Source organism: Notechis scutatus, chromosome 4, assembly GCF_049901735.1.
Source record: "Notechis scutatus isolate UNSWTSFEM ecotype Mainland chromosome 4, rNotScu1.2, whole genome shotgun sequence".
Taxonomy (NCBI): Eukaryota; Metazoa; Chordata; class Lepidosauria; order Squamata; family Elapidae; genus Notechis; species Notechis scutatus.
In genome coordinates, this window is record NC_142012.1 from 154,826,279 (window position 1) to 155,723,778 (window position 897,500).

General features: G+C 38.1%; 1 protein-coding gene and 1 long non-coding RNA gene across 17 annotated transcripts in view; both read left to right on the forward strand.

The window, feature by feature from the left end:
• LOC148130970 (uncharacterized) overlaps positions 1 to 100,011 on the forward strand; it is a 149,586-nt gene extending 49,575 nt beyond the window's left edge. Inside the window, exons 2-3 of the long non-coding RNA XR_015749523.1 lie at positions 89,321 to 89,394; positions 99,885 to 100,011. This is a non-coding gene — a long non-coding RNA (uncharacterized LOC148130970). The remainder of the gene's footprint in view (positions 1 to 89,320; positions 89,395 to 99,884) is intronic.
• A 109,932-nt stretch (positions 100,012 to 209,943) lies between these two features.
• On the forward strand, positions 209,944 to 835,490 carry NAALADL2 (N-acetylated alpha-linked acidic dipeptidase like 2). Of its 16 annotated transcripts, none has more exons than XM_087965355.1 (16): positions 209,963 to 210,154; positions 210,425 to 210,593; positions 345,084 to 345,157; positions 387,955 to 388,564; positions 475,373 to 475,643; positions 491,648 to 491,767; positions 539,602 to 539,752; positions 607,730 to 607,873; positions 627,110 to 627,205; positions 628,036 to 628,241; positions 637,208 to 637,336; positions 675,698 to 675,844; positions 737,688 to 737,783; positions 791,827 to 791,920; positions 802,768 to 802,966; positions 832,013 to 835,490. In XM_087965355.1, exons 4-16 carry the CDS (start codon positions 388,089 to 388,091, stop codon positions 832,209 to 832,211), a joined length of 2,328 nt encoding a protein of 775 aa, XP_087821481.1. In that variant the 5' UTR covers positions 209,963 to 210,154; positions 210,425 to 210,593; positions 345,084 to 345,157; positions 387,955 to 388,088; the 3' UTR covers positions 832,212 to 835,490. The 16 variants fall into 16 exon arrangements, with proteins under 16 accessions (XP_087821485.1, XP_087821488.1, XP_087821492.1 ...); XM_087965354.1 differs by having other exon boundaries at positions 210,425 to 210,581; XM_087965356.1 differs by lacking the exons at positions 210,425 to 210,593; positions 345,084 to 345,157 and adding an exon at positions 265,156 to 265,205 and having other exon boundaries at positions 209,963 to 210,160.
• The last annotated feature ends 62,010 nt before the right edge of the window (positions 835,491 to 897,500 follow it).

Consider the following 897,500-nt stretch of genomic DNA (forward strand, 5'->3'; position numbering starts at 1 on the left):
TTTGGTGGTAGATAAGGAATTCACAGTGGCTGGCCTTAGATCTCTGTGGGAATGAAGGGACTCCTGGCTGATGATGCATTTGACCCCTCCTTCGGGCTCAGACTGGTCATGTCTCATACCTCCAAATAAAGCAAGCTCAAAAATTTCAACAAAAGACATTAGAAATTCTTAAGAACTTTGAATACTGTTTAATAGAAGCAGAAACTTATTCTACAGAGGAAGAAACTTTTGATAAATGGTAAGGCAGATTTCAGAACAGATTTCTTGCTAGCCTAGAAGGAGGCTAAATTAAATAATCTTCCTTCTTCTTCCTTCCTGATTTGATCTACTGAAGAAATTTGTATAAAATTAGTTACTGGTACTTTAATATAATTAGTAGTAGCTTCTCCCTTTATTTTCAGGTTTGGGAAAAAGAACCCTTGCTTTTCAAATCAGATTTCCATGCTTGTTGCCAGCTGAAATTCCCTAACTTTACTCTGTGCCTGCTGATATTTAGCTGGACTGGGAATGATTGAGCCTCAAAATCAAAGGACTTGATTGATGCTTAACACATTTCAGAAAAGCATCTTCAGCGCAGGAGAAATGGCAATGCTATTTTGAGAGTTGTGTACATTATGGATGCTTGTAGTCAGCCAAATGTTTAGACTGGACTTGACATTTTTATACACATGTTGACTTCTTCCCAAGGACCTGAGATAGGCAGATGTTGTTTGATGGTATTAAAGGTATCATAGGATGCAAGCTGTTCCAAGGAAAACTGCCGTTTGCAATTGACTGGTGGTGATTTTTTCAGTGCCATGGCAGAGGTGATATTCAGCAGGTTCTGACTAGTTCTGGAGAACTGGTAGCAGAAATTTTGAGTAGTTCAGAGAACCAGCAAATACCACCTCTGACTGGAGATTTTACAGTCTCCTTTCCCTGCCACGCCTACCAAGCCACGCCCACAGAACCTGTAGTAAAACATATTGTGCCATGGATATCCAAGTGGTGCTCCAGTTCTTTTGAAATGGCAACGAAGGTGTCTCTTACTATTAGTGCTATCTTTGCTTTCTTTCTTCTTCTTTTTTTCATTTAGTCTCGCAACATTAATGTCAGGCACAAAGAACTAGAACACATTGCTGATTGGAGAACTTTATTTATTGCTACTTGCCTATTTACAAAATCATGCCAGACCAGCTGAACTCTCCTGAGAACAGCCAGATAATAGCTCCAATGATTTTTTTTTTGGGGGGGGAGGGGGAGTGTCATGTTTTCATCACTTCCTCCCTTGCAGGAATTCCCAGCTAGCCAACCTCTTAACCCCACCCTTCATGACATATGCCTTGTCCAACCTATTTCTTCTGGACTGCTGCTATTTTTGAAACATTATGTTTGGGATCAGAGACTCAATAGCTAAAAGCTATTTGAATACTCAGAATTATTTCCTTTATAAATCCAAAGCGAAGGTAGAAATTCAACAAAATGGTTGAATTTTAAAAGTCATTTGTTGTCATTTGAGGGCATTATCTCCAATCTTATGCACAACTCAGTCTTTTAAACTGTGAGAATAAAATATAAAAGGAGTATTAATTTCAGGCTATGTTCTCTAACTCCCTCAGTCTTTGGAATAAGGAATGATTACCAGTGTCTTATTCACAAGTATTCATGACTTAAAATTACTACCCTGATAATTAAATGAAATTGCTCTTTGTTCAGATGTCTGCAGTTGCTATTTATTAACATATAAAGGTTCTGTGCTGTGGTTATACTTCGGTATGAGGAATTAATTAACATTTCTGAATCATGTTTAGCATTTTATTCTATAATTTACGTCCCAATTGGAACCAACCTCATCTAAATGGCTTAGGCTAAAACACTGGCAAAAATGACTTTGTCAATGACTAAAACATCTAGAAATTAAGCTTGGGCTTAGGGTTAGGCTCAAATTTATCCATGTATTTATTTTAGTAAATTTATCACATGCTTTTCCGTGAAGAAGTCAAGGCAGTGTTTAGAGTATATACTCTTTCATTCCACCCTACAATTGTTCTGTGAGGATAATGAGTTTCAGAATGTGACTGGCCCAATGACATCATGGAAGGTTCCATGGTTGAGGATAGACATGAAGTTGGGTCTTCTTGTTCTATTCTCACACATTTGTCACTATCCCACAAATTAAAAAGTGAAATAATTTCCTAGTGGGTCCAATGGAAATACTTGTCCATGGTCAGAGTTCCCATGGTCAGATACTATAGGTAAGAAACTGCAAAAATGGATTTCCCAAGTAAAAAAAAAGTTAGTTTCCTGAAGAAAATCCTAAAGAAGCCATTAGAACATTATTCCAGAAGCTGCTATGAATCAAACACAAGGCCTGTTCAGAGAGAAATCTGCATTCAAATTATTTTTCCTCTTTCTCCCACCTGAATTAAACTTTGGCAGTTGACTGATCAGGTATAGAAAACATAGAAAAGACCTAATGGCCCATCAAGCTGCCCCTTGAGTTTGCTTTTTTAATTATTTTTTATATTTTATTAATTCTTATTAATTCTCATTTATTTTTTATTTTTTATCAGATGATAGACATGTTTATCCCAAACATTTTTAAACTCAATTAACTGATGATTTACTTACTACCTCTACAGCTGGTTCCACTAATCTTTCTGTGAAGTAATATTTTCTAACATTACCTTTGAACTTCCCTCCTGTCAGTTTAAAGTTATGCCTCCATGTTCTATTAACAGTGACAGGTCTGTCACAGCTTGGGTGTTTAGGAAAGAAAGACCCTCGACTTCATTTGTATTGAAAGGTAAACTTTTACTAAAATGGTTCAAAAGCCAGAGCTGAAGATACCCACATAAGCCTAGGTTACTTTCCCCCCCTATTTCAAGACACCACCCCCATCATCTCTCTAGTGTCCAATAAAGTTCAAATTAATTGTTCTGGTAACAGTTTTGAGGATTGGTATCTCTTTTATGGGCAGTTGCATTCCGTTCCCATGCCTGCATCCTTGGATTGTTCAACCTAGGTCTCTAGCGGGCTGTTGGAGTTGTTTCTGTTTCCTATCATCTCTCCTCCCTACAGATACCCTCCCCCCATGTTTTATTGCAGGCTGCCATTGAGTGAAGCAAGACTGAAGCAGTGAGATGACAGATCTGACAATCAGGCTACTTTGGTAGCTGCTATTTAAGAATTGGCTGTCATACTCGTTTCATCAGCAATGCCTATAAATGTGTGCCATTGGTAGGAATAGTAAACAGTGATATAGGCATTGCATCATAGGGGCTAATCTTTAAGACTGAAATTACTTCCAGGCTTGTACAAATTAGAATAACAGAGTTGGAAGGGACCTTGGATGTTTTCTAGTCCAACCCTCTGCTTAGGCAAGAAACCCTACACCATTTCAGACAAATGGTTATCCAATCTCTTCTTAAAAACATCTAGTATTGGAGCATTCACAATTTCTGGAGGCAAGTGATACACTGAAAGCCACGGACTATGCATAATTATAACACTATGCAAACACTATCAACTTAAACCAAATATTATTTCATAACATTTAATTAACACCAAATGTTATTACAAAAAAAATTCCAACATCAGTTGAAGGCTAAACCTGGAGATGGAACTGAATCTCAAATAGCTTTTCCCAGTTGTATGTGAACTCTCTGAAATATTGATGTCCTTGGTTATTTTGTAGGCTCGTGAAGAACTATTTGTTGGCTTGTTTTGAATTTTCTTTTACTTTGAAAACACCTATTACCATATTTTAGAACTCAGCATTGTACCATAAAGTGGAATGCTTGCAAATTCAAAAGTCAGTATATTTTGAATCCTATTGCATTTTGTCTTGATTTGCTTTCTGATGTTTACACCAAGGATAACTTTCTGGTACCGTAATATGGAATCATCCATTTCAAAGAAAGGATATACAGCTCTTTCGTTCTCTGTCTCTCTCTCTCTCAGTCGTTCCAAACAAGCAATTGACTTTCCACCAGAGCTTTTGATGGCAAAATTAGGAGACAGTATTAGATTTGAAAACAATGCCTGGATGCCAATAGTAAGTGAGCATCATAAAGATTGACTACTACTGTTGAACTTGCTGGATGAGGCAAAACCTGATAAGATGCTAATCCTATCTCATGGGGTTTCACTCTCGGCTGAAACTAATCTCATTAAGTTAAAACTACCTGAGGCTTAAGAGAGAGGTATACACTGCCATGAGAAGTTATATTTATCCCAACCTGGAGAAGCAAAAGGGGAAAGGGGGAAAACAGTTTATATCTTGCTTTTGACTTTGTCAATTTTGAATTACTAGGTTGTTTGTATCCCTGGGGAAAGCTCACCTGGCTGTACAATTATGTACTTTATCTAATAATCAGTTACACGGACCTGCTGCAACTTCATGGATTTCTTTATCCACCTATTTGAAAATCATTTCTGGTGGAAAATAATGTTCAAATGGCAGTTGATTACTTGGGGGTAACTGAGGTCTTTTGGTGCTTCAGAAATAATTTGGAAGCTCAAACAGCATTTATCTGTGGCTGTTTTTAAAGCAATGATGAATTTTCTTAGGATGGCACAGTTGCCCTCTACCATTATATAGTCCTAGGAAGAGATGCGGCTGCTTTAAAATAGGAATTTTGAAGAGAGGTTTTATCTGTGCTTTTAACCTGCATGCTTCTTTTAAAGTTAGGTGTAACCTTTTATTGAGTGGGGAAATGAGATATGCAAAATCAATTGTCATTTGTCAGCCTGTCACTGTGAAAAAAAGAGATGGGGGAAAAACTCTGATATATAAAATTATTATTATTGACTTTAATATTGTTGAAAGAAAGCCAGGTGTTAAAACCACAGCTAGCATTTATTATTTATCACAGGCTCTTGTATTCTGCATTTAAATAACTTTCTTTTCACTGTGTATTATTAAAAAAAAGCAGACCTCATTTCCATCATTTAAAAAATGTATTTGTAACACTATCACTGGAATGATGCTCTGCAAAACATAAGATAAAAGATCTTTTTTGAATTGTTGACAGTCTTAGAATCATTATCAGTAGTGGCAGATGTAGTCACCTTCATTTCTCTTAGGAGATCCTTCTTTCAAATGCATTATTTCCCAACTTTATTGTTATCCAGAGTTATCTTGCTGTCTTTAAAAAGTGCCATCCATTCTCTCTCCTGCTCTCACATTTGGCCTGTTGGATGTCACCTGCCTTGCTTTCTTTAACTCTGATGTCACAGCCACCTTTTCAATGAAGTCTACAGCACAATTCCTGAATTTCAACACCGCGCACTGACTTAAATCCCATGAAACTGAGTATAGATTCATTGTATCCCTCATTCTTTTGTTCTTACTCTATTGTTTCTTCCATATGCGAATGTAAATTATTGTACCTGCTCTTCAAACCCAGGCAGCAAATCAGCTTCAAAAGAGGGTCATTCTGTTCTGACTCAGCCTTCGCAAGTAGTGATAAGATGTGTATTCGTGAGTAAAACAAACTCCTTTTTATAACAGACCAGTAAAAGTCCTGTCACATGGATAAACCAAAAATAAGCAAACATAATTAGTCTCAGCAAACCTGGGTTTAGCCAAGAAATCCGACTTGCTTGCTGTATACTAGAAATGAATGGTTGTCTATGACAACCGGCCATTCCCAAACCCCTCCTATTTATTTCCCAGTCAGGGAGAGGCTGGCTATTTACTACCTCTCCCTGAGAGCCAGCTTATTGATTTCCTTTGCTCTCCTCTCCTTTCCTCTCTGCGCATATATGCATCTGGGATGGGTCCCAACATTTCCTCCCCCTCACTCAGCTCAGGCCCCGAAGACAGCTGCCTCTCCACCTGGGGCAGGACGGAAGGCCCTGGCTCTGCCTATGTCTCTGATGCTGTTTCCTTCTCAAAGCCTTCCAAGGGCTCCGAAGCTGGCCCAGGCCCACCTCCACTTCATCTTACTCTGCTGGCAGCTGATGGGTCACAACACGTTCCTATACAATGTTGCTAAAGATTGGACGATGGTGGTGATGATGATTTGTTGAATTTATTATTGCCACCCACCCCAAAATGTTCTCTTGTAATCATGGGACGAAGGAAGAGATCCACACAATTGAGATCTTACCCACATTCTGGATGTGGCTCCAAGCGCTGCTGCAATTAACTGGTGATATGATAAAGTAACAGTAATAGCTTTACCTTATTTTGTCCTTGACGTTAAGCAGATAACAAGATATACCACACAAAACTGCAATATTTACCATGATATGCAAGTGAGAGTAGAAATTATTTCTCAACAAATCATGGTAATAGCAATCCTAGTTGCATTCTCTAAAGTTCAACTGGCACAATAAACACAACTAAATGATAAATAGGCAAATAAAAATCAGCAACCACATAATACTCATAACCCATTTTATTTTTCTCCTAACCACCACTAACTTCCAGAAAATAATAATACATATTCTGGTTATCTTGGAAGGTCAGGGTGAAATAATGACAAAAGTGCCACTATTCTTTGCCATTGAACAACCTTGCTGTTATCCTCTTTTTAATACTATTAACTCATGCTCTATTAAAGCTATTAAGTGCATCCGGAAAAGTCATATTCTCTCTATTAATTTAATTCAGAAGAATCTTTGTTTTTGTCCTTTTTCTGTCCTGTCTCATCCCTGCCTCTTTTGGAGTGCAACCACAGGCATGCTGTTCAAAGACTACATGTGATCCTCAGCCTGAAAAACATTACCGACCCCTAGCATGGAAGGAGAAAGAAAGAGCATCAAATAATAGTGCCTCATTATTAAAAAAGTAACATTTTCAAAAGCCAACACACTGGGTTAATAGCTTGCCCTGTAGGGACAATAATTAGTCAGGAGCAATTGTAGACCAATTAAAGTAATAATAAAATGTGAACTGAAAACTCCTCCTTTTTGTCTTAGCTTTGTGGTTTCTGAATTTATTAAAAAATAAAAGGGGAATATTAAGACAACCCATGGACACATTATCATTGATTTATTGGAGGGTTTTTTGGTAATAAATTAAAGATAATTTAGCTGTTCGGAGAACAAATCTTTTGTATGATGTTAACAAAAAGTAGTCTCTGTATAGTTCAAACGGTTTTGGATATATTAAGCAAAACTTTGTAGGAAATTGGAGTCAAAAGATATCTTGCAATTAAACCCACAGTGGAAGACATAATTACGGCAGAACATTTGAATGCTCTATTCCTGATTTTTTTCTAACTTCTTATGAAACTATCTTCCACTTTAAGTACATCTTTACATGAAACCCAGTTTTGGAAACTGGGTTTCCAAACTGAAACCCCACTGAAACCCAGTGAAGAGTTTCACACGTTTGAAGATTTGGATTTAACATGTGCCTAATTCATTCTGACCTGATCTGTTTTTCAGATTGAGTCATGAATTTGAGATGGACAGCCATATACATCTAATTAATTAATGTTCATTGGAACACACTCATCTTGTCATTTGCATTTGAGGGACAGGTGAATTCTTTGGAAAAACTTACATTTTTAAAAATAGTAACAGTAATAAATTTTGCAGATCGATATCCTTGATTTACTTCCAGAAAGAAGGAAATATATATTTTTTCAAGGAATTCAATTCAAGGCAATAAATAATAAAGATGTGCACAGTACTTCAAAGGCACAGAGTGCATGATAAAGCAAGTTGTGCAATGATGTTTGTGGCAATGCATTAAACTAGGCAAATTGGGAGTCCAATTTGATGTATTTCCTTTATTAACAGAAATAGTTTTAATGGGAGGAGGAGGAATTGCGACTGCTGAAGGACTTACATTGGGATTTTCTTTGTTTTTAATTTGTTGATTGTATTTCATTTTGTTTTAATCCTAATTACAGAAGAGGAATTGTATATTGCTCAAATTTGGTTGTGATTGGAGTAACTTATAACCATCCCCAAATGCACAGGTATATTATATAGATGGTACTTGGTTAAATAGTAATAACTGCGAGAGGGATCTTGGAATCCTAGTAGACAGTCATTTAAATATGACCCAGGATTGTGCTGCAGCTGCCAAAAAAGCCAACACAGTCCTAGGCTGCATTAACAGAGACATAGAACCAAGATTGTGTGAAGTGTTAATGTCATTTGATAATGCCTTGGTAAGACCACACTTGGAATATTGCATCCAGTTTTGTTCACCACGATATAAAAAAGATATTGAGACTCTAGAAAGAGTGCAGAGAAGAGCAACAAAGATGATTACGGGATTGGAGGCTAAAACATATGAACGGTTGCAGGAATTGGGTTTGTCTAGTTTAATGAAAGGAAGGACAAGGGGTGACATGATAGCAGTGTTCCAATATTTGAGGGGCTGCCACAAAGAAGAGGGAGTCAAGCTATTCTCCAAAGCACCTGAGGGCAGGATAAGAAGCAATGGCCAAGGAGAGAAGCAATCTAAGACTAAGGAGAAATTTCCGGTCAGTAAGAACAATTAATCAGTGGAATGACTTTCCTCCAGAAGTTGTGGATGCTCCAACACTGGAACTTTGCAAGAAGAAATTGGACAACCATTTGTCTGAAATGGTATAGGGTTTCTTGCTTGAGCAGGGAGTTGGACTAGAAAACCACCAAGGGACCTTTCAACTCTGTTATTATCTTATTCTTTTATAAGTACTGGAATTGCAGTACACTCAGAGTAACTTTGGAGGTGTTTTACCCCTCACCAATCCCTCATGAGAAAAATTCCATAGGAATTTATACATTCCCTGGTAACAAGCCAGAAGGAAAATATACATTCCCTGGTAACAATGCAAAACATAGATATTTAATAATAACAGATGTTTTGGCAAGTATTTTAAAAATTCAGGATCCAAAGTGGAACGAGAAAGCTAAACACTGATTATGTTATAAGGTGGGCTTGCATGCGACCTATTAATTCTGAGTGACAGGCCAACATTATTATTTTCTTTAACAGAATTGCTTACTGAGTAAGATAATTCACATACCAGCAATGTGGCATGGTGCCAGGAAATTATCCATGTTCTGCTGTTAAGTTTTGAGTAGAAATGCTTTTGTGAGCTTCTTGTTTAATTACTATTACTCTTATGTTTGAACTGGGTTACAAGTAGGACACAATGACCTAGGAAGGGATCTTGATAAAGGACAAGGTGGGGTTTCTGTACATCAAATGCTTGGTTGCTGAAATTAGAAGTGTGTGTGTGTGTGTGTGTCTGTGTGTGTGTGTGTGTTGGGGCGGGGTGGGGTGGGGAATGTGTCACAGTAGTCTTAACACAGAATCTCATTAAAGCGGCTGTCAGTGTTCTTCTATTTTACCATCGCTTCCTCAGTTCCATAAGATGCAACTGTCATTTTGAGTGAACATCGTGCCAAAGAGGCATTTACAAATAAATGAAAAATGTCACAACTGATTTTCCTGGTTTTGGAATATGGGGTGTCAAGCTTTGTCACCAACTGTCTGTGTTACTTCCCCTTTTCCAGATTTCCCAGGTGAACATCAGGAAATACTTTTTTGATGGTGGTGGGCTTGAGTTTTGTCTCTGATCTTTGGCTATTTTGGGGGGTAGTTATTTCTTTGGGGGTTCTGCAAAGAGACTCCCCTGGTTTGTCTCCCCATTTTTGTGAGCGGGCAAGGAAAAGCAATCATGTTTTTAGCATGACAATCTTTGCAGCAGAATTGTTAGCAAAGAGATGCTGATAATTCACAAAGGTTTTGTCCCTCCCACTCTCATTTTTGAGCACTTACAAGGATATTGCATACAGCATCTGCTTGTTTATAGAAGTCGTGCATTTTCTTGCCTGTATTACATTCCAGTTCTTTAAATCTAATTGTTGGCAATTCTTTTAAGGTGCATTTTCCTATTGAAAGAAAATGTTCCTGCATGTTTATGTCATTAGAAAATTATGCAGAAGGACGAAAAATTGTAGAAAATTGTCTGTGGTACAGAACAATATACAAATTTAAAAAATGTGCATTACATATTTATACTGTAGATTCATTTTGTAGAACTGTAGAACTCTTTTTTACTCAGGAGTTTTTATTCATTATTTATAAAAAAAAAAATTATACAGCGGCCCAACTTGTGCAAAGGTGACTCTGGGTGGATTACAGCATTTAAAAATCAACCCTCCATCCCCTTTGGCAGCAGCTATACAACCAAATCAGCCACTTGATCAGCATCTTCTCCATTGTGGTCCTCAGGCCTGCTGACAAAACTGTGTTTTTAGGGCCTTTCAGAAAAGCAACAGAGTGAGGACCACCTACACCTCGGTGAGAATAATGTTCCATTAAAAAAAAGGGCCACCACCAAGGAGGCCCTTTTTCATAGTCCCATTAGATGTCCATCTCTAATCAATGGGATCTGTAACATGTCCTGCCTTGACATCTTGATGGGTTGGAAGAATGTAGTAGGGGAGAGATGATCCTTCAAATATTCTGATCCCAAGCCACATGCTGCTTCTTTGGTAGAGGTTAGTGCTGCCTCTTTGATTATGATGGTTAGTTAAGGGTAATGCAACCCTTCAGATAAAAAGGCAAAAAGAAGTATTTTCCAGCATGTGTGAGACAAATGCTGCCTGCAGTTCCTCAAACCAATGTAAGCCAGGGAAAGTTATTGTTATTCATTAAAGAGGAATGCTAGCACTGGATGGCCAAAATCCAAACTTTTGCTGAATGAGAGAAAGGACTTTGCTGCCATCAGTTGGCCATTCAGATTTTTGCAGATGTGATGGGTCTCCTCTAAAGAGTTTCTGTGTTTGCACTCTTGTACCTCTGAATAAGACCTTTTTGCATTTAATTTTGAAACACTGGCCTAATGATTACCCTGTGCGTGGTGACTTAGAATAATAACAAGTCAATATAACAATTAAAAGCATTGATACAGTCATTGAAACAGAGCAAAACAAAATGCCCACAGTAATTAAATGAAAAAAAAAAGATATATGTCAGCTTATTCAAATATTAACAGAGAGAGACAGAGACAGAGCGAGACAGAGAGACATGTAAATAGAGAAACTTAGTCCACATCCCATCTGGTAGAAGAGAACTTTCTGCTTGGAAAAGAGAGGTATCAAGAGACCTTTTCTCCCTAGGAAATCTAAATAATTTTTTCATGGATCCTGCTGGAAGCAAATTTGAATGCCAGTGAATCTATACAAAATTAATGCTAGCACGGCTAGTGTTCTTCCTTTCCCAGAGAACAATACATGATGTATATCAATGAAGGAAGCATTTGCTGTTTTCAAACGTACAGAGTGGGAAAGGCATATCCATCATTTTTAAAAATTAAAATTGTATTACAGCAAAACATGACTGTTCGCTTGATCTCAACACACGGGAACATGATAGCAATTGTCTGATCTTGTTCATGCTTGAAAGCGAAATAACATCAAGCTTGGTCAGTGCTTGGTAGAGACTTCTGGAAGGGCAGCACTGTAGACTTGGAAGCAACCTGCCCCACCAAACAAACAGAAGAAAGTAGCAAACTGTATCTGCATTGCTAAATGCAGTCATCAAGTGAACTCATGTGGAAAAATAGACTCTCTTACTTGCAATTTACAGTCTACAATCTTCTTCCTCAACACTTACTGAATTGGCTGAACTGATCATACATAGGTCATTCCAGGAGGGGCAGGAGATGAGAAGAAGTTTGTTTCCCCCCCACCTTTGCTTTTTTAAAGTGGCATTATTGTAAGTAGGTTGTAATTTTTGAAGGTTAAGCAAAGGTGAAAGAGATCCCTTAGCCATTAAGTACTTTAAAAAAAAGTAGTGTTATTCAACCTGAGGAAAGGAAGGAAGGAAGGAAGGAAGAACAGTTTCATTTGAGTCTGGAAAGTATTTGGTGTCTAGTAGAACTTTTCCATTTACCATCAGCAGTTTTCAATCAGTTCTGAACAGCAGCCTTTGGTCAATGCTGTAGCAATAAGATAGTTTGGAATTGATCAAAGTTGTTCTTTATTATCTATAAAAAAATTATTTTTTTCTAAATAGCTTGGAGGGGGGGAAACTAAATACAAAATGTCCTATTGCTATTTATACTTATTGTTGAGTTTAAGCTTAAAGTGATTGCTTGATTCCTGTATTTTTAATATTATTGCAAAAAAAACTCCAAGTGGTATGAGCTGGGCAGCATAGAAACATGGTGAAATGACTAAATAAATAGGTAAGCAAATAATGCATGCAATGCTATGCATATGGTATTTCTTTCTTGGCAAGAAGTTATGCCTCACCATAAGTTACAAAATGAAGTATACATCTGATAGCTGCTCACAAAAATTTTATGCCCCAATAAAATTGGTTAGACTTAAAAGCACTCCCAGACTTTGTATATATCGAGTACTCTCCTCCCACCCCCTTTTCAACAGTCAAATCTTTTATTCTATTAAAAGAAATGCAAAGGAAGAAAAACACCTACATTCATTTAAATGGTACAAGAGAATATTGTTTTTCCGGTATCAGTTGCTAAGCTTGCAGTAATAATCCTGGATTTAAATTTTAAATGGAAGATATAGATATTGCATACTTAACACATGCTTGTAGGGAAGCACACCAGTCTCTCATTGGGAGAGCTAATTTCTACTAATGGGAGGTATCAGTTTATAAGTATGGCATCTGGTTAGGCCTTCAGTTAGGGTTGTCAAACTCAAGGCCCGTGGGCCAGATGCAGCCCACGGGGCCGACCTGGAAATATCAAGGGACCGGCCTGTGATGCCTCTGGCAGCTAAAACAGCCTGTGTGTGACTGCCTCATTTTCACCCTCCATGGCCTCCTGCAGCACTCTTCTGGCTGAAACTGGGTTGAAAACCAGGCTGAAAAACGGACCCCAAATAGTCCAAAAACCAGGCTGAAAACAGGCTAAAAAACGGGCTGAAAAACAGGCCGAAAATGGCCCGAAAACAGGCCACATGGCCCGTTTTCGGCCGGCAGAGTGTTGCAGATGGCTATGAAGGGCAAAAATGAGGCACAGGGGGGCTGCACGCGGACCCCCCCACACACACACACCCCATTTTGGCCATCCAGGTGCTGCAAGAGGCTCCCTCCACCCCGTCCCACCATCCCAGCTGGCCTGCAGAGGAGAACTACAATGCTGATCCAGCCCTCAAAGAAATCCAATTTGACACCCCTGGCCTACAGAATAATCCATTTTAAAGCAGCAGAAAGCCTTAAACAAAGATCAGAACCCAGACTAAGAGAGCAAATATAACCCCTTAAATCTGTTGCCTAAATGGGTTTAGGTTATGGCAGAATACCTTTGAATAAACAGATGGAGTCCAGTGAGTTAATTTGACAAATCTGATTGGAAGTACCAATGAATCATTTTTTTAAAAAATCTATGCTGATTCCTCAGGTTTTAGAGCAAAATCAAATTATAGTTCTCACACTATTTGGATCACAAATACATTTTTTGGGGGGTTGCTAGGCAACATTTTTGCAGGTCTGCTAATCTGGCCAACACCTTGATTAACCCTTATTACCATACCTTTATAAATCTGGAAGGAGAAACAAACTTCACTTGCTTGTATGATCTCCCATCACTGTCAGTGCAATTTTAGTGGGACACCTGGCACACTGTTTACAAACTGAATCTATACTTGACTAAAACTCTTGTCATGACCTTTTAACTGGGCAAAATGGTGTATCATAAGACAAGTTTTTAACCAAATGGGGTAACTTAGAGAATGTGTTCAAAATCTAGGACCTAGGACCGCAAAGGAATTTAGGAAATTTAGGAAAGCTGTGGCTCCTTCAGTACTACTGGCTGTTGACAGAGCCATGTGATCTCCATTTTTAATATTCTGTGACAGTTTCCCAGCCATTCTCACAATCCCTCACTCCTTCCCCCAAACTGCAGCAGTCACTTATCTGCCTGCTGGAAAGGGGAGGGGAAGGGGAAGGAAGGAAAGAAGGAAGGAAGGATGGATCATGGATTTGTGAGGTATTTGAAGGAACAACAAAGATAGAATTAAGTAAGATACTTTTATTCCAAAAAATTAACATTAACAAAGCTACTACTCTAGATATTTTAGTCACAGATACTAGTTTTATATGAGGGGTATCCTTGTGTAAAACCTTTAGAGACAAAACAAGTGGGAATTTAGTAAAATTAGCAAAGAAACATAAGGTGATATGATGTATCTGTTCTTAGAAGGGAATTCCAGAGAGATAACAGTGGCTTTTAATGAGATTTCCATTAAAAAAAACCTAGAAGAGGAAGATGTTTGATAGTTGCTCTACTTTGGGATGCTTGTCTTATCTTGTCAATTAACACTCATTTAAAAAAGCTTCTTCAAGGGTAATTTTTAATTGCTTATAAAATACATGCTAAATGCTTTTATAGCAACCATTCGTTTTTCACAGCCCATTATTAAAATAAAATGCTAATAAAAAGAACTACTGAAATACTTCTTGATAGCTTTAAACAAACATCCACTATTCCTATCAGTCTCAACCAGCAGACATAAGATTACATGAATTGTAGTGAACAATGGATTTCATTTCACTGTTTTTTTTTTTTTTGCTCTGCAGGAATAATTTATCTATCACAATGCGACTCTGCCTTTAAAAATAGGGTCACCGAATCTATTTTCAATCAAGCAGATCCGCTACATAAGTAGTGCTCTAGTCAATGTTCACGAGAATTATCTCAAAAGGAGAAATTGCTGTATCATTCATGTGGCTGACCAACCAATCATACCTTTATTATTGCATATTCATTAAGGTTGAGAAAGTTAAATATAAACCAGTGAAATGTACTGTTGCTTAATTGCAGAAAGAGATCAACAACTGGCAGAAATAAACATGAAATGTAGATTGTGGTTGCTACTGTTGGAAGAAAACTCCAGTCTGGTTCCAAGGTGGGATAAAGGTACTGGAAGTAAAATGGAGGCTAATTGGAAGGACTCTGTTTATGGATGAACAGAACCAATAACAGCATATAGTTCTGGGACAGCTGACAAATTGGTTTGATTGGTTTGGATTTTTATAGGGTTCTGAGATGCTCCAGGAGATTGTGCAATGTAGTGAGCCTTGTGTCTTTTGCTATTCTAATGGTGGTATGTTAATCCTATTTTGTCCTAAAAGTCCTGTCCTGTCCTTCTTAATCCCATCATCTGGAATTCAACATGTTTTGTTTGTGAATAGATTGGCCCAGTCTTTCTTAATGGACACAAAATATCCATCTCTAAAGACTTCAGGTATCTGCTGGAGGCTGTTGGGGCTGCTTACTGGCTTTGTTAAGATTTTTTTCTCCATTTCTCTTTTGGGGAAATATAGTATTCTGCCTCTTTTAATATTTTCCAAAATATTACATTCTCTAAGAGCAGGGGGAGGGCGCTTCCCAAACTAGCTATTGCTGAAATGATGTCTAGTTCATTTCATTTGACACAATAAATATGCACTGATGTTTTGCTTTTTCGTCCGGATCTAAATCTGAATTTGGCAATAGATAGCATTGTAACTAACAGAGCCGAATCATCTATAGTAGTGTTTTTCAATCTAGTGACTTTAAGAAATGGGGACTTCAACTCCCAGATGTCAGCTTTGGAAGCCATATTGAGACCAGATGCTTCCATACTGCCACATTCTTGAGCTTGGGAAAATGGGAGGGGGGAATTTCTTGGAGTGTATATGGTTAGACATGATAACATTCTTCTTCTAAGTCAAGGTCATGTTATTTCTGCACCTCGGTGAGGGAAAGTCTCAAGTTGGGACAGATGGTGATTGGGCCATGTGATGTGGTGATGGGTGTAAGGAATAGATTTGTAGTTTTTACTTATTGCAAGGAACCCTGGAACTTTCAGATTCCCCAGATGTGCCAGTTTACTATCCAAATAAAAGATGCCTGTCTCGGAATTATTTGTTGGAGTGGAGGTTTTCTGGAACACTGACACCAGAATTCCTCAGCTAGGAATTCCTTAAAGTCATTGAGGTTGTAAAATGCTGAAGGACTCTCTTTTTTTTCTCCCAGAAACCCTCTGGGTTTATACTGTGGTCTCATGGTATAGCAGGTATCTTAGGTTATCAGCTTGGTTCCAACACCAGTATTCCAGTGAGATGGCATTCTCTACCTTGCAACTTCCGGCAAAAATGTATTCATGAAATGACTTCCCTCCAGAAGTTGGGAGCAATTCCCAACACTGGAGGCTTTTAAGAAGAGATTAGACAACCATTTGTCTGAAATAGTATAGGGATTGTATAGAGCTTCCTGCCTGAGCAGGAAGTTGGACTGGAAGACCTCCAAGGTCCCTTGCCACTCTGTTAATTCTGTTATTCAGGCAGAATTTAAGAAAAAATAGTTCTCTCCCTCCATCACTGTCACAAGAAACATAAAATATAAAATAATTGTATTTTGTAAAATCCTTATGAGTAGTATATATCCTCCTCAATCTTGGGTCTTCTACTAGACTCTTGGGAATTTGAAAATTCTTCACAGTATCTCAGCTGTTCCTAATGCTGCAGTCTTCAATCATGATCCTGATGACCTCATCGTTTCCTCTAGATTTCTGTGTCAGCTTTGGAAACCATATTGAGATTCGATGCTGCCACAAGCCTGAGAAAGTGGGAGGGGGGATTCAATTGCGTATCTCTAAGTAGGCAAAATAAAATTCTTTTGTTAGTTCAAGGTCATTGAGTATGACGCAGAATGAAATAAGAATCTTACTTTGGGACAGATCATGATTGGGCCATGTATTGTGATGACGGCCAAGGGGGGATGGATTTGTAGTTTTGAATATTGTAAGGAAGCCTGAAAACTTTCAGATTCGGGATTCCACAGATGTGCCAGTTTCTATCCAAATAAAGGTATCTCTGAGATATGTCTGTCTTGGAGTTATTGATTGGAATGGAGGTTTGCTGGAACGCTGATATTCTGTTCATTGAATTCTCCATAACTTGGGGGGAAAAAATCTTATTGAGATAGAATTTTATTAGATGAATGAATGAACGAATGAATTCTTTATTGGCCAAGTGTGATTAGACACACAAGGAATTTGTCTTGGTGCATAGGCTGTCAGTGTACATAAAAAGAAAAGATACATTCATCAAGAATCATAAGGTACAATATTTAATATAGTCATAGGGTACAATAAGAAATCAAATCATACTAGGAAACAGTCAATAAAAATTGTAAGGATACAAGGAACAAAGTTACAGTCATACAGTCACAAGTAGGAGGGGATGGGTGAAGGAATGATGAGAAGATTAATAGTGATAGTAATGCAGACTTAGTAAATAGCTGGACAGTGTTGAGGGAAATATTTGTTTAGCAGAATGATGGTGTTTGGGAAAAATCTGTTCTTGTGTCTAGTTGTTCTGGTGGGCAGTGCTCTATAGCGTCGTTTTGAGGGTTAGGGTTAGGGTTAGGGTTAAGGTTAGGGTGTACAGGGCTCTTTGGTTTAATCCTTCCAGTGCAGATAGCCCTTGACTTACAACTACAATTGAGCCCAAATTTTCTATTACTAAGTGAGACTGTTGTTAAGTGAGTTTTGCCCCATTTTATGACCATTTGTACCATGTACCAGTTAAGTGAATCAATTGTTGAGTTAGTAACACAATTGTTAAGAGAATCTGGCTTCCCTATTGACTTTGCTAGTTAGAATGTCACAAAAGGTAAGCACATGATCCAGGACCATGCAACCGTCGTACATATGAAACAGTTATCACCCGTCTAAATTTTGATCACATGACCATAGAGATGCTACAATGGTCGTAAGTGTGAAAACAATCATAAGTCACTGTTTTCAGTGCCTTGTCATCTGTTCACTAAACAATCCATGCGTGCATATCTGTGAAATCAACAACAGTGAATCTTCCACTGGTATGTTGATAAATAACAGTGTAACATCAAACCTGACCACGTTGTAATTAATAATGTTAAGTATTTCTAAGTGACTTTTTTTAAACAGTGGATGTTTGTTTTCCAATAAAAGACTTCACATTGTACTGTGACACTTAGTTATTCAATGCTGCTGAAAATGGGGCACAGTAGATTGTCTTTTAAAAACTTGTATAATCTAGGTTGGTTGGACATGGTACAAAAACTTCACTGTTTGCCTTTTGGAATATGAGATTGTTTGTGAACAACCCCATGCTTGTTATTCAGTCATAGTAATGGAAATTTTCTGTATGATTCAGGATCCACCAAGTTTCAAATCTTATTGTTGACATTTGTTCTGTTTATTGCAACTCTGGCATTCATTGTGTCTGTCTTCAAATAATATATGCATTTCTTTTTGGTTTCCTAATGATGTTTTCTCCTATTTTGGAGATATTTCATACTGATAATATTGATACTTCTAATGTTCAAAGAATCTCCAATCTATTCCCTGCATTTACAGTTTATAACTTCCAAGTGTTTGTCTCCTCTTGAAATGTTTTTTTTTTCCCCTTTGCAATAATTTTCTCTATATGCAATGGGTGGAAAATTGATTGATTGAAAAAGGTATTTTGCAGTATTTCTGATGTTCAAATGGAAGTGAATATTCCCTCTAGGCCTTCATTATATTATTTTCCTTTCTTCATATGTTAGTATTTTGAAATAGGCAAGATCAGGAAATAGGAATCACTTGATGTCTTGGAATGGGGTTAAAATTTTATAGCAGAATCTGGAAAGAATGTCAAAATCCTTCTCTACTTCAGCTTATACCTGTCACAATCAATGCAGAGTTGTTTTGTGTTTCCCACATTTTTTTTACTTTACTAGGACTCAAATATCTTTCCTGATCATTATCTTTATGCTTCTCTGAATTAAATTGTATTGGATCAGATGACCTGCATACTGAAGGATTTTAAAGGGTGCTTTATTTTTAATAATTATCCCCAACAGAAATCCCACTAAAGAAAATTCCAGTAAAATTGCCATTGGTGATATGTGGGTTTAAAGTTCTCATTGAAGTTATGAGATGTCTACGGGGTTTATCTAAATATCCTGGGTTTTTCTTCTTCTTCTGGATCACCCTTTCCGTTAATCTGCAAGTACTGGCCTTCATAGAAGATATATCTGGAATAAGAATATAATAAAGGAACTGAAGCAGAGGTGGTATTCAGCAGGTTCTGACCAGTTCTGGAGAACTGTTAGTAGAGTAGTTTTGAGTAGTTCAGGGAACTGGCAAATACCACCTCTGACTGGAGATTTTATAGTATCCTTCCCTTGCCACGCCTTCCAAGCCACGGCCACAGAACCGGTATTAAAACAATTGGAATCCCACCACTGAACTGAAGGAACTTTTCAAAAAGGACTTTTACCATTTGGAAAGGGACAGCCTGAAGATTGAAACATGATGGGATAAACAAGTATGCTCATTACTACATGATGACTCAACAGTTAAAGACCCTGAGCTTGTCAGCTGACAGCCTGGGTTCAAGACCCGGGTGTTACTTGCCCTAGCTTCTGCCCATCTACCAGTTCGAAAACATCCCAATGTGAGTAAATTAATAGGTACCACTTGTACCACTTATTAACAGTATTCCATGCACCTTAGGCATATAGCCAGGCTGGCCACATGAACCTGGGAATTGTCTTTGGACAACCCTGGCTCCCTTGGCCAAGAAATGGAGATGTGGAATGTAGAGTCGGACACAACTGGACCAGGAATCCTTTATCTTTACTACAATACAGTAAATTTAAATTTGCTACAGGAGATAATGTAAAATAAAAATGTAATCCCCAAGAAAACAGAAAGAAGCTTGTCTCAAAAGGGAAAAGTTTGAAAAATTAGAAGGCAAAGTCACTTGTACATTATTTTTGATAATGTATCTCTCCCTTAGTAGTGAGATTATCACTTTAGATGCTTTAGGGTGGAATATTTCTTCATGTTTCTTCTACAGTTGAAACCATTTCTCTATGCTTGCAAACTTCTGATCCAAAGGAACGATCTGGTGGACCTCATAGTTCTCTCTCTTTTCAGATACTCTTATGTCCTTTCCAAGTTTGCAAAAAATTAAAACAAAATTTAAATCTGGTTCAAAAGTTGCAGAAAAATCAAACTAAAATTGCACATGAAGACACAATCTTACTTTATTGTATATCTTAATGCACACACACACATACACACACTTACTATATTTACTATATTATTTTATACAATGTGTAAAAATATTAGGGAGTTGGTCTAGTATTACTATACATATAAGTTCATTCACCGACTTATTTTAGAGTATTTAAATTAATCCATTTAAGCCATATAAATATGGATTAGTTAAGCAAATCAGAAAGGAGCTGCAGCCTTAAATGCTACAATGGGGTATCTTAAAAGGGCTCATAAGGCAGCAGAATATTTTTAAGTAGTGACTATTTTCCAGTAGAGATCAAAAGTAATTAAAAAGAACCATAAGTAATCCTTTAGCATTGCACGTTAATTCCAAAAAGAAGTGAAATAATCTTCTCTCATTGTATGGTAATTCACAACTCAGCCTGTTAATTCTAAAAGGCTGTATTTTAATCCTGCAGAATAATATAAGGTCCCCATACATATAGCTATCACAACTTCTTTCTTTGCCTAATAAATAAAATAAGACTATATGATGATTCTTTTAGGCAAAAATAATTACCTTCAGAATTAATTGAAATTAATTTTGAGTCTGACGTCATTGTACCTTGACAACTGGGTTTGTTTACAATAGGGTTTTCCCCTTAATTATATAGTATTTTAATCATTGTATATATATTATTAGCCAATCATTTAATCCATGTTATGGGATATAAATTCAAATTTAGCAAATAAAGTAAACGAATAAACAGATGCACTGCTTATTCTGACAACCAGAATCAGGTCAGCTGGATCTGGATGCATAGGTAAGATGTACTGCAATGATGTCAACCCTGAAGGGAACTTGGCTGAGGCCATCTTGGAGGCTTCAGGGTTGCCACAAAGCAGAAGAAGGGGCAGGGAGGGGGGAATAGCTAAATGGGGTTTTGTAGTAAAACAGGAAAGTTTTCCTATGGGAACCAAGGACATTCCAACAGGTAGCTGGTCAGGGGAGGAGTGAAGTAACCAAGCAACCGGCCAGCACCTTGATTGGACAGCATGACCAGTGACTTGGGGAAAAGGGGAAGAAGCTTTTAGTTTTTAATTAGGTGAAAGCCGCGGGAACTTTCAGAGTCAGTTTTTACCAGTTGTGCCAATATGATATATCCAATAAATTGTTCTTTGAGGAACTTGCTTGCCTCAGAGTTCTGCTTTCTGTGGGTGCATTACTCGGAACGCTGACAAATGAATTATATTATCTTATATATACTTGGATCATATGAACAGCACTGCAATCTTTGCTGTTGCCTTATTTTGTCTATCTGGAAAGTTTTAAAAGAAAAGAAAAAGAGGGTGGGAAAATAAAATAATTAACAGTTGATCCTCTTTGCTAGCAGTCAAATGAGACATCAAAGGGTAATCAAATATAGGGACAGAAATTGGATCTGGATCTATTCTTAGATTTCTGTAAGATTTTTTTTATCAGATTGATAAATATTAACTTTCCATTTTCAATAAAAACAGCCATTGGATAATTTTGTTGTAGTGTGATCAATCACACTAGGTGAAATGAAGAAATTTGTGTTCACCAGGCTAGAGTAGGCTAGAGATTATATTTAATTTGTAATGACAAAACTGAATTCTAGATTTAAAATATTTAAATGAAAATATGTGACTTTTATACCAGGCACTGAATCTGGATTTTTTTTCTAGTTTAGATTTTTTTTTTTAAAAAAAAGAAGTGTAAATGTTGCTCACAATAGATTGGAAATGAATCAACAGTTGGAAACTAATCAAAGAGAAAAGCAACCTGGAATTCAGGAGAAACTTCTTAACAGTGAGGACAATTGACCAGTGGAACAGCTTTGCCTTCAGAAGTTGTGGGTGCTTCATCACTGGAGGTTTTTAAGAAGAGACTGGACAGCCACTTGTGTGAAATGGTATATGGTCTCCTGCCAGAGTAGGGGCTGGACTATTAGAAGACTTCCAAGGTCCCTTCCATTTCTATTCTATTCTAATATAATCCTTGTGAGCCTTTCTAGAATCCACAAGCCTTGTTTAGTTTTACTACCATGCATCCTACCAAGAGCACAGTCTAGACATTACATCATAGAACATCTCCATAGCTTGGAGATGTTCTAGTCCATCCACCCACCCATGTTACTATATTTTTTTGAGAATGTTTTGATATCGGTTACCATGTATCTCAACTGGTCTGCATCAATGGTAAGATTCAGCCAGTTCGCACCACTTCAGGAGAACAAGTTGTTAACTTTCTGAGCAGTTTGGTGAACTGGTTGTTGGAATAAATCATTAGGGTAGAGAACCGGTTGTTGAATTATTTGAATCCCACCCACTGGTCTGCATTGGTTTTTGTTTTGGAGGTATAACAAGCAGTGTTACTCAATTTTGGGAACTTTATGAGGGGTGGACTTCAACTCCCAGAATTCCCCCGGCAGAATTCTGGCTGAGGAATTCTGGATGTTGACGTCCACCCATCATAAAGTTCCCAAGATTGAGAAACACTGGCTAACAGTAACTATTTAAACAAATAGCTGAAGATATTAAAAGAGTTAAGAATTGCAAACCTGAAGCATAATTCTATTGGCTTGATTTAAAAACAAAGCAAATCCTGTATGTGTATTTTGGTTCCTTGACTGAGAAACCAGTTAAAATGGATAACATGAAACAGGAATTAACATAAAAAAAATAGTGAAACTAAGTTAAATTTTAGGTGCACCAGGCAAAGCCTTATTAAAAAGCCTGCAGGTTGGGTCTGCTGATGTGATTCGTTCAGAGAATGAAGGTTCCCCATCAAATTTTATGTAACTCCAGGAGTGCTTTGAATATGCCTATTAAAATATCATTTTGGTTGCCTTAATATCAATGGTTTATAACAATTACAAATTTATAGAAGACTACTGTGCATTAGTATATTAGATTTATGTTATTCAGACTTAGAAGGAACAGATTATGATGTCTGCTTTGCAGACTCAGTCTGGAAAGTATTGAAATTGTTTTTTGTTTTTTTTTATCTCTCCTGGCAAAAGAGATCCTGGTCTGGCAATCTGAATCTTGATATGTGCTATTATGGATTTTAATATAAATCTACATATAACTTAATGAGAATTTTCTTATTTTATGATTTTCAGATATTGGGAAAAGAACCAAAATCTGTCTCCTTTTATTTGTATATTTTAATATTAATTTTAAATACTGATTGTTTTTAGTTTTATTATGAATGTTTTTTATAGTGATTGATTTTATATTGTAGTTTTATTTGGTTGCTGTACACCATCCAGAGTCACTTCTGGTGAAATGGGCAGCTATATAAATTTGTTTTAAAAAATAAAATTAACAAATAGACAGATAAATTTTTGTTGGTCTAGGCTAGGACAAACTTAACCCACGTTGAAATCTCATTACTAATCACCCAAATGTTTTTCTTCCCTTGGAATGAGAGTCATCTTTAAAGTAGATTTAATGTAAATCTAGTTAAAACTGTAAAAGCTGAATTCTTAATAAGTCATTTTAGAATGTCATATTGTCAGTTGTAAAATGACTACAATAACATTTTGGCCTCTGTGAATGGCTTGCTTACACTAAAACTCAGAATCATGGGGATAATTTCAAAGCAATTAATGAATCATAAAGGAAAAACTACTTTAAAAATAACTAATGCCATAAATATTGTAAATTTGTAATGGATGAAAATTCCTTTGCCGTGTCATTTAGGAAGCCTATTTAGCAGAATCAATTCAAGAAATTTCACTGGAAATGCACATCTAAGTAAACACTTATTATAGGTACTGTAAATGCTTTAAAAGAGATAAAGGAAGCATTTTGTTAAAAGCCTCAGGTTAGATATTATTTGATATGATGGTCCATAAAGAGTAGATAATCTATTAGTTATGACAGTTAATGTTATGCTTGCCTGAAAATGAGAATGAATAAGGAACTGAAAATAGTCGTGGAGTCCTCAGTGCTCTCTAAACTTGGTTGTTTGTTTGCAGACATTTCATTACCTGACGAGGTATTATCATCAGTGCTAATGGGTGTGCGGTTTGCTCCTTGTTACAATAGGTTGCCCTGCCACTGTTGTTTTCTCCTTGATAGTTCCTTGTTTTGGATACTATAATAACATCACAGTTTTGTCTTCCTTCTGGGTAAATAGGCAAAATACTAAACTCATTATCAAGCTGGAACAAATCATTTTTTTAAATATTTCTAATAACATTCATAACCTTCTGGGTCAACATGGCCCAGGCTACCAGGGTACCCTTTTGCTGTGAAGATTCCAATTTGACATTTTTAAATTATTATTGAAAGGAACCAACAATGAAGGCAGAGGAAACAGAATGTCAGCGTTCCAACTAACCAACTCCAAACCAATAAACTCTGAGACAAGCATTTCCTCAAAGTTCCATTTTATTAGAGTTGTCATATTGGCACATCTGGGAAAACCCGAATCTGAGAGTTCCGGGTTTTTCCTTCCCAAAAGAGAAATGAAAGATCCATCCCCTGCACCCATCAGTCCATCACATGGCCCAATCGAATCTTTGTCCCAACTGGAGACATTCCTCCAGACACTCCTCTCCAGGTGCAAGGCAACATGTCCTTGACTCTCTGAGAAAGAATGTTGTTGTGTCTAATCTACCTCAGTATGAAATCCCCACTCCCAAATTCCCAGACACCAAATGTGGCAGCCTCAAAGTTTCCAAGTAAAATATGGCTTGTAAGGCTGACACAGAGAGTATTTACACTCTTTTAAGTATACAATATCTGGCAACCCCTCCTGCTTCCTGGCACATTTAAATGGCAGTGGCTGAAAAAGGGACTTTTCCATAGCAAATATCATAACTCTATGGCATATTTCTTCTGCTTCTAAATTCTACTGATGCTTTTTCCCTTGATTTTTTTTTTAATTCTTCCTTCGGAAGTGTGCTTGTACAGGTAGTCCTTGACTTACAACAGTTCATTTAATGAATGTCCAAAGTTACAACGGCACTGAAAAAAGTAACTTATAATGGTTTTTCACACTTACAAACTTTGTAGTATCCTCATGGTCAAAGGCTTGGCAACTGGTTCATACTTATGACTGTTGCTTTGTCCCAAGGTCATGTGGTCATTTTTTGCAACCTTTTGACAAGCAAAATCAACAGGGGAAGCCAGATTCACTTAACAACCATGTTACTAACTTAGCAACTGCCATGATTCACTTAACAACTGTTAAGTGAAAGCTCATAAAATGGGGAAAAACTCACTTAACAAATGTCTCGCTTAACAACATCAATTTTGGGTTTTAATTGGGATTGTAAGTCAATAACTACCTGCACGTCTGCATGTGCAAATTTGAAAATGAGGCTACATAAGCAAAAAGTTAACCATGTTTTTATTTCTCTGAAGGATGTGTGTTTGTTTCTCGGTTTTCACACTGAAATAATATCATTTAAATTATAATGAAATAGATGGGTGAAAAAGTACTTTTGTTTTTGGTTTCCTGCTGTTGCTCCCATAAGAAGGAGATACGGCTGCCACAAAAATAGCAATCAAAGCTGTGGAAAAATAAAAATAAACCCAGTGTTTTTGAACTTTGGCAGCTTGAAGACTTCAACTCCCAGAGTTCCCCCGTGAACATGTAGGCTGGAGTATTCTGGGAGCAGAAGTCCATGTATCTTCAAGTTGTCAAGGTAGAAAACAATGCTGTAGTATTAGGCTTTAAAAAAGGGTTTTTTTAAAAAAACAAACTTTATTGATTACAAAACCAAAATATCAAACAAACACAACACACAAAAGAAGAAAGAAAAGAAATAGAAAAAAAGAAAATGATTAAAAAAAACCTAACAATTCTACTATCGACAGTCTATGGTTCCTTGTTTGTTATCAATATTGGTGATACATTTACAAATACATCTTATTGCGAATATATAATTATGATTTACATTTTACATTATTTACTAATATATTTTCTATTTTTGTTCTATCCAGTCATAGCAGCATTCCCAGCTTCTATAATATTTTGGTGTTTCTTTTTCCTTAAGTGCTAAGGTTAACTTGTCCATCTCTGCACAGGCTGTTATCTTCTGTATAACCATCTCCTCTGTTGGAATATTTGCTTGTTTCCAACACTGTGCAAATGTTATTCTGGCTGCAGTAAGAATATGCAGTATTATATATTTAACATTTTTAGGAATTTGTCTATTAAATATCCCCAATAGGAAGAATTCTGGTTTTAATTCAATTTGCTCCGCCGTTATTTCCTCTAACCACTTTTTTATTCTATGCCAGTATCTTTGGGCTTCAGTGCAGGACCACCACATATGAAAAAATGTTCCCTGTTTCTTTTTACATTTCCAGCAATTCGGATTCATGTGAGGAGACATTTTCGCTATTCTCAAGGGTGAGAGATGCACTTTATAGGCATTTTCTTTATATGCTGCTGATCTTGTAATTTTATTATTCCTTGTCCAAACCTTTTCCCATTCTAATAATGCAATGCTACGTCCTATGTTTCTGCTCCAAGCTATCATGTTGCCTTTGACTACTTCCTCTTCTAATTCCGTCTCTAGTAAATAATTATAAAATTTAGTCATATTTTTTTTTATCTGGACCTAATAAAATTTTATCTATTTGTTGTGCCTTAGTATAAATTCCAAAAATTTTCTTGTCCTGGCTATATCTATTTTGAATTTGCAAGTAAGCCCACCGGTCTTTAAAAAAAGTTTGTAAGGAAGTTATTTTCTACAGTTTTATAGAATCTATAGAGATTGTCAGTCATATAGGTCATGGTTGTGCCAAAGGTGCTTTTTCAGGAGGCAACTGGACTTTCTTGTTTTTTCTTTGAAGATGTTTCGCTTCTTATTTAAGGAGCTTCTTCAGGAGAGGGAGGGAGAGAGAGAGAGAGAGAGAGAGAGAGAGAATGCACTAATGATCATCTTTGTTACATTATGAAATGTAACTGTCTCAGGAGACATGTCAGTTCCTACCTATTAATTAAAATTATGCTTTCATATAAGAATAGGACGGTTCCAAGTTTTTTCTCCAGCTTCTGGATGATGTTAAAGCTGGAGATAATTAAGGGGTGCAGCAAAGGTCCCTAATCCATTCTTAACCCATTATTTCTCCCCCCAACTACTGCTTTGAATCTTAAAATCTGCTTAGCTTTTATAAAATTGGCTTGGGTCTTGTAGAAACCTATCAGATAAAGTGGTTTTGGTTGTCAAAATGTCTTAATTCTTTGGTTTAGTCATATAGTTTGACAATTTTAAATATTGCTTTTTTTGCTGTTTTAGATTATTGTTTTAGTGGTACATCACTAGTAAATGAGAACATATTAAATGTTGTAGGCTTAGATAACTTTAATATAATAAAATTTCCACTGAGAATCATACACACACACTCCCTCTCTCTCTCCCTCTTTCTCATGCTTAAAATAAAATGTGCCTCCCAGTATGAGTATTTTAATTGCTTTAGGTGTATCAAGAAAATAAGGTTCATTTGTTTGGAAGCAAGTGTCTTGCACCTGCTTTTATTTTCATAGAATTAATTGGTCTGGTACTAACTTAGTCATAAGCCAAAAAAGAAAAACAATAGAAACATTGATCCAGTGTATCCTTATTTATTTACTACATGCCTCTTAATTTCATCTTTGGATTTGATTACTGCAGAAGATGTATAACTACTATTTATGTTTGTACTAAAAGAGAGAGTAGAAGTCTGAGCAGAACAAATATTGAACTCTTATGGTTATGTATTTTTTCATAGAACAACTGTGAAAAAATCAGTTTCAGGTTTAGCAAACTAAACAGAATGTATTCTCATCTATCTGAATCTATCTTCATTTTAATAGGGAAAAAGTTTCTTGGTCTCCAGTAATCTGTTGGTAATTTGTGTTTTTTTTTTATTTTGCACATCCCCTTCTTAGACAGCTATAATCACTTATCCTCCATCCAAAAAAAAGATGCCTGATCTTATATTAGACACCTCTTAAGTGAAGCGATACACATGGCAACCTAAAGTTCCCACCATGTGTCCACCCACATTCCATAAAAACACAAAGTTCAAATTACAACATTTCTCATTGTTCCATTGTCTGTGGTTCAAGGATTCAAGTATTTACAGTATAATTATAAACTGTAGAGCCTTGGCTCTTGAATATTGGTAACTCTTTTTACATTTCATGTTGGTGATGAACAGCTTCATCATTAAAAACTGCTAATCTCAGTTTCTACAAGAAGATATTTATTTTATTAGCTGTTGCAATTGTCAGTCAACTTTGAGCAACTCAATCTTATATGTAAGCAGGATTAAAACAGAACAAAAAAGAACAATAAACATTTCATTAAAAAAAATCTCCCTATGTTTCAAAAACATACTGCTCATAAAACTGTATACTTCTATGTTCTGTCTCACTTTTCTTCTTTCCCAAAAGATGAAAGAATACAAACTCACACAAACAAAGGCAGGCAAGTTGGCTCGGACTTCACAGAGTTAATTCTTTGGAACTGATAATATCCTTGGCATTCCAACATGCTCTGCCTGCCAAGTCCGAACTGATAACAAATAAAAATCTACTCACAGAAAATTACAAGGCAGTCCACAAAAATCATTCACGAAGAAAATCTGAAGTAAGATTAAACTTTGTCCCGTACAAAGTTCCAGCTGAAAACACACCCACTTTTATCCCCTGTGGGGTGTGGCTCAATGACAGCTCACTCTCTGACCATCCCACGCCTCCTACGTTGCTGCTCACGTTTCTCCCTACGATGCTGCTTAGGATCAAGCCAACACTCTTCCTCTTTACTCCCTGTCAGGGGCTGCTCCGATATGCCTTCCTCCTGATTAATCTCAGGCTGTTCCTCTCAGTTGTCTGATGAAACCTGAGGCATTATCAGGGAGGAAGGCATTGCCAGAGAGGAAGGTCCTGGGGAGGAAGGCATTCCCAGTTTCTCCTCCTCATCTTCCAGGTCTTCTTCCTCTGACAGCATAGACTTGGGAATCGGGGCCACAACACTTCTACACAGAAGTAATCCTTTGCAAATCTCACTGGCCTGTGGAAATAACCAAGCTTTAATTGTTTTCTTGAATCTCCAAAGAAGTTCCAGAGAAATTCCAGAGAAGGGGCTCAGTGATCAAGACCTCCAAGTGGAGAAACATTCATAATTTTAATCTAAGATTTAGGGGTTCTCCTTTCCTCCTTGATAATGGGGGTACTTCTCTATTGCTTCTTATGATCTGTAGAGTACTCAGAGTCATACTGAAGAATAAATAAAATAATTCTCTTTAACGGCAGTATTTCAAAAAGGCTGAAGTAACCTCTCTGAGACAGAAAATGTGACTGGCTGTCAAAGCTAAGGAGGTAACATATTACCTAAGTAAACAATAATTATTTGTACCTCTCTCAAAACCTGAGAAGTACTACTTCAATCTGTCTTTAGATGTATTATCACTAACAAGGTCTCCAGAGACAGATGGCAGAATTACTTAGCTACCAGTTCAACTGCTGAATGGCTATGTTTCCAAGGGGTTTCTTGTCTTAAATTAGATGGGGGAGAATTGAAGAAATACAAGAAAATCTAGAGAAGGCACTACAACATAATTTCAGTGGTCACTGTCTCACATGAAGAGAAAGAAGCCAGAACATTAATCCAAAGTATAAACAGTGCTATAAAACAAATTCAATCAGATGTGTCAGCTTCAGTCTTTCAGGAGATAGGCTTCTTACCAATGGACAGGACCATTCCAGACAAGTGGCTGTCCAGTCTCTTCTAAAAAACCCTCCAATGATGGCGCACCCACAACTTCTGAACGCATACTGTTCTACTGGTTAATTGTTCTCACTGTTAGGAAGTTTCACCTTAGTTTTAGGTTGCTTCTTTCCTTGACTGGTTTCCATCCATTGTTTCTTGTCCTGTCTACAGGTTCATAAGTTGACCCCCTCCTCTTTTTGGCAGCTCCTCAAATATTAGGAACACTGCTATTATATCATCTCTAGTCTTTCTTTTGTATGACAGGACTTACTCAATTCCTGCAACCATTCTTCACGTTTTTTTTAGCCTCCAGTTTCTAATCATCATTGTCACTCTTTGCCAGTCAGTTATGTCAGTCAGGCTTGGGCAAACAAAAGAAATCTATATTGTTGGTCATCTAAATATACAAACTTGGGTTTAGCTAAAACAATTAATGCCTTCTAGATGTGTTGAGCAACTCTTATGCTGGCTGAGAATTATTGGAGTTATCGTATAATAACTCCTATAGAGTGCCAAAGGTGCTTTCATTCTGGGGAAAGAAAGTGGCACGAATTAAATGGTGGTGATATCAACAATAATCATAATAGTTTTTCCTGTGTCACATAGACTAGATTGATATGCAGCTCTGATCACATATACATATTTTAATATATATATATATATATATATATATATATATATATATATATATATATATATATATATATATATATATATATATATATATATATATTAAACATTAGGTGAACTCTTCCTTAATTTAGCTTGCCTTATCTGATACATTGGAAGTAGACTATGTTTTTCAGAGTTCCCATATAACATTCTGGTTGTAAATTCTAGAGAGCGTAGTCCTAACATTTAAGAAAGACGTCATTTACATTGACTTCCTGTTGTTACAACAATGCTGTGAGTGCTTGGTGAAGATCAGAGGTCATCTTTAAAAGGGAAAATGGGATCTTCTATCTCTCTAGAATAGGGCTGTCAAAATCCTGGCCCGTGGGCTGGATGTGTCATGCGCTGGCCATGCCCATGCCCGGTTTAGCGAAGGGGGAAAAAAGTCCTGATACGTCATGTGATGTCATCATGGCAACATGAGTTTGACACCCCTGCTCTAGAAAAAGAGTAATTGGTTGATGGCACAGAACAGACTAGGAAACCAAAGTTACAATCGCCAAAACAAATTTTATTGTAAGGTTACAGTAACAGAACCTTGCAAATTGGCACAAGCGCCCCACCTCCTTTTTATCTTTGTGTAAACTGGGGAAGGTCCTGTCTAAGACACTTTCTCAGGTTACATTTCTGTGTGGAATTCCATCCTCTTTTATCTGACTAATGTCTTGGTATTTAGGCTTTTCCTCCTGTTCCTCAGGGTAATCCCTTCTGCCCATTTCACAGATTGGGAACAATGCTCTAGCTTTTGTTATATCTCCATGTATATTCCACTGATCCTTTACAATATAGATAGTCCTTGACCTATGACCACAATTAACTCCACATTTCTCTTGCTCAGCAAGGCAATTGCAAAGTGAGTTTTGTCCCATTTTTTGACCTTTCTGGCCACAGATGTTAAGTAAATCACTGCAGTTGTTAAGTTAGTGACACAGTTCTTAGTGAATCTGGCTTCCCCATTGACTTTGCTTGTCAGAAGGTTGCAAAAGGTGATCACATGACCTCAGGACACTGCAACCATCATAAATGTGAATCAGTTGCCAAGAATCTGAATTTAGACGCTTGGTGAACCATGGGGATGCTGCAATGGTTGTGAGTGTGAAAAATGGTCATAAGTCACTTTTTTCAAAGCTGTTGTAACTTCAAATGGTTACTAAACAAATTATTGCAAGTCAAGGACTACATGTATGCTAAGACTAAGATACAAACAGGATTTCCAAGGGATGTGTGACAAAAACTATGTCCCATTTTCTATACATTAAGTTAATGTATCAGGACATTTATGAATATGTAGGGATGAAAGTTTTATTACATCCCGTGGTTCTGTTCCAAATAATGACAAACCAACATGTGTGTAATGATCATCAAGCAAACAGTGCAATTATGTACTTGACTTATGACAACATCCAAGTATTATTTGCCCCCATCTAACATCCATTTAGGAACACAGTGTTTTACATACACACACATGTACACACAAGAAACTCACAACAAATTAATGCTCATAAATAGTCTTTCCAATATATTCATATCACATTATGCAATCAAATTGTAGGAAAATGGGGAAAAATATAAACGACTATTTGGAGTTTATTTTTTTCTCTTTCTTCTTGTTTTATTTTTGCATATGAAATGCATTTTTTTTTAAAAAAATAGTATCTCTTCTACTGGATGTCATCGCACCACCTACTCAATCCATTTCATATGTTGGATGAAATGGTCTTTGCCTACAGAAATGTGTGAGTTGTCACCAAGGAAACCCAGCCCTCTAAGTCTTTCCCCTCTCTAAATATCTTCATTAAAATCTGATAGATTTTCTCAAAAATTATAAAGCAGAGCAAATTATTATCACATCTTTGAATACCTATAGAAATTAGCTTTTACTAAACGATAATAAATGTTATTAACCTTGGCTTTTGGTTCCACTCCTAATAACTGGCTATATAGTAATGTGAGGCTGTAATTTTTGTCACTGTGCTCTATTGTATATTGTCTAACTGGCTACAAAGGCGAGATTGTAATTTTTGTCACCGGGCTCTCTAGAATCATGCTCTACAGTTTTTAACCTGTCAGCCAGTTAGCTTTGTCTCACTGCCAAAATCTGTGTAAAAATTGTAGCCCCAGAAGTTTCAGGAATTAGCACCACGCAGATTTGCAATATGAATGTTCACATTTGAGAAAAATTCCCAAGAATGCGAGTCATTCACTGCTGCAGTAATGTATATGAGTGTATGAACACAGTGTTCATATAAAATCTCTTAAGTGAAGTAATAAAGTAATAAATATCTAAATCATTGCAAATGAATGTGGCAGAAAAGACTTCAGCTTAGTCCTAGCTCAGCTGCTGCAAGTGGCTGCAGTTGTTTGATTCCTGAGGATTAAGGATGTTACCAGATAGGGCTGTACTTTCCCAGCCAAGACTGTTGCACAACCTGGGATCCTTTCTGGACTTGCAATTACTGTCTGAAGATCAGGTGGCAGCTGTTGCTAGGAGGGTGTTTGCATAAGTTCATCTTATGCACCAGTTCCAACCTCTCCTGAACCAGGAGGCCCTTGAAACTCATGCTTGGTCACTTCATATTTGGATTATTGCAACACTCTACATGGAACTGCCCTTGAAGACCACTCATAAGCTACAGCTGGTTCATGACAGAGTGGCATGAGCAGTCATGGGCTCCTCTAATTGGGCCCTTTTGTCCCCCATGTTGTGCAAGCTGCATTGGCTGCCAGTCAGCTTCTAAGAGCTATCCAAGATCCTGATTATTACCTATAAAGACCTGTATGGCACAGGGGCTGCATATCTGAGATACCCTTACGTCTATAATCATTTCACGTTCCAGCATAGTGGCTGTACTCCAGGTCCCTTCCATTAAATGTTACAATTTTGTGCAATCAAGAAATTGTGCCTTCTTTGTTGCAGCACATGCCCTCTGGAGCAGCATTCCTCCAGAGATAAGGAGGATATCCTGTCTCTTAGAGTTCCAGAAAGCTTTGAAAATTCAACCTTGGTCCTAGACTTAGGGTTGGTCTTTAGGATTTAAGACCCCTGTTCTGTTTTGTTGACTTTGTTGTTTATCAGATTATTTTAGTCTGGCCTGTTTGGTTGGATGCTTTTAGTTGGTTTTGTACTTTTTCTAGTTTTGCACAATCAGGTTTGAGCTCCAAGCTTGGCAATTTGATTGCAAAAGTTTTGTCACCATTCCTGGAGACATCGTCGGTGCCTCTTGAATTGTGCTTGTCTGTCAGAACACAGGTCTTGAAATACTTTTTTACGAGATGCAAATTAGTCTGAATGTTGCTTGTTTGGATATTTTGGAGTCATTTGCCCTATCAGTCAAACTTTGTTGTAAGGTTACTTTAAGACAACCTTGCATTGAGTGGTGGTCTCTGAACTTGCTTGTTTTCTTGCAGATGTTTCATTATCCTAACATCATTAGTGCTAGTCAAGAGTGGTAACCCCTAGGTAACATCATTAGTGTTAGTCAAGAGTGCTCCTTTATTGGCACAACCTTGCAAGTCTGAAAGTACATCTTTCCTCGTCTCCTTTACAGTCCAAGAAACTAGGGAGAATCATTAGCGTCATACTGCCATTCCTTCTGCAGACTCAGCTGCAGCCTGTCTGACCATTGTCTAGTCAGGGCTCTTTTTCCGGTCTTCAAAGAACATTCCCACATATCATTGCATGTTCTCCACCTAAAGTAAAGTTGGGTTAAAGTTAAGTACTTAAATAAAGTAGAAACTAGTGGAGTAGGAGCTAACATACCCCTGCAGCACTACTTATTTAACACCTTTGTTTTTTTCATTAAAGGCTGTGAATTGAGGTCGTAGCAGAGTCTACAATATGAACTATGGGTCTGTGCATTCACAGATAAATTATCCTGCTACTCTAGTTTCCATACTACCAGAGGTATCTCAAAAGAATCACAGCAACATGCCTAGTTCAGTAAGCCTGCATTGTGCTAGGATGCTTTATATTATGATATCAACCCTCTTTATAATGTTCAGGTAATGAAAGGGAGTTGAAAACGAATGTTGGTGTTTCTTTAAGGAAGAAAGGCATTTACATAGATAGTAATCATTACTCCATAGCTGGTGTTAAACACATCTGCTTTGGGAAAATTGATATTAATTTAATTGATATTAATATAAACCCAGGTGGCCAGTTCAGCTACAGTTGAGAGGCAAAATTCAAAGAAAAACAGCTCAAGCCAATATTCATGAAGACTGTTTATATTACACTGGTGGATGAAGGACTTCATTCAAATACTTCCCAAAAGCATGCTTGAACTTGGTTAATTGATCTTTGGGGGCATAATCTGTTACTCTGATATCTTGTACAGTGGCAACTGCTGCTCTTAGTAGACCACTGTGTTTTCTTTTGATGTCAAGGCCAGCATTTTTGAAACCAAGTGAAATCCCTATTCTCTGGATAACCTGGCTGTGTGTGATTTAGTGTTGTGCTTTCTACTGGTAGCACATTGCATTTGGCTGGAGTAGCTGGCCAAGTAAAACAGCTGGCAGTTACCTTTTCTGCAATGTTTGTGTTTTATCCAAGAGAATGATGAACTCACGGGGATATCAGTGGTCTATGGAAGGTGTATATCACTGGAAATGTAATAAAAAGCTGATGGGAAGAATAGCAGAGTTTGAAAGGATCTTGAAGTTCTTCTAGTCCAATGGTCAGCAACCGGTGGGCTGCAGCCCACTGGTGGTCCACAGAAATGTCACCCCCAGAGTACCCGCCCCCAAGCAATTAATCCAGGCTGTGGGGGAACACAAGGCTGTGTTGCCCACATGGCTCGCAGGAACACAAGGCTTGCATCACTTGCATTAGGAACAACACGAGACAGTGAGGGGAGAGAGAAAGGGTAGAACTTGCCTGCCCACTGGGCTGCTTCTTTCCACTTCTTTCTTCTTCTGCTTTTGGCTGCATGCAAGGAAAGCAGCAAAAGTCTTTCTTTCTCCCAAAATCTGCCAGAAACGAGTCTTTGGGCCCCTGCAAGGCATCCTACTCCAAGAGGCTGCACTGGCAAAGACTCATGTCTGGTGGAGTTTCGGGGGAGAAAGAAAGGCTTCTGCTGCTTTCCTTGCATGAAGCCTGAGAATGGAATTCAAAAGCAGGCTAGGAATGTGGCTGCCTTGGAGGAGGTGGGGTGTGTGAGGAAGAGAGAGAGGAAGAGGAAGAAAATCACCAGCCTTCGAGGTTAGATTGGATCTCTCTTCCCCCCTCCTTCTGAGAACGAAGCTCAAAAGCAGGCTAGGAATGCCTTGGAGGGTGTGTGTGTTTGTGTGTGTGTGTGTGTGTGTGTGTGTGTGAGAGAGAGAGAGAGAGAGAGAGAGAGAGAGAGAGAACGTCAGCAAGCCACGTCAGTCAAAATTCACAGTAGTGGTCCGCGGGATTTAAAATAATTAGTTTGGTGGTCCCTGTTCTAGTCCAACCCCCTACTCAAGCAGGAAATCCTATACTATTGCAGACAATCTTCCTTAAAATCTTCCAGTGTTGGAGAACCCACAATCTCTGGAGTCAAGTCGTTCCTTTGGTTTATTGTTCTCTCAAGAAATTTCTCCTTAGTTCTAGGTTGCTTCTCTCCTTGGTTAGTTTCCATCCATTGCTTTTTGTCCTGCCTTCAGGTGCTTTGGAGAATTTGAGGCAGCCCCTGAGATATTAGAACACTGCTCAGCTACATTGAAACTGTAAACAGTGCATTGCCTGAAGAGAATTTCTTACAGTTACTTACTTATAACAACTATAGTTATCAACATAGCTCAAACCTATATTATACAAAGAAAGAAAGAAGTATGCAGTCTTGGGCTTTCTGTCAAGGCAAGTCTATAAAGTGAAAGGAAAATAATCATATTACCTGTGGACATGAACTGATCAGAAGCTAGCGGTATGCATTCATTTAGTAACAAAAGAAAAATGCAAGTTGAGAGGAAAGGCATTTTTCAATTGTTATAGCAAAGAAATGAATGCAAGATACACTAATGAGCAAATGCCCTACGTTTGTTTCTTATCTGAGTGCTACTTATTTGGCAGTCTTTTAGTTTCCCTTAGCAACCAGAAAAGGTCAGGTGGAGATTACCAGGAAGGTATGGGAAGGGGGGGGGGGAAAGATTGCTGTGATAAACTGTCAATTTTCCAACTATATCTAAGCAAAAGTGGCAGAATATTTAGAAATGTTCTGATAGGTCTTGCAAATAAGAAGCCTTGTATATATAAAATAGCAAATGAGGGGTTTGCAGAAGCCTACATAATCTGTGAAAAAGATAAGAATTGGGGAAACCTACATTTAAAAAAGGTTGTTTGTCCTCCAAAAGTAATAGCACCTAGCTGATCTCAGTATAAAGCAGGATTAGACTTGGTTAAGTACCGGGTGGCAAATCCCATTGCTGTAAAATAAACCTTTGGCATGCAAGCTTTCTTGCAAAGAAATGACTGCAAGGCTTTTAAGAAGTACAACTGTCTGAAATGATATAGGGTTTCCTGCCTGAGCACAGGGTTGGATTAGAAGACTTCCAAGGTCCTTTCCAATTTTGTTATTCTGTTATTATTAAATTGGAAAAACCGACAGTGGTAAATCACTTCCATACATTACTAAGAAGACAAGATGGTCACATGCAGATAGATATCAGGAATGAGACTGTAATGAAGGACACCTTTTCTTTAGATTTGATTGGTTAGGAACTATTCTTCTGTTGGAAGAACTATCCAAGCCCAGTTCCAAGCCAGGAGAAAGGCACTGGAAATAAAAGGGAGGCTGATTGGAAAGAAGGTCCATTTATTGGTGAACAGAACCACCAGGATTTGTGCAGCTGAACAAATGGTTGAATGTGAGTGGATGGATCTTTATAGGTTTCTGTGATTTTGAAGTTTGAACTGTTCTGGGGGTGATGCAATGAAGGGGCTTGTGTTTTGAAAGGGTGTTGGGCAATTCCTATTGTGGCTAATGGCTTTCGTTCTGTGTTGGATCTTGGGTGAGGGGCTGCTTTCTAATCCTACCCTTCTGCCTTGGTTAGCTGTCAAATTTTGCTGCAAGGAGTTTCAAAATATCCTGTCTTGAATGGATTTCTGCCTGCAGTATTTGCTTTGCTTATGAATACAGCTATCTAATACTCATCTTCCTCTTTCAATAAGCTCTTTATCTCTTAAGAGCTGGCATCTGCTGTGAGCTATTAAGAAAGACTGGGGGCTGTTTTCTGTCTTTTAAGAGCATGTTTCTCCAGTTCTTATTTAGGGAAATAAAATATTCTACCTTTTTAATATTTTCCAAAATATTTCATTCTTCTAAAGGGGGGGGTGAGCTTCCCACACTTCCATGAAGTTAATGCCATGTGAGGTACAATAAAAACATACAAGTAAATTATATTATTTCTGTCTGCGTACTCTTTCAATGTTGGCAGGAAATCATCTGTTGTGCTTGTGTCAACTTTTTGCACAATGTCAAACTCTCCTTTCCTGCAGGCAATTCTAACTAAAAGATTATAATCCTCAAGTGGTGCTTGATTATGGCATTCTTCAATGATTCAGCCTTTGTGGACAAGCAGTTAGCACCAGATACCTCCATACTGCACAGAATGAACTTTTCCATTCCTTGTTCTTAATTGATTTAATTAGTGCCATTGTTTTGTTCTCACTACACATTAGTCTGTGTGCAACCCAACATGCAGCTAAACGCACCTATCCTCCAATAAAACAGACTGTGTGTAGATCTGAATGCTTTATTGAAAGAACAGGATATGGTGAAACTGGGGGAAATAGGGATACATACAATGAGAACCAAATACAAGGTAGACAGTATTAAGTTACTGCTGAACATAAAAATTAATAAAAACAAGCAATTTAAATCTCACCAGTGATGTGCGTGGGATGTAGCTTTGTCCTTGGATGAGCATGTGCCACAGATTAAGATGGATTCTTCTTTGTGCTTCTGCCTTCTCCAAATGTTAAAGGAAATGGAGTCTGGCTTCCCAGCATGCACTTGTTTTGAGAGTGCAGGCTGGTGCAGGCTGGTGGATAAAGAGGTGGGGTCAGCTTCAAATACTTGGTATTTGTCTTTTCGGCCACTAGATGGGGCGAGAGAGCGGCAACAGTATATACAAGTTATATGCTGGGGCATGACAGGCATCAAGTTAATGTCAACTCTTGGTGTCTACATAGTTTGTTTCTCCAGAACAAACTGTCCCTAGTCTGGTCTTTCAGATTTTCAGCAGTGCACCTCACTGAGTTCTTGATTCCTCCCACTTCATGACATCCTGTTATTCTCTTTCTTTTTTTCATTTTCCCCAAAATGATAGACTTTCCAAGAGAGCCGGATTATTATTGACATAATGTGACTGAAGTATGATAACTTGAGTTTGAACATTTACATCTCTTGTAAAAACTCTGAACTTTTTTGTTGACGAGTCATTTGTTTCTTGGCTGTCCACTGTATTCCCAAGGCTTTTTCTCCAACACCAAAATTTAAATGTGTCAATACCTTTTCTGTCTTGCTTCTTCAGAATCCAACTTTCACTTCCATAAAATATTACAGGGAAACCATTGCCTGTACAATTCAGATTTTTTTTAAATATAAACATATACTGGCATCTGAATATCTTTTCCAGGATTTTCACAGTTATTATATCAAGTGCTAGTGTGATTCCTTCCTTCTTTCCCTCTCTTCTTCCTTCCTCCTTCCTTCCCTCCCTCCTTCTCATTCCTTCCTTCCCTCCCTCTCCTTCCTTCCTTCCCTCTCCCTCCCTCCCTCCTTCACTCTCCTTCCCTCCCTCCCTTGTTAGGTGATCCCAAAAGGCAAAAGCTGTCTACCACTTCAGTATCTTTACTATCCATCCTAATGTCCCTAGTCAATTAAAAAAATGAAATTTAAAAATTAATCTTGACTGAGTTTGGGTGCTTGCAAACAAGAATGCCATTGTCTCTATATGTAGAATTTTACAAAGATTTCCTGTTATTTTTGTAAAAAAAATTATGGTTTTCTATAGTTTATTCCATTGTCTTTCCTTTCCTACAAAATAGACATTAAGAAAAGAAGCACCCTCTGGTATGAATATGAAGGTTTGTAAGAAATAATTGCATGATACATATTATTTAAACAGGCAAGAAGAGTAACCTATCTTCTCTCCAAATAACTTCACAACTGACTGCATGAATATGCATATGTAAGGGTGCATGTGTGTGCGCGTGCAAAACAACATTCTCACTTTTGTACCTGGCATCTGAATATAACCTCCACAAAAGGAATGGGATAATAGATCTATGGGCAAAGCACAACATGGATAAAATCTATATGCCAGCAAGAAAATATTCTCTATGCTCAACCTAGCATGCATAAATATTAAGTAAATGCATTTTAACCTCTGGTGGAATCATGCAGAAAGTTACTTAATGTGCTTTTTTTACATTATATAAATAAACTGTTTGCTCATGAGCAGCTAATACAATTATTCTCTCTCTCAGGCAGACCCAAAATTTGAACTGTATACTTTTTCCTCCACTCCACTCCCCTCTCCTTTTCTTGTCTTCTTCTCTTTTGTTTCTGAAGTTCTATTGTTCAAAATCAGCTTTTTTTCCCCTCACAACCAACACACTGGTTTTTGTTGGGCTCTTTCATGTCCCTTGTGTTTTTAATTAACATTTCAAAATCTCAGCTTCTTTCACTATTTTGAATAATCGAAGCTCATCTGCATTTCAATTGCACACCTCTGAAATTGTACAGGTTTCATATTAAACACCAATTAACATTTTCCTTTCTCTGCCTCAGAACAGTCTAGTCTCCCTGAAAAACTTTAATAATAACCTTTGGGTTCATGTGACACTTAAAATATTTAAACAAAAGATATTATAGGGGGAAGAAATTAAAGCAAAATAGCTAGCGCGAGCAAAGAGTAATGAATATATAAAGCTGAACATAGCTGTATTCATAACAACTTTGGCCAGCCATGATTCATTCTTTATTTAGATAGATATATTGGGATTCCCAGTAGTTAAGCAAACATAATATTTAATTTTATAAACCTTAGAATCCATATTCAGTATTCAAAAGTTCAATAAGTCTTTTCTTTTGTGAAAGAGAAAACTTGTATACCTCCTAGTATATTATCGTTAACACCTGACCAAGGCTTTTAATTTCTGGATCACTGAGTACTTCTGCACAAAGAAATGAGTTTAAGATTATTCTTCCAGAGGAGGAGGAGGAGGAGGAGGAGGAGGAGGAATTGTTTGTTTGTTTGTTTGTTTTCCTAAGAGGCTACTTAAAGATTTCCTTAGGTCACATGGTCATGTCTTCATGTCAAGACATGAAAAGGAACAGGGAAACAGTGATGATTTTCCCCCTTCTGACTGATGAAGCTTTCATAATATTTGTCAAAAATAACAGAATAACAGATTTGTAAGGAACTTTGGAGATCTTCTAGTCCAACCCTGCTCAAGTAGGAAACTATACCACTTCAGACATTTGATTATGTAACTGTCATGGTAATGTATAAAATTATTGTTTGCTTGTTGAAATGATAAAAGACAAAAATGATGCGAATGTGTAGGAACAAAAGATCAGCAAGCTGATCTCTTCATTCACAACCCATCATGGGGTTCATAGAGTTGGACGAGGACAAATCAAAATGTCTTAATTGATGCATTTCTGGCCCAGCCTCTTTTGAAATAACCAGCAAATGTTCATCAATACATGGTTCCACTTCTGCTTGGCCTTACAGTCACAGAGTAGGTGACACAGTGGTGCAGAAGCTTAATGACACTGGAATTCCTGGCCAGAAATGGTCTGCACTTCGGTGGTTTGAGCCCAGCTCTGTTAGATGGAGTGAGCTCCCATCCCTCAATCCCTAGCTTCTGCCCACGCAGCAGTTCAAAAGCATGCAATATTGCAAGTAATAGAATAACAGAGTTGGAAGGAACCTTGGAAGTTTTCTAGTCCAACCCCCTGCTTATGCTGAAAACCCTACATTATTTCAGACAAGTTGTTGTCTAATCTCTTCTTAAAAACTTCCAGTGTTGGAGCATTCACAACTTCTGGGGACAAGTTGTTCCACTGATTAATTGTTCTAACTGTCAGGAAATTTCTTCTTAGTTCTAGGTTGCTTCTCTCCTTCATTAGTTTCCACCCATTGCTTCTTGTCCTGCCCTCAGGTAGTTTGGAGAATAGCTTGACTCCCTCTTCTTTGTGGCAGCCCCTGAGATATTGGAACACTGCTATCAGGTTACTCCTAGTTTTTCTTTCTATTAAACTAGACATAACCAATTCCAGCAACCATTCTTCCTATGTTTTAGTCTCCACTTCCCTAATCATTGTTGTTCTTCTCTGCACTCTTTCTAGGGTCTCAACATCTTTTTTTTATATTATGGTGACTAAAACTGGATTCCAAGTATTCCAAGTGTGGTCTTAAGGCATTATAAACTGCATTAATGGTTTGAATGGTATTAATTCTTGATTTGGCAGCTGCAGCACACAGATGTTAATGCTGGGACTAGCTGTAGCCCTATACTTATGACCATAACGGAGCCTTGAATTTTCTTTGTATATCATAATGGTCTGAAGTCAAGAACCAACATGACTGATCTAATTTTATGATACTGTTTGAATGTTTGTTAAGTGAATACAGGTGTTGTAAATTGAATGCTTTGGTCATTAAGCAAATACTATGGTCATCAAGTAAACCCATTGCCCACAAGTTAAGTCCAGAAGTAAACATGTCATAAATTGTGGTCATGTGACTATTGAATGTTAATGGTGCTGTAATTTAAATATGCTTTTTATCTATCTAAATCTTTTCCTCAAAATTTGCATTTCTAAATCTATCGTGCTCCTATTTATAAATTTTAATAATTTAATTTAATTTTAATTTTGAGTGCAATATATTTTGGGTATATCAAAACCAGCAGGTTGTGGAATTTCTAAATTTAGGGGATCTCTGCTTAAATTGCAAAGATAAAGATTAGGTCATTTTGCATGGCTACTAAGTCCTCAAATATTCCTCTTTTCCAGTAAATGTATATTGAATTGAAGCATGAGCAGCCTTACTAGTTTGCTGCACTACCCAACATCTGGAGTCTGTTTTCAGCTAATTATAAATTGTGCTTAAGGGACTTGATAAGTGATGATTTAGTTTTTAGTTTTTTTTCTTTTGCACGTGTACATCTGTCTTCCTTTACACCGTAATCTGAAAGCAGCCGGCATCAGCATTTCATTAACAAATCAAAACTGAACATCTTTATCTTCTCATGATTTCTGTGTTTCAAAGCTACAGCAAGATGAATCGGACTCTTTGGATGCAAATCCACTTCTATAAGGGTGGTTTAGAATGGGTTCATCTCTACTCCTGCTTGCTTGTGTGCTAAAGTTTTAGGATTCTTGATTCATGTGCTCTCCCTCCCTCTCTCCCTCCCTCTCTCTCTCTCTCTCAAATACACACACAAAAGCTGAATTTAGGCAACATGCTTATGCTATATGTGGAAATGTTCTTTTCCTTTTCCTCCTTTTCTGTTAAAGGTCACATTCTCATGAAATCATCTGCTGAGTGGGCGCATGGTAACATTTCAGCACCAAAATTGATAGGATCAGCATCTCTCTCTCTCTCTTTCTCCTCTCTATGGCATCTCTCTCTGTCTCACTCATTTATCTCTGTCTTTCTCATTCCCTCATTTTTCTCTTCTCTCTCCTTTCTCCCCCTCTCTATTTGTTTCTCTCTTTCTGTCATTTCTCTCTCTTTCTCCTGTCTTTTTCTCTTTCTAGCTCTCTTCATCTCATGTCTCTCTTTTTATGTCTCTTTCATCTCTTTCTTTCAAACTCTTTCTCTCTCTCTTTCATTTCTCTCTCTTTTTCACTCTCTTTATCACATCTCTCTTTCTGTCTCACTCTTTTCTCTCTCTTTCTCATTCTCTCATTTATTTTCTTTCTCATCTTTCTTTCTCTTTCTCCCCCCTCTATTTGCTTCTCTCTTTCTGTCTCTCATTTCTCTCTCTCCTTTTCTTCTCTTTTTCTCTTTGTTGCTCTGTTGATCTCATGTCTCTTTTTATCTCTTTCTTTCTTACTCTTTTTTTCTGCCTCTTTTTCTCCCTTTCATTTCTTTTTTTCACTATTTCTCATTTCTCTCTTTCTTCTCTTTTTCCCTTTCTGTCTCTTTTATACTCTCTCACTTCTTTCTCTCTCTCTCTCTCCCTCCCTCCCTCCCCCCCCCTCTTTCTCTTTTTCTTTCTGCATCTTCCAGCAAGCCTCTTGAGTTTTTTCCTTTCAACTGATTCTTTGTGGAAGATGTTTGTAATTAGACCACCATTTATAGACACTCATCTCTTATTTGTACAGTCAGTCATATTTAGGAGGTGTGGCACTCTTCATTGAAGGAAGAAGGTTTCAGAGATTCAATGTTAAAGTCATCTAGACATCACGAAAATGACTAGGCAATTGCAGTGTGTCACATCAGGAAATGGGCTAGTTGAAATTTGTTTTTTTCCAGCTCTTGTTTTGCCTGAAAGCAATGGCATATATAGCATGCTCCATAGAGATAAGCTGTAAAGACATACTTGTTTTTTAAAAGAGACTTTATTGCTGGAAAAAAATCCTTCCTCATGAACTTAAAATATCCTCTGTAATCCTATAAATTGCTCTTTCTTCCAATTCCATTTGTCTACTTTTATCACAGAATCAAAGACTTGGAAGCACCATTGAGCCCAACTTCTTGCTCAGTAATCGAAAGAGATAATGAAGGATATGTAGGAACCCAAATTAAGTAATCTTAGATAAATCTCTACAGGGGGCATGGTGGCTCCATGGTTAAAGGCTGGAAAGCCGACAGCCTAGATTCAAACCCCGAGTGGAATGAGTTCCCATTCTTGCCCCAGTTTCTACCCACCTAGCAGTTCAAAAGCATGCAAATGTGAGTAAATAAATAGGTACCACTTTGGTGGGAAGGTAACATCATTCTGTACACCTCGGCATACAGTCATGCAGGGCACACAAACACAGAAGCATCTTTGGACAATGCTGGTTCTCTCAGCCAAGAAACAGATGACAACTGCACCCTAGAGTCAGACATGAGTGGACAGTAAAACCTTTACCTTTTAAAAGATAGATCTCTATTGAATACATCCAATGAAGAGAACCCCACCAGATGTAGTGGAACGTGGTGCAGAGTTGCAGGAGAGAGGAAGTGTTTCCCAAGGAACTAAGAGGCAAATCAGACTGGAATCTTGATCATGCAGGTAAGAGGTCCAGAGTGGATCCTCCTTAACTTTCACAGGGTATATCTCATAGTTATTCAGAATATTTAGATTTTAATATTGGGCGCTATCTAACAAAATGAAATTCAATGATGAAAAAAGTAAGGTTCTACATGTAGGCAAGAAAAACGAAATACACAGGTACAGTATATGCTGTACCTCGCTCAATAGTAGTAACTGTGAGAGGGATCTTGGAGTCCTAGTGGACAATCATTTAAATATGAGCCAGCAGTGTGCTGTAACTGCCAAAAAAAGCCAACACAATTTTAGGTTGCATTAACAGAGGGATAGAATTAGTGGTGGGTTTCAAAAAAATTTTTTTCTACTGGTTCAGTTGCCCATAGCATTTGAAACTCACCTTCTGCTGCAAACCCTGTGTGTAAAACAGCCGATGACTGCAATAGGCTGTGTTGTGGGAAGCAGCTGAGGTTGAAAAGCAGGAAATAAAGGTCAGTATAGAGCTGAGGAAGATGGAAGGGCCCAGCAACTGATCATTGGAGTGAACCAGTTATCTCACAGATGATCCTCGGAGCTATCAGTTTGGCCGAACCAGCCCGAACCGGTAGAATACCACCACTGGATAGAATCATGATCAGATGAAATGTTAATACCACTTTATAATGCCTTGGTAAGGCCACACTTGGAATACAGCATCCAGTTAGATGTTGGGACTCTAGACAAGGGTGTCAAACTCGCATCGTCATGGCGATATATGACGTATTGGGACTTCCTCCCCACTTTGCTAAACTGGGCAGGGGCAGGGCCAGCACATAATGCATCTGGCCTGTGGGCTATGCGTTTGACACCCCTGCTCTAGAAAGAGTGCAGAGAAGAACAATGTTGATTAGGGGACTGGAGGATAAACATATAAAGAATGGTTGCTGGATTTGGGTATGTCTAATTTAATGAAAAGAAGGACTGGGGTGACATGATAGCAGTGTTCCAATATCTCAGGGGCTGCCACAAAGAAGAGGGAGTCAAGCTATTCTCCAAACTATCTGAGGGCAAGATGAGGCAATAGATGGAAACCTATCAAGGAGAGAAGCAACCTAGAACTAAGAAGAAATTTCCTGATAGAACAATTAATCAGTGGAACAACTTGTCTCCAGAAGTTGTGAATGCTCCAACACTGGAAGTTTTTTTAAAAAGTTTGGACAACCATTTGTCTGAATTGGTATAGAGTTTTCTGCCTAAGCAGGGGGTTGGACTAGAAGACCTCCAAGGTCCCTTCCAACTCTGTTATTCTATGTGCTTTAGACTGACAAGTTTCCTATCTATGGGCAAACAACTGCAAAGAAACTCCTCATGTTTTTGGTTCCTTTTGTCTGACACCACCACAGTAAAATAAAACAGTAAAGTGGAACAATGACTCAATCAACTGTGATGTAACTAGAATACTATCCTTGGGTTCAGTTTCAAACCTCTTTCTGCTCCACCCCTAGTCCTCATCTTATGATTTCTGGGACCATCAAATTCCAGAATTCCAGCTTTTAATTGTGTAACAATCATTGATCAATATAATAGATATATTGTATTCATGGCATTTTATGCAAATTGGAAATAGCAGGCTTGAAAGGAGAAAGTCTGCCAAACTCTACAAAGAGAGAACCAAAGTTCCAGTTGGCCTGATGAGAATTGGTATTCATAACTACAAAAGAAAAAATATATATACAAACCGCTTAATTTGAAGAATTTGTTGACAGATGTTTCACTGCTCATAAGGAACAGCCAAACTGTTGCTATTTTTCCCCTCATCCTTTGAAATACGTATTACTATTATTACAGAGATACTAATGGATTTCAAGAACTTGAGTTAAAGACAGAATAATAGAAATCTATAATTATGCTGGATGGATAAACTCAGCAGTTTTGTAAAGCTGATGAAAAAATTGCTAGTTTTATGGGCAGGCTGAAGGACCACTTATTATTCCAAAACCAACTTGCAAAAACATTATATCAGCAAACTCATACCACACACATATTGTCTAATGGTTATTTGATAATTAGGAACTATTTCGTGTTCTCTGAATGTGGTGAAGAAAATAATAAACCAAGAGAGTCATGGAATGTAGATTCCAAGGATGGGGGCTTAGGTGCTTGTGGTGTCATGTGAGAATGACCTTGGGAGACTGGCCACAAAGACACTGACTAGGGAATAGTCAGGTAAGAGATAACATAGCCTGCAACTAGACAAAGGGTAGAGATTCAGAAGAATGTGTCCCTATTTCTCAGGGTGTAAAGGAGACAAGGACAGAACTGTAGTCTCAGGCTTGCAAGATTCTGTTAATGTAGCCTTTACAATTTTGTAGAATTAGCTTGTTGTGTTTCCTGTCTGGTAAGGTTGATAGTCCCAAAACATGCACCTTAGAAGCAGAAGATCCAAGTTATAATTCTAATAATTTTGAAGATGGGAAAGAATCCAATTTGAAATCCTGGATAGTGTTGCTAACTATTGCCAGCCATATTGGAGTAGCTAGAATAGTGATATGGTGGCCTAGTAGTGAAAACACTCACCTCCCACTCAGAAGGTTGAGAGTTCAATCCTAGATAGCAGCAGATGTTTCTCTCCTAGGTGCAAAGAAAAAAAAAACTGCTGCAAACTTCGCTTGGTGTCAAGAAGGGCATCCAGCCAGTAAACACTCAGGTCTATCCAGTCGCCCTGACTCCACCCCCAAATTAAGGGATTACTGAATCATAGAAAAGGGGAATGGGATTGGATTAGCTAGATGATAGACTCTTAACATCTGTGAGATTGTTATATTATAAAGAAATATAAAAATATATATATTACAAAAGAAACCTAGATTTCAAGTGGCACTATTGCATCATAGCTCTTGGTCTCATCATATCTGCTTTCAGCTTTAATACAGAGGACATCTGTCCATCTACATGTCTTTGTATGTTTACCCATAGTCATAATTTTATTCTCAAAATGATTCAGCAGAATTTGATACTTGGCAGCATTTGGTTAGAAATTGCAAGGATTAATCTGTTTTTTTTGGGGGGGGGGGAGAGATGGGGCGCAGGGAGTGTATTTCCCCTCCCACCTCTCAAAGGCTGCATCAACTCATCAATGAATCAATATTGGAGTTAGAAGTAAATAAGTAGAATGACATTATGGAATTATATAAAATTGTAGGTTGGCAAAATAAAAGCAAATTAAATTATGTATCATCTCCACAATGCAACAAGTTGAAGTCCACAAGTCTTAAAGTTGCCAAGTTTGGAGACCTCTGCTATAAAGATACTGTAAAGCATCTCCATGATACACAATTTATATACTGTAGAGTTTTCTTCTAGTGAATCAAGTGAAGCTAAACGGTGAGAAATTCTGCAGAGATTAACTAACCTTTCTTCACCCCCCCCACCCCGAATGAGTGAGCCTCAAAACATGAGACTTTTGTTGCATATTTTGGAGTTTGGGTAAAAGTTGAAGGAATACTTTAACCCTTAAAGCTTCTACCCCCCAATAGAAGAGGCCCTGCATCCACCAGTTTTGGAGTGCAGATCCTGATATGCTATAGTGCGGTTGTTGAGCAAACAGGATTTGCATTATAAATTCCTGGGTTAAAAGAAGATCTTCATAGAGTACATAAAATGAAATAAGCTCAACACAAACAAATTTGGCTTAAGTATTCATGATTGTTTCTGTCTTGTGTATCAGATTCATTTTATTTCTTCTCTTTTTGTATTGTGCTACATTTAATTTAACACTGCATATTCTTTCCTCAATATATCAACCTGCTAATAATGCAAAATTGTATTTTTAATTCCTGGTGATACTTAATCTAACATTGCATTTACCTCCCTTCTTAACTAATCTTCTGCCCTCCTGACCAGACTTATTAAAGAAAGAGAGAAATGGCCACAATATATCAACTTGAACATAGCAGTGCATAATATTCAAGTAACTCTTATTATTATGTTTAATAGGCAGAAGAGCTTTCTTCCTTGCTGACATGGGATACCAATTCACTTAATCTTCTTTTGTGCTCTGGTATAATTCCACTCAGTTTACATTAACAAAATGGTGCATAACCATTTTAATTTACTAATCCAAAGATAAAGGCATATAAATCAATTATATAATCCCTGTTTCGGACAGGGATTGTAGAACAGTGGCCCCCAACCTTTTGGGCATCAGGGACTGGTTCTGTGGAGAAAGGTTTTTCCAAGGACCTGAGGGTTGTGTGGTTTTTGCATGTTGCCTGTATCTCGCGGATGGGGCTTCACTTATTTGCATGGCCAGTTTCTGGCATGCTGTGGACTGGTGTTGATCCAAGGACCGGGGTTTGGAGATCCTTGTTGTAGAATATTCTATGGATTACAGAAAAGGTAACATCTTGAGTCATATACTGTTATCATGCTTCCATTTGAGCCTCAGTGGCGCAGTGGTTAGAGTGCAGTACTGCAGGCTACTTCTGCTGACTGCTGGCTGCCTGCAATTTTGGCAGTTCGAATCTCAACAGGCTCATGGTTGACTCAGCCTTCCATCCTTCTGAGATGGGTAAAATGAGGACTCAAATTGTTGGGGACAATATGTTGACTCTGTAAACCACTTAGCAAGAGCTGTAAAGCACTATAAAGTCTAAGTGCTATTGGTATTTGTTCGCTGTCCTTATCAATGTGGCCTTTCTTGAATTCTCTTGAATATCTGAAACCTTTTGACTGCCTTTTTAAATAGGTTTAGTAAGTTAAAAGAAGACGCTTTTGCACATGTGGATTGCATGCACAAAAGCTTCATTTAGCTAGTAGATCCAACCAAGGAGGCATTAGGAGTAACACAAACACCTAGCTTCACCTTGTTTGTATATTCATCTTGTCCAGTGATTTTTACATCATTAATGCTGCTTTATTAAGTCCCTCAATCTTACCTGCTCCTCATTAACAGTGCACATTCCATGCTGTCCTCAGGATTCTTGTACAGAAAGAAAGTTTATGAATGTTCTCTAGCATCTAACAGCTCGCGTAGTGTCTGTGATACGGATAGACATAGTATGTGCTAATTTCTTAAGGCAAAATATAAAATGCATTGTGTAGTGGTCTTTCTTATTGCATTTTACTTAATGGTAAGCATTGGAGACCACCATGACTTGTCAAAGAGAATTGTGGTTCTTATTTTCATCTCAGGCTGGCATCGTCCATTGAAAGATATTTTTTTTTGGATCATTTATTTGAGAAAAGAAAAATAAAAACAAATGTCAGGAGTGTACTTTTTTTCCCAATATCTTCTCTGCAAATACATTAATCTTGACCAGGCCACTGCATTTTATACAGTTAGTCCTCAACTTACAAACACAATTAGGACCAGAATTTCTGTTGCTAAGCAAGGCACTTGGTAAGTGAGCTGCACCAGATTTTACAAACTTTTCGCCAGAGTTAAGTGAATCGTTGCTGTTATTCAGAGTATTATGTGGTCGTTAAGCGAATCTGGATTCCACTGTTGACCCCGGTTGTAAGTTGAGGACTACCTGTACTGTCAAAGAGAAAAAAGTGGAAATAAAGTAGGATGATACAAATTTCAGCACTTTAGCTCTCCTTTTCACAATCCTCTGGTAGGATGGTGATATTATCCATTCAGTCGTGGGATTTCTATGAATCAAGTTTCTCAACATCTTCCGATTCTGTACTTTTTCTTTGAAATGTTCTATGTTCTGGCTGGTATCAGCTATGATGGTGTCCAGCCACTGTGTTCTTTGGCGGCCTGGTTTCTTTTTGCTGCTAACTCTTCCAAACATAATTGCTTTCTCTAGTGAATTCCTCCACATGACATGGCCAAAGTAAGTGAGATGCATTTTTGTGATTTTGTTCACCAGTGACATATCTGGGTACAGTGAGCTTGCTGGTCAACTTGGCTGTCCAAGGATTTCTGGTATATAACATCCATTGTGTTTATTTTCATGGTCATGGTCATGATGTGCACTGAAGATGATGTTTGATTTCGTTGTATGAGGTGCAATGACAATAAACTAAACTAACAATATCTGGAAGAATTGTCATAGCCATCATATCCTTCTTTTTTAATTAAGTCTTATTAAAACAAAGCACAAATATGCTGTGATTTCATTCAATCCCATCTGACTCTCCAAATAAATGCCGCTGAAAAGACATCGATAAGCTATCAGAAAACTAATTGGGCTATAAGGGACAAACTTATAGCTAGAGGAATAATTTATTTTTGGAATGTATGGTTTTGGTTGGGTTACATTTTTCATCTGAAAGAGGAATTTATTTAATTAAATATAAATTTGGGTACAGTTAGACTGGCGGGGGGGAAGCATTTCTGTTCTTCACAATTTAATTAGAAAGCTTGTTGTTCTTTTCAAATGATTTTAGTAGAATTGTTGCAATTAATTCTGGGACAAAGAATACCAACAAACAGATAAACCATAAAGGAAAAAGGAAAGGAGAAAATTTAAGTAGAAATAATGAGATCAGTATTAAAGATATGTTTGTTTTCTTGTGCTTTTTTCTCCTCATTGAGAAACTGCCTATTGTTTTTTCTTATTGACTGAGTAAAAAGGATACTTCTTAAAGGGGTGTGAAAAATATGTGGTTCTTGGATATTACTGTATTGCAACTGCCAACATTCCTTACTGATAGATATGCCGACTGGCCTGACTTAAATGGCGATTTGCAACATGTGGAAAATCAAAGGTTTTTTGCTCCTCCCTTTGATTACCTATACCCATGATGGCGAACCTGTGGCACATGTGCCAGAGGTGGCACGCAGAGCCCTCTCAGTGGGCATTCATGCTGTCACCAGCTGGTCTTCTGATTTCTGGCACCAGCTCGTCTTCGGGAGTGCTGGAGCGCTGCAGAACACCCCAAAAATCAGCCAAACCAGGCTGTTTTTCGGGCTGTTTTGGGCCCTTTTCAGGACATTTTTGAGGCTACTTTTGGGGCCATTTTTGGCCTGGAAAATGGCCCAGAAAATGAGCAAAAACAGCCCTCAAAAAGCCCCCAAAACAGGAATGTGCACACCGGCCAGCTGGTATTTGGTTTTTTGGCGCTCTGGCATGCACACATGCATGGGCATCCATGTGCGTTCCAGTTTGTGCACTCGGTGGCGAAAAGATTCACCATCACTGACCTACGCCTAAAGAAGGACTAGGGGTGACACGATAGCAGTGTTCCAATATCTCAGGGGCTGCCACAAAGAAGAGGGAGTCAAGCTATTCTCCAAAGCACCTGAGGGAAGGACAAGAAGCAATAGATGGAAACCAAAGAGAGAAGTAATCTAAAACTAAGGAGAAATTTCCTGACAGTTAGAACAATTAATCAGTGGAACAACTTGACTCCAGAAGTTGTGAATGCTCCAACCCTGGAAGTTTTAAAGAAAAGATTGGACAATAACTTGTCTGAAATGGTATAGGGTTTCCTCCCTGAGCAGGGGGTTGGACTAGAAGACCTCCAAGGTCCCTTCCAACTCTGTTATTCTATTTCTATACCTATTAAGTATTCTGAGGTAATGAACATTGGGTATGTTCAAGTGACAGTTAGATAGTCACCTGCTGGGAAGACAACACTATGACCAGAATACTGCAATCAATCTCTAAGCATTCCAATCCTAGTTTGGAATTCATGTGGGATGACAAAATATGTCAAGTAGAATGCAGATAGTCCTTGACTTATGACCATTCATTAACCAACCTTTTGAAGTTATGATGGTACAAAAACGTGGCTTATGATGGATCCTTGCACTTATGATGGTCGCAGCATCCCAGTGGTCACATGATCAAATTTGGATGCTTGACAACTGGCATGTAATAAAATACAAGCTGAATAGTCAAGATCTTGTTGATGACCCAAGCTCTGTAAAGGACCTTGGAATACTCACCTCTAATGATCTAAGTGCTAGAGCCCACTGCAACTACATAGCCAAAAAGGCATTAAGAGTTGTTAACCTAATCCTACGTAGCTTTTTCTCTGGTAATATCACACTACTAACCAGAGCATACAAAACATTTGCTAGACCAATACTCGAATACAGTTCATCAGTCTGGAACCCACATTACGTATCTGATATTAGCACAATTGAGAAATTCCAGAAATATTTCACAAGAAGAGTTCTCCACTCCTCTACTCGTTGTAGAATACCTTATGCCACCAGACTTGAAATTCTAGAACTAGAAAACCTTGAATTACGCCGTCTTCGGTCTGATTTAAGCATGGTATATAAAATCATACATTGCAATGTCCTACCTGTCAATGAATACTTCAGCTTCAACCATAACAACACAAGAGCACACAATAGATACAAACTCAAAGTTAACCGCACCAAACTTGATTGCAGGAAATACGACTTCAGCAATAGAGTGGTCAATGTCTGGAATACTCTACCCGACTCTGTAGTTTCTTCCCCAAACCCCAAAAACTTTAACCTTAGACTGTCTACTATTGACCTCACCCCTTTCCTAAGAGGTCTGTAGGGGGCGTGCATAAGCGCACCAACGTGCCTACCGTCCCTGTCCTATTGTTTCTCTTATTCTTCTTTTATTTTTCTTATATGTACCCATTTCATGTATTCACAACTATGTATACACTTATACTTATTATCTTGTAAACAATTGGCAAATCAAATAAATAAATAAATATAAATAAATAAATAAATAAATAAATAAATGTACTTATGACAGTTTGCAATGTCCCAGGGTTACATGATTTCTATTTGTGACCTTCCCTCTTGGCTTCCAACAAGCAGAGTCAATGGGGAAAGCTGGATTTGTTTAACAACCATGGTGATTTGTGTAATGATTGTAGCAAAAAAAAAAAAAAAGATAATACAAGCTGGAATGATTCATTTAATGATCATATGGCTTAGCAAAGGCATTCTAGTCCTGATTAGACTAGAGTCGTGAGTCAAAGACTATCATTAATAAAAATTACTGCATGAGGAAGATTATGAAGATCAGGTCTCAGAGTAAAAATGGCTCCTTGCAGGACTGAAATTCTATGAATTTTAGTAAGTATAAATATGGAAGTATATTTTCTTCCATAAGTTTCAATATAGTGTTGCTGTGGAAGAGAAGATAATCTGAAAATCCTTTCAGAATTGAACGTCTAGTAGCTCATATGAAACATCTCAGAAGACCAATGCTGGTTGATTGCTGGGAAACAACTTTATAACATCTCAGAATGTACATTTCCTGTTCAAAATAAGAGTCCTCAATAAAATGAGGGTCCTCCATAACAGTAATATAAAATGCTAAAAAGTAGAAGGCCAGAAGAATGCATGACAAAATCCTTGTGATTCTGAAAATCACAACCTAAAGCACTGGAAGATTTCTCTGCCATTTTTGAGGACGTTTAAAAGTTTTGAAGGGCTATCACAAAAAAGACAAGTCTGTAATTTTATTTATCACCCCAAAACATAGAATAACTATCTTTACTTACAGGAAGACCAATGCTGGTTGATTGCTGGGAAACAACTTTATAACTTTTTATTATTTATTCATTATTATGTATTTATTTAGTGTGTGACATTCAATTTAGCGTATGGAAATCTACACATGCTAGATACTCAACGCAGTCCTGACAGCCTAGATTGCTAGTTCATTCTGTTCAGCTCTTACATGCCTTTCCTTGGTACATAATGGGAGTGAGGGGAACTAGCTTTATACCAGTTAGGTAGCAGTCCTCGGGTTGCTGGCTCTTCCAGACTATTCCATCAATCTCGCACACACAAATGAAGCTCATTTTCCCCCCCACCGAAGTGGTACTCATTTATCAACAAAGACGATTAGAGGACTAGAGGCTACAACATATAAAGAACAGTTGCCGGAATTGGGTATATCTAGTTTAATGAAAAGAAGAACTAAGTGGTGATATGATAGCAGTGTTCTAATATCTAAGGGGCTGCCACAAAGAACAGGGAGTCAAGCTATTCTCCAGAGCACCTGAGGGCAAGGACAAGAAGCAATCGATACAAACTAATCAAGGAGGGAAGCAACCTATAACTAAGGAGACATTTCCTGACAGAACAATTAATCAGTGGAACAACCTGCCTCCAGAAGTTGTGAATGCTCCAACCCTGGAGGTTTTAAAGAAGAGATTAGATAACAACTTATCTGAATTAGGACTTCCTGCCTGAGCAGGGGGTTGGACTAGAAGATCTCCAAGGTCCCTTCCAAATCTATTATTCTGTTACTTGCAGTATTGCATGCTTTCAAACTGCTGAGTGGGCAGAAGCTAGGGATTGAGGGATGGGAGCTCACTCCATCTAACAGAGCTGGGTTCAAACTCCCGAGTGCAGGCCATTTCTGGCCAGGAATTCCAGTATCATTAAGCTTCTGCACCATTTTGTCCCCAACTTTATGACTGTAAGTCCAGGCAGAAGTGGAATCATGTATTAATGGACATTTGCTGGTTATTTCAAAAGCGGCTGGACCAGAAATGCATCAGTTAAGACATTTTGATAGGGCCTTGTCCAACTCTATGAGCTCTATGATGGGTTGTGAATGAAGAGATTGGCGATCTTTTGTTCTCATATGTTTGCACAATTTCGTCTTTTGTCATTTCATCAAGCAAACAATAATTTTATACATTACCATGACAGTTACAAAATCAAAGGCTGTTTCATGTGAGGTTTGTCAGATGGCAATCAGAGCAATGTTTAGTTTAAATATTCAGGATGCAGCAATCAAATGTAAAAGAGAATATTCATCAGGCAATTTTAGCTAAACTTTTAGACAGTGAAATGGATCCTGACTAATTGTACCAATCTGGAAACAAAAGTTTTTCGTTTAGATGTAATTGAGTGGCATTATTAAGATCTACATTTATTCCCAACACCCCCCGGCTCCAATTCATTTCTTTAAAATGGAATTAAATGTGATAAGGAATAGGGTAATAAGGAACATTTTCTCCATAACATTTTTAAAAAACTTTTGATATTATTCCACATACCTAACTGGAATGGCTAAGAATTTTCACTTCCAATAATAAGCAGAGGTTTGCCTGAGGTTTGGCAGCTGACATATTTAATTGTTGTAACTTCCATGAAAAGCGATATATATATATATCATCATGTAGAATTAAGAAATAATCTGAAAAACAGCAGTTGGCATAAGTAGTTTGTGATCATTGTTGCCACATTATTTATAGTTTTTAAAAAAGAGGGTAAGGGGAAAAAGAGGATAAGTTATTCCTAAAGCTGGTTTTATGAGCAGATTTTGATGCTACAGATTTTTTTAGTTCATTGCATTACTGTTCAAAAATAGTTCTGAATAAATGGAAAATGCCAGAGTGAGCTGTTTTGCCTAAACTAATAGGAGTGTGGAGAAGAAAGCATTTGTAAAATAATCCTGTTCCAATAAAAATTCAGTGTTATTTGTTTATTTTTTGTAATGGGAGAATTTTGTTGTTGTAGAGAAAGATATGTGGACTTCTTGTTATCTGGATTAATTCCCAGGGCATTTTCTTCTCTCTTGAAATATTTGCTATATGTTTCTGCATGGTTTCTCCAAAGTGCCAGTGGCGTATTATCAATTAATTGTTTGGAATAACTCCTGATTATTGAGATTTAATGTCATAATGACACAGCAATTGAATTTTCAAGGACATTTGAATTACTATAATACTAGAAGCACATGCTGTTAATTCTTCTGTCTCTTTGCCTAGTGTGTGTCTGTATGTCATTGCTGTTCTCATAGTCATACAATGTAATCAATAGCACTTAGACTTATATACTACTTCACAGTGTTTTACAGCCCTTTCTAAGCGGTTTACAGAGTCAGCCTATTGCTCCCGACAATTTGAGTCCTCATTTTACCCACCTCGGAAGGAAGGAAGGCTGAGTCAACCTTGAGCCTGATGAGATTCGATCTGCCAAATTGCAGGCAGCTGGCAGTCAGCAGAAGTAGCCTGCAGTACTGCATTCTAACCACTGCACCACTGAGGCTCTATCACAGAATAAGAGAATTGCAGGTAACTAGAAGGGGTTATTTAGTTTATTGACTCTGACTCCCCTGCTCAATGCAGAATCTAAATTAAATCCATTTCTTGTCTAGCCTTGGCTTGAACTCATCCAATGAAGAAAGACTACCACTTTTCTTGATAATTAGTCCCACTGCCAAAATTCTCCAAATGTCAGGACATTTTTTTCTTACATTTAATTAAAATCTACCTTTCTGTAACATAAATACAATATTGTGTGTCCTCTAAAAGGATAGAGAACATTTTTTTTTTTTTACCTTCTTCCATGTGAGCTCAGTTTTTAAGAGTAACTTTGTGTTCTCTCTAAGCTTTGTTTTTTCCAAGGTTAATCATGCCCAGTTTTTATCCCACAACTGGACTTTTCCACATTTAGAAAACTCCTCTACTTTCTCTTAAAGGGTATGGTGGGGTGTGCCCAGAATTGGATACAAAGCTCAAAGTAGGATTTGATCAATATAAAATACAGGTAGTCCTTGATTTACAACCACAATTGAGCTGAAAATTTCTGTTGCTAATGCGAGACAATTGTTAAGTGATTTTTGTTCCATTTTATGACCTTCCTTTCCACAGTTCTTAGGTAAATCAATCAATCAATCAGGCCTTCATCAGAAGGTTGAAAACATTGCAGGCATCATAAATCCTTGCCAGTTGCCAAGCATCTGAATTTTGATCACACAACCACAGAGATGCTGTAATGGTCATAAGTGTGAAAAATAGTCATATATCACTTTTCCCCCCACTGCCATTGTAACTCCAAAGGTCACTAAACAGAATAATAGAGTTGGAAGGGATCTTGGAGATCTTCTAGTCTAACCCTCGCCTCAGGCAAGAAACACTGTATCATTCCAGACAAATGGTTGTCCAGTCTTTTCTTAAAATCTTCCAGTGATGAAGCTTCCACATCGTATGGACAGAAGTCATTCCACTGAATAATTATTCTCATTGTCAGGAACTTTCTCCTTAGTTCTAGGTTGGTTCTCTCCTTGATTAACTTCCATTAGTTTCCATCCATTGCTTCTTGCCCTTAAAATGATTAATATCAGCTTACAATTTATTACTACTCCAAGATTTTCACAATTGTCCTTGTGTAGCCAGGTATCCCCCATTCTGTGCATTTGGGAAACATCCATGAATTCAATTCATCTGCAAATCTGATCTGGTAGGGAAGACTAGAAAACCAATGCCATATCAGATAAGGACTACTATTGTTGCAAAAGTATAAAAACAGAAGCTTGCAAATTTGAACGTGCTTCTCCCTCTGCCTACCTTTATTTTTGTGTTGTCCGAAATATTTTCTTAGATTACTTTACTGGTTTGGAATCTAGGCTCTCTCATCTGGTTTTTGCCTTGGTAGCGGCTCTTCCTCTTTGTTTTATGCCCTTTGCTTTCTGATGAAACCACTGAGTTCATGGATGTTTCCAGTGTGACCTGTAGGTCTGTTAGAAATGGCAACTCTGGTTATCTAAGTTCCTTGGCACAGAGGAAGGACTGAGTCATTTATGCAGCAATTCTTCAATGTTAGCTGTAGGCAGGATGAGCAAGTTTGTGTATTCATAAGATATTTCAAATCCCATGGTGAAAAGAGATCCAAATTCTAATATATAATGCATAAGTGAAATACAGTCAAAAGAATATAGGAAGAACAACTGTATACAGTATTCAACCAACCTGGTTCAGAACATCCACAGGCCATCTTGAAAAACAAAGAAACAAAAACAACGTAACCCTCATGGCTACATCAGCTCAACACCAAGAAACAGCTGGGATGAAATTTCAGGTTTTTAATTATCAATGTCAAAGCACTGCTAATTTTTGCTCCTTTCTGTGGCAAAGAGAAGTTAAATAACATGTGCAAACTAAAAAAGTGTAATTTTTCTTTACACGACACAGAGAATATACCAATCCAAGACCTACCTGCAGAAAGTTGTGTTGTGTTAACTTTTGTTTTGTGACAAAAAGTATGCAGATCTGATAATAGAAGTAGCACTACTCAAGTATATGAAAACTGCAGTGTATCTCCAATAGCAATTGGACAAACTCTTTGATTGCATGACTGGATGTGGGATAGGATGAGAAGTAATTAAATTAATAATTCATACTCAACATGTAGTCTTTAATGGAGCTACATCTATATGGAAGGGAGTAAGCAGTTGGCTATCCCAAGGTTCTGTTTTACTCTTTAACATCATCATAAACATAAGATTTAAATGAGGGAATAGAAGGAAAACTCATCAAATTTGCTGATGAGACCAAACTAACAGGAATAGCCAACAACCCAAAAGATAGGCTCAAGATCTAGATGGATCTCACTAGACTTAAACACTGGGCCCTATCTAACAAAATGAAATTCAATGTAGAAAAAAAGTAAGGTTTTACATTTAGGCAGCAAAAACCCAAATGTACAGGTACAGACTAGGTGAAATTTGGCTCAACAGCAGTAATTGTGAAAGGGATCTTAGAGACCTAGTGGTCAATCACTTAAATATGAGCCATCAATGTTCTGCAGCTGCCAAAAAAGCCAATGCAATCCTAGGCTGGATAGAATCAAGATTACAAGAAGTAATACTATTGCTTTATAATGCCTTGGTAAGACCACATTTGGAATACTGCATCCAGTCTTGGTCACCACACTATTGAAACTCTGGAAAGAGTACAGACAAGAGCGACAAAAAAAAAAAATGGTATGGGGAGCAGGGAGTTGGATTAGAACAGTGGTCCCCAACCTTTTTTGTACCAGGGACCGGTTTCAAGCAGAAACATTTTTTCAAGGACCGGGGGGAGGAGAGGAGAGAGAATCCGAGTTTGGTAGTTTGCTTGCAGACGTTTCATTACCTGACTAGGTAACATCTGATGTTACCTAGTCGGGTAATAAAACGTCTGCCAGCAAACCACCAAGTTCAGGGAGCGCCTCGGCCCTGCCTCCCTCAGCCCCATCCCTCAGGTGTCTCCCTCCCTCAGGTGTCTGCCTCGTTCCTCTCTCAGTCACTCTATCGCTCCTCCAGCAGCCCAGGAAGAAACTGCTTTAAAGAAGCCGGGGGTGGGGGTGGGGGTGGGGTGGCTTTTCCTGTCGCCGCAGCTTCCCGAAGCGCCCGTTTCACCCCCACCCCGCCCGCCCGCCCGCCCCGCGGTTCAATCCACAGTGCTCCGTTCTGCCTGCCTGCCTGCCTGCCTTCGTTTCGGAGCAGCTTCGGCTGATAAAAAGAGGCGAATAGTTATTATTCTCAGCCGAAGCTGCTCCCAAACAACCAGACAGGCAGGCAGGCAGAACGGAGCGAGTGGGCGGGCGGGGTGGGGGTGAAACGGGTGCTTCGGGGAAGCTGCGGCGACAGGAAAAGCCACCCCACCCCCCGGCTTCTTTGAAGCGAGGCGGGAGGAAACCGAAGCCGCTGAGCCACAGAACAGGACAGGCTTCGGTTGCTTCCTCCCTCCCCTTCTTTCATTTGTGTCCTTGATCCCCGATCCCAGCAGCATTCACCGAAGGCGAAGAAAGCCGCCATTTTTTAAAAATTTTATTTTCTTTGCGGCCCGGTAAAGAGTGCTCCACGGCCCGGTACTGGTCCGCGGCCCGGTGGTTGAGGACCCCTGGATTAGAAGACCTCTAAGGTCCCTTCCAACTCTTATTCTGTTCTGAAAAGGCATTAGTAAGAAGAGATTCAGATTTGATCTAAATTGATCCATGACTCCTACATTCATTTACCATAATTCCATGATTTATTTGAAGGTTATTTCACCTTCCTTCTTCAGAGACAGTGAAGAATTGTGTAAGAAGCATCCGCAGCCAGATCCAGAATTGTATTAGGATAATGTATTGAGATGCTTTTCTAGGTTCAGATATATTAGATCAGGTGTGTCAGATTCGATTTCATTGAGGGCTGCATCAGGGTTATGTTTGACCTCGGGGACCCGGGGTAGGTGTGGCCAGGGTGGGCGTGGCCAGCTCAATGTCACTTGTGTGATCAAATGCCACTTTTGCTAGTAGTTTGTTTTGCTAGCACTCTGCCAACAAAATGGAGCTTGTGAGGGCCGCGTGCAACCCTCCTGGGCTCCGTTTTCAGCTGTGACTGCCTCCTGCAGCCTTCTGCCAGCAAAAACGGAGCCTGGGAGGGTCTCACTCTCCTCTCCTCTCCTCTCTCCTACTTTACCCTACCCTACCTTACCTTACTTACCTTAACTTACCTTAACTTATCTTACCTTATCCTATCCTATCCTACTCTACTCCTCCCTAATTTATTCTAAGACCATGTTGGCAAACCTATGGCATGTGTGCCGGAAGTGGCATGCTGAGCCACTTCTGCCAGCACAGAGAGCTTGCCCGGAAGAGCCCCACTCATGCGCATGCGTGCTGCCACCCAACATCTGATTGTCGGGTATTTGGCACTCATGCACGGGGGTTGTAGGGGTGCACGGGAGACATGCTGCATGCGCAGAGAACACATGGGGGGATCGCGTGAGCATGCACAGATGGATGGCGCATGGGGGTGATCGCACACGCATGTACAGAGACGTGCGGTGCGTGGTTGGGGGGAAATCGCACACACATGCGCAGGGGGTCTGGGGGGAGGGCAGCACGCATTGCCTTCTGGGTGCTGGCACACGAGCGCAAGCGCACATGCAATTATCAGAACGGGAGCCAAAAATGGTTAGCCACCACTGCTCTAAGACATACTGCCTTATATTATTCAAGTCAGTTTAAGAGGATGGAGGATAGAGACACAGAGAATAATATGCCAATGAGCAGTAGGTATAAACTGAATTTGAAATCCAATTGAGGTTGTTTCTGTGTACTCATGATGGTCTCTTTTCATAGCAAACTCCCCACCTAGCTACTTGAGGCTCTGGCTAGGTTATGTGGTAAAAGAATGTAAAACAAGGATTTGGGGCACTCTAGCACATATTTTCTAGTCCACAGCTGCATCTGAAAGCTTAGCATAGTCACAGTCATTTTAACCTCCATCTGTTAAATAATTTTCATCTGGATGAGACAGGAGGTTGAATTGCAAATAACAGAAATATTTCAGGAAATTTCATCTCTAAGGCCACCAGGATTTTTATCCTGGCATTTGAGCACTACAGAAGGAAAAAGAGAGAGAGAAGCTTCAGATCTCGCTCCTTCTTACTGTGACCGGAGCATTATTGCTGCTATCTCAACCAGCCAGATCTCATTGGAAGAGAAGAACCAAAGATATTTGAGAAGTTTCAGAAGTGGAATTTGCTTTGGAAGAAGCGATCTCTGGTCATTTAAAAAAAAAAAAAAACAAATTGATGTTATGTAAATCCTGAGAAAACAATTAACCTCTTTAAGTTATTGCTGCTTTGAATGCTTATTCATGATTTTTAAAAAAAAAAAAAAAAACAAGTCCTATTTTTACTTCCTATTTTTCACTGGCTACTCATTGTAATTTCTTTCCCTGACTTCTGTCTTCCTTAAATGCTTGCAGCGGTTCAGGTAATGCACAATACCAAGTACTGGTATCGGAAGAAAAGGCTGACGTCTTTTGTGTTCTTTAGCAATTGAGATTCTGGAGTATATGGATGTATTACAGCAGAGCTGACAAAGGAATGCAGTCTTCTATTCAATGTGCCAGGCTGTGCATAGACCATCAGGCTCAACTAATAAAGTCACGATGGCAGATTAAACTCAAGAGCAGTACCTTTACTCTGAATAAGCTTTCTGAAGGTGTAATATAATCAATCAGATTTGAATACGTAGTACAGCTATTTCTTCACTTAACAACCACAACAGAGCCAAAATTTCTGTTGCTAAGTGAGACATATGTTAATAGCACTTACATACTGCTTCACAGTGCTTTACAGCCCTCTCTAAGCGGGTTTACAGAGTCAGCCTATTACCCCCAACAATCTAGGTCCTCATTTTACCCACCTGAGAAGGATAGAAGGCTGAGTCAACTGTGAGCTTGTCATAATCGAACTGCCAAACTGCTAGCAGCCAGCAGTTAGCAGAAGTAGCCTGCAGTACTGCATTCTAACCACTGTGCCACCATTACTCTGTTAAGTGAATTTTGCCCCATGTTAGAAGCTTCCTTCTCACAGTGTTAAGTGAACCACTGCAGTTATTAAGTTAGTAACAAGTTTGTTAAATGAATCTGGTTTCTCCATTGACTCAGCTCATCAAAAAGTCACAAAAGGTGATCACGGGATGCCGAGACACTGCAAACATCATAAATATGATCCAGTCACCATGCATCTGAATTTTGATCATGTGGCCATGGGGATGTTCCAGTGGTTGCAAGTGTGAAAAATGGTTATAAGTCATTTTTTTCCAGTGCCATTGTAACCAATAGCAGTCATTAAATGAATGAGTCAAGGATTACCTTGACTTCATCATAGACTAAACCAGTGTTGATCAGTTAGTCCTCAATTTATGACCAAAATTGAACCTGGAATTATGGTTGTAAATCCTTCTGGTTGTTAAGCAGTCTTCACCTGACTACACCCAATTTTGTAATCTTTTTTGTGGCAGTTGTTGGACCATTACCCTATCTCCCATCAGTAAATTATTGTACTTCTTCAGGCTAAGTACACTCTGATCTTTTAAACATTTCTTATAAGGCTTAATTTCTAGATCCTTTGTTATCATCATTGGCTTCCTCCAAAGTCTATCCAGTTTATCACTATTCTTTTCAGATGACAATATCCACCATAACCAGGACTGTACACCATATTTAAAATGGGGTCTGACCAGGGCAGAATAAAATAGAACAATTACTTCCTTTCTCTCAAAACCAATTTATAATCCATTAAATCTCATTTTATTTCAGCTGTAATGAATATACTTATTAACCCAAACAGACCAAATTAAATCCCATATTTCAATGTTTTTTTTTCTCTTGGAAGAAAATAGAAGAAATATAGGTAAAGCTCTGTCTGCTTTTTCCCTGCATTAATATTTTAATTATGCTTCAGAAATTTAGTCAAGGAAACATTCTCGTTGGTGAAATACTATAGAAAAAACACTCTTATGCAGTCAGTTTTATGTAGCACAAAGGATGCATAGAGAGAAAAGTTAAGCATGTAGCTTTTATAAGATGTATTCTTGAGATTGGTGCTGCTATGAAATCAAGCTTTATTTCATATAAATAATAAAACATGGAGAATTTCTAATGCACTGCTCAACTTGGAAAAAAAATAATAGCAATTCAGAATTAATGTCTACATGAGAAACACTCTCCAATTCCCAATGACATTCTTTTCTTCTGCTTTAATAAACCAGTAACAATTAATACTTAGAAGAATAATAGATAATACTGTATTTAGGAACAGGAATATCATTTTTATGTTTTTCAACATAACTAGCATAACATAAATTTAAAGCCACAGTGACTATTTTAATTATTTATTTAAAATCCCCAAATATGTTTGTTATGATGCATACAGGTTTTACAAACTGTTTTGAAAAAATGCAACACTATTGCCATTTTCAGGGGTTTATATGAAGTAGAATTCTTCTCCATTTTCACTGAATGATAGCACATACTCTCTGGATGATTAGAAGTTCTAAAACAGTGTTTCAGAATGCTAGGAGTTAAAGTTGTCACATCTTAAAAGTTTTGAAAAACACTTCTTTAAAACAATTTTGTGTGTCACTCAGAGAGTTGTGCTACCATACAAGTGAACAGCAATATAAATTTCCTACAGACTTCCAAGCTGAGCATTTTACCAAGTACTCTCAGGGAAGTCATCTGAATTTTAAATCACCTCCAAATATATAAGAGACTGTTGGAAGAAAAATCCAGTGTGGTTCCAAGCCCAGAGAAAAACACTGGAAATAAAATGGAGGAGGCTACAAGGAAAGAAGATCTCTGTTTATTTGGTTTCCAGAAACTTCAGTGACAGCAACGTGTTTCTGGGATGGCTGACAAAATGGCTGAGTGAGTGGATGGATTTTTATAGGGTTCTGGGATTTGATGATTGAGATGCACCAGGGATTTGTGCAATGTAGTGAGCCTTGTGTCTTTTGCTATTCTAACAGTGGTGGGTAAATTCTACTATGTCTTAAAGGTCCTGCCCTGTCCTTAGAATTGGGTGGGGGGAATATAAATTCTTAATCCCATCATCTCCAGCCTGGGGAAGCTATACCTGAAGGTGTTTTCTTTGTCAATAGATACAAAAGCATTTCATTAATAAAACTTTACAATTGGATGGATTGCCTGGGGTGTTTTCCTGGTAGTGGAGAGAAGGGAATGACTTGGTTTTAGGTCTATGTCTCTCTCTGTGTGTGTGTGTGTGTGTGTGTGTGTGTGTGTGTGTTTATGTGTATATGTATGTGTGTGTGTGTGTGTGTGTGTGTGTGTGCTGACTTCCTACAAGACTACAAGACAATGGATCTTTAAGCAACAGTCAGAAATAGCTCTGATTCATTAAATCCGATTACCGTCTACAGCTAGAGATATACAACTATCTCTTCCATATAAAAGAGCATTTATTATTATTCTTGAACATTATTTTGCAGAAGCAAGCAATAAATACTATCAATGCTTGTGATTTTAACAGGGCAAAATGAGGCATCTGCAGCTTAAATAGCATTTCCAAATCAGGGAAATAGTTGTGTAGAGTTGGTGTCTATGTTTTTGATCCTTTTAGTCTGCCTGGAAGCACAAGTCATGTTTGAGAAAGACCATCTGCAGGGGAGAGAAGAAACATGCTAATTGATAAAATGCAGTGCCCTGAGAGAAAGAATCTTAAAATGGGTGAACAAGAAGCGCTTGGATTCTCTGAGGAAGTTTTGTTTCCTGCTGTGAAGGAAAAGAAAAAGAAACCCAGGTAAAAACAGGAAAGGGCGAGCTTGCCACTCATTTCAAGGTGACTGGGAGGAGGAAGTATAAGGAGGCCCCAGTTTGGAGATAGAAATCCTCAAGGAGACAGAAAATTACTGTCCCTAAGAGTCCTGCTGACAGATTTATTGTGCAATTGAAAAATAGGTGGCCTTGATCTCTGCCACCAGATAATAGAAAGGGCTCAAAACATCACAAAGCTCCGAGATCTCTCTTCCTTTCCTTTCCTTGGCCCTCACCGCTTTCGTATGCCTTTGCATTATGGCCCTTGGTAAACTTTCTGAGGAGATGGAACTGTCATGAAACAGGAAAATGCTACATGTGCCTGTCAAGGTTAAAGTTAAAAAAAACAGCAGAGGTCTTACTGTCAGCTGTCCAGCTTTAAGACTTTTCTTGTAGAGAAAAGTCTGGGGTGGAGTGGGGTGGGGTTAAAACCCTTACAATCAGGAATGTAGGAAGGAAAAGTGGGAGTAAAACCCTTGGAATAAGGGAAGGGGAGGAGAGGAAGGAAGGAGGAATGTAGGAAGGAAAAGTAGAGAGTAAAAGGGAGAGGAGGGAGGGAGAGAGAGAGGGAGGGAGGGAGGAAAAATGGGGAGTAAAACCTTTAGAATCAAGGAAGGAAGGAAGGAAGGAAGGAAGGAAAGAAGGAAGGAGGAGAAGAAAGAAAGAAAGAAAGAAAGAAAGAAAGAAAGAAAGAAAGAAAGAAAGAAAGAAAGAAAGAAAGAAAGAAAGAAAGAAAGAAAGAAAGAAAGAAAGAAAGAAAGAAAGAAAGAAAGAGGGATGGAGATGCAACATAAGTTTGGTTAGGTTTATTGGGAGATGCTGCTGAAGTGATGGAAACTAAGTATAGGATAAGTAACAAAAAAGCATCTAAAATTGCAATAAGAAGGAAAGGAGTATTAATGCCATTTAATTGACTTGTTAGTGTGCCTTATAATTACATTTTGTGAAGGTTAACATTCATGGTTTCCATTCCCCTAAATAAAAACTCTTTTTTTGCCTACAATACAATGCTCTCTATAAAAAGCCATTTTATGACTCTTATGAGTGGGTCCAAGGGTTTTTTTCCACTTGACTTCCTGTTGGTACAAACACCCACTGGTATCATCTTTATTCTGTCAGGGCTTTGGCCGATAGATGACATTGCCTTAAAACCTTGGTTAGCTATACTGATGTTAAAATACGGTACCATTTCCCCAATAATGACAGCAATCAGTAGCAATTTTAACCTGTATAGAGTCTGGACATTTTGCCACTTAGCAGCAGACTCAGGTTGCCTTTAGAAGGCAGGAATGAACATATCAGCTACTGGTAACTTTAGGTTGATTTGTATCTGCTTTTATCTTTAGGGTCCTGGCCCCCATTCTTTTCCTCCATGATAAAAACATGGCAGATACTTCTGGTTTGAAGGGCTTCGGCAACAGATAGAAATCCGCGATCGTGCGCAGTTTCTGTCTGGGCTCGCCGCTGGAGCACTCCGAATCGGCTGGTTTCGGGGCTAAACCACCCCGTAGAGGTGGTGAAGAGGGAGGAGACCGCCAGCAGGGTCAAGGAGAGCCACATCTCTCCTCCTCGGCTAGCCATTACTCCCTTTCCCGAAGGCGGTTGCAGCGGTGGTCAGAAATGGCCACCACAAAGAAGAACTCGACCAGAAAAGAATGTGCAGGAGGAAGATAAGAAGAGAAAGTTTTGGTTGTCCGGGTCAAACAGCAAAAGCAACAAATAAGGTACCCTGGAATTTAAATTTAATAACATTGTTCCCAAAGAAGATTTTCAAGCTGCGAAGGAGAGAGAGAAGGGAAAGGATTAGGTTTTTTTTTCTTCTCTCTCCTTCCCTATACTGACAACAAAGAGACTTAAATAAGAAATTGGAAAAATCCGCTTTGACATCAATAGGCAATTAAGCTGAAAATAAAACAAAATGCCAAAGGGATAATAAAGATTTCTGGACATTAAAAACTTTCTTTTTCATAAGCAGGAAGGGAGAGAAAAAGAATAAGGGCAGGATCTGGAAGAGGGAGGAGACTGCCTGGAATTAAAAAGAATCTACAGTAAAACTTCAACAAGACTTCTAAAAGATACATTTTAACTGAAACTTTGCAATTAAATAGTAACTCCAGGAAGAGAAAGTGAAAAAAAGAGCAAAAAAGAAACAGCTTGCGTGTATTTGGATTATTTGGTGATCTTTGGATTCTTGGTTATTATATTTGAATGACTAAAATCAATTGGGTGGTTGTTTAAAAATTTATACAATGGCACCACTTCTGGATGAATTGAAAATGGAACTTAAAAAGTACAAAGAAGATGCACAAGAAGGGAAGGGTTCTTTTGGCTTCGTTTTTCAATTCTTTGAAATGGAGATTTAGAACTATGAGAAACAACAAGAAAAGACTGCAAAACAAGAAGACTGGGACAAAGAAAAAGCCATCTTTAATGAACAAGTAATTTTATGTGGGGAAGAAAAAGGAAAGGAGGGAAAGAGAATGGAGAATTTAAGACTTAAAAAAACAATCAAAGAAAAGAAAAATAATTCGAAAAATAAGTATAATACTGGAAAGCAACAGAAAAGGGGAATACAGAAGAGAGAAATAGAGGTAGAGAGACAAGGGGGTAAAAAGGGGAGAGAGAAAAAGAGAGGGAAGAAGGAAAGGAAAAGAAGTTACAAAGGACCAGAGCAAGATATAGAGAAACAGGACCTATTTAGAGATAATGGTGAAAATCTAACTGAAAAAAGGATTCTGTAAAGGTACATAAGATTGTATTTTTATATTAGTAATAGAGATAACTTTAGAAAATTGGAAACAACGTATGATTAAAATGAGGGATAAAATAGTGTAATTTAGTGAAATGTTTGTGAATAAAATAAGTGAAATAAAATAAATGAGAAAATTGAATTAGGAAGGAACAGGAACATTTTAATTAGTTAATGTTTTATAAAATATAAGTGAAGAGGGGGGGAATTAACTATGGAAAGCTTATAATTGTTCCCATAGAAGTATGATATTTAATTGAAAAGTAATGTTAAAGATGTTAAGACTTTAATGAATATTAATATTAATGATAGAATTGAATTGGAATGGAATGTTGTTTTAATTATATACATTTATATATATATATTTTTTTAAAGAATACAGTGTGTATTTTAAGAATGTACCAAGCAAAATCCGAATGGAAGTTATGTATTATATTGAATGTTACATTTTAGGGAAAAGATATAAAGGCGTCATACTCCAATCAGTAACTACAGGAGAAATTTTGTTTAATGAGAAAAGATAATAGATAATTGAAACAGGACAGACAAAAAATATAAATACAATGATTTGAATTGAGATGAGATAATTAAAATAAAATTGAGAAAATTAAAAGAGGGGAGAAGCTATGCAGAAAATGTAAAATAGTAATAAGATATGGAATAGAATATAAAAATGAGCATGAACCTGAATTTGTGTCTGTACAAAGAGATGTAACCTGGGATTATGCTACTTTCAAAAAAGATGTTTTATTTGTATTTTTTTTTCTCTTTGTGAAAACTCAAATAAAATTTACAAAAAAAAAAAAAAACATGGCACAGATAGTAGTTGACATGATAGCAGAGTTCCAATATCTAAGGGGCTGCCACAAAGAAGAGAGGGTCAAACCTATTATCCAAAGTAGTTGAAGGCAATGGGTGGAAACTAATCAAGGAGAGAATCCACCTAGAACTAAGGAGAAATTTCCTGACAATTTTCCTTCAGTGACAATTTTCCTTCAGAAGTTGGGTGCTCCATCACTGGAGGTTTTAAAGAAAAGATTGGACAATCATTTGTTTGAAATGGTATAGGGTTTCCTGCTTTTGAAGGGAGTTGGACTAGAAGACCTCCAAGGAACCTTCCATCTCTGTTATTCTCTGCTAAGTTGGTTTAGGATGCCAGGAAAACAGGAGAATCTTATTTGGGCAATTGAAAAGTTTACCATAGTATAGATTGACTGTGAATATAGCCTGCATGTTAAAAAAAAAAGGCATGCTAAAGATAGCCACACAACAGTTGATTTATGTCTTTTTCCATCAGAAGTATGTATACACATTTGTATGTATGTGGATACACACACACACACACACACACACAGAGAGAGAGAGAGAGAGAGAGAGAGAGAGAGAGAGAGAGAGAGAGAGAGACAAAGAGGTAAGTTCGGCATTGTGCTTGCAAATGAGCTTGCAAGTTTGTTGCAGAGATTCCAACTTCCCAGTGCCAGAAGTAGCAACAATTATGTGTGTCTAAGTTTTGCATGAAATATAGGCACTTTGGTAATTTTTTTAATAAGGTATGAAGTCTAGGATCAAGGTGCAAACCACTAGAGAGGTAATTGTACAATGAGGAACGGATTTTCACACTGACTTATCCACTCATAATTAAGGAAGGTGCCACCCCAAATATTTCAAAAACAGCTTCTTTTCCTGCAAATTAAAGGAACTTAAAATTATACATAGAATAAATTATTAGTACACATCAGTGTGAGCCAAAAGCAATTTAACAGATACATGGTGTTTCTGCGAGTTTCTGCATTTTAAAAAACTGAATTAAAAAAGGGCCTAAAGCTTATAATTCTTCCTTGTAGAAAGACACTTCTGTCCTCTTGATTATTTTGCTTACCTCTTTCTGTACCTTTTTCAGTTCTTCCGGCTTCTTTTTTGATTTGTGGTGATCCACACTGTAACAGGATGTCATAATTTCTGCCAACTTGAAGAACTTTAAAGAGGATTATACAAATTGATGGATGATAAGGTTAAATAGCTCCTGGTTAGGGCAATATGTTTTGAATTACAGTTTAGGGGAGATGAGCAGGCAGGTAGGTTTTCCTTGCAAGTTTCCCTTCTGCATTTAAACAAAATGTGGGACCAGATACTGTAGCTGTTTGAATTAAACAAGCATAGCTCTTCTTATATTATGAAGGAATAGTTCTTAATTAGGGGGTTCTCCTTTGGCCTTAGTTGATGAGGCAATAGATAAAAGGTATGTGCCTTTCACAGGAAGATGCATGGTATGTTTTTTGCCAGTTTCAGGTGTGGCTTTGTATAAAGAAAGACAGACTCCAGATATTTTCCTCGATAAGATTTATGTGTTTATTCAGCTGAATAAAGATGGAGGACTTTTTAGCAAGGGAGAACCTTGAACAGACATTAACACTCATATTTATATGCAGTGGTGGGATTCAGCCAGTTCGCACCAGTTCGGGAGAACCAGTTGTTAACTTTCTGAGCAGTTTAGTGAACTGGTTGTTGGAAGAAATCATTAGGGCAGAGAACCGGTGGTTAAATTATTTGAACCCCACCACTGTTTATATGTTTACTATTGTCCATACCTCCACCCAGAAACACTGGCACACTTTACCCAAACAAGCTGGCACACTCCAGATAAAATAAAGAAGTACAGAAATAGCCATCCAACTCCCTTGGAGGTCTTCCAAGGACATTGGGTGTCATCTCAGGGACTTTGGGTGTTTCCTGAGGAACTTTCCATGACCTTGAAAGCCTGCAGAAGCAACGGTGCCATTGGCACATGTGCTCCCTTCAAGACTGTCCATAGAAATATTAAATTCCTGGTCAACAGTTGTGGCTTTTTTTCTCCTGTCATTTGTGGCCATAGAAGAAATTCTGGTTCAGTTCAGGGCCTGTCCTTCACAAAAAGATGATTTCTAAATTTCAAGATAGGATATAAATTGGAACAAGAAATAACCCCAGAACTGAAACAGAACTCACTTTTCAAGTCAAGGTTATACTGCGATATTTTTTAAAGACTTGCCTACTTTTATCTCCAGCCTTTTCTGCCTCTCTTTGAATGTCTTTTCAATGCAGCCCATCCTGAGGAAGGAAAATTAAATTATCTTGGACTAAGTGGATTAATTTCTCAGAGTAAAGAAGCACTATGGTGGGTAGGTAATCATGGAAATTTGGTTTCTGGGAGACTGACATTTCTTGGCTACATCTTTGCAAATACATATTGAGTGACTTAATGATAAATTCCCCAAATCTGAGCAAATGACCAAAAATGTTTACAGAACATTATTTTTATTGAATAAAAACAATCATTTAAGTTGTTTGACAGGCAATCAAATCTTTCTTGTCTCATCCTGCAGGAAAAAAAAATTGAGATTCTTGCTATTACCAAGTAGTCACCTATTATGGAAGGAGATTAGGCTGCTTGCTCCTTCTGAATGTTAAGTGGTGATTGATAATTCAGCTGGAGATTTTTGAGGGCCTGAGCAGGAGGTCATGAGAATGCTATTGGAACAGATCTAAATTGTTTATATTATCTGTTCTTTGTTCAGTCATAATATGCATTTACTTAGCCACCATGGAGTTCAACTGAAATCATATATCAGCTAGAGCACGGGTGTCAAACTCGCAATGCCACGTTGCTGTCATGATAATCATGGTGGTTTCCCCCCTTCATGTAGCTGTGGTGGTATGGCCTGAGTGTGATGCATCTGGCCCACAAGCTGCCAATTTGACTCCCCTGAAATGAGGGAAAGTGGGAAATGCCAATGTTTACTCTAGCTGATCCTATGGTTGGCCAATTGTAACTTGCAGGGGAATTTGACAAAAGCAAAAACAGCACAATCAACTTAAATGTGATTCAATGGTTGGATCCCAAAACTTCTACTTATTTCTACTATTATTGGTAACTGCTGTTCAGGGATTGTGTTGTTACACCATGCCCCATAGTCCTTATCTGTTCTTGGGTAACAGTTAATAAAGAGTAATATTTGTAGCTCAGGGTTGAAATGATGCATCCTTGGTGCTCTCTGAGCTTGATTGTTTCCTGACAGACATTTTCTTACCCATCAGGACTAGCACTGATGATGTTACCTCGTTTGGGCAATGAAACATTTGCAAGAAAACAGCCAAGTTTAAAGAGTACCAAAGATCATTCTTGATAAATAATACTACAGGGCTTGTTCATGGTAATAGTTTATGCTGTCTCTGTCTCTTTCTTTGTAGGGGTAGTTTAGATGCCTCAACAGTGCTTGTATTAAACAACCAGTCTTAAATCCATTAAGTTTTTTTTTATAAACTGAGCTGCCCAAGACATGCTGATACTGGCAGAGATGGTGAGAGTTGCAGGCTAATCCTCTGCAGATGGTTGGCCTGGCTTAATCTCACACATACACACACACACACACACACACACACACACACACACACACACACACTAATGCAATGACTTCAAAGCTAAATATTGATTGCAAAAGATGGGGAATAATTTTAATTTAGAACAGTTTTTTTAGGTGGTGGGGGAATAGCAGAATATTCTAACTACGACTGTACAAAATAGGACTTTGGCGAGAATTCACTCGTGTGTTATATGACAGATGAATGCCAACCCATCTTAAATCTAAGATTTACAAGACAACCATCTACCCTGTTGTACTGTATGGCACTGAATACTGGGCAGCAACAACAGCTGGGCTGCTGGGGGTTCTCAGGGGTTCAGAAGAGCCCCTAGCTAAGATTTTGTGCAGTTCGGAGACCCTCCCAAATCCCACTCCTGGCTGGCCTCACCCACCCCACCCCTCCCCTCCCAGGGCTCCCCACGTGGCCCATTTTGGATGCAGGCAAGAGCAGGACACGTGCAGAGGCTCAGGGAGGGTGAAAAACAGGCCTTCCAGAGAGCCTCCGGAGCCTGGGGAGGCTGTTTTTTGCCCTCCTGGAGGCTTGATGAAAACCACCAGAACCTGGGGAGGGCAACCCCTCCCCCCCCATGGTGCAGGAGGCTGACTAGGCTGCACCCACCATGGCCACACCCACCTTGCAACTGGGCAGAGAACCCATTTCTAAAAAAATTTAAGCCCACCCCTGAATAACAGGGTTATCTGCTGGGCAGAAACAACGAAAGCTATCTCGATTCTATGGAAATGCGAACGCTCCATTGGCATCTCCCTTCTTGACCGCATCACAAATGACACCATTCGACAGCATTTTGGTGTGGCACCAATTATAGAGAAGATGAGAGAAGGCCAGCCCTGCTGGTATGGACATGTCCAGAGAACAGCACCTTTCACCATTTCTAAGACAGCATACCAATTAGAAGGCAATGGCTGGTGACCTCATGGGCATCCCAACAGAGATGGCAAGACACCATCAACAAAGATACCGCACAAAGTGGTGTAAAATGATCCAAAAAGTGGACCCTGCATCTGCGGGAATACACAGGGAAGAAGAAGAAGACTATATAAAATAGGATAATTTAATAAACAGCCCACAGTGTTATTGCTGTTTAGTTGCACATCACTTTCAAAATAGGTATTTTCAGGGAAATGCAATTCATTAGATAATGCTAATAGGAAACTTATACTAACAATGCATATGCAGCCAAAAGATAAATCAATATCTGCTCTCAAAAGGAAGGTTTCCCCCCCTAGGTTGCACTAGAAAAATATGAACTAAAATTCTGTGCAGATAGGAAACATCCCAAAACAGATTGAAAAGGATTATGTACATTCAACAGTAAATCTGATTGTGGATCAACAGACAATCACAGGGGAAAATATATAATGGAGTATTTTGGAGAAAGGCAAATAACTCTTGGTACTAGCCTACCTGCAAAATATACTACTTGTAACTGCTTAAGAGCAAATGTAGGTTGAGTGTTAAAAAGACTGTTAAAATGTGTGACATGTCAGGTTTCAGCAATAGTATCGGCATATATTTTTTTTCAAACTAATATTTTTTAGGTTGTGTGGAATAACAACCCACCTGAGCAGGTTGCTCCTTTCCTCTCCCTTCTCAGCCTTCCTCCATTATCAGGAAAATCCAACTGCCAATAAACAGTATCAATATTGTGGGAGGGGATGGGTGATAAGGAGTGATGAGAAGATTAATAGTGATAGTAGTGCAGACTTAGTAAAGTGTTGAGGGAATTATTTGTTTAGCAGAGTGATGGCGTTCAGAGAAAAACTGTCCTTGTGTCTTAGTTGTTCTGGTGTGCTCTATAGCGTCGGTTTGAGGGAAGGAGTTGAAACAGTTTATGTCCGGGATGTGAGGGGTCTGTAAATATTTTCACAGCCCTCTTTTTGACTTGTGCAGTATACAGGTCCTCGATGGAAGGCAGGTTGGTAGTAATTGTTTTTTCTGCAATCCTAATTATCCTCTGAAGTCTGTGTCTGTCCTGTTGGGTTGCAGAACCAAACCTGACTTTCCTCTTGATTCCATAATGAATTTTTAACATAGTTAAAAGTGGAATGTACATATTTTTAGCTATATTCAGCTTTACTAAATGATAGCATTGATACTGAAATATTTTAATATAAAACATGTTTATTACTATTTAACGTCATTTACCAAATTACAATTACAAAGGTTTTAAAGTTTTTAAAAAATGCCATGTGACATGAAAAAGCTATGTGATTGAGGGTGCTAAGATCTTGCTTTTTTACAGCTCCTAAATTACTTAGGTGCTCTTGATATTTTCCCACAGTCTCATAAATTAACTATTTAATCAAGCATTAATGGCCTTGTCACGGCAGATGTTAAATCCAGCTGCTAAACACAGTTTTAATGGGGTTTTTTTCTCATCTTTTTTATTTTACAAAGTCAATTAATTCCAGGATAAACTAATACTCCAAGGGAAAGGACATGTACTATTTGTCAACCAAAGAAAACACGATTTAAGGTCATTTAGATATTCTATTCATTTTAGCTAGGAATATGCATCGAACGACTAGAACATTAGGTACAGACCACTTTGTACAAATGTTTATTTGTGATGAAATGGAAAATTCAGAGATTCTTCAATGTTAGAGTTTATTCAGCTAGAAGTTATAGCTACCAGATTGAGACAGGACACCTTGCAACTACTGAATGTAGAGCAGGACAGAAGTGGGTAGTTTACACCACTAGATTAACAGACTGGTTAAACAATGCCAACAATTGTTAATGGCTCACCAGGTATATAAAAGAAACTGATCAATGTTTTAAAAATCAAAAGGGAAATACAAATAAAGCCAAGAGAATTACCTGGATAATATTTTTATTGGACTTACAAAACAGGCTTGTTACAGATGTAGGAAGTTAGCACCCACCCCTCTCCTAGAAAAATAAAATATCCTAGGAAATATTAAAAAGTCAGAATGTTTCCCCTAAAAAGAAAAGTAGAAACTCAAGGAGGCAGAAACTCAGCCCCCTCCCCCAACTTTGCTAATGGACCATTACTCTGGCCTGGGCCAGTCTATTTTACAAAACAAAGATCTACTCCAGGTAGAGCTATAATAGGAATTGCCCAAAGCCCTTTCATTACATCGTCATCCAGCAAGGCTCAACCAAGCCTGGGACTCAGGACAGCCTACAGAGTTGCCCATGCATGCCCCATGGCAGTCTGACAACCAATCAGAATACAAGCTCAAATTCAAATCCCAACAGAGGGCATAAAACAATTGCACTCTCAGCATATCACCCTTTTCTTCTTTTCCTTCACCCAACATCTTGAAGCATGTAATCACACTTTTCACTTTGGAGCTCTAAGCCATGTGGTCCTGTCCACCATTAAACCATCTTTCCAAACAGCCTCCATGTTTCCAGTGTCTTTTTCCCCACTTGGAACTGAACCCAGAAGGATATTTCTTCCAACACAGCTTTGAAGAATGTTGTGAAAAGGGACAAAGAAGAAATGAAAAGAAATTAAATTCGATGACATTCAACTTTATTTGAACAGACCAAAGATTAAGACTGTAAGAAGTAAAAGGAAGAAATATAAAGGTTTTTTTAAATCAAAATCTTCCATCTCTATTATCCCATTCTTTTCCCTTAACCTTGCCAAATGCCATTTTTCTGAACTATCATATGCTTATGATAGCTTGCATCATAAAAGTTTGCAAGGTTTACTTGCAAATAGTCCTACTAATCGATTTGATCCAGAACTTCTTGACTGCTACTTAGTAACTATTTACCTATTGTCCCCTTCCCTCCCTTCATTCATTTTATATGCCTTTATAGTCCATTGGATGTCTGGATAATTTAAAAATAATTTCCTATCTATCTCAGGAACCAACTTTCACTATCACACTTTACTAATGTAAAGAATATTACTTTAACTAGTCTAATTGTTACTTTTGAAATAACATTATGCTACATACTCTTCCTTCCTATCAATAAAACCTTACATGTTTTGTATACAAATTCTCCAAACTAACTGGATTTATCAAATTATTAAACCAATTACCTAAAATACCGTATTTACCGGACTATAAGCCACTACTTTTTTCCCATACTTTGAACCCTGCGGCTTGTACAACAATGCAGCTTATCTATAGATTTTTCTTCGCTAACTGGCATCAGGGGGCGCAAAAACGTGACAGATGCAAGCGGTCAATGCAAAGGAGAAGACGCTACCGGTAATTTTTGGCGCGCTCGATGCAAGCAGCACGACATGCACGAACGCAAAATATTTTTCACACCCTCATCATGGAAAGTCCACAAAGAAAAGCTTAGGATGCAGCTTTTAAGTTGAAAGCAATCGATCTGTCTATCCAGGAAGGAAATAGAGCTGCTGCATGTAAGCTTGGCGTTAATGAATCAATGGTGAGACGTTGAAGACGTCTGGCCGCATGCAAAGAGCATTCTTCTCTTTCTGTGTAAATATCTCATTTCACAACGTATATATCTGCGGCTTATAGTCTGGTGCGGCTAATATATGTAAAAAAAAAAAAAGTTTTTTTAAATTTAGTGGGTGCGGCTTATATTCCGATGCACTCTATAGTCTGGAAAATATGGTAAGTATTATTATGAGGAGGAGGAGGAGGAGGAGGAATGTAGGCCTTTTTTTGGCAATCCAATTTAAAAGACATGATTCTCTTTTTACATTTTCAACATAATTTACTACTATTTACTTAGCAGGGTTATATTAAATACTCATTAGCAGGGTTATATTTTTAAGTATTCATTATATTCTTAAATACTTATTTACCATGCTCATATGATATCCAAACATGGAATAGAATAATAGAGTTGGAAGGGATCTTGGAGTTCAACCTCTTGCTCAGGCAGGAAACTCTATACTATTTCAGACAAATGGTTGTCCAATCTCTTCTTTAAAACTTCCACTGTTGGAGCATTCACAACTTCTGGAGGCAAGTAGTTCCACTGATTAATTGTTCTAACTGTCAGGAAATTTCTTCTTAGTTCTAGGTTGCTTTTCTCCTTGATTAGTTTCCACCCATTGCTTCTTGTCCTGCCCTCCAGTGCTTTGGAGAATAGTGTGACTCCCTCTTCTTTGTGGCAACCTACTAGATATCAAAACACTGTTAATATGCCACTCCTAGTCCTTCTTTTTATTAAGCTAGACATACCCAATTCCAGCAACCATTCTTTATATGTTTTAGCCTCCAGTCCCCTAATAATTTTTGTTGCTCTTCTCTGCACTCAACAAATTTTATATCGTGGTGACCAAAACTGGATGCAGTTTTCCAAGTGTGGCATTACCAAAGCATTATACATATATCTTAATTTCTTAAATGCCTTTTACTTTCCACAGAATATATATGTCCTTTTTTATTTTTCTCTATTTAATATATGCAATTTAGATCTCTCTGTCCAGAAATTTGTAAGTTATAGTGTGACAGTAGAATGTATTCTATAAATAGCATGTATAGAAGTCATGCAAAAATATAGGATAGTTTATGTTTCTTGATTTGGGGGAAATAAAAATGAATGAAGTTACAAGATTTTATTGTCTGAGATTTGATTGCAGGTTTCAAAACAATGTTAAGTTAAAAACAGATTGATTACATTGTATTCATTATATAATACACTGATTTTGAACTTATGGTGCATTGCTGACAATGTAAAGTCTAACCACTATGATTCTAAATCCTCCTTCACAGTTACTTTAAAAAGAAAACAGAACTTTAATTTACATTAATGATACTTTATTTGATACTATGGGAGCCCGGGTGGTGCAGTGGTAGAATGTGGTATTGCAGGCAAACTCTGCCTATTATTTGGAGTTTGATCCTGATAGGGCTCAAAGTTGACACATCCTTCCATCCTCCTGAGGTTGGTAAGGACAGAGATTTTGGGAGGCAATATGCTGACACTATAAACCACTCAGAGAGTGCTGTAAAGCACTATGGAGCAGTATATAAGTCTAAGTCCTGGGCTTCCAGTTTGAGCTTCTTTGGCAACAGACCGAAACCTCATCTCTGCGAGGCTTCAATCCGTGCTTGCCACTGGAGCGCCCCGAGCCGGCTGGTTTCAGGGCTAAGCCACCCCGTAGAGGTGGTGAAGAAGGGGGAGACTGCCTGCAGGGTTAAGGAGAGCTGCATCTCTCCTCCCCAGCTGGCCATTACTCCCTTTCCTGAAGGCGGTTGTAGCGGTGGTCAGAAATGGCCACCACAAAGAAGAACTCGACCAGAAAAGAATGTGCAGGAGGAAGATAAGAAGAGAAAGTTTTGGTTGACCGGGTCAAACAGCAAAAGCAACAAATAAGGTACCCTGGAATTTAAATTTAATAACATTGTTCCCAAAGAAGATTTTGAAGCTGCGAAGGAGAGAGAGAAGGGAAAGGATTAGGTTTTTTTTTCTTCCCTTCCTTATACTGACAGCTAATAGACTTAAGCAAGAAATTGAAAAAAATCCACTTTGACATTAATAGGCATCTAAGCTGAAAATAAAAGTCAAAGGGATAATAAAGATTTCTGGATATTTAAAATTTTTAAAAGCAGGAAAGGAGAGAAAAAAAGAATAAAAGGGCATGATCTGGAAAAATGGAGGAGACTGCCTGGAACTAAGGAATGGAACTGTAACTAAAAGGAACTTACAGTGAAATTTCAACAAGATTCCTCAAAGATACATCTTAATTGAAACTTGGTAACAAAATAATAGAACCCCAGGAAGAGAAAGTAGAAATTTCAACAAGATTCCTCAAAGATACATCTTAATTGAAACTTGGTAACAAAATAATAGAACCCCAGGAAGAGAAAGTAGAAAAAAGAAGCAGAAAGAAACAGCCTTGGATTATTTGGATTACTTGGTGATTTTTGGTTTTTGCATCTGGATGACTAAAATTAACTGAGTGGTTGTTTAAAAGTCTTTAAAATGGTATCACTTAGAAGAACTGAACATGGAACTTAAAAAATGGAAAGAAGATGCACAAGAAGGGAGAGGTTCTTTTGGCTTCGTATTTCAATTCTTAGAAATGGAGATCTGGAACGATGAGAAACAACAAGAAACACTTGCAGAACAAGAAGATTGGGACAAAGAAGAAGCCATCTTTAATGATCAAATAATTTTAAGTGGGGGGAAAAAGAAAAGGGGGGAAAGAGAGTGAAAGGTTTAAGACTAGAAAAAACAACCAAAAAGAAGAAGAAGAATTTGAAAGATAAGTATAATATTAGAAAGCAACAGAAGAGGGGATTACAGATGAGAGAGTTAGTAGTAGAGAGACGAGTGGGTAAAAAGGAGAGGGAGAAGAAGAGAGGGAAGAAGGCAAGGAAAAGAAGTTGTAAAAGACAGAAACAAGAAATGGAGAAACAGGGAAAAGATATAAGGATTGTAACTATAAGCTTGTTTAGAGATAATGGGTGAAAATTTAATTGCAAAAGGGATTTTGCAAAGGTACATAAGATAGCATTGTTATATTATAAACAGAAATAATTTTAGAAAATATGATTAAAATGATCGATAAAATATTTACTGTAATGTAGTTGAATGGTAATAAATAAATGAATTAAAATGATTGAGAGAATTAAATGGGAACATTTTTAATTATTAGTAATGATTTATAAAAATATAAGTGAGAAATATGGAAAAAAAAGAATTAACTATGGAAAGAATTATAAGTGTTCCCAAGGAAGTATGATATTTAATTGAAAAGAAATGTTAAAGATGTTAAGATTTTAATGAATATTAATGATAGAATTGAATTGGAATGGAATGTGTGCTTTATATATATATATATGTATGTATGTATGTATGTATGTATGTATGTATGTATGTATGTATGGTATTCGGCTTGGTTCGGGTATTTTCCCACGTCATTGTAGTTGTTCTTTTAAAGTTGTAGCAACGTTTCAGCAGAATCTCATCTGCCATCATCAGGCTTCTGTATTGTGTCCGTCTGTGGGTCAGACTTTTACAGTGGTTTCAGATTTAAATTTGGGGCAGGCAAATTTGGGGCTCTTTTTTGTATCTTGATTGGCTGGCAGCATTGTGTTACTTTATTGGAGGCCTTTAGTGCAGCTTGGCTTCGGGTAAATGGACGGCTATCATTAGTTAGGAAGCTGGGTTTCATCTGGGTGCCTGGTTGGGGTGTGTTTGAGCTGGAGGTATCAGGGGGATCTGTTTGTGCCCAGGTGTTTGCCTGGCTTGTGGTGTGGAGATTTTTTGTTTGTGAGTGCAGGCTTCCAAATGATTGACAGCCTGGTGGAATCATCTCTTCTATTCATGCTTTCTGGTCTTTTTTCAATCTCTATGGCTTCTCTGATGATTCTGTGGCTAGGGTTTTCTATAGTGGCTAGGGTTTTGGTGCCATTGAAGTTGATGCTATGACCTGTGGCTTCCATGTGTTGGATCCCCCCTGATACCTCCAGCTCAAACACACCCCAACCAGGCACCCAGATGAAACCCACAATGCTGCCAGCCAATCAAGATACAAAAAGAGCCAAAAAAACAGACAGAAGATATTAGAGACACCAATCAAGCAGAACACAGCAAACTCCGAGACCAATAAACACAGACCAAGACTCCCAACCAATCAGGATGAAGAAAAAACCATTCTGGCACAGCAATAGGCTGCCCCAAATTTAATTCTGAAACCACTGTAAAAGTCTGACCCACAGACGGACACAATACAGAAGCCTGATGATGGCAGATGAGATTCTGCTGAAACGTTGCTACAACTTTAAAAGAACAACTACAATGACGTGGGAAAATACCCGAACCAAGCCGAATACCATACATGTAAGTACCTGAAAACTTAAGAAAACAAATATATATATATATATATATATATATATATATATATATATATATATATATATATATATATATATATATATATATATATATCTTTTAAGAATATAGTGTGTATTTTAAGAATGTACCAAACAGAATTCGATTAGAAGTTATGTATTATATTGAATGCTATAATCTTAAAGGTATACATTGAAGCTTAAATAAGAGTTTGAATGGATAAAATTAAAAGATATAAAGATGTCATACTCCAATTGGTAACTACAGGGGAAAAAATGTTTAATAAGAAAAGATAATATGAAATTGAAACAGGACAGACAAAAGTATAAATATAATGATTTGATTGAGATGAGATAATTAAAATAAAGTTGAGAAAATTAAAAGAGGGGAAAAACTATGTAGAAAATATAAAACGGTAATAAGATATGGAATAGAATATAAAAATGAGCATGAAATTGAGTTTGGTGTCTGTATGAAGAAGTGATAACCTGGGACCATGCTATTTTCAAAAAAGATGTTTTATTTGTATTTTGTTTTTGTGAAAACCCAAATAAAACTTTCACAAAAAAAAGTCTAAGTCCTATTGCTATTGCTAATGAGCATTCTACATTTTTAGAAAACTTGCAAAATAAGAAAGTTCAGGAGTGAAGATGTGTTATAGTTCTGATCTACATTGGCAACTTGCATGCAATACCTGATCAAAATTTATTTCTGGTTTAAAAGTATCACAAAGGTCATAGTTTGTAAATAATCCCACTGAGGAAGTAAGCTTTTGACTTTATCATAGATATGCTTCATAGTGCTTAAGGTGTATTGGTCTAATAACAAGGAGATTCTTGTTCAAAATCTCAGTCATCCACAAATCCCTTGGATTAGTCTCTTTGAACCTAACCTACTTCACTAGATTCTTGTAAATGCAAAATGTACCAGGCAAAAAGCATGTATGATGCTCAGCTGTTTGGAGAAAAAACAGGATAGGACCTTAGTACATAAATTTCCACACACCCTGAATCCTGTTTTTCTGGTCCCAAGAGTTTTTGTTTTTTTCAACTTTGATTGCGGAATTCCATATTGCAAGTCATTTATGGCAGGAAGCATGTTAAAGTTGGAATATTATATACATCTTAAAATAAGCTGAACCCAATTCAAAGTCATACAACCCCAAGAAACTTATGAAATCCTATAGATCCATGATTCTGTCATGATTCTTTGATTCTTTTCCTCTTGAAGAAAATGTAAGTGTAACCCCTGAAGCCACCGAGGGTTGGTCTACTCCTGATGCATAAACATGACTAGTTGGCAATAATGTGGCTCCGTTGTGTGATTCTGGAACAGTAATAACACAATTTCTGTTGGCTCCATGTGGTCCTTGAATGTTAATTAGCTATTCATGTTAAGGCAACAATAGATGAAAATAAAAAAGGAAAGGATTACACATTACTTCCTCTGGAGCAGAATGGTATAATCTGCTGAATTCTATAGGCTTGTATTAGTCTTAATAGCCTGTTAATGACTTGGGTGGAAAAGGGGGGGACATTCTAGCAATGAAGTGAACATGTTTGATCAAAGGCCATGCGTAAAACTGAACCTGCATTTATGTTACTGATATGGAAGACTAAAAAGAGTACAGGTTATGTTCTTGAAACTATCTAACCAGCAGATATTCATGGGGTAATTGAGAGGGTTTAACTGTGGCTGTGCAACCATTATTAACATAGTATTGATATGTTCATTTTCACTGTGAGTTATTCCAATTAATTGTCCCCTATGGACAATAAATTTCCGTGGAAAATAACAGTGGGTGTCTCTCTTTACAGGGAATCCCAGACCATTTTATTGTTGTTTATTTATTTATCTCATTCTGAAGAAATTTCCTGGGAGAAAGAAATATTCCTATTTGTATCTTCTCTTTGACTGTTGTCCAAATAGATCTTTTTTGGGGGGGTTGCCCAATTTTGCACTTGTACATATACTATCTACCTCTTTTGGGATCTGGAACTTTTAAAACCAAGCTTCCTCCTTTTTAGTTTTATATAGTACATCTTCATTTTTACCTGTGGTCTTCATTTCTGACTGCTGACTTAGTCACCGTGAGCAGTGGTAGGCTTCTGCCTGTTTGGACCACTTCTAGCAAACAGGTACGAGTGATGATCAGTTGGCCCTGCCCATCCACCAACCCCTGCCCTATCCTGTCTTACATTTCCTTCATTTGCAGCTCAATTGATTCACACAGCAAAGTATATTACCACGCCTCAGCTGTTCTACTTACTGGGGAAGGCTAGAAGGTGAGCTGGAGAGGTTCAAAATGGTGTTTATTGAATGCTGTGCGCACTTACTCAGCATGCGCTTGTCAGGGCTCCAATATACACCCCCATTTAAATCATGAGCCTCTAGCCAGATCTTCCAGAGCTTAAAGAAGATTTATTAGGAGTGAACATGCTGGTGCTACCCGGGTGTAGCCGACTCTGAGACACATCATTCATTTCACCCTTGACCCTGGTCTTCCCCCACCCCCTGGGTATATCCTAATTCATATTCTCCAATGGGACACATCCATAGCCAAGAGTCATCAATCATGCTCTCCAGTTATAATTTTGCACGCCAGAAACTTTGGTCGCCTAGAAATTATCTATGAAAGCATTTAAGGAATGCACTACTTCCCCCTCCCTTTCTGCTGGCAACTCTTAAAAGACCAGAGAAATATTTTATGAGTTGACAGCGCTCACAGAACTGGTTGTTAAACCAGTTGCAACCCACCACTGACCATGATAAAGATTTGATCTGGACACACACACCCCCAAGTCCCTCCTCTCCTATGGTTTATCCAGTTTTGAACCATATCATTCCAGGACTCTATCATAAAATAAAAGTTCTTTGGAATGTGTGTGAAACGCTTCAGTAAGTGTTGATGGAAAATTGCAGGACTCAAATCCTTTCCTTCAGGTGCGCAAGGATTTCAGAAGCTGTTCTCCTTTTGGAAAGAAAAATAAGAGCATGATCATTCCATGCTAAGAGGATTTTGGTGATTAGGAAGAGAACTTTAGGGCACACACTGATTTCAAAGAAAGAAAGAAAAAAGGAATCAATGTCCAAGCAGGGCTGAATCATTCACTCTTAAGATTAAAGTGCTTACCACAAAGTTACACCTATTAACTCAGGGTTCAGGTTTTTGTATAAAACATCACAAGGAGCCATTCATCTTTGTGGTTTCCTTGTTAAAAAAAAAAAAACCCTGCTTTGCTGAGCAGAGCTTTAAGTCAATGTGAGATCTATCTGACGTTAGAATTTACAAGAATAAAATTTCTGTAAATCTGAGAGCTGGCACTTTTTCAAATGCCCACTATAAAGATTCCTAATAATATTGACTTACAACAGTTTATTTAGTGACTGTTCAAAGTTACAACATAACCGAAAAAGTGACTTATGACCTTTTCTTTACAATTACGACTGTCACCTTTAAAGCCCTGATTGTCACCTTTAAAGCCCTTCATGGGTTGGGACAGGGAACATCTCTTGCCAGTCACTTCTACCTGATCCATTACAGCGAGGAGGCAGGGAATGTTGCGGGTCCCACCCCTGAGGGAGATACACCTGGTGAAACCCAGAAGGGCCTTCTCTGTGGTGGCTCCCTCTCTCTGGAATATCATTCCCCCAGAGATTAGAATGGCCCCCTCTCTAATACTCTTCCGAAAGGCACTGAAGACCTGGTTTTGCCAGTGGGCCTGGGGAACCCAGAGAGGGATGGAGCCCATCAAATGGCTCATGTGATCTGCTGTTGTCGGGGCGGGAAGGTGGGTGGGAGTTAGTTTTTATTTTATTTTTTTCCAAATTTTGTTCTATTGTACTTTATTAATTTATTTGATTCTTTTTGTTAGTTTTTATTTTTTTTTATTATTATTTTTTGTTTTAAATATGGTTTTACATTGTGTAAGCCGCCTCGAGTCGCCATGGGCGAATAGGCGGCAATATAAATTAAATAAATAATAAATAAATAAATTCCCTTGGTCACATGATCAAAATTCAGGTGGACGCTTGGCAACTGAATCATATGATGGTTGTAATGTCTCGGGATCATGTGATCACCTTTTGTGACCTTCTGACAAGCAAAATCAATGGGGAAGCCAGATTCACTTAATAATCTACAGAAATAGAATGGAATGGAATGGAATAAAGAATAAAGCATAGGATAGAATAAAAATAGGATAGGATAGGATAGGATTGAATAGGATAGAATTTAAGAATAGGTATAGGAATGGAATGGAATGAATTGAATGGAATGGAATGGAACGGAACGGAATAGAACAGGAAGGGACCTTGGAGGTCTTCTAGTCCAGCCCCCTGCTCAAACAGGAGAACCTATACTATTTTAAACAACTGACTGTCCAGTCTCTTTTTAAAAACCTCCAGTGATTTAAGCACTCAGGATTTGTGAAGGCAAAGCGGTTCCACTGGTTAATTGTCCTCACTGTTAGGAAGTTCCTCCTTAATTCCAGGTTGCTTTTCTGTTTGATTAGTTTCCATCCATTGTTTCTTGCCTTGCATTCTGGTGCTTTGGAGAATAATTTGACCCCCCTCTTCTTTGTGGCAACCCCTCAAATTCTGGAATATTGCTATCATATCGCCCCTAATTCTTTTTTTCTTCAGACTAGCCAGACCCAAATCCTGCAGTTGTTTCTTCATAGGTTTTAGTCTCCAGGCCTTTGACTCCAAGCTACTAACTTAACAACTGGTTTACTTAACAACTGTGGTAAGAAAGGTTGTAAAATGGAATAAAATTTACTTAGCAAAAGTCCCACTCAGCAGCAGAAATTTTGGGTTCAACTGCAGTCATAAGTTGAGAGCTACCTGTACGTGCTCATTAAAAAAAAAGTCAGATTCCTCTCAAACACCCTTTTAAGTATGCAGCTTTTCCCCATAATTGATTCTTCCTTTTTGGATGTCATTGTGTCAAATATATAGCTATGAATTTTTCATTTGTTGCTACCCATCTATAACATCATCCATTATATGAAGTTTGCTCTGTTTCACACTCATTGAAATCCATGGCAGATTTCTTCACCATGCTCTTTGCATTGTGTTTGCTGGGGAAAAAACAACAACTCTGCCTGGAAAAAAAAAGAATTGAAACATGAACACTGTATTGGTCTTGGTAATTGGCTCTCAGCTCACGTAGATTGCATGGTCACATAAGTACATTATAGAGCATTTGTGTAACGCACAAAATGTCAGAGTGAATGAGTATTTTCAGTGACTGGGCATGCATTCTCCTATCCATTGTCAGGGGAAGGTAATATTTTATAAAGTTTGTAAAAAACAAAAACAAAAAAACACCCCAAAATGGCACAAATCATCTCGTAACAAATACTGATCAAGCTATTTGCAAACGCTTGCCCAAGGATGTCAGAGGATAGTCTGAGGAATAGCTCTGTTTGCTGACAGATTTCAGAGACTGATGGCCTGCTATTAGGGTAATGCGTATCTGCTGATGTGTGTCAGCAGTGAGTCAAAACAGCTTTTGAGATTATGTTGCTAACACGCTGAGAGAAGGGACTGAGTCAATGGCTAACCAGCGTTGGCTGCGCCAGGGGCAACAGAAGTTCCTTTGATGTGAGTTGCTGGTGGAATATGTAAAAAGCATTTAAGGCAAATCGGATTCCCTATAAGAAGCTTTCTCTTGGACAACAGGTTTTTGCTTTGACCAAGGGCAGATGTACAAATCGAAGTTTATAGAAGAGTGAAAAAAGCAATAGAAAAACGGTTTACCACACAGAGAACCTGCTGAGAGTGTGAAACACAGAAATAATGGGCAGGGCAAATTTGGAATAAAAGAGTTATTTGAACAGGACAGAATGCGCCTTCAAGAGGGCAGGAAAGCAACATAAACCTGACAGGATGATTACAATTACGGATCCAGCATTGCCACCTCTTGGCTAACGTGGAGAATTGCTGGATTTGAGCAGTTGTTGTGATGACGCTTGGACCTGAACTAGATTTCTCTTCGTAGGGCCAGTGTAAATCCTTGAGTTTCCTTTTTCTACATTCACTGGAAAGATGTCCCAAAAATATGACCTATTTCAGGCTTCCCACTCTGCTTCCGTAACATATGAAATAGAACTTAACATTTATTGGGAAACGTCGAATCCAGTGAGATTTATTTCTGAGTAGACCCAAAAACCAGGCAAGGTTTTTACTGGTAGTCCTGCAATTGCAACAATTCGTTTAGTGACCATCCGACCTTACAGTAGCCCTGAAAAAAAAAAGACTTATGACCATTTTTCACTCTTACGACCGTTGCAGCCTCTCCGTGATCCTGTGATCAAAGTTCAGATGCTTAGCAACGGACTCATATTTATGACAGTTGCAATGTTCCTGGGCTCCTTTTTTGAGAAACAAAGTCAATGGGGATGCCGGATTCACTTAACAACCATGCTACTGATTTAACTCCCATCCTAGAAGAATGAAATATTTTGAGAAATATTTTAAAAAGGGCAGGATAAAATATTTCCCCTAAAAGAAATAAAAATCTTAAGGGAGACAGAAACTCAGACCCAGTTCCTAGTCCTCCACCCCAAACAGATACTGAGCTGGGGTGGCTTTATAAATGCAGATTTGGTAATCCATTACTCCCTGCAGCAAGGACTGGACAAAAGTAGGATTAACCCACTAGCATCTAGCAGCGGAGCTCACCACATTGCATCATCTCCTAAGGACATTGCATCACCCTCCAAACTTCAACCACAGTTAGCACAGATAACCTACAGAGCCAGCTATGATCCCTACAGCAACCCCATAGAATACATGTTCTTGCCCAGGAACAGGAAGCTGTTCAGAAGTTCAAAGCCCAAGAGCAGGTATCAACCCCATGTGGTCTGCTGCCCAGAATCACACGTGCTTAGTGGTTCTGCTTCATCAATAAATAGACCCTCTTTCCAATCAGCTGCCAGCCTCCACTTTGTCTCCAGTGCCTTTCTCACGGCTTGAACGGAACCAGATGGGTAGTTCTTCCAACACACTGTTTTGATTCACTTAACAGCTGTGGCAACAATGGTCGTAAAATGGAGCAAAATTCACTTGACAACTTTCTCTCTTAGCCACAGAAATTTTGAGCTCAGTGGTGATCATAAGTCGGGGACTACCTGTATTATGTATTGATAAAAAGTACCGATAAAGGAGAAGTTGCTTTGCCTCAAGAAATACATTGTCTCTTCTGATAACTTCATAAAGCTGCTTAAGGTTCAGAATAAACACAAGTATGTCTCCCCCTCCTCCCTTGTCTAATTTCTTAAAACAATCCGCAACCTACGGCAGATTATAAGCGTCTTAGTTATAAATCCTGTTTTTAACTATTCTGTATGCAATGCCATGTTCTAATAAATGCAAATCAATGCCTTCCAAGTTCCATGTTCCCACTTGTAACTAACAAAAGCCCCTCCCCCCTTGTTCTCTTTCTCCCCATTTCAGGGTAAAAATGAATGCAAAGGAGGAGAAGGGAGCAATATGATAATGTTGATTAGTACCTGGACTTTAAATCTGGCATTTTAGAATCATGCAAAAGCCCCCGTTTGTATCTGTGCATGTAAAAATCACATAATTATAATCTTGTCATTGTAGTAATTAGAGCACTGAGAAATAGGTTCTATGTGCGTCTGTATCAGTGGTGGGATTCAATTTTTTTTTTACTACCAGTTCTGTGAGCGTGGCTTGGTGGGCGTGGCTTGGGCATGGCAGGGGAAGGATACCGTAAAATCTCAATTCCCTCCCCACCCAACTAACCTGCTTTCCAGTTCCATTCTCCTGTGCAGGGCAACAAAAGAAGACCCAGCCAATCATCTGGGACTCAGGAGGCAGAGAATAGATGGGGGTGGTCAGAGGTGGTATTTGCCAGTTCTCTGAACTACTCAAAATTTCCGTTACCGGTTCTCCGAACTACTCAAAATTTCCAATACCGGTTCTCCAGAACTGGTCAGAACCTGCTGAATACCACCTCTGGTCTGTATGTACAGTATGTATGTTTATGAAAATGAACTTTGAATAGAATAATAATCAAACATTCTTTCTTTTATCCAAGGGACACAGAAATGATGCATCTTCCCTAAGTTCCAAGGCGTATTTTAATCTTCAGGCTTGAAATTTCCTAACCAGGTATTTCAATTCCAATCCTTTTTAGTTTCCCAACTCAGATAAAATCTAGTTCAGGTGATCCTCCACTTACGTCCACAACTGAACCCAAAATTTCCATTGCTAAGCAAGACAATTGTTAAATGAGTTTTGCCCCATTTTACGATGTTTCTTGCCACGGTTGTTAAAGTGAATAACTTCAGTTGTTAAGTTAGTGACACAGTTGTTAAGTCAATCCGGCTTCCCCATTGACTTTGCTGGTCAGAAGTTTACAAAGTGTATACTTGACTTCAGGACGCTACAACAATCATAAACATGAGCGAGTTAGCCAAGCATCTGATCACATAACCACAGGGATGTTGCAACGGTCGTAAGTGTGAAAAACGATTGTAAGTCACTGTAAATTTGGTCACTCTGCATATAAAAGTATTGAATAAAATACAATGAGATCTGCTTGAAAAGTATGGGTGTGTGTGTGTGTGTATCAAAGGATCATAGTGTATGTCATGCCTCTGGTGGAGACTGATTCTGAGGGAGAGGAGGAACAGCCAACACAGAGTGGAAGTGTGGCTCCTGAGGTTGTGGAGGAGGCTGGGGAAGGGCAGAGGCCGGTTGAGCAGTCAGAGGAAGACCCAGGCCCATCCCCTCTTCATCCTAAGGCATGCAGGGAGGAGAGGATAAGGGAGAGGCGTGGTCTCCTCGGGAGGAGAGGGCCTTGATCCTCTTCATGGGCTGCAGGTGTGAGAACTGAATAAGAGTTTGGACCTGCGTACTGGCAAACGCTGGAAACAAAGTGTGTTTTATTTTGGTCTGAAGTTATCTTGGTTGGCGTCCTTCCAAAAGACTGTGCCTTGTTATCTCCTTGAATTTGGTAAATAGTTTTGTCATTGTAGTTTATTTGGTTTGTTATTTCACCTCTATCTACTCATTAAGTTTGGACTGTATTGCTTTCTTTTGAAGACTATTTTTGAGTATGTTTTATCTCCAGCTGAGTATTATTGAACAGTGGGGCCAAGATGGAGGCATTAAAGGATATTTATTTACGTTTCGGATTTTGTTACATTTGTGTTATACTCTGGCTCATCACAGTGTATTCAGTCATAGGAAATAATAACTGGACTTTGGATTATTTAAGAAAAAACAGTCCTCAGATTTCTCATTCCCTCAAGCCCTGGCCATAATAAATCTAGGATTCATTCATTCATTCATTCTGAGAATAGTCTCTTTATTACTGTTTGTATATATATTTACAGCTCAGTCCTGTTTTTCCATGTCCACCCAGAAGTGAATTCCATTTAACTCAATGCATTCATTTTTGGATACATGTCTGGGTATTTTCTGTTTGTCTCAGACTGAGTTTGTTCTTTCTAATTTTCTTTCTTTCTTTTTTCTTTTTACTTTAAAAGTATTGCTATTGTAGGACAACACTTTCCTGCATCTGCTGGACTCCAATTCATAAAAATTATGCCATAATAAACCTGTTAAATCTTCAAGGCTATATCTTTCCCCCCCCTACTTTAGTAATTGTATGAATACTGACCTTTCTATCGCTGAATAATACAAGTTGATGTGGTGCTTCTTTTTTAAAAAATGAGGGGGGGGGATTTAAGTCCAACCATAAATTGCATTATGAAGATAAAAATAAAACCTCAACATCAAGGTTGCTGTTAGGTTGATAGCCAATTTGGCAACATTTCTCAGAGAGGACAATATATTTCCCCATTATTTTTGCCTCCAAACTACAGAGAGGCATGGGGATGATGAAGCGATGCCCTGTTACTTCAGAGGAGATAATTTTGTGGAAACTCTAAATTTTCTGAAAGGCTAATTAATCAGTTTTATTGCTAAAAATGAGAGTCAGTTTGATCTAGGGATTAAGACACAGGAGACTCTGAATTCTAATCCTGCCTTAGATATGAAAGCTGGGTGGAGAATTTTGAGCCAATCACCCATTCTAGTCCCACCTTAGGCATGAAAGCTGGTTGAGGAACCTTGAGCCAATCATCCGTTCTAGTCCTGCCTTAGGTGTGAAAGCTGGGTGGGGAATTTTGAGCCAATCACCTGTTCTCGTCCAGCCTTAGGCATGAAAGCTGGTTGGGGAACATTGAGCCAATCACGTGCCTTGGGCATCAAAGTTAGCTGGGTGACTTTGGATCAGTCCTTCACTTTCAGCCCAACTCACCTTAAAGGATTGTTGTGGGGAAAATGGAAGCATGAAGGAATATTATGCATGTCTGCTGTTTTGAGTTACTTATGAAGATTCTAATAAATAAAACATTAAAGGAAAAGGGGCAGCACAATTCTGAAGAGTTATAGTTGTTAGAACATTTGTTTTATTTTTTTCTCCTTTTTGTATATATACAGTATATGTATATGTACACACTTCCATGCACATACATAACACACAAATAATAATGAAGTTAATAAAAATTTCAGACTAAGCTACTAAATTTCCTGAAAATGATATAACAAAAATATTTTTCCTACTTTTTTCTATAGTAAAGGGGCCAGCATATGTAGTAGTGTTGCAGTGATATGGCTTGGTGTCAATTCATATCTGTCATATCTCTCATCTGTTTTGGTTTAACAAAATCATGTTTTTCTTCCATCCATAGATCTGTCCTTTGTCACAATTTCCAATTATATATATTTTTAGAAAGAACATGAAGAAGGAACAAATGACTAAGGGCAAATCAGCCATCAGCGTAATTATTCCATTTACAAGCATATGTACCAATGTTGTACATTACTTGTTTACTTCAGAAAACCAAATGGTAAACAGAAGTATATATAGATAATATCTGAACCTATTTGTCTGGCATTTGACAAACACCTTTGCTATGAAAGCAATTCCATCCCTCCGTATATTGCCCATATTAAAAAAATAGGCAAAGAATTAACCGTACAAAGCAATGAAGCAAGAGAAAGTGATTGAATATTACTGGACTTCTTTTCATAGAATATAATTAATGAAATAACATTTTGATTAAGGTTTGATTGAATTTATTAAGAATTTAAAAGTTTAAATGATATGAAACTATGAAAACTGGTGAAATACTATTTTGATGATTATTGATTGATTGATTACTAACAACTAATGAAATAAGTAAGGTCATATATATAAGAAGTGGAATATAGAATTGTTTAAAGGAAACCAAACTTTTCAGTTAAAGATAAAGAATACAGTTGATATACCATAATATAGTAATATCAAATAGTTGTATAAGAACAATTTACAGCAAGTATATTTTAGGATATCTCTTTTCTCTCCCATTTTGATATTATCCTTCCTGTCATCCCTTTAGCTCTCTCCCTTCTTTATCTTCTTTAATTTTGGTGATTCAGTTAGTTTCAGATTCTATAAAATATTGAATCAAATCTGAATAATTTAGAATATCATAAGTGGGAAAAGATATTTATATTCTAAGGGAAACTACTGAATAGAATTAATAACAAAAGAAAAATTAAATAGTGAATGGTAAAGTGGGAAGATATCTACAATAAAGTTAGGAATATGACCAGTACTACAACAGCGAACCTGAAAGGGAAAAAACCAATGTCTGGTTCATCAATGTCTATTGCATCTCCAGCAGGCCAAAAAACAATAGAAGGAATGTTGAATATGGAAAAGATGAGCAACACAGCCAACATGCAGACGATGTAAGCAACATTAACAGCTATTCAGGAAATGATGCTTAAAAATGCAGGAGACAATGGTTAATAAACATACAGATATGAAGACGGAAATGGGAGAAATGAAGGGTAAGATTCAAAATTTAGAGGAGAAGATGGGAACGATCCAACAGACACTGGAGAAGAATGAACAAAGAATAAAGAATATAGAAATGAAAGCTGAACAAACAGATAAGAGATTGGAAGGGATGGAGAGGAAAGTAATAGAGATGAACAGAGACTTGGAAGATTCAATTATCCATCTCAAAATGGAACGTGCAGCATTCTATTTGAGGTTCCAAAATGTATTGGAATCCAAAGATGAAGACCTGGGAGACATAATGTCCCACTTAATAGCAGAGGCATTGCAAAGAGACCAGCAGGAAATAGTGAAAGAATTAGATGAGGTCTACCAAATCCATACAAACTACGCCAGAAGAAACAAGCTGCCTAGAGAGGCCCACATCAGGTTCACCAGAAAAAAATGTAAGAGACATTGTATATAGAATCACAAAGGACGAGCCGATGGTGTATAAAGAAAAAGAGATCACGACCTTGAAACAAATTCTGAGGCGGGTAAGAGAGTTGAGGAAGGACTACAGATCTCTGGCGATACTCCTGAATAAATGAAACATCTGGTTCCAATGGCTGGTCCCTGAAGGAATGCTGGTGACGTGGCAAGAAAGAAGAGTAAAAATTGATAGTATTGAAAAGGCACAAGAACTTTACGATCAGTTGATGGAAACAGAGGAAGAGGGGAGAAGTAAAGAAGAGTCAGAAAGCAAGAGTCAGGAGGACCAACAAGAAGATCAGCAACAGGGGATACAGGAAATGGACCAAGAAGAGAGAGGCAAAGAAAAGAGAGAATACCCAAGGAGAGAAGGACTAAGAACAAGACCACAAAAAGAAGCAAGAACAAACAGAAGATTTAGGTAGACTCAGAATTAACAATGGAAGAAGAGATTAAATTACTCTCAATAAACATCAATGGATTAAACTCCCAATGGTAAGCTATGAAGAACTATTAGATAGTCAAGGGAAATTAAAATCAAACCAAGAACTGAAGGAAAATGGAATTATAATCGATTGGTGGCCATATTTGCAAATTCAAAATAAATATAAAAAAGACTCAAAAGATTTTGGATTTGACAAAGGGCAGAACCAACTAGATAAAATATTAATGGGACTGGAACAAAAACTTATAACTAAAATATATAAATATTTATTAGATTTTAAAATGGAAGAGGAAATAGTCAAAAGTACAATGATTGCATGGGCACAGAATTTTGGATACACTATAGAATTAGAGGAATGGGAAAAAATATGGAATATAAATTATAAATTAACGGTATCTGCAGCATACAAAGAAAACATATATAAAATGTTTTATAGATGGTATTTAGCCCCAACAAGATTGGCAAAAATCTACTCCAATATGAATCCTAAATGTTGGAAGTGCAAAAAAGTTGATGGTACATTTTATCACATATGGTGGATGTGCCTTGAGGCCAGGACATACTGGATTCAAATTAAAAATTGGTTAAAAGAGATCACTGGCTATCAGATTGAGCTCAGACCGGAATCCTTCCTATTAGGAATCATTAAAGAAAGAGTACCAAAAGAAGTAAAATACCTAGTGTTACATATTATAACAGCCGCCAGAATAGCCTTTGCACAGGTATGGAAAACACCAAATACCCCCAATGAAGAACTAATAATACACAAAGTAACAGAAATTGCTGAGATGAATATGCTAACAATAAAATTGAAAGAAAAAGACGACTCTGAATTCTTTACAATTTGGAACAATTGGTATAAATGGCTAACCAAACAGAACCAAGAAGTGAGACAAAAATGTTAATTGAAACAACCCTGAAGAAAGCAAAATAAAATTTTGTAAACTATATAAAGATATAAGAATAGTAATTATAGCTAAAGATATATAATGTATTATGATATTTAAATCAAAATCTTGTATAGATGCCAAGAACGTTGATACCATGATGTTTTACAATGAAAAAAGAAAATTAATAAAAATATATTTTTTTAAAAAAAGAAATGAAGCAAGATATGTCTGTGAAGAAAACACATTTAGTAGTTTCCAGAATGAACTGATAAATTTGAAGCAAATCTGTATTTATTACTTTCACAGCAGGTGTAGTATGCATATAAGGAAAGTTTTGAAGCTTATAAATAACTTAACATGTTTTTACATGTGCATTCATGCATTCAGTTGTCAGTAGGATAATATGCCAACATTTATTGGAATTTATATACAGAATGGAATTTATGGTTTGGCCTTCCACATATATGTATGTTTATTCTGTGTATTGTGGATAATTTAATAGGTTCCTATAAACATGCCAAGGAAATATAGTTATTCTATGTTTAGTGTTGCAGATTTTTCACTATTTTTCTTTTACCACTTAAAAATATTGGAACATGTGCATTTGCTTTCGTATTCAACACTGTTGAGTTTTATAGAAAATGTAGCCTGGCATACACTTTAAAATATTCCCAATGATCACATTAGCTTTAATAGTATAATTTCAAAACATATTTCTGGAGAGAAGAAACCAGGAAATTTTGTTCTCCCACTTTTAATAACCATGGAGTTCCTTTTTTGCAGATCATATTACACACCTGCTCACTCAAGTTGTACAACAATTGGTCTGGAAATTTCTAAAAGTTTTCTTCTTTGAAAATGATACTTCTGTCTTATTCTCAGGGTGCTTCAGCATTTCTTTCAAATTTACCTCATAGTAGTTTTGCACATACTTAACTCTTGGAGATGGCCAAGAGAGAGTATATATGTCTTTGATTTCTATTATGTATTTTTCTATTATTCTGAAGCTCCACGTGGCTGTGCTTCCCAATTTAAAAAGGGGGAAAATCCTTAAGAATATTTTCTTCTGGGATTTAATGGAAGCATTAAATGCTTCTGCCTTCTTTTGAAAGCTGGAGAGTCCTTTCAGATTTTACTCCGCTAGTGTTGTTGCTGAATATAGGGGACTATGCTCATCTCCGTTTCAAGACCTTTGAACCAAAGACATTTCCATGGTCATGTGGCTAGCATAATATTATAGAGTGCCTTTACCTTCTGACTGGTGGTATCTATTTCTCTAATTGCATTTGCATGCTTTCTTTTGAAAGCACAAATTTCAAAAATAAAACATGTCTCCTTCAAGGTGAAGAATACTGAAGTAGTAATTGAAAGAAAATGGAGCTGAAATTTTTGCAGTGAAGAAATTTTCAGACAATAAATTGGTTTCTTCATCTTTTGTTAGCAATATAAGGTATGAATGTGCTGTTTTGCTTCATTTTTATTCATACCTCTTCATAGTCTGTGAGAAGCAGCCGTCTTCCTTTGTGCTGTCAAGACATTTCAGGTAGACAAGGTTTGTCTTTCATCTCAGCTAGATAAGAATGTGTTTTAGGCATTGTTTTATATGGGGCTTCCAGATTTGGACTGCAGAAACCTAGACAAATACTAGATGGCAGCAAAGAGATTCAGAAATTTAACTCTATTGCTCTCTAGTGGTCTTTATAGATTTGGTAACCCTAGTTTATGTATTTGAGAAAAATTAGGGTTTCTCTATGTTGACCGTCCATTAATGAAATAACATATCCTTTAGTACTTGTTCAAATACACTGTCACAAAGATAAGTGTAACTTATACAAATAGTAAATCTTCCATTTCAGAATACAACAGGAAGAGCTATACTTTGTTTATTTATTTTATTTATTTGTATGTGATTTAGCTTGAGCAGTGAGTTGGAGTAGAAGACCTCCAAGGTCCCTCCCAACTGTGTTATTCTGTTATTATTATATTTTTACAAATAACTCAAGGCAGCAAACATATCCAACATACCTTCCTCCTCCTATTTTCCCCACAACAACCCTGTGAAGTGGGTTGGGCTGAGAGAGAGTGACTGGCCCAAAGTCACCCAGCTGGCTTTCATGGCTAAGGCGGGACTTGAATTCACAATCTCCTGTTTTCTAGCCTGATGCCTTAACGCTTAACCATTAAACCAAACTGTTTATACATTCATGGTGTAGCATTCATTCTTGCTACATCAAAGGAAAGAGTCCCTTGAATCAAGAACTTCAATCAATGCCAGCCATTTCTGTGAGATATAAGGGAATCTGGCAGTTTGGAGAAATCTCAAGAATTCTATATCATGGTTTGTGTGAATAAACTAGAGTCGAGAAAGAATGACTTGTAAAGTAATTGCAAGCAGAAAACTTTATGATGAGTTTTGATATCTCAATTTTGATACTGATATGTACACCTACTGCATTTTTAACTTGGTCCTCTTATCCTTCTTCAAAAACTTGAAAGGGAAACTGCAAAGTTCAATAAGCAATGAAGAGTAAAAAAGAACAGAGTAAGTCTGGAGACTGAAAGGGTCGCCAAAGGTAATTGCTAGAGAAGAAAATAGATACTATAAGGTTTTCATGCAGAAAATAGTCCAGGAATCCAAGATCACTGAAAATTGAAACTGAAAATATCTCCAGGAAACTAGATTCTAGTGATGGTTGCAAAAGCACTGCAGATTTTAAAAGAATAACAGAATTAGAAGGGACTTTGGAGGCTTCTAGTCCAACCCCTGCTCAAGCAAGAAACCCTATAACATTTCAGACAAATGGTTGTCCAGTCTCTTCTTAAAAACTTCCAGTGTTGGGGCACCTTCAACTTCTGAAGGCTAAGTCTTTCCACTGGTTATTTGTTCTAGCTGTCAGGAAATTTCTCCTTAGTTCTTGGTTGATTGTCTCTTTGATGAGTTTCCACCCATTGTTTCTTGTCCTATCTTCAGTTGGTTTGGAGAATAGCTTGACTCCTTCTTCTTTGTGGCAGCCTCTTAGATTTTGGAACACTGCTATCATGTCACTTCTTTTCAATAAACTCATCCTACCCAATTCCTGCAGCCATTCTTTGGTGTTTGTTTTTTTTATCCTCCAGTCCCTTAATTGTCTTTATTGCTCTTCTCTGCACTCTTTCAAGAAACTTAACATCTTTTTTATATCATGGTGAGCAAAGTTGGATGCAATATTTCAAGTGTGGTCTTACCAAGGCATTATAAAGTGGTACTAACACTTCACATGGTCTTGATTCTATCCCAATGTTAATGCAGACTAGGATCATGTTGGCTTTATTGGCAAATGTAACTCTTCCGTACAGAATATTTTTTGGTTGTGTACCACTTATGACTTATGGGCAACCCTTCATTCCTTCCTTCCTTCCTTCCTTCCTTCCTTCCTTCCTTCCTTCCTTCCTTCCACTGGTTTCTAAATTATAGAAATACTTCAATATTTTGGTGCAATAATGCTTTGTTAACTGCTGTGATGACCTGAGGCATGGCACAAAGGCAACACAGTCACATAAGACACATAAGAAGAGTCCCTTTAATACTTCTAACTTTGCCCCCAGTGTCCAGGTTACCTTCAGCTGGAGAAAAAACTCTCCCAAGAACAGTCTTTAAGTGGAGGAAATTCAGTCCGAAAACAAACTACATACAAACTGTAAATAAAAATCCACACAAACCACACTGCAGCAATTAACTTGACAGGGCAGGATAAGGAATTGCAGACTTCAAAGGCCAACAAAACACACACAGTTGGGAAGATGCCAGGACCCCAGATAAGCCTCAACAATAACAGATAACTCATGATTCGTTTCCAACAAGTTGCTGTGCACAGCTTTCCTTTTTAAACACTGTGTTCCCAGCTGAAGCTAATGAAGGGAATCAGGGCCCTTTCCTCCCCCATAAGCCACGCAACTCATGTTGCTCCCCTCTCCATTCCTCCCTGTGTACCCTAGGATGAAGAGGGGGTGGGCCTGGGTCTTCCTCCAAATTCCTTCTCCCTTGCTCTACCTCTCACCTGCTCTGCCCAGCCAGACTGTGCCCTTCCCCAGTTACTTCCACAGCCAACGGAGCCATACTCCCATTGCCTGTCAGCTGCTCGGCCTCCCCCTCGGATTCCTACAGGGGCAGGACAACTGCTCTGTGACTGAAAAGCACAGTATGTGAATATTCTAAATAGATGAATAGGCTCCAGGAATGTCAATGTCAGATTTGAAAGTACAAGGACATTCCTTTCAGGAGATTAGGATAGACATTTCCCATTCACAAATGTGTTTCAATTTAGCCGTTAATGGCCAAAGCTACAGAGCAATTTGTACTTTAAAAGAGAGTTGAAGAATACTATTAAGAAACATCTATTTTATATTTTGTGAATTGGAGGGGGGGGGAGAAGCTGATTTCTAATGCGATACTCATGTAAATTTGTATTATTAGGAGAAATGATTCAAAGGAATTTGTGGACTTCCTGAGAAAGAGAAAGCTCTGTTTGCAGTTGGAGTTGTATGTAAGCCTTGGCTACTTTGTATTCAGATACTGTATAATTTACTAAAAGGAGTGATAGAGCTATTGTACTGATGAATTGTTGCATTCTGTAGCATTAAAGAAAATTTATGTTAAAGCAACTGTCACTAAAAACATTAATTAATCAAAGACACTTGCACACTAGACATTAATTTGATTTCTGTTGGTGAGGCATCAATACTACATTAGCTAATCATTGGTTTAATGATGATCATACAGTGGCCCCTCCAACCCTAATTCTCTAAACTTACACATTTATCTTAATATTCTGGCTTATTTTGGGATATGATGGTATTCCCGCAGATTTATATTTATTATCCCCGGACACGTTTATACCTACAATCATCAAATGAAATGCTTTAAACTGAACCCACTTCTAATTGTTCCATTGTAGTCATTTGTTGTTTTTCTTCAGTTTCAAGCTTTAAAATAAATTTATGTGCTGGTTTTGCGCAGGCTGGTTTGGCAGATGAAGATTTATTCAGTTACGCATCATAACAGGAAGTGATGAATCAATGAAAATTAGAGTTGGGCAGGTAAGTAGAGACATTGGATAAGTGTTTCTAGCAGGGTTTCATGGCATCTTTAATAAGGATGGTTACAGTGCTACTGAAAACAAAGACAATAAGAAATGTTCATGGGAATCTTAGAACAATTAATCAGTGTATAGCCTACATTTAATTAAAATGTAAACAATTAAATTTATATTAAATATGATCACTTCTGAAATTACAGTAAAGTAAAAGTGTGTAAAACAATATCAAATAATATCTAAACTTTAAATGAATTATAGTTACAAAGAATATATTTTGGGATATACATGTGGGAATTAAACAACAACAAACTGAGAGCAATTATGACAATAAATTGTGCAATGTCTACATTTACTTCATTGTGAAAGTGAGGACACTTTGAAGTTTAGTTTCCTTCAATATTGGCTTGTTTTTGTCATTCCACCAAGTTCTAAGAATGTGGTAACCAATTGTTTACAACATTCTAAGGGTAAAGGTCTTTGTGTCTTGCATTAAGCCTTATTATGTGGTTCCTGATTATGGGATAATATTCACATAGATTTCATTGAGTTGTCAAAGAAGAGGGGAAATATTACTTACTTATTGTAAATTATGATGTGTGGGTAATCTACAGTTAGATTCACAGTCTTAAGACTGGTGGAAACTGAATAATTTATTTAGGACCTAAGAATTATTAAGTTAGTGTCTAAGATTATAGGCAGTTCAAAGCAGGTCTCTTTGTAAAATTAGGGTCTTCAGGTCAGATAAATTCAATATTCCCAGATATTGGGGAAGTCCTTTAAGTATCACTCCATGGGGCTTCAATCATGGATTGGTATCTCAATGGATTTCTTCTTCTTCAAGCGTTCAACTTTAATCAGCAAGTCCCGATATTTTTTTTTCAATTGTTTTTGCTCAATCCTAATATCACCTGAAATAGCAACAATGAACCAGACTTTCTTCTTTTTGATCACTGTTGTATCCAGCATGTATGAACAATAATGCTTCCTGGATCATCTGAAAGTCCCTGCTCATTTTCGAAAACTTTCCTGGATCATCTGAAAGTCCCTGCTCATTTTCGAAAACTTTCTCAATTTGATAGTCCCAATAGTTTTTACTACGTTCAAACCTCTGGCAAAGGCAAACTAGATTATTTGTATTACTATTTAAAATTGATTATAGCTGCCCATTCTCATACCCTTTGGGTGGCTTAGAAATACAAATATAAAACCATAAAATAGTTAAAATATATAATAATTGCCCTGAAAGCCTTTCCAATGATTAAGACCGATAGAGCTGCAGTGGCTAAACACACAAAATCTTTCTTTGATGGCTTTAACCCAGACTATAAACTCAGACCAAAGAAATTGCTTCATTAATAAGGTAATTAGTGGTTTGAGGCAGGCTTTGGGAATGAATATCAGGCTATACTGTTTGTACAGTTACATATATATTTACAATAATTATACATAGTTGTATGCATAGTTTAGTCAGTGGTTGTGTTGCATACTGTGTTCCATTCAGCATCCAAAATGGAGCAGGATGGCTTGCCACAAACACTGTCGACATGGTTCAATACTAGGCAAATGTCATTTAGTTTTAATCCTATTTATCCTATATATATTTACACATGCTGTATTTCTATAACCTATTTTATACCTATTTTATTCACTCAGTGTTGTATGTCATATGTCTATAATTTGTAAGTGCTTCTGACACAAATGTAAATTTTTTTTTAACAAGGAATCAATAATACGCAAGATTAGCAATGTCCTTTCCATTTGGAGAATATTTTATTAGCACGACACATAAAACACCCTATTTGAAGCCAAATCCATTGAATCTTTTAGGAAAGATCATACAGAAGAGCAACCAATGGACTGTGACAGTAATACAGCTAAAATTTTCCTAGCAGGAGTCTTTTGGTGCTAGACGCAAACAGAGCTGCAAGGCAGTTCTCCTGAACTTTAAAGGGTGTTTGTCAGATTCAGCTGATTTCCAATATATGCAGCCTTCTCCATGTCATCAAAGCAAACAGCTCTGCTATGGTTGGTTCCATAGTAAGGAATTAGCTGGCTAACATGTACTCAAGGTACTTTTTTTTTGTATGTACTACAATGTCCAAGTCATTAAAATGGCTTTTGGGCACTGAATGAGCTACCTGGAAAAAGCATTTTGCACTGCCATGGGTCAAAATACCAAGTTCTAAATGCGCCTAAAACATGGTGCTAAAAGTATGACTCAGGGAAAGAGTGAAAAATATTGGCTGCGAACTTGCCTTACCACAAGAAAAAGTATTTGTTAAGGTTACAGTTTCTTTCATTGCTAATTATCAGTGGAGGATTTTTCCCCAGTATCTTCTGTTTTAATTATTTTCACACCTATAGGAAATATAATAAAGGTTAATTTCAGGAGATAATAAAATGTGTAATAATTTGCTATGAAGCATATTGGAATATTTATATATAAATTAACATATTTATTATATATATGAAATATATATATAAATATATATAATATATACGTATATGTGCATGTACACACACACAAACCCATAAACACACATATATATATATATATATATATATATATATATATATATATATATATATATATATATAAAATATGTGTGTTTATGGGTTTGTGTGTGTGTACATGCACATATACGTATAGGTATATTGGTGGTATATATTAAATTTATATACCACCCATCACACTCTAAAAAAATGACTTTTCTCAAGAATACACTGAGGTTCTTCAGAAAGAGGTAGCAAAGATATTGGGTTTTACTATTCTAAAAAAAATATTGCTTTCAAGCCCTCTAAAAGTTTTGTTATACTTTTTCATAAGAACTATGGGTATGCAAGAAGACATGATGTACAAAAATGTGCTGAGTCTCATATACCACTTAGATTTTGGTTTTTATGTTCTTCCTACCACAAATTGGCAAGAAATTGCACTATTGATTTTCCATAAGCTTGTTTAAAATTAGGCTCCAGAGACCACCGTAAAAAATAAAAAAGATATTGAAGGCTGATATTGCCTGAGTTCCCAGTATAGAACTGTAGCCTACGTCTCCAAGTAAGCTTGCATAGGTGTAATACAGGAGATAAAATATTGGAGAACTACTGATGTATATCCCATAAATCATTTTGAGAATCAAAAAGTCTTCATTTAGTTTTCGGTAACTATATTGCTTGACTTAGTTTAGGAGCTGAATCATACATATGTGCATCCCAAATGATTTGTTTCATGTGATGATACTACTTAATTCACTACCTTGATTTCATTTATGGTCATCTGCTTGGTTGATTGGAAAGTGTCTCAATTAGATAACTATTCAGGCCAGCAGCATCTCCAGAGAGTTACCAACGTATTTCATTAAGGGTTGCTTTTTTTCCCTTCCACTCAACTGGAAGCAGAAAATAAAATTTCTTATAACCCCCCCAAAGATATGCGTTATGAGATGCAGACAGCAAATTCACCATTGGAAAGGCTACAAAAAGCTAATATGGTTAATAGGCTGTCTGTATCTCATAAAGCATTTTTTTGGGCTGGGGGGGGGTGTTAAAATAAGTGGGGGGGTGAGGGAAGTTGGTAACAATGACTATGTTTAAAAGTTCAGGGTGGGTAAAATAAAACAAGTGTATACGTCACATAAAGCTACGATTTTAATCCTTTTGATTTATCCATATTTAAGCTAAATAGGACAAAAAGATTTCTGGTAAGATCTCTCTCTCTCTCTCTCTCTCTCTCTCTCTCTCTCTCTCTCTCTCTCACTCTCACTCTCTCACTCTCTCACACTCTCACTCTCACTCTCAGTCTCTCCCTCCCTCCCTCTCTCTTCACGATCAAAATGGCTGCTGCTGTTTGCAATCTTCCAAATTTGACTCAAGATAAGGTTTTTCTGGAGATAAAAAGCAGACAAAAAGATTGCAGTGATTGGAGAAACTAGGAATTATCCTTGCATATTCTTGCCATGGTAGATGAAACAGATGAATAATCATATAGTCACGTATTGTTTTCATGGACATCAATCTTAACAATTGGATATAGTCACTTTGTTTTAATTGCTTTCAATTATTAATGATAAAATGGAAAAACATGTCAATAATGTAATTATGATTCTTTATTATGTTGAGTTGGGTTTTAGCTGGAGCTAGCTAAAGTTCAGCAAATAAAATTAAGACTGTCCTTTATACCATTTTTTTTCTTTTCAAATAAAGTCCTTGGCACCTTATGTCCATTATTCCTTACCTCTTGAATAGTCTCATGGAAGTTTGACCAGGGTTGTGTTTTCTCCTTGTGGCCCAACACTTGCATTCCCTCGTGTTGTTTAATGTACATATTGAACATTGTATCTTAGAAAGGACATTGTCCCTACATGTCAGAATTTATTATTATTATAGTTGGTTGCAGAGTTAGCCACAGGTTTAGACTGGAGTTGGAATTTTTATCCACCTATTGAGTGCTTCCCCAGGACCTGGGTTAGGCAGATATTGTGAAGAAGCTTCTTGGATGAGAAGTGAAATATTTTAAAGGAAAAAACCCAAGGAAGTCCAGTTGCCTTTTGGAAAAACACCTTTGGGATGAGTTCATCCATTTGAGCTTCTGTTTTATTTTATCTGCTTCCTTTATCCAATTTGTATTCTTGCTGTATTTCTTGGGTTGTCCCATACTTGTGCTCAGAACTGCACTGTTTCTTCATTGTATGTATATATATTGCATATGCAAATTATGTATCTGGAAAATGGAATTGAAAAATTAACCTAAATTCAGAAGATTCAATATTACTACAGGTGAAATTCGAAAAATTAGAATATCGTGCAAAAGTTCATTTATTTCAGTAATGCAAGTTAAAAGGTGAAACTAATATATGAGATAGACTCATTACATGCAAAGCAATATAGTTCAAGCTGTGATTTGCCATAATTGTGATGATTATGGCTTACAGCTCATGAAAACCCCAAATCCACAATCTCAGAAAATTAGAATATTGTGAAAAGGTTCAATATTCTAGGCTCAAAGTGTCCCACTCTAATCAGCTAATTAAGCCATAACACCTGCAAAGGGTTTCTGAGACCTTTAAATGGTCTCTCTCAGTCTGGTTCAGTAGGAATCACAATCATGGGAAAGACTGCTGACCTGACAGTTGTGCAGAAGACCATCATTGACACCCTCCATAAGGAGGGAAAGCCTCAAAAGATAATTGCAAAAGAAGTTGGATGTTCCCAAAGTGCTGTAGAAGGGAAAAGTGTGGAAGAAAAAGGTGCACAAGGAGCAGGGATGACTGCAGCCTGGAGAGGATTGTCAGGAAAAGGCCATTCAAAAGTGTTGGGGACTTTCACAAGGAGTGGACTGAGGCTGGAATCAGTGCATCAAGAGCCACCACACACAGACAGATCCTGAACACGAGCTTCAAATGTCGTATTCCTCTCGTCAATCCACTCCTGAACAACAAACAACGTCAGAAGCATCTTACCTGGGCTAAAGAAAATCAGAACTGGTCTGTTGCTCAGTGGTCCAAAGTCCTCTTTTCTGATGAGAGCAACTTTTGCATCTCATTTGGAAACCAAGGACCCAGAGTCTGGAGGAAGAACGGAGCGGCACACACTGCAAGATGCTTGAAGTCCAGTGTGAAGTTTCCACAGTCTGTGTTGATTTGGGGAGCCATGTCATATGCTGGTGTTGGTCCACTGTGCTTCATTAAGTCCAGGGTCAACGCAGCCGTCTACCAGGAGATTTTGGAGCATTTCATGCTTCCTTCCGCAGATGAGCTTTATGGGGATGCTGACTTCATTTTCCAGCAGGACTTGGCACCTGCCCACACTGCCAAAAGCACCAAAACCTGGTTAAATGACCGTGGGATTACTGGGCTTGATTGGCCAGCAAACTCACCTGACCTGAACTCCATAGAGAATCTATGGGGCATTGCCAAGAGAAAGATGAGAGACATGAGACCGAACAATGCAGAAGAGCTGAAGGCCGCTATTGAAGCATCCTGGTCTTCTATAACACCTCAGCAGTGCCACAGGCTGATAGCTTCCATGCCATGCCACATTGAGGCAGTCATTGCTGCAAAAGGGGCCCAAACCAAGTACTGAGTACATATGCATGCTTATATTTTTCAGAGGTCTGATATTGTTCTATGTACAATCCTTGTTTTATTGATTGCATGTAATATTCTAATTTTCTGAGATTGTGGATTTGGGGTTTTCATGAGCTGTAAGCCACAATCATCTCAATTATGACACATCACAGCTTGAACTATCTTGCTTTGCATGTAATAAATCTATCTCATATATTAGGTTCACCTTTTACGTTGAATTACTGAAATAAATGAACTTTTGCACGATATTCTAAGTTTTCGAGTTTCACCTGTACTTCTATATTCTTTTTCATATAATGGTTAGAATTTAGGGGCATTTTTCTTGAGAGAGACTCAAACTTTCAGAAAAGATTTTGATATTTGGACACTATTTGGGGAGCTGTGTTTGGATTGAGAGAGCAGCTATGGCAGATTCTAGATGTTTCTTATTGTTTGCAACATATGCTTATGAGTATCTGAGATGTTTTGAGATCCTTAATTTTGAGGTGGTAACTATTAATAGCTGAGTGAGGCAACTGCAGAGAAGCAAAAATCATGCTAGAATTAGTATAAAGTTGCACTTCTACATTGTTCAACGTGTATGTTAAGTTTGAGGCATGGGTTAATGAACGGAGACCAGACTGTAAACCTTGAACTTCAGCTCTTTATTCTCAAGCATAACAGAGACAAAAACCCGGCTAGCAGTCACTCTTTATAGAGTAAGCTGCTATCCGGATAACCAATGGATAGTATTATAGCATTTGAATCTTGGCGCGCCCGCCAACAGCCAGTCAGATTGCTCGGAATGAACCAATCATAACTTGCCATTATATGGGCCAATAGGAAGTGCAGGATTACGATCCTGCTAGGCAAATGAATCTTTATTAATTGCATTTCTTTAGTTCACAACAGTGTATGTGATTATAAGTGTTCCTGGATTTGTGTGAGGGAGAGGGGAGAGAGACAGAAAGAGATAAACACACACACACACACACACACAGAGAGAGAGAGAGAGAGAGAGAGAGAGAGAGAAACAGACAGACAGAGCAAAAGAGCAAGAGAGAGAGTTTTCTGTTCAGAAATCCAAAATCCATAAAGTATATAATATAAAGTATAATCCCCACAAAAAAAAAAAATCCTGGATGCCAAGCAAAGGCCATTAAACATATATTCTGTGTGTAACAAGCAGAATTTAAAGCAATAAGTGGGTGGAGGAAGCTGATTGCCAGATGCAAATTGGTCAGTGGAACAGCACGAGTAAAGCTTATTCTTTGGAAGTAGGTTTAAAAATCCAATCCATTGGCAGTGATTTGCAGATGCTAAAGTAATCATTCAGCTAATTGCTAGAACTACAGCCTTGGAAAGGGAAGACTTTTTGCAATAGGGTGGGTATAATATAAAAACACTATTGAAAAGCTCATTGAGAGATTGTGGTGGGGTGGATACATGGAACAATTATTCTCCTCAGGTCTTTCTTTAATGTAGAAATCATTAAATTGTTCCATACAGAGAAAAAGTCAATTGAATTTACATGCGCCTTATGCACATTTTAGGAACAAAAATGTAAAAAAAAAAAAGGCATCAGCCCTCTATTTGCTTCATTCCCAAACCCATAAATGTTTTGGCCAGCGGTCTGGAACACCATGTTATTTTATGAATAATGTATACAAATGACTTTCCATAGATATATGAATCCCTAGGAAGCCTATTGCAGAATTTCCCATTCATATTTAATTGCACTTTAGTGATGAAGAAGTTTACATATCCCAATTATCCTGTCCTTAAAGATGACTTCATTAAGCAATACTAACCCAATGCAGATTGGCAGAGAAGTTTAAATAGTAACATGTAGTATTAAAAGTTCAAAGTTAGCACCCGCCCTTCTCTTAGAAGAATGAAATATTCTAGGAAATATTAAAAAGGCAGAATATTATATTTCCCTGGATGAGAAAAGGAGAAACATGTTTTAAAGACATAGAGCAGTTCCCTGCAGCTCCCTGCCCCCACCAGACATTTGGTGACCATTGCGCAGGACTGGGCCAGCCTATCTACAAGACAAAAGACCTTCAGCTCCAGGTGATGGGATTAAGACATGACCCTCCAGGACATAATAGGATTATCTATCAGCAGAGTTGATCACATGGCATAACCAAGCCCTTAATTATACCACTCAGCAAGGTTCAACCAAACATATCTCAGACAACCTCAGCTTTGACCCCTGCATAGCCCCCTGGGAGTCTAACAATCAATAAAATACATTTCTTGCACAGGAACAGGAAGCTCAAGGGCAAGGCCCAAGAGAGGGTATAAATACCCCTCTTCTCTCTCTCTCCTCCATGTGTTTAGCTGCCCAGGACCTAAAACCCATATGGTCCTGTCCATCAATAAACCATCTTTCTAATCAGACTCCATGTTTCCAGTGTCTTTCTCTCCACTTGGAACTGAACCAGATGGATATATCTTTGAACACCACCAACACCAAGTATCATGATTTTTTTTCTTTCACATTAAGCTGTTATACATCTTTTTAAAGCATAGCTTTGCTTTGATTCTGTCCGGTAAACATCAGACTTATTTAATATCCAATTTGCATTTGCAAAAGTGCATTTTGCTTTTCTTTAAATATGTAAAATGCTTTTCCTTCAAGCACTTTTGAAACCACAGCATTTAGAAAATTGAGCAGTTGAGCCCCCTTCGCTCAGCTCTCATGTATCCCCTCCCCTTCCCAACAATGCTTTGGTGCATTTGATATAGGGGTAGCTTCTTTTTTGCAAGTTTCTTGTTTATTCTTCTTTACTGTAGCCCAGTTATTTAGGTCACTGTTATTCCATGAAGAGAAGTACACTTGTGGGAATAAAGATTTCTCAGTACAATTAATTTCTCAGTGTAACTCACTACATTTATGGTACACCTACAACCCTCTCAGATGAGCTCATAAATAGCTTTTGATGTGTTTTCCCTGCCCTCAGTCACACCACTAGAATATTTTCCTTGAAAAACAACTATGAATTCTGAGCTTACAGTTCTTGGTGGAATGATCTCTTACAAGCCTGAGGAGAAAGTGTTACAACAGAGTACTTCAGTTATGTCTGTACAATAATATAAAACAAGCTGTGTGTGTGTGGGGAGGGAGGGAGGGAGGGAGGGAGAGGGAGAGATTTGTTTAGGGTAAGTTGGTGACTCGTAAAGAGTAATTTTGAAAATCTAGCCTTAACCATCTTCTGTAGTTTTGTCTCATTGATCCACTTCCATTAATATGAAAAGACAGCTTTTGTGAAACATGACACTGAAAAAATAATAATAATGCAGCTCCAGAGAGTCATCAGGAAAGTCAAAGATCCACAGTTCCATACAAATGATACAAGACATTGGTCTAACATTCTTATCATTTTTTTTTGCATCCATGGAAAAAATAATAGGCTCCAAACAATCAGAAACTCATGGTAGAGTCATCCAAATACCTCTTTCTCTAAAGTGACTCACCATCCTGTAAGGGCAATCCTCAGCTTACAGGAGTTCATTTAGTAACCATTCGAAGTTACATCAGCACTGAAAAAAGTGATTTATGATCATTTTTCACACTTCGGATCATTGCTGCATTCCCATGGTCACATGATCAAAATTCAGAAACATAGCAACTGACTTATAGTTAGGCGTCATGTGATCATCTTTTGCAACCTTCTGACAAGCAAAAATAAGCGGGGAAGCCGGATTCACTTAACAACTGTGTTACTCACTGAATTGCAATGATTCAGCTAACAACTGTGACAAGAAAGTTCATAAAATAGGGCAAAACTCACTTAACAACTGTCTTACTTAGCAACATACATTTTGGGCCAGCGGTGGGTTTCAAAATTGTCTACCACCGGTTCGGTGGGCGTGGCTTGGTGGGCATGCACATGCACGTCCCAAACGCGCACTTTGCGCAGGCATAGAGGCATTTCAGCTCCCCTCCTGTAAGCCTGCACTCTTCCGGTCGCTTCAGCAGCTGCTGCACGGCACTCTGCTATGCCACACAAAGCAGCTGCGCTTCAACAACAGGGAATAAAGGTGTGTATGGGAGCCCAGGCGGGCAGGTAGTTCGGTCTCCGCTGCTCATCGGCACTACTGGGCCGAACCGATAGAATACCACCACTGTTTTGGGCTCAATTATGGTTGTAAGTCAAGGACTACCTGCAAATAAAGCAAATCAAGAGGACTGGGAAATATCTCTGGTGTGGTTTTTTTTGTGTTTTTTTTAATTCAATCGGTTCTCCTGAGCTCTCATCCATCTTTTGGTAGGCCAGCTCTCTGCATCATCTCTCTGTGTAGACCCACAATATTTCTATCCATCAGCTTTGCACAGGGGTTGATTCTTAGAATCCTGATGTTGCCTCTTTTTTTAACAGACTGGCTTTGTGACTTTGCTGGGCAGACTCCTTGTCTCTTGTGTAGTACCCTCAGGCTGTACATCCTGCAGATGGTGACAGAATATAAAAAGGTCTAGTCAATAAATAGCTCTAGACTCACAAACATACCCACCACACAAATTTAGTCCATGACATTTGTAAATCTCCATACTAGCCATGCTCACTTTGTTTGTCACAGGACACTTCCTGGGGATTAATAGTTGTCTGAGGTTAATGGCCCTTGGCTATGCTCTGGGCCATCAACTTTTCCAAGCTGCTCATTAATTCACACGAAATGCCAAGCATCAAGTTGATAATAGCTTTATTTGGGTTCTTGTTTTTTTTCTTTTTGAATCCAGTTCAGGAGTCCCACATTTAGAACTTAATGACACTGCATCTCCTAATGTTTTGCTGATATTTCCACTTGGTGTCAATTCAAGAGGGCCATGCTTAATAGCATTTGGTTTTTTTTTTAAAAAAAAGTGCACCTAGAGAGCTGTTGGAAGTTGAGCACTCTTCCTGGATGCAAGATGTGCAACTGATTGGGAAACTACACGACTGCAGGCAGCATCTGTTCGCTAGAAGTCACAGATCTTCTGGCTTTGAATTGCAGACCAGCCCCAAACATATGCACATCACAGATTTGCTGTAGGCTTTTTTTCCCCAAGAAGACAAAGGAGTGTTGTTTTGTTTTTAGATAATTGGGTTTCAAACATTTATGCAGATGTGAAGTGTGTTGTTATATCATTGCCAGTCCCCAAAGGGCTGTCAGTTAAATTATTCTGAATAATGCTGTCTGTATTCTGATATGGAACTGCTCCAAATCAGCATTATGAGAACCTCCAACTATGAGATCAAGGTTTGAATTTTCTCCCTCCTCCTTTCACAGGGAAGGAAATGTTAAGCATCTGGTCTCATTTCTTAACAAGTCATAGTTTTCTTGTATTTTTTTTTTCAAATATGAAGTAATTATTTGCAAAACATGGGTCCAGGATATCTGCAGAACTGTCTTTCCCCAATGGGATTGGTCCAGGGGTGGGCTTCTGGGGGTTTGCAGGGGTTCGGGAGAGCCCCTAGCTAAGACTCTGTGCAGTTTGGAGAACCCCCAAATCCCACTCCTGGCTGGCCCCTCCCCCCTCCCACACAGCCCTTCCCTTCCCAAGAGTCCTCCCACGTGACCCGTTTTGGATGCAGGTAAGTACAGGGGCACACAGAGACTCAGGGAGGGAGAAAAAATGGGCCTCCCAGAAGTTTGAATCGAGGAGAAGTTCCTTTTCTGATATGGTTCCTGCCCTTTGGAACATCTTGCAAAAGAAAGTAAGATCCACCCGCTCTGTTTTAGCTTTCAGGAAAAGCCTTAAAATTTGGCTATGCCAGCTATGAGGTCCTGAAGGAGAAGCTACTGACTTGAGTGGATGATACACTAATAGAGAAGGCACCTCACTTCTCCCCTCCAAATCCATCTTTTTGAGTTGGTTTCAGATGACTACAGGCTGTAGTTTAAAAAATCAAGATGCTCTCCTCATGTGAGCAGAGGGCGTTTGTGCTTATGTGCGAAGCTCCATTCATGTGAATGGAGCTTCACACATGAGTACTCTCCACTCGCGCAAGTGGAGCTTTGCGCATGAGCACAAGAGCCCTCTGCTCAAGCACCCTCCGCTGGTCTACACTATTCTTTTAAAACTACGGTTTATTGAATAAAACATACTTACCTAGGTTCACACATCAAAAGTGCGAGCCTAACATATCATATCATGCCCAAAACGTTACGCGTGTCCAGTCTTTATCGCTGGCTCAGTACATACAGGTGGTTAAACTATGCTATGTGCTAAAAAAATGTGTTTTTTGGGGCAAGGAATCCTATTTTTATAGCTTTTGTTAATGAAAAGAACGTTTAAAAAAAACCTGATGTTCAAAGCATCAATATAATGTATTTAATACTGGAGAAATAAAAGCAAATGGAAGAATGCACACATAAATACACAGAGAGAGAGGGAAGGAGAGAAAAAGACATGCTATTGTGCAGTTCATATATGAACATGGACACACACACACACACATGCAAATACACAGAAAAAAGAGAGAGAGGGAGAGAAAGAAAGAAAGCAGAGGGGGGGGTTCTTTCAGTTCAAAAAAGACATACTATTCTTCACCTGGGATTCAATTTCACCTGCAATCTGGGATTGTGTGCACCCACATACATACACACACACACACACACACACACACACACATATATACACAGAGAGAACAAGAGAGGGGGGGGATTTCTTTCAGTTCAAAAATGACCTGCTGTTAAATATGCAGGTCATCTGTGAGTTGGTTCTGCATTCCCAGTTTGGAAGTGCAGAATTAAGTGCAATGGAGTCACTGGAAGTCCATTTGGTGATGCTGTTCACAGTTTTCATCAGTTACTGGCAGTGCCTGTCTTCAAAGCCACTGGGAATTTCATAGTACAGGGTTTGCTAGTAGATCCTGTCAGCAGCTGCAGCTTCTAGTTGAATGTATAGGGTTGTATAGGGTTTCTTCTACAGCATCTTTAAAGTAATTGCATGGTTAACCTTGAGGTCTATTCCCAGACTTTCCAGTACAGTATAGAGTAACTGGTGAGGCATATGGTGGTCGTCCATTCTGACCTCACCAATTCATCTGGGCTCTGATATCTGGGTAGTCAATGCTAGTGGACTCCATGTGATCCAAGACCAGGTTGGAGGCATGGTTTTGCCAACAAATGCTGAGGATGGAGCAACAAGTGTACAAGTGAAATTTGATCATTTTCTTCCAATCAATCCACCAGGGCCAGAGTTCATATGCTGGGATAAACAAATTCACTATTTCACCAAGAATAGAAGAGTCATCAGCTACCCTCACTTGGTTTGGCCCATAGTTTACCAGGATGTGGTCATTGGGTGTGTTACAGCTGACAAAATAACAATAGAATAACAGAACAATAGATTTAGAACAGATCTTGGAGGTCTTTTAGTCCAATCCTCTCCTTAAGCAGGCGACCCTATACCATTTCAGAAAAATGGTTGTCCAATCTCTTCTTAAAAACCTCCAGTGATGGAGCAACCAGAACTCCTGGAGGCAAATCATTCCACTGCTTAATTGTTCTCCTTAGCTCTAGGTTGGTTTCTCTCCTTGATTAGTTTCCCTCCAATGTTTCTTGTCCTGCCTTCAGGTTCTTTGAAAAAGGTCTTTGAGTCCAGGTGAGAACTGAACTGGGAGAGACCAAAAGTGAACCAAAGGTGAATGAACAGTCCTAAATAGGAGCTACCCTCCCTGAACAAAACTCAAAAACTCTTGTGATTCAAATATAGTAGCTTGGATAAATAAATGTGTCTTCATTAATTTGTGGGAAAAATATCCAAAAAAAAGTATCTGGTTCAGGGAGAAAGTTCAGTGAATGAATTGTCATTTTTACTTCCTTTCAATTTCCAAAATCAAAATTCTGAACAGAACCTGAGACTGAAAAAGGTGGTGTATTTCCCCCCCCCCAACTTATCTATAATACAGGATCCTTTTTCAATTCTCTTAGAACATATTTACTTATCTTTGCCTGGCATGATGGGGAGATAAATAAATAGTGCAGTTCTAATAGTGAATGCTGGATGTCAGAGGCTTACATTTCACAATAAAGAATGCCTCCTGAGGTAATTAAACTTTAGACGGGCTGCTTTACTTTCCTGGCCTAAAAGCAGATTGACTTGATATCCGTCATATTTGATTCCTTTGTTAAAACAACAATGACTTTTTCAATCTCATGAGCATTTAATGAACCCTTAAAATAAGATGACATATAAGGGCTGTGGTTTTATATCTATCTAATCTATCTAATAGAATGTACCTTAAATTATTAGTCACATACCATGCCTTTATGATGAATCTAAATATCTGGGGTTTCCATAAACATTTCATCCTGAAAGACACAAAAAATACTTCTTTCTAGTTTCTGCTCCACATAAATATTTCTATCATCTTTCAGCTTCAGCTTTCACACCTAAAAGGAAATCCTTCTTAATGTGATGATGGATTTTGACACTATAAGAAATCGGCATGTCCATCCACTGGGAGAGTTGGAAAAGAAATCAACAAAACTCAGAGTTTAAGGCTATCACTGGCTTATAGCTACAATGAGCATGCATACTTTCAGAGTTCATATTAAGAGATCTTGCCATATCAATGAACTTGACTGGAATGTGCTGTCATGTCTTATTTTGAACATTCAGTGTTCATCTTCCTCTCTTCCACTCAAGCAAGCAATCAAACTGGCTTTTAGTCTGATTTGCCAGAATTTGTCTTATTTTCTCAGGCTGTTATTATGCCAGACAAACAGATTCGTATAGAGTATTCAATCTCTATCCACTGCAGCTGCTGCTTTCTTTTCTGTAAGATGCATTTTCATATTATGCTGGAAGTATACAGTAATATTTACCATTTCACACTATTCCATTTTCTATAGAATTGCTTTTAAGGCTGTAAAACATTGAAAAATGGTTCTTCATAAAACAAGGTGGTGTGAATGAAGAATTAAAAGAACTCTGGGAAGTTCATGAAGGTGCTTTGAAGCAGAGGTGGTATTCAGCAGGTTCTGACCAGTTCTGGAGAAACAGTAGTGGAAATTTTGAGTAGTTCAGAGAACCAGCAAATAGCACCTCTGACTGGCCCCGCCCCTATCTATTCTCTGTCTCTGATTGGCTGGGTCTTCTTTGGCTGCCCTGCACAGGAGAAGGGAGCTGGAAAGCAGGTTAGTGGGGGTAGGGAGGGAATGGGATTTTGCAGTAACCTTCCCCCAAGAGTGGGGAGAGAATGGGGATTTTACAGTATCCTTCCCCTGCCATACACACCAAGCCATGCCATGCCCAGCAAGCCACACCCACAGAACCGGTAGTAAAAAAAAAAATTGAATCCCACCACTGCTTTGAAGGCTGTTTTAGCTATCAGTGTATCTATGTTTATGCACAGAGAAAATTTCTGCTGGGATCTTTGGTGAAGATCTGTATGTCTGTGGAGATTCTTAATCATACGGGTAATGGTTGTCCCAAAGGTGCTTTCTCCAAAAGGCAACTAGATTTTCTTGGTTTTTTTTTCTTTGAAAAGATTTCACTTCTCATCCAAGAAGCTTCTTCAATTCAGAAGTGAAGAAGCTTCTTGGATGAGAAGCTAAAGGTTTTCAAAGAAAGAAAGAAAGAAAATCCAATTGCCTTTTGAAAAAAAGTACCTTTGGGACTATTGTGTCTGTGTATACACAAACATGCACAAATACCTAGGAACAGGTATTTGAAAGAACCACATGACATAAGAGTTTTAATATCTCAGAGACAGGTTCTTTGTCAACACACCTCTTTCTAATGTTTTTCATAGTGATATTTTACATTGTTTCATGTTGCAAATGGGTATTTTAATTTCTCAGAGAAGAACAGTCTGGGCTACAGAGGTGGAGTTCCCACCTCACAATCAGGAGGCTGTGAGTTTGATCCTAGGTAGTGGCAGATATTTCTCTCTCTGGGCACAATGAGTAAATGTATGTATGTATGTATGTATGTATGTATGTATGTATGTATGTATGTATGTATGTATGTCACGTATGGCAAATACATGGACTTACAGTGGTTCAAATGTTAATGTCTAGTCCCCCCAGCCGTTCAAAGACAGGGTGGTCTGTGTTGAAAAAAATCAGGCATTGGGCCAGTGTAAGCTCTTGATGGACATTCGGACACAATGTGATGGATATTTTGTTGAGGAGCACCACAATAACACTGATGGGTAGAGACAAGACAATGAGTAATTATCTGCTGCAAACTTTGCATTGGCGACAGGAAGGGCATCCAGCCAGTAAACACTCTGCTCCATTTGGTTGCTCCGACTCCACATAGATGTAAGGGATTACGGGGTCATTAAAAGACCAAAACACACACACACAAAAAAAACTCCAATCCAGGCTACCTTTTCTCAGGCTGGTTCCCTGGTTATCCTAAATAGAAAGAATATAACTGGACTTCCTGACTCATTACAACTTTTCTTGAGCTCATCTACAACTTTTTATTGATTAGTAAAAATTGTCAAGTTTCTTTTATTTGATGCGGTTCATTTATTACTATTCTTTATTATGATTATTTCTGACTGTTTTCAATTGCATCTTTTATTACAGGTTTGATGATACTTTTGTATATACTGCTGGGATAGCCACAGGGAGGATATTTATGTATTTGTGATATAATGTTTATGTATTTTAATTACATGCAATAAAACTATCTAGACAGGTCTCCTTGAGCATTGACATGTGGTTGCATTTTGCTTCCCCTGGCATTTTCTCAAGTCTAGCTTTCTGCTTGGCCCTTTGAACTATTTTCTTAATCTGTTTGTTGGCTGCAGCGTATCTTAGTACCTTCTGAATAATCTGGTGGGTATAGAAGGAGTCAACCCCGTTGAATCAGGATTACACAAGAAAACATCCAAAATGTACAATACATTCTAGCTAAGATTCTCTTTTCTCCCCAAACTGGATGTTTTATTTTGCAGTTCTTTAAACCTTTCATTCATTTATGTGCTGGTTTCTCTGTTTAGCAGCAAACCTCTCCTGGATCAATAAGCATGTTTGTGATCTTCGGAGTGTCACTGAGTATGAAATTCAGATACAGCAAGCAGTACAGCAAAAACTATCAGGCCTAGGAAGATCCTGATGAAAATTGTAAAAGTGAATAGAAGGACTAAGCTTTGTTTTTCTTGGAATGCTCACAAGACACACCTAATTATGTAACACCATACCGGGTCACAACCATTTAGGATAGTTAATACTATTTTGAAATTCCACATCCCTCTTGGATTTCTTTGTGATTGGATCCATAGATCTTGCTTAGATGTACTTGTGACTTTATGTAATGTTTGGTCTATTCATTGGTGTTTGTGAACCACATGCATAGCTCAGTGTGAAGTGGGAACCTGTCCTGATTAATATAATCCTAGCTATGAGTGATGTGTAAATCTAGTTTTTTTTCCTCCTCCACATCATGATTTTCAAATGTATGAATCCTTACTGAGAAGAAAATAACATCAGATGTCTTAATTGGCTCACATACTTCACCCCAAGAAGGAAACAAAAAATCAGATTCAACTTACTGGTTCCAAATGAGTAGAAAAAGAAGAAACAGAGAGAGCAGAGATCTCACAGTTAATTGTTGCTCATGTGAAAAGGTAATTCTTGGATATCCGAAACTATATCAGATTTTGAAAACCCGAAACTGAGATTTGTAGGTTACAATTCGCTAATAGCTTTTTATTTTTCTCTTTTGTTTATTGAGGCTCCCTGCCCTTCCCCGTCACCATTTTTAAATTGTCAGATGTCCAATACCTTGGATTAAGAATAGAAATTAGTCTAGAATGACTAGATGGTACTTTTGATGCATCTCCTAAAAACTTTTTATTCCTTTTTTGGGGAGAGAGAGGGGAAGATGCAATGCAGATGATATAATACCATCATGGCGAACCTATGGCATGCGTGCCACAGGTGGCACGCAGAGCCATTTGTGCAGGCACACGAGCTCCAGCCAAACTTACCTGAACTGTGCATGTGTGTGCCTGCCAGCTGATTTTTGGCCTGTTTGAGGCCATTTTCACCCTCCCGGAGGCTCATGGGAAGCCTCTGCAGCCTCAAGAGGCCGAAAAACAGGCCTTCCGGAAGTGCCTGTTTTCAGCCTCTGGAGAGCCTCTGAAGCCCTGGGGACCATATTCACCTTCCCGAAGGCTCGAGGGAAGCTTCTGGAGCCTCAGGAGGTTGAAAACAGGCCCATTTCAACATTTCCGGTATTTCTGGAAGGCCTGTTTTTGGGCTTCCCGAGGCTGCAGAGGCTTCCTTCGAGCCTACAGGATGGCGAAAACGGCCTCAAACAGGCCGAAAATCAGCTGGGATGCACATTCATGCGCAGTTCAGGTAAGGGGACGTGGGTGTTGCGCGTGCAGGGCACATTGCATTGGGAGTGTCGGCATGTGTGCTTTCGGCACACCACAACAGAAAAGTTCACCATCACTGATATAATAGGAGGAATAAATGCAAAAGAGAAAGTATTTGAAGATGAGGTTTGTAGTGAACTTGAAACTACAGTAAATGAGAAATGTTTAAACGAGTAACCAAATAAGTAAGTACAGTAGTGATTCTCAACACTTAATAGGAACATATAGATCAGGGGTCAGCAACCCATGGCTCTAGAGCCACATGTGGCTCTTTCATCCCTCTGTTGTGGCTCCCTGTCACCAATTGGCTCCACAATTGATAGGGCTTTTGGTTAGGACAGGTAGAAGAAAAAGGATGCCATGCTAGGAGGAAACTCTATGGTGAGGAAACTGGACTTCTGGTTGGCTTCAGAATTGAACTAGGTACTTCCGATTAGGACCTTTGTGGCTCTTTGAGTGTTTAAGGTTGCCAATCCCTGATATAGACAGAAGAAACTTCTCCTGAGCTTTAGATAGTCCTGATCCTTTAGGAACTTCATGAAGAGTTGATTTCCTTCTAGGTGCTTGCGTCGAACCCATTTTTGTTGTGTGATATGTGAGTTATTTTTCCAAGGTGCAGTTTTTGTTGAATTTTATTTGTACTGTGACATTTTTGAAAACCCTTATCTTGATCTTGAGGAAACAGTACATGAAGGGTGTCATCCTTATTAGAACTCATCAGATGTATATAGCAATAAGGATTGATGAGTTCCAGTAAGGATAAAAGTAGCTACTGGTCAATATAACTCAAAGGATCACATGGGATAAATATTGTGTACATAGAAAAAAAAAAACCTGACCCCCAAGAAGAGTAGTGATGGATGACATGCAAAACCTTATTATCAGGTTATGGCACAATATAACATCTGTACCTCCAAGAAATAGAGTTGGCTGTATATAGGTTAAAAACTATAACTTGTTAGTCAACCAATGTCACTTGAGGATTGGGTGGCCATGAAACTTGATTACATGATGAACAGATCAAGAAGCAGAACACTTCACTCCCTTCAGTGCTGCAGATGAGATCACCTATTCATGTCTTTGCTTAATGTTCTATGTATGGAAAGAGAATCTTATTTTTGTTCCATACAATTTTATTAGGGATTCCATGGATGTTGTGAATCAAAATATATTGTTTCATCCATGCATCCATAGCATTTTCATTAGGGATTCATGGGGTATTTTGAATCAGAATATATAGTTTCACCCATGCAGAATAATGGAAAATGCAAAGCAACCTTGCATTAAATCTGCTGCATGTTCACCTAACCACCTCTAGCATTTTAAAGTTCAGTGTCACAACAATTCAGTGTTCTAGAAATAACTAGATTTTGCACTGCTGTGCAATAAACTATCTGGGGATTTTAGTCCATCTGCAATGTCATTTTCCTTGATTTAAAAACAACAGATGAAAATAGTTGGGCATTTATTTCCCAAATCATGATATAAAGAAGAAGAAAAAAAGGAAAGAAATATATCATGAGCAAATCATGATTCAGAGTATAAAAAAAAAAGTGCAATATATTTTTGCTGTAGGGCATCTACAGCAGGGCAATTCTAATATATCTACCCACAAGAAAGTTCACTGAATAAAATAGTGGGTTCCCCTCCCCAAACTAAATGCATATAATATTGCAATTTAAGACTGCAAAACAGGAAGTGCATCTTATTGCTAAATAAAATTTGCATGAAAAGACCTATTGTATGAATTCAAGACAATAATTTCCCGTTCATTGTCAAAAGTTCAATTTCAGTACAAAAATACTCCTTGGAGACAGTGGTGGGATTCAAATTTTTTTACTACTGGTTCTGTGGGCATAGCTTGGTTCACATGGCAGGGGAAGGATACTATAAAATCTCCAGTCAGAATTGGTATTTACTGGTTCTCTGAACTACTCAAAATTTCCGCTACCAGTTCTCCAGAACTGGTCAGAACCTGCTGAATACCACCTCTGCTTGGAGATCAATAATATGAGCTTTTGATTTGTGGGACATGATGCTTGATTGGTCAGGTTTGGGGGATTCTGGGAGCTTTTTCCAGTTTCGTGCCACATCCTTCTTATGCTCTGTAAGGCAAGGGGTTGATTGTCATTCGATTAACAGCCCTCTGACTGTGATTCCTTCACTTAAATTCCTGCACTGAGCAGAGCAATGCTTTTTACCTTTAAAAACATTAAGATGGAGGTGTGTGTGTGTGTGTGTGTGTGTGTGTGCGTATCAATCAATATATCAGTGGTGGGATTCACATTTTTTTTTACTACTGGTTCTGTGGGCATGGCTTGGTGGCCTTGGCTTGGCTTGTGGGTGTGGCTTGGTGGGCGTGGCAGGGGAAGGATTCTGTAAAATCTCCATTCTCTCCCCACCCCACTAACCTGCTTTCCAGCTCTGTTCTCCTGTGCAGGGCAACCAAAGAAGACCCTGCCAATCAGCGGGGACTCGGGAGGCAGAGAATAGATGGGGTTGGGGCAAGTCAGAGGTGGTATTTGCCGGTTCTCTGAACTATTCAAAATTTCCGCTACTGGTCCTCCTGCTGAATACCACCTCTGCTGTGTGTGTGTGTGTGTGTGTGTGTGTGTGTGTGTGTGTGTGTGTGTGTGTGTGTGTGTGTGTGTGTGTGTGTGATACACATTTCTTTGCTCAAAAATTGTGTAAATGGCACCCACTTTTCTTCAAAATTTAGAAGGAAAATAAAGCCTGCCATGCATATATGGTGTCATATAATTGCATCAGAGGTGCTTTTTTTAAAATGAGAAATTGCTTCATTCCTTTGGAAAAGATCAGATTCTTATATGTAAACAGTACCTTACTATCCAAGATATCAACGATAATTTTCTTGCAATTTTAAAGAAGAGAAATAGTGTCTGGAAATGTAAGGGACGGTAAACGAAGACAAAAAAAATGGTCCCAAGCAAGCAAATAGGACAGCTGTATTCTTTAATTGTGCCAGATTAATAAAAAGTAATTTCTTACAGCCCGTTTGCAACAGGCGACTGGGGGATACGTTTTATTACCATTTGGGGTGTCTTCTAGTTAATAAATTCATGTCTTTTGAGGATAAGCATTCAAATCCCAGATACAAGTTTATTAAAATTGTAATAGTTCTTGGAGACTATAAAAGGAAATGAAGTGCGCAAAATGTGCATTTCCAGAGCATGGCTTTCAAACCATTTGTTACATGACTAATTTTCAACATCTCCAGCAGAGGCCGTGCAGTGTGGCTGAAATTAAATAATACATATTTAACCAACTCCGGTTCCTTATCTACACGCCTTCCAAATGTTGCGGCTTTTGCCCTTAATCCTTCATTAAGCCATAAATGTTACAGCACTACTGACGTGTTAACTAGAGTCAGAATATGCTTTCAAATGGTTTTTGGAACAGTGATTTAAAATTAAGAATAGTTTATTGTAAAAGGTCAGTTTTACAAGAGGAGTTGGACTCCTCAAAACATTTTTTACAGACGGGCAGCATATAAGTCTAATAAACAAACAAACAAGTGGACTATTTCTCAGATAAGTTGAACTTAACCTTGATAGTAGCCCTATTTTCCACAATATGATTAACCCAGTCACAATATCTTATTGATAATTCTAATAATATACCTCACAGTTGGGGACATTGTGTGTGTGTCTGTGTAAACGATGTCCAATTGGCAGACACAATTGCCTGTTCAAAACAGTGCCCCATTTTAACATGTGTGCAATGCACATAAAAAGGGAAGAGGAGATTTTACTATGTAGCAATTTTCACATTTTTCCACTGCTAGCACAGATGGTCTTGTTCAGACTAACTAGATCAGTGGTGGCTAACCTTTTTGGGCTCCCGTGCCGAAAATTGCACATGCACTCATGTGTTCGTGTGCCAGAACTCAGAAGGCAATGTGTGTGGGGGCCCCCCGCATGCCCTGCACATACATGTGAGACCCCTCCACGCACCCCACACATCTCTGCACATGCACATGTGTCTCCTGTGCACCCCCACCCCTGCACATGCGCACCAGATACCCAACAGTCAGCTGTCAGGTGGGCCGGGCACACGCATGCGCAGTGGGGCTTTTCCGTGTGACGTCTCACATGCCGGCAGAAGAGGCTCTAGGTTTGCCATCATGGAACTAGATCAAAAGTCACAATTTGGGGAAATATATTCCTTGCCCACATTTATTTATTTATTAAGACTTTTTTTTTTTTTTAACCATGAGAAGTTTGAGATTCTTGGTGATTTACAAGAATAAGATGTCCATCTCACTATAATATATTGAAAAGATATAATACTGAGGTTTTTTTCAGTAAACTTTTGGAAAATCAGTAAGTTTGGGCAAGCTGACTATTTCACAGTGGAAAAATATACCCTCCTAACCAACCACAGCAATTTCATAGTAGCAATGAACTTTCAGCATCCCCCCACCCGGGTTGTTAGCATTGGATTCTCAGCGCTGAAATCTCAAAATGGCCTCAGTCAGGCCGGTTTCAGGGCTGACAGGCAGTTTTGACATTAGTCAAAACAGATACTTTCTCGTGGGAACCAAAGACATTCCTGCAGGTGTTCGAAAGGAGGGGACTGAAGTCACCTAGTAACTGGACAGTATCCTGATTGGACCGTGTGACTGATTGTTTTGAGAAAGTGAAAAACATTTACTTTTAATTAGGTGAAAACCATGGGAATAGTCAGAGTTTTCACCAGCCAATAATTCACCTGCCTTATACTTGCCAATATGACATATCCAATAAAATTATTCTTTGAAGAATCTATGAGGCAGGTAGACTCTTTTGTTTGTTATGGGTATATTACTTGGAACCCTGTAATGGATGTGTTGAATCCTTCTTTCTCCAAACACTGACTGATATCAGATGTATCTGGCACAATAGTAAGCAAGATGTCAGAAACACAACAGAAATATAATTCTGTAGCTTTGACACCTAGCACATACAAGAAGATCTATATTTCTCTTTATGCCTTTCACTGCTGTTATGACCACTCTAACATTACCAAATTTCTATTCAGAAATTTGAGGGTGGGTGGGGGTGGGGGTAGAACATGAAAATACATTTGGAATTAATTTGTAAGTGTTGACACATTGAACTAATTCAAACACCACTTCCCTTTCGCTCCTTTTTATTCCATATGGGAGAGGCCATTCACCATCCACCTTTGCCCTTACTCCCAAGTCAACCCTTGTTCCTTAACTGTTTCCTTCTCCTGGCAGCTCTGTGCATGCGCATACTGGGAACAGGCTCCAGCTGTTCTTCTGCCCCACTGATCCGACTCCGAAGGCAGCTGATAACTGTCAGATAGCCCTGACCCCATCTCTGCCTCTGATGCAGAGATGCACTCATCAGAGCCTTCCCAGGACTGGCCCATGTTTCTCCTCAACCTCCTCACTGTCCAAATCTTCCATCAGCTCTGCTGGCTACTGGTGGGCCACAACTTGGGGCTCTCTAGATGTTCCTCTGTTCATGGCTGTCAAACTCCTGGCCTGTGGGCTGGATGCATCACACACTGGCCACACCCATGCTTGCTTTAGCAAAGGGGGGGGGAGTCCCAATACATCACTTGATGCCGCCGTGATAACATGAGCTTGACACCCCTGCTCTGCTTGAACTCTTAGCATCTCTGACTAGCATGATGAATAGTAAGGAATGCTAGATAATACAATACAGCAATATCTGGAGATCTAAAAACATCTGTATGGCAAGAACTAACATTCCAGAGAGTAGACAAAAACAAACTTGAATTAAAAGATGGAGGAAGGAGACCATCAAGCAAGGAATAACTTTAAAGGAGGATATGGCTGAAAGATCTGACCTGCCTTATACTACTTGGAGGACTCTGAATAGGTCAAGAGTTGGAGTGCCTTAATGTAAAACTAATATGCTCAAGTGGAGGCTCTTAACTATGTGAATGTGTAGAGAGTATAGCCCACTCATATGCTGGTATGTCAGCTACTACCCAGAACATGTACTGATAATTACTTATTTTTGGCCAATGACAGAGCTGGGAAGGTTGCTTCATTCTGGCAGTTTAAAGTTTGATCTAGACATGGAAGAAGAAGAAGAATATTGAGGATGGCATAGACTTCTAGACATACATCTTATCTGTCCTAATGATGACTATTTCACTGATCATGTTGGTCTTGTTCAATATTTACAGAGACTCTAAAATATATCTCAGTATCCAGACATAATTAGTGTACTCCTACTGACAGAAGATAAAGGATAGCTACATTTTGCTTAATTTCTTCAAGATGAGTCAGTCAATAGCTTTTTCATATTGATGGCCTTTTAGTGTCAGATAACTTTATTTCTAATCACTTCTGGTAATATTCAGATTTGTTCATCCATCCATCCATTGCATCTGCGTATTAATTTATCATTTTAAAACCCCCATGGTAATTCAAGTGCAAATAAATTGTCGGAGATTATATCACGAACTTATTTCTGAAAATAATTTTTAAAAACATGTTTTGATGTTTTCTGATTTTCAGCCAAGAAATTGTACATCTGTATTTGCAGTCCAACAGCCATGAATCAACAGCCATTTAGAGCAGAATGTGCAAACATAGATTAAATGGAACCATCATTAGCTTTCCCACTTTTCTCTTGCATAGGTAATGCTGCTAATTTTTGAGATACTTTGTGTTTATGCATTGGGCTAAGTAGTGCTGCACAAGGGACCTATAATAAGGTAATCAAATTAACATTGCTTATAAGAAATGATATGTTGGGGTTGATCATATTTGAAACCCATGCCATATAACAAGGAAGATGCCTTTTTAAATAGGCAAAACTTCACCTTAGGGAACTCTAATCAGGACAATAGTGACATTTTTCTTTCTTATTATGACTCACCTTCAGGTCTTGTGCTACATGCGAAATATACAGAAATCTGGATGTTGAAAATACTTGGCTTAAAAGTCATGCACACATTCATAAGAAAGTCCTGTCTTCAAACTACTGTACATTAGAAAAGAAAGGACATTCTATGTCAGCTTTGAAATATTTTTTTAAAAAAAATAATTGGCATTAAGAAAGACAAAATAATTGAAAAGCTATTCTTTAGATCGTGACGAAAACCTCACTGATGGGAAGCCAAAGCAGAGTAGATTAAGCATCTGATTTAAAGACAGCTATAAGGAGCCAGTTTTGTATAATGGCTAAGACACCAGGCTACAAACTGGGAGAGAATGAGTTCTAGTCCCACCTTAGATACAAAGCCAGATGCGTGACTTTGGGTCCAGTAATTCTCTCTCAGCATTAGGAACAAAATTGCATTGACTTGTGTGGGCAATCTCCAGGAGTCCAAACTGATTCAAAGACACAAACAGGCAAAAATAGAGCTATAGTGAATGGATGAGCAAGTTCTGATTCCTCATTGATTGTTAGTCAGACATACCTAATTTTAATTCACATTTACTACTGCAACTACAACTGCATGAAGGATGGTTGCAATCCCTTCCTCTCCTCCTTCTGTTGGACAGAAGGATTTTTTTTTAAAAAAAGGTAAAGTTTGACAACTGAGGTAAGAAGAGATGTGGAATTTGTTTCCTATCTCCAGTCACCTCAGAATTAACTGACTAGAAATCTTTAGAGATCTGGCAGGGAGTTCTAGCAAAATTAAAACAGGGGTGTCCAACCTTGACAACTAGTGGACTTCATCTTCCAGCATTCTTGAACTAGCCATGTAGCTAACCTTTTTCCTCTGCCAGTCGAAGTATTGTAGTTATGTCTGGATATTGAGATATATTTTAGAATCTCTGTAAATTGTTGAAGTCCACAGGTCTTAAAATTGCCAAGGGTGGACACCCCTGAACTAAAACTTTCCTGAAATCTGTTTCATGAGAACTAGCTGTTTTGAAAGCAATATCAAGCACAAGAAATAGGAACCTCTCTAAATACAATCAAGAGACAAAAGTTCCAGTTTCAGGCTTATCAAATAAATGGACTCTTAATGCAAATATTTCAGGAAAAAAGATGTTCAAAAGAGACTCCACCATAATGAACTCATTCATACAAGACGGCTAGAAGATGGTTCCCAGCTCAGCTTCCAAGATTCTGTACTCTAATCCCTACTTCTTGGCATTAAAAATCACTAAAGAAACTTTTTTTGTGTGAATCCTGATTCCCTGATTATGTGCTACAGTTTAGAGCTTGACATGGGGATGATTATGTTAAAGAAACAAAATCTCAGATTAATGAAAGAAACAGTAAGAGAATAGACCCTTAGGATAGCAAAACAGCAGTGGCTGATTATTTTATCCAGTTGCCTTGAACAAATAAATTAACTGTCAGAAAATTTGCTTCATTGGGGAAAAGAAATTACAGTATGCAGATTTCATAAGGAAAAACTCTTATATTCAGTTTTGTTATTTACTTGACCATGAATCCTTCCACAAAAGCAAAAACATGTCATGAAAAGTATAGAATTTCTATTGTAACTGTTTTTTTTTTTTTTTTTTTAAATCCTTTTCATTCCTATGGGTAGTATGCATTTTCCCCAGACTCATGTCCTCTATCAAAGATTTGAGAATTTAAGGGTTTGTGGTAGTATGGATTGTCGTGAGGGCTCTGCTAGCATCTTTTGTTGCTTGGTACTTCTCCACTGAGCACTGGTAAAAGGGTCTTGAGAGTTGACTGTAGCTAGCTTATCCATGATCTTGTGCCTCATATCTGCTACTATGCTTTGTAATAGAGGGAGTAATGACATTTTAGCTTTAGGCTTTGATGACACATGCAGCTGTTTCTCAATTAGTGTCCATGATAGTTCCCTCATATGTTTCATATATCTCCACTCTGGGGTTTAAGTATACTGTTACAGAGTTCTTCAACATTTGTGGGTCTTGATCATCTAGGCAACATCTAAAGTGGCATGACTCTCCTAAATTGTGTCATTTTCATACTTGAAGAAGGCAGATGAAACATTAGGGGGGCTTTGCCACGGTTCTCTACTGCTAAGGTAGGTTCCAATTGGGATCTGAACCCTGGTCTCCCACATCAAAAATGTCACTGTACGTTATCCATTTTTGCTCTGCATATACAGTTTTGCATGCACTGTCTTCCTTTAATAAACATGCTTTCTACCATAGCTTCTAGTTTTTTCCCCCAGCATATTCAGTACATATTTTTAAATTGCAAACAAATGGCACCACATTCTGCAAAACACAGATGATTGAGTATAAGCTCATTCTAGTTCATTTATTGCAGAGATGGGGAACTTACTTTTCTCTGGCTACTGCTGAACTATAATGGGTTGGAAATAAAAAAAACACCATTTCACTATGGCTTAGTTAAGAAAAACAAATAAACAAATGCTGTTCAATCTAATTTGCTTCAAAATACTCATAAGGAAATCTTTTGCTAACTAATCAACAGCACTTAGTCATTTGCTAACATTGTGCATGATTTGTAATTACTGGTCTGGTTTGTCACTGTTTAAAACAATCAAAGCTAATTGTCCATATATAGATTTTCTTGTGGGCTGCAGTGATATTTTTAGTTGCATTGTTCCCGTTTCTTTTTAAAAAACCCAAACTTCTCTGAACCATTACATCTTAAATTGGACTTTGAAAACAAGCATATTTTATTAAAATAGTTAGGGGGAAGACAATTTTCTATGTAACAGTTTTTTTTAAAAAAATACAACAGCAAGGCTAATGTCACGGGCTAATGTCAGTGGAGATTTCTTCAAGTCAACTTTTTTGTTAATGAAGCTTCAATTTAAAAAAAGAATATTTTTTCTTATAGCTGTGTTATATCAGGAGCAAGGTCTGTATTTGAGTAGATATTTGTTCCCCTTTAGTTAAAATGTAATGTCTGAATACAATAGCAAATATAAAACAGTTAATGGGCTATGAAACTATCTTGGTAGTGAGTAATTTGTATTCATTTTATTTGAAATGTATTTTTTTCCATTTGACTATTTTACATATTCCACCCTCATGTCCCTTTCCTTTCTTCTTCTTCTTATGGAAATTCTTCCTGCGTGAAGCTTTATATAGACTTTTGAATTGAAAGATAGGAGAGAAGGAGACAGCAAAATTGAAAGCTTAGTGGTAGAGTTAGGTCTGTTCCTCTTTGGAAGGAAAATTAGCATTTGATCACACGATTTCAAGAGGAACTTACGCCACTAGAATTGTGTTGTATGCTTTGTTTTCTTCCCTGCCAGATTCTTAATAACATATGCATATTAAAACATCTGCATGAATGCTTTTGAAACTGCGCTTCAGCTGAGAACAATTCTCTCTCCTTTCTTACAATTTTCAGAGACTCTTCTGACCTTGAGCACACAACCTCCTACACAATCTGTGCTCAGAGCTGCCTGTACAGGTGAAACTCGAAAAATTAGAATATCATGCAAAAGTTCATTTATTTCAGTAATGCAACTTAAAAGGTGAAACTAATATATGAGATAGACTTATTACATGCAAAGCAAGATGGTTCAAGCCATGATTTGTCATAATTGTGATGATTATGGCTTACAGCTCATGCAAACCCCAAATCCACAATCTCAGAAAATTAGAATATTACATGCAATCAATAAAACAAGGATTGTACATAGAACAATATCGGACCTCTGAAAAGTATAAGCATGCATATGTACTCAGTACTTGGTTTGGGCCCCTTTTGCAGCAATGACTGCCTCAATGCGGTGTGGCATGGAAGCTATCAGCCTGTGGAACTGCTGAGGTATTATGGAAGAGCAGGATGCTTCAATAGCAGCCTTCAGCTCTTCTGCATTGTTCGGTCTTGTGTCTCTCATCTTTCTCTTGGCAATGCCCCATAGATTCTCTATAGAGTTCAGGTCAGGCAAGTTTGCTGGCCAATCAAGCACAGTAATCCCATGATCATTGAACCAGGTTTTGGTGCTTTTGGCAGTGTGGGCAGGTGCCAAGTCCTGCTGGAAAATGAAGTCAGCATCCCCATAAAGCTCATCTGCGGAAAGAAGCATGAAATGCTCCAAAATCTCCTGGTAGACAGCTGCGTTGACCCTGGACTTAATGAAGCACAGTGGACCAACACCAGCAGATGACATGGCTCCCCAAATCAACACAGACTGTGGAAACTTCACACTGGACTTCAAGCAAGTTGCAGTGTGTGCCGCTCCATTCTTCCTCCAGACTCTGGGTCCTTGTTTTCCAAATGAGATGCAAAAGTTGCTCTCATCAGAAAAGAGGACTTTGGACCACTGAGCAACAGACCAGTTCTGTTTTTCTTTAGCCCAGGTAAGATGCTTCTGACGTTGTTTGTTGTTCAGGAGTGGATTGACAAGAGGAATACGACATTTGAAGCCCATGTCCAGGATCCGTCTGTGTGTGGTGGCTCTTGATGCACTGACTCCAGCCTCAGTCCACTCCTTGTGAAAGTCCCCAACACTTTTGAATGGCCTTTTCCTGACAATCCTCTCCAGGTTGCGGTCATCCCTGCTGTTTGTGCACCTTTTTCTTCCACACTTTTCCCTTCCACACAACTTTCTATTAATGTGCTTTGATACAGCACATAAACCACTTTCTATTAATGTGCTTTGGGAACATCCAACTTCTTTTGCAATTATCTTTTGAGGCTTTCCCTCCTTATGGAGGGTGTCAATGATGGTTTTCTGCACAACTGTCAGGTCAGCAGTCTTTCCCATGATTGTGATTCCTACTGAACCAGACTGAGAGACTATTTAAACCCTTTGCAGGTGTTATGGCTTAATTAGCTGATTAGAGTGGGACACTTTGAGCCTAGAATATTGAACCTTTTCACAATATTCTAATTTTCTGAGATTGTGGATTTGGGGTTTTCATGAGCTGTAAACCATAATCATCTCAATTATGACACATCACGGCTTGAATTATCTTGCTTTGCATGTAATGAGTCTATCTCATATATTAGGTTCACCTTTTAAGTTGCATTACTGAAATAAATGAACTTTTGCACAATATTCCAATTTTTCGACTTTACAGGTGATGCAGCATAAAGAGATTGATCTGTAATTTTCAACTAGGCTGGGGTCTCCCTTCCTCATACTTCCAAGTCAGAACCGGTTCATGGGCAGAAGCATGGCTGGCTAGGGAATTCTGGGAGTTGAAGTCTCCACATCTTAAGCTACCAAATTTGAGAAACATTTCTACAGATCGTGACTCTGAGTTTTGGCATTTAATTAGCTAAGGAGATATTTAAAATAATAATGAAGAACTGGGCATAGTTATGAGGTTATTATTCCCCCTTTATTTTCTTTAGAAAATTGCATATTTATAAAGTTGCCATTCACAGGCTGTCACTGTTTTGCTCTAGGTCATACATGGATCTTTGTTATATTCTGTCATGCTCTATTTAAATTGCACAGAATGCTGAGACCTAAGAATAAACAACTGTGAGGTTTAGTGTTGCCAGTGAAATTTTGCCTAAAGTTAAATTTGAAGTGAATTTTGGATTTCCTGCTCATAAACTGAGGAGGCGTGAGGGAACATTTATTAAACTTGCAAAATATCTCATATTTTACACAATCTTAGCTTTTTTTCCCCCCTTTTCTCTTCCTATTATTGGATAGCTTTTGTGTTAATAAGATGATTATGCTAGAAAATTCATTAAAATACACGAATTACAGAAGTTTGAAAGATTTTTGGAGTAGGAGTCATATTGAATACTGCAAAACCCTTAAAGGGCAAAGCTATTTATCTCCTCATATACATTCTTTCTTTGCTCTGTCATGCAGAGGCACTTATGTGCACTTAATGCTGTTAAGTACCTTTTGCCCCATTTTACAACCTTTCTTGGGGATGGGGTGGCTCCGTGGCTAAGGCACTGAGCTTGTCGATCAGAAAGGAGGGCAGTTCGGTGGTTTGAATCTCTAGCTTGCCATAATGGAGTGAGCTCCCATTACTTGTCCCAGCTTCTGCCAACCCAGCAGTTCGAAAGCATGCAAAAATGCAAATAGAAAAATAGGGACCACTTTGGTGGGAAGGTAACAGCGTTCCATGTGCCTTTGGCATTTAGTCATGCTGGCCACATGATCATGGAGACATCTTTGGACAGTGCTGGCTCTTCGGCTTTGTAACAGAGCTGAGCACTGCTATCTAGAGCCGGAAATAGCACGTATGTGCGATGGGAATCTTTACCTTTTTACAACCTTTCTTGTCACAGTTGTTGGGTGCATAACTGAAGTTGTTAAGTTAGTAACACGATTGTTAAGTGAATATGGCTCCCTCATTGACTTTGCTTGTCAGAGGGTCTCCAAAGGGGATCACATGACCTTGAGAGACATTGCAACCATCTTAAATGCAGGCCAGTTGCCAGGCACCCGAGTTTTGATCACGTGACATAGGATGCTGCCACAGTTGTAAATGTGATCTTAAGTCACTTTTTTTCATTGCTGTTGTAACTTCGAATGGTCACTAAACAATTTTTTGTATGTTGAGGATTACTTGTTACGGACATATTTGTCAGAGTATATTTATGAACTGGAATAGAGCTTAGTAACAAAGTCAGCCAATGAATAGGCATGACAACAGAACTAAGCGTATTATTATTATTATTGTTTAGAAAATTTATACTGCCCTCTACTCACCTTATGGTGACCTAAGGTGGCTTACATGGCATAAAAGCACAATATAAAATAAATAAAATAATAATAAAATAATAATAATAATCCCCATCTCAGTGACAACACACATTTTTACCAGCTCTATCCTGCTCTGGGTTCTACAGGCCCGCTGGCAGAACCACGTCTTTGGGGACTTCCGAAGGAGTGTTAGAGTGGGAGCCAGTCTAATTTCCAGAGGGATGATGTTCCAGATGAAGGGAGACACCTCAGAGAAGGCCCTTTATTTGATTCCCAGCAGATGTATCTCCTTAGGGCAGGGGTCAGCCACCTGTGGCTCTGGAGCCACATGTGGCTCTTTCATCCCTCTTCCGTGGCTCCCTGTCACCAGTTGGCTCCACAAATAATAGAGCTTTTGGTTAGGACAGGTAGAGGAAAAAGGATGCTACGCTAGAGGAGATTCTATGATAGGGGAACCAGACTTTTTGGTCAGCTCCAGAATTGAAAGGGTGGGCTTCTGGGTAGGACCTTTGTGGCTCTTTGAGTTCTTAAGCTTGCTGATCCCTGCCTTAGGGGATGGGACCTGCAACATTCCCACTATCACAGGTCACTTTCACCAGTTATCACAGAGTGCAGGAGATTGCTGCTAAAAGTTTTTTTTTTAATGACATCTCTTACCAAGTCCACCAAAAATTGTATATGAAAAGATAGCAGTTTGGATAGCTGTCTCAAGGGTGAATTACTGGATCATAAAGAAAAATGATCCATACTCTCTACAGTTCTATGAGCCACACAGGATGGAAAAGGCTTGTTTTGTTCCCTAAATTGTGACTAGTGCACTTCTGCACTACAAAGACCATTTTCCACGTGCTTTCCCAGTGTAGGCACACTGAGTCAAACCATAATGCCCACTGGCATCAGTTTAAAAGTTACCACATAAATTTCAGGAAAATCAGGCTTTAAAATGTTTACTACCTCATGAAACATTGGCATCAAACCTGAAATACCAGCTGCTGTGGAGCAAACATGGAAGAATTATCACCCTGTTGTCCATGTTACAGCTTCTTGGATATATAACATTGGTCATTATATGAGAAAGAGCAAGACTGTCTTGAATGCTTATTGAGTTAACTGGGACTTAAGATAAGATAAGATAAGATAAGATAAGATAAGATAAGATAAGATAAGATAAGATAAGATAAGATAAGATAAGATAAGATAAGATAAGATAAGATAAGATAAATTTATTGTCATTGTACTCAGAACCTGAGAACAATAAAATAAGGTGCTCTTTCACAACATACAACTGAACAACACCAAAAGACATATACAAATAACATTATTCCCAAAATGGATGTTGTCCTCAAGCTAAAGGTGATTGCTTTATACTTAAAGCAGACAGACATCATGAAGGATCTTGGGACTTGGGGATTAATGTTAATTTCTTTTTAAAAAAATATCAGGCAGGGTTTTTATCAGGTATTTAGAGAGTAGTACACTTACAACCTTTGATCTTGGTGTCTAAAATAGGAATTTCCCAGAAGAGCAGAGGATGTGATCAAGATTAAGAACATTTTCCTCTTAACAAATTTTACTTCCACTAATACACCCTTTTCCCATTCATTCACGAAGCTGAAGGAAGGCTTGTAGGCAGTTCATTGTCTGTTTCTTTAAGAAATTTGCTGAAGCTTTGTAACTATGTGAAGATTCTGAGGCAATTAATCTAGAAGAACAGGAAGAATGTTTACGAAGGCTATATAAATGTTAGTGGAAGAGAGAATCTTGTGAACATGAAGCAAAAAGGTCAGATTTCCCCAGTGTTCACCTGGGACAATTTGATAATGAATATTTAATAATGTTGGAATTATATTATTCAGCAAAGATATAATCTGAACATATACCACATGTTATTTCTAGTATGGAAAACTGGACATTTGCTATAATTTATTGACTTTTGATTTAAGATGTATTGAAACTTGAACTAACCTTCCTTCCCTCCCTCCTTTCCTCCCTTCCTTCATTATAATATCTTTTGCCTTACAGCAGGGGTGTCAAACTCGATTTCATTGAGGGCCATATCAGGGTTGTGTTTGACCTTGGGGGGCCGGGATGGGCATGGCCATCTTGACGTCACTTGTGTTGGGGGCACCTGTAGTGGCCCGAGCACTCTGCTAGCAAAAACGGGCTCCTCAGCTCCATTTTTGGCTGCGATGGCCTCCTACAACCCTCTGCCGCGGCCCTCCCAAACTCAGCTTTCACTGGCAGAGGCACCACTGGCCAGTCCTTCACTGTTTTCAGGTTGGCTCCGCAGGCCAGATCTAAGCAACCCATGGGCGGGATCTGACCCATGAGCCTTGAGTTTGACACCCCTGCCTTACAGATTTCCTCAAATTTCATTCAAATGACAAAGAGGCTTCTGATTCACTTTCTTTGAATGGAGTTTTGAGCTTATTTATTTGCTGAAAGTTTGCAGAAGTATTTGTACAGGGTTTATGTTTTCAACACACTGCAGTGTCACCCCCGAAATTTCCCCTATACTTTCCCCAAAGAGTGACAAGGCAAGGAGAAGTGATCATTGTACTCGTAAGAAATAGAATTCCAGGATCCCTTTATTCTACCAATGCTATTGTTTTGAAATGTTCCTTCTTCTTCTTTTTAAATAAATACCAAAAGCAATTTATTTTCCATCGCATTGAAATATGATAAATGACACAGAGGGCAAAAAAATTGGCATTAACATTTCTTTTAGGATACTTGCAACTAGAGATATGTAGATGAGGGGGAAAAAAATCATAGAAAATTCATTCATTCTGTTTGTATGTTTAGGTGGCATTGCAATTATGTATTGTATGAGTGCACCACAGAAATGGCCAAAGAACATGCATTTCTTTCCTTAGATATTCCCTGACTTATAAAAGTAGTCCTCGACCTATGACTAGAATTTCCATTGCTAACCAAGGAGATTATTAAGTGAGTCACACCTGATTTTATGACTTTTTGCTAAGGTGGCTAAGCAAAGCACTGAAGTTAAGTGACTCATGAAGTCATTAAACGAATCTGATTTTCCCCAATGACCTTCTTTTTTTTTTTTTTTTTTGGAAAAATACTTTATTAGTTTTACCTTTAAAAGAACAACACAACTACAAGTTATGTACAACAAAAAGACAAACAGGCCTTAGCATAGGCCAAGAGGGAGAGAGAGGAAAGCCTAAGAGAGGGGAAAGGGAAGAGTAAGGGAGGGGAAGGGTAGAGTAGGGAAAACAGTTAAAATAAAATCATATTTTGTGACTGTCTGTAAGATCCTTTCTTCTTCAAAAGACCTTTCTTGTAGGAAGGCAGCTTGGAAGGTTGCCAATGGTAATCACATCCTGGTTGCCAAGCTTCCAAATCACATGACCATGGGGATAATGTGTCAGTTGTAGTTGCAAGGACCAGTTGTAAGTCACTTTTTTCAGTGTCGTCATAGCTTTGAATGGTTGCAAAACAACTGATTGTAAGTCAAGGTCTACCTTACTCTGCATTTCCTGGAAGGATCAAATTGCTAAATGGAAAGCAGCATTTTAGTGGAAAACCTTCTTGTACCTGTGAGAATCAGGATATTTTTAATGTTAAAGGGTGGAAAATAGAAGGTTCATTGCCAACCTTGTATGGGGAGGAAAATACCTTACCTTCTATGGCTCAGTGGCTAAGACGCTGAGCTTGTTGATCAGAAAGGTTGGCAGTTTAGTGGTTCAAATCCTTAGCACCGCATAATGGAGTGAGCTCCCATTATTTGTCCCAGCTTCTGCCAACCTAGCAGTTTGAAAGCATGTAAAAGTGCAAGTAGAAAAATAGGGACCATTTTGGTGGGAAGGTAATAGCGTTCCGTGTGCCTTCAGTGTTTAGTCGTGCGCCTTCAATGTTTAGTCATGCCGGCCACATGACCATGGAGACGTCTTTGGACAGCGCTGGCCCTTCAGCTTTGAAACAGAGATGAGCACTGCCCCCTAGAGTTGGAAATGACTAGCATGTATGTGCACGGGAACCTTCACCTATGCCCCTATGGATGCAGAAAAAAAGTTTAGTTGCACTTTGTTTGCAGTAAGGCTCATACTGCCGTATTTCTTCTAACTGGGGAATGTCTGAATACACTCTCATTAATCAGAATATCAGAATCACATAATAACAAATTGGAAAGCAGGAGACCCTATACTATTCCAGACAAATGGCTGTCCAATTTATTCTTAAAAACCTCCAGTGATGGAGCACCTACAACTTCTGGAGTCAAGCCATTCCACTGATTAATTGTTCTCACTGTCTGGAAATGTCTCCCTATTCCTAGGTTGCTCCTTTCCTTGATTAGTTTCCATCCATTGCTTCTTGTCCTGCCTTCAGGTCCTTTGGGGAATAGGTTGACCCCCTCTTCTTTGTGGCTCCCCTTAGAAATGGGAACACTGCTATCATGTCACCCCAGTCCTTTTTTTTCATTAGACTATACATATCCAATTCCTGGAACCATTCTCATAGGTTTGATATATTGGCTAAAAATATTAATTCAAAATGATATATTTTAAATAGTCTTTTTTACTGTCTTTTTTTGTATTTTATCTGCTGGGAATTCATTGTTATTTCTGTTTTGAAGAAAATAGAGAGAGATAATAATGCTTTCTCTGGCATTAATGCCTTCTATATTGTAACAGGACAACTAGTTACTAGAAAGCAATAACAATCCATCCAAAGATAAGCAGTTTTGAACATTGAGTTCAAAAGTGCTTGTCTTTGGTGCTTACATTGAGAAAGGCTTAAGGCAAATATTAAATCCAATTGAAATCAATTAAGAGCCCTTAACTAGATAGAATGAACAGACATATTTTTTGTCCAGTCAAAATCGATGAGTCTCACATTAATTGTACATATTATGCTTATTCTTGTTTTTGTTCATTCACAGGCTGAATCAGAGGAATCTGCACTAGCCAAAATGATGAAAAAAATTGGTGATGTGCATGGTGTGTCACTACACAAACACCACTCTTCCACACTTGCATTTTGGTATCATGGGAGGATTTCAAGATGATGCGAAATACAATTTTAATCAGGGCCAACCAACAAAATCAGTGGGAAGGAATCCTGTAATAACATCTAGAGGGTTACGAATTCTTCCTTCAGCTTTCTATAGAGAGCTATACCTTGGATGGCTTCAATTTTCAAGATATGTAGGGCAGGGGTATCAAACTCAATTTCATTGAGAAACATATCAGGATTGTGTTTGACCTCGGGGGGGGGCAGGTTGGGTATGGCCAGGGTAGGCATGGCCAGCTTGACATTGGGGCTGCCTGTGGTGGCCCAAGTGCTCTGTCAGTGAAAACGGGCTCCTGAGCTCTGTTGGCCTCCTGCAACCCTCTGCCAGCAAAAATGGAACTTGGGAGGACTACATGCAGCCCTTCCAAGCTCCATTTTTGGATGCGATTGCCTCCTGCCATCCTCTGCCAGCAAAAATGGAGCTTGGGAGGCCCACATGCAATCCTCCTGAGTTCCATTTTCACTGGCAGAGGTACTCCTGGCCAGTCCCTCACTGTTTCCTGGATGGCCCTGCAGGTCTGATCTAAGCACTGCCCCACAGGTCTTGAATTTGACACCTTTGCTGTAGGGTTTGTGCCGAGATATCATAATGTTATGATAACATTTTGTTACTTGTGCCCCTTGCTCCGCTGAAAATGCCTAAAGGTTGATGTCATATCTGATGCAATATTCATCCTGATGTAGTTTACTAATTTTATCTACCATCAGCTTCTGCTTTTGCACAATTCCTTTGTCATATCTGGAAAGTTGAAGCCAGCCACAGTATTACTCAGCAGAATTTGCAGCCTGCCAGATCTTGCTGGACTATAATTCCTGGGATTTGCCCACTGATTTTGTTGATTAAGCCTGCTTAAAACCACCGTTGGCATCAAAACCACCATTGGCATCACCATTGGCATCACCGTGGCATCAACTTAAAGGCCATCCATGATATAAGAATTCATCTGGACAATACATACAATTTAAAATATATTATTTAGGGTTATGCAATGTTACTGTAATCAGTTATTGTTGCTGAAAGCTTTCCAAAGGAGAGCAGTCAGATGTTCCCCAAAACTAAAAAAAAAAAAAACCAAACAATTGCTGAAATTTCATGAGAGACCTAAAGTGATATACGACATGGACCACAGCTGCTACAGCTTTCCCAGGACAGGTAGTTCTCAACTTTGACCACAATTGGGATCAGAATTTCTATTGCTGAGCTAAAAGTCTATGGAGATTCTCAGTCATCCAAGTCATGGTTGTTCCAATGGTTTTCATAGGCAAATGGACTTTCTTTTTTTTCTTATTCAAAGACGTTTCATTTCTCATCCAGGAAGCTTCTTCAGCTCTGACTGGATGGCGGGGAATGGATTCCATTCCATATTGCTAAGCAAAGTAGTTGTAGTTGTTAAGCGAGTTTTATTACCATTTTTCACAAATGGTGATCACATGATCCCAGGTTGTTGCAACCATATGAATACATGCCAGTTGCCAAGCGCCTGAATTTTGATCATGTGACCATGGGGATGCTGCCACAGTCATAAATGCAAGAATTGGTTGGAGGTCACTTTTTCAGTACCATTATAACTTTGAACAGTTGCTAAACAAATGGTTATAAGTCAAGAACTACTGCAGGTAGTGGATTTTTTTATATATTACTTACACCTAATTGTGATACGTTCAAACACAAGAAATTACAGCAAAGCCTTGATGGCATTAAATCAGTGAATTTGTGTGCATGTTTGTGTGTGTTGTGTGTGTGTGTGTGTGTGTGTATGCACAGACACAATGGAAAGTTGTGAGCCTGGTCTGATTTCTCCATCTTCACAAAGGACCTGACAAAATGAGATGCATCAGGACTCTTTTGGAATCTTGTAATTCAGATTCAAGCAACAGTTTAAGGGGAAACTATTCCAAGGAGTAGGAACAAGGTGGGAGGCCCCTGAAACATATGGACACCATTCTGGCATATGGAAAAACTTAGCAGCACCAATCACATAAATTAAGTTGTCATTAAAAACAGCCGTTCTTCCCCTCCATTGTTAGCATTCTAGCATACTCATTGACACGATGCCCACCACAAATTGCTAATTCTGGATCTTGAGTAAATGACACAAATTATTTAGCCCAACTCTGCTTAGACAGATGGAAAAGCTCAGCCAAGGGATTTCTTTTGCAAAAGCAGTGCCATGTCAAGTATGTTTCATATTCTGCCTGAGCAAACTTATGTCATATGTCTTCCCATTGATGTTGACTTATCTAGCCCATATGGGTTTGCTTTAAATATTTCAACTCCATTTTTGACAAACCATGTAAACTGAAGCCAATCCAGTGGAGTATACTCAGTTCCTGATTGTGATTTGACCCTACATAAGTCAGTCCTTATGTTGTTACATACACAGGGCTTATTAGCAAGACACCCACAGCTTTCTATATTGATTGGCTGCATAACAAAATGCACATCAGGCTTGCATAAAGATCAGGAGGAGAAAAAAAAACATCAGCAGCAGGAGCCTAGAGTCATTATGCATTTAACATCTGGCTTTGATCCGAAATCTCATTCCCACTAAATTTACATCTGTGACTTTAAGGGAAATTGTCCTTTAATTAGGCTGAAGTAAATGGCAGGTCGAAGCAGACTCTTTTGCCCTGTATTTCATTGTGCAAATGATTATAATTCACTCTTCCATACCCTTTTAATAAGTCAAATTGCATTCGATGTCAATTTAAATGCATTTTCCCCCCATGTAGAATGAGGTTGGGGGATAAATGTCTCAGGTTGTTTGTACATCAAAATAGCATGCTCAGAAATATTCATATCTTGTTCTCGGTTTTCTATTTTTATTTTGAGGAGTTCTCCCCCGCTCCTTATATTTGTTATGATATTCTGAAGTCATCTGTGCTCCACTTCTTGAAATATTGATTTTCTTTCTTTTTCAGAGCATATGCTTGAAAAAAAATCAATATGATTTATATTGGCAATTGCTAGTGACATTACAGTTTAAACTCTGCTAGAAGCTGGTTCCTAGCAAACCTTAAAAATAACGCTAATGTGTCAGCTGGTGCTCGTGAATTAGAAATAAAACTAAACATGAATAAGATACTTGGGACAGTTATTCTCCTTTACTTGGTCTAAGTTTATTTCATTGAAGATAAAATATCAAGTGGAAGAAAAAATTCAGACTCAGAGAAAGTTGAATGGCTGATAAAGGAACTGCAGCCTATATGACAAAGGAGCAAGACCAAGTGCTACATGTTAAATTAAAGAAGAAAGTAACGTTATTTTTTCTCCTTGTTCTAATTTTTTCTTCTCCTTATTCTGGTAAAAGCTGACTGGTCAGTAGATTATAGCTCTTGATTACGTGCTGCAATTCTCATCCACATTATATTATATTAGTTTCCAATAGATGGAAATTAATCAAGGAGGGAAGCCACCCGGAATTGAGGCAAAACCTCCTCACAGTGAGGACAATTAACCAGTGGAACAGCTTGCCTTCAGAAATTGTAGGTGCTTCATTACTGGAAGTTTTGTTTTTAAAAAAAGACTGGAGTTCTCCTTAAGCAGGGGGTTGGAGTAGACGATCTCCAAGGTCCCTTCCAGCTCTATTCTGATTCTGATTGATATTCTGAATGCACAATGTACATGTGCATTGTACAGTTTAATTTGTCAAAATTTATATTTTATTTTATTTCAATATTTTAATCTGAAAGAGCTTTCTCTCGGATGCAAAAGACCAGGTCTGCACATGAAGGTCCAATTAAAAATGATTTGTTGCTAAAATGCAGTTGGACCAAGATGGTAAGTGAACCCTGCTTATTAGTTTGATCATTGGTTGCAGGTTCAGCCTGGTTTACAGATGGAAGGATCTATTTGGAGCTCTGGTACATGATATTGTGTTTGTTGTTGATGTTTATTTTAGTTATTTTGAGTTGTTTTGCAGTTCTTCTATTGTCTCAGTAGTTAGATGATCAACCACATACATTGCTTAAATAAATAATAACTGGTACAAAATAGATAGTTCAAGTCACAAAGCACCACTGCATTCTGATCTGCAAAAGATGCTTAGAGAGTCCATTATGAAATTCTTACCTATAATGCCAAAACAAAAGGTGTGGGCTCTGGCATTATCAGGACCCTGGAGAGTTCATTTCAGAAGCTTTTGTACAGGGGTGTCCAACCTTGGCAACTTTAAGACTTGTGGACTTCAACTCCCAGATGTAGCTTTAGTATTTGGGATGAACTGTGGTAAAACACCTATTGCTTCAACACCAGCAGCCTTAAAAAGGCTGGGAAGGATATACGTTCCCTTAACGTTATTGCTGCCAGTGAACACGTTAGTTTTAAGTAATTTAAACCAGGGTCCTGCAAGGTCACTAAACTATAGCCATTGGTGGTGCAGTGGTTAGAGTGCAATACTGCAGGGTACTTCTGCTGACTGCTGCTGCCAGCAGTTCGATTCCCTCCCCACTCCTGGGGGAAGGTTACTGCAAAATCCCCATTCCCTCCCCTCCCCACTAACCTGCTTTCCAGCTCCGTTCTCCTGTGCAGGGCAACAAAAGAAGACCCAGCCAATCAGCTGGGACTCGGGAGGCAGATAATAGATGGGGCCAGTCAGAGGTGGTGTTTGCCGGTTCTCCAAACTACTCAAAATTTCCGCTACTGGTTCTCCAGAACTGGTCAGAACCTGCTGAATATTGCCACTGGCTGAACTCACAACCAGCCCCCCTTATGAAATTCTATTTTCATTACCAAAATATTCCGTCAGCAAAATTAGCCCCTTGGCTGATACAGATAATGTTTCAGTTCGTTCCTCTATTCTGCTGCCAGTTTCCAAACAGCAGTTTCTGAAGTGAGAATAATAAAAAAAAAATGTATATCCGTTCCAATTAACAAGGACCAAAGTGAATCAGCTTAACTTAGCATACATACCAAGAAGCTAGGGTTCTGCTTTGTGCTTTGGTCAAAAGTCACACAGTTACTAATATAGGAGACATAGATGAGGAGTTCTTGTAATTAACATTTTAAAGCAAAGAATATGGTGTACCTGACTAGTCTATATGTAAAAGGATGTGACGTAAGGAGTAGGACTAGTAAATTTGGCCTCATTGTTGGTGCTCCTGATATTGTAGTCATGTGGCATGGAAAGCAAAGTTTGCTCCTGTTTGTTTCCATATTCATGTGAGGCCATTTTGCCTTGTTGGAAGTAAAGAGGGCTGGGCCAGTGGTGGGATTAAATTTTTTTTACTAACGTTTCGGTGGGTGTGGCTTGGTGGGAGTGGCATGGCTTGGTGGGCGTAGCTCTTGGTGGGCGTGGCAGGGGAAGGATACTGTAAAATCTCCATTCCCACCCCACTCCAGGGGAAGGATACGGTAAAATCTCCATTCCCACCACACCCCACTAACCTGCTTTCCAGCTATGTTCTCCTGTGCAAGGCCACAAAAGAAGACCCAGCCAATCAGCTGGGATTCAGGAGGCAGAGAATAGATGGTGGCAGGGCCAGTCAGAGGTGGTATTTGTGGTTCTCTGAACTACTCAAAATTTCTACTACCAGTTCTCCAGAACTGGTCAGAACCTGCTGAATGCCCCCTCTGGGCTGGGCCTACACATGTTTCCAATGTTTATGCAACAGATGTGAAAACCTGTACAAAGACATACAGTATCTCTATGAAACAGAGTAGTGCTTTAAATCTGGTTTGGAATGTTGTGGAAATACATTTTTGGAAGGATATCAAAGGATCTTTGAAAATGGCTCTGCCTGATAAAGTTGTTTTCTATCAGTGATTTCTTTGGGTTCCTGCTGGATTTGTGCCCTTAAATTCTAGATCATCACCACCCCAGTTTTCATCCTCCCCAACAAAAACACTTTTTGTTATCTTTTTCCTCCAGGATTTTTTATTTTGTAATTCTAGATTCCTGGAAAAGCCCTACCTTTCTATTAATTCATGAGTTCTGTTTCATCACGGGGTACGGATAACATGAAAAAGCTTCTAATAATAAAGCTAACAAATATGGGATATTTTTCTTCTTCTGGGAAGTCTATTTTTCCTATTGGTGGAACCTCTAAGTGAATAATGCAACATTAAAAAGTCTAAATAAAATAACCAATTAAAATCAATGGAATACATAAAACAAACCTTTAACCTGTGCCATCAACTGATCCATTTGTTTCTCCCTTGACTTCTCTAGCTCATCTGGATGCAAGAAGATACGATGAGGTGCAAAAAGCACAATAAAATGTTCAATTAACACAACACAGTAAAAATGTCCAGTTACAAATCGAACTAAATAAAACATGCCACAAGTGATTCCCTGTTAAATGCTTTTAAAATGTTGCCACCCAGATCCAGCTCACACAGAAAAGGGTTTTTTTAAAACACTTGCAGCAACTGTTGAGCCTTTCATCATAGTGGGTTTCTAAGGGGGGGAAAAAGCTAACATATGGGCCTTCAGATAAACCAGATTTTCTTACGGTTCTAGAAGTTGCTATCAGTTTCACTACAAGAGAATTAATCATCTTTACTACTAGATAAATGAAGCTCATTTAAAAAATGTATCTGAGATGTATATTTATGTAAGCTGGCTTTTAATGTCATTTTTAAGGGTTAAGCCAAAATAACAAGAAAGAAACCTTCAAAAACATAGGTCATAACCCCCACTTCCCTGGAATAACATTTAACTTCTTAATACTAGATGCCAATTTTCATTTTTTCTTTTGGCAACTCATAACACTATTTTTATCCTTGTGTAATCAAGGCAAAGCAGAGATATTTGCCACGTTGATGTTTAGGTGTCACATATGCACCCCTATACACACACTTTTATGATTTTACAAGGATGACTACAAATCCAAACCATCTCCTAGTTATGATCTACTTTGTAAGTTCCTAGAGAGCTAATTGTATAGTTTACTCCTGAATCCTGTTATTTTGCTTTGTAAATCAGGATGACCTCTTTAAAGTTCCTCACAAATATGTATAACAATATAATGAACAAGGCTGGAGGGTTCTTTTCATGATAGCATCAGTCTAAGGACCATCTTGGACCAGCATTTTGCTTTTCCCAGTGGCCAACCTGAAGCTTCTGAGATGTTTGCAAGTAGAAGATGGATTTATACCTCTTTCCAACCATTATTCCATTTAAGTGCTAGTTTGAGGCATACCATCCACAACATGAAGTAGCCATGAGTCTTTAAAATGAATAAATCCAGATAGATTTATCCTCCATTAATTTACCCAGTGCACTTTTAAAGCCATCGTGTCTTGTGGTTATAAATTTCAATAAGTTAATTATGTGCTCTGTGTAAAACTGCTTGTTTGTTGATTTGAAACCCCTTCCATTCAGCTTTACTGAATTACCCCTGGTCCTTATGATTTGTAAAAGAGAAAAAAAAAAGCTTTATTCACTTTCTCCTGCACTTTCTCTGTACATCTCGATGTTACTCTCTGTTGCATTTTCTTCCACTTGGATGATTAAATATTAATTGTGTTTAATTAAATTGTCTTGACTTATATCTTTTTTTTTTTGCCTTCTTACCTCCAATTTTTGTCAGTGTTTTGGAATGGTGTCTCAGCTGACTACTCAAAGTCTAAGTATCTCCCTTACTTTGAAAAGGTTACATTCCCCTGTCCTAAATGAACACTGATGCTAAAACACACCTTAGAATGCTCAGCAACACCTTTTAAAAGAGTGCTTTTAAAAGTTAAATGTAGTTAATTTATTAAAAGACTCGAGTAACAGTGATTGCTTGGGGCACTAGCCACCAACCTTTCGCGACCATGGTCATGTTTGACATTTTCAGTCATGGTTGTTCAAAGAAAATGGTTTCTACAGGTTGCTTCTCAATCTTAAAAGAGGGGCCATGGAGGACATGGACAAACACAAAACACTAATTAACCGGAAGACATGGTGATAATTGTTCCCTTCCGTGCTCTCTAGCTTACTGCATTATTCCAGTAGGCACAAGCAAAGCAGTAGTCACTCACCATTTTGATCATACAGCCAAAGGGAAATTCAAGGCATTCATTAAAATGAATATGACTTTGCAGGTTGGGCACGTTCCTTTGAAGCATGTTGCTGTCCTTTTTTATACTAATTACAAGGACACTTTAGTTGAGTACAGCAGGGGACATGTAGTTGTCAAGGGAGATGACTGAAGACCTCTTAAAGCCCACAAGTTAGGTCAGGGTAAACCCTTTCTTGTTCTTTTTAAGTGATTCCCTCCTGAAGGGACTGGGTAAAGCAGGAATGTAGGCTCCCTCTAAAATTGTTGGCTGATCCAATGCATATTCAATAGGTCTAAAAGCATTTCTTACATTGCAATTTTTTTTTTTTTGAATTGTACAATCTGAGTCTAGCTGTTGATTGAGGCTGCACTACTTTCCTCAAAGTAGAATAAGTAACTTGGCTACTATTCTTCTTTCTGACATTCGGGGGGCGGGGGGGGGGGAGGAATCAAATGATATTTTCAACAAGTACTTGTGTAACATCCACCAGTTTGTCCCAAGGGGATGGGGAGATGAAACTTTTAGTTGTACTGAATCTGTAGCTGTACAAACATATATAGCAATTACATTTTTCAGAAATATGAAATAACATTTCACCTGTACCCAAGAGTTTCCCTAATATGCAGAAAGCCCCAATGACTTCTGGGAAATTGTTGGAGAAAAGTCATCACTATTAGACCACTACCATTTATTTTACCATTTAGTAAAAAAAAAAATCAATAAAAAACAAATAAAAAAATTAGACAATTCTGAGTAAGATGGACCAAAAGACTTAATAGAAAATCAATTCCAATATTTCCAGTCATGGAGTTGATTTTTATTCTGATAATTGAAGGAAAAAAAATTACATTGACATTTATAGTATTTATTTGAGTTTTAGAAGACAAAAAGTACAGGTAGTCCTTGACTTATGACCACAATTGAGTCCAAAATTTCCATTGCAAAGCAAGATAGTTGTTAAGTGAGTTTTGCCCCATTTTAGACTTTTCTTGTCACAGTTGTTAAGTTAATCACTGCAGTTCTTAAGTTAGTAACCTGATTGTTAAGTGAATCTGTCTTCTCCATTGACTTTGCTTGTCAGAAGGTCTCAAAAGTTGATTAAATGGACCCAGGACACTTCAACCATCATAAATATATGCCAGTTACATGATTTTTGATCATGTGACCATGAAGATGCTGCAACAGTCATAAGTGTGAAAAATGGTAATAAGTCACTTTTTTTCAGTGCCAATTTCACTTCAAACTATTACCAAACTAATGGTTGTAAGTTACAGGCTACCTGTTACAGGCTACCTGTAACTTACATCAAACAAGAGTATAACAAAAAAAACAGTAACAATAAGAAAAATTCCAGATATGCAGACAAGTCCCTCTTATCATCTCTAGCAATGCTTATCCCAAGACTTCAGAACTCAGCCAGATTTTAAAGATCTCTGTGATGAAGATAACATAAATCTCTTCCTTAATTTAAAACAATGTAACCTTCATTTGATAGGCTCCCTCATTGTCCTTCTTGAATTGTCTTTTACATTTCTTCAGTCCTATTGGATATGTCTTCTTAGAAAATCTCTATAATAAGGACACTGAGAAAGTCGGTAGGTGAAAACTTTCTTCTGGCAAGGAACAGGGATGTAGAAATGATAATCTGCTGGAATATGCATCTTCCACGTATTTCCAAGGTGCAGTCATTGAACAGCTGGTTCTGATCTTTTTTAAGATTAATATCCTGTCCCTCCTACACCTGTCATGAGCTTTATGGAGGCCCATTGTAATAGCAACTGTGACACAGATCCATAAACTGGAAACTTACTCTTCAAAATATTCTTTCAAGAAGACTAAAACTGACCCAGAAAAATCAGAAATACTAATTCCACATGAAAGAATGGCAATTTTAATCACCAAATCAAGTCAAATCATCCTCCCACCCCCCGCGCCATCACTCTTATAAGCACCCAATTCCAACAGCACATACCTACATAGTATGGATTATTTCTATTATCCTTCTTATCTTGTCTACTACCTTTTCTTATTGGCATATTATTAACCATATTACTGTGCAACATACGTACACTGAGAGCTTATGCACCAGAGACAAATTCCTTCTGTGTTGATTCGTACTTGGCCAATAGAACTATTCTATTCTATTCTATTCTATTCTATTCTATTCTATTCTATTCTATTCTATTCTATTCTATGCTATTCTATGCTATGCTATGCTATGCTATGCTATGCTATGCTATGCTATGCTATGCTATTCTATTCTTTTTTTAAAAGTTTTTATTGGTTTTTAAAAACAAACATAAACAAACAAAACATAAAAACATCAAACCATCTTCCATATGTATACATACAGTGTGCCAGTTGGTTTACAAATTGTTTTGTGCTTCCATTTCGTAGTCTTCAATTAAAATTGCATTGCATATAATCTCATATTTTCAATCAAAAATTAAGTACCTTGGTATCATTATTAATCAATCATTTGACTATACTTTAATTCATTCATGTTTTACAAGATAATCATAATTTACTTAGTTGATTTTATAACAGTTCATATTATCATCTACTCATTTCAGCACATTCCAATATTTTCTTATTTCTGATTTCCTCCTGTGATGGTATTTTCTCATTTTTCCAGTTTTTAGCAAATACAATCCTAGCTGCTGTTAACACATTTACAATCAGGTATTTCAAGTCTTTACTATATATTTCAGGTAAAATTCCCAATAAAAATATATCTGGTTTCAAGTCTATATATTTTTTTGTCATTTTTTCCAACCACATGTGGATTTTAGTCCAGTATTTTTTAGCATCCGCACAAGTCCACCACATATGGTAATATGAGCCAGGTGTCTGATGACATTTCCAACAGTTTTCGGATTTATTCTTGAACATTCTTGCTATTCTTGTCGGGGGGAAAGGCCACCTGTAAAACATCTTATACAAATTTTCTTTATATGCTGTTGACATTGTCATTTTATAATTTTGAGACCACAATTTTTGCCATTTCTCTAAATCAATCCCATATCCAAAATTCTTCCCCCAAGCAATCATAGTTTCTTTAACTTGTTCTTCTTCTAATTTAATTTCTAATAAATATCCATACAATTTTTAATCACCTTTTCATCAGTACCTGTCAAAATCTTATCTAAATCATAGAAACCTTCTATTTTAGAATCTTTATCATACCTTGAATGTATTTGCGCATATGAAAACCAATTCATCTTTATACCTTGTTCCTCTAGTTTTTGTATAGGTTTGAGTTCACCCTTTTCATTCAATATTTCAGCATATCTAACTGTTTGTCCCTTTTTGTATATTATAGGATAAGAAAATGCTTCAATAGTCAATAGCCAGACTGGAATTTTCAAATAACATTGTCTTTTAATCTTCTCCCAGTTTAACCACAGAGACTCCTGTACATAATGTCTTCTAAAATACCCCTGTGTTTTAGTTCCTTTATACCATAAAAAAGCATGCCACCCCAACAACAAATCATGTCCTTCTAATGTTAACAATCTAGTATTTTTTAGTGTTACCCATTCCTTAACCCACATCAGATTTGTAGCTTGATCATACAACTCCCAATTAGGCAAGCCAAATCCTCCTCTAATTCTAGCATCTTGCAAAAGTTTTAACTTTATTCTTGCTTTCTTACCTTGCCATATATATTTCAACACAATTTTATTTAAATCTTCAAAGTAATCTTTTCCAAGCCTAATTGGAATTGTTTGAAACAAATATAAAATTCTGGGTAATATATTCATCTTGATTGTTGAAATTCTCCCTATTAGTGACAGTTGTAAATTTTCCCATTTCGCCAGATCTAGCGCTATCTGCTGTTTAATATAATTATTCTCTCTTTATGTACTACATCTTGCTGTCAAATATATCCCCAAGTACTTGATCTTATTCGTGACCTGAATTTTCAATAGGTCTGCCACTTCTTCCTTTTGTCTTAATAGCATATTTCAAGCCTCTAGTTGGCAGTGTTACAAAGTTTCTTTGCTCTCACTTTCCCCCTCCTTTTCCAAGCAAGATATAATAAGAATTAATAAAAAAAAAAGAAAAAAGATATTTAAAAAAACAAGAAATAACTAAAAGGGAGCCTCTAGCCTAAAATATTACAAAATCAAAAAGGAGAAAAAAAAATAGTTGTAAAAGAAAAAACCAGTCCAGTTTCAAAATATAAGATCATGTATAGAAAATCCAGCAATGAGAAAAAAAAAATTACTTTGACATTCCTGTTTAAAATCGCCGCTTAATCACTTCTGTCAAAACTTTTACAGATTCTTTCTTTTCCTTAGGGTGTCCTTTCAGATCTTAGAATAAAGAAAAAGTTCTCACCAAACTGGCACACTTTCTCTTTCTGTTCTCTTTTGTTTTGGAGCTGTCCCAACTTCAGCAGCTTTAATGGCTGCCTCTTTGCCGCTGGCAAGAAGAGCTTCTCCTGGATCTACCAGGGACTTTGCGGTATCCCTGGGATTGACAGGATGCACTCTTCACTTTCACCATCTCTTCGGGACAGTTTAGATCCGATAGGACCGTCCAGCAGCAAAGATATCGGCAGCGATCTCAGACCTCCAAGATCGCATGCCGTATCGTCGCAACGCCAGCTCCGCCCTCCTGTTCTATTCTATTCTATTCTATTCTATTCTATTCTATTCTATTCTACTCTACTCTACTCTACTCTACTCTACTCTACTCTACTCTACTCTACTCTACTCTACTCCACTCCACTCCACTCCACTCCTTTTCCTTTTCCTGCCTCCACATGTACATGATACCCATGGCAAAAATGCCAGTATTTTTTTAAAGGAGCTAACCTGGTGAATTCAGTAATTTAGTATATTAGATTATGTAACATAGCTGGGTGTTATAAAGGATCTAGACATATGAAATACTTCAAGTGCCAATAGCTATGGGGCATCAAATGTCCTACGTTATTGCTTTTTTATTGTTTTCTTTTTCAAAGCAAATTTTCTTCCTCTGCTTCCTTTGGGCTGATCTACAAATTTCTAAAATACATTCTGTACACGTTTCAGACAACAATTCTTCAGAGTCAGAAAAATAGATTTCGTTAAGGGAAAAAGGGGACTTTTTCAAGTGGGAATTTTAGAGAGTTAAAACTAAGTTTCTTCTCTGTAATAACATTATAACAAATTGGGGATAAAATATTCAGTAAACTAATTCATAATTCTATGTTCTTTCAGACTCTCTCTGCCTCTTTTAGCAGAAAGTGCTATGGGTTAATCAACTTGTTTTTCCTCCCTTTCCAGTCTATATTTGTCTACCTTTATTTGTCGGGAAGATATTTTGCTGACTTCCAAAAGAAAGAAAGAAAGAAAGAAAGAAAGAAAGAAAGAAAGAAAGAAAGAAAGAAAGAAAGAAAGAAAGAAAGAAAGAAAGAAAGAAAGAAAGAAAGAAAGAAAGAAAGAAAGAAAGAAAGAAAGGGTTAGGGTTAGAGTTCACTTATGTTTGAATCCCATTTTTAACCTCTCACTTTGAAAACAGATTTTTTGTCAATAACTGTCAGAATAGCTATTTTGTTGTTAAGCCCAATACTCAGTCATATTATTAAGTGCAAACATTTTGAGAAGTAGAAAATCTCTGCAATATTTCATTACTTGCAAAACCGTAGTAGCTTTTCTTTCTTCTGGCCAGCAAATGAAAGTTTCACACATTTATGAATATGCAATCTGATTCTAAGTCTTTTCAGCTTACAGAGCTTTTTGGCAATAATTGCAAATTTTGTAATTTCATTGCATTAGAGACCAAGTTAATTTCTTAACTTCTCTTGTTTTCTCCATGACATTTTGACTTGATGCTTTTGAATGAACAATTAACCAGTGGTGAAAGTTAACTAGCGAGAACAACCTATTAGTGCAACGGCTTGCCTTCAGGACTTGTGAGCGCTCCATCACTGGACATTTTTAAATAGAGATTGGACATACACTTATTTAGCATGGTATAGGGTCTCCTGCTTGAATATGCGGTTGGAGTAGAAGAATTCCAAGGTCCCTGCCAACTCTGTAATTCTGTCAATGTTGGTGCTAAAGAAGATTCCCGAGAGTACTTTGAATAGCCAAAAACAAACAAACAAATGGATTGTTAAACAAATGATCAAACCCAGAGTTTTCACTGCAGGCATAAATGACCAGGTTCAAATTATCATATTTTGGAAACAGTATGCAAAGACGTAGATCTCTGAAGGAGGCTCTAATGCTGGTAGTGGAAGGAAAGAAAATAATAGGACAACCAGTAGTAAGAATGATGGTCCTGATTACAATAGCAGAAAGTGTATCATTGCAAAATTTGAAAGACTGGATTGTGGACAAATCAGTCAGGAACTTTATGAATGTGGTTGCTAAAAGTCAACACTGCCCTGATGAACTATAATCAATCATTAGGGGAAACTATGAATACTTTGTCCTGGGGCAAAATGACCAGAGGAATTTAAATGAAAGAAAAGTGGGAAAAAAATAACATGTCTTTGGGAATGCTTCCTTGAATTTAAAGGAAAGGAAAGAAAAAAAAAAAAAAAAGGGGGGGGGTAACATATCTTTGGGAATGATTCCTTATATTTCCCTTGATTGAAAGTATAAAGAAAAATGGGGGGCGGAAGAAGTGGGTTATACTTCCCTAGGGAATTTGCACAGGATTAATATCTAGCCTATTAAAATGAAGGAATAAAATGTCATTTAATTGCATTTATATTATTATGCTGAAATGTTTAACTATTAGTTTCCAGCTATTTTTCAGGCAAGGCAGGAATGACGGCTTTGAGTGCAGCTTTGAATATACTGAACAGACAAGGGGGTAATAATATTTGTGGAGATAATTTATCACATGCTTTAAAAGAAGTATACAATAGCAACCTACAATATTTCAGGTTTCTACCATTTTTTTGTTCTATTTGAATTACGTCAAAGGGATGTCAGTGTGTGTGTGAAAGATTGCTGTTTTATGGTGTGTAATTAAAAAAGAAGAGGGGGAAGCAAAATGAAAGTGATAATCCCTTCACTGAATAACAAAACTTGCAATTACCTAGAAGGAAACTTGATGTTCAGTTTTTAATGAAGGATTAACATCAGAATCTTACAAATATAGATTTGGAACATTGGGAAAAAATGTGGGGACTAAATTACAAATTAATTATGTCCACAGCACACAGGGAAAATCTATATAAAATGTTTTATAGGTGACATCTTCATCCTGCTAGACTAGCAAAAATATTCAACCTAAGTCCAAGTTGTTGGAAGTGTAAGAAGGAAAAAGGTACCTATTTTCATATGTGGTGGACATGCCCAGAGGTCAAGAATTATTGGAATATAATTTGATTGTGGTTAGAAGAGATAATAAAACAGAAAATTGAAACCAAACCAGAACTATTCCTATTAGTTATAATAATGGAAAAATATAATAAAAAAGATAAATACATTGTGCTACATATTTTAACAGCTGCTAGGATTTCCTATGCACAATTCTGGAAGCAAGAAATTGTACCACCAGAGGGGGTTGTTATAAAAAAAAATTAGACTGAGCAGTGAGGGACAGACTAACAATGAAATTAAGAGACAAAGAAGAGTTGATATATTATGATATCTGGGATGCCTGGTATGAATGGTTTAAGAATAAAAAGAAATCAAAATGACAATTAGGTAAAGAGTAAGAAACTATGTAAATACTTATATCTATATTCATATCTATCTGTATTTATTTATATATTAAGTTGAAATTGTATAATGAAAGAAATGTGTTTATAGAAAGATGATAAGGAAATTTAAAAGATGTCTTGATGTTGATATAATGATGTATAAAGTTTTATTTTATGTTTTTAAATTTTGAAAACTAAATAAAATTTACTAATTTTTTTTTTAAAAAGAATCTTACTTCCTAGAATGTTAAGACATTACTTAGATTTTTCCTAGCCCAGCCACTTAAGGAAAAATTAAGGACCCATTTCCTACTGGATAAGAGAGATGTAGACTTTAATTAATCCGATTTGACCTCAAACTTCATATGCAATTTTGAGCACAAAACTGAAACAATAAAGAGAAGGACAATAAACATGATCAGGCACCAAATCAGCTTTAGAGATAATTAATTGTGGAAATGAGTGATCTATTTATTTTCTTTATTGATTTCAGAAAGGCAGATGCCTATTGAATTTTTTTTTTGGGGGGGGGGGAGAGATGCAAAGTATATAAATAAAGAGGCAAAGAAACCATGAAAACAAGCAATAGTAGGAAAAGGAGCTTGGTTCTCTGAGCAAGGATTCCATGGATAGTCACTGCAATATGCCCATGTTTAAGTGCCAAATTGTCAGGCGCAAGAAGTTAGGGACCAAGATAAAGCTCAAAAGAACTACAAGTTTATTCCATGCTACTTATACACAAGAATCTGAGCTACTAATGGTCAGTGCAAATTGGTGCCAGATAAGAATCAACAAACTTCAAGACAGGCTGAAGTTAGATCTTGTATGAACCTAAGTAGAGACTCCAGATTGATTATGACCTTGCCCTCTGACCCAGACTGGTTGTCTCATATACAAGTAGATAAACTAGAGATCTTGTGAAAAGCTTGGGAGTTTTTCTAAAGTGATTAGTCTTGACAATAACATGCATTGGCCTTCCTCCTCCTCCTCCTCCTCCTCCTCCTCCTCCTCCTCCTCCTCCTCCTCCTCCTCCTCCTCCTCCTCCTCCTCCTCCTCCTCCTCCTCCTCCTCCTCCTCTTCTTCTTCTTCTTCTTCTTCTTCTTCTTCTTCCTCTTCTTCTTCTTCTTCTTTCTTCTTCTTCTTCTTCTTCTTCTTCTTCTTCTTCTTCTTCTTCTTCTTCTTCTTCTTCTTCTTCTTTTCTTCTTCTTCTTCTTCTTCTTCTTCTTCTTCTTTCTTCTTCTTCTTCTTCTTCTTCTTCTTCTTCTTCTTCTTCTTTCTTCTTCTTCTTCTTCTTCTTCTTCTTCTTCCCCTTTCTCCTCCTCCTCCTCCTTCCTCTTCTTTTTTTTAAAAACAAGAGGAAATATTAAGTTGGTGGGTTTGCAAAGGAACTGTCCAAATTCCCTCCTAAAGCATGTTTTGCTGTCAGGCTGTATCTTCAGCCCATCCCTCCGAAGACCAGCTCATTCACACAATCTGTATGCCTTTTATTTCCACCCACTAAACTAATCTATGTCCTGTCAGGTGTGAAATGTGCCATTCTGTGAACTGCATATTCATAAACTGGAGATGCTGATGTGATGGATTGTTACTGACAGGTGATAAAAGCTGGTCCATTTTCCCCTCTTGTGTCTTCCTGAATCCCAATGTGCAGGTTGGCCCATTCTCTTTGGTTGTGTAACATGAAGATGGTATGGACCAAATACAGTGAAACCACACAACCGCATTTCAATTAGCAGAGATAATCTTTTCCCCCCAAAACCAATCTCTTCTCTGCAGACACTGCAGAGTAAATATTTGCAGAATAAATAGCAGTAGCAACCCTGAGTGAAAATTTGTCATAGTTCATTTCCTTACATTGAACAGTGGGTGGGAGAAAATAGCATTCAAGCTACATGCAGTGCTGTCTGGCTGATGTACCAAAGTACCTTCAGATTATGCTCTCATGACTCAGCTTCCAAAGTATAAGTTTTTGGTGTCATAATTTTTTCTGGGTCCTTTTTTTTTTTTGAGGTGAGAGCATAGTCCAAAAATGTGATAGTAACCCCCCCCCCATTCTCCAAATATCCCACTAAATGAAAATTTAAGCCATGTCAAAGGGAAAGTAGGAACCTATTTCGGCCTCTAGATAAATTAAGAAAAAAATAAATGTGTAGTTGATTTCTTTGTACTAAATTAGGCCACTGATTCATCTAGGGCTACATAAGACTATTTTAAAAGTAACATAATTGCTGGGAGATCAAAATTATTCTCACATCACTTGCAGTAAACAAATGGCACATTACACAGCCATATATACCACCCTGACATATTGTTTGAACATAAGTATTTTTTCTTCGCCAGGCTGCTTTTGGAAGCTAAAAATCATAGGGTGTCCATCTTGGCTGAAACAAAAGTTATTTTGCTCCTAGCTACTGTGTGCATATAAGTGCTCACACATAAGCAATTGCTTTGCCTGGACAAAATAAAGAGAGAGATGTGTGTTAAACCGAAGAAAGAAAAACAGATCAGCTAAACAGTGTTCAATAAGACAGGAGGTCCTACAGAAAACCCCCAGAAAATCGTTCAATTGCATATGGGGATCCATAACAAGCAGTCTCTAGGTGTCATGGCCAGATTGGCCAAACCTATTTGGGAAAAGCAATATCTTAGATAGCCCAGCAATATAAGAGTTTTAAGTAGCAACCAACTGCTTGAATTGCACTCAGAAACACAATGGTAACCAGTGAGTCCCTGTAGCAGGACCTTCACCAGTAAGCATGTGAGCTGCTGCATTTTGTATCACTTTTTTGGTGGTTTTCAAGAGCAGCTCCATGTTGAGTAAATTACAATAATCTAGATAAAGAGTAGATGTAGGCATAAATTTTCAGTGCATTGTGTTCCAAGTAAGGTTGAAAAATAATAAGGAAAGCTTGTTAGCCCTGGCTTTTTACCCTGCTCCTCTAGTAGGAGCTCTGACACCCAGATTATGAATTTGCTTTTGCTGCGAAAAACATGAAATATAGTATAGAATGGAATCAGTAAGCTTTTGTTAGCCTTTTGTCTTCTTTTGGTTGAGGCTAAATCTGTTTTCCCCAACTAGACTCTTAATAGCTTTCATAAACTAGGTCAAGATTTATACAGTATCTCCCATGTGGCTTGGGGTGGAGATGTACAACAGAATTTATTCAATATGTTGATGATACTTCCTACTAAATAATAGATTGTTTCTCTTAATAACTTTAAACAGAGGTTAAAGAGGATAGGAAAGGAAATCAAGCTTGATGGCATTTCTTAGCGGAACATTCAAGGAGGTCCACCTGTAACTCTTGTCATTACTGACAGGACTTTCCGAGTCAGGTAAGTGTAGAAAAAATATACTTTCAGCTCTTAAACCTGACACAGTCCAGAAAATCACCAAGACATCTAGGAGAGCCTTGGTGGCTCAGTGGTTAGAATGCAGTACTGCAGGCTACTTCTGCTGACTGTCAGCTGCCTGCAATTTGGCAGTTCAAATCTCCACAGGCTCAAGGTTGACTCAGCCTTCCATCCTTCTGAGGTGGGCAAAATGAAGACCCAAATTGTTGGGGGAAATATGCTGCCTCTGTAAACCACTTAGAGAGGGCTGTAAAGCACTGTAAAGCGGAAAAAAGTCTAAGTGCTACTTCAATAATGAGGATCTTCTGTTCTCTCTTCCACGTCTTGCAACAGATCAGGCAGTGACCAATGTGGTTTGTGCTTCACGTCTGAGCTTGAATACTGACTGCCACAGGCTGAGATAATCTGTATCCCCCAGAGTCTCTGTAACTGTCACCTCGCTATGTTACCAACAAACATACCCTAATACGGTAGCTGGAGATAGAATAAGTCATTGTTCATTTCTATGGGATTCATAGTTCATTTGTATGGTCTGTGTAGATGAGCTAAGTTCACAGATAATTTTGTTCACTTCTTTGAGTTTCACAGGCAAAAAGAAAAAAAATTCCAGGAAATTTCACAAGAGGTGACCCTATCATATCAATAGATTCCTTCTCAGAGCAAATGCTCAGCCCAACAATTGCAATTTATACTAATGGGTTCTTGTAGCCCATCCTTTTAAACAGTACAACTGACCCACATTCTGTAGATACAGGGAGGACAGGGAAGCCTAGCCTTTTGGAACAAGCCATGGTTTATTAGACACCACCACCAAATTATTGCGTACATACATGTGGATAATGCTGTCTTGCCTGATTGTTATATGGCAGATATTCACATACAGTTTCCAACTGCTCAATTGTAGAAAATATAGAGAGAAGTTTACCTCTTCAGATTTAAATTGGAATGAGCAAAAAGGCACAACAAAAGTATCTTCCCCTGCTTTTGCTAAGAATTTGCTTAGCCTGCAATGTGTAAATGTTGGCACTGCTGGTCAAAGCTTTTTAGAAGATACCTTCTGTCAAATTCATTCAATTCCCCTTGCAGTAGAAGAGAAATCAATATAATATTTTTATTTTCTTGAGTGGAAAAATTATGCGGTTAGCTTCCCCCCTCCCAAAAAAAGAAAAAGAAATAAAAGTTTTTCTGTGTTACCTCACTGTCAAAGCAGTTTGCTCTTTTTCTAGATGATAAAACATCAGACTCAAAAGAAAACAAAGAAAAGCAAAGGTCAAATGTCATTGCTCAAGTTATTTGTGTTGAGGAAAACTTTTCTAAAAACTGACTGACTCTTCCTCCTTAAATATTCACTCCCCCACAGCTTTGGGGGAAGCCACTACATTAAAGCAAATCTCTAGGCTCCAGTTTATAACTGTGGTAGATAGTTGACCAAGCCTGTAGATGATATCCATTTGATGACTTTGTATTCTCAAAAGATTATGAGGGTGGGATCGAGTGCAACATCATTTTCGAGTCCCTTGGCACCCACAAGAGATCTAAGTCTAAGTCCAATTCAGTCCAGCCCAATGTGCATTAACAGAGGGATTCAATCAAGATCAAGTGAAGAACTAATACCAACTCTACAAAGCCTTAGTAACATCACACCTAGAATACTGCATTCAGTTTTGGTCACCACACTATAAAAAGATGTTGAGAGTCTAGAAAGAGTGCCAAGAAGAGCAACAAAGATGATTAGGGGGCTGGAGACTAAAACACATGAAGAATGGTTACAGGAACTGGGCATGGCTAGTCTAGTGAAGAAAAGGACCAGGGGAGACATGATAACAGTCTTCTAATATTTGAGGGGTTGCCACAGAGAGGAAGGGGTCAAGCTATTTTCTAAAGAACCTGAAAGTCACACAAGGAATAATGGATGGAAACTGATCAAGAAGAGATTCCTAGAAATAAGGAGACTTTTTCTGAAAGTGAGAACAATCAACCAATGGAACAGGTTCAGAGGTGGTATTCAACAGGTTCTGTCCAGTTCTGGAGAACTGGTAGCAGAAATTTTGAGTAGTTCAGAGAACTGGTAAATCCCACCTCTGACTGGAGATTACAGTATCCTTCCCCTGCCATGCCACCAAGCCACACCCACAGAACCCGTAGTAAAAATATTTGAATCCCACCACTGAACAGGTTGCCTTCAGAAGTTATGGAAGCTTCATCACAGGAGGCTTTCAAGAAAAGAATGGACTGCCATCTGTCAGAAATGGTTTAGGGTCTCCTGCTAAGGTGGGGAGTGTTTGAAAAGATGACCTACAAAGTCCCTTCCACTCTGTTAATCTGTTAATCAAGTTGATTTTCGTTGACTCTTATCTACCACCAATTTGTTTTGAAGTGACTGGATTTCCTGATTATTCTGTGCTTGACAATCATTGAACTGGTCATAATCCAAAGATTACTATTCAATGGGGATGAACAGAAGAGGAACGTTCATTCCATGTTTCACAGTTAAATTAATGCATGTCTGTAGTGGTACATGGGGAAAGACTTAGAAGATTGGACCAAGAGATATTGCCAAGGGAATGATCACATAAGAAACAGCATAGCCTGCAGCTGAATAGTGGGGTGGGGCAAGAGCTTCAAAAATGACCCTTCCAAGTTTGTGGGTGAAAAATGAGCAGGGAGAGAGATGTACTTTCAGACTAGCAAGATTGTCTCATTGTAGCTTTACAAATAAAGTAGAATTAACTCATAAGGTTGTGATTCCTAACTTGTTTACACTGCGTGGCCAACAAATACCACCTTGAGGTCTAGAATCTAAAATAACCTGGGAACAGCACATGATTACATAAGGCAGGTGTATCACATGCATAACCAACATGGAGTTTCAGCCAATGGTACCTTATCATAGCAGTTTTCTTCAACTGGGGGCCTTTTAAATTTTTTAGGTTTATGTATTATGTTTGTATTCTGCCTCAATCATACAAAGACTCTCAGCAGTTTTAATTCCCATAGTGCTCAACCAGGTTGCCCCAAGCCCACTCTGCGTAGTTATGGGAACTGGAACCAAGGAAGGCCATCACATTCTGAATGCAATCAGGTTATTAGAATATCAGACAAATATTTTATATAAGGAATGCACCAGTTTCAGATGCTTGTAGCATATAAAATACCAAATAGTTTGTACTGCAGTGCATATGTTTTGTCGCCCTAAGGCTCTATTAGGCCACACATACTGTAGCATGTGGAAAGCCATATTCTCCAAGTAAGCATGGGAAGGATACAAAACAGACCTCTTGACTAGGGAGTTTTGCATTTCTAAGAAGTGAAATAGATGACTCTCCAAGGCATAACATGCTAATTCCCCCCTTGAAGGATAATAGGCCTTCAAGTTGAGTTCTGCCTCTGGTAATTTCATGGACAATAATGCATAAATGATTTGCCATGCTTTCTTCAAGGTTTTTTTTTTTTCAATTTTCCCTACAGCCTTTGGATTTCCTCTGGTCTCCCATCCAAGGATGGGCAATGTCTAAGCCTGCTTAGCTTAAGGCAGGGGTCCCCAACCACCGGGCCGCGGACCGGTACCGGGCCGTGGAGCACTCTTTACCGGGCCGCAAAAAAAAAAAAAAAAAAAAAAATGGCGGCTTTCTTCGCCTTCGGTGAATGCTGCTGGGATCGGGATCAAGGACACAAATGAAAGAAGGGGAGGGAGGAAGCAACCGAGCCTGTCCTGCTCTCTGGCTCAGCTCTCTCAGTCGCTTTCTCGCTCCTCCACCAGCCCAGGAAGAAACTGCTTCAAAGAAGCCGGGGGAGTGGCTTTCCTGTCGCCGCAGCTTCCCGGCGCCCGTTTCACCCCCACCCGCCCGCCCGCCCGCCCGCTCGCGGTTCAATCCACAGTGCTCCGTTCTGCCTGCCTGCCTGCCTGTCTGGTTGTTTAGGAGCAGCTTCGCTGAGAATAATAACTATTCGCCTCTTTTTATCAGCGAGCTGCTCCGAAACGAAGCAGGCAGGCAGGCAGGTAGAACGGAGCACTGTGGATTGAACTGCGAGCGGGCGGGCGGGCGGGTGGGGGTGAAACGGGCGCCGGGAAGCTGTGGCGACAGGAAAGCCACCCCCGGCTTCTTGGGCTGCTGGAGGAGCGATAGAGTGACTGAGAGAGGAACGAGGCAGACACCTGAGGAGGGAGGGAGGGAGACACCTGAGGGATGGGGCTGAGGGAGGCAGGGCCGGCGCTCCCTGAACTTGGTGGTTTGTTGTTACCCGACTAGGTAACAACATCAGATGTTACCTAGTCAGGTAATGAAACGTCTGCAAGCAAACTACCAAACTCGGATTCTCTCCCCCCCCCCCGGTCCTTGAAAAAATGTTTCTGCTTGAAACCGGTCCCTGGTACAAAAAGGTTGGGGACCACTGGCTTAAGGGACATCAATCAAAGTTTGGTTAGATGCCACCACCTAATTTTGCCTTTTAAAACCCTCCAGAAGAGGCTAAACTTTAGAAGGTTACCCCACTAAGTTGCTCTTGGGATCATAAAAGGGATGCTAGTATATTGTATAAAAGTTTCTCTCTCTCTTTCTCCCCCTCCCTCTCTCTCCTGCTTTTCAGATACATTGTTCTCATGGTTGTATAATTACATAACTAGGACATCTTACCTATGTGCTACTGATGGAGGGAGGGCCCACACAATTCACAATTCTAGGCCAGAATTGACAGCTTCCAAGACCTGCCATTTCTAATCTATTTGATAGGCTTCAATTAAGGGATCTTGGAGTTCTGATTAAAGGGGAAAAAATCTAGAATGCAGTGAAACTGTAACCTGTTCATTGTGTTTTTGTGTTTACCTCTTTATGTTGTTTTCACTTGAGCATTTCCAGGAAGCAAATGAACTCAAGAGAATCATTCAGAAATGATGAATTTTAGTGCCTTTGAATGGTTGCGATAAAGATAGGTGAATAATACTGTTTGCTTAATTCTTTCAGTGGGTATGATGAAATCTTGGTTTTTGTTAATGCCTTTTCAGTATAGATTGCTAACTCTTGGGCTCCCTTTCTAAATCTCACTTGTGAGAACTGTATTTGGAATATTTCACCAAAGGAATTCAGGTAAGTAGGTTTAACCCTACACTTCATCACTGCAGCTATAAAAATACAAACCACAAAACAAGAACAATACAACCTGTGGAATCCTTAGTGCTCTCTGAGCTTGGCTGTGTCTTTCCCCCAGTCATTTCATTACCCAACTAAGTAACATTTTCAGTGCATAGTTGGGGAATGAAATGTCTGCAAGGACTCCGCAGTTCAACCATGAGCTACAAATATTCTCTTCTCTTGCTACATTCCAACTTGCCTTATGTAGAAGTTTAATCTTTATGAGTCAAGAGTCTGGTTAGCAGCTTAAGTGAGAAGAATCCATGAATACGTTGTTGTTTTCAATTCTTCCCGCTTCAGTATTTTGAGCACATCACATCACATTCATGTCAGAAGCACTGAGTCACTTCTGGGTTGAAAAGATTAGCCAGTGACATCACCATTTGGGGTTTTTTTTTTTCATGGCCCTGCAGGTGATGAAGCAAGGGATAGGAGCTCGCCCCATCCCACAGCAGCCCTCGGATCTCGAACGCAGCCTTGCTAAACTCCAAACCCGGCATCCTAACCATGTGAGCCATGTGGACTTCTTATTTGAACACATGAAAAAAAATAAATCTCAAACTAGTTGATAAGAAACTGAGCAGTGCTTGTAATAAATGTGCCTACAACCACTAACATTTCAAAATCCTCTTATTTTAAAGAGGCAAATAATAGGAAAACAATCTCTACAGGGACCTGTTTGTAGATGTGACATTTTCCCCCTCCTTTCCATCTGATGAAACGTACCTTTGCCTTCAGCACTTTCAACTCTTTCAATTTTTATTGTCACCTTAATTGTCTTCCTGGGCTTTGAAGGACCCTGTGCTTTGAAGGGCAAAATAAAATTTCACTATTGCTTTGCCTTGGACTTTCACTTTTCAAGAACACTGCCATATTTTATATTATGGGTTGCCTTGCTTGGCTGATCTCTCCTCTAATGAAAGTACCCAGTGGTGATTGAGTAGGTCCCAATTGGTCTACTTCATTTTCGATGGTTTTTACAAATGGTTTTGAAATATGCATCCGGGAGAAGGAGAGAAGTACTTCCTGCTTATGAAGGAAAACACTTCAGCCCATCATTGCTTTAAGTATGACTACAAACGTGTCTTTCAGCCAGATATTATCTTGCAGAACTATGGATATACATAGATTTCCACCTATCAAAAATTCTTCCATGATTTACTGCAGGGAATACAACACTGCACAAAATGTTATCAGCACAATACTGGTGCATGGGTGTTTTTCTCTGATGAAATAAATAGAGAAGTTTGTATCAACTCATAAAATAATTCTCTGGTCTTTCTAGAGTTGCCAACAGAAAGGGAAGGCAGAGCAGTGGGCAGCTTGCATTCCATAAATGTTTTCAAAGATAGTTTCTAGGCGACTGAAGTTTCTGCTGTGCAAAATTCTAACTGGAGAGTATGATTGATGACTCTTGGCTATGGATGTGTCCCATTGGAGAATATGAATTATGATATACCCAGGGGGTGGGGGGAAACCATGGTCAAGGGTGACAATGAATGTGTCTTAGAGTCGGCTACACCCAGGCAGCGCCGGCATTTTTACTCCTAATAAATCTTTAAGTTTTGGAATTTCGGCTAGACACTCATGATTTGTAAATGGGGGTAACTGCCAGAGCCCCCACAGTTTGTTCCCACAAATGATCCTTTGTATACGCACATCATTACATGTTAATTTTGGGTTAAAAGCTAGAACACATTTGTTTCCTTTGTCTGCTGCTGAATTTCAGGTTTAGCCTGAGGACAGCACAGTATCTTCCCAAGGTAGCTTGCATCACACTATCAGCATACCCCAGGAAGAATTTCAGTATAGGGTAGAAACACAAACTTTGCAAGGGGAAATCTCAGCATCTCCTTCTGGAATCTTAGACTGAAAGAATCAGGTAAGCAGTTAATGTGAATGAGCAGCCTTGTGCTGCTAGGATACACATGGCTAGCACATCAGACTTGCTGGTTTACAGAATCTTTTCTCCTCTCTTGTTTAATAGTGGGTTGTTGTTCCCTTTTTGCAAACTTTTGTAGCTGTCAGGACTTTAGCTGTCAGGCAGACACTAGGAAACTGGCCCTTCTCCTCAGAGCCTTAATATCTGTCAGGTTCTAATAGGGTCTCTCTGGGTTGTTTCAGGCTACCATTTTGTATTCTGTATCCAGGTTTCCAAGCTGATTTTCATTTTCTTTCTTGCTCCTCTTTCTGTCTTACCAGAGTTTTTTTAAAACCAGAAGTGTCCAACATTTTCTGAACTATGAACCACACAGGTCTTTTGAATGGCACATCAAAATAGCCCATGCACTACAAAGTTAAACCAAAAATTAGTTTAACCAAAATTAGTTTAGCTCATTTAGTTTATTTAATTTAATCAACATTAAATGGAGTAAAGATAGTTATTATCCAGCTATGTACTTAATTCTGTTTCCCCTTCTGCCACATTAAAAATTGCAATTTGCTGATATATCCCCTTTTTTCTTTTCTTTTTTAAGCTAGTATAGCTTTCTCTATCTCTATCTCTATCTCTATGTCTATCTCTATCTCTATCTCTATCTCTATCTCTATCTCTATCTATCTATCTATCTATCTATCTATCTATCTATCTATCTATCTATCTATCTATCTATCTATCTATCTAGGTCCCTGGTTCGGTCCTGGGTTTCAGCAGATTCTTTGGCAGCTCAGTGGCTAAGATGCTGAGCTTGTCGAACAGAAAGGTTGGCAGTTTGGTGGTTCGAATCCCTAGCACCGTGTAACAGAGTGAGCTCCCATTACTTGTCGCAGCTTCTGTCAACCTAGCAGTTCGAAAGCATGTAAAAAACGCAAGTAGAAAAACAGGGACCACTTTGGTGGGAAGGTAACAGCGTTCTGTGTGCTTTCGGGGTTTAGTCATGCCGGCCACATGACCATGGAGCCGTCTTTGGACAGCGCTGGCTTTTCGGCTTTGTAACGGAGATTAGCACTGCCCTCTAGAGCCAGAAACAACTAGCACATATGTACGAAGGGAATTATCTTTTGTAATCTCATATTAATAATTTTGTCTTTATTTTATTCTGATATGTTTTATTTAATTGTTGAGTGATTGTTATATTTTAGTTCTGTGCTGAAATAAGTAAATTATAATTTACTAACAACTTTTGGAGGTGGATGTTTTTGGAAACCCCATGCAATTCTTGGGCCTGAAAATGTGTTTGTTACACATTGTTATGATTTCATTTTTTAAAGATATAGTTAGTGCCCAACTACTGAATTTCAGCAAAAAAAATTGCAAGAGAAGCCTATGATTTCATTGGTTTGCATTGTTGGCTTTTAATTTTTTTCACCGTAAATGTTTCAGTGTGAAATTATGGTTAATCCTTGTCTTTTTTCTGTTCATGTCAGTGTTCTGCTTTGTGAAGAAGGAACAATGATTACTAACGATGTTCTAATTGATACAGTGAGGTGACTTAAAAAAAAAGAAAATAAAAGGAAACACAATGAAAAGGATGTTGTCAGGATTGTTGAGTACAGAATTCCACCCCGGTTTCAGCAATCGTTGGGGGTGTAAAAGACAGATGGGAGATGAGAATGCAAAGTTAATTAGAAATGCAATGTGTGAATTATTAGAGGAAGTGATTAGTGCACTGAACTACCTGTCTATCTGTAATGTCATGCCATTGCTGATGTGGACCAAAGAATAGTTTTTAAATGATGAAAGAGCTTCTCCTCCTCACAGGCTTTTATTTATCAAGCTGTCTTGAACAAGGGACATTTGTGTCATGGGGCTGTAACAGATTATGATTTTGTAAATTGCTCCAGTGTGTGTGTGACAAGAATGAAATTGGGAACCAGAGTTTCTCCATATGGGCTGTCATTGAACTGCAGGTGGCAGCTTCTCAGTAGGGATGAACAGATCAGGTTAAATTCACCTGTTTATCTGCTTGCTTTGTGAGGGGTTGATTTCTAGTCAAGTTTTTTTTCCCCCATTATGGATTTTTAAATTAAAAAAAAAATCTGTTTGATGGTTTAAGAGGCAGAAAAAGAATTGTATTTCTTGTTTCAAATGTCCATATGCAGGCAGTCCTTGACTTACAACCACAATTGAGCCTGAAATTTCTGTTGCTGAGGGAAATATTTGTTAAGTGAGTTTTGTCCCATTTTATGATTTTTCTTGCCACAGTTGTTAAGTGAATCACTGCAGTTGTTAAGTTAGTAACATGGTTGTTAAGGGAGCCTGGCTTCACCATTGACGTTGCCTGTTGCAAAGATCACTAAAGGGGATCACATGACCCCAGGACACTGCAACCATCATAAATATGAGTCAATTGCCAAGCATCCAAATTTTGATCATGTGACCATGGAGATGCTGCAGTGATTGAAAATGTGAAAAATGGACATAATACACTTTTTAAAGTGCCATTGTAACTTTGAATCATCACTTAATGAATTGAATTGAGTATAGTTGAGTATTTTGCTGTATCTATACACAAGGTCAACATCTAAATTAGGTTGAATGGTTTCCTTTACTCTGTCTTGTGGAATCACAATTTATCCAGGCCATGGGTGTGTGTGTGTGTGTGTGTGTGTGTGTGTGTGAGAGAGAGAGAGAGAGAGAGAGAGAGAGAGAGAGAGAAGGAGGGAGGGAGGCAGCGACTAATGAAGAGAGAGAGAGAGAGAAGAAGGAGGGAGGGAGCGACTCATGAAGAGAGACAGAGAGAGTCAGAGAGAGAAAGAGAAATTCCTACTTAGTGCTTAAACCAATTCCCTATATTAATTCCACCTACTTATCTCTAAATCCCCTTGGATAGGAATACATTAAAGGGGATTGCATATTTCAGCTAAGTCTTTCTTAAATAGCAAAATCTTCCAGGGAATTGTCATATGATGTTACGCTTATGCTTGTTGTTTTCTTCTTGATCTTGTCTTCCTCATCTTTCAGACCAACTTACACTTTGTTTCTGGGTCTATCCCAAACATTCTTTGAGTTGAATTCAATTTGTGGTAACTATATACTATATAATTTGTCAGGCAACAAGGTGCAAAAAAAAAATAAAAAAATTGGCTTCCCATCATCTTTTGACCTTCTAGGCCATAGACCCAGATTTCCCAGTGGTCTCTCATCTAATTATAACTTAGGTCCAACCCTGCTAAGTATTTGGAATAGCCAAGGTCACTTAGGACCTGCCATCTGCTTTAAATTCTACTTTTCAGATCCCAGCCAATGTCAAATTATCACCATGTAAACCTGACGACATTTTTTTCAGCCCTTGATGTCATTAGTCATTCACACAGGGATATATAAGATTTAATTGGATCCATCATGCTTTCAAGCATGCCCAAGAAAAATATAGATAGATTCCAGTTTTGTTTAGTGAGCTGCTGAAATCCTAGGGATTTGATTGATTTAGTTTAAGAAGTGAATGGCTTATTTCAAAAGTACTCTGTGATCTATTCTTAGAATAGTCTGATATGAATATTGCCCCACAGAATCTTAGTTCTTGTGAACTTTAGAAACTTAATAAATAAATAAATTTTTCCCCCTCCCACACCTACTCTTCCAATGGAAGTAGTTCCTTAACTTTTCCTTTATCATGTTTAAGCATATACAATACAGAAATTCTATTCATATGCACAAAACCCACAAATTTGGAATACATGTGCAATATAGCAATAGCACTTAGACTTATATACTGCTTCACAGTTCTTTACAGCAGTCTGTAAGGCGTTTATAGAGTCAGCATTTTGCCCCCAACAATCTGGGTCCTTATTTTACCGACCTGGAAGGATGGAAGACTGAGTCAACTTTGAGCTGGTCAGGATTGAGTTCCTGTCAGTGGGCAGAGTCAGCCTGCAATACTGCATTCTAACCACTGTGCCACCAAGACTTCACAGCAATATTTTTCCCCTTAACCTCAGAAGTACATTGTATATTGTTAGGATATTTCTGAGAATAAAATATCTGGAAATCAATAATTTGATACATGGATGAGGTAAAATAACGAGAGGTGGCCAGAGTAGGAAAATTGACACATCATTTGACACCACAACAATTTCTCTTCCTTCCATAGTTTTCTTTAACCCTGATAGGGTGGGGGCTACCAATTATATAACTTAAAGTATAAGGGATCAGAGTCATAGTAAATTAGAGATGGGATGAAATGGAGATCCAAGCAGTGGGAAACTCTCTTGCAGATGTAGAAGAAATAGGAAAATTAATTGACTCAGGTTCCTGATTCCACACAAGACACTCAGTATTGAGAAAATGTACTAGAGGCATTTCCTCCATCATTGGAAAAGGAAAGGTTTCTAATTCTTAGTTTTTATTTCTTAGCACTGAGAAGATATATGCAGATCCTTCATACCTTGGATATAAATTGCTTCAACTCCTCCCTTCAGGATGGTGCTTTAGGGCAGAGTTCCCCAACCTTTCCAGCTTTGCAAACCGGAGAAAGAGGGGATGATTCTGCATGAGTGATGATTGGCAAGCACATGCATGCACAGCTCCATTGCATGAGTGGCAGACATGCGTGCTTGCTACTTGCACAAATGCAGCACACACACACGTGCCCACTGCTCACACAAGTTGGGATGCATGTGCTCAGCTACTGCTTCCACAGCCCATTCCTGAACAGCTCACAACCCTGCAACAATTGCCCAGCCACATAAATTGGACAAACCAACAGGAGAATAAATGCACGCATCACAGAACACAAGAACGCAGTCAGAAAAGAAGAAAATACTTCCTCCCTTTTCCAGCACCTTAAAGCTACAGGACATGAAATTAATTTTGAGGGAACCAAATTAATCTCCAGTACTGAACACTTCAACAAGAGAATAATCAGGGAAGCCATTGAAATAGAGAAACACACCCATAACATGAATAAATGGGATGATACCTTGTGCCTACCAGACATCTGGAAACTAGCCCTTATCAACAAATGAGTCCCAGCTACGAAACCAACACCGGACCCAAAACAACATATGACACCACCACCAATCTCCCTCACCAGATTCAAACCCAAACCCATCCCATAGACAAAAGGCAACCACTGTCCAGAAACCTGGCTGCATCACCAGCTGCCACACACCCCAACCCCCAAACCAAGCAAACTGATACATGCCATGAACACATAGCCAGACCTCAAACTCGGAGGCAAACCAAAGCCTGGAACGTTGCATCAAAGCCACCCGCTCAGGATATCACATCACGGAACTCAGAAGGTTACACCACAAAACCTCAGGATGTTACAACACAGCCAACGACCCAGGAGATTACAGCACAAGACCCAGAATGTCAAAACAATAGAACTCAGAAGGTCATCACACAGCCCATTACCCAGGTCGTTACAACACAGGAGGCTGATGGACACACAGCCAATACCTCAGCCACACATGTTCTTACGAAAAAGCCAGCCAATCTGCAAACACCAACTCCATCAACCAATCAAGAAATAATAACAGAGCCAGCACACCACACCTCCCCACCAGTATTTATAGAGAGACAGCAGCTCTGATCACGCTTTGCTCACACAAGCACGAAGCCGGTAGCAACGTTTCGGCAGAATCTCATCTGCCATCATCAGGCTTCTGTATTGTGTTCATCTGCGAGTCAGACTTTCACAGCCATTTCAGTTTTAAATTTGGGGCTAGCCTACTGCTGTGCCAGAATGGTTTTTTCTTCATCCTGATTGGTTGGGAGTCTTGGTCTGTGTTTATTGGTCTTGGAGTTTGCTGTGTTCTGCTTGATTGGTGTTTCTAATATCTTCTGTCTGTTTTGTGGCTTTTTTTGTCTTGATTGGCTGGCAACATTGTGTTCCTGTATTGGAGGCTTTTAGTGCAGCTTGGTTCCGAGTAAATGGACGGCTAGCATTTATTAGGAAGCTAGGTTTCATTTGTGTGCCTGGTTGGGGTGTGTTTGAGCTGGAGGTATCAGGGGGGGATCTGTTTGTGCCCAGGTGTTTGTGGTGTGGAGATTTTTTGTGTTTGTGAGTGCAGGCTTCCAAATAATTGACAGTCTGGTGGAATCATCTCTTCTATTCATGCTTTCAGGTCTTTTTTCAATCTCTATGGCTTCTCTGATAATTCTGTAGCTGGGGTTTTCTATAGCAGCTAGGGTTTTGGTGCCATTGAAGTCGATGCTATGACCTGTTGCTTTTATGTGTTGGACTAGTTAGGAAGTGTGTTCCAGCTTTTTTACTGCATTTTTGTGTTCATCCAGGCGGGTACTTATTCTTCTATTGGTCTGTCCAAGGTATGTGGCAGGGCATGATGCACAGGGGACTTCATATATGCCTTGGTTTTCCAGGTCAGTTTTATCTTTGGGGTTTCTTAGGATGGCTGCTATTTTTCTGTCTGTTTTGAAGGCAGTCTTGATGTGATGCTTGTGTAGTATCTTACTGATTTTGTCTGTCAATTATTTGGAAGCCTGCACTCACAAACAAAAAAAACTCCACACCACAAGCCAGGCAAACACCTGGGCACAAACAGATTCCCCCCAATACCTCCAGCTCAAACACACCCCAAACAGGCACCCAGATGAAATCTAGCTTCCTAATAAATGATAGCCATCCATTTACTCGGAGCCAAGCCACACTAAAAGCCTCCAATACAGGAACACAATGTTGCCAGCCAATCAAGACAAAAAAGCCACAAAACAGACAGAAGATATTAGAAACACCAATCAAGCAGAACACAGCAAACTCCAAGACCAATAAACACAGACCAAGACTCCCAACCAATCAGGATGAAGAAAAACCATTCTGGCCCAGCAGTAGGCTAGCCCCAAATTTAAAACTGAAACGGCTGTGAAAGTCTGACTCACAGACGAACACAATACTGAAGCCTGATGATGGCAGATGAGATTCTGCCAAAATGTTGCTACAACTTTAAAAGCATATATATATAATATATATAACATATAACATATAACATGTAACATGTAACATATAATATTATATATATATATATATATATATATATATATATATATATATATATATATATATATATATATATGTGTGTGTGTGTGTGTGTGTGTGTGTGTGTGTGTGTGTGTGTGTTTTCTTAAGTTTTGCGGTACTTACATGTATGGTGTTCGGCTTGGTTCGGGTATTTTCCCACGTCATTGTAGTTCTTTTACAAAAGAGCAAAGCAAACTCCGAGACCAATAAACACAGACCAAGACTCCCAACCAATCAGGATGAAGAAAAAACCATTCTGGCACAGCAATAGGCTGCCCCAAATTTAAATCTGAAACCACTGTAAAAGTCTGACCCACAGACGGACACAATACAGAAGCCTGATGATGGCAGATGAGATTCTGCTGAAATGTTGCTACAACTTTAAAAGAACTACAATGATGTGGGAAAATACCGAACCAAGCCGAACACCATACATGTAAGTACCCGCGAAAACTTAAGAAAACAAATATCAAACGTCTACGGGGAGAAATAAACAGCCAGATCAAAACCTACGAGAAACTGGAAATTAAAAGAGCAGGAATACTATGTGACCTCCAATTCCTACGCAGCTGCAGAGACAACAATACTACACCAACCTGCTTCAAATTAACATTTCATCAAAGCACAGCAGCCACTAAACGTATCCTGAAAAGAACTGAAATGGCTCTACTAAGGAGCGAGCTCTACAGTAAGAGATTCCGACTAGATCAGTTAAACAAAGATTTGCTAGTACTACACCTGGAACTGAGCAGCAAAATCCACCCTCTACTTTGGGACAAGATAAAACAACTTACAACTTGGAGAGCTGATTCTGAAGGCACTTACAAACAAGAAAAATTATTGAAAAAATTAAAGAAATTAGAACATGACAAGAAAACCCCCAACAACTCACAACAACACCTGAAACAATTGGTGCACAACGTTTCCAACAGAGAACTCACCAAAACAGAAACAGATGTCCTAACCAAAGGATTCAATTATGCTATAGCACCCCAAAAAATCCCCACAGAATCCATCATATGTGCAGTAGAATCCAGCCTAACTAAATTAAATACAGATGAAGCTGATAAAATAAGACACCAAGTTACCAACATCCTATGCACAAGCAAACCACCCAAAAGCAACTTGCAGAAAAATGAAATTAAAGCGCTACAAACCCTGAAAAGAGATAGCAGCATAATCATCCTCCCAGCAGACAAAGGAAATGCCACTGTAGTAATGGACAGAAAAGACTACGAAACAAAATTGACAGACCTACTCCAAGACTCTACATACAAACCCATAAACACAGACCCAACCACATATCTGGAAAAATTAACCAAGAAGAAAATTATAACCAGCCACATGAGCAAAGAGATCCAACAGATGATCATCCCAAGAGAAAAATCTTCCAGATGCCCCAAACTATACGGCCTCCCAAAAATACACAAAGAAGGCATACCTCTCAGACCCATAGTCAGCTCCAGGGAGCACCACTACAAAACCTAGCTAAATACTTAGCAAAACAGCTACAGCCCCATGCTGAAACAGCAGCTTCACATGTACAAAACTCATACCACTTCTTGGAAATGATCAAAGATCTACATGTGGAGCAAGAAGATCTGCTTGTAAGTTTCGACGTGGTTTCACTATTCACGCAAGTCCCGATAAAAGAGACCCTTGAAATCATCAAAAATAAATACCAGCCAGCTAAACACCTCATGGAACTAACAGAACACTGCTTAACCAACACATATTTCATATACAAAGGACAAAGATACAAGCAAATTGAAGGAGCCCCTATGGGATCACCACTGTCACCCGTCATTGCAAACCTGTTCATGGAAGAATTCGAATCCAGAGCCCTGGCCAATGCCACCCACAAACCCAAACTATGGTTAAGGTACATCGATGACACATTTGTGATTTGGCTCCATGGAAAAGAAAACCTAAACAATTTCCTAACACACCTAAACAGCACACACCCCAAAATCAAGTTCACCATGGAAACGAAACAAACAAACAACTACCATTCCTAGATGTACTAATCTACAAAAAAACAGATGGCACACTAGGACACACCGTATACCAGAAGAAAACACACACTAACCGCTACCTCAACGCCCAATCCCACCACCACCCAGCACAGATAAACTCCGTGGCTAAAACACTAATTACCAGAACCAAATGCCTGGCAGACAAGACACACATTAAGACTGAACTATGCCCTGACTAAAGTACTGACAGCCAACGGCTTCCACAAAAGCAAAATCACCAGCTTGATCCACAAAAACACACTGAAACATAACAGAAACCCAGAAGATGAACAGACCTATGGAACAGCTGTCCTGCCCTACATAAGAGGTACTACAGACAAAATTAGTAAGGTACTACACAGACATCACATCAGGACTGCCTTCAAAACAGACAGAAAAATAGCAGCCATCCTTAGCAACCCCAAAGATAAAATTGACCTGGAAAACCAAGGCATATCGAAGTCTCCTGTGCATCATGCCCAGCCACATACATTGGACAGACCAATAGAAGAATAAGTACCCGCCTGGATGAACACAAAAATGCAGTCAAAAAGCTGGAACACACTTCCTCACTAGTCCAACACATGGAAGCCACAGGTCATAGCATCAACTTCAATGGCACCAAAACCCTGGCCACTATGGAAAACCCTAGCCACAGAGTCATCAGAGAAGCCATAGAGATTGAAAAAGACCAGAAAGCATGAATAGAAGAGATGATTCCACCAGGCTGTCAATCATTTGGAAGCCTGCACTCACAAACAAAAAATCTCCACACCACAAGCCAGGCAAACACCTGGGCACAAACAGATCCCCCTGATACCTCCAGCTCAAACACACCCCAACCAGGCACCCAGATGAAACCCAGCTTCCTAACTAATGATAGCCGTCCATTTACCCGAAGCCAAGCTGCACTAAAGGCCTCCAATAAAGTAACACAATGCTGCCAGCCAATCAAGATACAAAAAGAGCCAAAAACAGACAGAAGATATTAGAGACACCCATCAAGCAGAACACAGCAAACTCGAGACCAATAAACACAGACCAAGACTCCCAACCAATCAGGATGAAGAAAAAACCATTCTGGCACAGCAATAGGCTGCCCCAAATTTAAATCTGAAACCACTGTAAATGTCTTACCCACAGACGGACACAATACAGAAGCCTGATGATGGCAGATGAGATTCTGCTGAAACATTGCTACAACTTTAAAGAACTACAATGACGTGGGAAAATACCGAACCAAGCCGAACACCATACATGTAAGTACCCGCGAAAACTTAAGAAAACAAACATATATATATATATGTTAGGGAGCGTCCTATCAAATCCAGTACCTGTCAATAGTGGTGTTCCCCAAGGCAGTGTTCTAGGACCAACTCTCTTCATACTCTACATAAACGACCTCTGTGATCATATTAAGAGCAATTGCGTTCTCTTCGCTGATGATGTAAAGCTGTTCAATACCACAGACAATACTGCTACCCTACAAAAAGATCTTGACTATGTATCCGAATGGTCAAACAAATGGCAACTTCAAATCTCAACAAATAAATGCTCTGTCTTACATATTGGCAAAAAAATCAGAAAATAAAATACAAGCTGAATAGTCAAGATCTTGTTGATGACCCAAGCTCTGTAAAGGACCTTGGAATACTCACCTCTAATGATCTAAGTGCTAGAGCACACTGCAACTACATAGCCAAAAAGGCATTAAGAGTTGTTAACCTAATCCTACGTAGCTTTTTCTCTGGTAATATCACACTACTAACCAGAGCATACAAAACATTTGCTAGACCAATACTCGAATACAGTTCATCAGTCTGGAACCCACACTACGTATCTGATATTAGCACAATTGAGAAAGTCCAGAAATATTTCACAAGAAGAGTTCTCCACTCCTCTACTCGCTGTAGAATACCTTATGCCACCAGACTTGAAATTCTAGAACTAGAAAACCTTGAATTACGCCGTCTTCGGTCTGACTTAAGCATGGTATACAAAATCATACATTGCAATGTCCTACCTGTCAATGAATACTTCAGCTTCAACCATAACAACACAAGAGCACACAATAGATACAAACTCAAAGTAAACCGCACCAAACTTGATTGCAGGAAATACGACTTCAGCAATAGAGTGGTCAATGTCTGGAATACTCTACCCGACTCTGTAGTTTCTTCCCCAAACCCCAAAAACTTTAACCTTAGACTGTCTACTATTGACCTCACCCTTTCCTAAGAGGTCTGTAGGGGCGTGCATAAAGCGCACCAACGTGCCTACCGTCCCTGTCCTATTGTTTCTCTTATTCTTTTATTTTTCTTATATGTAACCATTTCATGTATTCACAACTATGTATACATTTATACTTATTATCTTGTAAACAATTGGCAAATCAAATAAATAAAATAAATAAATAAATAAATATATATATATAAAACTTTTGTTTGCTATATATGAAACCCAGAAAAATCATCCTTGGTGGAAGTTAATGTCTAATATGTAGGCCTAACAAGTGAATTTTGGTTGCTAAGCAACCAGGGAAGTTAAACTGAAGTCCCTAAAGAATAAATAGAAGATTCAGCAAACTGGGGTCATTTTTAGAGCAAATGATGAAATATTATTTGAACACGGTCTTATTGTGTATATCTTAATAATTTATTGCATATATCTTAATTTTATATTTTCCCTTTTTCTCTAGGCTTTGATAAAGGATGTAGGAAAGTAGATATTTGCAGTATAATTAGAAAAAGATATTTTTATTTTCTGAAACTAAGCTGGGAGGTGAGGCAGAGTGTTAAAAAGGAGTAGGAACCTGGTATATATACATGTTGACAATCTTGGATATTTGGAATTTATGAAGTGCTGACCTAGATTAGGAAGGACACCTTAATATTTTAAGTCCTTTACCTCACTTATTGCAAGGATTTACTATACGGAAAAGCAGGAAGGCTTACTAAAAGTTCCATATCTGCATGCTGAAATCTTGAAAACATGCAAGGACATAATGTATGTAGGAATGGCCTAAGGAGATTAGGAGAAGAGATACTGTCTGGGAGTGGAAGCCTGCCACTATATAACGGACAGACAAAGAAACTCAGAAAGGATCCTCTCTAACTTACCAAGCTTTAAAAAGCAATGGTGGAAGGTTTGTTGTTTTAGACTTGCAAGGTTCTGCTAATGTAGCCTAACAATAAAGTAAAATTAAATCATCCACTCGTGTGTCCTGTCTGGTCTAGTTGAAAAGGCTGACAGAGACAGAAGACTTCATGAGGATTTTAATTTAGAGTGGAGAAAATTATTTTCTCCCCATTGTGTATGACCCCTACGTCTTCAAGAATAAAATTGTTTTCAGAACTGCTGCTTCTTCCAGTGCCTATTTAATCCCATGCTATATGTCAGAAAGGAATTTAGTGGTTTCCCCAGGTTAGATACATTCAAGTTATATATCTAGTGATGGAAGTCTTAATGGAAACCCAAGTGTAGGTACTGCAAGATTGATAGGTGGACTTTCCAACTCTTTAATGAGAGACAGCTTAACAATTTCTAAGCTATTATTTTCTTTCCCCTTTATATAGTTGTTTGTAATGCTTATTTGTGTTCTCCTTTCTTGTCATTTGAAACCATCAATATATGGAGCAACAGAAAACAAATTTGCTTCCTCATTTCTGTGACAACTCTTTGGATACTTGACGATGGCAATTTAATTGCCTCTTAAGTATATCACCTACAAGTTAAATGGTTTCTTCAAACTGTCCCCTGGTGAAATAATCTAACATGACATTATTGATCAGGATCTTCCTCATGAGAGATATATTTTTACACAAATAAAGGTGTAAGTGTAGAACAGAAAAAGATGAGGCTCCCACTACACAGGGCTCTGGAAGAAACATTATCTAGACTCTTTTTAATCAGGTTTCAAGCCAGGGCATAGCATGAACATTGTGACATCACTGGGTATACTTAATGGCTGTTGTTGCCAAGATGGGAGTAATGCAGATGTTCTGGCTGCCCAACAGACTTTATTAATACAGTTGATATTGGTATTCTTCTGGATTGTTTACAACAGCATTCCCCAATCTTTCCCGGGGGGGGGGTAATTTTGTATGAGGGAGAGCCACACATACATGTGCACACTGCTTCGTTTGTGTGAGCAGTGCCCACCAGTGCCCACCGTTTGTGTGAGTGAGTGGGGCAGTGCATGCTAGTGCCCAGTGCTTGAGTGAGTGGGGCTGCATGCCCAGTGCCCATAACTTGTGTGAGTGGGGCTAAACTTGCTAGCACCTGCCACTCATGTGCATGGAGTTGCACTTGTGTTTACTCACCGCTAGCTCAGCCTGACTCTGAATAAGCCATGGCCTGGTAGTGGGCCATGGCCCTGAGGTTGGAGACTCCTGGCTGGGGGTGGTGCTGCTCAGTGTTCTGCGGTCATCCATCTTTCCTTATGAATCAAGAGGGCAGAGGTCAAACTCAAAGCCTCTGGTTTGGGAGATGTCACTTGCTCTTATTTATCTCTTTTAATATCTGCATATTGGCCTAAGGTCAGATATTATCAAGACTTTGGTGAACCTCTGGTGATCCCTGACTGATGAAGTGATGTTGTCAAGGACTTGTCCCAGTGCCTGGAGCTTGTTGGATCTAGATGGGGAGGAACAAGACCATTCAGGCTGAGGGATTCTCCATCTTTAGTTCTGAATGGGGTTGAACCTTCATGGGAATGGGAAAGATTTTGCAGAGACTCATGCTATTAAACCATTCCTGAACTGGGATGCCTTCTCATGCTCTGCAGTACTTAAGCCTTTTTCATCTTTTATGTGGACTGCTGTAATATCCTTTCCATATGGCAGCCTTCAAAAGTAACTCGGTAGTTTTAGGGTTAGGGTCTAGAAGTTATGGGTGTATAATAATAAGCCCTTGTTAACACCTCTACTCTGTTAATTGCAGTACATTCTGAGCACAATTCAAGGTCCTTCTTCCCTCTTACAAAACCTAGCATGGTATAGGTCAGAGGTCTCCAAACTTGGCATAACTGGCTGAAGAATTCTAGGAGTTGAAGTCCACAAGTCTTAAAGTTGTCAAGTTTGGGGGGTCCTGGTATAGGTTCTCTCTTGTTATTTCTTACCATCCTCTAAGGTTAACATGCTTGAGTTCTATCCATTCTGAAATGTCATCTGATGGACCCAAGAGGCCTCCCTTATAGTGTCATGGTGCTTGCCCTTTGGAACAGCATCCACCTTGAATTAACCTTGCTATCTTTTAAACCTGGCTTGAAGACCTGGCTTTATCTCAAGGATTTAGGATTAGGTAGGACGTGGCCTTTCACACACAAGGAGTGTTGCAATTTTCAGTAGATGGTCCTCTTCAATTGTGTTCAATTGTGTTTGGTATTTTATATTTGTATCTTATCCAGAGTTATTGAGGAATTGGATATCCTTATACCTGTGAATGTTAAATGAGCTACAACTATCTCCTTGAAAAAAATCTTCCAGAAGTTCACAAATGAACAGGGAGTAAACAGCAATTGGGAGTTGTGCTCTTGAACTTCTGCATACACATAAGTGGCACTTGTATATAGTGATAAATATGAAACTATGAAAATGAAGGAATCTAAAGACACATGTTGCTTCCTCAAGTGTGTCTTTTGAACTAATGAAAAGGAGTACTGAGCACATTTTAAGTGTCTTGGAAACAAGTGAAAAATGTGCTTTTTATGGTGTTCTGAAGAAGCTCCCCAAAAATTATATTTCTTAAGAAATAGTGCATATGATCTGTAAGACAAATAAGGAAACAAACATTGGTAGCTTTGGTAGTCCTACGAACGCTATAGAAAGCACAAATATAGCCTTGTTTATTCACTTACTTGGAACACTCTGTGCTTCAGAACAACAGACAGAAGAGCTATTTAAAAGGTGATTGTGTTCTTGTTTTCTATAATGAAATTTAAGTTAATACAAAATGCCTACATAAGAATGTCCTGCTAAGGAACAGAATAGGTAATTATCAGAAGCTAAGGCAGAAATGCAGTATAAAGAAGATGCTCAGTGGTGGTGCTAAAATATCATTTTATAGCCAACCTTCATCATATTAATTGTGTTAGAAGTGTTAACAAAAAATAAATGTATAAATAAATGCCATGGAACACAATGAGGTCCAGTGTAAATAACTTCAACTTTGGTTCAGTCTACAGAATATTGGAGACATTTAATATCTTTGCTACAGTACCTAAGCAGTTGTAGCAGCTAGATTACTGTCTCTGAATTTAGGGGCTCAACAGGATTGAGTCTGAGGGAGTCCACTGTGGAAACTTAGTGCTTTGGCTAAGCCTGGGAAGTCAAGAAAATATCTCAGTAGAAGTAGTAAAAGTAGTAGAAGTGGAAGTAACCTTCCATTGTTAAAATTGCACTGTTTCTAGGAGATGAGTTGAACTCAAAGGTGAGTAAACCAAATGTTCAACACTGGAGGTTTTAAAGAAGAGATTGAACAATCATTTGTCTGAAATCATATAGGGTCTCCTGCTTGAGCAGTGGGTTGGAATAGAAGACCTCCAAAGTCTCTTCAAGCTCTGTTATTCTGTTAGTAGAGCAAAGGTCCATAAAGTTGTTTGTTCTGCTTTCAACAGTGGTGGTTTCTGAAGTTCATGAATTTTCTTCTGTTTCTTCCCAGAACCCAGTATTAGGGTTGGAGATCAATCACTTGGAATTTACTGATAAATCATATCTTGTTTTGATGAGTAGGCAGTATAGATTTTTCATAAATACATACATAAATAAAACCCCATTACTGTTTCTGTAGTTTTGCATTGTCATCATATGCACACTAAAAAATCAAATCTGACCAAGACCCAGAAATTATTTTATATCTGCAGTTCAGTGTGCCCTGGAACTATCTCCTCAATAAAAGATGAGTGAAATAGAAGGTTGACATTACAGTGTTTGCATGATTTAGCTCAGTGTTTTCCAAAGTTGGCAAGTTTAAGATGGGTGGACTTCAGCTTCCAGAATCTGGAATATGGCTGGCAAACTGTACTCAATGAGTAGTCCTTAATGGGTCTAAGTCTACATGGAGGGAAGTAAGCAGTGGGGTGCCACAAGGTTCCGTCTTAGGCCCAGTACTCTTCAATACCCTCATTAATGACTTAGATGAGGGAATAGAAGGGGAACTTATCAAATTTGCAGATGATACTAAGCTGGCAGGAATAGCTAATACCCAAGCAGATAGGCTCAAGATCCAGATTGATCTCGACAGACTAGAACACTGGGCCGTATCTAACAAAATGAAATTCAATGTAGAGAAAAGTAAAGTCCTACACTTAGGCAAGAAAAACCAAAAGTACAGATATAGACTGGGTGAAACCAGTCTCAATAGCAGTAACTGTGAGAGGGATCTTGGAGTCTTAGTGGACAACCAGCTAAATATGAGCCAGCAGTGTGCAGCAACCGCCAAAAGAGCTAATGCAATCGTAAGTTGTATTAACAGAGGGATACAATCAAGATCAAGGGAAGTACTAATACCACTCTATAAAGCCTTAGTAAGACCACACCTAAAATACTGCATCCAGTTTTGTTCACCACATTATAAAAAAGATGTTGAGACTCTAGAAGATGTACAGAGAAGAGCAACCAGGATGATTAGGGGACTGGAGGCTAAAACATACAACAAACGGTTCCAGGAACTGGGCTTGGGTAGTCTAGTAAAGAGAAGGACCAGGGGAGACATGGTATTTGAGGGCCTGCCACAGGGAGGAAGGGGTCAAGCTATTTTCTAAAGCGCCCGTACGCCAGACAAGGAATAATCAATGGAAACTGAACAAGGAGAGATTTAACCTGGAAATAAGGAGAAACTTTCTCACAGTGAGAACAATCAACCAATGGAGCAGCTTGCCCTCGGAAATTGTGGGAGCTTCACCACTGGAGGCTTTCAAGAAGAGATTGGACTGCCATTTGTCAGAAATGGTGTAGGGTCTCCTGCTTGGGCGGGGGGTTGGACTAGATGACCTATAAGGTCCCTTCCAACTCTGATTATCTGTTTGTTTGTTTGTTTGAATCTCCCAGCTGGCTAGGGACAGCTCTTGGCAGAGGTGATTGTCAGAGGAAAAAATCTAATTACTGAGCATAGCTCCACTTCATAACAATTGAACAGACAACATACCACAAAACATCTCACTTTGGAATCCAGAGGTTTATTAAAACTTAAAGCACAGCAAACATCAAACATTTAACATTAATCACATTGCAGTGAGGGACAATTGGACAAACAGTCAAAAGGGACCGCTTGAGGCCAATTGGCAACTGTCTATTATTCGCCTTTGCCTTTTATACCTTAAAAACCACAAACCATGTGGCTTTTGAGATCTGTCCATACTGTCCTAACAACAGGGGCAGTTTTCCATTCTTTTAACCTCAATGTTACAACATGGTTATTTGTACATGTACTTTAAGCATAATGTCCTCTTTTCCCATAGCTTCAGCCACCCCCATTTCAGCATGATAGGGAACTACGGTGTTCGTGTCCGCTACCATTTCATCAGATGCACATGCTGGTTACAAATTTTCCTTTATACTTGCTTCAGGCAATTAATGTCAATACTGCACCCATCTCAGGCCCCCACAAAATTTACTGCGCTAGAAGGGGGTCCCCATTATTTCCCCCCTTACATGATTCACATTCAAATTTTGCTACCTGCTGCAGATGACATCGCTGTTGGCCTCTGCAGGTGCTATTGATTCTCTACTGCTTTGGCTTTTGAAATCACTCCTGTTGTGACTGCCTGTTCTGCTTAATGTCATCAGCACTCACCATTCTCACCACGATGCTTTCTTAATTAGCCACTTCTGCTGTTTCTGTGAGCATGTTCACATCTCTGACCATCTCTCTGAGAAGAGTACCGTACAACATCTGATACATGCTCACCAGTGGTGGAATTCAAAATATTTTACTACCGGTTCTGTGGGCGCACACGGGGGGCAGCATTCCAAAACAGGCAATTTTAAGCCTGAAAACTTACCATGAGCGCTGGTGAGTAAAACAGCTGAGTCTCTGCTGTGCCTATCAGCTGAGTTACAAACAAAGGAAATATAGGACAGGAAAGGGTGGGGGCAGGTGGGCAGGACCAACGGTGCAAACCAGCGGCATACAACCACTGATTCTCACCCACCTGTCTGGAAAGTCGTTCTGGAGTTTTTAGTTGTTGAACCCTCAACTTGAAGTTGAAGAAGGGACAGATAGCATGGCATCAGCTGTTCTTCCTCAAGATCTTGCATTGGGACAAACTCTGTAAGAAATAATAGGAACTTGGTCCTGCAAATTACTTCTTAGTTGAAAGATGGAATAATAGGTCGATTTCCAATCAAGCCATAATCGTGGGCTTTTATAGGTGTTTACATTTATATTCCACCATTTCTGTAAAGAACTCAAGGAGCTTGTGGGGTTTCTAACAACTCAGTGATATAGATTGAGTGAGAAAAAAATGAGTGGCCCTAAATCACTTAATGAATCTGTGAAAAACTTGAACTGAGGTTTCCTTAGGTCAACATACTCATTGTTAGTTACATCAACCTTGGATGTCTTCCAAATTAGTGCACATAAAAATTTATAAAATAATAAAGTCAAAATAAAACTGCAATGTTCCCTTTGAAATATAACTTACTTATGGCAGATGTCTATTTTCTTGGCATGAAATTAAAAATAACACCAATACTACAGTGAAATCCAATTTTTATGGGCAACAGAAACCTCACAGAAAAATTGATAATGAAAGGGGTAAGCAGCTGTCTCCTTCTCCTCCATCCTTTTAAACCCCAGGACATAGATTCACAACAATATTTTTTCAAGACTATTTACAACTACCATGCAGCCAAACTCAGTGGGGCTAGTTTCTGAATAGTTACATTAAGCTTGTAACATTAATCTGTTAGCAGTTATTGTATCTCAGATATAATTGCCTGTCAGGACTTGATGCTGTGTTGAAAAAAAAAAACACCACCAATCCTGAAATCCTGAACCATAAAATAACTTCAAGAAAGACATGAATTGTGGACACAGAGCCTCTTATCTTAAAAAAAAAAAATGTAGCTAAAAATGTCAGCCCTTGTGATTTATAACTTAAAATATATGGGTGTGCAAACCAGATATCCTTTCCAAATTAAAAAAACAAAAACAAAGAAAAACCTAACACAGACTATAGCAAAATGTAATATTCCTCTGTTAATTTTTTTTTTTTTTTAAAATGGGAGATAGTTTACTTTCTATCTCTTGTAGATAACGTAATTGGGTATTATGTTATATAACATTGTTCTGTGGTGCATATCTGAAAAGAGTGAGGTTAATACAACTGCCTGCATTGAGAATCTAACTACATTTATTTCTAATGTTCTGTACATAATATTCAGAATTTTTTTGCAGATTTAAATATTTTATGGATCACTGACCTATGTTAAAGCTTACTTTGAAAAAAAATAATAAAGAGAATTGACTTCAAAGAACATGAAAGAGAGAAAAGAACTTGGAGTGAAATGGATTATAAGAGAGTATCAGTCCAAAGGATAATAACCCCTTTTGGAGAAATTCAATTACTAATAATATTGTCATACAATTTTAGCTGGATTACAACCTCTTCAGCTTTTTAGTATAAGAGAAGTTGTAGCAACTTTAATGGGACTCAAAGATAATTGAATAATCAACTGTCTGTCATATCAGCATTCCTTAATCTTACATTTGTGACCTACACAATAGTATAATAGGCCATTCATGATATCAGGAAAAAAAGGGTATTTCTCTGGTTTATTTCTGTGGAGCTTGATGGGATTGTGCAGTTCTTGAAAAGAATGTAGAAGTATTTTTCATTTAGTTTTGTAGAAATTTCACTAACTTGATCAATCTTTGTCTTGCATACTTCCTCAGATGTTTCAGCCAAACTTTCAAATGTACTCCAAATTTTACTGTATGCAAAATTCAAACCAACTTTAGCATCTTCTGAACTGCCATGCAAATGATAACAATCAATTATCCATTATCTTCCTTGAAATCTCTCAAACCATTTCGCTTCAATCTTTCTTCTAGATTTTAGACAATTTTCCAACCTTTCTGTCAGGCTTCCAAAACTGAGAAAAGGTATGTGTTTAATAGATCAGGATTTATGCCCCATCAATTATACCCTGAACATGAATTTCCCCTCATCTGACATGAGAAATACATGATTGTTGAAAGGCATATCATGCTTTAAAAACAATAGAAATAACAACAGCAACAATAAAAAATAAAGCGGGCGAGAGAAACAGAATGAAGAAAATAAAATTAATCTCTTTTGTCCTCTCAAAAATAAAATACTTGTTCTGTTAAAACATAATCTGGTTCATTGGGAAGTTTTAAAAATGTGAGAAGGGTATTTGACAGTATTTTCTTCCCACTGCATGAAAATATCTGAGTTCTGGATTTCTTGACAACTCCATAAGCCACTTTGGTCTAGTGGTTAAGGCACTAGGCTAGAAAATGTGAATGTGAGTTCAAGTCTCAGCTAAGCCATGAAAGCCTGATAGACTCTGGGCCAGTCACCCTCTCTCAGACCAACCCACTTCACAAGGTTGTTGTTGTGAGGAAAATAGGAAGTGGAAAGTGTGTTATATATGTTCCCCACTTTAAATTATTTGTAAAAATAATAAAGACAGGATACAAACATATACATCTGCTACAGAGACAGGTGATGCTCACAGCATAGGAATCCAATGAAGGATAGGAGGGAATAAGATCTCACCCATATCCCATGACCCTTTCATAGAACAGATAAGTTTTTAGAATATCTCAAGACCATTTGTCTTTTTTAAACAAAATGTTTTATTTTATTTTAATTATAAGAATACAACATGGTGCAACCGTTCTGGCATTACAATTGTTACACATATATAAATTTTACTTCACCATTTACAATCCTCTTGTTTGATACATTGTTTACTAATTATTCTAATCATCACACACCGACTTATGTTTCGACCTTGCTTTCTTCTATGCAACCACTGATAAAATTTATTCCACGTTTTATAGTACTCAGATTTCTCCTTATTTTTTTAATTCTAGAGTTAACCTGTCCAATTCTGCACAGGCCATAATTTTCCTTATCTATTTCTGATGGTATTCTTTCCTTCTTCCGGTATTGCACATATATTATTCTAGCCACTGTCAACACATGCATTAATTAGATAAATTAAATCTTTCCTATATCCTTCTGGTATTATTCCTAGAAGAAAAAAAATCCGCTTAAATGGAATACACTCTCTCACCATTTGTTCCACCCATCTCTGGATCAGTCTCCAAAAACTTTTTTGCAGCATTGCATGTCCACCACATGTGAAAAAATGTGCCTGATACATCTTTGCACTTCCAACACTTTGGAGATAGACTTTTGAACATTTTGGAAAGTCTTGCTGGTGGAAGATGCTACCTGTAAAACATCTTATAAAGGTTTTCCTTGTACGGCCAATGTTATTTTCCTGTTGATGGTCCAAAGTTTTTGCCATTTAGTCAATTCAATATTATAACCAATTTTTTTTGCCCATGCCACCATTGTTTCTTTTACATATTCTTCCTCAAATTTGTATTCTAATAAATATCTATACAGTACTTTTATTAATTATTATTATCTCTTCTTGTCAAAGTTTTTGGTTAGAAAACGGTCATGTTGCAATGAATCAAAGTTAGGAAAACCTAGAATTATGTTCTGCTTCTAAAGTGGATGTTAGGTTAATTTTGTGGTAAGAGAAAATTATAAAGTACCTAGGTTTTTCAAAAAGCACTGAAAAGCAGGGCCACGATGGGTTAAGTGTTGCTACAGCCATTCTCTACATGAGTAATAGACATTATATTCAATCTGTTAGAAGGCATGATTTCTGTTCTGCAGAAACACAGTTCCTTGAATGGACTATGCATTGTGATCTCTGAAGAAATTGATAATAAAACTCTTGTTGAATTGTATTGAATGATAGCAAGATGATTCAACATGCAGCAGCATTAATACAAATTTCTACTATCTTCCAAATTACAGTGACATTTACAATATGCAATTTGTTTCAATCAGTTTTGGAATTTAGATTTTGTTCTACATTTGTAATGTCAACAGCACTGAAAGTATATATTTTCCATTTGATAAGTATTTTTTAAATGTTTTGTATAGAGGGCAACATGATTGGAGAATCTTTAAAAAAATCAACACAGAAAGAGGGGTCCAGTTCAAAGCTACGTTCTGGTGGGAATTTAAAAAGAAACACCCATTTGAAAGTTTCAAGAAGGGTAAATACAGTACTAGTGGTGGTATTTTATCGGTTCGGCCCAGTTCTACCGATCCGGTAGCAGCGATGAGCAGTGGAGACCAAACTGGTTTTCTCTGCTACTCTGCTTTTGGGCCCACCTGCCCGCCTGGGCTCCCATACTCACCTTTATCCTCTGCTTTTGAAGCGCAGCTGCTTTGCACAGCATAGCAGAGTGCCGTGTGGCAGCTGCTGAAATGACCAGGAGAGTGCAGGCTTGCAGGAGGTGAGTTGGAATGCCTCTGCACCTGTGCAAATGCCTCTGCGCCTGTGCAAAGTGTGCATTTGGTGTATGTACGCACACAAATGTGTGCATGTTTACAAAGCGTGCCCACCAAGCCACGCCCACCGAACCAGTGGTAAAACTTTTTGAATCCTACCCCTGGTAAATACATATAAAAATTTTAATAACTGAACTTTCTCCTACTTTTAGACTGCCACAGAGCCAGAGACAAAAGGAATATTTTGTTGTATGATAGGCAATAGGACATGGAATATTTTGGGGCCAAAGTCTTGTGTGAAAATATTGGGACATGCCTGTGGAGATTCTCAGTCATCCAGGTCATGGTTGTCTCAAGAGTGCTTTCTCAAGAGGTAACTGGACTTCCTGTTTTTCCTTGAAGATATTTTGCTTCTCATCCAAGAAATTTCAGTTAGAACTGAAGAAGCTTTTTGGATGAGAAGCGAAATGTCTTCAGAGAAAACCAAAGAAAGTCCAATTGCCTCTTTAAAAAGCACCCTTGGGACAACCATGATCTGGATGACTGATAATTTTTCATCTTTCCTATTACCTTCTCCTATTGGTATCTTATGATTAAATTATTCTGTGGTTTGTATGTACAGGGAGAGCTTATACACCAGAGACAAATTTCTTGTGTGTCCAATCATACTTGGCCAATAAAGTATTCTGTTCTATTCTGTTCTTGTAAGTCACAAGAAAAGAAAGAAAATGAAAGAAAAGAAAGAATGCAATAGATTTTGCACACACTTCATTAGCATGACTGGAAGGAATTCTAATACTACTCTAAGTTATTATGGATAAGTAGAGAAATGGGACTCAGAAAGGGACTGAGAACTTTGCCCTCCTTTAGGACAAAAAAAGGATATTCTATTCTAGTAGAAAAGGGATCTCCAAACTTGATTTAAGACTTTTGGACTTCAAAATAGCTGGAATTCTGGGAATTGAAGTCCCCAAGTCTTAAAATTGCCAAGTTTGGAGACCCTTGTAACAGAAAATTGTCATAGGACTGAGGAGTGATGAGGTTTCATGGTTTGAGGAAATTGCTTTGTTTACTTCTTTGGAAAAGAATATGAAAGTTGTAGAAAGTCTACGCCTGGCAACGGAAGGCAAGAAATGTAAAGCTGGAATTGGCTTGGATGGAAAAAGGCATGGAAATGTGGTTGATGGATCTGAATCTACTCATATGTTGAAAACAACAGCATGCCAAAGGTGTGTGACAGGGTTGCATCCTTTTCACAGATCCTTTGCTCTGCATCCATGCATGAAAACTTTTTTTATTGCTATATAGATATATCATTCATTTCCTTACAGTAATATTTCTGCTTTTATTTTCCATCCCATCCCTTTACTCTTCATTTTCTTTCACCAGCAGCTTAATTAAAATGTTTTATATGAGTGACTTAATCTGCAACCTCAAACTTTGTTAAATAATGTTGAATTGCCCCTATTTTTTAAAAAAAGAAAAATAATGGGGCTAAAAGTATCATTTTTAGAGAAAGAAAAATAAGAAATGTGTAACACTGGAGTGGAATCTATAAAAATATAAAGAGCTTTATGCTTTTTAAAATATAGACACTCAACTGTCATTGAGATGGAACTTCACAGACTGTTTTCGGTGAATATAGAAACTGTAATTGTTGGGGAAAATCTATTGCAAATGCCAGCTTATATGTGAATATATGAAAATTTAATGTGTTCCAGCACAGCGTGGGGCATTAAAGAACACCCTAGATGTTTGTTATATTCATTTTATTTGACCTTGAGCATGGAAGTTTTGTGCTTCAAGGATCTACATCTAAAAAAAAAAGACCCACCAGATTTCAAAATGAACCTGCAAAATACAATTCCCTCCAACATAGGAATAATCTTGAATGATTATGCACCATTAACGCAGAGTAAAATCTTAGCAACAACCTAGTTTTTTCTCCATGAATATATATCCATGACCTGGTCTTTCTGATTTTCCTATATGTACCATTGCCATGATTACAGGTAAGGAAATTAAACCACAGTATTGAATAGCTTCCAAAAAAATCATAGTTCAATATAATTTAGAACCCCAATGTATTTCTCTATTGTATATTTATTTAAAGACAGTGTATACTACCCGTGCATGCAGCTGCCAGAGAACTCTACAATAAAACTCTTACCATATTATAATATTTAAGGTAACTTGTTAAAGACATGATAGGAAATACTTAATCAAACCCATACTCAAGTATTGTAAGCAAAATAAAACCAATCCCAGTTTAAATAAAATCAAATCTAACTTTTGTCCTCTCCCTTCATATTTTTCACAGAACGTTCCTTGTCACACTTCTCAAAGATGAGATTGCAATCACTCAAAAGGTGATTGCAGAAAAGCAATGAGCTTCTCATGTAGATAAAGTTTCCCAGTTTTCACCCAACAAATTAATAACCAGGCAGCCTCTGTATGAAAGAGAACAAGGAAAAAAGGGAAGGACGAGGGAAGGGGGAGGGGAAGGGAAGGGAAAACCTTGGTGGTCTATGGTTCAAGTACCCAGATGGATGGAAAGTGGTGTATTCTGGTCTGACTGCATTCTATTGGCATCTCTCCTTGATTTGGGTTGGCCTTTTTGTGGCCCATGTTCTCTTTTAAACTTTCTCTTCTTATTTTGATTTTTGATTTTGAAATCAATCTCTATCCTGGATGAGATGGCTTCTCAGAAGCCCTGTTGGTGATACTTTGGAAAGGCAGTTGAATGATAACTACACATGGAACTTATTGCCCCCTCTCCATCCTTTCATGGGAAAGCAATTCCATAAGTTCTTCTGGTAGCCAGTAGAAACTGAGGGACAATTGACCATCTTCATTTCTTAGCATTCATTGACAATGTAAAAAGGAGGTAAAAGTCATGGAATCATTGAAACAGAAAGGATATTTAGGTTCAGGGCAAGAATCTAAATGGATATCCCCCCCCCCAAGAAATGGTTGTACAGATTCCCCTTGAACACTGGCATGAAGGGCAGTTCATCGTCACTGTGGTAATTGCTTCTACTTGCAAATTGTTCTTACTGTTAGAAAGCCAACCTTCAGGTGAATCTGCCTTCCTGTAAATCCCAGGACAATGGCTATTATTACCCAAAAACGCATGAAATGCGGAAACATCGTGGCATGTTATTTGTTCTAGGCATTCAATGAAAAAAAATATAGACTCTTCAGCTGGCCAAAATTGAAGGGATCCCCTCATAGCTGAAAGGAAGCTTTGCAATCTGTTGGCCCATAGGAAGAGGCAAGGAGACTTTGTTTTTTCCTTGAAGACATTTCACTTCTCATCCAAGAAGCCTCTTCAGTTCTATCAGAACCTTTCAAGGAAAAAACAAAGAAAGTCCAGTTGCCTTTTGAAAAGCACCCTTAGGACAACCATGACCTGGATGATGGAGAATCTCCATAGACCAGAGGTGGTATTCAGCAGGTTCTGACCAGTTCTAGAGAACCAGTAGTGGAAATTTTGAGTAGTTCGGAGAACCAGCAAATACCATTTCTGACTGGCCTTGCCCCCATCTATTCTCTGCCTCCCGAGTTCCAGTTGATCAGCTGGGTCTTCTTTTGCTGCCCTGCACAGCAGAATGGAGCTGGAAAGCAGGTTAGAGGGGCGAGGAAGGAATGGGATTTTACAGTAACCTTCCCTGCCATGCCACCAAGCTACATACTACACCCATCAAGCTATGCCCACAGGACCGGTAGTAAAAAAAATTGAATCCCACCACTGCCATAGACATTGCAGTCTGTTTCAACTCTCTGAAATCATAGCCTTTTGTTGACTTACTTCCTGACCCTGGTCTTTTGCATTAAAGGTAGTAAACAATGAACAAAGAAACTACATCCTAATGCAATGATGCTTTGAAATAACTTTTAATTCACCCACAAAGAAAGATACATCCACTTTGTTTTTGGTTCATTTTATTGATTTTCATAGAAATGATCACAGGGCATTATATTATGAAAGGACACATCCTGTCAATTATGATAATCCATGTTTCTGGTACTACCAGTAAAGGGTACCATGTGGATTTTCTGTTTCAAGCAGTAGGCATGTTACAATTGTGCTATTGTACGATCATCTTGTTGATTTTTTTCAGTGTTAATAAAATGGAAAGAGGCAAAACCTTACCTGTTTCTTAACATACTTTACTTTGGCTAAAATGACAGGTGTATTTCTCCATGTAGGTCTCTTCTGCATTGTAAAACAAGACTCAGAAGGACCCAGAAGGCTTGTTAAAATATATTATTATGCTCTTTCACTCATGTCATTCATTCCTACATATATACACACATTTATGCATAATGCATGCTTAGTTGTACATGCTTACCTTTTGATTAGAGGCAGAAATCAGAAGAATCAAAATAATGATTAAGATACTGAATTAGATACTGGAAGACTGTGAGTTCTAGTCTGGGCCAGTCTCTTTCAGTCCAACCTACCTCACAGGGTTGTTGTGAGGAAAATAAGAGAAGAGAGCATTGTGTAAACTTTGAATTGTATAAAATAAAAGCGGGATGTAAATCTAACAAGCAGAAAAATAGATTTTTTAGATATATATTTTCAGTACAATATTTAGGCTCAGTTGCCAAATTGTGCCCAACTCCTCATGACCCCATGGACCATAGCACGCCAACCCCCTGTCCTCCGCTCTCTGCAGGAATCTGGCCAAATTCATGTTCATTGCGTCGATGACACTATCTAACCCAGGGGCCTGCAACCTTAAACACTCAAAGAGCCATTTGGACCCATTTCCCACAGAAAAGAAATCACCGGGAGCCAGTAATTTAACAACCGGTGTGACTGGGTAGGTCTGGCCAACTCAACGTCACTCACTCCCACCCAGTCACTTCCTGCTCTGTAATATGGAGCGAGTCTCCATCCCCCGCCATCACCCTTACCTTCTCAGGCCAGGCGAGGAGTGACGGGGAAGTGAGGGTTGGGACCAGCCATGATGGGATCAGCCAACGGAGCTGCAGCAGAGGGCCAAAAGAGCCACATGTGGCAGACCCCTGATCTAACTGTTAAGTTTGAGGCATGGGTTTAATGAATGGAGACCAGACTGTAAACCGTGAACTTCAGCTCTTTATTCACAAGCATAACAGAGACAAAAAAAACCCGGCTAGCAGTCACTCTTTTATAGAGTAAGCTGCTATCCGGATACCCAATGGATAGCGTTATAGCGTTTGAATCTTGGCGCGGCCCGCCAACAGCCAATCAGATTGCTCGGAATGAACCAATCATAACTTGCCATTATATGGGCCAATAGGAAGTGCAGGATTATGATCCTGCTATGCAAATGAATCTTTATCAAATACATTTCTTTAGTTCACAACACCCCTCCCCCCTGGGTTCCATTTGACGGCCGTGGTGACGTAATCGCGCAGGTATGCAGGTCGTTTTACCTGCCTATTCGATTTTCGCTGTTCCACGGTTTTTGTTTAAAGTTCGGTTCGGTGGAACGAAGGCTCGTCTTCGCACGGGGTTGATTCCGCGGTGCTGTTTTCGATACTATCAGGGTCCCTTAAGTCCATTCCTGGATCGGGCGGGCATGTTTCCACTACGGTGTTCCTCTGTGGGGAGGATGCCCCCGATCCCGGACCTTCTTCAGGTGGCGCGAGTACTTGCTTTAGCGGCCGTCTGTCCTCGATTACGTCGTCTATACGGCCTTCGTCCCCCTCGGTATTCCCTCCCCCTTGAGTTTGGAAGTCCGGGGGGTTGCGGATATTGGGTTGTAAACGAGATCGAAGTTGATCTATGTGGCACTTCCATATCTTGCCGTCTGTCGTCTTAAGGCGGTAAGATCTAGGGCCAGTGAGGTAGACTACGGTGGCTGGGACCCACAACGGTTCGCCGGAAAGGTTTTTGGCGTAGACCAAGTCGCCTACCTTGAATTGGCGATACGTTCCGCTGGATCCACAAGGTTTCTCTGGCGAATACGACGGGTGTAATCGGTCGAGGTGGGAGCGAAGCTTTCGCCCCATTAAAAGTTCGGCTGGAGTCTTGTTGGTGACACTGTGGGGGGTAATGTGTTGTAGTAAGAGTATTTTGTTCAATCTAGCGTCAATGTCCCCCGGATCCATTTTTTGTAGTGTCTTTTTAACGAATTGGACCATCCGTTCTGCCCTACCGTTTGCCGCAGGGTGAGCCGGTGAAGTTAAGGCATGGTGGATGCCCTGGTCCGATAAGTATTGTTCGAAGGTGAGAGCAGTGAACTGGGGTCCGTTGTCGGAAACTAGAACTTCCGGAAACCCGTGTGTTGCAAATAATCTATCTAGTTTTTTAATAACGGAGTCAGTAGTTGTGCTTTTCATCTTGTGGATTTCGAGCCAGTTGGAGTAAGCATCCACGGTTAGGAGAAAAGTGTGTCCTTTAGTGGGTCCCGCGAAATCAATGTGGATGCGGGACCACGGGCCTCGAGGAGTTTCCCATTCGGTGGGAATTGCTCTCGGTGGGGCGTTGCTGACTTCTTGGCAGTTTCTACATGTGGTTACCCAGGCTTCAATTTGTTTATTGATTCCTGGCCACCACACGTAGCTTCGAGCGAGAGCCTTCATACGGACGATGCCCGGATGTCCTTCGTGCATGGTTTGCAACATGAGTCGCTGTAGTCTCTCTGGTACGACGACTCTATCTCCCCATAGGATGCAGCCCTTCTGGGAAAATAGTTCCGTTTGCTGGTGTTTGAACGGTGCAAAAGTGGCGAGGGTTTCTTCGACTGGCCACCTGCATTCGACCCAACTGAGAACTCTTGCGAGTATAGAGTCCCGTTTTGTGTCAGCGGCGATATCCCTTGCCGTTAGTGGCGGCGAGTTGAGAGTTTCAATTTGCAGCGTAGTGAGGGTTGGAGCTGGGTCGCTGACGGTTTCCAGAAGTGGGGAACGGCTCAAAGCGTCAGCGTGGGGAATGGCTTTCCCCGGGCGATGCTGCAGTACGTAGTTGTAGGCTGCTAGGAATTCTGACCAGCGAGTCATTCTAGGTGACAATATATGCGGCGTTGGTTTATCACCTGCTAAAATGCCAAGTAAAGGCTTGTGGTCTGTAACTAGAGTAAAGGGCCGCCCATAAACATATTCGTGAAATCGCTTCACGGCCGATACAATAGCAAGAGCCTCTTTGTCAAGTTGGCTATAGTTTTGTTCAGCCTTTGATAATGTGCGGGAAAAGTACGCAATGGGAGCCTCATCCCGTTTGGTAACACGTGGCTCAAAATGGCTCCAACCCCAAACGGTGACGCGTCGGACGTAATATTTAATGGCAAAGTCTCGTTGTACTGCATTAGCACAGCGTCGGAGGTTAATAAGTCTTTCACCTTTCTGAAAGAGCGCTCCTCTTTGTGACCCCAAACCCAAATAGCTTTCTTGTCGAGAAGTCGATGTAAGGGTTCGGCTACTGTTGCCTTGTGAGGCAAGAAGATGTTGTAAAAATTAATGAGTCCCAAGAAGGCCTGGAGATCAGCCTTACTTTTAGGTCTTGGGGCGTGTTTAATTGCTTTGAGTTTGGTCTCGGTGGGGGGAATCCCTTGTTTATCGAGGAGATACCCAAGAAACTCCACCCGCTCAGTACACAGTTGACACTTATTTTTTTTTCACCTTGAGGCCGGCATCTTTGAATCTATGCAGAACTAGTCGGAGACGCCGTTCGAGCTCTTCTCTATTAGGGGCAGCAATTAAAACGTCATCAAAATACGGCACAACCCCTTTTATGCCTTGCAAAAGTCTCTCCATTAGACTCTGAAATATCCCTGGGGCTACACTCACTCCGAACTGGAGTCTGTTGCATTTAAAGGCACCTCGGTGTGTAACGATAGTCTGTGCCTCTGCGGTTTCCGCATCAATGGGTAGTTGTTGATACGCTTGCGCTAAGTCCAACTTTGCGAAGATCTTCCCACCGCCCAGGGAGTGGAGAAGATGTTGAACCACCAGCACTGGATAAGCGCTCTGTTGGAGTGCGTGGTTCAGGGTGGTGCGGTAGTCTCCACAAATTCTAATTGACCCATCCGGTTTGATGGGGGTTACGATCGGGGTTTCCCAACGGGCATGGTCAATAGGCTCCAACACCCCCTGGGCTATTAACTTATCAAGTTGCTCGTCAATCTTGGGTTTAAGGGCGAACGGCACCCGACGAGGCTTAAGGCGGATAGGGGCTATTTCTGGATTGAGGCTAAAGGATATAGGGGTCCCCTTGTACTTGCCTAAATTGTCCGAAAACACGTCGTGGAATTCCTGGACGATGCTCTCTTCCCAATCGTCGCTTCCGGCCCGGTGAATGCCGGCCACCTCGATCCCGAGTGGGGCAAACCATTGTAGGCCTAGTAAACTGGGCCGGCCACCATCGACGATAGTTAATGGGAGTGACACGGCACGATTTTTAAAAGATACTTGGACTTGACTCACTCTGACGACTGGGATCATGTTCCCTTGGTAATCTCTGAGGATGATTTTCTGTGTCCTGAGGTCTTGACGATGGATGGCAGGGATCAGCTGTTTAAGGGTCTTCCAGGAAACCATCGAGAGGGACGATCCAGAGTCGACTTCCATCAGGCAAGGTTGGTTTTCGATGGCAACTTTCACTCGGATCTTTTGTTTGTCTAATGACGAAGCGTGGCCGATAATAATAGACTGGTGTGCCTCTTCTCGTCTTGCTGGAAGAGCAGATGTTTTGCAGCTGTAGGCATGGTTGTTCCATTGGTTATTCAAATGATCTCGATTTGCAGGGAGGTTCCCTGTGGTTTGGCGGAGGTTGTTCTCCTTTCTGTTTGTGTTGGATTCCCTCTTACTTCTGCAGACCCGTGCGATGTGGCCTCTCTTCCCACAGGAACGGCAGATTGCATCGAGGAATTTGCAACCAGATCGCGGGTGGTTTCCCCCACAACCCGCACATGGGCGCTGAAATTTTAGAGTTTGTTGATCTCGTTCGGCCCGAAGTCTGTTAACCTCTTCTTCATCACTCTCGGACTGGGACTCGAGGTCCTCATGGTGCGCTGTTGCTGAGTGTCTTTCTAGTTGAGGCGAGACTTCACAGGCGAATTGATGGAGCGGTGCGTTGGTGCGGCGCATTCGAGCGGCCGACTTCTTGGTTGCCTCTGCTGCAGTAGCGTCTGCAATGGCATCTGCAAGACCGATGTCCCCTTTTGCCATGATCTTGCTCTGTACTGTGTGGTCATCTAATCCTAGAACTATGCGGTCTCGCATAGCTTCTTCTAGGTCTGAAAAACCACAGAGGCCTCCCAGGTTTCTAAGGTCAGTGATGAAGTCTGCAATACTTTCACCCTTCCGCTGATCCCGTTGATAAAATTTGTGTCTCCGGACCAACGTTGGTACGGCGGGGGCATAGTGAGCCCATAGGATAGGTTCGAGGTTGTCCCAATCCATTGATTTCACCTCAGCCGGTTTCGCGAGCGCTTTCGCCTCCTAAAAACAGCCGGTCCACAATGGGTCAAGAACACCGCCCGCTTCTTTCCGGGTGTAGCGTCTTTCAAATTGTTGGTTTCTAGGAACATTTGAAACCGATCCATATACGACTCCCAGTCTTCCTTTTCCGGGTCAAAAGGAGTGGGTGGTATAGCGCAACCTGACATCCTGCCGATGTAGATGCGCTCTCAGCCACGTGCTTCGGTTGGTGCTCTGTAGGGTTTAGTCAGCTCTTTTGTCTCCGCATCCCATCCTCGTCGCCAGTGTTAAGTTTGAGGCATGGGTTTAATGAACGGAGACCAGACTGTAAACCGTGAACTTCAGCTCTTTATTCACAAGCATAACAGAGACAAAAAAAACCCGGCTAGCAGTCACTCTTTTATAGAGTAAGCTGCTATCCGGATACCCAATGGATAGCGTTATAGTGTTTGAATCTTGGCGCGGCCCGCCAACAGCCAATCAGATTGCTCGGAATGAACCAATCATAACTTGCCATTATATGGGCCAATAGGAAGTGCAGGATTACGATCCTGCTATGCAAATGAATCTTTATTAAATACATTTCTTTAGTTCACAACACTAACCATTTCTTCTTTTGCCTTAAATCTTTCCAGATATCAGGATTCCCCCCACCCTCTCCCCAGTGAGTCCTCTCTTCTCGTTTGGTGGCCAAAGTATTTAAGCTTTAAGCGTCAGTATTTAGTACTTACAATATATTTAAGTATCTCTTCAATTTCAGTGAAGAGAGATCAAGTGAAGCACCCCAGCTTTTGGAGAAGAAACTAATAGGATCCATTCTAGAGAGTCTAAGAAGCTGCTACAAAGATGACAGGGTCAACCTATTCTCCAGAGCACCTGAGAGCAGGACAAGAAGCAATGGATGGAAACTAATCAAGGAGAGAAGCAATCTCGAACTAAGGAGACATTTCCTGGCAGTTAGAACAATTAATCAGTGGACCAACTTGCCTCCAGAGGTTGTGAATGCTCCAACACTGGAAGTTTTAAAGAAGAGATTAGATAACCATTTGTCTGAAGTGGTGTAGAGTTTCCTGCCCAGGCAGGGGGTTGTACTAGAAGACCTCCAAGGTCCCTTCCAACTCTGTTATTCTATTATATTCTAAAAAAAAAAAAAAAAAACAAAAACATTTGTCTGAAATAGTATGGATTTTCCTGGTTGAGCAGTGGGTTGGACTAGAAGACCTCCAAGGTCCCTTCCAACTTTCTTATTCTGTTATTCTGAACCTTGTTATTTGCAGATAATTCTGAATATGTGTTGTGGTTGTTCTCAACTGATTGCTGTTTTGCTAATCATAAAATAATCACCCAACTAACTTTACTTGATCTCCCTTCAATGAAATTGAAGAGATACCTAAAAATACCTCAAGTACTAAATACTGACACTAAAACTCAAATCTTCAGCCACCAAATGAGAAGAGAGGACTTCGATTGCATTTTGTGTTTTTGAGGAGAACAGCACCATCTTGGAAACGTAGAACTGATTTCAGGTTTTCAGTTTTTCACTTTCTAAAATTGCTTCTTTGAGTCTATGGGAGTTCTAGAGGAAGTAAGGCTGATGTGGAAGGCATGACATGTGTTTTCAAGCAGGATCCAATAAGTAAAAGAGTGAGGAATTGAGGGGGGAAAGCTAAGTGTAAATAAAGTATTTCAACCTTTCATCTTAGCCTTTTGCAGCATTTTTTTTAAAAAAAGGCAAAGATATATTTTTATTTCCCTCGACACCCAAAGCAGTAAAAGAGGAAGTAAAGAAGAAGAAAGTAGAGGGAGATATTTTAGCAGAACATTTCAGTAACTCCATAAAAGCTTGAAGATAGCTATATAAAATAGTCCAGAGGATAATGTGATAAGATTCTGAGAATAATAAAGTCACAGAGCCCATTCTGTAGCTGCTAAGTCACCCTTTCGCTTTCATATGGAATCTGGAATTTAACAGTGTACATCAGTGTTTTCTACTATTGCTGGAAAAGCAGATTTTTTTTCATGTGGAGAGAGAGAGAGAGAGAGAGGGAGGGAGGGAGGAAGGGAGGGAGGGAGAGCTGTGGTGGCACATGTTATTGTCTCTTCCTTTACCTCTCCAGAATAGTTGAGCAAGATGCAAAGATCTATGCATATGTATTCTTTAGCCAACATTCAGGAATTGGGTCAAAAAGCAGAATCTAAATATTCTAGTCTTTCAAAGTCTTGATTGTTATCATATAAAGAGCAGGTGCATGTTCGTTTTTTTTGTCACAAGTTAATTGCAAAAGACCTGATGCATGGTTTGCAATGGAAAAAATTAATTTGGATCCAAGAGTTAATTATTTTTCAGGGATGTTATCAATGGAGCATTAATTCTAAAACAAACCGTGTACTTTTTCTGTTGGTTAAAATGCCTGCTCAGCTTAGTACATTTTGATCCAAGCAAAATGTGTGTGAGTGTTTTTGAGTGGATCTGCCTGCCTGCCTGCCTGCCTGCCTGCTTGCCCGCCCACCCTCCCACCCACCCACCCATCCATCCATCCATCCATCCATCCATCCATCCATCCATCCATCCATCCATCCATCCATCCATCCATCCATCTATCTATCTATCTATCTATCTATCTATCTATCTATCTATCTATCTATCTATCTATCTAGCCAGGTAGGTATCATCTGTACCAAATGGTCTTAAAGTAACTTTTTTGAGTAAGTGATAGAAAAAGGAAGAAATGGGTGCTATTAAAATGTGTAAAAAGTAACTTTTATTTTTTAATAGACTATAAAAATAAAACTAACAAACATATTGCGTCAGAAAGAGGAATTGATGAGAGAATAAAGAAAAAGAAAAACAATAGGCATGCAGAAAAACAACTATAGAAAGAAGCAGAAGCATAAACAGAAAGTGACTTTTAACTTCTTTTACAAATGATATACTGTACACACCAATAAGCAATAAGCAACACAGAAAATTATGTTTATTTATTGTATTCATTAATTCAATATTATATAACTGCTACCTTAACAAGGGGGATCTCAGATATGACCAGAAGAGTATGTATTGTTTATCTTTTCTAATGACTTACTTTTAAATATTACTTTAAGAACTCTTATCTTAAATTAGGATATTTTCCACATTGTTTCAATGCAACCTCTATAACCGTGATGGCAAACCTATGGCATGCATGCCACAAGTGGCACGCAGAACCATTGGTGCCAGCACGTGAGCCGCAGGCAAACTTACCTCACTGCGCATGCGCACGCCTCACAGCTGATTTTTCTGCTGGTTTCAGGCCTTTTTCGGCCTGCAAGGCTTTTCAGGTTAAATAGGCCTGTTTTGTCACTTCCTGTAATACCGGAAGGGACGAAACGGGCATATTATTCGGCCTGAAAAGACTTGCAGAGGTTTTTTCCAAGCCTTTGAGAGGCCGAAAAAGGACTCAAACTAGCCGAAAAATCAGCTGTGAGGTGCAGTGCAGATAACGGGGTGACGGGGATTGCATGCGCATGTGCAGGGGGCGTGAGGGGGCGCATTGCATTCTGGGTACTGGCATGTGAGTGCTGGCACGTGACTGTGCAAGAACTGATGTGCGTGCAATTTTTCACACAGGAGCCCAAAAAGGTTAGCCATCACTGTTCTAGAGTCTTGCTGGATAATCTTGTTACAATGCTGTCCTTTCCTCATCTTTGCAATATCTCCCTATGAGGAGATAGAGAGAAATATTTCAGATATTTCTTGTCTCCAATATTGTGGAGACAAGTTATCTGGCCAAAACAGTACAGAGGTAAAGCCTGAGAAGGCTGTAGCATTTCTCCTATTTGTATTCCATTCTGATAAACATAGATATAGTAACAGGTGTCTTGATATTTTAAATATTTTAAACATTTATGATCAAATGTTTTATCAACTTGAAATTCAAATCAAGGGAAACCTGAAATTCAAATCAAGGGAAACCTGAAATTCAAATCAAGTGATCCCATATCAAATTATGTAACTTCAAAATCTAAATTCCTTATCCTCTCTTCTCATGATTAGTTGATCAGGGCATTCTACAATAGCCTGATTGAAATCAGGGCTAGATAATTAATTTTACCAACAAATGAGAAACTGCAAATTATTGTGAGTGATGGACCAATAGGCTGAACTGCTTAAAATTAATTTTACTGCTTTATAAATAGCATCAAATGATTGTATATGGCTTTGATCAGCTGCTACTGTTAAGAATACATGTTACATCTTGTTTACATTTGTTTTCTAATTTCTGATTAACCTTATGCGGGCCAGACAAGGACAACCAAAGGCCTGGATGAGGCCCAGGGACTCTAAAATGCCCAGGTCAGGTCTAAATGAAAATTAAAACAACCTGTAAAGAAAAAAAAAAGAGCAACTTCAGTGAGAGAGTTAATTAAGCCTCTGCTAAAATCACTTCCCATGGAAATTCGGCTCTCATGGAGCCAGCAAATTTCTTCATTTTGTCTGCATCTCACCTTCTGCTTGTGAGAAATGTAAGACATTTTGCCATGGATATGTCTAAAAGATGTTTTCCTTTTGCACTGGGAAAATATACCATCTTCCTCTGGCATATGTTTCCCACAGTCTTCCAATTAACCTCTGCATAGTTTCAAAATTTTCATGCTTTGTAGAGGCATCTGATTTCAAGATAGAATGTAATCTTTCATCTGACACAACGAGAACAGACCACACCTGAGCAGGTTCAAACAAGAGAGAATAGTTCCTTTTCTGTCATATTGGCTTACGATGAATAATGGGAGGAAGCCAACTCTTGTGCTTATTTCCTTACAGGGATAGTTCCGATTATGAAAGCCAGGAGAAGGAAGATGGCGGAAAGTTGAATGCAATGTGGGGAACTCGAAATAGTCATTGCATTCAGAGCTGGTAGAAAAGTTAGGCTGAACCTGTATTGACCACCAGCCTTAGCCTCAGGTGCTTTGGAAAAAGCCCCTGCTTAAACCCGCCACATATAACAGCCCCGTCCTCTTTTCCTAACACCACGCCCCTCCCCCCCCCCCTTTTTGCCCGGCACCGGTTATCTACTCTATCCTATTTTAATTCTCTTTTTGTAGGGTGTCCAAGCTTCTTGAATGCTTTAAGGCTTTAGAGCAGCCTAGTATCCCTCATGATGGAACTATCCCTCTAGGTGTCAGTGTTCACTAACCCATCATTTTAGCCGAAACAAATTCATCAAAAGATTTATTAAAGAGTCAATTGCATCTCAGAAAACCGGCTGGGACCGTTCCCACCAGAGCCCACCCTGAAAAGTCCAGGCTGAAATTCCTAGACCCCTCCAGGTGCAGGGAAACTTGTCCTTGACTTTATGAGAAAAATGTGGAGTCTAATTTTCCACCTCTCTATGAAATCCCCCCTCCCAAATTCCCAGACACTAAATGTGGCAGCCTCAAAGCTTCTAAATAAAATATGGCTTCCAATGCTGACACTAGGATTGTATGTGTTTGTGTATTTGTGTGTGTGTGTGAGAGAGAGAAAGACCATTACAAACAAACACATTCTTGCCTAGAAAACATTCCTGAATGTAAAATGTTGCTTAACAGAAAAATCGGTTGATATTTAGTTAAGAGAAGAATATTCAAAGATTCAGACTTCCGGTTTGACCTTCTTTGGCGACAAACCAAAACCTCGTCTCTGCAAGGCTTCGATCTGTGCTCGCTGCTGGAGTGCCCCGAGCCAGCTGGTTTCAGGGCTAAGCCACCCCGTAGAGGTGGTGAAGAGAGGGGAGACTGCCTGCAGGGTTGAGGAGAGCCGCATCTCTCCTCCCCAGCTGGCCATTACTCCCTTTCCCAAAGGCGGTTGTAGCGGTGGTCAGAAATGGCCACCACAAAGAAGAACTCGACCAGAAAAGAATGTGCAGGAGGAAGATAAGAAGAGAAAGTTTTGGTTGACCGGGTCAAACAGCAAAAGCAACAAATAAGGTACCCTGGAATTGAAATTATTTAAAAAAACAATAACATTGTTCCCTAAGAAGATTTTTAAGCTGCGAAGGAGAGAGAAAAGAGAAAAGATTTGGTTTTTTTTCTTCCTTTTCCTATACTGACAGCTAAGAGACTTAAGCAAGAAATTGGAAAAAAATCCACTTTGACATTAATAGGCATTTAATGCTGAAAATAAAAAGTCAAAGGGATAATAAAGATTTCTGGATAATTAAAAGCTTTTGAAAACAGGAAAGGAGAGAAAAAGAATAAAAGGGCAGGATCTGGAAGGGAGGAGACTGCCTGGAATTAAAAAGAACTTACAGCAAAATCTCAACAAGACTTCCAAAAGATATATTTTAACTGAAATATCGCAACAAAAACCCCAGGAAGAGAAAGTGGAAAAAGAAATAAGAAGATATAAGTCGGGACTATTTGGATTACTTGATGATTTCTGGATTTTTGGTTATTGTATTTGAATGACTAAAATCAATCGGGTGGTTGTTTAAAATGGCTCCACTTTTAGAAGAACTGAAAATGGAACTTAAAAAGTACAAAGAAGATGCACAAGAAGGGAGAAGTTCTTTTGGCCTTCGTATTTCAGTTTTAGAAATGGAGATTTGGAATTATGAGAAACAACAAGAAATGCCTGCAGAACAAGAAGATTGTGACAAAGAAGAAGCCATCTTTAATGAACAAGTAATCTTAGGTGGGGGGAAAAAGGAAAGGGGGGAAAGAGAATGGAAAGTTTAAGATTGGGAAAAACAACTCCAAAAAAAAAAAAAAAGAGTGAAAAATAAGTATAAAATCAGAAAGCAACAGAAGAGGAAATGCGGAAGAGAGAATTAGAAGTAGAGAGACAAGGGGTAAAAAGGGGAGGGAGAAGATGAGAGGGAAGAAAGAAAGGAAAAGAAGTTATAAAGGACAGAAACAAAATATAGAGAAACAGGGCCTATTTGTAATGGGTGAAAACTTAATGGAAAAAGGGATTCTGCAAAGGTACATAAGATAGCATTGTTATATTAGAAACAGAAATAATTTTAGAAAATATGAAACAATGTATGATTAAAATGTTTGATAAAATAGCTACTGTAATTCAGTGGAATGCTTGTCAATAAATAAATGTAACAAAATGAATATTTAATGATTTACAAAACATATGTGAAGAGAAATAAGGGAAAAATTAATTGTGGAGATTATATGTGTCTTTAAGGAAGTATGATATTTAATTGAAAAGAAGTGTTAAAGATGTTAAGATTTTAATGATTATTAATGACAGAACTGAATTGGAATGGAATGAGGGTTTATAATTACATATATTTATAATCCTTTTTTAAAAAAAAGAATATGGTGTGTATTATAAGAATGTACCAAGCAGAATTCGATTGGAAGTTATGTATTATGTATTATATTGAAGGTCATAACCTTAAGGTATATATTGAAGTTTAAATAAGAGTTGAATGGATGTAATTAAAAGATATAAAGGTGTCATACTCCAATTAGTAACTACAGGAGAAAATCTGTTTAATGAGAAAAGATAATATGAAATTGAAACAGAACAGACAAAAGTATAAATATAATGATTTGAATTGAGATGAGATAATCAAAATAAAATTGAGAAAATTAAAAGAGGGGAAAAACTATATAGAAAATGTAGAATAGTAAAAGATGTGGAATAGAACACAAAAAGGAGCATGAAATTGAGTTTTGTGTCTGTATAAAGAAGTTCAACCTGGGACTATTTTCAAAAAAGATGTTTTACTTGTATTTTGTATGTGTGAAAACCCAAATAAAACTTTATTAAAAAAATAAAGAATATTCAAAGATTCAGAATGAGTAGAATTAAATATACTTAAAAGTAGAATTAAATATATATTTAAAAAAACCACCAACAAATGGAGAAACAAGATGACCTGAATTCATGTGAAATTAGAATTGGTCAGAAATTGAATGATTTATCTTATCTGAGGTGTATGACTAAAATGGCTGTCACAATCATGTATTTGCAGGTTATCATCTCTTGAAACTCAGTTGCAGAGGTGATTTATTTGAATTTACTTCAGATCAAATTACAAGTAGTCTCGCCTTACAACTGTAGTTGAGCCCTGGATTAGGGTCATAAGTCACGGCAGTTGTTAACAACTGTGTTTGATTTTACAACTCTTTTTAACTGTGCTTGTTAAATGAATGTTGTTATATGAACCAGTTTTCTTCAACTGGTATTTCTTTCCAGAAACTGGAAATAAATGCTAGAAACCAGCCGAAAAAAAAAAAAGGCAAAAATTATGATCCTATGAATCAATTGCCAAATTCTGAAAATGTGATCGTGTGACCATGGTGTGTGCGTGTGTGTGTGTATGTGTGTGTGTATAATTGTCAGAAGTCCAGAACTGAGTTATAAGTAGCGCTGGGGAGATCAGTTGTGATTTGGAATGATCACCAAGCAACATGTTTTTAATTACTTATACCCATTCAAAACATTAGGCAGTTCACTGGTCCTTTTCTGTCTTTCGTTGATGCAAATACTAATACTAACAAGAACAACCACAGGATAATGTTAAGAAGTATACAATTTTAGATAAAAAACATATATTAATCAGAGAAAGCTAGCTAAGAAGGCTGCTTGATAAACTTTGACCAATTTTCTCTCATTTAACCATTCTCGGTTTAACATAAATCATAGGTTTGTTTTGACTCTTAACAGGAGCATGAGAAAATGTAATGCTTTGAAAGATGGCTGATTTATAAATGCACTAAAAAAGAACATGTTGGCATTTTTCTTTATTTCCATATTTTTTCGGAAGTGGGTGGCAAATATATGTTAATAAAATAATTAATCTTCCTACAATCTAGGGCCTAGATTCTAGGCAGAATAATGAAGTCTGATTTTTTCTGTCATTGTGTAAGATGATAGCCTGGGAAAATGTTTAAAGAAAAAAAAAACAGCAAGACACCTAAAATAGCTGTGTTTCTTCTTTCTTTGCATATTGGAACATAATAACACTCAGCCTGCTTAATTAGATGACATTTTACAGAGTGTTCTTAATGGGAACAAATTACGGTACTATTGGCACCTATGTAGTGCTATATTTTACAGCATATATTAGTTTAATATGCAGGGTATTTGCACAATAAGGTTGTTAAGTCTGTTTGCTTTGCTCCAGTTGATAGCTCCGTAAATGCCAAAATAAAATAAATCTTGGAGGCTTTTGTTTTGTTTTGTTTTGTTTAAAACAACAACAACAACCCAGCAGCTCTTCTCAGTTTACCACATGCAAACCTTTTGCTGGGTTTCCCTTCTGTACGGTGAAGGGAAAAAGTAAATATGTCTTCAAAATGAAAAAATATATAGCACAGATCTCCTTTTTTGCTTAAAAGGATAGGACACCTGATGTGATTTTCCCTTTCATGGTCTCAGTCAGCCCTGGGTCCTTTCCTAATGCTACAGCTAAATCTGCCTTACGGTTAAGGAGCAAAAAGTAAATGTTGATTTTGGAGATAATCTTTGCAAAGGTACAGCTTTTCCTGCCCAGGGGAGAAAACAGCCCATATAATGGTTTATAGGAGTGACATTGAAAGACAAGCAGAAGAACTGCAAAATAGACAACAGGCAGATAAGTAGCAGTTGAGTCCACAGAAGGAATAGGGATAGGACAAGCATCTCATAGGACAAGCATCCTGGACCCTCCTTAGTTTCTTGAATTGTAAAGAAGAAGGAGCAGAAATGTACTTTAAGATTTGCAAGGTTGTGTTAATGTAAAGACATATTTTACATATAATTATATACAGTTAGTACTTCCGAGAGTCAGAGAATCATAGGGTTGGAAAGAACCTTGGAGATGTTCTAGTCCAACCCCCTCCTCAAGGCAGGAGATCTTATATCTGTGATGGTGAACCTATGGCACACATGCCGGAAGTGGCACATAGAGCCATCTCTCTGGGCATGTCAGCCATTGCCTGTTGTTCTTCTGGGTTCTGGTGCATGCATGCATGCATGCATGCCAGCCAGCTGGTCTTTGCATGCGTGGGAGCGCTGGAAACTGAAAGAGCAGCTCACACATGTGCGCCTGCCATCTGGTTTATTCCTCCAATTCAGATAGAGGTAAGATTTTTTTAAAAAAAAAAAAACCTCAGAGCAAACTCAAATTGTGGCAGTTTCATAAACTACACAAAACATGTAGTTTCCTTGTCAACAGGACAAAAGTAGTTTTCCTTTGTCTGCTTTTAAAATGTTATTCCTCTTTCTCAATCTAGTTTTAAGTGGTGGGATAATCTCCTGTCCAATTAATTAAGATGGCCAAAGTCAGAAAATTGCTGAGGCTTAAACGATAGAGCTTGCATATGCTCAAGAATATTCCTTTCTTCCTTATCACAGGTAACAAACTGGATGTGTTGTTTAATTTCACACATGGAGGTAGACATTGTTATAAAGCATGACAGTGGAGGGAGAATGTAAGTGGTGTAATTAGTGTAATGAGCAGCAGAATCATTTAGAGTTTTGCTCCACCTTCAATTCAGACAGAAACGAAAATGATCTAGTTATTTCAGGTCTACATCTGTGGCTAGGAATTGATAATCTATATCTTAACTTCTTATAGTTCTTTCTTAGCCCATTGTCTATTTCCATTTCTGCTTCCTGATCACTGCTTCCTAGAACCGCCTATATAGGATCGATGAAGGTTTGCGGCTTCTAGAAAGCCTTTATTGATTTTAAGAATGGTTACAGGAACTGGGCATGGCTAGTCTAGTGATGAGGAGGACTAGGGGAGACATGATAGCAGTGTTCCAATATTTGAGGGGCTGCCACAGAGAGGAAGGGGTCAAGCTATTTTCTAAAGCACCAGAACGCCAGACAAGGAATAATGGATGGAAACTGAAAAAGAAGAGATTTAACCTGGAAATAAGGAGAAGCTTTCTGACAGTGAGAACAATCAACCAATGGAACAGCTTGCCCTCAGAAGTTGTGGGAGCACCATCACTTGAGACTTTCAAGAAGAGATTGGACTCCCATCTGCCAGAAATGGTGTAGGGTCTCCTGCTTGGGCAGGGGATTGGAATAGATGACCTACAAGGTCCCTTCCAACTCTGATTATCTGTTATCTGATCTTGCACAGACAGTCCTTGATCTACAACCACAATTGAGTCCAACATTTCTGATGCTGAGACAATTGTGAATTTTGCTCCTTTTTACGACCTTTCTTGCCACAGTTGTGAAGTGAATCGCTATCAGAAGATGACAAAAGCTGATCACCTGACCCTGGGACATTGCAACTGTCATAAATGTCAGTCAGTTACCAAAAAACATTGTTTACCCTAACTGGTTTGAGTAAAAATAATAAATAAGGTATCATGGTTTGTTATTTAAAGTGTGTGTAACTTTAACAGCAAGAATGTAATTAAGGGTGCAGCTGTAAAAGTACTATATAAGCAGCAAGGCACTCTCTGGCTCTTACTGGCTGGCTTATTGAAGACTGCGTTCTTGCTGGATCGGGGAGGAGAAGAAGTGTTGGATTACTTTGAAGATATTTCTCAACGGAGAGAAGATAAGTTTTGGACAGATTTATTATATGTGTACTGACACTGGCTATTCGACATGGACTTTGCAATTAGAGTATCCTCGACAAGACTTGACTGAATTTGGTATTTCACTAATGGACTGTTTATAATGACTATGCTATAATTCTTAAATGGAATAAATTATAATTTTTGATAGCACAAGCGTATCTGTATTTTTACTGTGTATTAACTAGAAAACTTATCTCACACATTTACCTGTTTTTATTTTTTATTTATTTATTTTGATTTGTCAATTGTTTACAAGATAATAAGTACAAGTGTATACATAGTTGTGAATATATGAAATGGGTACATATAAGAAAAATAAAAGAATAAGAGAAACAATAGGACAGGGACGGTAGGCACGTTGGTGCGCTTATGCACGCCCTACAGACCTCTTAGGAAAGGGGTGAGGTCAATAGTAGACAGTCTAAGGTTAAAGTTTTTGGGGTTTGGGAAGAGACTACAGAGTCGGGTAGAGTATTCCAGACATTGACCACTCTATTGCTGAAGTCGTATTTCCTGCAATCAAGTTTGGTGCGGTTTACTTTGAGTTTGTATCTGTTGTGTGCTCTTGTGTTGTTATGGTTAAAGCTGAAGTATTCATTGACAGGTAGGACATTGCAATGTATGATTTTATATACCATGCTTAAGTCGGACCGAAGAGCGTAATTCGAGGTTTTCTAGTTTTAGAATTTCGAGTCTGGTGGCGTAAGGTATTCTATAACGGGTAGAAGAGTGGAGAACTCTTCTTGTGAAATATTTCTGGACTTTCTCAATTGTGTTAATATCACATACGTGATAAGGATTCCAGACTGATGAACTGTATTCGAGTATTGGTCTAGCAAATGTTTTGTATGCTCTGGTTAGTAGTGAGATATTACCAGAGAAAAGCAACGTAGGATTAGGTTAACAACTCTTAATGCCTTTTTGGCTATGTAGTTGCAGTGAGCTCTAGCACTTAGATCATTAGAGGTGAGTATTCCCAGGTCCTTTACAGAGCTTGGGTCATCAACAAGATCTTGACTATTCAGCTTGTATTTTATTTTCTGATTTTTTTTACCAATATGTAAGACAGAGCATTTATTTGTTGAGATTTGGAGTTGCCATATGTTAGACCATTCAGATACATAGTCTAGACCTTTTGAAGGGTAGTAGTATTGTCTGTGGTATTGAACAGCTTTACATCATCAGCGAAGAGAACGCAATTGCTCTTGATATGATCATAAAGGTCGTTTATGTAGATTATGAAGAGAGTTGGTCCTAGAACACTGCCTTGGGGAACACCACTATTGACTGGTACTGGATTTGATAGGGCGTTCCCAATTTTGACCATTTGTTGTCTGTTTGACAGGAATGCTTCTATCCAGTTATTCAGTTGTCCAGAGATACCATAAGATTTTATTTTTAGGAGTAGTTTGTCGTGTACCACTGAATCAAAGGCTTTGCAGAAGTCTATGTAGATTGCGTCTATTGCTTTGCCCTGGTCGAGTTGAGTAGTCCATATGTTTTTGCAGTGTAAGAGTTGCAGATTACAGGATAGTTTTTTTCTGAAACCAAATTGTTTATTGGAGAGTAGGTTGTTTGTCTCTAAATGGAGGATGATGGATTGGTTAATAATTGATTCCATGACTTTACAGGTGACGCAGCATAAGGAGATTGGTCTGTAATTTTCAACTAGGCTTGGGTCTCCCTTTTTGAAGATGGGAATGACTGTGGCTTGTAACCATAGGTTGGGCAAGGAGCTGGTTCTGAAAGATCTTTCAAAGATTATGCTTAGAGGTTTGGCTATCCTATCTGACTTCGCTGCACATTCTGTTTAGTTTGTTTTCCTTAACACCCGTTGGGGAATCCAGGCTTAACACCTACAAGGTCCCTTCCAACTCTGATTATCTGTTATCTGATCTTGCACAGACAGCCCTTGATCTACAACCACAATTGAGTCCAACATTTCTGATGCTGAGACAATTAAGTGAATTTTGCTCCTTTTTACGACCTTTCTTGCCACAGTTGTGAAGTGAATCGCTATCAGAAGATGACAAAAGCTGATCACCTGACCCTGGGACATTGCAACTGTCATAAATGTCAGTCAGCTACCAAGCATCTGAATTTTGATGTCATGACCATGGGAATTCTGCAATGGACATAAATGTGAAAAATGGTCATAAGTCACTTTTTCCAGTGCTGTTGTAACTTCAAACAGTTACTAAATGAACGTTTGTAAGTTGAGGACTACCTGTAATAATAATTGAATTATTTTTATTGTAGACCCTTAGTCCTTTTAGTGACTGTCTCCAAATCTGTAATTCATATCTTCATTCTCAGAATCTTAACATATTCCCTTATGTTAATCAATCCGCCTCCTTCCCCTTCCCTTTGCCCTCCTCCTAACTCTTACTCTTACCTTTATCCTCCTCCCATATTTTGTGTCCCCATCACTTTAAATGTCTGGAAAAGCAGGGATCATCACCCAATGGAATAATAATAATATTGATAATGGACATATTATTGCCAATAATACTCTAACCACAAAGATGATAATATTAATATTAGAATAGAACAGAATAGAATAGAATTCTTTATTGGCCAAGTATGATTGGACACACAAGGGATTTGTCTTATTTGCATATGCTCTCAGTGTACATAAAAGAAAAGATACATTCATCAAGAATCATAAGGTACAACACCTAATAATAGTCATAGGGTACAATAAGCAATCAAATCATACTAGGAAACAGTCAATCAAAATTGTTTAGGATACAAGAAACAAGGTTACAGTCATAAGTGGGAGGGGATGGATGAAAGGAAGAATGGGAGGATAAATAGTAATAGTAATGCAGACTTAGTAAATAGCTTGACAGTGTTGAGGGAATTATTTGTTTAGCAGAGTGATGGCGTTCAGGAAAAAACTGTTCTGTCTAGTTGTCTAATTAGTAATATGATTCCAGTAAACATTTAGAAAAATATGGAAAAGTGGGCATTTCCCCTTCCCTCTCCATGGGTCTGAGAGAAAAAGAATAATCACAGGGGTATTCTCAAGGCATTTCTGGAGAATAAAAAGGTTGGCATGTGCAGTTTGACAGGGAAAATGAAGCTTCAAATAGTTGTTTTAAACCTAGACTATTATATTCCCCCTCTCTATATAGAAATATATCCATGGGCTTCTTCCGATGAGTCCAAATTCATTCCAGTTTCTTGCAGAAAACCCTAGGTTTCAGTATAGTAACTCAGAAAAGGCCCTGAAAATCACGGAGTTTGAGCAGACAGCTTTCTCTGGAAAAAAAAAAAAAAAAAGACTAGGGCAGATTAAAAATGAGAGGAGAGAGCAAGGAGGAAGGAGGGAAGGAGGGAGAGGAGAGAGGGACTAGGTTGGATAGGTGGAGCCAAAAGTCAATCAACTGGTTATTGTGTCTGAAGAATATGTAAATTCAACTGGAGAGATCAAAAGAGGTGATGTCACTTTATAGCAAAACAGGTCAGGCAAGCCCAGGTAACTGAGGAAGGTAAACTGCTAATTAGGTGTACGGTTACATGCAGCGTAGGAAACCAGGAGGTCAAACTTCCTTCATCACCGATTCCACTACCTTCTTTCCGCAAACTCAACACGTACACACAATCACATACCCCATGATGCATAGAACATGGCAGAGAAGGATATAGACTTCCCAAATTCTCCCTTACCAGGTGAGTGTGTGTGTAAATGTCTCTATGTGTGCAACAGATGAGATCATGTTTGTAGTCAGCCCTGAGCAGGATTAAATTTCAAGGCAGTTAATGGGCCGTTTTCTGCACGGACAAGTATACTGGTGTGGCTCTGCTGGTACATGTGAACGTTCTTGGGCAATGAGGGAGAAAAACCCCACCCTTGCTTTTTTTTTGTGGGTTTGTGGTGATGGGGTGGGTGGGTGGGATGGAAATGCTGCTTCAGTTCATTATGGTTGGATTTTCCTGAAGTTTTAACAGGGTGAAAGGTGCCACAGATGGATAGAAATCAGTGTGACATTCCAGGGACTTGGCAATTTTGCAGTTTTATTTCACGGAGGAGATTTATTTGAGGAGGAGGAGGAGAAAGGAAAGGAAAGCAAGAGTATGTTTCTCAGTGAGGAATCAAGTAAGTGAGAAGGTAATATGTTATAACCAACAAAATACAGTAATTTGCTAGTTAACCGGCACTTTTATCAGAAGAGGAGATAAATTGGCCTTCAAAAATCCAACTCTTATTTAGAAAAACCACTTAACTTATTTTGTAGCTACTGCCGTAAAGTTTGATAATGGCTATTTTTGTGCAAACATACCAAGGCTGGGGGATGGACAAATAAAAATGGGCTACTTTAGACAGTAATTGGTAGAAGGTTGATGCTTTGGCTTGTATTTGGATGCTATAGATTCTATAGTATAGAAAATTGTTTCGGTCGCTTCTGTATAATCCAGATTAAGAAGCCTGACGGTAGCCTACCAAACACTTTGTTTGTTTTCTTAGTGGTAAATGTTTTGATGTCATTCCTTTGCTAAACCTTTTGAATGCAATTTGCTACTTAGCAATCACAGAATGCTTACAACATTGTTGTACTTCCATCTACTCACTGAGTTCTTAAGACAGAAATTACTATCATTATACAATCCCTCTGAGCAGATAACTGAAATACATTCTGATGTTGTTGCAACATGGTATGATGGCATATGGCATTGAAAGGACCCCAGGATTCAACATTTTCTGTGATGAATCCCTCCACTAGGACAACTAACTACATTATATTTGGGTTGTCCAATCTTGGGGAAGTTTTTGAAGACTCAAGATGGCTTTTCTGGAGGGAGGTGCAGGATGAAATGAATGATCCTGTTACCCCAAAAGTGTAGGTACATTGGTCTGGATATTGTTATCAAGGGTTGTTTGTTTATGTGCATGTTCTTTTATTCTTCCTAACACCAGGTGATTTTGGTTTTTGGTTTTTTTTGCTATTATAAAGTGCTTAGAGTTTCTGGAATGTAATGGCATATAAACTACAGTAAATATCTTATCAAATAAGTATAGGCATTTGTATAGCAGGGGTGGGATTCAAATTGGTTTACCACTGGCTTGGTGGGCATGGCTTGGTGGACATGCTTTGCGTACGCACGTGCACTTTGCACTTGCATGTGGAAAACGTGCACTTTGCATGCCTGCAGAGTCGTTCCTACTGATTTTCTCCTGCACTCCTGCACTCTCCCTGTCTCTTCAACAGCCGACGCGCGGCCATGTGCTGTGCTGTGCGATGCAGCTGAGCATCAAAAGCAGGAAATAAAAGTCAGTATGGAGCCAGGGCGGGCAGGTGGGCCCAACAGCTGATCATCAGAGGAAACCAGTTCGCTTCCAGGTGATCTTCGGAGCTACCGTTTTGGCCAAAGTACTCCTGATGTATAGGCTTGTGGAGTCAATACTTTTAGCTCTTGATTGGCCCTCAATCTGGATTATGCAGTATGATTGCCTCATAATTTCTAGGGATTTCTTCTTGAATAAGATGGTGATTTAGAAAGAGAATCTATTTGACTGACAATCAGATGACGTTTGTAGGCATGCATAGGAGGTTCACACAATCTATTATGTTCACACAGTTTTGAAGAAGGATTTTGTCAATCCTGTTGCATGTCATTTCTCTCTTTTTTCTTTCTTTTTCTCTGTCTATGTCCTCCAGAATTTATGAAACAATGTAGTAATATAACTTTCTGGATTTTTTTAAAAATATTTTATAGATGTGGATATTTAAATTCATAAGAGTTTCAATTTTTCCTGGTTTAGCTTGAAGTCAGCAGGGTATAAATTGGTACAGGGAGAAAGTGTGCAGGCATTCAGTTCAAAGAGGCTGTTTTCCCTTTACTGATTGCTAGTAGTCAGGGTCTGGACTGTGAAGATCTAGAGGACTATGAGATGCCAGCAAAGATGTACTCCTATCAAGTGACCATCTGAATTTTTGTAATTTAGGTTTAATATCACTGCTTATTAGGCATTAGGTTGTGTCCGATCTTTAGCATTGGCCTGTTTCAAATGAAGGGCCTGACAGGTGCAGCTGTGATGGAAGAATAGATGGGATTGTACCAGAGGTGGTATTCAGCAGGTTCTGACCAGTTTTGGAGAACCGATAGCAGAAATTTTGAGTAATTTGGAGAACCAGCAAATACCATCTCTGACTGGCCCCGCTCCCACCTATTCACTGCCTTCTGAGTCCCAGCTGATTGGCTGGTTCTTCTTTTGTTGCCTTGCACAGGAGAACAGAGCTGGAAAGCAGGTTAGTGGGGTGGGGAGGGAATGTGATTTTGCAGTAACCTTCCTGCAGGAGTGGGGAGGGAATGGAGATTTTACAGTATCCTTCCTCTGGAGTGGGGTGGGAAAGGAGATTTTACAGTATCCTTCCCCTGTCACGCTCACCAAGCCACGCCCACTAAGCCATTTTTTGAATCTTACCACTGTATTGTACTAAGCACTTTCATCCCATTGATAGCATGTGGGAACTGACAATTGATGCAGCTGTAGGACATAATAATGCAAAATAGATTAGGTCATATTAAGTATACCTGGACTGGTTCGTAATTTTTTGTGTGGGGGGGTCTTTTTTGTATTTTGGGATTGGGAGCAGGGTTAGGTGAAGTTTAGTTGACTTTTTGTTGTGGTTGGTTTGATATTAAACCTACAGTGGTATTTCCACTACAGTTGTAATGTTTTCCAGGGTGGGAAGTCTTATGACTTTTTTAGGAATATCTAGAAATCAGGAAAAAAAGGGATGGGGTCTGCATGCAGCTCTGGGAATTCTCAGGAACTGGCTGTGGATCTGGTTGGTGGAACAAATTCATATTTATGGTTCATCCCATCTTTTTATGCGTCCATCAATAAGTCTAGTCTATTTCATTCCCCAGTTCCTTTTTGAAAATGGTCATGTAAAAGTTACATTAAATTATGCATTTTGAATCAAATCCCTCCAGAAAATATTTCCTTTCCAAGCATCTTGACATTCTTTTTCATTGTGGTACTCTTGGGAAATATGCAGAGTGTGACTTAATTAATGGTTGAATGCCACATTAATTTAGGAGTCAGGTCATTTTGTATCAGAATTTGCAAAGGCCTTTTAACAACAAGCATTCTTCCTCATACTGTGCCCATACAACGCATCTAATCAAGGCTGTTAAACACCTAATGACTCCATGTGCAGAGTGCGCAAAGCTTGGTTCCTTTTAACCTTGTTTTTGTTGTTATTGTTGTTTATTTGTTTTTGGGTGGCTTAGTGTGCGGCCAACCCAGCCAATTTACATCGTTGATGGCTTAATGTCTTGTGCAAATCAGAAAGTGGGTTATTTTACTACCCAGAGGAAATGTGATGTATTAGAACAGCTGCTGTGCATGCACCAATGCAACAGAACATGAATTTCAAGATGTGTGCTGTGAGAGAATCTCATGTGGGCCATGACAAGTAGCTGAATTAAATAGTTGGAAATGGCAGGCACATAGTCTTGAAATCAATGACTACATGGTTTTCAACCACAAGTAACAGAATTCAGGGATTCTCTTGTGGTGTGAGCCACATTCTAATGTTCACATATGACATGTTGGCAGGTTGTACTCTTGTTCTGAGCTACTTTTACAGTCATCTTTGAATAAAAATGGAAACATTCCTATTGAGCTCTAGGGCTTTTGGACTTTCTAACAATTTCATAGAGAAATAAGGTCTTTGGTTCAATGGTGTCAGACCAGCACATTTTTAGGAAAAGAAAAATACAAACCAACTACTTCTCTTCATCAATTATGTTTTCCACTAAGTAATGCACTACAGAAGAACTAACATATTCATGGTTAAGCATGTTCATGTCCCAGTATCTCCAGTTAAATATGTGGTGAATCATTGAGGTTCCATGAAACCTCCCCCCATCTATCTATCTATCTATCTGTCTGTCTGTCTGTCTGTCTGTCTGTCTGTCTGTCTGTCTGTCTGTCTGTCTGTCTGTCTGTCTGTCTGTCTGTCTGTCTGTCTATCTATCTATCTATCTATCTATCTATCTATCTATCTATCTATCTATCTATCTATCTATCTATTCAAAACAACACAACAAAATCTTCCTTAAAAACAGTCCAATCCAAAATATTATGCCAAATTGTCATTGGTGAAAGGTTTATGTATTCATTAAATTTAAGGAGATTTAAATTTAATCTCTTTGTTTATTCTACAAGGAGATTATGTTGTAGAAAAGAACTTCCAAGTATGTTAAACATACTTCTAAATCTTAATACTGAATACCACAATGCCCTGTGGCTCTTTTTAAACTAATAACTATCTCACCATAGATTCTAATGTGCATTGTGTATATAAATTTGTATTTCTCAAGCATAATCAATAAAGGTGCACCCAACTGTTAGAAAATCATATTCAGCTATACTCAGCCTCTCTTTCTCTTTTTCTCTCTCTTCCTCTTCCTTTCTCTCCTTTCTCTCTTCCTTTCCCTTTCCTTCTCCCTTTCCCTCTCCCTTTCTCTCTCACTCTTCCCCTGCACCTCCTTCTCCTCCTCCTTTCTTTTTCTTTGGATAATTTCATCATTGGGTTTACTTGCCAGTATTGAATCCATGAAGATAGTAGACTTGTTTTATAGATACTAGCAACAACCTTACCCATGCTTTATTTATTTATTTTTTATTTATTTTATTTTTATTTATTTGATTTGCCAATTGTTTACAAGATAATAAGTATAAGTGTATACATAGTTGTGAATACATGAAATGGGTACATATAAGAAAAATAAAAGAAGAATAAGAAACAATAGGACAGGGACGGTAGGCACGTTGGTGCGCTTATGCACGCCCCCTACAGACCTCTTAGGAAAGGGGTGAGGTCAATAGTAGACAGTCTAAGGTTAAAGTTTTTGGGGTTTGGGGAAGAAACTACAGAGTCGGGTAGAGTATTCCAAACATTGACCACTCTATTGCTGAAGTCGTATTTCCTGCAATCAAGTTTGGTGCGGTTAACTTTGAGTTTGTATCTATTGTGTGCTCTTGTGTTGTTATGGTTGAAGCTGAAGTATTCATTGACAGGTAGGACATTGCAATGTATGATTTTATATACCATGCTTAAATCAGACCGAAGACGGCGTAATTCAAGGTTTTCTAGTTCTAGAATTTCAAGTCTGGTGGCATAAGGTATTCTACAACGAGTAGAGGAGTGGAGAACTCTTCTTGTGAAATATTTCTGGACTTTCTCAATTGTGCTAATATCAGATACGTAATGTGGGTTCCAGACTGATGAACTGTATTCGAGTATTGGTCTAGCAAATGTTTTGTATGCTCTGGTTAGTAGTGTGATATTACCAGAGAAAAAGCTACGTAGGATTAGGTTAACAACTCTTAATGCCTTTTTGGCTATGTAGTTGCAGTGGGCTCTAGCACTTAGATCATTAGAGATGAGTATTCCAAGGTCCTTTACAGAGCTAGGGTCTGTTATGCATTTAGTTGTCATTTTTTTGCACATGAACTGAGAATAAAGCCAACCAAAGGCCTGGCACAATGTCTCAATTAATTGCTTTTTCCTATTTCAATGGTTGTTGTTTTTTTTACTCAAACACAACAAGACAGAAATAACCTATCTTCCTCATGAACCAGTTAATTGATAGGAACGGTATGGAAAAGCATAAGGCTGACAAATCACAGACAGAAAGTCTTCTGTTATGACTGGTATTAGAGGAGATAGAATCACAGACATGGTCACCCTGTACACGTACAGTGGGATTCAGCTATGGGCAAGGAAAACAAAACAGCACAACAAATCTCTGCACGGCAATAAGTCTTACTAAGGTATATAATCTTCTGCCCCCTCCCCAAAATCCTTCCCAATGAAAGAGGCTTTTGTTTTATTCTTAACTCATTCTCAGAGTATTTTAGGGCTTCTTCTACAGTCTTCCTTCTCTTGTTGCACAATAAGGCCATAGGTTTTTTTTGTTTTTTTTTGCAAGGATGGGATTTATTCTATTCTCTAAACAAATCGGTGATATTGACTATACATATGATTAATTATTTTCTGCATGTGGGGGTGCCATGCTCACTTAATTCAGTGGTGTTTGGGTTGCTCTGCATTGATTTGCATTGTTCATTCCCAAAAATTATAAAGAGAGAAACAGCAAGTCCTTTAAATGAACAAACAAAATATTTAAAAAATAAATAGCAGGAAGGCATTTCCTCCTTTGAGTAAGCCTCACATTGCCTGCAAAGCCAAGCCATGTTTATTTGGTGCAAAAGCTTGCAAAGCAAAACTTAACATGTGGTTTCCGACTGTGGAAAGTCTTTTTTTTTTTTTTTAATGGATAGACTGGCAAATGGATTATCTGCTATTGCCAAATTGCAAATGAGTGGACTATGCTTTCAGCCTGGCTGAAGCAAACTCAGCTTAATTGATGAATCACATAGAAACCTGGAACTGTTGATTTTTGCAGATGAGAAAACAAAAAGGAAGGCAGGGTTAAAACTGTTTTCCTTAAAATGGTACACCGTTTCAATTGGAAACGAAGAGAAGAATTCCAGCTTTCCATCTCTGGGTTTTCAACTCACTTGGATTTAGGAGATTTTCCAATTTTTCCAGGTGCACCTGCCTGATTGTTGCATAGCACAGCAGCCTAACTAATATAGCAGGAGCCAAAAGTCTCTATTTTCTTGTAAGGCACAAGAGAAAAAGAGGCAGCCCACTGAGTGGATCTGAGGGCTGATTTTTTATTCTTTGTCTGTTCAGATTTGTAGCTGTGCCTTCTAGAAAGGTCAAGCGACACATGGAAATAAAATACTTTTGCAATGTTGAGCCAGGGGTTCAAAAATGTCCACCTTGCTCTGTTTCTATCATAGAGACATAGATAAGGATGAAACCTTAAGAAATCTTTACATTCAAATTCTTTTGGAGACCCAGCCATATTTGGAAGATACAGCTCATTTGCTGTAATCCACACTGTATATCTGACATATACATGATCGAGTGTGTCTAGAGGTATTTCACGAGAAGAGTACTCCACTCTTCTATTCACAATAAGAATCCCTTATACCACCAAGCTTGAAATTCTGGGCTTGGACAATCTGGAACTCTGCCGCCTGCAGTCCGATCTAAGCATAGTACATAAAATTGTCTGCTATAACATATTACCTGTCAATGACTTCTTCGGCTTCAATCACAATAATATGCAGGCAAACAATCAATTCAAACTCAAGGTTCAAACTCGATTGTAGAAAATACAACTTCAGCAACAGAGTGGTCAACGCCTGGAATGTTCTACCCGACTCTGTTGTTACAGGCTCAAACCCTCACAGCTTCAACCTCAAACTGTCTACTGTGGACCTCACCCAATTCCTAAGTGGTCCATAAAGGGGGCGTACATAAGTGCACCAATGTGCCTATTGTCCCTGTTCTGCTGTCCCCATTGACCTGTATTTACTTCCTTTGTTTATGTTTATGTTTATACTTAAACCTGCTATCTTGTACATCTTTGGCAAACAAACAAACAAATAAATAAAAATTGAGAACAGGCCATGTTAAGCCCTTTCTCAACTGCTACAGATAGTCACCAATTTAGAACCATACCTTAGAACCATAAGCCCAGAATTATGGCCATAAGTCTTTCCAATTGCTAAACAGGTATCCATGTGGCTAAGCTCGATTTTACATCCTTTTTTTTACAGCAGTCGGTAAGTGAATCACCATGTTGGTTAAATAGATTTATGGTATGAGGTGGACAATGGTCTGAGGTGGACAATTTGTTTTTATTTCCAGAAACTGAAAGTAAACACCAATTTCTGGCAAAAAAAATAACAACAATGTAATTTGCAGTCATGTAATTGTGGGGTGTTGCAGATGGTTATACATGCAGGGCAGTTGTTAATGACCCAAAATGCAATCACATGGTCATGGGAAGGGGGTGGCTGTTGCAATTTAGAATCAGGTTGTAAGTAGGCTTGGGGTACTCCGTTGTAACTAAGTGTAAGTTGATGACTACCTATATGGAGTGGGGTTTATTGATTCATAAAATAGCAGCTATTGTGGCATGAATCCATACATGTGTTTACCAAAAAGATATTTAACAAGGTTGCTTCTCATCCTTCTTTCTAAAATTTTGGGAGACTCTTGGCATCCTGATCCCAACAGTTCTTTTTCTCCAAAGGAAAACATAATTCCAAGCAAAGTGTTGGCTTGTAGCCATTTTTGAATTATGTGTTCCGAATTGATAGGGGCAGCCCAGAGGCACTGTAGGAAATATAGGAGATGTTGTCAGATGGTTCTTGGCTTCCCAATTTGCTGACTACCTGTTTATTAGTTTATTTAAAATCAAAACAAAAAGAAAATTAGAAGTCCTGGTAAATGCCAAGGCTGCAGGCACAAATCTGGAATATCAGTTCCGATTTCTTGAGTTATGAAATATATTCAGCCCCTGCATTCTCAACTCTCTCTCTTACAAACACAAACAAGGGTGTAGCTTCAACTAAGGAGAATGAAGACATAAATAGCCTGAGGCAGCTAGGCAATTCAGTGGAAAAATACAAGTAAAAGGATGACCCAACATAACAGCTAAAAATAGGAATAAACATAAACATACCAGGAATGATAGAACTTTGCTAGCTAAATTCATTCCCACCAGTGAATGAATTTATGGTAAAATTTAAGAGATAGCATGAACATGCCTTGGAATTTTGATCAGTATCAAATCAAGCTTGCAAGTCCAATCTTGATTTTTCCTGGATATTTTTTCTCCCAGGAGTATTCTTCTCCGAATACATGGTGATTTTCATTATTGGTACACAACTGAATTCAATTCATTGTAAATCTCCTCTTTCTGCTCATTCCTGATTTATGAAAACTAAATGTATTAAATCTGCACATTTCTAACATGTTAATGGTATATAACTTTTAAGATAACTCCAACAGCATTGCTCCAGCCAGGTGCTCCTGCTTATATGTCAACGTGTTATATATCTCCAATCTCATCAAAGCATAGAGATAGTTTCTCAATCTAAGTAACTACCCTTATGAATTCAATTTCCACAGATGGATTGCATTGTTTATTCACTTACCACATAAATTAATTTTGTGTTTTCATTATTATTCTTTTATTTCTTCTTTACAATGAAAACCTTTACAAAGGATAATGGAAACAAATCAGTTTTATTTCACAAAATTTATATTATTTATATCACTTTCCCCCCCCCAAATAAGACGGCAAACATATCCAACACACCTTCATGTCTAAGGCAGGACTAGAACTTACAGTGTCCTGGTGATTGGCCCAAATTCACCCAGGCAAATTTTCATGGTCTAAGGTGGGACTTAAAACTCATGTCCTCCTAATTTCTAGATTGGTGCCTTAACCACTAGACCCATTGGCTCTCATATGTCATATGAATAAAACCATTTGGTTGTTTGGACAGGTGCAAGTATTGTGAATGGCACATTGCTTCATTTCATTGAAGCTCTTTGAAGATGTCCCATATAGGTTTCTGAAGTTCTCTGCACTGCATTATAAACTACCCAGTTTATCAATCACGGAAGGACAACCACTTAATAAAGTGATGAGGTTTTTTCCATCCACAAGAAAAAAGTAGAAACTATGAAATTATTTTCTTTTTCCAGGACTCTTGTTGAAGCACGCAATTGACAAATAATATTCTCACTATTCTTAACTTTGGGTATTTGCTTTGTCTCAAGAGTTCCTTACAAACAGTCAGTTTTCTGCATCTATTTTTTTTTCTTGTTGTCTCTCTGCCCAAATATGACTGCTACTATTTTTGGGGGGGCAGGGGCAGGGTCTTGGATTATTGAAATCCAGTCTTTTCTATTATTTTTTCCTCCATTCTGAATTAAGTATTTTATAACTAAGGTAAAAAAAAATGCAACAGGGAAAATTTCAGCCTCTGAAGTGTTTCCATGATGATTGCAAAGGAGGCACTTATGTGAAAAACAGTGGATTAGAACTAGCCAACCATGATTTTTTTCTTCTTCTTCACAGCAGATTCCATAAGATAGTTTTACCCTTTTGATATAGATTAAACTGTATAAAATTCCAGGAAATATAATTTCAAGACATATAGAAAGCAACAGTGTCTATGGAGATTCTCAGTCATCCAGGCCATGTTTGTCCCAGGTGCTTTTTCAAGAGGCAACTGGACTTTCTGGGTTTTCTTTGAAGATGTTTCACTTCTCATGCAAGAAGCTTCTTTAGCTCTGACTAGATGGTGAGGAATGGAAGGATTTATACTCCTTGCAGATCGTTTGCATTATTATACAACATCATCTACCTCCAGTCTACAACACAGTCCCCTTTGCAGTTCCAAGAAGGCTCCACACTCATTTGCACTACTCAGGTCACCCTGATGACGCTGACAAACCTCTTGGTGGCCTCAATGACTCTTTAAAAGAATGCAAATGCAAATAACCAGCTTTCTGCAAGGAGTATAAATCCTTCCATTCCCCACCATCCAGTCAGAGCTGAAGAAGCTTCTTGGGTAAGAAACAAAATGTCTTCAAAGAAAAACAAGAAAGTCAAATTGCCTCTTGAAAAAAACAACTAGAAAGCAACAGGTTTGGAAAACTGATCTAGTTAACAGCCATTGGTCTGGCCTGCAGTTTGAAGGGACACTGCCCTTTATAAGTCAAGATAACAGAAATTGGAAGACCAACAGTTTATGGAGTAGTAAGCTTGGGCTTTGCCAAAGGACAGAATTTTAGCAACAGTGATTTTAAATGCATGTTGTGGTATAAACTGAAATTATCCATTGATAATTTTATTGCTCATGGTACATGTCAGCCTTGAGCTTTTAAAGCCATAAACACTATGTACTAGTAGGAAACAATTTCTCTGTTTGCTTTCTCTGTGCTTTGCTCCTGATAAAGGCATCAACGTACTATTGGAATCTGGAGTAGAAGTAGCTAATGGTTAACCACTAGCAATTTTGGAAGAAGGAATGAAACAAGAAGGAACAATTATTTCTACAGTGTATGCACACAAGTGTATACAAATATACAATACATTATCAATTGTATCTGCAGTTTTGTTTATAAAACAAAATCCCTTCTCAACCTTATGGAAAGTATGTGTTTCTCAATCTCAGGTCTTCTAACATAGGTCTGAGAGTTTGAGGGTTCTGCACTGTTTGAGGGTTGAGTATCTTAGCTGTTCTTAGCACTGACCTCTTCTGAATAGAGCATTCTTATGCTATTTCTGGATCTGTTGGAGATTAGGAGTCCCAGCCCCAATTCGACCACCACTAGGATTGCTTTGGTCTTTACTTCCTACGTCCTTTCTAGTTCCCCTTTGAGGCCCTAGTACTTTTCCAGCTTCTCATTGTCTTTCTTCCCGATGTTGCCATCACTTAGGACTTCTATTTCAATCTTGTCTTGTCTTCTACCAAAATGTCTGGTTGACTGGCCAATTCCTGCCTCAGATGTCACCTAGATTAACAAGGTCCACATGAGATATGGAACAATCCGATAAGTGGACGACTGGAACAAACCATACATGGATGAGACAAGAGAACCTTGTTGAGGTAATTCTCCTTTAGGAGAATGAGTGCAACCAGGGAAACGTAGTGAGAGTGGTATTGAATAACACACAACCAGCACACAGATACACTGAATATTGAAATGTAGGTTTTACTTCCAGTAAACAGTTAAGCAAAGTCCAACAAGCAGTCCAAGTCATACACGGTTAAAGCAGTCAGTTTTCAATTCAGGGATAATCCAAATAACAAAATCCAGTGTCATAAACAGTTCAGTAATAGACTCACATCAATCCAAGAATAATGACGATCAGCAACAGTCAATAGGGAAATGCAGGACCAAAAACAGCGACCATCAGAACATTTAGCAACTAGCAATTAACAACAACAGAACATACAACCCAGGTTTCTGGCTCCATCTTATGGCCATTTGAGGAACCACACCCAATTACAATTTTAGCATTCCCTTAAAGAGACAATATTAAATGTCTATCCTGGTTTATATATTTCCAAACCAACTGTTAGGTGATTATCAATTCCTAACAAACCTCATAATATAAACGTATATTATGTATTGATACATAGATTTTTGAAAATCTGATTTAAAATTATTTCATCATAATACAGCATAAATCCATAATTGTCCCCCCCCCCTTCCTTCATCCCAAGTACACCACTTGTTTTCTCTTACATTATATCTCTTTGGCCTAGCTTTTAGAGCATGCTGCTAAGCAGCTATCTATGGATGAGGGATGCTAGGAACTCAATAAATCTGGAATGAATTCTTCCAGCATTCATCATTATCAGTTCCAGCATTCCTATGTGAATATTGGCTTCATACAAATGTGAGGTAAAACGTTTCTAATCTTTTCTCCTCCCTTTGAGTTTGTTCTAAAATGGTACATTGGCAAAGTGAATTGTGTGGATGTTGGAATTCTGAAATTGAATGAATCTGTCCAATCCTCAGTGTAAAAAAGTCAGGACAGGCATGGTGCTGATAGTTAATTTGTCAATTCCATTTTTATAGAGACACTACTTTAATTGTTCTCATTGCTAAGACCTTCCTTTTAATGTTCAGCCAAACCTCTTTTTCTTACACCTTACACTCATTAAATGCAAAACTGTCCTTGTGAGAACCTAGAACAGGTCTTTCCTTTCTGTATCTAAGCTTTTCAAGTTCTTGAAGGTCTTTGGAGTTCAATCAAATGCCTACAGCCAGAGACACACTAGAAAGGAATGGAGAGGGTCATCTGAAATAGCTGTGCATTTTTATTCAAACATTCTGAACACTAGTGGGCTTGAGAAGACATACACGGTCCATAATTATAAAAGATGTAGCTCTGCATGACAGCACATATTTTAGTTGTTCAAAGTAACGCCTGTCAATCCTGGCAGCTTAAACCAACTAGCAGAATCTTGAAACATGTTTTGCTTGGACCATCGGAGTGCAGCCAGACATGAATTTCTGTGTGCCAGTACAACTTTTTTAAGCACCAAAGAGTCATTTCCATGACTTATTCAGGCATTACCACATTTTTTATCTACAGCAATTTTGAATTAATTTTATGCCAAAGAGGGTAAAATGATAGGCCAGTATTTGAAGCATACATACGGATTTGGATTTGATCCAGTTTTGAATTCATGCTTCCCAAACCAAGCAAATCTGGTTTTCCTGGAAAAACCCTTGATAGAAAGTTTGGGTTTATTGTGCTGCAAAAAATCTTCAAGGATAGCATGAATTGATTGAGGCAACTAGTATATCCTCTTAATTTCAGCTGCAAGCATTTCTTAGTTTCTGCTTAATATTTATTTTATTTAACTGAGAGGATTCCCAGTGAGTTTTTAAAAACCCAGTAGTATGCTATGACAGTTTTAAATTTTGTATTCCTTGGCAGCAATTTACTATGAGGTTCTTCTTCCAGAGTTAAATTTTGTGCCAGTTTGAATAGCCTGATAATTAGGCAACCTTATACTCATTATGTGAATAACTCCTATTCACATTCTTCTATCCAGGCACTGTCCAATTTAAACAAGTTAGAATAATTTTAAGCTAAGCAATAAATACAGGATTGCAGCAAAAAGTTGCAATATCCAGATTTTGCAAAGTTGCTGAATCTGAGAGATTTGCCCTTTCATTTCTATTGGTTTACAGGGTTCGTGGGGAATAATTTGCAGTTTTTTAAACATTTTTTTTACAGTTTATACTTTTGCCATTGTCAATTTTTTCAGTGATGTTGTAGCTTTGAACAGTCAATAGAAATGGTCACTTTGAATGGTCCTTGGTACAAAACCCACCTTCTTCTATGCCATGGGTGTCAAACTCAATCGCGTCATGTATGGTGATGTATCGTGATGTTCTTTGCCTTTGCGGAACCAGGGTGGGCGTGGCCTGCATATGACACATCCAGCCCGCAGGCTGCCAGTTTGACACTCCTGTTCTATGCCATTACAGGTGATTTGATGAACTAGTCTTCTGAAAATAACTGAGGGCTTTGGAAGCTGAGGACCAAGAAGACATCGACAAAAATGCAAGAGAGGAGGGTGGGGGGAAGGACACATAACAAACAAGCTGTGTTCACATGAAGGGGATGAAAAGTAGCGGAGAAATAGGGAAATATTTTTTTCCTTTCCAGATTATTATTGTTTTCAGCTCCCTCTTAATTAGGCCAAGGAAGCTGCCTGAAATTCTATGACTGTGTCTTCTGGCACAGGGGTGGGATTCAAATTTCTTAACAACTGTTTCTGTGGGCGTGGCCTAATTTGTGGGTGTGGCTTGGTGGTCATGTGACTGGGTGAGTGTGGTTTGCTAACTGGGTGTGGCTTGGTGATCACGTGACTAGCTGGGCATGGCTTATATGTAAATATTGTAAATATTTATGTAAATATTTAATTTTTTATTTAAAAAAGAGCAACTTTTACCCAAAATCAGGCAAAGCAGGCAGGCAGATTGAGTTGCTCACAGAATCACAGATTCACTCAGAGATCTATCTGCCATCGGCTACCTGAGTCTGCATTGAAAAATAGAAGCTTCAGTCCTAAGGAAGGTTCGGCTCTGCTTTTAGATTATCTAGAAAGCAAGAAATCCAACAATTTCCTGCTTTCTAGCTAAACTAAATCTCCCGGTACAGCAGAACAGCTGATGGTCAAAGGAAAAAAAAAGAAAAAATAGCAACTTAGCAGGCACGTTTAATGGCACGCATACCAGGTAAGGTATGAGTGGGCAGGGAGGGGAGAGGAGGAGCCAGCTAGTGGCACAATTTGCCAATTCTCTGAACTGGGCAGAATTATAACAACCGGTTTTATAGAACTGGTCCAACCAGGTAGAATCCCACCCCTGTTCTGGCATCTTGCTGAGTCTTCTTCCCCCTGCTCACTTAATGCAACATGTGTTTCTTTTTCTTGTATTGTCAAAGGTTTGAAGGCATTCCTTCCCCTCCAAATACTGAGGATTGTCAAGACATCAGGCTAAATTAACAATGCACCTTTAATTTTTCCTAACTTTCATCAATGGGAGAGGGGGAGGTGATATTTTTTTGGGAGTCCAGGTTTTCAGAAGAAGTCCTGGTTTCAAGGACTGCCTTCCTTCTTTGATCTATAAGTCAGAGCTGTCCAAACATGACAACTTTAAGACTTGCGGACTTCAACTCCCAGAATTCCTCAGACAGCCATACTGGGAATTGAAGTTTATAAGTCTTAAAGTTGTCAAGGTTGGACACCCCTGATTTATAGATTACAGAATGAAGGCAGTGCTTGAAACTAGAATTCTGGGAGTTGAAACCCACAGGTCTTAAAATCACCAAGGTTGGACATCCCTGCCATAATTAGCTTGAAAAGCCTTCTGACTGGAGTGGGGGCCACAAACAGTTAGTAAATGAAAGAATAATAAATACCAATGCAGAATAATATTGAATATCATCCTAACAGCTCTAGGTCTTATAAACTTCCAGCTTCTCCCTCGCTCTTTTTTTTTTTTTTTTTTTTTGAGTACTAGCAGGAAAATATTGGGGATTTTTTGCACTATTTTAGAGCAGTTATTTTCTTCTTTTCCTCCTGAACAATGAAGGTTAATGTCTCTCAATGTTCCCTTTTTAACCCAAGGCAAACATCCAAGATCTCATAACTGGCTTGGATTGCAGTTTGATAAAGAAGGGGACCTCTCTCTATCCAGCACTGTCTCTCTTTTCCCAAAGTTAACCTCACGGTGGTAAGGGATAGTATTTTATCAAGGTCTGCATCTCCCTCCTTCCCTGCTTTTTATCATCCAGAATATTGCTAGCACATAAATCCCAGGGAAATGTACTTGTCCAAGGTGTCAGAATCTATTTGATGGACTCATCCCGGTTGGTAACTTGTCTTGTACTGTGCACTTGAGTGTCGCCTAAGATGCTTGCATAGCCACCAAATGAAATATCAGTGCATTTCCCAAGTGGTGAATAATTCAAAATGGCATAGTTGCAAGATTTCCAGTGTCACAAATTGCTGTCACAAGTAGAATTTATTATTATTAATGCCTGGCACAGATATTCTCCTATACTTTCCCCCCCTATCTGCCCTCCTTCCATTAGATGAAAGAGAAATCCCTTCTGAGATTGTTTTAAAACAGAAGATTGTGACTTGCTTATTATATTTATTCCTTGGAAAAGGAACTAAGTAGTTTGTATCTAGTTGTAGTTGTTTTTTACTGTACAATTCTTTTTCTAGCAATCGGCAAACTGCCTGGCTTCCCATGAATCAATTAAATCTCAAGGGAACACTCATGAGAGTAATCCTTCTACTGGGCTTTCTCTGCAGTGTCTGTACCATCAGTGATGGTGGGCAGGTTGAATGGTGGAATCTCCAGTTGGAGTAGGGGGATGCGGTGGTGCGGTGGCTTAGTGACCAGTGGATTAATGATACTGGAACTACCAACTTGAAATGGTCTGCACTCCAACAGTTCGAGCCCAGCTCCATGAGATGGGGTAAATTCCCACTGCTCACTCCCTGGCTACTGCCCACCCCACAGTTGTTAATGCCTTGCGAGTTCTTTTGTTGTGGTATCCTGGGTCCTTTGTTGTAACCTGCTGGGTCATTTGTGTTTTGATCTCTTTTCCATTAGCCTCCTGTGTTGTAATGGCTTGGGTAATGGGTTGTGTGATGACCTTGTGAGTTTTATTGCTGTGGTATCCTTGGTCTTGTGCTGTGGTTTCCTGGGTCGTTTGCTGTGTTGCAACTTCTTGAGTTCTTGTGGTGTAATTTCCTCAGTTTTCTGATGTGATATCCTGAGCGGGTGGCTGTGATGTAGCATTCTGGGTTTTGGTCCTAGCACAAGGCCTATGTGGGCTTCATTTTTCATGTAGAATGAAAACCGGTTATGAACAGAAATAGGTAGCGATGGCTTGTCTCCAGATTTAAAGAATATTGCGTACTATCCTGTATTTTCCCAAAGGGGTTTATAATACAAGCCTCCTGTTGCAGCTGAAAGAACTATTACATGATTCAGACCTTTTGAAATTACTATAATAGTTGTAACAGAGGCTAAAATGAGCTGGTACATCAGAAAGCATAAAACTAATGCACAGATATGCCCCACTCTTGAGTGCTGGCAATTATTTATGATTTGACTTCAGAAAACTAGATTGGGAAGAGGGGGAATCTACACGTTTGGGCCAAAATAAAACTATCTTCTTTGCTCATGTACAGGATAATTTGATTAGAATGTCACTGAACTATAAACACCCAAAAATAACAGAATGAAATTTTTGCACTGTTTATTGTGGAGTCAAGGCAATTTTAGCTTCCTTTGTCCAAGCCTCTAATTTCTGTTTCCTCCTTCATTTTTTCTCTATTGTTGTATTTTTCTTTCACCTATTTTTTTTCCTTTTCCTTTCTCTGAAGAGTCAATATCTGTATATGCAAATTAATATCCAGATGTTATTTGAGCAAAGTGTTAAATAATAGGATGCTTGTGTCATGCTGATAGTTCTGCTATTAAAACTATTGAAAAACTTCCCCTGCTCCTTCTCTCAGCGGTTACATAGAAAGCTGTAGAATTTAAATTGGTGCTTGGCTCATTTTATACATTATTCTCCAGTAGATCAAGGAAGGTAAAAAAGAGACTTGCTTGAGCTGGCATCGTAAAGAATGTCAGTTCTCAAACATCTACTAAGAAGTATTTGGTAGCATGAAGCTTCTATGCATCATTTTATAAATATTCCAGTGAATCCAGATGCCAGTGTGCCATACGTTTTTTTTTCCCCGCTATCCACATAACTGATTTGGAGCAAGCATTCCTAAAATGTCACTTTGTTCAAGATCAAAAGCAATCACAACTGTACACTGAACCATGTGTTGGAAACAGCAAACACGTCATTTCTTCTGCTATGCCCCTTCTAATGTTTGGATTTACAAGCTGTATTGATGTTCCATGTGTGCCATCAATAGGCCACACGTGGCTCCTGAACATTCAAACATTCATTTTGAACATTCAAAAATGTTGTTTGTTTCCTTGGAGAGAAGGGAGGGAGGGTTTTGAGGGCAGAATGAAGTGCCAATAAAAGAAGCCTTGACAGCCATCCAAAACAAATACAACCCCCCCCCCAAGCACATCCTAGATCTGACCAACCACTGCCTATCCAATACATACTTCACCTACAACGGACAAAAATACAAACAAATAGAAGGAGCACCCATGGGATCACCCCTCTCACCTGTCATCGCAAACCTCTACATGGAACACTTTGAAACACAAGCTCTAGAAAAATATGATCACAAACCCAAACTCTGGCTCAGATACATAGATGACACCTTCATAATCTGGCCACACGGGAAAGAAAAACTGAACAACTTCCTCACACACCTCAACAGCCTACACCCCAAAATACAATTCACCATGGAAACAGAAGCTAACAATCAACTTCCCTTCCTAGATGTCTTGGTATACAAAAAATCCAATGGCTCCCTAGGACACACCATCTACCAGAAGAAAACACATACAAACTGCTATCTACACGCACTTTCACACCATCACCCAGCACAGATCAATTCCATAGCCGAGACACTCATCTCCAGATCAATATGCTTAGCATTTTGATGAACAACACCTAAAAACCGAACTACACACTCTCACTAACGTACTAACAGCCAATGGATTCCAAAGAAAGAAGATTACCCACCTAATCCAAAAAGAAACCCCAACCAAAATCCAAGACAGAGAACAAGAGAACGGCAAATATATAAAAGGCACTACAGACAAAATCAGCAAGATCCTCCAAAAATACAACATTAAAACAGCATTCTGCACAAACAGAAAAATATCCACCATCCTAAGAAACCCTAAAGACAAAATTGAGTTAGAAAACCAAGGAGTATATGAAATCCCTTGCACCGCCTGCCCACATACATTGGACAAACTAACAGAAGAATAAGTGCACGCATTGAAGAACATAAGAACTCAATCAAAAAGGAAGAACTGACCTCTTCCCTGGTCCAACACCTCAAAGCGACAGTACATGAGATTGACTTTAAAAATACCAGAACTATCACCCAAACCGAACACTTCAACAACAGAATAATCAGAGAAGCCATAGAGATAGAAAAATGCCCACACAGCATGAATAAATGAGATGACACCTCCCGCCTACCAGCCATTTGGAAACCCGCCCTCATGAACAGATGAGTACCTAACATGAAGAATGACACCAGACCCACACCCACAAGGGCCACACAAGATGCTACCACCACACTTCCACGTAGAAAGCAGACTCACACCCACACAGAAGATGAGACACGACCATGGACCAGAAGCCACAGTGCAGCTGCATCACTACCTGCTTCAAACCCCTCCGAGCCATACATGAAGCGAACTGACACCCACCCACCATGAAGATGCGGCACAACCACGAACGCGAAGCCAAACAGCAGGATCACAGCTCACCAGCTCAACTCCCCCAGCAACTAAGACTAACCTGAGCACAACCAAGCCTCCATCTGAACAGAACACACCTCCAGCCAATCAGAACATGACCAACCCCCCAACCAATCAGAACACAGCCAAACCCCCAACCAATGAGAACACACCCCCACCCAATCAGAACACAGCCAAGCCCCCACCCAATCAAGTCACACCCCACTAGCAGTTAAAAGGAAGAAGCAGCTGCAAGCTCACATTACTCTGAGAAGCACAGAGCCAAAAACACAAGCCTGAAGATGATGAATGAGACTTCATCGAAATGTTGCCTAGATACTTCCAATCTTACGTGGGAGAAAACCCGAATAACCAAAGATACATACATACATACATACATACATGTGTGTGTGTGTGTGTGTGTGTGTGTGTGTGTGTCAGGATGGATTTAAGGGATTTAAATTTTATTTAAATAAATAAACAGATACTATGATATAAATTTTTAAGAAGGTTTTTCATATATATGTATATGTATGTATGTATGTATGTATGTATGTATGTATGTATGTATATATGTATGTATGTATACATACATACATATACATGAAAAACCTTCTTAAAAATTTATATCATAGTATCTGTTTATTTATTTAAAAGATTTCTATAGTCAGACATCTTGTGTCAAACTCTAGGTATCTCCCAGAATTCAACAATTAAAACAACCATAATAAAACAATACAATATATGTATCCCTTAAATCCATCCTGAGACATCCAGGACCTAGAAAGCCTAATCCTAATAGGCCTGTTAACATTTCACAATTAATTGAAAAGAATTGACAAAAACATTTGCTTACTCGTTAAATTGACAATTTAACATCATTCTTCCTTCCTTCACCCCCTTCTTCCTGACTCTTGTAGTTGTTTCTGCAAAGAAACATCTTTTGTTTAACATTTGAACATTCAGTCATATCCTGGAAGAAGAAAATGTTGTGCCTCTTTTATACTGTTGACAAAAAAATAGAAACCCTGTAATGAAATTACCAGAAGTTGAGCTTCACTGGAAGAATAATTTCTGTCATCTTTCTTGTGATATATGGCAAGTAACAAAAGTGTGATCTTATATAAAAGAACTGACAGACAGCTTTTTTTTATCATCCTCAAAGATTTCTTTTTCTTTTTTTAATTTTTATTAGTTTTTAAAAACAAACATAAACAAACAAAACATAAAAACATCAAGCTATCTTCCATATGTATACATACAGTGTGCCGGTTGGTTTACAAATTGTTTTGTGCTTCCATTTCGTAGTCTTCAATTACAATTGAAGGGGCGTGCATAAGCGCACCATCGTGCCTACCGTCCCTGTCCTATTGTTTCTCTTATTCTTTTATTTTTCTTATATGTACCCATTTCATGTATTCACAACTATGTATACACTTATACTTATTATCTTGTAAACAATTGGCAAATCAAATAAATAAATAAATAAATAAACAATTGCATTGCATATAATCTCATATTTTCAATCAAAAATTAAGTACCTTGGTATCATTATTAATCAATCATTTGACTATACTTTAATTCATTCATGTTTTACAAGATAATCATAATTTACTTAGTTTATTTTATAACAATTCATATTATTATCTACTCATTTCAGCACATTCCAATATTTTCTTAATGATTTCCTCCTATGATGGTATTTTCTCATTTTTCCAGTTTTTATCAAATACAATCCTAGCCACTGTCAACAAATTTACAATCAGGTATTTCAAGTCTTTACTATATATTTCAGGTAATAAATAATTCCCAATAAAAATATCTCTGGTTTCAAATCTATATGTTTTTTTGTAATTTTTTCCAACCACATGTGGATTTTAGACCAGTATTTTTTAGCATCCTCACAAGTCCACCACATATGGTAATATGAGCCAGGTGTCTGATGACATTTCCAACATTTTTCGGATTTATTCTTGAACATTCTTGCTATTCTTGTCGGGGGGAAATGGCACCTGTAAAACATCTTATACAAATTTTCTTTATATGCTGTTGACATTGTCATTTTATAATTTTAAGACCACAATTTTTGCCATTTCTCTAAATCAATCCCATATCCAAAATTCTTCCCCCAAGCAATCATAGTTTCTTTAACTTGTTCTTCTTCTAATTTAATTTCTAATAAATACCCATACAATTTTTTAATCACCTTTTCATCAGTACCTGTCAAAATCTTATCTAAATCAGTCAATTTAAATCAGTCAATCTATTCATGCTTTCAAGAAATAGAAGAGATGATTCCACCAGACTGTCAATTATTTGGAAGCCTGCACTCACCAACAAAAAAAATCTCCACACCACTAGCCAGGCAAACACCTGGGCACAAACAGATCCCCGCTGATACCTCCAGCTCAAACACACTCCAACCAGGCACCCAGATGAAACCTAGCTTCCGAATAAATGATAGCCGTCCATTTACTCGTAGCCAAGCAGCACTAAAGGCCTCCAATACAGGAACACAAAGTTGCCAGCCAATCAAAACACAAAAAGAGCCACAAAACAGACAGAAGATATTAGAAACACCAATAAAGCAGAACACAGCAAACTCCAAGACCAATAAACACAGACCAAGACTCCCAACCAATCAGGATGAAGAAAAAACCATTCTGGCACAGCAGTAGGCTGCCCCAAATTTAAAACTGAAATGGCTGTGAATGTCTGACTCACAGACGAACACAATACAGAAGCCTGATGATGGCAGATGAGATTCTGCCGAAACGTTGCTACAACTTTAAAAGCACAACTACAATGACGTGGGAAAATACCCGAACAAAGCTGAATACCATACATGTATATATATATATGTGTCTATCACACACAACCCCCCTCTCCCAACACATACACACACATACACACAAGCATATAGAGAGATTACTACATTTAAGAAACAAAGTCAAATAAACCACTTATAAAAATATAAAACATGTCAGTTCTTTTCATAGCACCTCATGGAAATTTCCTGAAATTATCATGGACTACCTTCTTACATGGATAAAAGCTTCAAGAAATACATTGTGAATATTATGTTATGTGTATGGTGACCATATTTCCTTGGAAAAAAAATAATCAAAAAGGGGACATATCTGAAGAAAGTTGATAAGGATAAAAAAATTGTTTATCTTTTAATTTTTACAAAGACAGATTGAAGATCAAAACAACAAGAATAAAAATGCAACACAACACATATTATGATAAAAATATCTAAAATCAAATGGTATATGTAAATATGTTTTTAGAGAGACAATTCAATTTTCATATTTTTCATGCAAATGTGAAACATGGTAAATTAAGTGCAATTATTTGCATGGTAAAAGCTAAATGACCCACATAAGGGACAAAAATGAGTTTTTGAAAAATAAATAAATCTAAAAGTTTTACTTCAATCTAAAGCTTTCTGAAATAAAGGACTGTCCTTCATAATAAATTACCTATGGTCAGTGTAGTTATCCAGCGTGTCCAAAGTGGAATTGAATTACATAACGGGCTATCCCTAAGGAGGTTAGGAGCAAAATCTGGAAACATTTGATTTTTTTAAAGCACAACTGTTAATACAGCTTTATAAAGACTTAGTAAGAGCACACATAGAATACTGCATCCAGTTTTGTTCACTGTATTATAAAAAAGATGTAGAGACTTTGGAAAGAATGCAGAAAAGAGCAACAAAAACGATTAGGGGGCTGGAGGCTAAAACATATGAAGAACGGTTGCAGGAAATAGATTTTGTCTAATCTAGTGAAAAGAAAGATTAAGGGTTACATGATATAACTGTTCTAATATTTGAGCGGCTACCACAAACCCTGTTCGCCAGAGCATCAGAAGGCAAGACAAGAAAAAAATGGATGGAAACTAATCAAGGATAAAAGCAACCTAGAACTAAGGAGAAATTTCCTAACCGTGAGATCAATTAACCAGTGGAATGGCTTGCCTTCAGAAACTGTGAGTGCTCCATCACTGGAGGCTTTTAAGAAGATACTGGACTCCTGCTTGAACATGGGTGAGATCTAGAAGATCTCCTGCTTGGGTGTCCTGCTTGGATGGGGAGGTTGGACTAGATGACCTACAAGATCCCTTCCAACTCTGTTAGTCTGTTTAAACCTTCCCGACACCTTCCAACTCTGTTATTCTATATGTTATTCTTTGCTTATTTGGCCCACTCACTTTGATGTATAGATTTACTGTAGCATACTATACCCAACTGGCCAGCACGTAGTGCATGTATCACTCAGCTTTGCAAAAAGAGTCATGTTAGATGTTATGAGTTATACATTCACACATTTGCAGATCAGAAAGCAAAGTAGCAATTTTGCCAATGTTGCAGCTTATTCTCCCTTGTTCTTTCTCAACTTGTGAAATTACTTGTAAAACCCATAAAGCCTTTTGCGCCATTCATAAACAGTAAAAATGTTATATCATATTCTTCTGACTTGTTGATAATGCTATCCTTAGCCTGAAGCAGTGAAAAGGAAATTATTCCTGTTCCACATTTTAATTATGCTATAAACTTGGGGCACTAGCTATTGATCTTCCACATCTGGCATAAAAAGATTGTCTTTTTCTCATCACATTAATTCAAACATATTAGAAGGACTTAAGGAACATGTGAAAATCAGATCTTCCCTTTTGAAGAGAAAGATACGATGATGTCAATGTTCCTTACATTTGTTTATATTCTTCTTAAATCAGGGGTGCCAAACTCGATTTCATTGGGGGCTGCATCAGGGATGTGTTTGACCTTGGGGGGGCAGGTGGGCATGGCCAGGGTGGGCCATGGCCAGGATAAGTGTGGCCAACTCAACATCGCTCTTGTTGGGGGCACCTGTGGGAGCCTGGATGGGACTGGGGGATTCATTGACCCTCCCTCCTTCTCCCCTTCTTTTTGCTTCCTTGCTCTCTTCCCATTTTCCTTCTTTTTCTTTGTCTTTCCTCTTCCCTTTCTCCTTTCTGTTGCTTCTTGGATGGCCAAATGCAAAAGGGGAAACATTTCTCAATTTTGCCTTGTGCTGGTAAAAATGCCACTTTTGCTAGTAGCTTGTTTTGCTAGCACTCTGTCAGCGAAAACAGAGCTCAGGAGAGCCTGCACACACAGCCCTCCCAAGCTCCATTTTCACTGGCAGAGGCACTGTGGACTTCATTGTTTGACACCCCTGTTTTAAATAGTTGCTTGATAACTAGACAGCTAATAACGTGGACATACAAGTTCATATCAGTATTAATATTAGATTGTCCCATGCTATGTAGCATATAGGGCAGCAAGGAATCTCCAGTATTTTTGGTTTGGGGTGAGTCTGTCAGTGTCCTCCCATGCGATGTTTAAAGTCTTTAAGAATGTTCTTCACTGAGTATTTTGAGGACATCCTCTTGGCCAGTTGGCATCAAGGACAGGACATCTCATTGTCATCTTGGAAATTTGATTATTCTCCATATGGAGTATATGACCTGCAAGTTGCACTCTTCTGCATGTGACTATGTTATATAATTTGCTGGAGAAACGCTTTTTGGAGTTTCTTTCTGGAGCACTTCTTTGTTACTAACATGGTCAAAATAATGAATTTTTAGGAATCGATGAAGGCATCTTTGTTGGAAGGTGTCGAGTCTCTTGTTAATACTTGCTGATGTCTTTCAGATCTCACTGGCATAAATAGCAGTCGGGATCATTACAGAGGCAAGCAACTGAAATTTAAGATTCAGTGATATAGATGATGAGGACCAGATGATAAGGACCAGATCTGGAAAACAGCTGTTGCTTTTCCAGTGCGGCATTTGACATCTGTCTCTGCATCTCCATTTGACATCTGTCTCTCCATCTCCATTTTGTGCAATTACACCACCCAACTATTACAAATGAATTTATTGTGGTATAATGTCTTTTTTGTTGTTGTTGTTCCTGATTGAGGAACAAAACATCTGCTTGTGTGTGTGTTTGTGTACAAATGTATGTACCGCTTTCTGATAAGAAGCACATCAGATAATATCTCATTTTTTGTTCTAAAATGCAAGAATCAAGATCTGCAAGATTCATGGGGGAAGTTGTTCTAGAAAACTAGAGCAACGTTCTATAAAGAGCTTCCTCTTTAACTTGTTTGCCATCTGATCAAGCTGGTCCTTCTCTAACATTTCAAAAGATCAGAGCAAGCAAGTAATTTGGTGTCCTGTTTCTCACATGCCATGAAAAGAAAAGAAAAAGAAGAAACAGGATACTAGGAGAATAAAGAGTAGAAAGGGTTTGGTGTGAATGAAAATGGAATGCCATTGTTGTAATGACGAGGCAGTCGAGTTGTTTGATCATGAACAACTGAATCATGATGATCTTTATTGGAGTCTAGTCTTGCATTTATACACATTTTTAATTATCCTCCATCATTGGTTAACTTTGGTTACTGCTTAACTTTTGTTACTGTTTAGCATAGTAATTAACACAATTAATTATCTCTAGTTAAAGTCTAACATATGTTTACTTCCTCTCTCTAATCCTCCTTTAGATTAGTGACTTTGTTTGCCTGAGTTGTATTTGCTTGGAAACATTCTTTATCTGAGGTTTGCCATTCGAGATTGGAATATTCCTGCAATTACAACTCTACATGCCATCTTGTTTTTAACCTATTAATCAGTGCCATATAATACATTCTTCCCAAAAGGGGTGGGATTCCATCAGTTCTGTCCGGCTCTGTAGAACCAGTAACTCTGAAGAGCAGCAGACATAGAACCGGTTCTATGTCTGCTGCTGTTTTGGCCACCCACCCGCCTGGGCTCTTACCTGACCTTTATTTCCTGGTTTTTCAACCTCAGCTGCTTTGCGCGGCACAGCTGTGGTTGAAAAAGCAGGAAAAAAGTGTGTTTTCAATACCTGCACAACCGCATACAGTGCTGCTCAGCTGTCCAGGCAGCATGCTGATGACGATTCACATGCATGTGCAACAAATCGTAAATCACCGAACCAGTAGTTACACCGGCCGGATCCCACCCCTGCTTCCCAAGCATATTTTTTTTCCTGGAATGTGGCCTTTGATCAAAATGATTGCTTATACTTGACCTAAAACCATATACTGTTAATGAACTACAGTTGTCACTTTTTCCTACCTTCCCCGACTTCATATATTAAACAATTCTGTATGAATACAGCTTAAGTGGATGTTGAGTTCTTTAGAAATGGGTGGTATATAAAGCCATGCACTCAGAATAACAGAGTTGGAAGGGACCTTCTCGGTCAGAGGTGTCAAACTTGATCACATTGTGGCCCATATCATGATGTATCAGGATGTTTTTTGCCTTTGTGGAGCCAGGATGGCCATGGCCTCCAGCCTGTGGGCTGCCAGTTTGACAGGCCTGTTCTAGGTCTTCTATTCCAACCCTCAGCTTAAGCAGGAGACCCTATACCATTCCAGACAAGTGTCTGGATGCCCAGTCTCTTCTTAAATGTTTCCAGGGATGGAGCACCCAGAACTTCTGAAGGCAAGCTTCCACCAGTTAATTGATTTTATGACCTTTCTTGCCACAGTTGTTAAGTGAATTACTGTGGTTGTTAGGTTAGTCACATAGTTGTTAAAAGAATGTGGCTTCCCCATGGACTTTGCTTGTCAGAAGGTTGCAAAAGGGGATCACATGATCTCAGGGCATTGCAATCATCATAAATACATGGCAGTTGCCAAACGTTCAAATTTTGATCAAATGGATATACTGCAATAGTCATAAATCAGAAGTGGTATTCAGCAGGTTCTGACCAGTTCTGGAGAACTGGTAGTAGAAATTTTGAGTAGTTCGGAGAACTGGCAAATACCACCTCTGACTGGCCCCGCCTCCATCTATTATCTGCCTCCCGAGTCCCAGCTGATTGGCTGGGTCTTCTTTTGTTGCCCTGCACAGGTTAGTGGGGTGGGAGGGAATGGAGATTTTACAGTATCCTTCCCCTGCCACACCCACCAAGCCACACCATGCCCATCAAGCCATGCCACAGAACTAGTAGTATTTTTTTTTTTAATCCCAGCACTGTCACAAATGTGAAAAGTGGTTATAAGTCCACTTTTTTCAGTACAGTTGTAATTTTGAACAAACACTAAATGAATGGTTGTTAGCCAAGGACTATCGGTATAAATAGCCTTAAATCAATATAGCTGTAAAAATGCCTTCATATTTTTCATGAAAGACAATGCAAATAATGTACTTTTGAGAATCTCTCTCCCTGCCCATTTATTAAGAAAATACACCAAAATAAGCAAGCTAATTTTGATTTCAGCACATACCTTAGCAAGCATATTATTGCCTAAACGAAGAATTTAGAATTCCCCATTCTATTCCTTCTCACAAATTAGGTTTCTGTAACTCAAGAATTCAACTGAAGTTTGTTCTAACTGCATATTTTTTGAAACTAGAAAGTTGAACTGATTGTGCACTATTTCTTTTTACTTGATTCATATCCTACTTTAACCATAAAAGGGCTAAATGTATACTAGCCAGACACTTTCTCTGTCAGCTCACCACAGATTTCTTCTGTCAACTCTGGATGACAGAGCATTTATATCCCACCATCTTCAATCTCAGAAGACTGTCTCTGAGAAGGGTAGGCAAGGTTCCCTAACACATCTTTCTCTTAGTCTTCAGTGAATGTTTTTCAAGATCTCTTTTCAGCAATCTTTTCCAGAATTGCCTTCAAACTAAAAAGCTTTCAGTTGTAAATATAATTCTGCCCAGTGTAATTTACGATAACCAATCAACCTGTTTCCAAAAACAGCAAATGTTCAGTTGTCCTCTCTGTCTAGACCAGGGGTGCCCAACGTCATCATGGCAGCATCATGTAACATATCGGGACTATTTTCCCTTTGCTAAACTGGGCATAAGTGTGGCCAGAATGTAACAAATCTGGCCCACCGGCCGGGAGTTTGATGGCCCTGGTCTAGATCATTAAAACCACAACGAAGTTCATATATTCTCTGTATTCTTCGGATGACCCCAGGAACATAGGGGTTGCGATGGAGGTTGGTTTCATGAATGACAGATTCCTTCACTATGGATAGATGTGATTTACAAGGGATTGCAAATATGAGATATTATCTCCCTAAAGCAAAACAAGCCAGCAGGTAGGTGAATCCACTGGAGCATTTGAGATGAATCCTGTTGAAACAGGCCTGAAGCAGGAGTAATACCAGTAGCTGGAATGACAACTGGATTGATGGCATTTTGTGCCTTTGCTAGACTGAATAAGCAACTAGTACTACTCTCTAGTGGTAAGAAAGGTAGAAAATGATGTACATTCGTTGAGACAAAATATCAATCCAGGAACATCTCCACTGAACAGCTTGTGAAGGAATCTGTTGGGTTTTCCGTACAAAACCTCCATCCTCTGTGCTAGATAAAACTTGATAGATACATCTGGGCATTCAACACTTTTTCCCATTTGATTATATAAATTATGAAGGAAAGGCAGGCGACATTTCCCAAGTGACTGGCTTTGTCAAGAACTGTAAGCAGGACTTCAGCAGTTACACAACGTCCCAGTTAGGGACATGCAAAGTGACAATATTTGGTATATTTATCTCTGAATGGGCACTATCAAACCTGCAATACTGGATGGACTTTGCAAATGTTTGCTTTAAACTGCCTTTCATATCCATCATTGTTTTCAAAATTCAGGGTGGAGGCTAGAGGATAAAATCATCCTTTTATTTAATGTTTCAAAAAATCTGAATTTTTGTTAATTTATTATGATTTGTCCAGAGACTCAAATGTGTCCATTCTCCACTTCTGTTAGTGGAGAATAATGGAAAAGAGGTGGAAAAGAAGCAAAGATCTATTTTGCGGGTCAGTTTGTGTTTACTTCATCTTTCCTTTGTTTAATTTTATTACCCAGCTAGGTAACATCATCAGTGTTAGTGAGTGTAAAGTTTGCTCCCCATTCCTATATGGTAGCTTTCCCTAACTGTTTGGGTTGGGCTGTGATTTTCCTCATGGTAATACCTTTATTGTTTTTGTCTGATTGTTTATTGGGTGTTGGTTGCTGGAGAAGATATGTTATGGTGTTTTTTTTTCTTTCTTTGATTCCTTTTTAACATTTTTATTACCCTTTAGAAAGGTATGTAAATATGGTTTATCTCTATGTGTGTATTGATGAATTATTTGTTTGAATTCCAAGCTTCCAGTTGAAACATAGGCTAATAATTACCCAATTGAAACTGAGGTTGAGTCTGTTTATGTGGTGTAAGATTGTTTTTCTTCTTTGTGTGACTGTTTGAAATTTTCTCTAAACCTTCTTTGTGTAACTTTTACTTACGGATTTTTTTAAAAATAGTTGTTTATTATTGTTTTACACATTTAAGTATTTTAATTGTTACATATTTTCTATGTATTTATTTAAAGGATTGATATGACCGTCCATCTTGTAAAACACAACTCTGGGCAGCTAACAACAATAATACAGTCAAAAACATTTAAAAATATATATCAGTTTAAATATTTTACCAAGAGTGCAAGGAGCTTTGAGATTATTTTTTAGCATAAGCAGTTGGATAGATATGAAATAAATAAATAAATTTTATATATTTTTTTGAAATATTTTAATTCTTCAGAATACATTCAGTAAAGGAAACCCCTGTGTCCTTAATAAAAAAAATCAGAATAACCAAGAAAGTATATGACTGAGCTATATAACTGCACATTATTAATTTGCACCAGTTTCAAAATTACATACATGCTATAAGTTATTACATATAAGATAAAGGACTTCAGTTGTCCAGGCTCTTTTAGAAACAATTAATTTTGTCCATTTTATTGGGTATTTTTTATAGTAATCCAAACTTGAAGTTTTACTAATCTATGTTAGGTTCAATGCAAAGATTGCATCCAAGTTTTCCTGCTCTCCCAAATTTTTGTCTGATGCAACTTGAAAATATATTCTCTTGAATTTACCTTAAATGACTGCAACCCCTCCTACATTCTGTTTAGAACTCTGACAAATGTCAAATGAGTGACTTCAGCTTCAGTTCACTTTGTTTATTTGTTTGTGATTATCTTGGTTTGTTAGTTTGCTTTACTAGGATTTTAATATTTTGATACTGTTACAATACTTTTACTCTATGGTCACATATTTTGGGTTTTTATTTTATCCTGCAATTGTATCAGAAGCAAAGATTAGATAGATAGATAGATAGATAGATAGATAGATAGATAGATAGATAGATAGATAGATAGATAGATAGATATCCTGCATTTATTATTTGTTATAAGTAAATCAAGGTGGTGAATATATTTAATGTTTTTCCTTCTCCCATTTTTCCTGTAACAACAACCATGTGACTGGCCAAGATGTTTTTTTTGCCTAAGGTATGACTAGAATTCATTGCTTTCTAGTATTTAGCCTGATGTCTTAACTATTAGACTAAATTGGCTTGATAAATATAGATAGATGCAGATAAATAGCTATATAATGTATTCACATAAGAATTTAGAGTATGGTGTAATATTAATATTGGTGTAATATGAGTAATATATTTTTCTATCTGCATAAATTATAGTAGGGTTTGGTTGATTTTTATTCATTTTAAAGTAATGGAATGGATTTGGCCAAAGACAAAATATAATCTCAAGATGTAATAACAGAAAATGTTTTGCAATGGGTATGAAATAACACCAGAAATTAGCATTTAGCATAGTACAAGCTGGAGCATCTTGTTATGAGGCAGTTGTTAAGGTTTCTTATTAAGTCCTGAAAAATAAGTTGGTGGTGTTTTATCTTCTGCTCTGCTTTTAGTGTTCAATTCCAACTAATTTGAGGCTGTGCAATTTACTCATATGTACTGGTTTGAATTGAAATTTTACATATCAGTATGTGGGTGTTTTAAGAGTGTGGCAATAATGCAGTCACAAATTGAACAGTTACAATCACCATTTTCTTCCAGTCTGCCTCTTTCTTATTCCCATTTCTATCAAACAAAAGAAAAGTAAATGCTTAAAATTATAATACAAGAGAAGACAAAGTAACTAAGTTCTCTACTGTGTTTCTTCTTTTTTTCAACTGTAGATGAAACTCCAGGGGTGAGCTAACATAATTATTTCACTGAAATCTACCTTGCAATTTTTTAAAGGGAGGGAGGAGGAAGAGAGAGAAAGAGAGAGAGAGAAAGAGAGAGAGAGAGAGACAGACAGACAGACAGACAGACAGACAGACAGACAGACAGACAGAGACAGAAAGAAGGAATAGAGAGACAAGACTTTTTCCTACTTCAGTCTTGAGTGCTGAAAATGTATTTCAGATCATTCGTTTTTGAGATCATACTATTACTGGTTAAAAAAAAAAGGTTACTCATTTCTCTAATCACTTGCCCTACAAAGGTGATTTCTTCTAGAATTCATAAAAAATTGGATTCTCATTTTTTTAGAGCTATTGAATCCTGAGATGACTGTCATCAGCGTTGTTATCTTAAGGTAACCAGTTAGGTTTAATTGTACTGTTCTGTTTACGTACTACTAAAACTCTATTGTTTGTTGGTACCCCTCAACTAGCCCAAATCAGAGTACATCACAGTACAACAATTTTTGAATCAAAACACCTCAAATACCCTAACTTAAAAAATGTCCCCCCCCCCAAATCAAGGACCCATTACTTCTGTAGAACTGAAATTTCAAACATCTTCAAACCACTTTAATTTGCAAGGTTGTGGCAGCTGCAGCATCCCTGCAGTCACATGGTAGTGATTTCTGATACTCCCTGCCCACATTTTGTAAGCAAAGTCAATGGAGAAACTGGCATGAAGTTAGAAGTTGCTCCCTCTCCCACTGCTTTTTTGCCCATTGGTGTTCATCCTGTTTATGTTTAGGTTAGTAAATATTGACTTATTACTGCTATTTGTTTGCCTCTGCATTTATTTTACTATTTATAATGCACATTGTTTTTAATTGATGACAGGACCATCCAGCATTGGGGTAAAATAATACGGTCAGCCTAAAATTTAGTGTTCATTCTGGCCACATTAGACTGCACTGCTTTTATCTCAAAGGATGATCTGAAAGGTCGTACATTGTCTAGTATTGCCTGAAATCAGACAACTGTCTTGTATTGTATTGTTCTACATTGGCTGCAGGGCTCTTAGAGTTTCCTGTAATTGAAGTAGCCTATACATTTTATAGGGATACGGTGGCTCAGTGGCTAAGATGCTGAGCTTGTTGATCAGAAGATCCACATTTCAGTGGTTCGAATCCCTAGCATTGTGTAATGGAGTGAGCTCCCGTTATGTGTCCCAGCTTCTGCCAACTTAGCAGTTTGAAAGCACATAAAAATGCAAGTAGAAAAATAGGGACCACTTTGGTGGGAAGGTAACAGTGCTCTGTGTGCCTTCGGCATTTAGTCATGCCAGCCACATGACCACGGAAACGTCTTTGGACAGTGCTGGCTCTTCGGCTTAGAAACAGAGATGAACACTGCCCCCTAGAGCCGGAAATGACTAGCACGCATGTGCAGGGGAACCTTTACCTTTACCTTATACATTTTATAAATAAGTCTCCTTCAAAGTTGCCATTTGTTTCTCTAGTGATGACCATCATATGCACCCGTTTGTGTTTCTGCTTGCTGCTCACCATTTCAATGGGGTGTTTACTCTTTACTTGACCAAGGACAAATGATTGGTCCTTCTTACAGTTCACTGTTTCCCAAAGTCTAACTTTCATAGCTGTTCATTAATCACTCTGAAAACCTTTCGTTTAATTGTTCCAAGCATTGTTACGGAAATATTCTTAGCCTTATTATCTTGTCTAAGTTTATCATTGCATTCTTCTACAGAATAAATCTTTTTTCTTTTAACTTCAAACTGCAGACATAGGATACTGTCTCCCAAATGTGTTTTTTCAAGAGGCAACTGGACTATCTGGTTTTTTTTTCTGATTGAGGCAATGGAAAAGAACTACTTTATGTCAAAAGTGGACTAAATGTGAATTTATAAAACATAATTCCTAACTTCAGATAATATATCAAGCCCAGACAAAACATTCCTATTTGACTTAAGGGGAGCTTTACGTAACTTGTGAATGTTTTTTTTTTTTTGGATGCACAGAGCCTAATGAAATTGAGTCTATTCCAATACATTGTCTGATTCCAGCTAAACACTGGACCTTTTTTTAAATTACTTAGTTTGCAATGCTTAGCACATGTATCTGGAAGGCTTCTTCAATTTAAAATTACCCTCTTCCATCACTTCTTGGCATTTGAACACTTTCCATGAAGCTGCAGTGCAGCCTCTCATATTCCAGAAAAAAAATTCTTGTGGACTCAGGAAATGTAGCATAAAGCAAGAGTTGGAAATGGTTAAAAATCACTCCCCACATTTGTCAAAAAAAAAAAAAAAACAGGTCTTAAAATTATTTCACAGAATTCTGCCTTGCGTTCCAAGATGGTGAAATATTTTTGGATTGAGGTTTATAGAAAAGATGTCTCAATATGAATGAATGAATGAATGAATGAATGAATGAATGAAAAGGGTCTAATAGGTTTGACTAACAATCTCTGAGGAATTGCTTTTCTGAGGAACATCACACCATTGGACATCACACTTTGTGAACTGTGTCATTTTGGGTTGATGGTTTGCTTGATGCTCCTATAAAACATCTCCAACATGCTGTCATGCAGAAGTTTGGGGTTTCTGCTTTGTCACCTTTCTTTCATGAAGTGTTGCTACCCTCAAATTCTAAACTTTTAACTCTCCCTCCCTCTCTCTCTTAAATGTTAATGATCCCCCTTATTAAAAATAAGAAGGAATATTTCAATCCCTTTGAGGAAATTAACATTTAGTTCATTCTCTTAAAAATGTTCCCAATAACTATTAAATCAGATTCACACTAAATAATTTGCAGTGGGGAAAAAAATGTTTGTTTAGAACAGATTTTTCAATTGGCAGCTTTCAACGTGTGCCACTTGCCATGATCTTCATAAGTAAGATATTCTCCTTTATGGTTGTGGTGTAACTCTTTTGATTCTGACATTTGGATTTCCTATCATTTACTTCTTTTTTTCCTCCCAGAAGCTGCATTTACTTGGAACTTTTAAAATATTCAAATAAATATAAACAAAAGTTAATGTCGGTAATTGGGAAATTGATGTTGGGAGAGTTATGGTAGGCATTTTAATGAACACACACAAACAATTAGGCAAATGTTAATTCAAGTTAAACAAGCAGAGATCAGAGAGGACCAACAATGTTACTGAATAAGTTATCTGAATGTTAATAGTGATGAAAAGAAGCAAGGGTATCTACAAAATGTGATTTTTTTAAAAAAAATGGATCAAGATGGTGGCCATAATGGTAGGGAAATATTCTACTGTATAATTGACTGAATTATGAGTTTCCCTGCTAAAAGGCAGGAGGTATGCAAAACTCTGAAACGTATTAGCCAAAATGTAAAATGCATGAAAGATGGTGAATGGGTTAGTTAATATTACATTATAATAGTTTGTTCAAACAAATTGAAATCTTGCTGCTTCAGATCTGCAATTGTAAAACAATTATGATAATTATCATAATAAAAACAGTGATAACAGCAACTGTAGAATGTGATTATAAAGTACTCTGCATGCAACAGACATGAAGCCAGTGTTCTTCCAAGGATCATTGGACTGTTGCGTAAAGTCTGCAACATAAGTTGGTTGATTTATATCAGGAAATGATAAAATAAAATGTATATTATTGCACAATTGCATGATCTTCAGCTTTTCATTTCAACTGCAGGATAGCAGTCCAGTTAATGAAGAGGTCTCTAGGTAGACCTCAGTTTAAATGAATTCCGTAGCCTTTGTTAATACGGTGTTTCATGTAGGCATCAACAGTTAAGCGCTAATTAAAAACGTTTGGATAATGTAAAAGAATTTGATTCAAATACAAATTCTTTTGAATAGACCCTGATGGGGAAAAATCACATGGGGGCTCAATCCAAATACATTGATTGATAAACACCAACCTACAGTGGGATATTTAGCATGACTGTTTCTTCTTCTGGCCAGACTCCTATGAAGGGTTATCTGAAGGGCAATGCAGAAGACTTTAATAATTTCTGTCCCAGTTTTTGAAGGATTTGTGAATGAGAAGCTCCAAAAGCAGGAACAATAATAAGCTCTGCATTGTTTGTTTGGAAACTGAATATAGAGAAAAAAACTAGGGCAACATATATCAGATCCCAAAGAAGGATAATCCAGGTGGGTTATCCTGTGATCCTGGCTAATTCAAACAAGGGGAGAAAGAAGCTTTTAAAAAATATGATGCTATATTGTGATATCCATTTCCAAAACCCATATGGACAAAGATTGAATTAGCCTAAGTGTCTGCATTTTTCTGCTTGATGTGTGTGTTTCTATAATTTTTCTATGTAGTAATTTGCTCACTCTCAATTTCAAAGCCCCAGAAATATTGCTGCAGCCTAAAGTTGATGTCAAATTGTAATTTATGATGAGAGAAAGGAAAGAAGATTAAGTATATGGAAATAATTGCGTAACTCTATTAATTCAATTTATTTTTAATTAAATAAGGATTTATAATAGGCAACATTTCATTTTTGTCTTGTTCTCACCAATTGTATCCTAGTCCCACCAGTTGCATGCCACTTGATGCCTAGTGTAGTCTTTGGCCTGTCCTGCACCAAGAATGCTGGTCTTTCTGCTTTTTGATTTCTCATCATTCCACATTCAATATGCAGTTATGGACCAGAGTTAACATGTTGAAACTTCCAAATGGTAAAGGAAATAAACATATCCAATAGTTGTCATTATTATATTATTCCAATATTATTCCAATATTTCAATATTTGAGGGGCTGCCACAAAAGGGGGGAGGGATTCAACCTATTTTTCCAAAGCACCTGAAGGCAGGACAAGAAGAATGGGTGGACACTAATCAAGGACAGAAGCAACCTTAGAACGAAGGAGAAATTGCCTGGCAGTTAGGACAATTAATCAGTGGAACAGCTTGCCTTCAGAAGCTGTGAGTACTTCATCATAGAACAGAACAGAACAGAATAGAATAGAATAGAACAGAACAGAACAGAATAGAATAGAATAGAATAGAATGGAATACTTTATTGGCCAAGTGTGATTGGACACACAAGGAATTTGTCTTGGTGTAAATACTCTCAGTATACATAAAGAAAAGGTACATTAGTTAAGAATCAAGAATCATAATGTACAACACTTAATGATAGTCATAGGGTACAATCAACAATCAATCATACTAGGAAACAGTCAACTGGGAGGGGATGGGTGATAAGGAGTGGTGAGAAGATTAACAGTAATAGTAGTGTACACTTTTTAAATAGTTGAACAGTGTTGAGGGAATTATTTGTTTTGCAGAGTGATGGCTTTTGGGAAAAATACTGTTCTTGTTCATTGAAGCCTTTTAAGAAGAGACTGGACAGCTGCTTGTCTGAAATAGAGTATGGTCTCCTGCTTGAGAAGGTTGGACTAGAAGACCTCCAAGGCTCCTTCAAATTCTGTTTTGTTCAGAATTTGTCCAGCAGTGTACCTTTCAAAGCTAGTTTGGGCGAATCATTCCCTGATCCTGGAAACCAGCAAAGGGGTGGGGACAGGAGAGAGAAAGGATAATCTCATTGTGCATTAAGGAATAGCAGGTTCAGAAAGGAATACCTACAAACCGCAAAGTTGACTTTTGTTTGCTGCAAATATTCCTTGAAGCCTAAGGAGAGCAACATGTGTGACTTCTTTTTTTTTTTTTTTTTCAAATGTAAGAACGGACTCCCATTGTGAGAATAGATTGTTAGACCAGGACTGAATGTCAGTAGAAGACAGCTAATACCCAACTCTATTTCTCAAAGAGAGATTAGATACTGCAGGTGTTAGACTTCTATAATGGGATAGATGAAATTAATAGACAGAGGAACCTGCTCCATATTTACACAATCATCTCAGCAGTGCTGGTTGCTATCTCACCAGCTTCAGCCCTTACAAGCTGAGATCAAATGTGAAAGTACATGTAATAGCTAATGAAAAATGTAGAAGTCCTGAAGGATGGGGCTGTATTACTATGGGCAGCTTCAAAGGGGCTCTCATGCAGGCATTAAGAATCAGATTTATAATGAGAGAGGCATTCCTTCAGATAGTTAGGTCTAAGACTTATATTTTAGGGTCACCATATCTGAACAGCAAAAAAACTAGATGATATAGTGATTATTTGTCTATAGAGATTCTCAATCATCCAGATCATGATTGTCCCAAAGGTGCTTTTTCAGGAGGCAACTGGACTTTGTTTTTTTGTTTTTTGAAGATGTTTCACTTCTCATCCAAGAAGCCTCTTCAGCTCTGCAGAAGATTCTTGGATGAGAAGCGAAACATCTTCAAATAAAAAGTTTTTGTCAGTCAATAATTGTCTGGAATCATTTAGGCCAGATAGGTGGCCCTGCTTTAAACATCAATGCAACATCTTATCAATATAATTGATTTGTTCAATATGCTATTGACAATCTAGGCAGATACTAGAATTACATGATCCTTATATTTTGAATCAGTGGCCTAGCTGCTATATTATTTATGAACTACAACTTCTAGACGTGTTTCATAGATGGGTCCACATAGAGGGCTTTGCAGTAGTCAAAAGAAGAATAGTATCAAATGAAAATCTCGGTTTTTACCTGTCCCTCTGGAATTATCAGTTGCCAAATATGTAAATAAAAATATTAATCTCTCTATTGTATTAGGCCATTGCTGTTTTAACTGTTTTCAGCATTGTGATGTGGTAGTTTCAGGGACTTCAAGGGTGGTCCATGTAACTCCATTGCTCTGTGAGCTGCCCTGGCTGCTAATTTGTTTCTGGGTTCAATTCAGGGTGTTGGGTTTAAAGCCCTGCAGGGCATGCGTCCACTAGCAGGACCATCTCATCCCAATGGGATAGACCTACACCAACCATGTTGGCAGAGGAGACATGCTAGGGGCTCCATTGGTCAGAGTTTTCTAGTGGGAAGGTTCCTGGAGATGAGCCTTCTATGCCATTGCACCTGTCCTTTGGAATATATTAACCCCTGGGGTAAAGTCAGCTCCAACCCCCCTGACTTTCTGCAAGAGCTTAAAGACCTGACTCTGCCAGTTGGCTTAGGGCTCCGAGGAACATCTTCACATTGACATAATAATAAGAGATCCCCCCCACCCCTCTCTCCCTCTCATTCTACTCCCTCCTTATCTTTTACTTAAGGTTGAGTATTAGTCAAACAGCATATCATCTACCATTCTGGACAAATATCTTCTTAAAAACCTCCAGTGATGGAGGTCTGATAACTTCTGGAAGCAAGAGGTTGCACTGAATAACTGTAATTTCTCCTTAATTCTAGGTTGATTCTCTTTGACAGGCTTCCATCCATTACTTCTTGTCCTGTCCTTCAGTGTTTTGGAGAATAGGTGGACTCAGTGGTGGGATTCAGCTGGTTCTCACAGGTTCAGGTGAACCGGTTGTTAAATTAGACCACCCCACTACCACCATCAAGGTGGATCCTGGGCACTGCACTGCACTGCAATGAAGAAACAGGCAACGAAGCGGTTGGTGCGAGGAAAGGAGAAAGCTGCTTTCCCTCTTTCTTCTCCCTGCTCCTTCTCCTTCCCTGGTGCTGGCTGCTCCAATGCTCATTTCTCCATTGCAGCACAGTGCCCAGGATCCACTTTGATAGCGGGGAAGGGGGTAATTTAACAACCAGTTTGCCTAGAGTCAGGTTGGGCCACTCTTCCCATAACAACTGTTAGGAATATAAGTCACCTAACAGTTATTTGGGTTGGAAATATATAAACTAGGATAGACATTTTAATACTATATCTGACATTTTAATACTATATCTTTAAGAGAATGATAAACTGTAATTGGGTGTGGTTTCTCAAATGGCCATAAGATGGAGCCAGAAACCTGGGTTGTTTAGTCTCAGAAGAGAGTCTCCGTGAGTATCTGTTTCCTTCTGTTGGAGAGAGTTGCCGTTCCTCCTAATGACTGTTACTGATCGTTGATATAAGTCTGTTACTGAACTGTTTCTTTGATACTGGACTTTGATATTTGGATTATCCCTGAACTGAACACTGACTGCCTTACCTGTGAATGACTTGGACTGCTTATCTTGGACTGTGCTTAAACGTTTATTGGAAGTAAAAACCTACATTTACTGTACAGTGTATCTGTGTGCTGTGTGTGTATTTTTAAACATTACTCTCACTACGTCTCCCTGTATGCGCTCATTCTCCTAATGGGGAATTACCTCAACAACAACCAACCTGAACCTGGGCAAACTGGTTGTTAAATTATTTGAATCCCACTGGACTTCCTCCTCTCTGTGATAGCTCCTCAAATATTGAGAGACTGCTATCATGTCACCCCTAGCCTCCTCCTCATTATCCTAGTGATATCCAGTTCCGCATCCATAGTGATATCCAGCATATTCATCATATACTTTAACCTTCAACCCCATCTTTCTCTTCACATTCTTCTCCCAATAACTGACTCACTCTCTGTGCCAAACTGTGCCATAAGAACCAAACTGAGCTCTTAACTGCAATTATCTAAGGACAATTTTTGAGAGTGCAATTTTTTGCTTCTCCTGTGGCCAGCTTTCTTTCTTTCTTTCTTTTTTTTACTTTTGCTACAGCCTGTTTCCAGTAGTCAGTCCATTCAGAGAGTTCTTTGTAGCATAGCTGGGATAATCAACCCATCCAACATCTATCTCCAATATGGTTGGGAGGTCATATTTCTCTTAAAAGGTCAACTTTCCTAATCTTTAACATGGAGTTCAGAACATCCTCAGAATATACATCTGGGACTTGGACATCCTTTGATATCCCTAAAAATGGATACTGTATGTGTGTTCCAAGTCTAAAGCCTGGCAGCTCAGAATGCTATTTGACAGAGAGGTAAGCAGGGAGAAACCCAGGGAGTTGTACTGTCTACGATCTGGCAGTGATAATTTTTTTGGTGGCCTTCCTAGAAGAGGTAAAACTTTGTGTTGAACTATGACAAGCCAGTCTCCCCACAGAGGCTAACAGAAGAATTAAAGAAAATGGTACTTTAAAAAGTGAAAATTATTTTAAGTTGTAATGGCATAGTTCCTGCACCAGTTCAGTGTAACTTCACTATTGCAACTCTAACCCTGCTGTGCCATCCTTTTCAACTTCTGTCTTAAAAAGGGTAACTACAGTATCTCGGTGAAATCTATGAAATCCTTAAAGCCATTGTATATGGACACAACTTTGTAGGGCTAGAACCTACTTCTCTGATTCAGTATTTTTACTATGTTGATGTAAAGGAAGGAAGGAAGGAAAGAGAAGAAAAAGAAAGAAAGGAGAAAGAAAGAAGGAAAAAGAAAGAAAAGAAAGGAGAAAAGGAAAAAAAGAAAAAGAAAAGAAAGGAGAAAGAAAGGAAGAAAGAAAGAAAAAAAGAAAAGAAAGGAGAAAGAAAGAAAGAAAGAAAGAAAGAAAGAAAGAAAGAAAGAAAGAAAGAAAGAAAGAAAAGAAAGAAAGAAAGAAAGAAAGAAAGAAAGAAAGAAAGAAAGAAAGAAAGAAAGAAAGAAAGAAAGAAAAGAAAAGAAAGAGCTTTAGGTATTCTATGTTTTCTCATTATCTTCTGTGGCTGAAGATTTTTCCAAATTGAAACTCCAAGCAAGCCAAATCACACCTTACCACTTCCAAATCAATCTGGAAAGGCAAAATTAAATTGTGCTACCTTCAACTTTCAATTCTTCAACTCAGAGTAGATCGGGGTTAATTTGCACATCTCTGCTAGACCTATTAAAGATATTACGAAGGCGGTTTAAAAAGCTCTGTATAATCTATATACTCACTGTTGCCAAGAAACTCTCCCATATTTAGCATTTTATTTTAAAGGCTGAAATATTTTCCAGTTATCCAGTCTTACTTATAAACTGCTCTTATAAACTGCACTTACTTATAAAAAGGGGAAGATAAAAAATTTATGGAACGGCATGAAGCTCATATAAACAAAGCATCACAATTATTTGTTAAGTGGGTTAGAATCTTGATCTGAAAAGCATTTCTGGTCACAGGCTGGCTTTGGGGGGACTGTGTAAGAGTGGGAATAGACAAGAGAGGAAAATCAAGGCAATGAATTAAATTAGCTCAGAAAACCAAGGAGTAAAGTCAATCTATTACTCTATCAAAGCAATTTTTTTTACTGTTTCTGATGTCTTAAAGAATCTACCTACATGCTGCAATTCCAGGCTCAGCTGGTTACACTGAGAATATCATCATTGATTGGCTTTTTGGAGTAGACACCATGCAAAATCGCTGGAAGGTCGGAGGAGAATGTTAAGTTGTTATCACCAACAAGTTGTGATGTTGTAATTTATAGTACTATATTGTCCCTGAGATAGTTAAGTTGGATTTGAAAATACTGCCAGTCTTAATTCATCATGCATCCCCAGAGATTATTATTAAATTATATCTCTAAGGTATTGAAATATATGTGAAGTAAGTGTATCAGATTAATTCATTTTGCCTGAGTGAAATTACAGATAGCCCTCAATTTACAACTATTCATTTAACGACCATTAGAAGTTATAAATGGTGCTGAAAAATTAATGGCTAATCCACACACTTATAACAACACAGCATCCCATGTTCAAAATGAGGGAAATTGGCAATTGGTTTACAATGTCTGCAGTGTTGTGTGATTTCCATTTGCATCATTGCCAGGGAGAATTCAACAAGCAAGATCAACGGAGGGGAGGAAACCATATTAAAAACTGTGATTTGCTTAACAACCAAAGGGGGGGGGTGTCTTAAAAATTGGCCATTATTCTTTGCTCCAGATTCCTAGAGAAGGAAAACAAAACAAAACATATTTCGCAGACTTTTTGCAACTTGACCGGTTCAGAGCCAAGCCGAAACTGCTCGGACAATTTCTCAGAATTTGCACGTTTAACCTTTCCTTAAAAAAAAAAAAGGTTGTATTGATTATTTTCTTTGTAGAATTATGGAATGCTGTTAAAGCTGCAGAATGTGAAACTGTTGTGGTTCGCCGGCAGACAGCGGCAGAGTCGGACAGTGAAGAAAGGGAACCAGTCAGGGAGTCTGAAGAGGACTTGGACGAGGGTCCTGCATTCGATGCAGGGATGGGGCTAGGGCCATCTGGGAGTGGGGTGCTGCCTTTGGAGTCTGGCAGCAGCGAGGCAGAGGACCCAGGGGAGCCTGTTCCCAGTGCCCGTGTGTGCAGAGCTGTTAGAAGGTGAGAAGTGCTGAAGCAGAAGGAGTAAGGTGAGAACTGCTGAAGTAAGGAGTAAGGCTGGGAGGTGATTGCCCCTCCCATAAGGGATAAAAGTCAGCTCTCAATGTTGAAAGCTTTGCAGGAAGCAAAGCAGTTCAATAGATTCTCCTTGAAGCTCTGTGTATTCTGGTCAGTTTTTTCTGGGACTTTGGGTTGGTTTATGTTATAATTAATTGGACTTCTGGTTTTTTTGTTTTTTTTTTTGGCAGCATTCTACAGCACTGAAAGGTATGTTCTTATCTGGGGGAATTGTTTATAATTAGTTTTGGCTGAGAATGAAAGTAATTCCCAGCGTTGTGTTAAAATAGGTTTTGCTTTTAAAATAAGTTTGTGTTTCATTAAGTGTGACGAAGCCTGGGTCAGAACAGGAACAATGTAAAATGGCAGCCATCATAAGACCCACCCCCCTCCATTTAGCTGTTGTTCTTTTCAATGCCATCAACATAATTTGTGCATTCATCACCATTCAGTTGGATTTCTTCAATTCATTTTACATGGAGTTGCAACCTAGAAATTGCAGGTGCAAGTATAAAATGCAACACAAGATTATTGACAGGAGACCGTCAACACGGAAGTAAGCTATATTAATGTCATTACATTAGTTGCCAGTTGGCTTCTGATAATAGAAAGTTCTGGTCATTACCTTTGAAACCTAAATGGTGCAGCTTCAGGAGACACCAGGCAATGCCGTCCCAGAACTGAATGTACCTATAAGAACTGATCAAGCAAGAAATGGCCTCACAAATGAAGGCGAATATACGTGTCCCAGGCAGTGGTGGGATTCAACATTTTTTACTACTGGTTCTGTGGGCATGGCTTGGTGGGTGTGGCATGGCTTGGTGGGCATGGCTTGGTGGGCATGGCAAGGGAAGGTTACTGCACAATCTCCATTCTCTCCTCACCCCACTAACCTGCTTTCCAGCTCCGTTCTCCTGTGCAGGGCAACAAAAGAAGAGCCAGCTGATCAGCTGGGACTCGGGAGGCAGCGAATAGATGGGGGCAGGACCAGTCAGAGGTGATATTTGCTGGTTCTCCGAACTACTCAAAATTTCAGCTACAGGTTCTCCAGAACTGTTCAGAACCTGCTGAATACCACCTCTGGTCCCAGGATAATATTGCAGGATCTAATCTGGGTTGATCACAGGGACCAGAGGTTTGTCTTGCAAACTTCCAGACTTGTGCTGAAGCCCATTCTCTGGGAACTTCTCTCTAGCAGAATGTGCTATTCTACGTGTAATATTTAATATTAATTATATGAGTAGTATTAAAATACTACACATAGAATAGCCCAAAGCACACACTCTGCTAGAGAGAAATTCATGAAATCCTCTAGGGCATTGGTAAGACCACTGCCCTTCTCTTTAATTGTCCCCACCATATCTCATCCCACCTCAAATTATAGTACAGTTTCCACCCTACTTCAATTCCTTGAAGAGATTGAAATTGTTTTATTTCAAATCATTCTTTTTAGGTCCCAAATCACTAAGAGTACAATTTCTAAGGTTTTATTGGTAGCTGAACTTTCTTTTTTTTGTGTGTGTGAGACCATTTGGGGATATTTTGATATTATTCTGATTTACCTATATATATTATTATGATTTTCCCCTTTTTTCTTATTGTTGTACACGGTCCAGAGTCCTTTGGGATTGAGCCAAATCATAAATCCTGTTAATAAGCAAAACAAGGAAAATAAAGAGGACACTGTGGTATTGCCATGGCTAATGATGATACCTGATTTAAAGAAACTGTTGTGGTTTTTTTTCTCCCTTTGAATAAATTCAGGGAAATGACTTCCAGGTGTCTGCTCTTACAGGCCTTTTGTAGTCTTCAGGAACAACCCAGCATCCCATAGATATAAGATCCAGATAGGATAGACCCAGTGGTGGGATTCAGCCAGTTGGCACCACTTTGGGAGAACTGATTGTTAACTTTCTAGGCAATTTGCTGAACTGGTTTTTGGAAGAAATCATTAGGGCAGAGAACCGGTTGTTAAATTATTTGAATCCCACCACTGGATAGATCTACAACCCTCAATGAGAGATGTCTTGGACATCAATAATCTTAGCTGTATTCCCTTATTGGCTGTGGAATTTTAAGGAGATATTTCAGATAAAAAAAGGAAACATGCTGGCATTTCTGTATAACCAGATTGAAATCTCCAAGTATCCTTTGTGTCCAGTATTCTAGAGTGTGAGACTGCCTGTCTAAGATAAGGGAAAGCTAAGAACAGGCAGTGGGAAATTATACTGAGGAAAAAGGAAGAGTAGAGATGAATAGTTTTCTGGCAAAATTGGTACTACTTTTTACTTTCATAATAGCCTTTTACTTCTGTGATAGCCTGTGAATGAGCAAACATCCTACAGCAAATATTTTATAAGCCCATACTGTATCTTATTATGTAAATATTATGGCAATTGATCTACAAGTTGGGAAGCAAAAAATTGTCTCAGTGGTGCTTTTTCAAGAGGCAACTGGACCTTCTGGTTTTTCTTTGAAGTTGTTTCACTTCTCATCCAGAAGCTTCTTCAGCTCAGAGCTGAAGAAGTATCTTGGATGAGAAGTGAAACGTCTTCAAAGAAAAACCAGAAAGTCCAGTTGCCTCTTGAAAAAGCACCTTTGGGATAACCATGACCTGCATGGTTGAGAATCTCCATAGACAATCACAAAAATTGTGATTTGTTTTCTAGAGTATCTTGGGTAAACCTACTGAATACACTTTTATCACCTGAAGAATCGGGAATAATTTCTTAACTTTGTGTGAACTAAGAAATGTGTCAACCAAGATAGTGTATGCTTCAAAAATAATTCAAAATATTGATTCCCACCATTAAAGTTAATGTGACATTTAAAGCACCTGCATCTTTTTCTCAGCCTGGAAAAAAGAGAGCTTGTCTTTATGAATAACAAAGAAGTGTTGTACTTGTACTTGTGTGAGATTTAAAAGACATTTGAATCATTTTCATAATAAAGTTAGCCCTACTATCATAGGTATTTTGAATATTAGTACGCTAGTTAGTCCAAAGATGTTCCTGTCTCTGTGAATGCCAATTGACCAATCATAGTTTAAGGTTGACTGGGAAACTTAGACCAGGCATTAATATTTTGTTAGGGATTTGCAATCTGTAATTAAAGATAATCATGGATTTGGAAGGTTTCTGAATCAATTAGCCATAGGTAGAAGTATTGCATTTAAAATAAACCACTGAAACTGGAATAGTGAGCAGATGGATGAAGTTACACAATTTTCTCCATATTTATTGTATGTCCATGTTTTTTCTTGCTCTAATGCTTCTGAGAATCGAACAAGATGGAAACCTTGAGATCATATTGCTGAAACAATATTGATGAAAACAAAACGATATTGATGATCTTTACAAATCTTTACAATCCACTTAACTTCAAGATCTTCAACTTTGATCTAGAATTGTAAGAGACCAGTTTGCCTAATCCTCTACTCTTCCCATTCCTATAAAAGACAAGCATCTCTCTTGCTTCTGGAATTGGTTGGTTTCATCATTAAAATGCTACATAATTTCAGGACATTGTTTTTTCTAATATTAAAATGGAACCCGTTTCAGGAAAACCTGAAACTTAAGACCACAGTTCCATCTCTTCTGTTCTGGAGTGACATAAATAAGTTCTTGATGTGTGTGGCATCTTTTATAGAGAGACGGCAACTCAGATCACACTTTGCTCACACAAGTATGAAGCTGAAAGCACCAGCCTGAAGATGGCAAGTGGGACCTTGTTGAAACGTCGCCAAGATACTCTCAATCTTACACGGGAAAAGACCTGAACATGCCAAGACCAGCATATATATTTGCTTTCTTAAGTTTTCGCGGGTATCTATATGTATGGTATTCAGCTTTGTTCAGGTATTTTCCCACATCATTATAGTTGTGCTTTTAAAGTTGTAGCGATGTTTCAGCAGAAACTCATCTGCCATCATCAGGCTTGTGCATTGTGTTTGTCTGTGAGTCAGACTTTCACAGCTGTTTCTGTTTTAAATTTGGTGCTAGCCTACTGCTGTGCCAGAAAGGATTTTTTTTTCATCCTGATTGGTTGGGAGTCTTGGTCTGTGTTTATTGGTCCTGGAGTTTGCTGTTTTCTGCTTGATTGGTGTTTCTAATATCTTCTGTCTGTTTTGTAGCATTTTTTGATTGGCTGGCAACATTGTGTTTCCTGTATTGGAGGCTTCTAGTGCGGTTTGGCTTCAGGTAAAAGGACAGCTATCATTTATTAGGAAGCTAGGTTTCATCTGGTTGCCTGGTTCACTCAAGTCCAGATAAAAGAAACCCTAGAAATCATCAAAAATAAATACCAACCACCCAAACACCTCATGGAACTAGCAGAACACTGCTTAACCAACACATATTTCATATACAAAGGACAAAGATACAAGCAAATTGAAGGAGCCCCTATGGGATCACCACTGTCACCCATCATTGCAAACCTGTTCATGGAAGAATTCGAATCCAGAGCCCTAGCCAATGCCACCCACAAACCCAAACTATGGCTAAGATACATCAATGACACATTTGTTATTTGGCCCCATGGAAAAGAAAACCTGAACAAATTCCTAACACACCTAAACAGCACACACCCAAAAATCAAATTCACCATGGAAACAGAAACAAACAAATAACTACCATTCCTAGATGTACTAATCTACAAAAAAACAGATGGCACACTGGACACACCATATACAAGAAGAAAACACACACCAACTGCTACCTCAATGCCCAATCCCACCACCCCCCAGAACAGATAAACTCTGTGGCCAAAACATTAATTGCCAGAACCAAACACCTGGCAGACAAGACACACATAAAGACTGAACTATGCACCCTGACTAAAGTATTGACAGCCAATGGCTTCCACAAAAGCAAAATCACAGGCCTGATCCACAAAAACACACTGAGACATAATGGAGACCCAGAAGATGAACAGACCTATGGAACAGCTGTCCTGCCCTACATAAGAGGTACTACAGACTAAATCAGTAAGATGCTACACAGGCATCTGATCAAGACTGCCTTCAAAACAGACAGAAAAATAGCAGCAATCCTAAGAAACCCCAAAGATAAAATTGACCTGGAAAACCAAGGCATATATGAAGTCCCCTGTGCATCATGCCCTGCCACATACATTGGACAGACCAATAGAAGAATAAGTACCTACCTGGATGAACACAAAAATGCAGTAAAAAAGCTGGAACACACTTCCTAACTAGTCCAACACATGAAAGCCACAGGTCATAGCATCGACTTCAATGGCACCAAAACCCTAGCCGCTATAGAAAACCCCAGCTACAGAATTATCAGAGAAGCCATAGAGATTGAAAAAAGACCTGAAAGCATGAATAGAAGAGATGACTCCACCAGACTGTCAATTATCTGGAAGCCTGCACTCACAAACAAAAAAATCTCCACACCACAAGCCAAGCAAACACCTGGGCACAAACAGACCCCCCCTTGATACCTCCAGCTCTAACACACCCCAACCAGGCACCCAGGTGAAACCTAGCTTCCAAATAAATGATAGCCGTCCTTTTATCCGAAGCCAAACCACACTAAAAGCCTCCAATACAGGAAACACAATGTTGCCAGCCAATCAAAAAATGCTACAAAACAGACAGAAGATATTAGAAACACCAATCAAGCAGAACACAGCAAACTCCAAGACCAATAAACACAGACCAAGACTCCCAACCAATCAGGATGAAGAAAAAACCATTCTAACACAGCAGTAGGCTCGCACCAAATTTAAAACAGAAACAGCTGTGAAAGTCTGACTCACAGACAAACACTATACAGAAGCCTGATGATGGCAGATGAGATTCTGCCGAAACGTTGCTACAACTTTAAAAGCACAACTATAATGACGTGGGTAAATACCCAAACAAAGCTGAATACCGTGTGTGTGTGTGTGTGTGTGTGTGTGTGTGTGTATGTGTGTATAGATGTGTGTGTGTGTGTATGTATGTATACAATCTTATACTAGTTAAGAATAATTAAGTGAAATAAATCAATGCAGTTTTTTTTTTAAAAAAAAACAACAATAGAATCATCACTTAATTTAAGTAGGAAAATTTTGAGCGCAGCCTTTTTTCCCCATTGAAATAGATATGGACAATGGCTCCAGAGATCTCAAGGAATTACAACACTTCACAAACTTCCTATTTTTCTTCTTTCCAAAGTTTCTATTGTCTTTAATTGCCTTTCTGGAAATATCCTTAATTGTAATCCCATGCACTTTTAGTCATTAAACAATACCAACAGAGCTTCATAAGAAGATTAATCCTGTCAGTTTCCTGTAAAATGCTGACACCTGCCTAATTTCCATTCCTTTTTAAGAAGAAGAGTGAGTAATTTTTCAAAGGATCATCTTGGAGCTTTCCTGGAAACGTGTTCATGACAATGGACTCGTTGGAAGATGTCGCTTACAAATAGCTGTCAGTCTAAAATAAGTACTTCTGGAGTTCCTGCAGCTTAAGTAGGTTTTTACCTTATTAAATGGATTGCACAATTGCATTATGGAAGGAAATTCCATTGCTAGATTGCAGAGAGGCAAACTCTTCAATAATATCACAAATTCACTTTTAATTTGAAACATATATATTTTCCCACTACCTAAGACAACAACTAAGGAATAAATTATTTTAAAAAATGTTTTTAATGGGAGCACCTTTTATAGTTTTCCTGAAAGTTGTGGAAGGTAGTCCAGATTCCCAGCTGAAAGGCAGTGCATTCCAATAGAGCAAGAAATAACGAAATGTAGATAGTTTGGTTGGCAAAAAAAGAATTAAGGCAGCTCCTCCCAAGGAGTTTTCAGAGCATATTCTTAATGATATAAGTTGCTTACTTTAATTTGGCAAAGTGAGGAACAATAATGGAAACTGTCCAGTGATCCATACACTTTAATTCCAAAATAAAATACATTTACTCCATTAGAAAACTATTTATTATACAAATCAGCAAACTAACCATTTTCACTATTTCAAATATATTCCTTAGGAATAGTTAAAACATTTGATTCTCTGGAATTACTATTTTTAAAACAAGTGCTAAAGAAATCTAAATTTGTACTGGCTTTTGAAATGCAATTTTGAAAGACATTTATGAATAACTACAGTAAAACTTGGATAAAAGGTGTGAGTAAAAGTTTCTATTATGAAAGTGGTGATCCCATAGGGAAACTTATGGAATCACTACTTTCAAGACTTATAGCAGAAGTTGTCATGCTACATCTAGAAGCCATAGCACTTCTACAAATACAACTAAAAATATGGATCAGATAGGAGGATGCCACCTTCACCATAAGAAAAAAGGAACCATCAATAAACATTTTTAAAGGAATATAATTTACTAGAGAAGAAGAAAACAATGAATTGCTACCTTTTGTGGATATCCTGATCAGTAGAGACCACAATGGCAAACCTGAAATGCAAGTTTATAGTAAAACCATCCATAATAACCAGGTGCTCCACTACCAAAGCAACAAATCAACTCCCTCAAGAGCAACTATGTAAGGACTTTATTTAGATGAACCCAAACACACAACAGCAACCCAGAACAGCAGAAAAAGAAAATAGAGCATCTTCACAACATATTCCAACAAAATGGATATCCATGTAACTTTATCAAAAAGTCCCTGATCACTCAACCCAATGTAGCACAACCAACCCAAACCCGAAAAAGAATTACACTGCCATTCATCCAGAATATCTCAGAAACCACCAACAGTTACATGGAATCAGCCTAGTACACAAGCAACTAACAGTCCTTCAAAATATCATAAACAGACCAAAAGATCAAACAACCCCAGAAAAAAAAAAAACCAGGACTGCAACAACCACTATGTAGGACAAACAGGCAGAAGACTGGCAGAACACATCCATGAACATCAACTAGCACTCAGAAAACATGATGGAAATTCTTTAATTTCACAACATATAGACAGATTTAACTATTGATTCAATTGGGAAAATGTGACCATCCTAGATCAAGCCAAAATGCCAGATAATTTCTAGAAGTCTGGCACTCTGACAAATCAGCCATCAATAGACATAGACATTAAGAACATATATACCCTGCCAACAAAAGTGTATATAGTCAAGGCTATGGTTTTCCCAGTTGCAATGTATGGCTGTGAAAGTTGGGCCATAAGAAAGGCTGAGTGCCAAAGAATAGAGGCCTTTGAACTATGGTGCTGGAAAAGACTTCTGCAAGTCCCTTGGACTGCAAGGTGATCAAACCGGTCAGTCCTAGGGGAGATCAACTCTGACTGCTCTTTAGAAGGCCAGATCCTGAAGATGAAACTTAAATACTTTGGCCACCTAATGAGAAGGAAGGACTCACTGGAGAAGAGCCTAATGCTGGGAACGGTTGAGGGCAAAAGAAGAAGAAGGGGATGACAGAGAATGAGGTGAATGGATGGAGTCACTGAAGTAGTAGACGTGAGCTTAAATAGACTCCAGAAGATAGTAGAGGACAGGAAGGCCTGGAGGAACATTGTCCACGGGGTCGTGATGGGTCAGACATGACTTCGCAACTAACAACAACAACAATAGACTATAGAAAGAAAACAAGCAAGCTCAGAGAGCACCAAGGACCCCTCATGTTCACCTGAGTTACAAATATTCTCATTTGTTCTTTTATGATTTAAGAATATTAACAAATCTAGCATTACCTCTATTATTCAAGCTAACTATAGAAGCATTGGCAAAAAAACTTTGATACAATAATGAGATTTGTGACATAAAATTGGACAAGAAATATATTTTAAATATGCTTGCAGATGATATGGTTCTAACTCTGTCAAATACCTCCCAATCATCCTACAAGAATGAGTTCAGGTTATCCAGTTTATTAGAATAAGTCTCAGATAATGTTGTTGTCTGAATACTTTTAAATACCTGGAATTAATTATAGCAACCAGACTTCTTTCATGTGTGATGATAAAAATTGCTCAGGGTTGGTTTCTCTGGAATGGATTACAAACCCTATAGTATAATAACAAATAAAATTAAATAAATTGATCAGATATAATTTAAAATCCCATTGAGTTTGGGAGTAAAATCAAAATTACTTTAGAGCTAATACTTATACAGAGATATATCTATGCTAATATTTTTAAGTTACTCCAAGTAGATTGATAGGATATTAAGATTTTAATGGAAAATAACATTTTTTACAATTTAAATTATAGCTATAGATTACATTGATTGTGATGAGAGTGATGACTTTTAACATCTGATTTTCAGCTTTATTACAAGGCATACATTTTGACTTCAGTTTCAATTATGGGCATAATAAGAAAGTTACTATATGATTCCTTTGACATCAAGACAGAGTTTGGGCTATGTATTATCTATTGCTCCATTATATTTCTCATATTAAGATTGAAAAAGAAACCGCTTGGAAAGTATTAATAGAAGCATAATTTCACCTCTTTTTCCTCTTATAGACTTATAGATATACTGTGCCTCAAAGAAATAATTCCAGTTTGAAAATTGTTTGCAAATCATGGACAAGCATAGAATTAATATTATAGATCTTCTTATTTCAAGCAGTGTCATTGTTTGCAATTTTAGGCAATCCATGCTATTTGACACTGCAAATAGCATGGATTGCCTAAACTTGCAAACAATGGTAGCATATTCATTTATCTCTTGATTTCAAATTTGACCCAATTACTTTTACCAGCATCTAACACTGATTAATTACTATCAGTTCTGAAGTAGATTTTCAGTGATTTTCCGTCTATAGTATTTATATAAATAATTCAATGATATCCCAAAAGTCAATTTTAGCTCTTTGCATGTTGCTTACAGGATTAGAATTTTTATTAAGGTAGACATACGGATATAAAAATATAGAGTTTTAGATAGATAATATATAGACATAGAGGATATAGATTATAGATATAGATGTTATTAAAGAATAAAAAGGAGAATAACATTTTGGTATACTCATGAGAGATAAATACATCATTAGTAGGATGTAAAAAGATTTTGCTGAAGCACACAATATATCTGCAACCAAAGTTGATAGCTGTTATGATATTGGAGGACTGGATTTAAATTTAAAAGATACAGTCCTGATTGGATAAGGAATTGGGAAATTTGAGAAGGAAGCTGAGTGATGAAGAGATGGCAATATATTTTAACCTATACCCTAATGGTGAAAACACCGTTAAGGAGAAGGTAAAAGAAAAATTATCATGGTTGTTAGTGAGTGGAAATCATTGTGGGCTGATCAGATATCATGAGGATGGTGAGTTAAGCTAAGTCTAAGTTTTAGAAAGAGTATGGTATAGGTAGTTCTTGAATTATGACTCTTTGTTTAATGACTCTTCAAAGTTGCAGTGCAGAAAGAAGTGATTTATTATGCACTTATAACAGTGGTGGTATTCAAATTTTTTTACTACCAGTTCAGTGGGCATGGCTTGGTGGGTGTGGCATGGCTTGGTGGGTGTGGCAGGGGAAGGATACTGTAAAATCCCTATCTCCACCCTACTCCAGGGGAAGGATATCCTGCAAAATCTCCATTCCCTCCCCACCCCACTAACCTGCTTTCCAGCTCCGTTCTCCTGTGCAGGGCAACAAAAGAAGACCCAGCTGGGACTCTGATGAGCTGGGACTTGGGAGGCAGCAAATAGATGGGGGCAGGGTCAGCTGCAGGTGGTATATACCGGTTATCTGAACTACTCAAAATTTCCACTACTGGTTCTCCAGAACCTGTCAGAACTGGCTGAATACCACCTCTGACTTATAACCATGCAACATCCTTGTGGTTATGTGATCATGATTCAAGTGATTGACATATATTGAAGATGGTTTCAGTGTCATATGATCACAATTTTCAATTTTCTTGAGGGCTTCTGATAAGAGGGAAGCTAAATCCACTTAATTACTGTGTGATTCGCTTAACTTTCATGGTGATTTGCTTATTAATGACAGTGGAACTAGAACATCTATTTCTTCCTTCATTTAAAGATCTCTGTTGTAGTCATTAAGTGAGACATGATCAGCAAAAAGATTGTAAAATTGGGTAACATTTACTAACACTTACTAGCATCACTTAGTGGTGGAAATTCCAGTTCCAATTGTGGATGTAAGTCAAGAACTTCCTGTAACTCTAAAATCTGCATCTGTTTCTACTTGCCTTTTGTGCTAAACAAATATTGTTGTAAGTATAATAAAAAGTCTACACTACCTCTTTTTGACATTTTTCAACTCAATCTTTCTATTATTCTACTAAGCAACCATTTGGCTTCATGTCTGATTTTTTAAACTCCAATTTTATTTTGGATCTGCTGTTTTTTTTTTTTTAATGTAGAAATATTTTTAACCTCTTCCTTCATTTAAAGATCTCCGATATAACTATGCACTGAACTGTGGTCTTGGTTGGCCAACTAACTGCAGGGAAACCAAAATGCAGGTCAGGAAATGACTGTTGTTAAACATAGGTTTAAATGCCTTAAAGTTGGTGCCATCATACACCTTACATTTTTACCTGTGACTATTTTATTGTAATCTTTAATCTACAGTCTCCTCTAAGAAGCACAAGAACTTGGCAATATTGAAACCAATGTAGTAAAGTCAATTAAATAACCAAAAAAACCCACCCCTTATTGTTCTTTTTTAAAGGATTTTTCTGCTCTTTTAATTCCCATTAGTCCGGCCAGGTTAGAGGTGAAGCTAAACTTTCCAAAACATTATTGGTTTTTGTGGAAGTGTATGACTTTGGCTTGATTTAGCAAATATTGTCTCTAACATATTAAATGTTGATCCAACTACAATAGCTCTTGCAAAAATTTGTGGAAAAAGAAGTCGTATAATAGTGAATTTGCAGGACTTGTGAAATCTGTGGTTACTGTTATATGCGTCCCCAGGGGTGGGATACGACAGGGTTAACTACCAGTTCGGGATTTACGAGCTTCCCTGCCCGCTGTGAGCCGCACGCCTGTTAATCGTCATTAGCACGCTGCGTGCCGAGAAGCAGCCTTTGAAACAGCCCTCTTTTCTTGTTTTTTTTTAACTGCAGCTGTGCCTCCTTCGGCAGTTGAAGTTGAAAAATCAGGAAATAAAGATCAGGTAAGAGCCCAGGTGGGTAGGTGGGCAAAAACATCATCAGACATAGAACCGGTTCTATGTCTGCTGCTCTTCAGAGCTACCGGTTCTATAGAGGTGGACAGAACCAGTAGACCCCCCCCCTTGGACAAAATGTATAAAAACAATCTGAAAATGACCTTTAATTCCTCCAGCAATTCCTTCTGCATATGCTTAAGGGATCAAAGTTTTAAATATCAGTGTTTTCCTATTCTATTCCTTTTCCTTTTTTTTTCATTCCTTGTTCACACAAGGACATATCAAAGACAAATGTAGCAGATTTCATTCCATATTCATTTTTGTGATCAGAGTCCTAATGAAAATGTATTCTCATTTTAATTACCAGTACTGTTTCTTTTCCTTTTGCACCTGGCTTGGTAAATTTGAAGAATACACTTATTATGTCTGGAATACTCTTCCTGACTCTGTGGTTTGTTCCCCAAACCCCAAAAACTTTAACCTTAGACTGTCTACTATTGACCTCACCCCTTTCCTAAGAGGTTTGTAGGGGGCGTGCATAAGCGCATCAACGTGCCTACCGTCCCTGTCCTAGTGTTTCTTTTTTATTTTTCTTATATGTACCCATTTCATGTATTCATAACTATGTATATACTTATACCTATTATCTTGTAAGCGATTGACAAATCAAATAAATAAATAAATAAATAAATATTTTATTTTTTTTACTTTAGTTGAACCTTTAATTAAATCCAGCCTGGTTCACTATCAATACGAGCAATGGTATGGGTAGATTGCACTCATAGTAAAAGCTTCTTGAGATTATCCAGTCTATATAGCAGAGTAACTTTTACTTCTGAGGTGCCTTATGTGGAGCTTTAATACTAAAAGCTACCAGCGTCAAGATTGGGCATCTCTGAGTAGATGTTAATAAACTGCATGTTACAACAGATGAGTTGTGGAACAGTATCTCAGACTCAGGACTATTTTACTGTTTAAACTACTTCTATTTCCCGACCCAAATCAAATGAATTTAAGGGGGCGTGCATAAGGGCACCAACATGCACACAGTCCTTGCCCTATTGTTTCTTTTTATTTTTCTTATGTGTATCCATTTCATGTATTCATAACTATGTTTATACTTATACCTGTTAACTTATAATCTCTTGACAAAATAAATAAATAAATAAATAAAAATAAATAAAGAAGAATTATATCCAGACTCTAGCTACTTGGCCAACAGCTTGCAAGTATTCAGCCCAGACTGCAGGCTATTATATCCTTCTAGTGCACTTCCTTCTACACCCTTACTGTGATGTCCTCCCATGTTCTATTTCAAGAAAAGTAACTGCTTTGGGTTGGTTTTAAAGCACACATTCCTCAACTTATGTCTATAATTGATCCTAGAATGACAGTTGAAAGCCATTGCGCTCGTAAGTCGAGACACTGTGTGCTGGGACCATCATTTTGTAGTGGTTGTTAAGTGAATGGCATTGTCTTTAAATGAACCCATTTCACCCAATGGGCGAAACTGAAAGTAAAAGCCGGAAAGCAGAGGGAAAAAGTCAGTCACGTGACCATTGGATGCTACAAACAGACATAATTGTGAACCAGCAACCCAAATGAGATATCTCACTGTTTGTGTATTGGGGTGGGGGGGCATTATAAGTTCTAAAATTGAGTTGTAAGTAACTTTTATGGAATCCATCATAATTTTAGTTGCTAAGCAACAGGTTCCATTACTGGCTTTTGTGGAAGCATATGATATTGGCATGGCTTAGCAAATATTGCCTCTAACACATTAAATGTTGATCCAACTACAGCAGTTCCTGTAAAAGTTTGTGGAGAGGTAGTACAGAGAACTTGTAGGACTTGTGAAATTTGAAGTTACAATTGTGTGTTCTCCCCTTGGGCAACATGTATAAAAGATTAAAGCATCAACTTCCACATACTCAGATACCAAATACCATCTATGAACCAGCCGACACATAAAGGCTGCCATCCTGTCATCTGCTTTTAAATTCTTCTAGCTGTTGCATCCAGATAAGAGTTCCTAAAACTAAGCAGGGCTAAAACATTGATTTGTGAAGGAAAACCATATTTTTCCTGTAGCATTCTAATGTGAATGCAGCAAAATCACAATCTGCAAAACTAGTAAATAAACTTTTGTTTATTAAAAATAAACAGAACTAGTTTATTTAAAGATCAAGAGGCTACTTCAATATCATTGATTTTCTTTGCTTGCATGGAAGTGGACCTCAACGGTTGTTCACTGTCTTAAAGTGGTTGCTTTTTTATTCCTTTTATAATTCATCTCTTCTTTTTCTGAAGGGTCATTTCAGTCTATAGCCACTTCATATTATAGCTTATGCTCTTAATAATCCTGGTAGTTAGGGCTGCTATTGCAACTCTACCTTATTTGAGAAAGGCTATTTTCACAGGAAAGGACTGCCAACTCAAGAAGTCCATGCCCTTTTATCAAACACTAAACTTACTAGTGCTTGCTTCCAGCAGAGATAATAAATTAACAATGAGGACAGATCTAGCCTACAGATTTAACAGTAATTCTTTCTCTCCCTCTTTCTCTCCCTTGAAATTTTGGCTGCTGGAGTGGTGAAGGCAGATATTTGGTAATGTGGAGTACTGTCAGACCTTCTCCAAACATGAGTTGCCAGATGAATATATTGCAGGAATCATATAAAAATCCTTACAAGTTTGTCATAGGGGTGCATTGCAAACCAAAAATAGGCAATTCATGCTGATGGCTTTACATGATTTAGGATGGTGAGTGGTTAGGGTAGGGTAGAGAAGGGAATTTAGCTGTGACTTGAATGTGGATGGTGCCAGAACTTTCTTACTTCCATCCCTTTGTTTATAGTTGAAGAATCTTGAGTTGTTCATTTGCTGAGGTTCTTTTACAGATATTGTTTTCATATACTTCCTATTGTAAAAGTGTAGGGAAAGAGAGCCAGTTTTATGTAGTGATTCTTTGTACTGTTTGAGATGTACTATGATTTCTTAAGTTGCAAATCAGGGTGTGCAGCTGTTTCTAGGTTAAAAAAAAACCAGGTTCAAGCAATGTGGTGGGTTTAAAAAGAAATTTAATAGGGTCAAAGTGAAAGAGGTAGTCAAAACACACAAATGCTCACATTACTGCCCACATCTTTACAACCCATCTTTAAAACAAATTGCTCCCAATAGTCCTTCTTTAAAATCGATTGATTTGCTCCTCAAGTCCACCTTTAGAATAAATTGTTTTGGTGTAGTAATCTTGAAATACAGTTGAACTCTTAACAGTGTTTTCTTTGAAAAAAGAAATCCCTCATTTGGAAATAATTCAAAATTGGTCAACAATATTGAGAAGTTAAATATAACCAAGAATCCATGTATCTACCATTTAGGATGAACAGTATAATTGGTAGACTTTAATTGAAGCATCAGTTGTTGCAGTGTGTCTATTAAACATTAATGTGTAGGACACATTTTTTTTCAAAGGCAACATTTTTGAGGAAGTTATATTTCAAAGATGACCTTCCGGTGAAGAAGGGCTGTCTATTATTCTTGTGGATGTCATTACTATTTTACCAAGATTGTTTGCTTTTCAGAGGACTTCATCTAACCCCCAACTTAGAAGCTATTTTTTATGAAAAAAGAAATGAGGCACATTTTGAAAATCTCTACTGAAGCAGATCTAGGGAAATGGCTTGGTATAGCAGAAAATGGATTGCACAAAATTAATAAACATTTTCTCGTCTGTGCTAGGAACTTATAAAAAGAGGCATCATCAGCTATGGTTAAAAAAAAAACGTGGGTAATGAGTAATGAGTTTGGCAATCTTTTTAGATTGTAAGGAACTGGTAAAAATGTCATGGCATTATCATTAACTGCTGAGGATATCTTGTATATTTTGACAATATTGTTTATGAGAATAGATAATCTGCTTGTATAGGACATGAGCAGGCAGAGCTGGGAGGAGGGCAGAATTAAGCACATCATCAATTTAGAGTTGTTACTTTTCCATAAGCAGTCCAAGTTCAACTCCTCCTGAATTCTATGAACCCTGAGGCCAATTTAGTTTTGGACTTTAATTTACCAGAATCTTGTGCATAGGCTTCTTCTATGCTGCGATCTAACAGATAGTCTCGATTCTATGCGCCTGAAAGTTTGGTGCAGTGGTTAAGCAGTTGTTTCTCTGCTGTTTGGGTAGTTTCCTTTCTGCTCAGGTGGAAAGAGCTTGTTTTCAACAAGATGCTGTTATATTTTAGGACAGCAGCTTCAAAATACACAGAATTCACATTTCAGAGGCAAGATTTGTGACAGATAACTGGTCTTAATGTATGCAATCATCCTACCATTGCTCAAGCTATTAACCATTAGTGCTGTTAGGAACTGTCATAATTCTTTAATGTCTGTGGGCCTTACCTTTGTTGATATTTATACTCCAGTGTGTGTGTGTGTGTGTGTGTGTGTATGTGTGTGTTCATTTGTTTATATTTTAATCTCATAGACTAATTGCTACCAATGAAGAAAACATTGGTATGTGTTATGAAGCGATCTTTATGCAGTAAAAGCATATATCCTTGAAATAAGCTTAAATAAAAACCCAGGTGTTAGAACAGCAAGTCTTCAATTATAATTAGTTTAAAAGCTTCATTTTTTAAAGACATTGGTTGTAGCATTCATGACAATTTTCTGATGTTCTTCAGTGCAGCATAACTTTTAGAAATAAGATAGCAGAGATTTGAACTGACTTTGAGCTCTCAGTGTGAACTTCAGGCATTGTAAACTGGGTGATTATGTATTGTAAGTTTGTTCCAGGATCCTCTGGAATTAGTTTCTCCTACAATAAGAACTAGCATTAATTGGTCTGAAGACTTCTGTCAAAAAGAGCGTTTGTGCCTTATGCTTTTCTTCTAATTATTGCTAGAGGAGTGAAGGAAAAAATTCACACAAGATAAAACACTTCCGACTTTTTTTCTTCCTTCCTGACAAGATGGGAAATTTTTCACTTTTGCTTGGGTTGCATTAAAATAACCTTCCTTGACTAGGCCAAACATCTTATCTTGTACAGCATTCTGTGACAGGCGAAGGCTGGGGTGGTAGACTTCTGGTACACCACACATCTGTCATTCAAGAACAGTTGCAAGGGCATTCTGTTAATACAATAGCAAATTTTAACTTTCTTTGCTTGAATGTGCCTTGCCCTCCCCCATCTCCCAACAGGAAGTCGGAACCAATCAGCACAAGGGGAGCATACTTCTGCACCATGGTAGCTGGGATTTGGGAGGTACTTGCATTGTCCTGTGTGCAGCCTTCTGCAACTTCTGCTTATCCATCAACTCTTTGCAGCATAAGTATGCAGGACTGGACTGGACAGGAATGGAATGGAATAGAATATTGGCCTTTATTGGCCAATATTTTTTTATTGGCCAAGTATGATTGGACACACAAGAAATTTGTCTCCAATGAATAAGCTTTATAAGTGTACATATAAACAAAAAAGTGATAAAGTAATAGATCATAAATCACAACATAGCATAAATCATGACAGCTATGGGCAGTTGAGGTCAACTCTAAAGCACTCTTAAGAGCTAACCTGCAAGGCTCCTAAGAAAAGCATAATAGAATGTGGGAATATCATTGGGAGAAGGCAACAAGGTGCAGGGAATAGACAAATAAAAGGGAGCTTAGCCCACAGCCAGAATGTGGCTTGGGCAAGAAACCCAGGAGAGATCTGCCTCATTTCTTAGACTATAAAAGGGTCAGACAAGAGAAATACTTTCATACTTAGCAATATTCTGTTAATGTTTCCTGTGAGGTCTACCTTGTAAGGTTGACAGAAGGCCCCAGTGTTCTTTTTTCTGTTGTTTCAATAAACGCTCATGAAGTGTTGGCTGGGTGTATTAATAAGAATAAGAATTTAATAAATCTGTATGTCACCCAACCCTCAATAACCCTGAAGATAAATGGTACTATCAGCTTTCTTTGGAAGTCATATTTACTCAAAAGCTCCCAAGCTGCCACATCTTAGTGCTTGGGAATTTGTGAGGGGGGATTTCATGGAGTGGTTGAAATGTAGACATAACAACATTCTTCTCATAAAGTCAAGGACAAGTTATCCTGCACCTGCATAGGAGTGGCTGAAGGAAGGTCTCCAGTTGGGACAATGGTTGATTGACTGTGATGGACAGGTGGATGGGTTTTGGATTTTCAATTGGGAAGGGAAAACCCGGAACTCTCAGATTCGGGTTTTCCCAGATGTGCCAGTGTGACTCTAATAAATTCTTACTTGGATGAACTTTGTTTCTGAGTGTTGAATGAAATGGGGAGTTTCATTGGAACACTGACAGGTACTAGGTACAGGTCTAACAGAAAAAAGTTGTCAGCCGTGGAACCATTTTCCGCTGGCACCTTCAGGGCTGCCACAATGGAGATGAGTCGAGCCATGGGAACAGGAGGAGGGAGGTAGAGATAGCTGGGAGATTGTATCCAAAATAAAATTCTTTCATATGAGAACCAAGGACTTTTCCACCAGGTGCAAGGAGCTGGGATCTGAGACCAAGCGACCCTTGGACTGTGACCTGATTGGATCATGGGATGGACTGTATGGGTAGGGGAAAGAAAACTTTATTTTTAACTAGGGGGAAACCCAAGAGGGGCTTAAAGTTGGGTTTTCCCAGATGTGCCAACATGACATGCCTAATAAATCTATACTTTGAGGAATATGTCTGGCTTGGAGTTTTCATTCCGTTGGGTGTGTTACTTGGATCCCTGACACAAGTATTTACTAAATTTTTAAAAAAATGAAATTACAGGATGTAAGTAAGTGACTTTAATGGTTTTAGATTCATAACTTGATGAACCTCATTGTGTTATAAAGAGGCTCTGTCTATTTCACATTCTTCAGAGTTGGTTGTTCTCTATGTTGAGGTCCTTCCTACTTGTTTTCTAAGTAAGGCCTTGGGCTGTTGGCCCAGAATCAGCCTTTACTGCATTCAAGCTAAGGTGAACTTCAAAATATGATTAAATATACATGGGGAAACATATTCCAGAAGTTAATATTAGAATTGAGCAGATGTTTTCATGTTTATTCAGCTCATCTCATTAAATATTGTTTATTGAAGATAATTGTTTATCTGGAAATAGTTAATTGAAGATAAAAAAGAAGATCTTTTATTGACGTATGAGAGAAAAGTGCCTAAAAAAGCTGGGTGATTTTGTCAATGTTGCTTAGAAAACTGCTTGGACTTGTTTATTCATCACCAGGTGCCAAAGCATAAATGCACACAAATCCATAAATACATGCATATCTATAAATACATACATGCTGTGACGGAATAGGTAGTAGTAACCTCAGCTAGTAGAAGCCACAACAAACATCTGGAATGACACCTAATGAATGATTGCAGAACAGGAATATACTGACAACCATTGTTTTTGTTAAAAAGAACCACAAAACCTTGCTCTAACATCACTTGTCTAAATGGATTGCTAGGCATTCATTATACTTCCGAAGCTCCTGTTTTGTATTATTTGAAGACATGTTGTCACTGAAAATAGCAGTGCTGTTTCCTTCCCATTTATGGTGAAAAGCTAAAGAAAGAAAAGGAAAGGGAAAAAAAAACCACTAATGTGTTCACCCCAAGATATACTTAAAAAGTGACAAGAACTCAATCTCGCCAAACCATTAAAAAGATTAAATAGTCTATCTCTGCTCCTTTAGTTAATGTTATTTCTGAATGAGACAATGTGACATGCTAGTTAAGGTATTGGAAACAAACCAGGTTCAAGGCAAACTACAAGTCATGGAAACCTACTGAGTGCCTTGGGGGTCAATCATTCTCTTTTCTTTCACTCCAGCCTACCTCACAGTGTTGGCTTTTGGGGAATAACAAGTGGACAGATGTCAGTGTAAATTCTCTTCATCTCCTAGGTCAACAGTTGGATAAAAAAAGAGCCACAATTTAAATAAATTGTCTAGCTTTTAGTTGTTAACTATTTGGTTAACAGTTAACTATTTGGTCTTGGTGCTTTCCCCAGGAGAAGTACTACCAACTTTGAAATGTATTGTTAAATTTTGAATGGGATTTTTTTTTAACTGCCTCCCTTACAAGCTCTGGTGAGGAAGAAACAAGTAACTCAGCAACATACTTTGCTACTGTTAAATGAGCAATTAACCCAATCTCCCTAAATCACCATGACATACTGAAATATTAACTGCAAGGGTTGGTTATTTGGAACACATTACTCTTAAATAAAGCTGACTAATTTTATCTCATAATATTTGTGAGACAGTACTTGTAACAATTGTGCCCATAATATATATATATATAAATTTATATAAATTTATTTATCTATTTCCTAAGACTTGTATATCGCCTCAGGCTGGTATTATACTACACCACAAAAATATTGTTCATCTGACAATCAAATAGTCATAACTAACATAAAATACAGCTGACGTATAACTTCTGGCTGACATAACCACAGCCATGATAAGTCATTAAAATCACCATTTATAGGGGAGAAAAGTGGCAGGCTCTGAATATGCACATGTGCTTTCAAAAACATCCCAATCAGTGACAGAATATAAATTTAGTGAGGCAATATATTTTACATGGTGATGTGGTTTGGAATAAAGTTTATGCCAATTGGCATTAATTGTAAAGAACCAGGGATCCATATACATTTTTTTGGGGGAAACCACTTTACCATCAACTGGTCTATAGTCTTAGGCCAGCTTGGGGCCAAAAATTGTGTGCGCACTGGCGCTCGTGTGCCAGCACCCAGAAGGCAATGCGCACCCCCATGCCCTATGCACATGCGGGCACAACCCCCCCACCCCCCTTAGCTGCACTGCACCTCACAGCTGATTTTCGGCTGGTTTGAGGCCTTTTTCAGCCTTCCAGAGGGAGAAAAGCCTCTTGAAAAAAGCCTCTGCAGTCCAAATAGGTCCGTATCGTCACTTTCATCACTTTTACAGGGAGTGGGAGGCTGAAAAAAGCCTCAAACCAGCCGAAAATCAGCTGTGAGGCATGCACATGTGCAGTGAGGTAAGTTTGCCTGCGGCTCGCGTGCTGGTACAAATGGCTTTGCATGTCACCTGTGGTACATGGTACAAATGGCTTTGCACACATGCCATAGGTTCGCCATCACGGTCTTAGGCTAAGAATGTACTTTGGTGAATAAAATAATACTGCAAAACTGATGTAAGGTAGGTAATGCACAAAATGTGTACATTTATTTGCCCATTCAGCCTGGTGTTGCTTGTTTGATTGACAGTTGACAGCAGCTGTCCAGGCAGTGGTCTTGATTCTCTATCAACACGTCTTATCTCCTTCTTTCAACAAGTTCAAGGAATTCAACCTGGGGCCAGCCTCATGCCAAGGATGAGCTGTAGACTCACTTTTGTGCTTAAGAATTCTGCCTTCAGTATTGTAGGTGTCACAATTTCAGCAACTAGAAATACTATCTAGTTAGCAGACAGTTGGCTACCTTTGGCCTCATCATTGCAGTAGGGCAATCCTGCATCTGTTAAATGAGAGACATTTCATAGATGTCACATACTTCTAATTTTGAGGATTGATGTTTATTTATACTCTAATTTTCACCCCTTGCCCAACTCATCATAAAAACCATCAAGATAAGAAAAAAATGAAATATAATAGCCCTATCAGGGCAACTATTGAAGGTTCAATGGAAGATCGGAAGAAAGCCAGTCATATCTACATTTATACCAGGCAGCAGAGGAATTTGGAAATGTTCTGCCAAGTGCCCAGAAGTTGGCAGAGAAATCTAAAATTGAAGCATTTCCCCCATTCATTCAGGAATACAACTGGCACCAAAGAAGGGAACATTTTGATTATGAGGCCTGGAGTAATCACATAAGAAATATAAGAAAACATTGAAGTTGAATTCTTTGACTGGGTGGTTGATTATTCAGTCAGTCAGCTGGAAAAGGAATTAAAAGAACACAGCAGTATACGTTTTTATATGAGTTTCCCAAGCTCCTGGTTATACTTGAAGAAGGCTGATTTATTCATCAAAATTTGTAAAGCTGCCCAGCTCCATAATAACTCAACACCAACATGGTTATAAACCAAAATGCCTTTGAAGGTACATTTCAACAGGATTATTATTAAATTATTATTAGACTATTTTTTTTCTGTCTTTATTACTTGATAAGTAACTCAAGTCAACAAATATAAATAATTATATTCTTTCATCCTATTTTCCCACAACTCTGTGAGGTGGGTTGGACTGATAGTGAGTGACTGGCCCCACTTAGATCAGGGTCCCTAACCTCTGGTCCATGGAACAGAACTGGGTTGTAGCATGCCAAAAATCGGTTTATGCAGACAAGCAAAGTCCTATCCCAGGATGTAGGCAGCACATGAAACCACTTCCGGTCAGCAGAAAACCCTTTCTCCACAGAACTGGTCCCTGGTGCCCAAAAGGTCAGAGACCACTGACCTATATGGCGTTCATGTCTAAGGTAACCATCTCTTGGTGATTGGCCCAAAGCCACCCAGTTGGCTTTCATGCTTAAGATAAGACTAAGAACTTACAGTCTCCCAAAATCAGCCAAGTGGCTTTCATGTCCAAGTGAGGGTTAGAATTGACAGTTTCCTAGTTTCTAGGCCAGCACCTTAATCACTGCACCAAACTGGCTAGTAGAAGAGACTTTGGATCAATTGTGGATCAACTTTGGGTTATATGTGCATGTATATATGTTTGCATTTTGCTGATCTGCTCATATTTTCCTGTACAGTTGCCAGTGGAGAACACATCACTGGTGACGCAGTAGGCAGAATGCAGTATTGCAGGTTGACTCTGCCCATAGCCTGGAGTTCAGTCCTAATGATCTCAAGGTTGACTCAGCCTTCCATCCTTGTGAGGTCAGTGAATGCTTGCTCAGCCTTCCATCCTTGTGAGGTCAGTGAAATGCTTGTTGGGGGCAATATGCTGACATTGCAAACCGCCAGAGAGTGCTGCTGTAAAGCACTATGAGACAATGTATAAACCTATGTGCCATGTGCTATTCACCAAACTGAAATATCTATGTTCCACAGTTATGTAGACATGATTGAATGTTTCAACCATTTCAACTTTTGAGTTTTCTGGAAGCACTTCACATCTTTGCAGGCAAAAAGTCTGGAGAAAGTGACACTTAAAATGTTCCAAAGCTGCTTTTTCAAGAGGCAAGTGCACTTTCTGTTTTTTCTTTGAAGTTGTTTTACTTCTTATCCAAGAAGCTTCTTCAGAGCTGAAGAAGCTTCTTGGATGAAAAGCGAAACGTCTTCAAAGAAAAACCAGAACGTCCAATTGCCTCTTGAAAAAGCAGCTTTGGGACAACCATGATTGAGAATCTCCGTAGACATGCCACTGAAAATAGATGTGATTATGATTTTTTTTTTAATTAATGGCCAAAAGACCCAAGTGGTGGCTGTGCAAGCAAGAAAAGTTACTTTTCCTGTTCATGAATTTTAAGTAAATTTTAAGAGTAGAACAGAAAGGCAGAACTCAGACCTCTGAAAGTTTTGGATAAGCATGGAGGCCAGTTTTCCATTTCATCTCCATTTCAAGCATTAAAATATTGTGCCCATGCCCTGGGAATACAGTAATCTCAACCATGATAGGCACCACTGAGCAGAAAATATTTCTCCGTGCTCAATTTTTAGTGTAAATGCTAACTATAAATCGTCAACTCTGAGTTTCCTGTTTCTCCATTTTATGGTTCTTTGTTTTTAGAAAACAAAATTGGACTGGACGTCCCTTCAATTAAAAGACTGTCCTCTGGCAGTCCTTCAAAGAGGGAGCTGGCATCTGATTTTCCTTGCAATCATAGACTGTCCTTTTAAAAGTTTTGTCATGTTCAATAAACAGCACAGTACTGAATGTTCATTCAAGGAATTCAAGTGAAGGCAATTGTTAAAAAAGAAAGGGAAAGGGTAGAATCATGAATTTTGTTTACTGTACTTAACTACATTTAATAATAAATCAGGCTAGAGGTTTATGCGTAGGTAACTCACACAAATCATCTTGAAGGGACATATCAGAAGAAGAGAGAATAAGAATGGAAAACGGTACAGCAACAAAATTGATGTTTTGTTTGGAAGGATAGAACTGGTGGCGTGAAAAAATAAGGAACAAGGAAAACTATAGAAATTATTCTAGATAACCTCTGAGGTCCTTTGCAGCTTTTTGATTCTATGTAATATCTTTCTCGCATATACTTTTCTCTACTTGAATATATTCAAATTAACCAGCATTTTTCATCACATGTGTGTGATGTATATAATGCATCTTAGAAAGTGAAAAGGATTTGATCAGCTAGCAGCAGCAGTTATTCTAAATCATTGCCCTCCTGTCCTCTACAAACTGAGGAGAAGAAAGGATGTGCAGTGAAACAACCAAGGTCTCTTCTTGGAAAACATGAGTCAATCAAAGCAAATAATACAAAGTTTGAAGGACAAGTAATTTGATTTGGTATTCAGTAGAACGGGGTGAGATGTTGAAGTAAAGATTTGATTCAAAGGAGATTCAGGCAAATTTACCCTTCAAATAGAAATATTGGATTGAATAATCAGATTGATCCAGGACATCAAAGTAGGGATCAGTAAGTTGCTTTGCAAAAATTCAAATGAAATTTGAAAATTTGATGGATTCACCGGTTGTATAGAATCTCAAACCTGTTGCACCTTTCCTTACATGTGTGAGAAAGGTGAGGGTGGGATTGTGAGGTATGATGGTTCTTTGATACTGATGAAGAAAGAATTGCAGAAGATAACAAAATACAAAGACTTGCAAATAGAAATAGAATGACTGTAGCAAAAGAAAGCAAAAATTGTTCCAATCATCCCAAAGGTACTTTTTGAAGAGACAACTGGCCTTTCTGGTTTTTTGTTGATGTTGTATCACTTTTCATCTTGGATGAAAAGCCAGAGAGTCCAGTTGCCTCTTGAAAAAGCACCTTTGGGACAGGGGTGGGATTCAACCGGTGTTACAACCGGTTAAATCAGAGTGCACATGTAAAACAATTGCAAAAAACATCAGCTGTGCTGCCTGGACAGCTGACAAGCGTGTGTGGATGCACAGCACTTGAAAACCCTCTTCTTTTCTGCTTTTTCAACCTCAGGTGTGCCGAGCAAAACATCTGAGGTTGAAATAGCAGGAAATAAAGGACAGTCAAGAGCCCAGGTGGGTGGGTGGACCAAACAGATGACCAAAAGGTTGTTCCACCGAGCCAATTCGGTGTCTTCTGCTCTTCAGAGCTACCAGTTATATAGGACCAGACAGAACTGGTAGCATCCCACCCCTGCTTTGGGACAACCATAATCTGGATGACTGAGAAGCTCCTTAGATATCATTCCAATAGTAATAGGTACCTTGCATGCAACCCCAGAACACTTGAATACCATTGGCACTGACAAATTCACCACCAGTCAATTACAAAAGGCAGCTTTACCTGAAAAAACTTACATCCTGCAATGATATCTGTAATACCATAAAACATCCATATCTGCCTATCCTAGGTCCTTAGAAAGGACCCAGTAGGTGGATAATGGTGCCAAATCCAGCCTGAACATCTGGTTGACTGTGTGCTAAACCATAGTTAAAAATATAATAACTAAATAAATTAAAAAGTAAAATAAGAAACCTCCAATGGACTCAATGGACTGCTAGCTCTTTTTTTGCTGTCAGTTTTCTTTGTTTCTATGACAACATGATTGTTTGAGAGATCTGCAATTTGCTTTTGGAAGTTACAGTACCTTCAGTGATATTGTTTTCATTTGTTCCTCCACTTATTTAATCATATGCTGTCCATATTCATTTCTTTGGATTTCTGAACAGAGAAATTTATATTTTAATGTGCTTTCAAAGCAGTGGTAGATTTCAATTTTTTTTTACTACTGGTTCTGTGGGCGTGGTGTGGCTTGATGGGCATGGCTTGGTGGACATGGCAGGGGAAGGATAGTGCAAAATCTCCATTCCCTCCCCACCCTACTAACTTGCCTTCCAGCTCCGTTCTCCTGTGCAGGGCAACAAAAGAAGATCCAGCTGATCAGCTGGGACTCGGGAGACAGAATAGATGGGGGCAGGGCCAGTCAGAGGTGGTATTTGCCGGTTCTCTGAACTACTCAAAATTTCTGCTACCGGTTCTCCAGAACTGCTCAGAAACTGCTGAATACCCCCTCTGTTTCAAAGCTTCCTCTGTTGCTTCAGCCAATAAGTTTTATGACATGCAGAAATCCTGACTGGAGCCATATTGTTCTATTGGTTTTTTTTTTTTACATGGCTCAGATTGATTTTATTTGGCAGCATTTACTACTGAATTATAGTTTGCCCTATATAACAATACATGGGATGAATTGTATCAGGAATATATGTTGATTTTAAGCATTTAAGTGCAGATGTGTTCAGGTAAACAGGAATATATTTGCATGGATCTAAATAGACATGCACATTGTGCTGATATAATCAACCTTCAGATGATAAAATTATTTTGCACTGTTCATTAACCTCAAAGAACTCTGAGACATATTCATAAGCCTTTAAGTCCAGTACAGGAGATAATGTGATTATGACTATAATTAATTGGAAATAATACTGAAACTTAATTATCCCTGCCATATGCTCCCATGCATGCTAGGGAGTAAGATACTCAGATTATATCTATCCTCTGACTAGCGAATTGTGCATTCTGCATTGTTAAGCTAATCATATGCCTAATAGTTAATGTCCTTTAGAATATAATTAATTTCAGACAAATATTAGATGGACAAAGATTCCCATGTATAGATAGCTATGGAGAAATGAAATATAACATTGTCAATACCTTATGTATGAATTAGATGAAAAGGAAAAATTAATACAGATTATACTATGCGAGAATAATATTTTACTTTTTTATTTTGCTTCGCAAAGTAATAATTTAAACCAGGATGATCAACATTAAACTGTGACAATTAGAGTCACATTTATGGAATATTATTATATTTTTTCCAATCATTCTAATAATTGTGCAATCCACCATTCATTAATATAAATGAGATAAATTAGGGCCACAATATTATAAAGAAAAAAAATTGTTGCATCCAAACTTAATTAATTGTGATATTTTGTTGCTTGTAGCATCTATCTATCCTTCTAGTTATTGTTTATGTGTCATAAATGATTATAAAAATAATCCAACAACTATTGTTTGGAAGCTACCACACAAACTGGATTTATACTGTCACTGAAGGCCTGTATGATTTAAGGGTAGACATAAACTTAAGGATATTCCATATGATTGATTTTATGGTTTGAATTGGTTGCAATGGTTTTCTGTGCTTGTGCTTTATCTATCTAATATCTTTTTTGTTGTTCTTGTAATTGTTTGCAGTACCAAGAGTCATGATTGTGAGATGGATGGCTATATAAAATGAATGAATGAATGAATTAATTAATTAATTAATTAATGAAATTTTCTTCTCTCAGAGGAGTTTCTCTTTTCAACACACTGAAATATAGTTTATTCACAGAATGATTATCTGAGAATAGGTTTTGCATAGCACAGGGCTGTGAAACTCACGGCCCATGGGCTGAATGCATTATGAACTGGCCATGCCTTCGCTCAGTTTAGCAAAGGGTTTCCCAACATATCATGTGATGCCGTGAGTTTGACACCCTGTTATAGAAGTATTCAATAAATTATCCTTCCAATGGAACTGTTACCATCAGTGGAATGGGGAGAGAGATCATTGTCTCATGACATCCTACCTTTATTTTTATATACAAAATAGATGTGTATAGTGTGTGTGTGTGAAAGTACACACACACACATTCATACAGTATATATCTGTATGCATGTATAAAATAAAACTAAAATATTACTACACTTGATATCCTATGTAGATATCAACTACACATATCCTATGGTTTTGAAGTGTATGATTCCTGCTAATCTTTGCCAACTCATACAGAAATATATTTATTAATTTAAATTATATGCCACCTATTTCACTACCTGGAATATAGGAAGGCTTTCTATTTAACATTGTTATAGAAATTCGATTCCCACAAAACCATCTCATTGACTTGTACAGTGCCATTTTGCAATTAGTCTAGAGTTCTCAGCTTCAACTGCTTAGGTACATAAAGCATCTATTATCTTCAATAAACTGAATCAAATGTTTAATATAACATTGTGGAAAACTTGTTTGATAGACTGTTATGTCTATCCAATAATAGTTGAGAAATAAACAAGTCACTTTGCAATGCCTAAATCAATGTGGTAATTTTCACTTGTTTTGGTTTGTATCAGTTTTTATTATTATTAACATCTTATTGTGAATGATTTCTTGTAGCTTTGTGTTAATAATCTATTCTTTTTTTCAAAAACATTTCCTTGCCTTTGGCTACTGCTGGGAAACAGCTGCAATTTGAGATGTCGGCATAGTCATTAACATCAAGTGTTGTGAATCACTGTTTCTACTACATCGCAGAATTATTGGGTGTGGATCTGAGATGGTGAATGTCATGTTAGCTGAGCAAAAATATCACTATATTTTCCCTGTGGTGGAAAAGTTTCCTTCTTCATCATAAAAGACTGGTGATATTTTTTCCCCTCTATGCACTGTGGAAAAAATATATTAAAATAATACATAATTGTGATATTGCTAAAGGTCTCCTATGTTGCAGTATGGTGACTTTCCTGACCTTGTAGGTATGGCCTAATATAATTTTCAAAACAGTTAATTTATTAAAAATAGTTATGTGAAAAATAGATGGATTTCCTCCATATTGGTTTGACTTGATTGCAGAAATCAAATCTAGAAAGCACACACAGATGACTGATTCAACAGGATTCAATAACTTCTTTATATACATAATAACATATGAGAAAAATGTACAATACCAATAGTAGATTCTTCCAATGTAGTATTAGTTACAGACAAGCCAGACAAATTTGCAGCTTCAGAGCTCAGAGCAGACTAGTTTCAGTTCTCAGCACAGCACTCAGAGCTTGCAGGGCCATGCCCAGGCTCCTTCAGTAAGTTTCAGTTTCTAATTCAGCTCCCATTGGCTGATCTTTTGCCATGCTATTTATTGGCTGACCTTGTTACCATGTCTCTGCCACTTCATGAATATTCTGACATAATATAATTTTCAAAACAATTAATTTATTAAAATAGTTATATGAAAAATAGATAGACTTCCTCCATATTGGTTGTAGGAAAAATATGAATTGTTTCTGAAGGAGTAGAAATATTGTATTTCTCCTGAGAAAGGGAGCCTTAAAAAAAAAAACCGCTCATCATTTCTCAACTCCTGTTTCTTTTCCCTCTCAAAAGTTTCTTTAGTTAGATGATGTAAAGAAAAGCAGAGGAGGTGTGAAAGCAAAGAAGGAAAGTTTATTCCTATGATTGCACTGGATGTGTCTTGCCAACACGAATTCTTAGGACTTTATTTTTCATGGTCCACTAGGAAAGCCTGATATGCTCTCTATGAGCCAATATGTCTGCAAGATTTTTTTTTTCCTCTTGAATGCAAAAGCTACTTAACAAACCATTTAAGGATGAAAGGCTGAAGTATGGACCGTGGTATCCTGCACATATATTAGAGTTCAGGACATATCAGACTCCAGGCAGGATGGTCAGAGTTTGCAGGGATTGTGGTCTAAAAATGTATCAGAAGACCAGCCTTGCTAGCTAAGGACTTCTAAGATTTGAAGGACATACAATTTAACATACAATTTAACATACAAGGTGCTATTGCTACTGCTGCTGCCACTAACCCTGCCACCTCCACCCAGTGGTGGGATTCAAATTTTTGTACTTTCAGTTCTGTGGGTATGGCTTGATGGGCGTGGCTTGGTGGACGTGGCAGGGGAAGGATACTGTAAAATCTCCATCCCATCCCACTCCAGATGAAGGATACTGCAAAATCTCCATTCCCTTCCCAATCCAGTGGGAAGGTTACTGCAAAATCCCCATTCCCTCCCCACCCCACTAACTTGCTTTCCAGCTCCGTTCTCCTGTGCAGGGCAATAAAAAAAAGACCCAGCCAATCAGCTGGGACTCGGGAGGCAGAGAAAAGATAGGGCGGAGCCATTCAAAAGTGGTATTTGCCGGTTCTCCAAACTACTCAAAATTTCTGCTAGTGGTTCTCCAGAACTGGTCAGAACCTGCTGAATACCACCTCTGCCCCACCCCTACCACAGTCTCCCAAAATGGGTCAACTTGCCCATTCTGGATATGACAAACGAGGAGCTGAACTGGTTCCCTAATTTACCATCCTATCTGATGACATCCATCATGATTAATCCTGAAACATTACCAAATGAAATTAGAACCAGTTACAACTCACTATTGGCAATGAGCTTGACGAACTGGATATTATGATAAACCATATGAATTTGATATTTTTTTCCTTAGAAGTCTCTTCATCCTTTCTTAGTGTCTCACACTTGAAACATCATTCAAAACATTTAATTATATTGTCATGGTTGAAAGACTCGGGTAAAAGTCAGGCCAGTATTCATGCCAAAACCTTGTTAAGCTAATAGAAAACATCTCTGGTGAATTGCTCTGAAGCAACAAGATTGATAGAATTTCAATAAAACGTCCTTTAAAAATATCAGAATAGTTCAAGGTGCACTGAGTCAGTTTCTGGATGTTGTTTCACTTATGGGACAGTGAACCTGTGCAAAGCAGGATTATTTTGCATCTACAAGGTGCACTGCATCTACAGAAGTGACTTGGCTTACACAAATGTAGCTTTTGGGGCTAACCTAAAGATTCAGCCTAACATTTCCATGGGGGATACTTATAATTTTGCCTTCATGCTGCTTGGCAGATCTGCTTCAATGGAGTGGTTTGATGGTAATTAACCAAATTGATGGAACCAAATTGTCCCTTGAAAGCTTTGTACTGCCCTACAAGGTAGTTATCTAAAGTCATGCTTGACCAAGATAACATGGACAGAGTTTTCTTCCCTCCCCTACAATATTAGAACTGTAGATCTTCCACTGAAGTTGAATACAGATAACAACATCAACAATGGAATATACAGCCCAAAAGAAGAAAGTATGTTTTAATAGTGAATATTGATAGCTTTAAAAGAGAAGTGAAGAGGTGAATGGAAGGTGACCATTACTTCCTGATTCATAGGTAGTATACTAAATATTCCTGGGAAGTACAGTAGAAGGGTCTTGAGAGTTGCCCAAATGCATCTAGTTGGCCATTCTAACTAAAATGCTGCTTTACAGTACAACATTATTCTATTGCTCTTATTGCACTTGTGAACACAGCAAGCCTAAAACAAATGTGTAATCAGCTATTTGCTCAAAAATGGTAAAAACAACAACACAGAAATACCAAGTAAAGAGATTGTGAATATTCATGAGTCCTTATTTTGGGGAATAAGGACTATTGATCAGTGGTAATAAATTAATGTTCTGAATCATGTAAAGGAGTTTTGAATAGCTTGTGTTGACTCCGCGGGAAAAGCAGTAACTTCATTGAATGGATGTAGAGAAAGATTACACCTTTTTCACAGTCTGAGAGATGAGGATAGAAAGTTGAACAATAATCCTATCTGCTCTTTAGAGTTGGGAGGAAATTGGATGGTTTCACAAGCCTATTCTTTCACAAGGGAGCAGTCCAATTTATACTACTTAACTTCAATCTCAGAATGCTTCAAAAAAGAAAAAAGAAAAAAAGAAAAACCAAGTCACATTTCTTAGATGATTACGTACTTCACTGTTATCAATAAGCTGAAATATAACATTGTCCTACCCACACATTTTAAGATAAAAGATGGATGCGTAATTGTGTCTCAAGAATGTGAGTTTCAACTCTAATTTGGGTAAAAGCTGAAATGAACAACCATGGAATTTACTTCTGCATAAATCTCTATAGAATTAGGGTATAATGAGTTTCCGCTTGCACGGTACTGACCTGTACAATTATCCTTGTACAATTAAACCAGGAAAGCATTTACAGTTTAAAGTAACATTAGAGAAAATTGTGGAAATATATAACAAGCAACTTACAGATAAAACTGATTGCTGCATGACTAGTAACCTTTTAAACGACTTTGAGTGAAATTCACAGAAGAGATAGCTATCACTGCTTCTGTCCGTACATTGCTGAAAAGAATCTTCTCCAGGATTCTTACAGGTTAATCTTCTTTATATAGCTTATTTCCCTTTTGCCAATTAGGATCCTAAAGAAGTGGTGTCACTTTGTGATAAGAATGATATATAAAGGTAGCCTCGACTTATGACCACAGTGGAACCCAGGCTTTACATTGCTAAGTGAGAAATTTGTTAAAGTGAGTTTTTTCCCATTTTATGACTTTTCTTGCCACATTTGTTAAGTGAATAGGTACAGTTGTTAAATTAGTAACATGGTTGTTAAGTGAATCTTGCTCCCCCATTGACTTTCCTTATCAGACGTTTGCCCCCCCAAAAGTCACATGACCCTGGGACACTGCAACCATCATAAATATGAACCAATTGTCAAGTATCCGAATTGTAAATCATGTGACCATGGAGATTCTGTAATGGTCATAAGTGTGAAAAATGGTCATAAGTCATTTTTTTCTAGTGCCGTTGTAACTTTGAACAATCACTAAGCAGACTGTTGTACTTGTATTCATACACATTCACACTGCCACCCTCCTATTTCTTACAAATCAATTGCACTTTAATTATTACCATGAAAAAAGGCAAAGATGGACAACCATACAAATAGTCTTTCATGAGTTGATTTTTGGTATTATCGAATAGAGGGTGTCAAACCCAAGGTCCGCAGGCTGCATCCAGTCCATGGGGTTCTTAGATTAGGCTCGCGGGGTTGGCCTAGTGAAGGACCGCCCTGCGGTGCCTCTGCTACTGAAAATTGAGCTTGAACTCTGTTTTTGCTGACGGAGGGCTATCAAAATAAACTAAAAACAAAACAAAAGGAGAAATGTTTCCCCTTTTGCATCTGAGCATGCAAGAAGGGACATGAAAGGAAAAAGGGAAAGAGGAAAGACAAAGAAATGGAAGGAAAGATGGAAAGAGATCAGGGAAAGAAAAATGCGGAAAAAGGGGAAGAAATAAGAAATGAAGAGGGAAGAAAAAGAAGAAGGAATAAGGAAGGGAGGGAAGGAGGAAGGAAGGAAGGAAGGAAGGAAGGAAGGAAGGAAGGAAGGAAGGAAGGAAGGAAGGAAGGAAGGAAGGAAGGAAGGAAGGAAGGAAGGAAGGAAAATTATAATAAGAGGAAGGTCTCAGAGAAGTCCTGCCTTAGCACTTGGCCACCACAGGTGACCCCGACACGAGTCCTGTGTCACGCCCACCGTGGCCATGCCCTACTACCCCCCAGCTCTCTGAGGTCAAACACAACCCTGATGCTGCCCTCAATGAAATTGAGTTTGACACCCCTGCTATAGAATGTTTTTCAAACTTGGCAACTTGGCCGGGGACCCAGCTATCTGAGGGATCATGTCACCCAACTTCTATCAGTCCACCTCATCAGAACTTCCAGAGGAGGCATTCTATGTTACTGTTGGGTAGATATCTATTGGTGGGTCCCAGGAAACGTGCCTTCTTTGCTGTGGCACCAGCCTTATGGAGCATCTTTTCCCCAAAAATTAGATTGGCTCATTCCTTTTGATATTTTAAAATGTCCTCACGAGCTCCAGAAACCAGAGATATGTCTTGATGGCTCCATTGCTGACCTTTTTTTTTTTTAATTCTCCCTCAATTTATGGTGATTTTTACAATTGCTTTTTGGATTTTTAGGATAACTGGTCATCATATTTGGATTTGCTGTTTTTAAACTTCTCGGTTTATCTATAATTACGCACTTCCCAGGGTCACCTTTGGTGAGGTGAGCAGCTCTATCAATTTGATAAATTAATGTGTGGAATTCAGCTTCATGCAGGCTGGGGAATTCTGGGAATTGAAGTCTGCACATCTTAAAGTTGCCAAGTTTGAAAAAACATTGCTTTAGAATAATATGTTTGTGCTAATGAGGTCATTTTTCAAACTTGAAAGGGTGATTTCAGGGTTGAGGAGGATTTCAGCAAATATTTAAATCATCAGCTACTTACTTTATGGAAATGGTAGGCTGCTGGGAAGTTCCATGTAAAAAATGGCCATGTCTAAGCATTGCTAAGTTATCACTTGATTGTCCCTAGGGCAAACATCTGTGGTAATGTGTCTGGATTTGAATCACTGATAGCTACTGTGCTGCACATTGATAACTGGTTGCCAAGATGGATCAGGGCTCCACTACTTTAAATATTTCTATCCTTAAATATAGATGGCAGTGATTTGTTTGCATCTGTTCATTCTACTTCTGTTTTCTATTCACTCCAAAAAGATAGAAATAAAGATTTATACCCTATAATTTTACTAAGAATAATAATTGTAGTAGCATACTCAAAAGGTGTGTGCTTCCCTGAAATTCTAAATTACAATCTTGTAATGACTTTGATTGTAAAGATTTTTTTTTAATCTGAATTTCTTTAATAAGTGTGTGGAGTAGGAAGTAGGGATAGGAACACATTTTTTTCAGTTACAAAAAGGACTGCCAAATGAGGAATGCAAACACACATACTCTTCTGACTCAGAGGGGCAAGATTAGGCCTAAAAGGTTTAAGTGAATATTTTGTTTGGATGTTAGGAGAGAGAAAAGGAATGTTCCTGATGACAAGAGCAGTTTTGTTATAAGCCAATTTTCTGCAAGGAATGATGGCCTCTTCTTCAATAGAAACTCCTCAAGCATTAGAAGTCATGTGAAACAGCCATCTATTAGGGATCTGCTTAATCTTCTGCCTCATTCATGAATGGATTTTAATGACATCTGGTGTCTTTCAAGAGCTTTGTCCCCGATCTTATTTTATCTAGTGGCATCCATTGAGTGTCTCTGTCAAAATCAGAAGACAAGATGGTAGACAAGAGTATTGTGATACCACTCCCTTTTCTGTATATATGATTATAGAAAGTTAGCACCCACCCCTCCTAGAAGAATGAAGTTGTCAGTGTTCTGACAGGGTAAAGCAGGCCAGGAATGCTTTACAAGTTGACAGAATAAGTTTGAGAAAGATTTTAAAAAGGCAGAATATTATATTGCCCTAAAGGAGAAACATGTTTTTAAAGACAGAAGCTCAAAGCCTCAGCTCCCTGCCTCCAAGCAGATACTAAGTTGAGACCAGCCTCTAGAAATGCAGATTTGGTAATCCATTATTTCCGGTAGCAAGGTCTGAACAAAGGTAGGATTAGCCCTCATTCCCTTCATTGCATCAGTACACTTCAATCAAACTTGACTTCAAGACAAACATGACTCCACATGACCCCATGGGAATCTGACAGCAACCAATAGAATGCATTCCCTTGCCACAGGAACAGGAAGCTTATGGGCATGGCGCAAGAAAGGGTATAAATAACCCTCACTCTCCACTCCATGTGGTCAGTTGCCCAGGACCTCAAACTCATGTAATCCTGTCCATCAATAAACCATCTTTCCAAACAGCCTCCATGTTTCCAGTGTCTTTCTCTCTACTTGGAACTGAACCAGATGGATATTTTTTCCAACAAGACAATACTGCACCCATATTGTAAAATAATGGGGTTTGCATCACAATATGTGTCATTTTGCTAATTTTGATCCTTCTTCTGCAAAAATGCTGATTCTCCCTAATTCCATCCTACATAAGAAACCACTTCTGTAAAACATGATTTGTATGGAACTTCACAAATCTTGAATTGTAAAGCTTGAATCCTGAATTACTTTTCAGGGCATAGATAGAATTGGACTGGTCCATAAATGAACATCACTACATTTCCTTGAAAAAGTTTCTATAAATATTGCTATAAACAATTGGACTTCCTCAAAGTCTTGTTCCCATAATCTTGCCAGCCCAAAATCTCCTTAGTAGTGTATCTATGAATATTTATTCACCTCATTTAATAAAAAAATCCCCCTTTTTGAAATCTAAAGTCCCCTATATTTTCTTCAAAAATGCCTAATATCTAATGAAACCTAATTCTGTGTCATAAATCCTTCACATTAGTGATTTGGTCAATTAACCTCTTAGTTATCTTTAAAAATCACTAGCACCCATTGACCCAGATAAGCATATTTGAGGAAACACCCAATAAGGACAATTGGCAAAATAATTATCTAATGAACTCCTGTCATTTTTTTTCCAAAAAAAGAAAAACAAAAAGCTTGTAAATATGCATCTCAAAAGAACATCCTTTTTTCCCCCTGATTTCCCCTCCACCTCTTATTTCATAAGACTGAATGGAACAAATATTTCAACGTTATGCTCTTTCAATGGGAAATGGAGGTACTTTCTGTCAAATCTCTTTGCCCAGAAATTAAAACAATCACTGAGAGACTTTCTCCACATAAACCTTTTCAGTAAGGATTCACCTACAATGTTGTATCTGGCATACTTTTTGCAAGCAAATACTAAGAACAAATCACATTGTCCCAAGATTATAAATCATGTTATCACCACAGCATTCAATAGATATGAAACCAAGTTGGGCTGGGTTCTGCTGCATATTTAAGAACGCTCAGTGACACTAAGAAACAAAAGGGAACATTTCAAAATATCACTAAAGAAGAACTGATGGATCAGTTCTTCTTTATCAGGAAAAAGGTGAGTTAGCTATTCAGTTCCCTATTCCTATTCTGGAAGAAAGCATTTCAAACAATTCAGATTGTAGATATTCCATCTTAATGGGAGTGATGGGGATTTTATTTACTCAACTTCCAAAGGCAACCATTTATTTCTTGAAATTGAAGATAAAAGAAATGTTGCTTTCTTGATCATGCTTTCCTATTAAAGTCCTTAAATAGACCTTCTCCATGTGACACTGTAAGGACAGCAATACATGCTTGGCAAGGACTTAGAACCTACTGCTGCTCCATCCAATTACATATTTTTCCTATTTTTCTCCCAGTATGAACTCTTGATTTAATTACCACCAGGTTATAGTCAAAATTTTACTGTTTCTATCTATATGAAATGAATATAGTGTTGTTCAGATTAGTGCATCTAAGATGCAGCCCCTATTCAGTAAAAAAGATTTTGGTATGAATGTGAGAGAGGTTGTGTTGTGAGGTTGTGAGCTGATCAGTATATTTTACACAAGATAAACATTTCATGATTAAGTGTATCAAGCTGCTGCGGTTTTCTGGATATGTGCAGCCCAGACCCAACTGTTGGATATGTGTTGTTGAAGAAATGGAATCTGAGAAAGAGGTTTTAGTATGTTTGAATGATACTTTCTTTTTGAGACATCCACCACTCTATAATCCATTGTTGACTTTATCTTCAAAGTTCAGTGAATGAAGTGGAGATTTATCAGCATTCTATTCTTTCTCATGGCCAAGAGTCCCAAAGGTACTTTTTCAAAAGGCAACTGGACTTTGTTTTTCCTTGAAGACCTTTTGCTTCTCATCCTTCAGAACTGAAGAAGCTTCTTGGATGAGAAGCAAAAGGTCTTCAAGGAAAAAACAAAGTCCTGTTGCCTTTTGAAAAAGCACCTTTGGGACAACCATGACCTGGACGAGTGAGAATCTTCATGGACAGTCATGGCCATATGAGTCCAGAGTCCAATAAGTGCATCAGAGAGTGACAATCCCATGACTAACTTGCTGGAAAATGTGGAACTCAGCAACTAAGATCATGGCATCCCAACACTTATGTTGTTGCTGTTGTTGTTGTTGTTGTTGTTGTTGTTGTTGTTATTTAATATTTAGTGATATTCACAGCCTTTGGGGCTGGTTGGTAGCTCAACAGCTTGAGTCCTAACCAAGGACCTAGGAACTGTTCAGGTAGTGATGGAGGATATAAGCTGTTCCAAGTAGGGTGGTTTTTTGTACAATCAGGGTATTCAAGTCTGATAAATTCAGGATTTCCAAATAGCGAGGCAGCCCTTTAGGTATTGCTTCAAGGGCTCCAATTACAATTGGGATAACACACAATTTCTTTTTCCAAAGTCGCTCAACTTCAATTTCTAAGTCCTGATACTTTGTGATTTTTTTCTTGCTGCATGTCTACAATTTGTGTATTATTATTATTATTATTATTATTATTATTATTATTATTATTATTATTATTATTATTATTATTATTATTATTTATAAAATGTGTAGGTCATCCATCTTACCTCAATGTATGAAACCAAAATAAGTAACAAAACCACATTTCCACATTGAAACACCAAAAACTGACTTCAGCCTACCTTAGAACCAGGCTGGCAATAAAGCTGAAATATTCTTGCGACAGTGTAATATCTACAAATGTCAGTGGAATGTCAAGATAAACAGCTATTTGGATTATCAGCATTTTTTAATCATGGTGACCCCAGCATGAAAAATTTTCCCAGATGCCAGATCTACCCAAATCTTTAATTACTATCTATCAGAAAGTAGGTAAAAAATCATTTTTTAAAAACACCTTGGTTACTAAAGATGTTTGATTACAGCTACCACATTCCAAACAGTCCTACACAATGAAAGATATATATCATTTTTTTTGAAGCCTGGTTTTCTAGATCTTTGCAGGCCAGATTTAGTATTCATATGTCTTGTTTTCTTGATGACATTGCTGATACAATGTGTAGATTTATCAGCTACTGAAGTGTATACTTTTCATTGTATTTTATTTGTGTAAATTCTGGTAAGCTTCGTAATGAAGGGTTGTGGAATAAATAGCTGTCAAATAAACACACATTTCTCACTTTGTGGTGAGATACTCTTGTTAAGAATAATTAAGTAAACTAACTGTGGATTACTTATTTACGATAATTAAATACTTCTCTGTGCACGTGCTTAAAGAAAGGAGAAAAGGGAGAATAAAAAGACTAGATTGTTATTCTGTAGTCATTTACATGAGAGTAAGCTCCACTGATTATGAATATATGGAATTTCATGGTGTGTCTCTCATTGTTAAGTACCCTTTCTGGAGATTAAACCCTGCTAAACATAATTGACTTACTTCTTGAGTAAATGTGTACAGGACAACTCCTGAGATGCTATTTTAAGTACATAATGTATTTGTTATTGTCATGAAATACTGCAAAATATGAATACTTTAATTAAGAAGTGCAGCCAAAACACTGTTTGAAGATCCGGAATCAAGAAGATAATACATTTCTGTTTCAGTATTATAGAGATCTTGCAATCTGAGAATAGCAGACTTGTGTTTGTGAGGAGTGAAAAGGCTTGCTAAAATCTTGTTTGCTTCAATTGCCTCTTAATGGTTCAATATGTAGCCATCCAAGGCGGTTTGTTTTCCTTCAGTCTACAAATCAATGATGAGCCTAGAATACAAATAAAAATTTGTGTGCGTGTGTGTGTGTGTTTGTCTTTGTATGCTTTCATATTTGTGTGCATGTAATTAACCCTCAAAGGGGCTTGAAACAATATGACAACCATAAATACAAAAAGAAACAAAAAGTTACTTTTTCCAAAGAAAAAACATGACTTTGTAATGTTCAGAGGTTTTGCCTCAAATAAGTAAGGAAAAGTTTTAGAAGAAAATGACATTCATTTATTGTAATGACATTTGGTACCTCCTATATATATGTCTGTGTCTGTCTGTCTGTCTGTCTGTCTGTCTGTCTCTCTCTCTCTCTCTCTGATCTATAGATATAGATATATAGGTGAGATAGATAGATAGTGTCATCCTGCTGGTGGAGACTCTGAAAAAGAGGAGGAACAGCCTACAGGGAGTGAAAGTATGTCTCTGGAAGTTGTGGAGGAGGCTGGGGAAGGACAGAGGCCGGCTGAGCAGTCAGAGGAGGACCCAGGCCCATCCCCTCTTCTTCCTAGGGCACACAGGGAGGAGAGGATAAGGGAGAGACATGGTCTACTACGGAGGGGAGGGGAGGGCCTTGATCCTCTTGATGGGCTGCAGCTGTGACAACAGAATAAGAGGTCAGACATGCATACTGGCGAATGCTGGAAACAAAGCATGGAAATATCTCTAGTCTATGGTTCCTCTCTGAGTTTGGCGTCATTCCCAGTGTGTGTTCTGATATCTGTGGACGTCCTCCAGCCCTTCTCTTGCCTGGTTTGTGTTGCTTTTTTCCTTCTCCTTGTAACTGTTTGTGTGAGAGTTTTTTGTCTTCCGTCAAGAATATTCGAAGCTTGGAAGCAAAGTGAAGGGATAAAAGGGGCTTCACCTGTTTTCTGTGACTGTGCTTGTTTTGTATCCCACCCTGGGTCATCACAGATAGATTTAGATGATATAGATATATCATTCTCAAAGTGATTCTGGACAACTAGTAATGGAAAACTAGCAGAAAGCTCCAAAGATGTACAAAATAGACAATCAGCAGCTGAGATGTAAAGAAAAGCAACAGAAACAATCACCAATGCAAACCATTTCACAGACTTCCAAGTAATGCTCCAAAATTTAGCAGAATAACAGAGTTGGAAGCGACCTTGAAGATCTTCTAGTCCAACCTCCTGCTCAAGCAGGAGTCCTTACACCATTCCAGACAAGTGGCTGTCCAGTCTCGTCTTAAAAGCCTCTGGTGATAGAGCACCCACAACATCTGAAAGCAAACCACTCCACTGTTCAATTATTCCCACTGTTCGGAGAACTTTAAGCCCAGGAACTTTAATTTTAAATCCAAGGACACTTGCACAATTTCAGGGCTTGTGAAAACTAACAGGGTCAATGTGATAGGACAAGGGATGTGATAGATTGCACTCTTTAATGGACATAAATTTCCTCTCCTGCCATATCTGATGGGAAGGATAGACATGTTCAAGTAGAGACAGTCCTGAAAATTAATTGTTATTTAATTGTGTCACAATATTAATAACAATAATGTAGTTTTTGTCTTGGTTCTGTTTTTCTGTTTTCTGTCCCTTTTATAAATTGCATGCCTCTTGTATTTTACTTGATTTGTTTAATTATTTCTATTTCTGTTTTAATTGGCTGTAAGCCTCTCCATCATTTATAACAATGATAATAATCAGAAATGGTGTGCAAGTATATTATTGAATGAATGAATGAATGAATGAATGAATGAATGAATCCCCCTTTGTTTAACTGAACATAGCAGAAAAGAAAACATATTTCAGCAGCCTTAAAACTATGTGGTGTATTGTATTTTGCCTTGATTATTATGGGTAATGGATATATTTTTTTTTTTTTGCAAATGTGGCAGCCATATTGTTATTATTTCTTTTTTGTAGTATACTGTAAAAATGAAGGAGTGTATTATAATATGTGGCTATTCCCTGAAGCCTGAAGCATTAAAAAAAATTCAGCAAGAATGTTGTGCTTTTCAGTTGCCTTCGGCAGCCCGACATTTTTTTTTAAGACAAAAAGGAATTTAAAAATAAAGAAAAACACTTGGGTCACATAATAAATGATTACTATTTCTATAAGGTGCTTATAAGTTTACTGCTATATGACAGAGCACCTGCTTGTAAGCATGAAAACACCATGTAGGTATGTGTTCAATATGCAATTTCTCTACCTGTATACTCATTTTGACCATCTGAGAGAAAAGCCAGGTGGCGGAATAACTTTTTATGTTGCTTAGTTTTCGTATACCAACACAATTTAATTGGTAACCAAGAAGAGTTGTCTTGTAATCATCACATTAAAGTAGAAATATAGCATGCCTACTTTAACACCACCAGGCTGGCTTTTGCGTATTTGCTCAAAGAGATAGGGATTACCCAAGAGAAAACTCTGTCTAAAGTGCACAGTTCACACATGCAAGGCCTCCCTTGAGGCTGTACAACACAAGTGGTGATCAAACCTATGCCTGCAAAATGTGTGATAGGAGAAGAAACATGCTTAATTGGAGCTAAAAAAGAAAGAATAAAGACATCCTAAGGTTTCTTCTACTAAATATAAAAGAATGAATGGGATGGGATGGGATGGGATGGGATGGAATGGAATGGAATAGAATAGAATAGAATAGAATAGAATAGAATAGAATAGAATAGAATAGAAGTTGGAAGGGACCTTAGAGGTCTTCTAGTCCAACCCTATACCATTTCAGGCAAATGGTTGTCCAATCTCTTCTTAAAATCGTCCAGCGTTTGAGCATGCACAGCTTCTGGAAGTAAGTTGTTCTACTGATTAATTGTTCTAATTGTCAGGAAATTTCTTCTTAGTTCTAGGTTGATTAGTTTCCACCCATTGCTTTTTTTCCTGCCCTCAGGTGCTTTGGAGAATAGCTTGACTCCCTCTTCTTTGTGGCAGCCCCTGAGATATCAAAACACTGCTGTCATGTCACTCCTAGTCCTTCTTTTCATCAAACTGCACATACCCAATTCCAGCAACCATTCATTATATGTCAGTCATGGTTGATTCCTCTACCTCAGCAATCCCCAACCTTTCTAGTAGCAGAAACCAGTTTTGGAAGGAAAACTGTCTTGCACAGACTGGGTGCCAGGGCACCAACAAATCCACCCTCATTCAAATCAAAAGTCTCTAGCCGCATCTCAGAGAAAAATAAATTGGTTTATTAGAAGTTGCCATGTTGGCACGTGGCTGAGTGCAGCCAATACTAAATTACATCATACATTTCCCCCTTGACCCTGGTCTTTCCCACACCCCCTGGATGTTACTTCTCCAATGGGACCAAGAGTCATCCATCATGCTCTCCAATAACCTTCTTATGCTCTGACAACTTTGGGCTGCTGAGGTGATTATCTAGGCATTTCAAGAATGCCTTGTTTCCCCACACTCCCTTTTTCTGGCAGCTAAAAAGACCAAAGGAGTACCTTTTTAGTTGACACTGGGGACCGGGGTTGTAGTGGTTTCGCATACAGGTTCTGCACATGCACAGATGAAGCTTCACTCACTCATCTGTTGCTTGCAGTACCCAGTTCCTAACAGGCCATGGACTGGTACTGCTGCTCTACAGATAAATAGCAAAAATGGAACCAAAAAAGAAAAGATGGAAAATAAGGAAAGGAAAGCAGCATAATAAACTCATATTTCAGCAAAATGAAAGTCAAAAAGAAAGAAAGCCAAAATTAATAAGTTATCTTATCCTCCAAGATCAAAGGAACCAAAGCTACCTAATAACCTGAAATATATATTGGGCTACAATTTCCATAAGCCCTAATCATCATGGTTAATAATCAGGCATTTTAGGAGCTATAGCCCCCAATGTCTGGTAAATACCAGATTGTCTATGAATATGATGATCCAATGTTCATTATGGAAAAATTATTTATTACTAGAATCCATTTAAAAAGGCACATCATAACTGTGGCCAGAATAACCTATGGACAAAACTGGAAACTGTCTTCCATTCCTTCAGAGGATATGGTAATTAAAAAAATACATGAATGTGCTGAGATGGATAGCCTAACCAAATTGTTAAAAAATAAACAAGATAATTACTATTATGAAATATGGAATATTTTGTATGAGTGGTTAAAGAAAAGGTAATATTTGATGTTTGGATAAGTTATGGAAATGACAGAAGACGTGCATTTAATCATAAACTATATAGATAAATTAAAACATTAAAAGAACGAAGGAGTTATTGTAACAAGGCAGATCACGTCAATGATAAAGATAAAGAAAAAAAATTTAACCATTGCTCAATATATGCTGTAAAATGTATAAATGTGTATGTATATATGTGTATGTGTATATATATATATATTGATTTGTCTGTTTTAAATGTATGTCAAATAAATGTTTTTTCTAGAATAAAATAAATAAATAAATAAATAAAAAAGGCCTTCTAGAAGATTCTTCCTACTGTGTGGATTCTTTACCATAACACACAGTTCATCTAGTCCAGCTCTCTCAAAATGACAAGTTGTCTTTTCTCATCATGGCTTGTTCAGCATGTAATTATTTAGAATTGGTTTAATTAGTTCTGACTTTTTTTTTAGATCGATAATTAAAATTGAGATCTAAGTAGTGCATTTGTTTTACTTCCATTTTAAATGGGTTTGGAGCATTTTTCTTTTATTATGGCTCTTAAATGTTTTGATAATCACTTTGCATGTTTTTTATGCGAGTAGAATTATAGTTTATTTATATAAACTGAACAAATAACTGAAAAATAAATTTCCAGGAAGAAGCTTGCATCTTTTTGTGTCAAAACCTGAGCAAAATATATAGACATTTATAAACATTCTGTAACTAAAGCTGCCTCTACCTTGAAATATGCCTCTTCTCATCTTGATGCCTGTCTATCTTCTATCTACCCAAAAAATAAAACCTTTGATTCATTTTTGCATCCTATTTGCATTCTGCTTCTAGGCAATCATTTGGATCAAATTCTCCAAATGTCTCATATATATTCTGCAGTACTTTATTATTTTTTTCCCAGTACTTCATTACTATTGGGAAAAATCAGCAGTTATTTACATATCTGTGTGCAGTGTCGTATAGGGTGTGGGTGAGAGAGGAGGAAATGATTGTAGATTAATTATTTAATAAAGCCAGGCTTGTTTGTGAGATCTTGTTTTTTTTCTAATCAATATTTTTCCAATCTGGAGTCTAGCATCCTGAAGGCATGTTGAGAGATAGGAAAATATACCACCGTTTATATAGGCAACCTCCTGTTTATTTCATAAAACAAAAATCTTAAAAGGAAAAAAGAAAGCATGCGGCACTGGCCATTGTTTGTATGGTACTAAATTGAATGATAACACTAAGAAATACATAAATATCGGTATTACTCAGAGGTGGTCTTCAAAAATTTTAGCAACAGGTTCTCTGCCTGGTTGTTGGGTGGGTGTGGCCATAGTGGGTGTGGCCTAGTCAGCTTCCTGCACCATGGTGTGTGTGTGTGGGGGGGGGCATTTTTGCCCTCCCTGGGCTCCAAAGGCTTTCCTTGAGGGTGAAGCGTGAAAACGGCCTACCGAGGCTCCTGAGGCTCTCTGGAAGCTGGAAACCGGCCCATTTCCAGCTTTCCCGAACTTCCAGGAGGCCCGTTTTTCGCCCTTCCCAAGCCTTTGCATATGCCCTGTGCTTACCTGCATCCAAAATGGGCCGCGTGGAGACTCCTGGGAAGGGAGAAAAGGGGTGGGGTGGGGCCAGCCAGGAGAGGCATTTGGGGTCTCCGAACTGTGCAGAATATTAGCTAGAAGATGTCCCAAAGTCCTACGAATCCCCCTCAGCCCCCCCCCCGGTATTACTGCTTATATATGCATGTTCAGATACACTGCCACTGAAACAGACTTTTTTAAATATATGTCTTCAAAAATAATACAGTTGAAGGAATTCTTTACAAAGAACAGACTAGGCCTGTGATGGCGAACCTATGGCACACATGCCACAGGCAGAGCCATTTGTGCTGGCACATGGGCCCCAGCCAAACTTCGCATGTGTGTGCCTCCCAGCTGATTTTTGGCCCATTTGAGGCCATTTTTGGCCTCCCAGAGGCTCGAGGGAAGCCTCTGCACCCTTTGCAGGCTGAAAAACAGGCCCATTTCATCACTTCCTGTATTTCCGGAAATACCAGAAGTGACGGAATGAGCCCATTTTTCAGCCTGCAAAGGCTGCAGAGGCTTCCCTCGAGCCTCTGGGAGGCCAAAAAAGGCCTCAAACAGGCCGAAAATCAGCTGGAAGGTGCTCACATGCCTAGTGCAGGTAAGGGGGCAGCAGGGAGGGATTGCGCATGGATGCATAGGGGGTGTGGGGTCCGTTCACATTGCTTTCTGGGTGCTGGCATGTGAGTGTGCGCAAGTGTGCGATTTTCAGCACAGGAGCCCAGAAAGGTTAGCCACCACTGGACTAGGCATTTAAACATTTAGCCCTATTGCTGAAATATGTGTCTGCGGCTGCTGCTAGTATGGATATGACACAGAGATAAAGAAGTACATTTTATACTATGATAATTTACTGACAACAGCTTCTAGGGAGGAATCAACTAAGCAAACTCCCAACATTTTCTAGCAGCCTAGGTGCAAGGACTCTTTTTTTTCCTCTCTGAATCTGTCTGCACTACTGAATTCTCACGTCAAGAAAGCCAACGAAGGATTCATGACTCAGTAAGCGTTTCCTCAGAATGCAGGTAAATCCCCAATCTGTTCTCCATGTCACTTGTCTCTTGAAGGGCAATGACACTATGGGTACCAAAAATGAATAAAAGATGGAGCTAGAAATCCACTTTTACACTGCCATAAAGCTAAAAAAAAAAAACTGAGAGGTTTTGCCAGGGATGACTGCATCAAAAGGGGTTTCTCACAGGTGTCATCTTATCCCATGTGGGTTTCGTGACCCAAACCAAGGATAGACAATTTTGAGCCCTTAGGAATGCCATGCTTGTGCCCTATATGAATTTTTATTTACCATCTCGTTTCATTTTCAAAGTAATCTGCCTGAAAATATACGTTTCCAGAGGTGAGTGGGAAGCAGTGGTGGGATTCATTTTTTTTACTACTGGTTCTATGGGTGTGGCTTGGTGGGTGTGGCATAGCTTGGTGGGTGTGGCTTGGTGGGCATGGCAGGGAAAGGATACTGCAAAATCTCCATTCCCTCGCCACCCCACTAACTTGCTTTCCAGTTCCGTTCTCCTGTGCAGGGCAACGAAAGAAGACCCAAATGATCAGCTGGGACTCAGGAGGCAGAGAGTAGATGGGGACAGGACCAGTCAGAGGTGGTATTTGCCAGTTCTTCGAACTATTCAAAATTTCCATTACTGTTTTTCCAGAACTGGTCAGAACCTCCTGAATACCACTTCTGTTGGGAAGGGGAAGGGAAGAGAGGAGAGGAGGAGAGAGAAGATGGGAGGGGAGGGGAGAAAGGAAGAGATCACATGACCCTGAGACACTGCAGCCATTGTAAATATGTACCAGTTGCCCAAGTGCCCAAATTTTGATTACATGACCATGCAGATGCCGGTAAGTGCAAAGATCAATTGTAAATCACTTTTTTTTCAGTAGTGTTGCAACTTTGAATACTTCCAAAACAAATGGTTATTGTAGACTTCCTGTACTGGTGATTTATATCTTACCCATTCCTTGGTTGGCTTGATTACTATATTTTATTCTACAGTGGCTTTTTCTGCAGAAGACTGAAAAATCTTAGCTGGTTTAGAATACTGCTGTGAAGTTCCTTACAGAGATGGAATAGAGGCTGTCTATTGACAAATCAAAGAGTTGGTTTTGAGCTAGCTTTAAACGGCATGAATCCAGGTTTCCTAAAGAACTAATTTCCTCCTTACAAATATTCCTAAGAACCAGTTCTTTTCATGGAGGTTCTTCTCAGTGTCCCTTGAAATGTTTATAAGAGCACAATCTCTAAGTTAATCTTTGCTGTGGCAGCTCTGAAAAACTTATGGTTTTTCCCACCATAAAGAAGTCCTTATGGTTCCTTTGCTGCTTGCATTTACAAGGACAGTCAAAATATGTTTCTTTGGGCTGCTGTGAAGTCAGCATGTAACACTACTTGTTTTATTGTTTCACTGCCTTAAGTATATTCCTCTGTGAACTTTTGAGGGATGAAGTATAGGGCAAGAAAAACTTGAAATAAACAAATGAAATCCTTCTGAGGTTTAAGGAGGGCAAAAAACCTCATGCACACTGCTCAATGGAAGAGGCAGGATAATCACCCATTTTTTATATCCTTTGATATAAAAAATATCAATTTTCTCCAGTCTGCAATGGGACATTTACTTTTAAGTCAATCAAGTGATCCTAAAGCAAATCCAACTTCCCCGACTGTTTTTGTCAGAAACCAGTTGAAATGGTGACCACATGACCCTGGAATGCTGGAAACCATAAGAAATACATGCCAATTGCCAAGTACTTAGATTTTGACCACGTGACTATGGGGATGCTGCGACAGTTGTAAGCGTGAATCGTAAGTGACTAAACAGATGGTTGTAAGTGAAGAACTACCTGTATGTCAGTGACCTGTCATTTGTTTGGAAATGAATGTGTAAGAAATTTCAGTGATGATTTTCAGGAAAACCATCAGTATTTTTTTTCCCTAATTATTTGACTTAACAACATTTAGTGAGAGCATCACTACGATAAGTATGAAAATAACATACAGGTCTTTGAGAAATATTGTTTGTTCTTGCTTTTGCTGGCAGTAAGTTTTATTCTTAGCTAAGTCAGCCACATTGTCCAAACTAGCCTTCAAGATTGTTAAACTATACCAGAGGTGGTATTCAGCAGGTTCTGACCAGTTCTGGAGAACCGGTAGCAGAAATTTTGAGTAGTGCTGAGAACCAGCAAATACCACCTCTGACTGGCTCCGCCCCCATCTATTATCTGCCTCCCAAGTTCCAGCTGAGTGGCTGTGTCTTCTTTTGTTGCCCTGCACAGGAGAACAGAGCTGGAAAACAGGTTAGTGGGGTGGAGAGAGAATGAGATTTTGCAGTAACCTTCCCCCAGGAGTGGGGAGGGAATGGAGATTTTACAGTAGCCTTCCCCTGCCACACCCACCAAGCCACACCCATCAAGCCCCACCCACAGAACCGGTAGTAAAAAAAATTGAATCCCACCACTGAACTATACCTCTATACATTTCAGGCAGGATATGCAGACTGAGATTTACATTATTTATAATCCATCATATCTGGGGTGCATCAGACTGAGGAAGAGCGGAATACAATGTCTTGGCAAGAAATGCTTAATAAGCAAATGCATCTTAATTGAACAATAAGATTGCCTTTCTTCTACCAATGTTTCTAGAGTGAAAGAACAGTTATGGAGTCTATAGCTAAATCTGTCTCTATCTCTAGATACATGATAGCTAAGCATCGTTCATTTACCTTAAAAAGGGGGTAAAGGTTTCCCCTGCCCAATCATGTCTGACACTAAGGGGCATTGCTCATCTTTATTTCCTAGCCAAGGAAGCCAGCATCATTCACTACTGGGGTCATGTGGCCGGAATGACTATAAACAAAGGTGCATGGAACACTGTTACCTTCCCACCAAAATGGTACCTATTTATCTGCTCTCATTTGCATGCTTTCGAACTACTAGGATGGCAGGATCAGGGGTAAGAACAGGAGCTCATTCCATCACATGTACTTGGGTCTCAAACTGCTCAAAATGCCACCACATCTTTTACCTTTATTACCTTCCCGTCCTGCTAAATTATATTCACTATTATGTCATTCAGGAACTATTGGTTGGGATGCAGATTTACTCATGTATATTCATGCACAAAAGTTTTACTCAGAAAACATCTCAAAGCAAAGCAATTTATGTCTCACTTTTTAGTAACTTTCAATTTTTAGCCAAAATGTATCATGCTGATCCATTCAGTTATTTAAGTGTAAGGTACTGAGTCAATCAAATAGAATCCTTTGTACACCTAACTTTTTTTTTTTAATTGTATTTTACCATTCATCCACATCAGATAGGATAGGATGTTCTTTCTTCCAACATTAGAGTGATTATCCAAGGGTGAAGAACAGTAGTGGGATTCAAATTTTTTTACTACCAGTTCTGTGGGCATGGCTTGGTGAGCGTGGTTTGGTGGGTGTGGCAAGGAAAGGATACTGTAAAATCTCAAAGTCAGAGGTGGTATTTGCTGGTTCTCTGAACTATTTTATTTATTTTTCATTTTATTTATTTATTTTTATTTGTCAATTGCTTACAAGATAATAGGTATAAGTAAAAACATAGTTATGAATACATGGATACATATAAGAAAAATTAAAAAAATATATAAAAGAAACAATAGGACAGGGACGGTAGGCACGTTGGTGCGCTTATACATGCCCCCTACAGACCTCTTAGGAAAGAGGTGAAATCAATAGTAGACAGTCTAAGGTTAAAGTTTTTGGGGTTTGGGGAAAAAAACTACAGTCAGGTAGAGTATTCCAGACATTGACCACACTGTTGCTGAAGTCGTATTTCCTGCAATCAAGCTTGGTGCGATTAACCTTGAGTGTGTATCTATTGTTTGCTCTTGTGTTGTTATGGTTGAAGCTGACAGGTAAGACATTGCAATGTATGATTTTATATATTATACTTAGGTCAGAGTGAAGGCGGAGTAGTTCTACATTTTCTAGGTCTAGAATTTCGAGTCTGGTGGCATAAGGTATTCTGCAATGAGTAGAGGAGTGGAGAACTCTTCTTGTGAAATATTTCTGGACTTTGAGTTTCATCTTCAGGATCTGAAGGATCTGGCCTTCTAAAGAGCAGTCAGGGTTGATCTCCTCTAGGACTAACCAGTTTGATCACCTTGCAGTCCAAGGGACTCACAGGAGTCCTCTCCAGCACCATAGTTCAAAGGCCTCAGCCTTCCTTATGGTCCAACTTTCACAGCCATACATTGCAACTGGGAAAACCAAAGCCTTGACTATACACACTTTTGTTGGCAGAGTGATGTCTCTGCTTTTGATATGATGACTAGATTTGCCGTAGCTTTCCTCCCCAGGAGCAAGCTTCTTTTAATTTTTTGGCTACAATAAATATTGAACCTAGACAAAGTAAAAATAATCCTAGTAATGATATTTGAGTTATTGTGCTAAATGCCATGGACATAATTACATTTACTTCAGAGTCAACATGCACATGGCTGAACTCTAGACACATTTAACTTCTACCTGGTAAATTACGACTTTTCTTATTTTTATTATGTTTAGTTTTCAGGCTAACTTTAAAGATTGATTGGAAAATCACTTTCAAAAGAGTATTTAATCATATAAAAATGGTACCAAATTTATTACAGCAACTGTGATTATTTTATTTTATTTTTTCATTAAAAAGCTTGTGTCAGAAGGTTGAACCATTTCAGTTAACATTACATATGCACATTTTGTACCTAATTAGCAGATAATACTTTGGACGCTTGTAAGGTACAATTCAAAAGCCTTGCTTAGAACAGTGTTTTGTATTCGGCAAATAAATCATCATGGCAATTAAATTCCTTGTTATCCTGGAAACGTTATTCTACTGTTGTAATAATGGAGGATAACACTGTCAATGTCACCAATCAAGAAGCCATTCCTTCAATAATTGTAGGATTTATGACTAGTCATTTTTCGATATGCTGTAATTCAGCATTTCAAGTAGAGAAAAATCTACTACTTTTCAAATAAATATGATTGATGTAAACTCACCCTTTAAGTAATCCATGTATACAACATTTCTCCCAACCTGAAACTCATTTGTGTCTGCTTCTTAACACACACACCCTCCCCAGTTTCTTATCTAGTCTTGACACATTTTGGAAAAGTAAAATAAAATAATTATTCTCTTGTTATGAAAATGCTTTAAGATATTGAAATTAAGAAAAAAACATACATAAGATAGGGTCTCCATTCAATGTTGCTTACAAGTAATACTTAAATAGATATCATTTTTTTTTGTCCAACTATCACTCATATTCTCAACATACACACCTGGTTAGTCATTGCAACCAGTTACGCATTAGACTTACCAATTTGACATATCAGGTGGGATACTATTATCTGATTTCACTTTCCTAGCCAATAGGTACACGAGCCATTTAGAAAGAGTTTAACCATTTGGTAAGATTTAGGCTTAGGATGATATTGCTTACAGGACCATCTGTCCCCAATTTTTCTTCCTGTCCTATCTGATCTGGTAGGAAGAGCATGCTCTGAGTACCACCATCTCAGGGAGTATCAGTTGGTGAAGACTAAAGGCAGAGCCTTTTCTGTCGTGGCACCCTTCCCAGGGAACATAATCACCCCTGAGGTTAGATTGGTTCCATCCCTATTAGGTTTTCATAATGCTTGGAAAATTTGGTTTTGTACTCAAGCCTTAGATCCTGGATGTTGGTTAAAACCCACCAACTGGTGTATGGATGATAGATTAGATGGGCCCTGGATGCTATGTGCTTTTGTTTTTAAATTATATGTATTCTGTGTTGGTTTTATTGTAAGTCACTTAGAGTGATGTAAAAGTTAACTGGGCAGCTATGAATGAATGAATGAATGAATGAATGAATGAATGAATGAATGAATGAATGATACATCTAAGTTCACTGTTCACTGTCCACTATCAGCTAGTATGAGGTATACATAGTTAGATACCTTCCTGGGTTTCTAACTTTATTTGTTCAGAATTTAGGAGTTTACTAACAAACTGTGAACTATGTTTACCTAGGCTTCTGAAATCTCTTCAGGCACACTAAGAAATAAAGATGTGCTGCATTTATTTATTTTATTTAGAAAATTTATAGAGCCTCTTGCCTTTGTGTCTGCTTCTTAACACCTCCCCCCACCCCAGTTTCTTATCTAGTCTTGACACATTTTTGGAAAAGTAAAATAAAACTAAATACACATCCTATATTGTTATTGGTGAAAAATGGGATTTATTTATTTATACATCTTATCTCACTTCAGTTCATACCAGTCAGCTTTTAAGAGCCTTCTTTATGATTATTTAAATTTATAATATTGTGTTAAGACATTTTTCTCCAGCACATTTCTGTAAAATTGCTCAGATATTGTAAACATGCTCAAATATCTTCTGCAAATGTATAGAGCCTCTTGCCTTAAATATTTAACCTGGGGGAGCGAACACTTCATAGAAAATATATATACAAAAAGTATAACCAATTAAAATAAACCCAAGTACAAAGACACACACCACTGAGGGACTCCACAGCAATTCCTTAAAAACAAACAGCTGGTGGAAAATGCAGGTTTAACAACCTTCTACAAAGCCAGTACAATAGGCACTAGCTAAATCAAAGGGAAAGGTTGTTTTATAGGGAGCAATCACGTAACAGAGAAGGAATAATTATTTCATTTCATGACTATGTGGTTTCATATTGCACCTATGAAGCTACCTGATTGGTTAGACAGTTATTGGCTGTTTGCTTATACTAATTTCACAGAGTGGTCCCTTTTTCCTAGGGACCATGCTCTAAAATTTGAATCTATCTATCTATCTATCTATCTATCTATCTATCTATCTATCTATCTATCTATCTATCTATCTATCTATCTATCATCATTTCATTCCTAGGTATGGGTGTGGTGATGATATTCCTGAGGTGAGCCAGTTCCACAGATTAGCACTTTAAAGCCCAAAACATCCTTCAACCAGCAACTAAATACACATCCTATATTGTTATTGGTGAAAAATGGGATTTATTTATTTATACATCTTTTATGTCACTTCAGTTCATACCAGTCAGCTTTTAGGAGCCTTCTTTATGATTATTTAAATTTATAATATTGTGTTAAGACATTTTTCTCCAGCATATTTCTGTAAAATTGCTCAGATATTGTAAACATGCTCAAATATCTTCTGCAAAGATTTATGATGATGTATTTTATAGAGTTTCAGGGTTCTGGGATCAATTGTAAATGCTTATTAGCATCCAAACTGCAATTTACTGTTTTAAATCATAAATAAGTTCTTCGCTTTCATTTTCTGCTTTGAGAGTAGTATATAGAATTAATCAAGATAATGTTGTCTTTTTTTCTAATGGAGTTTGTTTACTGTGGCCAAAAGAACTCCATGAATAACTAAATGTGGATCTGAGAATATTTTTTTCAAGAACTTTAGCAATTATTTTCATAATTGACCAGTTACGTAATTTATTGTTTGTTCCATGCAGCACATGAAATGTTATTATCCTAGCTGTTTTTATTTAAGACTGGTTTATTGTATATTGTTCATGTTTGGAAGCAACAATGGAGAAATTCTCTTTAAAAATTCTGTCAAAGGCAACTTTGAATGCTGCTAAAGTAGGATGGTCCACACAGATAGTCTTTGACTTACAGCAGTTTATTTATTTATTTATTTATTTAGTCAAACAATGATTAGATAATAGGTATAAGTATAAACATGGTTATAAATACATGAAATGGATATGAATAAGAAAAAAAAGAAACAATAGGACAGGGATGGTAGGCACGTTTTGGTGCGCTTATGCACGCCCCCTACTTTACTAGTTCCTTTAGTGACCATTCAAAGTTATGACGACATTGGAAAAAGTGACTCAGTTCTTATCTGAGTTCTGACGTCCTTCCTAGAGTGTGTGTTTCGATATCTATGGACGTCTTCAAGCCCTTATCCTGCCTTGACTCATTAATTCTTCAGTGTGGTTTGTGGTTTTTTTTTTCTATTCATAATTTATATCTATTTTGAGTTTGAATGGAAGTTCTTCCTTTTCGCACCTGTTTGTGGGGGAGTTTTTTCTCCAGTCAATGATAATTGGACCTTTAAAGCCAAGTTGAAGGAATTAAAGGGACTTCACCTGTTTTTGTGACTTTGTTGCTTTTGTATCCCACCCTGTGTCATCACACTTTCAAACTGCAAGTTTTGCAAATGCTGGGTGATGGAGCTTCCCCATCGCTTGGGTCTGGAACCCACGCTGTCAGTTTTCTAGCTGACAAGCTCAACATCTTTAACCACTGAGCCATCACACCCCAATTTCAGCAAATATTATACAGATAGTCCTCAACTTACAAAAGTTCATTTAGTGACCATTCAAAGTTACAAAAGCACTGAAAATAATGACTTATGACCACTTTTCACACTTATGACCATTGCAGCATCCCCATGGTCACGTGATTTACATTCAGCTGCTTGACAGCTGGTTCATATTTATGACAGTTTCCGGGGTCATGTGACCATCTTTTGTGACCATCTGACAAGCAAAATCAATGGGGGAGCCAGATTCATTTAACAACTGTGTTACTAATTTAATAATTTTCAGTGATTCACTTAACAAATGCAGCAATAAAAGTCGTAAAATGGGACAAAATTCACTTAGCACATTTCTCACTTAGCAATCTAAATTCTGGGCTCAATTATGATTGTACGTCAATATATAGGACTACCTATATATGTATATTCATTTATGCATGATACAGGCTCTCTCTCTCTCCTTCTCTTTTTGTATGTGTGTGTTTATGCATATATGTATATGTATGGGTATGGGTAGGTATGTGTGCTTGCAGTATTTGATGGGACCCAGATCTTAGAGATTTGAAGATTGAGTTTGGAACTCAGTTTGCAGCTGAATATTATGTGACATTACAGACGGTGAGGGGCACTTTTCAAATATTCCACAATAACCCCTGAGTTAAAACAGCACAATGAAGTTATATATTGACTTGCATGATGTAAAAACAGTTTATTTAAAGATGACCTGCTCTTCCAATGTCTACATCATACTCTTAGATCATCATATTTATCTCTTACTCTTCTGTAGAAACCTTGCCACATATGTTTTCTTTTTTAAATACCAATTTTACTTTCTTGAAGATAGGGCTCAACTTATAAATATTAACAAACATTGGAATGGAAGCAAGGTGCCTCCTTATTAGAGTTTGGAAAAGATTGTACTAAAGGGTAATAGCTCTCAGGCCTCTGAGGCAGACGAGACTTCAACACCAAAATCATGAATACTAAGGCTACTTTTAGCTTAAGTTTCAGCAACAGAATCTTGCAACTATGAATGTGTATTTCCCCTCCCTGCTTTTATCCTAAAGAGAAGTAGAGAAGGGAAGTCCAATCTGAGATGTTTCTCAAATTCCTGGGCTCAAGATTTCTTTTGTGTGACAATTGCCTTGGGTGTGGCTGTTTCTCCTCTTCCTCAGGATCCTTCTCACAGCCTATTACATAGGCATTCTAATCTTCTAGTCACTAATATTAAGTATTTACTTGTATAGCTTTTATGTCTTATGTTCTTGTGCACCTTCATGGCTTGGGACCAGGGTATCTGGGGGACCGTCCCTTGCTGGTCACATCTACTCGACCCACCAGAGAAGGGAGGCAAGGAATGTTGTGGGTCCCATCTCCTAGGGAGATACACCTGGTGGGACCCAGAAGAAGGGCCTTCTCCATGGTGGCTCTCTCGCTCTGGAACATCATTCCCCCAGACATTAGAACGGCCCCCACTTTAATAGTCTTCCAGAAGGCGCTGAAGACCTGGTTCTGCCAGCAGGCCTGGGGAACCCAGAGTGGGATGGATCCCATTAAATGGCTCATGTGATGTGTTGTCGTTGGGGTGGGGTGGGGTTATTTTATTATATTACTAGCTTGATACCCATGCTTTTCTACGAAACTAAGTGGTCGGGCTTAGTTATTGGGGAGGAAAATAAGGGGAAGAAATTCTGCCTCTGCCTACCAGCATCCATCTGGCTAGTGTCCTGTCAGTGCATAAGAGAATTGAGAGTTGAATTGAAACAGTATTTGCAGTGTGAGCAAGGAGACAGCAAGGAGCCTGGGAGTGGCTTAGTTCAACTGTTCTGTACTAAAGCTGCTTGGTGCTGTGAAACTAAAACTGAAACTCCTCTGCTTGGGTTTTGTATTTGGAACAGATTTATTTTCAGGTGGGGAGGGGGAGTAGAATTCCTTAGCACCAGAGTGTGTTAATATACGAAATACTAATGCTCTGATGGTCATTTTGAAAAATTCTTTCTTAGTGAGTACCTAAAAGTCAAGAGGACCATATGTGCCAAATTTCAAGTTTGTAAGCTTTACGGTTCTGGAGATTTTGTGATGATGCATGAGTGGTATTTAACACACACACACACACACACACACACACACTATTAAATTAATTTATTATATGATTCTTTCTTTTATTAGTTTTATTGTTTTTAATATTATGTTCTTATATTTTTGTAAGCCGCCTTGAGTCACCATGTGTGATATAAATCCCCTAAGTAAAATAAATAAATAAAATCCAGTTTTTATGATAGTTATTTGTATCAAGTACTCATGGCAACTTAAGGAATAAGGAAGGAAGGAAGGAAGGAAGGAAGGAAGGACCATTTAAGTTCTGTACGCGTGTTGCATTTAATGGATATGAGGATGAAAAGAACACTGTACAGCAAATACTCAAATTACAGCAGCTTAATTTTTTTCTAAAAAAATCATAGCTTATATGACCCATATAGCACGAAAAGTTCACCAAGGAAAGGTTTCAGCAGATACTAATCAGTAATATGTCACAGAACATTGAACAAGCTCTTATCCATGGACCCAGGGAACTAATTGAATCATTAGGAGAGGCCTCCAAAATTGACCACATAAGGGGAAACTCAGTTATGAGTTTGGTGCAATCTAATTTGACTTTAGTTGTTGTTTTTTTATTATTATTTTTTGTGGGGTTGTATGTATGGCATGTCTTTAACTGTGTCAAGTAATTTTACAACATTATAAAAGTAACCATTACCTCACAGCAGTTTGTAGAATCAAAAATCCTCTGGTACTTAATAAGCAGTGGCATAAAAACATTTTTTTAAACTTAATATAATGAGGCTTACATCAATTAGGGAACAAAATGGTGTCCATCCATTTCTAGTTACATATTTGTGCGGTTTCTTGAGGTTTTGCTACAGAATTTAGGTTTCACACAATTCTTGCTAATTTATTGTAATGGAATGTCAAACATTGAGAAGTGGAGGTAGTTGAGGGGTGTGTATGTGAGTCAGGGAATTCCAGACTGGAAAGAGTTGATTTAATCTAAGCCTGCCAATCTGGATAAAGGAGGGAGATTGGCCTAACCTTGAAAATTTAAATTCTGAGCAACTAATTTGAAGCAGAAAGGTCATTCTCTCTCATAAGTGAGCTCTTAAAGCTGGTCTAAGTTCCCTTTTGCCTCAAGCCTTTTGCTTTCCATCACAGAGGGATGCACCTCGTCTGGAGAAAAGTTGGAGAATTAGAACGAAATAACAATCTAGGAAAACATGAAAATTAGGATATATATGGGATTGACCTAGAGAGCTGTCAAACTTCTGGCCCATGGGCCAGATGAGTCTCATGCTGGCCACCCCCACCCCAGTTTAGTGGGCAGGGAAATTGTGATATGTCACGTGATGATGCCATGATGATCCGGGTTTGACACCCCTGATCTATACCATTTCACAGTGTATCCAGGGATGGGCTGCTACCAGTTCACACCAGTTTGGGTGAACCGGATGCTAATTTTACATCTGGTTCACCAAACTGGTAGTTCCAGCTGGATAAATAAAAGAAATCCATGCACTGTAATGGGAAAAGTTCAGGTTTTCAGTTGTCAGAGAAAAACCTATAGTTTGTGAGCAATATACATTGGGCTGAATCCACAGAGATTTCTAAAACATATGTTGCAATAAATGAGATAGATACTTGGTTTGTTATCACTGCACACTCTAGACAGACAAATGGGACTTTAGCAGAACAACTATTTTCAACGAAAAAAGTGAAGGAAATGGAGGTGCCTTGTCTAAAACTATGATTTATTGGTGGCAATGATTTAAGTTAGAAGCTTTAAAAGCCATGCTTTAGAAATTGCCAGTGAATGTTATTTTTTTATCTTTCCAATTTTACTCCTGTTTCTGCATCTCATTTTGCAGTAATTGCATGTAATTCCATATGTTGGAAAGCTGTTCTCAGTTTTTTTAAAAGAGTTTAAGGTTTATATTGAAAACTTTGTTAGGCTTCTGTTCAATAGCAGTATTTACTTCTACAGTGCAGGCTTTCACAGCAGGTGAAGCCAATATCATAACCCAAATATTTTGATTTGATTTGATTTCTTTTTTTAATGGCCACAGTTTGGGAGATATTTTGGGAAAATGTTCTTCCTGCCACTGCTAATTTGTTTCTATCTCAGTTCAAATCTGCAAGATCTCCAGAGTGAGTAAAAGATCTGTGGTTCGGGGATTTCGTAGGGTGTCATGCTGCATTGTAAAACAAACACAAACACACACACAAAAAAAGGGGTGGGTGGGTTGAGTAGACAGTTTCTTTCTTCACTGGAGCATTGGATTCAGGGATCTATGGGATTATCCTCAATTCAGAGTAAATCTTGAAAAACATGTCCCACTGTACTTTTTGGACAGTGGAGATAGAAAGAGATCATTTTTGCTAGAATCTCTTGTGTAGTTAGTTTTGTGTTCAATGTCCCTCTGTTTTGTGAAACATTAATTTCCCCCCATCAACTTTATAATTATTTTTAACTCTTATTAGTTAAGACTATTTCTTTACCCTTTCCTTTCCTTTCTTTTCCTCTCCTCTCCTTCCCTCTCCCTTTCCTCCCATCCCATCTTTTCAGGAATTATTCTAACTTTATTTACAAACTCAAGGTAAAGTAATCCTGATACCCCAACTGTCTATATTTCAGATTACTGCTTGAAGATACCCTTAGTCATCATATTCAGTCATCTGTATCTATGATATTCAATTGCTAAGACAGTAAAACAAATGAGATTGGGAGAAAGGTCTGATTGCAAAATATCTGAAGGGTTTTGAACAAAGCTTAAGAAAAGCCTATTCATTCCATGAATTAATCATGGAAGCCTGAACAGATCATAGTGGAGAAATTGAGGATAGGAAATGTCAGTATCTTCCATCACAAAGATAACTGTCATTATGAAAGCTCACTGAAGTGGCTGGAAGAGGATTTTATATATTTCTTTTAGTCACTACTATTTAAAATATATTTCAGTACTCTTAAATTATGCCAATAATAACAAGTAGATATAATTGCAGACATAAAGTCCTTTCTTTAGATAGCTTGTTTCCTTTTAAGAGCTTTCTGTAGTATTTCTTTGGCTGCATTCTGATAAAAAGAAATCAAACTTGATTCTTGGTGGCTTCATGGTCATACTTATGCAATTTTCTTGGTAACAACTATAGTGAATAAACAGAGATATATGAGACCAAAGGTATTACATTTAGATTTCAAGCTTTTGGTCCCCAAGTTCAAAATAATAAAAATGACACAAGTCTCTTGAGAACTGCATCATTCAGAATCGGAAAATAGGATACTGCATCTGACGATTTCCTCTAGCATCGCGACAGCTTTTAGTTCAGTTTAGTTTTTTTTAAAAAAAGAAGACAACAATATAGTCTTAAATTATTAAACTCCTTTATGAAGATTCATTTGTGGTCCAGAGAATTTTTGCAATGCTTTCACAGAAGGCATCATATCTTGTAAAATAGGAAGGCATTCCCATATTCCTGTTTGTTCAGATAACTTTATTTATTTCACTGTTTTCTGGTAATTAGACAAATTCTTCAATAGTCAGACGAAGTGGCTTTGCAGAGCATGTTTTTCAAAGACTATACACCATTTGTCAAACAAAACTAATAAAAGCAATTAACAATTCATAAAAGCAAAAACAAAAGCGATTAAACAGTGTGTTTTTTAAGAACAGTCTCAACTTTTCAATTTTCTACTGGGAATTAGTAATGTAATTTCAGGTATTTCTCATCTGAATCCAGCTTGTACATCTGGCAGTTTCTTCCCCGTGGGCTGAAAAATTAGCACATGCTATAAATGCAAATGTTTGATAGTTTGGGCATTCTTTTTTACCTCTGCCTTTTTTTTTTTTTTTTTTGCCTTGCAATAGTACATTGATCTTTCCAGTCCCTTAGCCACTCCTGTGTTTTTAATATCTGCTTACAAACTATATTAGCACTTGGCAAGCTACACAATTCATTAGTCAAATCTGGCTGGTTTATATATCACCCATGAGGGTATAAGTATAGATAGGCGAGTGGCAGATTGACAGACTTAAGCCTCAGCCAAACTCCTGGTCTGAGGGGCAGGACAAAAGGGCAGGGGTGGGGCATTCTAGACAGGAATGGCAGCAGTGGCAGCCTATCAACAGCCTTTATGCTAATGTGCCAGGGCCATTTTAATGGCTACCACAATGCTGGACCTGCCAACTGTGCCCATGGAGATAGAGGATGGGTGTGACCTGTCTCTTTACAGAATTTTTTTTTGCTGAAACCTGAAGTACCTGTGTCACTTAGTTGGGTCATCTTGTAAGAATTATAGGTCATCTACAACCACCTGCTCAAGTAGGAGATGCTTTACCATTTCTGACTGAGGGCAGTCCAGTTTCTTCTTGAAAGCCTCCAGTGATGAAGCTTCCACAACTTCCAAAGGCAACTTCTGTTCCATTGGTTGATTACTCTGTGAGAAAATTTCTCCTTATTTCTAGGTTGAATCTCTCCTTGATCAGTTTCCATCCATTATTCCTTGTCTGGCCTTCAGGTGCTTTGGAAAATAGATTGACCCCCTCCTCTCTGTGGCAGCCTCTCAAATATTGGAAGACTACTATCATGTCTTCCCGGTCCTTTTCTTTATTGGACTAGCCAAGCCCAGTTCCTGTAACCGTTCTTCATATGTTTTAGTCTCCAGTCCCCTAATCATCCTGGTTGCTCTTCTCTGTATTTTTTTTAGAGTCTCAACAACATTTTTATAGTGTAGTGATCAAAACTGGATGCAGTATTCTAGGTGTGGTCTTACTAAGGCTTTATAGAGTGGTATTAGTACCACATGTGATCTTGATTGAATCAGTCTGTTAATGCAACTTAGCAATGGCTTTTTTGGCTGCCATCACACACTGTTGACTCATATTTAATTGATTGTCTGCTAGTTCTACTAGTGTTTCATCAATGATTGCAATGTTTAGCAATAATTTCTAGAGCCCTTTCCCGAATGATTGGCTCTAGTTGAATCATCCATATGTACCCTCAATTCTAAGTACCTTTTTTCTTGCTTGGTTCTTCCATATATTAATGCTAGTTTTATCTATATCTTCTTTTTTCCAGTGGATCTCTGTGTTCTTTGTCTTTTATCACACCAATCTTTGCACAAATGCTTTCTTTGATTTCTGCAATTCTCTTAAATAAAACTCTTCTCCTTCCCATTTGATCACTATCATCAATTTCATTGTTTTGCTAATTAAGATATAATCCCATGCATTTTCTTATAATACATTCATCTTTTATTTGGGCCATTATCTTCTGTCTTTATTGCTTTTTGCCTGATGTCTTATCACATCACCAGCATATCAATAGAGAAACATATTGCTGTTTTGTGTTTGAGATATTTCTACGTGCTTCATCTTTAATTATTTCAAAATTTTCAGTCCAAAATTCTTCAGGCACTCTTTATCAAGCCTAACCTATTATATCTAATCTGTATCTTTACCACATAATCATGTGAATTATTGTTAAGACTCTATCTGATTATTTTGTTTTCCTTAATATAATTGTATTTTTGGAATAAGGAGTTCATAATCACCTGGTTTTCTATTTAGAATAAACTAGACAGGAGCTGGAAGGGACCTTGGAGATCTTCTAATCCAGCCCCCTGCTCAAGCAGGATAATCTATACCATTTCAGACAAGTGATTGTCTAGTCCAGAGGTGTCAAATTTGCATCATCACAGCGTTGTCACGTGACATATCACAACTTTCCCCCCCTTCGCTAAACCAGGCATGGGCATGGCAGCACATGACGCATCTGACCTGCGGGCTGCGAGTTTGACAGCCCTGGTCTAGTCCCTTCTTAAAAACCTCCAATTATGGAGTTCCCACAATTTCTGAAGGTAAGCTGGTTAATTGTCCTCACTGTTAGGAAGTTTCTCCTTAATTCCAGTTTGCTTCTGACTTTGATTCGTTTTCAACTATTGTTTCTTGTCTTGCCCTCTGGTCCTTTGAAGAAAATTTTGACTCACTGTTCTTTGTAGCAGCCCTTCAAATACTGGAATACTAATATCACCCCTAATTCTTTTTTTCTTTAGACTAGCCAAACCCCAAATGTGCAGCTGTTCTTCATATGGCTTAGTCTCCAGGTCTTTGATCATCTTAGTTGCTGTTCTTTGAACTTTTACCAATGTTTCAACACCTTTTTGTAGTATAGAGACCAAAATTGGTGGCAGTATTCCAGGTGTGGTCTTACTAGGGTTTCATAAAGCAGCACTAATATTTCACATGATCTTGATGCTATGCCTCTGTTTATACAATCCAGGATTGTATTAGCTTTTTTGGCTACTACTGCACACCGTTGGGTCATATTCCAATGATCATCCACTAGGACTCCAAGGACCCTCTCACAGATACTGTTTTTGAGGCAGGTCTCGCCTAATCTGTATTTATACCTTTGATTTTTCCTGCCTAATGTTATACTTTGCTTTTTCCACATTAAAATTATTTTTGTTGGTTAGGGCTCATTGTTCAAGTTTGTCATGAGCTTTTTGGATCCTGAGTTGGTCTTCTGGGTTGGCTATTCCTGCCATTTTGATGAGCAAATAGAACATCTTCATCTTTGCTTGCAGAATGTATCTTCTGTTTGAGCTCAACATTGTCCAGCTGGTGATGTCCATATATAAATTTTGCTATAAATATTGGATTTTATTTGCATATATCTATTAGACTGCATCTTGCTTTGTTTTGTACAACAAAACTGTTTTCCCATTATTCCATAATTTTAACATTTCTGCCTGCCTATATGTCTATCTGTTTATTATCTAGTTAATTCGCTAGCTAGCTTGTTACTTTTATCACACCTTTTGTTATTTTTATAAACAACTCACAATGGTAAACATATCCAGTATTCCTTCCTCCTCCTATTTTCCCCACAACAACAACCTTGTGAGGTGGGTTGAGCTGACAAAGAATGACTGGCCCAAAGTGACCCAGCCATGGGTCTAATCTGCCTTCATGTCTAAGGCAGGATTATAACTCACAGCCTCTTAGTTTATAGCCTGGTGCCTTACTGTATGTATCCACAAAATGTTCAACTTCCATTTTAACCGCATCAGTCTGCATTTACTTGAATAATTGAAATATAAATTGCCTTATCTTGGACTTGAATTGAAATAATTTTGTCATATTTTGAATTGTATCCAAAACCTGTTTTGTTTGTAATGCAGTTTCTAAAATTGCAGAAAAATTGTGTACAAAAGGGCATAATAGAGAAAACGGTTTCTAAAAATGCATACATCAAAAGAAATGTGAAGAAAAATGCAGAAGATTTTTCTATACAGACTTTTTACAAAATGTTCATAAAAGGTTGAGACAATGGGACAATATCTGAGAAAAAATGAAAAGATTGTATGGAGCAGAACAGATTTAGCAGCCTTTCCATTCCACAAAAAGATATTTGTACTAATTTAGATTACTTTTCTTGATCTGTGGGCCAATTTACTGTCATGAAAAATAGCTCGATACAAAGAATCTAGTTCTTAGTAGTCTCTCTATTTTTTAGTATGTAAAGGATTAAAAAGTAAAGTCTCTTTCAAGTTGAGCATGACTCTTTGTGACTTCATGTCTACCTGGATATAATTTCTTGACAACTGTATAGAAGTAGTTTACAACTACCTTCTTCCAGTTTTCCTCTCCCTACCTTGTTTATAGCATTAGTGTTACCTGAATTACCCCATCCAAATTCTAACCAGATCAAGCACTGTTTAGCTTTGTCAGTATATTCATGAAATGGAATAGAGCTTGGTAACAAGGTCAGCCAATGAATAGGCATAGCAACTAAGTCAGCCAATGAGGACTGTTTTAGAAACTGAAACTAGAAGTAGCCTAGGCTGGAAACTGAAACTGAAAGTGGCTTAGGGTGCAGCTATATATTAAGCTCTGCAACTCTGCGGCTATGTTGAAGCTCTGAGTCTGTCTATTGAAGGTGAAACAAACTAACTTGCTTGCTGATGACTGGAGCTCTGCTCTGAACTTGCAACATGTTTCTGTCCGAGTTTGCTCCATGTTGGAGAAATCTACAACTAGTTTGTAAAATCTTGTTATGTTTATAAAGACGTTAAATGAAGCATCAGCCATCTGTGTTTATTTTTCTGGTGCTGAATTATCGCTGCAAAACTCTCAATAAACTGCCAAACCCTGGCATGACTAACCAGGTACTGCCACCTGCTGAGACTAGGTATGGCAGTACAATTTAAAACCTCTAACTAAAGAAGAGATAATTGACTTCTTAGATTGGTCAAAATACCTACATGAAAACTGTGACCTTGAATTGTGAATGGTTTTCTTTATTTGAATATATGAGAAAATTGCTTTCTAGGTATCTGGGAAACACAGAAAGAAAGAAAAAAAGAATTAACTCAATTAAGCTAATATCGCATGAGCATCAGTGCAATACAACACGTGTGTGTTGTAACCCCAAATATTAATTTGTGAACCCCAAATATTAATTTGTGAACATACACTGGGACGGGCCTTAGGACACATGCCGACACATACATGCAAACAACAAAGCAAGCAAAAGAAAAATAAAAGGAAAGAGTCCAGGAGCTGTAAAAATGAGATCTGCTTTATAAACTAATACAAATGAGCCCACTGCAGGAGAAGGGGTGATCTAATGCATTTGTCAAACATGAAGGAGAGAACCAGACAGAAGCCAGAAAATTAAAATATATTCAGTAGTAAAAGAAAAAGAAAACTCTTTTCCTTGAAATGGGTTCTGGCAATGCAGACCAAAAAGAAAATGCTTTCAAGCACCCATCCATGAGAGCTTAAATTGTGAAAGCTGCAATTTTATATTTCTGCTCCACACTATGTGGCCCCAATAGAAAATGCTTGCCTCTTCCCCCTACCCCCCAAAAATCATTTTGCCTGCTGTTTATTTCTTGCTTTTCTTATAGGGGTCAATCATATAAAGTGAAAAGCTTTATTGATCAGCATAAGAAAAGCAGACATACACACAAAGGAAAACATTGGTCTAAATATACAGATTTAAGAATATGGCAAAAAAGAGGTTTTTTAATAAAACAATGTAAAGGAGTCCCTGCAGATTTCACTCTGCTAGTCATTGCTGATTATAAGACAGGGGTGTCAAACTTGATTTCATTGAGGACCGCATCAGGGTTGTGTTTGACCTCGGGGGCAGGTGGGCATGGCCAGCTTGATGTCACTCATGTCAGGGACGCCTGTGATGACGCAAGTGCTCTGCCAATGAAAATGGCAGAGTTTCCATTTTTTTCTGGCAGAGGCACCATGGGCCAGTTCTTTGCTATTTCCAGGGCAGCCCTGCTGGCCAGATCTGACCCTCAGGCCTTGAGTTTGACACCCCTGCTATAAGGGGTAATGCTCCTCTCCATTTCAAGGTCAATTAGCCAGCGCTGCCCAAAGACACTTCCATGGTCATGTGACCAGCATGATGTCATGGACCACTGTTATCTTCCCACCAAAGTGGTACCTATTTATCTACTTGCATTTGCATGCTTTCGACTGCTTGGTTAGCAGGAGCTGGGGCGAGGATGAGAGCTTACCCTGTCACATGGCACTCAGGTCTCGAACCTTGGCTGCTGGCTTTCCAACGGACAAGCCCAGCATCTTAATCACATTTATATTTCTCCCTCCCCCCCCTCCCTCTCTGTGTTTGTGTGTAAGACCATATGTGACTTTCCCAGGAAAAGCTTATTGAACAAGCTTTATGGACAAACTTACCCCAAAATGATACCTATGGTTTGAATATTAGTTAGTGAACAACCATAAAAGATGGTAATATGCATACAGTTAATTAGATAGGGATTGGCAAATGGTATTTTGAACAATTATAATTGTTATATAATTGTGATGGATGTAGTGAGGAGGCGGATCCCCAGAAAGGAAGGGCTGTATTCCAGAGGAGTAAGGGGCAACTCGGCCCTAATATTTTGTGTGAGAGAAAGAGGGTGAAGACAGTCCCTCCTTAATAGCTCACAGAGCATATTGTAGGTAAGAGCAGCAGTGGCGCAGTGGTTAGAATGCAGTACTGCAGGCTACTTCTGCTGATCACTGGCTGCCAGCAGTTTGGAAGTTCAAGTCTTGCCAGCTCAAGGTTAACTCAAACTTCCATCCTTCCAAGGTGGGTAAAATGAGGACCCAGATTGTTGGAGGCAATAAGCTGACTCTGTAAACCACTTAGAGAGGGCTGTAAAGCACAGTGAAGTGGTATATAAGTCTAAGTGCTATTGCTATTGCTACAGATAGTAGAGTCTTTATTTTGGCAAGATTTTGTCTATAGGTATGAAACAATAAACAATTCTAGTGGTATCTTACGATTATATTACTTTGTTGTTTGTATATACACTGAGAGCTTATGCACTGGAATGACATTCCTTGTGTGTCCAATCACACTTGGCTAATAAAAAATATTCTAATAAAGAACTAAGCTTGAAAGAATTTCCACATGGCATTCTTGGTGTTGGGCATGATATCACATGCAGATAAGAGATTGCCCTAAATATGAAGAAGAAGCTGCTTTTCACTTCCTCCCTTAGGGAATGTCTTCATCCATTCCAGTATGACCATTCATGGAAGTCATAGTTGGGATCTTACCCTGGGTTCTAAAACATATTTTAGTATTTCTGTTTAGAGGTAGTCTTCGACTTAAAACATTTCATTTAGTGACTGTTCAAAGTTATAATGGCACTGAAAAAAAGTGACTTACAACCATTTTTCACACTTACGACTGTTGCAGCATCCCCATGGTCACGTGATCAGAATTCAGATACTTGGCAACTGGTTCATATTTATGATGGTTGCAGTGTCTTGGGGGTCATGTGATCAGCTTTTGCGACCTTCTGACAAGCAAAGTCAATGGAGAAGCCAGATTCACTTAACAACTGTGTTACTGATTTAACAAATGCAATGATTCACTTAATGACTGAGGAAATAAAAATAGTAAAAATGGGGCAAACTCACTTAACAAAATTTAGCAACATAAATTATGGGCTCACTTGCAGTTGTAACCCAAGGACTACCTATACTTTTACCCTGAGTACTTAGTTGCTCATTCCTATCTCTATCTTCACCTCTGATTTGTATCTCTAGAAAGAATTAGAGAGGTGACTGTGACATTGATGACAGTGAGAAAGAGAAACAGCTCTTGTTTGTCTATACCAGAGGTGGCTAACCTTTCTGGGCTCCTGTGCCAAAAATTATGTGTGCGCTCGCGTGCCAGCACCCAGAAGGCAATGTGCACAGTTTCCCCGCTGCCCCCTTACCTGCACGGCACCTTCCAGCTGACTTTCAGCCCATTTGAGGCCTTTTTCGGCCTCCCAGAGGCTTGAGGGAAGCCTCTGCAGCCTTTACAGGCTGAAAAATGGGCCTGTTTTGTCACTTCCGGTATTTGCCGAAAATCAGCTGAGAGGTGCGTGCATGCACAGTGAGGTAAGTTTGCCTAGGGCTCACGTGCCAGCACAAATGGCTCTGCGTGCCACCTGTGAGACGCGTGCCATAGGTTTGCCATCACAGGCCTATACTCTTGTGCCATTCTGTCATAGCTTTGCATACACAAATATACTTTCTCATGAACTAAGAACATGTAGCATGCAGTTCCCCATTGTGATAACCAGGTCATGAATATGAGAGGGAGAGGGAGAAGGAGAGGGAGAGAGAAGGGGGGAGAGAGACACACAGAGAGAGAGAGTCATTTTATTGCCCTCGGGTATTGGAACTGAATGTATGAATGAGGCTTGAATCAACTATGGAGACATTGCACTCCTCTAGGATCTGTATCCAAAGAGCTGTACCATTTGTTTTACGTCCCTAAGGAAGCTTCACATTTGTACTTCTCAAATTAAAGTTTGAAGCAAAGGTTCTCTATAATGGAGAGCTTGACAAGTAGGTTATGAAATGCCAGAAGATGTTTCCCATTCAAAGAGGAAAGTGAAACCTTTCTGAGCATGGGTCCACGTAAGTAGTTATTTGGAGCTCTGCCCAGATTTCTAAATACACCGAAGTGCATGTTTACAATCACTTAAAGGCAGATCTGTTGCTAGGAAACTTAAGAGATAATGTTTTAAAATGAAATATAAGAACAGATGGTAAAACGCTCCTATTTTGATTTCTTCGAGATTAACCATACTAGCATGGTATTTGTTAGTATCAATATATTTGTTGGTAATATTTCTGGTTGTGGGAAAATAGTAATTATAATTAATGCCCAAATTGCAAGGAGGTGATTCCCTAATTTTTATGTAGCATCTCTTAATTATTGTTTTAAACACTATTCATCTATAGCCTTCTTCGCAACTGGGAGCGCTCTGCCAGGTCGTTCTGCCACTTTGCTGCTGACAGGCACATTGACCTCTAGGGTAGCACAAAACTGCTTTGTCCTGTCAGTTTAATCAGATAAATAAACATGTCATGCTAAAATTGAAAATTTTTGACTCTCTTTTTTTTTTTGGCCTATTCTTATATGTTAGATTAAATTCAGGGATCTTCAAACTTGACAGCTTTAAGACTTGTGGACTTCAACTCCCAGAATTCCTCCTCCCGTCATGTTAGCTCAGGAATTCTGGGAGTTGAAGTCCACAAGTCTTAAAGTTGCCAAGTTTGAAGAGCCTTGGATTAAGTTATAAGAGGAAAGTTTATGATCAGCTAAAAACAAAGGCACATAGAAGTTCGCTCAAGAACTTTGCCACATCCACCTATTCATAATTTGAGCAGAGATTATATATAAATATTTGCTGACCCTCCTTGTTATTTATCTGCAGTCTTATTCTCCAACATTTTTGTATTTGCAGTTAATCAAGAGAAAATACTGTATATGTATATGTATATGTATGTGTGTGTGTGTGTGTGTGTGTGTATGTATATGTATATGTATATGTATATGTATATGTATATGTATATGTATATGTATGTATGTATGTGTATGTATGTATGTATGTATGTATGTATGTATGTATGTATATATATATATATATATTCATTCATTCATAGGTGATATTTGCTAGTTCTCAGAACTACTCAAAATTTCTGCTACCAGTTCTCCAGAACTGGTCAGAACCTGCTGAATACCACCTCTGAACTGGAAGCATAAAAATCAAAGAGATTTTCCAAATTTTTAGGACCACATGGACACTAATTTCCAGTAGTCAGGCAAGAAATAGTGAAGCCAAAGGTGCTTTTTCAAGGGGCAACTGGACTTTCTGTTTTTTCTTTGAAGACATTTTGCTTCTCTACAGAGCTACAGAAGTTTCTTGGATGAGAAATTAAATGTCTTCAAAGAAAAACCAGAAAGTCCAGTTGCCTCTTGAAAAAGCACCTTTGGAAAAACCATGATCTGGATGATTAAGAATCCCCATAGACACTTAAGAAATAGTGAAAGAACTAGGAAAAGTCACATGGCATGAGTGGGGTGACTCCAACCATTAAGAACCAGGTGAGTCGCTCAGATAAGAAAACCAAGCACTACACAGAAGTCAATTTTGGAATTTTGTAGCTGTCCTGATTCAGCATGGTCCACCATGACCAAGATCCCCAGGCATCAAGCTTGGTTATTTGGGGTAGATGTTTGAATGGATTATCCTTTAGATCAAGATCACGTGAAATGTTAATACCACTTTATAATCCCTTGGTAAGATCACACTTGGAATATTGCATCCAATTTTGGTTGCCACAATATAAAAAAACGTTGAGGCTCTAGAATGAGTGCAGAGAGGACTAAGATTGGGGGACTGAAGAACAGTTGCAGGAATTGGGTATGTCTAGTTTAATGAAAAGAAGGGCTAGAGGGGACATGATAGCAGTGTTCCAATATCTAAGGGGCTGCCACAAACAAGGAGGTCAACTTAGTCTCCAATGCACCTCAAGGCAGGACAAGAAGCAATGGATAGGAACTAAACAAGGAGAAAACCAATCTAGAGATAAGGAGCAATTTCCTGACACTTAGAACAATTAATCAGTGGAAGAACTTGCTTCCAGAAGTTGTAGTGCTCAACACTGGAGGTTTTTAAGAAAAGATTGGACAACCATTTGTCTGAAATGGTATAGGATCTCCTGCTTGAGCAGGGGTTGGACTATAAGACCTTTATGGTCCTTTCTAGCTCTATAATTCTATTAGTGGTGGGTGAATTGGAACAATTCACCCACCACTAATAGAATTCTTGATCATATCTATTATCATATATCATATATCACCACTAATAGAATTATATATATATATATATATATATATATATATATATATATATATATATATATATATATATATATATCATATATCACCACTAATAGAATTCTTGATCATATCTATTATCAACAATTCTTGATCATATCAAGAGCAATTGCGTTCTCTTCGCTGATGATGTAAAGCTGTTCAATACCACAGACAATACTACTACCCTTCAAAAAGACCTAGACTATGTATCTGAATGGTCCAACATATGGCAACTTCAAATCTCAACAAATAAATGCTCTGTCTTACATATTGGTAAAAAAATCAGAAAATAAAATACAAACTGAATAGTCAAGATCTTGTTGACGACCCAAGCTCTGTAAAGGACCTGGGAATACTCACCTCTAATGATCTAAGTGCTAGAGCCCACTGCAACTACATAGCCAAAAAGGCATTAAGAGTTGTTAACCTAATCCTACGTTGCTTTTTCTCTGGTAATATCTCACTACTAACCAGAGCATACAAAACATTTGCTAGACCAATACTCGAATACAGTTCAACAGTCTGGAATCCTTATTACGTATGTGATATTAGCACAATTGAGAAAGTCCAGAAGTATTTCACAAGAAGAGTTCTCCACTCTTCTACTCGTTGTAGAATACCTTATGCCACCAGACTCAAAATTCTAAAACTAGAAAACCTTGAATTACGCCGTCTTCGGTCCGACTTAAGCATGGTATATAAAATCATACATTGCAATGTCCTACCTGTCAATGAATACTTCAGCTTTAACCATAACAACACAAGAGCACACAACAGATACAAACTCAAAGTAAACCGCACCAAACTTGATTGCAGGAAATACGACTTCAGCAATAGAGTGGTCAATGTCTGGAATACTCTACCCGACTCTGTAGTCTCTTCCCCAAACCCCAAAAACTTTAACCTTAGACTGTCTACTATTGACCTCACCCCTTTCCTAAGAGGTCTGTAGGGGGCGTGCATAAGCGCACCATCGTGCCTACCGTCCCTGTCCTATTGTTTCTCTTATTCTTTTATTTTTCTTATATGTACCCATATCATATATTAACAACTATGTATACACTTGTACTTATTATCTTGTAAACAATTGACAAATCAAATAAATAAAATAAATAAAATAAAATAAATAAATCCGGTATCTTTTGACGTTTTTCTGAAGATTCTATTTTTCTTTTATTTGACGCTATTTTTCCTTATTATTTTTATTATGCTTTTAGTTTGTGAAGCATGCAGCATTATCTGGAAGTTGAGCAGCCTAGAAATATGACAAATTAAATCAAATTAACATATAACTGTCAAAGGCACCTTCCTGTAAACGCACCCATTTTCAATGGGGTTATTTTTGTTTCTTGCTTTTCAATTTAAGCTTGCCTATGAAAATAAAAATCTGCATTATAAAAATACAGCAAGCAAACACATTTGTCTCTATTTTGTTAAGCATAATATATGCGAATTTGTGCAAAACAGCTGAACACTGGGGAACAACATGAACGTTAAAATATTGCTTGAATTTCCACCTCTAATAAGGGAAAAATCTTGTTCAAATGCATAAATATGTACAATGGTACCTTACATTCAGAATCTTGACTAAGTAATTTAAATTGGCCATTGCAATGCTGTAATGACAGAGATATTAAAATTTCATGCAACGATGTAGTTGCTTAGTTTTTAAGTAATTCCCTATTTGTTTTCCTCTTTTTGTTACCATTCTCACATTTGGAAGTAAACAAATAAAGGCCATTTATTACAGCAATCTATTCTCTTTCTTGCAATTTGATAATAAAGGTCTTCTTCTTATTTATTTTTTTTAATGAAAGTTTGTGTAGTGGGAGTAAATCAAATCCAGGCCCTGTATTTATCCCAAAAGATGACAACCTTAAATCCAACATGTTTCACTCCTTGCGGGATGATTAGATGGAAAAGCAATCTCATCTGACTCCATTATGCTACTCTCACATAAAGTAAGCCTCCTGTTTTAAAGGTGAATATGCCTAGCAACAGCAAATAGGGAAACAAGCAAGTGATATTTTATCACCTGGCATGGATTTCAGGTTAAACTTAAGACTTACCTTTTGTCTTAGAACAGTACAGGTGACATATACTAGGAAAGAATGTGCAAACTATTGTATTAGTTGTTTAGAGGGCAGTACATAATCCTGAAGACGTATTGTGTGTGTGTGTGTGTGTGTGTGTGTGTGTGTATGTATGTATGTTAGATAGATAGATAGATAGATAGATAGATAGATAGATAGATAGATAGATAGATAGATAGATAGAAATAGCACTTAAACTTATATACTGCTTCACAGTCCTTTACAGCAGTGATCCCAACCTTTTTTACGCCGCGGCCCGGTACCAGCATCAGCTGGGCGCCGCAGCCCGGTACTGGCATCAGCTGGGCGCCGCCATCTTTTTTTGATGAAAAAGTGCTTCCGGTGACCTCACCGGAAGCACTTTTTCATCAAAAAGATGGCGCGCTAGCGCTCGGTGAGCTTTTCCGGGTAGAAATGGCTTTCTACCCGGAAAAGCTCACTGGAAGCGCTGGCGCCGCCATCTTTTTGATGAAAGCGTGCTTCCGGTGAGCTTTCTACCCGGAAAAGCTCACCGGAAGCACTTGTTCATCAAAAAAAGATGGCGGCGCCCAGCAAGCCAGCGGCCCGGTAGGACTTGTTCCGTGGACCGGTACCGGTCCGCGGACCGGTGGTTGGGGACCCCTGCTTTACAGCATGGGTGAGTTTCTACCAGTTCTGTCCACCTCTGTAGAACTGGTTGCTCTGAAGAACAGCAGACATAGAACTGGTTCTATGTCTGCTGCTGTTTTGGTCCACCCGCCCGCCCAGGCTCTTACCTGTCCTTTATTTCCTGCTTTTTCAACCTCATCTGCTTCATGCAGCACAGCTGCAGTTGAAAAAGCAGGGAAAAAGGGCTTTTCCAACCACTGCGCACCCGCACGCAGCACTGCTCAGCTGTCTGGGCAGCTCAGCAGGTTGTAAATTGCTCTCGCGCGACTCATGCATGCGCGTGCGATGCAAAGCAACAGAACCGGTAGTTATACCGGTCAGATCCCATCCCTGCTTTACAGCCCTCGCTAAGCGATTTACAGAGCCAGCACATTACCCCCAACAATCTGGGTGCTCATTTTACCAACCTCAGAAGGATGGAAGGCTGAGTCATCCTTGAGCCTGGTGAGATTTGAACTGCCAGAACATTTGCAGCCAGCAGTTAGCAGAAATACTACATTCTAACCACTGCACCACCGTGGCTCTTGATTGATAGATAGATAGATAGATAGATAGATGATAGATAGATAGATAGATAGATAGATAGATAGATAGATAGATAGAGAGAGAGAGAGAGAGAGAGAGAGAGAGAGAGAGAGAAAAACAGAGTAACAAATAGAATAACAAAGAGAAAAACAGAGTTGGAAGGGATCTTGGCGGTTTTTCTAGTCCAATCTCCTGCTAGAGCAGGAAACCCTTTGTCATTACAGGCAAATGTTGTCCAATCTCTTCTTAAAAACTTCCAGTGTTGGAGCCCCCACAACTTCTGGAGGGAAATTGTTCCAATGATTAAGTGTTCTAGATGTTAGGAAATTTCTCCTTAGTTCTAGGTTGGTTCTCTCCTTGATTAGTTTCAATCCAATCTCAACATTTTTTTATATCACGGTGACCCAAACTGGGTGCAATATTCAAATGTGGTCTTATCGAGGCATTATAAAGTGGTATAATGCCTTGGTAAGACCACACTTGGAATAGGTAGGTGGTTGGTGGGTGGGTGGATGAATAGATAGATAGATAAAATAAATTTGTTAAAAACCTACTTCTGATCTTTTTACCTTTTTCTTATTGTTCATGCATGTGTCCTATTTGCTGTTTTTGCTTGCACGATGCCCATGGTCCTATTTTGCCGGTTATTCTATTTTTTTTGCAGTGTTTAATAAACTATATTTTTTGCTAGCTAAACTGAATGGCATGTGTGCTTACTCTGATCCACATATAGGAATTGAGAGGGAGTGTACAGGATGGGATTAAGCTGGAAATTACCCAGGAAACTTTTTTTTATCCCCAAAGGACAAAAAGGACTGTACCTGTCACAAATCCATAAATACATCCTTCAGCACTGCTTGAGGTATATATGAAATGTGCAGGCTTGAAGCCTAAAAATCATGCGTGTCCCAACTCACTTGATTCACAGAGACAGATTCTATTTGCTGATAAATCATGGGCATCATTTTTGTGCTTTGTATTTTTGTGTTCTTAATTAGACAGGACAGAAGATGGAAAAAGAAAAGAGAAACAAGAAAGCTTAGTGTGTGCATCGAGGATTGATTTCATCTTTATATAAAGTTTTGCACAGTAATTTCAAATTTCTTTTTAACTGTAAGCAACTCAATTATAAGTTGCAAGGAACATCAGATCTTCAATGCGTTGAGAAATGGAGGCCATTTTCTTATCTTTGCAGTGGTTAAAGGACAAATATTTTACTAATTAGAAGGGCACATAAGAATTCATTTTGGTTGTCTAGCCACCCACTTCTCGGTAATTAGTATGTACTTCAAAAAACATAGACATCCAAAAATATTAAACAATGTCTGAAAGTGAATGAATATGCATAATGACAGCTTACCAAAAATATAACAGTTTTAATGAAGCATTATAATATTTTCCTAAAAAAAACCAATGGTAATCCAATAAGTCTAAGCTATAAGGTTTTTTGTTGTTGTTGGTATTAAATAAGTTGATGTCTCACACCTCCTGAATTTTTTGATATAGATATTATGATAATTTCCTATTGTTTAGACAAAATTAATTGTCTCCACTTCTTTGTTTCATTTGCATATCAAATCATATGAAAGTAAAATATTTTTAAAGGTTAATTATGGTTATTTTTGTCTTCTAATAGTTGTGATCACTTATAATAATTTAGGTCTCTCTGAAGCTGATAATTGTCTGATATTATTTTCTTTTCTTTTTGGAAATTCTCTTATTTAAAAAAAAGGAATAGTGTGAGTTCCCACAATTGCCAGAGTTAAGTTTCATCTTTCTTCCTAAAATAATCAGAATTTAAGCTTTGGGACAGTCATTTGATAAGCGTGTTTTAGGTTTGATTCCTGGACTACGTTTCTGAGATTTTTGTCCGTCTTCTTCTAATAGAACAAGTGCACTGTAGTAGTTAACTAGACGTGGGAAATTTCTAGTTTACTTTTAACCATAGATCTTCAGCTTGAATGATTTCAGGGCAGTACATTTCCCTCACTCCAACTTACATCATCAACCTATGATTGTGTAGAAAAATAGGAGGAAAGTGCTATGTATACCATGATGAATTCTAAGGAAGAGACATAGGTTAAAAAATCTGGCAAAGATCAGGTGAGTAAAAAGTAGAACTTTGCATGGAAGGTACACTTGAGTCTAAAGCAGGGGCATCAAACTCACATTGTCATGGTGTCGTCACATGACATATCACAACTTTTTTCCCCTTTGCTAAACTGGGTGTGGGCATGGCCAGCACATGACACATCTGGCCCGTGGGCTGCGAATTTGACAGCCCTGGTCTACAAATTTTGATGACAAATTTCCAAGGGGAAAAATGGATGGCATCTTTGTTTAAGAAACAAACAAATTCACTTTCTGTTCTTCAGGTTTTAAATATCTGAACTTCTTTTCTATTTTTTATTTTTAAGGAAGGAAGAGGAATCTGCCTTATGGTGTATTCTTATCCAGACGAACAATGTTATTTTCTTTTTCTCGTCTCTCAGAGGCCAGTGCTAACTTTAAAATCACTCTCTCAATCTGTACCCATCCTTCCTCTCTTTTAAAGGTACAGTTGCTCCTTCAGGCACATGATTTTGCTGGGAAAATTGTGCTGGGAAAATTGTGTACAAATTACATTTTGTATAATTTATAACTTAACTGATATATTTTATTTTATTTTTATTTGTTTGTCAAGATAACAAGTATAAGTATGAACATAATCATAAACAAAGGAAGTAAATACAGATAAATGGGAACAGTAAAACAGAGACAGTAGGCATGCTGATGCGCTTATGCACGCCCCCTTTACCTCTTCGGAATGGGGTGAGGTCCACGGTAGACAGTTTGAGATTGAAGCTGCGAGGGTTTGACGCTGTGACAATGGAGTTGGGTAGAGCATTCCAGGCATTGACCACTCTGTTGCTGAAGTCATATTTTCTGCATTCAAATTTGAAGCGGTTTATCTTGAGTTTGTATCGATTGTTTGCCCATTTATTATTGTGGTTGAAGCTGAAAAAGTCATTGATAGGCTAAAAAAAATTAGAGATAGGCAAGGATGATAAAACACAGTTAAAATGAGTTAAAAGGTGAAGGGAGAGCTTTTGGGGATTGGCCAGCCACATGGCAGTATACTCTTCTGGGCTCCCTACATGAAGTTGCAGAACCATGTTTTAACTCCAGCCAGGAAAGTGGGGGCCTGCAATCACCTCTGGGCAGAGAATATTCCAGAGTGGACACAATTACAGAGAAGGCTCTCTTTCTAGACCCAGCCTGCCTGCCAAATACATGAGTGTGTGTGTGTGTGTGTGTGTGTGTGTGTGTGTGTGTGTATCATCCATCTATCTATTATCCATCTATCATCCATCCATCCATCCAGCTATCTAGCTATCTGTCTAGCTATCTGTCTATCTTCCCTCTTTCTAACTATGTGTGTGTGTGTGTGTGTGTGTGTATGTTTTGTGTATGTGCGTATATGTCTATGTGTATATATATATGTGTGTGTGTATGTGTGTAAATAAACATTAATCAAGATATGATATGATAATTCTCAGATGCATTAAAAAGTATTTTATTTATTTATTTATTTATTTTATATTGCTGCCTATTCGCCCATGGTGACTTGAGGCAGCTTACACAATGTAAAACCATATTTAAAACAAAAAATAAAAATTGGTCATGTATTCTCTCTCTCTCTCTCTCTCTCTCTCTCTCTCTCTCTCTCTCTCTCTCTCTCTCTCTCTCCCTCCCTCCCTCCCTCCCTCCCTCCCTCCCTCTGTCTCTCTCTCTCTTCCTTCAACCATAAGCCTTGACACTGAATATAATTGAGGGGCTCCGGATTGGCATGTTCCTGCATATTTCCTGTCATCTGAAATATGAAAGTGTCATAGCAGCCGAGCCTTGGAGACCTCAATGTACTGATTCTGCCATCTGATTTGCCTGTCAGGCTCTTACTGATTCCAACCCTAAGACAATTAACACGGCTCAGGAGGCTTATGTCTTGTTTCCTTCTCAGGTTGGTTTAATAAGGTGGCATTGCTCGTCTTGCATTTGATGCATCCGGGTCTTTCAAACGGCGCCACAAATAGGCGGCTTTGGGAATGCCTGTTTCCTGGATCAGTTATTAAATCCTCATTATATTAGTTGTTGCTCAAACTGATAGCAGAATTAAATGCCATCACTAACAGTTTTTTTCCTCCCTCCCATCCTTCTCTACATTTAGTTCTGCAAAGAAAATATTTGGAGGATTAAAATAAAAATGGGAAGCAATTAGAAGGACTTTTGTTTGATGTACTACGCTTTAGGTTGATCTAGGACCTTAATAAAGGTTTGAATAATTGATTCTACACATCCCCAGAATAGAATATTCCTCAGATCAGTCAAGAATAGGCAAATAAAAAAAAAAAATAACAAATCAAGTTACTAACAGATGCAAAGGCAGAATGAATGTAATGTCTGATGTGGCTTTGCACATTATAACTGTCTTCTGCTGCTCCAGAGTTAACTAGAAGCTTATCTCCAAAGCTGTTTGTAGAAGCAACAGCTTGTAGACCTTTCTTTGGAGAAGCTGATAACTTTCCTAAGTGATGGGGCACAACCAACTTTTCTGAAAAAGTATATATAGAATTTACACAGTTCTCACTGGGTGGGAATATCCACGCTAAAGGTAGCCTTTGCGACCTGTTCTGCTCTTTTCTCAAAGACTTGCAGCTGACCTTCTCTTGGAATAAGAATACTAATGTTGTGCCAAATTCTACCTTAAACCTTTTCAAAGGTTTTGTCCCAGGGCCAGAGAGGCTTCTGTTTTTCTACTTTATTCTTAGGATGCTCAAGGCATTTTTTCCCCCCAATATTCCGTAAGCGGTTTTTTAAAAAACTGTATTGCTTGAAGTAGAGGCAGCTACTCCGAGGCTGTTTTCAGTTTCGTATCTCTCCTCAGTCTGAAACTTGACTGGTTGTCTACATTTCTGGTGTGAAAAGTCCAGAAGGGAACATCATCATCATGATAGCTTCTCTTGGGATGGAATGTGTGAAAAAAAAAAAAAAAGCCAGGAAGGCTGCCAAGATGATAGCACAGTAGAAAAGAAGAGTTTAAAAAAGAGTAAAAAATGCATACACAGAACAAGAGTTCCTAATTACTGAGGTTTATGAAAACCATACCCAACCTATCCTTGAACAGAAATCCAGGATAGAATTGATTGAAATCTATAGAAAGTCAATACAGAGGTATGGTCGCAATAGGGTACAAACTGTAGTATCACGCTTCAAATTGGATTACTGATCAGTTGATCTTCAACTTCAGAGCTGTGAGCTGAGTATGTAGCTGAGATCAAGAATGGAATGGAATAGAAGCTGTGAAGGCATTAAATGTTTATAGCAAACTCTGAATCCAAGTGAGACTAGATGAGATTGTACTAACTGTTGGGCTATCTTGAATATCTGTACAGGACAGTGCTCCTTCCAGGATTCAAATACAAAACAAGATATGGGCATAGGAAATATATAAATGCTTGGTGACAAGTAGTTAAAATTACACAAAAGTCAGAATCATAAATAGAGAGATCCAGTGTTGGGAATATTACTGCATTTCTTTCACTCCTGGCAACAGAATTCATTGAACAAGTACACTGATTAGCCATAAATAGAATATCATCTATAGCACATATCACAAATGCAAACATAGTTTACCCAGATGGGGAGAAACTAAAATGGTTAGCTCATAAACACCAATAAATTCTAGCTTCGTTATATGGGCACTAAGGAAATTAAAAAGACAAATCAATGGAGCTTGTCACACCCATATGGCAGAAAATCTTTTAAATCTATATTCCTTGCTGTGAACATTATGCAAATTGAAAATTAGGAGCAAAACGGAAACAATACCATTCAACATGATTTGGCCATTTGTAAGCAGATAACTTCAAGGAGCATATTTCAAGGAATTAATTGGGGCTGGGTGGAGAGGACTTCTCAAACAAGGAAATCCCATTATCTTTTTAAGGGATTCTTTCATGTTAAAGAATCATTCCAAAATACTATGGTCCTCTAGCAGAATAACAGATTTGGGAGGAACCTTAGAGGTATTCTAGTCCAAGCAGGAGATCCTATACAAGCCACCAGACTTGTGCAAGCAGATCCTATACAAGCCACCAGACTTGAAACTCTAGACCTAGGAAACCTAGAACTACACTGCCTCTGGTCCGATCTAAATATAGTATATAAAATCATACATTGCAAGGTCCTACCTGCAAATGAATACTTCAGCTTTAATCATAACAATACAAGAGCACACAATAGATACAAACTCAAGGTTAACCGCACCAAACTTGACTGCAGAAAATACGACTTCAGCAACAGAGTGGTCAATGTTTGGAATACTCTACCCGACTCTGTGGTTTCTTCCTTTCGAGGATGAACCCCCACCTTAGACTGTCTACTATTGACCTCAGCCCCTTCCTACAAGGCCTGTAGGGCGTGTGCATAAGCGCACCAATCGTGCCTACCATCCCTGTCCTATTGTTTTTTATTTTTCTTATAAGTATCTATCTCATGTATTCAAAACTGTATTTATTCTTATACCTGTATCTTGTAAATGATTGACAAATCGAATAAATACTAAAAATACTAAAATACATTTTACACAAATGATTGTCCAATCCTTGTTAAAGGCCTCCCACAACTTCTAAAAGCAAGCTGAGGAGGCGAATTTGAGGACGCCTTACAAGATATGTCAGGTGCAGAAGAGGTGTTGCCAATTAGTTGTACTTCTTCACTATGAGCCATGGTGGTGCAGTGGTTAGAGTGCAGTACTGCAAGCTACTTCTGCTGACTGCTGGCTGACTGAAAATTGGCAGTTCAAAATCTAACATCAGGCTCAAGGTTGACTCACTCTTTCCTTACCAGATGTGGTATGCTAGGAATGGTTTGAGTTCCTTATCACCAACCATGTGATCTTGGGGGACCTAGGGATTGTGTCTTCTCTGTGATGGCCCCTGCCCTCTGGAACAGTCTTCCCAGAGGAATCTGGATGACCCAACCTATTGACTCTCTGGAAGGCCACAAATGCCTTCACATATTAAGGCAAAGACTGTTGGTTTGGAACCCAAAGTGTATGTTTGGTATTGTGAGTGAGTTTGAGGCACTTGGATTATAGCACTATGATTATTTCTAATTCCTTTTCTGTATGTTGGTTTTTATTAAAATTATTTTTTTATGTATCATTTGTTTAGCTACCTAGACTTGGTGGTTTAAGAAGGACAGCCATATGCATTTTCTAAATAAACAAATACACAAAGAAATACCAAAGAAAGAAAATACAAGAAAAAAAGTATTATCATCCCCAGTAACAAGGAGCCCTTAATAACAATATGCTGGCTTATTGGATAACACTTTGTCATGTTTATTAGAAAGGCTAGCTTGCTGAGCAAAGGATATAGCCGTAACATTTCTGTGTGCTGTTTATCTTTAAATATGAGAAAAATGTCTCTGTAATAGAGAGAGATTGCTGATCCGTCTAGTTCAAACGTTCTAATTTAGGGAAGAGGGACAGGTTTTTTTTATGACAAGCCAGATGACTGTGCCCAGCACTGATTCCTATTTTGAATCCAAGTACTGCAGAATTTAAGATTATTGGATAGGATTAAGGAACATTTTCCTTTTACTGAATTACTGGTGATTCTGAAATATGAGATGAGTAACAAGAGGTTTGCTGAAGAAGGAAGGCAGAAAATCTGTAGAGATTCTCTACAGGTCATGGTTGTTCCAAAGGTGCTTTTCAGGAGGCAACTGCACTTTGTTGTTGTTGTTGTTTTAAAGAAAAGAAAACATTTCACTTCTCATCCAAGAAGCTTCTTCAGCTCTGACAAGATAGTGGGGAATGGAAGGATTTATATCCCTTACAGATAGCTGGTCATTTGCATCATTTTAGAGGGTAATTGAAGCCCTTGGAGGTTTATCTGTGTCCTCAAGTTATCTGAGTAGCGCTCCTGGTTTCTGTAGTCTGCAATTTTTCCTCTGGAAATCATTTCCTAGCCTCACACCATTCAAAAGGTGTTCATCCCAAATTGTATAGCTAAAAGTCTGTAGAGATTCTCAGTGTATCCAGGTCATGGTTGTCCCAAAGGTGCTTTTTCAGGAGGCAACTGGACTTTCTTGTTTTTTCTTTTGAAGACATTTCACATTTCATCCAAGAAGCTTCTTTATGAATTTAATGGAAGATCAAAGTCATTTTTTTCAGCTTTTAATATGAAGTGCTGTTATTGCCAACATTATCTTAATTATATGCTTCTATCACTGGTATGTTATTTTATATTTGTTAGTTTGATTCTGAATCAGTGTGATTAAGTCTAAATATATAAGTAATAACTAAGCAAGCTAAACCAAAATTTTCTAATTTAAAGAAATCTGACTCAGACTATAAATTATTAAGTTAATTTTCTTGGTATAATTTGCCAGTGAAGGTTGAAAAGAGTTTCAAATGTCTATGTACTTTAAATTAACACGACAGAATTATAAAACAATAAGCAGAAACTTAGTCTGTCAGTCTTCCATCTAATTGGTGTAATTTACATTGTAACATTGTAACATTGTAACACTGGGAAACATATGGGAAAATGAGCAGCAAATCTTCTGCAACAAATTCTGAAGCAGAATTATAATTAAGGTTGTGTGCAGGTCACAGTTTATTTCTGAGTTCTTCCTATTTGCATTTATTTGTATCTCAATTATATTTGCTTATAGGGATCCTTTTATTATTCCCATTTATAAGAATGGGGAATCTCTATTTTTAGAACCACTCTTTTTCTTTTCATTATAAAAAGAACATGAGAAAAAAGACAGTTTATAAATAAATCATCATAACAATAATTATTAATGAGCATTAATAATCTACCAAAGTTCATCAGTAAATATTATGAATGATCAGGATTCACATATTGTTGTGTCTGAAGAAGAGCAACAAAAATGTCCTTTTTCTTTTCAAACTTCTTTTTAAAGCTCAGTTATAAATATACAATACTATTTTCATTTATTTGTTTGTTTATTTGTTTGTATTGCGCTTGTATTATTTTTACAAATAACTCAAGGCAGTGAACACATCCAACAAATTTTCCTCCTCCTATTTTCCCCACAACAACAACCCTGTGAGGTAGGCTAGGTTGAGAGATAGAAACTGGCCCAAGGTCACCAAACTGGCTTTTATGGCTAGGCAGACGTAGAATTCACAGTCTGTTGGCTTTTAGCCTGGTGCCTTAACCACTAGACCAAATTGGTTGAAGTTTCCTTCCAATCTCAGTTTAAAAGAATGGATTTCTCAACACTACAGATGGAGAAAGCTATCACATGGTAGTAGATGCAGCTGTTGATTTGAGATTGGCATGAAATCTCCAGAACAGCTTGCTTCACCTTTCTTTCTTTCTTTCTTTCTTTCTTTCTTTCTTTCTTTCTTTCTTTCTTTCTTTCTTTCTTTCTTTCTTTCTTTCTTTCTTTCTTTCTTTCTTTCTTTCTTCTTCTTCCTTCCTCTCCTCTCTCCTTCCTCTTTCTTTCTTTCTTCCTTCCTTCCTTCCTTCCTTCCTTCCTTCCTTCCTTCCTTCCTTCCTTCCTTCCTTCCTTCCTTCCTTCCTTCCTTTTTTTTGCCGAATCTTTCTGAATAATTTTTATTTTCTTCAGAATTCTCTTACCATCTTTTTTCTGAGCAGAAAACTTCACATTGATTTGATTTGTTCTTCAAAAAAGGCAAAATGTAATGATATTTTTTTGGATTTGCACAGCACTAACATTTTAGAAAATACCTTGACATGCTTGCTACCCTCACAATGTCCCAGTGTTTGCCCTATTCAGACATTATCAGAGCAAGTTGCAACTAGTATCAGCCTGCTCTTTTTCAGCTCTTATGAAATTCTTGTAGGAGGTGGCCAGACTGAGCCTGAAGGAGGGGTCAAGTACATCATCAGTTTGAAGTCTCTTTGTGTCCACGAGTGATGTAAGCCAGTTCCTCCTTGAATTCTATTGACTCTGGTCTCCTGCCAATTTGCCTTTTCTATTAGGGGTTCAGATTCTTGTACAGAAATATCATGGAGTAAACTTGTACTCATTTGAACAACCATAGCTCCTGACTTCTTACACCTGACATCTCTTTCCTTTACACACAAGTCAGTCCTTTAACCAGGGGTGGGATACGACAGGGTTAACTACTGGTTCGGTCATTTACGAGCTTCCCTGCACGCTGCAAGCATGTGCATGTAAATTGTCATCAGCATGCTGCCTGCTTCAAAACAGCCTTTGAAACAGCCCTCTTTTCCTGCTTTTTTAACTGCAGCTGTGCCTCGTTCGGCAGCTGAAGTTGAAAAATCAGGAAATAAAGATCAGGTAATAGCCGGGTGGGCAAAAACATCAGCAGACATAGAACCGGTTCTATGTCTGCTGCTCTTCAGAGCTACCGGTTCTACAGAGGTGGACAGAACCGGTAGAAACCCACCCCTGCCTTTAACTAAATCAAAATCTACAACTAAGTTTGAACTCCATATAGGGAACCATGTTTAAATCCTAATTTGCTTGGACTAAATTAAATTAAATTAACTGGTTCAAATTCAGCAATGACAAATAAAGATACTTTGTCAGGAGGCTTTGATTTCTTTAGAAATGACCAGACAAATCCAACATACATACTTTTTTGTGTGTTTCATTCCTTTTATTTTTTAACACAGATTGCTAATGGAAAAAGTCTTAGTTCCATTTCCAAACATGAAAAAATGGATTACGCAGCTTCCAGCCAGTTTTGATAAACAGTCAGTTACTCTTTCTATTTCCTTTAGATCTTCCCATTTCCTTTTCTACACAACTTATGCTATAACAAGGTTAGATTGTGGTAAGTCAGTCCTTGATTTATACTCTGCAGTCTTCAGGATTTCTGAATTAGCTGTTTCTCTGATTGAAAAGAAATGCTTCTTGATAGCATTTAAACAGGTAAGGAGAAAAATGTTTCTTCAATCCCCTCTCCTCTTTGAGTTAAGTAAGGGCATTAATTAAATTTTGCTCACAATCTATTAGAATATAATTCCTTGAGCTTCTTCTGGAAGATGATCCCAAAATTTGAGTATACCGCTATGTGGTAGAAGATGGGTCCCAAAATTTTAGTATATTGCTATGCAGAGGTGGGCTGCTGGGGTTTGCAGGGGTGCGGGAGATGCCCTGCCTAAGATTCTGTGCAGTTCAAAGAAACCTCAAATCCCACTCCTGGCTGGCTTCTTCCCCCCACCTCTCCCAGGATTCCCCACACAGACCATTTTGGATGCAGGTAAGTGCAGGGTGCGTGCAGAGGCTCGGGGAGGGTGAAAAATGGGCCTCCTAGAAGTTTGGGAAGGCCAGAAATGAGAGCTTCTGGAGCCCAGGAGGCCATTTTTGCCCTCCTGAAGGCTCAAGGAAAGCCTCAGGAACCTGGGGAGGGCAACCCCCCTGTGTCATGGTACAGGAGGCCAACTAGGCTATGCCCACCATGGCCTCTGCCCAGTCCCTGGGCAGAGAACCCCTTGCTAAAATTTTTGAAGCCCACCCCTGCTGCTATGTGGTGGCATCTTAGTTCAGGAATTACCCCCATCTAAGTTCAGTTGATTATGAACCTGGAAAGTAGTTCCTTCTCCACTGCTTGGAAAAGAGAAGTTGGTGGAAGATATAATCAGCACTTGGTCTTTTTCATAGTCTGTTTCCAAAAACAAGAAGCAGTGGCATTATTTCATTTCACCTCAACTTCCATGCCTTTGAGTGTCTTTTCTCCTGAAGGGTTTCTATTTCAGCAAATCATTACAAATGTTGTATATCTTTCAACAGGTGTGATTACCCATCCTTCCCCCCATACATATACCCTCAACATATTTTTTCTTGCAAATATTTTATCTTTAAGATCAATGGCCTCCAACTTTTCGGGCACCAGGGACCAGGTCCAGTGGAGAGAGGTTTTTCCAGGGATGTTCTTACCCCTTATTATCCCACAAGTCTTATTGGATAGAACCCCACAAAGTCCATTTTGTTCAGTGGTCTTTTCTTGAACATCTGTGGAAAAGGTTTCAAATGCTAAAATTGTCTAATGTTATCATAAAATTTCTGTTTATATATAAGAGGTCAACACTGGTTTTTAGAATCACTTGTTTCTGGAAATAGCAATAGTACTTAGACTTATATACCACTTCACAGTACTTTACAGCCTTCTCTAAGCAGTTTACAGAGTCAGCATGTTTGTCCCCAACAATTTTACCGACCTCAGAAGCATGAAAGGCTGAGTCAACCTTGAGCCTGGTAAGATTTGAACTGGCAAATTACAGGCAGTCAGCAGCAGTAGCCTGCAGTACTGCACTCTGACCACTGCGCCATTTTCCATTGTTATTTCTGAGGAGGCCTCATTGGCCTCTCAGAAGTGATGCAGAATCAGAAAAGTATTTAAACCTAAGGTTCCTGATCAAGGAATGGGTTACACTGGTGACTAGGAGATAGGCAAAGGTTTCCCTGCAGGTTTACCCCACTAGTCGTGACTGACTTTTAAGCTTGCACAAATTTATTTTAACTCAGTTGTCTATGGATTGAGAGGTTAAGGTTAGAGTTAGGGTTAGAGTTAAAGTTAGGTGGTCACTTGTTGAACATTAATGTTGGTTTATTTATTCATTGATTGATTGATTAGCCCTTGGGCCATATCAAAATGCAGAGTTCCAGAAACAAATTCTTACTGAAATTTGATAAAACCAATTTAAAATGGAATTGGATAAAATACAATTTAAAATGAAATTGGAATAAAATGCAATAAATGGAATGAAATGGAATAAGATGAAAACAGAATAAAATACAATAATGTAAGATATAGATAAAATATGATAAAATTATATTTCGGTGTCACCCCTACAATCTGCTTCAATCAGTCCCGATCTCAACCAAACCATTTTGCTTAAGTACTGTGCTGTGTTAAAAGTTATTTTCAGATTCTGGCCACACATAAGGTAAATGGTTTTGATATGGGGATCCCATTGGGTCATTTATTTGGTATATAGACCAAGGTACCTGTCTTTCACCCTTTTGTACAGGCAACAATCAAATAGGATGTGAGCTAGATCTTCTACCTCTGCTGCTCCGCAAATGCATAGACGTCCATTGTAGGGTATAGAATGGAATCTCCCGTACTTGTCAAGCTGTTCAAATCTTGCTCATGTAAATATCTCCCTAAGATGTTTTGGCAGTTGTAACTTCAAATAGCTGTGTATTTGAAAAGTACATTTGTATTTGCTCGGCCATTTCATGTTACCCACCTTACTAAGGATAGCTATATCATGTTGGTTAGTGTAACATATTCTACATAGGGCGGCTATAAAAGATCATTTGGAAACATCAGCTAGTCCAGAATGCAGCAGTTTGGATAATTATACCATAGGTGCACCTCAGTGTGCTCCAAAAGTCTGATTCTTCCTTTGAGTATTCAGCTTTGAGTATTGGGTGATCCATCTTGTTATCATGCAATGTGAATTTTGACTGTGGACTGTGCTTTTTTTATATTATTTGGGATATGTTGGTTATTATTAAATATGACAAATAAAGTAAAATATTTGTATCTCTTTGCTGTTTTAAAATATTTTAGCCACTCACAGTGGCTTTTAAGCCATATACAGTGAATTTAAAAAAATCATAATGATACCAGATCTGTGTGTGTGTCTGGGTCATCAAGTGGCAGGATTTGAGGCTATAAAGTGCCTTGTGAAAGGGGAGAAATAGTGTGCATATGCAGTTCGTAGTACTATTTTTCCTCTTCTAGTACAAGCTGAAAGATCACAGTCTTTTAAAAAAAAATTGGGGAAGTTTTTATGAGCCCTCAAATGTTTCCCTACCACCACCACCCCCCGAAGTATGTAGACAAAGCTCTGATGAGAAACAGTATTTGTTAAAGTGAGTCAAATAGCAGAAAGTCCAAGTAACCCTTTGAAACAAGGTTTGCTTTGACCTACCACCTGTGCTGACCCACTTCTCTAGAAGGTCAAGAGAAAGCTCTTTTGTGAAGACCCTTGTTAAATGCACTCTCTGAAGCAAGTAGCTGCCCCTGGATTATGTGGAACTGAACAAAATACACTTTGTATTTGGCACGAAATGACATAAACATGGGAAGAATTCCAACATGTGGACTATACTTTTCAGCTGTGAGAAGCCTTCCCAGTTTTGTGTGGTTGTCGCTATGCTAGAAAGGTTGTCTTGGTAACCAAATCCAGTTTCTACTTTTTCTAGTTGGATTCAAGCTGATCTACCTAAAACAAAACAAAATTGGATTCCAGTGGTTAGTCTGTTTCTGCAGATTTGTATTTTTGCATGGCTCATATACATTGTTTTTTCACCAGATTTTTATTCCTGGCTTCACTTATGCTTTTTCTCTAATATAATGCTTACTTTGGGGGATTTGATCCCTGGCTGATCTTGGGCTGACGATCCTCAGGCAGATTTTCAGGAACAGTTATCTCAAGTTGATTAATTTTAGATGCCAAGCAAAGGTAAAGCTTCTTCTCCAGTTGTGTCTGACTCTAGGGTGCAGTGTTCATCTCTGTTTCTTGGCTAAGGAAGCCAGTGTTGTCTGAAGACATTTTCCCTGGTCATGTGGCCAATATGACTATATGCCAAAGGTACTTGGAACTCTGTTATCTTCCCACCAAAATGGTACCTATTTATCTACTTGCATTTGCATGCTTTTAAACTGCTAGGGGGGCAGGAGCTGGAGCGAGGATGGGAACTCACCCCATTGTGAAGTGCACAGTATCAAACCTGGGCTGTCAGCTTTCCAGCAGTAGTTCCAGCTGACAAGCTCAGCATCTTAAAATGCTGAGCCGCCGTGTTCTCTTGGATGCCAAGGAAGCAAAGCTGGAGCTACTGTATATTCTGCAGCTGTTGTAGCTTCCAAAGGCTCTTCAAGAGAACTTCATGTAAAGAACAGAAGCCTGTTGCAACCCATCCAGATCCCCAGAGCAGTGGGACAACATGTCCAAGGTATTACTCAGATAGCTTAAGGTGGAGATGTAATGCTGGTTATCATCAGCATACTGGTGATAACTCACTCTAAACCATCAAATCACCTCACCAGAGGCTTCATGTAGATGTTAAACAGGAGGGGAGGGAGTGCAGAACCCTGTAGCACCCCCACAAAGTAGAGCTGTGGGATGGATCTCTCCTCCCCATCAACATCAATTGGGAAAAAAGACAGCACAACCACCACTCCTATCTCCTGGAAGCAGCCCAGAAGGATAGCATGATTGATGGTATTGAAAGCCATTGAGAGGTGAACAAGAGCAAGAATGGATTCACTGTACCACCCTGCTCCCACTACAAATCATCCAAGAACATGATCATACCATCTCTGTTCCATATCCCAGTCTGAATCTAACTAAAAAGGTCTTTGGGACTAAAGGATTCATATTTAGACCACACAGAGGACAGAATCCCATTAATGTCATCCATAATTTATATGGCTTCTTCCCTACTGACTATTGGTTAAAGAAAAATGGATGGAGAGTGAAAAATACACATTTCAGCAAATTTCACCCAAATTTGGAATCAAGTCCCAATACACTTCATGCAATTTGCTTCTGAACAAATTTAGAAATATGTATTTATTTGAAGTGTTAATTATGATCTATAATTTCATCTATATAATTCTCACCTGTAGCCTGAAAATATGGGGAAAGAAACCTATTCACTTCTCTTGAATCTGTGAACTGGTTCTTAAAAAACAAATGTACCAAATGCAATCTAAGTTTAAATTATATCCAAAGGCCAGTGAAATGGATGGGATGGGATTATTTTTCTTCTCCATAGAGAGAGAAAACCTGTGCAAATATAAAATATTCATTAAACATGGATGTATCTCTAAACTCTGGGGCATTTTCACAGAGTGAGTGGAACATAGATGAAAATTAGAATTAAAGGAGTAAAATTAACAATAGCAAAATTAGAGGTGCATGAAATTAAAATATGATTGTGATGAAAAAAAAATCTTGACAGGGAACAATGTCAGGAATAATTTGTTTATTTAAATGTCAGCATGAATTCTTCCGGGAATAATGGCTATTAATTCCAGGTTCAATAGTACCCTTTGATTAAAGATGTCAAGGTTCTTTTCAAATCCTTGGTTAACTTTGCTTCACCTTGTTCCTGATAAGCATAGGATTACTGTGCTACCTTTCACTCTCAATCTGAGTGCGTTGCATTTTCACAAATAAGCACGTCTGATAAAGTTATATATGAATTAAATGAGTTCATACGGTTCAAGATTTTCCCCATCTAGTGGAAGGCAGAAAATAAAGCAAATAAAATGCACTAGGACCTTCTAACAAGCTATAGCAATAGCACTTAGATTTATATACCACTTTACAGTGGATCCTTATTTTACCCACCTCAGAAGGATGGAAGGCTGAGTCAACTTGGAGCCTGGTGAGATTTGAATTGCCAAATTGCAGGCAACCGGCAGTCAACAAAAGTAGCCTGAAGTAATGCACTCTAACCACTGCACCACCAAGGCTTTTGATCTGAATCCAGCCTCCTTGAATTCTGTTGACTCATGTCTATCACCATTTTATTATGGACAATTAATTGACTAGATTCTTGTGTATGGGCTTGAACAAAAAATATTAACTGGAGCTTAATGTATGGTCCTGATTTTTTTTTCTTTGTCCCTGACACATGGAGATTTGATTGCATGGCTGTAGCTGCCATCTTGATGTTTTTAGCCCTTTGTCCCACCCACAATCGCTCCTGTGGAGACTCTTGATTAGCTCTCAGCTACTAAAAGAACAGTACTCATGCTTCCTTAGATTTTGAAGACATCTTGCCTATCACGCTTGTCCTTCTACCTCAGTTCAATCTATCTCACAAGATTGTTGTAGGAGAAAATGCAGGAGTACTATGTAGGAGGGAGTACTATGTATGCCATCTTGAACTCCTAAAAGAAAGCCATGGTAGAATTTTTTTTAAAAAAGAACATTTAAATGGATTATAAATTCTGCAACTCTGTTGACACTGACTTGAATGTATACACTTGAAAATTGTGTAGAATAGTTGTATGTATTCTTATTTTTATTTATCTGTAATATGAAGGCTTATTACAAAATAGACCACAGTGATACTCCACCAATAAAATTATTGGGGCTGATTTCCTTATGTCCAAGTAGGCACTGCCAGAGTATGGCTGTAATACAATTCTTGTAGACTTAAAATAATTTTTTATAATCTGATAAAGGACAGGTAAAATATATGAAATGTTTGTTATTCAAATGTATTCAGTTCTTCCTTAAAACCATTATTTTGTGTTTTAACTTGATCTGATGTGGACCTATAACTTCTATATAAACCACCTCTAAATCAACTCACATGGTGTTTTTTAATCATAAAATTGATTGATTATATGCTATTCAGTCATTTTTTATTCCAATGTAACAATATAGATAGATTTTTTTTGCCATCCATGGCAATCAGAGGTGGTATTCAGCAGGTTCTGACCAGTTCTGGAGAACCAGTAGTGGAAATTTTCAGTAGTTCAGAGAACCAGCAAATAGCACCTCTGACTGGCCCCGCCCCCATCTATTCTCTGCCTCCTGAGTCCCTGATTGGCTGGGTCTTTTTTTGTTGCCCTTCACAGGAGCTGAAAAGCAGATTAGTGGGGTGGGGAGGGAATGGAATTTTGCAGTATCCTTCCCCTGCCATGCCTACCAAGCCATGCCCACCAAGCCACACCCACAGAACCAGTAGTAAAAGCATTTGAATCCCACCATTGATGACAATCTATTTCTAGTCTGTTCTTTCATGTTTCCCAATGGTTCAGTCATTGCCTTTGTAACTGAGTCCATCCACTTTGTTATTAGTTATCTTTTTTTTCTCTTTTCTTCCATGTTTCCCAACATTAGAGACTTTTCCAGAGAATTGGGTCTTTGCATAATGGACCTACAGTTGGATAATTTGAGCCTGGTCATTTGTTCCTCAAAAATTTGAAAGCATCAATGCTCTTCCTATCCTGCTTCTTTAAACTTCAACTCTTGCTTTTGTAGAGTGCCCAATAATTCTGATCTTTTCAGGTACAGACAAATCACGGCATTTGAATATCATCTCCAAGGTCTTCATGAGAGCCATTAATCTGAAAGAAGCATGGGTGAGATAATGTGTACCACGAACGATAAAATTGGAGTGGGCTATTATAATTCATCAAACTCTTATAATAGTAGAAAGGTTGCAGAATTCTTGTGCCAGTCAAATAGGATTGTCAATAAAATTTGCCCTACTTTTTTTTTCCTCAGGAAAGAGGAGTACCATTATTCCTTTCCTTCCCTTGCTTTATTATTGCACTTTTTTGTTAATAAAACATGTATCGCATTGTTCATTTATTGCATTTACATTTCTTCTGGGTTTTAATGAGGATGATTAGCTACTGATGGAGTTTCCTATGGCAACAGTAGCAATAAAACACTGTTTCTGCAGACCCTCCCAGAAACTCTGCCCAGAATATCCTAAATTTGCCTTTTGTCCTTCTCTTCTTCTTTTTCCCTGGAAGTCATTGTGGAGGAAGTGGCCTTATTAACAGTCTCCATTTAAGATGCTGTATAATTATGGGTAGAAATGACAGTGCGTGGAACAGCAAAATCTGTTCTTCTACTGAAGAAAGACGTATGCTGTGTCTCAGAAGCATTCAAATGAAACTAATGGAAAAGTATACCCTTCCATGCACATTACTTCAAGACTTCATTTTTATAACATATTATAATTAAACTGAATGGACTGTCATTTCATTAAGTTGTTTGCTTCTTCTGGAAAATAAATATGCTTCTCAGATAACAGTATCAGATAAACAGTACCATGTTCTGTTTTTTTGCTGATGGTGGGAAGATCATAGCTTTGAGGCTTTGAAAGCAGTCGAGGGGTTAGAGTTGAATTTATAGTTTAAAAGCCAACAGAGGTCACTGTCCATTTAATTTCAAAGGATTTAATTTCAAACTTTATTCCTGTAGTGTGGGAAAAAAAGGCATTTGAATCCACAAGAATCTTAGAAGTCATTTAACAATTACAAATAATTATTGCACAAAGTCTAATTAATATTTTGCCTGTCTTTTGCTCTGGTAGCTGACGGTGGTTTTTAGATGTGTCAAACGGGCATAGAAAGCTAGATAAGTAAAACCATATAATTCTCACTTTCACTTTTTCAAAGCTATAGAACTTAGATGCATGTTCCTTCGGACTGGCACATTTTGTAAACTTTGGTATTTGTAGAAGATGTTCTTGATACCAAAACTGTGGATTGCTGGTTAAATTAGAATTGGAGTTTTCTTGAGAGTCTACATCTGAAAATTCAGCTTTGGCTGTGGGCTAAACACTAGCAGGAAATGGTTTTAAGGTAATATTGTAATATACATTTTTGCAAAAGGCTGCAAAGTCTTGTAACATGAAGGAACAGTGAAGTATCACAGGATAACTCCCTATTTGGGGAGGAAGGGAATAGATATTTATCACATAAAGGACCCTAGCCTAGATATTTTAGTTCAAGATCCTACAGAGCACCAAGGAAAGTACAGCAAAAAGCTACTGCTACACCAAGCTGCTATATGAGGTAAAGAAATGTAGACTATTTGAAAAGGTCAAGCTCCGGATCCATCAATGCATGTCTGCTCCAGAATGAGATCATAGAGTTGGATCTTCAGGTCTTCAGATCCAACTTGGGCTTACTGCAGGAGTCCACATGAAAATATCTCTTCCAAATTGCTGTCCAAATTTAGGTAAAAGGAAGCTTATGCGTTTGTTTCCACTGTCCAGTTGTTCTTATTCATGAAACATTATTTGAATATACAACTAGAATATGCCAGTAAAGGCTGCTGTTATATAGGATTACAGAAGGCATGTTGCAGATTTATTTTCTGTAAATACAGCCTTCAGGTATTTGAAGAATATATAACATAATGAATTATGTAGACCAGGGGTGTCAAACTCGATTTCATTGAGGGCCACATCAGGGTTGTGTTTGACCTTGGGGGACTAGCTCGATGTCACTCGTGTCGGGTGCTCTGCAAATGAAAATGGGCTCCCAAGCTCCATTTTCAGCTACGATGGCCTCCTGCAACCCCCTGCCAGTGAAAACGGAGCTTGGGAGTGCTGCCCATGGCAGTGGTGGGATTCAAATTTGTTTTACTATTGGTTCTGTGGGCATGGCTTGGTGGATGTGACAGGGGAAGGATATTGTAAAATCTCCAGTCATAGGTGGTATTTGTCGGTTCTCTGAACTACTCAAAATTTCCGCTACTGGTTCTCCAGAACTGGTCAGAACCTGCTGAATACCACCTCTGGCCCACGGCCCTCGCAAGCTCCATTTTTGGCTGTGACGGCCTCCTGCAACCTTCTGCCAATGAAAACGCTGGCAGAAGCACCACAGGCCAGTCCTTCGCTATTTCCAGGGCAGCCCCGTGGGCCAGATCTAAGCACCCCCCCCAGGCCTTGAGTTTGACACCTGATGTAGACTAATTATGACTGGATATTTTTTTATTTAGTATATTGTGGGGACACAGCCATTGCCTAAATGTATTGCATGAAGAAAGCCATAATGTTCAACATATTATGCTTGATTTGTTTGGCACAGGGAATTATTTGAGTTGTTTTTCATTTTTCCAGCTAATTCCTCCTTATCTGTGCACTTTGCCAATAACTTAACTTTAGGATGTGTGAGCATACTGATAAACATTACAAATCACAATACTGTTTATTAAGACTCTATTAGATAATTTTTACTATGTTTTAATGCTGTAGTCCCTTTGTTTTTCTTTTTGTTATGTTCCTTCATTACAGATAGTCAAAAACAGAAGGCATATGAACAATATGCAGAGGAATAACAGAACAGAATAACAGAGATGGAAGGGACCTTGGAGGTCTTCTAGTCCAATCCCCTGCTCAAGCAGGAGACCCTACACTATTTCACACAAATAGCTGTCCAGTCTGTTTTTAAAAGCATCCAGTGATGGAGCATCTACAACTTCTGGAGAAAGCCCTTCCACTGGTTTATTATTTTTACTGTCAAGAAATTTCTCTTAGTTCTAGGTTCTCTCCTTGGTTAGTTTCCAACCATTGCTACTTGTCTTGCCTTCAGGTACTTTCGAAAATAGGTTGGACCTCTCTTCTCTGTGGCAGCCCCTCAAATATTAGAACACTGCTATCATGCCTCCCCTGGTCCTTCTCTTCAATAGACTAGCCATGCCCAGTTCCTGTAACTGTTCTTTATATGTTTTAGTCTCCAGTCCTCTAATCATCTTTATTTCTCTTCTCTGCACTCTTTCCAGAACCTCAATATTTTTTGATATAGTGGTGACTAAAACTGAGGTCTGAGTCATTTACATGTGCGAGGTCCCTTCCAACTCTGTTTGTTCTGTTCTGTTCTATTCTTATATGGTCAGAGATCATATTCCCAAAACCTGGGCTGTATATGACTGGATTGGTCTAGTAAACTGGTTGTCCTGAGGAAAGAGCTACTTAACTCTGACATAGATGTTATACTATATGATAAATTTCTCGTATTTGGAATAAAATGTATGAACCTCCAATGTTTGTATTCCTGAGCCAGTAATAGGTTCTTCCAGAAAAAAAAATATGGAGTAAAGCATCATTGCATTATTTGTATTACATTGTGAATGAAACATTTTCAAGGATCTCATTTCTCTCTCTCTCTTTATCTATCTTGAAATGAGAAGATTTTGTCAAAATTTAGGAAATAAATTAGGAATCCTTCTTTCAGAGGCAACATGTTGCACACTTTTGAATGACACATTAAACATGTTGCTACAACTAATGGTATTTCCCAGAGTTTTATTTCTTTCTTTCTTTGTTTTCATTTCCTTACTTGGAGATGGTTTCTTTTTTAAGATCAGAGTTTAAAAAGTCCTTCTTATTTTTTTTTAATTACTCAGAGTTATTATTAAATAAAAAAGGATTGAAATGTTGCAGGAAGATAGTGGGTAGACTAAAGCAGGAATAATAGTGTTTTATGCATTCCCCATAAACAAACATTGTGGTGTGTGTGTGTGTGTGTGTGTGTGTGTGTGTGTGTATTTTAGAAAAACTGTTAGTCTTAGAAGCTTACTATATTCATAAATTCACCCAGGAAAATGCCTAGTTTTAAATAATACATTTGAGTCTGACCTTTTAAGGAAATTACTAATATCTTTGTTTACAGTGCAGAGGGCACACAATGCTTCTACTAAAGTGAATATATTCCCAAAATTGTTGCCAGGTTGTCAAAAAAGAAAAAAAGGCACTTCATTCAGCTAATGTGACCTTTTGGGATAATACCTTTTCAACCTTTTCCTTTGACTTTGGTTGGGTGGATTTGTGCTATGAACCATTTAGATTGTCTGAAGTTTTTAAAGAAGTAAAGGAGAGTTTGTTTCTTATTTCGTCTCAAAACTAGATTTGTTCTGTCTTTCTACCATGAAAAAAGACTATTGTAACTTGAAAACTTCAGACGATACCGGAAAGAGAAAGTTCAGCTGATCTTCGGTCTGAATCATTCATAGCTTCCTTTGAATCTGCTCACCCTATGATAGGAAATTTGGGTTCTCTCTCCATCTGAGTGATAGTCAGACCTTCTCAGCAGTGGTGGGATTCAAATTTTTTTACTACCAGTTCTATGGGCGTGGCTTGATGGGTGTGGTGTAGCTTGGAGGGTGTGGCTTGGTGGGCATAGCAGGGGAAGAATACTGTAAAATCTCCATTCCCTCGCAATCCCACTAACCTGCTTTCCAGCTCCGTTCTCCTGTGCAGGGCAACAAACGAAGACCCAGCTGATCAGCTGGGACTCGGGAGGCAGAGAATAGATGGGGGAGGGGCCAGTCAAAGGTGGTATTCCGAACTACTCAAAATTTCCGCTACCGGTTCTCTGAACTACTCAAAATTTCCACGATCAGTTCTCCAGAACTGGTCAGAACCTGCTGAATACCATCTCTGCTTCTTAGTGGCTGACCTGCTCCTAGGAAATACCTCCTCCCTTTAATTTTCCCTACTTTGCTTTGTTGAAAAAAATGCTATTTTCCACTAAACATATGGAAACAAAATTTATTAGTTGTTTTACTAACTAACGAACTTATATTGCTGCTCTGGGGGGTGGATTTGCTCTAGTTTCTGGAAGTTTTATGATACAGGTGTTTTGGGTGGGAGAACTGCATTGATTTTAAATTATTGTGAATCATTCAGAATCTAATGATGGAGTATATACAAGTATGGGTGCATACAGATTAGATTATTTGTTTTAGAAGAATGGAACTGTCAAGTAAAAACTTGGAAAGCTTTATGGTATAATAGAAGGTGAGAGAAAAAAACCTGGAATAATGCATTAAATGTACCTGTTTGGACTTTAGGTGGGGGAGTTCACACATGTGAATTCTCTGTTGCATGTTTCTTTAATTGCCAAGCAGAAAAGAAAGATAAGACCAAAATTAGACGTTTGCTTTGTAAAACTTTTATAAAGACAAAAAAAGTTAACCTTTTTTTTCTGTTGGGAATCCTTGAAAATGTTATCCATCACACACACTGCAGCATGATTTAATCCATCCTACTCTTCCCACTTAGAAATAATACTAAATCACAATGTTCTTTATATAGTCTAGGACAGGCCTCCCCAATCTGGTGGCCTCCAGAAATGTCAGGATGGCAAAATGCTTCCTCAGCAATGTGGCAGTGACTGATATTTGAGATTATGGTACAATTTATAGCAACCCAGCAGAACATGACTGGTTAGTTCTTGGATGTCTGACCACCAGAAGACTCCAGGGATGAAGACTAAACTGGGATGTTGAAGAAATGTTTTTGAGCAGGGCCGAATGCATCACGTGCTACCCATGCCCATGACTGGTTTAGTGAGGGGAAAAAAAGTCCTGATATGTAATATGATGCTGCCTTGAGTACACGAGTTTGACAACCCTGTTTTAGAGGAACACAGCATGTTACTGAGAAACTTTGCCTTGAGTTGAGCTCCTGGTGAATTTATGGACTGATCCATATAGTTTTCTACATATAATTGATCTGAGAGATCAATTGATGATTGATATGTATCCATGCTACAAGGATATTGCATGAGTCAATTACATCCATGGTGCCCAAAAGACATTTTGGACAACATTTTAACAATAACTGGCAAGAAATAAAAGGAATTTGCATGAGTCAATTAACATCTATGATGCCCCCCAAAAAATTGGACAAAATTTTAACACTAGTGACTGGCAAAAAAAGGAAAAAAAGTCCAGGACAATAGTTGGGATGAATAAGAATTTAATAAGAGCAGTAATACAATATATGTTACAGTAATGCAATCAATTTCAATAAGTTGAGTACTCAAGAAGCACTTTATTATTGCATGAGCTTCCAGAAACACTCAACAGAATATGTGGCCCTTTGCTCTAGTCCAGCTGTTCCTTATGTGCCCTAATGTCCTGTTTGCATGATTTTTCAAGAGCTGGTAGATTGATTATATCCCCTTGGTGTATAAAGCTGCAGGCAATTTCAAGAAAACAAAAGAGATCCGAAGACTGAAAACAACTGGGAGCCTTTATAGGTAGACTAGATTAGGTAGATTAGATTTCTGGGATCCACTCAGATTCTTCCCCAGCTAGATAATCACTCCTTCAATGCTGAACATGTGGATTACTGGTGACTATAAACATCACAACAACATAAAATCTCTTATTAGACTATAGCTGTCACTTGCCTGTCACTTTAATAACAGCAGAATCTGTAGACAAGCTTTCTAATCTCCTGAGTGCATATTTTGCTGTCTGGTTTGATTGGTGATACAAAAAACAAATGAATGGCTCATCAAACAAGTCAACACACAAGGTAAAATGACCAGGCACTGACTTAATGGTACATCATCAACATTGTCTTCGTCATGACTATTGGTGGCTGTCAATGAATTTCTTTTACTTTTTTTAAGTATATGTTTTATTTTTATTCATAAACATTTTGAATACAGTGTATTGTCAGGGCATATCACTTACAAAAACAAAAAGAAAACGAACAGAGATATTGACATATATATTAATAACAATAACAGTAGTGTAACATTTTAAATAGAGTTCTCTTTATATTAGTTTGTTTATAGTTCTATTAATTATATCAATGCATTTATAATTATAAACCCTCTTTATATTTAATTCATACACAACAATAGTCTTTCTTTGCCTACTTTCTACCTCTTATCTCTAACCATTCATAAAATCTATTCCAGTGGTGGTATTCTACTGGTTCGGCCCAGTTCGGCCAAACCGGTAGCTCCAAGGATCATCTGTGAGCAAACTGGTTTACTCCAATGATCAGCTGTTGGGCCCACCCACCAACCTCGACTCTATTCTTATTATTGCCTGGTTTTGAAGCTCAGCTGCTTCGTGCGGCACAGTGGATTGCCGCATGTCAGCTGTTGAAGATACAGGGAGACTGCAGGATTGCAGAAGGTCAGTAGCAAATCCTTTGTGCATGTGTGCACACAAAGCGCACCCACCAAATCACGCCCACAAAACTGATGGTTAAAAAAAAATTGAATCCCACCGCTGATCTATTCCCTGTTAAGTAATATTCTGTGTCTTCTTTGTCCTTTATTTTTAATGTCAATGAATCTCTTTTAGTATCATGATCCAAGCTCATTTACACTTACCAGACATGCAGTAATGTAAAACAATAAGATCTCTTCTCTTGAGAATAAAAAGCTTTTCCAAAACCTGCAGATTTTAGCCATAAGTCAAGGAGATAGATTGGACCAAATACTAGAAAATTGTTTTGTCTGCCTCTTAAAAGTTGCGTAAGTCTTGAAGAGAGATTGGGTTCTCTGTTTTTTCATACAGAGTCAAATTTACCACTAAATAAAACCACTTCAAATTTATTATTATTTAATTTATTTGTGAATTAAATCTGCAAGGGCAAAAAGAGAAGCATTCTTTGAATGCTTTATCTCTGGGGAAGTATGGGTGGGTCTGAAGTATTTGTTTGAAGTTTTGTATTGGAAAGCGAAAGCCTTTGGCTATTCCTATCCTTATCCCAAGACGGGAATGTGTCAATTCCCACTTATAACAATATACCATAAAGCAAATTTTCACCACTCTATATTTTTATATATTTTGCTTCTGTAAATTGTTGTGCCTTTTCCTGAAATGCAATGCACACATGGAAATAATATTAATACTACGAATAAATACTAACAGCAGGGGCTCCACTTTTTCAAAATAATCACATAGGTGCTTTTGATCTTGATGAAGAGAAAACTATGGGCACTTTGTATTCATGAGTAGAAAATGATTCTTAGTGAAGGGTTATGTTAATCGCTCAATGAATTTGAAGTTTCTAAATTGGGGACATTAATTTACAATGTCAATGCTTTTAAAATAGCTTTGCACAAAAGCAGACTGAGCAAGGGAGAGGAGAGGATTTACTCTATGGTAAATTTTGACCCAAGGTCCTTTTTTGCTTCTTGGCAGACTTTCTATTTTTGTACAGGTACTTTAGGTTACATTATTCTTTTTTTTTTTTTAATTAAAACTTCCAGGATTCTAGTGAACGAATGCTTCTTTTATGAAATGAAAAAGACATTACATATATACTAAGTGAAGGATAGGCACCTTCACTTAATCAGCACTATAGGAATAATCAAATTGCTTAAGAAAAAAATGGAAGAATGATTCCAGGTACAAAACGTTTAGTTAAACAATGAACATCAGGTCATAGATTTCTTCATGAATTATCAAGTCTGCCTTAATTTGTGAAAGACATTTTTCTTTGACCTTTGACCAATTTTATTAAAAGCAAATTCAACAAATGAGAAAATCTTTGCTTGGGCTTTTTGTATTGACCTAAAATGGTCATAATATTCAGAAATGTGAGCCATAAAATATGTAGATCTGCCGAAGGAATTATTTGAAGTGTGATGTTCATCTCAGATGAATATTTAAAATGAGGAGAAAGTAAAAACAAATCGGATCAAATATGATGCAATTGGGCAGCTCAGAAAGTAAAGGGTAGTAGGACTAACCATGTTACCCAATTCCTGCAACTGTTCTTCATATGTTTTAGCTTTTAGTTCCCTAATCATCTTTGTTTCTCCTTCTCTGCACTCTTTCTGATTTCTCATATCAAAAAATGAGAGGGAGAGAGAGAGAGAGAAGGAAAGAGAGAGAGAGAAGATGGAACATATATATCTGAAGTTAAGATCTGCAGCATAAGGAGTTTCAGATCACCTAAGTGTGGTAGTGAAACCTGATTGTGGCATTGAATTCTGGGGCTTGTAGACCTTAATTGTCAACAATCTCGGTTACAAGCATCAAATATCCCAGAGCTGGGTTCATTTATTGGTTTTTGGAGAGCATTCTTTCAGTTTTATAACCTAGTCTTACTTATCCAATATTAACCTCTTCTATTTGACTGATGCTGATTCTTTGTTGGATATATGGTTTATTATTGCTCCAAGTAATAAATGGGACCCAAGGTAAGCAAGAGTACTTCTCAACAAATGCTGTTTCCTGGTTCAGTGGCTTCCAAATACTGTATAAAAATTTCATTGTAACCATTATCGTAGCAAGTAGTTGTAGACAAGACTTTATCTTCTATACTTCTCTCTAAGCGCAAAGTTGGTTGACATCCAAGAAGCAATTTATGAAATGAGACACCAATTTTTCTCTGTTGCATACACACACACACACACACACACACACACACACACACACACACACACACGGTTAGTACTGAGTATCCACTTAATTGATTATGAGTTTGTTGTAAAACAGGTATGTCAAACTCACAGCGTCACGGCAGTGTCACATGATGTATCGGGACTTCACATCCATGGGGTCAGTATGTGACACATCTGGCCTGAGAGCTGCAAGTTTAACACCTCTGTTGTAGAAGAACAGAACAAGAAGTATAAGAAGTATAGGGTATCCTGCTTGAGCAGGGAGTTGGACTTGAAGACCCCCACACCAGTGGTGGGATTCAATTTTTTTTACTATCGGTTCTATGGCCATGGCTTTGTAGGCGTGGCTTTGTGGGCATGGCAGGGGAAGGATACCGCAAAATCTCCATTCCCTCCTCACTCCTGGAGGAAGAATACTTTATGCCACCAGACTCGAACTTCTAGACCTAGAAAACCTAGAACTATGCCGCATTTGGTCCGATCTAAGTATAGCACATAAAATTATACATTGCAATGTCCTACCTGTCAATGAATACTTCAGCTTCAACCATATCAACACAAGAGTAAACAATAGATAGAAACTCAAGGTTAATCGCAACAAACTTGATTGCAGGAAATACGACTTCAGCAACAGAGTGGTCAATGTCTGGAATACTCTACCTGAATCTGTGGTTTCTTCCCCAAACCCCAAAAACTTTAATCTTAGACTGTCTACTATTGACCTCACTGCTTTCCTAAGAGGTCTGTAGGGGGCGTGCATAAGCGCACCAACGTGCCTACCGTCCCTGTCCTATTGTTTCTTTTATTTTTTTAATTTTTTATTTTTCTTATATGTATCCATGTATTCATGACTATGTTTTTACTTATATCTATTATTTTGTAAGCAATTGACATAAATAAATAAATAAATAAAATAAAAGGTTACTGTAAAATCTCTATTCCCTGCCCATCCCACTAACCTGCTTTCCATCTCCGTTCTCCTGTGCAGGGCAACAAAAGAAGACCCAGCCAATCAGCTGGGACTTAGGAGGCAGAGAAGAGATGGGGGCGGGGCTAGTCAGAGGTGGTATTTGCTGGTTCTCCAAACTACTCAAAATTTCAGCTACTGGTTCTCCAGAACTGGTTAGAACCTGCTGAATACCACCTCTGCCCATAGTCCCTTCTAGCTCTATTCTGATCGATTGAAGGCAACTAGTTTGATCAATTGGTGTTTTTTTTTCTGTGCAAAGTGTAATGATATATCTAAGTCACATTATAATCCCAACTAAATCTGCCAAGAATTAGTTTCAAGAGCACACAGTTATTTCAACCGTTGGAATAATTCTCCTACCAGGTATTTAATTCTCATTTAATGATGTCTTTTGCACTTCTAAAAGCTTATTATTTTTGTCACTTTAAAGCAATGTGCAAATAATGTTCATGGAATGCTCTAATTCACATTACATTCATACCCTAACATTAAATTTGATGACTATTCATAAAATCAATCCCATTATAACTTTTCTAATATATAAAGACAGTGGAGATTTTTTTTTTTTAAAAAAAAAAAATATAATATATCTATAGAGAAACCGATTAGATGACTTCTCTGGATATTCCCAAGAATTTCTCATGGGCAGTAAAATTATTCAGCAATAAATAGTCCTCTTGATTTCTTCAAATATAATTGACATAAGAGGAGGCTTTAGTCTCTATTGGCTGCTGGAAAACTTACTACAGAATGAATGACAAGAAAAAAATGTCTTCCCTTTTAGCTGTCTCCTAAATAAAGACAGCCCCTATACAAACTTCTCAGAAATTATTTGCTCCTGGAGTTGTATCCAACTCTAGGACACGTTGCTCATCTTCGTTTCTTTGACAAAGACAATTTGGTCATGTGGCTATGTCAGAGTATATTCAGGAACCGGAATAGAGCTGAGTAACAAGGTCAGCCAATGAGAGCTGAACTGAGGGCTGAAACTTAAAGAGAGAAATCTGGGCGTGGTTTATCTCTGTTCTGTGCTCAGCTCTAAAGTGAAAGAGAAACTAACTTGCTTCCTTGCCTGCTGAACTAAAGTGAAACTGATGTCTGTTTTCTTTTCTTTTTCTTTTTTAATTTTAAAAAGCTTTTATTGAAGTTAAAAATTTTAAAATACAAATATATCTATAAAAAATGAGTTGATACAATTCACCATCATTCTCTGACAGTAAAAAACATCTTGGCTATATTCACACATTCCAAATATTCATCCATTTCAGCAGGTTCTCATTAATCATATACATATACAACAACAAAAAAGAAGAAAAAAATTTATTTTTAACCTAACAACTTAACAAAAAAAGAGGAAAAAATTAGCTTATTTTTAACCTATACGTTTCATATTTTTTAAAAAAATTTATTGGTTTTTAAAGACAAACAAAAACAAACAAAACATAAAAAACATCCAACTTTCTTCCATAAGTGTACATTTCTTTTTTTTTTAATGAAGTTTTTTTATTTCAATTTACGCATACACAATACATTAATAGTGTGGCGTCAATATATCATACATTTTAGTATAGGCAAATTTAATAATACCAATCATATCTCTTAATAAACATATTCACATTAAATCATAATCCTTCATTGCTTATTTTCAACATTTCAGTACTCTCTTCAAATGCCAACCACCGTATCAGTTAAACATACCTAGTAATTTCATTATTCAATTTCTTTACCTTTCATACTTCTACTGTCTATCCATTGATACCAATTGTTCCAAGTTGCATAATATTCTGAGTCTTCCTTGTTATTCAGTTCTATGATTAGTCTATTCATTTCTGCGCATTCAAAAAATGTTTGGATTATTAAACAATCTGACAGTATGGTAGACATATTCCAAGCTTGTGCTAGTGCAATTCTTGCTGCTGTAATAATATGTACAATCAAATATTTAATCTTTTGGGGGTATTTACCCTTACTGATCATCAGGAGAAACAATTCAGGTTTCAACTCTATTCAACAGTGGGTGCTTTCATTTAGCCATTTTTGTATTTTGATCCGGTATTTTTTAATTTCCAGGCATAGCCACCAGACATGAAAAAAGGCACCTTGTGCTTGTTTGCATTTCCAACAGTTAGGGTTTAGGTTGGGATACATCTTTGCCAGTCCTGTTGGGGCTAAATGACAATGGTAAAACATCTTGTATTGGTTTTCTTTATATGCAGCAGATTTTGTTAGAGTATAATTTTTATTCCACTTATTAAAAAAGGACAATTACTTTCAGTTTGGGCTTCTTCGGTGACAGACCAAAATCGCGATTGTCCACGGTTTTGATCCGTGCTTGCCGCTGGAGTGCCTCGAGCCTCCCAGATTCATGGTTGAAGCCACCCCGTAGATGTGGTGAAGAAGGGGGAGCCGTCAGCGGGGTTGAGGAGAGCTGCATCTCTCCTCAGCTGGCCATTACTCCCTTTCCCAAAGGCGGTTGCAGCGGTGGTCAGAAATGGCCACCTCAAAGAAGAACCCAACTGGACAAGATTGTGCAGGAGGAAGTTTAAAAGAGAAAGTTTGACTGACCAGGTTAAATGGAGAACATCTATTTAAGGTACCTGGACTAATACTATTCCTAAAAAAGATTTTAAGCTGTGAAAAAGAAAGGGAAAGGAAACGGAATTGGCTTTTTTCCCTCTAACATCAACAGTTTTAACTGACTTGGAACATTAAGAAGAAGAGATTTGAATAAGAAATTGATACTAATCCACTTTGACATTAATAGGCTATTTCTAGCTGAAAATAAAGTGTCAAGGGGATAAAGATTTCTTGGATAATTTAAAAACTTTCTTTAAAAAAAAAGAAAGAAAGCAGTGGAGGGAAAAAGGAAAAAAGAGGGTGGAATCTGGAAAATGGAGGAGACCACCTGGAACTTAAAAAAAAAAAAATTGATAGTGGAATTTTAACAAGGCTTGCAAAAGATACATTGTAGCTGAAACTTTGTTGCAAGAAAACAAAGCCCCTGGAAAGAGAAAGTGAGAAAAGAAGCAAGAAACAGTTTTAGATTATTGGATGATTCCTGGAACGTTGGATGGAGGATCCTAATGAAACAAAATAAAATCAATTGGGGGGTTGTTTAATTTTTTTTTAAATGGCATCACTCCTTGAAGAGTTAAAAATGAGACTTAAAGAACAAAAAGAAGAAGCAAAAGACGGAAGAGGATCTTTTGGCTTCGTATTTCAATTTTTAGAAATGGAGAACTATGAAAAACAACAAGAAATGCTGGCAGAACAAGAAGAGTGGGACAACGAAGAAGCCATCTTCAATGACCAAGCAATTTTGAGTGGGGTAAAAAAGGGAAGGGGTGGGAAGGGAGTTAAAAACTTAAGTACTGAAGCAACAACCAAAAAAAAAGAGTAATTTGAAAAGTAATCATAACATCAGGAAGAAGCAGAAGGGGGGATCACAGAAGGGAGAATCAGATAGAAAAGGGAATAAAAAGGGGAGGGAGAAGAAGAGAGGGAAGAGGGAAAGGAAAAGAAGCTACAAAAGACAGAAACAAGATATAAAGGTACAGGAAAACCGTACAAGAATTAAAGGTATAAACCTATTTAAAAGACACAGAGACAATGGTTAAAATTTAACTTAAGGAGAGGATTCTGCAAAGGTGCATGGGATAGCATTGTTATATAATATGTTAGATGATTAAAGTGATAGAAAAAAAATATATTGATGTGTAGTGGAATATTTGTTTGTAAAGAGAATAAGGCTCTCAATGATTTAAAAAGAACGTTTAAAAAAAACAGAAAAGAAACATGGAAGATTTTTATCAATTGATAAGATGAACTTAAATAAGAATAATAACTTTATTGACTACTGTTAATAACTATTGTTTGGTTTTTTATTTAAAGACAGTAATAAATAAAATATGAAATATAGATGATTAAAGTGAATGACAACTGATATTACTAGGTAATGTTTGTTAAAAGAAATAGAAATGTAAAAGATTGTTGGTTTCCGGTTTGTCGCTTCGCGAGCGGTAGGGATTCGCGGCTGGCGCGATCCCTGCCGCGCTAGCCGTTTTGGGGCTCCGACCCGGACGGGTGCGGAGCAAGGCTGCCCTGCAGGGGTAGCTGAAGGTAAGGGGATCCGGAGGAAGGGTTTGGGTGTTGCAGACCCTCCCTGGCCGGCAGAACCCCTTTTACCAGGACGGTGCAGCGGCGGTCCGCAATGGCCGCCACAAAGAAGTTGACAGCCGGGCAAGTATGCGCAGGAGGAAGAAGAGAAAGTTATTGAAAGTGAAAGTTCTTCTTGGTCGACCCAGGGCTTTGAGATTTATCTAATTTAATTCCTGGAAAAGATGGTTTTTTGATGATTTTTTCCACAAGAGAAAAAAAGCGGCTATTTTGAGGTGCTGAAAGGAAAGTTTACTCTCCCTCCCGACGGAATTAAGCCGGAAGGGAGAGGATAAAGAAAATATATAAATTTGGATCTTGTTGGAGGAGATGCCTTGAAGACTTGAGGACAGAAATATAATCTTAATAAGGCTTTAAAATATAGATTTGGACTCTTTTTTTTTTATTTGTTTGATACCACCCTGGAAGAGGAAGGGGGAATTTTGGCTTGCTTGGATTTATTGAGGATTGTGGATTTTGGGATTGTTTTGCCTTTCTCGGAATATTTGGTTGGTGTAAGAAGAAAGAGGAATAAAGAAAAGAAAAGATTTATTTATAATGGCTTTCCTTTTTGAAGACCTGAGGGATGAATATGAGCAAACAAAAGCAGCCTGCAAAGATGGCATGGAAAAAGCTTTTCTATTTCTAGAAATGGCGCTGGTCAATTACCAACAGACAATGGAACAGATGGAAACGGAAGAAGAACAACAAGGAAGAGACGAAGACGCCATCTTCATTGAATCCCAAAACTTATCTAAGGAAGAAGGAAGGAAGAGAGCAAGGAAAATGAAGGACTTAAGATCTAAAAACATTTGAGAAAGAGAAAATATGATGCAAAGTAAATATAATGATAACAAACAAGAGAAAAGGGAATACAACAGAGAAGGGATCCCAGCAAGGCAGAGGTTAGAAGAAGAAGGGGGAGGAAGATTTGGTGGGGGAAGAAAGAAAGGGGAAAGGCGGAGAAAAGCCTCAAAGCTTTAAAATTGGATGGGAGAAGAGGATTTTTTTAGAGACAAAGGATGAAATATAAATTTCTGTAAGAAAGATTCTGCTAAGGTACAGAAGATGGTATTGTAACATTTATATTTGAAATAATAAATTAGAATGGTTTAAGATTTAATAAGAAATTAAAATGTTGAAGTTTTTAATAATGATTGATTTTTAAAATGTAATAAAATATCGAAGGAAAGGAGGATACAATGTATTTAAACATTTTTGGTGGATAGAATGTACCAAGCAGAACCAAATTGGGTATTTGTTATGTTGAATGTTAATTTTACTAACTTAGGGGAGGATAGAAAGGCATCATACTCTGATTAGTGATTTCAGGAGAAATTTTTTTATTATAAGAAGAGATAGAGGGATAATGAATGGGCAAAAGATACAAATTTAATGATTTAATTAAGATGGATTAAATAAGATAGAATTGTGAAGAGTGATATGCGCTATTATTTTAGCCCATGCAAAGAGAGGTAACTGGGGCCAAGGTACTTTACTAAAAGATTTTTTTATGTTTGTTTGTGTTTGTTTGTGTTTTATGAGAATATTGGGGAAATTATTGTAGAAAGACAGGGAAAGATTTAATATGTAATGATTTGTTTGTTGTTGAAACTTTTAATAAAACTTGTTTTTTAAAAAAAAGAAATGTAAAAGATTGTTATTAATATTAATGGCAGAGCTGTTCTTGAATAGAATAATTATTCCATTTACTATTGTTATACATATATACACAGATATATATACATATATACTTTTTTCTTTTAAGAATTTAGTGTGTATTTTAAGGGAATGTACCAAGCAGAATTCGATTGAAAATAGGTATGTGTGATAAAATAGAGGTTAGAAAATGAATATTATAACTGTAAAGATGTAACTTAAATTTTTAAATAAGATTTGAAAAAAGATACAAAGGTGTTACACTCCAGTCTAGTAATTACAGGGGAAAAATTGTTTTATGAGAAAAGATAATATGAAATTGTAAACAGGACAGACAAAAGTATAAAAACATTGATTAGAAAGATTTTAAAAATTAGAAAAATATATGTAATTGAATTAAGAAAGGAATGAGATAATTTAAAATAAGGCTATAGGACGTAAAGAAAGGGAAAAGCTATTGAAAAAAAATGTGATTGTTATAAGATATGGATTAGAATGTATAAGATAAATATGTATTGAGTTTATGTCTGTATGGAGAAGTGATAACCCGGGGCCACACTGTTCTCAAAAAAAGATATTTTATTTGTATTTGTATGTTTTGTGAAAACTTAAATAAAACTTTTATTTAAAAAAAGGACAATTATATAAAATTATTACAACAAATTGGAAAAGATCTGGATAGATGGGGGAAACTACAACTTTTATTATTAGGGAAAATTGCAACAATCAAAATGAATATTCTATTCAAATTGCTTTACTTATTTCAAATGATCCCCATAAAATTAGATTAAAAAATTATTTAAAGATTCAAATAAAATAACCACGAAATTTTTATTGTCAGGGAAAAACGTGTGGATAAAGTTAATTTATCTACAGGATAGTAGAAGTAGAGGTGGCTTTGGACTGCCAGCATAAGAGACTTCCTATAAAGCAGCATCCTTAGTTTGGATCAGGGAATGGATTAATTTAAACAATAGGAGAATTTTGACATTGGAAGGACATGATATTCAGATGGGGTATCATGCCTTCATATGGAATTCCAGAAAAAAGACATATTCTGTGTCTTCTATAGACATATTTTATGATATTTGTTGATACAGACCTGGGAGGAAATTAGAAAAAAAAAACATTGTATTAAAATCCCAGGCCAGTTATCCACTATGGAGGCAATGATCCACCCCAACACATTGGATATTGATAAAATGGCCATATATAATCAAATTACAAATCTGTTGTATTTTGGACAACCGAGGAGTATTTAAAACCAACCAAGAATTAAAAACACAGGGAATAATTATAGACTGGTGGCCATAATGTCCAGTTGCAATCATGTTACAAAAAAGACTTAGAAGAATATGAATTTGAATTGGATGCAACTCAATGGGATAAATTACTGCTGGGACCAGAAGAGAAATTACTATCAAAAATATACAATTATTTATTAAATTTCAACCTAGAAGAGAAGATAGTAAAAGAGCTAATATTAGCTTGGGCCAAAAATTTTGGATGTAATATTGAGTTAGAGGATTGGGAAAAATGTGGAATAAAAGCTGATGTCTGTTTTCTGAGCTCCTGAGTTGCTGTTCTGCCCTGAACCTGTAATTTGTCTGCTTTTGTTTGAGTCTGCTCCATGTTGAAGAAATCTACAACTGGTGTTGCAAAATTTATTTATATATTTATAAAGAAGTTAAATGAAGCCTCAGCCATCTGTGTTTACTTATCTGGCGCTGAATTTACGCTGCAATACTCTGAACAGGCCAGCATGGCTATATGCTAAAGGCACATGGAACTCTGTTACCCTCCCACTGAAGTGGTACCTATTAATCTACTTGCATTTCCATGCTTTTGAATGCTAGGTGGTTAGGAGTTGGGTTAAGTAATGGGAGCTCACCCCATTGTATGGCCCTTGGGTCTCAAACCCGGGCTATCAGCTTTCCAAATGACAAGCTCAGTGTCTTTATCTATTGAGCCATCACACATAGGCACAGATATAGACAAAGATGGTCCAAAATGTCTTTGTTCACATTTTATGGGAGATAAAACAGAACTGAAAGGTCTACAAGTATAACCGACCAATTGCAGTATCGCCCCCAACAATGGAAATGCTAATGCTTTTTAGAGGTAAACAATTAGACAATTAAAATATGCTTTTTATCAACTGATTAATTAATTAGATGGCAACCCAAGTGAATTCTACTTCTACGGACACCCCAACCACCCCCCATGGCTTTATAAAACACCCATTCTAAGAAATGTTAAGATCACTGTAGATTCTTAGAATACATTAAAATGAATATTTCTATTATATGCAAACCCCTGCCTGCCATTGAAGGGCTGTCTCCCAGATGGTGAAGGTATCATTAAAAGTTCATTTGATAACTGTTGGATTGGCTTTAAAGGTTTTCTAACTGCTGAGGCCTTCTAATTGTAGAGGATTGCTGATTCTTACCCCCGCCCCCAGTGAAGCAGATCCAATGACTTTTCTAGCATATGGTCTATTTCTGCTAATGAATGTGCAATTTATTCACTTAAACATATAGGCTGTTAAACTAATCCTCCTGTAGAAACATTATGGTTGCTTGCATGCTTTAACTCTTACGCTCCTTTGGCAGAAAGGTGGGGAAAATGATGTTCTCAGGAGACACCTCCAATAATTAGCAGTAGGGTGACAATTCAAATCCAGAGTTCATTGCCTCTGTGTCTTTTCTAGTTAAAGCTTGTAAGATGAAATAGAGATATGGCATAAAGAAACAGAATCAACTGCAACCTCCAGGGGGTAGTTTTGCGGCTTTCTGAAGTTATGGATCACTGCCTTTTATTTTAAGTAGGTTTCAAGCGTGCATGCAGACCTTTTAAATGTAGCCAACCATCCACATTTAAATCCCTGAATCTTTTGCATGTTCAACTGATTAATTCTTTCTAATGATTCCCAAAGTGCTTTTGACTTTATATACTAGGACTGTACAATAAGTGGATATTGAGAAGTATTCTGAGAAAGCGGGATAAATTAATACTGATCTCTTAGATTGATTAGCAACAGCAATAGCACTTAGACTTGTATACCGCTTCACAGTGCTTTACAGCCAATTTACAGAGTCAGCCTATTGCCCCCAACAATCTGGGTCTTCCATGTTTTACCCACCTCAGAAGGATGGAAGGCTGAGTCAATCTTGAGCCTGGTGAGATTTGAACTGCCCAACTGCAGGCAGCCGGCAGTCAGCAGAAATAGCCTGCAGTACTGCATCCTAACCACTGAGTCCCGTGGCTCACCATGGATTATTTATTAATTAAATGATTATGCCTCCCATCTTCCCTGTTAGATAACTATGTTAGATGGAGTTACATAGGGTAACTGGAATACACACAAATTTCAGCACAGGGATGTTGAAACCTTTACATTTTTTGAATTTTGAAATGGGATTTTATAATCAAAACTATGCCTATAGAACAATACCCATGGTGGTTAAGAAGTGTTCATAGGTTCTAATTGCACTAGTTCTTAAGGAGAAACATACACATAACAAAATTAGACCCTTTCCCTGCTAATAAGTTTTAAGACTTTTCTTGATTTAGCAGAAAACTCTACCACTGTGAAATCTGTTATTCACATGGCTGATTCCTATCTTGCCTTGATTTATCTCTTTTCCCCTTTATCTTCTTTACTAAATCTTCTATTTGTTATTCTGTTTGTTTGTTTTTTTAAATTCTCAGCAGAAGGTTTGTACGATTTATTCTTGGATATAGTTACTGGCATTTTGCAAGACAAAATTTTAACTAAATAAAAAATGAACTACTTCTTAGTCACACATTCAGTCTACACATTCAGATGTACAAAACAAGGCTGTCGTAATTACTTATTTCCGTTTGTTTAATAACGTGGGCAGCTGCTGTGTTTACTGAATGATGCAGTTTAGTCAATAGATCGATCCATTAATTGACAGACAGATAGGCAGCAGGCAGGCAAGCAGGCAGACAGAGAGACAAACATAGAACATTTTAGCCCTTGATGGATGTGATGCCATCGCTAATCTGATACTCTGACTTTTATCTTTCAACAAGGCTCAGGGGACATTCCATAAAAAGGAAAATTAAAACTTCATTAACATGGTGTTCAGTTTTTAAAATCAGCTCGTCTCGGAGTGTTGAACACTCCATCAACTTATGAATTGCTGTCAAATTGATTAAGATCTTGATTTGCACTATGTTTGCAAGTGGCAAATATTTATCTGGATGTTGACTCATTATGCTCCTTCTTCTAATAAATTTTCACACTTTGTTTAGCATTTCAAGCTACGAATGTTGGCTTTAAAAAAAGAAGCATTTGGGAATTTCTGATTTCTCCATATCCAAAGTAACCTTTTGTTATGTTTATAGTTTAATGTTATTTTGAAAGGAAGCAAGCTACAAGTGCAATTAAATTGCTACCAAATAGCTGCAAATTAGCCTTCTCTCCAAAACACTTTTTTTGTATCCTCAAAACAAATGTTGCAACTTGTGTTTGTTGTGCATCTGCATTATATCCAGTAGATAGAAATTCTAATATAATGAGCAGTTTTATCCTTATTGTTCTGTCGCAAGTTGATCAAATGTCTGTCTTCATTTTAATAAGCCGTCTTGTTGGAAACATAACTATTATCTATATTACTTAGAGGCAGGACAATGTAATAGCAGGTATGAAAATAAATTCTAGCCTTTTTCTCACAACATTTAGGTTAGGAACCCATTTCCCCATGTTCTACGTTTGCTGTAAAACTGCTATCGCAGTAAAGAAGTTTGGGGTGATTTATATGTGCAAATTAATTGTATCTACCACAAGGGCTTTGTGGGTTCATAATCCAACTCAGGGCACACTAGACATCTTCTTGTGATTATGTTGTCATTTTTTTTCCTTTATTAGCACAGCAAACAATATTAATCATTTAGTTTCTTTTTCAGGCATGGAAAATTAATTAGGCATCAAAATTCCTGTCTCTTCTATTTTTAGGCACTGTCTTATGTCTAAACATATTTACCCATGTAGTAGACTCCATTGCTATTATCCTTGTCACCTTCTCGTCTTATCCTCTTTCTTACTACCTTCTCCTGTTGGCATATTATGATGTATCAATTGTTATTTGTATCTTTTGATTTACGAAGAAGTATGAGTGCATCTTATGATTTATGATCTATGGCATCACTTGTTGTTTGTATGTATCAGCTTCTGCACCGGAGTCAAATTCCTTGTGTGTCCAATCACAACTGGTCAATAAAGAATTGAGTTCTGTTCTGTTCTGTTCTGTTCTGCTCTGTCCTGTCCTGTCCTGTCCTGTTCTATCCTATCCTGTTATTTGATAAGCAACACAGAAGAACAATAATCTCACCTATGTCTTTGCATGCAGTCATTTCCCCCCCTCCCTTTTACTGTCTTTTTTTCTCCTCTCCTGGATTTGTAGGCATTGGGATTCCTGTATACATCCCCTTTTTCCTCTGGATAGAGTTACATTGCTGTTAAAGGAGAAGGTTTATGACTTGATGTCATCCTGGACTTGTAGCTTCTGTTGAGTCAACAAGTAAAAGTCATGGCCAGGGGCTCTTTGTCCAGATTTGGCTGCTACATCAGTTAGGGATTTATTGAGGATAGGAGGACCTGACTGCACTTCACTGACTGGCCCTTAAAAAAACTGTGTGATATGGGGTGGGTAGCTTGGCTGGCTTAAAAACCAGGTTGGACCAATTTATGGAAGTCATAGGGCTCAATGGCTATTAGCTTTGATAGTAGTGTGAGTGCTTTGAAGGATATCTCCTGGGAGCCTGGTCTCCTTATATTGGTTGGCCATTGTGAGAACAGACTATCAGATTTTGCAGCATAAATCCAACTCCAGAAAGCACACACAGATGACTGATTCAGCAGGATTCATTAACTTTTTTATATACATAATAATCTATTAAGTAAAGTTTACAATACCAGTAGTTCCTTCCAACAGTAGTTATAAGCAAAACACAAGCAGCTTCTTCGAAGCTCAGAACAGAAACCAGTTTCACTTTAAGAGATGAACACGGAACAGTTTTAGTTTCAATTCAGCAGTTGCAAACCAGACTTAGAGTTTAACACAGCTTCAAAGCTTAATATAGAGCCATGCCTAGGCTCCTTTCAGTTTCCAAACAGCCCTAATTAGTTGACTTAGTTGCTATGCCTATTCATTGGCTGATTTTGGTACTAAGTTATATTCCAGTTCATGAATATACTCTGACACAGACCTATGTTTATGTCTTTATATTTGTTGTGTATTCTAACTTTGTGACAAGAGTTCTGTAACAGTGGTGCAACCAGTGGTGGGATTAAAATTTTTAACAACCGGTTCTGTGGGCATGGCTTAGTTGGTGGGGATGGCTTGGTGGTCATGTGACTGGGTGGACATGGCTTGGTGGTCATGTTATTGGCTGGGTGTGGCCAACTCAATATCACTCACATCAAGGCACGCATCTCCAAGCCTGGCCTCTCATGACTGTGGAGATGCTGCAACAGTTGTAAGTGTGAAAAATGGACATAAGTCACTTTTTTCAGTGCCATTGTAACTTTGAATGGTCACTCCACACAAGCAAAGTACCAGCAAAGGAGGGGGGAAATACTCCAGAGATGTTCCTGAGACAGGAAGATTAGTCCTGCCAAGAATGTAATAAGGGTTAATGGAGAGGCAGTTTCTCTAAGCAACACCAGAATGTTTCCTTCCTGCCTTCCTTACAGGATTAGGCCAGTAATTTCTTCTAACAACTGGTTCTCCGAACTGCTTAGAATGTTAACAACTGGTTCTAGTGAGTAGGTGCGAACTGGTAGAATCACCCCTGGGTGCAACACAAGAGGGACTGCCTCTCACTGCAACTCTCCCTTATTTACCTTCACTTCAAGAGTCTTTGCCCTGAAACCAGTGGTGGGATTTAATTTTTTTTTACTACTGGTTCTGTGGGCATGGCTTGGTGAGCGTAGCATGGCTTGGTGGGCGTGGCTTGGCAGGCTTGAAAGAGGAAGAATAATGTAAAATCTCCATTCCCTCCCCACTCCTGGGGGAAGGTTATTGCAAAATCCCATTCCATCCCCACCCCACTAACCTGCTTTCTAGCTCCGTTCTCCTGTGCAGGGCAAAAAAAGAAGACCCCGCCAATCAGCTGGGACTAGGGAGGCAGAGAATAGATGGGGCGGAGCCAGTCAGAAGTGGTATTTGCTGGTTCTCCGAACTACTCAATATTTCTGCTTCCGGTTCTCCAGAACTGGTCAGAACCTGCTGAATACCACCTCTGCCTGAAACCTATAATAAATAGCAAATCTGAAGTATCTAACCATGCCTAGAATGCATTTTGATTTGTTCTTTCCACCTTCCTTCTTCCCAGATGCCTTTTGTTTAAGTGTCCAGGTTTCTCCTTCCTAACATAGCAGCAATCTACCTTTCCTTTGGAGAAAAAAAACCACACATTTTCTTCTACCCTCCGGTTCTGCTATCGGTGAAAAGGAACAGCATGTCTACATAGATAGCAGAGAGCCATGGGTGACTGCATGCTGTCACAGAACCCATGATAACTTAAATCATATTTTTTTCTTCTCTTTTGGATAAAAGAAAAAAAAATAATCCTGACAATACAGCAGATTAGATGAGAAGGGTTTTTAAAAAATTCAACAGTTTTAGGTTCTGCATGAATAGTCATAAATGTTCTTAATGAAGAAACCTTGATAACTTTCTTGGATAATCTCTGTTAGCTGGTGCTGATAGCATCAGGAAATTTCAAGCAAGAGACAATGGGTTAACAATACCGTAGATGGTGGGAAGATACTGCTAATTACAGAATCCAATTAATTAGTTCAGTTGTGCAAATTTAGTGGCTGCATTTTTAATGATGATGATGATGAAGAAGAGTCTGCTGCTACTATTTTGAGAGTGATGATGAAAATGACAATGATGATGATGATGATTAGAAGTGTAGTTGCTAAGGAGAAAAAAATAATGTGGCTGTGATAGAGTTACAATGTCCCTTCCCTACAGTTAATCACTGTAGTTAATCACTACAGTTAATCACTGTAGTTATTAAATAAGTCATTATGGACAAACATTTGTCTGAAATGGGATAGGGCAGTGGTGGCTAACTTTTTTTGGGGTCCTGTGCCAAAAATTGTGCAGGTGCTAACACGCTCGTGCTCATGTGCCAGCACCCAGAAGGCAATGCAAGGCAGAAGGATAATGTGTGTGTGTGTGTGTGTGTGTGTGTGTGCGTGCGCATTTGGGTTATCATGTTTAGGATTTTTTTCTTAACAAATTAATTGCAAAAAAAATATTCATATAAATATTGCTTCTATATCAGTCAGCATGAAATCAAAATTTTGACTGCAGTATATGTATTTTTCATCTGGCAAGATTCCTAGGAACACTTATTTGGAAATAAGTCTTATTGAACTTCATGAGAGTTACTTCATGAGAGTAGGCATGGATAGGATTAGGCTGTCATATTTCCTTGTAACATTCTCATCATTCCCTACTTGAACAACCTGTCCACTATTCACCCAATTTTTTTGAGATTAGAACCACATTCAAAATAATTTGACCAATAGTGCAGAGTTCAATATTAAACTTGGCAGATCGGGAGCAAAAATTAGGCTAATTCTGAATCAGGAATAAAAGCCGAAATATAAAATCTGCTGCTTTTTAAGACCATAAAAATAGTCCTGTTAAATTGAGCCAAGACCCATGTTAGTCCACTATTTTGCTTATCACATGCAGGTGGTGCTTACATACTAGTATTGTTCTTCTGCAATTGGTATTTAGAGGTATTATTCCCCCAACATAGAGATAACATTGACATTTCAAGACTTGATAGTCCTTCATAAACCTGCTCCTTTTTTGTGTGCACCCGTTTTTTATTTCTGATTCCTGATGAGAGAGGGGGGGAGTGGAAGGAGGGGAGAGAGAGAGAGAGAGAGAGAGAGAGAGAGAGAGAGAGAGAGAGAGAACATGCACTCGTGATAATAGTCCAAAGTAACCCCTCTGAGTGACTACCCAGAGGTTAAGATGCTGGGCTTATTGTCTGGAAAAGCTGGCAGCCCATGTTCGAGACCCAAGCACCATATGACAGGGTGAGCTTCTGTCCCTGCCCCAGCTCCTGCTAGCCTACCAGTTTGAAAGTATGCAAATGCAAGAAGATAAATAGGTACCACTTCAGTGGGAAGGTTCCATGATATTATGCTGGCCACATAACTACAAAAATGTCATCAGACTGTACTGACTTAGTGCCTTGAAACAGAAATGAGCACTGCCACCTACAGTTGGCAACAACGGGTAGAGAGAAATCCACAGGGAATCATTTACTTTTGTTGTTGTTGTTCCTAAAATGGGATTAGAACTCATGTCTCTTGCTTTCTAGCTTGTGTGCCTAAACCACCTCCCCAAACAGACTCACTTTGTGAACTTAGCCATTTTTTTTAAACCACCAAAGCTTGTGTCCTTTACCACATCATGTAGTAATGACTTCTAGACATGAGGCTGTATGAATGTGCTTTCTTTTGACTTTTTAAATGGTGGGCCAGTATTGGTTTTTAGTGCTATGATTTGAACTCATGGCTCTAGATATACTGCTTATATTGGAGATTTTAATGATACCTGGTTTCAGAAGTAGCTGCAGGATATAGTTTAAAAACTCAGGGTAATGGTTCTGGTGGCATCATTGAAGCTTTGCCTGATTTTCTATCTGTGCTGTATACATACAATGCATATAAAAATGGGATGGTTTTTGTTCACATTGTAGTGGCACCATGTTGACTTTTTTATGATACTCTATAGATGTCTTGTCACATTTCCTGTAATAAGGGTCCTTTATCTCAGCAATTTGATGTGTTCGTCAAGTAACATAAGTGGATTTCATCACCACCACCTTTGATCTTGCATAATGCAGAATAAACAGAGTTGGAAGGTACCTTGGAGGTCCTCTACTCCAAACCCCTGTTCAAGCAGGTGACCCGATACAATTGTGGACAAATCATTGTCTAATCTCTGCTTAAAAATATCCAGTGGTGGAGCACACACAACTTCTAGAGGCAAGCCAAAGTTATTTGTTGTCACAGAGTGGAAATTTCTCCGTAGTTCTACATTGGATCTCTCCTTTATAAGTTTCCATCCATTACATTTTGTCCTGCACTCAGATGCTTTGGAAAATAGGTTGACCCCCCTCTTTTCTGGACATACCCCTCAAATATTGGAAGATTGCTGTCTTGCTCTTGGTGATAAGTAAGTAATGTTCATTTGTATGGAAAATTTATTGATTGTTTTTCCTATCTTTTTTCTGAAGTCGGGTTAAAGGCATAGTACAGAATTACATCACACATTAATTTAAAAAGCTATGAACAAACCACACGTTCATTCTTATTAGCCTTAACAGCTAATAAGGTTACAATAAATGGCAAACCATGGTGGCAAACTGTTTTTTGTTTTTTTACTTTGAACTAATCTCCTAAGGAAAGATAGCTACTGCAATGTGTAAATACAGGCCATTTACAACCTCTGGTACATTTAACTTATCCACAATAATATTTCAATAAAATAACAGTTTTTTATAGATCTTTTATTTGTTTTTGTTTTTTTGACCCTTAAATGCAGCTCAAGAAACTTTCCATGAATATACACCAAATTGCTTGGGAGCTGAGCATTGCTGCCTCTGTCTTTGCACTTTAGGATAGTTTTAGTACTGTGATGACTTTGATATCAAAAGGAAATCACTTTAATATGTGCTGATGAAAGTAATGGCATTGTGGATTTGCCAAATAAACTACAGCCAGAATAATTGAGGTGTTTATGTCATCTGCCAGATGGTGGATTAACATGAGATAATTCTGTCTCTTGCAATTACTTTCATTTAAATTTTAATAAAGAAACAATAATAAGGAGGGGAAAGAGTCCATGTAGTTCTATTTTCTTGGGCAAGCTATAATCTATAATTATTAGCAAAGTCTAAAAGAAGACAAGTGTTTTTCACATTTAGCAACTTTAAAATGTGTGAACTTCAACTTCCCGAATTCCTTAGCCAGCATTGCTGGCTGGGAAATTTTGAGAGCTGAAGTTGATACAACTTAAAGTTGCCAAGTTCAGAAAAGAGTGGTCTGAGGTGTTCACATCTATTATGAAAGTAATGCAAAATATAAATTTGACCAGTGCTACTTAGGTCATTCTATTTCTGATCTTGTTTGTTTATTTGTTTACTTACTTAAATTAATTTTGATACATTGCAAGTCTACTCCATTTCATTTCCACATCTGTGAATGTTTAAAACAGGTGTGTGCACACATATATCAGTATATAAGTATGTATATTAACTAATTGTTTTGCTGGATCTTTCCATAATTGCATAAATATGTATAAGGTGATTTTTAAAGTGAAAGTGATTGATGTATGTCTAACATTCACTTATTACCCATGGTAGATAGCACCTAGATATACCATAGTAGATTGATTTTTAAGGGTTGGTATTACATCATATCATAACACTATTTGAATGGTGCTGGATTATGAATGGATTTCCAGAAAAAAATTGCAGGATTGAGGGGACCCTGAGGGCATAGATAAACCTCTAAGTGGCCTCAACAACTCTCAGAAAGAGTGCTAATGACTAAATGACTTCAAGGAATATGAATCCTTCCATTCTCCACCATTCAGTCAGAACCGAAGAAGCTTTTTGGATGAGAAGTTAAATGTCTTCAGGCAAAACAAGAAAGCCCAGTTGCCTTTTGAAAGAAAGTACCTTTGGGACAACCATGACCTGATTGACTGAGAATTTCCATAGATATTACAACAAAGATTTTTCCAAGCTTCTGCCCATCCAGAATTGAAATAAACCCACTGGATCTACCATCTGGCAGAGTTTTTAAACAACCATTAAGATAATTTTAGGCAATTTTAAGCATATTTAAACTTATATGGCCCTGGAAGTCCTATGATGCCTTCTCCTCATCTTACATATAAGTAATATTTGCATAACAAGGATTAACCAATGAAATGATGCCCACCAATAAATGACTCAAAAAATGAAGTGGTGGCACAGGGAATTCCAGAGAACCCATTTTAACTTGGCATTTTGTGGTCACTACCTTATGTTTTCATTTTATATTAAACCAAAAATGAATAAATGAAAGTCAGTGATGAACTATTCCATATGAAAGCCACTAGTGATGGGCTGCATGGAGACTACCTTCCCAGTGGTGGGATTTAATTTTTTTTACTACCGATTTTATGGGGATGGCTTGGTGGACATGGTATGGCTTGGTGGGTGTGGCTTGGTGGGTGTGGCAGGACACTGTAAAAGCTCCATTCCCTTCCCACTCCTGGGGAAAGGTTACTGCAAAATCCCATTCCCTCCCCACCCCACTCACCTGCTTTCCAGCTCCGTTCTCCTGTGCAGGACAACAAAAGAAGACCTAGCCGATCAGCTGGAACTTGGGAGGCAGAGAATAGATAGTGGTGGGGCTAATCAGACTACTCAAAATTTTCACTACCGGTTCTCCAGAACTGGTCAGAACCTGCTGAATACCACCTCTGAACCTTCCTCCTCTCAGATCCTCTTTGGTTTGTTTTACATACCATGTCTGGAGCTAAAATAGCCAAAAATGACAATTTCTAGAGAAATTGAATTTTTCATGGCCACCTTATGGCAACAACTAAGAAGAGAGTTAACCTTTTGTTCACCATGTCTTCTGTGTCTTTACTGCAGACCTGTCTGGGAGAGCTAGATTAACCCAAAACAAACACAGGGTTATTGAGGGTGAAAACTGCCCTTCTGACCCAATGCTAATTGGCTTTCCACATTTGAAGAGCGTTTAACATACCACAATGAGCTATGCAGTCCAACACACTTGGATGCTAATGTTGACCATCTGAATTTTCTGATGCCTGGCACCTACAGATGTCTTGGGACAGCAACTTCTGCCAGGATGCAATTCAAACACATCTGTATATTTTCTGTTGACAGATTTTCTGTGCTAAAATAAATGGATGTTCTGAATACATGGATATTAAATATGATTAGTAGCATTTCAAAGCTTTGCCCCAAAAGGGGGTTATTCATAAATGGAGAACAACACTAGTCAAGATTAGCATTTGAAATGGGAGAAATTTACTTGCTTTAATATAATAAACATGATTGTTCACACTGCTACCTTGAAGTTATAAAGCTGCTAAGATTACTTCTGTTTTATAATGATTCAAATATTATTTTTTTCATGCCATTTGCCTGACATTTAATCTCAAAACAACATTACTTTTATGTGCTATTGGAGATCTTTTACTTTTAATAATGTCCCTGTTCATAAATAAAACATTGAAACAATGTGGTACATTTACAATGGGTACAAGGAAGCTTTCTTAATAGTTTTTAATTCCTCTTGAATCTCTATAAATATATTGTCTCTTGTAAGCCTCTGTTTGCTGTTATTTAAACATGGTGTTTGACAAGCTTCAGAAATGGAGGGGGGAGTTTGATGCTATGGTAACTATCTACATTCCTAAGGTAGCTTTTAAAATTCTCTTTTAACTGTAAATGTAGTCACCCAATTTTTAAATATTCTACTAGCCTGATGTATTTTTTTCATTATAAACACTCAGACTAAATCTCTCCTTACTGGTGTAAATCAGCAGGAAATAACTGAAGTTGGAGGAGTTTCAGTAATACAGATAAAATAGAATCAAATTGGTAGATGTTGGATCCCACCCTCAAGAGTTGCATATTTGCTAAAGGCTGTGGCTCTTCCCAGAAAAATTGGAGTTGATAAAAAAATAAATCTGTGCTTGCCACTCAGGTCCCAGGTTTTTTTTTTTTTTCCATCTGAGTTGCTTTTGTCTCTGAGAAGAAATTTGAGTCATTTTTTCCCCATCTTTAATAGGCCGTAATAGGATAGAAACCAAGGAAGAAAAATATCGGTCAAAATGCAGCTGGTATAAAAGAATAAATGAGCCCAAAAGAGCAATATTCCAACACATAACACACTTATTCTTCAAAACCTTTAGACTTATTTTAGTCCATTAAAATAGAAGAGAAAAGTGGCAGCACATCCTTGTATTGGGAAGGAGAAAATTTTATGAGAATCTACTTGTCATCTTGCAAAGCATTCCTGACCTGCTCTTGAGTTGCCATAGGCAAGTGGAGGGATAACTGAACTTCGCAAGGAATTTGCATTTCAGTCAAAACAAAGCACATTCCAGCTGGTAATGTCATGGTCATCTCCATGGAGATACACAGTGGCTGGTGGGAGTGACTTCTACAACCCCTGAAATTGCTTCGTTGGGGAATGTGACTGATGACACATCTTGGGGGAGGGGGAGGGGAAAACAGGGTCAGAGCCAAAGCCCAATTTAAGTGAGGTCCGAGTTTGTTTCATTTGGTCCGTGCTGACATGAAGCTCCTAATAAATAACTGGATTTCTTTTGAAGTTTGGTCTGAGGCTCATGATTTAATTAGGGCATCAGTCAGAACCCTAACACTACCCTTCCCCACAAGCCAACAGATACTACTGGTTGAGGGTTAGAGTTTATTTGGATTTTTATTATATAGTGCATTAAAAAAAAATTTAAGTTTCTAGAGTCACCTTTGTTTGAGTTGAGTGGCTATTTAAATTTGTTTAACAATAAATTAGGCAGGGAAAATCAAAGGTATAAGTACAGATTAAAGTGAGACCTGGCTCAAAAATAGTAATTGAGAGAGGGACCTTGGAGTCCTAGTGGATGATCACTTTGAATATGAGCCAGCGGTACGCAGCAGCAGCCAAAAAAGCTAATACGATCATGGGTTGTATAAACAGAGACAAGAATCAAGGTCACGTGAAGTATTAGTGCTGCTTTATAAAACCATAGTAAGACACCACCTGGAATACAGCAACCAGGTTTGGTCACCATACTACAAAAAAAGATGTTGAGACTTTGGAAAATGTTCAGAGAAGAGCAATTAAGATGATCAAAGGCCTGAAGACTAAACCATATGAAGAATGGCTGCAAGTTTGGGTCTGGCTAATCTAAAGAAAAGAAGAATTAGGAGTGACTTGATATCAGTATTCTATTATTTGTGGAGCTGCCACAAAGAAGAGGGGGTCAAATTATTCTCCAAAGCACCAGAAGGCAGGGCAAGAAACAATGGTTGGAAACCAATCAAAGAGAGAAGCAACCTGGAATTAAGAAGAAACTTCTTAACAGTGAAAACAATTAACCAATGGAGCAGCTTGCCTTCAGAAATTGTGGGCGCTCCGTCACTGGAGGTTTTTAAGAAGAGACTAGTCACTTGTCTGAAATGATATAGGTTCTCCTGCTTGAGCAGGTATTGGACTAGAAGACCTCCAAGGTCCCTTCCAGCTTCTATTCTATTCTATTCTATTCTATTCTATTCTATTCTATTCTATTCTATTCTATTCTATTCTATTCTATTCTATTCTATTCTATTCTATTCTATTCTATTCCTATTCCCATCCCTATTCCCTATCTTCAATCCTATCCTGTCTATCCTGTCCTGTCCTGTCCTATCCTATCCTATCCTATCCTATCCTATCCAATCCAATTCTATTCTATTCTATTCTATCTATTCTATTCTATTCTATTCTATTCTATTCTATTCTAAATAAGAAATAATAATAGTCAGCTCATTGATATTCCACAGTGGATCTTCTACCTAACTTGGAGATATCAAAGATTGAACCTGAGATCTTTGAAAAGGAAAAGAGGTGCTCTATAAAGGTAGTCTTTGCCGTATGACTGCAATCAAGGCCAAAATTCATGTTGTTAGCTTGAGTTTTGCCCCATTTTTCTTGCCACAGTTGCATTTATTAATAACCCAGTTGTTAAATGAATCTGGCTTCCCCATTGACTTTGCTTGTCAGAAGGTTGCAAAAAATAGGCAGCATGTTTGTTAGTTATTCATAAGCCAGACATTATTAACCCTTGTGCTTCTATAATCACAGCGCTCCTGGTGAGAAAGTCCAAACACAATATTACTGTCTGTCTGTCTGTCTGTCTGTCTGTCTGTCTGTCTGTCTACCTATCATCTATCTATGGCATCAGGTCTCTGTCTATCTATCTATCTATCTATCTATCTATCTATCTATCTATCTATCTATCTATCATCTATCTATCTATCTATCTATCTATCTATCTATCTATCTATCTATCTATCTATCTATCTATCATCTATCTATGGCATCAGGCCTCAAAACCCTCAGAAAAATCTCAGTCTTCATCTCCTTTTGGATGCTGGAAAATGTTGGCAACACAAATATGAGTGTACACAGATGAAGAATGCAACAGACAGCTGAAACTTAAAAGAAGATGATGCTCCATCTATTTTGTCACTAACCTATGTCACTGGTGTCAAACTCTATTGCGTCACGTGATGTATCATGACATATCACAATGTTTTTTTGCCTTTGCAAAAAGGGCTGGCCTGCACATGATGCATCTGGCCCATGGGCCACCAGTTTCTCTATCACCGACATGTGGGGATAGAGAAGAGTTTTCATAGAAGGGTTATAATGCTTTACTGAACAGTACAATGATGATGTGATGATACCTTCACAAAATTTTCTTGATGATAGTTCAGAGAGGGCTTGCCATTGTCTTCTATTAAGACTTCCCCCCCCAATTTTCGAGTCTAGCTTATAGCCCACTGTTTTCTCACTAGGCTGCCATCCAAATATTAACACTTTTTGATATCAGCAAATGTTGACATAGTTACAGCACTTGATTTATAATGTGTTTGTTCATTGAAGTTTTGTTGTATAGTTCCACATGAGATTAATGTTTAATGAAGACTATTCTGAAGCCCTCAAAACCACTATCCCATAGGAAAATTCATGATCTGTCATTTAGATTACAACCACCTTCATTTTTGCTAACATATTTGGTCTTGCTATCCATTACTAGTCTAGCATTGGAGATCTTGTTAAGTAGACCTCCTCTTGGAATGGTGTATGTATACCATACAACAAAAGGAAACAATATTCTTGTTGTGTTAAAGATTCCAACTTATTGTTGTATGAAAAAAAAGCAATGAGGGTTAAAAATGGAGCCTTTCCCAAGGTTTAATCTCTGTTGGAATGTATACCAAGTGAGATCACTTTCAGAAGATACATTAAGGGGAAATAAATGCAAGTTGACTTCTAGGTGTAATTGAAACTGTTTTTAAAGCTCTTCATGATTCGAGATTGGAGAACATCTACCTACCAAATAAAATGGAGAAGGTCATAGGGATTGCCATCTACAGAAGCCAGAAGAGATGCCTTTTCTGACACTGCCCCTTTTTCTGATATCCAAAAGACCCCTTCTCTCTCTCTCTCTCTCTCTCTCTCTCTCTCTCTCTCTCTCTCTCTCTCTGTGTGTGTGTGTGTGTGTGTGTTTAAGTATGTGTTTGTATGTTTAAGTCTATAAAGTTTTGGTTGTTCCATCAGGCGTTGAGAACAGGTTCCTCTATCAACAGAAAATTTTAAGATTTAGCTGGTTGTTTATATGTGATTTTATGAATTTATATGGAGTTTAATCTGAGTTATGGAAGTTAGGAGGTGGGAATTCTACACAGCTCAGAGATAGATGATAGATAGATAGATAGATAGATAGATAGATAGATAGATAGATAGATAGATAGATAGATATAGATATAGATATAGATATAGATATAGATATAGATATAGATAGATGATGGATGGATGGATAAAGATAGATAGATAGATGTGATAGATTGATAGATAGATGATAGATAGATGATGATAGACAGACAGACAGACAGACAGACAGACAGACAGACAGAAGATAGATAGATAGATGAAAGAGAAAGAGAGAGATTGTGCACAATCCACCCTGAGTTTCAATTTGCCTCTGCAATTTTGGAAGCAGAGGGAGGGAGGGAGGGAGGGAGGGAGGGAGGGAGGGAGGAAGGAAGGAAGGAAGGAAGGAAGGAAGGAAGGAAGGAAGGAAGATGAGAGTGAGGACCTTTACAATATAGCAATCCTATATTGATATTATATAATGTATATTATAAATATAGGATTGCTATATTGTAAAGATATATATAACATGAGCCAGAGAGTTGGCTACCTTATTAACAAAATAAAAGATGCCTAGTTTCTCTCAAAGGTTAAGGAATCAATTTCTGTGAGTGCACTCCAAGGGTTACAAGTCAAGTGCAGAGTGGTTTTAGCGACCTGCCCATCTGTTTCCTTTACTGTATCCATTCACTTCACTCTTGTCTCCAGAGTAAACCGTGAATGCTCATACCAGATGATTAACACAGTTCGCATACAGAGGTCTCTAGCTTTGGGACTACCAATTCCCACTAAAGGGAATAAACGTTTTATGCCAAGGCCACTAAACCTGATTGTTAGTCTGTTTCTTCTCTGTCGTCCTCTTTAATCCCCCAACACTTTCAGTAAGAAAGCTTGTCACTTTCTGTTGATGGTTATTTGAAATACTTCAGTGTACAATTTTCTCTTTGTCATTTTTAATTTCTGGATGCATTTGTCTAATTAGGAACCATGAAAGTGTCACTTGAATTGAAAGTATCATAGCTTTCAGTGTACATATCTGCATGTGTGGGTGGGAAAATACAGATCTTGAAAAATGAAATGTCATTTTGCAGTTAATTGCTGTGTGGAACAGAAACCTTAGATGAACATTTTAATGGTGAGGAGGATGGAAATAAGAAGCAGAGAGGGCATTTATTCAGATCCAGCTTGCTCAAGTTGGTACAGGGTATTTGTGGTGTGTATTTAAAAAAAAAATCAAAATTTTGTCTGTGATTTTCTAATCAAAACTCCTTCACTTTTATGTATATCAGATGCAATATTTTTACTTTTTTTGACACCTCCCCTCTTCCATGATTGCCCTAGATTGGGAGATATACTGTATATTTTTCCCCATTAAAAAGCCTTTAAGCAAAGTTGTGCAGTTGTACTTGTGATTTTCCTCTGGAAATTGTTGTTTTGATGGCACTGATGGTTGTTTCTTCCTCTACTCCACTGTCATCAAATGAGATTGCTCCAGTGAAGAGCTGTGGTGGCACAGTGGTTAGAATGCAGTACTGCAGGCTACCTCTGCTGCCTGCAATTTGGCAGTTCAAATCTCACCAGGCTCAAGGTTGACTCAGCCTTCTGAGGTCAGTAAAATGAGGACCCAGATTGCTGGGGACCATAGGCTGACTCTGTAAACTGCTTAGAGAGGACCGTAAAAGCACCATGTAGCAGTATATAAGGGCTATTGCTATGAGACCCAAACAAATTTGTTTTAATGAGGTGTCCTTCGTGCTCTTTGAGCTTGCAGACATTTCATTTTCCTAACTAGGTAACATCATCAGTGCTAGTAAGAAGGGCTGTTTGCTGTCAGTTTATATTCTGGTGTCTTGCCTGTCTGTGTGGGTGAAAGTGGTCTTAGAGATTCTTTAGTTGGGCTGTTTGCTGTTGGCTTCTTTGGCAGTTTCTTGATTCTTAGGGGTTTGGCTCAATCAATTTAGATCTCTATGAGTTGAATTGTCCACCTTGACTTTATCCTGCGAGTAATGATTTATGGCGATATGAAGATGAATGAAACCCACCAGTTTCATCCTTGATTTTCCCAGTTATAGTTACAGTATGATTTTGTGTCATTTTTTTTTCAAAAGCTAAGAGTTTATTGTAAGAGTTAAGGGGCATTTTCACCTTTTTATTATGCCAGAGGGAAACACAGCTGGTGCAAACACTGACAGCTTTGGATGAGATTAGTTTAATGATAACTCTATTCTTCAAAGGGAATAAACTTTATGTGTGAGAGAAGAATCTTTTCACCAGATCTAGATCTGATTCCCTATTTAAACTGCTACTAATTTGTTTTGTTTCTATAAGTGGAGTTTAATAAACTGAAGGTCATGGACTGCACTGGTGAAGGATATTGTGTTGCTATGTAGAATCTTCTTAGAAATGCTCAAGAGAATCACCCTAACTTTGATACATATGGAGTGTTGGCTGACCTACTATGCTCATTTCTACTGCAGGCATTTTGTAGCTATTTCAGTAAGTTAAGCTTTTTTAAAGAGTTAAAAAAAATGGGGGGAAAACCTGCCTTTCTTTGCAATTGTTTATGGTTTCTTGCAAACTTAGTTTTCACAAATTCCCAGATTAATAAAAATATGGCTTGATGATTGTGCCAGAAGAATTAACAAAGTACTTTAGATGAAGCACCAATCCTTGAGAGTTGTAAGTATCTTCTCAAATTCTGATGTGGCTCCCTAAAATTTTAATTTAACCATTTGGAGGTCTTTCTTGGATAATAATCATATATGTGTTCATGCATGACAGAGATTTTCACTACTGTTGAAGCAAGCAGAAATATGATATTGACATTCTGATGACTTGGGAAATTCTGCAGATGGCTGTTGTGAATCTTTGGGAATTTCGGCACTTCAAAGATAGGCATTTTGGTCAGGGTGGTACTGCAAGTGATGGGATCCTTTATGTGATTGGTACCCAATATTTATGTTCAAATAAAATACTGATTCCTGTTCAGCATGATGGTATCTACTCTCCTCTACACTCGTACAATACCTTATTTCAGGATCAACAGATTACTCAATTGTTGATCTGCTAATCTGTTTTTGCCTATTCTCTCTCTCTCTCTCTCTCTCTCTCTCTCTCCCACTCCCCTCTCTCTCTCTTGCCCCCCAAACTCCCTGTGTATGTGAATGTGTACACAGTGTATAATGTATATCTATCTATAACTGTCTATCTCTTCATGTGTGTGTGTCTATATACTGTATACTATATACTATATACTGTATCTATCTATCTATCTATCTATCTATCTATCTATCTATCTATCTATCTATCTATCTATCTATCTATCTGATCTCCAAGTCTTTATGTGACCTTCTTTGAGCCTATTTTGTCTCACTAGATCTTTACAAGTTGTTGATTGTTTTGTGCAGATTCACTCCCGTATTCATGGAGAAGGGTAGGAGGGTCATGTTTTAAGATGTCCTTGAGAATGTATTCATGTCGGAACACAACCATGAATTGAAGGTTTCCTTGGCTGCTTTAGCTAACTTCTCACTAAGCCATCACTGTGATGCATTGAGTAACTTTATTGTCACTACAATATGTCAACCCTTGGGCACATCTTTTAGATTACATTATCTTTTATGTCATGAGCAACACTTGTATGGGGAAGTTTTTTTTTGTAGCTGAGGGCTTTTGAAATGGAGAAGATTGTTAAATATGAGGTGAATTGGCAGAAGAATTATAGAAAGCCATGAAGAGGTGGAAGTGTGATTAGTGTTACAGAAATATATAGTGTGACTAAAGTGGAGCCAAGTATTTTAAATTCAGCACTGACCTTGATACTTTGGATTTCAGCCACTAGCATTTGCATTATCTCTCTTTTCTATCAAGAGCACATAATCTGTCTTTTCATTGGGCTCTGGATGGGGTTTTTGTTCTAGATGGACTGAGGAAAAATATTTTGTTGTTGTTGTTTAGATAAAAATATATAATGAGACTCAATAACAAAATCAAGTTAAGCTGTTTGACAAAGCACGACGAAATGAAGAATTTTCATTAAGTGGTCAAAGGTATCTCTTTGATATAGCTAACTCCATTTCTATAACTTATATATCAAGTTACTATTAGCTTTTTCTGGTGACATTTTCAAAATTATGGATATCCACACAATACCAAAAATTAGTCAGTCAGTCAGTCAGTCAGTCAGTCAGTCAGTCAGTCAGTCAGTCTATCTATCTATCTATCTATCTATCTATCTATCTATCTATCTATCTATCTATCTATCTATCTATCTAATTTCCCAATAAGGGAGAGGTAATGCATTTAAGTGGGTAGGTATATGTCTGCATATACATTGCGAAAATAAATAGTCTAGATTTCACTACCAGCAGTTGTCATAGCAACCTGTGGTACCTACATGAGTTGGCACACTTTTGAATATATTCAGAAAGTTATTGTATAACGATGAACAAATGCCACATATTCAGATACATGAACTTCAGAAAATGCAAATAGGTAATTGCTCTGTTCGATTCACTATTCAAAGCTAAGAAAATCAAATCTAAGAAAGGACATATCTATCTGCTGCTTAAATGTTTATAAAAACTAATTTGGACAACTAATAATTTATTATAATGGTCAAAAATATATAGAGACACAATTGGTAAAACTGATTAAAAATGTATGTATATTCAGATTGGTAAGACAGAAGATGGAAGAACAGCCATGATAGACATAATGGAGACAAATTGTCACCACTAATGTTGCTGTTGATTATTTTTTCTTTAAAAGTGTATGATAACTGAATTGCAGTTGGCATTATTGACATTAAAATATTATTCAAAATATTATAATGAGTTTCAACATGTGTTATGGGAAAAGTAAAGGACTGTGGGTTTTAAAGGCAAGTTACAAATTGTTGGTAAGCTTTGGGCCAGTCTTCTGCAGGAAGTAACTATTTCCCCCCACATCCCTTAATTTAGCTTAATCACTAGATAAAATGTTTGAGAGAAATGTGGAGATTTTTGTTTCAACTGAAGAATTTAAGGGTGAATTTATTGAGGTGAGCTTCAAGAATTAAAATGGTAGGGATATTCCCCCATTTTCTGAGTTGGTGATTTTCCGTTGAAGAAAAAGTGTAAAACATCCATGGAAGTTAAGGCAATGAGAATTTTTGGCAAAACTCAACACCTTTAGAGGTATTCTTCCAACTCCTAATGCAGGCATCCATCTGAAAAAGCTTTCTAAAAAAGCTTTTGCTAATGACAAATTTTCCAAGTGGATATAAGAACTGTCAAAGAAATCTTGATCCAATTTGGAAAAGCTATCCAATTAAAAAAAAGGTTGTTATTAATTCAGGCTAACAACCGTTTCATGGAATCTAATATCATTTTTATGAAATGCTTGCATGGATAGATTGGTAAACTTTACTGATTTACATACATCTTCGTGCCTGAAATTTTCCTTAAAGCAGATATCAATATCACACTTGGACCCTGCTAATTTGTGTTTATTTATTTTGTTTCATTTAACATTTACATTTACACCATTTGATTTTACATGTTATTTTCTGTTTAATGCGCAGAGAGCCGAAGGCAGCTGTTATAGTATTCTTATTTTTTTTACTTCTTACTCTGATAAACGAGGTGATTTAGAAGTTTTCATGTTTGCCCTGTATTTACTATAGCATGCACTCTTAAGCATGCACAGACTGCAACATTGGGAAGTAGTAAGACTTTTTTTTTCATAAATTCAACTTTAAAGAGGTCCCAGACCAGTTTACAGTCATATACATTAAACAAAAAAAAAAACAAATTCAAAAGATCAATCTAACAATGACAAAAAACTTGAAAGAATGGCAAAACCTAAACTACCAAGAATCACTCTCAGTGAAAGTGAAAAATGTTCAAAAACAAGATCTGCGCGAAGAGAATAGAAAACCCCAACATTAGGGAATTATATAAAATTGAGAATATAGTAATACCAACTGTTTAGGCTTACATACTGCTCCATTATGCTTTACATCTCTCTCGGCAGTTTACAATGTAAGCAGTGAAGGGATTCAGCCAGTTCACACCACTTTGGGAGAAGTGGTTGTTAACTTTTTGAGCAGTTTGGGGAACTGGTTGTTGGAAGAAATCATTAGGGCAGAGAACGGGTTGTTAAATTATTTGAATCCCACCACTGAATGTAAGCATTATTTGCATATTGCCTCCAACAAATTGGAACCTCATTTCACTGATCTTGGAAGTATTGAAGGCTGAGTCAACCTTGAAACCATCAGGACTGAACTCCAAGCTGTGAGCACAATCTGCCTGCAATACTGTAAACCAGTTTAGATCTAAAACAATAAGTATCCTGCTGGTGGCAAATCTGTAGATCTGTTCAGTTGTTGCGTATGTGTGTTTGTGTGGTTTAGGAGACAGATTTTGAAATACTGACTTCACTGTAAAGAATTAGGATTGTCCAATTAGGTGCTATGCATTGAGACAGTTTTGGGTGCTTTTTTCCACCTTCATTTTGGTTAGTGTTTATTTTTTGATATGCTGTGTAATCTTTTTCTCCCCTGTTTGAAGAAGAGTTTACTCCCCCCTTTCTCTGCTGCTGGCATCTAACTAAGTTTACCCAATTCATGAAGCTACCTGGAAGATGGATCTTAGATAAAACGTATTACTAGGTTACAAGAAAGAGAGGGAGACAGTGTGTTGCAGGTGTCATTCAGATAAGCGTCACTTTGAGGAGTTAATATCTGTATCTGCATTACATTCTAATTGACGGGTCTGTCTGCTGCTTGAAAAGCATTAAATTGCCAACTGCTTATGTGATGGAATCTCTATAGTCAAAACTATGAACGAGAATGAAGTCTCACTCCTGAAGTCAGTTTAGAAAACAATTTCTTGAGAATTTATTTTAAATGTTTAGATTAGAGGTCAGGGTTCTACTTTAAGGGCATGTCTGTTCAGATAGAAAGGGGCTAAAATGGCCACCCCTTCCACTTTGTCATTATAGAAGCCATTTTTGGAAAGAATATCAGCTGAGACATGATTCTGATACATCTAAAATAGGAGGGAGAGGAAAGAAGAGGAAAAAGTATGACTTCCCCCAATCAGATCTGTAGAATAAATTTCAAGTGTACTGATGATTCAGGAAGAACCATATGTTCATATACAGATTACAAAAATAAAAATAAAACTATATCCAGAAGACAGCATTTTATTGAGGAATTGGAGATAAAGGAATATCATTCTTAAATTTCTATCATAAGACAGTATTTCTCACTTTGTAGATTACTTAATAAGATTATTTATTTTTACCAGTACAATACTCCTCCTCCTCCTCCTCCTCCTCCTCCTGCTTTTTTATGAATATATATGGATATCTTCAGTTAGTCATAAGAAATAAAGTTCATTTCAAAGGAATATTTCTCTTTTAACTAACACGCTCACAATGTAAAGCATGTGAGACATAAGGAAATGGACCAAGAAGGAAGGAAAGAAAAAAAAATGGTTGGTTAGGTCAGTAAATAAGAAAAATAGGTGGAATTACATTATTGGTCACAATAATAGCAGAAGTGAACTGGTTGATATCTGAATTAGCAAATGGTGGTGCTTATATTCTACCAGCATATTAAGGATTATTTTAAAAAGGGTTATATTCATCTTCCAGTGTTTTATTTATTTATTAATTTTATTCCACCCATTTTGCTTCCAGAAATGACTCAGATATGAAAGGAAACATGTCATTTAGAATCTTAGAGTAGGAATAGCCATTTTGGCCATCCATGCTAAAGACTGCCGCTTTTGGGAATCCAAATTATTATAATCCCAACAATTGATTACACAAATATTCTGTTTTAACACATCCACCTACACAAATCCCTCCATTTAACTTACTTCTATTTGTCTCATTCATTTGTCTTTATATATTTATAATTTTATAAATTTTATGTTAACCATATCAATTGTATTAATATTTAGCACATAGAATAACAGAGTTGGAAGGGACCTTGGAGGTCTTCTAGTCCAACCCTCTGCTCAAGCAGGAGACCCTATACCATTTCAGACAAATGGTTGTCCAGTCTCTTTTTGAATGTCTCCAGTGATGGAGCACCCACAACTTCTAAAGGCAAGCTTATTCCATTGGTTGATTGTGCTAAGCATTAGGAATGTTCTTAGTTATAGGTTGCTTCTCTCCTTGGTTAGTTTCCATACACTGTTTCTTATCTTGCTTTCTGGTGCTTTGGAAAATAAGTTGATCCTCTCATCTAGTGGTGGGATTCAAAAAAATTTACTACCAGTTCTGTGGGCGTGGCTTGGTGGGCATGGCGTGGCTCGGTGAACGTGGCAGGGGAAGGATACTGTAAAATCTCCATTCCCACCTCACTCCAGGGGAAGAATACTACAAAATCTCCATTCCCTCCCCAACCCACTAACCTGCTTTCCAGCTCTGTTCTCCTGTGCAGGGCAACAAAAGAAGACCCAGCCAATCAGCTGGGACTAGGGAGGCAGAGAATAGATGGGGGAAAGGCTAATCAGAGGTGGTATTTGCTGGTTCTCTGAACTACTCAAAATTTCCGCTACCAGTTCTCCAGAACTGGTTAGAACCTGCTGAATACACCTCTACTCTCATCTTTATAGGTCAAATATTGGACACTGCTATCGTATCTCCCCTAATCCTAGATATACTCAATTCCTGTAATTTATTTATTTATATTTATTTTTATGTATGTATGTAATTTATTTATTTAATATATTTATTTTTAATATGTTTATTTGTTTTAACTAGTTTTATTGGATGCTACCTAAAGGCATGTTTGTAAAATTGGTGGCTGATGAATAAATGAATTGCTCTTTTAGTTAGGAAGTTTTTTTTTAATCCCAACTAAAATCTGCCTTCTTTTAGTGTATTTTAAAAAAAATATTATTATGTGTCCTGTTTTGACCTTGGTATGTCATTTTTTTTTTCCAGGCATTTGAACATGGCTACCCTATTTTTCTTCCTTGGTCTTTTCTTCTCAAGGCTGAATATATCTTGCTTCTTTAAGCTTTCATCCTAGTTTGCAGACTTTATAATTATACATATTTAATGCAACAGGTAAAAGGATGGCTTACCAAAAAGTCCATGGAGATCAGAATGCACAGTATTTAGATAGCGAAGACCTTCAAGCCACTTCCCTGGAGTTAGAATGGGACATGGAGAAAGAACTGGAGGAGCTGAGCTTTGACCATTTTACTTTGGATAGAGCAGTCCACCAACCAACTGAGAGTAGTCAAAATGCTGACTTGGAGTCTATTCAACCATCAGCATCTCCCAAAGGAAGATTTGAAAGACTCCAGGAAGATCTGGATTATATTTCTCACCGGACACAGCACCCACCAAAGAACAATTGCTGCAGCTTTTGCTGGATATTTAAGCTATTTTGCACTGCTATGAGTTTATTTATTTTGGGGTTTTTGATAGGCTACTATGGACATGCACAATGCCCACCTTTACCAACATCTTCAGAAGCCAGTAAACCTGCCATCATTCAGGATATTCTTAAAGGTATCGAAGCAAAAGATCTTGCACACATTTTCAGGTAAATGCTATATTTCTGCTTTTTAGTTGGATGATGCTGTCAAAAATATCTTGTTTTTATTTATTACTGTATTTATCTTTCACTTGTTCTATAGGGGATCAAGGAAAAATACCTCTATGGAGATATTTTTCATTTTATCCCTTCAGCAACACCTCTAGCAGGTAGATTGGAGTATGAATCTTCTGCCAAAAATAAGGGATTCAGAATGGGGAGAAGCAAGACTTAACAGCCACGTTGGGTCCAAAGTCTGATAATATGTCTCTTTCACTGAGGGATGTATCTTCTTTTTCTCATCACTTTTTAAATCGTAGCTTAAGGGTAATTTCAAAATTTATAACCAAATCCGTGGACAGAAATGATCACCAGTGTAAGATGACTTATGACTACCATATGTTTATCATGAATTGGATGATTCATAATGTTTCATCTTCTTCAGCAAGGTATTTTTCACATTGTGAAAATATACATCAATAGAAATGACCTGCTGAATATCTTTAGGTGTTGTCGAAGTTTGTGAATCTTTTTGAATTTTCAATATTTCTGCATAAAGATGACTTAAAGCATGATCTGCTCTCTTCACGAGTCCTAAAAGTAGATAAAGGGAGCCCAATTAAACAAATGAACCAAAAATATTTTATTTGCACATTTATTTATTGAAGAAACTAATCAAAGCTACATATTTCTGTATGATAAAAGTATGTAAATCTCTAGGATTATCACTTCATTTGAAGGGGAAATTAGAGTCAGGTGTTACAATCAATGGAATAATGAACAGGTGTGAGTATCGAAGATCCTGCCTTGTTTAAAGGTAAAGGTAAAAGTTCCCCTCGCACATACGTGCTATTCATTTCCAGCTGTAGGGGGTGGTGCTTATCTCCATTACAAAGCCAAAGAGCCAGCCCTGTCAGAAGATGTCTCTGTGGTCATGTGGCCAGCATGATTAAATGCTGAAGGCGTATGGAACGTTGTTACCTTCCCACCAAAGTGGTCCCTATTTTTCTACTTGCATTTTTACATGCTTTCAAAGTGCTAGGTTGGCAGAAGCTGAGACAAGTAATGGGAGCTCACTCAATTACATGGTGCTAGGGATTCTAACTGCCAAACTGTGACTGTTCTGATAGACAAGCTCAGCATCTTAGCCACTGAGCCACCGAACACAATTTTGGATATTCATGATCAAAGTTTGGTTTTCGCAACCCAAGTTTGTGAAACTGTGTTATGATTCAAATGAAGTAGATTACACAAGTATATCCAAAGCATTCCACCAGTTCACTGTCTGGCATAATTGTAAACAAATGGAGACAATTCAATACATTATTAGACTCCCATTCCCAGGACTGAGTGAATGTAACCATACCAGAGCAAGACATATAATAATCTAGGAGGTCTCAAAGAAAAGTAATATAAGGAAAAGCTTAAGGCTTCTCTTACATTGGCAAATGTCAGTATTCATGAGACCACCATTAGTAGGATACTGAACAACAATAGTCTGAAGGGCCAGTTGCCATTGTTTTCCAAAAAGAAGATTGTGTCTCATCTATGATTTCCAAAAGATCATGTAAATATACCAGAAGAATATTGGAACAATGTTCTGTGAACCAATGAGACCAAAATAGAACATTTTGCATTGGATCAGAAGTGTTATGCTTGGCAAAAAGCAAACACTGTATTCCAGCATAAGACCCTTATCCCACTTGCAAAACATTGAAAATTCAAAAGGATTCACAAACTTCTAAGCATCACTGTATACAGTATATAGGAAAATGAGTTCTATCAATTTATTTGGCATTGAATATCTCGACTTAATGGCTTATTTATTGGCTTTTTGCATTTTTGCATTTTTGCATTTTATTGTTTGATAATTGTTCTTCTTCCAGAAGTACATTTTGCAAAGATAATGTTGGTCTTTTATGGAGGAAATTAGGCTGTGTTTACAAAAATGCATTTAACCAGGTCCATTAAAGATCTGCTTGGAACATCCACACAATATTGTTTTGATTAGTGTTAACTTGGAAGATGTATCTTTTTCAAGTGCGCTGTGCAAACTTATCCTATTTGCTTAGCTATAGTGCTAAAATGTATTGTGCAATTTCAGGAATGGATTTATTTATTCAGTGATCAGGTTTGTGAATATAGCCACTCAACAATAGGTTGGGTAAGGAATGCATTGATTAAACAGTGCCAAGATTTATTGAACATTGCTGAGTGAATCTTCATAGCAATATCTCTAGATATAAAGTTTCATTTCACAGGTAGAAATAAATCCCTTAGGCCTATTCAGAAGAAACTCGGGGACTACAGATAAATAATCTTTATTGAATAAAGTAGGAAGCCATCATCAAAGATTTCAGCAACTACTGTGATTCAAAAACACACACTATTTTACAAAAACTGTCTTGCAGTTTGTTTTCCTGTCTACCTACCTACACAGTGGTTTATTCGCTGGTTTGTTTTTCTTTGTCCTTTGTTTTTATAATCTTCAGCTTTGCTGTCATCTTGCTTCTTCCTGGCTGTGTGAGAATAAATCCTCTCACTGTTTTTTTTAATATAAATGTTTCTGAGACTAAATTACAGATTGCTGAATTTGGCATAGGTCAACTTGTTTAAATTATTCAACTATGGAATAAAAAAAAAGTTGGTCATTGAAAAATAATACTTCGTAGCATTAAATGAAGCCTTTGCTTAGGATGCTTATCTTGCAACTTTTGTGAAGTTCAAGGTAAACTGAAGCCCTTCTTGTTTTGTACAAAGAAGAGTATTGCACAGATGTACAAAAGAGCAGGAATTTAGTCACATGGTTGTGATCACCATCTTGTGGGAAGTGTTAAAAAAGGACTTAGCTTAGAATCCTTGCATCACTGAAAGTTCACCCAAGAATCCCTGAAGTATTATCTGACCAATTTTTCAGGGAATGCAGTTAGTCTGGAGAGATTCTTGTAACATAAGTGACTAACAATGAAGCTGCTGCTTAAGACTATTCACAAGTGGTTCTGGTTGCGTACATCTGATACATCCTGACCTTTTTAGAAATCCCTTTGTGGATGTCCCATTTCTGTCACTTAGCCCTGTTGAATGTGTGAATTGTTATGCTGGGGGGAATGTGGTGGTTAAATTTAATGTTTGCCTTACATTTTTCACTATGTCAACCTACATTATATATATTCAGAAGTTTTTATGTCTGCTTTTGGTATAATATATGCACTGGCTCACTTTACACTGCGCATTTAATCAAGTCATTTAACAACTTTATTCACACCACTTGCTCCCCCTTGTTAATCTGGAAAGGGTTAGCCTGGCTTACTGTGATGTGGCTTATGTTGTGTTAATCCAGAAAGTGGTTTGGTTAGTTTATGATTCAGTGCATTTTGCAAATCTGGAAAATAGATTAAATCACTAAGCGGTTTGAGTATGTGATGTTAGGCCAACTAATCTGTGTACCAGAGGAGCTTTTGTTTCCATTAGCTATCGGGGAGAAAATATGCCATTTCTCCCTAGCAAAATAAGATCCTGAGCTAGTGAAATGAACAAGACAGAAATAGGAAATAAGAAAATAGGAAATAGGAAATCATTGATTCAAATTGAACAACCTAAGTTTCCAGAATTTTATCTTTTATCATCATAAATAAAAATATATAATAGTTCTTCCATTTGTATTGGACACAGGGCAAAAATGTGGTATATGTATATGCATGTATGCATGTGTATACATTTGTGTGTGTGCATGTGTACTTTTATCTCTTATCAATTCCCTACCTGACGTTCTTGTTGGATTCTGAAACTGCATACTTTACATGTGGTTTGATTTCAGTTTAGTGACTGGCTTGAGGCTAGCCACTTTTTTCAGGCTTATCCATCTCCAGATTTGTACTAGATTAGGGGGTGTCAAACTTGATTTCATTGAGGGCCACATGAGGGTTGTGTTTGACCTTGGGGGCTGGCGGGCATAGCCAGGGTGAGCATGGCCAGCTCAACATCACTCATGTCAGGAGTGCCTGTGGCAGTCCGAGCATTCTGCCAGCGAAAAAGGGCTCCCAAGCTCTGTTTTTGGCTGCAACGGCTTCCTGCAACCCTCTGCCAGAAAAAATGAATCTCGGGAGGCGTGCCCTCACTGAACCAGTTGTTACAGCGCCCCTGATTCTAGCTCACTACTAGATTAAGAAGTTAGCCTTGATTATAATATATGAAAAATGGTTTACAACTTCTGAGAAACAATGTGGATTTTCTTCAGTGAAGAGATTTGAGATTTGAAGATGGGATGTTTTACTTAACCAAAGAGAAAAGCCATCTTATTTATCATGTTGACAAAGGGAGGCCTATGTAGAATGGGTTTCTAGCACAAGATGTACAGTATGAGGGACCTGAATCGGGTTCCAGAGTAGAGGAAAGCATGATCTCTTATCTTTACTGCTGGAAACTAGGAAGGACATACTGTTTTGTTAAAAGCTCTTCAAGGGAGTGATTCATGAAAAGTTTCCTTGAAGCCCAGTGAACCTAAAAGTATCACATGTTAACTCAATCTGTAATATTATATAATGCCATTATATATTCTGAAATTCTGTCAAAAAGTTAAAACTTTTGAATTTTGTCTTGGACAGATCCTTTGGCTTGTAATGTTTTTCTATCACCATACGATATTAGACTGACTGTCACAATTATGTAGACAAACTTTAAGAACACATCATTTATTTATAAATCTTGCTCCTTCCTCACAAAACCTCTGTGTTTGTCCTTCAAATGCACACATGATACATTTCATTCACTCGAGAGCATCTGCAGAGTACAGTCAAGGAAAAAGTTGAAGTGGACGCAACAGTACTGCGCACAAAATCCATGTGTAGTTTTGACTGCACTGTTGTAACCATCATCTGAATGGTTTTTTTTTAAACCATACCTTACAGATACAACTGCAATCACTGAAAAAAATGGAATCTCCTTAGTTCAAATTACTTTGGTTTTGAAACTCAGGGACTGCTCTTGTAAATTGCAGTTATTTAAAATGTGCTTGTCAGTGTGAAAGTGTGGCAAATAAAATTTCTAATGAGAGTGAGATCCCACATAAAGTTCAATGTTTTTTTTTTTAAACAAGAAAACAGGGGAACCTAAATAAAGCCAATCGTGGCCAAACAGGAGGGACTAAAAATTCAGATGAATAAAGAGGGTTTTTTTATACATGTCCAAGGTTATTATTATTTTTTTTGGGTGGGGGGGATGATGGGACCAATTTTATTGATACCACAAATAAAATAGTGAGACAGAAAGAGAAATTTACCTAAAGCTCTTGGCTTCATCATTCATAACCATTAGGTAAATCGAGGGTTTATGTATATATTTACATTAAAAGTTTATTATGGGGAATTGTAAAAATAAAATAAAATATCACAGTGTGGATTAATGTTGTCGAGAATTCCACCAAGGTAGTTCACCAGGCATCTAGATTCTATTTTGATATTGCAGAATCCATATGTTGATATTTGTCATTTCACTCTCTCTCATTTTAACCACCTTTTCTTTACTGGCTAATAATGGCTTAAAAACCCAACCCTTCCAGTTTTTTTCTATAGCAGTCGCCCTGTGAGGATTGTGAGACTGAAATCACCCACTAACTTTCACTGGCTCTCCCATCTTCTAATGTATCTTAACCATGATTTTTCATATTTTTACAAAAGCTTTTAATTCCCCCCCTCCCAAGGATCTTTGTATAATCTTTCCAACATGCTGGTTGTTGTATATGGGAAGGGAAAAGTAGCAATGCAAACCCAGTCTGAAATTATAGTCTTAAACTGCTCTTTATGGAAGAAATACGACAAAGAAAAAAAGAAAATGTAACATGAGATGTCATTGTAACAATAATTACAATTCTACATATACTTGTCTAGTACAAATATTACTCAAGAACGTATATATGCCTAATACATTTATATAACTATCTTTTTAAACTACTGCATTCTGTACGAATGAATTCCATATTTCATTTCACTTGTCCATACAAAGCCTACGTCTATAGGCAATCTGCTGACGAGTAGCGGATGTAATCAAGTCTTCAATCCATTGAATAAATGAAACTATAATATATATATATATATATATATATATATATATATATATATATATATATATATATATATATGGATCTTGTTATTCGGTTCTTCCGAGATTCAGTATAATGGGTCCCGCCATCTTCAGGCTGTGCGCAGTGCCAGGCCAGGTGACCGAGCTGCCATCTCTATATACAAGTGGTGGGATGGTGTGGGGTGTGCGTGCGCACCTCTGTGTTGATGGGTTGATGTTGGATAATGGGCTGTGATGGCCTTTGTGTAGAGATATCCTGGATCTTGTGCTGTCATCTCCTGGGTTAGCCTCTGTGTTTTAACCTTGGGTAAGGTGGATGGGCGGTTCTTTGTTGTGTATCGTGCTAATCCTGGCGTTTGTGTTTTGATCTCTTTATTAGCCCCGTGTGAACACTGGGTAATGGTTGTGTGATGACCTGGAGATATTGCGTGGTATCCTTGTCTGCTGGATATCGGGTCATTTGCTGTGTTGGATGATGATGATGATATAGCATATGGCTTTGGTTTGGGTCGGGTCTGTGTTGTTAGTCGTGGTGTGCACATCTTCATGGTGGGGCATCCATGTATGGTTAGGGGGTAGTGATGCGCCAGCTCGGTCTGTGGTCGTGTCTCATCTGTGGATATATATATATATATATATAGCTCCGGTCCTGCACGGCTATATGCAGATATATATATCCATACAACGAACTCGAAAAATATATATATATATATATATATATATATATATATATATATATATATATATATATATATATATATATATATATATATATATATATATATATATGCTGCAATATCAGTCTTTTAGCCATAGTAAGTCCACAGAAAATCAATTTCAATTGTCCAATTGTCCAATTCCATGCACAAGATATATAATTCAAAGGAATATTATCCTCTAAACATTTTAGCATTTGTCATATTTAAGTAATCCACTACTTTTCCCCAAAACTTGTGAAGTATAACATTTTGTAGGATTTTTGTCTTTCACTTTTTTGTTAAAGAACTTTTCATAGTTTCTTTTTTTCCCTCTCTTTGACAATCACCATCACTATTATTTTTGTGTTTTGTACTTTTTTATTTATCTCGGAATGTTATTAATTAAAAAGCAATAGCAAATGAATTTAAAAAGTTGCTATATATAAAATTTCAATACTGACTGAGTTCAGGTACTGCCCTGGATAGATTTAATTTGTTATCAAGTATCTGCAAGACATACATATACTCACAAACATATACAGTACATAAAAATCAAAACCTGACATTCTCATACGTAAGACCAACTCAGCAAGTAAACACTTATATGGTGGATTTCATATGCTTTTGCATTGCACAATATTATAAGAAATTATTCATAAAGATAAGATCTCCTTCAGGTCAAACTGAAAATTTAATAGTGATTTAATAGACTCATCCATATAGCCCTTGTAATCTGTAGTCTCCCTCCAAGCACTAACCAAACTTGATCCTGCTTAAAAATCAAGCCACATCAAGGTTAATGGTATCACGGTTAGCCAAGGGTGGGATTCAACATTTTTAACAACCAGTTCTGTTTGCATGACTAAGGTGGTGGGTGTGGCTTGGTGGTCATGTGACTGGGTGGACATGACTTGGTGGTCATGTTATTGGCTGGGCCTGGCCAACTCAATATCACTCACATCGAGGCATGCATCTCCTTGCCTGGCCTCTCATGACTGTGGGGATGCTGCAACAGTTGTAATTGTGAAAAATGGTCATAAGTCACTTTTCTCAGTGCCATTGTAACTTTAAATGGTCACTCCACACAAGCCAAAGTACCAGCAAAGGAGGGGGAAAAAACTCCAGAGACATTCCTGAGACAGGAAGTCTAGTCCTGCCAAGAATGTAATAAGGGTTAATGGAGAGGCACTTTCTGTAAGCAACACCAGAATGTTTCCTTCCTGCCTTCCTTACAGGATTAGGCCAGTGATTTCTTCTAACAACTGGTTCTCCGAACTGCTTAGAATGTTAACAACCAATTCTAGTGAATAGGTGCAAACTGGTAGAATCCCACCCCTGTGGTTAGCTACATGTGATAAGAGCAATGGCATTCATTAAAATTATGGACCAACCTTTTTCAGACCAACTCTTTTTTGGAGTTCTCACAAATCAGGTGCAGCTGTGATGAAATGTTGCCTGTCTCCGATCAAGGAGTAGACAAAACAATCATTTGGGTATATGAATGAAAGAAATATAAGCTTTAAAAAAAAGTAATAAAGGAATGGAACAATTTTTGAGTGTTTTTTCATCAGAAGGTTAGGAATAATATACAGGTAGTCCTCAACTTATGGCCACAATTGAGCCCAACATTTCTGCTGTTAAGTGAGACATTGGTTAAGTGAATTTTGCCCCATTTTACAACCTTTCTTACCATGGTTAAATGAATCATTGCAGTCAGTCACAGGGTGAAGTGAATCTGGCTTCCCCATTGACTTTTCTTGTCAAAAGGTTGCAAAAGGTGATTCCTTGACCTTGGGACACAGCAACGGTCATAAGTATGAACCAGTTGCTAAGCATCTGAATTTTGATCACATGAGCATCTAGAAGTAGCCCAGAATACCTTGGAGTGGTGATGATGTTATAAGGATGTGACCCCTGCATATGGTTAGTGCATGTTCACTTCAAAGGCAAGCAGGAGATGATGGTGATCCTCATTTAAAATATGACTTTGTATTTCTCATAGCAGAGAAAGCATGGTGAGAATAAAGTTATCTCTATGTGCCTAACTATTTGATTAATCCAGACTAATTCACATATAGCAACTTTAGAGTGTGTTAATTGGGCTTAATCTTATAGACCAGTGGTGGCTAACCTGTGCTGAAAATTGCACACTTGTGTGCCAGCACCCAGAAGGCAATGTGCACAGAAGCCCTCCACCCCTGCGCATATGTGCGTGATCCCCCCTGCCATCCCTTAACCTGAACTGGGCATGTGTGTACCTCCCAGCTGATTTTCAGCTCATTTAAGGACTTTTTTGGCCTCCCAAAGGCTCAAAGGAAGCATCTGCAGCCTTTGGAGGCCGAAAAATGGGTCCGTTTTGTCACTTCTGATATTTCCGGAAATACAGAAAGTGACGGAATGGGCCTGTTTTTCGGCCTCCAAATGCTGCAGAGGCTTCCCTCGAGCCTCTGGGAGGCCAAAAAAGGCCTCAAATGGACCAAAAATCAGCTGGGACGTGCGTGCATGCCCAGTGAGGTAACTTTGACTTGGGCTTGCATGCCTGCACAAATGGCTATGCGTGCCACCTGTGGCACGCGTGCCATAGGTTCGCCATCACCATTATAGACCATGGGTTGTGGCTTAGAAAAAGTAACCGGGTTTGAGCTGTAATAAACTCTAGCCGATTGCTACATTGTAGCAAATGAATGTGGAAAACTCTAGCGGTTTTCCAAACATTTGCAGATTAGATTGCTAGCCATAAATCTGGACCTGCACTTCATACAGCACTTAACCACCATTTTAAAGCTGATTATTTTTTACCATGCTAAATTGAGTTAATGAAAAGATAGATTTGTATGATGTCAAAATGTAGCCACAAGCTAAGAAGGTATCTGCTTGAGGGGTATGAAACTCCTAGTTAGGGTTTTCTGCATGATCACAGAGAATCAGAAAGCATCTATTTCTCTTTGTGTTTCACATTATGGAAACCTTCTAATAAGCCCAGATTTTCTCTTTAATAATGTGAAAATAACTAGAAACAGCTCTGAAATTAAATCTCCAAAGGCAACTGCACCTGTGCATAGCCTCTACTTAGGCATTAGGATTCAGTATTCTATTAAACATCTGTAACTACTGCTGCTTGCTATTTTATGTAGACTGGGAACAGGCAGCCCTTCCTCTGTGTAAGCAATTTCTGCTGGTGTAAGGTACTACCATGTTTCTCCAACAATATGGCCTCCCCCAATAGGAAGTCCCAGCATGTTTTATAGGCATGAAATGAAATTAAGCCCCTCCCCCCAAATTAAGGCCTATATTAAAACATGCGAAGTGGAGGGGAATGGTGGGGGGGTTGCCGTTAGGAAGTACTTGTGTTGCACACCTAGATATGGTGCTGCCTGCGTTGACCTGCATTGACCTCCAAACCGTCACCGCCCACCCGCCCGCCCAAGGATGCACTGCCCAGTAAGGACTCACCAAAAACCACCAAGGAAAGTGAAAGCTTATTACAGAAATTCTAAATAGCAACCTTTTAATAAAAAATGCTTGGAAACCAGATTTATTTACAGTACCTTTAATGTTAATGGACTATAATGTTTTGAGATATAGTGGTGCTCCTTTGCCAGATGTTTGTGTGTCAGTATATCCCAAAGGTGCTTTTTTTTCAAGAGGCAACTGGACTTTTTTGTTTCTCTTTGAAGACATTTCACTTCTTATCCCAGAAGTTTCTTCAGAGGAAAAGTAAAACATCTTCAAAAAAACCCCAAGAAAGTCTAGTTGCCTCTTGGGGGAAAAAAAGCATATTTGAGGCAATTATGACCTGGATGACTTAGAATCTCCATAGACATGTGTCAGTATATCTACAACATTATCATTACCATCATTGATTTTATTAATTTATATCGTCCATTGCAAGATGGTGGCCCTTAACGAAGGTTATGGTCTACCATGGAGGTTATGGAGATTATAATCTACCATACTACTCCACTATGGCTTGGTAGATACAGTATATATTTGTGATGATGAACCTATAGCACGCGAGCTGTCGCCCCAGCTCAGTTCCACTGCGCATGTGCGCATGCCTCCCGCCAGCCAGCTAATTTTTGGGTATCTGCTGCGCATGCGTGGGGGCATGCATGAGATACATACACATGTGCAAGGGGGTGGGGGGAGCACAGGGGGGTCATATGTGCATTGCATCATGGGTGCAGGCACGCATGCACTTTTGCCACTCGACGAGCAAAAGGTTAACCATCATTGGTATATATGAACACATACATAAACACACATACTTGAGCTATGGAGTACTTTAGAACTAATCCCCCCCCCCCAAATAAAACCCACTTTGAAACATAGAAAGATGGAAACCTTAGTACTTGTCAACCCTGACACTACCATTTGTAGCACTTTAAAGCAGCTATGTCTTTTCCTGAGAACACATATTGATGATGGAGGGTAACTATACCATCTTGGAAAAGTCCTAAGCTTCATCCATAATTTGCTCACAAGGATGTGGCTCAGTTCCGAGTTTTTGGAATTTAAGTTAGGTATGGGAATTAAATCTGAAGTGATTATACACACACACACACATAAACACATATCTATAGCATATGTATAAATATATGCTGTGTGCCTATATCCCCACATCCTTGGCAGTTTGCCATACAAATACTAACAGAGTCTGTTCAGTTTCTTCTTTTTATTCTTTCAAGATATCCACAGCTCTGCCACATTTTCTGTGTCTCTCTGTGTGAGTTTCTCACCCATTTTCATTTGCAGCTTTTGTTTTTCTATATGTTTCTTCTCAGGCACTAAGCCAGAACATGATATGAAGCCATCTGGAATTAAAGGATAATTTTGGGGAGAATGGATGGCCTCCGTTATTCTGTTATCCTTTCACTTTGTTATGGTGTGATTCTATTTTTCAATTCTGAGTCTTTGTTGTGCTTGGGTTTTCATTCCTTTGTTTTTCTACTTCAGTCCAATTGTTAAACTGCCCAGATTCATTTTTTTTTAGTAGGGCAGCCATATGAAATTAACAAGCAAACAAACAAAGCTTTTCCTATTATATGTAATGATTAATGTAATCTTATTAGTTTTGTTTAAGTGAGAAAAAAGGAAATGCAAACAAATCCTCTAACCCCCACTCCTTTAACATTAAACTACCCACCATTAACCTCACCCCATTCCTAAGAGGTCTGTAAGGGGCATGCATAAGTTCACAATCGTGCCTATCGTCCCTGTCCTATTGTCCCCATTTATTTGTACCTATTTCCTGTATTCTTACCATGTTTATACTTATATCTATTATCTTGTAAGCAATTGACAAATTAAATAAATAAATAAAATAAAGCCCTCAGAGTCCCTGGGTTTTGCAAATTCATCCCTATTGTGTGAGATTTTTTTTTAACGCTGTAGAAATATATACATTTTGTATATAAAATATATATTGCATATAAAGTACGTATGCGTGCACACACATGAATGTGCACACAGAAATAAGCCCTACTCTTCAGTGTGATTTAATGCTGAGTAAATAAGTACATGTTTCCTTGAAGAGAAAGATCCTGATCCAGATTAAAAATGTACTTTTGTAGATCAATTTATCTAGACACTCATTTGCTTCAGAGGCATAACATAATGAAGCCTTACCTTTTAAAACAGTGTTTTTCAACACCAAACGCTTTAAAGTGTATGGACTTCCACTTTTATAATTCTCCAATCAGCCCAGGCTAAATAGTCTTGCAAAAGAAAATTGCAGACTTCTTTGACTACACTGTAATCACATCCATGTGCCAAGTGGTTTTTGTTTTATGTCTGACATTTTGCTTGTCCAGATTGTGTTACTCTATTAATAGATGAATAATAAATGCCTATGTTCCTCTTTCTTCATATATCTGGATCTGCAACTTCTATAACCCTTAGCACTTGGTTTCCTGCCTCAGATGAATATGAGTCAGATTACAAAAGATTTCTGGGAGGTGCACCATTCCGCAACTGGAGCTAATATATGCAGATAAATAAAAATAACAGTTGTGTCTAGAGGAATGACTTTGGTTATTAGCAGAAAGTCATGCAGCAGCCATTTATCCGTTTATTCACCTTTCTGAAACTTGGTGACTGATTTGTTACCCACACTGTATTCATACCAGCAGCGATGAGAATGAAGACTTTTAAGAAGTGAGTTTCTTCATTTTTTTTCTGCCTCCTTTTCTTTCTCTGCCTTTGAGAATTGATTGGGGATAATGAAATTGACACCATCTGAATTGTAATTAGTTTCTGTGAACAGTAAATAGCCTTACAAAAAAAGAGGCCATTCTTTGAAAACTGATGAGTTTGCTGGGGTACATCAGGATCAGGCTGAAATTTTCATAATTGAAACTGATTTTATTCAAGGTCAAATACTTCATTTTCTTTTTACAACAGAATCCATAGCTTAGAAAGGGTGAAAATGAAACTGGCTGATTTATTCTTTTGTAGTAGAGATCTCTACTGAAAAACAAATTGGATCTTTTTCCAGACCAGGATCCAAAAAGATCTTGACTTGAACAATGGGCCCTATCCAACAACATGGAATTTAATGTGGAGAAAAGCAAGATTTTATACTTAGGCAGGAAAAAAACCCAAAGGTACCAGTATATATTAAGCAAAACTTGGCTCAAAAACTGACAGAGTAACTGACAGAGGCACCTTGGAGTCCTAGTGGATGGTCACTTAAATATGAGCCAGCAGCATGCAGCAGCAGCCAAAAAAACTAATACAATCCTAGTTGTATAAACAGAGGCATAAAATCAAAATCATGTGAAGTATTAGTACTACTTTATAAACCCTTAGTAAGGCTGCACGTGGAATACTGCTTTCAGTCACCACATTACAAAAAAAAAAGATATTGAGACTTTGGAAAAAGTGCAAAGAAGAGCAACTAAGATGATTAAAGGACTGGAGATTAAAACATGTGAAGAACGGTTGCAAGATTTGGGTTTGGCTAGTCTAGAGAAAAGAAGGATTTGAGGGGTTGACACAAAAAAGAGGGGATCAACTTATTTACCAAAGCATCTGAAAACAGGACAAGTAGCAATGGATCAAGTAGCAACCCAAACAAGGAGAAAAGCAACCTGGAATTAAGGAGAAACTTCCTAATAGTGAGAACAATTAACCAATGGAACAGCTTGCCATCAGAAATTGTAGGTGCTTCATCACTGGAGGTTTTTAAGAAGAGACTGGACTAGAAGGTCCAAGATCCCTTCTGGCTCTATTCGGATTGATTGATCTATTGTCTCCTTATGATGAGGCTTCTTTCTTCAGAAGAACACAGATCCTTTTACATTTTAGCTGATGCAATAGAATTACACAATCTTCCCTCCGGAGATGTTATAGAGCTGGCGTGGGATCTTGGAGACAAATGATTCTATGCAACTATGAATAGCAAGATATTATATCTTCTGAATTGTAGAGATAAACTGTATTGATGAAAAAAAATGTTGAGAAAATGAGCAGGCATCCCCTTTAGAATGCAGAACAGGTGGGACTGGCTTGACTTTGGTCCGTCTTAATATAAAAATGCAAGAATTGGATGTCTAGTTTAATGAAACAAAGGACTAAGGGTGACATGAAAGTAATGTTCCAATATCTAAGGGGCTGCCTCAAAGAAGAGGAGGTCAACCTATTCTCCAAAGCACCTGAAGGCAGGACAAGAAGTAACGAGTGGAAACTAATCAAGGAGAGAACCAACCTAGAACTAAGGAGAAATTTCTTGACCATGAGAAGAATTAATTACTGGAATGGCTTGTCTTCAGAAGTTGTGGGTGAAAGTTTTAAGAAGACATTAGACAACCATGTGTCTGAAATAATATAGGGCAGGGGTATCAAACTCATGGCCCGTGGGCAGGATACATCACAAGCTGGCCACATCCACCCCCATTTAGCAAAGGGGAAAAAAGTCCCGATACATCACGTGACCACGATATGATGATGTGAGTTTGACACCCCTGATACAGGGTTTCCTGCCTGAGCAGGGGTTTGGACTAGAAGACTTCTAAGATCTCTTCCAATTCTGTTATTCCGGTATGTTATATTAAAACCCAACTATTGGCAGAAGCTACCCAACTTTGGGTGAACTTGAAACATCTAAGCAAGATTATTTAATACTTGGATGAATAATTGCCTAGCAAATGTCAGGACTTTAACCTGAACTTCAAACCTACAAAATGCACTGGACATAGACACAATGATGCCAGATTGCCAAAGATGCATTGGGATATCAATGCATGAGCTCTGCCCCTTATGGACTTTACATGTGATGTTGTAATACAAGTACAAAAAGGACAGCATTTGTATTGCACTCGTAGACTTTTCATCAATTTCCTTCTTTGTCCTATGGAGAAAGTCCAGGCATTAAATTATGGTCTTTCTGCAAGCACTAGGTTTGTTTTCTCTGTTGCTTCATTTTGACTACTTCCTGCCTTAGGGAGAGAAAAAAAAGCTTTGGAAGTGACACATATTACTTGCAGCTTTCACTTGTTAGTTCTCAGGGTCACAGATTATTGATGAGTTCCAACCTATGCATATTGATGAAATCACAGCACCAAAAGGAGTTTTACTAAAATCAGGCAGTCACATCAGGACTCTGTTTTGTCCCGAGACTTTAATCAAGTTACAGGTATGTGCTGGAAATCAATTGTTAGAAAAATAAAATAAAAATAAAATAAAATAAAACATGGACAGATAACGGTGACAAATATATATAAACAACATCATGACTCCAACATGGAAAACTAAAACCAGTGCTCTTTTAGAAAGTAGGTCAAGGAATGTGTGTGTGTGTGTGTTGTTTTTCCTTCAGACCTGCAAATTTGAAGGAGGGATAATTTTATATGCATCCTTAAATTATATTATTTATTTTAATTTATTCACCTGCTACATAAAGTTAATTTTTTTCTCTCACACCCTCACAAACACTTTCTTGTAAGCATTCAATTAGCAAGAGGAATGCTTGTTAGGAATCTATTCAGCACCTCCTTTGTTTTCGGCAGATTGCTAAGAATAAAAATGTCAAGCAGTTATTTAAAATTTTCATTCAACTTATTAACAAATTCTTTAGTACTGAATAAACAACAATTTCCCCACAGTCTCAAACATGACCAGCAATTTGTGGATTAGAGAAAGGAGTAGGAGAAGGAGGAGAAGCACCTATTTTTATAGCTGTGTAATGACTATCCTCACACATCTAAAAGGTAAACAGTAGCTTTAATGTGAAAAGATTTAAGGACAATGATTGGCATATGTTCCTGGCCCTGATTCACCTCCTACCCTGTGTCAGCAGTCAATGGGACAAACTGTCACCAGTCTCTATACTTTGGTGAGTGTGGACATGAGCCTGGAATGGAGATCTTTAGTTAGTTTTCAAGCTGCATAAGGTAAATGGATGGTTCCTTCTGTGTTTGTTATTTTAAATTTTGACTGAATATTGATTTTGATTCATCCAAGTAATCACCAGAGCCATGAATTAATAGTCAAAGATATTGAGTACATTAACTGTTCTGTCCTCACTACACATTAGTCTGTGTGCAGCTTGATATATCCGCTGTGTGCAGCGAAACCCACATATCCTCCAATAAAACAGGCCATATGTGTAGATCTGAATGCTTTATTAAAAGAACAGGATATGGTGAAACTGGGGAAAACAGGGATATATACAATGAGAACCAAGATAGACAGTATTAAGTTACTGCTGAACATAACAATTAATAAATACAAGCAATTTAAATCTCACCAGCAATGCTCTGGATGTAGGATGTGGGTTTGTCCTTGGATGACCATGTGCCACATATTAAGATGGATTCTTCTTTGTGCTTCTGCCTTCTCCAAATGCTAAAAGAAATAGAGTCTCGCTTCCCAGTGTGTACTTGGTTGGAGAGTGCGAACTGATGGGTAAATGGGTTGGGTTAGCTTCAAACAACATACTTGGTATTTGTCTCTTCAGCCACTAGATGGGGCTAGAGAGCAACAACAATATATAAAAATTATATGCTGGGGCATGACAACAAGACATGGGTTAGGAGTTTCGATTTTAAAGTGGAATAGGGAAGGGATAATTTAGATGGCCTCAACAGTGGACTGGAAATGGCACAGAAACTGCATTATGAGGCATGGCCTGCAGGATCATTAGAGGTTCTCTTTGTCTCAGTGGGACCATGTAATATAATTACCTTTCAGCAATGTCTCATTCAATAGCAAAAATTCTACCTGTTCTGTCCCTGTGTAGATTTCCCCAGCATTCCCACAGTTCTACTGGCAGTAGACTTTGAAAGAAGACTTGGGAAATGAAGCATTTACTTCTTCCTACATGATTTCAATTCTATATGACTTCAGTTCACTAGAGAAAGCAATTATGTTTGGAAGTGTTAGCTGTTAAAGGAAACCAGGCTGCCAGAGAACATGGTGGTTGGACACCATTAAAGCTGACACCAGCCAGACCATAGAACAACTCTTTATCATCACATGACTTCACAATAGACCAGACTTGGAAATTATGTAAATCAATTCTACTTTTATTATAAAGATACAGTAACACAATAATTAGAAGTTTAAATGTATTTTCCCCCTTCTTCCTTGTATCTTTGTGAGAATGGGGGAAAGTCTTGTCTCAGACATTTTCTCAGGCTACAATTCTGTTCCAGACTCAGATTTCTTTTATCTGATGATTATCTTTTATCTGGTTATTATCTATTATATTATCTGAGTAGGGTTGGTGGGGCAGTGGTCAGAATGCAGTATCGCAGGCTAATTCTGCTGACTGCCACAGGTTCAAAACTCATTGGCTCAAGGTTGACTCAGCCTTCCATCTTTTCCAGGTCAGTAAAATGAGAATCCACATTGTTGGAGGAAATATGCTGACTCAGTAGTACCACTCAGAGAGGGCTGTAAAGCACTATGAAGTGGTATATACAATAAGTCTAAGTGCTATTGCTATTGTTATCTTGGGTAGCAACTCTTCCACCTGTCTTTAAAAGTCACTTCTTCTTCCAGCTACACTCCCCTATTTGTTGCAATCATGTTAATTTTCTTCTCAACAGATTTTATGGATGAGACATTATTCCCCAAGTGAATAATGTTGAGACTAGGAGGACTTTAAATCTTCTGTGTTCAATATCTCCAACATATTATTTTCTCCAATCCCAACAATGCACCTCCAATGCTGAAGAAGGCAGAATTACAGTGGCTGTTAAGGAGATCCAGTTTTAGAATTTTTCTGATTCCTACTTGGAGTAACTGATCAATCCCATCACCCTTGATGATGCTTCTAGGACCCTAGGCTAACATATCAATGCAATTTAAAGCCTGCTTTTGATTTTACACACACACACACACACACAATTTTAAATCTGAAGTCATGACATCAGCACTACACAAAAAATTATACAAAAAAACGCAAGACATGTTTAGAAACATTATTCAGAAGATACACATACCCATTTAAAAGCTAAGATTTTTTTTGTCCATCTTCTGTTCTGAATTTTGTTTCGGCAAAGTGAGACTTGAAAACAAAGATGAAGAATAGGATTAAACTTGTGAATTCTAACTTCCTAACTGTTCATGCTTATTGATGATGATAGGAGTTGGAATTCAGATATTTCTGGAGGACCACATTTCCTGAACTCTGATGTCTCGTAATTCCTTTGGTTGAGTGTCACGCTGAGGAGGACCAGGAAGTAATTAATTTCCAGGAAGGAGGATGTATCTTGGAGATCTTTTCTGAAGAACTTCCCTTTTTCTTGATTCTGCAAACACAAAGCTAGGTTCTGAAATATGAATGTGACCTTCAAATCACAAAGTTATTGTTGTGGGAAAGGTAAAGCAAATGAGACCTTGAGTTATACAAAATAAAAATTCAGTATGATAATGATATAATCTTGGGAATAGCAATATTTATCGTTGTAGGCTGTTCTACCCTACAGACTACAGGCCATAATTAGATCTAATCAGGGCCAGCTGTCTTATGATGGATGCTGGCAACTTCTGCTACAAAGATTTTGGCCAGGAGAACTCTGTTTGGAAAATAATCGTGATTTGATTTTGAAGGTAACTCTGTTGTGACTATTGAAAGTTAAACTCTGCCAGTACTTTAAAGATACCATGGTGCCTCTAAACCCCTGAATGAGTTGACCTCTGAGCTATATTTTTGTAATGTTTTTGTCTAAAGAATCAAGTGCAGTCAAAATTATGAATAGTCAAACTTTTCCTTCCCTTCCCTTCCCTTCCCCTTCTTCTCTCTCCCCTCCCCTCCCTCCCTCCCTTCCTTCTTTCCTTCCTTCCTCCCTCCTTTCCTTTATAGGAAAGGAGTAAGAGATGGTACTGGAGTGGATATGCTCTAATGTTGGCAAGAAGATTACATGGATATATATTCAGGAGGGACCATAGTTTAGGGTTGACCTACAGGAGTTTTTACTTTTTTTAACCAAGTAATTTTATGTCTGTTAATTTTGATGTTGTTTTTTTGCTATTGCACCAGATATCAATGTATTTTTGCATGACCTCATTAGCTGCTTTTGCTTTCCTTCTACAGAAGAAAAAAAGAGTTATAAATAAATGTCAGGCTTGAGTTTCATGGACCATTGCTGAGGAATTTGTTTTTTTTCTGGGAATTTGTTGTAAGCATCCATTACTAACCCCTGGAAGTCATTGGAATAAAACTGTTGATTTAGTTGACCTCTGTGAACAATAGAAGCAAAGAGGAGATGCAGCTGCCATGATGTCCTTGCGGTCTTCTTGGCAACACTTATAGATGAGGTCCAGTAGAAAAGGATAACTGAATGACCAATATTGCTCTACAAGGAACTCTCAAAATCTGAAGCCAACATTGTGGAGACTTAGATATTGGCATCCATAGCTGTTACTGTCTTGATACCAATGATAGGTTAACGTCAGGAGCAGCTCTAATGGGATCTCCTAACACATATTGCTTGTAGCTCCAGTCATTTTCTTTCAGGTCATTTCTCCCAAATTGACTGTTAATTTCCCTGACATTGTCTGGCAGCATCACTGCAGAGATGTCCATTTCAGTTTTCCAAATGCAATTATCTTCCAACTCTTTGGATACACCCTAGTGTTTCTGCTGGTTTTCTTTCTTTTCTTTTTTTGCCTCCCCTGCTGATTCTGTCTACAAGATTTGCATAGCAAAGCAGGCCCGGATATTGGATCATAGCACACCACCTGCATCTTCTGACATATTCAAAGAATATGGGAGAAAGGCCAGTTTTTTTTTCCTCAGGACGTGTGCCCACTGTGTACGTGTTTGACAATAACATCTGGCAACACAGATGCTAAATTGGAGAGAGCCGTAATTATTTCATGAGTAGGAGGCAAGTTGTCACCCACAATTATTACCATTCTCCAATCACAGGTATTAAAAACAGAAAGCATCATTTTGTTCTGAGCTGAGAGCATATGTTTTTGGGGGGAGCCTGACAGGGCTTGCTTTTGTTCTTTGCAATTTAAACTTGAGCATCTAGTTTTTCATCTGAAGCTGTGCAAGCTAAAAAACGATTCCCCTAAGAAGACAGGGAAAAGAGATAAAATGCAGACAGTGGCTGGGTTTGTTTGCTTGGAACACTGACACAATACTTTGGGGAGAGAGGCAGCTGCCAAGCTTTGTAGGTGAGTCCATTATAAATGAAAAGAGGCCTATGCTAACTAGTCGCCATTATCTTGGAGCCACTTATAAACAACAGCTACTGGGCTGTGTCCTACTTAAAGCAATCTGGCTTTTCTTTGCTTCTCTAGCCACTGTTAACCTTCTCTCTCCTTTCCTTTAATTTACATTTTCTTTTGACATCTTTTTCATTCGTTCTCTATTCCTCTCCACAGCCCCTATTGGCTATTAGTAAAATAAGGTGTGATTGAATGGGCTATATTTTGTTGTTGTTGTTAGTTGTGAAGTCATATCTAACCCATCACAACCCCATGGACAATGTTCCTCCAGGCCCTCATGTGCTCTACCATCTTTTGGAGTCCATTTAAGCTCACACCAATTGCTTCAGTGACTCTATCCAGCCACCTCATTCTCTGTCGCCCCCTTCTTCTATTGCCCTCAACTGTTCCCAGCATTAGGCTCTTCCCCAGTGAGTCCTTCCTTCTCATTAGGTGGCCAAAGTATTTGACTTTCATCTTCAGGATCTGGCCTTCTAAAGAGCAATCAGGGTTGATCTCCTCTAGGACCTACCAGTTTGATTGCCTTGCAGTCCGAGGGACTCACAGGAATCTTCTCCAGCACCATAGTTCAAAGGCCTCAGCTTTCCTTATGGTCCAACTTTCACAGCCATACATTGCAACTGGGAAAACCATAGCTATATTTACAGGGCTATATTTACAGAGGTATTAATAACCAAAGGGTCAGCCCTGAAGCCATTTTCTATGCTGGAGCCATTTTGAGAGCATCTTCAAGGCTGCCACAGCCAGGCCGGTTGGAGCTGTGAGAACTAAAGGAGGGAGATAGAGATAGCTGGGGATGTGTAGCCAAAACATAATTCTTTTTGAGGGAGCCAAGGACATTCTACCAGATGTTGGAGAGGCGTGGAACAAAGTCAGCCAAGATGGTGTCTGTGACCTGGTTGGACATGGATATGTGACCTGAGGGGAAGAACTTTGGAGTTTGATTTGGGTGGGGAAAGCCTCAAATCCTCAGAGGTTTTCCCCAGATGTGCTAATATGACATGCCTAATAAATCTAAACTTTAAGGAAGATGCCTGCCTTGGAGTTTTTATTCCATTGGGTGTGTTAACTGGAACCCTAACACAAAGACTTAGACTCAGTGGTGGGATTCAGCCAGTTCTCACCACTTTAGGAGAATCGGTTGTTAACTTTCTGAGCAGTTTGGCGAACTGGTTGTTGGAAGAACTCATTAGGGCAAAGAACCAATTGTTAAATTATTTGAATCCCAGCACTGCTTAGACTGCCTTACACCAATTAAATCAGAGTATTAATATGTGTTTGTGTTTGTGTGTGTGTTGTGAAATTGCACAGATTGCAAAAAAGCATTGCTATAACACTATCCTTTGGGGCATTTTCAAATGATCCATTTAAAAAAAAAAAGGTTTTATCATTCTAGGCAATTAGGCTGGAATGAGACATAAATCATACAGTGATAACCTACTGTGGGTGTGGATGAAGACTGGATCCAACAAATTAAGAACCTCTTCAGTACAAAATGTGCCTTAACATAATTAATTGGGATTACTGTAATGCTATCTATATTTATGCTACATCAAGGTATAAGCATACCATAACTTGACTACAATATTCTATTATGACCATTAGATGGCAACAAAGGTCCCTTAGTTGTCTATATTTCTTTGAGAACATCTAATGCAGGGGTGTCCAACCTTGGCAACTTTAAGACTTGTGGACTTCAACTCCCAGAATTCCTCAGCCAGCAAAGCTGGCTGAGGAATTCTGGGAGTTGAAGTCCACAAGTCTTAAAGTTGCCAAGGTTGGACACCCCTGATCTAATGGTTCACTTGATTTTTGCAGACCATATCTGGTATGCCTTGAAGCTCATTTGGAACCAACCCTTACTCCAAACTAAGGTAACCACCTTTGTAACTACTACATAAGGTGGAAGCGTATAGCACCAATTGTAGATGCTACAGTTACCAGTGTACTTCTGAATGCAAATTTATATCTTGTTTGTGATCTTTAAAGTTACATATGTCCCAGAATCAAATGTGACAGTCTGTAGAAGTTTTCTTGAAGTGCTCACTTTGTGCGAAACCAAATTGCAATTGGACAGACGATGCTACTTCAATTGGATATAATTCCTCACATCTTTTATTTTAGGCAAATGAATGGGAAAAATAATGGAAATAAAAGAAATGTGCATGGAAACGCAGATGCATTTGCTACAGGTTTTTTTTTTTTTTTTTTTTGGGTGGTGGGGGGGAGAAGAGAAAAAAGCATGCAAAAATTGAATTGGATAGAACTCATTTACTTTTGGAAATGTGAGACTCAATCTGACAGATTTGGTCATTTATACAATTAATATTCTAGCACATTCTAAATTCATAAGACGTGGCAAAAATCTGTTGTTGGGAATAGTGTGTGACATTGCCTTTCATGCCTCGGGTGATTAATGTTTCTTATTATTTTCATCAAATTTTCTTATTCTTAGACTAAGATGTTCATATAATGATGGTTCATAAGCGTGAAAGAGAGAAAGGACAAGTGCTAATAAAATAATTGTCATTGTCGATAACATGTTGCCTTTCCTGTCTTTTGGTGGCTACTAATTCTTGAGTCAATATTCAAGACAGGAAGATGGAAACCTAGAAACCACGGTTTATCGCAAGGCCACCAACACTCCACACAAGTTTCAACAGTAACCATCCACTGTCACACAAAAAGAGCTGCGTCACAACACTCATATATGGCAGGGTGAGAACCCACTGTAATACTCAACAGGATAAACAAGTGGAGAGCAAGTACCTACGTGAATATTTCATACTGGATAGCTGCAAGCATTTATTATAAGATGCCTGTGCAATGCACAGAGGAGAGAATGGAAGAAAGAAGGTACAAGACCACCCAGCCATACGTCAAAAGCATTTTGAAAGCAGTAGAATGCAGCTTCGAAGATTTGCAAGTGTGCATCACACTCTGCCCAGAGGTTACTATATGAGGACAAATCATGCATTGCAAATATTGCTAGAAGTGGGAGATACTTCTCATGTAACCTACTGGATCCCCTGCATTGACCGCCCCTGTAGGTCAGACAGGGAGGAAGCAAACCATCAGATTTCATGAACACAAGAGAACTGCTAGGTAAGGAAACCCAACTCATTGGTAGCCTCACATTGCAATGAACGAGGACATACATTCAATTTTGAAGCTACTAAGATTGTTGCCCAAGCAGGTAAAAAAATAGTCAGGGAAGTGATTGATGTGTAGTTGATTTTATACAGTACTATCCCAATGTTAAACTTACAGAGCATACTATGTTGTTTCTCCTCCTCCCCTCCCTCTCCCCCTCCCCCTCCTCCTCTATACTTCTTTCTATATATTAAAGCAATCAGAAACCTTTAAAGCATACTAATAATATGTCATATTTTTCCCCAAACATCCACATTCGTGCATGATTGTCAGAAAGCTGGGGGGGGGGGGGAAGCATTTTTCCTATGTTTTCATGATGTCCAGAAGTAATACCTCTATTTTTGTGAATGAAGTACTTAGACTTTATCTGTTTTATTAGGATCAAGAATTGATCTTAGGTACGCATACTCTGAATGGCCTTGCTCAAGGTAACCCTATATACATGAGTGTACTGAGTATATGATAAAAACATCAATATTGTGACCACAACAGTATGAATCAGAGAAAGAGAGAGGGAGGGAGGGAGGGAGGGAGAGTCAGACAGACAGACAGACAGACGAAGATGAGCTTCAATCACTCATTCATGGTTGCCATATTCACTTTTTTTTCATCATACTTTATGGCATCTTATGTATATTTAGTTGTAGCTACTGGCTGCCTAAAAGTTGGTTTTCTCAGCTGTAGTTTTCAAAATGCTTTTGTTAGTGAGCTGATTCTGCCATCTCTTTTTATTAACTTTTTAGTTGTCCCCCCAGGCCTTTTAATATACAAATAGTTTAATATTTAAAATGTATATACTGCAATTAAGCATTTAACCTAATCGGAAATTCAAGATGTTATTGTCCATATGCTGCATTTTAATCATTGTTGCAGTTTATGAGTTTGTGTGCGTGCTTTATAAAACTGCCCTGGGAAAAGGCTTTTGGTGAACAGCATATCAGTTTTCCAAGCAATAATAATATAGTTTAATCTAATGAAACTGTGTGATTTAGATCCTCATCTAATGAGGGTGGTGATTTGGGACAGATACAATAAATAGTGGCTGTGTTTTTTTGGAACCATAATCTATTTTGGGTAACAGGTATAGGAGCCACAATGCAAAGGGGATGAAATTACTAAAAGGATAACACTTAAACTTTATTTGTTTAATAAATTTACAAGATGCCCAAAATGAGACTGGGTGAGTTGCACTTAAAATTAGAAAACAACAAAGAAGAACCTAAGCACCTGGACATGCTGAATAATAATCAGTCTCCCAAAGTTCCACAAACCTCTTACCTTCATGACTAGGAGAACAGCTAGGTTGTTAAGAAATATCCAGGTCCAGGTCCAATCCAGGAGGAAGGCACTGGAGACAAAATGGAGGCTGGAGGCTGATAAGAAAGAGGGCCCATTTATTGATGAACAGAACCACCAGAGTTTGTGGCTCTGGGGCAACTGACAAAATGGAGTTGAGAGTGGGGAGGTTTTATACTTTCTTTGGGTTTTGTATTTGAGCTTCCTGTTCCTGGGCAAGAACATGTCCTTTAATATTCTATTGGCTGTAGTCAGATTCCTATGTGGTCATGTAGGGGTTATGTAGGGGTCATAGTTGGCTCTATAGGCAAAAGAGGAAATGCAAATCCTAGGTGCTTGTTTTAGCTAATCTGGTCAACCTCTGGCTTATTGTTTATCTGAGCTTCCAGGTTTCTGTGACTTTGAATTGCTGTGGTGTGGTACAATAAAAAGGCTTTGGACTGCTTAGGGCTGCTTCTAATCCTACCATTAAGCCTTTGTTTGAAAAAAACCTGCTTGAATTGATTACCAAATCTTCATTTCTAAAAGGTGGCCTCCTCAGTTTCTGCTTTGGGGCAGGAAGAGTGGGCCTTTTTTTTTTTTTTTTTTTAAGAGCATATTTCTCCATTTCTCCCTTTGGGGAAACATAATACAGTGGGTCACGAACACTTCTGACCACGACTAAATCGGGTGACGACCAAAAATTTCAGAAAATGTTTGACTCTGGTTGCGAACAAATCCTCAGGTGGTGATCTAACACAGCTGTGGAGATTTCCCCTTCCACACCATTTTTTTGTCCGCACATGTGCAGTCAGGCTTGCTTCCAGTCACGACCAAATTGGGTTGCAATCAAAGTCCTAGAATGGATTACGGTCATGACCCGAGGTTCCACTGTATCTTGCCTTTTTAATATTTCTCAAAATATTTTTCTTCTGGAAGTGGGTGGGGGGGTTCCCACACAATATTGCTTGATTGAGGGAACTCAGAGCACCCTAGAGCAAATCAAGATAGGTCGTCCTTTCTTGTTTATGCCACAAAGGACCTTTCTGCCTTTAAATTGTATCCAGAACTCTGTTGGCATCCAATGAAAACCATGGAACAGTGATATCATATAGGCATGCTGGGACATGCCCAGCACTGCACTGCAGTGCACTGTATTGTAAATCAGCTGTAGCTTCTTCCGTGTAGTCTTCAAGGGCAGCTTCATGTAGAATGTATTGCAATAGTCCAGCTGTGATGTATATTAGAGCATAAGTGATCTGTATGAGGGATTCCCGATCCAGAAAGAGGTGAAGCTGGCACACCAGATAAAGCTACGTAAAGGCATCCGTGGAAAACAATTGTCATTGTCTCTTCTGTGCATCCCAAGTGACCCCTAGATTGTGTGCCAGTCTACAATGAGAAAGTACAACCCCATCTAAGGCTAAAGATGGAATATCTCTGGACCTGGGGATCCCAAACACATAGAGGCACTTAGTCTTGATAAGATTGATCCTGAATCTGTCCTATCCCATTTAAACCTCTACAGACTCCAGACAACTAGGATAGGACATCAATGACATCACCTGCCTGGCTTAATGTTGAGATGTAGACCTAATTATCATCCACATATTGATGACACTGGACCCTGAATAAGTGGATAACCTCACCTACTAGTTTTATTTTACAGGTATCCTGACTGAGAAGCTAATTAGAATGGCAACTGGGTGATGATGCCTTTTACTGCAGAACCCAAGCAAACAGGAAGCATTCTGCCCCAGTTAAAAGGGCAAATGGAGACTTATAGCTTTAGAAAAAGCAACTGGAAGTGCATAGTGGTCTACTGAAAACTAAATTCCTAACACCCCCTTCCTCAAACATATGGGAAGAAAAATATTTTGATAAAGGAGTATTTTGCAAGTATTTTGTATCATGCAAAATACTCCTTTATCAAAGTATTTTTCTTCCCATATGTTTGGGGAAGGGGGTGTTAGGAATGAGTTTTTGCAACAATACTGGAGAAGAGATACATTCTGCAGCTTCTAATTTTCTATTTTTTTTCAATGATAGCTATTAAAGGCATTGGTAGGGAATGTCAAAAAGTCAAGATGGCAGCTTTGGCTATATGATCAAATGTACATCTTTATTAATTAATTAATTTATTTATTTGTCCCTCATGGATCCTTGGTGCTCTCTGAGCTTGCTGGTTTTCTTGAAGATGTTTCATTACCTAAACTAGGTAACATCATAAGTGTTTTTTGTTTTGTTTTTGGTCTCTCTGATTGATATTCCTGACAGTCATCCAGTTTGGCCCTAAAGTTCATCAATTGGAAAGAGAGAGAGAGAGGGAGGGAGGGAGGGAGGGGAAAAACAGAGATAATGGATCAAAGGGGAAAATAGTTTACAGTTAAATAGTTTACAGTTACATCTTCCTAGAAGGAAAATGTTAAGATTTCTTACAATTATGTCTTACATCTGCAAGAAAACAACCAAGCTCAGAGCACCAAGGACCCCTCATTTCTTACCCTGTTTATTGTTAATGGATTAGTCCTTGTTGCCCTGTTTGAAAAATGACCCATCATTTCCCCTGCACTTTTGTGCTTTAGTTCCAGTAGCCTTCTTCCCCCAGAAGATATGTTAGGCAAAGGTTTATGGCAAGGAACACAATATCCTTCTAATGCTTTACGCTACACAGTGCCTTCTGTTTTCTTTTTGGTGGCAGTAAGAAAACAAGTTATTCTGGTATTAAATTAAAGGGCATCCCTGAAGATTGTATGCTTACTAGTTGAGGAATTGACCATCAAAGCTCTGAAAGTTGAGGTACACTCAATACTTCATTCTGAATCAGTTTCTCATTTGGCTTGATAGACTACTGTATTCCCGAAGGCTCTCCTTGAACACCTTCCAAGCACCTTTATTCCCAGGCAGGGCAAAAATAATGGTGTGGGATTTAAGGAAAGAGAAAAAGTGCAGGTTTAGTTTGGAAGAAAAAGAGCACAATATACAGTATGTAAAAGTATGAGTTGCTGTCATCTAGATCAGTGTTTGTCCATTTTTGGCAATGTGGGCTTCAACTTCCGGACTTTCTCAGGCTGAGGAAATCTGGAAGTTATAACCTATACATCTTAAAGTTGCCAAGGTTGAGAAACACCAATCTAGATTATTGTGGGTGTGCATGAACTAAAATACCTTAGTGCAATCATAAAAGGAGCCAAAGGAGCCAAAGATAACTATTGTATCACTTCCCACTTGCATAGGAAAAAACAGTAGTTTCATGGGGAAAAAAAGAATAAAAATAAATATTTCCACATTCAGAAGAAACTTTGGCACAAAATGGAATAGAATAGAATAGAATAGAATAGAATAGAATAGAATAGAATAGAATAGAATAGAATAGAATAGAATAGAATAGAATAGAAAGGAGTGGAGTGGAGTGGAGTTGAGTAGAAAGAATAGAATAGAATAGAAAAGGAATGGAATGGATTGGAATAGAATAGAATAGAGTGGAGTGGAGTAGAGAGAATAGAATAGAATAGAATAGAATAGAATAGAATAGAATAGAATAGAATAGAATAGAATAGAATAGAAAGGAGTGGAGTGGAGTGGAGTGGAGTGGAGTGGAGTAGAAAGAATACAATAGAATAGAATAGAATAGAATAGAATAGAATAGAATAGAATAGAATAGAATAGAATAGGAAAGGAATGGAATGGATTGGAATAGAATAGAATAGAGTGGAGTGGAGTGGAGAGAATAGAATAGAATAGAATAGAATAGAATAGAATAGAATAGAATAGAATAGAATAGAATAGAATAGAAAGGAGTGGAGTGGAGTGGAGTGGAGTAGAAAGAGTAGAATAGAATAGGAAAGGAATGGAATGGATTGGAATAGAATAGAATAGAGTGGAGTGGAGTGGAGTGGAGTAGAGAGAATAGAATAGAATGAATAGAATAGAATAGAATAGAATAGAATAGAATAGAATAGAATAGAATGATCTGGAAGGGACCTTGGAGGTCTTCTAGTCCAGCCTCCTGTTCCAGCAGGAGAACCTATACTATTTCAGTTAAGTGACTGTCTAGACCAGGGGTGTTAAACTTGATTTCATTAAGGGCCACATCAAGGTTGTGTTTGACCTCTGGGGTCTGGAGTGGGCATGGCCATGGTGGGCATGGCCAGCTCAATGTCACTCATGTTGAGGGCACCTGTGGCGGCCTGAGTGTTCTGCCAGTGAAAACGGGCTCCTGAGCTCCGTTTTCACCTACAACGACCTCCTGAACCCTCTGCCAGTGAAAACAGAGTTCAGGAGGTCTGCCCCTGGCCCTTGCGAGCTCTGTTTTCACTGGCAAAGGAACTGCAGAATGGTCTTTAACTGTTTTGAGGGTGGTCCCACAGGCCAGATCTAAGCATCCTGTGGACTGATCTGCTCCCCGGGCCTTGAGTTTGACATCCCTGGTCTAGACTCTTCTTTAAAAACATCCAGTGATGGAGCTCCCACGATTTCTGGAGGGAAGCTGTTCCACTGGTTAATTGTCCTCACTGTTAGGAAGTTACTCCTTAATTCCAGGTTGCTTCTCTCTTTGATTAGGTTCCAACCATTGTTAATAGTAGAATAGTTACTATTCCCACATCCATTGATTTCTCTGGGAAAGAAGCTGCTGGACTGGACAAATTCTTAAAATGTCTTTGTGAAGTTTGAGGAAGGGCTTGTTTTACAGGCTTGCAAGCAAAGGATGAATGGGTGTTTCCAAAGGATCTTTTTTTCTTTATTAAAGATAGTTCAGGATAGAAAATCTTGAAAATTCCCTGCAATTTTTTCTCCTACCAGTACAGGTAATCCTCACCTTATGACTGGTCATTAGTGACTCTTTAAAGTTATAATAAACCATCAAAAAGGCATTTATGATCTGGATTCTAAGTTTTGATGGTTGCCCAGCGCCCATGGTCACATGTTTGCATTTTGGGCACTTGGCAACTGGTCCACATTTATTGTCATCTGCAGCATCCTGTAGTTACGTAACTTTTTGATTTACAACTTTTTTTTGTCAACACTGGCATTTACTTCTGGTTTCCAGCAAAAAATGCCCATTGTGAACAATTGGTTCATTTAATGACTGCAGTGTTTGCTTAACAACCATCCCTTAACTATTAACTACCACTCCTGTTGGGTTAGTCATTGGGGTGATAAGTAGAAGAAAAGAAGGACTGGGGGACATGATAACAGTATTCCAGTATTTGAGAGACTGCCACAAAGCAGAGGGGATCAATTTATTTTCCAGGACAAGAAACAATGGATGAAAACTAATCAAGGACAGAAGCAACCTGGAATTGAGGAGCAATTTCCTAACATTGAAGACAATTAACCAGTATAATAGCTTACCTTCAGAAGGGATCATGAAGGGATCAGCAACCCACAGCTCTGGAGCTGCATGTGGCTCTTTCATCCTTCTGCTACGGCTCCCTGTCACCAATTGGCTCCACAATTGATAGGGCTTTCGGTTAGGACAGGTAGAGGAAAAAAGATTCTGCGCTAGGAGGAGACTCTATGATGGGGGAACCGGACTTCCAGTCAGCAGAGGAAAAAGGATGCCACACTAGGAGAAGACTCAATGGTGGGGAAACTGGACTTCCGGTTGGCTCCAGAATTGAATGGGGCACTTCCAATTAGGACCTTTGTGGCTCTTTGAGTGTTTAAGGTTGCCGATGCCTGGTGTAGATAGCAATAGCACTTAGACTTATATACCGCTTCACAGTGCTTTACAGCCCTCTCTTAGCGGTTTTACAGAGTCAGCCTCTTGCCCCCAACAATCTGAGTCCTCATTTTACCCACCTCAGAAGGATGGAAGGCTGAGTCAACCTTGAGCCTGGTGGGATTCGATCTGCCCAATTGCCAAGATGCTGCTCATCACTGGAGATTTTTAAGAAGAGACTGGACAGTCATTTGTTTGAAATGTTATAGGATCTCCTGCTTGAGCAGGGGGCTGGACTAGTAGACCACCAAGGTACCTCCCAGCTCTATTCTGATTGACTACCTGTACCATTAACTCGTTTAAGTTAATGGAACAGAATTTCCATGTGAAATTGGCTGAAAGGAGAACATTTCTCTGAAATTCTTTCAGAGTGTATAGGTAGTCCTTGATTTGCAACCACAACTGAGCATAAAATTTCCATTGCAGTTACAATGCCAGACAGTTATTAAGTGAGTTTTGTCCCATTTAATGGCCTTTCTTGCCATACTTGTTAAGTGAATCACTGCAGTTGTTAAGTTAGTAATACAATTGTTTAATGGATCTGGCTTCCCCATTGACTTTGCTTGTCCATAAGGTCACAAAAGATGATCACATGATCCTAAGACATTGCAACTGTCATAACAACCGTCCAAATTTTAATCACATGACCATGGGGATGCTGCAATAGTCACAAGTGTGAAATGGTGTAGGGTCTCCTGCTTGGGTGGGGGATTGGACTAGATGACCCTTCCAACTCTATTAATAGAGATGGAAGGGTCATCTAGTCCAATCCCCTACCCAAGCAGGAGACCCTATACCATTTCTGATAAATGGCAGTCCAATCTCTTCTTGAAGGCCTCCAGTGATGAAGCTCCCACAACTGGCAAAGGCAAGTTTTTCCATTGGTTGATTGTTCTCACTGTCAGAAAATTTCTCCTTATTTCTAGGTTGAATCTCTCCTTGATCAGTTTCCATCCATTATTCCTTGTCTGCCCTTCAGGTGCCTTGGAAAATAGCTTGATCCCCTCCTCTCTGTGGCAGCCCCTCAAATATTGGAAGACTACTATCCTGTCTCCCCTGGTCCTTCTCTTCACTAGACTAGCCAAGCCCAGTTCCTGTAACCATTCTTCATATGTTTTAGTCTCCAGTCCCCTAATCATCTTGGTTGCTCTTCTCTGCACTTTTTCTAGAGTCTCAACATCTTTTTTATAGTGTGGTACCAAAACTGGATGCAGTACTTTAGGTGTGGTTTTACTAAGGCTTTATAGGTATTAGTACCTTGCTTGATCTTGATTGTATCCTTCTGCTAATGCAGATAATGATGTTAATGTTAATGATCATGTCACTATTTTCAGTGCCATTGTAGCTTTGAAAGGCCACTAAACAAATGATTGTAAGTCAAGGACTATCCGTATGGTACTTCTGCAGTTATCTAATTATGATATGCCCAAGAGCTATATTATATTACAATCTGTCCAAAGGCTCGCAGACTCTCTGACTTCCAACATTTCAGTTAAATCTCCTCCCATTCTCTCTTCCCCCCAGTTTTACCCCTAAGAATTCACAGCCAGGAATCATCATAAGTGATAGAAAGATGGCTAATAGTAGCATCCTTTGTCATCTCCATCAATGAAGTAAGGTCAAAAAGACCACCAATCTAAACGCCAAAGAAATTCTCAAGTGCTCTGAATATAAGTTTGATGGAAACCTCATTTGCAAGTAAAGTTTTACAAATTTCAAGGTTTGTTTCAGTGCATTTTGCAGCTTAGAAAACCCGAGAAAACAAAGAACAATTGGGGAAAATTCACAGTGTATTTACTAAGTCCCCAGCATAATTACAGGGCTGAATACTTCCCAGAATTGCCTGTTTTTTGCTGCATGGGAAGAGAGATTTAACGAATCAAACTTCATGGTATAGCTGAATTGGAATGATGGACAAATGTGTTTTTGAGAGTAGAGTGTGAATGGAAATTAGACAGTAATGTTACTATAAATGGTGTTCTCTCTGAATCCTTGCTTTAAAAACAGTTTTCATTCCAGATCACTAATATATTTGTTTTTTTTTAAAGAACTAGGCAGCAGATCTAAAAAAATCACTAAAAAATAAATTAAAAATTAAAAACCATGCTTTAGTTTACCGACATAAAATTTGCAGTATTATATCTTCCATTATATATTGCATGATTTTTGATCTGGTAAAAGTTCTGTTCCTCCTGAACAAAGGTAAAATAAAGTGATGATAGACCTTTCTTGGAAAAAAGAACTACTGCATCATTTTGGCTGTCTTGATTGAGCATAGGCTGGGGGATGAGTCAAATTCTTAAGCATTTGAAAATGTGCAATTGTTCAGTATTGTAATGATGGAAGCCCTCATGAAATTTTATTTTGCAGACTCAGTTCATCATTCAAAGCCCAGTTTCCTTCAGGACTAGGAAAAGTAACATTTGTCATTTATTTGACTTTTCATTTGTCATCCTACAACAGAATGTGTGAATGACCTTGGGGAAAGGGGGAAGAGATGCTGTCTAGGAAACAATTGGAACAAGAGAAGCAGGAGCCCCCAATGGCTTAAGGGTCAAAGGAAGAGAGCTAGGAAGAACCCACCCTAATAGATCAAACAAATTAAAAGTCAGAAAGTTTGTGCCTTCAGATTTGCAAGATTCAGTTAATGTAGCTTTACAATAAAGTAGAATTAGTTCATTAGTCCTGTTCCCTTCTGGTTTATCTAGAAGGGCTGATACAAACTTTGCTTCTACTCCTTAAACATCCAATGCAGTATTATATACTTATTGTATCTTTCACCTCCCCTCATCCTAGTTTCAGTGCGCTTTCCAACGTTACCTTCTATTCTTTGTTGTAATTGTTCCCTGATTGTTTTATTGCCAGCCTCCTTTGATGAATCATTAGATAGGATCAACTTGAGTTTAATGCGCAGTTGGTTATTGTTTTATTGCATGCTCCTTGGGAAGGAATGCCAGGAGACACATTGTTATGCCCCTTCATAGCCAGAATCTGTGGAGGAAGACAAGCTGGAACTGGAGCAGACTAAGATTAAGGGGGTGGCTTCATTGGCTTGGGAAGAAAATGGGGAGGATCAGGCCCAGTCAGGGCTTTTCAGGATTGGGAAGGCTTGTAGGCAGGGAGGAAGGGAGACAGGATGACCAAGAGAAGCTAAGCAGTGAACATGAGAGACAGAGCTCAGGCAATGATCAAGGACCACCCCCTCCTGATTATTGAGGGGAGAGTGGAGAGAAGGCAAGAACAGTAGAGACTGAATCAATTACTTGGGAGGAGAGCATCCTGCCCCTCTCCACAAGGCACACCTGGGGACTGAGATTTAAGGAGATGATGTGGGGAGAGGCATTTGTAGGGAACAAATGCTGAATTGCTGAACAAATGTTGATTGCTGAAGTTTGAATTTTCCTGGATTCCTTGCATTCTTTCTGGATTTCTTGCTTTGCAGCCATGATGCTCACAGCGTTGGGCTGGACTATGTGCAGCCAGAGCCTGCTTGAGATGTGTGTGTGTGTGTGTGTGTGTGTGTGTGTGTGTGTGTGTGTTCACTCTGCTCTGGGACTTGCCAAAGAATGGGAGCGTTTGAGGAAATTTGGAGCAATAAAGAGGCAGTTTGAACTGCCAGCTGCCTGTGTTACCTCTGTGCCATGCCCCTGGTCATCACATACATATCTTGTAACTTCCTGTTAGGACGACTTGATGTTCCCTGCTTAAACCTTTTTGGTACCCAAGATTCCTCCTTTGTTCTAGACATGTATTTCCGTACTTGTAAGCTTAGCTACAATATGAAAGCAGGGAAGTGTACAAGAAATATCTGGTAAATTGGTCAGCTGGTTGGGAGGAGAAAGAGAAACTGTGTATTTCTGGCAAAGGAAAGGGTCACGTTTATCAGAGGCTAAAGATGCAGGTCAGAGAGACCATAAGGCCTGAAGATCCTATGGCAGCTCTGTGTGTCCATGAAGTTGTGAAAGATGGACCTGATTCAAATAATGAGGGGCCAGATTTTGGCAGGGCCCCTAACAAGCTGATATAAAAGGACAGAACATAAGCAATCAGCATGTGTCCTTGGGAGAAGAGGGCAATGGTGCAACCATCTAAGCCAGGGGTGGGTTTCTACTGGTTCTGTCCACCTCTATAGAACCGGTAGCTCTGAAGAGCAGCAGACATAGAACCGGTTCTGTGTCTGCTGATGTTTTTGTCCACCTGCCCATCCGGGCTTTTACCTGACCTTTATTTCCTGCTTTTTCAACTTCAGCAGCCGTGCGAGGCACAGCTGCAGTTTAAAAAGCAGGAAAAAAGGGCTTTTTGAAAGGCTGCTTCTCTGCACGCAGTGTGCTGATGACAATTTATAGGCGCACGCGCGCGCACAGCTGCAGGGAAGCACAAACCTCATAAATCACTGAACTGGTAGTTAACCCTGTCGGATCCCACCCCTGATCTAAGCTATGTAAGAGTAGCCTCTAGATCCGTGATGGGGAACCTATGGCATGCGTGCCACAGGTAGCACACAGAGCCATTTGTGCGGGCATGTGAGTCCCAGCCAAACTTACCTGCACTGCGCATGTGCACACCTCCCAGCTGATTTTTGGCCTCCCAGAGGCTTGAGGGAAGCCTCTGCAGCCTTTGGAGGCCGAAAAACTGCCCTGTTTCATCACTTCCTGTATTTCCGGAAATACTGGAAGTGATGAAACAGGCCCATTTTTCGGCCTCCAAAGGCTGCAGAGGCTTCCCTCGAGCCTCTGGGAGGCCAAAAAAGGCCTCAAAATCAGCTGGGAGGCGTGCAGTGCAGGTAAGGGGGCGGCGGGGGATCACGTGCACATGCGCAGGAGATGGGGGCACATGCATTGCCTTCTGGGTGCTGGCACGCAAGTGTGTGCATGCAAGCGTGCACACAATTTTCGGCACAGGAGCCCAAAAAAGTTAGCCACCACTGCTCTAGGTCTTTTCCCCTCTGTTGGAAACAATTTTCTAGCTCTGAGTTTATATTTCTTTAATTCTTTCTCCTCATCCTGGACTCAGACCCTCAATTTGACATTCGGTCAGGCTTGTGTAATTCTCTGGGGCCAAAACCCTGGACTGTCATGGAAAATACTTTTATCTTGACCTCTGTCTTACACTTACCAGTGATCCAGATTTCAAAGCAACTCCTAATGCTCTCTGGTGAATTAAAGTTCTTCTGGCTACTCTGAATCAAGTTTATGATGCAGCAATAAAGGATTTCAAGTTACATGTTTTTCATTGTCACAAGACCAAAAGGTGATGTTTATTAAAATGAATGTTGCCTTTATACACCTGATTCTCTTGCATTCTTTGCTTTAACTGTTCTGTTTAGCAAACCAGATTTTTTTCCCTTTACATTTAAGTGGGAAAGTATTTCTCCATAGATTCTATGAAATTATAAAAGCCACAAGCAATGCATAGATGAATGGAAGGATGGATGGATGGATGGATGGATGGATGGATGGATGGATGGATAGATAGATAGATAGATAGATAGATAGATAGATAGATAGATAGATAGATAGATAGATAGATAGATAGATAGATACTGTAGATAGATGATAGAAAAAGAGAATAAAGAGGATTAAAATGATGAATGAAAGTAATAAATTATTACCATGTTTTTAAAAGTCTATGGAAATTCTCAGTCATTTAGATTATCCAGGCAGAGCTGAAGAAACTTCTTGGATGAGAAGTGAAACGTCTTCAAAGAAGAACCATGTTTTTAAAACTTTCCTAAAATGCAGCAGGTTGCATTGACGTTGAAAACAATGTTTCTCATGGTCGAATATGTACAGTATGTGTGACACACATAAATGCACACTGAAGGCTGAAACTCACACATCTGTTACAAGCAATTTAGGTTTAGTAATGCAAGTAAACATTTGTCATAATTGTGTGGCTGAGTTAACTAATCCATATGAGTGGGGATTTATACCATTCTCAATCCTTTCCCCAACCTCCCCCAATAAGGTAAACATTTCTTCTGATGTGATTTTTTTTTCTGGGTGAAAGGTTAAGACCTAAATCACAAATCCATAGTGACATTACATGCATATAATTAAAATTATCATTATCTGTTCATGACAAGATGGAAGTCACAGTTGCCATTTCTTTAACTGGTGCTGGCCTTCATATGCACTACTATTTCAGTGTAATATATGTGCAGATCCAGAGTGTGGTTTTTTGCAATTATCAGATAGAAATTTTATCAATGTGCAGATTTTCTAAGGGCTAACCAAGATTTATTTTTCAATTGCACTCAGTGTGATAATAACCACTGGGATCTGGTTTATGCTACAATCATTCAATTTCAGTTTACAGTATATAATTATTAATTAATTAATGGTCTGCATTCGAGTGAGGGCTGACTCTTTGCAGACTAGCTCATTGGCAAGGTTAAGGGAGAAGAGGATGCCTGGAAAAAGAAGAGAAAAAAAATCAAAATTAGGGATGTTTAATTCCACCTACATTTATCTGTGACTCTTACAAGGCAGAGGTGGTATTCAGCAGATTGTGACCAGTTCTGGAGAACCGGTTGCAGAAATTTTGAGTAGTTCGGAGAACTGGAAAATACCACTTCTGACTGGAGGTTTTACAGTATCCTTCCCCTGCCACGCCCACCAAACCACGCCCACAGAACTGGTAGTAAAAAAAATTGAATCCCACCACCGTTACAAGGTGTTACTTGGCATAAGTCTCACAAAAGATAACCTCTGATGAAATGTGGAGAAAACCAAAGCTTTACATTTAGGCAAGAAAAATCAAAGGTATAAGTAAAGATTAGATGAGACCCGGCTCAAAAACCACTAGGGAGGACTCTCCTGGAGGAGGAGGAGTGTCCTCTCAATTAAAGCCCAGCCTATCAAATGAGCGACAGAAGCATCATCCCAAACAATGGATGCTCTTCACAGCTCACAGAGAAAGGGCGTGTCAGGTAAGTACCAACACCCCTTCTATCCTATCCTATGCCACCTTTCCATTGAAGATTCCCTGGATTGAAATAATGCCCAGTTTATTTGGTCACCGTTATGTAAAAAAGATGTTGAGACTCTGGAAAGAGTACAGAGAAGAGCAACAAAAATGATTAGGGGATTGGAACCTAAAACATATAAAGAATGGTTACAGGAATTGTGTAAGCCTAGTTTAATGAAAAGAAGAACTAGGGGTGAAATGATAGCACTGTTCCAACATCTAAGGGGCTGCCACAAAGAAGAGGAAATCAACCTATTTTCCAAAGGAAGGCAGGACGAGAAGCTGTGGGTGGAAGCTAATCAAGGAGAGAAGCAACCTAGAACTAAGGAGAAATTTCCTGTCTGTTAAAACAATTAATCAGTGGAACAACTTGACTCCAGAAGTTGTGGATGCTCCAAAACTGGAAGTTTTTAAAAAGAGATTGGACACCCATTTGTGTGAAAGAGTATATCCTGAGCAGAGGGTTGGACTAGAATACCTCCAAGGTCCCTTCCAATTCTGTTATTCTGTTATTTATTCCCTCCAAAACAGGATTCAGCTGTAAGATGTAACTACTAATGATGATTTTCAAAGTTGTTGCTGCTACAGGACCATTATTCAGTTAAAAAAAAAATGGCAATATTTGCTTGCAGAATACCTTCTGGGATGTGCTTGGATTTTTTCACCACAAATTCTGTGTTTTTAGATGAAAACCTTTAAAGCCTATTTGTTACTTTCAAAGCAGCTGAAATTCTTTTATTGTAACATTGGGAACAAAACGTTGCCTTCTACACGTTCAATATTGCTGGCTTCTAAAATGTTATCTGTGGTTGTATAGAACTTTATAATACTGCAGCATAGTTTGTGCAAATGCTTATTACAAATTGCCATTGCTTCTTTATTCCTATGTGTTACAGTTTAGTCAGGATCTCCTTATGGAGTTTCAGAATATATCATTTGGCAAAATGAATGATCAAAGAAAGGGAAAAGTAAAACGAAGCATGGAAATGATACATTCCTAGGGAATGGCTAGGTTTCTCATGATTGGTTCTCCATCAATCCATTTTAAATTGCACTACGTATTTACTTGAAGTCTCACTACCAAGAAATGTAGCAAGGCCATACAATCCCCTTTGGGGTCCAATCATGCAATTGCTTTGGAAGCACCAATCTTTTGATTAAGACTTTGATCAGTTGTCATTTGCATAGCCAACATGTTAACATCGATGGAAGGGACTCAAATCCAATTTATGGATTTGGTGTCCATGTGGCTGCATTTTGCCATCATAAGTAGTGCTTGCTTCCTCGCCAGGCATCTGCAAATCCTTTTTAGTAGCATCTGGAGAATCAAAGAGCATTTTGGAACATACACACATACATACATACCCACATTCTTAATTTAGTTTATGATGCCTCCTAATGTTAGTCAAACAAAAACAATTTTCTGGCTCAGTTCTTTCTAGCATGTCAAATGCTAAATATGGAGTATTTTTAAGATTTCCTCTTGCCAGCCCTTTTGCAAAGGAGCTGCTATTTTTTTTTTTTAGTTGGCCTGCCTCCGATGGGTAATTACCAGATGCTCTCCAGCTCTCATTAAAATGAAATCAAATCCTTTCAAAAGCCAGAAAGATATTGGGAGATGGACCTCTTCAACATCATTTCACTGAATTATCTATAATCAACTCCAAGAACAGCAAAGGGTACAATATGCTGCCAGAAGACATCTTGAATGAATTTGTCCCTTCTGTTATATTATGTGTGTGTGTGTGTGTGTGTGTGTGTGTGTGTGTGTGTGTGTGTGTGTAAAGGAGACCAATAAAGAAATTGGACAGCAATTTTCAACTCTGAAAACATTTAGCTACTTAAATCACTGACACTGAGGCTAAGAGATGGCAAGCTTTCGTGAACCATGTTTAGTAGCATGCAGTGAGATATTGCAGTTTTTCACATGCAGCCCATGTTTTTATATTTAAAAAATAACTTCTTCATGAAAAATATATTGTTCTGCTTCTTATTGAATCATAGATTATATATTGTGTAATTTTCAGTTATACTGACAATCTAAAACAGGTAGAAACTTAATAATTCAAGTCCTAACCAACAACCTAACAATTATCAAGTAGCCTCTAAAAATATAGGCAGTTCCCAGCAGAGTGGCTTTTTGTAAAGTTAGAGTGTTCAGATCTCCTAAATTCAATATTTCCAGATATCGTGAAAGTCCTTTAGGTATTACTCCAAGGGCTCCTATCATGAGTGCTATAATAATGGATTAACCATTATCACCTGGCTAAACTACCAGAAAAGAAACTCTAGTTGGTGTTTTGTTTGCTCCTGTTTGCACTTAAGTTGTGGTAGATGGGCGTGTAGGCTTGAACCAGTCAATAATTGTCCTTGAGGTTGAAGAACCACGTATTACTTTGACTATCATACTACCCAGATGTACATGAAGATGAAATAAGCAATGTTATCCCTCTTGAATGTTTCAAATCTTCCCTGATATACAATATCTAGATCCAGACCCATACTTACCCACCCACCCCCCAAAAAAGACTCAAAAGATTCACTTGGAAAATATGAAATATATGAAGCCAGGCACTGATTAATTATTCAGTTTGGCATGCCAGAGAGATTCCTCTAGCTGTCTAGTAAGTGGGGCCATGAGTTAAATTCAAACAGCTGGAAATGTTCCATGTGCAGTCATAACCTGTTAATTAAAGGACCACTGGGGTCTCTACTTTGAATATAGAATTCCACATAGCAAAGAAAACAAACTGAGCAAAACCAGAGATGCTTATGCTTCTTCCTCCTTTCCTTGCTTTTCTCCCCTCTTCTGAGGCAGGTTAGATTAAGAGGGCATGAGTGGCTTAAAATCACTTAGTTGAGGCTGGTCTTGAATTTGGATCTCACCAGTTCTTGTCCAATATCTCAGTTTCTACATCACACTGACTATATGCTTCCCATGACATATTTATATAAGATTGATTATATGTTTTCTAGGTTTCTTGATTCATAAAAAAGTTCCTTCAGCCTGCATTTGCAAGTTGATTTTTGTTCACAAAGAAGTGTGCTTCAGTCTTTATGAATTGCATCTGTGATGAGGAATTGCAGGATCTGCAACCAGACCAGTCAACTCTTGTCTCAATACCCACATCAGGTATACAAGTAACAGTGTAGAAAGATCTTTCTCAATTCATAAATTTTTCTCCCCATACTTTGTATAGTATTATGCAAAAAACAAACAAAAAGAATAATTTTCCCTATCAATGTTCAACCAACCTAATGAAGAATAGAGTGTCCACTAGATTTTCAAGAGAGATCAAAAGAATTCTCAATAGTTTCACATTTTGCTCTTACATTTCCATATCAGAAATGAAAGTTAGTAATTTGTTAGCTGGATCTCAGATTCTTCTAATGAGACAAAAGATCACCATGTTCTCTCTGAGGCATTATTCTTCAGGATCAGGATATGATTTAGTAAGAAGCCATATCAACCTCCATCATTTCACATTATCTTCACTTCAAACACTCTTTTCTTTCTTATTACGGGGACAGAACTAAGTCTTCTATCCTTCCATTCCCTGTTGTTAGTATCAGGCAAAGTTCTATTGAATCTCCTTTTGGTATTTCATCTCAGGAAGTTTCTCATTTTGCACTGCTGGAGCAGTGGTGGTATGCTACTGGTTTGGACCGGTTCACCTGAACCAGTAGTAAAAAAAAAAACCCAAAAACCTCTGATCAGCTGAGAGGAGGAAAACAAGCCTGGAAGATCAGCTGAGAGGATAAAAGACTGAAAAGTGCATGGGAGGGTGGGCTCCTAGCTTTTTATTTCTTCATCCTCTCAGTTGATTGGCTTGTTAGGGATGTACGCATTAAGGGTGGTTGCGCATGCACGCGATCACCCACCGAACTGGTAGCAACTAAGGTAGGATCCCACTAGTGCGCTGGAGTATACTATGAATGTACCTAGCATAAAAAAATATTTTACAACATCCCTCTGGAATGAGATTTCCACTGAAATTTGAATGGTTCCCACCCAACTGGTATTTGAAAGGGCTCTAAAGACCTGGTTCTTTGGAGGCCTTTGGAAAGGATAATTGGCCTTTGGAAAGGATGATTAATGTCCCTTTCTTCCTTTCCATTTTCTGTGGTTGAACTAGAAGATCTCCAAGGTTTCTTCCAACTCTTATTCTGTATTCTCCTTTAATGTTTACAGAGAGATGTTGTACTCATGCAAGTTCCAAAGCATCATCTTGTACCAAAGAAATAATACTGAATAAGCAATCCATAAAGAAATCCCAGTTCGAGTTTGCATCAATATTATATTCAGTAAGGCCCACTCCAGCCAACTGGAACTTTGCCTGTTACAGAGCTCCAGGTCAGCGCTTTGAACAAGTATGCCTTTGTTGTTGATAATTAAGCAATGCTCTTAACATAAGAATGCTCATTTAAATTCTCTTCCCTTCCTACAATTGATTCATTTACATCATCCTTAATTTTTGATATGACCCTTGTGGGAGGGTCTGCCTTTCCTTTCTGCCTCCCTCATTTTGAGCATATTTTTTAGTCCACTAAAAAGTTTTGGAGGCTTGAAACTTTTATTAATGCATAAACAATAGTAGGGTGCCTTAGAGGAAAAAGTTGTCCTTGGAAACAGAAAGTCTTGATACAAAAGGGAAGTCTTTTCTTGTACCTTTCAGACAGACCTTTCCTGGCTTGCTGGCATAAAAAAATATTGTTTAGAAGGGTGGGATGATTCTTACAGCATTGTATTTATTATACAGAGGAGTAGCTAGATTTTCCATATTTTTTTCTTGCTCTTTATAACTTCCTAAAACTAACATTACATTGTTCTCTTTGGAGTCTTTGGTGCTCACTGAAATTGGCTGTTTGGCTTGTGATGTGGCACTGGAAGGGCAAGTCACTAGAATATAAAATGAGAGCAACCCCCATCTCCTACTACCGTAGCACTGATGAGGTTACCTCGTTTGGTAATAAAACACCTGCAAAAAAAAAGTTTAGAGAGCACCAAGGACTCCACCATTCAACCCTGTACTATAAATATCCTCTTCTCTTGTTCTCTTTTTTTCCTCCATTATCAGAAGGTCCCATGGTCCTAGCTAAAGGTAAAGACAAAGGTTTTTCCTGTCCAGTTGTATCTGACTCTATGGAGTGGTGCTCATCTCTGTTTCTTAGCCAGCATTGTCCAAAGACACCTCTGTGGTCATATTGCACAATATTAAAAATGCAAGGAACTGTCTTGCCTCTGACTATTCTGGATGATGATTATGATGATGATAATTATGATGGTGGTGATGATGATGATGTAAATGTCTTCACATTAAGCACCAAATATTTTTGTTTTGTAAAGGTACAGGAAGGCAGATGGAAAAACTTTAAAATTTTAATTTGGCATAATATGAGCTTCACTGATATAAGGATGATGTGAGTGGTGCAGTGGCAGATACCTCTTCACAATCAGGAGACTCGATTCTAGGTAGAGGCAGATATTTCTCGCTCTGGGCACACTGAGAACATATCTGCTGAATAAAACTCCACATTGGTGACAGGAAGGGCATCCGGCCATTAAAACACTCTGCTAGCTCTGTTCAGTTGCCCAGACTCCACCCCACAAGGGATTATGTGGTCATTAAATGAAGATGATGATGATTGATATCAGGATGATGATTTGTGAATTCCCCCAGATTCAAATCAGTGTACCTGACTACTTGAGAACATGGGGAAAACCATCGGTGACCTTCTATCTACAGTACATTATGTAGTAGCACAGTTTAGGAAGGCACCTACTATATATAATTTCTCTGCAGGAAAAACAATTGGCACTTGTAATTTAACATTGACCATTGTTTGGGATCAATGATCCATCTCTGAACCCTATACTGTTGGTGGTTGAATGTTGGCATAATAATAACAAAAAAATATAGCAAGATATGAATGCCATCTGCTGGCAAAATTTTATTTATAAAAAAGTAGAAAATAAACCCAAGGATTAATAATACCTAGAGGCAAATATAAAACTCTGACTGTTGAATTAACAAGATAATATGTCTATTCACAAATTAAATTGGTAGCCTAAAGGTGTTATTTTGTTATTTGTTTTCCATGATTTTTCTCTTATACAGAGACAGCAGATCATTTGTTGTTAAGAACAGTATTTTTTACAGCTAAAATAAATGATGCTTAAACATCTGGTTAAACTTTTTTTCCTCTCATCCATGGAGATCAAAGGAATTTTTCATCTTGATTGTTTCATTATTCCTAGGTTCTATTTATGCTATAATTTTTCAAGTATAAATCCTTCTGGGTTTGGGTTTTTTCACAAAGCATTATTCCTAGCTTCTATTTATGCTATAATTTTTCAAATATAAATCCTTCTGGGTTTGGGTTTTTCCCCCCCAAAAAAAATAAAAGATGTGATGAACATTCATTTATCTACAAGATAAAAGAAAGCTACATTTGTGTATAAGCCAGGTATGTATTGGGGTTTTGATTTAGATTTATCCATCAATGTCCTCAAGGAAAATTACATATGCAGTTCAGGCTGATCGTAATATTCGGCAGAGCAATCACCTCCAATAAACACATGAAATGTATTACAAACAGGCATATTTTTATTATCTTTCTAGACTACCACAATCCCAAGAATTTTAGCAAAAATCGGAATGCTCACAATACTAAATAAAAAGTAAAATTGGAAAGCCATAAAATTATTACAATGAATTTCAACTTAAACCAGCAATCTAGGAACAATTAACAATTTGGTGTCGTTGGGTCAGTTCGATCCTTAAAGTGCTCCTGAATTATTCTGTTTTGAGCAGCTTGCAGAAATTCAGGAGGGGTGGGTCATGCTGCACTTGCTGTGGAAAGATATTCTCAAAATATAGACTGCAGTCAAGAAGTATCTTGTTGGGCTATTGGATGGGAAGGGAAGGGAAGGAAAGGGAAACTAGACATAAACAATCAAAAGATAGCAGGTGAATCTGTTGAAAGCTTATATTATAAACAACAATCCCAGGGAAGAAACATTACAGATCATTCAAACAAATGATCCCACCTTAATGAAATTATTATAAATGAGTTCTTGTTAACAGTTCTCCAGCTTTCAAAAAGCTATATTCACTCAAAGCTTGCAATTCTTACATTCTCAACTCTATGGGGCTTGACACACATTTTCTTTGCCACAAACCCTTATGTTATAGTAATATGGAGCTATACACAATTATTCCTATGTTCCCATAAGATGGATCAATTTTGATCACAAGAGGCAATCTGGAAGGAACCGTGGGATGCCTAAGTCATGCCAACTCATAGTTCACACTTCATGTTGACCCTTCGGTTGTTGACTAAAAGATAATTTTAGATCCTTATCATGTGTTAAGCCATTAACATTGGTTTATAAAATACATTTTCTAAGTTCATATACCACACTGAGTTAAAATCAAACCCCATGGCAGCTTAGTACAATGTATAAATCACATAGTCATGTTCACAAACATATAGGCAATGTTTGTGAAAATTTCTGTAAAATTCAATACATCTTAGATAGAATGCCTCTCTAGTGTGTCTCAATTCATCTCAGATAGTAAAATCTCATGAGGCAGTCCTGGTCCTTGTGCAGGTAAAGCAAAACGCTGCTATTTCATTCCTTATGGAACTATACATCTATAAATTTTGTGAACTTTGAAATAACTACATAAGTATCTTATATGTAAGATCCATGAGTTCAAATATGTCTAATGGAATTAAAATCATAGTTACTTGGAAATTTCTTGCCTTGACCCAATAAATCAAAGCCCAAACCACCATTAAGAGGTACACCATTTGGGATACTGTGGTATTTAAAGTATTGGCCCACGGCTCAGAAGATCCTGATTCAACTCTAACTTTACTCATTCTGGAATAGGCAGGGTCATTATTACTCAGCCCAATTTAGATCATAAGGTTACTTTTGCATAGAAAAACTGGAGAAGTAATTGTTATGTGTATCTGTAGTACGTCTTATGAAACTGGAAAAAAGCAAGATTTAAGTCTAACACATAGAGAAATAAACAGAAGACAGAATTAATGTGATTTGACTGAAAAGGGGTAACTGATTGCACTACATTTTTCCAAGCAAAAACAACAGAAGAAGGAAGTGAAAATCAGATTCACTTAATTACAATGTTTCTCAAAAGAGTACACCTCATTACCCATTGAGTATTTCCTAACCCAATGTTCAAAGTGTTTTTATTTCTTTTTAAACATTCTCATTAAATTTGATGATTTTTTTAAAAAAATCAATTCCCATCAATTTGGTGAAAGATAATTTATTTTTGAAACAAAATAAGGAACAGCAGAAAACTTTGGGAAAATGTATGAGTGTAGAGATCTTTTATTTCATTCTGAGATGCAGAGTCCTTGATTGTTTTCTTGCAGATATTTCATTACTCAACTAGGTAACATCTTCAGTGCTAGAAGTGAGATGGGTTTGTTCTGTGTTTTGATATAAGTGGCTGGCCCTGTCAGTGTTGGTGCTAGTTTTTCTTCTTGGTAGTTTCTTGATTAGGCTGTTGTTTATGTTAGCTTGTCTGAATTGGTTCTGTTGAGCATGTTAACTGGAATTCTGACAGGTTCTTTGATTGGGATATTGGTTATTGCTTGATTGTTGGTCTTGTATTAATCCTCGTGTTAATCCCTCTTATCTGGGTGTTGATTGCTAGGGAGGAGGTGTTTTGGTCTTTTTTTTCCTTTTTAAGCATTTTAATTGTCTCTTTGAATGGTGTGTAACTGCTGTTTATCTCTATGTGCCTGTAGATGGCTGATTTGTCTGAGTGCCAGACTTCTGAGAATTCCCTAGTGTTTTTGAACTTAGTTTACATAATGAGATGTCTAAAATGAGTGTATGTCCTTGTACAGTAACCTTTGGATGAAACTATAGCCCAAAGAATGATATCCTAGGAAACCTCCCTCAATGTCTTTTTCTGCAAGAAGGCTTCATAGGGATGAACAGCTATATTATAATATGGAACACAATACTTGTGCTTGTTTGACAATGCTGAACACAAACTAACTTCCTTTTTTGACTAGTTTGTTGGGCAAGCCTATCCCTTATAGTTTGTTTAAGGATCAGTGTGTCAAAGGGAAAAATTATAGAGAGAGAGCAAGGTGATGATGTGGTAAGCTCAAAAATCTCCTCCCCAAATAAGTTCTAGAAGACTTTACAAATGAGGTAGAAAGATACTTCTTTAACTGGAAATAAATAGGTTCGAACTCATAGCAGTTGTGTTCTGGTTTTAGCTCCAAATCATTTAACTGCAGCAGAAATAAATTGTGTTCCTTTGGCAAAATAATAACTTTGAATAGCTGGGGCAGATCTCTGTGCATTATAAAATACATAATCCAGGTAGGCATTTCTGCTTCCTGAAGCTTGAAAAAATATCTCAAAATACTTATCTCAAAAAGTTATCTCAAAATACTGCCACTGAAGTTCCAGCTTCTCTGTTTGAGACACTTGAAGAAAGTAAAAATCTTGGTCTTAGAATAATATATTAGTAATTCCTCATCAAAGTAATCATGCATAAGTAATCTCAAGGTGTTTTTAAGGCCAATGGAAGTTAGAATTACTGCATCATCAACATACAGTAGTAAATTGTAATGTCTTTGGACCAATTTGGGGGAAGTTCATATTTACTTGTAAGTAAGTTTGACCAATATGAACTGCCTGAAAGTATCTTCTGTGAACTATAAAGCAGATTAGGAAAATTATGTCTTCTTGCATGAGATTTTAAGTTTTACTTTTAATCAGTTAAATGTTATTTATACATTTTATATTTTGATTTGCTTTTGAGGTGCCTGTGACCATATTCAAAATTATGTAAGAAAATCTGTCATCTGAAATTGTTACTGATAATCAGGTTCAGACTCTTTGCAAAGATAATTATATCTTTATAATGTCATACTAGACATATTTTATTTGATTCTGACTCAATGCAAACACTATTACTGTGGCTTAGTTAACAAAGTATGATTAAAATGAACCATGGCTTATTATGAAGGGTGACTCCAGCCACTGTATATGATTAATCAAATATAATCTGATAAGATTTATAGTTCATGCTAAGATTTAAATCCAGGATTTCGCCAAATCTAACACACATGCCAGAAGTATTATTTATCTATATCTGTCTGTCTAACTATTATCTATCTATCTATCTATCTATCTATCTATCTATCTATCTATCTATCTATCATGTCTCTATCTCTCTATCTCTATCTATCTATCTATCTATCTATCTATCTATCTATCTATCACATTCTTTAAATCAGGGGTCTTCAAACTTGACAGCTTTAATACTTGTGTACTTCAACTCCCAGAATTCCCCCTCCAGTCATGTTAGCTCAGGAATTCTGGGAGTTGAAGTCCACAAGTCTTAAACTTGCCAAGTTTGAAGACCCTTGATTTAGATTATAGCAATGCACCAGTGAAGAATTATTCCAAGGGAAAAACAGTTCTGATTATATTAATTAAAATAATTAAGTAATAAATTTGGAATGAGTTGCATTTGGAAACTGGGAAAGGTTGCAGAATTACATGTGCTGTCAAGCAGTTACAGTTTGCAAATATATGATTTGTAGTGGTCATTGTAAGTTGGATAAAGTAAGAATACTTCATTTACAAACAAAATTAATGCATAAATATAGCTCACTGGAATCTAAGCAAGTGATGGTACTTTGTTGAATTTTGCTTGCTCAAAAAAGCTGAGCAGGTCTGTACTGAAATAGAAGACACCAGGATATCCTAAAGTTTTGACTGGGAAATTGAAAAAAGTAATTTTTCCAAAACTGAAAAAAGTAATCTTTCCAAAATTGAAAAAAAGTAATCAAGGCAACAGTAAACCACTTCTTTATCATTGGCAAAGAATTACAATAACTTTCCTGTATTCTCAAAAATAGTTGAGCCTGATTCAGAAGAATTTCTATCTTGTAGAATGCTGATATAGATGTTGGCTTCATAATTACAAGGAAATTTTTTGCCGAACAATGAGTTGTATAATTGCCAAAGAAACTTTTCCATGGTAAAAAAGTAAAGTATATTTTGTTTAACTTTTTTTCTATCATAAATTTATGACAAAGAGAGAATCATGCTGTGAAGAAACTGCTTGCCAAGCTTTTAGTGTACGTAAATCTTATTTTATCAGTCTGGGACTATGTTTCAAAGGGACATTTCTCTTCAGTGAAGTTTTAAAGCAAAGTGCTCCTTTAGCTTGACTTGTCAAACCTTCAAGGTCTTCTGCTTTCAATCAGTATAGAAGAAGAAGAAGAAGAAGAAGAAGAAGAAGAAGAAGAAGAAGAAGAAGAAGAAGAAGAAGAAGAAGAAGAAGAAGAAGAAGAAGAAGAAGAAGAAGAAGAAGAAGAAGAAGAAGAAGAAGAAGAAGAAGAAGAAGAAGAAGAAGAAGAAGAGTATTGTCATTGTACAAGTACAACGAAACTGTGGATGCACCCCAGCAACTGTTCGCAATACAATAAAACCAGAGCTCTTAACGATGAAGATAAAAAAATAGAGTACCCGCATCTCCATTTGCAATTATAGTGTACAATATCTACGAATATACACAAAATATACATCCAACACTGACTGTGATGCTTTGCCGAGTGTAATACACAAGAGATGGCTTGTACTATAATATGTTATTATACATCTGAATGAGGTATTGCGATTTCACATCTTTTCACATCTTAATAAGGTAGTGACTTTGTATTTATTTGCAGTTCGGATGGCCCAGGGAAAGAAACTATTTGTTAGTCTAGTGGTGTGGGATTTTATTGACCTAAAGTGCCGTCCAGACAGCAGCAGGTCAAAAAGATAATTGCCAGGGTGTGAGGGGTCTTCTATGATGGCCTTGATTCTGCTTTGGCAGCGGGACCTGGCTAAGTCTTCCAGGGAGAGCAGAGGGCAACCAATGCTCTTTTGAGTTGTGATTATCACCCTCTGTACAGTTTTCTTGTCCTCACCTGAGGAGCCTGCATACCACACACCCAGACAGTAGGTCAGAGTGCTCTCCACAGAGGCTTTATAGAAAGTATAATCCCATTTATAATTCCAGTTCCTTGCTTGGCTTTCAAAAAATAGGCTTCCATGCATTTGTGGTACATGGGCAGAAGCCATTTCTGTGAAAATGAATCTGCCAACAGAAGCAAATACACCTTTTCTCAGTGCAACAGAGAAATGTAACATGCCTCTTAAGGTGTTATGTCAGAGGTATCAAACTCCATCCTCTCATGGGCCATATCAGGATTTTGTTTGTTCTTGGGGGGCAGAAGTGGACATGACCTGGTCATTCAGCCTGATGAGGTGGGAGAAGCCGGGGTGGGCCAGGCCTGGGGCAGCACGGGCCGGTCCCTCACTGTCTCTGGGACCGACCCAAAAGACAATTCTGGGCCTGTCACAGGCCAGATTGTGGGACCTGTCGGTTGCTTTGGCTGCTCATGGTATACATAATAATTTATGCCAGTACCACCACAGTTCAAAGGCATCAATTCTTCTCAGATAGGTTGGTACTTATCAGGAAAAAAATGGAAGGAGGGGAACTCTAGTCCATCTTGACTTTCTTTAGGAAATCTGGAAATCTAATATATACTTAAAGTTACTATTAGTTACCTCTCCTTTTCTTCTAAAATTTGAATGACTGCTTTTGAAAGGTAGTTAGTTGCAAATTCTGGGAAGGGAATGCAACCAAGCACAGACCAACAGAACTTTTGACATAAAAGAAAGAATCAAGAGTAGAACTTTAAAAGAATTTTTTTATGTATTAAAGACCAACGGCAATTTCTCACTTTTTGGGAGCCTTGCTGTGAGATTCCTTCTCTTCCATCAGCATAGCCATATAAGCCTAAACACAGTGAAGTAAACAAACCCTGATGGAGCTAATTCATGCCTGACAAGATGTACTCTGGACTGGTTTACAAATACAGGAAAGCAGTAAGAAAATTAGTCTTAACAACAGCTGAAACCTATTACAGATCTTTTCCCTCCAGCTTTCTTGGCTGAGATTGAGTGAAGAATGAATACCTATTCAAAGAAGAGGCTGTAAACAGCTAAGTCTTCTGGGGTTCATATTTCACAGCTATGCATGTTGAAGGGTGAGAAAATCAGGCTGTGTTCCACAGGTTTTGGTTTTTATGCTTTCATCAGAAAGTGCTGGGAGCTTTTACAATATTTTGCAAAAATAACAAATGCAGATTAAACGTGTACAGAGACAGATTGTCCTTATTCCCAAACAGAGATTATTCAGAGTGATAAACATGAATTCATTCTGTTCCATGCAGGATAAAATGAGTGCAGTCACATAATGTGACTTTTATGTGTTTAAAAGATCATATTGAAGTCATTGCAAGTTCTCTCCGCTGTCATTATACATCCCCTGTGCTCAAACATCAGCAATTTACTTGGGAAATAATGTTAGAATGTGGTCTAATACAACAATTTATTCACCGTTTGTCTGTAGACTGTGACAGTGGAGAATAGTTTGCAACATGGCCATTGATGTGACCTATTTTATTTTACAGCTGTAATTTAGAAATGTAGGTATATACATTTACAAACAAGAGCAATATGATGTAGTGCAGGCATCCTCCAGGATGCAGAAGTGTTTGGAACCAGGCACTCATGTCGCAGGCGCTCATGCTCACATGCACAGTTCCATTTGTGCAAGCAGCGGGCGCTCATGTGTACCCATGTGCTGCTCACACACAACTATCCCCTGTCCCTATCACCATCAGTCCACCAAGCTGGAAAGGTTGGAGACTGCTGATGTAGTGGTGAAGGCATTGATTTGATTTGATTTGATTTGATTTGATTTGATTTGATTTGATTTGATTTGATTTGATTTGATTTGATTTGATTATTTATTTGATTTGTCAATTATTTTCAAGGTAATAGATATAAGTATAAACATGAGTAAGAATGCAGGAAATAGGTACAAATAAATGGGGAAAATAGGACACGGACGGTAGGCACGATGGTGCACTTATGCACGCCCTTTACAGACCTCTTAGGAATGGGGTGAGGTCAATAGTGGTTAGTTTGAGGTTAAAGAGTGGGGGTTAGAGGATGTAACAACAGTGTCAGATAGTGCATTCCTGGCATTGACCCTTCTGTTGCTGAAGTCGTACTTTCTACAATCAAGCTTGAAGCGGTTTACATTGAGTTTGTATCTGTTGTATGCTCTTGTATTGTTGTGGTTGAAGTTGAAGTAGTCATTGATTGGTAGGACATTGTAGCAAATAATTTTGTGTGCTACGCTTACTTAAGTCTAACCGTAGGAGGCGTAGTTCAAGGTTGTCCAAGCCCAGAATCTCAAGCCTGGTGATATAGAGTATTCTGTTGCGAGCAGAGGAGTGTAGTACTCTTCTCGTGAAATACTTCTGGACTCGCTCAATTGTATTAATGTCTGATATGCAGTGCGGATTCCAGACTGATGAGCTGTATTTGAGTATTGGTCTGGCAAAAGTTTTGTATGCTCTAGTTAGCAATTCGATATTTCTGGAAGAGAAGCTTCATAAGATTAGATTTACAACTCTTAATGCCTTTTTGGCAATGCTGTTTCAGTGAAATCCTAGAAACAGGGAGATCATGAGTTCTAGTTCCATCCTTGCCACAAAGTGAGCTTGGGCCAGCCACTTTCTTTCAACTCTAGGAAGGACGCAATGGCAAACCAGTTCTGAAACCTTGCCAAGAAAACTGCACGGACTTTTCCAGGTAGTCTCTGAAAATTGACACGATTGAGTGGAAAGGGGAGAAAGAAAAACTCAAAGGGTTTTTTATATCAGAAATTCTATGCCTTTTGAAGGAATGCTGGTGACTTATACTTTTTAAATAAGAGTAGTAAAATATCTCAGGACAGTTGTGTAAAAGTGAAAGTAAAAAAGAATGTCTAAATGGGCATTTTTTCAACACTGTAGAAGTGGGATGTGTATGGCTGTTTCCCATATATTTATTAAATCCCCAAACTATCCTGTAGCCTTCGAGTTGGTGTTTACCCATCACATTACTCCCTAACCTTGACTCTACTTTGTTTCTGGGGCCTGTTCTAAATGTGATCTTGTGAACTTAGAAGAGTGCTTTGTGTCGTGGCATGTGGTGATTGTATGTAGAAGAGACAGGAGACAGATTTGCAATCTAGACAGTAGTTTGATAAATAAAATATGAGTCTAAAGGAGATGAGATGGTGAAAATGTACCACAAAGGGCTACTCCCTAGTTTTTAGAAGAGTAAAAGTGAGAGACAGGAGGGGTACTTTCAAACTTGCAAGATTCTTTTGTGGGAAGCCACCCCCTCCTAGAAGAATGAAATATTTTGAGGAATATTAAAAAAGGCAGAATATTAAATTTCCCTAAATGAGAAATGGAGAAACATGGTTGTTGTTTTTTTAGAGGCAGGAAGCAGACTCACTCTTAATACCCTCCCAGCAGATATTTTGTGCCCTTCAGCTCCAAGATAATGGGATTAAGATCAGGACATGATCCTTCAGGACACAATAGGATTAGCCCACTACCATTTAGGAGAAGACACAGAGCTCACTACATTGCACAGTCTCCTAAGGGTATTTCAGTCTTGCATCATCTAGAGCAGTCCAAGCTTCAACCAAACCTGGGAGCTCAGACAAAGTCCTAGGATTTGTACTTTGCCTATAGAGCCAGCTATGATCCCTACATAACCCCTACATGGCCCCATGGGAACTTGACAATAGCCAATGGAATACATGTTCTTGCACAGGAACAGGAAGCTCAAGTGCAAAGCCCAAGAGAAAGTGTACACACACGCGCGCGCGCGCACACACACACACACACACACACACACACACACCACTCTCAACTCCATGTGGGCAGCTGTACCAGAACCATGTGCTTGGTGGTTCTGTTCAACATTAAACCATCTTTCCAATCAGATTCCATGTTTCCAGTGTCTTCCCCCCTTAGAACTGAAGCAGATGGATATTTCTTCTGACACTTTTAATGTAATCTTATAATAAAAATAGAGTTAGTGCTTGCCTGGACTATCTCACAAGGCTTTAAGAAATAGGAAGCAAAATAATTCCTATGTTTCTGGTAAATTGGAATGGTAGACATTGGGACTGTTTTGTTGCTATTTCTTCATGAGTGTTTAGGATGAATTTTATTTAGAGCAGGTCAGGGTAGCAAAATTTTAAGTGGGCTGGAAAAACTCAGAAGTAAGTTTTGAAATGTGCTTTTGAAGCCACCTCAAAGGCCTCTTAGACTGAACAGCTAGACAATAGGAAATCTTTGATTGGCACTTGCCTGTCAGACATGTAGAGAATTCTGAAAGCACCAAAGAGACTGACATTTGGGTCAAGGCCCCATTGAAAGGTCAGCTTTTCAAGAAGTGCAGATTTCCTGATTCATATTGAGATTTGGCATTTATTTTGTGTTTGAGGCTTATTTCGGGAACTCCACAGCATCATTCATCATTGTCAGAAGGAGAAGATGTATTGGGGAAATTCAAATAGGAAAAGCAAATCTAAAAACCCAAACATTCACAGTGACTTTTCTATGCAATCAAAATACTGGCTTTTAAAAAATCCAGTCTTATTACCTGAAGGCTGTGTTTTTTAAAACTTATTTTTATATAGAATATTTTCTAAAACATCAGCATATACATGATAAAATGCAACCAACATTACACATAGTTCTGTGCTTATAGTAGAGAGGAAAGTCATTTCATGTAGCTCAGGGGCCAGGTATGTAAGGGAGGTTTATGGGTAGCTGCTTTGTGGGTTCAATTTCATTCAATCAGGTGCTAGCCAGGTAGGGTAAAATTTGTTCTTTCCAACCTTTGGACTGTCTGAAGCAGAGGTGGTATTCAGCAAGTTCTGACCAGTTCTGGAGAACTGGTAGCAGAAATTTTGAGTAGTTCGCAAAACCAGCAAATACCACCTCTGACTGGCCCCGCCGCCATCTATTCTCTGCCTCCCGAGTTCCAACTGATCAGCTGGGTCTTCTTTTGTTGCCCTGCACAGGAGAACTGAGCTGGAGAGCAGGTTAGTGAGGTGGGAAGGGAATGGAGATGTTGCACTAACCTTTCCCTGTCATGCCCACCAAGCCACACCCACTAAGCCAAGCCAAGCCAACCAAGCCACGCCCACAGAACTGGTAGTAAAGTTTTTTTGAATCCCACCACTGGTCTGAAGGTTTAGTTTGAAAGCTGTTTGATATACTCAGTTGTTTCAGTGCAGCAGACTGAATCAACAGCTTTAAATCGATTTGAATATTTGATGGATTTGATAGACCACACACATCAATGGTGGGATTCAATTTTTTTTACTACCGGTTCTGTGGGCATTGCTTGGTAAGCGTGGCAGGGAAAGGATAGTATGAAATCTCCAATCAGATGTGGTATTTGCCAGTTCTTCAAACTACTCAAAATGTCCGCTACTGGTTCTCCAGAACTGGTCAGAATCTGCTGAATATACCACCTCTGACACACATGTTTGGTTATCAGATCAAACTGACTCTTTAAACTAAAAAAGTCAGCTTCTTGAAAAGCTGACTTTAAACCACATTGGAACCCAGTTGCAGATTCAAATCCAGTTGAAGGTTCAGATAAAATCTTAAGTAATTTGGAAATTTAATAAACAGGTCTCTCCTGATTGGCCTGAGGCCCTAAAGTGGCATTCCATGTTATAGACGGTCAAGGGACTATGAATAAGATCCCGCTTCCACAGTGTAGTACTCTGTTTTGTTTTAAACTTATTTATTATTTGTGCATTTAAGTTAACTTTTTGATATTTTGTATCTTTGTTTTTATTATTGTAAGCCATCCAGAGTCCCTTGACAGTAAGATGGGCAGTTTATAAATTTAATTTATGGACTATTGCAATGTGCTTTTCATAGGGTTATTCTTCAAGAATATTTGGAAGCTACAGTTGGTGCAGAATGCAGTGGCATGGGCAGGTCTTAGGGCCCCTAGGATGGCCCATGTACATAAGTAAATAAATACATTTGCTTTTCTCAAGTTGTTAGAGACATTTATGTATATATTTAATCTTGGACATGCAGCAGGGAATTGTCAAAATGAATCAGATGCTGGCTTTCTAACTGAAAAGATCATGCCACTTATTCAGTGGGCCTGAATACAAAGAAAATGATTGGGAAATTCATTTGTGATTGAAGGTCTGCTCATTAAAACATTTCTGAAACATTTCCATTACTGTAAATTATACAGGTTCTTGGAATGCAATTAAAAATCTTTGAAGATAAAAACACTTGAAATTTGGCTAGCTAAAGCACCTAATTGCTGACCTCTAATTTATCACATTCAGAAGTTTCTACAGGAGCATGTCAAAAAAGAAAAGATAGTGGCCAATTTTGTATGACACAAATAAAAGTTGTGAAATTTTGATCACACCAGCTTGTTCTTTTTTAAAAACTACCCCTTATTAGATTAATATATTTCTATTATCTAGAAATATATGGAACTATCCCTCCACTATCAGACATGACAAATGAGTTGGCTTTGTTGATCCTGGAACCTATAGGTTGTGAGATAGACATCATAGAAATGTAATAAACAAACAACGTTCATTTACAGTGAATGTCTGTATGGTTTCTTCCATAATGCGTGAAAGTATAATAATAATGGTACAATTGTAAGGGGCTGGTCCATTTTGTCATGTTTACACAATATGTGTGTTCTGACTCGGTCAACTGGCAAGTGCAGTTACCAATAAAGCTTGTTTTTTTTTTTTTTAAGCAAGTTTTATTAATTTCAAAAAACAAACAAATCATCATCAACCATTACATATTTGAACCTTTTTCCATTATAGATTTAACAAGTCAGATAAAAAATTATCTTATACAATACATTTCTATATTATTTCATCTATTTCTTTCTGACTTGATTATCATCACTCTCTTTCTATGTTTCTACAAGGTTTCACCAATACTCTCAAAGACATAAACAGACACAAACATACATATAAAAAATCTTTTAGTAAAGTAACTTGGCCCCAGGTACCTCTCTTTATATGGGCTTTAATTATATTCATGCTCATCTTACAGATCATTACTTATTTTATTTACCATTCTGTATCTTCTATATAAACTTCTCCATACATTTCACTCTTCATAATTCTATCTTATTCAATCCATCTTAATTTAAATCATTATATTTGTATCTTTTGCCCATCCTTTATTATCCCTCTATCTCATTCCTTATAATGAAAAAAAAAAAAAAAAGAATTTCTCCTGAAATCACTAATCAGAGTATGATGCCTTTCTATCCTCTCCCTAAATTAATTAGATTAACATTTAAAATAACACCTAATACCCAATTTGATTCTGCTTGGTACATTCTATCTACTAATTTTTACTTTTAGTAACAATAAAAACAGAGTAAAAAATCAAAAATGTTTAAATACATAGTATCCTCCTAAATACGTAGTTAAATAATAAATCTAAATAATAAATCTTATAGCATTCTCATTGCCTTTCCCTTCAATATTTTATTACATTTTAAAAATCAATCATTTTTAAATATTTCAACATTTTAATTTCTTATTAACTCTTAAGCCATTCTAATTTTCTATTTCTAATACAAATGTTACAGTACCATCTTGTGTACCTTGCAGAATCTTTTTTTAAAAAAAATTATGCTTTACCCATTATCCCTAAAAAGGATTCCTCTTTTCCCATCTAATTTTAAAACTTTGTGGCTTTTCTCCGCCTTTCCCTTTCTTTCTTCCCCCACCAAATCTTCCTACCCCCCTTCTTCTAACCTCTGTCTTGCCGGCATCCCTTCTCTGTTGTATTCCCTTTTTCTCTTGTTTGCTATCATTGTATTTATTTTGCATCATATTTTTCTCTTTCTTAAATGTTTTTTTAGATCTTAAGTCCTTCATTTTCCTCGCTTTCTTCCTTCCTTCTTTCTTAGATGAATTTTGGGATTCATTGAAGATGGCGTCTTCATCTTCTTCTTGTTGTTCTTCAGCTTCCATCTGTATTGTCTGTTCATAGTTAACCAACGCCATTTTTAAAAAAAGAAAAGCTTTTTCCATACCATCTTTACAGGCTGCTTTTGTTTGCTCATATTCATCCCTCAGTTCCTCAAAAGAAAAAGCCATTATAGATCTTTTCTTTTCTTTTTCCCTCTTTCTTCTCACACCAACCAAAATATTCCAAAAGAAAAACAAGACAATCCCAAAATCCACAATCCTCAATCAATCCAAGCCAAACCAAAATTCCCTCTTTCTCTTCCAGGGGTAGTATCAGACAAAGGAAAAAAGAAAGTTCAAATCTGTGTTTTGAAGCCTTATTAAGATTTTATTTCTGTTTTCAAATCCTTAAGGCATCTCCTCCAACAAAATCCAACCAGATAAATATATTTTTTGTCCTCTCCCTTCCGACTTATCCCAAAAAGCTAGTTTTACCTGAAAAAAAAACAGGTTTCTCAATATCCATTTATTAATTCCGTCGGAGGGGAGAGTAAACTTTCCTTTCAGCACCTCAAAATTGCCGCTTATTTCCTCTTGTGGAAAGAATCATCCAAAAAGCCATCATTTTCAGGAATTAAATTAAATATATCTTAGAGTCCTGGGTCGACCAAGAAGACTTTCACTTTTAAAAACTTTCTCCTCTTCCTCCAGCGCATACTTGCCCAGCTGCTGGCTTCTTTGTGGCGGCCATTACGGACCGCCGCTGCACCGTCTTGGTAAAAGGAGGTTCTGCCGGCTAGGGAGGGGGTCTGCAGCACCCCCAAACCCTTTCCCGGATCCCCCCTACCTTCAGCTGCCCCTGCAGGGCAGCCTTGCTCCGCACCCTTTCGGGTCGGAGCCCCAAAAACGGCTAGCGCGGCAGGGATCGCGCAGCTTCGCGAATCCCTACCGCTCGCAAAGCCGACAAACCGCACCAATAAAGCTTGTTTATTGCATAGCTAAACTACAACAGACAACCATCCAATCATCCCGGTAAAACTCCACTCCAAAGGCAGACATCCAAAATCAGAGCAACCTGGTCCCATAAACTAGACTCAATAGTCACCAGAGCCAATCCGCAAGGCAAGGAGGAAGTCTAAAGTCCACAAACAAGGTTTAGAGTTCACAAAATAAGTTTCAGAATCCACAAACAAGGTTTAGAGTTCACAAAATAAGTTTCAGAATCCACAAAGCAAAATCTGTAGTCCACAAACAAGGTTTAGAGTCCACAAAGCAAGGTCCAAAATCCACAAGAAACAAGATATATAAAATCATACATTGCAATGTCCTACCTGTCAATGAATCCTTCAGCTTCAACCATAACAACACAAGAGCAAACAATAGATACAAACTCAAGGTTAATCGCACCAAACTTGATTGCAGGAAATACGACTTCAGCAACAGAGTGGTCAATGTCTGGAATACTCTACCTGACTCTGTGGTTTCTTCCCCAAACCCCAAAAACTTTAACCTTAGACTGTCTACTATTGACCTCACCCCTTTCCTAAGAGGTCTGTGGTGCATAAGCGCACCAACGTGCCTACCGTCCCTGTCCTATTGTTTCTCTTATTCTTATACTTATTATCTTGTAAACAATTGACAAATCAAATTAATTAAATAAATAAATAAATAAATAAGATCAGAAGTTCACAAAGCAGGTGTCAGATCCGTGTATCTGTCATTTCTTCAGTGGAAGAAGAAAAGTGGGGGGAGGCTGATAAAGAAATCCTTTCTTGATGTAACCTGAATATATTTAATCTTATATCGAATTTGTATAACCCACACATGATACGATGGAGGGAGAAAAGCCAAATGGCCAGAACTATCACCTCTGAGAGGCACAACCAGGAGATGAGAAGGTCATAAAAATTCCACAGTGAGATTGTACTTTGGGAATCTCTTGAATAGTTGGTTCTAAAAAGGGGTGGGGGGGAAATTAGGTATGTCCTGGGAAACTGTGAGAAAGATCATTCCTACAGAAGGGGTGGGAGGGGAATTAACATACTGGCTTTTGTTTCACTAAATACACATCGAGATAAGGGGAGGGGTTCTAAACTCCCTTATGTATCCCTGTATGGCTGAGGGACCTCAGACGCCGCTTTGAACTCCTACAGGAATTGTCTCATCTCAATAAAGAATTCCTTTGTGATACGTTTGGATACGTTTTCAGAAGTTCATTCTAGTTGAGTGAATGGGAAAAGTTCTGTAGCCTGACAGCAGGGCTTATGAGGGCCAGGGCAGGGCTATCCTAACATTATGGGCTGTCCATATGACAACTACTCACAGGAATAAAAATGTCAATGGTCGATAAAAATAAACATATATCTGCATGTTAGTATTTATAAAAAATGCAGTAAAATGTAATAAATATGTCGCTGTGTTTATATGATACAAGGTGCATTGAACGGTTAACATACACAGATTAGTATGGGGTCCCTATGCTCTTGGGGCCCACAGGCAAATGCCCATCAGGGCCTTGCACTAAGACAGCCCTGGGCTAGGGCAATGCACACCGAAGGAAACAGTTGTTTCTGACAAACGTACTTTCTCCCTGCATCTGACTAAATTGCCATGCTGGAGCCTGCCAATCACACTCATGACACTTGTAAATCAGATGACCAATGTGACCAACTGTCAACCCTGAAGCTGGCCTCACTGAAGCCATTTTGAACAGCAGTGGGATTCTGCCAATTCAGACCAGTTCGGGTGAACCCCTAGCTCCAAAGATCAGCTGGGAGCAAACTGGTTCATGTGGGCCTCCCACCCACCCACCCACTCCTGCTTTATCATCCCAGCTGATCAGTGCGGAAGAACGGATTGCCGCTCCTCAGCTGTGTTACTTCCCCAAAGTAACATAGGTGGTAAGGATTTTTGCATCGCTGTTCATGCAGCAATCACTGAACTGGTTGTTATAACAGCAGCATCCCACCCCTGATTTTGAGGCTTCAGTATTGCCATACTGGAACTGAGGGATAGGGACGGGGGGTAGAAATAGCTGGGATTTTGTAGCCAAAACAAAATACTTTCTCCTGGGAACCAAGGACATTCTCACACTTGGTCAAAGAGAGGAGGAGTGATGTTACCCGGCAACTGGACGGCCTTCAATTGGACCACTAATTTTTTGGAGAAAGGGAAAAAACTTTTAATTAAGTGAAAACCATGGAAACCTTCAGAGTTGGTTTTCACCAGAACTGTGCCAATAAGATATATCCAATCAAATTATTCTTTGAGGAATCTACCTGCCTCAGAGTTTTGTTTACTATGGGTGTATTATTTGGAACCCTGTCACTATCTCAATTTTATGAACTTTTTTGCAGTGGTCATTAGCAAATACCTTAGACATGAAATGACTGTCATGGTAGTTAAGTGAACTCATGGTTTAGTAACAGGTAAAAAAATCACAAATAAATGCAAGTTTTTTGTCAAAATTGTCATAAAACATAACCATGTGACTGTGGGACATGCAAACAGCCATAAATGTGGCCTGGTTTACCAAGCACCTCAAGTCTGGTCACATGACCATAGGGGAATGTGACCATCAGAACTTCAAATCCAGGTAAGTATCCCCAGGTAGGTCCATTGCAGAGGTGGTATTCAGCAAGTTCTGACCAGTTCTGGAGAACTGGTAGCAGAAATTTTGAGTAGTTCACAAAACCAGCAAATACCACCTCTGACTGGCCCCGCCGCCATCTATTCTCTGCCTCCTGAGTCCCAGCTGATCGGCTGGGTCTTCTTTTGTTGCCCTCCACAGGAGAACGGAGCTAGAAAACAGGTTAGTGGGTTGGAGAGGGAATGGGATTTTGCAGTAACCTTCCCCTGTCACCTCCACCAAGCCACACCCACCAAGCCATGCCACACCAACCAAGCTATGCCCACAGAACTGCAGTAAAACATTTGAATCCCACCACTGGTCCATTGTAACTTTGAATGTTCACTATGCGACCAGTCATAAAACAAGGGCTAACTGTATATCTAAATCTTCCTTTCAGTTCAGTCTCCCACATTAAGAATATGTAAATTGTGCCTTAACAGTATTTGGTGCTCCCAATAAACATTTATCAATGGCAAAATTACCAATTTCACAGCATTATCCCACCCCTTTATTTTCTTAACAGGATATTTTTTTTAAAAAAAAAATGACCCCAATTATTTCAAAACTGCTTACCATTCCACCTATAGATCAATCCCTTCAGACTAGGCTGTGTTTGTATAATCTGTATTCCCACCCTAAGTCTTGCTTGGTTGATCAGATAGAACCAATAGAAAAATTATGTTTCCCTGATCTGGTAAAGGTAGAAAATAAAAATCCATCTTTTTTAACATGAATATTGGAATGAAAAATCAGGTCAGCCTTTGGGAACTTAGTTTGAAAAAGAATCAGAGGAAAAAATAATAGTGCTGGTCTTCCTACCAAGAACTGGATCCTGTCATTTTTAAAGTATAGATTTTTTTTTTGAGAATGTATCATCATGAACATTGTGAAATGCTGATGAAATGTCAGGTGAAAAACAGCAAACAAGCAAAGAAAGATTGCCGTGCGCAGGACACTTAAGGAGGAAATTTTAGCAATAAGGAGGAGAATACAAAATAAAAACAGATCAATTAAAAGTGAAACACAAATGTAACTATGGAAACATATCTTCAAGATCCTACATGCAATATAACCATCACATGGGCTTCCCATTTCCATGGGATGCTCCAAGCCTGTTGACACACTGATATGTGAATGGATTTCTGGAAAATCTGTTTTGTATCCATTGGTAAGCAAATTTTGGAAGGATCTGCGGCAGTTGTGTCCAAAGTTTTGTGCAAGCTTAGGAAACTCTAAAAAGAATGTACAGCATGCTATACATTAAATCTTTTTTAAAAAATTTCAAGACTTAGTTGTCTTGAAGTCATTTAAAGTTGCAGGTAACTATTTACGAAAAGCATTTAAAAACCCTAATTACATAAAATAGTTGCAAGGTTCAAGAATGATTAAATATGCTATTAACTAGTTCATTATGCTCTATTTAACTGTTATTAAATTGCTAGTTTATAGAACATGCCATTTGCCACTTCCTGTATTTTACTGACAGACTAGAGCATCAGGGCTATAATAGCAATCTTGGTTACACTAAACCTCTACACATTTCCTATCCATTCCTATTCAACCTGAAGTTCCCTCAGTTTCTTGAAAGGTAATTCCTTTTTATTTTATTTTATTACGGTGGCTTTAGGGATTGGAGTGGATGGAACACTGCTGCAGTGATTTTCTAGGACTGGTTTTGCTCAAAGTTTTTTAGTAGGAGAGAAATCTAGCTTGATCCCTCGCCTGATTTCTTCAGAATCCAATTCTTCTCCTGCTCCAGATTAACATCTAATAAAATTGCTAATTTTATAGTGGGTTCAACACTGTCAATATGTTGACGGTACTAACCCAACTACATGTATATAGCTCAACACCAAATTTGTACATGGACTTGAGTTTGGAGCCTGTTTTCATTGTCATTCATGCTGTAGCAGAGGTGGTATTCAGCAGGTTCTGACCAGTTCTGGAGAACCGGTAGCGGAAATTTTGAGTAGTTCAAATACCACCTCTGACTGGAGATTTTACAGATTTTACCCTTGCCACACCCACCAAGCCACGCCCACAGAACTGGTAGTAAAAAAATAATTGAATCCCACCACTGTGCTGTAGTCACATTTTCTTTGGATTACTGTAAATATGATATACATGACACTATTTTTGGAGACCATCTGATCAGCCTGATCAGCATATAGAAGGGTGAGAGATCCAGGGTGGGCTTCAATTTTTTTTTAGCAAAGTGTTCTCTGCCTGGTGGCTGGGTGGCAGAGGTGGTATTCAGCAGGTTCTGACCAGTTCTGGAGAACCGGTAGCGGAAATTTTGAGTAATGCGGAGAATTGGCAAATACCAGCTCTGACTGGAGATTTTACAGTATCTTCCCCAAGCCACGCCCACATAACCAGTAGTAAAAATATTTGAATCCCACCACTGCTTGGTGGGTGTGTCCATGGTGGGTGTGGCCTAGTCGGCCTCCTGCACCACAGCAGTGAGTCATTTTTGCCCTCCCCAGGCTCTGGAGGCATTCCTTGAGCCTCCGGGAGGAGGAAAACAGCCTGCCCAGGCTCTGGAGGTTCTCTGGAAGCTGGAAACAGACCCATTTCCAGCCTTCCTAAATTTCCGGGAGGCCCATTTTTTGCCCTTCCCTAATCATTAGATATACCCAAATCCTGCAACCGTTTTTCATATGTTTTAGCCTCTAGGCCCTTAATCATTTTTGTTGTTTGTTTATGATGTAAAAGTCACTACACCTCTACATTAATTGTCTTTTTGGTTCTGGCTTTGTATCGCCTTTGCACTAAACCAGATCTCATTGTCCCAAGTCTTAATGTTCTTAATGTGAATGATTCTTAATATGAATGGATGCATTCCTCTTTGCATAGCCATCTTACCAGCTTCATTGCTTGGAACAGTAAGCCTTTCTGAAATAAGTCGAACTATGGAAATAAATATGGGAGGGAGGGGAAAACTATTGTGGCACAAAGATAAACTGCTGCGATCAGTATGTAATATGCTTTTTTAAAGCAGATCCTCACATTGTTAAAGATATCTCTTTTTGTTTATATATCCTGTCCTTAAATTTCCTATTATGAGTCTAAAAGACTATTGATTGCTTCATACTTTGAGTTTTTATTCATTGAGCTTGAAAAGACAGGAAAAGACAAGATTAAATTATAGCAAAGCAATAGATTCACTCTATAGTATTCAGAATACAATGGCCATTAAAGTAATATCTGATTTCTAGAATCCCTCTGTTCACCAGAGAGCTGGTACAGGAATTTTCTGCCTTAAGGAAGGTAGAAAAGTAATAAAAGAGAACCAGATCAATGTTCTGGACTACCTGCAATACAGACATACAACTTCCATGTAAATCTGCCCTTCGTGGAATATCACTTGTGTGGATGTTCCTCATTTCACTCTCCTTTGTCCCTGATTGTTTTCAAAAGGTCCCTGTAAGCACCATCAGAGGAAGGTTACATTTAGCTTTGATAAATGACGGCATTGTGATGATATTTCTTTCTTTTTCCAAAGGCATAATTGATACTGCATTTTCTGAGTAGTTCTGTTTTCTGTTTGATGCCTAGCAACTGGTACTACCATCTCACCTATAAGATCAAACATTCACATTTTACGTCGACCCATTTCTTTCTTGGATAGAGCAGTTCCGGTGATTGCACATTAGAATACATTTAATACTGGGGGGGGGGGGGCATCCAGAAAATGCTACTTTGATATTCTAACATTATAATGTTGCTGTCACTTCTTTGAATATTTCTGGTTAGGGTGGTTTTATGTAATCCCCCTTTGAATTAAATTCTGATTTTGAGAGTACATCTGATATTCTGGAAGAATCTTTCTACTGTTGTCCTCAACTTTTCGTTTTTATCTTTCATAAATAAATAAGCAAATAAGCTTTGGTGTGGAAATGAGAGATTTTTGAAAAAAAAAAAAACCTCTCCATTTCTCTTTAAAACACAATCCAAAACATGAATTGTCTCATATACAGGAGATACAGTAGATAATTATTTGTCCCTGGCTTTTCCATGGGCACTTCATAAGTCAGCCTTGCCACATTGGGACAAGTTCTGAACTTTAAGTGCAGTATGGATGATACTTAAGTTGATACCTCAATGACTTCTGATCAAACCAGAAAGAGATAACCAATTATCCGCCTCGGTAGCGCAGTGGTTAGAGTGCAGTACTGCAGGCTACTTCTGCTGACTGTCAGCTGCCTGCAATTTGGCAGTTCAAATCCCACCAGGCTCAAGGTTGACTCAGCCTTCCATCCTTCCGAGGTGGGTAAAACGAGGACCCAAAGTTGTTAAGGTCAATATGTAAACTGCTTAGAGAGGGCTGTAAAGCACTACGAAACTGTATATAAATGCTAGTGCTATCAGTCTTGGGTCCTCTCTGTTTCCAACTATAACGTCAATGCAGAGAAGCATTGTTACTGTGAAGGGTTAATAATATATTTTTATTTCTCTTTCATATTAAGAAAATTCGAGAAGTTTAGACTGATTCTGAGCTGGCCTTCTCGTTTTTCACTCTTTCTGAAAAAAGAAGAGGGCAGGATAATCTTCACATAAGTTCAAAGTTTTTCCTGCTGTGAAAATCACAGGTTTTCAATTCCCACCCCAGAGTCATGTGCCAACCAGTCAAGATCAGATCTTGAGGTGCCCAGACCATAGTCATTGTGCCAAGTTTTGATTTAAACAAACAAACAAACCTTGGTGTTATTGCTTTTTGGAAGCTTCTGCATGAAACCTAGCATTAGGTACTATGAAAACTGCCCAACTTTGGGGCACCTCTGCTGTCATTATTAAGGAACTCCTGACACCTTGTAAGAGATTTAGGAATTATCTTGCTTGGTATGCCTGCTTTTTATGTTATATTTTTAACTTCTCTTTCCTTGAGCTAATACTGAATCTTAAAATCCGCTTATTTACTGGTTTACTTATTGTCTCTGGATCCAAAAAGACCAATTGCTTGGGCCTCTGCCTTGACCCTTGGCAAAACATCAGGTTTTTCATGAGCTATTGGATGAAAATATAGAAATCATATCTGTAAATGATACTAAAATGTGTAGGATGGCTGACACCAGGAAATTTACTTCTGGACTTTCTCAATTGTGTTAATATCACATACGTGATAAGGATTCCAGACTGATGAACTGTATTCGAGTATTGGTCTAGCAAATGTTTTGTATGCTCTGGTTAGTAGTGAGATATTACCAGAGAAAAAGCAACGTAGGATTAGGTTAACAACTCTTAATGCCTTTTGGCTATGTAGTTGCAGTGAGCTCTAGCACTTAGATCATTAGAGGTGAGTATTCCCAGGTCCCATGCTGAAGAAAATAAACAAGGCTTCTTGGAAGGAACCCTAAGCATCAGTTAATTGCTTCTTGCTGTGGACTCTCATCAGACCCATCATCTAGATCAGAAGCCTCCAACCTTGGCAACTTTTAGACCTGTGGACTTCAACTCCCTGAATTCCTCAGCCAGCAAAGCTAGATCATATGAAAAAGTCAAATGGACCAAGACTTTATGGTCTTATTCCAAGCCAGAAAAAGTAGACAAGTGAGAGAGGAACATTTCAAGCAGGAAGGACTTTATTCTGTGTTCCTCTCAGGGGGAGTAAGTAAATCTCTTAACAGTAAGTTGTGAACTCTATAGATATACAGTGGAAGATGTGCTTTGCAGTGCCTCTATACACACATGGAGCACTTCTTGAACAAGCAAAATGCCTCTTGTGTTGGCATCATCCAGCAACGGCAGAGACAACTATGTTATTCGAAAAACAGATTTCAGCTGCTTGCCAACAGATGCCCTCATGTCTTTTTGAGTTCATTTCCTCCTTTAAATGGGATATAAACCTCTAATACATAGTGCTAATTTGTCTAAAGGTGTCAGCCAGAAGCAAGCATGAACTAACTATTGGTGAACAGTTTTTTCTTCAATATTTTAATGAGGCAAAAAAGTTACTCTATTCTGTCATGCAACAGAATAAAGCAACCATATATAAAAACAAGAATGATTATCAATATGGCTCACAATGCCAAAGAGTTAAATGGGGTTTCTTTTTTATTTAATTAGTTTATCATTTATAAGAAAAACTACACATGTCCAAGATGATATCAGAATAACATCAAAAGCATTACGAAATCAAATTATACCAGTTGAATATTTTTTTTTAAAAAAAAGATGAATATAACCACAACACAAGTATTCCACCAAATATCATTCAAAGCTCTAATCCTAAATTCAAAATGGCTGGGAAAATTCAAACAAATTAAAAAGTTATCAGGATTTTACAGTCGCTAATATACATTGTGATGATATTAATCTCGCTTTTAACTCATTCACCTTCTGTATTGTAATTTTGTATTGCTTTTGTATGTTATTCTGATGTCATTTTGAATTGGAATTGGGTAGCAAATTTATATAAATCAATAATAATAATTTTAGGACCATTTTGTACATCTCTGAATGAGGAAATCTGACCAATCTGTAAAATCCACCCAATAACAACTAATGTGTGTGTGTATGTGCACACGTGCGCATACTACAGAATACTTCCATAATCTTTGTGAATTCTGCTAAGGTCTGACTTGATCTTTACAATTCTGGATATCTGTTTTGTTAAACATTGATTTCTCTGACTTTTGCTTTGTTATCCAATATCACTAGAACATACATTTCTGAATGGCCTATATTTTTATAAATAAAGGCACAAGCTTTTTCTACTGATGCTTGAATCTTGAAGAATGTGCTTCCTTCCTTCCTTCCCTCTCTTCTTCCCTATCTTAGACTGAGACAATAGCATCCATCTCACATCTGTTTAGCTTCAAAATCCAGATGAGGTTAACTATCAACTGCTCCCTTCCCTATGTAGGTATATATGATGGCACATATATAAGTGCAGATACATAGATTACACGAGGCTATTTCCTATACAATGCAAGTGTGTTTTGAACTATTAAAAATACTATTAGATTCTTAGAATACCTTTTGAAAAGGCACAATGGGGTTTTAAATCCCAAAGGAGAAGCTATTGTAGGGTGAATGAATACAATGTAGTTACAGCAGTAATGTAGTTACCATCAGCAATGTGACATTAAAAAAAAGGAGGAGGAGAAGTTTATTCAGAAGTCATCAAAGGTAGAGAATATTTGCCATACTTACCACATACAATAAAAGTCTGAATTAGGATCATCTTCATTCCCAGTGTATCTGTAAACACTACTTGTTGCCTGATATGTATGAATCTATATTATTACATACTGTACTCACACATCCTAAAATATTTCCTGGGCAGCTAGGAATACTTCCTAAATACACAAATATTGAGGTCACTGTGAATTTGTTGCACTAAGCCAGGGGCTAAAATGATATATTTTTAATTTTTTTTCCTGATTCCTCTCTCTTTCTCAAATTCCAATTACTAGGCTGGCCATATTAATTCCATTAACATTTATCAGTGACTAGGATGCTATTTGAAAGCAAGAAGTAACTAAATCATACAATTTAACAAAAAAAAAAAAAAAAAACAACCTCCAAAAATATATGACCATTAGCTAACAGCATAACATCACATGCATTTGGACTTAGCAATGCAATCTAATCAGCCTCTCCTCTGAGTGAAATGAGGAAATGATGAGGAATTGAAATTGACAAATCATGCCACTAGGGAAACTAGACCTTTTATGATTAGTAGCTATACTTAAAGTGCCTCTTCCTGTCCCTGCTCTTTCTGCATATGAATAGATTAGACTGCCACCACTCTTCGGATATTTGAAAACATCAGTTCTGAGTTCCTAAAACTGTCTTTGGAAACAAAAGATGCCATAAAATTATGTCATTTCATTTTTTCCCCTAATTGAATGATTGGCATGTTCTCTTTGATCTTGCCAAGAAACTGAAGTAGCAATGCATTTCATATAATTTTTGAAGGTCCCCATCTTAAGTTTGAAATGGGTGTGTGGAGATACAATAAAACACCTGTCCCATATTTTATATCCTAGCAATCTATTGTTCTTTGTGTCTTAATCTAACAAAAAAGTTTTGTGCAATTATTCTATCTCTCTAATCTCTATTTGATTAGACAACAGCTCTTCTCTTCCTTCCTTACTTCCTTCCTTCCTTCCTTCCTTCCTTCCTTCCTTCCTTCCTTCCTTCCTTCCTTCCTTCCTTCCTTCCTTCCTTCCTTCCTTCCTTCCTTTTTTCCTTCCTTTTTTACATCATTGACCAACCCACTTTTGTGCTTTGTTAGGATATTGGATTTTAGTAGCTGGAAGAGTAAAATGTACAATAGGCTAGAACACACAATTGTAGTTGATTATTATTATTTTTTTTAAACAAATTTTATTAATTTCAAAGACAAACAAATCATCATCAACCATTACATATTTGAACCTTTTTCCATTATAAATTCTACAAGTCAGATAAAACCTTATTTTATACAATATAATTCTATTTTAAGCCATTTCCATATGAGCATAAAAATACCTCTTATCCAATCTCTCTTTACTTCTCTTTACTCTTATTCAATTTCACTATTATTATTTCATCTATTTCTTTCTGACTTGGTTACCATTATTCTCATTCTGTATTTCTACAAGGTTTTTAATTCTCCCAAAAACATAAACACACAACAAACAAACATATAAAAAATCTTTTAGGAAAGTAACTTGGCCCCAGGTACCTCTCTTTACATGGGCTTCAATTATATTCATGCTCATCTTACATATCATTATTTACCATTCTATATCTTCTATATAAACTTCTCCACACATTTCACTCTTCATAATTCTATCTTATTTATTCCATCTTAATTTAAATCATTATATTTGTATCTTTTGCCCATTCTTTATTATCCCTCTATCTCATTCCTTATAATAATAAAAAAAAAAAAGAATTTCTCCTGAAATCACTAATCAGAGTATGATGCCTTTCTATCCTCCCCCTAAATTAATTAGATTAACATTTAAAATAACACCTAATACCCAATCTGATTCTGCTTGGTACATTCTATCTACTAATTTTCTTTTTTAATAATAATAAAAACAGAGTAGTAAATCCAGAATGATTAAATACATAGTTAAATAATAAATCTAAATATTAAATCTTATAGCATTCCCATTGCCTTTTCAAAAAACAAATGCTACTATAATAGTTTTATAATAACATCAATACCATAGTCATATTAAACTCTTTAATTAAAACTCAATATTCTAAACATTCCCTTTAATATTTTATTAAATTTTAAAATCAATCATTATTAAACATTTCAACATTTTAATTTCTTATTAACTCTTAAGCCATTCTAATTTTCTATTTCTAATACAAATATTACAATACCATCTTATGTACCTTGCAAAATCTTTTTAAAGAAATTGTACTTTACCCTTTGTCCCTAAAAAAAATTCCTCTTTTCCCATCTAATTTCAAAACTTTGTGGCTTTTCTCCGCCTTTCCCTTTCTTTCTTCCCCCACCAAATCTTCCTACCCCCTTCTTCTAGCCTCTGCCTTGCTGGCATCCCTTCTCTGTTGTATTCCCTTTTTCTTTTGTTTACTATCATTATATTTATTTTGCATCTTATTTTTCTCTTTCTTGAATATTTTTTTAAATCTTAAGTCCTTCATTTTCCTCGCTTTCTTCCTTCCTTCTTTCTTAGTTAAACTTTGAAATTCATTAAAGATGGCTTCTTCGTCTTCTTCTTGTTGTTGTTCTTCTGCCTCCATCTGTTGTATTGTTTGTTGATAGTTAACCAGCGCCATTTCTAAAAAAAAGGAAGGCTTTTTCCATACCATCTTTACCATCTGTTTTTGTTTGCTCATATTCTTCCCTCAGTTCCTCAAAAGAAAAAGCCATTATAGATCTTTTCTTTTCTTTTCTTTTCTTTTTTCCCTCTTTCTTCTTACACCAACCAAGATATTTCCAAAAATAAAAATAAAAAATAGAACAATCCCAAAATCCTCAATCAATCCAAGCCAAGACAAAGTTCTCCCTTTCTCTTCCAGGGGTAGTATCAGACAAAAGAAAAAAGAAAATCCAAATCTGTATTTTAAAGCCTTATTGGAATTATATTTCTGTCTTCAAATCCTTAAGGCATCTCCTCCAACAAAATCAGACCAGATGAATATATTTTTGTCCTCTCCCTTCCGACTTATCACATAAAGCTAGTTTTACCTGAAAAAAACAACAGGTTTCTCAATATCCACTTATTAATTCCGTCGGGAGGGAGAATAAACTTTCCTTTCAGCACCTCAAAATTGCCGCTTATTTTCTCTTGTGGAAAGAATCATCCCAAAAGCCATAATTTCCAGGAATTATATTAAATATATCTTAGAGTCCTGGATCAACCAAGAAAACTTTCACTCTCAAAGGCTTTCTCCTCTTCCTCCTGCGCATACTTGCCCAGCTGCCGGCTTCTTTGTGGCGGCCATTGCGGACCGCCGCTGCACCGTCTTGGGAAAAGGGGTTCTGCCGGCCAGGGAGGGGTCTGCAACACCCCAAAACCCCTCTCCGGATCCCCTATCTTCAGCTACCCCTGCAGGGTAGCCTAGCTCGGACCTGTCCGGATCGGAGCACCAAAAGCGGCTAGCGCGGCAGGGATCGCGCAGAGTCGCAAATCCCTGCCGCTCTGCGGCCGACAAACCGGAAATCCAATTGTAGTTGATTATTTAGACAGGGCAGACTCATGTATGATGCAATCTACACTATTGTTGGTTGCTATATGTATAAGGGGAGAGTTTCCCTTTTTCTCTCTCTGTTTTCTTCTTTGTGCTCTACTGTATATACTAATTACTTTTCCTCATGATGATCCTGTATTCCTGATTATGTTGTCTTGTTTCTTTCTGGATGTTGAGTGTTAAATGTATTTATATATATATATATATATATATATATATATATATATATATATATATATATATATATATATATATATAAATATAAATATAAATATAAATATAAATATAAATATAAATATAAATATAAATATAAATAAATAAATAAAAACTACAAGTTTGTATTAGTGTCTCCAATTTCATCTGGACAGCTGCTGTGCAATTCCATGATATGCTTCCATTCCACCAACTTTTCAGTTCTAAACTTGCTCTCTCCTAGAATGTGTCCTTTCAATAGAAAAATACTCCATTTGTAGCCCTCAGCCTCCAAAAGGCCTATTCTCCCTTTATTGTATGAGGTATAATTAAGTAGACCCACTTGCCCAAGAATGCAAATTGTTTGAGGTCACGGGTAAATTGATTATATTGGTTAGATTAAGAGTCCAAGAGGAATAGGTTGCTAGGAAGTAAAATATAGGGGAGATGTTTGGTTGTATCTCCACTCACCACTCATTTGGTTATATCTCCACTCATCCATTTCATTTTTAAGACAGAGTGTCAAAAATTATACAAATGTCACACTGCAAACCCTATTACATCAACCAGTGATGCTTCAGAAGAGTTCACACATCTTCAAATACCATTCTAATATTTTCTGGAGGGCCAGGCAGATTGATTTTGGCATAAGCTTTTGTGAACTAGGCAGTTTAGTAACTACATCTAATAAGGTGGACTGTCATCCAAAAATTCTAATGCCATGATAAATTTTATAGGCTTTCAGGTGCCAAAAGACCCTTTGTGTCACCTCTGTATAAGAGCCTTGGTCTATACAAGATATCAATCATCAAACATGCATAGTCAGCTGTAAATGGTTTGAAAATAGCTAGCACTGGGGTAATAATTACCTTTCATCAGTAGTCAGTATTCCTGGTCTTACTGATTGGTTCCTATGGTAATATAATCTAATTACAAGGAAGAGAATATAATGGAACAGCTTAAAAGGTTCAGGCCAGGAAATGTACTTGAAATTCATCTAGTTGCTCAGTCTATGATTTAGGAGGTTTTTTGTAAGGGTTGCATTAGATTATTAGCATCTCCCCCTATTCCCCAATAATATTTATGTTATTTTTTTTTCTTTATCTCCAATAAAAGACCTCTTGTCAGACTATGTACCGGTAATAGTATAGATTGTTTTTATTTTATTTTCAGGAGTTGGTAGTTTCTAAGTGATTACCAACAGTATATACAGGGGAGAAAAGAAAAAGATAATGATTAACAACAATCCAATAATAGCTAGTCCTGATGAAACATGAACTGTTTTACATATGCTATTAGCCAGGGGTGGGATTCCACCGGTATAACAACTGGTTTGGTGATCGCGCTTTGCCAAATTGTAGGCAGGCAGCAGAAGTAGCCTGCAGTACTGCACTCTAACCACCGCACCACCGTGGCTCATAGATGATGATAGATCGATGATAGATAGATGACAAATAAATAGATAGATAGATAGATAGATAGATAGATAGATAGATAGATAGATAGATAGATAGATAGATAGATAGATAGATGGATGGATGGATGGATGGATGGATGGATGGATGGATGGATGGATGGATTGGTGGGTGGGTGGATGGACAGACAGATAGTCATTCTACTGTAAGCCAGTCCTTGTTATAATGTTTTTGCTCTGATGTAGTTCAGTGTGTACCTCATTTTGCAGCATTTGTTTTCAAAATCAAATAATTAAACTGTCCGTAAAATAATGAAAACTCTACATTTGAAGGGACCAAGACTGTTCTTCTTATCTTCTCCATTAGGTGCTTTTCTAAAGGCAGAAAAAGGTCACTTAAAATAAAATAGTCTTTGGTGAACTATGAAAAGACAGAACATTGGGCAGAAATTCTCAACTTCTACTGCACTTAATAATGAAGTGAGCAGTAAGACAGCCAGTTAGGTTTGCAATTGGTGGGAAGGGAGAATTCTTGGAGGGAAGAGGATTTAAAAATTTTTAAATTAAACAGTTTAAATAAAAATGAAAAAGAGAAACAGGGGTCTAAAGAAAACAATAAATTTTGTAATGGTATCCTCAAGATGATTCCTGATGCCGATCTAGGCCCATGAATGGAACTGAGATTTTTCTTGATTTTGAACTTCATCAATCTGGCAGAGATCTAAAAATTGGCATTTTTACTTCTAGCCCAGAAGTCATCATCTTTTCAAAGATATGGTGAGGTCTAATACAAATGGTGACTGACTTGTAAAATTTGTTTTCTTTGTTTGATTCTTTTCATTTGATTGTATGATTTCGTTTGATTTACTCTGCTAAATATAGCCAGGTGCAGAACAGTGACATAAGTAAAGAACTTCAGGCAGACAACTTTAGATATCAAGTCAGATCAATGTTATAAACCAGGGGTATCAATCTCACATCGTCACGGTGGTGTCACATGATGTATCAGGACATTTTCCCCCTTTGCTAAACTGGGCATGGGCATAGCTAGCATGTGACACATCTGGCCCATGGGCTGGGAGTTTGATAGCCCTGTTATAAACAAACAATTCTTAAACTGTTGTTTGTGGACCATCAATGTCGTCTAGTATCTTCCTTCCACTCTCTACATTTACTGGTCACAGTCTGTTTGCCACTTTAGATCTTCTCTCCCAACTCCGTGAGTTGGCTAAACCAAAGGTGGAAATTGTCATTACTAGTTTGTAATAATGGATTATTGACCAAGAAACATCAAAGTGCACAGTTAGCAATGTGCTGTGATTCAGAAAACGGATAATGGTAAACAGAACTCAGGTGCAATTATTGACTGTGAGTATGAATGTGCTGAACTAAGCGAAATTGTGATTTCTTGTGGCCATGAGTTTGAGCAAACAGTTGCTGTAATGACATGGCAAGGGGTACCTAAAGTACATTCATTCTACTAATGAATGTGTTATTGACAGAGTTTAGGGTTTGTTTGTTTTCCTCTGCTTTCAAGTTAGTACTGATTCCTAATGACTACCTGGATTAGTCCCTGAAGTTTTATGAGCAAGTGATTTTGGGGTGTGGTTTCCCCTTACTTCTTTCCTAGAGCTGAATGAAAGTGACTGGCCCAAGCTCACCTAGCTGTCTTTCTGCCTAGGGCAAAATCACAACTCATGGTCTCCTGGTTTCTAGCTTGGTGCCTTAAGAACTATACCAAACTGGATCTCTATGGAGATGTTGAGTTGAGTTTATTAAAACATAGATAGTCCTTGGCTTATGACTGGTTGCTTAATGATTATCTGTTCTAACCCGGCTCCTAAACAGGACAAGTCCTCTGGCGTTTTAATGATTCCTTTATTAGGAGAGCCAGCAGCCCTGGCAAAAGACTCTCTCTTACACAGCAGGCTAACAAGTCTGTCCAGCAGGACAGACCTATTCATCTCCACCACCTGTCTTTTATCCCCAGAGCTAGGGTGGGGCTTCACTAACAGCGGTGGCTCTTCTTCCCAAGGATCGAGCCATAGATTTTGACTGCTCTCCTCTCCTCTGCCTTCTGTGCATCCGTGCGTCAGGCACTGGACCCTACTTTCCCTATCAGCCACCTCCAGACCTGGGGGCTGTTGACTCTCCATCTGAGGGTTGATGGACAGCCCAGGCTCCTCTCTCTTTCTCTACCAGCTCTATTCTCTCTTCCCACTTGGAGCTCGCAGGTTGCTTTGATGCTGGTTCTGACTCCCACGCTATCTCCTAATCTGATTCAGCTGCTGGAGGGGCTGGTGGCCGATAGGCCACAACACTACCCCAAGTTATGGCAGATCTCCCCAGAGCTCTCCATGACTGAAATCTGAAGTTCCAACAGCCTCCTCCCTGCAAATAAAATGTCCATTGTGGGAGATAGGTTCACTTAGCAATCACAGCATTTGCTTAGTGACCATGTTGTTAGCTTAAAGACGTCGGTGTTTTCTTTTTGATGGCCTCAAAAAAAAGTCATAAAATTGGGCACAGCCACATGCCCTTAGCAACCAGCATGATTTGCAACTGTAATTCTGGGCTTAATTATGGTCATACATTGAGGACCACCTATATACAGTTTTTAAACTAAACAAAGGTTGAAAATGCTAAAAGCTTAATAGTTTAGACACCTGAACTAAGAACACCTGATGAATTATAGAGAGTAAAGAGGATGGCCAAAGATGAACCCAAAGGAGTTCTCTGCTTTTACTCTTGTGACAATTTTGTCCTTCTGCCTGAGCAGAGGTTGGACTAGAACAGGGGTGTCAAACTCAATTTCATTGAAGGCCACATTAGGGTTGTGTTTGATCTCGGTGGGCATGACATAGGACTCATGTCGAGAGCACCTGTGGCCAAGTGTTAAGGCAGGACTTCCCTGAGACACTCCCTCACTCTCATTATCATCTTCCTTCCTTCCTTCCTTCCTTCCTTCCTTCCTTCCTTCCTTCCTTCCTTCCTTCCTTCCTTCCTTCCTTCCTTCCTTCCTTCCCTCCCTTCTTTTTCCTTCCCTCTTCCTTTTCCTTTCTTTTTCCTTCCCTTCTTTCCTTATTTTTCCTTCCTTGCTCTCTTCCCATCTTTTTCTTTGTCTTTCCTCTGTCTCTTTCTCCTTTCCTGTCCCTTCTTGCATGCTCAAATGCAAAAGGAGAAACATTTTCCCCTTTGTTTTGTTTTTAGTTTATTTTGATAGCCCTCTGACACCCCGTTTTTGACCGCAATGGCCTCCTGCAGCCTTCTGCCAGCAAAAATGGAGCTTAGGGGGATGCATGCGGGCTCCATTTTCACTGGTAGAGGCACCACAGGCCAGATCTAAGCCTTTGCTAATGCCAGGCTGGTCCTGCAGGCCAGATCTAAGCATCCCGTGGGCCAGATCTGGCCCATAGGCCTTGAGTTTGACACCCCTCAAAGGTCCTTTCCAGCTCTGTCATCCTGTTACTCTGCTCCTCAAAATGGCTGGGACAATATATGTGTCCTTCAAATATCTGCATAATACAGAGTAAGAACTGTCCAGATAAAGACATGTTACAGAGACAGGGTATTTCTTGATAGCATATGGTAGAATATTGAAAAAAAGGTATCATGTGATAATTATTATTTCCTGCATAACTGTCCAACTATTTACAAAGACTGCACTACTATTAACCTTCTCATCACTCCTTATCACCATCCCCTCCCACTTGTGACTGTATGACTGTAACCTTGTCGCTTGTATCCTTATGATCTATATTGACTGTTTCCTAGTATGATTTGATTGCTTATTGTACCCTATGACTATTATTAAGTGTTGTACATTATGATTCTTGACTCTTGATGAATGTATCTTTTATGTATTCAGAGAGCATTTGCACCAAGACAAATTCCTTCTGTGCCCAATCACACTTGGCCAATAAAGATTCTATTCTATTCTATTCTATTCTATTCTATTCTATTCTATTCTATTCTATTCTATTCTATTCTATTCTATTCTATTCTATTCTAACCTAACCTATTCTATTCTATCCTAACCAAACCCAACCTAACCTAACTCCAGATGACACAAAAGAGAGGTCAGGCATGTTAAGCTGTGTTCTAAAGCTTTTCTAGGGATCCATTTTGATAGTATATTGGCTTGACTTAGCATAACAGGTTAGGGAGCCTTTCCAGGGCGTTTTGATGCCCAATGGAGTAAATTTTATAGTTCTGTCCTACTTTTAAAAACAGAGAAGTTATTCATTGTAAAATAACCTGGGCCTTTTATGATATCCAAGACAACTAGTACCTAGTATAGTTGGGCTGACTGTACTGTGCGCTTAGAACCACAGGAATGATAAAGCACCAAACCTGGTTGATATTAAAAGCAAACCATTCAGAAATCCAAGTAAGTATATTTAGATTAAAAGTCTTTATGGATTTGTGCCATTGCAGATGCTGAGATCTGTCTGGATGGAGGAGTAATGCATTTGCATGGGGCTATTCACTGATAGAGATTTGTGTTTCTATATGGCAATTCTGTGGATTAATTGCATAGTGTCGTTCAAATGTCAGTTACTGGCTTTTGATGGATCAGGCTGTGTACTTTTTTTGTGTTGGAGGAGAGTTAAGAAATTGCTTATCATCTGTCTTGTGTACCTTTTGCCTGGAACAAAAATGTACAAGGAAGAGATGGTGGAAAAAAGAAAAAGAAAACAGAAAGAAAAAACAGCCATCCTTTCTGGTGCCAGAGGCTTTGACATGATAGGAATGAATGCTGAAGATATTTGCATTCTCTCTTTCTGGAATGGCACACTGTCACTTCCCCTCCCACCCTAAATATAGATCAGTTCATTTGCAACACATATGCATGCTAATTCCCTATTGTTATTTCTCCAACAATTAGACTTCAGGAAGAGGTAAATGGAAAGTGCCAATTTAAGTTGTGGGGCCCTGATGGAAAAGCAGGGAGGGAATTAACACACAAAGACAAGTAATATTTGAAAAGCAGGCACACAACCGCATGTGTGTATTTCACCCCAGGATGACAGCTTGTGATGGAATTTCTGCCCATAAGCCTCCTTTATAGGAAAACAATAGCTCTGTGGTTGCTGGCAAAGGTTTTCACCAAGATCTTTTCCTGTGCCACTCAGACAGAAATCCATGTGAATAAATATATTTTCAGAGCAGGAGACTTACGGAGTTCACCACTAGGTATTATTGCTAAGATATAGTTATTTCTCATTTTCATATGCAATTATGCTGAAGTATCTATTTCTGCATGCAATTTTCTTTCAAAGTATATATTCCCAAATATATTTTTTCCAATGTACCAAGAATTGTGAAATCGGATGCACAGTTCTATTCTAATCTACTGATTAGATTTGTCACTTTGTATTAAAATTTGGAGGTGTTGATTTCTCCAGCATATCTAAGATGGAGGGTAAAACTTATTTATAGCTATAGATATGATCTGCAAAATCCAGATGCGGAGGGGATGGCACTAAAGAGTTGGGTTTTCGGGGTGGAAAAGGTACAGTACTTGTCTGGGATTGTGGATGCAACCTCGATATGTAGCCTTAAGCAAGGAGGAATTTTCTACTCATGGGCATGTATAGTAAGTTCTGTGCAGCCTTTTAGAACTAGGAGCCTTAAAGAACCCAGGAACTGTAATAAATGTATGTCAGTGAGTCTCAATTTTGACATTTCTCTGAGATGTTAACTTCAACTCCCAGAATTCTATAGACAACATGACCATTGCTGAGAAATTTGGGGGTTGAAGTTCTGAGGTAGGAACATAGAGACATACTCAAAATGTAAGAAACATTTTAGACATTTGTCTAAAAGTCAAAATATGGACTCTTTCAGGAGTGGCTAGTGGCATTTTGCATCATCTGACAAGATTCACTCTGCTCCTGTCCCTACTATTGTTAAAGTTGTGTGTAGAGTTGAGATTCCCAGCATATAGTTTAATTTCCTGTTCATATTGGAACAGATCGTTTGGGAATGGAGTATGTCCATTCACAGAGAAATGGTTCTTTTGGGTTCATTGATCCTCATCAAGAAAGTTTCCTGCTTCATTCTATTCTCCTCTACTCCAAAAAAAAAAAAAAAAAAAAAGATCCTTCCCTTAGTCTGCAGCACTAATTCACACTCAAGCAGTCTACAATTTAGTTCTGACCAATCCTGGTTCCATCTTTAACCTATGAGTTATATACCACAGGTGAGGGTGTTGTTTCTTAGAGCTAAGCCTTTCTAAATTAGACAACAAGAAGTGCTTCTGTTTGCAGTATGCAATTTGACTCTTTTGTGAACTAATAGGACTGGAGTGGAGTGGAGTGGAGTGGAGTGGAGTGGAGTAGAGTAGAGTAGAGTAGAGTAGAGTAGAGTAGAGTAGAGTAGAGTAGAGTAGAGTAGAATAGTTGGAAGGGACCTTGGAGGTCTTCTAGTCCAACCCCCTGCTTAGGCAGGAAACCCTATACCATTTCAGACAATTGGTTATCCAATATCTTCTTAAAAACTTCCAGTATTGGAGCATTTACAATAAGATAATCCTTTGTGATTGAAAATTCAGGTTTCTATCTCACATCTTTGGACAAAAAAATACCCACACTGAGTGTATATGGTAGTAAAAGTGCATATGTTAGAAATTCCACAAAAATGAAGTTGGCAGAATTTGTTCAACGTCTGTGCCTGCACCCTTTACCAGCCATGCTGATTGATCCACACCCTACTTTCCATTCATGCCTATTTTAAATCAAAAGGCTGGTTTCTATTAGTGTTCACTTTTCTATAGAGACAACTTGTATCCTTTCACCATTAGGGACTGTCACACTGCTGTGCTGACAAGAAATACTAGCATTATGATTGTTGTGAACTGATGAGTTGTATAGACAAATTGCTTTCTCCTCTTCAGGAACTTTGCAGCTTCTTTTCTGACTCACACAATTGCAGTCAGATTGCTGGGGCTTTATAGTATAAATTGTGAACAATGATACCTTGTGCTATATCTCTGGATAGATTGAACCAATGGTTTTCAACTTCCTTATCTTACAAAAGCATCTTATATGTGAATGTACAGACCAAGGAATTGGAGCACAAGGTAGGTGAGAATCATTCCATCTATGGAGGCTTGTTTGTAGAATTGTGATTCCATGGCCAATGAGTAAATAAAGCCAACAGGTAAAGAAAAAGATTTATTCAACGGTGATAATTGTATCTCTTCCACAGCAGGAGATACCAGCATTAGGGTGATTGTGCTATTTATAAACATGCCAATTTGTAGCAAAATATTTGTTGTTGATTAATATGGTTTTTCCTTATATGGTTAAAAGAAAGACAGACACGTACAAAGCAATGGTGGGATTCAAATTTTTTACTACTGGTTCTGTGGGAGTGGCTTGGTGGGCGTGGTGCGGCTTGGTGGGCATGGCTTGGTGAGCATGGCAGGGGAAGTCTACTGTAAAATCTCCATCCCCTCACCACCCCACTAACCTGCTTTCCAGCTCTGTTCTCCTGTGCAGGGCAACAAAAGAAGACCCAGCCAATCAGCTGGGATGCGGCAGGCAAAGAATAGATGGGGCAGGACCAGTCAGAGGTGGTATTCTGAACTATTTAAAATATCTGCTAATGGTTCTCCAAACTACTCAAAATTTCCGCTACCAGTTCTCCAGAACTGGTCAGAACCTGCTGAATGCCACCTCTGGTACAAAGACACTTGGTTCCAGGTATGGTCCTTTAAAATGATAGTAGTCACTTTATCACCCTTAAACATCATGACAAATGTAAAGGATTATAACTTTGTATGTGACCTATTCATTTAGAGATAATCGAGAAGAGCGTTTACTTCTCCCTACTTTAAGAAAAAAGATAGAGATAGATGTATGTTTATCTTTCCATCTCACTCTCTCTGCATCTATCTTTCTCTCTTTCTATCTACCTATCATCACTACATAGTTATTTATCACACTTAAAAACATTATGAAAATTATTAACATCCTTCCATAGTTTAACACACAGACCATCAGACAGATAGAATAACAGAATTGGAAAGCCTGTAGAGATTCTCAGTCATCCAGGTCATGGTTGTCCAAAGGTGCTTTTTCTGGAGGCAACTGGACTTTCTTGTTCTTCCTTCAAAAAAAAAAAATTCTCATCCAAGAATCTTCTTCAGCTCTGACAGGATAGTGGGGAATGGAAGGATTTATATTCCTTGCAGACAGCTGGTCATTTACATCCTTTCAGAGGGTCGTTGAAGCTCTTGGAGGTTTATCTATGTCCTCAGGGTCACCTGAGTAGTAGTTCTGTTTCCTGTAGTCTGCAATTTTTTCCTCTGGAAATTGATTCCTACTCCCAAACCATTCAAAGGGTGTTCATCCCAAATTGTGTAGCTAAAAGTGCTTTAACGACCCTCTTGAAGGATGCAAATGACCATCTGTCTGCAAGGAATATAAATCCTTCCATTCCCCACTATCCTGTCAGAGCTGAAGAAGATTCTTGGATGAGAAGTGAAATGTCTTAAAAACAAAAACAAAAACCAAGAAGTTCAGTTGCCTCCTGAAAAAGCACCTTTGGGACAACATAATTTGAAGGGATCCTGGAGGTTTTCTAGTTAGTACAACCCCCTGCTCTAGCAGGAAACCCTATACAATTTCAGATTCTTTTTGTTGTCTTTGTTTGTCTTCTTAACTGCTGATTACAATTTATGTGCTTTGTGTAGTGCTTGATTTGTCCAAACTCTGTAACAAAAGTTGAATTAAACATGGATGAATAATGTTTAAATTCACTCATAAGTAGCGAGAAAGCAAAGATATGTGTATGCAATTGGGAAACTCAGCAATTACCATGGAAAAGATTGGAATGAATTGTGACTTTGGTGCTTTCTAAAGGATCTAGTTAAATCTTATTTTTTCTGGATTAAGAATTGAAGGACATAACAAAAAATGTTAACTTTCAAGAAAACTCTGCTCTAGAGTTTGGAGCTGCTTAGAAATTTTATTAATTATAGGGTATCAACCTGGAGTTGCTTGGAAGAAACTCCAGGTAGACTGATCTGATTATATTTCTTTTTTTTTAAATAAAGTTTTATTTAGGTTTTCACAAAACATACAAATAAAAATAAAATATCTTTTTTTGAGAACAGCATGCCCCTGGGTTATCACTTCTCCATACAGATACAAACTCAATACATATTCATCTTATACATTCTAATCCATATCTTATAACTATTTTCACATTTTTTTCAATAGCTTTTCCCTTTCTTTACTTTCTATAGCCTTATTTTAAATTATCTCATTCCTTTCTTAATTCAATTACATATCTTTTTCTAATTTTTAAAATCTTTCTAATCAATACTTTTATACTTTCATCTGTCCTGTTTACAATTTCATATTATCTTTTCTCGTTAAACAAATTTTCCCCTGTGGTTACTAGACTGGAGTGTAACACCTTTGTATCTTTTTTCAAATCTTGTTTAAAATTTAAGTTGCACCTTTACAGTTATAACATTCATTTTCTAACCTCTATTTTATAACACATACCTATTTTCAACCAAATTCTGCTTGGTACATTCCTTTCAAAATTGATCTGATTATATGTCATACTGAGGTACAACTTAAGTTCACTGACCTAATCTTGCTAGAAATTTTACTAGCATTTTTTTTTTGAAAGATTGCATTATCCCCAAGACTAATTAAAAACACTTCGTATCTGCTCTTGGGCTTTAATAAAGGTATGATTTGCACCTGTATTTTAATATTCTGAAAATAAATTATGAACTAAATAAGGAACAAAATGCTTTTAAAAATTCAATCAAGTATATTGTCACTAAAGTTTTAAAACCGCTTTTATTTAATGATTGAGTAGAGAGCATATTTCATTTTGCAGTAAAAAGAATGATTCTATAATTGTAATCTTCATTTAAAATTACCCCCTGCAATGAAAAATGTGCTTATGATGGGGCAGTACCTCAATCTTGTTTGTAATGGGGTGGCTTTTATTTAATCTATTAATGCTTCCAATAACGATGAGAAATGTGGATACTCCTGGAGCATTTGTGTTAATCAAATGACTTGGCACATATTGGAATTGTCCAAGTTCATGTCATTGCATTAAAGGGCACAGCCGATGAAATCACTGACTTGTAATGTACTAGTGATTGGATTAACTTGTCTATTGTGTACAGACTATTTGAAGACTTATTGGAGATAAAGTGGAAAAGATTAAGTCCAAAGAGCTGACCTTTGGCTATTATTCCTCTTGAAAAGAGCTTACAAGCCTTTAGCGTAAGCCTACTACTCTTGAAAAGTGTGTGGTGTTAGAGTAGATCAGAGGTGATGAATGTCTAACTAATTTGTCTGAAAATAATCTCCGTTTTTCAATTAAATGGGCACTAGAAGACATATGCAAAGTCCAATGTGACCAGATTTGTGGCGCCTCTACGCTTGACATTTAACCTTTACTTCATCATTCTGTACTGTCCAACTGACATTTTGACTGCGAGGGAGCACAACATTTTGGTAAAGTAACTGTCAGGTCAGCCTCCATTCAAATCTTAGGAAAGAAATTCCCCAACTCCATAGATTTAGAGAAAAGGTACTTTTACTAAGAATGAACTGATGGCAGCAAAAGCAAGGCAAGACAGTTCACACCAAAGTTACACACTGGAAGTTCCCTTAAATCCCTCCACCCCCAGGGTCCAGCCCATAAAGACCAATCACCATCCAATATGATGTTATGGGAAGTCTCTTCAGCAGATGTTTAGTTTAGTTTAGGTTTTAGGTTTTAGGTTTTAGGTTTTAGGTTTTAGGTTTTAGGTTTTAGGTTTTAGGTTTTAGGTTTTAGGTTTTAGGTTTTAGGTTTTAGGTTTAGGTTTAGGTTTAGGTTAGGTTTAGTTTAGTTTAGTTTAGTTTAGTTTAGTTTAGTTTAGTTTAGTTTAGTTTAGTTTAGTTTAGTTTAGTTTAGTTTAGTTTAGTTTATTGTCATTGAACCTCTACAATGAAATCAAACACCATCTTCAGTGCACATCATGATCATGAAAATAAACACAAACACACATCCTTCACACCCCACACATTGAATTGAAAACCCACAACACCACACCAACACTGCACTACACAGTAGAATTCAACAGAGCTACTGCCCTGGGATAGAAGCTGTTTTTCAGCCTATTTATCCTATTTGGATGCCTCCAGAGACCCAAGATGATTGGCCCTGGAAAAGTCCAAACAACATCACTCCATTGATGGGTAGCAAACCTTCCTTCACAGGAACACTTCACACCAACTCACTTCCCCACCCCAAATGCCCAAAAAACCCCTCTCTGTTTCCATGGCAACTGAAGGCAAGCAAGCTGCAAATTGCATTCTGCAGATCCGGCTGACAATAACCAACCAAGATTTTTCTTTCAGGACTAATGGAAAGACAACTAGAAAAAAATCATGGAACATTGCATTCTTGTATATGATAATCGCAGCAAGGTTATTATATGCTCTCAAGTGGAAAGGTTCAGCACTGCCTCTAATGGAGAACGGTTGGTGAAAATGATGGAACTTACAGAGATGGCTACGTTGGCTTCCTGGTTCAGAGAAAAGGCATCTATATTTACGGCTGATTGGAAAACCTTAATAAATCTTTTCGCATGAAACAGAAAAACTGACTTTTTAATTTCTGGTTTTGATGATCCAAAAATATTAAATAATAGAAAATAGAGAGTCTTTTTTGAAATCATAGAGTAAGAGATAGCTATGAATTCATACCTGTATTTGCTGCAAAGGAAATTGGAAGATTTTTTTTTCTATTTCTTTTTATCTTTTCTTTTTGCCTCTTTTGCTTTTCTTCCCCCCCTTTTTTCCCCTTTGTATTAGCTTTTGCTAGTTTTTTAATCTTCTTTTTAAAACATTTAATTAAATGTGTATAAAAAAGAAAAGTAACCTTCTGAGAAAGAGAGAGCAGGAATTGAAATGGGAGACAGATGACCTCCAGTGAAAACAGATGCTTATTGTGCCTTTCCTGGATTGACATATAAATGACAATTGACAATAGAGATATATGGCAAAACAAATCCTCCTCAGATTGTGACAATGTGACATATAGTTTCTACTATGGCTTTGCATATTTCTTAACAACATGGTAAATGTGGTATAAAAATAAAAGGATTACAAAGTTTATAGTAACTTTGGTGGAGAAATCAAACATAGGCAATTAGCGATACAGTTTGACATAATTGTCATTTTCCATAAGTAGACAAATAGAAATAGCAGACTTATAGACTTATATACCACTTCATAATGCTTTACAGCCCTCTCTAAGTGGTTTACAGAGCCATCATATTGCCTCCAACAATCTGGGTCCTCATTTTACCAATCTCAGAAGGATGGGAATCTGAGTCAACCTTGAGCTGGTCAGGATTGAACTCCTGGCATTGGGCAGAGCTCGCCTGCAATACTGCATTCTAGCCACTGCACCATGGCTCCTAAATTAAAATCCTTGGGAAAACCAAGGAGAGAGAGAGAGAGAGAGAGAGAGAGAGAGAGAGATCTACTTTTATTACTTTGTATGTAGTATGTAGAATGTATATAGATAACTTTAAAAAGAAGCCAGGCATGAGTTGTTGTTGTGGGAAAAATACAGTAGTAGGTATGTTTACCACCTCATATATGAAACTCAAGGTGGTAAACATATCTAGCACTCCTTCCTCCTTCTATTTTTCCACAACGACAACAACCCATGCCTGGCTTCTTCTTAAAGTTATCTGTCAAGATGGCATAAATGGTTTCCCTTAACATAATTTTGTGATTCTGTTCCCTAAACTTCGTGCTGCCATCACATTTTTTGACATCTGTTTATCTGGCTTTTGAGAATTATGCTTGGAATAGTCAATTCTTATATGCCACTTCATACTTTCATGGTTTAGTATAGCTATATACTGTATTTTCTTGGCTCAACTTCTTTAGTATCTAGTCTAATTTTCTATCTATCTATGTATCTATCTATCTATGTACCTATCTATCTATCTATCTATTTCTGCCCATCTCCCTCAGAGAAAGAGAGAATCAATGTCTTTGTTATGTGTTTATATTGGACCAACATAATGTCTGGATTTTCATATCATGATAAGCCATAATTTCGCTCAGATCTTAGTTAATGTGCTGGTTGAAACCACCTAATGTGGTTTTTAAATCAGGGCTTTAACATGCTATTGTTCAAACTCAGATAATTCTGGTTTATTCTCCAATCATGCTTAGGTAAACAATGACTTAATACAACAAGGATACTCATCCAGTATCCTAGAGCAACATTTCTTTTCTTTCTTTGTTTTTATTAAAAATAGATTCCAAGTTGCCTGTGTATATAATCAGAAGCTTATTTTTTTATTGGAAAAGCCAATCTGTACACCCAATTGTGTTTGATATTGTTTCTTGTAGAGATTTGATACAGCAGAATGGAAAAGAAGATAGAGATGTTGCAACAAAACTTCTGGGTCAGTGGACATCCTTTGGTCTTGAAGATGTCCAGTTCATCAATTACACTGTCTTGCTTGACCTGCCAGGTTCTTCTCCAAATACAGTGACTCTGAATAACACTGGGGAATGCTACTATCCTAATGGACAACCATGTAACAAAGAGACCCAAACTCACTACAGTCAAGACCTTCCATATGCCTATGCTGCTTACTCTGCCAAAGGAACCCTCACGGTAATATGACCATTTGTATGTGTTATATTGGTATAAAAATCAAGCAGAAAGGCAGGAAAAGCCCCATTTAGATGTAAGCCTGTTGAATGATATACTATATTCTCTTCCAATGGCACGAGAACAAGAAGACTTATGGAGGTCAGCAATACAAACCATGAAACACTGTGCCATGTCTATGGAGATTCTAAATGATTCATGTCATGTTTGTCCCAAAGATGCTTTTCCAAAGGCAACTGGACTTTCTTTTTTTCCTTTGAAAATGTTTCTCTGCTCATCCAAGTAGCTTTTTCAGTTCTAACTGACTGGTGGGGAATAAAAGGATTTATATTCTTTGTAGTCATCTAGTCATTAGCACTCTGGAGGTCAGTCATTGAGGCCACTTGGGGGTTTATCTGTATCCCCAGAGCTATGGTGGCACAGTGTTTAGAATGCAGTACTGCAGACTATTTCTACTGACTGCTGGCTGACTGTAATTTGGCAGTTCAAATCTCACCAGGCTCAAGGCTGATTCAGCCTTCCATCCTTCCGAGGTGGGTAAAATGAAAACTCAGATTGTTGGGGGCAATATGCTGATTCTGTAAACTGCTTAGAGAGGGCTGTAAAGTACTGTGAAGTGCTATATAAGTCTAAGTGGTATTGCTATTGCTCAGAGTCACCTGAAGTAGAGTTCAAATGGGTATGGAACATTCTTGGGACAGTTGAAAGGACTGTGTTGTTAAGAAGAGATAAGTAATGTCATATCCCTCCCCTCTGTTCCATTCAGTTTTAACAAAATGGTCTTTTTAAACCCTCAAATCAATGGTCCACTCTGTCCAGAATGTGAACTTTGCTGTCTTCAGAAGAATGACCTTAGCCTTTCAGATGCAGATGGACTAAACAACCAATTGCTGCTAGTTGCTATTGCAACTGCTGTTGCAAGTGGACATGGTCACATAACATCAAGCTTTACAACACCCTCACTTAGTGATGGGGTTACTTGTCCCAATTACCATTGTTAAGTGAGGACTACCTGAACACTAATCAAGATATACAGTTTGTATTTTCTAAACTAACCAAAGAAGTGTTCCCAACCACTTTGTAGTTTAAGGACCATGTAGTACACAATAATTTTGCTTGTTTAAATTTGGAATTGTCCATCAAAGAAAAGATATCCGTGTATCCTCAATTTTTTTAAAAAAAAACCTCACTTAGGTTTCAGCCAGATTCAACGCATGGCTTTTCTCAACATGGAGTAGAATGCACTTTTTAATAAGGAGACATCTACTAATGGGATTATTAATTAGAAGCAGTACAATTCACCCCTCCCCCTAAAAAAAAAATCTCCTCAGGCAAGATGGCTAAATACAACATGAGAGGATTAAAACATATAACCCTTATATACTTAACTGTATAGCTTGGATAGATCAATTGTCAATATTGTAAGACAATTCATTTATGAAGTAATTTGTGGATGTTTTTAATAAAAAAGAGGAAACCCACATCTATATATTAATATATATCTAGTTTGGTCATCAGAGCCCACAGTTAAAATATCCTTATTTATGCGAGATTATTATTTGTTCTCAAACTGTACAGACTAGAACTCACAGAGCAATTTTTCATCTGAAACTGCTACATGATTATACATACCCAACCTTTCCTGCTACTTGTATTTAACATTTATTTTATCTTAGGTGAGAACCAAGCATTGGTGTGAAGAATCTAAGCCCAAAGGAATTTGTGATCTATATTTGTGCATAGAACAGGAGCATATGGGGAGATAAATTTACAAGCATCCCCACCTGCTTTTGAGCATTGCCTGCTCTGGATATATGTAGGCCTCAAAAAATGAAGATCCATCTGGTGTTCATACTGTATAATTAAACTTAGCCACCTGCAAATGTAAAAAGAATTAAGGCTTTTGCTAGAGACAAAGCCCTATTAAGTGTACCTAATTATGCCTCTCTACCATCTGAGCTAATGTAATCAATGCTCTGATGGTGCAAGCTTTCTGCATGATGCCACAACTACTTATATCTTTAAGATGAGGAAGCTAATTCCAATAGTAAAATTTCCTTTTGAAAACTGTAGCCTGATTGCTTATAATTTGCAATCTTTATATATCACATTGATGATGTTAGCATCCATGGTTATGGAATGAAATTCCATTGTCCCTAGTTTCACTCAATCATTGTGAATATGTGGGGGGAGAAATTCATCTCCTATCATAATTATGCTGTGGGGAAGAGAGACAAATGACAAAATGTACATTGTAATGTCAAAACACAAAGTACACGGCTTACATGATTGGAAGGCCAGATTTGCCTCAGGATGTCATGATCAACATTTTGTTATTTTCATGATATCTGAAGTTATGCTTCCAAATATTGATGGTGTTTCTATATAATAATAACAAAATATCAGAGTTGGAAGGGACCTTGGAGGTCTTCTATTCCAATCCCTGCTCATGCAGAAGACCTTATACCATTTCAGATAAATGATTGTCCAGTATCTTCTTAAAAACCTCCAGCGTATGGAGGAAAGTCATTTCACTGATTAATTGTTCTAACTATAAGCAGATTTCACTTTAGTTCTAGTTGGTTCTCTCCTTGATAAGTTTCCATCAGCCGTCCAGGTCATGGTTGTTCCAAAAAATGCTTTTTCAAGAGGCAACTGGCCTTTCTGGTTTTTCTTTAAAGATGTTTCCCTTCTCATCCAAGAAGCTTCTTCAGCTCTGACTGGATGGGAGGGAATTAGATCAGGATTAGATTCAGCAGTCCACCTTTGGGCTTAGATTCCTCACACCAATGCTTGGTTCTCACCTAAGACAAAATAAAGACAAAGGCTACTCTTTTGAAGACAGCAAAGTCCACATTTTGGGCAGAGAGGACCACTGGTTTAAAAGAGGGGTCCAAGAGGCCATCTATGTCAAAATTGAACAGCACTTTTTCTCAATAGAGGGGGAGGGATACAATATCATTTATCTCCAGTCTACAACACAGACCTTTCAACAGTTCCAAGAAGGCTCCACACCCATTTGTACTACTCAGGTGATCCTGAGGATACCCATAAATCTCCAGGTGGCCTTAACGACTCACTAAAAGAACGCAAATGACCAGCTGTCTGCAAGGAGTATAAATCCATCCAGTCAGAGCTGAAGAAGCTTCTTGGATGAGAAGCAAAATGTCTTCAAAGAAAAACCAGAAAGTCCAGTTGCCTCTTGAAAAAGCACCTTTGGGATTTCCATCCATTTTTTTTGCTTCTTGTCCTCCCTTCAGGGGCTTTGATTAGCAGGATTCAAAGATGCCTCAAGGTAAAAGGTAAGAAAAATAACCACTGTTTTCGGTTCCAAAGAGACCTACGGAAAAAGTGAGTCTGCTTCTTCCCTTTTCTTTGTCTTACTATTCTAATGGAAAATTGAAGATGAACCATTTTGTAAGTGAAAGTGCTAATCTGACTCTCTTCTTTATGCTTCAAAGATAACAGATCAATATACCCTTACTAAATATATTTATATAGCTTAGGTTTGTATATTCCCACATATAGAATGAAATCATGCTGTATTTTTAATACAATCTGTACAGGAAGAACATCTCCATAGGGCTGTAAACTCTCTGCTTCTCAAACAGAGACTAGGAGTACAGATATTGGATATTATAAATATATCTCCATTTGCATGAGATGCAAAGGGGCTAGGTGACTTCACCTGTATCATGATGTCATCATGTAAATTATGAAAAGTATTTTCTGTACATAATTTTGACTCAACTAATGGAAATTGATGCCATAATCAGAATTGTATTTTCCAGATGCCTACATTTTTCCCCCCTTTTAATGACCCCCATAGTCCCTTATATCAGGGTGGAGTTGGGGCAACTGAATGGAGCTGAGTGTTTACTGTCCGGATGCCCTTCCTGTCGTCAATGCAGAGTTTGCAGCAGATAATTACACATTGTGCCCCGAGAGAGAAATATCTGCCACTACCTAGGATTGAACTCACAGCCTTCTGATTGTGAGGCAAGAGCTCCTCTTCTAGGCCATTGTACCACTCATACATATGCTGTTTCTAAATGATGGTAGCAGCCTTTAATATTTAATATAATATTATAATAATTTAATATATTTAATATTTAATATAAGAATATGCAATATTCTTAATGGTCTAACACAATATCCCAGATTGTGATGTTGATTTGAATTTTAATCACTACCTCCTATTCTGATTTATTACTAATTAAATTTGTCCAGCATGAAACAAACAAATCAAGATTGAAATTTGCATTTTGCATGAAAATGTTACTTATTAGATTCATAGTCTACCTTTCCTTCTCAAGTTTATAGAGCACGATGCCTTCCATTCACACCTACAATTAACCCGGGAAATATTGGTTCAGAGGTGGTATTCAGCAGGTTCTAACCAGTTCTGGAAGAACCGGTAACAGAAATTTTGAATGGTTCAGAGTACCAGCAAATCCCACCTCTGGCTGGTCCCGCCCCCATCTATTCTCTGTCTCCTGAGTCCCAGCTGATTGGCTGGGTCTTCTTTTGTTTCCCTGCACAGGAGAATGGAGCTGGAAAGCAGGTTAGTGGGGTCGGAGCGAATGGGATTTTGCCATAACCTTCCCCCAGGATAGGGGTGGGAATGAAGATTTTGCAGTATCCTTCCCCTTCGATTTCCACCAAGCCACGCCCACCAAGCCACACCACGCCTACCAAGCCACGCCCACAGAACCAGTAGTAAAAAAAAAAATGAATCCTACCACTATATTGGTTGATTGTGACTGTTCCAAAGTCATCTGGATAAGTTTCATGGCTGAAGATAGCCTTGAACATGGATGTCTCCCATTCTCATCTATCAATCACCATATTGAGTTCAGACAGCCATATCCTATAGAACAGATTATTGAGGGAAAAGTTAATGATCTAAACACAAAGTAGAACATGGTTAGCTGTATTTCTTGAAACAACCAGAGTGATACCTAAAACATAATGAACGGGATAGATTTTTCTACATATCTTTTCCAAAGTGTAAAGTAAAGTCAATGCTGGGATTGAATCTACTTCCTGGTGACTTCGTGAACATTCATGTTGTATTTCTTGGCAGCTGTAGATAAAGGATGTGCATTGCCACCTCCTAAGACTTTTTCCTAAATCTTTTGGGCTTTCCTGATGCCTCAATTCTGTTTAGTTTTTTCAAGAGTACATAGATAGTGCCACCTCATGAGGTTTTCCAGAATGCCAAAGAACAGAATTTGACATTTGGATTGCTTTACACCTCATTGATAATTGAGATCCCAAATGTTATTTTTCAAAACAGAGATGATTGAAATGGATGATATCAGATTTGAATTCCAAACCTGTAAGGCTGACTGGATATAACGAAGTGAGATTCTTAATAGGGACCATATCTTTATTCACCTTCGCAGGCAGGTGATGTTTGGGCTCTGAAATAATATGAATACGAAATAATATGCTTGTCGGTTAACCGAGAATGAGCCTAAAAAGCCCAGAATCCAGTGAAACTACATAACCCATTTAGCTTTTAGCCGTGACTTTCGATATTGAAGACGTTTACCTTTTTTTGCAGGAATTTATAAATATGCAACTCTATTTCACTCCCAAGGGAGTTTTTCCTTTCCTTGAACTTCCAGATCACCTAGAGATGGGTATAATAATTTTGTTTCACTAACCTTTCCCTTTCCCCCAAGCTTTAATTAGTTGCTTTTATGCAAAGACAACTGCATTAAAAAGTCACATTCAACAGATGTCAATTGCCTGTAAGTAATTGTTTACAGAATAAGATAACTTTCTATGTGTCTATGGAGATTCTCAGTCATCCAGGTCATGATTGTCCCAAATATATATATATTTGATGGGTCAGGTATGTTATGGATGGATAGATATTTTTCTATGTGTATTTCTAATAAATGTGTGTATGTGTGTGTGAAGCCTGAATTTGGTCAGGTAGTAGAATCATTGGAACCTGACAGAGTGTGTGTGTGTGTGTGTGTGTGTGTGTGTGTGTGTGTGTATCCATTTCATAAACTCCCATGAATATATAGGCTATATGCATGAGCATTTTCATAAGTCTTACATATTTTAAAATGGAAGATGGGATTTTTCAGATCTGAATGTACAGCAACATACAATACACAGACAGACTTTGTCCATTGCATTGAAGTCTCTGATAAATGAAAGTCCACTAAATCAAAAGTCCATTTGTTTCTTAGAAGAGACTTTTCACTGTAAAAGCCAACTTAGGATAATGTGCATAATGCAATCAGAATGAACTTGTTTTCACAAAAGATTTCTTGGACATATTACATTAACAGTCATGTGAAGTTGCATACTAAGTCTCCATATGTTACCAGGCATTGTGAATCTAAACAGTTATGAAATGTGCCATAATTTCTTAAAGCAGAAAATCAATTAAAAAAAGTTTCATCCCTATGGCTCCTATGGCGGTGCCTGGGAATATTTTACGGGATGGAAAAATTGTCTCGGGCAAGTCTGACAGATCTTGGTATGATTCCTGAAGATGCAATTGGGAATGTTTCTTTCAAGCCCTGGCTGTATTTCCCTTTGTGATTTGTGGTTTGTTTATTTTTGGGAGCACATGGGAATGTGTGAGATTGTTTCAGTTACTTAAACAGCTGAATGTTTTACTCAGAGGTTTGCATGCTCTGTGGCTGTGAGAACTCCATCTTCAAAATGACAACCACAATCTTTTTAGCTATGCTTCTGTTCCAAATGTTTGAAATGGGGAGAACCAGACAATCTGCCATGTATTTTCACAGGTGAATACCTGGATATTCTTTACAAGCCTGTCTCTCAGATGCACATGGCAGAAACTGAGCCGGAAGGAAGTTCCCGCAAGTATAACACAACCCCGAGTAATCTCCCCTTGTCCCCTCAAGCATAATGAACAGAATACATATGGTAATGTTAGAATCAAGATGCTTGGGGATGTGAATGTAGATGTACTTTTGTGTGCAGATAATGCTGTGTTGTTGGCTGAGAACCCAAATGATTTGCTGGGAATATTAAGTAGATACTATGGGGTAATGAAGATGATGGATCTGAGAACTAATGTATGAAAGAGGAAAGAGTTGTGTTTAGTAGGGAAATGCAAGTTATAAAGGAAGGGAAACAAATCTGCAAATGCATATAAACACACACACACATATATATATATATATATATATATATATATATATATATATATATATATGTATGTATGTATGTATGTATGTGTGTATGTGTGTGTGTATGTGTATGTGTATGTGTATGTGTATGTGTATGTGTATGTATGTATATATGTGTGTGTGTGTGTATATATATATATTTTATTAAGTTTTGTTTTCGTGGGTATTTATATGTATGGTCTTCAGCTTTGTTCGAGTATTTTCCCACATCATTATACACATAGACACACACACACACACACACATGTTTATATATTCTCATATATGTGTGTGTGTGTGTGTGTGTGTGTGTGTGTGTGTGTTTTCTTAAGTTTTCGCGGGTATTTATATGTATGGTATTCAGCTTTGTTCGGGTATTTTCCCATGTCATTATAGTTGTGCTTTTAAAGTTGTAGCAACGTTTCAGCAGAATCTCATCTGCCATCATCAGGCTTCTCTATAGTGTTCATCTGTGAGTCAGGCTTTGACAGCCGTTTCTGTTTTAAATTTGGGGCAGCCTATTGCTGTGCCAGAATGGTTTTTTCTTCATCCTGATTGGTAGGGAGTCTTGGTCTGTGTTTATTGGTCTTGGAGTTTGCTGTGTTCTGCTTGATTGGTGTTTCTAATATCTTCTGTCTGTTTTGTAGCTTTTTTGTTTTTGTTTTGATTGGCTGGCAACATTGTGTTTCCTGTATTGGAGGCTTTTAGTGCGGCCTGGCTCTGAGCAAACGGATGGCTATCACTTATGCAGGGAAGGACAGCACATACCCCAAAATCAAGTTCACCATGGAAATGGAAACAAACAAACAACTACCATTCCTAGATGTACTAATCTACAAAAAAACCGATGGCACACTAGGACACACCATATACCAGAAGAAAACACACACCAACTGCTACCTCAACACCCAATCCCCTGACTACCCAGCACAGATAAACTCTGTGGCCAAAGCACTAATTGCCAGAACCAAATGCCTGGCAGACAAGACACACATAAAGACTGAACTATGTACCCTGACTAAAGTACTGACAGCCAACGGCTTCCACAAAAGCAACGCTGCTTCCCTGGCTGGCGGAGAGAGCCCGAAGCCGCCCATCCTTTCCACCCCTCGCCCAGCCCACCCCCATCCCCACACATCTCCATTTGAGCCGGCAGCTCCAAACGCTGCAGCAGAACGGGCATCAGGCAGAGGCGCTGACGCGGCAGGGCTCAGCTCGGAGGAGGACACAGCGCAGGCCGTCGCCTTGCCCCCCTGTCAATGGATGGGTGGGCGCTATCACTGCCTCAGGCAGCCTCTCCTGGTGGCCCCTTCAGGTTCGGGCTGGAGGGACTTGGGAAGGAAGCCAAGCTTGGGTTGGCCTGGCTCTTTCGCTTGACAGGCGGGCACATACCCATGGCTTCCTTTCCTGGCTCTGCCCAGCCCGCACGGCTCTGGCACGGCCTTGAGAGGATGAGCAGAGGATCCAGCGGGGAGGTGCTCGCTGCCTTGGTGAGAGCTCCGCCGCCGGGCAGGAGGGTCCGCCTGTCAGCTGCGCTGGACGCCCCAGGCGAAGCTCTTTGTGCTCTGCCCAGCACCAGTCAGGGATCGTGGCTGGGTGCTTCTCCTGGGGTGGGCCGATCCTGCGCTGCTGCCCTGGGAGATTCACCTCCCCACATGGGGTTGGGCTTCCCTCTCGGGCAGGGGAGGCTTTGTTGTACCGGTAGTAGGGTGTCATTTTTAAAAGAATTGGCTTTGCCTTTGAAGGTGAAGGGAAGGCGGCGACAGGAGTGCCTGAAGCCAAGTGTCTATACCAGGCTGTGGTTGCAGGGAGGAGCCCTGGCTGGCTGCGTGTGGCTGCGCCAAACGCGGCGGCATTGCTCTAAACACCATGGCAGCAAGGGAGAAGGGAAAGCAATGGTGGAGGAAGGTCTCCTGATACAAAGTGCCCCACCAACGCCAAAGTCAACGCAGGCAGCACCATATCCGGGTATGCAACAAAAGTACTTCCTAACGGCAAGCCCCCCGCCATTCCCCCCCATTTTGCATGTTTAATATAGGCCTTAATTTGGGGGGAGGGGCTTAATTTGATTTTATGCCGATAAAACATGCTGGGCCTTCCTATTGGTGGAGGCCGTATTGTTGGAGAAACACAGTATATACATATATATATATATATGGATCTTTGGTTATTCGGGTTTTCTCCCGCGTAAGATTGGAAGTTTCTAGGCAACGTTTCGATGAAGTCTCATTCATCATCTTCAGGCTTCTGTCTTCAGCTCTGTGCTTCTCAGAGTGATGTGAGCTTGCAGCTGCTTCTTCCTTTTAACTGCTAGAGGGGGTGTGACTTGATTGGTTGGGGGCTTGGCTGTGTTCTGATTGGGTGGGGGTGTGTTCTCATTGGTTGGGGGTTTGGCTGTGTTCTGATTGGTTGGGGGGTTGGCCATGTTCTGATTGGCTGGAGGTGTGTTCTGTTCAGGTGGGGGCTTGATTGTGCTCAGGTTGGTCTTAGTTACTGGGGGATTTGAGCTGGTGAGCTGTGATCTTGCTGTTTGGCTTCGAGTTCGTGGTCGTGCTGCATCTTCATGGTGGGGATCAGTTCGTTTCATGTATGGCTCAAAGCCACAGGACATGAGATTGACTTTCAAAATACCAGAACTATCACCAAAACCGAACACTTCAACAACAGAATAATCAGAGAAGCCATAGAGATAGAAAAACGCCCACACAACATGAATAAAAGAGATGACACCTCCCGCTTACCAGCCATTTGGAAACCCACCCTCATGAACAGACGAGTACCCAACATGATAAATGACACCAGACCCACACCCATGAGGGCCACACAAGATGCCACCACCACACTTCCACGTAGAAATCAGACTCGCACCCACACAGAAGATGAGACACGACCACAGACCAGAAGCCGTACTGCAGCTGCATCACTACCCACTTCAAACTCCTCTGAACCATGCATGAAGCGAACTGACCCCCACCATGAAGATGTGGCACGACCACGAACTCGAAGCCAAACGAACACAGACCCAGACCCCAAACTCAAAGCCATATTAAAAACCCAAAATGCTACATCACAGCCACCCGCTCAGGACATCACATCAGAAAACTCAAGAAATTACACCTCAAGAACTCAAGAAGTCACAACACAGCAAATGACCCAGGATATCATAGCACAAGACCAAGGATACCACAGCAATAAATCTCACAAGGTCATCACACAACCCATTACCCAAGCTGTTACTACACAGGAGGCTAATCGAAAAGAGATCAAAACACAAACGACCCAGGAGATTACAACGCAAGACCCAGGATACCACAACAAAAGAACTCACAAGCCCATCACACAACCCATTACCCAAGCCGTTAAAACACAAGAGGCTAACGACCCAGGAGATGACAGCACAAGATCCAGGATATCTCTACAACAAAAGGCCATTACACAGCCCATTATACCAACATCAACTCCATCAACCAATCAAGAGGCTGCAGCACAGCCAACCAGCCCAGCACACCACCCCCACCACTTGTATATATATAGAGATGGCAGCTCCGGTCACACACTGCTTGCACTGGCACCAAGCCGAAAGTACCAGCCTGAAGATGGCGAGTGGGACCTCGCCGAAACGTTGCCTAGATACTTTGAATCTTACGCGGAGAAAACCCGAATAACCAAAGATCCACATACAAATACCGGGAACCTCAGAATATATACAGCACAGCAATAGGCTGCCCCAAATTCAAATCTGAAACCACTGTAAAGTTGATACAGACGGACACAATACAGAAGTGATGATGGCAAGAGATGAACGTTGCTACAACTTTAAAAGAGAACCTAACACCATACATGTAAGTATAAAACTTAAGAAAACAAATATATATATATATATATATATATATATATATATATATATATATATATATATATATATATATATATATATATATATATATATATATATAAAGTTTTCGCAGGTACTTACATGTATGGTATTCAGCTTTGTTCGGATATTTTCCCACTTCATTATAGTTGTGCTTTTAAAGTTGTAGCAACGTTTCGGCAGAATCTCATCTGCCATCATTAGGCTTCTGTATTGTGTTCGTCTGTGACAACCAAAATCCAAGACAGAGAACAAGAGAATGGCAAAGCCCTCCTCCCATATATAAAAGGCACTACAGACAAAATCAGCAAGATCCTCCAAAAACACAACATTAAAACAGCATTCTGCACAAACAGAAAAATATCCACCATCCTAAGAAATCCTAAAGACAAAATCGAGCTAGAAAACCAAGGAGTATACAAAATCCCTTGCACTGCCTGTCCCACCACATACATCGGACAAACTAACAGAAGAATAAGTGCACACATTGAAGAACACAAGAACTCAATCAAAAAAGAACCAACCTCTTCCCTGGTCCAACACCTCAAAGCCACAGGACATGATATTGACTTTAAAAATACCAGAACTATCGCCAAAACTGAACATTTCAACAACAGAATAATCAAAGAAGCCATAGAGATAGAAAAATGGCCACACAGCATGAATAAATGAGATGACATCTCCCGCCTACTAGCCATTTGGAAACCCGCCTTCATGAACAGACAAGTACCTAACATGAAGAATGACACCAGACCCACACCCATGAGGGCCACACAAGATGCTACCACCACACTTCCATGTAGAAAGCAGACTCACACCCACACAGAAGATGAGACACGACCATGGACCAGAAGCCGCACTGCAGCTGCATCACTACCCGCTTCAAACCCCTCTGAGCCATACATGAAGCAAACTGACACCCATCATGAAGATGCAGCACGACCATGAACGTGAAGCCAAACAGCAGGATCACAGCTCACCAGCTCAAATCCCCCAGCAACTAAGACTAACCTGAGCACAACCAAGCCCCCACCTGAACAGAACACACCCCCAGCCAATCAGAACACGGCCAACCCCCCAACCAATAAGAACACAGCCAAACCCCCAACCAATGAGAACACATCCCCACCCAATCAGAACACAGCCAAGCCCCCACCCAATCAAGTCACACCCCCACTAACAGTTAAAAGGAAGAAGCAGCTGCAAGCTCACATTACTCTGAGAAGCACAGAGCCGAAGACACAAGCCTGAAGATGATGAATGAGACTTCATTGAAACGTTGCCTAGATACTTTCAATTTTATGCGGGAGAAAACCCGAATAACCAAAGATACACACACACACACACACACACACACACACACATATATATATATATTAGTGTGTGTGAGAGAGAGAGGGGGGGGAGAGGGAGACAGAGTATGCATATGAACAATAGGTATTATGTACATAAGGAGCATGTGTGTATAAATATAAACGATTGAGTCAAGAATAAATGTGGAAAGAAAATAAAAATGAACGATCCAGTATGGAAAAGTAAATTGAATGAGTTTGATTATTTAAAGAGAATAAATGAAGATGGAATCACAAAACAAATATTTGAAGGAAACATAAATCAATGGAGAAAAAGCAAAAGACTGAGAAATTCATGGTTGGACTGCAGTGATGCAATACTGGAAAAATAAAGAATGTGATACATAAAATGGTGCAAGCAAAGATGGTGCATGAGAACAGAAAGATAAGGAGAAGGCTTTAGTATAAGGGGGTCTCTGCAGATTTTACGGACTATAAAGGGCAGTACTCATCTCCATCTCAAGCAGAAGTGGTATTTAACAGGCTCAGACCAGTTCTGGAGAACCGGTAGTGAAAATTTTGAGTAGTTTGGAGAACCAGAAAATACCACCTCTGACTGGAGATTTTACAGTATCCTTCTTCTGCCACACCCACCAAGCCACACCCATAGAACCGGTAGTTAAAGTTTTTGAATCCCACCACTGATCTCAAGGCCATTGAGCTAGCACTGTCCGAAGACATTTCTGTGGTCCTGTGGCCAGTGTTGTTACCTTTCCACCAAAGTAATACCTATTTATTTACTCACATTTCCATGTCCCTAAAGTGCTTTTTCAGGAGGCAACTGGACTTTCTTATTTTCTCTTTGAGGACATTTCGCTTCTCATCTAAGAAGCTTCTTCAGCTCTGACAGGATAGTGGGGAATGGAAGGATTTATATTCCTTGCAGACAGATGGTCATTTGCATCCTTTAAGAGGGTCGTTAAAGCACTTTTAGCTACACAGTTTGGGATGGACACCCTTTGAATGGTTTGGGACTAGGAATCAATGTCCAGAGGAAAAAATTGCAGACTACAGGAACCAGGAGCACTACTCGGGTGACCCTGAGGACACAGATAAACCTCCAAGTGTTTCAACAGCCCTCTAAAAGGATGCAAATGACCAGCTGTCTGCAAAGAATCCTTCCATTCCTCACTATCCTGTCAGAGCTGAAGAACCTTTTTGGATGAAAAATGAAACATCCTCAAAGAAAGTCCAGTTGCTTCCTGAAAAAAGCAACTTTGGGACAACCATGACCTGGATAACTGAGAATCTCTACAGAGTTTCACATTTGCATGCTTTCAAACTGCTAGGTTGGCAGGAGCTGGGGCAAGGATGGGAGCTCACCCTGTTGAATGGCGCTCAGAACTCAAACCTGGGCTGTCAGCTTTCCAGCCAACAAGTGCAGCATCTTAACTACTGAGCCACCACACTATCCTACATTTTAGTACTGTATAATGAGGCTGATATTGGAATAATGTTAATATATGCTACATTTGAGAGCCAATTTGGGGTAGTAATGAAGGCATCAGGCTAGAAACTGGGAGACTGGGAATTCTAGTTCTTAAGCACAAAACCAGCGAGGTGATCTTGAGTCAGTCACTTTCTCTCAGCCCTAGAAAGCCGGCAATGGTAAGCCATTTCTGAAATCTTACCAAGAAAACTACACTGACTTGAAGGCACAATAATATGTTTTTTAAAAGGCTACAAACAGTCATATTTCCTTTGACCTGTCTTATCACACTATTAATTTATTTAGTTTACTATTTCCTCCATCTGCTTTTAATTATTTAGTTTACTATTTCCTCCATCTGCTTTCATAGATTGTTTACCTTGAAAATGAATAGTGTGATCTGGGAGTAAGTATGCATGTATGTATGCCTACGTAAAGTGTATTAACATAGTGTGAATACAAACATAATTAACAGAAATAACACCCTATTCACAGGAAACATATTAAGCAAATATTTTTAAAGCATCATATTAAGATAATTTGCACAACAACCTTCATGTAACTTTTGAAACACAGTTATATATAAAGCACAGGAATCCTGTGTGATAGCAAATGGGTAAAAAAAAATCCTCAGAGTAGGAGGTAGGAGGCATTCTTACTATAAATGGAACCATGGTGATGCAGTGGTTAGAATGTTCTGTTGCAGCCTAATTTTGCCAACTGCCAGCAGTTCGATTGTTACCAGCTTCAAATTGACTCAGCCTTCCATCCATTCAAATGAGGACCTCAGATTGTTGTGGGCAATATGCTGACTCTGTAAACCGCTTAGAGAGGGCTGTAAAGCACTATGAAGCGATATAGAAGTCTAAGTGCAATTGCTATTGTTATTGCTATAAAAGGTCAACACATTGTCTCTATCCACTAGTGAAGCATCTACCATATTGTCCTATAGAGTGTGGTAAAATATCACCTATCTCTAATGGACTTTAAGCACTATTCTTATGTATGTTATATGATCATGTTTCTCAGGCTAAATGAAAGCTTGTGTATTTATGACTACATACATGCTTAAAAAAAACTTATAAAAATGAACAAATAAAAATAATAAATAGGAAGAGCCTCTAACAATACATGGGTGAGATTCAGAGGAATTTAGAGGAGAGGGGATAGGAAATTTACATGCTGTTGTGTGTCACTCTTCCAAGGTTTCATCAGTGAGCTATGAATTGTCCTCTGTTTGAAGTGGAAGAACATTTCCATTTTTAGAAATAAACCTGCAGATCTGTAATGAGGCAATGATAAGAATATGGTGGTATTGCTGCAGCTTGTTGTGCATTCTACTTATCATGTGTATGCATAAGCTGTTTAATGTGCTCATGCAAATGATGTCCATGGGAATAACATATTGTGAATACGTAAATGACAAAATAACAGAGATGGATTTAGTCACATATAAAGACAAACAGGTGATTATCATACCAGTAATGTGAATAACGCAGATGTCTATGGATACCATCTGTTCTGACCAAGGCTTCCTAAACTGTAATTATGCACACACTTATTTTAAAAACAAGACTTATTTTATTGCAACGCTAGGAATTATTTTCATTCCCAGCCGGTAATAAATCTCAAACAGTCCCCCGAGATAAGCACCCATCTTTCTTTTCTGTGAAGTGCTGCCAATAATAGAAGTATCAAATGAACTAGAAAAAAAGCCAATCGAAGTACAAAGAGGTTCAAGAATGAACCAGAACCAAAAGAAATACTTTGCTTCCTGCAAAGGTTTGGTCATCTTTGCCTGACCTTTATACCTTATGGGAGGGGCAATCACTTCCCAGCCTTACTCCCGAGTTGCCTCTTTTGTTTCAGCTGATCTTGCCTTCTAGCAGCTCTGCGCATACACGCACTGGGAATAGGCTCCCCTGGGTTCTCTGTCTCACTGCTGCCAGACTCTGGAGGCTCCAGAGGCAGCACACCACTCCCAGATGGTCCTGGCCCCATCTCTGCGCAGGACCCTCATCCAAGTCGTCTCCAGACTCCCTGACTTGTCCCCATTCTTCCCCACTGTCCAATTCCACTGCCGTCTGCACCTGCTGCTGGCGAACCATAACACTATCTGCCTATTCATTCTTAATATATAGAAAAGGAATATGCTAATCAATAATCCATCTTTCTTCTTTTTCTAGGCTGATGTCTTTGATGTACAATATGGAAGTCCAGGAGACTTGCTCAGAATTAAACAGTTTACTAATGTATCCAGCAAAATTGCTCTTTTGAAACTTGGACATATGCCTTTACTGTATAAGGTTAGTTCTGGATTTTCCCCAGTGCATTTTTTTTTCTTTCTGATTTTTGAATCGCAAGTAATAACTTGCAATCTGCGGTGTGGTTTCGTAAAGCTGCATTTGATTGTTTATTTCTTTATTTTTCTTAGTTCCCAATGTTATAAATGTTATAAACCTTTTCTCTAATGAACTGATTTTATTTTCCAAAAAGAGACAGAAAAAAAGGCAAACAAAAGAATGCTTGGCTCTAATTTATTGAATTTATCGAATGATTCCTATGATGAAATGGAGAGTTCAATTTATATACCTCTGATACCTTAGCCATTTTACTATATTTAATCTCCTGATCAAGAATTTGAAGAGGAGACAGTAACAGTTTTAGTTCAACTGACTTTGGTGGAAAGGTAGAAAGTTATCAAATTAGCTTGGTATCTTTGTACATCAAATATCATAATACAGCACTCTTAACCAGCCAAAGGTACTTTGGGATATTATTAACCAAAATGAAAATCTTCTTCCTGTCTGTGGTCAATGCTCTCCTAATAGAAGAGATTTTAGAATTAGACGTTGGATTAGGAAGCTTTCTGGAGCCCTTAGAGAATGGACTAAACCAATAATCTGTATCAGAATTGCAATGAATAGTTGAGATTGCTATTTATTATATATGTAGATTTTTGAATAACAGTTATGATTATCTCTTTTGGTATCCCAGTGAAAGGTTGCTTAAAACATATGCAATTAATTGTTTTAAAATGTTTAAAATCTGTAGAGATTTTCAGTCATCCAGGTCCTGGTTGTCCCAAGGGTGTTTTTTTCAGGAGGCAATTTTTTTTCTTTTGAAGACATTTCACTTCTCATCCAAGAAGCTTCTTCAGCTCTGACAGGATAGTGTCAGAGCCTTCCATTCCCCACTATCCTGTCAGAGCTGAAGAAGCTTCTTGGATGAGAAGTAAAACATCTTCAAAAAAAAAAAAAGTCCCTTTGCTTCCTGAAAAAAACACCTTTTGTTTCATATATGTTCTATAGCCCAGAAAGACTGTTAGAAATCCATTTATGGAGATTAAACAATAGGTCACGTGATTTATACTTGTTCTGTTATTTGAGGTTTTTTTTTATTTAGCATATGGCTTTATTAGATTAGTCAGAAGGTTACAGTGCTAATGTAGAGTAGTAGTTTGGCTGCCTGTTTACCAGTTCTGTAGGTACACACTTGTGCGCTTCTCAAGGTGTGCCACAGGAGGGTGAGCTAGCTTCACGCTAGAAAGAAATATGAGCAGCTTTTTTGGCAGTGCCATTCTAAGGACCTTCTTCCTCCACCGAAGCCACATTGCAAATGGGCGCCAAAACCGGTAAGGTTCAGGCCCAGCAAGATCCTAATCACCGCAAGAAGTGCTGGCTAATCTCCCCACCAAAGTGGTACCTATTTATCTTCTCACACAGAACATGCTTTCAACCTGTGAGATGAGCAGGAGCTGAGGCGAGTGATGGGAGCTCACCCCACCACACAGTGCTAGGACTCAAGCCACTGGAGCAGAGATTATCTTCACTGTCATTAAGCCACTGATTTGGGGTTGAAATCCATAACATTTCCATATGGCTTTGCTGCTTGTCATACAGATCCAGATTAACATGGTTGGGAGGCACCTTGTAGGTCACCTAATGCAAACCCCCCCCCCACCCAAGCAGACCCTACACCATTTTGACAGATGGCAGTCCGGTCTCTTTTTGAAAGCTTCCAGTGATGAAGCTCCCACCAACTTCTGAAGGCAAGCTGTTCCATTGATTGATTGTTCTCACTGCCAGAAAATTTCTCCTTATTTCCAAGTTGAATCTCTCCCTGATTAGTTTCCATCCATTATTCCTTGTCTGGCCTTCGGGTACCTTGGAAAATAGCTTCCCCTTCCTCTCTGTGGCAGCCCCTCAAATATTGGAACACTGCGATCCTGTCTCCCCTGGTCCTTCTCTTCACTAGACTAGCCATGCCCAGTTCCTGTAACTGTTCTTCGTATGTTTTAGTCTCCAGTCCCCTAATCATCCTGGTTGCTCTTCTCTGCACTTTTTCTAGAGTCTCAACATCTTTTTATAGTGTGGTGACTAAAACTGGATGCAGTACTCTAGGTGTGGTCTTACTAAGGCTTTATAGAGTGGTATTAGTACCTTACTTGATCTTGATTGTATACCTCTGTAAATGCAATTTAGGATTGCATTGGCTTTTTTGGCTGCTGCTGCTGCACACTGCTGGCTCATATTTAATTGATTGTCCACTAAGACTCCAAGATCCCTCTCACAGTTACTGCAATTAAGCCTGGTTTCACCCAATCTATATGTGTACTTTTGGTTTCATGAGTGCCTGTGTTCTACCTGGTTAAATCTCTAAAACAGTGGTCCCCAACCTTTTTTGTACCAGGGACCAGTTTCACGCAGAAACACTTTTTCAAGGACCGGGAGTCCGAGTTTGGTGGTTTGCTTGCAGACGTTTCATTACCTGACTAGGTAACATCTGATGTTGTTACCTAGTCGGGTAATAAAACGTCTGTCAGCAAACTCACCAAGTTCAGGAGCGCCAATGCCTCCTCATTGCAACCCTGAGCGACAGATATTCTCTTCTATTGGGACATTTAAAACGGAGGATTTCAGCTGCAGATTCAGGAACTGCGCCGGGCTGAGGAGCGCCTTCAAAACTGAGCGCTGGGCGGCGGCGGCCCACGGCTGTCTCCGTGGCTCAGGACAAGTCCCTGCAGGACGGCTGAGAAGCCCCGCCTCTCGGCCCTGCCTCCCTCAGCCTCATCCCTCAGGTGTCTGCCTCGTTCCTCTCTCAGTCGCTCTCTCGTTCCTCCACCAGCCCAGGAAGAAACTGCTTCAAAGAAGCCGGCAGGGTGGCTTTTCCTGTCGGCGCAGCTCCCCCGAAGCGCCCGTTCACCCCCACCCCGCCGCCAATCAATCCAGGTTCAATCCAGTGCTCCGTTCTGCCTGCCTGCCTGCCTTCGCTTCTGGTTGTTTCGGAGCAGCTTCGGCTGAGAAAAAGAGGCGAATGGTTATTATTCTCAGCCGAAGCTTCTCGAAACAACCAGAAACGAAGGCAGGCAGGCAGGCAGAACGGAGCACTGATTGAACCTGGATTGATTGGCGGTGGGGTGGGGGTGAACGGGCGCTTCGGGAGCTGCGCCGACAGGAAAAGCCACCCTGCCGGCTTCTTTGAAGCAGTTTCTTCCTGGGCTGGTGGAGGAGCGAGAGAGCGACTGAGAGAGGAACGAGGTGGGAGGAAACCAAAGCCACTGAGCCGGAGAGCAGGACAGGCTTTGGTTGCTTCCTCCCTCCCCTTCTTTCATTTGTGTCCTTGATCCCTGATCCCAGCAGCATTCACCGAAGGCGAAGAAAGCCGCCATTTTTATTTTATTTTTTATTTTTATTTCTTTGCAGCCCGGTGCAAAGTGATCCACGGACCGGTACCGGTCTGCGGCCCGGTGGTTGGGGTCCCCTGCTCTAAAAGATACACCCAGAAACATAAACTATTACTAAAGTCACAAGATCGTAACAGCCATCTTGACTTTTCTGACTGTCCTCCTCACATAGGTATCCCTGATTTCAGGCGCCCCTGACATGGATAGAATCAAAAGCAGGGTAATAGCTTGAAGGCACCAAAGTGCCAATTAAGGTTTAAGAAAGAGTATTGAATTCTTAAGTTCTTTGTATCTGCATGACGGTGCAGAATAATAAGAAAATCTATGGCAAAATGATAAGGAAATCTATGCTACAAAGGAGAGATGCAGCAATAGCAGATGATGTTTTATTGCACATTTGTCTTTCTTCAAACATGGACTCGTAGGGGGCTTATCTCCCATTTCTAATTTTTTCACATCCCACTGCTTCTTCCATCTGTTTTCTTTCCATAAAATAAATGTTAAGGCAGCAAAAATGGAAGAGCTGCACAATGTATTTTGATTCATAGCACTTGGAATTGAAACAGCCAATAAACAGGAGCAAGGAAGAAAACTGATCTAGGGAATATTAGCACAAAGCTTATAACAGTAGTCATTTTGAGATAGGGCTGAATATCAATTTTTGTCAGCTTTTCATTTTTCTAGTCATAAGCCTGCATTCATTTGAAAATAAGCAATAATCATAAAACAGCAAAAACAAGTTTGCATTTCCTGGTGCTCCTATTTCCAGGACACAGTTTTGTCTCACATGTGTTACATTTGCAATTATGTATTTTTCCCTAATGCATTACATCATTATTCTGTGTTATTTTCATGCAAATATGATTGTTTGTATGCACTTTCCTCTAGTAATGACAATTTCATACCCTTGAGAACCACAACATGTTACATACAAAGTTGAGAGAAATTGTGGAGGAAATTGGATTTTGGGGTATATGTTGGTCTGGAACAGAGGTGGTATTCAGCCAGTTCTGACAGGTTCAGGAGAACCAGTAGCGAAAACTTTGAGTAGTTCAGAGAACTGGCAAATACCACCTCTGATTGGAGATTTTACAGTATCCTTCCCCTGCCACGCCCACCAAGCCATGCCCACAGAACCTGTAGTAAAAAAATTTGAATCCCACCACTGGTCTGGGAATGTGTAATTTTATGAGCCTTACAAGGTGACACAAATAAATTTGTCCCTAGTTCTTATTTGGGAGCAATTTCAGGTAGCTGTGCATTTTCCCCCTTAAAAATATTCTTTGCCTTTTGGAGTTATGATTTCAGGACACTGCACAATTGAAACAAATCCATTTTCCCCCACACCTTGGTCTCAAGTGGCATCATTTTATAAAGTCCACAGGAGCAAGAAGAAGAAAAATAGCAAAGATTTTTTTTTTCTTAACAGCTGTATCGTTAGAGATAGCCATGCTGTTTTCTATTGTTATGTGATCGGAGATCAGATTCTTCAACATCATTACTTATCCTGTTGGAGATTTAAACATGCCCCAAGGAGAAGCTCAACATAACACATTGTCTGTCTAACCTCTTCAAGTTCCAGGATCTTACTAGGTTTGTTGGATTTCCTCCAAAAGTCACTGCTTCCAGCTGTACTGAAATGGTGCGTGCTTCTTAAAAATAAATGCTATGAACTGTAATGGAATAAAAGGTAGCAAAAAAAAGCAATAGATACACAATGCGTTGCTTACTTTTAAAGCCATTTAAAGATACTCATTGCTCTCCCTTTTAACTTATATCACCGTTCATTGCTGTAATGGAATTTGCATGGCTTCCAGGTCTCTGCCAACCAGAAAATGTTATAATGTTATAACATAAAACATAACATATAAAATGTTATAAACACAACACTACTACTTTTTTATGACCCTGTAATTCCTTAATTCAGGGTACAGTCTGGGAAACTGAGTGGAGCTGAGCCTTTAGAGGCTGGATGCCATTCCTGACTACGCAGAGTTTGCAGCATATATTTTCCCTTTCTGCCCTTACTTTGAATCAAACTCTCAACCTTCCAAATGGGAGGTGAGCATCTTCACCATTAGACCACTCTGTCCCTATAAATCATAACATTCCTGATAGGAAAAAAAAACCCCACCAATTATAACTCAGGGTGGAACTGGAGGGGTCTTGATGGTTTTCTTGTAGACATTTGATTACCAAACTAGATAACATCATCAGTGCTAGAAGGGAATGGGGTTTGTTCTTATATTTTAGTGGCTTGCCCTGACAGTGTTGGTAGGAGTGTTGGTAGGAGTTGGTAGGAACCTGGTGGTTCCTTGATTAAGGTGTTGTTTAATATTAGCTTGTTTGTCTGCATTGGTAGTTCCTTCATTGAGTTATTGTTCCCTTGATTGCTGGTCTAGTGTTAATCTTGGTATCAATCTCTGCTCATATCAGCCTGGATTGCTGGTAAGGAGGTGTTTGTTTGTTTTCTTTTGGGCTTTTTGATTGTCTCTTTTTTTTTTTTAAATAAAAGTTTTATTGATTTTAACAACAAATAAAAACACATAAAACATAAAACATAACATAAGAACATCATCATTCTTCATAAATTTACAGACAGTGTATCGGTTGGTTTATCACTCCTTTTTGTGCATCTATTTCATAGTCATCATAATAATTATGTTACATAATAACTCATATTATCAATCAACAATTATATATCCTAATATCCTTATTAAACAATCATTTGACTATAATTTAACTAATTCATGCTTAAGCGAGATAACTATAATTTAATTAATTTATAACAAATCGTAAAATCATACCAAATCTATCTTAATATAATATTCTAAAAATATTATCAAAACCAATATATATATATATTCTATTATTATATTGTTTTATCTAACCATTGATAAAAAGATCCCAAACTTCATAGAATTGTTTATCTTCTTGTTCTCTAATTTCAAATGTCAATCTACTCATTTCAGCACATTCCAATATTTTCTTAATAATTTCTTCCTCTAATGGTATTTTCTCACTCTTCCAATTTCTAGCAAATACAATCCTAGCCGCTGTTAACACATTTACAATCAAATACTTTAAGTTTTTATTAAATGTATCAGGTAAGATTCCCAATAGAAAAATCTCTGGTTTCAAATCTATATGTTTTTTTTGTCATTTCTTCCAACCATATGCGAATTCTAGTCCAGTATTTCTTGGCCTCCTCACAAGTCCACCACATATGGTAATATGAGCCAGGGATCTGATGACATTTCCAACACTTTTCGGATTTATTCTTGAACATTCTTGCTATTCTTGCCGGGGGAAAATGCCACCTGTAAAACATCTTATACAAATTTTCTTTATATGCTACTGACATTGTCATTTTATAATTTTGAGACCACAATTTTTGCCATTTTTCTAAATCAATCCCATATCCAAAGTTCTTCCCCCAAACAATCATTGTTTCTTTGACTTGTTCTTCCTCTAATTTAATTTCCAACAAATAACTATATAGTTTTTTAATCACTTTTTCATCAGCACCTGTCAAAATCCCATCTAAATCAGTCAATTTATCATAAAATCCTTCTGTTTTAGAATCTTTAAGATACCTTGAGTGTATTTGCGCATATGAAAACCAATTCATCTTTATATCTTGTTCTTCTAAATTTTGCATCGTTTTAAGTTCACCCTTTTCATCCAGTATTTCCCCATATCTAACTGTTTGTTCCTTCTTATAAATTATGGGATAGGAAAAAGCTTCAATAGTTGATAACCAAACTGGAATTTTCAAATAACATTGTTTCTTAATTTTCTCCCAATTCAACCATAACGATTCCCGTATATAGTGCCTTCTGAAATAACCCTGCGATTTAGTTCCCTTATACCATAAAAAAGCATGCCAACCCAATAATAAATCATGTCCTTCCAATGCCAGTAATCTAGACTTTCTTAACGTTATCCATTCTTTAACCCACATTAAATTTGCAGCTTGATAATACAACTCCCAATTAGGAAGGCCAAATCCTCCTCTAATTCTAGCATCCTGTAAAAGTTTTAGTTTTATTCTCGCTTTCTTACCTTGCCATATATACTTCAACACCATTTTATTTAATTCATCAAAATAGTCTTTACCAAGCCTAATTGGTATTGTTTGAAACAAATATAAAATTCTGGGTAAAATATTCATTTTAATTGTTGAGATTCTACCTATCAAAGATAATTGTAGATTTTCCCATTTTTTCAAGTCAGATGCTATCTGCTGTTTAAGTTTAATATAATTATTCTCTTTCAGTGTAGTACATCTTGACATCAAAATTATCCCCAAGTATTTAACTTTATTCGTAACTTGAATTTTCAATAAGTCTGCCAACTCTTCTCTTTGCCTTAATAACATATTTTTTGTCAGAATCTTTGTTTTGTCTTTATTTATTTTCAAGCCAGCCATCTCACCATACGTCTCTATCTTTTCCAGTAGTTTTAAAGCTGTCTCTAGATGATCTTCCAGAATAAAGACCAAATCGTCCGCAAAGGCTTGCAATTTAAATTCCTCCTTTTTAACTTTCATTCCTTTTATATTTGTATCCTCTCTAATATTTCTATTTAATACGTCCAAAGTCAATACAAATAACAAAGGGGATAGTGGACATCCTTGTCTTGTGCCTTTTTTAATATTGATAGAGTCTGTAAATTCTCCATCTATCATCACTTTTGCTGTTTGCTTATAATATATAGCTTCTATTGCTTGAATAAATTTTCTAGCAAAACCCATCTGTTCCAATAATAATAACATAAATCTCCAATTCACGTTATCAAATGCCTTTTGAGCATCTAAAAATATCAAAGCCATTTGCTTTTCAGGGTGTGCCTCATAATATTCCAAAGTGTCCAAAATTACTCTCATGTTGTCTTTAATTTGTCTCTTTGGTAGAAATCCATTCTGATCAGAATGAATAAAATTATTTAAGTATTTTTTAAGCCTTTCTGCCAAAATTGAAGCAAAGATTTTATAATCTGCATTCAATAAAGAAATAGGTCTATAATTCTTAATTTGTGATGGGTCAGTCCCTTCTTTTGGAATAAGCGTAATATAAGCTTCTGACCATGTTTTAGGTATTTTCTTATTTATCATAACTTCATTCATAATTTCTAACATTGAAATGCTCAATGATTCTTGTAATGTTTTATAAAATTCTGCCGGAAACCATCTGGTCCTGGTGCTTTCCCGTTATTCTGTCTATTAAGTGCTTCAATTAATTCCATCATTGTTATAGGATTTTCCAACATTTTCCCAGTTTCATCAGATATCTTGGGTAGGTTGGCATTTTGTAAATACTGTTTAATTTTCCCCTCATCAAAATCCTCCTGCTTATATAATTGCGCATAAAAATCTCGAATAATTCTCTTTTTCTCCTTATTACCATGACAGACTAGACCCTGTTCATCCATTAACTGTGGTATTCTCCTTGATTCTTTCTCTTTTCTCAGTTTGTATGCTAACCATCTACCTGGCCTGTTTGCATCCTCAAAATAGTTCTGTTTAGCACTTCTAATTTTTTGCGCCAATTCTTCTTTCTCTGTTTGATCCATTTTATGTTTAATTATATCCATTTTAAATTTAATATCTTTTTTCTGTGGCATTCTCTGTAATTCTTTTTCCAATTTTTTATAATCATCTTCTAAAGTTTTAATCATTTGCCTCTTTCTAATATTTTTTTTCTTTGTGTATTCCATTATCAATCCTCTTGCATATGCCTTCATTGTGTCCCAAACATTCTGCATTGAAGTATCTTCTTTTCTGTTTTCATTAAAAAAGAAGGCCAGTTCTTTTTCCATCCACTGTGTAAAATCTTTTTCCTTTAAAATAGTATTATTTAATGTCCATCTAGATCTTCTTTTTGTCCTTTCCATTTAATTGTCATTGGGTTATGATCTGCCCATGTACTTGTTTCAATATTTATTTCTTGAATATTAGATAATAATTCTGTTGACGTCCAGATCATATCTATTCTGGACCATGATGAATGTCTATTCGAGTAGAAAGTATATTGTTGAGTTTTAGTATTTCTTTCTCTCCATATATCTTTTAGATTTAATTCCTCTATCATTTCAAAAAAGGATTTAGGGAGGATCTTCCTATTTTGTCGTGTTGTTTTTGCTGTGTAGTCCAATTCATTGTCTACAATTCCATTAAAATCTCCCATTATAAATATATTAGCGTAGTCCAATTCAATTATTTTCATATGTAACTTTTTATAGAATCTTTTTTGTTTATCATTCGGAGCATAGATTGCAACCAAAAGTATCTTTGTATTGTTATCCACTATTTCAACCATTAGTACTCTTCCATCTTCATCAGTATAAATCAATTTTGCTGAAATAGTTTCTTTAATATACAATACCACTCCTCTTTTCTTACACTGGGTCAAAGAAGTAAAAATTTTCCCTATTTTTTGGTCGCACCAATAATTGTTGATGTTGTTTTTTAATGTGTACTTCTTGTAAGCAAATTATATCAAATTTTAATTTCTCTATTTTATGAAAAGTTTTCCTTCTTTTAGTAGCTGAATTCAGTCCATTTATATTCAAAGAAATCAATTTTTTTTTCCTCCATAGTTATGATTTATATTTAGGTCTAACGGCTCTCGTTGATCTTACTTCACGTTGTTCTTTAGTCTCCACTTGTCCACCTACTGCACCTTCTTCTTTTCCCATCTCTATTTGGTCCTCTTGAAATTCAGTTAAGGTAGTCTCTTCTTCTATCTCTGTTTCTCTTCTTTTAAAAAATTCCTTATAAAACGATTCTGCTTCATCAATTGAGCCAATTCTGTATCTCTGTTCTTTCCATGTAACCATTAATCCTTCTGGAATCAACCATCTGTAATTCACCTCCTTTTCCAATAATACTTTAGTCAGGAAATGATATTCTCTCCTCATCTCTCTAATTTTTCTGGGTACTTGTTTTAAAACCCCAATCTCTTTATCTCCATATTTCAATGTCTTCTCTCTTGCCGCTTGTAATATCTGTGTTCTGATAGATTTTTTAGTGAATCTAACATGAACTTCTCTTGGTAACTTATTCCTCGATGCATATCTTGTAAAAACTCGGTATATCTCATCTATTCCATCCATCATTTTTTCCTCTGTTATTTCCAAAGCTCCAGCCAAGATTTCTATCATTACTGCAGCAAGATCTTGTCCTTTTTCTTCCTCTATATTTTGAAATCTGAGGTAATATTCTGATCTATCCATCTCCCACTTCACCATCTCATTCTTGTTTTGTTCAAGCGTTGTCACTCTGTCATCAATATTTCCAATTTTCTCATCTCTTTGATTGTCTTTCTCTTCTAATTTTTGCAATTTCTCATCTCTTTGATTGTCTTTCTCTTCCATTTTTTGCAGTCTCTCATCATACTTCGCCATCATCTGTTGGATATTTTCAATTTTTTGTTCAATACTCCCCATCCTTTGTTCAATACTCATTTTAAGTTCTTGAATTCCTTGCATAACCGTCGTTAGATCCGTTTGTCCTTTATCTTGCTTCGCCATTGTTGAAAGTCGTCCTCCAATTGATGGGGAGGCAGGAGCAGAAGTTGATGCGCCAGAAGGTAGAACTTTCTTACTCATTTAAATAACTCGGAATCTTCCCACTCTTTTAATCCAGTTGGCAGTGTAACAATTATAATCCAATTAGGGAAAGGAAAAACGTAAAAAAGAAAAATCAGTAAAAAAAAACCAAAAAGCCCAAAATTTAAAAAGGAAAAAAAGTTTCAAGGAAAAAAGAAAAATTTCTTTCTTCAGGTTCTTCTAGACCTTAATCCTCAGTTGCAATAGTCAAAAGGAGAATAAAACCCAATAATATTAAAAAAATAACAATAATAATAAAAGGAAAAGAAAAGAAAAATTCTTCAGGTTCTTCACACCTTAATCCAATTCTAGAAATCTCAAGAAAAAAAAAAAAAAAACATGGCCACAAAAAAAGAGTATATACATACAAAGGTAAAAAAAAGCAAAAGTTCCCCCCAAAAAAGAAAAAAAAAAGGAAAAAAGAAACAATATTCTGAGGCTTTCCCTTTAGAGAAAAAAAAATGAAAAATAATAATAATAGTAATAAGCAAAAGTGTACAAATATTACAAAATACTATAGGGTTAAGGAGGAGGGATAAAAGCTAGCAACAAGTAAAGCAAAAATCACACTGCATTTTATTTAAACATCCAAGGCTCTTATTATGGCTTCTCCACAAGTTTCAAAGCCAAGCTTCAAACATTCAGTTGATTGTAGAAATCCCAAAGAGACACCTGTGAAAACATTCTCCAGAGTTCCTCCCTCTATCTTATCAACTCAGTGTCCTTGGGAGAGAGTTTCTCACAGTTCTCTCAACTTCAAGTAAAGTATTTTCAAGCCTCTAGTTGGCAGTGTTGCAGAGTTGCAAAGTTTCTCAACTCCACTCCCCCTTCTTCCTCCCAAAAAAAAACCAATAGAAAAAGAAAATATGTATATATATATGTGTATATTTAAAAAAAGAAAAAATTACTAAAGGAAGCCTCTATTAAAAATATAAACAGTCAAAAAGGAAAGGTAATTTTAGAAAAAAACAAAACAAAACCAGTCTGGTTACAATTACTAATCACAATAGAAATTCGCTAGAAAAAAAAAGTAAAAAGCCAAGCCTCATTTTGACATCTTCTAAAAAATCGCCACTAAGTCCATCTTATCAAATTCTGTCAAAAATCTTACAGATTCCTTCTTCTTCTAGGGTGTCCTTATCCCAAATAAAAATAAATAAATCTCACCAGCCGATACACTTTCTCTTTCTTTCTTCTCTTCCTTTCGGAGCTGTCCCTGCTTCAGCAGCTTAATGGCTGCCTCTCCGCCGATGGTAAAGGGGCTTCTTCTGGATCCACCAGGGACTTGCGGTGTCCCTGTGATCAACAGAACGCGCCCCTTACTATCACCGTCTCTACGGGACGGTTTGGGTCCGTTGGGACCGACCAGGGCGAAGATATCAGCTGTAACTTCGGAGCCCCGAAATTACAGCTGTAATGCGGCGACGTGGCTCCGCCTTCCCTTGATTGTCTCTTTTGTGTGGTATATAGATGCAGAGCACTTTCTTATGCCTAGGGGGCCAGTTTGCTTTTGGGCTGAGCCCCCACAAGACATCCTGTCAGGCTCTGACAAATCCACCTCCATTTAAATCATAAGTCTCTAGCTGCATCTCTCATAGTAAAATATATATATAGGACCAATTTGCTTTCCTGTCAGACCTTCCAAGGATTTTAGGCACATTGCATGGGAAAACACCATTGGAAATAGTAAAGTCATTTGGGTAAGGATTAAGGTTAGGTCTGGTCTGGTGCAACAAACAAGGTCTCAGTTCAACTTAGAGCTTATCCTAATGGCTACGGGACCACTGTGATTTTCAATCAGCCTCCAAGATATCCTCTGGGGAAACCCCATTGAAAAAGGATTAAACCTACACTCAGTGATGGGCTGCTGATGGTTTGGGTTGGTTCTAGCGAACCGGTAGTTCTGGTCAGCAGTTGGTCCCGCCCACTTGCCCTTGCCTTTTCCTGTCCTATATTTCCCTGTTTTTTTAGCTCAGCTGATTCCTGCGGCATAGCGATTCCTGCATCTCAGCTGTTTTACTCACCAGCGCTGACATAGAAGGTACATTTTTAAGCTTAAAATGGGTGGTTTTTGAATGCTGTGTGTTCGCATGAACCCCACATTAGGCACGTGCTCATAGAACCAGGTGTTAAACCGATTGCAGCCCACCACTGCCTAAACTGTAAGAAATATAATACTACCTTATATCAAAACAGTCTCAGAAAGTTACCAACAACTTTGGGAGCTCCATCACTTGAGACTTTCAAGAAGAAATTGGACTGCCATTTGTCAGAAATGGTGTGGGGTCTCCCACTTTGGCAGGGGGTTGAACTAGATGATCTATAAGGTCCCTTCCAACTCTGATTATCTGTTATCGGTTAAGTTAAACCATTACAACCACATGGCATTAAGTAGCACACAAATCAATTAAAGCCTTCCAAAACAGCCTAAGTAACCAAAAACCTCAGCTGCCGCAGAAAATTAAGAAACAACATAGTCATCCATAGCTGTTCTGACCCAACCGGGTTCCCAAAGAGCAAACACAGACAAAAGCAGCAGCCCCCACCTTTTAAGGTTTAATAACTAATTCTGTTCTGAAGACTGCTTTCCACTAATTATCTCTGACAAGAAAGAGCCTTGCCAAGTTGTTTGTCAAGGCTGCCAAAAACCCAGAGATAAGAACTAATTTACAAAATTCTCCAAACATGAACTAAAATGTCCACCAGTTGAGTTTAAGATTTTCTTTGCTGTCTGCAAAGAATGCTTTTTCAAACCTGGCTTTTATCCTCTTGAGGGAGGGGCCATTACCTTGCAGACTTACTCCCGAGTCGCCTGTGCTGCTGTAATTTTTCTTGCCTCCAAGTAATCCTTTGTGCACGTGCACTTGGCACAGGCTCCTCGGGAACCTCCTCATCACTGCTGTCAGCCCCCACAATCTCTGAAGGCAAGCAGTCCACTCCCTGATGGTCCTGGCCCCTCATCAGAGTCATCACTCTCCAATGCCATCTGCACCTGCTGACAGCTAACCACAACAATAGCAATGATGGGATTCAAGTTTTTTACTACCAGTTCTGTGGGTGTGGCTTGGTGGGTGTGGCAAGGGAAGGATATTGTAAAATATCTAGTCAGAGATGGTCTTTGCCGGTTCTCTGAACTACTCAAAATTTTCACTACTGGTTCTCCAGAACTGGCCAGAACCTGCTGAATACCACCTGTGATCCATAGCATATAATGCAAGAATTGTAACAGCCACTACTGTATGTAGGACAAATCAGCAGAAGACTAGCAGAGTGCATCCATGAACACCAACTAGCAGCCAGAAGACAGGATGAAATTTCACAATACATGGACACACTCAACCATAGTTTCAATTGGGAAACTGTGAGCATAGAAAGTAACAATTAAAACAATCCTGCTACACCTGATTTTAGTTTATGGCTGAGAAATGATGTGAAGACAATCTTCACATATAATCACAAATATAATGAGTTTCTGGATATCATTCTTTGGTCAGGAATCGCTCTACTATCTTGACAGAATCCACAAATAGGTTCAAGGTCCATGTTTTGATCGCCGCATAAAAATGTATAGTCATGAAGAAATTCTAATTTGAAAATTGGTTTTATAAAGGCTTGTTTAGAACATCAGTATAGGATTGTGGGCATGTTTACATTATTTTAATGATGCATAAGTACATTTCATGGACATCACATTTTTAGTTTGCTGAGTTATTTGCTAACAAGTAACATATGTCAAGGTAGCTGAATTTGGCAAATCATGAGAAAGTTAAAATTGATAGTTCTATTTCATATTGATCATCACCAAATCCTAAAGAAATAAATTCATTGAACATTTCATTTCCATAATACTGTCAATAAAACTACATAGCCTTATAGTAAGCAGGAGTCAAAACTTAATTCAACAACTTTTAATGTATTAGGTACAGCATTTCTCCAAAGATTATTATATTGCATTTTCTCAGAGATGAAAAAAGATATTTTAGTGTCCTCATGAAACATATATTTAGCACACATATATCCCACACACCCCTTTAATAATTTCTCAAGCATATCTTTTATCTTCAATCTAATCTTAACTTTTCCCTCTCGGGAAGTTGTTTACATCGCATTTCATAGCAGCATGTACTAGTTATAAGAGATGCAATATCAGTAAATAATTTCCATCTCCCCCAGAAAAATACCTTATTGGGATTTCTAGAGTCATTTCTCCAAACCATAGTTTATACCATAGTCTTCAAGAAAAAAAATAAGATAATATTTAATTTGCTGTACAACTTGACCTTGTCTCCTGTCATATCAGAACTGGTGGTGAAATGTTTGCTCTGATTAAAAGATACCCTAATTCCATTTTTAAGACTTCTTTATGACAAATCCAAGATTAATTAGTCAAGGGAAACTGATAGCTGGACAAATTGCTTTTCTTCTTCAGTAACCATATATATCATCTGAATGTCAAATTTGCTTCCTAGCTGAGTCATATCGATGTGTGATGAATTAGACCTGCTGCTTTAGGCATCAGTTAAGTTTTAAGGTCTGCAATTTTTTTAATTGGTATTTGCGGGGGTCTTCCCACAGCAAAGAGATCTTTTATGTGGAGTTCTATCCCAAAGAGATCCTAACCATATAAATATTTTTTTTAAAACTGGGATGGAAATAGTATTGGTTATTCAGCAGCTTCAGTGGGCCCTAGATGAAGTGGATTATTTGGGACCCTTCCAGGCAGGATTCAGGCCTGGACACTAGATGGAAATACCATTGGTTGCACCTTTGGGTGATCTCTACTGGGAGCAGAAGAGGGGCAGTGCATCTGTCCACCCATCTGTCCTTGTTCTCCTTGACCCCATTGATATATTAAGTTACATTAACAAAGGAATACAGTCAAGATCAAATGAGGCACTAATGCTATTCTATAAAGCCTTAGTAAGACCACACCTAGAGTACAGCATCCAGTTTTGGTCACCACACTATAAAAAATATGTTGAGATTCTAGAACAGTGGTTCCCAAACTTTTTCAGTCCACCGCCCCCTTGATGCTACAAGGTCATCCTCAATGCCCCCCACCCAGGGGCGGGATTCAAATTTCTGTGGGCGTGGCCTAATTTGAGGGTGTGGTTTGCTAGTCACATGACTGGGTGAGCGTGGCTTGCTGGTAACATGACAGGGTGGGCATGGCTTGCTGGTCACATGACTGGGTGGGCGTGGTTTGGTGACTGGCAAATCAAATACAAGTGGTCCTCACTTAATGACCGGTTGCTTAGCAAGTGTTCTAATTTATGACTGGCCTCCCCAGAACTACTTGACCTGTTTTTGGAGTTTTGACACCCATGTGCATGCACACACACACACACACACACATACACTCCCTTCTAACCCTGCTGGAGCAGGTCATTGGACTAGAATCGGCAACGCATCTCTGATTAGATTCTAGAAGTGAATAGAATCTAATCAGAGATGCTTTGCCGATTGTTGTTGATTTGTTTTATTTGTATTTCTTTATTTTATGTTGCTGAATTGCATCAACATATGTCCCTTCTTGCCCAGAAGCTTTTGTGATTCTTTGTAGCAAAAATTACCGACCTCTGGCTTTGCTCTACTTTTCAAACGCGCTGCCACTGCCACATTCTAGGTGCCGTCCCCGCAGGGCCACCCCATTGAGCCCGCAGCACTGGAGGGACCTGCCCAAACAAGTCCGAGTGCAGCAGTGCACCAAATCAATGGGGTGAGACTGGGAGAGGGAGAGAGAGAGAGAGAAAAGAAAGAGAGAGGGAAAGAGAGAGAGAGAAAAGAAAGAAGGAAGAAAAGGGAAAAGGGAAAGAAAGAAAAGGGATAAAGAAAGAGTGGGAGAGGGAGGGAGGGAGGGAGGGAGGGAGGGAGAGCGAGCGAGAGAGAGAGAGAGAGAGACCTGATGCATCAGATTGAAATGAGGTCTAATTTAGAGGCCCTTTCCCACACTGAAACATCTTTGCCAGCATCTTTGCCAGCACACTGAAATATCATTGGCTTCTATTACAGTAATTAAAGGTTTTGTGGATGAAACATGGCCAAGACTATCAGGAAGCTCTCACATTTTGTTGAGCTTAAACAGGATCCATTGGACCAGACCTCCACCCTAAAAAATTACTTTTCCCCAATGTATTACAGTGCCAATTCTGAAGAAGGCAAAACCAAAATAGACTGGTAAATTACACGGATAACCACACACACACACACACACACACACACACACACACACTCCCTTCTAACCCTGCTGGAGCAGTTGATTGGACTAGAATAGATATCTCATTATATTTCTCCTCCCTCCCTCCCTCCCTCCCTTTTTATTTCTTTTTCTTTCTGTCCCTTCCTTCCATTCCCCCCCACTTTCTTTGTCTGTCCCATTTTCTTTCTGTCCCTTTTCTCTTTCTCTTCTTCCTTTTCTCTTTCTCTCTCTCTTTCCTCTCTCTTTCCCTCTCTCAGGCTCACCCCATTGACTTTCTGAAACCGCTCCATTCAGACTTGCTTGGGCAGGTGCCTCCAGTGCAAGGGGCTCAATGGGCTGATCCTGCAGGGCCTCGCCTCGAATGCAGCGTTGGGAAAGGAGAGCAAACCAGAGCAGCTTTGCTCTCCTTTTCAAATATCCCACCGCCGCTCGAATGCAGATTGGACTAGATGACCTACAAGGTCCCTTCCAACTCTGTTATTCTTTAAGAGTAACGTAGTTCTTCCAACTACCATGGGGATATCATTGGAAATCTGTACAATAGTTGTATTTTGTTCAGATGGGTATTTTATTTACAGTATCTTATTTATCTTGTTTTTATTTGTTTTTAAAGTGTTTTTATAGTCGTGATATTATTTTAAATATTGGTTGTGTGTCGCCCAGAGTCACGTTTAGTGAGATAGACGTCTATATAAATGTGATAAATACTCAGAAACCTGAAGGCAATGTCTTCCATAGAATATCATGAATTTAAATCAGTCTTCATTCCAAATTGCTGGACCAATTTCTCTAAATGGGAATTTTTAACTAATCCACAGAGAAACGTCACCCCCAAAGTACCCTCTAAAGCAATCAATCCAGGCTGTGCGGGAAACACAAGGCTTGTGTCACTTGCATTGTGAACAACATGAGATAGTGAGGGGGGGGGAAAGGGCGGGGGGAACTTGTCCACTCACTCCACATGCCTCGCCTGGCCACCAGGCTACTTTTTCTGCTGCTTTCTTCTGCTTTTGGCTGCATGCAAGGAAAGCAGCAAAAGTCTTTCTTTCTCTCCCCTAGACTCTGCCAGAAATGAGTCTTTGGGACCCTGCAAGGCATTCTGCTCCAAGAGGCTGCACCAGCACGACAAGTCTCACCAAGACTCATTTCTGGCGGAGTTTGGGGGAGAGAAAGAAAGACTTCTGCTGCTTCTGCTGCTTTCCTTGCATGAAGCCAAAAGTCTCTCTCTCTCCCTCCCTTCCCCTGAGAATGGAGCTAGAGATGGTATCCTGCGATCCCAAATAAAGAATGATCGATTGGTAGGAAAATGGGGTGGGGAATTTTCCTACAGACTTTTTGGGGGATTTTTCCAGGAACTGTGGTCCGCAGGATTTAAAATTATGAGTTTCGTGGCCCCTGAGGTCCAAAAGGTTGGTTTAGGGGATGTGAGTGTTCTTCTGTTTATAAGGACTTCAAGTGTGGGTGTGTCAAGTGAAAGCCTTGGGATGGGTCCGGTGTGAGTCATCAGTATCTTGTGATAGAGAGGTTACATCAGGTCAGGGACATTGGAAAGTGAACTGCTGGTGGGGAAGGGTTGTGTGGGTTGGTTGAAGGTCAGTGCTGTCTCTGGTTGGCTGTGTGATTAATTTCGATTCTGAGGGGTTTGTAGGTTGGCTTAGGTCAATGTATCTGTTGATAGAATTGTTTGTGGAGTGCTAGGCTTCAATGAACTCACGAGCGTGGCAAGCGGTAGCATGGCCGATGATTTTTGTGTTGCTGTTTTGTGCCAGTGTGGGTAGAGATTAAGCTGTCTCTGAACTCCTGAGCTCACAAAGCAAACAGTACTTACACTTTGATGCAGTCATGTTTCTGCTTTATTTTGAGAACTCAGAATTAACAGCAGCAAGACTTATAAGACTTATTCTTATAAGATGGAAATTAATCAAGGAGAGAAGCAACCTAGAACTAAAGAGAACTTTTCTGACAGAACAATTAATCAGTGGAACTACTTGCCTCCAGAAGTTGTGGGTGCTCCAACACTGGAGTTTTTTAAGAAGAGATTGGACAACAATTTGTCTGAAGTGGTGTAGAGTTGAGCAGGGGGTTGGACTAGAAAACCTCTAAGGTCACTTCCAACTGCATTATTCTGTTAATCATCTACCAAAGATTTATCTTGCAGCTGAGATGTTCAATACTATTCCCACTGGTTTGATGGGAACATTGGTTTGCTCTTTTCAATACTATCTCTTGACCATTTCATATCTGTTTTAAATATAATATTAAACATTATCAATTGGCAAAGTAGTCAGTGCATTGCAAGACTCCATGAAATATCTACATGTACCACTGCCCATGATATACCAATAACTACTGCCAGCCAGCAAGGAACATTTATTTCTGAGATGAAAAGTGCAGAAGAGTAATTATTATTATTAATATTTATTAAGAAGACCCATGCCACTACAACTCTATAATTCCTGAATGTGATAAGCATGGTTGCCGAGGGTTGTCCAGGCTCCATATCCATTCCTATCATCTAATTTTGAAAGTTTGTTTTGCTGAAAAGACTCCAAGAATTCTTTGTGGTTAGAACTTCTAAGTTTACACAGCAACCCACTTCTTTTTCATGCCAGAAAGACAAATAAATCATTCTTGCAATTTTTCAACCATATTGCCCACCTGCAAAAGAGACGTTGCTTTCTTAACTTTATTTTTGAGGTACTTCAAGATTTTTTTTTTGAAATTATTTTCTTTCTGATATATTGATATTTGGTGGCAGCAAAGAATATGCTTTCTGGTAATGTTTTCTTTTGTTCTGGCTTTTTTTTTTTTTTTTCATCATTTCCAACCAACAATATTTTCCAGGTCAAATTTTAAAAAAATCCAGTGGAAGGAATTTGTACATGATTCCTTTTTGGGGTGATTTTATGGAAGAATGGTTGGGCAGCTGCAGACTTCTAAAGGCATACTTGAATATGCTATTCTTTGTCCACCTAGCAACCACTAAAAATAACTGGTAGATTTAACATACACTGAGTCTACATCAAGAACAGTATAAAAACAATACAACAAATATCATACTTTAACTACATTATCTTATCTAAAATGCTTCTCCTTGAGAAGAAACTTCAAATGCAAATTCTTGTTCATCAAATTGAATAAAAGCTGGTAGAAAATAAACACAGGAAAAATTTACACTAAAAGTACTAAAATAAATGCATTTAATTAAAATGACACTTAATCCTCTCTCAAAAACAATTAGGATTAGAAGAAAAGGCAGCTCTGGTATGTAAATCTGAAGTAACTTCAAAATTCTTATCCATTTGCCAAACAAACAGCTTACTAATTTAAAGCTGCGCTGGAGTTAAACTAGCAGAATGATTGAGGAGAATTTACCCTCAAAACCTTATATCAAATCAAGGGGTAGATCTTGATGATGGTCAATTGCTATTGGTAATTGTTCCTGTTTATACTGATTTCTAGTTCCTCAGCATCTGCAATGAAGACAGGAGGAAAACCTGCTACCCATAACTGGTTTAAAATCCACAGACTGGTGAATCTGAGACATTGTTGCAGGGGTGGGATTCAATTTTTAAACAACCGGTTCTGTGGGTGTGGTTTAGATGGTGGGTGTGGCTTAGGTGGTCATGTGACTGGGTGGACATGGCTTGGTGGTCATGTTATTGGCTGGGTATGGCCAACTCAATATCACTCATATCGAGGCACACATCTCCTCTCCTGGCCTCTCATGACTGTGGGGATGCTGCAACAGTCGTAAGTGTGAAAAATGGTCATAAGTCACTTTTTTTCAGTGCCATTGTAACTTTGAATGGTCACTCCACACAAGCAAAGTACCAGCGAAGGAGGGAAAAAAAACTCCACTGAGACAGGAAGTCTAGTCCTGCCAAGAATGTAATAAGGGTTAATGGAGAGGCAATTTCTGTAAGCAACACCAGAATGTTTCCTTCCTGCCTTCCTTACAGGATTAGGCCAGTAATTTCTTCTAACAATCAGTTCTCTGAACTGCTTAGAATGTTAACAACTGGTTCTAGCGAATAGGTGCGAACTGGTAGAATCCCACCCCTGCATTGTTGTAGTATCATGGAATAACAGAATTGGAAGGGACTTTGCAGGTCTTCTAGTCCAACCCCTGATCAAGCAGGAAACCCTATTCCATTTCAGACAAATGGTTGTCCAGTCTCATAAAAAACCCCACTATTGGAGCACCCACAACTTCTGGAGTTATGATTAATTGTTAATCCTATAGGGAGGATTAACTAACTAAATGTTCTAATTGTCAGAAAATTTCTCCTTAATTTTAGGTTGCTTCTCTTCTTGATTAGTTTCCTTCTGGTGCTTTGGAAAATAGGTTGACCCCCTCTTCTTTGTGGTAGCCCCTTAGATGTTGGAAGACTGCTCTCATGTCACCCCTAGTCCTTCATTAAACTAAACATACCCAATTCCTGCAACCGTTCTTCATATGTTTTAGTCTTCAGTCTAATAATTATCTTTGTAATCTTCTCTGTATTCTTTCTAGAGTCTCAACATTTTTTTTTTAACATGGTGACCAAAACTGGATTCAATTTTCTTATCCCCCCCATTCTTTTTAAAAACTGGTTCATCTGCCACCCGCTAAAGATTTAAATCCTAATTGCACATTATATAGCACTGCTATTTTTCTGGGATTAAAAAAGGTTGTTTGGCTTAAAATGTACATTATTCTCATGTTATTCTATGTAATTGCACTGTCCTTCCCTTAAAGAAAATTATATATTGATTTTGTTTCTTTGCAAGGGCTGAGATGCCCACAGCACAAACAGTTTATGTGCATAGGAGAGTGATAACTTGATTGAATACTGCAGCAAAGAAATTTAGTGCTACTTGCTCTGGGACCTCGGTTTTATTTCCTCAGAAGATGAAGGCCTTTCAGGGGACTTTTCTGGATATTAAAATTCTCCCCTTTCTTCCACTGGTCCCCATAAGGACCAAAGCCTCAGTCTCAGATGGAAAAGGGGAAGCAGTCTAAAAATAATATGCTAGCTTCCACATTATTTTCTTGACCTCCTGGAGGTATGCTGACAAGTACATTAAATTTAGATTGCAATGGCAACCTCCTAGTCTGTTACTTATGACATATATTTAGCCACAAGAACTGCCATTTACATTTTCCATAGAGTGAAATCCACTTGACCAGTTTGAAAAAATTAATATGGCAGCTCACAGCAACCTAAAGCCACAATCCAATTAAGTGAGGAAAAACCCAATCAAAAAGGTCTAATTATGGCATGGTTTGAAAATTTTGATTTCACGCCACTGTAGGAAATGAATAATATATGCAGGAAAACAACTGTGGAACAAATGTTGACATACAAATCCCATAAATAAATCATACAAAAGCATTCCCTAAACATGCCAATATTTAGATAAACAGCCAACAGGCCAATTTGAATCTGCTTTTTTTCCAGTCCCAGAAGCTGCTTCTGAACATTGTTATCAAAAGTTAAAGATGGACGCATATAGAAACAATTACATCAGCTATTTTCCAGAGCACCTGAAGGCCAGAGAAGGAATAATGGCTGGAAAATGAACAAGGAGAGATTCAACCTGGAAATAAGAAATTTTCTGACAGAACAATCAACCAATGGAAAAGCTTTCCTTCAGAAGTTGTGGGAGCTTCATCACTGGAAGCTTTCAAGAAGAGAGTGGACAGCCATTTGTCAGAAATGGTGTAGAGCAGGGGTCCTCAACCACCGGGCCGCGGACCGGTACCGGGCCGTGGAGCACTCTTTACCGGGCCGCAAAGAAAATAAAATTTAAAAAAAATGGCGGCTTTCTTCACCTTCGGTGAATGCTGCTGGGATCGGGGATCAAGGACACAAATGAAAGAAGGGGAGGGAGGAAGCAACCGAAGCCTGTCCTTCTCTCTGGGTCAGCTCTCTCAGTCGCTCTCTCGCTCCTCCACCAGCACAGGAAGAAACTGCTTCAAAGAAGCGGGGGGGGGCTTTTCCTGTCGCCGCAGCTTCCCCGAAGCGCCCGTTTCTCCCCCACCCCACCCCCCCGCCCGCCCGCCCGCAGTGCTCCGTTCTGCCTGCCTGCCTGCCTTCGTTAATGGTTGAATCGGAACAGCTTCGGCTGAGTAAAAGAGGCGAATAGTTATTATTCTCAGCCGAAGCTGCTCCCAAACAACCAGAAACTAAGGCAGGCAGGCAGGCAGGCAGAACGGGACACTGTGGATTGAAGCGGCAGGTGCGCTGCGGGCGGGCGGGTGGGAGTGGGGGTGAAACGGGCGCTGAATAGCTGCGGCGACAGGAAAAGCCCTGCCCCCGCTTCTTTGAAGCAGTTTCTTCCTTGGATAGTGGAGCAGCGAGAGAGCGAAGCCTCCTTTCTTCTCCCCCCCCGCCCCCCCCGCCGCCCCCGGTCCTTGAAAAAATTTTCTGCTTGAAACCGGTCCCTGGTACAAAAAAGGTTGGGGACCACTGGTGTAGAGCACTGCTATAATAGCACTGCTATATAGCACTGCTATTTTTCTGGGATTAAAAAGGTTGTTTGGCTTGGGTGGAAAGTTGGACTAGATGACCTACGAGGTCCCTTCCAACTCTGTTAATCTGAACACACGAGACCTATAAAGTATTGAAACAATTAAAAAGTGAAAGAAGAAGAAATTTTTTTTGTTTATACAACTTTGTACTTCTAGTGAGGAAAAATTGTGGAAGGCAATGAATTTTTTATCTGTTTGTTTGTTTCACTTTTCATTGCAACAACATTGCAGTCTTATCTATTTTGGATTTAATCAGACTCCCCCCAAAACTTATGTTTCAAACAATCATGTCACTTTTTAGGTAGAAAATGTGACTATTTGATGCAGAGTTTCAAATCTTGCAATTCAGTCAGTTTCTGGATACAAGTTTTCCCCCTTCCTCCTCATTCCTCCAAATGGCCCCAGTGAGAAAAGCAAAGTCTCTGGAAGTTCATTACTTACCATTCTGGTCTCTGGTCTATGACTGTAATAAACTGAACCTGAAACTGAACTTACCATTCTGAATATAATTCTTTGTACGCTTGGCTTCACATATTTTACAAAAGTCACATCCACTTGGACTTTTAATTTGAGGACAATGGAAATTAGGCAGAATGATTTGTAAAAAGTGAATTCCTTAAGCATCAGAAATAAAATGGCATGGTGGAATCCCATTTTCTGAACAAGGCATAACAGAGTTCTTACCAACTCATATTAGTTTAACATTTCAAGCAAATAAAAAGTCCTTCCTTCCTTCCTTCCTTCCTTCCTGCCTGCCTGCCTGCCTGCCTGCCTCCCGCATGAAACAACTGCAAACAAAGAATCAATTCTGAGAGCACCAAGGACTCCACACCCACAACATTCTGGACCAACTACAGCTCCCAAATATTCTTCAAGGGCTGCCCCATGTAGAATGTAGTGTGTCAGCCCACTTGGTGCATATTCAAGGCATGTGTTTTCAAGAGCACTCTGTGTCCAAATTATTACTATTTTTAAAAATCTTCCAGTTCCAATCGTTTGGGTCTTTCTATCCCTGGATATTACCCAGAATATTTTATTATTCTCTGTTTGTGTTTTTAAAGAAAAGGCCGAATAATATGAAATGTACACTGAGAGCATTTGCATCAAGACAAATTCCTTGTGTGTCCAATCACACTTGGCCAGTAAAGAATTCTATTCTATTCTATTCTATTCTATTCTATTCTATTCTATTCTATTCTATTCTGTTCTGTTCTGTTCTGTTCTGTTCTGTTCTGTTCTGTTCTGTTCTAATGACAATATCAGCAGGGACAAACACAATTCAAATTTCACTATAATCTCTGAATATAATTTCTATGCATATTAGCATGTGCCATAAATATAATTGAACAACATAAGCTGTATATGAGCATTAAAACCATATGGATATGGAAATTATTTGCAGAATATAGAATCATATTTAAGGGGAGTTGCAACAAAAAGGAAAAAAAGTATAAGTTTACTGGAGAAATTTTTCTTTTAAAAACTTTTGCAAAGAAACTTTCTTTCTTACATCCATATCTCTGTTATGTATAATTTAGAGCCAGTGAATACTTAAAAATAAAACATGAATTCAGTATTTACATGCCTCCTGTTGATAAGTACATCAGGACATCACAACTAGCTCCAGTCTCCTGCTGGATGTATACTTGAGGGCAAACCTAAATTTGCATTGCATAATGCGTGAAATAACATTCAGAATTACTGATATGAGTTAGGATTCAAGGCATCCTTGTTAGTACTTAGTAGCAGATGAGTAATTGGATTTCTAACTGTGGGAAGAATAATGCATTTATTTATTTGTTTGTTTATTTATTTATTTACTAGCTTAATACACGTGCTTCGCTATGAAACTATGTGGTCGGGCTTAGTTTTTGGGGAGGAAAATAAGGAAATAAAATTTCTATCTGTGCCTACCATTGGCATTGGCATTCATCTGGCTAGCATCCTGTCAGTGTGTGAGAAAGTTGAGGGCTGTCTGGAAACTGAAACAGTATTTGCTTTGTGAGCAAGAAGGAGACAGCAAGGAGCCTGGCCGTGGCTTAGCTTAACTGTTCTGTACTAAAGCTGGTTGCTGCTGTGAAACTAAAACTGAAACTGAAGCTCTTCTCCTCTGCTTGTGTTTTGCATTTGGAAGAGATTTCTTTTCAGGTGGGGAGGGGGAATAGAACTCCTTAGCATCAGAGTGTGTTAATAATAATATACAAAATACTAATGCTCTGATGATCATTTTGAAAAACCCTTTCTTAGTGAGCACCTAGAAGGCAAGAGGAACATATGTGCCAAATTTCAAGTTTGTAGGTTTTATGGTTCTGGAGTGGTATTTCGCTTTTATAGAGAGAGAGAGATTCAAATAACTCAAGGCAGAGAATCTATCCACCACCTTCCTCCTCCTATTTCTCCCCTCAACAGCAACTCGGTGAAATAAATTGGACTGAGAGAGAGAGACTGGTCAAAGTCACCCAGCTAACTTTCATGCCTCTACTGGGTCCTATTAAGGCAGATATTGGAGAAAGCCTCCTGACATCTGTTAAGGAGGAAAGATAAGCTGGTTGAAGTACTTGGCAGTGTATCAGATCTGTATCTTGGAAATTTCCCTGTTTCCCATCTTGTTTTGTTTAGATTAACCTTTCAAACCTATGAACCAACAGGCTGGATCCAGTCTACCAGTTAGATCTGTTTATTTGTTATAAAATTAATCTGTGACTAGGTAGGCCGGTGATTTCATACAAATACTCAGAAGAAACTGGGGAAAAAATGAATGGAGTGAATATCTCTATTTCAAATCTCACAATATCTCTATGATTGTGGTTGAGAAGACTTCTCAATCTTCCCTTCAGAAGTCACGAGTGCTCCATCATCGGATGTTTTTAAGAAGAGATTGGGCAACTATTTGTTTGAAATGATTTAGGGTCTTCCTGCTTGAGCAGGGAGTAGAAGGCCATCCAGTTGAAAATTACAGACCAATCTCCTTATGCTGCGTCACCTGTAAAGTCATGGAATCAATTATTAACCAATCCATCATCCTCCACTTAGAGACAAACAACCTACTCTCCAATAAACAATTTGGTTTCAGAAAAAAACTATCCTGTAATCTGCAACTCTTACACTGCAAAAACATATGGACGACACAACTCGACCAGGGCAAAGCAATAGACGCAATCTACATAGACTTCTGTAAAGCCTTTGATTCAGTGGTACACGACAAACTACTCCTAAAAATAAAATCCTATGGTATCTCTGGACAACTGAATAACTGGATAGAAGCATTCCTGGCAAACAGACAACAAATGGTCAAAATCGGGAGCGTCCTATCAAATTCTGTACCTGTCAATAGTGGTGTCCCCCAAGGCAGTGTTCTAGGACCAACTCTCTTCATACTCTACATAAATGACCTCTGTGATCATATTAAGAGCAATTGCGTTCTTTTCGCTGATGATGTAAAGCTGTTCAATACCACAGACAATACTGCTACCCTACAAAAAGATCTTGACTATGTATCAGAATGGTCAAACAAATGGCAACTTCAAATCTCAACAAATAAATGCTCTGTCTTACATATTGGCAAAAAAATAATAATCAGAAAATAAAATATAAGCTGAATAGTCAAGATCTTGTTGATGACCCAAGCTCTGTAAAGGACCTTGGAATACTCACCTCTAATGATCTAAGTGCTAGAGCCCACTGCAACTACATAGCCAAAAAGGCATTAAGAGTTGTTAACCTAATCCTACGTAGCTTTTTCTCTGGTAATATCACACTACTAACCAGAGCATACAAAACATTTGCTAGACCAATACTCGAATACAGTTCATCAGTCTGGAACCCACATTACGTATCTGATATTAGCACAATTGAGAAAGTCCAGAAATATTTCACAAGAAGAGTTCTCCACTCCTCTACTCGTTGTAGAATACCTTATGCCACCAGACTTGAAATTCTAGAACTAGAAAACCTTGAATTATGCCGTCTTCGGTCTGACTTAAGCATGGTATATAAAATCATACATTGCAATGTCCTACCTGTCAATGAATACTTCAGCTTCAACCATAACAACACAAGAGCACACAATAGATACAAACTCAAAGTTAACCGCACCAAACTTGATTGCAGGAAATACGACTTCAGCAATAGAGTGGTCAATGTCTGGAATACTCTACCCGACTCTGTAGTTTCTTCCCCAAACCCCAAAAACTTTAACCTTAGACTGTCTACTATTGACCTCATCCCTTTCCTAAGAGGTCTGTAGGGGGCGTGCATAAGCGCACCAACGTGCCTACCGTCCCTGTCCTATTGTTTCTCTTATTCTTCTTTTATTTTTCTTATATGTACCCATTTCATGTATTCACAACTATGTATACACTTATACTTATTATCTTGTAAACAATTGGCAAATCAAATAAATAAAAAATAAAATAAATAAATAAACTCTGTTATTTTGTATTGTTCTGAATTACCTTGCTTGACCTTGAAATATAGATGTGCCTCACTTCTAAAGAAAAACAAAATTATGAGGCTGTGGTTTGGTAACAATCTCTTTATGATTTGATATATTTATAGCTGGATTTCCTAATCCAAATTCAGAATAATCTCTCAATCCTAAAACATTGTCTAATATTGCCAGTGGTGGGACAAGAAGTTGGATGAGAGGATATAAACTTCATTAATAAGATTTGTTTTTAAACTTTGTTTGCTGCATTGAATAAGTATCTCCATTCCCTGGCCTCAACAATATTTCCAAATTAATACACTGAAACTTGCATTCATTTTTATCAATTTACACTGTATATAATTGTTAAAAAATAACTAACTAATGTACGCTGGGAGGGAAATGGATTGGAGTGTAATCACTCATGTGTAAATGCAAGTAACACTTTTTTAATATGCTTTTTGGCATAATGAAGAACACGCTGTGCATCTGCGTGGCTCACCTCAAATCCTGCATCACATTACCATTACAAACATTAGTTAAAATAGAACAGCCATTTACAATTTTAAACCTTTAGAGAATTGTCAAACATGAAATGATTAAATCAACGCTGAATGTGCTATGAGATTAAAACACCATCCCTCTTGTTTCTTGTATATAGCAGTTATAAGGAGGAAAATGAAGTTACTATGGTGGCTTTCAGACTTTCCTAGCTTTAAGCAATCCTTTTCCAGAATAGTTCATCTGCTGCAAAATGGCAGCAGTATATGTGGAGCTCACTCCAAACTGAGCATATGGGGTATGGTCAAGCTGCAAAGAAAGAAGTCCCTGAGGAGAACACAATCAATACCAACCCTCATAGAATATGCAAAGATTTCTTTGTTGGAAACTACATTTGCCAAGAAACTGTAGTTCAGAGCTGGGATATTTGATTTAAATGCTGACAAGCTCATATTTAATCCCCGTGGTCTCCAGTTTAAACAAATCTCAGGTAGCAGATGTGAAAAAATACCTTGGAATCAAGTCCCAAGACCTGTTGCTAGCCAGATCTATTAACCCAAATGATAAAAGGTCAGTCTATTTATAATGGGCCATTTCTGGAGCTGTTATCCCACTTCATCCTCCTTTACTGGGTTACTTGCCCCTCTAGTAGCTGTGTCTCTGAATTATAGTTGTCAGCCACCAAGACATGTAGAAAAAGAAAGTAGAACTGTGTGTGGAAAAGAAAAGTTTCACATACATTAAAAAAATAAAAATAAATCCCACGCAACACCACAAAAAAGTCAAATCATTGTCTTAACAATGCAACCCACGGATGCACTTTAAAAAAAAATGATGTAAAATTGAAAAAAAATGTATGTAGATGAGATGGACCAATACTATACCTATTGCTGATTTCAACAGGTGCATTGTGAAGCTTTTATGACTCATATAATTTAAATGAATAGGTTTCATTCAGTAGGGCAGTACAGAATGAGAAAGCTGGTTGGTGCTTATGCTATCCAGCTTCCTGTTACATGAACAATGACTGACACCTTCTTTTGAAATATCCCACGAACATCCTAATTCCTCTTCAAATCTCCTTCCCAGGCAAGAAAATTAGAAGTAGAAGTAAAATGCCCTGTAAGGGTAGATAATATATGCTTGGACTTTTTTTTATTGTCCTCTGTTCCTCTCTGCAAGCTCCTCAGAGCTAGGAGATCCTAGTAAAGTCCAAGAGCTCCTTTGTAAACAGCATGAGAGCTCCTGTGAGCTGGTGAATCAAGAGGAATCAGAATGCTTCCAAAAGTTAAGAACACACCTAATGGAAAAACAGCATTGGTTACTATAGAATATTTCTTTCTTGTTGAACATATAATTGATTGTAAATGGGATATAACATTTTCCTTGATGTGCTTATCTAATATACTGTAGATTGTTTTTATACTTTTATTTTTCTCTAAATTTGTGTTTTATTGCTTCAGTCAATGGCTGAAGCCAATTATGGACTACATAATGAGTTACAAAATATTCAGCACATGCTCATTTTTAGAGAAACCACTGTAAGAGTCTTATTTGCCATCACTGTTTTAAACTGTTATGATTTTGATGAAAAGGAAAAACAATATACAACCAAACATTATATAATATACATAGCAGTTTTTAAAGAGTAAGCATGAATTAAAGAACACAATCAAAACTGGCCTTTGCATATTTATTTACTACATCATTTATATTTCTGCCTTTTACATAGAGCAGCACATTTGAAAGAACAGGACAATTTTTAAATGTCAGTTATTCATATTGGCATGGCTATAAAGGCAGGCACAAAGCAGCCATTGGAAAACAGGATGTGAGATTCTAATTTGAAATAAAAGGCACCTTATAATTGGAACTAATTTATTTTAATTATGTTATGTTATGTTATGATTAATGCTTATGCTGAAAATTTCTTATGGATATTTCAATTCTCATTCATTGTCTCTCTCTCTCTCTCTCTCTCTCTCTGTGTGTGTGTGTGTGTGTGTGTGTGTGAGATACACTCATGGAAATGTATATATTCATGAGCGCATAGATATGCACCCAAACAAAGCTCTGAGCTTGGAATTTTTCAGACCACAATTCTTCTTGAGTGAGAAGGGGTGCTATAAAGCAGTGGTCCCCAACCTTTTTTGTACCAGGGACCAGTTTCAAGCACAAACACTTTTTCAAGGACCGGGGGAAGAATCGAGTTTGGTGGTTTGCTTGCAGACGTTTCATTACCTGACTAGGTAACATCTGATGTTGTTACCTAGTCGGGTAATAAAACGCCTGCCAGCAAACCACCAAGTTCAGGGAGCGCCTCGGCCCTGCCTCCTCAGCCCCATCCCTCAGGTGTCTCCCTCCCTCCCTCAGGTGTCTGCCTCGTTCCTCTCTCAGTCGCTCTCTCGCTGCTCCACCAGCCCAGGAAGAAACTGCTTCAAAGAAGCCGGGGGTGGCTTTTCCTGTCGCCGCAGCTCCTCCGAAGTGCCCGTTTACCCTCACCCCGCCCGCCCACGCGCAGTTCAATCCACAGTGCTCTGTTCTGCCTGCCTGCCTGCCTGCCTTCTTCGTTTCGGAGCAGCTTCAGCTGATAAAAAGAGGCAAATAGTTATTATTCTCAGCCGAAGCTGCTCCAAAACGAAGAAGGCAGGCAGGCAGGCAGGCAGAACGGGGCACTGAATTGAACCGCGCGTGGGCGGGTGGGGTGGGGGTAAACAGGTGCTTCGGAGGAGCTGCGGCGACAGGAAAAGCCACCCTGCCGGCTTCTTTGAAGCAGTTTCTTCCTGGGCTGGTGGAGCAGCGAGAGAGCGACTGAGAGAGGAACGAGGCGGGAGGAAACCGAAGCCGCTGAGCCAGAGAGCAGGACAGGCTTCGGTTGCTTCCTCCCTCCCCTTCTTTCATTTGTGTCCTTGATCCCTGATCCCAGCAGCATTCACCGAAGGCGAAGAAAGCCGCCATTTTTTTTTTCTTTGCGGCCCGGTACAGAGTGCTCCACGGACCGGGACCGGTCCGCGGCCCAGTGGTTGAGGACCCCTGCTATAAAGGTCAGGGAAGGCATGTGGGGGTATGGTGTGGTCACAAAAGGTGCATGTGGGTGCCCAGCAATGCCGTGTGGGTTCAGGAAGTATGTGGGAGGGAATGGCATGGGTCAGGAGGGTTTATTGGAGTGCACAAGCAGTGTTGTGCAAATCAAGGAAGGCATGCAGTGGGGCAGCACAAATCAGGGAAGTGTGCAGTAGAGGGATGGCATAATCAAGGAAAAGTACACTGCAGTTCCTCCCTTCCTTTCCTTTCCCTTCCCTTCCCTTCCCTTCCTTTCCCTGCCCTTCCCTTCCCTTCCCTGCCAGTAAATGGTTGCTGATGAGTGGTGGACAGAGTGAGGGGTTGCAAGACCAGCTGGGAAACTGTCATGGAATATTGAAAATGCAGATCATATGACTGCAGTAGCAATAGCCGCAGTCAGTAGCTGCAGTCAGTAGCACCAAACCAATTACAACTTTCCAAATTTCATTCCCTCAGGAATCATGGATCCCAGATGCTAAACACATTCTGAAAGTTAGCCTATTGAGGTACCTTGGTTCAAAAATTGCTGCCCTAAGATACCCTGTTATGGCCAGTTAAGGTATGAACCAACTGGCAATGGGAGTTTTAAATACCCAGATAGATTAGTTTAGATTAGATTGGATTGGATTGGATTGGATTGGATTGATAGAAAATAGCCATCCATCCATCCATCCATCCATCCATCCATCCATCCATCCATCCATCCATCCATCCATCCTTGGAAAGATTGGCCCAAGATGTTTTATGGCTGCATGCAAAGTTATTTTCTGCCTTCTTCTCTCTGTTGTCTATTTAGTTAATAAAGATCTATCATGCTATAAATTGCTTCTCCTGGAGTCTCACCTAATGGTGTCCCCGTCACAACCATATGTTTTAGATTGAGATGGTAAAAAGAGAATAGTCTCAAATTATCTACAAAGTTCTATGGTTGATTGTAGCTTGGGTCACCATGTTCCCACTGTAGTATCCAGGTCTATCTTTCTATCCAGATAATAACTGAGATACTTTATGTTCAATTATGTGAAGGGCACACACCATGTGCTTCCCATCTCTAACAACTCATTGTTTCTACAGATTTCCCTTCAGACTGTTCTTTGCTTTAATTTGTCACCCACACATTGTGCACATAGCAGCTGGATGAGCAAATGCTTCCTGGCTGGACCTTATGTCTCATTCAAATATCAGGGCATGATCAGGCAAGTCATATGTGGGTGTGGGTTTCTCCTTCATCACGCTTTTGACCTAACCTTGATTGTGATTAATTTGTGCTGGGTTTTTTTTTTTTTTTTTGCATGTGTCATATACAGCCATCATTCTTCAGAATCATGCAGTCGCTTGATGAAAACAGGGTTTAGTTTCATGTAGGGGTAGACAGAGTATTGATTGGTGTACATTTCCTCAGAGCGAAGACTGTAACAAATGGTATTTATGTCTATGTATCATTGATGTTTGTAAATCTTCCCAGCACTTCAGAGCACCCATGAAAATTGCCCTACCAAAAAATGTTTAAGCAAAGGAGTTTGCTTGCTGAAGTTTCAGAGAGGATAGGAAAAATAAATGTGCATACAGCACACACTATCTATTATCTTATGCCTGCCTTATGACAGTCAGTTAATTATTTGGTTAATGTTGATTGATTGAATTCTTTCCCATTTTTATTACTGGTTCTCATTCATTTTGATGAAAGAGAATTTGCTTTTTGGATTCTTTCAAAGGAAAAAAAATAACATTTCAAAGAAAAAATAGAATTATAATTACCTAAAGAATGCTCCCTTTCATGGATATTTAATATATATAGGGTATGACATGAAACAATAGCTGAGTGAAAGGTTTTGTGTTATCTACGGATAAAACATAAAGGTTTTTTTTTTCCCTTCCCCTGGATTGTATTAGGAAGTAAATTATTTTAGTACTGAGAGAAATTATGTAGAGCACATTAAGTCCAAACAACTTTTCTTTATGGGGAGTTGTAGTTCAATTTTATTTTTAATTGGAATTGAATGCTTTGGACTTTTTCAGATTAATAAATAAGATCCAGCCATAAAAATGGCACACAGAGATATATTAAAAGTCCCTGAAAAATAACTGCAGAAAGCTGGCAGCATATATATTTAATTTTCTAAGAAATCTTGATGCTGCTATTATTATTCCAGTTCTAATTATGTTAAGTAACCACATTAACTTTGTAGTTTAAGATTACAGTTACTTTGAGAATAGGCAATAAACTGGAGAAGGAGGAATGTTTCATTTCACCACAGCTAAGATGAAAGATTGTGGAGTTTATATTAATGATTGATTGATTGTTTTATTGGCATCATCAAGACGAAATATCTGTCTGCTTTAATAGCGAAAAAACTCGTTCTCTAGTCAGAGAACTTTTGTCTGAAAATGTTTTAGCAAAGCTGCATAACAATTTTAACTTGTTGCTGAAATATAAGGAAAGCCTGCAATCTGTTACAAGTACCACGAAAAAGGAGCAAGAAAAATCCCTTCTTAAATGCTAAGATTGAGCACGTCTTAGAATGGTTACACTGATGCTCTACTACCGTGTTTCTCATATAATAAGGCCGGGTCTTATGTTTTTTTGAGCCCCCCAAAAATGGCTAGGGCATCTTTTCGGGGGTGACTTAATTCCCCCTTTGCATCTTTGGGTGGGCGGGCAGCGACGGCTTGGATGTTGACCTCGGCGTTGGTGGGGCACTTCGTATCGGGGTCAACGCAGGCAGCACCATATCCGGGTGTGCAACAAAAGTACTTCCTAATGGCAACCCCCACCATTCCCCCATTTTGCATGGTTTAATATAGGCCTTAATTTGGGGGAGGGGCTTAATTTCATTTCATGCCTATAAAACATGCTGGGACTTCCTATTGGGGGAGGCCGTATTGTTGGAGAAACAGGGTACATCTGTAATGCATACTCCATGGGTAAAGAATTGAGCAAAAGATCAGTAGGGGAAGAGAATTGTTTATTTTTTTATGGGGAAAAAAAACCCCTTCAGAGACTTTTGGATACATGGTGATGATTCAAAGATGTTGACTGAAGTGGGCACCAGTACAACTTTCAAGAAATTTTGTAGCTTGGGATAGTTTTTTTTTTTTTTTTTAAGAAGTATATTAGCCAACCAGAGGTTTGTAGATGATAATTCAACATTGGTGGTGGAAGATACTGTTATGGGTAAGTGCAGGGGTGGGCTTCAAAAATTTTAGCAATGGGTTCTCTGCCCGGTTGCTGGGTGGGCGTTGCCATGGTGGGTGTGGCCTAGTTGGCATCCTGCACCACATTGAGGGAGGATGTTTTTGCCCTCCCTGGGCTCTAGAGGGTTTCCTTGAGCCTCTGGGAGGGCAAAAACAGCTTCCCTGGGCTCTGGAGGCTCTCTGGAAGCTGGAAACAGGCCCATTTCTGGCCTTCCTGAACTTCTGGGAGGCCCGTTTTTCACCCTCCCCGAGCCTCCGTGCGCGCCCTGCACTTACCTGCATCCAAAATGGGCCACGCGGGGACTCCTGGAAGGGGAGGGGTGGATGGGGCCAGCCAGGAGTGGAATTTGGGGTTCTCCGAACTGTGCAGAATCTTAGCTAAGGGCTCTCCTGAACCCCTGTGAACCCCCAGCCCACCTCTGGGCGAGTGAGTTTCAGCAACACAACATTGTGGAGCTCTGAGAGATATGCATACATGCACTCTGCACTCTGTTGGTTCCCCAGAGATTTTAAAACACTTTGTAGATTGAGTTGGAGATGGAAAAACTGATGCTGCTCTTTTTGAACTCAACTTCTCTCTCTTCCTACCTACCTTGCCATGTAATTATGACATCCCTTTAAAAGAAAAATACAAGTCACATATACTTGTGGAAATAGCACCTCAATTTTATTTTAACTGTTAGCAAACAATCAGTTTTTCTCATTCCTCTCTGGTGTAGAATTAAATGTTCTGGCCTTGTTTTATGGTGCTTTGAGCAGGTTCAGCCTTTTTGTTGATATAAATTGCCCCACCTTTATATCCAATCCAATAGTGAAGGAGATGACAAACCATCATACCTGATAAAAGAATTAACAAGAATGTTTGAAGTTTAACTTTGGTAACAGGTTGTGTGTGTGTGTGTGTATGTGTGTGTGTTATAATTGTTGATTGGGAGCTGCCCAGAGTTCAATAAATTTATATAACTGCCCATTTTCAATATAATACCTTCAAGACCCATGATTTGAATACATGATCTAGAAGATTTCCAAAGGGTTTCTTTATCCTTTCCTAGACCCCAAATCTAAGGTATTGTAAATATGCCACAGCATATTTAATAAAGTTAACATGCCGGTCTTAATCCTACATAATTCCAATCATAAGTATTTAAATATGGCACTACTTGCCCTTCTGAGGTGAATATCTTTCTGACCAATTTGTGAAAAATAAATTAACAATGCAAGTTGGGGTGTTTTTTTTTTTAAATCTGACTGATGAAAACTTTCCTACTCAGTCGCATAACAATCCACTTAGACTTCCAATTGTAGCATAATAATAAAAAAAAGCACTTCAAATTTGCATCTCAATTCTTCTTCTTCTTCTTTTTCTTCAGCGTTTGTCTCGCGCTCTGGCGAGGTCCGCTAATGTCCTTGAGTACTGCTTCCACGCCTCTCTGTCTGCCACGTATGTCGGGTCTGCCTTTGCGATCTCTAGATCGGCCTTGATCGTGTCCATCCAGCGTTGCTTAGGTCTACCACGCGGTCTCGCTCCTCCGACAATCACCTTCATCGCAGATTTGATGATGGATTCTTCCTTGGCGCGACTCACATGGCCGAACCATCGTAGCCGGGACTGCCTCATGACCGTGGGGATGGGCACGACGTTGAACCGTCTGCGCACTTCTTCATTCCTGACGCGATCGAGTAGGGTGAGGCCTACCGACCATCGGAGCATTCGCATCTCCATTGTCTGGAGTCTGCTTTCGACTTCTTTGGTCGTCGGCCAGCACTCTGCGCCGTATATGGCCACAGGGCGCACCACAGAGTTATAGATTTTCGCCTTCAGGCGCATCGGCATCTTCTTGTCACAGAGGACGCCCGTGACGGACTTCCATTTGCCCCACGCTGCGTTGATCCTGGCTGCCACCTCAGTTTGTAGTAGGCCTTCTTCCCCAAGAGTAGTTCCCAGGTACTTGAAGGTGGAGGCGCGCGGTAGCTCCTGCCCGTTCACATGGATGGAGCCTGTCGTTTCGTTGTCAGTGGTCAGGTATTCGGACTTCTTTAGGTTCAACCGGAGCCCGAACTGCTCGAGGCGGTCGTGCCACTGTTGGACTAGGTGCTCGAGTTCAGCCTTGCGCAGGTTGGCCAGGAACACATCATCGGGCGAGAGCAGCGTCCATGGGGCGGGCGTGTGCAGGTCGTGTGTAATTGTGTCCATCACCAGAATGAACAGCAGTGGTGAGAGAGCAGAGCCCTGGTGTACGCCGACGGTGATATTGAACTCCTCTGATATCCCAGCTGCCGCTTTACACGGCTTTTGTGACATCTGTATAGGAGTTGGACCCATTGTACGAGTAGCTCGGGCACGCCGTGATCTCGCAGTGCGTACCAGATGAGATCGTGCGGGACTCGGTCGAAGGCCTTTTCCAAGTCCAAGAAGGCGGTGTGGAGCGGGATTTTCTTCTCTCTGTGAGCCTCCATCAGCATCCGCACACCGAAGATGGCATCGGTGGTGCCGCAGTTCTTGATGAATCCGGCCTGGTTGACGCTGATGTCGACGATGTCCCGAATGCGCTTATCGAGGACGCGTTCAAGATCTTCATAGTGTGTGACAGTAACCTGACCGGTCTGTAGTTGGAGCAGTCCGCTGGGCTGCCCTTTCCTTCCAGATCGGAACAGTGGTGCTGCGGTACCAGTCGTGTGGCACTATTCCCGTGGAGACGATGTTGTTGAACAGCTCGCACAGCCACAATGCCGAGCCCGGTAGTGCCTTTTTCCAGAAGTCGGCAGGGATGTCGTCTGGTCCTGTTGCCTTACCGTTTTTCATGGCCTTGATGGCGCCGGTGACCTCGCTGGCGTGAATGCCTGAGACTGGGCCTTGACGGGGTCACCTCGCGGGTTCGTGGGTGTGGGAACTCCTCGGTGGAGATCTTCGAAGTATTGCCGCCACCTCTCGGCAGCGTCTCTGGGGTTGACGATCAAATTTCCCCCTTTCGTCGTTGATCCCATGAAACTGGTCAATGTCCAGGGTCTTCCTGTGTCTGCTTTTGGCTAGGCGGTAGATCTCATTCTCGCCTTCTCGCGTGTTCAGCTTCTCGTAGATGTCGTCGTAGTGGAAGCTTCTGGCTGTCGCTACTGCTTTCTTGGCTGCCTTTTTGGCTGCCTTGTACTCGCAGAGCTTCGCTGGTCTTGTCCTGAAGAAAGGCCTTGTAGAGCCGTTTCTTCAGGTGCACGGCATCTTGTACTTCCGGTGTCCAGAGCCATGTATCTCGTTCGATGCGTCTCCGTCCTGGCTTGGTACAACCAAGCTGTTGGCAGCCGGCAGTGTGAACAGTGCTCTTCAGCATGGACCACGCTTCCTGTGGCCCGTCGACCATCTGCAGGAACTGCTCCGGTTTGATGAGGGGTCCCGCCATCTTCTTCTGGTTCCACCACTTGATTCGTGGCTGGTCTGCATTCTTTTTGTCAATCTTGGTCTTGGGCTTGTTGATCCTGATCTTCGCCATCAGCGGCCTGTGCTGACTGCTCGATTCGCACGGGTACACCTTGGCGTTGAGCACGTTTTTAGCGGCTCTTCGTCGTACGATGATGTAGTCGATCTGTGTGTGGTGGTTCCCATTTCTGCTATGGTAGGTGAGGAGTTGGGGTTCTCGCCTAATGAAGCAGGTGTTCGTGATGGTCATATCATGGGAGTCGGCAAAGTCTAGGATCCTCTGGCCATTCTCATTCATATCGCCTGTGCCGTGCCCACCGTGGCACTGGTGTCCGTTTTTGTCCCGCCCTACATGACCATTCAGGTCGCCAGAGATGATGATGTCGCCTTCATATGGGATCTGCCTGAGTTGGATGTCGAGCAGTTCCCAGAAGGTATCCTTCTCCTCCTCGTGACATCCGGTCTGAGGGGCGAGGCGGACAAGATGTGTAGGCGCTGCCTCTCGGTCGCTACGATGATTATCATCAGTCGCTCTGTGAGGCGCTTAACTTCTGCAACGGAGCTTTGCCAGCTGGGACTGACAACCACAGCTACACCGCCGCGGTTTTCCTTACAGCTGGTGTATATGATCTTATAGCCGTCTATAGTCGTAGCCTTGTTGCCCTTCCAGCGAGTTTCCTGGAGGCAGCAGATGTCCAGCTTCCTGTCCCGCATGGCCCTGACGATCTCGGTCGAGCGTCCAGTCAGCGAATCCACGTTCCAGGTGGCCACCTTGAGCGTCTGGCAATCCTCTGTTCCCCGCTTGCGATTTTTCACACGGATCGGGTAGTCTCCGTGCGCGTCAGACCCGGACGCGGCCGTCATAGCTTTCTCACACGGTGCAAGTGCGCCGTGCTTTCCGCGTGGACCATTTCGTTGATTTTTGACGCAGGCCAATGGTCTCCTGCGCCCGTCGGTTCCCCGAACGGTAGCATTGGCCGTGTGTTCAGTAGTGGACGTTTCCTCCATGTTGATGCGGCATTTGAGTACTCCAGCCGGCCTGTCGCGTGGGCCTGTCGTCGGAGGGTCTGCTCTCAGTTACGGTCAGCGTTTAGCGGCTTCGCGCATCCAGGGGACACCACTTGGAGGTGGCAGACCGCTCGCCCCCAAAAATTTGCATCTCAATGTTGAATATAAATCTGTATGTCAGATTATTTGTGTTGTGACATCATAACAAATGTTTTATTATTTACTGCCTGCAGATCCCTATGGGAACAAAATGAACAGGTCTATTAAAATGGGTGTATATCAGGTCTTTTTTTCAAAAAAGAAGAGGTAGTCTAAAGAAAATTGTCTGGAAAACCTGGATACATATTGGTATAGAATTTTTAAAAAGCTTTAGTCAAGTGGAGTGGAAATAGGAGACAACTAACCGGTGCTTGAAAATAAATGTGATCATGGAAGAAACTGTAGATGTCCATTGCCAAGTGAAATATGACCACTTTAGCAGCCAAAAATTGCAGTAAAGTGAAGTTTTAACATTATGAACAATAAGTTATGAGAACCAGTGGTGGAATTCAATTTTTTTTACTACCGGTTCTGTGGACATGGTTTGGTGGGCGTAGCAGGGGAAAGATACTGTAAAATCTCCAGTCAGAAGTGGTATTTGCCGGTTCTCCGAACTACTCAAAATTTCCACTACTGGTTCTCCAGAACTGGTCAGAACCTGCTGAATATCACCTCTGATGAGAACAATATATAGTTAACTCACATATCAAACAATGTAGTCTTTTTCTTATTCTTATTTCACTCACATATAACTTTTTACTGTAAATGTAGGAGATTTAGAAAGAACATTATTTGAGAGTAGTTAAGACAAGTTTTTTGTGTGTATTTTAGGCAGAGGGCAAAGAGAGGGGGGGGAGGGAGAGGGAGAATAAATCTTGACAAAATATTAAGAGGACAACAGAGTTAGAAGGGATTTTGAAGGTCCTAGTTAGAAGGGATTTTGAAGGTCCTAGTTAGAAGGGATTTTGAAGGTCCTAGTCTAACCCCCTGCTCATTCAGGAAACCCTATACTATTTAAGATGATTGGTTGTCCAATCTCTTCTTAAAAATCCCCAGTGTGGAGCACCCACAACATCTTAATGGTTCTAACTGTTAGGAAATTTCTCCTTTAGTTCTAGGTTGGTTTTCTTCTTGATTAGTTTCCATCCATTGCTTCTTGTTCTGCTCTCAGGCCCTTTAAGAGAATAGGTTGACCCTGTCTTCTTTCTGGTAGCCCCTTAAATATTGGAACACCATTAGCATATCACTCCTAGTTCTTCTTTTCATTAAACTAGACATACCCAATTCCGGCAACTTTTCTTTGTATACTTTAGCTTCCAGTCCCCTAATCTGCTTTGTTCCCCTTCTCTGCACTCTTTCTAGAATTTCAACATCTTTTTTATATCGTGATGACCAAAACTGGATGCAATATTCCAAGTGTGGTCTTCCCAATGCATTATAAATTGGTATTAACACTTCAAGTGATCGTGATTCTAAACCTTTGTTAATACAATTTTTTTCAGTTTTGGAAAAAGTCCACAGAAAAAAATAATTAATGCAACCAGTCTTCTCTAAGTATTATCCATGTAATAAGTGAAATTGCAGTATTAAAACCATTGTTGTGTAGCAGCACTCTATTGGATTATAGTATTGTTTCAATTCCACTTATCACAAATTCTTGCTATATGTTTGGGCAGCGGGGGGATTGTAGTTGAAAAAGCCTATGCCCAATTCTTATCACCACCATGTATAATGCAATGATTTACCTTGATATAAGGTATGACACATACAGATTTCCCTATCATCTTGAGCTGTTGAACATTAAACTAGCTCTGCCTGGCTTCCTGAATGTCATACTTTCAAGACATTTGAATCATTAAATTTTGATTATGTGCCATCAAGTCAATGTCAGTTATCCATGATGATCTGTCCCTAGTTTTGTGTTTCAGGTCTTCCAATGGTGGAGGTATCATTGTAATTCAATTCGTTCACACTGCCAGAGTTGCTCTCTTTTCTTTCTTTCTTTCTTTCTATCTTTCTTACTATTATGAACTTTTCCAAAGAACTAGGTTTTCACATAAGATGTCCAAATATGATAATTTGAGCTTCATCGTTGGTCATTAAGCTAGAACTGAGTTCACTTATTTTGATGACCCATGTGTTTTTCATCCACGATATTCTCAGGAGTTTTCTCCAACACCAGTTTTCAAAAGTGCCAATACACTTTGCACCTAACTTCTTCAATGTCCAACTTTTGCTTTTATAGAGTGCCATAAAGAATACCATGATTTTCACAATTCTGATCTTGGTAAGAACAGATAAATTCTGGCACTTAATCCCTGTTCTAAGGCCTTTGTGGCTACTATACTCCCTCAACATTGTCCAACTATTTACAAAGTATGCATTACTATTACTATAATCTTCTCATCACTCCTTATCACCATCCCCTCCCACTTGTGACTGTATGACTGTAACTTTGTCACTTGTATCCTTATGATTTATATTGACTGTTTCCTAGTATGATTTGATTGCTTATTGTACCCTACGACTATTATTAAGTGTTGTACCTTAGGACTCTTGACTCTTGGCGAATGTATCTTTTCTTTTATGTATACTGAGAGTATTTACACCAAGACAAGTTCCTTGTGTGTCCAATCACATTTTGCCAATAAAAAATAATTCTAATTCTGATTCTATACCAAGTGCTAGTCTGTGGATCATTAACTAACACAGACTTTTTTCCCTATAAGATCTCATTGAACTTTGCTTCCTCTGGCATCTCCAGTGAGAAGAGTGACAGCATTATTAAACATCTAATGTTAAAAGTTAAGCCTCCAAAGTTAAGCCTGAGCCAAGACGGCCTACTAAAATAGCACAGGATGAAACATTTCTAAAGAAACAGAGATGTGTACACTGCTTTCTTCTTATTCAGGCTCTGTTGATATAACAGCTCACACAAGCACAGTGCCTTGTAACAACAGAACAAGACCAGGTGACATCTAATTAAATTCTTGCAAGGCAAGCCAGTTGCTCTCTCTCTCTTTCTCTCTTTGTTACTGATAGCATAAATGGCACCTTGCTCCCCAATGGTAATTTTATGCATTGCCAATTAGTACAGTGGGAAAAAAGGTGATTGCTAACAGATCCTTGTGGCCCTAATTGGGACTTCAGCATGAATTCAAAATAAATATCCAGGAACTCAGCTTTTATCCAACTAAGAATGACAAATCTTTGTTCTTTATTATTGGTAATCTGGCTATCATATTTTGCACTGTGAATTGAGATAAGTGCTTGTGCCACGTTCTTTTGGGTTACTTGCAGTGGTGGGATTCAAATATTATTGCCACCGTTTCGGTAGGCGTGGCTTAGTGGGCTTGCTTTGCACATGTGCACACACTTTGCGTGCATGCGTGCACCAAACGCACACTTTGCGCAGGCGCAGAGGCGTTTCAACAGGTGCAGAGGCATTCTAACTCGCCTCCTGCAAGCCTGCATGAACCCGGTCACTTCAGAGCTGCCACGCGGCACTCTTCTGTTCTGCGCAAAGCAGCTGCGCTTCAAATTCAGAGGATAAAGGTGAGTATGGGAGCCCAGGCAGGCAGGTGGTCCCAACAGCAGAGAGGAGGAGAGAACCGGTTCGGTCTCGGCTGCTCATCGCTCCAACAGGCTCACCACAACTGGACCGAACCGGTTGAATACCACCACTGGTTACTTGTCATGCAGGGTGAGATACAGTGATGGGATTCAATTTTTTTTTACTACCGGTTCTGTGGGCATGGCTTGGTTGGCGTGGCAGGGGAAGGATACTGCAAAATCTCCAGTCAGAGGTGGTATTTGCTGGTTCTCTGAACTACTTAAAATTTCTACTACAGGTTCTCCAGAACTGGTCAGAACCTGCTGAATACCACCTCTGGTGACATAGTCCTTAATTTTGCCACAATTTTCATGCACACAATTTTAAAAAACAAAAACAAAAATCAAGTTGAAGTGATAGGGTGTTCAGGATTTTCAAACAGAAAAAAAAATTACATAGTGAATTCTCTTATCTTCTTATGCTTTATTTAGGACATGGCTGTCAAACTCAGATCCTGCCTGTGGGGTGCTTAGATCTGGTCTGCAGGCCTGCCCTGGAAACAGCAAAGGACCAACTCACAGTACCTCTGCCAGCAAAAACAGAGTTTGTGGAGCAGAGGGCTGCAACAGCTTCCTGCAACCCTCTGTGCAGCCTCCCTGAGCTCCGTTTCTTCTGACAGAAGGCTGCAGGAGGCTATCACAGCTGAAAATGGAGCCCAGCCATGGAGCATCATGGCTAAAAACGGAGCCTCAGCGAGTCATGTTGAGTTTGCCACACACACCCTGGCTATACCCCTGCCCCTCCAAGGTCAAACACAACCCTGGTGTGGCCCTCAATGAAATCAACTTTGACACTCCTGATTTAGAAATATCAAGCTGCTTTTTGTACAGATTCAACTATTTGTTCAATAGCTATCCAAATGATCCTATCTTCCATGATCTCATTTATTCCAAGAATACATTTAGGAGGCAGGATTTAAGAAAGGGACAGGCAGATAGGCATCAAAATTTAGATCTTCCATTCTCTTCAGTAACTTAAGATCATATCTGATGTGTCTGCAGGTTTTCCAAACTGGGGTAAACTTGCAACAGAGTAATGAGCTGAATGATAGACAATCATAAAACAGAATATTCCTTTCCAATTAGATGAGTCCCATTCTTTTGCATTCTATTTTTCATTACAGTCATGCTCCTGGCTATGCTAATCAGATAGACACTAGGTTCTTGCATGATTTGGGGGATCAACAAGACTGCAAGTTGCTGTATGAAAACCAGAATGGTCAATAAGAGTGGACCTTCATGTAGGGTTACCACTCATCCACCAAAAGAGAACTTTGTCCTTCTGCTCTGGCCCTTAAAATCACTCTTTTTGAATATCTAACAAGCAAACAAGTTTTGTCCAAGGGTTAAGGAATCAGGCTAGAAACATGAAAACTGCAATTTCTAATTCTCCATGAAAACCAACTAAGTGATTTTAGACCAGTCATTCTCTCTCAACCCAACCCACCTCACATGGTTGTTGTGGGTAAAAGGGGAAGAGGAAGGAATATTGGGTGTCTTCATTGCCATGAATTATTTAAAAATAATATTTAAAAAAGGATAAAAATAAATAAATCTCTAAAACAGAATGCTTCCCTAATAAGTCTTGACTACAAGTTCTATGACCTTAATTAGCATGGGTCAGAAACAGAAGTGGTATTCAGCAGGTTCTGACCAGTTCTGGAGAACTGGTAGCAGAAATTTTGAGTAGTTCAGAGAACTAGCAAATACCACCTCTGACTGCCATTGCCCCCATCTATTCTCTGCCTCCTGAGACCCAGCTGATCTGCTGGGTCTTCTTTTGTTGCCCTGCACAGGAGAACAGAGCTGGAAAGTAGGTTAGTTTGATGGGGAGGGAATGGGATTTTGCAGTAACCTTCCCCTGCCACGCCCACCAAGCCACCCCACGCCTACCAAGCCATGCTCACAGAACTGGTAGTAAAAAAATTTGAATCCCACCACCGGTCAGAAAGCATAGATCAGAAAGAGGACTGAGAAAATATCTACAGATCCCTCACATCCTGGACACACACTCCTTTCCTCAGGATGCCACTATAGGGTATTGCATGCCAAAACAACTAGACACAAATTTTTCCCCCTCCTACCATCACACTGCTGAACACCTAATTACCACAGTACTGTCTTATATCTAAAGATATTAACCCAGCTGTATTACTGTGTTTCTTCAGACATTTTCTTCCCCAAACCCCAAAAACTTTAACCTTAGACTGTCTACTATTGACCTCACCCCTTTCCTAAGAGGTCTGTAGGGGGCGTGCATAAGCGCACCAACGTGCCTACCGTCCCTGTCCTATTGTTTCTCTTATTCTTTTATTTTTCTTATATGTAACCATTTCATGTATTCACAACTATGTATACATTTATACTTATTATCTTGTAAACAATTGGCAAATCAAACAAATAAATAAATAAATAAATAAATAAACATGATTGGACATTGGAAACCTTTACATATATTTGGTTCAGAGCATGTGCAGTGGTCAGAAATATAGATAGAATGGCAACACTGTGATTCCCAAAGAATGGCTGGTTTTAGCAATACTGGGAGGAAATGTAAAATTTGGGAATGGATAGAGGGAAGGCTGGCTCAAGTGTCAACAACCAGAGACTCAAAGCACAGTTATACTCCTAGTGTAAAACTTAACATTTTCTCCTATTGCACAGAAAGTGACATAAGACATAAGACATAAGAATTTATTTGTCATTACACTCGCAAGCGGGTGCAACGAAATGAGGTGCTCTTCCACAAAGTAAAAACTGGGCAAACACCACTAAAAAGAAAAAAATTAAACTAAACACAACCAACCATACAATCATCTCTATGCAATTTAAAAATGTAAATACCCCATTACTCTCAGCCATTTAATTCCACAAAAATCTTATGACCCTGCATTCAAACTCAAAACTGCACTTGGATAGTGGAAAGTGGAATTTGTAGATTAATCAGCTTGGCTTTTCCTCAAAAACAAATCATGTTATGAGCTATTAATACCTAGCATTAATCCTAAAAAAACGATCATATATTTGAACCATGAATTTTATTGACTAAAACAGTCTACAAAATAGTTTTGTTTTCAGTATAAGTGTCAGATTAGAAGAGAGTGGTAAAATACTCAGAGGACTACTTCATTCTATTGACCTTTCAAAACAGCTGCCACTTGAGAAGAAAGACTCCTGACTTGAAAAGCAGAGTTAGATTTCTTTATGTGTGCTGAGTTATTCAGCATTAGACAATATGAGGACATGTTTCAGATGTCAGCTCTTTAAACTATAACATTTAACATGCCTTTACATGTCAGCTGCTGTCAAAGCAGTTGGTCACATCTTACTACACTACAAATATCTCATCCATTGGCTGGGAAAGTTTGGTCACCCAGATGACTTCTGAGTCTCTTTCCTATTATCAGAAGGACACTCAAGTATAACATTCAATGTAGCACAATTCTCAGCCTCAGTAAGTAAACCCTGATACAAAAAAATAGCACAGAAGTGGTATTCAGCAGGTTCTGACCAGTTCTGGAGAACCGGTAGTGGAAATTTTCAGTAGTTCAGAGAACCGGCAAATACCACTTCTGACTGGAGATTTTACATATCCTTCCCATGCCACGCCCACCAAGCCACACATCCACAGAACTGTTAGCAAAAAAAAAATTGAATCCCACCACTGAAATAGCAGCTTCTTAAAATGGTAGCATAGTAAACCTGGTTGTATGCAACTTTGACATTGTTGATATTTGATATTGTATTGCTGAGGTAGTGCTGTCTACCATTCCTTGAGCTGGTAGATAACTATATCAGCACAATATTTACTGCTCCCATGGAGATTCTTTATTACCCCAAGCATTATATCAACAAGTGTTGTTGTTATTTATATTGTACAAGAGATTTTAAGGATCAACACTGATTGATTCCTACATTTTCATTACCCTCTCTTTGCACAAACATCACCAACTGGAAATGGATAATGATGTTATCTATTCAGTCAGGTCTAAACTCTTGGCAATTCTATGGGCCAGGTGTTTCCATGCTTGGATTTGCATTCCATGCTTGTATACAGTATTTCTTAGAGTTTTTGTATACTCTGTCAGTTTTGATGGTGTCCAGTCCCTGGGTTCTTTGGCAGTCTGTTTTCCTTTCTTTCTCTAGTTGCTTACAATTAACTTTTCTTATTGGTAGATTAGATGAGTCTGTAAGAGAGGCCACATTTTATAAATGGTTAGAGTGATAAGTTTAGTTGTCCATCAAAACCTGATCTAGTTTTTACAATAGTTTTGTATGGATGTATTTGGGTGGGCTGTAACTTGTCAGTTGATTTACACCAGTTGTAGTTAGGCTGTTTTTGGACATCAGCTTAATAGCTATATCTATTAAGGAGCCTCGGTGGCGCAGTGGTTAGAGTGCAGTACTTCAAGCTACTTCTACTGCAATTTGGCAGATCGAATCCCACCAGGCTCAAGGTTGACTCAGCCTTCCATCCTTCCAAGGTGGGTAAAATGAGGACCCAGATTGTTGGGGGCAATATGCTGACTCTGTAAACTGCTTTGAGAAGGCCGTAAGGCACTATAAAGCGGTATATAAGTCTAAGTGCTATTGCTATCTACTTTCTAACACGTGGTCAAGCATACTATTTCTAATAATTATAGTGGAGAGATACTAAATAATAGATATTGGGATGACTATAACATTCCTTGATTATGAATTTAAAATGCATATGGCCTATGGATTGAAGCATAAATATGACTGTTTACCAATGTCCTCAAACTCTTTACATGCTGATGTTTTGCATGTTTTTGGCACTTGGGGAAGAAGAAAGAGAAAAACACGAGAATATAAGATATTTCTAATTTCTCCTTTTTACTTTTGTGCTTTCTCAGCTTTCACTGCTAGAAGAGGCAGGTTTCAAAGGTGCTCTTCTTTACATTGACCCTTGCAATTTACCAAAGTTTCAAAACCTGAGCAATAAAGCATTTATGGTGTCATTGAACAGTGGTGGTGATCCTTCGACTCCTGGATATTCCAGTATTGGTGAGTACTTTTCTAAGAGTACTTTTTATGTGAAATAAATAGTAAGCTCTTTGGTTAGTTGAAAGCATAAAGCAAAAGCGATATAAGGTTTTTGCTGTCTGTAATTGTCTGTGTCAGTTGCCACCTGTTGCTCGCTTGTGCTTCACTGTTATGTGGTAATAGATTGCCATGAACTGTGGGGAGGAGGAATGAAGGAGGAAGGCTTGGGGAAACGAAAGTAGGTTCTGTGCCTTCTCAAGATGCTGCCTCAAGGTAACCCAACTGGAAGGAGAAGGGAGCTGTATACTAAAATGTGCTTGGATTGACCATTATAAAAACATCTTGACTGAACCTGATTGGTTACACAAAGTGGGCAGCAAGAGACAATTAAGGAGGGGGAGTAGAACTTAGAGATTTTGCCCAGCGATTCTCAATTCTGGCTTTGTAATATTGCAATGCACTTGATCCCTAATAAATTATACCTTTTTTCAACAAATAGAGCTAAAGATCATTTCTATTTAGAGGTTTAAATTGTGGCAAGTCTGACAATCTATGTTATGCCTTCATGCTTCTCAGGGCCCTGTGTGTCATAGTCATCAGCAAAGTGTGAATGGCATAAATCAGAATTGTTTAGGTTGCATATTTAAGCATGATTTATAGATGTTTTGGGCTTTGCATGAATGTGACATGTTCTCTATGATTCCTGAAAGCAATCCTCTATTTTGAAGGCTTTATGTAAATCAGTTAAACATAAATTTATATGAGTCTCAATTATATTCTCCATGTTCTGCCAATGGAAACTGTAGAAATGTATATGAAAACATATGGTAATGCAGTCTTTGAAAAAAAAAGTAGATTGTAGCACAAATGGTATCAAACAAAATTGAGATTGGAAAATTATATTTTTTAAATTTTTAAAAAGCAGATGTACCTAAGAACATATTGAAAGTTATAAAGAAGATTTGGCCAGATAAGTCTACTCCAATAAACAAATTATTTCCACACTGCCTTTTCCTTGGTACAAAACTGAGAGTCTGAATGTGCACTGTGGTCCCATATTGCTAGAAACAAAAGGCTGAAAAATAATATTTCTCTCAATTTCCCTTAGTTTCTGAAAGAATTTATCTGCTGAAGTTCAGATGCATGAGACCCTGTCATACATTGTGCTCTATGATAAGGCTTTGTTTTTGTGAAACAAAACAACCTCTTTGTCTATGAATTTCATGGTAGAGTTCTTTCTTGTCTAACTTTAATTGCATGGAAAATGTCATCATGGATTATCCCTGGATTGAGACTTGGAAAACATTTAGTCATCTTTTTACAATTGTATCTAAATGAAAAGGACATGCAGCAAGTTGTAAAATGGCCCTTTGCCACTAGAGTTAGAAATATCACTTATAAGTATTGATTATTTTGCTGGTAAATTATTGGCAAAATGCTTTATAGAAGAACTTGGTAGTGCTACAGTTATGACTCTAGTTCATCATCTTGAGATGTCTGCAGGGAAGGGTCAAGGGAACAAATGAAACCATCCTTGTGCCATCATGAGCCATGATGGCGCAGTTATTAGAATGCAGTACTGCAGGGCTAACTCACTGCTCACTCCAGGAGTTCAATTCTGAACAGCTCAAGGTTGACTCAGCCTTCAGAGGTTAGTAAAAGGAGGGCCCAGATTGTTGAAGGAAATTGTTGGGCTGACTCTGTAAACCACTTAGAGAGGGCTGTAAAGCACTGCGAAGCAGTATATAAGTCTAAATGCTGTCATGACTTAACATCTGCCATGCAAATACTGAATGTGCATAAAAAGGAAAACAATTTGTAGTGTGATGGATAGACAGTTTCCTTGGATAGAAGTATGTCTTTCTAAAAAATATTGAATGTTGGTATGGGTGGCAAATGGAATCTATGAAATTTGTCTTTAAGACCAGGAAAATCAGGAGATCCAGGCAGTTCAAATAAGTATAAAGATTTATTAAAAGCTTAAGGTCTTTATAAAAATCTGAGCTACTAACTGTCAAGGAGAAAGAGTGGGAATTAAGAAGGCATTCAAGATGGGATGGCCTTAGATCTCTTATGAGTATGCAGGAACTCATGACTGATGACCCCTTCCTTGGGCGCAACCTGGTCTCTCCTACATATTTATATAATGTTACAGGGGTGGGCTTCAAATAAATTAACAATCGCTTCTCTACCCAGTTTCAAAATTGGGCCATGGGGGGGGGGGCATATTTGCCCTCCCCGGGCTCTGGAGGCCGGAAACAGGCCTGTTTCTGACCTCCTGGAACTTCCCGAAGGCCCATTTTCACCCTTCCAGGGCTCCGGAGGCTTTTCTTGAGCCTCCAGGAGGCCTGTTTTGCTTTTTTTCTCCAGGAGGCCTGTTTTCGTGCCCATCTATGACCTTTCAGAGCCTCCGGGAGATCCGTTTTTCACCCTCACTACATAGGTATCAGCAGTATAAACCCAGCTAACTTCATAGGTGGATTCTAATTGAGATACACAAGAATTTTCTGCAACTTTAGCCTTGCATGTCCTTAAAATTATTCTAGAATAGTGTTTCTCAACCATTGCAACTTTAAGATACATGGATTTGAACTTCCAGAATTCTCCAGCCATCTAGGTTAACTGGGAAATTCTGGGAACTCAAATTCATATAACTTAAAGTTGCCAAGGTTTGAGAAACATTCTTGTAGCAGGATTGGGACTTGTGATATTACATTAGTGATAGAAAAGGACAGCAGTAGAAAGATATTTTCCTCAATATGCCTTTCCAAAGTCAAACAATCAAAGTGGATTGCATCTCATATGTTCCTTCCAATATATAATGGATAGATAAGACATGCATTCATACATGTTTAAAGTTACAATTTAAAAAGACATATTTTAAAATATGTTCTTCAGACACTAACAATCTTGAGTTATACAGCTGACTCTAATCTCTTAGATGAAAGTAAAGAAAACTTAGAAGAGCTCATTATGAAAGTCAAAAGGGAATGTGAATTTTCTCAGTTAATGCTAAATATTAAGAAGAGAAAGTTAATACTTTGCGAATTCACAGTTGATAGTGGTTAAAAGAAATAAAACTATTCCTATATATAATTTGCAGTGCACATATTAATTATTAATGTACTTAAAGCTACATTTTTAAAATGTGTATTTTAAAACAGGCAGTTCAAATTAATAATTTGACGTATAGTATGCAGACAATGCCACTATTAATCAAAGTGAAGAAGACTTAAGGCAGCATGTTAAGAAAGTAAAATGAAAAGTGAAAATATTGAAAAAGACAAGTCTTAGTGAATTTACATTTGATGGCAAATAAGTGAAGATAATAATTTGTGTTCTTGGTCTCAAGAGTAGATAAGAGGGTAGAATTCTGGAGGAATTGACGACTTTCGTCCTAAGAAGGAAGAGAATGTCAAACTTGAAAAAGAGAGATTCTTGGTGTTATCTGATCTTGGTTGTTTTCTTGCAGATATTTCGTTACCCAAAGTAGATAACATCATCAGTGGTAGTATTCAGCACTAATTCTAGACATTGATACTTGGAAAAGAGCTTGAAAACGAATATATTTCAATGCAATAAGTACTGGAGAAGAAGTAGCATTGCCTGTAGTAATGTACGGTGATCAAAGCTGGACATCTAGAAGAAAGGAATATATCTTTAAATTATGGATTTAAAGACAGTTATTAACAGTGCCATGGATTCCAAAAGAACCAATTAGTCAAATTTAAGACTGTAAAGACTGATGGTTAAAGACTAATGGTTCCTCTGAGGCAAGAATTAGCAAGCAGTGAATTTTGGCATGTGATGTGATTGTATGATCCCACTAGAAAAAAATATGATGGGAAGTTGGAAGGAAGTACAAAAAGAAAATAAGCCTTCCATTCCCCCACTCCACCCCACCCCACCATCCTGCCAGAACTGATGAAGTTTCTTGGATGAGAAGCGAAACATCTTCAAGGAAAAACAAAGAAAGTCTAATTGCTTTTTGAAAAAGCATATTTGAGACAACCATGACTTGGATGCCTGAGAATCTCCACTGACAGAAAGAGAATTAATTTTAAAAAGCGGACATACCACTTTGGAAATAGTATTGAAAAGTCTTTGAGAGTGCTGCATTTTGTCAGAGCAGGCAAGTTGAGATGGAAGGCATTTTGATATGCAGCCTCAGAAGCTATGTTTGACTTGATGGCAACTTAGCTAAACATCTCATTCGAGAAGAGGTTTTTTTTTTTTAATGTGCAGATGAACGTGGGAAAGATATGAAGCAGAAGTATGACTAAAGATACATGAAATAAGCAGGAATTTAAAAAACAACAACAGGTGGCTTCTCCTTGATGCTCTCTGACCTTCGTTGTTTTCATGCAGGTTTTTATTACCTGGCTAAATAACATATTCAGTGGTTGAAGGGAGTGGGTTTTGCTCTCTGTTTATTATTCTTCGACAGAGGTTTTATCTGTGTTCAAGTTTAGAACATAGAACAAGGGTGACAAACTTAATTTCATTGAGGGCCACATCAGGGATGTGACTGACCTGGGGGGGGGGCATGGTTGACTGGGTGGGCGTGGCCAACTGTGTGGGCATTGCCAGCTTGACGCCACTCTCCAAACTGCTGGTATGTTTCCTCTTCGCATTGGGTAAACTGGCCCAAAGCCAGGCTGACCCAATGTTTCCTCTTTGCACTGGGTAGACTAGGCCGAAGCGACGCAGGCGGCCCCTTACATTCTCCATGATGGGCGCGCGGGTTGGATGCAGCCCATGGGCCTTGTGTTTGACACCCCTGGCATAGAACATAGAATCATAGGGCTGGAAGGGACATGGCATTACTTCTAGTCTGACCCCCTGCTAAAAGCAGACAGCTTTATACCATCCCTATCAAATGGTCATCCAGTATGTTTTTGAAAACCTCCAGTGGTAAAGCATACACAACTCTGGGAGACATGCTATTCCATTATTCTCACTGTCAGAAAATTCATCCTTATTTCTATCATCCTAGCACTGGAACATGGAAACAATCAAGCTCAGAAAACACCAAGGAGAATCCATCTGTTTTTTTTTCCTCCATTTGCATTCCCTCTTAAGTGTTTCAATACCCCTTTGTGGCAACAATACAAGATAATATATTAGTGGACAGTTAAACTCTGGAGTCTTTGGTGCTCTCAGAGCATGCTTGTTTTTGTGCAGACATTTCATTACTCAACTAAGTTACATCATCAATGCTAGAAGGAAGTGGGGTTTGCTGAATGTTTATTGTTCCTTGGTGGAAGTATGCTGAAATCAATAGATGAAGATTTAAGATGCTAGTATTCTATTGAGGCAGCACACAAGATCCTAGGTTACAGAGTGAAAAGTGTTTCACACTTTGTGCTCTTTTCTCTATTTTACAGCATCTTTTTGCCTTCTAGCCCTACAAGGGTGGAGGGGGGATGGGTTCAAACTGTGAAATTGTAACAAGGTACCATCAAGACCATTTGCTCCAGTGGTGTATCCAGACCCTGAAAATCTTTTCTTGGATTGTCACTAAATCAGTCAAAGTGAAAGTACTGTGACGCGACATGACTGGAATGGCATAAGGAAAGCAAGCAAACCAGAAGTATTTGCCTTCTTGTCATGGATGGGTGTTAACTATTCACAGCATGAAATGCCGTGACAGCTCAGTGGGACGGAATCGAGCAATTTCTCAGCATCTCAGACTACCTGACCTAGTGTTTCTAGTATTGCCCTGAGGAGTGACAGGAGTAAATGTAGCATTCTCCAGCTTAATTCTTGCTTATTTCACAGTGACGTTTGAAAAATGGGTTGCTGTTTATTGGTTTGCTCAACTGCACAATGCTTTTCTAAGAAAAGTAAAGTTAATTGAAAATTGTTACAGAAAGCCTGTGAAATTTTGGTTCAAGACCTAGGTCTGATGTGCTGACTTTCTCATGAAGGCTTGCGAGGGGACTCCATAGGTTCCAGGTAGATTTTTTTTGCAGGAAGGAAAATTAAAGGGAGGGGGACAACATGTATAGGTATGGTGGACCTGCATGGGACTGTGTGAAAAATATAGTTTATTTCTATCAGGCCCTACAAAACATGTTCGACACATGGAGTTCTTAATGCTTTCTTCATTGTTATTTGCCCACAGACAGAATCTTGCCAGAGTAAACTGCTATCTACATCATTGTAGATATTCTATGTGAACTGCTAGGGAGATACTGCATCTTTGCCCTCTGAGAAGGAGTTTCTGCCTAATGGGACTCTAGACTATATCCTACCACAATATCAAGATACACATGGACATACATACTTATATACACATGTAGATGTATTGGGTTGTTGCTTATTGTTACTATGATTTCATTGGGGGATTTTAATGCCATTATTTGTTTGAATCTTACATAGATGCTTTAACTGCTTTAATTCTGTAGGCTACCAAGAGTCATTAGATTGCAATCAATCAGTTAAAGTAATATTTGAACTTTATCATCATACCTGAAGCAAATGTTATCAGACCTTAAAAAAATAACACATTTAATTGCTTTAGAAAATGAGGAAAATCCCAAAATAGGTCTAATATATTTTTGATAAATGTGATAATTTAATTAGGTATAAAATTATTATTATTTTAGCAGGATGAATCAAAGCTTGTACCTGAAAATAGGCAAATAGTATGGCAAAAGAAAATGTTCACCCTATGTCCACTACCACCCCATAAAAATAAATTATACAAAAATTGCATATGGATGTGCGTGCACACACACACACTGAGAGGGAGGGAGGGAGGGAGAGAGAGGGGGGGAGGGAGAGAGGGAGAGAGGGGACTGGTTTGGCAGTTTGCTAACTTCCCATTTACTTGGTCTATTGCTGGCAAGGAATTGTTTAGCTTCACATGAATACTTTAGTTCCAAGTTTATTTTTTAAACTAAAATCTTTCAGCTGAGAGGAAAATGACTTGGTAGATGAAGATATGGAGAAAAGCTGCATCCAAACTGCCAAACTCCCTAGTATGTAAATAGCAAAACATTTGTGCTATGAGAAGAACTCTATTCCTAAGATAAGCCACTTGGTAATAGGATTTCTATCTCTGTATTTGGAATAGGACAGAAAAATGAGGAAATTCTCAAGCAGGTTTGAAGATGTGGAAACTCTTTATCAGTTTTCAAGATGCTAAAAATGCAACATCTCAATCCAAGATATAGCTTATCCTCTTGCCAAAGTTTCTAATAAAATACACTATTGAAGAAATAATATAACAAAAATGGGAAGAAGATGCTTTAAGCCAGGGGTATTAAACTCACAGCCCGTGGACCGGATGCGTCATGCACTGCCCACACCCACCCACCTTTTTTACAAAGGGGAAAAAAGTCACGACAAGTCACATAATGACAACGTGACCCCGCGAGTTTGACACCCAGCTCTAAGGAAAATAACCAGTTTGCCTCTTCTATCAGCCCTATTCATTGGAAAGGTGAGAATTATTCATTCCAGATTCCAGAGCCATGACAAATCTCAGGGTATCCTTAAGGTGTAAGTTGATGAAATTCAAGGCTGGTCATAAATGTTCATGAAGAGGGACAAGTGACATTATTTGTATCATAATGTCACCAGACAAATGGCCTGGTTAAGTCACCTTATCCAAGGATATACATGTAAATAAATACATAAATGAATAATGAATAAACAAACATATTGGGTTATATTATGGTCACATCAATTGATACAAATTATATAATTTGTTTTCTTTATATAATAATGTCAAAGCATGCATGGCATCAGCATAGCTATTAGTTTTTTTTCTTTTCTTTTTACAACCGTTTAATTCCTTTTATTGGGGTGGAGTCAAGGCAACTGTTTGGAGCTGAGCATTTACTGGCCAGGTGCCCTTCCTGATACCTACATGGAGTTCGCAGCACATACAGTATTTTCTCTTTGCGCCACGAGAAAAAAATATCCGCCTCTGTCTAGGATTGAACTCTCAACCTTCCAAGTGGGACATAAGAGTTTTCACCTCTAGGCTACTGTACCACTTAGCATAGCTATTATTATTCATTTGAAATATCTATTCTGCCTTTTTTTTGTACAGGAGCTCTCAAATGGTATGTTTACTGATTCTTTGTCTTATATTTCCAAACAACAACCTTGTTAAGTAGATTTACCTGACAAGACAGTGGCTGTCCATAAAAGAACATTTTTAGTCTAACATATAAAACCTTAGAAAGGAGCTCACCACTCATCCTAACCCATGGGGAGAGGAAGGTATGTTTTAAGACAATTTTAAAATGCTTTTAAACCTTACAACAGATTTCCAACAATGCTTAACTATATTACATCCACCTCCAGTAGGCTTGGAGAATAAGAGTTGGGCTCTTAGTTGGTAATAGAAGCTTACAAGACTATAGACATATAATCACCAGGAGTTGACTCAATTCAGGATTAGCATTACCTTCACGTATTTCTTTTTAACTGAGGATAGTCAATTATTCTGCAAATTTTTGAGAAGATCACATGCAATTTACATAAGCACACATATGGTGATTTAATTGTACATCCACTTCCTTTTATAGTAATAAGGCCATTAATTTGTTTTTGACATATCCTTCCTCTCATTAAAGATTGTCTTTTGGGCTTGATCCTTTATTCTTTTAAGGGACTGAACTGAACAGTCAGAATTTCCTGGAAATTCAACCTGGTTATTTTACCAAGTTTTGCAATAGTGTGATTGTAAACCCTTTTAGTTCAGTTTAGTTTTGTCCTTTTTGTTGACTGTGTTTTATATGTATAGTTAATTTTCTTTTGTTTGTAAATTGCCCAGAGTCATTGAGGAGTGGGGCAGCATCAAAATGGAAATAAATAAATCTTGTGTATAGCAGTTTAATCATGCATGTGCTCTGTGACATCAGATCTTTGGTGAATGATTTTGAATTTTTAAATATTTTTATAGGTTTTGTTGATGTACTGTTTCACGGCAATATGTAACACAAAGGTTGGATTTTAGAAGCTGCATCCTTTTCATGCACCATTTATTGTTATTATTTATGGTTTACCATGCATTCACCCACATATTTAGACTGGATTTGTCATTTGTTTTCTTCTACCTATCATGTTCTTCCCAAGCATTTGAGATAGACAGCTGCTGTTGTATGATGATTTTAAAGATATTTTCACAGGTTGTAACAATGTTCCAAGTAAAGCTGCCTTTTGCAATTGACTGATGGTGAATTTGTCAATGCCTATGGGTGTTCAAGTGGTGCTCCAGTTGTTTTGGTATTGTACCTAAGGCACCTATTACTATTGGTACTACTGTTGCTTTCTTTTGTCACAATTGTTTGATTTCTATTTGCTGGTCCTGTATTTGGTTATTATCTCCAGTTCTTTCTCTTCTCTTCTGCTGTGTCAAGGTATTGCCACATCTACTAGACAGTCTTTTTTGTCTTTCTTACTGACAGTTGTTAAGTGTAGGGTATTATGAGGTGGGTGCTTGTCTGTTGAATTCTAAAATCCTAAAGCAGTCTAGCTTCTTCATTTTCTATGGCTTTCTCTATTTTATGGTCCACTGAGTTCTTGCTTGCAGGCAAATGGTATTTCTTGCAGATTCCTGTCAATCAGATCTTCCAGTGCACCATTGTTGCTACTTTGTCATGCCATTGTCTGGAGTCAGTCTGTCCACTATTTCTTCAACTACTTTGCAGAGGAGATTTTTGCTGTTATATAGGCAACAATGTGAAATGACAGCTTCCAGGTTTCTTGCTACTGTTGGACCTTCATACGCACCAGGTTCTTCCCAGGAACCTACAGGTGAAACTCAAAAAATTAGAATATCATGCAAAAGTTCATTTATTTCAGGAATGCAACTTAAAAGGTGAAACTAATATATGAGATAGACTTATTACATGCAAAGCAAGATAGTTCAAGCTGTGATTTGTCATAATTGAGATGATTATGGCTTACAGCTCATGAAAACCCCAAATCCACAATCTCAGATAATTAGAATATTACATGCAATCAATAAAACAAGGATTGTACATAGAACAATATCGGACCTCTGAAAAGTATAAGCATGCATATGTACTCAGTACTTGGTTTGGGCCCCTTTTGCAGCAATGACTGCCTCAATGCGGCGTGGCATCGAAGCTATCAGCCTGTGGCACTGCTGAGGTGTTATGAAAGACCAGGATGCTTCAATAGCGGCCTTCAGCTCTTCTGCATTGTTCGGTCTCATGTCTCTCGTCTTTCTCTTGGCAATGCCCCATAGATTCTCTATGGGGTTCAGGTCAGGCGAGTTTGCTGGCCAATCAAGCACAGTAATCCCACAGCCATTAAACCAGGTTTTGGTGCTTTTGGCAGTGTGGGCAGGTGCCAAGTCCTGCTGGAAAATGAAGTCAGCATCCCCATAAAGCTCATCTGCGGAAGGAAGCATGAAGTGCTCCAAAATCTTCTGGTAGATGGCTGCGTTGACCCTGGACTTAATGAAGCACAGTGGACCAACACCAACAGATGACATGGCTCCCCAAATCAACATACTGTGGAAACCTCACACTGGACTTCAAGCATCTTGCAGTGTGTGCCTCTCCATTCTTCCTCCAGACTCTGGGTCCTTGGTTTCCAAATGAGATGCAAAAGTTGCTCTCATCAGAAAAGAGGACTTTGGATCACTGAGCAACAGACCAGTTCTTTTTTTCTTTAGCCCAGGTAAGAAGCTTCTGATGTTGTTTTTTGTTCAGGAACACCTTGACAAGAGGAATACGACATTTGAAGCCCATGTCCAGGATCCGTCTGTGTGTGGTGGCTCTTGATGCACTGACTCCAGCCTCAGTCCACTCCTTGTGAAAGTCCCCAACACTTTTGAATGGCCTTTTCCTGGCAATCCTCTCCAGGCTGTGGTCATCCCTGCTGCTTGTGCACCTTTTTCTTCCACACTTTTCCCTTCCACACAACTTTCTATCGATACAGCACTTTGGGAACATCCAACTTCTTTTGCAATTACCCTTTGAGGCTTTCCCTCCTTATGGAGGGTGTCAATGATGGTTTTCTGCACAACTGTCAGGTCAGCAGTCTTTCCCATGATTGTGATTCCTACTGAACCAGACTGAGAGATCATTTAAAGGCTCAGGAACCCTTTGCAGGGGTTATGGCTTAATTAGCTGATTAGAGTGGGACACTTTGAGCCTAGAATATTGAACCTTTTCACAATATTCTAATGTTCTGAGATTGTGGGTTTGGGGTTTTCATGAGCTGTAAGCCATAATCATCACAATTATGACAAATCACAGCTTGAACTATCTTGCTTTTCATGTAATGAGTCTATCTCATATATTAGTTTCACCTTTTAAGTTGCATTACTGAAATAAATGAACTTTTGCACGATATTCTAATTTTTCGAGTTTCACCTGTAGGATGTCATAATATATCAAACTCCATGACTCTGGATGGCAAGTAAATGAGAGAAAATCAATCACAAGCATTCAGAAGGCAACTTTGGAAGAACAATAAAACATCCTATTGGGGTTAACAACAACTCTGCCCTCAAACCTGGAAAAACACTCAGGTTTTCAATGACTTTCTAAATGTCATTGCTCAGATTTCTGAGTGATGCTTTTCCAGACTGCAGGAACTGTGACAGGGGAGGTATGCTTTTGGAGGCTGTTCAATGACACTGCCTAGGAAATGTAAGGCATCCACATTATCCAATCTCACTGGACAGGCAAAAGCAAGTGGAGATAGGAGATCCCTCAAATAGTCTGAATTTATGCCATGTTCAGTAAATCACTTTCTGGGTCATAGCATGTGATCCTCTGTGGTTCTCTATATTATTAGACCAATTCCAAAGGCTCCCATCTCTCCTTTTGTTAGATTCCTGTCAATCAGATCCATCTATATTTCCTAGCTTTCCTTCACATCCCCACTAGACATCCATACTGTATTTTCTCATTTTATCTGTCTAAAATCCAATTAAATAGATATCCCCCTTGAGTTTCCATGGGCTTATATAAGCAAATAGATTTCAATGGCATTTATTCATTGGGGGCGGTGGAAATAACCTTCAGGAAAGTAAAACTGGAATGGGGATCCTAGAAGGGGCCTATGAATGTTTGTTTCTAATTTCTTTTCTTTTAGACTGTATCAGTGCTTTTTTTCCCCCCCCTTCGGACCATGTAAAGTTATTACATGGAAATTAAATAGATATGTGTGTACCGGTGTGTACCATCCAAGAGAAAATACACAAGCTGCCTGGAACCAAGGAGATTTTCTTCATACCCTCACCTACATATCCTTAATACTTCAGTATCTTGAATATGTAAGCTTATTAAACTGTTCTGCCATAAGCAAAGAGAGACTCTCTCTCTCTGTGTGTGTGCATGTGCGTGTATTTTATATACATGTATACAAGGCTGAAGGTACTTGCTTACTGCAGTGCATTTATCATGCTGGAAACACTCTCACACACAATCTTTACTTGATGTGAAGGATTTGTCTCCTAACTCTGAGTGGTACTTTTATAGACTGAGAATGGATCAGAAAGGGAAGGGGAAAGATACATGAATACTGGAGATTAGAGCTTGTTGGCTATAATATGTATATGAAATGCCCATTGCCAGAGAGGTAAAGCCTTTATTTATTTCATTTATTTATTAATCAAATTTAGATAGCTGCCCAACTCACCCACAGTGAGTCCAGGTGATGTTAAAAATCCACAGTTAAACATTTTTAATTGAATAGCAATAACAATAGTATTTAGACTTATATACCACCCCATAATGCTCAACAGCATTGTGAGTGGCATGATGGCTTAGTGGTGATGATGCTCACCTCCCACTTGGAAGTTGAGAGTTCAATCCTAGGTAGCAGCAAAATATTTCTCTCCTAGGGCACAAAGAAGAAATATCTGTGATGGACTGCTCATGGTATCCAGCCAGTAAATGCTCAGCTCCATCCAGTTGCCCTGACTTTACCCTGAATTAAGGGATTAAGGGTCATAAAAAGGGAATGCTTTATAGAACTCTTTTGGTAGTTTATGATGTCAGGATTATTTGCATATTGCTGCCAACAATCTGGGTCCTCATTTTACCAACCTTGAAAGGATGGAAGGCTGAGTCAACCTTGAGCCCAGCAGGATCACAGCCAGGCTGTGAGCAGAGTTTGCCTGCAATACTGTACTTAATCACTGTGCCACCAGGGCTCCTTAAACCCACCCACTCGTAGCTGCAACAACAGAATCAAACAAGCCACTTGATCAGCTCCAAATGAGGTCCAAAAGCCTTTGACAAAACCATGTTTTCAAGGCCTTCCTTGCAGAAAACCGGCAAGGTGACAGCCAATTTTATCTTTGGGAAAAGGTTGTTCCAAACAGTGTGAGCCACCATAGAAAAGGTCCTTTTCCTAGATCTCACCAGATGTACTTTCCTGATAGATTGAAAATAGGCAATCTTGATAGATTGCTGTTTTGAGGGGTCTTTGGTGTTCTCTGAGCTTGGTTGCTTTCTTGCAGACATTTCATTACCAAATTAGGTAACATCATCAGAGCGCAGATGGTGTTACCTAGCTTGGTAATGAAACATCTGAATAATGAAAGAGCACTGGTGATGTGACTAGCTAGGTAATAAAACATCTGCAAGAAAACAGACAAAGCTCAGAGAGCACCAAGGACACCTCATTTCAACCCTGAGCTACAAATATTCTCCTTTATGAGTTTGTTCTTTCAGTTTCTGTGTTTTCCTTCTTTTGTCATATTTCCTTCATTTGGTGTGCACATGAGTTGACCATAACAAGATCTTGCAGGGTATAACACTCTGCTCCAATAAAGGAAAAAGCAGCAGGTGTTGCCTATTACCATAATTGCAAACCTCTGGTCCTATGGAGGACCCCCACACGCACACTCCCCCACCCTACTCTTTTGACTCAGATTACCAATCTGGGATTTAGGAAGTCTTCAAGCCATTTGAATGACCCACAATTTTCCTGTGCCAACAGGCAGGCCCTTTTCTCATCAATGGCCATCTGCAAGGCTTCTTAGTCATCTCTGCTATAATTTCTAGCAGAAGATGGTGTAATACTTGATGCTTCACTGCAATGAGTTCAACTGTTTCCAATTTTCACTGTGGTGATGATATAAAAAATGTCTTGCATTCTTATTGTTTCTCATTGTGATGGTTGCCATTTTGCAGAGATCTAGAGGATTGGGATTGAGGTTAGTTTATTTCAGTGACAATCTGCAGTTTGTTTTAGGAAACTTTAGACAGTCAATGGTAATTTGGCTGCTACTGTCCAGCAACATACCATGCCAAGACCAATCTATCCATGTAACAGGATAAAATGACTTCTAGCTCCAGGAAATTGTGTGTGTGTGTGTGTGTGTGTGCACGCGCGCACACCTGTGTGTATAGATGATTGATGACAAGAGGAATTGATAGTCACAGTTGTAGCATGGAGTGGGGTTTATTTAATTTATATTTATTTTATTTTATTTAGAGTTGGTGAGAAATCAATTCGGTTTTCAGGGCATTGTGAAGCTACCAGATTTGTATTTCCCAAATCATGTAGATTGGGAATGTATGATTTAAAATGTTTGCATCTGTCATGGAACGTTGTCTGGATTCCCAGGAGGGAGGGATTGCATTCCAGAAACTCAAGAGACAACACAGTTTAGATAATCTGTATTAGAGAAAGAGGGGTGAATATTCCCTCTTCCCTATTAGTTATCAAATTATATCTTTACAGGGCTAGTAGCCTGCTTTAGTTTGGCAAGATTCTGTCTGTAGGTGTGGAACAATAAAGAAATGTGCTTAGAAGAATCACAGTGTGTCCTTCTTGGTTTTGGGAGCCTGACAACATTTCAGAAAAAAATGTGTACATTGGGGATATTAGAAGAAAACCAGTGAAGTGAAATGGAAATTGGCAATCATCCCTTTGTCAATTATTCTCCTAGAATAATTAGGTCCTGTGTTTTGGACTGGATGATGTCTTGAACTGGCACCTTTCCCTTATCCAAAAGAGAGTCTGTCATTTGTGGTTTACAATAGAATTGATGCAATTGCCTTTGAATTTTTAAAACTAGAAAATATCACTTGTATATCCAAAGGCCAGATGGAGATGACTGAATGAAGAAAAAAAAATGAAAAGTATTATTTTTCTTTTTTTCGAGAGAACATCAATATTGATTCAGTGAATTATAAATCATATTCCAACTGGCGATCTCACTGAAGGACTAGCCTCTCAGCAGCTAGTGTTGCCACTGTGACTATTCTTATCAATATCTATCTTTTTCAAAGTGCTGTGACAATGACTCGCTACTACTCTAAGTGGAATTTAGATGGTCTGTTTTGGTAGACTAGCATGAGGAGGTTCCAAAATACACTTTTCTGATTTCTGTCTTTGTCTACACATGAATTGACAGAAGCTAACCATTAGGAACAAGCTAAAAAAATGTTCAGGTGAGGTACTGAAAATACTTTGACTAATATCTGAGATAGTTATATGTATGTGGCTTTCCACAAATGTCCAAAGCAGCACATTCATGTGAGAGTAATGTTTTCAAGACTTTTTCTAGTGTCAAGGCAAGATTAGAATTCAACAGCCTTCTGATTCTGTGTGTGTTTAATGGATTTGGGGATAAAAGCTTGGAAACCAGGCAGAAAATGGATAGATAAATCAGTCAAAATAGATGCAAAGTCAAAGAAATATATTAGAAACCAGAATCTAAATACAGACACGGCTTTCTAAGCAGGGTGGTTGCTTGGTGATGGAACAAAGTGTGGTACATGATTGATAAATATGTTTAAAGACAAGGAAACCCCTGAGAGGCAGTTTTGTATAATGGTTAAACACACCAGAAATCAGAAGGCTGTTGAATTCTAATCTTGCCTTACACATGAAGCCAGTTAGGTGACTTTGGGCCAACTACTTTTAACCTTAAGAAGGAGGCAATAGCTTCTGAAAATCTTGCCAAGAAAACTGCAGGGACTTGTCTAGGTAATCACCAGAAATCTGATTCAATAGCATACTTCTTGTGAATTCTTTCTGGTGAAAGAAAAAAAAAAGAACCTCTGTGAAGCAGAAATCTGTGCTGCACCCACTTTTGAATAAATCACACATTTTGCAGCTTCAGAAAATACAAAAAGACAGGAAAGAGTCATTTGTAGCAATAGCACTTAGACATATACCATTTCACGGTGCTTTACAGCCTTCTTTAAGTAGTTTACAGAGTCAGCATATTGCCTCCAAACAATCTGAGATCCTCATTTTACCCACCTCAGAAGGATGGAAGGCTGAGTCAACCTTGAGCCTGGTGAGATTGCAGGCAGCTGGCAGTCAGTCTTTCTGAGGTTGGTAAAATGGGGACCCAGATTGTTGGGGACAATATGCTGACTCTGTAACCAGCTTTAGGCAGGGTGGTAATGCACTATGAAGCAGTATATAAGTCTCAGCACTATTGCTCTTGCTTGTGAGCCACCTGGGACTTGCAACTTCTTGCTGTCTTCCCCACTGATTTTGATTGTTGGAAGCCAGCAGGAATTTGCAAGGAGTTCCTTGCTTAATGACCCTTTATCTTCATTTACAACTACAACAGGAACTGTAGGGATTGCCATCACTAAGGGATGTAGTCACATGATGTCACCTTTCTACAACCACATCAATGGAAAATCCAGGACTAGTTGCTCTCTTAACTGAAGGACTCCCTGTACAGCAATTATCAACCAGATGCAATTATCACAGAAGGAAAATATGAAAAGCTGTAAGTGAAAGACCAGTGAAGAACTAAGTTTATTTTATGTCAATGGGAAATTCCACTTCTTCCAAAGTCTGTTAATTACTTTCTGATGTAACATTCATAGAGGGAAGGTCACAGTTTGAGCCATTTTTGGAATTTTCAGAAGCCATATGACTTCCTGATTTCTCTTCAACATGATTTTTTAAACCTTCCTTTCTTCCATCTACCTACCTATCTACCTACCTACCTATCACATGCTTTTTTAAACCTTCCTTTTTCCTTCCTCCCTCCCTCCCTCCCACCCACTCACCTACCTATGTACTTACCTACCTACCTTCCTACAATTCAGAACAACCAGAGGGTTTAATAATGTTCTGTCCATTTAACTATAACAAAAGCAACATTGAAAGGCTATTAACAGGAAGAAGCAAGGCAAAGCAATTATAGCAGTCTATTATGGCATTATGTAAAAGGTAATTTTCACTTTTTTTTTAAGCAGTGAGATATTTGGGGAAAGGGATACGTGGAGCAATGACTCATCCCCCAATGCTTTGTTTTCACACTTTTTTGGGAACATTACCAATAATATGGATTCACAATGCACAATCGTGTTTCGGCTATACTTATAATGAATAGAGAACAAACAAGAAAAAGGAATTCTTTAAAAGTGTTGTTATTGATTTGTGCATAATTCTACCTTCAAACAAGATAGATTGGAATCAATAACACTTCTATCCTTATAGCCACAAAGGGGTAAAAGCATGGGAGACAGGAAACATTAGACACAAAATGTAACTGTGCAGAATTGGAAACAGTTCTGTTGCCAAAGTATGCAACTGTACATCCTAGCCTTATTTTCCTAATATGAACCCTTATGTTGACATAACAACATTGTCCTGTGCATAACATAGAGAAAGGAATCTATGGGCATGGCAGAAATCTCCTGGAAAATTTTTAAGAGGAAATCTCATTAAGGGGGGTTATTGTAACTTCATTGATTCAGAACAATTGTCTAATAAAGGGAGACAGTTTGAATATATTGTTGAATATTAAGTTGTAAGTGGATTGCTAAATGTGATAAGAATGCTATGAAATGGTAATGAGTCATAAGAGAAAACATAGAAAGCTTGGTGAATGGTTTAGCACCAAGGTGGGCATAAGATGTATGTGAAAGACTGCATCAGCTCACCACTCTTTATCTTGTTACATGATTACCCACCTCTTCTAGGAAAGCAGAATAAGTAAGAGTTCTGATAAAAAGAGAATATATGTAGCTTAAGGTTGAACTGCAGAGCTCTGAGTGCTCTCTGTGCTTGGTTTTTTTAAATTGCAGATGCTTCACTATCCAATATCTGCAAGTGAAAAACCAAGCTCAGAGAATACCAAAAACATCACAATAAGAATTTTTCACATGCACATGTGTGATGTCCTTTTTGTTGTTTAATGCATTTATGAAGAAATAAATAGATTGCCTCTTCTTAGGTAAGAAATAAATGTTGTAAAATAAAAAGAGATATGATCATAGACGAATTGATTCTGGATGAAAGTGGACTGAGTACAAAGCTAACTGACCAATAGGAAAGAAGATGATGTTCCTGTGATTTGGTCAGATAAAGATAATGAATGAGCATTGAATTCAAACAAATATATAAAAGAAGTTTGAATGAATAGAGGGGGAAGGAAAGACTTCCACAGTTGAATAGAGTTGATGAGAACCTGAAAAAAACAGGGTTATTGAGCAAGTGGTGATGTGTGAAATTCAGGAAAAAGATATTATTGTCATTCATAGAATTGCAGGGTTGGAACTCAGCAGTCGTTGACAGTCCAATCTCTACTTGTACATATCCAATAAAGGGCATTATTCTGAGTAACTGACTGAAGTGTTTGTCCTATTGAAAATGATGTATTCCCTAACATTCAACAAGAATTTGCCTTCCTCAATTCTTTCATGGCCAGCACTCCTCCTGCAGGAAGTGAATCTTAAGACTCCAGTGAAGAACAAAAGAAGACAATTTGATGGTTTAGAACACAGCTGATATTAGGTGATGGCTCTATGGATTAATGCTATCATTAATGGGGCTGAAAGAGGAATTAAGGCACAAAGAGGAATTAGCACCTGGTATCAGACCAACATTCACTTAAAATTGATAATATTCATTTAACTGCTAATGACTTTAAATATGTGATGTTACAATTGCTTCCACCATTGATTTTCTGGGACACAATAATGTGTCCTTAGCTATTGGATCTGCTATGGCTGGTGATAGCGTTGTTGATTTCTAGAGGCTAAGACTCATTGAAATGAAATCCCTGCAGAAAAGCCATTTCTTAAATAGGACGATCTAACTGGCCCAGCTTCAGAAGTGGGGCATAAAATTGCTGGACAGTGGAGTTTGGTGTGACTTGCATGGCATCAAATTAAAAATTCAGGTACCTTCCTTATACTTTGATGTGAATCTTCCCTAATTGTTGATTATATTTGATCAATCAACCATTGTTTTTTGTAAGCCATGCTTTATAAGCTTGACTTATTGTTTAGGTATGGCTGCCATTTATGGTGTCCAAGACACTAGACAAGTCTTAATGGCAAGAGACAGCTAATATTTTCTACACCTTGAGATCGTCCAGATTATAGTAGTTCCAATGCGGTGGCCCTACTTTTTACAATCATGGAATATTGTCAGGACCCAATCTATTATGGCAATCTAGACATAAGTTAAATGAATAACCAAGTACAGTATGTTATATGAACCCAGCTACTTAGTAACCCAAGGATTTATAGCTATGATATAATACAATAGACTTCTTTAGAGTTTAGGATTTGCGCCTTGCCATTGACTGGTTTAAAGTATCAAAACTGAAGCCGAACAAAGATGAAGAATTAAAAATTATCCATAGAAATGTAGAAACCTTCCAAGAGGATTTTTCTTTCCAATGAAAGAAAATCAGCCCGCAAATGTGCTCAGAAAATCTTTCTGAAGTTGTTGGCTGAGTTTTGTATTGTGTTTCAAACCAAACCAAACATGTATTACATCCGTAATGTCAACAGAAGAGAGAACGATCTGGTGGCAACATCTGTCATTCCGTAGGTTCTAAAGTTGATCTGGTGGACTGGAAAATGAAATAGGTCTGTTGCCAGCCAAAAATTATTCTTGGAGTCTGCATTTTGTTTAGTTGCTCTTCCTGAAAAGAATGGAAGGTCTCAAACTGCCATTAAGCCAAAATTCACAGCAATGTTGGATTAACAGGATATGTATACATTCACTAAACATAGCCCAATCTACTTTCCCACCTACACACAGATATACAATTGTTACTGTGGTGCTTCAGTCATCTTTACAGCATATCAATGCAGAGACACAGGTGGTCCTCCACTTACAATAGTTCATTTAGTACCATTCAAAGTTACAACGGCACTAAAAAAAAAAATTATGACCATTTTCCACACTTATGATCATTGCAGCATCCCCATGGTCATGTGATTTACATTCGGATGCTTGACAATTGACTCACATTTATGACGTTTGTAGTGTCCCAGGGTCACGTAATCTCCTTTTGCGACCTTCTGACAAGCAAAGTCAATGGGGAAACCAGATTCACTTAACAACAGTATTACTAATTTAAGAATATGAGTGATTCACTTAAGAAATGTGGCAAGAAAAGTCATAAAATGGGGCAAAATTCACTTAACACATTTCTCACTTAGCAACATAATTTTGGGGCTCAATTGTAGTCGTATGTTGAGGACTGATGCACAAAGTCTGAGGAACAAACAGGGTAACTCGAACTGCAAATATATGAAGGTAAATATGATATAGTTGGAATAACAGAAACTTGGTGGGATGAAACCCATGACTGGAACATACTGGTATTCAAAAAACAAAAAAAAAAAAACAGACCTCATAAAAGAGGAGGTGAAGTTGCACTGTATGTAAAGGACCACTATATTGCTACAGAAATGCATGAAACCAAAGATGAAAACCTCCTAGAATGCATATGGGTCAATATAAAAGAAAAAAAGAATGACATGGCCATAGGTGTATATTATAGGCTACCCAATCAAGCAGAAAAAAACAGATGTCATTTTTGCCAGCCAACTAACAAACATATGAAGGAAACATACAATAATAGTAATGGGAGACTTCAATTATCCTGACATCAATTGGAAAACTAATTCTGTGCCAAGTGAGAAATCAAATAAGTTCCTAACCAACCTAGCTGACAACTTTGTTGTCCAAAAGGAGGGTGAAACTAGAGGGACAGCCATACTGGACTTAATTCTTACAAACATAGAAGAAGTGATAGAAGGAGTTGAAACTGCAGGAACCTTGGGTGAGAGTGACCATGTCATACTAGAATTCAACATAATACAAACAGAAGCAACAGAACATAATGACACCAGAGTCTTGGATTTTAAAAGAGCTGATTTCAATAAACTCAGAGAGAACTTGGGAAAGATTCCATGGATGAAAATCCTAAAGGGGAAAACAACTCAAGAATCTTGGGAAACTCTAAAAAGTATGATCATAGAAGCCCAGACCAGCACAATACCACTGAGAAAGAAAAACAAGAAATCCAAGAAGAAACCAGCATGGCTGCACAAAGATCTCTCTGGCAAATTGAAAGAAAAAAAAAAGGACAAGTACAAAAAATGGAAAGTAGGACATACAACTAAGGCAGAATATCAGCAGATAGCCAGAATCTGCAAAGACGAAGTCAGGATAGCAAAGGCTCAGAACCAACGAAGACTTGCAACAAAAGTCAAAGATAATTTAAAAGCTTTCTTCCAAATAAAATGAAAAAAATCAAGGAAACAGTCAGTCCACTAAAGAGAGAAGACAGCAAGGAAGTAACAGGCAACAGAGAGAAAGCAGAACTGCTTAACTCATTCTTGCATCTGTCTTCATGCAAAAATAAAGTTAAAATAAGCAAAAAATAGTAAGAGAACACCTGCCTGATCTTGATGAACACAAATCACCAGGGCCTGATCCAGAGGCCTGGATCCCAGAGTTTTAAAGGAGCTGGCAGAGGTAATCTCAGAACCACTGCACCATATCTTTCAAAAATCCTGGAGCACTGGGGAACTACCAAAGGACTGGAAAAGAGCGTGCAGGATAAAATGTTTGTTTGTTTCCTAAAACAAACTGCAGATTGTCACTGAAATAAACTAACCTCAATCCTAATCCTCTAGATCTCTGCAAAATGGCAACCATCACAATGAGAAACAATAAGAATGCAAGACATTTTTTATATCATCACCACAGTGAAAATTGGAAACAGTTGAACTCATTCAAAAGTTTTCCAATTGCAGTGAAGCATCAAGTATTACACCATCTTCTGCTAGAAATTATAGCAGAGATTATAGCAGGTTCCCATCTTCAAAAAAGAAAAAAAAGAAAAACAGACCCAGGAAACTATAGACCAATCAGCCTAACATCAATACCCGGGAAGATACTGGAAAAGATAATAAAAAAAACAGATCTGCCAACATCTAGAAACAAGTAAAATAATAACTAGCAGTCAGCACGGGTTTGTTAAAAACAGATCATACCAAACCAATCTTAGTTCATTCTTCAACACAGTGACAAATTTAGTAGATCAGCAAAATACTGTTAATATAATATATTTAGATTTCAGCAAATCATTTGACAAAGTAGACCACAACCTACTTCTTAGTAAGATAGAAAAAAGTGGAATAGATAGCACCACCACTAGATGGACTTGCAACTGGCTGGCAAACTGTACTCAACGAGTAGCCCTTAATGGGTCTAAGTCTGCATGGAGGGAAGTAAGCAGTGGGGTGCCACAAGGTTCCATCTTAGGCCCAGTACTCTTCAATATCTTCATTAACGACTTAGATGAGGGAATAGAAGGGGAACTTATCAAATTTGCAGATGATACTAAGCTGGCAGGAATAGCTAACACCCAAGAAGATGGGCTCAAGATCCAGATGGATTTTGACAGACTAGAACACTGGGCCGTATCTAACAAAATGAAATTCAATGTAGCTAAAAGTAAAGTCCTACACTTAGGCAAGAAAAACCAAAAGTATACATATAGACTGGGTGAAATCAGGCTCAATAGCAGTAACTGTGAGAGGGATCTTGGAGTCCTAGTGGACAACCAGCTAAATATGAGCCAGCAGTGTGCAGCAGCTGCCAAAAAAGCTAATGCAATCCTAAATTGTATTAACCGAGGGATACAGTCAAGATTAAGGGAAGTACTAATACCACTCTAAAAAGCCTTAGTAAGACCACACCTAGAGTACTGCAGTACCTGGGCTGAGTTGTCCTATATTCATCTTAAATCTACCTCTCTCTCCTGAAATCCATCTCCTCCCTAATTTCCATCACACATTTATCTGAGATTACATTTCAGACTTATTCATGTGCAAATATAAGGATAACCCGGTCAATCAGGGCAAAATAACCAAGCATGTTACCCTTATCTGCCCATTAGCTACTAAGCAGATTGCCCATTGAAGTAGAAATAATCAGAGTCCCAAAGGTGCACCCTTTTTGGGTTGATATAAACAAAATGATGTTTTTTTTATTGCAGAAATTGTGACAACTGTATTAATTTTTTATAAAGTTTTTGTCCCAGATGGGCAATCCAGAGGGAACAGACAAAACCCTTTTTATTAATAAAAAGACATCGCCCTTTAATTCCAAAGGAAAATAATATAATTCTTTGAGAATATAAGCTGGAAGACTGAAGCCAAATGCCAAAGGAAAATGAGCTCTTCTGCTTGCGTAGGAGTTGATAAGTTAATGTATCTCAGGTGCCCTTTAAAATTTATCAGATATCTACCAGGACTGAAAATCCTCTATTCTCTTCTATTCTCTACTATCTGAAAGCCATGTGACCTTTAAAATACGGAGTGTATACAAAAATAAAAATAAAGGACAACAAAGAAATTGTTCAATCTATTTCAGCTGGCTCTATGACTGTTTTTGATGCGGGGAGTAGTAGTGATGGCTTTCAAATTAATTATGCACCTGACTTAGCATTTTCCTTATGCTAATTCTAAACAGATCCTTTCGTTTTTAACTTAAGATCATAAAATGATTGGTTAGAAGTGCATGGGTTGTTATATGTCTGGAATATCAAAAGTGTTATTAGAATATCCTGGTTAGGTACCTTAAAAATGAAATTGTATTACATTTTTAAAGAAAGCAACTTATGCTTTCACATAAGACAATTTAGAAATATTACACCTTTTTTCCCCGTTGTAATGATTGTATAATCAGATCAGTAGTCTGTCAGGTAGAATGACTAATGATTGCTACAACTTCTTATTCCATCTCTCCACTAGATTTGTATCATTTTCTAGCATCATGTAGCATTGTTACAGCAATTTAAAGCTTGCCTTCATCATTGTTATATCAGCCAAACAATAGCAATATTGTATATATACACAATATTACATACACTTTCATAGTGCTTTACATCAGTGGTCGCCAGTGACCACTGGTGGTCCATGAGAAAATTTTGGTGATCCGCAGAGAAATGTCACCCCCTAAGCACGCCCCCCCCCCAAAGCAATTAATCCAGGCTGTGTGGGAACACAAGGCTGTGCTGCCCACATGGCCCATGGGAACACAAGGCTTGTGTTGCTTGCATTGCATACAACACGAGGTAGTGAGGGGAGGGAGGGAACAGGTGGAGGGGGGAACTTGCCCCACTCACCCCACACACCTCGCCTGGCCACCGGGCTGCTTCTTTCTACTTCTTTCTTCTGCTTTTGGCTGCACACAAGGAAAGCAGTAAAAGTATTTCTTTCTCTCCCCCCAAATCCACCAGAAATTAATCTTTGGGACCCTGCAAGGCATCTTGCTCCAAAAGGCTGCACCGATGCAACATGTCTCACAAAGACTCGTTTCTGGCAGAGTTTGGGGGAGAGAAAGACATCTGCTGCTTCTGCTGCTTTCCTTGCATGAAGCCAAAAGTCTCTCTCTCTCTCTCTCCCCCACCCCCAAGAATGGAGCTGGAGATGGTATCCTGCGATCCCCAATAAAAAATGATTGATTAGTAGGAAAACAGGGTGGGGAATTTTCCTGCAAACTTTTTTTTGGGATTTTCCCAGGGTCTCTGGTCCATGGGATTTAAAATTATGAGTTTGGTGGTCCCTGAGGTCCAAAAGGTTGGTGACCTCTGCTTTACATAGTGCCCTCTGTAAGTGGTTTACAGAATCAGCATATTGCCCCCAACAATCGAACTACTGGCAGTCAGCAGAATTAGCCTGCAACACTGCATTGTAACCCTTGCGCCACCATGGCTCAAGAGTTGGAAATTCCATAAAATCATCAGATATAAATAACTAGTGGGGCATCCAAAAGTGCTTTTCCAAAAGGCAACTGGACTTTCTTGGTTTTTGCTTGAAGTGGTTTCACATCTCACCCAAAAAGCTTCTACAGTTCAGTTCTTCATCAGTCTCCATAGACAACTAGTGGGGCAATCTCAATGGTTCATATAATAATCATGCAAACATTTTGCATTTATTTATTCAAATTATTAGTTACCCAACTCCAATGGACTGAGCAGTAAGTATGAAAGATAGATTGAATTGTGATTTTTACTGATTTTCATGTAATGCAGGGATGTGTAATGGTTTTAACAATTGGTGATGGAAGTGGGCATTGATCAGACATTTACAATTTCATGAGGAAATATCTTGATATTTTTTATTACTTTTAAGCTTTTTTAGGCCAATGAGTTTATTTGTTACCACCCTTTTTTATTCCCATTCTCTCTCCCTCTCCCTTTCCCTTGGAGGTGCTCCAACACTGGAGGTTTTTAAGAAGAGATTGGACAACCATTTGTCAGAAATGGTATAGGGTTTCCTGCTTGAACAGGAGGTTGGACTAGAAGACCTCCAAGGTCCCTTCCAACTCTTCTATTCTATTCTATTCTATTCTATTCTATTCTATTCTATTCTATTCTATTCTATTCTATTCTATTCTATTCTATTCTATTCTCTCTTTCCCCCTTTCTCTTTCAGGTTAACTTCTAGCCTTGTGGTAATTAGTAAAAAAAATATTCAACCTTCAACCTGTTGCTTTGATTTGTAATAATTCTTCTCCCAAGTACAGGTAGTTCTCAACTTATGACCACAATTGAGCCCAAAATTTATGTTGCTAAGTGAGGCAGTTGTTAAATGAATTTTGCCCCATTGTACGACATTGCTTGCCAGTTTTTAAATGAATCACTGCAACTGTTACATTAGTAACTCAGTTGTTAAATGAATCTGAGTTCCCCAATGACTTAGTTTGTCTGAAAGTTTGCAAAAAGGGATCATATGATCCCGGGACACTGCAACCATCTTAAATAGGAACCAGTTGCCAAGAATCTAAATTTTGATCACATGACAAGGGAATGGTGCAATGGTCATAAGTGTGAAAAATGACTTTTTTCACTGCCCTTGTAACTTTGAACATTCACTAAACCAACTGTTGCAAGTCAAGAACTACCTGTAGCCTCTCTTTCTTTCTTTCTTTCTTTCTTTCTTTCTTTCTTTCTTTCTTTCTTTCTTTCTTTCTTTCTTTCTTTCTTTCTTTCTTTCTTTCTTTCTTTCTTTCTTTCTTTCTTTCTTTCTTTCTTTCTTTCTTTCCACAGCTTAAAGTCACCATCCCTGGGGAGTTTTAAGTCTAGGAAAATAAAGTATGCTAGTACTTTAATGTCTTTTCTGGAAGTGGGGGACTTTTGGAGTGGGGGGGGACTTTTTTTCAAACCTGCTTTTGCATTCTTCTTTCACTTTCAACAAAATATTTTTTAAGTCTTCCTACATTCCAGTCTAACTGGTATCAGTAATTTGCCTGAGGATGTTGATATTTCTTCTAGCAGTTGAAATTTCATTTTTTGGCAGTCCAGTATTTATTATTATATAGGTTGAATATCAATTAAACAAGGTGGTGATTGACAACTTAGGGGCAGTCTTATTGCAATTTTTGTCTATTTAATTACTCTATATTCCATTCTAGCCATTATCTCCCCACTTCTTACAATTTTTCAGTACAGAGCTAAGGTCTATCCATAATTTATTGTATCTGCACAGTCCTAAGCCTTTACATAATAAATACACGAAAAAGCAAACCTGAGAATTCCCTTGTCTTTTCATTATCCCTTAGATTTTAGCAATGCGAAATTGAGTGCCCCTACTTCTTCTGAATCTAGTTTGTACATCTGGCAGTTCTTGTTCTGTATATTGCTGAAGTCTGCACTTTAAACTTTGAACATTATATTACTGGTATCTAACTATGTGCAGCTGTTTGATGGTTTTGAGCATTCTTCATCACTGTCCTCACTGAAGGTATTTTAGTACCACTGTCCTTGGTACTGAAATATAAACTGATTATTTCTAGTCTCATAGTCATTACTGAATTCATACTTGCTCAAAAGCCACACTTACAAGATTTTAAACATTTATTCCAGTATTTAATCAACTCCTGTTACCTTCTGCTTTCTGCCTTCACCTATTTTCAGTGTATCAGACATTTTTCTTGCTTTATGCATTGCAGGATATTTTTTGTTGGATTCATCTTTAACAATGACACAAATTTCAGTTCAGAGTTCTTTGGCCAATCCATTGCATCTATTCTTTTACACTCATCACAAGAAATATTGCTGACTTGTATCTTGTTGGTCTGATGATTTTATTTATTTTCTTTAGCTTAATCTCTCACGTTGTAAGAAGACATTTTGTGTAGTCAGCACAAGGTCTTGTTTTTGCTGAGCGAATAGAGCTTTGACATCTTTGCTTGCAGGGTATATAGTCAATTCAATATCTGAAACTAAAGAAAAACATAAATGAAATTCAAAATTATTTTGAGAATGAGATAAAAGTATTGAAGCATATTTTGTGACTCTGGAATTGTAACTTTCAGAAAATTGACAGATTAGACATAGTATTAATAATAATACTAATGTGGTAGAATATTGGCCCTTTCCCAGGGAGCAAAGAGGCAATCTTTGGTATGCAGAAAGAGAGTGAAGCAGTTTCCCCTAGCAGTTCATAGGCTATATCTAGTCATTATCCAGATAAGTACTTTAGTCAGGCAAGATTTCTCTCTATAGACCAGCAACAATAAAGACTTTTTTTTTTCAGTCTGAGCAAATTGTCTATGGATATTTTCAACCAACCAGACCATAGTTATTGTAAAATGCTTTTCCAAAAGGCAACTTTCTTGTTTTTTCTTTTTCCTTTGAAAATGCTTCACTTCTCACTGAAGAAGCTTCTTCAGTTTTGAGAAAGCTTCTTGGATGAGAAGTGAAATGTTTTCAAGGAAAAAAAAAACACAAGCAAGTCCAGCTGTCTTTTGGAAAAGCATATTTGGGTCTGAGCAAGTTGATTAGAGGGACCATGTATGTATCCTCCGGGAAGGTCTCATTCCTCATTTTTCACCTAACCTGGATAGCATTTCAGGTGAGTAGGCAGAAAGTCATTGGGATGAAAATGTCCCAACTTCTAAAACCTTGACACTAGGTGTGGCCTCCCTGGTGAATGTGTGAAATTGTCTTAATCTTCTAGGGGAAGTATTTACCTTCATAAAGCTTTTCCTTAATATCTGTACCTACTGTATATATGATCTATCATATCATCATATCATATTATCTATCATACTATCTCCTGCTCTTAATTTCTATTGTTTTGGGCTATATAAATACTTCAAACAGGAAGATGTATCTCTAGTGATCAGCTGCCAGTGCTAAGCAACAATTCTAAGAATGGTCATATGGATGAGACCTGGAAGATTAGCAATTGTCAATGGTCTAAATCTCTTGGCTATCTGTCTATTATTTGATTAAATTATGCTGGTCTGATGAGTGCTCTGCAGCTTATCTCATTTTGTGATGAATCCACTTTCTGCCATATTGCTCCGAAGCCTTTATCTTGGTGTGACAGTTGTGATTTGCCTTGTCTACCCAGTGATTGTGGAAGAGCCTTCTTCATTTAGGATGTCAGCAGCGGAGGAGGAAAACATTTAGTGGATTAAAGAGCTGCTATACTCTCTAGGACAAAGACATATAATTTTGATAAAAATGGAAGATGGTCCAGAGAAAGTTTTTGAGATAAAAATAAGCATATCCCTGGGATTCTTTTAGAAATATTTTACAAATCCTGATGGGATGAATCTATTTCTTTACTGTCCCTCTGGAATTGAAATGGCTGAAGAACAAACTATTTGCCAAGTAGTTGATGTGCAAAATTCCAATATATTTTCTGCAAAATACCTGTTTATGTTCTTTTCAGAGCTCAGTTATTAAAGAGACTCAGGACGAGGATCGTTGCAACTCCTTTGATCTAGTCCTTTCAAGTTGTTTTTATGTTTTCAGAAAAAGAGTCCCTGCCACCACTTTGTTCGCCATGAGAGGAAGGAATAGAAAACTCCTTTTCAAATTGGATTGCACTTACTGCTCAAATAGGATTGTTCATTTTGTTTCAAATCCTTGTCAGGTTGTTCATTGCACTCCATTTCTTCCTATTTCTGCATTCACCTGAAACTGATATGATCACATTTTAAAAATAAAATATTACTTTTGATGGTTTATATATGAAGTGGCTAGTTACAAGGATTTTACCCATAAATACACATAGTTGACTCACCTGGGACCTGTTTGTTAATTTTAAAAGATGAGGTGATATCTTAATTGATAAAATTAATAATTATTATGCATATTCATTCCAAAATTAAACCTTTTCTATATCTTTTGCTTAAAATACACAAATTGACAAAAAAACAACAACATCCTGAGCCAAGAAGAAATTCTATCTCTCAGCGAAGAGTGAAAACTAGAAATATTTCCAACATCACAATTGTGTAATGTTTTTATCATCACTAATTAAGCTGATTCAAATCAAAGTTCTGATTTATTTATCACTTGTAACTTGAGCTAAAGATCAAGGATGGAGAAGAAGCAGAATCAGACCAACTGCTTTTAGCCATGATGTTTGCTGCTTAGATTGACTGTCATATGAAGATGTGGAAATAATTTTAATAGTATAAAGGATTTCAATTCAAAATTAGATGTATTCCTCTATTAACTCTGACTTTCCTTTTGATCATTAACATGATCTATAAATAACTGAAACTAGAAAAACTATGTTGCAAAGTCAATGCAATGTTGCAAAGATTGCTAAACCACTTCCTCCTCTGATAATGAATGACCAGGCTAAATTAATTAAACAACACAAATAACAATAAACAAGGAAAATCCTTTCACAAAGTAGAGTTTCTCTAACTACACAAAGACAACATCCAGAGTCATCATGTAGGCATACACCAAAGTAAGATAAGGACATTTCCACCAGAGCTGTATGTCCACCAAATTAAACACTACAAAGGGCACATACACACACCACAACATACCAGTTTCCCTATAAATATTACCAGCCTCTGAATCTCAATTTGTAGCTACCTTTGAGTGTTGTATGTTCTTTAATAAACTTCTTCCTCTTAAAGCTGCTGAGTGTGGTATCATTTTTACACAATCCTGGCTTGGATTTGGATTCTAATAATCCTTCTGACAGAGTTTATAGACTGAACACATTTGGCCTAGTAGGCTCTGCAAGATGGTGTATGGTTATCCCAAGCCACTGAGTCAAAGAAGCAGTGATAAACCATCCAGTTTTCAATGCAAAGTTTGGCTGAGCCATGAAAATGCAAGAATCTGTCAATATTTCCATGCATGCAGAAGCACAAAAGGAATCACAGTGTGGTTTAATGTGTACTTTAAAAAAAAAACAGGAATGGATTGAAGTATTTCAGACATGCAACATCTGACAAGTGTATAGACTCAAAGGCATTCTGAAGGCCATGTATTGTCTTGTCCAGTCTCACCAAAATAAATTGATTGTGACTTTTGAAAGAGACGGGGAATTGAATAAAGTATGGAAGCTGAGTCAAACGAAAGAAAACCTGATCAGCCTCCAATTTTCAGTGCAAATCATTCTCTAAATGTGATAAAAGTAGCAGGTCACACTTTCAGATTCCAACCTAGAATATCATAAATGATTGGCAAGAGATAATAGAATAGAATAGAATAGAATAGAATAGAATAGAATAGAATAGAATAGAATAGAATAGAATAGAATAGAATACTTTATTGGCCAAGTGTGATTGGACACACAAGGTATTTATCTTGGTGCAAATGCTCTCAGTATAAAATCATATCATACTAGGAAATAGTCAATATAGATTGTAAAGATACAAGCGACAAAGTTACAGTCATACAGTCACAAGTGGGAGGGGATGGGTGATAAGGAGTGATGAGAAGGTTAATAGAGATCAAATATTTCAATAATTCTCCTGGCAATTGTAAAACCTAATCTTCTCCCTCTCTTCCCCCTCCTCTCCTTCTCTCTCTCTCTCTCTCTCTCTCTCTCTCTCTCTCTCTCTCTCTCTCTCTCTCTCTCTCTCTCTCTCTCTCTCTCTACTACAGGGATGGCTTGATTCCTTTTAATCAAGGGATGTGTGGCTTGATTCCTTTGAAAATATCTTCATAGAATATTTTCTTAAAGCTATGATTGAAACAGGGAGGTATGCTTCATGATGATTGATTATGTGCCACCACATTGGTAACAACTCTGAGCAACCATATAGATAGATTTTCTACCTAACATTCTTGGCCTCCTCTTTCAGGTCTTTCACAAAATGTACCCATTGGTGCTGTAATTGAGTCCAATGACTTGATATTGATCTTCCTCCTCTTTTTTTCTTTCACCTTTCCCAACATTACAAACTTTTCCAGAGAACTAGGTATCACATTATGTGTCTGAAGTATATAAAATATGCCCCCAAAAATTATAATTTGAGCCTGGCCTTCTGTGACTCCTTTGAGAACTCTGAGTTAATCTGTTCAATTTTCCATTTATTTTCTTGGCTATTCATGGTGTTTTCCAGAGTGTCTATGGCAGGGGTGTCAAACTCACATAGTCACGGTGGTGTCACATAATGTATCAGGACTTTTTCCTCATTTGCTAAACCGTGCATGGGAGAGGCCAGCATGTGACGCATTCCGGCCTGTGGGCTGGGAGTTTGACAGCCCTGGTCTATGGAGTTTCTATTCAGGAGCTTCTATTTTCAGGAAATTCCTCCTCAGGGAAATTCAAAAACCGCAGTAGCCTTTCTATCTCTAGAGGAGGGACTGGCCCAAATTCATCTACCTGGCTTTTGGCTAAGGCAGGCTAAGAATTAAGGATCTCCAGGTTTCTAGGCCTTAACCACTTTTACCACCACAGTACATATTTTACTCTTCTTAAGAACAGTACAACTTTAAAAGGTCACTAATTTTAGAGCAATTTGGGCTTTACTCGGCAATATCCTTTTGATTTTAATGGCTTGCCTGTTTTTTTTTTTTTAATTTGCATTTGAAAGTTGTAACAATGCTTTTTTTTTTCATTTCTAGCTGTGTTGGCCAACAGACTGTTTTCTTTCTCCTTTTTTAATCACTTCTGACATCAAATTATTACTAAATAGATAAATGGCAGTTAGCATAAATCCACAAGGAAGAAATAATCATATTTAGAGCTGACTTGCTTATCTTACATTTCTAGTCATTTGTTTCCTTATTAAATGTGTCTTATCTTCGAAGTCTATGTGGTTAACGATCATTTTCTATCTTTTTCAAATCACAAAACAAAGTCAAAGTCATTCCAAAGAGTTGGAACGAAAAACAGTGACTTCACTACTATTCAGTATTGACAAATAACAATCCAGGTAGTCCTTGAATTACAACAGTTCATTTAGTGACCATTTGAAATTGCAAAGGCACTGAAAAAAATGACTTAGGATGAATTTTCACACTTATGACTGTTGCAACATCGCCATATCTATGTGAACTACATTTGGATGCTTGACAACCGGTTCATATTTATGATGGTTATAGTGTCCTAGTGTCATGTGATTCATCTTTTTTGACCTTCTGACAAGCAAAGCCAATGGGGAAGCCAGATTCATTTAACAACCATGTTACTAATTTAACAACTGCAGTGATTCACTTAACAACTGTGGCAAGAAAAGTCGTAAAATGGGGCAAAACTCATTTAACAAAAAATTCTCACTTAGCAACACAAATTCCAGGCACAATTGTGGTCATAAGTCAAGAACTATCTGTATCTATTTCACATTTTAATTTTTTTTCTTCCTTTTTTAACCCTTAGCCTCACAAACACTACAAGAGATATGCAGTAAAAATCTACATTGCAATTGAAATCAAGCATATTTGATTTTGTCTTCTCTTCAAATTAATTGAGAGCTAAAACATTATTTACTCAGATACAGTTAGCCGTGACCTTCAGAAGTTCTGACAGTTTCAATCTGTTTCGTTCTGCTGGACCAAAAGTATGTTCAGGTACAGAAAGCCTTTAGCTACTGATTCATTAAGTTAGTTCATTCCTGGCTGGGAATGTCTCTTGCAAGAATAACAACAACAACAACAATAACAACAGCAACAACAACAATTCTCATTCCTGTTGGCTTTTGAAATAGTTTACAAAAGAAAAGAGAATTTTGGTGAAATTCTCATAGCTAGCCTAGGGTGGCTTTGTCCATTTTGAATTACATAAAGTGATAAAACACTGTATGACAAATTAGAAGACATAGCACCACCGGATAAGTTTCCATTATCTTCTGATAACTGGAGTACTCAAGGTACTCATCAGTGACATCTACCCTTCTCTGTCTGCTGTAATGTAAAAACTACAACTCTTTAAGCTGTTAGTATCAACATTTGACCATCCTTTTTCAATTGATGAAAGCAGATTGGTGAAAGAGATTCAATTCCAAATAGTTAAATAAGAAAATAAGAATCAGAGTAGAGTGGAGTGGAGTGAAGTGGAGTGGAGTGGGGTAGGGGTAGGGGTAGGGATAGGGGATAAGGAATAGGGGATGTGGAATAGGGGATGTGGAATAGAATAGAATAGAATAGGGGAATGTGGAATAGGGGAGTGTGGAAAGTAGAGGAGTGAACAGAACACGAATAGAATACAATAGAATAGAATAGAGTAGAATAGAACAGAATAGAATAGAATAGAATAATAGAGTTGGAAGGGACCTTGGAGGTCTTCTCATCCAATCCCTTGCTCAAGCAGAAGACCCTATACCATTTCAAACAATCATATGTTTTTCTATCTTTTTTCTACTAGTTCTCATTCATTATTTTTGGCTTCTCTCTGAATCCTAAGGAAGGTTCTCATGAGAGAACTCCCACTTTTCTCATAGCAGGAAACACTGCCATTTTCCCCATATCATTTTGATTGTCACCTCCAAGGGAAAATCATTTGAAAAATGAGAAGCAACACTGCTTAATATATCTACCCACAGATTCATCTGAAAGTTGTTGGCTTCCAGCATCATAAAAAAACCAACTCACTGTTCTAAGAAGCCTAGACTGGAGATTACTAAGCTCATGATAGTATAGAAAGGATGGTTGCATTTTCAAAAACAAGAAGACAGCTACTTCTCCTGATAGGGCAGTCTGATAGAACTTTTAACCAAAAGACTGTCCTAGGGTCTAGATATGTGACACTGAGCCTTCAACTAGAAACTAGGACAGGGTATAATTTTGGATTTACTCAAAAAAAGTCTGCTTTGCAGCACATGGGGATGCAAGCATCACACCATCTTCAATACTTTAAAGGAATTGCATCTTTTCCTTGGCTTGCTCTCCATGAAAGCACACAACTACTTTAAGGTGTTGTAGACAAATAATACCTGTTGCAAAGCATCTTTTGGAGGTCAAGTCTGAAACACACCACAGCCATACTAGATACATATTTTGAAATTAATTTTTTTCCTTAATAAATTATAGAGGTGTGTACAAAGAGGAAACATCCTTTAGAAATTGTCCTGTGCAGAGGAAAGAATTTTTATTTCTCCCAGGTATTCTGAAGCAAAACAATTCTTTATATAACTAGAAAATATAAAAAGGGTGAATTCTTTTTGATATCAGTGAGAAGCTCTTTCTTAAAGGTTCAAGCTTTATGGGAAGGGAAGAGTTTTCTTTAAAATATATTGGGAACAATGGTGGGATTAAAATTTTTTTACTACCAGTTCTGTTAGTGTGGCTTGGTGGGCGTGGCTTGGCTTGGTGGCATGGCTTGGTGGACATGGAAGGGAAGGATACTGTAAAATCTCAATTCCCCCCCGCTCTCCTGTGCAGGGCAACCAAAGAAGACCCAGCTGATCAACTGGGACTTGGGAGGCAGAGAATAGACAGGGCGGGGCTAGTCAGAGGTGGTATTTGCTGGTTCTAACTACTCAAAATTTCTGCTACTGGTTCTCCAGAACTGGTCAGAACCTGCTGAATACCACCTCTGGTTGGGAAGAAGAAAAAGTCATTCTTATATTGTATAATTTATGGAGGAGCATGGAAGAATCAAAAGCTACATACCGTGTTTCTCCAAAAATACGACCTCCCCCAATAGGAAGACCCAGCATGTTTTCTAGGCATAAAATCAAATTAAGTCCCTCCCCCCAAATTTAGGCCTATTTTAAAACATGCAAAATAGGGGGAAGGGCGGGGGGACTTGTCGTTAGGAGCGCCCCACGGGTAGCAATTCCTCACCACCAGCTGCTCCTAATGGGTGATCATGGCAGAGCACGGAGAGCTCCCTACTCCTGCCAAACACCTTTGCGGCAGACCCAAGACCTTCAGCGCCTGCCGCTGTTGATTTCCCTTCTACCCATGCCGCTGCCACGTTTGGAGCTGCCACTTCCACATTTGGAGCACCACTGCTGCTGGGGTACCGCTGCCGTTTGGAGCCGCTGCTTCTGCATTTGGAGCTGCCATTTGGAGCTGCCGCTTCTGCATTTGGAGCTGCTGCTGCGTTTGGAGCTGCCGCTTCCACGTTTGGAGCGCTGCCACTGTTTGGAGCACTGCCGCTGTTTGGAGCTGCCGCTTCCACATTTGGAGCTGCCGCCGCGTTTGGAGCTGCCGCTTCCGCGTTTGGAACCCCACCGCTGTTTGGAGCACTGCCACTGTTTGGAGTTGCCATGTCTGCATTTGGAGCTGCCACCACGTTTAGAACTGCCACTTCCGCATTTGGAGCACTGCCACTGTTTGGAGCACCACCACCATTTGGAGCGCCGCCGCCACTCCAAACACGGCGGCAGCTCCAAACGCAGAAGTGGCAGCTCCAAACATGATGGCGGTACTCCAAATGGTGGTGGCACTCCAAATGGCAGCGGCACTCCAAACACGGAAGCGGCAGCTCCAAACGTGGCAGCGGAATGGGCAGAAGGGAAAGCAACAGCGGTGGGTGCCAAAAGTCTTGGGTCAGCAGCAAAGGTGCTTGGTGGGAGTAGGGAGCTCTCTGCGCTTAGCCATGATCACCCGTTAGGAGCGGCTGGTGGCGAGGCTGCCCACGGGGTGCTCTACATGAGGATGCAAGGGGGGGAATTAAGTCACCCCCGAAAAGACAGCCTAGCCGTTTTTTCGGGGCTCAAACAAATATAAGACCCGGCCTTATTTTATGAGAAACACAGTATTAATTTTCCAGCTTTAGCTCAGAAATGCTTCAGAATGTGCAAAATCTTCCTCAGAACAGCTATGTGATCCTGGAAACAAGATATGGGTACTTTAATTATCTGTAAGTAGGTGCTTTGGTTATGGTCCAGACAATTCAGTAACAATAGTTGACAAGATAGATAAATAGATAGACAATTGGTTGATAATTGGACAATTGGAATCTAATAGATTCCATCCATATTCCCTCAGATTTTGGGAGTGAAGTATTAGTTTGATAGTTGGGATGAGTTTGTGCACAGTAAGCTTGTGTTTCTATACAGCTTTTCCTTGAGTTATGACCATAATGGAGCCATCCCATTATGGTTGCAAGAAGTGATGGCTGCTAAATGAAAAAGGCTCACTTAATGACTCCACCTTCTGCTTTGCCACACTTTCTGAAATACCCCATGTACTACCTCCCAAGCCTTGGGGTACCTATAGCTCTTGGGCCTGCTTTTGCCCCCCACTGGCCCCCTGCAAGCATTTCTTACTCCACTGGGCCCCATAGGGCTTGATCCTTCTTCCCAGCCCTAGTCACCCATCAAGCACTTACTGTCAACTCATAAAACATTCCTAGGCTTGTTTTGGAGTTGCCATAAGCAAGAGGAGGGAATCTGAAGGAGCAGAATGGCAGTTTAAAAAGAAGAAGTACATTCCACGCTTATCTAAAAAATATTGTAGCTGAGCTACCAGTTCTTCTGCCTGGGAAAATGCTTTATTGGAGAATGTGATTGATGACACCCAGCCCATGAACGTGCTTCATTGGAGAATCTGATTTATGATACACCCTGGGGGAAGGGGGAAACAGGATCACAGGTGACTGTAAATTATGTATGCCAGAGTTGGCTTCATTTAGGTTAATGCTGAAATGTTGCTGCTAATAAATCTTTTGAACTCTTTTGAAGCTTGGCCCGAGGTTCATGATTTAATTAGGGCAATTGCCAGAACCCTGACACCTTCTGAAAATATCTTGAGCTCCGGAGCTTTCCTCAGTACTGCACAAACTTCTTCAGGGAATCAGAATGAAGCAGTCTGTGCCTGAGCTGTATGGTGGCCTCCAAGAAGTGGCCACCATTTTAGCAGAACAACAAAGAATTGTGGGGACACTGAAAATAGCCACATCCAGGAGGTAACCACATGCCTCAAGGATGAGTGTCCTGCCCTCTTTCCCCAACAAGACATGTGGAGATCTTCAAAAATTAAGTGTATGATGGGTGATAGAGGTGGGATGGGGAGCAAACCCAAGGACTGTGGTAACCCTACTTGGTGGGATGAGAGGGGAGAGAGGCAGGAGGCCATTGCAGATCCATTGTAAGGGTGAATGACTTCAGGAGGTGCTGCTGCTATAACTTTGAAATGGCTGCTAAGTGACTACATGTAGACCCTCAATGAAGTTTGAACTTGTTTTGTTTAAATGTAATTCTCTGGGTGTTGTGGTTCACCAGCAGCAGGTGTGGACGGCAGAAGTCTCTGACAGTGAGGATGAAAGGAAACCAGTCAAGGAGCCTGGCGAATACTTGGACGAGGGTCCTGCATCTGATGCAGGGATGGAGCCAGGACTATAAGAGAGTGGGGTACTGCCTTAGGAGGTTTTGGTATCTGGCAGCAGTGAAGCAGAGGACCCCAGGGAGCCTGTGCCCAGTGCACATGTGGCAGGGCTGCTCGAAGGAGAGAGCAGCTGAAGCAGCAAGGGTGACTCGGGAGTAAGGTTGGAAGGTGATTGTCCCTCCCATAAGGGATAAAAACCAGCCCTCGGGGATGTGATCTTTTCAGGAAGCAAAGAAATTCTTTAGACTCTGAGTCCTCGTTGAAGCCCTGCAAACTCCAGTTTGTTTTTGAAACTTCTGTCAGTTTATATTTATCAGTAATTAGACTTCTGTTCTTGGCAGCCTTTTACAACCTTGAAAGGACTTGCTTTTATCTCGGACAATTAGGTTTAAATGACTCTTGACTGGGAATGCAAAGAATTCCCAGCACAGCATTAAAAAAGGTTTGCTTTTATACACAGTTTGTGTTTATTTAATTTGAACAAGGCTTGGGTCAGAACACTGGGTTTGCTTACTTGCTGCCAGGAGCTTTTGGGATAGATGGGTGTCTACAGAAATAGGAGAAATAACTAAATGAGAGTCTTTTTTATTTTCTATCATGATGATAATTTCCTCCAGTGTATTTTATTTTTGTAACACGAGAGACATTCTTCTTTTGAAATATATATTCCTTTAACTTGCATTAAAGTTGCCTTTCCTAAAAACCATGAAAGAGTATAAATGGTGAGGTGAAGGGTGAATTGATCAGCATTTACTCCTACAACAAACTGCTTTGACATTGAAGTAAAGGCTTAGAAAAAAAATTCCATAAAGGTCACTTTCCCCTTCTTCTCTTGTTCAGATTCAATCAGTGCATTGCAGGCCTTCTTGTACTGCTGCATGGAATAGAAAACATTTGTAATCTGTACATTTAAGTGAATTTCCTTACTCAGCACTGTCTCCAGAAGTATTCCTCATTTGTCACATCTGGTTATTAATCTTGCAATTTTGTAGCCTTATCGGTTCAGTAGGTATGTAGATGTCATTCAGAATCAAATGACGGAACCTAGAAATAAGGAGAAATTTCCTGACGATTAGAATAATTAATTAGTGGAACAACTTGCCTCCAGAAGTTGTGAATGCACCAACATTGGAAGTTTTTAAGAAGAGATTGGGCAACCATTTGTCTGAAATGGTATAGGGCAGGGCTTTCAAACTTGTGGCCCATGGGTCAGATATGTCATGCCTTGGCCACGGCCAGTCCGGTTTAGCGAAGGAAGAAAAAGTTGGGATACGTCATATGACAATGCTGTGATGATGTGAGTTTGACACCCCTGGTCAGGGAGTTGGACTGGAAAACCTGCAAGTTCCCTTCCAACTCTGTTATTCTGAAAGGCTGGTTAATTAAATATATGAATAATATGTTGGATTAGGAGTTTAATTTCCAAAATGGATTCAGAGGAAATCTGGCTTCCTTAAGTCTTTGTAGTCGATTTTTGTTAGATTCATAAGGCTATTGTGACCATTACTCAAGATTACCATCTTTGTCCAGTTGCAAAAAATGTGTGAATTCAGGTTAAAAGACATTGAGCTGAATTGGATAAGCTCCATTATTAGGGATAGCAAAATAGTGCCAGAAGCAGATAGTTGTTTTCCTGTAAGAGTAGCAATAGGTATTTAAATGATTTATAATCATTGCCTGAGTTTGGGCATGAGATTTATAAAAGTGGACAGATGTCTCTAAATAATAATGCTTGATTTGATTAATGGGAGCACCACTTGTATTCCTTGTAGTGTTGCAGGGTTCCATCCACTTTGAAGGTTTAAGTAGCTCTTCAATAGAAAAGTCAACTATTCTCTAATAGTTGTTAATCTTGTGTGCCAGGAAATGTAAGTTAAAGAGAGGTTTGGTAGTAGAATGTAACTCATAGTCCATTTGGATGCTATGCAGGAGGTAGCAAAGATAGCTAGTTGTTAATAGATTATGTAAAAGTAGGACCTGAAAACTAACCACAATATGCAGTATTAATACTAACCAGGCCCACAAAATCACAGATAATCAAGTCAAAGAGAAACCAGATATCTTTGATGGTTTCCCAGCTATTGCAAAGTTGGCTGTAAGGCAACTCTTGCATTTGTTTTTTTAAAAATGAAGACAATGTGTAGTGCTAGAATGAGATCCAATAAAACAGAACATATGCAGCTTTATAAAAAGTAGATTATGTAGTTATGTATGGCAAATTGTGAGCATCCTAGCAATCAGTGTATCTAAAACACACTGACTTAAATTTCATAACTTATAGGTTAAATATATTGATATACAAAAACTAAGAATCAGTGTTAAGCTTTGACCCAAGAATACCTAGGAATATGGACAAAACACTATAAATTGCTGGCTGAAATTTCCTTCCTTCCTCCTCCTCCTCCTCCTTCTAATTTATATGTCATTCAACTCCCAAGAACTCTTTGAAAGACTGCCAAGTCTCTCTCTCTTCCCACTCTCTCTCCCTTTATATATCTATCAGTAGAAAATGATGGATACAACATAGAGAAGAATTAATTACCAGTAAGTCTTTAATGGGCTAAATTAGGGCATTAACGCTCTAAAAGATTGACTGCCACAGCAAAGTACAGATAAGGGCCCATTTTAATCTATGCTAATCTCCTACTGAAACCACATGACTAAGAGGGATCATTCCAGGATCAAAGCCTCATGTGCAATTTGCAAATTAACTTCTCCCAAGGGAAAAGTTAGGGAACCTAGGAAAAAGATCCTGGCATATTTTACACATCCTTTATCAGGGGTGCAGATGACATCAGTTGAGATGATGGCTATTTGTACACTATGCACACACACACACACACACACACACACACACATGTTTTTTTAAGTTTTCGTGGGTACTTACATGTATGGTATTCAGCTCTGTTCGGGTATTTTCCCACGTCATTATAGTTGTGCTTTTAAAGCACAACTATAATGACGTGGGAAAATACCCGAACAAAGCTGAATACTACACACACACACACACACACACAATATGTTTTCTGAGGTTCTCGCGGATATTTGTATGTGGATCTTTGGTTATTCGGGTTTTCTCCCGCGTAAGATTGGAAGTATCTAGGCAACGTTTCGATGAAGTCTCATTCATCATCTCCAGGCTTGTGTCTTCCGCTCTGTGCTTCTCAGAGTGATGTGAGCTTGCAGCTGCTTCTTCCTTTTAACTGCTAGTGGGGGTGTGACTTGATTGGGTGGGGGCTTGGCTGTGTTCTGATTGGGTGGGGGTGTGTTCTCATTGGTTGGGGGTTTGGCTGTGTTCTGATTGGTTGGGGGCTTGGCCGTGTTCTGATTGGCTGGAGGTGTGTTCTGTTCGGGTGGGGGCTTGCTTGTGCTCAGGTTAGTCTTAGTTGCTGGGGGATTTGAGCTGGTGAGCTGTGATCTTGCTGTTTGGCTTCGAGTTTGTGGTCGTGCCGCATCTTCATGGTGGGGGTCAGTTCGCTTCATGTATGGTTCGGAGGGGTTTGAAGTGGGTAGTGATGCAGCTGCAGTGCGGCTTCTGGTCCGTGGTCGTGTCTCATCTTCTGTGTGGGTGTGAGTCTGCTTTTTACGTGGAAGTGTGGTGGTGGCATCTTGTGTGGCCCTGGTGGGTGTGGGTCTGGTGTCATTCTTCATGTTCTTCATGTTACGCGGGAGAAAACCCGAATAACCAAAGATCTATCTATCTATCTATCTATCTATCTATCTATCTATCTATCTATCTATCTATCTATCTATCTATCTATTTTCTGAGGTTCTCGCGGGTATTTGTATGTGGATCTTTGGTTATTCGGGTTTTCTCCCACGTAAGATTGGAAGTATCTAGGCAACGTTTCGATGAAGTCTCATTCATCATCTTCAGGCTTCTGTCTTCAGCTCTGTGCTTCTCAGAGTGATGTGAGCTTGCAGCTGCTTCTTCCTTTTAACTGCTAGTGGGGGTGTGACTTGATTGGGTGGGGGCTTGGCTGTGTTCTGATTGGATGGGGTGTGTTCTCATTGGTTGGGGTTTGGCTGTGTTCTGATTGGTTGGGGGTTGGCCATGTTCTGATTGGCTGGAGGTGTGTTCTGTTCAGGTGGGGGCTTGGTTGTGCTCAGGTTGGTCTTAGTTACTGGGGGATTTGAGCTGGTGAGCTGTGATCTTGCTGTTTGGCTTCGAGTTCGTGGTCGTGCTGCATCTTCATGGTGGGGGTCAGTTCGCTTCATGTATGGCTCAGAGGGGTTGGAAGTTGGTAGTAATGCAGCTGCAGTGCGGCTTCTGGTCTGTGGTCGTGTCTCATCTTCTGTGTGGGTGTGAGTCTGCTTTTTACGTGGAAGTGTGTTGGTGGCATCTTGTGTGGCCCTCGTGGGTGTGGGTCTGGTGTCATTCATCATGTTAGGTACTCGTCTGTTCATGAGGGCGGGTTTCCAAATGGTTGGTAAGCGGGAGGTGTCATCTCTTTTATTCATGCTGTGTGGGTGTTTTTCTATCTCTATGGCTTCTCTGATTATTCTGTTGTTGAAGTGTTCGGTTTTGGCGATAGTTCTGGTATTTTTAAAGTCAATCTCATGTCCTGTGGCTTTGAGGTGTTGGACCAGGGAAGAGGTCGGTTCTTCTTTTTTGATTGAGTTCTTGTGTTCTTCAATGTGTGCACTTATTCTTCTGTTAGTTTGTCCAATGTATGTGGTGGGGCAGGCGGTGCAAGGGATTTCGTATACTCCTTGGTTTTCTAACTCAATTTTGTCTTTAGGGTTTCTTAGGATGGTGGATATTTTTCTGTTTGTGCAGAATGCTGTTTTAATGTTGTGTTTTTGGAGGATCTTGCTGATTTTGTCTGTAGTGCCTTTTATATATGGGAGGAGGGCTTTGCCCTTCTCTTGTTCTCTGTCTTGGATTTTGGTTGGGGTTTCTTTTTGGATTAGGTGGGTAATCTTCTTTCTTTGGAATCCATTGGCTGTTAGTACGTTGGTGAGAGTGTTTAGTTCGGTTTTTAGGTGTTGTTCATCAGCTAAGCATTTTGTTCTGGAGATGAGTGTCTCAGCTACGGAATTGATCTGTGCTGGGTGGTGGTGTGAGAGTGCATGTAGATAGCGGTTTGTATGTGTTTTCTTCTGGTAGATGGTGTGTCCTAGGGAGCCAATGGGTTTTTTGTATACCAAGACATCTAGGAAGGGAAGTTGATTGTTAGCCTCTGTTTCCATGGTGAATTGTATTTTGGGGTGTAGGCTGTTGAGGTGTGTGAGGAAGTTGTTCAGTTTTTCTTTCCTGTGTGGCCAGATTATGAAGGTGTCATCTATGTATCTGAGCCAGAGTTTGGGTTTGTGATCATATTTTTCTAGAGCTTGTGTTTCAAAGTGTTCCATGTAGAGGTTTGCGATGACAGGTGAGAGGGGTGATCCCATGGGTGCTCCTTCTATTTGTTTTTATTTTTGTCCGTTGTAGGTGAAGTATGTATTGGATAGACAGTGGTTGGTCAGATCTAGGATGTGCTTGGGGGTTGTATTTGTTTTGGATGGCTGTCAAGGCTTCTTTTATTGGCACTTGGGTGAAGAGGGATATGACATCGAAGCTCACTAGTAGGTCGCTGGGTTGTAAGTTTTGTTTCTTTATGATCTCGATGAACTGGAATGAGTTTCTTACATGTGAGTTGATGGATTCTGCATAGGGCTGTAGTTGTTTGGCGAGAAATTTGGCTAGGTTTTGTAGAGGTGAGCCTATGGAGCTGACTATTGGTCTAAGTGGAGTTCCTTCTTTGTGTATCTTGGGAGACCATAAAGCTTAGGGCATCTGGATGATTTCTCTCTGGGTATGATTCTTTGCTGGATTTCTTCACTGATGGGGGGAGGCTTTTATTTTGGATCTGGTGGTTTTTTCTAGGTAGGTGGTGGGGTCTGTCTTTAGGGGTTTGTATGTGGGGTCTAGGAGTAGGTTGGTTAACTTGGTTTGGTAGTCAGATGTGTTCATAACCACTGTCGCATTGCCCTTGTCTGCTGGTAGGATTATTATGCTGGTGTCTTCTTTCAGGTTACGTAGTGCAGTTTGTTCTTCTTTGTATAAGTTGCTTTTGGGTGGTTTGCTAGTGCAGAGGATGTTGGTGATTTCGAGTCTGATTCTATTAGCATCATCAGGGTTGGTTTTGGTCAGGCTGGTTTCAACTCCGCATATGATGGTTTCTGTGGGGATGTGTTTGGGAGCGACAGCAAAGTTGAATCCTTTTGAAAGGACCTTGGTTTCGGCTTCGGTGAGGATCTTGTCTGAGATGTTGTGCACTGTTTGTTTCATGTGTGGCTGTGAGGGGGGAGGAGTTGGTTTCTGGCGTTGTTGTAGTTTTCTGAGTTTGTTGGTGTGTGTGTCTGTCTTGAGGGTGGTCTGTGTTTCAGCTCTCCAGACAGCGAGTTGTTTGGATTTGTCCCAAAGTAAGGGGTGAATCTTGTTGCTGAGTCTGACACTTCACCTCACACTTCACCTCAGGCTCAGCAACAAGCCCTACCTCCAAAATAAGCCCTAATTAAGATCCTGCCAGGGTGCACTGGCAAAAATTAAGTTAGAGTGGGTATAGGGAGGTAGAGCTACCCTACTACTTACCTTCAGACAGTTGCATTCAGACTTTGCACACCTTCACACCTACATTGCTAGCCCATTTCTTCTGCAGCTGGCAAGGCTTTTCTGAAGGCCTCTGTATCTGATAACAAAGGTCTGGATTGATCCAGAGCTCTGTTATCAGCTGCAGAGCCCTTCAGGAAAGTCTTGCTGGCTGCAGAAGAATTTCCTGAAGGCCTCTGACAGCGAAAAGGAGGCCAGGGGCGATGTGCACAAGTGAAATGAGTCAGTGGATGACATTTCCCTCCCCCCAAAAAAATCCCCGGTTCCTTTTTTGTGGCAAAATATATAAGACAAGGTCTTATTTTCAGAGAAACATGGTATATATAATTTGTATGTACATTTTGGTGATCCATATCATAAAATTCTGATACAAGTGATCTGTAGGTCTTCAATAAGTTGTAGAATGTAAGAGCTGCAATTATCTTTGGATGTCATCTAGTCCAATCTCTCTGCCCATTGCAGGAATTCCTAACAAATAGACATCTAGCCCCTGTTTAAATGCCATCAACAAAGAGAGTCCCAAGGAGCTCTTTTCTCTTGCACAAAGCATTTAGAGGAGACTATTAGCAAATTGAAATAACACTAGCAAAACATTCTTCCTCAGACCGTTAAAACAACTATATCTGTTTTCAATTCTACTCAATCCTTGCTAAAGTCATTAGCCAGCACAGTCATAATTTTTGTAAAAATATCATGGCTGCTTCAGAAGAAAGGGAAAAAAAAAGGAAGAAAATTTTTCTCATCCTTTATAAGAAGGTATAAAAGAAACCACCTACTCCAGGGTCCAATCTTTTTGTATGTATCTGGAGTCTAGGCCAATGTAATTGAGCATAGTTTTGAAAAGAATCTGGGATACTCTTCCAAAAATGTTGCCAAGAAAACTGCAAGAGCTTATCTATTTGGTCACTGGAAGTCAGGAGTTACATGAAAAGATAGACCATAGCAATAAAAATAGGCCTATTATAATTTTGTTTCCCCCCTTAATTTTAATTTAAAAAATGGCATGAATTAGAAGATCATCCATAAGTAAGGTGATATTCAGCAGGTTCTGACCACTTCTGGAGAATCGGTAGTGGAACTTTTGAGTAGTTTGAGAAGCAAATGCCACCTCTGACTGGACATCTATTCTCTGCCTCCCGAGTCCCAGCTGATCGGCTGGGTCTCTTTGTTGCCCTACACAGGAGAACAGAGCTGGAAAGCCAGTGTGATGGGAGGGATGGGATTTGCAGTAACCTTCTGCCACGCCCACCAAGCCACCCCACGCCTACCAAGCCCTGCTCACAGAACTGGTAGTAAAAAATTTGAATCCACCACCGGTCAGAAAGCATAGATCAGAAGAGGACTGAGAAAATATCTACAGATCCCTCCATCCTGGACACACACTCCTTTCCTCAGGATGCCGCTATAGGGTACTGCATTTCAAAACAACTAGACACAAATTTCCCCCTTCCTACTACACTCTGCTGAGAATAATTACCACAGTACTGGAAAGCAGGTTAGATGGGTGGGGAGGGAATGGGATTTTGCAGTAACCTTCCCCTGCCATGCCCACCAAGCCATACCATGCCCACCAAGCCATGCCCATATTTTTGAATCTCACCACTGTCCATAAGTAATATTCAGTGTGTTCTTCAATAACAATAAATTTAGAGATGACACAGTGCCACCTCCTTTGTATATGATGGCTGACTTAACTTCCTACATCTGAAGCACTGCAAAAAGCAATTTCATTGTGAATATCCTGAGAGATATTTATGTAGAACGGTCTAGCCAATTCCCTTATTTCTGAAATCTGAGGAAAGAGCAGCTTGCCTTCCATGGTTATCATAGCTAAGGATCATGTGAATTATACTTGTGTGGCAAGAAATAACTCAGTGACTTTAGTTGCTTTTTCTTTATCACAATAAATATAGTTACATTTTCTAAGTCCTTTTCTTCAGCTTATTATTAAAAGCACACTAGCTGCTCGGCTGTAAAGTTCTCCAAAACTGTTGATAGCTCAATGTTATTATTTTGCAACATACATTTAGTCATCTTGTGTTCGAAAGAGATGCATAACATTAACAATTGTTTTATTTTTAGGCTGCCATTTTGTAGTCACTTTGCTTTTGGTGGAAATGAAGTGCAATAAAATAAAAATGCCTATAATACTGTATCTGCATAACAAGGTCAATAAAAATGTGGAGGGAAAATAGCATATTGTTATAACTTTAGATTAACATTTGATTGTTAAGAATTCTGCTGCAAGAAATTTAATTATATTTAGTGCTGATTGTATCAGAGTTCTTGAATGGAAAAAAAACCTGTGAAAAATGAATGCATCTAATTTATTCTGTAAACTTTTCAATGTAGATTTTATAAAAAAGATTATGTTGGTAGATACTCAATTGCACATATTATACAGCAGTTTTTAAAAATTAGTCCCCCTAGAGCCTTGTAAATTTTAATTACTTTGATGCTTTATTGAAGGTGCTTTGCCCACACAAATTTCTTTAGAACCAATATTTTCTCTTTATTATTCAGAGTCATGAATATTCCATGTGCAGCTAGTCCTCAACTTATGACTAGAATTACAGTTGTAAATTGTAATAATTAAGTGGGTCACTGCACCCAATTTTATACCCATTTTTTTGTGATGGATGTTAAGCAAACACCATGGTCATTAAACAAACACTTTTCTCCTAATGGGCTTTTTTTTAACCAGAAACTGGAAGTAAATGCCAAAAACCAGCAAAAAATACCAAAAATTATGATTATATGTTGAGGGATGCTGCAAACTCGTGTAAATGTGAGCCAGTTGCCAGGCAAGCAAAATGTGATCATGTGACTACAAGGACGGTAGAGCTGTTGGAACTTTGAAAACAGGTCATAAATAGCTCTGAGGATGTCCATTGTAACCTGAAAGAGTCAGTAAGCTGCCAGTCATTAAGTGAGGCCTTCCTGAATTGAAAATGAGGAAACTTTGTTTTGAGTTCTGTGTCTGTAACTGTAGGACCTTGAATTCTGGCTAAATAAAATAAATAAATACTTATTTGTTCATATATGTATTTGCAACTATTTGAAAATTGTTTCTTTCTCTCAATTCCAGAAGGCCTGCTTTGCTTATCATTATTGATTATACTTCATCAATCCATGTTGATTATTAATGACCACCTAGATCAGGGGTATCAAACTCGATTTCATTGAGGGCCACAGCAGGGTTGTGTTTGACCTTGGGGGGCTAAGGTGGGCATGGCGAGGATGGGAATGGCCACCTCAACATCACTCGTGTCAGGGGAGCCTGTGGTGCCCAAGCACTCTGCCAGCAAAAATAGGATCCAGAGCTCCATTTTCGGCTGCAATGGCCTGTGGCCCTCCCTAGCTCCATTTTTGGTTGTGATGGCCTCTTGCAACCCTCTACCAGCAACAATGGAGCTTGGAAGGGGTGCTTGTGGCCCTCCCTAGCCCTATTTTTAGCTGTGATGGCCTCCTGCAACCCTCTGCCAGCGGAATTTCTGATTTTGCTAGCAGAGGAACTGCAGGTTGGTCCTTCTTTATTTTCAGGGCAGCCCCATGGACCAGATCTAAGCACGCCATGGGCTGGATGTGGCCCGTGGGCCTTGAGTTTGACACCCCTGACCTAGATCATTTTTCCCCATGTTAATCTATTTACATAGTGGTCCTTCATGTCTTCCAATGATACATTGCTGATTCTGTTGATTGAGTCCATCCACATGGCTGCTGGTCATTCTTTTCTTTCCTTTTCTTCCATTTTTCCCAACGTTATAGACTTATTTAAGGGGCTAGATCTTTACATAATGTGTCCAAAGCATAAAAAACTGGTCATTTATGTGTTGATCAGGAACTCTTAAGTTGATTACTTCAATATTTCAATTGTTTGTTTTCTTGGCTAAGCACAGTATTCTCAGGAGACTTCTCCAACATCAGAGTTCAAAAGTCTTTATCTATCCTGCTTCTTCAAAGTGTCATCTGATCTCCTCAAGTTTCCAGATCAAGAGTTTGGGGGGAAAAATTGAAGCTTGCTCCTCTGATGTTTGCCGTGGTGAAAATAATGGTTTTAGTTATGGGCGGTTAAGAATGGGTTGAGTGGGACAGAATTAGAAATAGATGTCAATGTTTCCTTTTTTGACAGCACCACATAAATATCATAAAGTCATCTAGGGAAGCTTCCTGTTTCATTTAGATACTTGAGAGCAGCATATTTGCATGAAAATATCTATTTGTATGAAAATATACAAAAGGGGAAAAGTGTGAGGCAATGGAGGAAGTTGTTGCTGTTAATTGTATACATGCTTTCTGCTCTGCTGTATGTATGTTGTGCAAATCTATAGGAGGAGTAAGTCCAGTCTGTGAAGTAACTGGCACACCATATAGAATGGAGATCTGAGATTATTGTAGACAGCTTGACAAAGGTATTAGACTCTGAAGAGCTCCAAATCTTTTTTTCTCTCTTTCCTTTCTTTTCTCCAGGTTAAAAGCAAACTCAAGAAATAGAACTAGTGAAGAGGAGAGTACTATCTTACAGATAGTATATGGGTAGTTCTCCACATATGACTTCAATGGAACCAGCCCTTTACCTGACCAACCTGTATTTTATTATGTTTCTTGCTGTGGTCATTAAGCAAATGTGGTAGTCATAAAGTGAATACCACTATTGTTAAATAAACCAATGGTTATGACCCTAACCCATTGTAAGTTGAGGGCTATCTATATTAGAAGGAAGCACAAATTCTTGACCTAAAAACAATGTCACAAATAAACATCAATATAATTTAGAGATGAATGGAATCTTGCTGTTCTTTCTCCAGTCTCCAGAAATGGAGATCCGGGTTTGTGTCTTTTGCTTTTATCATAATGGGATCATATTGAAAGGGAAGTTGGAATGTAATAAATGGAATGGGCATGCTAATGTCATTTTTAAAAAGCACTCAAAATTTAAACTTGTGAAACTGATGACAAGTCAGAAAAGAATGAAGATAACCCAATTGTGTGATTCACGATTAAGAGATAATATACTTTAGTATATCAAATTTCATAGAAAATGGTGCAGGGCTTTCAGATTATACATTAGCTATTTACAGTAGCTATTTTCATTTTGAGGTTTAAGGTTTGCAGCATAATAGGAGAATATCCATAGAAAATTTCTGACAAAGAGGTTGATGGATTTATATGCTATGTGAGAGTGTCTGATGGCAAAGAATAATGATGTTGCTTTGTGAATGCTGTGGGAGCAATTGTTGAGAAGTAAGGAATGCTAATTAAGCCCTTCATGGTCTCTTTTTGAAAATTCTTAAAATATGTAGTTTGTAGAACAATGGTGAAAGACTGTTGTGCTCAACCTACATGAAGCTTTCTTGATAGTGTAACTGAAATATTTTATTTCCACTCTTGCAGATATTTTCTGGATTTCTCACTCTAGCCACCAACAAGTGATTAAGCTAAGATCTTAACGTAGATTTGTTGATGTGATAGAAGTGGAATGTCATTATCCAATTCAAAGATATGTTTTCATCTCCCCAATTTGGTCTAAGGTCCTAGAAGGCTACATGGTTTTCCAACCAAGTATCAACTAGGACAAGCCCTGTTTAGTAGAATCTGGAAATTGTCAAACTTTATGCCTTGAGTGAATTAAAATCTATATTTAATCATCCCAGTCTTCTCTACATTAGGATTTTGTGTTGAGACCTTACTAAAAGAATAACAGAATAATAATAACAGAATAACAGAGTTGGAAGGGACATTGGAAGTCTTCTAGCCCAACCTCCTGCTCTGGCAGGAAACCCTGTATCATTTCAGACAAATGGTATTGGATTGATTATCCAATCTCTTCTTTAAAACTTCCAGTATTAGAGCACCCAAAACTTCTAATGATTAATTGTCTTAACTGTCAAGAATTATTTCCTTAGTTCTAGGTTGGTTCACTCCTTGATTAGTTTCCACCCATTGCCTTCAGGTACTTTTAAGAATAGGTTGACCCCTTTTTCTTTGTGGCAGCCCCTCAAATATTGGAACACTGCAGGATGTTGATCAGGTAAAAAAAATTTACTACCAGTTTTGTGGGTGTGGCTTGGTGGGCATGGCTTGGTGGCCATGGCCATGTGACTGGGTGGGCATGGCTGGTGGTTTTTTTTGTTTTTTTTTGCATTTTTGCCGCCACCACCCCTCACTCATTTTGGGACCTTCCTGGCCTCAGAGGAGCCTCTGGTTGGTGTTTTTGTTCACAGAAGGCTCCTCTGGGCCTCAGGAAGGCAAAAAATGGAGGGGGAGCTGGGCCCGTCCCTCCATTTTTTGCCTTCCTGGGCCCCAGCAAGGGGAATCCTGGCACAGCTGATCGTATGAACAGCTGATTGTCAGGAGGGGAAAAAAAGAAAGAAATACTTTAGGGGAAGCGTCAGGTGGGCGGGGTGAGCGAGCATCGAGCAGGTGGGGCAAGCGAGCCAGCGGTGAATGAGTGACTGGATCGGGGGTGTGGCCAGTCAGAACTCACTACAACTCACGCCAAATCCTTGCTACCGGTTCGCCTGATCTGGTGCGAACTGGCTGAATATCACCACTGCACTGTTATCATATCACCCCTAATTTTTATTAAACTAGACATACCCAATTCCTGAAACTGTTTTTCATATGTTTTAGTTCCAGTCCCTTAACCTTCTTTGTTGCTCTTCTCTGCACTCTTTCTAGAGTCTCGACATCTTTTATATATACTGGATGCAATATTCCAAGTGTGGTTTTACCAGGACATTATAAAGTGGTATGAACACTTCATGTGATCTTGATTCTATGCCTCTTTTAATGCAGCCTAGAACTGTGGTGGCATTTTTGGCAGCTGCAGCACTCTGCTGGCTCTTATTTAAATGACAGTTACTAATATTGAGCCAGGTACTAGCACCTCTCACAGTTACTAATATTGAGTCAGGTACTATTTTACATCTATTGTATTATATTGCCTTGCCTTGCCTTGCCTTGCCTTGTCTTGCATTCTGTTCTGTTCTGTTCTATTCTATTCTATTCTATTCTATTCTATTCTATTCTATTCTATTCTATTCTATTCTATTCTATTCTATTCTATTCATTTGGTTTTTCTTGCCTAAGTGTAAAACCTTATTTTTCTCACCACCATTTCATTTTGTTAGATAGGGCTCAGTGTTCAAGTCTGTCAAGATCCATCTGTATCTTGAGTCTATCTTCTGGAATGTTAATTGTTCCTGCCAGCTTGGTTTCATCTTCAAATTTGATGAGTTCCCCTTCTATCAGCTCATCTAAATCATTGATCAATACTTCTTATATTGGATCGTTCATTTTTCTAAGAAACAATGAGTTTCATTGTATCTTTTGTGTAATTAAAATCAACAGCAGATTTTAAAACTTCAAATGAATAATCTAAATTTGGGTGGGGGGGAAATTGGTTAAGAACAATTCATAGTCATAGATTTTCTCCTTTACATCCATTTTGGCCTATTTGTAATGCCAACAGTATGCGGTGTGAACAAACAAAAGAAGAACAAGAGTTAAGGGCTACATTTCAGATTAGAAGAGGCACTTGGGGGTATTAATTGACTCACGAGTGTAGACCACTGATAAACTTTTAAGAATTCTGTGTACCATCACCAATCATTTTGATCAATTTCCGGGTCTAAGTCTTATTGAAAATCATTGCTCGCTGAAACAGCGCTTTTTTTTTTTTTTTTTTTAGTAAAGAGATGATTCAGTTAGTTTGCACTTTATATTTTTGATCTCATTTTCTAATATTAGGTTAAGGATGCTTTGGATTAATTAATATAACTTAATTTCCTTAGCTCTTTCCCACTTGAAAAGAGACTGTGTTGAGCAATAACAAAATGCGGTCTAAATTCTCATGACACCAATTCATTTTGCAAAACAGTGTAGCATTTGCATAACTAAGTGGACACATTTGAAGTAGCTTTTTTAAAGCTTAACTTATACTCTCGGTTCAGGCAACTTGCCTAACTAAATTATCTAAAGTTGTTGGAGATGCAGGTGCCAACCATGTTAAGCATAGTCAATGATGGCATACCTTCATGTGCAACTTAATCTCTTTGTTCCTTTGTTTCAACTAGGTGTGAATTGGGTGGCAATATAAATTTGGGATAGGATGAAGTAGAGTAGAGTAGAATAGAGTAGAATAACAGAGTTGGAAGGGACCTTGGAGGTCTTCTAGTCCAACCCTCTGCTTAGGCAGGAAACCCTGTACCATTTCAGACAAATGATTGTCCAATCTCTTAAAAACTTCCAGTGTTTGAACACCCACAACTTCTGAAGGCAAGACTTTCCACTGATTAATTGTTCTAGCTGTCAGGACATTTCTCCTTATTTTACATACATACATCAATAAAATCAAGATCAGGAATCAGGGCATACAAAGTCTAGATGAGCAGATTCTGTGGCCAATAGAGAGGGTTGAATTCACTGTGTCTTACAGTAACACGGGTGTTACTTATTAAAGAGGAACCTTCATAATGCCCTTATCCTGTTCTCCCCTTTGCACAATGAGCTCTTGTGTTGGGAAAACATGGCAGCTCAGATTCCTTGGCTTTAGAGACCAATAACAGCTGCACCTGTGGATTACCGAGCAGCCCCACCTCAATTGTCTACAGATCCTCAGGCTGTACTTTGCCCAACAATTCTGAAAGAGGCTGCTCATTGTTGGTCTCTTCATCTGACCTTGCCATGATAGAGGTGAAGGTGAGGAACCATGGAAAACATCCCAATCCTTGCCATATCAGAAGTAAACTACACATACTTCTCTCAGATATTCGAGGAGGAAAGGTGGCAGAGATTACAATAAACAGAGATTACGATTGGCCATCTCCACCTGCTGTATGCTGAAAACTCAGGAAAACCAGAGACAAAGGTGATGGAAACAACAGTATATAATTCCTCAAAAAAGAAAATATAAGCAGAAGGAAAATGGAAATTTTGCCTTGTTAAGCTATAATGAGTCTGAAGTATTTTTAGAGTGCCCTGTTCACACAACACATACAAACACCAGCTTGTTACTTTTTCTCAAGGCAGTTCAGCTAATTGCTCTATAGAAATGAAGCTCTTCTCTTTTTCCTTTCCTGCTTGAGTAGCACTCTGAGATTAAGAGAAACTAATGGGATCTATCAATGGGATCTAATCACTAATGGGATCTATCAATGTTGTCTCAGTTTCTTCACCCAGCATGTTCTGTCCCTCAAGCAGGAGAGAAGCGTGACATTTCAGGCAGTGTAACAATGCTGCACATCACGTATGATTTTGTCCTTTGTTAAGACAAGCCAGATGATCAATTTGTCATTGTGCAGAAAATATCTAGGAAAGGACAGCACAGTGAAGGGTATGATGGCAATAAGCAGAAGAAAAATTATATTCTCACTGTCTTCTTAATGTATTTTAAAATTCCATATACATGTAACGTTCAATTTTTGGGTTTGTGCAAAACATTGAATCATAATCTAACCAAAGAGTCTTACAATCTAGTAAGGTACAAAAATCATGTGTAACACTAAATGATAGTGTGAATACTGTGCAGATAGTTCTGTTAGGACTTAACCTAAACTGGGTAAAAGTGCTCTGTGAAAATAGTCAAGTACCTTATATAATAGCCTGATAACAGATTTTGCACTGGCATATCTCTATTTTTGCTGATGTTAGAGGCTATGAGATATTGTTAAAGCACACCTGTGTGCTAGAAATAGTAACAATAGATTGGAACTAGATGGCAGCTAAGAGATGGAGATAAAGAGCTCTTTGCCGCCCCCCAGGGCCCCTCTGATCAGGAAAGACCTACTATATTTTGCTAAGATAAAGTCTCATTGTATGATACACATCTTGAAGAAAGCGTTTTTATCAGCTTCACCCAGTATATAGAAACATACCATGAATAGAAAATCCTTTATATTTTGCTTAAATAGTAATATTAAAGTTTTTTAATTGTATGATACCACATAAATGCCTCAGCAGATTGAAGAAAATCCTCAGGGATGATTCACACCCTAGTCAGCACTTCTTTACTCTCCTACCATCGGCAGGAGATATAGAAACATAGACAGCCGGAATGAATAGGCTGAAAAATAGCTTTTATCCGTGGGCTGTCAGACTTCTGAATGCAACATAACACCACAATTAGATTTAATATGATAGACTTGCAGGGCCAGCAAATGCAAATATAAAAATATAATATAATATAATATAATATAATATAATATAATATAATATAATATAATATAATATAATATAATATATAATAAATATATATAATATAATATAATATAATATAATATAATATAATATAATATATATAATATAATATAATAATATATAATATAATAATATATAATATAATATAATAATATAAATAATAATATATAATATAATATAATAATTATAATATAATATAATATAATTATAATATAATATAATATAATATAATATAATATAATATAATATAATATAATATAATATAATATAATATAATAATATATATATCAATATAATATATATATAATATAATATAATATAATATAATATAATATAATATAATATAATATAATATAATATAATATAATATAATATAATATAATATAATATAATATAATATAATATAATATAATATAATATAATATAATATAATATAATATAATATAATATAATATAATATAATATAATATAATATAATATAATATAATATAATATAATATATAAAGGTATATGGGAATGTGTGTTAGTTATTACTTATTTAGGTTTAGGGATTCTATTTCTTTCATTTATTGAGTTATTGAGATGTAGTTTTGTTTGGGGGGAGAGCTGCACCAAGTGATGCTCATTTCAATTTCATTGTACACATGTTGTACATTGATAATAAATGTTTGATTTGATTATTTTATTTTATTTTTATGGATCCTATATATGGCATCTTTTATCCATGTATTTCCTGGACTTCAAGCAGATGGTAAAGGAGTATGACAAAAGTGGAAAATTTTCTTTTATTTAGATGATTTATGGACAAATAGGTCTTTTTTTACTAAGAAAAAGTTCCACCTGTGGCATCAAATAACCATTCCCATTAATATATCTGTTAATGTAATGGTAGATTACAAAAGGCAGAGCACTATATTATACCTGAATAATGGGTTCTGACCACTGTAAAAACTATGAATTCTTGAATTCTTGTGTTATATGATATTGGAATATGTTTATTCTGTACACATAGAATAGAATTCTGTATTGGCCAAGTATGATTGGATATACAAGGAATTTGTCTCTGGAGCATAAGCTCTGGTGCATATACATATTATTTCCATAACATGCAAATAAAGTTCTATATTAAAAATACCCATGAAGTCACAGGAAGGAGTATGATTGAAAATATTTTTGGATTATCTGCGTCTTTGGATACTCTATTGCATTTTCCTGGAGTGAAGTTTTAAAGCACTGTATAACTTATTTCAATAACAGCTTCATTTTTCTCCCTGAAACTTTAACTTTATTAAATTTTATAAGAAGATAAAATAGATTTTTTTTAAAAATGGAAAAAAAATGGAAGGGTAGAGAAAAGGCAGAATTGGGAATGCAGAAAAAATATAAAAAATAATAATTTCGAACTTTCTTTGTGTATAATTTCCAAGTTTCTTTGTTAGACTTGGTACAACAAGTATAAAATACAATATAACCTTTTGTTCTAAGATTAACCATAGCCCAATGTACTTCTGTAGTCCTCAACAATTCTAATCGTCAAATCCCAATGTTAAAATTTCATTTATTTCATGTTGAAATCTGGAATGAATATACATATTAGCATTTGTAACAAGGGTGGATGATAATCCTTAACCCTAAAGCAGCTTCATCATGTCTTAACATAAACAGCTTTTCCTTCTCTTTCAAGGTGTTAAGGAGGAATTCTGAATCTAATTACAGCAAGATAAGTAGTTACTTATACATTTGTGAGAGAAGTAGATTGAACATATTTCAAACTGACCATAATGAGTCCAATTAATTTCACACAATACATTATTCTGTCCATTATGGGGGGGGGGACCCCACAAATTGCATTAACTGTCAGCTTTTTGTAATTCAGAATTATTGTAGGCCCAGGACTTAAGGTTCATAATTGTGTTTGTTCTGATTAGTATTAGATGAAAACTTTTTTTTCTATTTAGTTTGGAAAGAAGGAAAGATCTTTAGTTAATTTAGATGATGCAGGTTTTTTTTTTTTTTTTAAATAAGTGGATTCACAAATAGCATACGATTACAAGGGAATGCAACAGGAACTGAAGCTAATTGAGAGTAAACTTTATACAATTTATTTTAAAGGAAAAATAACTTCTTGGTGATTTCCATGAAATTTAATTTCCCCCATGCCTAAGATTTACAACTCCACTATTACCAATCCCTGTTCTTATTTCAATTTATTAGTATTTCAAAAGACTGTGCATTAGGAAAAATGGTAAACCAAAGTTTGGTTGTGTTTTTTTATAAAATGGGAAGTAATTGCTATAAGATTATGTTTGTTGTTGAAAACACGGTGCACTATATGAGCTCAGATGGAGAGAATTTGTATCTATCCTCCTAAGTCTACAGAACAGGAATAAGCAATTTAGTTCCTATTTGAAGCTGAATCTAGCATTTTAAAACGAATACCAGAATTAAAACTTAGCATGTATTTATTTATTTATTTATTTATTTATTTATTTATTTATTTTAAAAAATGCACATGCTATGAAAAAATCGCTTGCAAATGTCAATTACATCAGATAAAATTCTAACAAAAGAAATGGGCTCCAAATTAGAAATTTTAAGATGGATACATAAGAAAATTATCTCTGGTTCAGTTAACAGTATATCTGCTGCTAACAGTATATCTGCTAGTATATTTACAAAATGTGGAGAAACTGATCATGAGGGAAAGATCCATCAAACCCTGCAAGGTTGCTATACATACCTTCATCTCATTTACCTTGTTTGCACATTCTTATTCCACTCCTCCCTCTTCCTGTATGAAATAGCATCAGATTGGAACTAAAAATGCCCCACTAATAAATACAATTTTTAAGAAAAAGAGAAAACGAAGAATAGCAAGAGCGTTTAGACTTGTATACCGCTTCATGGTGCTTTACAGCCAAGGGTGGGAGTCTACTGGTTCGGACCAGTTCAGGCGAACCAGATGTTAAATTTACATCTGGTTCACCGAACCAGTAGTTGACCTGACCGGCTGGCCCCTCCCCTCCCCGCCTCTCCCAGGAGTCTCCATGCAGCCTGTTTTGGATGCAGGTAAGTGCAGGGTCCACATGGAGGTTCTGGGAGCGCAAAAAACAGTCCTTCTGGAAGTCCAGAAATGGGCCTGTTTCTGGCTTCTGGAGGCCCTCCGGAGCCCAGGGGAGGCCATTTTCACACTCCCAGAGGCCCAAAGGAAGCCTCCAGACCCTGGGGAAAGTGAAAAACAGCCAAACTGGTAGGCCACACTCACCATGGCCACGTCCACCCAACAACCGGACAGCAAACCAGTTGCTGGGATTTTTGAATCCCACCCCTGTTTACAGCCCTCTCTAAGCAGTTTACGGAGTTAGCATATTGCCCTCAATCATCTGGGTCCTCATTTCCCCCCCCCCCTCAGAAGGACGGAAGGCTGAGTCAACCTTGAGCCTGATGAGATTCGAACTGTCAAATTACAGGCAGCCAGCAGTAAGGAAAGCTACAGTATTTTGGAGCAAAAAACACAATTCATGTAAACTTCCTGGGTGGTATTAAACTCAGACTTTACATGGGGAATGTCCAGGAATCTAGAACTTTCAAACTTCAGAAATTTTAAATCAGCACAGCTTATTTTGTTTCCTGTTGACAGATTTTTTTTTAAACATACAAAAAAAAAAAATAGCTGACTAGCAATGATCAGATTAACTACCCTTAGAAATTCTTAAGTTTTTATTAGTATAGAAAGCTTCTGAGACTTTGTTCCATCTCACAGTGGAGGAACAGATTAGGGCTATTGTATATGGAATATGGACATCTAGACAGCCACTAGATAGTAGAAGAGAGGTACCAACATCTCCCTCAAACACTTTGATCCCATCTAATGGTTATCAAGATTTTTTTCAGCCTAGATAAATTAATTCTAAAACAGAGTTCCTTCACCTCCATTTCATATTTGTCATTTGTTTTACATACTTTCATCCATTTAAAGACCTTATTTGTCCATAGACATTCTTTCATTGATTATCTTAACATACACATAGTATAGATTTCCTATCCAATCCAGTATTGAATTCTAGTACTGATCGACTATTTCACTACAGCCTCCTGAATCAGGAAGAATTCAATACTCACAATTCAAGATCATTATTTTTAAAAAAGTATTTAACCACATAAATTAGACATAGTAGATGTTGGGCATTGTACCTTTAAAAGAGACTGAATTCTCCCATTACACAAAGCCAAAATTAAGCAAGACTACAATATGGCTTAATGAGTAAGCACAGCCATTGTTTGTAGTGGAGCATCATGTACAAGCCAGCTAAAGAGAGATTCTTGACAGGTTGTGTTTATTGTACTAGGTTCAGAAAAAATCTTACAGTTCAAAGTATATTTAAGTTACTGTCATGCAATTTTTGAACACCTCCACAAAGAGTCTTCCTCAAACTACCACCTCCATAAATTGCTGTTATCTAAAAGCATCAAAGAAATAAGAGGCAATTTTCAGAACTAAGTGATTTATTTCAGGAATTCCAACTGAACATACAGAAACAAAATCTTAAAAAGTAGGATTCAAGCAACTCTCTTGTGTGTGGTCTACAAGTATGTGTCTCTATTCACAAAATTATAGATACAGATACCTACTTAAATACAGATATTTTTTCTATTATTAGTGTTTATTATCCCTAGTACCAGTCTTTTTGAAATTCAGGCTTGTGAAAGTGTCAAATATGCTAAGCAAAAACTGTTCATTTAAGGCACAAATTATGAAATTAGACATCAACTGGCATAATCTATCCTTTACATAGGCAACATCAGCATCCCCCAATTTATTTCATTTTTACAGTTCTAATCTATTGTAAATCATATTCCTCAATGGGGAATTAAGACTACTGTTTTCAGATGCAACAGTTTAATTCTGCCATTTACTCATTTGTTATTTTCTTTATGATTTAGTGAGAAAGGACTTGATTAGTATAGTTCCAGGTGAAAATCAGCAGACAGGATATAATGCTAAATCATTTGCTTTATAATGCAGGATTCCTAACTTCACTTTTTTTCTTCTTTATAGTTACAAGATAGAATGGTGACTATATGTAGGGAATTATAATTAGCAGGTTATATTTAATCCTTTGCTACTAATTTTTCCTTGTCATTTATTGTTTTCCTTTCTGATGTTTCTAGTAAATCATTCTCTGTCTATATTAGCACCAGCATAATCCTAAATGCAATAAAAAGTAAAGGTATAGGAAACACCAGTGATCTAAAAAATAACCCTTGAATCTGTTCCCCAGATCCTCAAAGATTTGCTTTGACCAATGACACATATTTGCTAGTATAAGGTTTATCTCTAACTTTATTCTGACTTTCCAGTGAAATACATTTGGGGAGTTGGGACTGAACTATTTTGTTTCTTAGTGTACAATTATGGTGCTTGATTTTTCTTAAAAACCACTCCAACAAACCTGCATTTATTTGCTACTAAATGCATGATATTTAGCTAGCATTTAGTTTGCAAAAGATTGATACAAGTGCTTTATTTCCACTTTTTACTGCCATCTGCTGAGCATCCCCTTAGAGAAATTAACTTCATTCCATATTGAAGGTATGAATGTCAAATTCACTATGTATGCAAAGTGTACAGAAAAAGATATTCTCCCTTGAACATCATAATGGTTCCTTTTCAGGAATAATTATACATTTAATAATATGTACAGGGATGAGCAAAAGTTATATGGAAACCACTTGAATAAACAAAGCTAAGAAAGACAATCATACCTACTCTCTCCTAAAAGAGCAATTGATTTTAGAAATCATATCTCAGGAGGATTTGATACGTAAGACCTCTATATATGCCAAATTGAAATAAACATTGCATTTTTTTACTCCAGGACAGTCCCATTGGATTTTTCAATGGATTCAGTTAAGAACTGAGCATAACATTTTCAAAAGGTATGTTAGGAAGGGATATCTTATTTTGCTTTCTCTAGATCGTCATATGAGTTTTCCATTCATTCAGTAGAAAAACCATAACAAACGTAGATCCTGACTTTATTTAAATTTCTACATTACCCATCTCGCCTAAATGACTCTTGGCAATTTACTATAATGTAATAAAACCCTATAGATACATGAATAAAAGTACAGCTTAAAAGCAGGGTTAAAAAGAAGTTAAAACTTACAACTAAAAATAAATCCAGTTAAAATTCAAAGATTAGGAAATTTACAAGGAATAGGAATGTCCTTAAGCCATCAGCCATTTCTTAGACCACCATGTTAATTGGAAAGCCAAGTCTTAAAACTCTTTTGGAAAACTAGAAGAATGGTGTTCATCTCACCTGTGAGGGTAAGATGTTCCATAAGATGGGAGCAGCAGCTGAGAAAACCCTCCTCCCAGATCCCATCAGTCAAAATTCCCTGATGGATGGGATATGCAAGATGCTCTCCATGCTTGACCAGTTGGGACAAGTCAATGTATTTGGAATGAGATGGTTGTCCAGGTATCCTGGTTTCATGTGACCAGTTTTGTCACCATGATGTAAAAAAGATGTTGAGACTCTATAAAGAGTGCAGAGAAGAGTGACAAAGATGATTAGGGGACTGGAGACTAAAAATAAGAACAGTTGCAGGAACTGGGTATGTCTAGTGTGATGAAAAGAAGGACTAGGGGTGACATGATAGCAGTGTCCCAATATCTCAGGGGCTGCCACAAAGAAGAGGGAATCAAGCTATTATCCAAAGCACCTGAGGGCAGGACAAGAAGCAATTGATACAAACTAATCAAGGTGAGAAGCAACCTATAACTAAGGAGAACTTCCCTGACAGTTAGAACAATTAATCAGTGAAACAACTTGCCTCCAGAAGTTGTGAATGCTCCAACATTTGAAGTTTTAAAAAAGATAAACATTTGTCTGAAGTGGTGTGGGGTATCCTGCCTAGGCAGAGGGTTGGACTAGAAGACCTCCAAGGTCCCTTCCAACTCTGTTTTCTATTCTATTCTATTCTATTCTATTCTATTCTATTCTATTTCCATGCCATGAAGGACTTTCAAGGAGACAACCAAGGCCTTGTATTTAAATTACATAAACCAAATTCCAGAAAGATAAATGATATAGCTAACTAGCATAATTTAATGTACTCTTCTTTCTCTGGATTCTTTTTATTAATATGAGGCATTGGGGCCAAAGCTAACACATAGTCTTATTTTATCACTCTTGTAAATTTAAGTCACAGAAGACTTAAAGACATAAAGATCAAACAGTTCACTTTAGAAACTGCTTCTAAGGGAGAGATGTCACATTCACCTCCACTACACTATATTGTTTCTCTTCTTTTGGTTGAAAAAAATAATGGAAATTTGAAAAAGAAAAAGAAAGGACAACATCCAATGTTTTTAAACAAAACTTTTTTTTTTTAGAAAAACAAGAAAACATTGGGATAACATGCTCCAACTGAGGATAAACCTTAAGTGTGCCATAAAAGCACAAAAGCCCTAGGAAAAGTGCCCATTTTACTCTGCCATGCCTCAAATCAATACAAAGTTTTTTTCCCCTTTTCTTCTTAAATTCACTCTTGATCTTTGTGCATTTGAAAATTGCACACCACACCAGCTTACCCAGGGAAAATCTTTCTGCTATTACAGAAGCAGGATGAGCCATTTTAAGTTATCTGGAAAACAATTTTGAAAGTGCCCTTAAAACAGCCCTGTTAAAAAGGGCTATTATTTTGCCTTCTGCAAGATTGTCTTTTCCACTAAAATATTGCTAATAAAGATATTATTATTTTTGCTTATTAATAACATAAATTGTTTGACTAAGGAAGCAGCAGATTTTCAAGCCTCCTGTTCTAGTGATATGTATATTAGAATCATATAAAATTTATTATTTGTTTTATTTATTAGATTTCCCCCTCATCTTTATTACTTTATAGGTAACTCAAGGCAGTGAATGTATCTATAATACACCTTCCTCCATCTATTTTCCTCACAACAATCCTGAGAGGTGAATTGAGTGTCAGACCAGGGCTGTCAAACTCACGGCCCACGGGCTGGATGTGTGACCCAGTTTAGCAAAGGGGGAAAAGGTCCCAATGTGTCACATGATGTCGACGTAACAATGCGACGTTGACACCCCTGTTATAAAGAATGTCTGACTCAAAACGGGTTTTCATGCTTAAGGTGAGATTAGAATTCATTATTTTCTGGTGATTGGCTCAAAGTCACCCAGCTGCAGGGGTGGGATTCTACCGGTTCTGTCCGGCTCTGTAGAACAAGTAGCTCTGAAGAGCAGCAAACATAGAACCGGTTCTATGTCTGCTGCTGTTTTGGCCCACCTGTCCGCCCAGGCTCTTACCTGACATTTATTTCCTGGTTTTTCAACCTCAGCTGCTTTGCGAGGCACAGTTGCGGTTGAAAAAGCAGGAAAAAGGTGCTTTTCCAAATGCTGCGCACCTGCGCGCAGCACTGCTCAGCTGTCCAGGCAGCAAGCTGACGACGATTCACACATGTGCATGCGTGTGATGCACATGCGTACGCAAATCGTAAATCATCGAACCAGTAGTTACATCGGTCGGATCCCACCCCTGCCCAGCTGGCTTTCATATGTAGGTAGACCTTGCCTTATGACAATTCATTTAATGACAGTTCGAAGTTACAATGGTACCAGAGGTGGTATTCAGCAGGTTCTGACCAGTTCTGGAGAACTGGTAGCGGAAATTTTGAGTAGTTCGGAGAACTGGCAAATACCACTTCTGACGGGAGATTTTACAGTATCCTTCCCCTGCCATGCCCGCCAAGCCATGCCCACAGAACCGGTAATAAAAAAAATTGAATCCCACCACTGAACGGCACTGAAAAAAGTGACTTATGACCATTTTTCACACTATGGTCATATAATCAAAATTCTGACGCTTGGCAACTGGCTCATATTTATGATAGTTGTAGTGTCCCAGGGGGGTTACATGATCGCCTTTTGCGAACTTCTGACAAGCACTTAACAACTACGTGACTAACCTGACAACTGCAGTGATTCACTTAACAACTGTGGCAAGAAAACGTTATAAAATGGGGCAAAACTCCATAATTCACTTAACAACATAAATTTTGGACTCAGTTTTGGTTATAAGTCACGGACTGCTTCTATAAGGTGGAACTAGAGCTCACAGAGTCTTCTTTTCTAGGTTGGTGCCATAACTACTACTTTGACTTTTTTCCATATTGTCCCCCCCGCCTGACTTGTATTTCCATTTACCTTTTAATTTGGCCATTTGCTTCAGTAACTAGGCTTTTGAAGTTTTTTAGAACAGTGGTGTGGTTCAATTTTTTTTACTACCGGTTCTGTGGGTGTGGCTTGGTGGGCGTGGCAGGGGAAGGTTACTATAAAATCTCCAGTCAGAGGTGGTATTTGCCGGTCCTCCAAACTACTCAAAATTTCCGCTACGGGTTCTCCAGAACTGGTCTGAACCCGATGAATACCACCTCTGCTTTAGAACATATATAGCTTCACTTGCCTTATTTCTATCTTCTTCTGTTCATTTCTCCTGAACACTGATTTCTTCATGCTGGGTTTTAAATTTAGAGCATATGTGGGTGTGTACATAGGAACACCTTAAACCTAACAGTTGCATGTCAGCTGTGATGGGCAGCTGGAAAACTGTCAAGAAAAGATGCGGCATGTCTTCAGTGCTCATCATCCATAGAGATGCAAATCTATGCTCTAAGTTACATTTTCTCTTTTGAGCTCAGGTTTCAGTAAAGTCTTAAAAAGAAGCTCTAATCCTTCTTGTAGGATATTAAATCTGGATGAATCACTTTGATATACTATCAAAAAAAAATATGGATTTATTTTAGGTTCAATTGGATGTAAAAAATATATATATAATTGACAGAGATAAGTAGGCAAGGATGGCATTGTTTCATTTTTCTCCCCAAATTTAGTTTTGATGTGATTTAAAATACACATAAAGATACGCACTTCAAAACTATGAAACATAGTATTCCTGAATTTTGGCAAATGAAATTTGATGCTGAAAAAAACAACAACCTGGCTAACAGGATTTATGAGATGGAGACAGGAATTGTCCATCATTTCCTTGAACTGTTGTTTAGTGGGTTTTTCTGTATCTGTACTTTATCCATAGCGTTTTCAAGAAGAAACAGAATCTGTATGAGTTAATCTACAATTTATATTTCAGAATAACAGAATAACAGAGTTGGAAGGGACCTTGGAGATCTCTTAGTCCACCCTCTGCTCAGGCCGGAAACCATATATCATTTCACACAAATTGTTATCTAGTCTCCTCTTAAAAAGCTCCAACATTGTCTTCATATTTCCCCATCAGAAACATATTTTTTTTTAATAATTATAAATTCATATAGAGAAAAAAATGTTTAGTAACCCCAATTACATCAGTAAAAAAAGATTTCTAAACATATCACAACCATTGCAAAACTCAACATACTTTAGCACATGATCAGTGCCTTTGTAAGAAATTGAAACCTAGTCATGTGTCACAAAATTATATTCTCATATGTGTTAGAACCACCATCAGGGGTGGGATTATACCAGTTCCAACCTATTCTCTAGAACTGGTTGTTAACATTCTAAGCAGTTTGGAGAACCAGTTGTTAGAAGAAAGTACTGGCCTAATCCTGTAAAGGGAGCAAGGAAGGAAACATTCTGGTGTTGCTTACAGAAACTGCCTCTCCATTAACCCTTATTACATTCTTGGCAAGACTAGACTTCCTGTTTCAAGAACTTCTCTGGAGTTTTTTCCCCTCCTTTGCTGGTACTTTGCTTGTGTGGAGTGACCATTCAAAGTTACAATGGCACTGAAAAAAGTGATTTATGACCATTTTTCACAATTACAATTACAATTACGACTGTTGCAGCATCCCCACAGTCATGAGAGGCCAGGCGAGGAGATGCGTGTCTCGATGTGAGTGATATTGAGTTGGCCACACCCAGCCAATAACAGACACCCAGTCACATGACCACTAAGCCACGCCCACCACCTAAGCCACACCTTCAGAACTGGTTGTTAAAAAATTTGAATCACACCCCTGACCACCACATATTATAATTTTTTTTTCCTGCTTCCCAAATTATTAAGCCTAAAATCAGTGTATTCCCTTAAAGTATAAACTGGAGATGTCCAAGATTGTTGACTGAACTTGTTGAGTGGGCCAAATTTTTATTCCACCAAACATCTCTTATTCATGATTTGCTGTGATAGGTTATAGTTTCCTAGAATACAGCTGAATACATTTTATCTACTAAACATACTTTGTTTTCTATTCTAATTTTATACTTTCCTAGAATACAGAATAAGATTTTTTGGAGTTCTTATTCAAAGCATAAAACTGTCAAATTTCCAATATGCTTAAGGTGAAAAATTAATGAACCACTGAGTGGTTATTTCAAAAGTATTACAATTCTGTTAGCAACGTAGTTAAAAGTCAGTTCTATATTAGTCATTTTTTTTCTTTTCTAAAATTGGAGGTGGGGGGGAGCACATCATTAAAATACTGTTCTAGGGCATAACAAGGGAGGATTTAAAAGGTTTAACACAAATGTGAAAGAAAAGCCTTTTTACAGCCTTGTTTATACGTGGTTTACCTTATTCAACAATGATAAACACATCTTCTCTAATTTTTTTTTCATTGTGTATAGGTTATATAGATGGAAAATAAACCTTTAAAATCTGTCTGTGGAATGTTTCTCAGGGAGACTTTAAAACAAATTGTGACTGAAGCTGCTTTTTTCTATTTGGAGTCTCTGATTCTTTTTTTTTTTCCAGCCCTGAAGATCCCTTTTTAAACCCATCATGCTATGTGGGGTAGAGAATCAGTCAAGGTCTCTTCATTTATTCAGGGATGTCATGTTGTAAGACTTCTAGTCTACTCCATAATAATGGCGCTATGGGAGATTAAGATGCATTGAATGTGCTTTCCTATTTAGCATGAGTGTTAAACCCCTGGAAGAAATTATTCAGATAGAAGCTTTACCTTTACTTTAGATTCGGCCTGTGGGGTGCTTAGATCTGGCCCGTGGGGCCACCCCGGAAACAGCAAAGGATGGCTTGCAGTGCCTCTGCCAGCAAAAACAGAACTCAGGAGGGCTGCATGCGGCCCTCCCGAGCTCCATTTTCTCTGCAGGAGGCTGTCACAGCTGAAAACGGAGCTCGGGAGCCTGTTTTTGCTGGAAGAGTGCTTGGGCCACCACAGGCACCCCTAACAAGAGTGATGTGGTGCCGTCCATGCCCACCCTGGCCACGCCCACCCCAGCCTCCCAAGGTCAAACATAACCCTGACGGGCCCTCGATGAAATCGAGTTTGACACCTCTGCTTTAGACTCCCCTACCATCATTATTGGAAGAGCTTCTGAGAAGGACAGCAAAGACAATATGTAGAGTGGAAATTGTGTCATCCAAGATAGACAATATTTGGCATTGAGAAGAAAAGGTGGAAGGAGAATAGGATAGCCCTTTAGAAGGATACAGCAGAGGATAACCAACGTCTTCTTAGATGGCAAAGTGCAAAAAAAGTGAATTTAAGTCACATATCAGCTGTTAGGACAAATTTCCTGACAGAACAGTTCAGTGGTACCAGCCAATGGAATGGACTTCCCTTCGCCAAATGTATTCAGCCAGAGGTTGGTAAAATATTTGTGAGGGAAAGGAATCATTTTCAGTTTGTTTTTTTAGGAAAAAAATGTCTAAAGTGCATTTCTAAAAATGTGGGCTTCTGGCAATTATTTTAGTGATGATGTGACTTGAGGCGTATTTGTGGATATGTGACAGAAGTAAACCTGCTGAAATGATGATTCCCTTCCTGAAACTATTATTATGGATATTATGGACACGTATTGATGTCAGAATAATTTTAAAGAATTGCTGAGACACATCTAACTGAAATGTTGATTCAATCACAGTATTTGTAGAATTGATTTTATTGTCCTAGCATCTTAATCATTCAATACAGGTAGTCTTCTATTTGCAACAGTTCATTTAGTGACTATTCAAAGTGACAATGGCATTGAAAAAAGTGACTTATGACCATTTTTCATGGTTACAACTGTTGCAGCATCCCCACAGTCACATGATCAAAATTCAGACGCTTGGCAACTGACTCATATTTATGACGGTTGCAGTGTCCTGGGGTCATGTGATGCCTTTTTGCAACCTTCTGACAAGCAAAGTCAAAGCCAGATTCACTTAACAACCGTGTTCCTAACTTAAAATCTGCAGTGATTCACTTAACAACAGTGACAAGAAAGGTTATAAAATGAGGGGAAATTCACTTAACAACTATCTTGTTTAGCAACAGAAATGTTGGGCTGAATTGTGGCCATTAAACTACCTTTAATTCTACTATGCAAATATCAGGAAATGGAACAAAGTTTTGATAATAGTCACTTACTAATTTCTTTTCCTTGTCTTTCTTTCTCTCTCCCCCCTCCCTGACAACTTTTTGAAGACGGAAGCTATAAACAACACCGATCAAACCTCACTTCTCTATTAGTGCAGACTATTTCTGTGACTCTGGTCAGGAAGCTGTTCATTTCCCTGGAGGAAGCTGGTGAAAATGAAGTTTGCCAGCCACTGAGATTGCCTTCTGCAGGTAACACCTTCTTTCTCTCACACTCTTATTTCTCAATTTTCTTACCTCTGTTAAATATTGGAAGTCTTTAAGGCTTCCAAATGCATTGCATGTAATTGAATGTAATTGGGTCTTTGACCAATTGCAGCCATATTCATTAGGAAGAGCTAAGGAGGAGGCACAACTGAGGAACTTGCCAAAGTGTGGGGCAAAATGATGTGACGTTCATTAGATGAAAAATCCATTTTCATGTGTGTGTATGTTCCGCATATTTCACAGGCTAGTTTAACATAAAAAACATTGAGCTGTCACTTATAACCAGTGGGTGCTATATCTGTCAAGATCCAGCTGATGGAAAATCAAATATCAGGAATATCAGCAAATCTCTTAGTATCAAACTTTAAAGTCTAATGCATGATATTGAGTAAAAAGCCCCTGATAGTAAGCACTCTCACTGTAGATACATTTGGGTAACTACAATGCAGTTTGATAAGCCCTTTCTGGAGAGTACACAATATCAAGGAAACATTTAAAGTAACAGAAGAACCTCAAAGCAATATTTTTTCCTCAGGGTCTGAGGAATCTATATGTAAGAGCTATATTAATCTCTGTGTACAACTCACTCCTGCTGGGGCATGCTTCCTCATTTATCAGCAGGAAGACTCAAATCTAGGAAAATTCATTGGCACTTGCACAATATCTGCCCAACAACTTTAACATTATGAGAGTGAAGATTTGTTATTCAAGCTTGTGGGTTGGTTTCTGAACATCTCATTACCAGACTAGGTAACATCTTCAACAGAGTTTAGGGGGTTTCGGTGTTTATATGGGTTTGTGTGGTCAGTAGGTCTTGTGATGAATTAGATCAGTGGTGGGATTCCAATTTTTTTAAAACTAGCAGTTCCGTGAGCGTGGATTTGTGGGTGTGATGTGGCTTTGTGGGCATGGCTTTGTGGGCATGGCCAGGAAAGGATACTGCAAAATCCCCATTCCCTCCTCACCCCACTAACCTGCTTTCCAGCTCCGTTCTCCTGTACAGGGCAATCAATAAAGAAGTACACTAAAAAAGAAAAAAAAATCATTTCTGGATCACCAGTGTTTGTGCTTTGCTGAGTTTGATCACTGTTTTATGGGATGCTAGGTGGTTTGGTATAGCTTGATTTCTCCCGAGAAGCCCTGTCTTTGTAGTGACATGGAGGGTTACTGCCAGTGGTGGGATTCAATTTTTTTTACTATCGGTTCTGTTGGCATGGCGTGGCTTGGTGGACATGGCAGGGGAAGGATACTGCAAAGTCCCTATTCCCTCTCCACTCCTGGAGGAAGGTTACTGCAAAATACTCCCTTCCCATCCCACTAACCTGCTTTTCAGCTCTGTTCTCCTGTGCAGGGCAACAAAAGAAGACCAGACGATCAGCTGGGACTCAGGAGGCAGAGAATAGGGCCAGGGCCAGTCAGAGGTGGTATTTGCCAGTTCTCCAAACTACTCAAAATTTCCGCTACTGGTTCTCCAGAACCGGTCAGAACCTGCTGAATACTACTTCTGAGTCAGATGTGGGTGTGTCAAGTGAGGTGATGGATCTTGTGATGAGTCTTGTGGGTGTGTCAATTGAGAGTCTTGTGATGAGTCTGGTGATGGGGAAGTGACCTCAGGTGAGGGTTATTGGGAGGTAAAGGGAAAACATATAAATGACCCCACAAAAAAGGGGCCAGGCTTTGAACTAACACATCAGCAATAGACAATCCTCAATAGGATTTGCATCTCACATGGTGTCTGCTGGGACTCCCAGTATATGCGGCATAGTATTCCCTACCCTCTTCCTCAGGATGACTGCAGAGCCCCACGTCAAATGGTAGATCATATCATGACCGGGGTATAAGCTGAGTGCTTATACCGGTTCAGTATCTGCTTTTTTAAAAAATATGAACAGTGCTGCGCTCCCATGATTAGATGACTTAGACATTGATATTGGAACATAGATCTTTTTTTATATTTTATTGGGATCTACTACTCTAGTTGAAATGTTAATTTATATTGCTAGTCTATGTATGCTATGCCATATGCAGGGGTGGGATTCTACCAGTTCGCACCTATTCACTTGAACCAGTTGTTAACATTCTAAGCAGTTTGGAGAACCAGTTGTTAGAAGAAATTACTGGCCTAATCCTGCAAGGAAGGCAGGAAGGAAACATTCTGGTATTGCTTACAGAATCTGCCTCTCCGTTAACCCTTATTACATTCTTGGCAGGACTAGACTTCTTGTCTCAGGAACTTCTCTGGAGTTTTTTTCCCTTCCTTTGCTGGTACTTTGCTTGTGTGGAGTGACCATTCAATGTTACAATGGCACTGAAAAAAGTGACTTATGACCATTTTTCACACTTACCACTGTTGCAGCATCCCCACAGTCACGAGAGGCCAGGTGAGGAGATGCGTGCCTCAATGTGAGTGATATTGAGTTGGTCACACCCAGCCAATAACATGACCACCAAGCTGTCCACCCAGTCACATGACCACCAAGCCATGCTCACCACCTAAGCCATGCCCACAGAACCGGTTGTTAAAAATTTGAATGCCACCCCTGGCCATATGCTAAATAAATAAATCTCTGTATATGAATTCTTTAACTTGAATCTTATGGCTGAAATTACTTTGCTTGGTTTTTGCTTTCCTTGAATCTCGGAGACTTCCTGGGCAAGTCCCTGCAAACTTCTTGGTGAGGTTTTTCAGAAGTGGTTTGCAATTGTCTCCTTTTAGGACTGAGAGACCATGACTGGATTAAGGTCATCCAGCTGACTTCCTGCCCAAGGCAAAACTAGAATTCACAATCTCCCAGTTTCTAGCTTGATGTCTTAACCACTACATTTAGCTTGTTCCCTGTTTTTCCTTAGTACCTGCACACAAATATATTTGCAACAAATGCATGAAAGTCATGATTTCCCTTCAGTGTTTTCCACTAGCGATAACATGTTTTCTAATCTCAACTGGCTTGAGCCTTTGCAGGACATTCTGATCTGAAAGGTCTGCATGCAATGTGTTATATCTTCTATCTATCCTCCAAACATTTTGGACTGTAGCTCTCACAACCACTGATTTTGCTGGGTGTATGGGAGTGGCAACCTCACATAGGATCTGACATGACATCTGATGTATAGTACTCAGGGCCATATCATTTATTAAGAAAAAATGTTTGGGATGACATTTTTTGTTCTATTTTAGGCAGAAAAATGTAGTAGAACTGTTCAAATAATCTCTCTCTCTCTCTCTCTCTCTCTCTCACACACACACACACACACACACACACAGAGAGAGAGAGAGAGAGAGAGAGAGAGAGGGAGAGAAAGGTAGTAATATATGGTTAACAATGACAGAGAAAGAGAACGAGAGAAAGAGATTATATATTTTGAGTTTAGCAAATTGTAGCTTTAATGTTACATATTTCATCTCAGAATCAATGCCACAATAGGCTGTTTCTAAATTTATTTTGCTATATCTTTTAGCAACTGGATTATTTAGTACATCTATTCTGAAACCCAACAGAGGGCAGATAATGTGTAGGAACCAATTATTCAAGAAATTAAAAGAAGAATATTAATAATTCTTATTAAAATGAATAATGATGATGATCAAACCGTTAAAGCTGCTTCTTTTCTAAAAAAAATCAGCTAGATATTGGAGAAGAATTTAATTTAAACATATTCCATATACTAAAATTATGTCTTCTGTGAGGAAAAAGGGAATGATTCCTTTTTTAAAAAGTAGACTATTATTTTAAAATAGTGTCTCATATATGCAATTCACCAAAGAAAGCAGAGTATCTTACATTGTTCAAATGTTGCATTTATGACAAAGGAAAGGATTTACCAGTGTTCCATAGCATTGCTACATCTGATCCAACTTTGAAGACAAAGTCTTGGGTAATAGATATGCCTATTATCTAAAAGCACAGCATTATATATAAGCCACAGAATTATCAGCCACAGAATTATCAGAGAAGCCATAGAGATTGAAAAAAAGACCTGAAAGCATGAATAGAAGAGATGATTCCACCAGACTGTCAATTATTTGGAAGCCTGCACTCACAAACAAAAAAATCTCCACACCACAAGCCAGGCAAGCACCTGGGCACAAACAGATCGCCCCTGATACCTCCAGCTCAAACACACCCCAACCAGGCACCCAGATGAAACCTAGCTTCCTAATAAATGATAGTCGTCCATTTACTCGGAGCCAAGCTGCACTAAAAGCCTCCAATACAGGAACACAATGTTGCCAGCCAATCAAGACAAAAAAAGGCACAAAACAGACAGAAGATATTAGAAACACCAATCAAGCAGAACACAGCAAACTCCAAGACCAATAAACACAGACCAAGACTCCCAACCAATCAGGATGAAGAAAAAACCATTCTGGCACAGCAGTAGGCTAGCCCCAAATTTAAAACTGAAACAACTTTAAAAGTCTGACTCACTGACAAACACAATACAGAAGCCTGATGATGGCGAAGCAACCGTGGTCTGTTTTCTGGATGGTAGTTGTCCTTAGTTTATAGGATGGGCTTGGACCTGAGTCTGATGAGAGGGATTGGCTGTGATATCCCGTGTTGTTTTGGGTCTGGTGTTGGTTTTCGTGGCTGGGACTCATTTGTTGGTGAGGGCTAACTTCCAGATGTCTGGTAGGCGGGAGGTATCGTCCCGTCTATTCATGTTATGGGCGTGTTTCTCTATCTCGATGGCTTCCTTGATTATTCTTTTGCTGGAGTGTTCAGTGTTGGATATTAATTTGGTTCCTTTGAAATTAATTTCGTGTCCTGTGGCTTTAAGGTGCTGGAAGAGGGAGGAAGTATTTTCTTCTCTTCTGACTGCGTTTTTGTATTCTGTGATGCATGCATTTATTCTCCTGTTGGTTTGTCCAATGCATGTGGCTTCTGTATAGTGTTCTGTATACTGTAGCAACAACTTTAGCAATGTCTCGGCAGAATCTCATCTGCCATCATCAGGCTTTGGTATAGTGTTCTGTATACTGTAGCAACAACTTTAGCAACATCTCGGCAGAATCTCATCTGCCATCATCAGGCTTCTGTATAGTGTTCATCTGTGAGTCAGACTATCACAGCCGTTTCAGTTTTAAATTTGGGGCAGCCTACTGCCATATACCATGCATGTAAGTACCCCCGAAAACTTAAGAAAAACTTAAGAACACACAGACACACAGACACACACACACATATATATACATTTTCTGAGGTTCTCGTGGGTATTTATATGTGGATTTTTGGTTATTTGGGTTTTCTCCCGCGTAAGATTGGAAGTATCTAGGCAATGTTTCGATAAAGTCTCATTCGTCATCTTCAGGCTTGTGTCTTTGGCTCTGTGCTTCTCAGAGTAATGTGAGCTTGCAGCTGCTTCTTCCTTTTAACTGCAAGTGGGGGTGTGACTTGATTGGGTGGGGGCTTGGCTGTGTTCTGATTGGGTGGGGGTGTGTTCTCATTGGTTGGGGGTTTGGCTGTGTTCTGATTGGTTGGGGGGTTGGCCATGTTCTGATTGTCTGGAGGTGTGTTCTGTTCAGGTGGGGGATTGGTTGTGCTCAGGTTAGGCTTAGTTGCTGGGGGATTTGAGCTGGTGAGCTGTGATCACTACCCACTTCAAACCCCTCCGAGCCATACCTGAAGTGAACTGACACCCACCATGAAGATGCGGCATGACCACGAACGCAAAGCCAAACAGCAGGATCACAGCTCACCAGCTCAAATCCCCCAGCAACTAAGACTAACCTGAGCACAACCAAGCCCCCACCTGAACAGAACACACCTCCAGCCAATCAGAACACAGCCAACCCCCCACCCAATCAGAACACAGCCAAGCGCCCACCCAATCAAGTCACACCCCCACTAGCAGTTAAAAGGAAGAAGCAGCTGCAAGCTCACATTACTCTGAGAAGCACAGAGCCGAAGACACAAGCCTGAAGATGATGAATGAGACTTCATCGAAACGTTGCCTAGATACTTCCAATCTTACGCGGGAGAAAACCTGAATAACCAAAGATCCATATATATATATATATATATATATATATATATATATATATATATATATATATATATATATATATATATATATATATCATCTGCCATCATCAGGCTTCTGTATTGTCTTTTGTCTTATGTGAGTCAGACTTTCACACACACAAATACACTGAACAAAGCTGAATACCATACACACACACACACACACACAAAACTTACACAATGAATATATATATATATATATATATATATATATATATATATATATATATATATATATATATATATATATATATATATATCTGTGAGTCAGACTCACACACACACACACACAATACACTTCAGCACTGCTTCCACTTACCTTTTAATCAGGAAAATGTCTAATTATACTAACAGCACGCTCCACTTCCTTTATCAGTAAAATGTTAATTTATAAAGCTCTATTATCGTTAAAACACGTTACATGCAATCATTTCAGATGTAGCGGAAAGAATGACATTGTTCTTCTTTAAAAAAACAAAAAGACAAAAGCAGAGTCCTTCACCTGTTGCCTCTTATGTTTATTACCATATTCACTTGTGCCAGTAAGTTTTTCCCATTGCTCATTTGTGATTCCACTCTGTGCTGTGGGACAATGATTTCTTTTGTTAAGAGCCAGTTGGCAAGATCTAAGAAGGATGATGAGAACAAATGTGAATAAGTTATACATGTGGTGGATGGCTGTGATTACTTCATCACGAGCACATGCTGGAGATTAAACTATATTCCCTGTGGTACTGTTTATATTACATTCTTCATGGTGACTAATGCATGGATTACATTTTCAGCCCAGTTTAATTTGCTCAATTAGAGAAAGGAAGCCACCTCAAAGACTGAAACAGGAACAAAATTCCCTGAAGTTCCTTAGTTCTTCTTCTTTTTTTTTTTAAACCTAATTTAGAAGAAGAGAAGACTGGGAGGGAATATTTATTTTGCGTGTCATATCACCTTAAGGGTATTTTGATAGGCTTAAATATATTGGAAAAACTAACCAAGTCAAATCATCTATGCAGCTTAGTCCAAGAAATTTGGAGAGTACGTTAAGTGTAAAGATTTTAGTGATTGTATTTAAGTGACAGATAGGTTAGAAGAACATACTGATGGGCAACAGTTTATGGGACCATCCCCCATAGTAACATAAGCATACTTTACACTTAGCATGGAGGCAATTCTGCTGGCCCAGCATAAAGAAAGACGTGGATCGTGGAGCAGGCTTTCTTCTGAGTTTCTCTCCATGCATCCCAAAAGGGGGAAAGCCCCCTGAGCAAGCTGGGAAGAGTGAATCGGATGTGGAGGAATGGGCCACATGGCAGCGGTGCGTGCAATCCCAGCCCTGAAATCAAGGCCAGAGCCACCGCCCAGGGCACAACTGGAATGAGGCCACTTTGGCAGTGGTGGGTTTCAAAGAGGTTTACCACCAGTTCGGTGGGCATGACTTGGTGGGCGCACTTTGTGTGCGCGTGGCATACTTTGCGCTCATGCGCATGCCAAACGTGCACTTTGCGCACACGCAGGGGCTTTCCTACTCACTTCCTGTAATCCCTGTAGCTTCAACAGCTGACGTGCAGCAATCTGCTGTGCGCGAAAAGCAGCTGCGCTTCAAAAGCAGGGAATAAAGGTCAGTATGGGAGCCTGGGCAGGTGGGTCCAATAGTAGCTTGTCAGAGAGAACCGGTTTTGATCTTCAGCACTACCGGTACATCAGAACCAGGCCGAACCGGTAGAATAGCAACACTGCACTTCGGGTTCTTAGAGACTTTACACTTAGCAGGAGGCAATTCTGATGGCACGTACTTACTCTGTAACTGCTTACATATATACATATATTAGTAGATGATATTTTATTTTCCTTACTTAGGTTGCTGTATCTCAAGAATGTCATACTCGATTTCATTGAAGGCAGCATTAGGGTTGGTGATGTGGCCCCTTGGGGGGTGGGGTGGGGGTGGCCAGAGTGAGCATGGCCAGCTTGACATCACTCGTGTCAGGGGCACCTATGACCAGATCGCTCTGTCAGCAAAAATGGGCTCCTGAGCTCAGTTTTTGCTGGCAGAGGCACTGCAGGCCGAACCTTTGCTGTCTCCAGCGTGGCATATGGGCCAGATCTAAGCAACTCATGGGTCGGATCTGGCCTGCGAGCCTTGAGTTTGACACCCCTGTTGCAGTTGAATCAACCCATACATGTATCAGGAGCTAAGCTTGATTTGAAAGAGACCTTACTTTTTAATTTGTATTTGAGATTTTTGTAGAAGGAGACTGATTTTGGGGGTTTTGATCTCCATAAATGTATTCAGTTACAGTGGTATGTTCTTCTAACATATTTGTCACCTCTGCCATACAATCAATAAAACTCTTATACTTAATGTGCTCTCCAAATTTCTTGGAATAAGTTTGCACAGACGATTTGACCCACCAAGACTATTTTTCTAACCTCCTATGTCTTAATATCATCTGGGATCTTTCAATCCCTTTTTTCACACTTGTTGATCTCTATGAAAGCAAACAGTGGATTTAATTGTTAGTCTAGATTTTCACAGCTGCTAAAGATGAGATTGTACTGCCAGGTCTGGTTTCAAATCTGCTCTGACAAAGCTACCAACAGGGATAGCAAAATGTCAGCACATATTCATTGTCTCACGTAGCATCATTGCAGAAATCATACAAGAAAGCTTTGCTGTCTTTTTGAAGATTCTGTTCCATTTAGAATGGCCCAAAGGGAAATAAAGTCTGCTAATGTTGGACATCATATTTTTTATCATTGATTTCTTTTTAATCAATCAAAATATATTTGGAGGTGCAAAAGATAGTCTTTATTAAATCTAGCAAATAACATGAGGAATCATAATAAATGAGACAGAAGAATATGTCTGTTATAAGAGTTCCATCTTTCCCATAAACTATGCTGACAAAATCATTGGATATGAAAGTTTACAATATAATCAACATTCTCTCTGCAAGCCATTGATTTGTAGCTAATTGTCTTCATAGGCTATTTGATGCATTAAGTGAGAATACTTGTAGCTAGTGGTTGAAACGAGGGGTCCTTGGTGCTCTCTGAGCTTGCTTGTTTTTTGCAGATGTTTCATTACCCTAATTCAGGAGTGTCAAACTCACGGCCCACGGCCAGATGCGTCACGTGCTGGCCCCGCCCCACCTGGTTTAGCAAAAGGGAAAAAAGCCCCAGTATGTCACGTGACAATGCCATGACGACGCGAGTTTGACACCCCTGCCCTAACTAGACAACATCATCAGTGCTATCCCAAAGGTGCTTTTACATGAGGCAACTAGACTTACTTGGTTTTTTTTTATTTTGAAGACATTTTGCTTCTCATCCAAGAAGCTTATTTAGTTCTGTCAGGATAGTGGGGAATGGGAGGATATCCTGCCAGAGGTGAAGAAGCTTCTTGGATGAGAAGTGAAATGTCTTCAAAAGAAAAAAAAAAATTAAAAAGGCCAGTTGCCTCCTGAAAAAGCACCTTTGGGACAACCATGACCTGGATGACTGAGAATCTCTACAGATTATCATCAGTGCTAGGTTGTATTTGATACATTGGTAGGCAAGAATTAATTTTGCAGAAATAAATACACCATATTTTATTTATTTATTTATTTATTTTTGTCAATTGCTTGCAAGATAATAGGTATAAGTAAAAACATAGTTATGAATACATGGATACATATAAGAAAAATAAAAAAATAAAACAATGGGACAGGGATGGTAGGCACGTTGGTGCGCTTATGCATGCCCCCTACAGACCTCTTAGGAAAGGGGTGAGGTCAATAGTAGACAATCTAAGGTTAAAGTTTTTGGGGTTTGGGGAAAAAACCCACAGTCAGGTAGAGTATTCCAGACACTGATCACTCTATTGCTGAAGTCGTATTTCCTGCAATCAAGTTTGGTGCGATTAACCTTCAGTTTGTATCTATTGTGTGCTCTTGTGTTGTTATGGTTGAAGCTGAAGTATTCATTGACAGGTAGGACATTGCAATGTATGATTTTATATACTATACTTAGATCAGACTGAAGGCGGCATAGTTCTAGGTTTTCTAGGTCTAGAATGTCGAGTCTGGTGGCATAAGGTATTCTGCAACGAGAATGATAATGATAATGATAATGATAATGATAATGATAATCATAATCATAATCATAATCATAATCGTTATGAATAATAATGAAGTGGTGAGAATTTATTTCCTGCCTTGCTGGCCTGCTATACAGAGAATGCTCTTTTCTAAACAGTGAAGAACATGTTGGGATAAATTGATAGGTATCAAGTGTAAGAAATCAGCCAGTGGCAGTATTCAGCAGGTTCTGACCAGTTCTGGAGAACCAGTAGTGAAAATTTTGAGTAGTTCAGAGAACCAGCAAATACCACCTCTGACTGGCTCTGCCTTCATCTATTCTTTGCCTCCTGAGTCCCAGCTGATTTGCTGGGTCTTGTTTTGTTGTCCTGCACAGGAGAGCAGAGCTGGAAAGCAGGTTAGTGGGGTGGGGGAAATGGGATTTTGCAGTAACCTTCCCCCAGGAGTGTAGAGGGAATGGAGATTTTACAGTGTCCTTTCCCCACCATGCCCACCAAGCCACACCCACCAAGCTACGCCCACAGAACCGGTAGTGAAAAAAAATGAATCCCACCACTGAAATCATGAAACCCAGGAAGTTGAATATAGAGGTTTATTGCAAGCTTAAGCTCTCTACAAGAATCTGAACTACGAATGGTCCAAGCAAATTGGCAGTATATAAGTCAATGGAATTCAAGGTGGGTTGGACGTAGATCTCTTGTGCAAAGGGACTTGAGGCTGATGATGCATTTGACCCCTCCCTCAGGCTCAGCCTGGTTATTTCCTACAAACACCTTGTATTCTCTACTCTTTTTTGGAGTTGAGCTAATATGAAAGGAATCAATTCCAAAATGAAAAAACACACACACAAATAACTACTAATATTTAACCAAGTTACACATTTTAAATAGTGTAGGGCTCCTTCACTAGTTTTAGTTACAGGTAGTCCCCAACTTACCACCAACTGTGATCAGAGTTTCCATTACTAAGTAAGGCAGTGAGCCCATGCCTGATTTTTATTTTTTTATTTTTTGCCATGGCTGTTAAAAGAAATACTGCAACTGTTACGTGAATCATGCTGATATTAAACAAATCCTGCTTCCCCCACTGACTTTGCTTGTCAGAGGATGTCATTCCATGTTGCAAATGACAATAGTGTGGTCCTGGGATACTGTAATCATTGTAAATGCCTGCTGTTTTCCCCGTGTCCAAATTTTGATCCAGAGACGGTTGGGAATGCTACAACAGTCCTAAGTGCAAGGACTGGTCATAAGTCAAGGATTGCCTGTGTTCCTCAGAATTAATAAGAGGTATATTAGTGAGTAGTATTGTAAATTTCCATATGACATTCATATTTTTCACAGTTACCAGATAGTTGAGAATAACATATATACATTTCCCATGTTTCTCTACTAAATAGAGGTTCTATTCTTAGTTTCAAGAGCAAATTAGCATGGTTGAATCAATGCTATTCATAAGGATATGTTCATAGCATCTGAATATGTAAAATTAGGTATCCAGTTCTTTAGATCTCCTTGTAACCCATACAGCATGAGTTTCACAAGGGAAAGCAAATTCTGATAAGAATGCATGTATAACTTTTTCTGCAGAAGTTTTGTTAGGTGATTTTAGAATCATTCATCAATAATGTGTTTTATTTCATCTCAAAATGTGTTAGGTAGGCTGAGAAGGGGTACCCATTGACTGCCAAGTGGGACTTTGCACAGGTAGTCCTTGACTTACGACAATGGTTGAGCCCAAATATTTCTATTGCAAAAGTGAGACATTTGTTAAGTGAATTTTGCCCCATGTTAACCAACTTTCCTGTCACAGTTATAAAGGGGATGACTGCAGTTGTTAAGTTAATGACCCAGTTGTTAAGTGAACCTGGCTTCCCCATTGACAGAAAGTTGCAAAAAGTGATCACATGTACCCTGGAGCACTGCATCCGTCATAAATATGAATCAGTTGCCAAGCATCTGAATTTTGATCACATGACCATGCTGCAATGGTCGTAAGTGTGAAAAATAATTGTTAGTCACTTTTTTCAGTCTCTGGTAACTTTGAATGGTCATTAAACATATTGTTGTAAGTTGAAGACTACCTGTATTTCTCACATGAAATTCAGCTTGATAGCATTTTCCACTGTCCTGAATTGTGGAAAGGCAAAGAGAACATTCAAAATCATAATATTTGGCACACAATACGTTTATGGATGCCTGGTCTTAAAAATGTTCTACTTAAATGTATATTCTTCCTAACACTTTAGAGATGTGTCCCCCCCCCCCCAAGGTAGATTGGTTATTAGTTTGGGAGCTTGTCAGAGCAACAGACTGCATTCTCAATGAACACAGTGAGAACATGAGGCAGATAAATCTTTTCATTGAGGCTCCCTGGGAATAATCCAGACATTATTTATAAAGGATTCCCCCAGGAATCTTGTATCGCTTGAAACAGCCATAGCTACAGGCTTGCTTCTGGTATTTTGCTAAGGACATCATCATTCACCCGAGGGACCATATGGTAATTGACAATACAATGTCCTGTCTCCTCTGCTCTATGGCTTTCTCTAGCTCTACACACTTCCCCATCCTAAAAGATGGAACTCAACCACCATGTATTGTCTGGGCAGGAACAAAACAATTGATGTGTGGATCAAGCTTCAGTGGGTTAAATATTTATTAATTAATTTAAATGTATTTATTACATTTGTACGCTGCCTGTTGTGGTTCATCCAGGTCACACATCCTTAGGTGATTCACAAGCCTTAGCAGTCTCAGAGTTTCCCACTCAATTAGCACTTCAATACCAACAGAGAGTCCTGATCAACATGGATAGTGGTAAGGAAATCCTGGCAAGAAATCTGTCAGAGGGAACCCTACTAGAGTATGAACAGTTGTCACCAGAGGTGGTATTCACCAGGTTCTGACCAGTTCTGGAGAACAGGTACAGAAATTTTGAGTAGTTCAGAGAACTGGCAAATATCACCTCTGACTGGAGATTTTACAGTATCCTTCCCCTACCACACCCACCAAGCCACGGCCACAGAACCGGAAGTAAAAACAATTGCATCCCACCACTGGTTGTCTCTGACAACTGCACCTCCCAAACCCCTCCTCAGATAACAGATAACAGGTAATCAGAGTTGGAAGGGACCTTGTAGGTCATCTAGTCCAGGGGTCGCCAACCTTTTGGACCTCAGGGACCACCAAACTCATAATTTTAGATCCCAGGGACCACTAACTGGTTCTGTGGGCATGGCCTAATTTGTGGGTGTGGCGTGGTGGTCATGTGACTGGCTGGGCATGGCTTGTATGTAAGTATTATAAATATTTATATAAATATTGAATTTTTTATAAAAAAAGAGCAACTTTTACCCAAAATCAGGCAAAGCAGGCAGGCAGATTGAGTTGCTCACAGAATCACAGATTCATTCAGAAATCTATCTGCCATTGGCTAGCTCAGTCTGTCACATAAAATTTGCTTGCAAGCAAACTCATAAAATTTGCCAGCAAGCAAGCTCACAAAATTAACTCATAACACACCATGCATGTAAACATCTGGTAATTCCAAATCTCGACCAACAAATGCTCTGTCCTACACATTGGTAAAAGAAATCAGTACACCAAGTACAAACTAGGCGGATATGACCTCGTTGATTATCCTCACTCTGTCAAGGACCTTGGAGTTCTCATATCAAATGACCTAAGCACCAGAGCTCACTGTAACAGCATTGCCAAAAAAGCATTAAGAGTTGTAAATATAATCTTATGAAACTTCTCTTCCAGAAATATCAAATTGTTAACTAGAGTATACAAAACTTTTGCTAGACCAATACTCGAATACAGCTCATCAGTCTGGCATCCGCACTGCATATCAGACATTAATACAATCGAGCCAGTCTGTAAGGGGCATGCATAAGTGCACCATCGTGCCTACCAAACCTGTCCTATTGTCCCCATTTATTCGTACCTATTTCCTGTATTCTTACTCATGTTTATACTTATATCTATTATCTTGTAAGCGATTGACAAATCAAATAAATAAATAAAATAAATAAATATGATCCAGGTGTCTGGGGGCACTTCCAGCATTTAGCTGATTTATCTTTAAACATCTTTGCCAGTTTTGCTGGTGCAAAGTGCCATCTATAAAACATCTTATACAGGTTTTCTTTACATGCTGTCAATATTGTTAATTTATAATTTCTTTCCCACTTCTGCCATTTATCTAATTCTATAGTATACCCAAAAATTTTCGCCCAAGCTATCATTGTTCCTTTTACTTGTTTTTCTTCTAATTTGACACCTAATAAATAACAGTAAAGTTTTTAATCAGCTTATCTTCTGTTCCTGTTAGTTTTTTATCCAATTCTGTCAGTTCCTTATAAATACCTTCAGTTTTAATGTCTTTTTCATATCTTGATTGAATTTGCATATATGAATATCATTGCATATCAACCCCTTGTTCATTCAATTCTTGTTTAGTATTGAGCTCACCCTTTTCATTTAATATATCACTTAATCATTTAATAATATACTATAATTATTTATATACTGTAAATATATATTAATAACCTTATCATTTAATCATATGCTGTAAATATTAAAAAATGAAAAATGAAAAAAAGAAGTTTTCTATATTTCTATGTGGGTTGTGTGTATATGTTTACTTCTCTTTTCATACACCAAATAAGTAAATAATAATTGAGACTGTTTATATTGTCTTTGTGTAGTTTAAGCTGTTCACATATCTTCATATCCATGCACAGCCTTGACTTCAATAGTAGTAAGGGAACACAGATTACATGTATTGGTTGGATGGTATGTTGTAGTTTTGAATTAAACGCTCCCCAAAACAGCTAAACTATAATTATTAACCCTCAAAAATTATTTATTTTTATCCTTTTATGGTGAAGTGGCTTGGTGACTTATATACAGATAATATTTCAAGTTTCAGATAACAGATAACAGATAATCAGAGTTGGAAGGGACCTTGTAAGTCATCTAGTCCAACCCCCCACCCAAGTGGGAGACCCTACACCATTTCTGACAAATGGCAGTCCAATCTCTTCTTGAAAGTCTCAAGTGATGGCACTGCCACAACTTCCGAGGGCAAGCTGTTCCATTGGTTGATTGTTCTCACTGTCAGAAAAAATCTCCTTATTTCCAGGTTAAATCTCTCCTTGTTCAGTTTCCATCCATTATTCCTTGTCTGGCCTACAGGCGCTTTAGAAAATAGCTTGACCCCTTCCTCCCTGTGGCAGCCCCTCAAATATTGGAAGACCTCTATCATGTCTCCCCTGGTCCTTCTCTTTACATTCTTTGTATGTTTTAGCCTCCAGTCCCCTAATCATCCTGGTTGCTCTTCTCTGTACTTTTTCTAGTCTCAACATCTTTTTTATAATGTGGTGAACAAAACTGGATGCAGTACTCTAGGTGTGGTCTTACTAAGGCTTTATAGAGTGGTATTAGTACTTCCCTTGATCTTGATTGTATCCCTCTGTTAATACAACTTAGGATTGCATTAGCTTTTTTGGCTGCTGCTACACACTGCTGGCTCATATTTAGCTGGCTGTCTACATTATGTTTCATTAACTTGAAATTTCCCTATCAGTTCCTCGAACATAAAGAGGTAAAGTTATGAAGACTTTCGTCAGATGTCTAATGTTTGGAACATGAGATTGACTGTCAGAACAATTTAAAGAAAATTAAACTTTATTTTTTCTCCATACTCCACTGAGAGCTATTTGAGTCTTTGTTAGGCATACTAAGCTTTTAAATGAAGTCATGTCACTGTACAATACGTCTTTGTGTGATCTGGTTGCCGGTGAGGAGCAGTTTCTTCCATCATTGTCCATTTAAGGATGGATTATGACTGGTCATTACTGAAGGCACACTGTTAACATGATGATTCCGTATTTTATTGTACTGCATTGAAATATATTCTGTATTTTTTCACAGCCCTCTTATGACATCACTGATTTTCCTGCCACCAGAAGTCAGTGATGTAGAAATGTAGAAAAACATCCAATATAGGTTAAAAAAGCAAGGCTACCATCAAAAACATAAAAGCCAAAGGCTTCTCTTCTATAAAGCCATATCTAGGGATGCATAATCTTGAACTTGCCTTGCCTTAAATACGTAAAATATCTGCTAAGGTTATTGACATTCTTCTGATGATCCCATGATTTTTTTTATTTTTATATTTTGAATACAAATAATACAAACATAATACATATAAATCTAAATACAAAAAAAGGGGGAAATAGGCAAAAAAAAAAAAATACAGTGCATTTCCCCCCCCAAGACCATTTTATCCCTTATATTTCTTCTTCTGTAACAACTAAAAGATATACAGTATATTTCCAATTGTTCCCTTATCCCCTCCAAAACAACATATATTCTTGAGCAAGTTTATTCCCTTTGCCTTCTACCAACACTGTTTTTATAAAATCCCCCATATTTCATTATATCCCATAACTTGATCTCATGATTTGCATCAAATTGTATTATTGGTAATATTTTGCTGAAGAAAGAAGGAAAAACTCTTTATTTGTTGCTCCCGTTTCAAATTCTAATAAGGCTATTTGTTTTTCTTAGCCTAAGAAGGAGGAAGGGACAGAGGAAGGAAGGAAGGAAGGAAGGTTTAATTAGTATTTAAAACAAATCATTATCAGATGCTAGAAACACGAACTTGACTTTTTTTGACAAAGACAGAGGCAGATGACCTTTTTTTTTATAATGCATTCCCCAATTAACCACTCCTGCATGTTTGTTGGATGATACCAAGAAATAAAACAACTTGGGAGGAAGGAACAATGAACAGGATAATAGTCCCTGAGAGTAAAGGTGACATCATGTTCTCCCAGAGTATCCTTTTGGCTTAATGATGTGATTACCATTATTTCTGATGTTCAGGCTATAAGTGACATTGATTAGGGAGATGAAATGATATCAAAGTTTTAGAGGTTGAAAAAGAGCCCTGGGAAGAATGTATTAATGGGAAGAAAGACATTTGAAATGAGTTAAAATGTGGGTGATGAGTAGCCCCGGAATGCTGACCTCCATTTGGAAGAGGAAAGCAGAAATGAACCAGAGGATAACTGATGTACAATGCAGCTACTTCTAACATCAACTCAAAATTCTTATTCCAGATCCCTTTTATCTAGTAATGAATTCTAGTGATTCTAAAGTCAAAATATTACTAGAAACACTGGTTTAAGTTTAAGCAGTGATGCTTCTGTTAGGAAAGGTAATGTTCAAGAATCAAAGCCACCCCAGCAGATCAAGAAAATATGGACAGGGAAAAGATTTTAGCCTGGCTTTTTTGCTAAAGAATATAAAGATAAAGGTTTTCCCTGTCTCGTCAGACTCTAGGGAGCACTGCTTTATCTTCATTTCTTAGTCAAGGGAGCCAGAATTGCCTGAATACATTCCTGTGTTCATGTGGCCAGAGTGAATATATGCTGAGTGCGCAGAACTCTTCTTACTTTCCCACTGAAATGGTACCTATTTAACTACTCACATTTGCAACGCTTTCAAACTGCTAGGTGAGCAGGAGCTGGAACAAATGACGGGAGTTCACCCCATCATACGGCACTTGGTTGGTCTATATTTCATGATAATGGGTTTCTGGAACACCTTTGGCAACATATTTTTAAAAGTGTATTAAAAGTTTAAAATTGCCCAGTGGCTGAATAGCTGGATTCCCTATAGCTGGCTGGTTTATAATAAAACATATTAAATGATTGCATATGTGTGTCTGTGTGTGTGTGTTTACACATAAGACTTACACACACTCACACTCACACACATACACTAACTATTTTAGCTTGCCAGATCCATATTTGTCTGCTGGAACACCTCAAGATTTGCTACAAGGATTTAGGAGTAAAACTACAATGTTTTAACGTTGTACTTCTTTTGCATGTTTTGGTCAACTTAATACAAAATCAGGGCATTAATGGTGAATTCAGTTGACCCATTTTAAGCTCCACTCAATTCTAAAAATGGACAATAGTTTAGTCCTAGCCATTATGATAAAATCACCTCATGGTTCTTGCAGGATAAATTAATTGAAAAAAAACACACCTTCAAAATGCAACCACTATTTAGATTATCCAACCCTATTTGTAAACTTAAAGAGCATCCATTGATGTTCAAAGTACAAATGGCTAGAAATAGGTTGAAATTTAAATTTGGAGTCTTACGGATAGTGTATTTCTTATAAGTACATATTGAATTCTTATTTAGATATGCCAGCACAAGAAATTAATCAATATTATCTTCAGTGAAATGATGTTTGGTTAGGTCTCTGCTATTGATGTTTATTCATTTGTAAGTTTGTTTGTTTATTTAAAATGTGTATAATGCCCCAAACCCTGATAATTCTAGGAAGCTTATAAAAAATGTAATAAAGCAATCATAATCATAAAAATCTCATTAAAACAAGAAATCATCAGGCATTAGATCAAAATATTAAATGGCCTGGATAAAAGGACATATTTTGAGCCCTTCAAACAGTGTAATAAAGAGAAATTGCTTCAGTTTGATTAGTAATATTTTTTACAGATAAAGTGCTACTGAAATAATTTATGCCAGAATGATAGAATTGATAGAACTGCTCCATTCAGTAAATTAAAACTGTTTACACTTACAGGTCTACTTAATGGGGGGAAAAGTTACTTACAAAATGATATATATTCCTTCTGTTAACAAGGTTTTACTGTAATATGTGCATTTTATCTGTTTCATGTTGTTTCATACTATTTCCATTTTCAGAACATTATATAGTTTTGATAACTTTCAAGTAATTGTCACAGAGTCGCTGTGAGCGAGTTGTCAGCTATATAAATTTTCTAAAATAAATAAATCAAATAAATACATCACTGAATTACATCAGAAAATCATTAAATGAAAAAATACTTTCCCATTCTATTTTTCCTTAGATGTTTGTTAATAAAGATGTATTTTATTATAACTCCAGGTGATTAAATAAAAAAAATGGTAAAAAATGGACAAAATCCTTGTCAGTTTTGGAAATTTAGGTGGTAACTTTAGGTAAACAAAGTTGTATATGGTTTCTTAAAAACTTTGCAGATGAATCCAAAATAAAATGTTTTCTTTTTCTCTTAGCAGAAAGGAAAATTGTGACTTTGAATATTCAAACTCAGCCAACATATAAAACAATATCCAACGTTGTTGGGTATTTAAAAGGAGCTACAGTTCCTGGTAGGTTTATTTTGATTTCTTCATGTGCTAGCTAACTTTTGCAAGTCACTTGACATATTTCTGAACAAGAACAGAATTTCACAACTTATTATGGACTGTGGATTACACTTAACCTTCAAACTACACATAACAGCCTATTATTTTTTAGACTTTGTCCTATATAGTTACCCAGACTGAGCCTATCTGAAAAATAATTATGGGAGTTGAAATCCACACATTAAACATACTAAGGTTGAGAAACATAGATGTAGACAATATATATCTTCTTAGCACATTCCACATGGTGTACTTTAGTTTACTGTGATTTAGTTTAGCTATTTCATATCTGAGTAAGACTTCTGGTAGGAGTAACATTTGCCTGAAAGAAGATACCTTTTACTACAGACCTTTAGCAAACAGAAAGCAAGAGACTATGATTGACAATTATTTCAACTCACTTTAAATACAGTGAGCTATTTGAGTTACTTCCAAAAATATAGTAATTACTAAAAACCAAGCAAGACACATCTAACCCCTTAAGATAGTTTAGATCCATTTTAGTTGGTTGCTATAACTACTTAGTCTTATGTCTTTTCAGATAGGTTCATTGGATGATTCACTATAAAATATTCTCCATTATAAATGATGTTGTTAGCTTGGGATTGCAAGCAAATAATGTTGAGGTCTTTAAAATACAAGTGATTCTTGAACCTAGCTGATTATTGTGGCAAACGATAGCTGTGACACAGCTGGCAAGAACGGGAAAAGTAACCAATATGATCAGTATTTGGAAGGACTGTTGGTTGTATTGATTAATCAGTAAAAGGATTTGCTTGCTGTATGTTTTTCAGATAGATACGTCATAGTTGGCAGCCACCACAGCAGTTTGCCTGGCTATAGTAGTGAACAATGGGCTCATGGCACAGCAGTAATTACTGCACTTATCCAAGCCTTGATGAGGAAGGTGAAGAAAGGTTGGAGGCCTGAGAGGACCATCATTTTCTGCTCATGGGGTGGAACCATGTTTGGCAAGATTGGTTCCTATGAATGGGCAGAGGTAAGAATGTTTACAGGGGATCTAGAGTTGCCAATATCAAGGATAAGAATTATTAATTGATAATTAATAATAATCCTGTCAGCATTCCAACTAATCACTCCAAACCAATAAACTCCAAGACAAACAGTTCATCAAAGTTCCATTTATTAGAGTTGTCATATTGGCACATGTCATGCCCTTGTTGGAGACTGACTCTGAGGGAGAGGAGGAACAGCTGACAGGGAGTGGAAGTGTGGCTCCGGAGGTTGTGGAGGAGGCTGGGCAGTCAGAGGAAGACCCAGGCCCATCCCCTCTCCATCCTAGGGTATGAAGAGGATAAGGGAGAGATGTGAATGGCATGGTCTATGGGGGAGGAAAGGGCCTTGATCCTCTTCATGGGCTGCAGCTGTGAGAACTGGTTAAAAGGATGGACATGCGTATGGGCCAGTGCTGGAAACAAAGCATGGAAATAGTCTGTCATTCCTCTCTGAGTTTGGCGTCCTTCCCAGTGTGTGTTCTGATATCTGTGGACGTCTTCAAGCCCTTATCTTGCCTGGTTCCCTTAATTGCTTCAGTGTGGTTTGTGTTGTTTTATAATTTATAGGCATTTTTAGTTTAAACGACATTTCCTCCTTTTTGTAACTGCTTGTGGGGGAGTTTTTTTGTCTCCAGTCAAGGATATTTGGAGCTTTGAAGCAAAGTGAAGGAATAAAAGGGACTTGACCTGTTTTTGTGACTGTGTTTATTTTGTATCCCACCCTGGGTCATCACAGCACATCTGGGAAAACTCAAATCTGAGAGTTCCGGATTTTCCCTTCCCAGAAGAGAAATCAAAGATCCATCCCCTGCACCCATCAGTCCATCACATGGCCTAATCAAATCTTCATCCCAACTGGAGACATTCCTCCAGACACTCCTCTCCAAGTGAAGGGCAACATGTCCTTGACTCTTTGAGAAATAATGTTGTTGTGTCTAGTCTTCTACCCCACTATGAAATCCCCGCTCCCAAATTCCCAGACACTGAATTTGGCAGCCTCGAAGCTTCCAAGTAAAAAGTGGCTTCCAAGGCTCACATATCCCTTGCCCTATGGAACTTCCTGGTCTCCTGTTGCTAAATTTTATTCTCTGAGTATGTCCTTTTCTTCCTTCTCAGAGACATTTTCTAAAGATTCAGATGAGTGAAAACTAAGTCTAAGCTGCCTGACAACTTGTTTATGTGTTTGGTGATTGTACCCAGAAAGATGAATTAGTGGTATCTGTGAAGAAAAAGAGAGGCCATGATATCTGAAAATTCCCCAGTTGTCCAGCTTTTATCAATTGCCATTATGATTATTATCTAAATCAGTATCGAATTAATTGAGTGATGATACCAATGATTTTTCTCCTAGGCAAGAATAAAAAGTCATGTTGTTGTCACTGAAAAATGTAAGCTGTTATAAGTAGGGTCACCTTTTGAAATATTAATGGTGTAAAGTACAGTAAATGTAAACTTTCTAAATATTTGTTTGAGCCGTGGTGGCATACTGGTTAGAATGCAGTATTGCAGAGTAATTCAGCTCACTGCCAGGAGTTCAATCTTCATCCTGGCTCAAGGTTGATTCAGCCTTCTATCCTTCCGAGGTCAGTAAAATGAGGACCCAGATTGTTGGGTGCAATATGCTGACTCTGTAAACTGCTTAGAAGGTCTGTAAAATACTATGAAACAGTATATAAGTCTAAGTGCTTTTTGGTATGGCACCAAGAGTTTCATTTTTCATCTTCATGACAATCATTTTTTTTTCTTCCATAATCTTTTGACCTCAATTTGCAAAGCATGGTTTTTTTTCATCAATTCCACAGTCTCTTCATATCAGTGAACTTTCCCTTCTCTAGTGTGTTGTGTTTTAGGTGTTTATTAGCTTGAATTTTGAAATCCCACAAAATGTTGATTTCCTCATTTTTGCAAAAGGCGCTGATGCTCTTCAAACAACCAGACAATCAAAGCTCTTATGGAAAGATTTTGTTCTTTTTTTTTTTACTTAATAATGCAATTGACATTTTTAATAAACATAGTAAAAATTAATGCAAAGTAAACTAGAGAAAAAAATAATAGAAGCTCAGAAGGTACAGAACAAAGAAAGAGTAAAGATATTAAAACACATGTAGATGAAAACTGATCATTTAGAGCTATTATTTTACACGAATTCAGGCAATTAATCAGTATTTTAGAGCCGCCTCCTCCTCTAATTTGTAGCCAATTAAAATGTTATTTAACAGCAAATAGATGATAAGTTGTGTCAACTGAATGTTGAATTTAGCAAAAGGAAACAATTTTCTAGATGCATTGTAGAATCCACTGAGAGTACAAGAATGGTTAATAACACCGTCTGTCAGTCAATCAGTGACTAGAGGGAACTGGATAAATAAGGCATAAAGATAATCGAGGTAGGTGGCTAATTGGTACATGCCTTTTGGTCAGATCAAGCAATAAAACTTCCAGGAGAGAAAAAGGAGGTGGAGAATATTACAATTCAAGTCAGATATATACCAGCCTGTTGGATTTGAATAGGATGCTTTTTCTAGAATTTAGTTCTGCATTTAACACAATTCTTCCACATAGACTAGTGCCTAAACTTCTGGACCTTGGACTTTCTTATTCAACCTGCCTTTGGATTATGAATTTTCTGTCTGGCCATTCACAGAGGGTCAGATTAGGTAATCATACCTCTTCAGCCCTTATTCTTAACACTGGTACACCACAGGGTTGCATGTTGAGTCCCTTACTCTATACTCTGTATGTGCATGACTGTATTCCCACTCATGCTAGTAATACTAAATTTGCAGATGATACAACAGTGGTGGGACTCATCTCTGGGGGGAATGAGTCTGCCTACCAAGATGAGGTGGACCGGTTGCTTTCATGGTGTGGAGACAATAACTTGGTCCTCAACACCAATGAGACCAAGGAGCTTATAGTGGACTATAGAAGGAACAGATCAGACATCCAGCCCTTGCTTATCAATGGAGACCAAGTGGAGCAAGTGGCCAGTTTTAAGTTTCTGGGTATTACCATAAAAGAGGACCTGACCTGGGGTGCTCACATTGCAGCCCTGGTCAAAAGGGCCCAGCAGGGATTATACCACCTGAGACTTCTCAGAAAACAACAACTGAATGAAAAACTGCTGATGACCTTCTACTGCTGCACTATAGAGAGTATCCTAACTTACTGCACCTCTGTATGGTTTGCCAATTGTACAGTGGCAGATAGGAAAGCACTCCAAAGGGTTAACGTCATTGCCCAGACGATCATTGGTTGCCCTCTCCCCTCTTTGGAAGAGCTTTATAGCTCCTGCTACCTTAAGAAAGTTCAACACATTCTCAAAGATCCATCTCATCCTGGGCACCCCTTTTTTTCAACTATTACCATCTGGCAGATGGTACAGAATAATAAAAACTAGGACAAATAGGCTGAAAAACAGCTTCTATCCCAGGGTGGTAGCTCTGTTGAATTCTACTGTATAGGGCAGTGTTGGTGTGGTGTCGGGGTTTTCAATTCAATGTGTGGAGTGCAAAGGATGTGTGTTTGTATTTATTTTCATGGTCATGATGTGCATTAAAAATGGTGTTTGATTTCATTGTACAAGGTGCAATGACAATAAAGTAAACTAACTAATACTATAAGCAGAATAAAAGTATATGTTTCATCTCTATTTTAAAGAAGCCAAGCAATTCAGTTTCAATTGACATTCATTGGTTTATTGAATTAGTATAGCCACCCATAACACCAAAAGTGACTCTGCAAGATGTACAACATAATTAAAACAATAAATAAATCCATAAAATCATTTCTTATTATTAATTAAAAATATTTAAAATTATAAAAAGTACAAACAAGGAAATAAAATATGCTAATTAATAATAAATATTAATATTTTAATAACTTATGGAGTCACCAGACAATTTCTCTCATCTTCTTGTGTTCCTAGCCTTGTTAGCATCACTAATCTTAAGGAAATCATCAGAAGTTCAAAACTGATGTGGCCAACCTCACCTCAGGAGAGAGAAAATTCTACAATTTGTGGATTTTATGCTTTTCAGATCATAATTTCCAATTTATAACTCTCAGCCACCTTAATTAAATAATGAACCAAGGATAGCAGTCATTCTTAGCCTTAAAGCTACAAATTTTGATATGTATGTAACAGAATATATACCATACATTAAACAGTATTACATTTGGACTCTTTAAAACAACAGTGTGGTGATTTAGTTTAAGAACATAAAAATACCTTAACTGATTTAGGTAAATTCTCAGTATCTGTAAATAGATTTGTGTACATTCTGAGTTGGCCTTGGTACAGAGTTTACACACTGAAAAAGCCTCTCTTCTTGTTATGATGCAACATTCATAATACACTCTGATAAAAAAACCACAATATTCAGAAGTTCTGCAGAAATCAATCAATCAATCAATCAATCATCTATATATTTTATCTATCCACGGACTAACCTAGTATTTTAGCCACACTGTTTTTATTCCATGCACTAGTTTTTAAATTCAAAAGAATATTCTTTTTCTCATTAAAAAAAACCCCAAAGCTCTTTATCAAAATAATAAAGATAAACGGAAGATAAAAGCAGGCAAAAAAAGAGTTTAAAAATAATAATAAAAAAGAATTAAAAGCATTCCATTAGAAAAAAGCAAGACAAAGTGGTTCAAGAGAGAAATAAAAAGATGGATGTTTAAAAGATACCCGAAGGACATTAGCATTGTAGGTCTAAGTGTATCTCAGAGGACGGCTAATTCCACAAAACAGGAGAACTTTAGATGAAACTTTTCTCCATGGCATAAACTAATATTAGCCAAATCGTATGCAAAACCAGAAACTCCTCTAAAGGATTCTGAGCTGCTGATGCAAGTAAATAATGAGTAAATAAGGGTTTTAAAGTATAACGGGGGCATAATGGTTCACCGGTGAAAGATGCTGAACTTGTCAGTTGGAAATATGATAGTCTGGGTTTGAGACCTGAATGCCATGCAACAAGATAAGCTCTCGTTACTTACCCTAACTTAGTTCAAAAGCACAAAAATGCGAGTAGATAAATAGGTACCACTTCGGTGCGAAGATAACAGTATTCTGTGCACCTATATATATAGTCATGCTGGTCACATGACTATATATAGTTATGCTGGTCACATGACCATGGAAATGTCTTCAGAGATGGCTGGCTCCCTTGGCTAAGAAACGGAGATGGGCACTGTCCTATAGAGTCAGTCATGACTGGACAGAGGAAAACTTTATGTATAAAATTGCTGCAAAGACATGAGTCTTTGCATGTTTACTTAATAAAAACTTTGCCACCAAAAATTAATGTGCTTTTCTATTTCTCAGATTAACTGGGCGGGGGGAAATCTGAGAGAGGACTATTATGGTGACCCAGGGTAGGATATAAAACAAACACAATCACAGAAAACAGGTGAAGCCCCTTTTATTCCTTCACTTTGCTTCCAAGCTCCGAATATTCTTGACGGAAGACAAAAAACTCCCACATAAACAGTTACAAGAAGAAGGAAAAAAGCAACACAAACCAGGCAAGATAAGGGCTGGAGGACATCCACAGATAACACACACTGGGAAGGATGCCAAACTCAGAGAGGAACCATAAACTAGACCTGCTTAGAGTAAAGATCCAGCCCACGGGCCTTGAGTTTGATACTCCTGATCTAATGGGTCCAGTCTCTAGGCACGGATATAGAAATCAAGGCCTGATCTCACAATGACAAAGGAAACACAGTAGGTGCATATTTTCATAGGGATTTGAAGAAAATTTACAACTATAAACCAAACACTTTTCTTCCCCTTTTGCCCTATTGGTGGGGATTGCTTTTTCTAAGTAGATACTTTATAAATGAATATCATCCCCTGTAATCATGAAAGATGTACTTTCTGCTTAGCTTGCAATTTCTAATGGCAGGATTTTAAAGACCTGCCAGCTACAATAAAGCTGGACTGCTCTGAATCTGAAGTTACATAAAAAGTGTGCAGATATTATTTGGCCTGAGTGTAAGCAACAGAAAAGCATTACCAAAGGCTTATTCTTCTAACTGAAAAATAAGCTTACAATAAGATGTGAAAAATATGAAAAGAGGGAACTGGTTGCAACCAGTTATCAAAAGGATTCTTACAATTTCCTGAGAGCAAAATTTCTTCAGTTCCACTTCAAATCACATCAAACTTAATTGTGTTACATCCCTTTTGCTCAATGTGAAGAATCTTTTCGTGGAACAAATACTTCATTACTAGGTAGGCAATGGGAAATAATTGAAATATGCCTTTGCTTTTAAAAAGATAACAAAATGATGGGACTTCCGGTTTGAAGGGCTTCGGCGACGGACAGGAATCTGCGATCGTGCGCGGTTTCTGCCTGGGCTCGCCGCTGGAGCACCCCGAGCTGGCTGGTTTCGGGGCTAAGCCATCCCGTAGAGGTGGTGAAGAAGGGGGAGACTGCCAGCAGGGTCGAGAGCTGCATCGCTCCTCCTCAGCTGGTCAAACTTCCTTTCCCGAAGGCGGTAGGAGCGGTGGTCAGAAATGGCCACCTCAAAGAAGTACTCAACCGGAAAAGAACGTGCAGGAGGAAGATAAGAAGTGAAAGTTTTGGCTGACTGGACTAAGTTGAAAAAGCAATAACTAAGGTACCCTGGAATTTAAATTTTACAAGAAATAACATCGCTCCCAAAAAAGAGTCGGAAGCAGCGAAAGAAAGTGAAAAGGGAAAGGTTTGGCTTTTTTCCCCTTCTCTCTCCTTCCTTATATTGACAATTAAAAATAAGAAATTGGAAAAATCCACTTTGGCATCAACAGGCAATTAAGCTGAAAATATAACTAAATGCCAAAGGGACAATAAAGATTTCTGGACATTAAAACCTTTTTCTTCTATAAGGAGGAAGGGAGAGAAAAAGAATAAGGGCAGGATCTGGAAGAGGGAGGAGACTGCCTGGACTTTAAAAGAATCTAAAGTAAAATTTCAATAAGACTTCTAAAAGATACATTTTAACTGAAACTTTGCAACTAAATAGTAACCCCAGGAAGAGAAAGTGGAAAAAAAAGAAAGAGCAAAAAGAAACAGTTTGTGTGTATTTGGATTACGCGGTGACTTTTGGATTTTTGGCTATTATATTTGAATGACTAAAATCAATTGGGTGGTTGTTTAAATTTTTTTACAATGGCATCACTTTTCGATGAATTGAAAATGGAACTTAAAAAGTACAAAAAAGAGGCACAAGAAGGGAAGGGTTCCTTTGGCTTCGTTTTTCAATTCTTAGAAATGGAGATTTGGAACTGTGAGAAACAACAAGAAAAGACTGTAAAACAAGAAGACTGGGACAAAGAAGAAGCCATCTTTAATGAACAAGTAACTCTATGTGGGGAAGAAAAAGGAAAGGGGGGAAAGAGGATGGAGAATTTAAGATTTAAAAAAACAACCAAAGAAAAGAAAAATAATTCAAAAAATAAGTATAATACTGGAAAACAACAGAAGAGGGGAATACAGAAGAGGGAAGTAGAGGTAGAGAGACAAAGTGGTAAAAAGGGGTGGGAGAAGAAGAGAGTGAAGAAGGAAAGGAAAAGAAGTCACAAAGGTCCGGAGCAAGATATAAAGAAACAGGACCTATTTAGAGATAATGGGTAAACATTTAACTGAAAGGGGGATTCTGTAAAGGTACATGAGATTGTGTTGTTATATTTGAAATAGAAATAACTTTAGAAAATTGGAAATAACATATGATTAGAATGAGGGATAGAATGGCTAGTGTAACTTAGTGAAATGTTTGTGAATAAAGTAAATGAAATAAAATAAATGAGAAAATTGAATTAGGAAGGAATGGGAACACTTTAATTAGTAAATGTTTTATAAAATATAAGTGAAGAAGGGGGGAATTGATTATGGAAAGCTAATAATTTTTCCCATAGAGGTCTGATATTTAATTGAAAAGTAACTTGAAAAATCTTAAGACCTTAATGAATTTTAATATTAATGATAGAATTGAATTGGAATGGAATGTTGTTTTAATTATATACATTTATATTTTTTCTTTTTTTTAAAGAATATTGTGTGTAGTTTAAGAATGTACCAAACAGAATCCGAATGGAAGCTATGTATTATATTGAGTGTTATAACTTTAGGGGAAAGATATAAATGAGTCATACTCCAATCAGTAACTACAGGAGAAATTTTGTTTAATGAGAAAAGATAATAGACAATTGAAACAGGACAGACAAAAAATATAAATATAATGATTTGAATTGAGATGAAATAAATATAATAAAATTGAGGAAATTAAAAGAGGGGAGAAGCTATGTAGAAAATGTAAAATTGTAATAAGATATGGAATAGAATATAAAAATGAGCATGAACTTGAAATTGTGTCTGCACGAAGAAATGTAACCCGGGATTATGCTGCTTTCAAAAAAGATGTTTTAATTGTGTTTCTTTTTGTGAAAACTCAAATAAAATTTACAAAAAAAAAAAAAAAGATAATTAAAATGACAACATTGGAGAAACGATGCTATTCACATCTACAATATGGGGGCCTGGTTGGAAACATCAAGCACAATATAATTCCTATATTTGAAGCTTGATGAGGAACAGGAACATTTTTTCCCCAAAAAACAAAACAAAAACAAAAAGAGACTTCCTATTATTTCAGAGGATGTAATGTTTTGATTCGCTGCTTAGAACTGTAGTCATTCTTAAATCCTTCTGGCCTCATTTTTCATTTTGTTCATTTGAGAAATAGAATTATAACCCCACAAGAGAGAAATTAAAGAAAGACTTCCTTTCAAGTTCCTAAAATGATATTCTATAAAAATTGAATTAAATGTTATGTGAGGAATTGAAGTAGGTGGAAAAACATGGCTTGTGTTCCCCCTTTCCTACATTTCAAAGGACTATAACAAGAATGCAGGTCTTAATTAGGATCTGGCTTATTAATCACGTTTGTGTTTTAGGACCTTAGGAAAGTTCTCCAGAGGAATGCTGTGGCATATGTGAATCTCCATGATCCAATAAGAGGCGAAGGCATTTTATATTCCATAGCATCTCCTTCTGTTCAGCAACTAGTAATTGAAGTTACAAAGGTGAGTATCTTCTTGTATTGCATTTCTAATAGGAAGTAGGTGTGATATGACAATTCAAATTTAATATAAGTTTTCAGGACAGTTCCAAAACTAATGGGCAAAAATGATAAATATAAATTAAATATTTAAACCCTGAAATGCTTATGGATAGTATACATTCCACGATAAAAATCTACTATTACATAAGCACTACTATTACTGTTAATCTTCTCATTACTCCTTATCACCCATCCCCTCCCACTTGTGATTGTATGACTGTAACTTTGTCGCTTGTATCCTTACGATTTATATTGGCTGTTTCCTAGTATGATTTGATTATTGATTGTACCCTATGACTATCATTAAGTGTTGTACGTTATGATTCTTGATTCTTAATGAATGTATCTTTCCTCTATGTATACTGAGAGTATTTTCACCAAGACAAATTCCTTGTGTGTCCTATCACACTTGGCCAATAAAGTATTCTATTCTATTCTATTCTATTCTATTCTATTCTATTCTATTCTATTCTATTCTATTCTATTCTATTCTATATTAAATAATTGGCTATCCGATCCGTCTGAAATCAGGAACATTAAAAAGGAACATTAGCACTTAGTAATAGCATTTAGTCTTATATACTGCTTTCCAGTGCTTTCCAGCCAGAGGTAGTATTCAGTAGTAATCTCCCCCCAGGAGTGGTGAGGGAATGGGGATTTTGCAGTAACCTTCCCCTGGAATGGGATGGGAATGGAGATTTTACAATATCCTTCCTCTGCCACACCACCAAGCCACGCCCACCAAGCCACACCCACCAAGCCATGCCACGTCCACCAAGCCACGTCCACAAAACCAATAGTAAAAAAAATGTAAATCCCACCACTATTTCTAAGAAGTTCCCAGAATCAGCATACTGCACCCCAACAATCTGGGTCTTCATTTTACTGACCTCAGAAGGTTGGAAGGCTGAGTCAACCTTGAGCCGGTGAGATTCGAATTGCTGAACTGCTGGCAGTCAGCAGAAGTGGCCTGAAGTACTGCATTCAAACCACCGTGCCTAACCCTAATAAGACAACAATTTTCCCCTTTGATTTAAGGCAACAGAGAAATTGTATCAGAAATAAGTAGGAAAAAACTACTTTGTGTAATGCCAATGAGAAGTGGAAAAAATTATGCCATGAGGGTTGTTGTATCCATCCATCATTTGTCTTCTAAAACACAATGAAAAAAGACCTCAGTAGAAGCAGTTGCAAGATAACAATATGAGAATCATGCTGGATTGCTATATTTTTTTTTTTTCCTGCTGAACAATATTTATAGAAAAAGCAATAATCTTTACCAAATTATATTGTTTGTTGGGGATGGTAGAAAAATTTATTATTTGGAACTTAATAGAGCAGGGGATCGATCTTTCCTGTGTTCCATTATATTGGTATTTGAAGACATTTTTTTCCAACAGGTTATTGTTATTTACAGTATAACATTTTAAAATAAATAAATAAATAGATAGATAGATATTGGTTCGCTTTGTTTCTTCTCTTCTCTTCTCCTCCCTTTCCATCCTCTCCCCTCCTCTCCCTACCAGTGGTGGGTTTCGCGTGCATGCGCAAGGCTCAAAAACTCCCTCTCTGTCGGAGCTGGTGAGCTGAGTTGTTGTTTTTTTAGCTCAGCTGAGGTGTGGCAATCCATTCTGCTGTGCGAATCAGATGAGCTAAAAAACAAGGGAATATAGGAGAGGTAATGACAGGGCGGGGCCAGTCAGAGGTGGTATTTGCCGGTTCTCTGAACTACTCAAATTTTCCGCTACTGGTAGGTCAGAACCATCAGAAACAGCTGAATACCATCTCTGCCATCCACCCCACCCTACCTCACTTCACTTCACTTTTTGTGGTCTTGAGTGGTGATTGCCTGAACTTGTTCCTTCAATTTTCTTGACGAGGTTTTGGTAGTTTGCCACTGCCTTCCTCCTTGGCATTCGGAAAAAGTGGCTACCGAAGGTCACGTGGCTGGCTTTGTGCCAAATGCAGCACTAGAATTCCTGATCTCCCCATATTCTAATGTTAACTGGATTCCCTTTTAAAAAAGAAAATAATAAAAATGCAAAAATATCATTAAAAATAAGCTATAAGTAAACACAATGTAATAAAATCATAAATCCATAAGAATATTAGCATTGTATCTCTTGTTATTTAAAGGAAGGGCTAAAAGATATTTCAAATAAATAGAAATCTCAAATAAATAATTATCGGTGTCCTATTTCTGTTAACTGAGTTCCTTTATATATGTATTTTTTTTTCAGCTTTGTTTTGAACATCTCCATTTGGAGGATGTCTGAAGCCTAGTGCACTCTTGTGCTTGAAATAATTTATAGCACTATCTATAAAAAGAAATAAAATAGGACATTTACAGCAATCATCTGGAATAAACACTTGGCCCTTCTCAAAAGCCAAATTATTGCATATCCTTCATGCAATCTTCATTTCTTCGATCAATTACAACTAGTGTTGTGCCTTGGCAAAGAAATAACTTAAAAATACTTTTTTTTTTTCTGGGCTTGCTAAATTATTCTGACTGAAACCTTGAAAAAAAACAAAAAACAAAGAAAGCAGATTTAAATATTTAGGTTGTGAAGCCAAATTAGAATTCAAACGTTCTGAGATCTTTGAGAGCATGTGTGAACTCTTTTCAGCCATGCTAATTATGGCCCATTTTATGGGAGGGAGATTCTGCCAATTTATATTTCTGTCTCTGAGTGTTCTACAAACGAAGGTGCCATTGTCAGCTTGCTGCCTTAATGAATCACCATTTATTTGGCACCTTATAATGGAAAAGTCTATGTTGGCTGGGGAGGAAATTAAATCCTCTAAATAAGACCATTAATTCATTAGTCTCAAATTTACATTTCAGAAGCACAAAAGTTACTCTGACTGAGCCATTAATTTATATGCCAGTAGGGTTGGCTTTGGTAAAACAAAAACAAGAAATAATCTTGGGGAACCTTGACATCTTACTAGTATATTGAAATAAATAAGATCTACATTTAAAAAAAGAAAAGTTACTTTTCCCATTCCATAAAACAAATGCTGCAGAGCTAGCCCATTAGACCTAGGCCAACTTGCCGCAGCCAACTCCAGTGACCAACTCACTATGCCCAATCTGCCACAGCCAACTTGCCACAGGATAACTAACCACGGGACAAGAGTTACACTAATATTGAAGAAATGGTGGAATAGTATCATTACAGAAATGATGCCAAAGAATGGACAAAAATGAAATGTGAATGAGAAAGATTATTTAAAAAAAAAATATTTTAAATAATTAAATTGAATTTTTGAATTGTCCCATGGTGAGTTGGTCATGTTGAGTTGGGCACGATGAGTTGTTCCATTCCAAGCTCATCTAGTATGCAATATTTCCTTGCAGCTACAGCGGCCTTTATCCACCTGCACAAAAAACACAGGAGCTTTTAGTATGTTTCATACAGCTACAGCTTTCCCAAATGAGATCTCCAAATAATGTAACAGATTTTTTTAAATGCTAAATCACGTCCACTGAGGTAATTTTGATTGGGGTTTCGATGCATATGTGTAACTCAGGGGTGTCAAACTCGTGGGCCATGGGCCGAATGTGTCATATGCTGGTCCCGCCCCTGCCCCAGTTTAGCAAAGCAGAAAAAAGTCCCGATACATCACGTGATGCCACCGTGATTACCCAAGTTTGACACCCCTGGTGTAACTGCTCTGTGTTACTTCATAATGGTAGTCTCAGTACTTGATATTTTTCATAAATGATTGTGCTAATTAAAGTGTTGGCAATTAGATCTGGGAATATGTGTTTTAGGAATATACAAGAACTGTAATGTGTAGAGATGAGCTTCATTTACCATATCCTTGTCACCATTCATATTAAGTCTTCAGTGTAGACCTGAATCAAAGTATATTAATTCAGAAATAGGAGTATGATTTGTGTTTAGTGTGTACAATATACACAAGATGAAAACATCCGTTTATTTGCTTGTTTGTTTGTGCTACTCTTTCCCAGCATGGGAAATATTGAATTGCTAACTAGGACATACAAAACCTTTACTAGACCAAAACTCAAATACAGCTCATCTGTCTGGAATCCGCACTGCATATCAGACATTAATACAATTGAGCGCATCCAGAAGTATTTCACAAGAAGAGTACTACACTCCTCTGCTCGCAACAGAATACCCTATATCACCAGGCTTGAAATGGTGGGCTTGGACAACTTTGAACTACACTGCCTACAGTTAGACTTAAACGTAGCACACAAAATGATCTGCTACAATGTCCTACCAGTCAATGACTACTTCAGCTTCAACCACAACAATACAAGAGCACACAACAGATACAAACTCAAAGTAAACCACTTCAAACTTGATTGTAGAAAGTACGACTTCAGCAACAGAGTGGTCAATGCCTGGAATGCACTATCTGACTCTGTTGTTACATCCTCTAACCCCCCACTCCTTTAACCTCAAACTAACCACTATTGACCTCACCCCATTCCTAAGAGGTCTGTAAGTGGGGTGCATAAGTGCACCATCGTGACTCCTGTCCCTGTCCTATTGTCCCAATTTAATCATACCTGTTTCTGTATTCTTACTCATGTTTATACTTATACCTATTATTTTGTAAGCGATTGACAAATCAAATCAAATAAAAAAATAAAAAAAAATCTGTCTCTGCAGTCCTAACAGGATACACACAACAACAATATACTGGTAACTGGGGGTGAAGCAGTTTTTAGTCACGTGAGAGCTATTTTTCCATAAGTCCAAACCAAGAAAATATATCCTAACAATGAGGGAGATGAATGGCAACTAATTTCCTAACAGTTCAGTGAAACCACAATTTACAATAAATGAAAACTTATGCTACAACAAACATAACTAGAACAGTATAAAAAAATTCTATATTTTCTCCTCTGTCAATCTCTGCAACTGGAATCAATAACTAATTAAATCATGGGAGGAATTTAAATTTATTTGACCAAGCACTTTTGCCTGGTGCTCATGAGAACCAATACAGGTACTCATCACTTAATGATGGTAATTGGGACCAGAAATTCCATCACTAAACAATGTGGTTGTTAAGTGTCATGTATGTGACTTGGCCACTTATTCACAGAAATTCCAGCAGTTCTGATTGCCTTATTAATTGAATCATCATGTGTCATTAAGTAAGGAAATAATGTGTCATTTGTGATCTCTCTGCCAGCTTTCCCATTGAATTGAATGTAGGAAGCCAGCAAAGATGGTAACAAATGATAATTACAGTGAAGCTACCATCTAGATGTTTTTTTAACAAACACACACACAAACACACATACACACACACACACATTTATCTCTTAATGCTATTGTGCTATTTCTACTCCCATCTGAAAAATCATAATTAATCTGTGTGCCAGAGCAATTTATTTGATATTGCTATTTATTTTTTAAAATACATTCCATTGCTTAGAAAAGACTGTATTTTAACAGGTTTTTTCCTATGTATCTTTGCAGCTATTAGTGAGATTTAGTCATCTTTTTTTATTAAAAAGAACATTTAAATAGGAAAAACTGTCGCTATTCATAATGTCAAAAAAAAAAAACAACTTTTTTTTTTGTTCCTTAGTTTTTAAAAGAAGTTTAGTTGTCTTGAATGATATCATTGCCTACATGACATTACAATTAAGATTGACTTTGGTATGTTCCTAGGAATTGCATTTTGAGCTCAATTTTCTGAGAGCCAAAAAAGAAACTAGAAGGAACAGAGTTTATATTTTTCAAAGTTTCCCTATAAAAGCCTTTCAGAATTCAAAGGTCAGGCTCTTCAGATCTTCCTTTTTCTTTTGAAATATAACTGCTATGGCAACTTCAAAATCTGTTTTGCCTCAATCTATTTTAAAAGCTCTATTTCTTAGGCTCTATTTTGAGAGGCCCTTCTGAATATTTTCAGGCAGTTATCTTAGCTCCTTTGTCAGAATGCCTTTTTGTGGGTTATTTTCCACATGCTGAAACTCTCAGCAGAAATTATGGAGGGGAAAAATTCATAAAATCATGACATTACTAAGATTCCCAAGGGACTTCAGGTATAATTTCCAATGCCAAACAAGACTACTTCTTCTTTTCTTTGTCTCTCTTACATACAGAGAAGTCCTTTAGTATATTTCAGTCTGCTACATGAAAGACATTTTTTTCAAAAGGTGTCTGCCAAGGAAATAGGGTTAGACAATCCAAGCAAACATCAGTGAGGTACTGTTTGAAAAGCTGGAAACTATGTGATCTAAGCATCCTTGTGTTTTCAGCTGATCTTATGAGGAGAAGAATTTCAGAAGGAGATCCAGCGCTAACTCATGTCTAGCTTTATATCATTCCCAAACCACCAGTATGTTAGGACATACGAATCAGCTGAATAATAGAGATCTGGAGGGACACAAGTAAGACTATACTTCCTCAATCTTCCATTCACATCTTATGTTCTTCTTGGAATGATGTTGAGGGGATTTATTTGAGTGTTTATTATTTATTAACTTATTATTGAGTATATATTAATTTATTATTGAGTATTGAGGGGTCAACTTATGTTTCCAAAGCACCCGAAGGCAAGACAAGAAACAATGGATGAAAACTAGTCAAGGAGAGAAGCAACCTGGAACTGCCTAATAGTGAGAACAGTGGAATAGCTTGCCTTCAGAAGTTGTAGGTGCTTTCTCACTGAAGGTTTTAAAGAAAAGACTGGACAGACAATGATATAGGGTCTCCTGCTTGAGCAGGGGCTTGGCCTAGAAGACCTCCAAGACCCTTCTAGCTCTATTCTGATTGATTGATTGATTGATTGATTGGATACCTGTGATGGTTCTGTTGAACTTGAAGAAAGTAAGAGAGGTGCCACCTGGAGCAGAAAACAACTCCGTTGCACAATTTGAATTATTGAAAGGAGTTTGCTGAATGCCACTTTAGGATATGTGGACTTCACTTTCATTAGAGGGAAATAATCACACTTCATATTATACAAATTTGTGTATGGTTTGATGTGAAGCTTACTCCTAGAAGAAAATATTTCTAGCTCAGGGTTGAACTGTTGGGTCCTTGGTACTCTGAGCTTAGTTGTTTGCTTGCAGACAGTTCATTACCCAAGTAGGGAACATAAGCAGGGCTAGTGGGTAGTAGTGTTTACTCTCAAACTGCACTTCCTTCTAACACTGATGATGTTACCTAGTTAGATAATAAAACATCTGCAAGAAAACAACATGTCAGGCTCTGTGAATTTACTCATGTCTGAAACTCACTCAGAGCCCAACATATTACTGGGGCTGCGGGACTGATGGATGTGTGAACGACTGTTGTTTATGCTGAATTGTTGAGATAGCTAGGCAGCTGAGGAGCACATGGACACTAATCAGTCATCAGGCTTATTTCTGGACCACGTGTTGATGTAAACCACGATGTGGGGCTTTGGTGATATCAGTTGGTGGGGGTTTATGATTCTGATTCAGATAGAGGGGTTATCTACTCCCACACCTCCTCCCCATGCCTTTTTGTCATCGCCTAATCTTTATTTACATTCCTTTCTCTCCCCGTGCCATCTATCCCTTCTGTATCCTTATCTACCTCCTATTCCTCCCCCCTCTATCTGAATCAGAATCATAAACTCCCACCAACTGATATCACCAAAGCCCCACATCGTGCTTATCAGGACTGGAACTGCTGTAATAAATTTCACCATACCAATTGTGAGTAGAGTGATTTATTAGTAAGATACTCCAGTATCCAGGTGAAGCTGAAACAACCAAGCTCAGAGAGCACCAAGGACCCCTCAGAACTTAACCCACTGGTGGTGAACTATTGAATTGCAGGCTCGTCCCATCTAGACTAACCAATAAATATTTGAGCTGAGCCATTCCTGTGCATCAGGGCATCAACTCTACTTTTTGAAATGCTCCAAAAATCTTTGGGTTGGTCAATGATGGTGATGATGGATAAAACTAGTGCCAACACATGGAAATTCAAAATGCTTCCATCATAATGAGAATGGAATTATTATGTATCTCAGGGCAGAACCTGACTATTTATAGATTGCATCATATATAAGAAATATTATATTTAAACAAGCAGTGCCAGGAAATACTTGCATCTAGCCTTGGAGCTACATTTGGCATATTTAGATGGCATGCCCTATGTATTCAGTGGTGGGATTCAATTTTTTTTACTACTGGTTCTGTGGGCGTAGCTTTGTGGGCATGGCAGGGGAAGGATACTACAAAATCTCCAGTCAGAGGTGGTATTTGCCGGTTCTCTGAACTACTCAAAATTTCTGCTACCGGTTCTCCAGAACTGGTCAGAACCTGCTGAATCTCTGTATATATGTCAGCAGTGCCATCGGCAAACAGCCAGAGTATAGCAATAAGCAGCATTACTAATGATGGCCAGTGGCAGTGATATAGCAGTAGCTAGGAATAACTATGATGGATGGGTCTACCTGCCCATGTACTTATATGAAAGTTTCAGGTTTATTTGGACTCATATAAGAATGGGAGATTTTTGACACAATGTGACTTACATTTTTATTTATTAAATTCATATGCCTCCAATCTCACTCTGTGAAGCGACTCTAGGCATCTTACAATAAAACTGGCTTCAATGCATTTTCGATTTTATAGATCAAAACTATTGTTTTGAACTAACGTCAGAAAAAGAAATCCAAACCATTGTGTTCTAAGAATGCATTCTAGTGGACCTGCAAGTATTCTAGCCAATGTTAGCTGTCAGGATTCCGGTTTTAACCCCATTTAAATCATGAGTCTCGAGGCAAACTTCCAAAGCATCAAAATGATTTATTAGGAGTTAAAAGGTGTGGCATTGCCTGGGTGTAGCTGACTCTGAGACACATAATTCATTGTCACCCTTGACCCAGGTTTTCCCCCACCCCCTGGGTGTATCATAATTCATATTCTCCAATGGGACACATCCATATCCAAGAGTCATCAGTCATGCTCTCCAGTTAGAATTTTGCAGGGCAGAAACTTCAGTCACCTAGTTACTATCTTTGAAAATATTTATGGAATGCAGTTTTGGTTTGCGAGCTGTCGCACTGCTCCCCACTCCCTTTCTCTTGGCAACTCTAAAAGACCATAGAAATATTTTATGAGTTGACATTTGCATTAGAACAGGGGTGTCAAACTCAAGGCTCACGGGCAGGATACAGCCTGCAGGGTGCTTAGATCTGGCCCTGGAAACAGCAAAGGAATGGCCTGTGGTGCCTCTGCCAGCAAAAATGGAGCTCAAGAGGACAGTGGCCCTCCCATGCTCCATTTTTGCTGGCAGAGGATTGCAGGAGGCCATCGCAGCCAAAAACAGAGCTCAGGAGCCCATTTTCGCTGGCAGAGTGATCAGGGCTCTACAGGCGCCCCCGACATAAGTGACATCAATCTGGCCATGCCCACCCTGCCCCCGCCCATCCTGGCCCCCAAAGTCAAACACAACCCTGATGCAGCTCTCAATGAAATCGAGTTTGACACCCCTCATTAGAACAATTCATAATATGTGGATTGAGGGCAGAGGTGGTATTCAGCAATTTCTGACCAGTTCTGGAGAACTGGTAGTGGAAATTTTGAGTAGTTTGAAGCACTGGCAAATACCACCTCTGACTGGAGATTTTACAGTATCCTTCACCTGCCATCCTCATCAAGCCATGCCCACAGAACCAGTAGTAAAAAAAAATTGAATCCCACCACTGACTGAGGGGTAACCAACTCTGTTCTTATTGAGTTTTTGATTATTTTGCTTTGTCTGCACTTTTGTCTTGTAACTCTGGGAAAATATTTGTTCTGAAAGTTGGCAGATAAATATATAGATAAAATAACATGGTATTCCACATATACTGTTTTTTAAAATGGATTCCTGCTTTAAGACTGATTTCATCTACCCTATGGTGTGCCCTACAATTACAGAATTTGCTGATTGTGAGTATTGCGTTTTATTGCATATTGCAGTAACGCAGAAAAAGAATGAAATAAGTTTACTGTTGAAGAAGAATGAGAAACTGAAAGAGAGCATGATTATATACCATCAAGCTGGTATCTGTTTTGTTTTTTTCTCCAGGATATTTTCTCCCCAAACTGGACGTTCAAATCTTTCAATGTTCTTCCAGTTGCTGCTTAAATTAAGTTCATCTACCCTGCTGCTTGTTCTCCTCTTTTTCTATTTCTTTATGTCTTTCCCAGCATTGTAAACTACTCCAGAGTGCTAGGAGTTTGCATAATGTATCCAACATATGGTAATTTCAGCCTGTAACTTTGAGTGAGAGAACTCTGGGTTAATTTGTTCAATTATCTAATTCTTTGTTGTCTTGGTTCTCCATGGTAATCTCAAGTCTTCTGTACTACCTCAAAGTTCAAAAGCATAAATACACTTTCTATCCTGCTTATAACTTTCATTTCTATTGCTTCATAGGAAAAGCCATTATCTGTGCCACTCTGATCTTTGTAGATATAGACACATCACAGCATCTGAATATTTTCCCCCGATGTCTTCATTTCTACCAAGTCATAGTCTATGGCATATTTCTTCCTTTGTTGTTAAAAGTTGATTCGAAAGGGGAGAAACTATTCAATAATTCAATATTTTCATTGTCAGAACTAAAATTGGTGACTGTGTCTGTTGCTATTAGTTTGGGTTTTTTTTAATATTTACACTTAATTCCTTTCTTTTCACTGTGTCTCTTAACTTGTATCACTATAATGTGCAGATCATTTGTATTTTAATTTTCCAAAGTTCCCATTTTTTGGAGTGATACCATTTTTTCCTTGATTTGTTTACTCATTTTATTAACATGGGACTAAACATATCTTTTGAGGTGATGGAAAACTCTTTTCTATTAAGGGCTACCTCCTCTGGGATAATTTATTTAGAGTTGCATACGGAGATCATAGTAAAAGAAAAAAAGAAAGAGCAACGAAGAAAGAAAAGTAGAATTACTCTTTTTGTCATGACATTTTGTCATGCATGAAAGACAATATCCACATGTGAAGGTCCAATTAAACAGATTTATTAATAAACAATTGATGCATAGGAATCTTCGCAACTAATGGTTAGCACCTGCTTGCAATTAGATAAGAGTCAATGGATTTCAAGGGGATGGGTGGAGTTAGTTCACTTGTGGCAACATAGGGATTCTAGGCTGATCCCTTCTTTAACTCCAGCCCAGGTTCTGCCACTCCTTCCCCTGCAGACTTATTGTTAGTAGTCAGAGGTGTAATTTTATGGGAGTTTGAAATTGGCTTGAGACATTGAATAGTGTCATTGTTCCACTAATATAGTATTCCTTCAAAGTTCCACATGGAGCTTGCCATCCTTCAAGAAGGGTGAAAAACATCTGGCATTTTCAGGAAAACCTGGTCAGGTTTTATGAACTCCATAAGACACTAATACTACTGTGTTTCTCATAAAATAAGGCCGGGTCTTATTTTTCTTTGAGCCCCCCAAAAAAGGCTAGGACGTCTTTTGGGGGGTGACTTAATTTCCTCCCCCACATGCACCCCAACCTAGAGCGCCCCCATGCATACTCACCTCTCCACAAGGCTGCTTCTATCGGCCGATGGAAGCTCCCCGAAGGCAGAGTCACCAGCCGCTTCTATTGGCCGGTAGAAGCGGCTGTGCACATGGGAGTGCGCATTGGGCACTCTAGGTATGTGTGTGGAGGGGAGGAAATCTATTGGCTGGTAGAAGTGCCCGCGTGGCAAGCGCCACACGCACTCCCCTTGCCACAAAGCTGTTTCTATCGGCTGATGGAAGCTCCCCAAAGGCAGAGTCACCAGCCGCTTCAGGGCGAGGCATTGCTGCCGGAGTGCTCCCTGATAGGAGCACCCCCTCACCACGAAGCTGTTTCTATTGGCTGATAGCAGCTCCCCAAAGGCAGAGTCACCAGCTGCTTCTATTGGCTGGTAGAAGTGGCCTCAGGGTGAGCACCCACACACTCCCCTCGCCTACTAAAGCCACTTCTACCGGCCCGATAGAAGCAGCTGGTGACTCTGCCTTTGGGGCGCTTCCATCAGCCGATGTTCTATCGGTAGTAGATTGGGGTATTCTAGCCTAGGCTACCTGCAGGGTGCTCCTAAAGGCAAGTTTTCTCCCTCCCCTTCCCCCCCATTTCTCTTCACCTCATTTAGTTTTAACAAATGATGTGAGAAATGGTGGGGAAATGCATGGATTAAATAGGCCTAAATTTTGGGGGTGGGGCTTAATTTCACCTCATGCCTAGAAATCATGCTGTGCCTTCCTACTCATGGAGGCTGTATTGTTGGAGAAACACGGTATTTTCCTTTTTCTATTCTTTGGACAAAAGTTTGCTATTTTACTCCTTTATTGTTACCCCATATTTTTTTTTATCTTGCCTTGTAAACTGCCTTGAATACTTGAAATTAGTCAACCTGAAAAATCTAAGAAATAAATTTCCTTCCTTCTTTCCTTCCTTCCTCCCTCCCTCCCTCCCTCCCTTCCTTCCTTCCTTCCTTCCTTCCTTCCTTCCTTCCTTCCTTCTTTATATTTCAGATTTCTTATCTCCCCATCTCCCCCAGAGAGTGACACTAGGCACTCAGGGTGCAATGTCCTTTTGGATTTATTTTAAACACTTAGATTTAATATGTAGTAGCCATGTGAAGTCAATATGAACCAAAAGACTATCTGCCCCACCTCACTTTTAATTTTTTTATTTTTTAAAAAAGTTGGAATTATTTATTTAAAAGTTTTGCATGGCCACCCATCTTAAACAGTTAAGGGTGACTCTCAACATCAATAAAATCATTAACTATAAACTATAGTTATAAAACAATAAAACAATGAAACAAAAACATACTACAGAAAGTTCTACCAGTCATATTAGTTTGTAAAAATATATATTTGAGCCTGACGAAGATCCTACTGGTAAAAAGAATGAAGAGTATTCTGAGAATGGCCAAGGTACATATTCTGTAAATAAGCAAGTTTCCAGTGGAAATTATTACTTTTTTTTAGTGCATCAACAAAACATTGTTAAAAACAATTGCCCATTTTATAGTGTTTTTCCTGTTATTTCTTCAGGAGTGTTTTGTTATCATACCAATCAACAAACAGGATATCCATTTTTGTCCTAATGGCAGAATAAGCTTTTCCTTTATAGACTTGGATGATACTTGTCCCATGAGTTTAATGAAATAACAATCTTGTCTTTGCATGACAATCCATAGTATCCCACTTTTGCATAGTTATATCTCAGTTACGTTATTTCTGGATTCTCTCCATTTCTTCCTTAGGGTCATATAGTTCTGGGGATTGTTGTTATTTTGCTGCTAAATCTGAACCATAAAAATTTAACTAATTTCAGAAGAATTAACAAAGCAAGCTACTTCTTATTACCAAGGGTTATGGGCAGCTAGCAAACCTTGAAGCATTTAGATTAAATCAAAAAGAGCCCCCCCCCCCCCCATAAGTTGAATTTGAATGATACCAAGAATCTAAGCAACCGCATAGAAGGAAGTATGAACTTTAATGTTTCAAATGGATTAATTTAACTCAAGTAAGAAATCATGCCTCATTAACTGCAGTCTTTCGGGATATTATCACTTCAGGCACCTCATTCTTCAGATAACTTTTTTCAATAAGCTTACAGTAGCATAAAATATAGCAAGAAGAATAGGCAATGTGATATCAGTGACCATACTTAAAGGACATTTCTTGCAAATATAAAAATGGAAATTTGGTAACTCATTCATTGGATTTGGCCAAACCCCAGGTCCTAAGGCAGAATGCAGTAATTCACCGGGAGTTGGCAAGACTCATTCCCTTCAAATCTATTTCATTCTGGTCTTGATGGTTTCTTCAGAACATTAGAGTGGACTCACTATCCTTTTAGCAGTACCAAGAAGGTTCCATGCCCATTTCCCTCTGATTCAGGTGATCCTGAGGATACAGATAAACCTCAAGAGGCCTCAATGACTCTCAAAGAGCTAACAACCAACCTTCAGAGTGTTAATGCCCAGGGGACTGCAAAGAACATAAATCATTATATTCCACATCATTCAGCCAGAACTGAAGAAGTTTCTTGGATGAGAAGCAAAACATTTTCAAGGAGAACCCCCCAGGAAAGTCTAGTTACCTTTTGCTTTGGGACAACTGTGACCTGGATATTTGAAAATCTTCCTGGATATAGATGCAGGTTTCCAAATTATGCTAAGTGCTAAAATTAACTTCTGTACAAGATGTTTCATAGTTTAACTGCACACTTTTTCTATCATGTTAGGTTGAATGGAAGAGTGATGAGGGGCAGAATTAATTCTGTTATCTTTTTTTCCACTCCTCTGTTTCTCCATTTCTCTGCAATGCTGAAAGAGGAAGAATTTTTCTTGAAGATCCTATTTGTGACCTTTTAAAAGAAGGGGTTGCATGATATTAAGAAGAAGCTGAGATAGAGAGAATGTGACCTTTAAGGGACTATACTCCAGAGACACAGAGAAAAAAGAGAAACAGGATGAAATGACTTGTGGTTTTCCTGGTATGGCTTTATTTTAAAATGATTCCTTTTATTATATACTTAAGACTTTAGACACTGTATTAATCCTATTTGATTAGGATTATTATTTTTATCATTATCATTTTTAAGATGCATGGGTTTTTTTCTTGCCAATTTGCATGTTCAGAAGCCTTTGTAGCATATGTCAGAGAGTAGAATTTTTGTGGGAAATAGAAAATAAGCATCTCTGTAAGAGTGTATGAATTAAGTATATTCAACATTATACATTCAAACTGTGTCAATATGTTGTACCCCAGTCAACTTCTTAGGCTAATTTTTTTGGACACCAGGGAAATAATTGTTGAGGTATTTCCCCGTTAGGAGAATGAGTGCACACAAGGAGATGTAGTGAGAGTGGTGAAGAATAACACACAACCAGCACATAGATACACTGTATAGTAAGATGTAGGTTTTTACTTCCAGTAAAGGGTTAAGCAAAGTCCAACAAGCAGTCCAAGTCATACACGGTTAAATCAGTCAGTTTTCAGTCCAGGGATAATCGAAATAACAAAGTCCAGTATCATAAACAGTTCAGTAACAGACTCACATCAAATCCAAGAATAATGATGATCAGCAACAGTCAATAGGGAAATGCAGGAATGGCAACACTCTCAGCAACAACAGAACAGAACAACCCAGGTTTCTGGCTCCATCTTATGGCCATTTGAGGAACCATACCCAATTACAATTTTAGCATTCCCTTAAAGAGACAGTATGAAAATGTCTATCCTGGTTTATATATTTTCCAACCCAACTGTTAGGTGACTTACATTCCTAACAATAATGAATTCTTATCTTACCACTGAGCCTCTTATAGGATCAGAACTTTAAGGCCTTTCCCCATCTGTTTTCTTACTGATTATTGGACTACAATTCCCATTAGCCCTAACAAATATGATCCATTTGGACTCCAGAAAATGCACTCCCAAGCTTGGTACACTTCAGACATTGGACTTCAATTCTCAGAATTCTCAGCATTGGCTAATCAGGCAAAGGAATGCTGGAAGCTGAAATCTTCACCTTTGGAAGGCACCCAACCTGTAGAAGGCTGAATCGGAAGAACCTCATTGGAAAGAAAACTGTACTTGATTGTCAATTATACTTCACTGCTTTTTGAGAAATTAAAAATGTTGTTTCCTCATTGTGAAAGGACAGCCTGCCTCAGCAGGTTATAATCACTTGTGATCTTTTTTCTCTCTCTCTCTCACACACACACACTTCTCAGCTTGCCAATCAAATGGCAGGTGCCAATCAGACCGAAGGATAGTAGGCAAATGAGATTCAGCCAGTTCGCACCACTTTGGGAGAACTTTGGTTGTTAACTTTCTAAGCAGTTTGGTGAACTGGTTGTTGGAAGAAATCATTAGGGCAGAAAACCGGTTGTTAAATTATTTGAATCACACCACTTGTAGGAGGATGGAACACAAGATGGCTACTGGGACTTCTGCATGAATAAAAGAGCCAAAGCCCAGGAGTTAAAGTAAATAAGAAAGCTAAAAGATAGGGAGCCCTGATGAGAAAGAGTCACCCAGAGAAAAAGCAGCAAAGATTTAAACAAAATGAGGTATTTTTCTCTTCCCTCTTCAGACTGGTCTGAGGGAAAAGTTCTTCAAGCCATTTTCCTCACATGGAGCCAAGATTGTATTTTATTTTATTTTATATGGTTTGTCAATTGCTTACAAGATAATAGGTATAAGTAAAAACATAGTTATGAATACATGGATACATACAAGAAAAATAAAAGAAACAATAGGACAGGAACAGTAGGCACGTTGGTGCGCTTATGCATGCCCCCTACAGACCTCTTAGGAAAGGGGTGAGGTCAATAGTAGACAGTCTAAGGTTAAAGTTTTTGGGGTTAGAGGAAGAAACCACAGAGTCAGGTAGAGTATTCAGACATTGACCACTCTATTGCTGAAGTCATATTTCCTGCAATCAAGTTTGGTGTGATTAACCTTGAGTTTGTATCTATTGTTTGCTCTTGTATTGTTAAGGTTGAAGCTGAAGTATTCATTGACAGTAGGACATTGCAATGTATGATTTTATATACTATACTTAGATCGGACTGAAGGCAGTGTAGTTCTAGGTTGTCTAGGTCTAGAATTTCAAGTCTGGTGGCATAAGGTATTCTGCAACAAGTAGAGGAGTGGAGAACTCTTCTTGTGAAATATTTCTAGACTTTCTCAACTGGGTTAATATCAGATGCGTAATGTGGGTTCCACACTGATGAGCTGTATTCGAGTATTGGTCTAGCAAATGTTTTGTATGCTGTAGTTAGTAGTGTAATATTACCAGAGAAAAAGCTATGTAAGATTAGGTTAGCAACTCTTAACACCTTTTTGGCTATGGAGTTACAGTGGGCTCTAGCACTTAGATCATTAGAGATGAGTACTCCAAAATCCTTGACAGGGTTTGGATCATCAACAAGGTCTTGACTATTTAGCTTGTATTTTATTTGTTTGTAGAGATTTGAAGTTGCCATTTGTTTGACCATTCTGATACATAGTCGAGGTATTTTTGAAGGGTAGCAATATTGTCTGTGGTGTTGAACAGCTTTACATCATCAGCAAAGAGAATGCAGTTGCTCTTAATATGATCACAGAGGTCATTTATGTAGAGTATGAAGAGAGTTGGCCCTAGAACACTGCGTTGGGGGACACCACTGTTGACAGGTACAGAATTTGATAGGACGCTCCAATTTTGACCATTTGTTGTCTGTTTGACAGGAATGTTTCTATCCAGTTGTGCAGGTGTCCAGAGATACCGTAAGATTTTTGTTTTAGGAGTAGTTTGTCGTGTACCACTGAATCAAAGGCTTTACAGAAGTCTATGTAGATTGCATCTATTGCTTTGCCCTGATCGAGTTGTGTAGTCCATATGTTTTTGCAGTGTAAGAGTTGCAGATTGCAGGATAGTTTTTTTCTGAAACGAAATTGTTTATTAGACAGTAGGTTGTTTGTCTCTAAATGGAGGATAATGGATTGGTTAATAATTGATTCCATGACTTTACAGGTGACACAGCATAAAGAGATTGGTCTGTAATTTTCAACTAGGCTGGGGTCTCCCTTTTTGAAGATGGGGATGACTGTGGCTTGTGACCATAGTTTTGGCAAGGAGCTGGTCCTGAAAGATTTTTCAAAGATTATGCTTAGAGGTTCAGTTATGGCAGTGGATCACTTTTTAAAGAAGTAGACACATATTCCATCCGGTCCAACAGATAGAGATGGTTTTAGATTGTGCAGTGTTTTTTCAACATTGTCTTCTGTAAAATCGATATGTATTAGATCATTGTAGTTTTCTGTGGTTTGACTAGGAAATACTGGGCATGATCCATTGCTGTTTACATATACTGAGCCAAAGAATGTGTTAAAGAGGTTGGCTTTAATGGTGTCATCATTGCAGTCTTTACCATTAGGTCCTTTCAGGGGTGGGGTGGACCTTGAGTCTTTTAGTTTGTTGTTTACAAAATTGTAGAAAGCGAGAGTGGAATTGGTGCATAGAAGGTTTTCCTCTTGTTTAATTGATAATTGGTGCATTCAGTCTTTATCTGGTGGCATAAATTTTTGTATCTGCTTTTGAAGTTGGCAACGTGGACAGATTTGTTTTTCCACCAAAGTGATCTCTTTTTGGATTGAAGCTTCCTTATTGTTATGGGTAATCCGTTTTTTCTGGTTTTTGGAGTTGTTATCGGTACATATAGTTTCATGACCCTTTTTACTTCAAGTAAAAATATGTTGTAATGGTCTTCAACAGGATTGCATCCAGTGAATAGAAATTGCCAATGAAGGGATGAGAGATCATTGTCTATAAGATCATAGTTGCCGACTTCCGGTTTGTCGGCTTCGCTAGCGGCAGGGATTTGCGATCCTGCGCGATCCCTGCCGCGCTAGCCGCTTTGGTGCCTCCGATCCACGAAGAGGCGGCCGAAGATAGGAGGATCCGGACAGGGGTTGGGGTTTTCGCAGACCCCTTCCCCACCTTGCTTAACCCTCTTTTCTCAAGGCGGTGGAGCGGCGGTCAGCAATGGCCGCCACAAAGAAGCTGACAGCTGGACAAGATTGTGCTGGAGGAAGAAGGAGAAAGTTTTGAAGCGAAAGTTTTTGGCTGAACTGGGACTATAAGATACAAGTAACATCCTGAAAATTCTGATTTTTTGAAAGATACTTTGTTTCCAGAAGAGATTTACAAGCAGCGAGTGAAAGTGTTTAAAGAAAGTTTACTCTCCTTCCACATGGATTTAACAAATGGATATTGAAAATCCTGCTATTTTACAGAAGGTAAAAATTTAAAGCTTTCTGTTATAAGTGGGAAGGGAGAGGACAAAAGATTTTGTTGGAAGGGAGAGGACAAAAAGATTTTGTTGGAGGAGATGCCTGGAAGATTTTGAGATTGGAAGTTAATTGTAATAAGACTTTAAAATACAGATTGGTTTTTTTTCCCTTGCCAATTGATATTACCCCAGGAAGAAAATGTGTGAAGAACTTTGTGTTCTGTTTGGATTGTTTGATGACTTTGGGATTTTGGGGAATTGTTTCAAGCTTTGAATTATCTTGGTTGTTTTAAGAAGAAGAAGAAGAAGAAAAAAGAAGAAAAGGTTTATAATGGCTTTATCTGTTGATGAACTGAGAGAGGAATATGGTAAAATAAAAAAAGAAGGTAAAGACGGTGTGAGAGAAATTTTTGCTTTTTAGAAATGGCGCTTGCCACTTATCAACAAACACAACAATTAATGGAGGATGAAGAAGAAGAAGAAGAAGAAGAAGAAGAAGAAGAAGAAGAAGAAGAAGAAGAAGAAGAAGAAGAAGAAGAAGAAGAAGAAGAAGAAGAAGAAGAAGAAGAAGAAGAAGAAGAAGAAGAAGCCATTTTTAATGAGTCTACAAAGTGGATCAAGAAAGGAAGGAAAAAGAGAGGAAGGAAAAAGGACATAAGACTTAAAAACATCCAAGAAAGAGAAAAATAAGATGCAAAACCAATACAATGTTAGAAAGCAAAAGAAAAGAAATACAACAGAGGGGGAAGCGAAGGGGGGTAAAAAGACCAGATGGGACAAGATAGGAAGGAAGAAGGGGGGAAAAGCCACAAAGGTATGAAACAAGATGTGGAAAAGAAATCTTTTTTTAGGGATAATGGGTAATGCATAACTTTGTTCCAAAATGTTTCTGCAAGGTACATGATAGTATTGTAGTATTTGTATTAGAAATAGAAAATTAGAATTTAATAAGGCTTAAGTAAAGATTAAAACATTAAAGGTTTAATAATGATAGATTTTAAGATTTAATAAAATATTAAAAGGAATGTTTAAAATATTTAGTTTAAATATAGAGTTTAATTGACTATTGTGTGGATGTTTGGATGAACTTATTATTATGGTATTTGTTTTTGAAATAGATAATTGGAATGCTATGAGATTTAATGTTTAATTATATATTTAATTACTTTATGGATTTACTATTTTAGTAAGTAGAATGTACTAAGCAGAATTAGATAGGGAATTAGGTGTTACCTTAAATGTTAATTTAGGGGAGCGATGGAAAGGCATCATACTTGATTAGTGATTTCAGGAGAAATATTTTTTTCTAATATGAATGAGATAAATGGATAATTGGAAAAGAATGGACAAAAGATACAAATATAATGATTTAAATTAAGATGAAATAAATAAAATAGAATTAAGAAGAGTGGAAAGCGGGGAGAAGTTATAATGAAGATATAGAAGGGTAATAAGATAGGTAATGGCATATAAGCTGAACACGAATCTAATTGAAGTCCATACAAAGAGAGGTAATCCGGGGCCAAGCTACTTTTTAAAAAGAAGTTTTATGTTTTTGTGTTTTGTGTCTGTATGTTTGATTGAGATTTAATAAAACCTTGGGAGAAAGCGAGAGGAATATTTGTAAACAAGGCAGAGGGAAATATGAATATGATGAGTATAAAATGGATAAATATAGAAGAAATGTAATTGAATAAGAGCAAAGAGAAATAATGAGAAATCTGCTAAAAAAATATTTAAGTGGAAATGGGATATATTAGAATTATATTGTATACAACAATGTTTTATCTGCCTTGTAAAAATTTATAATGGAAAGAGGTTTAATGTCTTTAATGTGTAATGATGCTTTGTTTGTCTGTAAAATTAATAAAATTTGTTTCAAAAAAAAAAAAAGATCATAGTTGCCTTTTTTGAAGTTATAATTGAGGATCACATCGTTGTGTTGATTTTTGTGTGGACGCATATTGAGACAAAAGTCAATCATGCTGTGGTCACTGTTGAAAAAGGGTTCTTTAATTTGTATTCCGTAAATTGAATTCAAACTATTGCAGAAGATGAGATTGAGGCAGTTGTTAAGTCTAGTATTGTTGGTTACTAGTTGTTCCAATCCCAGGTTTGTTACAGCGTTGTAGAAGGTTGCATGTATGGGTTCAGTTTTACATTCGTTTAGGGTCCAGTTAATGTGAGGTAGATTGAAGTCACCAAGAAAGATAAAAGCATGTGGGCAGGATGTTGCCCATGTTAGTAGTGAATTTAGCTTGTTTACATGTTCAGTGTCATAATCAGGGGCTCTGTAACATAGTAAGAATCAAAATGTGATATTTAAGGACAGTTCACAGACGATGGTCTCAGGAAGAGCAAGCTGTTGGGTAACTTGGATGTTTTTTAGATGTAAGGAGTTTTTATAGAAGATAGCAACACCACCTCCTCTATGGATTTCACGATCTCAGCGGTAAACATAGTAGTCTCTTACTGTGGTAACGGACTCAGGGAGAGATGTGTTGAGCCATATTTCACAGACAAATATGATGTTGAATTTAGCCATATTTAGTAAGAGGAGAAATTCAGGTATTTTATTCACAAGGCTTCTTGCATTGAGTAGCTTGCATTTAAGGCCAGTTGTAGTTGGAATTGAGGTAGTTAGGGGCGTGCGTGCCTAGTTTTGAGTGATGGTGGGTTGGATGCTGAGTTGTGGGTTGTGTGACTTACTTTTGATACAATCTGCATGGTAGTTAATGTAGAGATCCTTCTCTCCATTGTCTAGACATCTTTTGAGTTCCTTGCGGAGTTCACAGGAGTGGATTCTTTGCAGTATGGCTAAGTCTGGTCTTGAGCGAAGTTTTTTGTGTTTGGGATTGGTTTTTGCAATGGCATTTATTGTTTGAATGAGTATGTGTTTGCTGGACTCATTTTTGCAAACAACTCTACAAAATTTTGGGGCCACAGAGCCGTCATTGTATTTGTACCCAGGGCCATCTCTGGTTATTTCAATGATATCTTCAGGAGAGATGTTTGTTGTATTTGAGTTGCTTATGATATTACGAACTTTGGCGATGTCATCTGATTCACTGGTGTCTTCAAGACCAAATAAGATGGCATTTGGACGTTTCTGATCACGTTCTATAGTGTCTCTGATGAGTAAGGAGATATCATTTGTGGAATTATTTGATGGGATAGTAATTATTTGTGGTTGTGGTTTGGTTTTGGAGAGGAAAAATGTTAAGAGACACAGGCAGGAGCCAACAAGTTGAAAAGGTGAAGAAAAAGCCAAGACTTTTGACAGCTTAGAAAGAGAAAACAGAAACTAATAAAAGATAAAAGAGAGATCAAATTGCAGAAAAAGTGTATAATTTTAAAGAGAGTGACAATACAGGGATTAAGACAACAGGAATATAGACACCAATAATTTATAAATATATTAAAGATATAGGATAGAAAGATATGAAAATATATTGGAGTTGAATATAATTGCAATAGAAAATAATAGAGGTAGCTCAGGGTTGAATTATGGAATCCTTGATGCTGTCTTGAGAGTTTGAGAGTTTTCCGGCTGACATTTCACTAACCAACAAGGTATTATCATCAGTATTAGTTTGGAGTCTGCTCCCTGTTTGTAGATACAGTGTTTTGCCCTGCTACTGTTTGTGGAGGTTCAAATTCTCTGATTTTTTAAAAAAGAAATATCTCCTCCCCAACCATTGAAAGGAGACATTAAAATCCAAAGAACCATCCAAGATAAAACATCTATTGGTAGAAGGTGTCTTTGGTTCATCTTAGAAGTCAGCCAGATAACAGAGATTTGTATTGGAAATGACAACCTTAATGTCCAATAACTTCTGTAATGTTGCTGCTCCTCAGGGTTAGGATTAGATCCTTTAAATCAGACCAATCAATCCATTTGGCTCATCTGAAAACACAAATGTTTTCAAATGTTGTGTTGGAAATGACAACCTTAATGTGTGATGACTTCATTGCATGCTGCTGCTCTTTAAGATTAGGGTTAGGTCCTTTAAATCAGATTAATCAATCCATTTGGCTCATTTGGAAACACAAAAATGTTGGCTACAAATGTTGACTTGCAAGGTAGGCGAATTAATGAAGGCAGCAACGAAACCCACTCAATGCCCCATAAAAGAATGGGTTTTTTGTGTCATATATTCTCACATGTTATATCCTAGTACCAACTCTGTAAGGGCATTATGAATCTCAATTAAGCCTTGCTAAGGGCTTTAGCTGAAAGACAGGCTTCATAAATATTACAGCACTGTAATTATCTGGTGCAGCAGACTGTTGAGAGAGATAAGAAGTTCCTTATTGGATGTGATGTTTGGGAGAAAATGCCAGCCAACTCAGATGGTACAGAACTATAATTCTGTAGTATCCCCTTGATCTCTCCATTCAACCGCTTCTTTCACTGCTTACAGGATGGCATTTCCTCTGCTTAGCTATATTATAATAAAAGTTTGATCTATCCTCAAATAAAGTTCTTCTTTCTTCTTTCTCCTCCTCCCTCTCCTCTTCTTCCTCCTCCTCCTCTTTTTCTATACAAATAACAAACTTATTTCCACTCTATGCCCTGAAAATTTGGGGTACACTTCACCCCAAAGCCTATCATGTTCAGAAAACAGATTTAAAGGGAATGTCAGCTAACCATCTATTCCAGCGCAGGTTAAACTAGCAAGGTGGATTTTCTGAGCAAGCTTAGTAATGAGAACCTTTTTTGTCAAGTGGACTCTATTATTTGATATTTTATTTGGAACTTTTACAGTCTTTCTCCCAAGGAGAAGCCATCTCTTTATTTCATGGCTACAGTCATTATCCATAGGAAGTATTGCATCAGAATCTGTTACTCTTTTAACTTCTTCTCTGCCTATATGTATTGGATTGGCATTGCCTGCTCACATAATCTTAACAGAATTTTTTAAAAATTCTGAGTAGCAGGCTGGTTTGGGTATTTTTCCATATTTAGGAAGAGATTATTCAAAGCTTACTCACTTTCAGGTATTGAAGTAGTATTATCAGCATATAAGAAGATATGCTTTATCTTTCTTCTAACAATTCTAATTTTATTTATAAATCCTATTCCTTTTAATCCAGTTTTTAATCATTATATATGGTGCATCAAACTTTTAAAAATGAAGTAATAGTATATAACCTTGGGGCACAACTTTTGAATGCTTACATTGCTCTATACTCCAGTCTAACTGGAAATATCATACAGTTTCTTCCTTAGGCAGATGAGAAGGCCTAGCACACACATATTTTAAAAAGTCTATGCTACATGATCTGAACTATTGATCAGCTATTATTATAGTCACTAAAATAAACATAATAAATAAAATACAATAAAAATGCAAACAGATGTCTGTTTTAAGATGCCTTGCATCTGTCATTAGAATAGAATAGAATAGAATAGAATAGAATAGAATAGAATAGAATAGAATAGAATAGAATAGAATAGAATAGAATAGAATAGAATAGAATAGAATTCTTTATTGGCCAAGTGTGGTTGGACACACAAGGAATTTGTCTTGGTGCAATGTTCTCAGTGTACATAAAAGAAAAGATACATTTGTCAAGAGTCAAGAATCATAAGGTACAACACTTAATGATAGTCATAGGGTACAATAAGCAATCAAATCATACTAGGAAACAGTCAATATAAATCATAAGGATACAAGCGACAAAGTTACAGTCATACAGTCACAAGTGGGAGGGGATGGTGATAAGGAGTGATGAGAAGATTAATAGTAAAAGTAGTGCAGACTTTGTAAATAGTTGAACAATATTGAGGGAATGTTTAGAATGTTAACAACCGGTTCTAGCAAATAGGTGCGAACTGGTAGAATCCCACCCCTGATACTAGGAAACAGCATAAATCGTAAGACTAAAAGCAACAAAGTTACAGTCATACAGTCACAAGTGGGAGGGGATGGGTGATTAGGAGTGATGAGAAGATTAATAGTAATAGTCGTGCAGACTTTGTAAATACTGGACAGTGTTGACGGAATTATTTGTTTAGCAGAGTGATGGCATTCGGGAAAAATCTGTCCTTGTGTCTAGTTGTTCTGGTGTGCAGTGCTCTGTAGCATCGTCTTGAGGGAAGGAGTTGAAACAGTTTATGTCCAGGATGTGAGGGGTATGTAAATATCTTCACAGCCCTCTTTTTGATTTGTGCAGCATCCAGGTCCTTGATTGAAGGCAGGTTGGTAGTAATTGTTTTTTTCTGCAGTCCTAATTACTCTCTGAAGTCTGTGTCCGTCTTATTGGGTTGCAGAACCAAACCAGACAGTTATAGAGGTGCAGATGACAGACTCAATAATTCCTCTGTAGAATTGTATCAGCAGCTCCTTGGGCAGTTTGAGCTTTCTGAGTTGGTGCAGAAACTGGAAATTCTTTGTTGTGCTTTTTTGATGATGTTTTTGATGTTAGGTGTCCATTTTAGGTCTTGTGATATAGTAGAACCTAGACATTTGAAGGTCTCTACTGTTGATACTGTGTTGTCTGGTATTGTAAGAGGTGGTAGTATGGGAGGGTTTATTCTAAAGTCTACCACCATTTCTACGGTTTTGAGTGTGTTCAGTTCCAGATTGTTCTGGTTACACCACGAAGCAAGTTGTACAACCTCCTGTCTGTATGCAGATTCATCGTTGTCTCAAATGAGACCAATCACTGTTGTGTCATAAGCAAACTTCAGTATTTTAACAGATGGATCATTTGAGATGTAGTCATTGGTATATAGGGAGAAGAGAAGTGGAGAAAGCACACACGCCTTGAGGAGGGGGGCTGTGCTCATTGTACAGGTGATTCTGCCTAGCTTCACCTGCCTAGCTTCACCTGCTGCTTCCATATGTTCTTGTGCAGAATAGGATTACTCACCATGGCCAACTCACAGTTCAATAGATAATAATAAAATAAAGAAAGTCAATTCAGAAATACAAGAGTTACAATAATTTGGATGAAAATGTGGTCTCTAATAATAAAAGTAACTGAATTAAATAAGTAATACAGCATTGAATTGTCCCACGGTGAGTTGCCCTGTGCCAAGTTGGCTGCAGAGAATTGTTCCGTGGTGAGTTGACCATGGCAACTTGGTCAGGCCAGTTGGCCAGGGCAAGTTGGTCATGGTGAATTGGCCAAGGAGACACATCCTAGACCAGATCTTGCCTGGATCTTTGCCTCATGAGGATCCAGCTTGTACAGATAAATATGTTAGCTTGCAGAATAAGTGTTATTCTTTAGTACTTTGAACATTTCTTACCAATTTATTTTTATTTTTGGGGAATTTATCTTCTCCAGTCTCCTGTCAACACTGTTTTTCAATGGCTGCTTACAATACCACTTTCAACTACATCATCTTATCATGGCAATTCATTAACTTCTGCAATTGCTGTTGGCAATATTTTAGGGTATATTTAACAGCACATTCCAACTAGTTCCATGATGCAACTTTGTGTGTATTATTGATTTGGGATTTTCTTTTTTTTTCTTTTTTGTATAATTCTTTCAAATATTTGCACATCTCTTCTTTTTATCTCCTTTTTCCAATAGACCTTTACTTTGTTTGTTTCTTCTTCTGCCTCACTTCACATAAAAAGGTTCCTTTGATTTCTGTAATTTTTATAAATAAATATTTGCAATGCATATTTAGATGTATCTCCTTTTCCTATTCTTGAACTCAGAATTTTGCCGACCTTTTTTTCCTCCCGGTTCCCTTTTTTCTTGGTTCTGATGTTCTTCAAATAATTTCTCAGTATTATTAGGAAGAAATTTCAGCTTTCTTGTGCTTTTTGCATTTGGGATGTTTTTTTTTTTACTTTGCTTAATTTTTAATGATGTCATGAATTACATTTCAGACTTTTTCACAAATTTATTGATCATATCTAATAAAATAAATGCATTTTACTTTCACCACATAATCATATGGAGTATGTCTAAGATCAGAGGTGGTATTCAGCCAGTTCGGACCAGTTCTGGCATACCAGTAGTGGAAATTTTGACTAGTTTGGAGAACCAGCAATTACCACCTCTGGTTGGCCCCACCCACCTGCACCCGTCGTTACTTCTCCTATATTCCCTTGTTTTTTAGTTTAGTTGATTCACGGGGCAGAGCGGATTGCCGCACCTTAGCTGAGCTAAAAAACAGCTCAGCTTACCAGCATTGACAGAAGTCAGTCTTTGAACCCTCCATGTGCGCACAAAGCACTCGTGCATAGAACCACGCAGAGAACTGTTAGGAAACAATTTAGAAACCCACTACTGTCTAAGATCATATTTTGTTGATATGTCAACTTACAGTTTTATTTTTTTCTTTAGTAATTAGTAGTATAGTAATTATGTAGTATATAGTAGTATAGTAATTAGTAGTATAGTAATTACGAGATATAATTTTGTAAGGCATTCATCATCTGATCAGCAGTTATCACCCAACATTATTTTTGTTGACTAAATAAAGTTTCTCCATCTTTACTTGCAAAGTGTATGGTCAAGCTGAGTTAGGAACCATCCATTTAATGATGGACGTGTAGTCATATGTACTACAGATTATTCATCTGTATTTCTCTTTTGGTATTTTCTATAGATTTCTCAGCATAACTCTATTTGTCTATCTCCTAACTTATTTTGTACAGTAAGACAAAATATTCAAGATGCCATTTTATTTCTTATTTTAGCATTCCAGTTTTTTATGACAAGCATGATATATCTGACTTCTATTTTGTATTTATCTGTGGTTAGATGATAAACATATATCACTGGAATAATGATTGGGATTAGGGAAGTGAGATCCTTTATCATTCATTTGGGTTGTATCTGATCACAGACTTTTATTAAAAACGATTGCTTCTCCATTTCTTTTATGATTCTCTTGTCTGCAAAAGAGGATTGGTTGTTCCTTAAATATGTACTAAACAATTCCAGTCTATTTCAATTTGCTGGTTCCTAGAATGTCAATGTTCAGGCTTGACATTTTGGTCCTACCAATATTAAGTTTGCCTTGATTCATAGTTCTGACATTCCACCTATCAATGGCATACATATATTTGCAGCATTAAACTTTCCTTTGTCTCTGGCTATATCAACTACTGGACATTCTTTTGGCTTCATTCTTAGGCTTGTCTAATTTCTTTAAGGTATCAGTTGGTTTGTGATGGATTTGCTGAGCAGTCAGAGTTTGGCAGCTTCAGTGTGATATTTCAGTTTACTGAAAGGTTGGACAAACCATGGATTATCGTTTGGTCGATGCCTGTTTCTGCAACCATTCCAGGTCAGGCTTGTGAAAAATCTCAGCACAATGCTTTGGTGTGCAAATTTGTTTTTCATCTTCTGCTCCAAAGCGAAAGCACTGACTGGTGTGGGTAGGAGGACAAGAGACCAATCTACAGGTAGTCCTCAATTTATGACCACTTATGAGCTCAAAATTTCTGTTGTCAAGTGAGACATGTTTTAAGTGAGTTTGGCCCCATTTTATGACCTTTCTTGCCACACTTGGTAAGTGAATCACTGCAGTTGATAAATTAGTATCCCAGGTTGTTAAGTGAATCTGCCTTCCCCTTTGACACTGTTTGTCAGAAAGGTTGTAAAAGTGAATCACATGATCTTGGGACAGAGCAATGGTCATAAATGTGAACAAGTTGCCAAGCATCTGAATTTCGATCATGGGGATGCTGCAAAGGTTGTAACTGTGAAAAGTGGTCATAAGTCACTTTTTTCAGTGCTGTTGTAACTGTCACTAAATGAACTGTTGTAAGTCGAAGACTCCCTGTATTTCCTTCAGAGGAGGCAAGTTAGAAAAATAAATTGCATGGTAGTGAGGCAAATTTGTAAAAATCAAAAACAAGCAAGCAAACAAATTATAGGGCAGGGCTTGTCCAACTAAGATGCCGGGAAGAATTTGTAGATAATTCTTAGAGTTGCTCTCTGGTTTAAATTTCCTGATTTATGAGGAAAACAGAACAGTTAATGTGCATCTGTACATGACTAATTAAAATGACAGCCCTGTCAGATCAATTGTTTTTAGACAAAAGACTGAAGCCTTAACAATTAACATAAATGATACTGTCCCAAAGGTGCTTTTTTTCAAGGGGCAACTGGACTTTCTGTTTTAAGACGTTTCACTTCTCACCTAAGAAGCTTCTTCAGCTCTGACTGGATGGTGGGGAATGGAAGGATTTATACTCCTTGCAGACAGTTGGTCATTTGCATTCTTTTAGTGGGTTAACGTCATCTGATGTTTTATCTGTGTCATCAGAGTCACCTGAGTGGTGCAAATTGGTGTGGAGCCTTCTTGGAACTGTTAAAAGGACTGTGTTGTAGATTAGAGATAGATAATGTTGTATCCCCCACCCCCTCTGTTGAGAAAGGGCTGTTCCATTTTGACATAAATGGCCTCTTTTACCCCCTCTTTCAAAGCAGTGGTCCTCTCTGTCCAAAATATGGACTTTGTTGTCTTCAAAAGAGTGGCTTGTATCTTTTAAATGCAGATGGATTGCTGAATCTAGACCTGATGTGTTTGTTCTCCTATGTTGTGCTAGACATTTATGAAGTTTTTCATTTGTTTCTTTCCCCAGTGTACAGATCTGTGCATGGCTCACTGCCATGCACTGCATATACCACGTTGCTCAATTTCTGTCTGGGTGTTTTATCCTTGGAGTGGAAGGGTCTGAGACTTGCTGCAATAATTTCATTCTCTTCACTTATACACCAAACCTTTCTATTGCATGCCACAGTTTTAGATGTAAATCTCTCTTAGCCTAGGCTGCATAAATTCACAATAGTGTGACATACATTAACCATAAGATAGCCTCATGTTCATTAAATAAAGTTAGGTATGTATTGATTAATTTATGACAATCAAAATTAGTTCCTATGAGAAGGGAATTAAGAGCATACCCTGCTCATATCTCCTGTGAGGTTTCTTTGCTTTTCAAGTACATCATTATGTAGCAAATATGTACCAAAACTTTATTGCGGATTGCATGGGCAGTTATGTGTGTTCCTTGATTAGCGCACATGACATCTCTACTCTTGGAGCTACTTTGGTTACCAGTATGGTTCTGGGTACAATTTAATATGCTAATAATGACCTATAAAGACTTATATACAGGGGTGGGATTCCACTGGTAAAACAACCAGTTCGGTGATTGCACACTTTGCGTGCACACTCTGCATTTTTGAAACCTCAAATACTTACCTTCTACTGCAGTCCCTGTGAATAAAACAGGCACAGCAAACCACTCTGCTGTGAATCAGCTGTGCTCAAAATAAAGGAAATAAAGCAAAGAAAAGAGCGGGGGGCAGGTGGGCCCACATGCTCATTGCAACAAACCAGTTCACTGCCAGGTGATCTTTGGAGCAAGGAGTTTGCACGAACTGGTCCGAACCGGTAGAATCCCATCCCTGCTTATATGGTATGGGAGTGGGTTGTTGGAGAAACTGCTTCTCCATGTTCTATCCCTTTTGAATTCAGCAGGTTCAATGGAAGAGGCATTATATTGTGATCATAGTGCCCATCCTTTCAAATGTCATACCTCTGGGTATTAGATTGGACATGACTCTACAGGTTTTTTTGAAGGCTCTGAAGATATGTTTTCGCCATCGTTCTTGGGGAAATTGGCCATCTACAAGCTCTTCAATGTTTGTATTGGAAGTTATGGATTGTGTTGTGGCTCCGATTCCCGAGCCTGTGCTGCTAGAGGAAGAGGACTTGGAAGATGAGGAGGAGGAACTGGGAATGCCTTCCTCCCCAGGACCTTCCTCTCTGGCAATGCCTTCCTCCCTGATAATGCCTCAGGTTTCATCAGACAATCGAGAGGAACAGCCTGAGATTAATCAGGAGGAAGGCATATTGGAGCAGCCCCTGACAGGGAGTCAAGAGGAAGAATGTTGGCTTGATCCTAGGCAGCGTCATAGGGAGAAACGTGAGCAGCAATGTAGGAGGCGTGGGAGGGTCAGAGAGTGAGCTGAGTCATTGAGACACACCCCACAGGGGATAAAAGTGGGTGTGTTGTCGGCTGGAACTTTGTACGGGACAAAGTTTGATCTTACTTCAGGTTTTCTTTGGGAATGATTTTTGTGGTCTGCCTTGTAATTTTCTGTAAGTAGCTTTTTACTTGTTATCAGTTCGGACTTGGCAGGCAGAGCGTGTTGGAATGCCAAGGACGTTATCAGTTCCAAAGAATTAACTCTGTGAAGTCCGAGCCAGCCTGCCTGCCTGTGTTTGTGTGAGTTTGTACTCTTTCATCTTTTGGGAAAGAAGAAAGGTGAGACAAAACAGATTGTGTCTTTCACACTGATTATATTCATTGGTTTTTAACTTGGTTTTAAGCATGGCTATATACTCCTTTTTGGCTGTTTTTATTTGCAATTTGCATATTGTTCTTTGGTCATTGTCACAATATGTGAGATCAGTGACTATCTAAATTGAATAAATAAGCAAACATCACCCAATGCCGTTGATCACTTAAGTTTAATGCTGCTTCCAATAATAGTTTACATCCTGCAATTCATACCAGCCAAGGTGGTAGGGATTTTCAACACAGATATTAATGCATGTGAAAAAGTCAGGAATACAGATAATAGCTTAGAAAAGCCAGATCTGTTTGTAGGTCAGCTGTCACAACCACTCAAAGGACTAGACAGCTTGGCAGGCCACTTTTCTACTTCACAAACATTTTCCATCTGTATATGAGTAATACAAGCTAAGACAATCTTCTGCTACAGTAAATTAAATCTATTTCGACTTCCAACTCGGTATAGGAATATTGGGATATTGAGAAGCACAATATTCAGTGGTTAATATTGCAATAATGCCCTTGACAGTCTTTTGCAATCTGGTGTTCTTCAGACATGTTGAACAGTGGTGGGATTCAAATTGTTTTACCACCGGTTCAGTGGGCATGGCTTGGTGGGCGTGATTTTCCTAACGTTGGTGCGCAGCTTTCCCCACACCAGCTGAGACCTGCAGCACCAATCAGCTGAGTGAATAAAGAAGAGAAAAGCATACGGACAGGTGGGTGGGCGGATCCTGCACTTTTCTCTTCTTTTTCCTCTCCGCTGATTGTCCAGGATTTTTTTTCCTCCTCTCAGCTGATCGTCTGCTTTTTTTTTACTACCGGTTCAGCTGAACCGTTCCAAACCACTGATGCTGAACTATTCCTTCAATTCCCTGGAAGGTCCTTTAATTCTCGGGAATCTTAAATGAGTACTCAGAATTGTCTGAACAAGAGAATATCTTCTAGAGATGGTTTGCCATCTGTACGGCCTGGACTGAGAATGAAGGTGAAAGTATTGGTTTTTCCTTGCCAGTAGCAACAAATTAGGAATATATTGAGTAGAATCATCCTCTTGTTATTTCATGAGATGTTCAAGGGCAGAAGTGTTGTGGAGGAATAGGGGGTACATCTTGATAAGCTGTGATTTGTTTTTAACTATTGTTTGCTGTAGAAGCCACAATGGTTGGATTCCCAAGTTGTGCTTCGCCTTACACATGATTTGCAAACCCTTGTGGCTCAGTTTGCAGAACATGATAATCCATGAATAAACAAACAAATAAATAAACCTTACACCAGTGCCTGAATCCTTTCTATGAGAGCTTTAAGTCAAAGAGAGCCAGATCTACTGTTAAGCAAATAAGGCAATCGGTGCAGAAAGCAATATTTCTGTAATAACAATAATTGCTGTTGGCTCAACTGATCTTATTTTTTTTGTACACTATGCAAAAAGATGCCAATCTGTTTTGTATCCCCAAACAATCCAGCATGATGGTTAAATAAACTGTTGCTTAGCATGCTGAAGGAACCCACTGTCTAGTATATCTCTCCATTACTGGAATTTGCTTAGCTGTCTTTGCTTTGTAATGTTGTCAAAGTTAGGCAGTATTTTTCAACTTTTTTTAAGAGGGCTATTTATATTCCAATACATAATGCAATAAAAGTTGAACTGTGTGGTTAATCATTGCATTACAAGTTATATTGATCGTTCGCATCAGTATCACTATCACAAACACATCAATATTGTTTACAAGAGAGATGATCCTATTAAACATTTTTTTAAAAAAAGTCTACTCAATACTACATAATTATGTAATAAAAATTTAAATACCCTTTGTGGTTCCTGAAAATGCAATTTTGGATTATATACATATTATTTATCTTGCTACTCATAATCAGTATTTTTTTCAATTAAATATAAAAAATGTCCTAACTTTTTTTTGGAGCAAGATATATATCTATAACTTTAATTTAAACATTATGTATTAACATATGATCTTTCACTCCAGGTTGTTTTTATATTTATGCAAAAATGGGAATATACTAGAAAAGGCAATGTAAAATAGTAAATTCAGGTTACATCCCCTTTTATATTTCTTAGCAATAGGGTGCCCTGAGTAAAGTGCAAATATTCATCATGTCAAGTGCTAAAGACCTACTGTGGTGATGCAAAGAAAACACATTTTGAAATGGCTGGTGCTCACATTCTGAACAAAGCAATTCAATAGGTGGATTATGTCCAAGGTCAAACATATCATAGATTTTTTTTATGTGACTAGACCAGGAACAATCAACTGCTGATGGTTATGGCATGACATGCTCAACAAAATGAAACAAATCACATTATCACTAATTGTTAGATTCACTTACTGCATTGCACAATCATGTGATTTAATTATTTGTTTGAATTTTGCTCTGGGTCATGCATCAAGCCAGTTTTTGCCATTTGGAAGCCATAGTTTAAATTGAGTTTTGGGCAGTTATACCTTGTACAAGGCTCCATTAATAAAACAAACATAGCTTAGTCTGTGATTAATGAGTAGCTTTCTGTAGAACCCAACGGGTTTTGTTTTTTGTTGTTGTCATACAAATTCATCCTGTTTGTAGTCAAAAGAGGGGCACTCATATACTGATTGATTCTGACCTGTTTTTCTGATCAACTGATTCTATTGACTTTAACAGAATTATACTGTTGGAAGGGACCTTAAAGATCTTCTAGTCCAAAATGGATGTGGAAATGATTGTGAAATAATGAATGGACACTGGACACCTGGGACAGTGGAAGACCTCCAGACCAGAGGTGGTATTAAGCAGGTTCTGACCAGTTCTGGAGAACCAGTAGTGGAAATTTTGAGTAGTATGGAGAACTGGCAAATACCACCTCTGACTGGAAATTTTACAATATTCTTCCCCTGCCACGCCCACCAAGCCACGCCCACATAACCGATCGTAAAAAAAAATTGAATCCCACCTCTGTTCCAGACACACTAAGCTATGTATGGTTTAACTCTAAAAAATAAACCACAGTTGTGTTCACCTAATGTACCAAATAAAACCAACTAAATTACTGGTTAGTATGTTTCTAAGGCCCTTCAAAATAATACTACAGGATTATGTCTATGGAGAATCTCTGTCATCCAGGTCATGGTTGTCCCAAAGGTATTTTTTCAAGACACACCTGGACTTTCTGGTTTTTCTTCGAAGACATTTTACTTCTCATCCAATAAGCTTCTTCAGCTCTAACTGGTTGGTGGAGAATGGAAGGATTTATGTTCTTTGAAGACAGCTAGTCATTTGCATTCAGGGATATGCAGGGGTGGGATTCAAACTTTTTAGCAACTGGTTCTGTGGGCGTGTCTTAGTTGCTGGCATGGCTTGGTGGTCATGTTATTGGCTGAGTGTGGCCAACTCAATATCACTCACATCGAGGCACGCATCTCCTCGCCTGGCCTCTCATGACTCTGGGGATGCTGCAACAGTCGTAAGTGTGAAAAATGGTCATAAGTCACTTTTTTCAGTGCCATTGTAAATTTGAATGGTCACTCCACACAAGCAAAGGAGGGGGAAAAAACTCCAGATAAGTTCCTGAAACAGGAAGTCTAGTCCTACCAAGAATGTAATAAGGGTTAACGGAGAGACAGTTTCTGTAAGCAACACCAGATTGTTTCCTTCCTGCCTTTCTTACAGGATTAGGCCAGTAATTTCTTCTATCAACCAGTTCTCTGAACTGCTTAGAATGTTAACAACCAGTTCTAGCAAATAGGTGCGAACTGATAGAATCCCACCCCTGGGGATATGCCATCATCTATCTCCAGTCCACAACAGTCCTTTCAACAGTTCCAAGAAGGCGCCACACCCATTTGCACTACTGAGGTGACCTTGACAACACAGAAAAACCTCCAGGTGGACTCAACTGTCTGCAAGGAGTTAACATCCTTTCATTTCCCAATTCAGAGCTGAAAAAGCTTCTTGGATGAGAAGCAAAACAACTTCAAAGAAAAATCAGAAAGTCCAGTTGCTTCTTTTAAAAGCACCTTTGAGGCAACAGGATTATTGTAGTAAAATAAACTTTGCAAAATAATCATTGAATAGAACTTTACAAAACAATTACTATTGAAATTTGCCTATGAATGATCATGACTGATCTCTCAGTGGTTAATCAACTAGGGTTTGGTTAATTAATCTATCAATCCAAACAACCTGTGATGATTGGCGATTAGAATTGCTAATCAAAAGTTGGAATTGGTGGGGTTGGAAGGGTCTTGAAGAATTGAAAACTAAATCCTGCCTTTTTAAAATCTTTGCCATGACATCACATACTTGCATCAAAGGGATGGAGCTTGAGATGTGATATTCTGATAGTGCTTTTGATTTTGCGATGAAATAAAATTGCGCAGATGATGCTTTTTCAGAGCGAGGGGGGGAAGGGAGAGAGAACAATTGGGGTGGTGTAGATGGAATCCTCTTCTAATCCTCTAAGGCAGGGTTGTCAAACACAAGGCCCCTGGGCCAGATTCAGCCCATCGGGTGCTTAGATCTGGCTCACGGGGCTGACCTAAAAAGAGCAAAGGACTGGCCCATAGTGCCTCTGCCAGTGAAAATAATGGAGCTTGGGCAGGCCATGTGTGGCCCTCCTGAGCTCTGTTTTCACTGGCAGAGGTTGCAGAAGGCTGTCGCAGATGAAAACAAAGCTTGGGAGCCTGTTTTCATTGGCAAAGCGCTCAGACCACCATAAGTGCCCCCAATACAAGTGATATCGAGCTGGCCATACCCACCCCAGGCTTCCAAAGTCAAACACAACCCTTATGTGGCTCTCAATGAAGTCGGGTTTGACACCCTTGCTCTAATGGAACCCCAGTCCTAGATCTAAGAAAACCTCCATCTATGACAACAACCCCCAGTTTAAAAATAGGTATATCCAGGGGTGGGATCCGACAGAGTTAACTACCAGTTCGATCATTTATGAGGTTCAATGATTTACAATGTGCTTCCCTGCACACTGCCAGCGTGTGCCTGTAAATCATCATCAGCATGCTGTGTGCAGAGAAGCAGCCTTTCAAAAAGCCCTTTTTTCTTGCTTTTTTAACTGCAGCTGTGCCCCGAAAGGCAGCTGAAGTTGAAAATAATCAGGAAATAAAGGTCGGGTAAGAGCCCAGGTGGGCGGGTGGGCAAAAACATCAGCAGACATAGAACCGGTTCTATGTCTGCTGCCCTTAAGAGCTACCGGTTCTACAGAGGTGGACAGAACCGGTAGAAACCCACCCCTGGGTATATCCTTGCCAAGCAAGATGTAGAATGACAGCCATAGATATGCCACAATAATATAATAACCTGTTTTATTATAAATAATAATTGACTTAATCATTTCTTAAATGTTAACACTCTGTATCATTTCCACGTTCCCACTATTCATATAACCTCAAATATATGCAAATAACTTGAGGAGAAGAAACAAAAACAAAATTAATTCAGGAAAGTTTGGCAATATCAGCCAAACCCATAAATCCTTGGATTAATGGGATTATGCTTTCATTTTGAAGGAAGAAAGAAAAGTAACAAGAACACCTCCCTAAGCCAGAGGGTGCATGATAAACCCATTAAATTTTGCCACCCATAATTAGTAGTATAGCCATTGTATCACAATGCATTCATCAAGTTTGTTTACTGAAGAATAGAATGAGAACCAGAGCCTTTAATTAAAGCTGACCAAATTGCTGTCAAGAAGAGACTTGCAAGCAGCAATTTCTAATTAAAATGAATTCCCCTAGTAGTAGTGTTCTCTCTGAGTACATCTTTTAAAAGATGGGTTGTAGCTACCAGAAATGCCATGCATATGCCTGATAAAATCTGGCAGTGTTACAGTAATTGGAAGATTGAGTAGCAAAAGCTGAAGAAAATGGCCTGCAAAACACAGAGGCAAATAATTTAGTGTTAGGAATTTATTTTCCTGCTGTTGAAATGGCATCCAAAAGGATGGACATCTTAAGCCAAGAAGTTAAAGTTGATTCCTAAACAACTCTAGGCAGCTCCATGTCATCCTTTGGGGCCTAATTGAGGCCTGGAATTATTTTTAATGAATCTATCTAGTCGGACAAAGACAGAACAGTGTGGCACCAATATACGGTATAAAGGCCTGATTCTGAATGGCTTCTCTCTCTCTCATAAGCTAAACAGAACTGATCCATCATATCTTAGCTTACTTGATAAAAACAATGAGGTGATCTATAAAAACATAAATAAATAAACGATGAGCACACCCACCCAAATATCTGACCTGGTGCATTAAAAGCTGAGTATCTTGGGTCATGAGAAAAGGTTTAGGGAACATTGATCTTCGCAATTTTTCAGAAGGCAATAGCAATAGTACTTAGACTTACATATCATTTCATATTCCTTTACAGCACTTTCTGGATGGTTTTCAACATCAGCATATTGTCCCCAACAATCTAGGTTCTCATTTTACCAACCTCAGGAAGGATGGAAGGCTAAATCACTCTGGTTCTCATTTTACCAACCTCAGGAAGGATGGAAGGCTGAATCAATCTTGAGCCCCATTGGGATTGAAGTCCTGGTAATGGGAAGATCTAGCCTGCGATACTGCATTCTAACCACTGCACCACCAGGGCTCCTTAAGATGCAAGTTTTCAATCATAAACTTAATGTGATGGAAAGCCTAATAGTTTGTATTGGTTAAGGAAGGAAGGAAGGAAGGAAGGAAGGAAGGAAGGAAGGAAGGAAGGAAGGAAGGAAGGAAGGAAGGAAGGAAGGAAGGAAGGAAGGAAGGAAGGAAGGAAGGAAGGAAGGAAGGAAGGAAGGAAGGAAGGAAGGAAGGAAGGAAGGAATCATTGTTGCATTTGAGATTATACTGTCTATCATTAATTCTCCCAAATCTTGTTTCTTCTCTGGGATCCTTGATGCTTTCTGAGCTTGGGTGGTTTTCTTGAAGAAATCTCATTAGTGCTAGCAAGAAAATCATCAGAGAGCATTAAGGGGATCACTTCAACCTTGAGTAACAAATATCCTGTTTCTCCTGTATATTCCCTCCTCAGCTCACTGACACATTCATGAGTAGGACCATGAGGGCAAGCTCATCCAATTGGTTCCATTGCTGTTAATGGTGTCCAAGTATATCCTTTCTTCCAGTTTTGCAGCTTGGACATCACAATGAGCCCTGTGTTGGATGATCCTGGCTTGGGGATGCTTTACATTCATTTGCCTTATTTTTTTTTCTTTTTGCACCTGCAGTTTTTGATCCTAATCTTACATTGCATTTTGTTTGTTCCAGAACTACAAGTTCACCTGTCTTGGGCCAGAGAAGTGCATGGAATCCAATGCTAGCTCAATTCAAATGCAAGGGGATTCTGATTATTTCATCAACCATCTTGGAGTCCCGGCTTTGCAATTTTCATACCAAGATTCGGCCATGTTAGAGGTAAAAACATACTAAACCAATCTTATTTCATTTTTCAACATTATGACTAAATTTCTAGACCAGTGAAACACTGTGGACATAATATATCTCATACTTAGACTTCAGCAAGGCATTTGACAAAGTAGACCAGTGGATCTAAAGTAGATCTTGAAAAGTTAGAAAAAAATGGGATAGATAGCATCATCATCAGATGGATTTGTAATTGTCTGACAAATGGTGCTCAGCAAGTAGTCCTTAATGGGTCTACGTCTACATGGAGGGAAGTAAGCAGTGGGATACTCTTCAATATCTTCATAAATGACTTAGATGAGGGAACAGAAAGGGAGCATATCTAATTTGCAGTTGATACTAAACTGGCAAGAATACCCAACATCCTAGATCAGTGGTCGTCAACCGGTGGGCCGCAGCCCACTGGTGGGCCATGAGAACATTTTGGTGGGCCACAGAGAAATCTCACCCCAAGAGCACCCCCCCAAAGCAATTAATCCAGGCTTCACAGAAACACAAGGCTATGCCACCCACATGGCCCATGGGAACTCTCCCCACCCACTCACTCCTTACCCAGAAAACTTACCAGCTAAATTGCTATTTTTCCTTTTTCAGACCATCATCTGGTCTCTGTGCTGGGAGATTTAGATTAGCTAGGAAGCAGAAAATGGTTGGATTTCTTGCTTTCTAGCTAGTCTTTAGATCTTCGGCTCTGCTTTTAAGTAGAGCCGAACTTCCCTTAGGACTGAAGGTTTGCTTGCAAGCAAAATCAGTGCAAACTCACGGCAAACAAATTTGAGAGACTGAGCTGGCCGATGGCAGATAGATAGATCACTGAGTGATTCTGTGAGCGACTCAATCTGCCTGCTTTGCCTGATTTTGGGTAAAAGTTGCTCTTTTTTAAAATAAAAAATTCAATATTTACATGCATGGTGTGTTGTGAGTTAATTTTGTGAGTTTGCTTGCAAACAAATTTTATGTGACAGACTGAGCTAGCCGATGGCAGATAGATAGATCTCTGAATGAATCTGTGATTCTGTGAGCAACTCAATCTGCCTGCCTGCTTTGCCTGATTTTGGGTAAAAGTTTCTCTTTTTTTATAAAAAAATCAATATTTACATGCATGGTGTGTTGTAAGTTAATTTTATGAGTTTGCTTGCAAGCAAATTTTATGTGACTGACTGAGCTAGCCAATGGCAGATAGATAGATCACTGAATAAATCTGTGATTCTGTGAGCAACTCAATCTGCCTTCCTGCTTTGCCTAATTTTCGGTAAAAGTTTTTACCAAAAAGTTTTTTACCAATTACCAGCAATCCTTGATCTCTCTCTTGCCTTCCCAGCAACTAGGAGAGATGATCAAGATGTTTTCATCTGTATTTTTTAAATAACATGTGGTGAAAGCTAATCAAGGATGTCTCAAGGTCCCATCTCATTTATGCATAACTGGAAAAATGAATCTAGGATTAAAGGGCAAGTCTAAATGGGGCTGTGGGAAGAGAGTGGATACTTAAAATGCCTTAAAAACAATATGGCTGCTGTTTGATACAGACTATTAGAAGTAGATCAGGCACAGACAAGTTGGTTGGTCAGTTCCTATTGCAATCAATGGATCAATGCTTGGTTCTCACTAATGAGAGTTAGTTTGAGATAGTAGTTAAGATGTTGGCCTAGAAACTAGGAGACTGTGAGTTCTAGGCCTGCAATAGGCATGAAAACTGGCTGAGTGAGTTCAGGCCAATCACTGGAAACTGAGAATTCTAGTCCCATCTTTGGCATGAAAGCTGGCTGGGTGGCTTTTGGCTGATCACTGTCTCAACTCACCTCACCTTAACTCAAAGGGTTATTAAAGGGAAAATAGGAGGAGAAAGGAGTATTAGGTATATTTACTGCCTTTAGTTGCTTAAAATAATAAAGGAGGAATAAAAATTAAATAAAATACAGTTCAGTGTGAAATATTTATTTATTTATTTATTTATTTGAATGTTTGTTTGTTTGATTGATTGATTTCTATAGATGCCTATCTCAGCAAAAAACTCTGGGCGGCTCACAATTCAAAAACATGTATTACAATTAAAATCTTTTTTTTTTTTTTAAACAAGTTTTATTAATTTTTTTCAAAACACACAAGTCGTCATTATCCATTACATATTTAAACCTTTTTCCATTATAAATTTAACAAGTCAGATAAACTATAATTCTGTTTTAAACCATTTCCATATAAACATACAAAAACCTCTTATCCATTTTTCTTTCTTTCTCTTTACTCTTATTCCATTTTATTATTATTATTTCATCTATTTCTTTCTGACTTAGTTACCATTATTCTCATTCTATATTTCTGCAAGGTTTCATTAATTCTCCCCCCCCAAAAAAACATATATACACAACACACAAAACATAAAAAAGATCTTTTTGGAAAGTAACTTGGACCCAGGTATTTCTTTCTTCATGGACTTCAACTGTATTCATACTCATCTTACATATCATTACTTATTTTATTTACCATTCTAAATCTTCTATATTAACTTCTCCCCATATTCACTCTTTTTAATTCTATCTTAATTAATCATCTTAATTTGAGTCATTATATTTGTATCTTTTGTCCATTCTTTATTGTACCTTTGTCTCATTCCTTATAAAAAAAAAAAAAGAAATTTCTCCTGAAATCACTAATCAGAGTATGATGCCTTTCTATCTCCCGACTAAATTAATCAAATTAATCTTTAGAATACCCAATCCGATTTTGCTTGGTACATTCTAACTGAATAATACATCCAAAATAATTAAATACATAGTTAAACAATAGATCTAAATATTAAAAACAAATACTATAATGAAAATTTTATAATAACATCAATCCCATAATCTTATTAAACTCTTTAATTAAAGCTCAATATTCTAAATCTCCCCTCATATTATATTTTAAAACCAATCATTATTAACATTTCAACATTTTAATCTCTTATCAACTCTTAAGCCATTTAAGTTTTCTATTTCTAATACAATACTACCATATCATCTTATGTACCTTGCAAAATCTCTTTGAAGAAATTATACTTATCCTTTATCCCTAAAAAAATTCCTTTTTTCCCATTTAATTTCAAAACTTTGTAGCTTTTCTCCACCTTTTCCTTTCTTTCTTCTCCCAACAAATCTTTCTACCCCCTTCTTCTAGCCTCTGCCTTACTGGCTTCTCTTCTCTGTCGTATTCCTCTTCCCTTTTGTTTACCATCCTTATATTGATTTTGCACCTTGTTTTTCCCTTTCTTAAATGTTTTTTAAATCTTAAGTCCTTTATTTCTCTTCTCTTCCTCTTCCTTCCCTCTTGGTCGAGTTCTGAGATTTATTAAAGATGGTTTCCTCTCCTTCTTCTTCTTCTGCTGTCTTCATCTGCTGCAATGTTTGTTGATAGTTAATAAGCGCCATTTCTAAAAAAAGGAAGGCTTCTTTCAAACCAGCTTTACCATTTTTTTTTGCTTGCTCATAATCTTTTCTCAGTTCCTCAATAGAAGGAGCCATTATAAATCTTTTCTTTTCTCTTACAACAGTCAGAATATTCCAAAGGAAAAATAAGACAATCCCAAAGTTATCAGTCAGTCCAAACCAAGACAGAGTTCCCACTCTCTCCTCCTAGGGTAGTATCAATCAGAGAAAAGAAAGTCCAAATCTGTTTCTTAAAATCTTATTGCAATATATTTTAGTCTTTCAATCCTTAAGGCATCTCCTCCAACAAAGTCTTAGCATACAAATATTTTTTTAGTCCTCTCTTTTCCCACTCATCGCTTAAAGCCAGTTTTCACCTAAAAAAATAGATTTCTTAATATTCACTTTTTATTCCGTAGAAAAAGAGGGTAAGCTATCCTTTCAGCACCATTAAACTGCCGCTTTTTTCCTCTTCTCGAAGGTATCATTCAGAAAGTCATACTTTTCAGGAATTTTGTTAAATATGTCTTAGAGTCCTAGGAGCCAAGAAAAACTTTCTCCTTTCAAGCACTTTCTCCACTTCCTCCTGCGCATTCTTACCCGGCTGCCAGCTTCTTTGTGGCGGCCATTACGGACCGCCGCTGCACCGTCCTGGGAAAAGGGGTTCTGCCGGCCGGGAGGGGTCTGCAAAACCCCAAACCCTTCTCCGGATCCCCTACCTTCAGCTGCCCCTGCAGGGCAGCCTAGCTCCACCCGCCTGGGTCGGAGCCCCAAAAACGGCTAGCGCGGCGGGGATCACGCAGCCGCAAATCCCTGCCGCCGCGGAAGCCGACAAACCGGAAGTCCACAATTAAAATCTTTAAAATGTTTTAAAACAACAAAAACCAGTAAAAAAATCCATTAAGACGTCTAACGTTTGCTTTAGTGTCAGTAAAAGGTATACAGTTTAAGGAAGATATGGTCCCGCTATGAAAAGCAAAATTTATTTTAAGACTCAGGATCATATTCAGGACTCAGAGCTCCACACAAATAGCCATCCAGAGATGTTAACCGTGATGGAAATAAATAAGCACATAGTGCCTGGAATTCACAGTATAAATGGAAATCTATTTAAAGGTGTTTCCTTAAAGACATTTAAGCCAGAAGCAACCAAAAATTTGTTTTTTTCAATATTGGCATTCTCTGCATGTGTAGACTTCTAAAATGTTGCAGTAATGGCCATATTGTCTGGAGAAATTTGGAAGTTAAAGTCCACAGATTGGGAGGATAACCAGAAGGAGATCACTAGACATTAGTTATTAAACTGCATCATCTGGTGCTTCCTCCATATTTCTTACAATATTAAAAGGAAAGTGTATAATTTACTTTCTTAGCATGTAGAAAGTTGCCAAGTCAGTTGCTGGCACTTCTTGCAAAAAAATAAAATAAATCCTTCCTGAAGTTCAACAAAGATTGTATGACTTTGGCATTATTTCATTTAAAATATTTCCTTGTGTAAATAGGTGTCATGAGTAAACATCAAAACTGGGAATATATCTTTGATAAGGTGTTCTAAGTCCCGTCATTGTCCTTAAGGAAAATTGTTTTATTTTTTGGGGGGGGGGGAGTGGGGGGAGGTGCTTTCATTTTTGGAATTATCTGCCAAAATAAAGCAGGATCTTGGAATCCATTCGGTGTTGGCATCTGCACTACTAATTTGCTAATAATTAAATTTCACAAAGGCAGCACTGTCTCTGGATTTGCCAAAAATTACAGTGATTCTTTCTTTTATTTCTCCCCTCCCCACATTATTTAATAAGAAATGGTTCTGCTAATTGAAATGTCCTGTCGTTGGTATATTTTATTTTTAGCAAAAAGACTTTTCAATTTGTGAAACACTGTTGCACCAATTAGGGAAATCATTCTGCTTTAGATTAAATACAAGGCGAAGGTTGTCATAAAAGAAATGGAAAAGCAGATGTTCCATGATTAAGTGTGCAATGTTTATGACAGGCTTGTGGTCCAAGGCTCATTTCTTCTGTCACTTAACAGCTGGTCTACACAGCTTCTGTTTCAGAATTGGTACTATGTAGGGCATAGGTGAGAATTGGAAGGCTTCAACTTCATCAAAGGAGGAATTTTTTCCTGTAGCATCTATCTTGATTGAGAATCTTGAGAATCTTGACATGACAGATGCAAGCAGGGCTTTTATGACATAAAATAGTACATTAAAGAATTCTAAAAGCAATATATAATTTTCATTCATTCATTCATTCATTCATTCATTCATTCATTCAGAGCCAACCAGTTGGTTAGAAGATGGACTTTAAAGATGGATTAAAAAAAATCTTTCTTCCTTCCTTCCTTCCTTCCTTCCTTCCTTCCTTCCTTCCTTCCTTCCTTCCTTCCTTCCTTCCTTCCTTCCTTCCTTCTTTCCTTCCTATCTATCTATCTATCTATCTATCTATCTATCTATCTATCTATCTATCTATCTATCTATCTATCTATCATATATCTGTCTATATCAGGACTGTCAAACTTGTGGCCCATGGGTTGGATATGTTATGCTCTGGCCATGCCCCACCCAGTTTAGCATATATGTATATATATACACAGTATATATGCCTATCATGTCTGTCTGTCTGTGTCTGTCTGTCCGTCTGTCCGTCCATCCATCCATCCATCCATCCATCCATCCATCCATCCATCCATCCATCCATCTATCTATCTATCATCACCTTCAGAGTGCTGGAGGCATTTCTATGTGACAAGGAGTTCACACATGAGAGTAAAAATGTGATATCAGCTCTTCACAGCAGCCTTCATACCACACTTAATGTCTCTGGTGGCAGCTAACTTTGGCAAGAAATTTCTTTCTCTGGAGTGTACAAGGATTTTCATAATCCCCAACTAGTGTTGTCTTGACCTTAAATAGATTTGGAGGGCTCTGGGTTAATGAAAGCTGTGTTGGAATGCCATTTTGGAGAAGTATGTGGTTCCTAATTTAACTCATTCTTCAATGGTTCTGGACAATTCAGATGAGTCTACTTCCCGGGACCATAAAGGATCCCACTTAGGATTTGAATAAACAGGCAGGTATTTTTAACCTGAGGTAAGATGAAAATGGATAAATATAACACAGGCCATCAGTGACTAGATTCATGCTGGCAGGTGTAGTAGATCAATGCAGTATATCTTTAGCAGAATGAAAATACCATAGCTTGTGATCAATTTAATGATAATAAGAAACTCAGCCCTGGGAGAATATTACATCTGTCCCATAAAAGTCTAATAAACAAATATATTGTAGTAGTTCAATGCCAAGAAAGATCTTTTTAGTATCTGCTGTTTAAGAATATGGCTTCAGTTGTCTTACCATAAGACCTCTCCTGGATATCTTATATCTGCAATTATATCTGAAGCTGTTCAGAATGATAAAATAATGTGGTCATGCTAATAGCACCTTTCTCCAAGTAGTTAATTAGTATGGAATGAATGGAGGAAAAAGCCAATTGTTTTCTATTGTTCAAGTAAGGTTTTTAAAAGATTTCATCTTTAAAAAAAAGAATGTTACTGGCATAATTGTTTTTGAAGACCTAGTATTGATATTTTGGGAAAAGGCTGATACTTTAAATAATTTGTCTGGACTTATCAGCATAAAAGTAAGTTAAAAGTAGCAAAGGGAGTGATTGCATTCATTTATCAACTTAGTACATGTTCAAAATTCCCAATTTTCTACCGCATATTCTGTTTAATTATGCTGTACAAGTCTTTGGAATCATTTCTAAGTACTGGAGCATGTGACATTTCAAACACAGCACCTGTTTGCCATTCTTTAAATAGCCATTCTTTAAATAGCCACATCAGCCATTGGATCGCATCATTCAGGATCACATAGTAGCTGTGGAGGGTAGCCATGAATTCCCAAAAGACTCAACTGCTTTAAAGACTTGCAGACAAGTGCTGAAAAGCTGACAGCCAGGGGTGGGATTCTACAGGTTTGCACCTATTCGCTAGAACCGGTTGTTAACATTCTAAGCAGTTCGGAGAACTGGTTGTTAGAAGAAATTACTGGCCTAATCCTGTAAAGGGAGGCAGGAAGGAAACATTCTGGTGTTGCTTACAGAAACTGCCTCTCCATTAACCCTTATTACATTCTTGGCAGGACTAGACTTCCTTTCAGCATCCCCACAGTCATGAGAGGCCAGGTGAGGAGATGCGTGCCTCGATGTGAGTGATGTTGAGTTGGCCACGCCCAGCCAGTCAAATGACCACCAAGCCACACCCACCAACTAAGTCACGCCCACAGAACCGGTTGTTAAAAAAATTGAATCCCACCCCTGCTGACAGCCCTGTTCGAGACCTGAGCACTACACAATGAGTTCCCATTACTTGCCCCAGCTCCTGCCCGCCTATCTGTTCAAAATCATACAAATGTGAGTAGATAAATAGATACCACTTCTGTGGGAAGATAATATAGTCATACTGACCACAGGACCTCAGAAATGTCTTTGGACAATTCTGGCTGCCTCGGATTGAGAAACAGAGATGAGCAGTTCCCTCTAGAGTTGAACATGACTGGATAGAGGAAATCTTTACCTTTACCTTTCTAGGCCCATGCTCCTATAGGCATACTGGTGAGGCTATTCTTTTTTCCTACAGTTGATCAAGATTCTATATCTCCCCACTCATTTGTTTGCTGGTCAAATAGAGTTACTTACACAAAATACTCAACTGCAATCTCCCATTTATTATTATTTTTAAACAGTATTATTATTATATTTTTTTAAAAGGTATGGAGATTTCTCTTTCTCTTTTTGCTTTCCCTATAATGGTGAATGACTTTTCAGTAACTATAAGCAGATTTAGGATTAGCAGCTATATTAGAGAGCACTATTCATATGTCTATGGAGATTCTCAGTCATCCAGGTAATGGCTCCCTCAAAGGTGCTTTTTCAAAGGGCCCCTTTTCCTTGAAGACATTTTGCTTCTTCAGTTCTGACTGAATGGTGGAAGATGGAAAATTTATATTTTTTGCAATAACCTGGTCCTTTACACTCTGGGAGTTACTATTCAGATGACCCTGAGGGCACATATAAACCTCCTGGTGGCCTCAACGACTTTCAGAAGGAGTGCTAACAACACATGACTGCAAGAAATATAAATCCTTCCACCCTCCACCATTCAGACAGAACAGAAGAAGCTTCTTGAATGAGAAGCGAAATATCTTTAAGGAAAAACAGTCCAGTTGCCCCTTGAAAAAGCACATGTGGGAGAAAATTATTCTTATGTTTCCTCTTATCCCTGGTTTGTTGAAGGTGGGAATAGGAAAGGAGCAGATTTTTTGAAAGAATTGTAAAATTGTAATTGCCTCACACTGGAATTCAAGATGTACTTCTATTTGGAACTGGAGTTCTGTCCCTCTTCTTGAGGTTAATAGAGACTAGTGCACTGAAGAATAGCTGAAAGAGGAGAGAACCTTAGGATTTTATTGTGTTGAGAAAGAGGAGGAAGCATCAGAATATACTGACATTGATTATGCTGATGGCTACCACTGTCGGTTTTAAAGGGATAGGAAAAAATACGCAAAATAAGCCATTCATAGTTACTATTCATGATGAACCAAAGATGGCTTTCAAAAAGGCAACTGTACTTTCTTTTTTTTTCTTTGAAAATGTTCCACTTCTCATCCTAGAAGTTTCCTCAGTTCAGAATGGAAGAAGCTTCTTGGATGAGAAGAAAAACATTGTCAAGGGAAAAAAAATATCAAAAAAGTCCAGTTGCCTTTTGGCAAAAGCACTTTTGGGACAACCATGATCTGGATAATTGAGAAATTCCATAGATATTCATGACGACTGCTTACTACTTCATATTTACAAGGAATTAACTTGAATACTGGCTATATGGAGCAACAGATGAAGATAATAACTCCATTCCTGTGCATGTTTTTCAGCTTGGATAAGTCTTTGGACTGGTTTAAGAGTGCTTATTTCATTTCATTTCACCTCATTTGATTTCATTTACTTAGCCAACAATACCGTTCTACAGACTTTTAGCATCGATGAGTGTTGTGTCATTTTGTTTGCATAACCGTAGGCGCATACTGTCTAAACATCAGAAATGAAAGGACTGATGACAAAGGCTTGTGAAGCCTCCAAAATACACCCACACCCACTGAAGTACTCTTTGGCATTTAGATATTGACACAGCAGCATAAGATTCAGATTTAAGAAGATTTAATCAGTTTAGAATGTGGCCCTTAATCAAATATGTCATTTATAGAGGATTTAGAAACTTTTTGAATATATGTTATTTTCTTGCTCATATCTGATTTCCTGGAATTACAGTGGCCTTTTAGATAGCGGAAGTATTTGGAAAGATTAAGAAAATGTTATTGGTTGCTTAGTTCAAAAGAAAAAAATATATATCAAAATATATGTGGCAAAACAAACATAAAATCATGACTTGACTGAAATTTTGCCAGACGTTAACAGAATATGGAGTTTTATCAAAAAGCAGCACCTCTCTCATAGAGAGATCTGTTCAGTGCATACTGTAATATATTAAAATATATTAAATATAATTAAATATTTAATATAATATATTAAAATATATTAAATGGCAAATAGAGCTGCCCTCCCAAATTACTAGAGCATATAGATAGTATCTTTTTTATAAGTTATAGAGTATTGTATTTATTTATCTACTCTGGAATGAATTGCTACAAAGATTATGTTGTCTTCTCTTTCTTTCATCTCACAAAAACCAAGCTCTCATAAAATTCCAAAATCCAACATACAGATAAATACACACACTTTTTTTTAAGTGCAAAGGAATATTTAGAGATTGGAGGGATTGAAGACATAGGAGTTTAAGGCAAGTGTTCAACCATTGTAGCTGATTATTGTTTGGTTATATACCATCAACTGGTTGTTGAATCTTAGCAATCACAAAGCTGCACTTTCTTCTAGATCAGGGCTCTCCAACCTTGGCAACTTTAAGACTTGTGGACTTCAGCTCCCAGAATTCCTCAGCCAGCTCTGTTGAAGTCCACAAGTCTTAAAATTGCTAAGGTTGGAGACCCCTGTCCAGTGGTGGGATTCAGCCAGTTCCCACCACTTAGGGAGAACCGGTTGTTAACTTTCTGAGCAGTTTGGTGAACTGGTTGTTGGAAGAAATCATTAGGGCAGAGAACGGGTTGTTAACTTATTTGAATCCTATCACTGCCCCTGTCCCAGATGACTTTGCCTTTTGGATGCCCCAATAGTGTACCCACTGCCATTTTTTGATCTTTTTCAGGGAAAGATAATCCCAATTGGATTTGGAATTGTGTCTTTCCTATTTCAAAAATAATGGTTGGTTTATATAAACTATAAAAAAGAACTGAATATTCATTATTATAATCCTCAGTGTTAAAGTCTCCCATAATCTAAAGAAGGCTTGCAAAATAACCAATAGTTTTTCTCAGAGATTATTTATTCATTATTCACCATTTTTATTCTGTCCATTTATAACAATGCTTAGTTCATAAGGTGACATATTTTGTTCTGACTTAGTATGACAGATAGCTCAAGATTACAGCTGCTATTACTTTGTTTTTAGAAAATACTATGCTTTGCAACCTCTAAAAATGAAGATGGATTTCCCCTATGGTACTTTTGTCATTTATTAACAAAAGATTTGAGATCAAGATAAAGAATTTTATAGCAGCTGTCCAAATTCTAACAATGTAAAGTTTTCAGGACATTTATTTTTACCATCCAAACAATAAAAGTTGTTTTCCATATCTTCTGTTAAACATTAAGTGCTGTTCCTTCTAAAACAAGGCATAAAATTTCGCTACTGTTATATTTCAGGGCTACTGGCAAATTCTTTAATGTCACAAGATCATAAGTTTTAAAAATCAGAGATCAGCATTTTAGAAATCCTATTCAAAGGGAAGAATCTTAGATTAAAATGCTTGGATGAATTTTGATTATTATTGGAGATTACATCCTTTTCAGAGGAAATCCAGAATGATTGTTATTTGTTATGAAATATCTGGCCCTTTTTGAAAGTAACCTTCCAACTTCCTCTGCATTCTCTGACCTATTCACACCTTTTCCCTCCAGAAAACTATGTAAGTTTTATTGCCACGTAAGGATCTAAAAACCTGAGGGGTCCTGGGTGCCTTCTTAGCTTGCTTGTTTTCTTGCAAATGTCTCATAACCCAAACTAAACACAATCATCAGTGCTAAATGTCTATGGAGATTCTCAATCATCCAGGTCATAGTTGTCCCAAAGGTATGTTTTCAAGAGTCATCTGGACTTTCTGTTTTTTCTTTGAAGATGCTTTGCTTCTCATCCAAGAAGTTTCTTCAACCTTTGGGATCAGTGGTGGGATTCAATTTTTTTTAAACTACCGGTTCTGTGGGCGTGGCTTGGTGGGTGTGGCAGGGGATATTGTAAAATCTCCAGTCAGAGGTGGTATTTGCCGGTTCTTCGAACTACTCAAAATTTCTGCTACTGGTTCTAACCCTAAGCCTAACAATGATCAACAGCCTGTTTACATGTAATCATACCTGTCTTAACAGCAGCTAGAATTGTATTTGCTCAGAATTGGAAAAGAGATAAGATATACCGATAGAGGGAAAAGTAATCAAAAAAGATTTGAATGTACAGAAATGAATAGACTAACATTAGAAATCAAAGAAAAGGAAGAATCTGGATATTACATGATGTGGGATTTATTTTATCATATCTTTTCTCTAGCTGGTGAAATAGATATATTGGATAGTACTTATATTATTCATATGGGAATGTGATTATGTTATATTGTTACATTGATAAGCAGAGTATTATTATTAATTGTAAGCACACAAAATATGTACCTTATCAACACATGATTGAAATGGAATGAATTTATTGTATGTAAAAATATAAATAACAAATTGGGGGGAGAAACAGCCTATTTACAAAAACAAAGGAAACATGGCTTTTTATATATAAAATGTGGTATATGTTTTATTTATATTATTTAAATTCTTCAGTCATATCCAATTGTGAAATATATTTTTTTTGTGGCAAAACAATGAATTAACACATGCTGCAGCTAGTTACTGGATTAATCCATTTTGAGTATTTATGAAATACACTGAACCACAAATTAATCAAAAAGTTTGGTTTGCACTACATGTTAAGCTAGAGAAAACCTAATAAAGTTCAACACTAACCATGTGTAGCTTATTATATGAAAGTGGCTGTTATGTCCATAGCTGAGCAACTAATGGGAACTCACCCTGTTGTGTGGTGTACACAGGCTGTCAGCTTTCCAGTTGACAAGCTCAGCATCTTTAACCACTGAGCCATCATGCCCCATTAATTTAATTTAATAGTCACTGCAAAAATGTCCATGGTCTGTCTGTCTGTCAATCTGTGTGTGTGTGTGTGTATGTGTGTGTGCAGGCATGTGCATACGTGCGTGCATGTTGGTATATGTTTTGGCTAAGTCCTCCTTTTGAAGTTTTGCAAGAACTCTGTATACTTTTAAGGATTCTTAGAGAAAACTCTTAGTCCTACATGCTGATTTTTCCTACATGGCTGATTTTTCATAGCAAAACTGTCTCCTTAAGTCTAACATTTCCAGCTCCCTTCCAGAAGTGGACTGAGACACATTTTATCATGCAACTTGCGTTGAGCAAATCGGATTTTAATTTGAAGCATGATTATTCATGCCTTACCTTGTGGTGTTTCGTTGCTCTCTAGATTTAAATTGTTATTTTTTTCATTAATTATATTGATATATGGAGACTGTTTTTATGCTAAGAGAAAAGCTGACCTGAGGACTTCTTTTAAAAATACTGCATGCATTCTTCATGTCATAGGTTTAAACAGGTGAATTAAATATCTGCTGATTTATTCAAATGATAGGTTAAATTTTAGTTAAGCTTTTCTTTCTTGCTTAACATGCTTGGAAAACACCCAGCCACCTTGATCAATCTATGCTTCACTGTGATGTGCAAATCCACAGAATTCCAAAAACTTGTGTGAATACAGCTTTAGTGAGGTATAGATGCTAGCATTGCACAGGATGGTACATCAGAAGTATGCTGTCAGCAGCTCCAGTCAGTTGTGCATGCTAAATGTTAAATGAGGCCATGTCTTCTCTCATCTGTAACTTCCTTTTATTGGAAAGATGGGAATCTTGTGCAAAAATCTTGCTTGTACATTAAAAAAAAGTAAAACTGTGTTAGATGAAGAAGGAAGGAGGTGACATAGCTAGCTTAAGCTAGACAAACCCAGTTTTTCCAATAGGAAATAATATTTGTAGCTCAGGGTTGAACTGTGGGGTCCTTGGTGCTTTCTCAGCCTGGTTGCATTTCTGCAGATATTTTATTACCCAACAGTTAGCGCTGATGATGTTACGTAGTTGGGTAATGAACGTCTGCAGGAAAACAACTAAGCTCAGAGAACATCAAGGATCGCACAAACCCCTTTTTGTTAGAAAACCTATTTTGTTTCTTTTTGTTCTTGGTTGTTCTCCTTTTGGGCCCTCACACTCTCTTGCACATTCCTGGAGGGATCAGATGGTTGTTGTTATCAATGAAAAATACACTCCTGTCCCCTATTGGTAGATTCAAGGTTGACTTCCCTTTCCCTTTGTAGATAAATTAGCCAGAAAGTTTTGCAATTTTATCAGTTAGAAACAGAATAGGCTGCAATACTTTAATATTGAGCCATCTTCAGGAAGGCCTATCTTCTACTAGGGATGTAATATCAAGCGCAGGAAATCAGGATTTGGTGGTAGATAAGAGTCAACAGAATTTCAGGCATGCGGGACTTAGATCTCTTGTGGACAAGAAGGCATTCAAGACTTATGATGCATTTGACCCCTCCCTTGGACTTAGCTTGGTCATCTCCTACAGTGAATAATTTACTGCTAGTTGCCTGTTGTTTGTTGATGATAATGGGGTGGGGCTGTATAAAAATCATGCTAAATTATGTATTAAGGCTCTTGGTGGTTGGACTAGAAGACCTCCAAGATCCCATCCAACTTTGTTATTCTGTTAGTTTGATTTGTGATATAGATCCCGAGAGCACCTCTTTGTTGCTATACATAATAAACCTTTTTCAATGTCTTGCCTTGTGCGATAATTAATCCCTTTGCAACCAGGTAAAAATGATCCCAGCATATGAATCAGTCAGTCTACATTTGGTCAACACAAAGATCCTGGCCTTCCTTGTGGCTGCATTGAACGGAGAGGTTCAGAGCTGATTGTCTCATCCTCATCTCATCTGAATGCAAAATGAACCCTCAATAGGATTAGCAGGTTTTCAGAACACATATTTCACTCTTTTCTCATTTGGATCAAATGAAAGCCAAGGCTGCTACTTTGTGTAAAGGATTTGAAAACTTCAATCCAGAATGTTTCCCAGGCTAAACAAAGCTCACAGCCCAGATCCAAAGGAATGCTTGCTGTGATCAAACAACATGAATTTGCACCACAGGAATGACTGAGGCTTTAGCCCCTTGGTGGCTTGACAAAGTAATGAAGTGCCCTTGCATTGCAGCACTTTTTAAACATTCAACATTTTAATCTATGCAACAATTAATCAGAATTACAAGAAGTGATAAGGATGTAGCCATGAAAGAGCTAAGCATAAAAAACAATATATGATTCTGGACTCAAATTGATTAAGACTCAAAAAGAGTACTACGGCATCCTAAAATAAAACTCATTCATTTTGAGTATCCACTCCCTACAGTCACAGAACACTTGGAAAGTGCCTTAAGGGCTTCACATTTTTTCCTTTCATCTCTAGAAATTAAGAGATAGTATCCTATGTGATGATCTTTCCAGATTCAATCCACACCCAGGCCTATTTCCAATGGATTGTTGCATCAGATTTATTAGACCAGACATGGATATTTTATGGCCCTTGGGCTACATCTGGCCTTTTGCCTGTCCCTGTTAGGCCTATGTGGATTGCTTTTATTTTAAAGGCAATATGTATGTATGTATGTATGTATGTATGTATGTATGTATGTATGTATATATATGGTATTCAGCTTTGTTCGGGTATTTTTGCATGTCATTATAGTTGTGCTTTTAAAGTTGTAGCAACGTTTCGGCAGAATCTCAGCTGCCATCATCAGGCTTCTGTATAGTGTTCATCTGTGAGTCAGACTTTCACAGCCGTTTCTGTTTTAAATTTGGTGGTAGCCTACTGCTGTGCCAGAAGGGATTTTTTTTTTCATCCTGATTGGTTGGGAGTCTTGGTCTGTGTTTATTGGTCTTGGAGTTTGCTGTGTTCTGCTTGATTGGTGTTTCTAATATCTTCTGTCTGTTTTGTAGGTTTGTTTTTTTTTGTCTTGATTGGCTGGCAACATTGTGTTTCCTGTATTGGAGGCTTTTAGTGCGGCTTGGCTCCGAGTAAACCGATGGCTATCATTTATTAGGAAGCTAGGTTTCATCTGGGTACCTGGTTGAGGTGTGTTTGAGCTGGAGGTATCAGGGGGGTCTGTTTGTGCCCAGGTGTTTGCCTGGCTTGTGGTGTGGATATTTTTTTGTTTGTGAGTGCAGGCTTCCAGATAATTGACAGTCTGGTGGAGTCATCTCTTCTATTCATGCTTTCAGGTCTTTTTTCAATCTCTATGGCCTGATGTGATGGGCTTGCGAGTTCTTTTGTTGTGGTATCCTGGGTCCTGCATCACACAACCCATTACCCAAGTCGTTAAAACACGAGAGGCTAATGGAAAAAAGATCACTACAAAACAAACGACCCAGGAGATTAGAGCACAAGATCCAGGATATCTCCACAACAAAACTCACAAGGCCATCACACAGCCCATTATACCAACATCAACTCCATCAACCAACCAAGAGGCAGCAGCGCAGCCAACCAGCCCAGCACACCAGCCCCCCCCCACCAGTATTTATAGAGAGATGGCAACTCTGATCACACACTGCTTGCACTGGAATGAAGCCGAAAGCACCAGCCTGAGGATGGCGAGTGGGACCTCGCCGAAACATTGCCAAGATACTCTTAATCTTACACGGGAAAAGACCCGAACACACCTAGACCTACATACCTGTACCCGTGAAAATCTATGAAAACAAAATATATATATATATATATATATATATATATATATATATATATATATATATATATATATATATATATATATATATATATATATTACAAATATATAAATATATTTTCCCACGTCATTATAGCTGTGCTTTTAAAGTTGTAGCAACGTTTCGGCAGAATCTCATCTGCCATCATCAGGCTTCTGTATAGTGTTCATCTGTGAGTCAGACTTTCACAGCCGTTTCTGTTTTAAATTTGGTGCTAGCCTACACTATGCCAGAATGGTTTTTTCTTCATCCTGATTGGTTGGGAGTCTTGGTCTGTGTTTATTGGTCTTGGAGTTTGCTCTGTTCTGCTTTGATTGGTGTTTCTAATATCTTCTGTCTGTTTTGTGGCTTTTTTTTTTTTTGTCTTGATTGGCTGGCAACATTGTGTTTCCTGTATTGGAGGCTTTTAGTGAGGCCGCACTAAAAGCCCTATTGGTTCAGGTCTCCACAACATTTCCACTGTTTCATGTGTTCATCTGGGAAAATTAACTGCCTATCCCTGTATTAAACAAGCCATAAAACTGTCTTAAAACTTGAATGTTTTCCTGAATGCTGCTATGTGTTTTACTGGACCAGCCAATGGATTATGAACAGAACCACAGCAGTCACAGCAAATACGGGGCAGCAAAATCTTTACTGATAATGTTGCTTCATTTGTTACATTCATCCAATAATACCCACACCTAACTTAGATCTGGATTGCAAAAATCTAAGAAACTAATATATCCTATCAAAGAGCCACTTTCCTTTTGGTGCCATCTAGTGGTCATCTGGATTTTTGCAGCTCGGATCTGGTAGCACTAAACATACATGAAACACAAAAATCCCAAATGTTTGAGTGTATAGACACAGGATTGCTGAATACTTTTAATTTTTGAAAAGTTTGAATTTCCTTATGACTTCTGAGTGAGGACTATAATAAAGAGGTTGATGTTAAAACCTTACAGTGAAAATTGACATGGTGCACTGCAGACTGAAATATTTTCATTTAAACATACTTTTAAAAGGGAGGGGCAAAGCCATAAGGGAACATACATTGTCACTTCTAGCAGCAGATAACAACTGACAGCTTTGAATAGTAATGGACGAGAAACAGCAGGCAGTTGTAGCTATAGAGACCTTTATGAAGATCATGACTATTCCAGTAATTCAGTCTCTCTGCCACTCCTCCCCAATGTATTGCTCATGAAATCATCCCATCCAACATTAATGGCAAGATTCTAATGAAATATAATAACAGTGCAATCTCATCTTGCAAACCAAATGATGAACATTGCTTCATCATCACTACCTTTAGGGATGTTTTTGGCCGTGTTATTAACACCCTAAGTGGAAAATGAAAACCAAACTCAAGATATTGCTGAGCTATCTTTAGATCAAGAGGGGATATTCTTTTTACCCTCTTTCTTTTTTCTTTTCTTTTTTTACATGTTTGCCTTTTCTTCTTCAGGGCAAGCGTGTGTTCACCAAATACCTGGTTAATTGCAGACTACCAGCTGTTTGGTAGACTAATGATTAATGGTGTGTTTTTGTTTTTTGTTTTGCAATAAGTAGATGTATATTAGATGTTTGATGACTAGCAGACAGACATTTGGCTGGGAGGGTTTTACAGTTTGCAGAATTCAGCCAAAAGACCCCCCCCCCTCTGGATTGGATCTTTTAAAGCTCAAATGCTGGCTTTTCATACTCTGGATTATGACTGTTCAGGACCCTCAAAAAATGAACAAAGGATTTAACAAAGACTCCCTTGAATCCTTCAGCCACATCCTTTTTTCCCCTCCCTCTAAAATGCATGGGGTTCAGAGCATTCAGCTAAACCTATGAAGTGCCATCCCAGCAAGACCTACTGCATGACTGCTGGCTGGTGCCAATTCACAACCGGCAAGCCAGTTAAACAGCACAATTGTTAGACTCAGTCAATCATGAGTTTCGTTGCTGGCTCCTAAATTTAGAAGTCATTTTAAGAACTCTCCAAATGGAGAGGAAAGACAGAAAGAAAGCTTGCTATGACGACTAAAGTCCATCATTAAAATAAGCTCCATCGTATTCATTTTCTTTCCCCCCCCATGTCCCTTTTCAGAATTTCACTGAAAAGAATCACTGCCAGTTCCTAGATTTAGAAGAACACCACAGGATGAAAGAAAAACTAGGGGCCACCTAGGAGTCGGCTGCCACAACCTCTATGGAAGTTTTGCTGCCCTGTTGTTAATCTTTCTTTTGAGAGCTAAGCCTTTTCTCTCTCTGAATCAAGAAGGGCTGAGTGCAGCCACAGCACCGATAATAGGCAGTAAACAATGTTTAGCTGTGGGACAAAATTGGATGCATCTGACTAGAGGCCCATCTCACAGCAGAGTTCTGCTCCTTCAAATACACAGGTGGCAATTGACCTAAATTGCTAACTGATTTTATTTGGAATTACCTGTAGACTTTGTTCTCTTTTTATTTTTTTTATCTTTTTGGGGGGGTCAGCCTGAACAGTTTTCTTTATAAAATTCTGAAAAGTGCCACCTCTTTCTTCTAAAAGAACTTCTCAGCTATTTTCTGTCTATCAGAAGCATCAGAGTAATATTAGGGTAATTTATAGATGGGTTTTCTTTATTAAAACACTGGAGCTCAACTCTCTTAAGCCTGACCTAAGTCACAAACCAAGGGTGCAAAGGTGAATGACTTTCTTTTGGCCAGAAATTTTCTTTTTAATTTATGTGGCAACCAAAGGCTACAGAAGGCCTAAACTGTTGGTGCTTATTTTTAGAAATAATGGAAGGAACAAGCAGTTTTCTTAAAATGTGGAGAGATTTGTCCCTTAATTCCCTCCTCCAAAATGATCTGATTTCTGAAGTCTGAGGATCCCAGAGTGGTTAGAGTACAGTACTGCAGGCCACTTCTGATGACTACTGGCTGCCTGCAATTTGGCAGTTCAAATCCCACCAGGCTCAAGGTTGACTCAATCTTCCATCCTTCCGAGGTGGATAAAATGAGGACCCAAATTGTTGAGGGCAATAGGCTGACTCTGTAAAACCACTTAGAGAGGGCTGTAAAGCACTATAAAGTAGTATATAAGTCTAGGTACTATTGCTATTAAAGAGGGCATATGTAATGGTTATCACCTCTAAAGCCTTACATGGTACAGAATTGGTCTACTTGTGACACCACCTGCTTTCAGGAAAGTCTCCTATCTCACATTGCCTCTTCAGTGAAAAAATGTCATCTTATAGGATGTGGGTGACTTACCTTCTTCTTCCTATTTTTGTCCCCACCCACCCAACATACAGCTGGCCTTGATCTTGAAGGCCATCAAGCAAGACTATACCCTTTTTATTACAGAAATGGAAATAAAACCAAGTACGGGACAGCAAATAAAAACCACAGTAAAAACCATAAATATAAAAGTGGTCTAATCAAAATGTGATCTATTTTACAAACATTAAAAGAAAGCTTCATGAAGAAAAACGAGGTCACATTTATAGCAGCCTCAAATAAAATTGATCTAGATCAGTGGTCCCCAACCTTTTTTGTGCCAGGGACCAGTTTCACGCTGAAACACTTTTTCAAGGACCGGGGGAGGGGGGGAGTCCGAGTTTGGTGGTTTGCTTGCAGACGTTTCATTACCTGACTAGGTAACATCTGATGTTGTTACCTAGTCAGGTAATAAAACGTCTGCCAGCAAACCACCAAGTTCAGGGAGCGCCAATGCCTCCTCATTGCAACCCCGAGCGACGGATATTCTCTTCTATTGGGACATTTAAAACGAAGGGTTTCAGCTGCAGATTCAGGAACTGCGCCGGGCTGAGGAGCGCCTTCAAAACTGAGCGCTGGGCGGTGGCGGCCCACGGCTGTCTCCGCGGCTCAGGACAAGTCCCTGCAGAACGGCTGAGAAGCCCCTCTCGGCCCTGCCTCCCTCAGCCTCATCCCTTAGGTGTCTCCCTCCCTCCCTCAGCCTCATCCCTCAGGTGTCTGCCTCGTTCCTCTCTCAGTCTCTCTCTCACTCCTCCACCAGCCCAGGAAGAAACTGCTTCAAAGAAGCCAGCAGGGTGGCTTTTCCTGTCGGCGCAGCTCTTCCGAAGTGCCCGTTCACCCCCACCCGCCGCCCACGGTTCAATCCAGTGCTCCGTTCTGCCTGCCTGCCTGCCTGCCTGCTTTTGTTTCTGGTTGTTTCGGAGCAGCTTCGGCTGAGTAAAAGAGGCGAATAGTTATTATTCTCAGCCGAAGCTGCTCCAAACAACCAGAAACGAAGGCAGGCAGGCAGGCAGAACGGAGCACTGGATTGAACCTGGATTGATTGGCGGCGGGGTGGGGGTGAACGGGCGCTTCGGGGAGCTGCGCCGACAGGAAAAGCCACCCTGCCAGCTTCTTTGAAGCAGTTTCTTCCTGGGCTGGTGGAGGAGCGAGAGAGCGACTGAGAGAGGAACGAGGTGGGAGGAAACCGAAGCCACTGAGCCGGAGAGCAGGACAGGCTTTGGTTGCTTCCTCCCCTCCCCTTCTTTCATTTGTGTCCTTGATCCCTGATCCCAGCAGCATTCACCGAAGGCGAAGAAAGCCGCCATTTTTATTTTATTTTTATTTTCTTTGCGGCCCAGTGCAAAGTGATCCACGGACCGGGACCGGTCCACGGCCCGGTGGTTGGGGACCCCTGATCTAGATGGGCGAAATCAGGGGTGGTATTCTATCAGTTCAGCAAGGTTATGCGGAACCGATAGCTCCGAGAATCATCTGTGAGTGAACCGGTTCACTCCAACGATCAGCTGTTGGGCCCACGTACCCACTCCAGCTCTACTCTGATCTTTATTTCCTGATTTTGAAACTCAGATGCTTCATGTGGCACAGTGGATTGCTGTGCGTCAGCTGTTGAAGACACAGGGAAACAGAGGTGGTATTCAGCAGGTTCTGACCAGTTCTGGAGAACCGGTAGTGGAAATTTTGAGTAGTTTGGAGAACCAGCAAATACTACCTCTGACTGGTCCCGCCCCCATCTATTCTCTGCCTCCTGATTGGCTAGGTCTTCTTTGGTTGCCCTGCCCAGGAGAATGGAGCTGGAAAGCAGGTTAGTGGGGAGGGAATGGAGATTTTACAGTATCCTTCCCCTGCTACACCCACCAATGCATGCCCACAGAAACGGTAGTAAAAAAATTGAATCCCACCACTGCAGGGAAAGTGGAGGATTGCAGGAGAAGGTAACTAGTAAACTCTCTGCATGCGCACGAAACGTGTGTTTGGCATATGCACATGCCAAGCACACCCACAAAGCTACACCCACAGAACCAGTGGTAAAAAAAGTTAAATCCCACCACTGAATATCTGTGTAGATAAGAGTCACTAGGTATTTTAATGTTAAAAGAATACAAGATCCAGTTCTGAGCTGGAACTATGTACAGGTGAAACTCGAAAAATTAGAATATCGTGCAAAAGTTCATTTATTTCAGTAATGCAATTTAAAAGGTGAAACTAATATATGAGATAGACTCATTACATGCAAAGCAAGATAGTTCAAGCTGTGATTTGTCATAATTGTGATGATTATGGCTTACAGCTCATGAAAACCCCAAATCCACAATCTCAGAAAATTAGAATATTACATGCAATCAATAAAACAAGGATTGTACATAGAACAATATCAGACCTCAGAAAAGTATATGTACTCAGTACTTGGTTTGGGCCCCTTTTGCAGCAATTACTGCCTCAATGCGGTATGGCATGGAAGCTACCAGCCTGTGGCACTGCTGAGATATTATGAAAGACCAGGATGCTTCAATAGCTGCCTTCAGCTCTTCTGCATTGTTCGGTCTCATGTCTCCCATTTTTTTCTTGGCAATGCCCCATAGATTCTTTATGGGGTTCAGGTCAGGTGAGTTTGCTGGCCAATCAAGCACAGTAATCCCACGGTCATTGCACCAGGTTTTGGTGCTTTTGGCAGTGTGGGCAGGTGCCAAGTCCTGCTGGAAAATGAAGTCAGCATCCCCATAAAGTTCGTCTGTGGAAGGAAGCATGAAGTGCTCCAAAATCTCCTGGTAGACAGCTGCATTGACCCTGGACTTAATGAAGCACAGTGGACCAACACCAGTAGATGACATAGCTCCCCAAATCAACACAGACTGTGGAAACTTCACACTGGACTTCAAGCATCTTGCAGTGTGTGCCTCTCCATTCTTCCTCCAGACTCTGGGTCCTTGGTTTCCAAATGAGATGCAAAAGTTGCTCTCATCAGAAAAGAGGACTTTGGACCACTGAGCAACAGACCAGTTCTGATTTTCTTTCACCCAGGTAAGACGCTTCTGACGTTTGTTGTTCAGGAGTGGCTTGACAAGAGGAATATGACATTTGAAGCCCTTGTCCAGGATATGTCTGTGTGTGGTAGCTCTTGATGCACTGGCTCCAGTCTCAGTCCACTCCTTGTGAAAGTCCCCAACACTTTTGAATGGCCGTTTCCTGACAATCCTCTCCAGGCTGCGGTCATCCCTGCTGCTTGTGCACCTTTCTCTTCCACACGTTTCTCTTCCACATAACTTTCTATTAATGTGCTTTGATACAGCACTTTGGGAACATCCAACTTCTTTTGCAATTACCTTTTGAGACTTTCCCTCCTTATGGAGGGTGTCAATGGTGGTTTTCTGCACAACTGTCAGGTCAGCAGTCTTTCCCATGATTGTGCTTCCTACTGAACCAGACTGAGAGACCATTCAAAGGCCCAGGAACCCTTTGTAGGTGTTATGGCTTAATTAGCCGATTAGAGTGGGACACTTTGAGCCTAGAATATTGAACCTTTTCACAATATTCTAATTTTCTGAGATTGTGGATTTGGGGTTTTCATGAGCTGTAAGCCATAATCATCTCAATTATGACACATCATGGCTTTAACTATCTTGCTTTGCATGTAATGAGTCTATCTCATATATTAGTTTCACCTTTTAAGTTGCATTACTGAAATAAATGAACTTTTGCATGATATTCTAATTTTTTCTAGTTTCACCTGTATGAATGACACTTGACATGCTGCTTGGAATGGAGGAAGTTTCATTCAAAACCCAAAAAGATAGCACTTGAAGGAAGGCTACAAGTTTGGGGTTTTGAGGTAGGGGATATTTATAGGAAAAGTGATTCTTTGAGCGGTGTGTGAATGTGTTCTTTGAAGTATTTGTTTTGGTGGACAATGCAGCTTCAGTGGTGAGATTTACTTTGTCTGATTTGTTGGGTGTACAGATCTTTCATTTGACGTGGGCTTTCATGTTGATTTTGGGGTGTCCTCTTTGTGAGCTCAGGAAAGTCCTTCTCTCAGAGGTTTCCTACCTGTTTGTTTTTCTTCCCTCGTGGCACGGTTCAATCACTTTCAGTCTCATTGTCAATTGTTGGCTGAAAATTTAAGCAATCCTCACCACATTGTATTATTTTTGCAGCATAGGTGTTTTTTTGGGGGGTGGGGGCTACTGGCAGGTTATGTGGATGATTAAAGGAGTTCATAGAGACTTCAACAATAAAATTATTTCTGAAATTGAATTTTCTTCCAATATTAGTATTAGGAGCACTAAATGTGGGCTAATGTTTCAGGGACTCCTTTATCACAGGGCAAAGTCTTTGTCCAAATGGGACACCTTCTCAAGAATTATTTATTGTTGTTAAGGCAATAAACCTTTCCAGGTTAGAGCTCTTCTGAATTTGAGAACCATTATTTGCTTAGATATCTAACTACTCAGAATGTAGCTCCTCAAAAGGATATTTCTGGGTAAGATAGTCAGTCTGATTGAACTGTCCAATCTTTGATATTCCTCTGCATATTTAAAGTCCGTTGTTGGGATTGCATTGATAGAGTAGCCATATCATTTCAGGTACTTGTGCAGTGTCCTGTCCCAAGTCCTCATTTAAAATTAGAGGTATTCAATCAATGGAGAGGGAGTAACTTTAATAAGAGAAGATGTGTATTGAAATATATGTTTCAGTTTTGGTTACTCATCCTCATCACACATGAAATATGTTCCTTAAAAATTGGAATTGAATCCTCTCTAAGGGGTAATGGATCTGTAAAACCCCAATTGCAATTAAAGAAATTAGAACCTGACTCTTTCTTTTGTAATTTAGGTTCACAATGAATACAATTCCTAACTGATGAGCTGTAGAAGATTTTAATTCTAATCCAATACTGAAGTATTGTTTTAAAGTTTTAATGAGATCTCTTGTTTTGTGCTGAACATTCCCCGCCACCCATTTTTTTCTTTTGTATGTTGCCCAAAGTCACATAGTCTGAGTTGGATGGCCACAAATACATCCTTAATTAAATGAAATGAAATAAGTAAAAACCAACATTTTTGGGGTTATAGAGATCCATTATATATACTGTACATCACTGAGCTACTAGGCAAGCTGTCAAACATATTTGAATTTGGAAAAGACTTTAAAAATAAACTCTAGAAGACAGATTTCTATACAAGTCTTGACTTCTTTGCCTCCTAGAGACAAATCATCTATATATTTGTTGCTTCATTCTTGTATTCAATCTAGCTGAGTGGTGTCTGTGAGTCTTCTGTTGAGAAAGCCACTTCCTGAAAAGTTGAGATTTACTGCCAAGTCCTGTTGTGAAGTTTGACAATATGAGCGCCTTAAATCTCACTAAAGCCTAACACATCACTTCCAATCTTCTTACACCCTGCAAGCTCACTCTTATTTATTCTTATTTACTGCAAACTTTTTAATATGCAATGGAGAGAATTAATTCAAGCAATTTTACAGAAACTTCAGCTGTTGTCATCTTTCTACAGTGAACAATTCATGTTTTAGTTCTCTTCTGTGATCCGTTCATCTAAGCAGAAATTACCTATAGCAAGAATAGCAAGCCTGAGGAAAAGATCTCTTCTATGGTATTCACCATGTTTCATGCCCATATGGAGAAAAATGCATCAATAAAAATATAGCAAAGTAAACTCCAGTTTCCAGTGGCATCTGTGAATCCAAAATGGACCTCAAAAAGCTTTTGAATGTCAGGTGAATCCTATATACCTCATCTGTAGCTGCAGGGTTGTATTTTGTTGGCCAATGTTGAAAGGAAGGAAGGAAGGAAAGGAAGGAAGGAAGGAAGGAAGGAAGGAAGGAAGGAAGGAAGGAAGGAAAGAAAGAAAGAAAGAAAGAAAGAAAGAAAGAAAGAAAGAAAGAAAGAAAGAAAGAAAGACCTAAGTAAGGGATAAGAAGCGACATGATCTTGATAAATCAGTTATTTATGATGTAGGCAGATGTAAATCAATCCTCATAATTATGAAATCAATTTAGTTCTTTCAAATGGATTGTCAAATTGAAAAGTTGTTTTGACTGAGACATATCTTACTGGTTTCATTCAGTGAATTGCTTCTACACTGAATCTCTGGAATCAAAACACTGCAGTCTTACTGGTTGTATCTTCTAGTATAAAGAGTTTGTGGGAAATCCCTTAACCTCAAGCAATCATTTTACAAAAGTGTTCACAAAATGATTTCAAAATTTAGGTAGGAGAAGGAGCGGCAAAGCCTGGCAGTGGAGTTAAAAGAGGGATCAGCTCAGAATCCCCACATAGTCACAATGAACTAAATCCAATCTCTCTTGAATTCAGAATAACAGAATAGCAGAATTGGAAGGGATGTTGGGTGTCTGTTAGTCCAACTCCCTGCTCTAGTAAGAGATTCTATACCATTTTAGACAAATGGCTGTCCAATCTCTTTTTAAAAACCTCAAGTGAAGCTCTTAATTCTGTTGACCCTTATCTAACTCCAAACAGGTGTTAACCATTCTTAATATTATTGGGCATAGACATGAGTAGCAATACATCAGATTAATTAGTCCTTTATGTGTAAACCTTATTCCATAGGTATCCACTATGCCAAAATTCCTATATTTTTAGAGTGTATACCCAAAATGGCCAATGCTTTACAGGATATAAATGTAATCCTCACCTTTTTAAAAATATTCTTTGGATCTGATTTACAATCACTATTTGTTTTCGTAGATACAGAGTAACAATGTTTTACTCTGTTTTTCTCCACCAGAATATACATTAGTTGTTCTAAATCTTCCACTGTTTATCAAAGAGTTCAGTTTAGTATAAACCAATAATGCATTAATATGCTACTCATGATGAAAAGTGCTCTTAAAATATTTCCCTGGATGCTTATTTATCTGGATTTTTTACATATTAACATTAAGGATAACGATTTGGGTCTTTACAAGAGAAAACATAGAATGTTAGTAAGTTGAATTGTTTTATATGAGGAATTTAAACTTGATTACTCCACATGGATACAGAAAACTACATATCTTATTCTATTATTAATGATGTTTAAAACTAAGGTAGCATGCATTGATACTAATTGTATTAGATATGAAAGGCCAGATTCACATGTAAAGATGAAATTAGGTTGATTTATTGCTAAACATCCTATGCACATATATCTTTGTAACAGTCAGCACCTGAATAGAATTATATAATGATCAATAGCACTTGAGGGATTGGATTTAGTTTAGAATAGAATAGAAGTCTTTATTGGGCAACTGTGATTGGACACACAAGGAGTTTGCCTTTGGTACATAAGTTCTCAGTGTTCATACAAGCAACAAGTGATAAATCATGATCATAATCATAAAATACAATAATCATAAATCATAAGTTAAAAAGTCTGTGATGGTCATAGGATACAAAATAAGCAAACAACATAAAACATAATAAATATTAAATAAAGTCAATCAAGATAAATCATTAGATACAAACAACAAATTTATAGTCATAAGAAGCTAAGAAAATAGCTAATCGGAAAGATGAAAAGATGAGAAGGATAATAGGTAATACAGCCCTAGTGCCTGTAGGTGGTTTGACATCCTAGGGCATAGACAGCGTTGTGGGGATTAGGTATTTAGCAGAGTGATAGCATGGGGGGAAAACTGTCTTTGTGTCTGGTTGTTCATTTGTGGCTTCATAGGATCTTTTCATTCCACCCCCAGGTTCTACCGTTTCTTTTCCTACAATCTGTTACTAAATGCTTACAGATCATTCCATGTGATATTATATAAAATTAATTGAATCCTTAAAATTCTTATTAAATCCAAACTGTAAAGAAACATATTCCTTCATCTACTTATTTTTTTAATATAAAGGCATTTAAAAAATGAATTAATTGATAAATATTCTTACATTCTAAAATAGGGATTATTAGTAAAATAATCATATATAGCAAGTAGTTTCTCCGTAGCACTACCACTGACATTTTATTCTTAGTATCCACTATTCTTCGCTAACAAAATGCAAATTTAAACACTTCATGATAATAGCATGCGTAAAATAATACCCATTGTCAGAGGGCCACAATGAATGATAAAAAAAAATCAAAGTGGAAAAATATTGTGAGAACATTAAATCTCTCACCTCTCTAACATATTCTGATAACTTATTAGTAGATGAAAAAACTATATTTTGTATAAGTTGTATAAGTTGAATCTGTGCTCATTCAAAATTGTCTACTAGCTTTTGGCCCTGACTGGACAAAGCCAAGCTAATGCAGAGACCAATAGAACTAAAAACTCAGAACGCCCCCCCGCCTCTCTCTCTCTGTGTGTGTGTGTGTGTGTGTGTGTGTGTGTGTGTGTGTGTGTAGGGTTCCAATTACAGTAATTGCTCAGCTCTTCAGTTTTTGTCTGATTTGATATCTGAGACAGATTGAAATATCTAGATATAGATATGAACTGTGACGGGGCTGCCACAAAGAAGAGTGGGTCAACTTTTTTACCAAAGCACCTGTAGGCAGGACAAGAAACAATGAATGGAAACTAATCAAGGAGAGAAGCAACCTGGAACTAAGGAGAAACTTCCTAATAGTGGGGACAATTAATTAGTGGAACAGAAATTGAAGATGTTTCATCACTAGAGGTTTTTAAGAAGAGATTAGACAGCCACCTATTTGAAATAATGTGGGGTCTCCTAGTTGAGCAAGAACTCAACTAGGGACTAGAAGACCTTCAACGTCCCTTCCAGCTCTAATTCTAATTGATTGTTTAACCAGATGCTGACTTAAAAGGGAGGTGTAAGAAAACTTTACAGCTTTGCCCTAGTAGAAGAGCTTTACTAAGGCCTTCTCCTCCCCCTCCTCCCCAGCACTATCCATACGTGCTAATTAATACTACAATTAGCAAATTGTTCAGGCCACCCAGATTAATTTTTCCTTTGTTACTTATTGACTGATAGAAGTGATACAATCTTCTAAAATGTCTCTAAATACTTTCCCATTGCATGTAGATATTGCTTAATTGCCTATAATAGCATAGAATCCGTGCCCTGGTATTTTATATATATTAGATCTTCTATGACTAGGTCTTATAATTTTCATACTATATTTTATTCCACTTTAATATAAATGTAAGTTTCAATACACAAGGATAAATGGATTTTTTTTTTTTAATTTAGATGAATGGAATTTATTGGTTTAGATTATTTAGATTAGTTCTGGGGATCTTACAAATTAGTGTTTTTAATTTTCTTCTTCATGCCCTTCTCCTTTCCCATTTCTATATTATTATTAGGAAGGCTTGAATGTGAAAGGAAAATGGGTGCTTTCAGTCCATACCACTGTTGATATTTAGCATTTTCATTACAATCAATAAATTTTTAATTTAAAGAATGCTTCCTAGTTGTACATTTTTGACATTTTCATAACCCAGATGTTTTACCTCTCACATGTAAATGTTTATTCCCATTACAATAATCACTCTAGGTATATGATAATTTTGCAACCTGTTCTTTTTCAACTTGTTAATTAGCATGCCCTTCTCAGCATAGAAGATTTTTTTTTACTTTTCCCATTTCTAGAGGGTTTTTTTTTTTGCATTTTCATTCATTACAGTGACATTAAGTTACAGGAATTGTTTAAGTTTGATCTTTTCTTATGGAGTTGTTGGGGGGTGGTGCAATGGCTTAGCTGTTAAGATGTTTGGATTGTCAGCTGGAAAGCTGACATCCCAGGTTTGAGACCCAAGCGTTGTGAAATGAAATGAGTTCCCATTCTTTCCCCAGCTCCTGTTCACCTAGCAGTCTGAAAGCATACAAATGTGAGTTATAAATAAATAAAGAAGCAAACCTACTACTATTTTGGTCAGGTTTGCATTGCAAAGGAAAGCAAAAAAAAAAAAAAAGTAGCAACAATTCATTTGTATTTCATTCAGATTCAGTTGAATATAAATTCCACTATCAGGAAAAAAAGAAGATAAGATAAGATCACCTTTATTGTCACTGTTTTTCTGTGAATGCACTGACACATATTAAAAATGAAATTCTGATGCTCTCCCTCCCTCTCCCTCTCCCTCTCTCCCTCCCTCTCCCCTCCTCTCTCTCTCCCTCTCTCACCCCTCTCTCTCCCTCCCTCTCTCCTTCTCTTTCCCTCCCTCCCTCTCTCCCTCCCTCTCTTTCCACATACACACACACATGCACATACATATACACATACATACACACACACAAACACACATTATCTGTCTGTCTGTCTAAAATCTCTCTATCTATCATCTATCTATCTATCAGTATATTAATCACAGTCCATTTTCTGATTTTTATCTTTAAGGTTCAGTTAGGTTTTCTGCCATCTGTTAAACCTGCCTCCTAATCGAACTGGGGAAATCAGGGCATGACTAGGGGATTGCATTCAATTGTCTCCTCCTAATTGTTTGGATAATGAGACTACAGTGTGACATTAAAATTCAGTTTAGTCAATTGCCATGCAGAGTTTCAGTAAGGAGGCATTTTAAATTAGAAGATATTTGGAATGTTGGGGTTCAAGGTATTCTTACGAGCTTACATGAATTAACTTGACAATGTAACTGCTCTCCTGGATGCCTGCAACAAGTATTATCATCTCCAGAACCAGATAGGTATATGCAATAGATTAGCATAATAAAACAGATTTGGGTACTTATATTTCCTGATATAAAATAAAGTCAGGTCTAAAATCTTCCCAGAAACTATAAATAAACTTGGGGCCTAATTCACATTTAATCTCTGAAGTGTGTTAAAGTTCGTGTTTGTTGGCATCTGTTCTCACTTTACTCCAGTAACAATATTCAGCTTGCAATAATTCCAAATATCCTGTGATATATATTGTGGGATTGGTGATACAAGGTATGAAAATAATCTTCAAACTGAGTTGAATATAAGCCAGATCTGAAGGCTGTTTCATATGATATGGCTGGAGCAAGCAAAATACAGGTAGTCCTTGATTTGTTTAGCGGACATTCAAAGTTACAGCATGTGATCACCATTGACCACTTTCCTAGCTGGCTTTTGATAAGCAAAGTCAATGGGGGAAAGCTGAATTTTCTTGATTACTATGTGATTACCAAAACAATTGCTATGTTTCACTTAACAACTGTGGAAAAAATATTGTAAAATGAGGCACAATTCACTTGATCACCTTGGTTAGCAATGACCCTTTTGGTTCCAATGGTGGTCTTAAGTTGAGGACTACCAGTATACCTTCCAAGCCATGGACAGTTGTAATTATACTCTATTTTGCATGGGATACCTCCCACTATAAAAATAAGCTTTAGAAGATTTAAATAAACTAGAACCAAGACATCTACAAGTCCAAAAATGATCCTAGGTTCAAAGACATGTACGATTTATTTCCAGATATCCCTACTTTAGAAATATTCCAAAGGCAGCTCCAAAAAAGGGTCACATTGAATGACACATGCTCATTGCTGAAATAATGCTTGAATCAGCATTATGCTCAGGGCCAAATGCAAGGCCAAATTGTAATTGATCATTTAAGATCTGCTTTAGATTTACCACAGAAGCTGACCTATGGTTTGAGCATATGTCTTGCTCGAAAATTGTATCAGTAAGGAGTCTTTGAAGGTTATCAGCCTAAACTGTGAGTTAATCACACTTCTGAAATACGATGTTAAGCTTTTAGCAAAGCTCTAAGGTTTGTACCGACTACTCATAAAAAGAATATCTGTGATGGTGGAAGAAGTATTTCCTGGAATACCTTCCTCCACTTTGCTATACAATACAAGCTAATATTGTTTATTGAGCAATCACAGTGTTGTTTAACCAGTATGATGATGATTAGGTCTATCTTGAAGCTTTTCTTCTGGAAATACCTAGCTTAACTAAATTATTTGATGTCCAGATGGTGAATGTGACAACATCATGATGCTTTGCAGATCACCAGATTTTGTTATGGGTAAGATAATGAAGAATAAGGGCAATTTTTCTTTTGAGGGAGGGAAATTCTAAGTTACTTCAAAGAGAGAATGCTTCTTTAGTCACAATTGAAGACTTCTATATTAAGCTCTCCTTCCTTTTAGCCACTAGGAATTTGGGCAAAGAAGCAGTGTTGTTTCTGTTCTTTCTAATGTCTTGGAGATTGTAATGAGATTGGAGAATATTCAGTGGTGCGATTCAACCAGTGTAACAACTGGCTCTGTGAGCACATGCACACACACACACCCGCCAAACGCACGCTCTGTGTGCACGTTCCACATTTTAAAAAGCCCATGTTCAGCTCTAATACTTACCTTCTACTGCAGCCCCTGTGAATAAAACAGCTGAGGCGCGGCAAACTGCTCTGCTGTGCGAATCAGCTGTGCTCTAAAAAATGAAATAAAGCACAGGAAAGAGCAGGGGTGGGCAGGTGGGCAGGGCCAAATGCTCACTGGAACTACCGGTTCACCCAAACCGGTCTGAACAAGTAGAATCTGACCCCTGAGAATATTCATGAATTTTGAATACTGTGAGGACTGCAAGTCTTCTGCACGGCCTTCTCTGCTGTGGCTCTTGTCCTTTGGAACATCGTATCCTTTGAAGTGAGATCATCCCCCATCCTTCTGACCTTCTCTAAGGGACTGAAGACCTGGCTCTGACAGGTGGCTTGGGACCCCGATGGGAAAGCATCACAGTGGAGGAGGTTGATGTATTAAGAGACAATCCCACCTCCTCCCTCCAGATCCTGCTCCCTCCCTCCCCATCTTTTAATTATAACTTTATCTTTGGTTGTAATTCCATTTATATTATTTTAGAAATATTTATCTTTTTTATGGTTTTAAAGATTTTAATACTGTAAGCAGCCCAGAATCACTCTGAAACAAGATTGGTGGCAAATAAATACTAAATATATGATAACACCCAAGAAGTTGACTAGTCTTAAAACCTTAAATGATCAGACAGAAATCTTTCTCCTTGCTGCATTAACCAAAGGCTAACTTCAAAGAGCAGTAGGTGAAAAGCAAGCTCAAGTATAGCCAGTCCTTGACTGACAAGTTTCTTTAGTGACCGATCAAAGTTACAATGACACTGAGAAAAGTGACTTATCACCATTTTTCACACTTACAACCATTGCAGCATCCAATGGTCATGTGATCAAAATTCAGGTGCTTGGGCAACTGGTTCATATTTATGATGGTTGCGGTGTCCCAAGGTGATGTGATAAACTTTTACAACCTTCTGACAAGGGAAGTCAAAAGGGAAGCCAGATTTACTAACAACCAGTTTGCTAACTTAACAGCAGCAATGGTTCATTTAATAACTATGTCAAAGAAAGTCATAAAATTGGACAAAACTCAGTTAATACAACTTAGCTCATTTAGCAACATAAATTTGCGGTCGTAAATCAAGGACTACCTGTAACAGCTAGCCAGCTAGAGGCTATTTTGTGACAAGACCAGATAGGCATTATTCTCTGATGTAGGCATTCTTCTCAAAACTGCATGTGACCGACTCTGTGTGCATTGTTAATATGTGAGGCTGACTGACTGGGGAAGCCTTAAGCTCCAAAAATTACACTGCAATACTTCATTTCAGACTTTTTAGAGCAAGTGCCACATTGTAAAAAAACAGAAAGGGTGCATTTCATTTGGCCCTGATGGTGGCTTCTGTTCAAAAACTCTCATTATTTTTACTTTTGCTTCTATACATTTCTTTTTTTCATTTTAGAAACCAAAACAAGAAACATCAAGAGAGGTGGCGTATTCTTAGCTTCCGCTTGCAAATCTAATCTTGTCTCTTATAAATGATAAAATGGGAAAAATAAATGGAATATTTCCAGTTTTTTTTTTTTAAAAAAAAAGGGAAGAAGGGTTCTATGGCCTAGTCAATTTCATTCACATACACTTGGGAGGAACAGAGAAGAAAAGAAGATCTGACTATAGTTCTTCAGATCAGACGAGTTATTTTATAGACTTTACCCTGTAGATATAAATGTCAACAACTATGAAATTTGCTGCTTGTTAAAGTTAAAATATAAAGGAAGGTTAAAAATACCAGTAAACAAGCCAACAAAAAGACTTTGTGTCTATTAGAACAATGTTTCCAGTAAAATTGGGATGACTGATGGACTCACATAAATATCTCCAATGAGAAACGACAGAATTTGTCATTTACAATATGGTTCTGTGTATGCATGTGGATTCCTTTCTTTTATAAGGCCATATATTGATTAAACAGGAATAAAAAAATCAAGCCATCCACATCAAATATTTGGAAGAGAAAAAAAAAAATGAAGGCAGTTGACAATACCAATGGAAAATCCATATATATGACCCATTTCTTAGCTAAACAGTTTTTCTCTGGCCTTGACCAGTCATGAAAGTTAAGCAGGGTCAGGTGTGATTAATATATCAGGGATAGATTATTGGGGATATTCAGGGCTGCAGACTGAAGTAGGAAGTCAAACACATCTCTCTAAATGTCAATGACAAATCACACCTGTATCCGGCCAATAGGCTGTGTGGAGGTGTCTGTGTTATTCACTAGGAGTTGAGCTCAACTTAAAGTCTTCCCCTGTAGCTAAGAAGTCATTCTGTTTGCTTTTACAGTCCTTACTCATATAAGAGGACAATTAAATTAACGAAAGGTCAGAATTAAATTGTTGATGTGCTCATTCTTCTCTCTAAAACATATCACACTAAGTGATGTTTGTTGAATTGTGCTTCATAATTGGCTTGATTGATATACTATACTAAATCATAAAATCTCAATTATAAATCAGACTAGCTGGGAGCATACTAGATGTATGCATCTCATTATACTGGACCAATCAGGTTCCTGTTATCTAATTATAGTTAATGATTAATTGATGATAATGTAATATTATAATATATAACTTAATGATTATTATGTCTGTTATACTATGAGATGAAATAACATGATATATTATGAATAATAACACAATTCTTAGCTAATTATAGTCATTTTGTTTGTTTGTGCCTTCACATCATTGTTATGTCTTGGTGACTGCCTAGACAAGCTTATGTAGCAACATTTTTTGAAGTGATTGACCATTTCCCAGGGTTGAGAAGGAATGATTGTCCCAAAGGCAGCCAGCTGGCTTTCATGCCCAAAGCAGGACTTTTAGTTTAGTGCCATTAACCCCTGTAACAAATTGACTGCAGGTGCATCTCCTATTTTCAGGTGCTTCTGAGTCTGCCAACTTCTAGATTTTTCATTTTTCAAAATTTTGTTTTGTTTCAATGTGATTTCACAAGTCTGTGCATATTGTTAGCAACGAATGCCTGCCCATAAAAATACATTTAAAAAGGACAGGAAAAACGAGACCTTGTAACTATATCTAATCTAATCTAATCTAATCTAATCTAATCTAATCTAATCTAATCTAATCTAATCTAATCTAATCTAATCTGTCTATCTATCTATCTATCTATCTATCTATCTATCTATCTATCTATCTATCTATCTATCTGCTTATAAGAATATTACACTTTGTTATGTTTGTTTGTGGATCAATTCTTAGTAGCATTATGCCAGTCTTTGCCAATCTAGGACTTTTCCCCTAAATTTGCTAACACCTGGCATTCAGCCAATGCGAGAGTGGAGCGCAGGTAAATGACTGAGAATTGTACTGCTGCCTGGGTGAAAAGCCTCACCAGAAAGGGATCTTATTATAATCCCATTGAAAGAGTCTAACTCTAAATGGCTCCTCTCATTCAGTCTCAAAGATGTGCCACTTTTTCATAATGTAATATGATCACATTATGGCACTTTTTCATCCAGGCAGCAAAATGCAATTTCTTGGCAGAAAGCGATGCCAGTGCCTTCTGGGGGAAAATGAGGGATTTGGCAAGCAGCTCCCTTTCTCTTTCTATGAAAGAATATGCTTTCAACACTACTTAAAAATCAAACAGCCCCCCTCAAAGGTTTCAGCTATGCTCATTTTCCAAATAACAGCTATCATGACAGATGTTCATAATTGCTCATTGCCGTTCACTGGGAGTAGATATCAAAATAATTTCTCTAAAAGCTCCAGTACAGGACAAGGGGGGAAAAAAACATGCATGCGGACCAACTTGATTTCCAATTTGGATGGGTGGCCAGAAATAAAGATTTGTATGCAAGCATTTTGCCCTTTGCATCTTAAGGCAGACTCTTGAATCAGGCTTATAGGAGTCTATTTTGTCAGCTCACACAAGATAGTGTTCTATAAAGTAACCAAAGGAGTCTGGATAACAAATACAGTAACCCAACTTCCTCCCAAAAAGCCACCATTCCCCCCAAACAGCTAAAAAGCAAAATTACAAGGTTCTGGGAATCCATCTGCTAGATGTTTAACTGAGCCAGTTAGAGAGATTGTGTAAAGGAAGACAACGGGAGTGTCAAAGGTGCTTTTTCAAAAGGCAACTAATTTTTTTATGAAGACATTTTGCTTCTCATCCAAGAAGTTTCATGGGTTTTGGTGGGATTGTGTGTGTGTGTGGGGGGGGATTGAAGGGTCATATTTCTTTGCAGTCATGTGTTCATTAGCACTCTCTCTGAGAGCTGTTGAGGCCAATTAGGAGTTTATCTTTGCCCTCAGGGTCATTCTAATCAGAGTACAAATAGGCATGGAATTTTCTTTTTTTTAAAAAAAAGTTTTATTTTATTTTTACAAACATTCCATCTTTCCTTTAAATAGTGGGTACAAATCTGGGTACAAATATCTTGTGCAATAATATTTCCTTACCATTACAACAATAATTACATTCTTATTTTAAACTACTATACATGATATAAGACTGAGAGCATCTTGGCAACATTTCGATGAGGTCCCACTCGCCATCTTCAGGCTGGTGCTTTCGGCTTCGTGCTTGTGCGAGCAAAGCGTGATCAGAGCTGCCATCTCCCTATATATACTGGTGGGGAGGTTGGCTGTGTTGTCATTTCTTGATTGGTTGATGGAGTTGATGTTTGCAGATTGGCTGGCTTTTTCATAAGAACATGTGTGGCTGAGGTATTGGCTGTGTGTCTATCAGCCTCTTGTGTTGTAACAACCTGGGTAATGGGCTGTATGATGACCTTCTGAGTTCTATTGTTTTGATATCCTGAGTCAAAGCTGACTACCATACACACACACACACACACACACACACACACACACACACGTACGTACGTACGTACGTATGTATGTATGTATGTATGTATGTATGTTATTCAGCTTTGTTCGGGTATTTTCCCACGTCATTATAGTTGTGCTTTTAAAGTTGTAGCAACGTTTCGGCAGAATCTCATCTGCCATCATCAGGCTTCTGCGAAAAGTTAAGAATATATATACACACACACACACACACACACAGAGAGAGAGAGAGAGAGAGAGAGAGAGAGAGAGGTTAATGTTATATAAAGGCAAACATCTCTCTAATGATAGCTTAAAACTCTGATGATGTCAGCAGAGGCTGACAAAAGCTCAGTAAGTACATTAAATGTAATTTTTTCCTTTCCAACTCTTGATAAAATAATTCCCATATCATATAATATTCAGTTTGTTCTTTCTCTTTAATTGCCAGTATTAATCTATTCACTTCTACACGTAATATTTTCCTGATCACATTCTCTTCTATCGGAATCCTTTCACTTTTTTGAACAAATACTATCCTAGCTGCAGTTAATACATGAATGATTAAATACATCTTTTCTTTGCTATAACTTTCAGGTATCATCCCTAACAAAAAATATTTAAGGTTTTAAGTCTATGTGTTTCACTATCATCTTTTCTAACCACGTATTTTTCTCCAGTATCTCTTGGTTTCTACACAGGTCCACCACATGTGATAATATGTTCTGGATGTCTGATGGCATTTCCAACATTTAGCTGATTTATCTTTGAACATCTTTCCCAGTCTTGCCAGTGCAAGATGCCAACTGTAAAACTTCTTATTAAATATTTTATATAAGTTTTCTTTATATGCTGTTGGCATTGTTAATTTATAATTTCTATCTATCCCAGAATTTCTGCCATTTATCTAGTTCTATAGCATAGCCAAAAAAATTTGCCCACGCTATCATCATCTCCTTCACTTGTTCTTCTTCCAGTTTAATACCCAATAAGTAGTTGTACATTATCAATTTTTCTTCTGTTCCTGTACTTTCTCCAGTTCTGTCAATTCTTTATAAAAACCCTCTGTTTTCACATGTTTTTCATATCTAGAATGTATTTGCATATATGAATACCAAACCATATCAAACCCTTGTTCATTTAATTCTTGTTTCGTTTTGAGCTTACCCCTTTCCTTCAAATTATATTTGTATCTAACAATATTTCCCCTATTAATAACATTTGGATGTATAAGCGCTTCCATTGTCAAAAGCCAAACTGGAATCTTCAAATAACATTTTATCCCAAATTAACAAGAAAGCATTTCTGATATAGTGTCTTTGAAAGTAATCATGTATCTTACTTTTCCTATACCATTTTTTTCAGGTGTGGGATGCAAATATTTTTACTACCGGTTCTGTGGGAGTGGCTAGGTGGGTGAAGTCATGTGACTGGGTGGGCGTGGCTTCTTCATTTTTCTTTTCTTTTCACCCCCCCACCTCCTGAGCCTCAGGGAATCCTCCGGGGGGTTTGCTCCCAGGAGGCTTCCCTGAGGCCCAGGAAGGCAAAAACAAAAACAAAAACCTGGGTGTGGGGGAGGCCACACAACACCCCCCATGCATCCCTTTTTGCTTCCTGGGCCCCAGGGAAGCCTCCTGGGCAAAGTAGTAAGACAGCGAGGGGGATTCTGGCACAGCTGATCGTCAGAACAGCTGATTGTCGGGAGGAAAAAAAGAAAGAAAGAAAGAAAGAGAGAGAGAGAGAGAGAGAGAGAGAAAGAAAGAAAGAAAGAAAGAAAGAAAGAAAGAAAGAAAGAAAGAAAGAAAGAAAGAAAGAAAGAAAGAAAGAAAGAAAGAAAGAAAGAAAGAAAGAAAGAAAGAAAGAAAGAAAGACTGGTTCGGCTGACCGGTAGTTGGTTTTTTACTACCAGTTGAGCTGAATGGTAGCATTTTTTACTACCAGTTTGCCTGAACCAGGCCGAACCAGTAGAATCCCACCACTGAATTTCTTGAAAGTGTTGAAAGAGCTGTGTTGTACACAGCAGATAAGTGGTGTTTTATCCCTCCCCCTCTGTTGAGAGAGGGCTGCTAAAGTTTAACACAGATGGCCTCTTTTATCCCTCTTTCAAATCGATGGTCCTCTCTATCCAGAATGTGGACTTTGCTGTGTTCAAAAGAGTGATCTTTGTCTTTCAAATGCAGATGGACCACTGAACCTCATCCTGATGGGTTTGTTCTCCTATGTTATACCATGTGTTTGTGAAGTGGTTGTTTTGTTTCACCAATGTACAGATCTGCACATCTTACTGCATTGTATTGCATGTATTATATTGCTCATTCATGTTTTATCCTTGGGGTGGACAAGTTTGTGCCTTAGTGTATCACTAGAAATGAGACCTAGTTAATCTGATTTTATATCTCTTGTCTCTTATCTCTTGTAATGAAGGACCGGCAGATAAGATCATATTATGCTAGGACTTTATGTTCTAGATTGGCTTTCAGTCCAAGTGCTGATTTTTTTTTACCATTTATGCCTTAAGCAGTTTTCAGCCTCATTGCCTATACTTATTTCCTGGACTGTAAGACCTTCATATATCCATTCCAGTGTACTCTCAAATACTTCAACTAAAATGAGATTGATATTACCAGAGACTGTGTAGTTTTTCAGTATTGAACCTTGAATGGCTAAATTAGTTCATCAGTAGACACTTGCCTAGCATAGAAATCAATGTCTTTCTTGGTGCTCGATGAGAGCATTCCCAAGCAATGGCACAATTTCTAAATTCAACTTCAGTATATTTTAATACTTCTATTTTTTTCCCCAAATCATTTTAATATTGTTTTTTTGATTAATTTTGTGCTGTTTTGCCTCATGATAATTTCTGTGTTGTGTTTAGATGTCGGGTGTAGGTTTTTGGTTTTTTTTTAAATTTATTTGCTGTGGGCCATTTGGCTTAGGTCAAATGTGTGTTGTATTATATTGATCTTAAAGCTTGTGGATTGGCCAAGTTTATTTGGCAGTGTGGAAAAGACTTGAATTAGACAAATCAACTACTAGCAATGTTTTCAGCCAGTAGAGCTCAGTGAACTAATTTAGAAGTTTTCCCAATTATACTGAAAACCCAGCTTCAGAATTCAGCAGGCTTACTTTCTTTTTACTTTGATTTTTGTGATCTCTTGCATAATTTATAACAATAGTAACAAGTTCAGTAGTATTTCTAACATACATTCTTATTATAACTATTCTATGGACTATATTATTACAGGATCTCAATAGGGTATTCAGTATAATACTGTTTTACAAATGAAAAGGTTAGATTGAGAAATAAATGGGCAAGGATTATTAAAGCAATTCATTAAAAAAAAGAGGAATTCAAAATTACTGTTCTGATTATACATATCCTTCAGGGTTTTTTTCTCTGGAGTATAATGAACCGATGAAGAATACTACTTTATGAAATGTACAGCAAATGTATTGTGTATCCTCAGTTAATTTTTCTAAAAGATGAAACTAATTGTATAGGAAAGGATTAAATAGTTGATATCATGCCACAAAAGAACCAGAAGTACATTTTGACACATGCTATAAATAAATCAAAGACACTCCCCATAAATCTGGAGGCCAAATTTAATTCATATGTCATTCATATGTCAATTCATTACTGCCAGGAGGCCTTAGGGCAGTAGAAAAATGTGTCCAAATTAAAAGAAGAAGATAATTCAGTTTAAGACTTGGAAATTGGATGCTCAATCGAAGTCTAATCAGAAGCAAACCACTGTTGGGAGAGAGAAATATCAATGATTTTTTCATTTCACAAAACATTTCATTAAGTGAATGGTTGAATGAATTAAGGGTGGGGCAGATATATCCTTAAGGGAAGATGAACAAAAGGATGTCCTATTGTCCCCATTTAATCGTACTTATTTTCTGTATTCTTACTCATGTTTATACTTATACCTATTATTTTATAAGCGATTGACAAATCAAAATAAATAAAATACAATGTGGAGGACAACTCTTTTTGGGGGGCTGGGAAGTTAGGAAAGGAGAGGCTGTATACATTGTCCTCGACTTACAAGAGTTCATTTAATGACCATTGAAAGTTACCATGGCACTGAAAAAAAAGACTTACAGTATGACCATTTTTCAAATGACCATTGTAGCATCCCCATGGTCACATGATCAAAATTCACATGCTTGGCAACCAACTCATGTTTATGATGTTTGCAGTGCCTTGGGGTCATGTGATCAGCTTCTGCGACCTTCTGACAAGCAAAGTCAATGAGGAAACCAGATTCACTTAACAACCATGTTCCTAACTTAACAGCTGCAGTGATTCACTTAACAACTGTGGTGAGAAAGGTTGTAAAATGGGGCAAAAATCACTTAATAAATGCTTTGCTTAGCAACAGAAATTGTGGTCATACATTGAGGACTACCTGTAATATGTAGCACTGGTGTGATATCTATGGCAGCATGAAGAATGGGACAATCCTATCACTCCTGATGAATAACGATGTCAGTGGAACCCAAGCAGCTGTGTCATTTTATGTGTGCATTGTTTTGTGTCTCTCTGTGTCTGCTGTATACTTTATTATGCTGATTCTCATTTAAACTCTTGCAGTTTTACAAGTAGGGTTTTATTACTAGATCAGGGGTGTCAAATTTCATTTCATTGAATCAGGGATGTGTTTGGGGAGCGTGGCTGGGATGGGTGTGGCCAGGTTGACATCACTCATGTTGGGGCCACCTATGGTGGTCTGGGTGGGGCTGGGGGATCCATTGTCTCCAGTGGAGGAAGTCGAGACCATGGAGAGCACTAAACCCTTGTTCTCCAGAGAAACCTTGCCGTCTGCTAGTAGCCAAGTACTAAGGCAGGAGTTCCCTTCCTTCCTTCCTTCCTTCCTTCCTTCCTTCCTTCCTTCCTTCCTTCCTTCCTTCCTTCCTTCCTTCCTTCCTTCCTTCCTTCCTTCCTTCCTTCCTTCCTTCCTTCCTTCCTTCCTTCCTTCCCTCCCTCCCTCCCTCCCTCCCTCCCTCCCTCTTCATTCTCCTTTCTTCTTCCTTCCCCTCTTTCCTTCTTTTTTCTTCCTTACTCCAGTTGTGGGATTCAACATTTTTATAACAGGTTCTGTGAGCGTGGCTTGGTGGGTGTGGCTTGGTGGGCATGGCAGGGGAAGGATACTGTAAAATCTCCATTCCCTCCCCACTCCTGGGGGAAGGTTACTGCAAAATCTCATTCCCTCCTCACCCCACTAACTTGCTTTCCAGCTCCGTTCTCCTGTGCAGGGCAACCAAAGAAGACCCAGCCGATCAGCTGGGACCCGGGAGGCAGAGAATAGATGGGGGTGGGGCCAGTCAGAGGTGATATTTGCCGGTTCTCCGAACTACTCAGAATTTCCGCTACTGGTTCTCCAGAACTGGTCAGAACCTGCTGAATACCACATCTGCCTTGCTCTCATCGCATCTTTCCTTCTTTTTCTTTGTCTTTCCTCTTTCCCTTTCTCCTTTCCTGTCCCTTCTTGGATGGTCAAATGCAAAAGGGGAAACACTTATCCTTTTGTTTTATTTTGCTTGTAGTTTGTTTTGCTAGCCCTCTGCCAGTGAAAATGGAGCCGTGGGGGGCATGTGCGGCCCTCCCAAGCTCCATTTTTGCTGGCAGAGGCACCATGGGCCGGTCCTTCACTGTTTTCAGGGTGGCGCCAAGCACCCCATGGGCTGGATGCAGTCCGTGGGCTTTGAGTTTGACACCCCTGTACTAGATTAATTAACAGTAAAAACCACAATTTTAGAAATAAATTCCTATATCCCAAGGTCTTTGATGCTTAGATGTTGTTCTCTGTTTCATCAGAGTGTCACAGGCTCCATAGGTAATTTTTTTCCCCTTTGAACCCTAGCTGCTTTCAGTTAAGTCCTGAGGAAAGGAGGGAAGGGATTGCAACCGAGGACTGGAAAGCTCATTAGCAGTTTGCATTTGGCTCCTAACACTTGGGGGACAACAAACACTTAATTTGATCATTACTAGCCTCTTCACTCCTGAGTTTCAAAGTTTTATGTCATCACTATACAATAAAATCAATGTAACTTCATTAGATTGATTGGCTTGAGCTAGCTTGTGTTATAATGGATAAAATCTTGTGGGAGATGGAAAGAAAAAGGCAAGTGTCCAGTGCACAATATAATATTTAAGGAGAACATTTTGCAACAGCAGTAGCATTTGAATGGGAATAGAAGTGGAAAAGAGGTCAATCAATGAGACTGTTTTCTTCTCGCTTCCCCGCCGCCACCTTCAGATACCCTGAAGAACAGATTGAAAGAGTGGCCAGATGAGTCATTTTCAGCCAAAATAGAGAAAAAGTTAGCGATGGAAGGCCTACTTAGGCTGAGTCTGCTGATCAGAACACTTTTAAGTATTACATTTCCAATAAAAATTGGTTGCTTTTATAACACTGGAGAATACTTTTTTCTCTCAGTAGTTTTTCTTCCTGAAGAACTTTTGGTGATTATGATACATCCCTTCAAACTGAACACAAATATAAATTCAGAATGACTGTAACACATAGAAATATCGAAAAACATTAAATTAACATTTAACGTATTTAATCACATAATATGCTACGTGAGTTCAGTAGGGCTAAAAGTATTTTGTGCACTGATTTTCATTTTTACTCGCTATGGGATGCATCTCACTGCAATGTCCAAAACTGACTTGTTCCACTTCATGATCTTTTATGCTGTATGTCAACCAGCTGAATCAGAGATGGTATTCAACAGGTTCTGACCAGTTCTGGAGAACTGGTAGTGAAAATTTTGAGTAGTTCAAATATCACCTCTGACTGGCCCTGCCCCCATCTATTCTCTGCCTCCTGAGTCCCAGCTGATCAGCTGGGTCTTCTTTTGTTGCCCTTCACAGGAGAACAGAGCTGGAAAGCAGGTTAGTGGGATGGGGAGGCAATGGGATTTTGCAGTATCCTTTCCCTGCCACACCCACCAAGCCACACCATGTCCACCAAGTCATGCTCACAGAACTGGTAGTAATTTTTTTTTTTTAAATAAAGTTTTATTTGGGTTTTCACACATACAAAATACAAGTAAAACATCTTTTTTGAAAATAGCATGGTCCCGGGTTGAACTTCTTTATACAGACACAAAACTCAATTTCATGCTCCTTTTTGTATTCTATTCCATATCTTATACTATTTTACATTTTCTATATAGTTTTTCCCCTCTTTTGATTTTCTCAATTTTAATTTGATTATCTCATCTCAATTCAAATAATTATATTTATACTTTTGTCTATTCTGTTTCAATTTCATATTATCTTTTCTCATTAAACAAGTTTTCTCCTGTAGTTACTAATTGGAGTATGACACCTTTATATCTTTTAATTACATCCATTCAACTCTTCTTTAAACTTCAATATATACCTTAAGATTATGACCTTCAATATAATACATAATACATAACTTCCAATCGAATTCTGCTCCGTACATTCTTATAATACACACTATATTCTTTTAAAAAAAAAAGGATTGTAAATATATGTAATTATAAACCATCATTCTGTTCCAGTTCAGTTCTATCATTAATAATCTTTAAAATCTTAACATCTTTAACACTTCTTTTCAATTAAATATCATACTTCCTTAAGAACACATATAATCTCCATAATTAATTTTTCCCTTATTTCTCTTCACATATGTTTTATAAATCATTAAATATAACTTTTATTACATTTATTTATTGACAAGCATTCCACTGAATTACGATAGCTATTTTATCAGACATTTTAATCATACATTGTTTCATATTTTCTAAAATTATTTCTGTTTCTAATATAACCATACTATCTTATGTACCTTTGCAGAATCCCCTTTTCCATTAAATTTTCACCCATTATCTCTAAATAGGCCCTGTTTCTCTGTATTTTGTTTCTGTCCTTTATGACTTCTTTTCCTTTCTTTCTTCCCTCTCATCTTCTCCTTCCCCTTTTTACTCCCTTGTCTCTCTAGTTCTAATTCTCTCTTCTGCATTTCCCTCTTCTGTTGCTTTCTGATTTTATACTTATTTTTCACTCTATTTTTTTTTTTTTGGAGTTGTTTTTCCCAATCTTAAACTTTCCCCCCTTTCCTTTTTCCCCCCATCTAAGATTACTTGTTCATTAAAGATGGCTTCTTCTTTGTCGCAATCTTCTTGTTCTGCAGGCATTTTTTGTTGTTTCTCATAATTCAAAATCTCCATTTCTAAAAACTGAAATACGAAGCCAAAAGAACCTCTCCCTTCTTGTGCATCTTCTTTGTACTTTTTAAGTTCCATTTTCAGTTCTTCTAAAAGTGGAGCCATTTTAAAAAGTTTTAAACAACCACCCGATTGATTTTAGTCATTCAAAACAATAACCAAGAATCCAGAAATCATCAAGTAATCCAGATAGTCCCGAGTTATATCTTCTTATTTCTTTTTCGACTTTCTCTTCCTGTGGTTTTTGTTGCAATATTTCAGTTAGAATGTATCTTTTGGAAGTCTTGTTGAGATTTTGCTGTAAGTTCTTTTTAATTCCAGGCAGTCTCCTCCCTTCCAGATCCTACCCTTTTATTCTTTTTCTCTCCTTTCCTGTTTTCAAAAGCTTTTAATTATCCAGAAATCTTTATTATCCCTTTTATTTTTTATTTTCAGCATTAAATGCCTATTGATGTCAAAGTGGATTTTTTTCCAATTTGTTACTTAAGTCTCTTAGCTATCAGTATAGGAAAAGGAGAAAAAAAAAACCCAAATCTTTTCCCTTTTCTCTCTCCTTCGCAGCTTAAAAATCTTCTTAGGGAACAATGTTATTGTTTTTTAATAGTTTCAATTCCAGGATACCTTATTTGTTGCTTTTGCTGTTTGACCCAGTCAACCAAAGCTTTCTCATCTTATCTTCCTCCTGCACATTCTTTTCCGGTCGAGTTCTTCTTTGTGGTGGACATTTCTGACCACCGCTGCAACCGCCTTTGGAAAAGGGAGTAATGGCCAGCTGTGGAGGAGAGATGCGGCTCTCCTCAACCCTGCAGGCAGTCTCCCCCCTCTTCACCAACTCTACAGGGTGGCTTAGCCCCAAAGCCAGCTGTCTTGGGGCACTCCAGCGGTGAACACGGATCAAAGCCTCGCAGAGATGAGGTTTCGGTCTGTCGCTGAAGAAGCTCAAACCAGAAGTTTTCAGAACTAGTAGTAAAAATTTTTGAATCCCACCACTGAGCTGAATGTAATTTGGTGCTCTGTAGTTGTCAAGGAAATTCTCAACGACATTCTTGAATGCTTTTCAGATGATTTTTTTCTGACCCCATTAACAGCAGTCTTGAATTGCTTGTCATTGATGATTTATCTGATCTGTGGACCAACAAAAATACCTTCCTGATCTTGGTATCGGTTTTGCTTAGAAACATCTATCTCAAATAATGAACACCTTCACCTTCCCTGTTCATCACTTTCACAAAATTTTTCAACAGTCCAAATTCTATGTAAAGTGGAGGCAAAGATATCTTTGTTGGGTCAACAAGTGGTTTCTGTATCATATTTTTCTGTTCTAGAACCAAATTCTTTCAGAGTAGCTAATTCTTTTTAATATGATGCAATTCAGCTGCACAGTTATCCCACTCAGATATGTAACAACAGTATCCAAGCTACATCCAAGCAGCAGAGCTAAAACTTTTAGATGTCCATAGATGTTCCAGCTGTACTTGGTGTACTGAATGTAGTTCAACAATAGTTCCATGTTTTTGTATGTTTCTTTCATGTATGTAGCATAGCCAAAATGATAAGATACACTCAAAAATGTTCAGGAAGCACAATCTTTGCTGTCCAGTGTAGCCTTTTAAATAAATCAATAGAGATGCTTACCCCTCTTTTTTTAAAAAAAAAAAAAATAGTTAATTAGTTTTGTTATTTGTTTATTTTGCTACTCAGATTGATGCTGTTGCTAAGTGTAAATTGTGTCTCTAGAATCCTTGTGATTTCATGCTGTTCTTTGGCATAAATATCTGTTTTTTGCTAGGACTTATCCTAGCTACAGACTGAAATAATAATGAAGATAATGATGATGGTCATAGTGATATTGATTTTTTTTTTGCCAAGGCAGTTCAATAATGACTTTTTGTTGGCCTGCAAAGAACCTGCTTGAAAAACAATGGGTGTTATTTTTGTATAATGTAAAGGAAAAAAAAATCTTCCTTTTGCATTAGTGAATAAACAATCCATTTAGAGCATATATCCTTTTCTCTTCGGAATAGAGTTTTATTTTATTACCGCCTTTCCTTGTTGCAAAAAGTAAAGAGGAAATGAATTCCAGAGAAATAAACAATGACAAACCTACATGAACACAAAGGATAAGGACATTTCAGTGACTATAAAGATAAGAATAGTTAAAGCTGTAGCCTTTCTAGAGAGATTATACGCCTGTGAAAGTTGCATACTGAAGAGAATGACATCTCTGAATTACAGATCTGAAGATGCTTAGTAAGAGGACCATGAAATGCAAGAAGAATCCATCAGTGAGTCCGGGAATAAATAAAGAGTGCCTGTAGCCTGGAAGCAATGCTCAGCAAAAAGAAAATAATATATTTGTGGCATGCAATCAGGAACAAAGCAAAATGATGAAATGTTTGTGGTGATGTCACAGTGCAAGTACAAAAGTTTTCACTGACATACTGTGATCCACATTTCATATTTGCTCCCCTCACAGCCAGTGCTTATACCAATGATCTTATATGATAATAGAAATATTATTCTCTTTGGCAAGGTTGAGAAAGAATAAGCAGAGACATTGAATAACAGAATAACAGTTAGAAGGGACCTTGGAGGTTTTCTAGACTAATCCCCTGCTTAAGCAGGAAACGCTATACCACTTCAGACAAATGGTTGTCCAATCTCTTCTTAAAAACCTCTTGTGTTGGAGCACCTACAACTTCTGGGGGCATGCTTTTCCACTGATTAATTCCACTGATTAACTGCCAGGGATTTTCTCCTTAGTTCTAGGTTGGTTCTTTCCTTGATTAATTTCAATTTGTTGCTTCGTGTCCTGCCTTTGGAGAATAGGTTTACCCCCCCCGCTCTACTTTGTGGCAACCAGAGGTGGTATTCAGCAGGTTCTGACCAGTTCTGGAGAACCAGTAGCAGAAATTTTGAGTTGTTCAGAGAACGGGCAAATCCCACCTCTGACTGGCCCCGCCCCCATCTATTCTCTGCCTCCCGAGTCCCAGCTGATCGGCTGGGTCTTCTTTGGTTGCCCTGAACAGGAGAACAGAGCTGGAAAGCAGGTTAGTGGGGTGGGGAGGGAATAGGATTTTGCAGTAACCTTCCCCTGCCATGCCCACCAAGCCACGCCCATCAAGCCATGCCCACCAAGCCACGCCATGCCCACAGAACCAGTAGTAAAAAAAAATTTGCATCCCACCACTGCTGGCAACCTTTAAATATTGGAACACTGCTATCATATCACTCCTAGTCCTTCTTTTCATTAAACATTGGGCAGGATCCAAGAAATACCTAAAATATCCTTGAGGAGACTATGGATTATTGTTGGAGATGGCTCTCGTTCAAGCTTGATATTCTTAAATTGCTTCACATTTTTATAATTTTGCTTGTATTAATGCATCCTGAACTTTTGTTTTCATTCATATTCACTGAAGATTTGCCTTCGGGCAAATTGTCCTCCAGGTGAGATCTGATGATTGTATCTTCCAACCAGATATAATGTGATGCAATGACAAAGGTATTAGAGTGGGAATGGAAACATCTAGCTCTCTGGGTAATTTTGGCAAAATCATTACCTTTCAACTTAACCTACTTCACAGAGTTGTTGCTGTGAAGGTAAAATAAAAGAAGCACCCCTTGTGTCATGACTTAAAAAGCTGAAAGAAAGGCACGGTAAAAGTGTTAATGATCACTATCATTACTGCCTAAATTTAAGGCATGTATTTTTCAGCCAAGATCTTCTTTTGGAACACATTACAATAAAATAGAATGAAGAGTTAGTGCACTACATATATGCGGTTTTAAAGCTTTATTGTGTAAAGATTTATTTTGGGGGCCTTGTGGGATTTAGTAATAGAGTTCAGAGACAGCAGGAGCTGCAGGTGCACTTGGCAATGATATTAAACCTACAAATGTTCACTTGGTGATTTGCAGAGTTTGGTATCCATCAAAACGATTCAGGATGTTTGAAAAGGTTTCAACAACAGACAATGAGTTTTAATACCTTACAGAGGTTAATGGGTTAGATCTTGGTACTATTACATGGGATCTTGGTACTATTACAGGTAGTGCTCAACTTATGACCATAATTGAGCCCAAAATTTATGTTGTTAAGTGAAACAATTCAGAGAATTTTGCCCCATTTTACAACCTTTCTTGCCACAGTTGTTAAGTGAATCACTGCAGTTGTTAAGTTAGTAACATGGTTATTGAGTGAATCTGGCTTCTGACTTTGCTTGTCAGAAGGTTGCAAAAGGGGTTCACATCACCCCGGGACTCTGCAACCGTCATAAATATGAGTCTGTTGCAAGGGTCTGAATTTTGAACATGTGACCATGAGAATGGGGATGCTGCAACAGTCACAAGTTTGAAAAATAATAATAAGTCACTTTTTCCAGTGCCATTGTAACTTTGAGTGGTCTCTAAATGAACTGTTGTAAGTCAAGAACTGCCTGTATTATTTTTAATTGTTAAAATAGTATTATTACTTATACACCCAGGGGGGGATTCAATTTTTTAAACAACCGGTTCTATGGGTGTGGCTTAGTTGGTGGGTGTGGCTTGGTGGTCATTTGACTGGCTGGGCGTGGCCAACTAAACATCACTCACATCGAGGCACGCATCTCCTCACCTGGCCTCTCGTGACCGTGGGGATGCTGCAATAGTTGTAAGTTTGAAAAATGGTTATAAGTCACTTTTTTCAGTGCCATTGTAACTTTGAATGGTCACTCCACACAAGCAAAGTACCATCAAAGGAGGGGGAAAAAACCCACCAGAGAAGTTCCAGAGACAGGAAGTCTAGTCCTGCCAAGAATGTAATAAGGGTTAACGGAGAGGCAGTTTCTGTAAGCAACACCAGAATGTTTCCTTCCTGCCTTCCTTATAGGATTAGTCCAGTAATTTCTTCTAACAACCGGTTCTCCGAACTGCTTAAAATGTTAACAACCGGTTCTAGCAAATAGGTGCGAACCTGTGGAATCCCACCCCTGTATACACCAACGTGAAATCACATTTCTTTATCTGGTGTTGACCTTCAGATGCGTTTAATTTTTCCCACAAACTTCGGCTGTCATAATGTATCAATGTACTTCATTTGCAGATCCAAGTAGTGTGGCCTTTTGTCACTGAGAGATGACAATGTGTAGATTTTCTAAGAGCTGTCCAAGATTTTTTTTTTTTTTAATTTGGCAGCAAAAAGTGTTGATAACACTGAGATCACCAGAATTGGTTCATGCCATAATCTTCCATTTTTCAGAGCTTGATACGTTATGATCTTCTTATCAGGGTTGGTCACACAGTCAGCCAGATATTCAGACTGGATTTGGCATTTTTATCCACCTATCAAGTTCTTCCCAAGGAACTGCAATAAGCAGATGTTGATGTTTGATGGTGTTAAAGGTACCGTCACAGGCTATAAGCTATTCCAAGTAAAGCTGTCTTTTGCAATTGATTGATTGATGGTGAAGTTTTCAATGCCAATGGTGTTCAAGTGGTAATCCAGTTGTTTTGGGATTGCACCTAAGGCACTTATTACTATTGGTATTATTACCTCTGCCTTCTTTTGACAAAGTTTTCTATTTGTAATTGTATTTTATTATCTTTATTATTCTCTTCTATTCTGCTGTCTACATGTTGTTGCTAAGTGAAAAATTAAAATTTTAAGTCGTCATGTGTCATTTACTTAAGGTCCATGGTGATTTGCTTAATGACTGTAGGGAGGTGAGGTCATAAGCCTATCACAGTCACCTGATTATTCACTTTGTGAATAATGTCTGCACTTAGCAACAGAGTTACTTGCCCCAAATGTTATTGCTAATCAAGGACTACGTAATTTAATGAACCATAAAATCCATGATCACATAACATATTTAACTAGGATAAATAATAGAAGATGCACATTAGTTTTCCTTAAAATTCTGTATGTGAGTATGTGCATATAATATGGCTTTGCATTGAATGCACTCTGTTCCTGTTTAAATTTGTTTCAGTGGTTAAATATATTGTACAACATATTGACCTGTGATATTCCTGAGCATGATTGGGTAAAAAAAAAAACCTAGCAAATAGACTTGTACAGTGTCTCAGGTTCAATTATTGTTAATTCTGGATAATAGTTTAGCAATAATTTAGTGTGTTCTGCAGGAAGAGCCTGTTAGCTTAGTTTCTGGTTCAATGTATTTTGCAGAAAATAGGTTAATGCAGAAATCCAATTAATCATGGTATGTGAACACGACTCAAAAATCATAAGCATTTTAGGGAAGAAAATAACAGTAGGAAAAAGGTGGTTGCTGTTAGTTTTTTGAAGGCACTTCATAGTTGAACAAATGGAAGGGAATGGAAATGTGAAAGTTTCAGAGAATTATTGTACATGTTGTAAATAACTGAAAACCACTTGTCTTTAGCTGGCTATAGAGTTATTATTTATTTATTTCATATGGCATATATTTATCAGGGAGATCTACCCTTCACAGAGTAGTTCTGACAGCCAAATTGCTAGTTTGTTCAGTTTTGTATCTGGGCGATTTTCCACACTGTGCCACAGGGTGTGAGCTAAGTTGCACCATCAGCTAGTGGCATTCAGATGGTGACATCTTCTGGGGCCTCTTCTACCGATCTCAACTCATGTCTGGGTAGGCTAGCGCCGGCTCACATTCCTCATGCAACTAGTCTTTCCCACGAGAGTGGTACCTATTTATCTACTTGCAATAATGTTTTCCAAATGCTGGGGGTCAGGGCAGGAGATAACAGGCAAGTGATGGGAACTCACCCCCGCCCATAGTGCTACTAGAGCTCAGCAGATCCAGCATCCTTAAGTCACTGCACCACACAGTGTTATTCAACTTGTGATGCAAGTCTTGCAATGGACAAAATCTATGGCACTTCATTCAGTGAAGATAATGACACAATATATATTAACCCACCTTGTCTTCCTCCCTTCCCAATTATTTTCCACTTTGTATTATTATAGAAATAGCACTTAGACTTATATTCTGCTTTACAGTGCTTTTACAGCACTCTCTAAGCAGTTTACAGAGTCAGCATATTGCCCCCAACAATTTGGCTCCTCATTTTACTGACCTCGGAAGGATGGAAGGCTGAGTCAACCTTGAGCCAGTGAGATTCGAACTGCCAAATTGCAGGCAGCTGGCAGTCAGCAGAAGTAGCCTGCAGTACTGCACTCTAACCACTCACCACCGTGGCTCATTCTTTATCATACTAGGTTATTGTCTTCTAATGTGACTGATTAAAAAAAAGTATCTATGGTCCAGATATCCCCCTTCATTTCTGGTTGCTTGGCATTTTTCTCCATGATTTTTTTTTTTTCTATGGCTGTTTGTGAGACCCGATAGTTGCCATTACCACCCAATCTTGACAAGAAAATGTGGGAGAAAGGGAGAGAATAGGAAACTCTCACCACTCTCTTCATATTATATATGCTGAAAAAGTCAAGGCAAGGCTGATCCAAGCACAGAAATAGTATTTTTTCCAAAATAGTGGTATTCTATGAATAGATAATCTGGGTGCAAAAGGATGTCACCTTGGAAAGTCTGATTAAGTTTTGACAGATGGCTAAACCCACCTCACCAGCTATGTTAGTAGTCATATCTTGCCTAATCATACCTCACATAAAAGGTAAAGGTAAAGGTTCCCCTCGCACATACATGCTAGTCGTTTCTGGCTCTAGGGGGTGGTGCTCATCTCCGTTATAAAGCCAAAGAGCCAGTGCTGTCTGAAGATGTCTCTGTGGTCATGTGGCTGGCATGACTAAATGCCGAAGTGTTACCTTCCCACCAAAGTGGTCCCTATTTTTCTGCTTGCATTTTTTTGATGCTTTCGAAATGCTAGGTTGGTAGAAGTTGGGACAAGTAATGGGAGCTCGCTCCATTGCGTGGTGCTAGGGATTCAAACCTCCAAACTGCTGACCTTTCTGATCGACAAGCTCAGTGTCTTATCCACTGAGCCACCGCGTCCCCTATATTTATACCTCACATAAATGACAGTAATTGGTGGATATTTTCCCCGTTGGCTCATGACATTTGATGGAAGAATAAATGAAGTCAGGAAACTTCAGCAACGTATTGCCTTAATTTCTCTTCCATTAAGACTGTAAAGTTAACATCATTTAATGAGTTCATTGGAAAGGACCTTGGACATCTTCTAGTCCAACCCTCTGCTGGAGAAGAATAAGGATTGGTCTGTGAGATATTGCAGGGAAATGAATGGAAATCTGGATAGACATAAAGAATCAGGAGATATAAGACAGGTCTGTTGGCCCCTTTATGTCATACTTAATCCAGGTAACAATGAAGCATTTCAAAACATACAGATTGAATCTGTGCAAACAAACACAATTATAAATGCAAGTTGAAAATTCCTCTTACAGTTTCCAAGATTCTGATTTTAATCCATTTTATTCTAGCATTAAAGATACCTAAGTGAAATGTGTATAATTTTTGCTTCTTTGCTCTTACCCTGCTTTAACATTAGAAATTTCACCATTCTGTCATTTCTGACATGAGGAGGGCAGACCAAAGCGTGCTCACCTACTTTTGTTCCTTTCAATGCACACAATGATCTGACTCTTGATCTTGAAGTGTACTTCGTAATCACATATTAAACTCCATATACATACCTGGCTTTTTTTTAATGCCCAGGGAACAGCTGTTGTTTTTGATTAAAAAACATCAGTGCTACAGAATCACTTACATTAAAAGGAACTCCTAACAAAATTTGTCTTCCTTTTCTATGGCAATTTTTGTAAAAAGGTAAAGGTTTTTCCGTCCAGTCGAGTCTGATTCTAGGGCAAGGTATTTATCTCCATTTCTTGTTGAGGGAGCCAGTATTCTCCAAAGATGTCTTCCACAGTTTGGTATGGCCAACATGGTCATATGCCAAAGGCTCACAGAACACTGTTACCTTCCCACCAAAGTGGTATCTATTAATCTATTCACATTTGCATGTTTTCCAACTGCTAGATAGGACAGGAATTGGAGCTCAGCCCATTTTGTGGAGCTCAGGTCGTGAACCCAGATTTCCAGTTTACAAGCTCAGCATTTTTAATCACCAAGCCATCATGTCCCCTAAAATGTATGTATCAGCTGATTAATCTTAGCCTAATGTGCTATCCTTTCCTTTGCCCTGCTCTTGTTGAAGCGGTTTCTTATGAACAAGGCAAAGTGGGTGGTTCTGCTTGCAAGACTGTGACATCTGTCAATGAGTTCTTTGGATTTGCTCCAATCTGTCTTGCAGGCCTTCTGTGTTTCACTTCAGCTGTTAGGTGACAGGAGTTTATTTTCAGGCATTTGTTTGAAGGGAGAATAGCATTGATCAATGTCATCTGATGTCAGTTTAGGAGCCTAGAAGCAGGATGGAAAACCTTTGTTTTATCAGATAGATTAGATAATCTTCATATGTTGAGCAGCTTTCCAGTATGCTATTAGCTAACTCTTGAGATATATTTAAAATAATCCCTGAAAGTTGGCAACTTGTTTATAAGGAAAGTTGTATAAATTGAACTGTGCCATCACAATACAGTTCAGGCCACCTTCTGCAACAAAAAACATTTTCCTTAATTACTCAACCTTACTCCAATATTCTGTGCTTGTGAAAAATATTCAAGCAAAACCAAAATTATGCTTTAAGACTGAAGAGGCCCTCATTAACTAAATGTGCAGGCAGAACTACTTTGGAATGGGGAAAAGCAGAGATTAATTTCAATCTCTGCCTGTCCAAAATCCCAAATAGAAGAGTCTGGGGAAGGGTACATCTATTTGTTTGAATAGCTCTAGTGTAATAGCTCCAGTGCAATTGTTTATATTGTTTGGATGAATAATAGAAGCTCTTTGAATCATTATCTTTGAAAATGGTTGCATGGGTTTAAATTATAAGAAATCTTGAAGAGGCAATTTATGTTGTATTCAGTCTTTTAGTCAGTTGTTTGAATCACCATACTATTTTTCAGAGCAATATTTTTCCATTTGGATTCAAGACATTGTAGATGCTTTGTGGATGCAGCTTTTGTGGGATGTCTGTACTAATCAGGAAGATGTGATTTAATCTATGGAGTTTGCTGCGCTGTATGGCACTGGATGCTGGGCAGCAACAACAGGGATTGAAAGCTATCTCCATGCCATGGAAATGCGAATGCTCCATTGGATATCGGGCATCTCCCTTCTTCACCAAATCACAAATGACAACATTCAACAACATTTTGATGTAGCACCAATTATAGAGAAGATGAGAGAAGTCTGACTCCACTGGTATGGACATTTCCAGAGAGCAGCACCTTCCACCATGGCCAACACCAACTAGAAGTCAATGGCCAGCAACCTTGCAGGCATCCAAAATAGAGATGGTAAGACACCATCAACAAAGATATGCAAGCCATGGGCCTGCACTGTGGAGATGCAGCTGACCATGCAAAATGGCATTCAATGATCTGAAAAGCGGATCCTGCACCTGTGGGAATATACTAGGAGGAGGAGGAGGAGTTGTTTGCTGCACGTTCAGTCTATTGTAGATCTAAAATGCAGGGTTAAACAATGGGATTATTGACAAATAACCTATCCATATTTTTATTCCTTCTATTCCATCATGTTTGATTCCTAGTAACTGCCTGGACAGATCCCTGTAGTTTTCTTAGCAATGTTTTTCAGAAGTAGTTTGCCATTGCCTCCTTTCTAGAGCAGAGAGAAAGTGACTGGCTCAAAGTTAGCCCACTGTCTTTGTGCGTAAGGCAGAACTAGAACTCATAGTTTCTCAGTTTCTAGCCTGATGTCTTAACCACTACACCAGATTGGATCTCACATTTATTTTAAGCTTGATCAAATAAACTAACAGGACTGAAATGATGATGCTTTATGGATTTGTTTATCGCTAAGAGATAGGATATGGAAAGAAGAAAACATTTGTTGTAATTTAAGAGGAGGTAACAAATGTTACAAAATTATTTCTTGTTGCGATCAAGGTTGAAAATATGCTCTCATTGTAAACTGCACAAAATGTGCTTTAAAGGCTACCACAATTCCTGGTGCAAAAATTATAAAAAGCATAGAGAGGGATTGTATTTTTCCTTTGAATAAATTCCAGGAGTGGGATTTGTTGATTTCTGGAGAAAAGCATTGCTTGGCTACCATTGTGAGTGTTGCAAACAATTTGAAATCATATTGTTTGAGCATGTTTTTGCCCTTAGTTGTTCTTGGTGGTTTATTATGCTACTTGTTTTACTTTTTTCTTTGTTTTCTTTGGATTGTTAGTTATCCATTAGGATTGGAGCAGCACATAAATATTAGCAATAAATTAGCACTTAGGTCATTGAAAGGCAAGTTCAAGTTCTACATAGACAATTATCTATTCAGTGCTGACAATTTGTCTGCATTTGTGACTAACCCAGCAATATTTTATCTCTGATTTTTCTAAAAAATAAATCAATTCAACCCACCAAGTCTTGACAAACATTTGAGATAAAGATTAATAGTTACAATGACTCATCTCTGAGACATGCAGCATTATTCTAATAATGAATTATATTAGTGTTCTTTTCCCTGAAATATTACTTGCATACATAGCACACATGCACAGGACTTACAGAGGAAGAATAATTTTAAAAAATATATAACCTCATTAATTCTTCTAATAGTGATTAATTAGGAAACTTTCAAATACATCATGTCTCACATTTCCAAGGAATGTTGTTGGAGTCTTCAGAACATAAGTCTACCTAGTTCCCAAATGTCTTAAACATACAGCTGATGTATAAGTTGAATTGTTTTTTACATTGATACAAATCTGTATTTCACCTATTGTGTGCAACTGTTTCCCTCAAAACAAATACAGTGGAGAGCTCTTTCAAAAACTTTATTCGCTACTTTGCTATCCTGATCACTCTCTCCCATTGTGAATTCAAATGAGGTCTTTGAAATTTAAGGGGAGACTTTGGGCACCTAATTAAACCCCCAAATGGACAGGTTCCTACAAGCTGGTCATGATAATGTTATGTATAGTGTGAATTTTCACCGAAGAGAAAATGTTAGCAGGACAAACAAGCTATAAGAGTAAGTTTAGATAATGTACGTATATAATGTACCCATATTCCTCAAAACATAGTGAACATCAGAAATGTTGTTATTGCTTTGCTTAATGCATAAGAAGGCCATGTTGTGCAATCTCAGGGGTGGGGGGTGTTTTTTGTTTTGGTAAATTTCTTATCTTCTCTTTTAAAAAAACACAGTGGAAGTGTCAGGATGGGTGCAGAAAGTGCAAGAAGTGTTCTTTTGTTTTTTAATTTTTCAAGAGTTTGCTAAAATTACCATGTACCTGTCTATGATGACAATGTGGAAGTCCATTGTTACTTTGAAGAGTTTAGTGACATGTTTTGATTTTTCTTTCATACTAAAAACCATCTAAAAGTTTAGAGCTTATTCTGAGCCATCCTTTTTCCTTTTGTTTACTGTATAAAGGAGAAGTAGGGGAGGGGAAAAAATCTTCACATAGCTTCCAAACTTTTCTCACCATGACAGTCAAAGACATTTAATTCCTTTTCCAGAGTGTTTCTTAAGAGGGAAGTCATTGAGTTTCTTGAAAAACTTGTAGTTTCAACTTAGTTACTGAGTTAACCCATTTTCTGGTGTTCAGAATCTGTCAAAACATAAATAAAAAATTTGCAATATTAGAACACCATAGACCAGTGGTTCTCAATCTTTTCTTCACTGTAGATTCCTGTTGTGCCATGACCACAGACCACCAAGACTTAACTCAAGGTTTAAACCATAACATTTCTTCAAACCTTTGTGGACCCCTTGTGATGAAATTGTAGCTCCCCAGGGCTCCTCAGGGCTCCCCAGGCCACAGGTTGAGAATCACTACCATAGACCACATAGAAATCTAACCAAAGTTAATATAAAACTAGTTTAGCATGTTTCACAAAAGCACCTATTAATAACATGTTATATTTGAACCTCAGTCTAAGTAATCCATTTGATATTCCAATTTATCGCTCTATCACTCTAAGTAGTAAAGCAAAAGAAGTTTGAAATATGCAGATCTTTAAAGCCGTGTCATTCAGTCTTAGTCAAAAAGATACCCAAGAACTTTGAATGATTCATCCTATCAGATAAGCAGCCTTTTTCAAACTGTCCAGTGATGTGAACAATAGAGAAGACCAAAATAATGGAGGGAAACATCAAGAAAGGGCTTAGGAATTGACTCAGTTTTGAGAACATGGGTTTAACTAATGTTAAACCACCCAATTTGGTGGGTAGTAGCTTGCATTATACATGACGCTTGGTGAGGCTGAAAACCTGCACAGACCTGTACCAAATGTATATTTATCTTGAAATGTCACAATTGTCTAAACATGTTTAGTCAAGCTAGGCTCTTTATAAAGAAGAGATGCGATGTCTCAAGAAGAAGGGTTTTTTTTTTTTTACTTTTCCGTCTCTTTCAGCTAGCAAAACATAAAGAAATCAAAGCCCCAGGGTAGAGTCCAAGTTCTCAGAAGCAAGCAGGCACATTATGAGATGCCAGGCATGACAAATCAATCCTGTTAAATTTTCAAGCAGCATTAATATTACTTTTAAACCCCAAAGCTTTCATTTCTACACTTCACAGCAAAGTAAAGAGCTTTCTGGCAAGTAAAGAATGAATTAATCATCATTTTGACATTAATCATCCCCTAAATTCAGGTCTCAAGTAAATGTGAATATAAGGAGTTTAGCATCTGACAGCTAACTTTTGACAGGAGACTTTTAGAAATGCGTTCCTCCAATACAGGCACTTATTACATAGGGACAATGTTCTTACTTTGGGAAGAACAATAAGCAGCCCGTCCAGCAAAAGATATTCCCCTAAGCAGTGGAAGTAGATTGGATAATTGTGCATTAGAAGTTTGACTTGGTGCCAGTTCGCTGTTGTTTTTCATGGTTTAATTTGTTTACTTTTATAGTTTTAATGTGATTTTATGTGTTGTTTTAACTTTTGATTGGGAGCCGCCCAGAGTAGGTTGGAAGATGGATGGAAGTGTAAATGTTTTAAATAAATAAATAAAGTAACACTGTAGAAAAAATGCACAGAAGAGCAACCAGGATGATTAGGGGACTGGAGACTAAAACATACAATGAATGGTTATAGGAACTGGGTATGACTAGTCTAGTAAAGAGAAGGATCAGAGGAGACATGATAGCAGTGTTCCAATATCTGAGGAAGGAGGTCAAGCTATTTTTCAAGGCACTTGAAGACCAGGTATGGAATGATGGATGGAAATTGATCAAGAAGAGATTTGACCTAGAAATAAGGACTTTTTTTTCTGATGGTGAGAACAATCAATCAATGGAACAGCTTGCTTTTGGAAGTTGTGGGAGCTTCATCACTGGAGGCTTTCAAGAAGATATTGGGCTGCCATTTGTCAGAAATGGTGTAGGGTCTCCTGCTTGGGTGGGTGGGTTGGACTAGATGACCAACAAGAACCCTTCCAACTCTGTTAATCTGTAATACCATAATCCAATTCGACTACTATTAATCCTACTTCTGATTGCAGTATGAAAATGTACTGGTTTCACATAGTATATATGGACATTAAAGTGGAGAATTTTGTTGAATATTTATATATATATATATATACACACACAACAAAAACACATCAAGAGAGAGTGGGCTTTGAGCATTACAGCAATAAAAAAAGCATTGATCTGCTACATAAGCTGCAATTAAAAAGGTCACATTCCACACTGAGATTATTAGGAAATGACTCCAGCAAAACTGCTAATGTTATAATATTGTACGCCTCCATCACAGAGGTGGTATTCAGCCAGTTCTGACAGATTCTGAAGAACTGGTAGTGGAACTTTTGAGTAGTTTGGAGAACCGGCAAATGCCACCTCTGACTGGCCCCACCCACATCTATTCTCTGCCTCCCGAGTCCCAGCTGATCGGCTGGGTCTTCTTTTGTTGCCCTCCACAGGAGAATGGAGCTGGAAAGCAGGTTAGTGGGATGGGGAGGGAATGGGGTTTTTGCAATATCCTTCCCTGTCTAGTCCACCAAGCCACACCACACCCACCAAACCATACCATGCCCACCAAGCCACACCCACAGAACCGGTAGTAAAAAAATTTGATCAGTATAAATCCAGTCACTGTTTTCCTTTATCTTTTAAAGATACTGCCAGGCTAACAAAGCTTCAGAAGGTGAACATTGTTTTATGATGAAGAAGTTAGGAGTTTAATATCTATTTTTTAGTTTGAAAAGAAATGAGGTTTCACAGCTGTGATAAACATGCATGCAACTATCCCTAATGTGGAAAAGAAGGGCAGAAAATGTAACCCATCAAAAGGAAATTTAATTAAATTCAAAATGTTGAACATTTCAACAGGATCATATAAACAGACATGCTGGATAACTAAAATATGTATATATTATGTCTGGAGAAGGTCTTAATCTTAAAGTTTACTTGTATAAAATCAAAGAAATGCGTGCAAATGTAAAATTTTAATGAGAGAAAACAATGAAGTCTCAGTAATTTAAGCTAGCTGTTGCAAGATCTTTATATGTATTGATATATGTATTAAGTTGGCTGTGTAAATGGATAATAATTTATTGGGCTGAATTAATCTCCATTAGTTTTATTCAGCATGCCTTTATGTCTGCTAAAAGCCAACAAATATATATTGGTTTCGATGTTCTTCTTTCTGGCTGAATCTAATATTAATTTGATCCATGCTAAGCTCCTTCTGCAAAAATTTTGCCCCTCGCTGCTGCATTATTTTCTGTAGCTGTGTGCAACTACCAGTTGCAATCAAAATGTCACGTTTTCCCTGTTATGTTTATCTTTTTGTTTCAGTGTGCTTACATGAATAAAAACTATATTGATGAAGGGAGGAGGGAGGAGGAGGAGGTAAAGGAGTAGCAGAAGAAGCAAAAAGAGGAGGAGGAGGACTTTCTTTGAGCACAGAGCTGCTACAGAGAAGGCATACTGTGCAACCTGAGGAACATGAATTGCATAATGTGTTCACTTAAGATGAACTGAGTATCTATAGTATGCTGTGTCCTGGATTATATTATCTACCAGAAATATGTTTCATCCTTTCCTCTCATACTTTGCAGATCTCTCATGACCACTTTATCCTATTGTGCTTGATTAATTGTGGGAAATCTCTGTGTTGTTACATTACTAATTGTAGTCTTTATTCTATTGTTACTTTAATTTTTTTTCACAAGAACAATCTTTTTTTAGCTTTCTTTTTCACTCAGAGTCTGTCTTAATTGGTGTAGTCTACAAATAATATACATAAGTATATAAATAAGTAGCGAATAATCCCAATGCTTAAGTCAAAAGTTCAATGCTAAATACTGATCTCTCTCTCTCTCTCTCTCTCTCTCTCTCTCTCTCTCTCTCTCTCCTCTCTCTCTCTCTCTCTCTCTGTGTGTGTGTGCCACACATATCCTTCTGGATTTTGCAGCTCTGTTTGAACATATGTAATCTCTGCCTTTCAAAAATTAGGTTTATTACTACAGGTTGCTTTCTCCTTGAGATGAAAAAATATAATAAATGTGTTTAACGAGTGACATGCACACATGAAAATGGATGCCATTACAACAGTATGCTGTTTGTTTACTTGTTTTGAAAAGAAAAATATAGTTCATTGTTTCTGAAACAGTGTGTAGAAATGAGTAAACTAGTTCACTGAAATAAAGTCTAATCATCAACACAATCTTTAAAAGAATTTGAAATCCTTTAAACTGTAGACAAAAGCCAATAAAGCTTCTAAGGAAGGAAATCAATACAAAGTCTTAAAGGTTTCTCTCCCTCTTACACAGACAGCAAGCTTTCTTTCTGAAGCCATTTTCCCTGTGTCTTTGACAATACCCACAAAGCTGGATTCCTCCTTCCGCCTGCACGAATCCATCACTAAGGTAAAGGCAATTAAGATGTCTCATCTCACAGTGATATAAGCATTTCTTTCATGTGAAACAATCAGGAATGAATAATTCACTGTTTTCAGGGGTGTTTGAAAGTATTTATTGATGAGCCTGTATTGACAGTTTGATTGATGATTTAAATGCAGTCACAGTATTATTTTGTGCGTGGTTCTTTCAAAAGAAAGTCCCACTGAACTCATGGGGCTAACTCCCAAGATGGTAAATATAAGATTTGAGGCTTAAGTCTTCTGTTTCAGGATTCAGAATAAGGAGGTTTCCAAATTCAGGCATAAAAGTATTTTTTTCACCCATTCATTGGAAGAGCAGTTGTAAGATTGTTTTTTCCACACCAGGTCAATATCAAATATCCCCTGTATTTAATATTCCAAGATACACCATGCTGTTCATGGGGGTCAGGTAAAGATTCTACACAGCTCTTTTTTGTCCAGATGAAAAAGTATTTGTCTTTTATGAACTATGAAACAACTCAGGGAGAACAGACAATATTTGTGTGCTGAAGTGGAGAAAGGTGATAAGCTAAGGCGGTCTTCCTTCAGTCCCAGATTTAAACTTGGAAATTATCTAGTCTTGGAAAATCAATGGATCCAAGTCTTAAGGTTTCTTGTGATTTAAAAAATGGATAATGCTTATCTGTGTTTAATGTTTTCAAAAGACTGCATATGAACTTTTTGGTCTTAAGTTTTTTTTTTTAACTCCTGTGATTTGGTCCTGTCCAGCTGTAGCTCCATTTTGGATTTAAGGAAATTTGGAAAGAACTGTAATAATGGACAACATAATTGCAATATTATATTATATTCCCAAAATGTGAAATTTGCTCTTCCTCCCCCATCCCCCCACCCCCGTATCAAGTCTGTGGCTCAGCAAAGGATAATCCTAATAAGTGAAAATAAATATATCTTCCTGATATTAAAGAGTAGATTTAAGATGTTCTAAAGCCTTTCTGAAAAAACTTTCTATTCGAAAAATGAAAAAAATGTAGCCTTATGTTTCTGAATAGTCTACGTTTAATTATAAGTTTCAGGATTGAATTAATCCCTTATCCTTAACAAATTGATATGACATGAATTGTTTGTGTAATGTTACATATAAATATAATATTATGTATTATTTTTTTTCTCTTTGAATGGCTAGCTTATTTTAATCACTACATTGTAAATAGGATTTTAAACATCATATAATCCTTATGTATTTTTCATGGTATTTTTTATAACTCATTAATATTTTTTTGGAAAAAACATTTTTTTAAATGTAGAAAAATTGAATCGAAAAGAAACTTCTAATTCAAGGATTATTTTTAGGATAGACACATTTTTAGCACTGTTCTATAACTATTCTCTGTCTTCACTATGTTAGGTATTTTATTTATTGTCTGGCAGTGAGACAATAAAACAGGCAATGGAGCGGCCAGCATGAGGGAAGGAGAAACCTCTTTTCCTCTTTCTTCTCCCTGCCCCTCCTCCTTCCCTTGTGCCAGCCGCTCCATTGCCTGTTTCTCCATTGCAGAACAGCACCCAGGATCTACTTTGATAGTGTGTGTGTGTGTGTGTGTGTGTGTGTGTGTGTGTGTAACAACCATTCATCCAGGGTTAAATTGGCTGTCATGGGAGGCTCATCCCGCATGTGCGGTGGACCTGTAGGATGGCGATGGGCCATACGTCTCACGACAGCCAACCTGACTCCAGGCGAACCAATTGTTAAATTATTTGAATCTGCTTATACCATCCAGGACAAATGGTTGTCCAATCTTTTGTTGAAAACCTCCAGCATGAGAGCAGACACACCTCCGGGAGGCAAGCTGTTTCATTGATTAATCATTCCTACTGTCAGGAAATTCCCCCTTACTTCCAGGTTGAGTCTGACAAGATTCCACCTATTGTTTTTTGTCCTGCCTTCTGATGTCCTAGAGAATATGTCAATCACCTCTTTTCTGTGACAGCCCTTCAAGTATTGGAAGAGAACTACTAATACTTCTCTTTGATAGGCTAGATATACTTAGATCCCTCAACTGTTAATCATATGCTTTAGCCTCCAGAAACCTTATCATTTTTGTTGCTCTTCTCTGAAGTCTTTCTTGGGCCTCAGGATCCTTTTTTTTTTTTTTTTGCATCATGGTGACCAGAACTGGATGCGGTATTCCAAGTGTGGTCTCACCAGTACAGTATAAGGCAGTACTATAACTTCCTGTGATCATGAACCTATCCCTCTGTTGATGCAACCTAAGCTTTTTGGGGCAGCTGCAGAACGTTGTTGACTCATACTTTAGCAATGATCCACCAGGATGCCTAGATCCCTTCTACTATTGTTGAGCCAAGTACCTCCTCTTCTATACCTATTTGGTTTTTCCTGCCTACAGGACCTTACTTTTCTCACCATTGAATAGATAACATTATATACTGTATTTAAGGATATTTTTCAGGATATTTAGCAAGGTTTTAAGATATCATATATAGAAATAGAATTTATGTTGAAACATTTCTTTGTCCTGGTGGAAGATGCTAAAGTGTCCTGAAGTATTCTTTTTGGTATTTTAATCTTATCTGTTCATGCTAAGGGCAACTAGTTGCTAGAATTACATACAACTCCATCAAATACAAAGCATTTAGATCATTCTTCTTCAGTAGAGCAATAAAGCTGTAAATTGCTGTTCCACATACCTTCCGAACCCTGTCATTACATTTGAGAATTCAAGGTTATTCCATAATATATTTTTAAAATCCCTTCAATTTAAGGTAGGATTATCATTCCAATTTCCACTTAGGCTTCAAACATTCCATGAAATTAATAGATAAGAACAAGATCTTATATGCTGGCCATATTAGCTGAAACTTTGTTCAATCTCATATGCTACTGGGGAGTTATTAGTCAAAGTCCCTGCACCCACTTTGCATTGCTCTTTCAGGTTAACTTTGGGTGAAAAAATCCCCAGTTAGACATTCAAGAGGTACAATTAGCCCTGTCACTTGATAAAGATCAGCCTAATGAAATTGTTCCTAATGCATCTGAACAAGGCATAGCATTTCTCCCAAATTCCATTTAGTGTAACAGTTATATAAGCAGAACCTCATTTATTTGTTTGTTTCTGAAATGAACCAGAAAAGAAATTCATAACTCTATTTAATCCTTTTACATGAGTCAGAGGCATAGAATCATGATCACGTCCTTAGATGCATTTTGAGGCCCTGTTGAGTATACTACATTCTTCTCAGAAAACAGTCCAGATCTTCTCTTTGTCTTATCAAGTGCTTCCACCATTTGTAGGAAGAAAGTTCTGAGGTATCAAAATTACTAAATGTCAAATCCTTTTTCTTTAAATTGAAGCCTTATTGTTTTTCTTGCTTTCCTTCTTCCATTCTTTCACTCATGCTGTATGGAAAAATAAAAGGGGAAACCTCCATTCCTTCAATGGCAAATGGACAAAAGAAAATAAAAAGCATTCTAAAAATGAAACACCAATATCTATGTTCCTTCCAAGATTCCCAAAGCAGCATGCTGTCTAGGGTATCAATAGCAGCATCCAGGCAGTGGTCTAAGAAAGGGAAAGTAGGAAGCATTTAGAGTTCCACAATCACCATTTCTATGTTGAAAATTCTCAGTCATCCAAATAGAGTTGTCTGGAAGTTGGTTCATGGCAACTGGACTTCTTTTCTTTTTTCTTTTTGGTTTGAAATGTTTCATAGAACATAGTCTAATATAATTGGAAGGGACCTTGGAGGTCCTAGTCCAACCTCCTAGTTGTCCAAATGGTTGTCCAGTCTCTTTTTGAAAGTCTCCAGTGATGGAGAACCCACAACTGTTGAAGCCAAGCTATTCCATTGATTGCTGGCTATAACCATTTGGAATTTTATTCTTAGTTCTAGGTAGCTTCTCTCCTTGATTAGTTTTCATCCATTGTTTCTTGCTTTGCTTTTTGGTGCTTTTGAAAATAATTTGACTCCCTCAACTTTTTAGGAGCCTCTCAAATATTGAAACATTACTATCATGTCTTCTTCTTTTCTTTTTTTAAAATAAATTTTAAGTTTTCAAATTTAAAAAAAAACATAAAATAAAACTTTATACATTGTTATCAACATCAAGACATCTTTTGTATCTCCTTACATTTTTCAGTATATGTATTTACTTATTCCTTTACCATTACATCTTACTCTTGCTATAAATCAAAATCTTTTATCCTTACACATCAATCTTCTCTATGGTATATTTACAGGGATGGGATCCGACTGGTATAACTATCGGTTCTATCTATTAGCGTCACGCGCGCATGCGCAAGTCGCGTGAGTGCAATTTACGACCTGCTGAGCTGCACGGACAGCTGAGCAGCGCTGCGTGCAAGTGTGCAGCGGTTGGAAAAGCCCTTTTTTCCTGTTTTTTCAACTGCAGCTGTGTCGCGCAAAGCAGCTGCAGTTGAAAAAGCAGGAAATAAAGGTCAGGGAAGAGCCTAGGTGGCGAGTCGGCCAAAACAACAGCAGACATAGAACCGGTTCTATGTCTGCTGCTCTTCGGAGCAACTGGTTCTACAGAGGTGGACAGAACCGGTAGAAACCCACCCCTGTATATTTACATATTTACATATTCCCTCATTCTTTTCCTAATTGCCATTTTATTTTATTTTTATTTCTAAACCACTCATCCCAGGCATCCCAGGCCCTATAGTAAATTGAATCTTCTCTTATCTTTTATTTTCATCATTAGCCTGTCCATCTCTATACAATCTATTATTATTATTTTTATAACCATGCCTTCTGGTGGAACCCCTTTTTCTTTCCAGAGTTGTGTGTATGAAATCCTTGCAGCTGTTAATACGTGTAACATGATATACCTATCTGTTTTATTGCATTTTTGTGTTATTATACCTGATAAAAAAGTTTCCGGATTAAATTCAATTTTCTGATTTGTGATTTCTTCTAGCCATTGTCTAATTGTATTCCAATATTTTTTCACCTCCTGGCATGTCCACCAGGTATGGAAATCAGTGCCTTTTTCTTTTCCACATTTCCAACAATTTGGGTCTGAGTTAAACATTTTTGCCAGTCTAGCAGGAGGAAGGTGCCATCTGTAGAACATTTTATATTGATTTTCCCTGTATGCTGTAGATGTAATTAATTTGTAATTTAATCCCCACATTCTCTCCCAATTTTCCAGGTCTATATTATGGCTAACGTTTTCTTCTTTTCATTAGACTAGGCATACCTAATTCCTGTAACCATTCTTCATATATTTTAGCCTCCAGACCCCTAATCATTCTTGTTACTCTTCTCTGAACTCATTCCAGAGTCTCAACCTCTTTTTTATATTGTAATGACTAGAACTGGATACAAAATTGAATGTTGTGCCAAGTAATGGACTGAATTGTATGTCTTTTTCAAACTTCACTTCACTGTGTGATTCCAAGGAACCTAGATTTCTGTTGTTCATTCCATACTTCAAAATATGATCCTGTTCTTTGGATTTGTTATACTGAACTGTCAATGCAGCCAGATGAGGGCTTTCATTTTGATTTTCATTATGAATGGCTACGAATATCTACTACACATTTAATTAAGACTGATCAATGATCATAATTGATCATCTCTAACCAGAATTAACATAAACAATTTGTTCATCACTTGTTCCATGCAAACATCCATGGGATAATCTCCTGGTTGATTATTCTATTGACATGCTGGACTCATTAAAATGATAAGTTGTAATTGATGAAAGAGAACTCACAGTCCTATAAATGAATCAGTAAATTAATAAATGGGCAGTTAAGTAATTTTTTGCTGGAACCTAGGACTGAATATTTCATTACAGGCTGATGTAATTCACTGAAAAGGATCCAGGTAGTACAATACAATTTTAGAGAAATCTTTTGCAAGAGATCTGTATGTATTTACTGAACAATCCAATTCTACTGAAAAATATGCTCTAACAAGAAAAAAAATATGCGAGGAAGAAATGCAAGAAGAAACAGAAAAAAGACTTTCTTTCTCTTTCTCTTTCTCTTTCTTTCTTTCTTTCTTTCAACAATAGCATATATATATATATATATATATATATATATATATATATATATATATATATATATATATATATATATATATATATATTTGTTTTCTGAGGTTCTCGGTATTTGTATGTGGATCTTTGGTTATTCGGGTTTTCTCCCACGTAAGATTCAAACTCTAGAAGCACAGAGCCGAAGAAGCAAGCCTGAAGATGATGAATGAGACTTCATCGAAAGCGTTGCCTAGATACTTTGAATCTTACGCGGGAGAAAACCCGAATAACCAAAGATCCATATATATATATATATATATATATATATATATATATATATATATATATATATATATATATATATATATATATATATATATATATATATATACTGCCCCATAGTGCTTTACAGCACTTTCTAGCCAGTTTACAATGTCAGCATATTGCCCCCAACAATCTGGGTCCTCATTTTACCAACCCTGGAAGAATGGAAGGCTGAGTCAATCTTGAGACCTGTCAGGATCGAACTCCTGGCAGTGAGCAGAGTCTGCCTGCAATACTGCACTTAACCATTGCATCATCAGTGCTTCTTCATTTGGTATTAGAAATTAGAGTGGCTTATGTTACATTTTTTTATTTAACCCTGTTCTTCCTCTCCTTAGTCAATTTCTAAGCCCTTTCTTGACATTTATCTCCATTACTTTGGTCATTATCCACACCACTGGGTGTTCTTGAACTCCCTGTCCAATTTCAACATCTAAGCAAAGGCCTGTTGCCAAAACAGCAAACAAACAAACAAACAAACAAAAATATTACATAGACAATAACATCCAAATATAAGATGAACTTATTAGGACATAGTGACTATGCAAATCAATGTGCAAATCTTTTGAAGCAGTATTTCAAAGCCATAGCAGTCATACAAAAACACCTAGTCCCAAACAACTGATACACTAGTGCTGGTAGTGTTAATGCAGAGCTTTCTATGTTACTCTGTATCTTCTTATTCTTCTCACATACATACCTTATTTTCCCCCATTCATTCCCAGCGTTTAAAATCCTTTTTCTCTCTGTGATATTCAAAGCTTTTTGAGTCAGGGCTAACTTAACTCATTCTAAGTAATCCAGAGCATCAGTTCCTTTCAATAACAGAGCACAGGGTATAAGAAGCTGGAGCCAAGGAAAACGTAACACTCTTTTGATAAGAGGATGGAGACAGGGGAGGACATGTAAGGAGGGCTTTAGCAGTAAGTACAAGAAAAGGCCAGGCCAGGTGTAAGAACAGGAGGCAAGATATGAAAAATAGAATTAAGGCTTTAGAGACAAGCAAGAGATTTGGTGAGGGAGAGAAGTTGCAAGAAGGAATAAATAAAAGGCAGAAGGAGATAAGGAATCTCCCTATTTTATCTTATCTTCAAGAGATAAAAGGCATCAAAAAGAGAAAGATCTGGGGAAGAAAATTACAGTAACCTGAAAGTGGTGCAGGAGATGTGGCAGCAGTACTTTGATATCAGAAAGGACCAGTGAAGAGGGGAGATTATAAAGATAGGGCTGAAAGCCTTGCTGAAGATAAAATGGATGGCATTGTGGACCTCCAAGGAGGATGAAGTGGAGATAAACAGGAGAACAAGATTGTTGTATGATAGTTGGACTCTGCTTATGTGTTTGGTAGACTGGACAAGGAAATCACAAGGGGGTTGCACACAAATGGAATTTAAAAGGGGAAGTTTGTTGCTTGTTGAAAAAGAGAAGAACAAGACACGGAGATGGCAGAAGCTGAGAGATGGAAAGGCCATTTAGTCCAACTGAGTCCAACTCTTGCTCAGAGAAGTGATCCAAATTAAATATCTCAAATACATCTACTCGGATCTACCTGAATGTATTCAGTGAAGAGGAACCCATCACATCTCTGAGACTTCTTTGCTTCATTGGACAAACTGTTAGAAACTTTGGGACTGTTATGTCTTCACAAATGAAAGTTTTGTTTGTTGATAGTGTTACGTAGATGGAGTCTAGGATACCCAGGCCTCAAGACAGAAGGACTAAAGCACATCTTGCCCTCTGATCTTTCTACATTTCATTGACAACTATCTAGATTGCTCAAGTTCTATCCTATTAAAATCTGTTTTTTTAATCTTTGTCATTTGTTCATTGCCATTAACCTGTTTTAATCAATGTGAGTGGCTGGAAACAATATTGAATTTTGAAAAACAATGATAAATTACAAGTTGTTTAATTATGTGCCATCAAGTCAGTGTTAATACTTAGTGACCACATTTTCTATATGGTGTATGCTGAAAAGAAAAATAAATAAATTATACATCTCTTGAATCCAGGCTTTATTCTAATTGTTCCCATCTGGAATACTGTAATTCTACTTTACAATTTCTCAATAGATGATAGATAGATAGATAGATAGATAGATAGATAGATAGATAGATAGATAGATAGATAGATAGATAGATAGATAATGGATGGAAGGATGGATGGATGAGAGAAAGAGAGGGAGGGAGGGAGGGAGGGAGGGAGGGAGGGAGAGGGAGGGAGAGATATGTAGATGTAGAAGTAGATATTGCCAATACCCAATATCTGGTATAACCATAATTTATCAAAAATGGACAGATTTCAATGTCTTGGAGCATAATTTAACATTACATTAAGATAGTCAACATTTTAAAAATTTCCCATAAATCTTTATATGAAATTATATATGTTAAAACTTTATTGATATCAATGACTAACAGGACCAAGACATATTTGTTGATGACATCTCAAATTTTTAATGTCATTTAGTATCTGTTCAAATATAAGCCCAGTGTATTTAAAATATAATATTTTCATAAATTCATTTTAATCTTAAATCCAGTTAAACTAATTTGACATTTTTAAAGACCTGGAGCTATTAAATGTTCCATTATTGGATGTTCCAATTCTTTATTCCATAACCTGTAAATGTCATTAATATCAAGCTTGAAATTAGTTCTTAGTTCTTTATATATATATGATGAGGGTTTAGTTTCAAACGTTGACTCCATCAGAGATGAAAGTCCTTCAGAATTTTTGGAAGCAGCCAGATTAAACCATCAAAATGTGCTTACACTAATTATATTGATGTTGCTGTGAATTAGCGAGGCAACATTCTATTTGAAGTTGAGAAAAATCCTTAAAATAATCATTACGGGGTAATTGATTTAAATAACCATTCCAGATTATGTACACAGTTTCCAATACAAGATTTTGCCTTTATTTTTGAATTAGAGTGCTTCCATAAAATTAAGCATATATGGACCTCAGGGTCAGATTAAGGCGAACTGAAGCTCCAAATATAGCAGACAAATATATATGTTTAACTGACAAGCTATTAAGATTCAATAAATGCTGAAAATTAAATTTAAGTGTGACAATGGAAGAGTTAAGGTCATGATAGCTAGGAGGGAAAACTGTGTCCCTACTTCTCTTCATGTCCTGAGCACATTATTATTTTGCTTAATGATTAATTCAGGACTGTTGGACGTTAGCATCAAAATCCAATCTGTCACCTAACAGGGATCAGTCATTGTCTTGTTGCTTGCAGGCTCAGAAATAAAATACCCTTTCTCTTGCATGTTGATCCAAGGAGTTTGCAGGACATTAATAGAAGTAAACAAACAAACAACAAAACTTTCCAGCAAAGCCCACAAAGGTGGGTAACCCAGTAAATTTTCATTCCATATACATGTAGCTGAAAAAATACAAGCCCAATTATATTTTTGAGAAACTGATAAATTAAAGCCACCATCCTCAAAAGATTTGAAAAATCTTAACTGATTTACACAACCTTAATTAATATTGACAGTTGGGAATAAATGTGTGATCCTGGCAAAACAAGGAAAATGACATCCTATCAGGTTTCTGCTGATATCTTCCATTTGAGATGCCTGTGGAGATTTTCAGTCATCCAGGTCATAGCTTTCTCAAAGGTGCTTTTTCAAAAAGTAACTGGATTGTTTTTTTACTCAGAAAGATGTTTTGCTTCTCATCCAAGAAGCTTCACCAGAACCAATGAACCAGAACCTCAAGGAAAAAAACAGTCCACCTTTGAGATTCCACATGGGATCTACTGAAAATTTGTATTGTTGTTATCATTATTGAAGGTTTTATCTAAATACTTCAATACTCTTGAAGGTATATGAGCATTTGTCATAAATTTATCCCTTTGTGAAGGAAGGTTGGTGGTGCTTTCATATAAAAACAAATTAAAAACTTGTTTTAATAGCATAAATTCTTGCTAATACAAGGCAGGTATTCTGTGAATACTCATGTGCTCATCAATGTAAGGAACAGGTTTAAGATATAGTACATGTGATGAGCTACAGCATGCAACTTGCTCACTGCATTGCTTTGGTGGTCTTCAAAATTAAACTGGGCTGAAAAGATCTTGACCGCATCAAAAAGCTAGCATTTTCAGTAATCATTTGCTAGTAATAAAAGAATAACAAAGTTGGAAAGGATATGGAAGTCTTTTAATCCATCCGCCTGCTCAGGCTGTACCATTTCAGACAAATGGTTGTCCAATCTCTCCTTAGAAACCTCTGGTGTTGGTACATCCACAGTTTTTGGAGGCAAGTCATTCCACGGATTAATTGTTCTAACTGTTAGGAAATTTCTCCTGTTACTTTCCACCCATTGCTTCTTGTCCTGCCTTCGGGTGCTTTGGAGAATAGAAACCTCTTCTTTATGGCAGCCCCTTAGATATTGGAACACTGCTATTGCCTAGTGGTCATCCAGACTTTGACATCACAGGTAGGATTCCCTCCTTCCTGGCTTCAAGAGGATACATGATTCAAGCTGTATTTGCAAGGACTTCATTGTTTTTGCAACTTCAATAGTTTTTTTGCAGGACAAGTATAGCACCACTTTACAACTTATAAAAGCAGCCCCCTTTTTTCAGACTTCTGGGAGAGCCTTCAACCCCCACCCACCCCACAAAAGCTACTTTAACCATCGTACTGATAATCTTGTTTAAATACCTTTCAACCCTAAATTGGGAATCTTCAATGACTAGCAAAAAGGTGCTGTGCTCATACCAAGCATTTTCAAAATGTGCACAGCTCTAAAAATATAGAGCCATATCATCATTCCTCTCTCAGTTTTTCTCTTATTGAATCGATTGAATCAGAAAAGAGGTGTTTTTTTTTCCCTTATAGAACTTCATATAATCTAAATTCTTCAGACCCAAGTTTTATAATTCCCCAGGGTAAAGATCACAAAGTCTGGCCTGCTGTCTGTTTTTGCCCATAACCTAAGAATGGATGGGCAAGCAGATGAGAGGTCACCAGGCTGAAGCTTCAGCTGAGCTGGGACAGGGCTGAGGGAGGTGTCCTGAGGAGTGATAGCAGCCTATCAGGAGCCTCATTGCTAATAGGTTGGTGCCATCCAATGGCTGCCATACTCCTTGGACTGCTGAACAAATCCTTGGATGCAAAGGAAGGGAAGGATCTGGCCCCTTACAAATAAAGTTTTTCAAGCCCTTCCCTAATTCTTTTCAAGCCCTGCCCTTTCAAGTAAAGTTTTATTTATTGGAAATAAAGAATGGGGAAGGATGCAGGGTTGATTTCATTTCATCAGTAATGGAAACATTTGGGATGCCAATGGAACTTGCAGCTTCACAAAGCCTAATTTAACTGATGAGTTCCCTGCTAGTACTAATCTAAATACATAAATTCATTGTGGTAGCACAGTGATTGCAAGCTTATTGTATTCTCCATCATGTGGGAAGGCTAATTTTTGACTTTTTGGAGTTTGCTTGTGGATCTCTGACTCCTGATTAGGATGTGCTAATTAGTATAAATCATCTTAGATTGTAGGTTGTATGCATTTTTCTGTTTTGGGGGCTGTTATAATTATTATCATTTTTAAAGCCAGAAATTGAAGGGGTGCATTTGTTCATAGGAAAAATCTAGGCAGTTTTCCATTGAATACAAGAAATATATTCTTTCTCTCCCTCTCAGAACCTCTCAACACACATACTACATCTACAAGGTTTGATTGGCAGTGTTCAACACTGTTTTCTGCCAGCATATTTTGTCATCTATCCAGCTTTGCCAACAGCCTTGGCATTCTTACCTAACCTCCCTTCCAAGTACTCTTTGCAAACATTTTTTAAGAGGAATCTAATCAATCAGAATAGATCTGGAAGTAACATATAACAGATAATCAGAGTTGGAAGGACCTTATAGGTTATATAGTCCAACCCCCTGCCCAAGCGGGAGACCCTACACCATCTCTGACAAATGGCAGTCCAATCTCTTCTTGAAAGTCTCAAGTGATGGTGCTCCCACAACTTCTGAGGGCAAGATGTTCCATTGGTTGATTGTTCTCACTGTCAGAAAATTTCTCCTTATTTAACCTCCTCCAGGTTAAATCTCTCCTTGTTCAGTTTCCATCCATTATTCCTTGTCCGGCCTACAGGCACTTTAGAAAATAGCTGGACCCCTTCCTCTCTGTGGCAGCCCCTCAAATATTGGAACACTGCTATCATGTCTGCCCTGGTCCTTCTCTTCACTAGACTAGCCATGCCAAGTTCCTGTAACCGTTCTTCATATGTTTTAGTCTCCAGTCCCCTAATCATCCCGGTTGCTCTTCTCTGTACTCTTTCTAGAGTCTCAACATCTTCTTTATAATGTGGTGAACAAAACTAGATGCAGTACTCTAGATGTAGTCTTACTAAGGCTTTATATAGTGGTATTAGTACCTCACTTGATCTTGATTGTATCCCTCTGGTAATGCAACTTAGAATTGCATTAGCTTTTTTGACTGCTGTTGCACATTAGGCCAAGGGACCTTGGAGGTCTTCTAGTTCAACCCCCTGCTCAAGCAGGAGACCCTATACCATTTCAGATAGCTGGCTGTCCAGTCTTTTCTTAAAAACCTCCAGTGATTAAGCACCCACAACTTCCGAAGGCAAGCTGTTCCACTGGTTAATTATCCTCAATGTTAGGTTCTCCTTAATTCCAAGTTGCTTCTATTCTTGATTACTTTCCATCCATTAGTTTCTGGTTCTGAAATAATAAAAATTAGACAATCCTTCCTGCTTTATTATTCTTTCCTACTCAGTAGAAGCTTGTAAATTATTTGATAATGAACAAAGGGTCTTGGCCTTCATCAGGATAATGGGACCAAATTTGATATGGAATAAACTCCTTCCCAGCAAATAATCAGATTTAAAAGTTGCCCAGATTCAACAGGATAACTATGGAGAAGGGGAATTCTAAGGAGGCCTCCCTCCTCTTTCCCAATCATATGACCTGGAGCAGGAGTCTCCAAAGTTGTCAACTTTAAAATTTGTGGACTTCAAGCATGGCTGGCTGAGGAAGTCTGTGAGTTGAAGTCCACATGTCTTAAAGTTGCAAAGTTTAAAGTTCCCTGACTTAGAGTTCTGTGTATACCTAACACAAAACAACTTGAGGGGAGAGCAGAAATACATGCCCAAAGACATCAGATATTTCTTGTGCAAAAATAGATCTACACAAATGGTTTATGAGATGAGGTATTCCAGTTCATATTTTCTGTTGATGCAAGACACTACATCCTAATTCCATCTCCATCAACACTCTAAATACCACCATATACTCGGGTCGATACATCTATAGAGTAATGGTTTCAGTCTTTTTATGTTTCCTTTCTGGAATTCAAAATGTTTCTGGGCAGTCTTCAGAGCCATCACTTACTTATTTATTTTAACCATGTTTTTCTCTTATAAACTGTTTCTTGTTTTTCATTTCAAGAAATAAACAATACATAAGTTTGTATTTATGACAATATGAAAGAAGGGACTATATTTTTATAAGATAGCAAAACAGCTTCAGCTTCTCATAAATGAATAGTTCTCAAATGCGTTAAGGAGGAAGAAATTTGAGTGGGGAGGAGAATAGTTTCTCACCGAATAGAGCTTTGTAATATCATTTTTATTCCAGAATATTTACAGAAGTGTACTTCTTTACCAGTCATTTATAAAGGCATAATTAAAATGAACAGCAAAAAAGGGATTTTTTCCCCTATTTAGTGAATTTCTACAGTAAATGTCTATTTCTTTCTCTATTTATATGTTCTAATCTAAAAGGCTAAGTTTGCATTTTTTTTGCTAAGTTTCTTACCACATCAGGATATTATGTTCTATATATTAAAATGATACAAGAACCCAAGGTCGAAATTATCTGGAGATGTGTCAGTTGAAATAAAAATAGTTTCACTCCCTATTGTCTGCAATGAATAGTAGGTAAGCACTTTGATCTGCATTTGAAGATGAAAAACATACCTAAACATACAAAACAGGGCATGTGGTACTTGATCACACTCAAAAGTTTTCCTAAAGGAGATAGTTACAATAATTGAAGAGGCAAGAGAGAGAGTCTTGAGCACAAGTTCAGTTTTTTTTTTTTTTTTTTCATTATATTCACTGCATTTATCTTTTCTGGCTTTTCCACTCCGGAAAAAATGCTGGAGGTATGAAAACTGCCAACAAAGGGTACAGACTTATCTTCCTTTCATGCAAGAGAAAATAAAGTCCTTTGATTGCTCCTTAGTTCATTGCTTGTTAATGTAAAGTTCACTGTCTGCTAATGTTATTTATACATGAGTGTTGAAAACTGATCAGATAATTGCTCCAACAAATTCTGTTTACACAGGACTTACAGGGATCTGAGTGATGTACAACTTCCCTTTATGAAATTGGGATTAAAAACTATATAAATCACATTTTAATACTAATTATTATGATTCTGAAAGAATCTTAAATATGTGATTTAATAATATTGTAAAAATGTATTATTAATCAGGGAAAATAACAAAATGCCAACCTGCATATAGAAGTAGAATGACTATGGCAAAAAGAAAAGCAAAAAGAAAAGATAATACCAATAATAATAAGCAACTTGGATACAATCCCAAAACATCTGGAGCACTTGAACGGCAACGGCATTGACAAAATCACCATCAGTCAATTGCACAAGGCAGTTTTACTTGGAGTTAATGTCAGCCAGAATGTTTTCCCAGACATTTGGACCAATTTAATATTTCAAAGCACATTGCTTATTCGAACTAGATCAGTGCTCACCTATTCCTTGCTGAACTGGGGATAGATTGCATGATCTTTCCAGAAGTTTGAATGACAAATTCCCATGATTGTTAGGCTAGATGAGAACTGAGGCACAAAATGTTTAATACATTGCCTTCCCATTGATCAGGAAAAATAACAAAATGCCAACCTGCATATAGAAGTAGAATGACTATGGCAAAAAGAAAAGAAAAAAGCAAAGATAATACCAATAATAATAGGCAACCTAGTGTTTAGATTGTTTTTGTATTATAGTCTACTACTTGACCATAGCAATTTAAAGTAGAGAGAATTTGATGTTTCCCATCATTCCAACCACAGTCAAATGGCATTTACTCCTTCATTTTATTTCAAGAACTGTCTTCAGCAGCCATTGCTCCATCTCCATGCAAAATTGGTCATGAATTTGCAACCAGGGTCAACTGCAACTAGATGCTATCGTTCATTATTTCTCCCTCTCAATAATAATTCCATCAACATTAAAGTTTACCTACAACATTCTTTGAAACATTATCAGCTAGTCTAGATCAGTCTCATAGGGCAATATTATTGATCCATAAATGTCATTATTATTCAGAACCACTTATACTTATACCCAAAAAAGCAGCATAAAAGATTGGGGAGAGTGTAAACTAAGATGGACCAACATGCTATATGAGGAAGTCAAAATTCTTTCTCAATCCTTCATCTGGAAAATGTCCAGACATATGTCTCTTACACAGCAGTTGTTCCAGTGATGCGCTGCAGTCTTTACAGCTGAATAGCCAATTTCACTCAGAACTTACATGAATTGTGGCCACATCATCCAGCATGATGTATTGCTGATCTCACTAACACTACAGATAACTACTAGGGGCACTAGATTAAATCATAAGGTGAGCCATTATCTAAGAGCCCTACGTCAAGGCAATATTTTCATATGTTAGATACTGTCAGATAAGTGGGATACAATTTTGCAGAAGGTGCAGTGAAATCAAGAGAAATTGGAAAGGGCCAGGGCAAATTCCTAAGAGTCCTAGCAAACTGTTTGAGATAGAATAGACTGTGGATTCCTATCATTACTTTACAGTATCAACCATGGCAATATTTTTGGTTCAAAACAGCTGTCAATCACTTGCAGATGCCTTATGTGAAAGATGACATCCTTGCTTGCATTTACAAGATTTCCTCCCAGGTCTACATAAGGGTAGAAACTTTCTGAGGACTTGGAGACTGCTTTCAGACCATCAATGTAAAACTCTCCTGATTAATCTCAATGAGGGTGGGATTAGGGAAGGAGGAGAACGGAAGGTTTAGAGCAGGGATGTCAAACTGGCAGCCTGCAGGCAAAGATGCATCATGAACAGGCCATGCCCAGCTCCACAAATGGGGAAAACATCACAAAATGTCACATGATAGCAACATGATGCCGTGAGTTTGACACCCGTGTTTTAAAGGGTAGACTATTCGATCATTCCAGTTTACAGTTGAGACCAATCCTACAGGGCCAAGAAGGGGCAGACAAACCAAAGATTTCTATTTGGGGGGGGTGGGACAATGTCAGGCTATTAAATTTTGTTTGGCAGGGGAAGGGGTGGACATAGCTGTAGAAGCAAACATTATGCATTGATGCAACCCCCTTTATTAAAGAAAATCTCCAGTCTTTCATTCCGTTAATTCACATTAATAGTTAATGTATGGGACTAATTGAATTGTAAAGAGCAATGCCTTTTTGTTTTTTTGTTGTTGTTGTTTTTTGGATTTTTTTTGTTGTTTGCCTGTCAAAACCCCACATATATTTAGTTGAAATTTTCAGCTCTACTTAACTGCATTTAGCCAAAGAAATATTCTTTACCCTTAGCAATCTGTTTTGATGATTTTGTGCTTATAAATATAACCTGGGTGGTTATAGCAGAGTCAAGAAATAATTGAGGAAAAACAGTTTGATGCAAACTGGTAGGATTTTGCGAGGCAGGCATGTAAGAGAATATAATCTGGTTGCAAAGCATGTAACAGGAGGAAGTTAGGCTCAAGGAGGGATAAGAATCTCCGGAGAGAGCAAGACTCTGGAGATTAAAGGAGAGGGAAAGTGGCTGCTGTTAGACAGCTTGAAGTCAATAAGGAAAACAGAATTAGGGACCTCCGGACAGAGAGGGATTTGACTGAAGATGTTGAGAGGCAAAATGAAAAAGTCTGGGATTAAACTCCACATCTAAAACTGTGCATAAGTGAGCACAAACTTTCCAACAGGTCCAACTAGACGCAGGGTAATAAAAGGCAAAGGCAAAGGCAAGATAAATGAGATAGATGGAGGGAGGGAGGGAGGGAGGGAGGGAAGGTGGGAGAGAGAGGCAGACAGAAGCGTCAGTAAGGAGTGCTGTTTGCTGTCAGTTTATATTCTGGTGTCTTGCCTGTGTGTATGAGTGGGTGTGGTCTTTTCTTATTTTTTGTCATGTCATTATATCTTCTCTATCTCTCTGCTTCTCTCTGTCTCTGTCTCTGTCTCTGTCTCTCTCTCTCCCTCCCACCCACCCTCCCGCCCTCCATCCATCCATCTATCTATCTCATTTATCTTGCCTTTGCCTTTGTCTTTTATTACCCTGAGTCTAGTTGGACCTGTTGGAAAGTTTGTGCTCACTTATGCACAGTTTTAGATGTGGAGTTTAATCCCAGACTTTTTCATTTTGCCTCTCAACGTCTTCAGTCAAATCCCTCTCTGTCCGGAGGTCCCTAATTCTGTTTTCCTTATTGACTTCAAGCTGTCTAACAGCAGCCACTTTCCCTCTCCTTTAATCTCCAGAGTCTTGCTCTCTCCAGAGATTCTTATCCCTCCTTGAGCCTAACTTCCTCCTGTTACATGCTTTGCAACCAGATTTTATTCTCTTACATGCCTGCCTCGCAAAATCCTACCAGTTTGCATCAAACTGTTTTTTCCTCAATTATTTCTTGACTCTGCTATAACCACCCAGGTTATATTTATAAGCACAAAATCGTCAAAACAGATTGCTAAGGGTAAAGAATATTTCTTTGGCTTAAGTAGAGCTGAAAATTTCAACTAAATATATGTGGGGTTTTGACAGGCAAACAACAACAAAAATCCTACAAAAAGGCATTGCTCTTTACAATTCAATTAGTCCCATGTATTAACTATTAATGTGAATAAACGGAATGAAAGACTGGAGATTTTCTTTAATAAAGGGGGTTGCATCAATGCATAATGTTTACTTCTACAGCTATGTCCACCCCTTCCGCTGCCAAACAAAATTTAATAGCCTGACATTGTCCCCCCAAAATAGAAATCTTTGGTTTGTCTGTCCCTTCTTGGCCCTGTAGGATTGGTCCCAACTGTAAACTGGAATGATATAATAGTCCACCCTTTAAAATGCGGGTATCACACTCGCGGCATCATGTTGCCATCATTGACCTCACCCCTTTCCTAAGAGGTCTGTAGGGGGCGTGCATAAGCGCACCAACGTGCCTACCGTCCCTGTCCTATTGTTTCTCTTATTCTTCTTTTATTTTTCTTATATGTACCCATTTCATGTATTCACAACTATGTATACACTTATACTTATTATCTTGTAAACAATTGGCAAATCAAATAAATAAATAAATATATAAATAAAATGTGACATTTTGTGATGTTTTTCCCATTTGTGGAGCTGGAGTGGGCATATATATTTAAATCCTGGATACCACGGGAGAGGGAGAAGACAATAATCTTTCCATGGTTGAAAACTTTGCAACAGGCTTGTTTCAAAGTGAATTTAAAGGACCTGGAGTGATTTCAAGCTTGGAGTACCTTGTTGTAGCCAGAACAGTTGTTGTGTTAAAGTATCATTAAGCCCTATTCATAGGTTCTTAAACTTATATGATCTGAAAAGAAACAGGGTTAGCAATCTTAGGCAGCCAAACTACTACTCTGCATTAGCATTGTAGTATCTTGGTTAATGTAACATCATCATACATTAAATAAATAAATAAAAATGGTTTCTAAGCAATGTATAAGGACTCAAACTAGGGAAGGAGATGGGGATGGCCTGTAGGCATTCAGTAGATTTCATCCTTTGGAGTCAATATTTAGACCATTGTGTTCTCTATTTTAATCCATACAGAAGAAGAAATTTGGACATCATTAAGTGAAGTTGGACTTAAAGAACTGAAGGACACATCCTCCATTTGTGAATATTTCATGGAAATGTGTTAAATTTATATTTCACCAACAAAGAAATAAAGGGGGACTGATATAGATCTATTTCAAGCTATTTAGCTCTCGTCAGCTAGCCATACCCTTCTGGCATTCGAACCCAGGCTACCTGCATGTCAGGTAGATGTGTTAAGCTCTAAGTCTAAGCCATGGACTCTCCTGCCTTTGTCAGCTATACCAGAGATTAAGTGGTGTTTTTTTTTTTCAGGGCAATCTGGTCTACCCAAATACTGCTTCCGCTTTTGCCTTTCAACCTTCTCTAAACCTTGAAATAGATCTATACAAGTCTCCCTTTATTCTTTGTTGGTAAAATATAAATTTAACACAAAAATAGTTTGTCATGAAAGCGACTGCCTGCGATGGCTCCAGAATTGGGCCTGAAAAGAGAAAGCGGAAGCAGCATGCTTTGTCCCATAATTGGGTAGACCAGGTTGTCCTGATTTAAAAACAAATACTTATTTCATGGAATTTTTTTCATGAAGTAGAAGGAAATCTGGTATAAAAGTGGGAGAATTTTTCTTCAGCAGGCTAGTTTTAGACTTTTCTATACTGATTATCAAGAACTGGAAGGTACTTCTTTATTTCAGTAAACAGGTTTTCAGTGACTTTGATTACAATAATAAGGCTTATGGTTCCATGAATAGGAACATTTTTCAGAGTTTCATCTACCACTGGGGTGCAAAGGAAGAAGAACAAATTGGATAAACCATAAAGACCATAAATATAGTTGTGATTTTGGGAATTCGTGTATCGCAAGGAAATGTATCAAGACATCCTCAAAAGATTTTCAAACTAGATCAAATCAGTTTAGAAGGAAAGGCTCAAAGAATCAGAGGCAACTTGATGAAAAGAATAAATGGAAAGATAACATGGCGTCTTTGAGGCCCTCCTGTTGAGCAAACAGCTCACAGTAGCTCTGGCCATTGTCCAGAGGCATTCAGAGGTAGCAAGAAAGGGAAGCAAATGCTGAAAATACATAATGGCATGATGCAAAATCTTCCCCTTTTGTATACATGTCATCTTATGCCACCTTGAGAGGCAAAATGCAGAACAATGGCATGGCAATTGTGCATTGCCACAACACTGCACGCAGCATTTTCTGGGAAGCATCAAATCCCATAGACACCTCTACTGTTGTCCCTTCAACTCTTTCCATTCAAAATATGACCCCTGGTAAAAATTTACCACCAGGTTGGGAACTAAGAATTATTGCCTCATTAATGAGTTATAGATGCATAGGTAAAATTTCAAAGATCAAGAATTCAAACTGGCTATCTGTCACGATCTGTCACCATGAAAATTACAATTCTGGCTAACGATTCAAAGTGCAAGGGAACGTGGCTAGGTTTTCACCAAGATGGTTCAAAATAGAGCAATGAAATGCAGCCATATGTAAAACTACACACTCATTAGTACTGCGCTGTACATGTGGAGCCAAATTAACATCCATTCATTGTCATTACTTAGGTGAAGGCAGCTGGTTCTTCACTGTAAACAAATGGAGCCAAGTTTTAGATTTACAGTCTGTTCTTTCTGTGAATCTCAAGGATTATTTATTAGATCTGCATTATACGAATTTCTTCATTACCCTGGGAGAAAAGAGTAATCAATTCTTCCAGGATCAGCATATTTCACTTCTCACCATACAGAGTCCATTAGTGCTCATCTCCTCCTACTCAGAGAAATTCAAAAATCTAGCTGCAACATCTTTGATGCTTTGAAGTGTAGCAATAATAATAAGAAAATCAGATCCTTCCCTCTTGCAAATAATAATTTCCATCACCAATATGTTCTAAAGATGAAGGAAGATGAAATATTAGACTCCCAAGTGCATTAAAAAAAGTTACAAACACACAGTATAAGGGATGTAATTTTCATCAGGAAAATGGTAGAGTACAAAGGACACAAGATGGAACTCCATAAGTTTTTATAAATATGCAACGAAGTAAGAATGGTTATCCAAGGACTGAATTCTCAATGTATTTATGTAGTTTTTAGGATTTTCTCTTAGTTATATTAAAAAGTTTTTATCCACATTTCTTTTAGACTAATTCTGAATTTGAAAATGTTAACAAGCTCTTTTAGTAAATTAGTTTTGTGGAAACTTAGAGACTCTTCATTTGATCTATGGAAAATTAAGTGTAGATACTTTTTGATATGAGCACCATGTAACATTGAAGAGACCAATTTGGGTTCATTATGTACTTGATTGGCCTGTTCATTGTTAAGAAGAAGAATATAATTGGAAGGGACCCTAGAGGTCTTCTAGTCCAGTCCTGGGCTCAAGCAGGAAACTCTATACCATTCCAGACAATGGCTGTGCAGTCTCTTCTTAAAAGTACTCACAGCTGCTGAAGCCATTCCCCTGGTTAATTCTTCTCACTGTCGGGAAATTTCTGCTTAGTTCTAGGTTGGTTCTCTCCTTGATTAGTTTGCATTCATTGCTTCTTGTCCTATCTTCAGATCCTTTGGAGAATAGATTGATCTCCCCTCTTCTTTGTGGAAGCTCCTTAGATATTGGAACGCTGCTATTATGTCATCCCTAGTCCTTCAACTAGACATACACAATTCCTGAAACTATTCTCCATATGTTTTAGCCTCCAGTTCCTTAATATTTTTCTTGCTCTTCTCTGCACTCTTTCAAGAATCTCAGCATCTTTTTTATATCGTATTGATCATACACTGGATACAATATTCCAGGTGTGATGTTACCAAGGCATTCTAAAGTAACACCTACACTGCATGTGATCTTGAGTCTATCCCTCTGTTAATGTTTATATGTGAAATTATTGCCTTGTAAAAATGCCCACAATGGATAGATCTACTTGCTATTGCTGGGTTCACATCAATTCTAATTTCTCTAGTCTTAAATTTAATCCATCCCATTTTCAGCTGTAAGCAGATTGTGATTTTTAAAAAGTATGTGAGCTTACACACACACACACACACACACACACACACACACACACACACACACACGTGTGTGTAGATAGATAGATAGATAGATAGATATGAAGGGACTTTGGAGGTCTTGGAGCCCAGAGCACCAGAAGTCTTTCTTTCTCTGCCAGAATGGCACAGCCTCTTGGAGCAGGATGCCTTGCAGGGTCCCAAAGACTCATTTCTGGTGGAGTTTGGGGGAGAAAAAGAAAGACTTTTGCTGCTTTCCTTGCATGCAGCCAAAAGCAGAAGAAGAAAGAAGCAGCCCAGTGGCCAGGTGAGGTGCTTGAGACCTTTTCCCCCTCCCCTCACTACCAAAGGCAATCCTTGGACCACCAAAGGCAATCCTTTGGACCACCAAACTAATAATTTTAAATCCTGCGGACCACTAGTATGAATTTTGAGTGATGGTGGCTTGCTGACATCACCGCCAGCCCTCCACGGTTAGACTGGATCTCTCTCTCTCTCTCTCTCTCACACACACACACACACACACACACACAAACACACACGCACACGAACACACACAGAGAGAGGTCCCTCACACATACACACATTCCTAACCTGCTTTTCAGCTCCATTCTCAGGGGAAGGAGAGAGAGAGAGAGCAGAAGCACCAGAAGTCTTTCTTTCTCTGCCAGAATGGCACAGCCTCTTGGAGCAGGATGCCTGGCAGGGTCCCAAAGACTCATTTCTGGTGGAGTTTGGGGGGAGAAAAAGAAAGACTTTTGCTGCTTTCCTTGCATGAAGCCAAAAGCAACAGAAGAAAGAAGCTGAAAGAAGCAGCCCAGTGGCCAGGTGAGGTGCTTGGGGCCCTTTCCCCCTCCCCTCGCTACCTCGTGTTGTTCACAATGCAAGCGATGCAAGCCTTGTGTTCCCGCAGGCCATGTGGGCGGCACAGCCTTGTGTTCCTGCGCAGCCTGGATTAATTGCTTTGGGGGCTGTTTTAGGGGTGACATTTCTCTGTGGATCACCAACATTTTCTCACAGACCATCAGTGGTCCCCAGCCCACTGGTCGGCAATCACTGCTCTAGCCCAGCCCATTGCTCAAGCAGGAGACCCTATATCATTTCAGGCAAATGATTGTCCAGTCTCTTCATCTCCAGTGATGAAACCCCCACAACTTCTGAAGGTAAGCTATTCCACTGGTTCATTGTCCTCACTATTAGGAAGTTTATCCTTAGTTTCAGGTTGCTTCTCTCCTTGGTTAGTTTCCAGCCAAAGCGTCCTACAGATGCTTTAGTAAATAAGTTGATCTCCTCCTCTTTGTGGTAACCTCTGAAATATTGGAATACTGCTATCATGTCTCCCCTAATTCTTCTTTTCTCTAGACTAGCCAAACCCAAATCCTTCAGCTGTTCTTCATATGTTTTAGTCTCCAGGTCTTTAATCATCTTAGTTGCTCTTCTTTGCACTTTTTCCAAAGTTTTAACAGCTAGGTGTGGTTGCCTAGAGGTAGAGCTCTCACCCCACAATCAGGAGGCTGTGAGTTCGATCCCAGTAGAGGCTAATATTTGCTCCTGCTTGAGCAAGGAGTTGGACCAGATGACCTCCAAGGTCCATTCCAACTCTGTTATTCTATGTTCTAAGAATATCAGCAAAATAAATGTCTGAATCTTTTTTTTTTTTTTTTTGTAACATGATGAGCAAAACTGGATACAGTTTAGGTGTGGCCTAACTAAGGCTTTAGAAAGTGGTACTAATACTTCACATGATTTTGATTCTATGCCTCTGTTTATACAACCAAGGATTGTATTAGCTTTTATTGACTGCTGCTTTACACTGCTGGCTCATATTTAAGTAATATATTAATATAAACATATACTTGTCTATGTTTATATTTCTATGATTCAATTTGTGCTGAATTATTTTAAATTTCTATATTTTGTACTTTAAAAGCTGCTTTGACTTTCTTGTATAGTGCTTCAGGATCTATTTCATATGGGAAGCGGTTTATAAATGACTTAACTGAATGAATAAGAACTTAATATAATTGTTCACCAGAGTGCAGTAATTTTCTGCAGTACAAGAAAGTAATATATGCCTTTTAAGCTCTATAAAAAAACACACAATTTGCTGACTTTGGTTTCCTAACAGAGATATTTTGCCTTGTTAAATGCAGACTTAAAAGTAGCAATTAATGAATAACCCTCTAATTCCCCCACAACACAGACAAACTGACCCTAAGGTGCAGTTTTTAATGAAGAAGTTTAATTGCAATATACTTGCCATTGTAATAAACTAAAACATTGCTTTAAAGTGTAATTGTTGAAAGAACATTTCTTTGTATCAGTTGTTGAAACATCATCTAGTTAATTAGCTATCCCCATCCTGTTTTTGCTAATGCACTTCTTTCAGTCTGCCTTGTAAATGCATATTAATGTCATTCAGAATGTAAACTGCTTTAAAATTCCCTTTATTTGCAGCAGAAATATTTCCAATGGAAATTATTTTTCACAGAAATATTAGTAAGAAAATAAGGAATGTATTTATTGGTTGGTTTTATTTGTTTATAAGCTAATTTGCTAGTGATACAAATTTAAGGATGGTAGAACAAAATCAATCTAGGGTAAGGCTCTCTAATTTCAGTGGTAAAGCAGTACGAGTGCCTTCCATCAACAATGGGAGCTAAAAGCATCCGTGTTAGGAGATGATGTAGACCAAAATAAATAATGTGTTTAGCCACATTAAGGCTAAACTACTTTTATTAATATTGGTTATAGAATCACAATGTTGCAAGTTTGTGCTTTACTCTCTCCTCATCCCCTGTTATTGTTGTTGTTGTTGTTGTTGTTGTTGTTGTTGTTAGTTGTGAAGTCGTGTCTGACCCATCGCGACCCCATGGACAACATTCCTCCAGGCCTTCCTGTCCTCTACCATCTTCTGGAGTCCATTTAAGCTCACGCTGACTGCTTCAGTGACTCCATCCAGCCACTTCATTCTCTGTCGTCCGATTCTTCTTTTGCCCTCAATCGTTCCCAGCATTAGGCTCTTCTCCAGTGAGTCCTTCCTTCTCATTAGTTGGCCAAAGTATTTGAGTTTCATCTTCAGGATCTGGCCTTCTAAAGAGCAGTCAGGGTTGATCTCCTCTAGGGCTGACCGGTTGGATCGCTTTGCAGTCCAAGGAACTCGCAGGAGTCTTCTCCAGCACCATAATTCAAAGGCCTCAATTCTTTGGCGCTCAGCCTTTCTTATGGTCCAGCTTTCACAGCCATACATTGCAACTGGGAAAACCATAGCCTTGACCAGTGATGGGATTCAATTTTTTTACTACCGGTTCTGTGGGTGTGGCTTGGTGGGCATGCCAGGGGAAGGATACTGTAAAATCTCCAGTCAGAGGTGGTATTTGCTGGTTCTCTGAACTACTCAAAATTTTCGCTACCAGTTCTCCAGAACTGGTCAGAACCTGCTGAATTACCACCTCTGGCCTTGACTATATGCACTTTTGTTTGCAGGGTGATGTCTCTGCTTTTTAGTATGCTGTCTAGATTTGCCATAGCTTTCCTCTCCAGGAATACTCATTATACCTCACTGTTATACTCATCGGAATTAGGGAGGTTTCTGTCTGAGTCTTCTGTGCATGAATTATTCTTGTTTTTGAGTTAACCATGCTTCTCCCTTGCTGTTTTGGGTCTGGCCTATCTTTGGCAAGCTCTTCTTTCTCTACAGTCTGCTGATGTGATGTTATGTGGGGATAACCTTGGAGACAGGAGAGAAACAAGGTAGGCAATGGTCAGAGAAGAGGCAGTTAATCTTTCAGAAGAAATGGGGGCATGGCAAACATCTCAGAAAGGACCTTCCTAGTTACTTTGACTGCAAAAGCAAAGGAGGAAAATATATACTTTAAACTTGCAGTATTTTGTTAATGTAACTTTAAAGATAGAGCTAGTACTTCTGCATCTGAATTAGTCCACAAGATTGACATCTACCTTCTATGGTATGACATCTACTCACTATCATAGTTAGTGGAGATAACCATGAGCTGTACTAGGAGGAGACATGTAGAGATAACCACAAGCATGCTCCTTCAATTGGATTCCACCCAATATCATTGCTTTTGGGTGCTGCATAGTATATCATTAAGGTTATATTCACTACCTGACTCCGTTGTTTACAGTCTCAAACCCTCACAGCTTCAACCTCAAACTGTCTACCATGGACCTCACCCCATTCATAAGAGGTCCTTAAAGGGGCATGCATAAGTGCATCAGTGTGCCTACTGTCCCTATCTTATTGTCCCCATTTATCTGCATTTACTTCCTTTGTTCATGTTTATGTTCATACCTATAGTTATCTTGTGCATGTTTGACAAAATAAATAAATAAATAAATAATAAATGTGATGTTAGATCCAAAGTTCATTTATATTGACGTAATGAGGAAGAAAAAATGGTTACTTCTATCAGTTCATGCAATTTTAGTAAAGGTGTATAGTATAGAGATATGATAGCCAGGAGAAAGATCAAGGCAGCTATGGAAAAAGCATATGGCACGTTGTTTAAGAATGGAAGACTTAATCAATCTTAAGCTGATCAGAATTGAACTCCTGGCAGTGGAATGCAAAGTTAGCCTGCAATACTGCATTCTAACCACTGTGCCATCATGACTCATAGAAGTGGGTTACTAAATTTTAAAATCTCTGCATAGGCCTGTTTAACGTGGTTGAAATAGTTGACCAGTAACATAAGGTTATTCCTGTTGCTTGTACATAAAAGACATCAAGCAAGCAGGCCATTAGTGTTACTGAGTTACAACTACACCTCAGCTAGTAACAGATTCAAACTATTATGTGCCCATATAATAGACAAAGCCATCATGGACTTATGGAAGCTGTTACTTGGAAGGGAGGTAAGAAAAAATTCATGGGGATAAATATTATACTTAATTTTTGATGTTTGGTATAGCATGTATGACTAGAGAGTTTGGAGCATCATTATATTCCCTTCAATAAATATACCCTTGCTGATTTGAATTGCTCCATGACAGGGCTTAATAAGACACTTAGAAAAGAAATATGTTTGTCATCTATAATCAACAAATCCAGATTATTTAATTATAGCTAATGTCAACTGCCAAAGGAATAGTAAGTGTTTTGTAGTTTACAGGTAATACTTGTTTTGCCTGCTGTAGTGGTGCCTTTGCTCATCAGAGTTACTTCATCTGAATTGTCACATGCTTTTCCTGAGCTATCCTTCACTAATTTCTAGTGACATTACTGAATCCTTTTCCTCGACTTCAGTGCCCTCCCTTTGACTTGTGCTTTCGTCACTGGAGTAATGCAGCTGACAAGTGTATATATGGAAGCTGACACAACTCATTGATATATATTGTTCTCTCAGAGAGCAATTTGCCCAAAGATCATAGCCTACTTAGCTATTTGTCTTACACCTAGCTGGACAGGCATAACTGCATAGCTCATCCATCAGCCTTCAGAGGGATAGCTTGGTGGGAATTTTGAAATGCACAATGAGAAAACAAGTGATGTATAATCAAGATGAGATAAAAGGTGACATGTGGTAGAGCCAGCATGTCTTGGAAACAAAGGGTCATGGCTAGCTGTAGACTGTTGAGTCCCATAAGACTTTATGAGGCAATGGAAGATCTAAAATTTCATCAGCAGTGTTGACACATTGTGGTAGTCCTTCAAATATTAACTAAGAAAGGGAGAGGTAGAATGTATAAAGCCCTCAATCCTAATTATGGGGAAGGGCAATATTATTCCTGTTATAAGAGTGGTCCAACCTGGCTTTTGTAGAAATGTGGGACCTGCAAAGAATTCTTACTAGACAACTATCCCACATTGCTTGTGTCCTAAGCAACAAATGGAGGTTATGGCCTTACTATGGTTCATTTTCTTAGCATCCGTGTCCATATGCATCAGTTAGGTATAGACCAGAGGTGGTATTCAGCAGGTTCTGACCAGTTCTCGGTAGTGGAAATTTTGAGTAGTTCTGAGAACCAGCAAATACCACCTCTGACTGGCCCCACCCCCATCTATTCTCTGCCTCCTGAGTCCCAGCTGATTGGCTGGATCTTCTTTTGTTGCCCCCTGCACAGGAGAACAGAGCTGGAAAGCAGGTTAGTGGGGTGGGGAAGGAATGGGGATTTTGCAGTAACCTCCCCCCAGGACTGAAGATTTTGCAGTATCCTTCCCCTGCCACGCCCACCAAGCCACACCCACCAAGCCACACCATCAGTGATGGGATTCAGCCAGTTCACACCACTTCGGGAGAACCAGTTGTTAACTTTCTGAGCAGTTTGATGAACTGGTTGTTGGAAGAAATCATTACGTCAGAGAACTGGTTGTTAAATTATTTGAATCCACCACTGCACACCACACCCACCAAGCCATGCCCACAGAAGCCGTAGTAAATTTTTTTGAATCCCACCACTAGTATAGACACAGGTTTTGTAAACTGCCAGTTCACAAATAAAAAGCAGTATTTCATTCATAAGTGGCTTTTGCAATGTGAGGATAGCTCTTCCTATAGCACTGTGGTTAACACTGTTTTGTGGCATATCACAGTTGCACTTCCCAAGCATTATGTCAGGTCCATAGCAAAGGAAAAAGTAGTAGTCTCACGGTTTATTGTGATTATGATAATTACTGAGGCATCAACTATAATTTCTAATTCATCTTGGAGACAGATAAATGTGCCATATATCCCAGTTTAAGAAACCTGCAGTCCATGTGGACACTCCACAAATCATGGACCTCCCAGGACTCTACTTGAAATCCCCTGAGATCTGCTAAATTGGACAGCAAGATCACACAACATGAAGCAATTCAATTTATCTTGCAAATGGTGAAATACAACCAGAATGTAAAATTTGAATTAGAGTTGTATTTCATAGAACTTGCAGAGAATCTGCAGAATTGTTATTTAGACACATAAGAGTATTAAAACATTATGAGCTCTAAGAAAACTTGATTTGGAATGGATTTTTTTTAAAGGAACTCTAAAAAATAAAGGGAAAAAGACAGATTCCGGTGGTCTTTTTGTTTTAAATGTCAAACAAGATTCACCAACTCCATCATAATATTGGTAATTTATGTTTCCAAATCTTTTTTTTAAAATAATGGTTGCTCAACATTATATTTGTTGACATCGTTTCTTTGGCTTCATTTCAAAAGACTTTTGCAATAATCAGCTCAGTTCTCTAGGAAATGTCCTTCTGCCAAATTCATATGTATGAAAGCGAACAGACTAAAAAAGATGGTTAGAGAACTTCCACAGTGGCAGCAAAAAGGATTAAGGAAAGAAGATGTTCTCATCCATGTTTAATTCAGGTTTCATGCAAAACTATTTACTCATGCTTTGGCCAGCTGTACATAATGCTTATTCCCAGACATGTGGTGTTTGTCAGCAAAAAAATAAATAAATCCTTCACATTGGATTGGGAAGATACATAACATGAATGGAATGGAATGGAATGGAATGGAATGGAATAGAATAGAATAGAATAGAATAGAATAGAATAGAATAGAATAGAATAGAATAGAATAGAATAGAATAGAATAGAATAGAATAGAATAGAATTTCTTTATTGATCAAGTATGAGTGGACTCACAAGGAATTTGTCTCTGGTACATAAGTTCTCAGTGTGTGTGTGTGTGTGTGTGTGTGTGTGTACAACTGATAAATCATAAATCATGAAGTACAATCATAAACCATAAGATACAACCACAAAGTGATAGTCATAAGATACTAATACGAGTAGGTAATAGGAAAGATGGGAAGGATAATAGTAACACAGTTTGACTATATCATTAGATATCCTTAGGCATAAGACAGTGCTGGAATTATGTGTGTAACAGAGTGATGGCATGAGGGGAAAAAATTGTCTTTGTGTCTAGTTTTAGCATGCAATGTCCTATAGCGCTGTTCTGAGAGGAGGAGTTGAAACAGTTTAAGTCCAGGGTGTGAGGGGTCTGTAGATTTTCTCAGCCCTCTTTCTGGCTCGTGCAGTATACAGGTCCTCAATGGAAGGCAGGCTGGTTGAAATTGTTTTTCTACAACTATCTGTTGTAGACTGTGCCTGTCCTGTTTGGTTGTTGCACTAAACCAGACAGTTATAGAAGTACAAATGACACTGAACAATTCCTCTGTAGAACCGTATCAGCAGCTCCTTGGGCAGTCTGAGCTTTCTGAGTGATTTACTATCTGAAGAACCTCCATACAACCCCCAAATAGATGAACCTGTCCCATTCTGCCACCACCCAGAACAAAGTGTCACATATTGCATGAAAATACGTGACAGAAATTCTGGTTCAAGTAGTTGTCTTATGGACTCATATTTCAATACCCCCTTGTGGTGTTTGTGTTATGAAAATATAATCTGACACATCAGCATGAAACAAATTAGTTCACTTCTGCTGGATAATTATTGTGCCTTCCACCGCCATGTCACCCTATGGGGCATGACTTGTCATTGAAAACAGCAAGGATCAAGATTGGGAGAAGGACCATTGAACAAAGCTTTTCAATAGCGTACCACACGTTTAAGGTTAAGGCAGTGGTCTGAAGCCAAGAGAAAGCTCTCTGTTTTTAATAAGCACAGAGCGCTGCCATAAATCTCCAGAGGTTTTATGAGATTTTATTTGCCACATTATTTTGTGCAATGATAGCTTGATGAACACTGTAATAATTCCTCCTTTATGACTTTGGCCTTATGTCATTTAAGGATGTCAGAATAACTCACCAAAAATACAGAGGACAATAATATTTAAGATGCTTATATATTAAGAGGTTCCATTCCTTTTAACGGTAATGTCACATTTCTGCTTCTGTTGTTATTATTTCTTTTCCCATGTACCTCATGGCAATTACTAAAAGCTGCTTAAAGATGGCAGGAAAATGGCCCTTCTACAATTTGCCAGGAAAATATCAAATATAGCAAATATCCCAAGATGGACAATGTTTCAAGGATTTTTCAGGAATAAATTCAACTGCTCTCAGATTCTATTTTCCCTGCCCAAATTCTCATCAATCTCTTTTCCTAGTCTTTTACAGTTCCTCCATGTTTATAAATTCTAAAAAAAAAAAAGAGTTGGAGTTATTATAGAAACTTCTGCTGATCATGTAGGCTTTATTCCAGAATTCAGATTCAGTTTTAGATGGCCCAAAAAAGTTTTAGAATAGAATAGAATAATAATAGGGTTGGAAGGGACCTTGGAGGTCTTCTTGTCCAACCCCCTGCTCAAGCAGGAGATCCTATACCATTCTGGGCAAATGGGTGTCCAGTCTCTTTTAAAAGCCTCCAGTGATGGAGCACCCACAACTTCTGTAGGCAAGTTGATTATTTTTTTTAACTGTCAGGAAATTTCTCCTTAGTTCTAGGTTGCTTCTCTCTTTGGTTAGTTTCCATCCATTGTTTCTTGTCTTGCTTTTTGGTGCTTTGGAAAATAGTTTGACTCCCCCCTTGTTTTTGTTGGAGTCCCTCAAATATTGGAATGCTGCTATCATGTCTCCCCTAGTCCTTCTTTTCATTAGGCTAGACATAACCAATTCCTGTAACCATTCTTCATAGGTTTTCATCAATGGAATTGAAGAATTTTAACTTTATGAGATGGAATAATTTTGTGAGTATGGAATATGAGTCATCTAAGACTCTTTATAGCAATTTTGGTATCAGACAAGGATGGACAAATGCTGCTATTTCTTGTGACTCAGGGATTCAACGATTCAACTTTTCCTTCCTTTCCTTACATATATACATACAAAGTTACTGCTGACTACAGAAGGATTTTGAATACAGATAAAGGTACCAATGTGATATTATAACTATGTCCTTGCAGAAATACGTTCATTATTAAATTATCTTGTTTGAAAGGATTATGCTGTAGGGACAATGTCTTCTTTTTGAGGAGTTACAGTAGATGCAATATATATTCTTCCCAGAATCAGTTGAAGTTAGAGTTGCTGATGCCTAAATTAATTTAATTAAATATAATATACAGTACTTGGCTAGAAATAGCCTTTGGCTTGGCCAGTAGGAACTTCATTTTTATTCCTATATTCCCAAAATGTTTTAGTAATGTAGCAGAACAATTGAACTCCACATTTTTGTTGCTAAGCAAGAAAGTTGTGAAGTGAGTTTTCCCTCATTTTGCAACCTTTCTTGCCACAGTCGTTCAGTGAATCATTGCAGTTGTAATATGGTTGTTCAGAGAATCTATTTTCTCCATTGACTTTGTTTGTCAGAAGGTTGCCAAGGGTGATCACATGAGCTGGGGACACTGCAAGCATCATAAATACATGCCAGTTGCCATGCGTCCGGATTTTGATCATGTGACCATGGAGATGCTGCAACAGTTGGAAAATGGTCATAAGTTACTTTTTTCAACACTGTTGTTAACTTTGGACAGTCACTAAACAAATGGTTATAAGGTGAGGACTACCTGTACACCTTGTTTACTAGGTATTCTCATAAGAATGGAAGATACTGTGATTCAAGGAAAAAAGTAAAACCTGATGCCCAAATTTCTTTAGGGGAAACAAGAGGGGGAAAATAACATTCTATTATGTCTCACAAAATGGTACTGTCTTATTTTCTTAAAAAAGTGGGAGAGAAACTGAGCTTTTCTCTAGAAAATACTATGTTACATAACTTTCCTTCAATTCAGTGGGACCAACAAAATTATAAATATGGCTTGGGTCACAGACTTCCAATTAATTATACCAAAATACAGAATACCAATATTATTTAATGGAATCAAGAAGTAGTTGTTGTTTTTGAGAAAATTATGCTGGAGAAAACAAAGGGAAAAAGAAATTGCATATGCTTTTAAAAGACCTCATTACTGAAGTTTAAAAGGCTAGTGGTGATGAGCATTTGGTGATCAGATTTTAGAGTTAAAATATGAGTTTCTGATACTTACAATAATGGGACAGTGACAACATAAATCAGCCTTCCATCCTACCGAGGTGAGTAAAATGAGGACCCAGATTGTTGGGGGCAATATGCTAACTCTGTAAACCACTTTGAAAGGGCTGTAAAGCACTATAAAGCAGTATATAAGTGCTAATGCTATTGCTATAAAGCTATGCTTGCACTTTTACACATGCCCATTATGTAGCGCAAAGTTAACAGGACAGAGAGTCACTTAAATTTGGTTACTGTGCTTTGTAGAAATGGATGCAAATGTGGCAACAATTTAAACAAAAATAGAACATGACCATGTTGTACAATATTTCACAAAACATAGGGGCCTCTTTCATAAGTAATACTAAACTGGAGCAAGCAACTTGTTCAGTAATTTCCACTGTCTGCTTCTCAGCTGCCCTTTCAGATCACTGTTTATAAAATCAGTGTGAAAACTATACAGGTCGTCTTTAATATACAATCACAATTGACCCCCAAAATTATGTTGCTTAGTGAGACATTTCAGTGAATTTTGCTCCATTTGAGAACTTTCTTCCCATAGCTGTTCAGTGAATTATTTATTATTTATTTTATTTATTTATTTTGTCAAAAGCTTACAATACAATAGATATAAGAATAAACCTAAGTTCAAATGTAAGAAATAGGAACTAATAATTGGGGACAATAGGACAGGGATGGCAGGCACGATTGTGCACTTATGCATGCTCCTTACAGACCTCTTAGAAATGGGGTGAAGTCAATAGAGGTTAGTTTGAGGGTAAAGGAGTGGGGGTTTGATCATGTGACAACAGATTCAGGTAGTGAGTTCCAGACATTGACATCATGGCAGTTGTTAAGTTAATAGCATGCTTATGAAGTGAATCTGGCTTCCCCATTAACTTTGCTGGTCAGATGGACTCAAAAGTTGATAACCAGAACCCGGGACCATCATAAATATGAACCCATTGCCAAGTGTCTGGATTTTGATCACATGACCATGGGGATGCTCCAACGGTCATGTATGAAAAATGGTCAGGGAACACTTTTCTGTAATTTTGAATGGTCTCTAAATGAATGGCTGTAAGTCAAGGACTACCTGTAGTGCAAAGAATAAAATAAAGATTTTTTAAAAAGAAAATTAAAATTGGCTCAAAAATTAGGGGAAAAATATCCTCGTTCCAATGGTGTGCATGGCGCTTCCTCTTACCAACGCTCACTTGATATTCTTCCTTTCTTGCGTGCCACTTTTTTTTTTTACTTATTGCACACATTCCTACTGAAATCTGCCCATGGCTGCTAACTGATAAATCAAACATCGCGGATAAAATTATACCAAACGCTAAGAAACATTAAAAACATCAAGCTAGTTTAAATCATTTACAAACAGCAACAGTTGACAAGCAATAAAACTCACAGTTACAATCGTAAAGGCCTGCGTGGCAATCTTAAAAATACACACACACACACACACACAAACACACTACACACACACACTTTCTTCTTAAACCAAGCTGCAAGGAGTGGGAAGGGAAAGAGAACTTCAAAGGGATCCATAGACCTTGTGATATTATTGATGGAGACCTGACCTTGATTGATTCTCTGCTTGCTTCTCTCCAGGTTGGTCCTTCAAGCTATTTCTTCATCGAAAATTCAAAGAACAGTGCTTATGTCAATACATTTTACATTCAGTGCAGATTCTACACTAAATAAACATGGAGATCCGATTAAAACATCACATGTTGAACTCCAGGTTGTATTTTCTTAACTCCCTGACATGCTTCTTCTTCTCAAATCTTTAAGTCTAGTTATAATCTTGCTAGGAACAATCTTCTTGAGAAGTTTTCTGTGAAAACTCTCATGAAATATATCTATGGTCCTGAACCAATCCAGTTCAGTCCAGACCAGCTTTTGAGGTTTTAATGGACTGGATTGGTTCAGGGTAATAGATATATTTCAAAAAAAAAATTCATAAGAAAGCTTCTCAGGAAGATGAGCTTTCGAGGCCTTAGTGTGATTTTGATAAATCTTGGGCATTTTGATCATCTTTTGATTTTTTTAAAATGGCTCCCCTCACCTGATTTTAAAAACTGCTAATTTCTTGTGTAGGAAGCTGCTTGCAGGATGTGTTAAGAAATTCCCATTAGAAGGATGGAAAGCTACATGCACAGTGAACATTTTTCCATCATGAAAAATTCTGGAACAAGCCATCTTGGGTATTCTTATGCAGAATACCCCATTAAAATGTTTTCTTTATGAAATTGCATCAAAATCCAAGGCAATCTAAACAGACAAATATGGAAAATAAGGAACACACAGTTGAAGGGAACTAGTTATTATTTTCCTCTTGGAGACACAATACTTGTCATTTTAAACCCTGCATGAAATAGCTGCATATTCATTTGACCAGTTGATAGCAGATGACCTTTTCCTTCTGGCGAATGTAGCATGCATTGCATCGTGACCTTAAGTGGCTGATACCCATCTCTTTTTAATTAATTGAATGATTAAAAACATTGTTGCTGTGATTAAACGCCTTACCTCTCAGGCAACATGCACAAACTAATGTTATTATGTATTATTAAGATAGTGAGATCTATGCAGATACTACATAAGCATATTTAAGACATGATTCCAAACGTCTAGTAGAATAGACTCCTTAGCAAAAGCTATACACATGGTGCTTCTACATTTTTGGAAAGGAATATGAATCGGAATTGAAAAACTCAGTTTCTCTGTCTGACTCTGAAATGAAAAAACTCATTCATGCAAGAAGTGGGTAAATTGATTATATTTTTTATAATGCCAAGCCTAAGTTGATTCCATCCCATTTTATCAACCTTAACTGTTTCTTAAAGCATTGCATGAAGGTTTATATACATTTTCATAGCAATTTTTATTTTGCACATTATGATGTACTGCCGTGTTTACCACTTAAGTCATAGACTTTTTCTTGTTACATTCCTTTTTTGTACTAATTTCCCATCTTATATAAGTATTTGCATGCAGACTTTTCAAATAAAATAATTTGGGTGGCTGATTTTCCTTAATGCATTCTTAACATATGTCTTGATTAGTGGGTGACATTTCACAATGCCACACTGAAAGCCTGTTTCTTCCATCAAAATGAAGCAGCCTCTCTGGGTTTAAATATTTAAGGAACACATTTTTGCACAAAGCTGTTTCTAAGGGTTGCTAATTGATTTAAAAGCCATTCTCCCTCTTTCTCTACCCCTTTGCCCTCTTTTTGTACTACCCATGGGTGGCAAGAGGAGGAGGTAAGAGGAGGGGGAAAACAGGTCTTTTTTCTAACTAAGCACCAGAAAGAGACCCCACCATAGAAAGTTAATTTTACTTCATAGGACTAAGGGCCAAAGCTATGGTAGTGGTCAGTTGTACTGCAGGAGAAAACAGCAACTTTTTGGTGAATCTAGAATGAAACTGCAGGAAGATGCACAATCATTGATCTTTCAAAAAAAAAAAAAACATTGAACATCTACATGTTCAATATTCCCCAGAACAATTGGCAGTTCTTGGAAGCTTTCATCACTGGCAAAGAAAAATGTGGAAAGAAAGATGGAATAAGCCTTTTTCTTCCTCTATATTTCTTGCTATAGGTGTCACAACAAGCAGGTAAAGAAAGTAGGAGAGAAATTGTATGGAATGGGTCCTTTGATTATTTCATGGGATCGAAAAATTGAAAAAGGACCTGGAAATCTCCTGTGACAAGTATTGACACCAAACATGCTGTCCACCACCTGCCTCTTTCCTCCTTCCATTTTTGGTGCTTAGAAAGCAGTATTGCAGACAAACTCTGCCCACAGACTGGGGTTCGATCCTGACTGGCTCAAAGTGCCTTTCAGCCTGCCGAGGTTGGTAAAATATTGCCTCAGATTGTCATGGGCAATATGCTGATATTGTAAACTACCCAGAGAGTGCTGTAAGGTATCCTGGAGCGGTAGATAAGCGCGCGCCATCAGCTGGGCGCGTGGCCCGGTCCGGCATCAACTGGGCGCCGCCATTTTTCGAAAAAGGTGACCTCACCGGATGGCACTCATGGCATACGTGAGCTTTTCAGGTAGAAATGGCCTCTACCGGAAAAGCTCACCGAGCGGCATGCGCCATCTTTTGATGAAAAAGTGCTTCGGTGAGCTTTCTACCCGGAAAAGCTCACCGGAAGCACTTTTTACCAAAAAGATGGCGGCGCCCAACAACCAGTGGCCCGGTAAGACTTGGACCGGCGGACCGGCGGTTGGGGACCCCTGCTGTAAGGTATCCTGGAGCGGTAGATAAGCCTAGTCGCTATTATTATTGCTATTCGTTGTGGACAGGATCTCTGCTTTTCTTCATTGATGGAGCAGAAGAAGGACTGGAGGTGTGCTCAGCAATTATTTTGGACAGCATAGTTTTTGCGGGTAGAAGCATTTTAGTGGTTCCATGCAGAAAAACATTCTGATGGGAATCCTGCCTTTGTGGCTTTTAACAGCTGCATGATTGTATTATAGAAATATTATTTAAGGTACTGTATAGAAACTGCTACACTAGCTCTTTTCAACTCCAAAGATTTACATCTTTGTTAATTAATATAAGCGAACATAATTATTTCCATGATTTCATCTGAAAGAAAACTCTTCTTTTGAGATCAAAGAAATCTTCTTTACATTAACGGTTTCCCAATGAGGAAAAAAGAAATGCATGAATAGAAGGGAAGAAAAAATATATCTGTGAAATATCTTTAATGGTGGTAAGACTGACAATTAAAAGACTTAATGTTCATTGTATGGCACCTACCTTAGAATATTACCATTATTTCAAGGAAAATATTTTGCATTATTGATAGCTGAACTGTCTGTACATTCATTCAGTGTCAGAGAGACATCTGTGATGTTATATGACCTGATCACAAAGTCTTTTACAGTTTGTTTTTTGTATTACTTCTTTCAAAGATTTACAAGCCAACTGTCTACATAAAGCTTCTGAAGATGGCTTATAACAAAATTCAAACTATAAGGCTACAATAAAAGCAAGACAGCAACAAAAGGAGATGAAATCTGCAACTGAAACTATTTTAGTGATATATAGACCAGTGTAAACCTTGTTCATTTTACTAGTCATATTAGCAAAGCAGAATTCTAATACATAAAAAAAGAAGTCGAAGAAAAAAGTCTGATCTTTATTCAAATTTTTCCTAATGTGGGATGCAAGTAGAGATATGAAATTTCTTTTAATTTACATGGCCTTTTACATAAATGTCCTAAGATAATCTTTCAAGTTGTATGTTTTCTGCATAACAAGATCCATGTTAGTTTCTTATCAAGAGTACTCCAGTCAATCACCATTGCATTATTCTAGAACTGTATTTCTCAACCTTGGTAACTTGAAAATGTGTGAACTTACAAGTACCTGAATATGTTCTACAACACGGGTGTCAAATTTACGGTGTCATGTTGCCATCACGTGATGTTTTGTGATGTTTTTCCCTTTGCGGAGCTGGGGTGGGCATGGCCTGTGTGTGATGCATCCGGCCCGTGGGCTGCCAGTTTGACACTCCTGTTCTAGAATATTTTTTCAGTCTGAGCCATAGCCTTAGGATTTTCTCATGGTTTCCCATCCAAATACTAATGACTTTTTGGGAAACTTGTCAATATCAGCTTGGATAGTTTCCCTGTGATGATTGTATCTACATATTAAGTGCAATGTATATTTTGATTGTGAATGATTTTGATATATACAGGTCTATATTTTACATTACTGGGTTTGGAAGAAGAATGCATGAAAATACAATCTGATTTTCTCTCCTAGAAGTTCTTATCAAAAGGCAAGGCAATTTTATATTATTCAGTCTTCTGAGCAATCATCTTAGATATGTTTTACATATTGCATGACCTAGATGTACAGCTACAGTATTTCAAAAGGAGTAAATTGCAGATGCAATTTTCAATGTATAAACAATACAGTACTGATATAAACAAGATTTCAATTGTAGATGTACAAAGCATGTCAATTTTACCTATTTTTAAGCATGAGTCTGTTCTAGTTTCTTCCTCATTCTGTAGATTAAAAAACCTACACAAATATATAAACTCTATTGATATTTGTGGTCTCAATTTCCCCTATTGTATGCATTTAGCACTCAACATTATCAATATTTGAATAACCCTTTGATCAGGAAATGCAGATAACTATGTCATTTGGAAACAAAAATTGATCTACAATCTTAATCTGGGAATGCTTATTGAACTGCACTTAAAATGCAGACCAAACTAAATTCTTTCCATCTGGCCTTTAACAATTTCAAATATTATAAGTTGAGACTCAACTTCTCATGTTAAATCTTTGGCTTCATTTGGTGCTGCCAAAAAGACTCCATATAGCACAGCCTTGGTGGGGGGAAAAACCGTACCTACCTCAAACGTAGTTCAGAATAAAACATTACTGAAAATTATAGCCAGCTTCTTTTTGACATTTTCTTCTTTGGTTGAGGTGAAATGCAATCCCTCTATTCCTTTAAATAAGTATGGACAAATACATTTCTCCATTGTCTTAGAAATAATCTTACTTTCTTAAACTGTACAAGGAGGTCAAGACATTTTCAGTTGCTTCTCTGTAGAGAATTAATGCTTCTTGGTTCTGATTGTTATTTGAAGATGGCTCATCTTCCAATAAAATGTTTGCATCAGAGGTGATATTCAGCAGGTTCTGACCAGTTCTGGAGAATTGGTAGCAGAAATTTTGAGTAGTTTGGAGTACTGCAAATACCACCTCTGACTGGCCCTGCCCCATCTATTCTCTGCCTCCCAAGTCCCAATTGAGTGGCTGGGTCTTCTTTTGTTGCCCTGCACAGGAGCAACATGGTCACATGATCAAAAGTCAGATACTTGATCTCTAGCTCGTATTTATGATGGTTGCACTGTCCTGGGTTGTGTGATCACCATTTTTACTTTCTGACAAGCAAGGTCAGTGATGAAGCCAGATTCACTTTACAACCATGTTACTAACTTGATTCACTTAACCGTGACAAGAAATGTGGTAAAATGGGGCAAACTCACTTAATTTTCTCACTTAGCAACAAAAATTTTGGGCTCAACTCTGGTTGTAAATTGAGGATTGTCTTTATAGAAGAGGTAAAAGGTAAAGCTTTGTTTTTCAGTCATGCCCAACTTTAGGGCACAGTGGTCATCTCCGTTTCTTGGCCAAGGGAGCCAATATTGTCCAAAAACAATTTCCATGGTCACGTGGCTAGCATGGTTATATGCCAAAGGTGCATGGAACACTATTATCTTCCCATCGAACTGGTACCAATTTACCTACTTGCATTTGCATGCTTTCTAACAGCTAGGTGGGCAGTATTGTGGTTCACCGGCAGCCTGTGCAGACGGCAGCAGAATTGGACAGTGGGGAAGAAAGGGGATCAGTCCAGGAGTCTGGAGAGCACTTGGGTGAGGGTCCTATGCCCAATGCAAAGATGGAACCAGGACCATCTGGGAGTGGGGTGCTGCCTTCGGAGCCTTTGGAGTCTGGCAGAAGCAAGGCAGAGGACCCAGGGGAGTCTGTTCCCAGTGTGCATGTGCATAGAACTTCTAGAAGGCGAGAGCAGCTGAAAGAAAAGGGTTGACTTGGGAGTAAGGCTGGGAGGTGATTGCCTTTTTCCATAAGGTATAAAGGACAGGCAAAGATGATGAAACCTTTGCAGGAAGCAAAGTCATTTGTTTGGTTCAGACTCATTCTTGAAGCTCTTTGTACTTTGATTGGTTTTTGTTCTAGTTTATTTGACACTTCTGTTATTGGCAGCACTTCACAGGAAAGAAAGGTGGGTGCTTGTCTCGAGGGACTGTGAGATTTATTACCGGCTGGGAATGAAAATAATTTCCAGCATTGCAATAAAACAAGACTTGTTTTTAAAATAAGTGTGTGAGTAATTATGGTCTCAGAAGCCTTGGTCAGAATAGGCAGGAGCTGGGGCAAGTAACAGGAGCTCACCCCATTGTGCAGAGCTTGGGTATTGAACATGGGCTGACAAGCTCAGCATCATTAACCACTGAGCCATCACGTCTGCTCTATATAGAAGAGGAGCAATTGAGTTTTCCAAAACAAAACTGCAATGTCAACTTAACAGACCACCTGAATTCAGAACATTTCCAATGTTTCAGGTGCAAATGGCCTTTGACTTCAACTATTTACATATATCACTGACCATTGTTGACACAGAATAACTATTGGGAGGAAACATTAGTTGCACGAATTAAGACGTTTTGTCAGTCATTATATACTGAACCAAGAATTAGCTTGAATCTTCTCTGTGATAGGAGGGTATCAATCTGGTTCAGTAGAGAGGTTTGAAGGGGAGAAAATGTCTCCAAATGATAGAGTTTTTCACTCTGATGTAGTGCTGTATTTTTTTCTACTATCAAGGCTCTTAATGATTCTCATTAACTGTGAACTCCTGTGGCATTTAAGTAAGTTTAAAGCATTAGCTACTCAGGGACATCTGCAGAGGGATAAAATATCATGGTGGCAGCCATGGTTGTGCAATGAAAGACCCACCTTGTTTTTATATGTGGCATATGTAAACAGTGGGCAAAGGCTTTGATGGCACAGTTGCAGCTGCCATTGTGTAACCATGCATTCCATCTGTAGAAACCTTTTGAGTTATAAATCACCTTTAGAATAAACTCTAAAGTCTAGTCAAAGCTGAAGAAGCTACTTGGATGAGAAGCAAAACATCTTCAAAGAAAAACCAGAAAGTCCAGGAAGTTGTGGGAGCACCATCACTTGAGACCTTCAAGAAGAGATTTGGCAGAAATGGTGTAGGGTCTCCTGCTTGGATGGGGGGTTGGACTAGATGACCTATAAGGTCCCTTCCAACTCTGATTATATGTTATCTGTATAGTTGCCTCTTGAAAAAGCCCCTTTGGGACAACCATGACCTGGATGATTGAGAATCTCCACTGACTTTAGCTATGTACTTTGGGATGAACATCTTTTGAATGCTGTGAGAGTATGAATGGATTTCCGGAAAAAATGCAGACTGGAGGAACCATTTACTCTTTAGTTTAAGATGCAGACAACACAGTCTCATCCCCAACAGTCTGTGCTTGTGTTCAACAGTGAAGGAACACAGGGCAGAAAACATCCTGCAGCCAAATAGTCTCCACATCCATTTGCACTACTCAGGTGACCCTGGGGCACAGGTAAACGTCTGAATGGCCTCAACAACTGTCTAAAAGAATGTAAATGACCAGCTGTCTGCAAGGAGTATAACCCCTTCCATTTCCCACCATCCAGTCACAGCTGAAGAAGCTTCTTGAATGAGAAGCAAACGTGTTCAAAGAAAAACAAAAAAGTCCAGTTGCCTTATGAAAAAGCACCTTTGGGTCCTGGTTGGCTGAGAATCTCCATAGACTTTTAGCAGTGTACTTTGGGATGAACATCCTTCAAATGGTGTAGGAGTATGAATGGATTTCCAGAAACTATAGGAATCATTTGTGCTTCAGTTTGAGATGAAGACAACATGGACTCCTCCCCAACAGCCTGTGCCTGTCTTCAACAGTGAAGGAAAACAGGGCAGAAAACATCCTGCATCTAGGAACATCCATTTGGACTACTCAGGTGACCCTGGATACACAGATGAATCTCCAAGTGGCCTCAACAACTCTCTAAAAAGAACACAAATTACCAGCTATCTGCAATGAGTATAAATTCCCTACCATCCAGTCAGAGCTGAAGAAGCTTCTTGGATGAGAAGCGAAATGTCTTCAAAGAAAAATAAGAAAACTCAGTTGCCTCTTGAAAAGGCACCTTTGGGATAACCATGACTTGTATGACTGAGAATCTCCATAGACAAATAAACTCTAAAAGAAATGATGGGCTCTAGAATGTTAGTTCCAGCTACTTTGCCATCATTTTTGTTAACTCTCATAAAGTTCATCCGCTAATTATACCATGAAAATCGTTTTCAGAGGACATTTCCACATGGCACAATGAGCATGAATTATTAGATCATATTCAGGTATTATATATCTGGCTATAATCTTCCATGCCTCTGGCAATATGGTGATATACAGGTAGTTGATGACTTACAGCCATTTTAGTAACCATTTGAAATGACAATGCATTGAAAAAAATTGATTTATGACTATGACCATCACAGCATCCCCACAGTCATGGGATCAAAATTTTGTTGCTTGGCAACTGCCATGTATTTTTAATGTTTGCAGCATTCAAGAGTAATGTGGCCACAATTCGCAATCTTGCCTTCAACAAGCTTTCAACAAGCAATGTCAATAAGGAAGTTGGATTTGCTTCACAACACCAGGATTCACTTAAAAACTGCAGCAATTCCCTTAACAACTGTGGAAAAAGAAGTGTTGTAAAATTGGGTACATTTAATAACTGCCTTGGCTTAGTAACAAAAATTCTTGTCCCAATCATGCATCAAAGACTACCAATACTCAAATTATGCATTACAGAAATGCTTTTAAGTAAACTCTGCTTTTTTACCGCTCCAAACAGGTTCAGTAGCATTTCAATTATTTTTAAAGCAGCTCGAATGGATCTTCTTGAGGAACATATTCTAACCGTGGGTGTCTCAGATATGGTTCTGCATCAAGGAGTAGACATAATTGTGGTGGAAAATGAAATGAGGATTAACATTTTAAATCATTGGTCGAAATAATATTCTTTTTGCTGGTTTGGTTTCTGGGTTTTACTAGATAATTTGATTCCTAAATAGAGAGGTTCTATTATGCAATGCCTGAACCAATACAAATATTCACAAGAAACATTATTAACTTTGGGCTATGATTAGGCCAAGGCAGAGCTAAGGCAGAGAGCTTTAGATATATTGAAGGACAAGAATGACATACTTGCCTGCCAAGATGGATTTATCTTGGTAGTCTGCCTATTAATTCCATTGCAGCTACATATTTAAGTGAAATTTCACAAGTCAAGAGAGCTATGCCAGCATGCTTTAATGCATTATCAAGACCTGTATTAGAACAGCCCCGGGCCCATCCCCGGCTTTTACATTTTTAAACCACCAACCAAAAAACTCGGTCCACCCTTTGGACCTGAGGAAGACCCAACACTTCCAGACCCAACCACCTAACACATTCTTCGCTCCCCCCCCCAGTGCGCGGCAGCCGTTCCTAGCGCAAGAACACGCCCGACGGGCCCCACCTCCATCTGGCGAGGGGCCCTCTTAACCCCGCCAGCCAACCTCACCTAACTCAGACCACTCTGCCTAACCTATGCCCGCCCCCACGGGCCCAGCCTGGCCTCACCGTAGCAGGCAACCAACACCCCCTGACCCCCCCGGTTTCAGAAAAAACAATCCTGTATCGCCTCACCCAAAAGCCACACGCAGGGCACGGCCCATGTGTAAGCCTTGTTCGGGCCGACCCCAAGTCCTGGCAGAACTGTCAGGCGCGACCGCCTGCAATGGGGCCCAAGCGCGGCCCTTCCTCACGACCTTTGTGACCACTCTTCGGAAAAATATAGATGAAGGGAAATCTCATATAAAGATCACCTTTGTCCAAGGCTCATCCCTTCTTACACAGTAGTTTAATAAAGATATCTGATATCTTTGATAGATCACAATATATATCTCCATTAATGATTACATTTCCAGGCATTCAAATTCTTTCTCTTTCTAATATCTGTTGCCTGATAATGTTGAAGTAATTTCATTAAATATCTTTAAATATAGTTATTCACAATGTTATCGAATCTAAACTTAGTATTAGTATTGTTTTATTGTGGCATTTAGTTTTTAGCAATTTTATCAACTGTGTGTTTAACCGTAGTAATAACGAAACTGAAAGCCTCATGAAAACAACCTTCATCTCAATCCCAGATACAGTATAATAGAAGCAGATTACACTTGACTTCATTTTTTCTTATCATAAAGCCTTTTCCCTTTATTTTTTCTGATGTCTGTTTTGCTCTCCAAGAATTCTGTGAAGTCTCACTAATGATGTTAAAAAAGACATAGTTAGAGCTCAGCTCTATCTACTCCTGTTGGTCATTTTTGAATTATTTGGGCACATCCCTCCCCTCTAAATGTTGGAAACCTCATGTAATTAGGATTTTGGTCTGAGATGCAGGAAAAATTGGCTTTCTGGCTTTCACAGAAGCATTCACTTCTATAATACCTGACAAGGGATTTGCAAAGTGGCATGCAATGTGGCAATTTGGAATGCTTACATATAGAAGCCTTGTGTACTTCTTAAAACACATTAAACTTTTTTAAAAGCCTAGTGTTTTTTTTTAAAGAATTGTAGATCTATGTTGTTTGTTTGTTTTTTTAAAAAACAGGATTGCAATGTTATTAAAGGGAAAACTGATTTCAACCAAGAAAGACAGCCAGAATTTTCTAGCTGTGTTTGAAATAAGAGCATTGCCAATTTTCTCCTATTTTTGCCAGCTTTTTCAATGCTGGGGTGTGGGATGGGAGCTCTTAATGATTTCCATTGTTATTACTATTTTATATTCTCGATGGGATACTTTTGGGTGCTTTTAGCTGTAGCCACTGTAGCTTGCAATGCTGGGTTTTTTCCCCCAGGACTTGCACTTTAAGATGTTTAGTGGATAGAGCAAAAAAAAAATGATCAAAGTTCAGCCAGATTCTTCTCCCAGGCTGAGTGGTAAGTCAGAGACAAAAGGGGCATGGATGAAGTAAAAGAGAAAGTGCCCCTTCCCCCATGTCCCTCCAAATGCTCCTGAAAACCTGCCATTTTGTCTTACAACTATGACTCAGGTTATAGAGCTTAAAAAAGGTCTACTGATTTTCTGAAACCTATACTCCAAATAGCCATCTTAATGAGGCAGAGGAAAATCATCTAGGAAGGAGCTGTTTTGATCTGTTCTGACAGCTCTTTCCCACCTCACACTATATCTTAGTTTCACATTTGGCCAATTTGTCATGTCCCTCGTCTATCATTTTTTAAATTTATGGTTTACTTATAGATACTTTAAGAGATCTGACATCTCATTCCCCCCCCCCCCGCCCCAACCCATTTTATTGTTTATTTCTCCATAACTCATTTTTGGATCATGAAGAAAGCAAGAATTCAAAATTCCACATCCATTGATGTGATGGCACCCTGATTGATAGGAAGGATAATATGCATAATTTCTAGGGTTTAAAAATATTATACTATAGCTGTCACTCCGGAATCTGTTCATGGTAATCAAGGCAACATGACTCTAAAATTGGATGGATGGACAAAGTATGGGAAGAGATTCTATTCCCCCCAAAAAAAAAAAAAAAACTTATAAGGCATAACATAATTAAGTGCATCTCTTAAAGAGGCCAAAGAAATAGGTTTCTTCAGATCCTGGATTTCAGATTACTTCTAAGAATGTTTCCAGAATGTCCAGCTAATTTGTTTCTGTTCTTGCCATTAGCTTAGTTCTCACCTCTAATTTCCCCATATTTGGCAGATGGTTTAAATCTGTCTCTCTGTGATCATGTAGAATGTAGAATATAGAATACTTTATTGGCCAAGTGTGATTGGACAAACAAGGAATTTGTCTTGGTGTAAATACTCTCAGTATACATAAAGAAAAGGTACATTCATTAAGAATCAAGAATCATAACGTACAACACTTAATGATAGTCATAGGGTACAATCAACAATCAAATCATACTAGGAAACAGTCAATATAAATCATAAGGATACAAGCAACAAAGTTACAGTCCTACAATCACAAGTGGGAGGGGATGGGTGATAAGGAGTGATGAGAAGATTGACAGTAATAGTAGTGTACACTTTGTAAATAGTTGAACGGTGTTGAGGGAATTATTTGTTTAGCAGAGTGATGGCTTTCGGGAAAAAACTGTTCTTGTGTCTAGTTGTTCTGGTGTGCAGTGCTCTATAGCGTCATTTTGAGGAAAGGAGTTGAAACAGTTTATGTCCTGGATGTGAAGGGTCTGTAAATATTTTCACAGCCCTCTTTTTGACTCATGCAGTATACAGGTCCTCAATTGAAGGCAGGTGGGTAGTAATTATTTTTTCTTCAGTCCTAATTATGCTCTGAAGTCTGTGTCTGTCCTGTTGGGTTGCAGAACCAAACCAGTTATAGAGGTGCAGATGATAGACTCAATAATTCCTCTGTAGAACTGTATCAGCAGCTCCTTTGGCAGTTTGAGCTCTCTGAGTTGGCACAGAAAGAACATTCTTTGTTGTGCTTTTTTGATGATGTTTTTGATGTTAGGTGTCCATTTTAGGTCATGTGATATAGTAGAACCTAGAAATTTGAAGGTCTCTACTGTTGATACTGTGTTGTCTAGTATTGTAAGAGGTGGTAGTATAGGAGGGTTTCTTCTAAAGTCTACCACCATTTCTACGGTTTTGAGTGTGTTCAGTTCCAGATTGTTCTGGTTACATCACAAGGCAAGTTGTATAACCTCCTGTCTGTATGCAGATCCATTGTTGTCTTGAATGAGCCCAATCACTGTTGTGTCATAAGCAAACTTCAGTATTTTAACAGATGGATCGTTTGAGATGCAGTCATTGGTATATAGGGAGAAGAGAAGTGGAGATTGCACACAGCCTTGGGGGGGGGCGCTGTGCTGATTGTACAGGTATCAGATGTGATTCCACCTAGCTTCACCTGCTGCTTCCTGTATGTTAGGAAGCTTATGATCCACTTACAAGTGTGTTCAGGTACTGCTAGTTGGTTTAATTTACTTAGAAGAGTGTCTGGAATGATGGTATTGAATGCTGAACTGAAGTCTACAAAGAGGAACCTTGTATAGGTATTTGGAGATTCAAGGTGTTGTAGGATGTAATGCAGAGCCATGTTAATAGCATCATCTGTCGATCTATTTGTTCGGTATGCAAACTGCATGGGATCCATGATTGTTTTCAGGTGGGACAGCACAAACCTTTCAAAGATTTTCATAACTACAGATGTTAGAGCAACTGGTCTGTAGTCATTCAGTTCCTTGATGGACGGCTTCTTTGGCATTGGGATGATGGTAGAACATTTGAAGCAGGAAGGAACATAGCACATCTCTAGTGATCTATTGAAGATTCGGGTGAAGATGGAGGCCAATTAGTCAGCACAGACTTTTAAGCAAGAAGGAGTTATCTTGTCCGGCCCTGGTGCTTTTCCTGGCTTTCATCTGTGTAATAGATCTTGTACTTCTTTTTATGTGATCACAAGAGGTTGTGAGCCCAATGGATTGGGGCCAGTTGTAGGAGGCTTGGCTGTTGTTGGTGTGTTTGAGATGTGGGTTGTGGAGATAGGTGGTTGTTTCTTTTCAAACCTGCAGTAAAACACATTCAAGTCATCTGCTAGTTGTTGATTTCCTTCTGCCTGGGAAGGAGGTTTGCTGAAGCCAGTGATATTTGTAAGAGTTTTCCACATGTTTGCTGGTTCATTTGTTGAGAATTGATTCTTTAGCTTTTCAGAGTAGCTTCTTTTTGCTGCTCTGATCTCTCTTGTTAATATGTTTCTGGCCTGGTTGTATAGCATTCTGTCACCTTTTCTATAGGCTTCCTCTTTGGAATGGCGTAGCTGCTTAAGTTTAGCTGTGAACCAATGTTTATTGTTACTATAATTTTTTTATTGTTATTATATATTTTTATATATATTCTGCCATCTAGCAATCAATAAATTCATTTGGACGTTCTTAGAAATAAAGCATTCAAATTTAACACTTCTACTTACCAGCAAGCTAGCAAAATGTTGTTTAATCCATAATTTTAATATTAAACCATCTCAAAGCAGCTGACACTGCTACAGTTGACATTATCACAACATTTTCAAATTCTTCTTGTTGCGCATACCATTATCTTGTGAGTGTTGACCTTTTTCAAGTGTCTTGAACTCCACCTGCTCTATTCCCAAATGTTTCATTGTTGAAGATGTGAAGATGGCTTACAAAAGCACTTGGCTAGATTTCTACCAAAGCTTTCCCAGGGGCCTTGTTGTGTCCTGCTAAAGAATACCCTACACTACCTTCTTGATCAACATGAAAGGGTTAGAAATGAAGTGATGCTCTTGACTTTGTACCTCCTATTTAAATTAAAATTCCTTCTGGAGATATCTAATTTCTGAACAAAGCTAAATAGGTAGATCTTCCCTCTTTCTGTTATGTATGACCTTATCTTCAAACTATCTTAGCTAAGTTATCATCCCATGTATTCCTGAAGGCTGTCACATGATAACACTCAAAAGCCTCTGAAGTAGGTTTATGATTTTAGGAGCAACCTAAAAACTTAATTTTTTGAACAGTTCTTATTGTGGGGTGCTTCTTACAATTCATGCATAGAGAAGTTTGTCAATTAATATTTTAATTTCCTGGTCAATAATTCCTCAATCATGAATTAAATAAAGGAAAGGTTTTCCTATTAGGAAAAGAACTGCTATTATATACCAGTATAAATTAAAATGATCAATCCCAATTTTCTTAGAAAGGTCTTTCTTTACTGGATTACTATGTTTCACGTTATCTACTACAGCAGAATAGCTTTTGAATTATTCTTGTCTTTTATCAGAGAGCCCTCTACTGACCCAAAATGTGTTCTGTGAGAGGCAATGTTTTATTAAATTGTCTGTTAAAACATATAAATATATCCTGACCAGCTAAGCTAGCTTTGCAAATCAAAAGTAATAATCATATTTTTTAAAAAAATAATAATGCTATTTAATCATACTGTTTAAAAAAACAATTGAAATCAAAGGACTGTATAATGTTATAAATAGATTTTCAGAAATGCATTTTCTTCAATGCTAACTAAAAGTCCCTCCACAATTTTTTTTCCTGTTATTGATTTAGCTATATATTTTCCTTGTTTGTCCTTTACAATATAACCACATCTAATTAGTGTGCAGGTGTCCCATTAATCTTTTATTCTTGTCTTCTACTCACTTGGCTGGGTGTAATTCCATATGATTACTGAAAAACAAGAAAAATACAGCCTGGAGTTAGAATGATGACATAGCAGAGAATAACGAAATTTAAATAAATAAGAAAGAACAATCAACTGACAATAGATTCTCTATCTGCAACATGCTCACCCTATGAACACATGCAGGAAATAAATGAGATAGTCACCTGTTTTAAAGGGAAAAATGATTTTACTGATTCATTTATTATTTCTTATATTCAGTCATTCTTATATATAACCATTGTGAATGGGCATTTTATCATTCAGAAGATATGTCTAAACATGTTTCAAAAGGCTAGCTTTGGAACCTATAAATGAGAAAACAGTGGTCTTTGCTACATTATGTAGATGTTATGTAAGTTGTTGCAGTTATTATTCACCTTACCCAAAATAAATGCTCTAAGTATATTTAATATGTGAGTGAAAAAAGGTCACTAATTTGAAGTATAAAGCCCGTCTTTGTCTAGCTTTTATTTCATTATTAAGCACATGCCTTGTCTTTCATTCAGGAAGTCAAGAAATCTTATATAACACCCTTTCTTTCAGTTTTACCCATAACCATCTGTGGGATAAGATAGATTGAATGAAATTGACTTTTTCTGTTGAGTATGGATTAAACTTGGGTCTCTTTGATTCTGCTCCAAAACATAATCTACTAGACCATGCAGACTGTTGTCCGGATTAGCCTAACCATAAACTGATGTGTATAATGGTTTAAGATCATAGCCTTGTTAATTTATTATGTAAAAGCAATGGCTGGAATCTCAGGACAACCTTTAAGAAACTTTTCAACAACCTTGTAAATTATATCAAATGATGTATGAAAATTCAGTCAGATTACAGTATTCTACTCTGCAGTCTCTCTCACTTCCTCACTTCTTACTTTTACAATTTCAAGCTGACTTCCAGAGGGAATTAACTTTGTTCTGCAAAGCTTTTCTTCCCCACTTCCTTCACAGAAGATGACCTTTTTTTTCCTTCCTTTTCCCTAATCTTCCATGTTATTTAGCCAAAACCCTTATCCTCAGAAATTCCTTCCCTTAGATGAGTCTCTAATGTTTTTTGCCTCTGTACTCTGAGGGTGTGTCTTGCCCTACATTTATTCTGTTTTTTTAAAGACTTCTTCAGATATTTTTAAATCTGTCCTTTCCAGACAACTTTGCTATCCCATATTGTTTCAGATGCATCTTTTCAGGTTATTTAAAAAAACTAGTCCTTTGTTAAGATCAGATAATGCAGAGTTATTTGCAAAAGTGAATCTTCTAAAGATAGTTCTTTATCAGTTTATGTGAAACAAAGGAATGTGAAACGTCTCATGAGTTTTAGTTTATTTTCTCCTGGCAATGAGTTGAATATGTGAGAAAGTGTGTATGCATGAAATATATTTAATGTTACCTCAGAGCACCTTAAGATAAAAAAGAATACATTCTACGCTTCACTCCCTGACTTTCTTCTCTTTTTTTATTTATTCTTTTATGGCTTTTAAAATAATGACAGAGAAATGTGGGGGAAAGCTCACAAAGATAAAAAATACATTGTGGGGAAAAAAGAAAAGAAAAAAATAGCTCTTACTTTTTTAAAAAAGTAAAAAAATACACTAAAGGAAAAGGAAAAAGATATATCATTCTGGCTGCAAATAGTTACGATTCTATATATAGGTACTATTTACGGATAAACCAGTATATTATACATTTTATTTTTATTTTTATCTTTTCTCCTCTCTGTATATATAAGTAATAGTAAAAGGGAAAAACAGCTCTGGAAGCATTAACGAAATATTAAGTCAATTGATAGAACATACTACTTTTCCAATTTTCTCCAACAAAAAAAATGTTTTAGCTTATGCCTAAATGTCAATGGAGGTTCTCAGGCATCCAGGTCATGGTTGTCCCCAAAGTGCTTCTTTAAAAGGCAATTGGACTTTCTTCGTTTTTCTTTGAAGATGTTTTGCTTGTCAACCAAGAAGCTTCTTCGGAACTGAACTGAAGAAGCTTCTTGGATGAAAAGTAAAATGTCTTCCAGGAAAAAACAAAGAAAGTCCAGTTGCCTTTTGAAAAAGTATCTTTGGGATACTCATCCCTAAATTTCATAAAGCCACTAGCATATGGATCAGGAAAACATGTTCCAAAGATAGAGTGCCATTGTTAAAAATACTTGATATTATGTCACTGCTTACCTATTGTCAATAGAATTTGCAAGAGGACATGTTCTCTTCTCTTCTCAATCTTTCCACATAAGCTGCATATTTTGAATCCCTGCTAATGAACAGTCAATGCGTCCCACTTCAAAAATCAAAATGACCTCATCTTTTACCTCCCATTCTCTCAATATCAAATGTTCCAAACCCAATCTTTCTACATATGGTCCAGCTAATAAGTAACAATCTCCACTGGTAACTTTAAAGAGTAGAGTTCTAGACTCTCTTATCCTGCTATCTATGCCAAGCTGTGTTGGTAGAAAATATCACTCAATAAATATCAACAACTGGAGAGAATTCAAACACTTGTTGGGTTTCCAAAGCAAGCTCACAATGAATCACTGACCTCCAGTAACTGGAACAAGTCAAGACCAAGTGCCTCAGTGTGACATACACTAGATCTTGTACAGAATGTTAATCAAAGACAGTTGAAACAAGCACACATATAGCAAGATTCCAAAAGAATTACAAACCATACAACTACAAGAGAGGAGAAATAGGTATCCTTTCAAATATGATGCAAACTAAAGTTGTATCACATTTGAAATTCTCAAATACAGGAATTTTGATGTGTAGGAAATGCTGAGCATTTAATTGTTATCCTAACACAATAACCTTGAATTAGCTGAGGAAAGAGTAAAAGAGATAAGAAGGTAACCACCTTTTTGAGTCTGATATTTCTCCCAAAGGACACTCATTTTCTTTAAAAGAATGTAGAATAATTAACAAGATAGATATAAGCTAAGTATAGGGACATGGTGGCTCAGTGGCTAAGACGCTGAGCTTGTTGATCAGAAAGGTTGGGAGATTGGCAGTTCAAATCCCTAGCACTGGGTTCGGCCAACCTAGCAGTTCGAAAGCATGTAAAAATGCAAGTAGAAAAATAGGGACCACTTTGGAGGGAAGGTAACAGTGTTCCGTGCAGGGGTGGAATGCTACTGGTTCTGCCCGGCTCTATAGAACTGGTAGCTCTGAAGAGCAGCAGACACTGAACATGTTTGCTGTTGTTTGGCCCACCCGCCCACCTGGGCTCTTACCTGTCCTTTATGTCCTGTTTTTTCAATCTCAACTGCTTTGCATGGCACAGCTGAGGTTGAAAAAGCAGGAAAAAAGAGGCTTTTCAAATGCTACGCACGGGTGCACAGCACTTTTCAGCTGTCTGGATGGCACAGCTTAATTGCTTTTTTACACATGCATGCAGCAAAACATTACACTGAGCCGGTAGTAACACCGGTTGAATCCCACCCCTGGTTCCGTGTGCCTTCGTTGTTTAATCATGCCAGCCACACAACCACGGAAACATCTTCAGACAGCGCTGGCTCTTCGGCTTTGTAAAGGAAATGAGCACCGCCACCTAGAGCCAGAAACAACTAGCACATATGAGTGAGGGGAACCTTTACCTTATAAGCTAAGTAACCTACAGGGATTTAACAGCATTATAACACTGGTTGAAAAAAAATCCTGCACTATTAATCAACTGTTTCAGAATCTCATACAAACATATAATGCTTAAATAGTCCAGAAATTCTTTGTGCTGCTTGTTTGGGTGTCTGCATGGATGCAGGGACATTATGCTTCTCTCCCATTGAAATAAATGGTCCCTTTGTTTCCCTCAGCTGTTCCCTTCATTTGAAAAGTAAAGCTGTGCAGGCCATTTAATCTGATCTTCAAAACTACATTGCTATTCCAGGTGAGGCATCCATCATTAAAGCTGAAGTGCTTATCTGCTAGTCCAGATGCCTTAATGGGAACATCACTTATTTAGGGGCTCAGTGTTTGGTGGAAAATACCCAGTGGATTATGTTAGAACGCACCTGAGTGTCTGATTTTTCTTTCTTTTCTTTTCTTTTTCTTTCCAGTTGACAGGAGAAGCAATTTTGCAAATTGCTAGCAAGCCAGTTCTGCCTTTTAATGCCCTGGATATTGCATTGGAAGTTCAGAAGAACCTGCAAGGTAATTTCTGCCGTGGTCTAAGGAATTTCAGCAAATGTAATGGTTTCCCTCTGCTCGAGATGACAAGTTCCTGCTTTTCTCTGCTGTAAACAAACAATGCATGCCTATTTTATTAATCCCAATATTTTTTTATATATTTTTTTAGCTGTGTGTCAGTGCTTGTGCCTTGGCGGTAAATTAAGTATCATTTTCAGCAAACTTATTAGAAACGTAAATGGTTTATATAGACACAGTTAAGCAATAATTACTGTAAACATTTCAGAGAATGATAAATACAATTTTAAGGGCTGCAGGCAGGATTTTTTTTGTTTTTTGTTTCCCCTCTGGTTCCATACAGGGAAGCCGGCAAATAGGAAGAAAAAGAAAATGAGGCATTGAACTCCATGGTTCTTGAAGGCTGTGTAATTTTCCCAGTTTGAAAACTGGCCATCTTGCTTATTTATTGCAGCAGGTCATATTGGTAGCGGATCATTCCAGCTTGCCTCTCTTCTCACAGCCACTAGGAAGCAGGATAATTTAATGCCAAATAATTTGCCCGACTTGATTTATCGTCCCCTTCTTGAAAGCTCTGTATTAGAAATGAATGACCTTGATCTGGGTATTAGGATGAGAGGGCGATAAAAATTGGAAGATCTTTTCCTCCCCAAGGAAACCAAACAGAGGCCCAAGGATAATACAACTGTTTATTTATTTATTTATTTATTTATTTATTTATTTATTTATTTATTTATTTATTTATTTATTTATTTATTTTTGTCAATTGCTTACAAGATAATAGTTATAAGTAAAAACATAGTTATGAATACATGGATACATATAAGAAAAATTTAAAAAATGAAAGAAACAATAGGACAGGGACGGTAGGCACATTGGTGCGCTTATGCACGCCCCCTACAGACCTCTTAGGAAAGGGGTGAGGTCAATAGTAGACAGTCTAAGGTTAAAGTATTTGGGGTTTGGGGAAGAAACCACAGAGTCAGGTAGAGTATTCCAGACATTGACCACTCTGTTGCTGAAGTCGTAATTCCTCCAATCAAGTTTGGTGCGGTTAACCTTTAGTTTGTATCTATTGTGTGCTCTTGTATTGTTATGGTTGAAGCTGAAGTATTCATTGACAGGTAGGACATTGCAATGTATGATTTTATATAGTATACTTAGATTGGACCAAAGGTGGCATAGTTGTAGGTTTTCTAGGTCTAGAATTTCGAGTCTGGTGGAATAAGGTATTCTGCAATGAGTAGAGGAGTGGAGAACTCTTCTTGTGAAATATTTCTGGACTTTCTCAACTGTGTTCATACGTATCATATCAGATACGTAATGTGGGTTCCAGACTGATGAACTTGTGTGTGTGTGTGTGTGTGTGTGTGTGTGTGTGTGTGTGCAGAGTGCTGGACTGGAGCTTTGGAAATAAATCCGAAATTCACACTGAGAGCTACCAGTTCTGTGACAAAAATCCAGTTGGCTACTAGATGGAAGTCATGAGAGTATTTTTGCCGCTGCCATCTAGCAATTGTTCAGAGTTGTGCAAAGCAGATATTGTAAGCCTAATTTAACAATGTTCTTTCTGTGCCAACTTAGAAAGCTCAAATTGCCAAAGGAGCTGCTGATACAGTTCTGCAGATGAGTCTATCATCTGCACCTCTATAACTGTCTGGTTTGGTTCTGCAACCCAACAGGACAGACACAGACTCCAGAGAGTAATTAGGACTGCAGAAAAAAACAATTACTATCAACCTACCTTCCATCGAGGACCTGTATACTGCATGAGTCAAAAAGAGGGCTGTGAAAATATTTACAGACCCCTCACATCCTGGACATAAACTGTTTCAACTCTGCTCTCAAAATGATGCTATAGAGCACTGCACACCAGAACCACTAGACACAAGGACAGTTTTTTTTCCCAAATGCCATCACTCTGCTAAACAAATAATTCCGTCAACACTGTCCAGTATTTACAAAGTCTGCACGACTATTACTATTAATCTTCTCATCACTCCTTATCACCCATCCCCTCCCACTTGCGACTGTATGACTGTAACTTTGTCGCTTTTAGTCTTACGATTTATGCTGACTGTTTCCTAGTATCGGGCGGGATTCTACCAGTTCACACCTATTCGCTAGAACCGGTTGTTAATATTCTAAGCAGTTCAGAGAACCGGTTGTTAGAAGAAATTACTGGCCTAATCCTGTAAGGAAGGCAGGAAGGAAACATTCTGGTGTTGCTTACAGAAACTGCCTCTCCATTAACCTTTATTACATTCTTGGCAGGACTAGATTTCCTGTCTCAGGAACTTCTCTGGAGTTTTTTCCCCCCTCCTTTGCTGGTACTTTGCTTGTGTGAAGTGACCATTCAAAGTTACAATGGCACTGAAAAAAGTGACTTATGACCATTTTTCACACTTACGACTGTTGCAGCATCCCCACAGTCATGAGAGGCCAGGCGAGGAGATTCGTGCCTCGATGTGAGTGATATTGAGTTGGCCACACCCAGCCAATAATATGACCACCAAGCTATGTCCACCCAGTCACATGACCACCAAGCCACACCTACCACCTAAGCCACGCCCATAGAACCGGTTGTTAAAAATTTGAATCCCACCCCTGCCTAGTATGATTTGATTGCTTATTGAACCCTGTGACTATCATTAATTTTGTACCTTATGATTCTTGACTCTTGATGAATGTATCTTTTCTTTTATGTACACTGTGAGAGTATTTGCACCAAGACAAATTCCTTGTGTGTCTAATCACGCTTGGCCAATAAAGAATTCTATTCTATTCTATTCTATTCTATTCTATTCTATTCTATTCTATTCTATTCTATTCTATTCTATAGGCTTACCATTCAACACTTTATTGTCATGGGGTTAAACAAAGGTAACCAAGTTAGTCACTGAATTAGCCTTAACTGCTAGTGGCTCGATTTATGCAGTTGTTTTGGCAGCATTCAAGATGACATTTCCCATTGCCTTCTTCTGTTGTGTTGTTTTGACTAGCCACCAACCTTGGATATGGATTCCATGTGGTCCTCCTTCCCTCCAACTTAGGCTGACCCTGCTTAGCTTCTGATATCAGCCAAGGTCAGCTAGTATTAGCTAGGGTCAAATCATATCAGACCAGTACAGGTAGTCCTCGACTTACAACCTCAATTGAGCCCAAAGCTTCTGTTGCTAAGTGAGACATTTGTTAAGTGAGTTTGGCCTCATTTTATGATTTTTCTTAACACAGTTGTTAAGTGAATCACTGCAGTTGTAAAATTAGTAATTCTCCCAAAATTTACCCAGTCAAGATTTATTCTTAAAGGAGAAGTAGAAATCATAGTGGCTTGCTTTTTAGCCCAGTACTTTAGCTCTCCCCAAAATTGGGTTTTAACTCCTCTGTTGCTTTATATAACAGCTCATTTCATTAACTGACCTTGTAATTTTTTGGTTTGACATCAGCCCAGGTTGCTGTTATTCAAGGAAAGTGAGCCCTGATTATAATAGGGCATTGCCCTTGCCATAAACTTTTTGTCTTCTCTGTATATAGGTTATATTGGGGACCCTATTTCAGATGAGAAGCACCACTCTTAATCTGAGTTTGGTCTTAATTTCACATGCATATTTTGTTTCTATGGTAGATAATGGCTTGGGGCAACAACTCACTTTATTTTTGATTGCTTGTTGCAAATTGCACAAGGTAAAGATAATAAACAGATAGATACAGAAAATAGATGTTCATGAATATTGTGTATGCCAAGTATGATCTAGATTGAGTTTTGACTTTTTTTTTGAAAAAAAATGCATGATAATGAGGTTGCAATCTTGGTGATCTCTTGGATAGTAACATATTTCCACATTGCTTGAATATATGTTTCAGAGTGTATAATGAACAAAAAACCTATCCATGTTCTTCTGACTATTTTACAATTTATTTTGTGAAACTAATCTGAAACAGGGACCTATCTGCATAGAAAACTGAGAGAATGGGCAATATAAAGACCTGTAAGAGATTTCATTAAACAGAATTGCAAAAACAGCAGAGCAAAAGAATGTTATTTTATTGGTTTTAGAAGCCCCCCCCTCCCCCCCCAAAAAAAACAACCAATTCCCTTTCCTTGATAGCAAGTGGCTGAACCTAATGAACCTTCAATCAAAGGTAAAGAAAATTGTGAACTCAAGTCAACAAAGGCTGTTATACACTTAACAATAGAAATATTTTTTGTGTGATAAGCAGAGACAAAAACAATGCAATTCCTTTAAAAAAATAATTGGCTGAATGAAATTCATTTATTAGAACTTGTACACATATCCCATGTAATCTATAAGTAAAATACTTATAAAGACACTTGGTCAAAAGCAGTATAGAGTAATATACTCTGCACTAAGTAAAAACGTATAGACAGGGCTTTTTCCTGATTTGCTTCTGAAACACCAGAAATACATTTCCTTTACATTAAAAATAGGTTGTCTACTAGTCAGGATCCTAGGGAATATATATATTTGTAAACAAGCCAATCTAATTCTTACATTCTGGAATAAGAGATGGAGGAATCCTTCATAATTCTTCCTACTGTGAAGTCTGGGACATCAACATTACACACCGAAAGGTTTTGTGGTTGTGTGAGAAGTGAGGCTGCCTGCAAAATGGTCAGAATCTGGGCTGCTGGTGCCCTGTCTCTTTAAGACCTGTCAATAGCCAGCTCAACAATGTCTGGCTGGGTGTGGTGGTATTGGACTTATGGTGTTAGTCTGGGAGTGTGAAAGAAGGTGGTTTGTGTTTGTTTGGGAAATTCATAATGTCTCAATCCACCTAAGGCAAATTTACTTATTGTTCTCCAGAGCAGTAGTCGAATAGGTAAAAAGTGGTATAGTAAACTGTGACTACCAATCTTTGAATACCTGTGAGAGTGTTACCTAGAGACCAGGTATGCTTGTCTTGGTTCTCTTGGGTTTTGGAGTCCACTAACCTGAGAATATGTAAAAGAACCCTGAACAGGAATATCTCTTGCTTCTTCTTCAGTGTATAGTATCTTTTTGTATATCTATATATCTTCATTTTCAGAAAATGAAAATGAATTGAGCTCAATTTTTGTTAGTAAATGAATGGTATAGTTGTCAACAATACAGAAGAGATTTGCCATTGGATACCTTAGGCATTTTTTAAAAAAAATAAAATAAAATCTAGTCTAATTTATATCTCTGAATTTTTGTGGTAGTCCAAGGGATCTACTTACAAAGTCCAACCATGCTTACTCAACCCCATAGGATTGACCAAATAATAATCTCAGTTAAACCACGGCTTAGATCTATTCTGATTTCTTACCCTTGTGTCTGTACAACGGTTGCACCCAAACATGGTGGTCATTGAAACATCCAGTTACTTCTGTTTTCCTTTCAAATCATCAAACACAAATTCTCTTTATTTCAGGAAGCAAGACGTACCGTTTTAAAAGTTCTAATAATCTCATGAGTGTCATAGGCTTCATTTTGCTATAACTGAAAGGGGAAAGTTTGAATTATCCTTTAAATTATCACAGGGACTAAAACTGGCAGAATATGCCATTTAGAAATGCTTTCTAATATCAGCCGTAACAACTTTCAGCAACATTTTGAAGGGAGAGGAAAAAAATGAGGCTGTGTGCAAACAATATTTCACTAAAAAGAAAAGCATTTTCATTACCCTACAATTCCAGTTCCAAGGCCGTGTCTCTCTAAGTCAGGATTGATAATCTCATTTGGTTTATATTCAATTGTTAAATGAGTATAATCAAAGGTACTAGGAAAAAACATGGTGTTGATTTCTGAATTATATGGCAAATATTTCATTGCAATTGCCGCATGTAACTAGATTTTAGATAGCTTTTCTTACTACGCTGGCTGGATATTTATTCTAGAGATTTGGAATGAATGCGGTAACATTTCTCTTATAATGGGCAACAATGGATTTTTTAACACTTGTAAAATATGTTTTCTGCCCTTAAGCATCTGTTTAATGATGGTGGTTTGTGTTTCAGAATATAACTGAGGTCCCCATATCATAAGTAAAATGTTTTCCCCCTATGTTAGCTAAATCAGATTGACTGATTATGTGCCATCAGGTCTGTTCTAACTCTTAGCAATCACATAAACTGCCCTAAATCAGGCCCTTCAATTCAAGTCATAATGCACCATTACTAATTTAATCCACATCTGCATTGCTGCTTGTTATCCTATTCTTTTCATTCATCCCATCTTTCCAACCAAGTGAACTTCTCATTATTTGCCTTAGCACAATGTATACAAAATGTATACAGATAACCTGAGCCTAGTCATTTGTACCTTGAGTCAAAATTCTGAATTGATTTGTTCTATGATCTATTTGTTAGATTTCTTGGCTATCCGTGATATTTTCCAAAGTTCAAAAGCATTATAGAATATAATATAGTTTCCGTAGAGGGGAATATCATTGCTTGCACAATTCTGATCTTTTGAGTAAGCTACCTATCTTCATTTCTACCCTACCAATTGCTAATCTGTGGCATATTTTTTGAATCCCAGTTCCTTCACTAATGATCCCAAAGGTGCTTTTTCAGGAGGCAACTGGACTTTCTTGTTTTTTTGTTTTGAAGGTGTTTCAGTTCTCATCCAAGAAGTTTCTTCAGCTCTGACAGGATAATGGGGAATGGAAGAATCTATCCTGTCGGAGCTGAATAAACTTCTTAGATGAGAAGCGAAATGTCTTCAGAACAAAAAACAAGAAAGTCCAGTTGCCTCCTGAAAAAGCATCTTTTTGACGACCATGACCTGAATGACTGAGAATCTCTGCAGACTTCACTAGTGATAGTAACTTCAATATCTCTATAGACAATTCTAAGGTTGGTTGCTATGCTTGTTGTCAATAGTTTGTCATCTTCTATATATTTAATCTTAGTCTCATTTTTATTGTTCTCATTAACTTCCATTATTAGAGCTTGCAGAAATTTGCATTTCCAGAAATAGAAGTGTCATAGTACATGTTATTAATGTTTCTTCCTCCAGTTTTAAATCCATGCTTCCTAGATCCAGCATCTTGCAATATATATTTATATTTATAATTTGAATAAAAAAGGAGAGATGGGTATACAATCAGGACCTAAAGTCACTCCAAACAATGAGATGAAGGGTATGCAAATTTAATAAATAAATTTAATAATAATAATAATAATAATAATAATAATAATAATAATAATAATAATAATAATAATAATAATAATATACATAGCTTTATCTTACTCCTATACCAACCTGGAGCCAATCTGTTTCAATGTGTTCCATCTGGATTGTGATTTTCTGCCCAGTGTACAGATTTCTCATTAAGACGAACTGCTCTGGGATTTTAATTTTTCTAAGCATATTCCACAACTTCACATCTTCAACAAAATCAAGGCCTTTCTGTAATTGATGCAGCACAATATTGACTTCATTTTTTTGTATTTTCAGTTTTTTTTCAATTATCTATCATGCATCAGCAATAATGTATATCGTTTCTTGGCCCTTTTCAATTTTTAAAAACAATTTAAATATCTCCATGAAGTCTAATCTGCTGCAACCTTCTCTGGAAATAGATAACATGTGGATTAATAATATCTTATAATAGTTCGCGCTCTCTATGAAGTCTTTCATTGGTATTTACGCTGATTTCTTTTAATCTCATTATTAGAAGCTTTATTAATTGGTTGTCATAATTAAATAGTTATTCATCAGTTCCTGTAGCCTTCCATCTTTGTAGTTCTGAGCTGACTTCATCTTCTAGTACTTGAGAGTCTTGCAAATAGGGGATATCTTAAAAGATATTTTAGATGTAGACATCTCTACCATAAACAACTTTCATATACTCCTTCCATCTTCATTTGATGTTCTTGAAATCAGTTACTATCTATGTATTAGCATCGATTCATGATTGGAGCATCTTTCCAAGTTTGGATATATATTTGGAAGACTTTCCTTCCATTTCAGTGTCTTTACACATGTTGGAATATTGTTCCTTTTCTCTTATAACACATCTTAAAAATGCTTTATTATATTTTTCCCTGAGGCCTTTGCTTTAGCTTCTCCTCTCTTCTTGGCAATTTCCACCATCTATGCTGACAACCAGTTTCTGTTTTCTGCTTCTTGGGTTTTGACTCCTTTCATATTTGTCCTTAAGAATTATATTATTTCATTCCATAGGTTTCTTTTCTTGTTTCCTTATCAATGAGGTAAATAATTCAAAATAATTCTTAACATTCTCCTCAAAAATAGAGGATACATGCCCAAGATCATATTGTGGATACTGGTTGCTTTTGTTATTCTGATTTAGCTTGATGTGGGAACTGAGCATAAACAGCTTATTATTTAAAATATTAATATCTTCCAATTCAATGGCTATCTGCTTGGGAAAATAGCAGAGTATTTCAACTTTGATAAATATTTTTAAGAGATTGATTTTTCACTCAGTGTTAAAGTATATTCCACAAATCTTTGTCTTCAAGCCCTTGCTTGTGGAATTAAAGTCCAATTAAAAGTCAATGGTCAGTGTCTAAGTCAGGGGTGCAAAAAGTCTAGATTGAAGTCCAACATCCCTTCGGTGATGCCTAAAATCCCTAATTAGGCAGAACCACATTATTTGACCTCCATTTCCTCAAAGAAATTTTTTTTAAAATGTTGGGATTCAGCAATGAAGATACTGAAATAGGCTCAGGAGACCTGGATTCCAATCCAAACACACCTGTGAAGCTCACTGGATAGCTTTGGTTCAGTTGCTTCCTTTCTCAGTCCCGCCAACCTCATAGGCTTCCTGTTGTGAAAAATAGAATGGATAGGGGCAGGGGTGGGATGCTACCAGTTCTGCCTGGCTCCATAGAACTGGCAGCTCTGAAGAGCAGCAGACACTGAATCTGTGTTCGCTGTTGTTTGGCCCACCCGCCGCCCGGGCTCTTACCTGTCCCTTATTTCCTGCTTTTTCAACCTCAGCTGCTTTGCGCAGCAAAAAAAGGTAGAAAAAGCAGGGGAAAAGAGGCTTTTCAAACTCTGTGCACCCACACGCAGTGCTTTTCAGCTGTCTGGGCAGCACAGCTTAAGGGTTGTTACACGCATGCACAGCGTGCGTCTAGCACACGTGTGCACGAAGCACGCATGTGCACGCAAAACATAGTCACCGAACCGGTAGTAACACCGGTTGAATCCCACCCCTGGATAAGGGGGGGAAACGGAGGATAGAAGAATTGATTCCAAATTTGGAGGGGAAAAAAATCTGTCCTTTTTCCTCTATCTAGATCACATTATCCAAGATTGAAGAACTGAATCTTGACTGATAATGGTTTTACGATATGGAAAACTTCGTAACAGTGAGAACAATTGACCAGTGGAATAGTTTGGCTTCAGAAGTTGTGGGTGCTTCATCATTGGAGCTTTTTAAGAAAAGACTGGACAGCCACTTGTCTGAAATGGTATAGGGTCTCCTGCTTGAGAAGGGGGTTAGAATAGAAGACCTCCAAAGTCCCTTCCAGCTCTATTCTGATTGATTGATTGATTGATTGACTAATGAAATCCATAAATTATAAATGTATGACCAGTATGACTTGTTTATAAAAAGAATGACTCTATATACAAAAGAATTTTGTTTATTGCCTACATATTATTTCTTTCTTTCCTTTTATCTAACACCTAACATTATGTTCATGAGAGAATGGATATGAACAATATTAGAAGAATGGTTATATCTGAAGAACAGATAGAAAAATTCATACAAAATATTTAGATTTAGGAAAACCACATATAAAAAGGCATATATCAGGGAAATTAAGTGCAAAATGTGTACAAATTTAGTGTACAGAGACAGAGATGGGGGGGGGGAGAGAGAGAGAGATGCACACATACACACACAGTGTATAAGTGTATAGATGGATAATGGGGAGAGAGAGAGAGAGAGAGAGAGAGAGAGAGAGAGAGAGAGAGAGATAAACTTACACTCAATAGATAAACTTACACTGCATGTTTCTAGTTGACATATATTTAAGCTGCCCTATGCTTTCCAGAAATCTAAAGATCAAAACTTATTTATCTGCCAATGGTTTGGCTTGTATATTCCAGTACAACTCTTAATTTAAAAAATAAAAATAAAAAAATCAATTATTAAATTCCTGCATTCAGCAAAAGAAATAATTTTAAAGCAACACATTTCAATGTGTTGTTCTTTTTCCAAGCAGATTATTATGACATAGTTTAAAAGAGACTTTCAGGTAAACTCAGCTATAGCTATTGGAACCATGGCCCATGTTGCAGTCAAGAGAGAGAATGGCACCTCCCTTTAATACTCAGATGGGAATCTTCTAAAGAATCTTCTAGATCAGCATTCTGGTTGTGGAATTCTGGGTGTTGTAGTCCTCACATCTTCCACCTACCAAGACTACAGTGGTGGGATTCAATTTTTTTTTACTACCGGTTCTGTGGGCATGGCTTGGTGGGCGTGGCAGGGGAAGGATACTGTAAAATCTCCAGTCAGAGGTCGTATTTGCTGGTTCTCTGAACTACTCAAAATTTCTGCTACCGGTTCTCCAGAACTGGTCAGAACCTGCTGAATACCACATCTGGACAAGAAACACTGGCCTCGATACTAGGCTTAGACTAATTTGAAATCAGTATCCCAGATAGACTTTATGTTTTAAGCAGTATATGCTACAGGTGCCAACTGTGTACAACTGGACTACTTCTTGTATACCACTGGAAATGTAGACAACATCCCAGACTAGCAGTCAAGCCCTGCTGAGTTGTGTAAAACTCCTGAGTTGTGTATCATAATAAAATGAATCAGTAACCCAGCATTTCAATAAAGCTAAGTATTTTTGTATTATATTCCTTTCTTAACAGACGATCCTCATAATGTTGGCAATTTGCTGAAGGTGGCCTATGCTTTACGGGAGAGTGCAGAATTGTTTCAATCAGATGAAATGCGGCCAGCCAATGACCCAAAAGAAAGAGCTCCTGACCGTATCAGGATGTTGAATGACATATTGCAGAGTCTCGAGAAAAACTTCTTAGTTTCAGGTGTTCCACCAGGTTTTTACAGGTAAAAGCAGAACTTCACATCCTTATGTCAACTAGTATAGTCATTTTACTTGTCTTCTGTAGCTACCTTGCTATGCATCTTGTTATATTATTGTACATATAGTAAAATACCACTGAAGGAAATGCATAACAAAGAAATCCAGCATGTAAATTTGTAACAGTTCAGTAGAACATCATCGTTATTGAGATGTATTGCTACCAAAGAAAATAAGTGGAAGATTATTTTGGTCTTTTTTGTAGGGGACACACTTTTTAAAAGCAAGCTGTCTATTAGGTTATAGTTGATAAACATTATTATTATAGACACAACAATGTGAAATCACAGCTATCAGTTCTTTAGCTGGTGTTGGCCTTCATAAGCATCAAGTTCTTCCCCAAAACTAGGACATTGTAATGTATCAGTGAACTATATGTGCAAATCTAACCAATGTAGACTTTTGCAATTGACAGATAGAGATTTTTTCAAAGCGCAGATTTTCTAAGGACTGTCCAAGATTTTCTGGTATGGCATCCAGTGTGTTGATAACTGCTGGGGACACCACAGCCAGTTTATGCCATAATATTTCGGTTTCAATTTTCAGGTCTTGAAACTTTGTGATCTTCAATTTCTTGTCTTTTATTGCCACATCTATTTATCCACATTTTCTTCTTTTTAATCACAGTTATATCTGATGTTATGAGCCAAGCTTTAATCAGTTTGCATTCAGAAATCCATAATATTTTAACCCATTTGCAACTACTTTTTCAACCAAACATTCCTGCCTATTGTTCATTTCTAGGACGTTGCAATTTTTGTAGATGTTCCATGAAATCCAGTGTGTATCCAATTTATTATTTTGTTTATTTTGTTTTTTAGTCATTTTCACTTTTACTATCATTGTTTCCTATTATTATTATTATTATTATTATTATTATTATTATTATTATTATTATTATTATTATTATTATTATTATTATTATTATTATATTCTAAGAATGGCAGCTCAGATGATAGGGAGGTCTTGGAGGCATCATGAAAGATGGTGGTAATGCATTAGATTTAAAGAGGGAAAAGGAGACCCCAGAGCTGATTATGTGGTATATGTCCTCAACCTTTTAAAGCAGCTGCATCTTTTCCAGAATGGTGTATCTGCAATGTCCAAATATATTTATTTGTATTAGAGCCCATGGATGGCCCATTTCTTTACTACAGCAAAGTCATCTACACCATTTAGCCTTCAATCACGTAACATTTTCAGCCAGCATTCATAAGTTCAACTGTGGTGGAATCACCAACTAAAAGACAGAGTAAAAAAATAATGTAGCAGCTAAAGCTTCTTTGAGGGAGGAAATGACATAGGCTGGATTTGTGAAGACCTTATCTGCCAGTTTATATGGGGATGCAATCAATCTGGCAAGCTTCTTGTAAACAGGTTATCAAAAATAAAGATATGGTTTATTCATGGCTTATTCTAACACTGAGTATCTTAGAGCTTTAGAAGTCCCATATCCACAGCAAAAAGCATCTGGCATCTTCAGTTAAAAACTCTGGAGAGAAAAATTCTATAATATCCTGACATTAATATGTGTGGATATTCATAAAAGTTGAAACAATGTATTAAACAATAGACTTCATTTGGTTTCTCTTCTTAAGGTGGAAGCATATTGAACCAGCCCCAATTCTTATTTCTGAAAAATATACATTCCATTGAATCCACTGAGAGTTGATTGTTCATCTTCAATATTTTAGATGGCTTCTACCAGTGGTGGGATTCAAACATTTTTACTACTGGTTCTGTGGGTGTGGCTTGGTGAGCGTGGCATGGCGTGACTTGGTGGGCATGGCTTGGTGGGCGTGGCAGGGGAAGGATACTGTAAAATCTCCATTCCCATCCCACTTCAGGGGAAGCTTACTGCAAAATTTCATTCCCCACCCCATTAACTTGCTTTCCAGCTCCATTCTCCTGTACAAGGCAACCAAAGAAGACCCAGCTGATCAGCTGGGACTTGGGAGGCAGAGAATAGATGGGGGCAGGGCCAGTCAGAGGTGGTATTTGCCAGTTCTCAAAACTATTCAAAATTTCTGCTACTGGTTCTCTAGAACTGATCAGAACCTGCTGAATACCACCTCTGGCTTGTACATTTAAAAAAATATGAATTTCCATATAGAAAATGAGAAAGAAATAGAAGGGGAGAAAAAAATACTCCCACACCGGAGTCCTTGTTTTGCACTGTGTTTCATTCTGGAGCAGAGATTTATGACTGAGTTATAAACCTCTGAAATAGTGGTTTATAATGGAAATGCTGGCAGACCTTTAACTATAACAGCAAAAACAGTGCTGTAATAAATACAAAGCTTCATTGGTAAACAGAAATTTAGGATGCTGTTTGCAGTCTTGACCTTCAGGCTCCAACTGCGCTTAGATCATTAAGATTCCATAAATACTATAATTTACCGCCTTGTGAAGATCAAATATATTTTCATAATAAAGCACATATTCTTCAAAGGGTGTGGAACCGGTACAATTATTATCTTTTATATAGTCATTGAGACTTACATTATTCAGTTTAGTCATTGTACTTGACAAAAGTACAGGGATTACTCACAGATGCTATCAGCCATCAACATTGTGTATTCCAAAGTTTTAATTCTTGGAAGATATTTGAGGGATGCAAAGGAAGGGGGAAGGGAAAGGCAAGACAAGAAGCAATGGATGGAAACTAACCAAACAACCTACAACTAAGGAAAAATTAAAATAATCAGTGGGACAGCTTCAGAAGTTGTGGGTGCTCCATCACTGGAGGCTTTTAAGAACAGATTTGTCTGAAATGGTATTGGGTCTCCTATTTGAGCAGGGGGTTGGACTTGAGGTCCCTTCCAAGTCATGATGAAAAAGATGAAGAAGATGAAGAAGAAGAGGAGGAGGAAGGAGAAGGGAGGAGAAGGAGGAGAAGAAGGAAGAGGAGGAGAAAAGAAGAGGAGGAGGAGGAGGAGGAGGAGGAGGAGGACCTAGAAGATGTACTCATATAACGTACTAAGTTGGGTTAGTGTTAATGTTGGTTTGATTTTATACAGCTTAGTATGCTGTGAGAATCCACACTCTTCAATTGAAGAGTGTGGGTTCTCACAGTATATTAGAGCTATAAAAAGCCAAACCAACATTAACACTAACCCAACTTAGTACATCGTATGAGTACATCTGCTAGGTCTTACACTGACTTAGTTAAGAGAATTGTCCGAACCCAACCATTTCTTGTTTTGAATTTGTATGCCTTACTTTGTGGTCTCCCAAGCTGTCTTTTTCAACTGATCCAGTGAATGCCAGCTACCACTGAGCAGAACTATAATGAAAGCTTGAAATTCAAATTCAAAAACTACACAAGGCATTATTCTTAGCAACAAACCAAGAAGTGATAACCATAACTGTATGTATTATTGCAACTCTTTATACTTCATTATGTCTTCGATATACGCATTCAGTAGCTCCAGAGTGTAAAATTACAACACTAATATCACATTTTTCATGAAATTCAGTACATTGTGTTCTGTGACTACAAGAATACTTGAAAAAGCTATTAATAAGAAATGGAATGGTGAAGGACATCTTGTTTAAAATATTACTGGCTGTTCTCAAAAGTGTGATTTGAACTATAGCAAAATTATGAATTGTAAATAGTAAACATCACTCTCTTGTCTGCAGCCAAGCAACTGAATAGAATAGAATAGAATAGAATAGAATAGAATAGAATAGAATAGAATAGAATAGAATAGAATAGCATAGCATAGCATAGCATAGCATAGCATACCATAGAATAGAATAGAATAGAATAGAATAGAATAGAATAGAATAGAATAGAATAGAATAGAATACTTTATTGGCCAAGTGTGATTGGACACACAAGGAATTTGTCTTGGTGTAAATACTCTCAGTATACATGAAAGAAAAGATACATTCATCAGGAGTCGAGAATCATAAGGTACATTCTGCTCATAATAATACTCAACTTTTAACTGAGAGAAAATTTTCACTAGTAGTTTGCCTGTCCTTTTGTGAGCAAATACTACTTGTACAAGAAATTCTTCCATGATTCCTGGAATAGAATCTTGCTTTAATAGCAATCAAATGGGAACATTGTAAGTTAAACACCATTTTCTTCTACTTAGCTAGACTCTTTGGATTTTGGGAGATCAATATTGATTGGGTACAGGTAGTCCTGAATGTATGGACTGGAATTTTGGTCACTAAATGAAATGGTCATCACATGACTGGACCTGCTTTGATGACCATTTTTACTGCAGTTGCAAAGAGAATCAACTGGCTTCCCCAATTGACTTGGATTGTTGGAAGCCAGTTGAGAAGGTTATAAATCATGATTATGTGCCTGCAAGACATTGCAACCATCATAAATGTGAGCAGATTGCTAAGCGCTCAATTTGTGATCACATGACTGGTGGTGGTGTGATGGGCATAACTTCAAGGACTAGTCATAAGTTTTCCAAGACCATCATAACTTTGACCTGTCATTACATTAATGGCTATAAATTAAGGACTACTTCTATTTGGCAGAAGTTTTACAAAACTTCCATGCTTGGCATAATCAAGCTTGCTGAACAGAGGAAAAAAGCAAAGTATTAAATAATACAAGATCAAAATAATCTTTGATTCGACAAAAAGCACAATGTATAGTTGCTAACAATGAGGGTCTCATTTAACCATGATCTTGCAACACAGAAGTAGAAGTGGCCTAACTTCTGAAGTCTTTTTCCAGAATTAAACACTGTGGGTGAGATGGTCATTGAGAATGGTTACACAAGGACCTATTACAGTGTTTCTCAGCAACGTTCAATTGTGTGGACTTCAACTTTCAAAATTCCCCAGCCAGCAACACTTTACCTATTAGATTGAAATATGTGGGCATAGGAACAAGAAATCATTTGGTAGTATTTGCAGTAGTTGTGATGATTAAGTGCTACTTCTGTGAAGAACTATTAGGAAGAGGTAAAATGGGGAAAAATGTGTCTGAACCTGGTACCCCATTCCTGACTTAAAATATAATAATATTTGACACTCAATATCTTCAAGAGGAATTTTTGGATTGATCTCAGAAATAGAACTTCGTTCTGAATGTTGAAATTAAACCCATTTTCCAGCAGGTTCCCGCAGTGTGTTCACTGGGATGAAATGAATTGTCATTCCTATTTTGCCTTTAGGATCCATATAACAGATATATTCTGTATCCTCTAAACAAAATATACTGGAATTTCCTAGATGTTTTTTATCCCCACACTCTTCAATCCTTTCCAACTCATTAATATCCTTCCTAGATTGTATGCTTACTGATTGGAATATGCTAAATGAGGGGTTAGACAATAATGTGCATCTACCCCCCACCCCCGCTGCTTCTGTATCCATTACCAAAGTACTGTCAATAAAATCCTGCAAAAGATATGCCTAGGAAGTGGCTTCTTTGTCCATTCAAAAAGCTATCTCCAAATCCAACCAAGAAAAATACATTTCTGTAACAAACAAAATTACCATTTCTGAAAGCTACTTGCAAAAATAGGTCATTGCAATTTAAATCAGACTTTGCATAAGATAAATTACTTCTAAAAACCTATTTGAGGCAAATATCTGTAATAAGGAATGACATCTGAGTATTTTATGTTAACGATTTGTACCATTGGGAATTTATGCTAAAATTGTCTATAGTGGAAGTTTCTTAGAAAAGCAACCTATGTTGAAAGCTGCAGATAGAAATAGGTATAGATTTTTTAATGGATTGTATTTTTTAAGCAAGACATTAATTAAATTAGTCTGGAACACTAATCAAATTATGTTGAATATATATCTATAACTATATATCTACATGGGATATCTGCATTGATAAGCAAATAGTTCTTTCATTTATTTTTGAGATTTTTTCCCCCTGCTAATATGAATTATAAAAATCTTGTTACTAATATAAAATAGCAATGGTGCAAAACTAAATATAGGCATCCAGATGAAACAGTCTCACATAGATCTGTAGCAAAGCAGCTGATTCAGTAACAACTAAGTATAGTAGAATCAATGAATTCTACATAGTATTAATGAGGATTCTTTTGGTGCCATCGTTCAACCAATTGTGAGTTCATCTAACAGTAAAATCATCTAGAAGTAAAATCATCTAGACCAGTGTTTCTCAGCAATTTTTAGAAGATGAATTCAGTTCCCAGAATTCCCTAGAAAGATCAGAAATACTGATATGACCATATTTCTTATATTTATTTATTTACTTTTATTATGCTTTTTCACATTTACATATCTCATTCTCATCTTTAACAACACTCATCATTGCTACACATACAGATGTCCATACATTTATATACATTTTTCTTATATCTACTATTCGTATCCCTGCTATTCAACTATTCATACCAATTATCCCAGACTGCATAGTACTCTGACTCTGATTTCACTGTGTTGGCTTTTACTGAACATTTTGCTGAGATCTAGGTATACTACATATAGGGTATTTCCCTTCTTTACTAGGCTAGTAACTTTCCCAAAGAGAGTTAATTTGATCTGATTTGTCTGCATTTAATTCACACTGGCTCCTTGAAGTATGTATGTAAATATCTTTTGCTCTCTTCTAAGGACATCATTACTTGTTCAGGAGTTCTCCAAAATGACTAAGAATGGTTCTGTTCTGTGGTTCTGTGACCACCTCTGTTAATTCTTACAGTACTCTAACAATTCATCTGGCCTTGGAGAGTTAAATTTGTTTAACTTAGCTAAGTTATCTGTTATTCTTTATCTATCTATCTTAAGCTTCAATTCAGAGGTGGTATTCAGGAAGTTCTGACCAGTTCTGGAGAACCGGTAGCAGAAATTATGAGTAGTTCGGAGAACTGGTAGTAGAAATTTTGAGTGGTTCAGAATATCACCTCTGACTGGCCCTGCCTCCCATGTCCCAGCTGATTGGCTGGGTCTTTTTTGTTGCCCTGCACAGAACAACGGAGCTGGAAATCAGGTTAATGGGGTGGGAAGAGAATGGAGATTTTACAGTATCCTTCCCCTGCCATGCCCACCAAGCCATGCCCACAGAACCGGTAGTTAAAAAAATAATAATCCCACCAAAAGTTTTTGAATCAGTTCCCTCCTGATTAGTAGAGTTCTACTAATAGCATATTCAATCTAGGAGATTAAAAATAGGGGTATTTGTCATGTGAAACAGCTTCCATAATGGAGACAAAACCTGGCTGGGAGAAAGAACATTAGGGTGATGTTAAATTTAGGATCTAGCCCAGCTAATTGATGCCAGGGTTAGATAATTTATTGTGCTTGGTTGTATTTAGCTCTGCTTTCTTCTGACATGTACTTGGGATCATTTGCAGCAGAGTAGCAAGTTTCTAGTATTCTATTATCAGGTCACCACTTTCTTCTTGTAATGGCTTGTACTCTGTTTGGCTTTCCTTTCTTTCTAACATTCATTAAAATCCATTCCTCTAAAGCCCAGTATAAAGGCCTCATCACCCCAGTACCTCATCACCTGGTTATTATAAGTTCAAGGATAACATGATTGCTTTCCCCCAGCTTCTGGTCACTTTCATTTCTTCAGTGATTTTACACTATTTGTGAAAACCGTATCCAGGTAGCAGAACCCTTGTTCTTTTTTCCATTTTCTGACTAAGTCATTATTACTCTTGTTTCTTTTTCTTCTGATCCAAACATTTTCAACAGGATTTCTGTTGAGGTAATTCCCTGTTAGAAGAATGAGCGCATACAGGGAGACGTATTTGAGAGTAGTGTTTGAATAATACACACACAGCACACAAATACACTGTACATTAAATGTAGGTTTTTACTTCCAGAAAGGTTTAAAGCAAAGTTAAAAACAAGCAGTCCAAAGTCATTCACAGGTAAAATCAGTCAGTTTCTATCCAGGATAATCCAATAACAAAGTCCAGTGTCAAAAACAGTTCAGTATCAGACTTACATCAAATCCATGAATTAGGAAAAATGGAGGAACGACAAAACTCTCCAACAGAAGGAAACAGAGACTCACTGAGACTTCTTCTCAGACTAAGACTAAACAACCCAGGTTTCTGGCTCCATCTTATGGCCGTTTGAGAAACCACACTCAATTACAGTTTTACATTTTCTTAAAGATACAGTATTAAAAGGTCTATCCTGGTTTATATATTTCCAACCCAAATAGCTGTTAGGTGCCTTATATTCCTAACATTCTCCCCTTTTGGGTAGGACAATACATACAACCTTACACTCTAAGTCCATAATCTTCACAGCACGCCTTATGCTTTATAGAGCCTTGGGCCTTTGTAAAATGATCTGCTATATTGTTTTCTGACATACAGTATTCTACGTAATCATCTTACTTTGCATACATTGTCTCACATTTAAATATCTTAAATCTGTATGTTTCGTTCTTGTTTTAACAGCAATATTTGAAGCCATCTGTATTGCTGATTGGTTATCTTCATAAACAACAATAGAATCTGTTACATCAATTCCCATATCAATTAATAGTTGCTTATACAAAACTAAATCTGTACATAATAAAGACAAACATGAGAATTCAGCCTCCATTGTTGACAAACTTAGACGTTTCTGTCTAATAGACCTCCATCCAATCAATGCTTTTCCCAATAATACTACAGTACCCGATGTAGTATTTATGTCTGTAGCAAAACTTGCATCAGCATATGCAGTCAAATTCAGTTCATCTTTTAGCTCCAGATATAATGCATAATGCATTGTTTGTTTCAGATATCTTAACACAAGTTTAGCAGCTTGCCAGTGCCTTTCAGTCAGCTCAGCGTTAAATCTTGCTAATTGATTAACACTGTATGCAATATCTGGCCTTGACCAATTACTGAGATAAGATAAACTACAAATCAAAGACTGATAAATGTTCTAATCAAAAATAGGACTTTGAACATCACTATGGCTAAACTCCTGGCTCATTGGTGTCTTAGCCGGCTTACAAAGTTCCATTTTAAAACCTTTTAGTAATTGGTTGATTTTATCTGCCTGTGAGATTGACTCAAAGTGTCCATGTAGTTCATTGGCCAACAGTAAAGAGATGTCTATTACAGTGAGATTTTCCAGGATTTTTGTTGAAATCCTAATCTAGCCAACTGCTTTGGTATTGTTAGGTCATCTGGTGGTCTATCATCCCTAAATGCTGGTCTCCTTACCTTTTGGAGATCATCCAAAGTCATCTTAGCAATACACAGTACAACTCCACCACCCTTTATGCTGGGCCTATTTCCTTGGAATCTTCTAAAGGAGACTCCATCATCACCATCCCATCCTATCCCATAAAGTTTTAGTTGTTTTTGTCACATTATACTTATCATTCTGTGAGAAACATGGAGAACTAAAGATCCCATTTTCCATACTATGCATAAGTGTAGAAATATCTGAAATTTGGATAGTAATTTCCAGGATAGCTCTTCATCCAAGTGTCTTCTTTCTCCTTTTGTGTTGTGCTTACTTGGCTCTAGACCGTGGCTGCATATTCAGTTCTGAGCTATCCTTTATTCTGATGTTATACCTCCTGATAAAACTGGCAAGGTATGCACCAAACACTGACTTTCTAGCCTTCATTCATGATAGCCTTCCAGAGTCTGCAGCCTAAAACTACATGGGTGGCAATTTTAGATTTTTTCTAAAGAAATATTGCAGGCTTTTTGGTTGGTTTAATTTCTGCTGGCAAACATTATGGAAACACTGAGGAATTTCAACTTGAGAATTTAATTGTTTAAGCATCAATTTGCTAGTTCAGATAGCTAACCCTTTCTGCCAGGATGTTGACTGTTTGAAAATCAATAGTTTAAAAATACTTATAACTTCAGGGTCTCCAAATAACTCATTTGACCTGAAAGACAATATTTTACTGCAAATATTTTAATTACAATAGCTTGATAGAAGTGGTGACATAGAGCTGGTGATATAGAGCTAAGTGGTGATATAGAGCTACATTTAAAAACAATCAATAACCAATATCTCAATGATAAGATCAGTAACTACAAACAAGCTTCTGTGAAAAGGTAATTTGTCCACTGTTACTGATTTTTCCAGTAATATACTGTATATCTGCAGGAAAATACAATATGTGTTCTAGTTAGGACTGAGTCAAAACATCCTCCTGTTTCTCTGCTACTTTCACAGACTCCTACATGAAGATTGTTCTAAGTAATTTGAGTTGAAATATTTGCCAGACCATCAAAACTTTGTAACTGTCACTTTTTAATTTTGTTTTAATCTGGTTTATAACGCTTGTTTTAATATGATTTTAACTTGTTTTTACCTATAACTTTTATATTATTTTACTGCTTTATCTGCAAACTACCCATAGGCTGGCAAGTGTGATATTTAATAGAGAAATTAATTGATAGATGGATGGATGGATGGATGGATAGATAGATAGATAGATAGATAGATAGATAGATAGATAGATAGATAGATAGATAGATATAGCACTTAGACTTATATAGTGCTTCACAGTGCTTTAAAGTGCTCTCTAAGAGGTTTACAGTGTCAACATATTGTCCCAAACAATGTGGGTCTTCAGTTTACTGACCTTGGAAGGATGGAAGGCTGAGTCAACATTGAGCTGGTCAGTACTAGTACTGCATTCTAACCACTGTGTCACCACGGTTCTAATAGACCGACTGACCGACAGACAGACAGACAGACCGACAGGCAGGCAGGCAGGCAGGCAGGCAGTACGTAGAACATTGTACCTACTTGTAACATCTTAAAGCACCCAAATCTTTGCTTTAGATCACATAGATGTATTTCATAGCCTGCCATGTAATCTCAGGAAAAGATGCAGCTGCTTTAAAGTCTCAAACAAATGTGAAACATTGACACCTCACACAGTCCAAAGCTATGCACAGCCTAACCAATAGCTGCAGCGTGGATTACTTCAGTTTATGACAGCCCAGATTTTTTTCATTCCTTTTATTTCCACTGTGGCATGATCCCAAACACCAGAAAACAGTCTGCATTCCTTCCTCACTGAGGATGCTTGTTTATCATTGGAGAATTGAAGTCTAAATGTATATGTAAAATAAATATTTGGTGAACTATTTTTCCAAACTTGAATACTCAAAACTTTGCAATAGTTTTTAATAGTTTCACTCTTACACCATTTATTTCTGCTTAGCTTTAATAAGATTCATTTGTTCTAAATGATTTCAATATGTTTTAATGCATTTAAAATGTGTATAAGATTCTTACCTTTTAAAAAACAAAATGATTATTTCAATAATTGAATGTATTTAAGAAATCTATTAGTTATAGTCAAGTGGCTTAGAAAAGGAGTGAAATATCAGTTTGTTAAGCCAGGTTAAGATCCAAGATTGTGAGTCAAACACAGAAATTCTGAGGGAAATGAAAAAGAAGAGCTCAGAATTCACAGAACTTTTAAACAAAATTCAAAGGTTAGAATGATTTTCTCAATATAATTTTTTCCTAGTCTATTATAACCTTTAGAAATAGACACCAAATCTAGGATGTTCATTTCAATAATCTTCTGGCTTTCAAACCTCATCTTCTTTAGTGATTTTTAGACTAAATAAGATCTGTGTTCATTAACTAACAACTGTTTAAAATTTATCAATATAGCACTGTCAGAGATTCCTCCCTCCCTCTGAGGTGATCCTGATATTTGAATGAGAAAGTAGAAGATCCAGAATATCAATGGGAGTTTTAAAAGCCAGTTTGATCTAGGGGTTAAGACACTAGACTAGAAAGCATGAAATGGTGAGTTCAAGTCCCACATTAGCTATGAGGGTCAGCTGGATGACTTGGGGTGGTCAGTCGTTGTCTCTCAACCCAAGTACAGGGTTGTTGTTGTTGGGAAAATAGGAGGAGGAAGGTGTGTTGGATATGCTCACCACCTTGAGTTATTTACGAACATATAAGCAAACAAATAAATAAAATAACTATGCAAAATAAAACCAATTAGTTACCATTACCCTTTGTAATGTACATTTGTGAAGAAAAAACACAAGAGAAAATAATGAAAACACAAAATTAGTTGATGGGTAAGTCTTATCGTTTTACAACTGTTCAGAGTCATGATGGCCTCAAAATGGATGTTTTATTGCTCATAAAGCTCTTCCCTCTATTGTAAAATGTCACACTTTCCTGCAGTCACCCAGACTGTATTTTCAAGTGCTTGGCAACCAGATGCTATTTATGACTAGTTGCAGAGTCCCTCAGTAATGTGACTGTGATGGTTTTTGCTGGTTTCCAGAGGTTTTTTTTTTTTTGCCAATTTCCAGCCAAAACTGCCCATTTGGAAGACTGGGTTTCCTTAACAACTGCACTGTTCCCTTAGCCACTGTATCATTTGCTTAATGGCCAGGGGGATTCGCTTAATGGTGGCCTTTAAATAGATAAAGTGGGGAAATGGGTCTGGTCACCTGAGTGCCTCAACCTTTCAACTGAATTGAAATGACTTATGACTGAATTTCTGAGCCCCATTGTGGTCATAAGTTGAGCACTACCTGTAATTCTCTTCACAGGTCATTTCATGGTAGTTTTCCAGTCTAGAAATAAGGTAGCTGTTTTTATTTTCCTCATAAACATAATATTTGCCATAAAGAGTGGCATCTTTTTGCTCTCAGCATCTGCTTCAGGCATAAAATTTGGGTTATCGTAACTAAGTTACACACAGCTTTTTTTTTTTTCCTCAAATTTATTAAGCGAGAATATGATTCAGCATGATTAGGAATAATGAGGAAAGAGCAAAACCACAGCAGACATTTGTAAGAGCATTATCAAATTAGTCATTATTACTTAGGGGCCTTCTGCTGAATTTGTTTCTGCCAACAGTGATGAATAATAAAATGGAAAATCAAACTGACTTTAAGCACATTCTAATGTTGGCGTTTACATGGAGATTTTGTTGACGTGTTGTCAACCAAATTCAGATTCACAACCGCTGTGAAATGAGGTTTGAAGGCTATGTCTGTTTCTGAGGTTTTGTCTCATGAAATATAAATTAATAATTAATATGTATGAGGAAATGTAAATTGGGATGAGACAATGACCTGATTCCTATTTAAACAGCAGCTTTCTTTAAGTTATGCATCTATTTCTTTATTAAAAAATATTTCTGAGCCAAAATATCATAGGCAATGTACAAAAGTTTGACTACAGCTACTATTATAAGCATACAAACACAATATAATAAAACAGGCATAGACTATAATATACAGTCTTTCCCAACAAATCACTTTTGATATGTTTTTGTCTATCACTTCTAAATGCAGTAGACTCTCAGAAGTCAAGTTGAATTATTAAAATGAGAAACTCTAGAAGCCTACAAATAAAATAAATCAAGTTTCATTTAAAGTGAACGGCAAATTGAAAAGAAAATGGCAGACACTGATAGAGTGATGTATGTAGGAATCAACCAGTGAATGATGAACAAGAAACAGAAGAACCACCAGTCAGGTCTCTTGGTGTCCATAGTTTGTATTGACCCCTTGCTTGGTCCTGTGGGCTATCTCTTACAATATGGACTGGAATTTCTGAAGTTAGTTTAAGAAGCAGCTGGAAGCCATACAGAATTGCCTTTCATGTTGCTAAATATGGGAAACTATACAACCTTTTAGAATAAACGCATACTACAATGATCCTTCCTCCTCCTCTCTCCATTTCTGAAGATGTTACCATTGCCCTATTTTGAAGTTCAAATGTGAAGGCAATTGCTTATCTAACCAGAAATAATATAAAAATACAATATAAGCAGGTTTGGGGAAGCTCAAAATTTTTCATTATTTTGTAATTATTCTTAGAGGAAACTCCTAAGCTCAATTGACCAAGAAAGATTGAATATGTCCTGTGAGGGTCAAATATACATTGTCTTTATTCTTTAATGTTTGGGAAGAAGTCCTAGGGAAGAAAGAAGTGGGATGAGAATTTTTGAAAGAGGGCTTTACTAACAAGGAGCAATCCACACAGCAGCTATTTCTTAGGTCAAATTCTTTTAGATTTGATTCCACCAAAAAGTGTTCTGGAGCATGTTAGATCATATCTGTCCATGCGATTCTACAGTAACTCCTTTCTGAGATCTCGTGGCTTCTACACACTCAAAACACCTCTCTGAAATTGCATCTAAAGCTCCACAGAACTACTATTTACAGTATTCATTAGGTTATTAAATATATCCCTTGTATCACTTCCCATATAAAGGCATCATGGAGTGTTTTATGGTCAAATTATAAAATGCAATAATAAACTTTAATTAATGAAATAAAACATTCATTAAAAGGAAGAGAATGGAAACAATAACAAAACAGAAACCATTCATTCAATATTCATGCAGGAAAGGTTTTGGTAAAGTAATAAGACTTCACGATACCTAAATATCAGCCCCATCAGGTTGATTTCCAGGAAGATTAGAATTAGTTTTATTAGCATTAGCTGTTAGCAACATGTTGCAATCTGATGGTATTGGGCCTCCCCCAGAATTATTCTCCAGTGAATCTGGGAGCTGTCTCCCTATTATCTGTTTCTCAGGCCTTTAAAAAAATGTTTCAGCCTCCTTTAGGTAAAGGTTCCCCTCACACATACGTGCTGGTCATTTCTGGCTCTAGGGGGCGGTGCTCATCTCCATTACAAAGCCGAAGAGCCAGCGCTGTCTGAAGACATCTCCATGGTCATGTGGCCAGCATGACTAAACGCCAGTTGTACAGAATGTTGTCACCTTCCCACCAAAGTGGTCCCTATTTTTCTATTTGCATTTTTACATGCTGTCAAACTGCTAGGTTGGGAGAAGCTGGGATAAGTTATGGGAGCTCACTCTGTTACGCGGTGCTAGGGATTCAACCGGCTTTCTGATCAACAAGCTCAGTGTCTTAGCCACTGAGCCATCACATCCTTTACCTAGGCAGTAATTCTTGCATATTTCTTTCCTCTTCTTTATAATAAAGGATATCATGGGGCACTTGTGATTTTAGGAAGAAGGAAAGCATTCCAGAGTTGAGGTGTCACCATAGAGAAGGATCTCTGTGAGTAACTGCAAGATAACACTTTGTTAATCTCAGGACTGACCTTCTCTGATGAATTTATCAATCAATCAATTAAATCAGCATCAGGTGACACAGTCACAAACTTATCTTGAAAACTAATTGGCAGCCATTGCAATTGCTTTAGGAAAACCATACATTTATTTTCTTAGTTTTTCACTTCTCTGCATAACTTGTTTTGAGATTTTAGCAGACACTTACTTTCAAGTATGTATTCAAAGTCATAAGGCAGCAGCATCTTTTCCTGTTAGGTTTGTAGGTCAGCAGCTGTTGAAAGGTGACATGTTTTCCTGGCTGCTATATAGGCTAAATTTTTAACAAAAGAAAAAATGGGATTGTGTGCCTCTTGGTAAAGAAAATGGGATTGTGTGCCTCTTGGTAAATCTGTCATTGCAATGTGGACTTATGACATGAAGTAAAAGAAAGATGAGTGAAGTCAGTGTCATTTTCATTTCATTCCTTCATAAACACATTCTATTTAATTTCCTAATCAGTCTGCATTTTAAAGAACAAAAACACAAAATGCTCGATTTTCTGTAACACACACATAATTAACACTTTACATAAAAAATGTATTCTTTTTTCAGTCTTGTCTAAATTATGCAATTTTGTAGACAAACATTCAGCTACAAACAGCACTGCAAACTTCAGACAAGTCCCACACACTGAAAAATCCCCACATTCCAATCCACAGATTAATCTTGAAAATATGAAATTGTTTGCTTTACTGTGAAATAAAGAAGATTCCAAATTCTCCCCATTCTTAGCCACAAATGTGGCAAAGAAGAAATATATCAATTGCCATGTATGTATGATATAGTCTTCCCTTTGTTCCTGACCTAGGTAGTTGTAGAAATGGTGTTCGTATGTTACATTATATACTGTCTATCTATCTATCTATCTGTCTGTCTGTCTGTCTGTCTGTCTGTCTGTCTGTCTGTCTGTCTGTCTGTCTGTCTATCTATCTATCTATCTATCTATCTATCTATCTATCTATCTATTCCCCCTCCCTCCCTCTCTCCTTCTCTCTCTCTCCCTCTCTCTCCCTCTTTTTTATTGATCTATCGATCTATCAATCTATCTGTCTATCAATTGATCTAGTAAAGGTTTTCCCTATCTTCCATCATGTCTGACTCTTGAGGGTGGTATTCATCTCCATTTCTTAGCCGAGAGAGTCAGCATTGTCCACAGACATATCTGCAGTCATGTGGCCAGTATGACATCATGCCATAGCGCAGAGTATGTGGAGAAACATGGAACACTGTTACCTTCCCACCAAAGTGACATTTATTTATCTACCCAATTTTCATGCTTTCAAACTGCTACGTATGCAGCTGGAGCAAGATATTAGGTTTCCAGCTGACAAGTTCAGCTTCTTAACTGCTGAGCCAATGCATCTCTATACATACAGACCCCCCAAAAACCCTCACAGAGACATATTGAAATACCTACTTCTTCTCTATGTTCTTAACATACAATATGTGATGCTTGAGATTCAGATGTGAAAATATTCTCCATTAAAGAAACTTTATCACTGCCCCCAACTATCTGTAGGTAATATAGAAAGCATTGATTGTATAACATTCAATGATAATGATGTTCAAATAGCTTGTTGAATGCTAATAGAAACTTTAAGCAGTCCAATAATTGGAGGGAAAATTTGAAGTTCCAGTAGTGGGATTCCCAGTAGTGGGATTCAATTTTTTTTATTACTGGTTCTGTGGGTGTGGCTTGGTGGGCATGGCTTGGTGCATGGCAGGGGAATGTGGGATTTGCCGGTTCTCTGAACTACTCAAAATTTCTGCCACCGGTTCTCCAGAACTGATCAGAACCTGCTGAATACCACCTCTGTTCCCTGCCCTGTTCACAGAGCAACTTAAATAGTTCATGCAGATAAGGATAGAGGTTTGCAATCTCCTTGCTCTTTCTATTTAATAGTTTAATCATCTTTCCTTTCTCCCCAATGACATAAAATGCAAAGAATATGCTAAGAGCCATTAGCATAGATATTTTATGCCTAAATACTGGGTTTGAGGTGTATTTATGTCTTAATCAAATCATAATATTTATTTTTGGTTCCCAACCAACAAACACAAGTGCAAAATTTAAAATATAGATATATTGCTAAGAAAAAATCTTGTAGCTAAGATGCTATAGATGTTATCCATGTTAGGTCTTGAGTTCAATTTCATTTAAAATCGGGCAGGGAGAAGAGCACACCATCATGAATCCTTTAGCCTCATCTACAGGTCTTGGGACTCTTTTGGTCTTTCATATGAGGAGGGAAAAATGGGACAACTCATCACAGCCAACTCACCACAATCAACTCACCACAGTCAACTCACCATGGTCAGCTTGCCATGGCCAATATGCCATGGCCAACTCACCCCAGGACTACCTGCTATGGCCAACTCACTACCAGACAACTCACCACAGGACCATTCAACAATTCAATTTAATTATTTAAAATAATTACAAAAATATTTTAATTTTTGTTGTTCACATTTCATTTTGTCCCTCCTTTGGCATCCTTTCTTTAATTCTATTCCACTATTTCTTCAACATCAATGTAACTCTTCTCCTGTGGTAAGTTGTCTGGCAGCGAGTTGGCCATGGTGATTCACTCTGCGGTGAGTTGGCCATGATGAGTTGTCATAGATCCTGTGGAGGTATAGTATGATTGTTATTTTTTAAAGCCAAAAGATACCTTTCATTGTAAAGGTTAACCCGAAGGGGTATAGTACTAAATGTGTATCCATGTAGACCAGGAGTATCAAACTGGTGGCCCACGGGCCAGATGTGTCACATGCAGGCCACACCCACCCCAGCTCCACAAAGGCAAAAAAACATTACAAAAGTCACATGATGGCAACATGACACCACAAGTTTGACACCCGTGATGTTGACCTTTGGTTTTGCTTGTTGTCATCAAGAAAATCTGGTGTCACTTTCACTGAGTTGCTGGATGGTCACTAATACCATTAATATTGCTCTCTAAGAGAAGTCATGGACAATGTTCAATCTTTGACCACCATGATCTTCATGACAATCAATACTGCTCATCCAGTTGACTTCTGTACTATACTCCTAATGCCTGCTGTTTGTCCATCCCATTAGTGTTTGACTTCCTTAGGGCAAAGGATAATTATTTATAATGGGTTCTCCTGAAGTAAATTATAGTTGGGTGACACTAAATCTGTTGGTCTGGTCCAACGATTAGGAATATTCTTGGACCTTGAAGTGTTTTTGTTTTTACAGAAGCTCAGTGCATTTTCAGTGTAATATCAATTTATATGAAGGTCAGCGCTAAGTTTGCCCTCTCCTGAAAAACTGCAATATTTGACAATGTGCTGATGCTTGAGTCAATCTCCAAAATAGCTCAGTATTGTGACCAAAGTAAAATTATTTCTTAGTTTATGGAATATTGTACTTAGGATATTTTGAAAAACATATCATTGCCATTTTGAAGATTGTATTTAATTCAGACTAGCCAAATCTCAACCCCATTTCAGCTCATGAAGGACATTTTGAGAACTATTATTTTGATCATCCATAATATTTTTCAGTTTACATAATTACTTTTCTTCTTTTAATAAAACTCCTTTTGCTTTCCCTTCATATTTTTTCAGCCTGAGTTGTCAGTCCTGAAAAAAGGTTTTATCATCTTCAGAATTGCTGTCTGGAGATATTAATTAATTTCCTGGTTTGATGCTGTACTTTCCATGGTGTCACTAAAATGGGCCCATTAAGAATGAATGATAGATATAGTAATTTCATTAGCAACATAAATAATGTATTGCACTTACCTTTTAAGAATCTTTCTGAATAGATTACAGTGACTGGGAATTATATTTACGTGATCAAAATAGTTAAGGTTGAAGAGAAATATTATGAAGCGATTAGTCAACTGGAACTGGATTGATGTCCTTTTAATAACATAATGAAAAAAATTATGGTGTTTGCAATAGTCCATGTATCATTTGGAGAGCCTAATATAAACTTGCCACATAGTATTTTCTACACAAATCACAATCCCATCCTACACATACGATCTTATTCTTGCATACAAAGATATACATGGTATGTATGTAAGTATGTATGTATGTATGTATGTATGTATGTATGTATGTAGGATAACTTTGCACCCTTATTTTGAAGACATGAATCATCCCATTGACACTGAGATCAATATCTTGGATTATATGGTGCTTCATCTTCCCTACTAATTATTTTTTTTCATCTCTGCTATAATAAAATTCTGCATCTGACTGTTCTTGAAGGTCGAAATGTAAACCTATCTGAGAACTTCCAGGGGAGGTATGTCAAATTAAAGAAGGCTCTATGAAAGTAGAGCCAACAACCAGGGCAAAGATCAAGGAACTGATGAGTAGATGGTTTCTTTAAAGCTGTCAAGATAGAGTGGATAAGATATTGTCCACATGTGGGCATTCTGGATGGCTGCTTCTCAGGAGACCACAAGATAATGGTTTTCTGCAGGTCTAAGCACTGGGAAACAAAGGGATTAGCCCTCTTTGCTCATAGCAGTGGCAGAGACTTTTAAAAGATGCTCAGTTTGCAAACCTCATTTTGTAATCACTTTTGGAAATTGCTCATTAACTACTACTAAGCTATTAGAGACCTTTGGATTTACAAGTTTGAAAATGCTGGGCAAGTTACCTTCAATTCTGAATAAAAAACAGTTTTAATTATAACCTTACAAATTAAAGCACCTGAAATAAACAGCCAAAAAGTAACTAAGATTTTGATCTCAGAAAATTATAGACATTCTAAGCATCTATATAAAGTTGAAATATTGAACCTTTTTCAACAAGATTTGGCTATTGAGTATTAATTATAAAGTACAAACTCTATTTCTTATGGGAAATAGATCCTATTTTGATTTTACAAAATGTAACAAAGATAACCAAGTTTATTTAAAAGCAGGACACTAGAGGGGACTAAAGATTTTAGGTAAGTTAAAGATATACAGGCCAGTAAGATGATGCAAAGCAATATTAAAGGAGACTTTTGAAGAGCATAATAACTACACTATCAACAATGAAAATAATGATGTCTTTTTCCATGGATAGACTATGTGCGAGATATATAATATAGAGATATCAGATATTGAACAAATATTGTATGAAAAGATATAGTGTTGGAAGAGAATTTACAGCTGATTGTAACAGAATGATTTAGAAAAGTATGCTTAATTGTATCTACAAAAGAAATTGGCTGAGATTTAAAAATATAAAAGAGAAATACTGACAAGTCAAGAGAGTGATTATTGTAGATAGATTTATTTCCTACTAGATTTGCAAAAGAAACTTGTTAAATCCTTGAAAAACTCTATGTGATGGTAGAAGACATAAATAGAAATTAAATCCTATGACAATATTTGAATGAATTAAAGATTAAGACTCTATAATCAGATTAGAAATAAAAGAACTCTAGAAGTAAGTTGGATGTTAAAGGAAGAAATATAAGGGTGGTTTATTTGATCAAGGTTAAAACAAGATATGTTGTTACTACCGAGTATTGACTTTCTGCTAAGAGAAAATCTGGCATTTTATGGATTTGTTTACTGATAAGAGATGGGTTATGGGATAAAGAAATAAATATTTGTAACTCTAGAGAAGGTTACTAAATTTGTTTATATTTGGGATATTCTTACTTTTGCTCTTTTGTTTTTCTTGCATATTTACTTTTCTCTTTATGTTCATTTCTTAGGCTATGTTAGATTTTACTATAATAATTGAAATTCTTAATTAAAAATTATATATGGGAAATGATAGATCTTGCAAATTTATCTTTTGTTCAAAATCCACATCCTAGTTTAATTGTTCAAATATGTTCATTTTGTACACTTGGAGAAGCAGAGGTAAATCACTGTGCTTTGTTGCTGCATATTATTGAATTAAGAAAATGTAAGACAGTAGCCTTCATTAATATTGCCAAGTATATTTTACTGTTTACTTCTTTCCCCCAACTCCTTATTATTGGGAGAATAATCATCTCTGTACTTTTTTTTTAGACTTCTAGTTTCCATATTGAATCTTATACTGATATATCCAATGAACACAGTCAACAAAAATAATTATGGATTGCTTTCTGGCAGCCTGATTTATTTTTAAGCTAAATCTAAAAGTTAAATTGTCCTGAAAGTAAAAGCTTGCTATAAAGGTAATGCTTGACTTACACCCACTCATTTAGTGACATTTGAATTTACAATGGCAATGAAAAAAGATACTTCCTCAGTTATCATCATCACAACATCCCCACAGTCACATGATCAAAATTTGGGTGCTTGAAAATTAGCATGTGTTTATGATGGTTGGAGCATCCTAGGGTCATGTGATCACCATTTGCAACCTTCCTGGCCAGCTTCCACTAAGCTAAGACAAGGGGAAAGCCACTTTTGTTTAGCCACCACATAATTCACTTGAAAACTGCAGTGATTTGCTTAACAACCATGGCAAAAAAGATTGTAAATCAGGCATGACTCACTTAGCAACCCACCTTTATTATCAATAGAAGTTCGAATCCCAATTTTAGATAGAATAGAATTCTTTATTGGCCAAGTGTGATTGGACACACAAGGAATTTGTCTTGGTGCAAATGCTCTCAGTGTATATAAAAGAAAAGATACATTCATCAAGAATCATAAGGTACAACATTAATGATAATCATAGGGTAAAATAAGCAATCAAATCATACTAGGAAACAGTCAATATAAATTTTACAATATAAATTTTACAGTTGGGATTGTAAATCAAGGTCTACCTTTGCCGAGTACTTAGAACGGCTGTGTTATATTTACTAAGGTTTCACTTTTTCAATGGCTGTAGCAAAGCATCTTTCTGAAGCAAAACCAAGTATATACTTATATGATTGTATATCCTGAAGCCGAGCAGGAATCTCATGTCAAAATGAAATGCCTCATTGCCCTGTCCTGACCACATAACAGATGGTCACACAACCACATCAGAACAGTTCATCACACTCAACATGAGGCAAAGGATGAGTTACGCAAGCTTAATGCTTTAGAGTGTTTCAGCATGTGTCCCCTTTGACCCCATTGATTTGTGCACCATTCTAAGAGATGACAATTATGAAAGATTTATGATACATACATCTACTCATTCCAAGTATCCAAACTGAACTGCCTGTACCTCATTTATCATGTGGTGCCGAAGATCCATTACTTACTTTTTGCATCTTCACTTAAAAGAACCCTAAAGAACAATTCTAAAAATGACCACTTTGAAAGGTCTTGAGAAGTCATTGATATTTAAAGAAGATTAGGTTGCCGTTATGCTTGTCTTTCATGTTCAAACTCATCAACTCTGCCACTAGAAAGTACAGTGTCAGGCTTGTGTCAGTTTGGGCATTTAGGAAAGAAAGACCCTAGACTCCATTTGTAGTGAAAGGTATACTTTTACTAAAGCCAAATGGTTACAGAATAAGCAAAGCTGGATCTCAATATTCCCACTCAAACCCTGCCCTTTTTCCATTTCCCAAAGCCTTCCCCCTTGACCAATTCATGAGTGTCCAATGGTATTCAAATTTGTTGTTTTGGTAACAGCTTTAAGGATTGGCACCTCTTTGGTGTAGTTTCATATTCCATTCTAATGCTTATGTACTTAGACGCACTGTTCTCTTCTGAATTGGCACCTCTGGTTCCTGTCATCCTATCATTCCCTCCCCTACATTCCCTTTTTCCCTGTTTCACATTTTATTGCAGGAGGTAAAACAGGCTGAAGCATTTGTGATGGTAGACCTGAAATACGGATTTATCAGATTTTCATATCATTCTGGCAAATATTGCCTTTTCCCTTACAGGATTTTATTTTAGAGTATAACTTTCTTTGTGAATATTTTAGAAAACGTGTCCCATAACTAGAAATTATAGCTGAAGCCAAATTAGCCAGTTTTCTATAAATTCTCTTTTTCAGCACAGGGTTAGCACTGCATGCAAAAAAAAAAAAATGTTTACAATGACCATGTGCAGAAGTCCTCATAAAGATAGCCAAGTAGCAACCATTCAGTTACCACGTATCTACCAAAAGGAACTTACAACCACAATTTGAAGTTCTGAGACTGTCCCCTCTGTGTTATATGATTGCATTTTGGGTGCTTAACATCTGAACTACATTTACAGCCATTTGCAGTGTCCCTTACTCACATGTCCACAATTTATGATTTTTTTTTCAACCATAAACCAGCATTTACTTCTGGTTTCCAGCAAAAAGTAAAAAGCCCATTTAGTCAATGGGTTCACTTAACAGCCATAGGTCAACTTGTAAAACATTCCTATACCTATTTTCAAGTTGCCATAAACAAGGGGGGGGGGGAATGTGAAGGAGCAGTATGGCAGTTTAAAACCAGAAGCACATTCCACCCTTATCCTAAAAAGATTGTAGCTAGGTTACCAGATCTTCTGCCCACAAAAATCTGTGAATGTGTGCCAGAGTTGGCTTCATTTAGGTTAATGCCGGCATGTTGCTCCTAATAAATCTTTTGAATTTTTTTGAAGTATGGCTTGAGGCTCATGATTTAATTAGAGCAATCGCCGTAACCCTGACACCAAAGTTATCTAACAACTGCCGCAAAAAAATGTTGTAAAATCAGATCAGTCATGTGGGTAAGATTTACAACCATCATGACATATAACAGAAGTTCCAAGATCCATTATGGAAGTAAGTCAAGGATTACCTTTATGTCTAACATTGTGACATTTAAAAAGAACAAGAAAAATAGCCATCCTCTGTGTATTAAATAAAACATATTTGAAGAACCAAGGATAGACAGAAAATAAAATGGCAAATCCTGAGGAATGGTGAACAAAGTTGAGACATCGGGGGTGCGGGGGGAGAGTTCTTCCTGCTGCAGAATTGTTCCAATGTGTCCCAAGGTGGTTTATTTTCCGTAGTAGGGATGGAGTGTTTTGCCAATCCATTTGGCTTATGTACAGGAATTTACTTTCCTCATGGACAGTTGGTTTTATGGAATTGCTTTTTTCCAGTCTTAAGTTTGCACATAAATATGCAATGTGTTTTAAAAGTAAACATGCACATTAAAATATATGCTTTTTTACATGGGTTTTTTTTCTTAAGGTATATGATTTCTTTTAAGCTCCACTGTATAATTCTCTTGATATGTACAAGTTTGCCTTTGTGCTCTCTGCTGTAATACGTTTTGTAAACCATTTGTAAACAATTTGGTAGACAGTTTTGCAATGTGTACATACCTTTGGGCAAATATTCTTACTAGATAACTCAATTCTAGCATTTGGATATTCCCATTAAACAATTGACATGTTTCAGTTCTGGCTATGTATCCGGAACTGCAAATGGGAAAAGTGTGCATTCAAATTCATCCAGTACAAATTTCTTCCAGTCCATAAAATAATCTTTAAAAAAAAGTAAAGCCCCGTATGGCATGGATCCAACCTGAAGAGCATCTCACCCTGATGAGACTAATTCATCTCAATTCTTCCACTGGAAGAGGCCTAATGCAGATCCCATTAGCCAAGGAATTCTGTCTGATGGGATCAAGGAAAAGAGCCTTTTATGCTGTGGGCCTGGTCCTGTGGAACATTCTACCACTGGAAGTGAGAACTTCTCCCATACTTCTGGCCTTCTGAAAGGGGATCAGATTACAGATTATCAGATGGAGGGGACCTTGTAGGTCATTTAGTCCAATCCCCCACCCAAGCAGCAGATCCTACACCATTTCTGACAAATAGCAGTCCAATCTCTTCTTGAAAACTTCCAGTGATGAAGCTCCCACAACTTCTGAAGGCAACTTCTGTTCCATTGGTTCATTGTTCTCACTGTCAGAAAATTTCTCCTTATTTCCAGGTTGAATCTCTCCTTGTTCAGTTTCTATTATTCCTTTTCTGGCCTACAGGTGCTTTAGAAAATAGTTGGACCCCTTCCTCTCTGTGGCAGCCCCTCAAATATTGGAAGACTACTACCATATCTTCCCTGGTCCTTCTCTTCACTAGACTAGCCAGGCTCAGTTCCTGTAACCGTTCTTCATGTTTTTGTCTCCAGTCCACTAATAACCCTGGTTGCTCTTCTCTGCACTCTTTGTAGAGTCTTTTTTATGGTGTGGTCACCAAAATGTTATCAAAAAGGTATCAAAACCTTTGGTGCTTGGGGCCCCAAGGGGCTTCACCTTTGGAAGTGGTTAACAGTGTAACCTCGGAAGAATTTGAAAGCAGGATGGATCTATGGAAAGCTACCAAGAACCAACACTGGATGGAACCAACAGAGAAGCTGGCACCTAGATCTGATGAAAGCTGGGAAGTATGGAAATCATTGAATACACTGCCACATGTGTACAACAAAATCCAGAGACACTCTGAACAAATGGGGTTATCTGGTTGCTCCTGCTATGTGCGATTGTGGTGACATGCAAACAGTGTATGTATACCTTCCTTCCCTTTGTGCTCCAATCAATGTATACTTGAGGAGAGAACACAATGCACAGAACACAATGTTGTTACTTTCTGGGCAAGATCTGTTTAAGTTGTACCTATTTTAATCTTGTATTTTATATTCTATATTTATGTCATATAGTGTGCCTTATTTTAATTGTTTTAATTTTAATTCTGATGTTTCTGACACAAATAAATAAACAATAGCATTGTCATTGTTTCTATATTTATCTTTGTTATTGTTTGTAAGCTGCCCAGAGCCACCTTATCGATGAGAGGGGCAGTATATAAATAAATAGAAATCTATTGGGTTGGCCGTAGATCAGAACTTCCTTTCTCATTCTGGACTTCTTCTCTCACCTTACTACAAGGTTGCATTGAGATGCAAGAGGAATTTCCAAGCAGCAGCATCTTTAAATCTTTAAATGCTATAGTAAGTTATGAAAGTTCCCAAGCCTTTAAGGGATGGGTCCATTTCTTGTTTTCGCAGCTACAAAAGAACCATTTCAAAGTGCACTTATCAAGTTGCCATTTATCCTGCATTTTCTGTTGATGTAGTTAGCCAACCCCTCTCTCTTTAAATGGTAATTAGACGGCTCCGATAGTGATCTGCAGAAAATACTCTCTGGTAGTCTTCTGGGTGACTATCACTGGCAGTTTTATTACTAATTTGCAGTTGCTACTGGGCTTGTCTATAATTAAGTTACTAATGGACTGTCTTGGCTGAGCTACTTTCTTTGTGTTTTTTTTCCCCCCTCTCCTTCCCTTGCCATTCTTCTTATGAAACCTCTTTTCATACGTTTGAAGATAAAGCTCTACCTGTGATCGCTCATCAACCTTTTAGGTGTGCTTTTTAATTGTTTTCCAACTTCACACTCTTTGGTTCACAACCAAAAATGCTTCTGGGTAGAGATTTATATGATATTTACATACTGCTTTAATTAGAGTAATGATTACACCTGTTTTAAGATAATATGTATTACTCGCTGCCAACCAGTAACACAATAACTGGAGCCAGCCTGCATAGAGGTTGCCTTTGAAAAGATGTTTAATTTTTCAGTAACATTTTAAATAATGTTGCTTAAAGTGTTAAAGAATTCTATTGTATTCTAAGTATTAATTATGGAAGTGCTCGGCTGGGACATTTTATAATACAAAAATAACTTGGCAGAATACCATGAAAGAGTTGCTTCATGAAAATAACTTTTATATCCCCAAACAGCTGTCCTAATATCAAAACCAGTTCATTAGGGTCAGTCAAAATTTGCTCAAGCAATTTGATCATTACTGAGAATTCTAAAAACTGAATTCCATCCAGTTGAAGCTCATCCAAGTTAGCTTGATTCTCAAAATGGCTCACAAATAGTTTGAATAAATAATAAATAACATTGACACACAAAGTAGTCCTTGACTTACATAATGGAGCCTATCCATTATGTTCGTAAGATGCGATCATAATAACATAGGTTACCCATGTCACTGACCCATTTTTTTAATTTATTCTATTTATATGCCACCCATCTAGCTGTCCAAAAGATTTTAGAATATTTTTTTGCAGTGATCATGAAGCGAACCCATTGTTTGTATGGGCCAATTTTGCCCGTAATAAATGCTGGTGTTCAGCCAAAGTTTTCAGCAAAAGTATAATCACATTTTGGGTTTAATGGGAAAAATACTTAGGAGAAAAAAAAATGGAACTTTGATGTTATATATGTTGATGGCAGTAAGACTACTTTACCCACAGAAATGGAAGGATGTTGCAATCACCAAATGGATGAATAGCTTCAAAAATTGATGGAATTAGCGGATATGGCTAAATTGACTGCTTTTTCAAAGAAAAAAAATATGAATACTTTTATTTCTACTTGGAAACCATTTCTGGACTTCGTGCTTGAGGTGGGAAAAAAATGAAACATTGACTTTTGGTTTTACCAGTTAGATAGATTTGTTGTGATAGAAATGGCTGGTTTATACTATTATGTAAAAGTAAAAGTTGAGCTTTGATGTTAATGCCTTATTCTACTGCACCAAAGGGAGTTGGTAGTCAATGCCTTTTCTTTCTTTTTCCTCTTCTTTTCCGCACTCTTCCCTTCCCTTTTCCCTTCCCTGTTTTTCCCATTATTTACTTTTGTATTTTCTCTGTATGCTACATTGTAAACTCATAAACAAATTTTGTGGGGGGGGGGGGAGGAAATGTAATCATGTGACTGCAACATGCTACAAAACGCTGTAAATGCAGGCTGGTTGTTGAGTGCTCAAAATGGGGTCATGTGACTGGCAACCATTGGAACTTCAGAACTGGATTGTAAGTAACCCCAGGGAGGTCTGTCCTGATTTCAAATACTCGCTAAGCAATTGGTTGTAAGCAGGGGTGGGCTGCTGGGGGTTTGCAGGGGTTCAGGAGAGCCCCTAGCTAAGATTCTGTGCAGTTTGAAGAACCCCCAAATCCCACACCTGGCTGGTCCTGCCCACCCCGCCCCTCCCAGGAATCCCCACGCAGCCCATTTTGGATGCAGGTAAGTGCAGGGTGTGCGTGGAGGCTCAGGGGAGGGTGAAAAATTGGCCTCCCGGAAGTTCAGGAAGGCTGGGAATGGGCTTGTTTCTGGCTTCCAGAACCCAGGGTGGCCATTTTCATCCTCCTGGAGGCTCGAGAAAATTCTCCGGAGTCCTAGAAGGGCAAAAATGCCCCCCCAGGAGGGGTGGTGGTGTAGGAGGCTGACTAGGCCATGCACACCATGGCCACATTCACCTAGCAACTGGGCAGAGAACCCGTTGCTAAAAATTTTGAGGCCCACCCCTGGTTGTAAGTTTTGAACTACCTATAAGTAGTCAAACTACAATGCTCTGTTTGTTGAGCAAAACAAAGGATGAGACACATCAGTTTACGTTGTATGAAAGTTTGCAGTTTGCATGGATCATTGGAACATTTATGTCTTATTGTGTGAAATTACTGATTATAGATTTCTCCTCTGCTTGAATGAAAAAATCTGAAGAGCAAACTATGTCAATAGTTATGAAACAAACAACTATAGGTAAAATATTAAAACACATGCAAAAATTTAAGATGACCCCATTATGGAAAATATAGGTGCTGTACTGTCCCAGTCATGTGTTTCTTCTTGAAGGGAGCAATATTTTTTTTAAAAAAATTGCTGAATTACTCTGAAACAGTGTAGTAAAATTGTACAAAGGGTAAAAAGACATCCTAGTGAAGAGTAAGCTTTAAGGAGGTTAGGATACTCTTCTGAAGGACAAAACAAAAGGAATGTCATGAACTGATGTTGTGATTTATAGTTCATCCTTCTGGATGATGCTTGTAAAATTAGATTCTCAGAATCACAGATGAGCAAATTTCTGGGAAATCAGGAAAAATGTACACATTCAATTTCTGAGCTTGCCAAGGCTTAGTATTACTACATGCCAGGCTCAGTAGACAATGTTTGTAATTTGGAAAATATGGCTACCACCTGACAGCATCACTGATGAATTCAGGTGAATCTTTATATATCGGTTTTCATCCGCTTAAGACAATCATTTACTCTTTTTCTTGGTTGTTTTTTCCCCCCTAGAAACATCCTTTATCGACTTGATGACAGGACACACCAATTTTCAGTACTCCTGGAGGCAGCAGAGCACTGGAAGTTACATCAGTCAAATGAGACGCTACAAGCTATCTTGTCAAAAGTGTTCAACAGTTTCAAATCAGCTCAGGTTTGTTTCAAAGCAGGACTTGAGGTCTTTGAGGCGACCTCAGTGGGAAACCAATGATGAACTTGGCTTTTTGGCATCTGCACACACGGCACTAAGAACCTTGTTTACATTTTGCAGAAGAAGACTTGGGATCACACTTGAAATTATATAGGGTTGAAATCTTTCTTTGGTTTCTCAATTTACAAAAAAAAAGGAATCCTTATTTCAAGGTAGTCTCAAAGGTGTTTTTTTTTAAAGAGGCAAGTCCAGGTGCTTCTTGAAAAAGCACCTTTGGGACAACCATGACTTGGACGACCAAGAATCTCCATAGACATTTGTTTCAAGGTATTTTATTGTATCCCTAGATAATGCTAAAGCACCCTTTTGCACTGTTGAGAGTTTATTGCGTATTTCTATTTTTGGAATATGTGCATATGGATATCTGTATATGTGTTGATAGATCAAGAACTAAATGAGGAAGATTTGAAATTGGATAACTAGAAAATAATTCCACAGTTGATCCAAGCTTCAAGAAGAAATTAATACGCTTTTATCTTTCCTTCCTACTGCATTTCTAATTGCACACAGAAAACACATTGAAATAATCCTTCCCATTTCCATTCATGTCCTATATGGAATACCTGAGCTTCCATTCAGTTCCCTTATTTGCAATCATTGGTCATATGTGGCTGCTTTTTGTAAATACTATTTATATTTTTAAATATAAGGCCAACATGCAAGTGCATTGACTAGCATTTGCCTAATGTTGCCATTCCACAGCAAAAACCATTTGTGAAACATTCATTCAAAAATATCTTATCTATATGTGGCACTGGATATTTCTGTTCAACAGGAGCCATTTGTGAACAGCAGCCATGAAATCTGATAGTATGTGGTTGATCATGGATGTTTTAAGAATTCATAGAACACCTGATTCACCAACACCTGATGGTTGATTCACAAGTGAACTTTAATTGAACTGGACCTGCTGCAGAAGACTCATGACTGAATAGAATGAAAAATGAAATGTCAGTGGTGTTATCCTATAGTAGGAGTGTCAAACTCGATTTCATTGAGGCCGCATCAGGGTTGTGTTTGACCTTGGGGGCCGGGGTGGGCATGGCCAACATGACATCACTCGTGTTGGGGGCACCTGTGGTGGCCCGAGCTCTCTGCCAGCAAAAAACAGGCTCCCAAGCTCCATTTTTTGCTGGCAGAGGCACCGTGGGCCAGTCCTTTGTTGTTTCCAGGGTGGCACCATGGGCGAGATCTAAGCAACCCCCGGGTCTTGAGTTTGACACCCTTGTCCTACAGGAAACAAAAAAAGTTAATCTTTCTTATTATTTATGCACAATGTTCATAATATCATATACAGGTCTGAAAGAAAATTAGACACCAACCATTGTGAAAGAGGCAATAATCCCTAACTACACCCAGATAGGACCATGCCTGGTTCTTAACTTTTCCTTCACCATGTACTCCCTTTAAATACCTTTTGTGGCCATGGACCATGGTCAGGGACCATCAAGATTTACTCAAGATTTAAAGCACTAGATTGTATCAAATATTCATGGACCTCCGGTGATAACGTTGCGGCCTCCCAGGGTTTCGCGGACCACAGGTTGAGAACCATGTCCCTATGAGATATTCTAGACAACTATAGATGAAAAATAAGTAGCATAGATCAGGAAACTGCAATAAAAAATGTATCTTGGCAGCTTTTTGCTGAAACTCTCCAAGAAAAAAGTAAGGAATGGGTAAAAAGAATCAAGGTATTCAAATACTGAAAATATTGTAGCTCTCCCCATGCTGTTTCTGAAACCAGAGTGACATAGACATCAAGACATATGCTTTCCCATCAAAGCCATAGCCTTAACTATGCATATCCTGAAAGCAAAAGAAAACTTTCTTTATTGTGTGACAAGTAATATTGCATTCCAATGCCTTTAATAATTCAGAGTGAAGAATTAGGTTTATGCGGCTGCCTGGATTTGAAAGGAAAATATTCCACTTTTTCTCCTTCAGATCCAGAGCAAATGAGATTAAGTTGCATTAAGTTTAATGAAAAATGGCATGAACCCATAGCATGGTCACATGTAGGCTATCCCCAGAAAGCATCCCTTAACTTCCCATGAACTACACCTGTGATTTATTTTGATGGGGAAACAAGTTTTCTAGAGACTTCTGTTCAATAAACCTGGAAAAGTAGCAAAAGAGATAAATGTGACAACGTGTGTGCAAGAGAGAGAGGGAAGGAAGGACGGAGGGGGTAGAGAATCACTCAGAAACGCCTCATTCTTTGTAATATAATTTAAAGGAAATTGTCTTCTGATTCATTTTTGGTGAGATAGGATCCTCCAGAATTCTGACTAGGAAGCTCAATTTAAATATAAATGAAATGAAGTTAAACTTATTTTTTTTGTCCTGATCTTCCCCATGCTACATACGGTATACATCAAATGGTGAACTTAACTCAGAAAAGAATTACGTAGCTTTCCCTTTGCTTTTGAGCACAATTCATAACCATGGGTATTGAGAAATTTCCATTGATTTCAATGATATTTTCAGCTAAGTAAGCATCCTTCAGCTTGCATGCTTTGAATGAAATCTCTTCTGAGGCTAGTGGGGTGACATCAATACAGCAGGATTCAACTAAATCATATTAGGCAACGTCATTTGATTTCATTTTGGTATTGACTCAAATATAGATTCAAATTTCTCTTAAAATAACACTTCAGCAGTTCATCCAGATTCCTGAGGCATTCTTTATTGCTTTGTCATAGGTCATATGCCAGTATCTAGTAAAATGAACGCAGTAGTGAATAGTTCTAACAACCAGGAAACTTAATAGCTTATATATTTGTGTGTTTAAAGTGTATGAAAATGAAATTATAATAAATAAGCTAACATGATTTATAGTGCCTATTGCAGAGGGAATCATAAAAAAACATATACTACAATCAAATCAGACAAGTAATAAGTATACCAGAGAATTGTCATTTGGCCACTAAATTCATGATAGATTGTAAATTGTTTTGAATAATTTAAGGGAAAAACTTAAAATCTAATGTTTAGAGTCATAAACTGTTTAACCTGGAAATTTTTTATGGAAATAAGGAGAAACTTTCTGACAGTGAGAACAATCAACCACTGGAACAGCTTGCCTTCAGAAGTTTTGGGAGCTTCATCACTTGAGACTTTCAAGACAAGATTGGACTGCCATTTGTCAGAAATGGTGTAGGGTCTCCTGCTCGGGCGGGGGTTGGACTAGATTGCCTTCCAACTCTGTTAATCTGTAATAAAAACAACTATAAGATCTTTTTTCCTCTCTCTTCATTCTAAAACATAAGAAAAAGGCATATCTGTCCACCTACCTATTTAATCACCCATCATAGGTGACTCTGTTTAAGCAAGGGACCATCAAACCTTCACTGAAGCATAAATTGCTTTATTGATCCATGCGGGAAGCAAACACAGATCTCAAGAAAGGAGGCATTACAGTTCCCTTTTTATAAATGTTTGCAAATTAACTACAATTAATTTGGCTTTGATTCACTGATTGCGTTTCACCATTATGCACTAATAGGTGAGGGAATAAGTCAGGATAGGTATGTAATGGATTTTTATGCAAGATACTTTTTAAAAACAACAGGCCAAAGAAATTACATCTGAAATTGGTCTGTTCCTCTAGCCATGACCTACAAACCTCAAATTATATCTTAATCCTTTCTTGGCCTAGTTTGCATTCTTGCAGTTAGCACTTTGATTAACTTAACCAAACGTAAGATTCTGAGTATTCCCAGTGCCTAATTATTTATTGCTGAGCTATGTTTTCCTGCACATTAAAAAAACCAAAAAACCAGGCACACTGTTTTTTTAAATCACATTGTTGCAATGACCAAAGTTGACTTTTTTTTGTAACTATAATCCTGGCCTTGACAAATACATTTTGTTTTGGTTTGGGGTTTTGTGGTTGTTTTTTTAATCAGTACTGATGTCAAGTGGCTGGATTTGGTCTGTGGGATCAGTGCTGATCTTTCCGTTATGATTCAGGACAAAGCATAAGTAACATATTTCATATCTGCCTGTGAAAACAGGATTTATGGAGCTACTGGCTATCACTCGTGGTCACCCCCAGGAAGGTGAAAATCTGCAAGATGGTTAATATGGTGATTTTGACTTCGCAATGGTAGACCAGTTGTCTCTGTATGCAGGTGGTTCATTGTTTGGGGTTGTGGAGTCATTGTTTGCATGGATAAAGTGGTATAGATTTTGAAGTCCAATGTGTCCATCTGTGAAATAGGATCTTCCCTACAATGATCCCATAGTTGTAGAACTTTGCTTTTAAGGAGGGATTTTCATTAAGTTTATGTACATATGCTTGTCACTGGGAATTTGTATGGAGTAGACATATGTAAGGTTGTACTATAAAAATATTTCTATTCTGGACAAAGTTTACAGCTTAGATGTTGAACTTATTACTCTTTCTAATTGTCTTTTAATTTCTTCTGATTTCTTGATTTCCTGAGTTGTTGATTATGCATTTAAATGAGTCTGAATGATATATTTTCCTCTAAAAAATCCAGTTCAACTTGACTTCTATTGATATGAGGGTTTGATGATTAGGTGACCTCAGGGGCCTTTTACTTTGGACTCTATGGATTAAGTCTCTAGCTGACTTAGATCTCAAAAAATGCTGATTGGACTCTTGCAAAGTAGTTGAATGGGAAACTATCAAAGAATCTAGAACTGGAAGGGGAGCTTAGAGAGAGAAAAAGAGAGAGAGAAATCCTGGAAAAGTTATTTAGGTATTTTACAAATGATTGGCTGTTTCCATGTAATCAGAAGAGTTTGACTAAACAGAGATATTTTTTTACTTATAAGTATCATACACAGGGCGAAGGAAAATATGAAAACTAGAAATAATAACAAGGAGAAGGATTAATGACTACTTACCTGCATACATTTTGTAGAGGTTTTAGATGACTTAGTGTGCTTTAACATGCAGTGTCCAAACTTGGCAGTGTGGCCATCATGCTTACCAGTAAATTTGTTGTGCAATTCTGCATATATTTACTGAGAGATGAGTATCTCCAATTTCAGCTTGAGTTACTTCTAAGGGCACTTATTCATAAATAAGCTTATATAGCCTAGAGTGGGCCCTTCATTGGTGAGCCTGAGTAAAAACAACATTGGGGTGGAAGCAAGTAGCAGGGCCATACTTTGGATAGTTGAGTGTAGTTGCCATTTACATTTCTTATACTCTCCAGGAAAGATTGTTAAATTTTGGTGCAATTGTATAGGATTACCCAAATACCCCAGGGGAGTGGGGGTGAGTGATACAAAGGGGCATCCAAAAATGCATGTCCCACACTCTCTTCTGCATGAGGAATGAGTTCAATATATTGCAATACAGTGCTACATGTTATGCATAGTGTGTGACTCGGCACTACACAATGTACAAAATATGCAAGGAAATGGGTGATGCAGTTTCAGCTTAAAAGCTTAGTGTATTCTCATCTAAGCCTCCCAGCCAACATCACAAAGGCTATGGCAGATAGCAATAACACTTAGACTTATACTCAGCTTCACAGTGCTTTACAGCCCTCTCTAAGCAGTTTACAAAGTCAGTTTATTGCCCCCAACAATACAGGTCCTCATTTTACCAACCTCAGAAGGATGGAAGGCTGAGTCAACTTCAAGCCAGTCAGAATTGAACTCCTGGCAGTCAGCAGACTCAGTCTGCAATACTGCGCTCTAACCACTGCACCACCAAGGATGCTGCACTAGGATTATTTTATATGATAATCCTAAAGTAGAGTGGAAGAGTGGAAGGTTCGCCACTTTAAATTGTATATTATCTTCAAATCTTACTGGGATGAGGCTATCTTGTAGGGTCTATAATGTGATCTTCTCCTGATTAGCAAAAATGAAAGATGATAGTATTTCCTATTTCTTTTTTTTTTTTCTGACTTTAAAGTACATGCCATATAATGCAATGGAATTATTTCCTTTATTGTCTCCTTATTATATAGTTACTGTAAGAATGCGAGACACTAAGTGGAAGGAGTAGAATGAAATTTTTGTAAAAGTATTCCAAAGGTGCAATAAATGTCCTATCAGAATCACCAATTGATTTAAAGTAGTTAGCTCTACTTCTTTGAAAACACAAAAGGTTTTACAAAACTAGGTCTCTGAAAGGGATAGAAAGGAGTAGCTTTTGACATGTTTTTTGTGTTAAACTTTGCTGCTTCAGTATTATGTAAAGAAGTAGATTGGATGTCACAACTTCCATGGATATAGAAACTATTGTTAGAGCCATAGATTTTACTTCTCTATTCAAAACCTTCAAGTCAAGTACAAATCAGGATTTAAGGGAAACTGTGCTTAAACCACATTAGGAGCTGGTTGACATAGTCCTTCCCACTTTCTGTCTCCTTTCCCCCCAAAAAAGGATTTGTATGAGGAGAAAACGTTGCAAATCAAAACCCAGAGAAAGGGAATGAATCTTTTCCCCTCCTTTTATTTCTTGGCTAAAATGTTTCTCACATGTTCTTTCCCCTCAAAGACAGCTTTTTTGCAGTAGACAGCCACTTTAGGGACAATGGGAGTTACCAGGAGGGTGTTTAGGAGGTAGCAGGAAAACAATGTGGCGAAGAAAATTATCCTTTGTCATATCCAAAAGATCTCTGTGTCATTTCTACAAACTTAGTTGAAGTGTACTTTTAAATACGAGCACTTGCAATTGCTTGTAGCTTGGCCTTAACTGTGCCACAAAGAATTGGCATATCCTACAGAAGCAAGATGTGTGCTATATGTTTACAGCCTTCCGAGACTAAAAAATGAGTATCAATGTTTGAATTTACCTTTGCATTGCTCTCCAAGATATCTTGTTGAAAAGTGAGAAAATGATGATGACCTTGTATAGTCCATAGCACTGCGAGTTGACAATGCGCACAATCAGATAACCCCATTTTCCCTCTCTTGGGCTTGGGACAAATATTATAGGTTGTTTCTGCAGGTCATCAACTCTTAGTTGGTTTCATCTCATTTGACTGCTCCTTTTTTCATTGGGAGGGGGATTAAGCAAGTTTTGCCACTTTTGTATATGTTACTGGCAATATGTGGAAAGCTGGCGTTGTATAGAATGCCCAGGAAATCTATAGAATGTGTGACGTTTTTAGGTAAAGTATGATATGTCTAGGTTATTTTAATATTCACTTGCCCTAGGCATTGTATTAACAGATTAACAGAGTTGGAAGGATCCTTGTAAATCATCCATTCCAACCCACCCACCCACTCAAACAGGAGACCCTACATCATTTCTGACAGATGGCAATCCAGTCTCTTCTTGAAAGACATTATAAAATGAAATACCTAGACATTGTGCATAATGACAAGAACTATTTAGGCAAAGTATGAAAACAAAGTCATGAAAAGGTCTGGAGCAGGGGGTCATCAAACTTGACGGCTTTAAGACTTGTGGACTTCAACTCCTAGAATTCCTCCTCCAGTCATGTTAGCTCAGGAATTTTGGAAGTTGAAGTCTACAAGTCTTAAACTTTCCAAGTTTGAAGACCCTTGGACTAGGATGACCCTCCCTTTGTTAGGGTCAGGTCATTTTTCTTTATTGAAAAGACATTAATAAAAATGAAAGAATAAATGCAAGGAAGCTGACATACAGGACTTACTGAAAAAAAACCAAGAGAAATATTAAGCGTTTAATGTTTTGACATTCCATTTTTGGCACTCTATAGATTTCCTAGGCATTCTGTAAAATGCCTAATTTCACACACTGATGGTAACATATATATTTTATGACTTGCATACATGTAGGAACAGTGAAATTGGCACTGTGACATTGCAACTGCTTTCATAATTTTGATGGAAGTTTTATATGCCTCTGTCCATGTTGCAAACTGAGGCTTTGAGTAGTCTGACATCTCTTGTTCCCTGCCTTTGTGTTTTCAGAGCATTACTGGAGTACTTTTATTTATTTAATAAAACAGAAAACAAAACAAAAAAACTAGTGGGAAGGAAGGAAGGAAGGAAATACACACACACACACACACACACAGAGAGAGAGAGAGAGAGAGAGAGAGAGAGAGAGAGAGAGAGAGAGAGAGAGAGAGAGAGAGAGAGAGAGAGAGAGAGAGAGAGAGACATAGCGGCATGGTGGCCTAGTGGTGAAGACTCTTGCCTCCCACTCGGAAGGTTGAGAGTTCAATCCTAGGTAGCAGCAGATGTTTCTCTCCTAGGTGCAAATAAAAATATTTGCTGTGAACTCCACATAGTGTCATCCAGCGAGTAAATGCTCAGTTCCATCCAGTCACCATGACTGAATGGTGATATTTATTACCATAGTTTCAAGAAATGATTACCATACTCCATATTTCATTGTAATTGTATATACACATCAGATTGCTAGCATTCATAATCCTCACCATGACATGACAATTCCAAGTGCCTGGCTACTAGGAGACCATCTTCTGCTGCCATTTTAAGGTTAGGGCAAAGCATCAGAAAGATGGATGGTAGCTGATTATATGCCTCTGCAACCTTTCTGAAGTCAAGCAAAAGAAGTTGATTGCCTTCATGGACTTGATTAGAAGGGCAATAAGAAAATGATGCTTTTTTGCTTGTCCCTCTCTTCCCTTCACATTGAAAACAAATAAAATTTAAAATGGTTGTTTTCCCATATATACCTCTTGAAAGTAAATGCATAATAATTTCATTACATGTGCTATATAATTGGTATCCTGCAGTGGGCTGTAGGAATAATTCATGCTGTTCTCTGAGAAAATCTCAAGATTTGTCTTGTGCAAGGAGAGAAAGATATACAGCTTGAAACATTTATGCACAATAACACTATTTTTTTCAGTAAAATGGGTGTGGCCAAGAAACTATGAGCACATCACTTTCGTCCTTATTCCTTATCATTGTTTTCCTAGTTTGTGTATTCTAGCTGCAAAAGAAATCTACTTAATGGACTTCGATGCATTCTCATATATCCTCTAACCATAATGTGATTTCTACAAAGGGGCTAACAGCACAGAAATTCCACAAAACCCAGAAGCTTTTCCACTTTGATTCTATCTCCCCCCCAAAAAATGCCTATTTTTCCCCACTTGGATAAATAGGGCCATGACAATCAGCTCAACTTCCCAATAGAGTGGCACCACATTATGTGCAGAGCTTCAACCTAGGTTGCACTAAATGAAACATAATATTGTATAGAATTGAGATAGAAGGACATTTATGAAAATTAAGGACCAGGCATCTTTTCCATGTTTTTGTCAACTGGGCATTTTTCATGATATTCCATCATTTCTGCATGCATGCACACACAGAGAGACACGTAGGCACACATCCACAAACCCAATTCTAGTGCCAACATCCTAAGGCCACAGAGCATGCTTTGTTCTCTTTTGACTGTCTTGGAAGAAATTCTCTCCTTTTTCCAACTTCTTCGAAACTTTCTCCACACAAATAACCTAATATCAACATCTTGTTTCTTTATGGCATTTTTAGAGAAGTTTCTAGCCATCCGAGATTAATATCTGAGTTCACTGCTGGTATATGTGAGCATGAGATGTTAGAGACAACAAAAAAATATTCATTTGAACTCTACAGGAAATATTTGAATTTTGCGAAGAGATTTACCTTTTATCCTGTATGCTAACACAGTTTTTCTCCCTTTATCTGACATTTGAAATGTGCTCCTAGGTTTGTTCACAATATTTATCTCATTTAAATATACTGGTACCAATACATGAAGATCTTAATACAGGTAATCCTCTGTTTTACAATGGCAAATAAGACTGGAATTGCTGTTATTGAACAATGTGGTGCCATCACTTAGTGATGGCAGTTCCAACAGTCTCGGTTGCAGTCATTAGGTGTGGACCTCATTTGAACAGGACTTCCAATTTCCTGCTGACTTCCCCATTGACTTTGCTTTTGGGAAACCAGCAAGAAACATTGGAAATTGCAATTACATAACTGTGGTTTGCATCAATATTGTAATTGCACTGCAAGGAAGCTGTGACAGCTGGAACTCCAAGTGCTGGTCATAACCATAACCTTGCTGTTGCAAGTTTTAAAAAGTCACAGAACAAGGGATTGTTACTATAAATGAGAACCACTTATATTTTACCTGCAATCAGATGGTAGGTGCTAGGTTGAATAATGTGACTATAAATCATTCACAAGATATGGAAGTCTACAGGAAGAAGTTGAGTAGTAATACTTGCTTATGATTCATTTGCATTATATATATTTCTATGGAGAATTATTACAATGTGTTATGTCTTATAGTATGCCCTCAAGTGAATAAACAAGCCATTTTAAAGTTTAAAATGCTGTTTTGTTATAGAAATAATAGACTCAATACAGTGAATCTAATGAACTAAGATATTTTGCAATGTACAATGGAAGTCTGATTTTTATAACTACTTAGCGTCTTTTAGAATCTGGAGATCAGAATAAAAAAATACGTTCTTGGTAAAATTATACTTTCTGTATTTTTATAAAACAGAATATAGCACTGATCTATTGAAGAAGTTTATATATTCAATGTTTTGATTAACAAGCCTATAACTTCTATTTTATATTTCAATGATGCTTATTACACACCCACAGGCAAATATTAAGAACTGGAATGTTACAAAATGAAATGACAGCAATTTTGATTGTAATTAATAGTTCTGTCCTGAATTATACTTTTCTTCCTCCAAGAAAATAAACTGACACGATGATTTTAATATAATGTATGCTGCTTTGATTTATATGCTGAAAAAATGTATTATTTTAACAAACTGCTTATCAATAAATTGTATTTTAAATTTCTGAAGATGTTGGCTCCTTTTAATTATGAACTCACCAACAAAGCTGACACCAACCAGAGCATAGAACAACTCAAAAAAGTAGTGCAAGATTAGAAGATGTGGAGAGACCTGGCTCATCTAATCAACAAGAGTTGGACACAACTGAATGGATATCAACATCATCATCATCATCATCATCATCATCATCATCATCATCATCAATGATCCATCATCATTATTAATTCTGTGCTAATTTTCAGTTTCCAGGCACCCATTCCAGTGCTGATGATGTAACCTAGTTTAGGTAATGAAACATTGACAGGGGTGTCAAACTAGATTTCATTAAGGGCCACATCAAGGCTGTGTTTGACCTCAGGGGGCTGGGCATGTCCAGGATGGGTGCGGCCAGCTTGATGTCACTCATGTCAGAGGCACCTGTGGTGGCCCGAGTTCTCTGCCAGTGAAAATGGGCTCCTGAGCTCCATTTTTGGCTGTGACGGCCTCCTGCATCCCTCTGCCAGCAAAAACAAAGCTCAGAAGGGCCTCAGCCCTCCTGAGCTCCATTTTTCTTGGCAGAGGCATCGTGGGCCGGTCCTTCACTGTTTCTAGGGTGGCCCCGTGGGCCAAATCTAAGCGCCCCACAAGCCAGATCCAGCCCCTGGGCCTTGAGTTTGACATCCCTGATCTATAAGAAAACATGTAAACTCAGAATGCACCAAGGACCCCTCATTTCAACCCTGAGCTACAAATATTCTCCTTTATTGAGATGGAAAAGCTCATTCCCTCTTTCTTGACTTAGCTTTTAGATACAGGCTTGGCAAAATGTCTCTCAGATGACATGATGCAACTAGATAGGATCCTTATGAAGCCACACTGAATGGTTGAGTGGCCTCTTGTCAGCATGAAAGTAGTTTCCCCCACGTACCCATGACAGGTTATACTGATCGCTTCTTCTATCTTACATTTCAATTGAGTTTTTGCCCTGCACTTAAAGACTCTGGAGACAAAACATATGTTCCTTGTTGACAGAACTGGCATATCTGCCCTGAAACCTGCCGGCTGTCAATTTACCTCTCAAGTAATATACAAGGGGAGAAAAAAAAATCCTACTGCATTTTTCGCTAATGAAATTAAAGCCCAATTGACTCAATTCAACCTTGCCAGAATATAAGTGGTAGTCAGTGAAAAGGAATTAAAAGCACACAAGTACACATTTCAGGACTGGAATAACTTAGGCTCTTCAGATCCTCCAAATTCATGAGAAGGATTCACATATCACATCAGATATAATGCTCAGATTGGGATTTACATAATATGTAAACTCAGTCTTCTTGGCTTATTCAAACATTCGCGCATCAGGCACTGGACCCATCTGTTCCTCTTCTTCCTCATCAAACACCTGTAGACCTGGGGGCTGTTGACTCTCCATCTGAGGGCTGATGGACAGCCCAGGCTCTACCTCTGTCTTTCTCTCTGACAGCTCCATTCCCTCTTCTCCCTCGGAACTCTCAGATCTCCTTGATGCTGGCCCTGACTCCCATACCATTGCCTCATCTGATTTGGTTGCTGGAGGGCCTGATGACTGACAGGCCACAACAGGGATGTTTTTTGACCTTGTGGAGCTGGTGTGGGCATGCCCTGCATGGGCCTTATCTGGCCTGTGGGGCACCAGTTTGACATGCCTGTCCTAGATTAAAAATCTAGGGTCTAACTGGAAATCAAAACTTGGTTTTCAAGTACAGGTAGTCCTCTGCTTACAACCACAATGGAGCCCAACATTTCCATTGTTGAGCAAGACAGTTGTTAAGAAAGCATTGCTCCATTTTACCTTTTGAAGTTTGAAACTGTAACTTCAAACAGTCACCAAACCCATTGGTTGTAAGTCAAGGACTATCTGTATACAAAAGTGGTGCCAATGGGGGTTTATTTATTCAGCTGCCTCATTCTCCAGTGTGTTGCAATGAGTTGACTTGGTTTTTTATTCTATTTGGGGATTGGGCTCTATTTGCTTTATCAAAAAAAAAAAAGAAACCAGGAAGGCAATTATAACTTTTATCTAGAAGAGGAGTGATTTTTAAAATTGTTTGGATATTATAAAACAAATGAGCATTGCAGAGATTCCAGTTAATTACACTAATTAAAAGGGGTTATCTAGTCCTAGATTATTTTTGCCAGTGGAATAGTTTAAACAATGAAGAAGGGTGGAAATTAGGGAGGGAGGGGGAGGGAGGAGGAAGAGAGAGAGAGAGAGAGAGAGAGAGAGAGAGAGAGAGAGAGAGAGAGAGAGAGAGAGAGGATATATCCATCTATCTGTATATCTGTATATCTGTATATCTATCTATATGTGTAGATAGATAGATAGATAGATAGATAGATAGATAGATAGATAGATAGATAGATAGATAGATAGATAGATAGATAGATGATAGATGGATGGATGGATGGATGGATGGATAGATAGATAGATAGATAGATAGATAGATAGATAGATAGATAGATAGATAGTCAAATATGACTATTTCTAAAAAAGCTTTGTTCCTGGTGAAGTTTCATCAATCTTGCATTGGCCATGGAGTTCTAAATGCAACTCAGATGGGGAGATTTATACCATACAGATAGTCCAGTGATGATATGCTACCAGTTCAGCCGGTTCAGCCAAACCAGTAAAAAAAAAAAGCCTCCAATGATCAGCTGAGAGGAGGAAAAAAGAACAGTCAGCTGATTGGCCCTCCCACCTGCCCCTGCGCTTTTCTCTTTTTTATCCTCTCAGCTGATTGGCGTTGCAAGCCTCAGTGGGGAAAGCATGTTAGGTTCGCATGGTAGTGGAACAGGTAGGATCCGACTGCTAAGATAGTCCTTGACTTACAACCATTCATTTAGTGATCATTCAAAGATACAACGGCACTGAAAGGAGTGACTTATGACTATTTTTCATACAGCCATTGCAGCATCCGCATGGTCATGTGATTAAAATGTGGACGCTTGGCAACTGGCATGTACTTATGACGGTTGCAGTGTCCCAGGGTCATAGGAATACCTTTTGTGACCTTTTGACAAGGAAGAAGCCAGATTCACTCAACAATCATGTTGCTAACTTAACAACTGCAGTGATTCACTTAACAATGGTGGCAAGAAAGGTTGTAACACAGGACAAAGCTCATTTAACAACTGTCTTGCTTAGCCAGGACAAAAATTATGATTCTAAGTCAAGGACAACTTGTAATTCAAAACTGTATGACTGTATTTTAAGCATGCCCATTTGACTTGTGTTAAATTTAAGGCCACAGTAACTCTACCTGAGGCCTGAACCGCATTGAATAACTCCTTCCATTCTTTGCTTGGGAGTAAACTGTATTGATTTCTATATAAACACAGATAGGACTGCTGTATGTGTGTCCTCTCTGACAAATGCAAGACAAATTTATACAATGAATACCAGTGCACAACAATATGATCTAGCAACTTTCATTTTTTATCAGTAAAAGAAAATAAATCAGTAAAAGAAAATAAATCCGACTTCAAGAAGGGGAATGATATGAATTCTGCTATTGTAAAACAAGGTCACTTTTCAAGCAGTCGAATACAGAATGGAATTTGCTCTTGACGACAAGAATGTAACTGAATACCAGTAGCTAGGAAACATAATTCTGAGTACAGGTCCTGCAGAATGCACTTCTGAATAGCTTGTATACCTCCTTGTGAATAATATCAGTTGCTATGGAATAAAGACTTGGAGAATGCTATTATACTTAGGCTATGATTTCACTCAAGGCTTAGAAGTTCTTTGATCTGATTGTCATGGATTAGGGGCTGCCTACTTAGTACCAGGTACTTAAGCACATAGGTACAGTAGAGGCACTGAGAGAGAATAGCAGGCATTTGCATCCATCAGACAGAAGATGGAAAAAGTGGCCAATCAGAATATAAATTGTGCGAGTGAGACATGGCGAAGTGCAAAAGGGCAGAGTTTATATTGTGGATAACATTTCTAGATAACATTTTTATTTTTATTTTATTTTAGGAAATTTATATTGCTGCCTATTTGCAAATAGCGACTCAAGGTGGCTTACAAGCATATAAAAAACTCAATTAAAAAACAATAAAATTAATAAAAGAGAGAATCATATAATAAATTAATAAAATGATAGAATAAAATAACCCCCACCTCGGTGACAACACATCACATGAGCCATTTGATGGGCTCCATCCCTCTCTGCGTTCCGCAGGCCTGCTGGCAGAACCAGGTCTTCAGTGCCTTCTGGAAGAGTGTCAGAATAGGGGCCATTCTAATCTCTGGGGGAATGATGTTCGAGAGAGAGGGAGCCACCACAGAGAAGGCCCTTCTTCTGGGTTCCATTAGGTGTATCTCCCTAGGACAGTAATGGCTAAACATTTCAGTACCTAGTGCCCAAAATGCAATGCGTGCAGGTCCCCCACGCATGTTCCCTGCTCCCTGTGCATGCGCCTTGCTCCCTGTGCATGCACGCATGTCCCCCACACATGTGTACATGACTCCCATGCATGCATGAGCGTCTCCCGCACATGCACTTTAGCTAATTAAAGGCACCTATTTGCCCAAATTTTTCTATGTTTGCTCCATCTTCTCAATCAGATGCAACTCTCTTGGCCTTTGTTATATTGTTTTTTTTTTTTAATTGACTCTCCTTGTTGCACCTTACATTCATTGTAAATAATTTAGCTTTTCTTGTGTTGACCCAATAACACAATATTGTCCATGTGTAAAAGTGCACGGACATCCATGTTCCATTAAAGTAATCCATAATATCACCTAAACATCTGTATGCATTAGGGGCCACAGAGGCTCAAGTGGTTAAGATGCTGAGTTGGAGGACCATCAAGATCAACAGCTCAACAGTTCGAGACCCGAGAGTGCGAGCCACATGACAGAGTGAGTGAGTTCCCATCAATTATCCCAGCTCTTGCCCACCGAGCAGGTCGAAAGCATGAAAATACAAGTAGATAAATAAGTACCACCTTGGTCTGGAAAATCAGGGACATGAAAGTAACCTTCTAAAGATTGAATTCTTAGCAATCGGGCACCTCCTGGGCAATGGTGATGTCACTGGCTAATCCTTTCAATCCAGAAGTGCCTCAGTGCTTTTGAGACATGTAAAAAAAATCTGTATGCATTTACTATATGTGTAAATAAATTAAAAAAGAAACTTCACACATTTATGTGTTGAACCATTTGTTGAGCTGTTTGTTTATTATTTATTTTACAGTTTTGTAGTTTGCTGCAATATGCAAATTCCAAGAAGTATTCAACAATGTAAGAGAAAGAGAAAAAAAACATGAAAGTATTTTCACGCGTGTTTACTTGTAGAGTACAATACATTGCTCCTGTTATATTCAGCAACCAACCTTAAGTTTTTTATTCATGGCAAACAATCCATAATTCAAGCCTATTCATTTTATCATACACTTTATATTTTTCACTGGCTAACTAAAGAATGTGCATCTGCCATACACACCCAATGTAGCATGAAGCTACACTACACTTTTCACCTTTTCCTCATTGTCACCTCTCATTTATTTTGGGTTCATTCCTGTTTGCTTTCCCTTTCTGTAGGAGAACAATGGCATTCTTTCCATATCAAGTACAGATGACATCTTCACAGAGAAATTACACAAGTCACGCAAACGTTTCATAAGCAAACCGTGCTTACATTTCTAAAATTTCTTCAGTTAGCCAATCTATACATTTTTTCAACATTCTCATTTCCTTTTTCTTTTGACACTAATATTTAGCATTCGTTTCAGTTCCACCTTTCATTATCGTTCCTTCCTTGAACATTCCCTTCTTAAAATAATTTCATCATTTTTTTTAAAATTCCATTCACACTGCTGAAGGTTCTTTATTTAATCCTCTTCATCTATTTTTATTTCTGTCCAAATCACTCTGCAACAGTTGTTCTCACTCATTTTTTAGTTCTCAAATGGCCAATTGCTTTTTCTTATTCTTGCATCTCATCCCCATTCATCTATTCGTGTCACCTAGCAGGATCATTTCCCCACTAAGCTTAGATAAAATTCATTCAGAACATTGCATATTCTTTTACTCATCTTTGGGTCTTTTGGTATCACCATTCACTACAGCATACCCATGATCTTCTATTCTCCCATATGCTTTTTAACCTTTTCATTCAAAATTAAAATCTATATCTTTCATTTTCTTACTTTTATCCATCAACTCCAGTTACAAGATCAATACTCATTCATATATATTACAATATTTACTTTTCTCTTAATTTCATATATATATATACATTTCACTTGTTTATGCATGCTCTTTACAATTTACGATGTCTCCCATAACTGCAAGTCACAATCTTCCCTATATTATGGTGATAACCAAGTGGATATTAAATATTGTTCTCTATTGCTTACCACCACTTTGGTCAATTGATTTTTCCTCCCATCATATCATTTTCCTAAGATAGAGAAGATGTAGAATGCATTATCGGCCTGAGTTGCATCCTTCCTACAAGATGCTAATTTGTCTGCATGACTCGAAGTTTCACTTCTCATCCAAGAAGTGTCAGCGAAATGTCTTGTTGTTCTTCCTCAGGGAGAAAAAACAGTCCAGATGCCTTTTGAAAAAGCACCTTTGAGACAACTATGACCTGGATGACTTGAGAATCTCCACAGCATTTGTCCTCATGGCATTACCTTCCTCTCACTTATTCCTATCCCATGACTGACATATTTTTATGTTTTTCTTAGCCATTCATATTTTAAAGCAATATTGTCCCTTAAACAGCTAATAGCGCAAACTGATTTCCTTTAGCTGCAGCCTGGATTCACATAATTGATAATTCATGTGGGGACAGAATCAGATAACTTGTAGTAGTAGGATCTGCCATTTATTAGCAGTTTTAGTCTATTACAGACTTATACTTTTCCCACTAGGTGGACAGTGGTAGACTCTAACATACAATACTCAATCGCTAATTTTGAAAGAAGGTGTCCTGCTTCTGGTTTCAGTTACACACTCACATACACAGTTGCTATGGAAATTAGCAGTTTACTGAAGGTCAAGGAGATAATAGCAGACAAGGAATGCAAATCAAAATATAGGCTCTGAAAGAAGATTGCCTGAAGATTATACTTCTAATTGGAGCAAATGAAAAAATAATCCAAATCCAGGTCAGGTTGTCAGCCAAGACAAAGATCCATATTTCAAGAGAAGAATCTAAACAACTTCACACAACATCCAAAGATCATTCCACTGATTCCAATGATCACCTCTTCAATCATGCAGAACCATGCAGAACCATCAGTCTGGTATGAGTGTGAGTATTACTCACAGTGGGGCCAGAAGTCTCGCCACATATGCAACTAAAAAATACTTCTTTGGTCTTTTTAGTTGCCACAACCTCCCCTCTGAGTGTAACTTGTATATCATACCCTTTTAATCATAGGAGGTTTACCATTCTTTCAGAAGGGCATTAAACTCATGCTGAAAAAAATATAATTTAACAGATGACAGGTTGTTAGGAGTTACGGTATGTGTAGGGTTATGCGATGGAATGAGAGGCATTCTACTGCATGACAAAAGAACTCCTTTCATACTATTTGTAAACACTAGTTTTGTGTGAACATTCATGTGAAGGCAGATAATTTTAGAAGATCTAAGTCATGTTTACAATCATGTCTAAAAACAATAGAACTGGCAAATGCCACCTCTGACTGGCCCCACCCTGATCTATTATCTGCCTCCTGAGTCCCAGCTGATCAATAAAAACAAAAAACAGCTGCCAAGCCTGACACACAAGATTAAAAACAAACCCAATACATAAGCCTGAGGATGGCAGATGAGATTCTGCCGAAACGTCACTATAATAAAAGCACAAATATTAAGACTTGGGAAAATACCTAAAGAAACCTAAATACCAACACAGGAGGCTGATAGACACACAGCCAATACCTCAGCCACACATGTTCTTACAAAAAACCAGCCAATCTGCAAACATCAACTCCATCAACCAATCAAGAAATGACAACACAGCCAACCTCCCCACCAGTCTATATAGGGAGACAGCAGCTCCCATCACGCTTTGCTCGCACAAACACGAAGCTGAAAGCACCAGCCTGAAGATGGCGAGTGGGACCTCATCGAAATGTTGCCAAGATGTTCTCAACCTTACATGGGAAAAGACCCGAACACACCAAGACTTGCATATATATAGAATAATCAGAAGCCATAGAGATAGAAAACGCCCACACAGCATGAATAAAAGAGATGACACCTCCCACTTACCAGCCATTTGGAAACCCGCCCTCATGAACAGGCAGTACCTAACATGATGAATGACACCAGACCCACACCCACGAGGGCCAAACAAGATGCCACCACCACACTTCCACGTAAAAGCAGACTCACACCCACACAGAAGATGAGACACGACCACAGACCAGAAGCCGCACTGCAGCTGCATCACTACCCACTTCAAACCCCTCTGAGCCATACATGAAGCGAACTGACCCCCACCATGAAGATGCAGCACGACCACGAACTCGAAGCCAAACAGCAAGATTACAGCTCACCAGCTCAAATCCCTCAGTAACTAAGACCAACCTGAGCACAACCAAGCCCCACCTGAACAGAACACACCTCCAGCCAATCAGAACATGGCCAACCCCCAACCAATCAGAACACAGCCAAACCCCAACCAATGAGAACACACCCCCACCCAATCAGAACACAGCCAAGCCCCACCCAATCAAGTCACACCCCCACTAGCAGTTAAAAGGAAGAAGCAGCTGCAAGCTCACATCACTCTGAGAAGCACAGAGCTGAAGACAGAAGCCTGAAGATGATGAATGAGACTTCATCGAAACGTTGCGTAGATACTTCCAATCTTACGCGGGAGAAAATCCGAATAACCAAAGATCCACACATATATATACACACACACACACACACACACACACACACACACACACACACACACACACACACACACACACACTATACGGCCTCCAAAAAATACACAAACAAGGCATACCTCTCAGACCCATAGTCATCTCCAGAGGAGCACCACTACAAAACCTAGCTAAACACTTAGCAAAACAACTACAGCCCCATGCTGAAACAGCAGCTTCACCTGTACAAAACTCATGCCACTTCTTGGAAATGATCAAAGATCTACACATGGAACAAGAAGATCTGCTTGTAACTTTCGACGTGGTTTCACTATTCACTCAAGTTCCGATAAAAGAAACTCTTGAAATCATCAAAAATAAATACCAACCTGCTAAACACCTCATGGAACTAGCAGAACACTGCTTAGCCAACACATATTTCATATACAAAGGACAAAGATACAAGCAAATTGAAGGAGCCCCTATGGGATCACCACTGTCACCCGTCATTACAAACCTGTTCATGGAACAATTCGAATCCAGAGCCCTGGCCAATGCCACTCACAAACCCAAACTATGGTTAAGATACATTGATGACACATTTGTGATTTGGCCCCATGGAAAAGAAAACCTAAACAATTTCCTAACACACCTAAACAGCACACACCCCAAAATCAAGTTCACCATGGAAACGGAAACAAACAAACACCTACCATTCTTAGATGTACTAATCTACAAAAAAAAAAAAAATGGCACACTAGGACACACCATATACCAGAAGAAAAAACACACCAACCGCTACCTCAATGCCCAATCCCACCACCACCCAGCACAGATAAACTCCGTGGCCAAAACACTAATCACCAGAACCAAACGCCTGGCAGACAAGACACACATAAAGACTGAACTATGCACCCTGACTAAAGTACTGACAGCCAACGGCTTCCACAAAAGCAAAATCACTGGCTTGATCCACAAAAACACACTGAGACATAATGGAGACCTAGAAGATGAACAGACCTATGGAACAGCTGTCCTGCCCTACATAAGAGGTACTACAGACAAAATCAGTAAGATACTACACAGGCATCACATCAAGACTGCCTTCAAAACAGATAGAAAAATAGCAGCCATCCTTAGAAACCCCAAAGACAAAATTGACCTGGAAAACCAAGGCATATATGAAGTGCCCTGTGCATCATGCCTTGCCCCATACATTGGACGGACCAATAGAAGAATAAGTACCCGCCTGGATCAACACAAAAATGCAGTAAAAAAGCTGGAACACACTTTCTCACTAGTCCAACACATGAAAGCAACAGGTCATAGCATCAACTTCAATGGCACCAAAACCCTAGCCACTATAGAAAACCCCAGCCACAGAATTATCAGAGAAGCCATAGAGATTGAAAAAAGACCAGAAAGCATGAATAGAAGAGATGATTCCACCAGACTGTCAATTATTTGGAAGCCTGCACTCACAAACAAAAAAATCTCCACACCACAAGCCAGGCAAACACCTGGGCACAAACAGATCCTCCCTGATACCTCCAGCTCAAACACACCCCAACCAGGCACCCAGATGAAACCTAGCTTCCTAATAAATGATAACTGTCCATTTACTCAGAGCCAAGCTGCACTAAAAGCATCCAATACAGGAACACAATGTTGCCAGCCAATCAAGACAAAAAAAGCCACAAAACAGACAGAAGATATTAGAGACACCAATCAAGCAGAACACAGCAAACTCCAAGACCAATAAACACAGACCAAGACTCCCAACCAATCAGGATGAAGAAAAAACCATTCTGGCACAGCAGTAGGCTAGCCCCAAATTTAAAACTGAAACAACTGTAAAAGTCTGACTCACAGACGAACACAGTACAGAAGCCTGATGATGGCAGATGAGATTCTGCCGAAATGTTGCTACAACTTTAAAAGCACAACTATAATGATGTGGGAAAATACCCAAACAAAGCTGAATACCATACATGTAAGTACCCGTGAAAACTTAACAAAATGTATGTATGTATGTATGTATGTATGTATGTATGTATGTATGTATGTATGTATGAATGTATGTATAGTATTCAGCTTTGTTTGGGTATTTTCCCATGTCATTGTTGTGCTTTTAAAGATGTAACAACAGCACAACAGAATCTCATTGCCATCATCAGGCTTCTATGTGTGTTAAATCTCTTTATCTGAACAAACACACTACAGAAGCCTGATGATGGCAGATGAGATTCTGCCGAAATGTTGCTATAACTTTAAAAGCACAACTATAATGACATGGGAAAATACCCAAACAAAGCTGAACACCATACATGTAAGTACCCGCGAAAACTTAAGAAAACATATGTATATGTATGTGTGTGTGTGTGTGTGTGTGTGTGTGTGTGTGTGTGTGTATATATATATATATGGATCTTTGGTTATTTGGGTTTTCTCCTGCGTAAAATTGGAAGTATCTTGGCGACGTTTCGACGAACTCTCATTCGTCATCTTCAGGCTTGTGTCTTCAGCTTTGTGCTTCTCAGAGTAATGTGAGCTTGCAGCTGCTTCTTCCTTTTAACTGCTAGTGGGCGTGTGACTTGATTGGGTGGGGGCTTGGCTGTGTTCTGATTGGGTGGGGGTGTGTTCTCATTGGTTGGGGGTTTGGCTGTGTTCTGATTGGTTGGGGGTTGGCTGTGTTCTGATTGGCTGGGGTGTGTTCTGTTCAGGTGGGGGCTTGGTTTTGCTCAGGTTAGTCTTAGTTGCCGGGGGATTTGAGCTGGTGAGCTGTGATCCTGTTGTTTGGCTTCACGTTCGTGGTCGTGCCACATCTTCATGGTAGGAGTCTGTTCTCTTCATGTATAGATCGGAGGGGTTTGAAGCAGGTAGTGATGCAGCTGCGGTACGGCTTCTGGCTCGTTGTTGTGTCTCATCTTCTGTGTGGGTGTGGGTCTGCTTTCTATGTGGAAATGTGGTGGTAGCATCTTGTGTGGCCCTCGTGGGTGTGGGTCTGGTGTCATTCTTCATGTTAGGTACTCATTTGTTAATGAGGGCAGGTTTCCAAATGGCTGGTAGGCAGGAGGTATCATCTCATTTATTCATGCTGTGTGGGCGTTTTTCTATCTCTATGGCTTCTCTGATTATTCTGTTGTTGAAGTGTTCGGTTTTGGCGATAGTTCTGGTATTTTTAAAGTCAATTTCATGTCCTGTGGCTTTGAGATGTTGGACCAGGGAAGAGGTCGGTTCTTTTTTGATTGAGTTCTTATGTTCTTCAATGCGTGCACTTATTTTTCTGTTGGTTTGTCCAATGTATGTGGTAGGACAGGCGGTGCATGGGATTTCGTATACTCCTTGGTTTTCTAACTAGATTTTGTCTTTAGGGTTTCTTAGGATGGTGGATATTTTTCTGTTTGTGCAGAATGCTGTCTTAATGTTGTGTTTTTGCAGGATCTTGCTGATTTTGTCTGTAGTGCCTTTTATATATGGGAGGAGGGCTTTGCCGTTCTCTTGTTCTCTGTCTTGGATTTTGGATTCCAAAGAAAGAAGATTACCCACCTAATCCAAAAAGAAACCCCAACCAAAATCCAAGACAGAGAACAAGAGAACAGCAAAGCCCTCCTCCCCTATATAAAAGGCACTACAGTCAAAATCAGCAAGATCCTCCAAAAACACAATATTAAGACAGCATTCTGCACAAACAGAGAAAGCTCGATACTAGGTAGTGGTGGATATTTCTGTTTCTGGGCACAATGAGTAATTATCTGCTCTGAACTCTGTGTAGGTATCAGAAAATCCATGCGCCCAGTAAATAATTGAGTTACAAGTCAGTCACTGTGATTGCACTTTGATACCAGGTTTTACAGGGTGGTTAAAATAGGGGGGGAAATCTGCCTAGAGTCACCATATCAGTGACGGGATAGGATTCAAATTTAATAAATAAATAAAAATAACATAAAATGTCCCTTGGTACCTCAGGTTATGCCTGCATGAAGTTCAGTTTATCCAGATTGCTATGGGAATAAAATTTGAATATCTCCTTGAATCTAAAATAAATATTAGAATTCTGTAGTGGAGATGTGAATTAAGGACAGCAATGGAGTTGCTCTCACTATGCTATCAGTCACGGTGTGCTCAATGATGCTTCTCTTTTATTTCACATTAGCCAAGTGAGTAATTATCTTCTCTTTGACCAAGCAAAGATATTATGCCACATACAAATGAGAAATTATTACAATGTGCTATTAGAGCATTTCAGGGAAAGAAACTGCTGAAATAAAATAGTCAATTGTGTTCTTAAGTTAGAGTGAGAAGTATATCAATCTATAAAGTTAAGTTTCTTTCAAGCTGAGATAAAGTCTTGATGATTTTATGGATGCATTTTAGTGGGAACAAATATGGTCTAGTGGTTAAAGCAGGCTAGAAAAGGGGAGATTGTTGGGTTCAAGTCCAGCCTTAGCCATGGAACCAAGTTGGGTGGCTTTTAAGCCAGTCAATCTTTCTCAGCCCATCTCACCTCATAGGTTTGTTGTTGTGGGGAAGATAGGAGGTAGAAGCAGCATGTGATATATTCAACACCTTGAGTTGCATATAAAAATAATAAAGGTGGGATATAAATTAATTAAATAAATAAAACAAGTTGTTTTTCATAATAACAATGGTAAAAATGGTTTTCCATCGCCTTCTTCTGACTCTTCTTCAAATTCTCAGTCAAGATTACAATCCTGAGATTTCTGAGTACTCTCCCATTTAAGTACCAATCAGGGCAAAACAGGTTCACAGTATGTTGGCAGAATGTTAATGATGAAAGGAAAGCTACTAGAGAAAATGCATTGTCAGGTGCAAGCAAGAACTACTTATGGATAGTCTTATCAGAATCAAACTCCAGGCTTTGGGCAGAGTTTGCCTGCAATACTGCATTTTAACCACTGCACCATCAGGATCTCACCAGACTGACTGCAGTTCCTTCAGAACAGTCAGATTAGGGATTCTGGAGGAGGCCAGGCCTATGCCACTTTCTGCAGTGCAAGGACTCTAAGCTTGGCCCCTCTTACATCTCCCTCCAGTCTACCTGGAGATTCCACCACAGGCATTCAAAGAGCATGTGAGCTAGTGTCTTAGGTCTCTCCAGAGCACAGAGACAAATTCAATTGGTAAATGCCTACCATTAAATCTTCCTTCCCACAATGCAGAGGGCAAGGCATTTAAAGTAGAATAAGTGAATGGGTAGGTGATATAGAAAAGTTCGCTAGTGTAAAAGGCCTCCTGTCAGTTCTAGTGGCTAAATGTGTCAAATTTGCAGTTTCAATATATCAAAGTTCAACATCTTTTGTTTAAAATCAAATAGAAAAATAAAATCAACCGAGAGGCTAATGAAATGTGACTTTCCCCCCTCTGAAACTATATTCTCCAGTCCTTTAAGAGGGGAGTATGGAACTTTTAATAGCTGGTTCAGACTATAAGACATTTCTTGCCAAGATATTCAGTGTCCTAAATTTGACAGGAAAATATTTCCCTGGGATTTCTAGAAATAATGAAGAAAACCATCCAGTCTGGGCAGGAATCAAGATCCTTTCCTTCTTCACATTTAAAGTTAAAAAGTGAACTTCATTATTTTTAAAAAAAATTAAGGTGAAACCTATGTTTTATAATTTCAGGGAAGTTTTAGGAAGCAGCAGCTGCTCATGTGTGTGTGTGTGTGTGTGTGTGTGTGTGTATCTGTTTCACTTTAGTAGAATTTGAAAAGTAATTATGTAATAGGACATTATATTTGAGCACAGTGATGATTTGGATTCAAAGACAAAATGGTGCTTCAGGATCCGTGTATACTGGGCATTGCCAGAAACACTCAAATCAAACTGTAGTGACACACACACAGTAAAGTTGACATACAGATTATGCCCTTCATATTTGGGTCATGATGCAAATTTGTAAATCTCAGCCTTTGAATAGCGACTAACATTTTATCATTTTATCATAGTTTCTCTGTTGAAAACTATCTTCAACTTCAATCAATCCTGCCTTTTCCTGAGATTGCATTAGATGGCAACTTCATTCCAAGGAAAAATGCACCTGTCCCAAAGGTGTTTTTTCAAGAGGCAACTGGACTTTCTTTGTTTTTCCTTGAAGATGTTTAGCTTCTCCTCCAAGAAGTTATGGTTCTGAAGAAGATTCTTGGAGGAGAAGTGAAACATCTTCAGAGAAAACAAAGGAAATCCAGTTGCCTTTTGAAAAAGCACCTTTGGAACAACCATGAGATGGAGGTCTGAGAATCTTCATAGAAATATGCAGCTATTTTAATAAGTTAGAATCAGATCCCCATGCACCCTGAAGTCCACATTCATCTTCAGATCTGAAGCACTACAGAGCACTTAACATTGCAGTTCTAGTATGAAAGAATGAATCAGTACAATGTTTTCAGTAGACATTTTGATTTATATGATGCAACTATCCTTTTCTGTTTGTTTTACCAACTAAGGGTATCTTAATATTCTTAAGAAGACAAGGATTACTTTTTCTTCTTCTTTCAAACAGGAAAGAAGATCCTAGGAAATACATCAAAACTGAACTGAGCCAGCATAAATCACTTTTTCATGATATACCATTTATAACTTGATTCATTGATTCATCTCTCAACAAGACAAGGTCAGTAGAAATAAAATGATTCAGTTTCTTGCCCGCCAGAAAAAGGAACTTAAACAACAAATTCATCTTCACTTCTAATCATATGGAATTTGACATAAACACACACGCACACATAAGCATGTGAAAGTACAGTGAATCTAGAAACAGCCTTACAAACAGATCAGTGCACAGGAAACTCTGCTGATAGTACAAAATAAAGATGGTAGCTTCAAAACAAGACAGCTTACAAAATAAGACAGTGTGGACTATATTCTTCCTTTGAACATTTTTTGGGAGTTATTTTATTTCCATTATTTTAAAGGCACTTTTTAGCATTGAAGTAACATGTCAAAATGATCAATTCAGAAAAGATGCCTGGAATTGCATGATGGTGAAAACATTCCAATATAACTGAAGGTATCACTCAGAACCAAGGCCCCTCAAGATTTCCTGATTGTAAAACAGATTCAAATAGACAATGAATTGACCACAAACTACTACCACCACAATAAACACATAAAGACATGGTCGTACAATGTCATGACTAGGTTCTAAGGTCCCTCTTTCTTCTGATGTGATCATATGTTCTTCAGAAAATGATAAACTGTCATTTGCAAATAATGAATATTGCTCCAGAAGCTTTAGGTTCATATGTTGTGCTCCACAGTGTGGAAACTGAAGAGATAGTCCCACCTTCTGTTTTCATCATGCTTGAGTAAAGCTGCCTCGATTTATTTATCTGTTGCTGCTTTTATCCTTTGGAACAACATCTGTTAAGTCCAACCTACTTACTGTTTCAAAAACCCTCATGATCTTTTTTCTCCTCAGGACTGAGAAATGTATAACCTGAAACTGTTATTTGTATGTTGATGCTTGAGATTGTGATTTCTTTTTTAAAACAATACTTTCAATTTTTCCATTTTCAAGGGTGTTCAACTCCTTGGCTACTCTGGGCAGCTTACTAATTAAAAAGAAAAGAAGACATATAAAAATTCAAAACTTGAACAGCAATATGCCAAGTTAATGTCTTGAATATTATAAGAGCAGATGATCACCTTAAGCCACAATGTGATTTATTTTTCTGTATATAACGTATGTGAAAGTAACATTAAATGTTATCAACTATTTTTTTATTTTATTTGGTTTGTCAATTGCTTACAAGATAATAAGTATAAGTAAAAACATAGTTATGAATACATGGATACATATAAGAAAAATAAAAGAAACAATAGGACAGGGACGGTAGGCACGTTGGTGCGCTTATGCACGCCCCCAACAGACCTCTTAGGAAAGGGGTGAGGTCAATAGTAGAAAGTCTCAGGTTAAAATTTTTGGGGTTTGGGGAAGAAATCACAGAGTCATGTAGAGTATTCCAGACATTGACCACTCTGCTGCTGAAGTCGTATTTTCTGCAGTCAAGTTTGGTGCGATTAACCTTGAGTTTGTATCTATTGTGTGCTCTTGTATTGTTATGGTTGAAGCGGAAGTATTCATTGACAGGTGGGACATTGCAATGTATGATTTTATATACTATACTTAGATCGGACCGAAGGTGGCGTAGTTCAAGGTTTTCTAGGTCTAGAATTTCAAGTCTGGTGGCATAAGGTATTCTGCAATGAGTAGAGGAGTGGAGAACTCTTCTTGTGAAATATTTCTGGACTTTCTCAACTGTGTTAATATCAGATACGTAATGTGTGCTCCAGACTGATGAGCTGTATTCGAGTATTGGTCTAGCAAATGTTTTGTATGCTCAAGTTTTTAGTGCAATATTACCAGAGAAAAAGCTATGTAAGATTAGGTTAACAATATTTCAGTTATTTACTTGCTATTCTTCTGCTATTTTCACAAGCAAATTGTCCATGTTGGAGATCAAAGATTCTTTTGAAAGAAAAATAACAAAATAACATCTTGACGTTTGCTTTGTTTATATGATTGAACACACCGTAGAGAGGCTATAAACCAAAAATATTAAACACAAGTTCCCAAATAAGACACAGCAAACAAAGTTTTCCAAAAATGTCATTCTGGGAACATAGGTTACATAGGAACATTGTCTTTATTTCTGAGCAGGAATTCATGGCATTTTGTTTTCCTCTTTATAATTATAATTAAAGGGAGGTCTTTAAGCCGTAGCTTTGACATATATTGGTTGCCTGTGATAGCAGTCTATATTTTTCTGAAGGACTGATGAAGTACATGAGCACAGAAGGTAGGATGGAATGTACACTTGGAGAAGCAAAGGTGGAGACATTGTCAACATGGAGCTTTCTCATAGAGAGATGTGGATTGGAGACTGGGCAGTCCTGTGCTATTTGGAGAAAGAGGGGGAAAATTAGGGTAGCTACATCATATGAATTATGATGGCTATGTCTAGTAGCCTGGCTATGTCTAGTAAGTTAGAAGGTTTTAGTTTTAGGTTGGCAAGATTCTGTCCATTGGGTTTAGCAAATAAAGGATTAAACTCAATTGAACTTCATGGTGTTGTTCTGGCCTTGGGCCTGGTGGATAATCCAGCTCAATCTCTTTAACACTGCATCAGGTAGCAGATCTGAATTTTAGAAAGGAATCCTGCACGATCTTTTTTCCAACTGAGGAGCAAAATCTGACATCCTTTGTGAGTAAAGTATTATTAAATATTGAAATGTATAACTTTCTCTCAAACCTACCCAGAGAATTATTCTGTATGAAACCAGATGTAAATGAAGGTCTATGAAACCATCCAAAGAGAATTAGTCACAAAACTATATTACCAGCTGTTGAAACATCTGTCCTGTAAAGATATTATAGTTAAAAAAACCATGAAGCCAAACAGCATATTGTTATGAGTGTATACAGAGTTGCAATAAGATTTCTTGTCCAGAGTTTAGGAATGGCACTAAGGTACAGTGGAATAGTTTCTTTCATTAATATCCCAGTTTGGTGTTAAATAAACAGAACACTGAGTATCTGTATAGAGTCACTGAAGAGTTGGAAGACATCACAATAATCTAATCCAACTGTCCATAATCTGTAATGAGATGTGACCTTCTAGGCTTTTCTTTAAAATCTCCAGAGACAAAGAACTAATAAATTCCATAGTAGACTCATCCACTATTAGACAATTCTTATCAGGGATTTCATAAGGAACTGGGAGGAGTCACTTCATGCTAGATTCCTGGAGGAAAAAGCTGCTTAGTGAAAAGAAGCTACCTGGTCTGCCTGATCTCGGGAGAGGGAAGCCGACGCAGGGAACGAACAAGCTGTGGGTTTGCGGCAACTGCCAACTGCAAGCTTAGAAGATACCCAACTGCGGGTGAGTGTCTCCCCCAGCTCCTTATAGATCGGCGGTGCATTTTTTCAGTGGGAGGAAAGAGCATTTTTCAGTGGGAGGAAGGAGAAGGTAAACGGCTCCAAGATTTACTGTGGACCCGAGTCAGAAACAACTTAAAAAGCGAAGACTCCAGAGCGGAAGGGGTGAGTGTGAAGATTAAGCGGCAGCGGCTTAATTTATGTTTTTACCCTCTAACTCTGGAAGTTAAATGGCAGCTTGAGAAAAGAGTGATTAAAGGAGAAAAAAAAAACGAGTTGAGAAGAAGAGGTGTGAAGAAGGTTTTTATTCAGGAAAACTGCCTTTTGAAACTGAGATTGATTGTGAATTCCGATGATGGAAGAACTGGAATGATGTCTACAGTCTCCATTTAAATCAAATCACCAAAAATAATTCTAAACGGCCACCCATTGAGGAGAACAAAGGAGACTCGCGGAGAATTGATAGTCTCCATATAAATCACCCAGCTCCATTTAAACAACCCAGCTGATTCGTCAGCCGGAATTTAAATCCCACTCAGCTGATTGGACAACCTCCACTAAACCCCCACCCAAATCTCATCCTTTCCAAACTCCAAAGTAGATGATTGGTGAGCTCATTCAAATCTTCTCCATTCAAATCTATCAAACAGCAATGCTTCCTCTTTAAAACAAGAACAAAACAAAAACCAAAAAATGTGGCTTTAAGGAAAAACAAAGGAACTTTACACCACAAACCTCCAATACTATACTACCTCCACTATTTCAGTACCTCAAGACCAAATATTTATAGATAATGCTTTGTCTATAATAATTGATTTATCATATAATAGTATAATAATGAATTGTTAAATGACCACTAATTTACTGATTCATTGAACAGATAGAGATTTAATACTGTATCATTGATTATCTAGTCTATTGATTGATTGATTGATTCTTAGTAATAAGTTGATTGATTGATTTTTAGTAATAAGTAACCTTACTTTTGATTTGTTCTCTAGCTTATCAATAAACATTTATTAATTACCAACATTCATTAAGTTACTGTCTACCTATCCCATTAATTAGCTATTGTAATTGTTTAGTGTACTATTGTCATTGACCATGCCAGCCAGAAACTCCAGAAACTCCAAATCCTCCACTACCAAACAACAGAAAAATAATAATATCTCTACCAATGACCTCCCAGACTCATGTACATGCTTCAGATGTCTTAAAACCATCAATGAAAGCGAAAATAACTTCAAATGTTACCTATGTGACAATCAAGCCTACCTTGCCTGCTTAAACTTAAACAAAGACCTAGATTATCTCCTAAAAGCATCAAATACATTCCCTTGTCTATGTCCATCATGTTTTCCTAAGCTAAACAAACCAAGTACCTTGCCTGACAAGAGTTGATAGCATAGAATCACTCATGCACTCAATAGAAAAACGCTTAGCAACACGTTTGGAAACAATTATACAAGAAAGCCTAATTTCTCTTGAAAAAAATACAGCACTGATAAGCGACTACCTATCAGCTCAAAATCAAATCCCAACCCAACAACCACTACCACAACTACTACCTCAACTACAATCACAACTACAACCAAAAATAACCACCAAACCACAACCACAAATAATTACTATCCCATCAAATAATTCCACAAATGATATCTCCTTACTCATCAGAGACACCATTGAATGTGATCAGAAACGTCCAAATGCCATCTTATTTGGTCTTGAAGACACCAACGAATCAGATGACATCGCCAAAGTTCATAATATCATAAGCAACTCAAATACAACAAACATCTCTCCTGAAGATATCATTGAAGTAACCAGAGGTGGCCCTGAGTCCAAATACAGTGATGGCTCAGTGGCCCCAAAATTTTGTAGACTTGTTTGCAAAAATGAGTCCAGCAAACACATATTCATTCATACAATAAACGCCATTGCAAAAACCAATCCCAACCACAAAAAACTTTGCTCAAGACCAGACTTAACCATACTGCAAAGAATCTGCTCCCGTGAACTCTGCAAGGAACTCAAAAGATGTCTAGACAATGGAGAGAAGGATCTCGACATTGACTACCGCGCTGATTGTATCAAAAGTAAGTCACACAACCCACAACTCCACATCCAACCCTACCTCATAAAACTTTGTTTACATCCACAGAGCTACTTATAATCTGAAATGCTGATGCCTCTTCCCCATGGTCACGTGATTGGATTTTGGGTGCTTGCCAACCATCTATATTTATGACTGTTGCCGTGTCCTCTGATCATGTGACTACTATGTGATACAAATCTAGCAATGCATTTTATTGGCTGAAATCAAAACTAACTTATGCATGTATGTTGTTCAACATAAAAACTCTCTAGAAGTTTTAATTACTTCTCAGCCTGCTGGCTAAGACCAGATGCAGTTTGTAGAAGTTTTAATCACTTAAAATGGGGTGTGGGGTCTCTCTATAAGTTTCTAAGAGATAAATCATGCGATGCACAAACCAGTTTCATTGCCTTATACTGTATGCTGTTGTGTTGAAAAAGAAAAATTAATCTGGGCTATGTTCAGAAATTCCTGTGTTAATATTGTTGTCCAATTATGACTTATTGCAGGATGGTGAGATTAAGCAAAAAAGGAAATTAACTATTTGATTAATGTGCAAATCATCTTCATAGCCTTTTATTACTACCTTCTTTGCTCAATTTCATTGCAATAAATATCCACATTTCAAATATTATAAATTGCAGCATTTGAATAGAAATGGAGGAATTGGTTTGTTTTCTGTAATTCCGATTTTTTCAAGTACAATTTTGTTCCGTTCTTCTTCACGTACACTTTCTTAAATTCCACACACATTTTTACATGCATGTTCTTGAGCAAGCATGAACATACACATTTTTTCCAATCATATTCCCCCCTCCAAGTATGCATTTTGGAAACTGGTCAATAGTGTTAAAAATGTAAAAGCTGAAGGATACTATGTTCCAGTTCACATTTTAATTTAAGAACATTGAATAAGGTTAATTTAAACAAAAAGTCAAAGTTGTTTAGATGTGATGTAGGTTTACATAACTTATACAGGTGAAACTCGAAAAATTAGAATATCATGCAAAAGTTCATTTATTTCAAGAATGCAACATAAAAGGTGAACCTAATATATGAGATAGACTGATTACATGCAAAGCAAGATCGTTCAAGCCGTGATTTGTCATAATTGAGATGATTATGGCTTACAGCTCATGAAAACCCCAAATGTACAATCTCAGAAAATTAGAATATTACATGTAATCAATAAAACAAGGATTATACATAGAACAATATCGGACCTCTGAAAAGTATAAGCATACATATGTACTCAGTACTTGGTTTGGGCCCCTTTTGCAGCAATTACTGCCTCAATGCAGCGTGACATGGAAGCTATCAGCCTGTGGCACTGCTGAGGTGTTATGGAAGACCAGGATGCTTCAACAGCTGCCTTCAGCTCTTCTGCATTGTTCGGTCTCATGTCTCTCATCTTTCTCTTGGCAATGCCCCATAGATTCTCTATGGGGTTCAGATCAGGTGAGTTTGCTGGCCAATCAAGCACAGTAACCCCACGGTCATTGAACCAGGTTTTGGTGCTTTTGGCAGTGTGGGCAGGTGCCAAGTCCTGCTGGAAAATGAAGTCAGCATCCCCATACAGCTCGTCTGAGGAAGGAAGCATGAAGTACTCCAAAATCTCCTGATAGACGGCTGTGTTGACCCTGGACTTAATGAAGCACAGTGGACCAAAACCAGCAGATGACATGGCTCCCGAAATCAACACAGACTGTGGAAACTTCACATTGGACTTCAAGCATCTTGCAGTGTGTGCCTCTCCATTCTTCCTCCAGACTCTGGGTCCTTGGTTTCCAAATGAGATGCAAAAGTTTCTCTCATCAGAAAAGAGGACTTTGGACCACTGAACAACAGACCAGGTCTGTTTTTCTTTAGCCCAGGTAAGACGCTTCTGACGTTATTTGTTGTTCAGGAGCGGTTTGACAAGAGGAATATCACATTTGAAGCCCTTTTCCAGGATCCGTCTGTGTGTGGTGGCTCTTGGTGTACTGACTCCAGCCTCAGTCCACTCCTTGTGAAAGTCCCCAACACTTTTAAATGGCCTTTTCCTGACAATCCTCTCCAGGCTGTGGTCATCCCTGCTGCTTGTGCACCTTTTTCTTCCACACTTTTCCCTTCCACACAACTTTCTATTAATGTGCTTTGATACAGCACTTTGGGAACATCCAACTTCTTTTGCAATTACCTTTTGAGGTTTTCCCTCCTTATGGAGGGTGTCAACGATGGTTTTCTGCACAACTGCCAGGTCAGCAGTCTTTCCCATGATTGTGCTTCCTACTGAACCAGACTGAGAGACCATTTAAAGGCTCAGGAACCCTTTGCAGGGGTTATGGCTTAATTAGCTGATTAGAGTGGGACACTTTGAGCCTAAAGTATTCAACCTTTTCACAATATTCTAATTTTCTGAGATTGTGGATTTGGAGTTTTCATGAGCTATAAGCCATAATCATCTCAATTATGACACATCATGGCTTGAACTATCTTGCTTTGCATGTAATGAGTCTATCTCATATATTAGTTTCACCTTTTAAGTTGCATTACTGAAATAAATGAACTTTTGCATGATATTCTAATTTTTCGAGTTTCACCTGTACCTTCTCTTCAAATGTGTTTTTGTCCCCAATTCAGACCCGAGCCTGGTGCTGAGGCCAATGAAGAACACCAGACATGAGATGCAGATTTTGTTTCCTTTTATTGAAGCGCTTCAACAAAAGGGGTCCCAGTCACCAAAATGCCAGGACCCAGAACAAAGGATTCAACAAGATTTTATACAGTTTTTTCAAGGCTGGTTAAAGGAACATTATCTAATAGGCTGTTTGAAAGTTATCTAAAAGGTTCTCTTATGGCTGCACACCATCTGCTATGGGGGGTGATTACCTAGGCATTTAATGCCTTTTCCCCCACTCCCTTTTTCTGGCAGCTAAAAAGACCAAAGGAGTATCTTTTTAGTTGACAACAAGTATTCTATTGGCTTCAGTCCTATTCCTAATAGGCATTCTAGAAGACATTTAGCCAGTCTTCTATTGGCTCTGTCTTAGCCCTATTCCTTATCTTAGCAATATGTCTTGTTTGATATGACTGACAGTCAGATCTTGTTTTCTACATTGAAAGGCGCCCACCTGTCCACAGTCTCTCTTCCTTTATCTTTGTTATGTGGGCTTTCCACATACCCATCTCCTCCTTTCCTTCTGAGTTCATACCATAAGCTTGCATTTTTACAGCAAATGGCTCATCAGTGTTTCTTTTATTAACTTGCTTATCATTTTTGGAGAAATTAAATATAAGCATTTCAAGAACACATACCTGGAATCAGCACATTCATTTTTGACTAATCAACGAGAAGCAGAGAGGAGAAATATGGGACGGCAACTCCAAGGTCAGAGATTGAAATAATTGCATGACTAGCAAAGCTTATCTCCCAAGGAAATTTCTGCCTCTGGGCCTGGGTCTTCTCCTGTGGCTCTACCTAATTACTAAACATTATAAGGCTCTTGAAAACTTGAAGGAGCTTCAATTTCCAAGGATTTTAACTTCTTCTAAAGTCATTCTAGAATCATAGAGTCATTGGGTTGTGAGAACACTTGGAAGTTTTCTAGTCCAATCCCTTGCCCAAGGCAAAAGTCCTCTTACAAATGGTTGACCATTCTTTTCTTGAAAACCTCCAATGATTGTGCACCCACAACTCCAAGAAGCAAGCTCTTGCACTTTTTGTAATTCTCACTGTGAGGAAACTTCTCTTTATTTCCAGGTTGGGTCTTCTCACGAGCTTCAACCCATTGCTCACTCTCATGGATTCCTAACCTTAGTACAAACATGACCTTGTAACTCCTATACTCTGACTTGCTTTTACCTCATTACTATCCTATTAAGAGACAGCTTAAAATTGTCCTTAATTGTTCCAGTGTCATGTCTCTCTCATTTCAAAACACATGTACATGATATGGGCCATTTCTCTAATAATGTGGTTGTTAAAATAGTCAGACATTGGAATCTGCTCAGCTCTTACTAGGTACTCTTGGTTGCTGAGGACCTTTCTCCTTCCCTGCAGTTTCTAGAAATGATCCTGTGTAGCCATTTGGGGCTGGACTTCAGATGTCTCACTTCTACAGATCCATCTGCCTGCACAATGCTTGATTGCTATATTCACCTGTTAGCTTCTAATAAGTATAAAATTAGTGTTTTTTTCAGAAGAGTACTAAATTCACATTTGTTTAGAGAGAAAAAATAGAGCTTAATACTCTTGGAAGAGTGCTAGTTCTAAGCTATATAAAAGATAATTGTGTATCAACCAACAAAGGTTTTATTGTTTTTATTACTTTGAGGTTGAGGCAATGCTGTTTTGCCTACCCATTCTACCTTTAATACCATTAGGTATTATGAAAATTATTTCTATTTATTATGCATGGGCTAGTCTAACTGTATATTCTCAATTGCTATCCAATGGCTACTTTGGAGTTGGACTTCTTTATCACTTGCTATCCTTGGGACCATTTTGTACTGCCTGTTAATGATGGGACTTTTCAATATGAATATTTCAATAATTTGTTATTTTAAAATCTTTTTTAGCACAGAAAAACACTACACCCAAGCTCAGAAATATACTGGGAGTTGGCAGGTCCAGATCAGAGAGAAGTGTTGCATATTGAAAGGGGAATGTTTAGCATTCCTTCAAAAGAACATTAGACTCAAGTTTAGAACTATGCCAATTGATAAATAACAAATAAAGAAGAATCAGCCTATTTTCAACATAGGTTTAACCCATATGCAATTTATTTTAGCTTTTTTGGCTCACTTGGGAATTACAATATGAATATTAGCTTTGCCTTTGGTCTGATCACTAAGTCAGAGAAGAAATAAAGGGCTTTAACAATGAGTAAGATTGAACCCGAGAGTAAGTCAAACAGTAAGTCCACTACATCGAACATGTAAACAAGCTAAATACACTACTAATATGGGCACATCCTGCCCACATGCTTTTATCTTTCTTGGTGACAATCTACCTCATGTTAACTGGACCCTAAACAAATGTACAACTGAACCCATACATGCAACCTTCTACAATGCTGTAACAAATCTGGGACTGGAACAACTAGTAACCAACAATACTAGGCTTAACAACTGCCTTGATCTCATCTTCTGCAATAGTTTGAATTCAATTTATGGAATACAAATTAAAGAACCCTTTTCCAACAGTGACTACAGCATGATTGACTTTTGTCTCAATATTGGTCCACACAAAAATCAACACAACAATGTGATCCCCAATTATAACTTCAAAAAAGGCAACTATGATCTTATAATCAGCGATCTCTCTTCCCTTGATTGGCAATTTCTATTCACTGGATGCAATACTGTTGAAGACCATTACAACATATTCTTACTAGAAATCAAAAGAGCCATCAAACTATATGTACCAATAACAATTCCCCAAACCAGGAAAACAGATTACCCATAACAATAAGGAAGCTTCATTCCAAAAAGAGATCACTTTGTCGAAAAAACAAATCTGGTCATGTTGCCAACTTCAAAAGCCGATACAAAAATCTATGCCACCAGATAGAAACTGAATGCACTAATTAACACATTAAACAAGAGGAAAAACTTCTACGCACAAATGCCACCCGTGCTTTCTACAATTTTGTAAACAACAAACTAAAAGACTCAAGGTCCATCCCTCCCATGAAAGGACCTAATGGTAAAGACTGCAATGATGACACCATAAAAGCTAACCTCTTTAACACATTCTTTGGCTCAGTATTTGTAAACAGCAATGGATCAAGCCCAGTACTTCCGAGTCGAACCACAGACAACTACAATGATCTAATACATATCGATTTTACAGAAGACATTGTTGAAAAAGCACTGTGCAATCCAAAACCATCTCTATCTATTGGACCGGATGGAATATGTGCCTTCTTCTTTAAAAAGGTATCCACTGCCATAGTCAAACCTCGAAGCATAATCTTTGAAAAATCTTTCAGGACCAGCTCCTTGCCAAAACTATGGTCACAGGCCACGGTCACCCACATCTTCAAAAAGGGAGACCCCAGCCTGGTTGAAAATTACAGACCAATCTCCTTACGCTGCTTCACCTGTAAAGTCATGGAATCAATTATTAACCAATCCATCATCCTCCACTTAGAGACAAACAACCTTCTCTCTAATAAATAATTTGGTTTCAGAAAAAAAACTATCCTGCAATCTGCAACTCTTACACTGCAAAAACATATGGACTACACAACTCGATCAGGGCAAAGCAATAGATGCAATCTACATAGACTTCTGTAAAGCCTTTGATTCAGTGGTACATGACAAACTACTCCTAAAAGTAAAATCTTGTATCTCTGGACACCTAAATAACTGGATAGAAGCATTCCTGTCAAACAGACAACAAATGGTCAAAATTGGGAGTGTCCTATCAAATTCTGTACCTGTCAACAATGGTGTCCCCCAAGGCAGTGTTTTAGGACCAACTCTCTTCATAGTCTACATAAATGACCTCTGTGATCATATTAAAAGCAACTGTGTTCTCTTCGCTGATGATGTAAAGCTATTCAACAACACAGACAATACTACTACCCTCCTAAAAGACCTTGACTATGTATCAGAATGGTCAATCAAATGGCAACATCAAATCTTAACAAATAAATGCTCTGTCTTACATATTGGCAAAAAAAATCAGAAAATAAAATACAAGCTAAATAGTCAAGACCTTCTTGAGGATCCAAACTCTGTCAGGGAGCTTGGAGTACTCATTTCAAATGATCTAAGTGCTAAAGCCCACTGTAACTACATAGCCAAATAGGCATTAAGAGTTGTTAATCTAATCCTATGTAGGTTCTTCTCTGGTAATATCACTAACTAGAGCATACAAAACATTTGGTAGACCTATACTTGAATATAGCTCATCAGTCTGGAATCCATATCATGTATCTGATATTAACACAATTGAAAAAGTCCAGAAATATTTTACAAGAAGATTTCTCTGCTCCTCTACTCATTGCAGAATATCTTAAACCACCAGGCTTGAAACTCTAGACTTACAAAACCTTGATCTATGCCATCTCTGGTCCGATCTAAATATAGTATATAAAATCATACATTGCAATGTCCTACCTGCAAATGAATACTTCAGCTTCAATCATAACAATACAAGAGCACACAATAGATACAAACTCAAGGTTAACTGCACCAAACAAAATTATACAGCTGCCCAATGCATACACCCTAACTCAGGGTGCCATACAACATTTAATTTTCAGAGTCACCGTCTGAGTCCTGGCCCATGAAAATTTGCTGTTATGAATTCTTTCTATGCACCGGCATTCTGACCTTTTCTTTTATCCAGATAAATTACTTATAAGCAAGACCTGATTCAGTCAGAAGAAAATGATGGTATGAGAAATCGCAATGACCTTAGCACAACTCTTCCAGCTAAAATGTTCTTCTGGACCATACCTCATTCAGCTTCAGGAAGATTTGGGATTGTTTAGCTTTCAGAGAAAAAAAGGAAAGTAAGGAGGAAAGAACACATGATAACTGTGTGGAATATTATTTCTGTCAAACAGAAACTGGATAGGTTAAAATTTTAATCAAGCTGGAACATGAAGCTGTCCAATGGAAGCTTGAGGACAGATAAAAGTGAGCTCTGCAACAAGCCAGCTGATATACAAACTCTCTTGTTGCATTATATATTGATAGTGTTTATGTTAGAAAAAGGTGGATGTTGTGTAAAAGCAAATGGACACTGCAACCATGTGAGACAAGTATAACAAAAACATTGCTACCATCATGGATGTGGAATTACCATGTGTAGCCCTGGAACTCAATTTTTCTCTCAGTTAATACAGATAGTTCTAGTCAATTTATGTTGAAATTGCTCTCACAGAGTGATGCAGTCATAAAGTGTAATGTTACATGACCATTTAGTGATAACAGTTCCAGCAATCCTGGTTGCCATTGTTAAGCAAAGACTGAGTAGGTCATTAAGTGAGGACCTTACATGACCATGATTTCCAACTTTCTGCAGTCTTCCCCTATGACTTTGCTTATGGAAAGCTAGTGGAAACGTCAGAAATCACAATTATGTGATTGCAAGGATGTGATGGCCTGAACTCTGAGGACTGCTTACCAAGTCCCTTTTAAAATTACTGGATAATAGAATCATAGGGCTGGTAGGTACCTTGGAGGTCATTGAGTCCAACCCTCTGCCCATGGCAGGAGTCCTCATATCATCCCAGACAAATGGCTGTCCAATCCTTTTTTGAAAACTTACAGTGATGATGTACCCACAACTCTGGAAGGTAATCTGTTCTATTGCTTAATTGTTCTCACTGTTAAGAAGTTTTTCCTTAGTTCCAGGTTGGAAGTTGTCAGAATATTGATGAACTGGCAGAGGCATGGTAACAAGGACAGCCAATGAATAGGCATATCAACTAAGTCAGCAAATGAGGACTGTTTGGAAACTGAAACTGGAAGGAGCCTGGGCGTGGCTCTGAGCTCTGGAGCTGCAAAACTAGTCTGTCTGCTGAACTAACTGTAAAGTGTTCTCTCCTCTGCTGTTGGTATTGTATATTTATTTTCATGTGTTCTATTGTATATAAAGGCAAGTTAATGAATCCTGCTGCATCAGTTATCTGTGTGTGCTTTCTGGATTTGATGTTTTGCAACAAACTCTGACAGAAGTCTCTTTAATGAGACATCTCTTTCACCCATTGTTGAATCATAAATTTAAAAACTTGCTGTACAAATGATCCTGAGGCCCACCTATACTGCACACGCTAAACATTCATCAGCCAAGCCAATAATCCAAGTGAGCTAAAACAACGTTTCTTTAAGATAGTGTCCTGGTGTTATTTTAAATGCAAGCTCAGGCTTGCAATTTTGCTTCAACATCATCTGCCTTTTTCTCTCTCTCCCTTTAGAATGAATGCTTTTGATTTAATAGTTAAATAGCAGCAGCATATCCCATATCCAGCACTATTCTGGGGAAGACGCAAATTAATAAAGAAAGCCGCAACGGAGATGGAGCACTTCCGTTTCCAACAAGTCAGGCTTAGAAATGCTGGAGAAGAATATAAAATAGAGAAATCAAATCCTGCCAGACATTCGGAAGGAAAGTTCTTATGAGATAATGAGCTGCTCTTTAGTGACAAGAATGGTAATACTTCCATTAGCAATTCTGATAAAAGTGACAACATCCAAGACGCTAGTTTTCCTGGCTTTTGCAACCAGACAGAGAAAAAGCAAGATACAGCAATGACCTGTTGGGTTGTCACTAAGGCTTTGATTTGAAGTAGCTGTTGCGCCTCTGGTCAATTTGTGCAGTTAATGAAATCTTTGTTGGGAATGAACCACAAAACCAAAAAGTGGTCAGAGTTCTCATACATAAAATGGAGATCAAGTTTTAATGATTTCATCATAAGATAGTCAGGGAAAGTCAACAGCTTAATGACCATGCAGGCAAAAGCTGTCCAAGTCAACCCCCCACCCCGGGACTCCAGTTTAGAAAGATCTAGAAGAAATGGTTGGTGAAAAATATATGTCAAACTTGCATGAATTTGCTTTCCAAAGAATTGCTGGAGGATCCTACCAAAACATGGAGCAGATGTTGAAAAAGTGGTTAGGGTGACAGGAAAAAAAAAAACCCAAGATGTTACAATTCCCTGAATTAACAACTTTTGATATGGTCTCTGGAGATTCTTAGTCATCCAGGTCATGGTTGTCCCAAAGGTGCTTTTTCAAGAGGCAACTGGACTTTCTGGTTTTTCTTGGAAGACATTTCGCTTCTCATCCAAGAAACTTCTTCTATGGCTTATGCTTTAGAAGAACTAGAGAAAATGATGGAGCAGTGGAAGGATCAACAAGCAGAGATGGTTGTCCAACAATCTAGAAAGTCTGAAAGGAAAAACCGAGAGCATCTCCCCTAAAAGAGATGAACCTGGGGCAGATACATTCATTAAAAACTACAATGCTACAGATAAAGCTAATATATACAATCCCTTAAAATATATGCAGTATGTTTTATATGTATCTCTTCCTTGGACTCTTACTGATAAACGTAAGGTGGTTTCTACTTTATTGTCAATCAGGGAAATTCTGTAGAGAGTTGGATATTATATTCCAGGCCTATTGACTTTTATGAAGTAACATGAAACAAGGGCATAGATTACCCAAAAGATGGGCAAAATCCATTTCTACTCAAGAAGAACAAGATTCTAAACTTCATCTTTTGGAGGCTGTCAAGATAATTCAATAATTCAATATTCAATATTTACATGCATGGTGTGTTGTGAGTTAATTTTATGAGTTTGCTTGCAAGCAAATTTTATGTGACAGACTGAGTAGCCAATGGCAGATAGATAGATCTCTGAATGAATCTGTGATTCTGTGAGCAACTCAATCTGCCTGCTTTGCCTGATTTTGGGTAAAAGTTGCTCTTTTTTATAAAAAAAAAATCAATATTTATATAAATATTTATAATATTTACAGACAAGCCATGCCCAGCAAGTCACATAACCACCAAGCCACACCCACAAATTAGGCCATGTCCACAGAACCAGTTAGTGGTCCCTGGGATCTAAAATTATGAGTTTGGTGGTCCCTGAGGTCCAAAAAGTTGGTGACCCCTGCCCTATAAAACCAGACTACTGCAAAATCATTTTGTGCAGTCAATGAGCTAAAGAAACACCCTGAGGATTACTATGATAGATTTTTGCAGATGTTTACAAAGTATTTGGACACATCAGAGCTGTAGCAAATTGGGCCTGCTATCATCTGCTGACCTGAGCAAACAATTAAAAATCTCCTTAATCAGATGGGAATAGACACCAGTAGCAGAATGATTGGCAGAAGTGGGCTATTTTAGGTGGAAAATTCAGAATTATATTCAAAGGTGAGAACAAAATCATTATCACGCATCATTTCATGCAAAACAAGATTCACAGCATCAAATCCAATGAGACTTATGTTGGGGAAACAAGGGGAGGGACCAATGGCTATAAATCATCCAAAAGCTTTAAACATGTCTTGCGATGCTACTTAGATGCTTTTGGGGGGTTGGTTTCTTGGTTCATTTTCTGCCTTTTTAATAATCATTTTTTTTCACGTCAATCTTCACTCCACTGTAAAGTTTAAGTATGGAAATATGTTCCTCCCCCTTTTCTTTATTTTCCTTCTATTATGACTTATTTTATTCCATTTAAAAATAAAATAAAAGTATTTGATAATCTTGCATATATTTTCCAAACGGACAAAAGTGTTGCTTACCTACAAGGGAGGTTCAACCAGGGGTGGGATACTACAGGTTTGGACCAGTTCGGGTGAACCGGTAGTTCTGGTGAACATTTGGCTTTGCCCACCCACCCCAGCTCTTTCCTGTGCTTTATTTCCTGGTGGAAATTTTTAGCACAGCTGATTTGCGGGGCAGAGCAGTTTGCCGTGCCTCAGCTTTTTTAGTCCCAGGGGCTGCAGTAGAAGGTAAGTAATTGAGTTGAAAATGGCCTTTTTTAAATGTAGAACATGCACACGCTCACCGAACCAGTTGTTACACTGGTTGATTCAACTACTATGGCTAAAGCAGTGTCTCTCAACTGGAGCAACTTTCAAAAGAGAGGCTTCAACTCCCAAAATTCCCCATTCATCATTGAAGTCCACACATCTGGAAGTTGCCACAATTAAGAAACACTGGATTAAAGACTTACTGAATCATCAGGTCCTCCATTTTTGGTGTACCTTATATCTTACCCTATGAGAGAAGGATTCATTTTGTGAAAGCCACAAAAAGAAAAAAAACCATGTCCCTCACTCTTATGAATATTAGATCCCTGCTCTCATTGCCAATGAGATCCTAAGAGTTGTCCCACGTGCATCTCTGTGGGTTTATTTAGGTTCAGGTTTTTGCTTTATGGAGGAAGTTCTCAGGAACTATTTGTAGGGTCTATTTTCTGTATTATAAGCTCAGAGTAGAAAGATTCCTGCTGCATGCACAGATTTCTTGCTCTGCTTCTATCTCATTGTAGCCATTCTTGTTTATTTATTTATTAGAATTTGTCAAACAAAAATGAGAACAAGAATAAAAAAGAAAATACAATGACACGGGTGATAGGCACATTAGTGCACTTATACATGCCCCCTCTACTGACCACTTAAGTATGAAGTAAGGTCCACAGAAGTCAATTTGTGACTGAAACTGTGAAATTTTGTAGCTGAGACAATTGGATTAGGTAGAGCATTCCAGACTTTGACAACTTTATTACAAAAATCATATTTTTTACAGTCAAATTTAGAAAGATTTACATTGAATTTAAAGTGGTTGTTCGCGTGCGTATTATTGCGATTAAAACAGAAAAAGTCATTTACAGGTAAAGCATTACTATGTATAATTTTGTATGCAATACCTAGGTCTGACCGCAAGCAACACAGTTCTAAGTTATCCAAACTGAGAATTTTGAGGCTAGTAGAGTAGGGAATTCTATTGTGTACAGAAGAGTGCAAAACTTTTCTCGTGAAATATTTCTGAACCCTCTCAATTGTACTGATGTCAGATATATGTGGGGATTCCAAACAGTTGAACAATACTCTAAGATTGGTCTAGTATAAGTTTTATAAGCTCTATTTAGCAATACAATGTTTTTTTAAAAAAAGCTTCGCAAAATTACATCTACAACTCTTAATGCCTTTTTAGCAACACTGTTACAGTGAACTTTGGGGCATTCTAGTTTGTTGGAGGCTATCACTGCATTGCATTGAGAATGACCTTGAGAGACAGGGAGAAGAGCCAAAACCAAAAGAATGGTCAGATAAACAGATTAGCTCAATGTAGGTGTGGCAGCATCTCCAAATGGACCCTCCCTAGCCTATTGAGCTGTAAAGGCAACATAGGAGAGATGTACTCACAGAGCTGTAAAATTGATGTTAGCTATTTCAAATAGTCGTGTCAGGAAGCATGCCCAGATGGCATATCCTACTTTAACCTAAGATTACACTGACAGAATTTTACAAGGACCTTTTGCTGTATCAATATATATCTGGTAGTTGATTGCAGAAATTATCCTTTGAAAGATATGAAACATATATATTATATAGCCTCCTTATGTCTTCCTGTATTTGAATAGGGAGCCGGCACAAAGACCATTGTTCATCCTTACTTTTTATGTTTCATTTTTTGGGGATATTCTTCTGAGACAATGAATATGAAAGTTTCCATAGGACTAACTGAGTTACTTTTGTTATGAGCTATCACAGTCCAAATCATGAAAGCCACCAAGAGATTAAAATGCAATATAAAAGTTTTGCGTTTCACGATTCTGCCTATCTTCCACCTCTAATTTAATAAAAGAGCTTCTAAAAAGACTGTTTTATGTGAATAATTTGTTCTGTCACCATGAATTTGCAACGTTTCCATTCTTAGAATCCTATGGTATATTATTTACATTGATTTATGACATTTCATTTTACTTTAACATTGTGAGGAACATAGAGGACAGAACCATTGTTTGAAATTCTTAAATTCTGTTGAGATTCTACTACCTAAGATGAGAACAGAAAAGTTCATATTTTTAAAATCCAGCTCATTATGTCCAAATGAAGGGAAAACAGTATACAAATCCAGAGACAAGACTTTTTTTTCCTCATGTGAAGACAACAAGAAGGCTCTGCATTTATAAAGTTGTGTCCACCCCTATAAAAGTAGCAAAAGAAGTTGGAATTCATGAAGTGTATGCACAACTATAAGGGTTCCCAGAATTGTCTACATCTTCACATTCTACCCCCCTATAGCTTCCAGATACTCTGCAAGATAGCCCATGTAGAGTGCATTGCAGTAGTTCACTCAAGAAGAGAAGAGAAGAGAAGAGAAGAGAAGAGAAGAGAAGAGAAGAGAAGAGAAGAGAAGAGAAGAGAAGAGAAGAGAAGAGAAGAGAAGTTGGAAGAGACCTTGGAGGTCTTCAAGTCCAACTCCCTGTTCAGGTAAATGGTATAAGAAAGCCTATATCATTTCAGACAAATTGTTGTCCAATTTCTTCTTAAAAACTCAGAGCATTCACAACTTCTGGAGGCAAGTTGTTCCTCAGATTAATTGCTCTGTTTGGAAATCTCTTCTTAGTTCTAGATTGCTTCTCTCCTTGATTAGTTTCCATCCATTCCTTCTTGTCCTCAGGTGCTTTGGAGAATAGCTTGACTGCCTCTTCTTTCTGGCAACCTGGGAGATATCAGAACACTGCTATCATGTGACCCTTAGTCCTTCTTTTCATTAAACTAGACATACCCAATGCCAGCAACTGTTCTTTATATGTTTTAGCCTCCAGTCCCATCATTATCTTTGTTGCTCTTCTCTGCATTCTTCCTAGAGTCTCAACATCTTTTTTTACATCGCGGCAACCAAAACTGGATGCAGTATTCCAAGTGTAGCCTTACCAAGGCAATGTAAAGTGGTACTGACACTCCATGTGATCTTGATTCTATCCCTCTGTCAATGCAGCCTAGAATTGTGTTGGCTTTTTTGGCAGCAATTTGTTGCAAAACTACTAATTTTTGAACAACTTGGCGACCAAAGCAAATTGATGCATACACACGTGCCCCCCACCCCTTAAAAAAAACTAGGAGACAATCACTTATCTTTGTTAATTCTTACCATTTCTTGAGTCTTCCTGCAGACATTCTTCACTCCTAGCACTGTCTCCAAATGCTGTATTAATCACTGCATGGAAACAGCCTCTATATCATCAACTGTCACAACCTAGCCTCCAGTCTGAGTTATAAACAAATTGACCACAAGTAGCTTTGTTGGTGTAAGGAGTTCTAATTTCTGCTGACATTTATGTACTATCCTGATAGACAGAGATGTTGCTTCATTAATTTATAGTGTATGATAGCATAAAATGCACATACTAACAATAAATCGTGGGCTTTAAAGGCTGGAATTATGTATATTGTGATGTTAATCAAATGTAGAATTTTATTTTTGGTAAGAATGAAAAGGTTTTGCCAGAATATGGTGCTCTCAATCATTTGTACTTTGCATGGTTGGTACTAATAAAGGTCTAAGAACTAAGAACTTTCACAACTAAGAATTTCCAGTTGTAGAATTTTAAAGTTCCCACGGCCTGGGCATGCATAATAGAACAAAATGGACTATGCACAGAAATACTGAAAAAAGTGACTTACTATCATTGTACTTACAAGTATGGCAGCATCTGTATACATGATCAAAATTCTGGCATCTGACAACCGCCATGTATTTATGATGACCGCAGTATCTGTACATGTGCTGTACAGATTATGAGCTGGGATAGCCATAACAAGTCAGCCAATGGGAACCGTTTGGTAACTTAGAAAACACAGGCACAGACACAGGCAGAGACACAGAGACACAGAGACACAGACACAGACACAGACACACACACACACACACAAATCTCTGGATTTGTGTGTATATATATATATATATTCTTAAGTTTTCGCGGGTATCTATATGTATGGTATTCAACTTTTGATTGTAATTCAAGGACTACTTGTAAGTATTTGCTTAAAAAAGATTTCACTGAATTTCAGTTGCGATACTGAACCAAACAATAAGTTTCATGAATGGGAACAATGTCTATGTTATTTTACATACTTCATTCAAATGTGATCTATGATTTTATTATCATAGTACTTTGAGGCTAAAGGTGACACTGATGGAAGAATGTTCAAAATCTTGGTACTTCTGCTCAATAATTATCACAGCATATTTGTCTACCTTCTGTTCTTTTCCAGCTTAGTCCTAATGAATTTGTCTTCCTCCTTTCTCATCCATTAGTCAGTCTTCCCTGTTTTCCTGTCTTTTCCCCCATGTGCATATTTCATTTTCTACTTTCAAAACTACTTAGACATCTCTTTATTATCTTCATCATCTTTATTACATCCATTCCTTCCACCAAAAAAGAAAAAGAAAGTGACTGCATGGAACTGTCAAGGAAACAAGTATGACTTTTGAGTTTTCCTGATAAATACTTGAGCCTCCTTCACATATTTTGAGAGGAGTGCTGGAAGAAAATTTGAGGATGGTCTAATGAAGAGGGGCACTTTACATGAGTGTAGAGATTAAACAGGCAGTTGGATCCTAGGTGCATCAAGTGATTTCTTGAAAATGTGAATGAGCTATACTTCGTCAAAATCCTGAGGGCATAGTTAAGACCGTACACGTCTTTAATATTATATAGTACTACTTCTTGGCAAGATAGAACAATATGGAAAAGACTGGACCACTATCAGATAGATTTGCAGTTGGCTGACACTCAGTGGGTAGTCCTCCATGGAACTACATCTACATGGAGGGAAGCATGCAGTGGGATACCCCAAAGTTCTGTCACTGGAGCCTACCATGAAGAGCCATTTGTTTGAATTTGCCTGGACAGCCATTTGTCCAAAATGGTATACAGCAGGGGTGTCAAATTCGTATCATCACAGTGTCATCATGTGATGTATCGTGACTTTTTCCCCCTTTGCATGGGCATGGCCAGAGTGTGATGCGTCTGGTCTGCGGGCTGTGAGTTTGACACTCTTGGTATAGAGCAGTGTTGGTGAACCTTTTCAGCACTGAATGCCGAAACAGGACTGTGCACGCATGGGGGAGTACTAAAACCGGAAGAGCAGCTTCCTGGTGCGCATGTGCAGGAGTGCCAGAAACCGGAAGAGCAGCTCCCTGGCACACATGCCGCCTGGTGTTCTGGTTTCTGGCATGCATGCGCACCTTGGAGCTTCTCTTCTGGGTTCCGATGCTCCCCCACGTGTGAAGACCATCTGACCAGCACGCATGTGCATGCAGGAACCCAGAAGAGCAACGGGCGATGGCTGGTGTGCCCGGAGAGATGGCTCTGCATGTTACTTCCGGCATGCATGACATAGGTTTGCCATCACCGGTGTAGAGTCTCCTGCTTGAGTAGGAGGATGGACTAAAAGACCTCCAATGTTCCTTCCTTCCAACATTATTCTATATTTTATAGTCTATGTTCTATTTTTGAGAATCTCATGATGAACACCTAAGGATTGTACATACACACGCCTAGAAAAAATAATTTAAAACCAAAAAGAAGAAATAGAAGGAATAACAAAAAGGGTGACAGTGCTGAATCTAAAATTTCATTAATAGGGCCACTGATACTTTGGAAAGAGAAAGTATTGCTAAGAAGATTATTTATTTTTATCCCACCTTTATTATTTTATAAGTAAATCAAGGCAGCAAACATACCGAATATTCCTTCTTTCTCCTATTTTTCCCATAACCAATAATCTTCTGGTGTGATGACCCAAGGTCACCCACTGACTTTTGTGCCTAAGGCAGGAAGTTAGCAACAAATTCAGTGAATTTTCCTATAACTCCATAGACAAAGTTAAGCGACCCTAGATCTGTATAGAACTTGTATAGCTTCATCCGCTATGGTATTATGATCAGGGATGACAATATCCAACCATCCAGAGAGTTTGAATATTCCTAATTCAACCTGTAGGAGTAGCAAGAGTACTTAGTTCAAGGAGGTTCTGCCTTTTGTTTGCTTTAAAAAAATCTGTTGACAGTTTCTGAGTCAGCATTTTATTATTCTCTGTACAGTATTTAATTTCTTGAGACATTAATCTAGAAATTTGCAAGTCCAGCAGACTTCTATAGAAACTTCAGCACTCATGCCCAGGCCATAATTGGTCTTTCAGCTCTCTTCTCCTACTGATCCTTTTATTTTAAACTTCCTAACATTTTAAACTAGCCATAGATCTGAAACTTATTTAACAGATGATGATGAATTCATTGGAATGGAACAACTCATCCTAAATGCAGGAGAATCAGCAGAAAAGTCATTTCACTGCTACCAATATCCCAAATCTTCCTCAGTGGATATGATTACAGGATTGCTTTTTCCTTCTACAAATATGCCCTAAGAAGGATTCTCATTAGTAATATAAGCATAATATTCAGTTTGATTGCCCTCTGATGCCATTGAGACTTACACTCTGTGCACCTAGGACAAGAGATCAATTATAATATTGAAGCTTACCTTGAAACTTACTTCTCAGTAGGCAGGCTCTCTTGAAGTTTCAAATCAAACTATGATTTTCATCTTACGTTACCATCCTCCTTAGTATGTTATTGCATTATTAATGTTTGTTCTTACAGAGCAGTTAGCCTATTACTTTCCTATTTGAACATATCATCAATGAGGCACATTTACATTGGGAAGTTTCTGTTGTACAGTAGAACTGTGTTTTAAGTAGGAGAGTCTAAATTTTCTCAGCCTCTAGATTAAATTCAAAATCCTGAACCTATGATGATCAGTGAGAGAACTCCCATTAAAAATATGACTATTAATAACCAGAAAATCATTTCAACTTGAGAAAGGATAGTTTTCAGAAGTTACTGAGACACTATGAGGCAACTGTCAAGAGAAATGTTAAAGAACCAAAAATTATATTAAGGAATTAAAATCCATGCTTGATTTTTGGATTTCACTATTAATGAATAGGATGTCAACTCATTTTTTTTTTTTTTTTGTTATTAGACTAGCAAAATGTTTGCTTAAATCACAGCACTTCACTCCTTTTAGTGTTAGGATATAGTTTCTAGTTGTACAGTCTATGAACAAAACCTGGGAGCATCACTGTAACAAAATGCAGCTGCCAGAAATCCAAAGGCTGGCTTGGAGAAATAGTTTCTATAATAACAAGGCTAATTTACATGGCAAACAGTTTTATTTTCTATTTTTCATCCATGATTTCTCATCTCTCAACCTTACTGCTATGTGCAGAATAAACAGTCAGTGGTGAATCTGGATTTCCCGCCTTCCCCCCACCCCCACTGAAATCAACTTTATTTAAGGGCATTAAAGATCAGAGTGTTAATATTTTTGTGGGTATTTATCCCTCTGCTGATGCTCATATATGGTATATACTTGGAAACAAGATGAAAGTAACTCAATTTAGGTATGTTGCAAGACATGGAAACACCTAATTTAAAAGGCTGTTGAGAGTTCTAATAATTTGATCTGATTTGGTTTGATAATTCAGCTGAGGAGATTCCTTAGCCTTCAAAAATGAATTTGGGATCAAAATGAGGAAAATATTCTTTAATTTTTCATTGTCTCTTTTAAAAACTATATTCTTTTACTTTAATTTTAATAGACCACTGGGAGCTGAACATCATATAAACATAGGGAATGAGTGAATGAATAAATAATTTGGTTTGCTTTTATTGATTTCATTGGAGACTCATCTTCTAGTGCCTTGCAATTTCATTATTTTTCATCTAGATAACATTACATTTTACCAACATTCAGCTATTTTCTCAAATGTCAGGCTGATAAAGGTGGAAGAGATGAAGCTGAAATGCAAAAATAAGATCACAAACATTTCTTCCTACTGTTGATTTTAGATTGCAATCTATGAAAGGAATATAGGTCCACTCTTCCTCCTTTTTTTCTTTTTCGGATTCATGCATGTATGTTCAAAAATTTTATTAGATTATCAAAATATAAATACAAAAGAAAATAATGAAGAAATGAGGGAGGAAAGTGGGAAGAGAAAAGTGTAGAGAAAGAGGGAAAAATAAAGAAAAAAAGCACTGACTTCCAACTCCTTTTGGTGCAATAGAATAAGAAAATAGTATCAAACCTCAATTTTTTATGTTTATATAATAATATAAACTAGCCATTTCTATAACAACAAACCTATTTAATCAGCAAAACCCCAAATCAAAGTTTCATTTTTTTCCACCTCAGGCAAAAAGTCCAGAAGTAGTTTCCAAGTAAAACAAAATGAATTATGTTCTTTTCTTTAACCAGAGCAGTCAATTTGGCCATCTCTGCTAACTCTATCAACTTTTGCAGCTATTTACCTAGTGTGGGAATCAAATTGTCTATGCATGTAAAATATTATTGATGTTTGAAATTGCTCACTGATGGTAGAGGATCTCTTCTAAGATTCTCAAGCAGTGGCCACTAAAAATGCTGGTGAGACTAGATATATCTTGGCTGCTGTTACTACGAAAATTTAGTAAATAAAATGATAAAAGAAGTATAAATAAAATGTCCTTGGCATGCAGACATTTTCTGATGTGATTAATGCAAAGATTTAGCATGGACCAACTGCCCTCTGACAAATATAGAGAACTGGATTTTGAAGAGATACCTGGCCATATTTCAAAATTACACCCAAGATTCATTCTTCATTGCTAAATAACCTTTTACTTGAGATGGGAATTTTGGAAGTTATCACACACTGCAGGTTCCCAACTTCTGTGTCTGTATATTTTGATGACCCCTAGAACATCTACCATACAATCACATTGCCAATACCTGGTTGGAAGCCAGCAATTTAGATCACTGCATAAGACGCTGAGCTTGTCGATTAGAAAGATTGGCAGTTCGGAAGTTCGAATCCCTAACACCGCATAATGGAGTAAGATCCTGTTACTTGTCCCAGCTTCTGCCAACCTAGCAGTTTGAAAGCATGTAAAAATGCAAGTGGAAAAATAAGGACCATTTTGGTGGGAAGGTAACAGCGTTCCTTATGCCTTCAGTGTTTAATCATGCCAGCCACATGACCACGGAGACGGCTTCAGACAGCCCTGGCTCTTTGGCTTTGTAATGGAGATGAGCACTGCCCCCTAGAGCCAGAAATGACTAGCATGTATGTGCGAGGGGAACCTTTACCTTTACCTAGAACATCTACCATACAATCACATTGCCAATACCTGTTTGGAAGCCACCGAATCAGTGCATTTTCCCTAAACAATTAAACATGCATTAAACCTCTGTTAGATTTAAAGAGGTACATTATTCCTTCAAACCAAGTAAAATCTTATCTGAAGTGGTTTGCTACTACCTTCTGGATTTTCTGACTTCTTTCTATAGTCTGCAACCTTGGGTTTTTTTGGTGTCCTGTGTAAAGGAGCACAAATTACCAAATTATATTCAAAGTCCAGAAGAGGATAAATAAAATGATGTTTCGATGAGTGATTATAAAATACTGCTGTGTTTGGAACTAGATCTTTAACAAAAACGTTTCCAAGAAACAAGAGGGAGAAAAAGAATGTTTATGAAAACAAGCAGAACATCTCTTCCAATTATTTGACAAACCATGGAAAGTTCAAAGCACTAGATAATTTCATACAGGACCTGGAGTTGAAAGGTAAAAAGAGACTGTCTTCAGAAGCTACCCTTCCTATTTGGTATGGGGCTTTTAGTGCTGAGAAAATGTTATTGCTAGAAGGTGAGTATTTTATTGCCCAGATGCAAGGAAGGAAGGAAGGAAGGAAGGAAGGAAGGAAGGAAGGAAGGAAGGAAGGAAGGAAGAAGAAAGATAGATTTGACAAGCATGTTTTAGAGAACATCAAATACTAAAGAAGCAGGTATCTTCCAAAATATATTTGTATATTTTAGATAGACCTAAGAAATGCCATCTTTACAACAAAATTATACAAGGACTAAGACTGATCTGAAAATTAAGCTTGAAATCTCAAGCAAGTAGGAACTTGTGAGAGAACAGTTGTTGTCCTGTCCCTTTAAGGCCTCTCCCTAGCCAGTACAGCATTGTTGGCTATAAAAGCTGAACAGTGAGTACTAGATTTTGTGTGTGTGTGTGTGTGTGTGTGTGTGTGTGTGTGTGTGTGTGTGTGTGTGTTATATGTGTGTGTTGATTAGGGATCTGTGTGATTGTGTTGGCTCTCTTGGGTTTTGAATATATGTGAAAGAACCTGTGACAAAATTATGGCAACTAGATTGTATTTGTAGAAAGCTAAATGACAATTGCTTAAAATTTTATTTAGTATTAATATACTTAAGGCTAATATGAAATGAGAATAATTTCTTATGCTGTTTACATGCACAAAACATGTATAAGAATTGTGTTTTAGTTTCTTCTAATCAATGATATTTGGCATATTCCCATTTTTTGGTGAAATATAATTTTATTGTTCAGGCTTGATTCATTACTTAGCACTTGGATTTTAATCTCCTGCATTGCTTATTTTCCCCTTTCATTTTACTGCTTTAATATTATATTGAAATGTGTTTTCTCTGCTTCTTTGGTGTTATTGAATTCATTAAACTCCACTGGACAAGGACCTGAAAATTCTGTAAAATAAATATTTCTACCAGAGCCCAGTTTATTGTTCCAGAACACAGAAATTCTGGGAATACATTTGACCAGAAAAAATATATATATAAACCTGCTTTCTTATCTTCTCAAATGAGATAATTGGCTTTTTATAGATGTGGCTTTTTTATACAGGCAAGATCTTTTTCCCTGTGCAATCTGGATACATTTTTTTTAACCAATTTTCACAATTAGATTGATGTCATGCCCCAAACCAAGAATAACAGGTGGAAATTCTTCCAAGCTGGGTTCCTTATTATATCACACCTATATATATGAATTTCTTGCCTGACTGAAGAGTCTTCTACCTGCATTTACAATATACTCTGTGAACTATTAGGAAGGGGCTCTCTTCACCCTCTTTCTCTCACACATAATATCTGGGCTGAGTTGCCTCTTACTTACTCTTAAAACACCCCCTCCCTCCTGGGGATACACCTTCTCACTACATTCCATCAGAATCATTCTTTCTATGGAGAGTTTTCAGCTTTATTCACTTTTGTGTGGCTGAAAGAACACTTTTTAAAAAATTTAATTTGATTTGTCAATCTCTTATAAGATAATAGGTATAAGAATAAACATAGTTATGAATAAATGAAAGGGTTACATATAAGAAAAATAAAAGAAACAATAGGACAGGGATGATAGTAGGCACGTTGGTGCGCTTATGCACGCCCCCTACAGACCTCTTAGGAAAGGGGTGAGGTCAATAGTAGACAGACTAAGGTTAACGTTTTGGGGGTTTGGGGAAGAAACCACATAGTCAGCACCCCAATATGTACAGAAATACCACAAATTTAATGAAAACAAGGACCCTAATGATTTCCCTTTTCCAAAAATAAGAGCCCATTTGGTACTGGTCAATTTCAGTGTTATAGAAATCTGAAGTATTTGTATTAGGTATAATATCAGGTAAACTTGATAAGAAAACTATGTATTCAATATTGCACATCTTTATAGCAGCGAGGATTGTATTTGCACAATGCTGGAAAAATGAAGAAACACCACAAAATGAAGAAATAATTAAGAAGATACTAGAGTGTGCAGAAATGGCCCTTTCCTGGACCAACGATCCCTACTCACAGTCACTCATGCCCTAGTCACTTCCTGTCTTAATTATTGCAACGTGCTCGACATGGGGCTGCCCTTGAAGAGCATTTGGAAGCTCCAGTTGGTAGCAAAATGCAGTGACCCGCATGGTTTTGTGCAGACCCCGGTGTGCACATGTTTCACCTCTCCTGTGGGAGCTGCATTGGTTGCCGATTTGCTTCCGGGTGCAATTCAAGGTGCTGGTTGTCACCTTTAAAGCCCTTCATGGCTCAGGACCAGGTTATCTGAGGGACCAGGTTATCTTGCCAGTAACATCTACTTGACCCATCAGAGTGGTGAGGCAGGGAATGTTGCGATTCCCATCCCTGAGGGAGATACACCTGGTGGGACCCAGAAAAAGGGCCTTCTCTGTGGTGGCTCCCTCTCTCTGGAACATCATTGCCCCAGGGATTAGAATGGCCCCCTCTCTTCCGGAAGGCACTGAAGACTTGGTTCTGCCAGCAGGCCTGGGGAACCCAGAGCGGGATGGAGCCCATCAAATGGCTTGTGTGGTCTGCTGTCATCAGCGCAGGGTGGATGGAAGTTGGAGGGTGATTTTTTTTCCAGATTTTGTTCTATTGTACTTTATTAATTTATTTGATTCTTTTCGTTAGTTTTTATTGTTCTTTTAAAAAAATATGGTTTTACATTCTGTAAACTGCCTCAAGTCACCATGGGTGAATTGGTGGCAATATAAATTCAATAAATAAATAAAATGGACAGACTGACATTAAAAATGAAACAGAAAGAAGATACAGAATATTATTAAACATGGAATCTGTGGTTGGAAAAAAGGGGTGGAGATTAAGAATGTAATATGTATTTTTAAATACCCAGACAACACAATGTTTATTAAGCACTAAGAAATGTAGTTAATAAAAAGTTAATTAAAAAATAAGAAGAGAAATCTGAAGGTATAAAAGAAATTCAAAATAGCTCTGGGAAAGCAATTACTACACTCCTGTACGGGGAAAGCCCATCTCACAATAGGTTATTGCAAATTCTAATTGTTTCTACCTATTTTTAAAATAAATTTGTCATAAGAATGTTTTTATGTTGTGTCTTTATTTTCTTACCCAATAATCAAGGTCTTCTGGTCAGTGTATAAATAAATCACAATGTGGAACACAGTCAAGGGTTTTTAACAAGAACCTTCCACAAAAGGGACACAATCTAAAACAAACTACACCTCTTGTGCCCCAGAGATTCACTTCATGAGGTGATCATCATGAAGAGTCATTATTTTAGTTATGGCGATCATTTAGAGCATTCTTTCTACCCTGTGATCAAGAAAGTGGTTTTGCAAGAACAACATGAGAAAAGATCTATCTGATTATATTTAATTATTTATGGAATGGGAATATTTGCTCTTTGCTTACAGATCATTTACATTGATTTCCCTCCCTCAGCATTATAGATGTTCAATCTTGATATAATAAACAGAATTGTTCCTTCATCTTTCATGAAGAACTACAAACTTACATAGGAATTCTTTCTGTGCAGGGTTTTATTGTACGAGTACTATATCATTTAAATATTATCTCATCAAGACTGCTTTATTGCATTTTCCTTAGGTAAATCTAAAAAGAATGAAAAGTCATAAGACATAAAATATGGAAAGAAAAGACAAAGGAGCAGGGAACTCTGGGATCCAAAGAAAAATTCCAGAAAGGAAAAAATAAATGAAACCAAATCTCTTATCAAGATTCAGAATAACAGAATAGAATAACAGAATTAGAAGGGATTTTGGAGGTCTTCTAGTCCAACCCCTGCTCAAACAGGAAACCCTATGCCATTTCAGACAAGTGGTTGTCCAATTTCTTCTTAAAAATTTCCAGTGTTGGAGCACCCACTTCTGGAGGCAAGTTGTTCCACTGATTCATTGTTCTAACATTCAGCAGCTGTCAGAATCCTCAATCTAGCTTTGAAATGTGAACTATTAAAAATGGCAACTCTCTTTATTCAAAATTCTATTTATTTTTTATATTCAAGAAATTTTAACAGAAAGTAAGAGGTTTATTTCCCCTATCCTAATGCATATTGATTCTGTGCATGCTTTCTTTATTCTAGTATTGCAAATGGCTGACATGATCCACTCTATTTCCCTATTTTGGTGTCAGTTCTTCTGGGATTCTTGTTAGAAAGATACTGTCCTGCATATGAAATATAAGCAAGTTAATAAAGTAAGCTACATAAGGAGACAGAATAAATAGAGAACACATTTTTTTTTCATGAAGTGGTCCCTTACGTTCCATCTTGCTCAAGCACGTTTTTCCCCCCACTCCATTTTTATGAAAATATAAAGCCACTACTCTGATACATAATGTATAACCTGCTTAAGAGTATGCAGTATTATTCCCCTCTGACAAAATAGCCAATATTTGCTAGTCCTGTTATCTCAAAACCAAATTTTAATTCCCTATTCGGTATGTCTTAAAGAACCACTTCATCTTTGAAAAAGCATCTTTGTTTTCATTCACATTTTCCCACATTTTGTTTTCAAAGCAACCTTCCAGGTCAGAAACAAAAGAACAAGGCAAAAAAAAAAATACATATTCTAATATATATTGGGTTCACAATAGATAAACCTTCTCATATATTTGCGTCTGTTCAATCTCGACATTGCATTTGGATTCAGAAAACTTTAGTATAAATTAAAGACTATAAGAAAAAAAAATTGGCTTGGTCTTACCTTTCCAGATCAAAAGTTTAGAAACACATTTAAGGTAAAGGTAAAGGTTCCCCTCACACATATGTGCTAGTTGTTTCTGGATCTAGGGAGCAGTGCTTATCTCCGTTACGAAGTCGAAGAGCCAGTGCTGTCTGAAGACGTCTCCGTGGTCATGTGGCTGGCATGACTAAATGCCAAAGGTGCACGGAACACTGTTAACTTCCCAACAAATTGATCCCCATTTTTCTACTTGCATTTTTATATGCTTTGAACTTCTAGGTTGGCAGAAGCTGTGACAAGTAACGGGAGCTCACTTTGTTACACAGTGCTAGGGATTCGAACTGCCAAACTGCCGACCTTTCTGATCGATGAGCTCAGAGTCTTAGCCACTGAGCCACCACATCCCACTTCCTTAATTTCTGTTAATTAAGTGCGTCTTGTAACCCTCATCTGACATGACCCACACTTGACCCATCACAAGACCCATCACTAGACCCATCACAAGACCCTCACCTGACATGACCATCCCATTCACAAGACCTATTTACTACACAATGCCCTTATAAGCAGAATAACTCCAATGCTAACATTCCCTAAATTCTGCTGAAGATGTTACCTAGCCTGGTAAGGAAATGTTCAGAAAACAACCCACAAGTTCGGATATCTACTATTTTGTAATAGTAGATATCAATAATGGATAATAATGGATCTATTAAAAGCTATAAAGATCCAAGACTGGATAGAACCAATGGAGGAGCTGGCAATTGGGTTGATAAAAGCTGGGAAGTATGAAAATCACTGAATATACAGCATACCGGTACAACAAGATCCAGATAGACTCTGAATGAATGGGGCTATTTGGTGGCTTCAGTTCTGTCAGAGTATATTCATTAACTGGAATAGAGCATGGTAACAAAGTCAGCCAATGAATAGATATAGAAACTAAGTCAGCCAATGAGGACTGTTTGGAAACTGAAATTAGAAGTTGCCTAGGCATGGCTCTATATTAAGCTTTGCAGGTCTTGAAGCTATGTTAAACTCTGAGTCTGTCTATTGAAAATGAAACTGCTTATCTCCTCTGCTGTGAGATTTGCGTGCTGAAAACTAAACCTCTGCTCTGAATCTGTAACATGTGTGCTTCTGTTTGAGTTTGCTCCATATTGGAGAAATCTACAACTGGTATTGTAAAATTTACTTTATATGTTTATAAAGAAGTTAAATGAAGCCTCAGCCATCTGTGTTTACTTTTATGGCACTGAATTTATGCTGCAATACTCTGAACAAGTTCTTTGTGATTATGGTGACATGAAAGCAGCAGCAGCAACAACAACAACAACAACACACACACACACGGATACCTGTTCTTTGTGTCCCAATCATTGTGCACTTGAAGAATTAATGGCAACACGCAGAATACAATTAATGTTGCTAATTTCTGGGCAAGATCTGTTTAATTTGTATACATTTTAGTCTTGTAATTTATATTTTAAATTTTATGTGACCTAGTATCCCTTATTTTAAATGTGACACTTCTGACACGAATAAACAAACCTTTTATAATTGCCTCTTTTATAATCAAAATGGTTTTCCAGCCAGAATTAGCCTCTGTGTTTATCTGAGTTTGTCACTGTATGCAAGATATAACTGCAGCTCTTTAAATAGGCAGATATACACAACTATTCCCCAGACAGCGTAATGAAAAATCATGTTTGGTTTGTAGAAAAAAGTGTTATGTTTGTGGCCTGCATGCTCTAAAGCCCCATTTTACTTTAAACTCTATGGTGCTGCACAGCCCTTTTAAATGAGTGTAAAGATGCTACACTCCATCCAGGATAATGTCTCCGAAGCCATGTTCTCTTCTGAAGGAATTCTAAAGCAAAACGCTCTTTCATCATATCAGATGAGAATTGGAAGAAGAACGGCAGGAGAATTTCACTGCGCTGTACTTTCCTTTCTGAAAGGGAACTGAACAAATTATGCTGCAAGTTCTTGCATGCCTCCATCTTCGGCTGTGAAAGAACTTAAACTGTCTGCATGTTGTTGAACAACACACAAAGGATCAAAAACGGGTGTTAGTCAAATAATAATAGCAACACTGACAACATGTCTGTGCATCAAAAGGTCACAGCAAGAAGACACCCTTTGGTGTTTGTTTCTCATCAACACTGGTAAGCTGTGAGCTTACATAACATTTGGTGCAATGCAGTTTCTTCGGCATTCACCTTTCGAAGCCTTCATCTGAAAAGGATTTAATCTGTGCAATGTATGAACAAACGAAAGCATGGCAGATTTATTCATTTAAGAGAATTATTCATTTAATTTTTTTTGCCACTTAGCATTTAGGCTCATTTGCTATTCATTTATTCTTCCCACTGACATTCATCTATGCATTTATCAAATATTCATTTAAAATAGGGTTCATTCTAACTACAACAATTATTTTGTATATGGGAAAGAACTTGGGATACGGACCCAGAGATTCTGCCCAAGGAACAGTCAGATAAGAGAGAGTGTAGCCAATGGGTGTATAGTGGGTGCGGCAAAAGACTCAGAAGGGACCTGGCTAGATTCTCAAGCTGTAAAAGAGATGGCGGATAGACTTGTACTTTCAGACTTGCATTAACTTGTTCTGTTAATGTAGGTTTACAATAAAGTAGAATAAGTCCCTTTGTTCATGTCTCCTATCTGGTCTATGTAGTAAGGCTGATGCATGTAGCCTAAACTTTCAAGAAGAGATTGGACTGCCATTTGTCAGAAATGGTGTAGGGTCTCCTGCTTGGGCAGGGCAGTTGGACTAGATGACCTACAAGGTCCCTTCCAACTCTGTTAATCTATAATCTGCTATATTTTCTTTTTACCACAAAGGGAGTACAAGTTGGTTTTTCTTAGGCAGGAAGAGAGATCTTGGGCCAGGCACTCTCTCATAGGAAGAAGGCAGTAATGAGTAGTAACTTTTGAAAACTTGCCAACATGAAAAACATGAAACTTTTGAAAACTTCCCAAGAAAGCAGTATTCCAGTATTTGAGGGGCTGCCACAAAGAAGAGGGGGGTCAACTTATTTTCCAAAGCACCAGAAGGCAAGACAAGAAACTAATCAAGGATAAAAGCAATCTAGAATTAAGGAGAAATTCCTGATAGTAAGAACAATTAACCAGTGGAAGGTGTAGGTATCAATGGATAACAATGGATATTTTTAAGAAGAGACTGGACAGTCACTTGCCTGAAAGGGTATAGGGTCTCTGGCTTGAGCAGGGGGCTGAACTAGAAGACCTCCAAGATCCCTTTCAGCTCTGTTCTGATTGATTGATTGATTGACTGACTGACTGACTGACTGATTGATTGAAAACCGCAAGGATTGAAATGAATTCTGACTTTTAAACTTTCAATTTATTTTGAATTATGAACATTTACAATTTTCCTTTCTTCTATTCATTCCAGGTTCCTAATGCAGGCTCTATTAAATGTCAATTATATTTTTAACAATCCTTACTGTGGTATGTAAAAGCTCCTAGAATAACTTATTTTATTTACATTTCTAGCTAAGAGGCTGGCAAACGTCTTAATGAAAATGCTACTTTTCAAGACATCTGATTACCCTTTTAAAAGACACAGGGATATGCAGTTTTGGCAACTGAAGCAGTCAATTCTTTTTCTGGCACCTTTCCTGTTATAGAAAAAGTTATAACTGTTCCCTTTTTGCTATCCACAGATGAGAATTGTGACAGAATGGAGAACATAGCCACTGCCTGCAACCTGTCACAATATACTGGAACACTGCTATCATGTCTCTCCTGGTTCTTCTCTTTACTAGAAGAGAAGAATTAATCACTAATGGCAGCAATATTGTTCAAAGAACCGAACACTAATTGCAGCAAAGTTTGTATAAGAATTTGGATTGTAGGCAGCTGGTTGTGTGCTTAAACAGAACAATAATAATAAGAAGAAGAAAGGAACAGGCGAAGCATACGAGAGTCAGTATTCAAAGTTAAAATAAAAAACAACCTACTGGAATATTTGTAAATTAGCTTGATATACATTCTTTGCTATGAAACTATGTGTTCAGGCTTAGTATTCGGGGAGGAAAATAAGGGGGGAAAAATCTGCTTCTGCCTACCAGCATCCATCGGTATTCATCTGGCTAGCGTCCTGCTAGTGTGTGAGAGAGTTGAGGGCTGTTTGGAAACTGAAACAGTGAGCAAGAAGTTGTTGTGTGAGCAAGAAGAAGACAGCAAGGAGCCTTGCATGGCTTAGCTCAACTGTTCTGTACTAAAGCTGCTTGGTGCTGTGAAACTAAAACTGAAACTGAAACTGAAACTACTCTCCTCTGCTTGTGTTTTGCATTTGGAACAGATTTCTTTTCAGGTTGGGAGGGAGAGTAGAACTCCTTAGCATCAGGGCATGTTAATAATAATAATAATATACAAAATACTAATGCTCTGGTGGTCATTTCAAAAAAATCCTTTCTTAGTGAGCACTTAGAAGCCAAATTTCAAGTTTGCAGGCTTTACAGTTCTGGAGATTTTGTGATAATGCGTGAGTGGTATTTTGCATAAATAGACAGACAGACAGACAGACAGATAGATAGATAGATAAACAGGCTAACAGGAATGAAGCTGTGAATTGGGAAGTTGTAGAAGAATTACATTTGGAATAGTGGTTAACAATTCTCAAGGACTAAAAGAAAGATTAGCAGAGAGGCAGCAGCAAGGAGCTTTACAGTGAGATGAAACTTGCTTACACCTTCCCAAAAAATGAAGAGGACATGAACATTGGAAAGAAGGACCAAGGGGTGGAGAGAGATCTAGCTGAAAGCCATAATGTGTGACCTATTGAGGAATTTGGACATTGATTTCTAATACATTTTAAGATAAATAAGTTAGGAAAGGTTTTCCTCTTTCTCTCTGTATCTATCTATCACAAGGTCCAATCAAAGTACACAGTTTAAATATATTTTAATTGCAGTTTTTTTTCTTTTTATATAGTAAGTGATGTGCTCTTCAGATGGACAAAATAAAAAAAAGTTAATTGTAAACCATATTGCTGGAGATTGAAGCCACCAGATTTCCTAACCTGAATTAAATTCCTAAAGAAAAAATAAAGTTAGATTTTTTCCCCCCTGTCTGGGTAGCATAGAGGTATCTGGAAAATCAAAGAGAGATGTGTAACAAAGCTACAGGTTCAAAATTTTCTGTTGGTTCACAATAATAAATTCAAAAGCTACATCAGAAGAAGTTATAGCTAATTTCCGAATCACTCTGAGTTAGAAAAACAGATTCTTTTTTTTTTCTTTTTTCTTTTTGAGATGGGAAAAAGCAGCCAGGAAATTAGAAGACAGATTTTGGTCCAGTATTAGTCAAACAGAGTGAACCCCTGATGAATCTATATTAAAAAGCCAGCAAAAGCAGAAAATGGGTTTAACTAGATATTTTGTAAGCTTTTAATTACCCAGGAATACAAATTTTGCTATTGTTTGATAAGGTTTCATTATGGTTTGGGATATGCATGGTTTGGGATATGCATGGTTGGCAGAGGACATTGATACTGGGGGGAAAAAAGACGGATCAGTAGTGGAGGCAATTTTTAGTTTCCTGGCAAGAAAAACTACAGCAAAAAACTTAAAAATGCGCTTAAGCCTACATGTATAGTAAATTACACTTCTAGTGTCAGAAACACTTGTTTTCAATCTTTTTCAATAAATCTTTTATTTTCAAGAACGTATGCCAGGGATAATATAAAATCAATGAAGATGTGCTTTCCAGGTTTCACCAAAGAAATGTCTGATGAATCAGGGACTTTCATGAAAGCATGGAAACTTATATGTGACTTTTTGAAGAGTGGAGTTAATAATCATAGCAACTGGAGTGTAAAATGGCTCTTCAGAACCTTTTCAGATCAGGAGTGGGTAGACCAATTCTTGAAGACAGCTCATCTGCTTGGAATCCACACTGTATAACGGACATTAATATGATTGAGCGAGTCCAGAGGTATTTCACAAGAAGAATACTCCACTCCTCTGTTCGCAATAGAATACCTTATGCTACCAGGCTTGAAATTTTGGACCTAGACAACTTAGAACTATGCCACCTATGGTTTGACCTAAGCTTAATATACAAAATTATCTGCAACAATGTCCAACCTGTCAATGACTACTTCAGCTTCAACCACAATGACACACTGGCAAACAATAGATAGAAACTCAAAGTAAACCGCTCCAAACTCAATTGCAGAAAATACGACTTCAGCAACAGAGAGATCAATGCCTGGAACTCATTACCTGACTCTGTTGTTACATCCTCAAACCCCAAAAACTTTAACCTTAAACTGTCTACCATGGACCTCACTCCATTCCTAAGAGGGGTGTGTGCATAAGCGCACCAGTGTGCCTACCATCCCTGTCCTACTGTTCCCATTTATCCATTCTCTCTCTCTCTCTCTCTTTTGAGGTTCTCGTGGGTATTTGTATGTGGATCTTTGGTTATTCGGGTTTTCTCCCGCGTAAGATTGGAAGTATCTAGGCAACGTTTCGATGAAGTCTCATTCATCATCTTCAGGCTTCTGTCTTCAGCTCTGTGCTTCTCAGAGTGATGTGAGCTTGCAGCTGCTTCTTCCTTTTAACTGCTAGTGGGGTGTGACTTGATTGGGTGGGGGCTTGGATGTGTTCTGATTGGGTGGGGTGTGTTCTCATTGGTTGGGGGTTTGGCTGTGTTCTGATTGGTTGGGGGTTGGCCATGTTCTGATTGGCTGGAGGTGTGTTCTGTTCAGGTGGGGGCTTGGTTGTGCTCACGTTGGTCTTAGTTACTGGGGGATTTGAGCTGGTGAGCTGTGATCTTGCTGTTTGGCTTCGAGTTCGTGGTCGTGCTGCATCTTCATGGTGGGGTCAGTTCGCTTCATGTATGGCTCAGAGGGGTTTGAAGTGGGTAGTGATGCAGCTGCAGTGCGGCTTCTGGTCTGTGGTCGTGTCTCATCTTCTGTGTGGGTGTGAGTCTGCTTTTTACGTGGAAGTGTGGTGGTGGCATCTTGTGTGGCCCTCGTGGGTGTGGGTCTGGTGTCATTCATCATGTTAGGTACTGCCTGTTCATGAGGGCGGGTTTCCAAATGGCTGGTAAGCGGGAGGTGTCATCTCTTTTATTCATGCTGTGTGGGCGTTTTTCTATCTCTATGGCTTCTCTGATTATTCTGTTGTTGAAGTGTTCGGTTTTGGCGATAGTTCTGGTATTTTTAAAGTCAATCTCATGTCCTGTGGCTTTGAGGTGTTGGACCAGGGAAGAGGTCGGTTCTTCTTTTTGATTGAGTTCTTATGTTCTTCAACGCGTGCACTTATTCTTCTGTTAGTTTGTCCAATGTATGTGGTGGGGCAGGCGGTGCAAGGGATTTCGTATACTCCTTGGTTTTCTAACTCGATTTTGTCTTTAGGTTTTCTTAGGATGGTGGATATTTTTCTGTTTGTGCAGAATGCTGTTTTGATGTTGTGTTTTTGGAGGATCTTGCTGATTTTGTCTGTAGTGCCTTTTATATATGGGAGGAGGGCTTTGCCATTCTCTTGTTCTCTGTCTTGGATTTTGGTTAGGTTTCTTTTTGGATTAGGTGGGTAATCTTCTTTCTTTGGAATCCATTGGTTGTTAGTACGTTGGTGAGAGTGTTTAGTTCGGTTTTTAGGTGTTGTTCATCAGCTAAGCATTTTGTTCTGGAGATGAGTGTCTCAGCTACGGAATTGATCTGCGCTGGGTGGTGGTGTGAGAGTGCATGTAGATAGCGGTTTGTATGTGTTTTCTTCTGGTAG

Bases quoted from the DNA above. Each gene is read 5' to 3' on its own strand.
- NAALADL2 (XM_087965356.1), top strand. From the start codon at position 388,089: ATGGCTTACCAAAAAGTCCATGGAGATCAGAATGCACAGTATTTAGAT. The intron at 491,768-539,601 runs GTTAGTTCTGGA...GTGCTTTCTCAG, and splicing joins ATATGCCTTTACTGTATAAG to CTTTCACTGCTAGAAGAGGC. The intron at 539,753-607,729 runs GTGAGTACTTTT...AACTTTTTGAAG, and splicing joins TCCTGGATATTCCAGTATTG to ACGGAAGCTATAAACAACAC.